Source organism: Pseudopipra pipra, chromosome W (assembly GCF_036250125.1).
Source record: "Pseudopipra pipra isolate bDixPip1 chromosome W, bDixPip1.hap1, whole genome shotgun sequence".
NCBI lineage: Eukaryota > Metazoa > Chordata > Aves > Passeriformes > Pipridae > Pseudopipra > Pseudopipra pipra.
In genome coordinates, this window is record NC_087580.1 from 58265192 (window position 1) to 59418624 (window position 1153433).

At 44.2% G+C, this 1153433-nt stretch overlaps 4 protein-coding genes, 2 long non-coding RNA genes and 1 pseudogene across 9 annotated transcripts; 5 read left to right on the plus strand and 2 right to left on the minus strand.

Moving 5' to 3' along the window:
* The first annotated feature begins 41349 nt into the window (after positions 1 to 41349).
* LOC135405143 (uncharacterized) lies at positions 41350 to 589126 on the plus strand. Its single transcript, XR_010425753.1, has 2 exons — positions 41350 to 41594; positions 588806 to 589126. It is a non-coding gene; the product is annotated as an uncharacterized LOC135405143 (long non-coding RNA).
* On the plus strand, positions 106082 to 293941 carry LOC135405138 (sorting nexin-2-like). Of its 4 annotated transcripts, XM_064639851.1 has the most exons (15): positions 106082 to 106207; positions 108705 to 108822; positions 182538 to 182701; positions 188460 to 188526; positions 188734 to 188777; positions 188871 to 189012; positions 200372 to 200450; positions 247935 to 248010; positions 249216 to 249329; positions 249557 to 249650; positions 281343 to 281548; positions 288035 to 288178; positions 290805 to 290885; positions 290997 to 291068; positions 291864 to 293941. In XM_064639851.1, exons 1-15 carry the CDS (start codon positions 106100 to 106102, stop codon positions 291912 to 291914), a joined length of 1560 nt encoding a protein of 519 aa, XP_064495921.1. In that variant the 5' UTR covers positions 106082 to 106099; the 3' UTR covers positions 291915 to 293941. The 4 variants fall into 4 exon arrangements, with proteins under 4 accessions (XP_064495921.1, XP_064495919.1, XP_064495917.1 ...); XM_064639849.1 differs by lacking the exons at positions 290805 to 290885; positions 290997 to 291068; positions 291864 to 293941 and adding an exon at positions 288900 to 290790; XM_064639847.1 differs by lacking the exons at positions 290805 to 290885; positions 290997 to 291068; positions 291864 to 293941 and having other exon boundaries at positions 288035 to 288976.
* Positions 236771 to 251221, minus strand: LOC135405145 (uncharacterized). Its single transcript, XR_010425756.1, has 4 exons — positions 250727 to 251221; positions 240710 to 240876; positions 238451 to 238592; positions 236771 to 238365 (listed from the first exon to the last, which is right to left on the minus strand). It is a non-coding gene; the product is annotated as an uncharacterized LOC135405145 (long non-coding RNA).
* A 91734-nt stretch (positions 589127 to 680860) lies between the features above and the next one.
* LOC135404753 (microphthalmia-associated transcription factor-like) lies at positions 680861 to 685224 on the plus strand. The gene is made up of 3 exons (XM_064639491.1): positions 680861 to 680937; positions 681498 to 681532; positions 684527 to 685224. The coding sequence occupies exons 1-3, from the start codon at positions 680861 to 680863 to the stop codon at positions 685222 to 685224; spliced, it is 810 nt and encodes a 269-aa protein (XP_064495561.1).
* Positions 685225 to 685301: 77 nt separating this feature from the next.
* On the plus strand, positions 685302 to 686502 carry LOC135405139 (sentrin-specific protease 5-like; annotated as a pseudogene).
* A 59690-nt stretch (positions 686503 to 746192) lies between these two features.
* LOC135405146 (homer protein homolog 1-like) lies at positions 746193 to 976355 on the minus strand. The gene is made up of 9 exons (XM_064639855.1): positions 975766 to 976355; positions 905660 to 905816; positions 878321 to 878452; positions 851074 to 851166; positions 839062 to 839204; positions 808331 to 808487; positions 759774 to 759884; positions 758014 to 758094; positions 746193 to 746396 (listed from the first exon to the last, which is right to left on the minus strand). Exons 1-9 carry the CDS (start codon positions 975768 to 975770, stop codon positions 746208 to 746210), a joined length of 1068 nt encoding a protein of 355 aa, XP_064495925.1. The 5' UTR covers positions 975771 to 976355; the 3' UTR covers positions 746193 to 746207.
* Positions 881539 to 884373, plus strand: LOC135405167 (uncharacterized). The gene has a single exon (XM_064639871.1). The coding sequence runs from the start codon at positions 882118 to 882120 to the stop codon at positions 884371 to 884373; it is 2256 nt and encodes a 751-aa protein (XP_064495941.1). The 5' UTR covers positions 881539 to 882117.
* Positions 976356 to 1153433: the final 177078 nt, after the last annotated feature.

Sequence of the window (1153433 nt, forward strand, 5' to 3'; positions counted from 1 at the left end):
AAAGGCCCCGTCAGGGCTGTACACCAAGGGAATATTGCGGCCGAGGTAGGATACAATATATAAATGGAAAATTTACATCGGCCACGTGTCTTAGTGTGCAGGGGGGTCCCCCTGTACATGTACAGAGGGGTACGTCACCAATCAATCAAGATGTACAGGGGGTATGCCCTGAACCAATCAGGTGGGAGGGTGACACCCACCCGCCGGTTTGAAAAGTGCCCTTTTAAGGTAAAATGCTTGTTACCTGCTGAATATTCAAGATATTGAGTAACTGAAGGGTATAAAAAAAACACGGGCTCTGGGAGGGGTGTGCTTTTCCAGGCGGGCGGCTTGGGACTGCACCCAGCGCTGCAAATAAAGGATCCTTTTCTGTAAGTTTCCTTGTCCTGCGAAAGTTTTTTTTGCCGTTTCTATAAATTGACAGAAGAGAGTTTTCTCACAGTTCTGACGTTTCTTAGGGCTGTCTGTTTTTTTCTTTGGGCTTTAGTTCTTTTGGGACTTCCATACCCTTGATTTAACAGGGCTGTGAGGTTTACAGCTGAGGGGAGTTGTGGAGAGGGAGGGGGAGTATTTCTTGGGGCTGTGGGAACTACAACCGAGGGAGTTTGTAAACAATAAGAAGGGTTATAGGGGAGAGGTAAGTTACCTAGTAGTTCCCATTTCACTTCTTTTGATCTCTTTTCTATTGGCCTTTCTTGGGTTAACTTACTAATATTCTCAATATCTTCCCAATTTGATATCATTACCCCCAGAGGACTGGTAGGGGTAATATCCAGCAATGCCTGCTTGGGCAATGCCTGCTTGCTCCCTTTTCTCTTGGGGCTACCTTTCTTACTGAATCCTTGCCCCATACTTTTCCGAGGTCCCTTCTAGAATCTCTCCACCGACTCTCTGGGATCCCTTCTAAACTCTCCCCACTGACACAAAGGTCTCTCCTTAAGACTTTCCACCGACCCCAGAGGTCCAATCAGCAATTCTCTCGCTTTTCCCGGTCACTGGCTGTTCCGTTCGCACGGGGACAGAAGCGCAGTTCAAAGGGCTACCGCAGTCCCTTGGCAGCAAAGCTGCGTCTCATCCACTCATCCACCCCGACCTCTTACCCGCCCAACCAGGGAATACTCACAGTCCATTGTTCTTCCCTGGGTCTTCGTGCACGAGAATTATGGGCCCTTTTTGCTGCAGCAATCCGGGAGCAATCCTTGCTTTTACCATATAACCATAGAACGTGTTACTCCAGTCCTGTGGAAAATTAGACCCGAAATAGGCCGCTGAATTCAGCGGGGGCCCCCCTGTTTCGAGTACTAATTAACCCAGCAGGGATCGGAGAACATCACGTCGGGAAAGTCACCAATTGTGATAAACAAAGTCTCGAGTTTCTATAAGTTTCGAATAATAGTTTATTATATGGTAAAAGCAAGCAGCCGGCTGGGTGACAGAAATGAGACCAGTTTCCCAAATCTGCACACACCTACTACAGGGTACATTTAGTATTTATCTTAGCTACTTCATGCATATTAATTATATCATATACATATACATTCTACAGGTTTTTGCTAAGTATTTAATATATGGGTTTTCTTACAGCTAAAGCTAAAAGGGTTATCTCTACAACCAGTCATAATTCATGCATTCTTGGACGAATAGGCACCTAAAGATTTAAAGTTCTACTATATTTTATCCTTAGGATAGTAAGGAGGTTTTAGGCCTCTTGACCTTGTGAGGGTCTGTTTTATTTCTTTATGGGGGTGTAATTAAGTTTTACAATCCGTTTGTTTTATTTTGATGTAATCACCCATTTGTTCCACGAATCACAATTATTTATATATCACAGTGAGATACTATAAAAGAACAATTATGGGGCTTGGTGTCTGGTAGTCGATTCACTGGAAAAGCATAATGCTATGAAGCGAGCATCTGCAGCAGCAAAGGCAGCTGTAAAGGCAACTCTCCAGGGAAACAGTGAGATCGCGGAGCAAAGGTGCGTAGAGCAGTTTGTTTTCGGGGAGGTTTCGGCACCTGCGCCTGCAAAGACGCGCTCGGTAAAAGTTTTAAAAGCCGCGGGTTTGTCTCGGTTCAGCAGCGTGCCGGCGCTGGCAGAAAAAGCGGAGCCCGCGGAGAGACACGCTGGCGCTGTGCCATCGGCACACCCTTCTACTGTGCCTGCTCAGCCAGCACTACCATCTTCTATTGAGCCTGCGCAGCCAGCAGCCCCTCCTTCAGCTGCGCCTGCTGTGGGCACCGAGTCATCAACTGCTTTTGCACATGTGCCGCCCGGAACAGAGCTGCTAGGAGCCTCCGCACCGCTAGATGTCGCTGCACCGCTGCTGCCTGGAAGTACCATGTCGCCTGAATTTACGTCATCAAGAGCTGACGCCTCTGAACACGGAAGTCGCCCTCAGAGTTTTGCTACTATGGCAACCGGGTCTATTTTGAAAAAAGCTGCTGCTACACCGATTGAAGCTGCCGCGGGAAAAATTGCCAGCTTCGTACCAACGCTCCAGCAAAGGAAGAAAGAAACATTGTATCGTGACAACGTGGATCGGCGAATGCCCCCACTCCTGTCACCCAGTTTATCCGCTGACGAGGAGAGCTCGGAAGATGAAAGCGACAAGATTGCTATGCTTGCAACAAAAGATCAAGTGAACAATTTGTTACGCTGTTTCGAAGAGCTTAAGTCTCATTTAACAGAGACACAGTTCGCGCCGCAAAATCCAGGTTTTTCCCAGGTTCCAGCTTTGCCTGCAGTGCCAGCATTGCCTCCTCCAAACCCCTCTCCTGGGATGCCCAGGGTGGGAACTTCTGGTTTAGGGGTTCCAGCCTTGCCGGGTGGAGGGAGGAGGAGGGAGGGGGTGAGTGTTAATCCAGCACAGAATTGGAAAAACATTTTACAGGCTGCTGCCTCTGAAGGGGATTTTAAGCTCTTAGAATCTAGTGCCTTTCCTGTATTTGTAGATAATGCAGGAAATAATTCCTGGGAATCTATAGATTGGAAGATCATAAAAGAGGCAAAGGCAGCTGTTTCACAATATGGTTTAAAAAGCAGTTATTCACAATCAATAATACAACATCTTTTTTCTGCGCATTTGTTGACACCATATGATATTCGTATGATTATAAACACGTTGCTTTCCCCATCTCAGCAATTACAGTTCTTTAGCAAATGGAATGCCAGCTGTGAAGCGGCTGCTGCACAGCCTAGGCAACAAGGGCATCCTCTCTACGGTGTTACCTCTGATGCACTCATGGGTCTTGGTCAGTATGAAAAAGCAGATGTACAAGCACAGTTTCCAGATGAGGTATTACAAACTAGTCAGGATTTAGCTTATAAGGCATTGCTTATAGTAAGGGATGCAAAGTCAGGACCCCCATGTACTTCAATCAAACAGGGGCCCAATGAGTCTTATAATCAGTTTATAGATCGCTTGCATCAGTCACTAGATGCGGATCCAGATATGGATCAGGATTTAAAAGCAAGATTCCTGGACTTGTTGGCCTATGATAATGCCAATGATAAGACCAAGCAAGCTTTAAGCACAATGCCAAGGGGTGCTGGTACAGCTCAACTCCTAGAAACTGTGTCAAGGATGATTAAGCAGGAGGACACAGCCTATCTAACTACTGCAGTGGGTGCGGTAGTAAAACCTCTTATGGCTAGGAGAGGAAGGAATTTTAAGGGAAGAAGAGGAAAGATGTGTTTTGCTTGTGGTCAGAAGGGACATGTCAGGACCCAGTGTCAAGCATTTCCTTTGCCAGGACCTGCTCGTCCTGCAATAACAGCAGGACCTCCTGTTACAGCAAGAGGTTCAAAGTGGTGCAGTAATTGTCAAATGGATAATCATAACACAAATGAATGCAAAAGGCAGGGAAACTTCAGGCGGAGCGCGATGCACTCTCGCGCGATGACAACAAATCGGGGTGCCTGGAACGCTGCCGTGCAGCCACTGCAGGAAGCGCCGGCGTGAACCTGGCAACAGCAGTAGATACTATGCTTGAGACTCAAGAAGTGTACGTGATTGAGTCTACATTGCAGGGACCTTTAGGTAGAGGATTGAGTGCTCATTTGGTAGGACGTTCATCTTTGTCTCGTCAGGGAATTTTTGTGACGCCAGCAGTCATAGATGCAGATTCTACGGCTGTAATCAAAATCATGGTATACACTCTAACACCACCAGTTTTCATTCCTGCTAACAGTAAAATAGCTCAGTTGGTGCCTTTTAAAGCAGAAGTGCCTAATGCAGAAACAGTAACACGGGGAGATGGAGGCTTTGGTTCAACAGGTTCCCCTGATGTGTTGTTAGCAGTAGATATAAAGCAGGAAAAACCCGAGGAAAACGTAATTGTACGGCATCCTAATGGACAATCCAGCACTATGACTATGCTTCTTGATACGGGAGCTGATATTTCGATCATTCCCAGACATAAATGGCCTCAAGCATGGCCTGTGGAAATGGCACCCACAGGAGTTAAAGGTGTAGGTGGTGTACAGCAGACATGGATTAGCAAAGATGTGATAACTTTTCAGTTCTCTGATGGGGCAATAGTGGGAACACGTCCTTATGTGTTGTCTTTACCAGTAGGCCTGATAGGTCGAGATCTGTTGGGGCAAATGGGAGCACATCTGGTTACTTCTCCTTTTCAGATGCGGCCATTGATAGGCAGCCAACATTAAAACTGCGATGGAAAACAGAAAAACCAGTATGGGTAGATCAGTGGCTGCTGAAGGAGGAGAGGCTGCAAATAGTACAACAATTAGTTCAAGAGCAATTGGATGCAGGACATATTGTTCCATCTACAAGTCCATGGAACACTCCCATATTTGCTATTCCAAAAAAATCAGGAAAATGGAGATTATTACATGATCTGTGAGCTGTCAACGCAGTCATGGAGGATATGGGGGCTTTGCAGCCTGGTCTGCCTTCTCCTATGATGATCCCCCATGATTGGGTCATGCTGGTAATAGATTTAAAAGACTGTTTTTTCACAATCCTTTTGCATCCAGACGATGCTGTCAGATTTGCCTTCACAGTGCCTTCAATTAACAAAATAGAACCAGCACAGCGTTTTCATTGGGTAACTCTTCCCCAGGGGATGAAAAATTCACCCACCTTGTGTCAGATCTATGTTGCATGGGCCTTGCAGTCATTCTGGACTCAACACCCTGACTTATTAGTGTATCATTACATGGATGATGTTCTGATAGCGGGAAAAAATCTGAATGTGCCAATGCTGTTACAGCAGTTAGAACAAGAGTTGAGTCATCGAGGCCTACAGATTTCCCCTGAAAAGATTCAGAAGCAGGAACCATGGCAATACCTTGGTTGGACCATCACAAAAGGAATAGTGAGACCACAGAAGTTAGTTATTAACACTGCTATAAAAACCCTGACTGATGTACAGAAGCTGATGGGTGATATACAGTGGGTCAGACCTGTGTGTGGAATAACCAGCTCCTCTGATGCCTTTGCCAGGGTCAGTTGCTCAGGCAGGACTTCATAGAGAATTGTCAGAAGATCAAAAGACAGCTATAGTTAAGATCTCTGAAAAGATAGCTGCAGGATATGCCTGTCGAATAATACTGGAACAGCCGGTGCAGTACCTGATTGTTAATTCTGGAGAAAGCAAAAAGTATCCATTGGGTATCATCTGTCAAATCGCAACCAGCATAAGAATTTTGGAATGGGTATTTTTACCTTATCAGCCCAAAAAGACAATCATGACACGACCTGAATTGTTTGCACAACTTGTCATAAAAGGGCGACGGAGAATTTGTGATTTAATTGGCAAAGATCCATCTGTAATATTTGTACCAGCCGCCCAGAACTATTTGGAGTGGTTGCTTGAGAAATCAGAACCATTCCAAATAGCCATGGCAGATTTTGAAGGTCTGGTCACAAATCATTATCCCTCAGACAAATTGTTGCCTTTGTTGCAACATCAGACAATTGAACAGCTTGTGTTGCGATCAGATGATCCAGTTGATGGGATTACTGTTTTTACAGATGCTGGAAGAAAATCTCAGCGTGCAGCAATTACTTGGCAGGAAGGATCAGAGTGGAAACATAAACTGCTTCCAGGTGTTTCAGGTGACACACTGCAAACCCTTGAATTGAGAGGTGTAGTGTGGGCCTTGAACTTCTGGAAGGAAGAACCTGTTAATGTAGTTTCAGATTCACTTTATGTAGTAGGTACAGTACAACGAATCGAACGGGCAATGGTCAAAACCCTGAAAAATAAGATCTTAGCAGCACTCATGACACAGTTGCTGCATTCGCTAGATCAGCGCACACAGCCCTATTTTATCACTCACATTAGAAGCCATCAACAGCTAGATGGTGATTTAGCAATTGGAAATGATAGAGCAGATAAATTAGTAGCACCTGCATGGACTGGTCCTGCAGTAAATAAGTTTCAGCAAGCAGTTCTGTCTCATGAATTTTTTCATCAGTCTGCAGATGTATTAGCCAGGCAGTTTGGGCTCACTTCCTCAGATGCACGAGGGATTGTACAGTCCTGTTCAGCCTGTCACAAGAACGGGCTGGGTATTGGCTTGGGAGTCAATCCTCGGGGGTTACAAGCATTGCAGCTTTGGTAAATGGATGTCACTCATGTTGCTGAGTTCGGGAGGTTGAAATATGTGCATGTATGCATTGATACCTTTTCTCATGCCATGTGGGCCTCTGCCCAGGCTGGGGAAGGTGCCAAATGTGTCATTCGTCATATGTATGCATGCATAGCAGCCCTTGGGATCCCCACAGAACTTAAAACTGATAATGGATCTGGCTATACCTCACAACGTTTCCGAAGGTTCTGTATGAATTGGGGTATTTCTCATGTTACTGGTATAGCTCACTCTCCTACAGGTCAAGCTATTAGTGAACGAGCTCACGGAGTTCTGAAAACACTTTTGCAAAAACAGAAGGGGGGAGAAGAGCTAGCCAGTCCACATGACCGACTTGCAAAAGTGTTATATGTGCTGAATTTCTTGCGGTTGACGGGTAATAGAACAGACCCTCCCATTGTTATTCATAACACTTCCTTGCAGTCGGGTCTGGTAAGTCAACAAGCAATAATCAAGGTGCAATATAAAGATCCACAGACAGGGGAATGGAAAGGGCCTGCAGAAGTGAAGATGACTGGAAGAGGCTATGCTTGTCTCTTAACAGACACAGGTGTTCGCTGGCTACCTGCACGATGGGTAAAACCTTGGAAAGAAGCTGGTTCTTCAGAACAGGGTTAATGCTCTTCCTGTAGGTAACAGTAGCACTATCAGAAGCTGTTGTATATAACAGTTTTTCAGTATTATAAGAGCACAATTTTTAGTATTATGAGCACAAATTTTTATATATTTTTAAGGCATATAAGTTTAAAAAGCACATAATTATAGAGGTTAAGAATTTAAGAGAGTGTTTTGTATGAATTTTGAATTATTCACTGGGTGTTGGTGAAGGAAAGTTTATAAGAAGCTTTAACATTATAAGGTATTAGAGAATTATGGCTTTTTATCTTATAGAACACGGTGAAATGGAACTCAAAAGTATGTCTGTGTGAATGTGTGTCTAATTGGTGGCCATCGAATGAAAGTGAATGGATGAAAGTGTACGTATGTATGTGTGTGATATTGAATGGAGCTCCATTTGTAGAAGTGTTCTATATTGAATAAAAGGTTTTAAGAATAAGTTTTATATTTAGAAGCACTTTTAAGCAAAATTTAAGAGCACAAACCTTGAAGTTATTAAGTTGGTAAGTTTGTTAATGTACTATTATTGTTATATGTAATCTTGTTTATTGATATGTTATTGGTACAATAAAGAGTGACACAGAAATGCAAAATAAACTGTTCAAAAACCAAAAAGGGGATTTGTCGTAGGGCAGAAATTGTGTGAACAGTTTCTATTGCATTTCTGTGATTCCTCCCCTGGCATGACTGGGTGCTGATAGTAAAAAATACTGCGCCACTAAGACGGCTACTCGAGCTAAAGTTAGAACAAAGGTGGATTCATGCCAGATGCCAAGGAGGAGTTTTGGCAGGTGAATAAAGTTTTCTCATCTCCTATGACCACCTGTTGTGGTCCAATTAGCAGTGGACAGCAGAGCATGTTTTCCTTATGTAACCAATGTAGCGTGAACAAGAAACTAAGCGTCATTACCACTATATAATCTGTCTTTTTCCTAATAAACCTGACATATTGCCTGATCACATTGGTCTAAGAGCAGTCTGTCCGTTCCCTTCCATCAAGAACAACCCTGCCTTATTTACACATGGGACCCATTATACTCACCAGATGTATATGAAAGTAAATATGCCACAGTTTTTAGTCCTTCCTGGTGTGTACAACTTCCTAATGTAACAAATATAGCTCCAATTAACCAGAAAAACTTAATGCGGGCATGGTCTGTATAATCATTTTTTAAATCCAAATGTACAGAACCCAAATTTACCGTGCCTCAGTTAGAAGAAAGTCCTTTATTCAATTGCTCAAAGGTTATAACATGCAAAGAAGGACCAGGAAATCCTCCAGAAATGTGGTTTTCACTCAGAATTAGAACTTTGATAAGAGATATGTGTACTTGTTGGAGATACCCTTCTAAAGGCTGGAGAAATCAGGATGAATCCTGTAACTCGACCTACAAATATCTTCTTAATCCCTGTAGAGTTCCCTACACCCACTACCCAATCCACGGTACTCCAATAAATACTAAACCAAAAATCACCATCCTTGACTATGCAGACAATACTGACTGTAAAACTGCAAAATATATAGCCCCTCTGGAAATGGCTTGGGGATGCTCTGATGGAAAATTTTATTCACATTTGTCATTAGAGCAGCATGCTGGACTTAGGTGTAGTCCTGGAATTCCCTCTCTTTGCCCCAGACGTGTCTTTACTTTTACTAAAGGATCTAAAGAACGTCATCATTGCAGTGTTATTCCCTCTCCAAAATCAACACAAAGGTCAAAATGGACAATTAAAGGAGTTGATTTTCCAGATTATTACACCACGGGACAAAATTCTCTTTTTCTTGAGAATTTCTTTACCCCCTATGTCACCTTAAAAAGATACCAATTTGTATTAGAAGATATTACCTGGCAATTAAGTGTTTTAAGCAATTGGACACAACATGCATTTGGAGAATTAAACACTCAAGTTTAGCAAACTACTAAGATGACATTGCAAAACAGATTAGCATTAGATATGTTACTGTTAAAAGAACAAGGTGTTTGTGGAATGTTAAATTTATCAGAAACTGAATGCTGTGTAACAATTTATAATGCTTCAACCTCCATTGAGGAGGCATGAACAACGAGAGAAATAAGTAACCACACTAGAAATTTGTTTTATGCAATGCAACCGCCAGAAGTGTTAGATGGAACATGGGTTACCAACATCCTAGAGTCTTTTGGACTCACTGGATGGGAAAAATGGATAGCACAAATTGGAATAGCAATTGTCATTGGAATTTTGTTCCTAATTATTGGCATTGACCTAGTTAAATGCATAATAGACTGCTTGCTTGTTTCTTTCTCCCCCTCTGTTCGCTATATTCATATTACCACCACTGAAGAAAACTACCTCGATGTGCCGAGAAACAATGCCGAACCACGGGATGGCGTGTAACTGACAGATAACATACAAATGCCAAAAATTATGTTTTGCCATTGTTTCTGCCTGTCAAAAACTTCCTACCAAAAATTCTGTGTCAGTTTTCCACCAGAAGTTCTCACCAGGATTTTCCCACTGTAGTTTTCCTGCCAAAGGATCCTGTTATTGTTCATGGTTATCATATCTCTGCGAATATCTGAATAGGGCTACGTGCCAAGAAACCACACACAACCTCCTTTGAATACTATAAAAGATGAGGAAAAATTTGGGAAAAGCAGGGAAAGAGGAGTGGGAGAGAGAGTTGGCTATAGCAGCTAAAGATCTCTCCTCCACCTCGCCCTCACCTTTTCTTCTGCCACCGTAAGCTGCCTGCCGTCACCCGAGACTGGACTTCTGCCATCTTGAAGTGGACTGAGACCCACCGTGCCACCTGCGTGAGTTTTTCCACCTTGACCATATTTCTGAGGGTTGAGAGGTGCAGACCGAGACCTCTGCATGGCCTGGGACACAGCCCAGTGTTAGCAGCAGCGAGGCCCACAACCTGACTGCATTCCAGAGAACTAAGACCCCCTGCAGCTAAAGAGATAACATCGAAGGCAGCAGAGACCAGAGGAAAAAAAAAGGCAAAAACTGCTCTTCTCTCCCCCCCTCCCCCCTACAGACCAGCTCAGATGAAAAGGTAGTTTTGGTGGTATCTTTCCTCTGCTTCTAAAAGTAATCTTAGCATTTTCCAACCTTTTTTTTTTCCCTCTTTCTCTTTGCATCTCTTAGCAATTAATAAAAACAGTTTTGGTATCAACAGATAACTTGTATGAGTTTTAATTTTGCTCAAGGGGATATTAGAATCTAAAAGTTCTTTCTGCAATATTGAAGAGCAGAGAGGAGAGGAGAGGAGAGAGGAGAGGAGAGGAGAGGAGAGGAGAGGAGAGGAGAGGAGAGGAGAGGAGAGAAGAGAAGAGAAGAGAAGAGAAGAGAAGAGAAGAGAAGAGAAGAGAAGAGAAGAGAAGAGAAGAGAAGAGAAGAGAAGAGAAGAGAAGAGAAGAGAAGAGAAGAGAAGAGAAGAGAAGAGAAGAGAAGAGAAGAGAAGAGAAGAGAAGAGAAGAGAAGAGAAGAGAAGAGAAGAGAAGAGAAGAGAAGAGAAGAGAAGAGAAGAGAAGAGAAGAGAAGAGAAGAGAAGAGAAGAGAAGAGACTGAGGGGAGACCTCATTGCGGTCTACAACTTCCTCGTGAGGGGCAGAAGCAGGGCAGACACTGATCTCTTCCCTGTGGTGACCAGTGACAGGACCTGAAGGAATGGCCTGAAGTTGTGTCAGGGGAGGTTTAGGTTGGATATTAGAAAGAGGTTCTTCACCTGGAGGGTGGTTGGGTGCTGGAACAGGCTCCCCAAGCAAGTGGTCACAGCACCAAGAATGCCAGAGTTGAAGAAGCGTTTGGATGATAATCTCAGGCACATGATGTGACTCTTGGGGATGGTCCTGTGCAGGGGCAGGAGTTGGACTCGATGATCCTTGTGGTTCCCTTCCAACTAAGCATATTCTGTGATTCTGTGATTCACGCAGGCCTCCTGGCATTTTTGCCTCACTTCATATTTGTTGGGATGGGCTGTTCTTGAGCTTGGAGTAGGTGATCCTTGAATATTAACCATCTTTCTGGGACCCCTCTTTTCTCCAGGGCCTTATCCCACAGGACAGTGTTAAAAGTTTTACTGAAGTCAAGGCAGACAATATTCTCTGCTCATTCAAAACCAGTACACTCACCTACATCTTAAATTCTTTTGATATATATACATGAGAGAGAAAGGAGATCTAAGTTGCAAGGGTAGAAATGAAAAAATCAATTACTCTTAGAAACTGAATTCTGCTATTTCCAGACTCCTTTTTCTTGACTCCTGCGCTCTCTCTTCTCTCAGAATAAACCCATCATTTTCCCATATCTGCTTTACTAGTCCTTATTTTAAAGGCTGTTCAGAGCAGGTAACACCTATCTTAAGCACACCCAATTTCTGCTGTAATACTTTTCTGTCAGAGATGACTCCTTCATTGTCATTTAAAAAGCTGGAATAGGCTAAATAACACCTCCCTAAAGATGTCTACAATTTTACCCCACAGTGTGGCAAATTTATTCAAGTAAATCAGAAATTCTAAAAAAGATAGTATTACTAATTTTCTAATAGTTAAAAAAATGGACTTTTATAAACAAAGTTTCAGAATAAATTGGAATATACATAAACATTTATTCCAATATGGATGTGTTGTCTATACAATGCTGCTTCATGAAATATACACATATTTTATGTTTCTTGCAAAGTATGATAAAAAGTAAAGAAGGAGAATATTTGGGGTTTTATTGCTATAGAATAAAAATGAAATGCTTCCTGTTTCTTTTACTTTGGCACCTGTTGCTCCAGTTAAACATTTGCTTAACTTTGTTCATGTGAATACAGTAAAAGGTTCCAGGGTGGATACCTACACTTCAATTTCTTTGGGAATTTTCTCTGTAGATGTTGTCTTCTAAGGACACCTTAAATATCTACCTTCAGCACCCTCAGGTCTGTAATGACATAGCAGACAGTTCTACTGAAAACTTGGTGTAGTGGGTTTCTGTGGCTGGGTTTTGGTAGCAGGGGGTCTACAGGGGTGGCTTCTCTTAGAAGCTGCTAGAAGCTTCCCCTGTCCCGTGGAGCCAATGCCAGCTGGCTCCGGGACGGACTTCCTGCCGCTGGTCAAGGTCAAGGCAATTAGGAGTAATAGTAACGCCTCTGTGATAACATATTTAAGAAAAGATTGTTGCGCAGAAGAAATTCCAGCCAGGGAAGAGAGGAGTGAGAACGTGGGAATAACAATGTAGACACCAAGGTCAGTGCAGAAGGAGGGGGAGGAGGTGCTCCAGGCACCAGAGCTGTGGCCGCTGTGGCCTGTGGTGAAGACCATGGTGAAGCAGGCTGTCCCCCTGCCGCCCATGGAGGACCATCGGGGTGCAGAGACCCACCTGCAGCCCATGGAGGAGCCCATGCTGGAGCAGGTGGATGCATGAAAGAAGCTGTGACCCCATGGGAGGCCCAGGATGGAGCAGGGTCCTGCCAGAGACCTGTGGCCCATGGAGAGGGAAGCCCACGCTGGAGCAGGTTTTTCCCAGGTAGGACTTGTGGCCCCTGTGGGGAACCCACGTCGGTACAGTTCATTTGTGAAGGACTGCACCCCATGGAGGAGTGACCCACGGGACAGCAGTTTGGGAAGAGCTGCTGCCAGAGGGATGGACTCACATTGGAGAGATCCATCAAGGACTGTCTCCTGTGGGAGGGACCCCACAGGAGCAGGGGAAGGACTCCTTTCCCTGAACAGAGGCAGAAACAAAAACTGACCTCAACCCTCATTCCCCGTCCCCCTGCACCGCTGGGGGGGAGGAGGGAGAACATGGAAGGAAGGAGGAGTGGGGGGAAGGTGTTTTTAAGACTTTTATTTCTCACTCTGGCTCTTATCCTGTTAGTAATAAGTTTAAGTACTATCCCCACTTTGAGTCTTGTTTTGCCTGTGAAGGTAATCAGTAACTGACCTCTTCCAGCTGTTATCTCAACTCATGAATTCTTAGCTGGTTTTTTTCTCTCTCCTCTGTCCAGTTGCAGAGGGAGGGTGAGAAAGTGACTTTTAGTGGGTACCTGGTATCTGGCCAGGGTCAACCCACTACACTTGGGAATATTATCTCCAGTGCTGTCACCATGTTGATACGGCAGTTTTCCATCACAGAATTAGTTACCCATGGATAGAGCCGACTTTTCTCTACTTCATAATATAGTGGGAAAATATCTTCAGAGAAGTTTAGGAAAGGATGTTGGGGAACAACCACTGACACATACAAGTGCCTTTTAGCTGAGAATAGTCAGTACTTTGCACCCAGCAGCACTTATACTTTACTTAAAAGGAGTCCATTTAAAATGCTTTCCTACAAATGTATTTCCAGGAAAAATGAGGGATCCATAAATGATAGACTATGGATTTTGAAGATATTTCTTCATATTTTTAAGATTTTATGAAGTTAAAATACAGTTGTGAACTGTAATGTCATCTATAGGAAATGCTCTAAAGAGCATTCTCATTATCAAACATCTGAGAAAGAAATTCACATAAATACAGCTGCCTTAGCCATTCCCTTTACTTACTGTTTTGAAATGTAGATCTTTACTCTGAGATAAAGTTTATTTTTTTCCTCTAGGAGTTAGGCATCATGCCCTAGAAAACAAAAGAACTTGGGTGATTCAGCCTGTTTTACACATATGTCTTCTGAGTGCAACTCTTATTTTCTACATATGCCAGGCTCAAATTATTGGTAAAGCAGACAGTTGTGTAGGGCACCAGCCTACTGAGGACAGCAATGTAACTGCAGTCCTGCTACTACTTTGTGAATGTCAGGGTAGTGGAAATGAGTGGTTATTGCTAAGGGAGAGGTGGGAATGCTTAGGACAGCAGATATTGCCAAGTATACAGCTCTCCCATCCTCTTTTCCTCCTAGGACCTGGCAGCAGCAGCAAGTCTGGCTTTCAAGCCCCCTTTTACAGTGCTCAGGCCCAGTGTTTTCACTTCCCTCTACCCTTTTCCCTTTTCATGCTAAGAACCCTTTTTCGCTGGGATGGCAAAATTAAGTTTTTCCTGTATTGCTGGGAGAAGCCCTATTTACTTTGTTGATATCCCCAGGTTGCTTTTTTTATGCATGTCTCCGGAAAAGGAAAGATTAAATCCACATTCCAGAAACAGGGAAGGGAACTGAGGTAAAGGGGCTAAATACAGAACCAGGATCACTCCCAGGATTACCACTCCCTCAATGTGCACTTGTCCTAGTAGCTTGCTTGGGCAATGCAGCTTCTCTTCACCAAAAAGGGCAACTATAGTTGTTGCTGGAGCTCCTTCCTTTTCACTAAATCTGGACCACTCTCGGGAAGTAATCTGATGCCTTAAAATCTATATTATGTAGATTTTGGTATAGGTTGCTGGTGCCTTTGGCCTGTTAGTACCTTTGTACAAAATTTCTAAAAATGCTGTTTAACATTCTTTGTTAAGAATTTCAACAAACAAGGGGTTTTAATGAGGTGAAGAGTTTTCTATCTGTAAAAATGTACTGAGAAAGAGACATAACAGACATAACACTTGATATAAGTAGTCAAAGCTGCTCAGAAGCCTTGAAACCATTCCAGAAGGCGTGCTACTGTGCCAAAGACCAAGGAACAAGATGAGAAAGAGGAAGACAAGATGAAGATAAAGGGTCATTGAGACCTCTGACTCAAATTTGGAAGACGTGTCAGAGGTGGGGCAAAGGTGGTACTGTTGGAGGGACAGTTTTGGAAGTGGGTGTAACAGATGAGGTAATGTCCAAATATTGTAATTAGATGATAATATAAAGTCGTAACACCTGTGTAGTTTGGTATGCACACTTTGGAAACTATTCCTGTGCATCCGGCATGCCATAATAAACGAGTGCTTTTTGCTTTCTAATACTCAAAAAAAAGTCTTAGTTATTTTCTGGTTTTTAGGCATCAGAATCAGCAACACAGATGGGACTGTGGGCTTCGGAAGATCAAAGATTCGTGGGGTGTAGGATCTTTCCAGCCAGCACCCAAGTTACTTCTCAGGGGGAAACATCCTCACTCTTTGAACTGGAGATCTCAGAACTCAACCCTGAATAGGGTAAAAAAAGCACTCTTTTGGTTTTAGAAACTGCAGCTGTTTTGTCTTGGGGCAAGCGCTTTGCATTTGGATTTGGTAATCTCCCACTTGTAATAAACGAGTGCTTTCTTCTTTCTAATACTCAAAAAGAGTCTTAGAGAGTTATTTTCTGGCTTTTAGGCATCAAATCTCTCTCCTCTTTTCTTCTGTACCATGTGTGCAATGAAATTTGAGGATACTGGAAAAGAACCTATTCTTATGGTTCAGAAACCTGGCACACAATGAAAATTGGACAGGCAGACGTCCTGTGGAGATGCAATCTTTATCTGTTTTTTTAATGTACCAGAAATATATTTTAGGAGCTGTCATAATTTAGGCAGACATTTTCAAGGGAGCCTAAAGGACTTATGTGACCTATTAGATTCCTTAGGAAACCCATACATGGACATTATTTGATCAGTGTCCTCAGATAAGAAATGCCATGTCACAGAGCTCTGGCAAAATTGCTGACTGTCTTGGCAGTACTATAAAAGGCATGAGTTGTAAAGAACTTGGGAGCTTTCTCATCACTTAAGCTGATTATGCTACAATTTAATCACAGGTCCAATAAAAGAGAGCAGTCTGAAAGGGATCTCAGGAGGTTATCTAATTTCAACTGCCTGCCCTGTAGCATTTCTTATGGTTGTTCATGGCATGTAATTTCTGAAAGCTGCTTCTCTGACCTATTCTTTAAATCTTCTAATTATGAGCCTCTTATTTTCCCTTGGGCTATTGATTCTAGTGCTATCATTACTTGTGGAAAGTTTTCCTAACAGTATTCATTCCCTTTTGCCACAGTTCTATATTCACTGATTCTTGTTCTACACACAGTAGACGTGTTGAGCAACAGAGAGAGGCAATTTATTCCTATTGTCCTTTTATGTATTGGGAGATAGTTATCTTGTTTTCCTCAATCTTCTCTTTAAAAAGCAAATAATTCAATTTTTCAGTTTCCTTAAGACTTCTCACTTGTGCACATTTGTGCTTCATCATTTAACATTTCTTGAAGTTTTCTGTCCATATCCACAGTTGAGAAGAAAAACATAAAGATTATTGTTTTATTTTACTAATAACACTTCCATTTAGGCAACTAGTGCTTTTTTCACTTGGGCAATTTATGCTCAACATAGTTTTTTGTGTGACAGACATTCTGGTTACAGTGTATGTGCTATTTATGTTCTTTCCTTATGCACAGTTGTATATTTACTTGCGACTTTGCCTTTATACATAAAAATGCATTTTGTAAAGAGAGAAACAAGGTTGTACAAAAGCTAATTATGCAACAGGCTATACCTGGGAATGTAAGACCCCAGTCCCGAAGCCACAAGCTCAACCAGAAGTTTTACTTTTAAAAATATACAAGGCTCAAAAAATTCGCCCACTGAACTTTTGCAGAGCCCTAGGTTCATTAATACCTTGAGATAGCGTAAAAAGAGAATGCTGCACACGTTTTCTCAGGATATACTTTTACTGATAAATATGGGAGGAAATAAGCATCTTGGAAAAAGTTTAAAAGGGATAACATAAAATCAAGATAGAGCATTCCACCAAAGCACTGACTTAGCACAGGCTAACCCACATAACCTAGCAAAATCCAACCCACTGGTTTTAAGTTACCCAAAATACTAAGAAAGCAGTAAAGAAAGAAAGAGATAAAGAGAAGATACAGGAGTAAAGAAAGAGAGAAAAGATTAAGAAAAGATACTAAGAGAAAAATACCTACTGTTGGAGAGTCCTATGGAAGTCCCAGGGAAGAGAGGAAGGGGAAGGGAGAGGGAGGGAGGGAGGGAGAGGGAGAGGGAGAGGGAGAGGGGGAGGAGGAGGGAGAGGGAGAGGGAGGGAGGGAGGGAGGGAGGGAGACCGGAGCTCACTGCCCACTCTGTGGCTCTGGGCCAGAGTGAGTGGTGGCGTAACCGATCGGAGGTTGGGTTAGGGGTTCCAGGGGGTGTGGTGTGGGCAGGCTCCCAGGCTGCCCTTTTGATTGACAGCTGCTCCAGGGCTTCCCCATGTGGGCTACACTTTGCGAAGTTCTTTCTCTCAAATTTCTATTAAGTAGCTTCTGAAAAGGTTAAGAAATATTTCCAGGTTACTAGGAGCTGAAACTTAATCTACACGCAGACAAAAACTGTCTCAGCATTAGACATTCACTAACCTATTAATGTATGCTTAGCACATGATGTGCTGACATTTTTACTTTATTTTCAACTGTGCTGCATGGTCACATTCTGATATTGATGAAATGGTAGGTGATAAAACATGCCATGAATCATCTCTCAGAGAACACATGCTGAGATACTTACTATTTTTTTTTTACTCCTATGGTATCAATTATATTTTGTTATGCAACTGATCTTATGTCAGCTTGATGCTGCAAGAAGGTTTCTGAATGAGTTTCATTAAATCTACATTAAATCTAGACTGTCTAACTCATCTCCTTCAACTCCTTCATACACCAACTGTGCTGAATATAGTATATTTTATTCATTAGTAGCCTAGTGAGTCATCGTATATGAGCACTCCAACTTCTCAAAATATGAATTACCAACTCGCTTTGTGTCATAGGTTTACTTGTTCTAAAAAAAAACCCAAGGGGGAATTCTTTTTTTTTTCTTTCCCCTGCATTGCTGTAAAAGAAAGATGTTGAATGGTGGAGGGTGGTTTGCCTTGGGTGATTGATCCACACAAAAGAACTAACCAGCAGATCCACATTCCAAGATGATGGCCCTTGGAAACTGTGGGGAGGGGTGACGAGTTTTTTTCCTCTCCTCTGAAACGGGAGGCACTTTACTTTTGCCTTAACTCAGACGAGGTGTGTGTTGGAGGGGTCCAAGGTTCACTTTGTTTTCTGCCTGGTCACCTGGCTGTTTTCTGGCCCCAGTTTGCATCCGCTTTCCTGCACCCTGTTCTGCCCCCAGCCCAGACCTGCTCAGACTTCATTGGAGAGGCTTGACCCACCTGCAGAGGAATTTTTTGGGGAGGAGGTCGCCCTTTCCCTCCTCCACTCCCGTGTTGGCAGTGGCGTGTGTCCATCGATGAAAGGGGGGAAATCCCAGCCACAGCCAGCCGCAGTGTGAGTTTCATGGGAAGAGACCCCTTTTTCCCCTTTTTCCCCTTCCCCTTCTTGGTGGGGGAGGGAAGATCTCCATTTTTGGCTTCTCCTGCAAACTGGGGCCCCGCCAGAGCCCAACAGTGCCCCCTGCCGACCAACACGGAGCAATTGCAGGCTCTGCTCCTCCAGTGGTCCAACAGCGCCCCCTGCTTATCATGGTTAGAATTGTGCCAAAGGGCAGAAAGTATTGAACTGTTTCCTTTTTGAAGGGGATTTTTGGGTACAGGATTATTGTTTGGTTGGTTTTGTGTTCTTTTGTTGTTCTGCCAATACACATATATCCTTTAATAAAGGGCTGTTATTTTCTTTCTTTCTCCATACTTCCTCAATTGGAGCCTCTTAATTTCGTATTTACAATGCTTAGAGGGACGAGCTTGGTCTTCCTCATAACTCATCCTCTTTAGCAAAACACTTCAGTCTCATTAAACTGAGACACTTTGAGCCCATCCACCAGACACAGGATCTGTTGTTTCTCATGGTCTTTCTCAGTGCTTGGAAAATTACAATATCTATTACTAGTACAGGTACTACTAATAGACAAGACAAAAAGTGGCAAGGCCCCCACCCATCAGCTTCCAGTAACCTAAGGGGCTTCGCCTCTTCTAATCATGTTTTCTGTTATGATTGGTTTGCAGGACCTGCCACCCCTTCTGGTTTACCTGGAACTACATTTGGCACAGAAGACCTTTCCCCTTGATGCCGTGGGATGTTGGTGCTAAAAAATCTCCGGAGCAGTTAATTAGGGGTGAGATAAGGAAAGGGTTTATTATGCCAAGGCAAAAGATGTTAAGACGCGCGCACCCGCTGTGCCCGAGATGTTACATTTTATAATACCATCCATCCAATCCCAAATGTGTCCACTCTGTGGCCTTTACTCTGGACCGCCCCGGGTCCACCCCCTGAGAAATGGGTCTGGGGGCTTTTACTTCATCACCTTCACCATCTTCAGAGCACAAAGGGTACACAGTCACCTAATTCTTGACCGTGTTCTGTGGTTTAGGCCAAGATACAAGCATTCTCCAAACAATCTAGGCCTTGCCTTGACAAAAGACTAAACATTTCTACTGGATTCGGGGGTAGGAGTGATACGGGGTGCATAGAATGGGGTAAGAGGGTTAAGGAATGTGTAAACTATTTGTACTACAGGGAAAGGGAGTGGGGGATGCTGCTTTTAAAATCTACTTATAAAACTTACAAGGCTTACAAATATTAGAAAAATAAAAAAACCATTAGGGACTTAAGGCATCACCCTACATACACAGGGTCTGCCATTTAGTTTTGCATGCCATATTAGAACAGGGTGCCACTATTTTATGGCATGTTGGCTATATGGGCTGCAAGTGCAGACTGATGATTCATGACCAGCTTTTCATCCACCAGAACCCCCAAGTCCTTCTCTGCAGTGCCTTGCACTTGGTCTTTTTAAACTTCATGAGATTCTCATTGGCCCACTTCTCAAGTTTGTCCAGGTCCCTCTGAATGGCATCCCATCCTTCAGGTGTGTCAACTGTATCACTCAGCTTGGTGTCATCTGCAAATTTCCTGAGGGTGCACTCGATCCCTTGGTCTATGTCATTAATGAAGATATTAAATAACACTGGTCCCAATAGAGACCCCTGAGGGACACCACTTTTCACTGATGTCCATTGGGACTCTGAGATGTTGACCACAACCCTCTGGATGTGACTGTCCAACCACTTTTTTATCCATCTGACATTTCACTCATCGAATCCATCTCTCTCCAATTTAGAGAGAAGAATGTAGTGGGGGACTGTGTCAAAGGCTTTACAGAAGTCCAGGTAAATGACATCTGTAACCCTTCCCTTGTCCACTGATGGAATCACTCCATCCACAGAAGGCCACTAGTTTGGTCAGGTAGGACTTGCCCTTGGTGAAGCTGTGCTGGCTGTCCCAAATCACCTCCCTATCCTCCATGTGCCTTAGCATAGTTACTAGGAGGATCTGTTCCATGATCTTCCCAGACCCAGAGGTGAGGCTGACAAGTTGGTAGTTCCTAGGGTCATCCTTTCTTCCCTTTTAAAGATGGGTACAATTTTTCCCTTTTCTAGTCACCTGGGACTTCCCCTGACTGCTATGACTTTTTGAATATTGTGGAGAGTGGCTTGGAAACTGTATCTGCCAATTCCCTCAGGACTCTGGGATGCATCTAGTCAGGTCCCATAGACTTATGTACTTTCAGGTTCCTCGGGTGGTCATGAACCTGATATATGTTTACAATGGGAGGCACTTTGCTCCCCCAGTCCCCATCCCACTGTCCATTCACTCGAGAGGTGTGGGGAGAGAGGTTGCTTTTGAAGACTGAGATAAAATTTTGTTGGGTACCTCAGCCTTCTCCTAATCTATTATTACCAGTTTTCCAGTGTTGTTTATCGGGGGGTTACACCTTCCTTGACCTTCCTTTTCATTCTGACATACCCGTAGAAGCCCTTCCTATTACTCTTTGTATCCCTTGCCAGGTTCAGTTCCAGATTCACCTTGACCTTCCTCACCCCATCCCTACACAACTGAACTTCATCTCTATACTCTTTCCAGGTTACCTGTGCTATTTTCCACTGCCTAACCATTTGCTTCTTGTCCTTTAGTTTCACCTGCAGGTCCCTACTCAGTCATGCTGGTCTCTTACCTTCCTTGCCTGATTTCTTGCTCCTGGGGATTGTTAGCTATTGGAATCACAGAATCACAGAGTATGCTGAGTTGGAAGGAACCCACAAGGATCATAGAGTCCAGCTCTTAGCCCTGCACAGGACCATCCTCAAGAGTCACACCATGTGCCCAAGAGCATTGTCTAAACGCTTCTTGAACTCCGTCAGCCTTGGTGCTATGATCACTTCCCTGGGGAGCCTGTTCCAGCACCCAACCACCCTCTGGGTGAAGAACCTCTTTCTAATATCCAACCTAAACCTCTCCTGACACAACTTCAGGCCATTCCCTTGGGTCCTGTCACTGGTCACCACAGAGAAGAGATTAGTGTCTGCCCCTCCTCTTCCCCTCAGGAAGAAGTCGTAGACTGCAATGAGGTCTCCCCTCAGTATTCTCTTCTCTAGGCTGAAGAGACCAAGTTACCTTAACCACTCCTCATACGGTTTCCCCTCAAGGTCCTTCACCGTCTTTGTTGCCCTCCTTTGGACAGCCTCTAATAGCTTAATATCTTTCTTATATTGCGGTGACCAAAATTGCACGCAACAGTCCAATGAGAGGCCACACCAGTGCAGAGTAGAGAGGGACAATCCCCTTCCTTGACTGGCTGGTGATGCTTTGCCTGATGCACCTCAGGACACGGTTGGTGCTCCTGGCTGCCAGGGTACACTGCTGACTCATATTCAACTTGCCATCAACCAGGACCCCCAGGTCCCTTTCCATGGCACTGCTTTCCAGTATCTCATTCCTCAGTCTGTATGTACATCCAGGATTCCCCGTTTCAGGTACAGAATCCAGCACTTTCCTTTGTTGAACTTCATATGGCTGGTGATTGCCCAGTCCTCTAATTTGTCTGGGTCGCTCTGCAGAGCCTCCCTACCTCTGAGGCAGTCAACAGCTCCTCTGAGTTTTGTGTCATCTGCAGACTTGCTTAGTATCCCTTCTGGTCCTGCATCCAAGTCATTTATGAAGATGTTGAAGAGCACAGGGCCTAAGATGGAGCCCTGCGGAACCCCAGTAGTGACAGGTCGCCAGTCTGATGTTACCCCATTCACTATTATCCTCTCTACTCGACCCATGAGCCAATTGCTCACCCATCACATGACATGTTTATCCAACTGTGTGCTGGACATTTTGTCCAGAAGGATCCTGTGAGAGACAGTATCAAAAGCTTTACTGAAATCCAAAGATTACATCAACTGGCTTCCCTTGATCAACTAGGTGGGTTATCGTGTCATAAAAGGAAATCAGGTTTGATAAGCAGGACTTTCTTCTCATGAAGCTGTGCTGGCTATGACCAATGACTGTATTGTCTTTCAGGTGTTTTTCAGTACTTCCCAGAATAATCTTCTCCATAACTTTACCAGGCACTGAAGTGAGACTGATAGACCTGTAGTTTCTGGGGTCCCCCTTCTTGCCCTTTTTGAAAATCGTGACAACGTTTGCCAGCTTCCACTCAGCTGGGTCGTCTCCAGATTCCCAAGACCTCTCAAAAATCACCGAGAGAGGTTTTATGAAGACATCAGCAAGCTCTTTGAGGATTCTGGGATGAATCGCATCAGACCCTATAGATTTGTAGGGATCCAGCTGGAGCAGCAGATCCTGCGCAGTTTCAGGGTTGACTGTGAGTTGATCTTTCTCACAGTCATGGTCCTCCAGCTCAGGGCTCTGAGACCCACTTGGTCGGTCATCCGTGTTGAAGACAGAGGCAAAGAATGCATTAAACACCACTGTCTTGTCTCTGTCCCTGTTTGTGAGGTGACCACAATAGGCCTGTAACGGGTCAATGATATTTCTATATTGCCTACTACCATTATTATTTTATTCCATTATTATATTTGAAAAAACTCTTTTCATTGTCCCTCACATTTCTGCCCAGCTTCAACTCCAGTTGAGCTTTGGCCATATGAATTTTCTCCCTACAGCATCAAGCAGCATCTCTGAATTCTTCCCATGTCACTCGGCCTTGCTTCCACTGGGCATACACCTTCCTTTTTTGCCTTATTTCCAAGGGAAGCTTCCTGATCAGCCAAGCCAGTCTTCTGCCTCGCCTGCTTGACTTCCAACATTTGGGAATTTCCTGCTTCTGTACCCTTAGGAGGTGATGTCTGAAAAGTGACCAGCACTGATGGACCCCAGCACCTGCAAAGACATTTTCCCAGGGGACCTTAATTACTAATTCCCTGAGCAGCCTGATATCTGCTCTCCTCATGTCCAGAGTTGAGGTTTTGCTGGCACTTTTACTCCTGTTGACAGAGATTTTAAACTCGATCACCTCATGGTCGCTGTGGTCAAGATGGTCACCAATCTCCACTTCGCTCATGAGATCCACTCTGTTGACGAGCAGCAGATCAAGGAGGGCATTTTTGTGAGTCGGCTCCTTTAGGACCTGTTCCATAAAGTGGTCATCCAGGTGTTTTAGGGATCTTCTGGCCTGGGTCGTACCAGCAGTGTGATGCTCCCAGTTAATTTCTGGCAAGTTGAAGTCCCCCACGAGGACAAGGGCAGCTGATTTAGAGGTGTCCCTTAGTTCTCGAAAGAATAATTTGTTGGTGTCATCGTCCTGGTGGGAAGGTCTATAGTAGACTCTCACAATGACATCTGCATTATTTTTTTGCCCCTTGATTCTTACCCAGAGGCTCTCAACTGTGCCATTGCCAACTGTGGGGAATTTCAGCTGGACCGAGATCCTAACATGGAATGAAAAGGTGATTGAGAATGGAGGCCTTAGCCCTGACAACATATCGATGCACCCTGAGAGAAAAGAAAAACACCAGGAGAAAGCTCTCCCGTGAGAAACAAGGACTTATTTTGAACAAAGTGACTGAGTAGAATGTAAACATAAGAAGAAAACAAGAACAGATGTGCAGAGAGACTGTGGGAAAGTAAGACTGAGAGAGTCCACCTATCAACCGTGACATTGTGTTTTCTGTGTTTGTTTAACCTATCTGTAAAGAATATGTGTGCCTAAGAAATGTATATAAGGAGCTGTAAAGTGCAAGCTCGGGGCTTCTTCTTTTCTATTCAATAAACCTGTCCGTTCCAACAGCGACAGCCAACTTTGAGCTCCATACATTTTAACTTTCCTATAACCTACAGTGCCACCCCTCTGCCTCTTCTGCCCTGCCTATTCCTCCTGAAGATCCTGTATCCGACCAACAGGGCACTCCAGTCACAGGTCTCATCCCACCAGGTTTCACTTATGCCAATGATGTCAAATCTCTGGGACTGGGCCAAAGCTTTGAGCTCCTCTGTTTTGTTCCTCATGCTGCGTGCATTGGTGTAGAAACATTTCAGGTGTGGTACATTGTAACCAATACCTTGTGAAGCAGATCGAGGGATCCCATGAGTTCTGGTTTTCTCAGATTTTGGCACATCATCCCATTGCTCATCCCTGTCAACCCGGGTTTTGTACCCTTCCCTGTTCTAAGCTAGTTTAAAACTCTGTCAATGAGCCCCACTAGGTCCTGTGCTAGAACTCTTTTTCCCCTCTGAGAAAGGTGTGTCCTGTCAGGTGTCAGTAGACCAGGTGTTGAGTAGACCATCCCATGGTCAAAAACCCCAAAATTTTTCCAATGACACCAAACTTGGAGCCACGCATTGACCTGATGGATTTGCCTATTCCTATCAGTATTATTCCTTGTTACCAGAAGAATCGAGGAAATAACTATCTGGTCTCCTGATCCCTCTGTGGGATCTTTATATAATAAAGAAATAGAGTCTGCTCCCAGCTGAGGTGGTGGCCAAAGAGAATTTTATTCAAACCTGGCGCTCTTTTTATCCCTTGAAACCATGTGACCTTATAACCAATGAGAGCATAGATTCCGGCGCATGTCCCCTGAGCTTCTCCGCCCCAGGTGCTTCCCCCATACCCCTGGGCACGCCTCCTACATCTCCCCCTTCTCAATTATTTAAGACGGTCATGAAAACAGTGCAAAAAACAACAGTGCAAACAGCAGAACAATACCTTATAAACTACCATAGCTTTGCAATGACCCAGAACATCGCTTGCTTTGGCTTCTTAACAACTTATACATCTATTGTAAACATTTTCTTAAACCTTTTAAAACCTTCTTATATTTCTAAGGGGTAGTGCAACTTGGAAAAATAACTCTATTAACCTAGGGGCCTTAGCCCAACCGTGCGTTACCTATAACCGGTATTAATCTGAGGGTTTAAATAACTGGGATATTCAACTTTATTTCAAAAACAGGGTAAACATAGAAAACTAAATTCTCTTAAAGTGACCATGTGGCTGAGGTAGAATCATAGAATCATAGAATCGATTGGGTTGGAAAAGACCTCCGAGATCATCGAGTCCAACCCTTGGTCCAAATCCAGTCCATTTACTAGATCATGGCACTCAGTGCCATGTCCAATCTGCATTTAAAAATCTCCAGGGATGGTGAATCCACCACCTCTCTGGGCAGCCCATTCCAATGCCTGATCACTCTCTCTGTAAAAAATTTTCTCCTGATATCCAACTTAAATTTCCCCTGGCAGAGCTTAAGCCCGTGCCCCCTTGTCCTGTTGCTGAGTGCCTGAGAGAAGAGACCAACCCCCATCTGGCTAGAACTTCCCTTCAGGTAGTTATAGACGGTGATGAGGTCACCTCTGAGCCTCCTCTTCTCCAGGCTAAACAACCCCAGCTCCCTCAGCCTCTCCCCATAGGACTTATGCTCCAGTCCCTTCACCAGCCTTGTTGCTCTTCTCTGGACCCGCTCCAGCACCTCAATATCCTTTCTGAACTGAGGGGCCCAGAACTGAACACAATACTCAAGGTGTGGCCTCACCAACGCAGAGTACAGGGGAAGGATCACTTCCCTGGTCCTGCTGGCCACACTATTTTTGATACAGGACAAGATCCCATTGGCCTTCTTGGCCACCTGGGCACACTGTTGGCTCATGTTGAGCTTCCTGTCAATTAGTACCCCCAGGTCCCTTTCTGCCTGGCTGCTCTCTAGCCACTCTGTGCCCAGCCTGTAGCGCTGCATGGGGTTGTTGTGGCCAAAGTGCAGGACCCGGCACTTGGCTTTATTGAACTTCATCCCATTGGAATCAGCCCATCTCTCAAGTCTATCCAGATCCCTCTGCAGAGCCCTCCTGCCTTCCAGCACTTCGACACTCCCACCCAATTTAGTGTCATCAGCAAATTTGCTGATGATACACTCAATCCCCTCATCTAAATCATCAATAAAGATGTTAAACAGGACTGGGCCCAACACTGATCCCTGGGGAACACCACTGGTGACCGGCCGCCAGCTGGATGCAGCTCCATTCACCAGCACTCTCTGGGCCCGACCCTCCAGCCAGCTCCTAACCCAGGAGAGGATACACTTGTCCAAGCCATGGGCTACCAGCTTTTCCAGGAGTATATTATGGGAGACAGTGTCAAAGGCCTTGCTGAAGTCTAGATAGACCACATCCACAGCCTTCCCCTCATCCACCAGGTGGGTCACCTGATCGTAAAAAGAGATCAGGTTGGTCAGACAGGACCTGCCCCTCCTAAACCCATGCTGGCTGGGTCTAATCCCTTGTCCATCCTGAAGGTGCTGTGTGATTGCACTCAGGATGATCTGTTCCATAACCCTGCCAGGCACTGAGGTCAGGCTGACAGGCCTGTAGTTGCCAGGGTCCTGCTTGCAGCCTTTTTTGTGGATTGGGGTGACATTTGCCAACCTCCAATCATTTGGGACCTTCCCAGAGAGCCAGGACTGTTGGAAGATGATGGAGAGCGGTTTGGCAAGCTCTTCTGCCAGCTCTCTCATCACCCTGGGATGGATCCCGTCTGGTCCCATAGACTTGTTGGGATCCAGCTGGCTCAGTAAGTCGCTAACTACATCCTCCTGGAATACAGGAGGGCTATTCAGGTCTCTGTCTCTGTCTATCTGCTCTAGAGGCCAGTTGTCCTGAGGGTCACCTGTCTTACTGCTAAAAACTGAGGCAAAGTAGGTGTTAAGTACCTCAGCCTTCTCCTCATCTTTGTTAACTATATTTCCCTCCAAGTCCAACAGAGAACTGAGGTTTTCCTTGCCTCTCCTTTTGCTATTAATGTATTTATAAAAGGACTTTTTGTTATCCCTAACTGAATTAGCCAAATTAACTTCAAATTCCACTTTTCTTTCCCTAATTTTTTTCCTGCATGACCTAGCTCTCTTTGTAAATTCTTCATAAGTAACCAGCCCTTTTTTTCACAGCCTGTAAACTTTCTTTTTATCCCTGATTTCTTTTAGAACCTCCCTATTTAACCAAGCCGGCCATCTTCCCCTCCGGCTGGCCTTTCGGCTCACTGGTATAGCCTGTTCCTGTGCGCTCAAAATTGCCTGCTTGAAGCATGTCCATCCCTCCTGGACCCCCTTGCCTTTAAGGGTTGTTTCCCAGGGTATGCCCTGAATTAGTTTTTTGAATAGGCCAAAATCTGCCCTCCGGAAGTCCAGAGTAGAGGTTTTAATGATGGCTCTCCTTACATCCCTGAGGATTGAAAATTCTATTATTTCGTGGTCACTATGCCCCAGGTGGCCTCCAACCACTACATCATCCACCAGCCCCTCTCTGTTTGTAAACAGTAGGTCTAGTGGGGCCTTACCCCTGGTAGGCTCATTTACCAGTTGATGAAGGAAATTATCCTCTATACACTCCAGGAACCTCCTTGACTGCCTCTTCTCTGCAGTATGAAGCTCCCAGCAGATATCCGGCAGGTTAAAGTCACCCACAAGCACAAGGGCTGGAGATTTTGAGACATCTGCCAGCTGCTTGTAGAATAATTCATCTCCTTCATCATCCTGGTTGAGCGGTCTGTAACAGACACCAACAAAGATGTCAGCCTTGTTGGCCTTCCCCCTGATTCTGGTCCACAGGCACTCAACCTTGTCACTGCTGACCTCAACTTCAACAGAGTCAAGAGACTCTCTAACATATAAAGCCACCCCTCCACCTCTTCTTCCCTGCCTGTCCTTTCTGAAGAGCTTGTAGCCCCCCATAGCAGCACTCCAGTCGTGTGCGTCATCCCACCACGTTTCTGTGACAGCAACTATGTCATAGTTTTGCTGCTGCACTATGGCTTCCAGCTCCTCTTGTTTGTTTCCCATACTGCGTGCATTGGTGTACATGCACTTCAGCTGGGCCATTGATTTTATTCTCAACTCAGGCTCTACACCCTTAGGCTTTTTTCTGGAGAGCCCAGTTGCCGCCCCTTCCCCCTTCAAACCTAGTTTAAAGACCTCCTAACTAACCCTGCCAACTTACGGGCTACAGTTCTTTTGCCCTTCCCATATAGATGAAGCCCATCTGGTTTGACGAGACTAGGCAACATGGAGTTTGCCCCATGATCAAAAAACCCAAAATTTTGACGATAGCACCATCCTCTAAGCCACCTATTGGTAAGCTGTGCTTTCCTAAACCTCTCCTCATTTATCTCCTCATTCATCCCAGCTAGCACAGGAACTGAGCCAATTACTACCTGTGCTCCTGTCCCATGAAGTGATCGGGTCAGAGCCTTAAAATCTTTTTTAATTACCCTGGTACTCCTATTATTGATGTCATCACTTCCAACCTGGACAACCAACAGCGGGTAATAGTCTGAGGGTTGAATAAGCTTAGGAAGTGTTTTTGTAATATCCCTCACCCTGGCCCAAGGAAGACAGCAAACTTCCCTGTGGGATGGGTCTGGCCGACATATAGGGCCCTCAGTTCCCCTCAAAATGGAGTCACCAACTACAATAACCCTTCTCGTTTTCCTTTTACCTGTAGTTGTAACAGATCCAGTAGACCGGGTGTAACCAGAAGACCTTGTAGACAGATCTTCCTCCTGACTGTCCTCCATCAGACTTTCTGAAATCAGGGCCATATACCTGTTTTTTAAGGGCACCCTGGCAGGTGAAAGGGGTCGAGAGGGGGTGTTTTCGCCTCTATGACCAGGCACCTGTTTCCATTCCTCCCCATCCATATTGTCCGTTCTGTCTGCCTGATGGCAGGGGGGGCTGGGCTTCACCGCCTCCTGCTGGGCTTCCTTAGGAATCGAAAGGGTGTGACTCCACCAGTCAATTTCCCTTTCACTCTCCCTTATACTTCTTAGCCTTTCCACCTCTTCCTTTAGCTCTGCCACCAGACATAGCAAATCATCCACCTTCTCACATCGTATGCAGGTGTTTCTCACGCTGTCCTCTGGTAGCAGTTGTAGGCTCAAACAGTCTATGCAGCCAGAGGCCTGAGTGGCTGCATCCTTTTTAGAGGGTTCTGTCTGTATTGACACCCCTCTACTGGTAATAGGAGCAACAGCTTTCATTTTTTTGGGAGGCATGACTGCCTTGAGCTGTGAGAAAAAAGTCGCAGAAATACCTTAGGCTTCTGTCCTGCCTGTTTGCCCTGCCTATGGGAACTGCGGTGCAAACTGCCGTGCCACGCCCTCACTGACGTGCCACGCCCCTGTTTGCCCGCTCCTGTGTGGGGTGCGTGAGCGATGGTCGCTCACGCTCTCTTGGAGGCTCTTATTATGCCTCCCTACCACCTGCTACTGAGCCTGACCCCTCCCACTCACCTTAATCGGTTCCGAGGAGGAGCCAAGCCGGGGCAGCAAATGGCCTAGTAGCTCTCTTGGAGGCTCTTATTATGCCTCCCTACCACCTGCTAATGAGCCTGACCCCTCCCACTCACCTTAATCGGTTCCGAGGAGGAGCCAAGCCTGGGCAGCAAATGGCCTAGTAGCTCTCTTGGAGGCTCTTATTATGCCTCCCTACCACCTGCTAATGAGCCTGAACACTCCCACTCACCTTAATCGGTTCCGAGGAGGAGCCAAGCCTGGGCAGCAAATGGCCTAGTAGCTCTCTTGGAGGCTCTTATTATGCCTCCCTATCACCTGCTACTGAGCCTGACCCCTCCCACTCACCTTAATCGGTTCCGAGGAGGAGCCAAGCCTGGGCAGCAAACGGCCAAGTAGCTCTCTTGGAGGCTCTTATTATGCCTCCCTACCACCTGCTACTGAGCCTGACCCCTCCCACTCACCTTAATCGGTTCCGAGGAGGAGCCAAGCCGGGGCAGCAAATGGCCTAGTAGCTCTCTTGGAGGCTCTTATTATGCCTCCCTACCACCTGCTAATGAGCCTGACCCCTCCCACTCACCTTAATCGGTTCCGAGGAGGAGCCAAGCCTGGGCAGCAAATGGCCTAGTAGCTCTCTTGGAGGCTCTTATTATGCCTCCCTACCACCTGCTAATGAGCCTGAACACTCCCACTCACCTTAATCGGTTCCGAGGAGGAGCCAAGCCTGGGCAGCAAATGGCCTAGTAGCTCTCTTGGAGGCTCTTATTATGCCTCCCTATCACCTGCTACTGAGCCTGACCCCTCCCACTCACCTTAATCGGTTCCGAGGAGGAGCCAAGCCTGGGCAGCAAACGGCCAAGTAGCTCTCTTGGAGGCTCTTATTATGCCTCCCTATCACCTGCTACTGAGCCTGACCCCTCCCACTCACCTTAATCGGTTCCGAGGAGGAGCCAAGCCTGGGCAGCAAATGGCCTAGTAGCTCTCTTGGAGGTTCTTATTATGCCTCCCTATCACCTGCTAATGAGCCTGACCCCTCCCACTCACCTTAATCGGTTCCGAGGAGGAGCCAAGCCTGGGCAGCAAATGGCCTAGTAGCTCTCTTGGAGGCTCTTATTATGCCTCCCTACCACCTGCTAATGAGCCTGACCCCTCCCACTCACCATAATCGGTTCCGAGGAGGAGCCAAGCCGGGGCAGCAAATGGCCTAGTAGCTCTCTTGGAGGCTCTTATTATGCCTCCCTACCCCCTGCTAATGAGCCTGAACCCTCCCACTCACCTTAATCGGTTCCGAGGAGGAGCCAAGCCGGGGCAGCAAATGGCCTAGTAGCTCTCTTGGAGGCTCTTATTATGCCTCCCTACCACCTGCTAATGAGCCTGACCCCTCCCACTCACCTTAATCGGTTCCGAGGAGGAGCCACGCCTGGGCAGCAAATGGCCTAGTAGCTCTCTTGGAGGCTCTTATTATGCCTCCCTACCACCTGCTACTGAGCCTGACCCCTCCCACTCACCTTAATCGGTTCCGAGGAGGAGCCAAGCCTGGGCAGCAAATGGCCGAGTAGCTCTCTTGGAGGCTCTTATTATGCCTCCCTACCACCTGCTCATGAGCCTGACCCCTCCCACGCACCTTAATCGGTTCCGAGGAGGAGCCAAGCCTGGGCAGCAAATGGCCTAGTAGCTCTCTTGGAGGCTCTTATTATGCCTCCCTACCCCCTGCTCATGAGCCTGACCCCTCCCACGCACCTTAATCGGTTCCGAGGAGGAGCCAAGCCTGGGCAGCAAATGGCCTAGTAGCTCTCTTGGAGGCTCTTATTATGCCTCCCTACCCCCTGCTAATGAGCCTGACCCCTCCCACTCACCTTAATCGGTTCCGAGGAGGAGCCAAGCCTGGGCAGCAAATGGCCTAGTAGCTCTCTTGGAGGCTCTTAGTATGCCTCCCTACCCCCTACTAATGATCCTGACCCCTCCCACTCACCTTAATCGGTTCCGAGGAGGAGCCAAGCCGGGGCAGCAAATGGCCTAGTAGCTCTCTTGGAGGCTCTTATTATGCCTCCCTATCACCTGCTAATGAGCCTGACCCCTCCCACGCACCTTAATCGGTTCCGAGGAGGTGCCAAGCCTGGGCAGCAAATGGCCTAGTAGCTCTCTCGGAGGCTCTTATTATGCCTCCCTACCACCTGCTAATGAGCCTGACCCCTCCCACTCACCTTAATTGGTTCCGAGGAGGAGCCAAGCCTGGGCAGCAAATGGCCTAGTAGCTCTCTTGGAGGCTCTTATTATGCCTCCCTACCACCTGCTCATGAGCCTGACCCCTCCCACTCACCATAATCGGTTCCAAGGAGGAGCCAAGCCGGGGCAGCAAATGGCCTAGTAGCTCTCTTGGAGGCTCTTATTATGCCTCCCTACCCCCTGCTAATGAGCCTGACCCCTCCCACTCACCTTAATCGGTTCCAAGGAGGAGCCAAGCCGGGGCAGCAAATGGCCTAGTAGCTCTCTTGGAGGCTCTTATTATGCCTCCCTACCCCCTGCTAATGAGCCTGACCCCTCCCACTCACCTTAATCGGTTCCAAGGAGGAGCCAAGCCGGGGCAGCAAATGGCCTAGTAGCTCTCTTGGAGGCTCTTATTATGCCTCCCTACCTCCTGCTAATGAGCCTGACCCCTCCCACTCACCTTAATCGGTTCCGAGGAGGAGCCAAGCCTGGGCAGCAAATGGCCTAGTAGCTCTCTTGGAGGCTCTTATTATGCCTCCCTACCTCCTGCTAATGAGCCTGACCCCTCCCACTCACCTTAATCGGTTCCGAGGAGGAGCCAAGCCTGGGCAGCAAATGGCCTAGTAGCTCTCTTGGAGGCTCTTATTATGCCTCCCTACCACCTGCTAATGAGCCTGACCCCTCCCACTCACCTTATAAGGTAGTGTTATTCTTGTGAGATGTTTCGTGTTTAAGGCTCTTTGTCCAGTCAAACAGCTCTTTTTTTCATTCACACACACATTTGCTGTCGGCCGTCATTCCATTCATCACACACACGCTCATGGGTTTTGTATAAGCTCTGCATTTTGCCGCATTGGTCATCCTCAAAATATAAACCTGGAATGTAAACATTATTATTGAAACGTAACTGTTTTTATAACTTCTGCGTTACTCTGGTTCTTGCTGATGTGTTTGTGTACCTAGGTAGGGTTTAACACACCTGGAACGAATCCATTTCAACTCCTTTCCTGTAGCCGCGCAGGCATAGCCCTGCCCCCAAGTCACAAGGTCCACGGGTTCTGTCCACTGCCCTGAAATCAGATCCTTTATCATGACTGGTGGTTTAGGAGAGGCGAAAGCTTGAGATCTATGCTGCCTTTCGTGCCTGCTTTTTTCAGCACTATCAAAATTTTAAAAATTTATAACATATATGGCTTTCCACAGATGCTCTTGTGGGCTACAGACTGATTCCCCTATTTTTTGTTTTGTTAACATGTCTTTTAGGGTATGATGTGTCCTTTCTACAATTGCTTGTCCAGTGGGTGAGTGTGGAATGCCTGTGGTGTGAGAAATTCCCCAATTTGACAGGAAGTTTCTTGCCTTTTCTGAAATGAAAGCTGACCCATTGTTGATCTTAATCTGTTTTGGGACATCCAGTCGAGGTTGTCCTTTGTAGCCGGGATGTAGATGGTTGCAGGGTCTCTCCCATCCAGCTCCTGTAGTTGTCCTCTGCCTTTAATTACAAGCTTGGCAAACATTTCATTAGTAGTCCACACAGTTTTAGGTGGTGTGTGGGGCAGAAACAGCCACTCTAGGATTTTCAGTGGATCTTTTTCAGTCTGATCCCACTGAAACAAAACTGCAAATGGCTGGTACCTGCTAGGTACGAGGGCAAGGCAGATTTGCAGTTCAGGATTTCTCCTTCTGCCTTTTTGCCTGGCTTCTATTGCCTTGGCACAGGTGTCTAATGCCTGCTTTGCCTCTGCAGTCAGAGACCTACTAGACGTTAGGTCTGAGTCTCCCTTAAGCAGCTCAAATAGAGGGTTTAGCTCCTCTGTGATTATGCCCAAAATAGGCCTTAACCAATTGATGGGGCCTAGAAGTTTTTGCAGTTTGTGTAAAGTTAAATTGCCTTTTACCTCGAGCTGCAGTGGCTGTGGAGAAATTTCCTGCTGCGTGATTTTCCATCCAAGGTAAGTCCAGGGTTGTGATCGCTGGATTTTCTCTGGAGCAACCTGTAACCCTGCATCTTGGACAGCATTGGTTAGAGCAGTAACAACAATTTGCAGTTAATTTTCTGTGGTTGTGGTAATTAATGTCATCCATATAGTGGTATATGACGGCTGAGGGAAAACATCTTCTGATAGGGTGAATAGCGTTTGCCACTACCGTTTGACATATTGTCAGACTATTTATCATCCCTTGAGGAAGGACAACCAAGTGATACCTCTGCATGGGCTGTGCATTGTTCAAGGTGGGGATGGAAAAAGCAAACCTTGACGCATCCTCAAGGTGTAGGAAAATGGTGAAAAAGCAGTCTTTTAAGTCAATTACCATTAGTGGCCACTGCTGGAAGCACAGCAGGTGAGGGAAGTCCAGGCTGCAATGCTCCCATAGGCTCTATGACTGCGTTAACTGCTCGTAAGTCCTGTAGTATTCTCCACCGGCCACTTTTCTTGGGTATACAAAACACAGGAGTATTCCAGGGACTAGTTGTTGGCACAATATGACCTACTTCGAGTTGCTCCCTTGCAAGCTCTTTTAGGTGTACAAGCTGTTCCTTTTTCATGGGCCACTGATCTACCCAAACTGGCTATTCGCTTTTCCAGACCAGTTTAATTGGTCCTTGGGACAGCTGGTCAATGGCCCCTATTGAAAAACCTGGCTACTTGCAGGAGTAATTTGCATTACTGTGCCGAACTGTCTGAGAACATCCCGTCCCCATAATATACACGGAATGGGAGCAACAAAAGGAGCTATTTTGGCTACTTGTCCTTCTGGCCCCAAGACAGTGCGTATTTGAGCACTCTGTCTGGGCCTTTGTGTGCCTCCCACCCCTTGAATGGTTGCAGCTGGGCAAACAGTGAGCCAGTTAAGTGGCCATTCGGAGTCCTTTATGATGGTAACATCGGCTCCAGTGTCCACTAAGCCTGTAATTCAGTGCCCATCAATCTGGCACGTCATGCACAGCTGTGTGGCTGTGATGGCTGTTGCCCAGTAAATTTGTGACTGGTCTGTGCTCCCGAAGGCCCCTGAACCCCGCTCCCCCTCCCCCGCAGGTGATGTGCTGCAGAAGGGGATTAGTTGGGCAATTTTTTGTCCCTTAGGGATGAAACAAGGGGGTGAAGGGGTCCAGGCCATTATTTGAATTTCACTACGAGAGTCCGAGCCTATTACTCCAGGCAGCACAAATAAACCCATTCTACAGGTTGAAGATCTCCTAATTAGTAGTGCATGCACCCCTGGGCTTTATTTTGATTGAATGTTGCTTTAAAATTTGCCGAGTTCCCCATCTTCTAAAGTTTGCCAGTAAAAGTTTGTTGCTTAACCAGAGAACGTTGTCACATTTTTCTGGTGTGCCTGCCTCAGGCTATTAAAAAGCCTAAGTTCCTTTAAGAAACTCGTTGAGCAAGTCTGGGGCTTTACAGGATGTCACCGGGAAACTTCCTAGCCTGGTGCAGCCCCCAGACTATTAGCCATTACTGATCTTCCACATAGGGGGCGATGAAATGGCAACATGTAGTCCAAGGGCAATCAAAAAGGATTTCAGGGCCTTGGGATGATTGGGGAGGGAACCTGGGACACAAGTTATATTCTCCTCTATACTTCCAGTTGAAGGCAGCAACACTGAAAGAAACAGATGGGCCCAGTCTATTAATACATGGCTCTGTGGCTGGTGTCACTGCCAAAATTTTGGGATTTTTGACAATGGGATGGCCTATGCAGCACCGAGCGTGCTGGCATCAGACAGGATTCACCTTTTCTCAGCAAGGGAGGAGAGTCTTTGCTTGGGAACTAGCAGGGCTCATTGGCAGGGCTTTAAAACTAGATGTGATGAGGGAGGGAGACAATATCAGACTTGTCCCTGGCAAGCTGTGGGATGAGAGGCAAAGGTTAGAGGGACAGGGTGCTAGTGAGGGCCCTCTGCCGCTGACTCTGAAATGTGCTGGCCACACTGGAGCACACTTATGGAGACAAGCCAGGGACTCCTGAGATAACAGAAGCCAACAGGTAAACACCAGGGAAATATCTCAAAGGAATTCAGGGGTATTCCTCTAGGAAGGCAACACAGCCGACAGCCCAGCTGAGGCGCCTCTACACCAATGCACACAGCATGAGCAACAAACAGGGGGAGTTGGAAGCCAGTGTGCTGCTAGAAAGCTATGACCTGGTTGCCATTACTGAAACTTGGCGGGATGAATCCCATGACTGGAGTGTGACTATCGATGGCTACAGGCTATTCAGAAGAGACAGGGGAGAAAGGAGGGATGGAGGGGTTGCCCTCTACATCAAGAGGCGCATTGAGTGTGAAGAGTTGCAGGTTGATAGCCTGTATGTCAGAATCAGAGACCGAGACAACAAAGGGAACCTTGTGGTCAGTGTCTACTACAGACCACCTGATCAAGGGGAGCCTATTGTCAAAGCCTTCTTGCTCCAGTTACAGGAGGCATCATGTTTGTAAGCTCTCGTCCTGTTGGGGGACTTCGACCACCCAGACATCTGTTGGAAAATAGCACAGTGAGCTGTAGGCAATCCAGGAGACTCCTGGAATGCGTGGAGGATTACTCGTTAAGCCAGGTAATAGACAGTCCTACCAGAGGGGATGTGATACTGGATCTGCTGATCACCAACGCGAGTGAGCAAATTGGGGATGTCAAGATTGGAGGCAACCTGGGCTGCAGTGATCATGCATTGGTGGAATTTGCAGTCCTGAGGGATATGGGTCAGGTAAGGAGTAAAGTTAGGTCCCTGAACATAAGGAAAGTAAACTTCCAGCTTTTCAATAGGATCCCCTGGGAGACTGCCCTCAGGGACAAGGGAGCGGAGCAGACCTGGCAGATTGTCATGGTTTAGGAATGGTACTCCCCAATTCAGTGCCCCCGCCGAGACTCTCCAAACAACATACCACTCCCCCTCCCCCTTCCGATTGGAGGCACAAAAGATAAAGATCACAGGTTGAGATAAGAACAATTGACTGGAAACAGCAATGAAATAAGAAAATGAACAAGTAACAGCAACAATATTAATACTAAAAGGTCTAAGAAAAGAAATTATTCACATGGACAAACATTCCCGATAATAGACAATACCAGACGGCTCCCTCCACCATGTTTTCTCGACTGGAGAGAACCCCTCCTCCCTGAAGAGAGTCCCTTTCCCGGCAATGATGTAAGGTGGTATAGAATACCCTTCGTGTCCTAGCCATGCCCCCTCCAGGTTATTGCAAAAAACTAGCCCTGTCCTGGCCAGAAACAGGACACAGATCTTTAAGTAAGTTGGCAAGGTGGCAGCAGCGGTGAGTTGGGGGAGAGTCTGGGGTGAGATCGAGCTGTACGGGTGGGTTCCCAAGTTCAGGAACCTGAGCAGCAGCCCAGAGCCCCATCAGGACCTGGAAGCCCTTGGCAGCCAAACAGGAGAGGAGGGGGCAGTGCCAGGAGCATCTGAGGGGAATTTAAACAGCTCTAGAGAATGCAAACAGTCCAGAGCGTGGCAAACAAGAGTGGGTAAACAGAAGGGTGGCACGGCAGTTCATGCAGGCAGGGCAAGCAGGAAGGGCTCCTCTCTGACCATCCAGGGGCAGCCAATAGAGGCAGCAGAGTCAGTAGCTGGTAAGGAAGAGCAAAGAGGTCCTTTCAGACCAGGTCTTATTAACATACTAGTTTAAGCTTCCTCAGGTATGGTGTTAACACACTGTAAAGTCCCTGTAGCTCCAAGAGTCACTGAACCAGCCATCTCAGAGGCCCCCAACCAGACAGATTTGCTGATGGTAGACGCAGCTTTCCAGGTCACAGGCTGCCAGGAGTGCCTGATGCTTCTTTGCAAGGCTGGGGCTGACAAACAGTTCTTTTGCAGAAGGTGTACTGTGGTTGAAGAGCTGTGTCACCAGGTGAGGGAGATACAGGAGAAAGTGAATGGGCAATGTAGTATTTGAGCGAACGAGGAAGAGATTGACCGATTATTTTCAGAGATGCAACTCTCCAGTATAGTAAGGCCCTCTGATTACTATCCACTATTGGTTGTTCAAACTGGCAGCAACAAAATAACAAAGAGAAGTCCGAGGGCAATCAAAAGAGACTTCAGAGCCCCAGGAGATTTGGTAGAGGGATGTAGGAGGCGTGCCCAGGGGTATGGGGGAAGCACCTGGGGCGGAGAAGCTCAGGGGACATGCGCCGGAATCTATGCTCTCATTGGTTCTAAGGTCACATGGTTTCAAGGGATAAAAAGAGTGCCGAGTTTGAATAAAATTCTCTTTGACCACCACCTCAGCTGGGAGCAGACTCTATTTCTTTATTATATAAAGATCCCACACGTGGCGAACAGAAAAAAAACAGATGTCTTTAAAGCGTTTTCTCAGCTGGTTCTGAGAAATGCAGGTTAGTACAGAGAGCTTGAAAAATATTAGGGAAAGTGCACAGGAACAGAAAAGAAGAAAAGAGCCACCGTCGAACGGAGCCCAGGGCCAGCTGCCTAGCAGCCTGGCACAAGCCCAGACTAACCTGCATTTCTCAGAACCAGTTGAGACAACGCTGTTTTTTTTCTGTGGAAGCTCCCGTATTATAGAATTAATACGTTTCCGGAGTTACCGAATCTTTCCCTGATGCAGGGAGTTCTAGTCTACTTAATTTAGGTCCTTCTCACATTTTTGTCTCTCTATATTAGGGGGAGAATGAAAGGGGAGGGGGTTCATAATATTGGAGTTCCCACCCCAATATTTGTCTTTAAACCAAGACAAAATTAGTGCCTGATTGTGGGTGTTCAAGAGAGAGGAGTGAAAAAATAAGAATTTTGAACAACTCATTTGTGTATTGGGTATAGAACCCCTGGCCATCATGCAGCTCAACTACTCATGTGGGTGGGTTACCTAGCCCAGCACCTATCTGAGTATCTGAACCAGGTGCTTCTAGGTATGTATTTCTTCCAAGTGGGTAAGGTGGTAAGAATTGTTTTATTCATGTCTGGTATGGTAACAGTCTATGGTGTAATAACATCAAAGGTACTGAAGATCTTTTGAAATGTCTACTCAGTGTTGGTTGCCTGCCATGGCCTGGGGTGTTATCTCTGGGGTTTCATTGATAATGCCACTCAGCCTGTAGGAGGAACAGGGGAGGGTGCCTTTTCTCAGAGTTTCACTCCTTTCTCTTCTTTTGGATTTGCTAACATGGCTTTTGAGAATATAGAGTTCCCTCTAGATAGTAAGGATAGTGTAATCTTGGTGCTAGTTCTCTTATGCTTCCTCCTTATGGGCTGCGCAGTCTATGCTGTATCTACCATGTTTACCATGCTTAGAGACAGGGCAAACATTTGTGGGGCAATTGTCCAGAGGCTTGCCCCAGGGGTTGATAACCTTGAGCAACATGGAATGTGGGAGGACATGGGCCAGTTTTTGGAGAACTTCTCTCCTCCAGTGGTCTGGAAGTTCACCCCTGAATAACTTCAGGATCTTGTTAAAGTAATAAGATTTGTGAAGGGAAAATGCTGTGGCAGCTCCAGAGACGGGCAGCTTACTGTGACATGCTGGGCTCTGACCACTGCCTACCGAACACTGCTCGGTATGGTACAGCACCTTCAGGAGGAAAGGAAAGGCAGTAAAATAACAGACACCATGGCCACTCAGGTTGTAGTTAAGCCAGAAGGGAAACCCAAGCCAGTAGGAGTCGCCCCTGTCCAAAAGAGGAAATACAAGACCAAAGCAGTTTGCCAGTGAATGATGATGGGGAAGCGAGACCCTCACCATCAGTGGACTCAGAGCCAGAAACAATCACTGAATCCCTATTGTTCGATAATCTACGCAATCTGCGGAAAGACATCACCTGACAAGCAGATGAGCCCATACTGACCTGGTTGATCTGAGTCTGGGATCTTGCGGGCAAAGGTACGCTTCTTGATAGTACTGAAGCGAGATTTTTAGGATCCCTGTCCCAGGATGAGGGCATTGATCAGGGGTTTGTAAGGAAATCAGAACCCCTCAGCCTCTGGATGCGACTCCTAACAAGTGTGAGGAATCGATACACTTACAGGGACAACCACCAGGTGCATCATGGCCCCAGAAAACCGTGGAGCAAGTAATCCTACACCTGAGAGAACTGGCATTGCTAGAGGTACTTTTTGTAGGGGACGGGCAATCCAATAATGACCCAAACAAGGTGAAGCGCATATCACAGATGTGGCTAAAACTCTCACATCAAGAGCCATCAGTATATTCCAACTTCTTAGCTACAATGCACTGGAATGAGAACCAAGAGACAGTGGATGCTACAAAGAATAAACTCCAGACACATGATGAGATTGTCCATGCCCCATTATGGGTCCACATCTCTTCCATAGAGCAACTGGCTGAGGATCTCCAGATTCTAACAGAGGAAGTAAGAGATGACCACCAAAAACTCAGAGAGGAGTTTAAAGAAAGCATCTTCCATGTCTCGTCGGTGCAAACTAGAGTACCTACTATTAGGAGCAGGGGTCCCCTGGCTAGAGAGAGGGGGTACAACCTACTTGAACATGGGGAAGACATAAGGAGGTGGGATAGAAAACCCACCTCTGCTCTAGCAGCATGGGTACAGGAGCTAAAGGAAAAAACAACTACCAGAAGAAATTCATCAAGTATGGATGTAGCTCCAGTCTCCCATGGGCAAGCTCCCAGGCAGAACAGAAGGGATGATGATATGGCCAATCCTCTGGAAGGGACCTCCAGGATGTATGCAAAGGGAGGAAGCCAAAACTACCAAAACCAGCACTAGAGGGGCCCTGCCAGGTAGCATCTGGTGTCCAGCCAAGGTCAATCCACTACAGTCTTTTTGGAGCCTGAATGTGAGGCGAGATAAAGGCAGTTATATATATATACATATACATATATTTCATGCTATAGTAATAGTAGTTATCAAGTAGCAAGTTTCCTGCATGGGACATGGAGTTTGCCAGCCGCACTGCTTATCTCTTTATTTTGCTGAATTTGGGAACATATAAATACAAACGATGGCTCCGTGCTTTGCCCTTACTGTGATGGCCTTGTGTCATGGTTTGAGATTGCCCCAAAATCCAATTCCCTAGCTCCATCCCCCCTCCCACATCTCAACCTAATGTGAGATGGGTTTTCCAGACAAAACACACCAGACTCAAAGTGGGGGAAAGGGAATATATTACAATGACTGTACAAATAAATACTATAACACATTATACACACCATCACAACTATCTCTACCATGACATATAGTATTTACAATGGATCAGATCTCTTCTCTCCTCCAAATAAAAGTCCAGGAGGGAAAGAAGGACAGATCCCTTCCAGTCCTTAAGCAGCAGCATCTTCTAAGGCAGCAGGTTCTGTCTGTCTTCTCCACATGCAGCAGCTGATAGCTGGCTTTCTGCCAGCACTCACGAGGGAGGTATCCAAACTCCCTCGGCCCCCTTGACACAGGCAAAGGGGTCTTCTGTGGGCTTCATAACCCCAGACAAGGTCGTTTCACCACGTCATATCACGAAGACACAGGGGGGTCTTTGTGACAGTCTGGTATCTCTTGCAGGGCCTCTGTGCCCTGTCTCTCAGGCAGCAGTGCGAGGGGGGAGCCAAGGTCAACTCCCCCTGCATTCCATCTGGCTGTCCCGGTCCAGCTCTGAGACGTCTGAGGAGCTTCTTAGCTCCTCTCTCTCTCCGGTGCTGCATGTCCAAAACTGCTCTCCAAAATAGGAGTCCATGTCCCTCTTCTCCAAGAGGGGTCTCAAGGGAGTTTTAGGGGATCTGGTACAGTCTTACCCCCAGAACTCTGTTTTTCAGGCTGCTGGCTCTCTTTCTCCTCGGCTCTCCTTCCAGGAGTCTTCTCTGCGGTGCTGCATGTTGTTTCTGCTGCTCCTTCGGTTCAGGTCCTTATCTGTCCTGGCTCTCTGCCACCGTTTCTCTGGTCAGTGTCGGCTGCTGCTCTGCGCCCATGGAGAAAACATCTCCCAGCATAACTACAGGCACCTAGCCCAGCTTTATGCTGTTCCAGGTCCCTGCAGGCCCCCGCTGGGGGCTGGGGGCCAAAGCCCCCCTGTGGGGCTCAGAGCCCCTTCCTCGTGGCTCTACAACATGGCCACTTCTCCACAACCAAAACTACAACTCATCTCTTCTGGTGAGCTTGTGGGATGTTGACATTTTTGCAGGAGCACCCATTGGGCAGAACTTCAAAACTTCCAGGGGTTTCCACCCCTTGGGGTCTACCACTTTTCTTAGCCTCTGGGGGAAAACAAAGTCCAAACCACTACACCTTGTTATGCTGGGGGAGCGATCTTCTGGGGACGATGGAGGAATACACCCTCCCATCCCTGCCCAAGATTGATATGAATGGCTTTATAATGAAGTCTCCCATGGTCTTTGCTTATCCTTATGTAAACTGTTTAATACTGTTAAAAATATTAACTAATAGTGATGCCTGAAGGAGCTGAGGAAAAAAAAACTCCAGAGCAATTTAATTAGAGGTGAGATAAGAAAAGGATTTAATCGTGACTCTCAGGCACAGAAGTTACAAAACGCGTGCGTACCTCTGCCTCAAGTGTTACAATTTTATAATACTGTTTAACCAATCCCAGTTTTTTTCCACCCTCTGGCTTTTTCCCTGATCCACCCCCGATACACCCCTTTAAAATTGGGGCTAGGGTCTTTTTGGGACCACCTACTTCATCCCCTCATCTTCCTCGGAGCACAAAGGGCACACGTTCACCCAGTTCTTGGCTGTATCTTGCGGTTTAGGCCAGAGTACAAGTGTTCTTAAACAGAATAGGCCTATCTTAAAGAGAAGTCTAAATAGTCTAATGGAATTTAGGAGAATTGATATGGGGAATTGGGGTAAAAGGGTTGGGATATTATCAGCGGAGGGGCTCGGGACAAACTGCATACGACCAATGTGATCTGCAAAATGTCCGCTTTATTTACAAAGATGCTCTTTAAATACTGTTTCTACACCCTGGCGCGTGATTTCTCTTCCACAATATTGGTTACATAAAAGTGTTCACGATGTAAATATGCCCTATTGACCACTTCTAATTGGATTATTGCAGATGCTCATACGAGGTGAGGACATTTGTTTAACTTTTGGGACTCCACTTTAATCTTGGCACAGATCCTTCTTTGTTTCAGCCTCAGAGCCTGCAGCCATGTTGACTACGCAGTTCTTTTTACTGTCTGTGCCTGACCATGTCAAGGCAAGGCCCACAAAAATGCAGGAGAAATTGTTCACACAATCCTGCTCTCCCAACAGGATATATGTGTAGTTACTGTGCTAAGGGTAAGGGTAAGGGAATAAATGCTGCTGCTTCTAAAACCTACATTTTCTACATAACTACTTATAAAACTTATAAAAATTAGAAAAAAAGCAAAAAGACTCTAAGGCATCAATAGTGTTGGCACACTATGGAGTTCATGCCATCTGGTGTTATCGTGGTGTAAGAGAAAACAAACTTTAGGTGATGATATATTGGGATGCGCCCTGAGGTGCCCCATTCCTGGGTGGCACGGTGTGTGGAAGGATTTGGGCAGGTTCCTAGGGCATCTGACACCTCCCATTACCTGGGACTTCACAGGTATTCAACCCCAGCAAACAGGCACGTCACCTGATGGAAAGGTGCCTTGCCTATCACAATGAATACCAGCATCTTCTCGCCCTGTACTGGGGCCTGGCCTGTGCCTTTCAAGCCACAGTTCAGTACTCTCAGAAGACTGTAGTGGAGGTGAAACAAGAGGCCAGGCCCAAAATAGTTAATTGAGAAATTTGGGCCTGCTAACAAACTATGAACATCTATACGATCTGTACTCATTCTGTCCTACTGTCATGGGTTGAGATTGGCCCCCCTGAGAGCCGAGGGGCTCAGAGGTGATTGGGTGCCAGGGCAGTGTTCCCTGGAGGGCCAATCACCGTTCGTCTTGTTCGCTGCTGCTGAAAAATCATATATACACAACCACTGGAAGCTGTTGGCAATTCTGTCTGTGTCTGCTGCTGTGTGTAGGTGTAGAAGGCCAGGGGGTGGCTGGGCCTCCTTCTTTCCCCCCTCCAGGGGGGAAGGGGAGCCCTGCAGCCCCCCAACTCTGACTAGGCCAGAGTTGGAGGCAGCATTGGAGTGTGTTTGTTGTGAGGAGAGAGGCTCACAACCGTTGAGGTAAGCGGGAGAGAGAGAAGGCAGGCCTTGCAGGCAAACCCTCTTCTTCCCCCCCCCTTTTTGCAGTTAGGCTGTAGAGGGGGGCTTTTTCTTTCCCTCCCACCGTGAGTGGAGGAGAGGCTCAGCATTGAAGCAGAGCCAAGTGGATGGGCTGATAACGAAAGCAGCTTGGTGCCAGGGAGCAGAATCCCAGGCGAAATTGGAGATGGACCGGAGAAAGGCCCAAAGGATGTCTTTGCCGTGATCTAAACGGACGACAGCCGAAAACTCGGAGGAGGAATCAACATTCCAGGATGCGTATGTTGATAAGCTGACTGAACTACAGCAGCCTACAGAACCAAGGTATGAGACAGAGAGATCACACAGCAGAAATGACACAGAACCAAGGAGAAAGGACTCAAAGCTATCTTCTTGGACTTTGTGAGGAGAAAGGACTTCAGCAACCAACTGGAGGTTTGGTGAGGGAGTGTTTCAGGTTCCCTAAACACTCCCACAAGAAAGAGACTGCGTTACCTATCAGCCTTGAAAGGTTTTTCCTGGACTAAAGTTAAAAGGAGAAGCTTTGAAGGGACTGATAGAAATATAATATATATATATAGTTGCTTTTAGCTTGTATAGTATTTATTTGTGTAAATAAAATGTATATATGCTTCCCCCTTCCCCTATAGAAGCCTCTGGCCTGAAAGTTTTCTCTTCGGTGTTGGGATAAATCATGGGAAAGGGGTGGAGGAAGCCTGGAAATTGGATATTGTATTTCTAATGTGGCTCAAATTGCCACACCTACCTACTGGACCAAAACTTAAAAGAATGGTAAAAGAAACATAAAATAGGCCTAGAGGTAATAAATTAAGTTGCAGTAAGATAAAGTAGACATTTGAATAGAAGAAACAGGCCTGGAGCCAAGGCCTTCTCCAAGCTTCAGTGAGCAGGTCGAGAACAATAGAAGAGAAGGGAGGTCAAGTCGAGGAAGATGAGAATAAGCCCCCAGACTCATGGGAGGAAGGACGGATGTACTACCAAAATCGAGGGCCAAGAGAAGCACCGCCCCAAGCCCCGCCTGAGCTCCACCTATACTCCACCTGTTATTAATATGTATAGATAGATGTTGTAATCACATTAATATGCATTTAATCATATATGAAAATTGTATAAAAACTGCTGATTTTGTGTGAAGCCTTCGAGCAAGTTTGTCCAGCGCTAGCTGGCTTGCTCCCAGCACTGTCAATAAATACCTTTGCTGCTCAAAGATCAAAAGTCTCTGGGCAGTTTATTATACTGGATTTTTCGGATTCATTTGGTGACCACAGCAGAACACTTTTTCAACCTGGCTGCGGAATCCCTAGGAGGACAGGACCCCCTGGGCACCCTCGGGTAAGTATTTCTACCCGAAGGGGCTCCCTCCTTTGGTGGCTTCTTGCGGAGGCTGGACAAGAACGCTGCCTATTGATAAAAGGTATTTATATCTGATTTCTGGTTTTGTTTATTCTGGTTCTGGTTATTCTGGTTCTGGATACCCATAAGTCAAAGGTGGGATGCCGTCTCTCGCTGGGACATGGGAGAGGATGCTCTTCCAGGGGAATATCCCCTCTGGGCTGGTATGTTCTGGTTTTGTCTGTATTTGGCCTAATAGTGTTTATTTTGGGGAAAACAAGGCACCTAAGTTTCCTTTTTTTTTGTTCTTTTGTCTATGCTTTAAGGCACCTATTACGTATTCTTGGAAAATAGCAGTTGTTATAGTACTTTGTGTGTTTTACATTGCTTTGCTAATTTTGTGTTTTCTTGCTCTGTGTTGGAGGCAAAATCGAGCTCCCAACCGTAGAAACATCTTGTTAAATTTGTATGTGGAGGGGTTCTGAAAAATTGACTGTGAATACACCACACAGCTTGAAACCTAGAATTAAGGTCTGTCCATTTTGCAATTGTTTATTGTATGTGCGTGCTTTATGTAATAACTGTTTGAAGTACATTTTAGGACCCCGATCTACCCAGGAAATAAGATTAGGTTGGACTTTAAATTTGTACTGTATTAGATGTGGAGCTAACCAAACTTTGGAGGAAACTAGGTGCGCCCGATATTACTGTTGTAGAACTCATAGGCCAGTGTTTCTTTTGAAATGTTCAGGGTCTTAAAATCTGGTCTGGATTTTTGTGTTTTAAGTGTACAGATGTTATAGAGTGTGCATTTGGTGGTCAACAGCGGCATCTTGTGGATTTTTGTGGATATATAGGTTTATTATAGAAACCAGACGTATTTGTGGTCTAAGGGTGACATCTTGTGGATTTTTGTATTAGTGCAAGTTGGTTATAAAACTGGTGATTTTAGGAAGTCTTTGTTGAAAAGCAGTATTTAGGTCTGATGGTTGAATATTGTTTGGAGTATAATAGTTGTGGTTGTTAGGGAGCCAAAGAAAGTAAGAAGATAAATTCCAAGACTCCTGTGGGATGCATATTGAGCCACTGGAAGGATCTGGGAGGAACCCCTGGGGGTAACCTGAGTAAAAAGACCTTTTTAAAATATTGCCAAAGTTGGTGGCCTCTGTATACTTTAGATGATGGTGAAAAATGGCCCACTCAGGGGGAGTATTAATTATAATACAATTTTGCAGCTTATGTTATTCCTCTGTAGAGAACAAAAATGGGACGAAGTCATGTATGTTGATATGTTTTTCACTTTAAGAAACAAACCAGAGTGGCAGAAAAGTTATGGAATTAATGTAGCCCCCTGGGATCCCCTTGTATTGGCATTGGAAAGGGATCAGAAAAGTAGTAAGCTGAGAAAGCATTGCTGTGATGCCTGTAGTATAGGTCAGAGGTGTCTTAAGCTGGGAAAAAGAGGGAGTGATGAAGATAGTATCCTGGACCCTCAGGAGCTGCAGCCGACACATTTTAGAGGACCAGAACCAGATAGGCATGGACCAAGTAGCCCGCAGGAGTCAGGACTAGGGGCGGACGACTCTAGGAGTATAGCGGAGAGTATAGAGGACCCTGAGGAAGGAATAAGTAGCACTCATCATGGTCAGATTTTGGGACAGAAAGCTAGAAGGAAGAGTGGGGTCAGGACAAGAGCTCAAACAGCAGAGATGAGTCACATGTTGGTACCCCTGCATCAGGTAATAACACCTACAGGCATGCAGACAAAAGTGAAAGCACCCTTTTCGGCGAGTGATTTGAATAGCTGGAGAGAGGAAGCTAAGTGCTTTAGGGAGAATCCTGAGAAAGTGGCTAAGAGATTTGAACTAATTGCAAAAAATCAGGAAATAGATTGGACAGATATTGACTTGATGTTATCAGAGTTGACAGAAACAGAAAAAGAACTTGTAATAAAAACAGCTAGACAAGAAATAGTAGGACAGACTGCGACGGGAGCTTTAACGGGGGATGTAGATCAAATTTTTCCTTTGCAATAACCTAATTGGGACCCAAACAACCCAGACCATTATAGACTGTTGATCAAATATAGAGATCTGATTAAGGTGGGATTACAAAATGCTATACCTAAAGCAGTATGAGCTGGTCTACTCTGTATAACTGAGCAGCAGTATAACTGGTCTACTCTGGCCTCAAATCAGGAGGCCTGGAGACACACCATCTATAACGCAGCTGTCTCCTTTGAGAACACATGCAGGATCACCCTCGAGGAAAAAAGGCAACGCAGAAAGAACCATGTATTGCAGAATACACCATCTAAAGAGTCTTTCTGCTGTGCCTTTTGCAATCGGATATGTCTGTCACGTATTGGCCTCATAAGTCACCAGCGTGCCTGTAGCAAATGCGGATAGAGCCTTCCCAAATCTTCGTTCGCGAAGCCTAGCCATGATGATGATGATGATACCTAAAGCAGTGAACTGGGCAGCCTTGTATGACATAAGGCAGGGACGAAATGAAACCCCCACAGAATTTTTGGATAGACTGAGAGCTGCCATGAGAAAATACACTACCCTAGATCCATCATCAGAAGAAGGTAAACTACATTTGGTGGGATTATTAATGGGACAATGTAATCCTGATATTAGAAAAAGGTTGCAGAAAATAGAACACCCTGCCAATAAAGATTTAGAGGTGTTGATGAATGAAGCTTGGAAAGTGTACAACAACAGAGAGAAGAGGGAAGATAGAAGGTTTACAAGGGTGATGATGTTTGCAGTTTTAACACAGAACCCAATAACAACAGGACAGTATTACAGGGGTCGCGGCCTAGGACAGGCAACATGGGGGAGGGGAGGTTTACCCTTCAAACAAACAGAGATAGGTCAAAATCAATGTGCCTATTGTAAGCAAGAGGGACACTGGAAGAGAGAGTGTCCTACCCGGGCAAATAGAAATTCGGGGGGGGGTGTCATAGCCCACCAAGATAGTGAATGACGGGGACTGGCTGGTTTTTCCCTGTCAGACCCGCTGGTTACAATTCGGCTAGGGGAAGAAGAAGAAAAACTGGATTTTTTAATCAACACTGGAGCTACATTTTCTGTTTTAAATCAAGAATTGATACCTAAGACTGATAATTATGTACAGGTTGTTGGTGCCACTGGTCAATCAGAAAAGGCTTTCTTTTTGAAACCCCTAAAATTTAAAATTGGGAAACAAATGGGATTGCATCAGTTTTTGTATTTACCAAGTTCGCCCAAACCCTTATTGGGCAGAGATTTATTAGAAAATCTGGGAGCTGTAATAGAATTTAAACAAGGTAAGATTGAATTCAAAGTAAAGGAAGAACAATTATTGGCAGCTCTGAGTTTGGCTATGAGCTGCATAGAACCAAAACCAAACAATCAGGATATTGACCAAATTACAAATTAGGTATACCCCCTGGTGTAGGCCACTGACATACCAGGTAAGTCAAAATGGGCAACTCCTATTCAAATAGAATTAAAACCAGGAGCTAAGCCAGTGGCTAGGAAACAATATCCACTGAGGCTAGAAGATAGGAAAGGAATTGAACCAATAATTGAAAACTTTTTGAAATTAGGGCTGTTGATAGAATGTGAATCAGACTTTAACACTCCAATCCTTCCAGTGAAGAAACCGAATGGGACCTACAGGTTAGTACAAGATTTAGGAGCAGTAAATGAAATAGCTAAAACTATACATCCTGCTGTAGAAAATCCTTATACACTTTTAACTAAATTATGGGATAATTTAATTTGGTTTACAGTGTTGGATTTAAAAGATGCTTTTTTCTGTCTACCCCTAGCACAGGAAAGCCAAAAGATTTTTGCTTTTGAATGGGAGTCTGTTAACAGGGAGAAAAATGCAAATTACATGGACGGTCTTGCCTCAGGGTTTTAAGAATAGTCCCACAATTTTTGGTAATGAGCTAGTCAGAGAGCTAGAATTATGGCAACAGCCACCGGGAGATGGCGTTCTTCTGCAATATGTGGATGATCTAATAGCAACTGAAACAAAAGAGGACTGTATTCAGTGGACAATATCTCTCTTAAACTTCTTATGTTTAAGTGGTTATCGAGTCTCTCAACAGAAAGCTCAGCTGGTCCAGGAGAAAGTCGTGTACCTGGAATATGAAGTATCGGGAGGACAACGATCCCTGGGGACAGTGAGAAAAGAAGCCATCTGCCAGACACCCAGACCAGAAACGGTGAGAAGCCTCTGAGCCTTCCTAGGAATGGACAGGTTGGTGTCGCTTGTGGATATATCAGTATGGGATAATTGCAAAGCCCTTGTATGACCTGTTGAAAGTGAATAAGGATCACATAATCTGGACCCCGAGGCAGAGGAAGCCTTCAAACGACTGGAGCGAGAACTCATGAGGGCTCCAGCGCTGGGTTTACCTGATGTGACGAAGCCCTTCTGGTTGTTCTCGTATGAGCATCAAGGAATGGTTTTAGGGGTCCTGGCTCAACAACTGGGGCTGCACAAAAGAGCAGTGGCCTACTTCTCCAAACAATTGGATGAGGTAAGCAAAGGATGGCTTACTTGCCTAAAGGCAGTTGCAGCAGTAGTTGTAAACATAGAAGAAGCCAGAAAACTCACTATGGGACAGAAAATGACTGTGTTGGTATCCCATACTGTATCAGCAGTGCTGGAACAGAAAGGGATTGGTTGTCACCTTCCCGGTTCCTGAAATACCAGGCAATCCTAGTTGAATCAGATGATGTAACCATTCAGGTAACTAACATTGTCAACCCAGCTTCATTCCTAGAAGGAAGAATCTCAGCGGAACCTGTTGTACACGACTACTTGGAGACCATTGAAGCAGTGTACTCCAGTTGCCCAGACCTCAAAGAAGAACCACTCCAGGATGCAGACGACTGTTTCTCGGATGGCAGCAGTTTTGTGAAACAGGGCACAAGGATGGCTGGCTACGCAGTAACCACAACAGAACAGGTAATTGAATCCAACCCTTTACCTACAGGAACTTCAGCCCAGAAAGCAGAACTAATAGCTCTTACCCGAGCTCTTGAACTGGCAAAGGGAAAGCGAATCAACATCTTGACTGACTCTAAATATGCTTTTGCTGTTGTACACACCCACGGAGCAATCTGGAAGGAGAGAGGGCTATTGACTACTCAAGGAAAAGCTGTTAAACATGAAAAGGAGATCCTGCGATTGTTAGAAGCTGTCCAACTCCCATCACAGGTGGCTATAATGCATTGCAGGGGACACCTGAAAGGCAACACTGTTCCAGAAATAGGAAACAGAAAAGCTGATGCAGAAGCCAAATTAGCAGCTGCAAGAGGTAATGAACAACCAGTAGCAGCTTTAGTGCCAGAAGGATTAGACACAGATCAACAGGTAGAGTATCAGGAAACAGATTATCAGTTGATACACAAAAACGGAGGTAAGCTGTTACACAATGGATGGGGTCAATTGAAGACAGACCAATTAGTATTACCAGAAAAATTGTGGCAATTTGTGAAAGCAGAACATGGTAAAACTCATTGGGGTTTGGATCCACTCTATCAACACTTAAAAACTAGAGTAGCAGGACCAAATTTATTTACCACAATAAAGCGAGTCACATCCCAATGTGAACTTTGCCTGAAGAATAATCCAAACACCAAACTTAAAATTAATCCAGGGGCAATAAAAAGAGGTGAGATTTGGCAGACTGACTTTTCTGAACTCCCAAGAAAAGGGGGGTACCGTTATTTATTAGTTTTGACTGACACATTTTCTGGTTGGCCAGAGGCGTTCCCATGTAGAACAAATAAGTCAAAAGAAGTGGTTAAAGTCTTGTTAAACGAGATTATACCATGGTTTGGAGTACGCAAGAGTATCTCTTCAGAAGTGGTACAAGCAATAAGTAAAGCATTGAAAATTGATTGGCAATTGCATACGTCCTACAGATCACAAGCAAGTGGGCAAGTAGAAAAAAATGAATCATCTCATTAAGCAACAAATTGCTAAAATATGTCAAGAAACAAATCTTTACTGGTACCAAGCTTTACCTATTGCTTTAATCAGGCTAAGGGTCAAGACGAGGTCAAATGAGAAACTGAGTCCATTTGAAATTCTATTCGGCAGACCCTACATGATGCAAACTGTGAATAGTGAAGCTTTGGATCAAATCGGTAATCAGTATGTGTATGATTATGTTATGGCTGTAGGAAAACAATTGCAGAAAAATGCTACTGTGATGTTAGAACACTAACCCAAGCAGCCTGATTGTAAGTTACATCCATTCAATCCTGGTGATTGGGTATATGTTAAGAATCTTTCAGGAGAACCACTACGAGAGAAGTGGGATGGACCCTACCAAGTGCCGATGACCACCTTTACAGCAATCCGGGTGAAAGAGAAACCCATGTGGATCCACTACTCTCAAGTCAAGAGGGTTCCAGAGGAAGCGTGGACCTCGGGAAAGGAATCATCTACTATCAAGTCTTCTCAATGTTGATCTTTGGACTGATAAGTACATTGGTGTTAGATCAAGCCCTTGCCCAAAAATCATTATGGTCTCAGGCCTACAATGGGAGCTCTGGTCTACAATTTTATATAGATCCAGAACTTCCAGTTCACCCATCTGAACTGAACCAATACAATCCATCTGTCATAGTCTTCTAAGGAACGAGGGTACTGAATAATTGGGAATATCCTGGTAAACCATATGATGCAGGTGTTCTAATAGGAAAAATTGGAGAACGAACTCGAGTTGGATGTAAAGTGTATAAACCACCCTCACAGATTAAATGGTCACCCAAAACTGACATTACTGTACGGCACACTGTGGAAGTAAAACTTACATACCCGGTTGACTACGGAAATGTAATTAGTGGACATGCATGTGATTCTGATCAATGTTGGCACACCTTCACTCTAGATCAATCAATTTCTGTGATGTGTCAGTGGACACTCAGCGAAGGAAATATAACTAGGAGATTTATAATTAATGCTTCATCAAGTATTTCAACTATCAAATCTCCTATCACCCCATTGACTAAGGCCACTACCACCACCAGTTTTACAACTCCTTCTTTGACCTGTGAGAGTGTCCACAATTTAACTTTTGCTGGACCATATGTAATTAGACAGTCGAATGAGCAGAAGCTACTGTTAGATCCCACATATTCACTGAAGAGGGTTTAAATAAACATTCAAGTAAACATATCACACATACAAAAAGATTGTCGGCCCTATATTTATCAAAGCCTTAAGGGCTGGAATGCATGGATGGTGGCCAGATCCCATCGTACCAGAATCCAAAGAGATGTAGCCGGATGGTTTGCCACAGGATTAGGTATACTAAACACCATAGACCAAGAAGTGTTAGTGAATAAACTAAGTGCCGTCACTTCTGATCTGGGAAAACTCAAAGTCCCTTTAAGGTCATCTTTGCTCACTTTGGCAGAAACACAATCATTGGCAGTCAGATTGTTGACATTGGTGGCTAACCACACTGAGGAAGATTTTACCAAGATTACCGACTACGTCAGTACCATCCATAAAAGGTTTGCACTTGTGATACAATGTCTCCAAACTCAACAGTAGGTATAATCGGTAGCTGCAAAAATATTAAGAGAAGGAACTTCAGGAATACTGCCACAAGAGGTAAGAGAAATAATAGCTAGAAACAGTTCCACTACACAATTTGAGAAAAATTACCAAGCATGGTGGCAGTTAGTGAACTTCACTTACAATCCTTACATGAACAAATTGAAGCTTATGTACTCACTATCAGTGCAGCCAAAGAACAGGCCATCTTTCCTAGCTTGACATTAGGAGCCATACACCGAAACATAATTATCAGACCCATAGGCCATAATGTTTGGGCAAGTTACGATCAAACCAAGAAAAAGTGGCAGTCAGTCAGTACTGAGGCATGTACTCCTAAAGGACAATTAGGATATATCTGTGAAAATGCTGCAGTAGAAAATGAAGATTTATGCTTAGGTACTGAAGATAGTGTGTGTACCTTTGAAATGCTTCCCCATGCTAAAGCCCAATCACAAGTCTATTACATAGGAAATGGATGTGCATGTGTTAGGACCTTTTGTGTTAATTTTACTGTAGATGCTTGTCATGAAGTAGCGAATGGTATTAATTTTTGCATATATAATTTTACTCGAATCACAGGCTGTGACTTTGATTATATTGTTCCAGTGACTACTAGACAACTGATTGAAGCTGATTATAAAATGTATCATAATGTGCCAAAATTGCAGATAGGAATGAACATTGATCTTTTTAAAGCAATGCTTAAACATCTTGATATAGAAAAACTGGCCCAGGAAGTGAACAGAACAACTAAGCGAATGCTCTGACAAGTAGAACATGACACTAAAAACATAAAAACCATTTTAACTAAAGTGGAAAAAGTGGGAGAGCATCATTGGTGGGCCATCTTTACGGGGTACTCCCCTACAGCATCACAAGTGTTTCACTATTTGATACATCCAATATTGGTTTTAGTAGCCGCTATGATTCTGCTATCCCTCTTAAATGCCTGGCTATGGTACAAATTGAGTACCATAGTCAAAAGGATGCAGATAATGTGGGCAGTGATGCATACCTATCAAAAGCCATTAGAACTTTACGAAGGAATTCGTAAGTTATAAGAAAAGAGGGGACTGAAACAGGAGGCCAGGCCCAAAAGAGTTAACTGAGAAATTTGGGCCTGCTAACAAGCTATGAACATCTAAATGATCTGTACTCGTTCTGTCCTACCTACTGGACTAAAACTTAAAAGAATGGTAAAAGAAACATAGAATAGGTCTAGAGGTAATAAATTAAGTTGCAGTAAGATAAAGTAGACATTTGAATAGAAGAAACAGGCCTGGAGTCAAGGCCTTCTCCAAGCTTCAGTGAGCGGGTCGAGAACAATAGAAGAGAAGGGAGGTCAAGTCGAGGAAGATGAGAATAAGCCCCCAGACCGATGGGAGGAAGGACGGATGTACTACCAAAATCGAGGGCCAAGAGAAGCACCGCCCCAAGCCCCGCCTGAGCTCCACCTATACTCCACCTGTTATTAATATGTATAGATAGATGTTGTAATCACATTAATATGCATTTAATCATATATGAAAATTGTATAAAAACTGCTGATTTTGTGTGAAGTCTTCGAGCAAGTTTGTCCAGCGCTAGCTGGCTTGCTCCCAGCACTGTCAATAAATACCTTTGCTGCTCAAAGATCAAAAGTCTCTGGGCAGTTTATTATACCAGATTTTTCGGATTCAGAGGCAGGGACCCAAACTACCATGGAGGACACTATGGCTGAGATAGGGACTCAAACCACAACAGCTACAGTCATTGCCCCAGTAGTGAAAAAAAAAAAAATGTGTAAGGCAAGCTACAGGTCCATGTCTTTGACTAGTAAGGGAAGAAGAAGAAGAAGAAGAAGAAGAAAGAGAATCAGGAGTGGAGGGGGCAGATCAAAAAGCAAGTCTTTCAACAAAGAAATTGAAAGGAGTGAGACAAATCAAACAGGAAAACGAAGTTACCCATTCCCTGACCTCATCAGAACTTTGAGGCTTGCGAAAAGATTGCAGTTGTCAGCCAGGTGAGCAGATTCCTACCTGGCTGCTTTGATGCTGGGATAATGGGGCAATTGGAAGGTCATGAAGCCCAACAGCTGGGATCCCTTGCTAGAGACCGGGAAATTGAAAGAGGAATTGGAAAAGAAGGAGCAATTTGCAGTCTCTGGACACTGCTCCTCTCAAGTGTGAGGGCAAGATATCCATTTATGGATCTTGTGAACTCCACAGGAAAGTGGACCACTGCAGACAAATGTATCCAGTACTTGAGAGAATTAGCAGTGCTGGAACTTGTTTATAGTAATCTAAGAAGTGGTAGCATCCCTAAAGATCCAGAGGATGTCCCTTGTACAATGGCCATGTGGAGGAAGGTGGTTCAAAGCACCGCTGCATCATATTTCAACAGCTTGGTAGCATTATATTACCTGCAAATGGATACACCAGCTGTAGAGGTGACATCCTCCTCGCTCCGAAACATAGAAGAAACTCTGGGTACTTTTGTATCCTCTCCAGCCAGCACCTCAGCTCTTAGGAGCAGTCCAAGGGATTGGTCCTCTCCTTCCTCTCAGAGGTAAAGGAAGCCCCAAGCGCAGGCCACGTGGTTCTTTCTGTGACCAGGGGGAAGACATGAGGAAATGGGATGGTGAACTCACCTTTAAGCTGGGTACGTGAATTGAGAGGGAAGGGATCACCCAAGAAGTCTGTCAATGTAGATGCCACAGAGACAAGAAAGCAATAAGCCATCTCCCAGATGTAAAAGGACTGAAATCACCTCCATTGATCCTGGTGAGGGGACTTCTGGTCTGGCATTGCAAAGGTCAGACAGTGAATACTCTGACCAGGTATGCTGGTATAAAGGTAAACCGGCAGGAGAAATGAACCCAACTCAAAAGAGATTATGAGTCAGAGTTACAATTTAATAAAAATAATACAATAAATACAATTATACGGACAAACAATTGGTTTTAACCCACAAAACCCAGATGTATAACCCAGCACCCTGGGGCATGAACAGAATGGTGTTCGTTGGCCCCTGTGCTGAGCCCCACGTGGTCCCCCTGAGTCCACAATAAAAGGAAAGGAAAACCTGTTGGTGAGAGTGCTGGTTGCAGTCTGGTCAAGGGTGGTGGTTCTAGTCCTCCTCTGGATCTGACGAGTGGGACCAGAAGTCCCAAGACCCCAAGATTATATCCACTCAGGTTCCAGTGGGAATGCCCAGTACCTCCCTCAGGACGGGGAGTTCCACAATGGGTGATTGTGGGTCATGAGATATTTTTGGAATCCTTGATGGCCCATTAGCAGACATGACCCCTCAGGCTGGGTGTGGAGGTGCTAATGACTCCCCAGAGGGGAGTTATCACACCTGAGTCGTTTGTGTGAGGATATGAATATCCTCCTATCTCACAGGCTTCTTAACATCCAACTTATAGCCTGAGGGGTCAGGTGTGCTCTGTGCAGCTGCTGCAAATGGTCTATTGTTAACAGTTCCTGGGAAATGACATAGAGGGTGTAGAATACACAGTTTGGGTTATACCCACACAGTGATGAACTGGTCCCAGCTGCTATAACTAGGACATCAGAAACAGGAATAGAGGGTCTCTGCCTTTGTCCAGGAGGAGGAAAGGGATGACCGGGTGTCGCAGCCCAGGGGAACAAAGGGTCCGACCACAGAATTAGGGTGGAACAGTGATCCTTTATTAACAGGGGAACACGAATTTATATAGGGTTTCGAGGGAACTCTCTGGAAGAAGGGGTGGAACATGGGAGGAGCATGCTAAACAGGGACATATAAGGAAAAAAGGGGAGAGTTTCAACTACGACTGGGTGGAGACAACCATATATGGAATGCCCAAATAAGGGAATGGTGCATGGCACCAACTGAGAAACAATCAGTAACAAGGGGACAAATAAGGGAGAGAGAACATGAGGGATTTTTACAAAATTGATGGAAAAGGTACATCAGAGGACAGAAAACACATCTTCATATAACCCAAACTTCAACCCTAAGTCCACACAGCTGTTGTGCTCATTAGGAGGTAGAAAAGGTAGTTGTTTCTGGTGTTTCACAGTTTTCTTCCTTTGTTGCTTGTTCGAGTTTCCACATGTTGTACTCCTCAGGTCTTTGACTTCCCACAACCGGGTGTCATGTGAAAAGGAGCAGAAATGAAGGATTTTCTGTCCCACCTGTATTAATATATTTTTTGTCTATTAGTGTCCCCCTCTCAGGAGTTCAAAGCCTTTAAAGCCCAGAAACAGTCAGTCAGCATCTCCTTAGGGGGAGACCCTTCGCTTGACAGATTCACTGATATGGACAGGACTTCTGATGCTCTATTTATGGGGACTGCATTTAATAGCAATGAAGAACCGTAAAATCCCAAAAAAAACGGACTAACTCTTAGCAGTTCATGAAATAACTTTTATTAATACAAATCTGTGACAACTTATAGGGTTCATGTCGTCGGTGATAATGTTTAACTGCAAAATTCCACTTAACTAATAAAATCTCAAACCAGAAGAGTGGTCTCCAAAAACAACACAACTCCCTAAGAAGCAATAGATCACTATAACACCTTAATACAAAACTCAAGCAACCCCCTCACGACAGACTAATTTACAAAGACCAGGACAAAATCTAAACACGCTTGCTAACACAAAGCAAAAAGGAAAGAATATAGCCACTTCTCACTAGCACACACTTTAACTCACCAAGACCAAGACATACAAGGGGTTGGCTTTCTGAGTTCCTGTCAGGTAGGATGTTTGCGAAGAAAGGCCATGCTATCTCCATACCATTCCATCCTTCGTTGATCCTATCAGTCTGTTGCTGGGAAGTCTCACCTAGGTGCTGGGGTCTTTCAGGAAGCCATCAGGAGTCTCTGTCTCTTTTTGAGTAGCCTTATCACCTTACAATGAGTTTCTGGGAATGCCCCCTTCAGGTGCTGGGGTCTTTCCCATAACCACTCAGGACTGTCATTGTGGCCTTAAACTGGTCTATCACCTTACACCAGGCATATTGGACTGTGTGGATTCGATGGCCTGGCACATCAGATCCATAGAAGTATAGAACTCTAGTAGATACTGGTGCAGTATCCATCTGGATTTCTGGAATGAGAGGGAGATGCCAGAAGTTGTCTGTATTAGAGGGTGAAGTGAGTTTAACAGGGGACAAGTGGGAAAAGCACCCCACTGTGACTGGCCCAGAGGCCTCTTGTATCCTTGGCATCGACTACCTCAGGAGGGGATACTTCAAAGATCCAAAGGGGTGTTGATGGGCTTTTGGTGTAGCTACTGTGGCTACAGAGAAGATTAAACAATTATTTACCCTGCCTGGCCTCTGAGAAGATCCTTCCATCATGGGATTGATGCAAGTTGAAGACCAACAAGTACCAATTGCTACCAGAAAAGTGCACCAGTGGCAATATCCCATCCATAAGCTAATTCATTGACTGGAGAGCCAAAGAGTGATCAGCAGGACCCGCTCACCCTTTAACAGCCCCATATGGCCAGTGCGAAAGTCTAATGGAGAATGGAGGTCGACAGTGGACTACCATGGCCTAAATGAAGTCACGCCACCTCTGAGTGCTGCTGTGCTGGACATGTTGGAACTTCAATATGAGCTGGAGTCAAAGGCAGCCCAGTGGTGCCACAAGTGATATCGCTAATGCTTTTTTCTCAATCCCTCTGGCACCAGAATGCAGGCCACAGTTTGCTTTTACATGGAGGGGTGTCCAGTATACCTGGAATTGACTACCCCAGGGGTGGAAACAGCCCGACCATCTGCCATGGACTGATCCAGACTGTGCTGGAACAGAGGGAAGCTCCGGAACACCTGCAATATATTGATGATATCATTGTGTGGGGCAAGACAGCAGAAGTTTTTGAGAAAGGGAAGAAAATAATCCAAATTCTTCTGAAAGTTGGTTTTGCCATAAAACAAAGTAAGGTAAAGGGACCTGTACAGGACATCCAGTTTTTGGGAATAAAATGGCAGGATGGACGCCTTCATTTGCCCATGGATGTAGTGAACAAAATAACATCTATGTCTCCACTAACATGAAGTAAACACAAGCCTTCCTAGGCTTTGTGGGGTTCTGGAGAATGCACATTTCAGGTTATAGTCAGCTTGTGAGCTCCCTCTATTGAGTGACCTGTAAGAAGAACCATTTTGCGTGGGGCCTTGAGCAACAACAGGCCTTTGAGCAGATCAAACAGGAAAGAGCTTGTGCGGTAGCTCTTGGGCCTGTTCGGACAGGACCAACTGTGCAAAATATACTCTACACTGCATCTGGGGAGCATGGTCTCACCTGGAGCCTCTGGTAAAGAAATTTAGGAGAAACCCAAGGTCAACTTCACTCAGTCTGAGATAATCTGTTAGTCTCCATTCCCCAGTAGACTTTCACACTGGCCATATGGAGCTATTTTCAAGGGTGAGCGGGTCCTGCCGATCATTCCTTGGGTCTCCAGTTAACAAATCAGCTTGTGGCTTGGAATCACACAGACTCAGTTGGTGAGATATTGCCTCCGTTGTGGTAATGATTGACCCCTGCTATTCTTTGACCAGCAACACCATTGTAGTGGGTTTCTGTGGCTGGGTTTTGGTAGCAGGGGGTCTACAGGGGTGGTTTCTCTTAGAAGCTGCTAGAAGCTTCCCCTGTCCCATGGAGCCAATGCCAGACAGCTCCAAGACGGGCTTCCTACTGCTAGACAAGGCCAAGCCAAGCAGGAGTAATAGTAATGCCTCTGTGATAACATATTTAAGAACAGAAGGTTGTGGCACAGAAAGAATTCCAGCCAGGGAAAAGCAGAGTGAGAACATGGGAACAACAATGTAGACACCAAGGTCAGTGCAGAAGGAGGGGGAGGAGGTGCTCCAGGCGCTGGAGTTGAGGCCCCTGCAGCCCATGATGAAGACCATGGTGGAGCAGGCTGGCCCCCTGCAGCCCATGGAGGAGCCCATGCTGGAGCAGGTGAATGCATGAAGGAGGCTGTAACCCTGTGGGAGGCCCAAGATGGAGCAGGGTCCTGCTGGAGACCTGCAGCCCGTGGAGAGGGAAGCACACGCTGGAGTAGGTTTTTCCCGGGTAGGACTTGTGGCCCTGTGGGGGACCCATGGTGGCACAGCTCATTCGTGAAGGACTGCATCCCATGGAGGAGTGACCCATGGGACAGCAGTTTGGGAAGAACTGTTGCCTGAGGGATGGACTCACCCTGGAGAGGTCCATCAAGGACTGTCTCCCCTGGGAGGGACCCCATGGGAGCAGGGGAAGGACTCCTCTCCCTGAGCAGAGGCAGAAACAACTGACCTCAACCCCCATTCCCCATTCCCCTGCACTGCTGGGGGGGAGGAGGGAGAACATGGAAGGAAGGAGGGGTGAGGGGAAGGTGTTTTTAAGACTGTTTTATTTCTCACTCTTTGGCTCTTATCCTGTTAGTAATAAATTTAGGTACTATCCCCACTTTGAGTTTGTTTTGCCCTTGAAGGTAATCAGTGACCTCTCCCAGCTCTTATCTCAACTCAGGAATCCTTAGCTGGTTTTTTTTTTTCTCTCCTGTCCAGTTGCAGATGGAGAGTGAGAGTGGTTTTAGTGGGTACCTGGCATCTGGCCAGGGTCAACCCACTACAGTCTACTCTGTAGACTTCACTACAGCGAAGGGTCATCGCAGAGACCAGGCAAGTGAGACAACTGTTTAATTTCCTCCATCTCCAAGGCAGCTATAACAAAAGCCCATCAATACCCTTTTGGGTCCTTGAAATACTCTCTCCTGAGATAGTCTATGCCAAGGATGCACAGAGCCTCTGGGCCAGTCACAATGGGGTACTTTTGCCACTCATTCCCAGTCAGGCTGATTTCAGCCTCCAATACAGTCAGCTGCTGGGATCCCCTGTCACTCCAGAAATACAAATGGGTTCTGCCCCTGCATAGCTTGATAGCATTAGGGTACACTGTGCAGCAGCATCTACTAGAGCCTTGTACTCCTGTGGAGCTGCTATGCCAGGCCATTGAATTCACATAGTCCAGTAAACCCAGTTATCCATCTCCTCTTCCTGGCTGGAGGCAGGGCCTCTCTAATACTGATCATAGGATTCTCCACTTACTTGTAGGAATGGATTAGAACTTTTTTCCATAGAACCTGAAGTAAAATCAGCCCTTCTATTCTGCTTGGGAAACTATCCCCTAAAGACTGGAGCAGCAACTTTACTGAAAGAACCCCCATTTGTGATTGTTTTTCCTTGCAATTCACATACCTGTGCCTCTAGGATTGAGGTAGATTTTCCATCCTACTTCCTCTGTTGTCCTGCTGGTAAAACCACAGGGTCCCTCGTGGTGTGTACCCTCTATATCCTCATTCTTGAGCAAAAGAACACTTAGTATTAATAGCTGAAATACTGGTCCATAAAGGTGGGGAGTAGGACCCATCCTTGTCCTTCTTTACAGGACTTTTGTACTCTTTGCTGGGTTAAAAACTGACTGGATGGCCACGACAAGAGATTGGTGGTGAATGGAGTTACATCCAGTTGGCAGCCAGTCACCAGTGGTGTCCCCGAGGGCTCAGTGTTGGGGCCAGGCCTATTTAATATGTTTAATGACGATCTGGAGGAAGGGATCAAGTGTACCCTCTGCAAGTTTACAGATGATACTAAGTTGAACAGGAGTGTTGATCTACTGGAGGGTAGGAAGGCTCTACAGAGAGATCTGAACAGGCTGGATCAATGGGCTGAGGCCAATTATATGAAGTTCAACAAGGCCAAGTGCTGGGTCCTGCACTTAGGTCACAACAGCCCCATGCAGCACTACAGGCTGGGGGAAGAGTGGCTGGAAAGCTGCCTGGTGAAAAAGGACCTGGAGGTACTGGTTGACAGCAGCTGAACACCAGCCAGCAGTGTGCCCAGGTGGCCAAGAAAGCCAATGGGATCCTGGCTTGTATCAGAAATAGTGTGGTCAGCAGAACTAGGGAAGTCCCCCTGTACTGGCCACTGGTTAGGCCGCACCTTGAATACTGTGTTCAGTTTTGGGCCCCTCAATACGAGAAAGACATTGAGGTGCTGGAGCATGTCCAAAGAAAGGCAACAAAGCTGGTGAAAGTTCTGGAGCACAAGTCCTTTGAGGAGTGGCTGAGGGAACTGGGGTTGTTTAGTCTGGAGAAAAGGAGGGTCAGGGGGACCCCATTGCTCTCTACAACTACCTGAAAGTAGGTTGTAGACAGGTGGATGTTGGTCTCTTCTCTCAAGTAACAAATGATAGGACAAGAAGAGATGGCCTCAAATTGCACCAGGGGAGGTTTCAATTGGATATTAGGAAAAATTAGGAAATGGTGGTCAAGCATTGGAACAGGCTGCCTAGGGAAGTGGTGTAATCACCATCCCTGGAAGTGTTAAAAAAATGTGTACATGTGGTGCTTAGGGACATAGTTTAGGGGTGGACTCTGCAGTATAAGATTAACAGTTGGACTCAATGGTCTTAGAGGTCTTTTCCAACCTTAACCATTCTATGATTTTATAAGTTGTAAAGAGGATGATGATCAACCCTTTTCCATTCCCCCCAACCATGTCTTAATATTTTCCTTAGCTGAGAAGGACCATCAGTCTTCTCCACGTTATATTTTTTTTAAGGGAAGTGTAAAATATCTGGGTTACATTCTCCAACAAGGGGAGTAGTGTTAATCTGAGGACTGTATTATAGCCATTCAAAATCTTCATCGACCAACTAATTAGAGCAAATGCAAGTACTTTTAAGAGCTGTAGGATTCTGCCAACCCTGGATAGCTGCTCTCGAGGAAATGGCAAAACCACTGATAGAAATTACTGCTTATGATGAAAAACCCTTTCACGGGACAACAGACAAGGTAAAGGCATTTGAGATTTTGGAGCAAGCATTTATGACTGCACCTGCTCTGGGATTGCATTTTGCCAGGGGATGAGGGCTAACACAAGAAACACAGACACTAACTTTTAAAGAACAAGTGTGTAATTTTACTACAGTGCAAACCAGCAAAAAATTACAAAAGGAGCAAAGAATTACAAAAGGATAAGCTCAGCAATGTACTTAATTATTACTAAAAAGAGTGTTTATAGTGATTAAGATACATCACCAGTTACTCTGATTCATTACCATCATTGTCCAGACTTGCATCAGCTGGGGAGCCCTGGTCACAGCAAAGGGTTGGAGAACTACTCTTGATTAACTGGGAAATCCTATGCAGTGCATCCACTAGTACGTGAGGTCTCCATCTTTGCTGTGAAAGGGTCTAGCTTTTATATTGTTAAACAAACAAGCTTACATAACTCATGGCTAGGCTTCGCGAACGAAGATTTGGGAAGGCTCTATCCACATCTGATACAGGCACGCTGGTGGCTTATGAGGCCAATACGTGACAGACATATCTGATTGCAAAAGGCACAGCAGAAAGACTCCTTAGATGGTGTATTCTGCAAGACATGGTTCTTTCTGCATTGCCTTTTCTCCTCGAGAGTGATCCTGCATGTGTTCTCAAAGGAGACAGCTGCGTTATAAATGGCGTGTCTCCAGGCCTCCCGATTTGAGGCCAGAGTAGACCAGTTATGGTGATCAATATGGCCAAGGCTCAGATGTTGTTTCAGGGAGTCCTTGTATCTTTTCTTCGGGGCTCCTCTCATGCAGCAGCCAGTGGCAAGTTCACCATAAAGGAGGATCTTAAGGAGGCGATGGTCCTTCATCCTGGAGATGTACCCTGCCCATCGCAGCTGTGTTCTCATCAACATGGCCTCTATACTTGTGACTGCTGCTTGCTCTAGAACAGATGTATTAGTCACAAAATCTGACCAGTGGATGTTTAGGATAGTACGGAGGCAGCATTGATGGAAGCGTTCTAGGAGACGCAGGTGGTGGAGGTAGATGACCCATGATTCGGAACCATATAAGAGAGTAGACAACACTATGGCTTTGTAAACACTGATCTTGGTGCTTTTCTTCAAGTGTTTATTACGCCATACTCTTTTGTGGAGTTTTCCAAAAGCACTGTATGCCTTTCTAACCTGTTGTCTATCTCCCCGTCAATCTTACCATCTGAGGAGATGAGGCTACTGAGGTAATTAAACTGCTGGACTGATTTGAGCTCTGATTGGCCAATGGTGATGTGGGGATGATGGGGGACTTCCTGAGGTGCAGGTTGATGGAGGACCTCTGTCTTTTTTAAGCTGACTTCCAGCCCAAAGAGCTCAGCAGCATCTGCAAAGCAGGATGTTAAACGCTGCAGAGCTGCTTCTGTGTGGGCAACAAGGGCGGTGTCATCAGCATAAAGCAGCGCCCGGACAAGATGGTTTAAGGTCTTGGTGTGGGCCTTCAGTCGCCTTAGATTGAATAGACTTCCATCAGTACGGTATTGAATGTAGATACCGTCCTGATCATCGAGGTCTGCCATGGCCCTTTGGAGCATCATGCTAAAGAAGACTGTGAATAGGGTAGGAGCGAGAACGCAGCCTTGTTTCACACCATTCTTAATTAAAAAGGGCTCAGAAAGTGTGTTGCCATATCTGACTTGGCCGTGCTGATCCTCATGGAGTGAGATGATCATTTTAAGGAACTTGGGGGGACAACCTAAACGTTCCAAAATCTGTCACAGGCCTTTTCTGCTCACAGTATCAAAAGCCTTGGTGAGGTCGACAAAGGTTACATAGAGACCTTTGTTCTGTTCCCTACACTTCTCTTGCAGTTGTCTGAGAACAAATAGCATGTCTGTGGTACTCCTGTTGGCTCTGAAACCACATTGGCTTTCAGGTAGAATTCCTTCTGCTATAGTGGGTATTAGTCTGTTCAAGAGTATTCTTGCCAGGATTTTGCCAGCAATGGAGAGCAGAGTAATACCACAATAGTTTGAGCAATCTGATTTAATACCTTTCTTCTTATACAAAGTGATGATGACTGCATCTCGAAGGTCTGATGGTAGTTCACCAAGCTCCCAACAGCGCACCATGAACTCGTGAAATTTGGTATGGAGTGCAAGGCCCCCATGTTTCCAGACTTCAGATGCAATTCCATCAACCCCAGCTGCCTTGCCAATTTTCACCTGCTGTATGGCCTTGAGGGTTTCTCCTAAAGTGGGGGCAGTATCCAATTCATACTTTACTGGTTGTTGTGTGATGGACTGAATTGCTGAGTCTTGGACTACACGGTTGGTACTGAAAAGAGTCTGAAAGTGTTCAGACCATCGATTCAGAATGGAGGTTTTATCTGTTAGAAGCATTTGCCCATCAGCGCTGAGTAGAGGGCTTTGTACCTGGTATGTAGGCCCATATGCTGTTTTCAAGGCCTCATAGAATCCTTTGTGATTACCCGTATCTGCGCGTAATTGAGTTTTTTCAGCTAGATTGATCCACCACTTGTTCTGGATGTCACGGAGTTTCTGTTGGAGTTTGCTGCATGCAAGACGAAAGGCTGTTTTTCTTGCGTGACAGGATGGCAGTGCAAGGTGTGCTTGGTGGGCGGTTCTCTTCTTCCTCAACAAGTCTTGGATTTCTTGATTGTTTTCATCAAACCAGTCCTTGTTCTTCTTGAGGGAGAACCCTAAGGATTCTTCGGAGGATTGCAGAATGCTGTTTTTAATATGGTGCCAAATTGTTTCAGGAGAGGAGTCTGCAGAATCTGTGGAATGGTTTTTAAGCTGAGTTTGAAGGTTTGCCTGGAATCTGTCTCTTACTGTGGCTGATTGGAGATTGTTAACTTGGAGTCTTCTCCTTGGGATATTGCCCCTTTTAGGTTTGAATTTGAGATTGAAGTTGAGTTTACAGAGCACAAACCGATGGTCTGTTTGGCATTCTGCACTGGGCATCACGCGGGTGTGATGGACATCACGAACATCTCTCCGTCGCACCAGGACATAATCGATGAGGTGCCAATGCTTAGATCTGGGGTGCATCCAGGTTGTCTTCAGACTATCTTTCTGCTGAAAGATAGTGTTAGTGATGGTGAGCTGTTGCTCTGCACAGAATTCTAGCAGAAGGCGACCATTATTGTTGCAGTTTCCAACACCATGCTTGCCTAATATTTCTTTCCATGCTTCAAAATTTTTACCTACTCTGGTGTTGAAATCACCAAGGACAATGATCTTATCATCTGCAGGCACCTTTTGGGTAAGGCGGCGCAGGTCAGTGTAAAATTTATCTTTTTCGGCAGGGTCAGCTTGGAGAGTTGGGGCATATACACTAAAGACAACAAAGTGTTGTTTGTTGTGGAGTGGAAGGCGTAGGGAGATAATGCGGTCAGAGTGACCTGTTGGCAGATTTTCAAGTTTGGGAAGAATAGAGTTTTTGATCATGAAGCCGACACCTGAGAGATGTTTTTCGGTTCTGGGTTTACCTGACCAAAAGAGTGTGTAACCGGCACCATGTTCTCTGAGGCTGCCTTCCTCGTGAAGGTAAACTTCACTGAGAGCAGCAATGTTGATGTTGAGACGAGCCAGTTCATGGGCAATTAGGGCAGAATGTCGCTCAGGATGTCCGCCATACGCAGAATCGAGCATGGTTCTGATGTTCCAACATGCTAGAGTTAATTTAGGTACACCTTTGGAGGCAGGTGCGTGCCTTTGTCTTTTGATCTTTGTGTGACCGCATTGGAAGAAGATGCCCGTTGGCCTGCGGTTAACCAACCGGGTGAAGGTCGAGATGAGCTTTGTTTAGGCCACCTTTTCTAGGCCCCTCTCGGAGTGGAACAAGCAGTTCTGTCCTTGGAAAGGCTGCTTGGTTGTTCAGGGTGCTGCCCCAAGAGACTGTCATCTCCGGTCAGTCTCAAATGACCAATATCCTGAACCGCCTGCATGCAGGGTTGGGTCTGCGGCTTCCAGTGCACCTTTCACCTGCCGTTTCAACCCTCGCCCGTCACTACAGGACTTTTTGCATGTGGGTAAAGCCTTCAAGCCTGCGCAATGGATTTTTTTTAGGTGAGATGCAGTATGCGCGAAACTGAACCCACCCTTTAATCCTGAGGTTCATCTGTCAGGGCCGAGTGAGCTTGGACGGTGGCAGCGAGGTCCTCAGGATGTAGGTTTAATTAGAGTGACCTTCTCTTAGATGGATGGCCTTACAGGGCTAAACGAGCTCCATCTGCCTGGGTTTGGGATTAGAGTTGTCCTTCTCCTAGGATGACTGCCAGAAGGCTAATGAGCTCATCCTGCCCACAGATGTATTGTATCTGACCCTGCTGTTTTGACCTGTCTGGCATGGGCAACCCTACTGAAGGCATGTACCATCACCAGCATAGCTCGCAACCACACAGGGGCACACAGGCTACGTGCCTGTTAGAACAGTTTGGGAAGTCTTTCATTTCCTACTTTACTATCACCTCTGTATATACAAACATAAGAAGATCCCCAGGAACAACCCTTTGTCCTGCCCACCCTATCAGGATGTAACAGAGCAAAGCAGATATATCCAGAACATGCCGAACCTGGGCAGTAGCCACAGGTGAGCCAAAAACAAGCAGACAAACAAACTGACCAACCATTCTGGCCCCCGTACTAATCCAAGGCTGGGGTACCTTTCAAGGCCCCAGCTTGGCTGGGACCCCCATCACTCTAAAGGAACACCACTATCCACCCTGACCATATCCTTCCTCCACTGAGTTACCACGTATCTTCAGGTGCACTGCTCACCTGTGACACTTCCCTCCTGCCAATCAGAGGACCCCATGGCCCACACTATACCCCTCCCCTCTCTTCCCCTACCCCCATTCCCCTGTACCCCCCTTCCAATCCCTTTAACCCCCGTCCCCCTTCCCTTTCTCCCCCAAACCTGGAACGGCAAACCTCTGTGGGCTCCGAAGCTGCTCTCTCCTCCTCCACGGGTGTGCAGCAACTGCCGGCCCACTCCCCCACTCTCTCTCTCCCCTCTCCTGTTGTGGCCATGCCTGAGTCCTGAACCGCGCCGGGGGGAGCTCCCGGGGGACTCCCAGCCGACCCAGGACTCCACCACACACACGCAGCCAGCCCGGGACCCACCACTCACACGCAGCGCGGGGGGGGGCACCCAGAAATCCGGGACCCCACCACTCCCCCGCAGCACCGGGGGGAGGCCCCCCCGGGACTCCCAGCCGACCCAGGACCCTACCACACACACGCAGCCAGCCTGGGACCCACCACTCACACGCAGCGCGGGGGGGGGGGGGGGCACCTGGAAATCCGGAACTCCACCACTCACCCGCGGCGCCGGGGGGGCTTACATAACTACTGGTGTGGAAAAGAAAAACATCTGGCTTCTTTCTCTCCTTGGGTCTCACCCAAAGCCTGGCCAAGGCTCAGAGGAAAATCAAAGGAGTCAGTTTTGACCATTTACCACCAAACAAGGCTAGACATCTACTTCCATGGGCTTGACCAGACTCTAAATACAGAAAGATAAATACATTCATATTTCATTAATGAACAGATACAAATGTTTACTCATAAGCGGATACAAATATATCTTACTTAACAATCCTACATGTTTACACAGATGTAGTCTTATCATACTATGTATTTTAATAATGATTATACATAATTTTGGCTAATAAGCAGATACATGGCTAAATATAACATTCGGTTGGAAGGTTCATCTAGAGGTCAACTTTGGCTCAGGGCCTGTTGTTCAGGCCTCAGCACTTCAGATTGTCTGGCTATGATAAGCCATTTACTTTGTACATGAAGGTCCAGCAACTCAGGGATCCATTGCTTGCGTCCATATGACAACTGCTGGAGCACTCTTAGTTGAACAGAGTGAAAACATGGTGCTTAGACACCCAGCACATTACCCAGGCAATGTTATCACAACAAATACATCACTATGAGCTGATTCTCTACAACAGTGGAAAACAATTAAGCAATGTAATGTGCTGAACCCTGTTACTCTACTCCCTTTACCTGAGGAACAAACTCCACAACACTAATGTGTAGTAACAAGCTGTGAAGATGAAAAAAATAAAACGTTTAACACATGCCATTTCCAGATCCTGATCCTGAACTATGTGTAGATAGGTTTTCATATTATCTGAACAGTAACCAGGTTACAGGTTATTCAACAACTGCTGTGAATAAAGTAGTGGCAGCTTCACCACGCAGTTTGAAGCTGAGTGCACAAGCAACAAAATTAGTTGCATTAACAAAGGTTTGCCAGCCATCTAAAGAAAAGACTGTAAATATTTATACTGATTCTCAGTGTGCATTTGGATTATTCCATGCCACCGGACAGTTATGGCTGCAGCATGGGTTTATAACTTCTTGTGGGAGTAAGTACTGTGTCGCTGGGTATCTGTCAAAGGGTCTCGGCTTGAAGGGGGAAGAATCGACACACAAGACACATGAGGGTAGTGAGACAAAGAGATGTCTGCCTGCTCAGCGCAGCAGGCAGTCTTTTATTAGGTACTCCCGCTTCTACTTTCCCACACACACAACACAAACATATTTCCACCAAAACACTGAGGAATGCGCACCTGCACTTCAGCCACACAGCTCAAGGCTGTGTCCATGGGAACTATCTAACCGGCTCCACTGCTCCCATGGAAAACGGCCTAACACCCCGCAACACTCCAAACTCCTCAAACTTCAGTTGTGGGGCTGTGACTTCACCCCACAGTACTGAATTGTTAAAAGATATACTTAGATATATAAGCTTAGATATTAGGAAGAAATTCTTTACCATGAGGGCGGTGAGACACTGGAAGAGGTTGCCCAGAGAGGTTGTGGATGCCCCATCCCTGGAAGTGTTCAAGGTCAGGTTGTGTCAGGGCTGACAGCGGGTCTGTTAGCTCTTTGGAAGAAGATTTTGACCTGGGAAAGTTACGGGTGTATCCTTGAGATAGGAGAGGTATGTACGCAGCCCTGGCTGAAAGAAGACAGCTGTGGAGTGTTTAGGTTTGGTCCTGTGAGAACTCCAGCTTTGGCCTTGAGCTTTGCCAACAGTATTACTAACAAATAATAGCTAATTAAAAAATACAATCACCTGCCTGCCTTCTGATGCTTGCTAACATGGGATATAAAAAGACTTGTGGGAAAGAATAAAGAGACTGGTACTTTGCTCAGTACTGGACTGTTCGTGTTTTTTTCTTTACTTTTGACCTCTGCAACAATAACAAGGTTGGATGGGACCCTGAGCAACCTGATCTAGTGGAAGGTGTCCCTGCCCATGACAGGGGGAGTTGGAACCAGATGGATGATCTTTAAGGTCTCTTCCAACCCAAACCATTCTATCATTCTATGGTACAATTGTGAAAGAAACTAGCTATCATTCATGAGCTGGCTGATACTGGTGAAAGGACAAAAGAAATAGGAAATGATCCAGTGGACGTTGCAGCTAAAGCTGCAGCATGACAGCCTTTCAAACCACTATTGTGCTCTGGATTAAGCTATAAACTGCCCAGAGTGGTTACATTTTTATTTAAGACTTTTTAAAAGCCTTTTGGTTCGTTATAACCTCTAATTAGCGTCCAGAGTCACACACTCTTCTCTAAGAGAAATTCTTTTTAATTTAGTGAAAAAAATAAGATATTTTGGCAAAAGGTTTTTACAGTAGTAAAATACAACCAAGAAAAAAGCATTTCACTAAAATATTCAGCACAAAGACCCATTCCACAGGAAACATCCACTAAAACAATCCATATACCAGCTTTAGTAAAACACAGTTCATTGGTTTTTGTGGGAAAAAAATTCCTCCTTTGAATTTAGAAAGATGGTAAAAACCTGTGAAACAAAGGAACTGTAGCAACAAGGAAGGATTTATTCAGCGCATGCTGTGTCTTATCTCACACCGAGCTCCCGGGGAGAAAAGACCCCTTGGGTTTAAATTTCATGTATTTTATAGTTCTACAAAATCCCACCCTTTCAGGTCAGTTTAATATATTCATTTTTGCCTAAAAAGGTTTCTTTTCTCTGAAAAGGGGTTTTCTCCTCCTTCCGCTTGGCTGCGAGGTATCCCCTGTCAAAATGATGGATCTTCCTTTGTTCTTAGCCCATGGAGAAAAAAAAACAAACCCTGTGTTCGAAATTGGCCAAATGGCCCAAAAGGTTTTCTTTTTTTTTTTTTTGAGCTTTTTATTTCCCTTATCCCGGCCGCAAAGGGGCCCTGGCACCAGGCCCAAGTGGGAACTGGATACCTTACAACTTCACAATACACCTATAATTTTCTAAAATTTGTTTGTAATAAAAAACATATTTTTATTTCTCATAGTTTTAAGTTACCCACAAGAGAAGGAAAAGAGTAACAGAAGAAAACAGATTAAAATGGGTAAAGAAAGAGAGAAGAAAGAGAGAAGGAGAGAGAGAAAGGAGAGGAGAATAGTTACCAACAAGATTTGATGATTCACATGGTGCCAGCTGGAGAGGGAAGAGAGAGAAGAGGGAGACCGCATGGAGTCTCGTGTATTTATAGAGTTCAGTTTTCCCTCCCAGGCAGGATGTCCTGTCAGCACCTTTCAGGCCAGAGTGAGTTGTGCTGTAGCCAGTCACAGACTGCAGGGGCATAGTGTGGGCGGGCTACCAGGCAGATCTGCCTTGACTGACAGATGTCTGCAGGGCCTTCAGCTCTGCCATGTGCTCTGCATGGGCAGCAGGCCTTGCCTTCTGGCTCTGCCATGTGCCCTCAGCACAGGCCTTATGTGCAGGCCTTACCATGAACCTGTAGGTCTAGGCCCAGCCCTTCCCCACATGCATCATCATGGCTAGGCTTCGCGAACAAAGATTTGGGAAGGCTCTATCCACATTTGTTACAGGCACGCTGGTGGTTTATGAGGCCAATACGAGACAGAACACATGCACGCATACACATACACACACAGTGATCAATAATTCAGTGAGATTTGGATCCAGGATCTCACAACCACCAGGCTTACAAGTAGTCCAACAATCTGACCTAGTGTTGCTCACTTATGAATAGATATGTTTGACTGTTCCTGCTGAAGAAATTGACTCTTGGAAAAGATATGAAGTGACCAAAGACTCTCAGGGAATATGAAAAGCAGGTACAGAAAACCTTCCTGTTTTACCTAAGCAATACCTGATTACCATAGCAAAGCTTTTATCCCATAGTAAGGGGTTGCTGAACTAGAAAGACCTACTGTAGATGTGTTAACAGCATTAGAAAATGCCATTACATGAAACAGAAGATAGTATTGTAGCCCTACAGGAAGAAATCAAATTATTATCATAAATGATAACACAGAATTGATTAGCTTTAGACTATCTATTAGCAGTACAGAACTGGATATGTGCATTATTGAGTAATACCTGGTGTTTTAATGTAAAGCAAGAGAAGAAAATTGAAACTGATATAAACAAGATAAAGAGTAATTTAAAAGTATTACCTAAAGTAAGACAGGAATGTTCCTTAAGTCTGTTTGAGTAGTTAACCTCTTAGCTCCCAGACTTAAGTATAGGACTGTGAAATAAAAGGATTTTAGTTGTTGTATTCTCTTAATTTGCTTTGTAATTCTTAATAATTAACCAAAACTATTCTATGGTTCTATATATGTGTGTTTGCAGAGTGGTATTATCTTATGCACTTGACTTACTACTAAAATGATGAATAATTGTGGAACTCCCTGTGCACGTCTCTGTACCCCTGTGGTTGAAGGTTACCTATTAAAACTGCTCTCTACCTTATCTCTACTAATGATTGCCTGGTGAGTAATTTTTTGGCTCCCAATCTAAAGCAACAATCTTGACAGTCAAAAGGAGGGACTGTTCTGAAAATCCCCTTCTGTAACTACTGTATCAATCAGTCTTTATAGTATGAAAGTGTATCAACTTTATATATAGATATAAGTTCACATTATACACTGTAATGTAATAAGGTAGTGGAATTTTACTGGAGACTTGTGTATTGTTCATGCTTTAGTAAAACAAACTAAAGGCCAGCCTGGCCCTGGAAATAAGGCCTTTGCTTCTTGGAACCTTAGAGCTGTCCATGAAGAATAAAGGATACCCGTGTACAACCAGGATAATGCCATCATCCTAGCCCCTCTAATGTCTCTGAAACCTTCCCAGTGTCGTCTGGCATCACAGATAAGTAACTACAGCAAAACTGACTCCAGGGACTTTTGGATCAACTGAAAAGCAGCAAGAATGATGCATAAAATAGTTGTTTTGCAAAGTTTTACTGTGATTAGTAATTGGTAGTGTGGGTGTTGGTGATTAGTCAAATCATGAACCCTCAAAGGGTATAAGAACCCACAGTGGGGGAGTGAGCAAATGGCTGTATGGTGCTTTGCTGTTGCCTGAGATTAAATCACAACATGGGCAAGAAGTAAAAGGCTAAGTTTGCATTTGAGAAGATTTGAGTAGATAATATTAAAAATTTGGAATGCATGAACAGCTGAACACAATCTGGAGATTATCTCTCATGAGACACTTTACACAGTAGTCTGGAAAGCATCTTTCAAGAGTGGTCTATGTATATGTGATATTAGAACAGGAGAGAAGAATGGATTACCTTCTTTCTTCTAGATCTCAGGATGAAATCTGTTACCTCCGGATCTGTGCAGCTGTGGTGGGTTGACCTTGACTGGACACCAGGTGCCCACCAAACTGCTCTATCACTCCCCCTCCTCAGCAAGACACAAGGGGAGAAAATAAGATAGAAAAAACTTGTGGGTCAAGAAAGGGAGTTTAATAAAGCAAAAGAACAGACCCTGCACAGAAACAAAGGAAAACAAAAGACTTTTTATTTCCCATCAGCAGATGATGTCCAGTCCCTTCCCAGGAACTAGGGCTTCAGTATGTGTAACGGTTGCTCTCAAAGACAAACGTAATAAGGAATGCCCCTTCCCATCCTCCTTTCTCTCAGCTTTTATTGCTGAGGACACATCATAGAATCATAGATTCATTTAGGTTGGAAAAGACCTTTAAGATCATGAAGTCCAACCGTCAACCCAGCACTGTCAAGTCCACCACTAAACCATGTCCCCAATTGCCACATCTACACATCTTTAAAATACCTCCAGGAGTGGTGACTCAACCACTTCCCTGGGCAGCCTGTTCCAATGCCTGACCACCCTTTCAGTGAAGAAATTTTTCCAAATATCCAACCTGAAACTTCTCTGGCACAACTTGAGGCCATTTCTTCTTCTCCTTTCGCTAGTTGCCTGGGAGAAGAGGCCGACACCCATTTGTCTACAGTCTCCTTTCAGAAAGTTGTAGAGAGCAATGAGGTCCCCCGACCCTCCTTTTCTCCAGACTAAACAACCTCAGTTTCTTCAGCCTCTCCTCAAAGGATTTGTGCTCTAGACCCTTCACCAGTTTCGTTACCCTTCTCTGGACATGTTCCAGCACCTCAATGCCTTTCTTGTATTGAGAAGCCTAAAACTGAACACAGTATTCAAGGTGCGACCTCACCAGTGCCAAGTACAGGGGGACGATCACTTCTCTGGTCCTGCTGATCACACTATTTCTGATACAGGCCCTTATGCTGTTGGCCTTCTTGGCCACCTGGACACACTGCTGGGTGATATTGAGCCAGCTGTCAAACAACACCCCCGGGTCCTTTTTCACCAGGCAGCTTTCCAGCCACTCCTCAAGCCTGTAGCATTGTTTGGGGTTGCTGTGACCCAAGTGCAGGACCCAGCACTTGGCCTTGTTGAACTTCATATAATTGGCCTTGGCCCATCAATCCAACCTGTCCAAATCCCTCTGTAGAGCCTTCCTACCCTCCAGCAGATCAACACTCCTGCCTAACTTGATATCGTGTGTAAAGTTGAGAGGGTATACTTGATTCCTTCATCCAAATCACTGATAAATATATTAAACAGAACTGGCCCCCATACTGAGCCCTGGGGAACATCACTTGTGACCAGCTATCAACAGTATTTAATTCCATTCATCACAGCTCTTTGGGCTCGGACATCCAGCCAGCTTTTTTACTCAGTGAACAATGCACCCATCCAAGCCATGAGCAGCCAGTTTCTCCAGAACAATGCTTTGGGAAACAGTGTCAAAGGCTTTACTAAAGTCGAAGTAGGAAACATCCTCAGCCTTTCCCCTATCTAGTAAATAGTTCACCCCTTCATAAAATGAGATCAGGCAGGTCAAGCAGGACCTGTCTTTCACAAGACTCTGCTGTCTGGACCTGATCCCCTGGTTGTCCTGCATGTACTGTGTGATGGAACTCAAGATGATCTGTTCCATAACCTTACCCAGCACCAAGGTCAGGTTGACAGGCCTGTAATTCCACTGATCCTCCTTCCAGCCCTTATTGCAGATGGGTGTCACAGTTGCTAACTTCCAGTCAACTGGGACCTCCCTGGCTATCCAGGACTGCTTATACATGATTGGAATTGCTCGGTGACCACATCTGCCACCTCCCTTGGGTGGATTCCATCTGGCCCCATAGACTTCTGTGTGTTGAAGTGGTGTAGCAGGTTTGTTGGTCATTTCTCCTTGGATTATGGGGGCTTCATTCTGCTCCTCGCCCTTGTCTTCCAGCTCAGGGGTTTGGGTACCTGTACTGGTTTTGTGGTTTCGGTTGGGGTAGAGGTAATTTTCTTCACAGTGGCCGGTATGGGGCTATGTTTTGGATTTGTGCTGAACATAGGATTGATAACATAGAGATGTTTTTGTTATTGCTCAGCAGGGCTTACACAGAACCAAGGCCTTTTCTGCTTTTTGTGCTGCCACATTGGCACGGGCTTAGGGTGCATGGGAGGTTGGGAAGAGACACAGCTGGGACAGCTGCCCCCAACTGACCAAAGGGATATTCCATACCATATGACATGCTCAGTATATAAAGCTGGGAGAAGAAGGAGGAAGGGGGGACATTTGGAGTGATAGCGTTTGCCTTCCCAAGCAACCGTAATGTGTGATGGAGCCCTGCTCTCCTGCAGATGGTTGAACATCTGCCTGCCCAAAGGAAGCAGTGAATGAATTCCACTGGTGGGGGAGTGAGCAAGCAACTGCATGGTGCTTAGCTGCTGGCTGGGGTTAAACCATGACAGTACCCCAAGAGCAATTCAAGACTGAGGCAAAGAAGGCATTAAGTACCTCAGCCTTTTCCTCAGCCTTTGTCATTATGTTTCCCTCCACATCCAATAATGGATGGAGATTCTCCTTAGCCCCCCTTTTGTTGCTGATGTATTTATAGAAACATATTTGTTGTCTTTTATGGCAGTAGCCAGATCAAGTTCTAGTTGGTCTTTGTCCCTTCTAATTTTCTCCCTGCATAACCTCACAACATCCTTGTAGTCCTCCTGAGTGTCCTGCCCCTTCTTGCAAAGGTCATAAACTCTCCTTTTGTTTCCCTGAGTTCCAGCCAAACTCTCTGTTCAGCCAGGCTGGTCTTCTTCCCTGCTGGCTTGTCTTTCAGCACATGGAGCCAGCCTGCTCCTGCACCTTTAAGATTTCTTTCTTGAAGAATGTCCAGCCTTGCTGGACCCCTTTGCCCTTCAGGACTGCCTCCTAAGGAACTCTCTCAACCAGTGTCATAAACAGGTCAAAGTCTTCCCTCTAGAAGTCCAAGGTAGCAGTTCTGCTGACCCCCCTCCATACTTCTTCAATAACTGAAAACTCTATCATTTCATAGAATCATAGAATATTCTGAATTGGAAGAGACCCACAAAGATCATCAAAGTCCAAATCCTGGCCCTGCACAGGAAAACCCCAAAAATCACACCATGGGCCTGAGACCATTGTCCAAATGCTTCGTGAACTCTGTCAGGCTTGGTGCTGTGACCACTTCCCTGGGGAGCCTATTCCAGTGCCCAACCACCCTCTGAGTGAAGAACCTTTTCCTAATATCCAACTTAAATCTACCTTGACACAGCTTCATGCCATTCCCTTGGGTCTTGTCACTGGTTACCAGAGAGGAGACGGGTGCCTGCTCCTCCACCTTCCCCCATGAGGAAGATGTGACTGATATGCCCAAGATGGCCTCTGACCGTCACATCACCCACAAGTCCTTCTCTGTTCAAAAACAAGTACACTGGGACACCTACCCTACTTGGTTCCCTCACCGTGTCAGGAAGTTCTCCTCCACACAGTCCAGGAACCTCCTAGACTGTTTACTCTCTGCTGTGTTGTATTTCAAGCAGACCTCTGGTAAGTTGTATTTCCCCAAGAATACAAGGGCTAGCAAATAACAAGACTTCTATCAGCTGCTTGTAGAATATTTTATCTGCCTCTTCATCCTGGTTGGATGGTCTGTAACAGACTCTCACCAGGATATCTGCCTTGTTGCCCTTCCCCCTGATTCTTACCCATAAACACTCAACCCTATCATCACCGCCCTTAAGCTCTAGACAGTCAAAACACTCCCTAACATACAGGGTCATCCCACCACCTCTCCTTCCTGGCCTATCCCTTCTGAAGAGTTTATAGCCATCCATTTCAGCACTCCAGTTGTGTGAGTCATCCCACCATGTTTCCGTGACTGCAACTATATCTAGAACTATGTTATAACTATACTATATTTGATTGCTGGGCACCAATGATACCAAAAAGTGGTAGAAACAAACTTTTTAACACCAATTTGTAGGTGTTAAAAAGGGCATTTTTTATTTAGCATGTTGGACATTCATAGGATAGCTCCTCTAATCGAATGTGCCAAATGACAGATAGACAGGGCTTTTTATTACACATACTTTTGACATATTCGTTAGATATCCTCACTTAATACATATTTATTAGTTTGCTTTACATAGTCACACCCTTATTGGAAGTCCTTTTTTGATCCTTCTGGATCTTCTTTGTTGTCTTGACCTCAGTTCTTGAGCAGGCACGGCGTCATAGTGTTTCACCACCAAAAACCGTAATGTTTGTTCTTTATCTTATTTGGGTACACAGAGCTTAGTTTACATCCTGTTTGCTTGAGTTACATCCCTTGTGGAGGACCAGGAATCAGAATGGGAACAATTTCAGGAATGGAAAAAGATATACAGCGATTGAAAGGACTTTATGATACAGACTTTACAGTTCTTATGTGTTTATAAATATATACATTGTATGTTTTCCTGGGATTTGTATTTCCCGGGCATGCCCAGGCATGTCTGCTTCCCTGCTTCCCTCTCTGATAGGCTGAAGAAGCTGCAGAGAGGAGACAGTTACCATTCACCCTTTCCTTCCCCGGTTCCTCCCACATTCCTCCCCCTTCGCCTGTGTCCCTACCCCGATTTGTTCCCCTGATTGTCTATCTCATGCTCCACCCCATGTTCTAGCCCTTTCCCCGCCTGAACTCATAAAACCCCTGCACATCTCAATAAAGCATTCCATTTGCACCTCTACCTTGACTCCGGACCCGTCCGTGCTTTGTCACGGCCCCATTCCCCTCCCCCCTTCGGACCGTGGCAATCCCTTATCTAATTCCCCAGGACTTCTCTAAGATTATATTGCTCCTTATTTGGGCATTCCAGAGTGCTGTGGACAATGTTTCTATTTCTCCTATCACCAGCACCAGCTTGGTTTCAGTCATCGTTGCACTCACCTGGTTCCTTGCAAAACTCACTCTTCATCAGTTCAGTTCGTTCCTAGAACATACAACTCACATGACACATTATTTTTCTCCCAAGTTTAAATCTCATTGAGGCACACACTGGGTCTCCCCATCCTTTCACATGACCCATCAAGTACACCCAGGTCCTTGAGCTAAAACAGTCCCACGAATGTGTCTGTCTTTTCCCAAGGGAGGAGCAATCCACACTGCCTTCCTGAGCCACTTCCCTATGTGCAGTATAGGGACCTTATCTCCTCCCACAGTATGAAGGTGTTTTGTTTGGGCAGGACCAGGACAGTTAGCAGATCCTCTGGTGTTAACCAGCCAAGTGGTTTCTGCTAAATTTACATCCCAGTGCTTGTATGTCCCATTGCCCAGCACTTTCAACATAGTCTTTAACAGCTCTCAGTCTTTCCAGAGGCTTGTGGGTGATAGGGAATGTGATACATCCACTAAGTAAGGTGTTTCTTGGCACAGGAGTTTATGAGGTTATTTTGGAAATGAGTCCTATTGTCTGATTCAACTCTTTCTTGGGTACCATGCTTCCAGCTTTAAGGTGGGTTCGCCATCCCACTCATGTCCTCCACGATCACACAGGAAGAACCAGAGTGCACCATGTGGCATGTGCCTGGGGCTCCCTTTTCCTGTGACTGGGGCAGGAGGAGACTGACTTCTTGGGGTTCCTTTGACATCCAGGGCGCTGACCCCTAGGAATGAGAAGGGACAGAGATTTTCTTCAAAGTTTTGGAGCCAAAAAGATGCTCTCTTCGCAGTTGCTGTATCCATATTCAGGCAATATATTGTTGCCAAGATGTTAGAATATGATGCTGGAGCACTTTGAATCACCTTCCTCCATGTGACCCATGTGCACAGGACATCCTCTGGATCTTTAGAGACCTCATCATTGTCTAGATAACTGTAGATGACTTTCAGCACAGATAATTCTCTCAGATACTGGATGCCTTCATCTGCAGTAGTCCACTTTCCTGAGGAGTTCATAAGATCTTCCTTGAATAGATATCTTGACCTCACACTTGAGAGAAGCCTTCTCCAGAGACTTCAAATTGCTGCCTCTTTTTCAATTCCCCTCTCAATTCCCTGGTTTCTAGCAAGGGAACCCAGCTGTTGGGCTTCCTGACCTTTCAGTTGCTGACTGTCAGCCCCATTATCCTAGCATCGGAGCAGTTAGGCAACAATCCACTCATCTGTCTAGCATCTGCAATCTTTCCACATGTCTCGAAGTTCTGATGAGGTCAGGGACCAGGTAGTTTCCACTTCCTGTCTGAATTCTCACACTCCTTTCTCCAATTTCTTTGCCAAAGGACCATCTTCTTGATCAAACCCTTCCTCTTCTTCCACCTCCCTTACTAATCAATGATATAGACCTGTTGATCTCCTTGTCCACTGTTTCTTTTTCACCACTGGGACAATTACTGTAGCTGTTGAGTCCCTGTCTCTATTATCATGTCCTCAGATGTAGTTTGTACCCTAGTCTTAGTCAAGGTATTCTCAGAGGTGTTTTGGGTACCTGCCTTAACCACAGATAGTACTGAATTGTGGATTAATAGGCACAGGTCAAGCCCCACTACAGTGGTGTGCTGGTTTTGGCTGGGGTAGAGGTAATTTTCTTCACAGTAGCTGGTATGGGGCTGTGTTTTGGATTTGTGCTGGAAACAGTGTTAATAATAGAGACATACTTTCCTTATTTCTGAGCAGTGTTTACATAGAGTCAAGGCCTTTTCTGCTTCTCATACTACCCCACCAGTGAGTAGGCTGCGGGTGCACAAGAAGCTGGGAGGGGACACATCCGGGACAGCTGACCCCAGCTGACCAAAGGGATAGTTCATACCATATGACATCATGCGCAGTATATAAAGCTAGGGGAAGAAGAAGGAGATGTGGGGACATTTGGACTTGTCGAGGACCAGGAATCGGAATGGGAACAATTCCGGAAATGGAAAAATATGTACAGCGATTGAATGGACTTTACTGTTATTATGTGGTTTCACTGTATTCATGCTACACAGTGCACAACTGCACATGCCCAGGCTTCCTCCTCCCCCTTTTGCCTGTGCCCTGTTCTGATTTGCTCCCCCATTTGTCTGTCTGATAGCCCACCCGAGGTTCTGCCCCCTTCCCCTGGCAGGACGTTTAAGAATCGGGCACACGCCTGAATAAACAAGTCTGCTTGCACCCACCCTCGTGTCCTGTCCCCTCTTCCCCTCGGATCCGCAACAGATGGCGCCCAACGTGGGGCAGAAAAGGTTTTTACCTTAAGAAAACCTCTCCCACGCCACAAAGGGCTCAGACAGCGCTGAGAGAAGCGTTTTCGTCTCGCTGGTCCTTCCCGGTAGAACCCCAGATTACGGCAAGATAGCCACCGCACCGAGAAAGGTGAGCTCCGGGAAAAACCTCTAATCCCATCTCCCACCCCCACAAAATAATTTCGCAATGGGCCTCTCGCTATCTACCCCTCAAAAGTTTGTATACCGTAAGCTTAAAGACTTTATTTTGGAAAATGGACACCCTTTAGACAAAAAAATCCGCAAAATCCCTTGCTAAATGGCTTGAAAACAGAGGGGAAGCAGTCTCCGACAGCATGTCCCTGAAAGACTGGGAGAAAATTGGATACAATATCTGGAGAGCGAAAGAGAGGGGAGACAAAACAGCTACTGAAGCGTTAATTGCTTGGAGATTGTAGAGGATTGGTTAGAAATGCGAGGACATATGAACATGGCTAAGGCTATGGATGAGCTGCTAAAGTATAAGACGCAGTCTGACTAGGCCCATGAGAAAGTCTGAGATAGCAGGGCCGTGAGAAAGCAGCAGCGTCCTTGGGTATTCTAAACTGAGCTGAAAAACAGGAGCTAGGCATTACCAAAACAGAGACACTTAACGAGCCACCTGTGTAAACAATGAAAGACAGTTAAGATGATATCACCACCTAACTGAGCACCAATAATGAGCCTAATTTCTGTAATATTCATGAACCTATTATAGAGTGTATATTAAGCTGTTGTCAATCTACAATAAAAGAAGTTCCTGGATTCTCACATTGAGGTGTCTAGAGCTTTCCGTCGCGACAAATTTGGCGCCCGTGTACAGGGACCAGAGGGGGGTCCCTAGGGGATCAAGTCGGATCTCCTGGGTCAGAGTCAAGTCGGACTCCCGAGAACCAAGTCGGGTTCTCGCAGCCGTGGTCGGACGTAGGAGTTTCGGTCGGTCTTGCCATGCAGCACAAGAAGGCGAAAGGGCTGGACGAAAAAGAGCTCAACTTGCCGCCGCCGGACGCCTCCCTTTCAGGGATTTCGAACGGCGAAAGAGTTAAGTTCCGTGCTTCCAGGGCCCGGCGCCCGGGACGACTCCTGAAGAAGGAGGCCCGCCGACAAAGCCGCAAAGTCTCGTGGAAAGGGCTGCACAAAGCGTGGTAACACGTTTTTTAGGTAATGGAGGGACAGGCGGCACTATCATTGCTCCAATGCTTTCTGAGAAAGCGGGGAGTTAAGACGAACTGGCTTTGCGGCAGATGCTGCTTTCATGTAAGGGCCAGGGATATGAAGCGAACACTGTAACTGCCTTTACTATCTCTACTTGGAAAGAACTTAGTGATAAACTCTTTACTGCTGCCTATAAGGGAGAAACAGTTGCTGCTTCCCTCCTTACAATTTGGCGATTGTTATCTGGAACAGTAAAAGGCATTAAAGCACAGTCTGAGGACATTAGGATGCTACTGGATACCATCACACGGAAAAATCGTGTAAAAAGGGAGTCGAGCGGAGTTGAAGGGAGCCGGAGCGGGACCAGAGATCACGGAACAGGGCCGGAGACAACGGAGCGGCCCTACCAACATGAACGCGGTGCTAGCGTCTCGGCAGTGCATATCCAGGACGATCGGAGACGACGGCTGCAGTGTGAAAGTACTGCTGATAGACCAGAGATAAACTTTATGAACACTATGACTGAGTTCCACCTTAAGACATTTCCAGCTTTTCATCTGAACTGTGCAGCGGGACTGCGCTGCGCATTTGTGGCTGTGTTCACGGTGCTGTGTGCTTATGCTGCCGTGTTGAGTGAACCCGTGCCGGCGCCGGGTCTGTCCGCCTGTGGCGGGTGCCTACGGGGCGGCGCCGAGCAGCGGGGCAGTGGCGGTGGTCGCGTCGCCTGCGTGGCCCCGGCTCGGAGCGGTGCGCCCGCGTGCGTGCACGCCGGCGGCCTCGGGCGCGGCGGGCGGCAGGGGGGCTCTGTTTCCCCCGCACTGCTGACAGCCATGGTCCCGGGGGGTGTGCGTTCCCCTTCCCTTCTTTGCAGCGAGTGGTTTTTCCCTGGTGCTGCTCCTCTTCCTAGAGTTAATGACGGTAGCAAAAACATTGGGGGGTGCAGTCGGGGGAGGGGGAAAGCTGTTTCTCTTTTTCCCCGTTACACCAATCACCCCTTCTCTGAAATGTGCCTGTTTGCAGCTGTTCTCTCCCTCTCCTATGTTTTTGTCTTTTCTTAAGCAGACCCTGTGATTAAGTTCCTTCTGCTGATCTCTCTGGGTGAGCCCAGCCCCTCCTTCCCCTCCTTCGTCCTTCGGCAATGAGGAGCGTGGGGGGAGGCAAAGACGGTAAAACACGGAAAAAAGGGAAAAGAGAAAAAACAACTTAAAATTAACAATATCCCAACTTATAAATCAAATAAGATTGCATTGTTTTTACAGCAATAGGTGTTAAGTATGCAGTGTGCTCATGGCATTCTCAAATGTTTTCTTCAAAAACAGAAAGGGAGACTGACGAAAAATCCTTTGAAGTAAGATTAGAAATAACGCGACATCCGTGCTTAGCTTTTGCATATTGCAGAAGGTTGTTAAGAATTTCCTATAGTTTGCCATTTTGCTTCTCTTACATGAAATTTGGCTGTTTCCCCCAGGGGCAGGGTGCAGGTAGAAGATTTGGAGACGGAAAGATGAGACAGAAGGGGATATAGTCTTGCCCCCTGCAAAAGTAGCTTTATTGCCTTTATGATAAAATAGCATTGCTCTATAAGAAGGGTTGAAGATTTCCAAGATAATATTCTGTTCTTTCTTGCTGTATTTGTCTTTTACATGGACAGTTATGCAGGATTTGCAGATTGCTGATGGCGGCTATGCCATAAATTTCCTTTGAATTATGAAACTGACAAGAAGTGCACAGCCAATGACCACTTGAAAATGTGTGTGTGATTGAGGAGTGTGTCTGAGGTGGCCACCTGAATGTTGTGTGAAAGAAAAAAGCTACATGAATGTGTGAATGTGTAAACTTAAAAATACTTTCTGCCGGTGTCAAGATTTTAGAGATGTGTAACGTGATTCTGTTGAACCATAGTGATTCCTTATTCTGAATGGGCTCTAAGTTATATTAAGGAAGGCCTACGATGGATATTGACAGTTATTGTAATCTTAGTAGTAGCTCGTGTTGCCTTTTCTTGTATTACTAGACGTGTAAATACTATGACAACGAAAGCATTGTCGGCACAAAATAAAAACGGGGGAAATTGTAGAGGATTGGTTAGAAATGCGAGGACATATGAACATGGCTAAGGCTATGGATGAGCTGCTAAAGTATAAGACGCAGTCTGACTAGGCCCATGAGAAAGTCTGAGATAGCAGGGCCGTGAGAAAGCAGCAGCGTCCTTGGGTATTCTAAATTGAGCTGAAAAACAGGAGCTAGGCATTACCAAAACAGAGACACTTAACGAGCCACCTGTGTAAACAATGAAAGACAGTTAAGATGATATCACCACCTAACTGAGCACCAATAATGAGCCTAATTTCTGTAATATTCATGAACCTATTATAGAGTGTATATTAAGCTGTTGTCAATCTACAATAAACGAAGTTCCTGGATTCTCACATTGAGGTGTCTAGAGCTTTCCGTCGCGACAGGAGATTGATTTTGATGGTGCTACAACATCAAATAACCAGTCCCAATGAAAATCTCCAAGAATCTGAGCAGAAATTCAAGCCCCCATCCCCAAAAATGGACAAGCCCCGAGGGTCCCGGAGCGGCGGGGGGGCGGGGGAGAGCGCGGACGGCGGGAGGGAGAAACAAAGCACGGAATACCAGCATCATGGCGTAGGCGAGCTAAGCAGCCTCGTGGCTGAAACCCAGGAGAGCAGGCGCCGAAGCGCGGGAGTGCGCGCAGTGTGGAGAAACGGCATGCAAAGATTTCGCGTGTCTCCCGCCGGCACCGCCCCCCAGCCTGCCCGTGGAAGCTCGGCCGGCACCGCCTCCCAGCCCGCCCGTGGAAGCTCAGCCGGCACCACCCCCCAGCCCGCCTTCGCGTCTGCCCCCCTACGCCCCCGGCACGACCACGGACCCTCCCACCAGAACGCCCTCTCCCTCCAGCGCTGCCTCTACCCCCACGTCATCACCCTCCCGGGGTAGACGGAAACTAAGGGGCAGGGCCAGAGCCTCTTCCGACGATAACACCAGGGAAGATGGCCACGCCCATGAAGCCTCTGTTACCGAGGCTCCCAGCAGTTGCAGGATAGCAAATACCTCTCTTCCATGCAATGATATTTGGAAAGCTTTCCGGACAGAAGCCGCACAGGTTAACGATGCCGAGTTTTTAAAAGCTTTTCCAATTTACCTAGAGGAAGGTCATGCCCCTCAGTGGCATCCGGTGTCTTATACTATGTTAAAGGACATCAAAAAAGCGATTGTAGAGTACGGTTTAGGCTCACCCTATACTGTTGGACTTTTTGAATCGTTTTTTCTCGCCTGCCGGTTAATACCTTATGATATCAAAGCGGTAATTAATGGACTGTTATCGACTGTGCAGGCATCCGTTTTTGAAGCGGAATGGAAACGCCTTATAGTTAAATATGTCAATGAGGAGATGGAGAGGTGTGGTATTCCTGTTAACAATGCTATTGATATGCTGTATGGAGAAGGCAACTATGCCAGCCGACAAGACCAGGCTCTTGTGGATTTAAAATACCTAGATATTACAAAAGATCTGGCAATGGAGGCCTTTAAAAAGGTTGCTGATGCATATGTCCAAACACCCTCCTTCACCCTAATTCATCAGGGCTCAACAGAACCTTTTGTGGACTTTATAACCCGGCTAAAGGAAGCTATAGTACGGCAAGTCCAGCAAAAGGAAAGCCAAGACATTCTGTTTAATAAACTTGTGATTGAAAAGGCTAACGAAGATTGCCAACAAGCCTTAAAAATGCTAAAGGATCCTACACTCCTGGAGATGATAGAGGCCTGTAAGAATGTGGGGTCTAATTCTCATAAAGCAAGACTAATAGTTGAAGCTTTAGCTGGACCACAAACCTGTTTTCACTGTGGGGAGACAGGACATATTAAAAAGAACTGCCCACAATTAACTACAAAGACTGAGCTTCCCAAGACGCCGTGCAAACGATGTGGGAAAGGCAGACACTGGACTAAAGATTGCTGCTCCCGTACTAACATTTATGGACAACTGCTACCCCCGAAAAGGTCACCAGACTTGAGAAGAAAAGTGACTTTTAATTCAATGCCAGATCTTAAACAGTGCACCTGTGAGCTGTCGAGAAACAAGGCAGCACCCCCTCAACCGCGTTCCATCCTGCGTAGCCCATCCCTTCAGCAAGTGCCAAGAAACCACAGCAATCCCTGCAGTTCCCTTATCACGTGATCCCAATCCTAAATTCTCCCTTCTAACATGTTCTGCTTACTTTCAGGATCTCGTAGTCCACAGAAGACCACTATCACTAAGCTTTTAGACACCATGGAGCAGTAGCATCTTGGGCTGGAAACAATTTTAGGGGGGGAGTCACTCAGCAAATGCAACTGTCCACTTGTTTTGAAATTTTGCTTTCTCTGTTTGTTTTGTTACTAACTATTTCTTGTGTCACAGCATGCTGCAGGAAAACCATCACAAAAAATATCTTTTTAGCCGTGCCTGATTTAAACAACAGAGGGCGAGATGTCGAGGACCAGGAATCGGAATGGGAACAATTCCGGAAATGGAAAAATATGTACAGCGATTGAATGGACTTTACTGTTATTATGTGGTTTCACTGTATTCATGCTACACAGTGCACAACTGCACATGCCCAGGCTTCCTCCTCCCCCTTTTGCCTGTGCCCTGTTCTGATTTGCTCCCCCATTTGTCTGTCTGATAGCCCACCCGAGGTTCTGCCCCCTTCCCCTGGCGGGACGTTTAAGAATCGGGCACACGCCTGAATAAACAAGTCTGCTTGCACCCACCCTCGTGTCCTGTCCCCTCTTCCCCTCGGATCCGCAACAGGACTTATGATGTTTTGTCTTCCCAAATAACTGTTACACATGATGAAGCCCTGCTTTCCTGCAGATGGCTGAACACCTGCCTGCTGATGGGAAGTAGTGAATGAATTCCTTGTTTGGCTTTGCTTGTGTGAGTGTCTTTTGCTTTATCTATTAAACTGTCTTTATCTCAACTCACAAGTTTTCTCACTTTTCTGATTCTTTTCCCCATCCTACTTGGGGGGGAAGGGGAAAGAGTGAGCAGTTGTGTGGTTCTTAGTTGCCAGCTGGGGTTAAACCATGACAGGTACTACAAACTGCTGGCTTTCATTAAAGTAGACAAGGCACCCTTCTATCAAGTGACACATCAGTTTTCCAGGGTTACTTGCCTGTTCAGGTGTGAAGTCCCAGGCTATGAGAGGTGATAACTGCCTGAAGAACCTGCCCAAATCCTTCCACACACCCTGGGACTGGCTGCCTCAGGGCACATTTAAGTTGTGGATGGGAGAAAAGAATAGGAGGGGTGAAAGAGAAAATTCATGGGTCGAGATAAAGACTGTTTATTAATTGAAATAAAATAATGAAACTAATAATAAATTGTAATGAAAAAGAAAATAAAGAGAGAGCAATAAACCCCAAGACAGACAAGTGATGCAAATGAAAACAATTGCTCACCACCAAGCGACAGTCCATGAGCAGCAGCCTCCCCGCCAACCTTCCACATAGTTTTGTTGATGAGCATGATGTCACATGGTATGGATAATCCTTTGGTGTGGGAAAACGACTGAGCTGTAGACAGCTTAGGCCTTGAATTTGAACAGTTACAGCTGTGAGGTTGCAAAAGAATGTAAACAATCAAGGATGAGAAAGCAGAAAAGAAGAAAGAACTGCAGTAAATAACAGGTGTTATTTTGAGATCTGCCAGCACGCGTGGCACATAACCAATGAGATATGGTATATTTGGACATGGACAGAAGAAAAAAGACTATAAAACTAAGCCTGCTGTAAATAAAGTGTTCGTTGCTCCTTGCCTGCCAACTTGCTGTCTGAGCATCATTTTAGGCTGTCGCACTTTGGTCAGTTGGGGTCGGCTGTCCTGGCTATGTCCCTTCCCACTCACAGCCTACTGACTGTTGGGGGTGGTGGTTCGAGAGACAGCCTCCATGCTGTGGGAGCACTGCTCAGCAGCAGCCAAAATATTGGTTTGTTATCAACACCTTTGTAGCTACCAATACAAAGCACAGCACTGTGAGGGCTGCTATCAGGAAAGTTAACTCAGTATCAGTCAGACCCAATACAACAGCTCCTGTAGACTAACCCCTTTTGCTCTGGTTTAGACTTGCTCTTCCCTTCCTAGATGTCCTGATGTATCATGGGCTGTATTGGGTTTGTGTGGCAAGGTTTTGGTAGCAGGGGGGCTACAGGAATAGCTTCTCTGAGTAGCTGCTGGAAGCTTCCCCTATGTCCAATAGAGCCAATGCCAGCCAGCTCCAAGATGGACCCACTGCTGGCCAAGTCTAGCAAATCAGCAATGGTAGTAATACCTCAATAATAACATCTTTAAGAAGGGGAAAAAAAGTTATTGTGCAGGAGCAATTGCAACCAGAGAAGAGTGAGAATATGTGAGAGAAACAACTATTCAGACACCAAGGTCCGTGAAGAAGCTTGGGGAGGAGGTGCTCCAGATGCTGGAGCAGAGATTGGCCTGCAGCCTGTGGTGAAGACCATGGTGAGGCAGGCTGTCCCCCTGCAGCCCATGGAGGTCCACGAGGGAACAGGTAGCTTCCTGAAGGAGGCTGTGGACCCATGGGAAGCCTGCACTGGAGCAGGTTCCTGGCAGGACCTGTGGACCCATGGAGTGAGGAGCCCACACTGGAGCAGGTTTGTTGGCAGGACTAGTGACCCCATGGGGGACCCATGCTGGAGCAGGCTGTTCCTGAAGGACTGTGCCCCATGGAAGGGACCCACACTGGAATAGTTCATGAAGAACTGTAGCCCGTGGGAAGGACTCACCTTGGAGAAGTTCATGGAGGACTGTCTCCCATGGGAGAGACTCCACACTGCATCAGGGGAATAGCGGAAGGAGTCCTCCCCCTGAGGAGGAAGCAGCAACAGAAACAATGTGTGATGAACTGACTGTAACCTCTATTCCCCATCCTCCTGCGCCGCTGGGGGAGAAGACGTAGACAATTAGGAATAAAGTTGAGCAGGGGGGACATGTTTTTAAGATTTGGTTTTACTTCTCATTATCCTACTCTGTTATTGTCAATAAATAGATTTAATTTCCCCAAGTTGAGTCTGTTTTGCCCATTATGTCTTCCTGTCCTTATCTCAACCCATGAACCTTTATATATTTTCTCTCCCCTGCCCATCTGAGGACAGGAGTGATATAGTGGCTTTGGTGTGCATCTGGCATCCAGCCAAGATCAACCCACCACATGGGCCCATCATACTATAAAGTTTGCCCTTATGTTCCCATTCCAGATCCACTCGAGCCACTTCAATTCTATCAGCTTATTCTACTTGCCCGTTCTTCAGTGGCACGACTCTGGGGTATGTGAGCATCTATGTGACACGCTTTTACAACCAGGTTCTCTACCCTGGCAGCAATATCTTGACACAGTTCAGCAGCCCAGATCAGTTTACCTCTGCACTACCAGTTGCTCCACTTCTATTGCTGTAGCCACCCCCACAGAGCATTTGCCACCATCCATGTGTTGATATAAAATATTGGCCATTTTTCTCATTCAGTGTCATGAGTTTACTTGTTCTAAAAAACCAAACGGGAATTTTACTTTCCCCTGCTCCATGTGGGGGAGGGATGTTGAATGGAGAGGACAGTTTTCTGCCTTCGATGATTATCTACGCAAAGGAGCTGGCTGGCAGAGCTACATTCCAGCCTGATAGCCCTCTCTGGGGCTGAGTAGGGGGTGGGGAGTTTTACTCCCCTCCTCTCCTCGGAAAGCGGCACTTTTCTTTCTGCCTTAATGGAGGCACGGTGTGTGTGTGCATTGGAAAAGCTTTGAGGCAGTTTTGCTCTCGACCTGGCCATCTGACTGCTCTCCTCAGTTTGCCTGGGTGCTTCCCCTGTCTCCATCCCGAATCTGCTCAGAATTCGTCAGAGAGTTTGTGCTCGTTGGGGAAAAGGGAGGAGTCCCGACCGCAGCCAGCTGAAGACAACAGTGAGTTTTGTGGGAAAGAAACTGCCCTTCTTTCCCCTTCTCCCCTTCCCCTCCTTGGTGGGGGGAGATCTCCTTTTTGGCTTCTCCTGTGATCCAGGGCCCCACGTGGAGACCACCAGAGCCCAACAGCGCCCCCTGATGGCCAACACCAAGCACTGCAGGCTCTGCACCTCTAGTGATCCAACAGCGCTCCTGCCAACCATGATTAGAACCGCACTAGAGGACAGAGAAGTATCAGACTGTTTCCTTTTTGAAGGGGACTTTTGGGTACAGGATTATTGCTTAGTTGTTTTTGTGTTCTGTTACCATTTTTGCCAATATACATATATCCTTTAATAAAGAGTTGTTATTTCTTCCTTTTTCCATCCTTCCTCGATTGGAGCCTCTTAATTTCAGATTTACAATTGCTGAGAGAGAGGAGTTTGATCTGCCTCATAACTCATCCTCCTTAGCAAAACACTCCAGTCTCTTTAAACTGAGACATTCAGCAATATCTAAAGCCAGCTGGATGGCTTTCATTTCTGAAAACTGGCTCGATTCACAGTTTCTGTGATTTGTCGTGCAGGATTCCACACAGCAGCTTTCCACCTCTGGTGTTTTCCCACAATATGACAGGATACATCTGTAAACAGGGCATATTGCTTTTCATTTTATGGTAATTTATTATACAATGGAGCCTCTTCACCATGAGTCACCTCCTTAGGTGACACTTTGAAGTCTTGGTCTTCTGGCCAGTCCATGACCATTTACAGGATTCTTGGAGAGTTGGGGTTTCCTATTCAAGCCCATTGTGTGATCAGTGCAACCTACTTATTCCATGTAGAATCAGTTGTATGATGTGTAGATGTAGTGGTTTGAATCTTGTTTTCCCCCAGAGGCTAAGAAAAGTGGTAGACCCCAAGGGGTGGAAACCCCTGGAAGTTTTGAAGTTCTGTCCAATGGGTGCTCCTGCAAAAATGTAAACATATCACAACTAAAATGGAAGAGAAGAGTTGTAGTTTTGGTTGTTGGTGGAGAAGTAGCCATGTTGTAGAGCCACGAGGAAGGGGCTCGGAGCCCCTCGGGGCCCTCTGGGGCCTCCCAGCCCCTGGCTGGGGGGGAGCTGCAAAGACTTGGAACAGTGTTAGACTGGGCTAAGTGTCTGTAGTTAAGCCGGGAGATGTTTTCTCCGTGGGCAGCGGAGACAGAGCAGAAAGCAGAGACGCAGCATCCGGAGACTCTGGCTAAGAGCCAGGACAGATAAGAACTGAACCGAAGCAGCACAGGCATTACAGTCAAGCCGGAGAGACACAGTGTTGTCCGAAGAAAGAGAGCTAGCAGCAGAGAGACAGAGTTTGGGGTAAGAACTGATACCAGACCCCCCAAAACTCCCTTGAGACCCCTCTTGGAGAAGAGGGACATGGACTCCTATTTTGGAGAGCAGTTTTGGACATGCAGCACCGGAGAGAGAGAGGAGCTGAGAAGCTCAGAGCGTCCTGGGAAGCTGGACTGGGACGGAGAGGAATGCAGGGGGGGGGGGCGACCTTGGTTTTCCCCCCCCTTGCACTGCTGCCAAGGTGGCAGCCTGAGGCAGTGGCACAGAGGCCCTGCAAGGGGCTTGAATCTCCTGGAGATACCAGATCATCACGAAGACCCCCCTGTGTCTTCGTGATATGACGTGGTGAAACGACCTTGTCTGGGGTTACGAAGCCCATGGAAGACCCCTTTGCCTGCGTCAAGGAGGCCGAGGGAGCTTGGATACCTCCCTCGTGAGTGCTGGCAGAAAGCCAGCCACAGCTGCTGCATGCATGAGATGAGGAGAACCTGCTGCCTTAGAAGATGCTGCTGCTTAAGGACTGGAAGGGATCTGTCCTTCTTTCCCTCCTGGACTTTTATTTGGAGGGGAGAAGAGATCTGATCCATTGTAAATACTATATGTCATGGTAGAGATAGTTGTGATGGTGTGTATAATGTGTTATAGTATTTATTTGTACAGTCATTGTAATATATTCCCTTTCCCCCACTTTGAGTCTGGCGTGTTTTGTCTGGAAAACCCATCTCACATTACGTTGAGATGTGGGAGGGGGAATGGAGCTAGGGAATTGGATTTTGGGGCTATCTCAAACCATGACAGTAGAGGAGACCTTCCCTTTGAATATTACTTGATTTCTGTAACTGCAAACCAAAAGTCCCTTCATCAGGGTCAGAAGTAAGATCGGCCCTTCTACTCTGCCCAATAGAAACTGAAGCAGTGATTTTCCTCTATGGACATCCTTAGGCTGTTGTGGGCAAAACAGACTCCACTTGAGGTATTTAATTTAATTTTTAAAAATTAATTACTGATTTCGGTATTGAGGGAAAAAAAAGAGGACAAAGACTTAAGGAAAACACTTTCCCTCCCCCTTTCCCAGGTTCAACTTCAGTGCAGACACTTCTTGTCCCCCCTTCATAGTCTTGACTCCCCTTGTTATCGGTGCATCTCAGTCCCTTTACAGTGAGGCCACAGATGGTGCAGGAGGTTGGGGTCAGGACAGAGGCATTTCTTGCTGCCACTCCTTGTTCCTTACCCTTATCTTCCACTGCTCTTTCCCTCTACTCATTTCCTCTGCTCCAGCATGTGTTCCTCCACAGGCTGCAGTCCCTTCAGGGATGTACCTGCTCCAGCGTGGAGTTTCCCCTTCTGCTCTGGCCTTGTTTCTTTTTTCCCTCAATATTTATCACCTTTTTTAAAATATTTTTTCATAGAGGCACCACAAACTTCTCTGGCTCAGCTTTGGGCTGTGGTGGGTCCATTGTAAAGCTGATTGGAACCAGCTGTGACTGGCGTAAGGTGATGGATGCACTTGTCCTGTTTGAACTAACTGAACTTTGGACCAGGCAGATGCTCAATGAGTAGGCCTAACCAAAGCTAATCCTATTGTGCAAGGCTATCAGTGAAAACCCAGTACCAAAACCACAAAAAAAGTTTGGCTGGAGACTGGGTTGATAAGTGGCAGAAACTGCATCAACACAGCAGAAAACCTGACTATGAGCTAATCAATTTGTGCTATAAATATCTGCAACCATTAGGCTTCATTGAGCTCTCCCTCCATAGCAGCTGGCTGTGCAGCAGTGGACACCCCTTGAGTAGAGATATCTCTCAAGGTTACCCTTTGAGACATCCCTTACCCAGCATCTGATGTCTATGGGGAGGTAAGCAACATTTTTTACACATCAAGATATAGCTTAGTTATTAGATGTGTAGTAAATAGTAGAGTACTTGACTGCCATTTAATCATCGTCTAATCAGTGCTTAATAAAACCTTTTGTTTAACCCCACGATGATGACTCATGTCAATAATTCTCCTACAACAGTGCCTCGGTCTAATGCATGGAGGACCCCAATAAAAAAGAAACCATGGTTTTTCTATGTTACGATACCGTTACATAAACAAATCAAATTACTCATATTAAGGGGTGGGCTAATCAGTTACTATTGCTTGTGTAATCTGTATGTACATATCCCATGCAAGTGGTGTGGATGTATGGTCAGTGGTGTGTTCATTGTTCTAAACTGATGTCCCATGCAGGTGGTGGTGGGGTTATCCTGGCTTCTGGTCGATTGCAGTTTTGTCCCTGGTTATATGTCTGGTTTCATTGAAGGGCAAATCTTCTATTGTTTTGTCATTGATATGGGGTGTTCTCAGACAGTGAGAGCTGGCTTAGGTTGGGTCTTTAGGTCTCATCAACCCTGAGGTAAAAGCTCACAGTCTCATGTAGTGCTCATTCTTCTAAGCAAGTTGTATTGCAGTTAGCACCTTGTGCTTCACAGCTTTTTACTCTATTGTGCTTCTGTAGTATATTCCAGAAACAGAATAGCAAAACAGGAATACTTCAAAAAAATTAGAAAGGCAGTAAGGATATAATGATAGTACCATTCACAAAAAACATAGAGGCCAGAGAAGTATGGTTCTGGATAAAAACTGCCTATGTATTTGAAATAGATTCCATGATCATAGAATCATAAAATGGCTTGGGTTGGAAGGGACCTTAAAGATCATCTAGTTCCAACCCCCCCCCATGGGCAGGGATGCCACTCACTAGGTCAGGTTGCTCAGGGTCCTATGCAACCTGGCCTTGAACACTTCCAGGGATGGGGCATCCACAACTTCTCTGGACAACCTGTTCCAGTGCCTCACCACCCTCACAGTAAAGAATTTCTTGAAACCATTTCCCCTTGTCCTATCACTATCTGCCTGTGTAAAAAGTCCCTTTCCTCCTTTTTTATAAGCCCCTTTAAGTACTGAAAGGCCACAATGAGGTTTCTGTGGAGCCTTCTCTTGTCCAGGCTGAACAACCCCAGCTCTCTCAGCCTGTCTTCATAGGAGAGTTGTTCCAGCCCTCCAATCATCTTTGAGGCCCTCCTCTGGACCTGTTCTAACAGGTCCACATCTTTCTTTTGCTGAGAACTCCAGACCTGAATGAAATCCTCCAGGTGGGGTCTCACAAGGGCAGAGTAGAGGGGGAGAATCACCTCCCTCGACCTGCTGGCCACACCTCTTTTGATGCAGCCCAGGATGCAGTTTGCCTTCTGGGCTGCAAGCACACACTATTGGCTCATGTCCAGCTTTTCATCCACCAGAACCCCCAAGTCTTCCTCCACAGGGTTACTCTCAATTAATTTATCTCCCAGTCTGTACTCATGTCTGGGATTGCCCTAATCCGGATGTGGCACCTTGCACTGGACTTGTTGAACTTCATGAGGTTTTTGTAGGCTCACTTCTCAAGTTTGTCCAGGTCCCCCTGGATGGCATCCCTTCCTTCTGTTGTGTCAGCTGCACTGCTCAGCTTTGTGTCATCTGCAAACTTGCTGAGGGTGCACTCGATTCCACCATCTATGTCATTAATGAACATATTAAAGAGCACTAGTCCCAAGACAGAGTCCTGAGGGACACCACTTGTCACCAGCCTCCACCTGGATATAGAGTCACTGACCAAAACTCGCTGGTTGCATCCATCCATCCAACTCTTTATCCACTGAATAGTCCACCCTCCAAATCCATGTCTCTCCAATTTGGAGATAAGGATGTCATGTGGGACTGTGTTAATTACCTTACAGAATTCTAGGTGGATGACGTTGGTTGGTCTTCCCTTGTCAACCGTTGCTGTCACTCCATCAGAGAAGGCCACCAGATTGGTCAGGCACAATTGGCCCTTAGTGAAACTCTGCTGGCTGTCTCAGATCACCTCCTTGTCTTGTATGTTCCTTAACATTGCTTCCATAAGGATATGTTCCATTATCTTCCCAGGCACAGAAGTGAGGCTCACTGGTCTGTAGCTCCCCAAATCTTCCTTTCTCCCCTTTTTAAAAATAGGAGCAATGTTTCCCTTTTTCCAGTAACTAGGGACTTCGCCTGACCACCATGACTTTTCAAATATGATGGAGAGTGGCTTGGCAACAACATCAGCCAGTTCCCTCAGGACCCTGGGATGCATCTCATTAGGTGCCTATTCAGCTTTATCAGGTGGTCTTGAACCTGCTCTTTGCTCCCCCAACCCCCACCTAGAGGTTCAGGGACTTGAGAGCTGTGAGAAGCCTGACTGCCAGTGAAGACAAGGCAAAGAACCCATTGAGTACCTCAGCCTTCTCCATATATGTTGTCACCAGTTCTCCCTTCTCGTTTATTGTGTGTGTGTGTGTGTGTGTGTGTGTGTGTACACTCTCCTTGGCCTTTCTTTCTGACCTGTGTACTTATAGAATCCCTTGTTGTTATTCTTCACACCCCTTGCCAAGTCCCCTTCCATCTGTGCCTTAGCTTTCCTGATCCCATCCCTACACATCCGAACCATATCTCGGTACTCTTCCCAGGCCAGACGTCCTGGCTTCCACTGCCTGTGCATTTCCTTCTTACTCCTCAGTGTGAGGAGCAGGTCCTTGTTCAGCCATGCCAGTTTCCAGCCTGCCTTGCTTGATTTCTTACACATTACAATGAAGAGCTCTTGTGCTCTTAAAGAAGTGTCCTTAAAGACTTGACAGCTCTGGTCAGCTCCTCTGTTCCTAAGGAAAGTTTCCCAGGGGATCTCATTCACTAATTCTGTAAACAGCTGGAAGTTCTCTCTTCCAAAGTTCAGGGTCCTGACTTTGCTCTTTGCCAGGCCCAAGTTCCCAGAGATCACGAACTGAACCAGGGCATGGTCACTACAGGTTGCCTCCAATCTTAACCTCTTTAATGAGATCATCTGCATTGGTGAGCACCAGGTCCAGTAACACTTTTCCTCTGGTTGGTTTGTCTAATATCTGGACCAGGAAATTATCCTTGATGCACTTCAGGAGTCTCATGGATTGCTTCAGTTATTTTTGTGGTTTCTTAGTCTATTTTTTACACCTTAATTGTCGCGACGGAAAGCTCTAGACACCTCAATGTGAGAATCCAGGAACTTCGTTTATTGTAGATTGACAACAGCTTAATATACACTCTATAATAGGTTCATGAATATTACAGAAATTAGGCTCATTATTGGTGCTCAGTTAGGTGGTGATATCATCTTAACTGTCTTTCATTGTTTACACAGGTGGCTCGTTAAGTGTCTTTGTTTTGGTAATGCCTAGCTCCCGTTTTTCAGCTCAATTTAGAATACCCAAGGACGCTGCTGCTTTCTCACGGCCCTGCTATCTCAGACTTTCTCATGGGCCTAGTCAGACTGCGTCTTATACTTTAGCAGCTCATCCATAGCCTTAGCCATGTTCATATGTCCTCGCATTTCTAACCAATCCTCTATACTTAATAATATCTGAAAATTATTTAGAGATATAATAAAGAGTAATGGGTTGAGTTTAAGAATAGAGTAAAAATGTAGAGTGTAATTCATGTCATATCTACACAACCAAAGTGTCACTACTATTTTTATTTTAAGAAGAAAAATGAATATGCTGGTTAAATTTCCCATTCCTAAGAAACTTAAAAATTACAATCATCTGATAAATGAGAAGTAAGGTATTAGGGCTTACAGTAACAGCGTTGTTGTAGCTATGTTGGTCTGAAGATGAGTCTTTTATTAGAGTAATAAACAACTTTTTCAGACCTAATGAAATACACAGAAGTTTGCCTCTTCCTTTTCCATCTACATTTATTAGTCTAAGAAGAGAGATTGCCCATTTGTTAGAACTTCCAATGTCATAAATTTTTTTTATTTGAAAACAACTTTGCTATTTGCAATTGGTAATTTGGAGTTCCAAAACACAAATTTAGTGAGTGGCAGATTTATAAGGTCTTACTCAATGACCTGATGTTGGGAGGAATGGGTTAAAAGCAAAAGACTGTTGAGGAGGAATGTAAATCGCTCAAGTGACCTTGCAGCTGGGAATTACTCTTGATAAAACAGTGTGAACAGCAGGCCAGTGGTCTGGGAATTACTCTTGATAAAACAGTGTGAACAGCAGGCCAGTGATCCTCTGGCGTGGACCGAGTTTAATGGTGCCTGCGTCTCAGCTTGTGTAGCTCTGCCCGGGTGTTGCTTTGGGGATCCCCTGGTTAGCGAGGTTGTCCTGGCTGCCTGCCTGTGTCAACTCACACACCTCCTGCCAAGAAATGACCTCTACAACTTCCTCAGATGTCAGCAGGAATGAGAGACATTCTTTCTAAACTCAGCAGTCAGAATCTCCAAGGAGAGAACTCTCCACAACAACTTCTTACATCTCAAGCTTGAGCAATACAGATAAAATTATGCATGACATTTCCATGGTTTCAAAATGACACAGATTTCTATATATTTATGACTTTCTCATGATTGGAAACAGGCTGAAAGAAAACAATATGTATGACTGTATCGTTTCCTTTCAAACTTTATTAGGCACTTTGCAAACACCTGAGAGATGCAGTCTTTGCCCCAAAGAGCTTGCAGTCTTTAGAAAAAGACTCATTCTTCCTATTATCCATTGGACAAAATTTAAAAATTAACTTTAATACAGCAAATATTAACAAAGTCCTCACAAAGGTCTGAGTGGATAAATGCTGTACTTTGACCAAATTGAAACTCAAAATATACTTTTAAATACTTGGCTTCAATATAAGAGAAACAAAAATAAAAGTTCAAATAAAGTATCGGTATTTTAGCTAATTCTTACATCTAGACTATTGACATCTTATTTTTTAAAAGAATTTTTAAAGAATTTGTGAGCTAAGTCGCAGGCAGAAAAAGAAAAGCAATTTAGAAATAGTAATATATAGAGATGGTCTGCAAATACTTTATTTACATGAGAAATACTGCTTTAGTGATTGTGAACACTACTATACTTGGTTAAATGACAGGTCTGCAAGAAAAAGACATAATATGTCTAATCCTCACTCCCTGCAAAAGATTTTATTTTAAACCATGTAATCAGCTGCACTTTATCCATTTGAGTACTGTTGAAAGAAATGATGTTATTATGGTGAACTTGCCACAGGCTGCCGCAAGAGAGGAGCCCCGAAGAAAAGATACAAGGACTCCCTGAAACAACATCTCAGCCTTGGCCATATTGATCAACATAACTGGTCTACTCTGGCCTCCAATCAGGAGGCCTGGAGACACACCATCTATAACACTGCTGCTTCCTTTGAGAACACATGCAGGATTGTCAGGGGTGACAGCGGGTCTGTCAGCACCTTGGCACATACTGACGAAGCAATAGATGTTGACCAGATCAAAGTATACCCCTGAGATGGACTGAAGGAGAGGACTGAGGGTGGAGGCCCTGGTCCTGACAACATGCTGATGCATCCTGAAGAAGCTGTCCCGTGGGAGCAGAGAACACTGTCTCATGAGAACGGGGACCTGTTTTGAACGAGAGTGGTTGGGAAGAACGTCAACATGAGAGAAAAATAAGAGCAGGTGCTCGGGACTGTTGTGGGAAAGAACTGGGCTGTTTTGAGAAAGAGCAAAGTTGTTGTGAGAAAGTAGAGTTTAGAAAATGCACCTATTAGCTGTAAGAATTCTGGTGTGAAAGTTTGAACTGTCCTATCCGTGTGCATTACATGTGTTCAAAAACTGTACTCAAGGGGCTGCGCAGCAGCCCTGGGTTGTCCCTGCTTTTTTCTTGGAATAAACTTTGCTGGAACCTTTTTTCGTGTCGCTTTGGCCGTTCCGACATTATCAGCGACATCTGGCGATGCCGACGTGATTGCAACGTTGAAGACGGATTTATCTCCAATTGCGGAGCTGCCGTGACTTCCCTCCTAGAGGGGGAAAGAGCAGAGGATTTTCTCTCCTAGAGAGAGATTGGACCTGTGGGGCGAGGCACAGGGGGAACGGAGCCCAGTGAAGCTTGAGTGCGGGGAAGTTCCCGTGAAATGGTCTGGACCTGAACTTTTTGACCCTCATTAGGTAAGCTAACGGGGCTGCCACCGGGGACTATATTTTAACAATGGGACAGTACATAACGAAGGAGGAAAGTGTAGTTCTATCTACGTGGAAATCCCTCCTTAACTGAAAGAATGTCAAGGTTGCTGAATTTAATTTACGACGTGTGTTGTTATAGTACTGAAAATAAGGCTTTGAAGCTGCTACGTTAAGTTGCATTTCATGTGTTTGCCTAGCACTTGCTCCGTGAGACTTTGAAAGATTTAGAAGAGTATGGGAGGCAACGATCTATGCAATAATTCATATAAGAACTAAAACTCTGAAATGCAGTTTCCCAGAAAGATAAGCAGGGCTTTGAGGCCACGTCTAGTACCGCGTTTAGTATATCTGCATGGCGAAAGGTCGGTGATAAACTGTGGGATGAAATATCTAAGGGATCGAAAGATGCGAATGATCTAGCAGTCACCTGGCGTTGGCTGTTTGATACTCTGAAAGAGTGGCAGGCAGAACAGCAGACAGGAGAAAATGAAACTAAGTCAGCTTCAGCACAGAATACTCCAAATTCCAAGGAAGGGAGCTCAACTGATACTAAAAAAGAAAAAGAACAGTCAGAGTCCTTGAAAAATTCAGGTGGAGACTCAGCTGGCAGCAATCCAGGCCAGTTGCAGGCTTTGCAGTGCTCGGACAGAGGCTTAATTAATAGCGAAACTGACACTAAGCCAAGTCGTAAATATGTTACACCTGAAGAGCAATTAATGCCTCAGTACTGGACATCCCCGACAGATATCACCCCATCTTCCTATAGAACCCCTGCGCAGCAGCTAGCAGAGTTTGAAGCTCGGGATGATCCACTTCATGCTGCATTGCCTAGTAGTGATGAGGATGAGGAGGTTGTAGTTAGTCATCCTGTCACTGATAGCATGGAGAGAGCTGCCTGCCAGCCCTCTGTCGCTGATCGGAACAGGGGAGCTGTTTCTCAGCCCCTTCGGAGGGCGGCGGAGCCGTGGACTCTGTCCCCTGTGGCTGTTGCTGTGATGCCTAGACATCCAGGCAAATTTTGGAATCAGGCAAAACAAAAGGCAGCAGAAATGGAGGACTGGAATCTGCTGGACAGGATTGGTTATCCCTCTGAGACGTGTGATGCAGCTGCATCTACAGGTCCTGGGGCTTTCCCGGTTTTCAAGGCGGTGCCAGGCTCGGGAAGACAGGATGAGCACACTCCATTTGCGTGGAAAGTGGTACAAGATTTGCAAATGTGTGCCTCTAAATACGGGATAAATTCCGCGGAGGTAATGAGACTGATAAGGGTGATAAATACAGATCAATTAGCACCCTATGATATTTCACATCTTGGACAAATTCTGTTTCAACTGATTCAGTATCAAGTATTTCTAGCAAATTGGAGAAAGCTCGCTGAGAGAGCAGCACTAGATAACATGCAGCTGCCTCAAGGAGACCCGAGAAGGGGGGCTGGTGTTGATGCATTTATGGGAACGGGTCCAGTTTTTTCAAACCCTCAAGTTCAAGGTCAGTGGCCGCCTGCAGTGCTAGAGCAATGCCAGCGTATGGGAATGTCAGCACTCATACAAACAATGGAGCTAGCTGCTCCAAAGCTTAAGTATACCACAGTGAAACAGGGGGTTAAGGAACCGTTCCTGCAATTTGTAGAACGCATAGCCACTTCACTGGAAAAGCAGGTAGACGATGAAGATCTCAGACAAAGGCTCTGCCTGGAGTTAGCTAAAGATAATGCTAACGAGGATTGCCAAAGAATAATCGAGGCAATGCCTGGGAATCCATCAATCCCTGAGATGGTGGCAGCATGCTCTAAGGTGGGATCGGTGGCTCATAAAATGACTGCATTAGCTGCTGTCCTTCGACCTAATCCCAGATGCCATGGGTGTGGAAAGCAAGGACATTTTAAGGCTGAATGCCCAGTCCAGCAAAAGGGGAACAAGCAGAAAGATAAGCGGGTTGCCGATGTAATGAATTGTCCTTGAACTACACCTCCAAGCAAAAAAAATGCAGAAAAATTTAATAATTCACTCCCGGAGACAGAAAAGAAGTAAGGACCCCCCCTCTCCATTGCCACTGTTGCAGAAAAAGCAGTTTTTCCACCAGATAACTCCACCGAGAAAACAACTAAGAAAAGAAATTCAAATCAAGATATATAAGCGAATGGAGAGGGACAGAGATAAATTAGAACAATGGGGGTTGGGCAGAAAACAAGACAGCAAAGCCCGTCCCTGTATAAGCCTTTAACTTAAAAGTCAGCATCTACCTCCTTTTCTTGCTTCTTCGCAGCCTGAGTTACCTATTTTTTGTTCATGTACTAATTGGCTGTTTCAGTCTCACAATGTGTGTAAGATAAAACACAGAAAAATATGCAACAAATCAAGTTTGGTGTCATGGAAGCCTGAAGACGACGATCCCTACCGGGGGTTGGAAAGAAAAGGGGGGGCAAAAAAACTGCCTTCTGATATTTCTGTTAATTCTTGTGTTAACTGTAGTGTTTGTTGAATGTGTTTTTGTGAGCTCACAATATTATTGTTACTGTGTGTGTATGTGAAGAAACAAAGTTCTTTGCCAGGAGAAAAAGGAAAAGGAAAAGTAAAAAGTCTTCCCTTGAAAAGATTCAACCTTGCCAGAGAAAGAAACAGAGTGTATTTCACATGATAGAGATGGTCTGTTGCTTGGTAACTAAGCAAAAACTTTATTCACTCCCTCAGAGTTGGGAGGGGAATCAAAATATCCTGTTTTGTAGAAATTGCAACTTTGCAACCTTCTGATTGGAGAAAGAAATTGTCTTACAATTTCATAACATAGTCTCACTAACTGTTTTCTGAAGTTGTTCATTAAAATAACCAAAATTGTTTTAAAATACATACATAAATGTAAGGGAGAAATAGAGTTTTTAAAGTAACTGCTGACAACTGCCTGTGATAAGAAAATTCCAATGCATGTGGGGGGAGCGGTTCTCCGGCAGAGCTGCTGAGCACAGCTGCTCTACCTTCCCTCTCCCCCCCTGCTCAAACAGCTCTGTAAACATTCTTTCGTTGCTTCTGTATTTTACAGATAGGTTTTTTGAGATTGTTGAAGAAGCTTTAAGGTAGACTTATTTGGTGGAATACCTAGCTCAAAAATATCTTATTTGACAGGGGCAGTTTTTGCCAGAGAAAAAAGGGAAAAATAAATAAACTGTTTCTAGCTGGAAGTTTCCACCTTTGTGGAAAGAGAGATAAAATCTAAAGATATAATACAGGAAACTGCCTAACAACAGACAGTGTTTCAAGTTTAAACTGCATCTGTCCTAGTCCCTGTGCTAAGCAGCAGAGGTGTGTCCCTGTTATCAGGTGACAAGCTTAAACCAGAACTGTTGCTGCTTTGCAAGGTGTGCATTCTGGATCCCCTGGTATACTCTTATGAGCAAAACCCTAGTTTAAAGCAGCCTGAGTGAGTTTTACTGTGGCTTTATGTAAATTGCTAAAGTTGAGAGCTACTTTAAGAGTGTTAACTTCTTAAATACATTGATGTAAGTTAAACTGTTACACCTATTTTGTTTAAATAAGATGTTTAAAGTTTTCATGCATATCCCAGAAAAATATATAAATATCAGCAAAAATTCAGAATTAGCTGCTTATAAATCCTAGCTGATCATATCGTTTCAGAGGCTGGATGAGACTGCTTAAGTTTTAAAAGGACATGACTGTTCTCCAGTTTCATTTTTTTATATTCAGAGAGGCAGGAATCTGCCCTATGAATTTGTGAATTCTGTTCCAATCACAAGCCATGTGTGGCTTGATAATAGAAAAGTAAAAGATACAAAACTATATTTAATCAAATTATGCAACTAAGACCTTATAAAAATCAGTAATCCCATCCTCTGAAAGATTTCCATATGCTGGGATTTTGAACAGCCAACTGTTTCTTCATAATGAAAGCTGCTATTTGCTTTTATTGAAGTTACAGTGACCTTCCTGGAATTCAGTGTTTTCCTTTACAATAGGAGAGAATTTTTCTGCAGTACATGATAAAATGCTGCTCAAAATGATAAAAGCAAAATAAAAGTAAATACAGAAGTTAGAGACCTAAAAAGATGAGCAAAAACTAAATGTGATTGTTCTAACCAATGTTCTTTGAGAAGCAGGATTGAAGAATGCTCCAGGAAAAAATTCATAAAACCAAGCCATAGAACCTATCTCCTACAGAGAGAATTATACTGCAAAGAATCATCACTAGGCCTTCAGCTTCAAAGAAAAACTGCAAAATTACCCATGATACCCACTTAAAACTGACTGAACTATTAATAACAAATTTGTGAGTTTTTTTTTATTAAAGGTGAAGAACAACTAAAAGAAGCAGATGAACAAGAGCTGAGAGTTAATTACATCCCAGACATCGGAGACAACTTGGACTGGCTTCTCACAGAAGACACTGAATTTCAAACTGTATTAGTAGACTGTACTAGTGATTTATCTATTCATTTTTCTAGGTACCGACTATAGACAGAAATCATGTGTTGCTGCCAATCACACATTACTCATGTAACTCAGACATTGGTTTAATTCTCCACAATTTAGGAAGTTTTGAAAAACTGTAAGGACAAGTAATGTTGTAATTTGCTGGTTTTCCAGAGCTAAAACAATTATGCAGAGATTCCTAACTCACTTATAGGACAAATTGTTGTCAAGAAAACATTTTACACATCAAATGAACATTTTAAAATATAAAAAGGGGGGAAAGAGACCATGCAGGTGCATAAACAGATGCTAAATCGGAGTAGATCTCATTTAAATTTGTTAGGCCTTATATTCCTTGTATGTATTCCTTTTCAGGCCAGGTACAGTTGTTGGACGTGACTGCCAAAGATGACAAACTGAGAAGTACACAGCCAATAACTACTTAAAATATAAAGTGTGTAATTAAAATGTAAAAGTATAATAGAAATTCCAGCTATGTGTGAGTGAAATGTGACTGAGGTGGCCACCAATGAATGACTGAAGAGAGATTGTGTGAGAGAGAGAAACTGTGTAGATATATATGTGTGTAGACTTAAAAATACTTTACAGGAATGTCAAGATTTTGAAGGAATGTGTTGCATGAATTTGTCGGACCATAGTGAATCCATACACAGAAGCATTCAGCTTTTGAAAGAAGGTGTCCGCAAATTACAAATTGATGATGGATGGGATTGGTTAAATAAGTTGTTTGGTAAATGGGGTTTGTCTGGTTGGCTGTTATCCATCATAAAAACAGGATTGCTGATTTTGGTAATTATTGTGGTTGTGCTATTAATGATGCCCTGTTTGATCAGCCTGTTGCAAAGGGCCCTGCAGCAGACTGTTAAGGCCATCTTTGTCGCACAAATACAAAAAAGGGGGAATTGTCAGGGGTGACAGCGGGTCTGTCAGCACCTTGGCACATACTGACGAAGCAATAGATGTTGACCAGATCAAAGTATACCCCTGAGATGGACTGAAGGAGAGGACTGAGGGTGGAGGCCCTGGTCCTGACAACATGCTGATGCATCCTGAAGAAGCTGTCCCGTGGGAGCAGAGAACACTGTCTCATGAGAACGGGGACCTGTTTTGAACGAGAGTGGTTGGGAAGAACGTCAACATGAGAGAAAAATAAGAGCAGGTGCTCGGGACTGTTGTGGGAAAGAACTGGGCTGTTTTGAGAAAGAGCAAAGTTGTTGTGAGAAAGTAGAGTTTAGAAAATGCACCTATTAGCTGTAAGAATTCTGGTGTGAAAGTTTGAACTGTCCTATCCGTGTGCATTACATGTGTTCAAAAACTGTACTCAAGGGGCTGCGCAGCAGCCCTGGGTTGTCCCTGCTTTTTTCTTGGAATAAACTTTGCTGGAACCTTTTTTCGTGTCGCTTTGGCCGTTCCGACATTATCAGCGACACAGGATCACTCTTGAGGAGAAAAGACAACGCAGAAAGAATCGTGTCTTGCAGAATATACCACCTAAGGAGTCTTTCTGCTGTGCCTTTTGCAATCGGACGTGTCTATCTCGTATTGGCCTTTTTAGCCACCAGCGTGCTTGTAACAAATGTGGATAGAGCCTTTCCCAAATCTTCATTTGTGAAGCCGAGCCACGAACTCAGGAAAATGTTAGGAAAATCTCATTCCCTAACTATTGTACCAATTAGTCTTTATAGTATGGAATTGTATGAACTTTCTTAAGATATATATATATTTACATTGTATACTGCACAGTTATTGTTAAGTAAGCATGACTTAAAGGACTCCAGCTCATTGCAAAGAGAACAGCAAAGAGACAGTCCCCAGCCTGAAGAATACAGGATACCCCTGGACTACTGAGAGTTAACACCAGCATCCTAGCATCCCAGCATCCCATTTTCTGGCATCATAGATAAGTAACTGTAGCAAGACTGACTCCAGGGATGCTTAGATCAAGAAAGATGCAGATGGATGATGATGCCTATTGTGGTTTAACCCCAGCTGGTAACTAAGCACCTCGCAGCCACTCGTTCACTCCCCCGTGGTGGGATGGGGGAGAGAATCAGAAGAGTAAAAGTGAGAAAACTCGTGGGTTGAGATACAGACAGTTTAATAGGTAAAGCAAAAGCCGCATATGCAAGAATTTACATCTACAGGTTTACTCATGCCAGGCAAAGTAATCCCAGCCAGGCCTAGGCAGATACACAGCCATCCCAGTGCTTCCACAGAGCCCACTCCAGGCAAGGTCGAAAGATTGCTCTGCCAGTGTGCAACCCCCCCGCGATGGAACCCGCGGGCCCAAGAGCAGGCACCCTTCAGCAGGCACCCTTCAGCAGGCACGGGCGCGGGCACTCACATTCGCAAGTCTCTCCCCCTAGTTCTCCGTTCCCATCTTGTCCTACGAGGAGAGACAGCGGAGAAGGAGGGAGGAAGGCGGACACACACGATCCCGACAATGCGAGAGGCTGGCACCACGCCAGTCCAACCACGGCGATACTTCTCTACAGCAGCAGGAAAACAACGAGCTGCGGCAACGTAGGCGCGCGTACTATCCCTTTTCCCCCTCCTTCCCTTCCTAGCTCTTCGGATCACGTGTCGCGAGGAGGCGTGGGTCAATGTGTCACGTGAGAGCAGGAGGGTGGAGCTGATGACCCAGGCTGGAGGGGAAGATGGCGGCGGAGAGAGAGTCTTTACTATTGGCGGGTGTATGTTCCATCGACTCTGAGGTGCTGGAGGATGGCAAGAACATCTTTGCTAGCCCCGTATCTACCTTGGAGGTGAGAATCCGCCCGTCCTGCAGCCGCCCTCTCTCCTTTCCTGGTGCAGTCCGTTACTGTGGGGCCCAGTCGTTGCCCAGACCTCTGTAGTGGAGTGTGACGGTGCCGGTGCCCGTGCCCGTCGGGCTCTCCCCGATTACCGGGGGTCCCTTCCCACCCCCATCTCGGCCTCGAGCTGCTGCCCTCGCCGCTCTCTTTTCTGGGAGCGGCGGCTCCTTGGCCCTTGTCTTTTAGTGGGGAGAGTTGCCTCGCCAGGAGCCCTCAGGGGCCGTCTGCCCCGCGTGGACTCTGCTGTTCCCCTGAAGTCTTTCTCCTGTCGAAAAAAAAAAAAAAGCCCCACGGAAAAGTCTTTCTCCAAGTATCACACCTGCAATTGTTCAGAGAAATCAAGAGTCCAAAAGACCTAAAAATGTGTGGTGCATACATCTGTAAATCACTCTTGCTTTCCATGTCAGGAGTCTAATAAGTAAACTCCATTACAACTGAATGTGCAAATACTTACTAGTTCTGAAAAATGCTCATGTCTTCATGAAAGTGGGAACTTTTTTCTAAGTTGTAGCCATATTTCACCTCTGCTAGGCTCTTATGGAAAAACTTTGTTCTCCCTGTACACAGTTATCCGTTTAAAAAGAAAATTGTTTTCCTCTTCCTGAAGAGTTTCCTGTCCCTGGTGATAGGATCAGTGTGTATTTCTTTGTTTTGTTCTGACCGTTGTCTGTCCTTAAAATGTCAGTAAGTAAAGAGGCTCTTAAATGTGATTTTTAAAGACACTTGCCTTCTCTGAAGTAGCTTAAAAAGGTTGGTTTGGTTTTTTTCTTTTTATAGATAATTTGTGCAATGCTACAAAAAATCGTGGAAAAATATTGTGAAGGAATAACAAATTATGTGATTTGTTCACCTGCAGTTGTCAAGAACTATTTTAATAGACTTCTGCACAACTGTGTGTGGTACAGGGTGTATTATTGGAGTCTGATTTTGTACTTTCAGAAAAACCAATAAAACATAAATAATTTCTTTATTGATTTTCTCTTGAATTAAACCCCCAAGAGACGTGATAGAATTAATGCCTAAACCATAGTCTAACAATGAAAAGTCCTCATCTTAATGATTAAAAATAGTTTCTGAAAACTTCTATAGCTGGAAAAAAAGGTGAAGAAATGCACTTTGTATTGAGTGGTTTGGTCGACAGCTCTGTTGTGCTGCTTTGTTTTTGTAGTCAGTTTATTTGGAAGAAAGTAGTTAAGTAGCAAAGGGCAGCCTCATTGCTTAAAGGGACGCTTTGAAGACAGAGCATTGTTTTACTTTTAATCAAGTAGAGCGCTTAGGAAAGAAGCCTGCTCTTGTGAATTTCTAGCAAATTTGGAAGGAAGAGGCCACAAAGATTGAGTTTGAACTTCTCCCTAGCTTAAAGCTAGATTGTTTAAATGTACAGGGTACCTTAGTCCAGAGAAGAATGATTGTCATGGTGTGGGTCTAATTAAACTTATGCATTTCAGCGTTGTTGTAGTCCTATAATGTTCATCAAGTAGCTGTTTCTAAATGGCAATGACAGCTCTATTAAAATGAAAACAGAGCTGACTTAATCCTGATCATATGTTTGTTAACTAGAGAGGAGAGTATGGCAGGTAACAGTGAGGTCCAAAGCCAATTTATGTGAAGGTTATGGTGCTTTGAGAGGATTCCTAACTGTTTTAATCTTGGAGCTGTTACCTTGCTTTTTGTGTGATTAATTTCTGTTCTTGCCCCCCTCCTTTTTTTTCTTCTCTTTTTCCTTTTTTTTCTCCCCCCCCTTTTTCTCCCCCTTTTCCCCCCCTCCCCCCCTTTTTTTTCCCTCTTTTTGCACCTGACAGAAGACATGCTGTTCTGTTTTTACGTATAATTTGGCTAAGATAAGCAGTGGAAAAGCTGTAAGACTGCTAATAATTCTTCCAAATAGCTTCAGTGTTAGCATTTGTTTTATAAGAGGAGATTTTGTTAACTCACCTAACATTGTTCCAACAAAATATAAATTTCATGTATATTGTGAAAAGTAAAAATGAAATTTTGAAATTTCTTATGGCTGCAAGCAGCTGTGTATTGTTTGAATGGAGCTAACTTGTTCACTTAATCTCTGAAAAACTGGTAAGAAATGCTTAGAGACTTTTCTACATAGAAAAAATTACTAAAAATCTAAATATAAGCCTTTCCAAAACGACCTTCATAATCAAACTACATTCAGAATGCTATTAAACCTATTCTAGATATTTCTGTAGCAGTTTTTAATGTAAATGAAGCTTGAGGAAATGGTTTGGTTTTTTTTTTCTGACAGAAAGAAAAAGAGCTGCTGACTAGTTTGTATCCTTTGTTCATTGTTATTGTAGGAAATGGAAATTGCTGACCAGTCTTAGTTTCTGTACATCTTGCTTTGTTTCTTTGCAATGAAAGGATGTTTATTGCAATACTTATATACTGATATGTGACAACTGGTTCTCTGCTATTTCACCTTTTTTTTTAACAGTCAAGTCCTTCATCTCCAGAGCCAGCAAGTCTTCCTACAAAAGACCTCAGCACAAACTCTAATGGTCCAAAGCCAGCAGAAATCATGCCAGATGATGATAGAGAAGACTTCTTTGCTGGTAACTGCTTTTTTTTTTTCTTCTAATGTGGCTGCATAGACTCTTTTCCTCTTGGACTTTAAGGGGTGTGCTTTTGTGAGGAAGAAAACCTTTTTATGCTGTAAAAGGTAATTTCCATGTCTATAAGGAAATGTGAAGCAGTACCCTTGCAATGGAAACTCTGATTTTAAGCTTAAGCAAGTTAATATTGTAAATCTTAAACATTGTTCAACCTGTTGAAGATATACTTTCTAGAAAATTCATTAAGTAATATTTTCCTTTGGATATTAGGAGTATCACTAGCCTTTGTCAATCATTCTTTATTGGTTTCAATGATCACCTATTTAATTGAAGTCCTATGATCTTCTGCAATATACTGTCACTTATGAATGTGAAATAATTTGCAAGAAAAGTGGCATACTATAAAAAGAAAAACAGCTGAGCAAAACATTTGTGCAAAGTTTGTTCTACTGTTGTTAACACATCTAGCTACTGCTTGAATATTACTAGAAAACTGTTTTGTAGTGTAGCCTTTTCTTTATGAACTGTGAGTAGAAGACTTAATCTTGCTTATTAGGGAAATTAAAGTGATATGTGACTTCTCTTAGGGGTAGATGAGTCTTGTTTAAATTTCAGTAGTAAATTAAAATTGGGGATTTTTTTCACCAAATTTGTGTGTTGTCATCTCAGCAGTAAACACTATTACACTCTTGACAATACATATTTTTAAAGTGGAATTATTAAGAATTACATACTGAAGTAATGGCACTTTGAGAAGCTCATTTGGTAGAAAAGTTAAGTGTCTTAAGATCTTAACAGCGATGTACAGGATTTTTTCTTGTGGGACTCTAGCTTTAGTTAAGTTTGATTACTAAATACAGGTTTGTCTGTGATATGTACTGTCACTACATAGTGTGGCAATATTAGCTATTTAATAACTTGTTCTGCTGATGGTAATAGAGCATGTCTTGTTATGTAATAATATTCAACTTTGTGTGTGTCTAAAAACACTAGACAAGTTAAAGCCTTGTTTTCTACCGTCTAACCATTTATAGTTGTCCCAGTCCTTTTTTACAGTTACAAAGACTGAAAATTCAGATCATATTGCAAGCTGGAGGGTATTTCTATTTATTGAAAAACTTTTTTTATTATTAAAAAAAGGTGAGAAACCGACATATGGGATCAGTCTTGGCATTTCACTAGGGTAAGATTTGGACTCTAATATTTGACAGTACTGGATGTTTTGGAGAGACGTGTATGAAAGTTTTGATAAGTAATTGAGGTTCAACAAGGCCAAGTGCCGGGTCCTGCACTTTGACCACAACAACCCCATGCAGCGCTACAGGCTGGGGACAGAGTGGCTGGAGAGCAGCCAGACAGAGAGGGACCTGGGAGTTTGGATTGGCAAGAAGTTGAACATGAGCCAGCAGTGTGCCCAGGTGGCCAAGAAGGCCAATGGCATCCTGGCCTGTATCAGGAACAGCGTGGCCAGCAGGTCCAAGGAAGTGATTCTTCCCCTGTACTCAGCGCTGGTGAGGCCACACCTCGAGTACTGTGTCCAGTTCTGGACCCCTCAGTTCAGGAAGGATATTGAGGTCCTGGAGCAGGTCCAGAGGAGGGCAACTAGGCTGGTGAAGAGACTCAAGCACAAGTCCTATGAGGGGAGGCTGAAGGAGCTGGGGCTGTTCAGCCTGGAGAAGAGGAGGCTCAGGGGAGACCTCATCACTCTCTACAACTACCTGAAAGGAGGTTGTAGCCAGGTGGAGGTTGATCTCTTTTCCCAGGCAACCATCAGCAAGACAAGAGGGCATGGTCTCAAGCTGTGCTAGGGGAGGTTTAGGTTAGATATTAGAAAGAATTTCTTTACAGAGTGGGTAATCAGACATTGGAATGGGCTGCCCAGGGAAGTGGTAGATTCTCCGTCCCTGGAGATTTTTAAAAAGAGACTGGATGTGGCACTTAGTGCCATGGTCTAGCAACTGCAGCTGTAGTGGATCAAGGGTTGGACTTGATGATCTTGGAGGTCCCTTCCAACCTAGCTGATTCTATTATTCTATGAATTGGTCAATGACACTTATTTTTAATCCTTGATCAGTCACTACTTTGATGTTGATTTTCTACAGTCTATTTTTCCTTATATGAATTATGGTTGCTGTCACAATTACAGGTGTAGGAGCATGTACTATTCAAGAAAGGAGATGTAATGTTTAGAATATATTGTGTACCAAAACATGGTTCTAAATACTTCTCAATGCTAACACTTTTCCTATTAGTGAGTCAGTTGGCAGTCTGCTTTGAATACATTCCTAATCTTATCTTTGTTTGTACCCTGATGTAATTATTTTGAAATAAAGTTTTTAGCATTTAGTTCTGGGCTGCTTTATATAGATAAGTGTATACATGTGCCCATTACCTTTTTTCTCAACTTATCAAACATATTTGCATATATTTCAACTTACATTCTAAAAGTGTCATAAGCAAGTTTATTGATTAGTTTGCAAACTCTCTAAAACAGTCTTAAGAGAAATGGAAAATAATTAAGAATTCAGTGAAAATCCTATTAGTTTTTTATTTTTACTGTATTTGCTGCGGGTGCACTCGATCCCTTCATCTATGTCATTAATGTCACTGGTCCCAATATGGACCCCTGAGGGACATTATATAATATTGTATATGCTACCCATTACTGGTCTTCCACGTAGGGGGCGATGAAATGGCAACATGTAGTCCAAGGGCAATCAAAAAGGATTTCAGGGCCTTGGGATAGTTGGTAAGGGAACCTGGGACACAAGTTATATTCTCCTCTATACTTCCAGTTGAAGGCAGCAACACTGAAAGAAACAGATGGGCCCAGTCTATTAATACATGGCTCTGTGGCTGGTGTCACTGCCAAAATTTTGGGATTTTTGACAATGGGATGGCCTATGCAGCACCGAGCGTGCTGGCATCAGACAGGATTCACCTTTTCTCAGCAAGGGAGGAGAGTCTTTGCTTGGGAACTAGTAGGGCTCATTGGCAGGGCTTTAAAACTAGATGTGATGAGGGAGGGAGACAATATCAGACTTGTCCCTGGCAAGCTGTGGGATGAGAGGCAAAGGTTAGAGGGACAGGGTGCTAGTGAGGGCCCTCTGCCGCTGACTCTGAAATGTGCTGGCCACACTGGAGCACACTTGCAGTTTTATGGAGACAAGCCAGGGACTCCTGAGATAACAGAAGCCAACAACCAGGTGTAATGGTTTGAGAGCCCCAAAATCAAATTCTCGAGTCCAAGCCCCCCTCCCTCATCTCAGCCCGGTGTGAGATGGGTTTTCCAGACACCACACAAGACTCAAAATGGGGGGAAGGGATTATATTACAATGACTTTACAAATAAATATTATAATACATTACACACACAATCTCAAGTATCTCTACCATGATAAAGCAGTATTTACAATGGATCAAATCTCTTCTTCCTCTAAATAAAAGTCCAGGAGGGAAGAAGGAAGAGATCCTTTCCACTCTCAGAGCAGCAGTGTCTCTAGGGCATCACTCTCTCTCTCTCTCTCTCTCTTCCATGCAGCAGCTGTAGCTGGATCACTTTTCATTACACACGAGGGGGATCTCCAAGCCCCTCTCGGCCCTTCGACTCCAAGCGAGGGTCTTCCTCTTCCGTGGACTGCATAGCAGGGACAAGACTCGCCTCACCACGTCATATCATGGGGTGTAAGACATCCCATGAAGGTCCCTTCCTCAGGGGATTCACCCCTGAGTCAAAATGTCTCGGGCAGCTTTCAGTTGAAGACCTTTGCCTCAAGAGTTCTATCAGAGCTCCTGTGCTCTGTCTCAGAGCAGCGGGGGGACGAAGCCCTCCTCCGCATTCTTCTGGCCGTCTCGGTCCAGCTCCGGGATGCCTTGAGCTTCTCAGCTCCTCTTTTTTCGGTGCTGTAGCACTCCAGGACTCCTCTCAATAAGAGTCCATCTGCTCCTCCTCTCTAGGAGGTCTCAGAGGGGTTTGGGGAGTTTGTTTCAGTTCTTACCCAAACTCTCTCTCTCTGTAGAGCTTAGTTCTCTCTCTGCTGCTGGCTCTCTCTCAGACAACTCTGTGTCTTCCTTGGCTACGTGCCGTCTCTGCTGCTTCTCCCTTATCTCTTGGCTCAACCACAGTCTCCGACCATTGCTGTTTTTGCCGCTGCTCCTGCTGCTTACAGTGGAGAAACTTCCCCCAGCTCTTAGCTACAGATACTTATCCCAGTCTAACACTGTTCCAAGTCCCTGTAGCCCATCTGGGGGCTGGGGGGGGGGCCATAGCCCCCAACGGGGCTCTGGGCCTCTCAACTCGTGGCTTTCACAACATGGCCACTCTCTCCAACAACTACTACAACTACAACTCTTCTTTTCCAGTCTGGGTGATATGTTTATATTTTGCAGAAGCGCTCATTGGCTCAACCCCAAGGGTAACCAACCCCCTGGGGGGTTACCATTTTATAACTTCGGGGGAAAACTGTTTTTTCCCCCACCACACCAGGGAAATATCTCAAAGGAATTCAGGGGTATTCCTCTAGGAAGGCGACACAGCCGACAGCCCAGCTGAGGCGCCTCTACACCAATGCACACAGCATGAGCAACAAACAGGGGGAGTTGGAAGCCAGTGTGCTGCTAGAAAGCTATGACCTGGTTGCCATTACTGAAACTTGGCGGGATGAATCCCATGACTGGAGTGTGACTATCGATGGCTACAGGCTGTTCAGAAGAGACAGGGGAGAAAGGAGGGATGGAGGGGTTGCCCTCTACATCAAGAGGCGCATTGAGTGTGAAGAGTTGCAAGTTGATAGCCTGTATGTCAGAATCAGAGACCGAGGCAACAAAGGGAACCTTGTGGTCAGTGTCTACTACAGACCACCTGATCAAGGGGAGCCTATTGTCGAAGCCTTCTTGCTCCAGCTACAGGAGGCATCATGTTTGTAAGCTCTCGTCCTGCTGGGGGACTTCGACCACCCAGACATCTGTTGGAAAATAGCATAGTGAGACTCCTGGAATGCATGGAGGATAACTTCCTAAAGCAGGTCCTACCAGAGGGGATGTGATACTGGATCTGCTGATCACCAACGCAAGTGAGCTAATTGGGGATGTGTATTGCATTTCTGTGGCCAGGTCTTGGTAGCAGGGAGGCTACAGGGGTGGCTGCTGTTATAAGCTGCTAGGAGCTTCCCCCCATGTCTTGTAGAGCCAATGCCAGCCAGCTCCAGGATGGACCTGCTGCTGGCCAAGGCTGAGCGAATTAGAAATGATAGTAATGCCTCCGTGATAACATATTTAAGAAGGGAAAAAAAGTTATTGTGCAGATGTAAATTGCAGCCAGGGAAGAGCGGAGTGAGAACATGTGCACAACAACATAGACACCAAGGTCAGTGGAGAAGAATGGGGAGGAGGTGCTCCAGGCGCTGGAGCTGAGGTTCCCTGCAGCACATGGTGCAGACCATGGTGAGGCAGGCTGTCCCCATGCAGCCCATGGAGGACCACCTGGGTGCAGAGATCCATCTGCAGCCTATGGAGGAGCCCATGCTGGAGTGGGTGGATGCCCAAAGGAGGCTGTGACCCCATGGGAGGCCTATGCTGGAGCAGGGTCCTGGCAGGGACCTGCAGCCCATGGAGAGAGGAGCCCATGCTGGAGCAGGATTTCCCTGGTAGGATGTGTGGCCCTGTGGGGGATCTATGCTGGAGCAGCTTGTTCCTGAAAGACTGCACCCCATGGAGAAGTGACCCATGTGGCAGCAGTTTTGCCCGTGGGATGGACTCATGCCGGAGAGGTTTGTGAAGGACTGTCTCCCATGGGAGGGACCCCATGGGAAGCAGGGGAAGGACTCCTCTCCCTGAGCAGTGGCAGAAGTGACAACTGACCGTAACCCCCATTCCCCATCTCCCTACACTGCTGAGGGGAAGGAGGTAGAACTTGGAAGGAAGGAGGGGTGGGGGAAAGGTGTTTTTTTAAGATTATTTTACTTCTCACTCTTTTGCTCTGATCCTGTTAGTAATAAATTATTTAATATCCCCACTTTGAGTCTGTTTTGCCTGTGATGGTGATCAGTAAGCGATCTCTCCCAACTCTTATCTCAATTCATGAATCCTTCACTGTATTTTCTCTCCTCTGTCCAGTTGCAGAGCGGGAGTGAGAGAGCAGCTTTAGTGGGCATCTTTCAAAAGGGTAGAAAGGAGGACCCTGGGAACCACCGACCTGTCAGCCTCACCTCTCTGCCTGGGAAGATCATGTAGCAGATCCTCCTAGAAGCTGTGCTAAGGCACATGGAGGACAGGGAGGTGATTCAAGACAGCCAGCACAGCTTCACCAAGGGCAAGTCCTGCCTGACCAAACTAGTGGCCTTCTGTGATTGAGTGACTCCATCAGTGGACAAGGAAGGGTTACAGATGTCATTTACCTGGACTTCTGTAAAGCCTTTGGTATGGTTCCCCACAACATCCTTCTCTCTAAATTGGAGAGAGATGGATTAGCTGGGTGGACTGTTAGATGGATAAGAAAGTGGTTGGATGGTCACATCCAGAGGGTAGTGGTCGATGTCTCAGAGTCCTGATGGACATCATTGACAAGTGGTGTCCCTCAGGGGTCCGTATTGGGACCAGTGTTATTTAATATCTTCATTAATGACATAGATCAAGGGATCAAGTGCACCCTCAACAAATTTGCAGATGACACCAAGCTGAGTGTTGTGGTTGACACACATGAAGGACAGGATGCCATCCAGAGGGACCTGGACAAGCTTAAGAAGTGGGCCTGTGGGAATCTCATGAGGTTTAACCCAACCAAGTACAAAGTGCTGCACCTGGGTCTGGGCAACCCCCAATATCAATACAGGCTGTGGGATGAACAGATCAAGAGCAGCCTTGCCGAGAAGGACTTTGGGGTGCTGGTGGATGAGAGGCTGGACAGGAGCCAGCAACATGTGCTTGCAGCCTAGAAAGCCAATCATATCCTGGAGTGCATCAAAAGCAGCACGGGCAGCAGGTCAAGGGAGGTGAGTCTGCCCCTCTACTCTGCTCTGATGAGACCCCACCTGGAGTACTGCATCCAGCTCTGGAGTCCCCAGCACAGGAAGGGTATTGACCCATTGAAGTGGATCCAGAGGAGGGCCACCAGGTTGATTAGAGGGATGGAGCACTTCTCCTATGAGGAAAGGCTAAGAGAATTGGGATTATTCAGCTTGGAAAAGAGAAGGCTTTGGGGTGACCTAATTTCAGCCTTCCAGTACCTAAAGGGAGACTACGAGAAAGATGCAGAGAGACTTTTTACAAGGGCATGTAGTGACAGGACAAGGGGGAATGGCTTGAAACTGAGAGTAGGTTTATCTGATATATTAATATAATATAAAGAGACAAGACCCAGCAGCTCAGTTGGGAAGCAGCCAAATCTGTTTAAAAGAAAAGTGCCTCCTTATAAACCCTCTGGAGGACACGTGACCACCTGATCAATGACAGCACAGCACACATTGCTGATGTTCCCCAGTATGCTGTCCGGGGACTTCAACTCCCAGAATGCTTCCCTCTACATTCTCAGGACACATCCCTACATCTCCCCCAGTCTAAATATTTAAGGCGAGTCACGAAAACAATGCAATAACAACAGTGCAAACAGCAGAATACCTTTGAACAATTATCTTTGAACAATTACCATAGTATCGCAGTGACCCAGCACATCGCTCACTTTGGTTCCTTAATGGCTTATATATCTATTGAAAATGTTTTCTTTAACCTTTTAAACCGGTTTGTATTACCTTAAACCTTTATTTTCCTAAGGGGTATCGTGTAACCTGGAAAAACAGCTTTATTAACCTAAGGGCCTTGGCCCAACTGTGTAGTACCTATAAAATTGTAACCTTTATTTTTCTCAGGGTTTATATAAACAGGAAAAATCAACTTTATTTCAAGAGCAAGTTAAACGTAGTAAACTAAATTTTCTCAATGCGACCATGTGGCTGAGGTAGTGATACTCTTATAAGGTGTTTGGAGTTTAAGGTGCTTTATACATTGACACAGCTCTTTTATTCACTCACACACACTCACACGGGCGGCCGCCTTCACTCTTCACATACACACTCATGGGTTTTTGTAAACTCTGCATTTTGCCACTTTGGTCATCTTCAATTGTAAACCTGAAATGTAAACATCAATATCAATTGGTAAACATAACTGTGTTTTTAAACTCTGCATTACTCTGATTCTTGCTGCTGTGGGGATGTACCTAGGTAAGGTCTAACACCTGGAAGGAACCCATTTCAGCTCTTTTCCTGTAGATACACATGCATAACCCCTCCCCCATGTCACAAGATCTACCAGTCCTATCCACTGTCCTGAAATTAGATCCCTCATCATGACTGGTGGTTTGGGAGAGGAGAATGCCTGAGGTCTGTGTTGCCTTTCATTCTTTTTTCAGCACTGTCACAATTAAAAAAAATTATGACATGTTGCTTTCCACAGATGCTCTTGTGGGCTACAGATGGAATTCCCCTTCCTTTGTTTAAGCAACACGTCTTTTAAGGAGCAATGTGCCCTTTCTACTATGGCCTGTCCCGTAGGTGAATGTGGGATGCCTGTGGAGTGAGAAATTCCCCAATTTGACAGGAAGGTTTTTACCTTTTCTGATATGTAAGCTGGTCCGTTATTGGTTTTGATCTATTTTGGGGTACCCAGCATTGCAAAACAGCTAAGCCAGTGCCTTATCACATCCTTTGCCTTTTCCCCAGTGTGTGCAGTGGCAGTGATGTATTTTGAGTGTGTGTCAACTGTAACGTACATATTTCAATGAGCCAAATTCAGGTATATGTGTTATGTCTGCTTGCCATATCTCATTTGCCACTAATCCCCTGGGGTTAACTCCTTCCTGAGATGTCATTGGAGTTATTTGTTGGCAATCTGGGCATGACATAACTGTCTCAAGCCTGACTGAGTGTGATTTGAAATTGTAACTTCAGTGAGCATGCATTCTGATGAAAAAATGAATGAGACAATTTCGCTTGCTCTAAGACTCTGGGCACTGTGTTAAACATAGCTGCTGCATCCGCTCTCTGGTTCCCCTCTGCTATGGGCCCTGGCATTTCTGTGTGCGATCTTATGTGCATGATGTAAAAATCAAACCTCCTGTGGTTAACAAGAAACCAAACAGTACGCATTTCAGCAAACAAGTGAGGGTTTGCAACATCTCGAAGGAATGAACCTTTGAGATGGGATACTAAACCTGCTGCGTAGCAAGAATCTGTTACATTAACAGGTTGTTCTGAAAACCTTTCCAAAGCAATACGGATAGCAGCCAGTTCCAGAACCTGTACAGAACCTTGGTTCATGGTCTGCACCTCTTGTTCCCACTGTCCTGTAGCAGGGTTTACCCATGTCACCGCAGCTTTCCTGGTCCGTCCTGATGTATCAGTAAAGACCGTGAGGCCTTTTACTGGTTGGTGTTTGCATCTGGTTGTGGCTTTTAAGGGTAAGTTACCAATTTCTGCCCAAAGCCTGTGTTTAGGGTAATGTACAGAAATGTCACCATCATAGCCTGCCAAGGCAGCCTGAAATCTTGCATCTTCGGCCAGCAGCCAATCGAGGCTGTCCTTTGTAGCCAGGATGTAGATGGTCGCAGGGTCCTGTCCGTCCAGCTCCTGTAGACATCCTCTGCCTTTAATGACAAGCTTGGCAAACATTTCATTAATGGTCCACACAGTTTTAGGGGGTGAATGGGGCAGAAACAGCCACTGTAGGACCCTCAGTGGATCCTTTTCAGTTTGATCCCACTGAAACAAAACTGCAAATGACTGGAACCTGCTAGGAAAAAGAGCAAGGCAGATTTGCAGTTCAGGATCTCTCCTTCTGCCTTGTCTGCTCTCGATTGCCTTAGTGGATGTCTCTAACACCTGCTTTGCCTCTGCAGTCAGAGACCTGCTAGACGTTAAGTCTGAGTTACCCTTTAACAGTTCAAACAGGGAGCGTAGCTCCTCTGTGGTTAAGCCTAAAATAGGCATTAACCAATTGATAGCTCCTAGAAGTTTTTGCAGTTCGTTTAAGGTTAAGGTATCTTTTACCTTAAACTGAAGTGACTGGGGCGAGATCTCCTGCTGTGTGATTCTCCATCCAAGGTAAGTCCAGGGCTGCGATCGCTGGATTTTTTTCTGGAGCGACCTACAATCCTGCATCTTGGACAGCATTGGTTAAAGCAGTAACAACGTATTGCAATTCAGTCTCTTTGGCCATGGCGATTAAAATGTCGTCTATGTATGTTACGACCCACCCCAGAAAAAGGGGAGGGGGTAACCCAGGTTCTTATCAATAATTCCCTTGGGGTGGATTAGAGTGAAACGACACTGAATAATCGGTGTCTGAAAACATATATTGGTAAGGTTTATTTTAACAATTTTGTATCAACAGGTATGCTAGCATTTTGGGTGTTGTCATATAACAAGGTGAACCTTTGGGGGGGAGAAAATGCATAGGGGAGAGAAAGACAGGAGAAGAGTAAGGGAGAGTAAGGAAAAAGAAAAGATGAGAGTTGAAAAAACGTATATAGTCACCGCCCACTGGATCCAGCAATGCAACTTGGTAATCCTGAAAGCAATGGTCTTGATTCGCAGGCGGTGGGGGAGAAGAAAAAACCCAAACCTCCAAAGTCACCAGTCAATATATATACCCTCAGCATGCTTTTGCACCTCCCCCGAGGCGGGGAGTTGTTTCCATAGGGTAGTGTCACCGGCCGTGCCATGAACCCCCAATATTTTTCCCGCCTTTCATGATTGGCAATCATGATGGCAGAGTTGAGGGGCATAGCAACAAAGCCTCCAACGTTTCGGTGCAGAGTTCATGTGGAGGACATGGTAAACTTGGCTCTTCCTGCCTTTTCAGGGCTTGACACCTTCAGCACTGGATGGAGGGATGGGCCCATTTGCCCATCAGAGGTATAATGCAAAAGTCAAAAGCCTGTAAAAGTCTAGAATGCATAAATCATTAACTGTTTCAGTCTCTGACAATGTAATGGTAAATGATTGCTGAAGGATAAAGCCTTCTGATGGGGTGAATAGCTTTTGCCACTGCAGTCTGACATATGGTCGGACTGTTCTGCCTCCCCTGAGGAAGAACAACCCAGTGGTATCTCTGCATGGGCTGTGCATTGTTCAGAGCGGGGATAGAAAAGGCAAACCGTGGAGCATCCTCAGGGTGCAGAAAGATGGTAAAGAAGCAGTCCTTTAAATCAATTACTATTAACAGCCATCCTGCTGGAAGCATAGCAGGTGAAGGGAGTCCTGGTTGCAATGCCCCCATGGGTTCTATTACTGAGTTAACTGCCTTTAAGTCATGCAACATCCTCCACTTGCCACTTTTCTTGGGGATACAAAACACAGGTATATTCCAGGGACTGGTGGTTGGCACAATGTGTCCTGCTTCAAGCTGCTCCTTTACAAGTTCTCTTAGATGAGCAAGCTGTTCCTTTTTTATGGGCCATTGATCAATCCATATAGGATCCTCACTTTTCCAAACCAGCTTAATCTGTCCTTGGAACGGCTGATCAATGTCCCCTACTGAAAAACCTGGTTGTCTGCAGGAGCAATTTGCATGACTGTGCCAAATTGTCCCAAGATGTCTCTCCCCCACAACATGCATGGTATAGGAGCAACAAAAGGAGCTATCTTGGCCACTTGTCCCTCTGGCCCCAGCACTGTGCGTATTTGAGCACTCTGCCTGGGCCTTTGTGTACCCTCCCCCCAATGGTCGAAGTCGGGTAAACAGTAGGCCAATCAGGAGGCCATTCTGTGTCCTTAATGATGGTAACATCGGTCCCTGTGTCCACCGAGCCTGTGAATCCATGCCCATCTATTTGGCACATCATCTTAGGCTGTGTTGTTGTAATGGCCCTTGCCCAATAGATTTGTGGCTCACCTGTGCTTCCAAAAGCCCCTGAGCCCCTCTCCCCCTCCCCAGCAGGAGACACGCTGAAAAAGGGAATCAATTGGGCAATCTTTTGACCTGTAGGGATGTGACAGGGGGGTACTGGAGTCCATGCCATTATTTTAATCTCACTGTGGGAGTCTATCACTCCAGGCAGAACAAACAAACCCATCCTAGTGGTTGACGATCTCCCTATTAACAGTGCATGTACCCCTGGGGCCAATGGTCCCCAAACCCCTGTAGGAATTAACACTACAGCAGTGGATGTTATAGTTACTGGTTCTCTGCTGGATAAATCCAGCTCAGCGCTGGCTGTGGTAGAGGGGCACAGATCGCCAGCCTGTTTTCCTGAGCCAAATTTGTTTGTTGTGCCGGGGCGCACAACCTCGCCCCCCATCTCCAGTTTCCCTGCTGTGAGGGGTTTTTTGACCCCCGCTTCCCTTGCTGACACTTTTGGCACGCTGGTGTGGGGGTTTTCTTAGGTCAATCCCTTTGAAAATGATCAGCAGCACCACATCTATAGCAACCGCTTTTAGGTCTTGCTCCCTCCTGCACTCTCAGCTGCACGCTTAAGGCTGTAGCCAGAGAAGCAGTTTGGTGTTCGACCAACCCAACACCCTGGCAGGCTTGAACCATCTCAGCAATGCTGCAGCTTTCCCTTTTAGGGAGAGTTTGCAAAGCTCTTTTACAATCTGGATTCAAGTTCTCATATGCCAGTTGCTTAAAAAGCATTTCTCTAGCTTCATCATGCTCAATTTGCCTGTTTAAAGCAGCCTGCAGCCGATCGAGAAACTGAGAGAAGGGTTTAGTAGAACCTGCCAAAACCTTTGTGAAGGACAGATTACTGTCTCTGTCTGTACTTGGGAGTTTTCTCATTGCTCTTAAAGCCAGTTTTGCAATCACTTCATAAATTTCTCAGGGATAGCCTGCTTGTGAGTCTACTGTGGCAAATTCCCCTTCTCCTGTTAAGTGATTGCATGTTATGCCTGCTTGTGGATTATTCGCATACACTGCACAATTCTCCTGAAAATCCGTCAACCAAGTGCTGTACTATGTATTTGTTAGAACCATTTTCAGCAAGGTTTTCCAATCATGTGGGGTAAAGACGTAAGTTGAACTCAACATCTCCAAATATGCAAAGGTATGAGTCGAGGAAACACCAGTTTCTCTTACTAACTGCCTCAGTTCCTTTGTTACCTCATAAGGCAAAGGTTGGAACTAAGGGGCCTAGCGCTGGCAGAATATGACTGGACATGCATGAATCACTTGCCAATCTCCCACGCACATTGCTTCCTTGCAATCTACCCCACCGGTTGACCGATCTCCCTGTGCCCGCCCTCTCGCTCTCTCCCCGGGGGGACCACCTCCAGTCTCTCTTCATCATCCTCTAATGCCTCTCCACCCGCGGCCCCGGTATATTCGGTTCCCCGTAGCTGCGTGGTAAAGGATGACTGATGTGGCAGGAAGGGACCTCCCCCCTCCCCATGCCTGTGATTGGAACGAGCTGGCTGCGTGGTCGGGAGAGACAGGTCAGGTTCTGGTCTGTTTCGCGCGCAAAATGTCTGCGCCCATACCAGAACACGCGGTCGCTGTTCATCTGCAGCTTGAGGGGGTGAATTTGCTGGGTTCCCTCCCCCATTGCTGCAACGGGGCCCTGCACCTCGCTCCTGTGAGCTGGATTCTCGAGCTAAGGTTCCCGTTCCTTCCCCATGATCTGTGCTCCTGCTAAGACCAGAATCTAACCCGACGCTTAAATCACAAACACCCTCTGCCTGCCCGCGCAGATCCCCCAAATTTAAATCTGTTCGGGTTGTGTGTGGTGTATTCCCCCCACTTTGTGTATGTCTATGTTGTGGACTAGGGCTGTGGTTAACAGCCGGGCTGGGGGATTGTGTGTTGGTGTGGCTTGGGTGTTCTATTCATCTTTGTGCTCTGTGTAAGGCATCCATAATAATGGACCATACAGGAATGCTGTTATTGGCTTGAACATCTCCTGGTCTGGCCTTATCTCTCATGAGCTTTCCGAGTTTATCCCAAATTTCTATATTTAGAGCTTTCACCAACGGCAGTTTTGGTGCTACGGATTTTATCCATTGCATAAGTTCTGTTAACTCTGCGTGTGTGGTTCGTACTTGATATGATCTTAACAAGAGGCACAGAGCCTCTGTGTCCTTGTCTATTTTTGTAGAGAGACTGTTGTGTTTACCTTATCTAGCCGCTTTCGAGTCCCACTTGTGTGCTGGCTTTGTTCGTGGCTTCTGAGATTTTACTTTCGATTTTGGCTTGTGCTGCAGCTTTTCGCGTTCCTCGGCAGCTCTGGCATCTTACTGCAGCGATGACGGCGACCCCTTGCTGTCTCTGCAGACAGCAGCTGCAGTGGCGGCTCCGGCAGCGGCGATTCCCGCTCCCTCTGCAGCGGCAATTTGCGGCAGATCCCACGGAGCGGCCCCGGGCAGCGGCGGCCCCGGGCGGCGGCTTCACCCTCGATCCGTCTTCTCTCGGCTTTTTTCTCCTAGAACAGTGCACTTCCTATCTTTTTCGAGCTTGGTTTAATCTTGCGTCTCTCAACCGCTTGCTGAGATTGGACACTTTTAAGATGTCTAGGCTTTTTTTTTCGGTAAAAGTGTCCCAAGTTTTGAAACAAACTCGTTCCGGACACTACCGAGTTGCCTTGCTACAAGGCTTCTAAAACTGTATCCTAATGTAGGCTGTGCCCCACGCCAAGGGCGCCATCTGTGATATATTAATATAATATAAAGAGACAAGACCCAGCAGCTCAGTTGGGAAGCAGCCAAATCTGTTTATTTAAAAGAAAAGTGCCTCCTCATAAACCCTCTGGAGGACACGTGACCGCCTGACCAATGACAGCACAGCACACATTGCTGATGTTCCCCAGTATGCTGTCCGGGGACTTCAACTCCCAGAATGCTTCCCTCCACATTCTCGGGACACATCCCTACAGGTTTAGATTAGATATTAGGAAGAAATTCTTTACTGTGAGAGTGGCGAGGCACTGGAACAGGTTGCCCACAGAAGTTGTGGATGCCCCATCCCTGGAAGTGTTCAAGGACAGGTTCGATGGGGCTTTGAGCAACCTGGTCTGGTGGAAGGGGGCCCTGCCCATGGCAGGGGGCTTGGAAGTAGATGATCCTTAAGGTCCTACCAACCCAAGCCATTCCATGATTCTATGATATGTATAACTTATATATGCACTTATATCATGGCTAGGCTTCGCTAACGAAGATTTGGGAAAGGCTCTATCCACGTTTGTTACAGGCACGCTGGTGACTTATGAGGCCAATACGAGATAGACATATCCGATTGCAAAAGGCACAGCAGAAAGACTCCTTAGGTGGTGTATTCAGCAGGATACGATTCTTTCTGCATTGCCTTTTCTCCTCGAGAGTGATCCTGCGTGCATTCTCAAAGGAAATGGCAGCGTTGTAGATGGTGTGTCTCCAGGCCTCCCGATTTGAGGCCGGAGTAGACCAGTTATGATGATCAATGTGGCCGAGGCTGAGATGTTGTTTCCGGGAGTCCTTGTATCTTTTCTTCGGGGCTCCTCTCTTGCGGTATCCGGAGGCAAGTTCACCATAAAGCAAGATCTTAGGGAGGCAGTGGTCCTTCATCCTTGAGACGTGCCCTGCCCAGAGCAGCTGAATTCTCAGCAACATGGCCTCAATGCTAGTGACTGCTGCTTGTTCTAAAACATATGTATTGGTCACATAATCTGACCAGTGGATGTTTAGGATTGTACGGAGACAGCGTTGATGGAAGCGTTCTGGGAGATGCAGATGGTGGCAGTAGACGATCCATGATTCGGAACCGTATAAGAGAGTAGACAGCACTATGGCTTTGTAAACACTGATCTTGGTGCTTTTCTTCAAGTGTTTATTACGCCATACTCTTTTCTGGAGTTTTCCAAAAGCACTATATGCCTTTGCTAACCTGTTGTCTATCTCCCCATCAATCTTACCATCTGAGGAGATGAGGCTACCTAGGTAGGTAAACTGTTGGACTGATTTAAGCTCTGACTGGCCAATGGTGATATGGGGATGATGGAAGGCTTCCTGAGGTGCAGGTTGGTAGAGGACTTCCATCTTCTTTAAGCTGACTTCCAGCCCAAAGAGCTCAGCAGCATCAGCAAAGCAGGATGTTAAACGCTGCAGAGCTGCTTCTGTGTGGGCAACAAGGGCGGCGTCATCAGCATAAAGCAGCTCCCGGACAAGATGGTTTAAGGTCTTGGTGTGGGCCTTCAGTCGCCTTAGGTTGAAAAGGCTTCCATCAGTACGGTATCGAATGTAGATACCGTCCTGATCATCGAGGTCTGCCGTGGTCCTTTGGAGCATCATGCTGAAAAAGAGTGTGAATAGGGTTGGAGCAAGAACGCAGCCTTGTTTCACACCATTCCAAATTATTTATATATTATATAATTTTTTGTCCTAGTTAGAACAACTGGGACTGATTCATCACTGGATGGGTATAGCCCAAAACTGTGTATTCTATGGCCCTCCATGCCATTTCCCAGAAACTGTTGTCGGGGGGGGGGTGGGGGCCTGCCTGTGGGGGGAATGTTCCTGTCCTCATACCCTTTTATGGAATTCCCCTCTCTGAGGGAAGGATTGACCATTCCTGCCTGAACTGGAGAATATATATACCTGGAGTTTCAGAATCTTTCTACCGCTCGTGGGATCCAGAGGAAGACTACAGCTCAACCAGACTGAGACCACCACCCTCAACTGGACTGCAATCACCACTTTTGACCAGACTGCAACAGCTCTCCCACCAGCAGGTTTTTCCCCTCTCCCTTTACTTTGGACTCAAGGGGGGGCCCAAAGAACACCACTTGGTTCATGCCCCAGGGTGCTGGGTTATACATTTGGGTTTTGTGGGTTAAGACCAATTGTTTGTTTGTATAATTGTACTTATTGTATTATTTTAATAAATTGTTATTCTGACTTATAATCTCTCCTTTGAGTTGAGTTCATTTCCCCTGATGGTTAACTCTTAAACCAGCACATTTTTTAACAAGAAAACAACTCTATTCATAAAGGATGTTCTCATGAGGACTTTTTGTGGTGCTGTTAGATAAAGGCAGGGCCACGCAGATGGCATAATCACCAGTACCAAGTGGGAGCTGCCTGCAGGGTCCTCTCTTACAATGAGTTGCTGAGTTTATCTTGTGGTGAATGGATTTGTGCAGCACAACAGAGGCCAGAAGGCCAAGCTGGATGTGCAGCACAGGCCTGGGCCTCCTCAAGTTAACTGTCATGTGGATCACTGACTCCTCAATGTGCAGTGGTCTCCCGGTCAGGATCACTATATTCCACCCCTTGATCCTCATTCAGTTTACCTTTCCCAAAGATGATATAAGTTACAGATTATGTTAATAACATAGAGGCTTCTCAAGACTTAAGTATGAGGGCCACTAGAGCAGACATGACCTGTTCTAGATCACTAACCTCTTGAATACAATGTCTTCAGTGTCTTCTGGAAAGCTCCCAATGTGGACCAGTGGGGAGAATGATAATGTTGGTTTTCATTTGTGTTATTTTTAGTCAAGAGAATACTGTAAGAAAATCCATTCAGATGATTGCTATCTTAAAACCTTGTCATCCATAAACTTATATAGAGTTAAGAACTAAATCTTGAATGACTGTTTTAAAATTTTGGCCTAAAATTCAATGTATAGCTGAAGCTGAAGAAATGTGTCATAGACTGCCTGTGCAGGAAATAGCTATGCCTTCTGCTTCTAACGCTCATAGGTGATGAGAGTAAGACTGTGAAATTATATCAGTGCTCTGTCACCTTTTACAGAAAATGAATTTTTTTTTCTACTCACTTCTCTAGTCTGGTAAAAGATATTCTTTTATGTGTTTTAGGAATGGATCATCTCATGCAAGCATCTAGTTTCTGGGGAAAAGTGAACATGTTTTTTTTCTTTTTGTTGTTGCTGGTTTTGGTTTTTTTTAACCTTCAGATCCAGATAGATTTTTTTTTTTAGGCATCTCTTTCTCAGTTCATGCAGAAAAGATGATGCTAATTCTATGGAGCAAACAAAACATGCACTTGAAGCCCAATTGAACAGCAAAGGTTCTAGCTAATAGTGTCTGTCAGGCTGTTGTCATGTGAAATGTCTAATCAGAGTAGTTCTGTAGATGCCTGGCTGCTTTTTAGTACCTGGCTATTCAGTTCCAGGTCTGTTCTAGAAGAGAGAAACATGCAAAGGCATTTGAACCTACAGTTTTGAAATCAGAAGGAAGCCTTATTGGTGGCTGACTGTCCTGTTAATGCTATTTATGTTTTCATTAAGATTATTCTTAGCCCTCCTATTATAATGGTAAGAGTCATGGGTTCTGACTTGGACATAGTAGTTTCTCTCAGTTCCGTTAGTATCATAGAATCATAAAATGGTTTGGGTTGGAAGGGACCTTAAAGATCATCTAGTTCCAACCCCCCTGCCATGGGCAGGGACACCTTTCACTAGACCAGGTTGCCCAGAGCCCCATACAGCCTGGCCTTGAACGCTTCCAGGGATGGGGCATCCACAACTTTCCCAGGCAACCTGTTCCAGTGTCTCACTACCCTCATAGTGAAGAATTTCTTGCTAATATCTAATCTAAACCTGCCCTCTTTCACTTTAAAGCCATTCCCCCTGTCCTATCACTACATGTCCTTGTAAAAAGTCCCTCTCCAGCTCTCTTGTAGGCTTCCTTTAGGTACTGGAAGGCTGCTATAAGGTCTCCCTGGAGCTTTCTTTTCTCCTGGCTGAACAACCCCAAGTCTCTCAGCCTGTCTTCAGAGGAGAGGTGCTCCAGCCCTCTGATCATTTTTCTGGCTCTCCTCTGGACCTGTTCTAACAGGTCCACATATTTCTTATGTTGGGGGCTCCAGAGCTGAATGCAGTACTCTACTTGGGGTCTCATGAGAGTGGAATAGAGGGGAAGAATCACCTCTCTCAACCTGCTGGCTGGACTCCTGTTTGTGCAGCCTGGAATATGATTGGCTTTCTGGGCTACAAGTGCACATTGCTGGGTGTTGCCTAACAAGATCGCAGAGAAAAGACTCCAGGCCAATTTAGTGTATAAGATAAAAAGAGCGGGTCCTTTAATCAGGCCTCAGGCCCAGGGGAATACACACAATGTGCGTGCACCCAGACAGTGGTTCTATGATTTTATAATATGGTCTGTCCAATCCCAGATCTATCCACCCCTGGTTCTGCCCAGTTCTGCACCCTGACACGCCCCTTTGGGAATTGGGTTTGGGGTCTTTTGGGACCCCTTCTTCCTCATCTTCATCTTCTTCATCTTTTTCACAGCACGTACAGTCCTTGGAGTTCCTCCAAAGTTCTGGGCTTGAAGGTTGCTGTGTCTGTGTGATATCTTCTGGTCCAGGCCTAGGGTGCAATGTTCTTAAACAGAAGTGTTTTTCTACAATTCTACCTTAAAAAGAAGACTAAACACGCTAACAGAATTTAGAGGGATTGATATGAAATGGGGTAATAGGGTTGGGTATGTGTAAACTATTATGCTAAAGGGTAAGGGATATAACGCAGCTACATTAAAATCTACATTTACTACACAACTACTTCTAAAATCTACAAAAGTTAAAAAATCCATAAAGCTCTGAGGCATCAGGGTCATGTCAAGTTTCTCATCTACCAGAACCCCCAAGTCCTTCTCAGGGCTGCTCTCAATCCATTTTGTGCCCAACCTGTGTTTTGCATGGGATTGCTCTGACCCATGTGCAGGACCTTGCACCTAGCCTTGTTGAACTTCATGAGATTTGCATGGGTCCACCTCTCAAGCCTGTCAAGGTCTCTCTGGATGGTATCCCTTCCCTCCACTATGTCCATTGCGCCACACAGCTTGGTGTTGTCGGCAAACTTGCTGAGGGTGCACTGGATCCTACTGTCCATGTTGCTGACAGAGATGTTGAACAGCGCTGGTCCCAATACTGACCCCTGAGGAACACCACTCGTCACTGTCCACTTGGACATCAAGCTGTTGACTGCAACTCTTTGAGTGCAACCATCCAGTCAATTCCTTATCCACCAAGTGGTCCACCCATCAAATCCATGTTTCCCCAGTTTAGAGACAAGGATGTTGTGTAGGACAGTGTCAAATGTTTTGCACAAGTCCAGGTAGATGACGACAGTCATTCTTCCCTCATTCACCAATGCTATAACTCCATCATAAAAGGCCACCATATTTGTCAGGCACAATTTGCCCTTAGTGAAGCCATGTTGGCTGTCACCAATCACCTCCTTATTTTCCATGTGCCTTAGCATAGTTTTCAGAAGGATCTGCTCCATGATCCTGCCAGGCACAGAGATTAGACTGACTGGCCTGTAGTTCCCTGGGTCTTCTTTTTTTCCCCTTTTAAAAAACGGGGCTTAATGTTTCATCTTTTCCAGTCACTGGGAACTTTACCAGTCTGCCATGACTTCTCAAATATGCTGGATAGTGGCTATACTTCTCAACAGGTCCCATTGACTTGTGCACCTTCAGGTTCCTTAGATGGTCTCAAACCTGATCTTCTCCTACAATGGGCAGTTCTTCATTCACCCAGTCTCTGCTGTTGCCTTCTGCAACTCAAGTGGTGTGTCTGGAGCACTTGCCTGTGAAGACTGAGGCAAAAACGTTGTTGAGTACCTCAGCCATCTCCATATTCCGGGTAACTAGGTCTCCCATATCCTTCCTGAGAGGGCCCATGTTTTCCCTAGTCTTTCTTTTATCACTGATGTACCTATAGTAGCTTTTCACAGAATCACAGAATGGGTAAAGTTGGAAGGGACCACTGGAGGTCACCTAGTCAAACCTCCCACTTGTTGCCCTTGATGTCCCTGACCAGATTTAATTCTCTCAGGGCTTTAGCTTTCCTAACCTGATCCCTGGCTGCTTGAGCAGTTTCTCTGTATTCCTCCCAGGCTACCTGTCTTTGCTTCCACCCTCTATGAGAGAAACAACTCTTTAGACACAAAGGCCAGTGAAGGAGGGGGAGGAGGTGCTCTGGGTTTTAGAGCAGAGATTCCCCTGCAGCCTATGGTGCCAATCATGGTGGTGTGGTTTAACCACATCTAATCCACACAGTCCAGTAAAGCCATTTGTCCCTTTTCTCTGTTTGATTGAAGGCAGGGCCCCTCTATTCCTGTCCAGAGTCTTCATTTCTTGATTTTTGTAACTGCAAACCAGAAGTCCCTTCATCAGGGTCAAGAGTACAATCAGCTCTTCTCCTCTGCTCAACAGATACTGGAGAAGTAATTTTCTTGGATGGATGCTTTTTGGCTGTTGTTTTTCCTTGCAGTTCCTGTACCCAAGCTTCTAGTCTGCAGGTAGGTTCACCATCCCACTTCCTCATGTCCTACCCCCCGTCACGCAGGAAGAACTACAGCGTACCCTATGGTGTGTGTCACTGGTACCCTTTCTGTTGAACAGAAAAAGGCTGACTCTCAGTAGCTGATGCCTTGGTTGGAGTGCGTGAGGAAGACCTACCCTTCTCAGCTTGCTTGGACAATTTTTGGGTCAGTGTGTCCACAGCCAAGACACAGGCCCATATGAAGGAAGCGAGATTATCTTCATATACTCAGAGTTGTTTGGCCAGTCTATCCATAGTTGGTGCCTCCATGTCTGTCCAGCTCATTATTGCCAGGGTGTGGGTGTATGATGTCAGTGCATTTCATATAAACTTCTGCCACATGGAACTCATGCACCAGATTTCATCCAGGTCTTTGGATGTCAGGTTGTTATAGATCACTTCCAACACAGCTAATTCCCTCATATACTGGATACCTCCCTCAGTGTTGGTCCATTTGCTTCTGGAATTTGCAAGTTCTTCCTTGAAGGGATACCCGTTCTTCAAACTTGACAGGAGTCGCCACCAAAGACTGAGGACTCCTGCCTTTTTTCCAATCCTTTTGTCAATGGCCTTATCCTTGCTAAGGATAAGGCCACCTGCTGGGCTTCCTTGCCCTCTAAGTACCGACTACTGCCCCCAATATCCCAGCACTGGAGTAACCATCTGAGAATTAGCTCACCTGGTTGACAGCTAAAATCTTTTTGAATATCCCACAGCTTGCTTAGGGATAGGGATTGGGTGGTTTCTGTCTCATTTATGATTTTACTATCTTCCTCCTCCTGCTCTTGTGACTGCTCTGCTTGTTGTGCTAAGCATATAGAAATTTGGCAGAAAACAAACCCCATTGTGTTCCAGCTGGTCCTTATTGATCAGACGGGCTGAGTGCAGCTGAGATTAATTTCTGATTATAACCCATTCAGCACTATAAGTCTGTGTCCTAGTTAGAACAGCTGGGGTCAGTTCATCACTGTATGGGTGTAACCCGAAACTGTGTATTCTATAGCCTTCCATTCCATTTCCCAGAAACTGTTTTTAATAGACCATTTACACCATCTACCCAGAGCGGCCTGACTCCTCAGGCTATAAACTGGGTGTTAAGAGGCCTGCGAGATAGGAGGATGTTCCTGTCCTCACACACATTGTGGAACTCTCCGCCCTGAGGGAGGTACTGGGCATTCCTGCCTGAACTGGAGGATATATAATCTTGGAGTCTTGGGACTTTTTTAACCACTCGTGGGATCCAGAGAAAGACTGTAGACCACCACTCTCAACCAGACTGCAACCACCACTCTCAACCGGACTGCAATCACCACTCTTGACCAGACTGCAACAGCACTCTCACCAACAGGTTTTTTCCCTCTCCTTTTACTTTGGACTCAGGGGGCCCAACGAACACCACTGTTCATGCCGCAGGGTACTGGATTATACATTTGGGTTTTGTGGGTTAAAACCAACTGTTTGTCTGTATAGTTGTGGTGGGGAGAAAAAAACAGTTTTCCCCCTGAAGCTATAAAATGGTAAATCCCCAGGGGGTGGTGACCCTTGAGGTTTTGAGCCAATGAGCGCTTCTGCAAAATATAAATATATCACACTTAGACCGGAAAAGAAAGTAGTTGTTGTTGTTGTAGAAGAAGTAGCCATGTTGTAGAGCCCTGAGGAGAGAGGGCAGGAGCCCGTCTGGGGGGCCACGGCCCCCCAGCCCCCGGCTGGGGTCATAGAAACTCGGAAACAGTGTTAAACTGGACTGAGGTCTGTGACTGAGAGGCTGGAAGTTTTTTTCCTCCACTGTGAGCAGCAGAAGTGGTGGCAAAAACAACACTGACCAGAAAAAGTGGCAGAGAGCCAAGAGATAAGGGAGAAGCAGCAGAAACAAGCCTGCAGCCAAGCAGGAAGACACAGGGTTGTCTGAGAGAGCCGAGAGAGAGCCAGCAGCAGAGAGAGAACTAGGCTCTACAGAGAGAGAGAGAGAGAGAGAGTGTTTGGGTAAGAACTGAAACTCCCCAAACCCCTCTGAGACCTCCGAGAGAGAGGAGGATGATGGACTCTTACTTGAAAGAGCCTTGGAGTGCTACAGCACTGCAGAAAGGAGCTGAAAAGCTCAGAAAGAATGTGGAGGGGGTGACCTTGGCCCCCCCACTGCTTGAGACAGAGCACGGAGCTCTGCAAAGGGAACTTGAATCCCCTGAAGATACGGACCATCACAAAGGCTTCTGCACTTTGTTGATATGACCGTGGTGAGACGACCTTGTCTGGGTGAACGTAACCCACAGAAGAAAATACCCTCGCTTGGAGACGATGGGCCACGAGGGCTTGGATACCCCCCTCATGTGTACTGGCAGAGATCCAGCTACAGCTGCTGCATGGAAGAGAGAGACAGAGAGACTACTGCCCTGAAGACACTGCTGCTCTGAGAGCGGAAAGGATCTCTTCCTTCTTCCCTCCTGGACTTTTATTTGGAAGGGAGAAGAGATTTGATCCATTGTAAATACTTTTATGTCATGGTAGAGGTAGTTAAGATTGTATATAATGTATTGTAGTATTTATTTGTAAAGTCATTGTAATATATTCCCTTCCCCCCATTTTGAGTCTTGTGCGGTGTCTGGAAAACCCGTCTCACACTGGGTTGAGATGTGGGAAGGGGCTTGGACTAGGGAATTGGATTTTGGGGCTCTCAAACCATGACAAATTATACTTATTGTATTGTTTTATTAAATTGTTATTCTGACTTATAATCTCTCCTTTGAGTTGAGTTCATTTCCCCTGCTGGTTTACCTTTAAACCAGCACAGTCTGTTTGAGTTCAATAAGAACTTAGTCCTGTTTTTGGCTGGGATAGAGTTCATTTTTTCTTAGTAGCTGATACAGTGCTGTGTTTTGGATTCAGTAGAAGAATAATGTTGACAACACACTGATGTTTTGGTTGTTCAGTAGTGCTTACCCTAAGTCAAGGACTTTGCAGTGTCTCATGCTCTGCCAGTGAGGAGCTGCACAAAAAGCTGGGAGGGAGCATAGCTGGGACAGGTGACCCGAATTGGCCAAAGGGATATTCCACACCATAGAGCATCATGCCCATATAAACTGGGGGAGTAACCCAAAAGGGGGCTGATTGTGGTTTGGGGAGGAGTTTTGGCATTGGTCAGTGGATGGTGAGGAATTGTATTGTGCATCACTTGTTTTTCTTCAGTTTTATCTCTCCTTTAAACTGATGATGATAATAATAATAACTATTATTATTGTTATTATATTTTACTTTGTTTCAGTTATTCAAGTGTTCTTATCTCAACCTACAAGTTCTACTTCTGATTCTCCTCTCCATCACACTGGGGTGGGGAGGGAGTAAGCGAGTGGCTGTGTGGTGCTTAGTTGCTAGCTGGGCTTAAACCATGACAGTCCTTTTTTGCACCCAACGTGGGGCACGAAGGGTTGAGATAACAACCAGAGGATGTTAAAAAAAAAGTGTTATAAGCATTCATTGTACTGCTTTAATAGTTGCTGATTTCAATGTAGATTTATTTGCTCTCACAGTTGTTGCACTTGTTCTCAGGGTTGTGTTCTGTAATACCTGTAATACCTTACTTGTACTTTGTGTTCCCTGTGGTGATGTTTATTGTCCTTGGGGCCTGGGCTAAGACTATCATTGTGGGGTACTTTGTAGTATTGGTTTATGATATGACAGCGGCAGTGGTTGGGAAACCCATCTGGTGTGTGTATTTAGTATTGCAGGCACCTCTGTACTTTGGGAGTCATCTACTGGGAATGATTAATAATCATACCTTCAACCTTTTCTCCTTAGAGAGACAACCTGTGGAGGAGATACCTTCCTCTCTTCCTTCCTTCTTCCCTTCCTTCTCCTCCAGGCTGATTATAGTAGCATTTGAGAATTTTAAAGATTTTGAATATCCTTTGAATACCCTTGAAACCAACCTGGAGCCAGCATGTTGATGCATATGTTTCAGGTCTGGTTTAAGGTCAGACAATTAATTAAGAACATCACCTAGAGATCTGCCCAAAGTCTGGATAGGTCTGACAGGTGGAGTGTGTGGGATTGTATGGGCAAGTACCTAGGGCAGTGGGCACCTCCATCATGTTTGAACCTTGCAAGAATAAGTGCAGAGTCCAGAAAAACTAGTAAAATATTTGAAAAAGGTGTGCTGACAGCCTGGCAATCCCCAACTGCCATGTGTTGGGGCCTGGCCTAGGCCTACTGAGCCCTGTTCAGCACTGCTCAGTACCCTCAGGGGGAAAAGAAAGTCTCTGGATCTGACAATAAGGCAACAGGCTCTTCAGCTACTTGAACTGCAGCAACAGATACTGCAGTTACTCCAACTCCCATGGCAGGACCTGTGGCCACTCCAACCCTGGTGACAGACCCTGCTGCTGAACCAGAGAACCAACATGTGCCGGTGTCAGTTGCCCCTGTACAGAAGGAGAAATGCCCATGAAAGTCACCTTGTGAAAGGGCTTTAGTAAAGAAGGACAAGAAGGTCAAGGAGAACCAGGGGACTGAAGAGGGCAGAGAGGGCAAAGAGGATGAAGTAGCAGGGCAATCACAAGGGCAATTTTCAGTGCCATTACAAGGACCATCACAGGAACAGAAGGAAGAAACAGAAGAGGCAACCTGTCGTAGGGTACCTGTTGGAGGCCCGGAGCGGACGGACCCGACATGGCTGCGCAGGCACCCGGCTCTGGGTACACAGGCACGGCACCGTCCGGAGGAGACGTAGAAAGCTCCTTAAGGTGAAAATCAGTCACTGTGTTCACAAACTCATCTCCCGGTCCATCAGCAGCACATTCATGCCGTAGCTTTCCTTGATTATCTTGGACAAGTACTGCCGAATAGCTAGCAGCACGTTCATCTTGGCCGGGCTGTTCGGCTGCCCCTGGCCCCACTTCGCGACCTCCGGTCCCGCTTTGGCTCCCTTCGGCTCTGCCCGACCCCTCTTCTTTAGCACTCTAATGTCCTCCCAGGCATAAATACCACACGCAGTGGGCAAAGCAGCCTCTCTCCCATTCCGAAGACACAAAAGTAACAAGCGACATAACTTAGCTTCATCACGTCTAACACCAAAACACTGTAACAAAGCTTTCCGGGCGATAACACACGCCTTTCGTTTGCACTCATGGTCTGCCCCCATGGTGACTCGGAAAAAGTTCTCAGGAGCTCACCTGTGCCCTACCAAGTGCCAGATGCACCTGGGCTCTCCAGGCAACTTGTGCCTTCCGAGTGCGGCAGAAACACTTGCCTTCAGGTGTGGAAAACAATCAGATCTGGATCCTGCAGCGCCACGCTGCTAAAACAGCTCCTGAGCACCAAGACCTTGCTGCGCCTCGCCCCGCAGCTTACTTGCCTCCGGTCGCGATACCCCAGATGACACAGGCAATACTCGACAGTCTTTTTCTGGTCCTCACACGGGGCACCATTGTCGTAGGGTACCTGCCGGAGGCCTTGGTCTGTGGGGGAAGAAAACACACGACACACACTAGGATGATGAGATGGAGAGATGTCTGCCTGCCCAGCGCAGCAGGCAGCTTTATTGAGTTCTCTAACTTCTATTTTCCCACACATATAACATAAACATATTCTTACAAAAACACCCAGGAATGCAGCACCTGCACTCAGCCAAACAGCTTTAACCTTGTACTCTTTATAACTCAAGGCTGTGTCCATGGGAACTATCTAATTAGCTCCACTGCTCTCATGGAAAACGGCCCAACGCTTTGTAATATTCCAAACCCCTCAAGCTTCAGTTGTGGGGCTGTGACTTCACCCCACAGCAACCACCACTCGATCCCTATCCTGGAGTGAGCTGTGGGAGATATGAAAAGATTTCAGCCATCATCCAGGTGAGGGTATTACTGCCTGGCTGCTCCAGTGCTGGGACAACAGGGCTGGAAGTTTGGAATAAGGGGGTAAGGAAGCCAAGCAGCTGGGATCACTTGCTAAGGAAGCAGGCATTGACAAACTAATGGGGAAAAAAGACACAGGCCCTTAGCCTCTGGAGGTGACTCCTTTCAAGTGTGAGGGAAAAGCATCCTTATAAGGAAGATATTCCATGTTGCCCAGGCAAATGGACTGCAATACAGAAAGGTATCCAATACCTGAGGGAATTAGCTGTGCGAGAGATGATTTATTATGACCTGAACAATGTGCAGTCATCCACAGATACAGATGAAGTCCTGTGCCTATGACCCATGTGGCAGAAATTTGTAGAGTGCCCAATGGCACATGGCAACCCATTGGCAACATTAATTTGGAAAGATGATGCACCACCAACAGTGAATGAAGCGGTTTGTCAACTCCGGGAATATGATGACAGTATTTTTTCCTCCCTCGTCTCAGCTGTGGAGAAACTGCCCCAGGAGTTCCAGCAAATCAAAGAGGATATGTCCTACTCCCTACCTGTACAGGTCTGTATCTCAGCAATTGACAGAAGGCATCCTTTTGCTCAAGAGAGAGGATGTAGAAGGTACACACCACGGAGTAAGTACCCTGTGGTTTTACCTGTGGGACCACAGAGAGGACATGAGGAAGTAGGATGGTGTCCCAGTCTGATGAGACTGAACTGTTTGCTAAGGAGGATGAGTTATGAGGTAGACCAAACTCCTCTCTCAGCAATTGTAATATCAAAATTAAGGGGCTTTACTCGAGGAAAATGTGGAAAAACAGAAGAAATAACAACCCTTTATTGAAAGATATATGTATGTTGGCAAAAACAGCAACAAAACCACAGAAGAACCAGACAGCAATCTCAGAGGGAAAACAACAACAACAGCAGCAGCAACAACAAAAAAGTCTAAATGAATACTTCTCTGTCCTTTTGCACAGTCCTAATTGTGGTCTGCAGGGGGTGCTGTTGGACCGCTGGAAGGTGTAGGACCTGCAGTACCTGGTCATGGTCAGCAGGGGGTGCTGTAGGATCGCTGGAAGGTGTAGGACCTGCAGTACCTGGTCGTGGTCGGCAGGGGGCGCTGTGGGCTCCAGCAGTCACCCGCGGGAAGAGGGGGCTGGAGAGAGAGCGGTCCCAGACCGTGTGGGGAAGCCGAGAAGGAGATGGGGGGGTCCTCGCCTCCGTGGGGACGAAAAGGAAGGCAGGCAGCACACTCCCACGGGAACTCACCGCTGTTTCAAGTGGCGGGGACTCACCGCAGTCTCAGGTGGTGGTGTCTCAGAAAAACTCCCCCTCCTCTCCCGCGGGCAAGCACACTCTCCGTTGAGGCACAGCAGCTCCGGGGAGCGGGACAGTCAGGCAGGTCAAAGCCAGCAGGATGAGAAGTCGAGCCGACCAGGATGAACAGCCAAAAGAAAACTAGACCTCTGGTCCCCCTCACCAAAAATGCCTGTCTGCACCCAGGGAGCCAACAACGCAGTCTGTGTCCTCGCCTCCCAACAGCACCAACCCCCCCCCCCCCTTCCCCCGCCTCCCTCTCCCGTTTCTCCAAAATGGGCCATTAACCTAGGCAGGCTACATCTTCTGTAACGCTAATGACCTCCCTTCCCCCTCCTCCCCCCCCCCCCCCCCCACTTCGTTTTTTCCCTTGGAGTGGGGCAGGGGAAAGAAAACTTCCCCTGATTTCCTAATCTATAACAGATGGAAAACCTACTTTGACCCTAGAGGCATGGGCGCAGGAATTTCAGGGAAAAACAATCACAAATGGGGGTTCGTCCAGTAAAGTTGCTGCTCCAGTCTCCAGTGGGCAGTTTCCCAGGCAGTATGAAAGGGCTGATTGTACTACTGACTCTATGGAGAGAAGTTCTAGTCCATTTCTACAAGAAGTAAGTGGGGAATCTTGTGATCAGTATTAGAGAGGCCCTGCCTCCAGCCAGGAGAAGAGGGACAACCAGGTTTACTGGACTGTGTGGATTCAATGGCCTCGCACAGCAGCCTCACAGGAGTACAAGGCTCTAGTAGATACTGGTGCACAGTGTACCCTAATGCTATCAAGCTATGCAGAGGCAGAACCCATTTGTATTTCTGGAGTGACAGGGGATCCCAACAGTTGACTGTATTGGAGGCTGAAATCAGCCTGACTGGGAATGAGTGGCAAAAGCACCCCATTGTGACTGGCCCAGAGGCTCTGTGCATCCTTGGCATAGACTATCTCAGGAGAGAGTATTTCAAGGACCCAAAAGGGTTTGGATGGGCTTTTGTTATAGCTGCCTTGGAGATGGAGGAAACCAAACAGTTGTCTACCTTGCTTGGTCTCTTGGATGACCCTTCTGTTGCGGGGTTGCTGAAGGTTTAAGAACAGCAGGGGCCAATCATTACCACAACTGTGCATCGGAGACCCTGTGATTCCCATCCACAAGGTGATTTGCCAACTGGAGAGCCAAGGAGAAATCAGCAATACTTGCTTACCCTTTAATAGCTCCAAATGGCTAGTGTGAAAATCTAACAGAGAATGGATACTAATAATAGATTATTGTGGCCTGAATGAAGTCACACCACCACTGAGTACTGCTGTACTGGACATGCTGGAACTTCAATATGAACTGGAGTCAAAGGCAGTCAAGTGGTGCCACAGTGGATATCGCTAATGTGCTTTTATCAATCCCTTTGTCAGCAGACTGCAGGCCACAGTTTGCATTCACTTGGAGGGGTGTCCAGTACACCTGGAACCGAGTGCCATAGGGGTGGAAGCACAGCCCTACCATCTGCCATGGACTGATCCAGACTGTACTGGAATAGGGTGAAGCTCTGGAAAACCTGCCATACACTGATGATATCGTGTGGGGCAATAGAGGAGAGGAAGTTTTTAAGAAAGGGAAGGAAATAGTCCAAGTCCTTCTGAAAGCTGGTTTTGCTATAAAACAAAACAAAGGGACCTGCACAGGACATTCAGTTTTTAGGAGTAAAATGGCAAGATGGACATTGTCAGATCCCAATGGATGTGATTAAAAAAATAGCAGCAATTTCTCCACCAACTAATAAGAAAGAAACACAAGGGTTTTTCTTGGCATTGTGAGCTCTTGGAGAATGCATATTCCAAATAACAATCTGATTTGTCAGCCCCCTCTATCAAGTGACCTGGGAGAAGAATGATTTCAAATGGGACCCTGAGCAATGACAAGCCTTTGAACAAACCAAACAGGAGAGAGTTCATGCAGTAGCCCTTCGGGCCAGTTGAACAGGGCAAGATGTAAAAAATGTGCTCTCCACTGCAGCTGGGTAAAATGGAGAAAGCACCAGGTGAGGCTCGAGGTTGACCCCAAGGCTTTTGGAGTTGGGGATACAGAGAATCTGAGGCCTGCTATACTCCAACGGAAAAAGAGATACTGGCAGCTTATGAAAGGGTTTGAGCTGCTTTGGAAGTGATTGATACTGAAGCACAGCTCCTCCTGGCACCCCAGTTGCCCATTCTGAGTTGAATGTTCAAAGAGAGGGTCTCCTCTACACATCATGCAACTGATGCTACATGGAGTAAGTTGGTCGCACTGATCACACAACAAGCTCAAATAGGGAACTCCAGTCACTCAGGAATCTTGGAAGTCATCACAGACTGACCATAAGGCAAAGATTTTGGAATGTCACCAGAGGAGGAGGTGACACATGCTGAAGAGGCCTCACTGTATAATAAATTACCAGAAAGTGAGAAGCAATATGCCTTGTTTACTGATGGATCCTGATGAGTGAGCAAGCAGCTGCATGGTGCTTAGTTGCCAGCTGGGCTTAAATCACACCAAACTCTCACGATCACAGATTCAGAGTGCAGTTTCGACACTGTAGGTGTGGTCACATTCAATAAGAACTTGTGCGATCACAGATTCACAAATAGTGCGATTTACCAATCTGATACTATAGGTCTGGCCGAGTTCAATAAAAACTTTCATGATCCAGATTCACGAATCGTACAGTGTATTGAAGCAACAGGAAAGCAGGTTCAGGATTGCTGGTGATAAATGCACTAACTACAGAGTGTTAATATATGTCGCTACAGAAGGTATAGTAACAGAGGTCTATTGGCACTATATATAAAAGTAAATGCTTCTGGGGGTTCTCCAACACAGTTGGAGGCACAAAGTTCAACTATAGATGTCCCTTCAGGGGAGGAGAAGAGACACAGTCCATTGACCAGTCCTGAGCAAACAGAGGTCTTTTCCTCCTCTCTTCTTTTTTTTTGCCCTGAAACCTCCCTTCTTTTATATTTTAATTTTTGCCCCTTCCCAAAAGAATGGAACAATTGCATGTTATATGTGGGGTTTTGGTGACTTTGGTCATGCATGTATTATATGTCCTTTTGCTCTTCATTTGCATTCTTAGGGGTGTGAAAGTTAATGTGCAGTTAGGGCTTAATGAGGGTCTTGGTTACTTTCAGTTAGAATTTATAGTTGACACAAGAGATCGAATAAACACTTTGGTCCTCCTCCACCCACTGAGGCAGCAGTAAAGGCTGTCTGACCTTCGCCAGAGAGCCTTTGAATGCATTCTTATCTCCTTAAAGGACCAGATATATAACAAGGCTTATTATGCATGGTGAAGGCGAAAAGAGGCTAATGGCTGGTACAGAGATGCGAGTGTTCTTCTGTGCTTCACTGAAAAAACATTGGGCCATGAGGCCTCTGCTTCACTCCAGGCACCATTCAGTTGTTAGGCCTTGCTCAAGACAGGGGAAAGATAAGCAAAGGGCCCAGCTCATGTTTTTCTCAACCAGCCTCATCAATTCTTCACTGACTTAAAGCAACACTGTAGCAAGTCTGACAATTTACCATGCTGCTGCAGAACAGGATGCCTCTTCTGATTCTTTGTCCTGCTCCCTCTTAGGAAAAGCTTCTTCATTCCTTACTTAATTAGCTGATTTCTGCTTCCATAGTTTCTTTTTAGTTATAGGGGCGACTGATATGGTTTAGCCACAGTGTCTGTTAGTTTCTTTTCCCTCTCTTCTCCATGAGAGTGCTGCATAATATCGAGCAGTGTTTGGTAGATACTGGCCAGGGCCCAGAACAGCCTCTTTGGAATGCCACGGCATTTTGTTTTTTAAGCATTCTATCACTTCATCAGAATCCTGTAATTGTTTGGGAGTGAAGTTCCAGACCATTGGATGTGAGTTCTCTAGATACCTGCCCATATTCTCCTACATGCTGTGTCACTCATGACCATACTCTCACGGAGCCTGGGTCATATTCCTAAATTGCTTGGTAACCTTGGACAAAACTGAAGCAATATTTCTAAGAAATACCAATAGCATTTTAACTACCCAAGGATGTTCAAGATACTGAGATATTGTAACAAGGGAGAAAACATTACAGAAGGAGGTAGCAAAGGTGCCATTCTCTATTTTCTCTACAAAAAAATCTCTCAGAGGAAGAAGTATTAATGTTAATTGTCTCCATGAGATGGTACCTGAAGTACAGTAATGGCTTCAGTAGAGAGCCCAAATACCAGATTAGGCTGAAGGTCAGTGTTTTAGTAACAAACTGTCTGGGCATCAGTCTCTCAGCAGCAGCCCCCAGCCAACTTCCCCCCTAGTTTATATGCTTTGCATGACATCATAACGTATGGAATATCTCTTTGGTCATTTGGGATCAGCTGTGCCGACTGTGTCTCCTCCCAGCTTTTTGTGCACCCCCAGCCTACTCACTGGCGGGGTGGTATGAGGAGCAGAAAAGACCTTGACTCTGTATAAGCCCTGCTCAGCAATAACTAAAACATCCCTGAATTATCAACACTGTTTCCAGCACAAATCTAAAACATAGTCCCATACTGTGAAGAAAATTAACTACCCCAGTGTCCTGGGTTACACAAAGACTCTGGTATCCATCCACCTCTTCTTTTCTCTTTTCTCCAAATATGCCTACTAATTTATACTATGGGGAGGGACTAAAGGGTGGTACTCTGTTATCCTAGGAGAAGAATGTATCCACAAGTGTGAAAAGACTGGAATGCTGATGACTCAGATAATCCAGGTACACACTTGCCACTTCAGGCACACTTGCACTTCAGGCAAGGTGGATGTTGTTTCTTTGTCCTCACACAAATGACTCACCTGCAATAACTCCCCTTGGGGAGGCATCAGGACAATTCACACACATGGCCTGAAGATATTCATCTCTACTGATGGCCATAATGGATCCACCTGTGCTGATGTAACAGGCAGCTGTAAAATATTAGAAGGTGTCAAAAACTCTTGAAATGTCTGGAGGTCCAGTGTTAATCATCGAGTGAAGAACTCCCCGCCCTAGGGGAGGTACCAGAGGCGTTCCCACCTACCCTGAGCCCAATAAAAGACCACATTTGGACCTCACTTAGCAGATTGGGGGTTTTCTCCCCTCACTCCATGGGACTTCTACCACCACCTTGGCAGATCAGGACTACAACCACCATCGGAGTTGCAGAGACCAGGTCTCATCACTGGATCTGGCGGGCATCTTGTTGGTCCTTCCAGTCACCTGGGGGTTCACAGCCCTGCACCAACTGCCTGTGCCGGCACTGCTAGAGGGTCACGCTAGCACTGACCCTCCAAACCATTCCTGCCAAGTTTTAATGGGTGGGGGGAGGCCGGCCGCCATCTTGTTTTGGTCCGGTGGGCAGGAGCTCGGGAATTTTCTGGTTAGCTTAACCCAGTGTAGTGGTTTGACCCTGGCCAGATACCAGGTACCCACTAAAGCTGCTCTCTCACCCTCCCTCTGCAACTGGACAGAGGAGAGAGAAAAAAACAAACAGCTAAGGATTCATGAGTAGAGATAAGAGCTGGGAGAGGTGTCGCGACGAGGGAAGAAAGTGACGCTCAATATGAGAATCAACAAGCTTCGTTTATTGATCATTGCTAACAGCTTAATATATGCTTTATAATTAGCTCATACATATTGCAAAAGCTAAGCTCATTATTGGCTCTGGCTTAAATGTTGATTCCGCCTTTTACTCCCTCCTTTTGTTGACACAGGTGGCTCTCAGTTGCTTTTGTTTTGCTAATCACAACGTCCTGTTTACCAGCCAACTAACACGTACAAAGACACTGTAGCCTTGCTATCTCAGATTTTCCCACTGGCCTAGGCAAACCGTGTTTCTATATTCTAACAGCTTGTCCATAGCTTTAGCTATATCCATATGCTCTTGTCCTGTTAGCTAATTCTCCATAGGAGAGGTCAGTGGCTGATTACCTTAATGGGTAAAACAAGACTCAAAGTGGGGATAGTACTTATATTTATTACTAACAGGATAAGAGCCAAAGAGTGAGAAATAAAACAGTCTTAACAACACCTTCCCCTCACCCCTCCTTCCTTCCATGTTCTCCCTCCTCCCCCCCCAGCAGTGCAGAGGGAGAGGGAACGGGGGTTGCAGTCAGTTGTTGTTTCTGCCTCTGCTCAGGGAGAGGAGTCCTTCCCCTGCTCCTGTGGGGTCCCTCCCATGGGAGACAGTCCTTGATGGACCTCTCCGGGGTGAGTCCATCCCTCGGGCAGCAGTTCTTTGTTGCTGTTAAGTTGAGACAGTCCAAGAGACATAGAATCTTCTTCCAAAGCAGGGGCAGGATAGCAAGAAGGCTGGAAGAGATCTTTATTGCAACAGGCTGCAGACATTTATACTTTTCATACAACACACATGTCAACTTACTATTGGTATATATGTATGGCCAGTCTTCGCGAACGAAGATTTGGGAAAGGTCATTACCCTTCGAGCCTGCGCAGTAGATTTTTTAGGTGAGATACAGTGTGCGCTGAACTGAGCCCACCCTTTAATCCTAAGGTTCAACTTCTGGGGCCGAGTGAAGCTCGGATGGTGGCAGCGAGGTCCTCAGGACATAGGTTTGTTTAGAGTGACCTTCTCTTAGATGGATGGCCTTACAGGGCTGACGAGCTCCATCTGCCTGGAGGGGTTCCCTGACTGGGAAACGAACCCAGGCCGCGGTGGTGAGAGCACCGCATCCTAACCACTAGACCACCAGGGGGCCCCACTTACTATTGGTACTTTCATGTAAACATACATCAGGCCATACACATGTCAACTTATGATTGGTGCAAATATGTACACATACTTTAGGATTGGCTGCCAAATAGCAAGGTTCTGGTGATACAGCGTCTGGTGACTCTGCTGTAGCCAGGTCATGATGACTTGCAGAAAGTCCAGGAAGTCCGTTTTTGTAATTCCTGTCTTCCATCTTCTTCCTTCCCGAAAGTTGCCCACATTCCTCTGCATGCTGTGTGTTCTCCTCCTTTCAGGGGTATACTGTAATCTGGTCATCGATAAGTGCCAGGCTGCTGACAGACCTGCTGTCAACCCCGAGAGTTCTTCCCAAACTGCTGTCCCATGGGTCACTCCTCCATGGGATGCAGTCCTTCATGAATGAGCTGTACCGGTGTGGGTCCCCCACAGGGGCCACAAGTCCTACCTGGGAAAAACTTGCTCCAGCGTGGGCTTCCCTCTCCATGGGCCGCAGGTCTCCAGCAGGACCTCGCTCCATCCTGGGCCTCCCATGGGATCACAGCCTCCTTCATGCATCCACCTGCTCCAGCATGGGTTCCTCCATGGGCTGCAGGTGGGTCTCTGCACTTCAATGGTCCTCCATGGGCTGCAGGGAGACAGCCTGCTTCACCATGGTCTTCACCACGGGCCGCAAGGGCCACAGCTCCAGTGCCTGGAGCACCTCCTCCCCCTCCTTCTGCACTGACCTTGGTGTGTCTACGTTGTTATTCCAATGTTCTCACAATGGATTGAGAGGTATTGTGAAAAAGCAGTCTTTGAGATCAATGATTATCAGGGTCCATATCTGTGGTAACAGTTGGTGAAGGAAGACCAGGCTGTAAAGCTCCCATGTCCTCAATGACCTCATTTATCTTTCTTAAATCATGTAAAAGCCTCCATGAGTTGTTTTTCTTTTGAATTACAAACACAGGAGTGTTCCATGGGCTGGTTGTTGGGACTCAAGCAGTCCCTCCCCCACACGGTCAGTGATCCCGGTAGGACATATGGTCTAATGGAGACAGACTTATTGTCTGGGTCATGAATGACCACAAGGTCCTTGCTCTGCTTCAGGGAGGTCAGCCCAGCAATGCCTGCCAAACAAACATGAGTGTTTATTAAGGGCCATTGTTTGGGCCAATTTGATGCAGAGATGATGGTCACGTCTGCTCCACTGTCAACAATGCCCAACATTTCTAGATTTACCCCCCGTGCCTCTTGTTTAATACGGGTAAAAGGCAGTCTCTGCTTGCCTGTGTCAGGAACAGATTTAAGGGTGCGCAGGGCTATTTGTTTTATTTGCTGCAGCACGGCAGATCATGTCCAGGCTTGCACTGCATGAGAAGCATGTAAGTGTAACAGCATCTTAAAACGGTGAGGGGTAAACACTTGGTATGGGGCCCCCAATCATGATCTGTTACCATTCACCTAACATCTTTAATAAGGGCATACGACAAACTCTCCTATCTCAGATCCTGGCCAGGCAAAACCAGAACTGGAAAAGCTTTTAAAACTGTCGCATCCCCTGCGCATTTCACTTCCCCCCTCGCCCTCGCCCACGTGTCCCGATACTCAGGGGGATATAAGTTTGAATCTTTTTCCCACATCTGTAAATTCCGGGTCCTCATAGGAGTCCTCCGATGGAGAAACCGCGTATGCTGCAGCGGCAGCACCATGCGAGCAAGGTTCGCAGGGCGGTGATGAGGGCTTTGTTTTTGGTCGCACCGTGGAATCCACGAATGGCGGTGGCAGTGGCAGCATGGAAGGCGTCAGTGGCAGCAACGCAGAAGGCATCAGCAGGGCGGGGGGCAACGGCAGTGCAGAAGGCATCGGCGCCAGCTGCAATGGCGGCTCAAAATCGGCTGCTGTTTCTGCGCACTCCTCTCTGGAGCTGGCATGGGTTTGCAGAGCTTCAAAAACTACTCTCCATGATGTTAATAGAGAGGTAGCCATTTTATCGCCTAATGTGGCAGTGTCCCAAAGTTTATAACCTATATCATCCCAAACTTTTGGATCGTATATTGAGCTAGTGTTTATTGTGGGATTGGCTTTCGATGCCCACAACAGGAGGCGTTCTAAATCTTCTTCCTCTACCATCCTCCTGTATTTTTTAAGGATATTAGCAAAGGCTTGCAAAACAGCCCTTTGCTGTTTTGTTAAAGGGGTTCCCATTTCATTCTCAGCTGCTTACCTTTTCGTCCAGCGAAAGGTAATTGAGAGTTCTTTTTTGTCACTTCCTTTCAGCATTCTTCTTCCTTGAGTTCAGTTGAGCTATGCCACCGGAGAAAACAACTAGTTTCTTTTAAACCCCACATGGGGTACCATTTGTGGTGTTTTGAAGACATGGACTTAGGGGGAGAGGAACTGAGACAACTTTATTTATAACCAACACAAACATGGAAGTATTCCTTATAAGGCAAAAACTGTAACCGCAGCATCTAATTGGCTGCTAGCTTTCACATGGGGACATTGCAGGCTTTCGGGGTTGCAACCCATCCCTGTGATGAGTTACTCTGTACTCTGCTTGGCCCAAAACCTGCTGCTAAGGTCTGGTTCTTTCCAGGCCTTCAGCCTACATATTCCCCACATTTATCCATCTCTGCCCCAATGTTATAAGGGGTGGAAAGGAGGTAACTGATGTTTGCACATCTTCCAGCTCGATCCCTCCGCAACATACAATCCCTTGCTTTTTTCTCCTTCTCCTCAATGCATGGCATCAGCGTATCTCCTCCAAATTTACACTATACAATGTCATAAAAGCATCAACATAAAAGAAACGTTCACCAATTCAGCAACAAAGCAACATGAACTGTAAGATAATATTAAACTGCAGCAACATGTTTTCCCCATTCTCCAATTTGTAAGGTGGCCACCACTGATTACAATATTTCTTCATTTTATCGTTTATCATTGAATCTTCCCCAAACTTATTCCAGTTTTGAAAATACAACCCAGAGGGCTACAGGGTGGAATTGTGGACTGGTTTGCCAGTACCCAATTACCCAATTCCTTTATCCTTAGGTCCTGACCTCCAATCGTTTACTACACTCTGCTCCAACCTCCTGTCAGCAAAGAGAGGAGAGCCACTCTCTCCCGTCACTCAGTTTTGTGTGTAAAAGCGTGCCACTGTTATGAATTTTCCTGATTTGATTTCCACAGGGCTTGCAATTTTCCCAGTACCCATCCCACTGATCGGTTACAAACAAAATGAAATTTGATACTCACCAGCCCAGGAATTCACCCCCCTTTTGCCCTTGCTCAAATACCTCTGGAGTGTTGCACCTTTGAGTCGCTAACCACCCCAGCGCTGGAGAATATTCAGTGGAGTCACAGGCCCTGGTTCTCCTAGGGGATTTCAACCACCCTGATATTTGTTGGAGGGACAACATGGCCTGGCACACACAGTCCAGGAAGTTCCTGCAGATCATTGAAGATAACTTTTTGATGCAAGTAGTGGAGGAGCCAACGAGGAAAGGTGTGTAGCTGGACTTTGTACTAACAAACCAGGAGGGACTGGTTGAAGACACGAAGCTTGGGGGCAGCCTCGGCTGTAGTGACCATAGAATCATAGAATCATAGAATCAGTTGGGTTGGAAGAGACCTTCAAGATCATCAAGTCCAACCCTTGATCCACTACAGCTGCGGTTGCTAGACCATGGCACTAAGTGCCACATCCAGTCTTAACCTCAAAACCTCCAGGGACAGAGAATCCACCATCTCCCCGGGCAGCCCATTCCAATGCCTGATTACCCTCTCTGTAAAGAATTTCTTCCTAATATCTAACCTAAACCTCCTCTGGCACAGCTTGAGACCATGCCCTCTTGTCTTACTGATAGTTGCCTGGGAGAAGAGACCAACCCCCACCTGGCTACAACCTCCTTTCAGGGAGTTGTAGAGTGATGAGGTCTCCCCTGAGCCTCCTCTTCTCCAGACTAAACAACTCCAGCTCCCTCAGCCTCTCCTCATAGGACTTGTGCTCAAGTCCCTTCACCAACCTTGTTGCTCTTCTCTGGACCTGCTCCAGCACCTCAATATCCTTCCTGAAATGAGGGGCCCAGAACTGGACACAGTACTCAAGGTGTGGCCTCACCAGCACTGGGTACAGGGGAAGAATCACTTCCCTGGACCTGTTGGCCACACTGTTCCTGATACAGGCCAGGATGCCATTGGCCTTCTTGGCCACCTGGGCACACTGCTGGCTCATGTTCAGCTTCCTGTCAATCCAAACTCCCAGGTCCCTCTCTGTCTGGCTGCTCTCCAGCCACTCTGTGCCCAGCCTGTAGCACTGCATGGAGTTTTTGTGGCCAAAGTGCAGGACCTGGCACTTGACCTTGTTGAACCTCATCCCGTTGGAATCAGCCCAGCTCTCCAACCTATCCAGGTCCCTCTGCAGAGCCCTCCTGCCTTCCAGCTGATTTACACTCCCCCCCACTTAGTGTCATCTGCAAATTTGCTGATGGTGGACTCAATCCCCTCATCTAAATCATCAATAAAGATATTAAATAGAACTGGATCCAACACTGATCCCTGGGGGACACCACTAGTGACCGGTTGCCAACTGGATGTAGCACCGTTCACCACCACTCTCTGGGCTTGGCCCTCCATCCAGTTCCTAACCCAGCAGAGAGTGTTCCTGTCCAAGCCATGGGCTGCCAGCTTTTTCAGGAGTATGCTGTGGGAGACGGTGTGAAAGGCTTTGCTGAAGTCCAGGTAGACTACAACCACAGCCTTCCCCTGACCCACCAGGCAGGTCACCTTATCATAAAAGGAGATCAGGTTGGTCAGACAGGACCTGCCCCTCCTAAACCCATGTTGGCTGGGTCTGATCCCTTGTCCATCCTGTAGGTGCTGTGTGATTGCACTGACGATGATCTGCTCCATAACCTTGCCAGGCACTGAGGTCAGGCTGATGGGCCTGTAGTTTCCTGGGTCCTCCTTCCGGCCCTTTTTGTGGATAGGCGTGACATTCGCCAACTTCCAATCATCTGGGACCTCCCCAGTGAGCCAGGACTGTCGGTAGATGATGGAGAGGGGCTTGGCAAGCCCTTCCGCCAGCTCCCTCATCACTCTTGGGTGGATCCCATCTGGTCCCATAGACTTGTGGGTATCCAAGTGGCTCAACATGCGATGGTGGAACTCAGGATCCTGTGTGGGGGAAGCAAAGCAGCAAGCAGGACCAGAATCCTGAACTTCCAGCGAGCTAACTTTGGCCTCTTCAAAGACCTACTTATAGGAATCCCATGGGATAGGGCTCTAGAAGAGAAGGGAGTCCAAAAGAGCTGGTCAATATTTAAGCATCACTTCCTCCAAGCTCAAGATCAGTGTATCCCCATGATAAAGAAATCAGGCAAAGGGGGCAGAAGACCTGCATGGATGAGCAGGGAGCTCCTAGTAAATCTCGAACGCAAGAAAGAAATTTATGGGACGTGGAAAAAGGGATAGGCCATGTGGGAGAACTATAGGAACATCATCAAGGTATGCAGGGATGCGGAGAGGAAGGCCAAGGCCCACTTGGAATTGAGTCTGTCAAAGAACATCAAGGACAACAAGAAGGGCTTCTGCAAGTACATCAGCAGCAAAAAGGAAGATTAGGCGAAATGTGGGGCCACTGATGAATCAGATGGGTGTCCTGGTAACAGAAGATACAGAGAAGGAGGAATTACTGAATGACTTCTTTGCCTCAGTTTTCACTGCTGAGGTCAGCCCTCAGGAGTCCCAGGCCTCGAAGGTAAGAGAGGAAGGCTGGAGAAAGGAAGACTTCCCCCTGGTCATAGAGGGTTGGGATAGAGATGGGCTAGGCAGACTAAACACCTGTAAATCCATGGGCCCTGATGGGATGCACCCACAGGTGCTGAGGGAGCTGGGAAATGTTGCTCTGCCGCTCTCTATCATCTTTAAAAAATCATGAAAAACGGGAGAGGTGACTGGAGGAAGTCCAATGTTACTCCCATCTCTAAAAAGGGCGAGAAGGAGGACCAGGGAAACTACCAGCCAGTCAGTCTCACCTCCATCCCTGGAAAGGTGATGGAACAGATCATTCTGGAGGTCATCACCAAGCATGTAGAAGAAAAGGTCATCAGGAGTAGTCAGCATGGATTCACCAAGGGGAAATCATGCTTGACCAATCTGATAGCCTTCTATGATGGCATTGCAGGATGGGTTGACAAGGGGAGAGCAGTGGATGTTGTCTACCTCAACTTCAGCAAGGCTTTTGACACTGTCTCCCATAGCATCCTCGTAGGTAAGCTCAGGAAATGTGGATTAGATGAATGGATAGAGGGATGGATCAAGAACTGACTGAATGGCAGAGCTCAGAGGGTCGTGATCAGCAGAGTAGAATCCACTTGGAGGCCTGTAGTCAGTGGCATTCCCCAGGGATCAGTACTGGCACACTGATAGGCTGGAGAGCTGAGTGGAGAGATGTCGTAGGGTACCTGTTGGAGGCCTTGGTCTGTGGGGGAAGAAAGACATGCGACACACACACACTAGTATGATGAGACACTAGGATGAGCCAGAGAGATGTCTACCTGCTCAGCGCAGCAGGCAGCTTTTTATTAAGTTCTCTAACTTCTACTTTCTCACACATACAACATAAACATATTCCTACAAAAACACCCAGGAATGCAGCACCTGCACTCAGCCAAACAGATTTAACCTTGTACTCTTTATAACTCAAGGCTGTGTCCATGGGAACTATCTAATTAGCTCCACTGCTCTCATGGAAAACAGCCCAACACTTTGTAATATTCCAAACCCCTCAAACTTCAGTTGTGGGGCTGTGACTTCACCCCACAGAGAGAAACCTAATGAGGTTCAACAAGGGCAAGTATAGGGTCCTGCACCTGGGGAGGAATAACCCCAAGTACCAGTACAGGTTGGGGGCTGACCTACTAGAGAACAACTCTGCAGAGAAGGACCTGGGAGTCTTGGTGGATGACAAGTTGACTATGAGCTGGCAGTGTGCCCTTGTGGCCAAGAGGGCCAATGGTATCCTGGGGTGCATCGGGAAGAGTGTGGCCAGCAGGTTGAGGGAGATGATCCTCCCCCTCTATTCGGCCCTAGTGAGGCCATATCTGGAGTACTGTGTCCAGTTCTGGGCTCCTCAGTGCAAGAAAGACAAGGAGCTACTGGAGAGTGTCCAGCAGAGGGCCACAAAGATGATTAGGGGACTGGAGCATCTCTTATGAGGAGAGAGTGGGGGAACTGGGCCTGTTTGGTCTAGAAAAGAGAAGACTGAGAGGGGATCTCATTAATGCATATAAATATCTCAAAGGCGGGTGCCAAGAAGATGGTACCAGACTGTCCTGGTTCCAGCCAGGACAGGGTTAATTTTTGCAGTAGCCAGGAGGGGGCATGGCTAGGACCTGGAGGTTATTTTATACCACCTCACATCATTGCCAGGGGCAGTGGGAAGGGAGTCTTTTCTGGGGAGAAGGGGTTCTTTCCAGTCAAGTAAGCATGGCAGAGGGAGCAGTTGGGTAACGCTGGTCCTGAGCCAGAGGGAGGGGTCCAGGTAACTGGTTCCAAGCTGGAGGGAGTGGTTGGGGTAGAGCACCTGTGGTCGGGTTGGGTGGAGCTCCAGGGTGAGCATTTTGCATGTGAATCACTCTCTTTTGTACACTTTTGTTATTATTGTTGTTGCTGTTACTGTTGCTGTTTCCAGTAAATTGTTCTTCTCTCAACCTGTGATCTTTACCTTTTGTGCCTCCAGTTCTCTTCTCTATCCTGCCACAGGGGGAGGGAGAGGGGGGGAGCAATCAAGCAGCAGCGTGGTTTGGAGAGTCTCAGTGGGAGCAGCAAAATGAGGAGTACCATTCCTAAACCACAACAGCCTTATTTGGCACCCAAAGTGGGGCACGAAGGGTTGAGATAACAACAGATCTGACCACAGCGGGTTGGGAAGAAATTTGACCTAAGCATTTGCTGTATTAGGTACAGAGCCACTGGTCACAATGTCGCTTGGTCTGTTCATGTGGGTGTGGTACCTAACCCTGTATATATTCCTGTATGTGCTCCTCGTGATGATATTTTTCAGAGTGGGGAGAGGGATCAGGATTGCTTTGTTGCTGGACTGTGGCATATCAGTTTATGACATGATGACATCGAGGACAATGATGGTCATTCGGAATGTGTATTTGTTAGACACTAGATCAGTAATTGTCGGGTTGGAACTACCTTGAGGGGTGTGTGTGTGGAGGGGGAAGGGGTGGGTCGAACCTCACAGAGGTGAGTGGTGTTGTATCCCTCATGGCAGGCCCCTGGAGCCCTCATGGGCAAGCCCCAGAGCAGCTGCCAGTCAAAAGCAGCCCAGGAAAACTTAAACACACCATACCTCCTGGAGCCCCTAACTCAGCCTCAGATCAGCAGGATCAGTGAGAACACTGCCCCTCACCCTGGCCTGGAACCCCAGAATGGCTAGTGGTGGGGGTGGGGGGCGATGACCACAAGGACCAGAGCAGATAAAACCAAAGGCATATGCTCGCCACACGGTCGCAGCCCTGCCATCTGGACATGTGAGAGGTGGTCTTCCACAAGGTTTCAATGGTAGCTATATAATCTGTCTCTCCCTCTTTCTCCTTCTCTCTTCTTGCTCCCTCTTCTTCTCTTTCTTTGCTCCTTTCTTGATGCTTTGGGTAGCTTAAAGCTGGAAGGATTGGATTTTGACTAAGTGTTGTCATTAGTATGTGCTGGGTCAGTACCATGGTGGAATGCTTTGTCTAGCTTGTGTGGTGCCCTTTTGAACTTTTGACAAGTTCCCTTATTTTCTCCCCTGAATTATCAGTAAAAGTGCCTCTTGGGAACAAGTGTGTGGCTTATTCTCTTGACGCTACCTCGCGGTATTAAAAAATCCTATATATATATTTTAAAGTCAAACTCCTGGCTGAGCCCGTGAACTTGCAGCTCCGAGGCTGGGGTGTTATAGTATTCAGTGTTGCTCTCCTATCGTTACCTCAGGCACTACCATTGGGAGTCCATTCATAATCATATCCAGTGTGTGGGTGGAACAGGGGAGGATGATTTTCCCCAGCCTTTCACCCCCTTTTCCTCATTCAGGCCTGTTACAACAGTTTTTGAGAATTTTGAATTCCCTTTGGATGTTAAGGAAAGTATGGCCTTATTGCTAAGTCTGCCAGGTCTCCTGAGTGTGGTCCACACCATGTTTAGAGTTACAAAAGAGGTTTTTTGGAAGGTTCTTCAGAGATCTACCCCAAGCGTAGGTAGTCATGAGTGGCATGGAATGTGGGAGAAAATGATAAGGGAAAATGTTAAATTGCTATTGGGAAAATGTTAAGCTGCGGTTGATGGGGAGGATGTTAAGTTGCCATGTAATTGGCACAGTTTAATAAGTGCAATTTTAAGGTTCATGTGCTGGTTCTAAGAAAGTAGCCGTGTTGCCGGTGAGCAGCCAATGGGGAGCTGTCCAGAGGCAGCCAATGGGAAAGCTGCGTGGTGGCGCGAAGGGGCAGCCAATGGGAGAGTGTGCAATGTAGCAAAATGTAGCCAATAGACAGCCAATAGGACACCAAGCGGACGGGCAGCCAATGAGGAGCTGTCGCCAGGGGAAGGTGCTGAGGGACTGCGCATGCTCAGAGAGCGAGGTGAAAAGTTGAAAGAGAGGAAGACTTTGAGCCTTCATCCCCTGCGACTACCCAAGAGGACCACCAGAGAGAAGTGCACAGGTGCCAGAAAGCGTGTCCCAAGATTTACATACAACACCACCCACTCTCTGGTAGTTCATGAATAGGTAAAAATGTGCAATGAATATGTATGACCTAATTGTATAAAACGGAAGCTGTGATGGGGGAGGGTGCTGGGCCACCTTTAGCAGGACTTCTCCCGTGGATTGAAAGTTCACCCCTGAACAACTACAGGACCTTGTTAAAGTGATAAAATATGTGAAAGAAAAATGCTGTGGTAGTTCCAGAGAGGCACGAAGTTATGCAACGTGCTGGGCCCTGGCTACTATTTATCGGACACTGCTCAATACTAGACAGCACCCTCAGGGGGAGGAGGAGGAAACCAGACCAACAGGCACCATGGCCACTCAAACTGTAGTTGAACCAGAGGAACAACTCATGCCGGTAGCAGTCACCCCTATACAGAAGAAGAAATCCGAGATAAAATCACTCAGTGAGGGATGAAGAGGAAGCAGGGCCCTCACAACAGGAGGAAGAGGCAGAGCCTGAGATAATCACCTATCCCTGGGTGAGCTGCAAGATACGCAAAAAGGTTTCAGCCAACAGTTGAGTGAGCCCCTGGTGACCTGTCTGCTCCAATGACAGGATATCGTGGCCCAAGTTATGAAACTAGATGGTAGTGAAGCCAAGCAACTGGGATCCCTGTCCCAGGATGTGGGCATTGACAAGGGGATTGGGAAGAGGACAGAAACTCGGCCTCTGGTGACGAGTCCTGTCAAGCGTGAGGGAAAGGTATTCTCTGAAGGATGATCTAGTAGTGTGCCCAAGCAGGTGGAATGCCATGGAAAAATGTATCCAGTACCTGTGCTGGAGGTAATCTATAGGGATTCAAATAACAAGCGGTCCCCTGTAGATCCAGATGAGGTCCAGTGTACACAATTCACATGGCAGAAGTTTGTACGGAGTACGCCATCATCGTACACCAACTCATTGGCATTGATGTCAATGAAAAGAGAACAAACATTGTTTCAGGTTGTTACAGTTCGTCCTGGGGGACAAGGGTAACCCAGGTTCTTGTTAATAGATCCCTTGGGGTGGATTAGAGTGAATCGACACTGAATGATCGATGTTTGAATATATATATACAGGGTTTATTTTAAGGTAATTTGGTTGCAAAGGAAAGCAGGTATGTAGCCGATTTGGTTCTTATTATTCATGGTAACATAGCAATATGAAAATATTGCAATGTGAAAGCATAAAAATATCACCCAAGGATGTCTATAAGGGAAAATAAAGAAAGAAAGAGAGAGAAAGGATAAGAGTAAGATCCCACCCTCCCGTAGATCTGTGAGGCTTGATTGTTGCACTTTAGTTGTCTATTGATCTTGATCTGTTGGGGATGAAGGGGGGAAGAAGACCATGAAACACAAAGTCCAGTGGGTTAATAGAATGTGATGGTTTCAGTCTAGGCCTTCCTGGAAACCAGCTTGTAACCAGGAAGGAACTAGGAAGGTGACCAAGGAAGTATTCCATGCTATTCCTTTACGTAACCCAGGGTATAAATAAGGCATTGATAAGAGAGTTCGCCCTCTTTCCTCTCCGGCGAGGTTCGAGAACGGTGGGTCCCTGTTTCGGTTGGGCTTATCTGGAGCCAAGGCCTACAGTGACTGCCGTTATCTGCCACGCGTGAGGGGAGAGCCAAGGACCGTGTCTGGCCATCCTGCCTGTTCGAAGGGAAGTGGTGAGATTCTTGCTAGTTTGCCTTCGACTGGCTGTTTGACTTGTTCGGTCCTTGCCCCTTTTTGTCCTTCTCCTTTTTTTTCCTTCCCCCCCCCCCCCCCCCTTCCCCCCCTGGTGTGTGGTATTCTCCTTTCGTGTATCTGTCTTATATATAAATATACATATATATATATATACATATTTTTTGCTATAGCTTTGGCTGCTTGGTTTTTCTTCTTTTCCCTCTCTGGGAGGCGGGTCCTTGTTGTCAAGTTTCGGGGGACTTGGCAGGAAGCCAGCTCGAAACTTGTACAACATTTTTGGTGTCAGAAGTGGGATGGTGAACCCACTTTTAAGCTTGAAGCTAGAGTGAGGGAGCTGAAGCGAAAGAAGACTGACAAGAAAGTTGTCTATGTAGTAGACGGAGATTTCTTAGAAAAGAAACTGCGATCGCCGAAACACGAGAAGATGGAGGTCCGCTTCGACAACGGTAAAAGGTCTAAGAAGTCAAAGTCAAACTCTGACGACGAATGCTCTGATCAAGACCAGTAGAGGGGCCCTGCCTTCTGCCAGGAGAAGGAGAGGGACCAAGAAGATAACCGAGTTTACTGGGCTGTGTGGGTTCGATGGCCTGGCACATCGGATCCTCAGAGATACCAGGCCTTGATAGATACTGGAGCCCAGTGTACTGTAATGCCTTCGGAGTATAAGAGTACCGAGACTGTTACTATTTCTGGAGTGACCGGAGGGTCTCAAGAATTGTCAGTGGTAGAGGCAGACATGAGCTTGACGGGAGACCAATGGGAAAAGCGTCCCATTGTGACGGGGCCAGAAGCCCCTAGCATCCTTGGTATGGACTACTTAAGGAGAGGATACTTCAAGGACCCGAAAGGGTACCGGTGGGCTTTTGGTATAGCCTCGGTGATTGAAGAGGAGTCCAAGCAATTGTCTGCCCTTCCTGGCCTCTCAGAAGACCCTTCCATTGTAGGATTACTGCAAGTTAAAGATCAAGAAGTGCCAATAGCCACAACAACTGTGCACAGACGACAGTATCGGACAAACCGAGATGCTGTGATCCCTATCCACAAAATGATCCAGAAGTTGGAGAGCCAAGGGGTGGTCAGCAGAACCCATTCACCCTTCAACAGCCCCATCTGGCCTGTGCGTAAATCCGATGGAGAGTGGAGACTGACTGTGGACTATCGTGGCTTAAATGAAGTTACGCCACCGTTGAGTGCTGCCGTGCCAGATATGTTGGAGCTCCAATACGAGTTGGAGTCCAAGACAGCAAAGTGGTACGCCACCATCGACATAGCCAACGCGTTTTTCTCCATTCCCTTAGCGGCAGAGTGCAGGCCACAGTTTGCTTTCACCTGGAGGGGCATTCAATACGCCTGGAATCGACTGCCCCAGGGGTGGAAACACAGTCCAACCATCTGCCATGGACTGATCCAGGCCACACTAGAGAAGGGTAAGGCTCCCGAACACATCCAGTACATCGATGACATCATTGTATGGGGGGATACAGCAGAAGAAGTTTTCAAAAAAGGACAGACGATCATCCAGATTCTCCTCGAGGCCGGTTTCGCTATCAAGAAGAGCAAAGTCAAGGGACCTGCCTGAGAGATCCAATTCCTAGGGGTGAAATGGCAAGATGGACGACGCCAGATACCAACAGACATAATCAACAAGATTGTAGCAATGGCTCCCCCCACAAACAAGAAAGAAACCCAAGCTTTTCTGGGAGCAATAGGTTTCTGGAGGATGCATATCCCAGAATACAGTCAGATTGTGAGCCCTCTTTACTTTGTGACCCGTAAAAAGAACAACTTCCAGTGGGGTCCTGAGCAACAACAAGCTTTCAGGCAGATCAAGCAAGAAATTGCACATGCCGTGGCTCTTGGACCAGTTAGAACGGGACCAGATGTAAAGAATGTACTCTACTCTGCAGCTGGAGATAAAGGTCCCTCCTGGAGCCTCTGGCAAAAGGTGCCTGGCGAGACACGAGGGCGACCACTGGGTTTCTGGAGCCGAAGCTACAGAGGTTCTGAGGCTAATTACACCCCTGTGGAAAAGGAAATCTTAGCGGCGTATGAAGGTATACGAGCAGCTACAGAGGTAATTGGTACTGAAGCACAGCTCTTCCTGGCACCCCGATTACCAGTCTTGAGCTGGATGTTCAAAGGGAAGGTACCCCCTACGCATCATGCCACTGATGCCACATGGAGCAAGTGGATAGCCTTGATTACGCAGCGTGTACGATTGGGAAGCTCAAATCGCCCTGGAATTCTGGAGGTTATCACAAATTGGCCTGAAGGTGGGAACTTCAGTCTGGCAGAAGAAGAAGAAGAGCCAGTGAGCCGAGCTGAAGAAGCTCCGCCATTTGATCAGCTGCCAGATGAAGAAAGGTGTTATGCCCTTTTCACTGATGGTTCTTGCCGTATTGTAGGAAGGAACCGGAAGTGGAAAGCAGCCGTTTGGAGTCCCACCCGACGAGTGGCAGAAGCTACTGAGGGTCAAGGCGGGTCGAGTCAATTTGCAGAGCTCAAAGCCGTCCAATTGGCCCTGGACATCGCCGAACGAGAAGGATGGCCGAGACTCTACCTCTACACAGACTCGTGGATGATAGCCAATGCTCTATGGGGATGGTTAGACCGATGGAAGAAGATGAACTGGAGGCGTGGAGGAAAACCCATCTGGGCTGCTGACTTGTGGCAGGACATCGCTGCCAGAGCGAAGAGTCTGAATGTGAGAGTCCACCATGTAGATGCCCATGTGTCCAAGAAGCAAGCTAATGAAGAACATAATAACAACAGAGAAGCGGACCGAGCTGCACAGATAGGGGTGTCACAAGTAGACCTAGACTGGCAGCAGAAGGGAGAGCTGTTTCTGGCTCGATGGGCCCATGATGCTTCCGGTCATCAAGGCCGAGATGCCACTCACAGATGGGCACGAGACCGAGGGGTGGATTTAACCATGGATATCATTTCTGAAGTTATCCATGATTGCGAGACCTGTGCCGCTATTAAGCAGGCGAAAAGACTGAAGCCCCTGTGGTATGGTGGACGTTGGGAGAAGTATAAGTATGGAGAGGCCTGGCAGATTGATTACATCACATTGCCACAGACCCACCAAGGTAAACGCTATGTGCTTACCATGGTGGAAGCAACCACCGGATGGTTAGAAACATATTCGGTACCGCATGCAACAGCCCGAAACACCATCCTAGGCCTTGAGAAGCAGGTCCTGTGGAGACATGGCACTCCAGAGCGAATTGAGTCAGACAACGGGACTCATTTCAAAAACAGTCTAGTGGCCACTTGGGCACAGGAGCATGGTATTGAATGGGTATATCACATTCCATATCATGCACCTGCTGCAGGAAAAGTAGAAAGGTGTAATGGACTGTTGAAGACGACTCTAAAGGCACTAGGTGGGGGAACTTACAAAAATTGGGACAAGAATTTAGCCAAGGCCACCTGGCTAGTCAACACCCGAGGCTCTGTCAACCGAGCTGGTCCTGCCCAAGCAGAGTCCCTCCACACTGTAGATGGAGACAAAGTTCCAGCGATCCATCTAAAAGGTATGTTAGGTAAGGCCGTTTGGATCACTCCTCCCTCAGGCCAAGACAAACCCATTCGTGGGATTGTCTTTGCTCAAGGGCCTGGATATACTTGGTGGGTTATGAGGAAGGATGGAGAGGTCCAATGTGTGCCTCAAGGAAACCTAAGCCTGGGAAAAAACTAATTCTGTGCCTTGAGTTGTATTTTACAGGAGACCAGACACCAGACGGAAAAAAAAAAAAAAGAGAGACCCAAACAAAGCTGATACGAGAATCTAAGGATGGCCGATGATGACACAGCCCAAACCAATGAGCCAGCCCTAAACCGGAACTGTGATTATGACGAAAGGGCCAAGAACACAAATCGAGTTGCTGGTGGTGCTGATCTTCAATGACAGACGACAACCTTCGAGAAAAAATAAACATGGACTATATATATATATGTGTATATGTACGGGATAGAGACAAACACAATATACAGGTGTTACGTAAAGAAATAGTATGGAATAAGGGGTGGAGAATGTGATGGTTTCAGTCTAGGCCTTCCTGGAAACCAGCTTGTAACCAGGAAGGAACTAGGAAGGTGACCAAGGAAGTATTCCATGCTATTCCTTTACGTAACCCAGGGTATAAATAAGGCATTGATAAGAGAGTTCGCCCTCTTTCCTCTCCGGCGAGGTTCGAGAACGGTGGGTCCCTGTTTCGGTTGGGCTTATCTGGAGCCAAGGCCTACAGTGACTGCCGTTATCTGCCACGCGTGAGGGGAGAGCCAAGGACCGTGTCTGGCCATCCTGCCTGTTCGAAGGGAAGTGGTGAGATTCTTGCTAGTTTGCCTTCGACTGGCTGTTTGACTTGTTCGGTCCTTGCCCCTTTTTGTCCTTCTCCTTTTTTTTCCTTCCCCCCCCCCCCCCTTCCCCCCCTGGTGTGTGGTATTCTCCTTTCGTGTATCTGTCTTATATATAAATATACATATATATATATATACATATTTTTTGCTATAGCTTTGGCTGCTTGGTTTTTCTTCTTTTCCCTCTCTGGGAGGCGGGTCCTTGTTGTCAAGTTTCGGGGGACTTGGCAGGAAGCCAGCTCGAAACTTGTACATATACATTCAGGATTTTGATGGAAAGTCTTGACACCTCCCCTGGGAAGAGGAGGGTCTTTATTCTGGTGGAAGGCCTTCAGAAAATGAGTCTGGGGGCATTTGGGGAGTCTTTAATGGTTTATGGCACATTCCAAGACATGACAGCTGCTCTCCCAGATTTTCCAGAAGGATAAGGGGAAGTTTTACAACCCAGTGGTTTGTGTAAGGGGGAATAATTTAGCATGACAAGAGTCCCCATTCTGTCACCACAAGATCCTGTCTCTTATCTCACTCATAGTCCACCATTCATCCCTCTGTCTTCTCAGATCAGAGGTTAGCCATTACACACCCAAAAGCTCACCTCCTCCTCCTCCTTGTGAAGTGGGCTTCAACAAAGCAACCTGGAGACTCCACACATAGTAATGTGTTCAGTAATTAACCCTTAACAGTCCAGTTTCTCACAGAGGTTACTACCCGACTCTGGCAATATGAAGATCATCATTTTTCCTCCCTACCAACCTGTGCCTCGACTGTGGAAAGACTGTCCAAGACTGTGGACAGATTCAAAAGACTCGAGCAAGTTAGAGATGAAATGTCCCATGCCCTGCCAGTATGGTCCAGAGTCTCTGCTATTGGGAGCAAGTGCTCCCCTGCTCGAGAGAAAGGGTACACACCATGAGGTAACCTGTGGTTTTACCTGAATGACCATGGAAAGGACATGAGAAAGTGGGATGGAAAACCCACCTCTGCCCTAGCGGCATGGGTAGGTGATTTGAGAGGAAATTCTTCAAGGATAAATGCCGCTCCAGTTTCCAGTGGGCAAGGTCTCAGACAGAATACGAGGGCTGATGTTACTTCCAATCCTCTTGAAGGGACCTCCAGTTCATATTGACGAGAAGCGAGCAACAAGAACTATTACCAGAGCTAGAGAGGCCCTGCCTCCAACCAGGTGGAGGAAAGGGACAATCGGATCTATTGGATTGTGTGGATACGATGGCCTTGCACATCAGACCCACAAGAGTATAAGGCTTTAGTTGGCACCAGTGCACAATCTACCCTGATGCCATCAAGATATGTAGGGGCAGAATCCATCTCTATTTCTGGGATGACAGGGGGATCCCAACAGCTGACTGTACTGGAAGCTGAAGTGAGCTTGACTGGGAACGAATGGCAAAAACACCCCATTGTCACTGGCCCAGAGACCTCGTGTATCCTTGGCATAGATTACCTCAGGAGAGGGTATTTCAAGGACCCAGAAGGGCATAATTGGGCTTTTGGGATAGCTGCTGTGGAGACAGAGGAAATTAGACAGCTGAATACCTTGCCTGGCCTCTCAGAGGACCCTTCTGCTGTGGGACTGCTGAGGGTTGAAGAACAACAGGTACCAATTACTACCACAACAGTGCCCCAGCAACAATACTGCACCAACCAGGACTCCGTCACCCCCATCCATGAGATGATTTGTGAACTGGAGAGCCAGGGAGGGATCAGCAAGACTCACTCACCCTTTAGTAGTCCTATACAGCCAGTGCATAAGTCCAATGGAGAGTGGAGACTGACAGTAGACTATCGTGGCCTGAATGAGGTCACAGCACCACTGAGTGCAGCTGCGCCGGACATGCTGGAACTACAGTATGAACTGGAGTCCAAGGCAGCAAAGCGGTGCCACCATTGACATTGCTAATGTGTTTTTCTCTATTCCTTTACCAGCAGAGTACAGGCCACAGTTTGCTTTCACCTGGAGGGGCATCCAGTACACCTGGAACTGACTGCCCCAGGGGTGGAAACAGCCCCATTATTTGCCGTGGACAGATCCAGACTGCACTGGAACAGGGTGAGGCTCCAGAACACTTGCAGTACATTTAAAACATCATCATATGGGGCAAGACAACAGAGGAAGTTTTTGAGAAAGGGGAGAAGATAATCCCAATTTACCGGAAGGCCGGTTTTGCCATAAAACAAAGGTCAAGGGACCTGCTCAGGAAATTCAGATTTTAGGAATAAAATGACAAAATGGTGATGCCTTAGAATTTTACGATTTTTAGCTTTTTGTAGATTTTAATTTAGCTGTAGTTTTTTCACTTTAGACCGTTACTTTCTCACAGTTTGTGTGTCACATTCCCAAAGCTTCGGTTTAACCGTCTTTTAACCGTCTTTTCAAGGCAATAGATATTTAGCAAGAACATTCCATTGGATTCTGTTGGGATGTGCACCTGGACCAGAATAACAAGAGATATGGTAGACAAAACAAGATAGAAGGCCCAAGACCATTGGAGGGACTCCAGTGGGGCAGTTCTGAGGGTGGTACCAGGGCAAAAGGGGTCTTAGGATTGGATGTCCCTATTAGATATGATAATTAGTAAAAGACATAAAAGTGTAAGAATTCTGTATGTGGGTGCATGCCGCCTTTTGTACTCTGTGGCCAGAAGGCCTTCATTAAAAGAGCTGTTCTCTACCTTATGTAATTTGCCTGGAGAGTCTTTTCTCCTGAAGATTTTAGACATCATTGGGCATCGTCAGATTCCAATGGACACGGTCAACAAAACAGCAGCTATTTCCCCACCAACCAGTAAGAAGGAAACACAGGCTTTCCTAAGCTCTTTGTTTTTTTGGAGGATGCAATATGGCTGTCATGGTTTAGGAATGGTACTCCGTGGTGTTTATTAATATAATAAAATAATAAAACCACACGACCTGGTTGGTTGAAGGTCCAAACAACCAAATCTGCTTATTGGAAGCAAACAGCATCTTTTATATGCACTTTAAAACAACACGTGATTCTCTTAACCAATCGCCATGTGGTACCCTGAGGTGTTGTATAAGGCACAAACCCCACTGCTGACACGATCGAGTGCCAGAGCAGAATTAAGTTTATTACAAAAGGCAGGAGTTTAAGTACAGCGCTCCAATGTGTCACATGATCCTTCAACCAATAACATCCAAGCACTCTACTGAGTATGCGTCAAAGCCCGGAGAACTACAAATCCCATAATTCCTTATTACATTCTTCCTGCCACATCTCCCCTTTCTCTGTATAATTTAATAAGTTGTAAAACATTCTTAAACATTCTTGTCATAACTGATCTTATCTTAACCATTTATAAAAACCAGGGCCTATCGTCTTAAGGCCTTTATTGAACTGTTGATAACTTTATTGGTTCCTGCAATATTTCAAGCAACCTTAAATTACCCAGGGTTTGTCGATGTGTAAAATCTTTTATCTGAGGGTGATTTTTGTGTAATTGGGTAAAGGGATCATCTTTATTTGGAAGGGAAATGTGTTACGTTGTGGATGTTGTGTTTGAAGTAGTGTTGTTGAATGAGTGTTTAAGATGTCTTTGTCAAAAAATGTTCGTGTCTTGCTGAATATACCACCTAAGGAGTCTTTCTGCTGTGCCTATTGCAATCGAATATGTCTATCTCGTATTGGCCTCATAAGCCACCAGCGTGCTTGTAACAAATGTGGATAGAGCCTTCCTAAATCTTCGTTCGCGAAGCCTAGCCATGATGATGATGATGATGATGATGATGTCATAAAATGTATTTGTGTTCACACACACATACATCTCCACTGAACTTTCTCATTCATACTCCGGTGGCCACCGTTTCATTCTCTCCTCATACATGCGTTCTTAAACCTTTTATTGTGTTTCTATTTAAATCATGGAGGTTTGGTTTTATATTGGTTACTGTTTGTGTGTTTCTTTTGGTTCTGTTCTATCATTTATTGTTTCTTTGTGATTATTCCTGTTTTGAAGAAATGTTAATGTAGATTTACACATATAGGGAACAGACCCATATCTCTTTCCCCCCCTTTTTTGTGTTTTTATAGCACGTTTCTCAATGTGTGGTGTGTTCTTTTTATTATTGTTGTTTTTGTGAGTGAGTGCAGTATGTTGTGGAATGGAATATTTTCTGATTGGTGAGATATGTTTTAGCTTTTGTTGAATAATATACAGGATCATTGTTTGTGTTTATGGTTTTTGGAATTTCTGAAATTGCAAAACAATTAAATTAGTATTTGGTAACATCTTTTGCCTTTTTCTAGTGTGTGTTGTTGTATTATTCTATTTGGAATGTGTGTGAATGGATGTGTATTATGTAAAAGTTAGATTCTGTGTGATTAACAAGGAATTATGTGGTGTATATTTTTCCAGGTAAATGAGGGTTAGTGAAATCTCGAAGGAAGGAAGCTTCGAGATGTGAAAGTAATTAAGTAGCATAGCATGAATCAATTATAACATTTATAAATTAATTACAAAACAATTGAAATGTGCTACATACATGAGTAGGTTGTAAAACTTGTACAGAATCCTGGTGTAAGGTTTGTACCTTATTGTTCAATTGTCCTTTTTTGTTGGTCCAGATGCAGATGGTCTTAGTGTCCCGTTTACTTATTTCTTGTAATTGTTCTATACCTTTAAAAACAATCTTGGCAAACATGTTAATAACAGTTCAGTCCATTTCAGATGAAAAGTGGGCAGGAACAGATGTGAGGATCAGGTGAATCTGTAGTTTTTGAAGCAATAGTGGTGAGTCACTCTATGTTATAGTGTCCTTTACTTCTAAGTTGAAGGCTTTAAGGATGATCTTTCATTGTGTAGTTCTCTTTGTATTGAAGATTTCATTGTCGGTCCTGTTAAACTTTTTCTGGAATGTTTTACAGTCCTTATTTCTTAACAATATCAGTTAGAGCAATTATAACTAGGTTTAATTCAGTCTCTTAGGCACTCGTGACTTACAAGCAGCTATTTTGCATTCTTGTTGATATTATGTATACTGTTCTGTTATAGTAAAATATTTTGAGAATGTTTGAATGTATTAATTAACAAAAATGGGGATGTTTAAGATTCTATATTCGTTATTGGAATAACATTCTTACAATCATTGCATGTATGTGGATGTGTTTGAGAAACTAGTAATTTTAACAACTTTTAACAATTTTTATCTTTAACAATTCAAATAAAGCCACTGGAAAATTAATGAAGAAAGTAGGGAAAAATTTTTAAAGTTGTAGTGTTCTGGTTTTGTAGAGATAAACATTCTTAGTTAAAATGACACCAATTTACATAGTGAAAGGCAATTGCAAAGGCTTTTAGACAACAAAGAGAATTTTTCTCCCTCACAGTGGTGTGACCGAACAGTTAATAAAGTTTCAGTTCGCTATGTTTTGCTTTCTTTTTTTCCATATGTGTAAGAAAGGAGTTTTTGAGTGAGAGATGAGAGGGGTTTGTTTGTTGTCTCCCTCACCAGAAGGTAAACCATCTGTTTGTCTAGCCAAAAAGTTAGTAGGAAGGTTTTTGTAGGAACAGGATTAAAATAAGAGATGATAAAATCTAATTCCATTCAGTTGTTAAATAGTAAATCATTGCTATTATGTTTGAGGGGTAACATATTATTTCTTTCTTTGCAAAGGCAATTATGCAAGAAGTGTTTTTTACCCTTTTCTTTAACCAAAGAGTAAGTTTTAAAATCTCAGCTTTCAAAAATTCCAATCTTTTCCCACTCTAAGACAGGGGCAAAAAGTATGAAAACGTATCTTTCTTTCGGTTCAAGAGGCTGATAGATTCGTGAAAGGTCTTTTGTTAATAGCAGGGCTGTGTTTTTATGGTTTTCTAGTAGTGTACCTAAATGCATCACTTCTGTTTTAAGGAAAGGCCGCTGTATTATTGACTTAGGGCTATGTGTTTCCAGATCTGCTTTTAGGAAAAATCTGCTCTTAATTGACCCTCTCCTTGAGTGAAGTAGTCTCTGTTCTACAGAATGAGTGATTTCAGTGGGTCTAATGCAAACAGAGCTAATGTTTGGGCTATTGCTGGTTATGATGTCTGTGTTTTGCTTCTGGGATGTTAGTTTAAGAAAACTTGTTAACCAGGTTTGGATGATTGTTAGGTTTGTTTTGTTGTTAAAAATGTTTGATATTTCTGTCTTTGCCTCCCACTCTAATTGTTTAATTTGGGTAAAGGCCAATTTATGCGTGTTTGTGTTCTGAATAGGTTTAGAGGTGTGTATTTTTATCAGTGTCATTTGTTACAGCCCAGTAGGGCATCTTTGAGCTTGTATTATGTGAGGGACCTGTTTGCTTCGCTTTATCAAAGCTTTTGCAGCAACTGTGTGTAAAGGGTTATGTGTTTCTGCAGTTGAAATTGTAATTGGTTGTTTCTTTGCTACTTGTTTAGGTTTGGCTTTCCATGTTGTGTATGGCATGTTGGTAAACAGCATATTAAAATAGTGAGAAGTAAATACTTTATTTAAGGGCCCTCCTAGCATTTCTATCCTTCCCACCAGCAACACAAAAGAACTTTTTATAATAGCAGATAATTTGTTAATTAATAAGGTTGTCTTTTTGTGACTTAGAAAGTTAAATATGGTAGTTGATAGCTGTATGTCTGCTGTGCTTTGTGGTGTTACTTTTGGATTGCTACCTGTATCAGTGGGTGAACTGTGACGTCCCAGCTGAGATTCTCGCAGCACAAAACCAAGGACTGCTAGCGTTGATAGGGTAGTTAATATGTATACTGTCCATTTTAACATCGGTAGCTTTGGCTTCACTGATGGTCTCAGCTCGGGCAGGCATATGTTCCATGCGCTCTCCCAGTCTGTATTCTCCTCTTCAGGCTGAAGTAGTAGCTGTAGCCATGTCTGCTGCTCTTCTTTTTCTGCAGGATCTAAAACTGCTTGTCTTTTTTCCGGTTCTCTCGTCTCGCTGAGCTCGGTTTGCCACAGTTCGGCTAGGATTTCTAGGGAGTTCTCTTCTTCTTCCTTTATCAGGCTGTCTCCGACGTAGAAGCTGCTCCGAGGCTGGCGGGGGCTGTGGGTTGGTTTCTTGGTAGGAGTGCCACGGCGGTGCCTTAGCAGCTGTGCATTTGTTGTGTGTTGGTTCTGTAACCGGTGGTGACGGAAGAGGCACTTTCACTTCCGCCTCGTGGCAGGAGTAAGCTAGCTGTGTCCATGTAGCTGCGTGGTCGTTCTGCAGCGGTCTCATGGCTGCCGCGCAGCTAAAGGGAGTTAGCGGACACCCCTGACCCCCGTAATAGCAGGCCGTCTGTTTCTCCCCCGGAGAAATGCCTGAACATGGCGGCGGCGGCGGAAGTGAAGCCTTCATTTCCGCCGCGCGGCAGGGGCAACATGGCGGTGCTTTTGCTGTTATTCTCTTTCCGCATGTTGATTGCGCAACCGCCGTGGGCTGGAGAGGCACCCCCACCTCCACCCCGTGGCAGGAGCAAGGCGGCTGCGCCCCTTCTGCCGCGTGGTCGCCTCCGCGATGGTCCCGGGGTCGGGGCTGCTGCATAACCTAACGAAACTAACATGCCTCCCCCGCCTTCATAGCAGCTGCCTGCGCGCTGCGCCCCCGTCTCCACAGTCGGCAACAGCGCGCCCGGGGCCGCTAAAACAGAGGCTCCAGCGGCACCGCTTGCTGCTCCAAGCGGCACGGCGGCAGCTGCAGCCGTGGGCGCTGGCATGAAGCCGGTACCCCCCCACGCCGCCATTGCCCCGGCTCCGGTTCGTCCCGGTCCCGCGCCTGCTATAAACGGCGCTACCGCCGCCGCAGGGTCGGTGGCGCCGGTGCATGGAGCGCGGCATTCGGTCCCCGCAAAGCCGGCGTCTCCCGTTGCCGTGGCTCCGGGGGCGGACAGCACGGCTGCGGGTGGCTCCGTAACGAAACCACCCGCCGGCCATGCTGCTGCCCGGGCGGCATGACCAGCCTAAACCCCAGTCGCTGACCCCGCGCCGCCGCCCTCCGAGCTTGTGGGGGGCGGCGCGGCTGCGAGCGGCTCCGCCGTGAATTCGGTCGGAGCGGCGGCGGTCCTGGTAAATATCAGCACGGCTGGCTGCACAGCCGCTGCAGCCACCCCGGTAGCCCCGCGCCATCCAGCGCGCGGTTCTGTGGCGGCTCCGGCCGATAGCAGCCCCGCCGCCGCCGTGGCCGGGGTCGCCGCGGCGGGAAACCCTCCGGCTGCAGGCATGGGGGGGGGCGCCGGCTAATGCAGCATATGGCTGTGTCGCGAACCCAGTGCCAAGCATCTCTACACCACACGCTGCTGCTGCACTGTCCCTCTCAAGGGCTTCCCCTCCCTCCCATCCCCCCCCCGCTAACGTGCACCCCCCCCCCACCACCATTGTTCCTGTGCCATGCGGTCGGTAGGGGGGATGGGGTTGAAGGGGGGGGGTGAGGGGAAAGGAGTTCGGGGGGGGGCGGAAGAATCTATTTTCCCGGGTGCATTTGCCTTTTCGTAATGCACATTTAAAGCTATCATAATTTCTTTCCATGCAGCTAGATTTTTGAGAGCGTCCATTTTTCCTTCACTGGCTTTTTCAATGAGCTTGCTCCCTATTTTTCTCCAGGATGATATTTGATAAGGTCCAGTTAGAGGTAATACAGGTTCATGCATAGAAATCCAGTATAAGTCCCACAATTTACTTTCTTCTATGTTTCTGTTCTGTTCTTTTAAAAAATGAGTGATTGCTTCCACTTTTTGTTTAATTTCTGGAGAAACCCTCTCTTGATAGTGTGAGAAACAGAGACCCAGTCGGGCAATTTCCAATCAGAATTTATTATATGATAAAAGCAAATTCAGCGCTGGGTGATCAGGGAAGGGGTCCAACAACTCCCAACGCCTGTCACACCCAAAGAAGACAGTTGTTCTACATTTATTTCCAGCTACTTCATGAATATTCATTATACATAAGCATAAACATTACACATTGTTAAGTCAGACATTCAACAGATGTTTTTCTTAACAAGAATGTTATCTATAAGCATCCATAATATATTGTCAAATCAGACATTCAGCAGATGTTTGCTTGCTATCTATACAAAGTTATAAATTTCAAGAAAGGTCCTATTATCTATCTAACTAAACAAGATTGTCTCACTATAAATCCTACACAAGGTAAAAGGGAGGTAACTTGTTTTATCTCTTTATAGGGGCCCAATTAAGTTTTACGACTTGTTTTTCTTTTCTCTCCAGGTCATATTGACCTTACACTGTTTCCTCTTAATTAGCTCGAATTATTTTCTCAGTTTATCACAATAGGTAAACCACTCTCCCATATTTGCCAAAGTTTTTTGGTTACGTCTGTGTGATGAAGCTCTGTTGCCCTCCTTTCGTCCTTTTTTTTTCTTCCTTTTTGTCCCTTTTTGCAGAGGTAACCCAGTGCGCTAAATTCTTCCTTTTGATTTTGGCGAAATAGACACCTCCGGACAGGCTCCCCAGAGCTTATTACAAAAGGCAGGAGTTTAAGTACAGTGCTCCAATGTGTCACATGATCCTTCAACCAATAACATCCAAGCACTCTACTGAGCATGCGTCAAAACCCGGAGAACTACAAATCCCATAATTCCTTATTACATTCTTCCTGCCACAGTACCCCAGTGCCCATGTGTGCTGGAGTACATTAGGGACTTCATATACCAGGATGCTCCTTCCGGCATCCCTAAAACACACCCCCTACAGTACTCCCCAATTTAGTTCTTCTGCTGAGACTCTCCAAACCGTGTGCCGCTCGCTCGCCCCCCCCCTCCACGCGGCAGGCTGGAGAGGAGAACTGGAGGCACAAAAGGTAAAGATCACAGGTTAAGAGAAGAACAATTTACTGGAAACAACAACGAGATAAGAAAAGGAACAGTAACAGCAACAACAATGATAACAAAAGTGTACAAAAGAGAGAGTGATTCACATGCAAAATGCTCACCGTGGAGCTCCACCTGACCTGACCACAGCCACTCTAACCCCTACTACTCCCTCCAGCTTGGAACCGGCGTTACCTGGACCCCTCCTTCTGGCTCAGGACCAGCGTTACCCAACTGCTCCCTCTACCAGGCTTACTTGACTGGAAGGAACCCCTTCTCCCCAGAAAAGACTCCCTTCCCATTGCCCCTGGCAATGATGTGAGGTGGTATAGAATAACCTCCAGGTCCTAGCCATGCCCCCTTCTGGCTACTGCAAAAATTAACCCTGTCCTGGCCAGAACCAGGACACAGACTCTTTTCGGTGGTGCCCAGTGACAGGAGAAGGAGCAATGGCCATCATCTGAAACACAAGTTTCTCTGCAAGATCAGGAGGAACTTCTTTACATTGATGGTGGCAGAGCACTGGAACAGGCTGCCCAGGGAGGTCCTGGAGTCTCCCTCTCTGGAGATATTCAAAACCCACCTGGATGTGTTTCTGTGTAACCTGCTCTAGTTAACCCTTTCTTGGCAGGACGGTTGGACTAGATGATCTCCAGAGGTCCCTTCCAACCCTAACAATTCTGTGATTCTGTGAGTCCCCGGTCAAACTGGAGTCCTATACGATCCGATTCTCCATTGCTGGGGGCAGCAAGATGATCCAGGCAAGGCTTCATGGCTGTCCCATCTGGGTCATCAAAACTGTTGTCCCGAAACAGGTTCTTTCACTTGGTGTGCGAGAAGCCTATCCACACACAGTCAGTATATTTGCTTTATCTACAGCTCTGCACAGAAAGGGATGCTGGGTGGCAAATCCACAAAGCTAGCACCTCAACTATCAAAATTTGTCACTATTTATACATTGTAGCAAACAAAGGCATTAATGTTATTTGGCTACAAGTTACAAAGTTCTCTCATTAATTAGTATTCTGTCTTCTACTGATTAAATTATTCTTTCACTTCTTATGCTAATTAGTCCACATGCTCAGTCTTCTTCTTTTAAGTCGGTGGGTTTCTTGAGTCAGTGGGCTGCGAGTCGGTGGTTGCGATCTCCCCCTATTGGAATTGCCCTTTACCTAGTTTGATGAATTGGCCTTGTTTGTTCCTCATAATCTGGCCTTATCTTGGTTGTTTCACCAAGTGTCTGTCTCAGTTCAATGAGACTGAAGTGTTTTGCTAAGGAGGATGAGTTATGAGGAAGACCAAGCTCCTCCCTCTAAGCAATTGTAAATACGAAATTAAGAGGCTCCAATTGAGGAAGTATGGAGAAAGAAAAAAAATAACAGCCCTTTATTAAAGGATATATGTGTATTGGCAGAACAACAAAAGAACACAAAAACAACTAAACAATAATCCTGTACCCAAAAGTCCCCTTCAAAAAGGAAACAGTTCAGTACTTTTCGCCTTTTGGCACAATTCTAACCACAATCAGGAGGGGGAGCTGTTGGATCTCTGGAGGTGCAGAGCCTGCAGTTGCTCTGTGTTGGTCGGCAGGGGGAGCTGTTGGGCTCTGGGAGTTACCATGTGGGGGCCCCAGTGCCCAGGAGAAGCCGAAAATGGAGATCTCCCCCCCCCACTGAGAAGGGGAAGGGGAAAAGGGGAAAAAGGGGTTCTTCCCGCGAACTCACACTGTTGATGTGCTGGCTCCAGCCGGGACTCCTCCAAAGATTCTTTTGCAGAAGAGTCAAGCCTCTCTGATGAAATCTGAGCAAGTCCGGACTGGAGGCAGAACAGGGCGCAGGAGAACGGAGGCGAACTGGGGCCAGAAGCAGCCAGATGACCCTGCCAAAAACAAAGCAACCTCGGAGCCTTTCCACACACACACCCTCTCTGAGTCAGGGCAAAAGTGAAGTGCCGTTTCCTGAGGAGAGGAAAAAAACCTCCTCACCTCCCCCCCCACAGTCTTCTCAGGGCTATCAGTCTGGAATGTGGGTCTGCTAGCTAGTTCCTTTGTGTGTGTCAATCACCCTTGGCAAACACCTTCCCCCACCCTCATTTTTTTAGAACAAGTAAACCTATGACAGTGTCCTTGGATCGTTGGTTCAGCATTCCATAGTGTCCAGTTCCAGTTGATATATGATCTCAAGTTTCTTCTTTCTATTCTCTCTCTATGGCTGCAGTTACTGAGACATTAAACGTAATTTATCTATTTGGAAGCCATACATCAATGTCTTGTTTTCCTTTGAAAATTAAACTGTTCATCTGGACAGAAGGTTCAAGAACAGCTCTTCTCAAAATTGCATGGTAAACTATTTTGGCAGCTTTGTGTAAGTTGGAATTGATCTGGTTTCATGCCTGAATCTGTTTGGTTAAGTACTTGGAACTTGCCACAGGAGGTCTAGTTTGTAACAATTATTATAATCAGTTGTGCCATCAATTTACGTATCAAATGATTGTTCTGTGGTCAATATTATCTTTTAATAACTAGAGATCTTTAAAATGCACATTTAGTGAGAACCACAGCATTAGTTACTTAAACTAGAACAGAAACTTCTGTATGCCTAGGAAATTGCAATGGATGACATAGCAGTGCGAGGAGCACCAGCAGCAGTGGGACACACTAGAGATAGATGTGTGCAAGTAGACACTTGTCTGAACAGGGGATATTCCCTGAGCAACTGAACCCAGACCCATTGATTAGAAGAGACAGCAAGGGATGGAGATTGCACTCATCAGCATGGGGAATTTAAGCAGGCAAAAACAATCAGCTCATCTGATTGAAAGGGACTTGAGGATATAGTCCCAACAGGCAGGCATTTGGCAGCATGGTGACCACCCAACAAAAAGCAGTGTCCTCTGCTTCTCCTGAGCTTCTAGCATCTGGTAGAACCAATGCAGCCACACAGACAGAGCTCCTGTTCAAGCACATGAGCATCCAGGCTTCTGATTGTGGGATATGTGAATATTCCTAGGGATGGAAAGTATATGCAAACAAGCCTGTGGGAGCTGTGATCAGATTGATGAACTGCTCTGCTTGGTGGCTGACCTGTAGGATAAGGTGAGCAGACTGATTATTCAAGAGTCTGAGAGGGATGCTGATTAATGATCATCTATTATGCATAGAAGGCAACTCAGCGTGACCACTATGAAGACAGGTCCAGGATCTGCTTTGTGCCAGGAGTCACAAGGGATAAGGACAAGTGGAAGAACATTACAGCATAGAATGGTGGGATATGTCTCCTTACCCTCTAAGTTACCCTCTCAGATACCCTTACAGAACCAGTACAAGGCCCTGGGTGCGGTAAATGAAGTGCATAATAAGATAGAGTAGGAAACTGTTTTGCCAAGGTCAGAGACCCACCCCTCGCAACAAAACCTGCTTTAAGACCAGTGCCAAGAAGAAACAATGGCGAGTTAAGGCCATTGCCGATTCCGTCCTCTGCAAAACAGAAGCATCTGTTTGCAGACTGGACTCTCTTTTCAGGGAAGTTTCCTGCCTCCCTGTGGTCTGAATTACGGATGTCACCACAAGACCAAAGAGTCTAGTTCAGCCTTCAGATTACTATCTATTTCTGCTCTTTCACATGGGTACAAATGATGTCACAAAAAAAAGTCCAAGGTCAATCAAAAGAGACTTCAGAGCCCTGGGAAGAATGCTAAAAAATTCAGGAGAGCAGGTAGTGTTTTCCTCAATCCTCTAATGGGGGAAGACTTTGGAAGAAACATTTGAGCCCAGAATATTAATACCTGGCTCCACGACTGGGGCCTGAGGCAAAACTTTGGGTTTTTAAACCACGGAAAAACCTTCAAGACACAAGGTATGCTGGGGCCTGATGGCATCCACCTGTCCCAATGGAGAAAACATGTCTTTGGGCTTAATCTGTGTTGCCGGTGTATTTTGGTGCTGAAAAAATCTCCAGGAGCAGTTAATTAGGGGTGAGATAAGAAAGGGTTTATTTGCCAAGGCTAAGATGTTACAGGACGCGCGCCGGCCGTGCCTGAGAGGTTACATTTTATAATACCATCCATCCAATCCCAGATGTGCCCACCCTGCAGCCTTTCCTCTGGTCCGCCCCGGGTCCACCCCCTTTAAATGAGTCTGGGGTCTTTTACTTCATCATCTTCACCATCTTCAGAGCACAAAGGGTACATAGTTACCTAATTTTTGACCATATTCTGTGGTTTAGGCCCTGATATGCTGTTCTGTCAACTGTCTAGGCCTTGCCTTGACAAAAGACTAAACACTTCTGCTGTATTCAGAAGCAGGATTGATATGGGGAGCATAGAATGGGGTAAGAGGGTTAGGGAATGTATAAACAAGGGTGCTGGAGAAAGGGAAAGGAACAAGGGACAAGGGGGGGGGGGAGGTTGCTGCTTTTAAAACTTATTTATAAAACTTACAATTCTTACAAATATTAGAAAAATAAAAAAACATTAGGGGCTTAAGGCATCATCTGACAGGACCAATTGAGAGAGCTTTAAACTAGAATCGATCAGGGAAGGGGATACCAACAGGATTGCAGTAGGTAAGCCAAGAGATTGCCCAGAGAAGTGTTCAAGGCCAGGTTGGATGAGGCTTTGAGCAATCTGATGTTGTGGAAGGTCTCCCTGCCAGTGGCAGGAGGGTTGCAGTTAGATGATGTTTAAGGTCCCTTGCAATCCAAACCATTCTATGATTCTATGAGCTGGGATGGTAGGTGGCTGTCTTGGTCACCCTGATCACAAAATGGATGAGTTTAAAATTTTCAGTGTAATGAGAAAAAAGGTCAGCAGAGTTGCTACCCTGGACTTCAGGAGAGCAAACTTTGAGCTATTTAGGAAGCTATTTAGCAGAGTACCATGGTAATCTGCTTTCGAGAACTTAGAAGTTCTGCTTAACAAACTTAATTTCCTTTTACAATATTACCCATCTAATTGATCAAGGGAAGACAGCTGATGTAGTCTTTTTGGATTTAAGTAAAACTTTCCATACTGTCTCTTACAGTATCCTTCTTGACAAAATGTCCAGCATACAGATGGTTAAACACATCATGTGACGGGTGAACAACTGGTTCACGGGTTGGGTGCAAAGGGTTAAAGTAAATGGGGTTACATCAGGCTGGTGACTAGTCACTAGTGGGGTTCCACAGGGCTCCAATTTAGGGCCAGTGCTCTTCAACATCTTCATAAACAATTTGGATACAGGCATTCCTTCTGGAGCTCAAGAGGAAAAAGAAATTGTATGATTTCTGGAAGCAAGGTCAGGTTTTACAGGAAGATTACAGAGCTGTCGTTCATACATGCAGGGAGAAGACACCAAAAGCAAAAGCTCAATTAGAGTTGAAACTGGCCAGTGTGTTATCAGATAACAAAAAGGGCTTTATTAAAGTACATTAATAGCAAGAGGAGGTCTAAGGAAAACATCAGACTTGTTGAAGATGGCCATCTGACTAATAGGGATGAAGAAAAAGCAGAGGCATTCAATGCATTTTTTGCCTCGGTCTTTAATAATACAGATAGACCTTTGTCTGTCCAGTCATCTGAGTCAGAGGAATACAAGTGTGGAACAGTGACTTTCCATTTGTGGACAGTGAAATTGTAATTGAAAGATGTATCAGCTGAATGTTCACAAGTCCATAGGCCTGATGGGATTCACAGAATCATAGAATGGGTAAGGTTGGAAGGGACCACAGTGGGTCTTCTGGTCCAACCTCCGTGCTCAAGCAGGGTCGTCCTAGAGCACATTGCACAGGATCGTGTCCAGACGGTTCTTGAATATCTTCCAGTGAGAGAGACTCCACAACTTCTCTGAGCAATCTGTTGCAGTGTGCGGTCAGTCTCACAGTAAAGAAGTTCTTCCTCATATTCAGTTATTCCTCGTATTCCTGTGCATCAGTTTCTCACCGTTGCCTCTTGTCCTATTGCTTGGCACCACCAAGAAGAGCCTGGCTCCATCTTCTTGGCACCCTCCCTTCAGATATTTATAGACATTGATGAGGTCCCCTCTCAATCGTCTCTTCTCAAGGATGAACAGGCACAGTTCCCTCAGCCTTTCCTCATAAGAGAGATTTTCCAGTCCCTTAATCATCTTTGTCACCCTCTGCTCGACCTGCTTCAGGAGCTCCATGTCTCTCTTGTACTTAGGAGCTCAGAACTGGACACAGTACTCAAGAAGTGGCCTCACCAGGGCTGAGTAGAGAGGTAGGATCACCTCCCTCAACCTGCTGGCAATGCTTTTCCTAATGCACCCCTAGATACCAGTTGCCTTCTTGGCCACAAGGGCACACTGCTGGCTCATGGAAAGCTTATTGTCCACCCTTCTCTGCAGAGCTGCTTTTTAGGTCAGCCCCCAGCCTGTACTGGTGCATGGGGTTATTCTTCCCCAGATGCAGGACTCTGCACTTGCCTTGGAATTTCAGACAATTCTTCTCTGCCCATCTCTCCAACCTGTTGAGGTCCTTCTGAAGGGCTGCACAGCCCTCTGGGTTATTGACCACTCCTCCCAGCTTTGTGGCATCAGTGAACCTGCTGAGGAGGAATCTACCCCTTCATGTCCAATATCCACTGCTTCCCCCTCATCCATCCACATAGTTGTTTCATTGTAGAAGGCAATCAGGTTGGTCAAGAATGATTTACCTTTGCTGAATCCATGATGACTACTCCCAATCACCTTTTTGTCATCCACACGGAGAGAGGTGGTCTCCAGAATGAGGCACTCCATCACCTTTCCAGGGATTGAGGTGAGGCTGACTGGCTGGGCGTTCCCTGAGTCTTCCTTCTTACCCTTTTTTAAGACTGGGGTGACATTTGCTTTCTTCCAGTTCTCAGGCACCTTTCTGGATCACCATGACCTTCCAAAGATGACTGTGAGCAGCCTTGCTATGATGTCTGCCAGCTCTCTCAGCACTTGTGGATGCATCCTGTCAGGGCCCATGGACTTGTGGATGTCAAGTTTACCTAGGTGTTCTCTAACCCAGTCCTCCTTGACCAAGGGAAAGCCTTCCTTCCAACATTCCTTCATCCTGGTCTCCTGGGTCAGAGATTCCTCAGGGCTGGTCTTGTCCCTGAAGACCAATGTAAAGAAGGCATTCAGTAACTGCCTTCTCTGCGTCCTCCATCACCAGGATCCCCCCTCTATTTAGTAATGGGCACACATTATCCTTTGTTTTCCTTTTGTTACTGACATATTTGAAGAAACCCTTCTTGCTTTCCTTGACATTGTTGCCTAAAGAGACCATGGAAAAAAAGACTCCAGGCCAATTTAGTGTATAAGATAAAAAGAGCAGGTGCTTTAATCAGACCTCAGGCCCTGTGGGGTGAAGTCACATCCCCACAACTGAAGCTTGAGGGGTTTGGAATATTACAAAGTGTTGGGCCGTTTTCCATGAGAACAGTGGAGCTAATTAGATAGTTCCCATGGACACAACCTTGAGTTATAAAGAATACAAGGTTAAATCTGTTTGACTGAGTGCAGGTGCTGCATTCCTAGGTGTTTTTGTAGGAATATGTTTATGTTGTATGTGTGGGAAAGTAGAAGTTAGAGAACTTATTAAAAGGCTGCCTGCTGCACTGAGCAGGCAGACATGTCTCTGGCTCGTCATCCTAGTGTATCTCATCATCCTAGTGTGTGTGTCGGTGTCTTTCTTCCCCCACAGACCAAGGCCTCTGACAGGTACCCTACGACAGGCCCAGGGGAATACACACGATGCACACGCACCCAGACAGTGGTTCTATGATTTTATAATAAGGTCCATCCAATCCCAGATCTATCCACCCCCTGGTTCTGCCCAGTTCTGCCCCCCGACACGCCCCTTCGGGAACTGGGTCTGGGGGTGTGTGGGACCCCTTCTTCCTCATCTTCTTCACAGCACGTACAGTCCTTGGAGTTCCTCCAAAGTTCTGGGCTTGAAGGTTGCTGTGTCTGTGTGATATCTTCTGGTCCAGGCCTAGGGTGCGATGTTCTTAAACAGAAGTGTTTTTCTACAATTCTACCTTGAAAGGAAGACTAAGCACACTAATGGAATTTAGAGGGATTGATATGAAATGGGGTAACAGTGTTGGGTATGTGTAAACTGCTATGTTAAGGGTAAGGGATACAATACAGCTACATTAAAATCTACATTTACTACACAACTACTTCTAAAATTTACAAAAGTTAAAAAATCCAAAAAACTCTGAGGCATCAACATCCTTGGCCAACTTTAATTCTAGATGGACCTTGACCTTCCTTGTCTCATTTCTACATACTTTGACAACCTCTCTATATTCATTACAAGTGGCCTGACCCTGCTTCCATCTCTTGTGTTTTTCCTGCTTCCGCTTGAGTAATGACAGGAGTTCTTTATTCATCCATGCAGGTTACTTGCCCCTGATTTCTTTGCCTGGAGGAAGTGATCCTTGAATATCAACCAGCTCTCTTGGACCTCTTTTCTTTGCAGGGCCTGTTCCCATGGGATTCTTCCAAGAAGATCCCTGAAGAGGCTAAAGTCAGCTCTCCTGAAGTCCATTGTCGTAATCTTACTTGCTGCCCTGCTTTGTCCTCACCCGATACTGAACTCCACAATCTCATGGTCACTGCAGCCAAGACTGCCCCCAACCTTCACATCTCCAACAGGGCCTTCCCTGTTTGTTAGTATGAGGTCTAGCAGCACACCATTCCTTGTGGGATCCTCCACTACCTGTGACAGGAAGTTGCCATCAATGCTTTTCAGGAACCTCCTGGACTGTTTATGCTTTGCTGTGTTGCTTCTCCAGCAAATGTCTGGGTAGTTAAAATTCCCCACAAGAACCAGTGCCTGTGACTTTGAAGCTGCTTCTAGATGCCTGTAAAAGGCCTCATCCACTTCCTCCTCCTGATCAGGTGGCCTGTAGCAAACACCCACAACATCACCCTTACTAGTTTGACCTTTTATCCTAGCCCATAAGCTCTCGACTTGCTCATCATCCCCACTAAGACAGAGCTCGATACATTTCAAGTGTTGCCTCGCATAGAGGGCAACTCCACTACCATGCCTTCCTGGTCTATCTCTCCTAAACAGCGTGTAGCCCTTCATGACAACATTACAGTCATGTGAGCTATCCCACTCTGTCTCTGTAATCGTAATGAGATCAAAGCCCTGTGACTGCACATAGATCTCTAGTTCCTCCTATTTTTTCCCCATATTGCATGTGTTGGTGTACAGGCATTTTATAGAAGTATTTGATTGCATCAATATCCCAGTAGGGGTGCAAGTGGTGCCCCATAGTCCTGTCTTGTGGTTACGTCTTTGGCTGCATGCGCTTGCTGGGGGTATCCCCTCTTAAGCCTCCTTTTGCTACTAGGGTGTGCACTAAGGTTCTCCTCCTCCCACACCTTATCTCTGTTGATCCTGGCTATGTCCCCATCCCCCTTCAAATCTAGTTTAAAGCTCTCTTAACAATGCCTGCTAACTCCTTTTACCCCTTTGAGACAGGTGGACCCCCTTTCTTGCCAGCACACTTGGTGTTCTCTAAAAGTGATACACACGTGGGTAAACCCAGATGACCAAACCACAGCTAAGGTATTAAGGAAAAGTTTTTTTTTGAAGTCGGAAACTGTAAATATACTGCTAAATCATGGGGGGGGGGGGGGGGGGGGAAGGAAGGAAGAGCAGTCTAGAGAGGCCCTGTTCTCCCTGTTCTGGTGCTTTTATAACAAAACCTTTCTCATGCGCATAACTTCAAAGTGATAATCTCCTCTGTGCTTTTATGGTTTCTTTCCTCTAGAGGCCTGGAGAAGTGTGAGAACTTTTAACACTTCTTGCAACAGGGGAGTTAACTTCTCAAAACAGATGAGAAAGAATTTTCTCCCACACTGGATTTTTTCTAGACCTAGTTTTCCTAGCAGCAAAAACCTCCTTGAGCAAAAATCTCTTTTCTTCCTTGAATAAATCTTCCGCATTTACCCTCCTTTCCCTACAGGTGTTGTATAAACTGACCCATGATCAAAAACCACAAAATTCTGCTGGCAACACCAGTCTCAAAGGCAGATGTTCATCCACATGATTTTTCCTGTTTCTTGTCCCATCATTCCCTGCAACTGGCAGGACAGAAGAGAACACAACTTGTGCTCCAGATCCCTGGACTAATTGTCCCAAGGCCCTGAGGTCCCTCTTGATTGTCTGCAGCCTTCTTGTTGGGACTTGGTCAGTACTCACCTGGAAAACCAGTAGTGGGTAATAGTCAGTGGGCTGTACCAGGCTGGGAAGTTTCTTGCTGATGTCTCTTACCTGGGCCCCAGGGAGGCAACACATCTCCCTGTGGGTTGGGTCCAGTCGGCATATCAGGCCCTCCATTCCTCTCAAAAGGGAGTCACCAATGACTACTACCCTACTTTCTTTCTTAACTGTGGAAATCGTGATGCAGGGGGTAGGCTGCCCTGCCCTAGGTGACCTATCCAAGCCAGATAGACCTTCATTCACTTCCTCATTTCCCTGGTCCTCAGATTTCAGGTCCTCATACCTATTGTGTAAGGGCACCTGGGGAAGCGAGTTAGGTTGGAAGGGAATTTGCTTGCCACCCCAAGCAGAAACCCATTTCCATTCCTGTCCATCTCTAAGGTCCCCTCCTGCCTGGTGGTGAGAGGGTAGGGGATCCACTGCTTCTTATGAAGTAGATGGCGGGTCTGTTTCTCTGAGGCAGGGTAGAGTGCAGCTCCACCAGTCAATCTCTTCCTCAGAGTCCCTAATAGTTCTTAGTCTTTCCACTTCATCGCTGAGTTCTGCCACTAGGCTAAGTAGATTGTCGAACTGATTGCACCTCACAGAGCTGTTCTCTCTGCTGCCCTCTGAGAGCATCCCAGAGTACTGAAGGAGCCAGCAGATGTTATGGTAGGACCCCTCTCGATCAGCTACCAAAAGTCTTGGGAGTCTTGGGAGGTCCCTGCTGACTGGAAGCTAGCCAATGTTATTCCACTTTACAAGAAGGGCGTGAGGGAAAACCCAAGGAACCTCAGACTTGTTAGTCTAACTTCAGTTTCAGGAAAAATTATGGGGAAGATTATACTAGGTAGTATTGAAAGGCATTTAAAGGACAATGCAATCATCAGGCACAGTCAACATGGATTCACAAAGGGAAAGTCCTGTTTAGCTAATTTGGTATCCTTCTACGATAAGGTCACCACCTAGTGGATGACGGGAAGGTGGTGGATGTAGTTTTTCTAGATTTTAGTGAGGCTTTTGATACTGTCCCTCACAGCATCCTTCTGGACAAGGTGTCCAACTGTGGGATGAGCAGATCCACAGTGTGCTGGGTGAAGAACTGGCAGGGCTCAAAGGGTTGTAGTGAATGGGGCTACATCTGGCTGGTGACCAGTCACCAGGAACACCTCAGGGCTCAATTCTAGAGCCAGTTCTGGTCAATATATTTATCAATGATCTGGATGCAGCAGTTGAATGCACCATTAGCAAGTTTGCTGACAATACCAAACTGGGAGGTGCTGTTGACTCTCTAGAGGGGCAAGAGGCCTTGCAGAGGGATCTAGATAGATTAGAGCACTGGGCAATCACCAGTGGGATGAAATTTAACAAGTTGCAATGCCAGATTCTGCACCTGGGATAGAGTAACGCCAGGCACAAGTATAAATTGGGAAAGGAGTGGCTGGAGGGCGGCCCTGCAGAAAGGGGTCTTATGGGGTGATGGTTGACAGAAAGGTCAGTATGAGTCAGCAGTGTGCCCTGGCAGCCAAGAAGGCAAACTGCATCCTGGGGTGCATCAAACACAGTAGAACCAGCCGGTCAAAAGAGGGGATTATCCTGCTCTATTCAGCATTGGTGCATCTTCACCTTGAGTACTGTGTGCAGTTCTGGGCCCCACAATTTAAAGAAGGATGTTAAGGTCCTTGAATGTGTCCATAGGAGAGGAACAAAGCTGGTGCAAGGGCTGGAAGAAATGTCCTATGAGGAGGGATAAGGACTTTGGGTTTGTCTAGTTTGGAGAAAAAGAGGCAGAGGGGTGACCTCATTGCTCTCTCCACCTTCCTGAGGAGGGGAAGTGGAGAGGGAGGTGCTGATCTCTTCTCCCTGGTATCCACTGACAGGATGTGTTGGAGTGGTTCAAAGCTGCGCCAAGGGAGGTTTAGACTGGACATTAGGAAGCATTTATTTATCAGGAGCGTGGTCAAACACCGAAACAGGTTTCCTAGAGAGGTGATCGATGCCCCAAGCCTGTCAGTGTTTAATAGGCATTTGGACTGTGCCCTTAATAACATACTTTAACTTGGCCAGCCCTGGATTGGTCAGGCAGTTGGACTAGATGATCATTGTACATTCCTTCCAACTGAAACATTCTATTTTAAATGTATGGTTTGCTGGTGGTCAAAATCAAGTAATGGAAGAAAGAAAGCATGAAGGATTTGCAGAGAAGAGATATACATACTCTTTAAATATAGATTATCTACAATCTGAAGAAACTAAAAATAAGTAGTCTTACTTGTCAGAATGCCTCATCTACTAATATTTGTATTTTACAAGTTGTGGGCTTTTGGTAGGGGGTGTATATGTATAACTTCTCTTGGTATGCTCAATTATCAGCCTATGTGACCTAATCAGTGGTTGTTCAGAGTGCAAAAACTACATTTGGCATAGGCACTGAAAAAAATGGTCTGTTGTGGAAAAAAATTCATTCGTTTTCATCATATGTCATATATCATATAGAAATGAATGATTTAGGAGTTTTGTGACTACTTTAAAAGTAGTCACAAAACTTTATGCTTTACATGGAATCATAAAAAAATAAATTGTATACTTAATTTTAGTTTAACCTGTTATTCACTAGAAACTCTGATGTCACCTCTAGTTTTACCAACCTATTTAGAGAAATTATCTGAGAAATTGATGTTATTTATAAATTATCTTATTAAACTTATGTATTATCACTTTTTAATGTGCATGCTTGGTATTTTTTGGTGGTGCACATCTACCTCTATGGAACAATATCTTTTTTGTGAACTCAAAATCTTTATCTAGAAGCTACGGAAGAAGTTTCATTGGACAGTCCAGTGAGGGATCCAGTGCTTTCACCAGAACCTACTCCTGGAATCACTACTGTAACATCTACTACATTAGTAGCTCCCAGAATGGAATTGAAAAGTGTAACAGCCCCTGTGATTTTTGATAGATACAGAGAAGAGGTACTGTGAAAATTTTTAATTTATATTTGATGACTGTGGAAATGTCTTTTTGTGTGTGTGGTGTGTGTTTGCTATTTGCAGGTTTTGTTTTTTTTAATGCAGTTCCTAACTTACAGGAACATTCTTTGGTAGAGGGAAGTATGCAAGAGAAAAACTATTCTGTTTGTGTTTAATATGTATTTGACTCAATATCATGAGTGTTCATTGCTTAGGTAATGAGAGATCTATAGTATGAGGAGTCATGGCCAGGCTTCAAGAACGAAGATTTGGGAAGGCTCTATCCACATTTATTACAGGCACGCTGGTGGCTTATGAGGCCAATACGAGACAGACATATCCGATTGCAAAAGGCACAGCAGAAAGAATCCTTAGATGATATATTCTGCAAGACACGGTTCTTTCTGCATTACCTTTTCTCCTCGAGGGTGATCCTGCATGTGTTCTCAAAGGAGACAGCTGCGTTATAGATGGCGTGTCTCCAGGCCTCCCAATTGGAGGCCAGAGTAGACCAGTTATGGTGATCAATATGACCAAGGGTGAGATGTTGTTTCAGGGAGTCCTTGTATCTTTTCTTCGGGGCTCCTCTCATGCGGCAGCCAGTGGCAAGTTCACCATAAAGCAAGATCTTAGGGAGGCGGTGGTCCTTCATCCTTGAGACGTGCCCTGCCCATCGCAGCTGTGTTCTCATCAACATGGCCTCTATACTTGTGACTGCTGCTTGCTCTAGAACAGATGTATTGGTCACATAATCTGACCAGTGGATGTTTAGGATTGTACGGAGGCAGCATTGATGGAAGCGTTCTAGGAGACGCAGGTGGTGGTGATAGATGACCCATGATTCGGAACCATACAAGAGAGTGCACAGCACTATGGCTCTGTAAACACTGATTTTGGTACTTTTCTTCAAGTGTTTATTACGCCATACTCTTTTGTGGAGTTTTCCAAAAGCACTGTATGCCTTTGCTAACCTCTTGTCTATCTCCCCGTCAATCTTACCATCTGAGGAGATGAGGCTACCTAGGTAATTAAACTGCTGGACTGATTTGAGCTCTGATTGGCCAATGGTGATGTGAGGATGAAGGAAGACTTCCTGAGGTGCAGGCTGATGGAGAACCTCTGTCTTTTTTAAGCTGACTTCCAGCCCAAAGAGTTCAGCAGCATCTGCAAAGCAGGATGTTAAACGCTGCAGGGCTGCTTCTGTGTGGGCAACAAGGGCGGCATCATCAGCATAAAGCAGCTCCCGGACAAGATGGTTTAAGGTCTTGGTGTGGGCCTTCAGTTGCCTTAGATTGAATAGGCTTCCATCAGTACGGTATCAAATGTAGATACCGTCCTGATCATCGAGGTCTGCTGTGGCCCCTTTGGAGTATCATGCTAAAAAAGACTGTGAATAGGGTAGGTGCGAGAACGTAGCCTTGTTTCACACCATTAGTTATTAGAAAGGGCTCAGAAAGTGTATTGCCATATCTGATTTGGCCGTACTGATTCTCATGGAGTGAGATGATCATTTTAAGGAACTTGGGGGGACAACCTAAATGTTCCAAAATCTGCCACAGACCTTTTCTGCTCACAGTATCAAAAGCCTTGGTGAGGTCAACAAAGGTTACATAAAGACCTTTGTTCTGTTCCCTACACTTCTCTTGCAGTTGTCTGAGAACAAATACCACGTCTGTGGTACTCCTGTTGGCTCTGAAACCACATTGGCTTTCAGGTAGGATTCCTTCTGCTATAGCGGGTATTAGTCTGTTCAAGAGTATTCTTGCCAGGATTTTGCCAGCAATGGAGAGCAGAGTAATACCACGGTAGTTTAAGCAATCTGATTTAATTCCTTTCTTCTTATACAAAGTGATGATGACTGCATCACGAAGGTCTGATGGTAGTTCACCTAGTTCCCAACAGCGCACCACAAACTCGTGAAATTTGGTGTGGAGTGCAAGGCCCCCATGTTTCCAGACTTCAGGTGGAATTCCATCAACCCCAGCTGCCTTGCCAATTTTCACCTGCTGTATGGCCTTGAGGGTTTCTCCTAAAGTGGGGGCAGTATCCAATTCATACTTTACTGGTTGTTGTGTGATGGACTGAATTGCTGAGTCTTGGACTACATGGTTGGTACTGAAAAGAGTCTGAAAGTGTTCAGACCATCGATTCAGAATGGAGGTTTTATCTGTTAGAAGGGTTTGACCATCCACTCTGAGTAGAGGGCTTTGGACCTGGTATGTAGGACCGTATGCTGTTTTCAGGGCCTCATAGAATCCTTTGTGATCACCCGTATCTGCGCATAATTGCGTTTTTTTCATCTAGGTTAATCCACCACTTGTTCTGGATGTCACGGAGTTTCTGTTGGAGCTTGCTGCATGCAAGACGAAAGGCTGTTTTTCTTGCGTGACAGGATGGCAGTGCAAGGTGTGCTTGGTGGGCGGTTCTCTTCTTCCTCAGCAAGTCCTGGATTTCTTGATTGTTTTCGTCAAACCAGTCCTTGTTCTTCTTGAGGGAGAACCCTAAGGATTCTTCAGAGGATTGCAGGATGCTGTTTTTAATATGGTGCCAAATTGTTTCAGGAGAGGAATCTGCAGAATCTGTGGAATGGTTTTCAGGCCTAGTTTGAAGGTTTGCCTCGAATCCGTCTCTTACTGTGGCTGATTGGAGATTGTTAACTTGGAGTCTTCTCCTTGGGATACTGCCCCTTTTAGGTTTGAATTTAAGATTGAAGTTGAGTTTACAGCGCACAAGCCGATGGTCTGTTTGGCATTCTGCACTGGGCATCACGCGGGTGTGATGGACATCGCGAACATCTCTCCGTTGCACCAGGACATAATCAGTGAGGTGCCAATGCTTAGATCTGGGGTGCATCCAGGTTGTCTTCAGACTATCTTTCTGCTGAAAGATAGTGTTAGTGATGGTGAGCTGTTGCTCTGCACAGAATTCTAGCAGAAGTCGACCATTATCGTTGCAGTTTCCAACACCATGCTTGCCTAATATTCCTTTCCAGGCTTCAAAATTCTTACCTACTCTGGCGTTGAAATCACCAAGGATAATGATCTTATCATCTGCGGGCACCTTTTGGGTAAGGCGGTGCAGGTCAGCATAAAATTTATCTTTTTCGGCAGGGTCAGCTTGGAGAGTTGGGGCATATATACTAAAGAGGACAACGTGTTGTTTGTTGTGGAGTGGAAGGCGTAGGGAGATAATGCGGTCAGAGTGACCTGTCGGCAGATTTTCGAGTTTTGGAACAATAGAGTTTTTGATCATGAAGCCAACTCCTGAGAGATGTTTTTCTGTTTTGGGCTTACCTGACCAAAAGAGTGTGTAACCGGCACCATGTTCTCTGAGGCTGCCTTCCTCGTGAAGGCAAACTTCACTGAGACCAGCTATGTCGATGTTAAGACGAGCCAGTTCATGGGCAATTAGGGCAGAATGACGCTCAGGACGTCCGCTATCTGCAGAATCGAGCATGGTTCTGATGTTCCAACATGCTAGAGTTAATTTAGGTACACCTTTGGAGGCAGGTGCGTGCCTTTGTCTTTTGATCTTTGTGCGACCGCATTGGAAGAAGATGCCCGTTGGCCTGCGGTTAACCAACCGGGTGAAGGTCGAGATGAGCTTTGTTTAGGCCACCTTTTCTAGGCCCCTCTCGGAGTGGAACAAGCAGTTCTGTCCTTGGAAAGGCTGCTTGGTTGTTCAGGGTGCTGCCCCAAGAGACTGTCATCTCCGGTCAGTCTCAAATGACCAATATCCTGAACGGCCTGCATGCAGGGTTGGGTCTGCGGCTTCCAGTGCACCTTTCACCTGCCGTTTCAACCCTCGCCCGTCGCTACAGGACTTTTTGCATGTGGGTAAAACCTTCAAGCCTGCGCAATGGATTTTTTAGGTGAGATGCAGTATGCGCGGAACTGAACCCACCCTTTAATCCTGAGGTTCATCTGCCAGGGCTGAGCGAGCTTGGACGGTGGCAGCGCGGTCCTCAGGACGTAGGTTTAATTAGAGTGTCCTTCTCTTAGATGGATGGCCTTACAGGGCTAAGCGAGCTCCATCTGCCTGGGTTTGGGATTAGAGTTTTCCTTCTCCTAGGATGATTGCCAGAAGGCTAATGAGCTCATCCTGCCCAAGGATGTATTGTATCTGGCCCTACGGTTTTGACCTGTCTGGCATGGGCGACCCTACCGAAGGCATGTACCATCGCCAGCATAGCTCGCAACCACATAGGATTACACAGGCTACGCTCCTACTATTAAAACGATTAGGGCAAGTCTTACACTTCCTACTTTTCTGCCACCTGTCTATATACAGTTCCAGGGAAACACCCAGGGAAACACCCTTTGTTCTGACCACCCTTTCAGGATGTAAAAATATATCCAGAACATACCGAACCTGGGCAATAGCCGCAGGTGAGCCAAAACCAAACAAATGAACAAAACTGTTCTGGCCACTGTACCCACCTAGGACTCGAGTACCTCTCCAGACCCAAGCCCAGCCGAGATCCCCAACCCCCAGAGGAAACCATTATCCACCCTGACCTTATCCTCCCCCCACTGTGTTACCACATATCTTCCCATGCACCGCTTACCTGCCCAGCCTCCAGTCTGAGGACACCCACAGCCCACCCCATACTCTTTCCCTCCCCTGCCCCCTTCCCCCACCCTCAAACCAGACTGGCAAACCTCTGTGTGCTCCGAGGCTTCCACTCTCCTTTCTGTCTCCTTTCTCACGAGGGCACAAAGCCACGCCGGCGAAGCTCTCTCTCCCCTTTCCCTGCTGGGGGTGAGGGGCCCGGGGGCGGGGCGGCCCCCCGCGGCCTCCTGCGGGCCCGGGGGCAGCCCCCCGTGGGCCAGAGGGCGGTCCCGGAGGCGGGTCAGGGGAGTAACATCCTCCATTCCTACAGGATAGGTATTGTAAAAGTGTGTGAGGGGAACAAGCGTTGAGCTACATGTTAAAGATGTGTATCAATTCATACTAGCATGTTACAGGTTTTAACTCAGATTTCTAAAGCTGCCGTTAATAAGGAAATTGAGGGAACTGTTATCATTATTCTGCATACTAACAAACAGCTGAGGCTATTTACATTTGTCATTCCATTCAAAGTCTGTGCATTGGCAAATACCATTCATTCTAGAATATGCTCTTAGAAAACGTCACTAATAATGACTGGCCTGGGACTTGATGGCTGCTTTCCCAGATGCCCTAAGTTGACATTTTATTCAGATTTTCTTCCTCTTCAACCTTGGCACACTGTTCTGTCATGGCCTTTCTTAACTACTTCTGTTCTCTCAAACTTATGTATGTTGCATGAAAGATTAGGAAATTCTGTTATCACACAGCTTAGGCAAGTATCTGAAAATTCTATAGTTGTTCCTTTCCCCATCCCCAACTCTTCAACCTCTGATACCATTAATAATGAGGGATATATCTGTCTTTTGATTAGAAGCTTATAGAAACATTGCAAGTGAAAGCATTTTTGAACCTCTGTGCCTACTGGGATTGGAGGAGATAAAATGAGCATTTCCCCAAGATAAATGTTTACTAAAACTCTGAGGACAACAAGTCTGAAGAAGTTGTTGCCACACTAAAAAGTTTTCAGGAAGGCTCAAAATTAAAAATCAAGATGTGAAATTATGTTCACTTAAAATTGGATAGTGGATCTAGAAGAGCTTTTTATTCATTGAGACATACTGACTCTTCCTTCACATATATCCTTATCTTTGTATCAATATGTAGTATGAATGTACATTAACTTATTAAATACGACATACATTTTTTCTAGATTGAAGAGGAAGCAAATGGAGATTTGCTTGATATAGAAATCAATGTATCAGACCCAGAGAAAGTTGGTAAGTTACTTGAACCTATTAAATCATGTTAGACTGTCTTACTTCTTAGAGGTTATTCTGAAATTTTAGTATAATTCCTTATTCAGTTATCTTTTGATGTTTTTAGCATGCAAATGAAAAGCTATTTAATGTGTATTTTGGGAAAAAAAAGTGTGTGGAGGGATTAAAGTAACTTGCCTTAAGATAAGTATTTTAATTTTCTTACAGGGGATGGCATGAATGCTTATATGGCATACAGAGTAACAACAAAGGTAACTAGTGCAACAAATATATTTCCAAATAACTTTATATCACAGCTAAGTAGATCTATCAGTAAATCATAACTAAAATGTCTTTTTTTTTAGACATCCCTTTCCATATTTCACAAAAATGAGTTCTCTGTTAAAAGAAGATTCAGTGATTTTCTTGGCTTGCACAGCAAATTAGCAATGAAGTACATACATATTGGTTACATTGTGCCTCCCGCTCCAGAAAAAAGTATTGTAGGTAAGTCTACTTTCTGCAAGGTTGAATGTATGCATGTGATTTCAGTACTGTAATATAAATGAAATATTTTAATACCAATTGTGCTTGTGAAATAAATGTATATGGAGCTTGGTAAAATGGTGGGACCTACTGTTATGTAAGCAAGCTCTGGGTGCGACTTAAGGTCCTAGTGTAGAGACTTTGGCTATGGATAAGTTGGGAACACTCACAGACAGTAGGACCTTTCTCCAAAGAGCACAAAGCTCCTACTTTAAACTTAAACAGCCAACTCTTCAGTTCTTGGGCAGTATTTAGTCCCATCTAAAAATATATAGTCCACATGTTTATAAGTTTGGAGAGAAGAAGGAAAAATATAGTTATCTAGGCTGATTTAAAATGAGGCAGCTTAAAGCAGAGAGCTGACAAACCAGCTGAAAGTAGGTGACATGCATTTACACTACTCACACGTTTATTGTATTTTACTTTTGAAGTCTGAAATTTTAATATGAAATGTCCTGCTGTTGGGATTTAACCCTGGCAGGCAGCTAAGCACCACACAGCTGCTCACTTGCTCCCCCTGCTGAGAGAATCAGAAGGGCAAGAGTGAGAAAACTCATGGTTTGAGATGATAAAGACAATTTAATAAAAAAAAGAAGGAACAAAAGCCTAACACATAAATAAAACCAAAACCTAGAAAAAGAAATTATGCAAAAAACCCAAATTGCTCACTACCAGCTGACCAATGCCCAACCAGTCCCTGAGTAACAGCAACCCTGGAAACACACCCCACCCCCTCACCAGCTTGTATTGCTAAGAGTGATGTCATATGGTATGGAATATCCCTTTGGTCAGTTGGGGTCAGCTGTCCCAGCTGTGTCCCCTCCCAACCGCTTGTTGTGCACCCCCAGCCTACTCACTGGCAGGGCAGTGTGAAACGGAGGAGGTCTTGTCTCTGTGTAAGCCCTGCACAGCAATAACTAAAACAGTGCGTCATCAACACTGTTTTCATCACAAATTCAAAACATAGTACCATATGAGCTGCTATGAAGAAAACTGACTCTATCCTAGCCAGACCCAGTATAATCTCCACTCCTTATTTCATATTGTTTACATCATACTCAGGTACCACACTATCCCATTTATTATTAACTACAACCACCCTTCCCATACTTTGGCATACACGCAGATATCACTCCTTTAGTCTATGGGCCATCCCTGTAAAATGTCCATAAAATGCCAATAAAAAAGTCCATTGGAGTTTATTTATTCCATGCCTTCGAGATCTGTGATCACTCAGGACGGGCAGGATGGTGTGCTGTGTTGGAATGTTGTGTAACAAAACCAGCTCAGGTTGCATCACTGATGCACTTGCCTGGTTTCTCGTGAGATCCATTCTTCATTGGTTCGTGTGATTCCTGCTGTAATACCTTTGACATATGGCAGCCTCAGCAGTGGTGACATACAGCATGATAAAACACTGGCATCATACAGAAAGCCCACAATGAAGAGATCTTCCAAGAGGCCAAGCAGGGTAGATAGCTGTTCAATCTTCTCTGTACTCAAGGCAGCTATACCAAAAGCCCAGCTTGAAGTACCTTCTCCTGAGATAGTCTATGCCGAGGATGCATGTACCTTCCTGGCCAGTCACAATAAGATGCTTTTGCCACTCATTCCCAGTTAGGATTACCTTAGTCTCCAACACAGACAGTTGTTTAGATTCCCCTATCACTCCAAAAAAACCAGATGAGTTGTGCTCCTTTGTAACCTGATGGCATTAGGATACACTGTGCACTGGTGACAATCACAGCCTTATACTCCTTTGAGTCTGGTGTGCCAGGCCACTGAACCCACACAGTCCAGTAAACCCAGTTGTCACTTTCCTTCACCTGGCTAGTGGCAGGGCCTATTCATTTCTGGTCAGAATATTTATTACTTGATTTCTGTAACTGCAAACCAGAAGTCCCTTCATCAGAGCCAGAAGTAAGATCAGCCCTTCTACTCTGCCCAATAGAAACTGAAGCAGTGATTTTCCTCTATGGATGACTTTTGGCTGTTGTGGGCAAAACAGACTCAATTTGAGGTATTTAACTTAATTTTTAAAAATTAATTACTGATTCTGGTATTGGGATGTCGTGATTTAGGAATGGTATTCCCCAATTTAGTGCTTCCACTGAAATTGTGCTGGCATTTGCTTCCCCTCCCCCTCCAGTTGGAAGCACAAAAGGCAAAGATCATGGGTTGAGATAAGAACAATTTTCTGGAAACAGCGATTAGCTAAGAAAATGAAAAGTAGCAGCAACAATACTAATAACAGAAGTGTACAAAGAGACAGTGATTTACATGCAAAATGCTCACTAAGCCCGGGACAATGAAAAACAATGGCAGACAGACCCTCTGCTCGCCACACTTTCCCCCACCCCCACCCCCCCCCCACCCCCCCGACTGAAAAGGAACGCCCTTTCTTCTCGGAAGCAAGACTCCCTTTTCCCCACCCTTGGCAATGACATAAGATGGCATTGAATAACACAATTTCTTGGCCATGCCCCCTCCTGCTGATCTGGGCTAAAACCAGGACATTATCCACCCCTTATTCTATACCATCTACATCACACCCAGATCTTTCACCTTCGCACTATATACATATACATGTATATATATAAATATACACAAGCACAGGTATCATTTCCATAGTCGATGGCTGTCCCTCCAAGATGTCTATTGAGTTCATTTAGTCCATGACTGTGGGTTCTATCCTTCCTAGATGTCTTCCAGGGCAGGAGGGCTGGTGTCCTGTCAGCTGGTTGCAAGCTGCATCAGGAGCTCACAACTAGTGTATCTGGAGCAGTCCATCCTCATTGTCCATGGTGATGACATACAGTGGCAGTGTCATTCAGCAAACAATATTATACAATTCAACATTACAGACCGTTCTTACCCAAAAATCAAATTCCCTTGAGGTACACATTGTGTTTCCCCATCCCTCTTCATTACCCACCAAGTGTGACCAGGTCCTTAAACAAAAACAGTCCCACATATGGGTTTGCCTTTGCTCAAAGCAGGACTAATCCAAACTGTCTTCCCTAACACATTTCTCATATGCACCATGCGGACTTTATCCCCTTCTATGGTATGTGGAGGTTTTGATTGGGCAGGGTCAGCTTGATCGATAAAGCCTCTAGTGTTAACTAACCAGGTAGCCTTCATTAAATGCAGATCCCAATGTTTGAAGGTTCCCCCACCCATTGCTTTCAATATGTTTTTTAACAGTCCATTGTACTGTTCAACTTTCCCAGAGGCTGGTGCATGATAGGGAATATGAGATATACCCACTCAATACTGTGCTCTCTGGCTCAGGTGTCTATGAGGTTATTTTTTAAATGAGTCCCATTGTCTGATGCAATTCTTTCTGGGTTGCCATGTCACCACAGAACTTGTTTTTCAAGGCCCACGATGGTGTTCTGGGCAATGGCATGAGGCACGGGGTACGTCTCCAACCATCCAGTGGTTGTAAGCATGTCGCGCTTGCCTTGGGTTTACGGGAGTGTGATGCAATTGATCTGCCAGGCCTCCCCATATTTATATTTTGACCATCACCCCACATACCACAGGGGCTTTACCTGCTTGGCCTGCTTGATTGCAGCCCGTTTCACAGTTATGGATAACCTGGGAGATAGTGTCCATCGTTAAGTCCACGCCTTGATCACGAGCCCATCTGTATGTTGCATCTCTTCCCTGATGACTTGAGGAGTCATGGGCCTACCAAGCCAGAAATAATTCACCCTGATGTTGCCAGTCCAGATCCACCTGAGACACTTTAATCTTGGCAGCTTGATCCACCTGTCCACTGTTGCGATGTTCTTCAGTAGCCCGACTCTTGGATATGTGTGCATCTGCATGACATACCTTTACAGCAAACTTCTCTACCCGGGCAACGGTGTCTTGCCACAATTCAGCAGCCCAGATAGGTTTACCTCTGCACTACCACTTGTTTTTTTTTTCATCATGCCAACCACCCCCAGAGAGCATTTGCTACCATCCATGAGTCAGTGTAGAGGTAGAGCGCTGACCATTTCTCTCATTCAGTGATACCTGAAGCCAGCTGGATGGCTTTCAGCTCTGCAACCTGACTTGATCTACCTTGTCCCTCAATAGCTTCTGCTTCTGAAGCAGCTCAAACCCCTTCATAGGCTGCAGGTATCTCTTTTTCAGTTGGGATGTAACAGGCCTCAGTTCCTTGGGATCCCTGACTCCAGAAGCCCAGAGATCATCCTCGAGTCTCCTCTGGTGCTTTCTGCCAGAGGCTCCAGGAAGGACCATTCTCCCTGGCTGCAATGTAAAGCACATTTTTCACATCTTGTCCTGTCTTGACTGGCCCAAGGGCTGCTGTATGAACAATCTCCTGTTTAATTTGTTCAAAAGCTTGTTGTTGTTCAGGACCGTACTTGAAATCCTTCATCTTCCATGTTACATGATAGAGAGGGCTTGCAATTTGACTGTACTCTGGAATATGTATCCTTACAAAAACCCACAGCACCTAGGAAAGCCTGTGTTTCCTTCTTGCTGGTGGGTGGGGAAATAGCTGCTATTTTCTTGACGATGTCCATTGGAATCTTAAAATGTGGATTGTGCCATTTTACTCCGAAAAACTGAATTTCCTGAGCAGGTCCCTTGACTTTACTTTGTTTTATGGCAAAAGCAGCCTTCAGGAGGATCTGGATTGTCCTCTCCTCTTTCTCAAAAACTTCCTCTGCTGTGTTTGAATCTGAAAAATCCGGTATGAAGAACTGCTCAGAGACTTTTGAATCTTTGAGCAGCAAAGGTATTTATTGACAGTGCTGGGAGCAAGTGTGGTTCGCACCACAAAGAACTTGCTCAACTTGAAAGTGCAAAAGTCTCGATCCCTTTCCCCCCATGGCATGGGGCGGCCCAGTTCTAGTTCCATTTCCATCTGAGGAACCATTCCGACGTCTTGAAGGATAGGGAAAGGGAACTCCAGCATCAGGGGTTTCTTCAGGCCCTGAACCTGGAGGGGAGAGGTGCCCTCCCCTCCTTCCACCCACGTGGTCTCATGGCAGGCACAGAGACAGCACACCGGAGTGGAGAGGAGGCAAGAGAGGGTTTATTGTTGGGGATGTTACATTTATAGGGTTAGGAGGACTCACAGAGTAACCAATTACAGGTTGCAGGAAGGGGTTAACAACCAATAGGAAGGGGTTAAAAGGGGCCAATGAGAACACCTCAGGATATCTCCTCAGGACATTCCTGCATGGGATACACTTGTCGTGGGGGGTGTTGGGAAGAAGAAGCATGTGTTTGCAAAGAGACCACCAAAAGCCATTTTAAGACATGTTTAAACAAGTTTCTCATCAGATTTACTGCTACACAAAAGCAAGCCATTTTATACACTTCAGATACATGGTTACATCATTTAACATACGTATTAATAAGTAGCCTAGTCTCTGGGTGGAGTCTTTCCAGATATGCGCAATCTTCTAATGTGGGGGTCTTCTCCTCAAGCCTTCATCCCTCTGGTGGCCGCCATGGACGTCTTCCTCAATTTGACCTCTTCAATTAGGTGACCTGAATTCTTCAAGCTTGCAAAATCCTGGCTCTGGGCCTTCTAGATCTTATTCAAACATCTAGTTTACCTAATTTATTACTGTGTGTCTACTACTCCTATTCTTTCTATAAAAAGGCCTTTGGTCCAGTGAGCAGAACAGAACATGATATTAACCAGTGCTCCTAAAATGTTCTTCTAGCAAAACAGGTTTCTTAGCAGGCCAAGATATCTCAGTTAACTCTTTTAGGCCTGGCTCCTCTTTCAGTTTCCCCGACGTGGTGATGTCATGGATGCATTGCAAGTGTTCTGGAGCCTCACCCTGTTCCAGTGCAGTCTGGATCAGTGGCAAATAGTGGGGTTATGTTTCCACCCCTGGGGCAGTCAGTTCCAGGTCCAGGTGCACATCCCAACAGAATCCAATGGAATGTTCTTGCTAAATATCTATTGCCTTGAAAAGACGGTTAAAAGACGGTTAAACCGAAGCTTTGGGAATGTGACACACAAACTGTGAGAAAGTAACGGTCTAAAGTGAAAAAACTACAGCTAAATTAAAATCTACAAAAAGCTAAAAATCGTAAAATTCTAAGGCATCACCATTTTGTCATTTTATTCCTAAAATCTGAATTTCCTGAGCAGGTCCCTTGACCTTTGTTTTATGGCAAAACCGGCCTTCCGGTAAATTGGGATTATCTTCTCCCCTTTCTCAAAAACTTCCTCTGTTGTCTTGCCCCATATGATGATGTTTTAAATGTACTGCAAGTGTTCTGGAGCCTCACCCTGTTCCAGTGCAGTCTGGATCTGTCCACGGCAAATAATGGGGCTGTTTCCACCCCTGGGGCAGTCAGTTCCAGGTGTACTGGATGCCCCTCCAGGTGAAAGCAAACTGTGGCCTGTACTCTGCTGGTAAAGGAATAGAGAAAAACACATTAGCAATGTCAATGGTGGCACCGCTTTGCTGCCTTGGACTCCAGTTCATACTGTAGTTCCAGCATGTCCGGCGCAGCTGCACTCAGTGGTGCTGTGACCTCATTCAGGCCACGATAGTCTACTGTCAGTCTCCACTCTCCATTGGACTTATGCACTGGCTGTATAGGACTACTAAAGGGTGAGTGAGTCTTGCTGATCCCTCCCTGGCTCTCCAGTTCACAAATCATCTCATGGATGGGGGTGACGGAGTCCTGGTTGGTGCAGTATTGTTGCTGGGGCACTGTTGTGGTAGTAATTGGTACCTGTTGTTCTTCAACCCTCAGCAGTCCCACAGCAGAAGGGTCCTCTGAGAGGCCAGGCAAGGTATTCAGCTGTCTAATTTCCTCTGTCTCCACAGCAGCTATCCCAAAAGCCCAATTATGCCCTTCTGGGTCCTTGAAATACCCTCTCCTGAGGTAATCTATGCCAAGGATACACGAGGTCTCTGGGCCAGTGACAATGGGGTGTTTTTGCCATTCGTTCCCAGTCAAGCTCACTTCAGCTTCCAGTACAGTCAGCTGTTGGGATCCCCCTGTCATCCCAGAAATAGAGATGGATTCTGCCCCTACATATCTTGATGGCATCAGGGTAGATTGTGCACTGGTGCCAACTAAAGCCTTATACTCTTGTGGGTCTGATGTGCAAGGCCATCGTATCCACACAATCCAATAGATCCGATTGTCCCTTTCCTCCACCTGGTTGGAGGCAGGGCCTCTCTAGCTCTGGTAATAGTTCTTGTTGCTCGCTTCTCGTCAATATGAACTGGAGGTCCCTTCAAGAGGATTGGAAGTAACATCAGCCCTCGTATTCTGTCTGAGACCTTGCCCACTGGAAACTGGAGCGGCATTTATCCTTGAAGAATTTCCTCTCAAATCACCTACCCATGCCGCTAGGGCAGAGGTGGGTTTTCCATCCCACTTTCTCATGTCCTTTCCATGGTCATTCAGGTAAAACCACAGGTTACCTCATGGTGTGTACCCTTTCTCTCGAGCAGGGGAGCACTTGCTCCCAATAGCAGAGACTCTGGACCATACTGGCAGGGCATGGGACATTTCATCTCTAACTTGCTCGAGTCTTTTGAATCTGTCCACAGTCTTGGACAGTCTTTCCACAGCCGAGGCACAGGTTGGTAGGGAGGAAAAATGATGATCTTCATATTGCCAGAGTCGGGTAGTCACCTGATGCACTGCTTGTTCTCCTACTTTCCTTGACATTAATGACAATGAGTTGGTGTATGACAATGGCGTGTTCTGTACAAAATTCCATCATGTGGATTGTGTACACTGGACCTCATCTGGATCTCGTTATTTGAATCCCTGTAGATTACCTTCATCACAGCTAATTGTCTCAGGTACTGGATGCCTTTCTCCATGGCATTCTACCTGCTTGGGTGCAGTATTAGATCATCCTTGAGAGAATACCTTTCTCTCACGCTTGACAGGAGTCGTCTCCAGAGGCCGAGAGATTCTGCCCTCTTGCCAATCCCCTCTTCAATGCCCACATCCTGGGACACATATCCCAGTTTCTTGGCTTCACTACCATCTAGTTTCATATTGTAGACCGTGGTATCCCATCATCAGAGCAGCCAGGTCATCAGGGCCTCACCCGACTGGTAGCTGAAATATTTTTGCATATCTTGCAGCTCACCCAGGGATAGGGATTGGGTGATTATCTCTGGCCCTTCCTCTTCCCCCTCTTGTGAGGGCCCTACTTCCTCTTCATCCCTCACTAAGCAAGCTGATTTTGTCTCAGATTTCTTCTTCTGTATAGGGGCGACAGCTACTGGCACATGTTGTTCCTCTGATTTGGCTTCAATTTGAGTGGACATGCTTCCTGTTAGTCTGCTTTCCTCCTCCTTCCCCCGAGGATGCTGTCTAGTATTGAGCAGTGTCCAATAAATAATAGCCAGTGTCCAGCACACTGCAATAAGTTGCTCCTCCCTGGAGTTGCCACAGCATTTCCCTTGCAAATATTCTGTCACTTTATCAGGGTCCTGTAGTTGTTCAGGGATGAACTTCCAAACTATTGGAGCAGAGAATTTCCCCCAAAACTGGCCCATTTTCTCCCACATTCCATGCCACTCACGACTATCCACCCTCATGGCAGATCTCTGAAAGACCTCCCTAGAAATCTGTTTCTTGACTGTAAACATGGTGTGAACCACACTGAGGAGACCTGGCAGACTTAGTAACAATAACATGCTTTCCTTAACATCCAAAGGGAATTCAAAATTCTCAAAAGCTGTTGTAACAGGCTTGAAGGAGGAAAAGGGGGTGAAAGGCTGGGGAAAATCATCCTCCCCTGTTGCCCCCAGGGGCTAGATACGATTATTAATGAATTCCCAGAGGTACCATCCAAGGCCAGGGCAGGAGATCAGCACTGAATACACATCCCAAATGACCCTCATTGCCCTTGATGTTATCATGTCATAAACTGATATCCCACAGTACATCAACAAAGCAATCCTGATCCCTCTCCCTGCTCTGAAAAAGATCCCCACAAGGAGCACATATAGGAATATATACAGGGTTAGGTACCACACCCACATGAACAGATCAAGCAACATTGTGACCAGTGGCTCTGTACCTAATACAGCAAATGCTTAGATCAAATTTGTTCCCAACCCTCTCTGGGCAGATCTGTTGTTATCAGAACCCTTTGTGCCCTACTTTGGGGGCCAGTTAAGGCTGTCATGGGTTAGGAATGGTATTCTCCAATTTAGTGGTCCCACTGAAACTGCACCAGCACTTGCTCCCTGTCCCCCTGCAACTGGAAGCACAATAGGTAAAGATCATGGTTTGAGATAAGAACAATTTACTGGAAACAGCAATAAGATAAGAAAGTGAACAGTAACAGAAACAATACTAGTAAGAAGAGTGTACAAAGATAAGTTCGTTGTCCTGGTTTCAGCCAGGATAAAGTTAATTTCTTCTCAGTAGCTGTTACAGTGCTGTGTTTTGGATTCCGAATGAGAATGGTGTTGATAACACGATGATGTTTTGGTTTTTTGCTAAGTGGTGTTTATCCTAAGTCAAGGACATTTTTCTTGTCTCATGCTCTGCCAGTGAGGAGGTTCACAAAAGAAACTTGGAGGGAGCATAGGCTGAACAGGTAACCCAAACTGACCAAAGGGATAGTCCACACCATAGAACGTCATGCCCAGTATATAAACTGGGGGGAGTTTCCCCAGAAGAGGTGTCGATCTGGGTTCAGAAATGGGGTGGGTCTGGCACTGGTTGGTGGGTGGTGAGCAATTGCACTGTGCATCACTTGTTTTTCCCTTTTTGTTATTATTATAATTTACCATTATTTTTGTATTTAACTTTATTTTCAATTATTAAAATGTTCTTAACATACAAGTTTTATGTTGATTCTTCTCCCCATTCCACCTGGGTAGAGGGGGAGAGGGAGGGGTTGCTTAGTGCTTAATTTCCAGCTGAGCTTAAACCACAAGTGATTTACATGCAAAATGCTCACCAAGCCCGGGGCAATCAAAAACAGTGGCAGGCAGACTCTCTGCCCGCCATGCTTTCACCCGACCAGAAAGAACACCCTTTCTTCTCAGAACCGAGAGAGTCCCTTTTCCCCGCCCCTGGCAATGACATAAGATGGTATTGAATAACACAATTTTTTGGCCACGCCCCCTTCTGCTGATGTTGGCTGAAACCAGGACATGGGGGGAAAAAAAAGAAGACAAACACTTAAGGAAAACACTTTCCCTCCCCCTTTCCCAGGCTCAACTTCAGTGCAGACATTTCTCATCCCCCCTTCATAGTCTTGACTCCCCTTGTTACACCCAGTCCCGTTACAGTGAGGCCACAGATGATGCAGGAGGTTGGGGTCAGGACATAGGGTTTTCTTTCTGCCACTCCTTGTTCCTTACCCTTATCTTCTGCTGCTATTTTCTTCTACTTGTTTCTTCTGCTCCTGCATGGGTTCTTCCACAGGCTGCAGTCCCTTCAGGGATGTACCTGCTCCAGCTGTTACCTAAAATTTACACTTAAAAGAAACCTCTAAGACTCAATTTGTGAGTTTTAGAAGGCAGGCATTCTTTTCTTACAGTGTGCTAGAATGATTCCAGCATGCCGGGTGCATTCTGGCGAACTGATTCCCAGGGCACCCGTTGTGTTTCCCCTACTGCTCTGGCCTTGTTTCATTTTTCCCTTGATATTTATTATCTTTTTAAAAATTTGTTTTCATAGAGGAAACAGAAACTTCTCTGGCTAAGCTTTGGCCTGTGATGGGTACATTGTTAAGCTGTTGGAAACCAGCTGTGACCAGCATAAGGTAGCATCTGACCTCCTTCCACAGATATCATCCCTGCAGGGCCTGCCACCCTGCCCCCCAAAGCCTTGACATTTATACCCAATACATTAATTAAAAGAAAACCTAAAAAACAACCCAAAACAAAAAAAATCGTCCACACTTATGTTTAGAAATAAAAAATAATGAAAAACACTAGAATAAAATTATTAATTATGAGCATACCAAGCAATATACTTATAAACTATATTTATTTTCTTGTTCTGCTTTATTAGAATAACTGTTTTCTTCAGAGCACAAGTGGCCAGTGAAACTGTGACCTTTATTTAGATTGTCTTCATAAATGCAAATTCAACTCCTTTTTTGATAACTTTGATCACAATAGACGTATTACAGGAAATTGCATATTTCATAGATCTGTTTCCCACAAAAGTGTGCAGCATGCAGTGTTTGTATTCTTTGTACTCCTATGTGGTGCTTTCCACTGTAATGTGGCTAAAATTAGCTGAGTTTAATCTTCTAATCATGTCAGTTATGCTAATGATTTCTTTATGATAACATAAAATCAATATAATGCACTTTTCTTCAAAGGCATGACCAAGGTTAAAGTAGGCAAGGAAGATTCTTCATCTGCTGAATTCATAGAAAAAAGAAGAGCAGCATTAGAAAGGTAATGTATGTATCTAACTAAAACTTGTTTAGTGTCAAAATGAATTTTAATATACTACATGGGCTCTGTAACTGGGATCTGAACCATCTGTACTTAGGTGGATTCTGGAGTCTGTATGCAAGTTCACAATTTTTGTGTAGAAATGGAATAATTTCCATTAGTAATAGGAAATGTAGACTCGTCAATGGGGAAAATTATAGTTATCTGTTTTCAAACAGGTCACTTGTTAAAATTGAGGTTGCAGAGATCCAGTAAGCAAAACTTTCTTCATCAACTTACTTAAACATTGTATTTTTAAGGCATTAAATCACTTCAGTGAAACTATTTCATATAACATTAACTGTTGGGCAGGGGGAAGGATGAAAGAAACCTTTAGCCAGTTGAAATTATAGAATAGTGGAATCATAGAATGGTTTGGGTTGGAAGGGACCTTAAATATCATCTAGTTCCAACCCCCTGCCATGGGCGGGGACATCTTCCACTAGACCAGGTTGCTCAAAGCCCCATCCAGCTTGACCTTGAACACTTTCAGGGATGGGGCATTGTCGTGAGCAGAGTGGGAGCTTCGGTTTATTAGAGAAGCCCTCCCATTGAGTCACAGGATGCAGAAAGGAGCCCCTTGCTTTCTAAACTCCTTCTCAGAGAGGAGTCTGGGTGCAGTTGAATCCTATCTTAGACCAAGACTTTGTCAACGTTTTATGTCTAAAAGATTATACAGGTGTAGTGGAATCTTTATAGAACTTTGTCCTTCAGGATTAAGGATGGAAAACCAGATATATTTATATAAAAATAAATGGTTTATTATGATAATGAGTAGACAAAAGATCTTAATCAGAATTATTTGCTATACAGTATAGGTAGCTATAACTGTTAATATAGTATAGTGCACTATTTTTTAAGCAGTATTGAAGCAATTATACTAAAGCAATTATATTGAAGCAATTATATTAAAGCAATTGTATTAAAGCTAGAAAAACCAGTTATTAAGTGGGCAAATCTCTTTTACTCAGCCTCAAGGAGGCCCTCAAGAGAGAAATGTCCACACACACTCCAAGAAGGGGTATGTTAGAAGACCGTGCCATTAAAAAGTGGGAGTGGGCTTTTATAGTAAAAAGTGACTGTCAGTCATATGTCTCCAGACCAGCTGTGTCAGCTGAGCAGCCTTTAGATAAGTTATCAGTAGTATCACTCTGTTTGTTTATCAAGTACTTTGCCAGGTCTGCCCTATCTTCATCTCACTATTGCCACAGTCCGTGGGGGGAAGGGAAATGGGACCGGGCACTGCAATAAGGGTTCTGACACAGTTGAGGTCTCGTGCAGCAATGCCACTTTATTTAGGGGAAACAAGGGTTTAAATAAAGTAGGTTTGAGGGGTGGATTCTAACCTGGGGAGGCGCAAGAGATTGACAACTCAGGGAAAAGTGTGATAGGGAGACAGGGGAAAGGTGGGTGGAACTCTCGGGTCTCTGAGGGAATGGGCCAATGGTAGCTCTCCCTGCACTGTGGCAGGCTGTGACCAATCAGCAGCAGAAGAGCGGGAAAACTGGGGAGACAGGGGGACAAACAACTTTTGGAGGGAAAATCTGAGGGAGAAAGGGAGACAATATGGAGGTATGACAGAATTCATAAAATTTAACAATAAACTGGGGTGCATAAGAATTCATAAACACACAACAATAAACTGGGGAAAAACTTTCAGTCCGGTGGGTGAATTATTCAGTAAGCAACAGGTCCATTTAGATCCCATTTATGTTTTTCCAGGCAGCATATCTCTCCCATTCTGTCTTCTCATCCACCACATTCTATGTGATGTTTAACTTTGGGATTGATGACTCCGGCTGTTCTCAGCACTCTTCAACACCAAAAGCAGCATGACATCCCCTTCTCCATTCACCATGGATAGCTTTGTAAGTAGGGTATTGTTCCAGTTATTTTACCCCTGCTCCAGGCAGAGCATCCTGCTACAGGCATACACAGATTCTCTGGGCAACCTGCTCCAGTGTCTCACCCCTCTCTCAGTAAAGAATTTCTTCCTAATATCTAATCTAAACCTACCCTCCTTCAGTTTGAAGCCATTCCCCCTTGTCCTATTACTACATGCCCTTGTAAAAAGTCCTTCAGTTTTCTTGTAGGCCCTATTAGGTACTGGAAGGCTTCTATACAGTCTTCCCAGTGTATTCTCTTCTCCAGGCTGAACAACCCCAACTCTCTCAGTCTGTCTTTATAGAAGAGGTGTTCCAGCCCTCTGATCATTTTTGTGGCCCTCTGGACCTGCTCCATCGGGTCCATGTCATTCTTGTGTTGAGGACTCCAGACCTGGATGCAGTGCTCCAGGTTGGGTCTCACCAAGGCAGAGTAGAGGGGGAGAATCACCTCCTTTGACCTGCTGGCCATGCCTCTTATGATACAGCCTAAGATATGATTGGCTTGCTGGGCTGCAAGTGTGCATTGCCAGGTCATGTCAAGCTTTTCATCCTCCAACATCCCCCAGACCTTCTCCTCAGGGCTGCTCTCAATCCATTCTCCACCCAGTCTGTATTTGTGCTTGGGATTGCCCTGACCAACGTGCAGAACTTGCACTTCAACTTGTTGAACTTAATGAGATTTGCTTAGGCCCACCCATCAAGCCTATCAAGGTCCCTCTGTATGGCATCCCTTTGCTCTAGCATGTTGACTGTACCACACAGCTTGGTATCATTGGCAACCTTGTTGAGGATGCACTGAATCCCACTGTCCATGTTGCTGACAAAGACGTTAAATAGTGCCAGTCCCAATATGGACCCCTGAGGACCCTTGTGGCTGTTTACTTTGGCTGAATGCCAGGTGTCCACCGAGCCTGCACAGATTCCCCCCCCCAAAAGGGGAGACGAAAGAAAAAAAACGTGAAAAACCCGGGCTTACCAAGGAAGAGAGTTTATATTTACACGGAGGAAAGAAAAAAAAAAGGAGACTAATAACACTACAAACACACAGGCAAAGGGAACTAACAGTAAAAAAAATTCTACCTCCCCCATGGAGCGGCGTCTCGGACAGACGTAGCTGCCTACAGGGCCATCCCGGAAGAAGAAGAAGGGCTAAGCTAACTTTCCCTCCCCTTATATAGTCGGACTGACGTAACATGGCATGGAATATCCTGTTCCTCCCGGGAAAAGGAAGTGTTATTTAACTACACAAACCCACTATGCACCACTTGTCACTGGACTCCTCTTGGACATCAAGCTGTTGACCACAACTCTTTGAGTGTGACCATCCAGTCAATTACTGATCCACTAAGTGGTCCATCCATCAAATCCATGTCTATCCATCAAATCCATGTCTCTCCAGTTTAAAGACAAGGATGTTGTGTGGGGCAGTGTCAAATGTTTTGTACAAGTCCAAGTAGATGATGACAGTCGCTCTTTCCCTCATCCACCATCGCTGTAATCCTGTTGTAGAAGGCCACCAAATTTTTCAGTCATGATTTGCCCTTAGTGAAGCCATGGTGGCTGTCGCCAAGCACTTCCTTCTTTTCCATGTGCCTTACCATCATTTCCAGAAGGATCTGCTCCATGAACTTGCCGCGCACTGACTGTCCTTTTTCAAAATCAGAGTTATGCTTCCCCTTTTCCAGTCAGCGGGAATTTCACCCAACTGCCACTACTTCTCAAATATGATGGATAGTGACTTAGCCACTTCCTCTGCCAGTTCCCTCAGGACCCGCGGATGCATCTCATCAGGTCCCACTGACTTGGGCACCTTCAGGTTCCTTAGATGGTCTCAAACTGAATCCTCTCCTACAATGGGCAGTTCTTCATTCTCCCAGTCTCTGCCTTTCCCTTCTCCAACTCGAGTGGTGTGGCTAGAAAACTTGCCTGTGAAGACAGGTAAAAAAGTCATTCGGTACCTCAGCTTTCTCCATGTTCATGGTAACCAAGACTTTCATTTCCTTCTGGAGAGGTGTCTCAGTTTAACAAGACAAAAATGTTTCGTTAGGAGTGTGGGATATGGGGAAAAACCAAGCTCTCCCTCTGAGAAATTATAACTTCGAAATCAAGAGGCTCCAGTCAAAAGGCGTGGAAAAGAAAAAAATAACAGCTCTTTACTAAAGAATATATATATGTACATAGGTAACACAACAAAAAAACCCAAGCAACAATCCTGTAACCCAACTTCTACAGAAAACAATTAAGTCCTTTTTGCCTTTTAGCGCAGTTATAACCACGCCCAGCAGGGGCGCTGTTGGGCCTCCGGAGAAGCAAAGGCTGCGGTTGCTCACTGCTGGTTGGCAGGTGGCGCTGTTGGGCCTCTGGAGGAGCGGAGGCTGCGGTTGCTCTCAGATGGTGGTCGGCAGATGGCGCTGTTGGGCTCTAGTGGCCGCCGCATCCGCGGGGGGAGGGCAGGCGCGCGGGAGCGGCTGGGTCAGTCCAAAGCACCCCGCCAGAGGGGCGGGGGCAGCTGGGTTGGTCCAAGGCACGTCCCAGGGGGCGCGGGAGGCAGCTGGGTCAGTCCAAAGCACCCCCCCGGAGGGGGCGCGGGCCGCTATTGGCCCGGAAAAGGAAAAGGGGGGAAGGGTGGTTTACTCCTGTGGACTAACGCTGTCGAAGGCGGGCTCTGGCCAGAACTCTCTTTTTTGCCGATGGGAGTAGGCTGCTGCTAACACCGGGAAAGAGGAGGGGGAAGGCCAAGTGCCAGCAGGGACTCTCCTCCCCACCTCCTCCGCCAGAGGAGTAATCCCAAGAAGCCCAGCCGAACCCCTTCAGCCCCACCCCGCACGTCTCCCAAAAAAGACAAAACAACCCCCAGAAACCAAGCACCTCAGCCAAAAGCTGCCAGCCCCCCCTTCCCTCTCTCTCTGCAGCTGCCACTTGGGCCAAAGCCACACAGCAAAAATCTACCTTCCCCCCTTGCCTCGGGGAGAGGAAAACAAAAGAGTTCTGCTTCTTGCAGAGAGAAGTAATTAGCATTTCAGTGGGACAGTCATTAAGGTCTAAGCCAGGCAAACACTAAAACCTGAAACTCACCCCACCCCAGCCAGGCGGTTGGTGTGGAAAAATTCACCAGAAGCTAATGAAAAAGAAACTATAACAATAGGGCCCACATTTTCCCTATTCCTTCTATCACCAGTGTACCTCTAGAAGCTTTTCTTGTTGCCCTTCATGTCCCTGGACAGATTTAATTCTATCAGGGCTTTAGCTTTCCTAACCTGATCCGTGGCTGCTTGGACAACCCCTCTGAATTTCTCCCAGGCTACCTGTCCTTGTTTCCACCCTCTCTAGGCTACATTTTCATGTTTGAGTTTGTCCAGGAGATCGTTGTTCATCCATGCAGGCCTCCTGGCACTTTTGCCTGACTTCCTCTTTGCTGAGATGCATCGTTCCCGAGCTTGGAGGAGGTGATCCTTGAACATTACCCAGCTTTCTTGGGCTCCTCTTCCCTCCAGGGATTTATCCCATGGTACTCAATCAAGCAGATCATTGAAGAGGCCAAAGTCTGCTCTCCTGTAAAACAGCCTTCTGATGACTTATAGTGCATTAGCATGACTAGCTGTGTTTTGGTGTAAGAGATAGAAGATCTCTGTCACCCAGTACTGGCATACAACTTATATTGTTCACATACCTTTGCTGTGGAAAGGTGTTACAAGACTATATTAGATCACTCAGATCTGATCTAGTAATTAGTTTATTGAGTTCTAATCAGTAAATGTAGGTATGTAAGATATTTAATGAGTACAGATGGATTAGCAGTCAATACTCTATGATCTACTACACTTAAGGTTAGTATGGAATACAAAGATAAATGCATAATCTTACCATACGTCTAAATGTTGCATGCATGCAAAAAAAGTCACTTAGCAGCCCATCAATGCCTGGTGTGAGATTCAAGAGTCTCAGAGTTAGGTAATTTCCGATTAGAATTTTATTATATGATGAAAGCAAAACAGCGCTGGGTGTACAAGCAGAGTTCTGTAACTCTATATGCTTGTCACACTGAAAACAGGCACAGTGTTCTACATTTATTCTCAACTACTTCATGCATATTTATTATACATAGGCATAAACATTATACATTGTTATGCCAGGAATTCAACAGATGGTTTTCTTAGACTAGGTTGTTGTCTATACAAAGTTGTAAATTCTCATAACTTCGATAAGAAAGGGTTATCATCTAGTTAACTAAACAGAGTCTCCTCACTATAAATTTTGTACAAGGTAAAAGGGAGGTAAATTGTTTTATGTCTTTATAGGGGCCCAATTAAGTTTTACGATTTGTTTTTCTTCTTTCTCTAGGTTATACTGACCTTACTTTGTTTTCTTTTAATTTGTATGTGGCACGAATCACTATTTTCATTTATCACACCTGGTGTCAGGTAAGGGATCTCAACCTCGAGGGGTAACCTTGAGAGGTGTCCCTACTCAAGGGGAGATCACTGCCACACAACCAACTGCTATGGAGGGAGAGCTCAACAGACCCTGATGGCTGCACATATTGGTAGCATCAAGTGGTTGACTCATAGTCAGATTTTCTGCTGTGTTCTTGCAGTGTCAGGCACTTATCAGCCCAGTCTCCAGCCAAACCGGTTTTGTGGTTTTGGTGCTGTGTTCTCACTGATAGCCTTGCACAATAGGATTAGCTTTGGTTAGGCCTACTCATTGAGCATCTGCCTGGTCCAAAGTTCAGTTAGTTCAAACAGTAAGAGTGTACCAATCATATTCTCCACCCCGTGACTACAGTCAATCCACTTTACTTCCCAGAGTGGTGGTACAGTCACCTCTTGCCTCTGTGCCATAAATATAGGGTGCTAAAGACATCACCTTTTTAATTGGCTGGTAAATAAGTTACTATATCAGATTCTCTGATTCTTTAATATCAACATGTATACTCATAGGTATTATACATTGAGATAAGCACTGCAATTGGATGTATAAACAAAGGGTTAACAATAAGTACAAAACTATAAAGATTAACAAGACTACAGTTAGGTGTAACATCAAATTCAAAGCTCCAGTTGCTGTTGGTGACCATCCAAGCAGAGTTTCCCACCAGTGATGTTCTTCACTTTCTTCACTCTTTTTAGGACATGGTGTATCTCATCTGCATCATGATGGACAGTAATTAGGGTTCTTTGTCCTTTTTTTCAAACTCATTTTAGCAATTGACACAGGTCTTCCTGCTGCCACAGTTTTCTTACCAATGTGAGATTGATTAAAATAGGGGTAGGTAATAAATCTTGATACAACGTATATTTAGATTGTAACAGTTGCTGGGTTGTGACAGGAGCTGAATATGTAATGGCATCCCATAATTTCAGTAAAATTGCAAATGCAGATATTTGAGTGATTGTGTATATCTACAGTAGTGTTGTCTATAAATAGAAAATCACAACAGGTTCTGTCCTGGTTTAACCCCAGCTGGCAACTAAGCACCACACAGCCACTTGCTTACTCTCCCCTAGTGGGATGGGGGAGAGAATCAGAAGAGTAAAAGTGAGAAAACTCATGGGTTGAAATAAAGACAGTTTAATAGGAAAAGCAAAAGCCACACACACAAGCGAAGCAAACCAAGGAATTCATTCACTGCTTCCCATGGGCAGGCAGGTGTTCAGGTGTTCAGCCAGCTACAGGAAAGCAGGACTCCATCACGCATAATGGTGACTTGGGAAGACAAATGCCGTAACTCCGAATGTGCCCCCTTTCTTCTTCTTCCCCCATCTTTATATGATGAGCATAACATCATATTGTATGGAATTTCCCTTTGGTCCTCCAGTATCAGCTGTCCTGGCTGTGTCCCCTCCCAACTTCTTGTGCACTCCCAGCCTACTTGCTGGTGGGGTGGTGTGAGAAACAGAAAAGACCTTGACTCTGTATACACAGTGCTCAGCAATAAGGAAAACATCTCTCTGTTATCAACACTGTTTCCAACACAAATCCAAAACATAGCCCTATAGTAGCTACTGTGAAGAAAATTAACTCTATCCCAGTCAAAACCAGCACATTCTCACATACAAACACATCCATTTCCAACATATATCAGTACAGTTTAAGTGCTTCATCAGGATGTATTTCAAAATAACAAACATTTTGTTCAGTGTCAAGACAAATGTCTTGGGCCTTAATGGTGTTGCTTTCAAAATAAATCCTTGTTGTTTCTGTACAACACGTCAACTTCAACAGTGTGACATTTGTTCCCATTTTGTTGGTCCCATACTCTGTGTTCTAACAGATACAGTTCCATGGTGATTTAATCCCAGTGCAATGATTGGGTATATAGTATATACCAAAGCATTGTGTATTTATAAAAAAAAAGCTGTGGCTTTACTTTTAGTAGGATCATAAGTGAAGTTGACTAGATACCACTAAGACTGGAAATTCTTTTTTAATTGATCTGCATTTTCCCAAATTACCTTTTGAATCTCACTGGGCAACATGCCCTTATCACCTTCCTTTATAATTGCCACTATAGAAGATTGCACCCATAAGAGCTTGGATACACGTAAGAGCTAGAGAAACATTCCTCTGGGCGATGCCAAGTGTGTCTACAATTAGTTGGTGATCCTTCTTATTCATTCTTTCCCATTTAGGCAATATATCAACTAAGAGCCACTGACTAGTTCCTAGTGACAGCAAAGATGTTAATGGATGTTCTAATTTATACAAATCACTTATTGCCAAGCTTAATTTGTTTGCCAAAACTTCAGCATCTATGTTGTTTAATACTCCTAATCGTGTTCCCAGGATGCCAGTCACATCTCTCCTTGCTCATTTTGGAGAGATGAGGGTTCTCCCATGCAACCATGCGAACCACCCTGTAGGGGGTTGACCCTGGCTGGATGCCAGGTACCCACTAAAGCCACTGTCCCTCTGCAACTGGACAGGAGAGGAAAAAACAGCTAAGGATTCTTGAGTTAAAAGCTGGGAGAGGTCACTTACTGATTACCTTCATGGGCAAAATAGACTCAAAGTGGGGATAGTACTTAAATTTATTACTAACAGGATAAGAGTCAAAGAGTGAGAAATAAAACAGTCTTAAAAACACCTTCCCCCCACCCCTCCTTCCTTCCGTGTTCTCCCTCTTCCTTCCCCGGTTCCCATGGGGTCCCTCCCACGGGAGACAGTCCTTGATGGACCTCTCTGGAATGAGTCCATCCCTCGGGCAACAGTTCTTCACAAACTGCTGTCCCGTGGGTCCCTTCTCCATGGGGTGCAGTCCTTGATGAATGAGCTGTACCAGCATGGGTCCCCCACAGGGGCCATAAGTCCTACCTGGGAAAAACCTGCTCCAGCGTGGACTCCTTTCTCCACAGGCTGCAGGTCCCTGGCAGGACCCTGCTCCATCTTGGGCCTCCCACGGGGTCACAGCCTCCTTCGTGCATCCACCTGCTCCACCATGGGCTTCTCCATCAAGGGCTGCAGGCCTCAGGGCCTGGAGCACCTCCTCCCCCTCCTTCTGCACTGACCTTGGTGTCTACTTTGTTGTTCCCATGTTCTCACTCCGCTCTTCCCTGGCTGGAATTCTTTCTGCACCACAACCTTCTGTTCTTAAATATGTTATCACAGAGGCGTTACTATTACTCCTGATTGGCTTGGCCTTGGCCAGCAGCAGGAAGTCCATCCTGGAGCTGGCTGGCATTGACTCCACTGGACAGGGGAAGCTTCTAGCAGCTTCTAACAGAAGCCACCCCTGTAGCCCTCCCCCTCCGCTACCAAAACCCAGCCACAGAAACCCACTACAAGGATGCATTTAGGAATGGTGAGCAGGTAGATTTAATTGCAGAGATATTAACCTGCATCGATAGTTCCACTTGCTTGAGGGACTACAATGGATTAAACAGCACTTTTTCCTACTCTGTATATTTAATAGCATAGGGTCCAATTTCAGAAATCTGTGGGGATAAGGTTTCAACAGTCTTATTGGGGGTCTTGGAGGTAGTAGGATGCATTGTGGACAGATTGTTCTATCTTTTGTTTCTATCTGATTCACCATTTTAATAGTTAAAAGGATGTTTCTGTTTATGTAGTCTAATAAAGATGGTTCTGCCTCGTGGGATAATAAGCTGACAGTTCCCTTCCACCTTTTCAGATTGTATTGTTGACTAATGATTGTTATTGTAAAATTTTTTGTTGTATTCCCCAATATTCCTGTATTTCCAACAATCTTAAATGTATGATTCAGAAAGTGCTGCAGTTACCATATTGATTAGCATAAATAAAAGAATTGGGAGCTTCCACCCTCTGCATTGGACTTGTTGATGTATAAACTGGATCTGATTCATGTTGGAGATGATTAGTCTTGTGAGAAGGATAAGTATTCTTCTGGTGGTTGACCATCTCCAGGGAAGGTGTTTTGATACTGTCACCAGTACTGTTCCTGGAAAGGGAAATAAAAATAACACAACTAGTCTCATCAGGGAGACTCTGGACTGGATACCCCTTCTAGTTAGTGTCTAGGGTGTATCGACCCAGCACTAATATGATTTTTAGCTACACTACTGTCTTTTGTTTTGTATAGTTCTTGCTAAATGGCAGCAGCACTTGTCCGACAGTTCAGCCAAAACTGTGTGAGCTATAGTGGGTGAATGTTTATAGCCATGAGCAAGTCTGTTAAAAGTAAATTGTATCCTACCCTAGGTAAAAATAAATCTTTCCTTATCTTCCTCCTATAGGGGCACCATAAAGAACATATCTTTTACATCTAGTACTGCCATCGAGGGGTGAGCAGCTGCCTGAAGGGTGACAGTTAATGTAGCAATGTTCGGGATGGCAGCTGTGAGAGGAGCAGTGTTTGCATTTAACTTTCTATAGTCTATCATTAGCTGCCACCTCCTGTCTGTTTTTTTTTAACTGGCCACACTGGGGAGTTGTATGGAGAGTGTGTTCAGGAAATAATGTATCTTTTTTCTAAATCATCTATGACCTCTGCAATACCCATATGAGCAGCGGTGAAGATAGGATACTGAGGGATATTAGTTATTTTTGAGACAGGTAGCATGGGTGCAGCTCACAGCAAGCGAACCATCCCAGAAAATTGATGCCAATGGGAGTTGCTAATTATCTCTCAGCTAACCTAGGACACTCTGGATGGCCAAATGACAAAACACCACCATCCAGAAATTTCCAGACTTGTCCTTGTAATATGTCAAAGCCTAAAACATTTTCTTTCTCTAAAATCACTGCTAATTGGTGCCTTGATATCTTTTTCTCTGCTGGCAAAAACAAGGTTACCTTAGCTATCAAAGTTGCTGGTAAATTCTGTTATCATAGAACCATAGAATGACTTGGGTTGAAAGGGACTTTAAAGATCATCTAGTTCCAACCCCCTGCCATGGGCAGGGATGCCACCCACCAGATCAGGTTGCCCAGGGTCCCATCCAACCTGGCCTTGAATGCTTCCAGGGATGGGGCATTCCCAACTTCTCTGGGCAACCTCTGCCCGTGCCTCACCACCCTCCGAGTAAAGAATTTCTTCCTAATATCTAATCTAAATCTCCTCTTTTAGTTTAAAACCATTCCCCCTCGTCCTATCACTATCTGCCTGTGTAAAAAGTTGCTCTCACACTTTTCTATAAGCCCACTTTAAGTACTGGAAGGTTGCAATGAGATGTCCCCAGAGCCGCCTTTTCTCCAGGCTGAACAACCCCAACTCTCAGTCTATCTTCATACGAGAGGTGCTCCAGCCCTCTGATCATCTTCGTTGCCCTCCTCTGGAACCACTCCAACAGGTCCATGTCTCTCTTTTGCTGGAGACTCCAGACCTGTCCCCTCCTGCCTCCTTTCTCTTAGCTTTTATTGCTAAGCAGATGTCATGGTATGGTATATCCCTTTGGTCAGTTTGAGTCTGCTGTCCTGGCTATATTCCCTCACAAGATCTTGCCTACCCCCAGTGTTTGGAGGAATGGGTTAAAAAGCAGAAGACTGGTGAGGAGAGCTGTAAATCGCTCAAGTGACCTTGCAGTTGGGAATAGCTTGATAAACCTGTGTGAACAGCAGGCCAGTGATCCTCTGGCATTGGACCAAACTTAATGGTGCCTGTGTCGCTGCTTGTGTAGCTCTGCCCGGGTGTTGCTTTCGGGATCCCCCAGTTAACGAGATAAGGGATATGAATTTACTCTTTGCATTCTAGCTACAAGTTTGTGGTTGTCCCAGCTGCCTGCCTGTTTTGACTCACACACCCAGCATACTGACCTTTGAGGGTGAGCGGAGAAAATGATGGAGAGACAGCCTTGATGCTGTGTGAGCACTGCTCAGCAGCAGCCAAAATATTGATGTGTTATCAACACCACTTTAGCTACCAATATAAAGCACAGCACTATGAGGGCTGCTATGGGGAAATGAACTCCATCTCAGACAGACCCAACAGTATCTCCACCCCTAATTCCTCACCATTTGCATCATGTTCAGGTGTCACATTATTTCATTTATATATATATAAATAAATATATATTTATACAATACATGCATATTATAATACATATGTTTAATATTTATATTTAGATATATATAATACATGTATGTATGTCAGTTGCTGAGGGGACCTGCTCCAGAGCCAGCCTGACCAGCAGCAAAGCAGCAAATCTTGGCACACAGAGGTTTTTCCTGAGGCAGGGAAGCACCAGGTCAGCGGAGAGACCCGCCAAGAGCTGAAATCTCTCGCAGGAGCCACTGACAAGGCCTGGGCATCGCCAGAGCAAGAGTTGGAGATTTAAATGAAGTCTAACCATTCCCACACCTATAAAAAGCAGCTGAGGGAGCCCGATGAACAGGTGTGGCATGGCAGCCAGGGTGTGGCATGGCAGTTCACGCTGGGAGGGTGTGCAGGAAGAACTCCTCTCTATAGGAAGCCATTCCACTGGCTGAGTAGGAGAATCAAAGTATGTGCAACCCAGCAACTGGGCACCAGTACATGACCATCTGGGAGCAGCTAACAGGCAGTGGACAGACACAGTAGTTGGTGCAAAAGGGCACAAGGAGGCCCCTTCATCCCCAGTCTTAGTAGTGTACACTCCCTCAGGTATGGTTTTGACATGCCGCAGAGCTCATTCACCGTTAGCTGCTGGAGTCACTGCAACGGCCATGTCAGAGGCTTCCACCCAGACAGACTTTCTGATGGTAGATGTAGCTCTTCAGATCTCAGGTTGCTGACAGTGCCTGATGCCTCTCCATGACACTGGGCCTGACAGTCATCCCTTCTGAAGAAGGTGTGTTATCGATGATGAGCTGTGTCACCAGGTCAAGGAGTTATGTGAGGAAGTAAGCAGGCTGTGCAGCATCCATGAGAACGACGAGAGATTGACAGGTTATTCTCAGACACTCTACAGTTTCAGGAGTAGTGGTAGTCCAAAAACTATCCCAGTATGGGGTATAACTGGAATATTTTATTGAACATGAGAACATAATTTAAGGGTCTTGGGGGCAGGACATGTTAATGAGGAGGACGAGCTATGTTAATTAGGGAGTTACACAAGTTTTACTGCAGTTTAGCCAATAGATTAATTTTTCTCTCAACCAAGATTACATAGAGGGAAGGGATTAAAGGGGTTTAGACATGGTCTGATACAATTATCTCGAGTCCTTTCTGATTTCTGCTGGAGTCAGGCTTAATCCATAAGGTAGAACTTTTACATGTCTTGTGAGAAGGGTCCAGCTCCTTCAGATCACGGGACTTTTGTCAGCCCTTGTTGCCCAAGGTTTATAGCTCAAATTGATCTGATTCTTTTTTTCTGACAGTTGGGTCTGGGCCCCTTCAAGGAGTCTCAACTTCTCATTGCAGTGGAGATGCAGATGGGATCCATACAGCAAGTCAAAGATCTGTGGAATACATAGGCTGGTAGCTGGTCACTGCCTGTACAAGGAGGAAGCTTCCTGTTCCTCCTGAAGACTTAGAGTTGATAAATAGGTTTAGTACCTTATACAACAGGTATGAGACCCTGGAATTGGATGAACAGACAACTGATGAGGTGGACAAAGGTCCTTCTGGTATAGAGGGGTCACCTGGGGCTAGACAGCCCATCCCCTGCATCACAACCTCCTCTGTTAAGAAAAAAAGAAGGGTAGTTGTCAGAGGTGACTCCTTTCAAAGGGAAACAGAGGGCCTGATATGCCAACTGCACCCAACCCATAGGGAAGCCTGCTGCCTCCCTGGGGCCTGGGTAAGGGATGTTACTAGAAAACTCTCTAGTCTGGTACAGTCCTCTGATTATTATTCATTATTGTTTCTTCATGTTGGTCGTGACAAGATAGTAAAGAGAAGTCCAAGGGCAATCAAAAGGGATTTCAGGGCCTTCAGACAATTGGTTGAAGGATCAGGAGCATGGGTTGTGTTTTCCTCGATCCTTCCAGTAGCAGGAAAAAATATTGAAAGGAACAGGCAGACCCAACAGATCAACATGTGGCTCTGAGGCTGATGTTATCGGCAGAATTTTGGTTTTTTTGACCATGGGATGGTCTGTACAACACCAGGACTACTGACACCTGATGGGATGCACCTTTCTCAGAGGGGGAAAAGGGTTTTAGCACAGGAGTTAGCAGGGCTGATTGATAGAGCTTTAAACTAGATTGGAAGGGAGGAAAGGGACAAAAGCAGTGTGGCCAGTGATAAGCAATGGGAAGGCATGCCAAAGTTTGAAGAACTGTGTGTCAGTAAGATCCTTCAGTCTGCTCCACAATATGCTGGCTTACAATGAACTGCACTTGAAATGTTTCTATACCAATGCATGCAACATGAGGAACAAGCAAGAGGAGGCTAGAAGCCTTGGCCCAGTCCCAGAGATATGACATCATTGGCATAAGCGAAACCTGGTGAGATGAGCCCTGTGACTGGAGTGTCCTGTTCATAGAATCATAGAATCATAGAATCATAGAATCATAGAATCATAGAATCATAGAATCAGCTAGGTTGGAAGGGACTTCCGAGATCAGCAAGTCCAATCCTTGATCCACTACCGCTGCGGTTGCTAGACCATGGCACTGAGTGCCACATCCAGTCTTTTCTTAAAAACCTCCAGGGACAGAGAATCTACCACTTCCCTGGGCAGCCCATTCCAATGTCTGATTACCCACTCTGTAAAGAAATTCTTTCTAATATCTAACCTAAACCTCCCCTGGCACAGCTTGAGACCATGCCCTCTTGTCTTACTGATAGTTGCCTGGGAAAAGAGACCAACCCCCACCTGGCTACAGCCTCCTTTCAGGTAGTTGTAGAGAGTGATGAGGTCTCCCCTGAGCCTCCTCTTCTCCAGGCTGAACAGCCCCAGCTCCCTCAGCCTCTCCTCATAGGACTTGTGCTCGAGTCCCTTCACCAGCCTAGTTGCTCTTCTCTGGACCTGCTCCAGGACCTCAATATCCTTCCTGAACTGAGGGGCCCAGAACTGGACACTACTCCAGGTGTGGCCTCACTAGCGCTGAGTACAGGGGAAGAATCACTTCCCTGGTCCTGCTGGCCACACTGTTCCTGATACAGGCCAGGATGCCATTGGCCTTCTTGGCCACCTGGACGCACTGCTGGCTCATGTTCAGCTTCCTGTCAATCCAAACTCCCAGGTCCCTCTCTGTCTGGCTGCTCTCCAGCCACTCTGTCCCCAGCCTGCAGCGTTGCATGGGGTTGTTGTGGCCAAAGTGCAGGACCCGGCACTTGGCCTTGTTGAACCTCATCCCATTGGAATCAGCCCAGCTCTCCAGCCTGTCCAGGTCCCTCTGCAGAGCCCTCCTGCCTTCCAGCTGATCGACACTCCCCCCCACTTAGTTTCATCTGCAAATTTGCTGATGGTGGACTCAATCCCCTCATCTAAATCATCAATAAAGATATTAAACAGAACTGGGCCCAACACTGATCCCTGGGGGGCACCACTAGTGACCAGCTGCCAACTGGATGCAGCACCGTTCACCACCACTCTCTGGGCCCAGCCCTCCAGCCAGTTCCTGACCCAGCACAGGGTGTCCCTGTCCAAGCCATGAGCTGCCAGCTTTTTCAGGAGTATGCTGTGGGAGACGGTGTCAAAGGCTTTGCTGAAGTCCAGCTAGACTACATCCACAGCCTTCCCCTCATCCACCAGGCGGGTCACCTGATCATAAAAGGAGATCACGTTGGTCAGACAGGACCTGCCCCTCCTAAACCCGTGTTGGCTGGGTCTGATCCCTTGTCCATCCTGTAGGTGCTGTGTGATTGCACTGAGGATGATCTGCTCCATAATCTTGCCAGGCAATGAGGTCAGGCTGACAGGCCTGTAGTTTCCTGGGTCCTCCTTCTGGCCCTTTTTGTCGATGGGCGTGACATTCGCCAACTTCCAATCATCTGGGACCTCCCCAGTGAGCCAGGACTGTCGGTAGATGATGGAGAAAGGCTTGACGAGCTCTTCCGCCAGCTCCTTCATCACCCTAGGATGGATCCCATCTGGTCCCATAGACTTGTGGGGATCCAAGCAGCTCAGTAGGTCACTAACTGTTTCCTTCTGGATTACAGGGGGGCTGTTCAGTTTCTTATCTCTTTCTACAAGCTCCAGAAGCAAGCTGTCCTCAGGACAACCTGTCTTACTGTTGAAGACTGAGACAAAGAAGGTGTTAAATACCTCATCCTTTTCCTCATCTTTGATAACTATATTCCCGCCCCTGTCCAGTAAAGAATGGAGGTTTTCCTTGCCCCTCCTTTTGCTATTGATGTTGGATGTTTACAGGCTCTTCAGGAGGGATAGGCAGGTCAGGTGAGGCAGAGGGGTTGGTATTGTATGTAATGGAGGGGCTGGAATGTACTATAGGCCACCCAGCCAGGATGATGACACAAGTGAATTATTCTTTAAGGAACTGAGGGATACCTCTAAATCAACTGCTCTTTTCCTTATGGAGGACTTCAACTTGTTAGATGTTAATTGGGAATACCACGCAGCTGGTGCATCAGGCAAAGTATTGCCATCCAGTTGAGGGAGGATATTGTCCCTCTCTGCTCTGTGCTGGTGTGGCCTCACCTTGAGTACTGTGTGCAGATTTGGGCATCACAATATAAGAAAGATATAAAGCTATTAAAGTGTGTCCAAAGGAGGGCTATGGAGATGGTGAAAGGTCTAGAGGGGAAACCATATCAGGAGAAGCTGAGGTTGCTTGGTTTGTTCAGTCTGGAGAAGAGGAGACTGTGGGGAGACCTCATCTGACCCTGAGATTAGCTCACTTGGTTAGAGCATGGTGCCAATAACACCAAGGTTGTGGGTTTGATCCCCATATGGGCCATTTACCTGAGAGTTGGACTCGATGATCCTTGTGGGTCCCTTCCAACTCAGAATATTCCCACTTCTTGTGGGACTCCACACAGCAGCTTTTCACATCTGATGGTGACCTACCTCATGGCAGAATCCACCAGTAAACAAAGCATAATGCCTTTCATCGTCTGATAACTCATTATATGGCACTTCTTGAGCATGAGCCACTTCCTTAGCCAGTGCTCCAAAATCCCTGCCTTTTGGCCAGTCCATGATCTCTTCCAGGATTCCTGTGAGGTTGGGCTTCCCCAGTCGAGCTCATTATGTGATTAACACTACCTACTTACTCCACATAGCGCTGGTTGCATGATGTGTTGAGGGGATGTTTCCTTCGAATATCCGGTGTAGAATGGGCAATAGTGGTGCCAAGAGGAGATATGCTGCTGTACCAACAGCTTCTGAAGCAGCCTGAATCCCCTTATAGGCTGCTAGTATCTCTTTTTCAATTGGGGTGTAGTGGGTTTCTGATCCTCAATACTCCTGGCTCCAAAACCCTAATGGTCGACCTCAGTTTTCTCCCGATGTTCTTTGCCAGAGGCTCCAGGTGAGACCATGCTCCCTAGCTGCAGTACAGAGTACATTTTGCATGGCTGGTCCTGTCCAAACAGGCCCAAGAGCTACCGCACAAGCTATTTCCTCTTTCATATGCTCAGTCTTGTTCTAGGCCCCACTCAAAATGGCTCTTCTTCTAGGTCACTCGATAGAGGGGGCTCACAAGCTGACTATAACATGGAATATGCATTCTCCAGAATCCCAGAAGGCCTAGGAAAGCTTGTGTTTCCTTGTTAGCCAGTGGAGACATATTTGCTATGACGTTGATCACATCCACAGGCACATGACGGCATCCATCCTACCATTTTATTCCCAGGAACTGAATCTCCTGTTCATGTCCCTTGGCCTTACTTTTCTTTATGGTGAAGCCAGCTTTCAGAAGAATCTGAATCCCTCACTTTCCTTCTCAAGTACTTCTTCTGCCATGTTGCCCCACACAATGATGTCATTGATGTATTGTAGATCATAGAATCATAGGATGGTTTGTGTTGGAAGGGACTTTAAAGATCATCTAGTTCCAATGCCCCTACTGTGGGCAGGGATGCCACTCACTATGCCAGATTTCTCAGGGCCCCATCCAACATTGCCTTGAACACTTCCAGAGATGGGACATCCCCAGCTTCTCTGGGCAACCTCTTCCTGTGCCTCATCACCCTCTGAGTAAAGATTTTCTTCCTAACATCTAATCTAAATCTCCTCTTTTAGTTTAAAACCATTCATCCTTATCCTGTCACTATCTGCCCATATAAAAAGTCCCTCTCCCTCTTTTTATAAGCCCACTTTAAGTACTGAAAGGTTGTAATGAGGTCTCCCCAGAGCCTTCTCTTCTGCAGGCTGAAAAACCCCAGATAGCCTGTCATCATGGGAGAGGTGCTCCAGCCTTATGGTCATCTTTGTGCCCCTCCTCTGGACCTGTTCTAAAAGGTCCATGTTCTTCTTGTGCTGAGGGCCCCAGACCTGGATGCAGTACTCCAGGTGGGGTCTCATGAGGGCAGAGTAGAGGGGGAGAATCACCTCCCTCGACCTGCTGACCACACCTCTTTTGATGCAGCCCAGGATGCAGTTTGCCTTCTGGGCTGCAAGCACACACTATTGGCTCATGTCCAGCTTTTCATCCACCAGAACCCCCAAGTCTTCCTCCACAGGGTTGCTCTCAATTAATTTATCTCCCAGTCTGTACTCATGTCTGGGATTGCCCCAATCCGAATGTGGCACCTTGCACTTGAACTTGTTGAACTTCATGAAGTTCTCATGGGCCCACTTCTCAAGATTGTCCAGGTCCCTCTGGAGGGCATCCCTCATGGCTCAGCTTCATGTCATCTCCAAACTTGCTGACAGTGCACGGTGCACTCGATCCCACTATCTATGTCATTAATGAAGATATTAAAGAACACTGGTCCCAAGACAGAACCTTGAGGGACACCATTCGTTGCAAATGAGTGTTTTAGGTCACTTAAAGAATCACTGGCAAAGGTATTGGCAAAAGCAGGTTTAATATAAAAGTAAAAGCACAACAAAGTTCGTTGGCAAGGTTCACTCTGCTACTTACTAGATGGTTAAAGCACACAGAGAAAAAGCAAGTAAAAATACAAAATCAATCAATCAAACCCCAAAATCAACCCCAAAATTATCTATATGGAGTCTGGGGGGGTGAAGGGCAGGGAAGGGTAAGGATAGGAAAGGGTAAGGATAAAAAGGAATAAGGAAGACCCTCCCATTGAGGCACAAGGTTCAGAGTGGACCCCTATGCTAAATTGAGACCTGGACTTGAACAACAGTTTAGGTCTAAAGGTTTAACGGTACTTAAACTTAATAGCAAATAATTGATAGCTTCAGTTAAACAATTTAACAAAAGATTCATATAGAATTTACTATAGCTCAACAGTAGCTCACTTACAAGCCTAACTTACTTACAAATCTGGGAAAGTGGCATTCCTAGTACATTTGCTACAGAATATTCACACTTGCATGCACACAGACCTAAAGAGTCTGTACAAGGTACCTGTGAAAAATTCCCCTCGAGTTAAGTGAAGTACTCACCTCGGATATCTTTGCATCTTCTCAATGGGCAAAGGGTTGAGCCTTGAGGAGCTGGGGGTATCATCCCAGGATCCATTGTCATCATTCAGCGGTGGTCCTCCAAGTATATCAAACTTAAGAGTTTGCTAGCTCTGAGAGGCCCCCACTTAAAAGGACATTGCTGGTCACAGCCCACTGTGGTCCAGGAGAGTTCAAAGGTTCTCACTTTAGACCGCTGTTTATAGGGTTGTCAGAGAGTTGGCTTTAGTCATAAAAAATTTTCATCATGGCCTCATCATGGTCAGTAACTTTCTTTGAAAGTTTGATAACAAAAATGTTATTCTACTTGGGTTGTTATTCAGGCAAGAAAAATAAGTTTCCAAGGCTGTTGGTTAAAAAACAGGAGCTTGTTACCCAGCACTAGTTCCTGGGAACAGAGAGTATTTCTGATAAGCTCAAGATGAGCTCAGTCCAGGTGCTGTTCGTCAAGGCTGAGACCTAATGAGCATTTCTCAGATCATAGTGCGGCCTGAAGGAAGTGGTGGTGGAGGATGTACCACCACAACTCATCACTGGCCTTCACCTGGACACAGAGCCATTGACCAAAACTCTCCGGCTGCATACATCCAGCCAATGCCTTATCCACTGAACAGTCCACCCTTCAAATTCATATCTCTTCAATTTAGAAATAAGGATGTCATGTGGGAGTATGTCAAAGGCCTTACAGAAGTCTAGGTAGATTACATCAGTCAGTCTTCTCTTGTCAACTGTTGCAGTCACTCCATCATAGAATGCCACTAGATTGGTCAGGCACAATTTGCCCTTAGTGAACCCATGCTGGCTGTCTTGGATCACCTCCTTGTCTTGCATGTGCTTTAACATTGCTTCCATGAGGATCTGATCCATGATCTTCCCCAGCTACGGAGGTGAGGATCACCAGTCTGTAGTTCCCCAAACTGGGCAATCACCAACCATATGAAGTTCAAAAAGAGAAAGTGCTGGATTCTGCACCTGGGATGGGGCAACCCAGGATGTATGGACAGACTGGGGAATGAGATGCTGGAAAGCAGTGCGATGGAAAGGGACCTGGGGGTCCTGGTCAACAGCAAGTTGAATATGAGTCAGCAGTGCCCTGGCAGCCAGGAGGGCCAGCCATGTCCTGGGGTGCATCAGGTGAAGTATGAGGAGCAGATCCTTGCTCAGCCATGCTGGTTTCTGGCCTGTCTTGCCCGATTTCTTACACACTGGGATGGAGAGCTCTTGCGCTCTAAGAGAAGTGTCCTTAAAGACTTGACAGCTCTGGTCAGCTCCTCTGTTCCTTAGAACAGTTTCCCTGGGTGTCTCATTCACCAAGTCCTTAAACATCTGGAAGTTCTCTCTTCGGAAGTTCTCTCTTCCAAAGTTCCCTCTTCCAAAGTTCTCTCTTCCAAAGTTCAGGGTCCTGACTTTTTTCTTTGCCAGGCTCACATTCCTTGAGATCACGAACTCCACCAGGGCATGGTCACTACAGCCTAGGCTGCCTCCAGTCTTAACCCCTCTAATGAGCTCATCTGCATTGGTGAGCACCAGGTCCAGTAATGCATCCCCTCTGGTTGCTTTGTCTATTACCTGGACCAGGCAGTTATCCTCTACACACTCCAGGAGTCTCACGGATTGCTTACAGTCAGCTGTATTACTTTCACAGCAGACATCCAGGTGGTCTAAATCCCCCATCAGGATGAGAGCTTGTGAACGCAATGCCTTCTGGAGCTGAAGCAAGAAGGCCTTGTCAACATGCTCCCCCTCATCAGGCAACTTGTAGTAGACTCCAATCACAACGTATTCTTTTTTGGTCCTGTCCTTAATTTTTACCCACAAGCTCTCAACCTGTTCGTGTCTGTTTCTCAGAGGCATCTCTGCACAATCTATCCATTCCTTAACACAGAGGGCAATATCCCCACCCCTCCTTCCCATTCTATCTCTTTTGAAAAGCTTGTAGCCCTCAATTGCAGGGTTCCAGTTATGTGACTCATCCCACTACGTTTCTGTGATAGCAATTAGGTCATAACTTTCTAATTGCACCATGGTTTCCAACTCCTTGCTTGTTTCCTGTATTGTGTGCATTGGTGTAGAGGCACTTCAGCTGGCCTACGGACTTCACCTTTTAGGAAAAGCCCTCTCTAATTCCTTTGGAATGATTTACAGGTATTGCCCTGATGCTTCCTAGAGTGTTGGTGTTTCCTGGTTTCTCTGACACTCAGAAGAACATCCCCTCCCCGGTCAAATCTAGCTTAAAGCTCTGCTAATAAGTTCAGCCAGCTTGCTTCCCAGAATACTTGCCTCACCTGGTCAGGTGCACTCCATCCAGTGTCAACTTGCCCGATCTCTCAAAGGCGATGTTATAGGTTAGAAATCCGAGAGGGGGAATTTTTTCTTCCCCCTGCCCCCCACTGTAGGAAAGACAGAGTTTGAATGGAAAGGGGGAAGGGAGTCAATTAGCCTTACAAAAGAACTAGCTGGTCAGACCGCATTCCTAACGGATGGCCCGTCAGAGGCTGGGGGGAGAGGGGAGGAGTTTTGGGAGGGGGTGACTGGGCTCTTCTCAGAAGGGGAAGGGTCAGATGGCTGAGTTCTCTCTCGGATGGAGACGGGGGTCTGCGTGCGGGCATTTGGAGAGAAGGCCTAAAGGTCTGTCTTTCTGGCTTCTCGTTCTGGTCAGCCCTGACTGCTGGCCTCAACTTGCCTGCGAGCTGTCTTTTGTCTCCAACCCGGACCTGCTGCGTTTTCATCGGAGTCTCTGTGCTCGCTGGGAGAAAAGGAAGAGCTTTGAAACACCATCATCTGAGAACAACAGTGAGTCCCGTGGGGGGTGGACTGCTTTTCCTCCTGCCCTTCTTCCATTGGGGCAAGAGTCTCTGCTTTCTTTTTGGCTTCTTCCATGATCCGAGATCACCCCCCCAGACCCCCTTCCCACGCGGTGACTGCCAGAGCCCAACAGCGCCCCCTGCAGATCAACACAGAGAACTGCAGGCTCTTCACCTCCAGTGATCCAACAGTGCCCCCTGCCAACCATGATTAGAACTGCGCTAAAGGACAGAGAAGTATTCATTCAGACTTTTTTGTTTGTTTTTTTTTCCTTTTGTTTGAAGGGGACTTTTTGGGTACAGGACTATTGCCTAGTTTTTCTGTGTTCTGTTACTGTTCTTGCCAACATACATATATCTTTTAATAAAGGGTTGTTATTTCTTCTGTTTTTTCCACACTTCCTCAATTAAAGTCCCTTAATTTTGAATTCACAATTGCTGAGAGAGAGGAGTTTGGTTTGTCTCATAACTCATCCTCTTTAGTAAACTTTCCAGTCTCTTCAAACTGAGACAGGCGAGTCCAAGATCACAGAACCCAAAACCCTGAGCATGGCACCAGCCATGCATCCAGTCATTCACCTGATCCATTTGTCTCCTTCTTCCCGGGTCCGTCTCCAACTGGGAGAATAGAGGAGAACATTTCCTGTGCTCCTGATCCCTTCAACATGTTTCCCTTTTGATATTTTGGTATCTCCTCATTGCAACTTCATTTGACCCTACATAAAAGAGTAGGAATTTTACCAGGCTTGGTAGCCTCTTTGTGACATTGCGAACGTGGGCCCCTGGTAGTCAGTAAACCTCTCCAGAGAGGTTGGTCTGAATGGCCAATGGGTGCTTCCTTTCCTGTCAGTGAGGAATCTCCAATTGCTAACACCCTTTGTGCTTTTTTGGTGGCACTGGTTCTAATACAGGTGATGGTTGCACCAACTTTGTACAATTGACCTTGACTGGTCTTGAATATCATGCAGTCTTCTCCTTCCAGTTCCAGAGTGTCATATCTATTGTGTAGGGGCACATTGGCAATAAGGGGAGACTCCACCTTCTGCTCCGAGCAGAGATGAGAGTGCAGTCTCCCTTTTCTTGCAAATCAGCCAAACCCATCAGCTCAGGGCTGGATGCTAACCTACCTTCTGCTTGCAATGACTTAAGACAGGACTGTGGCTCTGCCTCTTTCAGTGTATAATGCCATGCATCAATCTCCTGCTAAGATTCCTGGATACTATTCTGCCTGGTGTGGTCCTTGTGCAACATGGCAACCTGCTCAAAATGTTTATCTAACTGGGCATACTTGCACCCATGACACCGACCTCTGCCTTCAAACCCCAGGGGGACTTCCCGATTCTGGAGCAATGCCTGCAGGCAGTGCTGTACCCTTACAGACTATATCTAGGAGGCAGAAAGGTCCCTGAATGATCACACTGTCCTTTTCTTATCTGTTCTGCCTGTTTCACTGCTCGCACTAGGAACAACAAGCCTTTCTCAAGATCCAAATATCTCATTTCAGTATCATCGAAAGAGTGTGAGCTAAACTCTAGTGGTCTCTCCGCACCTTCTGTCCCCTTTTGCCATAGGTTGCAATGAGAATCATGTTCATTGAACCCCCATTCTACATGGATAGGATCAGTTGGGTGGATGGGATAGAGCTGTTGGAACAGCCTCAGTTCTCTTAGTAATAATAATACAATGCATTAGTGTGCTGTTTAGTCTATTCCCATTATTTTCCCTTTTTGAGCAAATTGTATAAGGGACAGGCAATAATATTAAAAACAGGAATATGTTTGTGCCAGTAACCTAAAGTTCCCATAATTTGCTGCAATTCTTTTATGCTAGATGGATTCTGCCCATGCTCTTATTTTTTCCAGGATGTCTGGGGGAACAGAAGCAACTCCTTTAATCCACCAGATTCCCAGTAACTTAACCTTCTGCTCCAGTCCTTGACACCCGGACGTAGGAATGTCTTGTCTAAGGCTATTAACCCATTCCTCATGTTTTTTGTTGCACACATGACCTCTTCACCACCCATTAACATATCATTGATATACTGATATATTGTAACCTTTGGTGTGTTGGAGAGTTGAGTTAAAACTTTTGCCAGGGCATTTTGACCAATAGTGTGAGAGTTTATATCCTTAGGGCAGTCTGTTAAAAATATACTGCACTTGCTTCCAGGTGAAAACAAATTTAGCCTTGTCATGTTCCCAGAGTAGAATCATAAAAACCCATATCTTTTACATCTAGAGTTGCAATCCATGAGTGGGATGCTCCCTGAATTTGAGTTATCAGTTCCACGATATTTGGCACAGGAGCAGTTAAAGGTGCAATATCAGCATTCAATTGCCAGTAATAAATGTGGGAGTGATAATACCTCTTTTATCCAATCAGTTACCACCCTGTCAATTGACATTTCTAATAATTTAATAGTTTTTGATTCATTTGAGCCCACTCTCCAGTTGTAATCATCATCTGTATAGGACCATTCTCCATCCCCTCATCCAGTAAAACCCCAAAGTGTTCCATTGGAGTGTTTCCATGACCTGCCATACAGCAGATCAAACCCTAGGATATCAGTATTAGTGGCTGTAGTGGGTTGACCTTGGCTGGATGCCAGGTGCCCACCAAGCTGCTCTATCAGTTCCCTTCCCATCTGGACAGGGGAAACAAAATAAGATGGAAAAATGACTCTGTTACGATCTGCTTAAATATTGCAGAAAGAACTTTTAGATTTGAATATCTCCTTGAGCAAAATTAAAACTCATACAAGTTATCTGTTAATACCAAAACTGTTTTTATTAATTACTAAGAGATGCAAAGAGAAAGAGGAAAAAATAAGAAAAGGTTGGAAAATGCTAAGATTACTTTTAGAAGCAGAGAAAAGATTACCACCAAAACTATCTTTTCATCCGAGCTGGTCTGTAGGGTGGGGGGGGGGAGAGAGAGAAGCAGTTTTTTGCCTTTTTTTTCCTCTGGTCTCTGCCACCTGATGTTATCTCTTTAGCTGCAGGGGGTCTTAGTTCTCTGTAATGCAGCCAGGATGTGGCTTCCCTGCTCACACCGGCAGTGCAGAGGTCTCAGTCTGCACCTCTCAGCCCTCAGAAATATGGTCAGGGTGGAAAAAACTCACACAGGTAGCATGGTGGGTCTCAGTCCACTTTAAGACGGCAGAAGTCCAGTCTCTGGTGACGGCAGGCAGCTTACGGTGGCAGAAGAAAAGGTGAGGACGAGGTGGAGAAGAGATTTTCAGCTGCTATAGCCAACTCTCTCTCTCACTCCTCTTTCCCTGCTTTTCCCAAACTTTTCTTCAGCTTTTATAGTGTTGAAAGGAGGTTGTGTGTGGTTTCTTGGCAAGTAGCCCTATTCAGATGTTCGCAGAGATATGATAACCATGAACAATACCAGGATCTTTTGGCAGGAAAACTCCAGTGGGAAAATCCTGGTGAGAACTTCTGGTGGAAAACTGACACAGAATTTTTTGGTAGGAAGTTTTTGACAGGCAGAAACAATGGCGAAACATAATTTTTTGGCATTTGTATGTTATCTGTCTGTTACAGACTCGTGGGTTGAGATAAGGCAGTTTACTAAAGCAAAAGTGAAAGTTTGCGCGTGCACTAGCAAAGAGGAAAATAACAAGGTTTATTCTCTATTTCCCATTAGCAAGCGGTGCTCACCTACTTCCCAGGAAGCAGGGCTTCAGCATGCACAGTGATTTCTCAGCAGGCAAACGTAAGCAACTAATGCCCCCCCTTCCTGCTCCTTTCCTTAGCTTTTATATCTAAGCTGACGTCATATGGTATGGAATATCCCTTTGTTTAGCTTGGATCAGCTGGCATGGTTATGTCCCCTCCCAGGATCTTGCCCTCGAGGAGAGGAATGTTACAGTGCTGCTGCTGTTTCCTACCACACAACAAGATCCATCAGTAAATAAAGCATAGTTTCTTTCATTTTCTGGTAACTCATATGGTGGTGCTTCTCGGGCATGAGTCACCTTTTCAGGCAATGCTTCTGGCCAGTCCATAATCTTTTCCAGGATTCCTGGGAAATTGTGTTTCCCCATTCGGGCTTGTTGTGTAATCAATGCTACCCACTTAATGCACGTAGCACTGGTTGTGTGATGTGTTGAGGGGATGTCTCCCTTGAACATCCAGTGTAGTACAGGCAATTGCAGTGCCAAGAGGAGACATGCTTCTGTCCCAACGACTTCTGAGGCAGCTTGAACACTTTCATAGGCTGCTAATATCTCTTTTTCAGCTGGAGTGTAGTGGGCCTTCTGATCCTCGATAACCTTGGCTACAAAACCCTAATGGTCAACCATGAGTTTCTCCTGATGTTCTTTGCCAGAGGCTCCAGGTGAGACCATGCTCCCCAGATGCAGTGTAGAGTATTTTTTGCATGGTTGATCCTGTCCAAACAGGCCCAAGAGCTACTGCACGAGCTATTTCCTGTTTCATATGCTCAGTCTTGTTGTTGTTCTTGGCCCCACTCAAAATGGCTCTCCTTCTGGGTCACTCAATAGAGGGGGCTCACAAGCTGACTATAGCATGGAATATGCACCCTCCAAAACCCCAGAAGGCCTAGGAAAGCTTGTGTTTCCTTCATGTTAGCTGGTGCAGACATAGATGCTATTTTGTTTACCACATCCAGGGGCACATGATGGCATCCATCCTTCCATTTTATTCCCAAGAACTAGATCTCCTGTGCAAGTCCCTTTACCTTACTTTGTTTTATGGCAAAACCAGCTTTCAGAAGAATTTGGATTATTTTCTTCCCTCTCTCAAAAACTTCTGCTGTCTTGCCCCACAGAATGATATCATCAATATATTGCAGATGTTCTGGAGCTTCCCTCTGTTCCAGTGCAGTCTGGATCAGTCCATGGCAGATGGTCAGGCTTTTTCCACCCATGGGGTAGTCGATTCCAGGTATACTGGACACTCCTCCAAGTGAAATGAAACTTTGGGCCTGCACTTTGTTGCCAGAGGAATGGAGAAAAATGCATTAACAATATCAATCGTGGCACCACTGGGCTGCCTTTGAATCCAGCTCATATTGAAGTTCCAACATATCCAGCACAGCAGCACTCAGAGGCAGCATGACTTCATTCAGCCACCATAGTCCACTGTCAGCCTCCACTCTCCATTAGACTTTCACACTGGCCATATGGGGCTATTTAAGGGTCAGCAGGTCTTGCTGATCACTCCTTGGCTCTCCAGTCAACAAATTAGATTATGGATGGGAATTATTGAGTCTCAGTTGGTGCGATATTGCTATAGGTGCACTGTTCTGGTAGCAATTAGCACTTGCTGGTCTGCAACTTACAGCAATCCCACTATGGAAGGACCTTCTGAGAGGCCAGGCAGGGTAGATAATTGTTTGATCTTCTCTGTAGCCACAGTAGCTACATCAAAAGCCCATCGATACCCCTTTGGATCCTTGAAGTACCCCTTCCAGTGGTAGTCAATGCCAAGGATACAAGGGGCCTCTGGGCCAGTCACAATGGGATGCTTTTCCCACTTGTCCCCTGTTAAACTCACTTCAGCCTTTAATACAGACAACTTCTGGCATCTTCCTGTCATTCCAGAAATCCAGATGGGTTCTGCACTCCTGTATCTTGATGACATCAGTGTGCACTGTGCACCAGTATCTACTAGAGCTCTATACCTCTGTGGATCTCATGTGCCAGGCCGTCGAATCCACACAGTCCAGTATGCCCGGTGATCCCTTTCCTCCTCCTGGCCAAACACAGAGACCTTCTATTCCTGTTCCGGGTCAGAGTATTCACTGTCTCACCTTTGCGATGCCAGACCAGAGGTCCCCTCACCAGGATCAAAGGAATTGATCTCAGTCCTTTTACATCTGGGAGATCGCTGATAGCCTTCTTGTGTCTCTGTGGCAACTACATGAACAACTTTCTTGGGTGACCCCTTCTTAACAGCTCTCTTCCCTCTCAATTCACATACCCAGGCTTCCAGCTTAAAGGTGGGTTCGTCATCCCACTTCCTCATGTTTTCCCCCTGGTCACACAGAAAGAACCAGAGTTCACCACGTGGCCTGCGCTTGGGGCTTCCTTTCCCTCTGACTGGGGCAGGAGAGGACCGATCTCTTGGGCTGTCCCTAAGAGCTGAGGTGCTGGCTCGAGAGGATGTGGAAGTGCCCAGACTTCCTTCTACATTTTGGAGCCAGGAGGACACCATCTCTACAGTTGGTGCATCCATTTGCGGGTAATATAATGCTACCAGGCTATTGGAATATGATGCAGGGGGGCTTTGAACCACCTTCCTCCACATGGACATTGTGCAAGGGACCAGGTAACTTCGGTTTCCTGTTTGATTTGTCTCACTCCTTTCAATTTCTTTGTTGAAGGACTGGCTTTTTGATCTGCCCCCTCCACTCCTGATTCTCCTTCTTCTTCTTCTTCTTCTCCTTCTTCTCCTTCCTCTCTTACTAATCAATGATACGCACCTGTAGCTTGCCTTATCCATTTTTTTTCTTTTCACTAGTGGGACAATTACTGTAGTTGTTGTGGTTTGAGTCCCTATCTCAGCCATAGTGTCCTCCATGGCAGTTTGGGTCCCTGCCACCACTACAGTCTTTTGAGAGTATTGAACTGTGGTTCGATAGGCACAGGCCAGGCCCCAGTACAGGGCAAGAAGCTGCTGGTTTTGATTGGGGTAGGCAAGGCACCTTTCCATCAGGTGACACATCTGTTTGCCAGGGTTCAGGTGTGAAGTCACAGGTAATGGGAGGTGTTCTCCACCCTAGCAACCTTCCCAAATCCTTCCACACGCTCTGCCACCCAGGAACTGGATGCCTGAGGGCACATTTCAATATATCATCACCTAAAATTTGTTTTCTCTTACACCATGATAACACCAGATGGCATGAACTCCATAGTGTGCCAACACTATTAGTTAATATTATTAGCAGTATTAAACAGCTTACGTAAGGATGAGCAAAGACCATGGGAGACTTCATTATAAAACCATTCATATCAATCTCAGGCAGGGATGGGAGGGTGTATTCCTCCATCATCCCCAGAAGATCGCTCCCCTAGCATAACAAGGCCATCACAGTAAGGGCAAAGCACAGAGCCATTGTTTATATTTATATGTTCCCAAACTCAGCAAAATAAAGACATAAGCAGTGCAGCTGACAAACTCCATGTTCCGCACAAAAGCTTGCTACTTGATAACTACTATTACTATAGCATGAAATATATATATATATATATATATAACTGCCTTTATCTTGCCCCACATTCAGGCACCAAAAAGACTGTGGTGGGTTGACCTTGGCTGGGCACCAGGTGTCCACCCATCTGCTCTATCACTCTCCTTCCCAGATGGACAGGGGAGAGAAAATAAGATGGAAAACGACTCATAGGTTGAGATAAGGCAGTTTACTAAAGCAAAAGCAGAAGCTTGCATGTGCACAAGCAAAGAGGAAAATAACAAGGTTTATTCTCTACTTCCCGTTAGCAAGCAGTGTTCGGCTACTTCCCAGGAAGCAGGGCTTCAGCACTTGTATCTGTTGCTCCGGAAGGCAAACACTGTAAATATTGAATGCCCCTCCCCTTCCTGCTCCTTTCCTTAGCTTTTATATCTGAGTTGACATCATATGTTATGGAATATCCCTTTGGTTAGTTTGGGTCAGCTGGCCTGGTTGTGTCCCCTCCCAGGATCTTGCCCTCAATTGGGGAGAGGAATGTTACAGTGCTGATGCTGTGCCAGCGTTGTTCAGCAGTAGCCAAAACTGGTGTGTTATCAACACCTTTCTAGCTATCAATGCAAAGCACAGCACTGTGAGGGCTGCTATGGGGAAATGAACTCCATCTCAGCCAGCTCCAGTACAGTGGCACCAACCAATACTTCAGCATGAGTTAGTTTCTGCTCACCGGGGAGCCATAAAGAAATTTTTGCAGTGGGGCATTCTTTAATAATTCCCTTAGTTCCTGTAAGTTTCACTTTACAGAGACTTGACTGTATATTTAGGTGACCTATTGTTTCATTAGTAATTACTGACAGCTGTGCCCTTGCGTCAACAAGGAACTGTACAAAAGTTTTCTTGGATCCTATTGGGATGCAAATGACAGACTCATAATGCTTATCAAAGAGCCATTGGATAACTAAAGCCAGAAGGGCGTGGTGTCTCACTGCCCTCCCCTCAGGGATGCAAGTATTTTGGTAGAGTATTTACAAAGTTAATTAAATCCCATTTCAGATCTGGGGGCACTGGTTTATCAAGAATTGATTTATTTTATGATTTCTCGCCACTGAATTAAGCCTTTCAGTCAGCTATTGTACTGAAGCTTAGAGGTAAGCAGTGGATGCATCATATACTACCTGCCAGGGTACTCCCAGCACCACAGCTCTATGCCAAAGATCATTATGTTCCTTATCAAACTTTGGCTCGTATTTTGATTTGGATTTAGTGGTTTGGACCTGGTGAACCTATTGGGGGGAATTTGGGACCTCAACAGTAGTCAACCCAATCCAACCTGTACAGCGCCCATAGTTCACTATCCTTTGCACAAACTCATTCCAGGTAGTTACATGTACTGGTTGTCCTCACCTAGGGTGAGCACTATCCTGATCTTGTGTATATACAGCAACTGCTGCCTTCTGGGCACGGATCTCCCATATCCGGTCCTGTGAGTTTGCTACAATAATTTTAAGACTATATGAAAGGCCATGGATAAGAGGGGTCAACCTGGACGGATCAATAAGACCTAACATTAGGGATCTCCTCAACATATCTCTTTCATACATAGCCTGGATACAAGTTACCTTCTGCACAGAGGCAGTCGGGTCAGAGAATCTGGTGGTTTTGATAACCATTGGGTCTCCTCTCTCTTGAAAGTCTTATTCCTTCTGCCTAATAAGCTACTTGTACAATCAGTGAATAATCATGATCCACTGGTGCCGGGGTTTGGAAGTTGTTAACTCACTTGTCTACCATTGGTTTCTGTGTTGCCATAGTTATTATATTGTCTCCTTGCATTGGCTAGCCAAATGGCCAATCCCCTCCTTGGCCCAGCAGCCCTTATAAGTTGTGGGAAATTTGAATAAAGGCTCTTCTTCACTGCTGGATTCCCTGCATGCTACGTGGTCTCTGTCTCCTGGTTTAAGTACCTCCGCCGCCTGTCCCTGCCACGAGGGACAGGCGGCGGGGGGGTGATTCCAGCCCTGAAAACCTTCACAGAGCAGCTGACAGTGACTGCCCAGAAACCCCTCGAACTGCAACACACTGGGGTGGTAGATAAAAATACATGGGGGCCCCAGCAGCCTCTCACTTCTTCGCTTATCAGTATTTGATCTCCTCCTGTAAGGGACACTTGTCAAACATATTCTGCCTCGGATTTGTCTGGGGGGCCTGAAGTACTTCTCCTGCAATGTATCCAGTTCTGCAGGAGACCAGGGAATTGTATGCACTGTCTATGGGCATTGTCATCTCCCTCATTTGCAGTCTCTTATTTAATTAATGGTCGTAGAGGGACAGGTTCAGGAGAGGGGTCAAGGTTCTCCATGTCATCTTCATTGCTGTCTGTGGTGGTTTAAAAAAACAACTCAGAATTAAACTCCAAATAAGCTGCTCCCCCCTTCCCCCCACCTGGTGGAGAGCGCCAAAGGCAGAGACTACGGGTCTGAAAACAAACAGCAATGGAATAAGAAATGCACAGTAACAGCAACAATATTAATAATAAAAGTATACAGAAGAGAAGGTGCTTTACACAGAAAAGGTGTTCACCACCTCAAGTCAGTTCCACATGGCCACCGAGACAAAGACAAGATGGCGGGCGGTCTCCCCAGATGGCACTGCCTGCCCCAGAACCCAAGACAATGGGAAAACAATGATGGACAAACCCCCCAAAAGCCAGAATCCTCTGCATTACGTCACCTGCTTTTCCAGACAACTGGACTCGGATGTGGTTGGTAGTATTTGGCTTGGCTCAGCTCTTCTCATCTCTGGTTGGACTCAGCTGGGCTTGGGCTAACCTGAGCCACTCCATTCCCTACGGCTGCTTTCCTCACTGGTGCCACAGTACACATATGCTCCGCTGGGCTCAGCTATGTTTGCCACTTGGAGTTGAGTTCTTCCCGAGGGACAGGAAGGGATGGGCGGCATCAGGAGAAGGACAGAGTCAGCAGGGCTGGTCCCAGCAACTTCCCCAAGAAAGAGATGGAACAAAATGGCGCACTTCTGGTGTGTACTCACAGTTTTCCTCCCCCCTGAAGCCACGCCCCCCAGTGATGACATGGGTGGTAAAGAATAGCAACCTACCCCTAGCCATGCCCACACAGTTTTAGGCTACATCTTCCTGCAAGCAAACCTAAGACACTGTTATAGCAAATACCTCCGTCCCAAGTTTTGAGATCTTCGCAATGAGGCAATTTGCGAATTTGTTGAGTCATACTCAAGGACAGTAATTGACTCAGTAAAAAAATCTATCTTTTCCTATAAGTACTTTTCTCATTTTTCTGCCATCATTGATTGGATTTTTAAGCTTCCATTCTCTGTCATGAGGGTGTCTATGCAAGTCTCCAATTCCTCCCTGACCCCCTTTTTGAAGATCACTGATGCTTTCAACACTTCATTTTCTGACTTCAAAACAGTATATTCTACATTTGCAAATTTTTTGGGGGGAGGATACTCTTTGATTTCCTTCTGTGCTCAAGGTAAACAAGCCCCAAATATTGTGCAAACTATTCCATTACCGTTACCACTTTTAATTTTTTGCCAATTCCTACATTGTTCTATCTACTCTACCACGTTATCCTCATCTTTCCAAAATGTTTGGGCCCATTCTATTCCTGCTTGGGATGGTACACATATATTTGCTGCAATCCTGATGAATAAAAGGAGCAAAGTTCCAAATAACAAGGTAAAGAACAAAGTGGTTAAGCAATGGAAGCAATAACCACAGGAATGTAGAAAACAGAAAATTGATGGCCTAAGTCCTTGAAGAGGGAAAATCAAAAAAGATAGCACCCTTCTTATCCAGGATTGTCGCTGTTGGGATGACCAAAAACACGACACAGTCTTCTTCCAAAAAATACGACTTTTATTGCAACAGATCAACGACATTTATACCCCTGGTGTAACATACATGTTACATGTTACATTACAATTGGTGCTTTTACATAAATATATATCAGGATTGGTTGCCTTGTAGCAAACTCATGATGATTCAGCTTTTTCAAACTCACAGTGACTTAGCTCTTGCAGGCTCATGATGATTTAGCAAAAGTTCAGGATATCCGGCTTTGCAGTTCTGTCTTCCTTCTTCTCACTTCCTTCCCTAGTTGTCTCAGGGATACACAGGTATCTGTGTTATGTCCATTTCACTCAGGGAACTCCTGGACCAGCCGGGTTCCTCCATAATTCCCCCTTTTTGTACTTGTGCCACAAAAATTGCCTTTACCATCCGATGCAGGGCCCTGCATACAAGATATGGCAACATTAATAGCACAACTACAATAACAAACAAAACCAACAACCCAGTTTTTACCAGAGACAGTAACCATACTGACAGTCCCCATCCTTAAAACAAGTTATCCAGCCAATCCCACTCTTTATCAACTCGCAATTGCTTTACTCCATCTTCTAGTTGTTGGATACTTCTATGTATTGACCGTGAATGATCTGATAAGTTCATACAACACATCCTGTCAAAATCTTCACATCTGTGTCCTTGAGCTAACAATAAAAAATCTATGGCAGCTCTATTTTGCAGAGTAGCATGCCTGACACTATCAACATCAGTCAACAAACCACTTAACGCAACTGATGTAGCATTGGTTTGCTTACTTAACCAACATCCCAAATTCGTCAGCTTTTTCAAGGTTGCTGTGGTAGCGACCCCAGGTTCCAATGCTGAGGCAGCTATAATTTCCCTAGGTCCCCAAAAGGTGACCGTTTCTTCGCAATCCCTTGCAAAATTGTGGATGGATCTTTTAGGTCGTTGTCTTTTGTGAATCACAGTAATGTTGGGTGTTAATAATGTAAACCTCCCAAGGCTACACGGACCACCATTAAGCTTTGAGGGGATTCCCCCCCCATGCTCTATCTCCACAAATTAGAAAAGTCCCTGCCAGCAAAGCAACTGGAACAGAAAAAGAGTGTGATATATGTGAAGAAGTGTATTTACACCAGGTCGTAGCATTTCTATACATAAGTAGAGTGGCATTTACATTCTGACTTCTTGGAGAGGTATTATAAGTATAATTAAACACTACACAAGTATCCATTACAACTGATCCTAATAATTTTAGCTCTTGAGGTTCCTGTGTTACTTGAGGTAAATATGCATACACTAAATCCCATGAATCAACACAGGATTGTGTACTGTTACACAGTCCTCAAGGCACAGACATAGGTCATGACCAATTGTCAAGGGGCAACCGAACCAAACAGGTAGAGAATGGATTTTCAGGGGTGGCAACAAAAAGGCAAAAGGTGTCTTGATTCATTGTCTTAGCCAGGGTTACCCATACATTCTGCTTCAGTTGTTGGATCATCCATGCATCACATATGTGCATCACCCAATGCAGGCCGAACACAATGAGCAGGAACCCATCGAGGGCCACCATCTGTGGAAACACAAGCATATCCTCTTCCCCAGGTTAATAAGTCACAGGGAGGAGACCACTGCCCTGTCTGTAAATCTCTTATCCTGACCTTCACCCCAGGGGAAACAGGTGTAAGTTTACGCAAAGACCCAAAGTGCTGGACCATAGGTGGGTCCTGCTGGTCCTCTGCAATGTTAATGAAATTGAGTACATACGTAGCTTTGTTTAATCGAGCTTTGGGAGTCTCCCCCATCATTCCCCCTTTTTGTTTTTGTAATTGGCGTTTGAGTGTACCGTGAGCCCGTTACATGATACCCTGACCCTGGGGGGCATGGGGAATACTGGTGACATGAGAAATCCCCCACATTTGAAGAAAGGATTTTACATGGGATGAGATGAATGCAGGACCATTGTCCATCTTGATTTGGTGCAGAATGCCACACATAGAGAATGCCCGCTGCCAATGACAAATAGCATCGCAAGCAGTCTCACCGGTATGGGCAGTAGCTACTGAAACAGAGGAAAAAGTATCAATAGACATATGTACGTATTTCAAGCGACCAAATTCTGAGTGACATCGGTCTGCCAAATTTGTAACACCTGCAGTCCTCTGGGATTAGTGCCATAATAAGCATTGGTTGGCCTTGACAATCAAGACAGACCGCAACAATGGAACGAGCAGCAGTGGGCTGCAGTTGAAACCGCTGTTGTAATGCTCGGGCACTTTGATGAAAAAATTGATGCGAAGCGATAGCTTGCGAATGTATGTCAGGAACCAGGCCTAAAGCCACTGCAGACACCACTTGGTCTGCGATAGCATTACCTTTGACAAGAAACCCAGGCAAAGAGGTGTGGCTCTTAATATGTAAAACATATTAAGGGTGAGCTCTTTTCTGTATTAATAGCCACAACATGCATAAGACTCTATACAACAGGTGTTGACTAGCTTCCTGAATAACAGCTTTATCCAAACGTTGTAATAAACCGGCAACATACAGGGAGTCTGTAATAATATTAACAGGTCCACAAAAGCATTGAAATACCATGGTTACTGCATGAAGTTCTACCACTTGAGGTGAGCCTTCTTGAATCACAGTGTCATTGTACCAGGATTGTCCATCGTGCCAGACTATGGCTGCTTTATGTGTTTTTCCTGAGCCATCAGTAAAAACAGTTGGCCCATCAACAGGTGTCCGTTGCGCAAGCATTTTTTGACCTAGCGAAATTTGAATTGACAGCTTGCACAAAGGATGAGCAGGCAAATGATAAGAAATGTTTCCATGATAATTCTCTAAGGCAGCCTGTAATGGCTAAACACCATTCAAAATATTCTATTTGGAGAGGTATGACAAACCATTCTGGGTCTCGCCCTAACAATTCTACTGTGCGAATTCTACATTTTACAATTAGTTGTGCAAGCAATTCAAAAAGTCCAGGTGCAGTCTTTTTCACTTTGATTGACAGGAAGACCCACTCCAACACATGCAAAGGGTCAGTCCAATATACATTCCATTGAACTAATGCAACAAAAGGTATCAGTTCTGATGTAAATACAAAAACTTGCAGTGGACAAGTTAAATCCAGTCGCCAAATGGATTTTGAGTGGATGGCTTGCTCCACTTCTGTAATGGTTTGTAGTGCTGCCTTGGAAAGAGTTTGGGGTGCATTAATATTATTGTCTCCTCTTAACAACTCAAAAAGAGGGTTAAGTTGAGCAACAATTAGTCCTAAATAAGGACGTAGCCAATTAATAACTCCTGCCAATTTTTGAGCATCATTCAGGGTTGAAACCTGTGTCTGAAGTTGCACTGGCTGAGGGCTTACAGTGTGATCAAACACTTTCACTCCCAGATATTTCCAGGGTTGCTGTCGTTGTACCTTTTCAGGGGCAACGACTAAGCCAAAGCACTGTAGAGTAGCACGAATAGATTGTTCCAATGCAGACAATTGGTTTTCTGAAGCCACAGCTAAGAGAATGTCATTCATGTAATGATAACAATAGCTATCAGGAAATTGTTCTCTGACTGGACTCAAGGCTTGAGCTACAAACCATTAACAAATTGTAGGTGAATTTTTCATGCCCCGGGGTAACACCTTCCATTGATAATGCTTTGATGGTTCTGCATGATTTATAGAAGGCACTGTAAATGCAAATTTTTCTACATCATCTGTGTGTAAAGGAATAGTAAAAAAACAGTCTTTCAGATCTAAAACCACTATGGCCCATCCAGTTGGAATCATAGTGGGAGAGGGGAGACGTGGTTGTAGGGCCCCCATAGTAGCCATAACATCATTAATTTGTTGTAAATCATGCAACAACCGCCACTTTCCTGATTTTTTTCTTAATGACAAGCATGAGAGTATTCCAGGGACTGTGTGAAGGCTCAATGTGTCCAGCATTCAACTGTTCAGCAACCAAAGTATGCAGGGCATTTAACTTTTCCACACTAAGGGGCCACTGGGTGACCCAAACAGGTTTAGTTGTCAACCATTTAAGTTTGAGGGTAGGTTAGGTCACACCCTGCATGACAGTGGCCCTTAGTGAAAATCCGTTGTGATGCGGACTCCCCATTGTGCCAAACAACCCCATCCCCATAAATTCAGTGGAGCTGCAGTAACATAAGGACGCACGGTTGCTTTCTGCCCTTCTCGATTGGTTATAAGAACTGGAGTAGCTGCAATTTGTTCCAAAGAAACTCCCCCAAGGCCCATTATGCCTTCATCTGCAAAGGAAAGGGGACATCCATTAGGCCAGTGATGCCGTGATATAACAGTAACATCTGCTCCCGTGTCAAGTAGACCAGATACCTTAATTGAGGCAGGCGCTGAGCGTGTCATGTCAACCATGCATGTCATTTGTAGTTGGCTGTCAGTTAGTGTCTGTGTCCAGAATACTTGGGGTTGACCAGTGGAGCCAAATCCTCCAGTGCCGCAACAGATGTCCTCCGTCCTGGGAACACAGCTCACAAATGGTACAAGTTGAGCAATGCGAGTACCTTTCTCAATCAACAGTGGAGGTGTAGGAGTGGAAACCATGGCACAAATCTGTCCCATATAATCAGCATCAATAACACCAACATGCACCATAATTCCTTGTAAAGTTGCACTAGACCTACTGATTAACAAAGCACTTAAGCCCCTTCTAATTGACCCCTTGGCATTTAAGGGAACCTTATGAACCCATAAATCAGGAATCACTATTGTGTCGGAGGTGGATACATCCATCCTTGTGGCTCCTTTTGTCTGTCCTGATAATTGTTCACAAAGGCTTTTGGATGATACCCCTGAGGTGCCAGTCGTGAGGAGGCAGGTATTTGTGTCTGAGCGCGCCGCCCCGTGCTCTTCTTGCAGTTTCCCTGTTGTAGTAGGTTTCCACTAACATGAAATTTAGAGCGACATTGCTTTGCAAAATGACCCACCTTCCCACATCTGTTACAAGTAGTAGTAACCTGTGCAGGTTTTCCACTGCCTTTTTGTTTGTTGGGACATTCACTCTTTCTATGCCCCTTGTTTCCACAGGTGAAGCATTTAAATTCTTTTACAGACATTGCTGCCATTGCTGTGGCAAAAGAAGACATTTTGTGATCTACAGAACCGACCTTAGCACAGGCTTGTATCATGTCATCCAAAGATGGATCTCTGGGCATTTGGTCAATGATCTTCTGACAATCAGCGTTAGCGTTATCTCTTGCTAATTGTTTGACAAGTGTATCTCTTAAGTTAGTGTCACATACCTGGGAGTCTAGAGATTGAAGAAGTCTTTCTGCAAACTGTAAAAATGGTTCTTTTAAGCTGTTTCACCGCTGTATATTTGGGTTTTGGGACCGCTATTTCAGCAGTCTGCATAATTGCTCCCATCCCTACTTGTTTAACTTGTTCTAAAATTAATGGACTCCACCGAGCCTGAAACTGAGGGTTAGCAAACGGCCCAGACCCTGTAAGGACATCAGCTCCATTGCCATATCAAAGATCAGTTTGGGGATATTGTAAGTTTTTGATGCCTTGAGCAGCAGCCAATTTCTGCCATGTAGATTGAAAAAAAGAAAATTGAACAGGAGGAAATATAGCCCCATATTGAGCAGCTGTTCTCTGTAATTCTTGAATAATCTTTCACGAAAATGCTCGATGTTCATCAGGACGCCCTGTTGCTGGGTCTCCTCATACAACGGGGAATGCAATTAAGGAGGCATCCTCTGAGGGAGTTACAGTTAAAGGAGTATCTATAATTTCTGTCAACTCTCAATTTCCTTCCTGCATAGCTTGTTTTCTCATTTGTTGCCAAAATTCTAAGGGATTACGTGGTCTTACAGTAACCTCTGATGGCGGCAGATGCCACTGCTGTGGAGGTTTGCACCGAGCACCGCCCCGAGTGGAACCAGATCGAGCATTAACGTTAGGGTTTGTATTTGGCAAATTAGAGACCTTATTACAGTCACTTTCCCTCTCGCTGCTACGATTTTCATTATCTGACTCACTGTCAGTGTCTGGGGGTAAGGGAGGGTATGAGGCAGCAACAGACTGATTGTTTTCTTTACTATTTTGCTCATCAGGAGCTGAGGTAACGGATTCTTGAATTAATTCATGAGGCAACTTATAAGTCCGAGTTTTTACTGCTGGGGCCCTTGGCTGGTACATGCTATCCTGCTCTGAGTTATCTGAGGATTTATTATCAACAGTTGTTAAACCTGAAGGACACGGGGTGGGGCATGAAACAGGAGGAGTAGACGGCAAAGCAGCTGCTGCAGCTGCAACCTCTCTCTGCTCTTGTTGCTGTTTGGAATCTTTTAAAGTCTCATAGAGCAAATGCCAGGTAGTTAGTAACTCTGCAGCCCTCTTTTCCCCTTTTGTTGTGCCTTCAAAAAATAAATCCCCCAACTTCTTCCACAGACAGACTAAACGCAACTTCAGTTGCTGACTGGAAGCCTTGGTCCTTGCTCCATTTTAACATCTTATACAGGAGCAGTTCATCTAGTTTAACTCCTCGTTTTTGCAATACTAGCTTCCACATATTAACAACAGCACTGTCCTCTCTACTCAGAGAGGTTCCCATGTCCCCTGATGGCTCACCTTTCCCAGGTGTCTCAACATGACCAGCCAAGCAACTACACCGCTGCTCTCTTTGCTTCACCAGGGCTCCATCCCTATGGCAAATCTCCGCTGTCTTCAGCTGCTATTTCACAGTTCTTGGTTGTATTCTTCTCAGCTCTTCTCGGATCGCTGGTCACCAGATGTCACTGTTGGGATGGCCAAAAACATGACACAGTCTTCTTCCAAAAAATACGACTTATTGCAACAGATCAATGACATTTATACCCCTGGTGTAACATACATGTTACATTACAATTGGTGCTTTTACATAAATATATATCAGGACTGGCTGCCTTGTAGCAAACTCATGATGATTCAGCTTTTGCAAACTCACAGTGACTTAGCTCTTGCAGGCTCATGATGATTTAGCAAAAGTTCAGGATATCCGGCTTTGCAGTTCTGTCTTCCTTCTTCTCACTTCCTTCCCTAGCTGTCTCAGGGATACACAGGTATCTGTGTTATGTCCATTTCACTCAGGGAACTCCTGGACCAGCTGGGTTCCTCCATACAGGATGTCATATGATGAGCCAACAAACCACCATTTTTGATTGGTTCTATCGTAAGAACCTGCCTAAGTGATGAATTTTGCTCATTATGACACCCCTAGCTCAGGCACCCCCTACCCACAGAAAGACCCCTACTCACCAAGCATGTGTCATGATTTCTTGGGACACTATGCCTTTAAATCAAAGATAAGAAAGGATGAGTCAATAGTAATTTAGCCAAGTAGTAACTAAGTAAGATATGCCAAGTCTAAGATTGTAACTGTATAAGTAGGCCTGCTTTTGTGTGCCTCAGTGTTCTAGCTTTGTGGATTTACTGCCTAGCACCCCTTTCTGCACAGAACTGTAAATAAATCAAATACCTTGACTCTGTGTGTGGATCGGACTCTTGTACACTGGGTGAAAGAATGCATTTTGGGACAATTCTGTCTGTGATGCCAATTTTTCTGTTGTGTTAAGAGTATAGGAATTTGGCAGAAAAGAAACCCTCTTGTTTTCCAGCAAGAGATCAGAGGGGCTGGGTGCAGCTAGGCTTAATTTCTAATTATAACCAATTCAACACTATAAGTATGGTTGCATTCAGTAAGAATGCAAAGGTTTATTGAAGCAAAAGAAATATAAATTCAGAATTGCTATTGATAAATACACTTTCTGCATTAGCACTAAATATATTTTTTTAAAAAGAGGACGACCAATTGGTAATTCATTAAACTTAACTTTACCATCAATCACGCCTAAATTTATTGTCTCAAACGTAGACTTGTTACCCGGTATGCAACGCCAACTCACACACCGAGGCGAGGTATTTCTATTTCTTTATTCTAGTTTGCACAAAGTAGAGAGCTAGGTGGTAACCCACAAAAGGCTGGCTCCTCAATCATCAAAACTTTATACTATTTATACATTTTAGCAAACAAGGCATCTACATTCTTTGGCTAAAAGTTACACAGTTCTCTCATTAATTAATATTCTGTCTTTTATTGCTTAAATAGTTCTTTCACTTCTCATGCTAATTAGTCCGCATGCTCAGTCTTCTTTTGAGTCGATGGGTTTCTTGAGTCAGTATGCCACGAGTTGGTGATCACAATTTCCCCCTGCTGAAATTACCTTTTACCCAGTTAGCACTTTAGATTGATGAGTTGGCCCTATTTGTTCCTCCTTCTGGCCCTATCTTGGGCATTCTGCCAAGCATCCTTGCGGTCTATTAGTTCAGCATTCCATTGTGACTGATTTCAAAAAGAGTTTGGCGAAATAAACACTTGAAGAAAAGTACAAAGATCAGTGTTTACAGAGCCATAGTGCTGACTACTCTCTTATATGGATCTGAATCATGGGTCATCTACCGCCACCACCTGCAACTCTTAGAACTCTTCCATCAACGCTGTCTCCGTACAATCCTAAACATCCACTGAGATTATGTGACTAACACGTCTGTTCCAGAACAAGCAGCAGTCACAAGTATTGAGGTCATGTTGCTGAGAACACAGCTGCCCTGGGCAGGGCATGTCTCAAGGATGAAGGACCACCGCCTCCCTAAGATCTTGCTTTATGGTGAACTTGCCACTGGCTGCTGCATGAGAGGAGCCCCGAAGAGAAGATACAAGGACTCCCTGAAACAACATCTCGGCCATATTGATCAACATAACTGGTCTAATCTGGCCTCCAATTGGGAGGTCTGGAGACACACTATCTATAATGCTGCTGCTGCTTTTGAGAAAGCACGCAGGATCTCTCTTGAGGAGAAAAAACAACGCAGAAAGATTAGTGCCCTGCAGAATATACCACCTAAGGAGTCTTTCTGTTGTGCCTTTTGCAACCGGACGTTCCTATCCCGTATTGGCCTTTTTAGCCACCAGCGCGCTTGTAACAAACATGGGTAGAGCCCTTCCCAAATCTTTGTTCGCGAAGCCTAGCCATGATGATGATAATCTTAAGATCCTTTTTTCTATTCTTTGTCTACATCTGCAGTTACTGAGGTATATTAAGCGTATACAATGCGCTTTCTTGATATGTAGTTTATCTGTTTGGAAACCGTACATCAACTTGGGTATCATCTGATGTAGTCAGAAGTGCAAATCTTACCAAAGAGGTGTCCCTGCTTTGGGGAGGAGAGAGAAGCAAGCCCATCAACTTGTCTGCAAAGTGGGGTGATATTCTTATCCTCTGCCATGGAGGATTTCAAATGCCAAATTTATAATGTTGGGAGAAGTGGAGGTGAGATTGTAGTCAAATATCCTGTTACTGCTGTCATAAATGATAGGGGAGCATCCACTTTATATGTAAATAAAGGATATTGAGAGTTTTGATTGCAAAGGCTGTGGGTCTTATGCAAGGGCAGAACAAAACCATGACACGTTAGGTATCACTCCCTCTTCCATCAGTCTGGATTTTTATTCTAATGTTAAATTTAAAATCTAATTTAATTTAAAATTTAATATAATTTTAATTTAATGAGTACAGATGGATTAACAGTCAATACTCTATGATCTTCTACACTTAAAGTTAGTATGGGATACAAAGATCAATGCATAATCTTACTATACGTGTCAAAATATTATGTGCATGCAAAAAAGGTCACTTAGCAACCCATCAATGCCTGGTGTCAGGTAAGGGATCTCTCAGCCTCAAGGGGTAACCTTGAGAGGCATCCCTACTCAAGGGGAGATCACTGCCATGCAACCAACTGCTATGGAGGGAGAGCTCAACAGACCCTGATGGTTGCACATATTGGTAGCATCAAGTGGTTGACTCATAGTCAGATTTTTCTCCTGTGTTCATGCAGTGTCAGGCACTTATCAGCCCAGTCTGCAGCCAAACCGATTTTGTGGTTTTGGTGCTGTGGTCTCACTGATAGCCTTGCACAATAGGATTAGCTTTGGTTAGGCCTACTCATTGAGCATCTGCCTGGACCAAAGTTCAGTTAGTTCAAACAGGAGAAGTGCACCCATCACAAAGTGTTCTGTCACTGATGTGCTGCATCATCCCTTCCTGTTAACATGGCCGGTAAAGGCTTTTGAAAGGAACTAGTAAAACTTCTATAACTTACAGTTACATACAGCTGAGTCAAGTATACAGACAATTGTGTTATGATTTTATAATATGCTTATTGCTGTGATGTGATTCTATGTTATTATTACATCATATGAAAAGAATACACAGTTTCGGGCAAAGTAGAAAATTAATAGAAATCAGAGGTTTTGGATTGTATGTCAAAGAGCATATCTAACGGATAATAGATGAAGCTCTTGAGCTTTTGGAGTTCCAGAATCAATCTTAATTGGAAAAATATCTCTTCAGAATCTCGCTGCTACCATACTTAAACAATAGAAGAGCATCTGATCTGATATTGACCCTCAAAATACTGATAGGTTGTCCTATCTTACAGCTGTCTGTCACTAAAGCTTGATATACATCTTAATGTTCGCTACTTAAAATTGCACTCTGTGGTGGTTTGACCTTGACTGGATGCCAGGTGTCCACCAAAGTCTCTCTATCACTTCCCTCCTCAACGGTACAGGGTTTGTGGGTCAAGATAAGGACAGGGAAAGATCACTCACCAATTACCATCATGGGCAAAACAGGCTTGACTAGAGGAAATTAATTGAATTTATTACTATCAGCCATGAAGGAATGTGACTGCATGCATACGATTCAATTTTCGGGATTCTCCGCCGATCTCTTTCTGTGTTTCCCTTTTATTAGTGTTATTTGATAAACAGCAGCTGGTGTTGTCATTCAGTTAACCAGAATTCCCAGGATTCTTGCTAAACTGATGTTTTGACTTCACACAATCACACTATCATTCTGTGGCTGTTTTCAGCCACGGCAAACCATGCAGACCATTAAGTGGTTTTCCGCTTTGAGAACACAGCACTCTCTTTGTCAAAACCTCGGCACTCCTTTTTGGTTCTAATTAATTGAACGCAGGTGCAGCTGGCTCAACTTGGTTCCACAGAGGAGGATAATGAGAGGTAAAACAAATCTTAAAAACGTCTTCCCCCACACCTCCCTCCTTCTTGGGCTTAACTTTATTCCCGATTCTCCACCTCCTCCTTCCAGGGGTGCAGAATGGAGGTTACAGTCAGTTCATCATGTGTTTCTGCTGCTGCTTCCTCCTCAGGGAGAGGTCTCCTTCCCATGCTCCAGCATGGGCTCCCTGCCACGGCAGACAGTCCTCCATGAACTTCTCCAATGTGAGTCCATCCCACGGGCTACAGTTATTCATTATCTGTTCCAGTGTGAGTGCCTTCCACAGGATGCAGTCCTTCAGGCACAGCCTGCTCCAGCATGGGTCCCCCACAGGGTCACAAGTCCTGCCAGAAAACCTGCTCTAGTGTGGGCTCCTCTCTCCACAGGTCCCTGCCAGGAGCCTGCTCTATCACGGGCTTCCTATGGGGTCACAGCCTACCTCAGGCTTCCATCTGCTCTGGCATGGAGTCCTCCACAGGCTGCAGGTGAACATCTGCTCCACCATTAACCTCCATGGGCTACAGGGGGATAGCCTGACTCAGCATGGTCTTCTCCACGGGCTGCAGGAGAATCTCTGCTCCAGTGCCTGGAGTACCTCCTCCCCCTCTGTCTTCACTGACCTTAGTGGCTGGATAGTTGTTTCTCTCAAATATTCTCACTCTGGCTACAGTTTTCTTCTGTGCAATAACTTCTTTCCTCTTCTTAAATATGTTATCACAGAGGTGTTACTACCATTACTGATTGTCTCAACCTTGGCCAGCAGTGGGTCCATCTTGGCTCTGTTGGACAAAGGGGAAACTTCTAGCAGCTACTCAAGGAAGCCACCCATGTAGCCCCCCCACTACCAAAACCTTGCCACAGAAACTCAATACACACCCTGAAGTTACTGAAATAGTTCTATCACTTGGAGCAGAACTATGAAACACATCCAGGCTATACAACAATCCTGTTGCTGAAAGAGTGGTGTTATAAGATATGAAGACTTGGAATAAAATATGGGATTGGAGTAATTAGGCTTAAGACAAGTGAATGACCACTTCCAGACAAATTTAGGTCTCTGTTTGTGATAGATATGACTTGTTTCCTCCTTGGTTGGTCAGCTGAATAACAGAACTCAGGTTAGGCAAAATTTAATTCACAAATTTGTGTGCATGCTTTAAGTATTGCTTTTTCGTTTATTTGTTTAAGCAGTAAAAGTAATATACCAGTGTTAATATAAGTGTTAAGCACTCTTCCCATACTGGGGAAGAGACTCCTCAGTACTTTTGACAGTCTTGGGAAGACTTCATGGTACATTCTGTTTCTTTTTTCAGAAAGACCATGAAAGTCTTATCTGGCAATGAGCAACTTTTTCATCATGCTCCTGAGCCAATTTTAGCTAGCTTTTCCATTCAGAACCAAAACGTTACCTACCTACTGAGGTGTGCAAAAGGTATTTAGAGGCAATGGTTATGTTGCTGTTTCCTAAAGCTGAGGAAAACAGATTAATGTGTCCCAGAAAGATCAAAGAAATCTGCTCTAGATTGCTTTTTCTAGATTGCCCAGAGCTATGGGGAAAGTGGACAGAAAAGCAATGTGCCCTTTTTTTTAATTCATTGAAGTTTATGCCTTAGAATAGTGAACTTAAGTGCTACAAGTCTGACAGGTGTCTTCAAGCATACACCTGTAGTTGTCTCCAGTGAAAATGTTAATTATCACCCTTGCAGTAAGTGCTATTCTCTAGTAGCAAAGTTCAAAAGAAAAAGCTCTTTTGCTGTGTCAACTTTAACTTGTACTTGCTATTGACTGTCAGAACAAGCAAGGAAAAGTTGAGCAATCTAATGTATTAAATAGTTTCACAGCAACTCATAGCTTCTCTGGGAAGAAAAATAAGCCTCTGGTGGTCATATCTAATGGAGGATAGAGAAAATACATTGTGTTTACAATATCAATATACTCAAACTTTCAGTTAAGTCCCAGTCTATATAACTCTCTAGGACAGTTTACAAGCAATTTGTGACTGTAGTGGGGCAGTTCTGGTACTTTACAGCTGAGGCTTGAGCAAAACTAAAGCTCTGCAAAAAGTACAAATACTGTTAATGATGTTCATCTTAATTGTCAGTATTGAATACTTTCTCATGCTCCCATGATATTTTGAGTTATTAAGTTTCTGTAAAGCATTCTTGTAAATGTCAGACACTTTCTGTTAATACATAATATTAAAATCAGTTATGACAAACTTGCAGCAGTTTTTAGTGAATGAGAACTAGAAATTTCCCTCTTCAACTCATATTTGTACAATCAGTAGTTTTTAGATCCAAGCAGAAATGCAAAAAATTGCAAAAAGAAGGAGTTGCACTAATTTAACTTCTGGGTGGATGAGTCCCGTAGAACCAATATAGGTCGAAGGCTGTCTAGCCAACAAATAAATAGTTCATTTAAATTGGTGGTTGTTAGAGCAGGAAGCCTTCACTGAGGTGTTAAAAATATCAAGTATATTATTTTAATACTGTGCAACATAGATTTATGGCAAATTATGACACCTTAAGTTTCATATAAACAAACTAGGCTAGAAACCACTGCAACTTGTCTTTAGAGGTGATTTTGCAACTGTTCAAACCCCATTAGATAATGAAGAAAAGTTACATGCTGCCTGCATTGTACCCATTCTTTAGCTGAAAGACACTTTCCAATGCTATCAGGTCCATGAAATCCATTTTGTTATCTAATATTTGAACTTTTTTAAATCATAGGTATCTACAAAGAACAGTAAAGCACCCTACCTTGTTGCAGGATCCAGATTTAAGGCTATTCTTGGAAAGTTCCGAGGTATTTAAAGTCTTTTAAGTTCCTTATTTGTTTCCAGATATGGTAATTAATGCATTCTTTGTATTGAGACCTAATCTCCTAAATTCACATGAAATCAATTTGAATTTCACCCTTCATGGGACAGAGTGACAAAAGGCTACTTAGGTAATTGTATACAAAGCCTACTGCCTCTACCTCTGATAAATCTGCTGTTCAATTACTTCTGCCAAGTGAGTTGGTCTTTCTTGTTCTGAGTGAAGCTCATCATACACAGAGTGAAAATCCATAATCAGTGCTACCGAGGGTTAATTAACATCATGAATTAAACTGGCTTGGAAGCAGTTCTTGCCTCTAGGGGTCAAGCCAGAGGTTTATTGGCATAATGTGAGCAGGCATGCAGTGCTGCTGGTCACGCTAGATGTTTTGTGGATAGAGGACCTCAGTCACCGGTGCTATCAATCTGGCACCTTTCATAAAATGAAATATATTGTGGAACAGATTATCTGTTATGTCTCCAAAAACATAAGTCTATAAATGTGCATAGTGGATTTGCTGTTATAATGGATTGTCTTTTAGGCAATGTCAATATCTTAGCTATGCTAATAAGTCACAGAAGCCTTGACTGATAGATAAAGTGTCAATGCTGTTGACACAAAGTATCAGATATGAAGGGTAAGTGGCCTGATAGACTAATGTTAACAAATGATAATATCAATTGCAAGTTTCTTAAATTATTCATGAGGATTTCTAAGTACCTCAAAAATGCACAGTTCTCTCAATACTCATGAGGTAGGTTTTGAAACCTAGCCTATATTTAAAAGCAAAAAGACATCAACTTTCTATGATCTGTACACAGTGTGAATCTTGCATTATAATGAAGTGTTTTACAGAATTTATGTATCTAATTATAAATCTAAGCTTTTCTGTTTCTGTAATGGCAGTTTATTCTTTGTAGTATATAGGTGACTAGTTAGGGCCTTTGGCTAGTTCATAACTTCTGGCAAATGGGGGTTTTGTTCCATTTAAACGTAAAGGTATAGAAGAAAAGTAAATTGTATTGTTAAGTTTTCCTCTGAGAATGTAAAAATAGTAAAACTGAGGAATTGGATTCCACTATATTGTAACATACAGGAGTAAGGAAAATAGATTATCCTTTTCTGCCTTTTGTACCCAGTTAAACCTCTAGCCTTTTAACCAGTCTGCCCTTATTTGTCATTCATTTCCAGCTGCCTAGAGCTGTTAACACCCAGGCTCTGAGTGGAGCAGGAATATTGCGGATGGTAAACAAGGCTGCTGATGCTGTCAACAAAATGACAATTAAGATGAATGAATCAGATGCAGTAAGAGCTCATTTTTTTACTTGAATAATGAATCAAATTGATAAAGCTCAAAAATTGCATTTTAAAGATATAGAAATAGAAAATAAGATAGTAATTTGCTTATTGGCTTGGATTCTTAGATGTATCATTTGACCATCCTAGCAATAAATGGATAATTTGCTTCTTTAAAACAAGGAACGCTGTTGGTAATCTAAATTACAATCCTAGACTCTTTCCTCTTTTGTCAGTGGTTTGAAGAAAAACAACAGCAATTTGAGAATTTGGATCAGCAATTTAGGAAACTTCATGCCAGTGTTGAAGCATTAGTCTGCCACAAAAAAGGTAACTTTACTTTTAGGTGACTGCATGAGCTTAAGTGCTTAGAGCTTTAGAAAATGTTAATGAAACAGGAACTTAGTATGTCAGAGCTCTTAACTAGCAAATAGTTTTGCAGGAAATTTTAATGCAAAAGTCTTCTAACTACCTTTTTGTTTAAACTGCTCTAGCATTTTTGGTATATCTGTTTTTAACCTTAATTTTATCCAAAATATATATCATACCTTCCATCAAACTTGAAAGTTAATGTATTGATTAGCATGGGGTTTTTTCTTGCAGAGATTTAATAGCATAACTAGCAAGTGATATGCTACAGTAGACATCAATAAATGTATCTAGATCTCATGGTGTCACCTAAAACCAAGGGACAGATAGTTCTTTTAGGGATTATGACAGCACTAAGTCATAGTTACAATTAAAGATTTATTTTTCTTAACAGGATTTTATGATTAGCATAGCATATAATTTATAATCAGAATAGCACAAGATTTCTATAAGCAGAATCAGTGTAGTATAATTTTATAAGTAGCATAGTACAGAATTTTATAGCACCACTTAGCTTATGGTTTCTAATCACCTGGATCCTCTGCAGATAAGGTCAAATCTTAATACTTGGTTTGCTGTATCAACATAACAATCATAATCTAGATTCAAAAAACATATAAAAGAATACTTGTCACTCAATCCTCAGAGGAAGCAGGTGATGGTAGAGGCATCCCTGGCCACTGGGAGGTCACAGGTCTCACTGTCCATCAGCAGTTCTAGTCCAAGTTCTCACTTAGGACTTGTAACTGCTCCATTACTGTTACAACCCACTCCTGAAGGCAAGGGTAACGCAGGTTCTTATTAATGGATCCCTTGAAGCAGATTAGAATGAAACGACACTGAATGACCAGTGTTTATATATATATATATATATATATATAGGGTTTATTTTAGAACAATTTGGTTGCAAAGGGAAACAGGTATGTAGCCATTTTGGTTGTTATTATCTATAGTAATACAGCATAAAAATAACACAAGAAAATGTATAAGGAAAAGAAAAAAGGAAAGAAAGGATTAGATTAGAAAGATCTCATCACCTGTGGATCTCACGATGAGGCTTGGTTGTTGTAGTTTCGATGTTTGTTGGTCAAAGTGATGGTCATAGTCCTGCCGAAGTGATGGTCGAGGTTGGGGGTGGGGGAAAAAGCCTGTGAAACAGAGTCCATTGGGTTTATATTATGCTTAGGCTAGGTGGAAACGCCCTGGTACCTCCGCTGAGACAGGGAGTTTTACACTAGATGATGTAATACTGGATCACAGGACATTTCAGGACTCTTTGATACCTTCTAAGATGTTACAGCTGCCTATTACATCAGTTTGGTTGAGTCCATTATACCCCATTGTGGCCCATCAGCAGAGATGAATACCTTTAGGTTAGGTATGAATGTCCCCATGCTTCCCCGGAGGGGAGTTATCACAGCTGAGTCACTTGTGTAAGGACAAAGAAACACTACTCTGCCTCACAGGATTTGCCTCTTTCCTTATCTTGTTCAACACCCAGCACGCCCTCAGCACCTGGGATAATTGGACAGTGGTGCCACCTTTATCTTATCTGAAGTTCCAAATTCTCACAGTCCAAATTCCAGTTAGTAGGCATATTTGGGGAGGGGCAGGCTTTGCTGGTTGAAGATGAGCAGCTGCTTCTTTGCATAGTTTGCTACAGTGGACAAAAGTCCTCTGATGATCTTAACAATGTTTAAGCCATTAACCATTTCAGTCTCTCATAGTTAAGCTTCCTTATTCTGTGACAGAGTCATCAACAACACCTGGTTATCTGGGTTGCCTGAGGCCTTCAAGGCCGGTAAGGAAGGGAGTAGTTAGTCTGTGTCATGGTTTGAGATAGTCCCCAAATCCAATTCCCTAGTTCCATCCCCCCTCCCACATCTCAACCTAATGTGAGATGGGCTTTTCCAGACAAAACACACCAGACTCAAAGTGGGGGAAAGGGAATATATTACAATGACTGTACAAATAAATACCATATCACATTATACACATGATCACAAACTATCTCTACCATGACATATGTATTTACAATGGATCAGATCTCTTCTCCCCTCCAAATAAAAGTCCAGGAGGGAAAGAGGGACAGATCCCTTCCAGCCTTTATGCAGCAGCATCTTCTGAGGCAGCAGTCTGTCTGTCTTCTCCACATGCAGCAGCTGATAGCTGGCTTTCTGCCAGCACTCAACGAGGGAGGTATCAAACTCCCCCGGCCCCATCGCCTCAACCGAGGGGGTCTTCCGTGGGCTTCGTAACCCCAGACAAGGTCGTATCACCACGTCATATCACGAAGACACAGGGAAGTCTTCGTGACGGTCTGGTATCTTCAGGAGACTCAGCTCCTTCTTGCAGGGCTTTTGTGCCACTGCCTCTCAGGCTGCCACCGTGGCAGCAGTGCGAGGGGGGGGGAAGAACCAAGGTCACTCCCCCCTGCATTCCATCTGGCCGTCCCGGTCCAGCACCCGGGACGCTCTGAGCTTCTCAGCTCCTCTCTCTCTCTGGTGCTGCATGTCTAAAACTCTTCTCCTTAACAGGAGTCCATGTCCCTCTTCTCCAAGAGGGGTCTCAAGGGAGTTTTGGGGAATCTGGTATCAGTCTTACCCCAAACTCTGTCTCTCAGCTGCTGGCTCTCTTTCTCCTGGCTCTGTCTTCCAGGAGTCTTCTCTGCGGTGCTGCATGTTTCTGTTGCTCCTTCAGTTCAGGTCCTTATCAGTCCTGGCTCTCTGCCACCGTTTCTCTGGTCAGTCCCGGCTGCTGTCTGTGCCCATGGAGAAAAGCATCTCCCGGCATAACTACAGGCACCTAGCCCAGCTTTATGCTGTTCCAGGTCCCTGCAGCCCCCCAGCCAGGGCTGGGAGGGGGCCAGAGGCCCCAAGGGGCACAGAGCCCCTACCTCGTGGCTCACAACATGGCCACCTCTTCTACAACCATCAAAACTACAACTCTTCTCTTCCGGTCTGGTTTGTGAGATGTTGACATTTCTGCAGGAGCGCCCATTGGGTAGAATTTCAAAACTTCTAGGGGTTTCCACCCCTTGGGGTCTACCACTTTTTTTCAGCCTCTGGGGGAAAACAAGGTTCAAACCACGACAGTCTGGTACCCAGGAATTTGAGGCTCATAGGGAGGGAAAGAAGAAATCTGTTTAATTCATCTACTTGGTTCACAGGACCTTCAGGGCCTCATAATGAGGGGAAAGGGAATGAATACATAACCAACTCGGTAACAGAGAATGGTTGTTTGTCTTATAAAATGACATTAGTTATGCTAACCATATTACCAGGGGTCGGGAGCAGGGGGTACCCGTCACACCCCACCCCCTGACACCATCACAAACAGGGAAGGATGCCATTGGTAGTGGTACCATCACCTCTTGCCCACAGACTGCAACTTAGTAATAAGGTCATAAAGAGGATTCCACAGCAATAATGGGCTGCTTGTTGTCCCAAGGCTGTTCATACGAGGAGGAAGAAGAGTATAAAACAGATTTTTAGTAACTGATATGCATAAAGATTTAAAGCAAGATATAATGCAAAATAATGTAATTGCAACAGACATAGTAAGAGCTAGTATTAACAGAACATGACAGGCCCATGCTCTGAAGTCAGGTAACCAAGACCACAACCAAAACCAGGCAGTTGACAGACCTTCTGACAAGGGTTGCTCAAGTCATTTGGTGAAAGGTATGAACTTGTCTGTGAATTATGTTTATATGATATTTGATTTGTTTAGATTTGTTTATATAAAAACAAGTGGTATTTGACAGTACACATACACCTCCTTGTGATGTTAGAAGATAATCTATGGCCCAACAATTTTGAATAGCTAATTGTGATAGAGGTCTAAATAAGTGTTTTTACCAGGGGATCAATCACAAAATGCTTATGGCATACAGGCTAATGGTTGCGTAAAAAGGGAGTAGTTAAATTTTTGGTTTGGAATGGACAGGGAGCAAGATGTGCTATGGCACAAGTAATTCTCACTGTTGTGGAAGACTTTTATGTGTTTGTGCTACAGAGTCAAAACTATCCGGATGCTAGAATGGTAGGCCACCCATTTGATTTTATAAGAATATCTAGGGAAATATTCCTCACACCATTGATAAGTCTCCTTTTCACTGTCAGGATGATCAAATTTGAATAGGCAAGTGTGGCTTATTCAAATACTGTGATAAGCAATTGGCATATATACAGCCGGTCATGTTATGCCACTTACCAGTGGTCCAACTGTTGTTAGTACTTAACCAACCATTACTCTGTAGAATGTAAAATGTAGAATTAGGACCAGTGAAATTACAGAATCTTTGGCAAAATGTACCATAAATATTCCACTCAAGATTCCAGAGTGGTGAAATATTTAAAACAGCAATGTCTTGTTTTTACAGATTCACGTGGTTCTTAAACTGGAGTAATCACAAACTCTGGTTCAATTACATCACAGCAGTTGAAACTGGGTTTGCATCCAGCTGTAGAGCAGAGTCACAAAGGCTTGTTTCTCCCACACTGAATTTGTGTGTTCAAGCATTGTAATGAACCATGGGGTTTTATCATGCAAATGTGCTTTAAAAGATTGGATTTGATAAGTTGGAGGGTTGGGAAGTATGCCAATTTAGATTGATACCAAGATGTTTCAGGAACAGATTCAGCTAACCGTGCAAAATTAGTATCTGAAGATTGAGGATGGTGTAAACAATACTGTAGGGACAGAAAAGTTGCAGAAGATTTATTCAAGCAGGAAAAGGAGTTTTCACTCAAGGAAGTTTTTGCTGCTAGGAGAACTAGGCCTGGAAAAGATCAGTGTGGGAAAATCCCATTTATTACATCTACTGATGTTTCTTCTCTGCCTGTTTTGAGAAGTAGGATTCCTGTCTAGAGATAACACTTTCTCACAGACATGTGTCACACCAATCCACAAAAAGGGACGGAAGGAGGACCGGGGAAACTACAGGCCCATCAGTCTGACCTCAGTGCCTGGCAAGGTTATGGAGCAGATCATCCTCAGTGCAATCACACAGCACCTACAGGATGGACAAGGGATCAGACCCAGCAAGCACAGGTCCTGTCTGACCAACCTGATCTTTTTTGATCAGGTGACCCACCTGATGGATGAGGGGAAGGCTGTGGATGTAGTCTACCTGGACTTCAGCAAAGCCTTTCACACCGTCTCCCACAGCATACTCCTGAAAAAGCTGGCAGCCCACAGCTTGGACAGGGGCACTCTCTGCTGGGTTAGGAACTGGATGGAGGGTCAGGCCCAGAGAGTGGTGGTGAATGGTGATGCATCCAGTTGGCAGTTGGTCACTAGTGGTGCCCCCCAGGGATCAGTGTTGGGCTCAGTTCTATTTAATATCTTTATTGATGATTTAGATGAGGGGGTTGAGTCCACCATCAGCAAATTTGCAGATGACACTAAGTGGGAGGGAGTATCGATCAGCTGGAAGGCAGGAGGGCTCTGCAGAGGGACCTGGACAGGCTGGAGAGTTGGGCTGATTCCAACGGGATGAGGTTCAACAAGGCCAAGTGCTGGGTCCTGCACTTTGGCCACAACAACCCCATGCAGCGCAACAGGCTGGGCACAGAGTGGCTGGAGAGCAGCCAGACAGAGAGGGACCTGGGAGTTTGGATTGACAGGAAGCTGAACATGAGCCAGCAGTGTGCCCAGGTGGCCAAGAAGGCCAATGGCATCCTGGCCTGTATCAGGAACAGTGTGGCCAGCAGGACCAGGGAAGCAATTCTTCCCTTGTACTCAGCACTGGTGAGGCCACACCTGGAGTACTGTGTCCAGTTCTGGGCCCCTCAGTTCAGGAAGGATGTCAAGGTGCTGGAGCAGGTCCAGAGAAGAGCAACAAGGCTGGTGAAGGGACTCGAGCACAAGTCCTATGAGGAGAGGCTGAGGGAGCTGGGGTTGTTTAGTCTGGAGAAGAGGAGGCTCAGGGGAGACCTCATCACTCTCTACAACTCCCTGAAAGGAGGTTGTAGCCAGGTGGGCGTCGGTCTCTTCTCCCAGGCGACTATCAGCAAGACAAGAGGGCATGGTCTTAAGCTGTGCCAGAGGAGGTTTAGGTTAGATATTAGGAAGAAATTCTTTACAGAAAGGGTAATCAGGCATTGGAATGGGCTGCCCAGGGAAATGGTGGATTCCCCATCCCTGGAGGTTTTTGAGCCTGGATGTGGCACTTAGTGCCATGGTCTAGTAACCATGGTGGTAGTGGATCAAGGGTTGGACTTGATGATCTCGGAGGTCCCTTCCAACCCAGTTGATTCTATGATTCTATGTTGTGAGGCCCCTGCTGGGAGAGAGGGAGACCATAAAAGGACAGGGGAGAACACAGCCTTGAGGTGTTGTTCTAACAACACCTGAAATAGGCTTGCTGGGCACTTCTTTCATCTGCTGCATGATCATTCAATAATACATTGCAGTGTATTCAGGGTTTCCAACTTCATAATAAACTTTTCTTTAATATCTTAGCTGTGGTTTGGTCCTCTGGGTTACCTGCGTACATATCAATTCTCTACAAATACCAACAGTTTGATTAATTACCCATTTGAGAGATGATGTCCATGAACTGAATGACATGATTATTATTCCAGTCAAGAACAGCATCACCCTGACAAAAGCCACAGGCTGACAGTGGGAGCAGAAAAATGAGCTTATTCCATCAGGCATCTGGTGTGTGTCTGTTTCAAAAGCCTGTTTAGTTTTGCCCTGTATCCAGCTTTTGCCTCACAGAATATCCATACACAATATATTTAGGTTTCTTAGTAGCATTTAGTATTGGGGGGGCAGGGACAATGATGGGGGGTGGAAAAGGGAAATTCCAATTTTACCCTAACAATTGAATAAGGAACCACTACTCCATTTATCCATTTACTCATATTTTCTGATGTTTCAGAGGGATGACTCCCGGACATGATTCTGCTTTAGTCATGGATGATTGCACTCCAGTATCTATGAGAAAAACAGTTTTTAATTTATCATTTACTATGGCTTCTTCCAGTTTGAATCCCTGGTCTAGTTTCCCCAACACTACTTTCTGATAGGAGACAAATAGATATTTTTGTGGTTTGAAGGAGTTTCCCTGTATGGGAGGAGTACTAGGCAAAGGTGTAGATAACTTTTCCTCCTTTTCTCTTTCTTTCACTAGAAATTTTAGTTTTTGAGAGAAGAAATGTCCATAACCTTAATATTTTAATCATCTATGTAGCAGTTCTGTAAATACTGCTTTCCATCAGATGATTTTTTTAGTATAAATTAAATAAATCAAAGTTTGATTTGTAGTACATAAAAGACCATAAATGTACCTTCTGACACAGATGCATTATGTTTAAGTATGTGGCCACCTTTCAACTCTGCCCTTTTAAAAGTACATGAAAATGTGTGGCCATGTCGGCGAAGACTCCAAGGTGATCTGCATGGACAGATGTGCTCTGGAGCCGAGGATCGTGCTGAGGAAGCAAGGCAAGCTTTCCTACCTGGCAAGACCTTGAAACTAGAGTACAGAGAGGTGCCCCAGCACCCCCCCTGAGCAGGAAGCAGTGGAGCTCTGACTCAGAGGCAGCTCTCACTCAGCATGGGCAGCGTCAGCAGGGACAGTGCCCAAGCCCACCCATAGAAAAGCCAGACTCAGGGAGCAAGACTGACCAGGAGTGCAGCATGTGAGCTGGGAGCAGCAGTTCGTGCAGGCAGGGAGAGCAGGAAGGGCACTGAGGCACTGCCAGCTCAGTTAGATCAGTTGGTGGTCATTGCCCTCATCAAGAGAGCTCAGGTATGGTGTCCACTTGGACAAAAGTTGCTTCCTCTGCACAAACCAGAAAGGATATGGCGACCCAGACAGAGTGCCCATGAAAGCATGCAGTGGTCTAGGTCTCAGGCTGCAGGGAGTGCCAGAGCCTGGCACTGCTCTCAGAGGGTAGCAGAGAGAACAGCTGTGTGAGGTACAATCAGGTGGATGATCTGCTCAGCCCAGTGGCAGAGCTGAGAGACAAAGTAGAAAGGATAAGTACTCTGAGGAAGAGACTGACTGGTGGAGCTGCTCTCTACCATGCCTTAGACAAATGCACCCACCATCTACTTCATAAGCAGCAGAGGATCCCCTACCCTACCCTCTCACCACCAGGAAGAAGGAAGGGACCTTAAAGATGGAGGGGAGTGAAAACAGGTTTCTGCTTGGGATGGCAGGCAAATCCCCTCCCGACCTACCTCACTTTCCCAGATGCCCTTACACAATAGGTATGAGGCCCTGGAATCAGAGGACCAGGAAAATGAAAATGTGGATGAACCCTACCTGTATTAAGGAAGGTTCGAGTTATACTGGAACGTGAAAAACAGACACCGTTGCAAGCTCAACAAAACCCAAAATTTATTACCAAAAGGTGGCCAAGAAAATGAACAAACCCAAAAGGGAGGAAGGAGGAGAGAAATAAGCCCCAGTTCCCCAGCTGTTGCCCATAAAGTTATCTTACCGACCTAGCATACCTATGATTACCCATAGCAGAAGCTGCATCCTTGGAGAGTCAGTAAGCTCACAAACTGGCAGGCGTCCCTGCCAAAAGGCAACGTTGTCCTTGGTGTGAAGTTGACTCCCCTCCAAGAAAGCACTATCTGCTTTTTATACAGTTAATTGAGTGGCCACAACCTCCCAGGTGTGGTCAGCACCGCCCAGCCAGAGGCCCTCAGTCCCACCTCCTGGTTATGTAAGTGCATCTCTCCTGCGCACACGTGAGAACTTCGGAAATCCTCTGACACACGCGCAGTATGTTTTGGGAGTCTTTCTTAATTGAGTCTGGGGGCGTCCTTCCTCATCTTCCCCCTCACTTTCTCCTCCAAATGCCCTTGACGGACAATTAAAAAACCACAGAATACCAATTAAAACAGTTTATACCAGAAGCTCTCTTCAAGGACAACTTTCCCGTTTATCAGTGCTTGTTTTCCCATAACTTGGCAGGGAAAGAGTAAAGCTTTCACAAGTGGCAGGGCCAAACACAGACCAAAAAAATATCAGCATAAATTCACCCTGGTACACCTACCCTCTGCATTATGACCTCCTCAATTAAGAAAAAAAGAAGGGTAGTAGTCACTTATGACTCCCTTTTGAGAGGAATGGAGGGCCTGATATGCCGACTGGATTCAACCCACAGGGAGATGTGTTGCCTCCCTGGGGCCCAGGTAAGAGACATCAGCAAGAAACTTCCCAGCCTGATACAGCCCACTGACTATTACCCACTACTGGTTTTCCAGGTGAGTACTGACCAAGTCCCAACAAGAAGGCTGCGGACAATCAAGAGGGACCTCAGGGCCTTGGGACAATTAGTCCAGGGATCTGGAGCACAAGTTGTATTCTCTTCTGTCTTGCCAGTTGCAGGGAATCACAGAATACACTGAGTTGGAAGGGAACCACAAGGATCATCAAGTCCAACTCTTAACCCTGCACAGGATCATCCCCAAGAGTCACATCATGAGCCCAAGAGTATTGTCCAAATGCTTCTTCAACTCTGGCAGGCTTGGTGCTGTGACCACTTCTCTGGGAAGCCTGTTCCAGCACCCAACCACCCTCTGGGTCAAGAACCTCTTTGTAATATCTAACCTAAGCCTCCTCTGACACAACTAGTGCCTGCCCTGCTTCTTCCCCTCACAAGGAAGTTGTAGACTGCAATGAGGTCTCCCCTCAGTCTCCTCTTCTCCAGGCTGAACAGACCAAATGACCTCACCTACTCCTCATATGACTTCCCCTCAAGGCCCTTCACCATCTTCGTTGTCTGTAACGTGGTGGTCTTTATATGATAAAGAAATGCAGTCTGGTCTCTGATGAGGTGGAAATCAAAGAGGTTTATTTCAAACTCAGCTCTCCCTTTTATCCCCTAAAACCACATGACCTTGTGACCAATGCAGTCGTCTGTCCCAGCGCATGTCCCTTGGCTTCACCGCCCCGGTGCATCCTCCTGCACTCTGGGACATGCCTCCTACATCACTCACTTCTCAGTTATTTAAGAAGGTCATGAAAACAGTGCAAAAACAACAGTGCAAACAATCAGAACAGTACATTGTAAACTACCAAAGCTTGCAATGACCCAGCACATCGCTTGCTTTGGCCTCTTATACATCTATCGTAAACCTTTTAAAACCTTCTTATATTTCTAAAGGGTAGTGCAACTTGGAGAAATAACTTTATTAACCTAGGGGCCTTAGCCCAACCGTGCATACTTATAATCTTTATTAATATGAGGGTTTAAATAACTGAGGAGTTCAACTTTATTTAGAAAACAGGCTAAGCTTAGCAAAACTAAATTCTCTTAAAGTGACCATGTGGCGGAGGTAGTGTTATTTTGTGAGGTGTTTGGTGTTTAAGACACTTGTCCAGTCAAACAACTCTCTTATTCATTCACACATGCATTCATGGATGACCGTCATTTCATTCATCATACACACATTCATGGATTTTTACACTGGTCATCCTTAAATGTAAACCTGAAACGTAAGCATAACTTTTTTATAACTTCTGCGTTACTCTGGTTCTTGCTGCTGTGGTTGTGTACCTAGGTAGGGTCCAACACACCTGGAAGGAATCCATTTCAGCTCTTTTCCTGTAGCCACACAGGCGTAGCCTCTTCCCCAAGTCACGAGATCTAACGATCCCGTCCACTGCCCTGAAATCAAATCTCTTACCATGACCGGTGGTTTGGGAGAGGCGAAAGCCTGAGGCCTGTGCTGCCTTTCGTACCTGCTTCTTTCAGCACTGTCACAATTTAAAAAATTGATAACATACGTGGCTTTCCACAGACGGTCTTGCTGGCTACAGACACATTCCTCCTTTCTTTGTTTAGCTAACATGTTTTTCAGTGTGCGATGTGCCCTTTTAACAATTGCCTATCTGGTGGATGAGTGTGGAGTACCTGTGATGTGTGAAATTCTCCAATCTGACAGGAAATTTCTTACCTTTTCTGAGATGAAAGCTGGTCCATTGTTGGTTTTGATTTGTTTTGGGGTACCAAGGGTAGCAAAACAACTGAGCCAGTGTCTTATCACATCCTTGGCCTTTTCCCCAGTGTGTGCTGTGGCGGTTATGTATTGTGAGTGTGTATCTATGGTTACGTGTACGTATTTTAATGTGCCAAATTTGGAGATGTGTGTGATATCTGTTTGCCAAATCTCATTTGCCATTAACCCTCTGGGGTTTACGCCTTCCTGAGATGGCATGGGTGTGATTTTCTGACAGTCTGGGCATGACATGATGATGTCTCGAGCCTCATTGAGTGTTATTTGAAATTGTCTCTTCAGAGAATGAGTGTTCTGATGGAAAAATGAATGAGACAATTTCGCTTGCTCTAAGACTCTAGGTGCAGTGTTAAACATTGTTGCTTTGTCAGCCTCTCTGTTCCCGTCAGCTATTGGCTCTGGCATGTCAGTGTGTGAACTTGTGTGCATTATGTAGAAATCAAACTTTCTGTGATTGACAAGAAACCATACAGAACACATTTCAAACAACAGGTGAGGGTTAGCAACATCTCGAAGAAACGAACTCTCGAGACAGGACACTAACCCTGCAGCATAACAGGAATCAGTTACAATATTAATAGGTTGTTCAGAAAATTTCCCCAGGACAATGCGAATGGCAACCAGTTCCAGAACCGGTACAGAACCTTGGTTCATGGTCTGTACCTCTTGTTCCCATTGTCCTGTATCAGGGTTTACCCAAGTCAGTGCAGTTTTTCGTGTCTTTCCAGATGCATCTGTGAAGGCCATGAGACCTTTCACTGGTTCATGTTTGCATCTGGTTGTGGTTTTTAAAGGTAAACTACCGATTTCTGCCCACAATCTGTGTTTAAGGAGATGAATTGAAATGTCACCGTCAAAGCCTGCCAAGGCGGCCTGGAATCCTGCATCCTCAGCTAGCATCCAATCGAAGGTTTCTTTTGTAGCTGGGATGTAGATGGTGGCAGGGTCTCTCCCGTCCAGTTCCTGTAGTCGTCCTCTGCCTTTAATGACAAGCTTGGCAAACATTTCATTAGCAGCCCACACAGTTTTAGGTTGTGTGTGGGGCAGAAACAGCCACTCTAGAATTTTCAGAGGGTCTTTTTCAGTCTAATCCCACTGAAACAAAACTGAAAATGGCTGGTACCTGCTGGGAACAAGGGCTAGGCAGATTTGCAGTTCAGGATTTCTCCTTCTGTCTTGTCTGCCTTCTATTGCCTTGGCACAAGTGTCTAACGCCTGCTTTGCCTCTGCTGTCAGAGACCTGCTAGATGTTAGGTCTGAGTCCCCCTTTAGAAGCTGAAATAGAGGGTGTAGCTCTTCTGTGGTTATGCCTAAAATAGGCCTTAACCAGTTGATGGCTCCCAGAAGTTTTTGCAACTCGTGTAAAGTTAAAGTGTTTTTTACCTTGAGCTTCAGTGGCTGTGGAGAAATTTCCTGCTGCGTTGTTTTCTATCCAAGGTAAGTCCAGGGTTGCGATTGCTGAATTTTTTCTGGAGCAACCTGTAACTCTGCATCTTGGACAGCTTTGATTAGAGCAGTAACAACAAATGGCAGTTAATTTTTTGTGACCGTGGTTATTAGTATGTCATCTATATAATGGTGTATGATGGCTGTTTGATATTCCATCGGGCTATTTTGCATCTCCTGAGGAAGGCCAAGCCAGCAATAGTTTTGCATGGGCTGTGCATTGTTCAAGGCTGGGATGGAGAAACCAAGCCTTGGTGCATCCTTAGGGTGTAGGAAAGTGGTAAGAAGGCAGTCTTTCAAGTCAATTATTAGTAGTGACCACTTTGCTGGAAGCATAGCGGGTGAGAGAAGTCCAGGCTGCAATGCTTCCATAAGCTCTATGACTGCGTTTACTGCTCTTAAATCTTGCAGCATCCTCCACTTCCCACCTTTCTTGGGGGCGCAGAATACAGGGGTATTCTCGGGACTGGTTATTGGCACATTGTGGCTTGCCTCAAGCTGCTTCGTCTCTTGCTCGCGAAAGCGGGTGGCAAAGAGGAGGAAGATGGCAAGCAGCACGGCAGCAAGCAGTGCAGTGCTCATGACGTGGCCCCTGCCCTGCCCACGGCATCGTTGGTACAACTCAGCCCATTCCTCGTTGCTTGGGTACTTGTGGGATGTTGTTGCTAAGGGTCTCCAAGGGCAGTCCCTTTGAAAGTGGTCAGGGTCACCACAACTAATACAACTTGTTCCGGGTCTGGCTCCTTCCTGCACTCTTAGCTGTGCGTTTAGGGCTGTAGCTAAAGAGGCAGACTGGTGCTCCACAGAGCCAACTCTTTGGTAGGGTCAAACCAGCTCAGCAATGCTGCAGTTCTCCCTTTTAGGAAGGACCTGCAAAGCTTTTTTACAGCCTGTGTTCGCCTTCTCAAAAACCAGTTGCTTATAAAGCATCTCTCTGGCTTCATTGTACTCAACTTGCTTGTTTAAAGCAGATTGCAGCCGATCTAAGCATCGTGAATATGGTTCAGTACAACATTGTAACACTTTTGTGGATGATGGGTTGCTATCTTGGTCTGTAGTGGGAAGTTTTCTCATGGCTTTCAGCGCCTGTTTGGCTATTACTTTGTACACTTCCCGGGGATAGGTTGATTGGGCATCCTCTGTGGTGTAATTTCCCTCCCCGGTTAATTGGTTTGTTGTTATGCCTGCTGGGTTTTGGTTGCATACTTAGCACAATTCTCCCAATAGTCAGTTAACCAGACTGTATATTGGGTGTTATTAAGAACTAATTTCATTAGATTCTTCCAGTCATGTGGGGTGAAAAAATAGATGGAACTCAATGTCTCCAAATACGTGAAGGTATTGGTTAAGGACACGCCAGCATCTCTTACCAATTGCCTCAATTCCTTTGTCACCACATATGACAGAGGCTGGAATTGAGGGGGCTGACGTTGGCTAAAATCGACTGGGCATGCATGGATAACCTGCAAATCTCGCATTCGAAATGCCTCATCCCGACATTGCTCCCACTTGTCAACTGACCTTCCCCTGTTTGCCTCCTCACTCCCTCCCGGTGGAACCATCCCTGGTCCCTCTTCCTCACCCCTCCATGCCTCCCCCCCATGGCCCCAGTAAACCCGGTTCCCTGTGGGGGGGGAATGGGGGGTGGTGGAGGCGGCATGGGGAAGGGGCCCACCCCCCCCTCGTGCTGGCAGCTGGAGCGGCACAGCGCTGGGCCCGGAAGAGACGGATCGGCTTCTGGTCCATTTGACGGGCAAGATGGCTGTGCCCAGGTCCATCCATGTGGTCGCTGGTCATCTGCAGCGTGGGGTGGTGTGGGAGGCGTGTCTAAAGGCACAAAGGATGTGTCCAGGTGCAGAGCCGAGAGAGCATGCCCCAGAGTTAGTAAACTGGTTGGTTAAGAAAGTCACATGATATGTAAGGATAAAAGGGAGCTCAAGTTTGAAATAAACTCTCTTTGTCCACACCACCACAAGGAGCATGACTTATTCCTTGTTACACAAGGGCTGCGCGGATACATATGGCAACCCGAACGGGACCTTTCTAGCTTATATTAAGCCAGATATTTACCCTGAATCAGGTATATAAGTGGTAGTTTCCGGTTATCAAGTCTATTAGTTTGACTTGGGAATCTTTTAACCACAAAAAACTTTGACGTCAATAATTCCATGGTCTTAGTGGCATCTAAGAAATGGACAGTTAGTTTAGCGAGCTCAAAAATATTAGGATAGTGCACGAAAGAAGAGAAGAAAGAAGTTGAAGAAGAAACCGAGAGGTCAAAGCAGCCACCGGAGAGAGCAGAGAGGGTCCACATAACATCAAAAGCGGTGAGTCTGAGAGGCATTCCGCATGCCTAAGACTGCTCCCTGGGTGAGAGCGTGCCTGCAGCTCGGAGACCCGGGCCGCGGAGCACCTTAGGATTGTCAGGGAAAAGCCTGTTGGTCCCCCGCGCATCGGTCACCTGGTAAAAGCGGTCTGCCGCTGACGAGAGCCACGTGCGAGAAGCGATTTCGCCGCTGCCGCATCTTAACATCCCCAGCCACCGCTGACCCCCGCGGAGCCCCGTCCCAGTTTTTCTGTCCAGCAGGAGCTGCCGGGGCTCCCCGCCTGCTTGCTGCCTCCGACCAGCTCCGCGCCAAGATTAAAGGCTCCGCTGCGACCCTGACACCCTTCCCCCGCGCAAGCCGCAGTCTACAACCACGAGGGAAGCGGCCAAGCCACTCACGTGTGCTGGCCGCCCCCCTGCGCCGCGGCAGGGGCCCGCGCTGGGAGAGCCATTTAACGGAGCCCAGCGCCTCTTTAACACCACCCACTGCCCCTCCCGAACCCGCGCTATGCTCCCTACCCGAGCCCCTGCTGAGTCCTGCGCACCAGAGGAGGCTGGTCGCCACCTCCTGCCGACCCCTGCCTGTCTGTGACGACAGTGTAGACCCTCCAAGCTGAGGAAAACCTTTCAGAAACCGCGGAAACCCCAAAAGAACCCTTTGCCACTTTTTGCCGCTTTTTGCCGCTGGACCGGTGCTAGGACCACCCGTCGGCCCCGCGCCACGCGGTGCCCGCCGAGCCGCGCGCGCCGAGGACGCCCTGCGCAGAGCCGCCGCCGTTGCAGCCCACCCCGAGGATCCAGCCACCCCTGACCGCCAACGTTCATCGCAGAAGCCAGTGCCCACGCCGCTGCCCCAAGCACGCCGCTCGCCGCCGCACTGAGAAGCCCAACCGCCCTCCCGAGCCTGCCATCGCCGAGACAGCCTGCCGAGCCCGCACCGCCCAGTGAACTGCGGGAGACCTGGAGCAGCGCTGCGCCCCCCCCACCACACCGTAGCCAAAACAAGCCCGGACCCCCGCAGGCACACCGAAAGAAAAAAAAAAAACACAGAGAAAAGACTGCCAGATAGCCCAAACTGCTACAAAAAGGACTCAGAACGTGTGCTCCCAGCCGCTTGGACATAAGGTAACATAAGACACTCTGTTTCCATAGAAACCTCATGATACATTGAAGCGAAACATAGACTCAGGCATTTTGCTAACTTTTGCAACATAAAGCAGTTTACTCTGTGATAAACTCTGCCTGCGCAAGGCACACAAGGAAGAACAAAACAGCCCACCCCCCACCCCCCCGCACTCACTGCTGATAGCAACACGGCACAACATGGTAATACAAACTCAGGGAACATACCAGGAGACACGAGAGCCGAGAAGCGCGAGTCGCTGGGAAGGGACAGACATTGCCATGCAAGCTCCCGGCCCCCACCGGGACCACAGCAAGCAACTCTGTTACAGCGATGGGGTGTATTCATCCCATTTCGCTGCAAACAAACTGCAACCACATGGTCAGCCATGGCCGCAACCATTTTCCCCCCCACACGGATCAAACTCCGACCTTTCTTTTCCGGCCCAGGCGCAGCCCCGCTCCACCCACAGACACGGGGAGGGAACCAACCCCGCCCCCTACTCGCAGCCTACACCGCCCACCACAGGGAACCGGTTTCCCCGGTGCTACAAGGGGGGAGAAATGGGAGGAACTGGAGGAATGGGGGGAGGGGGAGAAGGAGGAGGAGAAGGAGGGGGACAAAAAACAAAACATGGTTCCAACGGGAGGGATCAAAAGGGCAAATGGGGAGAAGTCAGCTAACATGTGGGAACAATGTCTAGACAAGGCAATTTGTATGGAAAGCCTGAATGTTAATCAGGCATGCCCAAAACAAAATGATTACTTATCCCCCGTTAAAGGGTTACAAAGTTATACAAATTTAAGATGCTTGGACCAGTTGCAGTCGACTTTAAACAAGCAAATTGAATACAATGAAGCCAGAGAGATGCTGTACAAGCATTTGGTTTTTGAAAGAGAAAATGCAAGAGCTTTGCAGAGCCCTCCTTCAGGGGAGAACTGTGACTTTATTGAGCTGGTACAACCCTATCAAAAAGCTAGCTCTGAGAAGCAGCTACCTGCCTCCCTAGCTGCAGCTTTAGATGCCCAGATAAGAATACAGAAGGAAGTCAGACACACAGCTAGCTGTTTTAGTTGTGGAGAAATGGGTCACTCTCAGGAAGATTGCCCTAGGAAGCCCCTAGTAGCAACATTCCATAGACACCCTAGCAGCAGAAAAATGACTGAGTTGTACCAAGAGTGCCATAAGCAAGGCAAAAGATGTGCTACAAGCATTATACTGTTTGTAGCAGCCCTGCTTGCTGTAATCCTTTGTGGTACTACTTTTCATGTGCAAAAGAGAAAACTACTTAAGGCAAGCCACAATATACCAATAACCAGCCCCCAAAATACCCATATACCCTGTACCCCAAAGAAAGGTGACAGGTGGAAAACATTACAGATGTTAACAGCAGAACACGCAGTCAAAAAACATGCAGAAGTCTCGCAGATCGGACTGCCTCTATCTATAAGGCTTCTAGCAAATTGGTCACGAGTGGTAACTGATTCAAAAAACCATTCCTTTACCATCCTCCGTCACCCTGAGGGTGCCCAGAAACCCTTCTTTCCCATCATGGTTTTAAACAGTGCACAATCTATCCAAAGTCACTGCTGAGCTGCCCTTCCTCAGGGGATGCAAAATACCTCGATAAAGTATCAGACAGCCATAATACATCATTATGCAGAGGACACATTAATAACCACGGCCACAAGAAATGAACTGCTAATTGTTTCTGCTGCTTTAACCAAAACTGCCCAAGGTGCAGATCTTCAGGTTGTTTCAGGAAGAATCCAACAGCCACAACTCTGGACTTGCTATGGACAGGACAACACAGCAAAAAGGCTCTACACAGCTGACACAGCTCGAGGTAAAAAACATTTATATTTACACGAGTTGCAGAAACCTCAGAGAGCTACCAGTTGCTTAAAACCGGTTTTAACCATAAACAGAGGGGACCTATACCCTCTCTTTGTGTTGCTAGGGGAGAACTCCAACTTAAAGTCTGACAAATTGCCAGCTGCAGCGGCAAACCAAATGTTAGAAAATTATACCAAGGTAATAAAGGGCAAACAAAACAGGAGAGATCCTGAAAGGCAAATCTGCCTAGTTTTTGTTTCCAGCAGGTATGAAGCATTGCAGTTTTGTTTCAGTGGGATCAAACTGAGAGAAGCCCACTGTTGGTTCTAAAACAGCTCTTTCTGTCATACCATACCACCTAAATCTGTGCGAATTGCTATTGAAATGTTTGCAAGCTTGTCATTTAAAGCAGAGCACGACTGAGAAAACTGGACGGAAAAGATCCTGCCTTTACCAACATTCCAGCCTTGAAAGACAATTTGGATAGGATAACAGCTGAGGACGCCGGATTTCAAGATGCCCTGGCAAGTTTTAGTGGTAATATTTTAATTCATCTCCTTAAGCACAGATTGTGGCAGAAATCGGCAGTTTACCTTTAAAGGCCATACCAGATGCAAAACTGAACCAGTGAAAGGCCTCAGGGCCTTCACACATGCATCTAGGAAAACATAATATGCTGCAATAGACTTGAATAAATCCTGCCATGGAACAGTAGGAAAACTACAGCCATGAACTAAGCTTCTGTATAGTTCTGGAACTGATTGTCATTCATATTACCTTGGGAAAATTTTAAACAATCCTCTGATGTTATGATTGTGCTCATTATGCTATGAGGTTGATAACCTGTCTTGAAAGTTAATTTCCTTGAGATATTGTTAACCCTTACCTGTTGTTTGAAATGCGTTCTGTTTGGTTCCTGTGAGTTACAGAAGGTATGACTTCTATACAAATGTACACAAATCACATCCTGACATGCCACAGACAATAACTGACAGAAACTAAGAAGCTGCTAAAGCAGCAATGTTTAACACTATACCCAGAGTTTTAAGGCAAGCAATTGTCTCATTCATTCTCCATCAGAATACAGGTTCTCTAAAGAGACCATTCAAAATAACAATTAATAAAAACTACATCATCAAGGTATGCCCACACTGTCAGGAAATCACACTCATGCTGTCTCAGGAAAACATTAACCCTAGAGGTTAATGGCAAGTGAGATCTGACAAATAGATATATACATCTTTGAATTGGACATATTGAAAATGTACATGCAAATAGATATACATCTACAAAACATAACTGCTACTACATCCACTAGACGAAATACAAAAGTGTAAAACACATGAGTTAGTTGCTGAGCAACCCTTTGGTACTCTAAAATACATTAACATTAATATTAAGCAGTTACTTCCTATCAAATAGGAAAATTCTCACGTCAAGCACTTCACACTAATCCATAAAACAGTAAAGGCACATCTTGAAACACATGCTAAGTTTAAACAAAAGGGGGGAGAACTGGTGTAACCTGTAAGAACATCTGTAAAAAGCTATGTATGTTATCAATTTTTGAGTTGTGGCAGTGCTGAAAGAAGCAAGTCTGAAAAGCAGCACACACCTCAGGCGTTTGTTTCTCCCAAGTTGCTAATCATAGTAAGATTTGATTTCAGGACCATGGATGAGATTCCTAGATTTATGACATGGAGAGAAAGCTATGCCTAAAAGTCATAAGAAAGAACTCAAGCAGGTTTCTTCCAGGTGTGTAAAACCCTATTCAAATATGTGACCACAGCAGCAGGAACCAGAGCAACGCAGAAGTTTGAAAAGAGTTATGTTATGTTTCAAGTTTACATTAGAAAATGACCAACGTGGTGAAAAGCAATCTCTGGAATGTGCGTGTGTGTGTGTGTTCGTGAGTGTGTTCAGTGTACGGTGGCCACCGACATATGTCTGAGTGAATGAATGAAAATAGTTGTTTGACTAGTCAAATAATGGAAAACAAAACACCTCACAAAATAACATTACCTCAGCCACAGGTCGCTTTTAAGAAATTGTAGTTTGCTAAGATTACCCTGTTTCTTAAATAAAGTTGAATTCCCCAGTTATAAAAACCCTCAGATTAATAAAGTTATAAGTTCATACACAGTTAAGATAGGCCCCAAGTTAATAAAGTAATTATCCAAGTTGCACTACCCTATAGGAATATAAGAAGGTTTTAAAAAAGGTTTACATTAGAGTTAAGAAACTGAGCAAAGCAATGTGCTGGGTCACTGCGAAGCTTAGTAGTTTTATAATGTTCTGATTGTTAAAATTGTTGTTTGCATTGTTGTTTGCATTTTTGTTCATACTGTTTTTGTGACTTCTTAATATAATTAAAAGAGGGGATATGTGGGAGGCGTGTCAAAAGGCACAAAGGATGTGCCCAGGTGCAGAGCTGAGAGAGCATGCCCCAGAGTTAGTAAACTGGTTGGTTAAGAAAGTCACATGATATGTAAGGATAAAAGGGAGCTCGAGTTTGAAATAAACTCTCTTTGTCCACACCACCACGAGGAGCATGACTTATTCCTTGTTGCACAAAGGCTGCGCCGATACAGGATGACAGATAGGCTGGGTTACCCCCCTCAGTGCTGTAACAGAGCCCCGTGCGCTGATCCCATGGGTCGGGATCTCGCATTTCAGGCTCTGTTCTCTTCCTGCGACCCATGTTCCTGTGGCTCTCGGCTCCCAGTCCATAACTTAACTCACCAACAGCTCCTTCCCCTCCCCCCGTAGAAACATTTCTGTTTCTACTCCTAAGAGTTGGGCTGTGGCTAGCAGTGTGGATGGGGGGAGGGTGTTGGTGTGGGATAATTTTTCCGTTCGCTCGTGTGCTTTATAGAGGGCAGACATTATCACTGTGTAAGCTGGAATTATGTTATCGGCTCGGCGATCGCCTGCCTCGGACTTTTGGTTGAGAATGTGTCCCAGTCTTTCCCATATGTCTATATGTAACACTTCTGTTAGTGCCAGCGTGGGGTATACAGACTTAATAAATCTTACTAATTCTGGAAATTCTACCTTTGTAGTTTGGATGTGGTAAGATCTTAGCAGTAGAGTTAATGTTTCAATGTCTTGTGAGGTTTCAGTGGAAAAAAGGCTTCCCGTGTTTTTTACCTTAGTCTCGGCACTATGGATACACGTGGGCGGGGATTCTTTGTTTGGTTGCTGAGTTTTACTTTCGGTTTCTGGATCGGCTGTTTTCTCTCCACGTTTTTTTTCTTTTCGGTGTCTCTGCGGTGTCTGGTGATCTCCAGGTCTCTGCTGCTGCTCCGGTGGTTTGGGGGCGGCGGCAGACGGCGGCAGGGGGTCCCTTGGCGCGGCGCAGGGTCCAGGGCAGTGCCGGCGGCGCGGTGGCGGTGGTGGCAAGCCGCACGACGTTCCCTCACGGTCTGCAATGGTCCTGGAGGTTTGTTCCATGGCATGGACGCTGTACGCTGTTGTTACAGGTAGACACGGACCGGCAGAAGGCTACTGCTGGGCTCCCCCAGTACGCTGGGCGGTGCGGAGGCTCCGGGTGCCGGTAGGGTCGCGACGCGGCTTCGGTCGGTCCTGCACGGCTTCTAAGTGTGGGTGCGGGGCCGGCAGAGGCAGTGGGTGACCTCCAGTGTTGATGTTTAGGTGGCGCCGGGCTCTGTTTGGCGGCGGTCCCGGCGCGTTTGTCGTGGGGTCCCTGTGGCGGCGGGGGGGGGCACGGCCGCTTCCCCGAGCTTGCAAACTGCGGCGCGTGCGGGGAGGGGCAGCAGGGCAGCACGCGGGGTCCTGGGGTCCCTGGGGTGTCTGGGGGGGCAGCACGGGGCAGCTTTAGCTGCCTCTGCACAGGGTCTCTGTCACTTTTTAGCTGCGGAGCTCCCGGTGGCAGCTAGCGAGACGAACACAACAGCTCCAAGCTCCCTCGGTGGGGACTGGGGGTTGTAGTGTTGGCAACTCACTCAGCTTCGCTGTTTCGCTGCCCGCTTCTGCCTGCGTGGTCCCCTGCTCCGCTCTTCGCCACCCGCCGTTCCGTTTGTCCTTCTTCTTTTTATCTTTCTTCTTTGTTCCTGTGCACTTTTCCCTAATATTTTTTTTGAGTTCACTATATTAACTTGCGTTTCTCAGATCCAACTGAGACAACGATTATAGACATCTAGGTTTTTTTCGGTGAAAAATTCCCATATCCAGAAATTGATACGATACCCGGAATTTACTGATTTTTTCCTGATTAAGGGTATTGTAATCTAGCCTAATATAGGTTCTAAGCCCCAAGTTCGGGTGCCACGTGTAACGTGGGGGCCTTTATATGATAAAGAAATGCAGTCTACTCTCCGATGAGGTGGAAATCAAAGAGGTTTATTTCAAACTCGGGGCTCCCTTTTATCCCCTAAAACCACGTGACCTTGTGACCAATGGGGTCATCTGTCCCGGCGCATGTCCCTTGGCTTCACTGCCCCTGGTGCGTCCTCCTGCACTCTGGGACACGCCTCCTACAGTTGTCCTCCTTTGGACACTCTCTAATAGCTTAACATCTTTCTTATATTACGGTGACCAAAACTGCACACAATATTCAAGGTGAGGCAGCATCAGTGCCTCAGTGGGACAATCACTTCCCTCGACCGGCTGGCGATGCTTTGCCTGATGCACCCCAAGACACAGTTGGCCCTTCTGACTGTCAAGGCACACTGCTGACTCATATTCAACTTGCTGTTGACCAGGACCCCCAGGTCCCTTTCCACAGCACTGCTTTCCAGCATCTCGTTCCCCAGTCTGTCTGTACATCCAGGGTTGCCCCATCCCAGGTGCAGAATTTGGCACTTTACCTTGTTGAACTTCATAGGGTTGGTGATTGCCCAGTCTTCTCATTTGTTGATGTCTCTCTGCAGAACTTCCCTGCCTTCAAGGGAGTCAACAGCTCCTCTGAGTTTTATGTCATCTGCAAACTTACTTAGTATCCCTTCCAGTCCTGCTGTTTATCCAGCTGTGTGCTGGACAGTTTGTCCAGAAGAATCCTGTGAGACAGTATCAAAAGCTTTACTGAAATCCAAAAAGATTACATCAACTAGCTTCCCTTGATCAACTAGGTGGGTTAACTTGTGTCAAAGGTTTGAGATAGCCCCAAAATCCAATTCCCTAGCTCCATTCCCCCCTCCCACATCTCAACCTAATGTGAGATGGGTTTTTCCAGACAAAACACACCAGACTCAAAGTGGAGGAAAGGGAATATATTACAATGACTGTACAAATAAATACCATATCACATTATACACACGATCATAACTATCTCTACCATGACATATAGTATTTACAGTGGATCAGGTCTCTTCTCCCCTCCAAATAAAAGTCCAGGAGGGAAAGAAGGACAGATCCCTTCCAGTCCTTAAGCAGCAGGATCTTCTACGGCAGCAGGTTCTGTCTGTCTTCTCCACATGCAGCAGCTGATAGCTGGCTTTCTGCCAGCACTCAACGAGGGAGATATCCAAGTCTCTCTCTCGGCCCCATCGCCTCCAACCGAGGGGTCTTCCGTGGGCTTCGTAACCCCAGACAAGGTCGTTTCACCACGTCATATCACGAAGACACAGGGGGGTCTTCGTGACGGTCTGGTATCTCTTGCAGGGCCTCTGTGCCCTGTCTCTCAGGCTGCCACCGTGGCAGCAGTGCGAGGGGGGGGGGGAGCCAAGGTCAACTCCCCCCGCATTCCATCTGGCCGTCCCGGTCCAGCTCCCGGGACGCTCTGAGCTTCTCAGCTCCTCTCTCTCTCTCTGGTGCTGCATGTCTAAAACTCTTCTCCTAAATAGGAGTCCATGTCCCTCTTCTCCAAGAGGGTCTCCAAGGGAGTTTTGGGGAATCTGGTACAGTCTTACCCCAAACTCTGTCTCTCAGCTGCTGGCTCTCTTTCTCCCGGCTTTCCAGGAGTCTTCTCTCCGGTGCTGCATGTTGTTTCTGCTGCTCCTCCAGTTCAGGTCCTTATCTCTGGCTCTCTGCCACCGTTTCTCTGGTCAGTCCCAGCTGCTGCTCTGTGCCCATGGAGAAAAACATCTCCCAGCATAACTACAGGCACCTAGCCCAGCTTTATGCTGTTCCAGGTCCCTGCAGCCCCCAGCCAGGGGCTGGGAGGGGGCCAGAGGCCCCAAGGGGCACAGAGCCCCTACCTCGTGGTTCACAACATGGCCACCTCTCCTACAACAACCAAAACTACAACTCATCTCTTCCGGTCTGGTTGTGGTATGTTTACATTTCTGCAGGAGCACCCATTGGGCAGAATTTCAAAACTTCCAGAGGTTTCCACCCCTTGGGGTCTACCACTTCTCTTAGCCTCTGGGGGAAAACAAGGTCCAAACCACGACACTTGTCATAAAAGGAAACCAAGTCTGATAAGCAGGAGTTTCCTCTCATGAAGCCGTGCTGGTTGTGACCAATGACTGCATTGTCTTTCAGATGTTTTTCAATATCTTCCAGATTAATCTTCTCCGTAACTTTACCAGGCACTGAAGTGAGACTGACAGGACTGTATTTCCCGGGGTCCTCCTTCTTGCCCTTCTTGAAAATCGGGACAATGTTTGCCAGCTTCAAGTCAGCTGGGACCTCACTGGATTCCCAAGATCACTCAAAAATCGTGAAGAGAGGTTTTGAGATTACATGATGGGGCAAGAGACAGGAAAATCATTCAGATGAACATCTGGTTTTGAGACTGGTATTACCAGCAGAATTTGGGGGGTTTTGATCATGGGTCACTTTATACAACACCGAGCCTGCTGGCAACAAAGGGGTAAAAGGATCCTAGCTCAGGAGTTAGCAGAGAGCTTTAAACTAGATTTGAAGGGGGATGGGGACATAGCCAGGATCAACAGAGATAAGGTGTGGGAGGAGGAGAACCTTAGTGCACACCCCAGTAGCAAAAGGAGGCTTAAGAGGGGATACCCCCAGCAAGCGCATGCAGCCAAAGACGTAACTACAAGACAGGACTATGGGGCACCGCTTGCACCCCTACTGGGATAGTGACGCAATCAATACTTCTATAAAATGCCTGTACACCAACACATGCAATATGGGGAAAAAATAGGAGGAACTAGAGATCTATGTGCAGTCACAGGGCTTTGATCTCATTACGATTACAGAGACAGAGTGGGATAGCTCACATGACTGTAATGTTGTCATGAAGGGCTACATGCTGTTTAGGAGAGACAGACCAGGAAGGTACGGTGGTGGAGTTGCCCTCTATGTGAGGCAACACTTGAAATGTATCGAGCTCTGTCTTAATGAGGATGATGAGCAAGTCGAGAGCTTATGGGCTAGGATAAAAGGTCAAACTAGTAAGGGTGATGTTGTGGGTGTTTGCTACAGGCCACCTGATCAGGAGGAGGAAGTGGATGAGGCCTTCTACAGGCATCTAGAAGCAGCTTCAAAGTCACAGGCACTGGTTCTTGTGGGGAATTTTAACTACCCAGACATCTGCTGGAGAAGCAACATGGCAAAGCACAAACAGTCCAGGAGGTTCCTGGAAAGCATTGATGACAACTTCCTGTCACAGGTAGTGGAGGATCCCACAAGGAATGGTGTGCTGCTAGACCTCATACTAACAAACAGGGAAGGCTGTTACAACGTGGTTTAGAAGCTCCATGCTTTACTGGGTGTTACACTTTTATTTCAGGCTTCAAGAGATTTTGCCCACGCAAACTCTTGCAAAGTCTTTTGATTCTTTGGTACCTTGAGCTCACGTCCAGAGAAAAACTACACATTTTTCTCCAAGAGATTTCTTTTAATTTGGTGAGAAAGAGGGGTTTTGGCAAAAAGGGTTTAACAGAAATAACATGCAACTTCACAAAAGCATTACTACAGGTTACTGAAACCAGCAAGCATTGCTGTAGTAAGGGAACCTTTGTTACACCCAGCAAACACAAACTTAAGTGAAATATCCATAACTTAAGTGAAATACCGACAAGTTGCCCACAGGAGTAAAGGAAGAGAGATTAAGAGAAGAAAGAATAAAGAGAGAAAGAGAGGAGAGAGACATATTTACCACTCTGGAGGTCACATGTTGACAGGTCAGGAGGGCAGAGGCCAAAGGGGGGATGGAGACCTCTGTGCGTTGTCTATTTATAGACTCTGTCTATTGTGGCCACTGCCCCTAGGCAGGACCTTTGGCTCACTCCCACTCACTGTCCCCTTAGCAAAAGTGAGGGGTGCCATAGCCAATTAGAGGTTCCAGGGGGCGCGGTGTGGGTGGGCCACCAGGCAGACCTTATTGACAGCTCAGCCACATGGCTTTCTCTGCCATATGCTCTGCATGGGCTCAGCCATGTTGGCTACAGGCCTAAACCTAGCCCTTCCTCCCCCCCCCCAAACAGGCAACATGGTTTATTCAACCCATCAATCAAACAATCTGGTAAGATATGAATCCGGTCTCTGACAACGGCCTTGTTGGAGATGTGAAGGTTGGGGGCAGCCTTGGCTGCAGTGACCATGAGATTGTGGAGTTCAGTATTGGGTGAGGACGAAGCAGGGCAGTAAGTAAGATTACAACTATGGACTTCAGGAGAACTAACTTTAGCCTCTTCAGGGATTTTCTTGGAAGAATCCGATGGGAATGGACTTTGCAGGAAAGAGAGAGATGGTTCAAGCACCATTTCTTACAGGTTCAAGAATGGTGCATCCTGATGAGCAAGAAATCAGGCAAAGGGGGCAAGAGACCTGCGTGGATGAACAAGGAACTCCTGCTATTACTCAAGCAGAAGCAGGAAATACAGAGGAGGTGAAAGACGTGAGAGACAGGCCACTTGTAATGAATATAGAAAGGTTGTCAAAGTATGTAGAAATTAGGCAAGGAAGACCAAGGCCCATCTGCAATTAAATCTGGCCAACTATGTCAAGGGTAGCAAGGATTTCTTCAAATACATCAGTAACAAAAGGAAAACAAAGGATAATGTGCGCCCATTACTAAATAGAGGGGGTACCCTGGTAACAGAGGACGCACAGAAGGCAGTTACTGAACACCTTCTTTACATTGGTCTTCAGGGACAAGACCAGCCCTGAGGAATCTCTGACACAGGAGACCAGGGTAAAGGAGTGTTGGAAGGAAGACTTTACCTTGGTTGAGGAGGATTGGGTTAGAGAACACCTAGGCAAGCTTGAAATCCACAAGTCCTGAGTGCTGAGGGAGCTGGTAAACACCATAGCAAGGCTGCTCATGATCGTCTCTGGAAGGTCATGGGGATCAGGAGAGGTGCCTGAGGACTGGAAGAAAGAAAATGTCACCCCAGTCTTCAAAAGGCCAAGAAGGAGGACCCAGGGAACTCCCGGTCAGTCAGCCTTACTCAATCCCCGGAAAGGTGATGGAGCACCTCATTTTGGAGGCCATCTCTCTCCACATGGATGACAAAAAGGTGATCAGGAGTAGTCAGCATGGATTCACCAAAGGTAAATAATGCTTGATCAACCTGATTGCCTTCTAAGATGAAATTACTGCCTGGTAATCTTCTTTTCCTTTATCCCTGAGGGCAGTTTCCCAGGATGTCACATCCACTAATTCCTTTAACAACTGAAAGTTCACTTTCCTAAGGTTTAGAGTCTTGAGTATAGTTTTCACCTGGTCCATATTGCTCAAGATCATGAATCTTGGGAAGATTGTCCACCAGGACAGGGTCACTGCAGCCCATGCTGCCACCAATCTTGACATCTTTAATTAGTTCCTCTGTGTTGGTGTCTTGGCTTAGAAATGCTATTCCCCAAGTTAGTGTTCCCACTGAAACACTCCAAACCACGGGCTGCTCAATCACTCCTCACTCCCTGTCCCCCTCCCCCTGCGGTGAGCTGGAGAGGAGAACTGGAGGCACAAAAGGTAAGGATCACACATTGAGATAAGAACAATTTACTGGAAACAGCAAGGAAATAATGTAGCAGGGCTCTTTATCCTGGAATGTGGTCAAGCAACTCAGCCCTATGTGCAAATCTATCAGTGGTGGGTTGAGACAGGCTGCCAGGTGCTGCTTTTGATATTGAATTTTGCTAAAACCAGTCTGGTTTATCAACCCCAAATCAACATCCTGGTAGTGAGGCAAAGATTTGTCAGATAAGCTGCTAAGCTGACCTGGAGACATGTGACAGCCAGGACACACTGCTGACTCATATTCAACTTGCCATCAACTGGGACCCCTAGGTCCCTTTCTGCAGGTCTGCTCTCCAGCATCTCATTCCCCAGTCTATATGTACATCTGGGGTTGCCCCATCCCAGGTGCAGAATCTGGCACTTGCTCTTGTTAAACTTCAACTTCAGTCAGGGGTGGGTCCATCTTGTAGCCGGCTGACACTGGCTCTGTTGGACATGGAAATAACTTCTTGCATCTTCCCACAGAAGCCACTCCTGTAGCTCCCATGCTACCAAAACCTTGCCACACAAACCCAGTATACCTTAGCACACCTTAATGCCTTTGGGGTAATTCACAAGTGTTTCCCTGTTTGTTCCTACTACATCAGCAGCCTTTGGGTCTTCTCTGTTGGTCAAAACTCCATCCCTTTCCACCACTAAATCTAGTTCAAATCTCTCCTTATAAGCATGGCCAGGTTATTGGTGAAGACCCTCTTGCCCCACCTGGTCAAGTGAATCCCATCAGTTCCCAACGGATTTGCCTTCTCAAAGGTAGATCCATGATCATGGAAGCCAAAACCATGTTCATTTCAGGCCCTCCTTCCTGAACCCCTATTTTTGACCTGTACTCTTGATCATTTAGTCTTGAGGGACATATAGTCTCTTTTGATGGTTCTAATTTGCCTCATCACAGTAACATTGGAGCCTACGTGGAATAATAGGAGCAAATCATAGTCTGTAGGGTCCACCAGACTTGGCAACCTCTCAGTGACATGAATACAAGCTCCTGGGAGGCAGAAAACCTGTCTAGAGAAACTGTCTGGATGACAAATGGGTGTTTTGGTACCTCTCAGTGAGGAATTACTAATTTCCAATTACTAATACTTTACATACTTTTTTGGTGGTGCTGGTTCTCATGAGGGTGGGTGATTGGATCAACTTTGTATGGTTGACTTCTCCTGGATCTTGTCCATTACACATGTGCGTTATCATTCTCCAACACCCAGAGAATCATATCTGCTATGTAGGGGCACTTTAGGGAAAGGGGGAAAGTTCTTCCTTCTGCCAAGGAGAGACAAAGGGTCTTGTTTCCTTCATGTCTTGAGTCATTTTGTTGGTCAGCTGAATCTGACTGTCTCTCAACTGTGACAGCATTCAATATCACATATCGATCTCCTGCTTACATTTTTTCAGTTCTTGCAAACCTCATACTGTTGGCCGCGACCCATTGATCCATCCTGTCCAGATCCCTCTGCAGAGCCTTCCTACCCTCCAGCAGACCAATGCTCCTACCCAACTTGGTGTCATCTGTGAATTTACTGAGGGTGCACTCAATCCCCTCGTCCAGATCATCAATAAAGATATTGAACAGGACTGTGCCCAATATTGAGCCCTTGAGGACACCACTAGTGACCGGATGCCAACTGGATGCAGCACTCACTTGGTCATAAAAGGAGATCAGGTTGGTCAGGCAGGACCTGCCTTTCCTAAACCCATGCTGACTGGGTCTGATCCCTTGGTTGTCCTGAATGTGCCGTGTGACCACACTCAATATATTCCATAACCTTGCCAGGCACTGAGATCAGGTTGACAGACCTGTAGTTCCCTGGATCCTCCTCCCGGCCCTACTTGTGGATGGTCATGACATTAGTAAACCTTCAGTCATCTGGGACCTCCCCGGTTAGCCAGGACTGATGATAAATGATGGAGAGTGGCTTGGTGAGCTCTTCCGCCAGCTCCCTCAGTACCCTTGGGTGAATCCCATCTGGCCCCATAGACTTGTGAGTGTCTAAGTGGCACAGCAGGTCACTAACTACTTCCTCCTGGATTTCAGGGGGTCTATTCTGCTCCTTGTCCATCTACCAGCTCAGGGGGCCGGTTGCCCTGAGGATAACTGGTCTTATTGTTGAAGACTGAGGCAAAGAAGGCATTAAGTACCTCAGCCTTGGTGACTATATTTCCCCCCCATCCAATAAAGCATGGAGGTTTTCCTTGGACCTCCTTTTGTTGTTAATGTATTTATAAAAACACTTTTATTAATCTTTTACAGCAGTGGCCAGATTAAGTTCTAACTGAGCTTTTGCCTCTCTAATTTTCTTTCTACATGACCTAACAACATCCTTATACTCTTCCTGAGTTGCCTGCCCCTTTTTCCAAAGGTCATACACCCTCTTTTTTCCCCTTAGTTCCTGCAAAAGCTCCCTGCTCAGCCAGGCCATTCTTCCCCACAGGCTCGTCTTTTGGCACATAGGGACAGTCTACTCCTGTGCCTTTAATGTTTCTTCCTTAAAGTATGTCCAGCCTTCCTGGACTCCTTTGTTTTTAAGGACTGTTTCCCAAGGGACTCTCCAAACCAGTGTCCTGAATAGACCAAAGTCTGCCCTCCTGAAGTCCAAGGTAAAGGCTTTGTTGACCCCCTTCCTTACTTCACCGTGTATTGAAAACTCTATCATTTCATGGTCACTGTGCCCAAGATGGCCTTCAACCATCAAATCTCCCACTAACCCTTCTCTGTTCATAAACAGCAGGTCTAGCAGGGTACCACCTCTAGTATGCTCACTTTACCAGCTGTGTCAGGAATGTGATTTGATGATCTCAGAGGTCTTTTACAACCTAAATGATTCTGTGATTCTTATGAAAATAGGCTGAGCCTATTCAGCCTCAAGAAGAGAGGACAGAGGGGACCTCATCAATGTCTATAAGTATTTGAAGGGAGGGTGTCAAGAAGATGGAGCCAGGCTCTTCTTGGTGGTGCCATGCATGGTGGACAAGAGGCAACAGGCAGAAACTGATGCACAGGAAGTTCCACTTGTATATGAGGAAGAACTTCTTTACTAGGTGACTGACCGTGCACTGGAACAGATTGCCCAGAGAGGTTGTGGAGTCTGCCTCACTGGAGGTATTCAAGAACCATCTGGACACAATCTTGTACAATGTGCTCTAGGATGACCCTGCTTGAGCAGAAAGATTGGACCAGATGACCCACTGTGGTCCCTTCCAACTGTACCCATTCTGTGCTTCTGTGTCTTAAGTTGCTTTCTCATACCTCTACCAGGAATTATTCTCTGTAGAGGCAGATGTCTCTGATATCAGATGTCCTCAAGGTTAAAGAGTATTTTAAGACCTGATGAAAATGGGAATCTATCTGGTTACTGCTGATTTGACACTTGATCTTAGATTTCAAGTAATGCTTTTTTTGAGTCGTATTTAAATTGTGATAGTTTTAAATATCTGAAGATTTTCTTTTACAAATATTTATGGTGTTCTGATGATTCTGCAAAAGCAGCACAGTTATAAACAAACCTATGCTTTTAATCCTTAACTAAGGTGGATTACAATGAGATTTTTTTCAAAGTTTCTTCAAAGGAGTTGACATTGTACACAACTTGACATGAGGTTTGATAACACAGTTGCCTAAGTGTTTGTTAATGAATAATCTCAAAACTTCAGCTTCATGGATGCCAGGCACAAAGTCACATGATTTTTTTTTAAGGCATGTCAAAACATAATATATTACAGTATCAAGTCTTGTTAACTTGTCAATGGAACAGTATAATGGAAGCAAATTCCACTCTGGTGTTGATGTTCTAGGCATCACATAACAGGCTCGGCAAATCATTTACTCATGTTGGAGAGTTTTGGGTGCACTGTGTTCTCCTAAATGTCGTTTCATTGTAATGTCCTTGAGTATTTTATCATGAGCTTTGGGAAATATAATTTATTTTTTTCAGTTCGTAAACTTACAGTTACTGTAGGGCAGAGGTCTGTTTGATTGATCTATCTTGAAGAGTAACATAATAAATTAACTTCATTGTATTGAATGTCACTCCTGTATTTCAGAGCTTTCAGCCAACACAGCTGCCTTCGCTAAAAGTGCTGCCATGTTAGGTAATTCTGAGGACCACACTGCTCTATCTAGAGCTTTGTCTCAACTTGCAGAGGTTGAGGAGAAGATAGATCAGTTGCATCAAGAACAAGCTTTTGCTGATTTTTATGTGTTCTCAGAACTGCTTGGCGACTACATTCGTCTTATTGCTGCAGTAAAAGTAAGTGCTGCTAGGAAAAATGTATAATTTTTGTGTTTAGGGTCACACTTTGTATATTTAAGGTAAATGACCAAGTTGTATGGGGCTCTGAGCAACCTGATCTAGTGGAAGGTGTCTCTGCCCATGGCAGTGCGGTTGGAACTAGATGATCTTTTAGGTCCCTTCCAACCCAAACCATTCTATGATTCTATGAACATTTGTATGCATTTGCACACTTCATTATGCAGTTAAGATTTTCTGAGTTTTTGCCTGAAATTCCAATCAAGTAAAATGAATGAATCCACAATCAATTATTCCCATGTTAAAATTTGTGACAAAAAATGGGCATGGATTAATAGGATCCAGACAAAATTTAAATGGTGAATATCTTCTATTAGATCAATATTATTTGTACAGAGTATTTAGGGACACCATACTAGTTAGCATGCTGAACATGTTTCTTTCAGGTAACTGATTTTTGCACTATGCTCATAAAATGTTTTCAAGGACATAATTTGGCTATATTAGATAACCAATAGTTTCAGTAAATAAGCAACAAATATTGCTTGTGGATTTACATCTCAGTAAAGAAAGTACTGTATGATTAGGTTTTGACATGGGGAGGGGTTGTATTAGGTTTATGTGGCAAGGTTTTGGTAGCCGGAGGACTTCAGGAGTGACCTCTGTGAGAAGAGGCCAGGGCCTGCCCTGTGCCAGACACAGCTGGTTCCAGACAGCTCCCCAATGGACAGCATTCAATATCGCATATCGATCTCCTGCTTACATTCCTGGATGTTGCATTGCCTGTCGATCTCCTCTTGTAACATGTCTGCTTGTCTGAGGAGTTCTTGCTGAACATGCAGATGCCTTCAGGTGCTAGAGGCACTTCCAGGTGCTGGAGCTCCATGCAATCTCAGCTCTGGACAGCTATTTCAGTCCTTGGGAAGTCTGTTTGGTTGGAGACATCAGCATATGTAGGCTGCAGTGCTTCTGTTTGAGTTTCAACCTAAGCCTTGGAGTTGTGGTAGGTGGACACCATTTTCTTTCATCAGGACACAGTCTCCTTGTAGTTTTCAGAAAAAAATCACAGAATGACAGAATCAATTAGGTTGGAAGAGACCTCTAAAATCATCAAGTCCAACCTTTGAACGAACACCACTATGTCAACTAGACCATGGCACTAAGTGCCACGTCCAGTCTTTTCTTAAACACCTCCAGAGACGGTTTCCATTCCAATGTTTAACAACCCTTTCCATGAAGAAATTACTCCTGATGTCCAGCCTGAAATTCCCCTGGTGCAGCTTGAGGCTATGTCCTCTTGTCCTGTCCCCAGTTGCCTAGGAGAAGAGGCTGACCCACATATGGCTACAACCTCCTTTCAGGTAGTTGTAGAGAGCGATAAGGTCACCCCAAGCCTCCTTTTCTCCAGGCTAAACAACCCCAGGCTCAACCAGCCACTCCTCATAGGACTTGTGCTCTAGACCCTTCACCAGCTTCATTGCCCTTCTCTGGACAAGTTCTAGCACCTCAGTGTCCTTCCTGAATTGAGGGGCTCAGAACTGAACACAGTACTCCAGGTGCAACCTCACCAGTGCTGAGTACAGAGAAACAATCACTTCCCTGGTCTTGCTGGTCACACTATTCCTGATACAGACCAGGATGCCATTGGCCTTCTTGGCCACCTGGGCACACTGCTGGCTCATGTTTAGCCCTCTGTCAACCAGCACCCCCAGGTCTTTTTCCACTGGACCGCTTTCCAACCACTCTGTTCCCAACCTGTAGCTCTGCATGGAGTTATTGTGGCCAAAGTGTAGGACCTGGCACTTGATCTTGTTGAATCTCAAATGGTTCACTTATTTATAAAATGGTAATTATTTTGAAAGACCTCGTCCTTCTAATTCAAGTTCCCTGGAGATCTCAAGCTTCCAAGTAGGCTTGCACAGCCAGCAGCTAGCTGAGGTGACCGTCAGGGCTGAAGCCTAACCCTGCATGTGAGCAGAGCAGGCAGCAGCAAGCACTGCCCTTGTTGTGCATTCTGTTGCACTGCCACTGTTGCTCCCAACTGACACCACTCCCTGTTTGCACTCCCTGATCACTGACACTCCCTAGGATCCAGTTATATGCAGCTTCCCACAGTTTGAACTGACCACAGGGACTGGCAGCACCTCCCCACTCTTTCTCAACCCAGTAGCTAGTAGACTGAGTTTTAACATCTAAGACTTTTTAACTGTGTGTTTTACTGCAGTGGTAGCAACAATAGCTCCGTTGGTTAGAGCATGGTGCTAATAATGCCAAGGTTGTGGGTTCAATTCCTGTATGGGCCATTCACTTAGGAGTTGGACTTGATGATCCTTGTGGGTCCCTTCCAATTCAGAATATTCTGTGATTCTGAATGGTGAATAGTCTTAGAAAGCTAAACCTCTATTTATGACTTCAAAACTACTTTAACACCTATATAATCCTTTAGAAATAAACTGTTGACTAAGTCTGGAACTAGGATTGGATCCATCCACACTCAGACTCCTCTCTGAAGAAAGAGTTTAGAAAACAAGGGGGTTCTTTCTGCACCTCGCTACTCATTGGGAGGGTCTTCCTGATATACTTTCTTTGAAGCTCCCATTTGGCCTGTGACAGACTCCTCGGGAAACTGCCCTCAGGAACCAGGGAGCAGAATAAAGCTGGCAGATTGTTAAGGATGTCTTCCATAGAGTGCAAGAACTAGAGATCCCTGGGCACAAGAAATTGGGCAAGGAAGGCAAAAGACCAGCATGGCTGAGTTGGGATGTACTGGTCAAACAAAAGGGCAAGAAGCATATGCATAGACAATGGAAGCAAGGACAGGTTTACTGGGAAGAGTATAGGGACAGTCTGGTTGTGTAGGGATGGGGTGAGGGAGGCCAAGGCAAAGCTGGAGCTGAACTTGGCAAGTGATGTAAAGAATAAAAAGAATCATAGAATCATTAAGGTTGGAAAAGACCTCCAAGATCATCGAGTCCAACCTTTGACCAAACACCACCATGCCAACTAAACCATAGCACTAAGTGACATGTCCAGTCTTTTCTTAGACACTTCCAGGGATGGTGACTCCACCACCTCCTTGGACAGCCCATTCCAATGTTAAATTCTTCCTGATGTCCAATCTGAACCTTTCCTGACAATATTTGAGGCCATTTCCTCTTGTCCTGTTACTAATTGCATGGGAGAAGCTGACCTCCACCTTGCTACAACCTTCTTTCAGGTAGTTGTAGAGAGCAATAAGGTCTCCCCCAAGCCTCCTCCAGACTAAACAACCCCAGCTCCCTCAACCACTCCTCATATGACTTACTCTCCTGCTGGCCACCCAATTTTTGATACAGGCCAGGATGCCATTGGCCTTGGCCACCTGGGCACACTGCTGACTCATGTTCAGCTAGCTGGCTGTCATCCAGCACCCACTGGTCCTTTTCCACCTGGCACCTTTCCAGTCACTCTTCTCCAAGCCTGTAGAGCTAGCTGCATGGAGCTGTTATGACCAAAGTGCAGGAATCAACACTTCACCTTATTGAATGTTATACCGTTGGCCTCAGCCTATTGATCCAGCCTGTCGAGATCCCTCTGCAGAGCCTTTCTACCCTCCAGCAGATCAACACTCCTGCCCAACTTAGTGTCACCTGTGGACTTACTGAGGGTACACTTGATGCCCTCATCCAGATCATTGATAAAAATATTAAACAGGACTGGTCCCAGTACTGAGCTCTAGGGAACACCATTAGCAACCAAACTGGGAGGTGCTGTTGACTCTCTTGGGGGAAAAGAAACCTTGCAGAAGGATCTAGATGGATGATCTAGATCTAGTGGTCAATTATTAATGAGATGAAATTTAAAAGAACAAATGCTGGATTCTGCAACTGTGACAGAGTAACGCTGAGCACGAGTATAGATTGGAAGAGGAGTGGCTGGAGAGCAGCCCTGCAGAAAGGTGGCTGCTGATGCTGGTTGACAACAGGGTCAACATGGGTCAGCAGTGTGCCCTGGCAGCCAAGAGGGTAAACTACTTCCTGTGGGGTGCATCAAACACAATATGACTTAGCCAGTCAATAAAGGTTATTATTCCACTGTATTCAGCAATCGTGGGGCCTTCAGTACTGTGTGCAGTTGTGAGCCCCACAATTTAAGAAGAATATTAACATCCAGAAGAGGGCATCAAAGCTTCTGAAAGGGCTAGAAGGAATCACAGAATCATTTAGGTTGGAAAAGACCTCTGATATCATCAAGTCCAACCTTTGACCAATCATCACCTTGTCAACTAGACCATAGCACTAAGTGCCATGTCCAGTCTTTTCTTGAATACCTCCAGGGATGGTGACTCCATCACCTCCCTGGGCAGTTCATTCCAATGTTTAACAACCCTTTCCATGAAGAAATTCTTCCTGAACCTCCCCTGACCCAGCTTGAGGCTATGTCCTATTGTCCTGTCATTAGTTGTCTGGAGGAAGAGGCCTACCCCCATCGTGCTGCAATCTCCTTTCAGGTAGTTGTAGAGAGCGATAAGGTCATCCACGAGCCTTCTTTTCTCCAGGCTAAACACCCCCAGCTCCCTCAGATGCTCCTCATAGGACTTACAGGAGCATCTACAGACTTCAGGTTTGTCTAGTTTGGAGAAATGGAGGCTGAGGGATGACCTCATTGCTCTTTACAGCTTCCTGAGAAGGGGAATTGGAGAGGGAGGTGCTGATCTCTTCTCCCTGGTATCCAGTGACTGGACATGTGGAAATGGTTCAAAGCTGCACCAGGGGAAGTTTAGTCTGGACATTAGGAAGCATTTCTTTACCGAGAATGTGGTCAAACACTGGAACAGGCTTCCTAGAGAGGTGAATGATGCCCCAAGCCTGTCAGTGGCATTTAAGAGGCGTTTGGACTGTGCCCTTAATAACATGCTTTAACTTGGTCAGGCCTGGATTGGTCAGGCAGTTGGACTAGATGGTCGTTGTAGGTCCCTTCCATCTGAACTCTTCTCATTTCTCGTTATCCCGACACATATGCAAACTGCCCTCTGGGCTGTTTTTTGCATTTTTTCCCTTTTTCTTCTGTCTTCCCTTCTCCCAGTCTGTGGGAAAGAATGCTTTGAAGTTTTACGCAACCTGCAATTATCTTCTCTTGATAGAGACTTCGTCTGTTTTGGCAAAAAACAGGCCGAGGAAAAGACAGAATATTGCTGCTTCCCACATATTCTTCTAAACTTAGGCCTTCCAGCTACAAAGGTCTCTTGAGCAAAGGAAAATCCTTAAAATAGCTCAACTCCTCATCCATTTCTTGCACTTGTCCCCTTGCCTCCTTACAATGGACTACTAGTTTTGTGGTATCTTCGGATCCTATACATACCTGTGAAGAAAGATTACGCGCAGGTACCCCCAGATACCAAGCAGTGAAGGATTTAGGAAAATTTATTTCCAAAAGCTGAGAACACTAACATTATGGCATTGGCTGCACTGGGCATTTTAAGAAGTGCTGCTTTTTCCTCTCCAGGACTTTTTAATGGCTTGCCTGGCCCCACCTTGTGGGGTCTCCAAGGTTATCTGTAAGAATTTTATCTTTTCAGGGAGTTATCCTCTCTGTAAGGCAGGAGAAGAAAAAACACCAAACTATTTATGGGAAGATATTCTCAGACAGGGGAGAGGTAGAGCAGTCTGGAACGGAGTGCAGTTGAACCTGAGAAGAAGCAAGGGAGGGGAGAGGTGTTTTAGTTTTCGTCTTTGTTTCTTTCTATTCTGTTTTTAATTGTCAATAAAATAATCTTCCCCAAGTTGAGTCAGTTTTGCCTGTGATGGTAATTGGTAAGTGAACTCCCTGTCTTTATACTGACCCATGAGCTTTTTTTCATCTTATTTTCTCCTCCTGTCCTGTTGAGGAGAGGGAATGACAGTGCAGCTGTGAGTGGGAGCGGTAGCCAGCCAAGTGTCAATCCATCACAGGGGTGTCTTGGAATTTTATCCAGAAATATCTTTGAACTTGTCAAACTGTTGGGAAAATATTTTTATATTTTAGATATATACACTCACATTATATATATATATATATCGTTGTAGTCTATATGTTAACATATATTTTATCAAATACTTACTATATTAAAAATGTATACTTTGATTCTACTACATCCATCCATTACTAACAAAAATGTACTGCCAGTTATGCATACAGTCAATGAAAAAGTTTGCTAGAATCTGTATTTAGATAAGCATTTGTATATTATAGCATTTTACAGTGGTCGCTTTGGTACTATTGTGATGGGACAAGGAATACAAAATGATTTGGAGCACCAAGGTGTCTGTCTAAAGAGGCTTCCTGAATGCCCACCGTTATTTTTAGATGGTATTTAGCTGTGCAAAGATGATGTCAAATTAAATCCAAGACACAGTAAAGTTTCTTTTGAGTATACTTGTTCCAGTTTTATCCAGAAATAACTTTTTCTTATAGGAATTTAGACAGCTTTAACAATTGCAATTGTTTAATAAACACCCATACTTACAGGGTGTGTTTGATCATCGAATGAAATGCTGGCAGAAATGGCAAGATGCTCAGGTCACTTTACAAAAAAAACGTGAAGTTGAAGCAAAGTTCCAACTTGCCAACAGACCTGATAAATTGCAGCAAGCTAAAGATGATATAAAAGAGGTAATGTTGTCAAGTATTAATATTATTCTGGAGGCCAGACTTCTTTTACTGATTCATTCAGTCTCCATTAATGCCCTATTTTATACAACTTTGGTTTATAAATCACGTATTAGCTATTTTCCATATTTACTGACATTGTTAAATGTAATTTGTTTAAAATATGAGATGTGCATAATTGTTACCCATTCTGAGATATGTAAGGCAGTCAAATACTGTCTCTAGAGAGTCTGGGAGATGGGAAGAGGGGAACATGAACAAGTTTAAAAATGCTTTTAACTGTTGCAGATGACTTGGGTAGTCAGAAGAACATCTCTTGGTTTCTAAAGCTAAAATCTAGCTAAAAAGACTAACGGAGAATTGTTCACATGTTTTGCTTAATGATCCTGCATATTTACCTATATATTTTAATTTTATATATATATGCATATATTATAATTTCAGTAAAAATACATGTTGAAGTTTCATAGATTATGCACTTTTTCTAACATGCTTCACTAAGGAAATTGAAGAGGTAGGACAGCTTAATTATTTAACATTAATGCATTCTAGTTAGGAATAATGGAGAACATCATTGCAGATTTCAATCTCTTATGCACTTTATTTTGTTTGGTTGCCTTATTGGTCACGAACCAAAGCTGCTTTGTTCTTTCTGCACTTCGATATATTTTTTATGTAGTGTTGAAGTTGCTCATTAACATGACTTTCTTTTTTCTTTAAAAAGGCCTTTATTGACTGGGGAAAAAAAAGTCACTCTTTTGTGACCACATTCTTGCTGGTTAACTCTCTTGATGTCATCCATCCACCATGCAACAAGTGAGCTGGAACTCATTGGCAAAACTAATTACTGAGTGTTTGGAGCAGTAGGAAATACTAAATGACCCTTTCTTATTCTTACTATAAAAAGAATAGTGATGTTGTTCTTGAAGGGTTTCTTTTTCCTAATTTCTTGTGTGTTTAGAGAAGGTTGTTAAGTAAACCCAGAATGTGAATATGCTGGCAGAAAATTATTACTTCCACTGAAATATATTCAGACTTGCTGAATTCTTTATTAACAGTCCTTTTGACAGAGATATTAAAAAGTGGAAACCTATCCAGCTTGAGCTTCATCTGTGACTCGGTTCCTTTATGCAGATAAAAGGTAAAAGAGTAGTCCTCAAAACACCATATAAAACAAGGAGATGATTTTTCCTTGACAGACACTGTAAGATGACAAAGTCTCTGAAGTCTTGGGCACCTCTAAGATGCTTTAATATAAAGGCACAAGTTATTTCAAAGAAGTCCTAATCTCTCTTTTCTGGACTGAATTTTATATAGTTTTAGTTATTAGTTAACTCTGTAGGCTGTGCACATATTAATATTTCCCTGAAGCGCATCCAGTTATAACTTATTGCACAGCTCCGTAAATGTACATCTGAAAAGACAATAAGGGAACTTTGAATAAATACAGACTAAATACATAAATATCTCAAGATATTTATTTGAATAGATGTTCATTGCATATCACAACAGTAAGATAACACTGCACCACAAACTGCTCTTGTGAATAAATAGCACCAGTAGATTGTTAGCAGGAATATACTTATATCGGTGTATGTTGCTTCCTGGCTGCTTTTTTTCTGAGAAAGATAGCTGTTACCAGATCTATTAGCTCCCATAATTCAGTTAGTATATTGAGATTAACAGATACAATTGCATTTTTATAATTTCTGTTAGCATGCATATGTCTGAAGTGTCAGGATGATAGCTTTTTTCATAATATACTTACACAGATGGTTTAAATTTAGCAACATAATAGTTACATAAAAGCAGGTGCAAAGGAAGTCTAGTAATGATTGTGTAGCTGTATGTCTTTTGACATAAAATAAGGATAATCATGACCAAGTATTTTGTAGTATTGATATTAATGCCTTGTTCCCAGTATGGCAAAACCCTACAAGCAACTTCACTTTCTCTGAATTTTACTTCTGTGCTCTTACTTGCATTTCTTTCTTTGTTTTTTTTTTAATTCCTGCTGTCTCTGAAAACAGACCCCACTGAGCAAGAGAGCTTGTGCTTTGGCTTACTTAAATAACATACATTCTGACCAATAAACACACCCTTGTTAGCTTGTCATCTGCAGCAGAAATATGGCAAAGATAACCATTTACTTGACCATAGGCAGGGATGAAGATTTAATAAACTCTTATGTGAAAAGGAAAGACAACTATTTTTTGAGACTTTTTCACATTTGATTGAACAGGTAAGAAAACTTAAAGGTTTAGGTTCATTTCATAGCAGTGCTTGTAAAGGGAGTAGCTAATAAAACTTTAGAGATCCTTTTTCTTTGCTAAAGAATCTTTACATTTTTTGTTTCTAAATATAATAACAATGTTAAGATATTTTTATATTTGGTATGTAGATAATATTACCTTAGAGATATCATTGTTTTAACTGATCTGATGACATTCTTCCCTATAAATTGTTGTTTTGAAATTACTGCACTGAGACTTTTGCTTAAGTATGTCAAAAAACAAATAGATGCTTTTCAATTCTTGAATGGCTATCCCTAATATACTAAAAAAAATTCTGATACCGATAGATTGAACATTGAACGCAGTCTTATCTCTGAATGTTTTTCCTTTGCCAGTGGGAGACAAAAGTTCAGCAAGGGGAAAAAGATTTTGAACAGATCTCGAAAACCATTCGTGAGGAAGTGCAAAGATTTGAGGCATGTATAATTTTGTCCAAATAAATTATAGTTTTGCTTTAGATAATATCGATGTTCCAAGCAAACTTGGTTAAGAGGTTAATCTACCATAATTATTTACTTTATTAACAGAGGGAACGATTGAAAGACTTTAAAACTGTTATTATCAAGTACTTAGAATCGTTAGTGCAAACACAACAGCAGGTAAGAAATTTTAACATTTTTGTACAAGTTAATATGTTCCATATTAGGTTAGTTACAAAAGGCAGGCTTTATGTATAGCATTTTCTAAAACATGGAGAACTAACTCTAGTATGTAATCTATTGCAGGAGAATATAGTGATTGCTGTTTCCCAGCTATTACTGTTCTTACTTGCATAGCCCTGATTCAGGGAGCAAGAGAGAAGCTTTGTCAGGGAGATGGGAGGGGAGTGGAGGGTCTATTCAAGAACTACTTTACCTTGTAGACTGGAGTAAAATGCATTAAATATGTGCATAGGCTTACTGAAGAGACTTGAATACTGAAATGTTTATCTGCTTAAAAAAAAAAAAAGAAGTACTGAATATTGTACAGCAGTAAAAGAGCTTTTGGTGACACAGAAGTAGACCTGGTTCCCAAATAAATGTCCTTTTTTTTTTTTTCAATCTGGGAACATAACCCTCCAGAGTTGATTAATAAAAATAAAATAATTAAAGAAAACCCAAACACCTTTAGAGGTAAGAATGGCAAACTCACTGTGCAAACAAATTCTGTATAGCTATATTCTGTGCTCAGTGTGTAAGAATAACTCTGTTTGCATGAGCAGATATGTGTGTTTATTACTTGTGTTTTTCTTGCATAATGTAATAATGTAAAGGGATAATTAATGAATGGACAATGGATAAGCATCTGTGTTCTTACTTTGTCCAGTGGAGACAAGGTCATTACAAGAGGAGTATGTGTGGGTTTTTCCAACATTCGGTACTTAAAGTAAAGTAGTTTTTTTTCCTTCTCTCAAGCTAATAAAATACTGGGAGGCATTCCTACCTGAAGCTAAATCCATCACCTAAAGGAAGACTATTCCAAATAGCAAGAGACTCTGGCTGTTTCTCCTGGATAAAAACTAAATTCCACGCTGAAATCACTTTAAAATCATTCAAATAAACCACTACATATTTTATGAATTAACATCTGGTGGTTTTATATATCACAGCATTTTATTAACAAACTGCATGTTGTGACCCTCTTCAAAGTAGACTGTGGCATGATGTTCTGCAACATATTGATGAATTGAACACTATTGTATCTTAATACTTGCACCAAAAGCAGATATTTTTATTCTTTACAATACAATGTTCTGTAGTATGCTTACCTGATCTTTGAAACAAAATTAATTGCATTGATTAATGTTCACCTACACATTCCTAGAGAAAATCATGTTTCTGTGATTATGATAATAAAGAAATGTATCTTCTGAAACATTATACTTTTATTTTGTTTCTCTAGATATTTACTAGCATTCTTAAAAGTAGCATTTAAAACAGATTGAGATTATATCAGACAGTAACACATAGAATGGTTTGGGTTGGAAGGGATCTTTTAGAGATCACCTAGTGTCATGGTTTAACCCCAGCTGGTAACTAAGTGCTATGCAGCTTCTCACTCACTCACCCACCATCTGGATCAGGGAGAGAATCAGAAAAGTGAGAAAACTTGTGAGTTGAGATAAAGACAGTATAATGGGTAAAGCAAAAGCTGCACATGCAAGCAATGCAAAACAAGGAATTCGTTCACTGCTTCCCATGGGCAGGCAGGTGTTCAGCCAGCTCCAGAAAAGCAGGGTTTCATCATGCGTAAAGGTTACTTGGGAAGACAAAATGCCATTGTTGCAATCCGAAATATGGATATCAGCAGAAAAGGAACTTATAGGATTATGTAGCAGGCAGTGGACAGCAGGAGCTGGGAGAAACTCCTTAATCTGAGGACCAGACAAGACCCATTGATATTCAAACATGTTGATTAGCCTGTCTCCTGCAGCAGGATATGGAAAGACTTTGTGATAATACTCTCAGACCATGTTGAAACCCCTTTGTTCTCTTCCCCCCCATGTAATCCTGGTTATGGGAAATGTTAACGATTTTTTCCCCATATGTCATCCTTGTTACTGGAAATGCTAATCAGTTGTGGAATCCCCTAGTTGGCATAACCCGGCCTCCCCGTTAGCATGTTCTGCCCCCGAGACCATTTCGCATGTTCAATAAAGCATTCCAGTTTCTTCCCCCAAATCCGGGATCGTCTAGTTTTTGGACCTTTACACATCATAACTTCGAATGTCCCCACACCTCCTTCTTCTTTCCCCCAGCTTTATATGCAGAGCATGATGCCATATGGTATGGAATATCCCTTTGGTCAATTGGGGTCAGCTGTCCTGGTTGTGTCTCCTCCCAATTTCTTGTGCACCCCCAGCCTACTTGATGTCGGGGCAGTACAAGAAGCTATTGTGAAGAAAATTAACTCTCTCCTAACCAAAACCAGCACACCTAGTCAAGCCCCTTGCAGTGCATCAGTTATCGTGCATTGAGCATGCCAGCATCACATAATATCATTTGCTTGCGGATGGGCCTGGCCTCAGCAGTCTGAGACAGATTCTTTTGTATCTGATTCTTGGTCTTTGATTTGTTCTGTCTCTAGTGCTATCAGCGTAAGTTAATTTTAATCGTTTCTGATAGTTTACTTGTGGAATGTAAAGAATGCACTACAGATTGTGTCACATGACTTTCTATGACATGTAACATGGTAGAGGCCCTCATGATGGTGATAGCCAAACAAAGAGTATGGAAAAATAAGAACCCTATTTTGAGTGATATTTAATTGCCCCTCTTCTCAACACCCTTATGTGGATATCTTGGCTAACTCAACAGGTTCAAAAACTTAGCTGTTTAACAAAGCAATGTTATTTGTGCTTAATAGTTGTTCACAAGTGGAATATATACACAAAAAAACCAGTGACATTGTTTCTCCCTATTTAAAAGAAAAAGTACTCAAGAGATGCAAAAATATTAAGTAATCTCAAGGGACTAAACTGAATTTGATTATTTTTTCCCCCTCAATATTTCAGTTGGTGTATTTAGTGTATGTGGCAAGATTCTGGTAGCAGGCAGGAGGTCTGCAGGAGTGGCCCCTGTGGGAAGAGACCTGGAGCTGCCCCTATGCTGGACATGGCCAGTGCAAAATGGTTCTGAAACAGACCCACCACAGGCCAAAGATGAGCCCATCAACACATTGGTCTCTGTTAAGAAAAAAAAAATGGTCGTTGTCAAAGGTAACTCCCTTCTGAGGGGAACAGAGGGCCCCATATGCTGACTGGACCAAACCCGTAGGGAAGTCTGATGCCTCCCTGGGTCTCAGGTTAGGGATGTTACTAGAAAACTCTCTAGTCTGGTATGGTCCTCTGCTTATTATCCACTATTGGTTCTTCATGTCAGCAGTGACGAAATAGCAAGGAGAAGTCCAAGGGCAATGAAAAGGGATTTCAGGGCCTTCAGACAATTGGTTGAAGGATCAGGAGCATGGGTTGTGTTTTCCTCGATCCTTCCAGTATCAGGGAAAAATATTGAAAGGAACAGGTAGACCCAACAGATCAACACATGGCTCCGAGGCTGATGTCATTTTGGGTTTTTTGATCATGGGATGCTCTATACTCCAAGACTACTGACACCTGATGGGATACACCTTTCTCAGAGGGGGAAGAGGAGTTTTGAGGAGGAGTTAGCAGGGCTGATTAATAGAGCTTTAAACTAGATTGGAAGGGGGAAAGGGACAAAAGCAGTCTGGCCAGTGATAAGCAATGGGATGGTGTGCAAAAACTTGAGGAACTGAGTGCTAGTGAGATCCTTCAATCTTCTCCATGAGGTGTTGGCTACAATGAACCATACTTGAAATGTTTCTATACCAATGCATGCAGCATGAGGAACATGCAAGAGGAGCTCAAAGCTTGTGCCCAGTGCCAGAGATTTAACATCATTGGCATAAGTGAAAGCTGGTGGGATGAGACCTGTGACTGACGTGCTCTGTTGGATGGTTACAAGCTCTTCAGGAGGGATAGGCAGGGCAGGCAAGGTGGGGGGTTGATGTTATATGCAATGGAGGGGCTGGAATGTATGGAGCTTACAGTTGGCAATGGCACAGTTGAGAGCCTCTGGGTAAGGATTAAGGGGCAAACAAACAATGCAGATGTCATTGCGGGAGTCTACTACAGACCTCCTAGCCAGGATGATGACACAGATGAATTATTCTTCAAGGAACTAAGGGACATCTCTAAATCAGCCGTCCTCGTCCTTATGGGGGACTTCGACTTTCCAGATGATGATTGGGAATATCACACAGCTGGTACAAACAGGTCCAGAAGACTCCTAAAACACCTGGATGTTAACTTCATGGTACTGGTACTAAATGAGCCAACTAGGAAAAGTGCCCTCCTTGATTTGTTGCTTGTAAACAGTGCCTCATGAGTGAAGACTGATGGCTGCCTTGGCCACAGTGACCATGAAGCAGTCAAGTTTAAAATCTCTTGACAGGAGGAAAAGTGCCAGCAAAACTTCAAACCTAGACATGAGGAGAGCAGACTTCAGGCTGCTCAGGGAACTAGCTAGCAAGGTCTCCTGGGAAAACGCTTTTGCAGGTGCTGGGGTCCATCAGTGCTGGTCACTTTTTAAGCACCACCTCCTAAGGACACAGGAGCAGGCTATTCCTAAATGCTGGAAGTCAAGCAGAAGGCAGAAGGCCAGCTTGGCTGAGCAGGGATCTTCTTCTGGGGCTAAGGCAAAAAAGGAAGGTGTATATCCAGTGGAAGCAAGATCAGGTGACATGGGAGTAATACAGAAATGCTGCTCACCACTATAGGGAGAAAATTCGTGTGGTCAAAGCTCAATTGGAGCTGAAACTGGGCAGAACTGTGGGGGGCAATAAAAAGGGCTTTTTAAAATACATTATTAGCAAAAGAGTGAAGAAATAACATCAGCCCATTACTTGGTGAGGATGGTCACCTCACAAACAGGGACATAGACAAGGCAGAGATGTTTAATCGTTCCTTTGCTTTGGTCTTCAACACCAGTGCCCTGAGCTGGAGGACCATGACAGTGAGGATGATAAACTTCCAGTTTATCCTGAACTTGTGCAGGATCTGCTGCTCCAGCTGAATCTTTATAAGTATGGGGGCTGATGGGATTCATCATGGAGTACTCAAAGACCTGGCTGATGTCTCAACTATTTTTGAAAGGTCTTGAGAGTCTGGAGATTTATTAAAAGCTAACATTGTCCCGGTTTTCAAAAAAGGCAAGAAGGATGACCCTGGAAGCTACAGCCCTGTCAGTCTCACTTCAGTGGCTGGTAAAATGGAGAAGATTATTCTGGGAGGTATTGAAAAACACCTGGAGGGCAACGCAGACATTGGTCACAACCAACATGGCTTCATGAGAAGAAAGTCCTGCTTATCAAACCTGATTTCCTTTTATGACAAGTTAACCCACCTAGTTGATCAAGGGAAGCCAGTTGATGTAATCTTTTTGGATTTCAGTAAAGCTTTTGAGACTGTCTCTCACAGGATCCTTCTGGATAAAATGTCCAGCACACAGCTGGATAAACACATCGTACGGTGGGTGAGCAATTGACTCACAGGTAGGGCACAAAGGATTATAGTAAATGGGGTTACATCAGGCTGGCAACTGGTCCCTTAGTGGGGTTCCACAGGGCTCCATCTTAGGCCCTATGCTCTTCAACATCTTCATAAATGACTTGGATGCAGGACTGGAAGGGATACTAAGTTTGCTGACAACACTAAATTGGGAGGAGTTGTTGACTCCCTCAAAGGCAGAGAGGTCCTGCAGAGAGATCTCGACAAATTAGAGGACTGGGCAATCACCAACCATATGAAGTTCAACAAGGGAAAGTGCCGGATTCTGCACCTGGGACGGGGCAACCCTGGATGTACATACAGACTGGGGAATGAGATGCTGAAAGGGTGTCCTGGTCAACAGCAAGTTGAATATGAGTCAGCAGTGTGCCCTGGCAGCCAGGAGGACCAAATGTGTCCTGGGGTGCATCAACACAGTCTCACCAACCGGTTGAGGGAGGAGATTGTCCCGCTCTACTCTGCACTGGTGCAGCCCCACCTTGAGTACTGTGTGCAGTTTTGGGCACCACAATATAAGAAAGATATAAAGTTATTAGAGAGCATTTGAAGAAGGGCCACACAAGGAGTGGCTGAGGTCACTTGATTTGTTCAGCCTGGAGACAATGAGACTGAGGGGACACTTCATCGTGGTCTACAGCTTCCTCAGGAGGGAAAGCAGAGGGGCAGGCACCAACATCTTCTTTGTAGTGACCAGTGACAGGACTCGAGGAAAAAGGCATGAAGCTGAGTCAGGGGAGGTTTAGGTTAGATATTAGGAAAAGGTTCTTCACCCAGATAGTGATTGGGCACTGGAACAGGTTCCCCAGGGAAGTGGTCACAGCACAAAGCCTGCCAGAGTTCAAGAAGCTTTTGGACAATGCTCTCAGACACATGGTGTGATTCTTGGGGTTTTTCTGTTCAGGGCCAGGAGTTGAACTTGATGATCCTTGTGGATCCCTTCCAACTCAGGGTATTCTATGATTCTATGAAAAAAATCTTGTATAATTCATACAGAAATTTAGTTATATGCTCTAGAATATAGATTTGAGAAGTTACTTCATAAATTTTTATTACTATAGCTACTTGGGAATTGTTAGATAAGTAAATCATTTGACTGTTTAGAATTATTTACTTGCATTATGAAATAAGTATACGGCATATTTTTTACTCTTCCTTTGATACTACTTAGATGAGATTATTTTGCCATTGACAGCTATTACCTTTGCATCATTTCCTTTCATCTGATTTCCTTAATTTATTACTGTTTGGTGTTGGGGCCTATAGAATAGCTCTTGAGAATTCTGCTGGCATCAGTCGATAGTTGTGAAATTGTTAATGTTAGTGATTTCATATAAGAAACTTTTAGAACCATGTCATCAATTTGTTCTTAAAAACTGCCAGATCATTGAACTTTGTTATTTTTGATCATGTTAGTTTGAGTTAAAAAGGATTTCTCTTGAAAGCAAATAACCTTTTAATGAGTACAGGGGGAAGATCATATTTTTATTCAATTATTGTACATTAGCATGGCATACATGCCCATGCATTAAATATTTTATGCTTTTAAAAAAATGTTCTTATTAGTATTCATGGTATCTCTGAGGAATATATAAAACTGATTGAGTGCAAACAATTTCTTAGTTTTGTATAAGGAATTTCTAACAGCAATGTAACTGAGAACCTCACTAACAAGTCTGTGCAAGTCTGTTGTTTTCTTACACACTTCACTTTCCATATTTGCTTAGCAGTCTTCCTTAACTAAGCAAAATTTTAAAATTATCCTGCATTTTTCTATTTCTGTTCTAAATACATTTTTAAAATACTATCATGCTATATAGTTCCTCAGAGGAATTCTGGGTTTGGATCACAATTCACTGTCATTATTGTAAATGAAAAAAGGGAAGTTGTAGGGCTTCTTTTTGTTTGGTTTTGGTTTTTAAGCTTGAGGGAGATCAACTGTCAGAGATATGTTTTGGTTTTCCTTTTTGGTGTTTTTTCTTGTAGGATGATTTCTTAAAATTTAATATAGATTTTTTACAATGTGATAACTGATGTGTGGCATATGCGCATCAATAAAATGTCTCTGACATATTTTCTAGTTACAAAATGCTACCAGTTAGTTGAGGAAGGTACAAGTTAGTTGATTCCAGTGCAAATGTTATTTACATTTATGAGTTTTGTTTGTATTGGAGGAAAACTAAATGAGTTAGCACTTGGCAAGCACCAAAACCAACCAAGTACTGTGGTCAATGTAATCTCCATAGGTTCATATATGGAAAGAATGGAGATGTGCATGCACACACATATGTTTGTACATATGTGGACATAGGTATGCAGAAGCACGTTGTATTGGGTCTGGCTGAGCTGGAGTTCATTTCCCCATAGTAGCCCTTACAGTGCTGTGCTTTGCATTGGTAGCTAGAAAGATGTTGATAACTCACCGGCGTTTTGGCTACTGCTGAGCACAGCATCAGCACTGTAACATTCCTTCCTCAATCGAGGACAAGATCCTGGGAGGGGATACAAGTAGGTCAGCTGACCCAAACTGACCAAAGGGATATTCCATACCACATGATGTCAGCTCAGATATAAAAGCTAAGGCAAGGAGCAGGAAGGCAGGCATTCATTGTCTCCAATGGCTGCCACTTAGAAAGCATTATGCATGCTGCAGCCATGCTTCTCAGGAGTGGCCAGCCGTTGCTGCTGATGGGAAGTAGAGAATAAACCCTGCTATCTTTCGCTTCGTTTTTGTGCACAAGCTTTCGCTATGCTTTTGCTTTAAATAAACTGCCTTATCCCAACCTGTGAGTTGTTTTTCCACCTTATTCTCTCCCCTGTCCAGCTGGGAAGGAGAGTGCTCACTCTGCTGGGTGGGCACCTGGCGTCCAGTCAAGGTCAACTGTCGGAGGACAGAAATTGTGTGAACAATTTCTATTGCATTTCTGAGACCTTTAACTTGGCATGGCTGGGTGCAGACAGTAAAAATACTGCACCACTAATATGGCTGCAGGCCTTGTGCCAAGGTTAAGGAGGAATTCTTTTGGCAGGAAAACAAGTTTTATGGACACCTACTGTGGTCCAATTAATACTGTACAGCTCAGTGTGTTTTCCTTATGTATCCAATGTAACCTGGGGAAGAATCACATGTCTCTGTGTCACAAGCAGCATATAAACTGCCTTTCCTCTAATAAAGCGGACGTTTTTGCCAATCATATTGATTTGTGAGCATTTCTGTCTGTCCCCCTCCGGCGTTATCTGGCGCCCGAACAGGGACTCCAACTTCGTCGAGTTCTGCAGGGACGTAAGGCGAACGGAAGGAGCTGAGGGAAGCGGTTGTGAGAGGTGACACTGTCCCCAGTGTCAGAGAACAAAGCCATGCGCATGGTACAGAGGAACCTCACCCTGGCCAGGTGAGTCGACCGGGGGAGAGAGCATGGGGCCTACGCTATCCACAGAGGACGAAGCGGAGGAAACACTCCTCCAATTTATGATCTCTCTAGGAGAGCCTGTTTCTGATGAAAAAGCCCCTAAGGGGTTAATAGAATGAGTGAGAGCGAAGAATCTACTTCCCACTGCTCACATCGCCTTTCAGGTGTCCACAAGGGATGCTGTAAAGGACTTGTTTTGGGATGGGATCTCTACAGGATCGGACGACACTAGAAAGTGTACTATGATTTGGCGTCTGGCAGTTGTGTCGCTACAGGCGTTAAGTTCTGAGCGACGGGAACTCATAAATGTTCAAACAACTCTGTCGGGAGATGGCGGGACTACGGCAAGTCCCCGCCCCGATCGGTCCACTGTAGGGGAGATCCCTGTGCCTGCGGCTGCGAAGTTGCAAATTCTAGGACCCTTAAAAGCAGCGGGATCACCTCCGTTTAGCACCGTGCATGTAGCAGCAGAAGGTGTAGAGGCTGCAGGAAAATCAGTAGTGGCAGAGAATAAAGCTGGAGCCATGCCCACGACACCGCCCTGTACTGCGGCTGCGCAGTCAGCAGTGTCTCTCCTCACTGCACCTGCTACTGTGCATTATCTCCTGGAACAACACTGCTAGGAACCTCCACGTCACTAGATGGCGCTGCATGGCTGGCACCTGAAGCCACCATGAAACCCGGAAGAAAAACCACTGTGAATCGCTGCCATGGCAACAGACGCTGTTTTCAAAAAAAAAAACAAAAATGTTTCCGGGTATGGTACATATGAAAGAAAGTAGCAGCTATTGAGCCTTGAATTAGAAGATGCTATATTAGCACAACGAGCAACACCGAAAAAGTACCACTTCTCGTTGACAGGAGAGGCAGGCTAGAGAACTGCCTTTCTGTATTTTTGTGAACTCTTGTGTTAATTGTGTTGTGTGTCCAATGTCGTTGTCAGCTCACAGTATTGCTAATGGTACTGTGCTAGTGTGTGTGTGTGTTGGGGGTTGTGTGTGTGGAGAAGCAACCATACGTTTGTTAGTAACTGTTAAAACCCAGAGATGAGAGTCCGGGAGAATCTCCTCCTGTTAGAGTGTCTCAGGTACACATAAAAGCATAAAAATTCCCTTTAGGATTACTCAAACAGCTACCAGAGTTCGGCGTGCTGGCGCTGGGGCCGCGCGCCAGGGCTGGGAGCTGTGCGCTGGGGCTGCCGCTGCGCCGAGCTCAGCCGTGGGGAAGGCGGCGCTGGTAGCCACGGCAAGAGGCGGCAGAGGGACCTCAGCGACAGGCGGCAACGCCGAGAGCTAATTCTGCAGAGCCAGCCAGACTTCTGTGGGGATCGCCGGGAGCTGCACCGCGCATGGAGCGGCCTGGGGAACAGCAGCTTGGCGGTGACTGGCTTGGGGGAGTTGCCCAGCAGAAACCAGGCATGTCAGTAATTGAGAACAGAAAGCAGAATCTCTCTCTTTAGTCCTTCTACTCACTTGTAGATAACTTAAAACTAAAAGTTAGCATGCGAGAGATTTTAAGAGTCTCCCAGAGAATGAATCTTTGTGAATTGCCTTATTTTTAGTTACATCTTACCCCGTAAAGACCTTCTGCCAAAATATTGTATTCAACCTTAGCAGGAGGAGAAATAAGGTTCACACAATAGAGATAATTTGTTGCTTAGCAACTGAGTGAGACTTACACCATCTCCAGCAGTTTCTCAGAACTAGGGAGAGAGTAGAATTTACCTTACAACTACAACTTTGCAAATAAGATAAATGGAAAGCCAGCAGGCTGAAGATTTCTTTAATTCTTAGATAAAACATCTCTCTATCTTCTTGTTATAAACTGAGAAGTGATTGTGACAGTGGAAATCACATCTTTAGAATTGTGTTTAAAAAAGTTTACTCAGCTGATTTTAACATTTGGATGTTTACTTTACATTCCTGTCTGATATTATTTCTTTTCCTTGGTCAAGTTTAGTGAATTCATTATTTTTTTATTTTTTTTTCTTCTGTGTTTGTGACAGAGTTGCAACTTTGAGCTGCATTTCATGTACTGTTTAAGCAATTGTTAATATTCTAACATAGCGACAAGTACATTTTTTCAGATTTTAATATATATCATCTGTTGTGGATTAGTACAGTATGTACAGAGCAGTTTGGTGAAATGAAACGTATTATACATTTTTAAATGTTTTATGACTGCTGATATAGCATACAGCCTAGTTACTTTTACTAAAAACACTACTCAGTCACACACTATGCTGTGAAGTTTGACTTATCTCTCTTTGCACTGATGTTATGTCAACAGTTACACTACATGAATTTCAGATTATTTTTAAAATAACCTAACAAGATGCAAAATGTGTGTGTTTAATTTATACCGATAAAAGGGCAGATTACTAAATTACACTTTTCAAAAACCATTGCCGCGTGAATTAGAACTTTTTATGCCCATTTGATTTATAAAGCAGAAATGTCTGGAGACTACATGATAGTCTGTCAGGAAATCAGTAGAGATTGCAACAAAACTGAGTTACTGGAGTCAGGTTGAATTTAGTAAAATTTTTCTAGTTTGCCTCCCAATATAATGATCTCAAAGTTAGAATTAGTTAGCTTTACATTCGGTAAATTATTTAAAAACTGTGAGTGATTTAGGATTTTAATATAACAGGTGTGGTTTTTACCTGTTCTGTGCTGTTGTTCCACAGTTATGGAGTTACATGATCTTACAACTAGTTATTTGTTTTCCTTTGTGCTGCTTATGTTGTGAATTTTGTTCTCTTACCGAAATTTCATAGGTAAAAGAACTGAAAATACGAGCAGATAATGTAGATCACATCTAACTGGCTGCAAACTGGAATCTGGCTTTCTCTATCCTTCTGAACTGCACATGTAGCTTAAAGCTGCGTATTAAAAAGAATAATCAAAAAGTATTTTTTCACTGTTGTAGACTTAAATGTGCTACATATATTGAAAAGTATGTAAATTAACTTTTACATAATTAACTTTTCCTTCCTTCTTGGAGTAGTGGGCGACATTTCTACAGTGTTCTGAAGAGAAAGACCTTTGTAGTTATATTTTTGATTTTGTGGTTATATTTTTAGTTTCCTGTTAAGATAATATTAATTATACTTTTGGAGAAAGAGTGAAAACGACACAAAATCTTTAATTTGATCCCAAGTGCAAGAAATGTATGGTCTGTATTGAAAACACCTCAGATGCACCTGGTGTTGTAATTGGTATGACTAACGATACCTCTAATATGCCTTCAAATAATCCTTATTCGTTTGGTTTTATCGCAAATCAAAAATATTCATTCTCAATCTATCATTAGTAATTGTCATGAATAAGAGGAGCCAATCTGTGGCTCCGGTGAGCCTAGCCCGAGAATGAGCAGATGATGCAAAATACAGTAAATTAGAGAAACTGTTCTAATTGCTTTTGTCATCTTTGTATTAATCAGAACAATAACTACGACCATGCATTAACCATTCAATGCAGGCCATGCATCTTAAAGAACAAAATGCATTGGTTTTTTCTTTCTTGTATAGCAGGCCTCTTGCCCTAATAGATCCCTGAATCTACTATTCCAGAGTTAAGGAAATCTCTGTCACCAACAAGGTGTTTCCACTTATTCTTTTTGTATGTGGTATTATATTGCTAGCAAGCAAGGATCAGAGTTGGAATCACAACTTGCATTTTTCTCCAGCATAGAAAGTTATAATATGATTACATTGGTATTATGAATTTAACCAAAATTTGGAAACAAACTCTCCTGAACTGTGTGCTGCCAAGTTGTTCTTGCAGCAGTGTTAAAGGTAAAAGCTAAAGCTAAGCCCTGGCTTCAAGAAGCGAAGGCCATATGTGATGTTGTGTGCAGAGTGTCTGCAATTGTGCTTGGTTTTGCCTCCTGGAATGGGGCAGCCGTGTCACTAAGGGGGAAAGAAGACAATGGAAAACTATAGAACTTGTAACATCCTGAGGCCTAATGATTGTCGCTGTATACAATGATCTGTTTCTGTGCTGTTCATGTCACACCAGTGATGTTTGTGAAGATCAGGCAGAATGGTGTGGTTTCGGAATTCTACATCAGACAGTGATTATTTTGCAGTGCTCGTATTTGTGTGTGTTTCATCCCAGTAGTGTTACAGCAGGTGGCAAGAATTATTTGGAATCAGCATATGACAGAAACCTTTTGGCTTACGAGTCTACCCAAGATTATATGTGATTGTGCAATAACAATTTTTGAGGTAAACTTCTATATCATATCCAAACTAGAAAAACTTTAAAAGGGTGGATTGCTTGTATAGTTTGAAAACTACTACCAAATTGCCAGACAATACTATGTCTTTGGTGTAGGGGTTAGTGATTTAAGAATTTGTAAAACACTTTTGCAAGACAGAAACTGAGAGAGAACGGGTGTCAGCCCCCTCAGTTCACTTGCAAAAGTTGTTATGTTTTATTTGTACACAGGTGTTTGTAACTGCCTGCATGATGAATGAAGCCTTGGAAAGAAAGAACAAGGTTGCTACTGTTTTCTGCAGATAACAATGGTAACATCAGGAGCTGTTGTTGCTAACAGTTTCCTCAATATTGTTAGAACACAGTTTTTGGAGCACAGTTCTTTTTAGTATTGTAAGCATAGTTTTTCTTAGTCATATACACCTTTTTAGTATACTTTTTAAGCACATGAAATTAAGGATTTAAGAGAGCGTATTGTACGAACTTTAAAGTATTACAAGAGCACATTTTTTCAGCATTATGAGCACATTTTAGTGTTGTTAAGACACAGTATTTTTGGTTTTGTTGGAGCACAATATTTTAGTATGTTTAAGCATATAATTATAGAAGGTAAAGATCTTAGATTAACTGGTGGAGGAAAGTTAACCTGTTTGGTGGAGAAGCTTTCACACCAAAAGGTACTAGAGAATTAATATGGTTTTGTAATTCATGAGACACAGTGAAATGAGGTTCAAAAGTATGTGTGAAGTGTGTTTGAATGATGGTGGCCACCATGTGAAAGTGAATGAATGAAAATGTAAGCATGTATATGTGTGAATATTCACTTACACATACACAAACACTTTTGAATAAACAAATACACAGATGCCTTTACATAAAGTGGCAAAAAGTCCTGAAGCTGCAATAGAATGGTATGCAAAGGGTGCAATAGAAACAGAAGATATAGTGTTAATATATGATTATGCCATTGTGTTATTTAAGGGCCAAGGTGTGAAAAAGAATAACAGAAGACATATGGCCCAGGGTTGAATGGAGTTCCATTTCCAGGGATGTTCTGGACGGAGTGGAAGTTTTAAGAATAAACCCCACATTTAAAGAAGCACTTTTAGGTACACTTTGGGAGCACACATCTTGGGGTCAATGGGTTGTTAAGTTTATTAATGATAGTAGTGTTATTGTATGTTTGCATTTATTGAAATGTTATGGATACAATAAGGAATGTTACAGAAATGCAATTTAAATTGTTCAAACTTCAACGGGGGATTTGTCAGAGGACAGAAATTGTGTGAACAATTTCTATTGCATTTCTGAGACCTTTGCCTTGGCATGGCTGGGTGCAGACAGTAAAAATACTGCGCCACTAATATGGCTACAGGCCTTGTGCCAAGGTTAAGGAGGAATTCTTTTGGCAGGAAAACAAGTTTTATGGACACCTGCTGTGGTCCAATTAATACTGTACAGCTCAGTGTGTTTTCCTTATGTATCCAATGTAACCTGGGAAAGAATCACATGTCTGTATGTCACAGGCAGCATATAAGCTGTCTTTCCTCTAATAAAGCGGACATTTTTGCCAATCATATTGATTTGTGAACTTTTCTGTCTGTCCCCCTCCACGGTTAGTCAACCCACCACAGCCCTTTTTGACCCCCAATGTGCAGCGAGATAAAGGCAGTTATATATATATATATATTGCATGCAATAGTAATAGTAGCTATTGAGTAGCAAACTCCTGTGCAGGACAGGGAGTTTGCTGGCTGCACTGCTTATCACTTTATTTTGCTAAGTTTTGGGAACATACTAATATAAACAGTGGTTCCGTGCTTTGCTTTTACACTAACGGCCTTGTTATGCTGGGGGAGTTATCTTCTGGGGAGCTATTTGGAGATGATGGAGGAATACACCCTTCCCCTGCTCCCTGACATTGATATAAATGGCTTCATAATGAAGTCTCCCGTACTCCTTGCTAATCCTTATGTGAGCTGTTTAGTAATGTTACTTTTACTAACTAATACTGTCAGCACCTTATGGAGTTCTCGGAATCTGGTGTTATCCTGGTGCAGGAGAAAACAAACTTTAGGTGAGGATATATTGGGACGCACCCTGAGGTGCCCAGTTCCTGGGTGGCAGGGTGTGTGGAAGGATTTGGGCAGGTTCCTAGGGTGTTTGACACCTCCCATTACCTGGGACTTCACACCAGAACAGGTATTTGACCCTAGCAAACTGACACATCACCTGATGGAAGAGTGCCTTGCCTACCCCAATCAAAACCAGCAGCTTCTTGCTCTGTACTGGGGCCTGGTCTGTGTTTATCAAGCCACAGTTCAATACTCTCAGAAGACTGTAGTGGAGGCAGGGACCCAAACTGCAATGGAGGACACTATGGCTGAGATAGGGACTCAAACCACAACAACTACAGTCATTGCCCCACTAGTGAAAAAGAAGAAATGGATAAGGCAAGCTACAGGTCCATATCAGCCATTAGTAAGGGAGGAAGAGGAAGGAGAAGGAGAAGGAGTAGGAGGGGAGGGGGCAGATCAAAGAGTCAGTCCTTCAACAAAGGAAGTCAGACAAATCAAACAGGAAACTGAGGTTACCTGATCCCTGACCTCATCAGAACTCCGATGCCTTAAGCCCCGAATGTTTTTTTATTTTATTTTTCTAATATTTGTAAGAATTGTAAGTTTTAAAAAGCAGCAACCTCCCTCCCCCCCCCTTGTCCCTTGTTCCTTTCCCTTGTTTACATTCCCTAACCCTCTTCCCCCATTCTATGCTTCCCATATCAATCCTGCTTCTGAATACAGCAGGGTGTTTAGTCTTTTGTCAAGGCGAGGCCTAGACAGTTGACATTACAGCATATCAGGGCCTAAACCACAGAATACGGTCAAAAATTAGGTAACTATGTACCCTTTGTGCTCTGATGAAGCTGAAGATGATGAAGGGGGGGTCCCAAAATACACCCCAGAGCCATTTCTCAGGGGGTGGACCCGGGGTGGTCCAGAGGAAAGGCCAAACGGTGGACACATCTGGGATTGGATAGATGGTATTATAAAATGTAACCTCTCAGGCACGGCGGGGCACGTATCGTATAACATCTTGGCAAATAAACCCTTTCTTATCTCACCCCTAATTAACTGCTCTGGAGATTTTTTTCAGCACCAAAATACACAGGCAACAACATCAACGACGTCCTGTTTTGCCAAAAAGAATCATTTGATCCATGTCTTCAAGCAAAAATTGCCAAAGAAGTAGCTACCAAAGGCCTAGTTATAGCTCCAGAAAAAGTTCAAACGACCTCCCCCTGGAAATACTTAGGATGGCTAGTTCACAAAACCACAGTCAGTCCTCAAAAGATTACTCTTACCTCATCTCTCAAGACTCTTACTGATGTCCAGAAGCTTGTCGGTGACTTACAATGGGTACGCAACATTGTGGGAATATCAAATGAAGACTTACAACCCCTTATACCCCTTTTACGAGGCACCAATCCCAGTGCACTGGTGCAATGGGAACCCCAGCATCAAGAAGTTGTACAACGCCTTAGTGAGAAAATCGCCTCCACAAGTGCCAATCGCCGTCTTCAGGACGTGCCGTTTTGCATTCTTATTTGCAATCACTGTAACTATCCTTTTGCCATCCTTGCACAGTGACCTGCTTGGCAAAAAGAAAAAGGGGGAGAGAGGTCACAAGAAACTCCTGTAGATGCCAAGCAGAGTAAGCAACAGCAGAGAATAGCAATCTTGGAATGGTTATTCCCACTGAGCACAGCACCAAAAAGTATCTGGCAACGATCGGAAGTCATTGGGTAGCTTATCCGAAAAGGATGTCAACGCTGTAAAGATGTCAACGGCAGTGAACCAGCATAGATCAGCATACCCATAAAAACTAAAGACTTAGATTGGATGCTACAGAACTCAATCCCATTGCAGATAGCATTGCTGGACTTCTCTGGTGTCGTTAGAAATGATTTACCAAAGGATCAGAGACTACAAGTCATTTCACAGTATACCTGGATGTCACGACCAAAAGTCGTGACACGACCAGTACAAGGACATACTGTTTTTATTGATGCAGGGAAGCGTAGTATGACTGCTGTTTGTGTATGGAAAGAATGTGATCAATGGCAAAATCATCTAATACAAGGAAAGAAAGGCAATAGTCTACAAACTCTTGAACTTGCAGCTATAGCATGGGCATTAGTGATATGGAAGTCCCGTTAAATGTAGTCTCTGACTAGCAGTATGCCATGGGAGTGGTGCAGAGAAGATGCTCTGATAAGACCACCGAAGAATCTGCGCCTGGAAGACTTGTTCAGACAAATCCAGAGATCAGTTCAACTAAGAACAGAAATTTGCTGTATCATCCATATCAGAAACCATCAGAATGAGTTTGGATTAGCAGAAGGAAATGCTATGGCAGATTCACTTGTCAGTCTCTCCATGCCACGGCCAGTCGATTCTTTTGCCATGGTGAGAGAAAGTCATGCACCCTTTCATCAATCAGCTAGGGTCTTGAAAAGGCAATTTGATATTGATTGGAATGATGCCAAAGGCATTGTAAGAGCATGCCCTCAGTGTGGTCAATTTGGAGCGGGATTAGGCTTAGGGGTAAATACACGAGGAATACAAGCGTGTGAAATCTGGTAAATGGATATAACACATGTACCAGAATTTGGCAGGTTGAAATATGTACATGTAACAATTGACACCTTTTCAAAATTCATATGGGCCACAGCACAAGCTGGGGAGAAGGCATTACATGTGATTAGGCATTTAACAGCATGCTTTGCAGTTATGGGAATTCCAAAAACTTTAAAGACAGATAATGGGCCAACATATGTAGGGGGAAAAGTAAAGAGATATTTGCAGAAGTGGGGTGTAAAACATATCACTGGGATACCACATGTTTCTACTGGACAGGCAATTGTAGAGAGAGCAAACAGAACCCTTAAAGAATATCTTAAGAAACGGAAAGATCCAGAAGTTACAGACCCCCATATTAAGTTAAGTAAGGTACTCTTTACTCTGAATTTTTTAAGTTTAGTGGGAGATGCAGAACAACCTCCTGTAGTAACACACAACAGTAAAGTTAAGATGCAAGCAACCCCAGAAATTCAAATTCGATATAAAACCCCACAGACAGGGGAATGGGAAGGCCCTAGCCCTCTGTTATTTACAGGTCGGGGTTACAGTTGTGTCTCTACACATAAAGGACCATTATGGGTACCAAGTAAGTGGACACGTCCTGCCGTGACTGCAAAAGGAACTGCTCCCACCAAAGACAACGACGAGTAATCTAAGAGCTTGCAAAAACCGTTGCAGAAGCAACAGGCATCCCAGGACTGACCAGAGTTTCACCTGACCTCGTCACAGAAAATATCTTGTGGCGACAAGGACCTGGGGAGTATGGGAACTAAATAAGGACATTTGTGCTTATAGAAATCGCGTGTGTATTAGTTGTAGAGAAAAGTTGATTTTAGTGCTTAAGTGTGGAGTTTGTAATAATCAATTTGTTAGAACCAGCTTTAGTTTAGCTAGCAGCGAGAATAGTTTATCAAGACCCCAATGTGAGAATTTGTAACTTTGGGGATCTTGATACCTTTTGGTTGTCCCAGAGAATATTTGCCCTAGAAAAAAGCATTACAACAAGTGGAACAGGTAAAGAAATCGACCGTACTGTGTGTACAATGTGGTCACTGTGGGTAGTGTCCCTCTTATGGGGACTGCACGTCATCAAAACTGATGCACTGACCCAGATTACACCACGTTCAAACATATGGGTCACCATTGCTAATGAAACTGGGCAAAAGTCCTTTTGTCTGTCCATGGCCACGCCTGGAGATCCATTTCGAACCTGTTTAATAGGAATGCCATATTTTGACCCCAAGGATTTTAGCTCTTTTATAAAAAACGCAACCCTTGCCCAGATGAATGACACCAAAGCTAATGCGACTGCCCAAAGCATGAATACTGGCATTAATTATACCGCTTGATGGCAGGGACAACTTATTATGGCTTTGAATCAAACCATGTTTGAGCCCCAAGAACTAGAACTATTAGGATCTGTGTCATCTGCATTTGGAGTAGTTATGTTTAAAGGCACAGGCACTGTTACTCAGCAGTTAATCAATTCACAGGTAAAATTATCAGCAACACAAACTGTTTCTCCACAGAACCCAATATATAAGAGATTGCAAGAAATGGACTATTGCCCCCCGCAATGTAGATACAGTGATGTTTGGGGAAACAACTCTGTAGGCATGAGGTTACCAAACCACACATTTTTGATCTGTGGAGATAGAGCCTGGCCTGGAATTCCTAGCTATCCAGTAGGTGGACCATGCTATATAGGCAAACTTACCATGTTTAAACCCACCATGCTTGAGATGCTGAATAACACACTTTGGAACCGTACAAAGACGAGCCGAACCAAGCGAAATGTGCATCAACTAGGGCCAAATTGTAATGATAAGGTCCAATTGTGGGACATTCCAACCAACATAATTGCTTCCTTTTAAGCACCAATTGGCACTGCGAAAGCGTTGAAAGAAATAAAAAAGTTAGCATGTTGGACTGCTAAGCAATTAAAAATAACATCAAAAATTATAGCTGAACTAACAAATGATGTTGATAGTGTTAGGCATGCTGTTTTGCAAAATAGAGTTGCAATAGATTTTTTACTTTTAGCGCAAGGGCACGGATGTGAAGATTTTGAAGGCATGTGTTGTATGAATTTATCAGATCATTCAACTTGGATACACGCTGATCTCCTAAAGCTGAGGGACAACATGAAAAAGCTTGCTGTCAACGTGTCACCATTTGAAGAATGGTTAAACAATCTAGGATTATCAGGATGGCTACGAGCCTTGGTAAAATCTGGAATAGTTATTTTGCTAGTGATCTGCGTTATCTTGATAATTGTACTGTGTATCTTGAAGTGCCTTATGGATATGGTGCGAAAGACCATCAATCAGGCCTGGATTGTGCAAAAAGGAAAAGGGGGAATTGTTGAGAGTATCTTAGATGATGCAGGACATAACATACTGCTTCAGACCTGCTTGCACAATCCGGTCTGCGTGCCGGACGGCAGGGACCTGTGTTCTCCAGCAGCAGATGTATGTCCTTGAGCAGTAGATATCAGAAAACTGCATAGAGGAAAACAAGGAAGGAGGATGTTATCCAGGGTGTGAGAAACCAGAAGATGGGGGGGGCTGGAAATGTGTCTTGGCTAGTAGAACCAATAAAGCTATAGTGTGTGAAAATGAATGTAACCAATAGAAAGTTAAAATAGAGTGTGTGAAACCTGTAGGACCCTTGATAATGTGTGTATTTTTGGAATAAACTAGAGCATTGACTGTACCTCCATGAGGATGTGTCTTTGACTCTGGAGCTCCTTTTTGCATCTTCTCGTTTTAATTGATGGCTACAGAGAAGATGAAACAATTATCTACCCTGTGTGGCCTCCCAGAAGATCCTTTCATTGTGGTATTGATGCCAAAAACAGCACAGAATAACTGCTCAGAGACGAATTTTTGTGTTTAAGCAGCAAAGGTATTTTCACAGCCCCCTTACTGAGTTAGGGTAGAGATATTCATTCATGGGTATTTTCTGTGGTTCAGAACACCATCCAGCGGGATGAGGTTCCTGGATTGACAGGAAGCTGAACATGAGCCAGCAGTGTGCCCAGGTGGCCAAGAAGGCCAATGGCATCCTGGCCTGTATCAGGAACAGTGTGGCCAGCAGGACCAGGGAAGTGATTCTTCCCCTGTACTCAGCGCTGGTGAGGCCACACCTGGAGTACTGTGTCCAGTTCTGGGCCCCTCAGTTCAGGAAGGATGTCAAGGTGCTGGAGCAGGTCCAGAGAAGAGCAACAAGGCTGGTGAAGGGACTCGAGCACAAGTCCTATGAGGAGAGGCTGAGGGAGTTGGGGTTGTTTAGTCTGGAGAAGAGGAGGCTCAGGGGAGACCTCATCACTCTCTACAACTACCTGAAAGGAGGTTGTAGCCAGGTGGGGGTTGGTCTCTTCTCCCAGGCAACTATCAGTAAGACAAGAGGGTATGGTCTTAAGCTGTGCCAGGGGAGGTTTAGGTTAGATATTAGGAAGAAATTCTTTACAGAGAGGGTAATCAGGCATTGGAATGGGCTGCCCAGGGAAGTGGTGGATTCCCCATCCCTGGAGGTTTTTAAGATGAGACTGGATGTGGCACTTAGTGCCATGGTGTAGTAACCATGGTGATAGTGGATCAAGGATTGGACTTGATGATCTCAGAGGTCCTTTCCAACCTGGCTGATTCTACGATTCTATGATTCTTTGACTGTTCCAGGGGTGGAAGCACAGCCCAACCATCTGCCACGGACTGATCCAGCCTGCACTGGAACAGGGGGGAGCTCCAGAACACCTGCAATATATTGTTGAGATCATTGTGTGGGGCAAGACAGCAGAAGTTTTTGAGAAAGGGAGGAAAATAATCCAAATTCTTCTCAAAGCTTTCGCTTTGTTTTTGCTTTAAATAAATTACCTTATCCCAACCCACGAGTTGTTTTTCCATCTTACTCTCTCTGCTGTCCGGCTGGGAAGAGGAATGATAAGAGTGGCTTGGCGTCCAACCAAAGTCAACCCACCAAAGTAGGATAGTGAGAGAGTAGCATGACTCCCTTTTGGTTTGATTTTTTTCTTCCAGGCCTTAGAGCAAAGACAGATGCTTCTGTTATATATAGGTTGCAAACACTATGAGAATATTTAAATTCAACAACATCTGTGTTTTCACTCAAACACAAGATGAGGAGGCTAACTGGTGCTTAGCTGCTCTCTTTGGTGCACCTGATGTGGTGGTAAAGGAAATTGGTAGGTGTGAGCTGTGCTTCCTTCCCCAGATGCACTGTCTTCACTCTGATGCTGTATAGCTCTCCAAGCCATCCAAAATTCACCCCTTCCTCTGCCCCACTTTGCCTTTTCCTCCTCACTGAGCCTTAACTCCTTTGCAGCCCACCCCAAGGTCTTCTTTACACTTGATGCTTTTGAATTTTTAGGATTTTTAGTTTTTGTAGATTTTAGAAGTCATGACTGGGCTTCACGAACGAAGATTTGTGAAAGGTCTGTACCCACGTTTGTCACAAGCACGCTGGTGGCTAAAAAGGCCAATACAAGACAGGCATGTCCGATTGCAAAAGGCAGAGCAGAAAGACTCCTTAGGTGGTAAATTCTGCAAGGCACGATTCTTTCTGCGTTGCCTTTTCTCCTCAAGGGAGATCCTGCGTGCTTTTTCAAAGGCATCAGCAGCATTACAGATAGTGTGTCTCCTGACCTCCCGGTTGGAGGCCACAGTAGACCAGTTATGGTGATCAATATGGCCAAGGTTGAGATGTTGTTTCAGGGAGTCCTTGTATCTCCTCTTTGGGGCTCCTCTCATGCGGCAGTCGGTGGCAAGTTCACCATAAAGCAAGATCTTAAGGAGGCAGTGGTCCTTCATCCTGGAGACGTGCCCTGCCCATCGCAGCTGTGTTCTCAGCAACATGGCCTCAATACTTGTGACTGCTGCTTGTTCTAGAACAGATGTATTGGTCACATAATCTGACCAGTGGATGTTTAGGATTGTACAGAAACAGCATTGATGGAAGCGTTCTAGGAGTTGCAGGTGGTGGCGGTAGATGACCCATGATTCAGATCCATATAAGAGAGTAGACAGCACTATGGCTCTGTAAACACTGATCTTTGCACTTTTCTTCAAGTGTTTATTTCGCCAAACTCTTTTATGAAGCTTTCCGAAGGCACTATATGCATTTGCTAACCTGTTGTCTATCTCTCCATCAATCTTACTGTCCGAGGAGATGAGGCTACCTAGGTAATTAAACCGCTGGACTGATTTGAGCACTGATTTGCCAATGGTGATATGGGGATGAAGGAAGACTTCCTGAGGTGCCAGCTGATAGAGAACTTCTGTTTTCTTTAAGCTGACTTCCAGCCCAAAGAGCTCAGCAGCGTCTGCGAAGCAGGATGTTAAATGCTGCAGAGCTGCTTCTGTGTGAGCAACAAGGGCGGCGTCATCAGCATAGGGCAGCTCCCGGACAAGATGGTCTAATGTCTTAGTGTGGGCCTTCAGCCGCCTTAGGTTGAAAAGGATTCCATCAGTACGGTATCGAATGTAGATACCATCCTGATCCTCGAGGTCTGCCGTGGCCCTTTGGAGCATCATGCTGAAAAAGACTGTGAATAGGGTTGGTGCGAGAACGCAGCCTTGTTTCACACCATTAGTTATTAGAAAGGGCTCAGAAAGTGCATTGCCATAACTGACTTGGTTGTGTTGATCCTCATGGAGTGAGATGATCATTTTAAGGAACTTGGGGGGACAACCTAAGTGTTCCAAAATCTGCCATAGACCTTTCCTGATCACAGTATCAAAAGCCTTGGTGAGGTCAACAAGGGTTACATAGAGACCTTTGTTCTATTCCTTACACTTCTCTTGCAGTTGTCTGAGAACAAACACATCTGTGGTACTCCTGTTGGCTCTGAAACCACATTGGCTTTCAGGTAGAATTCCTTCTGCTATAGTGGGTATTAGTCTGTTCAAGAGTATTCTTGCCAGGATTTTGCCAGCAATGGAGAGCAGAGTAATACCATGGTAATTTGAACAGTCTGATTCAGTACCTTTCTTCTTATACAATGTGATGATGACTGCATCTTGAAGGTCTGATGGTAGTTTGCCTAGTAAGAACTCGTGAAATTTAGCATGGAGTGCAAGGCCCCCATGTTTCCAGACTTCAGATGGAATTCCATCAACCCCAGCTGCCTTGCCAATTTTCACCTGCTGTATGGCCTTGAGGGTCTCTCCTAAAGTGGGGGCAGTATCCAATTCATACTTTACTGGTTGTTGTGTGATGGACTGAATGACTGTCTTGGACTACACTGAAAAGGGTCTGAAAGTGTTCAGACCATCGATTCAGAATGGAGATTTTATCTGTCAGAAGTGTTTGACCATCAGCACTGAGTAGAGGATTTTGAGCTTGGTAGGTAGGCCCATATGCTGTTTTCAGGGCTTCATAGAATCCTCTGTGATCACCTGTGTCTGCACATAATTGTGTTTTTTCAACTAGACTGATCCACCACTTGTTCTGGATGTCACGGAGTTTCTGTTGGAGTTTGCTGCATGTGATGCGAAAAGCTGTTTTTCTTGCGTGACAGGATGGCAGTGTAAGGTGTGCTTGGTAGGCGGTTCTCTTCTTCTGCAACAATTCCTGGATCTCTTGATTGTTTTCATCAAACCAGTCCTTGTTCTTCTTGAGGGAGGACCCTAAGGTTTCTTCAGAGGATTGCAGGATGCTGTTTTTAATATGGTGCCAGAGTGTTACAGGAGAGGTATCTGTAGAATCTGTGGAATGGTTATCAAGCCTAGTTTGAAGATTAGCCTGGAATTTGTTTCTCACTGTGGTTGATTGGAGGTTGTTAACTTGGAGTCTCCTCCTTGGGATGCTGCCCCTTTTAGGTTTGAATTTAAGAATGAGGTTAAGTTTACAGCGCACCAGTCGATGGTCTGTTTGGCATTCTGAGCTGAGCATCACACGGGTGTGGTGGACGTCGCAGACATCTCTCCATCTCACCAAGACATAATCGATTATGTCTAGATTTTAGAAGTAGCCGTGTAGTAAATATAGATTTTTAATATAGCTGTATAGTCTGTCACACTTTAGTATTGTAGTTTACACTTGCTAAACCCTATTTCCTCATTTCATATAGAATTTTCTAAATTCTTTAGATTTGCTTAGGCTCCTTTTAAAGGTAGAACTGTAGTAAACATATTCTATTTAAGAACATTTGCACCCCAGGCGTGAACAAGAAGATACCATCATAGTCAAAGCAACCTTCAAGCCCAGAATCTTTGGAGAAGCTCCAAAGACAGTATGTGCTGTGAAGAAGAGAAAGATGAGGAAGAAAGGGGTCTTAGGACCCCCTGACTAAATTGCAAAGAGGCGTGCCAGGGGGAGGATTTGGGGAGGATCCGGGGGGCAGATAGTTCTGGAATTGGATGGACAATACTATAAAATTGTGGAACCCCTGGACATGGGTGCCTGCTCCGTCTGTACACCTTGTGCCAGAAGGCCTTCATTAAAGACCTGCTCTATATCTTATCTCTACTAAATTTGCCTGGAGTTTTTTTCTGCTCCCGATCTTTAGGCAACATGCTGCAGGATCAGTATCAAGACAATGTAATGCCATGGAGGTGATGCTGTAAGGTCTATCTGGTTTTTCTTATTTTCCTAATTTTATAAGCTTTATAAGTAGTTAAGTAGTAAATATAGATTTTAGAAGCAGCAACCCTTATTCCCTCACCCTTTAGCATAAGTAGTTTATACATTCCTCAACCCTCTTACCCCATTCTATGATCCCCATATCAATGCTACCCCTGAATTCCAGTCGAAAATGTTTAGTCTTTTGTCAAGGCAGGTCTCTCCTGTTTGAGGACATCTAATCCTGGCCTGAACCACAGAACACAATCAAGAACTGGGTGACTGTGTACCCTTTGTGCTCTGAAGATGATGAAGATGATGAAGGGGTCCCGAAAAGTCCCCAAACCCAATTCCCAGGGGGTGGGCCAGGAGGTGGACCAGAGCAAAGGCTACGGGATGGACAAAACTTGGATTGGTCAGCCAGTATTATAACTTGTAACACCTGAACACAGCCTGCACGCGCAGGTACAAATTAAACCCTTTTCTTATCTCATCCTCAGTTAATTGCTCTGGAGTTTTTTTTCCTTAGCACCATTAGGCATCGGGGAAAAAAAGGCCTGCAGTTTTTTAACCTCTGTTTAAGCCAAGGCAGGTTGTTGCTTCAGTTTCCTTTATAGAGCTATGGTCACAAGGTGGTGGTTTGCTTTCCTTTTCTACTGATTCAGCATAAGAAACTGATGGTTTGGAGGGCACTGATTCTTACCAGTCAGACAGCAGTGGAAAAGGTAATGACAAGTGTTGTGAAACGTGCCAGGTCTTCTCCTCTGCTTCTTTTGGGGATGGAATAATTGACACTGATACTTTCGAATTTACTATCCACAATTTATTTACTCATTTAGTAGTTTCAAGCCTGTTATTGGGCTGTCCTAAATTAAAACCACTTGATTCTTCATTGGCTTTTGAGACCAAACATGGGCAGTGACCAGCCCTCGCAACTGTGCCTGAGCAGTGGCCCCACAAGCAGAGTCTTCGGTTACCTCTGCATTTCTGAAAACCTGTAAGCATTGGCTTCTTCTTTATACAGTGCTTGATCTTGACTTTATTGCAGGGCTAGTGTCTGCAGCACAGGAGCCCCTGTGAAGTGCAGTGACATGACTGTACATGGTTGATGACCAGCAAAAGGACTTTAGTGCCATTTCAGTGCTTGGGATTGATCTTTGAGTCTTTGCATTTCCTTCCCTCCTAACTAATGAGGGCTCTCACCCCACATATAAAATTTGTTAAAAGCCCTCCCCTCTCCTGAAAACAGGAGTCTACAGGTTCAAGTTTTGTTAAAGAGAAGACCAACCAGTAAGAACACACCAATATCAAAAAAACAAATCACAAATCCCCCATATGCTGTCATTCTGTCAAAGCAACCCACATGAAGGCTTATAAACTGACTTATTTTTGGTTTTTTCTGTGGGTAGCAAAATATGCTTAATAGTCTGTCTCCCATTAGTAGTCTTCCCTTTTACCTCCTGTCACACATATTCCCTGCACTGTATTCCTGTGTCGCTGGGTACCTGTTGAAAGGCCTCGGTCCGAAGGGGGGAAGAACGACACACAAGACACACGAGGATGGTGAGACAAAGAGATGCCTGCCTGCTCAGCGCAGCAGGCAGCTTTTTATTCAGTTCTCCCACTTGTACTTTCCCACACACACAACACAAACATATTCCCAGAAAAACACCGAGGAATGCCGCACCTGCACTTCAGCCACACGGTTCAAGGCTGTGTCCATGGGAACTAATTAGCTCCACTGCTCCCATGGAAAATGGCCCAACACTTTGTAACATTCCAAACCCCTCAAACTTCAGTTGTGGGGCTGTGACTTCACCCCACAATTCCCCCCTATTCTGCAGTTGAGCAACAAAGACTGCCCGTATCGTATCCTGCAGGGCCCTTTACAGGAACGACATTAGACAAGGCAGCATCAGCAACACAACTACAACCACCAACTTTTTAGATGTACAAGGCCACCCTATTGGCTGTGCAGGGATTCCTGGCTAGATTCTATCTTCACACAGAAGAAACACTCCCGTAAGGAGTCGACAAGGTGCACCCACTGCTGGAGTACTCCAAGTCGGGTTCTCACCGACACCAGAAGGAACTATTTCTATAGAAAGACAGTTCAGGGAACACATCCCATACCATAGATTCACCACGTGCTCGTTCTATATCATAACCTACACAATGATTAAAATACACCCAGTCTTTTAGAAACAGTGACTCCAAACTAGCTAACTTTTGAAGTGGAGTGTTAACAGACAACACATCATCCCAGCTATCAATATGGTCAAGACACCCGCGCACAGTATGACAGTCCCGTTTCAATGTCACACTGTCAGATGACATCCTGCACCAGGAGAGATGCTTCCGTGTCACTCAGAGGAACACCAACAAGACAGGTGTAAAATGGCTGCTCTGGATACTCCAGTGATGCACAAAAGGTCGTGTGGTTCAGTTCCTTCATTAGAGTCACCCAGACATTTCAACTATGCCATGGAGTGAACTTTGACAGGTCAGGAACTGCACTGATGACTTTCAGGACCAACAGCAGGATGTACATACCGCGCAGGTATTCAACGAGGGCTATTATCTGTAGAGACAAACATATCCCTTTCACCAAGTTATCAAGTCATGTGGATCAGACCATTGACCAGAGACAAGTTCCGCATCTGCATGCTGTGCTCTGTCCTCAGCTCTCACAGGGATCACAAGATTATCAGTTTGGAGGAGGCTTTTTGCCAAGCACAGCATATTTTTCCTGAAACTCTAAAAGAAGGTAAATAAAGATAATCGCCAGAGAAGGTCAAAAGGTTTGAGACATACAGAACTTTGTCTAGCCTAGAGACTGAGGGGGTTATCCCCTCATTCCCCCTCTCTGTTCTTGAAGCAATTGCTTCAGAGCACCATACACTCTCTCCACAATAACGTGTCCTGTAGAAGAATGTGAAATAGCCGTAACATGAGTGATCCTCCTCAAAGCAAAGAAAATTTGGACAGATATACAGACATAAGACAGTTTATTGTTCATCCGCACTTGAGCGGGTGCTCCAGATGTAGCAAAAGCACAACAGAAGTGTTTAATGACATCATGGTTTTTTTGTCTAGCATGTGCAGTAGCAACCACCACATGGGAAAACATGTCAGTGGACACATGGACATGCTTTAAATTACCAAATTCATTGATATGAGTGTCATCTGATTGCCACATCTGTAAGGTCTTAAGACCTCAAGGGTTAGTACCAAAATAGACAGGAGTATAGGCATTATGGCACTCTGGACAAGAGTATAGGCATTACGACAATCTGGACAAGAGTATAGGCATCATGACAGTCTGGATAGGAGGCAACAATTAAGTGAACAATAGAATGAGTCAATCTAAATCGACATCTGAAAGCTTCTGCACCTTGATAATAAAAAAAACTAATGAGACAAGACAGCTTGCTGGTGAATGTTAGGAACAAGTCTCAAAGCGACAGCAAAAACAAAAGCATCTGCTCAGACATTCCCCTCTGTGAAGAAACCTGGCAAAGAGGTATGACTACAAACATGTAGCACAAAATAAGGAACAGGCCTTTGCAAAAGAGTTCTCTAGAGCTCGAACAAAACTTGAAAAATAAGACCTGGAGATGGACAATGCAACACCGTCTGATAGAGTTGCTGTAATAAATTAACAACATATGCAGAATCAGTAATAACATTTAAAGACCGATTAGGAAATAACTGAAAAGCAAGAGTTACAGCTCAACGTTCCACAATTTGAGAACCCTCTTGATGAACAATTTGATGTTGTCATCCACATTCTGCTTTCCACGCTATCGCAGCTTCACTTGTCTTCCTCAAGCTGTCCGCAAAGACTGTAAGGCCATCGAGGGGCTCTGCGCTGTGTAGTGTTTTTGTCCAATTGGAACTTCCCTAAAAAAATAAACTTAAGAAGGGAATGTGAAGGTAAATGATACGAAATTTGGCTGTGGAACCCAGCTAAAGCAGCTTGCAATTCACATTTGTTTCCAAGGCACCACTCAAAGTAACGAGATTGTACAGGTACAACAATGCGTGCTGGATTTCTGCCTGAACACTCTACACACCTTTTTCTAACCTCAATGATGATTTGAGTTATGAGCTCAAACAATCCAGGAGCAGTTTTTTAGCCCAATAAGGCAAAAATAGCCACTCTATGATGTGCAGTGGATCAGACCAATGGTCAAACCACTGTACCAATGCCCCAAAAGGAACACTGTGATCTGCAAAAATAAAAAATTAGACAATTTGACAATGATCAATTCGTGAAACAAATTTAGAATATAAAGCCTGCTCTACTTGCTGGATGGTTTGAACTGCTCTTTTAGTCAGTTCCCTTGGTTCCTGAGGATTGTCAGAATGTTTGAGCAGGTCAAATAGAAGTGCCAGCTGGGTGTTTACCAATTCCAAATAGGACCTAATCCAATTCAAAGACCCTAATAGCTTCTATACGTCAGTAAGAGTTTTGACATCAATATCCAATTGAACTGGCTGAGGAATAGCTGCTTTCCGTGTAATTTTGAACCCTAAATACTTCCAGGGTTCCTCTCGCTGCACCTTCTCAGGAGCAACTACTAGGCCAAAGGATTGTAGACTCTTTCTGGTTTCAGCTTCCAACACACCCAACTGATCCTCAGTGGCCACAGCCAGTAGAAATATTACCTATATAATGACAACAAAAGACAGTCAGAAAATTACAGGAGATAATGTTGGAATCATAAACCAGTGACAAATTATAGGAATATTTTCATTTCCTGGGAGAGGGTTTTCTATGTATAACGCTTGTAGGGTTCTGCATGATTAATAGATGGAACTGAAAATGCGATTTTTTCTCTATAACTGGGGTCTAACTGGATTGTGAAAAAGTAATCCGTCTGAGATCATGCAGCAGTCGCCATTTTCCAGATTTTTTCTTTATCACAAAGACAGGGGTGATTAAAGGATTCTAAGATGGTTCAATGTGATCAGCATCAAGCTGCTCTTTTACAAGCTGTTGCAGGGCCAACAGCTTTTCTGTGGGTATGAACCACTGCTGAAGTTACACAGGATCTGTATGTTCTAAAAGAAAATTCTGAGCAGTACCTCCTAGTTTCACAACCCAAGCCCCTGGTGTGACCACAGGCCAGGAAGCCGACCAGGATGTCCATGCAATGATAGTTACGTCAGGTCCCGAATGCAGAAGTTTGTCCGCCTGGACAACTGACAGCAAGCTTCAAGTATCGTAGAGAGTGCAGGTCAGCTGTGGACGTTGTGCAGAGATCAGCACTGACCAAAAGACTTGTGATGCATCAGTAGAACCAAATCCTCCATCCCGACGCTCACGAGGCTCTACTTGGGGAACACAACTCAGAAAAGGTACAAGTTGAGCTATTCTTGTCCCTTTAAGAATTGTCACTGAAGGATAAGGTGTGGAGACCATAGCACAAATCTGCCTCGTACAGTTAGCATCAATGACTGCAACATGAACAAAAAATCCCCAAATCCCGCAATTGTGCTGCTAGAATGGCTGATTAACAAGGCACTTAACCCACGCTGCCTTCGTACAATGCTAAACATCCACCAGTCAGATTATGTGATCAATACGTCTGGTATAGAACAAGCAGCAGTCAGAAGCATTGAGGACATTTTTCTGAAAACACAGCTGCCATAGGCAGGGCACGTCCCAAGGATGAAGGACTAGCTGTTTTACGATGAATATTGCCACCAGCTGCCGCATGAGAGGAGCCCCGAAGAGAAGACACAAGGACTCCCTGAAATGACATCGCAACCCTGGCCACACTGGTGTACTCTGGTCTCCAATCAGGAGGCCCTGAGACACACTATCTATAACGCTGTTGATGCTTCTGAGAAAGGATGCAGGATGGCCCTGACAGTCTGCAGGGGGGAAGAACGACACACAAGACACACGAGGATGGTGAGACAAAGAGATGCCTGCCTGCTCAGCGCAGCAGGCAGCTTTTTATTCAGTTCTCCCACTTGTACTTTCCCACACACACAACACAAACATATTCCCAGAAAAACACCGAGGAATGCCGCACCTGCACTTCAGCCACACGGTTCAAGGCTGTGTCCATGGGAACTATCTAATTAGCTCCACTGCTCCCATGGAAAACGGCCCAACACTTTGTAACATTCCAAACCCCTCAAACTTCAGTTGTGGGGCTGTGACTTCACCCCACATTCCTGTCCCTATTTCCACACCCTAACATCAGTAATGCTATCAGAAGTATTATTTTTACATAGATTTGGTTATGAATGAGCATCTTTGATTTGCTTAATAAAATGGGAAAAGATGCATGAGCAAATTCATTTATTGTTAAAAGAGTAGGGATCTTATCCTCTTCCTCAGATTGAGGTAGGCAGTAGTAACCTCTTATGGTAACCACTTCCTCTTATATGACACTAAGACAATTTTAAAGGGAAAAAACATCCATGCACGTTTTGAGAGAACATCTGGTTATAATTTTAAAAAATTAATTCTCTTGCCTCATCTTAGAGTATCCCAGGTACATCGAAATCTGCATATGGCTATGGTCCTCTCCAGTGACTGCAGGTATGGAGGTATGAACTTTGCCTTGGTGCACTGCCCATGAGCAGCCCTTCCCAATGTCAACAGTCATGCTTCCAACTTATCCCCTCTGCTTGTGTAAACCTGGATTGAGTGTGGTGTCCAAGTAGACTTTTTTAAAATATTGATCTTCTTATTGTTAGGAGGTTTTCTTCTGTTTGTTTTGCAGCATTTACAAATGGGCCAGATGTGATCTCCAAGGTGCTCGGGCTTGCAGAGTCTCCCTTTTCTTTTTGTGCAAAGCCCTTCTTGCCTCTGGTTAGGTGTTTATGTTGAGTGGGGCCTACAGTCATCCAGGTGGATGGAGAGAAGCTGCAGAGGCAGGTTTTAGGCAGCACACTCCAGGTGCCATAACCAGTGCTCCCTTCAACACCTTGGTACTGTTGGAGAATAGAGATTATATGTGAACAATTTCTATTGCATTTCTGTAAGCCTTGCCTTGGCATAACTGGGTGTGAACAGTAAAAAGCAACTACGTGGCTAACATGGCCACAGGCTTTGAAGTTAGAACAAAGGAGGCTCCTTGCCAAGGTCAAGGAGGAGTTTTTGGCAGGTGAACAAGTTTTCTCATCTCCTATGGACACCTGTTGTGGTCCAATTAGCATCGGACAACAAAGTATGTTTTCCTTATGTATCCAATGTTGTGTGAAGAAGAATCACACGTCTGAGAGTAATATACAGTATATAAGGTGTCATTCTTCTAATAAAACCGACATTTTACCGACCAAATTGGCCTGTGAGTGATCTGTCCGTGCCTCTCCACCAATATGGTACTACCCTCTCCCCTTTTCCTATAGCCGGTGTGGAGTGCTGTGACCACCTCATCAGCTGGCCTCAGCCTGACTTGTTAGCTCTGATCTGATTAAAATGGGATTACTGAATCCTTTCACAGGGCTGAAGGCATCTGTTATACAGCTGCTGAATAGGAGGCCATTGCTTCAGTTGTCTGTCAGTGGATAAAGCAGTCAAAAGCACATGAATGGTGACCTGGTAGCATTGTGTATTTCAGACTTCTGCTTTAAGAAATCCTAAGAGAAAAGGTAATTGAGAGCTGGCAATAACTAACAAGAAGGAAAATGTAATTATGAAAAATTATCGTACTGATTTAAAGAAGTGGGATAGAGTTAATTAAGTAAGAACAAGTGTATGCATACAGCAGAAACTGCACACCCCCCCCCCCCCCCGCAGTGCAGCTGTGCTCAGAGAGGGGGTTCAATCTAGAACAGGGTAAACCTGAGCTCTGCAAGCCTGTATAGAAGCACAGTGGAAAACACCACCATGTTCACCACTAAACCATATCCACAAGTGCCACATCCATGTGCCTTTTGAACACTTCCAGGAATGGTGATTCCACCACTCCCCTAGGCAGCCTATTCCAATGCCTGACCACTCTTTCAGTGAAGAATTTTTTCCTAATATCTAATCTAAACCACCCCTGGTGCAACTTGAGGCCATTTCCTCTTGCCCTGTCACTTGTTGCCTGGGAAAAGAGACCAACTCCTACCTCACTACAACCTCCTTTCAGGTAGTTGTAGAGAGCAGTAAGGTCATCCCTGAGCCTCCCTTTCTCCAGGCTAAACAACTCCAGCTCCCTCAGCCACTCCTCATAGGACTTGTGCTCCAGCCCCTTCACCAACTTTGTTGCCATTCTCTGCTCTTGCTCCAGCACCTCAATGTCTTTCTTGTAGTGAGGGGCCCTCACAGTACTCAAGTGCCAAGTACAGGGGAAAAATCACTTCCCTGGTCCTGCTGGCCACACTATTTCCCATACAAACCAGGACAAAAGCAAAACCTGATTTATTAAGAAAAAGAAACCCGTATCATTAATATTTACTGTCCTTCTGCCAGATCCTTCTCAAAGCAAACTGTTGACAGGTTGTGCTGGTTTAAAAGTTAACCAGCAGGGGAAATGAACTCAACTCAAAAGAGAGATTATAAATCAGAATAACAATTTAATAAAATAATACAATAAGTACGATTATACAGACAAGTAATTTGGTTTTAACCCACAAAACCCAAATGTATAACCCAGCACCCTGGGGCATGAACAAAGTGGTGTTTCTTGGGCCCCCCCTCCCCGAGTCCAAAGTAAAGGGAGAGAGGAAAAAAACCTGCTGGTGGGAGAGCTGTTGCAGTCTGGTCAAAAGTGGTGATTGCAGTCCAGTTGAGGGTGGTGAGCTGCAGTCTGGTTGAGAGCGGTGAGCTGCAGTCTTCCTCTGGATCCCACGAGTGGTAAAAAGGTTCCAAAACTCCAAGTTTATATATTCTCCAGTTCAGGCAGGAATGCTCAGTCCTTCCCTCAGAGCGGGGAATTCCATAAAAGGGTATGAGAATGCTCAGTCCTTCCCTCAGAGCGGGGAATTCCATAAAAGGGTATGAGGACAGGAACATCTACAGGCCTCTACTGCTAACAATCTCTGGGAAATGGCATGGAAGGCTATAGAATACACAGTTTTGGGTTACACCCATACTATGATGAACTGGTCTCAGCTGTCCTAACTAGTACACAGGTAAAAATTTTTCCTTCATCAGATTATGCAGAGATAAAATTATACAACACAAAACTGAGCTTTGTACTTCTGCAACTGTTATGTTTACAAAGCAAGGGGGTGGAGCTTTAGTGTTGAATACCACCCACATCACAGCTGGGTGTATGGTTTTTGGTAAGAAACAAAAAAAAAGCGGAGTGCTGGAACCCAGAATTTGCCATTTTTTGCCTTGGTCTCTCCAGCGGGAAGGTGGAGGGTCAGCCACCCTGCGGACCCTGTCCCCGTCACTGCTGGTGCCCTACACATCCCTTTCAAGCTGCAGTTCTGTGGTGGTGCTGAAAAGACAGCTCTGGTGCAGGTGGTAACCCCCAGTCCAGCCGAGACAAGCCAAAAAAAAGAGTGCAGTAGAACCTCCCGCTACCACCGGGGCAGCACCTGCTGTCTCCACCACCACTGCTGCCGTCGCCACTCTTGCTGCTACTGATGCCACTGCCACTGCTACTGCAGCAGATGCAGAGAGTCTGCCCATTGCTGCACCGTGGTCCACTGCCATTTGCCACCGCCAAGCCGCAGAGAGAGAGAGCCCCTGCACCTGCACCACCATCACTGGAGTCAGCATTTCGGCAGTACAACCCCCAGTTTGAATGAACTAGCTCTCCAGGTTTTTCTTTGTCCCCATTTGTTTTTCCGTTGTTCCCAAGCAGGAGAGAAGGGGGAGGAAGGTTGAGCTGGGAGAGTCTCTCCACCATCTTGCTTTTGTTCCTAGGTGCCCACGTGGTGTGCAGCATGGGAATGGCTGCCATCTTGTTTTTGTTCTAGGGGGGCTAGGCAATATCTTGCCTTTGTTTGTTAAACCATTCCCTCTTTTGTACAATCTTTTACTCTTATTGTTGTGTTTATTTCAATTTTTTTCAGTAAATTGTGACTTCAATTTATAATCTCTCCTAGTATTTTTTCTTTCACTGTCAAAAAAGGGGGTGGTTTGAGTGGACTTCTTTTTCCGACTGAGTTTTAAAACCAGCACAACTAATAAAAGCTTAAGTGCTTTAATCTTAACAGCATTAAATGGCTTTGAAAGCAGCACAATGCAGATTAAATAGAGAAGTAATATTTAAATGAGTCAAGTGTAAGAATAATTGAGTCAAATTCAAGAAGCCTGAGATTTATAATAGTTAATTGATCCAAAAAGCAACTTTTATACACAAATAAGTAGACTGTGCTAGGAGCTGGTCCTGCACTCCTGTGCACTGTGAACATAAATGAATGCCAAGTATAAGGCACTTGGATCCCCTTTCTGGCCCCTTGCAAGCTCCAGGCCATGATCTGTGACATCTTTCATTCATTAGAAGGATATTTTGCTTCTGTCTCTGTGCAGCCCATCCAGCACCCTCCTCTGCCATCCTCCCCTAGGACTCTTCAGAAAACAAAACCACGCACTCCCATGTTGCTTTGTGCTGTCCACAAGCAACTTGTCATGTAAAAAAAGGGGGAGGGGGAGTATGCCCCACCCTTAGAGAGGGGAGATTTTCCAACCCTCAGAGATTTATTCATCTGTCAGTGCCCCTGGGAAATCTAACCCCTTTAATGTCCGATCAGTCTGTCAACTTCCCTAATTAGAAGGGACCTTCACTGGACAGATTCACAAAATCGGAGAGTATGTTCTGATTGCCCTTTCTTGGTGGGGGGGGTCTAAGCCTGCAAAGAAGGGAGACCTCTCAGCAAGACTTCCCAATGTGTTATCCGCCACCGGCAACTGTTAGGACCTTATAAGGACTCACTCTAACAGTGTATGGAAAACACACTTTTTTATTAATACAAATTGTGACAAGTTAATAAGATTTGTAAGTCATCGGTGATAGTGTCTAGCTACAAAAATACATTCAAAACAATCTATCAGTACCACAAAACAAGCACAAACTCAATCTCTAATACAAAAGCATCTACTAATATCTTTAGCAGCCACAAAACAAGTTCTAGTCCTCAAAGCAGTAATTAGCATGTATAGCTTAACTTCTTACCCAACACAGGCATCCCTGGGGGAGGAGAAAGGCAAGTACAACTCATCAGTCGACCCCAGCAGTTTGGATGGAAGGTCTTCCTCTGATCTTTCCATTTCAATCTCCTTTTATACTTTTCTTGGAGTTTGCGTGACTTTAGTCATAAGTGATAAATCTGGGTAATGTTAGCATCTATTCTTTCTTGATGGATAAATGACACAGGTCAAAAGGGTCACTGTGTTCCCTTCCTGCAGGATGTTTCGTGAGGAAAAGCTATGATGTCTTCACATCATCATTTCCCATGTTTTCATCTGGTCATAGCAGGTGTTTATCAAAGTTTGAGGAACTTTGTGAGATGAAGTGACCTTATATCAGCATCCAACAGACACCAGCTGGCTTTTTCTTCCGGACTCCTTATTCTTTTAACTTTATCTATTACTCCACACAACTGAAAACCCATTTCTCTTCCTTCAACATTGTGGTGGGTTGACTGGATGACAGGTGCCCATCAAGCCATTCTATCACTCCCCCTCCTCATCTGGACAGGGGAGACAAATATGACAAAAGCATCCTGGGCTGAGATAAGGACAGGGAGATCTCTCGCCAATTACTGTCATGGGCAAAACAGACTTGACTCAGGGAAATTAACTGAATTTATTGCCAATAAAATCAGACTAGGATTAATGAGAAATATAACCAAATCTTAAAACACCTTTCCCCTGACCCCTCCCTTCTTCCCAGGTTCAACTTCACTCCCAGTTTTTCTACCTCCTCCCCCTGAGTGGTGCAGGGTGATGTGGAATGAAAGTTGCAGTCAGTTCATCACACATTGTGTCTGCCATTCCTTCCTCCTCACACTCTTTCCCTGTCCTAGCATGTAGTTCCACCCATGGGAGAGATATCTCCACAAACTTCTCCAATGTGGGTCTTTCCCATGGGCTACACTTCTTCATGAACTGCTCTAGTGTGGGTCCTTTTCAGTTGTCCTTTCCATGGGAATGCAGTCCTTCAGGAATAGACTGCTACAGTGTGAGTCCCCCACGGGGTCACAGCTTCTCTCAGGGCACTTCCACCTTCTCTGGTATGGGTAGATATCTGCTCCACCATTAATCTCCATGGGCTGCAGGGGGACAACCTGCTTCACCATGGTCTTCACCATAGTCTGCAGGGGAATCTCTGCTCTGGTGCCTGGAGCACCTACTCCCCCTTCTTCTTCACTGACCTTGGTGTCTGCAGAGTTGTTTCTCTTGCATAGTCTTATTCCTCTTTCCTGGCTGCTGTTGTGCAGCAATTTTTTCCCCTTCTTAAATATGTTATCACAGAGCTGCTACCACCGTCACTGATTGGCTTGGCCTTTAGCCAGCCACAGGTCCATCTTGGAGCCATCTGGCACTGGCTCTATTGCTTCTCACAGAAGCACCCCTATAGTCCCCCTCTGCTACCAAAACCTTGCCACACAAACTAGATATAGCCATTTTTCTTATCTTGTTGCAGAGGCTGCAAAAGAAAAGCTTGGTAATCATCCAGCTATGGATGTGATGAAACTATTGCTGGTGTGCTGATTGGGGTTTATCTCTCTTCTGCCTTGTGCTCTGTATCTGTGTATCTTGTCTGAAAAGTAGATTGGCAGCTATTGGAGGTAGAAACTATGAACAGAGGTGCTAGGCTCTGCAGTAATGAAAATAAATAACCAAAAAGAGAGACCCGCAGGCAGGCAAGCCCCAGGGACTGAGCAGTGGCTATCAAAAGGCAGGGAAATAGGCAATTAAGCATAAACTTTTATCAAAGAAGCAGAGATGTAAGGGACCAGGCCAGGCTCTGACCTGAGTATGCTGGTATCAGAAATCAGTGCTGAGAATCTACCATGTCTTTTCCCCTTGTGGATTGTCAAACCACAGACTGGCCCATAAGTGGGTTTTGCTCAACTGCAGATGCTTGGATGTTAGATGTAGATCAAGGTTACATCATTAGCAATAGAAACAGCTCTCTGTCTTTTTCATGGTGCATAAAATGGTTGTGGGGTGCTCCTTAGGTCAAAGGTGGAAGAGTATAGAGACTTCAGAGCTATTTGTATTACATTTAACCATGTCACCTGTTTAAAAGCAGACCTTGCTTTTCAAGTTGCATCATAACCTCTCCTGTCCTTGCTACCCCTGCTATATCTTACCTTGTTCTTTCCACTCAGGCATTTTTCATTCCCTTTCCTCTGCATCTGTGTTCCCAGGAGCACACAGGTGGTTCTTTTTTTTTTGGGTCTTTGGAAGCTGCTGTTCTGGATACAAGTAGTTGGACATTTAAGTCCTTTGGATTATTGGCTTCTGCTTTAGCCCACAGTTTGCTCTGTTGGTGAGTGATAAAGCATCTTGTGTGTATTTTGTTTAAGCTGTACGAATCACTGAAATGAGCTGTCTAGCTATTTTGTAGTTACTAGGAAGCAGAAGGAAAAGCTTCCTTGATCTTTCTATACAAGCAGCACTTTTTGGGCAGGGAGGGGCAGAAAGGGATATTTGTACCATGCAAAACTCAACCATTGTGCCTCGTACTGGAGCTTTGAGCTGAATGTGAAGAGGAGTCTGTGCCTCTCCGCTTGCTGTTAAGCCAGCACGAAATCCAAAGAGTGTCGTTTTTCTTGTGGGTATGTTGAATTGACTAAATTGAATCATCTTTATTCACTTTTCTTAGAAAGTAGTGAGGCCTAAAAGACCAAGGAAAAAAAGACTCCAGGCCAAATTAGGTAGGAGATAAGAGAGCAGAAGTTTTAATGAGCCTCCAGGCTCCAGGAATACAAAACCCACACGCGCGCACTTCGACTCAGGTGTTACAATTTTTATAATGATGTCGATCTAATCCCCGCTTGTCCATCCCCCAGTTCTGCCCCGTTCCGCCCCCTGGCACACCCCTTCGAGAATTGAGTCTGGGGGAGTTTGGGACCCCTCTTTCATCATCTTCCTCTTCATCAAAGCACGTGCAGCCCCATGTTTACATTCCTGGGGCAGGCGTTAGGGTAGAAGACTAAACAACTAACGGACTTAACGGAATTTTGATATGGGAAGGGGATTTGATATGTACAACCGTTAGGCTCCTGCCATTATTTCTACTGGAAAATACTGATAGAAGATATAACATCATGAGAAACACACTACAGCTACATTTAAAATCTACATTCACTACATAACTACTTCTAAAATCTATAAAAAATTTAAAAATCTAAAAAAATTAAAAAATCAAAAAACTCTAGGACAACAGTCCCCCCTTTAGAGACTGGACAAGACTCAAAGATCTTGTCCAATCTCTACTACTTATATCTAGCATTATACCAGAGAGATGACCAACATCTACAACACTTGTTCATACAATAAGCTATTATACAAACACTAACTATGTATATCACTAATAGGAACAGCTGTTTTATCCAGGTCCAGTTCGGTAACCATGAAGCAAGTTTGTGGAGAATGTCTCCCACACCCACTGAGACATCATCCAGAGTTACCTGATGCAGAATTTTGGTTTGCTTCCGAATTGCAGCCAAATCTTTATGAATTCTTCCACTTTGGTCTATATAAGAACAGCAACTGGTGTTGATGACCTTACACACGCCTCCTTGTGAGGCCAGCAAAAAGTCGAGGGTCATTTGATTGGGTAGTACTACATGAGACAGACTATGGACTTCCTCTTGTGAAGCTGCAATTGCATCTGAAGCCTGATTTTGAAAACATTCAATAACAGCCGAGATGTTAACAGTTGCCTTTTCCAATTCAGTTACTCCTAGAGATGGGATCAAGGCCCTGACTATGCTGTGGAAAAGCATGGGACGTTCAACAAGGGGACTGTTGGTTCTTTTTACCCTTTTTGGATAAGTTCTTTCCCATTCTCCTTGTTCATCAATTTGGTCGATGATTGTTATGTTCGTGATTACAGCCCCTAGGGCACAGGCCCGATCTTTATCAAGGGGCAAAACTTTCCAGGCCTCTTTTTCACAGATCCAGTACCACCCTGAACCCTGGGGAGGAATTAATCTCAAGGGGAACTGTGCCATCCTTATTACAACTTCCGTGTATACCCCCTCTTTAGATCTGTCTTTATCACAATAGGGAGGGAGAATGATCTTTCCTGAAGCATTAACAAACATGCAGGGAACGGCATAATTTTCTGGATCAGGAATTACGTTACTTAGGGTTACCGGATAATAGGTCTTAGTAACCCGTATCCAGGTCCCTGGGAGGTCTACCAAAGTCCTACCAAAGTTTGTCTCATTTAGCAAAATGCCAATTAGGGGCCAGTTGCCATCCTTATCGTCAATTACTGGTACTTGTGTACAAATCCAACAGTCATTTTTGCGAAGGATTTTAGATACATTTTGGACTAGGGCCACATGCAATTTTTGGTTCCAAACTCGAATCATAGTTACCAACTGTACAGATAACATATAAAGCAGAAACAGTCTATGCCACATCCTCTTCATCTGTGTCAGGCTCTGATTTGCTGGTTATTCCAGGAACTGAAGCTCTCTTAACTCTGGAGTAATGAAACCAGGGTCCTTTGCCAGCAACTTTGATGGCAGTGAAGGAAGTCAGCAGGACTTGGAATGGTCCTCTCCACTTGGCTCACAGCGATTCACTGTCCCAGTATTTGATGTAGACCCAGTCTCCGGGCTGGAATTGATGAGCAGGGGTGTCCAATCCTATGGGTCTGGATAACTTGATGAATTTCTGGAGTTTCTGTAAAGTAGAGCCTAAAGCAATTAAATGCTTTTGTAAATCAACTTTCCCTCTCATGTGACTGTCCCCTGGAATATGCGGAGCTTGGTATGGTCTTCCATAAAATATTTCATAAGGACTTATGTTATCTCTCCGTCTTGGTTGGATGAGAATCCTCAGCAGAGCTAGAGGCAAAGCCTGAACCCATGACATGGATGTTTCCTGACAAATTTTACCAATTTGCATTTTGAGAGTACCATTCATACGTTTGACTTTGCCACTTGCCTGAGGTCTGTAGGGAGTATGCAGGTCCCAGATAATTCCCAGGACACGACATACCTCCTTCACTACTGTTGCAATGAAATGTGTCCCTCTATCTGATGACATCCCTAGAGGAACCCCAAACCTTGGAATTATGTGATTAAACAAAGCTTTTACCACTTCCCTTGCTGTGTTAGTATGACAGGGGTAAGCCTCGGGCCATCCACTGAACGTGTCAACCAGTATTAGTATGTACTTGTTTCCCTCCCTGGGTGGTAACTCAGCAAAATCTATTTGCCAATAATCTCTGGGAAGATCCCTGGCCTTTGTAACCCCTAACACTACTCTCTTGGTTGTATCAGGATTGTTTTGCCTGCAGATTTCATATTTACTCGCAATGGATTGCATGACTTCAGTCATACCTGTCCCTATCACCACCTTCTTCAAGTGTTTTAGAAGGTTTTCTGTTCCCCAGTGGGTAGCCTCATGTTCCCGCAGAGCTATCTCCTTAAGGAGTGGGGGTGTGACTACAACCTGTCTGGTAGGTGTAACAGTCCATCCACTTTCTTTGATTTCAGCTTTAAGGGAGTGTGATGGTTTGGAGTTGGCTCCCTGCCAAGTCCCCGATACCACAGCAAAAGCCTCCCTCCCCAAAAGCCAAGGGAAAAGAGAAAAAAAACCCAAGAGACCCAAAATAAGGGAACTAAAGCAATATATAAATATATTTACACTTATATTACACTTATATATAATTACAAAGACTATATACACATGAGAAAGAAACCCCCAACACCCCCAAAGGGAAAGGGAAAAGGGACAAAACAAAAAAACCCCAAAACCCAGATATACACACACAATAAAGAAGTAGCCAAAGAAAATCTTAATACTTTCCTTGAGATAGCACAATCGTGCCAAACGCCGCCGCCATGCTACTGGACCCCAGATCGGCAGAAACAACAGGCCCCGTAGGCCCAACCAGGCCTCAGCTCCCCCATACAAGTGAGACCGGCTGCGGGAGTCTGCTGTCTCCAAACCTTGCCAGAAGAGAAGAGAGAAAGAGGCCTCTCTCTCCATCTTATTTATATGTTTGATTACGTAAAGGAATAGGATGGAATACTTCCTTCCTTCCTGGTTGCCAGGAAGGAAGGCCTAGACTCAAAACCATTACAGGGACCTAATTAACTGGTGGTCTTTCTCATCACATTTTGGGGTGAACCCTGTCAAATCGATTTCCTTTTGTGGTACTACTGCTAGGATGCCTTTTTCTGCAGCCCCTTTTGCTGCCTGATCAGCAAAATGATTTCCCAGTTGGGGAGTTGTTTTCCCCTTTTGATGAGCTCTGCAATGCATGATAGACACTTCTGGATTCCAAATGCTCTGCAGGAGTACATGGATTTGGTCTGCATGTTTGATCCCACTGCCTTGGGCAGTTAGTAGCCCTCTCTCTTTCCAGATGGCTCCATGGGCATGTACAACACTGAATGCATACTTAGAATCAGTCCAATATTTACCTTCTTTCCTTCGCTCAGTCCTAGAGCTCTTGTCAGTGCCATTAGTTCTGCTTTTTGGGATGACACATCTGCTGGCAAGGCCTTTGCCTCGATTACTTCATTCTTGGTTGTCACTGTCACCCTGTCATTCTCTTACCATCCCGCATGAAGCTGCTTTCGTCCATGTACAGTTCCCAGTCCGGGTTTTCCAGAGGCACGTCCTTCAGGTCTGGTCTGCTGGAATAGGCCTCTTCGATGGTCTGCAAACAGTCATGCTCAGGCACACTGTCAGTCAATGTTGAGGACAGAAACATAGCAGGATTTACAATAGATGTTGTTTTCAGGGTAACATCATCCTGTTCCAACAATACAGCTTGGTATTTAAGCATCCTGCTAGGGGACAGCCAGTGGCTCCCCTTTTGCTCAAGCACAGTTTGGACTGCATGGGGTACATACACAACAATGTGCTGCCCAAGGGTGAGTTTCCGGGTCTCCTGGATCAGGATAACAGTTACTGCTACAGCTCTCAGATACCCCGGCCACCCTTGGCTAACACTGTCCAGCTGTTTAGAGAAATAAACCACAGCTCTTCGTTGGTTTCCCAGAGTTTGCGATAATACCCCCAGAGCAACATTCAACTGCTAGTGTGTGAACAGTTCAAAAGGCTTACTTAGGTCTGGTAGTCCCAATTCTGGAGCTGATAGTAAAGATTGCTTCAGCTGTTTAAATGCAGCTCTGGTCTCATCTGTCCATGTTACAACTCCTTCCTTGGCCTCTTTTAGTGCTCCATATAAGAGTTTAACTAGTAACCCATAGTTAGCTATCCACAGGCGACACCATCCTACCATTCCTAGGAAAGCCTGCATTTCTCGTATGGTGTGGGGCTCTGGGAGACGACAGATGGCTTCTTTCTGGTCTGTGCTGAGCCGTCAATGTCCATGATAGATTTCAAGCCCCAGGTAGATGACTATTTCCTTTGAAATCTGCGCTTTCTCTTTCGAGACTCTATACCCATCTAGTCCCCTGCTTTTTGCTTTTGCTTTTGGCTCACCCAAGGCTACTGTCCAGAAATGATTTGCTTTGAATTCTAGAATCATGAAAGGGTGCTCAGGGCAAGGGAATGTCCCTGGGATTGTCCCTGAGTCTGAGTATAGGGGGTGAAAGGCTTGCCCTAACTGTTTTAATGGGGAAGTAGCTTGTGTGCTGCTCTGAAGTTGTGAGCTATGCTGGCAATGGTACATGCTAGACAGGTCAAAACTGAAGGGTCAGATAAAATGTGTCCATGGGCTGGATGGGCTCACTAGCTTTCAGGCAGCCATCCTAGGAGAAGGACAACTCTAATCCCAAACCCGGGCAGATGGTGCTCATTTAACCCTGTAAGGTCATCCATCTAAGAGAAGGACACTCTAATCAAACTTACGTCCTAAGGAAACTGCTGTCTGCGTCCAAACTCACTTGGCCCTGACAGATGAACCTTAGGATTAAAGGGTGGGCCCAGCTCCGTGCATGCTGCGTCTCACCTAAAAGATCCATTGCGCAGGCTTGAGGGTGATATCCACATTTGCAAAGCCCTGTAGCAATGGGCAGGTGATAAGGTGCACTGGAAGCCGCAGACCCAACCCTGCATGCAGGCGGTTCAGGACATTGGTCGTTAGAGACTGACCGGAGATGACAGTCTCTTTGGGCAGCATCCTGAATGACCAAGCAGCCTTTTTCAAGGAGAGCACTGCTTGTTCCACTCAGAGAGGGGCCTAGAAAAGGTGGCCTAAACAAAGCTCATCTCCACCTTCACCCGGTTGGTTAACTGGAGCAGGCACCGCCTGCTCAGCATACTGTAATTCGTCCCATCGTTCCTCTTTATGAAGGACTGAGATAAGTTGCAACACTGTATTTGTTTCAAAGGAAAGAAAAAGAAAAAGAAAGAGAAAGAAAAAGAAAGAAAAAGAAAAAGAAAGAAAGAAAAAGAAAAAGAAAGAAAAAGAGAAAGCCCCTAATGGTTTTTTATTTTTCTAATATTTGTAAGACTTGTAAGTTTTATAGGTAAGTTTTAAAAGCAGAAACCCCTTCCTTCTTTATCCCTTGTTTATACATTCCCTAACCCTCTTACCCCATTCTATGTCCCCATATCAAACCTACCCCTGAATTCAGTAGCAATGTTTTGTCTTTGTCAAGGCAAAGGCCTAGACTGTTTAGAGAACAGCATATCAGGGCCTGAATAACAAAACAGAGTCAAGAATTAGGTAACCATGTACCCTTTGTGCTCTGATGAAGCTGAAGATGATGAAGTAGGTGGTCCCAAAAAGTCCCCAGACCCAATTCTCAAGGGGCGGACCAGAGGAAGGACCAAAGGGTGGACACATCTGGGATTGGATGGATAATGTTATAAAATGTAACCTCTCAGGCACGGCCTGAGCGCGCGTCTATATCACCTACTGCCTTGGCAAATAAACCCTTTCTTATCTCACCCCTAATTAACTGCTCCAGAGATTTTTTTCAGCACCAAAATACACCGGCAACAGTGGTGGAACCCGTACGGGGAGAACTGGACCGGGGACTTCTTCAGACTGGAAACTTTCATCGTGCAGGAATATTCCTCAGCGAGCCGGCTTATATCTGAGATAATTCCTGCCCCAGTCTGAGAAGCCCAGCTCCACAGAACCCACGGAGACTGAGCACGGAGCATAGAGGTGAGATAAGAAAAGAGCGAATAAGGAAAAGGTACTTGGTTAGTTAGCAGCTGCGGGTGTTTTGTGTTCCGGGAGACAGGGAACACGGGTGACTGGAAAGTTAGCTTAAAGACTTGGGCCCGTTATAGTCGCGAAAGTCGCTTTCCAGCTGGCGAACAGGTAGTTCGTCAACACAGGTCAGGGCAGGTATTCAACCTAGGGGCTGTTCTGGTTTTGGAGGGGACGCCGTCCGGTGCTCTGACGCTGTGGGAGAGCCGGTGGGGCTCTAGAGTTTATAACTTGGTAAATAGCTGAGAGGTTACGTTAACAGCCCCATGACCTAAGGTTGTGAGTTCGAGACCCAGTGTGTGTGACTGGTTTGCGTTTGTTTTGCAAGCATGGGTTGTGTGGATTCAAAATTTAAGATCCCTGAAGAATCGCCCCTGAGTTTGGTTCTAAAACATTGGAAAACGTTAATTAGTTCTGAGACATTTTTAAAGAAGGAAGAGCTGTGTAGGCTGTCTGTAAATGCCTGGCCGTTGTTTGGACAAATGAGAGGGGTAGCATGGCCGAAATTTGGTCCGTTTGAACTGAACACAGTGTTTCAATTAATCTCGCTTTTACATGTAGAACAGAGGTGGCGGGAAATTCGATACGCAGAGTTGTTTTTGTTCCTATTAACACGCCCTGGATTGAGGGTAGAAGATAAGAGAAACGAAAGCTCAGAAAGGGCAGAAAAATCGGAAATAGAGTTAGAAAAAGAGGGAAAAGATCAAGTTAAAACTACCCCCGTCTCACGAGTTTTATTTAAGAACACGGGGAATAGTGATTTAAATGCGTTAATATCATCCGATGAGAGAGAAAACAGCCCGGGAGCGGCGGGAGCGGCCCGGGGACCAGCCCCTGCTGAGCAGGCAGGAGCCATTGGCGGACCCCCTGGTGCGGATCTGGGTGCACCGGGAGGGATTAGGCAAATTAAAGTCTCTGGAGAAGTTAGCTCGAGTCCAGCGGGAGTGAGTCCTGTCGGTTTAGTTGGAATGTGCACAGAGATGCAAATGAGATCGACCTTTGCTGGAGCTGCTGGCAGCGCGGCAGAGCTGAGAGAGAGTTACGCAGACGCTGCGGGGCTGGCTAGCCCAGGGATAACAACAGGAGAAACTCCTGGCCCCACAGGGGCCATGGCTGCGGGATCTGCCCTGTCTGTTCCAGCGAGCAGGGAAGCAGTTTGTAGCTCTGCAGCAGCTGGCAGCTTTGCCGGAGTAGATAAAGTTGCCATAACAACGGCAGAAGTGAACTTGAAAGCAGAGAAACTAGTAACAACTGAGGTTGATAGCTGTATCGGTAGTAGTGAAGGGGGGGCGATGGCCCCAAATGTAGAGGCGTTTCTGAGAACAAGTAGCCCAGCACCAGAGATGGGTGCTCAGGCAGCTGGTTTTATCGGTGATGATAGCGATATAAGAACTGTAGGAGCGGAGGTGCATGCCCCAGGTGCAAGAGATATGAGTTGGGTAAAAATGTATGAAGCCAGGCAAAAGGCAAATGAGTCGCCCACAGACTTTTTGAACAGATTGAAAGATGTGGTTAGAAAACATATTGATATTGACTTAGAATCAGACTTGGGAAAGAAACAGTTGGTATACCTGTTTGTGGGACAGCTCACAAACGATATAAAGAAGAAATTATTAGAGATAGCTTGGGCAGTATATCAGAACAGAAAGCAGAAAGTTAGTACTGTGGGCGGTGAGGCGATTATAAGAACAGCCATTGCCGCGGCAACAGAACTCCCGGCTCAGAGAGGAGGGGAGGCTTCTGGAATGGCCGTTACCATGGCGACGGAGCTGGCTGGCCCTGTGAAGAAAAAAGTGTTGCCTGTGTGTGATACAGTGAGAGTGCGTGTGACAGGAAAAGATCTGGGGACAGAGAAAGCGATATTAGAGCAGAGAGCGATCCCGAAGTTTAAAACTGTGGCGAGCACAATAAAGCAAAGACAGGAAAAACTAGTCCTAGTTGTTGCTCTAACTAGTGAAGAAGTTTTAGTTCCTGCTAGTGTGGTCCAGGCAGAGACAGCAGATGCGAGTGCCGGGGCAGCGTTAACCACGCGCACAGAAAGGATGAATCCAACTGCGGGACAGTTAAAATCTAGATTTGGTACAGGAGCTGCTGCTGCCTCCGCAGACAGAGCAGAGGCCGTAGCAGGGGCAAAGGCAAATTATTTCCTGGCTGTGGCCAACACGAGTGGAGTAACTCATAACACCTTAGCGGCTGCAAACAAAAAATCAACTAGAGTGCAGAGACTGCAAAAGAACCTAGAATGGTGTCTGTGGCTGGAGTCCCAGCCCAGTCTAACACAGGATCCTCTGGCTCTGCCATTGGGGGCGGAGACGGAGCTGTTGCTTCCACTCCAGCCCTCCCAAACCTGCACACTCCGTATCCTCCCATCAGACCGAAAGGGGGGAGGGGAGGACAGAAGCAGTGTAAATTCCCGGCGAACCCAAAAACTAAAACCTGCCGGTGCAAAATATGTTATAAAGTAATAAGGTGATGCTTTGAATACTGATCTATTTTAAATGTAAACTAACAATGTGTTAGAAGTTAACTGTTCACAGACAGTTTGTTCCAGCAACCAGACCTCAAGCTGTACCACTAAAATTCAAACTGAGAAGCCATAAGAACAACTTTTATGCAAGAGTAGACACATGTCTCAACTGCAAACGCAATACACTAGACAAAGGCCTTCTGACACAATTGAAATCAATTTGCATTAAAAGGTGGTACAGAAACGTATACATATATTATAATTATTGTGTTTCTTTGTTACTTTCTATTTTATATTGTTTTAAGCTTCGCTTATTGTTAGTTTAATTGCTAAGAATTGAAAGCTTATATTGCTTTTGCTTTTGTTACATGAATTGCTTCGAAGCCTGCAATGTTTGTACTTGCACTTATCTTGTTCCAACGACAATTTGTAAACATCTATGTCTCTCTGCAACCTCTAGAAGAATTTCTCCTGAAGCAGTTTGATGAAGGGTCCGTAAAATTTGCATGTGATTATGGAATCTGTTTATGTTTTTAAGATGCTTTTTATCTAGTGTCATCTAGGAGTGTGTATGAACCTGAATTTGCAAAGGAAGTCCTACACTGAAACAGAGGACGGATAAGAAAGTGGCATCAATGCTGTAGTGAAAGGTAGCAGAGCTGAGAAACTACAGAGTGACCCTTTGCCTGGATGCCATCACAGCTTCTGTAAAGCAGCGGTACTGCTCTAGCAAGTTCAACACTGCATCATGGGAATCCTGCTTCTGACTGCTAACCAGGAATTACAGCACTGGTTTTGTGAATCCTCCAATAAGGCCCTAAAAATCTGGCTTGCACCATTGCTTACAATCCTTGAGACAATCCGGTAACATCATTGTTGGAATAATAGGTTTAAGTTACTTAAATAGTTTGCTAAAAATGCTTTCTTAGCTTTATTGCTTTGTTGATATCCATATATCTATAAATGTACCTATTTTAACAGGTGAGGCAGCTTTTATCCATGGAGGCAAGGAGTCCCTGTAAGACTACTCCATGAGGTAAAGATGATTGACTGCAGTCTGGGACAGGTTGGAACAGGACAACCTGCCCCCGGTAAGGCCTGGAATTTGTCCAGAGACTATAAGCTCTCTGTGGTGGGCTACTGGCACTGCCAGGGTGCTGTCTGCATCCAGACGCGGTCTGCTTCAGGTAAGCTCTTGACTGGCCTATTAGATCTGTGACTGGCAGTTAATCGCTTTATGTGATAAAAGCACAAGCTCCTCTCTCAGAAGATTGAAATGCAGGAATTCCAAGATCCAAAATTCCTGTGAAATTGTCATCAGACAGAGAGTCACACTTCATCGACTCCCTAGTTGCATAAAGAGGTTTATCTGTGGAATTGTTTAATGTTTTAAGATCTGCTTTGCAGGAACTGCAGAGATTTATCATGTCACCTAAGCCTGTGAAGCTGGACACTCCTGCTCATCTGTTCCAGCCCAAGGACTGAGTTTATGTTGCACTAAGACTGAAACTCCTGCAAGCCAAATGGAAAGAACTGTTTTTAAGTCCAGCAGACCATCTCCAACGTGGACAGTTATCATCAAAGACCCTGAATTTCATCCAAGAAGAAGAAAAAACCTCTGTTCCTGAGACGAGTAGAACAGCAAGGACTGCTACAAGAACTGTTAAAATAGTGTTTAAGTTTGCTTCTCTTGTTTGTATTGCTTAGTATGGTTAGGAACTATGAATTAAGTTCAAAACCCAAATTTACATTTGGTTTAGCAAAATGCACCAAACATTCTTTATAAGTGAGTGCTGAATTTGCACTACGAATTTGGCTGAAATTTGGCAACAAGTTTAAATTGCACATTGGTAATTCTTAAAGATGTTTCATTGTCTATTTTCACAAACTTACTTCATGGTTACCAGGCTGAATCTGAATAGAGCAGCCATTCATACTAGTATAAAACTGCATAGCTTGTTATATAGTTAGTGCTATGTAGAGATTGAACAAGATCTTTGAGTCTTGTTTAATCTCTAAAGGGGGGACTTGTGGGAGCCTAAACCCAGCTTTCAGCAAGGGAAAACAAGGGCTGACAAAAACCTCGTGATCTGAAGGAGCTGGACCCTTCTCACAAGACCTGTTAAAGTTCTACCTTATGGATCAAGCTTGGCTCCAAGAGAAATCAGAAAGGACTTTTGAGATGATTGTATCAAACCATGTCTAAACCCCTGTAATCCCTCTATCCCCCATGTAATCCTACTAGAAGAAAAATTAACTATTTGGAAATCGCAGTAAAAATTTGTGTAACTCCCCAATTAACATAGGTTGTCCCCTTCATTAACATACAGCCCCAGATGCCTTTAAAATAGTGTTCTCGTGTTCAATAAACTATTCCAGTTTCCCCATACTGGGATCGTGTCTAGCTTTTATTTTTCAGACCGCCACTAATGTCGCCACAACCGTGGGGCTGAGAACCTTCTAACATTTAGAAGATTCGTCGGCCATCGGCTGGCTGGACCAAGGGAAACAGCACTCCTTGCGTTTCGGTGGTGTGTGCGTAGTCAGAACTGAACGAAGGTGGAAGACGTGCACGGAAACTTGTCCTCAGCAGGCGGGAACTGCTGAGTGAGCTGACTACGAACTCCAGATTGGGTAATTATTTTAAAGACTTTGTAACATTATAAGTAGGGTACAATGGGGACTCAAATATCTTCTGAACAAAACCACGTTTATTTAATTTTAAAACGCGAGCTTAAGCAGCATAGCGCGAAAATTGACGAACAGCCCTTGCAGAACCTCTTGTTGTGGGCCCAGCGTCACATGTCAGAACTAAACGTTACTGACCTTCTTGATATGTGCTTGTGGGACTCGGCAACCGCCCGAAAAAACCTCAGCAGTCGCTGCCCGGAACGGGTCCCAGCCCCTGAGCGGAGCGCACAAGCACACTGCAGCCCGACACACGCTGCCCGGAGAGAGCCGTGTGAGACAGAACCATGGCCACCGCCGCTGCAGCCACCCCGTGCAGGGTCAGGGTGGGAGCCAGCGCCAGCGAACTGCCGCGCTGCCTCGGCAAGTTCCTGTATCGCCGCCCGCTACCGCTCTCAGCAGCAGCAGCCAAGCAGCGGCCAGAGGCGCGAGGCCAACACCCAGGAGCAGGTCCCTGAGGAAGGGCCACCACCTCCGGCGCCCCAGCGAACAACGAGATCGAGAGACCCGCCCCGGCGGAAGCAGCAGCGGGACCCGAGCAGGAACCACTGAGAAGGCAGGAAGGACCCGGAACCCGGAAACGAAAGAGGCACCGGGAAAAACAAACACAAGCAGCGCACGAGGTATGCAAAAACCGGGGCTATGGAGCGTGAGCGGAGGAGAGGATCCCACAGAATCCCCGGGGGGCTCCGGGAAAGGTCCGAGGGAGGAAAGAGCCCCAGCGGGACCGTCGGCGAAGGAGGGAGCGAGCGGAAGCCCAGCGGCAACAGCACGAGACAAACCCAGGAACAGAGGGACCCCAGGGAGTGGGGCAGACAAAGCTGCCGACTTCAGCAGTAGTCGAAGCAGCAAAAACCCCCTTCCTTGACTGTTTTCCTTTTTCTTTGCAGCCTAAACTAAGAACTGGTCTTTTTTTGCAAACCCTCTTTGTTTATCAACCTGTTTCAGTTTAACAGAGTAAGGCGAACAAAACGCTACCAATGGAGAGACTGTCCCCCTCCGCAAAACACACAAACAGACAAACAAAAAAAAAAAAAAGAAGAAAAAAAAGGGGGAAGCGAAGGAAAGCAAAGAACCTTTGCTGAATGAAGATACCCTTCCATAACTAATAGCCAAATTGTTTTTAAATGTATGCATAACTGTATTTTTGAAAATTTTAAAGTTTTCACAATAACAATTTTCCTGAAGTCCAAAAGCCAAATTAACACAGAAATACATATATTTGCCTTAAAAATAGAAGAAGTATATATTTTATCCTTGAACTATAGGAATGTTTATATATATTTGAAATTTAAATTGAACATGAAGTAAAATATGCTTATGTTTTTACAGGTTATACTATCATAAAAAACAGAAAACATATATTACTAATCTAAGGGTGAGAAACAAAAAACGCCAGTTTCTCAGTTCATAACCAAAAGACACTGTAAAATGAAACCCAAAAGTATGTTTGTATGATGTGTGTTCGATGGCCATCGAGTATGAATGTGTAAATGTACGCATGCGTGTGAAAATACAATAATTAATATGTTCTGATTTATACACAAATGCACATTACCTCACACATGCACAAACACCCTTAGATAAAAAATAGAAAACATATCACCCTGAGTTGAATAGAATTTCATTTGCAGAAATGTTTTAGGTTAAATAAAAGTTTTCAAAAACAAACACTCAAAAACACTTTCAGGTAAAAGTCAGGAGCACACGAACCCTGAAGTCATCAAGTTATTAAGTTTGGTTCAAAATCAATTGCTTATAAGTCAATAGAATCTTTAGAGGATAGCTTAAATAAGATTTTATAAGAGTAATTTCTAATAAGAAATAATAGAAATACGTTAAGTTGTTTAAACAAGTTTTATATTAATCCAGAGTTATTTAGTTTAGCATTGGGAATTTTTCCTTCTTGCATTTTGTTCCTTGTTTACTTTTCTATATTCAAAAATGTTTGATAGTCTTTTTGATTGGTTTAATGTTCTTAATGTTAGTACTAAGTTTAAGAAAATAATTTTTGTAACAATATGCAGAATACCTTAAAACAGCTATGATTCCTTCACATACCTTTATAATGCCAAACCTTGTGGCCCAAACTATTCTGACACACAATGCCTTTGCATAATCATACTTTCCATTTCAGGTATATAAAAGGCTGTACATTGCCTTGAAAAAGGAGCCTCCATGCTAACATTAATTTCACTTGTGGTATTAAAAGTAAGACTGCAATATTTCTTGTTAGATCCATTTAAGAATACCTTTGCTTCTAAAATACAGCTATAAAATTTGTTATTACTCACTCTGAACTAATGCATCAAAGCATTGATAGTTGAAGAAAAATATAGTAATCAAAACTTAGATTACATGTTTAGTTAGCATGATAAATTTAGTTAAAGAAAACATTTATGGTAATATTTGTATTCCCTTGTATTTTGTCTTGCATTAGCAAACGTTTGATCAAAGTTTTTTCTGAGTTTTTTGTTTTTTAGAAAAATAATAATAATAAAAAAAAAAAAGGGGCAGATGTGGGAGCCCAAACCCAGCTTTCAGCAAAGGAAAACAAGGGCTGACAAAAACCTCGTGATCTGAAGGAGCTGGACCCTTCTCACAAGACCTGTTAAAGTTCTACCTTATGGATCAAGCTTGGCTCCAAGAGAAATCAGAAAGGACTTTTGAGATGATTGTATCAAACCATGTCTAAACCCCTGTAATCCCTCTATCCCCCATGTAATCCTACTAGAAGAAAAATTAACTATTTGGAAATCGCAGTAAAAATTTGTGTAACTCCCCAATTAACATAGGTTGTCCCCTTCATTAACATACAGCCCCAGATGCCTTTAAAATAGTGTTCTCGTGTTCAATAAACTATTCCAGTTTCCCCATACTGGGATCGTGTCTAGCTTTTATTTTTCAGACCGCCACTGGGACTGATGCCTTAAGCCCCTAATGGTTTTTTATTTTTCTAATATTTGTAAGACTTGTAAGTTTTATAGGTAAGTTTTAAAAGCAGAAACCCCTTCCTTCTTTATCCCTTGTTTATACATTCCCTAACCCTCTTACCCCATTCTATGTCCCCATATCAAACCTACCCCTGAATTCAGTAGCAATGTTTTGTCTTTGTCAAGGCAAAGGCCTAGACTGTTTAGAGAACAGCATATCAGGGCCTGAATAACAAAACAGAGTCAAGAATTAGGTAACCATGTACCCTTTGTGCTCTGATGAAGCTGAAGATGATGAAGTAGGTGGTCCCAAAAAGTCCCCAGACCCAATTCTCAAGGGGCGGACCAGAGGAAGGACCAAAGGGTGGACACATCTGGGATTGGATGGATAATGTTATAAAATGTAACCTCTCAGGCACGGCCTGAGCGCGCGTCTATATCACCTACTGCCTTGGCAAATAAACCCTTTCTTATCTCACCCCTAATTAACTGCTCCAGAGATTTTTTTCAGCACCAAAATACACAGGCAAAAAAGAAAAAGAAAGAAAAAGAAAAAGAAAGAAAGAAAAAGAAAAATAAAGAAAGAAAAAGAAAGAGAAAGAGAAAGAAAAAGAAAGAAAAAGAAAGAGAAGGAGAAAGAGAAAGAGAAAGAGAAAGAGAAAGAGAAAGAGAAAGAGAAAGAGAAAGAGAAAGAGAAAGAGAAAGAGAAAGAGAAAGAAAGAGAAAGAGAAAGAGAAAGAGAAAGAAAGAAAAAGAAAAAGAAAGAAAGAAAAAGAAAGAAAAAGAAAGAAACAAAAAGAAAGAAAAAGAAAAAGAAAGAAAAAGAAAAAGAAAGAAAAAGAAAGAAAAAAAAAGAAAGAAAGAAAAAGAAAGAAAAAGAAAAAGAAAGAAAGAAAGAGAAAGAAAAAGAAAGAAAGAAAGATAGATCACCAGTTATGGTTCCAGCATCGATCCAGATGATGAAATGTCCACGGTCCTGGGGGCACTGCGCGAGCTTGGTGGAGGTACCTTTTTATATATGTTCCCCCCCCCCGAGATAAGTTTCTTGTTTTGTATGCAAATTAGTTATCATGCGCAGTCCGTTCTTCTAGACTTCTGGAAATGGATCAGAGGGCTTTGAGGGCATTATGTGTTCTTGTTTCCCCCCTACAGTTCATGCCTACTTCTTGGTCTTGATGCCTTAAGGTTCTTTTAGTCTTTTGATTTTTCTAATTTTTATAAGTTTGATAAGTAGTTATATAGCAGAAGTAGATTTTAGAAGCAGCATTTTATTCCCTTACCCTTAGCATAGTAACTACACATATTCCCCAACCCTTTTACCTCATTCCATACTCCCCATATCAAATATCCCCTGAATTTCATTAGAAATGTTTAGTCTCTCTTTAAGATAGGCCTCTTCTGTTTGAGAACACTTGTACTCTGGCCTAAACCGCAGAGTACAGTCAAGAACTGGGTAACCATGTGCCCTTTGTGCTCTGAAGAAGACAAGAGTGATGAAGTAGGTGGTCTCAAAAAGACCCCAGCCCCAATTCCCCAGGGGCAAGCTGGGGGTGGACCAGGACAAAAGCCAGAGTGTGGAAAAACCTGGGATTGGTTAGACAATATTATAAATTGTAAGCACCTGAGGGTGGAATTCTAGGCATTCCTGTGCTAACTTGAGTGTATATAACAGATCAAGACTGCGATCATTACTCCAACCAATGCATATCGAAATTACAACAATCAAGTCTCATTGCTTGGATCCATGGGTAGTGATATCTTTCCTTTCCACTATGTACTTTTGTCCTTTCCTTCTCTTTCTTTCTTTTCCTTATATATTTTTTGTGATATTTTTGTACTTCTATAGAAAAGAACCAAAACAGCTGCATATCTCCTTTCCACTGTAATTAAATTGTTTTAAAATAAATCTGCTTTGTATATACACTGGTCATTCAGTGTCATTTCACTCTAATTCACCCCAAGGAATTTATTAACAATTACTCTGCCTCAGAGGCAGCGTGTAAGCCATGGGGGATAAACTTAAAAAGCTTCTTTGGTGGCAGCAGCTACACTGACATTTCAGATTCAGTTTCTTATTTAGTGATGGTGAATTTTAACTACCAAAGGACTTATAATCAATTGGACCATACCAATGTGCAGTCAGAAAAAATACATTGTGTAGTCATGCTGGTTACATAGAACAGGAAATATATAAGAAAGATATTAAAATATAACAAAGATATAAACCTATTAGAGTCCAAAGGAGGGCTACAAAGATGGTGAAGGGCCTAGAGGGGAAGCCATACAAGGAGTGACTGAGGTCACTTGTTCAGCCTGGAGAAGAGGAGACTGAGGGGAGACCTCATAGCAGTCTATAGCTTCCTTACGAGGGGAAGCCGAGGGGCAGGCACTGATCTTTTCTCTCTGGTGACCAGTGACAGGACCTGAGGGAATGGGAGGTTTGGGTTGGATATTAGGAAAAGGTTCTTTACCCAGAGGGTGGTCAGGAACTGTAACAGGATCCCCAGGGAAGTGGTCACAGCACCAAGACTGCCAGAGTTGAAGAAGTGTTCGGACAATGCTCTTAGGCACATGGTGTGATTCTTAGGATGGTCCTATGCAGGGCCAGAAGTTGGACTTCGATGATCCTAGTGAGTCCCTTCCAACTCAGCATATTCTGTGATTCTGTGAAACTAGTGATGAATAGAGAAAAAGGAACTGCTGATTTTTAGTCTTAAACAGCTGCTGGGCTCGGCAGGATGAAAGCACAGCTTATCCAGGTGTGTCCAAGATAAAGCAATACTTTTGTACTGAATGTAGTTTGGCCAATCAGCCAGGAAACACTGCATAAAATTTTTCATTGGTTCTTAAATGTAAGAAGTGATGAAATACCTTCACAGAGAATGGACTTCAGTCTAAAATAGATTTTCTCTACCATGAATAATGGCATTTAGTTCATTTGTGCCTGTGGTGTTGTGTCATCATTAGAAAAGTGTTGGAGGAAGGACTTTTTTTATGAACTGTCTGGCATTCATAGACATTTATTTTAGACAGTTGGATGATGGTTTTTGCATTTTGTGTATGTTAACTGCTTACTAGTTAGGATCCAGCTTTTCTTTCTGTCATAGGTTTACTCATTCTAAAAAAATACAAGCAGAAATTTTCCTTTCCCCTGTCCCACTGTAAGAGAAGGAGGTTGAACAAGGAGGGGGAAGGGGTAATTAACTATACAAAAGAACTAGCTGGCAGACCTGCATTCCCGACTAATAGCTCATCTAAAAAACTGCAGGGAGGGGGGAGGAGTTTTTCTCCTCCTTTCCTTACAAACAGGGAACACTTCACTTTGTGCCTTAACGGGGGCAAGGTGTGTTGAAAAAGCTCAGAGGTTGTTTTGCTCTCGACCTGGTCATCTGTCTGTTCTCTGGCTTCGGTTTGTCTACAGCCTGCTCTGTTGCCATCTGAATCTGCTCAGATTTCATCGTAGAGTTTGTGCTCACCAACGAACAAAGGGGGAGTCCTGTCTATAGCCAGCCGCAGACAGCGTGAGTTTAGTGGGAAAGAAACTGCCTTTCTTTCCCCTTTCTTCCCCTTCTGCTCTTAAAAGCTCCTTCTTCTTCAGGAGTCCAGACTAAGACACTCTTAGTCTCTTTCAACAAATCATACAGTGGTTTGGCTAGTATCCCATATTGATATATCCATAAATGGCACCAACATGTCATTCCCAGAAAGGCTCATAGATCTCTCACTGTTTCCAGTCTAGGCTGTATTAGGGAGGGGTTCGAGACATACCGAATCTTGAAACCATGACACGGTTAAAAGCTTAACAAAAACCAATATTTATTACCAAGAGGTGGCCAAGAAAACAAACAAACCCAAAAGGAAGGAAGGAGGAGAGAAATAAGCCCCCAGCACGACCTCCCCAGTTACCCAGCTGTTGCCCATAAAGTTATCTTACTGACCTAGCATGCCTATAATTACCCATAGCAGAAGCTGCATCCTTGGAGAATCAGTAAGTCCACAAACTGGCCGGCATCCCCGCCAAAAGGCAATGTTGTTCTTGAAGTAAAGTTAGCTTCCTTCCAAGAAAGCACTGTCTACTTTTATACAATTAACTGAGTGACCACAACCTCCCAGGTGGGGCCAGCACCGCCCAGCCCGAGGCCCTCAGTCCCACCTCCCGGTTATGTAAGTGCATCTCTTCTGCGCATGCATGAGAACTTCGGAAATCCCCTAATGCACTTGCAGTATGCTTTGGGGGTCTTTTCTAATTGAGTTGGGGGTCAAGCCTTCCTCCCCTCCTCATCACTTTCTCCTTCAAGCGACCTTGGAGGACAACCAGCCAATCACAGAACACCAATTAAAACAGTTTATACAGAAGTTCTCCCTCCAAGGACGAATTCACTGTTTTATCAGTGAACTTGGCAGGGAGAATATAAACTACTGCAGGTGGCTGGGGCCAAACACAGACCAAAAGTATCAGCATAAATTCACCCTAGTACATAGGCATTTGGCAGATGGCTTCTTTTCTTGCAGTTCCTAGGGATCGTTGTCCTCTGGAAATTTCATATCCCAGGTATACTACTTTTTCTTGCACCAGCTGGGCTTTCTGTTGAGAGACTCGATATCTGCTTAAACCCAGGAAATTCAACAGAGAAATTGTCCATCTTACACACTCTTCTGTTTCAGTTATTAGTAGATCATCTACGTATTGTAGAAGAGTGCCATCTCCCTGTGGTCTTTCCCGTTGTTCTAACTCTTTGGCTAATTGATTTCCAAATAACATTGGACTATTTTTATAGCCCTGAGGTAACACTGTCCAGGTTAATTGAGTCTTTCTCCCTTTGCTAACAGATTCCCATTCAAAGGCAAAGATCTTTTGGCTTTCCAGGGCTAAAGGAAGGCAAAAGAATGCATCTTTTAGATCTAACACTGTGAACCAAATTAAATTGTCTTTCAATTTAGTTAGAAGTGTATAAGGGTTGGCTACCACTGCATGTAGCATCTTTGTTATTGTATTTATGGCTCTTAAATCTTGAACTAGCCTATATTTCCCATTTGGTTTCTTAACCAGCAAGATTGGTGTGTTATAGTCTGATTCGCACTCTATTAATAACCCCAATTCTAAAAATTTTCTGATTGCTGGTTCGATTCCCTTTCTATCTTCTAACCTCAGTGGGTATTGTTTCCTCATCACTGGCCTTGCTCCAGGTATAAGTTCAATAGTGATAGGTGTTGCCTGTTTTGATTTCCCAGGTATGTCAGTGGCCCATACTAACGGGTACACTTCACTCATGATTTGCTCGATATTATGACTATCAAGCTTTGATTCTATGCAACTGATCGTCAAGCGTAAAGCTGCGATCAGTCGTTCTTTGTTTACCTGGAATTCAAACTTATCCTGGTTAAATTTTATTATTGCTCCCAAATTTTCTAATAAATCTCTACCTAGTAGAGCCTTTGGTGAATTTGGTAGGTACAAAAATTGATGGATTCCCATTTGTTTTCCAATTTTGTATTTGATGGGTTTTAGAAAATAAGCTTTTTTTGGTTGTCCTGTTGCCTCCACAACTTGTACAAACTCATCACTCTTTGGTACTAGTTCCTGATTTAGAACTGAAAATGTAGCTCCCATATCAATCAAAAAGTCTAATTCCTTTTCACCTTCCCCTAACTCCATTGTAACCAGTGGGTTTGCTAGGGAACAACTCACCGGTCCCCCTCATTGGCTGCTCTGATGTGCAATAGCAGCATTTCCAAATCTTTCTTTTATCTGTGGGCCTATTTGCAAGCAATTGGAACATTGATTCGGCCCTATTCTGGCTGGCTGGGACTGGAATCCTCCTCTCCCTCTTACAGGGTAGCCGTGACCCCTACCCCTGGCAATGGCTTCTGGGAACTTTGTGTTTTGGGCTGCCACTGCTACTGCTAAGACCCTAGGGAGTCTTTTATCTTCCCTTTTCTTCTCCTTTTCCCTACTATTGTATACTTTCCAAGCCTCATTCATTAATGTCTCTAAATCTTTGTTTGCTGGGTGCTTGAGTTTTTGTAGCTTTTTTCTAATGTCTGGGGTGCACTGTCCCATTACTAATCCTAGCAGTTGTTGTCTGCCTTGCTCTGACGCCGGGTCTAAAGGGGTATACTGTCTCATGGCTGTTCTAAGTCTATCAAAAAATTCTGAGGAGGTTTCATCTTTTCCCTGCCTGACATCGTACAGGGCCGCCCAGTTAATGGCTTTAGGTATTGCATTTCATAGGCCTAATGCCACTAGCTTCCTATATTGCACTAGCCATTTATAGTGAGTTGGATTGTTCGGATCCCAATTTGGGTTTGTACGTGGAAATATAGTATCGAGGTCCCTGATCATTACAGAAGCATGCATTCTCCCTGTTCTCACTGCAAGTTCTCTCTCTGTTTCAGTTAATTCTGATAACATGACATCAATATCTTCCCAATCAATATCTAAATTCTTTACCAATAGTTCAAATCTCTTAGCAACCCCTTCTGGATTTTTCCTAAAATTTTTCACTTCCTCCAGCTGTTCAGATCGCTTGTTGTGAATGGTACCTTTATCCGTCCCTGTTCTCCTGGAACGGGCATTATTTGCCAAAGGGGGGCTATTGTATAACTTTCTTCAGCCTTGTCTTTTGCTTCTTCTTCCTCCTGGGCTCTAACCTTTCATGCTACAGACCTAGTATAATGTGAATGGCCAACCTCTTCTCTGGGGTCTTCCTCCATCTGGGCCTCGGTGTCCACTCTATTCTTTCTCTTTTCCTTTTTCTTTTCCTGTTTCTGCTCCCCATCTCCCTCTGCTCCTTGCGTGTCCCTTCTGTCATCTATCTGAATTACTATGTTTAATCTTTGCGGTCTATTTTCCCTTTCTACCTGAGTTACTGAGTTACTTTCTCCTTCGCTGCACCTTAACCTGGGGGAACTACCCTTCTTTCCATTGCCCCCTGATCTCGGTGGACTATTTTCGTCCCCATAGCTCCCAACTCCTTGTGGGCTGCTTCCTGCTCCGCAGCTGCCTAATCCTCGTGCATCATCTTCATTTCTTGGCCTGCTGCTATCGCTATTTCTGCTGTGTCTTGATCTGGATAGGCTATCCTCTTTGCTGTCGCTTTCTAATCTTGGTAGACTACTCTCCTCCTGGTGACTTTCTGATCCTTGCAGGCTACTTGACCCCTGCAGGCTACTTTCTCCTTCACCACTTTCTAGCCTCTGAGGACTGTACCCTGCTCTGTTTCTTCCTGATTCCAGCGAGATATCTCCTAACATGCTGGTGTCTCTCTCACCCTCTCTTGAATTTGGTGGCAGCACCCCATATCCTGGCGCATAAGGTTGATACTCCTACAAACTTACTTCACTTTCCTTTCCACTGTCCCTTCTCTTTAGCATAAAGCACTGTTGTCCAATACTATAGGCATCATAGCAGCGCTCCTTTGGTCTTAGATTTTTCTTATCTTTCTCTAAGGCTAGGACCAAAGGATCTTGAGATGTGATATTTACTCAACATTCTCTCTGCCATTCTGACTTATTCCTTAGGGTAAAGAACATTTCGCAATACATTACCTCGTCCCATTTGCCTAGCCGACGGAGGAATAACATGAGCTGTAAAATAGTATTGTAGTTTAATGTCCCTTCAGGTGGCCATTTTTTGTCATCATCTAGCTTATACAGGGGCCACCATTGGGTACAATACTTTAGGAGTGTCTTTTTGTTCACGCTTCCCCCTGGGGTTCCTCCTAGATCTTTCCAATGCTTTAAGATGCACCCTAAGGGGGTTTTCATATTTATATCTTTACTTTGCTGACTTCCCATTATTGCGGAGGTTAAATGTCTAGGTAAGGTTAAGATAATTTCTTGTAAGTTTTACTTTGGCCTAAGGATTTAGTCCTCCAGCGGATTGGAGAACTCGGGCACCGGTTAGTAAGTATGGGTATAAAACATACTATCTGGTCATCAGTAATGTACCAGCCGATCCAGGAATTGTGTTCCCAGACTGGTGTCCAATTGCAAAAGTCTTCTATCACTAGAGGATGGTACCCTAATTCCTCTCCTTTTTGTTCTAATTGTTCTATAAACCCCTTTATGTGGCACACTATCACATCTAGCAATTCTTGTCTCTGGGTTTGTTCTTCCAAATCTAATCAGTCTAGCCACTCACCTATATCCTCTGACTGAGTTGCCCTTGATATTTTATTAGACTTTGCTTTAGGTATATCACTAAACTTCACTTTAAATCAAAACACTTTCCTTATCCTATTCCTTAAAGCATCCCTTATTCTATTCCAAAGTTTTATACATGCAAAATCCATACACTTCGTCTGTCTCAGTCACACCCATACACACCTATACACTTTGAATAGAGACTTTCCTACCTTATGATTTCTATTTGGGTAATCTGCGTTACCGAGTAAGGTCGCAAGATGTTGCCGTAGACCGTGAAATACAGGTTTGTTGCTGACTGGCCGATCTATGTTACCACAAAGCCACAAGATGTCACTGTGAACTGTAAAATATACTCTTTACAGAAAATGCAACCAAGATGTTACGAATACTTGTCTGTGAGTGTGACAGCAGTAAAATCTCACCCACTTAGTTTCTGCTAGATCTTGATTAGACCAGCAAAGTATACAATAGAAATTAGGGTCCGATTGAGCACTATTTCTTGCGTCCCTCTCGGACCTAGAATATACTTTCCACAGTTGTTACACAAAGCTCTAACATATAATGAACAATAACAGAAAGGACAGATCTTAATCCTAGAATTTTGGTGTGCTGGTAAAATCTTATTTACCCTCACAGAATTGCAATCACTTCCCATGTAAAGCTCTAAAACATTTTACGAAATATGCTATTTCACAAAAATACTCTATGGCACACAAAACACTTTACAAAACAGTCTATGACACACAGGAGGCAAACAAAACACCACAAACAGCAATCAAAATGTCACAGGTAATAGAACTCCTCACTGCACTTTTAAGTTTCAAATGACGTGGTATAATTTCTGTTACTTGTTCAGGATTAGTGAGGTTATCTCCCGTAAGCAATCAAACAAACTACAATTTTAACACAGACTAGAGCAGCTTGTAAAAGAAACTCACAGCACATTATCTCTAACTACCGCATTCCAGAAATTCTTTAGTAGGGCTAGAAGTTCCCCTGGGTCCTAAAGCCTCTTGTCTCAAGAAAATCAAAGAGGAAACACTCCCAAATCTTGAAACAGTTCAAAAGGAAAAGTTAAGGACCATTAGACTCCCAAATCTTTAAGTCTAACGTAACTTTAAATACATTACTGGACAATATTCCACACAAAACAGAAAGCGAACGAGACAAGCCAGAGCAAAAGCACTTTTAAGACAATACACAAAAGTATAAAAGGTGAACACAGCAACACAGGGTAAAGACAATTTTTCACTGCAGTGTCGGGCCTCTAACCCATTTCAGGGACCCCTTTTGGGGTCCTCCTGACAGGACTCTAACCTGCTACCTTCGCAGGACTTTAACCTGCTACCTTTAATACCTGGGACTCGAACCCAGTTGGGGTTGATGCTGAGGCGTCCCCCGACTTCCCCTCGGGCGGTAGCGTCCTACCCCCGCCAAACAAAGTGCTTTTCCCTCTAAATTAAAATACAAAAGCATAAATATCTCTTAATTTGAAGCGGGAGGTTCGTGTCCGCCGACTCGTAGAACCAAGGGGTCGGGAGACTGTCGCCAACAGAAATCCAGTCGGGGGGCCCCAGAAGTGTCCCTAACCCCTGGGATCACGGGTCGGGGAGACTCCCCAGTCCCAGCGGAGTCTCCAAATTGATGCCAATTTTATGCCCCAAAAGGCATGGACAGAGAAACTGCTCAAAGTTTTCTGTCTATAAGCATGAGGTATTCTTTATTACAGTGCCAGGAAGCAGCCAGGTTTCCCTGGACAAACTGCTTCTTCATAGTAAGTCACAGCTGGACCTTTATACAATTTTTGCCAAGCAATTGCATCATACAATATGAATATTCATAATATTGCAACATACATTTTTAATATTCATAACAGGTAGAGTTTAGGCAGAGTTAGGGGTGTGGTCTTCAATTTGGGGAGAATCTGAGGGGTCGTTCCTGTTCTTCGGCCTCATGAACCCTTGTCCTTTCTTCCATCATCATCATAAACTTTGTGAACTTCTCTAATCTGGCTGATTTCCTAGTGCATCTGGCAGAGGTTCCTGATATCTGGCAAGGGTACCTGGGCTTTGGCTCATTCTCTTTCCCTTATCTCCTTTTGTTTTTCCTCCATATGTCTAATATTATGTGTGTTTGCATTCTTAGTTCTCTCTGCTTTCCTGTGTACTTACGCGATGTTCCTTCATGTCAGTGTGTTCTGCATTCCTTAATAAATTATTGCCTCTGCTGTTTCGAAGACCAAGTTCTCTGTGCTTTTGCTTAGGGCTTGCTTTCTAAATTAACTCTCTAATTTTCGTACTACTCTATTACATTTGCTTTCTAGGCCTTGCCTCGCTTCAAGAGGACAGAGAAGTATGAGATTGTTTCCTTTTTGAAGGGGACTTTTTGGGTACAGGATTATTGCTTAGTTGTTTTTGTGTTCTGTTACCATTTTTGCCAATATACATATATCCTTTAATAAAGGGTTGTTATTTCTTCCTTTTTCCATACTTCCTTGATTGGAGCCTCTTAATTTCGGATTTATAATTGCTGGGAGAGAAGAGTTTGGTCTACCTCATAACTCATCCTCTTTAGCAAAACACTGCAACTCAGTGTTGGATTTCGACCTACTGAGCACACGACTACTGAGCACAGGAGGTAGGCCAGCAGTTGCATAGTTCTGGAACTCTATTTTATAATATTCATGGGGGCTCTATCTTCAAAGCGGGAGTGCGACACCTATGAATGCTTAAAAAGCCTCATTTATTTGCATAGACACCCGTTAGACAAGGATTCTTTAAAAGCACTGATTAAATGGATTTCAAAGAACAACCACGCACTGCCCAGCACTATATCATACCATGAATGGGACACACTGGGACGTAAATTATGGAGCGCTATACAAACAAATGACTCTTTAGCATCCTGGGCAGCGATCACCTGGAGGTTAATATTAAGCATGCTATAGAAAAATGAGATTGTAAAATCGGTGGTTTGGGAGAAGGAGGCGGCACGACTGTGGCGTCGGGAATGGATTCGGGACTGGAAAATGTTTCCTCTATATCGCCATCCTGCACACATCACGGGGTGCTCGGTTAGCCCCCCCGGACCCGAAATGGTGGCAACCGCATGGCCGTGTCGTGGCCCCCAGCCACCCTCTCACTGCCTCCCCCACCACAACCTCCCCCAACCAACATGACGGTGACCTCATGGTCGCACCCCCCCCCCCAACCCGCCCCCCGATTGATTCTAGCCATGACCTCATAGCTGCTTCTTTTCCCCCCCCTCCATCCCCCCTTCTCCCCTCCCTCCCTCCTCCACCTCCACTCCCCTCTATCCCCCCACCCCCAACGCACGCATGTAATGCCTACCAAAACCCCACCCCCCACAGCAGCACTGTTTATCCCGCCGCGCCAGTAGCTGGCACTGTTACCCCTTCTGTACCATCTCCCTGTGGATGCGCTTATTCCTCCACGCCAGTGGATGGCGCTTGTCCCCCACAAGGTGCACCACTCCCCCATACCCCAATTATTTCCACCCCCCGGCGTACATGCCAACATGTCTGCAGTTATGGTCCTGGTTTCTCCGGAGCCAGTGCCCAGAGGAACCAATGGTCTTACATAAAGGAACAAGCATCGACAGCTGATGATTTGAATTTGGTTAAAGCATTCCCTGTATTTTACCATCCCAACAATCGTCCTGTCTGGAACCTATCCCTCTCCCAGTTCTTAAGGATACGAAAAAAGCTATTACTGAATATGGGCTAAACTCACCTTATGTAATAAGGGTATTAAATTCACTTTTTGCGGCATACATGTTTACTCCAAATGACATAAAAGTGCTTTTTCCACTAACATGCAGGCAACACTTTTCTTAGATGAATGGCAAACTCGCATTTGGCAACATGCATAGCGAGCCTTTGCAATCACAGGGACCCCAGTTCTGGAGTCCTTTAATAGGCTCTATGGGGTGGGTCCCTATATTTCCAATGAGGCCCAAACCAAGATTCCTATGAATGAATTGGACATTTCAAAAAATCTAGCCTTTCAAGCTATTCAAGCCATCACTGAGGCAGCTGAACCAACACCATCATACACCCAAGTGCAACAAAAACCAACAGAACCATTCATAGACTTTGCAGAAAGGCTAAAGACAGCTATTGCAAAACAAATCAAACACCCAGAAGCTCAAGATGCACTATTTTTAAGACTGACTATAGAGCAATCTAATGATGATTGCCAACAAATACTAAGGACTCTTAAAGATCCCACTCCAATGGACATGATTAAAGCACGTTGTAATGTAGGATCTGGAAATTACAACAAATCTCTCCTAGTTGAAGTCCTGGTGGTGCAGAAAGAAGCTACCTGCCACCATTGCAAACAGCCTGGACATTTTAGAAAAGACTGCCCTCAGCTGAAAGCAAGGCCGCCTACAGTACCTCCCAGCTTGTGTCCCCAATGCAAAAAGGGATTGCACTGGGTGAGTGACTGTAGGTTGCTCTTTGACAGAGAGGGCAGACCACTCTCACCTAAGGCTGCACAAAAGCTGGCTTTGATGCTGGGAAACGGACTGCCGAGCACCAGGGGCAGCGCTATGACACAAAATGCCCCACAAACCAACCACACTCAGCTGCTCCCCTCGATCCTGGACAGACAACAGGAGCAGGTGTCCCTAGGGTGGAGCTGACATCTCCCCACCAATTCACAATAAACAACGACAACTACCAGACAGTTCTCCTGAGGCCAACAATGGAATTACCAGTACCTGCTGGACAATACATTCTAACAGGAACTGCTTCATCCACCGATACGGGGTTAACAGTTGTCCCTCAATCGATAACTCTAGACAACCCGAAAGTAGTAGAAGTGACCGTCAAAAGCTCTGTTTCCACCCATGGAGCTTGACACAAATGCACCCTTTGCCAACTTAACCCCCATTGAGGTGGGGGGAAACACTTTGGACTCAATGCCTTTGGTTCAATGGTCACAATCAATTTTACTTGATAGTCCAATGCTAACCTGTGCTGTGTTGTTTCCCAATACTAACCAGTGTGTTCGAGTTAAAGGTCTCATAGACACAGGAGTGGACATCACCATCTTTGCTGAAAGCGACTGGCCGAAGGAATGGAACACGACACAGCCCTGCATCAACATCAAATGGGTAGGAGGAGCCCAGTCACCACTCCAAAGTGTCTGCACATTATTGATTGAAGGTCCTGAAGGTAAAACAGCCTCTATAAGGCCTTATGTCCTTAATATTCCAATGACCCTTTGGGGAAGGGATATTATTGGGCAATGGGGAATCCACTTAACCACATCAAATTTAGTCTAAAGGTCACTGGTCAGCTGCAGTCTCCCGCCCTCACATGGCTCTCGGACGAGCCATGCTGGGTATCCCAGTGGCCTCTAAAGGGAGAGAAACTGCAGCAAGTGAACTTACTGGTAGATGAACAATTGGAAAAAGGACATCTTGTACCAACTGATAGTCCCTGGAACTTCCCCATCTTTACAATACAAAAGTCAAACGGAAAATGGAGATTACTACAGGACTTAAGAGAACTTAATAAAATCATAGAGCCCATGGGAGCTCTCCAGCCTGGACTCCCATCACCAACGATGATACCCTCAGAATGGCCTATCCTTATTATAGATATCAAAGACTGCTTCTTTAACATTGCTTTACACCCTAAAGACTCTCGTAGGTTCGCGTTCACAGTGCCCTCTATCAACGCAGCAGAACCATCTCGATGTTATCACTGGACCGTCCTCCCTCAAGGGATGAGAAACAGCCCCTCCGTGTGCCAAAGAGTCATCGCAGATGTCTTATCACCGATCTGTCGGCAGTTTCCACATACCATCCTGTACCACTATATAGACGACATCCTTCTGGCTGCAGAATCCAAGGAACAGCTCATGCAAGTACAGTGCCTTTCAGTCTCAGATCCCTCTAACCCGTTAAAAATGTTTGGTTGTGATGCCTTAAGCCCTTAATGGTTTTTTATTTTTCTAATATTTGTAAGACTTGTAAGTTTTATAAGTAAGTTTTAAAAGCAGCAACCTTCCTCCCCCTCCCTTGACCCTTGTTCCTTTCCCTTGTTTATACATTCCCTAACCCTCTTATCCCATTCTATGCTCCCCATATCAATCCTGTTTCAGAAGTGTTTAGTCTTTTGTCAAGGCAAGGCCTAGACAGTTGACAGAACAGCATATCAGGGCCTAAACCACAGAATACGGTCAAAAATTAGGTAACTATGTACCCTTTGTGCTCTGAAGATGGTGAAGATGATGAAGTAAAAGCCCCCAGACCCATTTCTCAGGGGGTGGACCCGGGGCAGACCAGAGGAAGGGCCGCAGGGTGGGCACATCTGGGATTGGATAGATGGTATTATAAAATGTAACCTCTCAGGCACGGCCTGCACACGCGTCATATAACATCTTAGCCTTGGCAAATAAACCCTTTCTTATCTCACCCCTAATTAACTGCTCCGGAGATTTTTTTCAGCACCAAAATACACCGGCAACAGTTGCGGTTCCCTGGTCCCCTCGAAAATGGACAGGATTCCGAAATCAATATTCCCCTTTATGCAATGATCCCCCCAAAAAATATAAACCAAATTGTGTCCTGCTTCCCACAACCCCCAACGGCCGAGACAGATCCACAACATTTAAATGATTATCCTGAAGAATTACAAATTTTAGGTACCCTCCCCTCCACCCACTGTTTCTATTTCAATATAAAAACAGAGGGAAAAGGTGAAAATCAGTTTAATGTAACATCCGATGGAGCCTATTCTAACTTTGAGTTCTGGTGCAAAGAAAAAATCGAAACCCCCCCACTATCCTTTGCCCTCCCCAAGGGGGTGTTCCTCATCTGTGGACTTTGGATATGGAAATCAATCCCTAAAGGAGCGGTCGGGGGACCTTGCACATTAGGTCAACTATCACTCTATAATCCCGCAAAGGTAATCCATTCCTTATCTATTAATCCTCCTAAAACAATCACAAAACATGACATCACCATCTACCCTGAGAAACTGGATGTCGTAAGGCAAAAATTGTGTGAACAATTTTCTTTACATTTCTGTGTGTTTCACCTTGGCATGGCTGGGTGCAGATAGTAAAAAATGCTGCGCCACTAATATGGCTGCAGGCCTTGTGCCAAGATGCCAAGGAGGAGTTTTGGCAGGTGAATAAAGTTTTCTCATCTCCTATGACCACCTGTTGTGGTCCAATTAGCAGTGGACAGCAGAGCATGTTTTCCTTATGTAACCAATGTAGTGTGAACAAGAAGTTAAGCGTCATTATCACTATATAATCTGTCTTTCTCCTAATAAATCCGACATTTGCCTGATCATATTGATCCTGGAGCAATCTGTCCATACCCTTCCATCGAAAACTGGACTCGCCTGCAGTCCAGTGATTTAAAAGGAGTGGAAAACCATTCACAAATATAGCCCCTCAACAAGCCCCTCACCCCCTGTCTCAGCAACATCCCCTTGTGAAATCTCAAAATTTGCAACAATTCGCTGAAAATTGCGACTCCGACCTCCACTTTTGGTCCCACAGCAAGAATCTCTGGGGCAGCATAATAATTCCAGCCATTGGCACAACACATGCCTTAGATCTGCTCACGAAAATGGGATGTTGGTTAGCCAAGGAGGCAAATGCAACTACTGCAGCACTAGAAGACCTGTTACTAGATTCCCAACAAATTAAGAAAGCCACCTTACAGAATAGAGCGGCAATTGATTTTCTACTGCTAGTTAATGGACATGACTGTGATGAATTTGAGGGACTGTGTTGTCTAAATTTTTCTGACAATTCCCAGTCCATCCACTCCCACATAAATGAACTCCGTTCTCTCATTCAACAAATCCTAAAGTCTGACAAGGTTAGTTGGGACTATATGTTTGATTGGCTTTCCCTGAAGGGGCTCTCACAGCCTCTGAAAAAATTCCTATTATTTTTACTTTTAGAACTGTTTGTGCTAGCAATCCTTCTTTGCGTTCTCCCTTTGCATAGCTAAATGTTTCCAGAGTCTTGTGATGCACAACGCTATGCATGTTTACATTTCATTAATAAATAAAAACAGAGGAATTGTGGGTGAACGCCAGGATAACGAAACCTGGAAAGAGCGGCTTTAGAAACGGATCCATCACAGCAGCAGCTCCCCAGGACTGAGCACAACGGAAAAACAACAACTACTTGTGTTTTATTGTACAGGTTTTCCCTGAGTTATGTACTTCCCCCTGTCCATGAAGTTTCCCCCCCCAGTCGGAGTCATGTTGTCTCCCCTCCCCGAATGCGGACTCTACCTCTGCACAAGCATGATAGGCTGTCTCATCCGTTCCTCCCCAATCCCTGGTTCTGTTACTGTATCCCCCACTGGTCAGTAGAGCCCTTAAGCCACTCCCTTTCCCCCAGACCTTGGCCCAATCACGTTGCTCCTTCTAGCCCTCCCCCTGAGCCCATATAAGCTGCAGGAACTTTTAATAAAGTCCCTTTTCACCCTGGATCCCAGAGAAGGAACTTGGCCGCTCTCTCCTCCTGCCGAAGGAGGACTGCATGGTGGAGCCCTCTCCGAGAAACCTCTAGCGAAGAGCCGACTGCATCAGTTTCCGTGAGTTAGTCACAATCCTCTTTGAAAGGTTGTGACTATCAGGAGAAGTGCCTGAGGACTGGAAGAAAGCAAATGTCACCCCGGTCTTCAAAAAGGGCAAGAAGGAGGACACAGGGCACTACTGGCCACTCAGCCTCACCTCAATCCCTGGAAAGGGGATGGAGTGACTCATTCTGGAGGCCATCTCTATCCACATGGATGACAAGAAGGTGATCAGGAACAGTCAGCATGGGTTCACTAAAGGTAAATCATGCTTGACCAACCTGATTGCCTTCTACAATGTGATGCCTTTGAACTTTTTGGATTTTTAGCTTTTTGTAGATTTTAGAAGTAGTTGTTTAGTAAATATAGATTTTAATGTAGCTATATAATTTGTCACAGTTTAGAATTGTAGTTTACGATTACCCAACCCTATTACCCCATTTCATATCAAATTTTCTAAATTCTTTTAGCTTGTTTAGACTTCTTTTCAAGGTAGAATTGTAGAAAACACCTCTGTTTAAGAACATTTGCACCCTAGGTCTGAAGAACAAGATACCACTATAGTCAAAGCAACCTTCAAAACCAGAACCTTGGAGGAGCTCTGAAAGACTACATACTGTGAAGAAGAGGAAGATGAGGAAGAAGGGGTCTTGCAGACCCCTGACTCAATTCCTAAAGAGGTGTGCCAGGGGCAGAACTGAGGAGGATCTGGGGGTGGATAGTTCTGGGATTGGATGGGCAATACTATAAAATTGTAGAACCACTACCTGGGGTCATGCGTGTCATGTGTATTCCCATGTGCCTGAAGGCTGTAATTAAAGACCTCCTCTATTATCTTATCTCTATACTAAACTGGCCTGGAGTTTTTTCTGCTCCGCGATCTTTTAGGCATCAGATGAAACAACTACCTGGATGGATGAGGGGAGAGCAGTGGATATTGTCGATCTTGACTTTATCAAGGCTTTCAACACTCTCTTACGATACCTTAATAAACAGTCAGGAAGTGTGGACTGGATGAGTGGATAGTGAGGTGGATTGAGAACTGGCTGAATGGCAGATCCCAGAGGGTTGTAATCAGTGGCACAGGGTCTAGTTGGAGACCTGTCACTAGTGGTGTACCCCAAGGTTCAATACCAGGCCCAGTATTGTTTCACTTGTTCATCAATGACTTGGATGAAGGGGCAGATGCCTCCTCAGCAAGTTTGCTGATGACACAAAGCTGGGAGGAGTGGCCCATACCTCAGAGTGCTGTGCAACCCTTCAGAAGGACCAGAGATGTGTTTGAACAACTGAAACAGTCCTTGATGTCAACTCCAGCACTAGGACTACCAGATTTAACTAAACCTTTTGAACTGTTCACACACGAGCAGTTGAATGTTGCTCTGGGGGTATTATCGCAAACTCTGGGAAGCCAACGAAGACCTGCAGCTTATTTCTCTAAACAGCTGGACAGTGTTAGCCAAGGGTGGCCGGGGTGCCTGCGAGCTGTCGCAGCAACTGTTATCCTGATTGAAGAGGCCCGGAAGCTCACCCTTGGGCAGCATATCACCGTGTATGTACCCCATGCAGTTCAAACCGTGCTTGAACAAAAGGGAGGCCACTGGCTGTCCCCCAGCAGAATGCTTAAGTATCAGGTTGTGTTGCTGGAATAGGACGATGTTACCTTAAAAACAACATCTATTGTAAATCCAGCTTTGTTTCTGTCTTCAACATTAACCGACAGTGTCCCCGAGCATGACTGTTTACAGACTATAGAGGAGACTTACTCCAGCAGACCAGACCTGAAAGATGTGCCCCTGGAAAATGCAGACTGGGAACTGTATACAGACGGAAGCAGCTTCATGCAAGATGGTAAGCGCTTCACAGGGTATGCAGTGACGACCAGAGATGAAGTGATCGAGGCAAAAGCCTTGCCAGCAGATGTGTCATCCCAAAAAGCAGAATTAATTGCATTGACAAGAGCCTTGGAACTGAGTGAAGGAAAGAAGGTAAATATCTGGACTGACTCAAAATATGCATTTAGTGTTTGTCCTAGTTAGAACAGCTGGGACCGATTCATCACTGGATGGGTATAGCCCAAAACTGTGTATTCTATAGCCTTCTGTGCCATTTTCCCAGAAACTGTTGTCAGTAGAGGCCTGCGAGGTGGGGGGGATGTTCCTGTGCACCCTCATACCCTTTTATGGACTGAGCATCCTCATACCCTTTTATGGAATTCCCCGCTCTGAGGGAAGGACTAAGCATCCTTTTATGCAATTCCCCGCTCTGAGGGAAGGACTGAGCATTCCTGCCTGAACTGGAGAATATATAAACCTGGAGTTTCGGAACCTTTTTACCACTCGTGGGATCCAGAGGAAGACTGCAGCTCACCGCTCTCAACCAGACTGAGACCACCACCCTCAACTGGACTGCAATCACCACTTTTGACCAGACTGCAACAGTTTTCCCACCAGCAGGTTTTTCCCCTCTCCCTTTACTTTGGACTCGGGGGGGGGCCAAGGAACACCACTTTGTTCATGCCCCAGGGTGCTGGGTTATACATTTGGGTTTTGTGGGTTAAAGCCAATTGTTTGTTTGTATAATTGTACTTATTGTATTATTTTAATAAATTGTTATTCTGATTTATAATCTCTCTTTTGAGTTGAGTTCATTTCCCCTGCTGGTTAACTTTTAAACCAACACAGTGTTGTACATGCCCACGGAGCCATCTGGAAAGAGAGAGGACTACTGACAGCCCAAGGCAGTGGAGTCAAGCATGCAGACCAAATCCATGCACTCCTGCAGAGTATTTGGAAACCAGAAGAGGTAGCTATTATGCATTGTAGGGCTCACCAAAAGGGGAAAACAATTCCCGAGTTGGGAAATCAGTTTGCTGATCAAGCAGCAAAAGGAGCTGCAGAAAAAGGCATTTTGACAATAGTGCCACAAAAAGAAATTGATTTAACAAAATACACCCCTAAATATGATGAGAGAGACAATCAGCTAATTAAATCACTGAAAGCTGAAATCAGAGAAGGAGGGTGGGCTGTTACCCCTACTGGACAGGTTGTAGTCCCACCACCGCTCCTTAGGGAAATAGCTCAACAGGAACACGACCTACCCATTGGGGAATGGAAAACCTCCTGAAACATCTAAAGAAAACAGTAATAGGAACAAGTATGACTGAAGCTGTGCAGTCCATAGTAGGTAAGGGTGAAACCTGTAAATGAAACAACCCAGATACATCAAAGAGAGTGGTACTAGGGGTAACAAAAGCTGGAGACCAACCCGGAGATTACTGGCAAATAGATTTTGCTGAGTTACCACCATGGGGGGGGTACAAATGCATACTTGTGTTGGCTGACACTTTCAGTGGATGGTCTGAAGCATACCCCTGTCGTACTAACACAGCAAGGGAAGTGGTAAAAGCTTTACTTAACCACATAATTCCAAGGTTTGGGGTTCCTCTAGGAATGGCATCAGATAGAGGAACACATTTTATTGTGACAGTAGTGAAAGAAGTATGCCGCATCCTGGGAATTATCTGGGACCTACATACCCCCTATAGACCTCAGGCTAGTGGCAAAGTTGAAGGAATGAATGGTACTTTAAAAATGCAAATTAGCAAAATTTGTCAGGAAACATCTATGTTGTGGGTTCAAGCTTTGCCACTAGCTCTGCTGAGGATTCGTATCCAGCCGAGGCGGAGGGATAACATAAGTCCATATGAAATACTGTATGGAAGACCATATCAGGCACCACACATACCAGGGGATGTACACATAAGGGGGACAGTCGATTTACAAAAATATTTGATTGCTTTAGGCTCTACTTTGCAGAAGCTGCAGAAGGTCATTGAGTTATCCAGACCCATAGGACTGGACACCCCTGCTCACCCATTCCAGCCCGGAGACTGGGTCTACGTCAAGTGGTGGAACAGTGACCCCTTGTGAGCCAAGTGGAGAGGACCATACCAAGTCCTGCTGACTTCCCTCACTGCCGTCAAAGTTGCTGGCAGAGAACCCTGGTTCCACTATTCCAGAGTCAAGAGAGCATCAGCTCCTGGAACAACCAGCCAATCAGAACCGGACACCGATGACGACGATGTGGAATAGACTGTTTGTTCTGTGTATTCTGTTCATGCAACCGGTAACTATGAACCAAGTTTGGGATCAAAAATTGCATGTGGTCCTAGTCCAAAACGTGTCTAAAATTCTCCGGAAAACTGAATGCTGGATTTGTACTCAAGTACCGGCAATTGATGATGAGAATAGTGACTGGCCCCTAATTGGCATTTTACTAAATGAGACAAACTTTGGTAAGTCCATGATAAATTTCCCAGGGGCCTGGAAACCAGTTACAGAGGCTTATTATCTGGTGGCCCTAAGTAATGTGATTTCTAATCAGGATGTTGTTCCCTGCATGATTGTAAATGCTACAGGAAAAATCATTCTCCCTCCCTATTGTGATAAAAACAATTCAAAAGAAGAGATAAACCCAGAAACTGTTGCAGAGATGGCACAGTTCCCTTTGAGATTAATTCCTCCCCGGGGTTCAGGATGGTACTGGATCTGTGAAAAGGAGGCCTGGAAAGTTTTGCCCCTTGATAAAGATCGGGCCTGTGCCCTGGGGGCAGTGATTCCAAATATAACAATTCTCAACCCAATTGATGAACAGGAATGGGAAAAACCCTATCCAAAAAGAGTGAAAAGAACTAGCAATCCCCTCATTGAGCGCCCTACAATTTTCCACAGCATAGTCAGAGCTTTAGTCCCATCTCTAGGAGTGAGTGAATTGGAAAAGGCAATTGTAAATATTTTGGCTGTCATGGAAAACATTCAAGATCACACTCTGGATGCAATTGAAACCCTGAAAGAACAATTCCAAAGCTTGTCTTGTGTAGTAATACAAAATTGAATGGCCCTCAATTTCTTGCTAGCCTCACAGGGAGGCGTGTGTAAAGTTATCAACACCAGCTGCTGCTCTTACATAGACCAGACTGGTAGAATTAATAATGATTTGGCTGCAATTCGAAATCAAACCAAAATCTTACACCAAATATCTCTGGATGATGTCTCCCTAGGTTTAGGATATGTCCTCCACAAACTCACTTCATGGTTACCGAACTGGACATGGATGAGACAACTGTTTATTTTAGTAATGTACATACTTAGTGTTAGTGTAATAGCTCACTGCATGCACCGATGTTATAGTTGTTGTAGGTGTAGGTAGTAGAGATTGGACAAGACCTTTGGGTTTTGTCCAGTCTCTAAGGGGGGACTGATGCCTTAAGCCCCTAATGTTTTTTATTTTTTGTCGCTGGGTATCCGTCGAAAGGTCTCGGCTTCAAAGGGGGAAGAAGGACAGACGACACACACAAGGATGGTGAGACAAAGAGATGTCTGCCTACTCAGAGCAGCAGGCAGCCTTTTATTAGGTTTTCCTACCTCTACTTTCTCACACACATAACACAAACATCTTTCTACAAAAATACTAAGGAATGTGCACCTGCACACAGCTCAAGGCTGTGGCCACAGGGATTATCTGGTTGGCTTCACTGCTCCCATGAAAAACGACCTAACACTCCATAATACTCTAAAGTCCTCAGACTTCAGCTGTGGGGCTGTGACTTCCCCCCACATTGTGTTGTCCAACTCTCAGGGTCGCTTCCATGGGAATAGGCAGCCACCTCCACCTTTCTCAGGGGAACGGTCTTACTCCCCTCAATGCCTCCAGCTCTTCCGCTTTCAGGGGGCCCAGGGGTTCCATGGGCCTGCCATCTCCCCCCACAATTTTTCTAATATTTGTAAGACTTGTAAGTTTTATAAGTAGTGGAAGTAGATTTTAAAAGCAGCAACCCTCCCCCCTCTGTCCCTTGTCCCTTTCCCTTTCTCTAGCACCCTTGTTTACACATTCCTTAACCCTCTTACCCCATTCTATGCTCCCTATATCAATCCTACCCCTGAATATAGCAGAAATGTTTAGTCTTTTGTCAAGGCAAGGCCTAGATTGTTGGCAGAACAGCATATCAGGGCCTAAACCACAGAATACGGTCAAGAATTAGGTAACTAGGTACCCTTTGTGCTCTGATGAAGAGGAAGGTGGAATGAACAGGGGGTCCCGAAATACACCCCAGACCCATTTTAAGGGGGTGGACCCGGGGCGGACCAGAGTAAAGGTCACAGGGTGGACACATCTGGGATTGGATGGATGGTATTATAAAATGTAACCTCTCCAGCACGGCCGGCCCGCATCTTGTAACATCTTTAGCCTTGGCAAAATAAACCCTTTCTTATCTCACCCCTAATTAACTGCTCTGGAGATTTTTTCAGCACCAAATTTCATGGCAACAAGTTAGCTGATCTGACAGGCATGCAATGCTGAATTCACTGTATTCACTGCTTTCTGCAGGGCTAGAACTTGCCAGGTTTCTGTCTGATATCTTGGCAAGACTGCCTCATAACTGAACAGCAAATTGAGGCTATATTCTTAATACTTTTCCTGATGCTTTTATTCATATAAGAATTCTTGTCTCAGACAAGTTATTTTACTTTACTTTCACACTGCTACACCTGGTTCTGCTGGTTCTGCTAGGCAGACAGGACCCTTGAAGATAATTAGTATTTGCACCATTGACCTGAATGACAATTTGCATTTTTTTTGACCTGAAGCCATACATGCTCCATTCTATTGATGCCGATATGGCAGTCCAAAGAGCCAGAAACTGGGTTAGCTGTGTTTGCCTAGAATCGAAGCAATCCTTGAGTGACATAAAGATGATATGCCTGACTCTTACCCACCAACTTAGTCCCATATGTGGGAATATGGAACATTCTAAAGATGTGAGACCGTGGCCAGAACAGCTCACACTCCAGTTGCCTTTGGCTAGAAAATTAAAATAGTTCATCAGTTTTCTCATGTAACCCTGTGGAAAGAAGGCTGCATAGGAGTACAAGAGCAAAGAAACATGGCCTGCTCATGTTTTACATTCATGCTGGACAGAGCTGTTACAAACTGCCCAAGGTGTAAGAGCATAGTAACTTAGACCTTTAATTTTTACTTGTAATTTTTATCAGAATGCTTACCTTAGAGTAAGCTGAGGTGTTACTGAAAAGCTGTCAGGAAGTTGTCCTCAGCTGAGGATAGAAAGGAGATAGGAATATATCCAAATGGTAACTGCCAGCACTTTTCAAACTGTATGCAGAAAATTGTTTGGCCAAAGAAGGATTTGATTCCTTGTTCAAAACTTCACACAGTGTTAGACACCAGATGAGTTATTATTGGGTCAGAACCACCTTGTGGAGAGTGTGTGTGTGTGTGTGTGTGTGTGTGTTTGTGAAGGGGGAAGGGATGGGTCAAACCTCATGGAGATGGGGTAGTGTCTTATCCCTTGTGGCAGGTCCCTGGAACCCACATGGGGAAGCCCCAGAGTAGCTGTCAGTCACAAACAGCCTGGGAAAAGTATAACACACTACACCTTCTGGAGCCCCTAAGCCAGGCTCAGATTGGCAGGGACAGTGAGAACACTGCCCTGACCTGGAACCCCCAGAGTGGCTGATGGGTCAGAGACCCTGCCTGATGGGTTGGCTACAGGGGCCAGAGCAAATAAAACTAGGGGCATGTGTTTGTCTTGTGTTGCAGCACTGCCATTAGACTTGTGAGAGCTGGTCTTCTACAAGGCTTCAGTGGCAGCTATATGATCTGTCTCTCCCTCTTTCTCCTCTCTTCTTGATCCCTCTGCTTCTCTTTCTCTGTTCCTTTCTTGATGCTTAGGGTGGTTTGGAGCTGGAGGGATTGGATCTTGATTTAAGCATTGTGGAACTGGTTGGATTTTGCCTTAAGTGTTGTTGGTTTATTGGATCTTGATTTGTGTTGTTGGTTTACTGGATTTTGACTTAAGTGTTGTGGATTAATAGTATATGCTGAGTCAGTATTGAGGAACATTTTTGTCTAGCTTGCGTGGTGTCCTTTTGAACTTTGGACAACTCCCCTTATTTACTCCCCTAAATTAATAAAGAAATTCCTTGGGAACAAGCCCATGACTTATTCTCTTGATGTTATCTCGAGGCATTAAAGAACCCTATATCTATATAATAAAGTAAAATTCCTAGCCAATCCCGTGAGCCGGCAGCTCCTGGGGCTTGGAGTCTTGCACACGGGAACCAGGAAGAAATCCTCTGCAAACCTGGTTAGTTATTCTGTTCTCACTAATATAAGCAGAAAGTCATGGATCTAAATAAGTATTCCCTTGGGTTATTAATAGCTTTGCATATCATACAGGTGAGCGTTCAATGCTGACAGACCAAAATATTTCACTTCAGACCTCTAGGCTGGTCTGCTTCCCTCCAGCATAGCTGAGTGGCCAGGATCAAGGCACTCACACCACATATGCATAGCTAACTACAGCAGAGGAACTAGAAGAAGGGATGAACTGCATTCACTATTAGGTACATTTTTACTGTTCATAGCTCAGTTTAATAGTCTGGTTAGAACAGGATCTGTTTTGATAGGGTGTCTAGTTAACAAATAGTTATTTATCTAAAGCATAAAGAGATTTCTGAGTAACATAGACTATTCCATTACTCAGCTAGATAGTTGAAGCTAATAAATCAAAACTCTTTTAATTCTTTTTTCCTAATTTCTTGGCCTCATTTGTAACAGTACCTAAATGTGTGTTGTGCATGTGATAGATTTACTTATGAATCCAATCCTACAGGAACCCTACAGCTATGACTGGTAACAGCCAACATGGCCTTAGAAAGGGGAAATCATGCCTGACAAATTTGATGACCTTCTATGATGGGGCTACAACATTGGTGGATAGGGGCAGAGGAACTGACATCATCTACCTGGACTTATGCAAAGTATTTGACACTGTCCTGCATGACATCCTTGTCTCCAAATTGTAGAGACATGGATTTGATGGATGGACCACTTGCTGGATAAAGAACTGGCTGGATGGCCACACACAGAGTTGCGGTCAATGGCTCATTGTCCATGTGGAGACCAGTGACGAGTGGTGTCCCTTAGGGATTGGTACTGGGGCTGATACTGTTTAACATCTTTGTCGGCAATATGATCAGTGGGATCAAGTGGACCCTCAGGAAATTTGCTGATGACACCAAGCTGTGTGGTGCAGTTGACACACTGGAGGGAAGGGATACCATCCAGAGGGACCTTGACATGCTTGAGAGGTGGACCTGTACGAACCTCATGAAGTTCAACAAAGTGAAGTGCCACCTGAGTCGTGGCAATCTCAGACACATCTACAGGTTGGTCGGAGAAGTGATTGAGAGCAGCCCTGTGGAGAAAGACTTGGGGGTGATGGTTGATGAAAAACTCAACATGAGCCAGAAGTGTGTGCTCCAGAAAGCCAACCAAATTCTGGGCTGCATCCAAAGGAACGTGGCCAGTGGGTCGAAGGAGGTGATTCTCCCCCCCTACTCTGCTCTGTTGAGACCCCACCTGGAGTACTGCATACAGTTCAAATGTCCCCAACATAAGAGGGACACGGAACTGTTGGAGCAAGTCCACAGGAGGCTCACCAGGTTGATAAGAGGACTGGAGCACCTCCCCTACAAAGACAGACTGAGAAAGTTGGGGCTGTTCAGCCAGGAGAAGAGAAGGTTGCATGGAGACATAGCAACCTTACAGTATCTGAAGGGGACCTACAGGGAAGCTGGGGGGGGACTCTTCATCAGGAACTGTACTGATAGGACAATGAGTAATGGGTACAAACTGAAAGAGGGGAAATTTAGATTAAATACTAGGAAGAAATTTTTTACTGTGAGGGTGGTGAGACACTGTAACAGGTTGCCCAGGGAGGTTGTGGATGCCCCAACCCTGACAGTGTTCAAAGCCAGGTTGGATATGGCCTTGAGCAGCCTGGCCTAGTGGGAGGTGTCCCTGCCCATGGCAGGGGGGGTTGGGACTAGATGATCTTTAAGGTCCATTCCAACCCCTTAACATTCTATGATTCTGTGATTCTATACAAGGTGCTTTGCAGACACATCTGGTAGGACATTCAGTTTTTTTCTACCCCTAGAGAACATGGACATCAGTCTTCTGTAAATCAGCAAAAATCACATTGATTTACAGGAGCCCACAGACACATATTTGCTATAATCTTCAGTGAGATGATTCATGGAGTTCATTACATAATAAAACATGATACTCAGATCAGTATTTTCTTACACATGAAATACTCTCCTACAGTTGGCTTAGGGTCTTCATTCCCTCAGTCCCTGCATTTGCCTGTCTCGACTTGGGCAGTGTGGGCCAGAGCACTTGCCATTGAAGACTGAGGCATAGAAGTTGTTGAGAACTTCAGCCTTCTCTTTGTCCAGGGTAGCCAGGTCTGCCATTTCCTTCTGGAGAGGGCCCGCATTATCTCTAGTCTTTCTTTTGTTTGAAACATACCTATAGAAGTGTGATGGATTGAAATGTTGGTAATGTCTTAAATATTGTCAAAATCATAGAAAGACTTTTTGTTAAAATGCAAGGAAGCAACTGCCTGCTGCGACCACCGAGCTCCCCCCCCCAATGCCTCCTGACTGGAATTTGAACTGTGAAGGGGGACTTGAGATAAGACTATTGTCTGATCTTCTCAAGTCTGAGGTGAAGTAAACAAGGCCCAGGGGGTGGTGGAGGAAAAGAGTTTTGGGTAGTAAACACCCCCCCCCCCCCCCCCCCCCCCCCCCCCCCCCCCCGCTCCCAGCTCTGGGAAGGCCACATACACATGGGACATTCACAGAGGCAGCTGAGAAGGAGTCATAAACCATCAAAGATCAAAGAATCAAAGACCCCCAAAGAGCCCCCTCAACTCATTCCTGAGGCCTTCCACCACCAGAAGACTGCACGTGATCCAAGTGAGGCAACAAATCCAGAGTCTTTCACAAGAGACTGCAAAGCTTCCCCCCACCCCCAGGGGAGGTGCCTGGCATCTCCTGAATGTATATTAATCTATTGGACTCTATGTTTTGGGGGACCCTCACCACTGAGAAGACCAGAAGAACCAGACTGATGGGACAGTGCCGGGTTACACAGAGTGGTGATACATTTTCTATTTTAATCTCTCTCTGTCACTTTCTTTCTTCCCTCCCCTCTCCTTTTCCTATTTCTTTCTATCTCTTTTTCTCTGCCTCACATTTACCATTAAATAAAACCCATACTGTTGACTTTGGCATCTGGTCTCATTTGCACCTTAATTCAGGTAGAGGTTTTTCTAAAAAATTTAATAACCGGATCATAACAAGAAGCTTTTCCTGTTATCCTTGATATCCCTGGCCAGACTCAATTCTACCTGCCTCTTTGTCTCAGTTTAATGAGACTGAAGTGTTTGCTAAAGAGGATGAGTTATGAGGAAGACCAAGCTCCTCCCTCTAAGCAATTGTAAATCTGAAATTAAGAGGCTCCAATTGAGGAAATATGGAGAAAGAAAAGATAATAGCCCTTTATTAAAGGATATATGTGTATAGGCAGCACAACAAAAGAACACAAAAAAACCCAAACAACAATCCTGCACCCAAGGTTCCCACCAAAAACAGTTCAGTACTTTTTGCCTTTCAGCGCAATTCTAACCACAATCAGGAGGGGGCACTGTTGGATCACTGGAGGAGCAGAGCCTGCAGTTGCTCTGTGGTAATCAGCAGGGGGCACTGTTGGATCTCTGGAGGTCGCCGTGTGGGGGCCCCAACGCGTGGGAGAAGCCGAAATGGAGATTTCCCCACACACACACACCAAAAGGGGGAGGAGAAAAGGGGAAAAGTAGGTTCTTCCTATGGACTCATGCTGTTGACGGTTGGCTCTAGCTGGGATTTCCCCCTCTTCGTCGATGGGTACAAGCTGCTGCCAACACGGGAACAGAGGAGGGAAGGGGTAGTCTCTTCCCTCAAAGGTTCCTCCTCCCTGTCTTCTCTGATGAAATTCAAGGCAGGTCCGGGCCGTGGGCAGAACAGGGTGCGGGAGGACAGAGGCAGACCGGGGCCAAAGGCAGTCAGATGACCCAGCCGAAAACAAAAATGAATTTAGGAGCCCCCCCCCCCCCTCCACACACACACACCCCTTCCCTGAGTCAGGGCAAAAGTAAGGTGAGGATGCGTTTCCAAAAAACAACAAACTTACCTCCCTCTCACAGTCTTCTGAGGCCCATAAGCTTGGAATGTGAGGCTGCAGGCCAGTTCTTTTGTGTGTGTGAATCACTCTAGCCAACCACCGTCCCCCTCCCTCATTCAACAACTTACTTTCACAATCCTGCAGGGGAAAAAAGATTTCAAGCTGGTTTTTTTTTAGAACAAGTAAACTATGACACCCTTGGCTTCCCTAACCTTATCCTTAGCTTCCCGTACAATTTCCCTGTATTCCTCCCAGGCCACCTGTCCTTGTTTCCACTTCCTGAAGGCTGTTTTTTATGTTCTGAGTTTTCTCAGTAGCTCCTTATCCATCCATGGAGGCCTCCTGGCATTTTTGCCTGATTTCCTCCTTGTTGGGATGCAGCTCCTGAGCTTGGAGAAGGTGATCTTTGAAATTCAGCCAGCATTCTTGGGCCCCTCTGCCCTCCAGGGCTCTATCCCATGCAACTCTACTGACTAGGTACTTGAAGAGGTAAAAGTCTGCTCTTCTGAAGGCTAGGGAAGTGGGATTGCTGCATGCCCTTTTCACTGCCCTGAGGATCTTGAACTCCACCATCTCATGGTCACTGCAGCCAAGGCTGCCTTCCCCACCAGCTCCTCCCTGTTGGAGAGCACAAGGTCCAGCATGGCACCTCTCCGTGTTGGCTCCTCAATCACTTGTGTAAGGAAGTTGTCATTGACACATTTGAGGAACCTCCTGGATTGCTTGTGCCCTGCCATGTTGTCCCTCCAACAGATATCGCAGTGGTTGAAATCCCCCATGAGGACCAGGGCTTGTGAGTGTGAGGCTGCTCCTATCTGCCTATAGAGGGCTGTATCCTCACCATCTTCCTGATCAGGTGGCCTGTAGTAGACCCCCACTATAACATCCCCCATCCCTGCCCTCCCTTTAATCCAACAAGTTCTTGGCTGGCTTCTCATCCTTCCTTCTCCAGCAAGGATGTAAAAGAAATTCTGAAATTCTTCAGAAAACTGGTTCCAATGTTTAGAAGCATTCAGTTTTTGTAATTACAGATGGAGCCATGACCTGTAAGCAGTTCACACGACCAAAACAAAATTCTACATTGAGCACAGAAAATAAGACTAAGATTTCTCATCTGAGATAACGTCAAGTATCTGCAACCATCAATAGCATGAATAAATAACAAGGATGTAGCAGAAGGTTATGGTAAAGAAAGAGCAATTCATCTGAAGAAGCTTATATAATTGTATTACATTTATATAACCTCCCTTCTTGTTGTATCTCAGTGCTTCATAGTCTTATAAAGTGTTTAATTTTACAAGAACCTAGTGAGGTAAATAACTACTGACCTTTTATTTTACAGCTGGGAAACCAAAGCAAAAGAAAGAAAAGGAGCTACATTCAGATCGGTTCATATAAGTTAACTTCACTATCATAAATGCCTCCTCCACTGGTGCCTCAAGTAGAAACAGTGCTCTGAATTGCTGAGCTCACTCTTAAACCTAGATGCCACAGCAGTTGCAAACCCAAAGGTTTCTGCTGATAGCAAGTGGTCTGAAGGGAGGTGATTTGAGACAGACAGCACGGCTTCACCAAGGGCAAATCTTGCCTGATCAACCTAGTGGACTTCTATGATGGAGTCACTACATCAGTGGAAAAGGGAAGAGCTACAAATTCCATCTATCTGGACTTCTGTAGGGCCTCTGACATAATCCCCCAGAACACTCTTCTTTCTAAATTGGAGAGATATGGATTTGATGAGTGGACTGTTTGACAGATGAAGAATTGGTTAGATGGTGGCATCCAGAGGGTAGTGGTCAACAGTTTAATGTTCAGATGGAGATGTAACAAGTGGTGTCCCTCAGGGGTCTGTACTGGGACTAGTACTGTTTAATATCTTCATCAACAACATAAATAGCGGGATTGAGTGCACCCTCAGCAAATTTTCAGAGGACACCAAGCTGAGTGGTGCAGTTGACACACCTGAAGGACGGGATGCCTTCCAGAGGGACCTGGACAAGCTTGAGAAGCAGGCCCATGGGAATCTCATGAGGTTTAACAAGGCCAAGTATGAGGTCCTGAGCCTGGGTCAGGGCAACTTCCAGTATCAATACAGGCTGGGGGATGAAGGGATTGAGAGTAGCCCTGCCAAGAAGGACTTGGGGTACTGCTAGATGAAAAGCTGGACATGACCTGGAAAAGTGCACTTGCAGCCCAGAAAGCCAGCTGTATCCTGGGCTGCATCAAAAGAAGCATGGTCAGCAGGTCAAGGGAGGTGATTCTGCCCTTCTACTTTGCTCTGGTGAGACCCCACCTGGAGTACTGCATCCAGCTCTGGAGTCCTCAGTTCAGGAAAGACATGGACCTGTTTGAGTGGGTCCAGAGGAGATCCACAAAAATGATCAGAGAGCTGTCCTATGAGGACAGGTTGAGAGAGTTGTGGTTGTTCAGCCTGGAGAAGAGAAGGCTCCAGGGACACCTTAGTACAGCCTTTCAATACTTAAATGGGGTCTATAAGAAAGATGAGGACAGACTTTTAAATAGAGCTTGTTGTGATAGGACAGGTGGTAATGATTTTAAACTAAAAGAGGGTAGATTCAGGCTACAGTGAGGGTGGGGAGACACTGGAACAGGTTGCCCAAAGATAATGTAGATGGCCCATCCCTGGAAACATTCAAGGCCAGGTTGGATGGGGCTCTGAGCAACACAATCTAGTTGAAGATGTTCCTGTTCATTGCAGGAGGGTTGGACTAGATGATCTTTAAAAGTCCTTTCCAACCCAAACTATTCTACTATTCTATGAATATGGCCCTAAAGACCTTGTCCATGGTCATGCTGAGTTTTAAATAGAACAGAAAGTTGATGTTGGATGTTCCCCAAGTCCCCCAGGTCAGGCAGGAAAAATTTGGGGCAAGCAGGATTTCTATAAGTAATCTTTTAATGCATTGACAGTTTTAGTTAAGCCAGAGGAAAGCACAGCCCCTCACCTAGTTTCATAAGGTCCTGTAGGAGCTTCTGGCAGTTGTTCACAAACCTGCTTTGCCCAGGGATTCCTTTCTTCCCAACAGCCAGTTAGCTCCCTCTGCTCTCTGTGACTTTTTTTCCATTTAAGAGACCAAGTGCCTCATTTTCAATTCAACTGAAGATTATTATAATTGAAGTGAATTATGAAAAACCTTTTGTCACATTTTTCATTCTGGCTCATTCAAATCCCATTTCTAGTTTCAGAGATCTTTGGTTGATCATATTAGTATTTATGATTTGCATGAACATAAGTCACTACATTTAAATTTAAGTTAGTGGATGAATACCATCAGATGAAACTGTCCTTTAGTAAGTTCTTTGTAATACATAAATAACTGCTGAGAGCATAACAAAGGCTCTTTGTGTTATTGCACAGTAGAGTCAAAAATGTTCTCAAAGCAAAGTTTGTTTTCAATATAATAACATACAGCTCATAAATAAAACAGCTTGTCATGCCGTAGACAAAAATGTAGTCCTTTAGATTCCATGAACATCTTCTTCTCTCTATATTAACAATAGAAACAAATGTATGGTAAGACCATTTATATTTCACTCATTTCTTTCTTTTATTCTATTTGATATATTACTTCTTGTCTAAGGACACAGTCCTGCAAGAATCTTACTGCTGGCACAAATGTCTGCCTGCACAAAAGGCCTTACAGTATTGGGAGTTCAGTCAGTGAATTCAGGACTGTTTTGATATATTTTGGGGTAGTGCCTGTTACTGATCCTGACTGGAGACTTTAAAATCTGCAGAAAATGGAAAATGTAGCAAATAATTTTTTCTAATACTGCAGAGGAGGATGAAAATAAAGACAGAGGATTTTTTTTATATTAGGTGTGCTAAGAACAGGAGGATGTATTCAAACTTTCCAGTGAAAGCTTAGATGCCTAATATTTTATTTTAGGAAACTGAATATGTCTCCAAGTCATCTCTATTAGCTGAAGCATCCTGTTAGGATGATCCATTTGGAGACTCCTCAACAATTAAATAATCCTTCTTCCCTTGAAATGATGGAAACAATTTCAGATTCACCAGTGTTGGTAGGAGAATCAAAGAATACTCCCTACAAGAAAGTACCATAATTCATCTGGGAAATTTTGTTCCTTAGTAATTTTTCCTCACACTCTTGCATCCTTTCATTCCACAGTATAATGACTGTAGAGACAGATGTTGATCATATCCTAATTCTCCCTTGTGCTCTCTTTTATATTTCAGCATTTAATATCTTTCTTTTGGCGTGCACTAATGGGAAAAAAAATTATACTAATCCACAGTGCCATCTCATTTCTCAGTAGTGTATGTTTCTCTGCCACTACAACATCTATATTTATATAGTTCCAGGAAGAATAATTTTTTACAGAGTGAAGAATGGCTGGTAGCTGAAATACTTCAAAAGTATGTAAATGCTGCCCTTTTCTGCTGTGGATGGATCAAATCCCTGGAGACTGGTGCTGGTTTTGACTAGGATAGACTTAATTTTTTCCATAGTAGCTAGTATGGGGATATGTTTTGAATTTGTGCTGAAAACACTGTTGATAATACAGGGATGTTTTCATTATTATTGAGCAGTGCTTACACAGAATCAAGGCTTTTTCTGCTTCTCACCCCACCCCACCAATGAGTAGACTGGGTGTGCACAAGAGGCTGGGAGGAGACTTACTGACTCTCCAAGGATGCAGCTTCTGCTATGGGTAATTATAGGTATGCTAGGTCGGTAAGATAACTTTATGGGCAACAGCTGGGTAACTGGGGAGGTCGTGCTGGGGGCTTATTTCTCTCCTCCTTCCTCCCTTTTGGGTTTGTTTGTTTTGTTGGTCACCTCTTGGTAATAAATATTGGTTTTTGTTGAGCTTTCAACAGTGTCATGGTTTCAAGATTCAGTATGGTCCGAACCCTCCCTAATACACTTGGTCAATGCCCTCTCGGTATAAGTCAGCCTGTCCAGTGTGGCCTTGCTTAACATGTAACCATTCAAGCAGGTGTTCCTGTTCCTGGTCATCGTTTACAAGTTTAATTTCCTGCAGCCGGGTGAGGCTATCCACTTGTTGGTTAAACTAGGCAGTGATTGAACCAGATCAATCATGTCCTTTGACCCAACCAATGTGCAACACTTTCTTTTCTCCTATCTCCAGCAACTGTTTCCAACTATTAGTTTCCCAGACAGGGACTCAGTTTACTTGCCAGTATTTGGCTGCCCAGTGGCCTATCCACTCCATGGCTCCTTTAAAAACAGCATATGAATCAGTGTAAATGTGGCTAGTGAAACAAGAGTCAGGCCTAAGAGAGTTAACTAAGACAGACCTTTTAACATCTACTCTGCCTGAGCTACCAAGACTCGTTCTGTTCTGCCTACTGGACCAAAACTTAGAAGAATGCTAGAAGCAGTATACAATAGGCCTAGAGGTAATAAATTAGGATAAGGTAGGATAAGGTAGACATTTGAATAGGAGAAATAGGCCTGGAGCCAAGGCTTTCTCCAAGCTTCAGTGAGTGGGTCGAGAACAATGGAAAGGTAGAGAGGTCAGACCGATGAAGATGAGAAGAAGACCCCAAAACCCGTGCGGAAGGCTGGAACCCCCACCGAAATTGGGGGCCAAGAAAAGCACCGCCCTAAGCTCCACCTGAGCTCCGCCTATACTCTGCCTATCATTAATATGTATAAGGATCATATATGAAAATTGCATAAACCCCCTGATTTTGTGTGATACCTCTGAGCAAGTTTTCTGTGATGTGAACCACGCTTGCTTCCAGCGTTGTAATAAATACCTTTGCTGCTCAAAAGATCCAAAGTCTTTGAGTAGTTCTTCGTACCGGATTTTTCGTCATCAATTTGACGACTGCAGGTACAACACCTTCTCCACCTGGCTGCGGAATCCATCGGAGCTCAGGACCCCCTTGGGCGCCCTTGGGTAAGTTCTTTTTACCTGAAGGGGCTCCCCTCTTCGGTGGCTTCCTGCAGGGTCTGGACAAAAATGCTGCCTATTGATAAAAGGTATTTATATTTGGTTTTGTCTATTTTGGTTTTGGAGTTCCCATAAGACGAAGACGGGACGGTGTCTCACTGGACATAACGGAAAAGGACGCTTTTCCTGGTGTGATAGCCCTTGAGAGCTGGTATGTTCCAGATTTGTTTGTATTTGGCCAAATATTGTTTATTTTGAGGAAAACAAGGTATCTAAGTTTCCTTTTGATTGTTCTTTTGTTTATGATATTGGTTCCCTTAAGTTCATAACCGCCATATGAACTGGGAATTGGGGCGCTGCTATTGTGTTATGTACTTCTGGAGTGTAGCAGTTGTCATAGTATTTTGTTTGTTATATGTTGCTTTGGTAATTTTGTGTTGTCTTGTTTTGTGTTGGAAACAAAATCGAACTTCTGAATTTTTTGTTCGTTCTGAACCAGTCATAGAAACATCTTGTTAAGGATTTTTATGGGAAGGGGATCTGAAAAATTGACTGTGAATACACCACACAGCCTAAGACCTAGAATTAGAATTTGTCCGTTCTGTAATTGTTCATTATACATACGTGCTTTATGTAATATTTGTTGGAAATATATCCTTGGACCCCAGTCTACCCAAGAAATAAGGTTAGATCATACTCTAAACTTATATTGTATTAGATGTGGAGCTAATAAAAGTTTGGAGGAAACTCGGTGGGCTAGGTTCTATTGTTGCATGACTTATAGATATGTGTATCTCTTGAAACATTCAGATTTGTTATAGTGTGTATTTTGTGGTCAACAGCGGCATCTTGTGGATTTGTGCAATAGAACAGATTGGTTGTGAGTTTCATGGATTTAGGAGGTTTTGATCGATTTAGATTTGAAGGGTAGATATTATTTTGTCAATATAATAGTTGTTATCATTAGTATTTGATAGTTCATTTTAATAATGGGGGTCAAAACGAGTAAAGAAATAAATGCCAAAACTCCTGTGGGGTGTATATTAAAACACTGGAGAGATCTGGGAGGAATCCCTAGGGGGAACCTGAGTAAAAAGATCTTTTTAAAATATTGTCAAAATTGGTGGCCGCTGTTTATATTAGATGATGGTGAGAAATGGCCACTGCAAGGAAGCCTTAATTACAATACAATTTTACAGCTTATGTTGTTCCTCTGCAGGGAACAGAAGTGGGATGAAGTGATGTAGGCAGATATGTTTTTCACTTTAAGAAATAAACCACAATGGCAGAAAAGTTGCGAAACTAATGTATCCCCCCAAGATCCCCTTGTTTTGGCATTAGAGAAGAGTCAGAAAAATAGTAAGCTGAGAAAGCATTGTTGTGATGCGTGCAGTATAGGTCAAAGATGTCTTAAGCTAGGAAAGAGAGATAGTGACAAGGAAAGTATCATAGACCCTCAAGAACTGCAGTCGACTCATTTTAGAGGACCAGAGCCAGTTAGGCAGGGACCTAGTAGCCCAAAGGAGTCAGGACTAGATGCGGCAGAAGATTCTGAAAGCATAACAGAGAGTGTAGAGGACCCAGAAGAGGGAGTGAGTAGCATATATAGTGGTCAAACTGCGGGACAGAAAGCCAAGAGTAAAACAGGGTAGAACAAAAGCTAGAACTGAGACTAGCCACAGTCGCTCCTCTGCGGCAGGTAGTAACACCTACAGGTAATCAGACAAGAGTAAAAGCACCTTTTTCAGCAAGCAATTTGAATAGCTGGAGGGAGGAAGCTAAATTTTTTAGGGAAAATCCTGAGAAGGTGGCTAAGAGATTTGAATTAATTGCAAAAAATCAGGACATTGACTGGTCAGACATAGATATGACACTATCAGAACTGATAGAAACAGAAAAGGAACTTGTAATAAAACCAGCAAGAAATCATGTGGAGGGACAGATTGCCACTAATGTTTTAAGAAGGAATATATATGTAATTTTTCCACTACAAAATCCTAACTGGGATCTGAATAACCCTGATCGGTATAAATTATTGGAGCAGTATAGGAAATTGGTCCAGACAGGATTGCAAAGCGCTATTCCTAAAGCGGTGAATTGGGCTGCTTTGTACGATGTAAGGCAAGGATGGGATGAGACTCCTACTGCATTCTTAGACAGGCTTAGAGCTGCTATGAGAAAATACACTACCTTGGATCCATCATCAGATGCAGGTAAACAACAATTGGTGGGGTTGCTAATGGGACAAAGTAACCCTGATATTAGAAAAAGGTTACAGAAAATAGATCCCCCTGGTAATAAAGATTTAGAGGTGTGTGGTGGTTTACTTTGGCTGAACGCCAGGTGTCCGCCGAACCTGCGCAGATTTCCCCTCCCCCTTCCCAAGGGGAGACAGAAGAAAAAAAAACGTGAAAAAATCTCAGGCTTACCAAGAACAAAAGTTTATATTTACATGGAGAAAAAGAAAGGAAGATGCTAATAATGCTACAAACACACAGGCAAAGGAAACCAAGAGTAAAAAAAAAAATTCTACCTCCCTCACTGAACGGCATCTCAGACAGGCACAGCTGTCTATCCAGCCATTCCCAGAAGGAAGAAGACGACCAAGTTAACTTTCCCTCCCCTTATATAGCTGGGCTGACATAACATGGCATGGAATATCCTGTTCCTCCCAGGAAAAGGAAGTGCTATTTGACTACACAAACCCATTACAAGGTGTTAATGAATTGTGATGGTTTGAGACCCCTCAAAAATCCAATTTCCAAGTTCAAGCCCCCCTCCCACAATTTGCTTCAGTGTGAGAGGATTTTCAGACAAAACACAGCTACTCAGCATTGGGGGAAGGGGAAAATACTTACAACATTTATTTACATACATATATATAGGTAATAACTATCTCTTTGTAGTGGTTTGGACTTTGATTTTCCCCAGAGGCTGAAAAGTGGTAGACCCCAAGGGGTGGAAACCTCTGGAAGTTTTGAAATTCTACCCAATGGGCGCTCCTGCAGAAATGTCAACATCTCACAAACTGACCGGAAGAGAAGAGTTGTAGTTTTGATGGTTGTAGAAGTGGTGGCCATGTTGTGAGCCACGAGGAAGGGGCTCTAAGCCCCTTGGGGCCTCTGGCCCCCTCCCAGCCCTGGCTGAGGGGCTGCAGGGACCTGGAACAGCATAAAGCTGGGCTAGGTGCCTGTAGTTATGCCGGGAGAATGTTTTTTTTTTCTCCATGGGCACACAGCAGCAGCCGGGACTGATCAGAGAAACGGTGGCAGAGAGCCAGGAGATAAGACCTGAACTGAAGAAGCAGCAGAAACAACATGCAGCACCAGAGAGAAGACTCCTGGAAGGAGGAGAAAGAGAGCCAGCAGCAGAGAGACAGAGTTTGGGGTAGGACTGTATCAGATTCCCCAAAACTCCTTTGAGACCTCCTGGAAGGAGGAAGATGATGGACTCTTACTTGAAAGAGCCTTGGAGTGCTACAGCACTTACAGAGAGGAGCTAAGAAGCTCAAAGGCGTCCTGAAGCTGGACCAGGACAGCCAAAGGAATGTGGAGGAGGGCTTCACCCCCCCACTGCCTGGAGACAGAGCACGGAGCTCTGCAAAGGGGAATTTGAATCCCCTGAGGAAGGGACTTTCACGAAGATGCCCCTGCATTTCGTGATATACCTGTGGTGATGCGAGTCTTGTCCCTGCTGGCAGTCCACAGGTGAGGCCTTCGCTTGGACCGAAGGAGAGCCGAGGGGCTTGGAGACCCCCTTGTGTTATGTTGAACAGAGATCCAGCTACAACAACCCAGTTACTGCTGCATGTGGAGAAGACAGAAAGAACCCTGCTGCCTCAGAAGATGCTGCTGCTCAGAGACTGGAAGGGATCTGTCCTTCTTTCCCTCCTGGACTTTTATTTGGAGGGGAGAAGAGATCTGATCATTGTAAATACATATGTCATGGTAGAGATAGTTGTGATCATGTGTATAATGTGATATGGTATTTATTTGTACAGTCATTGTAATATATTCCCTTTCCCCCACTTTGAGTCTGGTGTGTTTTGTCTGGAAAAACCCATCTCACATTAGGTTGAGATGTGGGAGGGGGATGGAGCTAGGGAATTGGATTTTGGGACTATCTCAAACCATGACACTCTTCTACGATGAAATAATATATTTACATTAGATTAGATTTCTCTTTTTCTTCAACAAGAGTCTGGAAAGAAAAGAGAAAAGTCTTTTTGTCACCTTTCAGGTCACAGTTCCTTCAAATTAGTTTCTGTAGTATTAGTGTCCTTTATTTTTAAGGCAGCAGATTTGAGTATTGTAGTCAGAATTTTCCTGTTCTTACTTTGTGAAAATTCCAATCCCTCGAGCCCGAGCCTTCAGGGGACTTCCTTAGAGGCTTTCACTCCTCTCCGGTGCTGCTGCATTTCGGAATTCCCTTCAAATGGAAATCCACCCCTCTTTCCAAAAGAGGGTCTCTGAAAGGGGTTTTGAGGAGATTTAATTCAGTCTTACCCCCAAAACAGTCATTGAGTTTTCTCTGTTCTGTTGCCAGCTCTCCCTTATTGCAGGACATCTCTCTGCATCTTCGAACCTGGCTCCACGCCATCTCACTGCTGCTGGCTATCTTTCCGGCTTTCAGCCACCGCTGTCTCTGTTCAGCTCTGCAAGCAGTCGTCTTCCTTCCCCCTCACAGAGGAGGGAGAAGAAGGTGTGATCCAGGGGTCTCTCCGATTCTTTCGAAATCCCCCTCGATCACCAGCCTCAGTGGGGGCTCCACTCAGCTACTGCGCTGCTCCAGGGGCTGGAGGGGAGGGCCTGCTGACCCTCCCTCCTCGTGGCTTCACAACATGGCTACAACTTTTTTCAACTACCTCATCCTCCTTCTTTTCCGATCTGTTATAATATGTTGATTTTGAAGGAGCAAAATATAGCTTGTGATTTGCCCTGCACCCAGAAACACCACCCCCTCGGGGGTTACCACTTTCTAACTCTAGGGGAAAACACTTTTTACCCTAGGACATGAATGAAGCTTGGAAAGTGTACAATAACAGGGAGAAAAGGGAAGATAGAAAATTTTCAAGGGTAGTGGTCACTGCTCTAACTCAGACTCTAAGGGTACCAGAACAGAATATTAGGGGTCGTAGCCAAGGACAGGCAATACTCACCTTTCCAGCAAACAAAAGTAGGACAAAATCAATGTGCCTATTGCATGCAGGAAGGATATTGGAAGAGAGACTGCCCTAAATCGGCAAATAGAAACTCAGAAGGGGCTGTCATAGCCCACCAGGATACTGAATGAAGGGGACCGACTGGTTTTTCCCTAGCAGACCTGCTGGTTAAAATTGAGCTAGGGGAAGAAAAAGAAAAATTGGACTTTTTAATCGACACTGGAGCTACATTTTCTGTTTTAAATCAAGAACTGATACCTAAAAGTGATAAATATGTTCAAGTCGTGGGAGCCTCTGACCAATCAGAAAAGGCTTTCTTTTTGAAACCCCTAAAATTCAAAATTGGGAAACAAATGGGAGTGCATCAGTTTTTGTATTTACCAAATTCACCCAAACCCCTACTGGGCAGAGACCGACTAGAAAATCTGGGAACTGTAATAGAATTCAAGCAAGTTAAAATTGAATTCAAAGTAAAAGTAGAACAATTGTTAGCAGCTCTGAGTTTGGATGTGAGCTGTATAGAACCAGAACAAAACAATCAAGATACTGACCAAATTATAAATCAAGTGTACCCCCTGGTGTGGGCCACTAACATATCAGGTAAGTCAAAATGGGCAACTCCTATTCAAATAGAATTACAACCAGGAGCTAGGCCAGTGGCTAAGAAACAATATTCACTGAGGTTAGAAGATAGAAAAGGGATTGAACCAATAATTGAAAACTTTTTGAAATTAGGACTTTTGATAGTGTGAATCAGACTTCAACACCCCAGTTCTCCCAGTCAAGAAACCAAATGGAACTTGTAGGCTAGTTCTTTAAGGGCAGTAAATGAAATAGCTAAAACTATACACCCTGTGGTAGCAAATCCTTATACACTTTTAACAAAATTAAGGGATAATTTGATTTGGTTAACAATTTAGATTTAAAAGATGCCTTTTTCTGTCTACCCCTAGCTCAGGAAAGTCAAAAGATGGGAGTCTGTCAGCAGTGGGAGAAAAATACAAATCACCTGGACAGTTTTGCCCCAAGGCTTTAAGACTAGTCCCACCCTTTTTGGTAACCAGCTAGCCAAGGAGCTAGAACTATGGCAACAGCCACTGGGAGATGGCGTAAGAATGGCTGGCTATGCAGTAACCACCACAGAACAGGTAATTGAATCAAATCCTTTACCTACAGGGACTTCATCCCAGAAAGCAGAACTAATAGCTCTCGCTCGGGCTCTTCAACTGGCAAAGGGAAAGCAGATAAACATCTGGACGGATTCCAAGTATGCCTTCGCCATTGTACAAGCCCACGGAGCAATCTGGAAAGAACGAGGGCTACTGACTGCCCAAGGAAAAGCTGTAAAACACACAGAGGAGATACTATGATTGTCAGAAGCTGTCCAACTCCCATCACAGGTGGCTATAATGCATTGCAGGGGACACCTGAAAGGCAACACTGTCCCAGAAACAGGAAACAGAAAAGCTGATGCAGAAGCTAAATTAGCTGCTACAAGAAGTAAAGAAGTGCCAGTAGCAGCTCTAGTGCCAGAAGAACTAAACACAGATCAACAGGTAGAATACCAAGAAACAGATACATGGATACATGAAAATGGAGGTAAACTGTTACACAAGGGATGGGGTCAAATGAAAACAGATCAGTTAGTACTACCAAAAAAATTAATGTGGCAATTTGTAAAAGCAGAACATGATAAGACTCACTGGGGTTTAGACTCACTCTATCAACACTTAAGGACTAGAGTAGCAGGGCCAAATTTATTTGCCACAATAAAGCGAGTCACATCCCAATGTGAACTTTGTCTGAAAAATAATCCAAATACGGGAACTAAAATCCACCAAGGGGCAATAAGCAAAGGGCATTTCCCATGTGAAATTTGGCAAATTGATTTCTCTGAACTCCCAATAAAAGGGGGGTATCATTATTTATTAATTTTGACTGACACATTTTCTGGATGGCCTGAAGCATTCCCATGTAGAACAAATAAATCAAGAGAAGTGGTTAAAGTCTTACTAAAAGAGATTATACCATGGTTTGGAGTGCCTAAGTGTATCTCTTCAGATAGAGGTTCACACTTTTGTGCAGCAATTGTACAATCAATAAGCAAAGCACTGAAAATCGATTGGCAGTTGCACACACCCTACAGACCCCAAGCAAGTGGGCAAGTAGAAAAGATGAATCATCTCATTAAAGAGAAAATTGCTAAAATATGTCAAGAAACAAATTTTCATTGGGACCAAGCTTTGCCTATTGCTTTAATCAGACTAAGGGTCAAGCCAAGATCAAAAGAAAAGCTGAGTCCATTTGAAATTTTATTTGGCAGACCCTATATGATAGAAACTGTGAATAGCGAAGCCTTAGATCAAATTGGCAATCAGTATGTGTATGATTATGTTATGGCTATAGGAAAACAACTGCACAAAAATGCTACTTGTGATAGTTTTCACCCTAGGCCTTCCTGGAGACCAGCTTGTAACTAGAAAGGAACTAGGGTAGTGACCAAGGAAGTATTCCATGCTATTCCTTTACGTAACCTGGGGTATGAATAAGGTGTAGATAAGAGAGCTCACTCTCTTCCTTTCTGGTGAGGTTTGAGAACGGTGGGTCCCTGTCTCAGTCTTGCTTATCTGGAGCTGAGGCCTACAGTGACTGCTGTTGTCTTCCACGCGTGAGGGGAGAGTGCTGGACCGCGTCCAGCCGTCCTGCTTCTCTCAAGGGAAGTGGTGAGATTTTGCCAGTTCTTTATTTTGCTGGTTACCGGGTTTTTTTTAGATTCTGCATGCCTGTTTTGTTTCTGTCCCTTTGCATCCTTTTTTGGTCCTTTTTCCCTTCTCCCTTCCCCTCTTCCCTTTTAGGAAGCTATTTGGGATTTCTGGGGTTATATGTATATAGTATTCTCACTGTATATATCTGTTTTATATGTAAAATATATATATTTTGCTATAGCTTTGGCTGATCAGTTTTTTTCTTCCCTCTCTGGGAAGCAAGCTTTCACTGAGAATTGGAGATTTTGGCAGGGAGCCAGCTCAAATTTGCTCAGATTTTTTGATAGCAGAGTGTCGATGAGAAGGTACAGAGACACGGCAGACGATCAACGTGATTAAAGCAATGTCCAATTTATTATTTAAATCAGTTAACTTTTATACAGTTTAGTTTGTTCAGGGTGCATGCTCACAACAAGCTGATTGCATAGCTCAGTCTGTGCACGCGTCTAATGTCTCCAGTTCATTTGACCTGATGTTCTGTCCATGCGACCTGAAATCATTCCTGGCATGCAAAGCCCTTCCTAATTAATCTGCCTTTAGGGGCTTTCCGAAATCTGCAGGTGTACCTTTATCTCTAGTTTCTCAAGGCTTTCTTACTATAAACATATTATGTTCTCAAACCATATAACTAGACACACAGCTAACAAGTATAAACATTGCATATTTTCACACAGTCTGTAAGTATAAACATTACAGCTTACAGCTTCTGAAACAATGTCGAGCAAGGCCTACAGAATGCAGGAAAAATTGTTCAGAGAAATCTCTCTGTTCCGGCGACAGCAGAGGATGGTTTTGATTGGTTAAGCTAGGTTTGTTTTGATAAACACTGTCTGGGAAGACAGCCAAGCTCGGGTTTGTTTTGTAAACAAATCTGTTGTTTTGAGAACAAGTCCAGGAACACTGCCAGAGTCCGGGAAAACTGCCAATCGCAGTCCTTGTTTACAAAACAATTACTGGGAGAGCAACCAAGAAAACTTTGTTTATATAAACAAGGATTTGTTTAGGAACAAGGAGAAAGAATAAAAGTAAACAATGGGAAGTGCTAGCTCTACCTTCTTCAGCCACTACTACAGGAGTTCTGTAGGTGACCCTAACAATGACCCCGAAATCAGCATCGCCCGACCGTCACATAGGATAAGGGTTCTCATTTTAAAGGCCATTCTACCCATTTCCTTCCTGATTTCGGCAACGTTTGTGCCTGTCCTGGACTATCCCATAGGGAACCGTCCATGCCCAGAGGATGAATGTTACCACTACTTTTCTTAATTTCAACATCAAAGGCCTGGTACAGGAGATCCCCATGGTTACAATTGACTCCAATTATTATCTAAATTGTGTTGCAACAATACTGTTATTGATGAAGGTAATGGAAGTGCTACTTAAAATCATAAGAATGATGTTGTATTGCTTTCCCTGTTGTAGGAAAGATCGCACCTCAAAGGGACTCACTGGAACTTTGGAAAGGGTTGCAGACAGGCCAGTCCTCAGGTGGCATGGAGCCTGGGCAGATTTTGGTAAATTAGTAGGATGTGTGTCACCTCCCATTAATTGGGAGTTCATGCCAGAACAGATGTTTGATTCTGGTGAGATGGCCCGCTGTTTAACAGAAGGGTGCTTTTCCTACAAGGATCCGAATATGCGATTCTCCACTTTGTGCTGGGGCCTGGCTAGTGCTTATCAAGCTGCCGTAGACCACTTTCAAAAGGTTAAGGTCGACACAGAAACCCAAACCACGCCACTTGAAACCAGTAATGTCCCTATTAGGTCCACAGAAGTCAGGGTCCAAACACAAAGTCAATGCTGTTTCTACTAAGTCCACTAGAACTGGGACTCAAGCTAAAAACCGGAAAGTCATTGTTGCCCCTATTAAGAAGAAGACGTGGGTAAGGGAGATCGTAGAACTTACAGACCCATCTCCGCAACAGAAGAAGAAGAAAGAGGAGAAGAAGAAGAAAGAGGAGAAGAAGAAGAAGGAGCAGAAGAACCTATCCAATCCACGCAGGAAGTAGCAGACGAAGGAGCGGCAGCAATGGATGAAGGAGCAGCTACGAGCAAGGAAGGAGTGACAGCAATGGACGAAGAAGCGACTGCGAGAGAGGAAGTGGCTGTGACTGCAGAAGGAGCGATTGCAAGAGAAGAAGCAGCTGCCAGAGAGGAAGAAACGGTTGCAAGAGAAGGAGCGCGCCCAAAAGAACTAGGGGCACGTCCAAAGGAAAGTAGAGCAGTATCAAGAGAAAAGAAGGCAACAGTACAAACGGCCCGTGGTATATTGTCACTTGATGATTTATATCCTGACTACACATTCAGTGTTATGAAACACAAAGAAGGGGCCAAAGCATTCCCCTCAACCTGAGGGAGAATTATCCCTACCCCTCCAGACCCAACCTTCTTTTGGAGGCATGGATGATTGGATGAGGCCCTTATCTCTGCACCCGAAAGACTACTCGCTACCTCCACCTGCTGGGTATTGCGAATGACATAGGAGTCCATCCCCACGGTATGAATGGCGTAGAAGTCCATCTCCACGGCATAAACAATGTAGAAGCTCATCCCCACAGCATGCTCAGTCCCCACCTCCATGTGAGAGATACAGAGAGGAGGCGGGAGCGGTTCCACATAAGAGCAGAAGAGTAAAGAGGGAGGTGGAAAAGATTCTACGTGGGAGAGATGGACAAGAAATAATGCGAGAAAGCGAAATTACACAATCACTGACCACAAGAGAGCTTCAAGATTTACGGAGAGATTATATATGCTTGCCTGGTGAACGAATCCTCATCTGGCTGGTGCAATGCTGGGACAAGGGGGCTAATAGTCACGTGATTGAAGGTGATGAAGCATGACAATTGGGATCCATTGCCCGAGACCCTGTGATAGAACAAGAAATGGGAAGGAAGAGAATGGTGTCCAGTCTTTGGCTCCGAATCCTCCATGCTGTGAGGGCGAGATACCCATTTAAGGAGTCTCTGACGAGCTCTACAAGAAGGTGGAACACTGCGGAAGAAGTCATCCAATACCTACGAGAATTGGCCATGCTGGAGATCATCTACTCTGATCCAGACTATTATGACATCTAAGTTCTTGAGAGTGTTCCCTGCATGCAACCGATGTGGAAAAAGGTAATTAAAGGTGCCCCCAAACCGTATACCTACTGCTTGATAACTGCATATCATCCAAAGATGGATGAACCAAGCGTGGACACCATGTGTTCTTGGATAAGGAGCATAGAGGAAAATCTGGAAGACTCCTTTGATCCCCTATACCGACACACCTACAATAGGGAAAGAATGGAGAGAGATTATGAATACTCCAGATATGAGGACGACCCTAGAGTCAGAGATGACAGAAGGTATAGAGATTACAGAGAAAGACCAATGGAATGATCACGACGGGATCAACGAAGATGACCTTGACCTATACCTCGATCCTGGTCTCGATCTCACTCACGATCTCCATCATTCACGCATCGAACAAAGAAAACCCTAAGTGTCGATCATGTAAACAACTATGGGCATACCTTCGTAGCAAGGGAGAAAACATGAAGAAGTGGGATGGTGAACCCGCTTCCAAGCTCGAAGCTAGAGTGAGAGAGCTGAAACAAAAGGACACTGACAAGAAAGTTGTTTACGTAGTAGATACAGACTTCTTAGAAAAGAAACTGCGATCGCGGAAACACAAGAAGATGGAGGTCCACTTCGACAATGACAAAAAGGCCTCTAAGAAGTCAAAGTCTGATGACGAATGTTCTGATCAAGACCAGTAGAGGGGCCCTGCCTTCTGCCAGGGGAAGGAAAGGGACCAAGAAGATAACCAGGTTTACTGGGCTGTGTGGGTTCGATGGCCTGGCACATCGGATCCTCAGAGATTCGGGGCCTTGATAGATACTGGAGCCCAGTGTACTTTAATGCCTTCAGAGCATAAGAGTACCAAGACTGTTTCTATTTCTGGAGTGACAGGAGGGTCTCAAGAGTTGTCAGTAGTAGAGGTGGACATGAGCTTGACAGGAGACGAACGGGAAAAGCATTCCATTGCGATGGCGCCAGAAGCCCCTTGCATTCTAGGCATGGACTACCTAAGAAGAGGATACTTCAAGGACCCGAAAGGGTACCGGTGGGCGTTTAGTGTAGCCACAGTGATTGAAGAGGAGTTCAAGCAATTGTCTGCCTTTCCTGGCATCTCAGAAGACCTTTCCATTGTAGGACTACTGCGAGTTAAAGATCAAGAAGTGCCAATAGCCAGAACAACCATACACAGACAACAGTATTGGACAAACCGAGATGCGGTGATCCCCATCCACGAGATGATCTGAAAGTTGGAGAACCAAGGGGTGGTCAGCAGAACCCATTCACCCTTCAACAGCCCCATCTGGCCTGTGCGTAAGTCCGATGAAGAATGGAGACTGACCGTGGACTATCGTGGCTTAAATGAAGTCAGGTCACCATTGAGTGCCGCCGTGCCAGATATGTTGGAGCTCCAGTACGAACTGGAGTCCAAGACAGCAAAGTGGTATGCTACCATCGACATTGCCAACGCGTTTTTCTCCATTCCCTTAGCGGCAGAGTGCAGGCCACAGTTCGCTTTCACCTGGAGGGGCGTTCAATACACCTGGAATCGACTGCCCCAGGGGTGGAAGCACAGTCCAACCATCAGCCATGGACTGATTCAGGCCACACTAGAGAAGGGTAAGGCTACAGAACATATCCAGTACATCGATGACATCATTGTATGGGGAGACACAGCAGAAGAAGTTTTCAAGAAAGGACAGAAGATCATCTAGATTCTCCTCGAGGCCGGTTTCGCCATCAAGAAGAGTAAGGTCAAGGGACCTGCCCGAGAGATCCAGTTCCTAGGGGTGAAATGGCAAGATGGACGATGCCAGATACCAATAGATGTAATCAACAAGATTGTAGCACTGGCTCCACCAACAAACAAGAAAGAGACCCAAGCTTTTCTGGGAGCCATAGATTTCTGGAGGATGCACATCCCAGAGTACAGTCAGATTGTGAGCCCTCTTTACTTTGTGACCCATAAAAAGAACAATTTCCAATGGGGTCCTGAACAACAACAAGCTTTCAGGCTGATCAAGCAAGAAATTGCACATGCCGTGGCTCTTGGACCAGTCAGGATGGGACCAGATGTAAAGAATGTACTCTACACTGCAGCTGGAGATAAAAGTCCCTCCTGGAGCCTCTGGCAAAAGGTGCCTGGCGAGATGCGAGGGCGACCACTGGGTTTCTGGAGCCAAAGCTACACAGGTTCTGAGGCCAATTACACCCCTGTGGAGAAGGAAATCTTAGCGGCGTATGAAGGTATACGAGCAGCTTCAGAGGTAATTGGTACCGAAGCACAGCTCTTCCTGGCACCTGTGGTGGTTTGGGCTGGACCTTCCTTGGTGACCAGTTTGTAACCAAGGAAGGGTCCAGATTTACCCAGTATTCCCTACGATTTTTACGTAAGCCAGACTATAAGAAGAAAGGAGGAGAGGCCTTCGCTCTCTTTCCTGCCGGTGGCTTGGAGGTGCAGGTTCCCTGCTGTTGAGTCTGCCGTGTTGGGGAGTGAGGCCTGGTTAGACCTTGCCAACCTTGGGAGACAGAGGTTGCCGGCGATCATTCTGGAGCGACTCTCGGTTGTCCCAAGGAGAGTAGTGAGCTATTTCTTTGCTAACTCTTTTAGTGGATAGATATTGGGCTGCTAATTGGGATATATATGTATATATATATTATTTTGGTTTTTTTCGTTTTCCCTTCCCCCTTCCCGTTCCCTTGTGAAATTGTATATATATTTCAATTGTATATACCTGTAACATGTGTAAATATATTTATATATATTTATATATATCACTTTAGCTGTCTCTCTCTCGTTTCGGATTTTCTTGGTTGTTTTTCTCCCTCTTCTCCCTGAGGTTTGGGGGGGGGACTTCTTGTGGTAAGGTTTGGAGACTTGGCAGGGAGCTAGCTTCAAACCATATCACACCCCAATTACCAGTGTTGAGCTGGATGTTCAAAGGAAAGGTGCCCTCTACGCATCATACCACCGATGCCACGTGGAGCAAGTGGATTGCTTTGATTACGCAACGTGTCCGAATTGGGAACTCGAATCGCCCTGGCATTTTGGAAATCATAACCAATTGGCCTGAAGGTGGGAACTTCAGTCTGGCAGATGAAGAAGAAGAAGAGCCAGTGAGTCGAGCTGAAGAAGCTCCGCCATATGATCAGCTGCCAGATGAAGAAACACGCTATGCCCTTTTCACTGATGGTTCCTGTCGTATTGTAGGGAGGAGCCGGAAGTGGAAAGCAGCTGTTTGGAGTCCCACCCAACGAGTGGCAGAAGCCACTGAAGGTAAAGGTGAATCGAGTCAGTTTGCAGAACTCAAAGCTGTCCAATTGGCCCTAGATATCGCAGAAAGAGAAGGATGGCCAAGGCTCTATCTGTACACCGATTCATGGATGATAGCCAATGCCCTATGGGGATGGCTAGACCGGTGGAAAAAGATGAATTGGAAGCGTAGAGGAAAACCCATCTGGGCTGCTGATCTGTGGCAAGACATCGCTGCCAGAGTGAAGAAATTGAATGTGAAAGTCCGCCATGTAGATGCCCATGTGCCCAAGAGTCAAGCTAATGAGGAACATGCTAATAACAAACAGGCAGACCGAGCTGCACAAGTCAAGGTATCACAAGCAGACCTAGACTGGCAGGAGAAGGGAGAAGTGTTCCTAGCTCGATGGGCCCATGATGCTTCAGGTCATCAGGGCCGAGACGCCACCTATAGATGGGCACAAGACCAAGGGGTGGATTTAGCCATGGATGCTATCTCTCAAGTTATCCGTGACTGTGAAACCTGTGCTGCTATTAAGCAGGCAAAAAGGTTGAAGCCCCTGTGGTATGGTGGACACTGGGAGAAGTATAAATATGGGGAGGCCTGGCAGGCTGATTATATCACATTGCCACAGACCCGCCAAGGTAAATGCTATGTGCTTACCATGGTGGAAGCAACCACAGGATGGTTGGAAACATATTCGGTACCACATGCAACAGCCCAAAACACCATTCTAGGTCTCGAGAAGCAGGTCCTGTGGAGACATGGCACTCCAGAGCGGATTGAGTCAGACAACGGGATTCATTTCAAGAATAATCTAGTGGCCACTTGGGCACAGGAGCATGGTATTAAATGGGTATATCACATTCCATATCATGCACATGCTGCAGGAAAAGTAGAAAGATGCAACGGACTGTTGAAGACAACTCTAGAGGCACTAGGTGAGGGAACTTACAAAAATTGGGATAAGAACTTAGCCAAGGCCACCTGGCTACTTAACACTAGAGGCTCTGTCAATCAAGCTGGTCCTGCCCAAGTAGAATCCCTCCACGCTGTAGATGGAGACAAAGTTCCAGCGATCCATCTAAGAGGTATGTTAGGTAAGGCCGTTTGGATCAGTCCTCCCTCAGGCCAAGACAAACCCATTCGGGGATTGTTTTCGCTCAAGGGCCCGGAAATACCTGGTGGGTTATGAGGAAGGATGGAGAGATCCAATGTGTGCCTCAAGGAAACCTAACCTTGGGAAGAAACAAGTTCTGTGCCTTAAGTTGTGTTTTACAGGAGATCAGACACAAGACAAGAAAGACCCAAACAGAGCGGATGCTGATATCCAGTGATGAGACAACCCAGAGCAGTGAACCAGTCCTAAACCAGAACTGTGATTGTGACTAAAGGGCCAAGGACCCAAACCGAGCTGCTGTTGGTGCTGATCCTCAATGACAGATGACAGCCTTTGAAAATATAAATATGGACTATATATGTATATATATGCGCGGCATGTGGGCGAATGCAAGACACAGGTGTTACGTAAAGAAATAGTATGGAATAAGGGATGGAGAATGTGATAGTTTTCACCCTAGGCCTTCCTGGAGACCAGCTTGTAACTAGAAAGGAACTAGGGTAGTGACCAAGGAAGTATTCCATGCTATTCCTTTACGTAACCTAGGGTATGAATAAGGCATAGATAAGAGAGCTCGCTCTCTTCCTTTCTGGCGAGGTTTGAGAACGGTGGGTCCCTGTCTCAGTCTTGCTTATCTGGAGCTGAGGCCTACAGTGACTGCTGTTGTCTTCCACGCGTGAGGGGAGAGTGCTGGACCGCGTCCAGCCGTCCTGCTTCTCTCAAGGGAAGTGGTGAGATTTTGCCAGTTCTTTATTTTGCTGGTTACCGGGTTATTTTAGATTCTGCATACCAGTTTTGTTTCTGTCCCTTTGCATCCTTTTTTGGTCCTTTTTCCCTTCTCCCTTCCCCTCTTCCCTTTTAGGAAGCTATTTGGGATTTCTGGGGTTATATGTATATAGTATTCTCACTGTATATATCTGTTTTATATGTAAAATATATATATTTTGCTATAGCTTTGGCTGATCAGTTTTTTTCTTCCCTCTCTGGGAAGCAAGCTTTCACTGAGCATTGAAGATTTTGGCAGGGAACCAGCGCAAACTTGCTCACTACTGTGGTATAAGAACACCAGTTCAAGCAAAGTGATGGTAAATTACATCCATTTAGTTCTGTTGGTTGGGTATATGTTAAGAATTTTTCAGGAGAACCAGTACGAGAGAAGTGGGATGGTGTGCTGGTTTAAAGGTAAACCAGCAGGGGAAATGAACTCATCTCAAAAGAGAGATTATAAGTCAGAATAACAATTTAATAAAATAATACAGTAAGTACAATTATATAGACAAACAATTGGTTTTAACCCACAAAACCCAAATGTATAACCCAGCACCCTGGGGCATGAACAGAGTGGTGTTCATTGGGCCCCCTGAGTCCAAAGTAAAAGGAGAGGGGAAAACCTGTTGGTGAGAGTGCTGTTGCAATCTGGTCGAGAGTGATGGTTGCAGTCTGGTTGAAAAGTGGTAGTTGCAGTCCAGTCGAGAGTGGTGGTCTGCAGTTTGGTTGAGAGCGGTGATCTGCAGTCTTCCTCTGGATCCCAGGAGTGGTTCCAAAAGTTCCAAGACTCCAAGATTATATATTCTCCAGTTCAGGCAGGAATGCTCAGTACTTCCCTCGGGGCGGGGAGTTCCACAAAAGAGTGTGAGGACAGGGAGGCACTCTTCTGTCTTGCAGGCCTCTTAACAACTAGTTTATAGCCTGAGGAGTCAGGCTGCTCCTGGCAGAAGGTGTAAATAGTCTACTGATACCAGTTTCTGGGAAATGGCGTGAAAGGCTATAGAATACACAGTTTTGGGTTACACCCATACAGTGATGAACTGGTCCCAGCTGTTCTAACTAGGACAGATGGACCCTTCCATGTGTTGATGATCACCTTTACAGCCATCTGAGTGATAGAGAAACCCACGTGGATCCACTACTCTCAAGTCAAGAGAGCCCCTGAGAAAGCATGGACCTCAGAACAAGAACCATCTAGTCTCAAGCATTCCCAATGCTGATCTTTGGAATTCTGATAATTGCACTGGTGTTAGATCAAACTTCTACCCAAAACTCATTATGGTCTCAGGCCTATAATGGAATCTCCAGTCTAAGATATGATTTGCTCCCTGGCACCCTGACCCCTGAGCTTCCGTATCAGCCAGTGTCATTAAACAGATACAATACATTCGTTATAGTCACTCAAGGAACAACAGTCCTGACTGGCTGGGAAACTTCAGGTGGCATAGGTGCAAGTGCTCTGGTAGGAAAAATTGGAGTAAAAACTCAAGTTGAATGTAGAACATACAAACCATACTCACAAACAAATTGGCCACCCAAAATCAGCATTGCTGTGGAGGACTCTCTGGAAGGGTATGCTACCCTTTTGTCTTTTGGAAACATAATTAGTGAGCGTACATGTGAGTCTGATCAATGTTGGCACACCTTTACTTTAGATAAATCAGTTTCTGTAATGTGTAATTGGATGTTCAAGGAAGGGAATATAACAAGGAGATTCATAATAAATGCTACATCAAATATTTTGATTACTAAATCTACTAAACCATCAACTGGGACCACCACTAGTTCTGTAACCCCCTCTCTAAGCTGTAAGAATGTCCGCAATTTAACTTTTGCTGTACCTTATGTAATTAGGCAATCAAATGAGTAGAAGTTGCTGTTAGATCCCTCATACTCACTGAAAAGAGTCCAAATAAACATCCAAGCAAACATATCTCATATACAAAAAGATTGTCAGCCCTATATTCAGAAGAGCCTCAAAGGCTGGAATGCATGGATGGCAGCTAGATCCCATCGTAACAGAGCTCGAAGAAATGTAACTGGATGGTTTGGCACAGGATTAGGTGTACTAAACACCATAGACCAAGAAGTACTAGTGAATAAACTAAATGCCGTCACTTCTGATCTAGGAAAATTCAAAGTTCCCTTAAGATCATCTTTGCTCACTCTAGCAGAAACACAATCATTGGCAGTCAAATTGTTAACATTAGTAGCCAACCACACTGCTGAAGATTGTATCAAATTTGCCGACTATACTGGTGGCGTTAGCAGACAGTTTGCACTTGCTATTCAATGCATCCAGACTCAGCAGTAGGTACAATCTGTAGCTGCAGGAATACTATGGGAAGGAACTTCAGGAATACTGTCCCAGGAGATAAGAGAAATAATAGCCAGGAACAGTTCTACTACTCAATTTGAGAAAAATCACCAGGCGCGGTTGCAATTAGTGAACTTCACTTACAATTCACAACATGAACAATTCGAAGCTTATGTGCTCACTATTAGTGCAGCCAAAGAAAAGATAATCTTTCCTGTTTTGACATTAGGAGCTATACACCAGAATGTTATTGTCGGACCCATAGGCCATAATGTTTGGGCAAGTTATGATCACACCAAAGACAAATGGCAGTCAGTCAGTACTGAGGCATGTATTTCTAAGGGACAGTTAGGATATATCTGTGAAAATGCTATGGCAGAAAATGAAGATTTATGCTTAGATACTGAAGACAGTGTATGTACCTTTGAAATGCTTCCCCATGCCAAGACCCAATCACAAGTCTATTATGTAGGAAAGGGATGCGCATGTGTAAGGACTTTTTGTATTAACTTTACCATTGATAATTGTCTTGAAGTAGTGAATGGTACTAATTTTTGTATGTGTAATTTTACTCAAATCATAGGCTGTGATTTTGATTATATTGTTCCTGTAACTACTAGACAACTGATTGAAGCTGATTATACATTATACCATGATGTACTGAAATTGCAAATAGGCATGGATATTAATCTTTTCAAAGCAATGCTTAGACACCCTGACATAGAGAAACTGGTCCAAGAAGTAAACAGAATGACTCAGCGTATGCTCTGGTAAGTGGAGCATGACACTGAAAGTATAAAAACTATCCTAACTAAAGTAGAACGAGTAGGAGAACATCATTGGTGGGACATCTTTACAGGGTATTTCCCTACAGCAACACAAGTGTTTCACTATCTAATGCATCCAATATTGGTCTTAGTAGCAGCTATAATTCTGCTATCCATCTTAAATGTTTGGCTGCGGTACAGACTGAGTACGATAGTCAAGAGGATGCAGATAAATGTGGGCAGCGATACATACCTATCAAAGCCCTTTGGAACTTGACGAAGGAATTCGCAAGTCATAAGAAAAGGGGGGGACTGAAACGAGTCAGCCCTAAGAGAGTTAACTAAGATAGGCCTCCTAACATCTACTCTGCCTGAGCTACCAAGACTCGTTCTGTTCTGCCTACTGGACCAAAACTTAGAAGAATGCTAGAAGCAGTATACAATAGGCCTAGAGGTAATAAATTAGGATAAGGTAATGTTGCTGTGGTATTTTGGTGCTGAAAAAATCTCCAGAGCAGTTAATTAGGGGTGAGATAAGAAAGGGTTTATTTGCCAAGGCTAAGATGTTACCAGACGCGCGTGCGGGCCGTGCTGGAGAGGTTACATTTTATAATACCATCCATCCAATCCCAGATGTGTCCACCCTGTGGCCTTTACTCTGGTCCGCCCCGGGTCCACCCCCTTAAAATGGGTCTGGGGTGTATTTCGGGACCCCCTGTTCATACCATCTTCACCATCATCAGAGCACAAAGGGTACATAGTAACCCAGTTTTTGACCGTGTTCTGTGGTTTAGGCCCTGATATGCTGTTCTGCCAACAATCTAGGCCTTGCCTTGACAAAAGACTAAACATTTCTATTGGATTTGGGGCTATGAGTGATATAGGGAGCATAGAATGGGGTAAGAGGGTTAAGGAATGTATAAACAAGGGTGCTAGAGAAAGGGAAAGGGACAAGGGACAAAAAGGGGGGGAGGTTGCTGCTTTTAAAATCTACTTCCACTACTTATAAAACTTACAAGTCTTACAAATATTAGAAAAATAAAAAAAAAACATTAGGGGCGTAAGGCATCAGTAAGATAAGGTAGACATTTGAATAGGAGAAATAGGCCTGGAGCCAAGGCTTTCTCCAAGCTTCAGTGAGCGGGTCAAGAACAGTGGAAAGGTAGAGAGGTCAGACCGATGAAGATGAGAAGAAGACCCCCAAAACCCAGGCAGAAGGCCGGAACCCCCACCGAAATTGGGGGCCAAGAAAAGCACTGCCCTAAGCTCCACCTGAGCTCCGCCTATACTCTGCCTATCATTAATATGTATAGATAGATGTTGCAATCATATGAATATGTATAAGAATCATATATGAAAATTGTATAAACCCCCTGATTTTGTGTGATACCTCTGAGCAAGTTTTCTGTGGTGCTAACCGTGTTTGCTCCCAAGGTTGTAATAAATACCTTTGCTACTCAAAAGATCCAAAGTCTCTGAGCAGTTCTTTGTACTGAATTTTTCAGCATCACTAGCACCATGTTGTGCAGCTAGGAAATCTGCTCTGAGTTCCCCCACTTGTGCACTCCCTTTACCTGTTTCACTTAACCTTTTTTCTGTGGACACTTCCAATGCCACGGCCTGGTAATGCCATTCATTACCTTGCCAGTAAGATGATGCATCAGTGAACCACACTCTCTTGAGGACACTGTCCTCTTTTAGTGGAGGTGCTTCCTGAACTGAGGACAGCTTACTTGGCATTGGTTGAAATAACAGTGCACCATCTATGTCTTTTTGCAGTTTGGATACTTTAACACTACCTTCAGTGATTGGCATGATTTCATTAATGCCTTCCAGATAAGCATACCATTTATGGACTGTGGGTTTCTGAGCAATATATGCAGGTGGTCTTGTGCCATTACAAACTACATCCAGGAGATGGAAGGGTCCCCGAACAATTACTCTTCTATTTTGTTCAGCTTGCTTTACTGCTCGCACCAGAGATAGTAAACCTTTCACAAGATCTGAATACCTCATTTTGGTATCATTGAAAGAGTGAGAACTGAATTCTAGTGGTCTTTCTGTCCCTTCTGGTCCTTTCTGCCACAGGTTGCAGTGAGAGCCATGTTCGCTGAACCCCCATTCTACATGGATAGGGTCAGTCAAGTGTATAGGACCAAGTTGCTGGACTAGTCTCAGTTCCTTTATTAACAACTCCAGTGCATTTGTATGTTGTTCAGTCAATTCCCATGATTTTCCCTTTCTGAGCAAATTGTATAAAGGATAGGCAATAATAGAAAAGCCAGGAATATGTTTGCACCAATATCCCAAAGTCCCTAGGATTCCCTGCAGCTCTTTTACATTAAATGGATTTTGTCCATGTTCCATTTTTTCCAGAGTATCTGGGGGAACAGAAGTGGTTCCTTTAATCCACTACACTGCTAGGAATCTAATTTCATGAGGCGGCCCTTGGCATTTTGCCTCTGAGACTTCCAATCCCAGTTCAGTTAATGCCTTATTATACCATCAATTCCTGTGAATGCAACTTTCCAATCACTAGGTAAAATTCCTAAGACATTTATGGTATCTTCTGTGATTACTGACATCTGAGCCCAGGTATCAATTAAGAATTCAATCATAATTTTTTGAGGACCAACTGGGATACTAATTAAGGTTCGGGATGTTTGTTTGGGAGCCACTGTGCTGTTGCTATCCTCTGGGCAGGATGGCTCACTGACCAGCCCGGAGATGCAAGTTCTTTGCTGGGACTTCTGCTGAATCAATTAAGTCCTGTCCCGGCACGGAAGGTTTGCTCTCCCCCCCTCGAGGCAAGGGTTTCTCCGGAGACAGGGAGAGGTTTTTATGTTTTCCCTCATCTCCATTATTTTTCTTTGCTACAATTAAAGATTGAATGAGTTTATGGATGGCCTCCTTAGAAGCACCATTTAACCAAAACTGAGGTACTCCCAGATCTTAGGCCTGGCGCCATAAATAATTTCACTATATTAAATTTGGGTTTTTCTTTGGATCTTTCATTAAATCTGGGCTGTGAAGCATTAAGTTGATGGACTCTCTGTGTACGATCTGGCAGATTTTCTATAGATGACTTAACAGTCCAGCCCATACAGCACCCGTAAGTAACTACTTCATGTACTAACTCATCCCAAGTGAGATTAGGATCTTTTCTGACTTGTCCGTGGCCACGAGTAGTGGAATTGTAATTTCACAGACTGTCTTGAAGGTCCCCCACATACATCTTTAAGCTGTCTGTGAACCCACGAATGAGAGGGGTTAACCGTGCTGGATCAATGAGGGCTTTGCATTGGGGACTTCTTTTTAGGATCTCTATCATATATTGCTTGTAAGCATGTTGTTTTTTGTACTGATGCAGCCAACTCAGATCATTTGTTTCAATTACTAGCAGGTCTCCCCTCTCTTGAGGATCTATACCTCCTGCCCAGTACGCAGCCTGTGCAGTTAAGGAGTAATTATGGTCTCCCAGGGTGGTAGTTAGAAACACTCATGGCCCCCAATGCATTCTTGTCTCCTCTTTACTCAACAACACACAGTCTCTGCTGGTAAGGGAAACTCTCCACACATATTCTACTTCAGTTTCACCTGGGCACCTGGAAAACCTTTCTTGCAAATTTACTAACTCGTCTGGTGTCCAGGGAATTGTACGTGTCAGAGTGTGAGATTCATCATCACTGTCTACCACTGTTTCTGTTTTAACTAACAGCTGCAAAGAAAATTTCTGACAATCAGAATCTGAAAACCCTGCACATTCATCATCCTCACTATCACTTCTCTAAGTCTTGGTGTCAGGATAAGGCACTGATTTACGAGGCTTCCTGACTGCAGAGAGGTTCTGTTTTTCTAGCAGCAGTTTCTTTAACTCTTCGCAAGCAAAAATTTAAGGTCTTCAACCTCGGCACTAAGCAGCTCGTTTTCGGCAACAAGTTTACTCACTCAAGATTCTAATTTCTCTCCCAAGTTTCTCTCAAAGGCTAATGATGACTTCAGCACTTCATTTTCTGATTTCAAAATACTATATTCAACACCAGCAATCCATGCAGGAGCAGGTGAATTTTTAGCTTCTTGTTGGGCATAAGATAAACACACTCCTAAGACAGCACAATTAGTACCCTTACCCTTTCCTTCTTTACACTTTTGCTCAGCCTGACAATATTCAATACATTCTATCGCCTTCTCTTTGTCCTTCCAAAACTGCTGAGCCCAGTCCTTGCCAACTTGGGAAGGAGCACAGTTGTATTTTTGTAGCAGAGTATCCATGACGACCTCACTCCTGGCACCAATTTTAATGTTGCACCCACTTTTCACACTAAAGGCAATCCAGCGTCAATCCGGCTGGGGTGTCCAGGGTCCTGGGGGCACATGCGCTCCAGGGCTTTGTGGGGGTACCTTTCTATAGATAAGTTTTCCCTGCCCCGGAGATAAGTTTCTCGCTTTCTATGCAAGTTAGTTATCATGCGCAGTCCATTCTTCCAGACCTTTCTGGAAATGGGTCAGAGGGCTTCAGGGGTTTTTCATGGTCTTATTCCCCCCCTACAATCCATACCCACTTCTTGACCTTATTCCTGTGCTTACACTGTACTGTATGGTGCTTATCTCCAGGAACTAGAAAAAGGATGTTTGCCCCAGGAAAATGCTGCCCTACTTCCATATGGCCCCATTGCCTAAAATGGAAGAAAAAATTCTCCAAACAATATTAGTATAGATAAGGTAGAAAGCAGTTCTTTAATGAAAACTTTCAGGTGCACAGAGTACACAGGCACGCACGCACACACAGAATTGTCACACTTTTATAACTTTAACTAATTATCATATCTAGTGGGTACATCCAACCCGAAAACCATTTTTGCCCCTGGTACCACCCTCAGAACTTCCCGGCTGGAGCCTTTCCAAGGGTTCTGGGCCCTCTATCTTGTTTTGACTACAATATATCTTATTATTCCAGTCCAGGTGCAGGTTCCAAACAGGATGTCCTTGCTAAAATCTCTTTCCTTGAAAAGATTGTTAAGCAGAAATTCAGGAATGTTGCACAAACCATGAGAAAAGACTTTAGTAACTGTCTACAGTGTCTAAAGTGAAAGAAAATTATACAGCTATATTAAAATCTACGAAATGCCTAAAAATCTTTAGGCATCATCTCCCCCCTTGGAGACTTGACAAAAATTCTATCTTGTCTAGTCTCTACCACTTATATTTAACAACATACCATAAAGATGACCAATACCTACAGCATCGATTCATACAGTAAGTTATTATGCAGACACTAACTATGAATATAACTAATATGAACAGTTGTTTTATCCAGGTCCAGTTTGGTAACCATGATGTAAGTTTATGGAAGATATCTCCATAGTCCAATGAGATGTCTTCAAGAGTTACCTGATGTAGAATTTGAGTTTATTTCCAAATTTCAGTCAAATCTTTAGTAATTCTTCCACTCTGATCTATATAAGAACAACAACTGGTGTTAATGACTGTACACACGCCTCCTTGTGAGGCTAGTAAAAAATTGAGAGCCATTCTGTTTTGTAGAACTAAATGAGACAAACCACAGACTTCTTCATGTAAGGCCATGATTGCATCTGAAGTGTGATTTTCAATATGTTCAATAACAACTGAAATGTTAAAAATTGCTATTTCTAATTCAATTATTCCTAAAGAAGGCATAAGAGCCCTAATCACACTATGAAAAGGGGATTGTTGGATCTTTTTATCCTTCATATATAAGTTCTTATCCACTCACTTTGTTCTTTAATTTGATCAAATATCATTATGTTTGGGATTATAGCTTTAAGAGCATAGGTCCAGTCTTCAAGGGGCAAAACTTTCCAGGCTTCATTTTTACGTATGAAATAGCATCCTGAACCCTGCGGGGGAATCATTCTCTAGGGTGTCTGTGCGAATCCTATTGTAATTTCTGGTGCTAGCCTTATTTTAGATTCAATTTTATGACAATACGGAGGGAGAATGATCTTTCCTGTGACATTAACAATCACGCAGGGAACTGCATAATTTTCTTGATCAGGAATTAAGCTGTTTAGGGTTATAGGCATGTAGGCCTTAGTGACCCATGTCCAACTTCCAGATGCTAAAATATTTGAGTGATCCCGGAATTTAGGGTCCTTACTAATGTTTGTCTCATTCATTAAGACACCAATTAAAGGTCAGTTGTTTTCCTCACCAATTGTTGGCATTTGAGTACAAATCCAGCAATAATTTTTATGAAGAATATTGGATACATTTTGGACTAGAGCCACATGCAAATTTCGGTTCCAAACCTGAATTGTGGTTACTGATTGTACAAGTAATAAACACAGAAAAAACCAGTTTAAACCACATCATCATCTGTATCAGTCTCTGTTTTTCCAGTTGTTCCAGAAGCAGAGGCCCTCTTAACTCTGGAGTAGTGAATCCAGGGTCCTTTGCCAGCAACTTTGACTGTGGTGAGGGTGGTTAACAGAACTTGAAATGGTCCTCTACACTTAGCTTGAAGGGGTTCACTGTCCCACCATTTAACATAGGCTCAGTCTCTGGGTTGGAACAGATGAACAGGAGTGTCAAGTTCCTTGGGTCTAGATGACATGACGAATCTCTGCAGTTTCTGCAAAGTAGAGCATAAACCATTAAACATTTCTGTAAGTCAATTTTCCCTTATGTGAATATAGGGATCATAGGGACTTATATTGTCTCTTGTTGCCTCTCCACCTTGGTTGTATGCGGATCTTCAGAAAGGCTATAGGCAAGGCCTGAACCCACATCATAGATGTTTCTTGACAAACACTGCTTATTTATGCTTTGAGAGTTAATGAAGTGTGACCCTGTGGCAGTTTGAGCCACATTAGAAATCCAAAATCCAATTTCCAGGCTTCCCCCACCCCTCCCCACAATTTATCCCAACACTGAAGAGAAAACTTTCAGGCCAGAGGTTTCTATAGGGGAAGGGGAAAGTATATACATTTATTTTACACAAATAAATACTATACAAGCTAAAAGCAACTATATATATATTATTATACATTTCTATCAGTCCCTTCGAGGCTTCTCCCTCAATTAGTCCAGGAAAAACTTTTTCAGGCTGATAGATAACCAGTCTCTCTCGTGGGAGTGTTCGGGGCCCCTGAACACTCCCTACCAACCTTCAGCTGTTTGCTGCAGTTCTTTCTTCTTCATGAAGTCCAAGATAGCTCTGAGTCCTTTCTCTTTGGTCTTGTGCCATCTCTGTTGCGTAGTTCTTTCTTTCGCTTTCATACCTCGGTTTGCTGCTGCTGTAGTGTAGCTTATCACAATATGCATTGGAATCTTCATTCCTCCAAGTCAGTTTTTGGCTGCCCCCGGTCAAACCTCGGCAGGGCAACTCCCGAGCCTCTCTCTCTCTGGCCCGTCTCCAATTTCACCTGGGATTCTTCTCCCTAGCTCCGAGCTGCTTCGTTATCAGCCCGTCCACTTGGCTCTGCTTCAATGCTGAGCCTTGCACCACTCCCACTAAACGGTGAAAGGGAAAAACAGCCCCCTTCTGCAGCCTGGCTGCAAAAGGGGGGGGAAGAAGAGGGCCTGGCCGCAAGGCCTGCCTCTCTCTCTCTCTCCCGCTTACCAGTTGTTTGTGAGTCGCGTCCCTCACAAACACACACTCACTCCAATGCTGTCTCTAACTCTGGTCTAGGCAGAGTTGGGGGGCCGCAGGGCTCCCCTTCTCCCCCCAGAGGGGGGGAAGAAGGAGCCCAGCCACCCCCTGGCCTTCTACACCTACATGCAGCAGATGCCAACAGAAATTGCCAACAGCTTCCGGTGGCTGTCTATATATAACTTTTTACCAGAAGCGAACAAGACGAGTGGTGATTGGCTCTCCAGGGAACACTACCCTGACACCCAATCACCTCTGAGCCCCCCTACTCTCAGGAGGGGCAATCTTAACCCATGACAACCTCCACCCCTCGCTTCTGCTTCTTGCTCTGAGCAAGAGCTGCCTGCTTTTCAGTCAGTCTGTGATGTCTACCTGGGCATATGTGGCCAGGACCTGCCCAGGTAGAGGCCTCCAGTCCCTCCCCCTGTTATGTAAGTGTACCCCTCCTGCATATGTGCGTGTATCTTGGAAATCCCCCAGCGCCTGCATGCTGCATATTGGGGATCTCTCCTAAATGAGTCTGGGGTCATTACTTCAACACCCTCCTCTTCAGTTTCTCTTTCAATTGCCCTTGAAGAGCCATTGGCCAATAGTCAGGTGTCAGGGTTGAGTGACCACAAATGCTAAGTTATGGTGAGTTTGCTACAGGGCAGCCAATCCTAAGGTATGTTTATAAAGGAACACCAATTATAAGGCAACATGTATGTTACACTGAGGAGTATAAATGTCAGAGATCTGTTGCAATAAACATCCTGTCCTGTTCTATCCCTCTCCTGTCTTGTTGCTTGGAACTAAACTGTCTGTGTATTTCTTTTTATTGACTGCCGCAACAATGACAAATGGTGACCCTGGACGTGATACATGACTAACGTGATCTCCAGAAGTTTCACTGATGACCTTGGCAGGTGATCTCCTAGAGAGTTCGTCGGGGACCTCCAAGGTACCCTCAGAAAGAGAGGCAATCCATGGGGCGAAGCACGGGTGGTGGCGGAGCTTGGCGTAGCTAAGAGCAGCAGGGAATGCTGTGAAGCCCGGGCAAAGAGAAACTGACACCTGGTAAAAGGTGAGACGCCAAGAACGGGAATCTGATAAGGGAAATCAGATCTCTACTATCCTCCTAGAAGCATAAACATCCTACATCGCTATTTCAGGAATTCAACAGATGTTTTCTACAAAAAGTCATAAATTCTCATAGCTTCGATAAGAAAGTGTTAACATCCTGTTGGCTAAACAGAGTCTCAGCTATAACTCATGTACAAGGTAAAAGGGAGGTAATCTGTTTTATGTCTTTATGGGGGCCCAATTAAGTTTTACGATTTATTTGTTTTTCTTCCTTCTCCAGGTTATACTGACCTTACTTGTTTTCTTTTAATTGGGATGTTTTGGCATGAATCATTCTTTTCGTTTATTACATGAGGGTAACCAGTCCCGGAGCCCCTCTCGCTGCGGGCACGGGCGCAGTCGGCGTAGGTCCCGTGGGAGCCGGGATAGCCCCTGGAGCCGGTCCTGCCAGCCCCGCGGGACTGGTTGGAGCGGGGGTGCCTGCTCCGGTCGTGGCGGGAACCCCGGGAACCGCTGCAGGAGCGATCCCGGGACCAGCAGCGGCGTCGGTCGGAGTTGCTCTGGGCACAGCAGGCACAGGCGCGGTTGCTACGGCAACGGGCACAGAAGGTTCAGGCGCTGCGGGACTGGCTGGTCTGGGGGCGGTGCCTGCTCCGGTCGTGGCGGGGGCCCCGGGAACCGCTGCAGGAGCGATCCCAGAAACGGCCGGGACCGTGGGAGCGGGCACGATCGTGCCGGGACAGGCGGGGTTTGTCCCAGCTGTTCTAACTGGCGGGGGGGCTATGCCCCCCGCAGCTGTGTGGCGTAGCGCCAGCAGGGGCAGCGGGCGCAAGCGCTGTGAGGACTCTAGGATCGGCCAACGGCTCTGCGAGCGCAGGCGCAGTCGCTACCGTGAGGGGGAGGAGTTCCCCCGGGGGCTGCGGGATCGATTCTAGTTGGAACCGCCTCGGGGGCTATGCCAACTGCTGGTGAGGTCGCTACGGCAACGGAGGCTGCCGCCGGCGCAGGCGTAATTGCGGACTTCGACGGCTCCGTCCCCGCAGGGGCCGACGAGGCCCCAGGAAGGGGGGTGGTGCCTGCAGCCGGGGTCTCCGCCGCGGCTGACACGGGAACCTCCGGCTCCGCCATGATAGGCGGAGACGGAGCCGCCCCCTCTTCCCCAGCACCCCCCATCCTTTATGGTCCCTACCCTCCAACTGCGGGGGGTAAGCAGGAACCGAAGGAATTTCCAGTCTCTGCCTCATATCAGGGGGGAACAGGGACACAAAAAAGAAGCAAGTCAGTCTCAGCCGCCGACAGGAGGCAAAGGCAGGGTCTCCCACCCTTTGACCCCCCAAGCATGAAAGCCAAAACTCGAAGCAGTGGTGGTTTCACTGACACAAGCACAGAAGCCTCTGATCAGGCTATAGCTCAGAGAAGGAGGAGGAGAAAACCCTTGTAGTAAAACCTTTGAGATTTAAAATGGGTAAACACTGGGTAACTCATCAATTCCTCTATATGTCAAACTCTCCCAAGCCTTTATTGGGTAGAGACTTATTGGAGAAATTACAAGCTGAAATTAAATTCTGCAAGGGGGGGGAAATAAAAGTTATAATTCCTGACACTAAATATATCGAGGCAGCTGCCTTCTTCATACAGAAGAATCACGGAGAAATCCCGGCAGAGGTTGAGAATGCTGTCATCCCAATAGTGTGGGCTAGCGACTATTCGGGGAGATCCAAACAAGCAGAACCTGTAAGCATCACACTCAAACCAGGAGCAACTCTGGTAAGACAAAAACAATACCCCTTGAGGCTAGAAAGCCGTAAAGGTTTAGCACCCATAATTGAAAAGTTTCTTAAATTTGGATTATTGGTAGAATGTGAGTCCAAATTCAACACCCCTATCCTACCGGTAAAAAAGGCTGATGGCAAGAGCTATCAGTTGGTCCAAGATCTGAGGGCAATCAACAAAATAACTGAGGATATATACCCTGTAGTAGCTAACCCATATACCTTATTAACCACATTAACAGAGGATTTAGGGTAATTTACTGTGCTTGATCTCAAGGATGCCTCCTTCTGCATTCCTGTACATAAGGACAGTCAAGAGCTTTTTGCTTTTGAATGGGAAAATCCTGAGACAGGGAGGAAAACAACTCACCTGGGTGGTCCTACCCCAAGGCTATAAGAACAGCCTGACTATATTTGGAAGCCAACTGGCAAAAGTTGGCAGCAGCCAGGAGTTGCCCTGCAGTATGTAGACAACATATTAATTGCCTCCAAAAGTCGGGACCAACGCATCAAGCTCACTATAAGTCTTTTAAACTTTTTGGGACTAAGTGGGTATATGGTCTCGAGAGAGAAAACTCAGATTGCAAAGGAAATAGTCATCTACCTGGAGCTTGAAATCTATCATGGACATCAACGGCTCAGGCAGACCGGAATGAAGCCATCTGTCATCTCCCAGAGCCCCACACCATACAAGAAATCCAGGCTTTCCTAGGAATGGTAGGATGGTGTTGCCTGTGGATAGTTAACTATGGGTTACTAGTCAAACCCCTATATGAAGAACTGAAAGCGGACAAGGAAGGAGTTGTGACATGGACAAATGAGACCAGAGCTGTATTTGAACAGCTAAAACAATCCTTAATGTCAGCTCCAGCATTGGGACTACCAGACCTAACTAAGCCTTTTGAACTGTTCACACATGAGCAACTGAATGTCACTCTGGGGATTTTGTCAAAGACCCTGGGAAACCAGCGAAGGGCTGTGGCTTACTGTGAAGTACAAGGAATCAGAATGGGGAAAATCTCAGAAGTGGAAAAGGATGTACAGTGATTGAACGGACTTTATGATGCAGACTTTATAGTTATTATGTACACACATTGTATGTTCCCCCCGAGTTTGTATCTTCTGGGCACATCCCGGCCTGTTCGCTTCCCTGCTCCTCTTTCTCTGCCGATTGGCTGGAGAAGCTGCAGCAGGAGACAGCCCCCATTTGCCCTTTCCTCCCCTGGTTCCTCCTGCGCTCCTCCCCTTTTTGCCCGTTTCCCTACCTTGGTTTGTTCCCCCGCTTGTCTGTCTCATGCCCCACCCTATGCTCTGCCCCTTTCCCTGCCTGAACGGATAAGAATCGGGTGCACGCCTGAATAAAGAACTCTGCTTGCATCCTTCCTCGTGTCCCGTCCCCCCTTCGGACCGCGGCAAATGGCGGAGTACATGGATGCGGTGGGGGTTGGGGGGAGACCACGGACGGCGGGAAGGAGAAACAAAGCGCGGAATACTAGCGGTTTTGCATCATGGCGTCGGCGAGCTAGGCGGCCGCACGGGCGGAACCGAGGAGAGCGGGGAGCGAACGCGGGAGAGCACGCGGCGTGGAGAAACGGCATGCAAAGATTTCGCGCGCCTCCCGCCGGCACCACCCCCCAGCCCACCCGTGCGAGCCCGGCCGGCACCGCCCCCCAGCCTGCCCGTGCAAGCCCAGTCGGCACCGCGCCCCAGCCCGCCCGTGCAAGCCCGGCCGGCACCGCGCCCCCTCCTCCGCCCCCCCCCGACCAAAAAAACCCTCCCCTCCCCCCACCCCCACCGCATCCATGTACTCCTTTCCAATGCCTCCCTCCCCACGGCAGCACCGCTTATCCCGCCGCTCCAGTAGCTGGCGCTTTAACCCCTTCAGTACCACCACCCTGTGGATGTACTTGTCCCTGCCCAGCCAGTGCCCAGAGGAGCAGATGGTCTTACATAAAGGAACAAACGTCAACAGCTGATGATTTGAATTTAGTTAAAGCATTTCCCGTATTTTATCATCCCAACAATCGCCCTGTCTGGGAACCCATCCCCCTCCCAGTACTGAAGGATACAAAACAAGGTATTACTGACTATGGGTTAAACTCACCTTATGTAATAAGGGTACTGAATTCACTCTTTGCTGCTTACACATTCACTCCAAATGACATAAAGGAGTTAATAAGTGCTTTCTTCACTAATATGCAAGCAACACTTTTCCTGGACGAATGGCAAACTCGCATTTGCCAGCACGCCCAGCAAACCTCAGCAACCACAGGGACACCAGTTCTGGAGTCCTTTAGTAGGCTTTTCGGAGTTGGATCTTATATTTCCAATGAGGCCCAACCCAAGATTCCTATGAATGAATTGGACATTTCAAAAAATCTAGCCTTCCAAGCTATTCAAACCATTGCTGAGGCTGCTGAACCTACACCTTCATACACACAAGTACAACAAAAACCAACAGAACCATTCATAGACTTTGCAGAAAGGCTAAAGAAAGCCATTGCAAAACAAGTAAAACACCCAGAAGCTCAGGATGCACTATTTTTAAGGTTGGCTATAGAGCAATCTAATGACGATTGCCAGCAAATACTAAGAACTCTTAGAGATTATGGACATGGTCAAGGCATGTCGTAATGTGGGGTCTAATTCTCATAAAGCAAGACTAATAGCTGAAGCTTTGGCTGGACCACAAACCTGTTTTCACTGTGGTGAGACAGGACATATAAAAAAAAAACTGTCCACAATTAATTACAAAGACGGAACTTCCAAAAACGCCGTGCAAACGGTGCGGAAAAGGCAGACACTGGACTAAAGATTGCCGCTCCCTCACTAACATCTATGGAGAACTCCTACCCCCGAAAAAGTCACCAGACTTAAGGAGAAAAGTGACTTTTAATTCAATGCCAGATCTTAAACGGTGCACCTGTGAACTGTCAAGAAACAAGGCAGCAAGCTCCAAGGGTGCTGTGATAACACAAACACCCCCTCAACTGCGTTCCATCCTGCATAGCCCATCCCTTCAGCAGGTGCCAGGAAACCACAGCAATTAGAATGAATCATGTTAAACCTACCATTCCCTGCAGTTCAACTTAAATCAGATGAACTGATTATGCAAGTTATGCCCTTACCACGGGATCCCAATCCTAAATTCTCCCTTCTAACATGTTCTACTTACTTTCCAGGATCTCGTAGTCCATAGAAGACCACTATCACTAAGCTTTTAGACACCATGGAGCAGTAGCATCTCGGGCTGGAAACAATTTTTAGGGGGGGAGTCACTCAGCAGATGAAGCTGTCCAAACTGATTTGGAAGATGCAGATCTGTCCTCCCCCAAGTCCATTTAAACAAACCCTTTTTAACTTGCTTTGAAATTTTACTTTTTCTGTTTGTTTTGTTACTAACTATTTCTTGTGTCACAGCAGGCTGTAAGAGGACTATCAAAACAGATATTTTCTAGCCATGCTTCAAACAAATAAAGAAGGGTGAGATGTGAAGTACAAGGAATCAGAATGGGGAAAATCTCAGAAGTGGAAAAGGATGTACAGTGATTGAACGGACTTTATGATGCAGACTTTATAGTTATTATGTACACACACATTGTATGTTCCCCCGAGTTTGTATCTTCTGGGCACATCCTGACCTGTTCGCTTCCCTGCTCCTCTGTTTCTCTGCCGATTGGCTGGAGAAGCTGCAGCAGGAGACAGCCCCCATTTGCCCTTTCCTCCCCTGGTTCCTCCTGCGCTCCTCCCCTTTTTGCCCGTTTCCCTACCTTGGTTTGTTCCCCCGCTTGTCTGTCTCATGCCCCACCCTATGCTCTGCCCCTTTCCCTGCCTGAACGGATAAGAATCGGGTGCACGCCTGAATAAAGAACTCTGCTTGCATCCTTCCTCGTGTCCCATCCCCCCTTCGGACCGCGGCAGCTTACTTCTCTAAAAAGCTAGACAGTGTTAGCCAAGGGTGGCCAGGGTGTCTAAGAGCTGTAGCAGCAACTGTTATCCTGATCCAGGAGGCCTGTAAACTCACCCTTGGGCAACGCATTGTTGTGTATGTACCCCATGCAGTTCAAGCTGTGCTTGAGCAAAAGGGGGGCCACTGGCTGTCCCCTAGCAGAATGCTTAAATACCAAGCTGTATTGTTGGAACAGGATGATGTTATCCTGAAAACAACATCTATTGTAAATCCTGCTATGTTTCTGTCCTCAACATTGACTGACAGTGTGCCTGAGCATGACTGTTTGCAGACCATCAAGGAGGCCTATTCCAGCAGACCAGACCTGAAGGACGTGCCTCTGGAAAACCCGGACTGGGAACTGTACATGGACGAAAGCAGCTTCATGTGAGACAGTAATAGAATGACAGGGTATGTAGTGACAACCAAGGACGAAGTAATCGAGGCGAAGGCCTTGCCAACGGATGTGTTATCCCAAAAAGCAGAACTGATTGCACTGACAAGAGCTCTAGAACTGAGCGAAGGAAAGAAGGTAAATATCTGGACTGATTCTAAGTATGCATTCAGTGTCGTACATGCCCATGGAGCCATCTGGAAAGAGAGAGGGCTATTAACTGCCCAAGGCAGTGGGATCAAACATGCAGACCAAATCCATGCACTCCTGCAAAGCATTTGGAATCCAGAAGAAGTGTCTATCATGCATTGCAGAGCTCATCAGAAGGGGAAAACAACTCCCCAACTGGGAAATCATTTTGTTGACCAGGCAGCAAAAGGGGCTGCAGAAAAAGACATTCTAGCAGTAGTACCAGAAAAAGAAATTGATTTGACAGGGTACACCCCAAAATATGATGAGAAAGACCACCAGTTAATTAAATCCCTTAAAGCAGAAATCAAAGAAAGTGGATGGGCTGTTACACCTACAGGACAGGTTGTAGTCACACTCCCACTCCTTAGGGAAATAGCTCTGCGGGAACATGAGGTTAGCCACTGGGGAATAGAAAACCTTCTAAAACACTTAATGAAGGTAGTAATAGGGACAGGTATGACCGCAGGCAATAGATGTTACAAGATGCGCACCGCTGTGCTTGAGATGTTACATTTTATAATACCATCCATCCAATCCCAAGTGTGTCCACCCTGTAACCTTTGCTCTGGACTGCCCCGGGTCCACCCCCTGAGAATTGAGTCTGGGGTGTATTTCGGGACCACCTCTTCATCAGTCTCATCATCTTCAGAGCACAAAGGGTATATAGTCACCTAGTTCTTGACTCCGTTTTGTTATTCAGGCCCTGATATGGGTGTTCTCTAAACAGTATAGGCCTTGCCTTGACAAGAGACTAAACATTGCCACTGAATTCAGGGGTAGATTTGATATGGGGAGCATAGAATGGGGCAAGAGGGTTAAGGAATGTGTAAACTACTTGTACTACAGGGAAAGGGAGTGAGGGTTGAGGGTTGGTGCTTTTAAAATCTACTTCTACTACTTATAAAACTTATAAGGCTTATAAAAATTAGAAAACTAAAAGCTATAATAGGGGCTTAAGGCATCAAATACATACTAATACTGGTTGACACCTTCAGTGGATGACCTGAGGCTTACCTCTGTCGCACTAACACAGCGAGGGAAGTGGTAAAAGCTTTGTTTAATCACATAATTCCAAGGTTTGGGGTTCCTCTAGGGATGTCATCAGATAGAGGGACACATTTCATTGCAACAGTAGTGAAGGAGGTATGTCGTGTCCTGGGAATTATCTGGGACCTGCATACTCCCTACAGACCTCAGGCAAGTGGCAAAGTCAAACGTATGAATGGTACTCTCAAAATGCAAATTGGTAAAATTTGTCAGGAAACATCCATGTCATGGGTTCAGGCTTTGCCTCTAGCTCTGCTGAGGATTCTCATCCAACCAAGACGGAGAGATAACATAAGTCCTTATGAAATATTTTATGGAAGACCATACCAAGCTCCGCATATTCCAGGGGACAGTCACATGAGAGGGAAAGTTGATTTACAAAAGCATTTAATTGCTTTAGGTTCTACTTTACAGAAGCTCCAGAAATTCATCGAGTTATCCAGACCCATAGGATTGGACACCCCTGCTCATCAATTCCAACCAGGAGACTGGGTCTACATTAAATGGTGGGATAGTGAATCCCTGCAAGCCAAGTGGAGAGGACCATTCCAAATCCTGCTGACTTCCCTCACCACTGTCAAAGTTTCTGGTAAAGGACCCTGGTTTCATTACTCCAGAGTTAAGAAAGCTTCAGCTTCCAGAATAACCAGCAAATCAGAACCTGACACAGACGAAGAGGATGTGGCATGGACTGTTTCTACTGTGTATTTTATCTGTACAATCGGTAATTATAAATTGAGTTTGGAACCAAAAATTACATGTGGCCCTAGTCCAAAATGTATCTAAAATCCTTCGCAAAAATGACTGCTGGATTTGTACCCAAGTACCAGCAATTGATGGAAAGGGTAGCAACTGGCCCCTAATTGACATTTTGCTAAATGGGACAAACTTTGGTAGGTCTATGGTAGAACTCCCAGGAACCTGGAAACCAGTTACGGAAGCCTATTATCCAGTGGCCCTAAGTAACATAATTTCTAATCAGGAAAATTATGTTGTTCCCTGCATGGTTGTTAATGCTACAGGAAAAGTCATTCTCCCTCCCTATTGTGATAAAGACAAGTCTAAAGAGGGGATAAACCCAGTTGTTGTAATGAGGGTGGCACAGTTCCCCTTGAGATTAATTCCTCCCCAGGGTTCAGGATGGTACTGGATCTGTGAAAAAGAGGCCTGGAAAGTTTTGCCCCTTGATAAGGATCGGGCTTGTGCCCTAGGGGCTGTAATCACGAACATAACAATCCTTGACCAAACTGATAAACAAGAAGAATGGGAAAGAACTTATCCAAAAAGAGTAAAAAGAACCAACAATCCCCTTGTTGAACATCCCACACTTTTTCACAGCATAGTCAGAGCCTTGGTCCTGTCTCTAGGAGTAAGTGAATTGGAAAAAGCAATTGTTAACATTTCAACTGTTATTGAAAATATTCAAAATCAAGCTTCAGATGCAATCGCAGCTTTACAAGAGGAAGTCCATAGTTTGTCTCATGTAGTACTACAAAACTGACTGGCCCTCAATATTCTGCTAGCCTCACAGGGAGGCATGTGTAAAGTCATCAACACCAGTTGCTGTTCTTATATAGACCAGAGTGGAAGAATTAATAACGATTTGGCTGCAATTCGGAAGCAAACCAAAATTCTGCATCAGATATCTCTGGATGATGTCTCACTGGGTTTGGGAGATGTTCTCCACAAACTTACTTCATGGTTACTGAACTGGACCTGGATAAAGCAACTGCTTATATTAGTGATATACATAGTGTTTGTATAATAGCTCACTGCATGAACCAGTGTTGTAGATGTAGGTGTAAGTAGTAGAGATTGGACAAGACCTTTGAGTTTTGTCCAGTCTCTAAAGAGGGGATCTATTGCCTTGGAGTTTTTGATTTTCTAATTTTTATAGGTTTTAGAAGTAACTGTATTATATCCCTTACCCTTTAGCATAGTAGTTACACATATCCAAACCTATTACCCCATTCTATATCAATTCCCCCTAAATTCCAGTAGCATGTTTAGTCTCTTTTTCAAGGTAGGCCTTCATTCTGTTTAAGAAAATCTGCCCCCAGCCTGGACAACAAGACATCCTCCAGAACTTTGGAAAACCTCCAAGGACTTTACATGCCGCAAAGAAGAAGATGGAGAAGAAGGGGTCCCAAAACGCCCCCAGACTCAATTTCTGAGGGGCAGGTCAGGGGACAGAACGGGGCAAAGGCCAGGAGGTGGACGAACAGAGATTGGCTGGACATCATTATAAAAATTATAACACCTGGGTCAGAGGCGTGTGCGTGGTTTTGTATTTCCCAGAGCCTGAGAGGCTTCATTAAAACCTTCCCTTATCTTACCTCCTCCTTAAATTGCCCTGGAATTTTTTTTTCTCCTGAATCTTTTAGGCAGCAGTGTCAGTAAGATTTAGGATAATTATTTGTGGCTCTGTATCCAGGCCAATTCCTTTTATGGGGTACCACACTGCGAAATGTATGAGATTGTTGCCTAAAAATCGGGAGCAAAAAACCTCCAGGCAAATTTAGCATAGATAAGATAGAGAGCATGTCTTTAATGATGGCCTTCTGGCCTTAGGAGTACAAAAGGCACATGCCCGTGTCCAGTGGTTCTAAAATTTTATAGTATTATCCATCCAATCCAAGAACTATCCACCTCCAAATCTGCCCCCCTGGCACACTTCCCCAGAATTGAGTTGGGGGTCCCAAGACCCCTTTCTTCCTCATCTTCCTCTTCTTCACGGCATGTACTGTCTTTGGAGCTTCTCCAAGGTTCTGGGCTTCAACTATGATGATATCTTGTTGTTCAGGTCTAGGATGCATATGTTCTTAAACAGAATGTGTTTACTATAGTCCTTCTGTGAAAGGAGCCTTAACAAGCCTAAAGAATTTAGAAAATTCGATATGAAGTGGCGAATAGGGCTTGGTAAGTGTTAACTACCATTCTAAAGTGCGAAAGACACAATTATACTAAAAACCTATATTTACTACACAGCTACTTCTAAAATCTACAAAGAGCTTAAAATCCTAAAAATCCTGAGGCATCAAGTATTTGTGCCATTACAATCGTAACAAATATAAATATTTCTATTTAAAGTCCAAATACCAAATATAAACCATGTTTTGGGGGGGTCCCCATTCTTGATACGTAGGATACCTTAACATTGGTGTTTCGCACCTGAAAATCCAGCATGGACCCTCTGCCCAATGGGTAGACAAATATATTGGAGAAGTCGCATTAGTTATATCAAAGATAATTGTCAAATTTGCAGGTGACATGAAAAATCTTGGTTCCTCCTCAGCTGCTCAAGGTAAGGAAATACATAACCCTTGATCTTGACATCCCCAGAGTCTCATGAATCCTTGGCGATAGTGATAATGCAAATTATAAAAACATTTACAAATTACAACAAACAATCAAAATTCCTAATATTAACATTGATCTTCAGTAAGAATTGCTCCATCATAGTTCCTGTAAAGGGAAAATGCCTGGTCCTGAAACAGTGGTTAAAAGGAAGGCACTATCCATTTGGTATGGATAAAATGATCTTTATCATGGGCATCAGTAGCTACCCATGAATAACTGCCCAAAGACGTCTTAAGTATTAGGGGCACTTCTCCAATAGTGGATTAATCCACTAAAACTGGTTGTCCTGGGTGGTGCTTAGGCTTCTTTACCTTCCCCTTGTAATCACAGAAGGAGGAGTAGGACAAAAGGCAATCAATTTTGGACAGCTGTTCCTTCCCCAGTGGCCATTAATTTTTGATATTGCTTCTGAGAATCGAGTAGCCCATCCTGACTGTTGAAGTTTTAGGACTGACTTCAGTATCCCATTCATCCTTTACACTATGCCATTTGCCTATGGGTAATAAGGAATGTGAAAGATCCAATTAATCCCTTCTCCCCTGGCCCTCTCCTGTACCACCCTGGCAGTAAAGTGGCTGCCATTGTTTGATTGGATGGAACTAGGCTTGGGTAAATAACTGAACTACTGTTTGAAAACTGTGTGCTTTCGCCTGTGGCTTGACTAATGGCTTCCGTTTGGGTTAGTCCAGGCACAACCTCCACATTCAAGGTGGGAATACTTATGGGGTGCATTTGGTCTAGCTGAGATGGAGTTCATTTTCAACACTGCAGCTGGGGAGCATGATCTCACCTGGAGCTTCTGGCAAAGAACATCAGGAGAAACCCGAGGTTGACTATTAGGGGTTTGGAGCTAGGGTTATCAAGGATCAGAAGCCCACTGCACTCCAATGGAAAAAGAGATATTAGCAGCCTATAAGGGCCTTCGAGCTGCCTCAGAAGTTGTTGGGACAGAAGCATGTCTCCTCTTGGCACCGTGATTGCCCATGTTACACTGGATGTTCAAAGGAAACATCCCCTCAACACATCATGCAACCAGCACCACATTGAGTGAGTAGCATGGATCACACAATGAGCTCAACTGGGGAAACCCAGCTGCCAATAAATCCCGAAAGAGACTGTGGACTGGCCAGAAGGCAGAGATTTTGAAGCATTGCCTGAGGAGGTGGCTCATGTTTAAGAAGCACCACCATATAATGAGTTATTGGAGGACAAAAGAGGTTATGCTCTGTTTACTGATTGATCCTGTGTCTCAGTTTAATGAGACTGAAGTGTTTTGCTAAGGAGGATGAGTTATGAGGAAGACCAAGCTCCTCCCTTTAAGCAATTGTAAATCCAAAATTAAGAGGCTCCAATTGAGGAAGTGTGGAGAAAGAAAAGATAACAGCCCTTTATTAAAGGATATATGTGTATTGGCAGAACAACAAAAGAACAACAAAACAACTGAACAGTAATCCTGTACCCAAAAGTCCCCTTCAAAAAAAGAAACAGTTCAGTACTTTCTGCCTTTTGGCTCAATTCTAACCACAATCAGGAGGGGGCACTGTTGGATCACTGGAGAAGCAGAGCGCTGTCAACGGCTGGCTCTGGCCAGGAGTCCCCCAAAAGTTCCTTCGCAGAAGGGTCAAGCCTCTCCGATGAAATCTGAGCAAGTCCAGTCTGGGGGCAGAACAGTGCACAGAACGGAGGCGAACCAGGGCCAGAAGCAACCAGATGACCCCAGCTGAAAGCAAAATGAACCATCGAAATCCCTCCTCACACACCCCCTCCCTCAGTCAGGGCAAAAGTGGAGTGCCTGCCGTTTCCAAGGAGAGGGAAAAAAACAACCCACCTCCCCCCCACAGTCTTCTGACAACCATCAGTCTGGAATGCAGGCCTGCTAATTAGTTCTTTTGTGTGTATCAATCACCCCAACCAAAAGAACCACCCTCTCCCTCCCTTGTTCAACATTCCTCTTTCATAAGGATGCAGGGGAAAGAAAAAAATTCCCACTTGATTTTTTTAGAACAAGTAAACCTATGACATCCTGTCATGTGGTAGGTAGAAAGCTGCTGTGTGGTTGAGTCCTTGAGGTTGCTGAAGGAGAAGGTGAGTCAAGCCAATTTCCAGAAGTAAAAGCCATCCAACTAGCCCTAAAGATTGCCAAATGAGAAAAGTGGCCACTATACTGACTCCTGCTTGAGCCCACCCTATGGGGGTGGCTACAGCAATGGAAGAAGACGAATTGGCAATGCAGGGGTAAACCCATCTGGGCTGCTGCGTTGTGGCAGGACATCACTGCTCAGGTAGAAAACATGGCTCTAAAGGTATGTCATGTAGATGCTCACATGCCCAAAAGCCATGCCACTGAAGAACATTGAAAAAATGAGCAGGTGGATAAGGCTGCCAAGATTGGAATAGCTCAGTTTAGTGGTTTGAATCTTGTTTTCCCCCAGAGGCTAAGAAAAGTGGTAGACCCCAAGGGGTGGAAACCCCTGGAAGTTTTGAAGTTTTGCCCAATGGGCGCTCCTGCAAAAATGTAAACATATCACAAGCACTGGAAGAGGCAAGTTGTTGGTTTGGTTTTTGGTTGTGGAGAAGTGACCGTGTTGTAGAGCCACGCGGAAGGGGCTCTGAGCCCCTTGGGACCTCTGGGGCTTCCCAGCCCCTGGCTGGGGGGGACTGCAAAGACTTGGAACAGTGTTAGACTGGACTAAGTGTCTGTAGCTGAACCTGGAGATGTTTTTTTTCATTGTGAGCAGCAGCAGCAGCAACAGCGGCAGACCTGCACTGACCGGAGCGGTGGCAGAGAGCCAGAAAAGATAAGATGCAGCAGAGGCATTACAGCCAAACAGGAGAGACACAGTGTTGTCCGAAGAAAGAGAGCTAGCAGCAGAGAGACAGAGTTTGGGGTAAGAACTGATACCAGACCCCCCAAAACTCCCTTGAGACCCCTCTTGGAGAAGAGGGACATGGACTCCTATTTTGGAGAGCAGTTTTGGACATGCAGCACCGGAGAGAGAGAGGAGCTGAGAAGCTCAGAGCGTCCTGGGAAGCTGGACTGGGACGGAGAGGAATGCAGAGGGGGGGGGCGACCTTGGCTTTTCCCCCCTCGCACTGCTGCCAAGGTGGCAACCTGAGAGACAGGGCACAGAGGCCCTGCAAGGAGCTTGAATCTCCTGGAGATACCAGACCGTCACGAAGACCCCCTGTGTCTTCGTGATATGACCATGGTGGAACGACCTTGTCTGGGGTTACGTAGCCCACGGAAGACCCCTTTGCCTGCGTCAAGGGGGCCGAGGGAGCTTGGATACCTCCCTTGTGAGTGCTGGCAGAAACCCAGCTATCAGCTGCTGCATGTGGAGAGGACAGACAGATCGCTGCCTTAGAAGATTCTCCTGCTTTGAGACTGGAAGGGATCTGTCCTTCTTTCCCTCCTGGACTTTTATTTGGAGGGGAGAAGAGATCTGATCCATTGTAAATACTATATGTCATGGTAGAGATAGTTGTGATTGTGTGTATAATGTGTTATAGTATTTATTTGTATAGTCATTGTAATATATTCCTTTTCCCCCACTTTGAGTCTGGCGTGTTTTGTCTGGAAAAACCATCTCACATTAGGTTGAGATGTGGGAGGGGGCCTAGACTAGGGAATTAGGATTTTTGGGGCTATCTCAAACCATGACACTCAGATAGACTTAGACTGGGAGCAGAAGGGTGAGCTATTTATAGCACAATGGGCCCATGAAACATCAGGACATCTGGGAAGAGATGCAACATACAGATGGGTGACGATGATCGAGGGGTGGACCTGACCATGGAGGCCATCACACAGGTTATTCATGAATGTGAAACGTGTGGCAATCAAGTGAACCATGCGAGTACAATCTCAGTGGAATACAGGGCGGTAGCTGGGTTTCCAATATGGTGGGGCCTGGCAAATTGACTATATTGGACCACTGCCATGAACACGCCAAGGCAAGAGCTACATACTCATCATGGTGGAGGCAACGACTGGTTGACTGGAAACATACCCTGTAAAATGGACCACTGCCAGAAATACCATTTTAACCCTTGAAAGGCACATTTTGTGGTGACATGGTACCCCAGAGAGAATTGAATCAGACAATGGAACTAATTTTTGAAATAACCTCATAAACTCTTGGACCAAGAAACATGGCATTGAGTCAGTATATCACATCCTTTATCATCCACAAGCCTCAGTAAAGATTGAGAGGTATAATGGACTGCTGAAAATTATGTTAAGATCATTAGGCAATGGGACATGGAAGCATTGGGAGGCAAATTTAGCTGAAGCCACTTGGCTGGTTAACACTAGGGGATCTGCTAACTGCCCTGGTCCTGTCCAAACAAAATCCCTACATACTGTGGGAGGAGATAAGGTCCCCATACTACACATGGGGAAGTGGCTGGGGAAGGCAGTGTGGGTTTTTCTTCCCATGGGAAAAGGCAAACCCATCCATGGGATTGTCTTTGCTCAGGGACCAGGGTTTACTTGGTGGCTAATGTGGAAGGATAGGGAGACCCAGTGTGTGCCTCAAGGAGATTAAACCTTAGGAGAAAAGTAATCTGTGGTGTAAGTTGTATGTTGCAGGAAGTAAAGTAGCAGGAATGACTTGAACAGATGAAGAGTGAATTTTGTGAGGAGCAAGGAGAGTGCAACAATGACCCGGGCAGGGACAGTGTCAGTAGCCAGCGATCAAGTGTACTCCTTCTCCTGTCCTGAGCACACATCTTGATGGAATGGAGCCCAAGTCATGGCCTGTTTTTGAACATCTGAAGGGGTAGATGATGTCGAAAAACCTCAAAATGATTAACTGCTCAGAGGCTTTTGTATCTTTAAGCAGCAAGGTATTTGTTTATTCAATGTTGGGAACAAACCAGCTCACACTGGACAAACTTGTTCGAAGGTATTACACAAAATCAGGAGTTTTATACAGTTTTCATACAGTTTTTATACATATTCATATGATTGCAACATCTATCTATACATACTGATGATAGGCAGAGTCTAGGCGGAGCTTAGGGCGGTGCTTCTTTTGGCACTCGATTTTGGGGGTACATCCAGCCTTTGGCCTCAAGTCGAGGGTCTTTTTCTCATCTTTCTCGCTCTGACCTTTCTACCTTTCTATTGTTCTTGCCCCGATTACTGAAGCTTGGAGAAAACCTTGGCTCTAGGTCTGTTTTTCCTATTCAAATGTCTACCTTATCCTACCTTATCCTAATTTATTACCCCTAGGCTTATTGTATACTGCTTCTACTATTCTTCTACATTTTTGGTCCAGTGAACAGAACAGAACAGAATGAGTCTTAGCAGCACAGGCAGAGTAGATGTTAGGGGGGGCTTTCTCAGCAGGCCCGGATATCTCAGTTAACTCTTTTAGGCCTGACCCTCATTTCATAGAGAAAGCCCATGAAATGACTGTGAAAGGACAGGGGATAGTAGCTAATGAAAATGTATAAATCTGTATGTTGGGTATAAAGACAGTTTAAGGATGTAGTTTCAGTTGTAAGTGTTGGTAAGAAGGGATTTCCGTAATGAGAAATAAATACAATGGAATAGTTAGGAGATATATATATATAAAATATGTGGGATCTGAGTATGAGGCAAAGGGTATGGAATTAGGGGTGGAGATTGTATTGTGTCTGGCTGAGATGGAGTTCATTTTCCCCACAGCAGCCCTCATAGTTTTGTGCTTTGAATTTGTAGCTAGAAAGGTGTTGATAAACCACCAGTGTTTTGGCTACTGATGAGCAGTGCTGGCACAGCATTGCAGAGTCACAGAATCGGTCAAGTTGGAAGGGACCACAGTGGGTGCTTAAGCAGGGTCATTCTAGAGCACATGGCACAGGATTGCGTCCAGATGGTTCTTGAATATCTCCAGTGAGGAAGACTCCACACTCTCTCTGGGCAATCTGTTCCAGTGCTTGGCCACTCGCACAGTAAAGTTCTTCGTCATATTCAGGTGGAACTTCCTGTGCATCAGTTTCTGCCCATTGCTTCATGTCCTAGTGGTTGGCGTGACCAAGAAGAGCCTTACTCCATCTTCTTGGCATTCCCCCTTTAGATATTTATAGACATTAATGAGATCCCCTCTCATTTGTCTCTTGTCGAGGCTGAACAGATTGAACTCCCTCAGCCTTTCCTTGTAAGAGAGATGCTCCTGTCCCCCAATCATCTTCATTGCCCTCTGCTGGACCTGATCCAGGAGCTCCATGTCTCTTGTACTAAGAAGCCCTGAAGTAGACATAGTACTCCAAATTTGGCCTCACCAGGGATGAGTAGAGGGGCAGGATCACCTCCCTCTACCTGCTGGCAGTGCTCTTTCTAATGCATCCCAGGATTACGTTGGGCTTCTTGGCCTCAAGGGCACACTACTGGCTCATGAACAGTTTGTTGGCCACCAGGACCCGCTGATCCTTCTCTGCAGAGCTGTTTTCCAGAAGGTCAGCCCCCAGCCTATACTGGTTCCCAGGTGCAGGACCCTGCATTTGCCTTTGTTGAACTTCAGACAGTTCTCTGCTCATCTCTCCAACCTATTGAGGTCCCTCTGAAGGGCTGCACAGCACTCTGGGGTATCAACCACTCCTCTCAAATTTGTATCATCACCAAACTTGCTGAGAAAGCACTCTACCCCCTCATCTGAGTCATTGATGAACAAGTTAAGCAATACTGGGCCCAGTATAGAACCCTGGGGGACACTACCAGTGACAGACCTCCAACTAGACTCTGTGCCACTGATTACAACCCTCTGGGATCTGTCACTCAGCCAGTTCTCAATTCACCTCACTGTCCACTGATCCAACCCACACTTCTTGAGTTTGCCTATGAGGATGACCTTTCAAAGACGATCATGAGCAGCCTGGCTATGATGTCCACCAGCTGTCTCAGCACTTGTGGATGCATCCTGTCAAGGCCCATGGACTTGTGGATGCTGAGTTTGTTTAGGTGTTCTCTGACCCGATCCTCCTTGACCAAGGGAAGGTCTTCCTCCCTTCTTTTACACTGGTCTCTTGGGTCAGAGATTCCTGAGGGCTGGTCTTATCAGTGAAGACATGCAAAGAAGGCGTTCAGTAACTCTACCTTCTCTGTGTCTTCTGTTGTCAGGGTCCTCTCTCTATTAACTAATGCACTCACATTATCCCTAGTTTTCCTGTTGTTATTGATATATTTGGAAAAGCCATCTTTGTTATTCTTGACATTCTTGGCTAAATTTAATTCTAGATAAGCCTTGGCCTTCCTCCAAGTGGCCTGATCCCGCTTCCACCTCCTGTATATTTCTTGCTCTTACTTGGGTAATGACAGGAGTTCTTTATTCATCCATGGAAGTTTCTTGTGCCCTTGACCCGATTTCTTCCTTGTTGAGATGCATCATTCTTGAGCCTGGAAGAAGTGATCCCTGAATATCGACCAACTCTCTTGGACCCCTCTTCCCTGCAGGGCCTGCTCCCATGGGATTCTTCCAAGAAGATCTCTGAAGAGGGTAAAGTTAGTTCACCTGAAGTCCATGGTCATAATCTTGCTCACTGTCCTGCTACCTCTTCATTCAACACTGAATTCTACAATCTCATGGTCACTACGGCCAAGGCTGCCACCAACCTTCATATCATCAAGGACTTCCTTGCTGGTTAGTATAAGATCAAGCAGCACACCATTCCTTGTGGGATACTCCACTACCTGTGACAGGAAGTTGTCATCAATGCTTTCCAGGAACCTCCTGGACTGTTTATGCTTTGCTGTGTAGCTTCTCCAGCAGATGTCAGGGTAGTTAAAATTCCCCACAAGAACCAAGGCCTGTGACTTTGAGACTGCTTCTAGTTACCTGTAGAAGGCCTCATCCACTTCCTCCTCTTGATCAGGTGGCCTGTAGCAAACACCCACAACGTCACCCTTACTAGTCTATCCTTTTATCCTAACCCATAAGCTCTCGACTCGCTTGTCACCCCAAGACAGAGCTCAATACATTCTAAGTGTTGCCTCACATAGAGGGCAACTCCACCACCGCAGCTTCCTGGTCTGTCTCTCCTAAAGAGCATGTAACCCTTCATGACAACATTCCAGTCATGTGAGCTATCCCACCATGTCTTAATTGCAATGAAATCAAAGCCCCGTGACTGCACGCAGATCTCTTGTTCTTCCTGTTTTTTCCCCATACTGCGTGCATTGGTGTACAGGCACTTTATAAAAGTATTTAATGGTGACAATATCCCAGTGGGAGTGCAAAGGGATACCCCATAGTCCTGTCTAGTGGTTGTGTCTTTGCTTGTGCTTGATTGAGGTATTCCCTCTTAAGGCTTCTTTTGTTACTAGGGTGTTTCTCCAATGTTTCCCTATTGGCTTCTATTATCTCAGGAGTTTTTGGCATGTCTCTGTAAGACTGCAGGTGTGCTCCAGTGTGGCTGGTACATCTCAGAGTCTCCTACAGAGGGCCCTCACAAGTACCCTGTCCCTCTAACTTTTCCATACTATCTCACAGTTTGCCAGGGACAAGCCTGATATTGTCCCCCTCCCCCATCATATCTAGTTTAAAGCCCTGCCAATGAGTCTCTCTGCAAGGCCAAGGAGGCACCCCACAGAGATCGCCATGTCTGAAATGTTCCACCACTGGCAGAGGCTGGAGCCTGCGAGAAGAGGAGGTCCCCTGCCCGATTTCCCTTGCTGCTTCTCAGCGCTGTAATTCCCGGTGGATGCTGAAGCGGGGGGAAGGGGGTGGGGGCGGGTCAGTGAGTTCTACCAGGATGCCACGGCCCTTCACGAGGTGGGGTGGTGACGCCCACGAGTTCCTCTGCCTGTCAGGTTGTGGCCTGAATGAGCTCTGCCTGTGCCAGTTTCAGTGTATGCAGGCTCAGAAACTACTGTATTACACAGTGACGCTGTCCCTGCTAGAGCTGCTCCGAAGATCTGCAGCCTGGGGGGCAGCTCAGGTTACTTTAACTGATGCCCTTTTGTTTGTGTTGAGAGTGTCAATTGCCCCAGTTAACGACTTTGTATTGGACATTAATGTCCTGCCAGAACAGGCAGTTGGAACACTGGGGTTTGCCACTTGCTTTGTAGCTATTCGGTGTGAGTTTCCGACATCGGGTCTCATTGTGCTGCTGGTGTTTGATGAGCTGATAACTCTGTACCAATGTCACCTTCCAGAACCGAAGAAGGACAACACAGAAGAAGGGCGGCACAGCTGTTCCGGGAGTGGAAGTAGATAAAAGCACCTTGACTGCTGCTACCGACTCTATTTGGGCAATTGGAAACTCAAATAGTACTTGAGGAACAGCTGTTAATCATGACCATTTGTACACCGTCCACCACCCACTTGCAGCTACAGTATCAGATGTGGTTACCCTTATGGAGAGGCTCAGGAAGAATGTACATCCCTGGGAGATGGTGTTACATCCTGCCAAATCACTGCAGCACCCACCCCCACCCCCTGTCACAAGACTGGAATTGGGTATTTAACCCAGAGAGGATACAGAGCCCTAATGAATTATCCATCTTCCTGGGGTACTGGAGAACGTTCGTTACACTCCTAGCAGCATTATTGAGTTCCCTACAAGAACTGACTGGGACAAGAGCTGTTTGGCAGTGGGCCAAATGACAACAAGAAGCTTTGAATGCTTGCAACAATACTTTGATTAAGTACACCCAATTATACTTAGTTGTGCTTGTGAGAAATAGTCTCCAGATAAAATAATTTTTCCAAATTAGAATTTATTATATAGTAGAAGCAAGCAGCGCTGGGTGGACAGACGGAATCTGGTTCCTAAATCTGCCACCCCGATATGGGATATGAGGTCAATATTTATTTCAGACATCTTATACATATTCATTACATACACGCATATACATTTTACATCGCTATTCCAGGTATTCAACATATGTTTTCTTTTACAGTCAAGACTAATTTGTTATCTCTACAAGTTATAAATCCATACATTTCTCGACAAAGAGGTGCCAGCATTCTGTTGATTGACTTAGTTTGGATATAACTCATGTCCAGGGTAATAGAGAGGGTGCAATTAAGTTTTACAATCTGTTTGTTTCTCTTCTTTCCTGAGGTTACACTAACCCATTTGTTTCCCATTTGTCTTTTTTTATCGACACGATAAAAATGTGTCTATCACATGCTTGAGGAGATTACGCAGACCTTGGATGCTTTCTGATGCCTTAGAATTCTTAAGATTTGTAGCAAATATGGATTTTTAGTATAGCTGCACAGTTTCTAACACTTAGAATAGCAGTTGACAGTTACCAAACCCTGTTCTCATGTTTCATATTGAATTTTCTAAATTCTTCAGGTTTGTTTAATGTTCTTCTCAAGGGAAAATACTCTAGCAAGCACATCTTGTTTAAGACATACACCTGGATCAGAATAATAAGATATCATTATAGCCAAAGCAACCTTGAAGGCCCAGGAACCTTGGAGCTGCTCCAAAGATGACACGTGCTATGAGGAGGAGAAAGATGAGGAAGAAAGGGGTCTTGAGACCTCTGACTCAATTCCAGGGAGGTGTGCTGAGGGGCAGATCTGGGGAGGATCACCACCGTCTATAACTACCTGAAGGGAAGTTCTGGCCAGGTGGGGGTTGGTCTCTTCTCTCAGGCACTCAGCAATAGGACAAGGGGACACGGGCTTAAGCTGCGCCAGGGGAAATTTAAGTTGGATATCAGGAGAAAATTCTTTACAGAGAGAGTGATCAGGCATTGGAATGGGCTGCCCAGAGAGGTGGTGGATTCACCATCCCTGGAGATTTTTAAACGCAGATTGGACGTGGCACTGAGTGCCATGATCTAGTAAATGGACTGGATTTGGACCAAGGGTTGGACTCGATGATCTCGGAGGTCTTTTCCAACCCAATCGATTCTATGATTCTATGATTCTATGATCTGGAGGTGGATAGTTCTCGGATTGGATGGGTTAGTGCTATAAAATTGTAGAACCCCTGGACACTCACGTGCGCCTATATATTGCATGCACCTGAAAGCTTTCATTAAAGAACTGCTCTCTACCTTATCCATACTAATATTTTTGGGGAATTTTTCTTCCATTTTAGACATCACTTTTCCTGGAACTTTGCTATCTCAGCCACCGTATATGGTTTGCTGACCCTGACCATCATCTATGGTTTCAACTTTAATTAGGGGTCATAATATTACTTCCTCCTGTAAGATTTTCTCTCTCTCATACACATCCTGAAGCTCCACCTGAAGCATCCTAGTATGGTCATGCTTGGCAGCAAGCAGTGCCTTGGTCTTCAGCCTCTTTTCCCAGTCACACTCAGTAAGCAAGGCCTCTGCCTGCAGCCTGCTCTCCTTTTCCCAATTGTGCTCAGCAAGCAATGCCTCTGCCTGCAGCTTACTCTTCCTTTCACAGTCATGCCGAGCTGCAAGCAGCCCCTCAGCCTGCAGCCTCTTGTCGCACTCAGTGGCAAGCAAGCCTCTGTTTGCAGCCTACTTTCTTTTTCCCAATCACGTTCAGCAATGAGCAATGCCTCTCTGGGCCTCTACAACACTGGAGTTCCAGCCTGTCCAGTCATCATATCATGGCTAGGCTTCGCGAACGAAGATTTAGGAAGGCTCTATCCACATTTGTTACAAGCGCGCTGGTGGCTAATGAGGCCAATACGAGATAGACATATCCAATTGAAAAAGGCACAGCAGAAAGACTCCTTAGGTGGTATATTCTGCAAGACACGATTCTTTCTGAGTTGTCTTTTCTCCTCGAGAGTGATCCTGTGTGCTTTCTCAAAGGCATCAGCAGCGTTAAAGATGGTGTGTCTCCAGGCCTCCCGATTGGAGGCCAGAGTAGACCAGTTATGTTGATCAATATGGCCAAGGCTCAGATGTTGTTTCAGGGAGTCCTTGAATCTTTTCTTCGGAGCTCCTCTCTTGTGGCAGCCGGTGGCAAGTTCACCATAAAGCAAGATCTTAGGGAGGCGGTGGTCCTTCATCCTGGAGACGTTTCCTGCCCAGCGCAGCTGTGTTCTCAGCAACATGGCCTCAATACTTGTGACTGCTGCTTGTTCTAGAACAGATGTATTGGTTACATAATCTGACCAGTGGATGTTTAGGATTGTATGGAGGCAGCGTTGATGGAAGCGTTCTAGGAGTTGCAGGTGGTGGCGGTAGATGACCCATGATCCAGAACCATATAAGAGAGTAGACAGCACCATGGCTTTGTAAACACTGATCGTGATACTTTTCTTCAAGTGTTTATTACGCCATACTCTTTTATGGAGTTTTCCAAAAGCACTATATGCTTTTGCTAACCTGTTGTCTATCTCCCTGTCAATCTTACCATCTGAGGAGATGAGGCTACCAAGGTAATTAAACTGTTGGACTGATTTGATCTCTGACTGGCCAATGGTGATATGGGGGTGATGGAAGACTTCCTGAGGTGCAGGTTGATAGAGAACTTCTGTTTTCTTTAAGCTGACTTCCAGCCCAAAGAGCTCAGCAGCGTCTGCAAAGCAGGATGTTAAACGCTGCAGAGCTGCTTCTGTGTGGGCAACAAGGGCGGCGTCATCAGCATAAAGCAGCTCCTGGACAAGATGATTTAAGGTCTTGGTGTGGGCCTTCAGTTGCCTTAGGTTGAATAGGCTTCCATCAGTACGATATCGAATGTAGATACCGTCCTGATCATCGAGGTCTGCCATGGCCCTTTGGAGCATCATGCTGAAAAAGACTGAATAGGGTTGGAGTGAGAACACAGCCTTGTTTCACACCATTAGTTATTAGAAAGGGCTCAGAAAGTGCATTGCCATATCTGACTTGGCCATGCTGGTCCTCATGGAGTGAGATGATCATTTTAAGGAATTTGGGGGACAACTTAAACGTTCCAAAATCTGCCATAGACCTTTTCTGCTCACAGTATCGAAAGCTTTGGTGAGGTCAACAAAGGTTACATAGAGACCTTTGTTCTGTTCCCTACACTTCTCTTGCAGTTGTCTGAGAACAAATACCATGTCTGTGGTACTCCTGTTGGCTCTGAAACCACACTGACTTTCAGGTAGAATTCCTTTTGCAATAGTGGGTATTAGTCTGTTCAAGAGTATTCTTGCCAGGATTTTGCCAGCAATGGAGAACGGAGTAATATCACGGTAATTTGAGCAATCTGATTTATTTCCTTTCTTCTTATACAAGGTGATAATGACTGCATCATGAAGGTCTGATGGTAGTTCGCCTAGTTCCCAACAGCGCACCACAAACTCGTGAAATTTAGCATGGAGTGCAAGGCCCCCATGTTTCCAGACTTCAGGTGGAATTCCATCAACCCCAGCTGCCTTGCCGATTTTCACCTGCTGTATGGCCTTGAGGGTTTCTCCTAAAGTGGGGGCAGTATCCAATTCGTACTTCACCAGTTGTTGTGTGATGGACTGAACAGCTAGTACTGAAAATAGTCTGAAAGTGTTCAGACCATCAATTCAGAATGGAGGTTTTATCTGTTAGAAGCGTTTGACCATCAGCGCTGAGTAGAGGGCTTTGGACCTGGTATGTAGGCCCATATGCTGTTTTCAGGGCCTCATAGAATCCCTTGTGATCACCCGTATTTGCTCACAATTGATTTTTTTCAGCTAGATCGATCCACCACTTGTTCTGGATGTCACGGAGTTTCTGTTAGAGCTTGCTGCATGCAAGATGAAAGGGCTGTTTTTCTTGCGTGACAGGATGGCAGTGCAAGGTGTGCTTGGTGAGCAGTTCTCTTCTTCCTCAGCAATTCATGGATCTCTTGATTGTTTTCATCAAACCAGTCCTTGTGCTTCTTGAAGGAGAACCCTAAGGATTCTTTGGAGGATTGCAGGATGCTGTTTTTAATATGTTGCCAAAGTGTTTCAGGAGAGGGATCTGCAGAATCTGTGAAATGGTTTTCGAACCTAGTTTGAAGGTTTGCCCGGAATTTGTCTCTCACTGTGGCTGATTGGAGATTGTTAACTTGGAGTCTTCTCCTTGGGATACTGCCCCTTTTAGGTTTGAATTTAAGATTGACTTTGAGTTTGCAGTGCACAAGCTGATGGTCTGTTTGGCATTCTGCACTAGGCATCACGCAGGTATGGTGGACATCGCGGACATCTCTCTGTCACACCAAGACATAATCAATGAGGTGCCAATGCTTAGATCGGGGGTGCATCCAGGTTGTCTTCAGACTATCTTTCTGCTGAAAGATAGTATTAGTGATGGTGAGCTGTTGGTCTGCACAGAATTCTAGCAGAAGTCGACCATTATCGTTGCAGTTTCCAACACCATACTTGCCTAATATTCCTTTCCATTTTTCAAAATTCTTACCTCCTCTGGCGTTGAAATCACCAAGGATAATGATCTCATCATCTGCAGGCACCTTTTGGGTAAGGCGGCGCAGGTCAGCGTAAAATTTATCTTTTTCGACAGGGTCAGCTTGGAGAGTTGGGGCATATATACTAAAGAGGACAACGTGTTGCTTGTTGTGTAGTGGAAGGAGTAGGGAGAGAATGCGGTCAGAATGACCTGTCGGCAGATTTTCGAGTTTAGAGATAATAGAGTTTTTGATCATGAAACGAACTCCTGAGAGATGTTTTTCGGTTCTGGGCTTACCTGACCAAAAGAGGGTGTAACCAGTACCATGTTCTCTGAGGCTGCCTTCTTCATGAAGGCGAACTTCACTGAGAGCAGCAATGTCGATGTTAAGACGAGCCAGTTCATGGACAATTAGCTCAGGACGACCGCTATCCACAGAATCGAGCATGGTTCTGATATTCAAACATGCTAGAGTTAATTTAGGTACACCGTTGGAGGCAGGTGTATGCCTTTGTCTTTTGATCTTTGTGTGACCGCATTGGAAGAAGATGCCTGTTGGCATGCGGTTAACCAACTGGGTGAAGGTGGAGATGAGTTTTGTTTAGGTCACCTTTTCTAGGCCCGTCTCTGAGTGGAGCAAGCAGTGTGGTCCTTGAAAAGGCTGCTTGCTTGTTCAGGGTGGTACCCCAAGAGACTGTCATCCCTGGTCAGTCTCAAATGACCAATATCCTGAACCGCCTGCATGCAGGGTGTGATCTGCGGCTTCCAGTGCACCTTTCACCTACCGTTTCGACCCTCGCCCATCGCTACAGGGCTTTGTGAATGTGGGTAAAGCCTTCAAGCCTGCGCAATGGATTTTTTAGGTGAGATGCAGTATGCGCGGAACTGAACCCACCCTTTAATCCTAAGGTTCATCTGCCAGGGTCAAGCGAGCTTGGACGGTGGCAACGAGGTCCTCAGGACGTAGGTTTAATTAGAGTGACCTTCTCTTAGATGGATGGCCTTATGGGGCTAAATGAGCTCCATCTGCCCGGATTTGGGATTAGAGTTGTCCTTCTCCTAGGATGACTGCCAGAAGGCTAACGAGTTCATCCTGCCCAAGTATGTATTGTATCTGACCCTACGGTTTTGAACTTTCTGGCATGGGCGACCCTACCGAAGGCATGTACCATCGCCAGCATAGCTCGCAACCACATAGGATTACACAGGCTACATTCCTACTATTAAAACGATTAGGGCAATTCTTACACTTTCTACTTTTCTGCCACCTATCTATATTCAATCCCAAGGAAACACTCAGGAATAACTTTTTGTCCTGACCACCCTTTCAGGATGTAACGAATATATCCAGAATGTACTGAACCTGGGCAGTAGCTGCAGGTGAGCCAAAAACAAACAAACAAACAAAACCGTTCCGGCCCTCGTACCTACCTAGGGCTCGAGTACCTCTCCAGGTCCCAGCCTGGCCAAGACCCCCAACCCCTCAGAGGAAACCATTATCCACCTTGACCTTATCCTCCCCCCACTGTGTTACCTCGTATCTTCCCATGCACTGCTTACCTGCCCACCCTCTAGTCTGAGGACCCCCACGGCCTGCCCAGTACCCTTCCCCTCCTCCCCCCCCCCCCAACCAGACCAACAAACCTCTGTGTGCTCCGAGGCTTCCACTCTCTCACAAGGGCACAAAGCCACGCCGGCGAAGCTCCCTCACTCCTTTCCCCTGTTGGGGGACAAACCAACAGAGTGCCGGTTTATGCGGTGCTTTATTCGGGGCCCCGGGAACCTGCGGGCTAACGCCCCAAGTCAGGATTCCGAAGACCCTCATTCTCAATTCAGCTTTTATACACAAACAAGTTTACGTGCAGTTTCCACAGCAAAACAGTTACAGTTTCCACAGCAAACCAGGTGCAGTTACAAACAAGCTCATACTGATAACAATTAATAATCCTCTACTCTAATCATAAATCTGCTTAAGTTGTCTTACCCCTAGAAACTGTTTAACAGACCCTTGCCACATCCAAGGTAACAAATCGTTATATACATGCTTGACTAGATCCTTTGATTATTGTTTCCACTTCTTCAACACACACACAAGGTTGCTAACTTACTACTTTGGAGTGTTGCTTTCTAGGCCTACTCTCCTACTAAGCCTTAGCCATTCTACTACTAATTTTAAATTGCTCTGCAACATGTCCCCCCTTTTGAGCATTCTTCAGGCTTTGCTTGCAAGGATGCTCAAATATAGCAATCTTCAGGCTGCAGTTTCTTGATAGGCAGGGGGTGGTCCATCTTGCGGTGAGATTACTTCTTTTCTTGTTATAGTTTTCATGATGCGTCTCGTATGTTGACCTTCTTTTACAATCATTCCTAAAAGACACTTGTAAACAATTATAGCCATCACAATAATTACTACAATCAATATTCCATATTGAATGATAGACGATATCCATCCTGAAACGTGAAGACCTAGGGAGCTGAATAATTCTCCTATCCAATTGTGTTCTGCTTCCTTTTGTAGTTCATGAACATTCTCGTCAATTTGTTCTAATTGACTAATATCTTTCTCTACTTCCTGAGTGACATTTGGGATGTGTACACAACAATGCTCGTCCTTTGCATGCAGGTAGCCGCAAACTCCATGTTCCTTGAGTAATATCAGGTCTAATGCCATGCGGTTTTGTATGGTCATTCTAGAGGTGGCTTGTAATTGTAAATTTAGATCTTTAAATCCCTTCTTAGTGACTGCTGCTAACCTTTCAGTTTGTCCCATTAATTTAAACAACATTTCTCTGTTCCGGTATGTTGAGATTGGTGCAAACAGAGACTCTAATGCCCATCCAAATTTAACTCCTGCTGATGGTTCATGCCAATCTCCCAACCCCAGGTCATCAATATCTTTACTAATTTCTCTTTTCCCTCGTGGTTGTATTTCTACTGATGTTAACTTATCCTGCTTCCAGAATGGACAGAGAGTAGGTATCCCTAGTGTGACAGGTACAACCGGACCATCTATGGGCATGTGGGTGGTCCCCTGGCCATGTCCCATTACCCACACCAAATTTCCTGGACTCCTAACTGTGGTGGTACGGCAATCAATGTTTTTCACAGATCCCTTAATCGTATGATTATATCCCCGACATTCACATCCTAACTGCAAGAGTGTTTTGACTGGCATTAAGCCTATTTCATCGTCTGGGGTATCACATGTGTATACTCGAGTACAATTCCAATTCTCTTTTGCACGTGTTTCTGTCCTCCAATTATGATTTCCTCTATTTCCTGTAGAATAAGTTTGATTCTTTTTCCCCTTCCAGTGAATGCACCACTGTACTTTTCCAATATAACTATAAGTCTCTAGTAGGCTGGGTCCCCAAATTGTTTGCCACTCTTCCATGGTTGTAGAGCTAGTAATATTTTGACATACTTGTTCTTGTTTTTCTCGTTTTATTTGAGCCGGAACTTTAGAACATGGGTAGATTACTGAATCTGAAACTAAACAAGATCCTTCTATTTTGTCAATGTTTTCTTTTGTTACTCATGTTCCAACTACTACCCATCGGAAATATCCAGGCATCTGTTCACATTGTTTTTTGGTCATTTTGTCTCTTAATAAACATACATCTGTCATTTCATTCCATGTTTTGGTTACAAATCTGCAATTCCATGTAGTATTCTTAAACACTTTAGGAATTTCTGGCACCGGAATTATTCCCCATGGGATTGGGTCTCCTGCAGCATGAGGCATAGGGAGACATGCAGTAATTTTTGTGAGATTCTGTACCTTCCCAAAATCTCGAATCAGGCCTACAATTAGATTTTCCTGTTCTGCTTCTCTATCTGGAATCTGCAGGTTACTTACTTGTCGGGTTATTCTTTCAGTCCTTACGTAGACGGTAGTAATTCCAGTATCCCACCAGTCATCTCTATATTGGCCTTCATCTTCTCTTCTTCGTATTTCTTTGATTTTCAAAACTATTGTATCTGCTCTCTTCTCAATCTGATGTCTCTTTCCAACTTTCAAGTTCTGTCCCTTAAACCACCACCCATATTCAGAATACTGTCCTTCTGGAATTTTGCAACTTAGAATCAGATCTCTTCCTTCCTGGGCCGGGTAAACACTGTGTTCTGGTCTGACTCTTACTCCTTGATGTGGTACGGCTACTGCTGTCCTTATCCCGTGATCTTTTTCTTCTCCACATGAGACCACACAAAGAAATGTACCTTCTGTCTTTCCTACTCTGGGATTAGAAATATTCAGCCACCCTTTACCTCCCTTACTATTTGACCACCAGCTAACTCCTTGACTTTGTGATTCCCAAGATTGATTTGCCATATTCAATTTCCACCACTTTAACTGATTTTTGACAATCATCAAATTGGAAGGTACAACTGATTTTTAAGGGAGGACCATCCCACATGTCTGATTGTTTCCTAGTGGGTAAAACTCGCACTTTGGTCACCGTTTTCTGAGTCGTGTTTATTGTCTATATTTCTATATGTCCGTAATCAAAACTTTCCCAAATCCAAACTACACACATATATGTCCCTTCCATAGCTTTAGACACTTCGGGTACCTGCAGAACGGTGTAACCTTTTTGTTGTGTAGCATCCCAAACTGTTGTCACTCCTTCTGTCATAATTTGATCTTGATCTCTCCATCTCCACTTGACGTTGACATCCCTTAATTCAGCTCCCTGGTCATCAGAAAACAAACAGGTTAAATTCACATCAGTGTGCTCTGGTACAAATAAATAAGGATCCGGGGTCTCAATTCTCACGGTGGTCTCTGCTAAACTTATCAACCCCAGGAACACCACGATTCTCAATTGTTGGCTCGAAATACCATCCTTGCGGGTGAGAGAGGTTCTACCGACCACGAGACTGGAACCTTCTTGACCCGAGTATAATGGATCCAGCTGTCGATTCCTTCGACTTTTACTGCCGTGTAGGTCATCATTATCACCTGGCGAGGACCGTCCCATGTTTCCTTCAGCGGCTCCACCGACCAGTTTCTCACGTAGACATGATCTCCCGGAGAAATGTCATGCACTGGATTCTCCAGGGGCAAAGGTCGATTCCACTGCAATGCTCCTCTGAGGGCTGTGAGAGTCTTATTTAAAGATAACACATAATTAAACACTGCTTGATCACCTACTATATGAGGATCCCCTTGGTAGGTAGCTGCATGATAGGGTTTGCCATACAATATCTCATATGGACTTACTCCTATCCTTTCTCTCGGTTTGATCCTAATTCTCAACAGGGCAATGGATAATGCTTGGGGCCACGGAATCTTTGCTTCCTGACAGATTTTCTTCAATTGACCTTTCAATGTCTGATTCATCCTTTCAACTTGTCCACTAGACTGTGGTCTCCATGGCGTATGGAGATTCCATGTTATTCCTAATACAACCGACACATCTTGTACTATCCCTGCTATAAAGTGTGGTCCTCGATCAGAGGACAACCCTAGGGGAACTCCAAATCTTGGGATGATTTCCCTCAAGACAGTTTTTACCACTTCCTTTGCCTGATTAGTCCTACAGGGAAAAGCCTCAGGCCATCCTGAAAAGGTGCAGACATATACTAACAAATACTTATAGGATTGAGCCTTAGGCAACTCAGAAAAATCTACTTGCCAGTAATCTCCTGGTAACTGACCTATCTGTAATTTTCCCATCTGCACCTGCTTCCTGACTACTGGGTTATTCTTTATACACATAGGACACATTGCATTTACCCTTTTTGCTAGTGTTAACATCTGGTTTGAGAGAACCTCATTTTTCAAAAATTTTACCAATGCTTCTGCACCCCAGTGGCACTTATTGTGTTCCGTTTCAAGCACTGCTTTCATTATTCTGACAGGTAGAATCACTTGTCCTATGGGGGAAATATACCACCCTTTAACATTTTTCCTTGCATTTGTCAATTGAGCTAATTTCTCATCTTCCTGTGAATAATGTGGTTTTTCTTCCATATATGCTATTGCTGGATTATTTCGAACAGGCAAAAGAACCATCTGAGTCCATACTTCTCTTGCGGCTTGTTTAGCCGCTTGGTCAGCCTGTCGATTACCTTGAAATTCTCGTCCGGGATCAGTCTGATGTCCTTTAACATGCATTATTGCCACTGCTGAGGGCTTGTGTATTGCCTCTAGCAATTGTAAAATTTCTTCCCGATGTTTAATCGTTGTCCCCTGAGAAGTAAGAAGTCCTCTCTCTTTCCAGAGTGCTCCGTGAACATGAACTACCCCAAAAGCATATTTGGAGTCAGTCCATATATTAACTCTCCTTCCTTGGCTTAATATTAAAGCTCTCACCAATGCCCATATTTCGACCTTTTGTGCAGACGTACCTGGGGGTAGTGCGTTTGCTTCTATCACTTGTTGTAGAGTGACCACTGCATACCCAGCATACCTGGTGCCATTCTCCACAAAGCTAGATCCGTCGGTGTACAACTCCCAGTCAGGATCTGTCAATGGTTCATCCTTCAAGTCTCTTCTGCTCGCATAGACTTGTTCAATGGTCTCTACACAGTCATGCTCCAGGATACCTTCTTCCTGTGTAGACCTAAGGAATTCTGCTGGGTTGAGATGGTTAGTGATTTTCAGTTCAACATCATCTTGTTCTCTTAACAAAGCTTGATACTGTAACATACGGCTAGATGAGAGCCAATGCCCCCCTTTTTGTTCTAAAACTGCTATGACCATGTGGGGCACGTACACTACCATGTGTTTTCCCAGAGTCAATTTTCGTGCTTCTTGTATTAAAGTAACCGTCGCTGCCACAGCTCTGAGACACCCTGGCCATCCCCCACTTACTGCGTCTAGCCGTTTGGAGAAATACCCAACCGGTCTCTTCCAGGATCCTAGTCGCTGAGTGAGGACTCCTAAAGCCATTCGTTGTCTCTCACAGACATAGAGCTGAAATTCCTTGGTTGGATCCGGCAGTCCCAGGGCAGGTGCTTCCTGGAGGGCTCTTTTCAATTCCTGGAACGCTTTCTCTTGCTTCGTCCCCCAGGTCAGCTTGGGCTCCTTTACTGCTTCATATAAGGGTCTGGCAGTTAGTCCAAAGTTGGGAATCCACAGTCTGCACCACCCGACCATTCCTAAAAAAGATCTCAGTTCCTGATTATTTCGGGGCACAGGGATAGCACATATTGCTTGAACCCTATTTGTTCCTAAGCGCCGGATTCCTTGAGAGATTTCGCATCCCAGATAAATAACTTTCTGTTTTACTAGTTGTGCTTTTTCTTTTGAAACTCGATAGCCTGCTTGTCCCAGCATGTTTAACAGTTCAATGGTTAATTGACGGCAAAGTCCCTGCTCTATAGCTCCCAAAAAGATATCATCAACATATTGAAGTATTATATATGAAAAAGGAGATTCTTTTACCTGAGTAGTCTTCCATTCTTCAAGTTCCTTTGCTAACTGATTACCAAATATCGTGGGTGAGCATTTGAATCCTTGTGGTAATCGAGTCCAAGTAAACTGTCGCTTCCGTCCCGTCTCTGGGTTCTCCCATTCAAAGGCAAAGATTTTCCAACTTTCCCGTGCCAGTGGTATGCAGAAGAAGGCATCTTTTAGATCAATCACTGTAAACCACTGAAATCTCTCAGAAACAGATGTTAACAAGGTGTAAGGGTTAGCTACAACCGGGTGGATATCTTTTGTGATGAGGTTTACTGCTCTCAAGTCTTGCACTAACCTATACTTACCATTTGACTTTTTTATCGGAAAAATGGGAGTATTAAACTCCGACTCACATTCTTTTAATATCCCTAAAATTAAAAACTGTGTGATCATTGGAGCTATTCCTTTCCTGGCTTCTAAACTAATTGGGTATTGTCTCACTCTAACGGGTCGTGCTCCTTCTTTCAATTCTATTCTAACTGGGGTAGCAGCTTTGGATTTTCCAGGGCCCCCTGTTTCCCATACCCAAGGCACTACAGCTTGTTCTATTTCCTGAGGTATCTCTTCTTTTTCTACTTCTTTCACAACAAAAATTTTTGCTAAGTTCTCTTCCAGAATTTCCAGTTTGACTCTCCCTTTTTCAAATATAATTTTAGCTTGTAAGGCTGAAAGCAAATCCCTTCCTAGTAAACATTCAGGACTGTTAGACATATACAAAAATTGATGGTCTAGTTCTTTTCCTCTAAACTTGATATCTAAGGGTCGCAGAAACGCCTTTTCCTCTATCTGTCCTGAAACTCCTACCACCCATGCAGTTGAATCACTTAGTGGCCCCATCAATTTATTCATTGCCGAAAAACTAGCTCCAGTATCTATCCTAAATTCTGTCGGCTCTCCCTCTACTTCTAAAACAACCTTTAAGTCTTGATCTAGCCGGCTTTGACTCCGGTAATTCCCTAACATAAATGCTTGGGCGACACCTTGTGGCGTGCCCATACTAACAGGGTTTTGTGGATTTGCAAAACCTTGGGGATTCCACGGATTTATTCCATTTCCAGCATTCAGTGGGCATTCGTTTTTCCAATGTCCTTGTCCTTTACAAAGAGCACACTGATTTGGTCCTATCCTACCACGTCCTCCCCCATATTGATTTCCAAATCCCGACTGATTGTTAAATCCTCTACCCATTCCTCCCCTTCCCCTATTACCGCGACCTCTTCCTCTATGGCTACTGGCCCCATTGTTCCCTCCTGAAGCTTGCAGGAGTGCTAACAAGCTTGTCTGCTGCTTCTTAGTAGCTTCCTTTTCTCTATTATTATACACCTTCCATGCCACTCCTAATAATTTTTCCAAATCTCTTGTCTCCTCACCCTCCAACTTCTGAAGTTTTTTCCTAATGTCTTCTTGTGATTGTCCCATAAAAATCAATGCTAATTGCAATTTCCCTGATTCAGCTTCAACATCTAAATCTGTATATTTCTGAGCTGTCTCTTTTAACCTCTCCAAAAAGGCTGAAGGGGATTCCCCCTTATCTTGCCTTATTGAGTATAACTTTGACCAGTTCAGCGTTTTTGGTATCCCACTTCGTACTCCCTCTACCAATAATTCTTGATAAATTCTTAACCTTTTATAATCTCTGTCGTCATTTGGATCCCACTCGGGATCCTCCCGCGGCACAAAATCATTCACGGTTCCCCGCACCGCCCGGGGCAGAGTTCGGATTCTTTCTTTCGCTTTTTCCACCATCACCCTTAATACCATTTCCTTTTCTGTTGAATCCAGAATTGTATCTAACAATACCTGTAAATCATTCCAGTCTGGATTTTGAGTTTTTATAACCATTTTTATAATGCGAGCCACCCGCTCCGGGTTTTCTCTATATGTTCCAGCTGACTGTTTCCAAATTAATAAATCACTAGGTGAAAAAGGAACTTTTACCATGACCTTTCCCCCGTCCGCTCCAACTGCCTCCCGCAAAGGGGCCATCAATCTAGGGGGTGAGAGCGAAACGTCTCTCTCCCTTCCCCCTCCCCGTCTCTTTTCTCTACTCCTTCCCCTTTCTTTTCGCCCCTTCCGAGTTCGTTCTGCTAGCGGAGTTCTATCAAAATCACATCCTCGTCCTCTCGTTTCTTCCTCATCCGAGGACGATTCTAACGGGGGCATGGTGGGTGACCGTGCCCTCATACGTGAAGGGAGACTATCTCCCGGGGGCGCACTTGGAGTTCTGCTGGGGGAGCCTAACAAAGACACATCTTCCTCTGGTTCTGAAAACCGTATTTTCCGCTCATATTTATCATCCAATCCTTTCAATATCAACATACTTCGCTCTTGACATTCTTTACATTTATCATCATCCAGTTCTTTCAATATTAATATACCACATTCCTTTTGCCATTCAGTCTTACGTTCTAAATAATAGAACAAATCTAGATACGGTATTTCATCCCACTTCTCATTCTCTCATAAATATTGCATCAAGGGGGTTATAATTTCCAGAGTCAATGTACCATTCCTAGGCCACTGCATTCCTTCTGTCTCATATTGAGGCCATACATTATTACAATAATCAATCAATTGTTTCCTGCTTAACTCTTGTCCGAAATTTCCTTCCTTCCAATGTTTTAACAAGCAACCAAGCGGAGAATCGCTAGGGATATTATTTTCTGCACAAGATAATGCCCTAAAGGTTTTAAATGGCATCATACTGACTCACACATACACACACACACCACAGTCTGGATTCAAAATCAAATTCACAATAACACAACGATATAAACCAATACGTTTTACGACCAGCACAACGATATAAACCAATTACATATTCCAAAAACAAAACCAAAACCAACTCACCAATTCTCCCTCTGAGTGGCGAGTGCTGGTACAGCACGGCTTTCGCTATGTCTTACGACCAGCGCCTAGGCTTCCCAACCGAGGTACCTTTAGCCCAACCCAGCGGGAAACTCACGGTCCCGTCTTATAGGCAGGCTCCCAACCAACAAACCTAAAAGAATAAAGCACCTCCGGGCTTACCTGGATGGTTGTCCGGCGGGCGCGGGGTCGGGCACGGGTCGATGTCTCCCCAGAAATCACCTGGTTGCCGGCATGGAGTGGATCAGCTCGTGAGCCGCCCAGCTACCCCCGGAGTCCCACACCTGGGTCGCCAGAAAACTGTTGCCCGTAACAAAAACACAAACCAACAGAGTGCCGGTTTATGCGGTGCTTTATTCGGGGCCCCGGGAACCTGCGGGCTAATGCCCCAAGTCAGGATTCTGAAGACCCTCATTCTCAATTCAGCTTTTATACACAAACAAGTTTACGTGCAGTTTCCACAGCAAAACAGTTACAGTTTCCACAGCAAACCAGGTGCAGTTACAAACAAGCTCATACTTCATACTGATAACAATTAATAATCCTCTACTCTAATCATAAATCTGCTTAAGTTGTCTTACCCCTAGAAACTGTTTAACAGACCCTTGCCACATCCAAGGTAACAAATCGTTATATACATGCTTGACTAGATCCTTTGATTATTGTTTCCACTTCTTCAACACACACACAAGGTTGCTAACTTACTACTTTGGAGTGTTGCTTTCTAGGCCTACTCTCCTCCTAAGCCTTAGCCATTCTACTACTAATTTTAAATTGCTCTGCAACAGGGGGGGGCACCCCCAGCTTGTCCAGTACAGCAGCACAAAACCAGCAGCGATGCCCTGGCCATCTGCCAGCCCAGGCACGTGGCCATTGCTGTTATCAAAATGTTCCCAGGCACAGCAGAGTAAGGTGATAAGCAGTGCAGTACTACAGCAAGCAGTGAACGTAAAAAGCAGCCACTGACCAGCGCTGACTCTAACATACTGTCAAGCAAGCGAGCCCCGTGGCAAGTACAGGAGCCTGCCATTCATAGCATTAACAGCTATAAATTCAATCTAGAATATTCCAGTCAAACCTGTTGTTATCTGGAACCCTTCGAGCCCCACAGTAGGCACCAAAAGGACTGTTGTGGTTGAACCTCAGCTCGCAACTAAGCCCCACAGACACTTGCTCACTTCCCCCCCAGTGGGATGGAGAAGAGAATCAGAAGAGTAAAAGTGAGAAAACTCATGGGTTGAGACAAAGACAGTTTAATAGGGAAAGGAAAAGCTGCACATGCAAGCAAAGCAAAACAAGGAATTCATTCACCACTTCCCATGGGTAGGCAGATGTTCATCTATCTCAAGGAAAGCAGAGACCCATCATGCATAATGTCTACTTGGAAAGACAAATGCCATCACCCTGAATGTCTACCCTTTCCTTCTTCTTCCCTCAGCTTTATACAGGGAGCATGATGCCATATGGTATGGAATATCCCTTTGGTCAGTTGGGGTTAGCTGTCTCGGCTGTGTCCCCTCCCAACTTCTTGTGCACCTCCAGCCTACTCACTGGTGGAGTGGTGTGAAAAGCAGAAAAAGCCTTGACTGTGTAAGCACTGCTCAGCAATAACTAAAGCATCTCTGCATTATCAATACCATTTCCAGCAAAAATCCAAAACATAGCTGCATACTAGCTACTATGAAGAAAATTAACTATATCCCAAGCAAAACCAGTAAAACTTGTTTGCCTAAAAGGCAGAAGATTAACTTTTATGAATGATTCCTTTCAAGGAAGGATCAATTTATATTTAAACTACTGGGTCCCCTCAGCAGTAAGCAAGAGATTACATGTTCAGTTTATCAAGCATTGTAAAGCTTGCCACACAGTAAAACTCCACATGTACTATAACTGCAATCGCATTGGTTTGCAGAAAATTCTTCAGAGTCAGCATAAATATCCAAAACATACAGCTTTCCTCCACAAAATGGATGGGCTGTCACATGTACTGCAGCTATACTGGTTCTGCTGTACAATGCAATTCCTTGTACTTTGAAACTGCTCCAAATCTCCTCTTATATCAAAACTTTTAAGGGCAGGCACTTCCAGAATTTCAAGTGCAGATACAACTATTACTAGAAGGTATACTTTGGGGTAGATGTTTCATTGCTACTAAGCCATCAGAAAGTCAACAATGCTTTTATGCAGCCAGCCTCTTGTGTCACTTCACACAGACATACTCTAAAAAGCGCTCTTAAAACTTTTGCCAGAAAAAAGACTCTCACTAACGACAAACAGATGTTGCTATTTGGTTTGCCCATGTTAAAATTTGATTCATACTATCAACAGAAATCAATTAAAAATGCTTGTCCAGCATATCTGTGTTAAGCACAATACTTAATAGCAATTTCAGGACACCTAAAAATACATCCAATGCTATGGTACTTTGAAGCACACTACTGAATATCTTGTCAGCTTCATCTCAGTTACCGTAAGGAATTGCACAGTTGGTTAACTGAGAATACAATAGTCTTGTATTTGGACAGAAATCATATTGCAACAGTAGTCATTTGGAATTGATCAAACTTTACATCAGATGAGGCCTGGTTTTCTCAAAAATGCTTTGTACTAAAGCTAGTTTATCCAAGGTGTTCAAAAATTCAGGTTCAGAATGCCTGAATGCCTGCAGCATGACATAGAAGTCACATCCTAGGTGCTGGAATGTTTGTACAAACACTTACAGGAGTATTTCTGTTCTTGTTCACAATGTCAGCATGCAAAAGACAATTTAGGCAGCATTGGGTGAGACCACTTTTCAGTGGTTCAGGTTATTCAATCCACAGAAAACCCAACCTTCTGTGCTCAACAATTACTAATCCATCCCACATATGTGTGGTTTTGCGGTTTCATAGGGTTTCATCCTATCACCAGCCTGGTTCTGTATTATGTATGGATCTGTCTAGGCAGGCTACAATCAATGCAGCTGGGAATCTTTTGCTATATCTCCTTTTGTGCTGAATTTGGATTCTTTAGTTTCCTTGTTTTTTCAACACCAACCTGAACTGAGATAATGTCTGAAAACCAGCAGATATAGGCTCAGGGAAATGATATTGCAAGGCAGAAAAAGCACAGAGCAACTCCTGGAGGTCTGCAAACCTATTCTTCATTGGCTTACTAACTCAAGATCTTATTAAATATCACTGCTTGAAGACCACCAATGACTCAGAGTACTTCCTGCCTTAAAAGTTCTGGTGCTTGACCCAATTCTTACAAAAAAAATATGACATCAGTTGAATTCCTAACCTTACATTTTGGCTCACTAGCAAAAGAATGCTTGTGGCTCTCAAAAAGCTTTGGCTCTTTAAAATGTAATAATCCAGCTCGTCAGCTGAGTAACTGCTATTTCCAACAGCCCTGGTCATAAGGTTAACTAGGCCTCTCACATATGCAGTTTCCAGGTTAGCAATGGGATCCACATGAATCGAAGTGCCTCATCTGAAACAGGAGGTTAGGCCCAAAAGAGTTAACTAAGAAATTTGGGCCTGCGAACAAGCTACCAACATCCAAAATGATCTGTGCTCGTTCTGTTCTACTTACTGGACCAAAGCTTCAGAGAATAGTACAAGAACATGTAATAGGCCTAGAAGCAATAAATTAGAAATATAACAGGATCAGGTAGACATTTGAATAGGAGAAATAGGCCTGGAGCCAGGGCTTTTTCCAAGCTTCAGTGAGCGGGTCAAGAACAATGGAAGAGAAGAAGGGTCAGGCTGAGGAAGATGAGTTTAAGCCCCCAGACCCACCAAAATTGAGGGACAAGAGAAGCACCGCCCCAAGCCCTGCCTGAGCTCCACCTATACTCCGCCTATTATTAATATGCATAGATAGATGTTGTAATCACTTGAATATGCATTTAATCACATCTGAAGATTGTATAAAAATGCTGATTTTGTGTGAAGCCTTCAAGCAAGTTTGTCCAACGCGAGCTGGCTTGCTCCCAACGTTGAATAAACAAATACCTTACTGCTTAAAGATAAAAAAGTCTCTGAGCAGTTTCTTGGACCGATTTTTCGGATTCACATCCTTGGCAGCAGTGTGGCAGCAGCTCACTTCTCTCCAGGCAGCTTGGGTTCTCTTCAGAGACACTCCCCAGTTGTTTCAGGTGCCACAAACTTGTCACCTTTTTAAAGTGTTGGAATCAACCACAGGTCAGGGTGATTAGGTGCTACCTAACCCACTTCTGCTCACTGATGAAGAGTAAACTCCATGGCAAGTCCTGTTTAAAAGGCAACTACTAGCCTTTAAGAATGTAATTTTAATTTTTTGCTGTTTTATTTGGTAGATGTCAGTGATGTATTTTCTTTAACCGCCTTTAAGAACAAATCATCAACATCTGAAAAGCCTACTGTTTACAATTTTATGAAAGAAAAGTTATACATGTCCCACAATACAGAAGTTACTATGAAGACTACTCAGTGCTTCTTGGTGATGTGATTTTGAAATATTGCTATTTCCTTGCAAGTTTTTGTTCCTATAAGTTTTTCTGGCAAAATATAATATCTCTTGAGAGCTGACGGCACAGCTTTTCTGCTGCATGAAAAGAGGCCTATCAGAAATTTGATTGTAGCTGAGTGATTTTTAGACTAGTTTTCATCCAGCTCACAAATGTTACATTTACCTAATATCTGCTTTAAATTATATGTATCAGGGCTTAATTAGACGTTGACACTTTTGGTCTGTGTTTGGCCCAGCCACCTGTGAGAGTTTATCTTTTTCTTGCCAAGTTATAAGAAAGCAAGCACTGATAAATGGGAACTTCATCCTTGAAGGGAGAATCTTCTATAAATTATATTTAATTGGTGTCCTATGATTGGCTAATCGCCTTTCAAGGGCACTTGAAGGAGAAATTGAAGAGGAAGGTGATGAGGTAAACACCCAGACTTATCTAGAAAAGACCCCTGAGGTTTAGTGCGCAAGTGCGGGGCAAATTCCAAGGTACCCATGCATGCGCAGAAGAGATGCGACTTGCATAACCAGGGGATGGGACTGAAGGCCTCTAGCTGGGTGGTGCTGGCCATACCTGCCCAGGTAGATGTCACCAGTTAATTGTATAAAAAACAGATAGCTCATTTTTTGGGAGGAATGAAAAGTGCAAGCTTCACATCAAAGGACAACGTTGCCTTTTGCGGGGACGTCCGCTATCTTGGGAGCCTGACGACTCTCCGAGAATGCAGCTTCTTCTATGGGTAATTCTAGGCATTCCGGGTCGGTAAGATAACTTCATATGCAACACCTGGGTGACTGGGGGAGTCGTACTGAGGGCTTATTTCTCTCCTCCTTTCTCTCTCTTGGGTTTTTTCGTTTTGCTGGCCACCTCTTGGTAATAAATATTGGGTTTTTTGAGCTTTCAGCAGTGTTTTGGTTTTAATCTCAGCATCCTTTCAAACTCTCCCTGTTACAATGATACCAGCTTTTTTCTCTGGTATCTGAGAACAGCCAGGCTAATATTGCTTCAGAGACCTTGACCTCTACAGTAGTGTACCTGAAATACTAAGACTCTGATCCTTTGGCTGATGGAAAATTTTGAATCCATGTTTAATTCTTTTAAGTCTGGAGATACATATATATACTGTCGCATCTTCATCATTTAAATTTTTCTTTCATACATTACTGCAGACAAAATTGGATTGCTGCTTACATTCATCCACTGAAAATTTGTTTCGGAATGCCTAACAGAAAGAGACTTTATTTCCTGCACCAACATATTCTTTGCTTTCTTGCTTGCTTGGCCACTTCTACATGGCGTAAGATCAAATCTTTGAGATCATTTCACAGGTGCTTTGATCTGATGCCTAAATTTACACTAATAGAAAAGAACTGTCATGGTTTAACCTCAGCCAGCAACTAAGTACCACACAACTACTCGCTCAATCCCTGCTACCGGCGAGATGGGGAGGAAAATTCGAAAAAAAAAGGTAAAACTCACAGAATCCCAGAATCCCAGAATATGCTGAGTTGAAAGAGACCCACAAGGATCATTGAGTCCAACCATTAGCCCTGCACAGGACCATCCTCAAGAGTTACACCACATGCCTGAGAGTATCATCCAAACGCTTCTTCAACTCTGTCAGGCTTGGTGCTGTGACCACTTCCCTGGGGAACCTGTTCCAGTGCCCAACCACCCTCTGGGTGAAGAACCTTTTTCTAATATTTAACCTAAACCTCCCCCCACAAAACCTCAGGCCATTCCCTCAGGTCCTGTCACTGGTCACCACAGAGAAGAGATCAGTGCCTGTCTGTCCTCTTCCACTCACAAGGAAGTTGTAGACTGCAATGAGGTCTCCCCTCAGTCTCCTCTTCTCCAGGCTGAACAGACCAAGTGACCTCAGCTGCTCCTCATACAGCTTCTCCTCAAGGCCCTTCACCATCTTCATTGGACGTTCTCTAAGAGCTTAATATCTTTCTTATATTGTGGTGACCAAAACTGCACACAATATTCAAGGTGAGGCCGCACCAGCACAGAGTAGAGCGGGACAATCATCTCCCTCGATCGGCTGGTGATGGTTTGCCTGATGCACCCCAGAACACAGTTGGCCCTCCTGGCTGCCAGGGCACACTGTTGACTCATATTCAACTTGCCGTCAACCAGAACCCCCAGGTCCCTTTCTGCAGCGCTGCTTTCCGTCATTCCATTCCCCAGTCTGTCCATACATCTGGGATTGCCTCATCCCAGGTGCAGAATCCTGCACTCAACCCATGAGCCAATTGCTCACCCACTGCATGATGTGTTCATCCAACTACATGTTGGACATTTTGTCCAGAAGGATCCTCTGAGAGACAGCATCAAAAGCTTTACTGAAATCCAAAAAGATTACATCAACTGGTTTTCCTTGATCAACTAGGTGGGTTAACTTGTCATAAAAGGAAATCAGGTTTGATAAGTAGGACTTTTCTCTCATGAAGCCGTGCTGGCTGTGACCAATAACTGCATTGTCTTTCAGGTGTTTTTCAATACTTCCCAGAATAATCTTCCCCGTAACTTTACTAGGCACTGAAGTGAGACTGACAGGCCTGTAGTTTCCAAGGTCCTCCTGAAACAGAGCAAAGCCTGAAAAGTCAACTTAGTGTAGCAAAACAAGGTCTGAAGAGTTAACTGAGAATACATTCTCCGAGCAGAAAAGAGAAAACAAACACATACATAAATCTGACATACTGACACAAAAGAACATAAAGAAAGAACACAGAGCCCTAGGAACGCTGACATAGACACATGGGAGGAAGACAGAGGGAGATAAGGAAAAGGAGATGAACCAAGGCCTAGGCACTCTTGCCAAATATCAGAAACTCCTACCAAACACATATTGAAGTCAGTCAAAATTAAAGAGTTCAGGAGTTCAGTGAGGGAGGAGAGAAAACGACCACCTTGAGGCCGAAGTAACAGGATGTACCCTCGAAACTCTCCCCAAATTGATGAACACACCCCTGACTCCGCCTCAACTCCTATTTAAAATAGATGTTGCAATATTATGAATATGCATATAAAATGATGCAATTTCTTAGCAAAAACTGTATAAATATCCAGCTGTTTACTGCCATTTTGGAGCAGTTTGTCCAGCGCGAGCTGGCTGCTCCCCAATGTTGCAATAAATACCTCCTGTTTATAGACTAAAAATTCTGTCTCTGAGCAATTTCTCAGTGCCTTTTGGGGCATAAAATTTGCATCACTCCTTCTTGCCCTTCTTGAAAATTGGGACAATGTTTTCCAGCTTCCAGTCAGCTGGGACCTCTCTGGATTCCCAAGACCACTTGAATATCATCGAGAGAGGTTTTGCAATTACATCAGCTAGCTCTTTGAGGATTCTGGGATGAATCCCATGAAACCCCATAGACTTGTAGGGATCCAGCTGAAGCAGCGGATCCCACAAAAATTCAGGGTCAACTGGGAGTTGATCATTCTCGCAGTCATGGTCCTTCAGCTCAGGACACTGAGACCCCCTTGGTCCATCATCCATGTTGAAGACAGAGACAAAGAATGTGCTAAACACCTCTGCCTTGTCTCTGTCCCTGTTTGTGAGGTGACCGTTCTCATTCTGTAATGGGCCAATCATATTTTTATACTGCCTATTGCCATTATTATATTTGAAAAAACTCTTTTTATTGTCCCCTACATTTCTGGCCTGCTTCAACTCAAGTTGAGTTTTGGCCACACGAATTTTCTCCCAACAACAGCAAGCAGCATCTCTACATTCTTCCCATGTCACCTGACCTTGTTTCCATCAGGCAGACACCTTCCTTTTTTTCCTTATTTCCAAGAGAAGATTTCTGTTCAGCTAAGTCAGCCTTCTGCCTCACCTGCTTGACTTCCAACATATGGGTATTGCCTGCCCCTGTGCCCTTAGAAGGTGATGTCTGAAAAGTGACCAGCACAGATGGACCCCAGCACTTGCAAAAACATTTTCCCAGGGGATCTTACTTACTAATTCCCTAAGCAGCTTGAAGTCTGCTCTCCTCATATCCAGAGTTGAGGTTTTGCTGGCACTTTTCCTCCTGTCAACAGAGATTTTAAACTCGATTGCTTCATGATCTCTGTGGCCAAGATGACCACCAATCTTCACTTTGTTCATCAGATCCACTCTGTTGACAAGCGGCAGATTAAGGAGGGCATCTTTCTGATTTGACTCCCTTAGGACCTGTTCCATAAAGCTGTCATCCAGGTTTTTTAGGAATCTTCTGGCCCAGGTTGTACCAGCTGTGTGCTCCCAGTTGATTTCTGTCCAGTTAAAGTCCCCCATGAGGACAAGGGCAGTTTACTTGAAAGCGTCCCTTAGTTCCTCAAAGAATTATTCATCGGCGTCATTGTCCTGGCTGGGAGGTCTATAGTAGACATCCACATTATTTGTTTGCCCCTTGATTCTTACCCGGACACTCTCAACTGTGCCATTACCAACTGTGAGCTCCCTACATTCTAACCCTTTTATTACATACAGTGACACCCCTCCACCTCTTCTTCCCTGCCTATCCCTCCTGAAGAGCCTGTAACCATACAACACGGTACTCCAGTCACAGGTCTCATCCCACCAGGTTTCACTTATGCCAGTGATGTCAAATCTCTGGGACTGGGCCAAAGCTTCAAGCTCCTCTTGTTTGTTCCTCATGCTGCATGCATTGGTGTAGAAACATTTCAGGTGTGGTACATTGTAGCCAATACTTTGAGGGATCCAATTAGTGCTCATTTCTTCAAGTTTTGGCACACCATCCCATCTCTTATCACTGGTGAGCCTGGTTTTGCCCCTTTCCCCCCTTCCAAGCTAGTTTAAAGCTCTGTCAATAAGCCCTGCTAGCTCCTGTGCAAGAACTCTTTTCCCCCTCTGAGATAGGTGCATACCACCAGGTGTCAGTAGACCAGGTGTTGAGTAGATCATCCCATGGTCAAAAAACCCAAAATTTTTCTGATTACAACAGCCTTGTGATGCTGAAAATCTGTTATGGAGAACTGCTCAGAGACTTTGGATCTTTTGAGCAGCAAGGTATTTATTACAACGTTGAGAGCAAGTGTGGTTTGCACCACAGAAAACTTACTCAGAGGTATCACACAAAATCAGGGGGTTTATACAATTTTCATATATGACTCATACATATTCATATGATTGCGACATCTATCTATACATATTAATGATAGGCGGAGCTCAGGCGGAGTTTAGGGTAGTGCTTTTCTTGGCCCCCAATTTCGGTGGGGGTTGTGGCCTTCCACCCGGGTTTTGGGGTCTTCTTCTCATCTTCATTGGTCTGACCTCTCTACCTTTCCATTGTTCTCGACCCACTCACTGAAGCTTGGAGAAAGCCTTGGTTACAGGCCTATTTCTCCTATTCAAATGTCTACCTTATCCTACCTTATCCTAATTTATTACCTCTAGGCCTATTGTATACTGCTTCTAGCATTCTTTTAAGTTTTGGTCCAGTGGGTAGAACAGAACGAGTCTTGGTAGCTCAGGCAGAGTAGATGTTAGGGGGCCTATCTTAGTTAACTCTCTTAGGGCTGACTCTTGTTTCACTTGGAGCCACACATTGACCTGATGGATCTGCCTATTCCTATCGGTATTATTCCTTGTGATGCTGAAAAACCTTGGAATGATTAACTGCTCAGAGGCTTTTGGATCTATAAGCAGCAAGGCATTTGTTTATTCAACGTTGGGAGCAAGCCAGTTCACACTGGACAAACTTGTTTGAAGGCACCAATGCAAAAACAAGGTATTTATACAGTCTATGTACATGATTACAACATTTTAACATATCTATTCATATGATTACAACATCTAATCATACATATTAATAATAGGCAGAGTCTAGGCAGAGTCTGGGCAGAGTTTAGGGCGGCGCTTTCCAGATTCTTCTCTTGGCACTGAGTTTTGGTGGTCCTTCTGGCCTTCAGCCTCAAATCGGGGGTCTGTTCCTCTTCTTTCTCACTTTGACCTCCTTTACCTTTCTATTGTTAATGTCCTAACTACTGAAGCTTGCAGAAACCCTTGGCTCTAAGCCCTTTACTCCTATTCAAATATCTACCTTGTCTTAATTTATGACCTCTAGGTTGATTGTATAGCATTTCTAGGTTTAGGTTCAGTAAACAGAACAGAATGAGTCTTAGCAGCACAGGCAGAGCAGGTGTTGAGGGATTTTCTCAACAGAGCCAGATACCTCAGTTAACTCTTTTAGGTCTGGCTCTAGTTTCACTTGTTACCGAAAGGACTGAGGAAATTACTGCCTGTGCTCCTGATCCCTCTACCAATAATCCCAAGGCCCTGAAGTCTTAGTAGACTGGAGAGTTTTCCAGTAATGTCCCTTACTCAAGCCCTGAGAGACAACATACTTCCTATGAGTTGGATCCAGTCTGCATATCAGACCCTCCGTTCCCCTTAGAAGGGAGTCTCCTATTACAACTACTCTTCTTTTCCTATGAAAAGAGGAGGTCTTTATGTGGTGTACAGGTGGTGTTGTTTTCAGAGGCCCCACTACCCCAATAGGACCTTTGCCCACCTCATCAGTTGCCTGCCTTTCTAGTTCCAGAGCCTCATACCTGTTACCAGTCCTACCCGTCAAATTTTGAGAAGAAGAAGGAACCTCCATCCTGGTATGTTCAGTGACCAGCTGTAAAGAACTGATAGAAGCAGAGAATGCTTCATCATCGCTTTCTGTTTGTTCGAACTGCAAGAAGCAGATTGTTTCAACTGTTACAGCAGAACCTGAATGTTAAATGTGTTGTTGTTACGTTGTTACCACCTACCATAAGGCGTTGCCACCTCTGACCCTATATATGCAAGTGCCTAAGACGTGCCTGGGGGGTGAGATCGAAGACACACCTCGGGATCGGGAGGGGGCACGCCACAGGGAAGACTGAAGGTGGGAAACTCATCCCCCCCACACAAGCTGCAGGGACATGCTGTGGGACTTCCCCACACTTGCAGAGCAGTTGCGGCAATTACACCACATTCTGGCAAGCCAGGGGTTGCACTGTGTGGACTAAGGCAGGAAACCCTGCTCCCACACACATGGCCAGCATGTTCTGTGGGCACACACATGCTGCTGCCGGGCACGTGCCATGGACACATATGCCAGTGTCCACACACGCCAGTGTCCACACATGAGCTGCACCCCAGCACTGCCCACAGAGCACCGCGACCAGACTGGCTGGACCCAGGATGTGCAGCAGGGCTGACACAAGTTGCAAGAGCTCCACTCACGCTGCAGAGACAAAAGATCGTCCATCTCCCCCTGCATCATCACCAAGGACAAGATCCAGCACTTAGTTCATGGTGGTGGTAAACTCTTTCCTGTGCTTCTAATAATTATTCTTATCTTTTCCCACTTTTCTCTATTTTTCCTTCTTTCTTTATCTGCCTGTCCTATAGTTAATAAAGTTGAATATTTTGGGAAGGAAATCCATCATTTGTGTCTGTTAGGTTCTACCCCTAGTCTTCCTCCCTCCCTAGTAACCAATGTCAAACTTACTCCTTACCCTTGGGAGCCAGAGAAGGAATCGCTCCAGTTATTGGAGATTTGAAAGAAAGAGGAATAGTGATTGCAACACATTCCCCTTACAATGCATCTGTTGCCTTGGAGTTTTTGATTTTTTAATTTTTTTAAATTTTTATAGGTTTTAGAAGTAGCTGTATTATATCCCTTACCCTTTAGCATAGTAGTTACACATATACCCAACCCTATTACCCCAATTCCATATCAATTCCCCTAAATTCCAGTAGAATATTTAGTCTTTTTCAAGGTAGACCTTCATTCTGTTTAAGAACATTTGCACCCTGGCCTGGACAATTAGATATAACCCAACCAAAGTAACCTTCAAGCCCAGAACTTTGGACAGCTTCCAAGGACTTTACGTGCTGTGAAGAAGAAGAAGATGAGGAAGAGAGGGTCCCAAAACGCCCCCAGACTCAATTCCCGAGGGGCAGGACAGGGGTGGAATGGGGCAAAGGCCGGGGGGTGGACGAACCGGGATTGGCTGGACATCATTATAAAATTATAATGCCTGGGTCAGGGGGTGCGCACGTGGTTTTGTATTTCCCAGAGCCTGAGAGGTTACATTAAAACCTTCCCTTATCTTACCTCCTATCTAAATTGCCCTGGAGTTTTTTTCTCCTGAATCTTTTAGGCAACACTCCTGTGTGGCCAGTTCACAAGCCAAATGGCAATTGGAGATTAACTGTGGACTACCGACGCCTTAATGCAAACACAGGGCCCCTTATTGCAGCAGTCCCAAATACTGCTGAACTAATAGCTACCATACAAGAACAAGCCCACCAAATCATGACCACTATTGATGTCAAAGACATGTTTTTTATGGTTCCCCTGCAGGACCAAGATCAGGAGTGTTTTGCTTTTACGGGGAAAGGCCAGCAGTACACTTTTACCTGCCTCCCACAAGGATTTAAACATTCACCCACTCTAGCACATCACACACTGGCACAAGAACTGTCACTCATCCCTCCTGCACCAGGAGTAAAAGTATACCAATACACTGATGACATTTTGGTAGCAGATGAAATTGCACCCATACAGTCAACCCAAACAGACATTATTAAACATCTAGAGTCCCTGGACTTATAAATCCCTCCTGAAAACGTACAACCCCCTTTGCAAGAAGTAAAATTCCTGTGAATATGGTGGAGGGGAGGAATGGTCTATATTCCTCTGAACACCCTCACTTCCCTAGACCATATTAAAATGCCTGAGAATAAGATCTGCAGCATACTTTAGGCTTGCTGGTTTTTCGGAGGAAACACATTCCTGACTTTTCAATAATTGCAAGGCCCTTATATGATTTGCTGTAGAAAAGGGCAAGGTAGGATTGGACACCCCTCCATGATGAGGCCCTACAACTTCTAATTTTTGAGGCCAACACACACCAATCACTAGGCCCTATACACCCCACTGATCCAGTACACATCGAGTGGGGATTTGCCATACATTTATGGCAGCAAGGACCTGACGGTCCTACCTGACCCATTGGATTTTATTCTTGAAGTTTTAAAGATGCAGAAAAACGGTACTCCCTTTGGGAAAAGAGTTTGTTCATGGTCAGCCTTGCCCTTCGGGAAGCAGAAAGAACTGTCCACCACCAACCTCTAATTTTAAGAGGACCTTTTAAAGTCATCAAAACATTTCTGTCGGGAACTCCATCCCCTGACGGGGTGGCCCAATGAGCTTCTGTTCAAAAATGGTACAGCCAAATTGAACATTATTGTACCATCTTTCAAGCAGCTGAAAGAGCTCCCGAAAACCTTCCCTTACAAGAAGAGGTAACCCTGAACAACACAACTGACTCTCCACCTTCTGTGATTCAAGTTGCTCACCCATATTCAGAACAATTGCAGAATGTATGGTTTACTGATGCATCAGCAAAGCAGGGAGGTAAAGTTTGGAAATATGGTGCTGTAGATTTGCAAGTAAATAGAGGAGACAGGATAATAATGGAAGGAGAAGGTAGTGCACAAGTGAGAGAATTGGTAGCAGTTTGGAGTGTATTTAACCACGAATCTGAAACCTCTGACTCCATATATATTTGCACTGATTCTTTTGCTGTGTTCAAGAGGTGTACTGAGTGGTTCCACTTCTGGGAAGTAAATAGAGTCCCTGTTTGGCAAAAAGAAAAATGGCAAGAAATTCTTACTATAGCGAGAAAAGGGAATTTTCTATTTGGATGGTGTGGTAGTTTGAGTCACCACAAAAATCCAAAATCCAATTTCCAGGCTTCTCCCACCCCTTCCCACAATTTTTACCTCAACACCGAAGAGAAACTTTCAGGCAGACACCTCTATAGGGGGAAGGGAAAGTATATACATTTATTCTATACAAATTAAAAACGGTACAAGCTAAAAGCAACTATATATATACAATATTACACACTTCTATCATCCTTCTAAGCCTCTCCCTTAATTTGGTCCAGGAGGAGCCCTTCGGGCTGATAGGTAAGCAGTCTTTCTCTCATGGGAGTGTTCAGGGAAAAGGATTTCTTTCTCTGATCCACCCCCCACCAACCTCTAGCTGTTTACTGAAGTCTCTTCTTCCTTATGAAGTCCAAGAAAATAGTTTGAGTCTGTGCTCTCTTGGTTCCGTGCCAATCTGTGCTGTGTGATTCTCTCTCTCTCCCTTGGTTCTGTAGCTGCTGTAGTTCAGTTCAGCTTATCACGTGTATGCGTCCTGGGATCCTTTCCTCCTCCATAGGTTTTCGGCTGCCCTCTGTTTAAATCACTGCAAGGGCACCCTCTGGGCCTCTCTCTGGTCCGTCTCCAATTTCACCTGGGGATTTCTCCCTGGCGCCAGGCTGCGTTCCGTCCGTCCTCTTTGGCTCAGCTCCAATGCTGAGCCTTCCCTCCACTCTTACAGTGAGAGGGAAAAAAGCCCCCTCCTCGCAGTCTAACTGGAAAGAGGGGGGGGGAAGAGGTCCTGGCTCCTTTCAAGGAGCTTGCCTCTCTCTCTCTCCTGCTTACCTTCAGGTGCTGTGAGTCCCTTCCCTCACAACAGACACTCATTTTTACATCCTGCCTCAGCCCTAGCTTGGCCAGAGCTGTGGGGGCACAGGGGCACCCCCCGAGTGGGGGGGGCGGCCTCCGTCCACCCCTTGGCTACTGTCTCTCTCCCACACTCACTCACACACAGCAGCAGACACAGCAGCAGACAGACTGCCAACAACTTCCGGTGGTTGTGTATATCTGATTTTTCACAGGAGTGAACAAAACGAGCAGTGATTGGTCCTCCAGGGGAGACTACCCTGGGACCCAATCACCTCTAGGCCCCCCGACTCCCGGGCAAGCAATTTCAAACCAAGACAGATGGGTAGCCTCTCACAAAGAGAATGAAACTCCAACTAGCTGCTGGAATAACAAAGCAGATGAACTGGCCAGACTAGCCCCACTAGATGTAAAAACTCTGGCAGAAAACTGGGACCGATTATTAGTGGTTGCACTCAAAATGACAGCATACAGGGGCACAAGATCTATATAAAGAAGCAGTAAGCAGAGGATGTCCAGTAACTCGTGAGATGTGTCATACCTCTATATCTTCATGTGAACAGTGTCGAGTCCAACTGGAGCATCATCCCCTAGAACAACCTCCCTTGCACATAAGAGACAGGAAGAGACTGAGGGACACATGGCAGGTGGACTATATTGGACTTTTTTGGAAATCTGAGGGAAAGCAATATATTTTGGTAGGAAAGGAGGTTAGATCAGGACTGGCACAAGCAGAGGCTTTCCCATGAGCAACTGGGGGCAAACACGGTGGAAGCTCTTAAAGCAGGGTTCGGTTTCTTCCCAAAACCTGTGTCAATTCAATCAGGCAAAAGGTCACATTTCACAGCTACCATAGTCCAAGATTGGGCCAAAGAAGGAGTTCATTGGGTATTCCGTACACCTGTGGTTGTTTACTTTGGCTGAATGCCAGGTGTTCACCAAGCCTCCACAGATTCCTCCCCCTCCCTCCCCCCAAAGGGGAGACAAAAGAAAAAAAAAGTGAAAAGCCCAGGCTTACCAAGGAAGAAAGTTTATATTTACATGGAGGAAAAAAGAAGAGACTAATAATGCTACAAACACACAGGCAAAGGAAACTAACAGTAAAAAATCCTACCTCCCCCACAGAGCGGCGCCTCGGATAGGCGCAGTTGTCTATCGGGCCATCCCAGAAGGAGAAGAAGAGTCGAGCTAATTCTCCCTTCCCTCTTATAGCCAGACTGACGTAACATAGTATGGAATATCCTGTTCCTCCCGGGAAAAGGAAGTGTTATTTAACTACACAAGCCCATTACAATCTCCACCCCTTATTCCATACCATTTTATGTCACACCCATATCCCATTATTTGCCTATATCCCGCACTTGTACAGGTCTTGTCTTCTATGGTGGTCTCATCGTTGAGCACTAGCATCAGCTTAGTTTGGGTCTTCCTCGTCTGGTGACTTTTCCTGCAACATGCAACTCAGAATACAAATTAGATTTTCCCAAGGTTAAATCTCCTTGAGACACACACTGGGTTTCCCCATCTTCTCTCATTATCCACAAAGTGTATCCAGATCCTTGAGTAAAGACAATCCCACAAATGGGTTTGCCTTTGCTCGAGGGAGGGTTAACCCAAACTGCTTTACCTAACATACCTCTCAAGTGAATTACTGGGACTTTGTCTCCATCCACAATGTGAAGGGGCTCTGTTTTGGCAGGGCCTGCTCGACTGACAGACTCTCTAGTGTTGACTAACCAAGTAGCCTTTGCTAGATGCTGATCCCAATTTTTGAAAGTACCCCCACCCAATGCTTTCAAAGTAGTTTTCAGCAATCCGTTGCATCACTCAACTTTTCCAGTGGCTGGTGCATGATATGGGATATGATATACCCATTCAGTGCCATGTTCCCTTGCCCAAGTACTAACTAAGCTGTTTTTGAAATGAGTCCCACTGTCTGACTCAATGCACTCTAGGGTGCCATGTCACCACAATACTTGTTTTTCAATACCTGGAATGGTATTTCAGGCAGTTGCGTGAGGCACTGGATAAGTCTCTAACCATCCAGTGGTTGCTTCCACCATGGTGAGCACATAGCACTTGCCTTGGCAGGTCTGTGGCAGTGTGATATAGTCAACCTGCCAGACCTCCCCATATCTATACTTATCCCAACGTCCACCATACCATAGGGGCTTCACTCTCTTTGCTTGTTTAATGGCAGTGCATGTCTCACAATCATGGGTAACTTGGGAAATAGTGTCCATAGTTAGATCCACCCCTCGGTTTCGTGCCCATCTATAGGTGAAATCTCTACCCTGATGGCCTGAAGTGTCATGTGCCCATCGAGCTAAGAACAACTCTCCCTTGTGCTGCCAATCTAGATCTACCTTAGACACCTTGACTTGTGCAGCTCGGTCTGCTTGTTTGTTGTTGTGATGTTCTTCATTAGCTCAATTTTTGGGTACATGGGCATCTACATGACAGACTCTCACAGTCAGCTTCTCAACCCGAGCAGAAATGTCTTTCCATAAATCAGCAGCCCAGACAGGTTTTCCTTCACGTTTCCAATTAATCTTCTTCCACCGATCCAGCCACCCCCACAGAGCATTGGCTATCATCCATGAGTCAGTGTAGAGGTAAAGCCTTGGCCATTTCTCTCGTTCAGCAATATCCAGGGCCAATTGAATGGCTTTGAGTCCTGCTGTTGCCTGTGTATTTTGGTGCTGAAAAAAATCTCCGGAGCAGTTAATTAGGGGTGAGATAAGAAAGGGTTTATTTACCAAGGCAGTAGGTGATATAAGACACGCGCGCTGGCCGTGCCTGAGAGGTTACATTTTATAACATTATCCATCCAATCCCAGATGTGTCCACCCTTTGGCCCTTCCTTTGGTCCGCCCCGGGTCCTCCCCCTGAGAATTGGGTCTGGGGACTTTTTGGGACCACTTACTTCATCATCTTCAACTTCATCAGAGCACAAAGGGTACATAGTTACCTAATTTTTGACCGTATTCTGTGGTTTAGTCCCTGATATGCTGTTCTGTCAACTGTTTAGGCCTTTACCTTGACAGAAGACTAAACATTGCCACTGAATTCAGGGGTAGGTTTGATATGGAGAGCATAGAATGGGGTAAGAGGGTTCGGGAATGTGTAAACAAGGGAAAGGAACAAGGGACAAAGGGGTTTCTGCTTTTTAAAACCTACCTATAAAATTTACAAGTCTTACAAATATTAGAAAAATAAAAAAAACATTAGGGGTTTAAGGCATCACTGCAAATTGACTCGATTCACCTTCTCCTTCATTAGCTTCTGCCACTTGTCAGGTGGGACTCCAGACAGCTGCTTTCCACTTTCGGTTCTTCCCTACAATACGACAAGAACCATCAGTGAAGAGGGCATAACGTGTTTCTTCTTCGGGTAACTGATTATATGGTGGAACTTCTTCATCCTGATTCACTTGTTCTTTTTCCTCCTCATCGGTCCGACCAAAGTTTCCACCTTCAGACCAATTTGTTATGATTTCTAGGATTCCAGGGTGATTTGAGTTTCTGATTCTGGCACGTTGTGTAATCAAAGCAATCCACTTGCTCCATGTAGCATCAGTGGCATGATGGGTAGGGCCATCTTTCCTTTGAACATCCAGTTCAGCACCGGTAGTCGGGGTGTCAGGAAGAGCTATGTTTCTGTGCCAATCACCTCTGAAGCTGCTTGTATTCCTTCATAAGCCGCTAGGATTTCCTTCTCCATGGGGGTGTAGTTGGCTTCAGATCCTCTGTAACTTCGGGTCTCACCAGGTATTTTGCCAGGGGCTCCAGGAGGGACCATTATCCCCGGCTGCAGAATAAAGTACATTTTTCACATTTGGTTCTGTCATGACTGGTCCAAGTGCCACAGCATGTGCAATCTCCTGCTTAATCTGTTTAAAGGCTTGCTGTTGTTCAGGACCCCATTGGAAATCATTCTTCTTACAGGTCACTAAGTAAAGAGGACTCACAATTTGACTGTATTCAGGAATGTGCATCCTCCAAAAACCTATGGCCCCCAGGAATGTTTGTTTCCTTCTTGTTAGTTGGTGGAGCCATTGCTATGATCTTGTTGATGACTTCTGTTGAAATCTGACGACGTCCATCTTGCCATTTCACCCCTAGTAATTGGATCTCTTTGGCAGGTCCCTTGACCTTTCTCTTTTTGATGGGGAAACCGGCTTTGAGGAGAATCTGGATAATTTCCTTTCCTTTTTCAAAAACTTCCTCTGCTGTGACCCCCCATACAATAATGTCATCAATATATTGTATGTGTTCTGGAGCCTTACCCTTCTCTAGTGTAGCCTGAATCAGTCCATGGCAAATGGTGGGACTGCGTTTCCGCCCCTGGGGCAGTCAGTTCCAGGTGTACTGCACGCCCCTCCACGTGAAAGCAAACTGCGGCCTGTACTCTGCTGATAAGGAGATGGAGAAGAATGCATTTGCAATATCAGTGGTAGCGTGCCACTTCTCTGCCTTGGACTCCAGTTCATACTGGAGCTCCAACATGTCTGGTACAGTGGCACTCAACGGTGGGGTGACTTCATTTAAGCCAGGATAGTCCACAGTCAGTCTCCATCCTCCATCAGACTTATGTACAGGTGAGTGAGTCTTACTGACCACCCCTTGACTCTCCAGCTCTTGGATCATTTTATGGATGGGGATTACAGCATCTCAGTTTGTTCAGTACTGTCTTCTATGCACTATTGTAGTGGCAGTTGGCACTTGTTGATCTTTGACTTGTAATGATCCCACAATGGAAGGATCTTCTGAGAGACCAGGCAGGGTAGATAATTGTTTAAATTTCTCTGTAGCCACTGTGGCTACACCAAAAGCCCATTGATACCCCTTTTGGTCTTTGAAGTATCCTCTCCTGAGGTAGTTAATGCCAAGGATGCAAGGGACCTCTGGACCAGTCCCAATGGGGTGCTTTTCCCATTTGTCTCCCATTAAACTCACTTCAGCCTCTAGCACTGATAATTCTTGATGTCCCCCTGTCACTCCAGAAATCCAGATGGGCTCTATGCTTTTATGCTCTGATGGCATCAAGGTGCACTGTGCACCAGTGTCTACTAAACCTTTGTATCTCTGCGGATCCGATGTGCCAGGCCATTGAACCCACACAGTCCAGTAAACCCTATCATCCCTTTCCTTCTCCTGGCCGAAGGCAGGGCCTCTCTATTGTTCTTGGTCAGAGTATTCACTGTCAGATCCTTGCATTGCCCAGCCAGAGGTCCCCTCACCAGGATCACAGGAATTGACCTTGATCTTTCTGCATCTCAAAGGTCGCTGATCTCTTTCCGGGGCCTCTGCATCAACTACATGGATGGCCTTCTTACTAGGTTTTTTCCTTTTTAATTCTCGTACCTGGGCTTCAAGTTTATAGGTAGGTTCACCATCCCACTTCTTCATGTCTTCCCCCTGGTCACGCAGAAAGAACCATAGCTCACCACGTGGCCTGCTCTTGGGACTTCCTTTCCTTTTGAGTGGGGCAAGAGGAGACCAAGACTGCTTTCTTAGGCTGTCTCTGTGGCAGTTCTCACATTTGGGGCATTCGTAAGGCCTCTCCATCTTCTCCCCAGTGTGGTTGCGTCAGTGTCAGAGATTGGAGCTTTCTCCAAAATCTAACTTGCTGGCCTGGGAGAGTGAGGAGGCTTCCATACCTTCTGCTATACTCCGTATCCAGGCACACATTGTATCCACACTTGGTTCATTCATCCTTGGATGATACAGTGTTACCAGGCAGTTAACATATGATGCAGGGGCACCTTTAATTACTTTTCTCCACATGGGTAGTGTGCAAGGGACACTCTCTGGATCTAGGAAGGGGTGATTGCCAGGGTCACAATAAATGATTTCCAGCATGGCCAATTCCCGTAGGTACTGGATGCCTTCCTCTGCAGTAGTCCACCTTCTTGGAGAGCTCATTAGATCTTCCTTGAACGGGTACCTTTCTCTCACAGCGTAGAGGAGCCGGAGCCAAAGACTGCTAATAAATCTCTCCCAATTTCCTGTTCAATTTCACCATCTCTGGCAATAGATCCTAGTTGCTGTGCTTCATGACCTTCTAACAGGTGACTTCTAGCCCCATTGTCCCAGCATCATAGCAGCCAGGTAAGAATTCATTCATCAAGCTGACGGGTATAATCTCTCTGCAAATCCCGAAGTTCTGATGGGGTCAGGGACCAGGTAACTTCACTTTCCTGTCTGATGACTTCTCTGATTGATCGACCTTCCTCTAGTGAGGAACTGGCTCTTTGTGAACTGGCTCTTTGCCTTGCCTCCTGTTCTTCTCCTGTTGTTACTTCCGTTAGTCTGTCCCCTTTCTCCCTTACTAATCGTGGAGGTAGGCCTATAGGTCCTGAAGATCTCCTTACCCATGTCTTCCTTTGCACTACAGGGGCAATAGTGACTTCAGATGTTGTGATTTGGGTCCCTGTCTCAGTCATAGTCTTTTTAGAGTATTGAACAGCAGCTTGGTAGGTACAGGCCAGGCCCCAGTACAGGGTGAGAAGTTGCTGGTTTTGATCGGGGTAGGCAAGACAGCCTTCCATCAAACGACGTGTTTGTTGGGGTTGAATACTTGTTCTGGTGTGAAGTCCCAAGCAACAGGGGGTGTTAGACGCCCTAAGAACCTGCCTAAATTCATCCACATCGCTTGCCACCCAGGAACTGGCCCCTTTAGAGAACATCCCAGTAAATTGTCTCTCGAAGTTGTTTTTGTCCTGGCACAAGGCAACAAAAACAACACTACCTTCCCCACTCCCCATAATGTTTTATGAGTGTTGGTTATGAACAGTAATATAGTCAGACAACTCAAGTAAGGATTAGTAAGGATCGCAGGTGCTTTCATTACCAGGCCCTCTATGTCAAAATTAAGAAGATAAAAAAATTGATTTCTTTCCCTTCTGTGTCTTTTAAGGGATAAGTGCCACATCCTATCAAAACTGTTAGTAAAATTACAGGGATACCCACAAGAACTGGGCGGATTGCCATGTTTTTGTTATATGTTCCCAGCTTAGCAAAACAAACAGATAAGTGAGGCAGTTGTTTTATAAACAATCTTCCCTTGGCAGTCTTCACGGGTTTCGGCACCAGAATTTTTGGCTGTTTACTTTGGCTGAATGCCAGGTGTCCACTGAGCCTGCACAGATTCCCCCCACTCCACCCTCCAAAGGGGAGACAAAAGAAAAAAAAAAAAAGAAAAACCCAGGCTTACCAAGGAAGAAAGTTTATATTTACACGGAGGAAAAAAAGAAGAGGCTAACAACGCTACAAACACACAGGCAAAGGAAACTAACAGTAAAAAGTTCTACCTCCCCCATGGACTGGTGTCTCAGACAGGCGCAACTGTCTATTGGGCCATCCCAGAAGAAGAGCCAAGTTAATTCTCCCTTCCCTCTTATAGCCGGACTGATGTAACATGGTATGGAATATCCTGTTCCTCCCGGAAAAAGGAAGTGTTATTTAACTACACAAATGCATTACAACACCTTATTATCTGCAAACTAATGGCATAGTCGAGAGAACAAATGACCTGATTAAGTGATTTTTAAATCCCTAAAATTCAAATTGGACTGGACAATTATGGGATGCTGTAAAAGGGGTAAATGACCAGTGGGGAGTAAATGGATGTCCTAGACTCACAGCCTTTTACCCATAGCCTTCCTCTTTGATATCAGCAATATCAAAACCTGAAAATAACCAAGAACCTTCCTGTTTCCCAAGACAGTCCATATTAGTGGAACTGCCTACTGTAGGAGCTGTATCCATGGAACTCACTGTTCCCTTAAATATGTACACTTGGAGAGCAAAAGATGCTTATGGCAAAGAACATAAGTGCTCAGTGAATTACCCTTCCATTTTAATGTTGGCCCTAGAAGGGGCCAAACAGATCTTTTCTTTTCTTTTACAGGTAACTGTTTAACGTGGAAAATACCTGGAGCTGTGAATGGAAGACCTCTGGTTCTAATATCAAGCCTGTATTATAACTGTAGTTATAATATGTTGGTTGTGTTTGTATGGTTATTTACCTTGTGTGTATGGTCAGCAGAGCAGAGGAGAATCATCAGAACCTCACCTGGGAACTAGTCAAAGGGTTCATGAAAATATGGAATCATACTGACCAAGGTATATGTGTTGCACTACCCAAGTCTGCTGAGCAAGGTTTGCGATTTTTTATGATACCATTGAATTTGTCCTGTATTTTCAATATTGCCAATGTGACCTCTCCAATGTCCCTATATATTGGATAAATAAAATACAAAATAAAGTACACTGGAGAGGTACTCCTATGGTGCATGCCATTTACCAAACTTATGACCCTCCTTCTAATGCACCTCGTGAGTGGATGTTAAACTGTGAACCCTGTAAAACCACACACCAAGGGATAAATGTGACCATCTTATCTCAAACTGAACCCACTCATCCGACCATTAGATGGAGTAAAGGTGAACTTAGACCTGAGACTATAACCTTTGAGGAATATAATGGTATTCAACCATGCATTTTTAATCCATGGGATCCACTATTTGACCCATTATACACACCAGACTAATACGAAAGTAATTATGCCACAATTTTTAACCCCCCTTGGTGTGTGCAACTTCCTAATGTAACAAATGTAGTTCTGATTAACCAATTTGCCCCAGACATGTCTCTACTTTCACTAAAGTGTCCAGGGGACACCACTATTGCAGCGTTCCCTCTTCAGAGGCAACAAAAAGACCAGAATGGGCAATTAAACGGGTCAGCATTCCAAATTATTATACCACGGGACAAACCATCTTGTTTCTTGAAAACTTTTTTACCCCTATGTTACTTTAAAAAGACATCATTTTATATTAGAAGACATTACCTGGCAATTAAGTTTATTGAGTAATTGGACACAACACACATTTGGAGAACTAAACACTCAAGTCCAGCAAACTACTAAAATGACCTTAAAAATAGGTTAGCCCTAGATATATTATTAAAATAACAAGAAGTATGTGGGATGTTAAATTTATCTGAAACTGAATGCCGTGTAACCATTCATAATGCTTCATCCTCCATTGAGCTAAGATGAAAGAAATAAGTGACCACACTACAGATTTGTTTTACGCCATGTGACCACGAGAATTGTTTGATGGATCATGGGTCACTACCATCCTAGAGTCTTTAGGGCTCACAGGATGGGAAAAACGATTGGCACAAATTGGAATAACAATTGTCATTGGATTTATGTTCTTATTTGTTGGCATTGGCCTAGTTAAATGCATGATAAGGCACTAGCTTATCTCGCTTTCCACCTCTGTTTGCTATACTCATATCACCATCACAGAAGAAGACTACATTAATATTCCCCAAGGCAATGTCAAATCACAAGGTGGAATGTAAAGAACTGATAGAAGCAGAGGATGTTTCATCATTGCCTTCTGTTTGTCTTTGTTCAAACTGCAAGAAGCGAATTGTTTTGACTGTATCAGCAGCACCTGCATGCAGTGCATGTTAAACGTGTTGTTCCTATGTTGCCACCACCTGCTGTAAGGCATTACCACCTCCGACCCTATATAAGCAAGTGCCTAAGATGTGCCCGAGGGGTGAGATTGAAGACATGCCTCAGGATCGGGAAGAGGCATGCCACAGGGAAGATCGAAGGCAAGAAACTCTGCGCCCCCCCCCCCCCAGGAACCACAGGAACATGCTGCGGGACTTCCCCACACTTGCAGAGTGGCTGCAGAAATTACCCATTCCAGCGAGCCAGAGCCTGCACCACGCAGACTAAGGCAGGAAACCCTGCTCCCACACACATGCTGCTGCCTGGCACATGCCGTGGACACACACACCAGTGTCCACACACGAGTTGAGCCCCGGTACTGCCCACAGAGCACCGCGATCAGCCCGGCTGGACCCAGGACGCACAGCAGTTGCTGCGAGCTCCACTCACACTGCAGAAACAAAAGACCAGAGATCTCCCCCCCCATCACCAAGGACAAGATTCAGCGCTTAATTCATGGTGGTGGTAAACTCTTTCCTGTGAAATAAAGACAAGACAAAATAAAATAAAAATGTAGCCATGTTAGCATGAAGTGTGACTTTGCAAAATTTTACCCGCTTACAAATAGGTTTCTGCCCAAATTGTGGGCAGTTAAGATAAAGGGGAACTAGCTTACATAGACAAATAAGATACGGGACTGACAGGGAAAGCAGGAAAGGAAAGGCTTTTAGCACGTAGCATTGCAAGGGAGACAGGAGAGGGGTGGGGGAAAAACAGCTGCTTGAAATGATAAAGCTTTATGTAACTATTCTATAGTAATAAAAATAGGGGATAGGTAACCAAATGTCTATTTACATAAGGCAGACTTGGTACCAATTCTCAAAGAGTGTATATGATAGATAAATTTTGAAACTTACTCCTTCCAAATGTATAAAAGCTGTTGTGTTTCTTTTCTCAGCAGACATGTATGGGGGGGACGAAACCCCCCTGCATCTCCCCGGCTGTAATAAAAGGTGTGCTTTATATATATTGTTTAAGGATTTCTTTGAATCTCCTATGCTTCTAATAATTATTCTTTTCCCACTTTTCTCTATTTTTCCTTCTCTCTTTCTCTGCATGTCCTATAGTTAATAAAGTTGAATTATCATTTTGGATATCAACATTTGACCTTGTTTCTGTCTTAATCTTGCTTTCAGGTATATTTGAAATTAAATTCCTTTCCGCATCTACAGATAGAGGCACACAAGGTAGACAGCTGTGTAACTTCCTCCATCTCCATGGCAGCTATACCAAAAGACCACTAGTACCCTTTTGGATCCTTGAAATACCCTCTTGTCTATGCCAAGGATGCACAGAGCCTCTGGGTCAGTCACAATGGGGTGCTTTTGCCATTCATTCCTACTCAGTCTGATTTCAGCCTTCAATACAGTCAACTGGCAGATGATCACTAGTGGAGTTCCCAAAGGCTCAGTATTGAGGCCAGCCCTGTTTAATATCTTTATTGATGATCTGGACAAGGGGATCAAGTGCACCCTCAGTAAGTTTGCGGACGATTCTAAGTTGGGCAGGAGCGTTGATCTGCTGGAGGGTAGGAAGGCTCTGCAGAGGGAACTGGACAGGATGGATCAATGGGCCTAGGCCAACAGTATGAGGTTCAATAAAGGCCAAGTGCAGGTTCCTGCACTTCGGTCACAACAACCCCATGCAGTGCTACAGGCTTGGGGAAGAGTGGCTGCAGAACTGCCCGGTGGAAAAGGACCTGGGGGTGCTGGTCAACAGCCAGCTGAACATGAGCCAACAGTGTGCCCAGGTGGCCAAGAAGGCCAATGGCATCCTAGCTTGTATTGAAAAAAGCATGACCAGTGGGACCATGGAATTGATTGCCCCTCTGTACTCAGCACTGGTGACCCCACACCTTGAGTAGTGCATTCAGTTCTGGGCCCTGTGGCAGTTTGAGCCACATTAGAAAATCAAAAAATCCAATTTCTAGGCTTCCCCCCACCCCTTCCCACAATTTATCCCAACACCAGAGAGAAACTTTCAGGCCAGAGGTCTGAAGTATATACAGGTCCCCCAGAGGGGGAAGTATATACATTTATTTACACAATATAAGTATATACATTTATTTACACAAATAAATACTATACAAACTAAAGGCAACTATATATATATTACACTTCTCTCAGTCCTTTAAGCCCCTCCCTTTAACTTTAGTCCAGGAGAAGCCTTTTCAGGCTGGAAAGTAACCAGTCTCTCTCCCTTGTGGGAGTGTTCGGGGACCCGAACACTCCCCCCTCACCAAGCTCCAGCTGTTTGTTGCAGAATCACAGTTGGCAGGGGACGTTGTTGGATCGCTGGAGGTGCAGAGCCTGCAGTACTCTGTGTTGACCTGCAGGGGGTGCTGTTGGGCTCTGGCGGTCACCACATGGGGAGGGGGGTCTGGGAGGTGGTCTCGGGTCATGGGAGAAAGCCGAAAAGAGAATGGGGACCCTTCCCCCAATGGAGAGAGGGGGAAAGGAAAACAGTTCACCCCCACAAAACTCACTGTTGTCCTCAGATGACGGTGTCCCAAGATTCCCCCTTTCTTCTCCCGGTGAGCACAAAACTCTCCGATGAGAACGCAGCAGATCCAGATCAGAGACAAAGACAGCTTGCCCACAAAGTCGAGGCCAGCAGTCAGGGCTGACCAGGGCGGGAAGCCAGAAAACCTGGCCTCCAGGCCTTCTCTCCAAAAACACGCACGCAAGGCCCCTGTCTGGGTCCCAGAGCGAGAACTCTGCAGTCTGCCCTCTCCCCTCTGAGAAGAGACAGCCACTCCCTCCCAAAACTCCTCCCCTCTCCCCCCAGCCTCTGATGGGCCATCAGGTAGGAATGCAGTCTGGTCAGTTAGATTCTTTTGTAAGGCTAATTGACCCCCTTCCCCCCAGATCCCCTCTCACTCCGTTTTCTCTCAGTGGAGCAGGGGAAGAAAAATTCCCCTGTTGGATTTATAACCTATAACATTCTATTACTCTATTCTAACTGTTGGGATCCTCCTGTCACTCCAGAAATACAGATGGGTTCTATCCCTGCATAGCTCCATGGTACACCAAGCACTGGTATCTACTAGAGCCCTATATTCCTATGGGTCCAACATGCCAGGCCATCAGATCCATATTGTGAGTCCAGCTGTGTCAGGGGAAGTTTAGTTTGGATATTAGGAAAAGGTTCTTCACGCAGAGGGTGGTTGAGCACTGGAATGGGCTTCCCAGGGAAGTGATCATGGCACCAAGTCTGTCTGAGTTCAAGGAGCATTTGGACAATGCTCTCAGGCACATGGTGTGATTCTTGGTGTTGTCTTGTGCAGGGCCAATAGTTGGACTCGATGATCTTTGTGGGTCCCTTCCAACTCAGGATATTCTATGATTCACACAGTCCAGCAAACCTGGTTGTCCCTCTCCTCTACCAGGCTGGAGGCAGGGCTCCTCTAATACTGATCACAGGATTCTCCACTTCTTGTAGAAATGGATTAAAATTTCTTTCCATAGAATCAAAAGCAAAATCAACCCTTCCACTCTGCCTGGAAAACTGTCCACTGGAGACTGGAGTAGCAATTTTCCCAGAAAAAAACCATTTGTGTTTGTTTTTACCTGAAATTCACATACCCATTCCTCTAGGTACAGTTTTCAGTCCCACTTCCTCGTGTCTTCTTTGTGGTCCTGCAGGTAAACAACAGGGTACCCCGTGATGCGTACCTTCTACACCCTCTCTTTTGAGCAAAAGGATGCCTGCCATCAATCACTGAGATACAGGTGGTGAGTAGGACATATCAGTGGGGGTCCAAAAACTAAACGATCTCAGTATGGGGTAAAAACTGGAATATTTTATTGAACACGCACTTCACAATATAAGGGTCTTGGGGGCAGGACATGAGGAGGAAGAATTACACAAGTTTTTACTACCATTGCCCAATGGGTTAAATATTTCTCTCAACCAAGATTACATAGGGGGAAAGGGACTAAAGGGGTTTAGACATGGTCTGATACAATTATCTCAAGAGTCCTTTCTGATTTCTGCTGGAGCCAGGCTTAATCCATAAGGTAGAACTTTTACAGGTCTTGTGAGAAGGGTCCAGCTCCTTCAGATCATGGGATTTTTGTCAGCCCTTTGTTGAGAAAATCTTAGATGATGCAGGACATATACTGCATCAGGCCTGCTTGCACAATCTGGCCTGCATGTTGGACGGCAGGGACCTGTGTTCTCCAGCAGCAGATGTGTGTCCTTGAGCAGCAGATATCAGAAAGCTGCATAGAGGAAAACAAGGAAGGAGGCTGTTATCCAGGGTGTGAGAAACCAGAAGATGGGGGGCCTGAAAATGTGCCTTGGCTAGTAGAGCCAATAAAGTTATAGATATAGTGTGTGAAAGTGAATGTAACCAATAGAAAGTTAGAATAGAGCGTGTGAACCCTGTAGGACCCTTGATAATGTGTGTATTTTTGGAATAAAGTTAGAGCATTGCCTGTACCTCTATGAGGATGTGTCTCTGACTCTCGAGCTTGTTTTTTGCATCTTCTCGTTTTAACCCTTGTTTCCCAAGGTTTATAGCTCAAATTGATCCAATTCTTTTTTGCTGACAGCTGGGTCTGGGCCCCTTCACATATCCTCTCTGAGTTGCTGGAACTTCTGGTCAGTTTACTGGATAATTTCTCCACAGCCAAGACAAAAGAGGAAGAGGTATCATCTTCATATTCAGAGTTGGCGAATGGTTTCATCCACTGTTGGTGGCCCATTGTCTTTTCAAATTAATGTTCTCAATGGGTTGGTGTACACCGCTGGTGTGCTCTGTACAAATTTCCGCCACGTGGGTTGTAGGTATATGTAAAGTAAGATACACAGGTATCCCCAGAAATGCCAAGGCAGTGGAAAGAATTCAAAAGTTTATTTAGAAGGCCAGAACACGAGAAACTTACAAATACTTCACAGTGCTATTGAAGCACTGGGCCCCAGGGAGAAAAGGCAAGTTCCCGTCCTCTCCAGGGCCTTTAGTATCCTCTGTCTTTCTCCCCCGCCTTCCCAAGGCCTCTGTACATGTCTGTTAGGGTTATCTCTCTCCAGCATAGCAGAGAGAGATATAACACAGTTCTCTCTGGAACCCCCTCTGGACTGCAGAAGGGGAAAAAAAAATCTAACCCTCTTGAGAAGGCACTTTGCAGGCTTCCTAAGTGAAAATGAGTTTCTAGCTTTCCTGTTACAAATTCTTCCAAAAGCACGACTATTCCTACAGCATAGAACTTTGCCTGGATCTGTGTGTAACTGCATGTTATTCAGATCATAATAAATCATCTCATGCACAGCCAATTCCCTCAGGGAATTCTCTATTGCAGTCCATTTGCCTAGGCAGTATATAACAACTTCCTTGTAGGGATACCTTTCCTTCATGCTTGACAGGAGTCATCTCCAGAAGGTAAGGGCTTGTGTAGTTTTTCCAATCACCTTGTCAGTGCCTGCTTCCTTAGCAAGTGATCCCAGCTGCTTGGTTTCTCTACCCTCTAATTACAAACTGTTAGCCCAATTATCCCAGCATCAGCGCAGCCAGGTGGTAATGCACTCACCTGGATGACAGCTGAAATGTTTTCATATCTCCCACAGCTCACTCAAGGATAGGCATTGAGTGGTGGTTACCTCTTGTTCTGTCTCTTCCTTCTGTTCCTGTGATGGCCCTGCTTCACCCTCCTTATCCTCCTTTACTAAACGAGATGGCTTTCACGTGCATTTCTTCTTGTGTATAGGGGCGACTGATACCAGCGCAGGTTGGTTCTTTGGTTCAGTTGCAGGGCCTGTCGCAGGGGCTGGAGTAGACACAGGGCTTGTTGTCTTGTCATATCTAGAGAACCCTTGAGGATACTGAGCAGTGCTGAACATGGCTCAGGAGGCCTGGGCCAGGCCCCAGCACATTGCAGTGATTTGTGTCTCTAGAATTGCCAGGGTGACAGCATACTTTTTCCAAATATCTCACTAGTTTTTCCAGATTCTGCATTTGTTCAGGGGTGAAGTTCCAAATTATTGGAGGCACCCATTGTCCTAGATACTTGGTACTCCAGAAGCTAAGGACTTCTGTCCCTCTTCCAATCACTTTGTCAATGCCCCCTTTCCTAAAAAGTGATCCCAGCTGCTTGGTTTCCCTACCCTCTAATTCCAAACTGCTGGCCCCATTATCCCAATCAAGTGGTTACCTCTTCTTCTGCCTCTTTATGTTTTTGTGATGGCCCCACTTCATCCTCCTTTACTAAACAAGCTGTCTTTCATGTCCATTTCTTTTTGTGTATAGGGGCAACTGATACAGACACGGGTTGGTCCTCTGCATCACCCATTGCCAGTGTCTGAGTAGCCACAGTGTTTATTGTGGGCGCTCTCCTCAAATAATTTAGCTTACAAGACAGGATGCTAGTCAACATAATAACTTTAGAAAAAAAAAGCTATGACTCACTCTGCTTCTCTGGCAAACTCAATTGAGAATTTTTTATTTCCCTAGTGCTTCCTCTAATTTGGAGCAGGACAACAATATCACAGATGGGCCAATGCATATTGTCTACTGATCTTATTTTTGATGCAAGTATTTCAGAATAGCTATAGTAAGAAATATTTTTTCAATTTATACAAGAAGAGAAATGGATTATCTTGAAGAGCACCAAGAAACTGACTGTCTGCCTTGGAAAAGTAGGTGATTAATCATTCCTTTGAGACATGCTTATGAGAGTTGTCTATGCTGGCTTATTATAACCTATGTGCTCTGCAATACACTTGGAAATGTTCAAGAGCACTGCAGGCATTGCCAATTCTTTAGTAGGACAGGCCAACATGAGCATAAAACACCATGTCTCAGCACAATCAGTGAACTTCTGTTATAAAATTACAGAATTGCCCCAAACAGCTAATTTAGACCACACTCTCATCTCCAGGTCTCATCATAGATGCTGCGCTTTTGCAGCCAACCACAAGTGCAAACTTCTGCTGCATGGCATGCCGTGAGGCGCTCTTGATAATTGGTCTTTGAAATGCTTTGGTTCAATCTCTAGTCAGAATGAAGTCATACAACTGAACAAGCTGCTGAAGCACCACATCCTTTCCTGTAACCATGCAGAAAACTGCTTTAGGGAACAGGAAAAACAGAAGCAAATCCTCTGAACATATCATTTCCCTGTAAGAGGATTTGTTGCCTTGTTGGACCTCCATACTTAAAAACCCTCTGGCAGCTTGGGGGCAGAGGTCCTGAAAAGATGCACTAGCTACAGACTAGTGGAGAATGGTCAGGGAAGCTGGTGTGTGGGGCAGTAGAGGCCAATGAGCCCCACTGAGGTGACGAACTGACAAGGATTTTTAACAGCAGGGCTAGAGCTGCAGCATACAAACCCAGCGCTGCCTCAGAAGCTGCCCGAAGCAGAGGCTGCTGCCCCCTGGAGCAGACTGGGTGGCCATGAGTCCTCATGCCTTCCAGGAGCGGGACAAGTGTCGTAGGTCAGAAATTGTGTGAACAGTTTCTGTTGCATTTCTGTGATTTCTCCCCTGGCATGGCTGGGTGCAGGTAGTAAAAAATGCTGCGCCACTAATATGGCTGCAGGCCTTGTGCCAAGATGCCTAGGAGGAGTTTTTGGGAGGTGAATAAAGTTTTCTCATCTCCTATGACCACCTGTTGTGGTCCAATTAGCAGGGAACAGCAGAGCATGTTTTCCTTATGTAACCAATGTTGTGTGAACAAGAAGCTGAGCGTCATGAGCACTATATAATCTGTCTTTCTCCTAATAAATCCAACATTTGCCTGATCATATTGATCATGGAGCAATCTGTCCATACCCTTCCATCAACAATTGGTGCCTGAAACACAGGGACTCCAAGTTTGTCAGTTCTTCGGGACGTGAGGCGAGCAGGAAGAGCCGAAGTGTAGCATGGGACCCTTGTATAACAAGGAATGAAGGATGCTCCTCGTGCGATGGTGTGGACAAAGAGGATTTATTCAAACTTGCGCACTCTTTTATCCTTACATATCATGTGACTTTCTTAACCAACCAGTTTACTAACTCTGGGGCATGCTCCTTGGGCTCTGTACCTGGGCACATCCTCTGTGCCACCTTGACACGCCCCTACACATCCCCTCTTTTAATTATATTAAGAAGTCACAAAAACAGTATGAACAAAAATGCAAACAACAATGCAAACAACAATTTTAACAATCAGAACATTATAAAACTACTAAGCTCTGCAGTGATCCAGCACATTGCTTTGCTCAGTTCTTAACTCTAATGTAAACCTTTTTAAAACCTTCTTATATTCCTATAGGGTAGTGCAACTTGGATAATTACTTTATTAACTTGGGGCTTATCTTAACTGTGTATAAACTTATAACTTTTTTAATCTGAGGGGTTTTATAACTGGGGATTTCAAACTTTATTTAAGAACAGGGTAATCTTAGCAAACTACAATTCCTTAAAAGCGACCTGTGGCTGAGGTAGTGTTATTTGTGAGGTGTTTGTTTTTTATTATTTGACCAGTCACACAACTATTTTCATTCATTCACTCATATCATACATCGGTGGCCACCGTACACTGAACACACACATGAACACACACACACACACACACACATTCCAGAGATTGCTTTTCACCACGTTGGTCATTTCCTAATGTAAACTTGAAAACATAACTCTTTTCCAAACTTCTGCATTGCTCTGGTTCCTGCTGCTGTGGTCACATAATTGAATAGGGTTTTACACACCTGGAAGAAACCTGCTTGAGTTCTTTCTTATAACTTTTAGGCATAGCTTTCTCTCCATGTCACAAACCTAGGTATCTCATCCATCGTCCTGAAATCAAATCTTACTATGATTAGCAACTTGGGAGAAACAAACGCCTGAGGTGTGTGCTGCTTTTCAGACCTGCTTCTTTCAGCACTGTCACAACTCAAAAATTGATAACATACATAGCTTTTTACAGATGTTCTTACAGGTTACACCAGTTCTCCCCCCTTTTGTTTAAACTTAGCACGTGTTTCAATATGTGTTTTTACTGTTTTATGGATTAGTGTGAAATGCTTGACGTGAGAATTTTCCTATTTCATAGGAATTTAGCTGCTTATTATTAATGTTAATCTATTTTAGAGTACCAAAGGTTTGCTAAGCAACTAACTCATGTGTTTTACACTTTTGTGTTTTGTCTAGTGGATGTAGTAGCAGTTATGTTTTGTGAATGTATATCTATTTGCATGTACAATTTCAATATGTCCAATTCAAAAATGTATATCTCTGATCGCCAAGCTTCATTTGCTATTAACTCTCTAGGGTGGTTTCCTGACAGTGTGGCATACTTTGATGATGTAGCTTTATTGATTGTTATTTTGAATGGTCTCTTAGAGAACCTGTATTCTGATGGAGAATGAATGAGGCAATTGTTTGCCTTAAAAATCTGGGTATAGTGTTAAACATGGCTGCTTTAGCAGTTTTTCAGTTTCTGTCAGTTATTGGCTGTGGCGTCTCAGGATGTGATTTTGTGTGCATTTGTATACAAATCTTACTTTTTGTAACTCACAGGAACCAACCAGAACGCATTTCAAACAACAGGTAAGGGTTAACAATATCTCAAGGAAATTAACTTTCAAAACAGATTATCAACCTCATAGCATAATGAGCACAATCATAACATCAAAGGATTGTTTTAAAATTTTCCCAAGGTAATGACAATCAGTCCAGAACTATACAAAAGCTTAGTTCATGGCTTGTAGTTTTCTCACTGTTCCGTAGCAGGATTTATTTAAGTCTATTGCAGCATATCGTGTTTTCCTAGATGCATGTGTGAAGGCCCTGAGGCCTTTCACTGGTTCAGTTTTGCATCTGGTGTGGCCTGTAAAGGTAAACTGTTGATTTCTGCCACAATCTGTGCTTAAGGAGATGGATTAAAATATTACCACCAAAACTTACCAGGGCATCTTGAAATCCAGCGTCCTCAGCTGTCATCCTATCCAAATTGTCCTTTCAAAGCTGGAATGTTGGTAAAGGCAGGATTTCTTCCATCCAGATCCTCAGTCGTGCTCTGCCCTAAATGACAAGCTTACAAACTCAATAGCAACTTACACAGATTTAGGTGGTGGGGTATGACTGAAAGAGCTGTTTTAGAACCAACAGCGGCTTCTCTCAGTTTGATCCTATTGAAACAAAGCTGCAATGCTTCATACCTGCTGGAAACAAAAACTAGGCAGATTTGCTTTTCAGGATCTCTCCTGTTTTGTTTGCTTTTCATTACCTCGGTATAATTCTCTAACATTTGGTTTGCCTCAGCAGCTAGCAATTCGTCAGACTTTAAGTTGGAGTTCTCCCCTAGCAACACAAAGAGAGGGTGTAGGTTCCCTCTGTTTATGGCTAAAACCGGTTTTAAGCAACTGGTAGCTCTCTGAGGTTTCTGCAACTCCTGTAAATATAAATGTTTTTTACCTCGAGCTGTGTCACCTGTGTAGAGCTTTTTTGCTGTGTTGTCTTGTCCATGGCAAGTCCAGAGTTGTGGTTGTTGGACTCTTCCTGAAACAAACTGAAGATCTGCACCTTGGGCAGTTTTGGTTAAAACAGCAGGAACAATTAGCAGTTCATTTCTTGTGGCATTGGTTATTAATGTGTCCTCTGCATAATGATGTATTATGGCTGTCTGATACTTCATCGAGGTATTTTGCATCTCCTGAGGAGGTGCAGCCCAGCAATAAGTTTGGATAGTTTGTGCACTGCTTAAAACCATGATGGGGAAGAGGGGTTTTTGGGCATCCTCAGGGTGATGGAGAATGGTAAAGGAATGGTTTTTTGAATCAGTTACCACTTGTGACAAATTTGCTAGAAGCTTTATAGCTAAAGGCAGTCCAATCTGCAAGGCTTCTGCATGTGTTTTGACTGCGTGTTCTGCTGTTAACATCTATAATGTTTTCCACCTGTCACCTTTCTTTGGGGTACAGGGTACATGGTTAATTTGGGGGCTGGTTATTGGTGTGTGGCTTGTCTTAAGTAGTTTTCTCTTTTGCACATGAACAGTAGTGCTAAAAAAGAGTACAGCTAGCAACGCTATTACAAGCAATACAATGCTTGTAGCATATCTTTTGTTTTGCGTATGGCACCCTTGGTACAACTGAGTCATTTCTCTGCTGCTAGGGTGTTTATGGAATGTTGCAATTAGGGGCTTCCAGGGACAATTCTCCTGATAGTGATTCACTTCTCCACAACTAAAACAACTAGCTGTGTGTCTGACTTCCTTCTGTGTTCTTATCTGGGCATCTAAAGCTGCAGCTAGAGAGGCAGGTAGCTGCTTCTCAGAGTTAACCTTTTGGTAGGGTTGCACCAGCTCAGTAAAGTCACAGTTCTCCCTTGCAGGAGAGCTCTGCAAAGCTCTTGCATTTTCTCTTTCAAAAGCCAAATGCTTGTACAGCATCTCTCTGGCTTCATTGTATTCAATTTGCTTGTTTAAAGTCGACTGCAGCTGGTCCAAACATCTTAAATTTAACTCAGTATAACCTTGTAACTCTTTACTGTTGGACAGATAATCATTTGGATCAGCAGTGAGAATGTTTTCCATAGTTTTAAGGGCTTGCCTGGCTATCTCTTTATGGTATTTTGATTGTGAATCTAAATTATAATTTGCTTTCTCGCCTGATTGGTGTGCCATGGTGTCTGCCTGTAGGTATTTAATATGAATAGAGCAATTTTTCTGGAAATCAGCTAACCAGACTGTATATTGGGTGTCACTGAGAACTAGTTTTATCAGTTCTTTCCAGTCATATGTAGTGAGTGGGTAGATGTGACTCAATGCCTCCAAATATTTAAAAATATTGGTTAAGGACAGACCAGAACCTCTTATCAAATGCCTCAGGTTTTCTGTGACCTCATACAAGGCCTGACTCTGAGGGGGCTGGCTTAGGCTCATATCGCCTGGGCATGCCTGATTAATTTTCAGGTTTTCCATTTGAATTACCTTGTCCAGACATTACTCCCACATGTTAGCTGAAATCTCCCCCTGTGCCCTATTGATCCCTCCCGTTGGAACCATGTTTGGCTCTTTCTCCCCCTCCTTCTCCCCTTCCTTCTCTCCCTCCCCCCATTCCTCCCATCCCTCCCCCCTTGTGGTCTCGGCAAAACCGGTTCCCTGTGGGGGGATGGTGGTCGGTGCAGGCAGCGAGTGGGGGGCGGGGCTGGCTCCTCAGCCGGAAAAGAAAGGTTGGAGTTCAGTCTGTGTGGGGGAGGAAAATGACTGCGGCCATACCTGCCCACGTGTTCGCTGTTCATTTGCAGCGAAAGGGGATGAATACATTAAATTACTCTCCCCATCACTGTAACAGGACTGCCTGGTGTGGACCTGGGGGTCAGAAGTTCGCATGGCAGTGTCTGTCTCTTCCCAGCGACTCGTTTTACGTGGCTCTCGTGTCTCCCGCTATGATCCCTGAGTTTGTGTTATCATGTTGTGCTGTGCTTGCTTTCAGCAGTGTGTGTGTGGGGGGTGTGGTGTGGGCTGTTTTGTTCTTCCCTGTGTGCCTCGTGCAGGCAGAGTATATCAGAGTAAAACTGCTTTATGTTGCAAAGTTTAGCAAAACGCTAGAGTCTGAGTTTTGCTTCAATGTATCATGAGGTTTCTATGGAAACAGGGTGTCTTATGTTACCTTATCTCGAGCGGCTGGGAGCACACGTTTTGAGTCCTTTTGTAGCAGATTGGGCTAACTGCAGTCTTTTTTCTGCGTCTTTGGGGGGTCCGGGCTGTGTCGGCTGCGGCACGAGGGGTGCGCTGTGCTGCTCCGGCGGTGCGGGCGGTTCTGCGCACAGCTGGGGGCAGCTGCAGCGCTGGGCAACTCTCGGCGCGGGGGCAGGCTCGGCAGATGCTGGTTCGGTGATGGCAGGCCGTGGGGTTCCGGCGCTGGTGGCTGGTGTCCCGGTGCAGGCTGCAAACTGTGGGCTCGGGACAGCGGGGCCGGGGCAGGACCCGCACGGCCGGCTCCGGCGGCGTGCTCGGGGCAGCGGCGGGGCCGGGCCGGGGCCGCGGCGGGGCAGGGTCAGCAGGCGCGGGGCAGCCTCGGCGCGCGCGGCTCATTCTCGGCGCGCGCGGCTCGGCGGGCGCCGCGAGGCGCGGGGCCGGCGGGCGGTCCTAGCGCCGGGCCGGCGGCGAAAAGCTCTTTTGGGGTTTCCGCGGTTTCTGAAAGGTTTTTCCTCAGCTTGGAGGGTCTACACTGTCGTCACAGACAGGCAGGGGTCGGCAGGAGGTGGCCAGCCTCCTCCGGTGTCCAAGACGGCGCAGGGGGCGGTCAGCACACTGCTTGGCTCGACCGTTTCCTGGGTACTTTCAAACTATGGTTTTAGTAGTTGCTAGGCAACAGGCACTAGGTGCCAGGCCGGCGGTGCAGCGGGCACGGAGCTCTGCGCTTTCCGCTGGGCAGAAAGGCAATGCGGGGGTCGCGCGGTGGGGCTGGGATGGTACGGGCGGCAGCGAAACCGCTTCTCGCACGTGATCCAGAGTAGTCGGTAGCGGGATGCCGCTTTTACCAGATGACCGACACTTAGGGAATCAACAGGCTTTTCCCTGACGTTCTTAAGGTGCTCCGCAGCTCGGGTCTCCGAGCTGCAGCCACGTCTCGCCCAGAGAACAGTCTTAGGCGTGCGGGGTGCATCCCAGACTCACCGCTTTTGATGTTGCGTTGACCCTCTCCGCTCTCTCCGGTTGCCTGCTCTGACCTCTCGGCTTCTTCCTTAACTCTTTCTTCTCTTCTTCCGTGCACTACCTAATCTTTTTTGAGCTCTCTAACTAACTGTCCGTCTCTTAGATGCCACTAAGACCACGGGGTTTACTGACGTCAAAGTTTTTTGTGGTCAAAGATTCCCAAGTCAAACTAATAGACCTGATAACCGGAAACTACCACTTATATACCTGATCCAGGGTGAAATATCTCACTTAATATAAGCTAAAATTGTCCCTTTCGGATCGCCATATGTAGCATGGGACCCTTGTATAACAAGGAATGAAGGATGCTCCTCGTGCGATGGTGTGGACAAAGAGGATTTATTCAAACTCACGCGCTCTTTTATCCTTACATATCATGTGACTTTCTTAACCAACCAGTTTACTAACTCTGGGGCATGCTCCTTGGGCTCTGTACCTGGGCACATCCTCTGTGCCACCTTGACACGCCCCTACACCGAAGGAAGCAGCTGTTACAGGCAGCACTGCCCCGGTGCTGTGAAGAAGGCCGTGCACGGCAAAAATTCAAATCTCGCCCTGATCCGGTGAGTCAACTGGTGAGAGCATGGGGGTCACACTTTCCAAAGATGAAGAAGTAGTGAAAAGGCTCCTACAATATATAGTCTCTCTAAGAGAGCCAAATTATTATAAAAAAGCCCTTGAAGGGTTAATAGTTTGGGTGAGAGCTAAGAAGCTAATTCCGTCCACTCAAGCCGCCTTTGAGGTATCCATGTGGGATGCTATTAAGGAAGAGTTATGGGACGAGATTTCTAAGGGATCAAAGGACGCTAAAAAATACCCTCCGATTTGGCGTCTGATAGTTGAATCACTGCAAGACTTAAGTACGGAACAGCGAAAACTTATAATTGCTCAAGGAACTTTGTTGGGAGTTGGTGAGACTGCAGCGTGCCTCTGAGCCAATAGGTCTGTTAGCAGGGAGGTCCTAGTGCCTGCAGAGACTGTAAGAAATGCAGGAGCAGCAGAGAGCGACACTGGCACTCTGCCAGTGCCACCGCCCTTCACTGCGCCTGCTCTGCCAGCACTACCATCTTCTATTGAGCCTGCGCAGCCAGCAGCCCCTCCTTCAGCTGCGCCTGCTGTGGGCAGTGAGTCATCAACTGCTTCTGAGCGTGCGTCGCCCGGAACAGAGCTACTGGGAGCCTCCGCGCCACTAGATGTCGCTGCACCGCTACCGCCTGGAAGCACCATGTCTCCTGAATTTACGTCATCAAGAGCTGACGCCTCTGAACCAGGAAGAGACCCTCAGAAACTTGCTACTATAGCAACCGGATCTATTTTGAAAAAAGCTGCTGCTACCCCGATTGAAACTGCCGCAGGAGAAATTGCCAGCTTCACACCAATGCTGCAGCAGAGAAAGAAAGAAACACTATCAAGACAACGTGGAACAGCGATCTTCCCTGCTCCCATCTGCCAACTCACCCTCTGAGAAGGAGAGCCCGGAAGATAAAAGCGACAAGATTACTATGCTTGCAACAAAAGATCAAGTGAACAATTTGTTACGCTGTTTCGAAGAGCTTAAGTCTCATTTAACAGAGAGACAGTTCGTGCCGCAAAATCCAGGTTTTTCCCAGGTTGCAGCTTTGCCTGCAGCGCCGGCATTGCCTCCTCCAAACCCCTCTCCTGGGATGCCCGGGGTGGGAACTTCTGGTTTAGGGGTTCCAGCCTTGCCGGGTGGAGGGAGGAAAACAGGGGGGGTAAGAGTTAATCCAGAACAGAATTGGAAAAACATTATACAGGCTGCTGCCTCTGAAGGAGATTTTAAGCTCTTGGAATCTAGTGCTTTTCCTGTATTTGTAGATAATGCAGGAAATAAGTCCTGGGAAGCTATAAATTGGAAGCTCATAAAAGAGGCAAAGGCAGCTATTTCACAATATGGTTTAAAAACCAGTTATTCACAATCAATAATACAACATCTTTTTTCTGCGCATTTGTTGACACCATATGATACTTGTATGATTATAAACACGTTGCTTTCTCCATCTCAACAGCTACAATTTTTTAGCAAATGGAATGCCAGCTGTGCAGCATCTGCTGCACAACCCAGACAGCAAGGGCATCCTCTTTTCGGTGTTACCTCTGATGCACTCATGGGTCTTGGTCAGTATGAAAAAGCAGATGTACAAGCACAGTTTCCAGATGAGGTGTTACGAACTAGTCAGGATTTAGCTTACAAGGCATTGCTAAGTGTAAGAGATGCAAAGTCAGGACCCCCATGTACTTCAATCAAGCAGGGACCTGCTGAACCGTATGATCAATTTGTAGATCGTTTACATGAGTCAATAAATTCAGATCCAGACATAGATAATAACATGAAAGCAAAATTCTTAGATATACTGGCCTATAATAATGCTAATGAAAATACAAAATGAGTTTTAAGTACACTACCTAAGGGTGCTGCTACAGCCCAGTTTTTAGAAGCTGCTGCAAAAATAGTCCATCAAGAGAAAACAGCCTATTTGGTTGATGCTATAACTGCAGCAATAAAACCCCTTTTGTCTGTAGAGACTGACACTTCTTCAGATTCAGACATACGTTCTGATGATGATGAAGAAGAAAATAATACTGGAGTTTAGAACAAGTCAGCAACATTCCCAGAATTTTTTCAGAATTATTGAATAATAGAATTAGTATAGTGGAGTTTGTTGTAGAATACAGCTCTTATAAGTCTAGACTTATTAGCATGAGAGTATTTAGTAAAGACATTAGTGATTTAAGAATTTTTAACACACTTTCGCACAAAGAAAAGGGGGAAAGAGAGATATCAGTTTTCCTCTATTGATTTGCAAAAGTGTTTCATATGTTTTAAGTTTTTTGTCCACAGGTGTTCTCTGATTATCTACACATAAATGAAACCCTGGAAAGAAGCTGGTTCTTCAAAACAGAGCTTCAAAACAACATCAGTGTTGTTGCTGTTGCAGGTGACAGTGAATTGCCAAGAGGACACAGTGTTTGGTCTTATTGAGAGCACAATTTTTGGGCACAGTTTTTTCAGTATTACAAATACACAATTTTTAGGTATTATGAGCACAATTTTTTGAAGAAGCACATAATTATAGAGGTTTAGAATTTAAGAAAGTGTGTTGTGTGAACTTTAGATTATTCACTATATATTAGTAAAAGAAAGTTTATCTATTTGGTTAAGAAGCTTTAACATCATAAGGTACTAAGGAATTATAACTTTTTGACTCATGAAGCACACTGATATGGAATTCAAAAGTATGATTGTATGGATGCTGACAGTGGCCACTGTGAGAGTTTGTATGTGTGTATGTGTGTGTGAGTGCATGATGATTAATGTGTTTTGATCCAACAAATACACAAACATCTCTAAATAAACACAGAAGACACATAACAAAAATAAATTAAGTTCCATTTCCATAAGTGTTTTATACTGAATAAAGATTTTCAAGAATAAATCCTATATTTAGAAAAGCACTTTTAAGAATATTTAAGAGCACAAACCTTGAAGTTATTAAGTTGTTAAGTTTGTTAATGTACTATTATTGTTATATGTAATCATGTTTCTTGATATATGATTGGTACAATAAGGAGTATTACAGAAATGCAAATCAAACTGTTCAAAAACAAAAAAGGGGATTTGTCATAGGTCAGAAATTGTGTGAACAGTTTCTGTTGCATTTCTGTGATTTCTCCCCTGGCATGGCTGGGTGCAGGTAGTAAAAAATGCTGCGCCACTAATATGGCTGCAGGCCTTGTGCCAAGATGCCTAGGAGGAGTTTTTGGGAGGTGAATAAAGTTTTCTCATCTCCTATGACCACCTGTTGTGGTCCAATTAGCAGGGAACAGCAGAGCATGTTTTCCTTATGTAACCAATGTTGTGTGAACAAGAAGCTGAGCGTCATGAGTACTATATAATCTGTCTTTCTCCTAATAAATCCAACATTTGCCTGATCATATTGATCCTGGAGCAATCTGTCCATACCCTTCCATCAACAGACAAGCACAAATTTGTCTTCATCGTGGCCTGGAACGAGATCGAGGGCAAGTTTGCCATCACCTGTCACAACCGCACGGTGCAACGCCAGCGCAGCGGCTCCCATGAGTTCTACCGCGGCAGCCCCACTGACCCCAAGGCCAGAGCTGTCCCCAAGGGCGGCATCCCCACAGTGAGCAGGGGCCTGACTGGGGGCCAGACTCTATCCTGATGCCCGGCTCCTTGCACCTCCGTGCAGAGGTGGGTCTGTAAAGCTCTGAGCGGAGCGTGGTGGCCGAGGCACTGCCAAAGATCCCGCTGCATGCTAAGAGTAGCTCGACTCGGAGGCCACTGCGGGGTCCGGAGGCGGCACGTGCTGCCGAAGATATAAAAGTACTGGAACTGGGGAAGGAGGCGACCGTCTTACTGTCGCTGCCGCCCTCGCCGCTGCAGGCAACTGAGTCGGCCGCTCCTGACAGGGATCCCATAGAGGAGGAGTGCAGATGGGCCAGCCTCTTCTCCTTCCAAGACTTGCCGGCCGTGCACCAGCAGCTGTGCTCGGTGAATTCGGAGCTGGAACCTTACCTACCTGCCTTCCCTGAGGAGCCCTTGGGCGTGTGGACAGTGCTGTTTGGAGCCCCGGAGCTATCCGAGCAGGAGATGGATGCTCTCTGCTACAAACTGCAAGTTTATTTGCTCCACAGCTTGGATACCTGCAGCTGGAAGATTCTTTTGCAGGTGCTCTTCACTGAAACTGATGACCCTGAAGAGTATTATGAGAGCCTGAGTGAGCTGCGACCAAAGGGGTAAGAGGAGATGCTGCAGCGAGCCTGCAGGCGAATCCAGGAGGTGAGGCTACCACATGGTCCAGATATCTCCACCTTAGTGTTACCTTTTCCTTACTCTGTGATGTCTTCTTTACTTGTTTTCTCCAGATGCTCCCCTTTACTTTTGCGGAATTGGTCGAACCATGGGACAAAAAAAAAGTAAAGTGAAACTGTCTAATTTAAAAAATAAAAAGAGCAAGCATTGATAATCAAAGTAAGAAAAGGAGTGTGATAAACAAAGTCTCGAGTTTCTATAAGTTTTTGAATAGGAGTTTTTTATATGGTAAAAGCAAGCAGTTGGTTGGGTGACAGAAATGGGGACAAATTTCCCAAATCTGCACACCTACTACCGTGTACATTTGGCGTTTATCTTAGCTACTTCATGCATATTAATTATATCATATACATATACATTTTACAGTTTTTTGCTAAGTATTTAATATATGGGTTTTCTTACAGCTAAAGCTAAATGGTTATCTCTACAACTGGTCATAATTCATGCATTCTTGGATGAACAGGCACCTAAAAGATTTAAAGTTCTACCATATTTTATTCTTAGGATAGTAGGGAGGTTTTAGGGCCCCTTGACCTTGTAAGGGTCTGTTTTATTTCTTTATGGGGGTGTAATTAAGTTTTACAATCCGTTTGTTTTATTTTGATGTAATCACCCATTTGTTTCACAAATCACAATTATTTTTCGCAAGGAGGCTTAACCTTTCCAAGGTTTCTAAGACCAGGAAGGTGCAGGTTTTCCTAGTCATCTAAGTGTGGCTCTGTGGGGAGAAGTGGCAGCTCCATGAAATCCGTGGGGCTTGAGGAGTTTAAAATATTAGAGAGTTAGGCCTTTTCCCATGCGAACAGTAAGGCTAATTGGATGTTTCCATGGACACAGCCTTGAGTTTTAAGGAGTACAAGGGCGAAGCTGTTTGACTGTGTGCAGGTGTTACATTCCTGGGTGTTTTTGCAAGAATATGTTTATATTGTGTGTGTGTGGCAAAGTAGAAGCAAGCAAACTGAATAAAAGCTGCTGCTTCTCTGGAGCAGCAGACATCCCTTTGTCTCATCACCCTGTTGTGTGTGTGTGTTCTTTTCTCTACGGACCAAGATCTATTGACATATAACCTATGACATGGCTCACTACTTTATTCTGTGCAACGGAATGTAGATGTTTGTGAACAATAATCTGATGGATTTGACAAGGTCTTGCTCCCATATTTTTGTTGTTGTGTTGCTTTACACCAGGACGTGCTGTCTGAATTTTTCTGTTAAATTGGAGCAACAACATGTGGTGTTTATTTTGACAGTACAATTTAGGCACTGAAGGCCAACAAGTCCTAGGTTCCTACAGTCTCTGGGTGCTGAATCTGTTATTTCAAGTGAAGTGATGTTTTCCAGTGAAATTGGAGTACCACTAGCTGAACAAAAGTTGTAAAATTCTTAGAGTTGGGATCTTAAAAAGTATTTACTGCATTGCCATTGCTAGTGTGTGACAAGACTTGCATATTTTGGAGCGCGCCACCTCTTTTTCTCATACCATATACTGTTTAGACACAATCCTAAACATCCACTGGTCATCCACTGGTCAGATTATATGACTAATACGTCTGTTCTAGAACAAGCAGCAATCACAAGTATTGAGGCCATGTTACTGAGAACACAGCTGCGCTGGGCAGCACACATCTCAAGGATGAAGGACTACCACCTCCCTAAGATCATGCTTTATGGTGAACTTGCCACCGGCTGCCGCAAGAGAGAAGCCCCGAAGAGAAGATACAAGGACTCACTGAAACAACATCTCAACCTTGGCCATATTGATCAACATAACTGGTCTACTCTGGCCTCCAATCAGGAGGTCTGGAGACACACTATCTTTAATGCTGCTGATGCCTTTGAGAAAGCACACAGGATCACTCTTGAGGAGAAAAGACAACGCAGAAAGAATCGTGTCTTGCAGAATATACCACCTAAGGAGTCTTTCTGCTGTGCCTTTTGCAACCAGACGTGTCTATCTCATATTGGCCTTTTTAGCCACTAGCACGCTTGTAACAAATGTGGGTAGAGCCCTTCCCCAATCTTCGTTCGCGAAGCCTACCCATGATACTGTTTAGACGAAAGTAGTTGAGGAGTTTCTGCTAGCTTCTAGCATCAGTATGTGAGAATTTTTTCACGTCTTTGTGCACTGAGGTATATGAGGACCCAGATTTTCTCAGTGAAAAAGGAGAATTTTATGCTTACTTTAATGTTTTAGTGGCCTTGGTCCAGAACGTACCTGGATCTGTCTAGGTGTGACTATGTATAAATCATGTTATGGAATTTTATATTTTTGCAAACGTCATCTAAATTTTATTGTATGGATGTAGGTCGTTTGGCTACTTCAGCTGCCCACATATATCCTAGCAATATTGTATTCAAAATTGTGTGGTGGTGAATGTTTTGGTTTTTTCCCTTGATGAAGTATGAGTGCATGTGCTTGCTGTTTTTGATGGCATAGTTTTGATTCTTTGTAGGATTTGGGCCCAGCTTTTCCTTAGTGACTGGAGTTACAGAGTATGAGAAAATTGTTGTTTTATCGGTGATGAAATCATAATAAGGGCATCTCAATGTAGTGTTGGCCAGTACAAGTTTATTTCCAAACTGTTGTGTTAGGATATATCATTGGGATTTTTTTTTTTATGGATGTTTAAAGGGCTGAATTTATTCTTGTTAATTTTGGTATACAGACGGTAATTAGTCTAATAGTCTTCTGCAGTAGTTTTAGTCCAAGGAATATGAAAACATATTGTCATGCACTTTTTTGTTTGACTGCATGAATGCTTGGGAGTGTGTGCTTAGATTCACTTGGCTTTCTGCTCAGCAGTTTTTATAAGGAGCTGTCTTAGTTTAACAAGATTACAACTTAGAAATTAAGAAACTTCAGGTGGAAGTGTGGAAAAGGAAAAGAACAGCTTTTTATTAAAAAAATCTAAATAAACAACAAAAGGTGCAATCAAAAACTTTCAGAAGAAACAAAACAAAGTCCCAGTTCCCCAGGTGGGGGGGAGAAACCCGCGGCAACCCGGGGGGGGGGGAAGGGGAAAGGAGGGGGGAAGGCAGGACTGTCCTGGCAGTTCAACAGCTGCTGGCAGCCACGTGGACCCGCAGCAGCCAGCAGCCGATGGCTTCACCATCATGGCTAGGCTTCGCAAACGAAGATTTGGGAAGGGCTCTACCCACATTTGCTACAAGCGCGCTGGTGGCTAAAGAGGTCAATGCGAGATAGACAAGTTTGGTTGCAAAAGGCACAGCAGAAAGACTCCTTGGATGGTATCGGCAAGACAGTTCTTTCTGCATTGTCTTTTCTCCTCTAGAGTGATCCTGCATGCATTCTCAAAAGAAGCAGCAGCCTCAAAGATAGTGTGTCTCCAGGCCTCCCGACTGGAGGCCAGAGTAGACCAGTGATGAAGATCAATATGGCCAAGGCTGTGATGTTGTTTCAGGGAGTCCTTGTATCTCCTCTTTGGGGCTCCTCTCTTGCGGCAGCCAGTGGCAAGTTCACCATAAAGCACAATCTTAGAGAGGTGGTAGTCCTCCATCCGGGAGACATGTCCTGCCCAACGCAGCTGTGTTCTCAGTAACATGGCCTCAATACTTGTGACTGCTGCTTGTTCTAGAACAGACGTATTGGTCACAAAATCTGACCACTGGACGTTTAGGATTGTACGAAGACAGCGTTGATGGAAGCGTTCTAGGAGACGCAGGTGGTGGGGGTAAATGACCCATGATTTGGATCCATATAAAAGAGTAGACAGCACTATGGCTTTGTAAACACTGATCTTTGTACTTTTCTTCAAGTGTTTATTTCGCCAAACTCTTTTATGGAGTTTTCCAAAAGCTGTATATGCCTTTGCTAACCTGTTGTCTATTTCTCCATCAATCTTACCGTCCGAGGAGATGAGGCTACCTAGGTAATTAAACTGCTGGACTGATTTGAGCTCTGATTGGCCAGTGGCGATATGGGAAAGATGGAAGGCTTCCTGAGGTGCAGGTTGATAGAAGACTTCTGTCTTCTTCAAGCTGACTTCCAGCCCCAAAAGCTCAGCAGCCTCAGCAAAGCAGGATGTTAAACGCTGCAGAGCTACCTCTGTGTGGGCGACAAGGGCGGCGGCGTCAGCATAAAGCAGCTCCCGGACAAGATGGTTTAAGGTCTTAGTATGGACCTTCAGTCGCCTTAGGTTGAATAGGCTTCCATCAATATGATATCGAATGTAGATACCATCTTCTTCATCAAGGTCTGCTGTGGCCCTTTGGAGCATCATGCTGAAAAAGACTGTGAATAGGGTTGGTGCAAGAACGCAGCCTTGTTTCACACCACTGGTAATTAGAAAGGGCTCAGAAAGTGCATCACCATATCTGACTTGGCCGCGCTGATCCTCATGAAGTAAGATGATCATTTTAAGGAACTTAGGAGGACAACTTAGGGAGGCATAATAAGAGCCTCCAAGAGAGCTACTAGGCCATTTGCTGCCCAGGCTTGGCTCCTCCTCGGAACCGATTAAGGTGAGTGGGAGGGGTCAGGCTCATTAGCAGGTGATAGGGAGGCATAATAAGAGCCTCCAAGAGAGCGTGAGCGACCTTCGCTCACGCACCCCACACAGGAGTGGGCAAACAGGGGCGTGGCACGGCAGTTTGCACGGCAGTTCCCATAGGCAGGGCAAACAGGCAGGGCAGAAGCCTAAGGTATTTCTGCGGCTTTTTTCTCATAGCTCAAGGCAGTCATGCCTCCAAAAAAAATGAAAGCTGTTGCTCCTATTACCAGTAGAGGGGTGTCAATACAGACAGAACCCTCTAAAAAGGATGCAGCCACTCAGGCCTCTGGCTGCATAGACTGTTTGAGCCTACAACTGCTACCAGAGGACAGCGTGAGAAACACCTGCATACGATGTGAGCAGGTGGATGATTTGCTATGTCTGGTGGCAGAGCTAAAGGAAGAGGTGGAAAGGCTAAGGAGTATAAGGGAGAGTGAAAGGGAAATTGACTGGTGGAGTCACACCCTTTCGATTCCTAAAGAAGCCCAGCAGGAGGTGGTGAAGCCCAGCCCCCCCTGCCATCAGGCAGACAGAATGGACAATATGGATGGGGAGGAATGGAAACAGGTGCCTGCTCGTAGAGGCAAAAACACCCCCTCTCGACCCCTTTCACCTGCCAGGGTGCCCTTAAAAAACAGGTATATGGCCCTGGTTTCAGAAAGTCTGATGGAGGACAGTCAGGAGGAAGATCTGTCTACAAGGTCTTCTGGTTACACCCGGTCTACTGGATCTGTTACAACTACAGGTAAAAGGAAAAAGAGAAGGGTTATTGTAGTTGGTGACTCCATTTTGAGGGGAACTGAGGGCCCTATATGTCGGCCTGACCCATCCGACAGGGAAGTTTGCTGTCTTCCTGGGGCCAGGGTGAGGGATATTACAAAAACACTTCCTAAACTTATTCAACCCTCAGACTATTACCCGCTGTTGGTTGTCCAGGTTGGAAGTGATGACATCAATAATAGGAGTACCAGGGTAATTAAAAAAGATTTTAAGGCTCTGACCCGATCACTTCATGGGACAGGAGCACAGGTAGTAATTGGCTCAGTTCCTGTGCTAGCTGGGATGAATGAAGAGATAAATGAGGAGAGGTTTAGGAAAGCACAGCTTACCAATAGGTGGCTTAGAGGATGGTGCTATCGTCAAAATTTTGGGTTTTTTGATCATGGGGCAAACTCCATGTTGCCTAGTCTCGTCAAACCAGATGGGCTTCATCTATCTGGGAAGGGCAAAAGAACTGTAGCCCGTAAGTTGGCAGGGTTAGTTAGGAGGGCTTTAAACTAGGTTTGAAGGGGGAAGGGGCGGCAACTGGGCTCTCCAGAAAAAAGCCTAAGGGTGTAGAGCCCGAGTTGAGAATAAAATCAATGGCCCAGCTGAAGTGCATGTACACCAATGCACGCAGTATGGGAAACAAACAAGAGGAGCTGGAAGCCATAGTGCAGCAGCAAAACTATGACATAGTTGCTGTCACAGAAACGTGGTGGGATGACGCACACGACTGGAGTGCTGCTATGGGGGGCTACAAGCTCTTCAGAAAGGACAGGCAGGGAAGAAGAGGTGGAGGGGTGGCTTTATATGTTAGAGAATCTCTTGACTCTGTTGAAGTTGAGGTCAGCAGTGACAAGGTTGAGTGCCTGTGGACCAGAATCAGGGGGAAGGCCAACAAGGCTGACATCCTTGTGGGTGTCTGTTACAGACCGCCCAACCAGGATGATGAAGGAGATGAATTATTCTACAAGCAGCTGGCAGATGTCTCAAAAGCTCCAGCCCTTGTGCTTGTGGGTGACTTTAACCTGCCGGATATCTGCTGGGAGCTTCATACTGCAGAGAAGAGGCAGTCAAGGAGGTTCCTGGAGTGTATAGAGGATAATTTCCTTCATCAACTGGTAAATGAGCCTACCAGGGGTAAGGCCCCACTAGACCTACTGTTTACAAACAGAGAGGGGCTGGTGGATGATGTAGTGGTTGGAGGCCGCCTGGGGCATAGTGACCACGAAATAATTGAATTTTCAATCCTCAGGGATGTAAGGAGAGCCATCATTAAAACCTCTACTCTGGACTTCCGGAGGGCAGATTTTGGCCTATTCAAAAAACTAATTCAAGGCATACCCTGGGAAACAACCCTTAAAGGCAGGGGGGTCCAGGAGGGATGGACATGCTTCAAGCAGGCAATTTTGAGCGCACAGGAACAGGCTATACCAGTGTGCCGAAAGGCCAGCCGGAGGGGAAGACGACCGGCTTGGTTAAATAGGGAGGTTCTAAAAGAAATCAGGGATAAAAAGAAAGTTTACAGACTGTGGAAAAAAGGGCTGGTTACTTATGAAGAATTTACAAAGAGAGCCAGGTCATGCAGGAAAAAAATTAGGGAAAGAAAAGTGGAATTTGAAGTTAATTTGGCTAATTCAGTTAGGGATAACAAAAAGTCCTTTTATAAATACATTAATAGCAAAAGGAGAGGCAAGGAAAACCTCAGTTCTCTGTTGGACTTTGAGGGAAATATAGTTAACAAAGATGAGGAGAAGGCTGAGGTACTTAACACCTACTTTGCCTCAGTTTTTAGCAGTAAGACAGGTGGCCCTCAGGACAACTGGCCTCTAGAGCAGATAGACAGAGACAGAGACCTGAATAGCCCTCCTGTATTCCAGGAGGATGTAGTTATCGACTTACTGAGCCAGCTGGATCCCAACAAGTCTATGGGACCAGACGGGATCCATCCCAGGGTGATGAGAGAGCTGGCAGAAGAGCTTGCCAAACCGCTCTCCATCATCTTCCAACAGTCCTGGCTCTCTGGGAAGGTCCCAAATGATTGGAGGTTGGCGAATGTCACTCCAATCCACAAAAAAGGCTGCAAGCAGGACCCTGGCAACTATAGGCCTGTCAGCCTGACCTCGGTGCCTGGCAGGGTTATGGAACAGATCATCCTGAGTGCAATCACACCGCACCTTCAGGATGGACAAGGGATTAGACCCAGCCAGCATGGGTTTAGGAGGGGCAGGTCCTGTCTGACCAACCTGATCTCTTTTTACGATCAGGTGACCCACCTGGTGGATGAGGGGAAGGCTGTAGATGTGGTCTATCTAGACTTCAGCAAGGCCTTTGACACTGTCTCCCATAATATACTCCTGGAAAAGCTGGTAGCCCATGGCTTGGACAAGTATACCCTCTCCTGGATTAGGAACTGGCTGGAGGGTCGGGCCCAGAGAGTGCTGGTGAATGGAACTGCATCCAGCTGGCGGCCGGTCACCAGTGGTGTTCCCCAGGGATCAGTGTTGGGCCCAGTCCTGTTTAACATCTTTATTGATGATTTAGATGAGGGGATTGAGTGTATCATCAGCAAATTTGCTGATGACACTAAATTGGGAGGGAGTGTCGACCTGCTGGAAGGCAGGAGGGCTCTGCAGAGGGATCTGGATAGACTTGAGAGATGGGCTGATTCCAATGGGATGAAGTTCAATAAAGCCAAGTGCCGGGTCCTGCACTTTGGCCACAACAACCCCATGCAGTGCTACAGGCTGGGCAAAGAGTGGCTGAAGAGCAGCCAGGCAGAAAGGGACCTGGGGGTACTAATTGACAGGAAGCTCAACATGAGCCAACAGTGTGCCCAGGTGGCCAAGAAGGCCAATGGGATCTTGTCCTGTATCAAAAATAGCGTGACCAGCAGGAGCAGGGAAGTGATCCTTCCCCTGTACTCTGCGTTGGTGAGGCCACACCTTGAGTATTGTGTTCAGTTCTGGGCCCCTCAGTTCAGAAAGGATATTGAGGTGCTGGAGCGGGTCCAGAGAAGAGCGACAAGGCTGGTGAAGAGACTGGAGCATAAGTCCTATGGGGAGAGGCTGAGGGAGCTGGGGTTGTTTAGCCTGGAGAAGAGGAGGCTCAGAGGTGACCTCATCACCGTCTATAACTACCTGAAGGGAAGTTCTAGCCAGGTGGGGGTTGGTCTCTTCTCTCAGGCACTCAGCAATAGGACAAGGGGGCACGGGCTTAAGCTCCGCCAGGGGAAATTTAAGTTGGATATCAGGAGAAAATTCTTTACAGAGAGAGTGATCAGGCATTGGAATGGGCTGCCCAGAGAGGTGGTGGATTCACCATCCCTGGAGATTTTTAAACGCAGATTGGATGTGGCACTGAGTGCCATGATCTAATAAATGGACTGGATTTGGACCAAGGGTTGGACTCGATGATCTCGGAGGTCTTTTCCAACCCAATCGATTCTATGATTCTATGATTCTATGATCCTAAACGTTCCTAAATTTGCCACAGACCTTTTCTGCTCACAGTATCGAAAGCTTTGGTGAGGTCAACAAAGGTTACATAGAGACCTTTGTTCTGTTCCCTACACTTCTCTTGCAGTTGTCTGAGAACAAATACCATGTCTGTGGTTCTCCTGTTGGCTCTGAAACCACATTGGCTTTCAGGTAGAATTCCTTCTGCTATAGCGGGTTTTAGTCTGTTCAAAAGTATTCTTGCCAGGATTTTGCCAGCAATGGAGAGCAGAGTAATACCAGGGTAATTAGAACAGTCTGATTTAACTCCTTTCTTCTTATACAAAGTGATGATGACTGCATCTCAAAGGTCTGATGGTAGTTCGCCTAGTTCCCAACAGCGCACCACAAACTCGTGAAATTTAGCATGGAGTGCAAGGCACCCATGCTTCCAGACTTCAGGTGGAATTCCATCAACCCCAACTGCCTTGCCAATTTTCACCTGCTGTATGGCCTTAAGAGTTTCTCCCATAGTAGGGGCAGTGTCCAATTCATTCTTCACCGTTTGCTGTGTGATGGACTGAATTGCTCAGTCTTGCACTGCACAGCTAGTACTGAAGAGAGTCTGAAAGTGTTCAGACCATTGGTTCAGAATGGAGATTTTATCTGTCAGAAGCATTTGGACATCCGCGCTGAGTAGAGGGCTTTGGACCTGGTATGTAGGCCCATATGCTGTTTTCAGGGCCTCATAGAAGCCTCCGTAATCACCTGTATCTGCGCATAATTGAATATTTCCTTCTAGATTGATCCATCACTTGTTCTGGATGTCACGAAGTTTCTTTTGGAGCTTGCTGCATGCACGACGAAAGGCTGCTTTTCTGACATGGCAAGACAGCTGAGCAAGGTGTACTTGATGAGCAGTTCTCTTCTTCCTCAACAGTTCCTGGATCTCTTGATTGTTTTCATCAAACCAGTCCTTGTTTCTCCTTAAAGGAGAACCCTAAGGACTCTTCAGAGGATTGCAGGATGCTATTTTTAATATGTTGCCAAAGTGTTTCAGGAGAGGGATCTTTGGAATGATCTTCGAGCCTAGTTTGAAGGTTTGCCTGAAAGCTGTCTCTCACTGTGGCTGACTGAAGATTGTTAACTTGGAGTCTCCTCCTTGGGATACCACCCCTTTTAGGTTTGAACTTAAGGTTGAAGTTAAGTTTACAGTGCACAAGTTGATGGTCTGTTTGGCATTCTGCGCTAGGCATCACGTGGGTATGATGAACATCGCGAACATCTCTCTGTCGCACCAAGACATAATCAATGAGGTGCCAATGCTTGGATCTAGGATGCATCCAGGTTGTCTTCAGACTATTTTTCTGCTGAAAGATAGTATTAGTGATGGTGAGCTGTTGCTCTGCACAGAATTCCAGCAGAAGTCGACCATTATAGTTGCAGTTTCCAATGCCATGCTTGCCTAATACTCCTTTCCAGGCTTCAAAGTTCTTTCCTACTCTGGCATTGAAATCACCAAGGATAATGATCTCATCATCTGCAGGCACCTTTTGGGTAAGGCGGTGCAGGTCAATATAAAATTTATCTTTTTCGGCAGGGTCAGCTTGGAGAGTTGGGGCATATATACTAAAGAGGACAACATGTTGCTTGTTGTGTAGTGGAAGGCATAAGGAGATAATGCGATCAGAATGACCTGTTGGTCGATTTTTGAGTTTAGGGACAATAGAGTTTTTGATCATGAAGCCAACTCCTGAGAGACACCTTTCGGTTCTGGGTTTACCTGACCAAAAGAGTGTATAACCGGCACCATGTTCTCTAAGACTGCCTTCCTCATGGAGATGAACTTCACTGATAGCAGCAATGTCGATGTTGAGACGTGACAGTCTGTGGACAATTAGGGCAGAACGACCACTATCCGCAGTATCAAGCATGGTTCTGATGTTCCAGCATGCTAGTGTCAATTTGGGTACACCTTTGAAGGCAGGTGTATGCCTTTGTCTTTTAATCTTTGATCGCAATTAGAAGATGCCCATTGGCCACAGTTAACCAACTGGGTGAAGGGGGAGATGAGCTTTGGTTAGACCATCTTTTCTAGGCCCGTCTCCAAGTGGAGCAAGCAGTGCTCTCCTTGAAAAAGGTTGCTTGGTCATTCAGGGTGCTGCCAAAAGGGACTGTCATCTCTGGGGTCAGTCTCAGATGACCAACGTCCTGAACCTCCTGCATGCAGGGTTGGTTCTGCGGCTTTCAGTGCACCTTATCACCTGCCGTTTTGACCCTCGCCTGTCGCTTCAGGGCTTTATAGATGTGGGTATAGCCTTCGAGCTTGCGCAATGGATTTTTTTAGGTGAGACGCAGTATGCGCAGAACTGGACCCACCCTTTACTCCTAAGGTTCATCTGCCAGGACCTAGCAAGCTTGGACGGTGTCAGTGAGGTCCTCAGGATGTAGGTATAATTAGAGTATCCTTCTCTTGGGTGGATGGTCTTACAGGGCTAAGCGAGCTCCATCTGCCCAGGTTTGGAATTAGAGTTGTCCTTCTCCTAGGATGATTGCCAGAAGGCTAGCGAGCTCATCCTGCCCATGAAGACATTTTATCTGACCCTTCAGTTTTGACCTGTCTGGCATGGAAGACCCTGCTGAAGGCATGTACAGACAGCTTCACAGACAGCAACTGAATCCGAAAGATCGGTCTGAGAAACTGCTCAGAGACTTTTATCTTTAAGCAGCAAGGTATTTGTTAATTCAACGTTGGGAGTAAGCCAGCTCGTGCTGGACAAACTTACTCAAAGGCTTCACACAAAATCAGCATTTTTATACAATCTTCAGATGTGATTAAATGCATATTCAACTGATTACAACATCGATCTATGCATATTAATAATAGGAAGAGTATAGGTGGAGCTCAGGCGGGGCTTGGGGCAGTGCTTCTTTTGGCCCTCAGTCCTCGGGGTACTTCCGCCCTTCCTCCATGGATCTGGGGGCTTAAACTCATCTTCCTCAGTCTGACCCTTCTTCTCTTCCATTGTTCTTGACCTGCTCACTGAAACTTGGAAAAAGCCCTGGCTCCTGGCCTATTTCTATTCAAATGTCTACCTTATCCTACTGCATAATATTGGTATTAAATAGTGAAACACTTGTGATGCTGTAGGGGAGTACCCTGTAAAGATGTCACACCAGTGGTGCTCTCCTACTTTTTCCACTTTAGTTAAAACAGTTTTTGTTTTCAGTGTCATGTTCTACTTGCCAGAGCATTCGCTTAGTCATTCTGTTTACTTTCTGGACCAGTTTTTCTATATCAGGATGTTTAAGCATTGCTTAAAAAAGATTAATGTTCATTCCTATCTGTAACTTCGGCACATCATGATACATTATATAATCAGCTTCAATCAGTTGTCTAGTAGTCACTGGAACAATATAATCAAAGTCACAGCCTGTGATTCGAGTAAAATTACATATGCAAAAATTAGTACCATTCGTGATTTCATGACAAGCATCTATGGTAAAATTAGCACAAAAGGTCCTAACACATGCACATCCATTTCCTACGTAATAGACTTGTGATTGGGCTTTAGCATGGGGAAGCATCTCAAAGGTACACAGACTATTCTCAGTATCTAAGCATAAATCTTCATTCTCTACTACAGCATTTTCACAGATATATCCTAATTGTCCCTTAGGAGTACATGCCTCAGTACTAACTGACTGCCACTTTTTCTTGGTGTGATCGTAACTTGCCCAAACATTATGGTCAATGGGTCTGACAATTATGTTTTGGTGTATGGCTCCTAATGTCAGGATAGGAAAATTGGTCTTTTCTTTGGCTGCACTGATAGTGAGTTGTGCTGGTTTAAAGGTAAACCAGCAGGGGAAAATGAACTCAACCCAAAAGAGAGATTATAAGTCAGAATAACAATTTAATAAAATAATACAATAAGTACGATTATACAGACAAACAATTGGTTTTAACCCACAAAACCCAAATGTATAACCCAGCACCCTGGAGTATGAACAGAGTGGTGTTCTTTGGGGCCCTCGAGTCCAAAGTAAAGGAGAGGGGAAAAACTGTTGGTGAAAGTGCTGTTGCAGTCTGGTTGAAAAGTGGTGGTTGCAGTCCAATCGAGAGTGGTGGTCTGCAGTCTGGTTGAGAGTGGTGGTCTGCAGTCTTCCTCTGGATCCCACAAGTGGTAAAAAAGTTCCAATACTCCAAGATTATATATTCTCCAGTTCAGGCAGGAATACTCAGTACTTTCCTCAGGGAGGGGAGTTTCACAAAGGGTGTGAGGAACAGGGAGGCACCCTTCTATATCGCAGACCTCTTAACACCTACTTTGTAGCCTGAGGAATCAGGCTGCTCTGGGCAGAGGGTGTAAATAGTCTACTGAAAGCAGTTTCTGGGAAATGGCATGGAAGGCTATAGAATACACAGTTTTGGGTTACACCCATCCAGTGCTGAACTGGTCTCAGTTGTCCTAACTAGGACATGAGTACATAAGCTTCAATTTGTTCATATTGAGGGTTGTAAGTGAAGTTCACTAACTGCCACCACGCTTGGTAATTTTTCTCAAATTGTGTAGTAGAACTGTTTCTAGCTATTATTTCTCTTACTTCTTGTGGTAATATTCCTGAGGTTCCTTCCCTTAATATTCCTGCAGCTACAGATTGTACCCACTGTTGAGTTTGGAGACATTGTATTGCAAGTGCAAACCTTTCATGGATGATATCAGCATAGTCGATAATCTTGGTAAAATCCCCTGCAGTGTGGTTAGCTACTAATGTTAACAACCTAACTGCCAATGATTGTGTTTCTGCCAAAGTGAGCAAAGAGCCAAAGTGAGCAAAGATGACCTTAAAGGGACTTTAAGCTTTCTCAGATCAGAAGTGACGGCACTTAGTTTATTCACTAACACTTCATTATCTATGGTGTTTAGTACACCTAATCCTGTGCCAAACCATCTGGTTACATCTCTTTGAATTCTGGTACGAGGGGATCTGGCCATCATCCATTGCGTGCCAGCCTTTAAGGCTTTGTTGAATACAGGGCTGACAATCTTTTTGTATGTTTGATATGTTTACCTGAAGGTTTATTTGAACCCTCTTCAGTGAATATGTGGGATCTAACAACAGCTTCTGCTCATTTGAGTGTCTAATCATGTAAGGTCCAGCAAAAGTTAAATTGTGGACACTCACAGGTTAAAGAAGGAGATGTAGAACTGGTGGTGGTCTTAGTCAATGGGGTGGTAGGAGATTTGGTATTTGGAAATCTCCTGGTTATATTTCCTTCCCTGAATGTCCACTGACACATCACAGAAACTGATTTATCTAGAGTGAAGGTGTGCCAACATTGATCACCCACTAATTACATTTCACAGTAACGTCAATTTTGGGTGACCATCTAATCTGTGCCTAGTAAAACACTTGCATCGTATGGGGTACCAGGATTTTACCAATTATTCAGTACCCTCATTCCTTGGAGGACTATAACAGATGCACTGTATTGGTTCAGTTTGCCTGGGTGAACTGGAAGTTCTGGGTCTATATAAAATTGTAGACCAGAACTCTCATTGTAGGCTTGAGCCCATAATGATTCTTGGGCAAGAATTTGATCAAACACCAATGTACTTATCGGTCCAAAGATCAGCATTGAGGAGGCTTGATAGTAGATGATTCTTCTCCCGAGGTCCATGCTTCCTCCGGAACCCTCTTGACTCAGGGGTAGTGGATCCACGTGGGTTTCTCTTTCACCCGGATCGCTGTGAAGGTGGTCATCAGCACCTGGTAGGGTCCATCCCACTTCTCTCACAGTGGATCTCCTGAAAGATTCTTAACATATAGTCAATCACAAGGATTGAATGGATGTAACTTACAATCAGGCTGCTTGAGTTGGTGTTCTAGCACCACTGTAGCATTTTTCTGCAATTGTTTTCCTACAGCCATAATATGATCATACACATACTGATTACTGATTTGATCTAAAGCTTCACAATTCATAGCTTGCATCATGTAGGGTCTGCCGAATAGAATTTCAAATGGACTCAGTTTCTCTTTTGATCTTTAGCCTGATTAAAGCAATAGGTAAAGCTTGATACCAATGAAAATTTGTTTCTTGACATATTTTAGCAATTTGTTGCTTAATGAGATGATTCATCTTTTCTACTTGCCCACTTGCTTGGAGTCTGTAGGGCATATACAGTTGCCAATTGATTTTTCGTGCTTTACCTATTGCTTGTACAATTCGTGCACAAAAGTGTGAACCTCTATCTAAAGAGATGCTTTTAGGCATTCCAAACTGTGGTATAATCTCATTCAACAAGACTTTAACCATTCCTTTTGATTCATTTTTTCTACATGGGAAAGCTTCAGGCCATCCAGAAAATGTCTGTCAAAACTAAGAGATAACAGAACCCCCCCCTCCCCTTTTCTTGAGAGCTCAGAGAAATTAATTTGCCAAATTTCACCTGGGAAATACCCTTTGCTTATTGCCCCTTGGTGTATTTTTGTTCCAGTATTTCAGACAAAGTTCACATTGGGATGTGACTTGCTCTATTGTGGTAAATAAATTTGGTCCTGCTACTCTGGTCCTTAAATGCTAATAGAGTGAGTCTAAGCCCCAACAGCTTTATCATGTTTTACTTTTACAAATTACCACACTAATTTTTCTAATAGTATTAACCGACCTGTTTTTAGTTAACCTCACCCATTGTCTAATACCTTCATTTTCATGTATCCACTTATAATCTGTTTCTTGATATTCTACCTGTTGATCTGTGTCTAGTTCTTCTAGCACTAAAGCTGCTACTGATAGTTCTTTACTTCTTGCAGCAGCTAATTCAGCTTCTACATCAGCTTTTCTGTTTCCTATTTCCAGGACAGTGTTACCTTTCAGGTGTCCTCGGCAGTGCATAATTGCCACCTGAGAGGGAAGTTGTACAGAACGGTAGACTTTCTTCAGCATATTTCTCAACTTTTCCTTGAAGAGTTAAAAGTCCCCTTTCTTTCCAAATTGCTCTGTGAGCGTGAACTATGCCAAAGGCATATTTGGAGTCAGTCCAGGTGTTAATTTGTTTTCCTTCTGCCAATCCTAAAGCTCGAATGAGAGCCATCAGTTCTACTTTCTGGACTGAGGTTCCCGTGGGCAAAGGATTTGATTTGATTACCTCAGTAGTGGTGGTCGCAACATACCCAGCCATCTTCACACCTTGTCTTATAAAACTGCTGCCATCAGTAAACCAGTCTTCTGCATCCAGGGGTGTTGCTTCTTTAAGGTCCAGGCAGCTGGAGTGCACTGCTTCAATGGTTTCCAGGCAGTCATGCACGACAGGTGCAGTCGAGATTCTTCCTTCTAGGAATGAAGCTGTCATTCCGAGAAAGGCTTGAAAGTTTCTCATCATCTGTGGTTTTGGTGTCTGGCAGATGGTTTCCTTTCTTGTTGTCCCCAGAGATCATTGTCCTCTCGATACTTCATATCCCAGGTACATGACTTTCTCCTGGACTAGCTGAGCTTTCTGTTGAGACTCTCGATAACCATTTAAGTCCAAAAAGTTTAAGAGGTTTACTGTCCATTGGACACATTCTTCTTGTTTTTCAGTAGCAATCAATAGATCATTCACATATTATAAAAGTACACCCTCTCCCGGTGGTGACTGCCATTGTTCCAATTCTTTAGCTAATTGATTCCCCAAAATTGTGGAAATATTTTTGAACCCTTAAGGTAACACTGTCCAAATGAGCTGAGTTTTCCTTCCTGTGGTGGGATTTTCCCACTTGAAGGCAAATATCCTTTGACTTTCCTGTGTTAAGGGAAAGCAGAAAAAAAGGCATCTCTTAAGTCTAATACTGTGAGCCAAATTAGATTTTCTTTTAATATTGTTAATAAGGTATATAGGTTTGCAACAGCTGCATGTATGTTTTAGCTATTTTATTTACTGCTCTTAAATTCTGAACCAATCTATATGTTCCATTTGTCTTTTTGACTGGTAAAATTGGGGTGTTGAAATCTGATTCACACTCTACAAAAAGCCCTAATTTCAAGAAGTTATCTACTATTGGTTCAATTCCTTTTCTATCTTCCAGCCTCAGTGCATATTGCTTCCTAATTACTGGGTTTGCTCCTGACCGTAATTCTATTTGAATGGGAACTGCCCTTTTCGACTTTCCTGGTGTTTCAATAGTCCAAACTCCTGGGTATACCTGATCTGAAATTTGACTGACATTTGAATTATCCTGGCTTGGCTCCACATAGCTCATTGCTAAACTCAGAGCTGCTATTAATTGTTCTTCCTTTACCTTAAATTCAATTTTACCTTGTTTGAATTCTGTTACAGCTCCCAGATTTTCCAATTTTGAACTTCAGGGGTTTCAAAAGAAAGCTTTTATGATTGGCCAGTGGCACCCATGACTTAAACATATTTATCACTTTTAGGTATTAATTTTTGATTCAAAACAGAAAATGTAGCCCTGGTATCAATTCACAAAATCTAATTCTTCTTTTTCTTCCCCTAGCTTAATTTTTTCGCCGCAGGTCCCCTAGACACTGGCCTGCCGCCCCCCCCCTTCACTCAGTACTCTGTAAGCAACAACAGCCCCTCTTGTGCCTGTATTTCCACCTGTTAATTCAGGGCATTCTTGTTTCCAGTGTCCCTCTTTTCTACAATATGCACACTGGTTCTGACCCAACCTTGTCTGTCGAAGAGGCAAACCTTACATCTGTTACACAAGGCTCGTACATATAACCAACAGTTGCAAAATGGACAAATCTTAATTCTAGGTCTTATCCAAAGTGGTGTGCTTATCGTTAACTCTTCAGCACTACCTCTCATATAGCAACTCTTAGCATGATAATACCTTTAACTATGTGCTCCTGGATGTTTCAAGGTAAGCAGGGTATATCAGGTACACAATAACTTTTCCGAAAACAAACAAAACAACCTTGTTTCCCTCAAAATAAACAATATTTGGCCAAATAGAAACAAAACCAGACCAGACCAGAGGGGATATTCCCCTGGAAGAGCGTCCTCTCTCGTGTCCCCTGTGAGACGGCATCCTGCCTTCGACTTATGGGTATCCAGAACCAGAATAACCAGAACCAGAATAAACAAAACCAGAAACCAGATACAAATACCTTTTATCAATAGGCAGTGTTCTTGTCCAGCCCCTGCAAGAAGCCACTGAAGAAGGGAGCCCCTTCGGGTAAAAAGATTTACCCAAGGGCACCCAAGGGGGTCCCGAGCCTCCGAGGGATTCTGCAGCCGGGTGGAGAAGGCGTGCTGCCGCAGGTCGCCAAATGAATCCGAAAGATCGATCTGAGAAACTGCTCAGAGACTTTTTATCTTTAAGCAGCAAGGTATTTGTTAATTCAACGTTGGGAGCAAGTCAACTCGTGCTGGACAAACTTGCTCAAAGGCTTCACACAAAATCAGCATTTTTATACAATCTTCAGATGTGATTAAATGCATATTCAACTGATTACAACATCGATCTATGCATATTAATAATAGGAAGAGTATAGGTGGAGCTCAGGCGGGGCTTGGGGCAGTGCTTCTTTTGGCCCTCAGTCCTCGGGGTACTTCCGCCCTTCCTCCATGGATCTGGGGGCTTAAACTCATCTTCCTCAGTCTGACCCTTCTTCTCTTCCATTGTTCTTGACCTGCTCACTGAAGCTTGGAAAAAGCCCTGGCTCCTGGCCTATTTCTACTCAAATGTCTACCTTATCCTACTGCATCTCTAATTTATTACCTCTAGGCCTATTACATTCTCTTAAGCTTTGGTCCAGTAAGTAGAACAGAATGAGCACAGATTGTTTTGGATGTTGGTAGCTTGTTTGCAGGCCCAAATTTCTTAGTTAACTCTTTTGGGCCTGGCCTCCTGTTTCACAATGAAAGAGTCCTTTTTCCCCAGGCAGTCCCGAAGGCAGAATACCTCACTCTGAGATGGGTCGGTCTCTCAGTCATTCTCCGCGAGGTGGGGGAAAAAACCTTCCTCTCATGAAAAGAAAAGGAGGCGACCAAAACCAGGCTCCCCGCTCTGTCCGGTTGGCCAACAAATACCAAAAACCTCCAAACAAAAGACTCCCCAACTGTGCCATCCGGCAACCGCGTTTCCCGAGAGCTCCTACTTCCTTCGCTGCCCAGCGAGTGCAGTTTCCCTCTGTCCCCCTCCCCCCCCTCCCCCCATCCCGGAAGAAATAGGTTGGAGGGGGAATGGACATTAGGGAAAAAATTCCGACATCTCTTTTCAAACCTATGACAGGAACTGAGCAGGACAAGAGAAGTTTCTGTTAAACGTGTGGAGTTTGGGAACCAGGAACCTAACTCAAAATGCATGATATTTCTGAGGAAATACTAATTCGAAATTAACATGTAGGAACTATTTGCTTCTTGGAGAATCTCAGTGTCTATTTTGTTAGCACCAATACTATCAGCAAAGAAAAAATTGGTTATCAAGAGACAGTGCAAGCTTTATCCATCAAGATCTCTAAACTACAACTTCTTATTCTCTGTTAATGTTCAGAACTTGGTGCAGACAAAATGGTATAACATATTTGTGTATTTGACTTCAGTACAACCTTCCTTTCCCATGGTAATCAATCCAATAGTACCTACAGTCAGTACAGTTGTACTACTATCAGTTGTGTAAATTGATCCTTCTGTAATTAAAGGTAGTTCATGTTTAAGAAAAGAAACCAATAGAATGACCTACTCTTTCTCTTTTGGGTCTCAGGTTTCTCTTTTCCTTATGTTAGTGGTTTACTTATTCCACAGGAAATGTCTTTCTTTGAAAAAAAAATTATATTCTTTGTCATTGCAATTCTAAGCAAGTGAAGCAATGGATGATGAGTATTGCTAGGTATTTCTGAAGTAAGGGTTTTTTCATACATTCCAGAAAACCTACTGAATCAATGTTTCATCCCTCACTTCAATTTACTTTTCCACCTATACTTGAAATCTGCTTCTTAGCTGTTGGGAATATTGGCTTCCTGCAATTTTAAATAATTTTACCTGTTATTAGAACTTTCTGGGGAAAGGGGAAGGGATTGAGCAGCACTGGCAACCAAAATAATATCAAGGAGCATAATGAATATAAGAGTTTTCATTAATATCAAAATGTGCAAAAACCCACAAGTTTAGAACTCCAAGACCTTGGCGTAACACTTAAAAATATGCTTCTGTTGTTTAAAATAATTTCATATATCTCTTTTTCCAGGACAAACTCTCCTGTGCAGTTAGAATATTACTTGAGAAACGCTTGCAGTTTCTGTTATGTTCTTTGGTGTGGAGAAGCAAAGTGAGTAACAAAACCTCATGTTCATGATTTCAGCATCCCCTACCTGGTCATCTGTTGCTTTCCATAAGGTACACACAAACCAGTTTATTTTCACATCAATTAATAACTGCTACTCTTTGTAATAGGCATTTTTATCTCTGTCTCAATTATAAGTAAGCCAGAAGAATGTTGCAAGTAGAAACAGATCCAAGATGAGGAAGAAAAATAGTTGTAGAGGATCCATACGACGTGGAATTAATTGCTACTGCATACTTTGCAGTTTTGCAGTAGCACATTTTTAAATTTTTTCTAATAAAACTATTCATTCTGGAATAATTTAAGAGCAGTTAATTTATGTTAAAGTAAAAACTTTTATCTAAAGGAGTAAATATTGTTCTATCTCGTTTTTTAAAACAAACACTTGTTTGGAGCCCTTTTCCATTAAGTTTATGCCTGTTTAAAAAAAAAATTCCTTGGGTGCTCAACTAGAGGTCTGAGCTCCCAAATGGAGATGTGATACACAATCAGTTAATGACCAGATAAAAAGATGTTATTATTTCAAGAGTGGATGCCACTGAATCCTTTCGATGGAAGGGTATGGACAGATTGCTCCAGGATCAATATGATCAGGCAAATGTCGGATTTATTAGGAGAAAGACAGATTATATAGTGCTCATGATGCTCAGCTTCTTGTTCACACAACATTGGTTACATAAGGAAAACATGCTCTGCTGTCCACTGCTAATTGGACCACAACAGGTGGTCATAGGAGATGAGAAAACTTTATTTACCTGTCAAAACTCCTTGGCATCTTGGCACAAGGCCTGCAGCCATATTAGTGGCGCAGCATTTTTTACTACCTGCACCCAGCCATGCCAAGGTGAAACACACAGAAATGCAAAGAAAATTGTTCACACAATTTTCATCCTGTAACAGAATCCTTAATTGGGATTCCAGCTTTTTGACCAGTATTTCTAAAATCTTAGCATCTGGGAGGCAGATAATATTCTTTTCCATACTCTTGTTACAACCATCATATTTTTATTTATCTAATCTGCAACTGGAGTCATTAGCAGTTATTTCTGGTTGTAGCAAACTTGTCCCTAAGTTAATAAATATTTTAAAGGCTCAGCATTTTAAGTGTTGCAAGTTCACACCTAACTTCTGCAAGCATCACACCTAATAGTAAGAATACTGTGATACATTTTCAGATAAGCAAAAATAAATGTGGAGTGGTTCTCCCCTCGCCTTTTCTGCAAATAATAAAAATCCAAGTGTGGCAGGTTGATCTTAGCTGGATGCCAGGTACCCACCAAGCAGCTCTCATTCCCCTTCCCAGCTGGACAGGGGAGAGAAAATAAGATGGAAAACAACTCTTAGGTGGAGATAAGGCAGTTTACTAAATCAAAAGTGAAAGATTGTATGTGCACAAACTCTCTCCTCCTCCTCCTATCTGAGCTGACATCATATGGTATGGAATATCCCTTTGGACAGTTTGGGTCAGCTGGCCTGGTTGTGTCCCCTCCCAGGATCTTACCCATCCCCAGCCCCTTGATGGGGGAGGAATGTTGAGAGATAGCGCTGATGCTGTGCCAGCACTTCTCAGCAGTAGCCAAAACACCTTTTTAGCTACCAATGCAAAGCACAGCACTGTGAGGGCTGCTATGGGAAAATGAACTCCATCTTAGCCAGACCCAATACACCAAGTCACAGAGATATTTTGTTTCCAATGTGTTTCAGTGAGTTTCTGAAATGTGTTCTGTATATATTAATACGTGTTCCCAGTTAAAAAATTATGATGTGATACTCGTGGAAGATGCGGATATAGAGAGGGCTATGTCACTTGAGACTCTTGGACCCTTATAGCAGCAAGGATAACGAAATATGCAACATCTTAATCATATAGTGAACTTAGAGTTGCTAAAAGTCTAACATTTCATAACATACCATTTTAAAATACATGCTTTAAAATCGCTTTTAGGAAGTGCCAGAATATTTTGAAGAGCTGTGCACCACTTATGTAATAAACACTGCAATCCATTGTGCTCCTTGGGATTCATAGCCCACTTAATTTCTTAGCTTTTAGAGATGATGTTGGCTTGTCTTTTCTTCATGTTTAACTTTGTATTCTTTCATATTTTTTCCCAGCATTATTTTCTTTCTCTTTAATTGGGTATCCTACCTTCAAGGCCTTCAAGTCAATGTCTTTTAATACTGCTTTCTAAATTCAGTAACTATTTTCCCCCTCCATTTCTGTCTGAGATAGTATTACACAAGTAGGTTTAGAATTTGAAAGCAGATTCATTCTGATCATTGCATCTTTTTATATTTCTTTCTATAATATGACAAGACACTGTTTAGAGATGATCAGTGATGTTTATGTTATTCTTTATATATGTAAATATTGCTACCACAGAGCTGAAGAAGTTACTGAAAAGCAGAGGTTTTCAGAAATGGCTGCACCTACCATTTTTCCTCTGCGGAGGTACTTTTAGAATCCCTTTTTAATTTTAGTTGAAACATGCCAGTGCAGTGCACCAGGAAATTGCTGGTTTTGGTGAGAACTTCAAAGTGGAGACTTGGTCCAACTAAAGATACATCTGTCAAACTTGTTTATCTTTTCAGGAGATGAAAACTTAGGGAAAGAAGAAAGACAGGATATGAGGAGAAGGAAGGAGAAAAATGATATTCTTAGGATATGTATTGACTAACTCAGTGATGTTATGTATATACATCTGAGCTGTTGCTTAGAATGTGTGGTGGGTTGCCCCTGGCTAGATGCCAGGTGCCCACCAGAGCTGCTCTATCCCTTCCTCAGCTGGACAGGGGAGAGAAAATACAATGAAAGGCTTGTGGGTTGAAATAAGAATGGGAAGAAATCACTCACCAATTACCATCATGGGCAAAACAGACTTGACTTGGGGAAAATTAACTGAAAATATTGCCAATCAAATCAGAGTAGGATAATGAGAAATAAAACTAAATCTTAAAACACTTTCCCCTCATCCCTCCCTTCTTCTCAGACTCAACTTCACTCCCAAATTCTGTCTCCCTCCCTGCCCCCAGCAGCACAGGGGAACGGGAAATGAGGGTTGTGGTCAGTTCATCACACATTGTCTCTGCCACTCCTTCCTCCACAGAAGGCAGACTCCTCACACTCTTCCACTGCTCCAGCATGGAGTCCCTCCCACAGGAGACAGTCCTTCATGAACTTCTCCAATGTGAGTCCTTCTCGCAGGCTGCAACTCTTCACAAATTGCTCCAGTGTGAGTCCCTTTGATGGGGTGCAGTCATTGAGGAGCAGACTGCTCCAGCGTGGGTCCCCCACAGGGTCACAAGTCCTGCCAGCAAACCTATTCAATGCTGGGAGCAAGCCAGTTCGCGCCGGACAAACTTGTTCGACTTGAAAGTGCGAAAGCAAGCCATTTTATACACTTTAGATACGTGGTTACATCATTTAACATACATATTAATAAGTAGGTTAGTCTCTGGGCGGAGTCTTTAAAGACATGCGCAGTCTTCTACTGTGGGCGTCTTTTCCTCAAGCCTTCATCCCTCTGGTGGTCGCCATGGACGTCTTCCTCAATTTGATCTCTTCAATTAGGTGACCTGAATTCTTCAAGCTTGCAAAATCCTGGCTCTGGGCCTTCTAGATCTTATTCAAATGTTTAGTTTACCTAATTTATTACTGTGTGTGTACTACTCCTATTCTTTCTATAATAAGGCCTTTGGTCCAGTGAGCAGAACAGAACATGATATTAACCAGTGCTCCTAAAATGTTCTTCTAGCAAAACAGGTATTGGGGTTTCTTAGCAGGTCAAGATATTTCAGTTAACTCTTTTAGCCCTGGCTCCTGTTTCATCACAATGGGCTGCAGAGGAATCTCTGCTCCACTGCCTGAAACATCTCCTCCCCCCTCCTTTGCTGACCTTGTCTGCAGGGTTGTTTCTCTCACATATTCTCCCTCCTTTCTACTGTCTCCTGTTCTGCCACAGGTTTTGGTTTTTTTCCCCGGTATATGTTATCACAGAGGCACTACCACTGCAGCTGATTGTCTTGGCTTTGGCCAGTGGTGGATCTTTCTTGGAGCCAGCTGGCATTGGTTCTATCAGACATAGAGGAGGCTTCTAGCAGCTTCTCAACGAAGCCACTCCTGTTGCCCCCATGTTACGAAACCCTTGCCATACAAACTCAATACATTCTGCAAAATAGGAGTTGACAGAAGAATAAGGTTGCATTGTGGTCTGTTGAGCCTGTTGCTTTAGCAGTTGAGAGTATCTTCTAAATAGAATCATAGAATATCTCAAGTTGACATGGACTCATAAGGATCATTGAGTCTAACTTCCTCCTCTTTCTCCTTTTTTTTCTCCAGAGAAGAATCAACTATTAACATTTGGTGATACAATAATTCTACTATGGATGCTTCTGTAATGCCACAATGTATTTTTTAGTACTGTGCAAAAGCAAGAGAAACAAAAGAATGTGTATTGAACTCTGTAGAGGAACCTGCACCTCAAACATATTTTGTGATTCTTGGGCAGCTGGAGTACTCAGGAGTTGCCAGTAATATAACAGTTACATTGTTTCTTTTGTCTATCCTGGAAACAAACAACAAAAAAACCCCTAACCCCCCCAACAACTCTAGTTAAAATCAATTAAGTTTATTTTTAAAAAAATTGTCACAAGTTGTTAATTTACTATGTAGTAAAAGCTTATTTATAAGATATGCTGCTATATTAAACATTTTACTATGTTAAAATTTGAGTTTCCAGAAATTTTGTCCTGCTACTGGGGCATATGAGACTAGTAGCTGTAGCAGGATGCTCTACCTTGATAGACCTTATCTGCCCTTGGCTTAAAATCTGGTCAAGAATCCAAACAATGCAAGCTATCTGTGGTGAGTTACCAGTGGTACCATGGTATTGCTTTTAGTGTTGAATTATACAAAAACCAGCCTGGTTTACCAACTGCAAACACACATCCTGCTTTTTGAAGCAAGATTTGACAGATAAGCTGCTAGCTGGCCTGGAGATATGTGACTGGCAGTCAATCACTTTATAACTATACAAGCCCGGTCCAACTTTCATACGGCAGATTCTTCTACATACTTTCTTGGAGTGTACTTCTCCTGTGAAGCAGGGACACCTCTTCATGGTTACTCCCTGGGGTTGAATGAAAGAGAGAGATCTGCCCACGATCACTGTGTGGTGAGCTACATCAATCTCTAGTGTTTGTTTCTTTTTGCTCACTTTGATACAGTTGCTTTAATATAATTGTTTTGACATAGTGCACTATACTATCCTATCTTATACTGTGCTACTAGTAGTTTTTAGCTTTTATTCATTTGTCTGTTCACTTGTCCATTTGTCATAATAATTAATTTTATATAAATATATTTGCCATCATTAAAACCTGCAGGACAAAAGTGATTTAATCACACCTCTATAATTCCTTAAATTTAAATCATTGACAAAATCTGAGGCCACACCTAGGCTCCTCTTTGAGAAGGAGTTTAGAAAGCAAAGGGGTCCTTTCTGCACCTTGTAGCTCAATGAGAGGGTTTCTCTAATAAACTTTGTCTAAGCCTTCCACTCCTCCCCCCCCTCCCGACAGTAGCAACTCTAGGTTTAACCATGTAATGTATACTGATCTAGATTAGAAGACTGAGAGGTTTTGAGGAAGGGAACCAAAGTTAATATGCATTATGACAATTTATTTGAATTGCTCATATATCTTGCATAGTATTAACATCACTGTAACCATTCAGAACAAAGATCTTGGGTAGTTCACTGAAAATCCCTGCTTTAAGTGCAGTGCTGTTTAAAAACAAATGTGCAAGAATGTTTTAAGAATGGTGAAGAAAGAATTGTTGTACCCTTACAGGAAGTAATAGTATAATTTCATCAGAAATCTGGTGGTGATATCTGCTAGAATACTGGTTATGTATTTAAGAATAATTGTTAAAGCCCTTGCATAACTTGAAACAGGATTCTAAAAATAAAGAAAATAGTCCAAATTTGTTTGACCGGAGATTAGATGATTTCATAGTATCTTTCAGTCATATATGGTAGAAATTAAAACAAAACCACATTTAGTTTGTTGTTGAAATGTGCCCAGTTCTCATTTTCTGAAGAATTTGGACCCGAAATATAAACCAAACCGTTTCTAGTTTGTCTGAAACATTCATGAAGAATTTTATCACACGGTGCTAGATTTTGAACTTGCAATGTCTCCACAAATGTCTTCTTGTTTACTAGCTCTTTTTTGTCAATTGTGTCCTTTATGTCTAATAACCTCTTATTTGAGCTTAATTTGTGCAGTTTGGATTTTACTTCTGGATTAACTTTTCTAGTCATAGGCAGAAAGGCATTTTAATGTGAATACAGCTTCCCTGGCAAGCTAGTTTTTGAAAATCGTCATCTGGAGCCATTCAGAGTAGATGTAAATAAAATGCTGGTAAGTGTATCTTCCTATGAATCAGCTGACCAGTTGCAAATATTTTGGTTAAGATTGTTTTCAGTTAAAAACCTCTTATTGGTAAGACCTATCTCTGGTTTTCCTTTCTATCTATTCTTTTCTGTTTGTGTTATTTGTATGGTAGATATTATCAAATGCTTTTTTTTTTGTTTTTCTGGTTACATATGGGGCAGACAAACATTACATGTTCAGAGAAATTTGAATGCTTAGTGTATTATTTTTTCTGGTAAAAGAGTTGCTCCTGAAATGGTGTTATGAAACACTTCCAGTCACTCAGTAACTTTTTTTTATTGTTTCTGAAAGTAAATTCAGTACCTCTGCTTTCTGAAGTGGAACCCCATGCTTAAAGTAGAACTAATTTAGATTAGGGATTGTTTAAAAAAATCCATAACCTTAAATAACACTGTGGTTATATCTGGTTTAAGAAAATTTTTTAAAAAAGAAAAATAGAGTTTTGAGGGAGAAAATCTGTAGATCCGTTTTGGAGGTCTCTGAAAGGTTATAATTTTTTTACATATAGCACTGTGGCTTCAGAGTCCAAATTCTTCAGACTTCAGCAGTGCGATATTTGTTTATAATCATCAGATGTCAGAATTTTAAATTGTACTCTTTTGTCTCTTTAGAGTAGTATTGATGCCAATTTTATGCCCCCAAGAAGGCACGAATGGAGAAACTGCTCAAAGTTTTCAGCCTTTAAGCAGGAGGTATCTTTTATTAATTACAGCACTGGGAAGCAACCAGGTCATCCTGGATAAAACTGCTTCGTCCTAGCAACTCACAGCTGGACTTTTTATACAATTTTTGCCAAGCAATTGCATAATACAATATGAATATTCATGATATTGCAATATACATTTTTAATATTCATAACAGGTAGAGTTTAGGAGGAGTTAGAGGTGTGGTCTTCAATTTGAGGAGAATCTAGGAGGGTCGTTCCTGTTCTTCATCCTTATGAGCCCAGCCTCCATCCTCTTCATGAACTTTGTGAACTTTCCTACTTTGGCTACCTTTCTAGTGTATCTGGCAGAAGTTCCTGGTATCTTGGCAAGGTGTACCTATGTTTTTTACTCACTTTCCCTCTTTATCAGTTCTTGTTTTCTTGAGGACATATACTTCAGTTCTTTCGTGTCAGTGTGTTCTGCATACCTTAATGAATTATTGCCTCCGCTGTTTCTAAGACTAAGTTTTCTGTGCCTTTGCTTAAAATCTACATTTTGAATTTAACTCTCTACTTCTCGTATTGCTATATTACATTTGCTTTCTAGACCTTGCCTGGCTTCAGTATAATTCAGCAAAAAAATCCCTATGTGGGAGAAGTTTAAAAAATCCCAAACTACTTGAAATACTGGATTTGTAGAAGAGTTGAATTAATAGGTAAATTGCATGTATTATTTCAACTGTTTTGTTATACTGCTTTATCATGCATGGATTTTATTTCTCCATAATATTTAATCTGTGTATCCTTTCCCCCTCATTTCTTCATGAAAACAAAACCAACCCAAACAGGTAACACCACTGAATACAAATCTGATTTTGGCTGATACCAATTTAAATTGCTCTCTTCTGAAATGTTGTACTATTATGGAAGTGATTTAATAGCTTGCCATTTACACGATATTTGTTCATGACTTTGACAGGTGTACTCTTTGGGTAAAAAACAGGCCAGATGACTGGACCTAAAGAGTTGTGGTGAGTTAAATGTAGTTAAATCCGTTTGGCGGCTAGTCAAAAGTGGTGTTCTCCAAGGCAAAGTGCCAGGTCACTTGGCCTCTTGGGTCACGAGAAATCCATGCAATGGTACAAACTTGGGGAAGAGTGGCTAGAAAGCTGTCTGGCAGAAAAGGACCTGGGGATGCTGTCTAAATATGAGCCAGCAGTGTGCCCAGGTGGCCAACAAGGCCAATGGCATCCTGGCTTTTATAAAAAACAGTGTGGCCAGCAGGACTAGGGAAGTGATTGTCCCCCTGTACTTGGCACTGGTGAGGCCACACATTGAATACTGTGTCCAGTTTTGGGCTCCTCGCTACAAGAAAGACATTGAGGTGCTGGAGTGCATCCGAAGAAGAACAATGAAGCTGGTGAAGGGTCTGGAGCACAAGTCTTATGAGGAGCGGCTGAGGGAGTTGGGGTTGTTTAGTCTAGAGAAAAGGAGGGAGAGACCTTATTGCTCTCTTCAGCTGCCTGAAAGGAGGTTGTAGTGAGGTGGGTGTCAGTCTCTTTTCCCAAGTGACAAGACAAGAGGAAATGGTCTCAAGTTTTGCCAGGAGAGGTTTAGATTGGATATTAGGAAAAATTTCTTCACTGAAAGAGTTGTCAAGCATTGGAAGAGGCTGCCCAGGGAAGTGGTTGAGTCACCATCCCTGGAGGTGCTTAAAAGGCTCGTAGATCTAGTGTTTAGGGACATGATTTAGTGTTGGACTTGGCAGTGCTAGGTTTACAGTTTGTAGTGGGTTGACCTTGGCTGGATGCCAGGTGCCCACCCAGCCGCTCTATCACTCCCCTTCCCAGTGGGACAGGGGAGAGAGTAAGGTGGAAAAAAAACCAACTCGTGGGTTGGGATAAGGCAGTTTATTCAAAGCAAAAAGCAAAGCGAAGTGATGCCTTAAGTCCCTAATGGTTCTTTATTTTTCTAATATTTGTAAGCCTTATAAGTTTTATAAGTAGATTTTAAAAGCAGCAACCCTCACTCCCTTGTCCCTTTCCCTGTAGCACCCTTAGTTTACACATTCCTTAACCCTCTTACCCCATTCTATGTACCCTGTATCACTCCTGCCCCTGAATTCAGTGGTAATGTTTAGTCTCTTGTCAAGGCAAGGCCTAGATTGTTTGCAGAACAGCATATCAGGGCCTGAATGACAAAATGAAGTCAAGAACTGGGTGAATATGTACCCTCTGTGCCCCGAAGAAGATGAAGATAGATGAAGAGAGGGTCCCAAAAAGCCCCCAGCCCCAAATCCCAGAGGGTGGACCCGGGGCGGTCCAGAGTAAAGGCCACAGGGTGGACACATTTGGGATTGGATGGATGGTATTATAAAATGTAACATCTCAAACATGGCCTGCACGCGTCTTGTAACATCTTTTACCTTGGCATAATAAACCTTTTCTTATCTCACCCTTAACTAACTGCTTCGGAGAGTTTTTAGTACCAGCTGAGCAGGCATCAGCTGGTGGCCCGTACGCTGGGGAGACCTGGACCAGGACTTCTTCAGACTGGAAACTTTCATTGTGCAGGAATTCCTCACCAAGCCGGCTTTTATCCGAGATAATTCCCACCCCGGTCTGAGAAGTCCAGCTCCACAGAACCCACAGAAGCACAGAAGCAAGCACGGAGCATAGAGGTGAGATAAGAAAAGAGCGAATAAGGAAAAAAGGTACCTGGTTAGTTAGCAGCTGCGGGAAAGTTTTGTGTTCCGGGAGATAGGGAACACGGGTGACTGGAAAGTTAACTTGAAGACTTGGGCCCATATAGTCGCGAAAGTCGCTTTTCAGTCGGTGAATGGGTAGTTTTGCCAACCCAGATCAGGGCGGGTTTTCAGCCTAGGGCTGTTTTGGTTTTGGAAGGGATGCCTTCCAGTGCTCTGACGCTGTGGGGGAGCCGGTGGAGCTCCAGAGTTGGTGTGACTCAGTAGAATAGCTGAGAGGTTACAGTAACAGTCTTGTAATCCTAAGTTAGCAAGTTCAAATCCCAGTGTGTGGTGGTGGTTTGTTTTTGTTTTGCAAGCATGGGTTGTGTGGATTCAAAATTTAAGATCCCTAAAGAATCCCCCCTGAGTCTGGTTTTAAAACATTGGAAGACTTTAACTGGTTCTGAAACAACTTTAAAAAAGGAAGAACTGTGTAGACTGTCTGTGGATGCCTGGCCGTTGTTTGGACAAATGAGAGGGGTGGCGTGGCTGGAATTTGGTCCGTTTGAACTAGACACAGTGTTTCGATGGATCTCGCTTCTTCATGTAGAACAGAGGTGGCAGGAAATTCGATATGCAGAGCTGTTCTTGTTTCTATTAACACGCCCTGAATTGGGTGTAGGAGATAAGAAGAATGAAAGTTCAGGAGAGATGGAAAAAACAGAAATGGCTTTAGGAAAAGAAAAAAAGAAAGATCGAGTTAAGGCTGCTCCTGTCTCACAAATCCTATTTAAGAACACCGGAGAAGATGATTTAGATATGTTGATATCACCTGACAGGAGAGAGAGTAGCCCGGGAGCTCCACAAATTGGACTCCCCGCTGCAGCGGCAGCGGGGGAAGCTGGGGCTGCCGGGGTGGCGGTTCCTGGACCGGCTCTGGCTGGGCAGGCGGGAGCCGTGGGGAGGCTCCCTGGCGCGGGTATGGCTGCGCTGGGGGGAATTGGACAAGTTGGAATCTCCGGAGGAGTTGGTTCGGGGGCGGCGGGAGCCGCCTCGGGCACGGTTAGTACAGGACTTGCTGCCATGGAAATGAGTACAGGAGCAGGCACTGGGGGAATAACAGGGCTGGGGCCAGCCCCGGCTGCAGCGGCAGCGGGGGGAGGGGCCCCAGGAGCGGTAGCAGAAACAACCCCTGGAATTCCAGGCGGGGCAGGTGCGGCGCTGACACGTGGGACCTCTGTCCTGACTGACTTGGGGGTGGGGCTGGTGCCGCCCCCTTTCCCACACCTCCCCCTGCCGAGGGGGGTCATTCCACCTTTCTGGGAGGGGGGAGAAAAAAAGAAGAACCGAGAGAGTTTCCAATCTCTGCCTGTCATGAAGAGAGAACAGAGACGCAGAGACAGGGCAAGCCGGTTTCAGCTGCTGAAAGAAAGCAGAAGCGAGGTTTACTACCGTTTGATAAGGACACGGAAGCAGAGGACGAATCAAGTAACAGCTCGGGGGAAGAAGAAGCAGACCCGCCTGTAGTAAAACCAAAAACAAAGGGGAAGAGAACCCTTGAAGCGTTAGCTGCCCCCGACCCAATAGCAGGTAGAACAAGAGCAAAGGATAAGCCACTGCTAAAAGCCCCCTTAAGACAAGCTGTAACCAATCAGGGCGTGGTAATAATAAAAGTTCCTTTCTCACTGGTTGAGTTACAGCAATGGAAGGATTCTGTAGGGGCATATAGAGATGTAGTGGTTTGAATCTTGTTTTCCCTCAGAGGCTAAGAAAAAGTGGTAGACCCCAAGGGGTGGAAACCCCTGGAAGTTTTGAAGTTTTGTCCAATGGGCGCTCCTGCAAAATGTAAACATTCCACAAGCTGACCGGAAGAGAAGGGCACAGAGGCCCTGCAAGGAGCTTGAATCTCCTGAAGATACCAGACTGTCACAAAGCCCCCTGTGCTCGTGATATGACCGTGGTGGAACGACCTTGTCTGGGGTGACGTAGTCCACGGAGGAAGACCCCTCACTTGGTGGCGATGGGGCTGAGGGAGCTTGGATACCTCCCTCGTGAGTGCTGGCAGAAATCCAGCTATCAGCTGCTGCATGCTGAAGACAGATTGCTGCTGTAGAAGATACTCCTGCTTAGAGACTGGAAGGGATCTGTCCTTTTTTCCCTCCTGGACTTTTATTTGGAGGGGAGAAGAGATCTGATCCATTGTAAATACAATATGTCATGGTAGAGATAGTTGTGATCTTGTGTATAATGTGTTATAATATTTATTATTACAGTCATTGTAATATATTCCCTTTCCCCAATTCTGAGTCTGGCGTGTTTTGTCTGGAAAAACCATCTCACATTAGGTTGAGATGTGAGAGGGGGCTTAGACTAGGGAATTAGATTTTGGGGCTATCTCAAACCATGACAAGAGACAATCCAGACAAAGTGGCAAACTATGTACAGAGAGCAATTAAAACTCAGAATCCTGACTGGTGTGATCTGGAGGTTATGATGGATACTTAATTAGATCAAACAGAGAAGGAGATGGTAAAAAGAGCTGCTCGAACTGCAGTAGAGATGCTAAAAACCTCTGGCCAGTTTCCAGGTGAGGATATTAAAGATATCTTCCCCCCCGAAGACCCCGAATGGGATCCTAACGTATCAGCAAATTTTGAAGCATTGAAATGTTATCGAGACTGGGTAATTTATGGATTTCGGCATGGAGTTCCGAAGGCGATGAACTGGTCCAAAATGTACGAGGTTAGACAAGACATAAATGAATCACCCACGGATTTTCTGAACAGATTAAAGGATGTCATCAGGAAATATACCGACATAGACATAGAATCAGATTTGGGAAAGAAAAATCTGGTATACTTATTTGTAGGGCAGTCCACAGATGACATAAGAAGAAAACTGCAAAAAGCAGGTGGTGATAAAAAGGATATTGGTGAGCTGTTAGATGTAGCCTGGACGGTATATCGAAATAGGGAGCAGAAAAAGAAAACAAGGGTGATGGAACAAGAAGGTGGCTATAGAGAACCTCATAGACGTAGCCACAGGTATCAGAGGTCTAACCGTCAGCAGGACCTAGCAGATGACAGATGTTCTTATTGTAAGAAGAAGGGACATTGGAGAAAAGACTGCCCAGAGCTGAGGGGAACTGAAAACCCACTTCCCTCACCACCACCAGCCCCCCAACTGACTGTGAGTCAGAATGTATGAGGGGAACCAGAGGTTTCTTCCCCAGCAGAGCCTCTGGTTACAGCTAAGCTGGGGGGGGAGAATGTTGAATTTTTGGTTGACACAGGTGCGGCATACTCTGTATTAAATACTTTGGAAGGGAAACTGAGCCATGAAACTATAACTGTGGTAGGTGCTACAGGGGTAAGTGAAACAAGGCCATTTTTTAAACCTTTGAAATTCAAATTGGGCAAGCACTGGGTGACTCACCAATTTCTTTACATGCCAAATTCTCCTAAGCCTTTGCTGGGTAGAGACTTACTGGAAAAATTAGAAGCTGAAATTAAATTCAGCAAGGGGGGAGACATAAAGGTTATAATCCCAGATACTAAATATATCGAGGCAGCTGCTTTCTTTATACAGGAAAATCATGGAGAGATCCCCGCAGAAGTTGAAAATGCTGTCATACCTTTAGTCTGGGCCAGCGAGTACCCTGGGAAGTCAAAGCAAGCTGAACCAGTAAGTATCACACTCAGGCCAGAAGCAGTCCCAGTAAGGCAAAAACAATATCCTTTGAAATTAGAAAGCCGAAAAGGCATAACACCTATAATTGAAAAGTTCCTTAAATTTGGTTTACTGGTAGAATGCGAATCCAGATTTAATACCCCCATCCTACCAGTGAAAAAGGCTGATGGCAAAAGCTATCGGCTAGTCCAAGATCTTAGGGCCATCAATAAAATAACTGAAGACATTTACCCAGTGGTAGCCAACCTTTATACACTGTTAACCACATTGACAGAGGATTTAGGATGGTTCACTGTACTCAGTCTTAAAGATGCCTTTTTCTGCATTCCTGTACACAAAGACAGCCAAGAGATTTTTGCCTTTGAATGGGAAAATCCTGAGACAGGGAGAAAAAAGCAACTAACCTGGAGAGTTCTTCCACAAGGCTTTAAGAACAGTCCAACACTTTTCGGAAATCAGTTGGCAAAAGAACTGGAGGACTGGAGAAGACAGCAACAAGAAGGAGTTGTCCTGCAGTATGTAGATGACATCTTAATTGCAGCCAAAAGCCGGGACCAGTGCATCGAGCTCACTGTAAGTCTCTTGAACTTTTTGGGGCTAAGTGGGTATCGGGTCTTGAGAGAGAAGGCACAGATAGCCAAGGAGATAGTCATCTACCTGGGACTTGAAATCTATCATGGGCATCGGCGACTCAGTACAGACCGAAAAGAGGCCATTTGCCGTCTCCCAGAGCCCCACACTGTACGAGAGATGCAGGCGTTCCTGGGAATGGTAGGATGGTGTCGGCTGTGGATAGCTAACTATGGGTTGCTAGTCAAACCTCCGTATGAAGCCGTGAAAACGGCCAAAGAGGGAGTTGTAACATGGACAGATGAGACCAGAGATGTGTTTAAACAACTGAAACAGTCCTTGATGTCAACTCCAGCACTAGGACTACCAGATTTAACTAAACCTTTTGAACTGTTCACACACGAGCAGTTGAATGTTGCTCTGGGGGTATTATCGCAAACTCTGGGAAGCCAACGAAGAGCTGCGGCTTATTTCTCTAAACAGCTGGACAGTGTTAGCCAAGGGTGGCCGGGGTGCCTGCGAGCTGTCGCAGCAACTGTTATCCTGATTGAAGAGGCCCGGAAGCTCACCCTTGGGCAGCATATCACCGTGTATGTACCCCATGCAGTTCAAACCGTGCTTGAACAAAAGGGAGGCCACTGGCTGTCCCACAGCAGAATGCTTAAGTATCAGGTTGTGTTGCTGGAACAGGACGATGTTACTTTGAAAACAACATCTATTGTAAATCCAGCTATGTTTCTGTTTTCAACACTAACCAACAGTGTCCCCGAGCATGACTGTTTACAGACTATAGAGGAGACCTACTCCAGCAGACCAGACCTGAAAGATGTGCCTCTGGAAAATGCAGACTGGGAACTGTATACAGACGGAAGCAGCTTCATGCGAGATGGTAAGCGCTTCACAGGGTATGCAGTGACGACCAGAGATGAAGGGATCGAGGCAAAGGCCTTGCCAGCAGATGTGTCATCCCAAAAAGCAGAATTAATTGCATTGACAAGAGCCTTAGAACTGAGTGAAGGAAAGAAGGTAAATATCTGGACTGACTCAAAATATGCATTTAGTGTTGTAATGCCCACGGAGCCATCTGGAAAGAGAGAGGACTACTGACAGCCCAAGGCAGTGGAGTCAAGCATGCAGACTTCCTGCAGAGTATTTGGAAACCAGAAGAGATAAACCCAGAAATTGTTGCAGGGATGGCACAGTTCCCTTTGAGACTAATTCCTCCCCAAGGTTCAGGATGGTACTGGATCTGTAAAAAGGAGGCCTGGAAAGTTTTGCCCCTTGATAAAGATCGGGCCTGTGCCCTGGGGGCAGTGATTCCAAATATAACAATTCTCTACCCAATTGATGAACAGGAATGGGAAAAACCCTATCCAAAAAGAGTGAAGAGAACTAACAATCCCCTCACTGAGCGCCCTACAATTTTCCACAGCATAGTCAGAGCTTTAGTCCCATCTCTAGGAGTGAGTGAATTAGAAAAGGCAATTGTAAATATTTCGGCTGTCATGGAAAACATTCAAGATCACACTCTGGATGCAATTGAAACCCTGAAAGAACAATTCCAAAGCTTGTCTTGTGTAGTAATACAAAATTGAATGGTCCTCAATTTCTTGCTAACCTCACAGGGAGGCGTGTGTAAAGTTATCAACACCAGTTGATGTTCTTACATAGATCAGACTGGTAGAATTAATAATGATTTGGCCGCAATTCAAAATCAAACCAAAATCTTACACCAAATATCTCTGGATGATGCCTCCCTAGGTTTAGGAGATGTCTTCCACAAACTCACTTCATGGTTACCGAACTGGACATGGATGAGACAACTGTTTATTTTAGCAATGTACATACTTAGTGTTAGTGTAATAGTTCACTGCATGCACCGATGTTGTAGGTGTAAGTAGTAGAGATTGGACAAGACCTTTGGGTTTTGTCCAGTCTCTAAGGGGGGACAGATGCCTTAAGCCCCTAATGTTCTTTTATTTTTCTAATATTGGTAAGCCTTATAAGTTTTATAAGTAGCTTTTAAAAGCAGTAACCCTCCCTCCTTTGTCCCTTGTCCCTTTCCCTTTCTCTCTAGCACCCTTGTTTACACATTCCTTAACCCTCTTACCCCATTCTATGCTCCCTATATCACTCATACCCCTGAATACAGCAGAAATGTTTAGTCTTTTGTCAAGGCAAGGCCTAGATTGTTGGCAGAACAGCATATCAGGGCCTAAACCACAGAATACGGTCAAGAATTAGGTAACTAGGTACCCTTTGTGCTCTGAGGGAGATGAAGATGGGATGAACAGGGGGTCCTGAAAGCCACCCCGACTCAATTCTCAGGGGGTGGACCCAGGGCGGACCAGAGTAAAGGCCACAGGGTGGACACATCTGGGATTGGAGGGATGGTATTATAAAACGTAGCATCTCAGACACGGCCGGCGCGCGTCTTGTAACATCTTAGCCTTGGCAAAATAAACCCTTTCTTATCTCACCCCTAATTAACTGCTCTGGAGATTTTTTCAGCACTTAAATCCCATGGCAACACAGTCATACCTGTTCCTATTACTGTTTTCTTTAGATGTTTCAGGAGGTTTTTCCGTTCCCCAATGGGTAGCCTCGTGTTCCTGTTGAGGTATTTCTCTAAGGAGTGGTGGTGGGACTACAACCTGTCCAGTAGGGGAAACAGCCCACCCCCCTTCCTTGATCTCAGCTTTCAGTGATTTAATTAGCTGATTGTCTTTCTCATCATATTTAGGGGTGTATTTTGTTAAATCAATTTCTTTTTGTGGCACTATTGCCAGGATGCCTTTTTCTGCAGCCCCTTTTGCTGCTTGATCAGCAAACTGATTTCCCAACTCGGGAGTTGTTTTCCCCTTCTGGTGGGCCCTACAATGCATAATAGCTACCTCTTCTGGTTTCCAAATACTCTGCAGGAGTGCATGGATTTGGTCTGCATGCTTGACTCCACTGCCTTGGGCTGTCAGTAGTCCTCTCTCTTTCCAGATGGCTCCGTGGGCATTACAACACTAAATGCATATTTTGAGTCAGTCCAGATATTTACCTTCTTTCCTTCACTCAGTTCTAAGGCTCTTGTCAATGCAATTAATTCTGCTTTTTGGGATGACACATCTGCTGGCAAGGCCTTTGCCTCGATCCCTTCATCTCTGGTCGTCACTGCATACCCTGTGAAGCGCTTACCATCTCGCATGAAGCTGCTTCCGTCTGTATACAGTTCCCAGTCTGCATTTTCCAGAGGCACATCTTTCAGGTCTGGTCTGCTGGAGTAGGTCTCCTCTATAGTCTGTAAACAGTCATGCTCGGGGACACTGTTGGTTAGTGTTGAAAACAGAAACATAGCTGGATTTACAATAGATGTTGTTTTCAAAGTAACATCGTCCTGTTCCAGCAACACAACCTGATACTTAAGCATTCTGCTGTGGGACAGCCAGTGGCCTCCCTTTTGTTCAAGCACGGTTTGAACTGCATGGGGTACATACACGGTGATATGCTGCCCAAGGGTGAGCTTCCGGGCCTCTTCAATCAGGATAACAGTTGCTGCGACAGCTCGCAGGCACCCCGGCCACCCTTGGCTAACACTGTCCAGCTGTTTAGAGAAATAAGCCGCAGCTCTTCGTTGGCTTCCCAGAGTTTGCGATAATACCCCCAGAGCAACATTCAACTGCTCGTGTGTGAACAGTTCAAAAGGTTTAGTTAAATCTGGTAGTCCTAGTGCTGGAGTTGACATCAAGGACTGTTTCAGTTGTTTAAACACATCTCTGGTCTCATCTGTCCATGTTACAACTCCCTCTTTGGCCGTTTTCACGGCTTCATACGGAGGTTTGACTAGCAACCCATAGTTAGCTATCCACAGCCGACACCATCCTACCATTCCCAGGAACGCCTGCATCTCTCGTACAGTGTGGGGCTCTGGGAGACGGCAAATGGCCTCTTTTCGGTCTGTACTGAGTCGCCGATGCCCATGATAGATTTCAAGTCCCAGGTAGATGACTATCTCCTTGGCTATCTGTGCCTTCTCTCTCAAGACCCGATACCCACTTAGCCCCAAAAAGTTCAAGAGACTTACAGTGAGCTCGATGCACTGGTCCCGGCTTTTGGCTGCAATTAAGATGTCATCTACATACTGCAGGACAACTCCTTCTTGTTGCTGTCTTCTCCAGTCCTCCAGTTCTTTTGCCAACTGATTTCCGAAAAGTGTTGGACTGTTCTTAAAGCCTTGTGGAAGAACTCTCCAGGTTAGTTGCTTTTTTCTCCCTGTCTCAGGATTTTCCCATTCAAAGGCAAAAATCTCTTGGCTGTCTTTGTGTACAGGAATGCAGAAAAAGGCATCTTTAAGACTGAGTACAGTGAACCATCCTAAATCCTCTGTCAATGTGGTTAACAGTGTATAAAGGTTGGCTACCACTGGGTAAATGTCTTCAGTTATTTTATTGATGGCCCTAAGATCTTGGACTAGCCGATAGCTTTTGCCATCAGCCTTTTTCACTGGTAGGATGGGGGTATTAAATCTGGATTCGCATTCTACCAGTAAACCAAATTTAAGGAACTTTTCAATTATAGGTGTTATGCCTTTTCGGCTTTCTAATTTCAAAGGATATTGTTTTTGCCTTACTGGGACTGCTTCTGGCCTGAGTGTGATACTTACTGGTTCAGCTTGCTTTGACTTCCCAGGGTACTCGCTGGCCCAGACTAAAGGTATGACAGCATTTTCAACTTCTGCGGGGATCTCTCCATGATTTTCCTGTATAAAGAAAGCAGCTGCCTCGATATATTTAGTATCTGGGATTATAACCTTTATGTCTCCCCCCTTGCTGAATTTAATTTCAGCTTCTAATTTTTCCAGTAAGTCTCTACCCAGCAAAGGCTTAGGAGAATTTGGCATGTAAAGAAATTGGTGAGTCACCCAGTGCTTGCCCAATTTGAATTTCAAAGGTTTAAAAAATGGCCTTGTTTCACTTACCCCTGTAGCACCTACCACAGTTATAGTTTCATGGCTCAGTTTCCCTTCCAAAGTATTTAATACAGAGTATGCCGCACCTGTGTCAACCAAAAATTCAACATTCTCCCCCCCCAGCTTAGCTGTAACCAGAGGCTCTGCTGGGGAAGAAACCTCTGGTTCCCCTCATACATTCTGACTCACAGTCAGTTGGGGGGCTGGTGGTGGTGAGGGAAGTGGGTTTTCAGTTCCCCTCAGCTCTGGGCAGTCTTTTCTCCAATGTCCCTTCTTCTTACAATAAGAACATCTGTCATCTGCTAGGTCCTGCTGACGGTTAGACCTCTGATACCTGTGGCTACGTCTATGAGGTTCTCTATAGCCACCTTCTTGTTCCATCACCCTTGTTTTCTTTTTCTGCTCCCTATTTCGATATACCGTCCAGGCTACATCTAACAGCTCACCAATATCCTTTTTATCACCACCTGCTTTTTGCAGTTTTCTTCTTATGTCATCTGTGGACTGCCCTACAAATAAGTATACCAGATTTTTCTTTCCCAAATCTGATTCTATGTCTATGTCGGTATATTTCCTGATGACATCCTTTAATCTGTTCAGAAAATCCGTGGGTGATTCATTTATGTCTTGTCTAACCTCGTACATTTTGGACCAGTTCATCGCCTTCGGAACTCCATGCCGAAATCCATAAATTACCCAGTCTCGATAACATTTCAATGCTTCAAAATTTGCTGATACGTTAGGATCCCATTCGGGGTCTTCGGGGGGGAAGATATCTTTAATATCCTCACCTGGAAACTGGCCAGAGGTTTTTAGCATCTCTACTGCAGTTCGAGCAGCTCTTTTTACCATCTCCTTCTCTGTTTGATCTAATTAAGTATCCATCATAACCTCCAGATCACACCAGTCAGGATTCTGAGTTTTAATTGCTCTCTGTACATAGTTTGCCACTTTGTCTGGATTGTCTCTTGTCATGGTTTGAGATAGCCCCAAAATCTAATTCCCTAGTCTAAGCCCCCTCTCACATCTCAACCTAATGTGAGATGGTTTTTCCAGACAAAACACGCCAGACTCAGAATTGGGGAAAGGGAATATATTACAATGACTGTAATAATAAATATTATAACACATTATACACAAGATCACAACTATCTCTACCATGACATATTGTATTTACAATGGATCAGATCTCTTCTCCCCTCCAAATAAAAGTCCAGGAGGGAAAAAAGGACAGATCCCTTCCAGTCTCTAAGCAGGAGTATCTTCTACAGCAGCAATCTGTCTTCAGCATGCAGCAGCTGATAGCTGGATTTCTGCCAGCACTCACGAGGGAGGTATCCAAGCTCCCTCAGCCCCATCGCCACCAAGTGAGGGGTCTTCCTCCGTGGACTACGTCACCCCAGACAAGGTCGTTCCACCACGGTCATATCACGAGCACAGGGGGCTTTGTGACAGTCTGGTATCTTCAGGAGATTCAAGCTCCTTGCAGGGCCTCTGTGCCCTTCTCTTCCGGTCAGCTTGTGGAATGTTTACATTTTGCAGGAGCGCCCATTGGACAAAACTTCAAAACTTCCAGGGGTTTCCACCCCTTGGGGTCTACCACTTTTTCTTAGCCTCTGAGGGAAAACAAGATTCAAACCACTACATCTCTATATGCCCCTACAGAATCCTTCCATTGCTGTAACTCAACCAGTGAGAAAGGAACTTTTATTATTACCACGCCCTGATTGGTTACAGCTTGTCTTAAGGGGGCTTTTAGCAGTGGCTTATCCTTTGCTCTTGTTCTACCTGCTATTGGGTCGGGGGCAGCTAACGCTTCAAGGGTTCTCTTCCCCTTTGTTTTTGGTTTTACTACAGGCGGGTCTGCTTCTTCTTCCCCCGAGCTGTTACTTGATTCGTCCTCTGCTTCCGTGTCCTTATCAAACGGTAGTAAACCTCGCTTCTGCTTTCTTTCAGCAGCTGAAACCGGCTTGCCCTGTCTCTGCGTCTCTGTTCTCTCTTCATGACAGGCAGAGATTGGAAACTCTCTCGGTTCTTCTTTTTTTCTCCCCCCTCCCAGAAAGGTGGAATGACCCCCCTCGGCAGGGGGAGGTGTGGGAAAGGGGGCGGCACCAGCCCCACCCCCAAGTCAGTCAGGACAGAGGTCCCACGTGTCAGCGCCGCACCTGCCCCGCCTGGAATTCCAGGGGTTGTTTCTGCTACCGCTCCTGGGGCCCCTCCCCCCGCTGCCGCTGCAGCCGGGGCTGGCCCCAGCCCTGTTATTCCCCCAGTGCCTGCTCCTGTACTCATTTCCATGGCAGCAAGTCCTGTACTAACCGTGCCCGAGGCGGCTCCCGCCGCCCCCGAACCAACTCCTCCGGAGATTCCAACTTGTCCAATTCCCCCCAGCGCAACCATACCCGCGCCAGGGAGCCTCCCCACGGCTCCCGCCTGCCCAGCCAGAGCCGGTCCAGGAACCGCCACCCCGGCAGCCCCAGCTTCCCCCGCTGCCGCTGCAGCGGGGAGTCCAATTTGTGGAGCTCCCGGGCTACTCTCTCTCCTGTCAGGTGATATCAACATATCTAAATCATCTTCTCCGGTGTTCTTAAATAGGATTTGTGAGACAGGAGCAGCCTTAACTCGATCTTTCTTTTTTTCTTTTCCTAAAGCCATTTCTGTTTTTTCCATCTCTCCTGAACTTTCATTCTTCTTATCTCCTACACCCAATTCAGGGCGTGTTAATAGAAACAAGAACAGCTCTGCATATCGAATTTCCTGCCACCTCTGTTCTACATGAAGAAGCGAGATCCATCGAAACACTGTGTCTAGTTCAAACGGACCAAATTCCAGCCACGCCACCCCTCTCATTTGTCCAAACAACGGCCAGGCATCCACAGACAGTCTACACAGTTCTTCCTTTTTTAAAGTTGTTTCAGAACCAGTTAAAGTCTTCCAATGTTTTAAAACCAGACTCAGGGGGGATTCTTTAGGGATCTTAAATTTTGAATCCACACAACCCATGCTTGCAAAACAAAAACAATTCACGGCCACACACTGGGTTTCGAACTTGCTACCATAACCTCTCAGCTACTCTACCGAGTCACACCAACTCTGGAGCCCCACCGACTCCCCTGCAGCGTCAGAACACCGGAAGTCGTCCCTTCCAAAATCAAACAGCCCTAGCCTGTTCGCTCCGACCTGCGATGGTGAACCACCCGTTCGCCTCCTGAAAAGCGACTTTTCGTGACTATAGGGCCCAAGTCTTTTAAGTTATCTTTCCAGTCACCCGTGTTCCCTAGCTCCCGGAACACAAAACACAAAACTTTCCCACAGCTGCTAACCAACCAAAGAGGTACTGTTTTCTCTTATTCGCTCTTTTCTTATCTCACCTCTATGCTCCGTGCTTGCTTCCGTGGGTTCTGTGGCATTATCTCAGATAAAAGCCGGCTTGTTGAGGAATTCCTACGCGATGAAAGTTTCCAGTCTGAAGAAGTCCCGGTCCAGGTTTCCCCATACGGGTCACCAACTGTTGCCGTGGGATTTAAGTGCTGAAAAAATCTCCAGAGCAGTTAATTAGGGGTGAGATAAGAAAGGGTTTATTTTGCCAAGGCTAAGATGTTGCAAGACGCGCGCCGGCCGTGCCTGAGATGTTACATTTTATAATACCATCCATCCAATCCCAGATATGTCCACCCTGTGGCCTTTACTCTGGTCCACCCTGGGTCCACCCCTTGAAAATTGAGTCGGGGGGCTTTCGGGACCCCCTGTTCATCCCATCTTCATCTCCCTCAGAGCACAAAGGGTACCTAGTTACCTAATTCTTGACCGTATTCTGTGGTTTAGGCCCTGATATGCTGTTCTGCCAACAATCTAGGCCTTGCCTTGACAAAAGACTAAACATTTCTACTGTATTCAGGGGTATGAGTGATATAGGGAGCATAGAATGGGGTAAGAGGGTTAAAGAATGTGTAAACAAGGGTGCTAGAGAGAAAGGGAAAGGGACAAGGGACAAAGGAGGGAGGGTTGCTGCTTTTAAAAGCTACTTATAAAACTTATAAGGCTTACCAATATTAGAAAAATAAAAAAACATTAGGGGCTTAAGGCATCAATTGAATCTGTGCAGTCCATAGTAGGTAAGTGTGAAACCTGTAAATGAAACAACCCAGATACATCAAAGAGAGTGGTACTAGGGGTAACAAAAGCTGGAGACCAACCCGGAGATTACTGGCAAATAGATTTTGCTGAGTTACCACCATGGGGGGGGTACAAATGCATACTTGTGTTGGCTGACACTTTCAGTGGATGGCCTGAAGCATACCCCTGTCACACTAACACAGCGAGGGAAGTGGTAAAAGCTTTACTTAACCACATAATTCCAAGGTTTGGGGTTCCTGTAAGAATGTCATCAGATAGAGGAACACATTTTATTGCGACAGTAGTGAAAGAAGTATGCTGCATCCTGGGAATTGTCTGGGACCTACATACCCCCTATAGACCTCAGGCTAGTGGCAAAGTCGTAAGAATGAATGGTACTTTGAAAATGCAACTTAGAAAAATTTGTCAGGAAACATCTATGTTGTGGGTTCAAGCTTTGCTACTAGCTCTACTGAGGATTCGTATCCAGCCGAGACGGAGGGATAAGTCCATATGAAATACTGTATGGAAGACCATATCAGGCACCACACATACCAGGGAATGTACACTTAAGAGGGAGAGCCAATTTACAAAAATATTTGATTGCTTTAGGCTCTACTTTGCAGAAGCTGCAGAAGGTCATTGAGTTATCCAGACCCATAGGACTGGACACCCCTGCTCACCCATTCCAGCCCAGAGACTGGGTCTACGTCAAGTGGTGGAACAGTGACCCCTTGCGAACCAAGTGGAGAGGACCATACCAAGTCCTGCTGACTTCCCTCACCACCGTCAAAGTTGCTGGCAGAGAACCCTGGTTCCATTATTCCAGAGTCAAAAGAGCACCAGCTCCTGGAACAACCAACCAATCAGAACCGGACACCGATGACGAAGATGTGGAATAGAATGTTTGTTCTGTGTATTCTGTTCGTGCAATCTGTAACTACGAACCGAGTTTGGGATCAAAAATTGCATGTGGCCCTAGTCCAAAATGTGTCTAAAATTCTCTGGAAAACTGAATGCTGGATTTGTACGCAAGTACCAGCAATTGATGATGAGGATAGTGACTGGCCCCTAATTGGCATTTTACTAAATGAGACAAACTTTGGTAAGTCTATGATAAATCTCCCAGGAACCTGGAAGCCAGTTACAGAGGCTTATTATCCGGTGGCCCTAAGTAATGTGATTTCTAATCAGGAAGTTGTTCCCTGCATGATTGTAAACGCTACAGGAAAAATCATTCTCCTCCCCTATTGTGATAAAAACAATTCAAAAGAAGGGATAAACCCAGAAATTTTTGCAGGGATGGCACAGTTCCCTTTGAGATTAATTCCTCCCCGGGGTTCAGGATGGTACTGGATCTGTGAAAAGGAGGCCTGGAAAGTTTTGCCCCTTGATAAAGATCGGGCCTGTGCCCTGGGGGCAGTGATTCCAAATATAACAATTCTTGACCCAATTGATGAACAGGAATGGGAAAAACCCTATCCAAAAAGAGTGAAGAGAACTAACAATCCTCTTATTGAGCACCCTACAATTTTCCACAGCATAGTCAGAGCTTTAGTCCCATCTCTAGGAGTGAGTGAATTAGAAAAGGCAATTGTAAATATTTCGGCTGTCATGGAAAACATTCAAGATCACACTCTGGATGCAATTGAAACCCTGAAAGAACAATTCCAAAGCTTGTCTTGTGTAGTAATACAAAATTGAATGGTCCTCAATTTCTTGCTAACCTCACAGGGAGGCGTGTGTAAAGTTATCAACACCAGTTGATGTTCTTACATAGATCAGACTGGTAGAATTAATAATGATTTGGCCACAATTCAAAATCAAACCAAAATCTTACATCAAATATCTCTGGATGATGTCTCCCTGGGTTTAAGAGATGTCCTCCACAAACTCACTTCATGGTTACCGAACTGGACATGGATGAGACAACTGTTTATTTTAGTAATGTACATACTTAGTGTTAGTGTAATAGCTCACTGCATGCACCGATGTTATAGTTGTTGTAGGTGTAAGTAGTAGAGATTGGACAAGACCTTTGGGTTTTGTCCAGTCTCTAAGGGGGGACTGATGCCTTAAGTCCCTAATGGTTTTTTATTTTTCTAATATTGGTAAGCCTTATAAGTTTTATATTTTAGAAGCAGCAACCCTCACTCCCTTGTCCCTTTCCCTGTAGCACCCTTAGTTTTCACATTCCTTAACCCTCTTACCCCATTCTATGTATCACTCCTGCCCCTGAATTCAGTGGCAATGTTTAGTCTCTTGTCAAGGCAAGGCCTAGAGTGTTTGCAGAACAGCATATCAGGGCCTGAATGACAAAAGAAGTCAAGAACTGGGTGAATATGTACTCTCTGTGCCCCGAAGAAGATGAAGATAGATGAAGAGAGGGTCCCAAAAACCCCCCAGCCCCAAATCCCAGGGGGTGGACCCGGGGCGGTCCAGAGTAAAGGCCACAGGGTGGACACATTTGGGATTGGATGGATGGTATTATAAAATGTAGCATCTCAGGCATGGCCTGCGCACGTCTTGTAACATCTTTTACCTTGGCATAATAAACCCTTTCTTATCTCACCCCTAACTAACTGCTCCGGAGAGTTTTTAGCACCAGCCGAGCAGGCATCAGAAGCTCGCACATGCAGAAGTGAAAGGTAGCAGGGTTTGTTCTCTACTTCCCATGAGCAGCAGTGGTCGGCCACTCCCGAGAAGCAGGGCTTCAGCACGCGTGACGGTTTCTGAGCAGACAGTCATTAGACAATGAATGCCTTCCTTCCTGCTCTTTTATATCTGAGCTGATGTCATGTGGTATAGAATATCCCCTTGGTCAGTTTGGGTCAGCTGGCCTACTTGGGTCCCCTCCCAGGATCTTGCCCTTAACTAAGGAAGGAATGTTACAGTGCTGATGCTGTTCTCAGCAGTAGCCAAAACACAGGTGTGTTATCAACACCCTTCTAGTTGTCAATGCAAAGCACAGCACTCTGAGGGTTACTATGGGGAAATGAACTCCAGCTCAGCCAGACCCAATACACAGTTGGACTTGATGTGTGAGACAGCACAGGCAGACAGCTGGAACAACCACAAACTCACAGCTAAAACAGAAAGAGTAAATTTATTTCTGTTACCTCACTAACTGGGGGATCCCCAAAGCAACACCCAGGCAGAGGTGTACAAGAGAAGATGCAGGCACTTAAATTCCATCCATGCTAGAGGATGACCGGCCTACTGTTCGCAATGGTTTATCAAGGGTCATTCCCAGCTGCAAGGTCACTTGATTGTATTTACAATCCTCCTTGCCAGTCTTCTGCTTTTAACCCATTCTTCCCAACACTCAATCTTAGAGGTCTTTTCCAACCAAAAAGATTCTATCATTGGTATCTTATCTAACCTTTTATTAGTAATAGTGTGTAACGTGGTGGTCCTTTATATGATAAAGAATGATGTACGCTCTTCTGAGGTGGTAATCAAAGACGCTTTATTTGAATTCGGCGCTTCCTTATATCCCCTAAACCCATGTGACCTTCTTAACCAATAGGGTTGTCTGTCCCTGGCCATGTCCCCTGATTTCTCTGCCCCTGGGACACGGCCCCTACATCACCCCCTTCTTTACTATTTAAGAAGGTCACGAAAACAGTGCAGCAACAATAATGCAAACAATAAGAACACTACATTGTAAACTACCAAAGCTTGCAATGACCCAGCACATTGCTTGCTTGGCCTCTTATACCTCTATGGTAAACCTCATAAAACTTTCTTACATTCCTAAAGGGTAGTGCAACTTGGAGAAATAACTTTATTAACCTAAAGACCTCAGCCCAACTGTGCATAGACTTATAACCTTTATTAATCTGAGGGTTTTGAATAACTGGGGAGTTCAACTTTATCTAAGAAACAGGCTAAGCTTAGCGAACTAAATTTTCTTAAAGTGACCATGTGGCGGAGGTAGTGTTATTTTGTGAAGTGCTTTGTGTTTCATACATTTGTCCAATCAAACAACTCTCTTATTCATTCACTCTCTCATTCACTGACGACCGTCATTCCATTCATCACACACACATTCATAGATTTTTTTACAGACTGCTTTCTGCCACACTGGTCGTCCCTAAATGTAAACCTGAAACATGAACATAACTCTTTTATAACTTCTGCGTTACTCTGGTTCTTACTACTGTGGTTGTGTACCTAAGTAGGGTCTGACACACCTGGAAGGAATCCACTTAAGCTCTTTTCCTGTAGCCACACAGGCGTAGCCTCGCCCCCAAGGGACGAGATCTAACAGTCTCGTCCACTGCCCTGAAATCAAGTTTCTTACCATGACCGGTGGTTTGGGAGAGGCAAGAGCCTGAGGCTTGTACTGCTTTTCATACCTGCTTCTTTCAGCACTGTCACAATTTAAAAAACTGATAACATACGTGGCTTTCCACAGATGCTCTTGCGGGCTACACAGATTCCCCCCTTTTTTGTTTATCTAACGTGTTTCAGTGTGTGATGTGCCCTTTCAATAATTGCTTGTCCAGTTGGTAAGTGTGGGATACCTGTGACGTGAAATTCTCCATTCTGACAGGAAATTTCTTACCTTTTCTGAGATAAAAGCTGGTTCATTATCAGTCTTGATCTGTTTTGGGGTACCAAGGGTAGCAAAACAACTGAGTCAGTGCCTAATGACATCCTTGGCCTTTTCCCCTGTGTGTACTGTGGCGGTTATGTATTGGGAATGTGTATCTATTTACATGTACATATTTTAATGTGCCAAATTTGGAGATGTGTGTGATATCTGTTTGCCAAATCTCATTTGTCATTAACCCTCTGGGGTTAACGCTTTTCTGAGATGGCATTGGTGTGATTTTCTGACAGTCTGGGCATGACATGATAATGTCTCAAGCCTGATTGAGTGTTACCTGAAATTGTCTCTTCAGAGAACGTGCATTCTGATGGTAAAATGAGTGAGACAATTTCACTTGCTCTAAGACTCTAGGTATGGTGTTTAACATTGCTGTTTTGTCAGCCTCTCGGTTTTCGTCAGCTATTGGCCCTGGCATGTCAGTGTATGACCTTGTGTGCATTATATAGAAATCAAACCTTCTATGATTCACAAGAAACAAAACAGAATACATTTCAAACAACAGGTGAGGGTTAACAATATCTCGAAGAAACGAACTCTTGAGACCGGACACTAACTTTGCAGTATAACAGGAATTGGTAACAATATTAATAGGTTGTTCAGAAAATTTCCCCAAGGCAATGCGAATGGCAGCCAGTTCCAGAACCTGTACAGAACCTTGGTTCATGGCCTGTGCCTCTCGTTCCCATTGTCCTGTGTCAGGATTTACCCAAGTCACTGCAGCCTTTTGTGTTCTTCCCAGATGCATGTGTGAAAACTGTGAGGCCTTTTACTGGTTTATGTTTGCATCTGGTTGTGGCTTTTAAAGATAAACTATTGATTTTTGCCCACAATTTGTGTTTAGGGAGATGAATTGAGGTATCACCGTCAAGCCTGCCAGGGCAGTCTGGAATCCTGCGTCCTCAGGTGGCATCCAATCGAAGTTGTTCTTTGCAGCTGGGGTGAAGATGGTGGCAGGGCCTCCTCCGTCTAGTTCTTGTAATCATCTTTTGCCTTTAATGACAAGTTTGGCAAACATCTCATTAGTAGTTCACACAGTTTTCGGTGGTGTGTGGGGCAGAAACAGCCACTTAGAATTTGCAGTGGGTCTTTCTCAGTCTGATCCCACTGAAACAAAACTGCAAATGGCTGGTACCTGCTGGGAACAAGGGCCAGGCAGATTTGCAGTTCAGGATTTCTCCTTCTGCCTTGTCTGTCCTCGATTGCCTTGGCACAAATGTCTAATACCTGCTTTGCCTCTACTGGCAGAGACCTGTTAGACGTTAGGCTGGAGTCCCCCTTTAGAAGCTCAAATAGAGGGTGTAGCTCCTTTGTGGTTATGCCTAAAATAGGCCTTAACCAGTTGATGGTTCCCAGAAGTTTTTGCAACTCATGTAAAGTTAAAGTGTTTTTTACCTCGAACTGCAGTGGCTGTGGAGAAGTTTCTTGCTGCGTGATTTCCCATCCAAGGTAAGTCCAGGGTTGTGATTGCTGGATCTTCTCTGGAGCAACCTGTAACCCTGCATCTTGGACAGCTTTGGTTAGAGCAGTAAGAGTAAATGGCAGTTCATTCTCTGCAGCCGTGGTTATTAGTATGTCATCTACATGATGTTGTATGATAGTTGATTGATTTCTCGTCGGGCTATTTTGCATTCCCTGAGGAAGGACAACCCAGCAATAGCCTTGCATGGGTTGTGCATTGTTCAAGACCATGATGGAAAAGGTAAACCTTGGCGCGTCCTCAGGGTATAGAAAGATGGTAAAGAAACAGTCCTTTAAATCAGTTACCACTAGTGACCAATTTGCTGGGAGCATAGCGGGTGAAGGCAGTCCTGGCTGCAACGCTCCCATAGGCTCTATGACTGCGTTTACTGCTTTTAACATTTGCAGCATCCTCCACCCCTCACTTTTCTTGGGAGTGCAAAATACAGGGATATTTTTGGGGCTGGTTGTTGGCAGATTGTGGTTTCCCTCAAGCTGCTTCCTCTCTTGCTCATGAAAGTGGGTGGCCGAGAGGAGGATAGCGAGCAGCACGGCAGCAAGCAATGTGATGCTCATGGCGTGACTTCTGCTTGCCCACGGCACCCTTGGTACAACTCAGCCCATTCCCTGGTGTTTAGGTAGTTGTGGGATGTTGCTGCTAAGGGTCTCCAAGGGCAGTCCCTTTGAAAGTGGTCAGAGTCACCACAGATGTAACAACTACTTTTGGGTCTGGCTCCTTCCTGCACTCTTAGCCGGGCACTTAGTGCTGTTGCTAACGAGTCAGTTTGATGTCCCACTGAGCCAACCCCTTGACAGGCGCGAACTAGCTCGGCAATGCTGTAGCTTTCCCTCTTAGGAAGGGCTTGCAAAGCTCTCTTACAGTCTGTGTTCGCCTTTTCAAAAGCCAATTGCTTATATAGCATCTCTCTGGCTTTATTGTACTCAACTTGCTTGTTTAAAGCAGATTGCAGCCGATCTAAGCATCGTGAATTTGGTTCAGTACAACCTTGTAACAATTTTGTGGGGGACAGGTTGCTATCTTGGTCTGTAGTAAGAAGGTTTTTCATGGCTTTCAAGTCCTGTTTGGCTATTACTCTGTGCATCTCTCTATGGTACTTAGATTGTGCATCTATTGAACTATAATTTCCATCCCCGTTTAATTGGTTTGTTGTTATGCCTGCTTGGGTGTTAGTTGCATACTTAGCACAATTTTTTTTTGAAAGTCAACTAACCAGACTGTATACTGGGTTTTATTAAGAACTAATTTCATTAGATTCTTCCAGTCATGTGGGGTGAAAAAATAGATGGAACTCAATGTCTCCAAATACTTGAAAGTATTGGTTAAGGACATGCCAGCACCTCTTACCAACTGCCTTAATTTCTCTGTAGCCTCACATGACAGAGACTGAAATTGAGGGGGCTGACACTGGCTAGTATCGATTGAGCATGCCTGAATATCCTTCAAGTCTCTCACTCGAAATGCCTCATCCTGACATTGCTCCCACTTGTTAGCTGACCTTCCCCTGTTTGCCCCCTCGCTCCCTCCTGGTGGAACCATCCCTGGTCCCTCCTCCCCATCTCCCTTTGCCTCCCCCCCTGTGATTCTAGTGAGCTTGGTTCCTTGTGGGGGGGTGGTGCTGGGTGGTGGAGGCGGTGTGGGGGAGGGGCCTCCCTCCTGGTCCTGCCTATGGGTTGGGCGGCATTGGGGCCAGAAAAGAGGGATTGGCTTCCGGTCCGTTTGGCGGGCAGGATGGCTGCACCCAGTTCGAGACACGAAGTCAGTGGTCATTCACAGTGTGGGGGGGCAGAGGGGCTGGGTTACCTCCCTCATCACTGTAACAGAGCCCCGTGCGCTGACCCCATGACTTGGGATCCCATATTCCAGGCTCTGTTCCCTCCAAGCGACTCATGTTCCTGTGGCTCCACTCACTAACGGTTCCTCCCCCTTGCCCTCCCTCTCCCCCGGTGGATCTCGTACATTTGTTCTATGCCTTGGAGTCAGGCTGCTGCTAGCAGTGTGGGCAGGGGGGTGAGTGTTGGTGTTGGAAGCTCGTATTGTCCGTTCGTGGGCTCTGTGGAGGGCAGACATTATCACTGAGTAAACTGATATTATGTTGCAAGCTCCACGGTCGCCTGCCTCAGTCCTTTGGTTTAGAATGTGCCCCAGTGTTTCCCATGTGTTTAAATGTAACACTTCTGTTAGTGGGAGTGTGAGGTGTATAGACCTAACAAATCTTATTAATTCTGGTAACTCTGTCTTTGTAGTTTGTATGGGGTAAGATTTTAGCAGTAAAGTTAATGTTTCGATGTCTCGTGAGGTTTCCATGGAGACAAAGCCTCCCATGTTTACCTTAGTCTCGGTGCTGTAGGTCCACGTGGCTGGGAGTTCCTTGTTTGGCTGCTGAGTCTACTTTCAGTTTCTGGATCGGCTGCTTTTCCACGGCTTTTTTCCTCTCGGCGTCTCCGTCTTTGTGCGGCGAGGCTCTCCGTCCGCTCGATCGGCTTGGGGGCAGTGGTGGACGACGGCGGGGCGGCCCCCTGGCACGGTGCGGGCTGAGGCTGGGCTCCAGCGGCTGTAAGAGGCGGGAAAGCGGCGGGAGGTTCCTTCACAGTCTGCACCGCTCCTGGTGGGTTTCTTCTCTGCATGGAGGTGTTGCGCTGTCGTTACAGACAGGCATGGGTGGGCAGAAGGTCACTCCTGGGCTCCCCCGGTCTGCTGGGCAAAGTAGGGGTTCGGGCGCTGCGGCGGGGGGTCGCGGCGTGGCAGCGCGGGCGATGTTAAGACCAGTTGATCCGCGCATCCGGCATGGGGTCCATGCGGTGGCAAGTGGGGGGAGGGCGGCGACCGACGGCACATGCGTGGCTCGGCCGTTTCCCCGAGGTTGCAGACTGCGGCACGTGTGGAGGGAAGGGCGGCGAGGTGGCACGCGGGGTCCTAGGGTCCCCAGAGCATCCGGGGAGGCGGCACAGGGTGGCTTAGTTGCCTCTGCTCAGGTCTCGCAAGGTAAACAGAGCAGCTCCGAGGCCCCCTTGGCGGGGGCTGGGGGCTACAGTGTTGATAATTCACTCAGCTTCGCTGTTTCGCTGCCTACTTCTGCCTGCATGGTCCCTGGCTCCTCTCTTCACCGCCCACTGTTCCGTTTCTCCTTCTTCTTTCTTTTTTCTTCTGTACACTTTCCCTAATATTTTTGAGCTCACTAAATTTACTTTCCATTTCTCAGACGCCGCTGAGACAACGATTTACAGACGTCTTGGGTTTTTTTGGTTAAAAAACCCCCGCATCCAAATAATCGATGCGATAACCGGAATTTACTGATAAATTTCCTGATTCAGGGTAAGTTAACTCGCCTAATGTAGGTTTCAAGCCCCAAGTTCGGGCACCACGTGTAACGTGGTGGTCCTCTCTATGATAAAGAATGATGTACGCTCTTCTGAGGTGGTAATCAAAGAGACCTTATTTGAATTCGGCGCTTCCTGATATCCCCTAAACCCATGTGACCTTCTTAACCAATAGGGTTGTCTGTCCCTGGCCATGTCCCCTGATTTCTCTGCCCCTGGGACACGCCCCCTACAATAGTGGGCTGTAAATGTGTTCTTTCTTTTGGGCTTTTTTGGATGTTGTATTCAACTTTAAAGTAATAATTTAAAAAATCATTATTTTAGCTTGGAAACTTTAAAAATTGGATTTAGTCACGCATAATGCTTTTTCTTCCTTAAACGTGACTTTCCACAATTTCACCATTGTATAAGGTTCTGCAGAAGCTGAAAACATTGAACTATACCAGCCTTGGGAAATCACACAGAGGGCCATTTGAGTCATGTATCAGCTGTTGTCCAAGTTTTAAAGGTGGTTCTTCAGCTGTGCTACTCATCACCATGGCTAGGCTTCGCAAACGAAGATTTGGGAAGGCACTACCCATGTTGGTGGCTAAAAAGGCCAATACGAGATGGACATGTCCAGTTGCAAAAGGTACAGCAGAAAGACTCCCCAGGTGGTACACTCTGCAAGGCACGATTCTTTCTGCGCTCTCTTTTCTCCTCAAGGGTGGTCCTGCGTGCTTTCTCAAAAGCATCAGCAGCATTACAGATAGTGTGACTCCAGACCTCCCGATGGGAGGCCACAGTAGACCAGTTATGTTGGTCAATATGGTCAAGGCTGAGATGTTGTTTCAGGGAGTCCTTGTATCTTTTCTTCGGGGCTCCTCTCTTGCGGCATTGTGATGGTTTCACTCTAGGCCTTCCTGGAGACCAACTTATAACCAGGAAGGAACTAGGAAAGTGATCACGGAAGTATTCCATGCTATTCCTTTACGTAACTTGAGGTATAAATAAAGCCAGCAGGAGGGACCTCGTTCTCTTCCTTTCCGGCGAGGCTCGAGAACGGTGGGTCCCTGTCTCGGTCTGGCTTATCTGGAGCTGAGGCCTGCAGTGACTGCTGTTATCTGCCACGCGTGAGGGGAGAGCGCTGGGCCGTGTCTAGCCATCCTGCCTGTTCAAAGGGAAGTAGTGAGATTTTTGCTAGTTTGCCTTCAGTTGGCTGGTTGACTTGCTCGGTCTTTGTCCCTTTTTGTCCTTCTCCCTTCTCCCTCCCCCTCTTCCCTTTTTGGGGAGCTGTTTGGGATTTCTGGAGTTGTGGTGTGTGGTATTCTCGTTGTGTGTATCTGTCTCATATGTAAAATATATATATATATATATTTTTGCTATAGCTTTGGCTGCTTGGGTCGTTTCTTTTCTCTTCCCTCTCTGGGAAGCGGGTCCTTGTTGTCGAGTTTCGGGGGCTTGGCGGGAAGCCAGCTCGAAACTTGCACAGGCATAAAGCAAGATCTTAGGGAGGCGGGGGTCCTTCATCGTTGAGACGTGTCCTGCCCAATGCAGCTGTGTTCTCAACAACATGGCCTCAATACCTGTGATTGCTGCTTGTTCTAGAACAGATGTATTGGTTACATAATCTGACCAGTGAATGTTTAAGATTGTGTGGAGACAACGCTGATGGAAGCATTCTAGGAGATGTAGGTGGTGGCGGTAGATGACCCATGATTCAGATCCGTATAAGAGAGTAGACAGCACTATGGCTCTGTAAACACTGATCTTTGTACTTTTCTTCAGGTGTTTATTTCACCAAACTCTTTTATGGAGTCTTCCGAAAGCACTGTATGCATTTGCTAACCTGTTGTCTATCTCTCCGTCGATCTTACCATCCGAGGAGATGAGGCTACCTAGGTAATTAAACTGCTGGACTGATTTGAGCTCTGATTTGCCAATGGTGATATGGGGATGATGGAAGACTTCCTGAGGTGCCGGCTGATAGAGAACTTCTGTCTTTTTTAAGCTGACTTCCAGCCCAAAGAGCTCAGCAGCATCTGCGAAGCAGAATGTTAAGCGCTGCAGAGCTGCTTCTGTGTGGGCAACAAGGGCAGTGCCATCAGCATAAAGCAGGTCCCGGACAAGATGGTTTAAGGTCTTAGTGTGGGCCTTCAGACACCTTAGGTTGAACAGACTTCCATCAGTACGATACCGAATGCAGATACCGTCCTGATCATTGAGGTCTGCCATGGCCCTTTGGAGCATCATGCTGAAAAAGACTGTGAATAGGGTTGGTGCAAGAACGCAGCCTTGTTTCACACCATTAGTTATTAGAAAGGGCTCAGAAAGTGCGTTGCCATATCTGACTTGGCCGTGCTGATCCTCATGGAGTGAGATGATCATTTTAAGGAACTTGGGGGGACAACCTAAACGTTCCCAAATTTGCCACAGACCTTTTCTGTTTACAGTATCGAAAACCTTGGTGAGGTCAACAAAGGTTACAATAGAGACCTTTGTTCTGTTCCCTACACTTCTCTTGCAGTTGTCTGAGAACAAATACCATGTCTGTGGTGCTCCTGTTGGCTCTGAAACCACACTGACTTTCAGGTAGAATTCCTTCTGCTATAGCAGGTATTAGTCTGTTCAAGAGTATTCTTGCCAGGATTTTACCAGTAATGGAGAGCAGAGTAATACTATGGTAATTTGAGCAGTCTGATTTAATACCTTTCTTCTTATACAAAGTGATGATGACTGCATCTCAAAGGTCTGATGGTAGTTCGCCTAGTTCCCAACAGCGCACCACAAACTCATGAAATTTAGCATGGAGTGTAAGGCCCCCATGTTTCCAGACTTGTGCTACTGAAGGGAGCCGAATAACTGCATCATCAGCTGGTGCTGAAAGGGAAGGATCCTATCTCTTTCCATCCTTCTGCTTTCAGTTTTGTGTTCCTTCCTATTGTGCTTTTCTGTCCTTGTAGTGTGCTGATTACACTCAGTAAACCTCAGGAAATTAGTCCGAGAGAAACTACAGAAATAATTGAGCATCTGACAGTAAGCTAGTTTGTTGGAGGGTCTGAGAAATATCAAAGGCAGTGCAGTGAAGGAAGAGTGCACCTGAGAGTCGAAGGAGCAAGGAACTAGGGTGGAGTTGGAACAAGAAAAGGAAGAGGTATGGGAAGTGGGATCTCCTTTCAGTAGAAGCAAGCTATTGGGTCATCTCCACTTTAAAAAGTAAATTCATCCTTACCAGTGCTTTGAATCTGGTATTGTCACAATGCTTTACACCCTTTGATTTAGATTTTTAAATGTCTTAGTATTAGATTAATATCAGACATTTAAGAATACCTTCCATCATGTCAAATGCATTGTAAAACTGATAAGAATACTAATTCATGCTGATATTGCAATCCCCATGAGTTGACTTCAGAGTGAAGTTAATTATACCTTTTTTTTTTCTTCCCATCAAAGTTTCACCTTCATTATTTGTGACTGTACTATTCCAAGTAATATACTTAATTCAAACAAATACCTGTTTTTCTGGCATGACCATGTAACTTAGGAGTGGCATAGCCCATAGCATAAGGTAAGGTGATCAGACAAGTACCATCTTAAAATAAAAGCAACTTTATCGTGATGTTACCCATACGTTTGTCTTGTTTACAGAAAAGGAGATGAATAGTTTTTAATTGCTGACTTCTCCCTCTTGAGCTTTCAGAAGAGATCAGGTATGCCATACGTTGCTGTCAGAGTTGGCAGCTTTAAGCTCTAGCCATTTGATATTCCAACAAGTTATATATATATATACACATACAGTTCTGCTGAGATTTCTATTTAGAATTTTGTGTGGGAGGAGAGAAGGTTCATTGTTCAGTAATGATGTGTACATGGAAATAATGTTTTGGCTTATTGGGCTACATTAAAATACTACTTCAATGTTTCTTACCCAGTAGTTCAGTTCTTTTTCTTTTCTGTGGAATTGTATTACAGGTAGAGCATTTAAGGTACATTTTGGTAGGCAGTGTAAATAAACCTGATAAAAGTAATTGTTACTCTCCCAGGAGCTGTTAACCTAAATGAAAATAACTGGTGTGAGTGAAAGGAGGCCAAGTCTGCTAGTTTGCAGTGTGCTGATCTTAGCCTTCTGATGTGCTCTCTGCACTCAGGTGCTCTGGTACACAGGCTCTCTGCATGCAGGTAAAAAACTGTCTTAAATGAGACTTAAAGAGGAATAATGTGGCTCACTTGATATGAACAGCTCATCACAGGTCTAGAAGACAGTATGAAACATGAAAGTGTTCCTTTTTATTTCTTGTGTTTTAAACACCCTGAGTTTTACTTACTAATATCTTTTTTTGCTTTTGTTTTGTGTGTGTGTTTACTGTTTCTTAGTGTAACTGCAAACTTTGAATTTATTTGTTATGTGTGTTTGATGTGTACATTTGGTTTCGTTATTTTATTAGCTCAGTCCTTCTGTAAACAGCCAATTAGAAAATCTCTCCAAAATCCAGACAATAACCTTTGCTGTGCCTTGGCATACACTTCAATTTCCTATCTTCAAAAGCCTGATTGAAAAAACTAAACATTTTTGTCCACTCAGTAGGTGAATGATTGCTTTATATGCCGCTTAGAAACTGTGTGGTTGCCAAATCAGTTTAATATGTAGCTTACTCATATCATCTTTTAATCTTAAGAGGTTAGACAGATATAGTGCTGATTCCAGCACTTCTCATGCTGGGCAGTATTGCTTTATTTGTTTATGCTATCCCAAATCTGTGTCCATCTTTTGTATTCCTTTAGATGATTTCTGTCCCAACAGTAAAATATATTGTAGATCTGTATTGGAGAGTCAGGCTTTGGTCCATTACTGGGGCATTCACCTGCTACAATAATGCAAGGAATTTTTTTTTATACTACAAAGGTAAGGATGTTAATGGCAAACAGAAAGCTATATGTTCTGGCAAGGCTTGACCTTTTAACTATAACAGGTGAAATTTAAATACAGGACCATGCGTATAAGAGTAGAGTAGAATAAAAAAATTATCTTAAGTTTGAAGGGACCCATAAGGATCATTGAGTCCAACTCCCTGCTCCTTGCAGGACTACCTAAAACTAAACCAGATGACTAAGAGCATTGTCCAGACACTCTTTGAACTCCAAACAAGCCAAGTGACCTCAGCTGTTCCTCACAAGTCTTACCCTCGAGACCTTTCATCATCTTGGTTGCAGTCCTCTGGACACACTAGTAGCTTTATATCCTTCTTATATTGAGGCACCCAAAATTGCACACAGTACTCGAGGTGGGGCTGCACCAGTGCAGAGTAGAGCAGGACAGTCACCTCCCTTGACTGACTAGCTGTGCTGTGCTTGATGCACCCCAGGACAGGGTTGGCTCTGTTCAACACTGCTCTGTGCCCTCAGGGGGAAAAGAAGGTCTGGGTCTGACTACAAGTCAACAAGCCCTGCAGCTACTCCAGCACCTGTGACAGGCACTACAGCTGAACCAGAGAACCAACCCGTGCCAGTATCAGTTGCCCCTATACACAAAGAAGAAATGTACTGAGCGGTGTTGAACAGGGCTTGGTTGGCCTGGGCCAGGTCTTGGCACATTGCAGTGATTTGTGTCTTTCTGGAATTGCCAGGGTGACAGCACACTTTTTCCAAGTATTTCACTAGTTTTTCCGGATTCTGCATTTGTTCAGGGGTGAAGTTCCAAAATACTGGAGGTGCCCAGGGGAGAGACAAATGCCATCACCCTGAACATCCACCCTTTCCTTCTTCTTCCCCGGCTTTATATAGGGAGCATGATACCATATGGTATGGAATATCCCTTTGGTCAGTTGGGGTCAACTGTCCCGGCTGTGTCCCCTCCCAACTTCTTGTGCATCCTCAGCCTACTCACTGGTGGAGTGGTGTGAAAAGCAGAAAAAGCCTTGATTCTGTGTAAGCATTGCTCAGCAATAACTAAAACATGTCTCTATTAGCAATACTATTTCCAGCACAAATCCAAAACATAATTGCATACTAGCTACTATGAAGAAAATTAACTATATCCCAAGCAAAACCAGCAAAACTTGTTTGCCTAAAAGGAAGAAGACTATAATAGATAATTTCCTTTAAAAAATCTCATGGAAACTGTGTGGATTTGAACTTTTATGCCTAAACTGTCTAGGTAAAAATAATAGAATGAAAAACAAAATTAGCAGAAATGCAGATCACGATTTTGTTTCACATAGGTTCTTGTCTGGGTCTGTGTAAGGTAAAACATATGCAGGTATTCTTTCCAAGAATGCAAAGGAAGTGGAAGGATTAAAAAAAGGTTTATTTCAGATGCAAGGACTACCTCTTAATGATACTGCATACACCAGGCCCCCAGGGGAAAAAGGCAATGGCCCGCCTTCTCCCCCCCCCCTCCCCCTGGCCTGAGGAGGCCTTGTACATGTCTGCAAACATGTTATCTCTGTGCCTACCAGGGAGAGAGAGAGCTTGCTCACTTCTCCCTGCAACTTTCTCTGAAATGCAGAAGGAAGAAAAAAAACCATCTAACCTGTTTGAGAAGGCATTTTGCAGTCTTCCTAAGCGAAACAAGTTCTAGCTTTCCATTAGAAATTCTTGCACAATTGCACCTATCCCTACAGTCTGCATCTGAGTCTGGAGTTGCATTGATATAATGGGACTGTGCAGGTCCAAAGTACAGATAGGAAAAAGAAAAAAAAGAAGCCTAGAAAGATCAAAATGTGACATCTCGTCTCCTTTCCCATCACTCCTTTACCCCTCATACCTGAAAGTGGGAAATGTGTGAAGTACGTTATCTGATTATTATGTTATAGATTCTTGTACTAAGTTGCTTTTTGTGCTGTCTCTATGTTCATGCTCATTACCTTCCAAAGATTTTTGAAAAGAAAAAATTCATAGGAGTGGTATACATTTTGAGTTAAGCTTATCAGAGATGTGCTCATACTTAATTGGCTAAATTTAAGATGTGCATGGGGTTTAAGATTTTTTTTTTGTATGAGTGATGATTTTGTGGAGTAGAGAGGATAATACAAAATGATAGGCTAAAAAATATGAGTTTTAATTGCTCACTTTTAGCAGGAATGTTTGAACACATTCACTGTAACTAGTACTTTTTTTTACAGTTTCTGGAAAAACACAAGAACACAGAAAGCATGTTAGAGCTGCTTGAACTGTATCAAATGGAAGATGAAGCCTACAGTAGTTTTGCAGAAGCTACCATGGAGCTCTACCAGTACTTACTACAGCCATTCCGAGATATGAGGGAACTAGCGATGCTTAGAAGACAACAGATAAAGGTATGGTAAAGGTAACTGAACTTCTTGTTAATGGGGTGCCTTGGTTTAATGGCAATAAATTCGGGAGGTGGGACATCTAATGGAGATGAACCTTCCTCCCTTCTTGTTATTTCCCTCTCCCCAATATAGAGAGGGTAAAAATTACGAGGAATCTGAATGAAGAAAAAATTACAATTTTACTATAAAGGGAAAAAACAACAAAAATAACAACAGTAGCAGAATGTTACCTAGCCCACCCCCCAGGGCAAAAAAACCTCCCCAATGGCTCCCATTCCTGTGCTGCTGGGCTACACGGTCCGACAGAACAAAGAAAAGTACTGTGGCAAATGAGTTGCTGTTGGTTACTGCACTCTCAAGTCTGGTGTGGGAGTTGCAGCTCCTTGCAGACATGGTGCGGCTTTTGTTTTCCTTTCGCAATCTCCAAGCTTAGCGGGATAAGTCCACAGCTGTGGTGGGGGTGGGGGTGAGGGTGAGGCAGTGACAGAGACTGGCCGTGTGACAGGCACCTCTCCCTCCGAGCAGGCACTCCCAGCTCTGATGGTCCCAACTCTGACAGTGAACAGCCAGGGAAAAAAGAGCGAGTTCCAATGTGCTCAGGTTCTTTATCTTCTGTCCCTCCTGATGCAGAAAAGCAGCGGAAACAAACTCCTTAACACCAATTTGTAGGTGTTAAAAAGCAGGCATTCTTCATTCAGCATGCTGGACGCTTGGAGGATACCTCCTCTAATCAAGGGTGCTAAGTGACAGATAGACAGGGCTTTTTATTACGCATACTGTTTATATATTCATTAGATATTCTTGCTTATTTAATACATATTCATTACTTTGCTTTACATAGTCACACCCCTATCGGAAGTCCTTATTTGGTCCTTCTGGAATGCTGTGAGTAATGTTCTATTTCTCCTATCAAATCCCCCCTTTTCTTGAGACTAAGTTACTTAAGGGAATTAGTCTTTTAATATCTATATTTCATTTTATAGCGTAAGGTATTACAACTACAACACTGAATCATGATGCAAGCTAAAATACATTGATTATTAAGATTAGAACTATAAAGAGCTTCTTTAGCCACCTAAAATCAGGTAACCAGAAGGTCAGGGTATTCCAGATTTCTTGAAAACCTAAGGAAGTGTCGTCTTGAGCTACCTGATGTAAAATTTGAGTTTGTTTCCAGATTTCCTGGACATCTGTAGACACTCTACCACTGTGGTCAATGTATACACAACAGCTGGTGCTAATGACAGTGAATACTCCTTCTTGTGATGCTAAAAGAAGATCTAGCGCCAGTTTTGTAAAACAACTTGTGACAAGCTATTCATTTCTTCCTTTAATGCAGTAATGGCATCTATTGTATGATTTTCTATATATTCCATGGTAGCAGAAATGTTTACTATTGTTTTCTCTAATTCACTCACTCCTAGCCAGGGTAAAAACCATCTTACGAAACTATGAAATTTAGTTGGTTGCTCCGCTATAGCATTTAAGGTTTGTTTTGTACACTCCAAATAGCTCCTTATCCATAGTCCTGAAGGCACTTGACCTTTATCAATTACTCTTACGTTAAGGACTAAGGTTCCTAGAGCACAAATGCCTTTCCAGCCTAGGGGCAACACTTTACAGGCTTTATTTCCGCATATCCAATACCACTCTGTTCCATTTGGTACTGGCCAAGGATGATTCATTTCCCCAATATTAAGTGTTTGAGTACATTGTCTGTGATTTACGACAAATGTGCTACTTTCATTAATACAATCTAGTTTTCCTGTTCCTTTAGGAGGGTTACATCTTGGTACACATGAATGATTATAAGGGATGTTGGTGGGTACTTGCACACTAACTGGTATGTCTATTTTTTGGTGAAAGGAAGTGCTCACCCAGTGACTAGTATTCATTTCTCCCAGAATTGGAAATGCATAAATGGTTAATGGCTTCACTATAGAATCATAGAATCATAGAATCGATTGGGTTGGAAAAGACCTCCGAGATCATCGAGTCCAACCCTTGGTCCAAATCCAGTCCATTTACTAGATCATGGCACTCAGTGCCACGTCCAATCTGCGTTTAAAAATCTCCAGGGATGGTGAATCCACCACCTCTCTGGGCAGTCCATTCCAATGCCTGATTACTCTCTCTGTAAAGAATTTTCTCCTGATATCCAACTTAAATTTCCCCTGGCAGAGCTTAAGCCCGTGCCCCCTTGTCCTATTGCTGAGTGCCTGAGAGAAGAGACCAACCCCCACCTGGCTAGAACTTCCCTTCAGGTAGTTATAGACGGTGATGAGGTCACCTCTGAGCCTCCTCTTCTCCAGGCTAAACAACCCCAGCTCCCTCAGCCTCTCCCCATAGGACTTATGCTCCAGTCCCTTCACCAGCCTTGTTGCTCTTCTCTGGACCCGCTCCAGCACCTCAATATCCTTTCTGAACTGAGGGGCCCAGAGCTGAACACAATACTCAAGGTGTGGCCTCACCAACGCAGAGTACAGGGGAAGGATCACTTCCCTGGTCCTGCTGGCCATGCTATTTTTGATACAGGACAAGATCCCATTGGCCTTCTTGGCCACCTGGGCACACTGTTGGCTCATGTTCAGCCTCCTGTCAATTAGTACCCCCAGGTCCCTTTCTGCCTGGCTGCTTTCCAGCCACTCTGTGCCCAGCCTGTAGCGCTGCAGGGGGTTGTTGTGGCCAAAGTGCAGGACCCGGCACTTGGCTTTATTGAACTTCATCCCATTGGAATCAGCCCATCTCTCAAGTCTATCCAGATCCCTCTGCAGAGCCCTCCTGCCTTCCAGCAGGTCAACACTCCCTCCCAATTTGGTGTCATCAGCAAATTTGCTGATGATGGACTCATCATGATGTTTTCAGGTAAATGAGTGCACAGCCAACAATCATTTTTATGCAACACTTGAGTCACATTTTGTACTAAAACTAGATGTAAATTTTGCTCCCAAGTCAAGACTGAATTAACTATTGCCAGGATAGCAAAACAAGACTTAAGCATTTGGTTTCTTCTCAGACAACTAATCAATTACCCGAGGGGCTTTGGCCTTTTTAATTCTGGAATAATGTATCCATGACTTTACTCAGTCTAGTTTTAATGCAGCAAAAGTTGTCAATAGTTCTTGGAAAGGTCCTTTCCACTTCAGTTGGAGCATAGTGGTTTCCCAGTCTTTCAAGTAGACCCAGTCTCCTGGTTGAAACTCACGTGCTGGTGTGTCCAACCCTGTCAACCTTGAGATCACCACTGCTGGCTGCAAACCCTGTAGGGTTTTACTAAGTGAAATGAGGTAATTATTCAGATCAAATTTTCCCTTTACATATATGTTTCCAGGAACGTGTGGTACTTGGTAGGGTCGGCCATATAGCAGCTCATAGGGGCTTATTTTGCTGGAGCCCCATGGTTGAATTCTAATTTGAAGTAGAGCAATAGGCCATGTCAGGGAAATTTCTTGGCATATTTTACCTATTTGCAATTTAATTGTATAATTCATTCACTCTGCCACTAGCTTGGGGCCTATAAGGAGTATGAAGATCCTGAGCTATTCCCAAGGCTTTCCGTATTCGTTGTACCACTTCTGCAATAAAGTGGGAACCTCTGTCTGATGATATTCCCAAAGGTACTCCAAATCTAGGTATTATTTGATTCAAAAGTTTTTTAGTCACTTCCCTAGCCCAGTTGGTGCGACAAGGAAAAGCCTCTGGCCACCCAGAGAAGGTATCCACCAAGACTAGGAGATGTTTATATCCCCCTTTTCTGGGTAATTCAGTGAAATCAATCTGCCAATATTCACCTGGAACATTTCCAGATTTTATAGCTCCTATTACTACTTTATTGGCAGTGTTTGGATTATTTCTCTTACACATGCCACATTGCTGGCTAACTGCTTGTACAATTTGTGTCATTTTTGGACCTATAACTGACTTATGCAAATGTTTCAATAATTTTTCTGCACTCCAATGAGTATCCTCATGTTCCCAGTCCACTAGTTCATGCAAGATTGGTTTGGAGAGTATTTGCCTGATTGAGGTAACTGCCCAGCCTTGTGGATCAAATTTTGCTTCGAAGGTTTCAATTAGTTGACAATCCTTAGCACTATACTCGGATCTTTCTAGTGGGAGAGGTATTAAAGCCAAAACTTTATTCTCTAATGTGTCTTTTTCTGCCTCTTTGGCAGCCTTATCAGCTAAATGATTCCCCAATTCTGGTTTGGTCTTACCCCCTTGGTGTACTCTGCAATGCATGACAGCAACTTCTGCTGGTTTCTGGATACTTTCAAGTGCATGATTTGTTTGACATTTTGATCGGTGTTCCTTGTGCTGTCAGGAGTCTTCTCTATTTCTAGATGGCTCTATGTGCATGTACCACTCCAAAGGTGTACCTCGAATCAGTCCAAATATTAACTTGTTTTCCTTTACTCAATTCCAGAGCTTGAGTGAGTGCAATTAGTTCCGCTTTCTGGGCCGAAACATCGGAGGGGAGTGCCCCTGTTTTGATTACCTCATGGTGGGTAGTTACTGCATATCCAGATAATCGTTTTCCATTCTGGACCAAGCTTCTCCAATTGGTAAACAATTCCCAATAAAGACTTTCCAAGGGGCTGTCTCCTAAGTCAGGTCTGCCGGAATACACTTCTATAGTCTGTAAGCAATCATGCTCTGGGGTTCCTTCTACTTGTTGGGCAGATGTAGTGGGTTGACCCTGGCTGGACACCAGGTACCCACTAAAGCCACTCTCTCACTCCCCTCTGCAACTGAACAGAGGAGAGAAAAAAACAACAAAGGATTTATGAGTTAAGAGCTGGGAAAGGTCACTTACTGATCACCTTCACAGGCAAAACAGACTCAAAGTGAGGATAGTACTTAAATTTATTACTAACAGGATCAGAGCAAAAGAGTGGGAAATAAAATAATCTTAAAAACACTTTCCCCCCACCCCTCCTTCTTTCCAAACTCTACCTCCTCCCCCCCAGCGGTGCGGGGAGACAGGGAATGGGGGTTACGGTCAGTTGTTGTTTCTACCGCTACCAAAACCTGGCCACAGAAACCCACTACAGCAGATAAGAACATGGCAGGGTTAACAATAGAAGTTGCTTTGAGTGTTACATCGTTTTGCTCCAGCAAGACTACCTGGTATTTTAACATATGGCTAGGAGATAGCCAGTGGCCCCCTTTCTGCTCGAGTACCAACTGCACTATATGTGGTACATAAACAACAATACTTTGTCCCAAAGTCAGTTTTTGAGCTTCCTGGATCAAGAGAACAGTAGCTACTACTGCCCTCAAACAACTAGACCAGCCTTGACTGACATTATCTAGCTGTTTTGAAAAGTAGGCCACAGCCCTCCTCTGATCACCCAGGAACTGCAATACTCCCAGTGCTACATTTTGTCTTTCATAGGTGAATGGGCACATTCAGTCTGGAAGTCCCAAAGCAGGGGCCTGCATAAGGGTTCACATGAGCTGCAAAAAGGCAGCTCATGAATCATCAGTCCAGACTATAAAGTCCTTCCGAGCTGTCTTCAAGAGCTCATACAGTGACTTCACTAGCAACCCATAATTGCTGATCCACAGGCGACACCATCCGGCCATCCCAAGAAATGCACATAATTCTCTTACCGTTTGTGGCTGTGGGAGTTGACAGATCACTTCTTTCCGTTCCTGTCCCAACCTCTGTTGTCCTTGGAGAATTTCAAAACCCAGGTAGGTTACTGTGGTCTGGACTACTTGCGCTTTGTTTTTGGATACCCTATATCCACTCAGTCCAAGGAAATTCAATATTGCCACAGTCTGATCCCAATATTGCTGTTTAGTTACAGTGACTATCAAAATGTTATCCACGTACTGTAATAAGGCTCCAATAGGGTTTTGATTTCTCCAGTCCTCCAGTTCTTTTGCCAATTGATTTCCAAATATTGCAGGGCTATTTTTAAACCCCTGCAGAAGGACCGTCCAAGTCAGCTGGATTTTCCTCTCCTTTCCAGCAGGCTCTTAGACCCTGGAAATGGTCTTTCTCTGGCAGGGACAGTCCCCACAATTCAGATTACATGATGGTATAAATATTTATTACTGAAATTCTTCCCATTTAACTAAACTACAACATTATCCACTGCAAATATTTATACCATCACATTTTACCAGATTTATTCCTTTCTACTATACACATACATATATATACATATTCCAACTATATACAAATATTCACATACAGGCACAGTGTTACCGACAGTTTACCCAAAAATTAGGTCCCCTTGAGGTATGCACCGTGTTTCCTCATCTTTCTGCATTACCCACCAAGTGCATCCTGGTCCTTGAGCAAAAACAAACCCATGGATGGGTTTGCCTTTGCTTGAGGTGGGACTGATCCATACTTTTTTCCCTAACGTGCTTTTCATGTGCACTATGAGGACTTTATCTCCACTGTTGCCTAAAGAAAACTCAGGGAGAAAAAACTCCAGGGCAACTTAATTTGGAGGTAAGGTAAGGGAAGGTCTTAATGATGCCTCTCAGGCATTGGGGTTACAAGTCATGCGCGCTGCTCCCTGATCCAGTGTTACAATTTTTATAATAATGTCCATCCAATCTCTGAATTATCCACCCCCTGGCCTTTACCCCATTGTGCCCCCCGCCCCGCCCCTCGGGAATTGGGTCTGGGGTCGTATTGGGACCCTCTCTTCCTCATCTTGGTCTTCTTCAGAGCACACAGTGCACACAGTCCTTGGTTATATCTTGTGGTTGAGGCTAGGGAGCAGATGTTCTTAAACAGAAGAATGCCTACCTTGAAAAGAAGACTAAATATGCTAATGGAATTTAGGGGGGAATTGATATGGGGAACACGGAATGGGGTAAGAGGGTTGCGGATATGTGTAGCTACTGTGCTAAAGGGTGAGGGAAGAAATGCAGCTGTTTCGAAAATCTACATTTACTATATAAGTACTTCTAAAACTTATAAAAATTAGAAAAATCAAAAAATCAAAAAAACCCTAAGGCAACAGCACCTATGGTGTGAAGGAGCTCAGAATGTGCAGGGCTGGCTTGGTTGACAGAGTTTCTAGTATTGACTAACCAGGGGGCCTTTTCTAAATTCTGATCCCAGTGCTTGAAGGTTACCCCTCCCAATTCCTTCAAAATGGTTTTCAACAGTCCCTTACACCATTCAACCTTTCCAGCAGCTGATGTATGATAGGGGATATGACATACCCACTCAATACCATGCTCTTTAGCTCAAGTGTTTACTAGGTTTCTTTTCAGAATTAGATTAAGAGGAAATAAATTGCTTTGCCTCTAATCCTTCAGAACAGTGTTTAGTGTCCTCTTTTGGAGCAAGACATAAAAAATGGAAGATGTATCATCTGGGTGTTAAATTTCTACTGTTGCTGTGAAACTTTAGGCAAGGGACAAGCCTACAGGAGGAAAGGGAAAAAAAACCCCACCAAATTCTATGCACTCAGTGAAACCTTATTAGATTAGGACATCTGAATTCTCTGCAGATTCCTTCTTTGAAAAAAAAAAGCAGAAAAAACATTCATAGCAAAGTTAAAGTGTTTTGAAGCTTGAAAATCCAGATTGGTCTTGTCCATGATAGAAATCTTTTTTTTCGTTTTATCTTTTAACTTGATTGTGTGCTAGATTTTCAGGTGTATTTTCCCTCATTTAGTGTGAAGGATGGATCATTTAGTATGGGTGAGGAATCAAAGTTGTATTATGAAGCACTTAAATATTGCTGAATTTGGAAAACATAATGAAAAAGGTAGAATATTATGGAAGGAGAAAAGGATGGTTTATTAAGTGCAACACAACTCTGGAAAACTGACTTCTGGCAAAATTTTTATTTAACTATGCATTAATCATCTGACTCTAGAACAGTGCGTTCAGCAGTGATGTTTCTCATTTTTTTGGGCTCACAGCTTCAGAAACCTAGTTTTATTTGTAGAAATGCTTAATATTTGTAAGTGCTGCTCAAATCCATGGGGACCTCCTTCTAAAGATGGCAAAATGCTTACCAAGTATCATGCTTTCTTGCAAAAAGTGGACATTACAAACACAGCAGTGTTTGGGACCTACTTTCTTGTTTTTTAAATAGCATGAGAATAATCCTGCTCACCCCAAGACCTTTTGGGGGGACACAAATAAAAACCAATATGTAAGAAGGTGTATTATCAAATTGAGAAATGCCCACCAAAGAAGCAAAGCTGCACTTGGTTTTAGACTAAAATGTAAGATATGCTTAGTAGACATATTTTGTATGTCTAGTATGGTCATATTTTGTATGGTAAATTTTAAAAGTTGTTTTGATAAGCCAGTCAAGCACTCAGAACTTTAATTATGTTCAGAGAATGCTGGAGAAGGTATAATCAAGGAATCGAAGACAGTATTGTAATTTATGTACACATAAAAGATGTGTTGAATTTGTATAGGCATTTTAAAATGTCACTATTTCTGGACTGTTGCTGTTTTAGATGTAATAATATGGAAAGGCATTCAACCAGTGAGTTTTGGCATGTTAATTTCACTGTTTGGATTACTGGTGCATTTCCTCTGATTTTATACTCTTGGATTTAACAGGTCATAGAGAAGATCATCTTGAATGGAATTACATGACATGTACAGAACAACCAGGGCATCAGGCCCAGCCAGCATGTGTTTAGGAAAGGCAGGTCCTGCTTGACCAACTTGATCTCCTTCTATAAGGTGACCCACTGAGTGGATGAGGGAAAGGCTGTCTATGTTGTCTACCTAGAATTTAATAAAGCCTTTGACGCTGTCTCCCACAGCATTCTCCTGGAAAAACTGTCTGCTAACGGCTTGGACAGGTGCACTCTTCCCTGGGTTAAATACTGGTTGGATGGCTGGGCCCAGAGAGTAGTGGTAAATGGAATTAAATCCAGCTGGTGGCCAGTCACAAGTGGTGTTTACAGGGCTCAATATTGGGGCTGGTTCTGGTTAATATCTTTATCAGCAACTTGGATGAGGGGATCGAGTGCACCCTCAGCAAGTTTGTGGATGATACCAAGTTGGGTGGGAGTGTTGATCTGCTTGACGTAGAAAGACTCTACAGAGGGATCTGGACAGGCTGGATCGATAGGCCGAGACCAATGGTATGAGGTTCAATAAGGTGAAGTGCCAGGTCCTGCACTTGGGTCCCAACAACCCCATGCAATGCTACAGGCTTGGGGAAGAGTGGCTGGAAAGCTGCTCGTCAGAAAGGGATCTAAGGTTATTGGTTGACAGCTGGCTGAACATGAGCCAGCATGTGCCCAGGTGGCCAAGAAAGCCAATGGCATCCTGGCTTGTATCACAAAGTCACAGAATATGCTGAGGTGGAAGGGACCCACAAGGATCATCTAGTCCAACCCTTAGCCCTGCACAGGACCATCCCCAAGAGTCACACCATGTGCCTGGACTAGGGAAGGAGGTTGTAGCGAGATGAGTGTCAGTCTCTTCTCCCAGATAACAAGTGACAGAACAAGAAATGGCCTCAAGATGCACCAGGGGAGGTTTAGATAGTAGGAAAAAATTCGTCACTGAAATGGTGGTCAGGAATTGGAACAGGATGCTCAGGGAAGTGGTGGAATCCCTAGAAGTGTTCAAGAGACGTGTGGATGTGGTACTTAAAGATATAGTTTCACGATGAACATGATGGTGCTAGGTTAACAGTTGAACTCGATCTTAGAGGTCTTTTTCAACCTTGATGATTCTATGATTCTATAGGCATCAGGCAAGTGAAGCTCGATATTCAAATGCAGTATTATATGTTTTGGGCTATCTGTATATTTGTGCAAAAATTCTGAAGACAAGTATAAACTAAAAACCGGAGTGCAAACAATATTTATAGATTATTTTATCTAGAAATTTGAATACTAAATGGATTTTAAGATGCTCTTTTTGCTAGAAATTATACTTCTAATGAATTAAAAAAAACTGTCATAGTTTTAATCTTAAAAATGTTTCACATTTATACCCACAAATTTTTCATTTATCAAGTGGTTCATTTCCCCATGAAAATTTAGTAATTTTTTTGTACATTAAGAATACCTATTGCCTTAGCAGAGAAGTGGAAAGTAATAGGTATCAATAGCTGAAAATCTGAAGTTGAAATACTTCTCCTGAAATTTGGAAGAAGCAGAGTTTGCTACCTGTGCTCTGGTGCCTTCGATTTCAGATAGTTATCTTTTATTTTTTTTCAGTCTTCTTCTGAAAGTATGGAGGAGAGGAACTAGTTCTAGTGGTTGATAATTGACTATGAAACTTACTGACATATTAATAGGAGCAAGTCTTAAGCTCTTTAAGACCAAGATATAAAGTGGTATTTGATACAAGTTACCAAATCTGGTTATTTAAAAAGAAAAAATCTTTCAGAAGAATAACTTAATGGGCAAAAACCCAAAACCTTTTATGTATGTACAGTTGTATTCATTGGCCTTCACAGAGACAAAGAAACTGCCTTATTTTGAATTTTTGTGGTCCTATTATTGCAGACCAGTGCTTCACAGTCATGGTCAGTAGGCACTGTGTTTGATCAAACCTCAGGTAAAATCAATCAGAAGTTTTCTTTTGTTCATGTTCTTTGTTTTGTGTGTGTGTGCTTGGTATTGATGCCTAAAATGGAGGCATCAGTATTGGACTATAGATAAAATGTAAGATAAATTGTTTTATAACCTACATGTAGATGTCAGCAAAACTTGACACAAGCATTCTTGAAGGTTTGAGTTCGACTGTATTTGTTTAACTGAGCACTGACAGTACCTTGATACAGGTGAGAGACTACAGTTATCATTACCTCTCAGTTTATCTTCAGGAAGTGAAAGCATTAAAATGTAGTTATGCATTAAATATATTCAAAAGCACTCTTAGTTTCATTGCATACATATTTATTATCTTCACCGACATGTTAATTCACTTGAATCATGGGGGATTTTAAGGACTTAAAGTATACTAATGTTGAGGTCTAGCACTGGAAATAAGAGAGCAGTGTATATATACTTGATAATTCATTTTTTTGAAATAATGTCCTGGTTACAGAGAAGGGGACAGAGTTTAGTGCTGTGTGGGTGTGACCAAGTTGTTTATTCTATACCACCCATGTCATTGCTGGGGGCGTGGTTTTCGCAGGAAAAGCCAGGGCGCCGGAACCGAAAGGGAGACATCTTGGCTTGCTCGCTCCAGCGGAGGGACTGTCAGGATTGAACCTGCGGACCCTGTCTTCTGTGCCTTGCCAGTCCTCCCTCTCATTCCACTGGGATTCTTTCGCAGGATGTGGTGCTGTGGAGAGGCTGCGGCACCGCTCCTGGGTGTGGTGCTGAAGGGACAGCTCCAAGGCACGGGAGCTCCCCTGCCATATTGCCTTTGTTTCCTGAATACCACATGGACGGTGTACAGGAATGGTTGCCATATTGTCCTTGTCTGGGGAAACCACGTGGATGCATCCTACAGGGAGCGTCTGCCATCTTGTTTCTGTTCCTGGTGGTGGACACCTTTTTGTGGGTAAAACACCTTCTCTTTTTTGTATACTTTTGCTATTAATACTGCTGTTGTTATTGTGCATGTGTTATTACATTGCTCTGTGCTTTTAGTAAATTGTTATTTCAACCTAAAATCTCTCCTTTTTTTGTCCCTCCCTTACCGGAAGGGGCAGGGGAAGGGGAGTGTCTTACTTGGAGTTTAGTCCCCTGCTGGTGTTGAAACCAGTACAAAATTATAGAATGATTTATTAGTCTATTTTGTGCTTCTCTTTCAAGCTCCTTTAAGAAGATACTGGTGTAGTTAAAAATCTACACATAAGGGAGGATGCTGGCGGCAGGGTTGCCGCAGGCCCTGTGCCTTGGGTCACAACAACCCCATGCAACTCTACAGGCTTGGGGAAGAGTGGTTGGAAAGCTGCTCAGTGGAAAAGCACCTCAGGCTGTCGGTTGTCAGCTGGCTGAACATGAGCCAGCAGTGTGCCCAGGTGGCTAAGAAGTCCAACATCATCCTGGATTGTAACAGAAACAGTGTGGCCAGCTGGACCAGGGAAGTGATTGTCCCCCTGTACTCAGCACTAGTGAGGCTGCACCTCAAATACTGTGTTCAGTTTTGGGCCCCTCATTAGAAGAAAAACATTCAGGTGCTGGACCAAGTCCAGAGAAGGGCAACAAAGCTGGTGAAGGGGCTGGAGCACAAGTCTTATGAGGAGTACCTGAGGGAGTTGGGGTTGTTTAGCCTGGAGAAAAGAAGGCTCATGAGAGACAGAGACCTTATTGCTCTCTACAATTACTTGAAAGGAGGTTGTAGCGAGGTGGGGGTCAGTCTGTTCTCCCAGATAACAAGTGATGGAACAAGAGGAAATGGCCTCAAGTTGCACCAGGGGAAGTTCATGTTGGATTTTAGGAAAACATTTCTTCACTGATGGGCATTGGAATAGGATGCCCAGGGAGGTGGTGGAATCACCATCCCCGGAAGTGTTCACAAGGTGTATGGATGTGGCTCTTGGGGATATGGTTTCGTGGTGAACACAGTGGTGCTGGTTTAACAGTTGGACTTGATGATCTTAAAGGTCTTTTTGAACCTTAATGATACTATGTTTTTAACTGTGGCTCAAACAGCTATAGATTTATTTGTTGGCTTAATACTTGGTGATGAAGTGCAGTAGTGAACCTTATAACCTTTGATTTGTGTAATATGAAATATTTTGAAATAAATTATGTTGCACTGAACATTTTAACTTTTGGCTTAAAAAATGTTTTCACAAAGTATGAAATAAGTTCAAAGGAAAACATAAGTTTACTGAAGAGGACAGCTAGGAAAATAGAATTACTTTAAAAATATACTTGGAGAAATACTTGGAAAAAAAAATCTCTGCGAGTCAACTGAAGATGTTTTTGGGAAGGGAGTGGACATCAATGTTTCATACTCTTAATTTGTAGTCTTGTTCCCATACATCAAATGGACAAGTTCTGTATTACTAAATCCATGGTTTTATCATTGGCTCTAGAATAATTGTTGTCTTAGTGGGGTGTTTCTTAAACTGTGCGTTTTTGGGTAAAGTCTCATAATATTTTTGAGTGCATGGTGGTGGTGCAGTGAAAAACATGAAAAAAAATCTGCATAACGTGCATTGGAGAGACACTAAAGCAGTGCTGATTTAAAATTTATAGATTACTTGCATGGCAATTAGCTCGATTTCACTCCTAAGTTTCTTTTGCTATATCTGTAGCTGAAGATGTGTCCTCACATAATCAGAAATCATAGATAAGCATGGCTTTTGAAAAACCTGTAGAGTAGGGAATAAATGGTAATCTAAGTTTATGCAAAAGGGCTAGATTTGCAAATAAAGGTAATGAACTTTGTTGAAAATATTGCTTTCTTGTTTGAGGAACTGAAATAATATGCTGAGTTATGCTGTGATAGTCTTTATAGTCGCAAATTCTGTTTAGGAAGGTGTGGTGGGTTGACCTTGGCTGAACGCCAGGTGCCCACCCAGCCGCTCTATCCCTCCCCTTCCCAGTCAGACAGGGGAGAGAGTAAGGTGGGAAAAGAAAACAACACAAATTGTGAGTTGCGATAAGGCAGTTTATATTGATGCAAAAAAAAGAAAGCAAAAGGAGTGTGCATGCGCACAAAGCAGAAGCTAGCAGTTAATCTCTACTTCCCATAAGCAGCGATGGTCGGTCACTTCTCTGAGAAGCAGAGCTCCAGCACATGTAACGGTTACCAGCAGGCAGCCATCAGAGACAATGAATGCCTCTGGTCCTGCTCCTTGCCTCAGCTTTTATATCTGGGTTGGCGTCATATGGTATGGAATATCCCCTTGGTCAGTGTGGGTCAGCTGGCCTACTTGTATCCCCTCCCAGGATCTCGCCCTCGATTGAAGAAGGAATGTTACAGTGCTGTGCTCAGCAGTAGCCAAAACGTGGGTGTGTTATCAACACTCCTCTAGCTACCAATGCAGAGCACGGCACTGTGAGGGCTACTATGGGGAAATAAATTCTAACTCAGCCAGACCCACTACACCTTCCCAGCCGGACAGGGGAGAGAGCAAGGTGGAAAAAACAACTTGTGGGTTGGGATAAGGCTGTTTATTTAAAGCAAAAAGTAAAGCAGAAGCTTGCACGTGCAAAAGCAAAGCAAAGCGAAAGATAGCAGGGTTTATTCTCTACTTCCCATGAGCAGTGATGGTCGGCCACTTCCAAGAAGCAGGGCTTCAGCACACGTGACAGTTTCTCAGCAGGCAGCCATTGGAGACAATGAATGCCTGCCTTCCTGCTCCTTGCTTTGGCTTTTATATCTGAGCTGATGTCATATGGTATGGAAGATCCCTTTGGTCAGTTTGGGTCAGCTGACCTACTTGGGTCCACTCCCAGGATCTTGCCCTCAACTAAAGAAGGAATGTTACAGTGCTGATTCTGTGCTCAGCAGTAACCAAAACACTGATGTGTTATCAACACACTTCTAGTGATGCTGTGGAATGTTGGTGCTAAAAAAACCTCCGGAGCAGTTAATTAGGGGTGAGATAAGGAAAGGGTTTAATGTGCCAAGGCAATAGATGTTACATGACGCGTGCTGGCCATGCCGGAGATGTTACATTTTATAACAATATCTGTCCAATCCCAATCCCCAAATCTTCGTTCGCAAAGCCCAGCCATGAATGTCCAATCCCAAGTGTGTCCACCCTGTTACTTTTGCCCTGATCCACCTCCCTGGGAATTGGGGCTGGGGGCTTTTTGAGACCCTCTCTTCATCAATCTTCATCTTCTTCGGGGCACAGAGTGCACACAGTCACCTAATTCTTGACTCCCTTTTGTTATTCAAGCCCTGATATGGGTGTTCTCTAAACAACCTAGGCCTTGCCTTGACAAGAGACTAAACATTTCTACTGGATTCGGGGGTAGGAGTGATATAGGGTACATGGAATGGGGTAAGAGGGTAAAGGAATGTGTAAACTAAGGGTGCTACAGGGTAGAGGGACAGGGCTGCTGCTTTTAAAGTCTACTACTGCTACTTATAAAACTTATAAGGCTTACAAATATTAGAAAAATAAAAAAACATTAGGGGCTTAAGGCATCACTAGCTACCAATGCAAAGTACAGCACTGTGAGGGCTACTATGGGGAAATGAACTCCAGTTCAGCCGGACCCAATACAGAAGGACTGTATGCCAGTTCCTGTTTACATTCTAAACTATAAATCCTGCAGATTTATTATATATATTTCTTTATGTTAACTCATACCAAAATGTTTTGCTGACTTAAAATCGGATTTTTATGGGCTTTCTGAAAAAAATAGTACTCTAAACAGGTGATCTGATGGAAGGAAGACTGGTAATCTGAGTCAGTGAGGACCCTGAACTTTTGATATGAGATGGCTGATTACAGAACTGTGGCATGAATCTGATCACTTAAATCTGCCTATCTGCAAGGTGAATGGAGTACAGAACTGCTTTGGATGTTCAACTGTAAAACTAACAAGGTTTGTAGAAAAATCTCATTATGTTTGAATGCCAAAAGTGTTTGTTGTTTTTTTTTAAGTTCCCTTACAAAGGGTTGGGCTGGACAGCAAGCAAAATGGCAGGTGAAATTGTCAATAAATGTAATGCATGTGCAGAAAGGTGATGACAACCTCCAACAGCACACGGGCACATTTGTGTGAACCTGACTACTCTTCCTGAGGAAAAAGGTATGAAAATTATATTGGGGAGTTCTCTGAAAATAACTCGCCTTTCAGTATTTTTAAAGGTTTTTGATTATTAAAAAGAACCAAACAACCAAAACAATGAGCAAAACACAAAAAAACCCTAAACCCCCACAAGATAGAAAGCGGTATTTATCTGTGGTGTACTTGCATCTTGAACACTGCAGATTTAGTTTCTCCCTCTCAAAAACATACTGTAGAATCAGAATAGTTACAGGATGGCAGTGAGAATGGTAAGGGTATTTCCCTGTAAACAGCTTCAGTGCAAGGCCAGAGTAAATGATTTTTTTCTCCAAGTGTTAGTTATTACAGTTGGAAGCAAGGGCCAGGACAACTTTGGATCTGACCTAAGATTAGGGTCTGGGGGAAATAGTGAGGAAAGATGCAAAATCAGAGTCTGCATTCAAAAAAGCACCTTGATGAAACTGAAAGGATTTTAAACATGCAGAAAATACTAAATCGTGTGTTCCTGTGAGGATAAGAGTAGAGGAGGGTGAAAACTAGAGATGTATGGTTTTGATTTTTTCTTTCACAGTGTTGGAGATAGAGAAGGAGAGAAAAAGAAAGAAGGAAGAGACTTTGAAGTAATGTTATGCAGCCTGTGGAGGGCAAGGAAAAGGGCTTATGAAGGTCTGCATGGATAGAAAAACTTGATTGTGAGACTAAATTTTGCAAGTCCATGTTTACCTAAATCTGCAAATATATTGAAATCTGGTACTCTTTCAGTAGTGCCTTGAAAAAGTTTTCTGTAAGTTTTCATGATCTTTTGCTGACTTCATACTGGGTCTTGTAGGGTTTTATTTGCAGTTATTACAGTAACCCTATTCTTGGGTAGTTATATGTGTTTATTCATATTTCTTCTTGTCTAATACTTAAATGTCCTTATTATTCTATTTTTTTTCAGTATATCTGTATTTAAAAATTGTCAACCATATTTTGATGAATTCTTGATGGATGTGCTTAACACTTTGTCTGTTGTATATATTAAGGTTTTTTTAACTGAAGACTTAAAATTCCATCCAATACTTTTCATCCACAAAAGGTATCTATAACGTCCTGAAACACTCAAACCCACTTCCTTTAACACTTGAGTTCACTTGCTTAAACAAAGTTTTCAAGTAAATAGTAAAATATGTAATTTTTTTTAAAAAACCTTTTAAAGGCGAACCTTTTTTTTAGTCTGGAGCTCAAGCAAGCAAGCTGAAATGTAAAGGTTGTATGATATACATGTGGATAAATAGGGAAGGCATAATTCAGGGTGCACAACTGAGCCTTAATCCTGTCAATTGCCAATATAAAATACTTAAACTTAGTGCTTTTAATGGTACTTTATATACACTTCTGTGTGTCTGGGAAAAAAACAACAGTTGAATAATCCCAGTCATTTCTCTTACTCTTCTATGATTTTTCTCTTCTGAATATTTCTTAAATTTTCAGCATTCTCCATAGTTCTAGAAAGAACATTCATCACTGCACTTTGCAGTACAATTGTTTAGTCTTCTTTCTGTGTCCTAACATTGTTTGCTTTTTTAGTTTGTTACTGCCTTTACAGTCCATATCTCTATTGAACTATGTATGTCATTCTCCTATATCTTGATTCAGATAGTCAAAACCCCTGTAGTTTGTATTGCTAGTCCTGTTGTCCACAAAAATTGACTTCATTACCTGGTATGTATCAAGCCAATAATTACACACTCTAGAGACACATTGATTATTTATTTCAGAGTTGTGCAAGCCTAGGTGCTTGGTGGTATTCCACAAATCAACTGCCAGCAACCTCTGCCTCCCAAGGTTGGCAAGGCCTTACCAGGCCTCGCTCCCCAACATGACAGACTCAACAGCAGGGAAACCCGCACCTCCAAAGCCGCCGGAAGGAAAGAGGGGCGAGGGCCTCCCCTCCTTTCTTCTTATACCCTGGCTTATGTAAAAATCGTAGGGAATACCAGGTAGTCTGGCCACTTCCTTGGTTACAAACTGGTCACCAAGGAAGACCCAGACTAAACTACCACAATGGACTATAAAAATAAAGGTGCTGGCATCATAGAAGTATGTAGTGAGGAAAATGAAGCATAAGCATTTTATGCCTGTATTGCAAATTGTAATGGAATACAGAAGCACATAAGAGCTTCCTTTAATTCCATAATGAGAGTTATTGTCTTCACTGATATATTTATTAAAAGTGGTTAATTAAACTGAGACAGCTTAGTGTCCTGAGTTAAAGATAATGTTGCCAAGGAGGCAGGACTTTCAGTGGAATAGAGATTCCTCCCTCATGGACTTACTGTAAATTTAAAAATAAATTATGAGACTTACGAGGAAGGAGTAGAAACAAAGTAACAATTTTTGTTAAAAAACAAAAGGCAAAAACCAAAAGGAGGACCATGTATATTTTACCACTATGTCTCAATTGTTCATCTCTTTTTCTCTGATGATTGTCTGTCCTGCCCTGTAAGGATGACACACATAAATTTCATTATTGACTGAGAGACTAAAAATTTTCTAGGTAGATTGCACTTGAAAATGGATAATTCTCCTTTCAAGTGATTGGTAATTGTCAGTATCTCCATTCATAGTATGTCTGTCTGTTATTTTCCAGGGGTTTTTTTCCCTCATGTTTCACCAGAGTGTAGCGGGTGCATGGCCAAAAGTGGCTGTTTGCGTGCCTCTGTCTTTTATTTTATCACAGTTAGATTATAAAGAATGACATTATTTACCCTTGGAAAGTTTGCTAGTAGTATTTTCTTTTACACTGGTTTCGGGGTTTTTTGTTTTTTTTTTAATAGATCAATTTTTCTGTTACATTTCTTGTTGGAGAAATTGAATCGGATGGAATGCAGATTGTTTTTCCCCTGGGGAATACCAAAGCACGTTTAGGTCAAGGGAGAGGCTTTCGGAGGCCACAGAGTGTTTATGTCAGTCAAGCCCAGAAAGGAAGCCTTGAGTTTGGGCGGGAATACCACTTTGGTGCCTTGAAAGTTGCAATCTCTGTTCTATTCTATTAGGTCAATAACTTTGAGTGATTTGTGACTTTCAAGGCACCAAAGTGGTTTGCTGCTACTCAGAAAGTCATTGACTGTCACGTGGGGTCTTTATATAATAAAGAAATGGAGTCATCACCCCGATGAGATGGTGATCAAAGAGACTTTAATTCAAACCTGGCACTCTTTTTATCCCCTAAAACCATGTGACTTTGTGACCAATGGGGTTATCTATTCCGACGCATGTCCCCTGGGCTTCCCTGCCCTGGGTGCTTCCCCTGCACCCCTGGACATGCCTCCTACATCACCCTCTTCTCAATTATTTAAGACGATCAGGAAAACAATGCAAAAACAACAGTGCGAACAACAGAACAGTACATTATAAACTACCATAGCTTCGCAATGACCCAGCACATCACTTGCTTTGGCTCCTTATACATCTATTGTAAATCTTTTAAAACCTTCTTATTATTTCTAAGGGGTAGTGCAACTTGGAAAAATAACTTTATTAACCTAGGGGCCTTAGTCCAACCGTGCATAGATTTATAACCTTTATTAATCTGAGGGTTTAAATAACTGGGAAATTCAACTTTATTTCAAAAACAGGGTAAGCTTAGCAAACTAAATTCTCTTAAAGTGACCATGTGGCAGAGGTAGTGTTATTTTTGTGAGGTGTTTGGTGTTTAAGGCACTTGTCCAGTCAAACAATTCTCTTATTCATTCACACACACATTCACTGACGGCCGTCATTCCATTCATCATACGCACACTCATGGGTTTTGTATCTGCATTTTGCCACGCTGGTCATCCTCAAATGTAAACCTGAAACATGAACATTATTACTAAAACACAACTGTTTTATAACTTCTGCGTTACTCTGGTTCTTGCTGCTGTGGTTGTGTACCTAGGTAGGGTCTAACACACCTGGAAGGAATCTATTTCAGCTCCTTTCCTGTAGCCACACAGGCATAGCCCTGCCCCCAAGTCACGAGGTCCATCGGTCCTGTCCACTGCCCTGAAATCAGATCTCTTACCATGACTGATGGTTTGGGGGAGGCGAAAGCTTGAGGCCTGTGTTGCCTTTCGTGCCTGCTTTTTTCAGCACTGTCACAATTTAAAAAATTTATGATATAAGTGGCTTTCCACAGACGCTCTTGTGGGCTACAGACTGATTCCCCCCTTTTTTGTTTTTTTAACATGTCTTTCAGTGTGCGATGTGCCCTTTCAACAATTGCTTGTCCAGTGGGTGAGTGTGGAATACCTGTGGTATGAGAAATTCCCCAATTTGATAGGAAGTTTTTTACCTTTTCTGAGATGAAAGCTGGCCCATTGTCAGTCTTGATCTGTTCTGGGGTACCAAGGGTAGCAAAACAACTGAACCAGTGTCTTATTACATCCTTGGCCTTTTCCCCAGTGTGTGCTGTGGCAGTTATGTATTGGGAATGTGTGTCAACTGTTACGTGTACCTATTTGAATGTACCAAACTCAGAGATGTGTGTGATATCTGTTTGCCAAATCTCATTTGCCATTAACCCTCTGGGGTTAACGTCTTCCTGAGATGGCATGGGTGTGATTTGCTGACAGTCTGGGCATGACATGATGATGTCTCGAGCCTGATTGAGTGTTATTTGAAATTGTCTCTTCAGTGAACGTGCATTCTGGTGGAAAAATGAACGAGACAATTTTGCTTGCTCTAAGACTCTAGGTATGGTGTTAAACATAACTGCTTTGTCAACCTCTCGGTTCCCGTCAGCTATTGCTCTTGGCATTTTGGTGTGTGACCTTGTGTGCATTATGTAAAAATCAAACCTTCGGTGATTGACAAGAAACCATACAGAACACATTTCAAACAACAGGTGAGGGTTAGCAACATCTCGAAGAAACGAACTTTCGAGACGGGACACTAACCCTGCAGCATAACAGGAATCAGTTACAATATTAACAGTTTGTTCTGAAAATTTTCTCAAGGCAATACATATGGCAGCCAGTTCCAGAACCAGCGCACAGAACTCTGGTTCATGGTCTGTACCTCTCATTCCCATTGTCCTGTGTCAGGGTTTACCCATGCCACTGCAGCTTTTCGGGTCCACCCAGATGCATCTGTGAAGACCGTGAGGCCTTTCATTGGTTCATGTTTCCATCTGGTTGTGGTTTTTAAAGGTAGATTACCGACTTCTGCCCACAATCTGTGTTTGGGAAGATGGATTGAAATGTTACCATCAAAGCCTGCCAAGGCAGCCTGGAATCCTGCATCTTCAGCTAGCATCCAATCGAGGTTGTCCTTTGTAGCCGGGATGTAGATGGTTGCAGGATCTCTCCCATCCAGCTCCTGCAGCCGTCCTCTGCCTTTAATGACAAGCTTGGCAAACATTTCATTAGCAGTCCACACAGTTTTGGGTGGTGTGTGGGGCAGAAACAGCCACTTAGAAATAGCAGTGTGTCTTTTTCAGTCTGATCCCACTGAAACAAAACTGCAAATGACTGGTACCTGCTGGGTACGAGGGCAAGGCAGATTTGCAGTTCAGGATTTCTCCTTCTGCCTTGTCTGCCTTCTATTGCCTTGGCACAAGTGTCTAACGCCTGCTTTGCCTCTGCTGTCAGAGACCTGCTAGACGTTAGGTCTGAGTCCCCCTTTAGAAGCTCAAATAGAGGGTGTAGCTCCTTTGTGGTTATGCCTAAAATAGGCCTTAACCAATTGATGGCTCCCAGAAGTTTTTGCAGCTTGTGTAAAGTTAAAGTATTTTTTACCTAGAGCTTCAGTGGCTGTGGAGAAATTTCCTGCTGCATGATTTTCTATCCAAGGTAAGTCCAGGGTTGTGATTGTTGGATTTTCTCTGGAGCAACATGGGCTGTGCATTGTTCAAGGTGGGGATGGAAAAAGCAAACCTTGGTGCATCCTCAGGGTGTGGGAAGATGGTAAAAAAGCAGTCCTTTAAGTCAATTACCATTAGTGGCCACTTTGCTGGAAGCATAGCAGGTGAGGGAAGTCCAGGTTGCAATGCTCTCATAGGTTCTATGACTGCGTTTACTGCTCTTAAGTCTTGCAGCATTCTCCACTGGCCACTTTTCTTGGGGATGCAAAACACAGGAGCATTCCAGGGACTAGTTGTTGGCACGATATGACCTGCTTCAAGCTGTTCCCTTGCAAGCTCTTTTAAATGTTCAAGCCTTTGATCCACCCAAACTGGCTGTTCGTTTTTTCAGACCAGTTTAATCGGTCCTTGGGACGGCTGGTCAATGGCCCCTATTGAAAAACCTGGCTGCTTGCAGGAGCAATTTGCATGACTGTGCCGAACTGTCCAAGAATATCCCGTCCCCATAGTGTACACGGAATGGAAGCAACAAAGGGAGCTATTTTGGCTAATTGTCCCTCTGGCGCCAAGGCAGTGCGTATTTGAGCACTCTGTCTGTGCCTTTGTGTGCCTCCCACCCCTTGAATGGTTGCAGCTGGGCAAACAGTGGGCCAGTTAAGTGGCCATTCGGAGCCTTTTATGATGGTAACATCAGCTCCGAGTCCACAAGGCCTGTAACTCTGTGCCCATCAATCTGGCATGTCATGCACAGCTGTGTGGCTGTGACGGCTGTTGCCCAGTAAACTTGTGGTTGTCCCGTGCTCCTGAAGGTCCCTGAACCCCGCTCCCCCTGCCCCGCAGGGGACGTACTGTAGAAGGGGATTAGTTGGGCAATTTTTTGTCCCTTAGGGATGAAACAAGGGGGTGAAGGGGTCCAGGCCATTATTTGAATCTCACTATGAGAATCAGAGTCTATTACTCCAGGCAGCACGAATAAACCCATTTTGGTTGTGGAAGATCTCCCAATTAGTAGAGCATGCACCCCTGGGCTAAAGGGACCCCAAAGCCTGGTTGGGATTAGTACTACCTCTGTGGAAGTTATGATGACTGGTTCTCAGCTGGATAAATCCAACCCAGCGCTGGCTGAGGTGGAGGGGCACAAATCACAAGCCTGTTCTTGTGTGTTGCATTTATTTGTTGTACTGGGGTGCGTGACAACACCCCTCGCTCCCAGTTTTTTGGCCCCCTCCTCCCGTTTGGGTGCTTACAGGATGCTGGTGCTAAGGGTCTCTTTGGGCAATCTTTTTGAAAGTGGTCAGGGGCACCACATATGTAGCGACCACTTTTGGGTCTGGCTCCTTCCTGCACTCTTAGCTGGGCACTCAGTGCTGTTGCTGAAGAGGCATATTGATGTCCCACGGAGCCAACCCCTTGGCAGGCGCGAACCAGCTCAGCAATGCTGCAGCTCTCCCTTTTAGGAAGGACCTGCAAAGCTCTTTTACAGTCTGGAATCACGTTTTCCAAAGCCAGTTGCCTGTAGAGCATCTCTCTGGCTTCATCATGTTCAACCTGCCTGTTTAAGACAGACTGCAGCCGATCCAGGAATTGTGAATATGGTTAAGTAGGACCTTGTAATATCTTTGTGAATGATAGATTGCTATCCCGGTCTGAAGTGGGCAATTTCCTCATGACTCTCAGGGCATGTTTAGCTATCACTTCGTATATTTCTCTGGGGTAACCAGACTGATCATCTATTGAGCTGTAGTTCCCCTCCCCGGTTAGTTGGTGTGTTGTTATGCCTGCTTGTGGGTTGTTAGCATACACAGAGCAATTCTCCCGAAAATCGGTTAACCACACATTGTACTGAGTATTCGTAAGAGTTACTTTCAGTAGGGTCTTCCAATCTTGTGATGTAAAAATATAGGTGGAACTTAGTGTCTCTAAAAACACAAGGGTATTAGTTGAGGACACGCCAGTTTCCCTTACCAATTGCCTCAATTTCTTTGTCAGCTCATATGGCAGAGGCTGGAATTGAGGGGGCTGACGTTGGCGAAAAACGACTGGGCACACTTGTATAACTTGCAAGTCTCCCACTCGAAATGCCTCCTCCCGACACAGCTCCCACCTGTCAACCGACCTTCCCCCGTTTGCCTCCTCGGTTCCTCCTGGTGGAACCATCCCTGGTCCCTCCTCCTCATCTCCCCATGCCTCCCCCCCTGTGGCCCCAGTAAACCCGGTTCCTTGGGGGGGGGTGGGTGATGGACACAGCGTGGGGGAGGAGCCCTCCCCCCTTGTGCGGGCCGCTGGAGCGGGGCGGCCCTGGGGCCGGAAGAGACCTATGGGCTTCCAGTCCATTTGGCGCGGAATATGGTTGCGCCCTTGCTGGCGCACGTGGTCGCTGATTATCTGCAGTGCGGGGTGGCAAATAGACTGGGTTCCCCCCCTCATTGCTGCAACGGGGCCCCCTGTGCTGATCCCATGGGCTGGGGTCCCACATTACAGGCTCCGTTCCCTCCTGGCGACCCGTGCTCCCGTGGCTATCGGCACCCGATCCGTAACTTAACTCACGAGCAGTTCCCTGCCCTCCCGGTTAACCCTGTGCGTTTGTGTTTTTACGCATAGGTTTTGGGCTGCGACTAGCAGTGTGGGTGGGGGGTGGCGTGTTAGTGTTGGATGCTTGTACCATCCACTCATGGGCTCTGTGTAGTGCAGACATTATGATTTGCCAGGCTGAAATGGCATTGTTAGCTTGGGGGTCTCCCCCCTGAGCTTTCAGTTTCATGAGGTTTCCTGTCTTGTCGCATATTTCTATGTGCAGAGCTTCTACCAGTGGCATCTCGGAGACTGCGGCTTTAATGAAACGTACAAGCTCTGTTAGTTCAGCTCTTGTGGCTTGTATATGGTAAGGTCTTAGCAGGGTAGATAATGCATTTGTGTCTTGTGAAATCTTGGTGGAGAAAAAACTTCCCATGTTTTTTACCTTACTCTTGCCGCTGTAGATGCACGTGTGCGGAGGGGTCCTTTGTTTGGCGGCTGCTGAGTTTTACTTTCGGTTTCTGGATCAGCTGTTCTCTCACGGCTTTTTTCTTTTCGGCTTCTCTGTCAGCGTCCGGTGCTCTCTGGATCTCTGCAGCTGTTGCTCCGACAGTTTGAGGGCAGTGGTAGATGGCCAGGTGACCTTCCGGTGCTGTGTGGTGGTCGAGGCGGCAGCGGTGGCGGCGGTCGTGGCATGAGGTTCCCTGACGGTCTGCAGTGCTCCTGGCGGCTGGTTCAGTGGCGTGGATGCTGTACACGGCGGCTACAGGCACGCACAGGCCGGCAGAAGGTGGCTAAGGGGTCCCGCGATAGGCTGGGGGGGGCTGTGGCAGGTGCACGGTGCGGCTTCTACGGGTCCCGTGCTGCTTCTAGTATGGGAGTGGGGCTTCCAGAGGCAGCGGGTGAATGCAGGTGGGCAGCAGGCTGCCTGGAGCTGTGACGCTTCTCCGCTTGGTGGAAAGGTGTGCCGGTGTGGGGTTCGCAGGGTCTCGCGGATGGGCTGGGGTGTTTGGCAGCAGTGGCGCAGCTTTCGCGTGCTTGGTGCTTAGTGCATGGCAAGCAGAGGGCGGCAGGGCTCCCGACGGGATTCGACATGCTCCACCGCTAGGGTTTCCAAACTGCGGGCTTGCAGCTGCTCAGGGAGCAGCCCTAGCCGCGGTGTTGGTTGCTGGCACTGCTTTTCAACCTCATTCACAGCTCTGGTGGTTGGTCGACCCCTCTCCGCTCTCTCCGCAGGTGCTGTCCTGGTTTCTCGGCTTCTTCTTCTTCTTTTCTTCTTTTTTCTTCTTCTCTGTTCCTGTGCACTTTCCCTAATCTTTTTTGAGCTCTCTATACTAACTACGTTTCTCAGTATTGGCTGAGACAACGACTTAAAGACGTCTGAGTGTTTTTTGGTGAAAAATTCCCATATTCTAAAAATGAATATGATAACCGGAATTTACCAATATTGCCCTGATTCAGGGATTTCTATTCTGGCCTAATGTAGGTTCTAAGCCCCAAGTTCGGGCGCCACGTGTCGCGTGGGGTCCTTATATAATAAAGAAATGGAGTCAGCTCCCTGATGAGATGGTGATCAAAGAGACTTTAATTCAAACCTGGTGCTCTTTTTATCCCCTAAAACCATGTGACCTTGTGACCAATGGGGTTATCTATTCCAGCGCATGTCCCCTCGGCTTCCCTGCCCTGGGTGCTTCCCCTGCACCCCTGGACATGCCTTCTACAATTGACCTAATAGAAACAAAAATAGGGAAGCAAGGACCTGCCTTTAAGGACACAGTGCAGAGTGTGTTCATTGAATACTTTTCTGTAGTCTCCTTCTCTTCTCACAGACTGCTTTCCAAGAAATGAGATCCTCTCATGAAGTAAAATATTAAGATTGCTTTCCTTCCCCTTGCATGAGAATATCTCTGACTGCTCTAGGTAGGACTATTTATGTTTGTAATACACAATGCTAAGCTACTGGCATGTTGATAAACAGTTAACTTCCTTGAATTTTGTTAGATTCATTTGACTTCTACTGCCCCATGAGTGGTCTGAGGTGCCTTCTGCTGGCAACAAGTGGTCACAGTCAGTTATCTTGAACTTCACTAGTCTATCCAAAGAGTGACAAAGATCTCTGTGGCTGAGGACTCTTACTTCAGGAATCAGCCCAGGAGCCTGGATCTTTGAAGCATTTGCATCTCTTGATTTCCAGAACTCTTGTCCCTTATTCTTGAACTTTCTCATTCAGAACTTGTCACCTTGAACCTCAGTTACCTCTGACTTACATATCTGTTAAATGGTTGTTGGGACAAGCAGCATCCAAGGTCATGGATATCCTAAACAGTAGCAGTAAGGACTAAACTTAGCATTTATTTATAGTCAAATGGCCCAGGTTCTTTTCATATTAACCTAGGCTACTTGTCAGATGTGAAGGAAACAAGCTTTTCAGTTTAAGGTTCATCCTCGGCTCTTACCTAGCCACCTTTCTTAAGGAAGCAACTGGGATTTTTTACTTCTCAAAGACTGTTTGCTGATGGTACTTAGATTCCGTCTTTGCCTGTTGAATGGACATTACCTTTGAAACAACAAGAGCCTGCTCCTTCTTTCATTATTTCCTGGCTTCAGAGTCAGAAAGTTAACATTGTGTGTATGTCTTATCCAAGCTGCAGAATGCAAAGGCCCAAGTGTCCCTCTGTATTGTCCTTGCATATCATGAACATTAGATGTGCTTTGGTCTTTTGCTTGTACTACAAGACACTTCAAGAAGAATCCCCTTCTATTCATGGCCATGTTTAATAATTCTGAGTTTTACTGTCTTGCTAGATGACAAGCTGTAGAGGCATAGGCTGTATAAGACTGCTAAGCATCAGGGCAGGTCAGCTCAAGAAGCTAGAGGGAAATGCTTCTGTCCTGTGTATCTTTCTGGGGCTCCATTCAGGCTTTTGCTAAGCATGTCACTTGTTGAAACCTCAAGGCATGATGTTGGTCTGTTCTTGTTCATGCAACTACTTGGTGACCTCCTTCCACACAGTAGTCATTTGTGGAGTATGCTACTTGGCGTCTTTTAAATATGAATGTATATATGAACAGATGCATAAAGGCAAAGGGAAGATACTCATCAGTACTGTACCACTGTGAACTGATCTGTCCTCATAAACATTTACAGTTCCACCTTCTTCCTCATTTCCACAGTTTCTAAAGCTTTGCATGATGGTGATCATCTGCTTAAGGTCACACATAAATATGCATACTTGTATGGGTATTTCTAAAGCAAAGGCTTCTTGGGTTTTCTGTGCCTTGCCTTATGAACGCCCTCAGCATGAATGACTGTACGGATGACATACTTGGGATTGCAGTTAATGAAAAAGTGCTTCCTTTTTTTGTTACTTGTTGTCCTAGTTAGAACAGCTGGGACCAGTTCACCCACTGTGTGGGTGTAACCCAAACTGTGTATTCTACACCCTCCATGCCATTTCCCAGAAACTGTTAACAATAGACCATTTGCAGCAGCTGCCCAGAGCATACCTGGCCCCTCAGGCTATAAGCTGGATGTTAAGAGGCCTGTGAGATAGGAGGATGCTCCTGTCCTCACACCCAGGACTTACAATCACCCATTGTGGAACTCCCTGCCCTGGGAGAGGTACTGGGCATTCCTGCCTGAACCTGAGTGTATATAATCCCTGGGTCTTAGGACTTTTGGTACCATTCATTGGATCCAGAGGAGGACCAGAACCTTGACCAGACTGCAACCACCACTCTCGACCGGACTGTGACCACCACTTTCAACCAGACTGCGATCACCACCCTCAACCAGACTGCGACCAGCATTCTCACCAACAGGTTTTCCCTCTCCTTTTACTCTGGACTCAGGGACCATGTGGGGCTCAGCATGGGGGCCAACAAACACCACTCTGGGTTTGTGCCCCAGGGTGTTGGGTTATACATCTGGATTTTGTGGGTTAAACCAATTGTTTGTCCATATAATTGTATTTAGGGTATTATTTTTATTAAATTGTAAGTCTGACTCATAATCTCTTTGGAGTTGGGTTTATTTCTCCTGCCGGTTTACCTTTAAACCAGCACACTTGTAAATACTTGCTCTTGGAAACAAAGATACAATTGTATCGTGCCTTCATAAATCTCTATGGCTTGTACTGTGTGTAAATAATGTTTTGGCAAGCAAAACTTTATGAAGAAATGTTACTTTGAGGCTTCTTATTCTCAGAAATGATGGCTTACAAGAATGTTACATTACTCAGTGATCCCATGTCAATTTCAGAATTTAATTACCTCATCTTTTCCAAGGAATAGAAAAGGAAGAGTTTTAACTGTATTGTTTTTATTCTGCTTCTCAAAGGAACTTGCTGTTTCAGAGTTCTGCGTAAACAGAAAGCACTAACTTCACTAGTCATCACTTGTTCACTTTTTTCCTTTTTCTTTTTTTTTCCCTGTTGCCCTTGTAAGGGTTTTGGAAATATATAAGAAGTAGATTAAAATACCTTATTAAACTACTTTAGGTGTTTTACGAGAAATGAACAATTCCATAGAAGGCATCCATATACTTTTCCTTTTAAAAATCATTCCTCTAAGAGATGGGCTAAGTGGATGTCCTAGGTTTACTTGTTCAAAAAATCTAGCTTGGAAATTTTTTTCCCCTGCACCACTGTGAAAGTAAGGTGTTGAACAAGGGAGGGGGAGTGTGGTTTTGGCTAGAATGATTCACACACACAAAAGAACTGGCTGGCAGCCTCACATTCCAAGCTAATGGGCCTCAGAAGACTGTGGGGGGAGGTAAGTTTTTTTTCTTTTTTCTCTCCTTGGGAAATGGCAGGCATTTCACATTTGCCCTGACTCAGGGAGGGTGTTTGTGTGTGGGGGTTCCGAGGTTCATTTTTTTTTCAACCGGGTCATCTGGCTGCTTCTGGCCCCAATTTGCCTCTGTTCTCCTGCGCCCTGTTCTGCCCCCAGCCCAGATCTGCTCGAATTTCATTGGAGAGGCTTGGTCCATCTACGGAGGAACCTTTGAGGGAGGAGGCTGCCCCTTCGCTCCTCTGCTCCCGTGTTGGCAGTGGCATGTGTCCATTGACGAAAGGGGGGGAATTCCAGCCAGAGCCAGCTGCCGACAGCGTGAGTTCATGGGAAGAGCCCCTTTTTCCCCTTTCCCTTCTCGGTGGGGGGAGGAATCTCCATTTTGGCTTTTCCCGCACACCAGGGCCCCCACATGTCGATCTCCAGAGCCCAACAGCACTCCCTGCTGACCACCACCGAGCAACTGCAGGTTCTGCTCATCCAGTGATCCAACAGCACTCCCTGCCAATTGTGGTTAGAATTGCGCCAAAAGGCAGAAAGTACTGAACTGTTTCCTTTTTGAAGGGGATTTTTGGGTACAGGAATATTGTTTGGTTGCTTTTGTGTTCTTTTGTTGTTCAGCCAATACACATATATCCTTTAATAAAGGGCTGTTATCTTTTCTTTCTCCACACTTCCTCAATTGGAGCCTCTAAATTTTGGATTTACAATTGCTTAGAGGGAGGAACTTGGTCTTCCTCATAACTCATCCTCCTTAGCAAAACACTTCAGTCTCATTAAACTGAGACAGTGGATTAAGGCTTTGGTGTTGCAGAAAGAGTCCTAAATATTTAATAATTAGATATCGTTACATTAGATCATCATTGCTAGGCTTCGCGAACGAAGATTTGGGAAGGCTCTATCCGCATTTGCTACAGGCACGCTGGTGGCTTATGAGGCCAATACGTGACAGACATATCCGATTACAAAAGGCACAGCAGAAAGACTCCTTAGATGGTGTATTCTGCAATACACGGTTCTTTCTGCGTTACCTTTTTTCCTCGAGGGTGATCCTGCATGCGTTCTCAAAGGAGACAGCTGCGTTATAGATGGTGTGTCTCCAGGCCTCCCGATTTGAGGCCAGAGTAGACCAGTTATGGTGATCAGTATGGCCAAGGCTGTGATGTTGTTTCAGGGAGTCCTTGTATCTTTTCTTCGGGGCTCCTCTCATGCGGCAGCCAGTGGCAAGTTCACCATAAAGCAAGATCTTAGGGAGGCGGTGGTCCTTCATCCTTGAGACGTGCCCTGCCCATCGCAGCTGTGTTCTCATCAACATGGCCTCAATACTTGTGATAGCGACTTGCTCTAAAACAGATGTGTTGGTCACATAGTCTGACCAGTGGATGTTTAGGATTGTGCGGAGGCAGCGTTGATGGAAGCGTTCTAAGAGACGCAGGTGGTGGCGGTAGATGACCCATGATTCGGAGCCATATAAGAGAGTCGACAACACTATGGCTTTGTAAACACTGATCTTGGTGCTTTTCTTCAAGTGTTTATTACGCCATACTCTTTTGTGGAGTTTTCCAAAAGTACTATATGCCTTTGCTAATCTGTTGTCTATCTCTCCATCGATCTTACCATCTGAGGAGATGAGGCTACCTAGGTAATTAAACTGCTGGACTGATTTGAGCTCCAATTGGCCAATGGTGATGTGGGGATGATGGGGGACTTCCTGAGGTGCAGGTTGATGGAGGACCTCTGTCTTCTTTAAGTTGACTTCCAGACCAGAGAGCTCAGCAGCATCAGCAAAGCAGGATGTTAAACGTTGCAGGACTGCTTCTGTGTGGGCAACAAGGGCGGCGTCATCAGCATAAAGCAGCTCCCGGACAAGATGGTTTAAGGTCTTGGTGTGGGCCTTCAGACGCCTTAGATTGAATAGACTTCCATCAGTACGGTATCGAATGTAGATACCGTCCTGATCATCGAGGTCTGCTGTGGCTCTTTGGAGCATCATGCTAAAGAAGACTGTGAATAGGGTAGGAGCGAGAACGCAGCCTTGTTTCACACCATTCTTAATTAAAAAGGGCTCAGAAAGTGTGTTGCCATATCTGACTTGGCCGTGCTGATCCTCATGGAGTGAGATGATCATTTTAAGGAACTTGGGGGGACAACCTAAACATTCCAAAATCTACCACAGACCTTTTCTGCTCACAGTGTCAAAAGCCTTGGTGAGGTCGACAAAGGTTACATAGAGACCTTTGTTCTGTTCCCTACACTTCTCTTGCAGTTGTCTGAGGACAAATACCATGTCTGTGGTGCTCCTGTTGGCTCTGAAACCACACTGACTTTCAGGAAGGATACCTTCTGCTATAGCGGGTATTAGTCTGTTCAAGAGTATTCTTGCCAGGATTTTGCCAGCAATGGAGAGCAGAGTAATACCACGATAGTTTGAGCAGTCAGATTTAATTCCTTTCTTCTTATACAAGGTGATGATGACTGCATCACGAAGGTCAGATGGTAGTTCGCCGAGTTCCCAACAGTGCACCACGAACTCATGAAATTTGGTGTGGAGTGCAAGGTCCCCATGTTTCCAGATTTCAGGTGGAATTCCATCAATCCCAGCTGCCTTGCCGATTTTCACCTGCTGTATGGCCTTGAGGGTTTCTCCTAAAGTGGGGACGGTATCCAATTCATACTTTACTGGTTGCTGTGTGATGGACTGAATTGCTGAGTCTTGGACTGTGCGGTTGGTACTGAATAGAGTCTGAAAGTGTTCAGACCATCGATTCAGAATGGAGGTTTTATCTGTCAGAAGTGTTTGACCATCAACGCTGAGTAGAGGGCTTTGTACCTGGTATGTAGGCCTGTATGCTGTTTTCAAGGCCTCATAGAAACCTTTGTGATCACCTGTATCTGCGCATAATTGAGTTTTTTCAGCTAGATCGATCCAGCACTTGTTCTGGATGTCACGAAGTTTCTGTTGGAGCTTGTTGCATGCAAGACGAAAGGCTGTTTTTCTTGCGTGACAGGATGGCAGTGCAAGGTGTGCTTGGTGGGCAGTTCTCTTCTTCCTCAACAAGTCTTGGATTTCTTGGTTGTTTTCTCAAACCAGTCCTTGTTCTTCTTGAGGGAGAACCCTAAGGATTCTTCAGAGGATTGCAGGATGCTGTTTTTAATATGGTGCCAGATTGTTTCAGGAGAGGAATCTGCAGAAACTGTGGGAATGTTTTCGAGCCTAGTTTGAAGGTTTGCCTGGAAACTGTCTCTTACTGTGGCTGATTGGAGATTGTTAACTTGGAGTCTTCTCCTTGGGATGCTACCCCTTTTTGGTTTGAATTTGATCTTGAAATTGAGTTTACAGCGCACCAGCCGATGGTCTGTTTGGCATTCTGCGCTGGGCATCACGCGGGTATGGTGGACATCGCGGACATCTCTCCGTCGCACCAGGACATAATCGATGAGGTGCCAATGCTTAGATCTTGGGTGCATCCAGGTTGTCTTCAGACTATCTTTCTGCTGAAAGATAGTATTAGTGATGGTGAGTTGTTGCTCAGGATCAGCCCTTTGTCCTGACCAATCTTTCAGGATGTAACAAATAAATCCAGGACATACCAAACCTGGGCAGTAGCCGCGGGTGAACCAAAAACAAACAAACGAGCAAAACTGTTCTGGCCACGGTACCCACCTAGGGCTCGAGGACCTCTCCAGGCCCCAGCCCGACCAAGATCTCCAAACCCCAGAGGAAACTATTATCCACCCTGATCTTGTCCTTCCCCCACCGTGTTTCCTCATATCTTCCCACGCACTACTTACCTGACCACCCTCCAGTCCGAGGACCCCCACAGCCTGCCTGGTACCCACCCCCCCCCCCCTCCCCAAACCAGACCGGCAAACCTCTGTGTACTCCGAGGCTTCTACTGTCCTCTCTCTCCTTTCTCACGAGGGCACAAGGCCACGCCGGCGAAGCTCCCACTCTCCTTTCCCGCTGGGGGGGAGGGGACCGGGGGCAGCCCCGCCCGTTACATTAGATATTATTGTTCCAATAATATATACTGTTATCTGCAGTGGAACTATTTAATACCTTAACTTTTCAAACGTATGTAAAAAATTTTTTTATTAATTATTCCAAGAAACTCCAAATCTTTTACTGGCTTCATATTGTCATCTCTTCAAAATAAAGTTCCTTTGATCTTAGCAATTAAAAGATGTTTTAACTCCCAGGCAGTAGAAAATGCTTTAAAAAGTCATCTATAACAAAGGAAAACTACTAAAATGTTGATGACTATTTCCCATTACCCCAGCACATCCTTCTGTTTTCAGCTTCGTTCTGACCAAAGAGCATTAATTTACTTCAGAATGGAATCATGGAATATCTCAAGTTGGAAGGGACCCACAAGAATCAAGTCCAACTCCCTGCTCCTTTCAAGACTACCTAAAACTAAACCATATGACTAAGAGCATCATCCAGATGCTCTTTGAACTCAGGCAGGTTTGGTGCCATGACCACTTCCCTGGGGAGCCTGTTCCAGTGACTTCAGCTGCCCCTCATAAGTCTTCCCCTTGAGACTTTTCACCATCTTGGTCACCCTCCTCTGGACACAATCTAATAGTTTGATGTCCTTCTTATATTGAGGCTGTTACCCTCACCTTCAGGGGTGTGTTGTAACTCAGTTTCTTGTTAATAGATCCCTTGGGGCAGATTAGAGTGAAATGACACTGAATAATCCATGTTTATATATATATGTAGGGTTTATTTTAGAACGATTTAGTTGCAGCGAAAAGGAGGTAGGTAGCTGTTTTGGTTATTATTATCTATAGAAATGCAACAACATAAAAGCATAAAAATTACACTTAAGAAAATGTATAAGGGAATAGAAAGAAAGAGAAAGAAAAGGATTGGAGTAGAAAGATATCACCACCCATGGATTGAGCAATGAGACTTGATTGTTGCTATTTCGATATCCGTTGGTCAAAGTGATGGTCGCAGTCTTGATCCGTCAGGCGTAGGGGAAGCCTACAAAACACAAAGTTCGAGGGGTTAATATATGTTGAAGTTTATGTGAGAACACCTGGGTAACTCCCCAGGGGATGGAGTTTTACACTGTCTGATGTAACACTGTCAGTCACATGCAGTCCTGTGGTGGAAGGCCTCAGAAATAAGTCTGGGGGCACTTTGGGGGTCTTTGATGATTTATGACACCTTCTAAGACATGACAGCTGCCTCTCACATCAGTGTAGTTGAGCCAGTTATGCCCCACCAGAAAGGATGAATACCTTCAGGCTTATATGTAAATGTCCTGTGTGAATGTGACCTTCTGGGGGAAGGGGGAGTTTTACAACTAAGCCAGTTGTGTAAGGGAGGACATTGGAATGATAAAAAGCACTATCCTGCCTCTGCAGGGTCTGCTTCTGTTATGGTTTAGCTAAATGAAGATTTTCCTGTTGAATTTTTTCATATCATCATGTGGTTTTGGAGAAGAATGAGGGACACCTTTCCTCTCTTCCCCTGCACAGGGCGGGGGGTGGGGAAAGATGAAGGCTCCCGCCAGGAAATATCACAAGATATTTATCACAAGATATTTATCCTATCACTTAATAGGATAAATTTGCTACCCAGACCGGAACATGCTCTCTCTGGTTCCTGGGGCTGCAGCTGGGAGGAGGTTGCCGGTCGCTGAGCCCCCAGAGCTGCCCTGCAGCCCAGCTTCACCGTTCCCATGCCAAGCAGGAGCCCTCCTGTTCGTCATGGCTGCTGGTTGGGGAAATCTCTTTTGTGCGTGGTGAGCAGCTGCTGCTGCCGCCACCTCAGGGTAGTGCTGCTCGCACTACTGCCACTCATCACTCATCAAGTTAAGCCAGCAGGACCTGCATTCAGTTAATAAGGATCAAAAAAAGTGTTTTGGCCTTGACTGGTGTTTTTGATAAAGAGAGTGCTGTGTTCTCAAAGCGGAACACCGCTTAACGGTCTGCATGATAGCGTGTGTTTTTCTCTCATGGTTGAACACAGACACCACATGATGTGAGGTGAATGTGTGGGATCAAAGCACTGGTTTAGGATGATCCTGGGAATTTAGGTTAACTGGATGACAACACCAGGTGCTGTTTACAAAGGAACCCTAATAAAAGGGGAACACCATCCCAAAATTGAACTCTGTGTGGTGTGCAACCTCATTTCTTTCAGCGCCCATATTTGCCATATCTGATGACTCCAATGTTCAACCTGCATTATGGGACCCTTCTTCAGCGCCCACGACTCAATGGAGGTGGTAAGTGCCGGCATTTCATCCCATTAGAATGGGACAGCAAAGCCTGTGGGACAGGAATCTGCAGAGTCATGTAGTAATACCAGGGCAGGGAATTTCCCAAGAACACAGACTTTATTTGAAGATTTTGCAACAGGTCTTGAATGCACTAGGACATAAGGTTATGAATGAGCAATTGGAACATTTACTTTTGTGCATGCTTTGCAACTGTTGAGAGTAACAGAGCCTGATATAGGGACAAAGGGACAATAATGGCAATATGATATTTAAATTTGGACACCTTGAAAATACACTCTTTTAGACTTGTTGAACAACCTTTTTAGGGAGAAGGAAAATATATAAATCATGCTAATTTACCTCTGGCAGGGGATTCCCCCTCCCCCTTCCTTAACGTAATTGCTTTTGACTGCAACCTGCTGCACCGGGGCCGAGCTGCCATGTGGGATGCCACAGGGGGTGGCGGGGCCCCATGCCGCCACGTGGGGTGCCCTGGGGGCAAGGGAACCTGAACAACGGTGGTGGCAGCAGCAGCCAGAAAAAATCAGCCACTTCCCCCCCACACCTCAGCATGCCTCCTCGGCAGTCCCCCTCCCTGCTCTGAGCCTTCTAGCTCTGCAGCTGCCAGCGTACCAGGCCTGAACTTCAAACACAAAACCAAAAGAAGAGGAGGAAGGAGAGAAAGAAAGGAAGGGGAAAGAAAAAAAAAAAAGAAAAAAAAAAGGTGGGAGCTTGGATACATGAATCATCTGAAGAATGGACACACATGACTGGAACCATTGAATCTATTTGATAATTTAAGTGCCTATAACTTTGTTCTTGGTAACTTTAAAAAGGGAAGTGCTTTAAACCAACAAGTACCTAGTCCTAGGTACATGTGTACAATTAGATGCACTCACGCACATGCCATAGTCGAGATTTAAAGAAAAAAGTTAAGAATAATACTATAATGGAGGAAAAAAAATGTTAAAATTTCAGATTGATTGCTTGATTTATGCCTGTGTCAGGGACCTGAGTTGTGTCTGAGACTCTGCCATAGTTGGTCCGTGGTTGTGCTTGTCCATGTGACATGGGAAAATATTGTATAGTTTCACTGTTGGGAACTTGACTTTTAGAAAAGAAACAACAGACCCGTTGTTGGCACGGAGTTGGTATCATAAGCCATTGTGGCACGGAGTTGGTATCATAAGCCATTGCGGTCTCAGTTCGTGCGCTGGCCACACGTGAGTCGATGTCACAATTGGAAAATTCCACTCCTGTGAGGGGGATATAAGAGGTGGTTCTGGGTTGGACGGGGGGGGAGGATGAGATGCACACTGCTTTGATCCAGGGGATGCCCTGAAAGGTGCATTGCCTGCTTGCCCCTCCCCCTGAGTACCATGCTCCATCTCCTTCTCCTGCTCAGCAGCTTTTCAGAAATTCAGGGGTCGGTATGTATTAATTGCTATCGCAAGTAATAGGATTAAGTTGCTTTGCTTACACCCTTTATGTATCAGTGTTTGTGATTTTGGGAATCCTCATGAACCTAGAACAATGCCAGGTTATTTGTTGTCTTAAATATGTACATATAGATTTTTTTGATATGTGTTTACATCTTCCTCAAAAATACAACTGATAGAAAACAATGTAACAAAGGAAAAAAAGAGAAAAGAAAAAGAGAAAAAAAAAGAAAGGAAAAAAGAGGGGAAAAAGAAAGAAAAACAAAAAGAAAAAAAGGGGGAAAAAAAGAAAAAAAAAGGAAAAAACCCAAAACCTTAATCTTATCTCCTGTGCCTATCCCAGGTGCAAGAAATGTGTGTTCTGTATTAAAAACCATACTTTTAAAACAAAAGAGGGGGAATATGACACTCCCGGAGCAACTAGATAAAGCTGTATTTACCTTTAATTTTTGTACAAAAACCCACATGAAGATACTCAATGCAAAGTTCTTGTAGAGTTGTTAGCATGGGGAAGGGGTATGCTTGTGTTTTGTCTCCCGCAGGACCCCTCTGGCTTCCAACACATTTGATGAAACCTTATCATGAGTGGCACAGACCTGACACGCAATCCGATTCTGCATATGCAGAGGCTGTCCCTCAAGAATCCCGGGAGGAGACCAGTGAATGCTGAACAGCACAAGACCTGCCCGTAATGTCACATCAGGAAGACACTGTTCTAGGGATAATTCATTGTGTCTACTAACTTTTACAAACTCACATAATGACTCAGTCACAGTGCGTGTTTCTCACTCATATGCCTTCTTGACCGCACCTGACATTGTGATTCATGTGACTAACAATACCTTTGACATCACTATAAGTAATCATCAAAGCATATCAATTTATCCATAATAATTCCTATGTGCAGAAGAGCTCAACTGTGGCTCCCAGTGAACCTAACCAGAAGTTGGGAGGATGATGCAGGATACAGTAAATTAATGACAAGAAATCATCATAATTGGATGGCTAATTGCTTTTATCATCTCTGCATTAATCATAGCAGCTACTGCAGCCATGGCTACTGCTGCATTGGCCCATTCAGTGCAGGTCACGCATACAGTGGCCAGTGTATTTGGTAATATGTCAGCATCAGTAGCAGATTTTTTTAATAATTTTTCTGGTTTTAATATTTTAAGTCCTCTGGAAGGTCATCGGACAATCCTGAAGACAAGAAGCCCAGGTCCTGGCCCTCTTCACAGTGAACCCCATGTGTCAAAACAAAAAAGGGACCCTAATAAAAAGGGAATGCCAAAAAAGATGGGCAGACAAATCCTGAAATCAAACTCTGTGTGGTGTGCACTCATTTCTTTCAGCACCCATATTTGCCATCACTACCACCACTGCCACTGCTGCCGCTGCTACCACCTTGGAGTAGCACCACTAGTGGTTGCTGCCGCTGCCAACCGTCACCACCACCCCGCACTCCCTGCAGCTGCTAGCTGCCGCTACCAGTGGTACCGCTGCTACCACCTTGGAGTAGTGCTGCTTGGTGCTACTGCCACTGCCTGCCACCACTGCTTGCCCTGTGCTGCTGGCACCACTCTGCACAACAGTACCCCCCCCGTCCCGGCTCTGCACATGACCTCCATCAGGACTGCGTTGCCATCTCTGTGTCATAGACTGAAAGAGTGGTTTTAGGTGACATTCTTTTCTGTTATTTTTTGGGTTTCATTTTGTTCTGTTTTTATCTCCGTTTTTTAGTAAAACTGTTATTATTTTCATACTTCACTTGAACACCTCATATATTCAAAAAAAATCGTAATTTGGGGGGGGCGTTGATGTTTCTATTCCATCAAAGGTCCCGCCTCCTGGGGCATATTGTCAGTAAACCAAGACAATATTATTGACTTTCCCAAAGTGGGGCATTGAGAGAAAGAGTGGAAAAAGAATAACAGTATTGAATAATCAATTTGTGTATTGCATATAGAACCCCTCAGGCATCATGTTGTTCTATTTATTCCTGTTTATTTGGCATGTATTCCTGTATATGTATTTTCCATTCATAGGTGTTTTTCTCAAAATGAGTTCGAAAACCAAGGTAGCTGTGGCTATGTTTCATGGGGTTGTAAATTCAATGCCTATAAGTCTCCTTTGGAATGTGTTTTCAGGGTTGTTTTCCTATCTCAACCTAAGCTGTTACCCCTGAAGGATAAGTGATAATGACATCCAATCTGGGGGAGAAATGCAGGGGAGCATTTTTTTCCCAATCCTTCACCGATTTCTCCTTTAGGTTTGCAACACCAGTTTTTGAAGGGTTTAAATTCCCTCTAGATGTTAGAGATACCTTACTCTTTGTGGTATGTTTGGCAGTTTGCATTATTATGCTCTATCTTATGTATGTAGGTAGGACCAAGATCTATTGGGAAGGTGCCCAGAAGCCCGCCCCAGGAGTGGATAGCTTCAAGTGGCATGGGTTATGAGAGGACATGGGTAAGTTCTTGGAGAATATTTCTGCTCCAATGACCTGGAAGGTCAACCTTGAACAACTGCAGGACCCTGTCAAGGTGATGAGATCGGTGAGGGAAAAGTGCCATGGTGGATCTATGGAGGGGCAGCTTGTGGTTGCATGCAGAGCCCTGGCCACTGCCTACCTGTCTCAGTTTGAAGAGACTGGAAAGTTTGCTAAAGAGGATGAGTTACGAGACAAACCAAACTCCTCTCTCTCAGCAATTGTGAATTCAAAATTAAGGGGTTTTAATCGAGGAAGTGTGGAAAAAACAGAAGAAATAACAACCCTTTATTAAAAGATATATGTGTGTTGGCAAGACCAGTAACAGAAGACAAAAAAACCTAGGCAATAGTCCTGTACCCAAAAAGTCCCCCTCAAACAAAAGAAAAAAACAACAAAAAAAAAAGTCTGAATGACTACTTCTCTGTCCTTTAGCGCAGTTCTAATCACAGTTGGCAGGGGGCGCTGTTGGATCTCTGGAGGTGCAGAGCCTGCAGTACTCTGTGATAGACTCTCACAGTCAACTTCTCTGTCCGGGTAGCAATGTCTTGCCATCTATCAGCGGTCCAGATGGGTTTTCCCCTACATTTCCAATTGGCCTTCTTCCATCTGTCCAACCATCCCCACAGAGCATTGGTTACCATCCACGAGTCAGTGTAGATGTAATGCTTTGGCCACTTCTCCCATTCAGCAATGTCCAATGCCAACTGGACAGCTTTGAGCTCTGCAAATTGACTCGATTCTCCTTCCCCTTCAGTAGCTTCTGAAACTTGTTGGATGGGGCTCCATACAACTGCTTTCCATTTACGTTTCATTCCTACAAGGTGACAGGAACCGTCAGTGAAGAGGGCATAGCGTGTTTCCTCTTTTGGTAGTTTATCGAATTCTGGGGCTTCCTCAGCCCGTACCACCTGCTCTTCTTCTTCTTCATCTGCTAGACCAAAACTCTCACCTTCTGGCCAATTTGTGATGATTTCTAGGATCCCAGATTTCCAATACAGGCGTGAGCAGAGCGATCCACTTACTCCATGTAGCATCAGTGGCATGATGTGTAGAGGGCGCCTTTCCCTTAAACATCCAGTTCAGCACTGGTAGCCAAGGTGCCAGGAGGAGCTGTTCTTCTGTGCCAATCACCTCTGAGGCAGCTTGTATTCCTTCATAAGCTGCTAGGATCTTCTTCTCTGTTGGGGTGTAGTTGGCTTCAGATCCTCTGTAGCTTCGGCTCCAGAATCCAAATGGATGGTCTCAGGTCTCGCCAGGCACCTTTTGCCAGAGGCTCCAGGAGAGACCTTTCTTCCCAGCTGCAGAATAGAGTACATTCTTCACATCTGTTCCCCTCCTGACTGGCCCGAGGGCTATAGCATGTGCAATCTCCTGTTTAATCTGTTTGAATGCTTGTTGCTGTTCAGGGCCATACTGGAAATCATTCTTCTTGCAGGTTACCAGATAGAGAGGGCTTACAATTTGGCTGTACTCCGGGATATGCATCCTCCAGAAACATATGGCACCCAGAAAAGCTTGCGTTTCCTTCTTGCTGGTCAGTGGGGCCATTGTTGTGATCTTATCGATGACTTCTGTTGGGATCTGATGACGTCCATCTTGCCATTTCACCCCCAGGAACTGGATCTCTCGGACAGGTCCCTTGACCTTACTCTTTTTTATGGCAAACCCAGCTCCCAGGAGGATCTGGATGATTTTCTTTCTTTTCTCAGAAACCTCCTTGTCATGGTTTGAGATAGTCCCAAAATCCAATTCCCTAGCTCCATCCCCCCTCCCTGTCGTGGTTTGAATCTTGTTTTCCCCCAGAGGTTAAGAGAAGTGGTAGACCCCAAGGGGTGGAAACCCCTAGAAGTTTTGAAATTTTGTCCAATGGGCGCTCCTACAGAAATGTAAACATATCACAACCAGACCGGAAGAGAAGAGTTGTAGTTTTGATTGTTGTAGGAGAGGTGGCCATGTTGTGAGCCACGAGGAAGGGGCTCTAAGCCCCTCGGGCCCTCTGGGCCCTCCCAGCCTCTGGCTGGGGGCTGCAGGGACCTGGAACAGCATAAAGCTGGGCTAGGTGCCTGTAGTTATGCCGGGAGAATGTTTTCTCCATGGGCGCAGAACAGCAGCCGGCACTGACCAGAGAAACGGTGGCAGAGAGCCAGAGATAAGAACCTGAACTGAAGTAGCAGCAGAAACAACATGCAGCACCGGAGAGAAGACTCCTGGAAAGGGAGGAGAAAGAGAGCCAGCAGCTGAGAGACAGAGTTTGGGGTAAGAGTGTACCAGACCCCCCAAAACTCCTTTGAGACCTCCTGGAAGGAGGAAGATGATGGACTCTTACTTGAAAGAGCCTTGGAGTGCTACAGCACTTACAGAGAGGAGCTGAGAAGCTCAAAAGCGTCCCGGAGCTGGACCAGGACAGCCAAAGGAATGTGGAGGAGGGCTTCGCCCCCCCCGCTGCCTGGAGACAGAGCACGGAGCTCTGCAAAGGGGAATTTGAATCCCCTGAGGAAGGGACTTTCACGAAGATGCCCCTGCATTTCGTGATATGCCTGTGGTGATGCGAGTCTGGTCCCTGCTGGCAGTCCACAGGTGAGGCCTTCGCTTGGACCGAAGGAGAGCCGAGGGGCTTGGAGACCCCCTTGTGTATGTTGAACAGAGATCCAGCTACAACAACCCAGTTACTGCTGCATGGAGGACAGAAGAGGAGCTGCTGCTTAAGGACTGGAAGGGATCTGTCCTTCTTTTCCTCCTGGACTTTTATTTGGAGGGGAGAGGAGACCTGATCCACTGTAAATACATATGTCATGGTAGAGATAGTTGTGATCGTGTGTATAATGTGATATGATATTTATTTGTACAGTCATTGTAATATATTCCCTTTCCCCCACTTTGAGTCTGGTGTGTTTTGTCTGGAAAAGCCCATCTCACATTAGGTTGAGATGTGGGAGGGGGGATGGAGCCAGGGAATTGGATTTTGGGGCTATCTCAAACCATGACATAAATGGTAGCAGAGGATGGTTACGAACCATCGAGGGGAAAGAGATAAGAGCCATGATGCTTGTGGTAACTGAAAGAGTTTTCCAGACAAAACACAGACTGTACCATTGTAGAGTAAGTGTAAGGCTATAATAATGTAAGTTAAGTACTAAGAGTAGAGTTAAGTTTGTGATAATGTTTTATTGATGTGTAGTAGAGAGATTTTGGTTATATTTTAGTTTGTTGAAGATTGCATGTTGATTAGAGTTTTTTTTAAGTTGTTGTGATATGTTGACAATTTCGCAGGAGCGAGGGGTGGAGTGTTGTCGTGGTTTGAATCTTGTTTTCCCCAGAGGCTGAAAAGTGGTAGACCCCAAGGGGTGGAAACCTCTGGAAGTTTTGAAGTTCTGCCCAATGGGCGCTCCTGCAGAAATGTAAACATATCACAACCAGACCGGAAGAGAAGAGTTGTAGTTTTGGTTGTTGAGAAGAGGTGGCCATGTTGTAGAGCCACGAGGTAGGGGCTCTGTGCCCCTTGGGGCCTCTGGCCCCCTCCCAGCCCCGGCTGGGGGGCTGCAGGGACCTGGAACAACATAAAGCTGGGCCCACACATTAAGTTGAGATGTGGGAGGGGGGATGGAACTAGGGAATTGGATTTGGGGACTATCTTAAACCATGACACTCCCACATCTCAACCTAATGTGAGATGGGTTTTTCCAGACAAAACACACCAGACTCAAAGTGGGGGAAAGGGAATATATTACAATGACTATACAAATAAATACCATATCACATTATACACACGATCACAACTATCTCTACCATGACATATAGTATTTACAATGGACCAGATCTCTTCTCCCCTCCAAATAAAAGTCCAGGAGGGAAAGAAGGATAGATCCCTTCCAGTCTTTAAGCAGCAGCATCTTCTGAGGTAGCAGTCTGTCTGTCTTCTCCACATGCAGCAGCTGATAGCTGGCTTTCTGCCAGCACTCACGAGGGAGATATCCAAGTCTCTCTCTCGGCCCCATCGCCTCCAACCGAGGGGTCTTCCGTGGGCTTCGTAACCCCAGACAAGGTCGTATCACCACGTCATATCACAAAGACACAGGGGGGTCTTCGTGATGGTCTGGTATCCCAGGAGACTCAGCTCCTTCTTGCAGGGCCTCTGTGCCCTGTCTCTCAGGCTGCCACCATGGCAGCAGTGCGAGGGGGGGGGAGCCAAGGTCAACTCCCCCCGCATTCCATCTGGCTGTCCCGGTCCAGCTCCCGGACGTCTCTTGAGCTTCTCAACTCCTCTCTCTCTCCGGTGCTGCTGTACTCCAAGGCTCCTCTAAAATAGGAGTCCATCTACTCCTCCTTTCTCGGAGGTCTCAAAGGAGTTTGAGGGGCTGGTACAGTCTTACCCCAAACTCTGTCTCTCAGCTGCTGGCTCTCTTTCTCCCGGCTCTGTCTTCCAGGAGTCTTCTCTACAGTGCTGCATGTTGCTTCTGCTGCTCCTTCAGTTCAGGTCCTTATCAGTCCTGGCTCTCTGCCACCGTTTCTCTGGTCAGTGCCTGCTGCTGTTCTGCGCCCATGGAGAAAACATTCTCCCGGCATAACTACAGGCACCTAGCCCAGCTTTATGCTGTTCCAGGTCCCTGCAGCCCCCCAGCCAGGGGCTGGGAGGGCCCAGAGGGCCCAAGGGGCTTAGAGCCCCTTCCTCATGGCTCACAACATGGCCACCACTTCTACAACAACAACCAAACTACAACTCATCTCTTCCGGTCTGGTTGTGATATGTTTACATTTTCACAGGAGCACCCATTGGGCAGAACTTCAAAACTTCTAAGGGTTTCCACCCCTTGGGGTCTACCACTTCTCTTAGCCTCTGGGGGAAAACAAGATTCAAACCACTACACTCCTCTGCTGTGTCCCCCCATACAATGATGTCATCAATGTACTGCAGGTGTTCTGGAGCCTCACCCTTCTCTAGTGTGGCCTGGATCAGTCCTTGGCAGATGGTGGGACTGTGTTTCCACCCCTGGGGCAGTCGGTTCCAAGTGTACTGTACGCCCCTCCAGGTGAAAGCAAACTGCAGCTTACACTCTGCTGCTAAGGGAATGGAGAAGAATGTGTTCACGATGTCAACAGTGGCATACCACCTCGCTGTCTTGGACTCCAGCTCATACTGGAGCTCCAACATGTCTGGAACAACAGCACCCAGCAGCGGGTTGGATTCATTCAGACCACGATAGTCTACAGTCAATCTCCATTCTCCGTTAGACTTATGCACGGGCCAGATGGGACTGTTGAAGGGTGAATGGACCTTGGCTCTCCAGCTCACGGATCATCTTATGGATGGGGATCACAGAGTCTCGGTTTGTCCGGTACTGCCGGCGATGCACTATTGTGGTGGCAATTGGCACTTGCTGTTCCTCAGCCTTCAACAACCCCACGGCAGAAGGGCTCTCCGAGAGACCAGATAACGAGTTCAACTGTTTAACTGCCTCTATCTCCACAGCAACTATTCCAAAAGCCCATCTATGTCCCTTGGGGTCCCTGAAGTACCTGTTCTTGAGATAGTCAATGCCCAGGATACATGGGGCATCTGGACCAGTCACAATGGGGTGTTTCTGCGAGTCTTTCCCGGTCAAGCTCACCTCAGCTTCCACCATGGTCAACTCTTGAGACCCTCCTGTCACCCCAGAAATGGAAATAGTCTCTGGTCCCACCTGTCCTGAGAGCATTAACATACAGTGAGAGCCAGTATCAACCAAAGCCTGGTATTCTTGTGGATCTGACATGCCAGGCCATCTGATCCACACAGTCCAATAGACACGGTTGTCCCGTGCCTCTACCTGGCTAGAGGCAGGGCCCCTCTAACATTGGTCTTCATCCTACCAGTCATCGTTTTCCTCTTGTGAATACCGACAGGAGGTGCCCTCTAGCGGGTCAGATCCCTGCCCGCAGGATACTGGTACGGCACTCACTTTCACAGACTTCCCTTTTTCTTTCTCTTTCAACTCTTGTACTTGGGCTGCTAGTGCATGGGTAGGTTTCCTGTCCCATCGTCTCATGTCTTCTCCATGGTCAGCTAGGAAGTACCACAACTCAGTTCGTGAGGTCTGTCTGCTCTCTCTAGCTGGGGGGCATCTGGTTCTCACTGGGGCCATATGGAAATTGTTTCCCTCAATCCTCTCTTTCAACCCTGTAGTTAATTCCTTGAGCTCATTAATCATTGTCTCTACAGTGGAGATGCGGGCCTGTAGTGGTCCTTCGATCATAGTCGTATTTTTTAAAGACATCACTGGCTCCCTCTTCTCCCCAGCCTGCAATGAGGTCAGGTAACCTTTATGTGTGGACGGCCCCATACGTGTGAAGCTCCACCACATCTGTGGTGTACACTTAACCTTGTCAGGATCGTTGGTGGGTTGCCCATCCCCTCCAAACAACACTTCCAGCAGTGCCATTCCCCTCAGACGTAGGATCCCTTCTTCTATGGTCTTCCAGCCTGTGGTATAATGATCGGCCTTCAAGGAATCTCTGTATGTGAACCTTTCCCTCACACCATCCAAAAGCTGTGCCCAGAGAGACAGGGACTTAGATTCCCTCACAAACACCTCCTCAATACCCACATCCTGGGCAATAGACCTCAAGAACCTCGCTTCACCAACATCAAGGTTTATGGCATCACCTGTAGAGTCCCAAACTTGGATCATCCAGGCCAGAATGGGCTCATTCAGACGATGAGTAACATCTGTCCATAAGCTCCGGAGGTTGTTATACGATAAAGACTCAGTGATGATTTCTGCCTCTGGACCAGCCACCTGTGAGCGTCCTGCCTCCCCATCATCATCAACTGGGCAAACTGATTTGGCTTTATATTTCTTCTTTTAGATAGGGGCAACCTCCATTGGGTTGGTCTGTACCTTTGATTTGGCCTTATCCTGAGTCACCTTGGTATTAGGCATTTTGTTTTCATCTTTTCCTTTTCCCTGGAAGTGCTGCACCATACCGAGCAACTTTCGGTAGGCAACAACCAAAACCCCACATGCAGCTGCCAACTGCCTCTCCATGGATCCATCACGACCTCTCTCCCTCACGGTTTTCATTATTTTTATAGGGTTCAAGAGTTGTTCAAGGGTGAGTTTCCATGTTATGGGAGTTGAGCAACTTTCTAAGAATTTACCCATGTCCTCCCATAATCCATGCCACTCGAGGTTTTCTATCCCTGGGGCAGGCTCCTGGACGCCTTCTCGGTAATTCTTGGCCTTGGCTTCGTATATTAGGTATACTATAATGGCACAAACTAGGATAGAAAGCCCAACAAGTAAAACATCTAAAGAGGATTTAAACTTCCCAGAGGCAATTGTATTGTACTCAAAGGGAAAGTGAATAAAGGGTTGGCAAATACATTCCCCTGTGTTTCTCCATAGGAATGGGTGCTATTATCCTTAAAACCCCAGAGGAACAGCTTAGGCTAGAACAGTAGTGCATTCTTGAGAACATATTCCAGATGAAAATCACAGGGGCTGAGTTTGCCATATCATAAACCCAATGCACAAACTCAAAGGTACTTATCGCAATGAGAGTACTAGTATCTGAACTGAAACACATTGACAGGTATGACAGGTATCTTGGTGTGGTTATATGCCAGAGGAAAGCAACAACCCCTAACATCATGGTGCCTACAGGTTCAAAACGCGTGTCAATCACAGAAGGAGGTTCAAAACACGTGTAACTCACACAAAGGGTAGTTATTCTTTTTCCACCTTTCCTCTTTCCATGGCCCATGTTGGGCGCCAAAAATGTCTGTTTGAAGAGACTGGAAAGTTTGCTAAAGAGGATGAGTTATGAGACAAACCAAACTCCTCTCTCTCAGCAATTGTGAATTCAAAATTAAGGGGCTTTAATCAAGGAAGTGTGGAAAAACAGAAGAAATAACAACCCTTTATTAAAAGATATATGTATGTTGGCAAGACCAGTAACAGAAGACAAAAAAACCTAGGCAGTAGTCCTGTACCCAAAAAGTCCCCTTCAAACAAAAGAAAAAAACAACAACAAAAAAGTCTGAATGACTACTTCTCTGTCCTTTAGCGCAGTTCTAATCACAGTTGGCAGGGGGCGCTGTTGGATCGCTGGAGGTGCAGAACCTGCAGTACTTTGTGTTGACCTGCAGGGGGTGCTGTTGGGCTCTGGCGGTCACCATGCGGGGAGGTGGGTCTGGGTGGTGGTCTCGGATCACGGGAGAAAGGCGAAAAGAGAATGGGGACCCTTCCCCCAATGGAAGAAAGGGGGAAAGGAAAACAGTTCACCCGCACGAAACTCACTCTTGTCCTCAGATGACGGTGTCTCCAGACTCCTCCTTTTTTCTCCTGGTGAGCATAAAAACTCTCTGATGAGAATGCAGCAGGTCTGAGCTGGAGACAAAGACAGTCTGCCCGCAAGTCGAGGCCAGCAGTCAGGGCTGACCAGGGCGGGAAGCCAGAAAGCCCGGCCTCTAGACCTTCTCTCCAAAAGCACGCATGCAAGGCCCCCATCTCTGTCCCAGTGAGAGAACTCCGCAGTTTGATCTCTCCCCTCTGAGGAGTGCCAGCAACTCCCCAAAAACTCCTCCCTACCTTCCCCCAACCTCCAATGGGCCATTCGTTAGGAATGCAACTTGGCTGGCTAGACCTTTTGCAACACTAATCACCTCCCTTTCCAATCAAACTCCGTCTTTCCTACAGTGAGGGCAGGGGAAAGAAAAATTCTCCTGGATTTCTAACCTATAACACTACCGAAAGCTGCTCAGTATGGTGCAGCACCTCCAGGAGGAAAAGAAAGAGAACAAAACACCTGAGACCATGACAACTCAGAGTGTAACAAAACCAGAGGGACAACCCCAGCCAATGGAAGTTGCCTCTGTCCAAAAGAGAAAATATAAGACCAAATCAGTTCTCCCAGTAGACGATGATGGGGAGGCGAGATCCTCCCAAATACCAGACCCAGAGCCAGAAATAATCACCGTATCCCTTTCATTTGATAATCTCCGCAACTTGCAGAAAGACATCACTCGACAAACAGACTAACCTATTCTCACCTGGTTGATTCAAGTCTGGGATCTTATGGGCAGAGGTGTGCTACTTGACAGTAGGTATTTATTGCAAGGTATTTAGGATCCCTGTCTCAGCATATGGGTAATAACCAGGGGTTCATAAGGGAGTCTGAACCCCTTCATCTCTGGACACAGTTTTAAGAAGCTTAAGAGAGAGGTTTGTTTTCAGAGACGACCTGCAGGGACATCATCTTTGCAGCTGGGAGACCATGGAAGAAGGGATTCGATGCCTGAGAGAAATGACACTGTTAGAGATACTTTTTGCAAGGAATGGGCAATCCAGTAGCGACTCCGACAAGGTCAAGTGTACATCACAGATGTGGTGGAAACTTGGACAGGCAGGACCACCCATATATGCTAATTTCCTGGCGACAATGCACTGGAAGGTGTTGCCTAAAAAGACCACGGGGAAAAAGACTCCAGGCCAATTTAGTGTATAAGATAAAAAGAGCAGGTCCTTTAATGAGGCCATAGGCCCAGGGGAATACACACCGCATGCACACACCCAGACAGTGGTTCTATGATAAGGTCCATTCAATCTCAGATTTATCCACCCCGGGTTCTGCCCAGTTCTGTCCCCTGACACACCCCTTTGGGAATTGGGTTTGGGATCTTTGGGACCTCTTCTTCCTCATCTTCATCTTCTTCACAGCACGTACAGTCCTTGGAGCTCCTCCAAAGTTCTGGGCTTGAAGGTTGCTTTTTCTGTGTGATATCTCCTGGTCCAGGCCTAGGGTGAGATGTTCTTAAACAGAGGTGTTTTTCTACAATTCTACCTTGAAAAGAAGACTAAACATGCTACCAGAATTTAGAGGGATTGATATGAAATGGGATAATAGGGTTGGGTATGTGTAAACTGCTATGTTAAGGGTAGAGGATAAAATACAGTTACATTAAAATCTACATTTACTACACAACTACTTCTAAAATCTACAAAAGTTAAAAAAATCCAATAAGCTCTGAGGCATCAAAGGAAAACCAAGAAACAGTGGGCGCTATGATGAGTAAACTCAGGACATATAATGAGATTGTCCATGCCCCATTACAGGCCCATATCTCTTCTGTAGAGAAATTATTCGTGGACCTCTGGGCACTGAGGAAGTAAAAAATGACCACAAAAAACTCAGAAAGGAGTTTAAAGAGGGAATTGTCCGTGTCTCACTAGTGCTAACTGGAGCCCCTGCTATCTGGAACAGGCATCCACCGGCTAGGGAGAAGGAGTACACCACACTAGGCAACCTGTGATTTTTCCTACATGAACATAGGGAAGACATGAGTAAATGGGATGGAAAACCCACCTATGCTTTATCATCATGGGCACAGAAGTTAAAAGGAAAAATGACCAGAGGCAATTCCATGAGGATGGATGTAGCTCCAGTCTCCCGTGGGCAAGCCCTTAGAACAGGAGGGACGACAACATGTTTGATCCCTTGGAAGGGACCTCCTGTATGTACTCACAGAGAGAAAACCACAATTACCAAGAGCAGCATTAGAGGGGTCCTGCCTCTAGCCAAGTAGAGGCACAGGATAACCATGTCTATTGAACTGTGTGGATCAGATGGCCTGGCATGTCAGACCCACAAGAATACAAAGCTTTGGTTGACACTGGTGCACAATGCACTCTAATGTCATCAAGGCATGTGAGGGCGGAATCTATTTCAGTTGCTGGAGTGACAGGGGGTTCTCAAGAGCTGTCAATGGTAGAAGATGAAGTGAGCTTGATTGGGAAGGAGTGGCAAAGAAACCCCATTGTGACTGGTCCAGACACCCCATGTATCTTGGGCATTGATTACCTAAAGAATGGATATTTCAAAGATCCAAAGGGACATCTGTGGGCCTTTGGGATAACTGCTGTAGAGACAGAAGGGATTAAACAGTTGAATGTGTTGCCTGGACTCTCAGAGAACCCTTCTGCTGTGGGACTGCTAAAGGTTGAAGAACAGCAGGTTCTAATTGCCACTGCGACAGTGCATAATCAGCAATACCACACGAACTGAGACTCCATGATCCCCATCCATAAAATGATCAGTAAGCTGGAGTGTGGTGGGGGGAAACAGTTTTCCCCCTGCAGTTATAAAATGGTAAAACCCCAGGGGGTGGTAACCCTTGAGGTTTTACCCAATGAGCGCTTTTGCAAAATATAAACATATAACAAGCAGAAGGGAAGTGAAGGTAGTTGTAGTTGTTGAAGAGGTAACCATGTTGTGAAAGCCACGAGGAAGGGGCTCAGAGCCCCTTGGGGCCTCTGGGCCCCCCCCCAGCCCCCAGTTGGGGCGCTGCAGGGACTTGGAACAGTGTTAGACTGGGCTAAGTACCTGTAACTAGAAAGCTGAAGTAGTTTTCTCCACCTTGAGTGGGCAGAAGGAGCAACGGCAGAGACAGCAGTGAACAGAGGCTATGGCTGAAAGCCAACAGATAAGAACTGAACTGGAGAAGCAGCAGAAACAAGCCTGCAGCTGAGCAGGAAGACACAGAGTTGTCTGAGAGAACCGAGAGAGAGTCAGCAGCAGAGAGAGAACTAAGCTCTACAGAGAGAGAGAAAGTTTGGGTAAGAACTCAAACACCCCAAACCCCTCTGAGACCTCTGAGAGAGAGAGAAGATGATAAACTTACTTAAAAGTCTTGAAGTGCTACAGCACTACAGAGAAGAGCTGAAAAGCTCAGGCATCCTGGAAAACTGGACCGGGATGATTAAAGGAATGTGGACTGGGTGACCTTGGCCCCTCTCACCGCTGCTGCCAAGCTAAGCTGGCAGCCTGAGATCAGAGCACAGAAACTCTGATAGAACTCTTGAGGCAAAGGCCTTCAACTGAAAGCTGCCCAAGATGTTCTGACTCAGGGGTGAATCCCCTGAGGAAGGGACCTTCATGGGAGTCTTACACCCCATGATATGACCGTGGTGAAGCGAGTTTTGTCCCTGCTACGCAGTCCACGGAAGAGAAGACCCTCGTTTGAAGACGATGGGCCGAGGGGCTTGGATACCCCCTCGTGTGTACTGGCAGAGATCCAGCTACACCTGCTGCATGGAAGAGAGAGACAGAGAACCTGCTGCCTTAGAGACATTGCTGCTCTGAGAGTGGAAAGGGATCTTTTCCTTCTTCCCTCCTGGACTTTTTATTTGGAGGGTAGAAGAGATTTGATCCATTGTAAATACTTTTATGTCATGGTAGAGATAGCTAAGATGGTATATAATGTATTGTAGTATTTATTTGTACAGTCATTGTAATATATTCCCTTTCCCCTATTTTGAGTCTCGTGTAGTGTCTGGAAAACCCATCTCAAACTGGACTGAGATGTGGGAGGGGGCTTGGACTAGGGAATTTGATTTTTGGAGCTCTCAAACTATGACACTGGAGATCCAAGGAGTGGTCAACAAGACTCACTCACCCTTCAACAGCCCCGTTTGGCCCATGGGTAAGCCCAATGGAGATCAACAGTGGACTATCGTGGCTTGAATGAAGTTACCCCATCACCGAGTGCTGCTGTGCCAGACATGCTGGAGCTTCAGTATGAACTGGAGTTCAAGGCAGCAAAGTGGTACCACCATTGACATTGCTAATGTGTTTTTCTCTATTCCTTTGGCAGTAGAGTGCCAGCCATGGTTTGCTTTCACCTGGAGGGGCATGCAGTACACCTGGAAGCAACTGCCCCAGGGGTGGAAACACAGTCCCACCATATGCCACCAACTGATCCAGGCCACACTAGAAAAGGGTGAGGCTCCAGAACACCTGCAGTACATCAATGACATCATCATATGGTAGAGCACAGCAGAAGTTTTTAAGAAAGGAGAGATAGAATCATAGAATCATAGAATAGATTGGGTTGGAAAAGACCTCCAAGATCATCAAGTCCAACCCCTGATCCAACTCCAATTACTATATCATGGCACTAAGGGCCACGTCCAATCTCTTTTTAAAAACCCCCAGGGATGGTGAATCCACCACCTCTCTGGGTAGGCCGTTCCAATGCCTGATAACCCTCTCTGTAAAGAATTTCTTCCTAACATCTAACCTAAACCTCCCCTGGCAGAGCTTGAGTCCATGTCCCCTTGTCCTATTGTTGGTTGCCTGGGAGAAGAGACCAACCCCCACCTGGCTATAACCTCCCTTCAGGTAGTTGAAGAGAGTGATGAGGTCGCCTCTAAGCCTTCTCTTCTCCAGACTAAACAACCCCAGCTCCCTCAGCCTCTCCTCATAGGACTTGTGCTCAAGTCCCTTCACCAGCCTCGTTGCTCTTCTCTGGACCCGCTCCAGTACCTCAATATCCTTCCTGAACTGAGGGGTCCAGAGCTGAACACAATACTCAAGGTGTGGCCTCACCAATGCAGAGTACACTTCCCTGCTCCTGCTGGCCACACTGTTCCTGATGCAGACCAGGATGCCATTGGCCTTCTTGGCCACCTGGGCACACTGCTGGCTCATGTTCAGCCTCCTGTCGATCAGGACCCCCAAGTCCCTTTCCACCTGGCTGCTCTCCAGCCATTCTGTGCCCAGCCTGTAGTGCTGCAGGGGGTTGTTGTGGCCAAAGTGCAGGACCCGGCACTTGGCCTTGTTGAACTTCATTCCATTGGAGTCAGCCCATCTCTCCAGTCTATCCAGATCCCTCTGCAGAGCCCTCCTGCCTTCCGGCAGGTCGACACTCTCCCCCAACTTGGTGTCATCTGAAAATTTGCTGATGATGGACTCAATCCCCTCATCTAAATCATTGATAAAGATGTTAAAAAGGACTGGACCCAGCACTGACCCCTGGGGAACACCACTGGTGACTGGTCGCCAACTGGATGCAGCTCCATTCACCAGCACTCTCTGGGCCCGGCCCTCGAGCCAGTTCCTGACCCAGCACAGGGTGCCCCTGTCCAAGCCGTGGGCTGCCAGGTTTTCCAGGAGTATGCTATGGGAGACAGTGTCAAAGGCTTTGCTGAAGTCCAGATAGACCACATCCACAGCCTTTCCCTCATCCACCAGGTGGGTCACTTGATTGTAAAAGGAGATCAGGTCGGTCAAACAGGATCTGCCCCTCCTAAACCCATGTTGGCTGGGTCTGATCCCTTGTCCATCCTGTAACTGCCGTGTGATTTCACACAGGATAATCTGCTCCATAACTCTGCCAGGCACCGAGGTCAGGCTGACAGGCCTGTAGTTACCCGGGTCAGCCTTGCAGCCTTTTTTATGGATTGGGGTGATATTTGCCAACTTCCAGTCATATGGGACCTCCCCAGTGAGCCAGGATTGTTGGAAGATGATGGAGAGCGGCTTGGCAAGCTCTTCTGCCAGCTCCTTCATTACCCTAGGATGGATCATCCAGATTCTCTTGAAAGCCGGGGTTGCCATCAGAGTAAGTTCAAGGGATCTGCCCGAGAAATCCAGTTCCTGGGAGCGAAATGGCAGGATGGACGCCATCAGATCCCAACAGGTCATCAACAAGATAACGGCAATATCCCCACTGACCAGTAAGAAGGAAACGCTAGCTTTCCTAGGTGCTGTAGGTTTCTGGAGGATGCACATCCCAGAATACAGCCAGATTGTAAGTCTTCTCTACCTCGTAACATTCAAGAAGAATGATTTCTAGTGGGACCCCAAAGAGCAACAAGCCTTTGAACAGATTAAACAGGAGATTGCTCACACTGTAGCCCTTGGGCCAGTCAGGACAGGACCAGAGGTGAAGAATGTGATTGTTAGACAGCAGATCAGTTATTATTGGGTCAGAACCAACTTGTGAGGAGTGTGTGTGAGTGGAGGGGGAAGGGATGGGTCGAACCTCATGGAGGTGGGGTGGCATCATGTCCCTCGTGGCAGCCCCTGAAGCCCACATAGGGAAGCCCTGGAGTAGCTGTCAGTCACAAACAACCCAGGAAAACTATAACACATCACACCTCCTGCAACCCCTAATCCAACCTCAGATTGGCAGGGACAGTGAGGACACTGTCCCTCACCCTGGCCTGGAACCCCCAGAGTGGCTGGTGGGTCAGAGACCCCGCCTGGAGGATTGGTCATAGGGACCAGAGCAAATAAAACCAAGGGCACGTGTTTGCCTCATGTCGTGACCCTGCCATTGGACTTGTGAGAGCTGGTCTTCTTCAAGGTGGTAGCTACATAATCTGTCTCTTCCTCTTTTTCCTTCTGTCTTCTTGATCCCTCTGCTTCTCTTTCTCTGCTCCTTTCTTGATGCTTAGGGTGGTTTGGAGCTGGAGAGATTGGATCTTGATTTAAGCCTTGTGGAATTGGTTGGATTTTGACTTGAGTGCTGTGGATTAATAGTATATGTTGAACCAGTATTGTAGTGGAACATTTTTGTCTAGTTTGTGTGGTGTCCTTTTGAACTTTGGCCAACTCCCCTTATCTACTCCCCTAAATTAATAAAGAAATTCCTTGGGAACAAGCCCGTAGCTTATTCACTTAATGCTATCTCGAGGTATTAAAGAACCCTATATCTATATATTAAAGTAAAACTCATAGCCAATCCCATAAGATGGCAGCTCCTGGGGCTGGAGTTTTACAGTGATCTATTCTGCAGCCAGGGAAAATGGTCCTTCTTAGAGCCTCTGGCAGAAGGTCCCTGGGGATACTCAAGGTTGATCACTTGGATTCTGGAGCTGAAGGTACAGAGGGTCTGAGGCCAGCTACTCTCCAATGGAGAAGGAGATTCTAGCAGCCTATGGAGTTCAAGCCACCTGGGAAGTGATCAGCACAGAAGCACAGCTTCTTCTGGCACCCCGACTACCAGTGCTGGGGTGGATGTTCAAAGGAAAGGTTCCTTCCACTCATCATGCCACTGATGCTACATGGAGTAAGTGGATTGCCTTGATCACTCAGTGTGCCACAGTCAGGAATCCTAATTGCCTTGAGATCTTGGACATAATTACAAATTGGCCTGAAGGTGAGAATTTTGGCCTGGCAGATGAAGAGGAAGAAGAACAGGTGGTACGTGCTGAGGAAGCTCCACCATACTACCAACTATAAGAGGATGAAAAGCATTATGCTCTTTTTACTGACAGTTCCTGTCACACTGTAGGGATGAACCGGAAAGGGAAAGCAGACTTATGAAGCCCCACACGACAAGTTGCAGAAGCTATGGAAGGACAAGGTGGATGAAGTCAAGTCACAGAGCTCAAAGCCATCCAACTGGCTTTGGATATTGCCAAATGAGAGAAGTGGCCAAGACTTTACCTCTACACTGACTTTTGGATGGTGGCCAATGCTCTGTGGGGGTGGCTGAACAGATGGAAGAAGGCCAATTGGCAACATAAAGGGAAACCCATCTGGGCTTCCAAAATGTGGCAAGACATCGTGGCCCAGGTAGAGAAACTGATTGTGAGAGTCCACCGTGTAGATGCACACCTACCCAAAAGCCGAGCAAATGAACATTGCAACAACAAACAGGCAGACTGAGCTGCCCAAGTGAAAGTGTCACAGTTAGATCTTGATTGGCGGGAGAAGGGAGAGTTGTTCCTAGCTCGATGGACCCATGATGCCTCAGGTCATCAGGGAAGAGATGCCACCTACAGGTGCGCGCAAGACTAAGGGGTGGATTTAACCATGGAGTAAAGTCCCTGTGTGGTATGCTGGCAGATTGTCGCAGTCTGGACCTGGTTCCCTGCCAAGTCCCCGAATCCACACTGAAAGCCTCCTCCCCTTATTTAAAGGAAAGGGAAGAGGGGGGGAAAAAACCCCAAAAGACTCAAACTGAACTAAAGCAGTATATATATATAAACTTATATACAGTTGCAAAAAAAACTATTTGCATATAAGAAAGAGAAAACCCCAACACCCCAAAACCAAAACAGAAAAACCGATATATGCAGATATACACAGCTAATAGCTAGCAAACAAAAGAATCTTAATACTTTCCTTGAGAAAGCAGAACCGCGCCAACGCCGCCGCCGTTGCCTCCCAAGGCCTAGACTCTGGAGTCAGGAGCTCAGCGGGGCTGCCTCTCCTCTCCAACCCCAACGGAAGAGGTCTGACCTCTAACTTCCTTCCCCCTAGTATTAATACTCTTGCTTACGTAAAGAAATAGAATGGAATACTGGGATATGGACACTTCCTTGGTTTTGAACTGGTTGCCAGGGAAGGCCTAGACCAAACCATCACACAGATGGACTAAGTATAGATAGGGGGAGGCCTGGCAGATTGATTACATCACACTTCCGCAAACTTGCCAAGGTAAGTGCTATGTGCTCACCATGGTGGAAGCAACCACCAGATGGCTGGAAACATACTCTGTGCCTCACGTCAGACTACCGTCCTGGGCCTTGAAAAGCAAGTCCTCTGGAGACATGGCACCCCAGAATGAACTGAGTCAGACAATGGGACTCATTTCAAAAACAGCCTAGTTAGCACCTGGGCTAAAGAGCATGGCACTGAGTGGGTATATCATATCCCCTATCATGCACCAGCTGCTGGGAAGATTGAACGGTGTAATGGACTGTTGAAAACTACTTTGAAGGCATTGGGCAGGGGGACTTTCAAACATTGGGATAAGTATCTAGCAAAGGTTACTTGGTTAGTCAATACTAGAGACTCTATCAACCAAGGCAGCCCCACCCAGTCAGAGCCCCTTCACACTGTAGATGGAGATAAAATCCCCTTAGTGCACCTGAGAGGTATGTTAGGGAAAATGGTTTGGATTAGTCCTGCCTCAAGCAAAAGCAAACCCATTTGTGGGATTGTTTTTGCTGAAGGACCAGGTTACACTTGGTGGGTAATGCAGAAAGATGGAGAAATACAATGTACACCTCGAGGGGACCTAATTTTTGGGTAAACGGCCTGTAACACTGTGACTGTATGTGTATATTTTAAATGTGTATATAATTGGAATATATATGTATGTGTATAGTTGGAAAGTTCAAATCTGATATAACATGATGGTATGGAAAAAATTTTGGGTGGATAATGTTATGGTTTAGCTAAATGAAGGTTTTCTTGGTGAATTTTTTCATATCATCATGTGGTTTTGGTGAAGCACAGGGGACACGTCCCCTTTCTTCCCTCATGCAGAGCAGAGGGTGGGGAAAAAATGAAGGGTCCTTGGCATTTCTATGCTTAAAAATGTGGCAGTTTTACTAAAGAGTTGGTGCAGTTAAACCAGGTCATATGACTTGCTTATTCATCTGCACTCTCATGCAGATTTTAACCTAAATAATCAGTTTAATAATCTGTCAAACAAACCTGAGAATGTGGTTTCGTGTCACCTTTTTTAGTTTGACTGTGGTCTAACACTGACAGAGTTTGTCCCACTCTTTTCCCTGCCTGAGTGCAGGTTCCTGTTTGTTTCTTTGCCTTGATGATAGTGATTGTGCAATCAGGTAAATGAGCTGTACCCCTGGGAGATAATGTTTTTTGATGGGTAGGTTTCCTGTCCACTCCCTGAATGACTGCTAGATCTGTCTCAAGAGAAGCAATCACTGCAAAATGATTCCTTTCAGTGATGACCCAAGTTAAGGATAACGTGAAACTCCACCTTATTTTGAAAAAGTGACTAAACCAGTTAAGGGCAGATTGTACTTTGTTTAATTACTTTGAATTATTTTTGCAAAGCAAAGTGCATTTTGAGGTTAAAAAAATAGATGTTCTTATTTAAATTTAATTCATTATTTTTACAGAATTGCACTTGAGGTCAAGATGAAATTTTTATTTTAAATTGTAATTCTTATTTCACTCTGCATATTTCAGTTAAACTTATGACTGCACTGTAAAAGTTATCAAAGGAAACTGGAGACTTTAGTAGCTGATGGTTGGGGCTTTCAGAAGCAGTGAAAATTTGAGATGTAGTTTAAGGCCCCATTGTAATATTAATCATATATTTTTATTAAGTAAAGAGTTCTGAATGTGTGGTTCAAGTACTGTGTATTACGAATGGTTCCTCTGTGGGTAACCAAAATTGGAATTATAATAATTAAATGATCAGCAAATAGCTGATTGCATATTTCCACACATCCTAAGAATACTTTCATTTTGGATATGAAAAGTAATGCTCCATAGAATGACTACTCTCTGCTAAGAGAACTTTGTATGTTTTTGGATACAAATGTGTGTATAGTCTCTACAGTAGAATCACTAATGACCTGAGGAGTAGACTGTTAAGCTATCTATTCTCTCTTCCCTTTTCTAGCTGTGTACGATCGAATGTGAGCAGACCAGAAAAAATGTGGTAAGGCAGCATGGGCAGCAGCAGTGGAACATATGGAAAAGCTTCAGTATGCAGTTTCTAAGGAGACTTTGCAGTTGATGCATGCTAAAGAACTCTGTTTGGAGCAGAAGAAACATGCACTGAAGGAGGAGATAATTTTTCATACCAATAAACAGAAAAATAAAATTTAAAAAAAACCCAAACCTTGAAGAATGTTGATGTACTTGGGGAAAAAATCCCAGAACAAACCAACAAAACCCTTGACTTGAAAGTCATTATTTTCCAGCTTTTAATAATAAAAGTCTGTATTTTAACTTTTACCACGTTCTACCATGTTAGGCAAATGGAGTTGCAGTGTAGGTGTGCTGGGTTTTATGCCATCTATTTATGTTTTCTGTTCACCTTTTCCTGGCCAGTCAATCAGGAAGACAGTTTTTATTGTTAATATTTACAGGTATCCACTGAGATGAATAAAACAAAGAGAAGGGATAGGAACAGAAATCTGCTGCTATGTAATCTCCAGATTTTAGCTCTCGGAGACGTGATCACTTTCTGGAGTAGTTTTGACATTCCAGATGAAAAGTATCTGAACAGTAGTAAATATACATATGACTAGCCTGTTGTACTCTTTTTGTCTCTGCTTTACACTGGTTATTAAGGTAGTCTTCCAGAGGGGATTGTGATAGCTACAGCTTTCCTGAGGAAAGGGTGCATGCACTAAACTGGGGTTTAATGTCTTAGCAGAAAACAAACACATTTATTGGATTTTATGACATTTTCTTGAAAGCAAAGATTATGCAAATCCTCTTAAAATTTGCTGTCATATAGATATTCCATGTTAAGAACTTTCTGTCATACTGATGTTAATTTCCATGTTATCCAATCAGTGGCTTGTTTTTTAAAGCAATTTTCAAATATTTCAGCAAAATTTGACTAAATTGATGTCTGTTATGAAAAGGTTATCCAGAAAACTTTAGCACTGTATGTATTGGTAGCTTTCCAAGTTTGATAGTCTATGTGCCTATTTTAGGAGCTTCTGTAGAAGACAGCTTGATCTGTAAGAAGAGAGAGTACATGCAAGACCCAGAGTACAAAAATAAAAAATTTTCCTTCATTTCAATGCTCTTTATATTTAGAAAGCCAAGAGTTGTCTGGAAACCTGAGTTTATCAGGCTGCTGCCATCCTTGGCTAAGAGCTGATGAGAGAATCCAGCAATACCAATTGGAAATATATACATTTAAGATGTTCAGATGTTTAGGGCAGCCATGCATTGTCTTTTCCCTAGCACATCTTATTTTTCTCCCAGTGGAGTCCTTCTGTGAATTTTTGTTGAATGAGATCTCAGTCTGACAGCTCTGGATCGAAACATGGTTGATGGGGAGATATCAGGACCAAATTCTGTTCCAAAATGTCTTAGCCCTAAGTATGCAGAGTTGGATGTGACAAAAGTAACTGGGAATCTCATATTGGAGAAGAAGGGTTGTAGTCTTATCATAAAGAAAAAATTGGTGATTACATTACCTGATGTATTTGGAAGAGATGACAGTAAAAAAAAAGTTGACACAGTTTCTCCTTTAATCTTAAGAAGTAAAGTCCCTCATGTTTTGCTTGGTTATATAAATTTGCATCCACTGAGTAGGAAAGGCAGACACATGGGAAATAATATACTTGTTTCTTTTGCACTTAATAATTCCCTCTTCTCCAAATATAGACACCTTGCTGATTTTGTATTTTATTTTTTTTAAGATGGACAATAAAAATGTCCTTGTTTTTGTAGTTTTCACTTAGTATGCTAATTGGGCACTTTTTTGTTTCCTAAAATGTGTTCACACTGTAAATATATAGAAAGCTACTACATTTTTCAAGTTATGATACCCAAGTCACCTGTCTCTTTCTCACCTGAGCAGTAATAAAATGGATTTCTCTACATTTTTTTAAAAATGTTTATGAATAATTGCCTGTTCAGGAACAGCATCTTCTGATTTTGGTTTCAATACAGAGTTTTCCAAGTACTGTGTTAGTTTAGTTGGAGAAGATGGAGATGCGCACAAAAATTTACAATCTTGATAAAGCCTATGTAGGCTGGAGTTAAGGGCAGGCTGGGTTGGAAGGAGCACTGGTGGATCAGAGTGCAGCATGTTCATTAGTGTAGCACAGCAACAATCAATCTCAGAATTTTTCTTTGTGTTTATTAGTGATTATCTCTGTCTTGGTGTGAATGTATCTTTTTGCATTAAAACTTAAGGAGTCATATTGGATATTGTAGCAGGGAGATTGCTGAAACTGAAACCAGTACACCATTGAAAGCTCAACAAAACAACATTTATTACAAAGAAGTAGCAAATAAGAAATCAAGATACAGGAAAGAGAAGGGAAACAAGCCCCCAAGACAACCCCCCACTCACTCAGGCGTTACTTACAAGATTGTCTTACTGACCTCAGAATGCTTAGAATTCCCCATAACAGAAGCTGCATCCTCGGAGCATCGGCAGGCTCACAAGATGGCGGGCGTCCCCACAGAGTTAATGTTGTCCTCCATGTGAAGCTTGAATCCGCTCCCAGCAAGAGCTATCTGCTTTTTATACAATTAACCTATGATGTCTACCTGGGCAAGTGTGGCCAGCACTGCCCAGCTAGAGGCCTTCGGTCCCTCCCCCCATTATGTAAGTGGTACCCCTTCTGCGCATGCGTGTGTGCATTGGAGTTTTCCCGCGTCTGCGTGCTACACCTCAGGGGGGTCTTTCCTAAATGAATCTGGGGGCTTACTTCATCATCCTCCTCTTCACTTTCTCCTTCAAATGTCCTTGGAGGGCCGTCGGACAATAGTGAGGCCCCAATTAATTTCAGTTTATACAAGATGCTTCCTTCAAGGACGAAGTTCTCGTTTATTGGTGCTTGTTTTCACATAACTTGGCAGGAAAAGAACAGACTCTCACAGGTGGCTGGGCCAAACACAGACCAAAAAATAATAGCATCTAAGTAAGCACAAATACAGATATCATGTTTCCCCTGACTCTTGACAAGTCTACAGAGACCTAGCACCACCTGTTCATCTACCTTCTGCTTGTATCAGGAAGTATCTGTAGCATTATGGAGGTCTGAAACCCAAATTACCCAAATCCACTAAAGCCATACCTCTGCTGGACATGCTATACCCTCTCTTCTGCTCTGTGTACCTGTTTGGCACAATAGATACTTGGTGTGCCAACCAACTGTACTAGGTGCGTACACCTCAGGGAGACTCAATCCTTCTGTTTGGAGGCAATAGATATTTATGAAGTACAAGAAATCCTGATAGAAAGTAATTTGCAAAGTCTCATTAAAAGTTTATATTGATTATGAAGTTATTTACTTGGAATTACCTGTGGTTTTTAGGGAAGAACAGCTGACCTGCTATTTGATTCTTTTGAATCTTCATGGATGTTATTTAGTGGATAAAATCATATAAAACTGCTGAAGTTGGCAGTTGAACTTGAAGAGTCCTCTTTTTAATATTTAATTTCTTTATCATTATGACAAGCTCTTATAAAAAGTAAACTAAATAAATGTATTTGCTTTTTTTGTGCATAGGTTGTTTGAAGACTGCTCAAGTCACAAGTCAAAAATTAGCATCTTATTCACTCCAAATATGCTATCATTATGTCACTTTTGGTCACAATTAGTAACTTAATATGGATGGAGAGTAATAGAATGGCATAGCAAGACATTTTGGTGTCACACTGGGCTGAAACAAATTATACATTACTGTTTGTAGGATTTATGATATTTGCTTAAAGACTTATTGATCCTTTCAGGCTAATAAGTGATATACAAATGATGCATTCAGTAAGTATAGAGTACAGTAGAAGAAATTTTAAAATCAACTGTATTGATAAGTTAATTCTTGTTTGGCTGAACGAAAGAGGATGATTTGAGTTCTCTCTGGTTGTTTCTGGAGTCTTTCACATGAGAAAAATATGTAGATTAAAATATTTCTATATATTTTAATGCTTATTTGTCATATGTCTGACATAGAAAATTGACACAAGAAACAATGATGTAAAATTCAACATATTGTGATTAGATTAGAACATGGTGTTTTCTTAAATTTTCTCGTGTTGTTTCTTTCAAACTGCAGTGCTAGGTAGAGGTTATGAGAATTTTAGAGGAAAAACTGGGAAAAGCAATATAAAGGTCTGTAGCTTGACAGATGTTCTGCTTTGTTAAGAAGGTTAACTATGCAATAAAATATATAAAATATGATAAAAAACACTGATTTATCCCCATCACTTTCTTTAAGTTTATAGAGAATCTCCTCAGTTGTTGTCATTACAAGAGGACCAGTGCATGTAATTTCAACTTAAAAGACAGTTTTGACTATAGTTTTCTAGATGCTGTTAGCAAAACAGCTCTTAGACTTTTTGCATTGAAAATAAAAAAATACTAATTTCATTATGTATCTTCAGAGAACCAAGTAGTAAAGGAGTAGTAGGGATGTTTCACATTACTCACTATATGACTTGTCACTTTGACAGTCACAAAGAGTAATACAATGCCATGGATTTTTTAATTACCATGCAGAAAAAAATGTCAAGTATTAAAGATGTCTGAAAGTATGTGACTGATCAAAACTTTATTCTCTTGATGTGTTCAACTTTACCATATTATATTTGGTGTACCAGACTGTATCTAGTCGTAATTGTAAAATCTGTGGGTTTGTTCTCCTTATCCTTAAGTTGTATGTTTATTTTTTTCTCTCTTTCCATTTAGATGCAGAATCTGAAGGGTGGTACAGAAGCCATAGCCCATTTGGACCAGTTAGAAGCTGATTATTATGATCTACAGCTTCAATTATATGACGTGCAGTTTGAGATCTTGAAATGTGAAGAACTGCTGCTGACAACACAACTTGAAAGCATCAGAAGACTGATGTCAGGTGCTTTTTATGCATTTTAATTGAGACATAATCTGTAAAAGATAATTCTTTTCCTAAGAGTCTAGTAAAACCTGTGGGAATAAAATGAGAACAGTTTCTTTACCATGTGAAGAGCTAGATCTTCTAACACAAGTATTCTTAAATAAAAATTTAAATAAGGTGTATAGATAGACATACAGAAGTTTAGGTCTGATTATCATTGTCTGTGTTTGGAAGTAAACATTTAAGATTCTATGTAAAGTTTGGAAAACTAAATTTAGGGAGGAGGAAATGCTTTAATTACTGAACTTGTCTCATTAAAAAAAATTGCATTGGCATAATGAATGTCTTTTAAGTGATTGGTTTTCAAAAGGAATTCCTGCAAATCAGAATCCTTCAGTAAAACTTGGAAGCTTGTATTGCCATGTCACTGATTTAGATCAGTGATGTAAACCTTATGTTTTGAGAACCTACTATATCCTATGTACTTATAAACTATGGAAACGGTACAGGTAAATCATAGAGGTTTTTGAATCCAGTTCTGTTCTTTGGACCTTTTCATACTTAATGTTTTTATTCACACAAGCTCTGTTTTATTGTTTAGTGCATAGGGCTTGCATAGAAAATTTTATTATGAATAGAAAAGTCATTTAAGAAAAGAGATGTGAAGCTGGGTTGTATTGTGAGTTGCCTCTGCAAAAAAGAAAACACAGGTATCACAGATTCTCCTCACTGTTGTGTGAATTTCCTCTCTCAGGCCTGTGATTGTGGCAACATTAACTGCATGTATGGAGGATGAGGACTGAAAACTCTGTAAATGACTTCAAAGAAATGTGGCAGTTTTGCCTCTGTGGAGAGCTAGTTAGTACTTTAGAGATAGATAATTGTTTATACTTGGGAAATCATTTAATTTTGGTACTGAAAACACTGTATGGTTTTCTTACCTGCAGACCAAAGGAAATCCCTTGAACAGGAGGCTGAGAAGAAATGTGTATCAAAATCGTTTCTCTTTGATGTAGTGATAGTAAAACCTAAGGGCCCTCAGAGATTAAGCTTGCTGTAAAATACCATAGGTCATTACAACTTGTCACTAATATTTTCTTCAGATATCTCAAAAGAAACTCCTAACCTGACCAAAAATAAACCCCTCAGTCAGCTAAATAAACAACCCTCTCCTTCCCCCATGACAACAAAATACTTCACTGTTCTGGCTTCTTTTGCTGTTTTAAATTAAAATACTCTTTAAGATAAAATCTAAATTTTTTTCAGTCGAAGACAGTTGTGTCTGTTAGAAGAAATTACTGGTTTTTAACAACTCTCAGTTACATACTATTGCACAGAAAATGAAAAATACAATTCCTAGATTGTGTTTTGTTCAAGGGATGAAATTACTTTTGGAGACTTTACTCAACCAGGGGGAACAGAACAGTTAATCTCGTGAAGAATATGATACTGAATGGGGTAGAGCTCTTCAAGACTGTTCTGTACCTAATCTAAATGAAAGTGTCTCCAAAATGTAGAGGTCTTTTAATATGTGTTGTTTCCTATGTAATCAATTCGAAAAGAATGTTCTGTTTGCATCTTCTGTTATGCTTCCTTTTTAATGTGTAATTATAGTCAGTAAAGTAATAGCCTTTTATTTGAGCACATCTGTATGAATGGTATGTTGGTGATAAAAGGAAGACTAGGGAAAATGTGGGCCCTCTTTGGAAGGAAACAGGAGACCTGGCTACCCTATATATGGAGAAAGCTGAGGTATTCAACAACTTTTTTTACCTCACTGGCAAGTGTTCCAGTCACACCACTCAAGTCATAGAAGGCAAAGTCAGGGAATGGGAGAATGGAGAACCACCCACTGTAAGATAAGATCAGGTTCGAGACCATGTAAGGAACCTGAAGGTGTACAAGTTCATGGGACCCGATGAGATAGGTCCAAGGGTCCTGAGGGAGCTGACTGAGGAAGTGGCTAAGCCACTATCCATCATATTTGAGAAGTCATGGTAGTCTGGTGAAGTTCACACCAACTGGAAAAGGGGAAACATAACTCCCACTTTTAAAAAGGGAAATAAGGAAGATCAAGGGAACTACAGACCAGTCAGTGTCACCTCTCTGCCCAGCAAGATCATGGAGTAGATTTTCCTGGAAGCTGTGATAAGGCACATGGAAAATAAGGAGGTGATTGGTGAAAGCCAAGATGGCTTCACTAAGGGCAAATTGTGCCTTAAAAATTTGGTGGCCTGCTATGATGGGGTTACAGTGGTGGTGGATGGGGAAAGACAACTGATGTCATCTACCTGGACTTGTGCAAAGCATTTGACACTGTCCCACATGACATCCTTGTCTCTAAACTGGAGAGATATGGATTTGACACTGACCACTTGGTGGATAAGGAATTGACTGGATAGTTGCACTCAGAGAGTTGTGGTCAATGGCTCGATGTCCAAGTGGAGAGCAGCGATGAGTGGTGTTCCTCAGGGGTGGATATTGGGGCCAGTGCTGTTTAACATCTTTGTTGGTGACGTGGACAGTGAGATTGAGTGCACCCTCAGCAAATTCACTGATGACACCAAATTGTGTGGTGGGGTCAACACACTGGAGAGAGGGGATGCCATCCAGATGGACCTTGACATGCTTGAGCAGTGGGCTTGTGCGAACCTCATGAAGTTCAACAAGGCCAAGTGCAAGATCCTGCAACTGGGTTGGAGCAAACCCAAGGACAAATACAAGCTGGGCAGAGAATGAATTGAGAGTAGCCCTGAAGAGAAAGACTTGGGGGTGTTGGTGGATGAGAAGCTTGACATGACCCAGCAATGTGCACTTGCAGCCCAGAAAGCCAACTGTGGGAGGCGTGTCTGAAGGCACGAGAGATGTGCCAGGGCAGTGTGGCCCAAGAGATCATGCGCTGTCACATGTAACTCTATTGGCTGAAGAAGTCACATGGTATGTAGGGATAAAAGGAGCGCGAATTTTGAAATAAAGCCTCTTTGTTCACACCACCACAAGGAGCAGATTTATTCCTTGTTATGGAAGGGCCTCGCCCTTACACATGACGCTCGAACTGGGACTCTTTTAGCTTATATTAAGCCAGATATTTATCCTGGATCAGGAAATTAGCTGGTAGTTCCGTTATCATCTCAATTTTTTGGAGACTGGAACTTTTACCACAAAAAACTTTGACGTCAGTAAACCCGTTGTCTCGGTGGCATCTGAGAAACGGAAAGTTAGTTTAGGGAGCTCCAAAAATATTAGGAATAGTGCACTATAGGAGAGAAGAAAGAAGTTAAGAAGAAACCGAGAGGTCAAACAGCAACCGGACAGGGCGGAGAGGGTCCACGCAACATCAAAAGCGGTCAGTCCAGCTGGAAGGCACCCCGCACGCCTAGGACTGTTCCCTGAGCGATAGCGTGTCTGCAGCTCGGAGTACCCTAAGATCGTCAGGGAAAGCCTGTTGGTCCCCATGCGTCAACCATCTGGTAAAAGAGGCTTGCCACTGCCGAGAGCTGCAGCCGGACCACGTGCGAGAAGCGGCTTTGCCGCTGCCGCCTCTTAATACCTCCAACCACCGCCGGACCCCCACGGAGCCCCGTTTCAGTTTCTGTCCAGCAGAAACTCGCCGCTGCTGCCGACCCCGCTTAAAAGTACTACCACAAAAACCCCCCGCGCCGCATTCAGACTGCGCCGGGACTTTACCGAAGGCGCCGCGCCTTCCTGCTACAGCGGGCCCCCACTCCTGCACCGCCCAGCGATCTGCAGGAGCCCCGGAGCTGCCGGAGCCACCGCCGAGCCGCGGACACCGTGCTCGCCATAGACGGAGCCGGACCCGCGCCCGCGCCCACGCCCGACCAGCACTCGCCACCACGTGACTGAGACACCGCCGCCAGCGCCGCTTCTGCCGTCCGCCGCTTCTGCCGCCCCGCGCCCATCGCTACAGCTGCCCCGTGCCCACTGCTGCCTTGCACCCGCAGCTTGCAACCTGCACCGGGATACACAGCCCAGCATCGCAAGCTCAGACGACAGAGAACCGACACAGATCAGCAAACAGACAGATCCTCTTTAGCAGCGCATGCTAGCAGCGCCGAGACTCAAAGGTAACATGGGAAACTTCTTCCCCACCGAGCTCTCACAGGACACAGACACACTAGCTACACTGCTGAAGCCTTATTACATACAGGTTACAAGGGTTGAATTAACAGGTAGCTGTACCAGAACTGCCTCTGGTTGAAGCCCTCCACATCCACATTTGGGACAAAATAGGGAACCTTATAAAACTCAAAGCTCAGGGGGGGACCCCCAAGCAAACAATGCTTACCCAGTCTGGCAGGCTATAATGTCTGCATTAAACAAAGCACACCAAAGAACAAACACACACACCCCCACTCACGCTGCTAGCAGCAGCCCAACTTTTACGCACCGCAGTTTAAACACACAAAGGGAGGGGGTGGAGCCTTTCATGATTCCACTACGGGGAAGGGAACCGGGAGCCCAAGGGACACGGGTCGGCGGGAAGGAGCGGGGCCCCAGATGCGAGGTCCCAGTCAGTGGGACTACCGCAGGGGGCCTGTGACGGCAATGGGGGGGCTAACCCAGCTTACTTGCCAACCTATTCCGCGGATGAACGGAATTCCGCCATCTCGCCCGCCATGCAGAACGGACACCAACTCGTCCTTCCCCGCCCCCGCGTCGTCCCCTCCACCCACCCCCACCACCCACCCACAGACAGCTGCTTTTGCCGGAGCTGCAGGGGGGGAGGGATGGGAGGAATGGGGGGATGAGGAGGGAGATTTCGAGATAGCTCTGCCGGGAGGGGACGAAGCAACATGCAGAGAGGGATCGATTGATAGATGGGGTTTGTGCAGAGAGGAGGCATTGCGAATTGGGGACTTATAAGTTATACATGCATGTCCAGTAATTATCGGTCCACGCCAAAACCGCAGGTTTCAGCCCTTGCCACGTGAACTAACCAAAGAGCTGAGACAGCTGATAAGAGAAACTGGTGTATCTTCCCCTAACACACTTGCATTTTTAGAAACACTGAGCTCCACACACATTTTCATGCCACATGACTGGAGGACCCTGTTGAAAATAAGCCTCACTAACACACAGTATAATGTATGGTTGAACGATTTTAGAGAAATCTGCTCCGCTTATGCTAATGACCCACAAGCAGGAGTAACAGCACACCAGTTCACAGGGGAAGGAAACTACCGTTCCATAGATGCACAAACCGGGTACAATAGAGAAATATATGAAGTCATAGCAAAACATGCAATGCGGGCAATGAGAAAACTACCCATATCAGATAAAGACACAAACTTGTCATTCACAAAGATAATGCAGGGCCCAACAGAGCCTTACACACAATTCCTAGATCGGCTGCAATCTGCTCTAGATAGGCAGATTGAAAATGAGGAAGCCAGGGAAATACTTAGCAGAAGACTGGCTTTCGAAAACGCTAACATTGATTGTAAAAGAGTTCTGCAAACCCTTCCTAAAAGGGAAACTTGTAGCATTTCAGAATTGGTTTGTGCCTGCCAGGGGGTTGGTTCCTTGACACACCAAACTGATTTACTGGCAGTAGCACTGAGTGCTCAATTAAGAACACAGGAGGGGGCCAGACCCAGAAATGGTTGCTACATTTGTGGGGCCCCCAATCACTTCCAAAGGGATTGCCCGACGAAACCCCTAGTAGTGGCACCCTGAAAGCACCCCAAAGCAAGGAGGGTGCCAAAAAACTGGAGACGAGGGGCGCTGTCGCACACCCCGATACAGCAAACACATGCGACACAGGGGAACAGGCTGGCAATTTGTGCCCCCCGACATCAGTCAGCGCTCTGTGCCCCTCCACATCAACCAGCGCTGGGCTGGACCTATCCAACAGGGACACAGTCTTCATAACTTCCACTGAAGTAGTGCTAATCCCGACTGGACATTGGGGTCCCCTTAGTCCAGGGATACACGCACTGCTGATTGGAAGATCCTCCACCACCAGAATGGGTTTGTTTGTGCTGCCTGGAGTAATAGATTCAGATTCTCATAGCAAGATTCTAATAATGGCATGGACCCCTTCACCCCCCTGTTTCATCCCAAAGGGACAGAAGATTGCTCAATTAATCCCCTTCTACAGTGCGTCGCCTGCAGGGGAGGGGGGAGGGAGCAGGGTTCAAGGGCCTTTGGCAGCATGGGACACCCACAGGTTTACTGGGCAGCAGCCATCACAGCTGCTCAGCCACTCATGACGTGCCAGATTAATGGGCACAGATTTACAGGCCTTGCAGATTTAAAAGACTCAGAATGGCCACTTCACTGGCCTACTGTTTGCCCAGCTGCAACCATTCAGGGGATGGGAGGTACACAAAGGCCCAGACAGAGTGTTCAAATACTCACTGTCTTGGGACCAGAGGGACAATTAGCAAAAGTAGCTCCTTTTATAGCTCCAATTCCTTGTTCTTTGTGGGGACTCGATGTACTTGGACAATTCGGCACAGTCATGCAAATTCCTCCTGCAAGCAGCCAGGTTTTTCAATAGGGGCCATTGGTCAGCCGTTCCAAGCACCTATTAAGCTAGTCTGGAAAAGTGACCAGCCAGTCTGGGTAGATCAATGGCCTATGAAAAAGGAACAGCTTGAACATTTAAAAATGCTTGTAAAAGAGCAATTAGAAGCAGGACACATTGTGCCAACAAACAGTCCCTGGAACACTCCTGTATTTTGCATCCCCAAAAAGACTGGCAGATGGAGGATGCTCCAGGATCTCAGGGCAATAAACGCAGTCATTGAGTCGATGGGAGCACTGCAACCAGGGTTACCCTCACCTGCTATGCTTCCAGCAAATTGGCCGCTAACAATAATTGATTTAAAGGACTGCTTTTTTATCATCTTTCTGCACCCCGAGGATGCCCCAAGATTTGCATTTTCCATCCCGATATTGAACAACTCACAGCCTATGCAAAGGTATCACTGGGTTGTCCTCCCTCAGGGGATGAAAAACAGTCCTACAATATGTCAAATAGTAGTGGCAAATGCTATTCAACCCATCAGAAAGCATTTTCCCTCTGCAATAATCTACCAATACATGGATGATATTTTAATTAGCATGGCCACAGAACATGAACTGCAAATTGTTGTTACTGCTTTGACTGATGCTGTCCAAGAAACAGGCTTACAGGTTGCAGCAGAGAAAATCCAGCGATCGCAGCCCTGGATCTATCTTGGATGGAGAATCACGCAACAAGAGATTTCCCCACAGCCGCTGCAGCTCGAGGTAAAAGACACCCTAACCTTACATGAGTTGCAAAAACTCCTGGGAGTTATTAATTGGTTAAGACCTATTCTAGGCTTAACCACAGAGGAGCTACACCCTCTCTTTGTGTTACTAAAGGGGGACTCTGATCTAACGTCTAATAGGGCTCTGACAGCAGAGGTCAAACAGGCGTTGAACATTTGTGCCAAGGCGATAGAAAACAGGCAGAGCAGAAGGAGAGATCCTGAACTGCAAATCTGCCTGGCCTTAGTTCCCAGCAGGTACCAGCCATTTGCAGTCTTGTTTCAGTGGGACCAGACTGAGAAAGACCCGCTGCTGGTTCTGGAATAGCTATTTCTGCCCCACACACCACCTAAAACTGTATGGACGATTAATGAAATGTTTGCTAAGCTTGTTATTAAAGGCAGAGGACGACTACAAGAACTGGATGGAAGGGATCCAGCGGCCATCTACATTCCAGCCACAAAGGACAATTTAGCTTGGATGCTGGCTGAGGACACCGAGTTCCAAGCTGCCTTAGCAGGTTTTGATGGTGACATTTCAGTCAATCTCCCTAAGCACAGATTTTGGGCAGAAATCAGTAATTTACCTTTAAGAGCCACGACTAGATGCAGAAGTGAGCCAGTAAAAGGCCTCGCAGTCTTTACAGATGCATCTGGGTGATCACAAAAGGCTGCAGTGACTTGGGTAAATCCTGGTACAGGACAATGGGAACGAGAAATACAGACCATGAACCAATGCTCTGTGCAGGTTCTGGAGCTGGTTGCCATTCGTATTGCCTTGGAAAAGTTTTCTGAACAACCTGTTAATATTGTCACTGATTCTTGTTATGCTGCAGGGTTAGTTTCACGTCTGGAATGTTCGTTTCTTCGGGATATTTCTAACCGTCATTTGTTGTTTGAAATGCATTCTATTTGGTTTCTTGTCAATCACAGAAGGTTTGATTTTTACATAATGCACATCAGATCTCACACTGACATGCCAGGGCCAATAGCTGAAGGGAACCAGGAAGCTGACAAAGCAGCAATGTTTAACACAGTACCCAGGACTCTTGAGCAAACAAAATTGTCCCATTCATTTTTTCACCAGAATGCACACTCTCTAAAGAGACAATTCAAAATTACAATTAATCAGGCTTGAGATATCATATTGACTTGTCCAGGCTGTCAAAAAATCACCCCCATGCCATCTCAGGAAGGCATTAACCCCAGAGGGTTAATAGCCAATGAAATTTGGCAAACAGATGTTACACACATCCCCGAATTTGGCACCTTGAGATATGTACATGTAACTGTAGACACACACTCACAATACATCACTGCTACAGCACACACAGGTGAGAAAGCCAAGGATGTAATAAGACACTGGCTAAGCTGTTTTGCTACCCTTGGCACTCCAAAACAGATTAAGACCGATAACGGACCGATGTACGTCTCTGAAAAGGTAAGAAATTTCCTATCAGAGTGGGGAATTTCACATATCACAGGGATCCCACACTCACCTACCAGACAAGCAATTGTAGAAAGGGCACACCGCACACTGAAAGAAATGTTAATAAAACAAAGAGGGGGGGAGAAGCTATATAGTCTGCAAGAACGTTTGTGGAAAGCCACATATGTTATCAATTTTTTAAATTGTGACAGTACTGAAAGAAGTAGGTATGAGAAGCAGCACAAATCCCAGGCATTTGCCTCTCCCAGGCCACTAGTCATAGTAAAAGATTTGATCTCGGGACAATGGACAGGACCTTTAGATCTTATGACTTGGGGGAGAGGTTACGCTTGTGTGGCAACAGGAAAAGAACTGAAGTGGATTCCCTCCAGGTGTGTAAGGCCCTATTTAGATACACAATCACAGCTGCAGGAACCAGATAACGCAAGAGTTTAAAAAGAGTTACGTTATGTTTCAAGTTTATATTAATGAATGACCAGTGTGGTAACAAGCAATCTACAAAATATTGGCGTGTGTATGTGTGTGCGTGAATGACGGTCGTCAGTGTGTGGGATGAGTGAATGAATAAAAGAATTGTATGACTGGACAAATATAAAAACACAGAACACCTCACAAAACCACGTTACCTACACCACAAGGTCACTTTAAAAGAATTGAGTTTTTGCTATGCTTACCCTGTTTTTTAAATAAAGTTTGAAATCCTCAGTTATTAAAAAATCCTCAGGTTAATAAAAGTTATAGTTTACACACAGTTAGGCTAAGACCCTAAGTTAATGAAGTAATTTCTCCAAGTTGCACTACCCTATAGGAATATAAGAAAGTTTTAAAAAGGTTTACATTAGAGTTAAGAAACTGAGCAAGCAATGTGCTGGGTCATTGCGAAGCTTAGTAGTTTACAATGTTCTGATTGTTTGCACTGTTTTTTGCACTGTTTTTGTGACTTCTTTATATAATTAAAGGAGGGGATATGTGGGAGGCGTGTCTGAAGGCACGAGAGATGTGCCAGGGCAGTGTGGCCCAAGAGATCATGCACCGTCACATGTAACTCTATTGGCTGAAGAAGTCACATGGTATGTAGGGATAAAAGGAGCTCGAATTTTGAAATAAAGCCTCTTTGTTCACACCACCACAAGGAGTAGATTTATTCCTTGTTATACAAGGGCCTCGCCGTTACAGCCAACCATATTCTATGCTGCATCAAAACCAACAAGGGAGAGGATTCTGTCCCTCTGCTCTTGTGAGACCCCATCTGGAGTACTGCATCCAGGTCTGGGGCCTCTAACACAAGAAGGATGTGGACCTGCTGGAGCGAGTCCAGAGGAGGACCACAAAGATGATTAGAGGGATGGAACACCTTTCCTACGAAGACAGGCTGAGAGAGTTGGAGTTGTTCAGCCTAGAGAAGAGAAGGTTCTGGGGGACTTGTTGGAAGCTTTTTTTACAAGGGCATGTAGTGCTTGATAGGACAAGAGCAAATGGCTTTAAACTGATAGAGGATAGGTTTAGATTAGATATTAGGAAGAAATTCTTTATTGGGAGGGTGGTGAAGCACTGGAACAGGTTTCCCAGGGAAGTTGTTGGTGCCCCATCCCTGGAAGTGTTCATGGCCAGGTTGGATGGGGCTTTGAGCAACCTCATCTAGTGGAAGGTGTCCCTGCCCAGGGCAGGGGGGTTGGAAATAGACAATCTTTCAACTCAAGCCATTCTGTGATTCTATGATTCTATGATTTGAAACACATGCATCTTAGTGACTTTTAGAGGCTGTTTCTATTCTTTAGTCTGACTGATATTTTGGAGAGTTTTGGATTCAGTTTTGTTTTGAGGGCCATCTGCATAACTACTAATGAAGTCTCAACTGAGAATTTTTTGAGAGCATAATTTGATTTGGCTGTCAGTTTGAATTTTCAAGGTCATAAGCTAGAAGAAAACATTTTCTTTTGTAAATTCAGCACATTAGATCTGAAAAGTATCATATTATAATAGGTTGTCATATTACTACAGCAGTAGTCAGTTTTTTACTGTCACATGCATTGTAATTCACAAAATGTGAATTTATCAGGCTAGAATTTTAAAGGGTCTTATCCTAGCCATACATCCTTGTAAGATGTTTTTTTTGTGATGGATGCATTGTTACCAACAGAGAGTGTGATAAATACTCAAGTAGATCTGTTTCTATTAGTTTTTATTTTAGGGTTAATATAGTGATGTTCTTTCTTTTCTGGCCCTGCCATATCCTCTGCTGAGTTGAAATTAGCATGAAAAAATCAGAATTTTGGTTGCAGCAGAGGCCTCACACACAAATAACAAAATGACAACAGCTTTTAAAATGGACAGTGTTCTGAAGAAAACCCTGTCCCTCTTTCCTAATAGTCTAGTAGCAGAAGTAGGAGGAAGTTCATGGAATCACAGAATTCTTAGGGTTGGAGGGACCTCTGGAGATCATCTAGTCTAACCCCCCTGCTAAGGTAGGGTCACCTAGAGCAGGTTACAGAGGAACACATCCAGGTGAGTTTTGAATGTCTCCAGAGAGGGAGACTCCATGATCTCCCTGGGCAGCCTGTTCCAGTGCTCTGCCACTCTCAATGTAAAGTTCTTCCTCATGTTGAGGTGGAACTTCTTGTGTTTTAGTTTATGGCCATTGCTCCTTGTCCTGTCACTGGGCACCACCAAAAAGAGTCTGGTACCATCCTCTTGGCACCCACCTTTGAGATATTTATATACACTAATAAGATCCCCTCTCAGTCTTCTCTTCTCTAGACTAAACAGGCCCAGCTCCCACAGTCTCTCCTCATAAGAGAGATGCTCCAGTCCCCTAATCATCTTTGTGGCCCTCCACTGGACCCTCTCCAGGAGCTCCTTGTCTTTCTTGTACTGAGGAGCCCAGAACTGGACACAGTACTCCAGATGTGGCCTCACTAGGGCCGAGTAGAGGGGGAGGATTGCCTCCCTTGACCTGCTGGCCACACTCTTCCTGATGCACCCCAAGATACCATTGGCCCTCCTGGCTGCAAGGGCACACTGCTGGCTCATAGTCAACTTGTCATCCACCAAGACTCCCAGGTCCTTCTCCACAGAGCTGTTCTCTAGTAAGTCAGCCCCCAACCTGTACTGGTACTTGGGGTTATTCCTCCCCAGGTGCAGGACCCTATACTTGCCCTTGTTAAACTTCATTTGGTTTCTCTCCACCCAACTCTCCAGCCTATCAAGGTCCAGCTGAATGGCAGCACAGCCTTCAGGTGTATCAGCCACTCCCCCCAGTTTTGTATCATCAGCAAACTTGCTGAGGGTACATTCTATCCCTTCATCCAGGTCGTTCATAAACAAGTTGAATAAGACTGGACCCAGTATTGATCCCTGGGGAATGCCACTGACTATAGGCCTCCAACTGGATTCTGCTCCACTGATCATGATCCTCTGAGCTCTGCCATTCAGTCAGTTCTTGATCCATCCCTCTGTCCATTCATCTGATCCACATTTCCTGAGCTTACCTACGAGGATGTTATGGGAGACAGTGTCAAAAGCCTTGCTGAAGTTGAGGTAGACAACATCCACTGCTCTCCCCTCGTCGACCCATCTTGCCATGCCATCACAGAAGGCTGTCAGGTTGGTCAAGCATGATTTCCCCTTGGTGAATCCATGCTGACTACTCCTGATGACCTTCTTTTCTTCTACATGCTTGGTGATGACCTCCAGAATTATCTGTTCCATCACCTTTCCAGGAATGGAGGTGAGACTGACTGGCTGGTAGTTTCCTGGGTCGTCCGTCTTGCCCTTCTTGAAGATGGGAGTAACACTGGCTTTCCTTCAGTCATCGGGCACCTCTCCTGTTCGCCATGATTTTTCAAAGATGATGGAGAGTGGCTTAGCAACAACATCTGCCAGCTCTGTCAGCAACCATGGGCACATCCCATTAGGGCCCATAGATTTATGGGTATTAAGTCTGCCTAGCTGATCTCTAACCCAACCCTCTATGACCAAGGGGAAGTCTTCCTTTCTCCAGCCTTTCTCTCTTACCTCCAAGGTCTGGGATTCCTGAGGGAATTTCAGCAGTAAAGACTGAGGTAAAGAAGGCATTCAGTAATCCTACCTTCTCTGTGTCTTCCATTACCAGGACACCCATCTGATTCAGCAGTGGCCGCACATTTTCCTTAATCTTCCTTTTGCTACTGATATAGTTGTAGAAACCCTTCTTGTTGTCCTTGATATTCTTTGCCAGATTCAATTCCAAGTGGGCCTTGGGCTTCCTTGTCACATCCCTGAATACTCTGACAATGGTCCTATAGTCCTCCTGTCACATGAAAAGGGGCAGAAAAGAAGAATTTTCTGTCCAACCTGTATTAATTTATTTGTTGTCTATCAGTGTGTGTCCCCCTCCCAGGAAATGAAAGCCTTTTAATGTCCAAAACAGTCTGTTAGCATCTCACCTAATGAGACTCTTCGCTTAACAGGTTTGCTGAGATGGACAGGACATTTGATATCTTTTTATATAAGGACTGCACTTAATAGCAGTAGAAAAACCCCTCAGCAGGTTTCTCCTAAGAGTTATTTCAGCACCTAAAAACAGATTCACTCTAATAGTTCACAAAATAACACATTAATACAAATTTGTGACAATTTATGGGGTTCACTGTGTCTGGAATAGGGTCTAACTGCAAAAACACACTTAAACTATGTAATAATAATAATAAAGCCAAGCATAAGCAAAGACCCTAAAGAAAAAGCAACTTAGAAATAAGTAAGACAACTTAGAAAGAATAAGTAAAGCAAAAATTTAAGTACACACTTGTAGTGGGTTTCTGTTGCTGCGTTTTGGTAGCGGGGGGGCTACAGGGGCGGCTTCTGTTAGAAGCTGCTAGAAGCTTCCCCTGTCTGGGGGAGCCAATGCCAGTCAGCTCCAGGGCAGACTTCCTGCCGCTGGCCAAGGCCGAGCCAATTAGGAGTAATAGTAACACCTCTGTGATAACATATTTAAGAAGATTGTTGCACAGAAGGAATTCCAGCCAGGGAAGAGCAGAACAAGAACATGGGAACAACAAGGTAGACACCAAGGTCAGTGCAGAAGGAGGGGGAGGAGTGTGGAGGAACAAGAATCAGAATGGGAACGGTTTCAGGAGTGGAAAAAGATATACAGCAATTGAAAGGACTTTATTAAATGGACTTTACAGTTATCACGTGTTTACAACTACGTGCATTGTATGATTCCCTGACGATTGTAATACCTGGACTTGCCCAGGCATGCCTGGTACCTGTTCCCTGCTTCCCTGCTTCTCCCTCTGACTGGTTGAAGAAGCTGCATTGAGGAGAGAGTTACCATTCGTCCTTTCCTTCCCCAGTTCCTCCCCAGTTCCTCCCTCTTCGCCTGAGTCCCTATCCCTATTTGTTCCCTGGTTATCTGTCTCATGCTCCACCCCATTTTCTAGTGCATTCCATGCCAGAGCTCATAAAACCCTTGTGCACCCTCATTAAACCAGCACTGCAGCCTCAAACCTTGTCGGACCGCTTTGTGCAGTGCTGCGGCCCTTCGCCCCTCCCCCACGGACCATGGCAGAGGAGTGCTCCAGGTGCCAGAGCTGTGGCCCCTGCAGCCCATGGTGAAGACCATGGTGGAGCAGGCTGTCCCCCTGCAGCCCATGGAGGACCATTGGGGTGCAGAGACCCACCTGCAGCCCATGGAGGAGCCCATGCTGGAGCAGGTGGATGCACAAAGGAGGCTGTGACCCCATGGGAGGCCCAAGATGGAGCAGGGTCCTGCCACAGACCTGCAGCCCATGGAGAGGGAAACCCACGCTGGAGCAGGGTTTTTCCAGGTAGGACTTATGGCCCCTGTGAGGGACCCACGGTGAAGCAGCTCATTTGTGAAGGACTGCACCCCATGGAGGAGTGACCCACGGGACAGTAGTTTGGGAAGAACTGCTACCCGAGGGATGGACTCACGCTGGAGAGGTCCATCAAGGACTGTCCCTGTCACGGGTGACAGTGGGTCTGTCAGCACCTCGGCACATACTGACGAAGCAATAGATGTTGACCAGATCAAAGTATACCCCTGAGATGGACTGAAAGAGAGGACTGAAAATGGAGGCCCTGATCCTGACAACATACTGATGCATCCTGAAGAAGCTGTCCTGTGGGAACAGAGAATACTGTCTCATGAGAACAAGGACCTGTTTTGAATGAGAGTAGTTGGGAAGAACATCAACATGAGAGAAAAATACGAGCAGGTGCTCGGGACTGTTGTGGGAAAGAACTGGGCTGTTTTGAGAAAGAGCAAAGTTGTTGTGAGAAAGTAGAGTTTAGAAAATGCACCTATTAGCTGTAAGAATTCTGGTGTGAAAGTTTGAACTGTCCTATCCGTGTGCATTACATGTGTTCAAAAACTGTACTTAAGGGGCTGCGCAGCAGCCCCAGCGGTCCCTGCTTTTTTCTTGGAATAAACTTTGCTGGAACCTTTTTTCGTGTCGCTTTGGCCGTTCCGACACTTTCAGCGACATCTGGCGACGCCGACGTGATTGCAACGTTGAAGACGGATTTATCTCCAATTGTGGAGCTGCCGTGACTTCCCTCCTAGAGGGGGAAAGAGCAGAGGATTTTCTCTCCTAGAGAGAGATTGGACCTGTGGGGCGAAGCACAGGGGGAACGGAGCCCGGTGAAGCTTGAGAGCGGGGGGATTCCCGCGAAACGGTCCGGACCTGAACTTTTTGACCCTCATTAGGTAAGCTAACGGGGGTGCCACCGGGGACTATCTTTTAACAATGGGACAGCACATAACGAAGGAGGAAAGCGTAGTTCTATCTGCGTGGAAATCCCTCCTTAACCGAAAGAATGTCAAGGTTGCTGAATTTAATTTACGACGTGTGCTGTTATAGTACTGAAAATAAGGCTTTGAAGCTACTACGTTAAGTTGCATTTCATGTGTTTGCCTAACACTTGTTCCGTGAGACTTTGAAAGATTTAGAAGAGTATGGGAGGCAACGATCTATGCAATAATTCATATAAGAACTAAAACTCTGAAACGCAGTTGCCCAGAAAGATAAGCAGGTTGCCGATGTAACAAATTGTCCTTGAACTACACCTCCAAGCAAAAAAATGCAGAGAAATTTAATAATTCACTCCCGGAGACAGAAAAGAAGTAAGGACCCCCCCTCTCCATTGCCACCACTGCAGAAAAAGCAGTTTTTCCACCAGATAACTCCACCGAGAAAACAACTAAGAAAAGAAATCTAAATCAAGATATATAAGCGAATTGAGAGGGACAGAGATAAATTAGAACAATGGGGGCTGGGCAGAAAACAAGACAGCAAAGCCCGTCCCTGTATAAGCCTTTGAACTTAAGAGTCAGCATCTACCTCCTTTTCTTGCTTCTTCGCAGCCTGAGTTACTTATTTTTTGTTCATGTACTAATTGGCTGTTTCAGTCTCACAATGTGTGTAAGATAAAACACAGAAAAATATGCAACAAATCAAGTTTGATGTCATGGAAGCCTGAAGACGACGATCCCTACTGGGGGTTCGAAAGAAAAGGGGGGGGCAAAAAACTGCCTTCTGATATTTCTGTTAATTCTTGTGTTAACTGTAGTGTTTGTTGAATGTGTTTTTGTGAGCTCACAATATTATTGTTACTCTGTGTGTGTATGTGAAGAAACAAAGTTCTTTGCCCGGAGAAAAAGGAAAAAAGAAAAGTAAAAAGCCTTCCCTTGAAAAGATTTAACCTTACCAGGGAAAGAAACAGAGTGTATTTCACATGATAGAGATGGTCTGTTGCTTGATAACTAAGCAAAAACTTTATTCCCTCCCTCAGAGCTGGGAGGGGAATGAAAATATCCTGCTTTGTAAAAATTGCAACTTTGTAACCTTCTGATTGGAGAAAGAAATTGTCTTACAATTTCATAACATAGTCTCACTAACTGTTTTCTGAAGTTGTTCATTAAAATAACCAAAATTGTTTTAGAATGCATACATAAATGTAAGGGAGAAATAGAGTTTTTAAATTAACTGCTGACAACTGTCGTGATAAGAAAATTCCAATGCATGTGGGGGGAGCGGTTCTCCGGCAGAGCTGCTGAGCACAGCTGCGCTACCTTCCCTCTTTCCCCCCCCCCGCTCAAACAGCTCTGTAAACATTCTTTTGTTGCTTCTGTATTTTACAGATAGTTTTTTTTGAGATTGTTGAAGAAGCTTTAAGGTAGACTTATTTGGTGGAATACCTAGGTCAAAATATCTTATTTGACAGGGGCAGTTTTTGCCAGAGCAAAAAGGGAAAAATAAGTAAACTGTTTCTAGCTGGAAGTTTCCAGCTTTGTGGAAGGAGAGATAAATTCTAAAGATATAATACAGGAAACTGCCTAACAACAGACAGTGTTTCAAGTTTAAACTGCATCTGTCCTAGTCTCTTGTGCTAAGCAGCAGAGGTGTGTCCCTGTTATCAGGTGACAAGCTTAAACCAGAACTTTTGCTGCTTTGCAAGGTGTGCATTTTGGATCCCCTGGTATACTCTTATGAGCAAAGCCTTAGTTTAAAGCAGCCTGAGTGAGTTTTACTGTGGCTTTATGTAAATTGCTAAAGTTGAGAGCTACTTTAAGAGTGTTAACTTCTTAAATACATCGATGTAAGTTAAACTGTTACACCTATTTTGTTTAAATAAGATGTTTAAAGTTTTCACGCATATCCCAGAAAAATATATAAATATCAGCAAAAATTCAGAATTGACTGCTTATAAATCCTAGCTGATCATATTGTTTCAGAGGCTAGGTGAGACTACTTAAGTTTTAAAAAGGACATGACTGTTCTCCAGTTTCATTTTTTACATTCAGAGAGGCAGGAATCTGCCCTATGAATTTGTGAATCCTGTTAAAATCCCAAGCCATGCGTGGCTTGATAAAGGAAAAGTAAGAGATACAAAACTACATTTAATCCAATTATGCAACTAAGACCTCATAAAAATCAGTAATCCCATCCTTTGAAAGATTTCCATATGCTGGGATTTTAAACAGTCAATTGTTTCTTCATAATGAAAACTGCTATTTGCTTTTATTGAAGTTACAGTGACCTTCCTGAAATTCAGTGTTTTCCTTTACAATAGGAGAGAAATTTTCTGCAGTACAACATGATAAAATGCTGCTCAAAATGATAAAAGCAAAATAAAAGTAAATACAGAAGTTAGAGACCTAAAAAGATGAGCAAAAACTACATGTGATTGTTCTAACCAATGTTCTTTGAGAAGCAGGATTGAAGAATGCTCCAGGAAAAAATTCATAAAACCAAGCCATATAACCTATCTCCTACAGAGAGAATTATACTGCAAAGAATCATCACTAGGCCTTCAGCTTCAAAGAAAAACTGCAAAATTACCCATGATACCCACTTAAAACTGACTGAACTATTAATAACAAATTTGTGAGTTTTTTGTTAAAGGTGAAGAACAACTAAAAGAAGCAGATGAACAAGAGCTGAGAGTCAATTACGTCCCAGACATCAGAGATGACTTGGACTGACTTCTCACAGAAGACCCTGAATTTCAAGCTGTATTAGCAGACTGTAATAGTGATTTATTTATTCATTTTTCTAGGTACCGACTATAGCCAGAAATCATGTGTTGCTGCCAATCACACATTACTCATGTAACTCAGACATTGGTTTAATTCTCCACAATTTAGGAAGTTTTAAAAAAACTGTAAGGACAAGTGATGTAATTTGCTGGTTTTCCAGAGCTAAGAAAATTATGCAGAGATTCCTAACTCACTTATAGGACAAATTGTTGTCAAGAAAATATTTTACACATCAAATGAACATTTTAAAATACAAAAAGGGGGGGAAAGAGACCATGCAGGTGCATAAACAGATGCTATATTGGAGTAGATCTCATTTAAATTTGTTAGGCCTTATATTCCTTGTATGTACTCCTTTTCAAGCCAGGTACAGTTGTTGGACGTGACTGCCAAAGATGACACACTGAGAAGTACACAGCCAATAACTACTTAAAATGTAAAGTGTGTAATTAAAATGTAAAAGTATAATAGAAATTCCAGCTATGCGTGAGTGAAGTGTGACTGAGGTGGCCACCAATGAATGACTGAAGAGAGATGGTGTGAGAGAGAGAAACTGTGTAGATATATATGTGTGTAGACTTAAAAATACTTTACAGGAGTGTCAAGATTTTGAAGGAATGTGTTGCATGAATTTGTCGGACCATAGTGAATCCATACACAGAAGCATTCAGCTTTTGAAAGAAGGTGTCCGCAAATTACAAATTGATGATGGATGGGATTGGTTAAATAAGTTGTTTGGTAAATGGGGTTTGTCTGGTTGGCTGTTATCCATCATAAAAACAGGATTGCTGATTTTGGTAATTATTGTAGTTGTGCTATTAATGATGCCCTGTTTGATCAGCCTGTTGCAAAGGGCCCTGCAGCAGACTGTTAAGACCATCTTTGTCGCACAAATACAAAAAAAGGGGGAATTGTCACGGGTGACAGTGGGTCTGTCAGCACCTCGGCACATACTGACGAAGCAATAGATGTTGACCAGATCAAAGTATACCCCTGAGATGGACTGAAAGAGAGGACTGAAAATGGAGGCCCTGATCCTGACAACATACTGATGCATCCTGAAGAAGCTGTCCTGTGGGAACAGAGAATACTGTCTCATGAGAACAAGGACCTGTTTTGAATGAGAGTAGTTGGGAAGAACATCAACATGAGAGAAAAATACGAGCAGGTGCTCGGGACTGTTGTGGGAAAGAACTGGGCTGTTTTGAGAAAGAGCAAAGTTGTTGTGAGAAAGTAGAGTTTAGAAAATGCACCTATTAGCTGTAAGAATTCTGGTGTGAAAGTTTGAACTGTCCTATCCGTGTGCATTACATGTGTTCAAAAACTGTACTTAAGGGGCTGCGCAGCAGCCCCAGCGGTCCCTGCTTTTTTCTTGGAATAAACTTTGCTGGAACCTTTTTTCGTGTCGCTTTGGCCGTTCCGACACTTTCAGCGACATGTCCCCAGTGGGAGGGACCCCACGGGAGCAGGGGAAGGACTCCTCTCTCTGAGCAGTGGCAGAAACAACAACTGACCACAACCCCCATTCCCCATCCCCCTGCACTGCTGGGGGGAAGGAGGGAGAACATGGAAGGAAGGAGGGGTGGGGGGAAGGTGTTTTTAAGACTGTTTTATTTCTCATTCTTTGGCTCTTATCCTGTTAGTAATAAATTTAAGTACTATCCCCACTTTGAGTCTGTTTTGCCTGTGAAGGTAATCAGTAACTGACCTCTCCCAGCTGTTATCTCAACTCATGAATTCTTAGCTGGTTTTTTCCTCTCTCCTCTGTCCACTTGCAGAGGGAGAGTGAGAGAGCGGCTTTAGTGGGTACCTGGTGGGGTGGCCAGGGTCAATCCACTACAACACTATAAAGCAAAAGCAACTTACAACGAAGTAATAATTAAAAATATTAAAGTACAATGGAGCAAAAGTAAAATTACTATATGTGTATAAAGCAATCGCTCACCCCAAGGTGTCCCGAGATGGTGGAGGAAGAAAAGGTAGCCCGTCAGTTACCTCCGTAGAGTTGATGGAACTTCTCCCTAATATTTGCTTTGGTCCAATCTCTTTTTATACCTTTTTTCTTTAGGCAGTTTGAGTGGCTATAGTCAATAAACTAATTTTGGGGTGATAGACAGATGAAATAGGCCCAAGGGTCGAGTTCCTGAGTTCCTGGAAGCCAGGATGTTCTTGAAAAAAGGCCGTATCACTCCTTTCTTTGATTTTAATCCTTTTATCTGTTTCTGGAAATGTCTCCCCAGGTGCTGGGGTTTTCCAGGAAGCCATCAGGAGGGGTTTTTTTCTTCTTTTGTGTGGCCTTATCTATCACCTTACACCCCCCACATGGCCTGTCCCTTTTTCTACATCTCATAAATTTCTTTCTTCCATTTGAGATTTACTAGGAACTCCCTGCTCTTCCATGCAGTTCTCCTGTCCCCTTTGTCTCATTTATTGATCATGGGGATACACTGGTCTTGAGCTTGGAGGAAGTGATGCTTGAATATTGACCAGCTTTCTTGGACCCCCTTCTCTTCTAGAGCCCTAACCTATGGGATTCCTCTAAGTAGGTCTTTGAGGAGGTTGAAGTCAGCTCTCCAGAAGTTCAGGGTTCTAGTTCTGCTTACTGTTTTGTTTCCTCCACACAGGATCCTGAGTTCCACCATCTCATGGCTGCCCCCAACCTTATCTTCAACCAGTCCCTCCTGGTTTATTAGTACAAGGTCCAGCAACACACCTTTCCTCATTGGCTGTTCCACCACTTGCATCAAAAAATTATCTTCAATGATCTGCAGGAACTTCCTGGAATGTGTGTGCTGGGCTGTGTCATCTCTCCAACAAATATCAGGGTGAAGTCCTCCGGGAGAACCAGGGCCTGTGACCATGAGGCTATTTCCAGCTGCCCATAGAATACCTCATCAATTCCCTCCTCCTGATCCAGTGGCCTGTAGTAAACACTCACAACAGTGTCACCCATATTAGCCTGTCCCTTAATTCTTACTCATAAGCTCTCAATTCATTCATCTGCCCCTGGGTAGAACAATACATTCCAGTTGCTCTCACAGAAAGAGCAACTCCACCACCTTGCTTTGCTGACCTGTCCTTTCTAAAAAATATGTAGCCATCCATGACAACATTCCAGTCATGCTAGCTATCCCACCATGTCTCAGTGATTGCAATGAGACCATGGCCCTATGACTGCACATAGATTTCTAGTTCTTCTTATTCATTCCCCATGCTGCATGTGTTTGTGTACAGGCACTTCAGAGAGGTAATCAAGCAACCAGGTGCCCCAGAAGGGGCATAAGAGGATTCACCACAGCCATACACACCCTTGATATCATTAGCCCTTTGATCCTCATCTTGAGAGGCAGCCAAGGAACATCTGTCGTTGCACTGGTTGGCATGACCTACTCCCCAGAAGGAAGCAATGACATGAGCATTGCCACTTTTTACCCCACTCCCTGAGTTCTTCAGTTTAAAGCCTGTCACACCAAATTGGTCAGCCTGATGCCAAAGAATCTCTTGCCCTTTTTAGACAGGTCGATCGCATCCCTCCCTAACAGGCTACAATCATTAAAGCACAACCCATTGTCATAATAGCCAAAACCTTCTCAACAGCACCAGCCACAAAGCCAGATGTTGATCTGCACTATGCATCTGCTTCTGCCTGTCCCCATTTCTCTAACCGGTAGAATAGATGAGAAGGTGACTTGGGCACCAATATTTTTCACCTACCTCTCCAGGACTTTATAGCTTTCCTTGATTCTGCCCATTTTTTGGCTTGTCATGTCATTTGTGCCACAAGCCAAAAATGGACAGGATCAAGGAAGTTACAGTCTTCATGAAAGGTATTTGATGAAGGTGAAATGAGAAGGTTTGGTGGTGCTGCAGTGTAGATACTTGACTGTCATGCCAGTTGTAGCTACCTGTTTCAGCTAGCAGTAATGCATATCCCTCTTAGCGTATTACAAAAATGTCCTACTTGATACGACACTGTGTAGTGGTTTTCAGTGGCTAGGTTTTGGTAGGCGGGGGCTACAGGGGTGGCTTCTGTTGGAAGCTGCTAGAAGCTTCCCCTGTCTGGTGGAGCCAATGCCAGCCAGCTCCAGGACAGACTTCCTGCAGCTGGCCAAGGCCGAGCCAATTAGGAGTAATAGTAACGCCTCTGTGATAACATATTTAAGAACAAAAGATTGTTTCGCAGAAGGAAATTCCAGCATTCCAGCCAGGGAAGAGCAGAATGAGAACATGGGAACAACAAGGTAGACACCAAGGTCAGTGCAGAAGGAGGGGGGGGGGAGTGCTCCAGGTGCCAGAGCTGTGGCCTGTGCAGCCCATGGTGAAGACTATGGTGGAGCAGGCTGTCCCCCTGCAGCCCATGGAGGACCACTGGGGTGCAGAGACCCACCTGCAGCCCATGGAGGAACCCATGCTGGAGCAGGTGGATGCACAAAGGAGGCTGTGACCCCATGGGAGGCCCAAGATGGAGCAGGGGTCCTGCCGCAGACCTGCAGCCCGTGGAGAGGGAAGCCCACGCTGGAGCAGGTTTTTCCAGGTAGGACTTATGGCCCCTGTGGGGGACCCACGGTGGAGCAGCTCATTTGTGAAGGACTGCACCCCATGGAGGAGTGACCCACGGGACAGCAGTTTCATGAAGAGCTGTTGCCCGAGGGATGGACTCACGCTGGAGAGGTCCATGAAGGACTATCTCCCATGGGAGGGACCACATTCCCCATCCCCCTGCACCGCTGGGGGGAAGGAGGGAAAACATGGAAGGAAGGAGGGGTGGGGGAAGGTGGTTTTAACATTATTTTACTTCTCACTCTTTTGCTCTGATCCTCTTAGTAATAAATTTAAGTAATATCTCCACTTTGAGTCTGTTTTGCCCATGAAGGTAATCAGTAACTGACCTCTCCCAGCTCTTATCTCAGCTCATGAATCCTTCCTGTTTTTTTTTTTTCTCTCCTCTGTCCAGTTGCAGAGGGGATTGAGAGAGCGGCTGTAGTGAATACCTGGTGTCCAGCCAGAGTCAACCCACTACACAATGAAATAAGGAACAACAGGCCTTTGCTTCTTCTTCATCCCAACATTCTGCAAGGATTTCCTTCTTGGCAAGAGATGAGAAGTCAGCATTCAGAAATGAGCTCAGTGTTATACTCAGCACTACACTCAGGAGGCTAAAAATTATACAACTATTAGTAAAGACCTTTTTAGGCCTGTAATGCTTTGAAGGATTGCCTTAAAGTTACTCTCCCACTGCAATCTCTGAACTCTGGGAGGTCAAAAACCTCCTAAGAGAGGATTTTTGGTGTTTTGTTGCCTAATTACCATTTTATGAAATTAATAGTCGGTTGTGGCAGAAGAATCTCATGTCAAAGACTTGAGAGAGTCTGTATATCCCAAACTTTGTAGTGAAGACCAGAGGATATTGCTGCACATCATGGGTCCCATGTATTAGTTAAGAGACCCAAAAACATGTGCAGACATTGTGATCAAGTTAGACTACAGACACAAGAGTACATTTACAGTTGCATTTGTTCTTTAATGCTCTGAGCTTACCTCAATATCAGACTGGTATTGATGAATATCATTGGTATTGATTTCTCTTCTTCATATAAACTTTAAAGCCCCACAGTGCTTTGCTTTTTAGTGCTTTTCCTCTGAGCTTTTGATTTTACTCTTCCTCTGAAAGTATAGCATTCTTCTACATTAAATCTTGCAACTTAGTGGGAAGGGGGTTGTTGAACAAAATAAAATGCTAATTGAATACAAACTATCAATTTGACTTTTTCATTGCTGACATTTTTAAAACAGAGAAGAGAGATGAAGTGGTGTATTATGACATGTATGGAAGCCATGCTTGAAAAAGAGGATATGGCAACATCTGTACACTTGCAAAAAGAGGAACTGCAAAAGTTGCAACAAAAAATCTGCCAGATGGAAGCAAGATGTGGATGTATTTCATCCAAGAAAGTCTACCTCAGAAATAAGGTATTACATTACAAATTTCTAGCATAATTAGCAAATATAATAAAACTTCAAAAGATTTCATTTCAGATACAACTTCCAAGTCTCTCAGAATTTTCATGCGTTACATTTGCTACTTACTAAAAGTTGTTTTACAGATTACCAAGTACAATAGCATGTATTATTAAATTGTTATATTAAAGATTCAGTTTACCTTTTAACTTTAGAGGAACCTTTAATCACTTAGAAGTCAACAAATAAACTTGTTTCTCGTAACTAATTCGAATACCTTCATGTAGAAAGTACATGCTAGAATGTATGCTTAGAGAAAGAATAGTATTTGCAGAAGAGAATCAAGAGCGTTTTCTCACTGAGTTCTATTTTCATTCTCTCACTTGATCCTATTAAACTTATGTCATATGTAATTGATTCTCTATATTCAGGAAAAATACATGAAATCCAGTATATTCTCATTTGTAAAATTAGGTATGCTATTTATGGACACTTTGTGTTACATGGTTGGGATGTTGTGCAAAAAATTGTTTTAATATAGCTAATGTTTTGAAATTTTGTATCAAATGTAGGTAAATATTTTCATTCCTTTTTTCCAGAATGACTTGTTTACAGTTCCCTACCAGTTTGTGGTTACTTCAATATGCATTATTAATGAACGAAACAGCTTAGTAGCATAGATCAAAGGTTTTGAGAGAGCAGTGTAATACTTGTTAAAAAAATAGGTTTTCACCCCATGCTGTGTACTATAAGGATATGTGGAAGTCTCAGTTGACACTTCATTCTAAATGAGGATCAGGGTTGGAGTGGTTGTATGTTCCCAGTCATGTCACTTGAGGGAGGTGACAGTTTTATATAAACAGTTCTAGTAGGTTGAGGGTAAAACATTCAGATCTTTCCTTCATAAGTAATATATCTATTTCTATACTTAAATCTGAAGCAACACAGTAGTTGAAATATATTTTGGATTTTTGTATATTTCTTCAGTCACTGTCTTGTCTCTGATTAGCACAATATGCAGAAGACTGCATGTAAATTATTATAAAAGAAATGCCTCTTGTTAGTTAGTTATGGAAAGTAGTTTGCTCAGTCATTGAATTTATGTGATTTTGTAAAAAGAAAAAAGTATCAAGAAGCTGAGCTTTTTAGTACTTTAAGGAATAGATAATATCTGTCATTTATGCTAATTAATATAGGCTACATTATAATAATTATGTTATTTTCTCCTGAATATGAAAAGATACTACTGGCATCTTATGGAGTACACAAACCTGTTTAAAAGCAACAGGATGGTTGCTGTTCCTTACTTAACTTACAGGAGTTAACAAGTTGAGAAGCAACCTTGAAGCAGGAGTAGTGATTTTTTTTACTATGTTTTCTTATCTATAGAATTAATTAGTAACCTTCAGATGGCTTTTTTTTTCAGGTTATGCTATGCTAAAATACCTTGTTTAAGCTGAAGGAATTCATTGTTCTAGGTTGTAACACTAGTTGCAGCATGCCTACGAGTGCACAGAGACATGATGCAGAGATGTGTATAGTAGTAATGCTCACTTGGGTCTGCATGCAGGAGTAATATAGTCATGGCTGCTCAACATTGTGCTGGAAGAATGTGGCTATATTGCTTTTAGGACCTGAGGTAATGTGTTTGTATTGAACTTCACTGCTGGACATCACAGCATGGACATCACAGTACTCTCAGAACTACTTCCAGCTCTCTACTGATTTCATTGTCCAGTGTAGCATTATCTACAGTTGAGTGCTGCAGTGAGATATGTAGCTTTCAGCTACTAAAGAAATCACAGATTAGAATAACACATATTTAAACTTGCAGGAGGAAATTAAAGATTTTGATTTCAGCAAAAAGAATAGGCAGGACCAGTTGTTGTGTGACATTTTGTAGTACTGCTTGGGGAGAAAAGAACATAGCCATACTGATGGATATTTTTTTAGAGGTATTTATTGTAGCTTCTCTTAATACTGCTGAATAACGTGGAGCACTACTAAACTTATGCAGTAGGTTGACCTTGGCTGGATGTCCACCAAGCCACTCTATCACTCCCCCTCCTCAACTGGATGGGGGAGAGAAATATGACAAAATCATCATGGGTTGAGATAAGGACAGGGAGATCACTCACCAATTACCATCACAGGCAAAACATACTCAACTCAGGGAAATTAATTTTCTTACCAATCAAATCAGAGTAGGATAATGAGAAATAAGAACAAATCTTAAAACACCTTCCCCCTACCCCTCCCTTCTTCCTGAGCTCAGCTTCATTCCTGAATTTTCTACCTCCTCCCTCCAAGTGGCAAAGGGAGCAGGGAATAGGGGTTGAAATCAGTTCATCATACATCGTCTCTGCTGCTACTTCCTCCTCAGGGGGAGAACTCCTCACACTCTTCCCCTGCTCCAGCATTTTTGTCCCAAATGCAGACTTGCTGTCTGGTGTGCAGTGCCAATTTACACACCAAGATGAGGTTTTTCTATTTCTTTATTCTAGTTTGAGCAAAGTAGGGAGCTAGGCAATAACCCACAAAAGGTTGGCTCCCTGATCATCAAAACTTTGCATCATTTAGACATTTTAGAAAAGAAAGAAATCATGGTTCATTGGCTACAACTTACATAGTTCTCTCATTAATTACTATTGTACCTTCTATTGGTTAATGATTCTCTTGCTTCTCATGCTAATTAGTCCACATGCTCAGGCTTTCTCTTCTTTTGGGTTGATGGGTTTCTTGGGTCAGTGGTCTGTGGGTAGGCAGTCACAGATCTCCCCCTTCTGGAATTACCTTTTATCCAGTTGGAGCTGATTTCAGCACAGATGCTGAGTTGGTTTTGTTAGTTTCTTCCTTATCTTGGAAGTTCTGCCTAATGTCCTTGTGGCCTGTTAATTCTGCATTCTTTGTATCCACTATCAGTGGTACATCCTTCATCACAAGCTTTGTTAACCTCCCCTTAGGTCTGAGATCATTGAAGCATGTCCAGCCCTAAACCTTAACAAGGAAATTCTACCAAGAAGTAATTTGTCTTTCTAACACCTGGACATCAGTGTGGGATCCCTCCCACAGGAGATGGTCCTTCATAAACTTCTCCAACATGGATTCTTCCCACAGGCTGCAGTTCTTCATGAACTGCTCCATCATGGTTCCTTTCCATGGGGTGCAGTGTTTCAGAAACAGACTTCTCCAGTGTGGGTCCCCCACAGGGTCACAAGTCCTGCCATCAAACCTGCTCACCTGCTCCAGCTCAGGCTTCCCACAGAGTCCCAGCCTCCTTTGGGCATATACAGCTGCTCCAGCATGGAGTCCTCCACAGGATGTAGGTGGATATCTGCTCCACCATTAACCTCTATGGGCCGCAGGGGGACAGCCTGCCTCACCATGATCTTCATCACAGGCTGCAGCGAAATCTCTGCTCTGGCACCTGGAATATTTCCTCCCCCTCCTTCACTGACCTTGGTGCCTGCAGAGTTGTTTCTCTCACATACTCTCTCTTCTCTTCTGGCTGAAGTTGCTAGGGGCTTCCTCCCCCTCCTTCTTAAATATAATAACCCAGAGGTGCTACCACCGTTGCTGATTGGCTCAGCCTTGGCCAGCGGCAGGTCTGTCTTGAAGCTGTAATTGGTTCTATTGGACATGAAGGAAGCTTCTAGCATCTCATAGAAGACACCCCTCTACCAAAACCTTTCCATTCAAAACAAATACAACTTATTAATAATTAGCTGAAAAAAACTCTTTTGTCTTTGATTCAAGCATGTGGAAGCATTTTACTTTGAGTTACCTTTCTAGTGATATTGCAAAACATTGTTAATGAATACTACTTATAGTGTCCAATATGGATTGTTGTACTTTACAAACCTCTAACGCGCTGGCTGCTGGAGCTGTGCCGGGGAGCCACGCGCTGGCCGCTGGGGTGCGCCAGGGCTGTGCGGTCGCCGGGCGTGCTGCGCGGCCGCCGGTGGGGATTCCGACCTCGTGGGAGAGGAGAGGAAGAACTATGGAGTGCACAGAGGTTTGCCAGTCCAATTTAGGGGAGGAGAAGGGTGTCTGGTGGGCTGTGGGGGTCCTCAGACCAGCGGGAGGGCGGGTGGGGCAGTCCTGCATGGAGTGTCGCAGGTGAGCAGTGCAAGGGAAGATCTGTGGTAACAGATCTTCTCACTTGATTGTCTAATTATGTAAGGTCCAGCAAAAGTTAAATTGTGGACACTCTCACAGGTTAAAGAAGGAATTGTAGAACTGGTGGTGGTCTTAGTCAATGGGGTGGTAGGAAATTTGATAGTTGGAATACTTGATGAAGCATTAATTATAAATCTCCTGGTTATATTTCCTTCCCTGAATGTCCACTGACACATCACAGAAACTGATTTATCTAGAGTGAAGGTGTGCCAACATTGATCAGAATCACATGCATGTCCACTAATTACATTTCCATAGTCATACGGGTAGGTAAGAAATACTTTCACAGAGTCCCGTACAGTAACGTCAGTTTTGGGTGACCATCTAATCTGTGAGGGTGGTTTATACGCTTTGCATCCAACTCGAGTTTGTTCTCCAATTTTTCCTATTAAAACACTTGCATCGTATAGGGTACCAGGATTTTGCCAATTAGTCAGTATCCTCGTTCCTTGGAGGACTATAACAGATGCATTGTATTGGTTCATTTTGGCTGGCTGAGGCGGAAGATCTGGTTGTAAATAAAATAATAGACCAGAGACCCCATTATAGGCCTGAGACCATAATGAGTTCTGGGCAAGGGCTTGATCTAACACCGATGTACTTATCAGTCCAAAGGTCAGCAACTGAGAAGGTTTGAGAGTAGATGATTCCTCTCCCAAGGTCCATGCTTCCTCTGGAGCCCTCTTGACTTGAGAGCAGTGGATCCACGTGGGTTTCTCTTTCACCCAGATCGCTGTGAAGGTGGTCATCAGCACTTGGTAGAGTCTGTCCCACTTTTCTTGCAGAGAGTCTCCTGAAAAATTCTTAACATATACTCAATCACCAGGATTGAATGGATGCAATTTACTGTCAGGTTGTTTGGGTTGGTGTTCTAGCACCACCGTAGCATTTTTCTGCAATTGTTTCCCTATAGCCATAACATAATCATACACATACTGATTACTGATTTGATCTAAAGCTTCACTATTCATAGCTTGCATCATGTAGGGTCTGCCGAATAGAATTTCAAATGGACTCAGTTTCTCTTTTGATCTCGGCTTGACCCTTAGCCTGATTAAAGCAATAATAGGTAAAGCTTGATACCAATGAAAATTTGTTTCTTGACATATTTTAGCAATTTGTTGCTTAATGAGATGATTCATCTTTTCTACTTGCCCACTTGCTTGTGTTCTGTAGGGCATATGCAGTTGCCAATTGATTTTTAGTGCTTTACTTATTGCTTGTACAATTCGTGCACAAAAGTGTGAACCGCTATCTGAAGAGATGCTCTTAGGCATTCCAAACCATGGTATAATCTCATTCAACAAGACTTTAACCACTCCTTTTGATTCATTTGTTCTACATGGGAAAGCTTCAGGCCATCCAGAAAATGTGTCAGTCAAAACTAAGAGATAACAGGACCCCCCCCTTTTCTTGGGAGCTCAGAGAAATTAATTTGCCAAATTTCACCTGGGAAATGCCCTTCGCTTATTGCCCCTTGGTGTATTTTTGTTCCAGTATTTCAGACAAAGTTCACATTGGGATGTGACTTGCTCTATTGTGGTAAATAAATTTGGTCCTGCTACTCTGGTCCTTAAATGCTAATAGAGTGAGTCTAAGCCCCAACAGTTTTATCATGTTTTACTTTTACAAATTGCCACATTAATTTTTCTAATAGTATTAACTGACCTGTTTTTAGTTAACCCCACCCATTGTCTTACAGCTTGCCTTCATTTTCATGTATCCACTTATAATCTGTTTCTTGATATTCTACCTGTTGATCTGTGTCTAGTTCTTCCAGCACTAAAGCTGCTACTGGTAGTTCTTTACTTCTTGCAGCAGCTAATTCAGCTTCTGCATCAACTTTTCTGTTTCCTATTTCCGGGACAGTGTTACCTTTCAGGTGTCCTTGGCAGTGCATAATTGCCACCTGAGAGGGGAGTTGTACAGCTTCTAGTAATCATAGAGTTTCTTCAGCATATTTCACAACTTTTCCTTGAAGAGTTAAAAGTCCTCTTTCTTTCCAAATTGCTCCATGAGCATGAACGCATAGTTGGAGTCAGTTGTTTTCCTTCTGCCAATTCTAAAGCTCGAATGAGAGCTATCAGTTCTGCTTTCTGGGCTGAGGTTCATGCGGACAAAGGATTTGATTTGATTACCTCAGTAGTGGTGGTCACAGCATATCCAGCCATCTTCACACCTTGTCTTATGAAACTGCTGCCATCGGTAAACCAGTCTTCTGCATCCAGGGGTGGTTCTTCTTTAAGGTCCAGGCAGCCGGACTACACTGCTTCAATGGTTTCCAGGCAGTCATGCACGACAGGTGCAGTCGAGATTCTTCCTTCTAGGAATGAAGCTGGGTTAACAATGTTAGTCATCTGAATGGTTATGTCATCTGATTCAGCCAGGATTACCCAATTGGGAGGGTCACAGCCAATTATTTCCTTTCTGTTCCAGTACCGTAGATACAGTGTGGGACACTAACACAGTCATTTTCTGTCCCATTTTAAGTTTCCTGGTTTCTTCTATATTTATGATCATTGTTGCTACTGTCCTCGGGCAGGTGGGCCATCCTTTGCTTACTTTGTTCAATTGCTTGGAGACGTAGGCTACTGCTCTTTTGTATGGCCCTAGTTGTTGAGCCAGGACCCCTAGAGCCATTCTTTATCGTTCATGCGAGAACAACCAAAAGGGCTTCGTTACATCAGGCAATCCCAACGCCAGAGTCCTTATGAGTTCTCGCCTCAGTTGTTTGAAGGTTCCACTTGCTTCGGGGGTCCAGACTAGGTGGCCCTTAGTTATTTTCAGTAGGTCATATAAAGGCTTTGCAATTAGTCCATACTGATGTATCTATAAACAACACCAAGAGCCTAGAAAGGCTCGAAGGTTTCTCACCATCTGTGGTTTGGGTGTCTGGCAAATGGCTTCCTTTCCTGTTGTCCCCAGAGATCATTGTCCTCCAGATACTTTGCAATCCAGGTACACCACTTGTTTCTGCACCAGCTGCGCTTTCTGTTGAGAGACTCAATACCCATTTAAACCCAAAAAGTTTAAGAGGCTTACTGTCCATTGGACACATTCTTCTTGTTTTTCAGTAACAATCAATAGATCATCCACATATTATAAAAGTACACCCTCTCCCGGTGGTGACTGCCATTGTTCCAATTCTTTAGCTAATTGATTCCCCAAAATTGTGGGAAAATTTTTGAACTCTTAAGGTAACACTGTCCAAATGAGCTGAGTTTTCCTTCCTGTGGTGGGATTTTCCCACTTGAAGGCAAATATCCTTTGACTTTCCTATGTTAAGGGAAGGCAGAAAAAAAAGGCATCTCTTAAGTCTAATGCTGTGAACCAAATTAGATTTTCTTTTAATATTGTTAAGAGGGTATATAGGTTTGCAACAGCTGCATGTATGTTTTAGCTATTTTATTTACTGCTCTTAAATTCTGAACCAATCTATATGTTCCATTTGTCTTTTTGACTGGTAAAATTGGGGTGTTGAAATCTGATTCACACTCTACAAAAAGCCCTAATTTCAAGAAGTTATCTATTATTGGTTCAATTCCTTTTCTATCTTCTAGCCTCAGTGCATATTGCTTCCTAATTACTGGGTTTGCTCCTGGCCGTAATTCTATTTGAATGGGAACTGCCCTTTTCGACTTTCCTGGTGTTTCAATAGTCCAAACTCCTGGGTATACCTGATCTAAACTTTGATTGACATTTGAATTATCCTGGTTTGGCTCCACATAGCTCATTGCTAAACTCAGAGCTGCTATTAATTGTTCTTCCTTTACCTTAAATTCAATTTTACCTTGTTTGAATTCTGTTACAGCTCCCAGATTTTCCAATTTTGAACTTCAGGGGTTTCAAAAGAAAGCTTTTCTGATTGGCCAGTGGCACCCACGACTTAAACATATTTATCACTTTTAGGTATTAATTTTTGATTCAAAACAGAAAATGTAGCCCCGGTATCAATTAGAAAATCTAATTCTTCTTTTTCTTCCCCTAGCTTAATTTTTACCAGCAGTTTCCCTAGGTGCTGGCCCGTTGCCCCCCCCCTTCACTCAGTACTCTGTAAGCAACAACAGCCCCTCTTGTGCCTGTATTTCCACCTGTTAATTCAGGGCATTCTTGCTTCCAGTGTCCCTCTTTTCTACAATATGCACACTGGTTCTGACCCAACCTTGTCTGTCGTGGAGGCAAACCTTACATCTGTTACACAAGGCTCGTACATATAACCAACAGTTGTAAAACGGACAAATCTTAATTCTAGGTCTTATCCAAAGTGGTGTGCTTATAGTTAACTCTTCAGCACTACCTCTCATATAGCAATTCTTAGCATGATAATACCTTTAATTATGTGCGCCTGGATGTTTCAAGGTAAGCAAGGTATATCAAGTATACAATAACTTTTCCGAAAAAAACCAAGACTACCTTGTTTCCCTCAAAATAAACAATATTTGGCCAAATACAAACAAAACCAGACCAGACCAGACCAGAGGGGATATTCCCCTGGAAGAGTGTCCTTTCCCATACCCCCACAAGTGATGGCGTCCCACCTTCGACTTATGGGAATCCAGAACCAGAATAACCAGAATAGACAAAACCATAAACCAGATACAAATACCTTTTATCAATAGGCAGCAAGTCCTTGTCCACCCCCGCAGTAAGCCGATGAAGAGGGGAGCCCCCTCCGAGTAAAACTCACCCGGGGCGCACTCAGGGGGTCCCGAGCTTCGACGAATTCTGCAGCTGGGGTGGAGAGGGTGCTGCCGCGGTCATCAAATTGATTCCAAAAAACTCGGTCCAAGAAACTGCTCAGAGACTTTTTTTATCTTTAAGCAGCAAGCCAGCTTGCTCGACTTGTAAGTGCAAAAGCAAGCCATTTTATACACTTTAGATACATGGTTACATCATTTAACATACATATTAATAAGTAGGCTAGTCTCTCGGTGGAGTCTTTCCAGACATGCGCAGTCTTCTACTGTGGGGGTCGTCTCCTCAACCCTTCATCCCCCTGGTGGTCGCCATGGACGTCTTCCTCAATTTGACTTCTTCAGTTAGGTGACGTGAATTCTTCAAGTTTGCAAAATCCTGGCTCTGGACCTTCTAGATCTTATTCAAACATCTAGTTTACCTAATTTATTACTGTGTGTCTACTACTCCTTTCTATAATAAGGCCTTTGGTCCAGTAAGCAGAACAGAACATGATATTAAACAGTGCTCCTAAAATGTTCTTCCAGCAAAACAGGTATTGGGTTTCTTAGTAGGCCAAGATATCTCAGTTAACTCTTTTAGGCCTGGCTCCTGTTTCAGGGTCAGTCTGTTCTCCCAGGTAACAAGTGATAGGACAAGAGGAAATGACCTCCAGTTGCACCAGGGTACATTTAGGTGGACGTTAGGAAAAATTTGTTCACTGAAAGGGTTGTCAAGCATTAGAAGAGGCTGCCCAGGGAAGTGGTTGAGTCACCATCCCTGGAGGTATTTAAAAGATGGGTAAATGAGGCATGTGGGGACATGGTTTAGTGTTTGTGAGGATAGAATGCCCTTTTATTCCGAAGATTTTGTTACAAGGAGACAGAGTTTTCGCTTAGGAAGGCTTTCTGCCTAAAAGGTAACTCTTTCTCAAAGGCAATTTCAATGCTTTCTGCTCCCACACATAGCAAGAGAAGTTCTCAACCTCTTTCTCCAATATGTGAAAGGAGAGAGATAACGTGTTTTGGCCCAGGGATAGTTTGGGGGGACAGAGATGATAAAGCCTGGGAGCGAACAATAGGTTTGCCTTTTTCTCCCTGGGGCCCAGTGCTTCAATAGCACTGTGAGGTATTTGTAAGTTTCTCATGTTCTGGCCTTACTGCTTAGAAACCTTCAAGACAGCATAGTATTTTTTTCCTATACAAGAACCCTGATCATGGTATGTCTCTAGTTTTTAGGAGAATGTAGCTTTTTCTGCAGTTCCCAGTGTCCAAAATTGTGGGCTTTTTTATCCCTCCCCTCCTTGTTTTTCATGTCTTTCTGCTACTACTTGTAGTATCTTGTATCTTGCTTGATGGACGATTTATCAGCTGCCCCAAGCAATGCTTTCAACATCAAAGCTTGTCTGGCTCCACCCAGTAAGTCAAGCTGTCTGATGTCTGGAAAGCCCATCACTTTGGTGTTCTTTTAGCTGCAGTCACACTCTAAACTGTTTCCTAACACTGCCCTCTCTTACATAGCCATCAATCCTGTTTCTAACTGCATATCTGACCTTGTTCTAGTTCTGTCTGTTACTTGTACTGGGCCTAATTTCATTACCCATACTGTCTGATTTCCTGGCCCTCAGTATTGTCCTATGAGCTTGTCTGTCTCTTCACTACTATAAATTCCTGCACATACCTTTTCTTTGCAACTCATACTTAATTCAGATTTTTTTATGTAATCTACCTTGACTTTGAGTGTCATGTTACTTCCCGTCATCTATTGTAACATCCTGGGTTTTTTTAACCTGTTCTTATTTGCAGGCAATGTAATAAATGCTTGTTTTTAAACCAGACATTACAGGTGTGAACTCAGTATGTGAACCTGCTTGTGTATGCATAAAATTGTAAAAACTTTATTGTTTGTGCTTGCAAGTTGTACATGCAGAAGATGAACTGATACTTGTAAAAAGGAACCTGACTAGTTGCCTATTTAGAAATATGTAGTATATTTATCATAGAATCATAGAATATGCTGAGTTGGAAGGGACCCATAAGGATCATCAAGTCCAACTCCTGGCCCTGCGCAGGACACCCCAAGAATCACACCATGTGCCTGAGAGCGTTGTCCAAATGCTTCTTAAACTCAGGCTTGGTGCTGTGACCACTTCTCTGGGGAGCCTGTTCCAGTGCCCAACCAACCTAAACCTCCCCTGACTCAGCTTCATGCTGTTTCCTCAAGTCCTGTCACTGGTCATGAGAGTAAAGAGATTGGTATCTGCCCCTCTACTTCCCCTCATAAGAATGTTGAAGACTGCAATGAGGTCTCCCCTCAGTCTCCTCCAGGCTGAACAAGCTAAGTGACATCAGCTGCTCCTCATAAGGCTTCCCCTCCAGACCCTTCACCATCCTCATTGCCCTCCTTTGGATGCTCTCTAATAGCTTAATGTCTTTTTTATACTGTGGTGCCCAAAACTGCCCACAGTACTCAAGGTGAGGCTGCACCAGCACAGAGTAGAGAGGGACAATCACCTCCTTTAACCAGTTGGCAATGCTTTGCCTGATGCACCCCAGGACACGGTTGGCCCTGCTGGCTGCCGGGGCACTGCTGACTCATAATCAACTTTTTGTCAACTGGGATCCCCAGGTCCCTTTCTGCAGCTCTGCTCTCCAGCTTCTCATTCTATAGTCAATACACACAACCAGGATTGCCCTGTCCCAGGTGTAGAATCCGGCACTTTCCCTTGTTAAACTTCATACCATTGGTGATTGCCCATCTCTCTAATTTGTCAAAGTCTCTCTGCAGGGCCTCTCTCTCCTTGAGGGAGTCAACAGCTTCTCCCAATTTAGTGTCATTGGCAAACTTACTTAGTATACCTTTGAGTCCTGTGTCCAAGCAATTAATGAAGATGTTGAAGAGAACTGGACCAAGGATGGAGCCCTGCAGAACCCCACTAGTGACTGGACGCCAGCCTGATGTTACCCCATTCACTATTACCCTCTGTGCTCAACCTGTGAGCCAGTTGCTTACCCATCACATAACACAGTTATCCAGCTGTGTGCTGAACATTTGTCCAGGATACTGTGAGAGGCAGTATTAAAAGCTTTGCTGAAGTCCAAAAAGATTACATCTACTGGCTTTCCTAGATTTGAGTTAGTTATTATCCATGTACACAAATAAATCCCCCCCGCCGGAACCGCGCGCTTGGCCAGTAGGGGCCCCCCCTGCCGAAACCACGCGGCCCCAGGGCCGCCCCCCAACTCCACGTGGGGCCACCCCTCGGCAGGGGAAAGGAGGGGGGAGCTTCGCCAGTGTGGTTTGTGCCCTCGTGGGAGAGGAGAGGCAGAGTTTCGGAGCACACAGAGGTTTGCCGGTCCAGTTTGGGGGAGGGTAAGGGTGTCGGGAGGGCCGTGGGTATTCTCGGACTGGCGGGAGAGCAGGCAGGGCAGCCCTGTATTAAGTGTCGCAGGTGACCAGTGCGTGGGAAGATCTGTGGTAACATGGTGAGGGGAGGATAAGGTCGGGGTGGATAGTGGGTTCTTCTGAGGGTTGGAGGCCTCGGCCAGGCTGGGTCCTTGAGAGGTACCCGAGCCTCAGGTGGGTATGAGGGATGGAACCGTTTGTATTTGGCTCATCTGTGGCTACTGCCCAGGTTTCCTATGTTCTGGATATATTTGTTGCATCCTGAAAGGGTGGTCAGGACAAAGGGTTGTTCCTGGGTAATTCCTTGGGATAGAATACAGATGGGTGGCAGAAAACATAGGAAGTGTAAGGCTTGCCCTAATCGTTTTGAGTGGGTAAGAAGCCTGCATACCCCTACATGCTGGCAATGGTACATGCCTTCGGTAGGGTTGCCCATGCCAGACAGGTCAAAACAGTAGGGTCAGATAGAATATATCCATGGACAGGATGAGCTCGCTAGCCTTCTGGCAGTCATCCTAGGAGAAGGACAACTCTTATTCCAAACCCAGGCAGATGGAGCTCATTTAGCCCCATAAAGCCATCCATCTAAGAGAAAGACACTCTAATTAAACCTACGTCCTGAGGACCTCGCTGCCACTGTCCAAGCTTGCTCGGCCCTGGCAGATGAACCATAGGATTAAAGGGTGGGTCTAGCTCTGCGCATACTGCATCTCACCTAAAAAATCCACTGCGCAGGTTGGAAGGCTTTACCCACATTTGCAAAGCCCTGTAGCAACGGGTGAGGGTCGAAACAGCAGGTGAAAGATGCACTGGAAGCCGCAGACCCAACCCTGCATGCAGGCTGTTGAGGACATTGATCGTTAGAGAATGACCAGAGATGACAGTCTCTTGGGGCACCACCCTGAATGACCAAGCAGCCTGTTATAAGGACAGCACTGCTTGCTCCACTTGGAGAGGGGCCTAGAAAAGGTGACCTAACAAAAGCTCATCTCCCCCTTCACCCGGTTGGTTAACTGCGGCCAACGGGCATCTTCTTCTAATGCGGTCACCCAAAGATCAAAAGACAAAGGCATACACCTGCCTCCAAAGGTGTACCCAAATTAACTCTCGCATGCTGGAACATCAGAACCATGCTTGATACTGTGGATAGTGGATGTCCTGAGTGTCGCTCTGCCCTAATTGCCCATGAACTATCACGTCTCAACATCGACATAGCTGGTCTCAGTGAAGTTCATCTCCACGAGGAAGGCAGCCTTAGAGAACATGGTGCCGGTTACACACTCTTTTGGTCAGGCAAACCCAGAACCGAAAGGCATCTCTCAGGAGTTGGCTTCATCATTAAAAACTCTATTGTTCCTACACTCGAAAATCTGCCGACACGTCATTCTGATCACATTATTTCCCTATGCCTTCCACTACACAACAAGCAACATGTTGTCCTCTTTAGTATATATGCCCCAACTCTCCAAGCTGACCCTGCCGAAAAAGATAAATTTTACACTGACCTGTGCTGCCTTACACAAAAGGTTCCTGCAGATGATAAGATCATTATCCTTGGTGATTTCAATGCCAGAGTAGGAAAGAACTTTGAAGCCTGGAAAGGAGTACAAGGCAAGCACGGTGTTGGAAACTTCAATGATAATGGTCGCCTTCTTCTAGAATTCTGTGTGGACCCACAGCTCACCATCACTAATACTATCTTTCAGCAGAAAAATAGTCTGAAGACAACCTGGATGCATCCTAGATCTGGGCATTGGCACCTCATCAATTATGTCTTGGTGCGACGGAGAGATGTTCACGATGTCCACCATACCCGCGTGATGCCTAGTGCAGAATGCAAAACAGACCATCGACTTGTGCACTGTAAACTTAACTTCAGTCTTAAATTCAAACCTAAAAGGGGCAGTATCCGAAGCAGGATACTCCAAGTTAACAATCTCCAATCAGTCACAGTGACAGACAGATTCCAGGCAAATCTTCAAACTAGGCTCAAAAACCATTCATAGAATAGAATAGAATAGAATCAATTGGGTTGGAAAAGACCTCCAAGATCATCAAGTCCAACCCTTGGTCCAAATCCAGTCCATTTACTAGATCATGGCACTCAGTGCCACGTCCAATCTGCGTTTAAAAATCTCCAGGGATGGTGAATCCACCACCTCTCTGGGCAGTCCATTCCAATGCCTGATCACTCTCTCTGTAAAGAATTTTCTCCTGATATCCAACTTAAATTTCCCCTGGCAGAGCTTAAGCCCGTGCCCCCTTGTCCTATTGCTGAGTGCCTGAGAGAAGAGACCAACCCCCACCTGGCTAGAACTTCCCTTCAGGTAGTTATAGACGGTGATGAGGTCACCTCTGAGCCTCCTCTTCTCCAGGCTAAACAACCCCAGCTCCCTCAGCCTCTCCCCATAGGACTTATGCTCCAGTCCCTTCACCAGCCTTGTTGCTCTTCTCTGGACCCGCTCCAGCACCTCAATATCCTTTCTGAACTGAGGGGCCCAGAGCTGAACACAATACTCAAGGTGTGGCCTCACCAACGCAGAGTACAGGGGAAGGATCACTTCCCTGGTCCTGCTGGCCATGCTATTTTTGATACAGGACAAGATCCCATTGGCCTTCTTGGCCACCTGGGCACACTGTTGGCTCATGTTCAGCCTCCTGTCAATTAGTACCCCCAGGTCCCTTTCTGCCTGGCTGCTTTCCAGCCATTCTGTGTCCACCCTGTAGCGCTGCAGGGGGTTGTTGTGGCCAAAGTGCAGGACCCGGCACTTGGTTTTATTGAACTTCATCCCACTGGAATCAGCCCATCTCTCAAGTCTATCCAGATCCCTCTGCAGAGCCCTCCTGCCTTCCAGCAGGTCAACACTCCCTCCCAATTTAGTGTCATCAGCAAATTTGCTGATGATGGACTCAATCCCCTCATCTAAATCATCAATAAAGATGTTAAACAGGACTGGACCCAACACAGACCCCTGGGGAACACCACTAGTGACCGGCCGCCAGCTGGATGCAGCTCCGTTCACCAGCACTCTCTGGGCCCGACCCTCCAGCCAGCTCCTAACCCAGGAGAGGATACACTTGTCCAAGCCATGGGCTACCAGCTTTTCCAGGAGTATATTATGGGAGACAGTGTCAAAGGCCTTGTTGAAGTCTAGATAGACCACATCCACAGCCTTTCCCTCATCCACCAGGTGGGTCACCTGATCGTAAAAAGAGATCAGGTTGGTCAGACAGGACCTGCCCCTCCTAAACCCATGCTGGCTGGGTCTAATCCCTTGTCCATCCTGAAGGTGCTGTGTGATTGCACTCAGGATGATCTGCACCATAACCCTGCCAGGCACCGAGGTCAGGCTGACAGGCCTGTAGTTGCCAGGGTCCTGCTTGCAGCCTTTTTGTGGATTGGGGTGACATTCGCCAACCTCCAATCATCTGGGACCTTCCCAGAGAGCCAGGACTGTTGGAAGATGATGGAGAGCGGTTTGGCAAGCTCTTCTGCCAGCTCCCTCATCACCCTGGGATGGATTCCGTCTGGTCCCATAGACTTGTTAGGATCCAGCTGGCTCAGTAAGTCGCTAACTACATCCTCCTGGAATACAGGAGGGCTATTCAGCTCTCTGTCTCTGTCTATCTGCTCTAGAGGCCAGTTGTCCTGAGGGCCACCTGTCTTACTGCTAAAAACTGAGGCAAAGTAGGTGTTAAGTACCTCAGCCTACTCCTCATCTTTGTTAACTATATTTCCCTCCAAGTCCAACAGAGAACTGAGGTTTTCCTTGCCCCCCCTTTTGCTATTAATGTATTTATAAAAGGACTTTTTGTTATCCCTAACTGAATTAGCCAAATTAACTTCAAATTACACTTTTCTTTCCCTAATTTTTTTCCTGCATGACCTAGCTCTCTTCGTAAATTCTTCATAAGTAGCCAGCCCTTTTTTCCACAGTCTGTAAACTTTCTTTTTATCCCTGATTTCTTTTAGAACCTCCCTATTTAACCAAGCCGGCCGTCTTCCCCTCCAGCTGGCCTTTCGGCACACTGGTATAGCCTGTTCCTGTGCGCTCAAAATTGCCTGCTTGAAGCATGCCCATCCCTCCTGGACCCCCTTGCCTTTAAGGGTTGTTTCCCAGGGTATGCCCTGAATTAGTTTTTTGAATAGGCCAAAATCTGCCCTCCGGAAGTCCAGAGTAGAGGTTTTAATGATGGTTCTCCTTGAATCTCTGAGCATTGAAAATTCTATTATTTCATGGTCACTATTTCCCAGATGGCCTCCAACCACTACATCATCCACCAGCCCCTCTCTGTTTGTAAACAGTAGGTCTAGCGGGGCCTTACCCCTGGTAGGTTCATTTACCAGTTGATGAAGGAAATTATCCTCTATACACTCCAGGAACCTCCTTGACTGCCTCTTCTCTGCAGTATGAAGCTCCCAGCAGATATCCGGCAGGTTAAAGTCACCCACAAGCACAAGGGCTGGAGATTTTGAGACATCTGCCAGCTGCTTGTAGAATAATTCATCTCCTTCATCATCCTGGTTGGGCGGTCTGTAACAGACACCCACAAGGATGTCAGCCTTGTTGGCATTCCCCCTGATTCTGGTCCACAGGCACTCAACCTTGTCACTGCTGACCTCAACTTCAACAGTCAAGAGACTCTCTAACATATAAAGCCACCCCTCCACCTCTCCTACCCTGCCTGTCCTTTCTGAAGAGCTTGTAGCCCCCCATAGCAGCACTCCAGTCATGTGAGTCATCCCACCACGTTTCTGTGACAGCAACTATGTCATAGTTTTCCTGTTGCACTATGGCTTCCAGCTCCTCTTGTTTGTTTCCCATACTGCGTGCATTGGTGTACATGCACTTCAGCTGGGCCATTGATTTTATTCTCAACTCGGGCTCTACACCCTTAGGCTTATTTCTGGAGAGCCCAGTTGCTGCCCCTTCCCCCTTCAAACCTAGTTTAAAGCCCTCCTAACTAACCCTGCCAACTTACGGGCTACAGTTCTTTTGCCCTTCCCAGATAGATGAAGCCCATCTGGTTTGACGAGACTAGGCAACATGGAGTTTGCCCCATGATCAAAAAACCCAAAATTTTGATGATAGCACCATCCTCTAAGCCACCTATTGGTAAGCTGTGCTTTCCTAAACCTCTCCTCATTTATCTCCTCATTCATCCCAGCTAGCACAGGAACTGAGCCAATTACTACCTGTGCTCCTGTCCCATGAAGTGATCGGGTCAGAGCCTTAAAATCTTTTTTAATTACCCTGGTACTCCTATTATTGATGTCATCACTTCCAACCTGGACAACCAACAGCGGGTAATAGTCTGAGGGTTGAATAAGCTTAGGAAGTGTATTCGTAATATCCCTCACCCTGGTCCCGGGAAGGCAGCAAACTTCCCTGTGGGATGGGTCTGGCCGACATATAGGGCCCTCAGTTCCCCTCAAAATGGAGTCACCAATTACAATAACCCTTCTCTTTTTCCTCTTACCTGTAGTTGTAACAGATCCAGTAGACCGGGGGTAACCAGAAGACCTTGTAGACAGATCTTCCTCCTGACTGTCCTCCATCAGACTTTCTGAAACCAGGGCCATATATCTGTTTTTTAAGGGCACCCTGGCAGGTGAAAGGGGTCGAGAGGGGGTGTTTTTGCCTCTACGACCAGGCACCTGTTTCCATTCCTCCCCATCCATATTGTCCGTTCTGTCTACCTGATGGCAGGGGGGGCTGGGCTTCACCGCCTCCTGCTGGGCTTCCTTAGGAATCGAAAGGGTGTGACTCCACCAGTCAATTTCCCTTTCACTCTCCCTTATACTTCTTAGCCTTTCCACCTCTTCCTTTAGCTCTGCCACCAGACATAGCAAATCATCCACCTGCTCACATCGTATGCAAGTGTTTCTCACGCTGTCCTCTGGTAGCAGTTCCAGGCTCAAACAGTCTATGCAGCCAGAGGCCTGAGTGGTTGCATCCTTTTTAGAGGGTTCTGTCTGTATTGACACCCCTCTACTGGTAATAGGAGCAACAGCTTTCATTTTTTTGGGAGGCATGACTGCCTTGAGCTGTGAGGAAAAAAAAAAAAAAAAAGCCGCAGAAATACCTTAGGCTTCTGCCCTGCCTGTTTGCCCTGCCTGTGCGAACTGCCGTGCAAACTGCCGTGCAAACTGCCGTGCCACGCCCTCACTGACATGCCACGCCCCTGTTTGCCCACTCCTGTGGGGTGCATGAGCGGCCTTCGCTCATGCTCTCTTGGAGGCTCTTATTTCACCTCCCCTATCACCTGCTAACAAGCCTGCTAACGAACCTGACCCCCCCCCACTCACCTTAATCGGTTCCGAGGAGGAGCCAAGCCTGGGCAGCAAATGGCCTAGTAGCTCTCTTGGAGGCTCTTATTTTGCCTCCCCTATCACCTGCTAACAAGCCTGCTAACGAGCCTGACCCCCCCCACTCACCTTAATTGGTTCCGAGGAGGAACCAAGCCTGGGCAGCAAAAATGATTCCATAGATTCTATAGATGCCTCTCCTGAAACACTTTGGCATTTTATTAAAAACAGCATCCTGCAGTCCTCTGAAGAGTCCTTAGGGTTCTCCTTGAAGAAGAACAAGGACTGGTTTGATGAAAACAATCAAGAGATCCAGGAATTGTTGAGGTAGAAGAGAACTGCTCACCAAGCACACCTTGCACTGCCATCCTGTCACGTAAGAAAAGCAGTCTTTCGTCTTGTATGCAGCAAGCTCCAACAGAAATTCCATGACATCCAGAACAAGTGGTGGATCAATCTAGCCGAAAAAAATTATGCACAGATATGGGTGATCACAGAGGATTCTATGAGGCCTTGAAGAAAGCATATGGGCCTACATACCAGGTCCAAAGCCCTCTACTCAGCGCTGATGGTCAAATGCTTCTGACAGATAAAACCTCCATTCTGAATCGATGGTCTGAACGCTTTCAGACTCTTTCAGTACTAGTCGTGTAGTCCAAGACTCAGCAATTCAGTCCATCACACAGCAAGTATGAAGTATGAATTGGATGTCTCTACAGGAGATCTGTATTGCAGAGCATAATGAAAAAATCCAGCAACATCACCAGAGCGAGGAGAAATACAAAATGCACCATACTGTTCAGCAAGTAAGTTTGAGTTTTCTGCTTTTTAGTTTAGCCTTTAGTTATTAGTTTGCATTCCTCATTATATATTAATTAGTAGAGCATTCGGAGTGGTAGCTGTTTTAAAAAGATTCTTGACCTTTGGACCATGGATTTCTGTATCATATTATGATGGTAAGGGGGAATATGTAACTGTGTTAGGATGACATTAAACCCAAGCAAATAAAACAGTTCATTAATATTAGATTTGTAGTCTAAGTGATTACTGCTAGGGTTAGGCTTCATACAGTTTGTTATTATGTGCACATAGATAAATCCAGACATCTCTGAGTACAGTTTCAGATATGCTGAAATGAGTAAAGAAACCATATACATTTATTCTTGAATCTTAATAAACTTTCTCATTATTTTTTTTTCTCTACAAAAGACATCACTTGCATTGTGTTGTATGATGTAGTTCCAGCTGTATGCTCCACAATTCTCTGCACAGTTTCATTGCAGAGAATAGGCTAGCTAGTCTGACTGTTGCTTTAAACTTTATCTATTGATAGTTAGACTTTATCTTAAAGAATATTTAAATACTGGGCTACGTCTTGGGAGCTGATATAGTATAGCATTTAATAAAGATCGCTGACAAAGGATGCATTGAAAAACAAGTCTTTTTAATTCAGGCTTCAATTAGATTAGCAAAAATTATTCTATTGCATCCTCATACATTTTTAACATTGATACATTTGTCCAGGAAGTCAGCTGCATAATTTATTTGATGAAAAGGCTATTTGTGAAAGACCGCATGTATTAGTGTACTCTTTCAGGAAGTTAGAAAAATAGGGGTTTTTTCAGTTCTTAAATAAGACAGAGGAATTTGCTATGTGGATTTCAGTCCATTTATCACTCTCTTAAAAATAAGATGAGAAAACTAAAGGACTTTTTTGTTTCTGAAACACTATAGGACTTTTTCGTGATTTTGTTCATGAAGTTGCTCACTTGCACTTTATAAAGAACCTTATGCTAATTTTTTCGTGGGTTTTTCTGTTAATAATTTGACTGGAAAATTCTGCTATTATTGTAAAATACGTTTTCAGCCAGTGGTTTTCATGAAGAATTTTGCAAAGATAACCTCAAAAGTGTCCAAATCTGAAACCAAATAAGAATTGCAACTTCACTATTCTTATTTAAAAACAACCCCCAACACCAACCTCGAAACCAAAACACCCCACTCCCCCCCAACAACAACAACCACCAAACCCAAAACAAACAAAAAACCCCTCCAGTTTGAGACTGCTTCAGGAAAAGTTTGACCTGATTATATATTGTCTTAGTTTAACAAGACACAAATGTTTGCTAAGGAGGGCGGGTTAGGAAAAAAAAGAAACCAAACTCTTCCCTCTAAGTCATTATAACTTTGAAATTAAGAGGCTTCAAGTGAAAAGGTGTGGAAAAGGAAAATAACAGCTCTTTATTAACATATATATATATATAACAAAACAGAACAAGCAACAATACCGTAACCAAAATGTTCAAAACAAAGTCCTACTTCCCCTCTCCGTGTAACCATAAACCACCCCAAGCAGGGGCTGCTCACACGTTTCGGGAGGCGAGGGGTGCAGTGACTCACTGGCAGGCAGCAGGGAGGCGTTAGGGGGCACTGGCGAGATGGCGACTGCCGTGGCTCTCCTGTGACAGTCAGGGACAGGCGAGGTGTGGCCGGAGCAAGTCTAGTTGTTCAGCTATGGACTCCGAGGCGGAGGCAGCTACAGAGCAGACTTCTGCGGAAGAGTGGTCCGAGCTATCACGGCAGCTCGGAACAGAGAGGCCCCCTGCAAAAGGTCGGCAGCACCAGTGAATCGGTTGGAATCAATTCTAGGGTAAGGACTAAACTAAGAACCCTTAAAATTCTTTTACCCCGAGGCGGAGGAGTGAAATCTTTGAAGAAGCTCCCCAAAGGCTCGGGCTCGAGGCAGCCGGAATTTCCATGAAGTAAAAAAAGGGGATAAAGACAAGATAAGAGACACTTAACAGTGCCATAAGAAATTAATTTAGAAGAACTATAGTTTGAAAGTGAAAAAAAGGACTTCTTTCTTCTTGAACTCTTTTTGAAAGAAAGGAGAGACTTAACCTAATGTAATATATTATTTTACTGTAGAATAGTTAAGTTGTTATATATATATGTGTATGTAAATAAAATTTGTAAATATTTTCCCTTCCCCTAATATCAAGTTGTCTGAAAACTTCTTCCCTTTCACATTAGAACAAATCGTAACAACCCCTTTAAATTGGCCTTTTGAAATTCCTGTGTTTTTCAAACCACTGCATACCCGTTACTATAGAGCTAGTGAATAAATACAAAAACCAAATTAAATACTTCCCTGAACGGGACAGTAGAACTGTGCAAGGCAGCAGCCAACTCCCCCCACACCTCCTGGAGAGACCGGAGATAACAGCAGGTCTGAGTAGCAGGCAGGCTTTGACCTATACAAGCAAAACTGTCTGCGAGAGAGACCTGTTGCCTTCAGCCACTGGAAGAGAGATGTCCTGGGATAAAAAGTGTTTTCCCCTGGAGTTAGAAAAAGTGGTTAACCCCGGGGGGTGGTGTTCCTGGTGTGCCAGGGCCAATCAGAAGCTACATTTCGCTACTGTAAAAATCAACATATGGCACAGGCTGGAACAGAAGGAAGTTGAGGTAGTTGAAAAGGAGACAGCCATGGTCTGAGCCACGAGGAGGTAGGGGCCAGCGAGCCCTGCTGGGGACTAAAGCCCCCAACCCCCTGGCTGGGGGATGCAGGAGCATGGAACAGTATTAAACTGGGCCAAGTACTGTAGCTAAAAACTGGAGGAAATTTCCTTGCTGTGAGTGGGCAGCAGAAGACGGAAAAACAGCGACAGAGGCAGCGCTGAGTGGAGACCTGTGGCTGAGAGCCAAAAGAGATAACAAGCAGCAGAGATGGAACATAACCAGCTGAGAGAGACGCAGAGATGTTCCTGCAAGGAGGGAGAACTGGCAACAGAACAGAGAAAACTCAATGAAGACTGTTTTGGGGGTAAGACTGAATTAAATTTCCCAAAAAACCCTTTCAGAGACCCTCTTTTGGAAAGAGGGGTGGACTTCCATTTGAAGGGAGTTTCTAAATGCAGCAGCACCAGAGAAGAGGAGTGAAAATCTCTAAGGAAGTCCCCCGAAGGCTCAGGCTCGAGGGATTGGGATTTTCACAAAGTAAGAACAGAAAAATTCTGACTGCAATACTCAAACCTGCTACCTTAAAAAGGAAAGACACTAACTAATACCACAGAAACTAATTTGAAGGAACTGTGACCTAAAAAGTGGCAAAAAGACTTTTCTCTTTTCTTCCTGGACTCTTGTTGAAGAAAAAGAGAAATTTAACCTAATGTAAATATATTATTTCATCGTAAAAAAGATAGTTGTTACCTATATATGTAAATAAACCTTGTAAGTATTTTCCCTTTCCCCTAATGCTGAGTAGCTGTGTTTTGTCTGAAAACCCTCTCACACTGAAGCAAATTGTGGGAGGGGGGCTTGGACTTGAAAATTGGATTTTTGAGGGGTCTCAAACCAAGACAGGTACAAAGTCTGCCTTATCTAAATAGACATTTGGTTACCTATCCCCTATTTTTATTACTATAGAGTAATTACATAAAGTTTTATCATTTCAAGCAGCTATTTTCCCCCACCCCCCTCCTGTCTCCCTTGCAATGCTACATGCTAAAAGCCTTTCTTTTCCTGCTTTCCCAGTCAGTCTCTTATCTTATTTGTTCATATAAGCTAGTTCCCCTTTATCCTAACTGCCCACAATTTGGGCAGAAACCGACTTGCAAGTGGTTACAATTTTGCAAAGTCACATTTCATGCTAACTTTCAACTAACATGCCTAAATTTTTATTTTATTTTGTTTTGTCATTATTTCAATCCCCCCTTTTCTTTTAACTATTGAAAATTCTTTTGCATCACCCTTTGTACATTCCATAACATATGTACTTGTTGTGCTATGGTCTTAATTCTCCACCACACCTATAGATTGATGATTGTAAGGAGGAAAGCTGCCAGCGTCAAAACCAAGACTGGGTGGACCAGGAAGTTAAACAGCTGGGCTGCAGCAGGTGATTGTATATTGGTTATTCCTAGAAATATGTTCCACCAATGATGTTCTCCAGTCTTTACCACTTCAGTAATGATGTTTTCAATCTCCGTGGTGTCGTTTCACTTGCCACAGCATGCGACATGAAGTAACATTTATCTTTTCCATCATTTGTTCCATATCAGGATGATAGAGCATTTTCTGGAGGATATTAATGTCCATGCCTATTTGTAGTTTAGGCACTTCATGATATAAAATATATTTATCTGAAATCAATTCCATGGTGGTCATAGGAGCAGTGTAACTAAAGTCACTTCCTATTATTTTAGTAAAATTGCAAACACAGAAGTTAGTACCATTGGCTGATTCTTCACAGTCATCAATAGTTACATTTGTGCAATGTGTCCTGATGCATGCACATATTTACCTACATAGTATACTTGGGACTGTGCCTGTCACCTAGTCCTGATCCAAACCATCCTGTTAGATCTTTTCATGTTCTTTCATGGTGAGATCTAGTTCTCAACCGAGCACTCTATCCTTTAAGGCTTTGGAGAAAGAAGGGCTGACAATCCCCTTTTATAGAGGATATGTTTGTTTGGATTTTTACCTGGACCTTTTTTAGTGAATATGTAGGGTCCAGGAGTAACTTCTGCTTGTTAGATTGTCTAATTACATAAGGTCCTACAAGAGAAAGATTATGACTTTTTTCTGTACATTCTGAGGGTGTATATGAGGAAGGAGTCAGTTTAGCAGAAGTCTGTGTTGTTGAAATAGATACTGTTGTTGTGGTGTCTATTTCAGTGTCTATTACAAATTTCTTTGATAGTGCCTTGCCTTGATGCCGTGGAATGTTGGTGCTACAAAATAACTCAGGAGCAGTTAATTAGGGGTGAGATAAGGAAAGGGTTTAATTGTGCCAAGGCAGTAGACGTGACAAGACGCTTGCACCTCTGTGCCCAAGATGTTACATTTTATAATATTATCTGTCCAATCCCAAGTGTGTCCACCCTGTAGCCTTTGCTCTGATCCGCCTCCTGGTCCACCCCATGAGAATTGAGTCTGGGGGCTTTTAGGGACCACCTCTTCATCATCTTCACCATCTTCAGAGCACAAAGGGTACATAGTCACCTAGTTCTTGACTCCGTTTTGTTATTCATGCCCTGATATGGCTGATCTCTAAACAGCCTAGGCCTTGCCTTGACAAGAGACTAAACATTGCCACTGAATTCAGGGGTAGATTTGATATGGGGTGCATAGAATGGGGTAAGAGGGTTAAGGAATGTGTAAACTACTTGTACTACCGGGAAAGGGAGTGAGGGCTGCTGCTTTTAAAATCTACTTCTACTACTTATAAAACTTATAAAGGCTACAAAAATTAGAAAAATAAAAAAGTAATAGCGGCTTAAGGCATCAACCTCCTTTTAAAGTAGCCCAAAGACATACTACGGAAACTGGTTTGTCCAACGTAAAGTTGTGCCAGCATTGATCAGATGCACAGACGGACTTACTAATCAGTTTTCCCCTGTTATATTCTATGGGGTCTATTACAGTGATTTGAGTCTGGGACATCCTATCTGTATTTCCTCCCCAGTTATTCCAGTTAAGGTACTAAGCCCATTCCTTTTCTCCCAATCATGTTTTAAATATGGTTTATTTTTGTGCATGATCACAGTGGCCAGGTTTAAATTAGAAATGTCTCTTCTAGACATACCAGAATATCGAATATAAACCTGAGACCATGGTCAGTCTGTATCAGGGATGTTGATACTTTTGGTCTGTGTTTAGCCCAGCCACCTGTTAAGAGTTTATATTTTCCCTGCCAAGTTCACTGATAAAAAGCGAACTTCGTCCTTGGAGAGAGAGCTTCTTGTATAAACTGTATTAATTGGTGTTCTGTGATTGGTTCATCGTCTGCCAAGGACATTTGAAGGAGAAACCGAAGAGGAGATGATGAAGTAACGACCCCAGACTCAATTAGGAAAGACCCCCTAAGCATATGGCACATGTGGAAGGGAAATTCCAAAGTACTCACGCATGCGCTGAAGTGATGCACTTGCATAACCAAGGGGGTGGGACTGAGAACCTCTGGCTGGGCAGTGCTGTCCACACCTGCCTAGGCAGATGTAATCAGTTGATTGTATAAAAGCAGACAGCTCGTTTTTTGGGAGAGCTTGCTCCACAAGAAGGACCAAGTTGTCTTTAGCGGGGACGCCTGCTACGTGTGAGCCCGCTAACCCTCCGAAAAACTCAGCTGCTGCAGAAGATTTTATGGCATTCGGAGTTGGTAAGATCACCTCATAAATGACACCTGAGTGAGTAGGGTGTCGTATTCCCTCATTGTTTTCTCTTTCTCTCAGGTTCGCGTGTGCTTTGGCCATTTCTTTGTAGTAAATATTGTCTTTTGTTGAGCTTTCAATGGTGTTATAGTTTTCAGTTTTCAGTATGTTCTGAACCCTCCCTAATACACCAGTCTAAGGTAATGGCTTGAGCCAGAGTTATTATACTTATTAGAGTTCCAATGGCTAGTGTCAAGTAAACTTGAGGGTTGTTGATCCTACTGGTTCTGACAACCATGTTTCTTTAGGTGCCTTCTTTATTCATGAATAATGAATCCAGGTAGGTTGTTCTTTGATTTTGATTCCTGTGAAGGTCATCAGAAGCACTTGGTATGGTCCTTTCCACTTCTCATCTAGTGGTTGGCCTGAAAAAGTTTTAACATACACCCACTCTCCAGGGGAAATGTTATGTAAGGGCTGGTCTATTCCCCTTGAATGAGTACTCATTACTTGTTTGTTAATTTCTGACAATTGCCTACTCAGTGTGATCAGATATTCCCATATATATCCTTCCCCAACTTGTATGAGGTCTTCTCCTTGATAATAATTCTCATAGGGTCTCCCATATAACATTTCAAAAGGGCTTAACCCTTCTTTAGTTTTAGGTTTGACCCTTATTCGCAATAAGGCTAGAGGTAAATCTTGGTACCAATGCAGATGTACTTCTTGACAGATTTTTGCTAATGCCTAAAGGAGCTGAGGAAAAAAACTCCAAAGCAATTTAATTGGGGATGAGATAAGAAAAGGATTTAATTCGGTTACAAGATGTGCGTATGCCCCCGTGTCTCAGATGTTACAATTTATAATACTGCCTGTCCAATCCCAGATGTTTCCACCCTCTGGCTTTTGCCCTGATCCACCCCCACACTGCCCCTGGGGAATTGAGGCAGGGGTCTTTTCGGGACCCTTTCTTCATCAATCTTCATCTTCTTCAGAGCACAAAGGGCACATGTTCACCCAGTTTTTGACTGTACTCTGCGGTTTAGGCCAAAGTCCAAGTGTTCTCTAAACAGAATAGGTCTACCTTGACAAGAGACTAAACATTTCTAATGGAATTCAGGGGATATTGATATGCGGAATCGGGATAAGAGGGTTGTAGTTACTATGCTAAGGGTAAGGGAATAAGGGCTGCTGCTTCTAAATCTACTTCTACTATATAACTACTTATAAAACTTATCAAAATTAGAAAAATCAAAAAACTAAAAACACCTTAAGGCATCATTGCCAATTGTTGTTTTATCAAATGATTCATTTTTTCCACCTGACCACTTGCCTGTGGTTGATATGGAGTGTGTAACCGCCAATCAATTTGCATAATGTTGCTAATCTTTTGTATAATAGCTATAAAATGTGGTCCTCGGTCTGAGGAGATGATGTCAGGTACTCCGAACTTGGGGATAATTTCATTAAGTAGTACCTTGATAACTTCTCAAGCCTTATTGCTTCGGGTCGGGAAAGCCTCTGGCCAGTTTGAGAAGGTATCTGCTAGGACCAATAGGTATCGGTACCCCCCTTTCCTAGGCAGTCCTGAAAAATCTATCTGCCAGTGTTGCCCTGGGAGGTTACTCTTGCCAGTTGTCCCTATCTCTATTTTATTGGTTGTGTGAGGATTATTGTAAAGGCAAGTTTTGCATTGTTTAGTAACCTGGATTATTGTAGTGTACAAATTTCATCCTATAATTTGTTTCTTTAGGTGTTTATGCAGCGCATCTGCCCCCCCCCAATGAGTTTTGTTATGTTCTGTCTGTACAACTTTCCATAGTATCCTTTCAGATATTACTACTTGTCCTGTTTTTAAGTGGTACATGTTATCTTTGAGTTGAGCTTGCTGATATTTTATTAATTTTAAATCTTCCTTTGAATATGAGACATTAGAGCTTACCTCTATGATTTTGCCATCAGGGATTAAGGAGGCAAGTCCTATCTGGACATTTTCTGCTGCCTTTTTCACCTCTCGATCTGCCAGTCGGTTGCCTTTTTCCTGGTCCGTATTACCTTTTTGATGTTCTCCGCAATGCATAATGGCAAGCTTTCTTGGTAATTGGACAGCTTCGAGTAGCTTTAGGATTTCTTCTGCGTGCTTTATCTGTTGTCCTTGTGATGTGAGCAGCCCTCTTTTTTTCCATACTGCTCCATGGGCATGTACTACACCAAAAGCATACTTTGAGTCTGTCGATATATTAATATCTTTTCCCTTTCCTAATTGCAATGCTCTGGTGAGTGCAATTATCTCTGCCTTTTGTGCAGAAGTGCCAGCAGAGAGTGCCTGTGCTTCAAGGATATGATCTGTGGTTGTTACTGCATACCCTGCTTTGCGGGTTCTGTTTTTCACATAGCTGCTTCCGTCGGTAAACCACGTTTCTGCCTCAGGCAGTGGTGTGTCTTTTAAGTCCGATCGACTGGAATATGTTGCTTCAATTGTTTTGATGCAACTATGATTCACTGGTTCTCCCATAGTCGTTGAACTGGACAAAAATGTAGCTAGGTTGAAGATGTTAGTGGTAATGATTTCAACATCGTCTTGTTCTACTAGGATGGCTTGGTGTCATGGTTTGAGATAGCCCCAAAAATCCAATTCCCTAGCTCCATCCCCCTCCCACATCTCAACCCAATGTGAGATGGGCTTTTCCAAACAAAACACACCAGACTCAAAGTGGGGGAAAGGGAATATATTACAATGACTGTACAAATAAATACCATATCACATTATACACACGATCACAACTATCTCTACCATGACATATAGTATTTACAGTGGATCAGATCTCTTCTCCCCTCCAAATAAAAGTCCAGGAGGGAAAGAAGGACAGATCCCTTCTAGTCCTTAAGCAACAGCATCTTCTGAGGCAGCAGGTTCTTTTCCTCAACTCATGCATGCAGCAGCTGTGGCTGGCTTTCTGCCAGCATCCACGAGGGAGGTATCCAAGCCTCTCTCTCGGCCCCATCGCTTCCAACCGAGGGGTCTTCCGTGGGCTTCGTAACCCCAGACAAGGTCGTATCACCACGTCATATCACGAAGACACAGGGGGGTCTTCGTGACGGTCTGGTATCCCAGGAGACTCAGCTCCTTCTTGCAGGGCCTCTGTGCCCTGTCTCTCAGGCTGCCACCATGGCAGCAGTGCGAGGGGGGGAGAGCCAAGGTCAACTCCCCCCGCATTCCATCTGGCCGTCCCGGTCCAGCTCTGGGACGTCTCTTGAGCTTCTCAGCTCCTCTCTCTCTCTGGTGCTGCTGTACTCCAAGGCTCCTCTAAAATAGGAGTCCATGTCCCTCTTCTCCAAGAGGGGTCTCAAGGGAGTTTTGGGGAATCTGGTACAGTCTTACCCCAAACTCTGTCTCTCAGCTGCTGGCTCTCTTTCTCCCGGCTCTGTCTTCCAGGAGTCCTTTCTCTGATGCTGCATGTTGCTTCTGCTGCTCCTCCAGTTCAGGTCCTTATCTCTGGCTCTCTGCCACCGTTACTCTGGTCAGTCCCGGCTGCTGCTCTGTGCCCATGGAGAAAAACATCTCCCGGCATAACTACAGGCACCTAGCCCAGCTTTATGCTGTTCCAGGTCCCCGCAGCCCCCCAGCCGGGGCTGGGAGGGGGCCAGAGGCCCCAAGGGGCTCAGAACCCCTTCCTCGTGGCTCTACAACATGGCCACCACTCCAACAACTCAAACTACAACTCATCTCTTCCGGTCTGGTTGTGATATGTTTACATTTCTGCAGGAGCGCCCATTGGGCAAAACTTCAAAACTTCCAGGAGTTTCCACCCCTTGGGGTCTACCACTTTCCTTAGCCTCTGGGGGAAAAACAAAGTCCAAACCACTACACTTGGTATTTGAGAAATCTGGAGGGCGAGAGCCAGTGACTCTCTTTCTGTTTTAGCACTGCTGAAACTGCATGTCATACTAGAACAGTCATTTTCTGTCCCACTGTGAACTGTGGTGTTTCTTGTATGTTTAGCACTACTGCTGCTACTGCCCTCAGGCATCCTGGTCATCCTTTGCTTACTTCATCTAATTGCCACTGCTTGTCGATATGTTCCTACCTGTTGGGCTAGGACTCCCAATGCAATCCCTTGCCTTTCGTGTGAGAAAAGCTAGAAGGGTTTAGTCACATCTGGGAGGCCTAGTGCATGTGCTTGCATCAGTTCTTTCTTTAATTGATGTAAAGCTTGCCTAGCTTTCCCAGTCCACACTAATTGTTTAATCCCTTATTGTAGAATCTGATATAGGGGTTTGACAATCAGTCCATATTTTTAGATCCAAAGCCTACACCAGCCAGTCATTCCTAAAAATGTGCCAAGTTCCTTTGGAGTCTGGGGCAAAGGTATTTTACAGATGGCTTCTTTCCTCTCTGGTCCTAGTTGATGTCTTCCTGAGATTTCATATCCTAGATAGGTGACTTCTTTCTTGACAATCTGGGCGTTATTTTTGGATACCTTGTGCCCTTTCAGTCCTAGAAAGTTTAATAAGCTTACAGTCCATTCTCCACATTCGTTCTGGGTCCTGGTGGCAATTAACAAATCGTCCACGTATTGCAGGAGGACTCTGCTGTCTGACAGTGCAGTCCATTCTTCAAGATCTTTTGCAAGTTGATTCTCGAAGATCGTGAGGCTTATTTATTACCTTGAGTTAATATGGTCCAGGTGAACTGGGATCTGCGACCTGTGTCCGGATTTTCTCACTCAAAGGTGAACAATTTTTGACTTTTAGGGTCCAAAGGCAGACAGAAAAAGGCATCTTTTAAGTCTAGAACAGAAAACCAGATATATTTGTTTTTTAGTTTGGTCAAAAGTGTATATGGGTTTGCTACCAGTGGGTGGTGATCTTCAACAATTTTATTAATGGCTCTCAGGATCTTGTACTAATCGATAACTTTTGCCATCCGGTTTTCGGATTGGCAATATAGGGGTATTATATTCTGATTCACATTCAATTAACAACCCAAATTTGAGAAAATTGTCAATTATGTCTTTAATCCCTTTTCTATCTTCTAGTTTGAGAGGATACTGTTTGATTCTTACCGGCTGTGTTCTGGGTTCTAGCCTTACTTCTGTAGGTTGAGGGTTTTTAGCCCTTCCTGGGGTCCTGTCAGCCCACATCCCAGGGAAAAGTTGATCAAGGATTGATGAAGGTACTTTTCCTGATATCTGTGGCTGAATTAAAGCAAGACTTAAAACTTTGATTAGTTCATTTTCTCTTACTTTAATTTGCATATCCTCATTTTTAAACTTAATTTCTGTATTCAATTTTTCTAAAAAATCCCATCCTAAAAGTGATTTAGGTGCATGAAACATATAAAGGAACTTGTGCATACCTAAGGTCTTACCTAATTTGAAACTTAAAGGTTTCATAAACAATACCTTCTGATTTTGGCCAGTGGCTCCAATAACATTCAAAGATACATTATCTATAACATTTAGTTCCTTATTTAACACAGAAAATGTTGCACCAGTATCCACCAAAACCTCTATTTTATGCTTGTCTTTCCCCAGTTCCATTATAACCAGGGGGTCTCTGGAGTGCAAACCCCCCAGTCCCCTTTAGTCCTGATCTAATTCTGCCACCAAAGTAGGTTTTCATCTATTTTGGGGGCATTCTCTTTTCCAGCGTTTACGAATTGCACATTGGTTTGGTCTCAATTTTTGATAGTCACTGTTTCCAGGGTGTCATCCAGGTCTTCCAGAGCGAGGGTTTCTCCTATCCAGGGCGGCGATAGTTGCCTTTGTGATAGTTTTACGTAATTTCTGTCTTTCTATCCCTTCCCTGTTCCTGTATACCCGCCATGCCTCCTCAATTAGTTTTTCAATGTTCCTTTGATCTTCAGCTTTTAACTTTTGTAGTTTGCGTCGGATGTCATCTGAAGACTGACCCAGAAACAGTGAGATTAGCTGCTGTTTACCCTGGTCTCCTAACAGGTCCAGGGTGGTGTAAGTTCGCATTGCTTCCCTTAATTGATCTAGAAATTCATTGGGGGTTTTTCCTATGTTTTGTTTCACCGCATACAGAGACCCCCAGTTTACAGCTTTGGGAATTGCATTTTCCATTCCGTGAACCACCCATCCCCGGTATTTCTGGAGAAGTTGATAATGGTCGGGATTATTGTAGTCCTAAAGTGGTTTGTCTTGTGGAAAGAAAACATTTAGATCATCATCAGGCCTTAATATAGTTTGGGTGTGTGCCCTGGTTGCTTTCAATACTAACTCCTTTTCAGTTTCTGTCAAAGCATCTAGCATCAAATCAATATCTTCCCAGTCCGGATCTAAAGCTTTAATATATGCTTTAAACTTCTTTGCTACCCCAACTGGGTCATGTCTATATCTATGAGCAATATTCTTCCAATTTTCTAGATCTCCCATAGAGAAATTAACTTTAAGTCTTATAGGTCCTTGTGGACCCGCAGCTTCTCTGAAAGGGGCTTGTATAATTTGTCTGATACCCATGCGTGGTGAGGCTGATCTTGCTCTCATCTTGCTGCATGTTCGCCTGCTCAGGGGAGATAAGGATGGGGAAAAGGAAGTTTTTCTTCTTCCCCTTTCTCTGTCTCTCTCTTGCTGTCCTGAGGATGGGGACAATTTATTGTCCTCATCCTTTACAAGCCCTGAGGGGGGGATGGAAGCCTCATCTTCCGCGAGATCATTTGCCCTTTCTCCAAAGGGACTTACATAATCATCAATTCCACTTTCTGATTCACTGTTCTTATATTTCAAACACCTCTGTCCTATAGAACATCCTGAACAACATAGTTTAAGTTTTCCTATTCCCTGTCTTTGATTGTCTCATTCTAAAGTTAGAACAAATGGATCTCTCAGGGCTAATTTAATGCCACACTCTCTCTGCCATTCCAGGTGTTCCCTCAAAGAAAAGAACATATCGGCATAAATCAATTCATCTCATTTTCCTTCCCTTCGCAAAAACAACATTAACTGTAGTAAGATATTATAGTCTAACAATCCATGCTTTGGCCACTTTGCGCCTTCCCCTAGTTTATACAAGGGCCACCATGGAGTGCAGTATTTGGTTAGAGTCTTCTTGCTAGTGTTCCCACCCTGGGGTCCCCCTATTTCTTTCCAGTGTGTTAAAAATATACCCTAAAGGGCTTTTATCAACCTCCTGTTTTCCCTGCTGGTTTCCCATTTTCAGCTTTCGCTTTGCCTGCCTCTGGCTGTGCCCTTTGCAGGACAACAGAGATGCAAATTCAGGCTCCCACTCGCTTCGTGCTTGCTTGCACATCTCAGTCGCACACCTCTAGCATACACCACACACACCACACAGCACCAGTTTTCAATTATCTACAGGCTCAATTAGTCCTTAAGGGAGGAAGGCTTTGAACCAGTTCTGTCAGTTGTTTTAGTACTTCCTGTTCTGTTAATTCATTGTCTTGCAGGAATTTTCAGCCTGACATTGGGAACAAAAGAAAAGTTCCTTTCTAGGGTGTTCCACTGTCCTCAAATATCCACACTCTCTACAAACTATATCAACTAACACAGGGTAGCAATCCCCACAATCTGGACACTAACAAAGGAGAACCACCTCTATTCCTTTTGTCTTGTTTCACATACAGATCTTGTTATGCCCTCTGGTACTGTATAAGAACAGGATCTAAATTCAACCACTCTATTGCTAAAGTTCCATCTGTGCAATTTATAACTCTTTGCCAATGCACTCTCCAACCTTGTAAGACCGCTACACAAATACATGTGCTTTCGTCTTCTAGTTCTAAATCCCCCAGTGCCAATCCTATCCCTGTCCTCAGGTTAATGCACTGAAATTGCCAACAATTAATGCAGATTATGAATATATGAGGTGAACAATTATTACAAATTGAGCACAGATAAGGGTTAGCACTTTCATTTGCTGTTAGCAGAGGCTGACAGGCCTGGAGTTTGTGGCATTTACAAGGGGCCAGCAAACTTCTGAGTCTAATTCTTGCAAATAATAAGTGTTAGAGTCAGTTTCCTGCCCAATTAGTTTTGTAAACAATGAAACTACTATCTCCCATAAACACGTGAAGGTAGTCTTTTGCCATGGTTGGAAGTAAAACAGTAACAAATATAAACAAATATAATTCCTAATATTTGCTTACTTAACACATACAACAGTAATTTTATGACATAAAAGAAAATACTCACAAAGGCAAACAATATAATCAACACACACAAGGGATCCCCACAGAACATTTAAAACAACCTCAAAGATAATAAATTACCAGACTTATAATGATCGCAATTCTGAGTCCAATCCAAAATCCAGCCACAATGGTAGACCCAAAAACATCTGTCCTTTTCTTCCAAATCCTCTTAGCCTGAGGAATTTGGTACAGCTTTGGTGAGACTCTAACTCACAATCAAAGCCTATGCAACTTTCCAGTGGGACTCGAACTCACAATTAGAAAGATGCAACTCTTGTTAGCTACTAGCAAGCCAGAGCCCTAGAAAACCAGCATACGACTTATGGTTTCCTTCCCCAAACCCTAGGGAAAAATAAAAGAGTGCCTTAGAATTTGTATACCTTTGCACAGGATTTTCGTCCACTCCTGGTTCCAGAGGGTCTTCACAGATGAGCGGTGGTACGTCCCATCTGGGGTGCCAAATTGATTCAAAGAAATCCTTAAACAATATATATATAGCACACTTTTATTCTGGCCGGGGCAGTGCAAAGGGGGTTTCATTCCCCTGTGCATTCCATTGAGAAAAGAAACACAACAGCTTTTATACATTTGGAAGGAGTAAGTTTCAAAAACTGATGCCAATAAATGCCCCCAAGAAGGCGCAGAAAACTGCTCAGAGACAATTTTCAATCTTTAAGCAGCGAGGTATATTTATTGAGCAACGTTGGAGAGCAGCCAGCTCGCGCTGGACAAAACTGCTCTGTCTCTCCAGTGAATTTACAGGTTTTTATACTATTTTTACAGGTGATTGCAACATGTTTACATAAATATTCATATGATTGCAACATCTGATTATAATATTCATAATAGGTGGAGTCTAGGCGGAGTCTGGGGCGTGGTCTTCAATTTGGGAAGAATCTAGGAGGGTCGTTCCTGTTCTTCATCCTTATCAGCCCCTGGCCCCAGCTCCATCATCTTCATGAACTTTTCAACTTTCTTGATTTTGGCAGACTTCATGGTGAATTTTGCAAGATTCTTGGACTCAAGTTCTACTTTGCCCCCTTATCTTACTTAGGTTGGGTGTGTATGCATTTTTCTAGTATACAATACCACCTAATCTCTATCTCTAAGTTCTGGCAGTGCATCCTAGCTAAGTATTGGCAAAGTTCTTTGTTTCTACTTATTTAGTAAACTTGTATTTTGACTTAAGGCTTTGTCTGGCTTCATTTCCCCCCTTTTCTTTAAACTTACGAATTCTTTCGTCAAGTTGTAGTTTTGAGGGTGCTGGTGAGCTTGTATCATTGCCCAGAAGACACATTCAGAAGGGTTAGTAGGAACATTGCTATTGCTATGATCAAGATTGGGTGTATCAGGCAGTTAAAGACTTGGGTTGACGTTGGGGAATATCTTGTAAAGACATCCCACCAGTGGTGTCCCTTACTTGTTCATTTTTGGTTAAAATATTCTTTATTCTTGTCGAATCATGCTCTACTTGCCACAGCATGCGTTGTGTGGTTCTGTTTCCTTCTAGGGTTAGTTTCTTTAGGTCAGGATGTGTGAGCATTGCTTTGAGGAGGTTAGTATCTATGCAATTAGCTGCTGAGTAGTTACAGGAGTGGTGTAGTTAAAGTTGTGGCTTACAATTGGTGGGTCCGTTGGTGTCTGGTCAAGGCAGAACTGTGGGTGAAACTCTTCTCACATTCTCCACACTTGTAGGGCCTCTCTCCGGTGTGGATGCGCTGGTGGATGTGGAGGCTGGAGCTCTGGCTGAAGCTCTTCTCACATTCCTCACACGTATAGGGTCGTTCTCCAGTATGGATGCGCTGATGGACGTGGAGGTTTGAGCTGTTCCTGAAGCTCTTGCTACATTCTCCACATGTGTAGGGCCATTCCCCAGTGTGGATGTGCTGGTGCTTAAGGAGGTCGGAGCTCTGCTTGAAGCTTTTCCCACATTCTAAGCACCTGAAGGGCTTCTCCCTGCTAGGAGGGTGCTCAGAGACCACCAGGTTCTCACGGGGGGATTTGTACTCCGGGCTCTCCGTCTTCAGCTCAGGGTTTGCCTGGGAGGCCTAAGGCATCTTCTTCTTCCTCGCAGTCTCCTCTTCCATCTGCTCAAGCTTTGGGAAGGTCTAAGGAGAGAGAGATCAGGATTCTTTGTATTGAGTCTTTTCGGTTGTCTTCTGGAGCTTTCTTTAACTCGAGAATTGTGGATCTATGTAGGTCGTTCCTTTATCTGGACCATGGTGAAGGTGGTTAGCAGCACTTGGAAAGGTCTCTCTCACTTTTCTTGTAGGGGTTTTCCTAAAAGATTCTTAACATTCACCCAATCACCAGGGTTAAATGGGGGCAGTTTACAATCAGGTTGTTTGGGCTGATGCTTTACCACTACAGCAGCATTTTTTCAAAATGTTTTCCTACAGTAATCACATAATCATAAATGTACTGATTACCTATTTGATCAACAGCATCGCTATTTACAGTTTGCATAGCATAAGGTCGTCCATACAGAATTTCAAATGGGTTTAATTTTTCTTTTGATCGAGGTTTCACTCTCAACTTAATCAGAGCAATGGGCAAAGCTTGGTACCATTGTAAATTAGTCTTTTGGCATATTTTAGAAATTTGTTGTTTGATAAGATGATTCATCTTTTCTACTTGACAACTGGCCTGCGGCCTGTAGGGTGTGTGCAGTTGCCATTTGATTTGCAATGCTTTGCTTATTGCTCTCACAATTTTTGCACAAAAGTGTGAACCTCGGTCTGAAGAGATACTTCTTGGTACTCCGAATCGTGGTATGATTTCGTTTAACAAAACTTTAGTTTAGTTACTTCTCTCTCTTTGTTTGTCCTGCAGGGGAATGCTTCAGGCCACCCAGAAAATGTGTCAGTCAACACTAATAAATATCGATACCCCCCCTTTTCTTGGAAGTTCAGAAAAATCAATTTGCCATACTTCACCTGGGAATTTGCCTCAGTTTATTGCTCCTTGATGTATTTTGGTTCCTGTATTTGGGTTGTTCTTCAAGCATCGTTCACATCGGGATGTGACCCGCTTTATGGTGGTGAACAATTTTAGTCCTGCTATTCTGGCTTGTAAATACTGATAAAGTGGATCTAAGCTCTAATGGGCTTTTTCATGTTCTGTTTTTACAAGTTGTCACATTAATTTTCCTGGTATTATTAATTGTCTCGTTTCTGACTGTCCCCATCCATTGTCTAGCAATTTGCCTTTGTTCCTCTGAATTTATCTATGATCTGATTCCTGATAGTCTGGTTGGAAGTTAGTGTCAAGTTCCCTGGGTACCAAGGCTACTATGGTCACTTCCTCAGCTCTCGCAGCAGCTAATTTAGCTTCCGCGTCTGCTTTCCTATTTCCTATTTCTGGAACAGTGTTACCTTTTAGGTGTCCTCTGTAATGCATTATAGCTACTTGTGTTGGGAGTTGGACTGCTTCTACCAATTGTAGAATTTCTTCTGCATATTTGACGGGGGGTTTTTTTGTTTGTTTTTTGGTTTTTTTCTGGGTAGTTAGTAATCTTCTTTCTTTCCAAATTGCTCCGTGAGCATGTACAACGGAGAAGGCATATTTCGAGTCTGTCCAGATATATATCCGGATGCCTTCTGCTGGTTCCAGAGCTCGAGTAAGAGCTATCAGTTCTGCCTTCTGGGCTGAAGTCCTTGTAGGTAAAGGATTTGATTCGATTACCTCTTCCGTTGTGGTCACTGCGTAACCTGCCATCCTTACTCTTTGCTTCACGAAGCTACTGCCGTCAGAGAACTAGTTGTCTACATCTTCAAATGGCTCTTCTTTGAGATACGGGCGGCTGGAGTAGAATGCTTCGATAGTTTCTAGGCAGTCATGATCGATTGGTTCTGCTGACATCTTTTTAGAAATGAGGCTGGATTCACAATGTTAGTAACTTGGATGGTTACATCATCTGACTTGGCTAGTATTGCTTGGTACTTTAGGAATCTGGAAGGTGACAACCAATGGCCTCCTTTCTGCTCGAATACTGGGGATACAGTGTGGGACACTAACACAGTCATTTTCTGGCCCAATGTGAGTTCTCTGGCTTCTTCTATGTTTATGATGACTGCGGCCACTGCTCTCAAACAGCTGGACCATCCTTTACTTACTTCACCCAATTGTTTGGAGAAATAAGCTATGGCTCTTTTGTGTGGTCTCAACTGTTGTACCAAGACTCTTAACACCATTCCTTGCCGTTCATGAGAGAACAGCCAAAATGGTTTTGTTACATCAGGTAGACCCAAGGTTGGGGCTTTCATGAGTTCTTGTTTCAGCTTCTTAGAGGCTCCTTCGGCCTCGGGAGTCCTGGTTAGGACACTCTTAGTCTCTTTTAGCGAATCATACAGTGGTTTAGCTAGCATTCCGTACTGATAAATCCATAGACAACACTAACCTGTCATTCCCAGGAAGGCTCGTAGATGTCTTACCGTTTCTGGTTTAGGCATTTGGCAGATGGCTTCTTTTCTTGCTGTTCCTAGGGATCGTTGTCCTCTGGAAATTTCATCTCTCAGGTCTTTCTGTTGAGAGACTCGATATCCACTTAGACCCAGGAAATTCAACAGAGAAATAGTCCAATTAATACATTCTTCTTCTGTTTCAATTGCTCTTAGTAGATCGTCTACGTATTGTAGAAGAGTACCATCTCCTTGTGGCCTTTCTCATTGTTCTATTCCTTTGGCTAATTGATTTCTAAAAATTGTTGGGCTGTTTTTATAGCCCTGGGGTAACACTGTCCAGGTTAATTGAGTCTTTCTCCCTTTGCTAACAGATTCCTATTCGAAGGCAAAAACCTTTTGGCTTTCTGGGGCCAGAGGAAGGCAGAAGAATGCATCTTTTAGATCTAACACTGTGAACCAAATTAAATTGTCTTTTAATTTAGTTAGGAGTGTATAAGGGTTGGCTACCACTGGGTGTAGTGTCTTTGCTATTGCATTTATGGCCCTCAGATCCTGAACTAGCCTGTACGTTCCATTTGGTTTCTTAACTGGCAAGACTGGTGTGTTATAGTCTGATTCACATTCTATTAGTAATCCTAATTCTAAAAATTTTTTTAATTATTGGTTCGATTCCTTTTCTATCTTCTAGCCTCAGTGGGTATTGTTTCTTTACTACTGGTCTTGCTCCAGGTATAAGTTCAATAACAATAGATATTGCCTGTTTTGATTTCCCAGGTACGTCAGTGGCCCATACTAACGGGTATGCTTCTCTCATAACCTGCTCAATATTGTGTGGCTAATTGATTTTGGCTCTATGTAACTGATCATCCAGCTTAAAGTTGTGATCAGTCGTTCTTCGTTCACTTGGAACTCAAATTTATCTTGGTTAAATTTTATTGTTGCTCCCAAATTTTCTAATAAATCTCTACTCAGTAGAAGTTTTGGTGAATTTGGTAAGTACAAATTTGTATTTGATAGGTTTTAGAAAATAAGCTTTTTCTGGTTGGCCTGTTGCTCCCACAGTTTGTACAAATTCATCACCTTTTGGTACTAGTTCCTGATTTAAAACTGAAAATGTAACTCTTGTGTCAATCAAAAGTCTAGTTCTTTTTCACCTTCTCCTAGCTCTATTTTAACCGGTGAGTCTGCCCAGTCGCTGCCCTGATGTGCAATAGCAGCATTTTCAAATTCCTCATTTAATTGAGGGCAGTCTCGCTTCCAGTGGCCTATTTGCAAACAGTTGGAGCATTGATTCGGCCTTATTCTGGTTGGCTGAGGCTTGAATACAGACCTAGTATAATGTGGATGACCAGTTTCTTCCTTTGAATCTTTTTCTGCTTGGGTCTCAGTATCTGTTCTGTTCTTTTTCTTTTCCTTTCTTTTTCCTTGTCTCTGCTCTTCATCCTCTTCTGCTCTCCGGGTGCTATTCTCGTCACTTATCTGCACCACCACTATCTTTAATTTCTGTATCTGAATCACTACGTTACTTTCTCCTCCATTGCAATTTACTTTGGGGGAGCTATCTTTATCGCTTTCTGATCTTGGCATGCTACTTTTACTCTCATATCCCTCTGCTTCCTGTAGGCTACTTTCTGTCTTACAGCTTCTTGATTCATTCCTTGGTTTACTCTCTCCTACGTTCTTCTTTGACTCAAGCATCTGCCTCATCGTGCCAGCATTTTGATACGTCGCATTGTTTGTATTTGCAGTGTCAGTTGCTGCTTTCTCTGGAGGGGCAGGTGTATTTGTTAAATTTTCCTGTCTCTTCTTCCTGTCTTCCTTGGCTACTTCAAACTGCTTTGTCAATCTAACAATTTTAGCCTGTAGTTCAGTAAACGCAGTTTCATGCCTCTTGGTACATTCAGCTTTCTCTATTCAGGTTTTCAGGTCTGTCAGAGTCTTGTCAAAGACTCTAAGTTTTTCTTCTAACAGTCCCTGGATAACTTTTTGTAATTTTTGGTCAACATCTTTTCTGTGTAATTTTTGGTCAACATCTTTTCTGGTTGTAATCTTTACTCGGAGTTCTGCCTCACAATCTTTTTCCATGTCTTCTAAGTCTAATCGAGCTAGACTTCCACTAATGTGCTCTAATTGAATAACTTTTGGTATGCCAGTGAATTTTCTCTTAAACCAAAATACTTTTCTTATTCTATTCTACTGCCTCAGAACGTCGTTTCTTATTCTATTCCACAGTCTCAGGCACACAACGTCCATACACTTCGTCTGTCTCTGGCCGTTCCCCTCGCGGAGTGACGGAACCGCAGATTGAGACTCCGCAATCGCTTTGCGATGATGTCATGTCTCAGACATACACACGCATACCTACACACTTAGAATAAAAGACGAGACTTTCCTACCTTCTTGTGTTATTTGGATAATCTGCATTACCAAATTAGATCGCGAGATGCTGCTGCAGACCATAAAATACAGGTTTGCTGACCGGGCCACAAGATGACACTGTAAACAGTTGAATACACTCTTTACAGAACATGCGATCAGGTTTGTCGACAATAAGGCTTTATCCAGCTGATTTGTGACAAATCTTGGTTAGACCAACAACATATACATTGGAAACTGAGGGACCTGAAGAAAGTAACAGAAACTTATCTCTAAACACTGCATTAGTAGAAACAGTCTAACACACGGGAGACAAAGAAACAACAACAATCAATATATCACAGATAATAGAGCTCTTCATTGTACTTTGTCTAAGTTTCTGTTAATTGTCAGCACGAGCAATAACAGTTGGAAAATGTGCTTCTCTTTTTTTTTTTTTTTTTTTTTATATACAAGACATGAGCAATAACAGTTGGAAACACACAGCAGCAGCTTATCTCTAACTACGGCATGCCAGAAATTCTTTAAAACACTCTCAAAGGCAAGCAACAATTAAAGCAAAACAAGACAGGTTTTAAACACAAAAGACAAACCAGTTTTCTGGGACTTTAACCCAGTTTTTGGGGTTACTTAGTGCCAGGGCGTCCCTCCGGCTCCCCTCGGGGGCAGTGTCCTGCTCCCCGCTAAGTAAAGCGCTTTTCTTTATAAATTACAATACAAAAACATATATATACCTCTTAATTTGGAGTGGGAGGTTCGTGTCCGTCAACTCATAAATCCAAGGGGCCGAGAGACTTGCTGCCGACAGAAATCTCATCGGAGGGGCCCCAGAAGTGTCATGGACCCCCAGGATCACGGGTCGAGGAGCCTCACCATCCCACCTGGATCGCCAAAATGATGCCAATAAATGCCCCCAAGAAGGCATAGAAAACTGCTCAGAGACAATTTTCAGTCTTTAAGCAGCGAGGTATATTTATTGAGCAACGTTGGAGAGCAGCCAGCTCGCACTGGACAAAACTGCTCTGTCTCTCCAGTGAATTTACAGGTTTTTATACTATTTTTACAGGTGATTGCAACATGTTTACATAAATATTCATATGATTGCAACATCTGATTATAATATTCATAATAGGTGGAGTCTAGGCGGAGTCTGGGGCGTGGTCTTCAATTTGGGAAGAATCTAGGAGGGTCGTTCCTGTTCTTCATCCTTATCAGCCCCTGGCCCCAGCTCCATCATCTTCATGAACTTTTCAACTTTCTTGATTTTGGCAGACTTCATGGTGAATTTTGCAAGATTCTTGGACTCAAGTTCTACTTTGCCCCCTTATCTTACTTAGGTTGGGTGTGTATGCATTTTTCTAGTATACAATACCACCTAATCTCTATCTCTAAGTTCTGGCAGTGCATCCTAGCTAAGTATTGGCAAAGTTCTTTGTTTCTACTTATTTAGTAAACCTGTATTTTGACTTAAGGCTTTGTCTGGCTTCAAAATTATCTATCATATACACTCTTTGAGAATTGGTACGAAGTCTGCCTTACCTAAATAGACATTCGGTTACCTATCCCCTGTTTTTATTACTATAGAGTAGTTACATACAGCTTTATTGTTTCAAGCAACTATTTTCCCCCACCCCCCTCCTGTCTCCCTTGCAATGCTACATGCTAAAAGCCTTTCTTTTCCCGCTTTCCCCTTCAGTTTCTTATCTTATTTGTTCATGTAAGCTAGTTCCCCTTTATCTTAACTGTCCACAATTTGGGCAGAAACCTACTTGCAAGTGGTTACAATTTTGCAAAGTCACATTTCATGCTAACTTTCAACTAACATGCCTAAATTTTTTTTTGTTTTGTTTTGTCTTTATTTCACCTTCTCGGGGGTTGAACAGGAGAACAAAAAGGTGGATGCTGACTCCATCAGTGACAGGCAGGAAGACCCACAAAGGCCCCGGTGCATGGTGCCAGCCAGTTTTAAAAACCCCTTCCCACTCTGCGCACGACCCCGTTCCTCCCCTCCTCCCCCAGCCTCGGAAAAGGGGGGGGGGGGGGGTGTGCCCTTTCATTGTCGGTGAGCACTACCCAATAATTGATATCGGTAAAAAATTCTGACAACTCTTTATGAAGGACATAATTTTTTTAATGATGATTATGGTCATTTTTTAAAAGTAATTCTTAATGCTGTGAGTCTTTTAAGAATTAAAGCTGCTGTTTCTGCTCAGGTTTTCTTTAAATTCACCCATTCTATCACTTTTCCTTGTAACCTCTGAAGTTGTATATACAGTGACTTACCATCTGCTAAGTGATGTCCACTTTCAATACATTTGACTGAAGTGTAGTGTTTTGTTTCAAAGATGTAGTAACTTTGCTGAAATTTTGTGAAAATGAATGACTATTTAAAGGAGGTAGATCCAAATGTGTGTTTTCGCTGAGGTAAGATCCTCAAACAAGAAAAAAAATAACTCAGCTTCAAAGCATTAAAAAAAGATTACAGAAAATCAAGCTGGATTAATAATGACAGCTTAAGTTAATGAAATACAAAGCTTTAGTTTACTGGTGTAAATTCTAATTAAAATGTTTACTTAATTTGTTTAATATTGGCTTCAAAACTTTGTAGTTCTTTGATTTCTTGCACTATAAAAATTTTAAAATGACTCGTTTTAAATGTGCAGTTTGAACTGTCATTTTGACTTTGGAATGAGAGAAAATGGATACTGTTGTGCTCTCTGGCTAACTTCTAAAATTTTAAATTTATGGGAACTTTTTTTCAGTATAGTATTCTGTTCTGTCTCTAGTTATTTATCATCTTTCAAGGTAAAAAGTTCCAGTCTCAGACTGAAATCTTTCCTTATTGAGCTTTGCATTTCTTAAAGGTTATGTATAATATTTTTTTTTAAGGGAAAGACAAAGACAAAGTTTTGAAGGTCAGAAATGTGTTTATTTGAGAAGTAGATTGTTAGGTAAATCCTAACAATTAGTTGAATTAGTAGAAGAGTTATTTTAATTCAGGCAGGGGTTTTTATGATGCTAACCATAGCATGGGGTGTAATATTTACACGTTTTTTATATATTTTCTCAAAAGCAAGATCAAGTACAAGATGAAGAGGAAAGAAAGAACTCCTGGATTAGTCAGGAATAACAAAAAACACTGGACAGACTGCACATTTAAACAGGTAACAGAAGAAGAGTTGTTTTTCCACCAATTTCTTTTGCAAAAGAAATTTTCACTCATTCCAGGACTTTACCATGCTATTAGCTATTCTCTGTCATTGTAGAGTAAACTACTCTTTGGAAAATTTACAACAAAATATAGCATTGCTGGTAGTGAATTTCTCTGACTATTGCATCCCCGGGGTCATAATAAGCTTCTGTTTGCTGTCACATCTACACATTGTGACAACATGCATAGTAAACTTTCCAAAAAGAAGTATAATCTAAATGGTATTTCCCACAAACAGCTTTATCAGCTGACATACCCCCTCTATCACTAATTGCAATAACACTTGACAATACCTGACACTTCCTATTACAATTGTTATAGATTAGGAAATCAGGGGAATTTTTCCCGTGAGTTCCCGTGGGAGTGTACTGCCTGCCTTCCTTTTTGTCCCCACGGAGGCGAGGACCCCCCCATCTCCTTCTCGGCTTCCCCAAGCGGTCCAGGACCGCTCTCTCTCCAGCCCCCTCTTCCCGCGGGTGACTGCCGGAGCCCACAGCGCCCCCTGCTGACCACGACCAGGTACTGCAGGTCCTACATCTTCCAGCAATCCCACAGCGCCCCCTGCTGACCACGACCAGGTACTGCAGGTCCTACACCTTCCAGCGGTCCAACAGCGCCCCCTGCAGGCCACAACAGGGTGTTGCAGACCCTGCACCTTCCAGCGATCCAACAGCGCCCCATGCAGACCACAATTAGGACTGTGCTAAAGGACAGAGAAGTATTCATTTAGACTTTTTATTGTTGCTGTTGTTGTTGTTTTTTCCCTCTGAGATTGCTGTCTGGTTCTTCTGTGGTTTTGTTGCTGTTTTTTTGCCAACATACATATATCTTTCAATAAAGGGCTGTTATTTCTTCTGGTTTTCCACATTTTCCTCGAGTAAAGCCCCTTAATTTTGATATTACAATTGCTGAGAGAGAGGAGTTTGGTCTACCTCATAACTCATCCTCCTTAGCAAACAGTTCAGTCTCATCAGACTGGGACAACAATGTAAGTATCAGAAAATGGATAGAAGATGGATTGAAGGGGAGAGAGAATAAGGGGAGGGATGAAAGTGCAAGGAAACAGAGACCATATTAACTGGTGAAGACTTGTTTTGTTTTGCTGAATACATTAAAAATAGATATGAGAAGTTTCTTTACTGGAAAGCTGTCTTGCTTAGTAGTATACTCTTCATATCCTTACTGTTGCAAGGCTTTTGAATTGCATAGCTTCTGTAAATTAAAGCAAATTTACTTATTTTAACCAGCACCTGTTAATGAACTGACTTTATGTATGGGCACGTTTATATTGATATGATCTCTATTGTCCTTAGGGCTGCCACAATTGTCTAAAAAGTTTTCGACCTGCATTTCAGAAGCAGTTTTTAGTTTTCCATAAAAATGACTATGGATGAAGCTAATTTGAAAAGACAGATATTGAAGCAGTAAATTTAAGATCTAAATTTAAAACTCTTTGGAAATTCTCAAAATGTTTTATATTTTCAAGAGATACCTTTTTAAGCAGTACAATTCACATCTGAGGCCAGCATATTAGGTCAGAGAAGACTTTGGTGCAGAGAGCACTACTGACCAGTTTTAGAAAAGAGTAGCAAGAAGGAATTTTGAATTTTAGTTTTCAGAGAAAACAGTTTTGAATGTACAATCTGCTTCTTAGTGAAATCCTAACTTTAACCCATGTGCATCCCTGACTAGACCAATCACTTGTCAACTATCACAGAATATACTGAGTTGGAAGGGAAACACAAGGATCATCAAGTCCAACTCAGCCCTGCACAGGACATCCCCAAGAGTCACACCATGTGCCCAAGAGTATTGTCCAAATACCTCTTGAACTCGGTCAGGCTTGGTGCTTGGAGCCTGTTCCAGTGCCCAAACACCCTCTTCAGGCCATTCCCTTGGGTCCTGTCTGATCACCACAGAGAAGAGATCAGTGCCTGTCCTTCTTCTTCCCCTCACGAGGAAGTTGTAGACTGCAATGAGGTCTTCCCTCAGTCTCCACCAGGCTGAGCAGACCAAGTGACCTCAGTCGCTCCTCATGTGGCTTCCCCTCAAGGCCCTTCACCATCTTCATTGCTCTCCTTTGGACACTCTCTAATAGCTTAATATCTTTCTTATATTGTGGTGACCAAAACGGCACACAATATTCAAGGTGAGACCACACCAGTGCAGAGCAGAGTGGGACAATCCACTCCCTTGACCATCTGGTGATGCTTTGCCTGATGCCCCCCAGGACACAGCTGGCCCTCCTGGCTGCCAGGGCACGCTGCTGACTCATATTCAACTTGCCATTGACCAGGACCCTCAGTTCCCTTTCCACAGCACTGCTCTCCAGCGTCTCATTCCCCAGTCTGTCTGTACATCCAGGGTTGCCCCATCCCAGGTGCAGAATCCAGCACTTTCCCTTGTTGACCTTCATATAGTTGGTGATTGCCCAGTCCTCTAATTTGTTGAGGTCTCTCTGCAGGGCCTCCCTGCCTTTGAGAGAGTCAACAGCTCCTCCTGGTTCTGTATCATTGGCAAACTTGCTTAGCATCCCTTCCAGTCCTGCATCCAAGTAATTTATGAAGATGTTGAAGAGCACAGGGCCTAAGATGGAGCCCTGTGGAACCCCACTAGTGACAGGTCGCCAGTCTGATGTTACCCCATTCACTATTACCCTCTGTATTCGACCCGTGAACCATTTGCTCACCCACCACATGATGTGTTTATCCAGCTGTGTGCTGGACATTTTGTCCAGAAGGATACTATGAGAGACGTATCCTAACCAAGAATAAAAATTAAGAAAACAGGTCATTTTTGCATAAAGGTGAAGATATATTTGCTTTGTTTTTATGTCCAGAGCAAAATGAATGAAAATAGGTGATGAATTTTACTTGTCAGAAAGGCAGACTCTAATGACAAGTACTTAGTATTTAAAATAGTGTGTTGCATGTTCTTATTTAATTGTAAATAACTTCTTTGCTTTAGCAATACCCTGGGCAAGTAATACTTAAATCAACCAGACTTCGACTGGCTCATGCAAGAAGAAAATGTGCAGCCAGTTCAGTGTCCTGTGTAGATCAGCATCCATCTTTGCCAGCAACCATACAAATGAAAGGTGAAGAGGTGGAATTGGAAAATGCAGTTCAGCTTTTGCAAGTGCAGGAATCCACAAACTTAGAACAACTTCAAGATACCTCATTACCTCCCAATAGTGTTACCTCTGAACTGCCTCATGTTAATACTTTTCCACTCACCAGTAATGAGCTTCAACCAGACTGTTACTGTAGTACTGCTTCCATCCCCTTTGCCTCCACCACCTCCACCTTTGTTCTCCAAGGAAGATGACACCAAATCCTTAGAGAAAATTGACAGCTTTTTTAAACATCAGTGAGAAGGGAGTCCAGCACTCTTCCAGTGTCTCAACAGCACATCCATTTGACAGCAGTCAGCTAGTCAGTGCCAAGAAGAAGCTTAAGAAGACTAGTGATCTAGAGGGTTTACACAGTAAGAGAGGTAATGTTTCAATTTCTGTGTATTTAATTGTAATGCACATCAATTCCTCTTTTGAACTGCTATATAGAGAAGTGCATGCTGTGATTTATTTATCATTATTAATGGAAGAGTTTTTAAATCCTTTTCAGTTGATAAAACTTGGCAACTAACAAATGTTAGTATGTGATATACTTGTTCAGTTAGACAGAAAACACTTGTGAAACTGATCCTATGATATACCACATTAGATTAGTTGGAAAATGCAGCTAAATGTTGCCTAAAAGATTCTTTTTTCCTCTCTTGTTTACAGCTAACACTTTAAATATTATATGCTTCACCTGAGAGGGCAGTAATTTTTTTAACAGAGTTTTATATAATTTATGACATAGTAAAATGAATATTAGTTTTGGGGCATAGAAAACCTTGGGACTAGTTTCTTCAAATTTTCATACAAGAATTCTACAATTCTCAAGTCCCCTTGAGAGTGGAGTAAGAATATATACATTTAACTAAATTGAGAATTAAATCTGTAATCATTCAGCAAAGCAGGCTAATAAATAAATAAAATATCAAACCTTCTTTGGAAACTGAGGTGAGTGAATAGAGCACAGGGCTCAGCTGGGACATGTTACAACCTCATTGTGACTCTGTGCTACTTGTTTTTAACTGTGTCATGGTTTAGCACTCACACTCCCCTCCCCGCCCCCAGTGAGAGAGACAAAAGGCAGAGATTACTGGATAAGAACAATTTACTAGAAACAGCTATGATATGAGAAAACGAACAGTAACAGCAACAATACTAATAACAATGGTATACAAAAGAGAGGGTGTTTTACATCCAAAATGTTCACCAAACCAACGCAGCTCAGCCCTGAGACAACGAACAAAATAGCCGTCGAACCTGTCAGGGTTAACAACAGGTCTGTCAGAAGGAAGGAAGAAGATGGAAGACAGAAACAGACTTCCTGTACTTTCTGCAAGTCACTGTGACTCGACAAAAGTTGTGTCAGCATGAGTTTGCTATTTTGCAGCCAATCCTGATGTATGTATACATGAGAGCACCAATAGTAGGCTGACATGTGTATGACCTGATGTATGTTTACATGAAGGCACCAATAGTAAGTTGACATGTGTGTTGTGTGAAAAGTATAAATGTCTGCAACCTGTTGCAATAAAAATCTTCCAGCCTTTTTGCTATCCTGTCTCTACTTTGGAAGAAGATTCTATGTCGCTTTGGCTGTCTCAACTTAACAGCGACATTTGGTGCCGCCGATCTGATTGTTGCACCACAGAAGATTTATCTCTGAGAGAGAGTTCGAAGGGATTTTCTCCAAGAGAGAAAGAATTTGAAGATTCCTCTCTGAGAGAGAGGGTGTTTTGCAGAGATTTTCTCTCCTAGAGAGAGAGAGGACTAGTGGGTCGACGCACGAGGGGGACGGCACCCGGTGAAGCTTTGAGAGAGGTGGGATTCCGCTAAAAGATCCAGATCTGAGAACTTTATCAACCCCTCGTTAGGTAAGCTACTAGGGGGTGCCGTCAGGAACAAAAACTTTTAACAATGGTACAACATATAACTAAAGATGAAAATGTAGTTTTATCTACATGGAAAACCCTCCTTAATCGTAAGAATGTCAAGGTTACTGAGTTTATTTACAACATGTGCTGTTATAGTGCTGAAAACAAGACTTTGAAACGACTATGTTAAGTTGCATTTCGTGTGTCTGCCTGATGCTTCTGAGACTTTGAAAAATTTGGAAGCATGCAGAGGGCAGCAATCTATGCAATAATTCACATAAGAACCAAACTCTGAGACGCAACTGCCCAAGAAGATAAGCAGGTTGCCAGTGTATTGAAACTGTCCTTGAACCACACCTCCAAGCCAGAAAAATGTAGAAAAACCTAATAATTCACTCCTCAAGGCAGAAAAAACAGCTTTTCCCTCTGGATGACTCGGCCGAGAAAATAACTAAGGAGAGAAATTCAAATTGAGACGTGCAGGTGAATGGAGAGGGACAGAACTAGAGAGCGGGGGCTGAGCGAAGAACAGGAGAGCAGAATCCATCTTTGTACAAGCCATCGGTACCCACCTTCTTTTCTTGCTTCTTTGCAGCCTGAGTTACCTATTTTTTGTTCATATACTAATTGGCTGTTTCAGTCTCACAATGTGTGTGGAGCAAAACACATAAGGATATGCAACAGATTAAGTTTAATATAATGAAAGTTTGAAGAAGATGATCCCTACCGCATGGGAGCAGTGGGGGGAAGAAAAGGAGGGGCAGGCTAGAAAACTACCTTCCCGTATTTGTTAATTCTCGTGTTAACTATATTATCTGTTCAATGTGTCGTTGTGAGCTCATAGTGTTACCAATGTCACTGTGTGTGTGTGTGTGTTTGTGTGTGGAGAAGTGAACAAAATTTTACTAAGAGAAAAAAGAAAAAGAAAGGTAAAAAACCCTCCCTTGCAAAATTCAGCCTTACCAGGGAGAGAAATAAAATGTATTTTACACAGTAGAGACAATTTGTTGCCTATGTTGCCATGGGATTTATGGTGCTGAAAAAATCTCCTGGAGCAGTTAATTAGGGGTGAGATAAGAAAGGGTTTATTTTGCCACGGTAGATGTTACACTACGTGCGCCCCTGTGCCCGAGAGGTTTCATTTTTATAATACCCTCCATCCAATCCCAAATGTGTCCACCCTGTGACCTTTACTCTGGTCTGCCCCGGGTCCACCCCCTGAAAATGGGTCTGGGGTGTATTTCGGGACCCCCTGTTCATCCCATCTTCATCTCCCTCAGAGCACAAAGGGTACATAGTTACCCAGTTTTTGACCGTGTTCTGTGTTTTAGGCCCTGATATGCTATTCTGCCAACAATCTAGGCCTTGCCTTGACAAAAGACTAAACATTTCTACTGGATTCGGGAGTAGGGGTGATATAGGGAGCATAGAATGGGGTAAGAGGGCTAAGGAATGTGTAAACAAGGGTGCTACAGAGAAAGGGAAAGGGACAAGGGACAAAGGAGGGAGGGTTGCTGCTTTTAAAATCTACTTATAAAACTTATAAGGCTTACCAATATTAGAAAAATAAAAAACCATTAGGGGCTTAAGGTATCACCTAGCAACCAAGCAAGAGTTCAAACCTCCCCCAACTAAATCCACAAAAAGTTTAAAATACCAATTTCACAGAGAGCTAGGGAGAGAGCGAAACTCTCCTGCTTTATAAAAACTGTAACTTTGCAACCTTCTGATTAGAGAAAGAAATTATCTTACAAATTCATAAGATGGTCTTACTGTTTTTTGAAGTTGTTTATTTAAATAACCAAAATTGTTTTAAGATACATGCATAAATGAAATAGAGAAGTAGAGTTTAAGTTTGGTTTTTTTTAGTGACTACTGATAAGAAATTCCACAGTGTGTAAAAGGAGCAGCTTTCCACTGGAGCAAAACAGAGATAATGCTAAGTATAGCTGTGCTGCCTTCCCCCTTCTTTCCCCCAGCGCAGACAGCTGTATAAACACCCTTTCATTGCTTCCGTATTTTACAGACAAGTTTTTAGAGATTACTAAAAAGGCTTTAAAATAAACTAATTTAATAAAATGCCTAGTTCCAAGATATCCTATTTGACAAAGGCAATTTTTGCCAGAGAAAAAAAGAAAAAAAAAAACCAAAACTGTTTTAACCTGAAGTTTCCACCTTTGTGGGGAGAGAAATAAGATCTAAAGAGATAACAGAGAATTGCCTAACAGACAGCCTTTTAAGTTTAAACTGTTGCTCAGTAAGTGAATAGAGAAAATCAAAATCTTTTTTACCTTTTATAGCAATGAGCAAGAAATGAAACTATGTAAGTTTCTTTGATAATCTTAATTTTTCTATTCTCTTCTTGGTAAAGCATATGCCAGAAAGACTGAGAGGTAGAAATTGTTCCTTAGTCAGTTTTTTTTAATGCAAATTATTTCTGAACACTAAAAAACATTCTAAAAAACTCAAATGATTTCAGAACTTTGAAGTTTTCTAAGAGAAACAAAAGAGTATAAATGCTCTTTCACTCAAAGATATTTTGCTAGAAAAGATAACAGTACCAATAACAAACTCAAAAATAGAACACAACTAATTATTAATTATAGCCTTGCATTGATTTGTTTAGGTTTATTATATTTGAAAATTCAAAGGACAAATTCTACCTTGCTCAGATTCTATAAAATACAAATATGCATAATTTTTAAAGATATCTAAAATTATCTTAAACTGCATTTATTCTAGTCTCTGTACTAAACAACAGATGTGTGTCCCTGTTATTGAGTAACAACCCTAGACCAAAGCTGCTGCTGCTTTCCCAAGAAGCATCCCTAATCCCCTGGCATTCTCCTATAAGCAAGATCCTGGTTTAAAGCAACCTGAAGGCTAGATAACACTGCTTATATCTGAAAGAATGTGATTGTTCTCCAGTTTCATTCTTTTGCATCCAGAGAGACAGAATTTTGCCCTATAAATTACTGTGAATCCTTACATTAGAAATGACAAATACGTTGCCTGTGTCTAGTGATTTGATTGACCTTCATGACAATCAAAGCTTGCCTCCTCCAGAACTAAACATCAGCAACTCATGTCCAGCTAATCTTCCAAATGTAAAAAGAGAACTCACAGACTCAGAAGCAAGAGCATTGATTAAAGAGAGACAAAAGAAAGACAACCACAACTTGAATGAACGAAGAAGATTTAATATTAACAATCATTTAAAAGAACTGAACACTTCGATACCCAAATCAAATGACCCAAATATACGCTGGGATAAGACAACGATCCTAAAAACCTCAGTGGATTACATCCGTAAACTGCAAAGAGACCTGCAATGCACAAAAGAGCTAGAAAACAACCTGAAGAAGCTAGAACATGCCAACAACCACTTGCTGCTCAGAATACAGAGACTTGAGATGCTAGCTCAAGCATATAGACTGTTCCTTACTCCATCTACAAACCTTTACTCCCCTGATATGATCAACACAGTCATCAAACAAGAGCCTGTACTGGACAACTACACCCAAAACATGATGCCACACCACACAAATCTGTCCTGCACCACCACCCTCAACCTCACTGACAGCACCGTCACCTTCAGTGACAACCTCGGGAATGTAACTGAACCAACTGGCACTTACAGTGTTCCTGTGAAAATGAGATCCAGACTGGAAGATATCTTACTGAACGATTAATATTAAAAATACTGTTCAAATCCCAAGCTGTGTGTGACTTAATAATAGAAAAATAAAAGAGATAAAAATATATTTTATCCAATCATACAAATGGACTCTTATCCATGGAGCCAACACAGAATGAAAACAGCCCTAACCAAAGAGAAATAGAAGACTCCTTAAACATTTTTAGTTCAATATTACTAGATCACCCTTACTGTAAAAATCCTCTTGAAGAACCTTCACCAGAAAGCACAGGACTAAAATCAGGAACTCACAAGAGAGACAAAAGAAACAGTCAGAAAACTTCTTGAGTAACTGATGAGCAATTAGCAACATAATATTGTGAATTTCTGGATGAAGTTATAAAGAAATATGGCAGTTTAATACCACTCTGTGAAAAAGATGTCTTAGAAAGATTAAAAGAAGTCTTTAATGAAGATTTCTCCCATAGAAAACCTTTTATCACCAGAGAAATCATGAAATATTAGGAAAAACATCCAAAACCCTCCACTTGCAATTTCCAAGTCTCCTATAATAAACACATACTGGATATGGATGATTTAACTACACCGAAAAGCCAAAACTGGTTGAATGACCAAATAATTAACATGTATGGTGAACTCATAATGAATGCAGTCCCTGAAAATGTTCATTTCTTTAACAGTTTTTTTCATGGACAACTCGTAACCAAAGGATATAATGGAATAAAACTATGGACTAAAAGGATAGACTTATTCAAAAAAAACCTCTCTTATTAATTCCTATTCACCTGCAAGTCCACTGGTCCCTCATTGCTGTGAACATCCCCAGTTGAATTATTTCATTTTATGATTCCCAAGGCATTCATTTTCAGTTTTGTGTGGAGAACATTCAACAGTATTTGTTGAATGAAGCAAAGGAGAAGAATCACCCCGAGTTCCTTCAAGGCTGGCAGACTGCTGTGACACAGTGCATTCCACAACAGAAAAATGACAGTGATTGTGGAGGTTTTGTACTCCAGTACTGCAAGTGCCTTGTCTTAGACCAGCCTTTTCAGTTCTCCCAAGAAGATATGCCCCGAGTAAGAAAAAGAATTTACAGGGAGCTGTGTGAACACCAGCTAATAGACTAATAAAATGCAGCCAACCTAATTTATCTAGTATTTCTGACAAGTTGCAACTAGTGTTTGTGTACTTGAATTTCTGAAAACTTCCAAAAATTTTGAGCAATTCTCAGCTGAGTGGCGTGACCACTGTTGTTACCTCAATTTTTTGATAAGTTCTTTAACTGGCAGAACATAACAAAGCTGCCATAGAATATTCCTACTGTGTTTGGTTCTCTTATGTTCTCAGCATGCCTATAGACAAAGCATGCAACTAAAGCCGTAAAACTGTAGATTTAATACACCTTTAAAATGTAGCTAGAAATTACAAATATGGGTGAATTTGTCTGAAAACATAAAAATGCATAGTGTGTTTTCTGATGCAATAATACTTTGAATGATAACAAATAATAGTCATAACAATAGAATTTAAGTTATGAAACAACTTAAGTGCATTTCAGTTAAAAATTAAAAGTGCACGGGCATTACTTTCTGTTCTTTTAACTCAAATAACATTATTTTTACAAATATGCAAAAGTTTCTAACTCACTCATAGAATAAATTATTACCAAGAAAACATTTTACACATCAAATGAACATTTTTTTTTTAAAAAAAAGGGGGCGAAGAGACTATGTATGCACATAAACAGAGGCTAACTCAGAATAGATCTCATTTAAGTTTGTTTGTTAGGCCTTATATTTCTTATATTCCTTCCTCTCCAAACCAGGTATAGTTGTTAAATGTGACTACCAAAAATGACAAACTGGAAAGTACATAGCCAATAACTACCTGAAATGTAAAATGTGTAATTGAAGTGTGGAAGTGTAATGGAAATCCCAGTTGTGTGTGAGTGAAGAATGACTGAGGTGGCCACCAATGAATGACTGAAAAAAGATTGTATGAGAGAGAGACTGTATAGATGTGTCCAAACTTAAAAATACTTTTATATTAGTGTTAAGATTTTAAGAGAGTGTGTTACATGAATCTGTCAGACCATAGTGAGTCCTTATTCTAGATAGATAAACTCTCTAACTTTTTTCTTGGTGAAATGTTGCTATTCATCCTTATTACAGGATGCTGCATGTCTTCTTAACTTTGAATCAGGAGTTGTCAATACTGATGCCTTGCTTAATCAGTCTGTTGCAAAGGGCCCTGCAACAGACTGTCAAGGCCATCTTTGGGGCATAAATACAAAAAAAAGGGGGAATTGTCGGGGTTAACAACAGGTCTGTCAGAAGGAAGGAAGAAGATGGAAGACAGAAACAGACTTCCTGTACTTTCTGCAAGTCACTGTGACTTGACAAAAGTTGTGTCAACATGAGTTTGCTATTTTGCAGCCAATCCTGACGTATGTATACATGAGAGCACCAATAGTAGGCTGACGTGTATGGCCTGATGTATGTGTACATGAAGGTACCAATAATAAGTTGACGTGTGTTGTGTGAAAAGTACAAATGTCTGCAACCTGTTGCAATAAAAATCTTCCAACCTTTTTGCTATTCTGTCCCTACTTTGGAAGAAGATTCTATGTCACTTTGACCATCTCAACAGCGATACGAACCCTCTGTGCCCACGCTTTTGTTCCACTCAAAGCCATGCCCCTTCTTCTCGGAAGAGACAATCCCTTACTTCTACCCCTCAGCGATGACCTGAGGTGGTATAGAATAACCTAGATATGCCCTCATGGCTCCAGGCTCCACCCTCTCACAGCTACTGTGAAAAATTAACCCTGTACTTGGCTGAAACCAGGACAAACTGTTTATACTTTATCCCACATATAAAATGGTGAGAATGGCAGCTATGTTTGAACACAATAATCTTGATCTTTCGATGAAACATGCTATATTAGAGCACAGCTTTTATTTGAAAATCAGAGATGGGATTTTCAAAAGTGCTCCCCTGAATTGTTTTACTGGAAGTCACTGAGAAAAAGTACCTCAGGTGGACCTTGGTTCACGCTACTTTAATATGGTTGTAATAACCTTTTAATAAAAGTTCTACCTGGCTCTGTCAGTTACAGCTACAGAAAACATCCCTCAATTGGCATTTTCCCTCATCCAGATAAAATCAGAATTACAACTGTTTTTATCTATTGGGCAGACAGAAAGAGTGTTTCTTCATTTGCCCTTAAATGACTGAAAAACCTTGAAGCAACTGAATAGTTATAGAATTTTTAAACTCTTATGAGTCTTGCAAGTCGCAGGTACAGTGTCTTAAGTTCATTATCGATTTTGTTGCTGCTGTGCCCCATGTTTATTTTTCTGTGGTCCTATTGCTTATTTTTCTGATATCCATTTTATTTTTCAATTTTATATAAAACATGTATTGTGTGTACAATTTGATTATACATCATAAAATGACAAATATAAAATCAACATATCTCCTCCCTCTTAAGAGTATCATTAATATCTGCAACAGCACTCTACCTTCTGCTCTGTATTCCCTGAGATGTTCCAAGTCTCCAAGTGGCTTCAGAAATTTGTGTCTCTGACAGATGAGTCATTTTACGATCCTTCCATACTCCTTCAAATGTGCAGTCCTGTTTTCTTCTTTTATTTCTCTATTTTTCCTCATATCTATTCCAATTGTCTGGGCGATTAGTTTGATGGTCAAAGTCTACTCAAAAATGTAAAACATGTTGTAAAAATATACAAAATATGCCAAAAATGGAGATGGATATTCATCTATTGTTTGATTTGTGCTGCACATTGTATCTGCTATTTTGTGGGAGCAATTTTGGACTGTTGTGTTTTATTATATTGCATTCTCTGACATAGAAATCTTACCTACTTGTAACTCCTCAAAGAGCCAAAGCCTGACTTTTATTCCTGCAGAGAACTAGTTTCAAACTGGTGATAAACGAAGGATTTGTGACAAAGTATTAACTCTTACTTCTCTGTTTTCATTAATTATAAAAGAAGAAAATTTATATAGACATGCTATAACTAGGTGCTGATACATGCATGAATCCAAAGGAGCAGGAAAATGCATGCTGTTGCAGTTGACTGTATTCTTGCTTCCCTCACTGTGATGTAGTAGTAGTCATACAGTAGGTAAAATCAGCCACAAATGCAAGTGCTGAGAATGTAGGCTCTCCTCTGTGCTTGCATTTCTGTGACTGCACAGTCCAATACTTAAGATGCATACTCATTACCTGACTCTCAAAGTCAAGAAATATAATGTAATATACATTTTCATTATGTTGGATTCATTGCAGTTGTCTTGATTTTCTTGAGTGCAAATAGGAAAGCCATCTTGTTCAAAAAGTTCTGCTAGCTGCCTGATAGGAGGTAACTTGGTTTCAGAAATTATAATTGTCTGTATAATCCAGTTTTGACCTGGAAATAGGGAAGAGAAATTTGGAAGGTAAAACGATAGTAGTTACAGAATGATAACATGGAAAATACTACAGTCTCCTTTATACTTATAGTATGGGCCTATGTACTGGGACAAAGTTATGATGATATTTTTGGTCTGTGTTTGGTCTTAGCCACCTGCAGTAGTTTATAGTTCTCCCTGTCAAGTTCACTGATAAAACAATGAATTCGTCCTTGGAGGGAGAACTTCTGTATAAACTGTTTTAATTGGTGTCCTGTGATTGCTTAATTGTCCGTCAAGGGCATTTGAAGGAGAAAGTGATGATGAAGGGAGGAAGGCTCGCCTCCAGATTCAATTAAGAAAGACCCCCAAAACACACTGCGCATGCGTGGGGGAATTTTCGAGGTTCTCATGCATGCGCAGAAGAGGTGCACTTACATAACCAAGAGGGTGGGATTGGGAACCTCTGGTGGGGTGGTACTGGCCACACCTCCCCGGGCAGGGGTGCTCAATGGATTGTATAAAAGCAGACACGTTTTCCATGTTCATGGCCGGCTCTACACGAAGGACCAAGTTGCTGTTAGTGGCGACACCTGCTGAAGTGGGAACTTGCCAACCCTTCGGAAAACGCAGCTGCTGCAGAGAGCTTTATAAGTAGTTAGAGTGGGTAAGACTATCTTATAAGTGACACCTGGGTGAGTAGGGTGTCGTGCCTTCCTTTTTGGTTTATTCTTCCCTCCCTTCTCCCCTTCTCTCGAGTGCTTGTTTTCTTAATTAGCCACCTTTTGTAATAAATATTTGTTTTACTGAGTTCTAACGGTGTCTGGTTTTTCACGTGTCTGTATATCTCGAACCTTCCCTAATACAGCCTATCACATTAATTACATGTGGCTACTTTTTGGTCTGTAGGAAATACAAAAGAAGACTGAATAAATTTAGTAAAAATAATACTGAAGGTCTTGATTTTCCTACAGTGAGTTCCCCAATGGATGAAGTGCTGGCTTCCTTGAAGCATGGCAGCTTTCACTTAAGCTGAGCAGAGAAGTCTCCCTCCTTCTCCCAATGAAGATGATAGCAATAACATCTTGGCACAGATCAGGAAAGGGGTTAAACTGAAGAAAGTGCAGAAAGATGTTTTGAGAGAATCCTTTACAATTCTGCCTGATACTGACCCTCTGACAAGGAGCATCCATGCAGCATTGTGACAAATTAAGGAAGCATCACCTGAATCAGAGGATGAAGAGGAGATTTTGCCTTGCACAGACTGGGAAAATTAACCTGTAATTAACCTACATTTAAAAACATATTTCTTCAACACTTTTCATATAGCAATAGCTGCTAAGCCTCAGGTTATGCATTCTAGGTGACTTAGTATGAATCTGACTAAACTGTCGATGTCCAACCTGGTAAAACATGCACATATGAATTAAGCATTATTGACTTTTCAAAGGAATTTACATTTTATAGTAGGAAAACTTTTTTTAGGCAACATCTTAGCCTCTTATTGTTTGAATGCTTTTGCTGAATAGTGACAAGACAGCTCCTTTAAAAAAGCTCTATTTTATTTAGTAAATTTGAAGGTACTGTTTGCAGCTTACCAAAATGCTTTAAAAAGCTTTTAAGTAACAAAGCAGAACAATCTCTCTTGGACACACCCTGTAGTTATTTTTTAATTACTTCTGGCCTTGTAAAAATTTAGCAACGTGTTTAGCACTTCAGACTGAATAGCTCTAAGTGAAGGATTATTAGATTTGACTGCCGAACACATTGAAATCCCATTGGTTACCCTGCGTGACTGACACACTGATAGTTTGTTTTCAATCTGTAAACACTCTGACTTAATTGAATTTCTAGACTATAAACAGTAAATATACAAATATATTTATATTTTTGCTACTCATACAAATCCCATGAACTTGCATTATACTAAACTACAGTGCCTGAAATTACAGATATTATACTCCAGGGGATGAAGTTAATGATTTCAAAACAAACCAGAAATTGACAAGAGATTAGTTTTCAAAATTAAGGCTGCATCAGTAGCAGAAAGAGATTCTTGATTCATCATCATGGCTAGGCTTCGCGAACGAAGATTTGGGAAGGGCTCTACCCACGTTTGTTGCAAGCGCGTTGGTGGCTAAAAAGGCCAATACGAGACAGGCATGTCCGGTTGCAAAAGGCACAGCAGAAAGACTCCTTAGATGGTATATTCTGCAAGGCACGATTCTTTCTGCGTTGTCTTTTCTCCTCAAGGGTGATCCTGCATGCTTTCTCAAAAGCATCCGCAGCGTTATAGATGGTGTGTCTCCAGACCTCCTGATTGGAGGCCAGAGTAGACCAGTTATGATGATCAATATGGCCAAAGCTGAGATGTTGTTTCAGGGAGTCCTTGTATCTTCTCTTTGGGGCTCCTCTCTTGCAGCAGCCGGTGGCAAGTTCACCATAAAGCAAGATCTTAGGGAGGCGGTGGTCCTTCATCCTTGAGATGTGTCCTGCCCAGCGCAGCTGCGTTCTCAGTAACATGGCCTCAATACTTGTGATTGCTGCTTGTTCTAGAACAGATGTATTAGTCACATAATCTGACCAGTGGATGTTTAGGATTGTACGGAGGCAGCATTGATGGAAGTGTTCTAGAAGTCGCAGGTGGTGGTGGTAGATGACCCATGATTCAGATCCGTATAAGAGAGTAGACAGCACTATGGCTCTGTAAACACTGATCTTTGTACTTTTCTTCAGGTGTTTATTTCACCAAACTCTTTTATGAAGCTTTCCGAAAGCACTATATGCATTTGCTAACCTCTTGTCTATCTCTCCGTCAATTTTACCATCCGAGGAGATGAGGCTACCTAGGTAAATAAACTGCTGAACTGATTTGAGCTCTGATTCGCCAATGGTGATATGGGGATGAAAGAAGACTTCCTGAGGTGCTGGTTGATGGGGAACTTCTGTCTTCTTTAAGCTGACTTGCAGCCCAAAGAGCTCAGCAACGTCTGCAAAGCAGGATGTTAAACACTGCTTCTGTGTGGGCAACAAGGGCGGTGCCATCAGCATAAAGCAGCTCCTGGACAAGATGATTTAAGGTCCTGGTGTGGGCTTTCAGTCGCCTTAGGCTGAATAGGCTTCCATCAGTACGGTATTGAATGTGGTCCTTTGGAGCCGTGGCCCTTTGGAGCATCATGCTGAAAAAGACTGTGAATAGGGTTGGTGCGAGAACACAGCCTTGTTTTACACCATTAGTTATTAGAAAGGGCTCAGAAAGTGCATTGCCATATCTGACTTGGCCGTGCTGATCCTCATGGAGTGAGATGATCATTTTAAGGAACTTGGGGGGGCAACCTAAACGTTCCAAAATCTGCCATAGACTTTTCCTGCTCACAGTATCAAAAACCTTGCCGAGGTTGACAAAGGTTACATAGAGACCTTTGTTCTGTTCCCTACACTTCTCTTGCAGTTGTCTGAGAACAAATACCATGTCTGTGGTGCTCCTGTAGGCTCTGAAGCCACACTGACTTTCAGGTAGAATTCCTTCTGCTATAGCAGGTATTAGTCTGTTCAAGAGTATTCTTGCCAGGATTTTGCCAGCAATGGAGAGCAGAGTAATACCAGGGTAATTTGAGCAGTCTGATTTAGTACCTTTCTTCTTATACAAAGTGATGATGACTGCATCACAAAGGTCTGATGGTAGTTCGCCTAGTTCCCAACAGCGCACCACAAACTCACGAAATTTAGCATGGAGTGCAAGGCCCCCATGTTTCCAGACTTCAGGTGGAATTTCATCAACCCCAACTGCCTTGCCGATTTTCACCTGCTGTATGGCCTTGAGGGTTTCTCCTAAAATGGGGGCAGTATCCAATTCGTATTTCACCAGTTACTGTGTGGTGGACTGAATTGCTGAGTCTTGGACTACACGGCTAGTACTGAAGAGAGTCTGAAAGTGTTCAGACCATCAATTCAGAATGGAGGTTTTATCTGTTAGAAGCGTTTGACCATCAGCGCTGAGTAGGGGGCTTTGGACTTGGTATGTAGGCCTGTATGAATCCTTTGTGATCACCCGTATCTGCACATAATTGAGTTTTTTCAGCTAGATCTATCCACCACTTGATCTGGATGTCACAGAGTTTCTGTTGGAGCTTGCTGCATGCAAGATGAAAGGCCATTTTCTAGCGTGACAGGATGGCAGTGCAAGGTGTGCTTGGTGAGCAGTTCTCTTCTTCCTCAACAATTCAACGATCTCTTGATTGTTTTCATCAAACCAGTTCTTGTTCTTCCTGAGGGAGAACCCTAAGGATTCTTCAGAGGATTGCAGGATGCTGTTTTTAATATGGTGCCAAATTGTTTCAGGAGAGGAATCTGCAGAATCTGTGGAATGGTTTTTGAGCCTAGTTTGAAGGTTTGCCTGGAATCTGTCTCTCACTGTGGCTGATTGGAGATGGTTAACATGGAGTTTTCTCCTTGGGATACTGCCCGTTTTAGGTTTGAAATGGAGATTGAAGTTGAGTTTACAGCGCACAAGCCGATGGTCTGTTTGGCATTCTGCGCTGGGCATCACTCAGGTATGGTGGACATCGCAGACATCTCTTCGTCACACCAGGACATAATCGATGAGGTGCCAATGCTTAGATCTAGGATGAATCCAGGTAGTCTTCAGACTATTTTTCTGCTGAAAGATAGTATTAGTCATGGTGAGCTGTTGCTCTGCACAGAATTCTAGCAGAAGTCGACCATTATCGTTGCAGTTTCCAACACCATGCTTGCCTAATACACCTTTCCATGCTTCAAAATTCTTACCTACTCTGGCGTTGAAATCACCAAGGATAATGATCTTATCATCTGCAGGCACCTTTTGGGTAAGGAGGCGCAGGTCAGTGTAAAATTTATCTTTTTTGGCAGGGTCAGCTTGGAGAGTTGGGGCATATATACTAAAGACGTGTTGCTTGTTGTTTAGTGGAAGGTGTAGGGAGATAATGCGGTCAGAGTGACCTGTCGGCAGATTTTCGAGTGTAGGAACAATAGAGTTTTTGATCATGAGGCCGACTCCTGAAAGATGTTTTTCGGTTCTGGGCTTGCCTGACCAAAAGAGTGTCTAACCGGCACCATGTTCTCTGAGACTGCCTTCCTTGTGAAGGCGAACTTCACTGAGAGCAGCAATGTCGATGTTGAGACGAGCCAGTCCATGAGCAATTAGGGCAGAACGTTGCTCAGGACGTCCGCTGTCTGCGGAATCGAGCATGGTTCTGATGTTGCAACATGCTAGAGTTAATTTAGGTACACCTTTGGAGGCAGGCGCGTGCCTTTGTCTTTTGATCTTTGTGCAACCGCATTGGAAGAAGATGCCCCTTGGCCTGTGGTTAACCAACCGGGTGAAGGGGGAGATGAACTTTGGTTAGGTCACCTTTTCTAGGCCCCTCTCCGACTGGAGCAAACAGTGCTGTCCTTGAAAAGGTTGTTTGGTCATTCAGGGTGCTGCCCCAAGAGACTGTCATCCCTGGTCAGTCTCAAATGACCAATATCCTGAACCGTCTGCATGCAGAGTTGGGTCTGCGGCTTTCAGTGCACCTTTCACCTGCCGTTTTGACCCTCGCCCGTCGCTACAGGACTTTTTGCATGTGGTAAAGCCTTCAAGCCTGCGCAATGGATTTTTTAGGTGAGGTGCAGTATGCACGGAACTGAACCCACCCTTTAATCCTAAGGTTCATCTGCCAGGGCCGAGCAAGCCTGGAAGGTGGCAGCGAATTCATCAGGACGTAGGTTTAATTAGAGTGACCTTCTCTTAGATGGATGACCTTACAGGGCTAAGAGAGCTCCATCTGCCCGGATTTGGGATTAGAGTTGTCCTTTTCCTAGGATGACTGCCAGAAGGCTAAGGAACTCATCCTGCCCAGGAATGTAGTGTATCTTGTCCTATGGTTTTGACCTGTCTGGCATGGGCGACCCTACCGAAGGCATGTACCATCGTCAGCGATATAGGGGTACACAGGTTTCATTCCTATTAGAACGATTTGGCCATATCTTACATTTCCTACTTTGCTATCACCTATCTATATACAATCTCCAGGAAATACCCAGGAACACCCCTTTGTCCTGACCACCCTGTCAGGGTGTAACAGAGCAAAGCAAATATATCCAGAACATGCCGAACCTGGGCAGTAGCTGCAGGTGAGCCAAAACCAAACAAACAGACAAACCGTTCTGGCCCCCATACCCATCCAAGGTTGGGGAGCCTTACAAGGCTCCAGCCTGGCTGGGACCCCCAACATTCTGAAAGAACCCATTATCCACCCTGACCTTATCCTTACCCCACTGTGTTGCCGCATATCTACAGGCGCACTGTTCACCTGCAATGTTTCATACAGGATTGCCCCGCTCGCATTCCCGTCAGTCTGAGGACCCCCACGGCCCGCTTGATACCCTTCCCCTCCCCCAAACCTGGAACGGCAAACCTCTGTGTGCTCTGAAGCTCCCCATTCCTCTTCCATGGGGGCGCAACACCCACGGGAGAGGCTCCGCCTCTTTCTCTCCTCTCTCTCGCCGGGGCCTCCCTGCAGCCCAGTGGGCTACAAGCACGCAGGGCAGGGGAGATTCTTGTATACAACACCACCATATAGCACTATTCTTCTGTGGTGGTTCTTTTCTGCTGCTGGCATATGGATGAAATAATAAAATGTCCCATTAAACTTATTTGCAAGTGTTTAAAATTTGGAGAAAAGAGACGTATGACAGTCTCTAAAGAATTTAAAAATTTGCTTAGAAATCAAAGACTGTTTCAAGAGTATGGGAGATAAATGTTTATAATCCTTGCAACACAGCTGGCAATATAAAAAATATAACCTTTTTGGATGTTTGCAATCAGACAATTCTATCCTGGTTAGTTATTACCATAACTAACTGATAAAGTGCTACAATTGTTTAAAAAATGATGGTGGCTTAGACATCATCTGCTGAATGTTGTGATTATGAAATACTATGTCTCAAACTGTTCCACTGGTATGCTGCTTTCAAATAATTATTTTAAAAGTTTTAAAAAATGAAAATAAGTGTTGTCTTTATTTCTTTATGAACTAGCCATTGCCCACACTAATGATTTAATACTGTATAATTATGGCATGCTCCTTCTACACCAAATGTACTGTTAGTTTAGGAGTTGAAAATTCAGGAGTGGAGATGTACTTAACTCTTGCTGAAACTCAAAGTGAGAATAATTTTGCTTGAATCTAACTTTTTCTGTTATTTGCATACTGAAAACTCCCACTACCACAGTCCCTCAGAAATCAAGTGATAACAAGACATGCCTTGGAATTTACTTAGCTTTCTCTGTGCAATTATTTTCTTTTAATTGAGCAAATTTAAACTTTACAATTTGACTTTATGATTTTAATAAACTTAACTAATTCTTTTGGATCTTGTTTGCATTATTTAGTAAGACTACTCTAACACTATAGGTCTAAAAAAAAAAGAAAAAGGAATTTATCCAAGAGTGACTTTGATTTCTTTTTTTTATCTAGTTGGTGGACTCCCTAAAATGTTTTCCATTGGAAGTGTATCTGTCAGGGCTGACATCGGGTCTGTTAGCTCCTTGGGAGAAGATTTTGACTTGGGAAAGTTACGGGTGTATCCTTGAGATAGGAGAGGTATGTGCGCAGCCCTGGCAGAAAGAAGACAGCTGTGGAGTGCCTAGGTTTGATCCTATGAGAACTCCAGTTTTGGTCTTGAGCTTTGCCAACAGTATTACTAACAAAGAATAGCTAATTAAAAAATACAATCACCTGCCTGCCTTCTGCTGCTTGCTAACATGGGATATAGAAAAGACTCGTGGGAAATAATAAAGGCACTGGTACTTTGCTTGGTACCGGACTGTTCGTGTTTTTTCTTTACTTTTGACCACCGCAACACTAACATATTGTACCAGGGTGAATTTATGCTGATACTTTTGGTCTGTGTTTGGCCCCAGCCACCTGCAGTAGTTTATATTCTCCCTGCCAAGTTCACTGATAAAACAGTGAATTCGTCTTTGGAGGGAGAACTTCTGTATAAACTGTTTTAATTGGTGTTCTGTGATTGGCTAATTATCCTCAGAGGTCACTTGAAGGAGAAAGTGATGAGGAGGGGACCCCAGACTCAATTAAGAAAGACCCCCAAAACATACTGTGCGTGCGTTAGGGGATTTCCAAAGTTCTCACACATGCGCAGAAGAGATGCACTTACATAACTGGGAGGTGGGACTGAGGGCCTCTGGCTGGGCAGTGCTGGCCACACCTGGGAGGTTGTGGTCACTTAGTTAATTGTATAAAAGTAGATAGTACTTTCTTGGAAGGGAGATAACTTCACACCAAGGACAACGTTGCCTTTTGGCGGGGACGTCTGCCAGTTTGTGAACTTACTGACTCTCCAAGGATGCAACTTCTGCTATGGGTAATTATAGGCATGCTAGGTCGGTAAGATAACTTTATGGGCAACAGCTGGGTAACTGGGGAGGTCATGCTGGGGGCTTATTTCTCTCCTCCTTCCTCCCTTTTGGGTCTGTTCGTTTTGTTGGCCATCTCTTAGTAATAAATATTGGTTTTTGTTAAGCTTTTAATGGTGTCATGGTTTTCAAGCTTCAGTATGTCTCGAAGCCTTCCCTAATACACATGTATCCTCTTATAAGTCTTCTACAGAGTTCTCAGTGTGTGCTCCTTGCAGTTTTTCACACACTGGGATCTGCTTTCTCTTACCAATACCATATTTTATTATGAAAACAATCTTATTTTCATGACATGAGACTGTTTAACAGATAGTACGGATTTGATTTGAAAATGGTTCTACAAAATAGCTAACAGCTCAGAAAGGAAAAACGGGTCCCTGCTATGAAAGTGTGTGAAATAATCTGAGAGAACAGAGATTGAAACAAAACCCTCATGAAATTCAACTGAATATTTTTTACAAAGATGAGTGCACTTGCTTGAACATATTGTCTGCTTACCCATTACTTAAAGAAATCTAATAAAAGTCTGTTGCAGAAATTGCAGAATAGTATTCTTCATTATAAGGTTATTAGTTTAATACCATACTTTATTAAAAAGATTGATCTACTGATTTTTAACTACGCTCTGCACATCCAAAAAACAGTTGCATAGAGATTTTATGTTGAAAACTGTTATGCAAAAGTATATGGGCACATATGTTACAAACTATGCTTAATACATATACATCCTTATAGGATAAATTTAATACAATTATTTGCCTTAGGAATGAAGGCTAAATCTGATATAATGATGTATATTTATCAAGTGCCAAAAAGTGTCTTAATGTATATGCAGAGTAGTATTAAAATGCACATCAAAGTGATTTCCTTAATTGTTGAAGTTTCAAGACAAACTAATAGTAACTAATCCCTGCAGATCTACTTGTCTCTTGTATTACCTGCTTCAGGAGTTAATTTGTACATAAAGTTACAACTAACTTTTTTTTTAAGAACAGTTCCTTCCTTACACACACTTCAACCCATGTACAAAAATGTTGAGGCATTCTATGTGTCTGAAGTACAGCTGAACAAACAGTATAAAAATGCAGTAGCATCTATATGAAAAAATAGATTACTGGTTATCACAAGCAAGCCTGGGTTCCTAGGAGTGACAGACAATGTAACTGCATGAAGAAGCAAGCTTTTGCTCTCCATAGTCTTCTAATCCAGTATTTTGGGCCTCTTCAAGCTCTAATCTCTGTTCATTGCCAATAATACAAAAGGGCAAAAAAAGACTTGGTCATACTCTGTGTGTCCTGGCTCCAGAGTTAGTGTCATTACCCTGGGAGTAGAGAATCAAGGCTTTTAAAGACACTACTCAGTATAGCATGTGTCTCAGTTTGAAGAGACTGGAATGTTTGCTAAAGAGGATGAGTTGAGACAGACCAAAGTCCTCTCTCTCAGCAACTGTAAATTCAAAAATTAAGGGGTTTTAATCAAGGAAGTGTGGAAGAAAAGAAGAAATAACAACCCTTTATTAAAAGATATATGTATATTGGTAAGAACAGTAACAGAACATAAAAACAGCTAAACAATAGTCCTGTACCCAGAAGTTCCCTTCAAACAAAAGAAAAAGTCTGAATACTTCTCTGTCTTCTAGCGCAGTTCTAATCACGGTTGGCAGGGGGCGCTGTTGGATTGCTGGAGGTGTAGAGCCTGCAGTTCTCTATGTTGACCTGCAGGGGGCGCTGTTGGGATCTGGAGGTGTAGAACCTGCAGTACTCGTCGTGGCCTTCAGGGGGCACTGTTGGATCACTGGAGGTACAGAGCCTGCAGTACTCTGTCGTGGCCTGCAGGGGGTGCTGTTGGATCACTGGAGGTCATCACATGGGGAGAGGGGTCTGGAGGGGTGGTCTCGGGTCACAGGAGAAGCCGAAAAGAAGATGGGGGACCCTTCCCTCAATGGAAGGAAGGGGAAAGGAAAGCAGTTCACCCCCAACAGGACTCACTGTTGTTCTCAGTTGATGGCACCCCAAAATCTCCTCCTTTTCTCCCAGCGAGCACAGAGACTCTCCGATGGAAACGCAGCAGGTCCGGGCTGGAGACAAAAGACAGCTCGCAGGCAAGTTGAGGCCAGCAGTCAGGGTTGACCAGGACAGGAACCCAGAAAGACAGACTTCCAGGCCTTCTCTCCAAATGCACTGAACATAGACCCTGTCTCTGTCCCCGAAAGAGAACCCAGCAGTCTGAATCTCTCCCCTCTGAGCAGAGCCAGCCATCCCCTCCCAAAACTCCTCCCCTCTCCCCCCAGCCTCTGATGGGCCATCAGCGAGGAATGCGGCCTGGCTAGCTAGTTCTTTTGTAAGGCTAATTAACTCCCTTCCCCCTTTCCATTGAAACCCCGTCTTTCCTACAGTGGGGGGGCAGGGGAAAGAAAAATTCTCCTGAATTTCTAACCTATAACAGCATGTTGGAATTGCCAAGTACATTGATCAGAGAGTATTTGTTGAGCCATTTAGCTTTTCAGATGTCATTTCCCTCCCCCCAAACAGGTGATTCACAGCCACTGAAGTGAGAAACAAAGTCTTAGTTGAAGATTACATTTCCTCTTCATTTCTGAGAAAATTCAGAGCCAGCAGTTTTGACCATGAATTCCACAGAAGGCTTCTTTGACAAAGAAATAGTCCTTTTTTTGGCAAATGATTCAGTACGTGGAAAAAATGGCCTGAAATGTTAATTTTCAGGTCACTTTTTAATTTGTTCCAGAAATTCTGTTTTGGGCAGAAAGCTAAGTTTATTAAATGTGCATTTTGTATAATCAAGGAAGTCCGATTCTTAAGCATTTCTTGTGGCCAGTTAAGTGAGGGTTGATGTTAGAATAACTTTGGGATTTGGTTGAGACATCAAACCAGCTATAAAACCTCCCTTTCTCTGCACTGAATATATCATCTGCTTGAAAAAACAATTACATAGCTCCTTGCAGAGAAGCTTACTATGTAGTAGTGTAATGTTCCAGAATGACCAGAATTCCTGTAAAAATTCAGTATGAAAAATAACAAGTGACTAGAGCATAATAAGAAATAAAAGTTGAATTCAGTACATGAAGAAAATTTTTTTTTCTGCATGGCACATTTAGGAAGACATAATGTGGCACCTTTTTAGAAAGTTATTTTTAGTCTTACACCTTTTTAAAGTAGACATTTTCATGATTTTTTGAAAAATAATATTTATCTATGCTGAACCAAGTTCATTATACTTTATCATTTGTTATAAGAAGCAATATTTTGTAATTTCATACTTAAAATTATTTTTCTCTTTTGGTTTAAAATGGCTTTTTATTACTGTAAATAGCCTTTTCTAAAAAAAAAGATCAAAACACTTGTACATACCAATACTTCAGTTGTGAAGACCATACTTCTCTTGCTCTTTTTTATTATTGCCTTTACTGGCTACAAAAAAATTTGTGTTTTATGCCCGAAAACTTATTCACTGTCAAAAACCCAATTCCCTTTTGATTCTGACTTTGATTTTTAAAGGACAGCTACAACTTCCTGTGCAGTGAATACTTAGGAGTAATACTAAACTTCATTAATAATGGCTACAGACATCTACTCTTATGATATTACAGTACTAAAAGTTATGTTAGTACAGAAATACAAATAGCCTTGTACCATCTAGAATTTCCATGTGACATTATGGTAAAGTCAGCCTATTACAATTCTAAGAAAAATGAATTTTCACTAGCATTTTATTTTTACTAGAATGACATACACTGTGAGAAATACACAATCCCTGTTCTTTGTGGAGCATGTTCCATTCACCATTCCTCTTGTAAAAGACAAACTACTACATGGGGGTTATTTTAAGTGAAGTTATGCATTGCTGCTGTCATGTAATAGATCATGCACTGTGTTAACTTTTATAACAGGAGACTTCATGTCCTGCCATTTATTTTTATAAATAGCAACAGGAAAACTTACCTTAGCAGTAGCCTATGTAACCTAAAGATACCTCAGCTGTGACTGCCCTGAAATTAAAGCTCTATCAAACATCTCAAAAGGATGTCACTTTATCCTTGCTATTGACAGGCATTTTCTTAACCTTGTTGCCTTATTTATAAAGTTAGCGAACATTAACTTTCAAAGCATTTGTGAGCAATGTTATTGTAGCGTTGTATTGATTTTTCTATGTGTATTAGCTGTCAGGTCTGTATTCTTCTGTCCTGAGAAAATCAGCTCTATGAAACACATGATATTGGCTTTCCAAGGACCTAAAACTACACAATATTTGTTGTTTTGTTGTTTTTTTTCTTAAACCACTTCTCTGAACCCTGAGTTACATGGTGTGGTTGTAAGCTGTCGAATAGTGTGTTCATGCAGCAATAACAGCAATTTCAAAGTTTATCATAATCATTTGACATTGCCTGTACCATAAGCTGTGATGTATTTTTGCTCTATATTTGTCTGTACTTACAGTCACACCACACTTTAAAGCAGAGTTAATCACATATACTTTTGGCTGTAGCACAAAGCAGAACTATGATGTAGAACAGTAATTCAGATTATACAGTTAATCTGCAAATTAGTGCTAAATTAATAGTGGTGATTGAACAACATTTATGTCCATTTTTCCTATTTTCTAGCCTATGTTTTTATTTCTTAAAGTATGCATATGGTACACTAGCAAAATTCCAAGCTGAGGAAAAATAGTGTAATTTTAAAATATAGACGTAATTGTCCTCTTGCTCAATGTTTGTGTCTGCAGTTTACCACTGTATTGTGATTTATCTAAATAGCTCCATGCTGTAATGTACTAGAGTTTTCAGATTTGTTTCCCATGTGATCTGGTAGCTTTGCCTTGAAAACTTGCTCTCCTTAATCTGTTCTATATTTAGCTGAAATCTTAGATTCCTGTAATAGTTTAGTTTATAGAAAAGGAGTTCTCATAGGAACATGTATTTTATGTGCACACAAAAAGTAATTATGCTGAACATAAAAAGTAGTTATGCTGAACACAGCAGTTTATATCAGTTCAAAACTGCCATCTTCAATGTGGAAAATAAATGTGGTTTTTTTCCACAGTGCTAAAAAATATAATCCTAGATTTTAATTTTCCATAAATCACTAGATTTCCCATGTAGAACAAATGAATCAAGAGAAGTGGTTAGTCTTGTTAAACGAGACTATACCATGGTTTGGAATGCCTAAGAGCATCTCTTCAGATAGAGGTTCACACTTTTGTGCACGAATTGTACAAGCAATAAGTAAAGCACTAAAAATCAATTGGTAACTGCATATGCCCTACAGAACCCAAGCAAGTGGGCAAGTAGAAAAGATGAACCATTTCATTAAACAGGAAATAGCTAAAATCTGTCAAGAAACAAATTTGTATTGGTACCAAGATTTACCTATTGCTTTAATTCGAATCAGGGTCAAACCACGGTCTACAGAAAAGCTAAGTCCATTTGAAATTCTGTATGGCAGACCTTATAGAATGAGCAATATTAACAGTGAAGCTTTGGATCAGATAGACAATCAATGTGTATGATTATGTTATGGCTATAAGAAAACAACTGCAGAAAAATGCTACTGTGGTGGTAGAACACCAGCCCAAGCAATCTAATGTTAAATTACATCCATTTAGTCCTGGTGATTGGGTATATGTTAAGAATTTTTCAGGAGACTCTCTGCAAGAAAAGTGGGATGGACCTTTCCAGGCGTTGCTGATCACGTTCACAGCAGTCCGGATAAAAGAACGACCCACCTGGATTCACTACCCCCGAGTCAAGAGAGCCCCTGAGAAACCATGGACCTCAGAACCTGTAGCACCAACCACTCTCAAGTTCACCTGACTGACTACTGGGATCTTATTGAGTATGGTGACTATAACCTGGGCTGGATCATTAGAGTAGCCGTGGTCTCAACCCTATATTGGGCATTCCGGTTCTATGGGAAAAGATCTTTCAAGAAATTACAAATGGGACTAATTTTGTGTTTGTAATTTTACTAAAATAATAAGCTGTGATTTTTAACTATACAATTCTAATAACTACTGAGCAACTAATTGAAAATGATTATTTGTTGTATCACGATGTACCTAAATTACAAATAGGGATAGATATAAGTCTTTTCCAGAAGATGCTTGAACACCCAGATATAGAAAAGATGGTGCAAGAGGTAAATAAAACCACCCAATGTATGCTTTGGCAAGTGAAACATGATACTGAAAGTATAAAGACCATATTGACAAAGGTAGAGCAAGTAGAACATCATTGGTGGGACATCTTTACAAAGTATTCCCCCACGGCAACACAGGTGTTTCACTATTTGATACATCCAATATTGGTCCTAGTAGTAACTATAATTCTGCTATCCCTCTTAAATGTTTGGCTGTGGCACAGATTGAGTACCATAGTGTGGTAGTTTGGTCTAGGCCTTCCTTGGTGACCAGTTTGTAACCAAGGAAGGGCCCAGATTTACCCAGTATTCCCTACGATTTTTATGTAAACCAGACTATAAGAAGAAAGGAGGGAAGGCCTTCACTCTCTTTCTTTCCGGTGACTTGGAGGTGCAGGTTCCCTGCTGTTGAGTCTGTCGTGTTGGGGAGCGAGGCCTGGTAAAGCCTTGTCCCAAGGAGAGTAGTAAGATAGTTTTTGCTAATTTCTTTTAGTTGCTAGATATTGGGCTACTGATTGGGATATATATATATATATATTTTATTTTGGTTTTGTTCCTTTTCCCTTCCCCCTTCCCTTTCCCTTGTGAAATTATATATATATATTTCAATTGTGCGCTCCCGCGGTTCTCGCGCGGCCGCGGGGTCGCTCCCGCGGTTCTCGCGCGGCCGCGGGGTCGCTCCCGCGGTTCTCGCGCGGCCGCGGGGCCGCCCCGGGGTCCCGCGCGGGGCCGCCCCCGGTCCCCTCCCCCCCAGCGGGAAAGGAGAGAGGGAGCTTCGCTGGCGTGACCTTGTGCCCTCGTGAGAAAGGAGAGAGGAGAATTGAAGCCTCGGAATACACAGAGGTTTGCCGGTCTGGTTTGGGGAGGGGGGGGGTACCTGGCAGGCTGTGGGGGTCCTCGGACTGGAGGGTGGTCAGGTAAGTAGTGCGTGGGAAGATATGAGGAAACACGGTGGGGGAGGACAAGACCAGAGTGGATAATAGTTTCCTCTGGGGCTTGGAGATCTTGGTCCGACTGGGGCCTAGAGAGGGCCTCGAGCCCTAGATGGGTACGGTGGCCAGAACAGTTTCGCTTGGTTCACCCGTGGCTACTGCCCAGGTTTGGTATGTCCTGGATTTATCTGTTAGATCCTGTAAGGTTGGTCAGGACAAAGGGCTGATCCTGGGTGCTTCCCTGGGATTGAATATAGACAGATGGCAGAAACCTAGGTAGTGTAAGACTTGGCCTAATCATTTTTAATAGTAAGAATGCAACCTGTATACCCCTATGTGGTTGCGAGCTACGCTGGCGATGGTACATGCCTTCGGTAGGGTCGCCCATGCCAGACAGGTCAAAACTATAGGGTCGGATACAATAAATCTGTGGGCAGGATGAGCTCTTTAGCCTTCTGGCAGTCATCCTAGGAGAAGGACAACTCTAATCCCAAACCCGGGCAGATGGAGCTCGCTTAGCCCTGTAAGGCCATCCATCTAAGAGAAGGTCACTCTAATCAAACCTACATCCTGAGGACCTCACTGCCACCGTCCAAGCTCGCTCGGCCCTGGCAGATGAACCTCAGGATTAAAGGGTGGGTTCAGTTCCGCGCATACTGCATCTCACCTAAAAAATCCATTGCGCAGGCTTGAAGGCTTTACCCACATGCAAAAAGTCCTGTAGCGACGGGCGAGGGTCAAAACGGCAGGTGAAAGGTGCACTGAAAGCCGCAGACTCAACCCTGCATGCAGGCGGTTCAGGATATTGGTCATTTGAGACTGACCGGAGATGACAGTCTCTTGGGGCAGCACCCTGAACGACCAAGCAGCCTTTCCAAGGACAGCACTGCTTGCTCCACTCGGAGAGGGGCCTAGAAAAGGTGGCCTAAACAAAGCTCATCTCCACTTTCACCCGGTTGGTTAACCGCAGACCAACGGGCATCTTCCTCCAATGCGGTCGCACAAAGAAAAGTCAAAGGCACGCACCTGCCTCCAAAGGTGTACCTAAATTAACTCTCGCATGCTGGAACATCAGAACCATGCTCGATTCTGCAGATAGCGGACGTCCTGAGCGTCGGTCTGCCCTAATTGCCCATGAGCTGGCTCGTCTCAACATCGACATTGCCGCTCTCAGTGAAGTTCGCCTTCATGAAGAAGGCAGTCTCAGAGAACATGGTGCCGGTTACACACTCTTTTGGTCAGGCAAGCCCAGAACCAAAAAACACCTCTCAGGAGTCGGCTTCATGATCAAAAACTCCATTGTTCCTACACTCGAAAATCTGCCGACAGGTCACTCTGACCGCATTATCTCCCTACGCCTTCCACTAAACAACAAGCAACATGTTGTCATCTTTAGTATATATGCCCCAACTCTCCAAGCTGACCCTGCTGAAAAAGATAAATTTTACACTGACCTGCGCCTCCTTACCCAAAAGGTCCCTGCAGACGATAAGATCATTATCCTTGGTGATTTCAACGCCAGAGTAGGCAAGAATTTTGAAGCTTGGAAAGGTGTATTAGGCAAGCATGGTGTTGGAAACTGCAATGATAATGGTCGACTTCTGCTAGAATTCTGTGCAGAGCAACAACTCACCATCACTAATACTATCTTTCAGCAGAAAGATAGTCTGAAGACTACCTGGATGCACCCCCGTTCTAAGCATTGGCATCTCATCGATTATGTCCTGGTGCGATGGAGAGATGTCCGCGATGTCCACCATACCCGCGTGATGCCCAGCGCAGAATGCCAAACAGACCATCGGCTGGTGCGCTGTAAACTCAATTTCAAGATCAAAATCAAACCAAAAAGGGGCAGCATCCCAAGGAGAAAACTCCAAGTTAACAATCTCCAATCAGCCACAGTAAGAGACAGTTTACAGGCAAACCTTCAAACTAAGCTCGATAACATTCCCACAGTTTCTGCAGATTCCTCTCCTGAAACAATCTGGCATCATATTAAAAACAGCATCCTGCAATCCTCCGAAGAATCCTTAGGGTTCTCCCTCAAGAAGAACAAGGATTGGTTTGACGAAAACAACCAAGAAATCCAAAACTTGTTGAGGAAGAAGAGAACCGCCCACCAAGCACACCTTGCACTGCCATCCTGTCACGCAAGAAAAACAGCCTTTCATCTTGCATGCAGCAAGCTCCAACAGAAACTCCGTGACATCCAGAACAAATGGTGGATTGATCTAGCTGAAAAAACTCAATTATGCGCAGATACAGGTGATCACAGAGGTTTCTATGAGGCCTTGAAAACAGCATACGGGCCTACATACCAGGTACAAAGCCCTCTACTCAGCGCTGATGGTCAAACACTTCTGACAGATAAAACCTCCATTCTGAATCGATGGTCTGAACACTTTCAGACTCTATTCAGTACCAACCGCACAGTCCAAGACTCAGCAATTCAGTCCATCACACAACAACCAGTAAAGTATGAATTGGATACTGCCCCCACTTTAGGAGAAACCCTCAAGGCCATACAGCAGGTGAAAATCGGCAAGGCAGCTGGGATTGATGGAATTCCACCTGAAATCTGGAAACATGGGGGCCCTGCACTCCACACCAAATTCCATGAGTTCGCGGTGCGCTGTTGGGAACTCGGAGAACTACCATCTGACCTTCGTGATGCAGTCATCATCACTTTGTATAAGAAGAAAGGTATTAAATCAGACTGCTCAAATTACCGTGGTATTACTCTGCTCTCCATTGCTGGCAAAATCCTGGCAAGAATACTCTTGAACAGACTAATACCCGCTATAGCAGAAGGAATTCTACCTGAAAGTCAGTGTGGTTTCAGAGCCAACAGGAGCACCACAGACATGGTATTTGTCCTCAGACAACTGCAAGAGAAGTGTAGGGAACAGAACAAAGGTCTCTATGTAACCTTTGTCGACCTCACCAAGGCTTTTGACACTGTGAGCAGAAAAGGTCTGTGGCAGATTTTGGAACGTTTAGGTTGTCCCCCTAAATTCCTCAAAATGATCATCTCACTCCATGAGGATCAGCATGGCCAAGTCAGATATGGCAACACACTTTCTGAGCCCTTTTTAATTAAGAATGGTGTGAAAAAAGGCTGCGTTCTCGCTCCTACCCTATTCACCGTCTTCTTTAGCATGATGCTCCAAAGGGCCACAGCAGACCTCAATGATCAGGACGGTATCTACATTCGATACCGTACTGATGGAAGTCTATTCAATCTAAGGCGACTGAAGGCCCACACTAAGACCTTAAACCATCTTGTCCGGGAGCTGCTTTATGCTGATGATGCCGCCCTTGTTGCCCACACAGAAGCAGCTCTGCAGCGTTTAACATCCTGCTTTGCAGATGCTGCTGAGCTCTTTGGTCTGGAAGTCAGCTTAAAGAAGACAGAGGTCCTCCATCAGCCTGCACCTCAGGATGTCCCCCATCATCCCCACATCACCATTGGTCAATCAGAGCTCAAATCAGTCCAACAGTTTAATTACCTCGGTAGCCTCATCTCCTCGGATGGTAAGATTGACGGAGAGATAGACAACAGATTAGCAAAGACATACAGTGCTTTTGGAAAACTCCATAAAGGAGTATGGCGTAATAAACACTTGAAGAAAAGCACCAAGATCAGTGTTTACAAAGCCATAGTGTTGTCTACTCTCTTATATGGCTCCGAATCATGGGTCATCTACCGCCACCACCTGCGTCTCTTAGAACGCTTCCATCAACGCTGCCTCCGTACAATTCTAAACATCCACTGGTCAGACTATGTGACCAACACATCTGTTCTAGAGTAAGCAGCTATCACAAGTATTGAGGCCATGCTGATGAGAACACAACTGCGTTGGGCAGGTCATGTCTCCAGGATGAAGGACCACCGCCTCCCTAAGATCTTGCTTTACGGTGAACTTGCCACTGGCTGCCGCATGAGAGGAGCCCCAAAGAAAAGATACAAGGACTCCCTGAAACAACATCACAGCCTTGGCCATATTGATCACCATAACTGGTCCACTCTGGCCTCAAATCGGGAGGCCTGGAGACACACCATCTATAACGCAGCTGTCTCCTTTGAGAACACACGCAGGATCACCCTCGAGGAAAAAAGGCAACGCAGAAAGAACCGTGTATTGCAGAATACACCATCTAAGGAATCTTTCTGCTGTGCCTTTTGCAATCGGATATGTCTGTCACGTGTTGGCCTCATAAGCCACCAGCGTGCCTGTAGCAAATGTGGATAGAGCCTTCCCAAATCTTTGTTCGCGAAGCCTAGCCATGATGATGATGATGATGATTTCAATTGTATATAACTGTAACGTAAGTGTAAATATATTTATATATATTACTTTAGCTGTCTCTCTCTCATTTCAGGTTTTCTTGGTTGTTTTTCTCCCTCTTCTCGCTGAGGTTTGGGGGGGGGGAATGGGACTTCTTGTGGTAAGGTTTGGAGACTTGGCAGGGAGCCAGTTTCAGACCATATCACATAGTCAAAAGGATGCAGATGATGTGGGCAACGACAAAAACCTACCAAAACTCTTTGCCCTTGAAACTTGACTGTTGATGGCGAGGTACAGAGACAAAGCAGACTATCAATGTGATCAAAGTGATGTCCCATTTATTATTTAAATCAGTTAACTTTTATACAGTTTGGTTTGTTCAGGGTACATGCTCACAACAAGGTGATTGGATAGTTCGGTCTGTGCACGCATCTCATGCTTTCAGTTTATTGGATCTAAGGCTCTGCCCACGCAGCCTATGATCATACTTGGCATGCAAAGCCTCTTGTCCCGAGATCTGCAGGTGTTTCATTATCTCCAGTTTCTCAAGGCTTTCTTACTATAAACATACTATGTTCTCAAACCTTATAATTGTAAACACACGACTAACAAGTATAAACATTGCATATTTTCACACAGCTTATAAGAATAAACATTACACCGCTTGTCACTTCTAAAGTCATGTCACGCAAGGCCTACCGAATGCAAGAAAAATTGTTCAGAGAAATCTCTGCTCTGGCTACAGTTCCCCACTTCTGCTTTGAACAATTTTTACTGCATTCCTGCAACATTCTTCATCATACCTATAACATATTAACAAACACAATTACATATAATAATACCACTACCATTGTATCGGGACAAAGTTGGGATGTTACTTTTTGGTCTGTGTTTGGCCCTAGCCACCTGCAGTTAGTTTATGCTTTCTCCTGCCAAGTCTTCTGATAAAGCAGTGAACTTGGCCTTGGAGGGAGAGCTTCTGTGTAAACTGTTTTAATTGGTCTGTTGTGATTGGTCAATTGCTCGTCAGGGGCAGTTGGAGGACAAAGTGATGAGGAGGGTGATGAAGTAAGCCCACAGACTCATTTGGGAAGACCCCACTCAAATCACTGCGCCTGCGTGGGGGACTTTCCAAGGTGCTCACGCACGCGCAGGAGGGGTGCACTTACATAACAGAAGGGGTGGGATTCAGAGCCCTGACGGGGCGGTGCTGGCCACACCTCTCCGGGGCAGGTGCTCTCAAAAAACTTTATAAAAAAGCAGAGACGCTTCTTGGGGGCGCCGGCTCTTCACGATGGACCAAGTTGCTTTCAGCGGGGACGCCTGCTTGAAGTGGGAGCCTGCCACCCCCCATGAACCTGCAGCTGCTGCAGGGGGATTTCATTATTGGTTAGGATGGGTAAGACTTGTTTACAGGTGATACCTTGGTGAGTATGGGGGGGAAGCCTTCTTCCTAGGGTCTTTTGGTGCACTTTTTCCTCCGCCCCAATCCTTCTCCCTCAGGCGCCTGTTTTGTTTTCTCCCTTTTCCCTGGTTGGCCACCTTTTCCTAATAAATAGCTATTATTTTTGCCAACTAGCAACGGTGTTTGGTTTATTCACGTACCAGTATCTCTCGAACCTGTGTTTTCCCTTTGGCTTAGTCCCTTCCCTGTTACAACCATTAACAAACTTAACAACCTATTGATCTCAAGGTTTGTACTCTTAACTCTGTGTTTAAAGATGTTTCTAAATATAGGGCTTATAATTGAAAGCTTTTATTCAATCTAAAAACACTTCTGCAAATGGAACTTCATTCAACTTCAGGGTTATGTGTCTTCAATTTTTATTTAAAGGTGTTTGTGTATTTGTTCATATATTCACACACATACATGCATACGCTTTCACTCATTCACTTTCACACGGTGGCCACCATCAAACAAACTTTCACACAGACATACTTTTGAATTCCATTTCACTGTGTTTTATGAACTAAGAAACCATAATTATTCTCTAGTACCTTATAATGTTAAAGCTTCTTAACTAAACAGATAAAATTAACCAGATAGATAAACTTTCTTTTACCAATACCTAGTAAGTAATCCAAAGGTCATACAATACATTATACTTAAATTCTTACCTTCTATAACTTATATACCTCTTAACTTCTAGAATTATGTGCCTTAAAAGTATTGAAAAATTGTGCTCATAATACTAAAAAATTGTGCTTTTATAATACTGAAAAAACCATGCTTTAATAATATTGAAGAGACTGTTAGCTACAACAGCTTCTGGTGATACTATTGTTACCTGCAGGAACAACATCAGCTTTGTTCTGAAGAACCAGCTTCTTTCCAAGGCCTTATCCATCATGCAGGTAGCTAGAGAACACCTGTGTGCAAAAAACTTAAACACATGAAACACTTTTGTAGGTCAACAGAGGGGGCTGACACCCTTTCTCTCTCCCTTTCTGCTTTGCAAAAGTGTGTTAAGAATTCTTGAATTATTACTCTCTTTACCTAATACCCTTGTGACAATAACAAAAAATCTATAACAGTTCTATTTCATAACAGAGCATGTTGTATACTATCTACATCTTCTAACAATTCTGATAAAATTATAGGTTAACATGTTTCAAAATTCTGCTTTCATGTTCTCATCTAGGTCAGGATGGGTATTAATTACATGATGTAACTGATCAATAAATTTCCCAAATGGTTCTGTTAGCTCCTGTTGTACTGTAGTAAAAGACGGAGCTGTCTTATCATCATGTACTGCTTGTATTGCTTTTCTGATTACAACTCACAGCTGTGTTACAAAAGTAGTTTCAGTTGAAAAGTACAGATTGTTAATAAGCATAAAATAAGATATATGGGTAAAAAGAAAAAAATTCCTATAAATCACTTAGACCTACAGTTAAATGTGATTTGCAAAAGAAAAGTAATGTATCAATATCTGCTTTGGAATGTATAATAAAACTCCAGAATTTCAATTGATTTTAACAATAAAACAATAGGTTTTGTTAAAGCTGAGGAACCATCCATTGAAAGAATGAAGCTACAGGATTGAAGAACTGATAAAAATCATATCTCATTACACTGTAAAAAAAGAAGTCTTTTCTACAGACTTAATCACTCTCAGCAACTTTAAAATTTCAATAAGTCCTATTCAAGATGTGATACATAGCATTTGTGAGTGTAAAATCAAAAGGAATATTGAGCATTCTCTGCTTAAAATCTCTAGAATGCAAATAAATCATACCAGCTAGTAAGTTAAAACTACAACAGAGAAAGAAATATTTTCTTTACAGATAAAATGATCAAAGATTGTGAACAGTGAGAATTTTTCTCACCATTTATCAATTCTGCATAAGCAGATTGCAAATAGATACTAACACCTGGCAAAGAAGGCAGTCGCATGTTAGGGCACTGCAGAAGTACTCATGATACTGGAAGTGTGACAATCCAAGCTGTATTAAATGCTTCAGTTACAAAACCATTGCCTAGAACAGCTTATAGAAAGACCAATGTGTATTATACACAGTTCTAAAAAAGGAAGTGGTATTGCACTGATATAATTAAACTGAAGCAATTTTGTACATAAGAATGATGTATTGATTTAAAATTGGTTTATTTATTATTCTTGCTTCACAACAGTGCCATATCTATGGGCAAAGTAGGCTTTGGTCTTAAGTAAATGCTTGGATTATCAGTCTCATAGGATTAGCAATTTTAAATTAAGAAAGAAGTTGCAAGAAAAGGTAATTTCATACTTCGAAAAGAACTTTCATTAATTTCAAAAGTTTGGATCCTAGAACCATCAGTTCAGAATCTTATCCAAATGGTGATGTCATCAATGCATTTTAAAGCAGCTTTCAATTAGGTTAAATAAAGAAAATAGAAGCCGATAAAGAAAGCTCAGTAAGAATTTCTATTTCTAGATAAAGCTTGCTTTAAATGCATAATCAATTCTGCTAACTGTAAGATGTGGTACACATGACCGAGTTTATAGGTGTTTAGTGAGAGTTTTGTGCTGCTTAGTATGTTACTGTGAACAGTTGAAACAGGAGGCCAGGCCCAAAAGAGTTAACTAAGAAATTTGGGCCTGCTAACAAGCTACCAACATCCAAAACGATCTGTGCTCGTTCTGTTCTACTTAGTGGACCAAAGCTTAAGAGAATGGTAAAATAACATGTAATAGGCCTAGAGGTAATAAATTACAAATGCAGTAGGATAAGGTAGACATCTGAATAGAAGAAATAGGCCGGGAGCCAGGGCTTTTTCCAAGCTTCAGTGAGCAGGTCAAGAACAATGGAAGAGAAGGAAGGTCAAGCTGAGGAAGATGAGTTTAAGCCCCCAGACCCATGGAGGAAGAGCAGAAGTACCCTCAGGATTGAGGGTCAAGAGAAGCACTGCCCCAAGCCCTGCCTGAGCTCCACCTATACTCCACCTATTATTAATATGCATAGATAGATGTTGTAATCACTTGAATATGCATTTAATCACATCTGAAAATTGTATAAAAGTGTTGATTCTCTGGGAAGTTGGCGAGCAAGTTTTTCCATCAATAGCTGGCTTGCTCCCAGCGCTGCTAATAAATACCTTTGCTGCTCAAAAGATCAAAGTCTCTGGGCAGTTCATTATATCCGATTTTTTGGATTCACAGTCAGCACAAAGATAATGTTATAAAAGAGTGGGTCTATAACTTCTACTCCTTCTCACTGAAAAAGGACATATTTTGCATAAGTCATACTCGGTAACATTTGCTCTGGGCTGCAACAGCATTTGCTTTCCTTGTAAAATGTTTCATCTGCCTAAATTCAAAAAAATCCTTTTTCAGTTTTCTTAGCTCAAATGAGCATGCAAACAAGGTAAGCATTCAGGGAACATCTTTTATATTTAAACTCTCTCAATCAATAGTGCTGTAACTTAAGTCTCATCCAAGCTATAACAAGATCTGAAAAAAGCTAAATTATATGTGAAAATCTGTAGCAAAAAGAGAAGAAATAAAAATTTGGTCAGTCTAACTGTTTCCTGTAAAGGACAAAAATATCTTATTCTTTCAGATCTCTTTCTCACTTAATCACAATGAGATGTGTGGACTGAAACTTGATCAAACAGAAGAAGGGTTAGGAAAGCATTGATTATATATTTATGCAAATTTGTCTGTTCACCTTAGCTGAAATGAATTCTGATGTTATTTTGACATGAATAAGGTAGGGTTTGATAGAATTCAGCAGTTATTTGAGTATCAATAAGTAACTTGTCACTTCACTATCTAATCTTAACGGCATTGTGATCTTACACTGGGACAGCAGGTCGGGTCTTTGATATTAAACTAGCAAATTGACAAGGAGTATAAAAACTAAGCCCTAATATTTCTAGGGGTCCAAGAACTTCAAAACTCTCTCAAATAGTTAAAGATCACTACAAAGATCATGCTATGAAGTTAAAGGGGAAATGGTCTTTTCACAAAAAAAAATTTAAAAAGAAAGCACAAGAGAACTATGTTTTCTCAGTCAGAACAAAATTATATCTCTTTGTGGCTTCTGTAAACCAGACTTATCTTTCCCTACTCATTTTCATTAACACATGTTATTTGAAAAAATATACATAACAAATAGGAACGTCTCTAGATGTCAAAATCTGGGAAGTGTATATGGTAAAGTACCACACTAAAAGATCTAGAATACTGCAGTGCAAGGGACAGTACAGATTCTTACAGACGTCAGTGTTTCCAGTTTATACAAGCATTGTTGCTACTAGAATCTCAGATAAAGTTTAAAGAACTAAGAGGAAAAAAAAGGGTCCTTATTATTGGAGATAATACTTAAAATGCTGTAACACAGATGTAGTATAACGCGATGTCAACCCATACTGAATAATTATAGAGTTAGCTTCTTTTAGCATCTTCTAATTTAAGGCTTAATAGCTTCTATTGTCTCCCACATCTGTTATAACTGGAAATGTGTTAGGAGTTAACAACTAAACTTTCTTTCTATCATAGCATCTCACAGAATTCCTTTCTATCTCTGCTCTGGACCCTCCCCACTCTCGCCAGCCCGTGATCTTTCAAATAATAGATTTACAGATCCTCCCAGCACGGTCCCACCCCCTCCACTCTCCCTGAATGGAGTTTGTGGAGGCGGTGGAAGCAACAGAAAAGGGCTTGGGGGAACCTGCCCCTGTATGAGGGTATGGGGAGCTGGCAATAGGGCTCTTGTCGCTTTAACTTCTTTTCTGCCACAGATGCTTGCAAAGCTGTAGCTGTGTCTGGTTCTCTGAGTCCCTCGGATGTTGAACTCGGGGACGGGGGGGCCAGACAGCAGCAGTGGCAGATAGGGCGGCACGGTCGTGTGGGCTCATTCTTGACTCCTCCCTCCCCTCCCCGTTTCTTCTTACCAAGACTGTCTCTTGCCGGGTTCGGCAGGGGGGGCAGCTCTCGGCGGCTGGGAGTTGATGTCACGCGGTGATGATGTAGCAGGGCGCAACGGTGGTGTTCAGTGCAGGCTATGCCGGAGGCGGGCGCGGTCACGGCTACGGGCCAATGGCAGGCGCAGGCACGGTCAGGTAGGCAACAGCAGCGGGCATGGGCAGCGCAGTGGCAGCGCCGGCAGAGCTGGCAGGGCGCGGTGCGGGGTTCGCGGCAGCAGCGGCAGCGGCTCCTGGTCAAGGTGGCGCTGGGGGGGCTCCGTCAGCTCGGGACTGTCAGCGGGGGCTCAGCGTGGGCACAGGAGCAGCAGGGGGAGGAGCAGCAGGGGGAGTGGCTCCACGTGGCAGCAGGACAGCGCCGGGCACAGCTTTAGGTGGCGGCGCGGCAGCAGCTTTAGAAACAGCGGCAGGAAAAATGGCGGCAGGAGGGGTGGTGGATGGCTTGCTGCGGGGGGGGCGCAGCTGGCAGTGGCCTCCCTGGCGTCCTGCACTTTGGAACTCTCCGGCAGCACGATCGGTGGAATAATGAATAAAAGCTGAAAAGCTGACTCGCTCTCTTTGCTTTCAGTTTCGCTGCTTGCTAACGCAGCATAGGCTAAAGCTGCAACTTGCCATTCAGTCCTTAGAAATTGCTCTGTTTCTGTCAGCAGCTGCCACAATGTAGAATAGTGAGCTGCTTCGTCATATCTTTTTGTGATTTTTTCCCCTAACTGTTCCTTTATAGCGTCCCCCATGGACACCTCAAAGGCGGCTTGAGCTGTGGGGATTAATTTCTTCGCTCTAGCCCATTCTAGTAACCCTTTAAGGGCTTTTTCGTCATAATTAGAATCTCTCTCAGAGAGAATTAAATGAAGGAGCTTTTGCACTGTCTCTTCTTCTTTTGAAAGAGTAGACCCCATTTCTCCTCCGTCAGTTGACTCACCTGATCAGGGCAAGATTTCTCTGTGTACTGCGTGCAGCTTTTTTCGTGGCGCTGGGGGGGAACACCATCTCTAACGACTGCTTCTCCCAGCTCCTTCTGTTTGCCTTACGTCCTGCAGAACTCGATGAACTAGGAGTCCCTGTTTGACGGGCACCACTTGTTGATGGAGAGGTACAGAGACAAAGCAGATGATCAATTTAAATCAGTTAACTTTTATACAGTTTAGTTTGTTCAGGGTACATGCTCACAACAAGGTGATTGGATAGCTCAGTCTGTGCACGTGTCTCATGTTCTCAGTTTATTGGATCTGAGGCTTCGTCCATGCGGCCTAAGATCATACTTGGCATGCAAAGCCTCTTGTCCCGAGATCTGCAGGTGTTTCATTATCTCCAGTTTCTCAAGGCTTTCTTACTATAAACATACTATGTTCTCAAACCTTATAATTGTAAACACACGACTAACAAGTATAATAATTGCATATTTTCACACAGCTTATAAGTATAAACATTACACCGCTTGTCACTTCTAAAGTCATGTCAAGCAGGGCCTAATCAATGCAAGAAAAATTGTTCAGAGAAATCTTTCTGCTCCAACCACACTTGACGAAAGAATTCGCAAGTCATAAGAAAAGGGGGGAACTGAAACAGGAGCCAGGCCTAAAAGAGTTAACTGAGATATCTCGGCCTGCTAAGAAACCCCAATACCTGTTTTGCTAGAACATTTTAGGAGCACTGGTTAATATCATGTTCTGTTCTGCTCACTGGATCAAAGGCCTTATTATAGAAAGAATAGAAGTGGTACACACACAGTAATAAATTAGGTAAACTAGGCGTTTGAATAAGATCTAGAAGGCCCAGAGCCAGGATTTTGCAAGCTTGAAGAATTCAGGTCACCTCATTGAAGAGGTCAAATTGAGGAAGATGTCCATGATGACCACCAGAGGGATGAAGGCTTGAGCAGAAGACCCCCAAAGTAGAAGACTGTACATATCTGGAAAGACTCCACCGAGACACTAGCCTACTTATTAATATGTATGTTAAATGATGTAACCATGTATCTAAAGTGTATAAAATGGCTTGCTTTTGCACTTTCGAGTCGAGCAAGTTTGTCCAGCACAAGCTGGCTTGCTCCCAACATTGAATAAACAAATACCTTGCTGCTTAAAGATACAAAAGTCTCTGAGCAGTTCCTCATACCGAATTTTTCGGATTCAGTGTTCAGATCCTACACCTTCCAACTATATTCATACATATATACATACATACAAGCACAAGTATCATTTCCATGGCAAATGGCCATCACTCCAAGATGTCTGTTCAGTTCTTTTAGTCCATGTATGTGGGTTCTATCCATCCTAGATGTCTTCCAGGGCAGGAGGGCTGGTGTGCTGTCGGTTTGTTGCAAGCTGCATCAGGAGCTCACAACTGGTGTATCTGGAGCAGTCCATACTCATTGTCCATGGTAATTATGATATACAGTAGCAGCATCATTCAGCAACCAATATTATACAATTCAACATTACAAACTGTACTCACCCAAAAATCAAATCCTCTTGAGGTACACATCATGTTTGCCTGTGCCTCTGCATTACTCACCAAGTGCTCTCAGGTCCTTGAGCAAAAGCAGTGCCACGGATGGGTTTGCCTTTGCTTGAGGCAGGACTAATCCAAACTGTCTTCCCTAACACATTCCTCATATTGATACCAAAAAGCAGCAGAAACAAACTTCTTAAAACCAATTTGTAGATGTTAAAAAGGGCATTCTTCCTTATTCAGCATGCTGGACCTTTGGAGATGTAATAGGGAGAGTTCAAAGGATACTGAAACTGAAACCATAACACCATTGAAAGCTCAACAAAAAAAAATATTTATTACCAAGATGTGGCCAACAAAACGAACAAACCCAAGAGAGAGAGAGAGAGAAGGAAAATAAGCCCTCAGTACAACTCCCCAGTCACCCAGGTGTTACTTATGAAGTTATCTTACTGACCCAGAATGCCTAGTATTACCCATAGCAGAAGCTGCATTCCCAGAGAGTCGGCAGGCTCACAAAATAGTGGGCGTCCCCACGAAAGGCAACGTTGCCCTTGATGTGAAGCTTGCTCTCCTCCAACAATGATCTATCTGTTTTTTATACAATTAACTGAATGACGTCTACCTGGGCAGGTGTGGCCAGCACCGCCCAGATAGAGGCCCTCAGTCCCCTGGTTATGCAAGTGGGACCTCTTCTGCGCATGCGTGAGTAACTTGGGATTCCCCTTGCACATGCGTGTTATACCTCAGGGGTCTTTTCTAATTGAGTCTAGGGGTTTACTTTATCTCCCTCTTCTTCACTTTGTCTTTCAAGTGTCCTTGAAAGGCAATGAGCCAATCAGAAGACAGCAATTAATTTGAGTTTATACAAGATACTTGCTTCAAGGACAAAGTTTCCATTTATCAGTGCTTGTTTTCTCATAACTTGGAAGGAAAAAGATAAACTCTCACAGGTGGCTGGGCCAAACGCATACCAAAAGTATCAGTATTTAATTAAGCCCTGATACAGGAGGATAGCTCCTCTAATGACATGTGGACAGGGCTTTTTATTGCACATGCTGTTTACATATTCATTAGATAGTCTCACTTAATACATATTCATCAGTTTGTTTACATAGTCACACCCCTATTGGAAGTCCTTCTTTGGTCTTTCTGGGTCTTCTTCGACATCTTGACCTCAGTTCTTGAGCAGGTACAGCATCATTGTGTTCCATCACCCAAAACTGTTATGTTTGTTCTTTATCTTGTTTGGGTACACAGAGCTTAGTTTTTGTCCTGTGTGTTTGAGTGCATCCCTTATCTAATTCTCTAGGACTTTTCTAAGATTATATTGTTCCTTATTTGGGCATTCCAGGATACTTTGAGTAAACTTTCTATTTGTTCTATCAATATGCACCACGGGGACTTTATCCCCTTCTACGGTAGGTGGAGGTTTTGATTGGGTAAGGCCAGCTCGATTGGTAGAGCCTCTAGTGTTGACTAACCAGGTGACCTTTACTAAATGTATATCCCAATGTTTGAAGGTTCCACCCATTGCTTTCAATGTGGTTTTTAACTGTCCATTGCACCGTTCAACTTCCCCAAAGGCTGGCGCATGATAGGGAATGTGATATACCCACTCAATACTGTGCTCTCTGGCCCAGGTGTGTATGAGGCTATTTTTGACATGAATTCCATTGTCTGACTCAATTCTTTCTGGGGTGCCATGTTGTCACAGGACTTGCTTTTCAAAGCCCAAGATTGTGTTCCAGGCAGTGGCATGAGGCACAGACCGCATCTCCAACCATCCAGTGGTTGCTTCCACCATTGTCAGCAGGTAGTGCTTGCCTTGGTAGGTTTGTGGAAGTGTGATGTAATCAATCTGCCAGGTCTTCCTATATCTATATTTTGACCATCGCCCCCCATACCACAGAGGCTTTTCCCACTTGGCCTGCTTGATCGCAGGGCATGTTTCACAGATATTGTAAGGGTTAAATGCATGCAGGTACCCCCAAAATACCGGGCAGTGGAAGGATTTAGGAGGATTTATTTCCAGAAGTCGGAATAATATCTTGGCACAGAGTTGCACCAGGCCTAAGGAAAAGACACGGCCCCTGTTCTTCTCAGGGCTTTATTGTCCCCAACATCCCTGCTGTGAGGCCTTCAGACACATCTGCAAGAACTTATCTTCTCTCGTACCCGGGGAGTCAGCTTCTCTGGAATGCAGGAAGAGAAAACATATAAAACTGTCTCTGGGAAAGATGCCTCGTTCCAGGCAGGATAGTCCGAAATGTTCACCTTTGGGCCAGTTCACGATGACTTCCAAGATACCTGGGCAAATGGAGTTTACTATTTGAGCTCGCTGTGTGATCAGCATGATCCAGTTACTCCATGTGGCATCAGTGGCATGATGTGTGGAGGGGACTTTCCCTTTGAACATCCAGCCAAGCACTGGCAGGAGGAGCTGTGTTTTGGTGCCAATCACTTCTGAAGCAGCTCGAACCCCTTCATATGCCAGTATCTGTTTTTTAGTTGTGATATAACAGGCCTTGGATCCTTTGTATCCCTGACTCCAGAACCTCAGGGGTCATCCTCGACTCTCTCCAGGTACTTTTTGCAAGAGACTCCAGGAAGGACCATTCTCCCTGGCTGCAGTGTAGAGCACATTTTTCACATCTTGTCCTGACTGGGTGTATTAGGGAGGGGTTCGGACATACTGAAATCTGAAAACCATGACACCATTGCAAGCTCAACAAAACTGAAATTTATTACAAAGAAGTGGCTGAAATTAACGGGAACCCGAGAGAAAGAGAAACCAATGAGGAAATACGACACCATACTCACATATTTTATCAGGGTCCTGTTGTTGTTCAGGGGTAAACTTCCAAACCATTGGAGGAGTCCTCCAAATACTGGCCCATGTCCTCCCACATTCCATGCCACTCATGACTATTCACCCTCGGGGCAGATCTCTGAAAAACCTTCCTAAAAATCTCTTCTGCAACATGGTGCATTCTCCACACTGAGGAGACCAGGCAGACCTAGTGTTGTGATTTAGGAATAGTATTCTCCAATTTAGTACTCCTGCTAAAACCACGTGCCACTTCCCCTCCCCTCCCCTCTAATTGGAGGCACAAAAGACAAAAATCATGTATTGAGATAGGAACAATTTACTGGAAACAGCAATGAGATGAGAAAATGAACAGTAACAGCAACAATATTAATAAAAAAGGTGTAAGAAAAGAAATTATTCACACGGAAAAGCTCTCCCATAACAGACAGTATTGGACAGCTCCCTCCACCATGTTTTCTCGACCAGGAGGAACCCCTTCTCTCCAGAAGAGAGATTCCCTTTCCCCTGCCCCCAGCAATGAGGTGGTATAGAATAACCTCTGTGTTCTAGCCATGCCCCCTCCCAGTTACTGAAAAAAATTAACCCTGTCCTGGTTGGAAACAGGACACCTAGGAACAAGTACATGTTTTCCTTAACATCCAAAGGAAATTCACAATTCTCAAAAGCTGTTGTAAAAGGCCTGAAGGAGGAAAAGGGGGTGAAAGGCTGGGGAAAATCATCCTCTCCTTTTCCCCCCACAGACTGAGTACGATTATTAATGGACTCCCAAAGGTAGCACCCAAGGTAAGGTTAGGAGGGCAACACTGAATACACATCCCAAATGCCCCTCATATTGTCATGTCATAAACTGATATCACACAGTGCAGCATCAAAGCAATCCCTCTCCTTGCTCTGAAAAAAAAAGAACATCATGAGGAGCACATACAGGAACATGTACAGGGTTAGGTACCACACCCATATGAACAGACCAAGCAACGTTGTAACCAGTGGCTTTATACCTAATACAACAAATGCTTAGTTGAAATGTTTCCAATCTACTCTGGGCAGATCTGTTGTTATGTGAACCCTTTGTGCCTCACATTGGGCACCAAATAAGGCTGTTGTGGTTTAGGAATGGTACTCCCCTGTTCAGTGCCCCCATCTAGACTCCCCAAACCACACTCCACTCTTTTTCTCCTGCACTTTTCCCCTCCCCCCTGTGGCAGGCTGGTGAGAACTGGAGGTGCAAATGGCAAAGATCATGAGTTGAGATAAGAACAACTTACTGGAAACAGCAATGAGATAAGAAAACGAACAGTAACAGCAACAATACTAATGACAGAGGGTACAAGAAAGAAACAATTCACATGGAAACCCCCCAACAGTAGACAATACTGGACAGCTCCCTGCACCACATTTTCTTGACCGGAAGAAACCCCTTATCCCCTGAAGAGACTCCCTTACACTCGCCCCCAGCAACAATGTGTGGTGGTATAGAATAACCTCTGTGTCGTACCCATACCCCCTCCTGGCTACTGCAAAAATTGACCTTGTCCTGGCTGGAACAAGGACAATTGTATATGAAGAACTCAGATATTTCAGAAGTACCTTTATGAGTGTTTTGAAGAGTTTTATCTTTTGGGCAGAGAGGGGGAATACCCCAAAATACACAACCAATCATTTCCCAGACTAGAGTTGCCAGCTGGTCTGTTTTTCTTTATTTTGTGTTGTTATTTATATAAATATAAGACTTATGAAAATGTTCATGGTGTGCAGATATGTTTGTACTGTGTATCTTCCTTTCAATTCTGTGTTTCTGGTACAACAACTACACTGCATATAAGTCAATGTAGGCAGGTCCTATGCCCAGCTGGTCCCTTAATATTACAAAAACAATTTGTGTATTTTATGAAACGAGAACTTCTCAGTGCAATTATAATCCTGAGAAAACAAGAAAAAGGTACGATATTTCTAATAGCAATGTGAAACTCAAGTTGCATTTGCAGTACAAAGCTACACAGCAAGTTATCTTACCAAAATATGAGGCCTGTTTGGCTCAGGTTTTCTAGATCCTATAAAATAGCCTCTGTAAACTTTAGATGTATCACGTAGGCTGTTAAACTGTTACTAGCATCACTTTGCTGATAAAAATTGCACTAAACAGGCAACTATTTCAAAAGTTTTACCAAGTAGCTATAGCAACATTGCCACATTGTTCACAGAAGTGCTGCAAGTTTCCATCCAACTTTCCATTCTGCAGAATTGTAGACCTGACTTGTTTACACTGAGATGCCTTCTTGCTCATTCCACCTTTGCACTGAGATTATGAATTTGGTTCCCCAGATGCGCGGGGTTGCAGGTGGCGCCCCCCCCCAGATGCGCGGGGCCGCGGGGCCACCCCCAGGCACGCGGGGCCTCCCCCGGCTGAGGAAAGGAGAGAGGGAGAGCCTCGACGGCGTGGATTGCGCCCTCGTGGGAGAGGAGAGGTGGAGTTTCGGAGCACAGAGGTTTGCCGGTCCGGTTTGGGGGAGGGGAAGGGTGTCGGGCGGGCCTGGGGGTCCTCGGACTGACAGAAGGGCGGGCGAGGCAGCTCTGTATTAAGTGTCGCAGGTGAGCAGTGCGTGGGAAGATATGCGGTAACATGGTGGGGGGGAGGATAAGGTCAGGGTGAATAGTGGGTTTTCTGGGGGTTGGGGGTCTCGGCCGGGCTGGGACCTTGAGAGATACCCGAGCCCAGGGTGGAATGGTTTGTTTTTGGCTCACCTGAGGCTACTGCCCAGGTTCGGTATGTTCTGGATATATTTGTTGCGTCCTGAAAGCGTGGTCAGGACACAGGGATGTTCCTGGGTATTTCCCTGGGATTGAATATAGATGGGTGGCAGAAACGTAGGGAGTGAAAGGCTTGCCCTAACCGTTTTAATGGGAAAGAAGCCTGTGTACCCCTATGCGGTTGCGAGCTACACTGGCGATGGTACATGCCTTCAGTAGGGTTGCCCATGCCAGACAGGTCAAAACCATAGGGTCAGATATAATATACCCATGGGCAGGATGAGCTTGCTAGCCTTCTGGCAGTCATCCTAAGAGAAGGATAACTCTAACTCTAAACGCGGGAAGATGGAGCTCGTTTAGCCCTGTAAGGTCATCCATCTAAGAGAGGACCAACATCCAAGCTCACTCGGCCCTGGCAGATGAACCTTAGGATTAAAGGGTGGGTCCAGTTCCACGCATACTGCGCCTCACCTAAAAAATCCACTGTGCAGGATTGAAGGCTTTACCCACATTTGTAAAGCCCTGTAGCGACGGGCAAGGGTTGAAACAGCAGGTGAAAGATGCACTGGAAGCCGCAGACCCAACCCTGCATGCAGGTGGTTCAGGATATTGGTTGTTAGAGACTGACCAGAGATGACAGTCTCTTTGAGCAGCATCCTGAATGACCAAGCAGCCTGTTTCAAAGAGAGCACTGCTTGCTCCACTCAGAGAGGGGCCTAGAAAAGGTGACCTAACCAAAGCTCATCTCCCCCTTCACCCGGTTGGTTAACCGCGGCCAACGGGCATCTTCTTCTAATGCCGTCACCCAAAGATCAAAAGACAAAGGCATACACCTGCCTCCAAAGGTGTACCCAAATTAACTCTCGCATTCTGGAACATCAGAACCATGCTTGATATTGCGAATAGTGGACGTCCTGAGCGTTGCTCTGCCCTAATTGCCCACGAACTATCACGTCTCAACATCGACATAGCTGCTCTCAGTGAAGTTCATCTCCACGAGGAAGGTAGCCTTAGAGAACATGGTGCCGGTTACACACTCTTTTGGTCAGGCAAACCCAGAACCGAAAGGCATGTCTCAGGAGTTGGCTTCATCATTAAAAACTCTATTGTTCCTAAACTCGAAAATCAGCCAACAGATCATTCTGACCGCATTATCTCTAATAATGCCTTCCACTACACAACAAGTAACATGTTGTCCTCTTTAGTATATATGCCCCAACTCTCCAAGCTGACCCTGCCGAAAAAGATAAATTTTACACCGACCTGCACTGCCTTACCCAAAAGGTTCCTGCAGATGATGAGATCATAATCCTTGGTGATTTCAACACCAGAGTAGGAAAGAACTTTGAAGCCTGGAAAGGTGTACTAGGCAAGCATGGTGTTGGAAACTGCAACGATACTGGTCGCCTTCTAGAATTCTGTGCAGAGCAACAGCTCACCATCACTAATACTATCTTTCAGCAGAAAAACAGTCTGAAGACAACCTGGATTCATCCTAGATCTAAGCATTGGCACCTCATCGATTATGTCTTGGTGTGACGGAGAGATGTTCGTGATGTCCACCATACCCGCGTGATGCCCAGTGCAGAATGCCAAACAGACCATCGACTTGTGCGCTGTAAACTTAATTTCAGTCTTAAGTTCAAACCGAAAAGGGGTGGTATCCCAAGGAGAAGACTCCAAGTTAAAAATTTCCAATCAACCACAGTGAGACACAGATTCCCGGCAAATCTTCAAACTCGGTTCGAAAACCATTCCATTGGTTCTATGGATGCCTCTCCTAAAACACTTTGGAACCATATAAAAAACAGCATCCTGCAGTCTAGGGTTCTCTTTCAAGAAGAACAAGGTCTGATTTGATGAAAACAATCAAGAGATCCTGGAATTGTTGAGGAAGAAGAGAACTGCTCACCAAGCACACCTTGCACTGCCATCCTGTCACGCTAGAAAATGGCCTTTCGTCTTGCATGCAGCAAGCTCCAACAGAAACTCCGTGACATCCAGAACAAGTGGTGGATCAATCTAGTTGAAAAAACTCAATTATGCGCAGATACGGGTGATCACAGAGGATTCTATGAGGCCCTGAAAACAGCATACGGGCCTATATACCAGGTACAAAGCCCTCTACTCAGCGCCGATGGTCAAATGTTTCTGACAGATAAAATCTCCATTCTGAATCGATAGTCTGAATGCTTTCAGACTCTCTTCAGTACTAGCCGTGTAGTCCAAGACTCAGCAATTCAGTACATCACACAGCAACCCGTGAAGAATGAATTGGATATTGCCCCCACTTTAGGAGAAACCCTTAAGGTCATACAGCAGGTGAAAATTGGCAAGGCAGCTGGGGTTGATGGAATTCCACCTGAAGTCTGGAAACATGGGGGCCATGCACTCCATGCTAAATTTCACGAGTTTGTGGTGCGCTGTTGGGAACTAGGCGAACTACCATCAGACCTTCGTGATGCAGTCATCATCACCCTGTATAAGAAGAAAGGAGTTAAATCAGACTGCTCAAATTACCATGGTATTATCCTGCTCTCCATTGCTGGCAAAATCCTGGCAAGAATACTCTTGAACAGACTAATACCCGCTATAGCAGAAGAAATTCTACCTGAAAGCCAATGTGGTTTCAGAGCCAACAGGAGTACCACAGACATTGGTATTTGTTCTCAGACAACTGCAAGAGAAGTGTAGGGAACAGAACAAAGGTCTCTATGTAACCTTTGTCAACCTTACCAAGGCTTTTGATACTGTGAGCAGAAGAGGTCTGTGGCAGATTTTGGAACGTTTAGGTTGTCCCCTCAAGTTCCTTAAAATGATCATCTCACTCCATGAGGACCAGCATGGCCAAGTCAGATATGACAACACGCTTTCTGAGCCCTTTCTAATTACCAATGGTGTGAAACAAGGCTGCATTCTTGAACCAGTCCTATTCACAATCTTTTTCAGCATGATGCTCCAAAGGGCCACGGCAGACCTTGATGATCAGGACGGTATCTACATTCGATATCGTACTGATGGAAGCCTATTCAACCTAAGGCGACTGAAGGCCCACACTAAGACCTTAAACCATCTTGTCCGGGAGCTGCTTTATGCTGATGATGCCGCCCTTGTCGCCCACACAGAAGCAGCTCTGCAGCATTTAACATCCTGCTTTGCAGACGCTGCTGAGCTTTTTGGGCTGGAAGTTAGTTTAAAGAAGACAGTTCTCTATCAACCTGCACCTCAGGAAGTTTTCCATCATCCCCATATCACCATTGGCGAATCAGAGCTCAAATCAGTTCAGCAGTTTAATTACCTCGGTAGCCTCATCTCGGATGGTAAGATTGACGGAGAGATAGACAACAGGTTAGCAAAGGCATATAGTGCCTTCAGAAAGCTTCATAAAAGAGTTTGGTGAAATAAACACTTGAAGAAAAGTACAAAGATCAGTGTTTACAGAGCCATTGTACTGTCCACTCTTGTATATGGATCTGAATCATGGGTCATCTACCGCCACCACCTGCGACTTCTAGAACACTTCCATCAACGCTGCCTCCGTACAATCCTAAACATCCGCTGGTCAGATTATGTGACTAATACATCTGTGCTAGAACAAGCAGCAATCACAAGTATTGAGGCCATGTTACTGAGAACGCAGCTGCGCTGGGCAGGACACATCTCAAGGATGAAGGACCACCGCCTCCCTAAGATCATGCTCTATGGTGAACTTGCCACCGGCTGCCGCAAGAGAGGAGCCCCGAAGAGAAGATACAAGGACTCCCTGAAACAACATCTCAACCTTGGCCATATTGATCATCATAACTGGTCTACTCTGGCCTCCAATCAGGAGGTCTGGAGACACACTATCTTTAACGCTGCTGCTGCTTTTGAGAAAGCACACAGGATCACTCTTGAGGAGAAAAGACAACGCAGAAAGAATCGTGTCTTGCAGAATATACCACCTAAGGAGTCTTTCTGCTGTGCCTTTTGCAACCGGATGTGTCTATCTCATATTGACCTTTTTAGCCACCAGTGCGCCTGTAACAAACGTGGGTAGAGCCCTCCCCAAATCTTTGTTCTCGAAGCTGTAACAGGGAAGGGACTAAACCAAGGGGAAAAACACAGGTTCGAGAGATTCTGGTACGTGAATAAACCAAACACCGTTGCTAGTTGGCAAAAATAATAGCTATTTATTAGGAAAAGGTGGCCAACCAGGGAAAAGGGAGAAAACAAAACAGGCGCCTGAGGGAGAAGGATTGGGGCGGAGGAAAAAGTGCACCAAAAGACCCTAGGAAGAAGGCTTCCCCCCCATACTCACCAAGGTATCACCTGTAAACAAGTCTTACCCATCCTAACCAATAATGAAATCTCTCTGCAGCAGCTGCGGGTTCATGGGGGGTGGCAGGCTCCCACTTCAAGCAGGCGTCCCCGCTGAAAGCAACTTGGTCCATCGTGAAGAGCCGGCGCCCCCCAAGAAGCGTCTCTGCTTTTTATAAAGTTTTTTGAGAGCACCTGCCCCGGAGAGGTGTGGCCAGCACCGCCCCGTCAGGGCTCTGAATCCCACCCCTTCTGTTATGTAAGTGCACCCCTCCTGCGCGTGCGTGAGCACCTTGGAAAGTCCCCCACGCAGGCTCAGTGATTTGGGGGGGTCTTCCCAAATGAGTCTGTGGGCTTACTTCATCATTATCATCATCACTTTGTCCTCCAACTGCCCCTGACGAGCAATTGACCAATCACAACAGACCAATTAAAACAGTTTACACAGAAGCTCTCCCTCCAAGGCCAAGTTCACTGCTTTATCAGAAGACTTGGCAGGAGAAAGCATAAACTAACTGCAGGTGGCTTGGGCCAAACACAGACCAAAAAGTAACATCCCAACTTCGTCCCGATACAGAAGCCTAGCTATGATGATAATGAGTTTGCTTACTTTCTCTAAATTTTATGCAAATCTTCACCACCATCATGATGATAGTCCAGACTTTTATTAGCTCAGTGAAAGACAGCACATCTCCCTCAAAACCTTGCCACAACAGGAAGGGCTGGTGAATAAAAACAAGCAGAGATTTTTATCTGTGCTGTTACAGCTGCTGCCTGTGTGTGTTGTTGCTGGGGTTCTTTCTTTCATCATTATTGAACCAAAACTGGTAAAACAAAACAAAAATTACATTCTAGGTCAGTGCCTGTATCTGCTGCCTTCTCCCTTTCTTCCTGCTATATTTGTGTGCTGTCTGTTTGTTGGAGACTCTTGTGCCACAGACTATCATGTTTCTAGGAAGAAGAGGACTGTAGCCCATAAGTTAGCGAGGCTGATCAGGAGGGCTTTAAACTAGGTTTGAAGGGGGAAGGGGTTGGAACCGGGCTCTCCAGTGATCAGCCGAAGGATGGAAAGCCTGAGTTAAGAATTAAATCAACAGCCCACCTGAAGTGCATGTACACTAATGCACTCAGTATGGGCAACAAACAAGAGGAGCTGGAAGCCATTGTGCAGCAGGAAGGCTATGATGTAGTCGCCATCACAGAAATGTGGTGGGATGACTCTCATGACTGGAGTGTTGCCATGGATGGCTACAAGCTCTTCAGAAAGAACAGGCAGGGTAGGAGAGGTGGAGGGGTGGCTTTATATGTTAGAGAGTCTCTTGACTCTGTTGAACTTGAGATCAGCAACGATAAGGTTGAGTGCCTGTGGACCAGAATCAGGGGGAAGACCAACAAGGTCGACATCATCGTAGGTGTCTGTTACAGACCGCCCTACCAGGATGACGAAGGGGATGAAATATTCTACAAGCAGCTGGCGGATGTCTCGAAATCATCAGCCCTTGTCCTTGTGGGTGACTTTAACCTGCCGGATATCTGCTGGGAGCTCAGTACTGCAGAGAAGAGGCAGTCTAGGAATTTCCTGGAGTGTATAGAGGACAATTTCCTTCATCAACTGGTAAATGAACCTACCAGGGGTAAGGCCCCGCTAGACCTGCTGTTTACAAACAGAGAAGGACTGTTGGGAGATGTAGTGGTTGAAGGCCATCTGGGAAATAGTGACCATGAAATAATAGAATTTTCAATACTCAGAGATTCAAGGAGAAACAACAATAAAACCTCTACGCTGGACTTCCGGAGGGCAGATTTTGACCTATTCAGAAGTCTAGTCCAGAGCATACCCTGGGAAACAACCCTTGAAAACAAGGGGGTCCAGGAGGGATGGATGTGCTTCAAGCAGGAAGTTCTGAGTGCACAGGAACAGGCCATACCGGTGTGCCGAAAGGCAAGCCGGCGGGGAAGACAACCAGCTTGGTTAAACAGGGAGACTCTGAAGGAAATCAGGGATAAAAAGAGTTTACCGACTGTGGAAGAAAGGGCTGGCTACTTACGAAGAATTCAGGAAGACAGCTAGATCATGCAGAAAGAAAATCAGGGATACAAAAGCGCAATTTGAAGTTAAATTAGCCACTTCTGTTAGGGATAACAAAAAGTCCTTCTATAAATACATTAATAACAAAAGGAGGGGCAAAGAAAACCTCCATTCTTTGAGGGACTTGGAGGGAAACATAGTTAATAGAGATGAGGAGAAGGCTGAGGTACTTAACACCTACTTTGCCTCAGTTTTTACCAGTAGGACAGGTGGCCCTCAAGGCAACTGGCCTCTGGAGTTGGTAGACAGAGATAGGAAACCAAATAGTCCCCTTGTATTCCAGGAGGAAATAGTGACTTACTGAGTCATCTGGATCCTCACAGGTCTATGGGACCAGACGGGATCCATCCTAGGGTAATGAGGGAGCTGGCAGAAGAGCTTGCCAAGCCGCTCTCCATCAACTTTCAACAATCCTGGCTCACTGGGGAGGTCCCATATGACTGGAAGTTGGTAAATATCACCCCAATCCATAAAAAAGGCTGCAAGGCTGACCCGGGTAACTACAGGCCTGTCAGCCTGACCTCGGTGCCTGGCAGAGTTATGGAGCAGATTATCCTGTGTGAAATCACACAGCAGCTACAGGATGGACAAGGCATCAGACCCAGCCAGCATGGGTTTAGGAGGGGCAGATCCTGTTTGACCAACCTGATCTCCTTTTACGATCAGGTGACCCACCTGGTGGATGAGGGAAAGGCTGTGGATGTGGTCTATCTGGACCTCAGCAAAGCCTTTGACACTGTCTCCCATAGCATACTCCTGGAAAAGCTGGCAGCCCACGGCTTGGACAGGGGCACTCTGTGCTGGGTCAGGAACTGGTTCGAGGGTCGGGCCCAGAGAGTGCTGGTGAACGGAGCTGCATCCAGTTGGCGGCCGGTCACCAGCGGTGTCCCCCAGGGGTCAGTGCTGGGCCCAGTCCTTTTTAACATCTTTATCGATGATTTAGATGAGGGGATTGAGTCCATCATCAGCAAATTTGCAGATGACACCAAGTTGGGAGGGAGTGTTGACCTGCCGGAAGGCAGGAGGGCTCTGCAGAGGGATCTGGATAGATTGGAGAGATGGGCTGACTCCAATGGAATGAAGTTCAACAAGGCCAAGTGCCGGGTCCTGCACTTTGGCCACAACAACCCCCTGCAGCGCTACAGGCTGGGGACAGAGTGACTGGAGAGCAGCCAGGCAGAAAGAGACCTGGGGGTGCTGATTGACAGGAGGCTGAACATGAGCCAGCAGTGTGCCCAGGTGGCCAAGAAGGCCAATGGCATCCTGGTCTGCATCAGGAACAGTGTGGCCAGCAGGAGCAGGGAAGTGATCCTTCCCCTGTACTCTGCGTTGGTGAGGCCACACCTTGAGTATTGTGTTCAGCTCTGGGCCCCTCAGTTCAGGAAGGATATTGAGGTGCTGGAGCGGGTCCAGAGAAGAGCAACGAGGCTGGTGAAGGGACTTGAGCACAAGTCCTATGAGGAGAGGCTGAGGGAGCTGGGGTTGTTTAGTCTGGAGAAGAGAAGGCTTAGAGGCGACCTCATCACTCTCTTCAACTACCTGAAGGGAGGTTATAGCCAGGCGGGGGTTGGTCTCTTCTCCCAGGCAACCAACAATAGGACAAGGGGACATGGGCTCAAGCTCTGCCAGGGGAGGTTTAGGTTAGATGTTAGGAAGAAATTCTTTACAGAGAGGGTTATCAGGCATTGGAACGGCCTACCCAGAGAGGTGGTGGATTCACCATCCCTGGAGGATTTTAAAAAGAGATTGGATGTGGCCCTTAGTGCCATGATATATTAATTGGAGTTGGATCAGGGGTTGGACTTGATGATCTTGGAGGTCTTTTCCAACCCAACCTATTCTATGATTCTATGATTCTATGATCATCTGTATTATCTTCACTTTACCCTCACCACAGAAGGCAGCAGACTTGACTTTTCTGAGACATATCACTCTACCCCACGTTGTTTATATAAAGCCAAGCACATTCATGGTCTTTCAAACATAATTCACTGTTTACATAATTCTTTTATCCTAAACTTTACTAATTTACATCACACTCCCTCCATATACTACTGTTTGACAGTCACAAGAATAAGAAAAAATTGAAGACTCATGCAATTCATGCAAAGCATTTATACTAATTTTTCTTCCTCAGTACTTTATTTTAATCCCATTAAATTTCAACAGAAATGTAACTGAGCTCTTAGCATACAAAAATCATTAGTGCATGCTCAAACTTCCATGCATGTTAACTGCACGGTTTAAACAATACAACAGATGTTTTACAAATCATAAAGCAATGGCCTTCCCCCCCCTCCCCTTACTGGAGTGGACAGAGCCCTGCAAAAAGAATTTGGCAAGAAGCCATTGCACTCTGCTCTTGGTTTCTAATAATGTTAAAAAAGAAAAGTCTTAAATAGATATTAAAAAATAAAAAATCACATAGCCTATCTTGCAGGAGCAGGTGTGTAATTTCCATAATAGTTTCCTGAAGACTTCTACTGTTTGAAGGTCACAGCCTTTCTAAGTGAAGCTAATGTTGCAATGTCTACTGGTTGAAGGCTTCTCTTAATATCTGAAACATAAGGTCATTTCTTCTTGTCCTGCTCACTGCCACTGTGAACAAAATATTTCCAACCCTCTTTTCAACAGCCTTTTATGTGTTCCATCATACTCCACCCTTCCCTGCTCTGTCACTCATCTTTAAATTAAACTGCACTCAGTGGATCATCCTGGCAGGGGCCATACTGGGCTGGGCTGAACTATTGAAGCTACCTTTGTGAGGTGTCGTGGTTTGGACCTTGTTTTCCCCCAGAGGCTGAGAAAAGTGGTAGACCCCAAGGGGTGGAAACCCTTGGAAGTTTTGAAATTCTGTCCAATGGGCGCTCCTGCAGAAATGTAAACATATCACAACCAGACCGGAAGAGATGAGTTGTAGTTTTTGGTTGTTGTAGAAGTGGTGGCCATGTTGTGAGCCACGAGGTAGGGGCTCTGTGCCCCTTGGGGCCTCTGGCCCCCTCCCAGCCCCTGGCTGGGGGGCTGCAGGGACCTGGAACAGCATAAAGCTGGGCTAGGTGCCTGTAGTTATGCTGGGAGAATGTTTTCTCCATGGGCGCAGTACAGCAGCCGGGACTGACCGGAGAAGGTGGCAGAGAGCCAGAAGATAAGACCTGAACTGAAGGAGCAGCAGAAACAACATGCAGCACCAGAGAAAAGACTCCTGGAAAGGGAGAGAGAGAGAGAACCAGCAGCTGAGAGACAGAGTTTGGGGTAAGGCTGTACCAGATTCCCCAAAACTCCCTTGAGACCCCTCTTGGAGAAGAGGGACATGGACTCCTATTTTGGAGAGTAGTTTTGGACATGCAGCACCGGAGAGAGAGAGGAGCTAAGAAGCTCAAAAGACATCCCGGAGCTGGACCGGGACGGCCAGATGGAATGCAGGGGGAGTTGACCTTGGCTCCCCCCCCTCGCACTGCTGCCGCGGTGGCAGCCTGAGAGGCAGTGGCACAGAGGCCCTGCAAGCTTGAATCTCTTGTGATACCAGACAGTCACGAAGACCCCCCTGTGTCTTCGTGATATGACGTGGTGATACGACCTTGTCTGGGGTTACGAAGCCCACGGAAGACCCCTCGGTTGGAGGCGATGGGGCCGGGGGAGTTTGATACCTCCCTCGTTGAGTGCTGGCAGAAAGCCAGTTATCAGCTGCTGCATGTGGAGAAGACAGACAGACTGCTGCCTCAGAAGATGCTGCTGCTTAAAGACTGGAAGGGATCTGTCCTTCTTTCCCTCCTAGACTTTTATTTGGAGGGGAGAAGAGATGTGATCCATTGTAAATACTATATGTCATGGTAGAGATAGTTTGTGATCATGTGTATAATGTGATATGGTATTTATTTGTACAGTCATTGTAATATATTCCCTTTCCCCCCTTCGGCTCCAGAAACCCAGTGGTCGCCCTCTTGTCTCGCCAGGCACCTTTTGCCAGAGGCTCCAGGAGGGACCTTTATCTCCAGCTGCAGTGTAGAGCACATTCTTTACATCTGGTCCCGTTCTGACTGGTCCAAGAGCCACGGCATGTGCAATTTCTTGCTTGATTTGCCTGAAAGCTTGTTGTTGTTCAGGACCCCATTGGAAATTGTTCTTTTTACGGGTCACAAAGTAAAGAGGGCTCACAATCTGACTGTACTCTGGGATGTGCATCCTCCAAAAGCCTATTGCTCCCAGAAAAGCTTGGGTCTCTTTCTTGTTTGTGGGCGGAGCCATTGCTACAATCTTGTTGATTATGTCTGTTGGTATCTGACGTCATCCATCTTGCCATTTCACCCCTAGGAATTGGATCTCTCGGGCAGGTCCCTTGACCTTGCTCTTCTTGATGGCGAAACCAGCATCGAGGAGAATCTGAATGATCTTCTGTCCTTTCTTGAACACTTCTTCTGCTGTGTCCCCCCATACAATGATGTCATCAATGTATTGGATATGTTCTGGAGCCTTACCCTTCTCTAGCGTGGCCTGAATCAGTCCATGGCAGATGGTTGGACTGTGCTTCCACCCCTGGGGCAGTCGATTCCAGGTATATTGAACGCCCCTCCAGGTGAAAGCAAACTGTGGCCTGCACTCTGCTGCTAAGGGAATGGAGAAAAATGCATTTGTGATATCAATGGTGGCGTACCACTTTGCTGTCTTGGACTCCCGCTCATACTGGAGCTCCAACATGTCTGGTACAGCAGCGCTCAATGGCAGCGTGACTTCATTCAAGCCACGATAGTCCACGGTTAATCTCCATTCACCATCAGACTTACGTACAGGCCAAATGGGGCTGTTGAAGGGTGAATGGGTTCTGCTGACCACCCCTTGGCTCTCCAACTTCCGGATCATCTTATGGATAGGGATCACAGTGTCTCGATTCGTCCGATACTGTCGTCTGTGTACAGTTGTCGTGGCTATTGGCACTTCTTGATCTTTAACTCGCAGTAGTCCTACAATGGAAGGGTCTTCTGAGAGGCCAGGAAAGGCAGACAATTGCTTGGACTCCTCTTCAATCACTGTGGCTACTCCAAAAGCCCACTGGTACCCTTTTGGGTCCTTGAAGTATCCTCTTCTCAGGTAGTCCATGCCGAGAATGCAAGGGGCTTCTGGCCCCGTCACAATGGAATGCTTTTCCCATTGGTCTCCTGTCAAACTCATGTCAGCCTCCACCACTGACAACTCTTGAGACCCTCCTGTCACTCCAGAAATGGACACAGTCTCAGTACTCTTATGCTCTGAAGGCATTAAAGTACACTGGGCTCCAGTATCTATCAAGGCCCGGTATTACCAGTGTTGAGTTGGATGTTCAAAGGGAAGGTGCCCTCTACACATCATGCCACCGACGCCACGTGGAGCAAGTGGATTGCTTTGATTACGCAACGTGTCCGAATCGGAAACTCGAATCGCCCTGGCATTTTGGAAATCATAACCAATTGGCCTGAAGGTGGGAACTTCAGTCTGGCAGAAGAAGAAGAAGAGCCAGTGAGTCGAGCTGAAGAAGCTCTGCCATATGATAAGCTGCCAGATGAAGAAAGACGCTATGCCCTTTTCACCGATGGTTCCTGCCGTATTGTAGGGAGGAGCCGGAAGTGGAAAGCAGCTGTTTGGAGTCCCACCCGACGAGTGTCGGAAGCCACTGAAGGTAAAGGCGAATCGAGTCAGTTTGCGGAACTCAAAGCGGTCCAATTGGCCCTAGATATCGCAGAGAGAGAAGGATGGCCAAGGCTCTATCTGTACACCGATTCGTGGATGATAGCCAATGCCCTATGGGGATGGCTAGACCGGTGGAAAAAGATGAATTGGAGGCGTAGAGGGAAACCCATCTGGGCTGCTGATGTGTGGCAAGACATCGCTGCCAGAGTGAAGAAACTAAATGTAAGAGTCCGCCATGTGGATGCCCATGTGTCCAAGAAGCGAGCTAATGAAGAACATGCTAACAACGAACAGGCAGACCGAGCTGCACAGGTCAAGGTCTCGCAAGCAGACCTAGACTGGCAGCAGAAGGGAGAGTTGTTCCTAGCTCGATGGGCTCATGATGCTTCAGGTCATCAGGGCCGAGACGGCCTCTAAGAAGTCATTTTGCCACTTCCTCTTGTGCTCATGGGCAGCAGCGAAGATCAAGAAAAGCTGCATGCTAGCAAGTGACACACAGTATGTCTACACTCATTTAATCCTTTCCTGGAAATGATGGAACAAGGGAAGAGTACAGGACTTGTCCTCAGTTGAAGGTAGCATTAGTTAAACGTGCTTGATTGATAGAGCAAATTTCTGTTCAGGAGAGTTTGTCACTTTTGTAAAAGAATGTATCTACTCAGGATACAATTTCAGGCAAAACATTAGCCACAGGTTGCCCACAATAATATGCTTTGCTTAGCTTTCTATGCAACCTAACATCTATTACATCTAAAACACATTTAAATACTCAAAAGCAGTTACAGTCCCAAGTCAATACTTTGTCCCATTTCACAGAAAAAATACCCTTTAAGTCTTTAGCTTTTAATCTCAATTTGCAATAAGAAACTTTAAACAGAAATTTGGTGTCCCAACTAGCATTTTTCAAGACTACTATCAGCCATTTGGGATAAACCTGGGTTCTCTCCCCGCCCTCAGCTGCTCAACAGATCTGAAGTCTTTCTGCCTTATGATGCCCAGATACATGAATTTGCTGAAATCCTTAGTGAATACTCAGTTTCAGGGATGCATCTGAATAAGAAAGCATTTGGTATTATTGAATGCAAAATTTAGCTCCTGCTCCCTTTGGAGCTCAACTAGTGGAAGGGGCCTAGCTGTTTCCAAAGACTACACTAAGATGTTTTCTGTTTGCCCATCAACATGTTATTGCAATAAGTCAAGGGGTTTCCTTAAAAAATAAATTCTCATAAAGATACTGAAATACTGTAAATTAGAATTTCTTCACTTATATTTGCCAAGACCTTCCAGATGTTGAAAGCCTGATCCCTTGAAACACCACTGTCACCATTGCTGACAGTTAACTATTTTCCAATTAGCTATGCCCCAGCTTTTACCTATTATAAGACACAGAGCTAGTCTTACAGGGGTCATGGAGGTCAGTTCACAACTCCCTCAAATAGTGGCTTCCTCTTCTAGTACAGAACATTGAAAGAGTGATTTACAGTGTCATGGTGAATTCCACAGCCACCTAGTAGCTATTCCTGAGCTGTAAATCCAGGCGAGGGTGTTAGGACAGCCGGTTGACATTTTTGCAAGACTATTCTCCATAATCTTTGAGAAGTTGTGGAGATCAGGGGTGTCACGTGAAAAGGGGCAGAAAAGATGAATTTTCTGTCCAACCTGTACTAATTTTTTTTTTTGGCTATCAGCATTCCCTAGGAGATCAAAGCCTTTTAATGTCTGAAAGAGTCTGTTAGCGTTTCACCTAATGAGACCCTTCACTTAACAGATTCAGGTAGACTGAGAGGACATTTGATACCTTTTTATATAAGGACTACACCGAATAGCGGTAGAAAACCCCCTCAACAGGTTTCTCCTATGAGTTATTTTGCCATCGACGAAACTGTCAGCACCTAAAAATGGACTCACTCTAACAGTTCACGAAATAACACATTAATACAAATTTGTCACAACTTATGGGGTTTGTTGTGTCTGGAATAGGGTCTAACTTCAAAAATCCCACTCTTAAACTATGTAGTAATAATACTAATGCAAAGCATAGGCACACCCGCTACAGCAAAAGTAACTTAAAAATAAGTAAGACAATTTACAAAGAATAAGTAAAGCAAAAACTTGAGCACTCTCCCTAAAGCAAAAGAACTAACAAAGAATAAGTAAAAATTTTAAAGTACTATGGAGCAAAAGTAAAATTAGTATATATGTATAAAGCGATTACTCACCCCAAGGCATCCCGAGAAGGTGGAGGGAGAAAAGGTTACCTCCACAGAGTTGATGGAACTTCTCCCCGATTTTTGCTTATGTCCAGTCTCTTTTTATACCTTTTTCTTTAGGCAGTTTGAGTGGTTATAGTCAATAAACTAATTTTTGGGATGATAGACAGATGAAATAGGCCTTAAGGGTCCACTTCCTGAGTTCCCTGCAGCCAGGATGTTCACAAAAAAAGTCCCATGTTATCTCCATATCACTCCTTTCTTCATTTAATCCTTTTATCAGTTTCTGGGAATGTCTGGGGGGGGGGCTGTTTCCAGGAAACCATCATGACCCTTTTTCTTCCTTTTGTGTGGCCTTATCTATCACCTTACAAGGGGTCTTCCCAGAACACTGGAAGAAGGATAATGTCATGGCCATCTACAAGAAGGGCTTAAAGGAGGATTCAGGAAGTTATAGGTACATCAATCTTACTTTCAGTCCCTGGGATATTATGGAACAAATCCTCCTGGGGGCTATCACAAGTCAGATGAAACGTGATTGGGAAAAACCAGCACAGATTCAAGGCAAGTCATCCTTAACAAACCTCATCACCTTTTACAACAAAGTAATCTGCTTGGTTGATGTAAAGTAAGATAGGCAGGTATCCCCAGGAATCCCAAGGCAGTGGAAAGCATTCAAAAGTTTATTTAGAAGTCCAGAACACAAGAAACTTACAAATACCTGACAGTGCTGTTTAAGCACTGGGCCCCAGGGAGAAAAAGGTAAACCTCCTGTTCGCTCCCGGGCTTTATTATCGCTGTCTGTCCCCCCCTTCCTCCCGAGGCTGCAATGGCCCTGTAGCATTTCTGTAAATGTTATCTCTCTCCTCTCAGGTATCAGAGAGAGAGACTGAGAATTTCTCTTGCTACATGTGTGGGGAGAAAGCATTGAAACTGCCCTTGAGAAAGTTACCTTTTAGGCAGAAAGCTTTCCTAAGCAAAAACTGTCTCCTCGTAACAAAATCTTTAGAAAAAAAGGGTATTCTATCCTCACATTCCACCTCCTTGCTTAGGAAGGCTGCCCTACCAGGACCAAAAACATAGAACATAACAGTGCACAAAGGCACATGGAGTCCTGCTGATGTCAGAGTCCCTCCCAATGCAGCTAGTTTGGCAATTACGTGGGAGCAGCACAAGCCATCAGGCTCAAACAGTACACGTAGCATTGAGGCAGAAGGCAGCATAGCAGCAACTGGACAGGGAAAGTACTCAGGTGCAAATGCATTGCAGGTGCTCTGTATCTACTATGTTGAAAGCAGAAACAACATAGAGGAAATATTACACTGAAGTATACATGCAGTAATTTTAAAAGGATACATCCAAATCCAATAGGTCAGGATAGAGCAACTGCCCACCCAGGCTAGTGAGGCACAAACCAGTCATGCCCAGCAGTATGTCAACTGGAGTGCAAGCTGGATGCCCAAAACACAGGTCCAGCACCTCCCATCCTGGAGAAGGCCTTGGGGGTTGTGAAAAACACCTGAAACACAGGAAACTCAAGCAGACAGTTAGCAAAGAATGCAGCAGAAGTATTCCCGACTACATACCTATAAGTCATAGGATATGGGCCACCACCTCAGTAAAGCTGCTAGGGGCGAAGCCAAGGTTCCACAGTACCCCGGGAAGACGTATGAGTCAGCAGGGCCTTACAGCCACCCTGGATCAACTACCCCCTTCCTGTCTCGCAGTGGGGCAAACACATCTGATATTGCAGCTAGGAGCAAATGAGGGACTGTGTCCCCAGAGTTATTCACAACAGCTGCCCCCCAAACAGAATCAGTAGGAATGAGCAAGGCATTGCTACCTGTCAGCTGAGGGCTGCTGTTAGCCCCCCTGCTGACCGAAATGCGAAACCCATAGATAACCATCTTTGCTAACAGAACACTTGAAACTGAAGTCTTCTAGGGGGTTGGCACACTCCATGAGTACAGGAAAGACAGGACTCCTCAACACCAAAGCAACATGACCCCAGCAAGCAAGGGTGGCCCCCCCCCATCCCCATGTCACTGGGCCCCAGCTCGGCCCTCACCCCAGCCTCCGCCAGGAGATGCAGCCACTTGGAGACATGGGGGAAGGGGAGGGGGAACAAAGGGGGGGGGCATGCCTCCCCGCAGGCCGCCACCAGTGGCAAAACTTTTTAAACGCAGCAGCCTCATCTGCCACTCGCCGAAAGCTGGCCAATGCGCAGTCTCCTCCCAACAAGCATCCAAAAATCGCTCCACCATCCCCGGGGAGCATGAATCACCAAACTGCACCTCCATGGCAGGCAAAACACACCCCAGCCAAGGCAGGGCCTGCCCCAGGCCAATGTCCACTGTCCCGGGTTCAAATTCAACTTCGGATTCCAAAGACTCCATCAAACCACTTCCACCCCCCCGTCCCAGAGTTTCCACAGAAACCCATAACAGAGGCAAAAACTGAAAAAGTGGAAGGAGTACCTGCTCCCTGTTCCATTGACCGTGTATCTGCAATGCGGGACACTAAATGTTCTAGAAGTCACTGCAGCTCCCAACCGCGCTGTTCATGAGCTGCCAACACTGCTCTCTCCAAGCTTTGAGCACACTTCGGATCATTGATCTGCTCTTCCAGGACCGCCACTTGGCCCCTCAAAGCCACAAACTCCTGGTCAAGGGCTTTGAGTCCGGTCAGCAGAGACCATCCCACCTGGTCTGCCAGGATCCGAGCAGATTTACATGCTGGACCCCACAGGCAGTAAACGCAGAAGTGCTTCAATCATTTGCGGGCCAGCCTAAGTCACAGACCTCACTTTGAGCCAGGCTTCCAGGGGAGTCATTGTCTCGAAAAAGGCAGCCACAGGGCCCAAGGGTCGTCAACTGGCCATCTGATGACATGGGGGGGTCACTGAAACAGCCCCCCCAGTCCTGGACCTTCTCCACAATCACTGCATGGTTATTCTGGGGGACTTCTGACTATGCTAAAATGTAAAGTAAGATACTCAGGTAACCTCAGGAATGCCAAGGCAGTGGAAAGAATTCAAAAAAAGTTTTAGAAGGCCAGAACACCAAAACATACAAATACCTGACAGTGCTGTTTAAGTACCTGGCCCCAGGAAGAAAAAGGCAAACCTCCTGTTCACTCACGGGCTTTATTTTAGCTGCCCCCCCCTATGCGGGGGGGGAAAGCATTGGAATTGCCTTTGAGAAACACTGCTAGAATTATGAAAATAGAACCATATATTCAGATGCAGAGAAACTAGATTTAATTTTCACATTTCCATCCACAGTTAAGGGCTGTGATATCTCTCTTGCTAGGAAGTACAAGATCATTTTGCTTCTCATTTCCTTTTTTTTGTTTAGAGAAAATTCCAGTTATCACTTGACAAAATACAGTCCAGACTCAGAGAATTTCAAAGGTCTCATTTCCTCTCTGAAAAACTTAAGCTTGCAAATATCTGCATGACCATGTTTCATTTAACTCAAAAGTGGGAAACCCATACATGCAGATTACACTTAAACATACCTTGTCAGTGTAGGTCTTCCTTTCCCCTTAGCATCTGGATTCATGTATTGTTTGTGAAGGTCCATGTAAAGCAATCTTTTTGACAAGTCTACATTTTCCCCAATAAATCTAAAACATCTTTGCTGGCTACTACTACCTCCCATAATTGCATTTGAAAATGACAGAAAATGACAGAAACTGCCAGATGTATTGTTGCAGTTGAGCTTTGCTTGTGCAAGACCAGGCAATGAGGAAGGAAGTGGGTTGAATTACACTTGTGTTTCTTTGTTTCTAGGATGAGCTGCCAACAGTGCAGAGGCAGTACTGGCAGCTACAAGTCCTGGAGAGGTTGTGGCAGGCAAACTGTGATACCCCATATGGTGTGAGGTATTGCAGGTCTTTTGTTATCAACAGTTGCCTCTGCTTTCTGGCTATGTTGCATGGCCAGAACAGTGGAGATGAGCTGAACTGACTCCAGGATCTAACACAAAACTGTTTATAATTCCCCAAACATTTAACATAATGGGGAAAATGAATCCTACTTGTCTGAAGTAAGTGGAGTATGCGAAGAAACTAATGCTACTAAGCAAAAATAGACAATTTTTAAAAACATGCCTATTATTCCATGATAAGCTCTCTGCTTGGCACCATTCAGAGGTAGTGCACTGTGGTGGTTTGAAAAAAGGCCTTTCCCTAGGAGATATTCCCCTCCCCCTATACCAAGTTGTGTGTGTGCGTGTCTGAAAACTTCTCTCACATTAGAACAAATTGTAACAAACCTTTTAAATTGGCCTTTTTGAAATTCCTGTGTTTTTCAAACCACCACATGCACATATGCAGCATTATTAAGAAAATGTAAGCAAGACAATATGAACATTGCTTTGCAGAGTCAGGTCCATTCCCTGAAAAAAAATCAGTGTATAGCTGTGCACTTAACTGGCATGTCCAGTTACTGAGACTGAACTACATGCATTTGGATGGAGTTTCTTGATGGTTGGTTGTGGGGTTTTTTAATTGTCTTTCAACATGCAGACCTAATCTCTAATCAGATTTATATTTGGCCTCGAGATCCAAGATTTTTGTAATCAACTAAGTGGTTTTGTCAACATCCACAGTTCTGCAGAGTTATGGTCTGCATCAGTTTTCCATTCCTTTTTCCATGCAGTATTTCTGAAAAAGGCTGATTTTGACTTTGAAATGAACCTCCTAATGAATGCAATGTTCAGAGAGTGCTGTTCAGTAGCCACTTCAGTACACAATATAAAAGATGATAAAACAAATTGAGGGTTAGCCCCTTATTGAAGATAAATATGGTTAGTCCTTAACCAGTAGAAGAATAAGAAGAAATCAGAAACCTTCCACAACTGACAACTGAAAAACACATACCAAAATATTAATCTTTAATTGATGCATTGTCGAAGGGTTTTCTTTAAAGGGATTATCCTGGGAATGCTACCAGTAGCATTAAACAATACCTATTTCTGTTGCATCTGGTTTAGCCCTTTATATATTTATTATATCTGAAAAATTATTTTCTAAGAGATCTTATAACAGCATTTCTACATTATCAGTCCATTTTGTTCTCCTCTTTCCTGGATATATTAGCCAGGAAAAGGAATTCCCAGTTTGTAATAAACAGATTAATTCACACATTTTACTTTCTCCACATAGAAAAATACAGTTTCTGGATCATTGAGGCATATGGATTATGAATGTCACAATTAAGAGTAAAAGTACATTCTCCAGAGAACAGCAAGATAAAAAGTGTATTTTTGATTTTTCTTATGGATTTTCGAGGGTATTTCTGTTAGGGTTTTTTGTAATTATTTTATTTTTACAAGACTGTACTTGCCATTTAGCAATTTACACATAATGTGACTGGTCTTCCCTCCTGTGCAAGTTCACAGTCATGTTTTCAGGCTATAACACTCAACACTGTTTTCTGGTATACATATTCCCATAGTTTCATCAAAAGTAGATACAATGCACAATACCTGTCTCTGGGAAATGTTTCAAACAGACAAACTTTTATCTTAAACCAGAAGTGGAGAGGCTACAGTAGGTATAGCCACCTAAGTATGAACTTTAGGTAACAATTTCTAAATACTCACCTACTGTAAATAAACGTTAAAAATACTCTTCGCAATAGGATTTTATTTATATGTGCATGTATGTCCACCTTATCCCATGTTTATGTTTGACAACTCTTTGGGAATTCAAAGGTGCAGCCCTCAGTAATTGCATTATTTAAAAAAAGAAAAGTAAGCATATCTATTGAGAAAATAGATTATCAAATGTCAATTTCCAATTTTAAATTTAATTTCAATAGGAAAATATTAAAAATGTGCACATCTAAATTTTTCCGTGTTCTGTATATACATGTGTGTACGTATACATAGAAATAGTAATGCACCACACATATTCACAAAATTTAAGTGAAATATTTCTGTCCAGTATTCTCCCACATGTAAATGACGATATCTTTAAAAATTTAAATAATAATATAATTAAAAATTATAAAATTTATTGTGTCATCGACTTTCTGTAGTTTTATTCTTTCTTCATCTTTATTATGTCCACTGAGAATTAACAGGACAGGTCCTTCTTGCACTTCCATCTGTTTTACAGCAGCACAAATGACAAGAGAATCAAGCCCAAGCATCCCCGTGTAAATTAAAAACTGGTTGTATCTGCTCATCTGGACCATCATCTAAAATCCATCAAATGAAAAACATGTAGTTCACCACAAAGTTTTTAACACTGAACCAAGCTCCCCCACCCCTTTAATAAAGTAGTTGAGAAAATACCCTAAAAATATGGACAAAACTCTAACATTGTATACATTACATACAGTATAATATATCATGGTTTAGCATTTGACCTAAACTGTTTTTCTGACTAGTCAGAGGACACCTGATAAATTACTGGTAAAGAAAAAAACCCAGTATTTTAGAAATAAGCATGTATTTCTCATATCAATGAAAACTTGTGTGTATTATATGGTATATACACACAGTACACTCATAAAAACAAACTTATCTTTTCTAGTTTTAAATAGCAATCTCTAAGTGGAGAAAATTGTGTTGTACAAATTTAATTTAATAAGTGACTAAATTTCATGTTTAACTTTCAAATCAATTTAGGGAGCAAACAAAGGTCAGTGCATCTTTTGACTTTGAAGTCTGACATTCATTCATACATTTTAAAAAAGCCCTCTTCAACATTACAAGCAATTTATGGTAAGAAAGTACCTTGATGCAAGAAACATGATGCTTGGCTTACCTTTCAAAGTGTTCTTTTTAAAGAAATCTATTCTATAAAGAAATGCATGTTTGTCAAAAGTCTATTCAAATTATATCAAAACAACTTTAAAACTTGCTCACTGAGGATAATTGAATTTGATTTCCTGCTTTTAAACATTTAGTTAACAGTTCAGAATATTGCCTCTTGCAGTTTCAATAAAGATGTGATATAAAGACCCATAAAAGAGTAAACATGTCTCCATTTCAATTTGTTATGACAACAAAACTTCTAGAATCAGCAGTCTTGAACAAGTTCAGTGTACAACTAATCCCTTGCAATAGATCTATGCCCTTAATGCAATCTGTAATAAACAATGCTCTCCATTATTCACAAAATCTGAAATTCATGTGACATGATGAAAAAGTCTCTTGCAGAACAGGTTAACAGTTAATTGAACATAGATAGTCAATACATGTATCATGGCCATAAAACAAACAACTGGCTACTTCTTGTTATCTGTGCATGTCAAATTTTACATTTAGAATTCTCAAGGGGTTTTTGACTTTTTTTTTCCTGGGGGACTCACCTGACATCATTGGTTGGTTTCAAAATATAGTTAAGTGGAAGATAGTATCTCACTAATTACATGGAATTCATATGAAAAAGTAAACCTTACATTGGATAATATTGCAGAACACCGGAGTAAGCTCCGTAAAGAAATACTGTATCTTCCAGTGTATACGTGTGTGTGTGTGTGTATAAACAAACAAGAAAAACCCAACAACAGAAAAAAAAAACAACAAACCCCAACCAGCCAACCAACCAACTAACCAAAAACTCCAAAAGGCAGAACTTTATACAAGCAGTTATAGTAATTTTGTTTCAATTAAAGATGCAACTTTCTCTCACTTCAGGCAAGAATAAATTGGTAACAGCAATTAAATACCTTAAATAAATAAGACAGCAGATAACCTATATTGTACCTATCACAAAAAAGGGGTGTGACCTGGTACGCTGCTAATTCTTCCATCACTGATAATTAGAAAAGGATTGCATTCAGTTACTGTTAATATCTTTAAAGTTATCTATGGCCAATAATGTACAAGGAGGTAATTTGTAATTCAAGTTTGTTTGTTGCTTTTTTCTTTAACTAACTATAAGCTGAGTTCTAAATTTTACATTGAAATATGACTCAAATTTAAAACAAGTCCTCTCAGAGGAACTTTTTCTAATTTTGTGCAACTTTGATGCAGAGCCCAACAATCCTATGAAGAGAGACAGTGCATCTTTAAGCTGATTGGCACTAAAATCCCATTTTCTTTAGCTGCATTCTATTATCTTGGCCAAGTTATCTCGTAACTCTGATAGTTCAAATATTTTTCCATCAAGAATTTCTAAAAGTGTCTTCAAGTTATTGCGAAAAGCTTCTTGCTCATTCTGACTTTTCTCCAGACGTTGCTCTAGATCAGACAGCTGGCCTTCCAGGTCTTTGTTTCGAATTTCTACTTCCTTTAGAGAAAATACATAACAATGCGTTGTTTGCAAACAGAAAACAGTATTCATGTGTTATTTTTGTCAACTGGTTTTTGAAACAATTTGTGACTGCGACCCTTTACAGTTTTACTAAGACAAAACCAGAATCCAAATTGTTATTAGGATTGTATATGTACTATCATTTTCTTCATTTTTTTCAGCAATTCATCTGAAGGATGGAAACTTTTGGACAGGGATAAAATTTAGTCAGTGAAAAATGGATGTGATGATATTCAAGTAAGTTATCACTTCTATCATTCAGAAATATGCCACCTACTAAAATAAGCTTCTCAAAGGTTTACCTAAGTTCAAGTATTCCCTTATTTAGACTACATGAATTGCTCAAGTACACAGTCCTCATTAAATGGTCTCATATAGAAGCTCGAAGTATACTGCTTTATAGATGCAGGAGTACTACCTTACTCCTGTCCCACATTACAGGCTTTTCGCTCTGAAAATTAAGACAGAAACCTTAACTAGCAAGACTGATGTCTAAGTGAAATTGATTGTTACAAATTTAAAGCAGCAAGTGCAAGCTGAATGTCTTGTCTCTGTACCGTGCCCCAGAGCTCCCATGTGCAAGCTCTGCAGTAGTGCAGCTGTGGGGGCAGGGAAAGGATGCAAACCACCACAGACAAGCTGTTCCCATACAGTGGGTGGAAAGACGAAGTAGCATAAGGGGATCCCCACATAGCTGAGGGGATCTGACCCTGAGCAAGCTCAGCTCTCATTCATGAGGAAGATAAGCCTGCTTGCACCAGCTAGAGGGAGGGGAGAGCTGCCTCCATGGACTCCTCACAATTTTGGCTTGCACATGATGGGAGGGAGGTCACGACTGCTCTGCTTTGTGCAAAACGAACGCTCTTGTCTTTTATCAAATTACTAGTGGAATAATATATTCTTATTTGTCTCATTCATTTAGTGTCTCAAATTCATGCTGAATTTCATAATTTCAGTTATGAAAAACACTCTCACAGGGACAGTACATTTAGTACATCATACACCCTGCACAGTCATTCTCTGGGAAGGTGTATGGTGAATTTATATTTACATACATTAACATTTTTAAACACCACTTACCTTTAAAGTGGCTTTGTGTCACTTTAATGGGCTTGGTCTGAGTTTTTACAGCAACTAGATTCACATAGCCATAGGGTGGACTATTTGGCAGCAGTCATTCCTCCCAGCATGAGCTTTCTTTCTGCCCTCCCACTGTCCCACTGTGTTTGTTATGATTCTTCTGTCTCCCTCAAAACTAACAAATACATTTATGTTTACATCGAGGAGATCTCAGCTAACCATAAGAAACAACCTGAGCCACCCAGTGGTGGTACAGGTAGAGAAGGCAGAGCCTCAGGGACCTGATTTCCTCATAGCTGCAGTTGCTTGTGCAGTCAAGGGTTACATCCAAGTTGAACTGGGATACCTCCCTTACTTCTTGTTTGTAAATGAGCAAGTTAAAAATTACAGAGTTTTGGCCACTTGTCTTGAACAGCACAAATGAGAGCAGGAATCATCCCTTGCTGCCAGGATCAAGAGAAGAATTAGTTTAATCTGTTTAGCACTAAGATAGTGGCCAAAGCATTAAAGGAAGATAACTGCTTATGTAAGGACTAACTAATTATAAACCAGTCCATACACTCTGCAGACTCTTTCATTGTCTCTACTCCTGCCCTCTAAATAATACCGACAAGTACTGCACAGTATAAATGACTGGTTCAAGACCCTCTGAGACTGAGTGACTGCAGTACAGGAAGAAAAGGGAAAGTCAGGATCCACTAAGCTCTGCAGGAATGACACAGTCCTTTCTTTAGCTCACACCAAACTGATTGCTGTTTTTCCACATAAGTTCACACTTCCTGCTTCTCCTGTAACTGCTTGTCTCAGTTTAATGAGACTGAAGTGTTTGCTAAAGAGGATGAGTTATGAGGAAAACCAAGCTCCTCCCTCTAAGCAATTGTAAATTTGAAATTAAGAGGCTCCAGTTGAGGAAATATGGAGAAAGAAAAGATAACAACCCTTTATTAAAGAATATATGTGCATAGGCAGAGCAACAAAAGAACTGAAAAAAACCCACCCAAACAACAATCCTGCACCCAAGGTTCCCACCAAAAACAGTTCAGTATTTTTCGCCTTTTGGCAGAATTCTAACCACAATCAGGAGGGGGCTGTTGGATCTCTGGAGAAGCAGAGCCTGCAGTTGCTCTGTAGTGGTAGGCAGGGGGCGCTGTTGGGCTCTGGCAGTCACCGCGTGGGGGTCCCGGTGCGTGGGAGAAGCTGAAATGGAGATTCCCCCTCCTCCCACCAAGAAGGGGAAAGACAAAAGGGGAAAAAGGGGTTCTTCCTATGGACTCATGCTGTCAACGGCTAGCTCTGGCTGGGATTCTCCCCCTTCATCAATGTGTACAAGCTGCTGTCAACACGGGAACAGAGAAAGGAAGAGCTTACAATTTGGCTGTACTCAGGGATGTGCATCCTCCAGAAACCTATGGCACCCAGAAAAGCTGCGTTTCCTTCTTACTGGTCGGTGGGGCCATTGCTGTGATCTTATTGATGACTTCTGTCGGGATCTGCCACTTCACCCCCAGGAACTGGATCACTCAGGCAGGTCCCTTGACCTTACTCCCAGGAGAATCCAGATGATTTTCTTTCCTTTCTCAGAAACCTTTGCTGTGTCCCCCCATACGATAATGTCGTCAATGTACTGTAGGTGTTCTGGAGCTCCACCCTTCTCTAGTGTAGCCTGGATCAGTCCATAGCAGATGGTGGGACTGTGTTTCCACACCTGGGGCAGCCGATTCCAGGTGTACTGCATGCCCCTCCATGTGAAAGCAAACTACGGCCTGCACTCTGCTGCTAAGGGGATGGAGAAGAATGCATTTGCAATGTCAGTAGTGGTGTGCCACCTCACTGCCCTGGACTCCAGCTCGTACTGGATCTCCAACATGTCTGGAACGGCAGCACTCAGTGGTGGGGTGGCTTCATTCAGGCCACAATAGTCCACCGTCAATCTGCATTCTCCATCAGACTTATGCATGGGCCGGATGGGGCTGTTGAAGGCTGAGAGGTCTTGTTGCCCACCCCTTGGCTCTCCATCTCACGGATCATCTTATGGATGGGGATCACAGAGTCTCAGTTCGTTCGGTACTGCTGATGATGCACTATTGTAGTGGCTATTGGCACTCACTGTTCCTCAACCTTCAACAATCCCACAGCAGAAGGATTCTCCAAGAGGCCCGGTAACAAATTCAACTGCTTAGTCGCCTCTGTCTCCACAGCAGTGTAATGGTTTTGAGTCTTAGGCCTTCCTTCCTGGTAACCAAGGAAGTATTCCACTCTATCCCTTTACATAAACAGAGGTATAAATGAGACAGAGAGAGAAGCCTCTTCCTCTTTTCTCTTCCTGCGAGGTTGAGAGACAGCAGGTCCCTGCAGTTGGTCTCACTCATCTAGGAGTTGAGGCCTGGTCAGGCTTGTTGTTTGCCATGCGGGAGGCAGAGGGTGCTGGTGGTGTCTTACTCGATCCTGCTTCTTTCAAGGGAAGTATTGAGATCTCATTTTACTAGTTTTTTTTATTGATTGTTCCTGGGTTTCGATTGTGCATATTTGTTTTGGTTTTCTTTTTTGTCCCTTTTTCCCCTTTCCCTTTCCCCTTTGGGGTTGTTTGGGGTTCTTTTTTATATGTACATAGTATTTTAACTGCATACAACTGTACTATATGTAAATATATATATATTTTAATATAGTTTGGATATTCTGGATTTTTTCATAGTTTTTTTTTCCTCTCTTGCTCTTTGCCAGAGGTTTTTCGCTGGATCTTGGGGACTTAGCAGGGAGCCAAATCAGAACTTAAACAAGCAGCTATTCCAAAAGCCCATCTATGTCCCTTTGGGTCTTTGAAATACCCATTCCTGAGGTAGTCAATGTCCAGGATACATGGGGCATCTGGACCAGTCACAATGGGGTGTGTCTGCCAGTCTTTCCCAGTCAAGTTCACCTCAGCTTCCAACACGGTCAACTCTTGAGACCCTCCTGTCACCCCAGAAATGGAAATAGTCTCTGGTCCCACGTCCTGATGGCATTAATGTGTCAACCAAAGCCTTGTATTCTTGTGGGTCTGACGTGCCAGGCCATCTGATCCACACAGTCCAATAGACATGGTTCTCCTGTGCCTCTACCTGGCTAGAGGCAGGGCCCCTCTAACACTGGTCTTTGTTCTGCCAATCGCAGTTTTTTCCCTGTGAATACTGATAGAAGGTACCTTCTAGTGGGTCAGATCCCTGCCCATAGGATACCGGTACTGCACTCACTTTCACTAACTTCTCTTTTCCTCCCTCCTTCAGTTCTTGTACTCGGGCTGCTAGAACACGAGTGGGTTTCCTGTCCCACCGTCTCATGTCTTCTCCATGGTCAGCTAGGAAATACCACAACTCGGTTTGTGAGGTCTGTCCCCTCTCTCTAGCTGGGGGGTATCTGGTTCGCACTGGTGCCATATGGAAGCTGTTTCCCTCAGTCCTCTCTTTCAGTCTCTCCTGTTTACCTTTCACCTCTGTAGTTAGTGTCTTGAGATCCTTAATCAATGTCTCTACAGTGGAGATGCAGGCCTGTAGCGGGCCTTCGATCATACTGTCATAGAACCAAAGTTTATTTATGATAGACATCACTGGCTCCCTCTTCTCCCCAGCCTGCAATGATGTCAGGTAACTGGCGTGTATGGGCGGCCCCATACGTGTGAGGCGTACATCTGTGGTGTACACCTAATCCTGTCAGGATCGTTGGTGGGTTGCTCATCCCTTCCAAAAAGTACCTCCAACAGTGCCATTTCCCTCAGGCATAGGATCCTCTCTTCTATGGTCTTCCAGTCCTTTGCATAATGGTGTTCCTGCAAGTGATCTCTGTAAATGAACCTCTCCCTCACACTGTCCAAAAGCTGTGCCCAGAGAGACAGGGACTTCGATTCTCTCACAAATGCCTCCTCGATACCCACATCCTGGGCAATAGATCTCAAGAACCTTGCTTCACTGCCATCAAGGTTTATGGCATCACCCATAGAGTCCCAAACTCAGATCATCCAGGTCAGAATGGGCTCATTCGAGCAACGACTAACGTCTGTCCATAAACTCCGGAGGTTGTTATACGATAAGGACTCAGTGATGATTTCTGGCTCTGGATCAGCCACCTGTAACGATCCTGCCTCCCCATCATCATCAACTGGGTGAACTGATTTGGTCTTATATTTCCTCTTTTGGATAGGAGCAACCTCCATTGGCTTGGTCTGTCCCTTTGATTTGGCCATATCCTGAGTCACCTTGGTATCAGGCATCTTGTTTTCGTCTTTTCCTTTTCCCTGGAAGTGCTGCACCATACCGAGCAACTTCCGGTAGGCAATGGCCAAAGCCCCACATGCAGCTGCCAGCTGCCTCTCCATGGGTCTATCATGACCTCTGTCCCTCATGGCTTTCATTATTTTTTTAGGGTTTAGGAGTTGTTCGAGGGTGAGCTTCCATGTTGCAGGAGTCGAACAACTTTCTAGGAATTTACCCATATCCTCCCATAACCCATGCCACTCGAAGTTTCCCACCCCTGGGGCAGGCTTCTGGACATGTTCTCGATAATTCTTGGCCCTAGCTTTGTATATTAGGTATACCATAATGGCAAAAACTTGCACGAAAAGCTCAAAAAGTAAAATGCCTTTGACATCTAAGGAGAATTTAAACTTCCCAGAGGCAATTGTATTGGATCTAAAGAGCAAATGGATGAAGGGTTGGGCAAACATACTCCCCTGCATTTCTCCACAGAGATGGGTTCCATTATCCTTAAATCCGCAGAGGGAGCAGCTTCGGCTAGAGCAGAGTAGTGCATCCTTGAGGACATATTCTGAATGAAAACCACAGGTGTCATAAACCAAATGCACAAACTCGAAGGTACTTATTGCAATGAGAGTCTTAATATCTGAGCTGAAACAAATTGACAGATGGGACAGGTATCTTGGCATGGTTATATGCCAGAAGAAAGCAACAACCCCAAGCATCATGGTGCCTATGGGTTCAATATGCACGTAAATCACACAAGGGCAGTTATTCCTTTTCCACCTTTCGTCTCTTCAAGCCCCACGTTGGGTGCCAATTATTGTCTCAGTTTAATGAGACTGAAGTGTTTGCTAAGGAGGATGAGTTATGAGGAAAACCAAGCTCCTCCCTCTAAGCAATTGTAAATTCAAAATTAAGAGGCTCCAATTGAGGAAATATGGAGAAAGAAAAGATAACAGCCTTTTATTAAAGAATATATGTGTATAGGCAGAGCAACAAAAGAACTAAAAAAAAAAACCCAAACAACAATCCTGCACCCAAGGTTCCCACCAAAAACAGTTCAGTACTTTTTGCCTTTTGGCAGAATTCTAACCACAATCAGGAGGGGGCTGTTGGATCTCTGGAGGAGCAGAGCCTGCAGTTGCTCTGTAGTGGTAGGCAGGGGGCGCTGTTGGGCTCTGGCGGTCGCCATGTGGGGGCCCCCAGTGCGTGGAAGAAGCCGAAATGGAGATTCCCCCTCCCCCCACCGAGAAGGGGAAAGACAAAAGGGGAAAAAGGGGTTCTTCCTATGGACTCATGCTGTTGATGGCTGGCTCTGGCTGGGATTCCCCCCCTTCATTGATGTGTACAAGCTACTGACAACAGGATAACAGAGAAAGGAAGGGGCAGCCTCTTCCCTCAAAGGTTCCTCTGTAGATGGCCCTGGCTTCTCTGATGAAATCCGAGAAGGTCCCAGGCCATGAGCAGAACAGGGCACAGGAGAACGGAGGCAGACCAGGGCCATACACAGCCAGATGACCTGGCCGAAAACAAAATGAACCTCGGAGCCCCTCCTCACACACACCTTCCCTGAGTCAGGGCAAAAGTAAAGTGAAGATGCTGTTTCCCAAGGAGAAAAAAAAACTTACCTCCCCCCCACATTCTTCTCAGGCCCATTAGCTTGGAATGTGAGGCTGTGGGTCAGTTCTTTTGTGTGTGTGAATCACTCTAGCCAACCACCATCCCCCTCCCTCGTTCAACAACTTACTTTCATGGTGGTGCAGGGGAAAAAAAAATTCAAGCTATTTTTTTTTAGAACAAGTAAACCTATGACTCTGCTCCTCTACTATTCACCAAATGCGTATGCTCTAGGAAGTCTCCTCCTTGCCACTGTTCTTATCCCAGAGATAATTAATTTTTGTGCGTAGGTAAACCAGTGATAGAAGGGATCACTTTGGAAAAAAGACATTGTCTCCTCTCTCCAGGGAGACCATTATAGTAGCCTTCCAGTACCTACAAGGAAGCTGGAGAGGGACTTTTTACATGGGCATGTATTGATAGGACAAGGCGGAATGGCTTTAAACTGACAGAGGGCAGGTTTAGATATCAGGAAGAAATTCTTTACTGGGAGGGTGGTGAGGCACTGGAACAGGTTGCCCAGAGAAGTTGTTGGTGCCCCATCCCTGGAAGTATTCAAGGCCAGGTTGGATGGGGCTTTGAGCAACCTAGTCTAGTGGGAGGTGTCCCTGTTCATGGCAGGGGGGTTGGAACTAGATGATTTTATTTCATGACATCTGGAACTGAAGAGTAGCACATTGACCTGTACCTAGCACTGAACATTATCTTTCAGACCCTCCTCAGATGCTCTTAAACTGAGGCATTGTTCTACTGTGAGCTATTAGGTGGGAGCACTCAGGTAAAACCAAAAGCTTTGTTAGATGTAGGAACTTCTATCCATATTCAGCATAAGACGTTTCCCTTTAACTCTCCATTGCTAGTCCTCTCTTCAAACCAGATTTCCCATACTTTGTTTAAACTTCCATCTTGTGTACTTTATTTATATTCCATTCTTGATATCTCTTTCCTAATCCATATACATTTAGCTTCCCCAAATGCTTCCTAAGATATACTTTCTCCCATACTTCCTACTGTTTTATTTTCCCTAATATGTACTTAACATCTTTAGTGACTTATGGGAAATAGAACTAACTGAAATATGCCATGATCTGTTGCTTTTATTTTCTGGAAAACACTTCTTCCCAAATTTTACATTTGATCCTTACTCATGCTTGCTGTAGACTAGTATTTCTATTTTCTGCAATAGTATTGCATTACAAGTTCATGCCCAGTTCATGTCCAGTTTCCTATTACAAGTCAGTGTGCCTCAAAATTGTTGCTTCTTGATGGGAAGTGGAGAGGTGATATAATCTAGTACCCTAGTTGTGTCATTTAACTTTATTTGCAATTAATCTCATCTAACAATAAACCAACTCTTGTGATACATTCAGGTCCTTTATGAGGTTTACTTTACACTGTTTTTTCAAACTTTTCTTACAGCAGGGACAGTCATTTGTGATATACTGTTTTATTTCAGAAAATAAATGAATTATTAACAAGTTATGTTTGTTGTTTTCTCTGTAATAATTTTTTTGTGGAATTCAGTGCAAATGCACAAATAAAATATTCAAACCATACACAACAGCTATATTTAGGAATCAGCCACAGTAATAAAGATATCCTGACTTACTATGAGAATCACACTGATCATGACATTAATAGGTCTTCTCTAGATTGCTAATGAAATTATTAAGTAACAAGGGCTCTAATACCCTTCACAGTGATAGCATACTGCTCTTCATTGGAATTTGTCAATGATGGATTTCTAATTCATTCCCTGATATGAGTGTGTCAGAAATGTAATACACCTTGAAATAATAATTTCTTTGCATAGAGTTTTTCATACAGGCTATATTAAAAATATTTTAGAGTTTGCAAACACAAGAGGGAAAAAATAAAGCAGAAGAAAAAAGAGCGAGACAAACAGATATGTACTCTAGAGACTATCACCCTGAAAACAGATGATGAGTCAATTAAGTGAACAGATGTGAGAGTGTTAGTCTGGAGTTATAGAAGAAAACACTGTTTTACCAATGTCACAGATGTAGGGTGAAGTGACTCAGAGAAGGCCAGTATTATTAAAGCAAGAAGATTATAGCAAAGCAAAAATTCAAGATCTTTTAGATGGGCTGCATCAGGTCAGTAATAAGCTTTAAGCTGAAGAAAGGCAACTTTTAATTTGGATCCTAAGACAGCTTTAAATTATTTTAATAGAATCATATAGAACCATTTTCAGAAACTGATCACCTACAATGTGACATATGGAAATATATAAATAATATATCCATTTGGTTATTAAAGAAATAAATATACCAAAAAGGAAGCTACTGACTATATAAAGCATAATTTCTGATAAAACCTTAGCATTTTCTAATTCTGAAACATCTTTCATCTCTTACTCGTGTCTCATAATTCTAAGGATAGCTAGTTCTTGGCTCATCATTACTTTTTGTGTGATCTTACACTGAAATTATTGCATATGCTACTGCTAGAACAGTTTACAACTTTCATTATAATCTTCCTTTTGAGTATCTCAGATGAGTTCTTTTTTCATCTGAAAACTCCCATCCTTAGTCTAAAGATAATATCAGAGTTTTGAGATGTAACAGAACTAGTAGTGTTTGCAACAGAATGTACCATAGAAGATTACTGTGTAAACAAAGCCTTGATTTAAAGAAACCTGCCAAGCAAAGTAAAGAAACAATAAAGAAAGCAACCTGTGGTTAACTGAAACAGCCAAGCAAAGGAGGGGTATTACACAACCAGGTGCATTCTCTTAAAGGAGTTCATAAAGTGGTAAATTTGGGGGCTTCAAACAGAAACAACCACAAGAGACACTCAGTGAAGCCCCTCAGAGACCTTATGAGGATATGTATATATGCTAAATAGTGCTGCAGGATTGCGGGAAACTAAAATGAATAATCATGTAATGCAAACATATAAGCTGTAGCTAAGATACCTCAGTATGCACTTTGGCAAACTGATTCCCAGTGCATCCAGCGTGCTGTAATAAAAGAATGTCTGCCTCCTAAAACTCACAAATTGAATCTTGGAGGTTTCTTTTAAGTGTCGATTTTAGGCAACAAAGTCAGCAACAATTTTTGGAATAGTGGATTAGGCAAGCTCAGGTGTATTAAAAACATTCTTTAAAGAAACACCATAATCACAGAATCACAGAATATGCTGAGTTGGAAGGGACACAGAAGGGTAATAACATACTTTCCCCAAATAATTTGACTTAAGAATGGGGAAAAATGAATAAACTCATTTTGTTCTTATGTGGTTTATTCTGTAGTTAAAATGAGATTCAAGGAAGTTCCAATTCATGCAATGCATTTCAAAGAATATCTGCTTAACAATTTTTAAGCTGTGGATAGTCAGACAGGGCTTGTTTTCAGTGTGATTTAGGTCAAGCAGCAGAACAGCAAGGGTCACCTTTCAGCACTTTGGATTTGGGACTATTTAATGCCTGAGTTTCCAGTCCTATCAAAGCTCGGAAGTCTGAATTTAGAGTTTAAACCCAACTAAGCTTTGGGTCAGCCTCATTCAGAAGACAGGTTTTACAAGGGAGGTGTGTCCGTGCTGGCAGCTCAGATGTAGCAAGTGAGGGTATACCGAGGGGGGGCATACTGCTTTCAGTAGGTTGAGGTATCTGGCTTTATGCTAAGTAAAGAAACAACCCAGAAAAAAACAATAAAATCACAATTATTCTAATGCCAAGAAAATGTTAGAGTGTGTTTCTGAAGTCTGTACTACACAAGAACACTTTAACTTTTACTTTCTCAAAGCACATTTAAAAACTGAATACAAACTCATCTCAACATGATGATGTACAGTCTGATAGTTCAGTGGCACACAAGACCTATGGGAAGACACTGCAGTGAAAATGAGACCAGAATGGCCTTGAACATGTTTTAATGAAGCACATCTGCTAGCCTGAGCATATTCTGTGCACTTGTAAATGAAATTTGGGTCTGTTCCCCGAGAAAAAAAAAAAAAGACTTAGAGCAAGTGGAAATTTTGGTACAAGGAGCATCCCGACCCATCACTTCACAACACAATGTAACGTATTCTGGCACCTTCAGTGAATATAACACAAGTTGCTGATGTGAACTGCTCACTTGATGCTAATTTTTCCCTTTTGTTGATATCAGAGTTTTGAGATATCACAGAACTAGCAGTGCTTGAAATAGAATGTACCATAGAAAATTACTGTGTAACCAAACCTCAATTTAAAGAAATCAGCCAAGCAAAGTAAAGAAACAATAAAGGAACTTGTGGTTAACAGAAGCAGCCAAGCAAGCAAAGGAGGGGCTTTACACAAGCAAGTGCATTCTCTTAAAGCAGTTCATAAAGCAGTCACTTAGAACTTTGGGGGCTTCAGACAGAAACAACCACCAGAGACAGCGAAGCCCCTCAGAGACCTCATAAGGATATGTATATATGCTAATTAGTGCTGGGAAATGTCATGAATATGTAACAGGATTGCAGGAAACGAAAATGAATAATCATGTAATGCAAACATATAAGCTATCACGTCATGCACTTTTACAAAACGATTCCCAGTGCATCCGGCACTGAATAAAGAATACCTGCCTCCTAAAACTCACAAATCAAGTCTTAGAGGCTTCTTTAAGAGCCAGTTTTAGGCAACACTGTCTAAATTAAGATGATGCACTATAGCTCACCTGTAACTTCTGGGTCAGAGAATTCCTCTGTGCCTGGAGCTCTCTGGCACTGTCGATTTCTTGTTTCAATCTTTCTATTTCCTAAGGGAGAAGAAACAACCTTGCTAGCAACACATTACCTAACTTGGCCTCAGTGCAGGTAAGCTGGCTTCTACTGCTTCTCCTGTGTGAACTATTGTCATGATATCAAAACTGGCAGTTAGATATTGCCCATCATAGCACATGAAGTATAAGCCCTGCTTCAAATATTCCCAAATCACAGTCCCAAAACAGCAATTCTGTTGTGAATAAACAACAATACAGATAAGCATTTTCTTGGTTATAAAAGTCCAAGTCATTCTTTTCCACAAAAAAGATCTGAAATAATGTTTTCCTAGAAAATTTAATCTTTGTAATTAGAGAAACAATTTTATACTTGAAATTCTATTATAAACTGTTCTCCATTTTTTCAAGAGAAAAATTCAATTTTCATCTGTGAGATGCTTATTATGTCACTAGCAGTAGGGCTGAGCATCAAAAAATTGTCTGCTTTGATCACTGATTTCTGGAAAAAGGAGAATCTAAAAGGAAAGGTATCTTTAATTTAGCAAGACAAAAGTAATAAGGTATAAAAATAACAAATACAGATAAAATCAGGAATGGAAGAGAAACCTGTTCTTAGCTTGCTCTCAAGAGGCAAAACCAGAAACAGTTAATGAACCTAAAAGGTATCAAATTTAAAACCAGTAAATACTTTTTCCCAGAAGGGCATAGTCACCTCACAGAGTTCCTTTCAAAAAGGACTCTTTGCATCCAACAGCTCAGCATAATTCAAAAGTGCATGGGCACCAAAATGGGAAACATTACCAACCTGATGCTAATCTCTTAAGTATGAGGAAGTTTGGAAAAGACTGTTCCATTTTGGGAGGATATTCTGTAACTACTGCATCCTGTCATGCACCTTCCTCAGAAACACCTAGCAACAACTCCACTGGAGGCAAGACCCTGCAAGATACACTGCTCCTCTGAACATGTGCACCAGTGCACAGTGTCTGTTCAGAGGGCTCAGGAGGTCTGGTTTTACATGAGACAAACAATCCTTCATACATGGCTCCTTGAACCTCCTTTTTCCCATCCATAAAGGGGTGAGTGAGTCTTGATCATTCTGTGGCACAAATCTGCTTTCTTCTGAGACCCGTGCCAGAGCAGGTGTTACTCAAATTCCTTGTATTTCCATGCTGCTGGTCCATCCCAAGGCAGATGGCACAATAACTATCAAGTTACAGGCTGGGGTTTTTGGCGTGTGTTTAAGAAAATGGCTGATCTTAGGGATCATGAAAATCAACTATATTAACATATCCTGATTGGTCTGAAAAGACATTGATCTATTATTCGCTCCAAACCCTACTCTCCAGAAAAAGTAAAGTGCAATGGCTGCTTCCCTTCTTAGTGAATTTGGACTGCATCAATGTGATGACTGCTCTGTAGAAACTACATATGCTTCAATGTAGACTTAATTTTGCAAAGAGAGATGCTCGGTAATAGCAAACATGAAAAAATTATACCTTTTTTTTGTTGTTCAGATACCCAGCTTTATACTGGACTGATGTAATTATAATACATGTAAAAAGTATTAATCTTTTCAAAAAAGCTGAAAAATGGATTTTACTTTGTAACATCTATAGGAAATAATACAGTATTTACCAACCATCACAAGTTTAATATTGAAAGCCTTTAGAAATGATGTAGCAGAAAAGCCAAGAATAAATCCTAGCAGATACCTCTTCTTTTTTCTTCAGTGTAGACTCTAACTCCTGTATTGTCTGGTTTAATTCTGTTTTCTGTATGTGGACTTCATTGGGTTGACTGCTCACACACTCTAGCTCAGTCACCTGTTGAAATAAGTAGAAGTGACATATACAGAATTGATTGCAACAAATTCAAGGTACTATTACTTCTTTGCATAAATAACTGCATTCGAAATATACCCTTAGTGCTGGGTCACTTGATTAAAATGGTGGTGTTTTTCTGAAGTCAGCATAAAATTCCTTTAAAAATTGTTTTTCATAAAATGGTTACTATGACTTCTAGTGTTTACTGCAATATCTTGGAAATGTTAAATGTAGTATGTTGTTAGCTGAAAAAAAATTCATTAAAAGTTATACTTACTAATTATCGAAGATTTTATGAAAGAAGCTGAATTACCATTTGATAGGACTTAAAGAATGAAGTTAATTGTCTCAAAACACTGTCAAAGAAGGAAATTCCCATAAGATAAGCCATCATGACATGAACTTGTGATAAGAGCAGATGGCAACAACAGGAACCAGGCCTGATAAGGCAAATCTGGGTAACCTACCTAAACAAAGGTTCCCACTGTGGAAAACTGCGAGAAAGGAAAGCATTAATTACACACCTAAATGAAGGTAAAGGTTTGAAATTAGTACACTGGGCAAAATTCCACTCTGCAAGCTGTGGGAAAGAAAACAACTGCTTACACCCATGCCATCCCAAGTTGTGAGAACATCTGAGATGCCCTGTGAATATCTGGGACTTGGGCTGTATAAAAGCAGTACTCCAGAAGCACGACTTTGGGACCCTCACCACTGAGAAGACCAAAAGAAGGATCCGACGGGACACTGTCGGAATCCATGCGGTAGTGATATCTTTATCTTTCTACTTAATCTGTCTCTCTCTCATTCTCTCTCTCTCCCTCTCAACTCCTATTTCTATCTCTCTACCTAATATTTACTGTTAAATGAAATCAGTACTATTGACTTTGGCATATGGTCTTGTTTGCACCTTAATTCGGGCAGAAGCATCCTTTAATAATCAGATCCCAACACCATTTCAGAAACAGTAATCTCTAGATGATTAAACATAGATCAGTCTGTCTAACTAACTTCTTCATCTGACACTTTCTAATGTTGCACTATCCTTATCAACTAAGTCACAATGCTCACCTACTTCCTAGCAAGCCAATTAAAATTTCACAGCCTCAATTTCTGTCTCATTGTCATGGTTTAGGAATGGTAGTCTCCAATTCAGTAGTCCTGCTAAAACCATCTTGTCACTCGCTCCCCCCCTCCAATGGGAGGCACAAAAGGCAGAGATCAGCAGTTGAGATAAGAGCAATTTACTGGAAACAGCATTGACATAAGGAAACAAACAGTAACAGCAAAAATATTAATAACAAAAGGTATAAGACAAAGAAACTATTAACATGGAAAAAAAATAACAATAAACAAATAGTGGACTGTTCTGTCTACCAAGTTTTCTCCCACCAGAACGTCTCTAGAAGCACTAGAGAGTCCCTTTCCTTTGCCCTGGCAATGACATGAGGTTATTGAATAACATTAGAGTCTGGCCATGAACCATCAGCCATGCTCCCTCTCAGCTATTGCTAAAAATTAACCCTGTCCTTGGCTGAAACCAGGACATTATCCACCCCTCATTTTATGCCATCTATGTCATGCCCAGATTCTACATCATCCAAATATATACATATATATATATATATACATACTGAAGCACAGGTATCATTCCCTTAGACAATGGCCATCCCTCCAAGATGTCTGTTCAGTTCATTTAGTCCATGACTGTGGGTTCTATCCATCCTAGATGTCTTCCAGGGCAGGAGGGCTGGCGTGTTGTCAGCTGGTTGCAAGCTATGTCAGGAGCTCACGACTGGTGTATCTGGAGCAATCTATACTCGTTGTCCATGGTAATTATGATATACAGTGGCAGTGTCATTCAGCAACCAATATTATTCATTTCAACATTACAAAATGTGCTCACCCAAAAATCAAATCCCCTTGAGGTACACATCATGTTTCCCTGTTCTGCTGCATTACCCACCAAGTGCACCCAGGTCCTTGAGCAAAAGCAGTGCAACGGATGGGTTTGCCTTTGCTTGAGGCAGGACTAATCCAAACTGTCTTCCCTAACGCATTCCTCATATGCACCATGCAGACTTTATCCCCTTCTACGGTACATGGAGGCTTTGATCGGTCAGGGCCAGCTCGATTGGTAGAACCTCTAGTGTCAATTAACCAGGTGGCCTTTACTAAATGTAGATCCCAATGTTTGAAGGTCTCACCACCCATTGCTTTCAATGTGGTTTTTAACAGTCCATTGTACCATTCAATTTTCCAAGAGGCTGGCGCATGAGAGGGAATGTGATATACCCACTCAGTACTGTGCTCTCTGGCCCAGGTGTGTATGAGGCTATTTTTGAAATTAGTCCCGTGGGCCGACTCAGTTCTTTCTGAGTTTCCATGTCACCACAGGACTTGCTGTTCAAGGCCCAAGATGCTGTTCCGGGCAGTGGTGTGAGGCACAGGGTACGTCTCCAGTTGCTTCCACCATTGTAAGCATGTAGCTCTTGCCTTGGCAGGTTTGCAGGACTGTGATGTAATCAATCTGCCAGGCCTCCCCATATCTATATTTTGACCATTGCCCCCGATACCACAGGGGCTTTACCTGCTTGGCCTGCTTGATTGCAGTGCATGTTTCACAGTTCTGGATAACCTGGGAGATAGTGTCCATGGTTAAGTCCACCCCTTGATCATGAGCCCATCTGTATGTTGCATCTCTTCCTTGATGACCTGAGGCATCATGGGCCCACCGAGCTAGAAGTAATTAACCCTTATGTTTCCAGTCCAGATCCACCTGAGACACTTTAATCATGGCAGCTTGATCCACTGGTCCACTGTTGCAATGTTCTTCAGTAGCCCGACTCTTGAGTACGTGTGCATCTACATGGCGTACTTTTACAGCCAACTTCTCTACCCGGGCAGCCATGTCTTGACACAATTCAGCAGCCCAGATGGATTTACCTCTGCACTGCCAATTGGTCTTTTTCCATTGGTCCAGTCACCCTTACAGAGCATTTGCTCCACAAGTCAGTGTAGAGGTAGAGCGCTGGCCATTTCTCTCATTCAGCAATATCTAAAACCAGCTGGACGGCTTTTAACTGCAACCTGACTTGATCCATTTTGCTCCTCAAGAGCTTCTGTGACTTGCTGCATAGGACTCCATATGGTAGCTTTCCATTTTGATGTTTCCCTACAATATGGCAAGAACTGTCAGTGAAGAGACCATATCGATTTTCATTTTCAGGTAGCTGATTATATGGTGGGGCTTCCTCAGCATGACTCACCTTTTCCCCCTCCTCTGATGATGATAGTCCAAAATTTTCACCTTTGGGCCAGTTCATGATGACTTCCAAGATACCTGGGCAAATGGAGTTTCCTATTTGAGCTCGCTGTGTGATCAGCACAATCCAGTTACTCCATGTGGCATCAGTGGCATGATGTGTGGAGGGGACTTTCCCTTTGAACATCCAGCCAAGTACTGGCAGTCGGGGTGCCAATCACTTCTGAAGCAGCTTGAACCCCTTCATATGCCAGTATCTGTGTTTTAGTTGTGATGTAACAGGCTTTGGATCCTTTGTATCTCTGACTCCAGAATCCCAGGGGTCGTCCTCGACTCTCTCCAGGTACTTTTTGCAAGAGATTCTAGGAAAGACCATTCTCCCTGGCTGCAGTGTAGAGCACATTTTTCACATCTTGTCCTGACTGGGCCAAAGGGCTACTGCACGAACAATCTCCTGTTTCACTTGTTCAAAAGCTTGTTGTTCTTCAGGACCCCACTTGAAATCTTTCTTCTTCCATGTCACATGACAGAGAGGGCTTGTAATCTGACTGTAATGTGGAATATGCATTCTCCAAAAGCCCCCAACACCTAGGAAAGCCTGTGTTTCCTTCTTGCTAGTTGGTGGGACATAGCTGCTTGTGGCAGTCAATCTGCATTATATGACAAAACTGCTGTTTAAACATGTTTCAAAATGGTTTTTTGTATTTCTGCAAAGTCACTGCTCCACCTTCCCGACACCCTCTGTAAAGACCCCTTATCTCCCTCAGAGATGTCCTGAGAAGATATCAAGAAGTCTTCTCATTGGTCCTTTTTAACCCCTTCCTACTGGTTGTTAACCCCTTCCTGCAATTGGTAATTGGTTACTCTGTGAATCCTCCTAAACCCTATAAATGTAACCACCCCAACAATAAATCTCTCTCTCACCTCCTCTCCAAGTCCCGTGTGCTGTCTCTCTGGCTGCCATGGGACAGCGTGGGTGGGGGGAGGGGTGAGTAAGCTCTCCCCTCCAGCATCTAGGACCTGAAGAAACCTCTGGTGCTGGAGTTTTCCCCCTCCCTATCCACATTCAGCCGTTGGAAATGGTACCTCAGATGGAAATGGAACTAGAACTGGTGCACCTCACACCATGTGGAGAAAGAGATCCAGAGCTGCTATCTTGTTGACCACGTCCATTGGAATCTTGCCATTTTACTCCTAAAAACTGAATTTTCTGGGCAGGTCCCTTGACCTTACTTTGCATTATGGCAAAAACAGCCCTCAGGAGGATTTGGATTATCTTCTCCCCTTTCTCAGAAACTTCCCCTGATGTGTTGCCCCACACGATGACGTCATCCATGTATTGCAAGTGTTCTGGAGCCTCACCCTTTTCCAGTGCAATCTGGATCGGTCCATGGCAAATAATGGGGCTGTGTTTCCACCCCTGGGGCAGTCAGTTCCAGGTGTACTGCACACCCCTCCAGGTGAAAGCAAACTGTGACCTGTACTCTGTTGCTAAAGGAATGGAGAAAAATGCATTAGCAATGTTGATGGTGGCACCACTTGGCTGCCTTGGACTCCAGTTCGTACTGAAGTTCCAGCATGTCCTTCACAACAGCACTCAGTCGTGGTGTGACTTCATTCAGGTCACGATAGTCTACTGTCAGTCTCCACTCTCCATTGGACTTATGCACTGGCCATATAGAACTATAAAAAGGGTGAGCAAGTCTTGCTGACCAATCCTTGTCTCTCCAGTTCACAAATCATCTCATGGATGGGGGTCACGGAGTCCCGATTGGTGCAATATTGTCGATGGTGCACTGTTGTGGTAGCGAGCAGTACCTGTTGTTCTTCGACCCTCAGCAGTCCCACAGCAGAAGGGTCCTCTGAGAGACCAGGCAAGGTATTCAGCTGCCTAATTTCCTCTGTCTCCATAACATTTTTCTTTCAAATATTCTGCCACTTTATCATGGTTCTGTAGTTGTTCAGGGTGAAATTCCAAACCATTGAAGCAGAATAGTCCTTCAAAAGGTGGCCCATTTTCTCCCATCTTCCATGCCACTCATGACTATCCACTCTCGGGGCAGATCTCTGAATGACCTTCCCAGAAATCTCTGTCTTGACTCTAAACGTGGTGTGGACAACACTGAGAAGACCTGGTAGACTTAGCAACAAGAACATGCTTTCTTTAACATCTGAAAGGGAATTCACAATTCTCAAAAGCTGTTGTAAAAGACCTGAAGGAGGAAAAGGGGGTGAAAGGCTGGGGAAAATCAGCCTCCTCTGTTCCCCCCACAGACTGGATACGATTATTAATGGAGTCCCAAAGGTAGTACCCAAAGTAAGGGTAGGAGAGCAACACTGAATACACATCCCAAATGACCCTCATTACACCACGAGGAAGCCATATGGAAATATATACAGGGTTCAGTACCACACTCACATGAACAGACCAAGCAACATTGTGTCCAGTGGCTCCGTACCTAATACACAAATGCTTAGATCAAATTTGCTTCCAAACTGCTCTTGGCAGATCTGTTGTTATCTAAACCCCTCATGCCCCACATTGGACACCAATTAAGACTGTCCTGGTTTAGGAATGGTATTCCCCAATTTAGTAGTCCCGCTAAAACCATGTTGTCGCTTGCTCCCCCCCTCCAATGGGAGGCAAAAAAGGTTGAGATAAGAACAATTTACTGTAAGCAGCATTGAGATAAGAAAATGAACAGTAACAGCAAAAGTATTAATAACAAAAGGTAGAAGTCAAAGAAACGGTTTACCCAAAAAAACCCTCAAGAACAGGATATCCCCAAGAATCACAGCATGTGCCTGAGAGCATTGTCCAAACACTTTTTGAACTCAGAAAAGCTTGGTGCTGTGACCACTTCCCTGGGGAGCCTGTTCCAGTACCCAACCACCCTCTGGGTGAAAAATCTTTTCCTAATATCTAACATAAACCTCCCCTGACTCAGCTTCATGCTGTTTCCTTGGGTCCTGTCACTGGTCATGAGAGTGAAGAGATCAGTACTTGCCCCTCGTGAGGATGTTGAAGATCGCAGTGAGGTCTCCCCTCAGTGTTCTCTTCTCTGAGCTAAACAAACCGAGTGATCTCAGCCACTCCTCATAAGGCTTCCCCTCCAGACTTTTCACCATCCTCATGGCCCTCCTTTGGATAGTCTCTAATGTCTTTTTTATATTGTGGTGCCCAAAACCGTGCACAGTACCCAAGGTGAGCCTGCACCGGTGAAGAGTAGAGTGGGACAATTCCCTTCCTTGACCAGCTGGCAATGCTGTGATTAACGCATCCCAGGACACTGTTGACCCTCCTGGCTGCCAGGACACACTGTTGAATCATATTCAACTTTCTGTCGGCCAGGATCCCCAGGTCCCTTTCTGCAGAACTGCTCTCCAGCCTCTCGTTCCCTAGTCTATACACACAACCAGAGTTACCCTGTCCCAGGTGCAGAATCCAGCACTTTCCCTTGTTAAACTTCATATGGTTGGTGATTGCCCATCTCTAATTTATCAAGGTCTCTTTGCAGGGCCTCTCTGTCCTTGAGTGAGTCAAGAGCTCCTCCCAATTTAGTGTCATTGGCAAACTTACTTAGTATACCTTTGAGTCCTGTGTCCAAGTCATTAATGAAGATGTTAAAGAGCACAGGGCCTAAGATGAAACCCTGCAGAACCCCACTAGTGACTGGACACCATCCTGATGTTACCCCATTCACTATTAACCTCTATGCTTGACCTGTGAGCCAGTTGCTTACCCATCACGTAACATGGTTATTCAACTGTGTGCTGGACATTTTGTATTAAAAGCTTTGCTGAAGTCCAAAAAGATTACATCTACTGGCTTTCCTAGATCAGCTAGGTGGGTTACCTTGTTGTAATGTCATAGGTTTACTCGTTCTAAAAAAACCGAGCTGGGAATGTTATTTTCTTTCCCCTACATCACTGTAAAAGAAAGATGTTGAACGAGGGAGGGAGAGGGTGGTTTGCCTAGGGTGATTGACACACAAAAGAACTGGCTGCAGCCTGCATTTCAGGGAGGGTGTTTATGGGGGGGGTTCTGAAGCTTGTTTTGTTTTCAGCGGGGTCATCTGGTTGCTTCTGGCCCTGGTTCACCTCTGTTCTCCTGCACCCTTTTCTGCCCCCAGCCCGGACTTGCTCAGATTTCATCGGAGAGGCTTGGCCCTTCTGCGAACGAACCTTTGGGGGAGTCCTGGTCGGAGCCAGCCACCGACAGTGTGAGTCTGTGGGAAGAGCCCCTTTTCCCCCTTCTCAGTGGGGGGGGAGATCTCCATTTCGGCTTCTCCCGCTCACCGGGACCCCACGCAGCGACTGCCAGAGCCCAACAGCGCTCCCTGCCAACCACCACAGAGCAACTGCAGGCTCTGCTCCTCCAGAGATCCAACAGCGCCCCCTCCTGATCGTGGTTAGAATTCTGCCAAATGGCAGAAAGCACTAAACTGGTTTTTTTTGGGAGGGGACTTTGGGTACAGGATTATTGTTTAGTTGTTTTTGTGTTCTTTTGTTGTTCTGCCAATACACATATATTCTTTAATAAAAGGCTGTTATTTTTTTCTTTCTCCATACTTCCTCAGTTGGAGCCTCCTAATTTCAGATTTACAATTGCTTAGAGGGAGGAGCTTGGTCTTCCTCATAATTCATCCTCCTTAGCAAAACACTTCAGTCTCATTAAACTGAGACAAGAAGAAAATCAGGTTTGACAATCAGGACTTTCCCCTCAGGAGGCCACGCTGGCTGTGACCAATGACTGCATTTGTCCTCCAGATGTTTTTCAATACCTCCCAGAATAATCTTTTCCATAATTTTATTGGGCACTGAAGTGAGACTGATGGGCCTGTAGTTTCCAGGGTCCTCCTTCTTGCCCTTCTTGAAAATCAGGACGTTTGCCAGCTTCCAGTCAGCTGGGACCTCTCCAGATTCCCAAGACCACTTGAAAATCATTGAGAGAGACTTTGCGATGACATCAGCCAGCTCTTTGAGGATTCTTGGATGAATCCCATCAGACCCCATAGATTTGTAGGGATCCAGCTGGAGCAGCAGATCCCACACAAGTTCAGGGTCAACTGTGAGTTGATCATTCTCGCAGTCATGGTCCTCCAGCTCAGGGCAGTGAGACCCTTGGTCCATCATCCATGTTGAAGACAGAGGCAAAGAATGCATTAAACACCTCTGCCTTGTCTCTGTCCCTGTTTGTGAGGTGACCATCCTCATCCTGTATCAGGTTGATGTCATTTCTACACTGCCTTTTGCCATTAATATATTTGAAAAAAACTCTTTTATGGTCCCCCACATTTCTGGCCAGCTTCAACTCCAACTGAGCTTTGGCTGAAAGAATTTTCTCCCTACAGTGGTAATCAGCATCTCTGTATTCTTCCCATGTCACCTGACCTTGCTTCCACTGGGCATACACCTTCCTTTTTTGCATTATATCCAAGAGGAGATCCCTGCTCAGCCAAGATGGCCTTTTGCCTTGCCTACTTAACTTCTGACATTTGGGAATTGCCTGCTCATGTGCCCTTAGGAGGTGATGTTTAAAAAGTGACCAGCACTGATGGACTTCAACACCTTCAAAAACATTTTTCCAGGGGACTTTACTTACTAGTTCCCTGAGCAGTCTGAAGTCTGCTCTCATGTCCAGAGTTGAGGTTTTGCTGGCACTTTTCCTCCTGTCAACAGATTTTAAACTCAATTGCTCCATGATCACTGTGGCCAAGATGGCCACCAATCTCCACTCACGAGATCCACTCGGTTGACAAGCAGCAGATTAAGGAGGGCATCTTTCTGAGTCGGCTCCCATAGGACCTGTTCCATAAAGTTTTCCTCCAGGTTTTTTAGGAATCTTTTGGTCTGGGTTGCACCAGCTGTGTGATGCTCCCAGTTGATTTCTGTCAAGTTAAAGTCCCCCCACGAGGACAAGGGCACTTGACTTGGAAGTGTTCCTTAGTTCCTCAAAGAATTATTCATTGGCTTCATCATGCTGGCTGGGAGGTCTATAGTAGACTCCCACGATGACATCCCCATTATTTTTTTGCCCCTTGATTCTTACCCAGAGGCTCTCAACTGTCCCATTGCCAACTGTGAGCTCCATACATTCATTCTAACCCTTCTATTACATACAGTGCGACCCCTCTGCCTCTTCTTCCCTGCTTGTCCTTTCTGAAGAGCCTGTAACCGTCCAACAGGGCACTCCAGTCACAGGTCTAATCCCACCAGGTTTCACTTATGCCAACGATGTCAAATCTCTGGGACTGGGCCAAAGCTTTGAACTCCTCTTGTTTGTTCCTCATGCTGCGTGCATTGGTGTAGAAACATTTCAGGTGTGGTACATTGTAGCCAATACCGTGTGAAGCAGATTGAGGGATGTCACTAGCACTCAGTTCCTCAAATTTTGGCACACCATCCCATTGCTCATTACTGGCAAGACTGGTATTTTCCCTTTCCCCCTTCCAAGCTAGTTTAAATCTCTGTCAACGAGCCCTGCTAGCTCCTGTGATAGAACTCTTTTCCCCTCTGAGAAAGGTGCATCCCTTCAGGTGTCAGTAGACCAGGTGCTGAATAGATCATCTCATAGTCAAAGAACCCAAAATTTTTCTGATTACACCAACCTTGGAGCCATACATTGACCTGATAGATCTGCCTATTCCCATCAGTATTATTCCTTGTTACCAGAAGGATCGAGGAAATCACTACCTGTGCTCCTAATCCTTGAACCAATCATCCCAAGGCCCTGAAATCTCTTTGATTGCCCTCAGACTTTGTTATTTCGTCGCTGCTGTCTTGAACAATCAATAACCAATAATGGATAGTAATCAGAAGGCCTTACTAGACTGAAGCAATAACAGTTTGCTGAGTTTTATATGCCACTGAGCATTACAGGATCACAGAATCATTTAGATTGGAAAAGACCTCTAAGATCATTGAGTCCAACCTATGACCAAACACTACCACGTCAACTAGACCATGGCACTAAAGTGCCACATCCAGTCTTTCCTTAAACACCTCCAGGGATGGTGACTCCCCCACCTCCCTGGGTAGCCCATTTCAATATCTAATCAACCCTTCTGTGAAGAAATTCTTCCTGGGGTGGATGAAATGTTACAGTTCTTGGCTGCATATATTGTTGCTGGCTGAAAACATCTCCCCACTGCAGCCCTGTGTGGCTCATGTGAACACTCCTCATTGCACTCTGGTCCATATTAACTCGACACCTATTGAAATTGCTAATTTTGCTTGAGCAAAACTCGGAGTGCTTTCACAAACCTACTTGCCAAAAGAGGCAACCATTGTCAGAAGAGTAATTAATTACTCACACCAAAGGGCCTGTGATATCTTAGGTCCAGCTTTTCTCTGGAAAAACCTTCATCTCTTACTGCTTATGCAAGAAAATAATGCATTGTTCATCTGTTTTGTTCACTATTAATTGAAAAATCAGTAACTCGGAAACAAAGAACAGATTCAATTAAAAAATCAGGTTTACTTTTAATCACCATCATATTTAAATGCCTATTCCAACAGAAATCTGAAAAGATGTCAAATATCTTCATGATGTTCTCTTCTTGAATATACCTATACAAAAGAAAATCAAATTGTGACCCTTTCAAAAAATCTTTAGAGCAAAATGGGCTGGAAAATAATGCAGTATAAGAATATGCAATTGAAAACAGAAGCAAGAAAAAGTAACATTCTAGGCAAAAATCTATATAGCATTTACTTGCTCTATTTCCTTGTTTCAAATCGAATTTATTTTTCTCATGAAGTGGTCCAAAAGTCATTAAAAATAACTGTTTATGCATTATGCACAGAAGGGGGCATAAAAAGAAGCTAAATTGCTTTAGTCTGACCCTCCCACATGCTCTTTTCAAGGATATATCATTCAGTGTTTCATGTTTAAGGGCAAGGTTCAATCAATCATTCAAGACTTTGCACAGCAACACTAAGCAATGTACCTTTGATTAGGCCTTTTTTCCAGTACAAAATTCAGACTGAGAAAAAAGTCTTTGAACAATAACTGATTAAACAAGATTCTTCTATTGTACTATTGTAAGACTGAACTGACCTGTATATCTGAAAAAGGTCAATACTGTGTCTTTGTATGTGAGACTAAAAAAGAAAATAAATATTGCTGCTTTATTTTGCATTTATCATCCAGGTAAGGACAATAATCTGAAAGGGCTTTTTAGTGACTTTTTAATGAGCTAACTGTCTAGTATATGGTCATTATACTTAAATGCAGACTTCAGTGCAAAATATGTCAGTTGAAATAAGAGAGAAAGGCAACTTGTTTTGGCAGAGCCTAGAACTTCTCAACAGAGGCCATTCAAGAGTTTTCTGGAAATTTCGATCTAGGATACATAGCCTATAAATAGAGGAAGATTCCAGGCAGAAGTTTTCATTGTAGCAGACAGCTAGCACACACTGGGCTGCTGGGAAGACTGGGGGAGTGAGGCTTTGGGCCAATGAGGAGTTACAAACTTGATGTGAGCTTGAGACTGATGCCTTAAGGTCCATCTGGTTTTCTGATTTTTCTAATTTTTATAAGCTTTATAAGTAGTTATATAATAGAGGTAGATTTAGAAGCAGTAGCATTTCATTCCTTTACCCTTAGCACAGAAACTCTCCAGCCCTATTACCCCATTCCATGCTCCCCATATCAATTCTACCCCTGGATTCCATTAGAACATGTTTAGTCTCACTCTAAGATAGGCCTGTTCTGTTTCGAGAATGCTTGTATCTTAGCCTAAACCACAGAGTACAGTCAAATTCTGGGTAACTATGTGCCCCCTGTACCCTGAAGAAGATGAAGATTGATGAAGAGAGGGTCCCGAAAAGACCCCTGCCTCAATTCCCCAGGGCCGGGCTGAAGGTGGTCCAGGGCAAAAACCAGAGGGTGGAAACATCTGGGATTGGACAGGCAGTACTATAAATTGTAACATCTGTACAGAGGGGTTGCACGCGTCTTGTAATCTTATGCCTAGGCACAAATTAAAATCCTTTCCTTATCTCACCTTCAAAACTAATTTGCCTCGGAGTTTTTTTCTCCCTGAATTTTCTTTTAGGCATCAAGACAGTGACTACTCAAAGCTTCAGAAGACTGAAGAATTTCTCAAAGAAAACAAACCAAAATGAAAGCACAAAGAAACCAAGGGAGGAGATTGCACCAAATCTCAAAATAGACAAGTGCTTCATGAATGAACACTTTGGTTAGACAGAGGCAAAGAAGCAGGAATGACAGAAATATTTTGAATGGTAACCCTACTCCGCATGATTATAGATGGAATGAATCTAAACTATGCTGCAGGTTGATTCATTTTTTCAAACCCCTTTCTTGAGATAAATTTGTCCACTTCTAATCTCAAACAACAATTTTTATTCAGCATTTTAAATTCAGTGCCAGCAGATCATGAAATTCCTTCTAAACTCCATACAGAAATTACTTCAACTGCTACAGAAATGCAAAGAAAGACAGATTAGAACATATTTTTACTGTAGTTGTAGCCTATTTTATAGATATACATGACACTATTAACTTCTTGTTTTCTAAACTTATTTTTATCCATTATATTTATTGTGGAATGCAATATCCAAGGTCTACCAGCCCAGGCAACAGTGCAGATTAGGCAGAGTGCTCATATGCAAGACTGAATTTATGTATTTTTAGCCAGTTGAGTTACATCCCTAAATGGATCATAACTGTGACTGTGATAATATTATTCCATCAATAATTCAAGATAAACCTCTTACAAAGAAGAAAAGAGCCCTCTACTTTCCACAATGAGAAATGATGTTGCATGGCTCAGCAAAACTGGGAATGACTGCATAAAGTTTCACATAATTTATTCAGAAGCTTCTCAGTTCTTCATGGTGAACAGGAAGATACAAGACAGTATGCAAACAAGCGGATCATAAAAATAATTCTAGCATAACTTTCAAGAATGAAAACTCTAGAAAGATTTTTGGTGTTAAGTAATGCGAAAAGTCAAAAAACAAGGAAAATTGCTTTTCAAGGTTGCTGTTGAAAGAACAAAAAGCACACCATAGTATTATTCATACACATCACTTCTGACGGCAAATTAATTATTGTCATTTTCCAAGATTTACCCATAGATGAAATGATAACTTGGGCACAGGAGGAGTATTGTGCATTATCAACAATAAAGTACTTTTCTCAACTGAGAAAACAAAGATTTGTTGAAAAGAACACATTTTTCTCTGTGAGCACTAATATCTCAAGCCATGGAAATATCAAAATGTTTTCCACAGTTATTCATTCTGACAGAGATGAAAGAGGAATAATTAATCACCTGCTTGATTTTTGTGAAGAAAGTAACAAAACTGCACTAGATATATTTGAAAACATAAGTGTACTGAAATCAAAACTTTGAGCTTTATCCATACATTATTATTTCCAACTGATTGATGCCTTAAGCCCCTAATGTTTTTTTATTTTTCTAATATTGGTAAGCCTTATAAGTTTTATAAGTAGATTTTAAAAGCAGCAACCCTCCCTCCTTTGTCCCTTGTCCCTTTCCCTTTCCCTCTAGCACCCTTGTTTACACATTCCTTAACCCTCTTACCCCCGAATCCAGTAGAAATGTTTAGTCTTTTGTCAAGGCAAGGCCTAGATTGTTGGCACAACAGCATATCAGGGCCTAAACCACAGAACACGGTCAAAAACTGGGTGACTATGTACCCTTTGTGCTCTGATGAAGATGAAGATGGGATGAACAGGGGGTCCCGAAATGCACCCCAGACCCATTTTCAGGGGGTGGACCTGGGGCAGACCAGAGTAAAGGCCACAGGGTGGACACATCTGGGATTGGATGGATGGTATTATAAAATGTAACATCTCAGGCACGGCCGGCGCGCGTCTTGTAACATCTTTTGCCTTGGCATAACAAACCCTTTCTTATCTCACCCCTAATTAACTGCTCCGGGAGATTTTTTTCAGCACCTAACTCCCACAGCAACAGATAATGCTAATACCAACTTCAATTGACATGCCATTCTCTGCAATGTAATTAGCAAATATTTTTTCCAGCTATCTGGACAGCTCATGAAATACATGCAATAGCAAACATGGTAGAGATATGTCGTCCTTTAATCCTGAGAATTTAGCTCCAGTAATTTCCTCATTCTTCAATGGAGTTTTGGAATTATAGGATATATTTTTTTCTACAAAGCTTTGACTACATGAAAATGTTGTGACATGTTCGTGTATCTTTTTTATAACTTGCAAATAAAAGGATCTTAAAGCATTTCTTAGTGATTTTAGAAAGATGATGAAGATTGGGATGATGGATCCTATAGTGAAAACATTTTTTTCCTTTCCCAGAGTGACAGCAGTTTGTTTGGTTGTTTTGTTATTTCTTTTCCAAATTCTAATCTTGTATATGACACTTTGTTTGAGACAATTTGGAGGAGTGGAGACCTCAGACAGAAGTATCCTTCCTCAGATTCAATACCCCTGGTTTTCTCCAATATAGAGAGAGAGACCAAACACACCCGGATGTAAGTGAAAAAATAACTCTTTACCAAGAAGATTGTTAATAACAATACTGATAAAACTGGGTTAAGCTAACCAGTGAGGAGCAAACTTCCCAAGCCCCCTCTCACCAGACCAAAACGAGATGGTAGCTGACCTCCCCCCACCTGGAAAAACCTGGCAGGAATGGTTTGGAGGGTCAGTGCTAGAGTGAGGCTGCAGTGCCAGCACAGGCAGTTGGAGCAGGGATACAGACCCCCCAGGCAACTGGAAGGATCCACAAGACACCTGCTGGATCCAGCAATGAGACCTGGTCACTGCAACTTCCATGCTCGCTGATCAAAATGGCGGTTGTAGTCCTGATCCACTGAGGTGGTGGTAGAAACCCTGAGTGGTAGAAGTCCTGTGGAATGAGAGAAGAAGACCCCCAACGTCGAGTCAAGTCCAAGTGTGGTCTTTTATTGGGCTCAGGATAGGTGGGAATGCCTCCAGTACCTCCCTTGAGGCAGGGAGTTCTTCACTGGATGATGTAATACTGGATCACATTTCAGGAGTCTTTGACACCTTCTAAGATGTTACAGCTGCCTGTTACATCAGCACAGATGGATCCATTATGGCCATCAGCACAGATGAATATCTTCAGGCCATGTGTGTGAATTGTCCTGATGCTTCCCTGAGGGGAGTTATCACATTTGTGTGAGTCATTTGTGTGAGGACAAAGAAACAACACCCAGCTCGTAGCCTGAGGTGCCAGGTGTGCATGCCCTCAACACCTGGATTGTCTAAGTCATCAGCATTCCAATCTTTCACACTTGTGGATACATTCTTCTTCTAGGATAATGTACCACTCTTATCTTAAGTTCTCCCCTCAGTCCAAATTAGTAGACATATTTGGAAAAAAAAAGAAAAGGTGGATACCAGAATCTTTGTGTAACCCAGGACACACTTTTGTGTCACCTCACATATAGTGAAAATGAATTCCCGGAAAAAAAAACCTAATGAAATTGTCTTGCATCCAAAATGCAAATCTGGTCTAAAAGCAAATCAAGGCAAATAGAAAAAGACAGAAAGGACTTGCTTTCAGTTCACGATCCAAAAACAAAAAAAAAGCTGAATTCACATTTTTATTTCAGAAAACAAAGCTACCATAACCTGATTCACCTGCTCAGCCTGAAAAGAGGCTTTTTAGTAAACTGCAAGTATTAAGTGACAGTTGAATCTTGATAAAGGCTAGATGTAGATTATTTATATTGGGAATCACACATAGAAAGGGAGCTGAGAGTACATGCTGGATTTCAGAAATCCTGTTCTAGGAAATACTCTGATACCTTAACATCAAGACTGACAACATATACCATTTCAAAATTAATATGGAACTTAGAATAGCTGAAATGGATATTGGAGGAGCAAAAATGTACATCTGAGAGAAAAATACATATCCCTTGAAATAAAATGCTCATATATTTTCCTTTGGTATCTCCTAATTCCATGCAAAGAAGGTAGTCAACCTCCACAATGGCTTCACTTCTCATGGATTTTTAAAATATTACTCTGGATTTCCTTTTATTAGAAATTAGTTCCACTGTAAGAAGGATAACAGACCTCATGCAGGTAATTACAGCCTACTCTAAAACATAAACTCTTTTTAAAGTAAGATTGTAATTTGAAAAATAAAAACCAAAGTCATTATATTCCCACGTCTTCTAAAAACTCGACTATTACAGTTAGAACAATTAGCCTTTCCAAATCTTACTGTGTTGTAGAAAACCCTAATACTCCCCAAAACATCTCTCTTCACATTTGGTCAGTATTTAACATTCTGACCTCATTTGGGCAAGAATTGCCTCTTTTTTGCCTTTTCAAGAATTTCTAGCACAGTGAGAATTTTTTTGCAATTCTAGGTGAAAGGACTGCATATATAAAAAGATGGATTTAGTTGTCCATTTTTTTGTGCACTCGGGATTGGTCCATTGGCAGGCACATTTGTTTCAATTAAATGCATAGACAAATGCAAGCAAAATGGTAATCTGTGCTGGTTTAAGAGTTAACCAGCAGGGGAAATGAACTCAACTCAAAGGAGAGATTATAAGACAGAATAACAATTTATTAAAATAATACAGTAAGTACAATTATACAAACGAACAATTGGTTTTAACCCACAAAACCCAAATGTATAACCCAGCACCCTGGGGCATGAACAAAGTGGTGTTCCTTGGGCCCCCCTTGAGTCCAAAGTAAAGGGAGAGGGGAAAAACCTGCTGGTGGGAGAGCTGTTGCAGTCTGGTCAAAAGTGGTGATTGCAGTCCAGTTGAGGATGGTGGTCTCAGTCTTCCTCTGGATCCCACGAGAGGTAGAAAAGTTCTGAAACTCCAGGTTTATATATTCTCCAGTTCAGGCAGGAATGGTCAATCCTTCCCTCAGAGTGGGGAATTCCATAAAAGGGTATGAGGATGCTCAGAGGGGGGAATTCCATAAAAGGGTATGAGGACAGGAACACCCCCCCACAGGCAGCCCCCCCCCCGACAACAGTTTCTGGGAAATGGCATGGAGGGCCATAGAATACACAGTTTTGGGGCTATACCCATCCAGTGATGAATCGGTCCCAGCTGTTCTAACTAGGACATAATCCTACTGTTAAGATTAAATTGTCAAACTAACCATATCTACCCTGCAAAATGCTTATCTGTTTTCTTTATTAAACAAATGGTACAAGCTACTATCTGGACACATGCTAATTACAATATCTTAAAAAGGAAGTTATACTTGTATAACATTTTTCTTTAATCAATCAAACCAAATTTAAACATAAGTTTAGATTGTTCAGTGGGGGTAGGAGGGACACAGTCTTAAAGGGAGGATGACACGAGATAGGCATCAAATAAAAAAGGTGCATTGCCAATAAAGTTTTGGATCAAGACTCCATTCATAAATTTCTTTTACCAAACTTTCTGTTACCTTATTTCATAATTTGACTTTTAGAAAATATCCTTCCTTGGTCATATAAAACCAAACAGTTATTCACAATAGTCCCACAGTGCTGCTAATAAATTGTTCAATAAGCACTGACTTCTCAACAAGTAAGAAGCCCACAATATGGGCTCTGATTCATCAAGCAACTTTATCACACTTCTGCATGTTCAAAACTGAGTTTTGGTTATTCAATTATTAATGCGGCTGGTGGAAATGTGGAGGTGACTGTTAAGGGATCTGCAAAGATTTTCTATGGAAATTTTTTTGATAATCTGAGATAATATTATCTTTTATAGATTCTTGGTTTTTTTAAATAGCACAGAAATAACTCAATAAAACGACCATGGTTTTATTTCTGTATGTTAGTGCATTTTTTTTTTAAATATCCACTTTAAAGTTTATTTTAACAGGAGTGAAATTAGGGTCCTTTATTTGTCAGGTGGTTTTGATGGCTAGATGAGATGTCCTCATATTTATTTAATTATTGAATGAAAGAATCAGAATATAATAAACTAATTTTAACTTATTTCCCAGGAAATCCTGGTAACATAATGAGCTAGAATTCAAGAGTTTACCTCTCTGTTCTTTCAGAAATACCCAAGAGCTTGATCACTTCACAGCCCCAAGCCTGACAGAATTCAAGAGGCGTTTGGAAGATACTCTCAGGCATATGGTGACTCTTGGAGATGGTCCTCTGCAGGGTTAAGAGTTGGACTCAGTGATACTTGTGGGTGCTTCCAACTCAGCATATTCTGGGATTCTATTATGTCTTGCTATCTCAGGTTTCTTTTCCTGCAGATGAATGATCTTCAAGGACTGCAGCTCTTTTATTATGCACTGGTGGTTTATTACTCTGTATTATTGCCCAGTGTCATAGGATGATTTATTTTAGCAGTTAGCATGAAAGAAAAAAATGTATAATTTTCATTTTTTACATGAAAAAGATGAAACTTTGGGTTACTTTCCATAATTCATATCACCATACAATCATTTCTATAATATCAGGATTAATGTTGGTACCAATGCTATTCTATTTGTCTAAAGTAGCTTACTTCAGGGTTTTTCTTTCTATTACTGAGCTGTTCTAAATTCATTAACCCTTTTTGACTTTGAAAAATTATGTAAGGTGTGTTGGAGTGCTCCTCAAACCTGTTTAAGGGAAATCCTTGTTAAACTTCAGAGGAGATTAGAGGAGAGAAGGTTGAGAGCCCTAAATTACACTCTTGACGGGGCATCACATCTTCCCATAATTATTATCTCTTTTTATTTTAGAGAGAAAAATCCATATGCTCATTTAATAAAATTTTGAAAAATAAAATGTCTGACAAAATATAGATGTACAGTATTTCTGACTTAAACTCACAATACATTAGAAGGGAGCACAAGACTAATTTGTTGAGAACTTTGCACTCAGACAAACTGAATGTGTACTCTCTTTCTTCTCAGCTCCAGGTGTGGGAGGCAATTGAGCTATGGACAGCTTGGGCCCTGAATTTGAGTGGTTGCAGCTGTGAAGTTGTGAAGGAATGTAAACAACAAAGATGAGAAGGTGGACAGGGAGGATGGAGCTATGATAGCTAGAGAGCCTGGACTGTTTGCTGAGTGACCCTGAGTTGCAGAAGCTATAGAGCAGCCAATCTTAAGACGTGTATGTAGTAAGGGCACCAATGGTGGTGAAACACGCTGGCTAGGGGAGACTATAAATTGGCCATGTTTGTATGAAATAAAGGCTTTTCTGCATGAAATCCCAGTGTGGTGTCCATCCCGACAACGACAATTGGTGACGCTGACGTGATTGCAGCGTTGAAGAAGACTCCGAGAAAGAGTTCGGAGGGATTCCTCTCCGAGAGAGAGGGGTCCTGCCGTGACTTCTCTCCTAGAGAGGGAAAGAGCAGAGATTTTCTCTCCTAGAGAGAGAGAGTTTGAACCGTAGGGCGACGTACGGTGGGGACGGAGCTTGATGAAGCTTGAGAGCAGTGGGATTCTGCCTGATCTAGACCTGATTTTACTGACACCTGGGATAGGTGTGCCATCGAGAAGAGTCCGTGGAGCAGTGGAGCTCCACGGAGCCCAGCAACGCTATAATGACGGCGGGCCTGGGAGCCAGAGATCCGAACTTAACTTACCGACGCCTGGAAGGTGGTGAGTTGCTGGGAACAATATATAATGGGGGCGCAGATAGCCATGAAGGAGAAACCTGTTGTCACAGTGCTTGATGCAGCCACTGAGCCTCTTAAGCAGGCTGCTAGCATTCTGAAACTGTGGCAACATGTCTTTAAAACTTTAAAAGATCACGCTTCTAAAAAGTCACCTCCCTCCAAGCCAGAAAATGGAAAAAAACCACCTAGTAAATCATCCCTGGAGGCAGTGAAGGAAGAAGGGCCCCCTCAACCCCCCTCGCCGCTACTACGAGACTTCTCGGCCGTGCAGTCACCCTGCTGAAGGGGGGAGTGCGTCACGGCCTGGCACACACTGCCCCGACCGAATCGTGTGAATTCGAACCGTGGCCGCCGCCACCCCTTGCAGAGTAGTGGTGCAGACGAACACCAGAGAGCCGCTATGGCTGGAAGACCCTAACAGCGTAGCAGAGCAGAGCGAGGCAGCGCCCCGGGGGTAAAGCAAGAGCGCCCGAGAGCCGGCAGGAGAGCAGCCCGGCAGCAGCGGTGCAAGAAAAAACCAGGAGCGGCCCCAGAGGGAAACAGGAACGGAGCAACCCCGGAAAAGTACCACTTCTTGTTGAGAGGGGGAGGAGGCTGAAGGCTGCCTTCCCGTGTTTCTGTTAACTCTCGTGTTGACTCTGTTGTCTGTGCGGTGTGACGTTGTGGGCTCACGGTGTTGCTAACTATACTGTGCTGGTGTGTGTGTGTTTGTTGGGGGCTGTGCGTGTGTGTGGAGAAGCGACCATGGGTTTGTTAGTAACTGTTAAAACCCAGGGATGAGAGTCCGGGAGAGGTGTCTCAGATGACAGAGGAGCGTAGGAATTCCCTTTGAGATTATTCAAACTGCCGCCGGTGCCGGCAGCCACGGCGGAGAGCGACGGAGAGGCGGCTTGGGCGCTGCAGGGCCGGCGCGGGGCTCGGCGGGGGTTGCAGCAGCGAGAACAGACACTAAACAACTTCAGCGGGTTCTCTCTCCCTTCCCCCCCGCGAGGGGAGGGGGGGGAGAGCAAGCGGGAACAGCAGCAGAGGCTGTAGTGAGAGAGAAAACCAAAATAGCCTTCTTTCCTTTTTCTGTTACTCTTGGGGAATAGGTATTTAAAACAAACAAGTACACACCTTTCCATAGTTCTCGTTTCCGTCTTCAGCTCCTTAGCTCTGCCATTTGGGAATTAGTGAGGGACCGGCTCGCGGGGGGGTTACCCCGCAGAAACCATGCATGTAAGTGGTCGAGAAAAGAAAGCAAAATCTCTCTCTTTAGTCCTTCTAATCACTTGTAGATAACTTAAAACCAAAGAATTGCGTTTAACTGAAAGCTAGTATGCAGAAAGTTTTAGGGAGTTTTTCCGGGAAATGAGTCTTTGTACGAAAATTTTAGTGAAATGCCTTATTCTTAGTTGTATTTTACCCCTATAAAACCCTTCTGCAAAAATATCGTATTCAGAAGAAAAAAAGCAGAGTTTTGACAAAAAGGATAAAAAGCCCTCTTGCAAAACTCTGCCTTTGCCTTAGCGAAGAAAGAGATAAGGTGGTAGTGAAATAGAGAATTAAATAAAATATTAGATATTTAGCTATGAAGGTGTGACTTTGCAAAATGTAAAACTGCTTAAAAGTCTCTGACCAAACTGTGGGCAATTGAGATAAAAAGCTTAGAGAATGGGGAAGGCTTTTTAGCACGTAGAGAGGGGTGTATAACCTGAAACTGTTTGAAGTGATAAAACTTTATGTAACTTGTAGGGGCGGGTCAAGGTGGCACAGAGGATGTGCCCAGGTACAGAGCCCAAGGAGTATGCCCCAGAGTTAGTAAGCTGGTTGGCTAAGAAAGTCACATGGTCTGTAAGGATAAAAGGACGCGCGAGTTTGAATAAAGCCTCTTTGTCCACTACAACGCACGAGGAGCATCTCTCATTCCTTGTTATACAAGGGTCCCATGCTACATATGGCGATCCGAAAGGGACATTTTTAGCTTATATTAAGTGAGATAAATATCCTGAATCAGGAGATTAGCCGGTGACTCCGGGATCGTCTCGATTTTTCAGAGATGGGAGTCTTTACCGCAAAAAACCTTGACGTCAGTAAACCCCGTGGTCTTAGTGGCATCTAAGAGACGGATAGTTAGTTAACGAGCTCAAAAAAGATTAGGTAGTGCACGGAAGAAGAGAAGAAAGAGTTAAGGAAGAAGCCGAGAGGTCAGAGCAGGCAGCCGGAGAGTGCGGAGAGGGTCCATGCAACATCAAAGGCGGTGAGTCTGTCTGGAGCGAACCCGCACGTCTAAGACTGATCCCTGGGCGAGACGTGGCTGCAGCTCGGAGCCCCGAGCTGCGGAGCACCTTAAGATCGTCAGGGAAAAGCCTGTTGATTCCCTAAGTGTCGGTCGTTTGGTAAAAGCGGTATTCCGCTACCGACTGCTGCTGGATCACGTGCGAGAAGCTTTCGCTGCCGCCCGTACCATCCCAGCCCCGCCGCGCAACCCCCGCATTGCCTTTCTGCCCAGCGGAAAGCAGAGCTCCGTGCCGCTGCACCGCCGGCCCGGCACCTAGTGCCTGTTGCCTAGCAACTACTAAACCCGTAGTTTGAAAGTACTCGAGAAGCGGCCGAGCCAAGCACATGTGCTGGCCGCCCCCTGCGGACCCCTGCCTGTTTGTGAGAACAGTGTAGACCCTTCAAGTTGAGGAAAACCCTTTCAGAAACCGCGGAAACCCCAAAAGAACTTTCCGCCGCTTTTCGCCGCTTTTCGCCGCCGGCCCGGCGCTAGGACCGCCGCGGCCCCGCGCCTCGCGGCGCCCGCCGAGCCGCGCGCACCGGAAACGCACCGCGTCTCCCGGCCCCGGCCCCGCCGCGACCCCGACCCGGCGCCGCCGCCGCCGCTGTCCCGAGCCCGCAGTTTGCAGCCGCACCGAGACACCAGCCACCAGCGCCGGAACCCCACGGGCTGCCATCGCCGAACCAGCATCTGCCGAGCCTGCCCCCGCGCCGGGACCTGCCCAGAGCTGCAGCTGCCCCCAGCCGTGTGCAGAACCGCCCACGCCGCCGGAACAGCACCGAGCACCCCAGCGCCGCAGCCGACACAGCCCGGACCTCCCAAAGCAGCAGCAAAAAGACTGCAGATAGCCCAAACTGCTACAAAAGGACTCAAAACGTGTGCTCCCAGCCGCTAGAAATAAGGTAACATAAGACACCTGTTTCCATAGAAACCTCTGATACATTGAAACAAAACTCAGACTCTAGAGCTTTGCTAAACTTTGCAACATAAAGCAGTTTTACTCTGATAAACTCTGCCTGCACGAGGCACACAGAGAAAGACAAAACAGCCCACACCACAACCCCCCCGCACACACTGCTGAAAGCAAGCACAGCACAACATGGTAATACAAACTCAGGGATCATACCGGGAGACACGGGAGCCACGTAAAACAAGTCGCTGGGAAGAGACAGACACTGCCATGCGAACTTCTGACCCCCGGGTCCACACAAGGTAGTCCTGTTACAGTGATGGGGAGAGTAATTTAATGTATTCATCCCCTTTCGCTGCAAATACACCGCGACCACGTGGCCAGCCATGGCCGCAGCCATTTTCCTCCCCCACACAAACTGAACTCCAACCCTTCTTTTCCGGCCGAGAGACCAGCCCCGCCCCCCACAAGGAACTGGTTTTGCCGAGACCGAAAGGGGGGAGGGATGGGAGGAATGGGGGGAAGGGGAGAAGGAGGGGGAGAAGGAGGGGGAGAAAGAGCCAAACATAGTTCCAACGGGAGGGATCAATAAGGCACAGGGAGAGATTTCAACTAACATGTGGGAACAATGTCTGGACAAGGCAATTAGTCAAATGGAGAACCTAAAAATAAATCAGGCATACCCAGACGATATGAGCCTAAGCCAGCCCCCTCAGAGTCAAGCTTTGTATATGGCCACAGAAGACCTGAGGCAATTGGTAAGAGGCTATGGTCTGTCCTTAACCAATATTTTAAAATATTTGGAGGCATTGAGTCACATCTACCCACTCACTACAAATGACTGGAAAGAACTAATAAAACTAGTTCTCAGTGACACCCAATATACAGTCTGGTTAGCTGATTTCCAGAAAAATTGCTCTATTCATATTAAATACCTACAGGCAGACACCACGGCACACCAATCAGGCGGAAAAGCAAATTATAATTTAGATTCACAATCAAAATACCATAAAGAGATAGCCAGGCAAGCCCTAAAAGCTATGGAAAACATTATCACTGCAGATCAAAATGATTATCTGTCCAACAGTGAAGAGTTACAAGGTTACACTGAGTTGAATTTAAGATGTTTGGACCAGCTGCAGTCGACTTTAAATAAGCAAATTGAATACAATGAAGCCAGAGAGATGCTGTACAAGCAATTGGCTTTTGAAAGAGAAAATGCAAGAGCTTTGCAGAGCTCTCCTGCAAGGGAGAACTGTGACTTTACTGAGCTAGTGCAACCCTATCAAAAGGCTAGCTCTGAGAAGCAGCTACCTGCCTCTCTAGCTGCAGCTTTAGATGCCCAAATAAGAACACACAAAGAAGTCAGACACACAACTAGTTGTTTTAGTTGTGGAGAAATGAATCACTCTCAGGAGAATTGTCCCTGGAAACCCCTAATTGCAACATTCCATAAACACCCTAGCAGCAGAGAAATGACTCAGTTGTACCAAGGGTGCTGTACGCAAAACAAAAGATATGCTACAAGTATTGTATTGCTTGTAATAGCATTGCTAGCTGTACTCTTTTTTAGCACTACTGTTCATGTGCAAAAGAGAAAACTACTTAAGGCAAGCCACACACCAATAACCAGTCCCCAAAATAACCATGTACCCTGTACCCCAAAGAAAGGTGACAGGTGGAAAACATTGCAGATGCTAACAGCAGAAAACGCAGTCAAAACACATGCTGAAGCCTTGCAGATTGGACTGCCTCTATTTAAAGGGTTTCTAGCAAATTTGTCACAAGTAGTAACTGATTCAAAAAACAATTCCTTTACCATTCTCTGTCAACCTGAGGATGCCCAGAAACCCCTCTTTCCCATCATGGTTTTAAGCAGTGCACAAACTATTCAAACTCACTGCTGGGCTGTACCTCCTCAGGAGATGCAAAATACCTCAATGAAGTATCAGACAGCCATAATACATCATTATGCAGAGGACACATTAATAACCAATGCCACAAGAAATGAACTGCTAATTGTTCCTGCTGTTTTAACCAAAACTGCCCAAGGTGCAGATCTTCAGTTTGTTTCAGGAAGAATCCAACAACCACAATTCTGGACTTGCCATGGAAAGGACAACACAGCAAAAAAGCTCTACACAGGTGACACAGCTCGAGGTAAAAAACATTTGTATTTACAGGAGTTGCAGAAACCTCAGAGGGCTACCAGTTGCTTAAAACCGGTTTTAGCCATAAACAGAGGGAACCTACACCCTCTCTTTGTGTTGCTAGGGGAGAACTCCAACTTAAAGTCTGACAAAATGTTGATTACAGAGGAAAACCAAAAATTAGAGAATTATACCAAGGTAACAAAGAGCAAACAAAACAGGGGAGATCCTGAAAAGCAAATCTGCCTAGTTTTTGTTTCCAGCAGGTATGAAGCATTGCAGCTTTGTTTCAGTGGGATCAAACTGAGAGAAGCCGCTGTTAGTTCTAAAACAGCTCTTTCAGTCATACCCCACCACCTAAATCTGTGTAAGTTGCTATTGAGTTTGTAAGCTTGTCATTTAGGGCAGAGCACGACTGAGGATCTGGACGGAAGAAATCCTGCCTTTACCAACATTCCAGCCTTGGAAGGACAATTTGGATAGGATGACAGCTGAGGACGCTGAATTTCAAGATGCCCTGGCAAGTTTGGTGGTAATATTTTAATCCATCTCCTTAAGCACAGATTGTGGCAGAAATCAACAGTTTACCTTTAAAGGCCACACCAGATGCAATACTGAACCAATGAAAGGCCTCAGGGCCTTCACACATGCATCTAGGAAAACACAATATGCTGCAATAGACTTAAATAAATCCTGCCACGGAACAGTGAGAAAACTACAAGCCATGAACTAAGCTTCTGTATAGTTCTGGACTGATTGTCATTACCTTGGGAAAATTTTAAAACAATCCTTTGATGTTATGATTGTGCTTATTATACTATGAGGTTGATAATCTGTTTTGAAAGTTAATTTCCTTGAGATATTGTTAACCCTTACCTGTTTTTTGAAATGCGTTCTGGTTGGTTCCTGTGAGTTACAAAAGGTATGATTTGTACACAAATGCACGCAAAATCACATCCTGACCTGCCACAGCCAATGACTGACAGAAACTGAAAAGCTGCTAAAGCAGCAATGTTTAACACTATACCCAGAGTTTTAAAGCAAGCAATTGCTTCATTCATTCTCCATCAGAATACAGGTTCTCTAAGAGACCATTCAAATAACAATCAATAAAGCTACATCATCAAAGTATACCACACTGTCAGGAAACCACCCTAGAGAGTTAATAGCAAATGAGGCTTGGCGATCAGAGATATACATTTTTGAATTGGACATATTGAAATTGTACATGCAAATAGATATACATTCACAAAACATAACTGCCACTACATTCACTAGACAAAACACAAAGGTGTAAAACACATGAGTTAGTTGCTTAGCAAACCCTTGGTACTCTAAAATGGATTAACATTAAAATTAAGCAGTTACTTCCTATGAAATAGGAAAATTCTCACATCAAGCATTTCACACTAATCCATAAAACAGTAAAAACACATATTGAAAAACGTGCTAAGTTTAAACAAAAGGGGGGAGAACTGGTGTAACCTGTAAGAACATCTGTATAAAGCCATGTATGTTATAAATTTTTGAGTTGTGACAGTGCTGAAAGAAGCAGGTCTGAAAAGCAGCACACACCTCAGGTGTTTGTTTCTCCCAAGTTGCTAATCATAGTAAGATTTGATTTCAGATCGATGGATGAAATGCCTAGGTTTGTGACATGGAGAGAAAGCTATGCCTAAAAGTTATAAAAAAGAACTCAAGCAGGTTTCTTCCAGGTGTGTAAAACCCTATTTAATTATGTGACCACAGCAGCAGGAACCAGAGCAACGCAGAAGTTTGGAAAAGAGTTATGTTTTTAAGTTTACATTAGGAAATGACCAACGTGGTGAAAAGCAGTCTCTGGAATGTGTGTGTTCATGTGTGTGTTCAGTGCGGTGGCCACCGATGTATGATATGAGTGTGTGAATGAAAATAGTTGGGTGATTGGTCAAATAATAAAAGACAAACACCTCACAAATAACATTACCTCAGCCACAGGTCGCTTTTAAGGAATTGTAGTTTGCTAAGATTACCCTGTTCTTAAATAAAGTTTGAAATCCCCAGTTATTAAAAAACCCTCAGATTAAAAAGTTATAAGTTTATACACAGTTAAGATAAGCCCCCAGTTAATAAAGTAATTATCCAAGTTGCACTACCCTATAGGAATATAAGAAGGTTTTAAAAGGTTTACATTAGAGTTAAGCCACTGAGCAAGCAATGTGCCGGATCACTGCGAAGCTTAGTAGTTTTATAATGTTCTGATTGTTAAAATTGTTGTTTGCATTGTTGTTTGCATTTTTGTTCATACTGTTTTTGTGACTTCTTAATATAATTAAAAGAGGGGATGTGTAGGGGCGGGTCAAGGTGGCACAGAGGATGTGCCCAGGTACAGAGCCCAAGGAGCATGCCCCAGAGTTAGTAAGCTGGTTGGCTAAGAAAGTCACATGGTCTGTAAGGATAAAAGGACGCGCGAGTTTGAATAAAGCCTCTTTGTCCACTACAACGCACGAGGAGCATCTCGCATTCCTTGTTATACAAGGGTCCCATGCTACAGTAACTACTCTATAATGGTAAGAATAGGAGGTAAAACTAAGTGTCTATTTAGATAAAATAAACTGCAAAGGAGTGTATGCGTATAACCTGTAACTGTTTGAAGTGATAAAACTTTACGTAACTACTCCATAATGGTAAGAATAGGAGGTAAAACTAGATGTCTATTTAGATAAGACAGACTGCAAAAAGAGTGTGTGTAAAAATAATTTTTGAGCTTGCTACTTTCAAACTGTATAAAAGGCTATGTTATTCCTTGGCTCGGTGGAGTGCTCTGGGGAGAACACCTGCCCCTTTGCGTTCCCCGGCCGTAATAAAAGTACTTTTCAGATTGGCAGAGGTTTCTTTGAATCAATTTGGCACCCAGATGGGACAGATTTCTGCTTGCAGGTGAGGACCCTCCGGAACTGGGGACCCTCTGCGCGCCCCGGGACGTTACTCCGGTGAGGCTCCCCGGGCTCCGCTGGATCACCACGGGAGTAGAGGAAGACCCTGTGCACAGGTATACAAATTTTAAAGCACTCTTTTATTTTTCCCTAGGGTTTTTGGGAAGGAAACCATAAGTCGTACGCTGGTTTTTAGGGCTCTGGGCTTGCTAGCAGCTAACAAGAGCAACACCCTTTTAATAGTAGGTTCGAGTCCTACCGGGAGGATGCATATGGCTTTGATTGTGAGTTAAAGTCTCACCAAAGCTATACCAAAAGAGGAATTTTGGGCAGAGGGCTGCATCCTTCTGAATATGGGTTAACAGTCCCATTAAAGGGTGGCATAGGTTTTTGATTGTGACAAGATGTTTTTGGGTTTACCATTGTGGCTAGATTTGGGACTTGGTTTTGGAATTGCTATTATTATAAGTTTGGTAATATATTATATCTGGGTTTGTTTTAAACCCTCTGTCTGTGTTCCATGTGTTTGCTGAATTGTATTGTTTGCTTTTGTCTGTGAGTATTGTCTCTTATGTCATGAAATTACTGTTCTATGTTAAGTAAACAAATATTGGGAAATTATATTTGTTTTCATATATGTTACTGGTTTTCTCCTAATCACGGCAAAAGGACTACCTTCGTGTGTTTACGGGAGATAGTGGTTTTGTGGTTTTATGGTTTTAGGCAGAACCCTAACGCTCACTGTTTGCAGGAATTAAGCCAGGAAGTTTTGCTGGCCGCTTGCAGATGCCACAAACTCCAGGGCTGACAACCTCTGGGGGTGCAAACCCATATCTTTGCTCAATTTGTGGAGTTGTTCACCTCATACTTGTGATCTGTGTTAAATGTTGGCAATTTTAGCGTGTTGGGGGCAAGAGTGGCATTGGGAGATCTTGGCGTTGAAATGGTTGGGTTTAGATATGGTTTTGTGCGGTATCTAGGAGAGAGTGACAAAGTCTGCAGGAGGAGGGAGGCAAAGGAGGAATAAAAGGTGGTTCTTTTCTCATTGATGCTTAGATTGTGAAATTGTCGTGGAGCGCGGCTGTTTTGCAGGCACCTAGGAAAGGGGTTTCTTGTTGCCAGACTGAGGATTGCTGCCGGACAAGGGATACTTGGGCGAGCTAACAGGGCTGACTCAGAACTTTCCTGCCTCGGGGCTGGTGCTGTGTGTGTATGGTGTGTTGAAAGTGTATAACTAAAGTTTGTAGATAACCACAAGTTTGCGCCTTTGTTATCGTGCAAAGGGCACGACTAGAAGCAGGCCAAAGCAAAAGCTAAAAATGGGGAACCAGCAAGGGAAACAAGAGATTGATAAAAGCCCATTAGGATGTGTTTTAACACACTGGAAAGAAATTGGGGAATCTCAGGGCGGGATTACTAATAAGAAAACTTTAATCAAATATTGTTCAGAATGGTGGCCCCTCTATAAACTAGAGGAAGGAGCAAAGTGGCCAAAACACGGATCATTAGACTATAATATTTTACTGCAGTTAATGTTGTTTTTGCGAAGGCATGGAAGGTGGAACGAGGTCCTTTATGCTGACATGTTCTTTTGCTTGAGGGAACACCCAGAATGGCAGGGAGAGTGTGTCATTAATTTAGCCCCACGAGACCCGTTTGTTTTAACACTGGAAAAGGAGAATTTAAAACAAGGTATAGGAGAACTCAAAAGGTGTTGTTCAGCCTGTTCAATAGGACAGAGGTGTTTGAAATATACTAACAGGGAAATGGAAAGTGGAATTGAGGATTATCTAAGTCCCTTTGGAGAAAGGGCAAATGAAATAGCCGAAGGAGGGGCTTCTACTCCCCCCTCAGGACCAAACAGTGAATCGTCCGCATCTTCAAGACAGCAGGGGAGGGGTAGGGACAAAGAAAGGGGAAGAAGGGAAATTTCCCACTCCCCATCATCCTTATCTCCCCTGAGCAGGCGGACACGCAGTAAAATGAGAGCAAAATCTGTCTCCCCACACACAGAGACTAGGCGGACTATACAAGCCCCTTTAAGAGAGGCTGCAGGACCGCAGGGGCCTATAAAACTTAAAGTTAATTTCTCTATGGGAGATTTAGAAAATTGGAAGAATATTGCTCATAAATATAGAGACGACCCAGTTGGGGTAGCAAAGAAATTTAAAGCATATGTTAAAGTTTTAGACCCAGACTGGGAAGATGTGGATTTAATGCTGGATGCTTTGACAGAAACTGAAAAAGAGTTAGTCTTAAAAGCAACAAGGACATATGCACAAACCAAGTTAGCAGCTGGAGATGATTTGAATTTCTATTTTCCACGAGATAAACCAGGTTGGGACTATAACGAACCTGACCATTATCAAATTCTCCAGAGATACCGGGGTTGGGTGGCTTACGGAATAGAAAATGCAGTTCCCAAAGCAGTAAACTGGGGTTCTCTTTATGCAGTAAAACAAAACACTGGAGAAACCCCTACTGAATTTATAGATCGATTAAAGGAAGCAATGCGAACTTACACCACCTTAGACCCATCAGGGGACCAGGGCCAACAGCAGCTAATTTCACTGGTTTTGGGTCAATCTTCAGATGACATCAGGAACAAACTACAAAAGTTAAAAGCCGAAGATCAGAGAAATATCGAAAAATTAATTGAAGAGACGTGGTGGGTATACAGGAACCGGGAAGGGGTAGAAAGACAGAAATTAGGTAAAGCTATCACAAAGGCAACCATCGCCGCCCTGGGTAAAAGAGACCATCGCTCTAAGAGACCTGGATGGCACCCTGGAAGTGGTAACCATCAGAAGTTGAGACCAAACCAATGTGCAATTTGTAAAGAAGAAGGACATTGGAAAAGAGAATGCCCTCAAAGGGAGCAAAAACCTATTTTAATGGCAGAATTGGACCAGGATTAAAGGGGACCGAGGGGTTTGCCCCCAGGGATCCCTTGGTTATAATGGAACTGGGGAAAAATAAACATGAAATAGAATTTTTAGTAGATACTGGAGCAACATTCTCTGTGTTAAATCAGGAATTAAACCTTATGGACGATGTATCTTTGAATGTGATAGGAGCCACTGGTCAAGTTGAAAAAGTATCTTTTATGAAACCACTAAGTTTTAAATTACGTAAGACTTTAGGTATACATAAATTCCTTTATATGCCTCATGCACCTAAATCACTTTTGGGAAGGGATCTATTAGAAAAACTAAATGCAGAAATTAGGTTCAACAATGGAGATATGCAAATTAAAGTAAAAGAAAATGAATTAATCGAAATTTTAAGTCTTGCTCTAATCCAGCCACAGATATCGGGAGAAGTACCACCAGCAATCTATGACCAAATCTACCTGGGGGTCTGGACTGACGGAACCCCAGGAAGGGCCAGACACGCTCAACCTGTAACAGTAAGATTAAAACCTGGGACACGGCCGGTAAGAATTAAACAATATCCTCTCAAACTAGAAGATAGAAAAGGGATTAAAGACATAATTGACAATTTTATCAAATTTGGTTTACTAATTGAATGTAAATCAGAATTTAACACACCTATTTTGCCAATCCGTAAACCAGATGGCAAAAACTATCGGTTGGTTCAGGACCTCAGGGCTATTAATAAAATTGTTGAAGAGCTCCACCCAGTGGTAGCTAACCCATATACACTTCTAACTAAACTAAAAAATGAATATATCTGGTTTTCTGTTTTAGATTTAAAAGATGCCTTTTTCTGCTTGCCTTTGGACCCTAAAAGTCAAAAATTTTTTGCCTTTGAATGGGAAAACCCGGAAACAGGAAGACGATCACAGCTCACATGGACTGTTCTTCCACAAGGATGTAAAAACAGTCCAACCCTTTTTGGAGACCAGCTTGCCAAAGATCTTGAAGAATGTACTGCACCTTCAGACAGCAGAGTCCTCTTGCAATATGTGGATGATTTATTAATTGCAATCAGCACACAGGAGGAATGTGAAAACTGGACTGTGAGCTTATTAAACTTTCTAGGGCTGAAAGGATATAAAGTATCTAAAAACAAAGCCCAGATTGTCAAGAAAGAAGTTACTTATCTAGGATATGAAATCTCAGGAGGACAACGTCGACTTGGGCCAGAAAGAAAAGAAGCCATCTGTAAAATACCTTTGCCCCAGACTTCGAAAGAACTTCGCACATTTTTGGGAATGACGGGCTGGTGTAGGCTTTGGATCTACAAATATGGACTAATAGTCAAACCTCTATACCAGATTCTACAAGATGGAAATCAACAATTAACATGGACTGGAGAAGCTACACAAGCCTTCCATCAGCTTAAGAAGGAACTGATGCAGGTACCTGCACTGGGCCTCCCAGATGTAACTAAACCTTTTTTGCTCTTTTCGCATGAAAGGCAGGGAATTGCACTGGGGGTCCTGGCCCAGCAAGTCGGACAATATCGCCGAGCAGTGGCATACTTCTCTAAACAGTTAGATGAAGTGAGCCAAGGATGGCCAGGATGTCTGAGGGCCGTAGCTGCAGTAGTACTGAACATACAAGAAACCCGAAAGTTCACAATGGGACAGAAAATGACTGTTCTAGTGTCACACGTGGTTTCAGCAGTGCTTGAACAGAAAGGCGGTCACTGGCTCTCACCCTCCAGATTTCTCAAATACCAGGCCACTCTAGTAGAACAAGATGATGTTGAAATCGTCACCACTAATATCGTAAATCCAGCAACATTTTTATCAAGTTCTGCAACCACAGGGGAATCGGTGTATCATGATTGTATTGAAACAATTGAAGCAACATATTCCAGCCGACCGGACTTGAAAGATACACCACTGCCCGAGGCAGAAATGTGGTTCACCGACGGAAGCAGCTATATGGAAGATGGAATCCGCAAAGCTGGTTATGCCATAACAACCACAGATCACGTCACTGAAGCACAAGCACTCCCTGCTGGCACCTCTGCACAAAAAGCAGAAATAATAGCCCTTACCAGAGCATTGCAACTAGGAGAAGGAAAGGACATTAATATTTGGACAGACTCAAAGTATGCCTTCGGGGTAGTTCATGCTCATGGAGCAGTGTGGAAAGAAAGAGGGTTACTAACATCACAAGGAAAACAGATAAAGCACACAGAAGAAATCTTAAAATTACTTGAAGCTGTCCAGTCACCAAAAAAGCTTGCTATTATGCATTGTAGAGGACATCAAAAGGGGAATACAGACCAAGAAAAAGGCAATCGATTGGCGGATCGAGAGGCAAAAAAGGCAGCAAACGGCCAGGTAGAACTTGCCTCCCTAATTCCTGATGGCAAAATCATAGAGGTAAGCTCTAATGTATCATATTCAAAGGAGGATTTAAAATTAATAAAAGATCAGCAAGCTCAACGCAAAGGTAACATGTACTACTTAGAAACAGGACAAATAGTGGTACCTGAAAAGGTACTATGGAAAGTTGTACAGGCAGAACATAACAAAACTCATTAGGGGGCAGATGCACTACACAAATACCTAAGGAGGTAAATTATAGGATGAAATTTATACACTACAATAATCCAGGTTACTAAACAATGCAAGACCTGCCTTCAAAATAATCCTCACACAACCAGTAAAATCGAGATAGGGACAATTGGCAAAGGTAATCTCCCAGGGCAACACTGGCAGATAGATTTCTCTGAGTTGCCTAGGAAAGGAGGTTACAGATACCTGTTGGTTTTGACGGATACTTTCTCAAATTGGCCAGAGGCTTTCCCGACTCGAAGCAATAAGGCTCTAGAAGTTGTCAAGGTACTACTTAATGAAATTATCCCCAGGTTTGGAGTACCTGATATCATCTCCTCGGACAGAGGACCACATTTTGTAGCCAACATAATACAAAGAATTAGCAACATCCTGCAAATCAATTGGCAATTACACACTCCATATCGACCACAGGCAAGTGGTCAGGTGGAGAAAATGAATCATTTGATAAAACAACAATTGTCAAAAATCTGTCAAGAAGTAAACCTACATTGGTACCAAGCTTTACCTCTGGCCTTATTGCGAATAAGGGTCAAACCTAAAACTAAAGAAGGGCTGAGCCCTTTTGAAATGTTATATGGAAGACCCTATGGGAATTATTATCAAGAAGACCTCATACAGGTTGGAGAAGGATATATACGATAATTCCTGATCTCATTAAGTAAACAATTGTCAAAAATTAACAAACAAGTAATGAGTACTCGCTCAAGAAGAATAAACCAGCCCTTACATAACATTTCCCCTGGGGAATGGGTGTATGTTAAAACTTTTTCAGGCCAACCATTAGAGAACAAACAAATATATCCTCTATAAAAGAGGACTGCTAACCCTTCATTCTCCAAAGTCTTAAAGGATGGAATGCTTGGTTAAAAACTAGATCCCATCATGAAAGAGCCCAGAGAGATCTAATAGGATGGTTTGAATCAGGACTAGGAGTATTAAATTCAATAGATCAAGAAATGTTAATTAATAAGCTCAGCACTGTAATCTCTGATTTGGGAAAGCTGGAGGTACCACTCAGATCATCATTAATGACTATAGCTGAAACAGAATCTCTTACTACAAATTTGATGATCTTGTTAACTGAACACACATCTAAAGACTTTCAAGTTGTGACTAATGTCTTTGAAAAATTACAAAAAGATGTTTCAGTAGCAATACAGTGTATCCAAACTCAGCAATGGATACAATCTGTATCGGCAGGAATTATAAGAGAAGGAACCTCAGGAATTTTACCTCAAGAGATAAGAGAGATCATATCCAGACAAAACACCACAAGTAAATTTGAAAAAGAACATCAGGCATGGTGGCAGTTAGTGAACTTCACATATAACACAGAGCAGGAACAGATAGAGACATATATTCTTACCATCAGTGAGACAAAAGAGCAGACCATATTTCCTGTCTTAGCATTAGGAGCAATACACCGGGACATTGTAGTTAGACCTATAGGGCATAATGTCTGGGCAAGTTATGACAAGGACATGGGGAGGTGACAAACTGTCAACACAAAGGCCTGTATACCTAGAGAACAACTAGGATATGTGTGTGAAAATGCTGTAATAGAGAAGGAGGATTTATGTTTAGATACAGAAGACAGTGTGTGTACGTTTGAAATGTTCCCAAATACACAGGCACAGTCCCAAGTGTATTATGTGGGTAAGGGATGTGCCTGCATCAGAACACCTTGCACAAGTATAACAATTGATAATTGTAAAGAATTAACTAATGGTACTAACTTCTGTGTTTGCAATTTTACTAAAATAATAGGATGTGACTTTAGATACACTGCTCCTGTGACCACCATGCAATTGATCTCGGATAGATATATGTTATATCATGAGGTGCCTAAACTACAAATAGGCATGGATATTAATATCCTTCAGAAAATGCTCTATCATCCAGATATTGAACAAATGATGGAAAAGGTAAATGCTACTTCACGTCGCATGCTGTGGCAAGTAAAACACGACACAACAGAGATAAGAAACATCATCACAGAAGTGACAAAGACTGGAGAACATCATTGGTGGAGCACATTTTTGGGATTAACCAATAGACATTCACCCACGGCAGCTCAGCTATTTAACTTCCTGATTCACCCGATTTTGCTTTTGATGCTGGCAACCCCTTACAGTCGTCAATCTATGGATGTGGTGGAAAATAAGAACTGTAGCACAACAAGTACACGTGCTCTGGACTGTACAAAAGTGATGCAAAAGAATTTGCATTAGTTAAAAGAAAAGGGGGGAATTGAAATAGAAAATGAAATAAAATTTAGCTATTTAGCGATGTAAGTGTGACTTTGCAAAATATAAAACTGCTTAAAAGTTTCTGCCCAAACTGTGGGCAATTGAGATAAAATAGTTTAGAGAATAGGGAAGGCTTTTTAGCACGTAGAGAGGGGTGGGGAACCTGAAACTGCTTGAAATGATAAAACTTTATGTAACTACTCTATAATAGTAAGAATAGGAGGTAAAACTAAATGTCTATTTAGATAAGGCAGACTGCAAAAGAGTGTGTGTAAAGATAATTTTAAACTTGCTACTTTCAATCTGTATAAAAGGCTATGGTATTTCTTGGCTCAGCGGAGTGCGCTGGGGAGAACACCTGCCCCTTTGCATTCCCCGCCCGTAATAAAAGTGCTTTTCAGATTGTTCTAGGTTTCTTTGAATCAGTTGTTATGGTTTTAAAGTCCCTGCTTGAATTTTCCCATTACCACCATACAAGGGCTCTCACCGACAATGAAAAGGCACAAAGCATCCAGCACATACCCCACCACCCACCTCCCCGGGTGGTGGAAGCGGGGGAAGGGGGGGGGGGAGAGAGAGGGAGATATCGTGTGAAGTGGAGCGAGAGTTCAGGGGGTATAAGACCACTAGCATTACGTGAACTCTCTCTTTGTTCCCTACTCAGCTCTCGAGGAGCTGCTACCTCCCTGTTCCTGGCAGCAGCCTCCCATGCCGTGCCGCCGGAGCCAGGTCTAGCTGCCAAGAGGTGGGGACCATTGCTGCAGCAGCTGTGTCGAGTTGAGGGCTTGTCCCATACCGGCCCTGCTCTGCGGGTCTCCAGTGCCTGCGGGGGAACCCCTGCCTGTGCCACAGCTGCCGCCATTTTGTTACCACTATTGTGTGATGGCTGCCATTACTGCCACTGCTGCTGAAATGCCTGCTGCCACCCAGAAAGCCCACCAGCGCCACCTTCTGGCCATGGCTTTAACTGCACCGAAGGAAACTGCAGTTACTGGTTCAGCAACACAGCAGTGGACAAAGAGACTTTTTCTGGATGATATTCTCTCTCTGTTATTGTGTGTTCGTAATTTATTTTTGGTTTTTACCTTTCGGTTTTCAGTAAAAATTGTTACTTTGTTCCTACTTCATTTGTTGTGAGTCTCAAATTTATTTTCTAAATTTGCATTAAGTCTGGGAAAGAGGGTTCTCTATTCCATCTAAGGTCCTGTTTCCATGGCAACATTGTCTTACAACCAAGACACTGGCAAATGCCAAAACAGCAGAAACTGACTAGGAAGAAAGTTGTTTGGCAATGGACCAAACAGCAACAAGAAGCCTCTGGTGCCTGCAAAAATGCTTTGATTGAGCATGCCCGATTATACACTCTCAGGCAAGGAAATCCTTTTTAATTAGAAGTAACAGTTCTAGATGCTATAGTCTCATTAGGATTGTGGCAGATGACTGGAATGAAAAGGAAAAAAAATATCTATAGGATTTTGGTGTAAGGCACTGCAAGGCTCCTCTATAGATTATATCCCAACGGAAAAACAAATTCAAGCTGTAGTTTGGGCATTGCAAGAAACTGGAAAAAATCACAGGCCAAAAAAGGGTGACTGTACAACTCCAGTGCAAAACATGGCTAGGATTAAAATCTTCCAGATGGCGTCTCTCCCAAAATATTAGTCACAGGGGAAATTGAATTGTTTACACCAATAGATTGTGTAGTGGAACCACAGTCTATTAATGTAGATGTGAACATTCATATAATAACCCCTGACAATGCAGTGTGGTTTTGTGCTCTAACTCCTCCCCTTATTGTACAACCTCTGTTAATATCATATTCTGGAATTCTTGTATTTTAGGTATCTTCAATGATTTTCCATGCCTTGTCTAGGGGGGATAGAATTGGAACTATGCTACTGGTGTCACAAACCCAACAGTGAATTGAAGTTCAATCTGAAAAAGCACAAGCCACAGCTCTTCGATCTGTGATGGCAATTACCCCATCTCAAGTTACCAAGCCTGGAGTAATATTCGCTGAAGGAGCTGAAGCAACAGCATATTTATTACTGTAAGGAGATGACACTTCTTATTTTCCTTCTTTATCACAGGTTGGCTCATCGTGCTTTGTAGGCTTGTACTATGAGCACATACCTTTGTGTGCTGGCTTGACCCTGGCTGGAGGCCAGGTGCCCACCAAAGCTGCTCTATCACTCTCCTCTGCAAGTGGACAGGGGAGAGAAAATATAACAAAAGGCTCATGAGTTAAGGACAGGGAAAGATCACTCACCAATTACCATCACAGGCAAAACAGACTCAACTTGGGGAAAAATAATCAAATTTATTACCAATCAAAACTAGAATAGGATAATGAGAAGTAAAACAAATCTTAAAGACATCTTGTCCCTTCCCCTCCCTCCTTCTCGGGCTTAACTTTCTTTCTGATTCTCTACCTCCTCCCTTCAAGAGGCACAGGAAGAAGGGGAATGGGGGTTACAGTCAGTTCATCACAGGTTGTTTCATCCGCTGCTTCCTCCTCAGGGAGAAGAGTCCCTCCCATGGGAATCAGTCCTCCACAAACTTCTCCAATGTGAGTTCCTCCCACAGGCTACAGTTCTTCATGAACTGCTCCAGTGTTGGTCCCTTCCATGGGGTGCAGTCCTTCGGGTGCAGTCCTTCAGGAACAGTCCTACCAGCAAACCTGCTCCAGTGTGGGCTCCTCTCCCCACAGGTCTCCAGGTCCTGCCACGAGTCTGCTCCAGCACAGGCTTCCCAGGGGGTAACATCCTTCTTTTGGGCATCCACCTACTCTGGAGTGGGGTCGTCCACGGGCTGCAGGTGGATCTCTGCTCCCCCAAGGACCTCCGCGGGTTGCAGGGGAACATCCTGCTTCACCATGGTCTGCACCAGGGACTTCAGGGGAATCTCAGCTCTGGCGCCCGAAGCACCTCTTCCCTCTCCTTCTTCGCTAACCTTGGTGTCTGCAGAGTTGCTTCTCTCACATATTCTCACTCCTCTCTTCTCTGGCCACAATTAGTTCTGCACAATAATTTTTTTCCCCTTCTTAAATGTTATCACAGAGGCATTACTACCATCTCTGATTGGCTTGGCTTTGGACAGCGGCTGGTCTGTCTTGGAGCCAGTTGGGATTGGTTCTTTCAGACATGGGGGAAACTTACAGCAGCTTCTCAAAGAAGCCACCCCTGTAGCCCCTCTGCTACTAAAACCTTGACACGTAAATCCAGTACACTTGGATATATTTCTGCAAGATCAATATGTAAATACTTGTGTGTGGTTGGTTTTTACTGTAACTAACTTCTTAGTCTTTCTGAGTAGTAAATAAAAACCACTTGGTGTGTGCACTGATGCAAAGCTTAAATGGGACATCCAAGGCAATTGTTAACTTTATTTCAAAGTGACTGCTCTACAACAAGTAACTTTACAATATTGATTACTGATGAACTACCTATCTCCCTCTTCAACATCATAAATGCTGAGTTAGAAGGCATGTGCTGCTTCGACCTGACTGCTGAATCAGTTGGCATGGAGGACAATATTCAACACCTTCAGAACTTAATACATTGAATAACACAACCTGTCAGTGATACCTGGCTGAGTGCTTTAATTCCCTGACAAGAGGGATGGGAAACAACTCAGAGCATTATATGTCTATATATGGAGATCAGGAGAGGTGCCGGAGGACTAGAAGATATCCAGGCCACACCTGGAGTACTGTGTCCAGTTCTGGGCCTCTCAGTTCAGGAAGGACATTGAGGTGCTGGAGCAGGTCCAGAGGAGGGCAACTAGGCTGGTGAAGGGACTCAAGCACAAGTCCTATGAGGAGAGGCTGAGGGAGCTGGAGCTGTTCAGCCTGGAGAAGAGGAGGCTCAGGGGAGACCTCATCACTCTCTACAACTACCTGAAAGGAGGTTGTAGCCAGGTGGGGGCTGGTCTCTTTTCCCAGGCAACTATCAGCAAGACAAGAGGGCATGGTCTCAAGTTGTGCCAGGGGAGGTTTAGGTTAGATATTAGAAAGAATTTCTTTACAGAGAGGGTGGTCAGACATTGGAATGGGCTGCCCAGGGAAGTAGTGGATTCTCCGTCCCTGGAGATTTTTAAAAAGAGACTGGATGTGGCACTTAGTGCCATGGTCTAGTAACCGCAGCGGTAGTGGATCAAGGGTTGGACTTGATGATCTCGAAGGTCCCTTCCAACCCAGCTGATTCTATGATTCTAAGTGTCACCCTGGTTTTCAAAAAGGGCAAGAAGCAGGATCCAGGGAACTACTGGCCAGTCAGCCTCACCTCAATCCCTGGAAAGGTGATGGAATGCCTCATTTTTGAAGCCATCTCTACATAGATGGAAGACAAGAAGGTGATCAGTAGTAGTCAGCATGGATTCACTAAAGGTAAGTCAGGTTTGACCAACCTGATTGCCTTCTACAACGAAACAACTACTTGGATGGATGAAGGGAGAGCAGTGGATATTTGTCTTAGTTTAACAAGACAAAAGTGTTTGCTAAGGAGGGTGGGACAGGAAAGAACCAAACTCCTCCCTCCAAGTTATTATAACTTCGAAATTAAGAGGCTTCAGGTGAAAAGGTGTGGAAAAGAAAATAACAGCTCTTCACTAAACATATATATATATGTGACAAAAACAGAAAAAGCAACAGTATCGCAACCTAAACTTTCAGTGGAAAACAATTAAATATCTTTTGCCTTTTGGCGCAATTATAAGCATAAACAGCAGGGGGCGCTGGCACACCTCAGGAGGCAGGGGCTGCAGTGACTCACTCATGGTCACCAGGTGGCCCTGCTGGGCCTCTGGAGAAGCAAAGGCTGCAATTGCTCACTGGTGGTCAGCAGGTGGCGCTCTAGATGAGCCCCACATGGCAAATGGCAGATCTCAGCGGTGGCAGCTTGTCTGAGACCCCAGGGTGAGCCCCCCACAAGGACACTTGCTGTGTCTGAGAGTGGGGGTGTTGGAAGCTCCTCCACAGATGGCGCTGGCTCAAGTCAGGCCATCTCCGAGAGTGCTTGCTCCAGACAGTCCCTGCCGGGCCCAGGCCTCCTCCCCTCAGCTATGGAGGTGACAGCTGGCAAAGGACGGAGGTGCCGGTCTGTCCAGCAAAGAACAGGGAGACCCAAAAGCCCCATGAGGCAATGGCAGCTTCCGTGACAACAGAAGTGGTGTGGGACCCCCCTGCCGTGAGCACCACAGGGATTGTCTCACTGGGGGATGAACAGGAGCTCCTCTGGTCCTTAGCAGCTCTGAAAGGCACCCAGGTAATGGTGGCAGTCCGCAAAGATAAACCTTCACAGGGTGTTTGTGAGATCCTGGATCCGAATCTCACTGAATTATTGATATGGGTCAGAACCAACTCACTGTGTGTGTGTGTGTGCATGTGGGGAAGGGCTGGGCCTAGACCTGCAGGAACATGGTAAGGCCTGCACATAAGGCCTGTGCTGAGGGCACATGGCAGAGCCAAAGGCCCTGCAGCCGGGGTGTCAGTCAAGGCAGACCTGCCTGGTAGCCCGCCCACACCCCTGCAGCCTGTGACTGGGTACAGCACAACTCACTCTGGCCTGGAAGGCACTGACTGGATATCCTGCCTGGGAGGGAAAACTGAACTCTATAAATACATGAGACTCCATGTGGTCTTTCTCTTCTCCCTCTCCAGCTGGCACCATGTGAATCATTGAATCTTGTCAGTAACTATTTTCTCCTCTCCTTTTTCTCTCTCCTCCTCTTTCTTCTCTCTCTCTCTTTACCCCTTTTAATCTGTTTTCTTCTGTTACTCTTTTCCTTCTTTTGTGGGTAACTTAAAATCAATGAATTGTGTTTTACTAAAGCCGGTATATTGATTGTTTTTAGTGGGTGTTTCCTGTGGAATGGGTCTTTGTGCTGAATGTTTTAGTGAAATGCTTTTTTCTTGGTTGCATTTTACTCCTGTAAAAACCTTTGGCCAAAATATCTTATTTTTCTCACTAAATTAAAAAGAATTTCTCTTAGAGAAGAGTGTGTAACTCTCCGGATGCTAATTAGAGGTTATAACAAACCAAAAGGCTTTTTAAAAGTCTTAAATAAAAATGTAACCGCTCTGAGCAGTTTATAGCTTAATTTGGAGTGTAACAGCATGGGTGGTTGGGGGGCGAGCCAGGACCCCTTCCAAGCTTCAGTGGGTCTCAGCAAAGCAACCGCTGAGTGCTGAAGGCAATGGAACCAGCAGGGGATGGAAATCGACACTGGTGGAAAACAGAGGTCTCCCTTCATCCCACCAAAGAACAGGGCAGAAGTGGAGTAAATTCTCCCCCCCCAGTCTAAAAAGCTCACTGCCTAATGCACCCCACCCCCCACCTGAGCCAGCCCCTCCAGCCCCTCTGTCTGGAATTTCCCTTAAGAAATTCAGTTGGTGTGCCGAGGTTATTTAGTGTTTCAATAGGACAGTCATTAAGGCCATCACTAGACAAACAATGAAACCTGATGCTTATCTGTGCTGGTTTAAAGGTAAACCAGCAGGAGAAATGAACCCAACCCAAAAGAGATTATGTCAGAATTACAATTTAATGAAAACAATACATTAAATACAATTATACAGACGAACAATTGGTTTTAGCCCACAAAAACCCAGATGTATAACCCAGCACACCGGGGCATGAACAGAATGGTGTTCGTTGGCCCCTGTGCTGAGCCCCACATGGTCCCCTGAGTCCAAAAGTAAAAGGAGAGGAAAAACCTGTTAGTGCGAGTGATGGTCACAGTCTGGTTGAGAGTGGTGGTCGCAGTCCGGTCAAGGTTCTGGTCCTCCTCTGGATCCCACGAGTGGTACCAGGAGTCCCAAGACCCCAAGATTATATACCCTCAGGTTCAGGCAGGAATGCCCAGTACCTCCCCCAGGGCGGGGAGTTCCACAATGGGTAATGTGAGTCGTGAGATATTTTTGGAATCCTTGGTGGCCCATTAGCAGGCATGACCCCTCAGACTGGGTGTGGAGGTGCTAACGACTCACTGGAGGGGAGTTAACATCACCCATAACGATAGCCTGAGGGGTCAGGTGTGCTCTGGGCAGCTGCTGCGAATGATCTATTGTTAACAGTTTCCGGGAAATGACATGAAGGGTGTAGAATACACAGTTTGGGTTACACCCACACAGTGATGAACTGGTCCCCACTGTTCTAACTAGGACATTATCTTATCCTAGCAAAGACTGTTGGCCTGGAAAATTCACCAAAAAAAAAAGGTATGAAACTATAACAATATTGTCTGCCTTGACTTCAACAAAGCTTTCGACACTGTCTCTCACAACATCCTCATAGGCAAACTCAGGAAGTGTGGACTGGATGAGTGGATGGTGGGATGGATTGAGAACTGGCTGAATGGCAGATGCCAGAGGGTCATAATCAGTGTCACAGGGTTTAATTGGAGGCCTGTCACTAGTGGCGTCCCCCAAGGTTCTATACTGGGCCCAGTACTTGTTCATCAGTGACTTGGATGAGGGGCTAGAGTGCCTTCTCAGCAAGTTCCCTGATGACACAAAGCTGGGAGGAGTGGTTGATACCCCAGAGTGCTGTGCAGCCCTTCAGAAAAACCTCAACAGGCTGGAGACATGGGCAGAGAAGAACTGTCTGAAATTCAACAAGGGCGAGTGCAGGGTCCTGCACCTGGGGAGGAATAACACCATGCACCAGTATAGGCTGGGGGTTGACCTGCTGGAAAGCAGCTCTGCAGAGAAGGATCTGGGGGTCCTGACAGACAAGTTGACTATGAGCCAGCAGTGTGCCCTCGTGGCCAAGAAGGCCAATGGTATCTTGGGATGCATTAGGAAGACCATTGCCAGCAGGTCAAGGAAGATGATCCTGCTCCTCTAGCAGGCCCTGGTGAGGCTGCAGCTGGAGTACTGTGTCCAGTTCTGGGCTCCTCAGTATATGGAGAGACATGGAGCTCCTGGAACAGGTCCAGCATAGGGCTACAAAGTTGATTAAGAGATTGGAACATCTCACATATGAGGAAAGGCTGAGGGAACTGGGCCTGTTTAGCCTGGAGAAGAGACGACTGAAGGGGACCTCCTTAATGCCTATAAGTATCTGAAGGGAGGGGGCCAAGAAGATGGAGCCAGGCTCTTCTTGGTGGTGCCAAGCAAGAGGACAGGCAACTCACAGAAACTAATGCATGAGAAGTTCCACCTGAATATGAGGAAGAACTTCTTTACTGTGCGAGTGACCAAGCACTAGAACAGATTGCGCAGAGAGGGTGTGGAGTCTCCGTCACTGGAAATATTCAAGAACTATCTGAACACAATCCTGTGCAATGTGCTCTAGGATAATGTGCTTGAACAGGGAGGTTGGACAACTGTGGTCCCTTCCAACCTGACCCATTCTGTGATTCTGTGATATGTTTATTCCTTTTTCTATATGCTTTACTAAGTGTCTCTGTAAAATTCCTATCCCACATTTCCAGCCCCAGCAGCAGTGGTGTCTTGAATGAGGGGTTGGAATGTTGGGAGGAATGGGTTAAAATCAGAAGACTGGCAAGGAGGATTGTATATCAATCAAGTGACCTTGCAGCTGGGAATAACCCTTCTTAAAACCTGTGTGAACAGCAGGCCAGTGATCCTCTAGTACTGAGTTTAACTGTGCCTGCATCTCTGCTTGTGTACCTCTGAGTGGGTGTTGCTTTGGGGATCCCCTGGTTAGCAAGGTAATGGAAATAAACTTACTCTTTGCTTTCTAGCTGCAAGTGTGTGGTTGTTCCGGCTGCCTGCCTATGTTGATTCACACAATAAGGCTATTTATAAAAAGAGGAAGTTAAAGATGGAAATAATAATGCAAAGTTTACTGATCAATATGCATTACTGTCCCACATACACCACACTTGATACAGGATATGAGTCTGCTGTAGCTTGCAAACAGATGACTCAGGCACCAAAACTTGCATATAAATCTAAAGCATATAAGGAGTGAATATTATGATTACATTGCATATAAAGCACATGATATGTTATTAAATTGAACTAAATGTAGCAGCTAGTGTTCGCAGTACCATTCTTCCTTTTGGAGGCTGCTCTATTTTTTAAAAGACTATGATCATGTAAGTGAGTGTATCCCTCCAATGCATGCATATCTACACACATTCTTCTCCCATGGACAAGATGATGTGACAGCTTTTCCCCATAAAACAACTACATTACAACTGAACATGAAAATAATCTCCAAACTTTTGTTTCTCCATGAAATAAATTTTTTTCTCAACAAAGGTTCTTTTGGATCAAACCCCATTTTTCTTCTGAACTGTCACATTTGCAGCATGGCAAATTCCAACTATATATTAGGAAAAATAATTTGACAAGAAGTGTGATCTAACACTGGAACAGGTTGTCCAGAAAGGCTGCCAGATCTCCATTTTTCAAGAGTTGATTCACAGCCCTGAGTAACACGATCCAACCCTGGAGTTGGATCTAACTTCAAAACTGACCTTGCTTTCAGTGGGGAATTGGACCAGATAACCTCCAAAATTCCCCTCCATGCTAAATTATTTGCTGAGTCTATGAACTAAGGATGGGGTTTCTATGTGAGATATTACCCCTCTACTTTGCTTTTCCCTCTCTACTCCGGGTAGCTCTGGAGTTCTCAGCACAAGAAGGACATGGATCTCTTGGAGCAAGTCCAGAGGAGGGCCATGAAGATGATTAGAGGGATGGAGCACTTCTCTTATGAGGAAAGGCTGAGAGACTTGGGTTTGTTCAGTCCGGAAAAGAGAAGGCTTAGGGGTGACCTAATTGCAGCCTTTCAGTACCTGAAGGGAACCTACAAGAAAACTAAAAAGGGACTTTTTATGAGGGCATGTATTGATAGGACAAGGGGCAATGGCTTTAAACTGAGAGTAGGTTTAGATTAAATACTCTGCTCTGGTGAGACCCCATCTGGAGTACTGCATCCACCTCTGGGGTCCCCAGCACAGGAAGGACATGGACCTCTTGGAGCAAGTCCAGAGGAGGGCCACCAAGATGATTAGAGGGATGAAGCACCTCTCCTATGAGGAAAGGCTGAGATAATTGGGATTGTTCAACCTGGAAAAGAGAAGGCTTAGGGGTGACCTAATTGCAGCATTCCAGTACCTGAAGGGAGCCTACAAGAAAGATGGAGAGGGACTTTTTACAAGAGCATGTAGTGACACGACAAAGGGGAATGGATTCAAACTGATGAGAGTAGGTTTAGATTAGATATTAGGAAACAATTCTTTACTGTGAGGGTGGTGAGGCACTGGAACAGGTTGCCCAGAGAAGCTGTGGCTGCCCCATCCCTGGAAGTGTTTAAGGTCAGGCTGGATGGAGCTCTGAGCAACCTGGTCTGATTGAAGGTGTCCCTGCCCATGGCAGGCGGCTGGAACTAGATGATCTTTAAGGTCCCTTCCAATCCAAACCATTCTATGATTCTATGATATCAAGAACACCCAAGGTCACAGATTGCAGAAACATTTAATAAAGGCATGTAAAAGGTGGTCAAAATAGCATAGTGATGATGATCCCATGTATAAGATTATGCATTCCCTCAGCAATACAAAATAATTGCAGGAAATTTTTTGGGCAAAGGTTATAAAAAATAATCAGCTATTAATAAATGTAGCTATAAAGACTTGATTACTACTTCTGTTAACTGTAGTATCAGGTAAAAGCAAAGTGACATGCCTAAAATTCCTATATTCGTTAATTGTATTTTCCGATAACTGATTTTAAATAAGATTTTACTAAGAGTGAGAGTAACATCAAGAAAAAGGAATCTTCTACCAGTGTCTTGCCCGTCTTGTCTGATTGGGTCTCCCGACAGCAAGGCAGGCAAATACTCCAGTTGCTGTGTTGTCTCAGCTTTGCAACAAAAGCTGTTAATACATTTTAGTGTGAAGAATGCTACCTCATTATGTCCATGTTTTAGCAATGAGTTCTTCACTGTAAAAACTGAATTTGGTGGTCAAATACACCTGAACTTTTGCACTATAGTAGTTATGATATGAGGTTATAGTTTAAATAATTTCATCAACACAAACTTTAATCATCTATTCACAAGTCTGGAGTGCATTGTTAGAACTTCCACCCTTCTAGAGGAGAAGCTTAAATGAGATGACTTAGTGAAAATCTCTCCCTATACAAATATTCATGACAAACTTCTTTCTGACTGGAAAATTTCTGAAGCAAAGCCGTTTTGTCAGCAACTGACAATTTCTTGAAATGAAAGCACTTTGCAAAAAGCACCAGTTTTAATTACACTTCATGCATTTTGTCCAGCCAGCTACAGCACATGCAGTTACAGTCTAATGAAAATTGTCATTCTTCCCTATCAACTCATTTGTCTGGGACTTCAAGATCCTCATCTGCAAGTCAGCCTAGGTATAGGACAGCCCCAACAAACTGCCATTTCTCCAGGTTTCTCAAGCTCAAGGGAATTCTTGCTATTCTTCCAGACTTCCAGGTATGATGCAGCCTGATGAATTACTCTTCCTCAAATCAATATCATCCTTGTTCCTGAGACTACTAACCTCCAGTTGGACAGATCCAGCACAGGTCTGAAAGAACACTTCACAATTTGCAGGATTTGGCTAACTGTAATTGTCATATGTTGTTTCATTTAAGAGAATACAGCATATAAAACCAAATTGTCTGACATGGCTGCTACTTGACTTTCACTCCTGTCAACATATTCATGAAAGCTGTCTTCATGCAAAAAAGCTTATAGGGGTTTTGTTTGCTTTTATTTTCTTAACTAAGTTAATCTCCTTGATATTTTTCTAAGTTAACTGATATTAACGATATCAAAGGCATCTTCCCTCCATACAAAGAGGTTATCTTGCCTTCTCTTTGTACAAAACTATGTCCTAAACTATTATGACAAATTCATATGAATAATTATGAAAAAATTATACAATAGAGAGTTGTGAAAAGAGAAGAGATATAAAAATATTATACACTTGTTTTCATAATGCAGCCTTCAGCCTTGTGCACACTTTATTCGTCTCTCAAACACTGGCATTTCTGTCCCCATTGCGCTCTAATTTCTGGTTTGCAAAATGACCTCTGCAAACAAAATTTACAGCAAAGGGAAAGGAATCCTGCCCCTCCTGTATGAAATCAGAGGCAGATCCCTAACTGTGTATAATTAGCTTGATTCTACATCAAGTTTTCTTTAGATTCAAGGATAAAAGGAAGCTGTTGGTCTTTGTGGAAAATACAACAGGGTTCCTTTAACTTATAGATCTGATGTCAAGTGTCTATGGGCTTAAAGGCAAGAGGGACTGAAGTTTAATGCTATGGAAAAGGTCCTGAAACAGATGTGATGCAGCTGGCAACAAATGAAGAGTGAAAGCTGGCAGACATATCCTAAGTACCACAGGTTAGATAACTCTTCCTGCAGCAAAACCCTCTGTAGAAAAAGAACTACTACAAAAGAAAGAATTTTCCAACTGAAGAACCCTGTGTGCTTTAAATTAATCATCAATTTCTGTATCGAAAATTAATCTAAAGCCCAAACAATAAGCTATTTTGCTTCAAAATGAGCAAATACAGTCACAAGCACTTCCACCTCAAGGATCCTGGCTGTTTGCTTTGACTTACTCGCTTGTGAAGACGTTCTGCTTCCTCCTGATATGCAGCAAGCTGTTGCTTCCATTGTTTCACATTGGCAGTGGACTCCAGCAGGGCTGCAGTGAGCTTAGCATTATTACCCTTGAGCGTGGCCAGTTCTGCCTCCCAATGTTTGCTGATTGTCGAACTGCAGACAGAAAGAGAATGGTAAGAGCCTTCTTTCTCTTTTTTTTCTTAAAATGTCTTATTTTTTTTAATATCCAGGAAAAATAGAATTATGAAAAAATCCTATGTCCAAATGAGAATCCAAGTGCTCAAATCATCAAAACTTTAAATTCAGAAAATATTAATGAACAGATTTTTTAATATAGATATATCATTTTTGGAAAACAACCTCTACCCTCCCAGTTCAAGAGGGTACTTTTTAAAAATAAAATGTTAAGGATGATGAAATCCATATCAGCTTCCCAAAAGCAACAGCATGTAATTCTAGAATATGTATGCTATTTTTTACCAGTTTAGTCTACTACTTTATGAAATATATTGTAAATAAAGATTTGTCACCATCTCAGTTAAAGAAAGCTAATGTAGTGCTTTGGAACTACAACTTAGTTGTCTTAATGCAAATCTATGCTGGAAATATACTTTATTTATTAAATACCATCTTTAATTTCTACTTACAAATTCAAAAGTCTTGAATTTCAACACCATAATCTTGTTAATGTGCCTTTCTTCAGTAATATCAACAAAGAGACCAAAGATTGAGGAGCATAGAGATAGTATTGCTTTAATGTAAAGAGGAAGCTGATGTTGGGGTCTCTTGAAGTATCCTATGGAGGAACAATCCTTGCCTACAGTTTAGTTATTCTCTGAGGAAACACAGGGCTTTATTTTTCACAGATAATTGGTCTGCCATCATCCGAAGACCCTATCCTTGCACTCAGTATGCAAGGGAAAAACATCTTATACACATCAGGTGAATGTATTAATATTAATATTTACTTGTATAACATTGACAGCATGTGAGGTGCGCACCTACATGGAAAATACATATAGAAAATAATTAATTTTGTTTAATTAGCTTACTATTAAAGACATCATAGAAAATTAGTGATCTGTAACTCTGGCCAAAATAATTTTGTATTTAGGTTTAGTATAGCAGTAATTAGCATAATATAATAATATATTATAAAAAGATGTTATATTATACTTAATTATAAAATCATTACTATTATTTTGCATGTAAGTTTATAGATTTATTTGTACAATTGAACATTCTGTCACCATTTTGTCCAGTTCATGCATATGCACAACCCATTCCATAAAAGCATATTTCAAAAACATTATGATTCCCATAAAAACTCCTTAGGTGTTCAAAACCAACCAGTCACAGAGGAACATTCATTATCAATTCAGATCACATCTGTTATTGCTTGTATACTGGAATGTCATCATTAAATACAAAACGTGAATTTTCTATTACTACTATGATTACTCTGGTTCAAAGGTTAGAAGGTTTCTTTGAAGTTGGTTATTTTTGAATTGGTTGTTTTCAATAGGACTGCACCAGTATTATTTCTCAATCATATTTTTTATCCCTAAGAGATTTACATAGTAGGCATGAACATGTCTGCTGTAATGCAGATGTTATTTGTTTGTAGCATCTATGTGTTTTCTTCTACAAATAATTTCTACTGTATCTTCTACAGATTTTACTATGGCTCCACAAAATATATTACTTAAATTAGTCTAATTTTGTATTTGATAATACACAATGACCGTCAAACTATTTAGACTTATCCTGTTTCTTCTTATAAAACTGCACATTCTCTGACATAAACGCAGCAATGTGATGGATATCACACCATGAAACACAGAGCAATGGAGCACATAGCCATCAGGTCCTCTTCCATTCCAGGAAGAGGCAAGGACATCATCTCTTGTCCTATGCATTGATCATCAAATCAATGGGGCTGGGTCAAAATCTTTGCAGACTTGATGGATGAAGCTGACCAAAGAGGTTGAGTAATGGTACAGACTCTTTCCACTATATGGCAGACCACTGTGCAATGCAAATCAGTGAATATATTCTATTTGTATCCATCACCTAAATCCATATTATGTGTTTCATAATAAAGCCTTAATTCATCACAGGGACTGTAGAAACTACCACAACACAACCAGAGACCACCTTTCAATATAGAAACTGGAAATTAAATTCCTTTTAAGGAAGTAAAATTCCACAGAAATATTCTCTATGGTAACCTAGCACGGTACTCCTGCAGAAGATAACAAAGCCAGAGGAAAAAATGTCTAAGTATGGTTGAGTTCACTGCTTACTGAAACACTAAGTCAATAGCAATAGAAGAGCTCTTGAAAGGCACATCATGGGATTCAAAAAATTGGGTATTAACATATAATTAATGCTTCAGCTACTGATCCTTATCAATCCTTAGATCCCAGGCATGAACCAATTTAAAGTGGGGGACAAAGAGAAGAGTCACTCTTCTCCACAAGAAACGATGAAGTTTCCAAGCTTCTTGTATTGTCTGTTAATATATGCTGGATGTGTTTACATTGATGACATTTAAGCTGTTTCTCATTACACTTACACAGTTAACAACAGTTTTATACATGACTTCTGTACACTGTATCACAATGCAAAAGACTTGTATTTAACCTGAATTATCACAGTAGCATTAAAAAAATTTCTTTGAAGAGGATCAACTTTAATTTTAATTTTATTCTTTTAAAAAGATTTCATTTTTGCCTTCATCATTTAATTTTATATAGTAATGAGACACTAGATTATCTCTTCATGAAGTCCATATAGCATAAACCAAAATTGATAACTCTGTCTAATAACTTTTAGCCCTTTGCAAGTGCAAGCATAGCTAATTAATTTCTAGGTTTTTTTGCACTAAACATTAAAACCTTGTAGACCTAAAATTTCATCACATATGCTGAAAAATTTAAAAAATGCCCTTGCTCCCACATTGAAATTGCTTATCAGTATCACTGGAAGTAGTTTATTCTCATACCTGTAATGCATCTGATATTTTTGACAACTGTTTCAACAAGTGTTTTAGTGCAGTAAATTACTATTGAACACTAGGCATAATTCCTTGCTGTTGCTATGGTTCTGAATACTTCAAATATTCCAACAAAACTACATTTTCAAGAGCAACCTAAGTTATTTAGGAACTTACATCTCATTTTCTAAAATGACTAGGTATTTGGCTGTGAAGAAAGTCAAATTGACTTGGGCTTCTACGGCACTTAATCACTTTATGAAAGCAAATATATGATGTGGTTATTGGCAAGTCAGATACCAGGACACAGTGACTCTGACACTAAAATGGTCTGAACTACAGTTACTTTCATTATGGAACTAATTTGTACACTGTTAAGGAAACTTCTCAGTCTGACCATTCGTGACACTCTCCATCAGTCGCACTCCCCAATGCCAAAGACTTTCACTGCTGGGACCAAATCGCCTTCACAGCGAGTGGCTTCAGTGAGATGACGGGTGCCCTGTTTGACTCCCTACACACCCCATTCACACGCAGTCAGACCAGGTTCAACCCCAGGTTTCCTATAGCAGAGTCTCAGATGTTTTGTTACATAAAACGTCTTAATCTGCATCTCAAACTTCAGCTTGAAAACCAAGGTACCTGGACCAGATGTATTCCTCAGCATACACACAAGAATGTAAAGCAGTTTAACTGTAAATTCACACTTTGAATTAGTATTAATTAATTTTGCTGAGGCCCCTTTGAGAGACAAACCCTTCTATTTCTTTCAAAAATATGGTAAACAACCTGACTAGAGACAGCTTAGGCCTTGAGTTTGAGCAGTTGCAGCTGTGAGATTGTAAAGGAATGTAAACAATCCAGGAGAAAGCAATTAAAGGAGAAGAGCTACAGTAAATAACAGGTGTTGTTTTTGAGATTTGCCAGCACACGAAGGAATATTGACCACATATCAGAAGATCGCAGAATCATAGAATCAGCCGGGTTGGAAAAGACCTCCGAGATCATCAAGTCCAACCTTGGACACGTGGACAGGAATACCTAACCAATGAAATATAATATACTGGCGCGTGAAGAGAAGAAAAGACTAAAACTAAGCCTGCTGTAAATAAAGAGTGCCTTGTGCCTTGCCTGCTAAATTGCTGTCTGAGCGCATTCTTGACCGTCAGCAATTGGTGACCCCTAAGACGTGATTTATTGCAAAGAGGACCGCGGCGAGAGAGAGCAGTGGTGACAGAGCCCGATGAAGCAAAGTCGACAGATCTGAGAGCCGAGGTCCGGACCTGATTATTTACAGACACTTGGAGAGAAGATGAGCCACTGGGAAATAAATAATGGGTGTGCAGATATTGGTGGAAGAAAAATCTGTTATCATGATACTAACAAAAATACTAGAGAAACACGGTGTAAAGTATGATGAAAATACTAGAGAAACACGGTGTAAAGTATGATGCCACTCTGCACCTTGCTTGTCTGGTGCAAATGGAATGGGGTAAATGCTAATGCTCAGACTGCATTTTGTATAGAAACTTGGCACTATGCAGGGAAGGTGCTTTTTGATGCAGCCACTAAAGGTGATGCTGTAGCTACAAATTCTTTAACTACTTGGAGGCTTGTAATTGACTCACTGAAGCAGCTCAAAGCAGATCGGAAAGCTGCTTCTGCAGCGAGTAACACTCTGCAGCCTGAGGTGTCTGGAACTGCATCCAGAACTGCTGTGGCAGCACCCTCTCAAGCCCCCCTGCCCGCAGAGCCCCAAGGGGAATTAACTGTGCCTCATCCCAACAGTGTCAGGGGACCAGGGGCCACTTCTGCCGTGGACTGTGCAAAGGTCCCTCTGCCCCCAGATACGGGGGAAGGGTGGGAGGCTCCTGCTCAGCCGTCATCATCTTTGAATTTACGACACCCGGAGACAAACTCACGGGGGGTGATAGAGGAGCCCATGTTAATAGACTTGTCAGCTGATGAAGGAGTCGGAGGACCGAGATGCTGGCCCCCAAGTTCTCGAACGGAACCCGCTGCGCCTCCTTTCCCCCTAGGGCAGCATGTTGTAACCATGCAACCAGTACAGGTTTCCATTTCTGCTCCTGACCCCTGCAAATTTTGGCAGAAGATCAAAGAACAGGCTCTAAAGGAGGGAGACTATGATATGGTACAAGTCCTTGGGGGTGGATCGTTGCTCACGTACCCTGAAATTCGCAACAATGGTGAAGCGCCTGATGAATGGGAAACATTTAATTACTCTGTTCTTAAGGACTTGCGTCAAACTGTTATGCATCATGGGGTTAGTTTGTCCTTTGCGCAGTCTTTAATTAGAGGGATTTGGACAAGTGAGCTTACTCCTCATGATATTAGTTCGGTTGCACAGGTGTGTTTTAACCAGACTCTATTACTAATGTTTGAAGCACATTGGAGGAGGCTAGCGGAACAGGCAGCGTTGGGAAATTTGGAACGTGGTCAGGACGACCCTAGGTTTGGGGCTGGCCTCCCTCAGTTGCTTGGAGATGCACCACTTAATATGCCACAATTGCAGGCTCGGCTTCATCCCCTTGTTTTGCAGCAAACCAAAGAACTCGCTGCTCAAGCTTTGCTTCTTGTCCCTGATACAGGCAAGCCAAAGCAATCATGGACAACTATTAAGCAACAAACCAATGAGCCTTATGTGCAGTTTATTTATAGAATAAGAGAAGCAATGGAAAAGTAGGTGTTTAATCAGGCAGCTCGTGATACACTTATATTACAGTTAGCTCGAGATAATGCTAACACAGACTGTAAACGTGCACTGCTCTCTGTGCGTAGTGATGCAAATCTGATTGACATGATAGAAGCATGTGAAAAGATGGGCTCTGTGTCTCACCAGATGGAAGTCCTGGCTAACACGTTTGCAGCGGCAGTAAAGGGTAGAGAGGAGGAGCTTTCACTGCAGGCAGCCTGGACATTTTAAAAAACAATGCCCACGCAGGCCACCCACTGTGTCGAGCTCGAGCTCCATGTTATTTTGCTCATGTTGCCATAAACCAGGTCATTTTGCTAAACAATGCTGCTCCAAGTTTACTCTCCAGGGACAACCACTGGCTTCAGGAAATGGGAAGTGGAGCGCAAAGGGAGGTCGCACGCAGACACAAGTTGCTCCCCGGAATCCATTCCAGGCTTATGCGACCAACTCACTGCAAAGACAGACGGAAGTGCTGGAGCGTATGTCGCCACAGCAGCAATAACTACAGTCAAGGACTCTAAGGTTGTATCGGGACGAAGTTGGGATGTTACTTTTTGGTCTGTGTTTGGCCCTAGCCACCTGCAGTTAGTTTATGCTTTCTCCTGCCAAGTCTTCTGATAATGCAGTGAACTTGGCCTTGGAGGGAGAGCTTCTGTGTAAACTGTTTTAATTGGTCTGTTGTGATTGGTCAATTGCTTGTCAGGGGCAGTTGGAGGACAAAGTGATGAGGAGGGTGATGAAGTAAGCCCCAGCCTCAATTGGGAAGACCCCTCCCAAATCACTGCGCCTGCGTGGGGGACTTTCCAAAGTGCTCACGCATGCGCAGGAGGGGTGCACTTACATAACCAAGGGGGTGGGGTTCAGAGCCCTGACGGGGCGGTGCTGGCCACACCTCTCTGGGGCAGGTGCTCTCAAAAAACTTTATAAAAAGCAGAGACGCTTCTTGGGGCGCCGGCTCTTCACGATGGACCAAGTTGCTTTCAGCGGGGACGCCTGCTTGAAGTGGGAGCCTGCCACCCCCCATGAACCCGCAGCTTCTGCAGAGAGATTTCATTATTGGTTAGGATGGGTAAGACTTGTTTACAGGTGATACCTTGGTGAGTATGGGGGGAAGCCTTCTTCCTAGGGTCTTTTATGCACTTTTTCCTCCGCCCCAATCCTTTTCCCTCAGGCGCCTGTTTTGTTTTCTGCCTTTTCCCTTGTTTGCCACCTTTTCCTAATAAATAGCTATTATTTTTGCCAACTAGCAACGGTGTTTGGTTTATTCACGTTCCAGAATCTCTCGAACCTGTGTTTTTTCCCTTGATTTAGTCCCTTCCCTGTTACAAAGGTGCATAAGGTACTGTTACAAGCATGTGGGCCGTTAGGACATGGTTTAAGTGCCTTACTAGTGGGACGCTCTAGCGCCATGATACAGGGTCTTTTTGTTCTTCCGGGCGTCATTGATGCAGACTATATGGGACAAATCCAAGCCATGGTGTGGACCCCCTCCCCAATGGTCGTTATACTGGAAGGGAGCAGAATAGCACAACTGGTACCTTTCGTCATGAGGGTCCAGGTAGCAGACTCACCAGTGCGAAATACAGGGGGTTTTGGGTCCACAGGTGCTCCACAAATCTACTGGACAACAGCCATCAGTTCTGATAGGCCGACTATGACCTGCATGCTCACACTAACACAAGGAAGTTCAAAAAGCTTGCGAATCAAGGGAATGATTGACACTGGAGCTGATGTTACTATCATAGTACATAAAGACTGGCCAAAAGACTGGCCCACGGTATCAGCAGGAGATGCAATAGCTGGAGTAGGCGGGACTACTCAAAGCTTTCAAAGTAAATTTCCTGTACAAATTGTGAACCCTGATGGACAAGTAGCAACGACAAGGCCTTTTGCCATCATGGTACCACTGAACCTGTGGGGAAGAGATGTTTTGAGCATGTGGGGAGTGTCTGTTGGAACTAACTGAAAGGATTTTTCCTAGGGGTCACTGTGTGTGAGGGCATTAAGCGACCCACCCTTAAGCTGCAGTGGCTGACTACAACTCCCATGTGGGTAAACCAGTGGCCCCTGGCACAGGAAAAACTGCTTGCCCTTCATGAGCTGGTAAAAGAGCAATTAGAGCAGGGTCATATAGAACCCTCTCATAGCCCATGGAATACTCCTGTGTTTGTGATTAAGAAAAAATCGGGAAAGTGGAGGCTTCTTCATGATCTGAAGCACATAAATCGAGTTATGAAAAGCATGGGGGCATTGCAACCTGTCATGCCTTCCCCTACCATGATTCCAATTGATTGGGACATACAAATTATTGATTTGAAAGATTGCTTTTTCATCATCCCCTTACATTCTGAGGATGTTGAGAAGTTTGCCTTCTCTGTTCCAGCAATTAACAATCAGAAACCTTGTCAGCATTATCAATGGACTGTTTTGCCTCAGGGTATGAAGAATAGCCCCACCATCTGTCAGTGATATGTAGCTCAAGCTTTGTCTGAAGTTCGGCGGCAATTTCTGCAGGTGTACTGTTATCATTATATGGATGACATCCTTGTTGCTGCACCAACCCAAATGCAATTGCACCAGGTTATGCCAGTAGTGGAACAGTCAATGCATGCATATGGGCTACAAATTTCCCCAGAAAAGGTGCAATCTCAAGCACAATGGAAATATTTGGGAGTCAAAATTTTGGATCAGACAATTCAACCACAAATCATCCAAATTTCACAAGAGGTTAAAACACTAAATGATGTACAAAAACTTTTGGGGACCATCAATTGGATACAGCCCTTACTTGGTCTGACCACTGCTCAATTGGCCCCTTTGTTTCAATTGCTAAAAGGCAACAGTGATTTGCTCTTCCCTAGGAGTCTAACTACAGAAGCAAAAACTGTGCTGTGCTTGGTAGAAAGAGCAATAGAGACCAGGAAAGCATACCGCCTTGCAGAGGACCACCCTCTTAATTTGTATGTGGTAATTAATCTTTATCGCCCTGTTGGTTTGTTAGGACAGTGGGACAACCAATGGAGAGATCCCTTGCATTTCATTGAATGGATTTTTTTGCCCCATCAACCACGCAAAACTGTGAGCACCCTTGTCGAGCTAGTTGCCAAGGTAATCTGTAAGGGACGGCAACATTGTCTTCATCTTACTGGCAGAGATACCCAAAATATTGTTTTGCCCATGTGCCACAATTACCTAGAATGGTGTTTGACAAACAGCATTGATCTCCATTTAGCGTTGTTGCATTTTGCAGGAGAGGTCTTGTTTCACATGCCCTCTCAAATTTTTGCAGCTTCATTTGGAACTACACCTGATAGAGAAGCCCTTGTTATCCCCTGTCCCAGTTAAGGGACTTACAGTATTTACTGACGGGTCTGGAAAGACAGGGAAAGCGGTGGTCACATGGCAGGAACAAGGTCAGTGGCATGAGCTAGTAGGCCAGGAAGATGGGTCCCCTCAACTGGTAGAGCTCCGTGCTGTAGCAATGGCATTTCAACACTTTTCTAATGTTGCCTCGAATCTGGTAACTGACTCTGCCTATGTCACAGGTGTCCTGCAACTCCTAGATCGCCCTGCGTTAAAAGAAGTAAATCACCAGCAGTTATTCCATCTACTAAAACTCCTATGGCATGAGCTAAAGCATCAAGCACAGCCCTATTATGTTTTGCACATCTGTAGCCACACTGATCTGCCTGGATTCATTTATGAAGGTAACGCGTGGGACGATGCATTGGTAGCCCCTGCGTGGGCTGCTCCTGTACTGGACAAATGGCAGCAAGCAGTATCTTCTCATACCTTTTTCCATCAAGGTGCGCGTGCTTTGCAGCATCAGTTTGGCCTTACGAACAGTGAAGCGAGAGACATTATTGCATCTTGTGGAGACTGTCAGCCTCACATACCTTTGCCCTCAACAGATGTTAATCCCCGTGGGTTACAAAGTCTGCAAATCTGGCAGACGGACGTGACGCATGTACCTGAATTTGGTCGCCTCAAATATGTTCACATGTCAGTTGATATGCACTCAGCTGTGCTGTGGGCCTCTGTCCATGCCGGGGAAAAGAGCAGAGATGTCATTGCGCATTGGTGTCAAGCTTTTGCCACTCTAGGTATTTCCCATCTTATCAAGACTGATAATAGCCCAAGTTATACAGAGACCAAAACTTCTACCTTTCTTAACCAATGGGGCATTTCTCATGTCACAGGTATCCTGCATTCCCCTACAGGCCAAGCCATTGTGGAATGCACCCATCAAACACTGAAACAAATGCTTTAAAAACAAAAAGGGGGAATGCATGGTGAAACACCACAGAATCGTATATGGAAAGTGGTGTACACGCTAAACCACCTCACGGTACCTCCCAATGCAGAAAATCCTGTAATCTTAATGCATTTTTTATCGTTACAGGGTGCAGGAGATGAATTCCGGCCTAAGACCAGAGTACTGGTCTGCAACCTTCAGACATGAGAGTGGGAGGGTCCGTGGGAGCTTATTACCTGGGGATGTGGGTATGCTTGTGTTTCCACAGATGCCGGACCCTGGTGGGTTCCTGCCAGGTGTGTGCGTCCTGCTATTGGCCGTGGTGATGATCAAAGGTGACCTGAACCCGATCAGAAGCGATGTGAACCTCCAACATCTGAACCCGTGGAACAGTAAAAATGTCTGGGTCACCCTGATGAACGCATTAAACCAAACCACCTTTTGTGCCTCACTTACACAACCCGAGCAGCCTTTTCATACCTCTTTAGTGGGGATTCCATTCAACAGCAGTGAGGCCAGCCTTGTAATGACCGGCCTTAGACCCCTAGAGAAGACACATAACTCTCCACATAACTCTCCCCTGCAGAGTTATGTGGAATTGTACAGACAATTGGGATTTGTGGGATCATTCTCTCCCACGTGCTTTGCCGCCTCAAGAATTAGACATCTTAGGGAGTTTAACGGCCAAGAGCTGTGTTTTCTTTAACTATAGGCCTGGCCATGATATATACAAGATGTATCCCCTAGCATACCCCTTTATCAGAATTATTCTACTTGGTGCCAACACCTGGGGTGCAATAAGACTGATCCTGCCCCAGGGGTTGATGCTGTGAGACAATTGCCCTCTGGCCTGTTTCTCATATATGGAGACAGGGCCTGACCAGGAATTCCCAGAAAAATAAAAGGAGGACCTTGTACCATCGGTCTTCTCGGACTGTTGACACCAACTCAGAAACTTTTAGTAAATCACACTCACCTTCACACACATACACGATATAAGCGTAGTTTAGTATTGACACCTGCATGTAAAAATTACATACGGTTGTGGAATCACAGCGAGATTGTAGCTTCTTCAGTGCTTGCCCCCGGAGTAGCAGCAGCTAAAGCGTTAGGAACATTAAATAGAATGGCTTGTTGGGTAATCAAGCAAGCAAATTAAACTTCTCAAGTTTTGTACCAATTAGCAACAGATGTAGACAGTGCACGCCACGCCACGCTTCAAAATAGAGCTGCTATTGATTTTTTGCTTTTAGCACATGGGCACGGGTGTTGGGATTTTGAGGGAATGTGTTGTATGAATCTATCAGACCATTCTGAGTCTATATACAAGAGCATAGCAGATTTGCAGGTGGCAACCCAAAAGATAACACAGGACACAGGATTTTTTGGCATTGATGGGTGGTTGAATGGACGGGGTCTTAGTGCTTGGATCAAACAAGTAGTAAAGTTAGGCCTTTATTGCCTCCTAGTGCTCATAATAATTGTGTTGCTACTACCGTGTTGGTTATCCTTTCTGCAAAGGGCCCTGCAGGGGGTGATAAACTCGGCTTTTGTAGCAGAAAAACAAAAAGGGGGAATTATGGGAAACAACTTGACTAGAGACAGCTTAGGCCTTGAGTTTGAGCAGTTGCAGCTGTGAGATTGTAAAGGAATGTAAACAACTCAGGAGAAAGCAATTAAAGAAGAACTGCAGTAAATAACAGGTGTTGTTTTTGAGATTTGCCAGCACACGAAGGAATATTGACCACCTATCAGAAGATGAATTTGGATGTGTGGACAGGAACACCTAATCAATGAAATATAATATACTGGCGTGTGAAGAGAAGAAAAGACTATAAAACTAAGCCTGCTGTAAATAATTTAGCCTTGCCTGCTAAATTGCTGTCTGAGCACATTCTTGGCCGTTGTCACAAAAATCCTACCTATAACAACAATTTATGTGTACACTGATACAATCCACACTCTGTCAGCAATGAGAGAAGAGAGTATTCGACTGCCCTACAGGTCTCTCAACTTCAAACCTGCTGCAGTAGTAAGAACAAAGAAAAACTTTTTTCCCAGTGACCACATCTCCACTAGGTGAAATAGGGCCAAAAAGGCCCAAGCTTCTGAAGGCCATGCAGACTAGGGAGCTCACACTCTCCCCAAACTGCTCAGTCCACGCCAGGTTGTTGCAGATACAGGTTGAGTCTATAGAACTCAGCAGACATGCTCAGCTTTGCAATGACAAAGACAGACAGAGCTACATTCTGAGCAGCTGCAGCTGTTGGAAATGATATAACTTTCCTAAATTTTTTTTATTAATAATAGCAGGTTTCTTTTCACAGACTTTTGTCAGTTTGATCTTTAAACCACTGAAGCTTTGAGTTTCTCTGGACTAGCTCTGATAAGCTTGAATAAACAAAGCCTGAGGGAGTAGAAGATTGGATATCTGGGATCTTAAATTTATGGTCCTTCAAAGACACGTTGGAGTAACCAGAAGATACAGAGGAGATTAACAAAGACATTACCCTGAAAGTTGGACACTCTGTCTGAGGAAGAATGATACGAGGACCAAAGAATGCAGACCAAATTAGCATTAAGGGTGAGAGATCAATAACCAATAAAAGGTAGAATACTTATTAATTAAGAGAATTGTGTAATTTAGAACCAATGAACGTTAATTTCTTTGTTTGCCAAAATGTATAAATACATGAAAAGTCTTAAAAGGGACATATGTAGCTGGAATGATTTGCTACACATCCTGGTCAGAATAAAGTAATGTCTGGCTCACTAACACTTAAAAGGTAGTGTTGGAGGATTTAATTTCTTCCTGACAATTTTCGGTGACACAGCCACATACAGAGCGGTGAGGTGGCTAAAGGGACCTCTCTCCCAACCATGTAAATCTGACACATGCCACATGTAAGGGGTGGAGATCCTCTGCATGAGCCTCTGTTTGCATTTCTAGGTACTGTCAAAGCTTAAACTGGGGTGTGTTGTGCCTCTGCTGTGACAGCAGTTGTTACGAGGGGTTGATGTGAAAGATTTGCAAGCATTTATTTACGATCTTAGTTGAACCTTCTGTTGGTGATACCACAGCATATCTCAGTCTCTAAGACCCCTTAATGCTGGTTTCTGTCTTACTTTCATCGCAAACATCGAATTTAGCAGAACAATCATTACAGCTGCCGGGCCTCACAACTCCACTATCAGAAAAAGACATGCTATAGAATGACCTACAACTATACTTATATACGATTAGGCAGTTGCATAAAGATTCTGAATGATGACTATTTGGCCACTGCCCAGCTAGTGTAGTAGGTTATGTTATAATATCAAATAATAACTACTGGTGCGATTCATATTTTGCATTACAGTTGCCAGTTTGCTTATCACAGTAAATGCAACAACATGCGTTAATCACACAGTTAGGGTAGGAGGTGAACTGTCAGCATACATGCTGACAACAAAATAATTTTATTCCATTAAGGAACAGAAGTTATGTGAGAGCATGGCAAATTCAATTAAGTTTCATTTGTTTCCTGTGATAGCCTATCAATAGCCTATATATAAAGCTTAAACTAAACCATCTATGGAGCACTCAGAAGTTGTAAGGTGATAGATAAGGCCACACAAAAGGAGAAAAGAGCCTCCTGATGGTTTCCTGGAAAACCCCAGCACCTGGGGAGACATTCCCAGAAACTGATAAAAGGATTAAATGAAGAAAGGAGTGATACAGAGATAACATGGCCTTTTTTTGTGAACATCCTGGCTGCAGGGAACTCAGGAAGTGGATCCTTAAGGCCTATTTCATCTGTCTATCACCCAAAAATTGGTTTATTGACTATAACCACTCAAACTACCTAAAGAAAAAGGTATAAAAAGAGATTGGACATAAGCAAAAATCGTGGAGAAGTTCCATCAACTCTGCGGAGGTAACCAATGGGCTACCTTTTCTTCCTCCACCTTCTTGGGACACCTTGGGGTGAGCAATTGCTTTATACATATATACTAATTTTACTTTTGCTCCATAGTACTTTAAAATTTTTACTTATCACTTCGTTGTAAGTTGCTTTTGCTTTAGCGTATGTGCCTATGCTTGGCTTTATTATTATTATTACATAGTTTAAGTGTGTTTTTGCAGTTAGACCCTATTCCAGACACAGCGAACACCATAAATTGTCACAAATTTGTATTAATAAACGTGTTATTTTGTGAACTGTTAGAGTGAGTCCATTTTTAGGTGCTGACAGTTTTGTTGATGGCGAAATAACTCATGGGAGAAACCTGCTGAGGGGTTTTTCTACTGCTATTAAGTGCAGTCCTTATATAAAAGGTATTAAATGTCCTGTCCATCTCAGTGAACCAGTTAAACGAAGGGTCTCATTAAGTGAAACGCTAACAGACTGTTTTAGACATTAAAAGGCTTTGATCTCCTGGGGGGGACACTGATAGACAAAAAATAAATTAGTACAGGTTGGACAGAAAATTCTTATTTTCTGCCTCTTTTTACATCACAGAAGTACCTGCAAAAAGAAGCAGCAAGTTGTGTGAACTATGTGACCACAGTAAACCATATATTGACTGCATAGGTTTTAAAAAAACAACTTCCTAGTGAGTTGCAACGTTTATCGGTGGATACTGCCACTTGTGGGTTTTGACTATATCAGATTTTTAAGAGAATGAAAGTAATAAAGTTTCCTTGCTTAAACCAAATCTGAATGCAAGAAAAGACTAAATTTCTTGCACTATGTTGCTCCTAGAGTCAAATTTACTGAAAGGAGATTAAATGGATTTAAAAAAAAAAAGAAAGAAATCTGATACATGGGAAATCTCTGATACTGGTGTTTTTTCTATGAACTACAAGTTAAGACTAGGAGGAAGCAGTCCCTATATAAGTTTCACTCTCCCCTATTGTAAAAACCCTCCAGTTTTTCTTTAAGAAAATACACAAACATGACCCCTTCCCTTAATTCACTGGAGGTTGCTAGTTCTTATTTACTTCATAGAATCATAGAATGGTTTGGATTGGAAGGGACCTTAAAGATCATCTAGTTCCAGCCGCCTGCCATGGGCAGGGACACCTTCAATCAGACCAGGTTGCTCAGAGCTCCATCCAGCCTGACCTTAAACACTTCCAGGGATGGGGCAGCCACAGTTTCTCTGGGCAACCTGTTCCAGTGCCTCACCACCCTCACAGTAAAGAATTGTTTCCTAATATCTAATCTAAACCTACTCTCATCAGTTTGAATCCATTCCCCTTTGTCGTGTCACTACATGCTCTTGTAAAAAGTCCCTCTCCATCTTTCTTGTAGGCTCCCTTCAGGTACTGGAATGCTGCAATTAGGTCACCCCTAAGCCTTCTCTTTTCCAGGTTGAACAATCCCAATTATCTCAGCCTTTCCTCATAGGAGAGGTGTTCATCCCTCTAATCATCTTGGTGGCCCTCCTCTGGACTTGCTCCAAGAGGTCCATGTCCTTCCTGTGCTGGGGACCCCAGAGGTGGATGCAGTACTCCAGATGGGGTCTCACCAGAGCAGAGTAGAGGGGCAACACTTCCCTCGACCTGTTGGCCACACTTCTTTTGATGCAGCCCAGGACACGGTTGGCTTTCTGGGCTGCAAGTGCACATTGACAGTTCATGTCCAGCGTCTCATCCACCAGCACCCCCAAGTCCTTCTCAGCAGGGCTGTTCTCAGTCTGTTCATCCTCCAGCCTATATTGATACTGGGGGTTGCTCTGACCCAGGTGAAGCACCTTGCACTTGGTATTGTGAAACCACATGAGATTCCCATGGGCCCACTTCTCAAGCTTGTCCAGGTCCTCTGGATAGCATCCCGTCCTGGTGCATCAACTGCAAGGCTTCAGCTTGGTGTCATCTGCAAATTTGATGAGGGTGCACTCTATCCCTTAATCTATGCCATTAATGAAGATTTTAAATAACACCGGTCCCAATACAGACCTCTGAGGGATGCCACTTTTCACCGATGTCCACCGGGACTCTGAGCTGTTCACCACTACTCTCTGGATGGGGCAGTCCAACCACTTTCTTATGCATCTGACAGTCTGTCCTGGGTTACACAAAAATTCTGGCATCCACCTTTTCTCCAAATATGCCTTCTTTAAAGACACTGAACTGCTACTGATTAATGACTCAGTCACCTGCAGTGACCTCCCAAGTGCTGTAAGAGACTGGATGCTAATGGCTCAATCAGCAGTGTGCTTTTCTAACAATGTGCAGAGTGGCCACCTGTGCGAGTTTCGAGCTGGCTTCCCGCCAAGCCCTCAAAACTCGACAACAAGGACCCGCTTCCCAGAGAGGGAAGAGAAAAGAAACGACCCAAGCAGCCAAAGCTATAGCAAAAATATATATATATATGTATTTTACATATGAGACAGATACACACAATGAGAATACCACACACCACAATTCCAGAAATCCCAAACAGCTCCCCAAAAATGGAAGAGGGGGACGGAGAAGGGAGAAGGACAAAAAGGGACAAAGACCGAGCAAGTCAACCAGCCAACTGAAGGCAAACTAGCAAAAATCTCACCACTTCCCTTTGAACAGGCAGGATGGCTAGACACAGCCCAGCGCTCTCCCCTCACGCGTGGCAGATAACAGCAGTCACTGTAGGCCTCAGCTCCAGATAAGCCAGACCGAGACAGGGACCCACCGTTCTCGAACCTTGCCAGAAAGGAAGAGAACGAGGTCCCTCCTGCTGGCTTTATTTATACCTCAAGTTACGTAAAGGAATAGCATGGAATACTTCCGTGATCACTTTCCTAGTTCCTTCCTGGTTACAAGCTGGTCTCCAGGAAGGCCTAGAGTGAAACCATCACACCACCCAGGCCAGATGCTGAAGGCGTGCACATCCAACACCTCAGGCTACAAGCTGGGTGTTAAACAAGATAAGGAAAGAGACAAAACCTTCAAGGTGGGGTAGTGTTTCTTTTTCCTTACACAGGTGACTCAGTTGTGATAACTCCCTGGAACATTCACACCTAACCTGAAGGTATTCATCTCTTGTCAATAAACCATAATGGGCCGTGATGGACTCAGCTGTACTGTCTTAGAAGGTGTCAGACTCATGAAGTATCCTGTGACTCACAGTATTACATCCTCCAGTGTAAAACTCCCCACCACAGGGGAAGTACTGGAGACATTCCCACCTGAACCTGAGCATATATAACTAAGTTTCAGGGCTTCCCTCACCACCTGGGGCTTTCACCATAACCTCAACAGATCTGGACTGTGACCACAACTTTGACAGGACTGCAACCACCACTTTGACCAATGAACATTGAAATTGCAACAACCATGTCTTGTTGCTGGATCCAACGGATGTCTTGCAGGTCCTTCCAATCGCCTAGGGGGTCTGCAGCCCTGCTCTGACTGCCTGTACCAGCACTGCAGCCCCACTCCAGGGCCATGCAAGTGTCTCCCAGTATTGAATCCAAGCTATCCACTGTTTCCTGCCAGTGATGACTCTCCAACAATTCTTGACAGGTTTTCCAGGCATGGGGGAGGTGAAACACGTGGAAAGGTGGCCATCTTGTCTCTGTCCTGTGGCCATGTTTTTTCTGGGTGGGGGAGGCTGGCTGCCATCTCAATTTGGTCTGGGAGTTGGGCTTGGGAAGTTTCTCCTCATTGGTTGGTTTAACCCAGTTTTACCAGTATTTTTATTAGCATTTCTTCTTGGTAAAGAGTTATTTTTTCACTTACATCCAGGTGTATTTGGTCTCTCTCTCTGTATTGGAGAAACCAGAGGTATTGAACCTGAGGGAGTAGACTTCTGTCCAAGCTCTCCACCCCCTCAAATTGTCTCAAACCGAGACACAGTCCCTCCATTGAATGCATATCTCTCCAGTTTAGAGAGATGGATGTTGTGGGGGGCTATGTCAAAGGCTTTACAGAAGTCCAGATAGATGACATCTGTAGCCCTTCTCTTGTCTGCTGATGTAGTCATTCCATCATAGAAGGCCACTAGGTTGATCAGGCAGGACTTGCCCTTACTGAAGTTGTGCTGGCTGTCTTGAATCACCTTCCTGTCTTCCATGTGCCTTAGCATAGCTTCTGGGAGGATCTGTTCCGTGATCTTCCAGGGCACAGAGGTGAGGCTGACAGGTCAGTAGTTCCCAGGGTCCTCCTTTCTACCCTTTTTGCAGATGGGTACAATGTTTCCCTTTTTCCAGTCACCTGGGACTTCACCTGACTGTCATGACTATTCAAATATCATGGAGAGTAGCTTGAAAACATCACCCAATTCCCTCAGGACTCTGGGATGCATCTCATTGGGTCCCACAGACTTATGTACATTCAGGTTCCTCAGATGGTCATGAACCTGATCTTCTCTTACAGTGGGAGGGACTTTGCTCCCCCAGTCCCCATCCTGCTGTTCATCCACTCGAGAGGTGTGGGAAGAGAGGTTGCTGTTGAAGACTGAGGCAAAAAAGTTGAGTACCTCAGCCTTCTCCTCATCTGTTGTTACCAGTTTGCCAGTGTCATTTATTGGGGGGGTACACTTTCTTTGACCTTCCTTTTCTGGTTAACATACATGTAGAAGCCCTTCTTTCTGTTCTTTGCATCCCTTGTCAGGTTCAGTTCCAGCTTCACCTTGGCTTCCTCACTCCATCCCTACACAACCATACTTCATCTCTATACTCTTCCCAGGTCACCTGTCCTAGCTTAAACTCTCTAGGCATTTGCTTCTTTGTCTTTAGTTTGACCAGCAGATCCCTACTCAGCCATGCTGGTTTCTTGCCTTCCTTGCCCATGGGATCTAAATGATCTTAGGTTTTCACTTGTGGGATCTAAGTGATCTTAGGTTTCCTTCAGCTTCTTTTCAGAATAATGCATAGGGTAGATGATTTGCAGTTGGACTTGATAATCCTAAAGGTTTTTTCCAACCTAAATGATTCTATGATTTGGCTTATAAGTCAACTGGAAGTTTAAAAAAGTAAATTTATAGACCAGTTCTTCCCAATTCAACACTGCATTGAAGCAGCAGTTCCAAAGAAGAATATAAAGTTTTGCTCCTTGCTTCTCTCCCCTCCAGTTTACAGAACTCATCACAAACCCAACAGGGATGCTAAGAATATGAAGTTGCACATGAGTTTTGCTAGTTATGATTTCACAGAGAGCAGAAGAGATGCTGAGCTCCCATCTTTTCATGAGGCTACACCTATGTGCCACAGTACCATTAGAGCACATTTGTTTTCTAACATAGCGAGATCTATTATACTTTCCCTGATAAGGTATCTAGACTAGGAAAAGGGTAGGGCAAACAGCATGATGGGAAGAGGTTTAAAGTCCAACTTTCTTGAGCCTCCCACTGTACTGAATGTTAAGTCCAGTACAAATTATTCATAAAGTGCTAAAGTAGAATTAAACAAGAATGCTAAAATCTCTGGAGAGTTTCAAAATGGAACCTTTTGGATTTCATGACAGGAAGACAGAACATCATTATACCACAGTGCTAGAGAGTAAAATCTGCAAAGGCAACAACCCTACAATCTATAATGAGTGGACCACTAGTAATGTTTCATTATTGTGTACTTGAGAAAACAGAGCCCTTGAGAAAACAAATCCCAGACATGTTATTTCAGCACCTTCATCCAGCTCCAGCTTCCTTCATTTGCCAAATAGCTTAAGACCTGATAAAAAACCCCAAAACACCTCTTATATTCTACTTCATTACTGACAAAACTTAATGGCTGTTTGGTGTCACTGTGAAATACTTTGATTCTGCTTATGAATTGTCACTTGTCCACATCTCACCAAAGTGCTATTCAGCAATTTGAATTCATCTCAGCAGAACATCCTGTTATATGATCAAACACAAACTTCTTTCTACCTACACTACAAAATGTCAGTGGCATCTACAGTGATATTAAAGGAACTCAAAAGCTGTGACAAGAAACAGAAAGCTTCCCTAAAGCATAAAGCTGATGTAAAATTACAGGAGATGTTGATGTCTGTTTAACTGTATTTCCCATTTAGTTCATCACAGGTTGTTTCTGATGCTGCTCAGAGAGAGGAGCCCTTCATATGCTCCAGCATGGGGTCCCTCCCACTGGAGACAGTCCTTCACAAACTTCTCCAACGTGAGCCCTTCCCACAGGCTACAGTTCTTCAAACTGATGCAATGTGGGTCACTTTTCCACAGGGTGCAGTACTTCAGGCACAGGTTGCAGTCCTTCAGGCACAGGCTGCTGCAGCGTGGGTCCCCCACAGGGCCACAGGTCCTACCAGGAAAACCTGCTCCAGAGTGGGGTCCTCTCTCCACAGGTCAGCAGGTCCCTGCCGGGACCCTGCTCCAGCATGGGCCTTCCACAGGGTCACAGCCTCCTTTGGGCATCCATCCGCTCCGGTGTGGGCTCCTCCACGGGCTGCAGGTGGATCTCTGCACCCCCATGGACCTCCACGGACTGCAGGGGGACAGCCTGCTCCACTATGGTCTTCATCACGGGCTGCAGGGGAACCTCAGCTCTGGCGCCAGGAGTACCTCCTCTCCCTCCTTCTCCACTGACGTTGGTGTCTGCAGAGTTGTTCACATGTTCTCACTCTGCTCTTCGCTGGCTGCAATTTTCATCTGTGGAATAACTTTTTTTCCCTTCTTAAAATATGTTATCACAGAGGTGTTACTATCATTCCTGATTGTCTCAGCCTTGACCAGCGGCGGGTCCATCCTGGAGCCAGCTGGCATTGGCTCTACTGGACATGGGGGAAGCATCTATCAGCTTCTCACAGAAGTGACGCCTGTATCCCCCCCCGCTACCAAAACCTGGCCACATAAAGCAAATACGTTCATATTTTTGACAGACAAAAGATTCCACTTCTGTGTTTATGTTTGGCTGCCTCTAACCTTTACCTATGTCTGCAGGAAGCAGGTGAATGCTATTGAACTTCCACTGCAAGGGGTCCGCCTACCACAATGCAATAGAAAAGAATCAACATGACACAATTGTTTTCAATAACACAACTTCTGCAGGTGGAGCCTGAACACTGTGCATTCAGGCACATTCTGAAATGGCTTACAATAAAGCAACTTTGGACTTTTACTTGATCAATGAGCTTTTACTCTAGTCTTCTGGGGGCTTAGGCTATCTGGATAGGAACCATCAACTGGAGAGTGGGCCAAGTGAATGAAATAGCCCACCAGGGAGCCATGGCAGAGTGACAACAATGCTCAGGAATGAGACACTGTGTTGCCTCCATAGAAAACAGGAAGCACAACTCTAGATCATGTTAGCAGGAATTACAATTTAAGGATGGACCTGGTAAAGAGAGCTTAGTAAATGAAATCCATCTTCCCCAGGTTTAGATGTTTAAAAGCTAAAAGAAGTAAGTATCCTCAGATGGCACTTCATCGAACCCATCTTGAGTGCCTATCTAGGAAGAAATGTATCCAGGGCACTACGGAAGCCCCTCAGGCATAATTTTTTGGCCCCGATGTCAAGTGAATGTGGTAGAACTTGTCAGTTCTCCCACAGAGAACCCAGGCCACAACATTCTCCAAAGGAATTACTATCTTAACTAGATTTATTTGTAAAGCTTACCTATTTTCCCTTGTTTTCTGAGTTGGTTTTTTTAAGCTGTTTTTTAGCTTGTGGACTTTGAACTCAAAATTGTTCAGTAACACTTCAATTTCTTGTACTTCTAAGGAATATGACAGAGGCATTTTGCCATGACTACAATAAGTTACACAAGTTCATTAATGTTCTGTATATTGATTTTACAAAATAATCCAAAGTTGACAATAAGCGAATCTTGAGATGAGTAAAATACATAAGAATCTGTGCTGGTTTAAAGGTAAACCAGCAGGGGAAATGAACCCAACTCAAAAGAGAGATTATAAGTCAGAATAACAATTTAATAAAATAATACAATAAGTATGATTATACAGACAAACAATTGGTTTTAACCCACAAAACCCAAATATATAACCCAGCACCCTGGGGTATGAACAGAGTGGTGTTCTTTGGGCCCCCTGAGTCCAAAGGAAAAGGAGAGGGGAAACCTGTTGGTGAGAGTGCTGTTGCAGTCTGGTCAAGAGTGGTGATTGCAGTCTGGTCGAGAGTGATGGTTGCAGTCTGGTTGAAAAGTGGTGGTTGCAGTCCAGTCGAGAGTGGTGGTCTGCAGTCTGGTTGAGAGCGGTGGTCTGCAGTCTTCCTCTGGATCCCACGAGTGGTTAAAAAGGTCCCAAGACTCCAAGATTATATATCCTCCAGTTCAGGCAGGAATGCTCAGTACCTCCCTCAGGGCGGGGAGTTCCTTAATGGGTGTGAGGACAAGAGCAACTCCTATCTCGCAGGCCTCTTAGCACCTAGTTTATAGCCTGAGGAGTCAGGCTTTATGTGCAGATAGTGTAAATGGTTCACTGATAACAGTTTCTGGGAAATGGCATGGAAGGCTATAGAATACACAGTTTTGGGTTACACCCATCCAGTGATGAACTGGTCTCAGCTGTCCTAACTAGGACAGAATCGAAAAAAGATACTGATGCATATTGTTCTGCAGCATACTTAAAAGTGATCAGAAGGCCACAAATCTTCAATTCTCTTAAATTTTCTTTCTCTAAAATTGTGTAAACTTTTAAAGAATTCCTATGTGGATGGGAATATGCACCCTGAAACCCAAGTCTAGACTACAAGAAGCTTTTAATATTCTGTGACTATGCTTTTGACTGGCTTTTTGGGGCATAATTTGAACAGGTCCATTTTTGGAGAGGCAAAGCACATGTGTGCAGATGGGTGCAAACTGCGTGATACTCTTACCTGCAGAACAGACTGCCATAGGAGTCTTGTTACAAGTAGTCAAAATAACAGACTCTGAAGAAAGCCCCCCATCAAGAATTAATCCTAAACGGAAGGTATAAGCATGAATGGTTCACATTATCTTGGTCGTGAGATACTTTCAGGCATTAACTTCCCTAACCAACCAGGATGGGACAGCGAAGTTTGAGCAATCAAATATGTTCATATTTGTCTTGAAAAACATCCCCTCTGCCTTTGTTTTTCACAAAAGGCTTCTCTTTTCAAGGGTCGTGACTGTTAGAAAATTCACTAGAGGCTCAGGGGATGAATAGCTATGTGGGTTTTTTCCTGGTAACTTCAGATGTTATTGGCTTTCTGTTTCTGTAGAGAATATTTCTCTAAATGGGCAGCTGAAAAATATCTGTAAATATACACTGAGGTTTCCAATCCAAACAAGGCATGACATTTGTACCCTCAAAATAATAAGTATTTCCACAGATTACTTTAAAATAAAAAGCAATTCCACAAAGTGACTATTTAGTCTCAAAAATTTTCACTGTGCTTTTTTGTGGAGAATGTGTAGCATTTCTTTGGTCTCTGTTCTTGTTGATCCTAATGACAGTTTTCAGTTTTGAAAAAATATTTCAAAAGACACAAGTGCAAGAGGTTCCTGTTACAGTTGGAAATGCTGACCTAACTTCAGCAAAAATTACTGAGAGATTTCTAGTGTAGTAAAGACAACACCTTGGACTCCTTCATGGTGTTTGGGGAAAGTTCAGTTTGCAGCTTATCCTTACTTACTGGTTGAAAGGTTTCCTATGATGACTCTCAGCAATGTCAATGAAAAATGGAAGTATGTATGAAGAAAACATGAGGTATCAACTGTCTACATATGATCTCCTATAACTATCATTTGAATTCTCATTAAAAGATGATTGTGTATTTGAGTTTAGAACTAACAAAACAGCAAATATTCTAAATAATATATGTACAAATCATCCCATAAAAGAAACCTCACAGACACTGCTCACAAATTTAAACAAGAATACATACCTGGTATCAAAATGCATAAAATAAAAAGTAAATTATTCAACTAAATTACTAGGAAAATCTAGAATAAAGAGAAAAAGTCCTCCAGCAATGCCTAAAGATGACATTAAAAAGTCACCGTGTCTTAAGAGTAGACTCCTAAATGGCATAACATATTTGAGAAAACTGTATTATTGAAAATACCTAACAAAATTCACAAATGAACAGAATCTGATTTAATCTGACATACCACATATCTCAATTTATAGAGGCAATGTTTACAGTTGCCGAGGTATTAACACAAAATCTTTTAATGTCATCCATATTTTGGATTAGTTGAACACAATGGATATATTGTTTTAGAAAATTAAAAGTTCCTTCCTTAAGCAAGTGTAGTGGGTTGACCCTGACTGGATGAAAGGCACCTCAGTTCTGGCGCCAGGAGTACCTCCTCTCCCTTCCTCTCCGCTGACCTTGGTGTCTGCAGAGTTGTTCACATGTTCTCACTCTGCTCTTTCCTGGCTGCAATTTACGTCTGCCCAACAACTTTTTTTCCCTTCTTAAGTATGTTTTCACAGAGGCATTACTATCACTCCTGATTGGCTTGGCCTTGGCCAGTGGTGGGTCCATCCTGGAGCCAGCTGGCATTGGCTCTGCAGGACATGGGGGGGAAGCTTCTAGCAGTTTCTAACAGAAGCCACCCCTGTAACCCTCCTGCTACCAAAACCTGGCAACAGAAACTCAATACAGGAAGATAATTCCTTTTTTGATTTTCTTCATTTTTACTACATTTTTCTTTTAATTCTTATGCATGTGATTAAAGGCGGAAATAATTATATGTTGCAAGTTGCATGCTTTTTAATATAAATTGCATAAGGATTATATTCCTGTTCTAAGAATGTACTTGACAGATATGTTAGAAGAGTGCTCACTTGTCCCTAAGTATGGTATTTATATCATCTAATTTCAAACACCCAGTTCACATTGTCTGAATCACCCCTTGGAGTTCTTGCTAAACAAACAGCAGGAAGTAGGCAATTCTCATGCTCTGAACTAGAACTTCCTTAGATGCACACGGGAGGTGATGATTTACTTTCTCAAGTGTTGGGCTATTTTTAGTTTTGGTTCTCATCCATTCCCCCAGCCGTTAAAATTAGTTCTGTTAGTTGCAAAGTTGCTTCATTTTAAGAAGATAAGCAACACGTGCACCTTGACCATTCTCCTAATAGCAGATATGAGTCTACTTGCCAATTTAATATTATGAATGATCTCTAAAAACATGCCCACTGTAACAGTTTTCACTCTAGGCCTTCCTGGAGACCAGCTTGTAACCAGGAAGGAACTAAGGAAGTGACTAAAGAAGTATTCCATGCTATTCCTTTACGTAAACTGAGGTATAAATAAAGTCGACCAGAGAGACCTCACTCTCTTCTCTTCCGGGGAGGTTTGGGAATGGTAGGTTCCTGTCTCGGTCTTGCTTATCTGGAGCTGAGGCCTACAGTGACTGCTGTTGTCTACCACGCGTGAGGGGGGAGTGCTGGGCCGCGTCCAGTTGTCCTGCTTTTCTCAAGGGAAGTGGTGAGATTTTAATAGTTCTTTATTTTGTTAGTTACTGGGTTTCTCCTTTGTGCATACCTGTTTTATTTTTGTCCCTTTTTTGCCCCCTTTTTCCCATTTTCCCTTCTCCTCTCTCCTTTCTTGGGAGTTGTACATAATATCCTTACTGTATATAACTGTATATAACTGTATATAACTGTATATATGTAAAAATACACATATATTTTGGTATAATTCAGTTGGTTTTGGTTTCTTTCAGTTTCTATAATTTTTTTTTCCCTTTCCTTTTTTTGCTGAAAAGGGGAGGGAGGGGAAGGGCTTTTGCTGAGCATTGGAGATTTTGGCAGGAAGACAGCTCAAACTTGCTCACCCACTTAACCAGCACTAGCACAATCCTGGAGGCTTCACTTTCCATCTCTTTCATGCATGTGTTACATAGTGCCATTTTAGAGAGCTTTCATTACAGCTAACAATTATATCGAATCAAAGCAGCTGATTTCCAAATTAAGTTCTGTCCTCATTTAGAAAAACATAATGGTGCTGGGAAATAACTGGAATCTTTTGGAATATACATATCTTTAAATGGTAGTTTCCTTCTGATTGAGACAGTGTTCCTTGACACTCACACACACAAAAGGATTCTTTTCTTTCTATTAAAAAATTGTCAGAAAGCACCTGAAAGCGTTTTCTGTCTGGGTTAAATAATGATATATAAATGTCCTCACTTGAGCTTTTCAGTATTAAAAAAAAACAAAACTAACCCATATGAGTCTTTATTTCTAATAAAAACCTTATCTAAGCCAAAATTAAATTTATTTCAAATACTTTGAACAAATATGCATTTTCTTTGGTAATAGCTTGCTAACAAAGTTGAAGCTGCCATTAGCACATGTCATGGTTTGTCCTGGGTTACACAAAAATTCTGGTGTCATAGTTTGAAATTGCCCCCCCCCGAGAGTTTGGGGGCTCAGAGGTGATTGGGTGCCAGGGCAGTGTTCCCTGGAGAGCCAATCACCACTCATGTTGTTCGCTTCTGCTGAAAAATCATATATACACAGCACCGGAAGCTGTTGGCAGTTTTTGCTGTTGGTGTCTGCTGGGTGTAGGTGGAGAAGGCCAGGGGGTGGCTGGGCTCCCTCTTTCCCGATCCGGGGGAGAGGGGGAACCCTGCGGCCCCCCCAACTCTGCCTAGGCCAGAGTTAGAGGCAGCAGTTAGAGTGAGTGTGCTGTGAAGAAAGAAATTCACAGCACCTGAGGTAAGAGGGAGGAGGTTAGGCCCTCTTCCCCCCCCCGCAGCTGCGGGACGCTTGGGACAGTGTATAACTGGACCGAGCTGCCTGTGGCCAAGGCTAGGGGGCTTTTTTCCCCCCCACTGCATTGAGGCTGATGGGGGGTGGATTTTAAGGCTCAGCATTTGAAGCAGAGCCAAGTGGACAGGCTGATAACAAATCAGCTCGGCGCTCGGGAGAAGAATCCCAGGTGAAATTGGAGACGGACCGAAGAGAGAGGCCCGGAGGATGTCTCTGCCGTGATTTAAATGCAGGACAGCTGAAAACCCGGAGGAGGAATCAACATTCCAGGATGCGTACGTTGATAAGCTACACTACAGCAGCCTACAGAACTGAGGTATGAGACTGAGAGATCACACAGCAAACTGAGGAGAAAGGACTCAAAGCTATCTTCTTAGACTTTGTGAGGAGGAAAAACTTCCACAAACAGCTGGAGCTTGGTGAGGGAGAGACTGATTACTTCCCAGCCTGAAAGGTTTCTCCTGGACTAAAGTTAAAGGGAGGGGCTTAAAAGACTGATAGAAATGTAATATATATATATTTGCCTTTAGTTTGTATAGCATTTATTTGTGTAAATAAATGTATATACTTCCCATTCCCCCTATAGAAGCCTCTGGTCTGAAAGTTTCTCTCCGGTGTTGGGATAAATTGTGGGAAGGGGTGGGGGGAGGCCTGGAAATTGGATTCTGGATTTCTAATGTGGCTCAAACTGCCACACTGGTATCCACCTTTTCTCTTTTCCCCAAATATGCCGACCAATTTGGACTGTGATGGGAACTTGAGATAAGATAAGGCTGGTACTATTATTCAGGGGAGAAGAATGTATCCACTAATGTGAAAGACTGGAATGCTGATGACTCAGACAATCCAGGTGCAAGCTGATGATGGGCAAAGTAACCACTCAGGTCCTGAGGGCATGCACACCAGCCACCTCAGGCTACAAGCTGGGTGTTGTTTCTTTGTCCTTACAAAAATGACTCAGCTGTGATAACTCCCCTCCAGGGAAGCATCGGGACAATTCACACATAGCCTGAAGATATTCATCTCTTCTGATGAGCCATAATCATAGAATCATAGAATCATAGAATAGATTGGGTTGGAAAAGACCTCCAAGATCATCAAGTCCAACCCCTGATCCAATTCCAATTACTATATCATGGCTCTAAGGGCCACGTCCAATCTCTTTTTAAAAACCTCCAGGGATGGTGAATCCACCACCTCTCTGGGTAGGCTGTTCCAATGCCTGATTACCCTCTCTGTAAAGAATTTCTTCCTAACATCTAACCTAAACCTCCCCTGGCAGAGCTTGAGCCCATGTCCCCTTGTCCTATTGTTGGTTGCCTGGGATAATGGATCCACCTGTGCTGACATAACAGGCAGCTGTAACATCTTAGAAGGTGTCAAAGACTCCTGAAATGTCCCATGATCCAGTATTACATCATCCAGTGTAGAACTCCCTGCCCCAGGGGAGGTACTTAAGGGTATTCCCACCTACCCTAAACCCAATAAAAGACCCCACTCAGACTTCACTTAATACTGGATTTTCTTCCCTCAGCACACGGGACCTTCCTTTCCTGGGGGCTTCCACCACCACCTTGAAAGGACTACAACCACTTCAATGAACAAACATTGAAATTGCTGGATCCAATGGGCATCTTGCGGGTCCTTCCAGTGGCCTGGGGGGTCTGCAGCTCTGCTCTGACTGCCTGTACCAGCACTGCAACCTCACTCCAGTGCTGACTCTCCAACTGTTCCTGCCAGGTTTTCCAGGCATGGGGGAGGTGAACCATGTGGCCATGTGTGGTTTTTTTCTGTGTGAGGGAGGCCAGCTGTCATCTCAATTTGGTCCAATGAGTGGGGCTTGGGAAGTTTCTCCTCATCAGTTGGTTTAACCCAGTTTTATCAGTATTGTTATTAGCATTCTTCTTGGTAAAGACGGGTTTTTTTCACTTATATCTGGGCATATTTGGTCTCTCTCTCTGTATTGGAGAAACCAGAGGTATTGAATCCGAGGGAGAGGACTTCTGTCTGAGGTCTCCGCTGCTCCAAATTGTCTCAAACCAAGACAGGTTTAACCCCAGCCAGTAATCAAGGCCCATGCAACCACTCGCCCACTCCCCCACCAGTGGGACTGGGGAGAGAATTGAAAGGGTAAAAGATGGAAAACTCATGGGTTGAGATCAAGACAGTTTAATAGGGAAAGCAAAAGCCCTGCACAGAAGCAAAGAAAAACAAGGAATTAATTCACTGCTTCCCACGGGCAGGCAGGTGTTCAGCAATCTCCAGGAGAGCAGGGCCCCATCATGCGTAATGGTTACTTGGGAACACAAATATCATCACTCCAAATGTCTTCCCCTTCACTTTATATACTGAGCATGATGTCATATGGTCTGCAATATCCCTTTGGTCAGTTTGGGTCACCTGTCCCAGCTGTGTCTCCTCCCAACCTCCCATTCACTCCCAACTTCCTTGCCAGCATGGCAGTATGAAAAACAAAAAGGGCCTTGGCTCTGTGTAAGCCCTTCTCAGCAATAACAAAAACATTTCTATGTTATCAACCCTGTGTTCAGCACAAATGCAAAACATAGCCCCATACTAGCCACTGTGAAGAAAATTAACTCTACCCCAGCTGAAACCAGCACAGAATGATATATGATTCCCATGAGAATCATCATGAGAAGTGACCTTTGAAATGCAGAGTTATTGTTGGAAGACCAATTCTAGCTAGTGGTACTTAACAGGACAATAAACTGAAACTAGGCAACCACACTGCATACGTGAAGTAAATATAAAAATGCAAAGCATGTAAAAATTTTCTAACTTCTATTCAACACCATCAAAAATTACAACTGGGTAGTTTCAAAAAATATCTTCAGTCATGGTCATTGTATAGCAGAGCATAGTTACTATATAGTCATACCAGAAAACATATTTACATATGGAAACTGAGACAGAAGATCACATTTAAAAAAAAACCAAGAAACCAGTAGTCCTGTGTGGACTCTATCACGACTCCTTTTCACAAAGATATTGATAGAGAATTCCAACACAGAAACAGTAAGTTTAAATTAACTCGTTACAGAACACTGATATGCAACATGTAATACTACTTCAACATGCACAGAGCTTTCTTACAAAGCACCATTTCTTGTAAAACATGCAATAGAAGAACTGTTGAGGACTGAAGTGTAAAAGTAAACACAATCACTCAGCTAAAAAAGTATTTGGTTTTTCTCATTTGAAAATGTAAATGTTTAATAGTATTGTTCTTTTACAAGAAAAGAGAAGTCTTGAACAATTCCATCTCTGCTCATTCTGAATTATTTGCATGACATATCTGACATCCTAGTGTTCCCCAACCTTTGATCAAGAGCTCTTAAAATCTATTTAAACTGATTCAGACCATGTTTAAAAAAATAAATCTAGTATTTCTAACTTTGCTCTAAGTTTATTAAATATTTAAGTTACTTTCCATGATCTCAGTACATAATGAGTTTTATTGAGTGTCCCATGTACAGTCATTTCTGATAGGTGGGATATATCCATCCTAACTCATTATTTGTATTATTAAAAGACATAGTTTTCTTAAAGAAGAGTACAGTATTCCTAGTGCAATGAATTAAAATTCAGTCTGAAGCACAATTACACTTCTCTCATGTTTCAAAAAAAAGTTGACAAATGTTTTCAACTGTCAGAGAACTGTTTAATTAAAGGCTGCTTTAAAATTTATAATCCATAAGTGTTGTAAGAGTCCTTTTTCTTCCAACAACTCATTGATGAAAGGCTGACATCCAATCCTATCATTCATTTAAAGAAAACGTTTGCAAAAATAATTAAATTTGAATATTCTAAGAAGCAATTAACTTTACTAAGATCTCAAACATTGAAATAATGCTTCCTGTTAAAGGGACACCTGCACTAACCAGTGTTCAAGCTGATTCAACTGATTAAATTATAAAATAATGCTCCCCAAAATGTTATTCAAAGAGAGTTCCTCATGTTTTTTTGTGAAAACAAAGATTAAAATGCAAATAATTTAATCCTTAATTTTGTTAGGTGGAAACCATGACATGAGAAAAGGTCCCTTTAATGAGGAAGGAGATAAGTATCACTTAATCAGGATGTGGGAATGGAATCTGTACCTATGGGTCAATGGCAATGCGTTCTGGGTTGGTTCAGCCCTTGGTTCTGAGTTCTGTGTCACTTCCGGCATCACTCTCTCGTCATCTGTCCCATTAATACTTTGTGGCGTTAAAGGAGACTGAATGTCCCCTCCAGCTGATTCCTTAAGTAAAACAAACAAATGACACATTAGAATTACCGAGTGACCTGCTCAGGAAGGCTATGTGTATATAATCTTATTTATTCTTATATGAGATACAAATTTTAATCAGTATTAATGTGAGGCTCATAGATTTCCAGTATCACTTGTGGCCATATTTCATCATGTGAATTTAATTTAGAAGTGTATTACCATAGGATTCATATTATCTTCCACAAAACACATCTGATCTATGATTTATTTGCAAGTATCCAGCCTCCCACTTATCACAGACCTCACTCTGTTACCTGATATTATATGCAGCCCTCGGCCAGCTACATAACAGGCGACTATTGGCAACCAGGATTCTTATCTGTTACTTTATATTCTAACATGGTGAAACAAAGAATTCTGATATTTGTTTAAAAATCTAGCTTTCGTTTTGCATATTAACTAAAGTGAACAGTATAACAGCCATTGATGATGCATTCACAGCTTCACCTATGAGCCATCTGTAAAGAAAACTTATTCAGCACAGCTAATAGGTTTATGTAGTCAAATAGAACTTCCTTTTCCCAGGAGGAACAGGATATTCTGTGCCATGTTACGTCAGCCCGGCTATATAAGGGGAGGGAAAGTTAACTCGGCCTTCTTCTTCCTTCCAGGAATGGCTGGATAGACAGCTGCATCTGTCCAAGATGCCATTCAGTGAGGGAGATAGAATATTTTTTTCTGTTGTTTTCCTTTGCCTGTGTGTCTGTAACGTTATTAGCTTGTTCCTTTCTTTTTCTCCATGTAAATATAAACTTTTGTTCTTGGTAAGCCTGGGATTTTTTTTTCACTTTTTTTTTTCCTCCATCTCCCCTTGGGGAGGGGGAGGAAATCTGTGCAGGCTCGGCGGACACCTGGCGTTCAGCCAAAGTAAACCACCACATTCTTGGTGCCGGAAACCCAGGAAGACTGCCAAGGGGAGATTGTTTATAAAATAACTGCCTCACTTATCTGTTTGTTTACACTAAGTTGAGAACATATAACAAAAACATGGCAATTTGCCCAGTTCTTGTGGGGAGACCTGTAATTTTACTAACAGTTTTGATAGAGTGTGGAACTTACCCCTTAAAAAACACAGAAGGGAAAGAAATCAACCTTTTTTCTGTTCTTGATTTTGACATAGAGGGCCTGGTAATGAAAGCACCTGTGATCCTTACTAATCCTTACCTGAGTTGTTTGGCTTTATTACTGCTTTTAACCAATGCTCTTAAAACATTATGGGGAGTGGGGAAGGTAGTGTTGTTTTTGTTGCCTTGTGCCAGGACAAAACCAACTTCGAGAGACAATTTACTGGGATGTTCTCTAAAGGGGCCAGTTCCTGGGTGGCAAGGGATGTGGATGAATTTAGGCAGGTTCTTAGGGTGTCTAACACCCCCTGTTGCCTGGGACTTCACACCAGAACAAATATTCAACCCCAACAAATGGACACGTCATTTGATGGAAGGCTGCCTTGCCTACCCCGATCAAAACCAGCAACTTCTCACCCTGTACTGGGGCCTGACCTGTGCTTCTTGAGCTACTGTTCAATATTCTAAAAAGAATATGACTGAGACAGGGACCCAAACCACGACATCTGAAGTCAGTATTGCCCCTGTAGTGAAAAGAAAGACATGGATAAGGAGCTCTGCAGGACCTACAGGTCTACCTCCGTGATTAGTAAGGGAGGAAGAAGGAGAAGGATCTACCCTGCCTGCGCCTCCGAGAGAAGAAAGGGAGGCAGGACAAATAGCCGGTGATTCATTAGAGAGAGCGAGGGTGCTTCCACCTCCACTTCCACATGAGAGAAGCAGAGAGGAAACTAGACAGGAGAGCGAAGTTACCTAGTCCATGACCCCATCAGAACTTCGGGAACTGCGGAGAGATTACAGCCGGTAGCCTGGTGAACGAATTCTTACCTGGCTGCTCCGATGCTGGGATGATGGGGCTGGTAGTCACCTGTTAGAAGGTCATGAAGCACGGCAACTAGGATCTATTGCCTGAGATCGTGAAATTGAACAGGAAATTGGAAAAGAGAGATTTATTAGCAGTCTTTGGACCTGGATCCTCTTTGCTGTGAGAGACAGGTACCCATTTAAAGAAGATCTAATGAGCTCTACAAGAAGATGGACTACTGCAGAGGAAGGCATCCAGTACCTGCGGGAATTGGCCATGATGGAAATGATTTACAGTGACCCAGGCGACCCCCACTACCAAAATCCAGAGCGTGTTCCTTGCATGCTGCCCATGTGGAGAAAAGTAATTAAAGGTGCCCCTGCATCATACGTTAACTGCCTGGTAACACTATATCATCCAAGGATGACTGAACCAAATGTGGATACGATGTTTGTCTGGATACGGAGTATAGCAGAAGGTGTGGAAGCCTCCTCATTCCCCCGGGCTAGCAAGTTAGATTTCAGAGAAAGCTCTGATCTTCGACACCAACGCACCCACACCAGGGAGAGGATGGAGAGGCCTTACAAATGCCCTGAATGTGAGAACTGCCGCAGAAACAGCCTAAGAAAGAGGTCTCAGTCTTGGTCTCCTCCTGCCTCACTCAGGAGGAAAGGAAACCCCAGGAGCAGGCCACGAGGTGAGCTATGGTTCTTTCTGTGTGACCAAGGGGAAGACATGAATAAGTGGGATGGTGAACCTACCTGTAAACTTGAAGCCCGGGTACGAGAATTAAGAGGGAAAAAACCTAGTAAGAAGGCCGTCCACATAGTTGATGAAGAGGCCTCGGAAAGAGATCAGCGACCTTTGTAATGCAGAAAAACTGAGGACAATTCTTGTGATCCTGGTGAGGGGAACTCTAGCTGGGCAATGCAAGGATCAGACAGTGAATACTCTGACCACGAACAATAGAGAGGCCCTGCCTTCAACCAGGAGAAGGAAAGGGACGATAGGGTTTACTGGACTGTGTGGGTTGGATGGCCTGGCACATCAGATCCGCAGAGACACAAAGCTTTAATAGACACTGGCGCACAATGAACCTTGATGCCATCAGGGCATAAAAGCACCGAGCCCATTTGGATTTCTGGAGTGACAGGGGGACATCAAGAATTATCAGTGCTAGAGTCTGAAGTGAGTTTAGCAGAAGACAAATGGGAAAAGCACCCCATTGTGACTGGTCCAGAGGCCCCTTGCATCCTTGGCATTAACTACCTCAGGAGAGGATATTTCAAAGACCCAAAGGGGTATCGATGGGCTTTTGGTGTAGCCACAGTGGCTACAGAGAAATTTAGACAATTATCTACCCTGCCTGGCCTATCAGAAGATCCCTCTGTTGTGGGATTATTGCGAGTCGAAGATCAACAAGTGCCAACAGCCACTACAATAGTGCATAGAAGACACTACCGAACAAACCGAGACGCTGTGATCCCCATCCATAAAATGATCCGTTAGCTGGAGAGCCAAGGGGTGGTCAGCAAGACCCACTCACCTTTCAGTAGCCCCATCTGGCCTGTACGTAAGTCTGATGGAGGATGGAGACTGACTGTGGACTACCCTGGCTTAAATGAAGTCACCCCACCATTGAGTGCCGCTGTACCAGACATGTTGGAGCTCCAGTACGAACTGGAAGTGGTACGCCACCATTGATATTGCCAATGCGTTCTTCTCCATCCCCTTAGCAGCAGAGTGCAGGCCAAAGTTTGCTTTCACGTGGAGGGGTGTGCAGTACACCTGGAACCGACTGCCCCAGGGATGGAAACACAGTCCCACCATTTGCCATGGGCTGATTCAGACTACACTAGAGAAGGGTAAGGCTCCAGAACACATACAATATATTGATGACATTATTGTATGGGGGGACACAGCAGAGGAAGTTTTTGAAAAAGGAAAGGAAATTATCCAGATTTTCCTCAAAACCAGTTTCACCATCAAAACGAGTAAAGTCAAGGGACCTGCCAAAAAGATCCAATTTCTAGAGGTGAAATGGCAAGATAGATGTAGTCAGATTGCAACAGAAGTCATCAACAAGATCGTAGCGATGGCTCCACCAACTAACAAGAAGGAAACACAAGTGTTCCTGGGGGCCATAGGTTTTTGGAGAATGCACATTCCTGAATAGAGTCAAATCGTGAACCCTTTTTATTTAGTGACCTGTAAGAAGAATGATTTCCAGTAGAGTCCTGAACAATAGCAAGCCTTTAAACAGATTAAACAGGAGATTGCACACGCCGTGGCCCTTGGACCAGTCAGGACAGAACCAAATGTGAAAAATGTGCTTTATTCTGCAGCCGGGGATAATGGTCCCTCCTGGAGCCTTTGGCAAAAAGTGCCCGGTGAGACCCGAGGCCGACCACTCAGTTTCTGGAGCTGAAGCTACAGAGGATCTGAAGCCAGCTACACCCCCATGGAGAAGGAAATCCTAGCGGCTTATGAAGGAATACAAGCAGCCTCAGAGGTGATTGGCACAGAAACACATCTCTTCCTGGCACCCCGACTACCAGTGCTGAGCTGGATGTTCAAAGGAAAGGTGCCCCCTACCCATCATGCCACTGACGCTACATGGAGCAAGTGGATTGCTTTGATTACACAGCGTGTAATCCTAGAAATCATAACAAATTGGCCTGAAAGTGGAAACTTCAGTCTGGCCGATGAGGAGGAAAAAGAGCAAGTGAATCGGGCTGAAGAAACTCCACCATACAATCAGTTATCCGAAGAAGAAACACGTTATGCCCTCTTCACTGATGGTTCTTGTCGTATCATAGGGAAGAACCGAAAGTGGAAAGCAGCTGTCTGGAGTCCCACCTGACAAGTGGCAGAAGCTACTGAAGGAGAAGGTGAATTGAGTCAATTTGCAGAACTTAAAGCCGTTCAATTTGCCCTGGATATTGCTGAACAAGAGAAATGGCCAAGGCTTTACCTCTACACCGACTCATGGATGATAGCCAATGCTCTGTGGGGGTGGTTGAATCGGTGGAAAAAGATTAATTGGAAGCGTGGAGGAAAACCCATCTGGGCTGCTGATTTATGGCAAGACATTGCTGCTCGGGTTGAGAAGTTGACTGTGAGAGTCTGTCATGTAGATGCCCATGTACCCAACAATCGAGTTAATGAAGAACATGACAACAACAAACAAGCAGACCGAGCTGCAAAAGTCAAGGTGTCTAAGGTAGATCTAGATTGGCAGTACAAGGGAGAGTTGTTCCTAGCTCAATGGTCCCATGATGCTTCAGGCCATCAGGGCAGAGATGCCACCTATAGATGGGTGTGAGACCGAGGGGTGGATCTAACCATGGACACTATTTCTCGGGTTACCCATGATTGTGAGACATGCGCTGCCATTAAACAAGCAAAAAGAGTGAAGCCCCTATGGTATGGTGGATGCTGGGATAAGTATAGATATGGAGAGGCTTGGCAGGTTGACTTTATCACACTGCCACAGACCCACCAAGGTAAGCACTATGTGCTCACCATGGTGGAAACAACCACTGGATGGTTAGAGACTTATCCAGTACCTCACGCAACTGCCCGAAATACCATTCTGGGTCTTGAAAAGCAAGTCCTGTGGCGACACGGCACCCCAGAGCGCATTGAGTCAGACAATGGGACTCATTTCAAAAACATTTAGTTACTACTTGGGCAAGGGAACATGGCATTGAATGGGTATATCATATCCCATATCATGCACCAGCTGCTGGAAAAGTTGAGTGATGCAACGGATTGCTGAAAACTACTTTGAAAGCATTGGGTGGGGGGACTTTCAAAAACTGGGATCAGCACCTAGCAAAAGCTACTTGGTTAGTCATCACTAGAGGCTCTGTCAATCGAGCCAGCCCTGCCCAAAGAGCCTCTTCATACTGTGGATGGAGACAAAGTCCCAGTAATTCATTTGAGAGGTATGTTAGGTAAAGCAGTTTGGGTTAACCCTCCCTCGAGCAAAAGCAAGCCCATTTGTGGGATTGTCTTTGCTCAAGGACCCGGATACACTTGGTGGATAATGAGAGAAGATGGGGAAACCCAGTGTGTACCTCAAGGAGATTTAACCTTGGGAAAAAACTAATTTGTATTCTGAGCTGTATGTTGCAGAAAAAGTCACCAGACGAGGAAGACCCGAACTAAGCTGATGCTAGTGCTCAACGATGAGACCACTGTAGAAGACAAGACCTGTACAAGCACGGGATGTAGGCGGATAATGGGGATATGTGTGTGATGTAAAATGGTATGGAATAAGGGGTGGAGATTGTAATAGGTTTGTGTAGTCAAATAGCACTTCCTTTTCCCAGGAGGAACAGGATACTCCATGCCTTATTGTGTCAGCCCGGCTATATAAGGGGAGGGAAAGTTAACTCAGCCTTCTTCTTCCTTCTGGGAACGACTGGATAGACAGCTGCGCCTGTCCGAGATACCGTTCAGTGAGGGAGGTAGAATTCTTTTTCTGTTGTTTTACTTTGCCTGTGTGTCTGTAACGTTATTAGCTTCTTCCTTTCTTTTTCTCCATGTAAATATAAACTTTTTATCTTGGTAAGCCCGGGATTTTTGTTCACGTTTTTTTTTTTCCTCCATCTCCCCTTGGGGAGGAGGGGGGGAATCTGCGCAGGCTCGGCGGACACCTGGCATTCAGCCAAAGTAAACCACCACATCCTCGCAAAACTTTCATAGACATGTTAGTCTGGCCTAGCTCTCTCTGGTCATGGTATTATCTGGGAAGGAGAATACTCCAGTTATACCCAGGCATCTACACCTGAAAAACTTACTGACTTTCTTCCTAGCAGAAGGCATTGGTGCAGTTTTAATCAGCTCTCATTATGCCAACACATACATTTATGTTTTGGCCAACAAACACTATTTTTCAATTTCTAGTCACTGAAAAGTGCTTCCTTTAAAAAAAAAAACAAAGTACACTGTGTAGCCCACATCCTAAGTTAGAACATTATAGGCTTTTCAGTCCCTGAATGTGGTTTAATTTTAATATTTTCTTTCCTATTATATAGTTTTCCAAGTAATGATTTTTGCAGGAGATAAGCGAGTCATATAAGCTAAGTAGCTCATTTCAATTTCAAGATGTCTTAGTAGGCTTTTAATAATCAAGTGGTAACATTTAACTCTAAGATAGTAACGTTTCATGAATAGAGTTCAGTGGATGTCATGGAGGGGTGACTATTCAGCAGAGGACTGGCTGAATTACAATATTTCCAAAAGCTAAGCACCTTCTATAGCCACACAGCCTTTTACCATCTGCATAGAGAAGAGATAAAACTGCTATTTACTGTTATTAAACTGAAGCACAAGCACAGTCTCTGGAAAGCCAGCAGCTCCTCTTCCCATCTCTTTGCCACTGTAGAAAACTGAAGAACAGCAATCTCAGAAGAAATTGTATGTATCTGGTCATGATCTTACAAGATCAGGGTCTAATTTTAAGCCTGCACTTGAAGCCTTCAACTAGTTTACAAGGATAAGGCTTTTTGAAAGCCAGTACTGAATTTGATCCTATATCTCTAAGAAATGTTGCCCTTGACTTGGCCAGATGGAAAAACTCAATTCTTTTAAAGAAAATAGGATCTGGCTGTCATTATCACCTTCCACAAAGCACTGGTGTCACTTAACCAAAAATATTGCTCAACATTTTCATTTAAATTATATTAAGCATTTGCAGCACAACAATTGTTGAAATTTTGCTTTTATTCTACTGTATTTCTCACATAGCGAGAGACATATCTCACTCTGCAACTTGAATTATTGAGTAATACAGGGTTATAGTAAAACATTTTAATAATTACTTTAAATTCTATTATATTTAGCATTCCTCAAGGTATACAATGCACATGCACAAGTGTCTCCATTCTGCATCTTCTTATTAATTTCCTACTAATTAAAAAGCAGAAAATAATTAGCTTACACTGATTTATTACACAAATATGAAGTGTTATTTATAATATAAATGTAAATTATTTATTTTAGGAATGTAAATTGTTACCCACTTTCGGGAAGAAAGTACTTATTTTATACTCAAAACTATTACCTTGTGTTAATACTTTAGATATCAAAATTAAATACTTTTACACAACAATTTTACTGAACTGAAACTGAATTGAGATTAAAGTGTCAAAGGAGAGCAGAGCTGGCAAGATAATCAGGCACATTAATTATTTTATACAAATTATGTGGTTTGTCTATTATTATCCTCTGATTTGATAAACAGTTTTCACTGCCATTAAATGAAAGGTATTATCAACCCAAGAGTTTCTTTGTTATTTCCTCCTCTTCCCAAACTACACTAGATGTTCTAAAAAACATATAACACATCTCACAAAATCTGACTTGCTTTTATCTTTAATCTAAAATTCCTACAACACTATTGTTAGATACATAAAGTTAGAGCTTTATTAAAATATTTAACGTACAAATGCATAAAAACAATTTCAGTAGAAGAAAAACAAATGTGTAAGTTCCATCTAGGCTTATTTTTCAGTAAAGAACTTTCATAGATGTCTGGTTTGAATGAAATTCAAGTGACAAAGATTAATGCAAACAAACATCACAGTCTATACAGTACCTAAAGGTTTGCTTCCTGCAAATTCATGAGGGTCTGATTTGCATATACAAGAGAAGCATCAGATTCTACTGTATATTTCTTCCACCAATACAGGTTAATCAGTGCTCTCACACACTCACAACTATCCTTGCCTGGTAAATAATTTATATTTAAAATATAAAAATGTTGTGATACTAAAATTTTTCAGCCAATAGCTATTCCTAATATTATGGGAGGGTCTCAGAATCACAGAAGAAAGAAATGGAATATTTTGATTTACTTACCACACAATTTCAGAAATTAACAGAGTTCTTAATCTGAAATGACTGGGGTCACAAGAAATATCTGAAGAAAGATTCTGGCTTGGAAAAAAATACCAAGAACTGTGGTTCAGACTCCAGTTTTTCAGCTGGTTGTAAGACTGATGGGGTGAGGGTGCAAACCCTATTTGGTTGTGTACTTGAACCTAATTACATTAGTTTAAAGAATAAAGAGGAAAAAAAAGCAGTACACACACAGTTTTCAGCCTATTGATTCACTCTACTCAGTGAACTCCAGATCAAAGTGTTGCACTTTCAGTGCATAGGCAAGCCTGTAACTGAAAATAGGCCATGAACAAAATAATGTATTTTTTTAAGCAGTAATATGAGAAACATAACATATTTTATGTAAGTTTTAAAGGCATATTTTCCAGTTTTTATATGCAGTATCTTTCTACCTATTAATTTAATGCAGAATGATATCTGCAAGTCCAATACAGCAGAGGGATTAACAGTAGCTAACTGAGCTACTCACACGCTACCTCCCAATGCCTTTCCTGTCAAAACTTCCTGTAAAAGCCAAGTTCCTATAAAGTCTTGACTGGCCACTGAAAATATATCTTCTTCCTCTTTTCCTTCCCTTCTCTGCCAAGGATCGCTATATAAAAGGGAAAAAAGAACTGTAAAATGATTGACAAAGGCAACACTGGAATTACATGCCTTGCAACCACTTTTTGGCAGATAATCAAAATGACAGCAAGTGTTCCTTCAAATGTCTCTGGGGTCCCACCTTCCCTCCCCACTACCAAGCACCTGTCTTTCCCTCAGACATAAATTTCTTCAAATAAGCCCCAGCGCTATGGAAGCGCTGCAGTCTGTCATGAAGTCATCACTCCTCATCTGCTCCAAACTCCTTTCTGAAGAACTAATGAGAAGCATTATGTGAAGACTACTCTGCTGATGCGTCAGCACTTGCACTAACTGTAATTTGGAATAACACACTAACTTATCAACACAGCTAAAAGCCAAGAGATGAAAAGTAAGGCCTGAATATGAAATTATTCCTAAATGTGTGGTAAATAAATCGCAGTTCTCAATGTGTATTATACAGTTGCTTGAGATAACATTTCTATAGCTGCCTACAGTATAAAATGTTAGGCTCCAAATAAAAAGGAAAATCTGGAAAATAAACAATATTAATAACTCATATAGATTAAGAAAAAGCTTTAACCCTGGGCGACTGCTAAAGAATCTGAATGAGTAGCTCAAATTTATACCCAAACCAAATAAGTCACTCCATTCAACAGTTTCAGATTTAACTTCTGAGTGCAGATTATTAATCATCATGTCAGAAGAGAAGCAGAGTAGTTGTTTTACCTATAATATAGGCAACAACTAGAGGCCTGGCTAAAGCATTTCAGTGTCTATGAAGTCCGAGTGTATACTAGTGTGAGAGACCGGATTTGTATCTCACTGGGTTATTTATTAATTGGGTCGAATCAACCAACTTCTGTGTATGTCGGGGGAGGGGGCCAGGCCTCCAGTATTGGAAGACACATGGTCTGCAGCCAACATGGCAGCTCAGAAGGTACATGGCACCAGAGCCATGTGGCAAGAGCCTGTCAATCAAAAAAGGTCCAACTGGTAGCCCACTTACATCATGCCTCCTAGAGCCTCTGATTGGCTGATTTACTCCTCACTCCGGCTAGGAGGGCACTGAGTGGTCAATAAACTGGTGGTCCCACCTGGGAGGGGTGGCCACAGTGACCAGGGCATATAAATATAGGTGCAGAGGGCTTCCATTTTCTTTGCCTTTCTCTCTTGGGGCCTGCTGCTATGTGACTCTTGGCAATAACTATTTTTCTCTCTTTTCCTTTCTTTCTTTACTCCTTTCCTCTCTTAATTTCTTTTCTTCCTTTACTCTTTTCTTCCTCTCATGGGTAACTTAAAACCAATGGGTGGTATTTCATTAGGTTGTGTGGGTTGGTGTTTGCTGGGTGCTTTAGTGTAATGCTTCTCCTTAGTTGTTTGTTACTCCTGTAAAACCTTTTGCCAAAATGCTTATTTTCTCACTAAATTAAAAGAAGTCCCTTGGGAAATGCATGTTGTGTGTTCTCTTTATGTGAATTCAAGGTATCAAAGAACCAAAGGCTCTGCAAAAGTTCGAGTGGGCAAACTCTTGGGAGTCTTAAATATAAGTAAAACACCCGGGTAGCCTGTGGCTTGAACCTGGGGCTTTACAACTAGATTATAATACTTCCATTATTTATGTATTTATTAATGGCAATTATGAGAAGTTTAGACACAGTCAAGAAAACTAATAAAAATTAATGCCTTATTTTCTCCTGTTACAGTAGAGCGAACATTTTCCCTTTAATAGCAAAAGCCAACCTAGCACTGGGGCAAAATGCCTACTGGGAAAACACGAGGTTAGATCATTGTGTATTGTTGTGGTTTCCACTGACTTGGAAAGACAACAGATGCAGCTTTCTGGTGGCAATAAACCTATTTGTACAGCATGTTGCAAACTGACTGCCATCCTTGTTCCATCAAAGATCATGAACATACTGCAGTGCAAAGCACTCAAGGGATGCACTGATTCAATGAATGAGGATGCACTCCCCAGAAAAAAAAAGGCTCAGCTGCATTAATCCTACTCAGCTCAGGAACCCCTGCTGTAGTTTTAAAGCTGCTTCATCCTCCAAGAGGAGGAATTATTTTTGTGTTCACTATTGCTTAAAAAAGTAAAAAAACTTCAATTTTTGTTGTAATCAGTCCATCACCTGAAGTTTCATAGATACAATAGGAAAAACCACAAAGGGTCTTTACTCTAGATTTACTTACATAACTGCTCACTGTCTTTACTAATAACATATTTTCTGGGGAAAGCTCAAAGAAAGGGATGAGAGTAAACAAAAGGACAATTTCATATTAAAGCAAGCACCTTTGACACTTCAGCAAAGTATATTAAATGCATTCTTAGACTTCTTGACACTTCTAGCTGACTGCTGAGAGAATTCAGGGAAACTGTGAAGTACTCAATTTTTAATACAAGATGTGTATAAGATACAGTAAGTAGAACAGACTATGAAGTACTAGGCTTAAATCAGGCAATAAGACTCACTTGAGAGGGTGTACTTGTTAGCTCCATCTTTTCTTGGGATTTTTCCTTTGCTAGTCGTGCAGCTTCTTTGAATTCCTGAAATTTTTCTGCAAACTGAAGATACACATTTAAAAAAAAAAGGTAAAAGAGAAAAAGTAGGTGTGAAGTAATTATATTACATGCAGAATAGAATGCTGTACTTAATATTTTAAACAGTCAAATTCTGTCAGTAGAATTTTTTAATTTTTCTCCTTATTAGATACTTATTTCAGATAGTTACACAGTGGCATACCTTTTAGACATAATGTACTCTGTTTATATGACAGGAAAATTATGATGCAACAAAATTTAATTTGTTGCTAATAGTGTTAAAAAAACCCACCTCATATATGGCATATAATAGTGATAAGCTGCCTTGCACAGCTACTTTCAGATTCAGGTTTTACTATTTTCCTGACCACAAATGATCTGGTTCTGAAGCCTACTATGGTCACTATTAGCCTAGAGCCTTCAATGGGCTTCATTCTTTCATGACTGAAAGAACACTAATTTCTTCCCAAATTTTAACAGCATTTATAATTTCAGTAGCTAATTAAGAAAGTAGCAGTGGGAATATTGAGTCAAGTTCATTTCTTGATTGTTCACTGACATGAATCAAGTTAAAGAACAAATTAATTGAACTAAACGCTCACATATACCAAACACTAAATACAAGAATTTCCCATTGAACTGCCATATGAAGCTTGATTTCTCTGCTACACGTACCTCTTCCAGAAAATAGCTAAAGCAGCAATTTAGAAACGCACACTTAAAATTGATAAATTAAATCAATTTATTAAGAATAGGGCCTAGATTCTCTGGCTAGAGAAAAATTTGGCTTCATAGATCTCAGCTTGACACTACACTATTATAGTAGCCAAGCATTCATTTTGGCTTGCTACTGCTTTTATACAAAACATGATCTTTTTAAGATCAGCTTAAGACTGATTACTCTGCAAAAACATTGGAAACTTCACCAACACCTTCTAAATCTCTCCAGCAGCAGCATACAAAGAAATTGTTTTGCACTACACGTATTCAAAAGGGATGATGGCTACCTTTGTGTGACTCAATCTCCTCAACTATTTTCAATCAGAACTTCACTTCCTATCCAGGATCTAAGAAACCCTATTGCCTTTAAACTATTTCTCCTGGTAGGCTATTAGTTTTTGAGGAACTATCATTTCTCTTCACTGGTATCCTATATTTTGGTTGTCAGATTATTTTAAAGCATATGTTTCCTGAATATAGAAGGAGACAAAATATACCATCCAGAAACTCTAATTCAGTATCAAAAAAGGCCAATGGCATCCTGGCCTGTATCAGGAACAGTGTGGCCAGTAGGACTAGGGAAGTGATTCTTCCCCTGTACTGGGCACTGGTGAGGCCACACCTCGAGTACTGTGTCCAGTTCTGGGCCCCTCAGTTTAGGAAGGATGTTGAGGTGCTGGAGCGTGTCCAAAGAAGGGCAACAAAGCTGGTGAAGGGTCTGGAGTATAAGTCCTATGAGGAGAGGCTAAGGGAGCTGAGGTTGTTTAGCCTGGAGAAGACTCAGGGGAGACCTTATCACACACTACGATTCCCTGAAAGGAGGTTGTAGCCAAGTGGGGGTTGGTCTCTTCTCCCAGGCAACCAGCAATAGGACAAGAGGACATAGTCTTAAGCTGCACCAGGGGAGGTTTAGGTTAGACATTAGGAAGAAGTTCTTCACAGAAAGAGTGATTGGGCATTGGAATGGGCCGCCCAAGGAGATGGTGGAGTCACCGTCCCTGGAGGTGTTTAAGAAAAGACTGGATGTAGCACTTAGTGCCATGGTCTAGTTGACAAGGTGGTGTTAGGTCATAGGTTGGACTCAATGATCTCAGAGGTCTTTTCCAACCCAGCTGATTCTGTGAAATCTTTTAGGTATCACTGACTTCTGTCTGATTCCTGATGGAACAATCTTGAGGTGAATTTGTGGTCTGACATATTGAGAAAAGGTCTAATGAAGATAAACAAATGTTTAATAATTTTCTTCTATACTGTTTGCACATGAAGTTGATTAGAGTGATGTTATTTTTATACAGGATAGTCTTGCTCCACTGATTCTCACAGTTCCAATAATCACCTAGAAAAAGTTTACCACTGTTTCACTCTATCCTAGTAATCAGTTTAGGAGGACAAAGGTACATGAACCAAAGAGTAATAGTCAAAAATTCAAACACTTGATACATGCTTTGGAAATCATCTGCTTGTTTAGAGTGACATAGTGTCATAGGTTTGAAAAGAGATATTGGAATTTTTTCCCAGTGTCTGCCCCACCTCCCCCATCTGTTTCTTCTGGGATGGGGGGGGGGGAACGGAGCAAAGCTGCACGTGCTGGGCAGCGCGGGAGTGGGGGGAGGGCGAGCTCTCTCGGGAAACACGGTTGCTGCGGGGATGGCTGGGTTTAGTTTACAGACTGGACAGAGTGGGGAACCTGGTTTCGGCCGCCTCCTTTTCTTTTCCTGAGAGGAAATTTTTCCCCCAGGGGACACCTTGCAGGGGACGACTGAAAGAGAGAGACTGACCCATCTCAGAGCGAGGTATTCTGCTTTCGGGACTGCCTTTGGGAGAAAGGACTCCTTCATCGCTGGCTGTGATGCCATTGGCTACTGGCTGCTGCGGGCGCACATGGCTGCAAGCAGCTGTTGAACTGCCAGGACAGTCTTGCCTTCCCCCTTCTTTCCCCCCGCCTCGCCCTGGGTTGCCACGGGTTTCTTCCCCTGCACCTGGGGAATTGGGACTTTGTTTTGTTTCTTCTGAAAGTTTGCACCATTTGTTGTTTATTCAGATTTTGTTAATAAAAAGCTGTTCTTTTCCTTTTCTGCACTTCCACCTGAAGTTTCTTAATTTCTAAGTTATAATCTTGGTAAACTAAGACATTTATTGGTGCCCAAATTGTAGGGCTTAACTAGAGGAAAGGTGGAAAAGGAATAAACCCTCTTGTTTAATTACCTGTGTATTACATATAGACACACCATTAGCCATCATGTGGTCCAACTTCTTTTAGCATTTGGTGGTGTATATGGTCTTTCCATTTATGGATCACTTCTTAAAGATGGACACCATGGCTGCAACAGTTGCGGCTGCAATTAAGTTTGTAAATTGGTACCAGTGGCTGAAAAATTCTGGCCCCATAGTTCTCTTTTGGAATATATATACATGGATGCATTACTACCACAACCTAGGTTACTATTTTGGGGGGTTTACTGATAATGGGACCTATTTTGGGGGAGGAATGCAGGCAAATGCTTTTTCCCAACCCTTCACCCACTTCTCATATGGCCCTACCACAGTAGCTTCTGAAGGGTTGATTTTTCCCCTGGATGTTAAAAATATTCTATTCCTGATGATGTTTTTGCTGTGTTTGTTCAGTGTGGCCTACCCAGCATTTAGAGACGGGGTGAGGTTGTCTTTGGTAACTGCCCCAAGACCTACTCCAGACACTAGGGCCCCTACCGAGGAACCTGCCCAACAGCCTGCCACTGTCCAACCACCTGCCACAGTCCAATCACCTGCCACGGCCCAACAGCCTTCCCTAGACATAAATCACTCTGATTGGATGGGAGCATGGGAGGAAATAGGCCAAGTGCTGAAGGAATACTCTCCCCCGATTGCTTGGAAGCTCTCCCCTGACCAAACACAGATCCCCTGTAGGGTTGCCGAGTGCCTGAAAGAACATCGGTCCATAAATTCCAGAGATGGACAGCTTATAGCAATGTGCTGGACCTTAGTCCATGCTTACCGCACCATGGTCTGGACTGAGCAACACCACCTACAGTCAGAAGGGAAAGATAGTGGAGTAGAGAAACCAATAGACATCACAAGTGCTCAGTCCCCAGTCATGCCAGAAGGGAAGTCACAGCCAGCGGAAGTGGCCCCAGTGCAGAGGAAGAAGAATAAAGCCAAGTCAACATGCCCAGTTAACGAGGATGGGCCTTCACAACCAGTGGAGGGACCAGAGCCTGAGATCATTACAGAATCCGTGTCATATGACCAGCTCCGCAATACGTGGAATGATGTTATTTGACGCCAAGACGAGCCCATTTTGACCTGGCTGATTTGAGTGTGGGACCTTATGGGTGAAAGCTTGCCACTTGATGGCAACAAAGCTGTTCTTGCAGGGTTAGGCATATAGTGCTTTTGGAAAACTCCACAAAAGAGTGTGGCGTAATAAACACTTGAAGAAAAGAACCAAGACCAGTGTTTACAAAGCCATAGTGTTGTCTACTCTCTTGTATGGTTCTGAATCATGGGTCATCTACCGCCACCACCTGCGTCTCCTAGAACGGTTCCATCAACGCTGTCTCCGTACAATCCTAAACATCCACTGGTCAGATTTTGTGACCAATACATCTGTTCTAGAACAAGCAGCAGTCACAAGTATTGAGGCCATGTTACTGAGAACACAGCTGCGTTGGGCAGGGCACGTCTCCAGGATGAAGGACCACCGCCTCCCTAAGATCTTGCTTTATGGTGAACTTGCCACTGGCTGCCGCATGAGAGGAGCCCCGAAGAAAAGATACAAGGACTCCCTGAAACAACATCTCAACCTTGGCCATATTGATCACCATAACTGGTCTACTCTGGCCTCCAATCGGGAGGCCTGGAGACATGCCATCTATAACGCAGCTGTCTCCTTTGAGAATGCACGCAGGATCACCTTTGAGGAGAAAAGGCAATGCAGAAAGAATCGTGTCTTGCAGAATACACCATCTAAGGAGTCTTTCTGCTGTGCCTTTTGCAATCGGATATGTCTGTCACGTATTGGCCTCATAAGCCACCAGCGTGCCTGCAACAAATGTGGATAGAGCCTTCCCAAATCTTCGTTCGTGAAGCCTAGCCATGAATTAGGAGGGACACCTTCTATTTATCCGGTAAATCCCAGATTTGGTTTGCATTGTGTTGTTTTTGGCCAAATGCTGTTCACTTTGACTTGAAGATTTGGGAGGCTAACAATCCTTAAGTTTCCTTTTGAACTGTCTTAAGATTTGGGTAATTAAGTTTCCTTTCGATTTTCTTGAGACAAGGACTTTAGGACCCAGAGAGCTTCCTTTCGATTTTCTTCTAGTCCTGCTAAGGAATTCCTGGAATGCGGTAGCTGGAGATAATGTACTGTGGGTCTCTTTGTTTTGTTTCATTTCACATGCTGCTTTGCTCTGTGCTAACAGTTGGGGTTTGTTTGTTTGTTTACAGGAAGTAACCCCGGTAATCCCAAATGAGTAACTCTACTGCGCCGTTTGAAACCTAAAATTAAGATTTGTACTTTTGTAACTCTGCATTATACGTGAGATTACAATAAATACATTTTAGGACCCAAGGAGACACAAGGAATAAGGTTAAATCAAACTTTGAATTTGTATTGCATTAGGTGTGGTGATAATCAAAGCTTGGAAGAGACCAAGGGAGCGAATACTATTGTCAAACAACTGATAGGTACGTAATTTTAAAGATTCTCTCAAATTAACAGTAGAACATACATTTTTGTGGTCTACAGCGACATCTTGTGGTTTTATGTGGTAAAGCAATTTGACTGTGTGTAAGCTGTGTCTTTCGCGGTCTACAGCGACATCTTGTGACCTTAAGTGGTAATGCAATTGGAACGTGTAAAACAGAAAATTTTAAAAAACTTAACAGGTGTGCAAGTGTATGTGTGTGAGTGTGTCTGAGATGCAGTGTCACTGCAAAGAGAGTGGGAGTCCCAATCTGCGTTTCTGAATTGCCCGCGAGGGCATTGGCCAGAGAAGGACGAAGTGAAGGACGAAGTGAATGCTAATTTAATCCATGAAGTGGTGGGATAAATTAAGAAATACCTTAAGACGGTGGAATAGATTAAGGAAAGTTTTGAAACTGAAACTAGAGTTTGATTATTGTGGTGAGGGGAAACAGTTTTCCCCCTGAAGTTATAAAATGGTAAATCCCCAGGGGGTGGTGACCCTTGAGGTTTTACCCAATGAGTGCTTCTGCAAAATATAAACATATCACAAGTAGACCGGAAGAGAAGAAAGGTAGTTGTGGTTGTTGTCGAAGTAGCCATGTTGTAGAACCACGAGGAGAAGCAGCAGCAGCCCCACTGGGGGCTGGACCCCCCCCCCCGCCCCCAGCTGGGGGTCTGCAGGGACTTGGAACAGTGTAAAACTGGGCTAAGTACCTGTAGCTAGAAAGCTAAAGAAGTTTTCTTCACCGTGAGTGAGCAGACAGAGCAGCAGCAGAAGCAGCGGCAGAACAACACTGGCCAGAGGAAAGTGGCAGAGAGCCAACAGATAAGAACTGAAGAAGCAGCAGAAACAAACATGCAGCTGAGCAGGAAGACACAGAGTTGCCTGAAGGAAAGACAGCCAGCAGCAGAGAGAGAGTGAGTGTGGGTAAGAACTGAACCAAAAACCCCAAACTCCTTTTGTGACCTTTCCTAAGTGGAGAGGATGGGCTCCTACTGAATGGAAGTCCTAAATACAGCAGCACTGCAGAGAGGAGCTGAAAAGCTCACGCGTCCTGGAAAGCTGAACCGGGACAATTAAAGGAATGCAGAGGGGGTGACCTTGGCCCCTCTCACCACTGCTGCTAAGCTAAGCTAGCAGCCTGAGATCAGAGCACAGAAGCTCTGGTAGAACTCTTGAGGTAGAGGCCTTCAACTGAAAGCTGCCCGAGATGTTCTGACTCAGGGGTGAATCCCCTGAGGAAGGGACCTTCATGGGATGTCTTACATCCCATGATATGACCATGGTGAAGCGAGTTTTGTCCCTGCTACGCAGCCCACGGAAGATAAGACCCTCGCTTGGAGATGAAGGGCCACGAGGGCTTGGATACCCCCCCGTGTGTACTGGCAGAGATCCAGCTACAGCTGCTTCATGGAAGAGAGAGACAGAGAACCTGCTGCCTTAGAGACAGTGCTGCTCTGAGAGTGGAAAAGATCTTTTCCTTCTTCCCTCCTGGACTTTTATTTGGAGGGGAGAAGAGATTCGATCCATTGTAAATACTTTTATGTCATGGTAGAGATAGCTAAGATTGTATATAATGTATTGTAGTATTTATTTTGTACAGTCATTGTAATATATAGTCCCTTCCCCTCAATTTGAGTCTCGTGTGGTGTCTGGAAAAACCATCTCACACTGGGTTGAGATGTGGGAGGGAGTTTGGACTAGGGATTTGGATTTTGGGGCTCTCAAACCATGACAATTATATAAAAGAAACCACTCAGCTGGACGAGGAAGACATTGGTGGGAGCTTAGCTTGGTTAGATTTTGAGCAAAGGGCCTAAAGACAAAAATTGCTTGATGTAATAGTGTATCATCTGAGTGGGTTTGTAAGACAATTAGTTCAGAGAAGGGACAAATTAGGTTACGACCCTCTAGTGATTCAGAGTATTTGCAACTGGGAACCGTTTTGGGAACATGACCCCTGGGTCAGCTGGCACATTACTGATGCTTGCATGGTTGGACAATCCAATCCCGCATTCTATGATATTTATCAGTAATAACCAGTACATTGTAAATTGATATACCCTTGAGAATGGGGAGTGGAGCAAGTAAAGAAATATATATTAAAACTCCTCTGGGGTGCATTTTGAAACACTGGAAGGAATTAGGCGGAATTCCTGGAGGAAATGTAACTAAAAGAACACTTTTAAAATACTGCCAGGATTTATGGCCACTGTATACATTAGATGATGGTGAAAAGTGGCCACAAGAAGAAGCCTTAATTATAATACAGTATTACAGCTCATGTTGTTTCTCTGATGTATGCAGAGATGTTTTTCACCTTGAGAAATAAACCCAAATGGTAGAAAAACTGCGGAATAAATATCCCACCCCAAGATCCTTTTGTCTTAACATTGGAAAAGGATCAGAAAAATCATAAACCGAAAAAACGTTGTTGTGATGCTTGCAGTATTGGGCAGCAGCGTCTTAAGTTAGGAAGGAGGAACAGTGATGAAGAGAGTATCTTAGACTTCCAAGAACTACAGCTAGCACCCTTTAGAGAACCAGAGCAGGCTAGACAAGGACCTAGCAGCCCGCAGCAATCAGGAATAGATGATTTGGAGAGTATAGCAGAAAGTGTAGAAGAACCAGAGGAGGGGGTAAGCAGCACACAACATAGTCGGGCTGGGAGATGGAAAACCAAAAGCAAAGCTGGGACCAAAGCAAGATCCAAAAGGGGAGGCAAGCCATATGGTGGCACCATTAAGCCAAGTAATAATGCCTGCAGGTACTCAAACCAGAGTAAAAGCTCCCTTTTCTGCAGGTGATTTAAATAGTTGGAGAGAAGAAGACAAAAGATTTAGAGAAGACCCTGAGAAAGTGACTAAACGATTTGAATTGATTGCGAAAAACCAGGACATTGACTGGGCTTATATTGATCTAATGTAATCAGAACTGACAGAAACAGAAAAAGAACTTGTAATCAACACAGCTAGACAAACCGTAGAAGCACAGATTGCTACAAATGTTTCAAGAGGGAACATAGATGTCATTTTTCCAAAGCAGAACCCTAATTGGGATCCAAATGATCCAGTGCAATATGGGTTGCTAGAACAATATAGAAATTTAATCCTGGTGGGATTAAGAAATGCCATACTGTAGGAGGCATGTCCCAGGGGTGCAGGGGGACACACCGAGGGCAGAGAAGCCAAGTGACATGCACTGGGACAGACGACCCCATTGGTCACAAGGTCACATGGTTTTAGGGGATAAAAGGGAGTGCCAAGTTTGAATAAAGTCTCTTTGATTTCCACCTCATCGGAGAGTGGTCTGCATTTCTTTATCATATAGAGACCCCACGTTACACGTGGCGACCCAAATTTGGGGCTTAGAACCTATATTAGGCTAGATTACAATACCCTGAATCAGGAAAATATCGGTAAATTCCAGGTATCGTATCAATTTTCTGGGTACGGGAATTTTTCACCGAAAAAACCTAGACATCTATAAGCGTTGTCTGAGTCGGATCCGAGAAACGCAAGTTAATATAGTGAGCTCAAAAAATATTAGGGAACAAAGAAGAAAAGAAGAAGGAGAAATGGAACGGTGGGCAGCGAAGAACGGAGTCGGGGACCACACAGGCAGAAACAGGCAGCGAAACAGCGAAGCTGAGTGAGTTACCAACACTACAACCCCCAGCCCCCACCGAGGGAGCTCGGAGCTGTTGTGTTCGTCTCGAGAGCTGCCGCCAGGAGCTCCGCAGCTAAAAAGTGATGGAGACCCCATGCAGAGGCAGCTAAAGCTGCCCTGTGCCTCCCCCCCAGATGCCCCGGGGACTCCAGGACCCCGCATGCCCCCCCGCTGCCCCCCCCCCGTGCACACTGCACTTTGCAAGCATCAGGAAGCGGACGAACCACTTGCGTGCCTCCAGCCGCCCTCCCCCCTCCCCCCCCCACCGCCTCAGGGACCCCACACCGGATGCGCCAGGACTGCCGCCGAACAGAGCCCGGCGCCACCTAAACATCAACACCGGAGGTAGCCCGCCGCCTCTGCCAGCCCCGCGCCCACGCTAAAAGCCGCATCGGACCGAGCGAAGCCATGTTGGGACCCCGCTGGCACCCAGAGCCCCCGCAACACACAGTGTACTGGGGGAGCCCACTGCCACCTTCTGCCGACCCACGCATGCCTGCAGCCACTGCGTGAAGCCTCCACGCCGTGGAACAAACCGCCAGGACCACCGCACACCATCAGGGAACCTGCCGCCACTTGCCGCCACTTGCCGCCACCACCGGAGCCACCCCGGACTCCGCACCGTGCTGAGGGACCCCCCGCCGCCGCCTGCCACTGCCCCCAAACCGCCGGAGCAGCAGCCAAGACCCAGAGACCACCGGACGCTGCAGAGAAAACAGCTGATCCAGAAACCAAAAGTAAAACTCAGCAGCCAAAGAACCCCCATCCACGTGTATCCACAGCAGCCAGACTAAGGTAAAAAAAAAATGGGAAGCTTTCTTTCCACCAAAACCTCACAAGACATTGAAACATTAACTCTACTGCTAAGATCTTACCACATCCAAACTACAAAGGCAGAATTTCCAGAATTAGTAAGATTTATTAAGTCTGTATACCCCATGCTGCCACTAACAAGTGTTACATATAGACATATGGGAAAGACTGGGACACATTCTGAACCAAAAGACCGAGGCAGGCAATCGCCAAGCCGATAATATAATTCCAGCTTACACAGTGATAATGTCTGCCCTCCACAAAGCACATGAGCGAACGGAAAAATTATCCCACACCAACACCCCACCACCCATCCACACTGCTAGCCTCAGCCCAACTCCTAGGCGTAGAAACAAATTCACGAGGTTTACCGGGGGGAGGGGAAGGAGCCGTTCGTGAGTTAAGTTACAGATCGTGAGCCAAGAGCCACAGGAACACAGGTCGCTGGGAGGGAACAGAGCCTGAAATGCAAGATCCCGACCCATGGGATCAGCGCACAGGGCTCCGTTGCAGCAATGAGGGGGGTAACCCAGCATATTTGCCACCCTGCGCCGCGGATGACCACCGACCATGTGTACCAGGGTGGGCGCTGCCATCTTGCCTGCCAAACGGACCAGAAGCCGATCCGTCTCTTCCGCACCCTGCTCCAACCGCCGGCACGGGGATGGGAGGGCCCCTCCCCTGCGCTGCCTCCACCCCCCCCCTCCCCCCCCAGGGAACCAGGTTTACTGGGGCCACAGGGGGGGAGGCATGGAGGGGTGAGGAAGAGGGACCAGGGATGGTTCCACCGGGAGGGAGTGAGGAGACAAACGGGGGAAGGTCAGTTGACAAGTGGGACCGATGTCGGGATGAGGCATTTCGAATGGGAGATTTGCAGGTTATCCATGCATGCCCAGTCGATTTTAGCCAATGTCAGCCCCCTCAATTCCAGCCTCTGTCATATGAGGTGACAAAGGAATTGAGGCAACTGGTAAGAGATGCTGGCATGTCCTTAACCAATACCTTCACGTATTTGGAGACATTGAGTTCCATCTATTTTTTCACCCCACATGACTGGAAGAATCTAATGAAATTAGTTCTTAATAACACCCAATATACAGTCTGGTTAACTGACTATCGGGAGAATTGTGCTAAGTATGCAGCCAACACCCAAGCAGGCATAACAACAAACCAATTAACCGGGGAGGGAAATTACACCACAGTAGATGCCCAATCAACCTATCCCCGGGAGGTGTACAAAGTAATAGCCAAACAGGCACTGAAAACCATGAGAAAACTTCCCACTACAGACCAAGATAGCAACCCGTCATCCACAAAACTGTTACAAGGTTGTACTGAACCATATTCACGATGCTTAGATTGGCTGCAATCTGCTTTAAACAAGCAAGTTGAGTACAATGAAGCCAGAGAGATGCTTTATAAGCAACTGGTTTTTGAGAAGGCAAACACGGGCTGTAAAAAAGCTTTGCAAGCCCTTCCTAAAAAGGAGAGCTGCAGCATTGCTGAGCTGGTTTGACCCTACCAAAGAGGGTCTGTGGAGCACCAGTCTGCCTCTTTAGCTACAGCCCTAAGTGCTCAGCTAGAAGTGCAGGAAGGGGCCAGACACGGAACGAATTGCGTTAGATGTGGTGACCCTGACCACTTTCAAAGGGATTGCCCTTGGAGACCCTTAGCAGCAACATCCCACAAGTACCTAAACAGCAGGGAATGGGCTGAGTTGTACCAAGGGTGCCGTGGACGGGGCAGGGGCCACGCCATGAGCACCGCACTGCTTGCTGCCGTGCTGCTCGCCATCCTCCTCCTCTTTGCCACCCGTTTTCGCGAGCAAGAGAGGAAGCAGCTTGAGGCAAGCTACAATGTGCCAACAATCAGCCCCGGGATATACCCCTGTATTCTGCACCTCCAAGAAAGGTGGGAGGTGGAGAATGCTGCAGGATTTAAAAGCAGTAAACGCAGTAATAGAACCGATGGGAGCATTGCAGCCTGGACTGCCTTTACCTGCTATGCTCCCAGCAAATTGGCCACTAGTGGTAATTGATTTAAAGGACTGTTTCTTTACCATCTTCCTACACTCTGAGGATGTGCCAAGGTTTGCTTTTTCTGTCCCGGTCTTGAACAATGCACAGCCCATGCAGAGGTATCACTGGGTTGTCCTTCCTCAGGGAATGAAAAATAGTCCAACAATATGTCAAATAGTAGTGGCAAATGCTATTCATCCCATCAGAAGGTGTTTTCCTTCAGCTATCATCTATCATTATATGGATGATATCTTAATTACCATGACCACAGAACATAAACTGCAAGTTGTTGTTACTGCTCTAACCGATGCTGTCCAAGATGCAGGGTTACAGGTTGCTCCAGAGAAAATCCAGCAATCGCAACCCTGGACTTACCTTGGATGGGAAATCACGCAACAGGAAATTTCTCCACAGCCACTGCAGCATGAGTTAAAAGACACTTTAACTTTACACGAGTTGCAAAAACTTCTGGGAGCCATCAACTGGTTAAGGCCTATTTTAGGCATAATCACAGAGGAGCTACACCCTCTATTTGAGCTGCTAAAGGGGGACTCCGACCTAACATCTAGCCGGTCTCTGACAGCAGAGGCAAAGCAGGCGTTAGACACTTGTGCCAAGGCAATAGAAGGCAGACAAGGCAGAAGGAGAAATCCTGAACTGCAAATCTGCCTAGCCCTTGTTCCCAGCAGGTATCAGCCATTTGCAGTTTTGTTTCAGTGGGATCAGACTGAAAAAGACACACTGCAAATTCTAGAGTGGCTGTTTCTGCCCCACACACAACCTAAAACTGTGTGGACTGCTAATGAAATGTTTGCCAAGCTTATCATTAAAGGCAGAGGACGACTACAGGAACTGGATAGGAGAGACCCTGCCACCATCTACATCCTAGATGCAAAGGACAACCTTGACTGGATGCTAGCTGAGGATGCAGGATTCCAGGCTGCCTTGGTAGGCTTTGACAGTGACATTTCAATTCATCTCCCTAAACACAGATTGTGGGCAGAAATCGATAGTTTACCTTTAAAAGCCACAACCAGATGCAAACATGAACCGGTGAAAGGCCTCACAGTCTTCACAGATGCATCTGGAAGAACACGAAAAGCTGCAGTGACCTGGGTAAACCCTGACACAAGACAATGGGAACGAGAGGTACAGACCATGAACCAAGGTTCTGTGCAGGTTCTGGAACTGGCTGCCATTCGTATTGCCTTGGGGAAATTTTCTGAACAACCTATTAATATTGTAACTGATTCCTGTTATGCTGCAGGGTTAGTGTCCCATCTTGAGAGTTCATTTCTTTGGGATGTCGCTAACCCTCACCTGTTGTTTGAAATGCGTTCTGTATGGTTTTTTGTCAGTCACAGAAAGTTTGATTTTTATATAATGCACACAAGGTCACACACTGACATGCCAGGGCCAATAGCTGACGGGAACCAAGAAGCTCACAAAGCAGCAATGTTTAACATTGTACCTAGAGTCTTAGAGCAAGCGAAATTGTCTCATTCATTTTTCCATCAGAACACATGTTCTCTGAAGAGACAATTTCAAATAACAATCAGGCTCGAGACACCATCATGTCATGCCCAGACTGTCAGAAAATCACACCCATGCCATCTCAGGAAGGCGTTAACCCCAGGGGGTTAATGGCAAATCAGATTTGGCAAACAGATATCACACACATCTCCGAATTTGGCACATTAAAATATGTACACGTAACCATAGATACACACTCACAATACATAACCGCCACAGCACACACTGGGGAAAAGGCCAAGGATGTAATAAGACACTGGCTCAGTTGTTTTGCTACCCTTGGTACCCCAAAACAGATCAAGACCGACAATGGACCAGCTTTCATCTCAGAAAAGGTAAGAAATTTCCTGTCAAACCGGGGAATTTCACACATCACAGGTATTCTGCACTCACCCACCGGACAGGCAATTGTTGAAAGGGCACATCGCACACTAAAAGACATGTTAGCTAAACAAAAAAGAGGGGAATCTGTCTGTAGCCCGCAAGAGTGTCTGTGGAAAGCCACATATGTCATAAATTTTTTAAATTGTGACAGTGCTGAAAGAAGTAGGCACGAAAGGCAGCACAGGCCTCAGGCTTTTGCCTCTCCCAAACCACCGGTCATGGTAAGAGACTTGATTTCAGGGCAGTGGACGGGACCGTTGGATCTCATGACTTGGGGAAGAGGCTACGCCTGTGTGGTTACAGGGAAAGAGCTGAAATGGATTCCTTCTAGGTGTGTTAGACCCTACCTAGGTACACAACCACAGCAACAAGAACCAGAGTAACGCAGAACTTATAAAAAAGTTATGTTTACATTTCAGGTTTACATTTAAGGACAACCAGTGTGGCAAAAAGCAGTCTATAAAAATCCATGAATGTGTGTATGATTAATAGAATGACGGCCATCAGTGAATGCGTGTGTGAGTGAATAAGAGAATTGTTTGACTGGACAAGTGCCTTAAACATCAAACACCTCACAAAAATAACACTACCTCCGCCACATGGTCACTTTAAGAGAATTTAGTTTTGCTAAGCATAGCCTGTTTTTGAAATAAAGTTGAACTCCCCAGTTATTTAAACCCTCAGATTAATAAAGATTATAAGTATGCATGGTTGGGCTAAAGCCCCTAGGTTAATAAAGTTATTTCTCCAAGTTGCACTACCCCTTAGAAATATAAGAAAGTTTTAAAAGGTTTACAATAGATGTATAAGAGGCCAAAGCAAGCGATGTGCTGGGTCATTGCAAGCTTCGGTAGTTTACAATGTACTATTCTGATTGTTTGCACTGTTGTTTTTGCACTGTTTTCATGACCTTCTTAAATAATTGAGAAGGGGGTGATGTAGGAGGCGTGTCCCAGAGGTGCAGGGGGACACACCGAGGGCAGAGAAGCCAAGGGACATGCGCCAGGACAGACGACCCCATTGGTCACAAGGTCACATGGTTTTAGGGGATAAAAGGGAGTGCCAAGTTTGAATAAAGTCTCTTTGATTTCCACCTCATTGGAGAGTGGTCTGCATTTCTTTATCATATAAAGACCCCACGTTACACCATACCTAAAGCAGTAAATTGGGCAGCTTTGTATGAAGTGAGACAGGGATGAGACGAAACCCTCAGAGAATTTTTAGACAGACTTAGAGATGCTATGAGAAACTACACTACCCTAGACCCAGCATCACAAGGTAAACTACAACTAGTAGGGCTCCTAATGGGACAAAGCAATCATGATATTAGAAAAAAGTTACAGAAAATAGATCATCCTGCCAGTAAAGACTTATGCTAATGAATGAAGCTTGGAAAGTATATAACAACAGAGAGAAAAGGGAAGATAGAAAATTAGCAAGGGTAATAGCGGCTGCTATGACCCAAAACCCGAATTCCTCAGGACCAGACACAAAGGGTCGGGGCAGAGGCCAGACCACTAGGGGAAGAGGAGGCTTCCCCCCCCCAGCAGCCAAGAATAGGACAAAATCAGTGTTCCTATTGTCTACAAACGGGCCATTGGAAATGAGACTGTCCTAAGTTGGCAAATAAGAACTCAGGAGGAACTGTCATCGCTCATCAGAATGGAGAATGAGGGGGACTGATGGATTTACCCCTGGCAGATCCATTGGTCAAAATTGGGCTAGGGGAAAATGAAATAAATTTTCTAATTGACACTGGAGCTACATTTTTGGTTTTGAATCAAAAACTAGTACCTAAAAGTGGTGAATTTTTTCAAGTTATAGGAGCAACAGGTCAACCAGAAAAAGCTTTCTTTCTGAAACCCCTCAGGTACAAAATTGGGAAACATGGGAGTTCATCAAGTTTTATATTTGCCTAATTCCCCTAAGCCTTTGCTGGGGAGAGATTGATTAGAAAACCTGGGAGCTGTGATTAAAATTGACAAAGGTAAATTTGAATTTCAGGTAAATGAAGAACAACTAATAGCAGCCCTGAGTTTGGCCATGAGCTGCATAGAACCAGAGCAAAGCAATCAAAAGATCAGTCAAATTTTGGATCAGGTGGGCTACCGATATACCTGGCAGATCAAAACAAGCAACCCCCATTCAAATAGAACTACTGCCAGGAGCAAAACCAGTAGCCAGAAAACAATATCCATTGAGACTAGAAGACAGAAAAGGAATTGAACCTTTAATTGAAAACTTTTTGAAATTAAGGCTCTTAAGAGAGTGTGAATCAGATTTTAACACCCCAGTTCTCCCAGTCAAGAAACCAAATGGGGCCTATAGACTAGTTCAAGATTTAAGGGCTGTAAATGAAATAGCAAAAACTATTTATCCCGTAGTGGCCAATCCCTATACACTTTTGACAAAATTAAAAGACAATTTGATTTGTTTTACAGTATTAGATTTAAAAGACGCATTTTTCTGTCTCCCCTTGGCCCCAGAGAGCCAAAAGATATTTGCATTCGAATGGGAATCAGTCAGTAGCGGAAGAAAGATGCAATTAACCTGGACTGTTTTACCTCAGGGGTTCAAAAACTCGCCCACTTTGTTTGGTAATCAATTGGCCAAAGAATTAGAACAATGGGAACAGCCGCCAGGAGATGGCGCTCTTCTGCAGTATGTAGATGACTTATTGATAGCAACAGAAACAGAAGAGGAACGTGTACAATGGACAATCTCTCTCTTAAATTTTTTAAGTTTAAACGGTTACCGAGTTTCCCAACAGAAAGACCAGCTGGTGCAAGAGAAAGTGGTGCACCTGGGATACGAAGTGTCTGGAGGACAGTGGTCTCTAGGAACAGCGAGGAAAGAAGCAATCTGCCAAACACCCAGACCAGAAACGGTGAGAGACCTACAAGCCTTTCTAGGAATGACAGGTTGGTGCCATTTATGGATATATCAGTACGGGGTACTTGCAAGGCCTTTGTACGAACTGCTGAAAACAACCAAAATTAACATAATTTGGACCCCTGAAGCGGACAAAGCCTTCAAATGACTAAAGCAAGAACTCATGAGGGCTCCGGCGCTGGGTTTGCCTGACATAACAAAGCCCTTTTGGCTGTTCTCGCATGAACATCAAGGGATGGCTTTAGGGGTCCTGGCTCAGCAGCTGGGGCCATATAAAAGAGCAGTAGCCTACTTCTCCAAACAGTTGGATGAGGTGAGCAAAGGATGGTCCACCTGCCTGAGAGCAGTAGCTGCAGTGGTTGTAAATACAGAAGAAGCCAGGAAACTTAAAATGGGGAAGAAAATGACTGTGTTAGTGTCCCATACCGTATCAGCAGTACTGGAGCAAAAGGGTAACCATTGGTTATCACCTTCCCAGTTCCTGAAATACCAGGCGATCCTGGCCGAATCAGATGATGTGACCATTCAGGTGACTAACATTTTCAATCCAGCTTCATTCCTAGAAGGAAGGATGTCAGCCGAACTGCTTGAGCATGACTGCCTGGAAAACACTGATGGAGTATGCTCCAGCTGCCCAGACCTTAAAGAAGAAGTGCTTCAAGATGCAGACGACTGGTTTTCGGATGGCAGCAGTTTCGTGAAGCAAGGTGTAAGGATAGCTGGTTATGCAGTTACTACAACAGAAAAGGTAATTGAGTCAAACCCTTTACCTGCAGGAACTTCCGCCCAGAAAGCAGAACTGATAGCTCTTACCCGAGCTCTCGAACTGGCAAAAGGGAAGCGAATAAACGTCTGGACAGATTCCAAGTATGCCTTCTCTGTTGTACACGCCCACAGCGCAATATGGAAAGAACGGGGGCTATTGACTGCCCAAGGAAAAGCTGTAAAGCATGTGGAAGAGATTCTCCAACTGTTAGAAGCCATCCAACTCCCAACACAGGTGGCTATAATGCACTGTAAAGGACACCTGAAAGGTAACACGGTTCCAGAAATAGGCAGTAGGAAAGTTGATGCAGAAACTAAATTAGCTGCCGCAAGAAGCGGAGAATTAACAATAGCAGCTTTAGTGCCAGAAAAGCTAGACACAGATTTCCAGCCAGAATACCAAGAGGCAGATCATAAGTGGATACATAAAAATGGAGGTAAGCTATTGGACAATGGGTGGGGCCAGTTGAAAACGGGACAGCTAGTATTGCCAAGAAAAATGGTATGGCAATTTGTAAAAGTGGAACATGACAAGACTCATTGGGGCTTAGATCCACTCTATCAACATTTAAAAACTAGAGTGGCAGGACCAAAATTATTTACTGCAATAAAACAGGTTACATCTCGATGTGAGCGTTGCCTGAAAAATAACCCAAATACTGGGAACAAAATACAACAAGGGGCAATAAACAAAGGAAAATTCCCAGGTGAAGTTTGGCAAATTGATTTCTCTGAATTACCAAGAAAAGGGGGGTACAGATATCTCTTAGTTTTGACAGATACATTTTCTGGATGGCCTGAAGCTTTCCCGTGCAAAACAAATAAAGAAAGAGAAGTGATCAAAGTTCTGTTGAACGATATTATACCATGATTTGGAGTGCCAAGGAGCATCTCTTCAGACAGGGGTTCACATTTTTGTGCAAAGGTTATACAAGCAGTAAGTAAAGCATTGAAAATCAAATGGCAATTGCATACACCCTACAGACCCCAAGCGAGTGGGCAAGTAGAAAAAATGAACCATCTAATTAGACAACAAATTACTAAAATATGCCAAGAAACAAATTTTCAGTGGCATCAGGCTTTACCTATTGCTCTGATCAGATTGAGGGTCAAACCAAGATCAAAAGAAAAATTGAGTCCATTTGAGATTTTATATGGTAGACCCTATGCGATGCAGATTGTAAATAGTGAGGCAGTAGATCAAATAGGCAATCAATATCTGTATGATTATGCTGTAGGAAATCAATTTGCTGTAGGAAAACAATTTGATAAAAATGCTACAGTGGTGTTAGAACACCAACCAAAACAGTCTGATTGTAAACTACATCCATTCAGTCCCGGTGATTGGGTATATGTTAAGAATCTTTTAGGAGAACTTCTGCAAGAAAAGGGGGAAGGACCCTTCCAGGTGTTGTTGACCACCTTCACAGCAGTCCGGGTAAAAGAACGGCCAACCTGGATCCACTACTCCGGAGTCAAAAGAGCTCTAGAAGACGGTGAAGAAAGCTCTTGAGGAGAACTGAACCATGGACCTAAAACCAATGCTGATTCTTGGACTTTTGATAAGTATAACCTTATCCCAAGCTCCTACTCTAGAGTGGTCATGGTTGAGTGCCCAAATTATAGAATCATTCCCCTGGGTGGGGATACATCCCTCAGCTGATCTAGAGCCTAGGCCAATCTTAGCCATTTATGTGCTACATCATCATCATCATGGCTAGGCTTCACGAACAAAGATTTGGGAAGGGTTCTACCCACGTTTGTTGCGAGTGCGTTGGTGGTTAAAAAGGCCAATATGAGACAGGCATGTCCGGTTGCAAAAGGCACAGCAGAAAGACTCCTTAGATGGTATATTCTGCAAGGCACGATTCTTTCTGCGTTGTCTTTTCTCCTCAAGAGTGATCCTGCATGCTTTCTCAAAAGCATCAGCAGCGTTACAGATGATGTGTCTCCAGGCCTCCCGATTGGAGGCCAGAGTAGACCAGTTATGGTGGTCAATATGGCCAAGGCTGAGATGATGTTTCAGGGAGAATGTGCTGCATAATAACAGGCCATATACACAAGACTGAAATAAAGCTCAGGACTCATTAGATATCATAATAGGAAAATCGGATGATGAAATACAAATAGGGTGCAAAGGTGTTAATACTTGAACACAAAAGACAAAACAGGTCAAGCTGACAGTAACCTCCATGACAAACCAGTCACTTATATTTAGTCAAACAGACAACACAAGTAATGAGGTTTGGCTTGAAAGAAAGGGTCCAATTTCTTGTCTATGGGACGATACTCAAGAAAACGAGTAGGATAAAGCCCAGTGTGAGATGAAGTTACTGTTAGATCAATCAGTTTCAGTTCAGTGCTCATGGATGAGTAAAGATAAAGGTGCTTCCAAAAACATTTTTTTTTATCAGACTTAAAAAAAAAAGAGTCTTACTACTAAAGCACCTATCGAAACGACTCCCGAACCACTTACTGAGGCACTCACAACTCCCTCCCCAAACTGTGAAAGTATACATAACTTAACCTTTATTGGACCTCATGTAATTAGACAATCCAATGAAGAAAAGCTATTACTAGATTCTACATATTCACTGAAAAGAGTTCAAATAAATGTCCAAGTGAATATATCCCACATACAGAAAAGTTGCCAGCCTTATATATAGCAAAGTCTTAAAGGATGGAATGCTTGTCTGGCAACTAGATCCTACCATACCAGGAAACAAAGAGATATACCTGGGTGGGTTGGCACAGGGTTAGGTGTATTAAATACTATAGATCAAGAAGTATTTTAACAAACTCAGTGCTGTCACTTCCGATTTAGGAAAACTCAAAGTCCCTTTGAAATCATCTATGATCACATTGGCAGAAACCCAATCTCTAGCTGTCAAATTATTAACATTGGTAGCGAACTACACTGGAAGTATTAGTAAAAAAGTTGCACTTGCAATCCAGTGTATCCAGACTCAACAATGGGTACAATCTATAGCTGCAGGAAAACTCAGAGAAGGAACATCAGGGATATTACCCCAAGAAATTAGAGAATTAATAGCGAGAGTGGATTCCACTACTCAGTCTGAAAAAGATCATCAAGCCTGGTGGCAATTAGTGAATTTCACCTACAATCCACAATATGAACGAATTGAAGCATATGTGCTCACTATTAGTGCAGCACAAGAACAGGAGATCTTTCCTGTTCTAACCCTGGGAGCTATACACCAAAATGTCATTGTCAGACCCTTAGGTCATAGTGTTTGGGCAAGTTATGATCAGACCAAAGGCAAGTGGCAATCGATCAGCACCGAGGTCTGTATTCCCAGAGAACAGTTAGGATACATCTGTGAAAATGCAGTAATAGAAAATGAAGACGTGTGTTTAGATATCGAAGAAAGTACATGTACCTTTGAAATGTTCTCACACACTAAAGCCCAGACACAAGTATTTTATGTAGGAAATGGATGTGCATGTGTTAGAACTGCTTGTGTTAATATTACTGTAGATAATTGTCATGAAATAACTAATGGTACTAATTTTTGTGTATGTAATTTCACTAAGATTGTAGGTTTTAATTATGTTGCACCAGTAACAACTCAACAATTGATTAGAATAAATTATACTTTGTATCATGATATACCTAAATTACAGATAGGCATGAATATTGATCTTTTTAAAGCAATGCTTAAACACCCAGATGTAGAAAAGCTAGTCCAAGAAGTAAACAGAACAACCCAACGCATGCTGTGGGGAGTGAAACATGACTCCGAAAATATAAAGTCTATTTTAGCTGATACAGAACATCATTGGTGGGACATCCTAGTAGGATACTCTCCTAGAGCAACACAAGTATTTAATTTTCTGATACATCCCATGCTAGTTATATTGGGAGGAATGATCATATTATCCTTCTTGAACATCTACCTGTGGTATAAGTTGAGCATTATAGTAAAGAGAACACAAACAATGTGGGCAATGATGTACACTTACCGAAACCCTTTGTCTTTAGAACTTGATGAAAGAATTCTTAAGTCCTGAGAAAGGGGGGGAAATGAAACAGAGCAAGGATTTTTAGATGCTGGGATCCTGCTCTGAGAAGTTCACAGATCCCACTCTGAGGAATGCTGCATTTAGGTTAAAATGACAGAGACAGAGAACATGTGTTAATGAGATTAGTTAAGGGAGAGAAGGTACCAGGCTCCGAGAGGCCTACCTGTGCTTAGTATGCTCTATTCTAATGAAAGATAACAAAAAGATTGGCCTAGTAGTCATAAATTAAATAGGATGGATGTTACAGTATGAAAATTGTGTGAACAATTTTCTTTGCATTTCTGTGTGTTTCACCTTGGCATGGCTGGGTACAGATAGTAAAAAATGCTGCGCCACTAATATGGCTGCAGGCCTTGTGCCAAGGTGAAGGAGGAGTTCTTTTGGCAAGAAAACAAGTTCTATGGTCACCTGCAGTTATCCAATTAGTGCTGTATACCACAATATGTTTTCCTTATGTAACCAATGTAGTGTGAACAAGAAACTAAGCGTCATGAGCACTATATAATCTGTGTTTCTCCTAATAAAGAAGACATTTTGCCTGATCATATTGATCCTGGAGCACTCTGTCAGTTCCCTTCCATCAACAGATGGACATTTGGGGGGGTGAAGAGCTGAGTAAAGGGGTTTTTAGCAAGACTTTAGCACATAGTCAGGAAGAGTTGGAAAGTTCATGACAAAGAAAAGAAACAACCCTCATGAGGTTGAAGAAACAGGAACGACCCCCAGAAATCTCCCCAAAAGGATGACTCCTCCTCAAGCTCTGCCTGAACCCCACCTAATATGAATATTATAACTAGATGATGTAATTTTAATGAATATTCACGTAAAATATTGTAATCTCTCACCAAAACTGTATAAATTACCTGACTTTTCACTGAGAACTTCGGAGCTAGTTTGTGCAGCGATAAATGCCTAGCACCCCAACGTTGCTTGAAATAAATACCTTTGCTGCTTAAAGATCAAATTTTGTCTCTGAGCAGTTATTTTCTGCTGTTTTTGGCATCAAGGGTGAGGCTCCAGAACACCTGCAGTGCATTGATGACATCATCATATGGGGCGACACAGCAGAGGAGGTTTTTGAGAAAGGAGAGAAAATCATCTGGATTCTCCTGGGAGCCGGTTTTGCCATCAGAGAAAGGTCAAGGGACCTGCCTGAGAAATCCAGTTCCTGGGGGTGAAGTGGCAAGATGGACGTCATCAGATCCTGACAGAAGTCATTGATAAGTTCACAGCAATGGCCCCACCGACCAGCAAGAAGGAAGCGCAAGCCTTCCTGGGTGCCACAGGTTTCTGGAGGATGCACATCCCTGAGTACAGCCAAATTGTAAGCCCTCTCTATCTTGTAACCTGCAAGATTTCCATTGGGACCCTGAACAGCAGCAAGCATTTGAACAGATTAGGCAGGATATTGCCCACACTGTAGCCCTTGGGCCAGTCTGGACAGGGCCAGATGTGAAGAATGAACTCTATTCTGCAGCCAGGGATAATGGTCCTTCCTGGAGCCTCTGGCAAAAGATGCCTGGCGAGACCCAAGGCCGTCCATTTGGATTCTGGAGCCGAAGCTACAGAGGTGCTGAGCTGGATGTTCAAGGCACCCTCTATGCATCATGCCACTGATGCTACATGGAGTAAGTGGATCGCTCTGATCACGCAGTGTGCCCATATTGGAAATCCGAATCGCCCTGGGATCCTAGAAATCATCATGAATTGGCCTGAAGGTGAGCACTTCGGTCTAGCAGATGAAGAAGGAGAGCAGGTGGTACGGGCTGAGGAAGCCCCACCATACAATCAACTACCGGAAGAAGAAACACGCTATGCCCATTTTACTGATGGTTCCTGTCGCATTGTAGGGATGAAATGTAAATGGAAAGCAGCTGTATGGAGCCCCACCCAACAAGTTGCAGAAGCTACTGAAGGAGAAGGGGAATTGAGCCAATTTGCAGAGCTCAAAACTGTCCAGTTGGCGTTGGACATTGCTGAACAAGAAAAGTGGCCAAAGCTTTACCTCTGCGCTGACTCGTGGATGGCGGCCAATGCTCTGTGGGGGTGGTTGGACAGATGGAAGAAAGCCAATTGGAAATGTAAAGGGAAACCCATCTGGGCTGCTGATATGTGGCAAGACATTGCTACCCAGGTAGAGAAGCTGATTGTGAGAGTCCGCCCATGTGCCCAAAGGCTGAGCCAATGAGGAACATTGCAACAATGAACAGGCAAACCGAGCTGCACAAGTCAGGGTGTCACAGGTGGATCTGGACTGGCAGCACAAAAGAGAGTTGTTCCTAGCACGGTGGGCCCATGTTGCTTCAGACCATCAGGGCAGAGATTCCACCTATAGATGGGCATGAGACCGAGGGGTGGACTTAACCATGGACACTATTTCCCAGGTTATCCATGACTGTGATACATGCAGTGCTGTTGAACAGGCTAAGAGACTGAAGTCCCTGTGGTATGGTGGACGTTGAAGTAAGTGTAGATACGGGGAGGCCTGGCAGGTTGATTATATCACACTGTCACAAACCTGCCAAGGTAAGCGCTATGTGCTCACCATGGTGGAAGCCACCACTGGATGGCTGGAGATGCATCCAGTGCCCCACGCCACTGCTCGAAATAACATCCTGGGTCCTGTGGCAACACGGCACCCCAGAGGTAATTGAGTCAGATAATGGGACCCATTTCAAGAACAGCTTAGTTACCACCTGGGCGGACTGGACAGAGCAGGGAGCCCGGTTTCAGCCACCTCCTTTTCTTTTCCTGAGAGGAAGCTTTTTTTCCCCACGGGACACCTCACAGAGGACAACTGAAAGAGAGACTGACCTATCTCAGAGTGAGGTATTCTGCTTTCAGGACTGCCTGTGGGAAGAAGGACTCCTTCATCGCTGGCTCTGACGCCATCGGCTGCTGGCTGCTGCAGGCCCATGTGGCTATGAGCAGCTGTTGAACTGCCAGGACAGTCCTGCCTTCCCCCCTCCTTCCCCCCCCCCCCCCCCCGTCCTGGGTTTCTTCCCCTGCACCTGGGGAATTGGGACTTTGTTTTGTTTCTTATGAAAGTTTCTGATTGCACCATTTGTTGTTTATTCAGATTTTGTTAATAAAAAGCTGTTCTTTTCCTTTTCTGCACTTCCACCTGAAGTTTCTTAATTTCTAAGTTGCAATCTTGTTAAACTAAGACACATAGCGAAGCAGACAATGATCTGAGAATAACCAGCTTATTAGAAGACATGACTTTTATTATCTCTGATTATTTGCTTCATTAACCTGTTGATATCAGACACAGATTAGACTAAGATTTTTTCTCCCTGGAACTTGAAATATTTCATTTGGGCCCAGAGACACTGCTGCAAAACAAATTACATACAAAATGGCTGTTCACTTAGGGACTTTGATAAACCAAATACAGAAAAGAAGTTCCAGAATCAACTTTTAGGCAACTTCTAGAAACAACCTGTTTCTGAACAAAACCATTAACACATCTTATTTGCTAGCACTATTACTAATATCCAGTAGTACCTTATTAGATTTCATGTCCTACAATGCTAGGTGTACTGAAGAGCACTCTGGTAAACCTGACTATAGTGCCAGTGCACAGAAGTGAGAGTTAGTAATCTGAGCAGAGACAAGAGAAGAAAGAGAAGACAGATGTGATTTCTCTGAAGCTACACAGCAGATCCAGGGTTTCTAATTCAGCTTTTCTGATTCCAAGACGAATATATCTACCAGCTCTGGTGACTGAATAGACTATAATCTAAACAAAAGTTTATTTTCCCTCCATCAAATATGCTTGTTAATTTCACAATAACACAAAAAGTTTTGCCTTTATGAATTTTAGTAGCATTTATCAGCAACTTTAATTCACATGAAAATCACAATTTTATATTTAAGATATAATGCAAGGGAAACAGTTTGCTGAAAAGGTCCTGAAGATTCATCACCATAAGCTTCTGAAAAGGCCCATGACTTGGAAATTTTCTCAACAAATCTGTGTATTCTTCATAAATCACAGCAGTCTAACTGCTGATCAAACACGTACTTAAAACAAAATACCGTAGCTTTTCAAATTATTTTTTTTATGACAATATAAAGTTTTGAGACAAGGGCATACTAAAAACTCTTAGACATCAGTTTGAGGACAGCAAAAAAATGGGATTGAAACAACTGTAATTAAGAAGGAAGTAAGCATCACTCGGGGAGAGCAAGGAAAAAGTGAAGGAAAGGACAGATGAAAAAAATCAAAATATTTTCACTGACAAGGACAACCCAGTGTTGGAAGGCAGGCAAACACAGGCTATGCATGACTACAGCATGATACTTTGCCTTCAAAGAAACATTCCATGACTAAGAAAAACAAGTTAATATATGAGAGGTAAACTAAATGAGGATTTATACTAAATCTTTTGAAATATTAAAAAAAAGTTATTAGCATGTTGGCAAGCGCCTCTAGGACGTAAGCATCAATTTCAATAAATGACAAAGTTTTTAAGTTCACTGAAGCAATGATGTGTACAAATGCACATGCATATACTTAATGTCACACAGAATTTCCTGGGGGTGTGCTGCTTCATAGAAATGAAAGCTATCAGATTATGAAAGGAAGAAATTTTAAAAGTGTATCATGCTGTCCAAATAAAGCAGATGCACTGGTTCTCTTTTTAATGGCTTTCTGACAGGCCCATGATTAGCCTTGGACAGTGACAATTACTTTCTCAAAAGGGCCAGTATGATTTTTTTGTTTATTTAGGGGTTTTTAATAAAAAGCCAATCATTATTCCTTACTCAAGCAGTTATTATACATTCATTTTTATTGCATTGGGGTTTCCAGATCTTTTGTATTTCAAATATGAAAATTCTCTGCTTAATGTAGAAACATATTTTTAAACTGAAAATGGAATTCCTCATCTGGAGAACAACACCACTGGCTTTTACAGGTTCCTGGACTCATCTACCAAAGGGGTATCAATAACAATAGAGATTGTAGAAAGGGTGCTCACAGGAACCATACCATCACTTTAAGTAAAAGGAGTTACTGCTTTCCTTGGATTAAGGTGGACTTCCCTCCTGCACAAGTAGACCACAAAAAACACTCATAGGGAACTGAATTTCTTTAGTAAAACTGTCAACTTTTTGTATTCCAACAAGAAAATGTAGTTTTCTTTTACATTGAATATTTTTCTCACTAGTTTTATTTTAAGCTTGTACATGTTGAAATATCTGTAATTTGATGCACTACACAGCAAAAAAGTGGAAGTGAATGTGGCTTAAAAGACAAAAATGCATCAGAAGACTATCAGCAGTTGTTTTCTAGGAGATCTAAACACAGAAGAAACACTACATAGTCTACTCCTTTAAATTCTATAATGAAAAACTGTAATGGAAAAACAACTTTAAGGAAGAGAAACTTAACAACCTAACAAATGAATACCTAGAAAGAATTAACAGTGTACACTGATAACCTGAATCTTCCTACTTTCCTCAATCAGTTAAAAGAAAATTCATAGGCAACAGTGTTATAACAATAGTCTTGTCTTTTTACATTATAAGGATGGATACAGAACAATTATTGTAAACTATTTTAAAATAACAGTAGTGAGCACTGAGTCAAGATACAAACAGCAAAAGTATTTGATTGGCCAAATAGTTGTCATTAGTCATACTTACTTTTGAAAGGTGATGTTCAGATGAAAATCCCAAGCCATAGACTGTATTTGCCCTACTGTCTGCCCATTGGCCAAACTTCTGGGATGTTTTTGTAAATGTCATGTTGGGGGTGATAGTGCTATTAATTATTGCCTGAAAAAAAAAGCAATAGTGTTAAAAATGGGGTTCTGTTTTTTGGATTTTTTACAAAAGACTACTCAATATTTGAAAATGCCAGTATTACAGAGAAGTATCTCTGCACACTGAGACAAACGTGCAACTAGGGAACAATTTCTAATTCAATCACAGCTAAAATTACAAAACCATATATTGGCATACATTCTGTAAAAGGAGCAAAAGGAGACGGGCATCTCTGCAATTACAAGTAGTCATTGAATAGTCAGCAAGTCTAAAAAAGAGTCCTTTAAAGCATACACATAGACTAATAAGATCAGAACTAGTGAAGTTGTCTTTTGTCTCACAAGTGTATTTCTTTGTTCCCTAAAGCAATGCCTCTCACGATCCATTTTAAGTTCCACCGTTTCCTTCCCCCATTGCATATGCCATACTCACTGAAAAACATGCGATAAAACAAGAAGCAGAATTTATTTTTAAGCTTTTGCATTGCACAAATCTGGTTTTTCATTTATACATACACAAACGTGACTAACAGTGACAGGGTCATACACCAACTACAGAAGAAGGTGGGATGGGGAAGAGAATCAGAAAAAGGTAAAACCCATGGGATGAGATAAGAAGACTATAATAATTGAAACAAAATAAAATACTTTACTACTATTACTACTAATGATGATAATAATGACAATAACAATAATTGCAATTGAGAGGGTGAGAGATGACTAAGACTCAAGAAAAACAAGTTGTTTTTTCAAAAGAAAATACAATTGCTGACTGATGCCCAGCCAGTCCCCGAGCAGTGATCGGCCCATCCCAGCCAACTCCCCCCAGTTTATATACTGAGCGTGACATTCTATGCTATGGAATATCCCTTTGGCCAGTTTGGGTCAGATGTCTCGGCTATGCTCCCTCCCATTTTGTGCACCTCCTCACTGGTGGAGCATGGGAAAATGAAAAATCCTTGACTTAAGGTAAGCATTACTTAGCAACAACCAAAACATCAGTGTGTTCCCAACATTATTCTCATACTAAATCAAAAACACAGCACTGTACCAACTACTGAGAAGCAAATGAACTCTATCCAAGGCTAAATCAGGACACATGCCAGTTATTGTACTCCAAAGGTTATTGTCAATGAAGCCAGGTAACACCTGAAAAGCGAATTTAAGCAATATAAAGAGTTAAGCACAAAATGTAGAAGCAAGCTTTAGCAAGGCACATAGAATTCAGCATTAGGAAAGCGGAGACAATAAATTCACTGAGGTACAGGTCACTCTGACACAGGAGAACATAAACATGAACAGAAAATGCTAGTACACACAAAAAGAGACATAGGGAGAGGAAACCAAAGAGATAAAGAGAGGGACATGCCAAGAAATTAGGTATTGGTGCCAAATACCGAAACTCTCTGCCAAATTCATAAGGAAGCTACCCAAATTAGGGAAGGTTCAAAAGTTTAGGAGGATGATGATGAAAAGGACATGAGGTTCATGATGAAGGAAGACCGGAACTCCCACCGAAGTTCTCCCCAAATTAAGGACCACGCCTCTAACTCCGCCTCAACTCCACCTGTTATGAATATTAAAAGTAGATGTTGCAATGTAATGAATATTCATAATATATGATGCAATTGCTTAGCAAAAAGTGTATAAAAGTTGGATTGTGTGTTTCTCGAGTTGGAGCAGTTTGTCCAGGGCGACCTGGCTGCTCCCCGGCCGTGAAATAAATACCTCCTGCTTATAGACTGAAATTCTGTCTCTGAGCAGTTTCTCCGCGCCTTGTTTTGGGGCATAAATTGGCATCAATTTGGCGAGCCAGGCAGGAGGGGGGGGTCTTCCTGAGCCAGGACCCAGGGGGCCGGGACGCTCTCAGGGCCCCCCGACTGAATTTTTGTCGGCAGAGTCTCCCAGACCCCTTGGATCTGCGCAACGGTGGACAAGAACCTCTTGCTTCAAATTAAGAGGTATTTATGTTTTGAACTGCAGTTTATAAAGGAAAGTAATTAAGTTGGTGGGGATAGGACGCTATCGCCCAAAAGGGAGCTGAGGGACGCCTCAGCATTAGCCCTAAAGCTGGGTTAGAGTCCCAGGTATTGAAAGTTGCAGGTTAGAGTCCTGCACAGACAGCAGGTTAGAGTCCTGCCAAGAAAGGGTTAGAGTCCCTAAACGGGTTAGAGGCCCGACACTGCAGTGTAAAATTGTCTTTTCTTTGTAATGCTGTGTTCACCCTTTATGTTTCTGTGTCCTGTTTGCAAATGTTCTTGCTCTAATTTACCCTGATCATTCTTTGTTTGTTTGTTTGTTTTGTGTAAGATATTGTCTGGTAATGCATTGGAAACTTTGCTCGACTCAGAAAGTTAACCATTTTTAATTCTTCCGAGGCTGCTTGAGAGTTTCTAGGAGCTTTAGGACCCAGAAAAGCTCCTTGTACTAGCAAAGAATTCTTGGAATGCAGTTTCTCTTGCAAACTGTTCTGGTTTTTGTCAACGAGTAAAACGAAACTAAAATAAGCTATTTAGGTACTGAGAGAGAGTCTCATTTACGATTTCATTGTTTGCAGCAGTTTGTTTGTCTGTTGAAAAAAATTAGATGTTGTGTTTTTCATATACGGTATAGTCCTTGAGACGTCTTTTTAACTCTATATGGGAAATGATTGCAATCTCAGTTCTATAAAAGTGAATAAGCTCTTGCCGGCACGTATAAATCCTAGGATTAAAATCTGTCCTTTCTGTTATTGTTCACTGTATGTTAGAGCTTTGTGTAACAATTGTGGTAAATATATTCTGGGTCCAAGAGGAACACAAGAAATAGCGCTCAATCGTACCCTTACCTTCCACTGTATACGCTGTTGGTCAAATCAAGATTTGGCAGAAACTAAGTGGGTGAGATTTTATTGCTGCCATACTCATAGACAGGTATTTGTAACATCTTGGTTGCATTTTCTGTAAGAAGTGTGTTTTATAGTTTGCAGCAACATCCTGTGAGTTTGTGGTGACATAAATCGGACAGCCGACAGCAAAGCCATATCTCTCGGTCTGCGGCGCCATCTCGCGACCTTGCTTGGTAACGCAGATTGCTCAGATAGAAACCAGAAGGTAGGAAAGTTCTCCTATATCAAGTGTGCAAGTGTGAATGTGAGTGTGATTGAGACGCGGCTCTGCTGCGGGGCGAGTGGGAGTCCCGCTCTGCGGTTCCTGTTCTCCGCGAGGAGCCAGGCCAGAAACGGACGAAGCGATTGGAGATTGCGTACATGAAGTGTTGGGGCAGAATCAGAAATACTCTAAGACGGTGGAATAGGATAAGGAAAGTATTGCGATTTAAAGTAGAATTTACTGACATACCGAAAGCTACACAGTGTGAATACGTTAGTGGAAGCCTAGCCCAATTGGACATAGAAGCACGGATTCAGAGACAAGAATTGCTTGACATAATAGAATATCACGTAAAGGAATTCATAAGAAAAATAGAAAAGGAGAGTGGGAGGTTGGGATACGATCCTCTAGTATTAGAAGAGTTTCTTGGTTGGACACCCGTTTGGGAACACGATCCCCAGATTAGCTGGTATATTACTGACGCACAGATAGTAGAAAAATCTGGAAGAGCACCCTATAGGTTTGTCTGATAAGCCCCTACCTCTCACAAACCTTATCCATCACTACATCACCAGGCCCTACGATAATAATGGGAAGCCAGCAAAGTAAGGACATAAAAATGAAAACCCCCCTGGGGTGTATCCTAAAGCATTGGAGAGATCTAGGGGGAGCCCCAGGAGGAAACATAAGCAAGAAAACACTCCTAAAATACTGCACTCAATGGTGGCCTTTGTACAAACTAGATGATGACGAGAAATGGCCACCTGAAGGGACAATAAATTATAATACTATTTTACAGCTTATGTTGTTCCTTCGTCGATTAGGAAAGTGGGATGAAGTGATTTATTGTGACATGTTTTTTACACTGAGGAACAAACCGGAGTGGCAGAGAGAATGTGGAGTAAATGTAGCACCACAAGACCCCTTAGTCTTGGCCTTAGAAAAGGATAAGAAAAATCTGAAACCAAAGGAACGCTGTTGTGATGCTTGCAGCATCGGACAACAGTGTCTTAAATTAAAAAGAAGGGACAGTGAAGAAGAAAGTAGAATAAGCTTATGGGAGTATCAACCATATGCTCCAGGATACGGGATACCACGCCCAAAGCGGAAAGAAGGTGAAAAAGACACTAGCCTGTTAGGAGATATTTCACTGGAGCTAGGGAGATTTAAGACCAGGTATAGCCCTCAAAAATCAGGAGACAGCTGGGAGGAAGACAGCCCATCGAAATTAGAGAGCCCTCAAGGAGAAAGCAGCTCGCAGGGGCTGAGTAGTCCACAAGGATCAGAAAGTTACAGAGAGGAGAGCGATAAAGAGAAGAGTAGCCCCACGAGACCAGAAGATTATGGAGAAGAGGGTGGCACATCGAAACCAAAGGACAGCAGGAATAGGGATACCAGTACACCGAGAAAAGAAGACAGTATCTACAGAGTGGAAAGTAGTACACCAAGAGATGCTAGTTATGAGAATGAAAGTAGCCCACCAAGACTAAGAGGTAACGAAAAAGAGGGCGATTCCCCCAAGGTAGGATGTAGTGGCATTATTATTCAAGGGGAAAAGGAAGACAACACCCAAAGGTTAAACATAGTGATTCAAATAGATGATAAGAGAGATACCAGAGGGACAGAAGAAGACGAAGAGAGCAGCCCCGGACAAGCTGAGCGTCGACAGCGTCTCCTCCAAACCCAGAAAGAGAGGCGGCTAGACTGTGTGAACCATGCCAGAAGGTTGGCAGAAGATGACTGGGCAGGAACGGGGAGTGAAGACGAGGAACCGAAACGGGGAAAGAGAAAAGAAAAAAGAAAGAATAGAATAGATACTGGGGCCCAAGAAGAAGACCCTGGGGAAGGAACTAGTCACCTACACTATACTAGATCTGTAGCACGAAAAGAGGCAAGAGAAAGGATCGGGGGAAGTCATACAATAGCTCCCCTCCGACGGATAATGCCTATCGCAGGAGACCAGGGACGAGTAAAGGTGCCATTTACAACGAGTGATTTGAACAGCTGGAGAGAAGAAGCCCGGAATTTTAGGAAAAATCCAGAAGGGGTAGCTAAGAGGTTCGAGTTAATTGCAAAGAACCTAGACATTGACTGGAATGATATAGAAGTAATGCTATCAGAATTAACAGAAACGGAAAAGGAACTAGTATTAAAAACGGGGAGAGATCATGCCAGCATGTTCCCTGAAGAGTTAGAAGTTGTATTTCCAAGTAGAAATCCGGAGTGGGATCCAAACAACCCCGATTCTTATGGGAAACTGGTGCAATATAGGAAGCTAATAGCATTAGGTCTGCGGAAAGCAATACCTAAAGCCATTAACTGGGCAGCTTTGTATGATGTTAGACAGGGAAAGGATGAAAGTCCCTCAGAATTTCTGGATAGACTCAGGACCGCCATGAGACAATATACACCCCTAGACCCAGCATCAGAAGAAGGGAGACAACAGCTACTAGGATTGGTAATGGGGCAGTGTACTCCCGACATTAGAAGGAAATTACAAAAACTTAAACATCCAGCAAATAGAGATCTAGAGACATTGATGAATGAGGCCTGGGAAGTATACAACAACAGAGAAAAAGAAGAGAAAAAGAAGGAAGATAAGAGAATTGCTCGAGTCGTGGCAGTAGCAGTGGCAACTCAAAACGCAAAATTCCCAGATGCAGGTGCCAGGGGTAGAGGTCGTGGTTACCCTATGAGGGGGAGAGGGGGATTCAAGCCCCAACCCATCAGAGTAGGACCGGATCAATGCTCCAATTGCTTCCAGATAGGCCATTGGAAACGAGACTGTCCCCAGCTAAGAGAAAGGCTTGCAAACACTGCCATTGCACATCAGAGCAGTGACTGAGGGGGACCGGTGAGTCGTTCCCTAGCAGACCCACTGGTTAAAATGGAGCTAGGGGAAGGTGAAAGAGAATTAGATTTTCTGATTGATACAGGAGCAACATTTTCAGTTTTAAATCAAGAACTAGTACCAAAGAGTGATGAGTTTGTACAAGTTGTGGGAGCAACAGGCCAACCAGAAAAAGCTTACTTCCTAAAACCTATTAAATATAAAATTGGAAAGCAAATGGGGATCCATCAATTTCTATATTTACCAAATTCTCCAAAGCCTTTACTAGGAAGGGATTTACTGGAAAATTTGGGAGCCGTAATAAAATTCAACAAAGACAAACTCGAATTCCAGGTAAATGAAGAACAACTGATTGCAGCTTTAAGTCTGACAATCAGTTGCATAGAACCAAAACCTGAGAGTCGTAATATCGAACGGATTATGAGCGAGGCATACCCATTGGTATGGGCCACTGATGTACCTGGGAAATCCAAACAGGCAACACCTATTGCTATTGAACTTATACCTGGAGCAAGACCAGTGGTAAGAAAGCAGTACCCACTGAGATTAGAAGATAGGAAAGGGATTGAACCCATAATTAGAAAATTCTTAGAGTTAAGGTTATTAATAGAATGTGAATCAGATTATAACACACCAATCCTGCCAGTTAAGAAACCAAATGGAACTTATAGACTGGTTCAAGATTTAAGAGCTGTGAATGCCATAACAAAAACACTACATCCAGTAGTAGCCAATCCTTACACACTCCTAACCAAGTTAAAAGACAATTTGATTTGGTTCACAGTATTGGATCTAAAAGACGCATTCTTTTGCCTTCCCTTAGCCCCCGAAAGCCAAAAGATTTTTGCCTTTGAATGGGAATCTGTGAGCAAAGGGAGAAAAACTCAATTAACCTGGACAGTGTTACCTCAAGGCTATAAGAACAGCCCAACAATTTTTGGGAATCAATTGGCCAAAGAATTAGAACAATGGGAAAGGCCACAGGGAGATGGTACTCTTCTTCAATACGTGGACGATCTACTAATAGCAACTGAGTCAGAAGAAGAGTGTGTTAAATGGACTATTTCTCTGTTGAATTTCTTGGGTTTAAGTGGATATCGAGTCTCTCAACAGAAAGCGCAGCTAGTGCAAGAAAAGGTAGTATACCTGGGATATGAGATCTCCAGAGGACAACGATCTCTAGGAACAGCAAGGAAAGAAGCCATCTGTCAGATGCCCAAACCGGAAACGGTGAGAGATCTACGAGCCTTTCTGGGAATGACAGGTTGGTGTCGCTTATGGATCTACCAATATGGGGTACTCGCCAAGCCATTGTATGATTTATTAAAAGAAGCTAAGAGTATCCTGGTTTGGACTCCCGAAGCAGAGGGAGCTTTTAAGAGACTGAAACAAGAACTCATGAGAGCCCCGGCTTTGGGCCTCCCTGATGTAACAAAACCATTCTGGCTGTTCTCTCATGAACGGCAAGGGATGGCTTTGGGAGTCTTGGCGCAACAGTTGGGACCACACAAAAGAGCTGTGGCCTATTTCTCCAAACAGCTGGATGAAGTAAGCAAAGGATGGCCCAGCTGTTTGAAAGCGGTGGCCGCAGTGATCATAAATATAGAAGAGGCCAGAAAACTCACGATGGGCTAGAAAATGACTGTATTAGTGTCCCACACTGTGTCTGCTGTACTAGAACAAAAGGGTGGCCATTGGTTGTCGCCTTCCAGATTCCTAAAGTACCAAGCAATCCTAGCTGAATCAGATGACGTAACCATTCAAGTAACTAACATTGTGAATCCAGCCTCATTTCTAGAAGGAAGAATGTCAGCAGAACCAATAGAGCATGACTGCCTAGAAACCATCGAAGCAGTCTACTCCAGTCGCCCGGATCTCAAAGAAGAGCCATTAGAAGATGCAGACAACTGGTTCTCGGACGGCAGTAGCTTCGTGAAGCAAGGAGTAAGGATGGCAGGCTATGCAGTGACCACAACGGAAGAGGTAATCGAATCAAATCCTTTACCTGCAGGGACCTCAGCCCAAAAGGCAGAACTAATAGCTCTCACCCGAGCTCTGGAATTAGCAGAAGGCATACGAATTAATATTTGGACAGACTCTAAGTATGCCTTCTCCGTCGTGCATGCTCATGGAGCAATTTGGAAAGAAAGAGGACTGCTAACTGCTCAAGGGAAAACAGTCAAACATGCAGAAGAAATTCTACGATTGTTAGAAGCAGTCCAGCTCCCAACACAAGTGGCCATAATGCATTGCAAGGGACACCTGAAAGGTAACACTGTTCCAGAAATAGGAAATAGGAGAGTTGATGCAGAAGCTAAATTAGCTGCTGCAAGAACTGAGGAAGTGGTTATAACAGCTCTAATACCAGGGGAACTAGATACTGACTTCCAACCAAATTATCAAGACTCAGATCATAGGTGGATTCAAAAGAACAAAGGTAAATTGTTGGATAATGGATGGGGCCAATTAGAAACAGGACAGCTAATAATACCAGAGAAATTAATGTGGCAATTTGTAAAAACAGAACACGAGAAGGCACATTGGAGTTTAGATCCACTTTATCAGTATTTACGAACTAGAATAGCAGGACCAAAATTATTCACTACCATAAAACAGGTTACATCCCAGTGCGAACGATGCCTGAAGAATAACCCAAATACAGGGACCAAGATACACCAAGGGGCAATAGATCGAGGTAAATTCCCAGGTGAAGCATGGCAAATTGATTTCTCTGAACTCCCAAGAAAAGGGGGGTATCGGTATCTATTGGTACTAACTGATACATTTTCTGGGTGGCCTGAAGCGTTCCCCTGTAGAACAAACAAAGAGAGAGAAGTAACTAAAGTCTTACTAAATGAAATTATACCACGGTTTGGAGTACCAAGAAGTATATCCTCAGACAGAGGTTCACATTTTTGTGCAAAGGTTGTGAGAGCAATAAGCAAAGCACTGCAAATTAAATGGCAATTGCATACGCCCTACAGGCCACAAGCCAGTGGGCAAGTGGAAAAGATGAATCATCTTATTAAACAACAAATTGCTAAAATATGCCAAGAAACTAACTTACAATGGTATCAGGCTCTGCCTATTGCTCTGATTAGATTGAGAGTTAAACCTCGATCGAAAGAAAGGTTGAGCCCATTTGAAATTCTGTATGGTAGACCTTATGCTATGCAGATTGTAAATAGCGATGCTGTAGACCAAATAGGCAATCAATATATATATGATTATGTAATTGCTGTGGGGAAACATTTTGATAAAAATGCCACGATAGTAATAGAACACCAGCCCAAGCAACCTGACTGTAAATTGCATCCATTTAACCCCGGTGATTGGGTGTATGTTAAGAATCTTTTAGGAAAACCCCTACAAGAAAAGTGGGAGGGACCTTTCCAAGTGCTGCTGACCACCTTCACCGCGGTTAGGATCAAGGAACGACCTACATGGATTCACTACTCTCGAGTCAAGAAAGCTCCAGAAGATAAGCAAGAAAACTCCACATCATGAAGCCGACGTCCTTCCAAATTACTTCGACCTGGACCGTTGGACTTTTGATAAGTATAGTTTTGTCCCAAAACTCTACTTCTGAAGGACCGTGGTCTAATGCTTACATAGAAGTACATTTCGGTGATTCCGAAGGTGATTTCCCAGAAATGGAGGTTTATATTTTACATAACAAGCAACCTTACACGCCAGACCAAGGCTATCTCATAGCACAAAAGGGAGACCAATTTCAAATAGGGTGTCGAGAAGTTGAGGGACTAATAGGAAAAACAGATAAATTAACACTGATAATTAAATTCTGGCCAGATGAATCTAAACAGGATTTAATCACTTATAGCCAAGTAAAAAGAGGTCAGCCCATTGTTTGGATTCAACGGACAGGACCAATCTCATGTCAGTGGGATAGTTTTGAAGGGGGCAGAGCACAATGTGAAATTCTATTCGAGTTAAATCACTCAGTGACATTCACCTGTAATAGGGAAGCCAAAATCCCTAAACCCATTCCTGAGGGAAGCTCTCCAGGTGGTTACACCGTTATAAAAAGAATTTCACTAGCCAAAGACCCAATTGTGAACCCATCTCGTGAAATCACTCCACAAGTAGAATGTAGAAGAATACATAATTTCACTTTGATAGGACCTCAAGTAATAAGACAGTCAAACGAGTTGAAGTTACTACTAGATCCTACATATTCTCTAAAGAAGGTACAGATGAACATTCAGACAGACATTACACACTTACAAGAAGATTGCCAGCCGTTCGTAAAGCAAAGCCTCAAAGGCTGGAATGCCTGGTTAGCGACTAGGACACTTCACAAACGAACACAAAGAGATATAAGTGGATGGGTTGGCACAGGGTTTGGTATAATGAACACCATAGACCAAGAGGTATTACTAAATAAGTTGAGTACCGTCACTTCCAATCTAGGTAAGCTTAAAGTACCTTTAAGCTCATCTATGCTAACTTTAGCAGAAACACAATCCTTAGTAGTTAAATTGATGGTTCTAGTAGCTGACCACACCGCTGAAGATTTTGTCAAAATTGCTGATTACGCTGGAGATATTAGCAAAGAAGTTGCACTTGCTATCCAGTGCGTTCAAACACAACAATGGATACAGTCAGTAGCGGCAGGAATATTGAGAGAAGGGATGTCAGGTATACTACCTCAAGAAATAAGAGAAACAATATTAAGAGATAGCTCCACTACACGATTTGAAATAGACCACCAGGCTTGGTGGCAATTAGTTAATTTTACTTATGATCCACAACAAGAACATGTTGAGGCCTATGTCCTCACCATCAGCGCTGCGGAAGAGAGAGCTATCTTCCCCATTCTAACATTAGGAACTATACATCAAGATGTCATTGTCAGACCTGTAGATCATAATGTCTGGGCAAACTATGACAACACTAAGAACAAGTGGCAATCAATTAGCACAGAAGCATGTATTCCTAAAGGACAGTTAGGTTATATTTGCGAAAATGCCATAGTAGAAGCTGAAGACTTATGCTTAGATGCTGAAGACAGTATATGCACTTTTGAAATGCTTCCGCACAATAGAACCCGATCACAAGTATTCTATATAGGAAATGGATGCGCTTGTATTAGAACCCCTTGTGTTGATGTAGTTATAGATAATTGTCTTGAAGTGACTAATGATACTAACTTTTGTATATGTAACTTCACCAAAATTGTAGGTTGTGACTTTAGCTATACTGCACCCATAACCACACAGCAGTTAATCGAAGCTGAGTACACTTTGTATCATGAAGTACCCAAACTACAGATAGGCATGGATACTAAGCTTCTCAAAGAAATGCTTATGCATCCTGAAGTAAGAAAGTTAGCTCAAAAGGTGAATCAAACGACCCAACGCATGGTGTGGCAAGTAGAGCATAATTCAGAAGGTATAAAGGATATCTTGACGAAAGTTGCACAAGTAGGTCAACATCACTGGTGGGACATTTTCACAGGATACTCTCCAACAGCAACTCAAGTCTTTCACTACCTAGTACACCCCATATTGATTATAGCTATAGGCATGTTCTTATTAACCCTCATGAACATATGCCTGTGGTGCAAGTTAAGGTCCATGGTCAAGAGAACCCAAATGATCTGGGCAATGATAAAAGCATATCAGCGCCCTTTAGGATTAGAACTTGACGAAGGAATTCGTAAGTTCTAAGAAAAGGGGGGAAATGAAGCCAGGTAACACCTGAAAAGCGAATTTAAGCAATATAAAGAGTTAAGCACAAAATGTAGAAGCAAGCTTTAGCAAGGCACATAGAATTCAGCATTAGGAAAGCGGAGACAATAAATTCACTGAGGTACAGGTCACTCTGACACAGGAGAACATAAACATGAACAGAAAATGCTAGTACACACAAAAAGAGACATAGGGAGAGGAAACCAAAGAGATAAAGAGAGGGACATGCCAAGAAATTAGGTATTGGTGCCAAATACCGAAACTCTCTGCCAAATTCATAAGGAAGCTACCCAAATTAGGGAAGGTTCAAAAGTTTAGGAGGATGATGATGAAAAGGACATGAGGTTCATGATGAAGGAAGACCGGAACTCCCACCGAAGTTCTCCCCAAATTAAGGACCACGCCTCTAACTCCGCCTCAACTCCACCTGTTATGAATATTAAAAGTAGATGTTGCAATGTAATGAATATTCATAATATATGATGTAATTGCTTAGCAAAAAGTGTATAAAAGTTGGATTGTGTGTTTCTCGAGTTGGAGCAGTTTGTCCAGGGCGACCTGGCTGCTCCCCGGCCGTGAAATAAATACCTCCTGCTTATAGACTGAAATTCTGTCTCTGAGCAGTTTCTCCGCGCCTTGTTTTGGGGCATAAATTGGCATCATCAACATGGGTCCTACTGTCTCACAATACAGAGTTGGGAATCTTTTGAACATCAGTGCGCATGTGCTTTGTTCTGCTTCCATGAAACCATAACCCCTGCCTTACTCCCAGCAGTTCAAAGACAGTGATTACTGTAGAATCCTAGAGCAGCAACAAAATTCACAGGGTCCAAACCAACTTCTCTGTTGATAAAGATAAAGAAATCTTAGTTTTCTTCTTTGAATAGCAGGAACTGGAATGACGCATAGACAATAACAACATTTTCTCAGGATGGTAACAGTGAGAAACTTCAGCATCAGAGAGACTGAGTGTGGGAACAAGTTAAGCCAGCAGCACCTGCATTCAGTTAATTAGGATCAAAACTGAGTGTTTTGGCCTTGACTGGTGTTTTTGATAGAGTGCTGTGTTCTCAAAGTGGAACATGGTTTAACGGTCTGAATGCTGTGCATGTCTTTCCTGTTGCTGAAAACAGTCAAACGTGTGAATGTGTGGAGTCAAAACACTAGTTTAGCAAGATCCTGGGAATTCTGGTTAACTGAATGACAACACCAGGTGCTGTTTACAAAGGAACCCTAATAAAAGGGGAACACTGAAAAGGATTGGCGGACAAATCCCGAAATCAAACTCTGGGTGGTGTGCAGCTCCATTTCTTCTCAATGCCCATATTTGCCATTTCTGGTGACCTCGACATGCGACCTGTGTTACAGGACCCTTTTTCAGCGCCCATGACTCAATGGAGGTGGTAAGTGCCAGCATTTCATCCCGTTAGCGGAGCCTGCAGGACAGGAATCTGTGGAGTCATCTAGTAATACTGGGGCAGGGAATTTCCCAAGAACACAGACTTTATTTGAAGATTTTGCAATGGATACTGATAGCAGCAGGACATAAGGTTACAGATGAGCAATTGGAACATTTACTTTTGTGCATGCTTTGCAACTGTTGAGAGCAACAGAGTCTGATATAGGGACAAAGGGACAATGATGGCAATATTATATTTAAATTTGGACACCTTGAAAATACACTCTTTTAGACTTGTTGGATGACCTCTTCGGGGAGAAGGAAAATGTATTACCTGCCATTTCTATCTGCTCTGCTGATCGGCCTGTTTATATCCCCCACTGATGGGGGCTTTAGGACCTCTGGTGAGGGGTCTGTCTTCTACCTTTACTAATAGTAATCTCCCTCCGGCGGGAGGGTTCTCTCTCCTGCCTTTAATCATGGTAATTTACCTCCTGCGGGGGCTTCTCCCGCCCCATCCTTAATCATGGCACTTTTCATGAAACGTAACTGCTTTTGGCTGCGGTCTGCCGCGCCAGGGCCGAGCCGCCGCGTGGGATGCCACTAGGGGCAGTGGGGCCTGAGTAGTGGCAGGGGCAGCCAAAGGAATCAGTGCCGCCCAACACTACCCCTCATCCCACCTCCCCCCTGCGTGCCGCCCAGTACCCCAGTGGCAGCTCTGGTAGCAGCGGCAGCCAGAAAAAATCATCGCCCAGCCGCTTTGTCTCCCCCACCCCGCACCGCCGTGGCGGCCTCCCACTTCCCCCCCGAGCCTCCTAGCTCCACGGTTGCCAAGGTGTCGGGCTTGAATTTCAACCACAAAACCGAAAGAAGAGGAGCAAGGAGAGAAAGAAAGGAAGGGGAAAGAAAAAAAAAAAAAGGTGGGAGCTTGGATGCATGAATCATTGAATCTATTTGATAATTTAAGTGCCTATAACTTTGTTCTTGGTAACTTTAAAAAGGGAAGTTATTTATACAGTTTTGTGCTTTAAACCAACAAGCACCTAGTCCTAGGTACGTGTACAATTAGATGCACTCACGCGCATACCATAGTCGAGATTTAAAGAAAAAAGTTAAGAATAATACTATAATGGAGGAAAAAAAATGTTAAAATTTCAGATTGATTGATTGATTTATGCCTGTGTCAGGGACCTGAGTCGTGTCTGAGACTCTGCCATAGTTGGTCCGTGGTTGTGCTCGTCCATGTGGCATGGGAAAATATTGTATAGTTTCACTGTTGGGAACTTGGCTTTTGGAAAAGAAACAACAGAGCCGTTGTTGGCACGGAGTTGGTATCATAAGCCATTGTGGTCTCAGTTCGTGCGCTGGCCACACGTGAGCCGATGTCACAATTGGAAAATTCCACTCCTGTGAGGGGGATATAAGAGGTGGTTCTGGGTTGGACAGGGGGAGGATGAGATGCACACTGCTTTGATCCAGGGGATGCCCTGAAAGGTGCATTGCCTGCCTGCCCCTCCCGCCGAGTACCATGCTCCATCTCCTTCTCCTGCTCAGCAGCTTTTCAGAAATTCAGGGGTCAGTATGTATTAATTGCTATTGCAATAGGATTAAGTTGTTTTGCTTACACCCTTTGTGTCTCAGCATTTGTGATTTTGGGAATCCTCACAAACCTAGAACAATGCCAGATTATTTGTTGTCTTAAATTATGTACATGTAGATTGTTTTGATATGTGTTTAAATCTTCCACGAAAATACAACTGATAGAAAACAATGTAACAAAGAAAAAAAAGAAAGAAAAAAAGAAAAGACAAAACCCCCTTAAATATAATCTTATCACCTGTGCCTATCCCAGGTGCAAGAAATGTGTACTCTGTATTAAAAACCATACTTTTAAAACAAAAAAGGGGGAATATGACACCCCTGGAGCAATTAGACAAAGCTGTATTTACCTTTAATTTTTTATGTTTGGATTAATAAGTATTGTACAAAAACCCACAAGAAGATACCTAATGACAAGGTCGTATCTAGTTGTTAGTATGGGGAAGGGGTATGCTTGTGTTTTGTCTCCCGCAGGCTTCCAGCACATTTGATGCAACCTTATCATGAGTGGGACAGACCTGACACGGAATCCAATTCTGCAGATGCAGAGGCTGTCCCTCAGAGACTCCCAGGAGGAGACCAGTGAATGCTGAGCAGCGCAAGGCCTGCCCAGATGTCACATGGAAGAAAATATTCTAGGGATAATTCACTGTGTCTACTAACTCTTACTAACTGGTATAATGACTCAGTCATGGTGTGTATCTCTCACTCATATGCCTTGTTGGCCGCACCTGACATTGTGATTCGTGTGACTAACAATACCTTTGACATCACTGTAAGTAATCTTTATTATTTTAGTTGTATCACAAATCAAAGCGTATCTACTCTCAATTTATCATTAATAATTCCCATGCGCAGAAGAGCTGAACTGTGGGTCCCAGTGAACCTAACCAGAAGCTGGGAGGATGATGCAGGATACAGTAAATTAATGAAACTGTTAACACAATCAAGAAATCATCATTGGATAGCTAATTGCTTTTATCATCTCTGCAGTAATCATGGCAGCTATCGCAGCCATGGCTACTGCTGCATTGGCCCATTCAGCGCAGGCCATGCGTACAGTGGCCAGTGTATTGGGTAATATGTCAGCATCAACAGCAGATTTTTTAATAATTTGTCTGTTTTTAGTGTTTTAAGTCCTCTGGAAGCACATCAGATAAGCCCGAAGACAAGAAGCCTGGGTCCTGGCCCTCTTTGCAGTGAACCCTGCATGTCAAAACAAAAAAGGGGGAACCAAGTACTGCTCTCCCAAGCCCAAGATATTCTAGAAGTCAAATCCAGACTATACTACTTGTATGAGATGGCTGTCTGGATGGATATTAAAGTTAGTAGTTTACTTAGCATCCTTTCCTTCTGCTGAGATTTAGGTAGCACTAGAACACAGCTACCATTGTAACATGTAAGATTTTAAGCCACAAGCTGCCCAGAGCGGTTACTTTTATTTAAGACTTTTAAAAAGCCTTTGGTTCATTATTACCTCGAGTTCATGTCCAGAGAAAACAGTACTATGCTTTCTCTAAGAGAATTTCTTTTAATTTAGTGAGAAAAATAAATATTTTGGCAAAAGATTTTACAGGGATAACATAACCAAAGAAAACCATTTCACTAAAATACCCAGCACAAAAACACCCACCATAAAATAATCAATATACTAGCTTTAGCAAAACACAATTCATTGGTTTTAAGTTATCCAAAAGAGGAAGAAAACAGATTAAAAGAGTAAAGAAAGAAGGAAGAAAGAAAGAGAGAAGGAGAGAGAGAGAAAGAGGAGAGAAAAATAGTTACCACTAAAATCTGATGGCTCACATGATGACAGCCAGAAGAAAAAACTCCACATGAAATCTTGTGCTTCTGCTTTTATATAGTTTGGCCATGCCTCCCAGGCAGGACATCCAGATTATTGACCACTCAGTGTTCTCCTGGCCAGAGTGAGGCATGCTGTAGCAAATCACAGGCTCCAGGGGGCATGGTGTGGGCAGGCTACCAGGCAGGCCTTCCTTGACAGACAGCCCAGCCACATGGCTCCCATGGCCATGTTAGCTGCAGGCTATGTGCTTGCCAGCTCTGCCATGTGCTCTCAGCAGGTCTTATCATGTGCCTGCAGGCTTAAGCCCAGCCCTTCCCCCCCCCACACACTCACAGTGAGTTGGTTCCAACCCATATGAATATATAATTCAGTGAGATTTGAATCCAGTGTCTCACAACCATCAACATCAAATTTTCTCTGAATTCTACAAGGCAAGCCTGAAAAAATTACAGCTGAGGGCCCAGCTAAGCCCACAGCTTCCATGTGCATATGTTGATTCTCAGATGAAGTTAGGGAGAGGAGTATTGCAAGAAAGTTCAGAACACATTGTATCACAACATGTAGAAAGTCAAGCAAAGATACTACAGTGCATATGAATTAAACAAAACTGGCATCTTCTGCAGCAGCTTTGACAGCTTCACCATGCTGACATTAAATTGGAAGAGCAAACCTGAATGTAGCTGAGGATATCAAACAGGCAGTTGTCTCTGATAATCTTTGCCTCAAAATGCAAGTTTTGGCTACCATTGTGAACAACTCCTGGAAAATTTTGGAATCCTGAAAGTTTATCTTTGAATCAACAAGATTTGTTGTGTGACTAGAGAATCATCTCCAGCATTAATTGTCCACAAAACTTCTCCTCAGATGTTCATATAGAAGTTGGTCTATGAAATCACTGGTAATTCAGTCATCCTCCTTTCTTTAGGCATATGGTTGTGTTATGATCTGATTATTAAAATTATTAGAGATGTCTCTGCCCTAATTAAGGTGCAAATGAGACAATATTACGAAGTCAATAGTACAGATTTTATTTAACAGTAAAGGAGAGGTTCAAGGAAGGAGAGAGATATAGTGGAAAGAGGTGGGGGGGGGGGAAGAGAGTGTCAGAGAAACAGATTAAGTAGGAAAAAAGATATCACCACTCCATAGATTCCCATCCCATTGGTCCTCTTCTTCTGATCTCGGTGGTTGCAGACTATATCAAGTATGGGGGGGAAGAGTCTCCAAAACTCCCCTTTCATGGGGTTTATATTGTGCAAAGGCTAGGTTGAAATGTCCCCTGTACCTCCTCTGGATGATGTGATGGAAATTTCATGAGTCTTTGACACCTTCTAAGATGTTGCAGCACAGTTGAATCAATCAAGGCCCTTTATGGTCCATCATCCAAGATTAATAGCTCAGGCTAAGTGTGAATAACTTTGATGCTCCCCAGAGGGGTTTTCACAGCTGAGTCATCATGTAAGGGAGGATATTGACATGAAAAGAAGGACTTTCCCACCTTGTAGGATTTGCCTCTTATCAGCCTCTTCCCTTATCTGGAAATCCAGTTTGTAGCTTCAGGTATGCACACCCTTCTGCACCTGAGAGGTCAGTCTGTGTATCACTAGCAAAGCAGCCATCCAATTGTTTGAGCCATTAGCACCAGTATCTTACAGCACTTGGGCAGTTACTGCAGGTAGAGGAATGTTAGCAGTTCAGTCTCTTATACTTGTGGGTACATTCTTCTCCTTTGACCTGGGATAGTTGGACAATAGTACCAACTTATCTCAAAGTCCTTTCTCAGTCCAAATTAGTAGGCATATTCAGGGAGGAGTGGGCTTCGGTAGATGAGCAGCTGTTTCTTTGCAGTTTGCTACAGTGAATAAAAGTCTTTTGGTGATCTTAACAATGTTTAAGCTATTAACCATTTCAGTCTCTGACAGGTTGAGGGCCCAAATAAAGCCAGCAGTCTTACACTTGCACCAAGGCCTCCAACTGACCTCATGGGAAACATCTGTCTATACCACATAGAATAGAAAACATGAGACAGTAGAGGTGGACTTCTCAGAAAGGAGGTATTCTGGAACTCTGTTTTTCTTGTATGCTTGTCTTCTTGTGTACTGTTAGTGCTTGGAAGTCCTCCTTTTGAAATAACCTGGTGGAAGTTCAGAACAGAGCTGTGCAAGTTCACTTAATGCTCAATCTCTCTTGGTGTGGAAGCTGTCAAAAGTAACATGCTTGAAATTAATTATTCAAAAGACAGGGTAGTAAAGAGTCTTCCTCCTACCTCAAGCTCTAGCTATGTTGTCTCTGCTTAAGCCCTAGTTCCATCCATTGCTTGATTAGTTTGAACTCGTATCACAGATTTGAGAATGCAGGTAATTTTGTCATAGATGTAGCTTCCTCAGTGCAGAACAAGACTGAGGACAGGAACTTATGACCTCCAAGCAACAGGCAGGTTTAAAGCCTGCAGGACTGGTATTTGCTGCCATGACAGTGGCATATCTGGTTGTAAATTAACCCAGCATAAAACCCAACCTGTTTTCAGCTGAGACTGCTCACTGCATCAGCTGACCACATCAGCTACACAAAAGAGAACTCAGAACAGGCTTCCTGGACCAATTGTTCACCCAACATATCATGGACTTCTCTAGCTTCACGCTGCACATTTTGTCCAGAAGGATACTGTGAGAGTACTGAAAGGTTTGCTAAATTCCAAATAACCCACATCTATTGACTTCCCTTCATCAACTAGATGGGTGACCTTGTCATAAAAGGGAATAAATTAGTTAAGGAGGACTTGTGCCTTGTGAACCAGTGCTGACTGTGACCAATGGCTGTATTGTCTCTCAAGTGTTTTTCAAGAACTCCCAGAATAACCTTCTCCATTACCAGACACTGAAGTGAGACTGACAGGCAAGTAATTACCAGGGGCTTCCTTATTACCTTTTGCGACGAGTTGACCTTGGTTGGATGCAAACATTGTTAATAACAAATGCCCCCCCCTTCCTCCTCCTTCCCTTAGCTTTTATATGTGACCTGATGTCATATGGTATGGAATATCCCTTTGGTTAGTTTGGGTCAGCTGGCCTACTTGTGTCCCCTCCCAGGATCTTGCCCTCGATGGGCAGGAAAGGAATACTGAGAGACAATGCTGATGCTGTGCCGGCACTGCTCAGCAGTAACCAAAACACTGGTGTGTTATCAAAACCTTTCTGGCTACTAATGCAAAGCACAGCACTGTGAGGGCCGCTATGGGAAAATGAACTCCATCTCAGCCAGAGCCATTGCAATCTGGTTCCCTGACTGGGAATCAAATCCGGGGTGCAGCGGTGAAAGCGCTGAATCCTGACCACTATACAAATAAAGAGATAAGCAGTGCAGCTGACAAACTCTGTGTCCCACACAGGAGCTTGCTACTCGATAGCTACTATTACTATAGCATGCAATATATGTATATAACTGCCTTTGTCTCACCCCATGTTCGGGCACCAAAAAGACCCTGGCTGGATGCCAGGTGCCCACTAAGCTCCTGTATCACTCTCCTCTGCAACTAGAGAGAGGAGAGAAAATATAACAAAGGGTTCATGAGTTAAGGACTGGGAGAGACCACTCACTGATTACCATCACGGGCAAAAAAGATTTGAAGTGGGAATATTAATTAAATTTATTACTAACAGAATCAGAGCAGGATAATGAGAAGTAAAATAAATCTTATAAACACCTTTCCCCCACCTCTCCCTCCTTCCCAAGTTTTTCCTCCTCCCCCCCCAGTGGCACAGGGAGATGGGGAATGGGGGTTACGGTCAGTTCATCACAGGTTGTTCCTGCTGCTGCTCAGAGAGAGGAGTCTTTCCCCTGCTCCAGCGTGGGGTCTCTCCCATGGAAGACAGTTCTTCATGAACTGCTGCAATGTGGGCCACTTTTCCACAGGGTGCAGTCCTTCAGGCACAGGCTGCTCCAGCATGGGTCCCCCACAGGGCCACAAGTCCTATCAGGAAAACCTGTGCTTTTTTCCCAGTCTTGTATCTGTGAAAACATTATCAGAGAGTAAACTAGTACTGCAGGAACCATGCTACCTAATCTCCTTTCTTTTCTCAGTGACTGCCAGAGATTGAATAGAAAAGACAGCAGGATTTTGGGAATAATCTTAATGCATGTATGCAATGTTACTGGAGAAATAATGGAGTCTTCCTTCCATCACCTAGGAGAAAGAAGTACTAAAACACATTCTCCAGACTGAACAGACCAAGTGACCTCAGCTGCTTCTTGTATGGCTTCCCCTTCAGACCCTTGACAATCCTCATTGCCCTCCTTTAGACACTCTAATAGCTTAATGTCTTTTTTATATTGTGGTGACAAAACTGCCCACAGTACTCAAGGTGAGCCTGCACCAGCACAGAATAGAGCGGGACAATCACCTCCTTTAACAGGCTGGCAATGCTGTGTTTGATGCACCCCAGGACATGGTTGGCCCTCCTGGCCGCCAGGGCACACTGTTGACTCATATACAACTTGCCATTGACCAGGATCCCCAGGTCTCTTTCTGCAGAGGTGCTCTCCAGCCTCTCTTTCCCTAGTCTATACACACAACCAGGGTTACTCTGTCCCAGGTGCAGAATCCAGCACTTGCCCTTGTTGAACTTCATAGGGTTGGTGATTGCCCATCTCTCTAATTTGTCTCTCTGCAGGGCCTCTCTGTTCTCAAGGGAGTCAAGAGCTCCTCCCAAATTAGTGTCATCAGCAAACTTACTTAGTATTCCTACTAGTGACTGGATGCCAGCCTGATGTTACCCCATTCACTATTACCCTTTGTGCTCGACCTGTGATCCAGTTGCTTACCCATTGTGTAACGGTTATCCAGATGTGTGCTGGACATTTTGTCCAGAAGCATACTGTGAGAGACAGTATCAAAAGCTTTGCTGAAGTCCAAAAAGACTGCATCTACTGGCTTACCTAAATCAACTAGGTGAGTTACCCTGTCATAGAAGGAAATCAGGTTCGACAAACAGGATTTTCCCCTCATGCAGCTGTGCTGGCTGTGACTGATGACTGCATTGTCCTCCAGGTGCTTTTCAATACCTCCCAGAATAATCTTTTCCATGATTTTACTGGGCACTGAAGTGAGACTGACAGGTCTGTAGTTTCTGGGGTCCTCCTTCTTGCCCTTCTTGAAATTCAGGACAACATTTGCCAGCTTCCAGTCAGCTGGAACATCTCCAGATTGCCAAGACTATTCAAAAATCATTGAGAGAGGCTTTGCGATGACATCAACCAGCTCTTTGAGGATTCTTGGATGAATCCCATCAAGCCCCATAGATTTGTAGGGATTCAGCTAGAACAGTAGATCCTGCACAACTTCAGGGTCAACTGTGAGTTTATCATTCTCGCAGTCATGGTCCTCCAGCTCAGGGCACTGAGACCCCCATGGTCCATCATCCATGTTGAAGACAGAGGCAAAGAAGGCATTAAACACCTCTGCCTTGTCTCTGTCCCTGTTTGTGAGGTGACCATCCTCATCCTGTAACAGGCCGATGTTATTTCTACACTGCCTTTTGCCATTAATATATTTGAAAAAACTCTTTTTATTGTCCCCCACATTTCTGGCCAGCTTCAACTCCAGCTGAGCTTTGGATGAAAGAATTTTCTCCCTACAGCAGCAAGCAGCACCTCTGTATTCTTTCCATGTCACTTGACCTTGCTTCCACTGGGCATATGCCTGCCTTTTTTGCCTTATTTCCAAGAGATCTCTGCTCAGCCAAGCTGGTCTTCTGCCTCGCCTGCTTGACTTCCAACATTTGTAATTGCCTGCTCATGTGTCCTTAGGAGGTGATGTTTAAAAAGTGACCATCACTGATGGACTCCAGGCACCTGCAAAAACATTTTCCCAGGGGACTTTACTTACTAGTTCCCTGAGCAACCTGAAGTCTGCTCTCCTCATGTCCAGAGCTGAGGTTTTGCTGGCACTTTTCCTCCTGTCAACAGAGATTTTAAACTCGATTGCTTCATGATCACTGTGGCCAAGACAGCCACCAATCTCCACTTTGCTCAGGAGATCCACTTGGTTGACAAGGAGGGCATCTTTCATAGTTGGCTTCTTTAGGATCTGTTCCATAAAGTTGTCATCCAGGTTTTTGCTGTATTCTGCACCTGGGATGGTGCAACCCAGGATGTATGTACAGAACGGGGAATGAGATGCTGGAAAGCAGTGCCATGGAAAGGGACCTGGGGGTCCTGGTTGACAGAAAGTTGAATATGAGTCAGCAGTGTGCCCTGGCAGCCAGGAGGGCCAACTGTGTCATGGGGTGCATCAGACAAAGCATCACCAGCCCGTCAAGGGAGGGGCTTGTCCCACTCTACTCTGCCCTGGTGTGGCCTCACCTTGAATATTGTGTGCAGTTTTGGTCACGGTAATATAAGAAAGATATTAAGCTACTAGAGAGACCGTCCAAAGGAGGGCAACAAAGATGGTGAAAGGCCTTGAGGGGAAGCTGTATGAGGAGTAGCTGAGGAGCTGAGGTCACTTGGTCTGTTCAGCCTGGTGAAGAGGAGACTGAGGGGAGACCTCATCACAGTCTACAACTTCCTCGTGAGAGGAAGAGGAGGGGCAGGCACTGATCTCTTCTCTGTGGTTACCAGTGAGAGGACCCGAGGGAATGGCCTGAAGTTGTGTCAAAGGAGGTTTAGGTTTGATATTAGGAAGAGGTTCTTCATCCAGAGGGTGGTTGGGCACTGGAACAGGCTCCCCAGGGAAGTGGTCACAGCACCAATCCTGACAGAGTTCAAGAGGCATTTGGATGATACTCTCAGGCACATGGTGCGACTCTTGGGGATGGTCCTGTGCAGGGCCATCCTGTGAGGTTGGACTCAATGATTCTTGTGGGTCCCTTCCAACTCAGCATATTCTGTGATTCTGTGATCTTCTGGCCCACATTGTACTAGCTGTGTGATCCACTCTGTTGACAAGCAGCAGATCAAGGAGGGCACCTTTCCGAGTTGGCTCCCTTAGGACCTGTTCCATAAAGTTGTCATCCAGGTTTTTTAGGAATCTTCTGGCCTGGGTTGTACCAGCTGTGTGATGCTCCCAGTTAATTTCTGGCAAGTCTAAGTCCTCCATAAGGACAAGGGCAGTCAACTTGGAAGTGTCCTTTAGATCCCCAAAGAATAATTCATTGGTGTCATCATCCTGGTTGGGAGGTCTATAGTAGACTCCCAAGATGACATCCCCATTATTTGTTTGCCCCTTGATTCTTACCCAGAGGCTCTCAACTGTGCCATTGCCAACTGTGAGCTCCATACATTCCAACCCTTCTATTACATACAGTGCCACTCCTCCACCTCTTCTGCCCTGTCTATCTCTCCTGAAGAATCTGTAACCGTCCAACAGGGCACTCCAGTCACAGGTCTCATCCCATCAGGTTTCACTTATGCCAGTGATGTCAAACCTCTGGGACTGGGCCAAAGCTTTGAGCTCCTCTTGTTTGTTCCTCATGCTGTGTGCGTTGGTGTAGAAACATTTCAGGTGTGGTACATTGTAGCCAACACCTTGTGAGGCAGATTGAGGGATCCCATTAGTGCTTGTTTCCTCAAGTTTTGGCACACCATCCCATCGCTCATCACTGGCAAGCCTGGTTTTGTCCCTTTCCCCCTTCCAAGCTAGTTTAAATCTCTGTCAACGAGCCCTGCTAGCTCCTATGCTAGAACTCTTTTTCCCCTTTGAGAAAGGTGCATCCTGTCAAGTGTCAGTAGATCAAGTGTTGAATAGACCATCCCATGGTCAAAACCCCCCAATTTTTCCAATTACACTAGCCTCAGAGCCACACATTGACCTGTTGGATCTGCCTATTCTTATCAATATTATTCCTTGTTACCAGAAGGATCAAGGAAATCACTACCTGTGATAAAGGATAAAGGAGGGAAAAAAACAACAGCCCTCTCTCAAAATAGAGATCTTCACAAGCAAATTCAAGTGGGAATCAGTGACAGAAAGTAGCATCTCTCAGAGGTGAGTGAAGATCACATCTTTAAAATGTTCTTTTGTTTTCAAAAAGAAAGATTTCATGATGTTCAGACAATCAGTACAGAAAGTTAAATTTTATCCAGGAATCCTACTGGAATTTACTGACCTAAAGAGGGGGAAGGGTGTGGGGCAGAAATAGGATTATCACTCACATCTCAAGTGTATCTCTCTCTGTGTGGTGGGTCGACCATGGCCGGATGCCAGCTGCCCACCAAAGATGTTCTATCATGCCCCTCCTGAACTGCACAGGGAAAAGAAAAGATAACGAAAGGTTCATGGGTCAAGATAAGGACAGGGAGATCACTCACCAATTACCATCATGTGCAAAACCAGACATGGCTTGAGGAAATTAGTTTATTACCAATGTAATCAGAGTAATGACAAGTAAAAACTAAATCTTAAAAATACCTTCCATCCACCCCTCCCTTCTTCTCGGGCTCAACGTCATTCCTGGATTCATAATATCATAGAATCATGGCCTGGGTTGGAAGGAACCTTAAAGATCATCTAGTTCCAACCCCCCTGCCACGGGCAGGGACACCTTCCACTAGACCAGGTTGCTCAGAGCTCCATCCAGCCTGCCCTTGAACACTTCCAGGGTGGGGCATTCACACCTTTTCTCGGCAACCTGTTCTAGTGCCTCACCACCCTCACAGTAGTGAATTTTTTTCTAATATCTAATCTAACCATACTCTCAGTTTGAAGCCATTCCCCCTTTTCCTGTCACTTCATGCTCTTGTAAATAGTCTCTCTCCGCCTTTCTAGTAGGCTCTTTTCAGGTACTGGAAGGCCACAATTAAGTCACCCCATAACCTTCTCTTTTCCAGGCTGAGAAATTCTTTACCTCCATGCCCCCAACGTCAAAGGGGATGGAGAATGGGGGTTGCAGTCAGTTCATCACACATTGTTTCTGCTGCTCCTTCCTCCTCAGGAGGAGGACTTGTCACACTATTCCTCTACTCCAGTGGGGGGTCTTTCCCATGGGAGACAACCTTTCATGAACTTTTCCTATATGAGTCCTTCCCCGAGGTTGCAGTTCTTTACAAACTGCTTCAGCATGGGTCCTTTCCACAGGGTGCAGTCCTTCAGGAACAGACTGGTCCAGCGTGGGTCCTCTGTGGGGTCACAGATCCTGCCAGCAAACCTGCTCCAGCGTGTGGTCCTCTCTCCACGGGGCCACAGGACCTACCTACAGGCTTCCTACAGGGTCACAGCCCTCTTTCAGGAATCCACATGCTCCAGCATGGGGTCCTCCACAGGATGCAGGTGGATATCTGCTCCACCATGGACCTCCATGGGCTGCAGGGGGACAGCCTGCCTCATCATGGTCTTCACCACAGTCCTCAGGGGAATCTCTGCTCTGGCACCTGGAGCACCTCCTCCCTCTCCTTCACTGACTTTGGTGTCTTCAGAGTTGTTTCTCTCACATATTCTCACTTCTCTCTCCAGCTGAAGTTGTCAGGTTTTTTTGCCCCCCTCTTCTTGAATATGTTCTCACAGAGGCGCTACCATTGTTGCTGGGTGGCTCAGCCTTGGCCAGAAGCAGATCCATCTTGGAACTGGCTGGCATTGACTTGATTGGACATAGGGAAAGCTTCTAGCAACTTCTCACAGAAGTCACCCCTGTAGCCCCCCCCCCACCAAAACCTTGCCACACAAACTCAAGACATTCTCAAACTTTCTTTACTGCAGTCTAAGTGGACATATGCATGAGTTGCCATCACTTAGTGTCTTTCTACTAAGCATCTGAACCACTGCAAGTGAGCAGCCACATGCACGTTATTTAGCAAAGTAATGTTTTCCATTTTTCAATAAATAGCCAAGAAATCTCTGTGAATACTGCTAGGGTCTAAGAGAGTATTTTAGTTCCAACTACTGTGAACAAGCTCATCTACATAAGTTGCAAATTAAAGTCTCTTGAAAGGATTATAGCTTTGGATTACACTCTGTATATCATTAGTGTCCTTACTGCAGAGATTTCTGATGTGCCATTTGTAAGGTTACTGTTTTTATACCCTCTTGAGTTAGAACCTAAGGAACAGTCAAATATTTTCTCCCAATTTTCCAAATTAATTTCTTAGACAAGGTTTCTTATAATAGCAGCTCAACACATTATCTTTCCTAATTAAAAAAAACCAAAAAAAACAACAAAGAAAACAACTAGAAAAAACCCAACCCAACTGAGTTTTGATAAAAGCTTACCATGGAGAGCTTTATTAGGAGGGAAACACCACATTCTGTACAGCAAAAATTGGAAGATTATATAACAGAGGTCTAGTGGAAGGTGTCCCTGCCCATAGCAGTGGGGTTGGAACTAGATGATCTTTAAGGTCCCTTCCAACCCAAACCATTCTGTGATATTATACTATGATTTACTAAGTGATTAGAGGCACTAAACATGTCTTTCATAATGCTGAAGCCAATGATATTGATAACATCATTGAATGTGGAGATGAAAATAGGTTATTGTAACCCTATTTGTACTTTTTAGTGCATCTCCCAGGGAATGCCTTTTTAGACTGCTCAATATATTAGGTAACAGGTTATTGCTTAAATTCAGCAACAGATTTATCATGTAAATATGAATGCAAGGAAAATAGTATTTTCCAATAAGCACTTAAATATATAATGAAGCAATGCAACCATTTTAACATTTCAGTAATCTACTACTGAACAAAAGCATCTGATAAGATATGTGAAGGACATTAGACTGGAAAATAAATTCAAAGTTGATCAGCAAGCAAGTTCTCCAAAATAAAGCTTACCTTTGAGCCATACAAACTTATTATCCTGTAGACATTTCTTGTGCTGTCATAGAAGTAGGACACAGTAACAGCATGCTTGCTGGTGGGAACCCAGTTCTTCTTAGTGTTTGGGTCAATCTGGAAGACATGAGCTCGGGTGCTGAAGATGGGTTGTTCCCTGAAGGATAGAGTAAAAGTAATGAATCTGATTTATTTGTAATACTGTTGCACACAAGTTATCTGCCAGTTATTCCCACCTGAATGTATACATTTCACTTTACATGATAATTTTTTCCTAAAAACTTCTCTTTGTGTTGCTGCATAGAGCAGGTAAGTGCATTAATATAAATATGAAAGCAAAATGCAAGATTTCTAAAGCAAAAATCAGCACCCAGATGTAGAGTCATATAAAGGCAGTGTCCTGGGTTGCACAAAAATTCTGGTATCCACCTTTTCTTTTCTCTTTTCCCTAAATATGCCTACTAATTTGAACTGTGAGGAGAACTTGAGATAAGGGTGGTACTATTATCCTAGAAGAAAAATGTATCCACAAGTGTGAAAGACTGGAATGCTGATGACTCTGCTATGATGACTCTCCTCTGGGAAACCACCAGGACAATTCACACATAGCCTTAAGATATTCATCTCTGTTGATGAGACATAATGGATCCACCTAACAGGCAGCTGTAACATCTTAGAAGGTGTCAAAAACTCCTGAAATGTCCAGTGATCCAGTATTACATTATCCATTGTAAAACTACCCCCCCCAGGGGAGGTATCGAGACCGTTCCCACCTAGCCTAAACCAAATAAAAGACCACACTCGGACTTCACTTTACACTGGGTTTTCTTCCCTCACCACCTGGGGCTTCTACCACCACCTCAATGGATCCGCGACCACCACTTTGACAGGACTACAGCCACCATTTCAACCAATGAACATCAAAATTGCAACAACTAAGTCTCGTTGCTGGAGACAAAGGGTGTCTTGTGCGTCCTTCCAGTCGCCTGGAGGCTCTGCAGCCCTGCTCTGGCTGCCTGTACCAGCACCGCAGCCTCACTCCAGTGCCACACAAGTGCCTGCCAGTATCGAATCCCAGCTATCTGCCGTTTCCTACCAGCGCTGACTCTCCAACCGTTCCTGCCAGATTTTCCGTGTGTGGGGAGGCAAACTGTGTGGAAGGGAGGCCATCTTGTATCTGTCTCTGACCACATGTTTTTTTTCTGGATCGGGAAGGCTGGTCACCTGTCAGGGCTGACAGCGGGTCTGTTAGCTCTTTGGAAGAAGATTTTGACCTGGGAAAGTTACGGGTGTATCCTTGAGATAGGAGAGGTATGTACGCAGCCCTGGCTGAAAGAAGACAGCTGTGAAGTGTTTAGGTTTGGTCCTGTTAGAACTCCAGCTTTGGCCCTGAGCTTTGCCAACAGTATTACTAACAAATAATAGCTAATTAAAAAATACAATCACCTGCCTGCCTTCTGATGCTTGCTAACATGGGATATAAAAAGACTTGTGGGAAAGAATAAAGAGACTGGTACTTTGCTCATTACTGGACTGTTCGTGTTTTTCTTTACTTTTGACTGCTGCAACAATAACAATTGGTGAACCTCTGGACGTGATTTGTGATTAACGTGATCTCCAGAAGTTTCATTAACGACCTTGGCAGATGATCTCCTAGAGAGTTCGTGGGGGACCTCCGAGGTACTCTCCAAGAGAGAGGCGACCCGTGGGGTGAAGCACGGGTGGTGGCGGAGCTTGGCGTAGCTTAAGAACAGCAGGAACTGCTGTCACGTCCGGATGCAGAAAAATAGACACCTGGTATAAGGTGAGCCGCCAAGATCGGGGATTTTGATAATGGGAAATCAAATCTCTAAAGAGGAAAGCATAGTGCTATCCTCCTGGAAGCATCTCCTAAAGCATAAGGGTGTAGATATTGACGACTACGCTTTGTGGCGCCTGCTATTATGGTGCCAAAAGCAAGGATTTGAAGCTAACTCCGTAGTCGCATTCAGTGTATCCACCTGGCAAAAGGTGAGGGACAAGCTATGGGATGAAATTCAGAAAGGTGCTAAAGGGATGGAAGGTTTGCCTATCACTTGGCATTTGGTAATTAACACTTTAAAAGACTGGCTTAATGAGCAAGTTTCGAAAGACGTGCAGTCATCTGAAACAGCATCCGTGGTAAATACAGAGGAACATGCAGGGGAAGAGGGAACTTTGGCCGCTGCGGCACTGCTGCCGCCGCCAGCACCAGAGCTGGTGTTTGCTACCTCTGACTCTGATGACAAATTTAGGCACTTTAACGGACAAATTAAAAACGGTGTGGAGCCCGAATTCACCTATTAAAACCACTAACCCAACTCAGAAAGCTCAAAAAGCTCTGAAAGCTCGCTATCCCTCACCCCAAGAGCTAGTGCCTGTGCCTCGCAAGTATATATCGCCTACCAAGATAGTTCCGCACTTCTATAAGATCCCTATGGAGCTGGTAGAGGAATACCAAGCCTGTCGTAGGGCAGAAATTGTGTGAACAGTTTCTATTGCATTTCTGTGATTTCTCCTCTGGCATGGCTGGGTGTTGATAGTAAAAATTACTGCGCCACTAAGATGACTACCCGAGCTAAAGTTAGAACAAAGGTGGATTCATGCCAGATGCCAAGGAGGAGTTTTGGCAGGTGAATAAAGTTTTCTCATCTCCTATGACCACCTGTTGTGGTCCAATTAGCAGTGGACAGCAGAGTATGTTTTCCTTATGTAACCAATGTTGTGTGAACAAGAAACTAAGCGTCATGAGCACTATATAATGTGTGTTTCTCCTAATAAAGAAGACATTTTGCCTGATCATATTGATCCTGGAGCACTCTGTCAGTTCCCTTCCATCAACACAAGCCAAACAAAGGCTTGCTTCCTCTGCTCCCATGCCGGAGGAGGACGATAGTGAAGATGTGCCTGGCGGGGGGTCGTATCAATCAGCATGAGCCCTTGTAGCAGAGGATGCAAACATGCAGGAAGCCAAAAGTGCCTCTGTCTGTACTCGAGTCTCTCAACCTTTTTGCGGGGAGTCTTCTCGTTGTAAGACGCAGTCATTAGCTGACCCGTGGACTTTGCCGCCAGCAACGGTTACAGTGGTCCCACGTAACACTAGGAGGTTTTGGGAGGCCATACGCATGCAGGCTGCAGAACAGGGGAACTGGGATTTTTTGGAAAAGGTCGGGCACCCCTCAAAAGCCGTAGAAGATGTTGCGCTTGGGCCAGAGATGGATTCGGGAGTAGAAGCTTACCCGGTGCTAAAAGCTGTCCCTAATACTGGCAAGCCAGATGAGCATTGTGTATTCCCTTGGAAGGCTATTCAAGATTTGCAAATGTATGTAACCAAATATGGAGTAAATTCTCCTGAAGTTATGTGTGTGCTTCGCATACTTAATGCTGATTTATTAGCCCCTTATGACATCGAGTACCTCGCTCAAGTGTTATTTGAACCTGTACAATACCAAGTGTTTAGTACTAATTGGCAAAAACAGGCAGATAGCACAGCAATGGAGAATATGAGGCTTCCTACAGGAGATCTGAGGTTGGGAGTAGGAGTAGAGGCACTGATGGGAAAAACTTTTTCAGCAACCCTGATGTGCAGGCTCACTGGGACCCTGCTGTGCTGCAATAGTGTCAGCAAGTGGGAATGCTAGCTTTGATAAAAACCATGGAGCTTGCTTCCCCTCGTCCTCGGTACACCACAGTGAAACAGGGGGTGAAAGAGCTGTTTTTGCAGTTTGTCAAGCATATCGCAGTCTCCTTAGAAAAACAGGTAGAGGACGAGACTCTGTGTCAAATGCTCCTAAAGCAGTTAGCGAGAGATAATGCAAACGAGAACTGCCAGAGAATCATAGAAACACTGCCAGGAGACCCCTCGGTCACTGATATGGTCTCGGCGTGTTCAAAGGTAGGTAGCGTAGCTCATAAAATGTCTGCTTTTGCAGCGGTGCTGCGCCCTACCCCTCACTGTTTCACTTGCAAACAAGAAGGACGTGTTAAAGCTAATTGCCCTCTTAGAGGTAATGAGGGAAAGCAAAAAGTTTCACCTAATCCCACGGGCATTCATTGTAATCGCTGCGGAAAGCCCGGCCACTTTGCAAAACACTGCAGCTCCAAACTTCATGCTAATGGCCAGTCCCTGCAGGGAAACGGGAAGGCGAGTGCGGCAAGGCACGCTTGGACACAAATACCTTCCCAAGCTCAGCACAATCTGTATGCAGCTCCTCTGGCGTTCCCCTCTGCGACCAGCTCACCGGGAGGACCAGCAGAGCAGCCAGTATGGATGTACCCACCACCAGCACAGTAATAATTTCTACCACAGATGTCGTCAAAGTTCCCCTAGATGCCAAAGGACCTATTGGTCGGGGACTCAGTGCCTTATTAATTGGGCATTCAAGCAGCACTATTGCTGGGATAATCATTCATGTCGGGGTTATTGATGGAGACTACACGGGACAAATTTGTGCGATGGTTTCTACCCCCTACCCTCCTGTGACTGTTCCAAAAGGAACATGTATCGCTCAACTTGTGCCTTTTATGAACTGTGTTCCCAGGACAGAAAACCGAGAGAGACATGCTGGAGGATTTGGATCAACAGGACCTCCGCAAGTCTTTTGATCACAGACTGTATCCAACAAATGCCCACAGATGATCTGTGAACTGCGCAATGAAAAAGCTTTACCTTCTACTATTAAGGTGACGGGCTTACTTGATACTGGGTTTGATATTACTATCATTTCCCTGTATCACTGGCCGAATTCCTGGCCCTTGGTGTCTTCTGACCTGGGTGTTGTGGGACTAGGGGGAGCTGCCCAAAGTCGCATTGCAGCCCATTTTATCCTAATCTGCAATCCTGAAGGACAAGTTGCAACCGTGAGACCACATGTCACTCCTGCTACCCTAACTCTGTGGGGAAGAGACTGCCTGGCTCAGTGGGGAGTTAAAATCACGACGGATTTTTGACGGGGGCCCCTGCAATGCAGGGCGTCAAGCAGCCCACACTGGCATTAACATGGTTAACAGATACCCCAGTGTGGATTGGACAGTGGCCCCTACCCTCCGAGAAGTTACAAGCCCTGCAGGAACTTGTGCAAGAACAGCTGGCTGCTGGTCATATAGAACCATTACATAGCCCCTGGAACACTCCTGTGTTTGTAATCAAAAAGAAATCTGGGAAGTGGAGACTTTTGCATGATTTGTGACAGGTTAATGCTGTCATGGCAATGATGGGAGCTCTGCAACCTGGATTTCCATTGCCTACAATGATACCTTTTGATTGGCCTATCATAATAATTGATCTAAAGGATTGCTTTTTCACCATTCCTTTAGCTGAAAAAGGCAAAGAAAAATTTGCCTTTACAGTACCTTTTGTAAATCATGCAGAGCCCTCCAAACGATACCAATGGAAGGTTTTACCTCAGGGGATGAAAAATTCTCCAACCATTTGTCAGTGGTTTGTAGCACAAGCTTTGTCTCCTGTTAGAAGCCAGTTCCCTAATTGCTTCTGCTATCATTTTATGGATGATATTCTCTTTTCAGCAGTGCACAAAGATGAATTGACAGCAGTGGTTGACGCAGCAAAACAGTCATTAGAGTCATTTGGCCTTATCATTGCCCCGGAAAAGGTACAGCATGCAGAACCCTGGAAATATCTGGGTTTCCTAGTTACTGCTCAAACAGTGACACCTCAGCCTATTCAATTAGACATATCTATTCGTACCCTAACTGATGTCCAAAAATTAGTTGGTTCATTGAATTGGGTACGCCCTTATTTGAGGTTAACTAACTCACAACTGCAGCCTCTTTTTGCACTGCTCAAAAATTCTACTGATCCACTGGAGCAACGATCTTTGACTCGAGAAGCAATTCAAACCATCCATCAGGTAGAAGCATTGTTAACAGAACGCTTCGCTTATCGTATTGATCTGTCACAAATCATTCAGCTTTTTGTCCTCATAGATCAAGTTTCCCCCTGTGGGATCCTTGTTGAATGGAATGAGACTTGGGAAGATCCTCTACACATCCTTGAATGGTTGTTTTTACCTTCCAGATCTCATAAAACAGCTCCTGGATTGTTTGAATTTCTATTAGGGAGAGGTTCGAACATATCGAAGCTTGAAAACCATGACACCATTGCAAGCTCAACAAAACTGATATTTATTACCAAGAGGTGGCCAACAAAATGAACAAACCCAAAAGGGAGGAAGGAGGAGAGAAATAAGCCCCCAGCATGACCTCCCCAGTTACCCAGCTGTTGCCCATAAAGTTATCTTACCGACCTAGCATATCCCTAATTACCCACAGCAGAAGCTGCATCCTTGGAGAGTCAGTAAGTTCACAAACTGGCAGGCGTTCCTGCCAAAAGGCAACGTTGTCCTTGGTGTGAAGCTAGCTCCCTTCCAAGAAAGCACTATCTGCTTTTATACAATTAACTGAGTGACCTCAGCCTAAGCAGGAGTGGTCATCACCGCCCAGCCAGAGGTTCTCAATCCCACCCTCTTGGTTATGTAAGTACATCCCTTCAGCGCATGCGTGAGAACTTCGGGAATCCCCTAATGCATGCGCAGTATGCTTTGGGGGTCTTTTCTAATTGAGTCGAGAGTCGAACCTTCCTCCCCTCCTCTTCGATTTCTCCTTCAAATGCCCTTGGCAGACAATGAACCAATAGTAGAGCACCAATTAAAATAGTTTATACAGAAGTTCTCCCTCCAAGAATGAATTCACTGTTTTATCAGTGAACTTGGCAGGGAGAATATAAACTACTACAGGTGGCTGGGGCCAAACACAGACCAAAAGTATCAGCATAAATTCACCGTGCTACAGAATTGCTCATGAAAGCACAGAAACGGTGCATTGAACTAACTGGTAGGGATCCTGGTAGAATTGTTTTACCCGTACAATCCTGCTATTTTGAGTGGTGTTTAGCTCATAAATGTGAGCTACAGGCTGCTATGGCAGATTTTCAGGGACAAATTGCTTATCATTTGCCTTCACACCCTTTGCTGAAATTTTTTAATGAAATACCTGTTGGGCAGAAATTGTTATTATCCACAGAACCTGTGGAGGGGCTTACGGTGTTTAGTGATGGCTCGGATAAGACAGGGAAAGCTGCTGTGGTTTGGTATACACCTACAGGATGGCAACATGAGCTGATTAAACAGTCTGGGTCTCCACAGTTTGTGGAGCTATGTGCTGCAACTTTAGCATTTCAACTTTTCCCCCAGCCTTTTAATCTTATTACAGATTCAGCTTATGTAGCAGGACTGGTTCAGCAATTGGATCAAGTAGTTCTTTCTGCTTGTGATGATCGGCTTCTTTTTCAGGTTTTGCTCACCCTGTGGCATACTATTCAGTCTTGAACAAACCCTTATTTTGTTTTTCACATTTGTAGTCACACCTCATTGCCTGGCTTTTTTACTGAGGGTAATGCTCGGGTGGACAATCTTGTAGCCCCTGCACAGATTGGTCCTGTCCCAGATAAATGGCACCATCTTGATTTGGTCCAGTGGGCGAGACTTGGGAAGTTTCTCCTCATCGGCTGGTTTAACCCAGTTTTATCAGTATTGTTATTAGCATTTCTTCTTGGTAAAGAGCTATTTTTTCACTTACATCTGGGCATATTTGCTCGCTCTCTCTGTATTGGACAAACCAGGGATATTGAACCTCCTTTAAATATCGATTCACCCCTGTCCCATCACCTACCCAGTCCTCACCCTCCATCTATCCCTTTAAACTACTGGTTATCAGTACATGTGTAACTTCATCTCATTACACTGCGTGTTACAGAATGTGTACTACTTCAAACACCCATCTTCTCAAAAATCTTTTAATATCCTGACTATTCTAAATCAATCTGTTGAGGTTTAAACCCAATTGGCAACTAAGTACCATAGAGCTGCATTTTCCCTTACCTACACAGCCCAGTGGGATGGGGAGGAGAATCAGAAAAAAAGTAAAACTGGGTTGAGATAAGAACAATTTAATAGTTGAAACACAGCAAAATATAATAATAATAAGGATAAGGAGAGAGAGAGAGAGAGATAAACCGCAAGAAAAACAAGTGAAGCTCACCACCTGCTGACCCCCCTTCTGGGTAACTCCCCCAGTTTATATACTGGGCATGACATCCCATGGTGTGGAATATCCCTTTGGCCAGTTCAGGTCATGTATCCTGGCCATGCTCCCTTCCAGCTTCTTGTGCACCTGCTCACTGGCAGAGCATGAGACACTGAAAAAGCCTTGACTAAGAGTAAGCACCACTTAGCAACAACCAAAACATTAGTGTGTTATCAACATTATTCTCGTACTGAATCCAAAACACAGCACTGTACCAGCTAATGAGAAGAAAATGAACTCTATCCCAGCCTAAATCAGAACACAATCTTAGCTCATAATCTTAAACTGAACTGGCTGATTCAATGCAATTATTCTAAAACTTACATTAATTAGGGTTAGGAATGTGTTGTGAAACCCTCACTCTTTGGAGCTTCACATCTGAACATTTTCATAGCAACACCAAATATGTATAACATGCATGGTTCAAAGGTAACTGCTTAGCAAACAAAATTATTTAAGGTTAAACTTTACTGTACTTTAGAATTTACAACTTATTTTTCCCCATTATCATTACCAAAACATATAGTATTGCATAGAAATCTGAAAATATTTACATATCACTAAGATGATTGTCAGTTAAATTTAGCTACATTTTACTGACAAATAGATTGTTGTATTCTTCAGGGAATGCTGCCATCATCAAATCCCAAAGATATTAAGTACCAGAATTTTAACTTGAGCTTAACTTTGTAGGTTTTTGAACTCTTGTTTTCTCTCATTTCCAGATGTGAATAAACATATCCTTTGTCCCTGTCTTCATCTCCCTTTAAGTAAGAGGCAAATTCTTAATACATTTTTCTGCCCAAAATAAAAACAAAAGAAAAAAATAGGATTTTGGGTACTCATAGTCTAAGGGTTTCAATTTGGCCTCATTACAAAGGGGTACATGTGCACTCTCAGAAACATCTCTACTGCTTGGCAGCTAGAGCAGCTAAGACCAGTTGATTTCAGCAGCAGAATTGTATTATTCAGCTAGGAGTTAATGCTCCTTTAAACCCATATGTCAGAAGATATGATGTTCTCCTATGCTGGATATTAGATGATACAGAACAGACTAATGAGAGCACTGTTTAAGTGAAAGCTAAAGGCAGAAGAAGGTAGGCCAGGGGAATCAATGCACATGCTAGTCCTCCATACAAATGTCACTGTACCCTCAGCACAAACTCCTCTTTCCAAATCACCAAGCTATAGGAGGTTGGGTAGCTGTTTTCCTGATTCCAGTCCCTTACACAAACACAAAGGTTATGCAAAGGTGACTTTCATAGCCCTTTTGATTAACATAATCTTTACACTAATTCTTATCACTTGTCTGAATCTCTACTTCTTCAGCCACACAACTTAACTTTAGTTCTTGTCTTCAATATTAGACACATTTTCCATTTACCTCCCAATTAAGCATTACCCAAATGTCATTTGATGCATATTATCATAGTAGAACCAGTTTGTTAACTCTGGAAAGTTAAAGAGCTCATCAAAACAAAAGTCTTAGAAGCCTGACAATTATTTGGATTGTTGCCTAAAAATCAGGAGGAAAAAACTCTCCAGACAATATTAGTATAGATAAGACAGAGAGAGCAGGTCTTTAATGAAGGCCTTCTGGCGCGAGGAGTACAAAGGTGAACCATGTCCAGGGGGTCCACAATTTATGGTCTGATACGAGAACTATCCGCCCCTAGATCCTCCCCAAATCTGCCCCCCTGGCCCGCCTCTCGAGAATTGAGTCAGAGGTCCCAAGACCCCTTTCTCCCTCATCTTCCCCTTCTTCACAGCACATACTGTCTTTGGAGCTTCTCCAGGGTTCCGGGCTTGACAGTTGCTTTGACTATGATGGTATCTTGTTTTTCCAGCCTGGGGTGCATATGTTCTTAAACAAGATGTGTTTACTATAGTCCTGCCTTGAAAGAAGCCAAAACAAGCCAAAAGAATTTAGAAAATTCGATATGAAGTGGGGAATGGGGTTTGGTAAGTGTTAACTACTATTCTAAAGTGTGAGAGACTATAAGACTATACTAAAAATCTATATTTACTACACAGCTACTTTAAAATCTATAAAAAGCTAAAAATCCTAAAAATCCTAAGGCAGCAGTCCCCCCATTTAAAGACTTGACAAAAACTCTATATTGTCCAGTCTCTACCACCTATATTTAACATCATACCAGAAAGAAGACCAACACCTACAGCATCAGTTCATATAATAAGCTATTATATAAACACTAACTATGTATATAACTAATATAAACAGTTGTTTTATCCAGGTTGAAACAGGAACCAGGCCTAAAAGAGTTAAATGAGATATCTTGGCCTGCTAAGAAACCCCAATACCTGTTTTGCTAGAAGAACATTTTAGGAGCACTGGTTAATATCATGTTCTGTTTTGCTCACTGGACCAAAGGCCTTATTATAGAAAGAATAGGAGTAGTACACACAGTAATAAATTAGGTAAACTAGGCATTTGAATAAGATCTAGAAGGCCCAGAGCCAGGATTTTGCAAGCTTGAAGAATTCGGGTCACCTAATTGAAGAGGTCAAATTGAGGAAGACATCCATGGTGACCACCAGAGGGATGAAGGCTTGAGGAGAACACCCCCACAGTAGAAGACTGTGCATGTCTGGAAAGACTCTGCCCAGAGACTAGCCTACTTAATAATATGTATGTTAAATGATGTAACCATGTATCTAAAGTGTATAAAATAGCTTGCTTTTGCACTTTCAAGTTGAGCAAGTTTGTCCAGCGCGAGCTGGCTTGCTCCCAACATTGAATAAATACCTTGCTGCTTAAAGATAAAAAAAAGAAGTCTCTGAGCAGGTTTTCAGACCGAGTTTTTCGGAATTCAAGGTCCAGATTGGTAACTATGAAGTAAGTTTATAGAATATATCTCCGTAAACCTAATGAGACATCTTCAGGCATTGCCCAATGTGGAATTTAAACTTGTTGCCAAATTTAAGCCAAATCCGTAGTGCAAGTCCAGCAATTACTTTTTATAAAGAATATTGGATACATTGTTACTAAAGCCAAATGTAAATTTTGGTTCTAGACATGATTCATAGTTACCAGTAGGATTAGGCAATACACACAGAAAAACAGTTTAAACATAATTTTCTTCATCTGTAACAGTCTCTGTTGTTCCACTTGTCTTAGGAGCAGAGGCCTTCTTCCCTCTGGAGTAATGAATCCAGGGTCCTTTGCCATCAAACTTGACCACTAATGGGGTGGTCAGCAGAACTTGAAATAGTTCTTTGCACTTGGCTTGCAGGGGTTCACAGTCCCACCATTTAACATAGGCTCAGTCTCAAAGCTGGAACAGATGAACTGGAGTGTCCAGTCCCATGGGTCTAGATGACATGACGAATCTTTGCAGTTCCTGCAAAGCAGAGCCTAAACCATTAAACAATTTTGCAAATTAACCTTCCCTTATGTGAATATAGGGACTTATACTGTTTCTCTGCCTTGGTCATATGCAGATCTTCAGTAAGGCCATAGGCAAGGCCTGAACACACATCATAGATGTTTCTTGGCAAATCCTGTTTATTTGTGCTTTGACGGTTAATGAAGAATGACTGTCTGTCCGATGACAATTTCAAAGGAACCCCAAATCTTGCAATTCCTGCATCATGACTGTGTGAGTGGAACTGAGCTTTTACAGTATAAAGTGACTGACTGCCAGTCGCAAATCTATAGACCAGTTAGGAGCTTACCAAAAGCAGGCTGCGTCTGGAGTTTGATGCAACACCAAACAGCACCCAGTCCCCGCCAGTAGCTCATCACAGAGAGCTTGCATTCTCTGAACAGATTCCAGGCCTTATTGGGGACAGGTCATCCTGCCACAGTCTGCCCCAGACTACAGTCAATCATCTCCACCTCATGGAGTGGCAGTGCAGGTGCCTCTTGCCTCCATGCTATAAAAGCATCCTCATGTATTGGGTTAGGTTCACTTATGTGGATACTCATAGCATTATCCTGAAAAAGCTGGCAGTCCATGGCTTGGACAGGGGCACTCTGGCTGGATGGCCGGGCCCAGAGAGTCGTGGTGAACGGTGCTGCATCCAGTTGGTGGCCAGTCACTAGTGGTGTCCCCCAGGGACCAGTGATGGGCCCAGTTCTATTTAATATCTTTATTGATGATCTGTATGAGGGCATTGAGTGTACCATTAGCAAATTTGCAGATGACACCAGTTTGGGGGGGTGTGTTGATCTGCTGGAAGGCAGGAGGGCTCTGCAGAGGGACCTGCACAAGCTGGAGAGATGGTCTAATTCCAACAGGATGAGGTTCAACAAGGCCAAGTGCAGGGTCCTGCACTTTGACCACAACAACCCCATGCAGCGCTATAGGCTGGGCACAGAGTGGCTGGAGAGCAGCCAGGCAGAAAGGGACCTGGGAGTTTGGATTGACAGGAAGCTGAACATGAGCCAGCAGTGTGCCCAGGTGGCCAAGAAAACCTGGCCTGTATCAGGAACAGTGTGGCCAGCAGGACCAGGGAAGTGATCCTTCCCCGGTACTCAGCACTGATGAGGCCACACCTGGAGTACTGTGTCCAGTTCTGGGCCCTTCAGTTCAGGAAGGATATTGAGGTGCTGGAGTAGGTTCAGAGAAGAGCAATGAGGCTGGTGAAGGGACTCAAGCACAAGTCCTATAAGGAGCAGCTAAGGGAGCTGGGGTTGTTTAGCCTGGAGAAGAGGAGGCTCAGGGGAGACCTCATCACTTTCTACAACTACCTGAAAGGAGGTTGTAGCCAGGTGGGGGTCAGTCTCTTCTCCCAGGCAAGCAGCAATAGGACAAGAGGGCATGGTCTTAAGCTCTACCAGGGGAGGTTTAGGTTGGATATTAGGAAGAAATTTTTTACGGAGTGAATAATCAGACATTGGAATGGGCTGCCCAGGGAAGTGGTGGATTCATTGTCCCTGGAGGTTTTTAATATGTGACTGGATGTGGCACTTAGTGCCATGGTCTAGTAACCACAGCGGTGTTAGATGAAGGGTTGGACTTGATGATCTCAGAGGTCTTTTCCAACCCGGTTGATTCTATGTATATGTGCCTATAATGAACACCAACAAAACAGGTGTATCACAGTAAAACTAGGAACAATCTAAACTAATCATTTAAACAATCAAAACATATCATGTTACCAGTTTGTCTCAAAGATTGCGGGCAAAATGTAATTCAGGTCCCATGGGGCCACAAAACCAGTCCCTCATTTGCAGTGCTGCAGCCACCTTCTTACCCCCCCTTGCCTCCTAACACAGGACTCTTCTGTGAAGCTCAGCACTTCATACTCTCTTAGATGACACTGAATGACAAAACATTTTGGAGACAAATAAGGTAGATAAATTTGATCTCACTATCACACGAAATCCTGTGTGGATTTCCCAAATCAAGCCAGGGAGGAATCTCTTTCACAAGCTGCAGTAATCAGAGAGGAGACACAGATATTCCACATGATGCTCACAAAATGCTGCCAAACGGCTGGGACAAAATATGTACAAATATGAACATTGCAAACTTCAAGACAATCAATGTAGTAAAAACAATGAGCTTTCAATCCTCCTGCCGTATCACCTCCTTATGGGACACCTGCAAAAGGAGAAAATTCGGTCCCACTTAGACCTGTTAGAAAGAGGCAGCAATCTAACAATTAAATTAACAGTAAAAGAAGCCTAAAAGGCAACAAAGGACAGAAGATAACAAAAATACAATAGTCATTGCACCATCTGGTGTTTTGACAGTATTATTCAAATTGGAGTCTGATCCTTGTGTATACACCACCTTTGGAGGCCACAAGCTGATCTAAAGCCATTCAATTCTTCTGTTAAGAGTGCCTGGTAGTTTTGTTTTACAATGGTTCTTAACCGTGACAGAAGCTTTCCCACAAATTGGTCTTTCTTGTTTACTTACTCGTGACCTGAGATCCATTTCAGGAATTCCTGTTACAGTCCAAAACCTTTTGTCTTGGTGTATCAGATGATAAGGCCTTGTCTTGATTACCTCACAGTTGTTAAGGCATGTTCTGTTATTCGATTACTATTCTGCAAGAAGTTGTTTTCATCGGTAGTACTCCCAGCCTGGGTTTTCCAGAGGCACCTCCTTCAAGTCTGTCTGCTGGAATAAGCCTTCTGCAAACAGTCATATTCTGATACATTGTTAGTTCATGCTGGGGACAAAAACAGTGGCCCCTTCTTTTGTTCAAGTGCTGTTTGTACCATATGAGGTATACATATACATACTGATGATTAATATACCAGTGGCTGCCACAGCCCCCCAAGATGAATCAGAGCACAGAGGGCAGTAATATTCACCACAGGCTGTAAGACTGGAGCAAACCCAGAACACAGAGGCCAACACAGATAGTCCTTCACTTTGATTAGAAGATGGTAAGGCCTCCAATACAGCAATTAGCAAGCAAACCTCCTTCACACCCCCCCTCCTTTTCACGTTAGCCAGTCCAGTGGGAGAAGGGAAGGGACGCAGCAAGGACGGTGGGTCCCTTGGACAGTGCTGGCTGCCTGGCCTCCTTTACTCCCCCGCAGTTCCCCACTGTGGAGGACGACTGGCTTTGACCTTGAGCGAATACAGCTGTAACTTTGCAAAAGATAAAGTAAGCATCAAGGAGGGAGTGAGAAAAAGAGGAAAAACAACTGCAGACAGAAGGATGTGTTTGGACACAAGAGACGCCAACTACCTATCAGGAGGTGAGATAAGGTGCGTGAAGAAAAGCAAGAAACCAATTAGAGATGAAATACAGGTGCGTGGACAGAGGAAAAGAGAATAAAAAGAACAAGCTTGTTTATAATAAAATCCTTGCCTGCCAACTTGCTGTCTGAGTGCATCTTTAGTCTGTCACACCCCACAGGGGCGGGGTGATGGTCAGTTCCCAGAGAGCTCCCCTTGGGAGCCCCCCTTCTCTTCCCCTGCTTTCAGCACCCTATTGCCATAGCAACAAGCATGGCAAGCCAGAAGCCTAAGTATGCAGGGCAGTGCCACAAGCGGCAGGGCAATCCAGACCCGGACCACCCCTCTTGCCACTTCCCTCTCCGGGACAGATCCCGATATCTCAGTTCTAGGGGTTTTCCATTAACAAGCAACCCTGAACCTTCTCAGGTTCCTGGGCAGGACTCCGAACTGCAGTTGGACAGTGCCCTAGGCTTCCGTGTGCCACCAGACCTGGTCGGCGGCTCTGCCCATGGCAGCTCCAAGGGTGAGGAGCTAGACTTCCCATCGGCATGGGGGAACACATGAGCAGTATGGGCTCCAAAGCCGCCTATCACTGCCCCCGCTACTGGGATGGAAAGTACACCTGAAGCAGTTCCTGGCATAGTGAAAACAGTGGGTGGCGGGGGAGAAGAGGTTGGAAAGACTGTGTTCCCTTCTGGAATTGTGGAAGCGGAAGCCACAGAAGCCCCGGGGTGGGGCTGTCCCCACCTGTAACAGTGGAGACCCCTTTTCAATCCCCAACCCCTGCGGAGACAGCGGCGGGGGGAGCGAGGGCAGCGGTGGAGGGTCTGGAATCTGTGGCAATGGATTTGCCATATGCAGGATGGAAAAAGTCCTGTCAGAGATGGACTGGTGAGGAAAACAGCTCAAACCTTATGGAAACAGAAGTTTTTACTGTAGTTTAAACATGTTTCAACATGTTTGTGTATTTTCTGCAGTGTCACTGTCTCCCTCTTCCAGACACCCCCTGTGAAGCTATTGTCTCACACAAGGTGTCCTGGGAAGGTGTCCTGAGGTGTTTCTCATTGGTCCTTTGTTAACCCCCTCCTATTGGCTGTTGACCCCTTACCTGATGGTTTTTTCTGTGTGACCCTGAACTTGTGATTGGCCCCCTTTGACCTTCCTAAAAGCCTTATAAACCCCAACCCCACAATAAACTTCCTCTTTCGTCCGTCCCTCCCAGGTGGTCTGTGTGTGCTCCTTGCGGGGTCACCGGGACACGTGCAGGGGTGGGGGGAAGGGCATTCACCTCGCAGGTAATGGGGCAAGCAGCCTAAGGCCTGGAGGTCTCCCCTATTCTCCCCAGTCCGCCGTAGGAATCTGTGGAGCTGCCTGCAGCCACCAAAGTAGTAACCGTTTTGCCGCTCACTGCAGCAGGAGCAGCAGCTGCTCCACTTGCAGCGGTGGTGATGCCTGGTTCGGCAGCGGTCGCCATTTCTCCACTCACAGCGCCACTTGTAGCAGCCATGGCTCCGTTCTCGCTCACGGCAGGCATCTCGCCTGCAGTTGACGGGAATCAAGTGTGGGGGTGGTGATGCAGCTTGTGACCATGCCCACTTGCAGTGCCTGCGGGAACCTCAGCCACCACACCACCTATGACAACGGCCATAGGCGTGGCGGTTGTCTCACCGTCTGTGAGGTCCATGATCACACCTCCCATGGCAGCCAAAATGCCGGATTTGAACTAGCAGCCTCAGGGGTTACCAAGCAAGCTCTCTGTACCACACACCACCATCGACTTCAAGCAAGGATAGACTATTTCAGTACAGGAGAGTGCTTAGAGAGAGGGCATCCCCTTTTTGGCTGTACCAAGCCAATCCAACCCCCCCCTGAGCAATGAACAATGGTGCAGTCCACCCCTGCACTCTTCCTTGCTTTACAGAAGCCATGAGGGGGCTGCACCACCAGCCCCCCCTTTACACCAATGATGGGCCAGTCAAACTGCACCCACCCGGGTGAAACACAAAGTGGAGAAAAACCTCTGGGACTAAGCCGCTCCACAAAAGTGGAACCACAAGTAGCTTCCTGCTTTCTTCACAGCACAAAATCCCACACTGGCCTCTCTAGACGGGTCACGCTTCCGCCCTGTCCTAGTTAGGACAGCTGAGAACAGTTCATCATGGTATGGGTGTAACCCAAAACTGTGTATTCTATAGCCTTCCATGCCATTTCCCAGAAACTGTTGTCAATAGACTATTCGCACCCTCTGCCCATAGAGCCTGACTCCTCAGGCTATAAACTAGGTGTTAAGAGGCCTGTGAGATAGGAGGATGCTCTTGTCCTCACACCCTTTGTGGAACTCCCCGCCCTGAGGGAAGTACTGAACATTCCTGCCTGAACTGGAGGATATATAATCTTGGAGTCTTGGAACATTTTTAACCCCTCGTGAGATCCAGAGGAAGACTGCAGCTCATCGCTCTCAACCAGACTTAGACCACCACTGGACTGCAATCACCACTTTTTGACCAGACTGCAACAGCTCTCCCACCAGCAGGTTCTTCCCCTCTCCCTTTACTTTGGACTCAAGTGGGGCCCAAGGAACACCACTTTGTTCATGCCCCAGGGTACTGGGTTATACATTTGGGTTTTGTGGGTTAAGACCAATTGTTTGTTTGTATGATTGTACTTTATTATTTTAATAAATTGTTATTCTGACTTATAATCTCTCCTTTGAGTTGAGTTCATTTCCCCTGCTGGTTAACTCTTAAACCAGCACACGCCCATAAACCAGGAAAAAGCAACCGACTCTCACAATACCAAGGGATCCCACAAGAAAGTCGCCATTCCCAGTCCCAGAACAAGTACTCCTTAATTTCCGGAGAAAACACATTACGGTTGCTATCAAAATTAACCAGAAAGAGCTGCTCTTTACCTCATCTCTGTGCAGGGTTCTTAGGAGTTGGGCTTCTTAGGATCGGTGTACGGGCAATTCGCCAAAATATGTCAGCAGAAGTCAAACTCCTCGCAGGATGAAATTTCCCGATCCGAAGAAGTCACAGGTCCCAAGTTTCCACCTTTTGGGTGTCAGCTGTTGCCTAAAAACTGGGAGGAAAAAAACTCTCCAGACAATATTAGTATAGATAAGACAGAGAGCAGGTCTTTAATGAAGGCCTTCTGGCGCAAGGAGTACAAAGGTGAGCCATGTCCAGGGGTTCCACAATTTATGGTCTGATACGAGAACTATCCACCCCTAGATCCTCCCCAAATCTTCCCCCCTGGCCCACCTCCCCGGATTTGAGTCGGAGGTCCCAAGACCCCTTTCTCCCTCATCTTCCTCTTCTTCACAGCACATACTGTCTTTGGAGTTTCTCCAGGGTTCCGGGCTTGACAGTTGCTTTGACTATGATGGTATCTTGTTTTTCCAGCCTGGGGTGTATATGTTCTTAAAAAAGATGTATTTACTATAGTCCTGCCTTGAAAGAAGCCAAAACAAGCCAAAAGAATTTAGAAAATTCGATATGAAGTGGGGAATGGGGTTTGGTAAGTGTTAACTACTAAAGTGTGAGAGACTATAAGACTATACTAAAAATCTATATTTACTACACAATTACTTTAAAATCTATAAAAAGCTAAAAATCCTAAAAATCCTAGAATCATAGAATCATAGAATCAGCTGGGTTGGAAGGGACCTCCGAGATCATCAAGTCCAACCCTTGATACATTACCGTTGCAGTTGCTAGACCATGGCACTGAGTGCCACATCCAGTCACATCTTAAAAACCTCCAGGAAGAGAGAATCCACCACCTCCCTGGGCAGCCCATTCCAATGTCTGATTACCCTCTCCGTAAAGAAATTCTTCCTAATATCTAACCTAAACCTCCCCTGGCAGAGCTTAAGACCATGTCCTCTTGTCTTCCTGATAGTTGCGTGGAAAAAGAGACCAACCCCCACCTGGTTACAACCTCCTTTCAGGTAGTTGTAGAAAGTGATGAGGTCTCCCCTGAGCCTCCTCTTCTCCAGACTGAACAGCCCCAGCTCCCTCAGTCTCTCCTCACAGGACTTGTGCTCAAGTCCCTTCACCAGCTTAGTTGCTCTCCTCTGGACCTGCTCCAGGACCTCAATATCCTTCCTGAACTGAGGGGCCCAGAACTGGACACAGTACTCCAGGAGTGGCCTCACCAACGCTGAGTACAAGGGAAGAATCACTGCCTTGGACCTGCTGGCCACTGTTCCTGATACAGGTCAGGATGCCATTGGCCTTCTTGGCCACCTGGGCACACTGTTGGCTCATGTTCAGCTTCCTGTCAATCCAAACTCCCAGGTCCCTTTCTGCTTGGCTGCTCTCCAGCCACTCTGTGCCCAGCCTGTAGCGCTGCAGGGGGTTGTTGTGGTCAAAGTGCAGGACCTGGAACTTGACCTTTTTGAACCTCATTCCGGTGGAATCAGCCCAACTCTCCAACCTATCCAGGTCCCTCTGCAGAGCCCTCCTGCCTTCCAGCAGATCAACACACCCCCCCAAACTGGCGTCATCTGCAAATTTGCTAATGGTACACTCAATGCCCTCATACAGATCATCAATAAAGACATTAAATAGAACTGGGCTCAACACTGATCCCTGGGGGACACCACTAGTGACTGGTCACCAACTGGATGCAGCACCGTTCACCACGACTCTCTGGGCCCGGCCATCCAGTCAGTTCCTGACCCAGCACAGGGTGCCCCTGTCCAAGCCATGGGCTGCCAGCTTTTTCAGGAGCATGCTGTGAGAGACGGTGTCAAAGGCTTTGCTGAAGTCCAGGTAGACTACATCCACAGCCTTCCCCTGATCCACCAGGCGGGTCACCTAATCATAAAAGGAGATCATGTTGGTCGGACAGTACCTGCCCCTCCTAAACCCATGTTGGCTGGGTCTGATCCCTTGTCCATCCTGTAGGTGCTGTGCGATTGCACTTAGGATGATCTGTTCCATAACCTTGCCCGGCACTGAGGTCAGGCTGACGGGTCCTCCTTCCGACCCTTTTTGTGTATTGGAGTGACATTGGCCAACTTCCAATCATCTGGGACCTCCCCAGTGAGCCAGGACTGTTGGTAGATCCAAAGGCATCAGTCCCCCCATTTAAAGACTTGACAAAAACTCTATCTTGTCCAGTCTCTACCACCTATATTTAACATCATATCATAAAAATGACCAACACCTACAGCATCAGTTCATATAATAAGCTATTATATAAACACTAACTATGTATATAACTAATATAAACAGCTGTTTTATCCAGGTCCAGATTGGTAACTATGAAGTAAGATTATAGAAGATATCTCCGTAAACCTAATGAGACATCTTCAGGAGTTGCCCGATGAAGAATTTAAACTTGTTGTCAAATTTCGATATGAAGTGGGGAATAGGGTTTGGTAAGTGTTAACTACTATTCTAAAGTGTGGGAGACTATAAGACTATACTAAAATCTATATTTACTACAGAGCTACTTCTAAAATCTACAAAAAGCTAAAAATCCTAAAAATCCTAAGGCATCAGGATGAAGATTGACATTGGAAGGAGAAAATAAAGGCTCTGAAGACATTAACTAAAAAGTCAAGAACTGAATTAAAATCATAGATGTATGGTTAATGAATACACATTTGACCAAAATTGCTATTCAGTTCTTTCACAATACAGTATATCGCACAACTGAGGCTTTCAATATACTAGAGGTGTGATGGATTTTTTCTGGGATAGAGTTAATTTTCTTCATAGTAGCTAGTATGGGGCTGTGTTTTGGATTTGTATTGAAAACAGTGATGATGATACAAGAATATTTTCGTTATTACTGAGCAGCACTCATACAGAGTTGAAGGTCTTTTCTGCTTCTCACACCAACCAACCAGCGAGTAGGCTGGGGATTGCACAAGAAGTTGGGTGGGGACACATCCAGGACAGCTCACTCCAAAGGGATATTCCATACCATATGACATTATAATCAGCATATAAAGCTGGGGGAAGGAGAAATGGGGGCCCTTAAGAGTAATGGCGTTTGTCTTCCCAAATAACTGTTAACACATGATGGAGCCCTGGTTTCCTGGAGATGGCTGAACACTTACCTGCCAATGGGAAGTATTAAATGTATTCCTTGTTTTGCTTTGCTTGATTGTGCCGCCTTTGCTTTACCTCTTGAACTGTCTTTACCTCAACTCACAAGTTTTCTCACTTTTCCGATTCTCTCCTCCTTCCCACCTAGCGGGAGTGAGTGAGCAGTTGTGTGGTGCTTAGTTGCCTGCTGGGGTTAAACCACGACAACAGGTTAAGATTTTCATATGTAAAAGGTAGACTAAAACTATACAACTAAAGTGAGGGTGAGTGTCAGTAAAAGTTCAGCCTTGAGTGGCTACTCTCCTTCACTATCAATACAACAATCATATAGCCCCAACTAAAATAGCCTCGATTTGTTCGATGAGACAGCCTGCATATTTCTGCTGATTGCTCAGCAATGTTTCACAAAGACAAACCAGAGCACTTTGCAGGGTACGTATATGTGTCTGGCTGCTGTGGTTTAGATTTTCTTGTTGAATTTTTCCGTTTCATCATGCGGTTTTAAAGGAAGGCTTGGGGGGGCAGTGGCCGCTGCTGGGAAGCCATGGAGGGGCGGGGGCAGGTGGTAGAGGAGATGGGATCCCTGAAGCGAAAATACCGTGAGAACTGAGGGGGGATCCCTGGAACGAAGATCCCACGGGAACTGGGAGGAATAAAAAGGGCCAGCAGTTCCAGTTTGCTCTCTCTCGCTCCTGGGACGGAACCCAGGAAGTCACCAACCGCTGGTGCCACTGCCATTTCTGCCGCTGCTCTGACCAATGGCACCACCGCCATTTCTGCTGCCGCTCCAACCACTGGAGCCGCAGCTGCTTCTTCTTCTGCTCTGACTACCAGAGCCACCACCACTTTTTCAACCACTCAGCACTGTGCAGCACCCGCAGGACTGATGCTGTCTCTGCCCAGAGCCATCCCACTGCCGCTTTTCGACCATGCTGCCTCAGTGCCACTGCCACTGCTTCAACTGCGCTGGAGGAACTGAGGAGCTTCCCTTTGTGAACTTCACGTGTTGCCTGTTCATGCGGCCACGGCTTTGCCCCAGCTACATTGTGATCATGTGACCATGCCGGGACTGCGCTGCCGGGAATAGTCTTAGGTGACATTTTCTCTGTTATTGTTTGGTTGTTGTTTTGTTCTGTTTTGTCCCCTGTCTTTAGTAAAACCGTTATTCGTTTTTATACTTCACTCGAACACCTCATAATTTCAAAATTTCGTAATTCAGAGGGAGAGGTTTCTAATCCATTGGAAGTCCTGCTTTCTGGCACACATTGTCAATAAAACCAAGACATGGTCATAGACATTACAGTTAGGTAAGAAACAGCATTAATAAAGCTTACCTCCATATTTTTATCACTTCTGATAAACCAGAGTTAGTTTTTTCTTTCCATGTTTTAACTGAAACTACAGCTTTGCTGTATAACAAGCTCTCTACACTCTGAGGCAAAAAAACCCATAGCCCCCTTCATTGAACTAGTTGGAGAAATCATGATTTTGCCTAATTACTGGGGTAATTAGAATTTTTTTCCAATAACAATGCTAAACTTCAGATGCCTCTAGAATTAAATCAACTAGAATATATTTTGGCACTTGATGAATGTTTATATTGATTATTTCTTCAAATGGAAGTTACACACCTTATACCTACAGGATGAAATGTGTTATAGAATCAGTCACCGATTTGCTACTAAAGCCCTTCAAAGTTACTGTACAATTAGGTTATCTGTACTTTTCTGTGGTAACATGTTATAGAGCTACTTAAATTTTAGATTTACTAAAAAATTCAGAAACAAGCAAAAATTAATAGATGAAACATATACAACTTCAGCTAAACAATCTTTAGAAGATTTTTTTTTCCATTATCTACCCAGGACATGATGCCCTCCCAATCTGGAAGTTTCAATTAACTCAGTTGAAGTAGTATTAGTTATATTAAATAGGAGACATTTCCTTTTTCCCTTGCTAAGTGCTCAGACATATATATATCTGAGAATATAAATGCACTTTTACCTATACAGAGCTGAGAGAGAAAGAAGAAAAGGACAACTTAAAATAAGAAAAAAACAATCCTGTAAAAACAACTATCAGTTCCTTACTCTTCCTTTCTCTTACCATTCCTTCACTACCACAAAGTATTTAGTATTCATTTAAAACTCTAATAGGAACTGAGAGAAGAACTCATCACAAATTATGAGAAGTAATTCCTTTTTCCAGACATATCTTGATGCCGAACAAAAAGAGAAAAAACTAACAGGATACCATAGTAACACAGTCTATTAGAAATGTCTGCTTAAGCATGGCAGAAACATTAAAGCTAATATGCTGTTGTTCTTAATTTGCTTTGACCACTGTAATGTTGCAGTCTAATGCAGACTATAAAGACATAAGTGCTAAGTCCTTCTTGACTTAAATGGGAATGTGAGTACTAAAGAAGGATGAGAAGTACTACTTAAGGAGGTAGTCACACCAGTTTTTATCATTGATACAGAAATCCATTCATTGATATGTGATCAGTCCTAGGTTAGGCTTAGGAGAAATGCCTGTGTCCTAACAGTTGAATTATCAGTTTTCAACTCCTCTTTCCATTTTGACATCTTAACACATTCTTTTCCAAAAAATGCAGACTATTGAATATAATAACCTAAGGGTTCCTTTCTCCACCTGTAAGATTAATTAAAGATTTCACAAAAGCAACTTACATTAGTACAGAAGGTTAGAAAGAACTTTCCTTGCTAATCCATAATTAACATTTGCTTTAAAAAAAAATATAATTCTTTGATGTGTCTGGTACTTCCAGATCATGCCAACAATAGTGCTCAAGATCTCCTTTCTCTTACTTCTGTCCCGGCACTGTTTACCACGACTTCAAAGTAATTTTCATTGCCATAATATCTACAGCTTCTCAAGGCTGGGATTTGTAGGGGCGGGCCAAAGGTGGCACAGAGGATGTGCCAGGTACAGAGCCCAAGGAGCATGCCCCAGAGTTAGTAAACTGGTTGGTTAAGAAAGTCACATGATCTGTAAGGATAAAAGGGCGCGCGAGTTCGAATAAAACCTCTTTGTCTCACCACCGCACGAGGAGCATCACTTATTCCTTGTTATACAAGGGTCCCATGCTACATATGGCGCTCGAACGGGACAATTTTAGCTTATATTAAGCGAGATATTTCATCCTGAATCAGGAGATTAGCCGGTGACTCCGGGATCGTCTCTATTTTTCGGAGATGGGAGTCTTTACCGCAAAAAACCTTGACGTCAGTAAACCCCGTGGTCTTAGTGGCATCTAAGAGACGGATAGTTAGTTAGCGAGCTCAAAAAAGATTAGGTAGTGCACGGAAGAAGAGAAGAAAGAGTTAAGGAAGAAGCCGAGAGGTCAGAGCAGGCAGCCGGAGAGTGCGGAGAGGGTCCATGCAACATCAAAGGCGGTGAGTCTGTCTGGAGCGAACCCGCACGTCTAAGACTGATCCCTGGGCGAGACGTGGCTGCAGCTCGGAGCCCCGAGCTGCGGAGCACCTTAAGATCGTCAGGGAAAAGCCTGTTGATTCCCTAAGTGTCGGTCGTTTGGTAAAAGCGGTATTCCGCTACCGACTGCTGCTGGATCACGTGCGAGAAGCTTTCGCTGCCGCCCGTACCATCCCAGCCCCACCGCGCGACCCCCGCATTGCCTTTCTGCCTAGCGGAAAGCGCAGAACTCCGTGCCCGCTGCACCGCCGGCCGGCACCTAGTGCCTGTTGCCTAGCAACTACTAAACCCATAGTTTGAAAGTACCCGAGAAGCGGCCGAGCCAAGCACGTGTGCTGGCCGCCCCCTGCGCGTCTTGCGCACCGTAGGAGTCTGGCCACCTCCTGCGGACCCCTACCTGTTTGTGAGAACAGTGTAGACCCTTCAAGTTGAGGAAAAACCTTTCAGAAACCGCGGAAACCCCAAAAGAACTTTCCGCCGCTTTTCGCCGCTTTTCGCCCCCGGCCGGCGCTAGGACCGCGCGGCCCCGAGCATGCCGCCGGAGCCGCCCGCGCGGGTCCTGGCCCCCCCGCCGCTGCCGCCGCTGTCCCGAGCCCGCAGTTTGCAGCCTGCGCCGGGACACCAGCCACCAGCGCCGGAACCCCACGGCCTGCCATCGCCGAACCAGCATCTGCCGAGCCTGCCCCCGCACCGGGACCTGCCCCGAGCTGCAGCCGCCTCCAGCCGTGTGCAGAACCGCCCACGCCGCCGGAGCAGCACCCCCCTCGCCGCAGCCGACACAGCCCGGACCTCCCAAAAGCCGCAGAAAAAAGACTGCAGTTAGCCCAATCTGCTACAAAAGGACTCAAAACGTGTGCTCCCAGCCGCTAGAAATAAGGTAACATAAGACACCTGTTTCCATAGAAACCTCTGATACATTGAAACAAAACTCAGACTCTAGAGTTTTGCTAAACTTTGCAACATAAAGCAGTTTTACTCTGATAAACTCTGCCTGCACGAGGCACACAGAGAAAGACAAACAACCCACACCACACCCCCCCCGCACACACTGCTGAAAGCAAGCACAGCACAACATGATAACACAAACTCAGGGATCATACCGGGAGACACGTGAGCCACGTAAAACAAGTCGCTGGGAAGAGACAGACACTGCCATGCGAACTTCTGACCCCCGGGTCCACACAAGGCAGTCCTGTTACAGTGATGGGGAAAGTAACTTAATGTATTCATTCCCTTTCGCTGCAAATGCACCGCGACCACGTGGCCAGCCATGGCCGCAGCCATTTTCCTCCCCCACACAAACTGTACTCCAACCTTTCTTTTCCGGCCGAGAGCCCAGCCCCGCCCCCCACTCGCCGCCTGCACCGACCACCATCCCCCCACAAGGAACCGGTTTTGCCGAAACCGAAAGGGGGGAGGGATGGGAGGAATGGAGGGAGGGGGAGAGGGAGAAGGAGGGGGAGGAAGAGTTAAACATAGTTCCAACGGGAGGGATCAATAGGGCACAGGAGGAGATTTCAGCTAACATGTGGGAACAATGTCTGGACGAGGCAATACGAAAGGAAAACCTGAATATTATTCAGGCTTGCCCAGGCGATATGAGCCTAAGCCAGTCCCCTCAGAGTCAGGCCTTGTATGAGGCCGCAGAAATCCTGAGGCAATTGGTAAGTGGTTCTGGTCTGTCCTTAACCAATATTTTTAAATATTTGGAGGCATTGAGTTACACCTACCCACTCACTACATCTGACTGGAAAGAACTGATAAAACTAGTTCTCAGTGACACCCAATATACAGTCTGGTTAGCTGATTTCCAGAAAAATTGTTCTATTCATAGGAAATACCTACAGGCAGACACCACAGCACACCAGTCAAGCGGGAAAGCAAATTATAATTTAGATTCACAATCAAAATACCATAAAGAGATAGCCAGGCAAGCCCTAAAGGCTATGAAAAACATTATCACTGCAGATCAAAATGATTATCTGTCCAACAGTGGAGAGTTACAAGGTTACACTGAGTTGAATTTAAGATGTTTGGACCAGCTACAGTCGACTTTAAACAAACAAATTGAATACAATGAAGCCAAAGAGATGCTGTACAAGCATTTGGCTTTTGAAAGAGAAAATGCAAGAGCTTTGCAGAGCTCTCCTGCAAGAGAGAACTGTGACTTTACTGAGCTAGTGCAACCCTATCAAAAGGCTAGCTCTGAGAAGCAGCTACCTGCCTCTCTAGCTGCAGCTTTAGATGCCCAGTTAAGAACACACAAAGAAGTCAGACACACAACTAGTTGTTTTAGTTGTGGAAAAGTGAATCACTATCAGGAGAATTGTCCCTGGAAACCCCTAATTGCAACATTCCATAAACACCCTAGCAGCAGAGAAATGACTCAGTTGTACCAAGGGTGCCATACGCAAAACAAAAGATGTGCTACAAGTATTGTATTGCTTGTAATAGCATTGCTAGCTGTACTCTTTTTTAGCACTACTGTTCATGTGCAAAAGAGAAAACTACTTAAAGCAAGCCACACACCAATAACCAGCCCCCAAAATAACCATGTACCCTGTACCCCAAAGAAGGGTGACAGGTGGAAAACATTACAGATGCTAACAGCGGAACACGCAGTCAAAACATATGCAGAAGCCTTGCAGATTGGACTGCCTCTATTTAAAGGGTTTCTAGCAAATTTGTCACAAGTGGTAACTGATTCAAAAAAATGTTCTTTTACCATTCTCTGTCACCCTGAGGATGCCCAGAAACCCCTCTTTCCCATCATGGTTTTAAGCAGTGCACAAACTGTTCAAACTCACTGCTAGGCTGTACCTCCTCAAGAGATGCAAAATACCTCGATGAAGTATCAGACAGCCATAATACATCATTATGCAGAAGACACATTAATAACCAGTGCCACAAGAAATGAACTGCTAATTGTTCCTGCTGTTTTAACCAAAACTGCCCCAGGTGCAGATCTTCAGTTTGTTTTAGGAAGGATCCAACGACCACAATTCTAGACTTGCCATGGAAAAGATAACACAGCAAAAAAGCTCTACACAGGTAACACAGCTCGAGGTAAAAAACATTTGTATTTACACGAGTTGCAGAAACCTCAGAAGGCTACCAGTTGCTTAAAACCGGTTTTAGCCATAAACAGAGGGGACCTACAACCTCTCTTTGTGTTGCTAGGGGAGAACTCCAACTTAAAGTCTGACAAATTGTTGATTACAGAGGCAAACCAAAAATTAGAGAATTATACCAAGGTAACAAAGAGCAAACAAATCAGGAGAAATCCTGAAAGGCAAATCTGCCTAGTTTTTGTTTCCAGCAGGTATGAAGCATTGCAGCTTTGTTTCAGTGGGATCAAACTGAGAGAAGCCGCTGTTAGTTCTAAAACAGCTCTTTCAGTCATACCCCACCACCTAAATCTGTGTAAGTTGCTACTGAGTTTGTAAGCTTGTCATTTAGGGCAGAGCACGACTGAAGATCTGGACGGAAGAAATCCTGCCTTTACCAACATTCCAGCCTTGAAAGGACAATTTGGATAGGATGACAGCTGAGGACGCTGGATTTCAAGATGCCCTGGCAAGTTTTGGTGGTAATATTTTAATCCATCTCCTTAAGCACAGATTGTGGCAGAAATCAACAGTTTACCTTTAAAGGCCACACCGGATGCAAAACTGAACCAATGAAAGGCCTCAGGGCCTTCACATATGCATCTAGGAGAACACAATATGCTGCAATAGACTTAAATAAATCCTGCCACGGAACAGTGAGAAAACTTCAAGCCATGAACTAAGCTTTTGTATAGTTCTGGACTGATTGTCATTACCTTGGGAAAATTTTAAAACAATCCTTTGATGTTATGATTGTGCTTATTATGCTATGAGGTTGATAATCTGTTTGAAAGTTAATTTCCTTGAGATATTGTTAACCCTTACCTGTTTTTTGAAATGCGTTCTGATTGGTTCCTGTGAGTTACAAAAGGTATGATTTGTATACAAATGCACGCAAAATCACATCCTGACCTGCCACAGCCAATGACTGACAGAAACTGAAAAGCTGCTAAAGCAGCAATGTTTAACACTATACCCAGAGTTTTAAAGCAAACAATTGCTTCATTCATTCTCCATCAGAATACAGGTTCTCTAAGAGACCATTCAAATAACAATCAATAAAGCTACATCATCAAAGTATGCCACACTGTCAGGAAACCACCCTAGAGAGTTAAATGCAAATGAGGCTTGGCGGTCAGAGATATACATTTTTGAATTGGACATATTGAAATTGTACATGCAAATAGATATACATTCACAAAACATAACTGCCACTACATTCACTAGACAAAACACAAAAGTGTAAAACACATGAGTTAGTTGCTTAGCAAACCTTTGGTACTCTAAAATGGATTAACATTTATAATAAGCTGTTAACTTCCTATGAAATAGGAAAATTCTCACATCAAGCATTTCACACTAATCCATAAAACAGTAAAAACACATATTGAAAAACGTGCTAAGTTTAAACAAAAGGGGGGAGAACTGGTGTAACCTGTAAGAACATCTGTATAAAACCATGTATGTTATCAAATTTTGAGTTGTGACAGTGCTGAAAGAAGCAGGTCTGAAAAGCAGCACGCACCTCAGGCGTTTGTTTCTCCAAAGTTGCTAATCATAGTAAGATTTGATTTCAGGACGATGGATGAAATACCTAGGTTTGTGACATGGAGAGAAAGCTATGCCTAAAAGTTATAAGAAAGAACTCAAGCAGGTTTCTTCCAGGTGTGTAAAACCCTATTCAACTACGTGACCACAGCAGCAGGAACCAGAGCAACGCAGAAGTTTGGAAAAGAGTTATGTTATGTTTTCAAGTTTACATTAGGAAATGACCAATGTGGTGAAAAGCAATCTCTGGAATGTGTGTGTGTGTGTGTTCATGTGTGTGTTCAGTACGGTGGCCACCGATGTATGATATGAGTGTGTGAATGAAAATGGTTGTGTGACTGGTCAAATAATAAAAACCAAACACCTCACAAATAACACTACCTCAGCCACAGGTCGCTTTTGAGAAATTGTAGTTTGCTAAGATTACCCTGTTCTTAAATAAAGTTTGAAATCCCCAGTTATAAAAACCCTCAGATTAAAAAAGTTATAAGTTTATAGACAGTTAAGATAAACCCCAAGTTAATAAAGTAATTATCCAAGTTGCACTACCCTATAGGAATATAAGAAAGTTTTAAAAGGTTTACATTAGAATTAAGAAACTGAGCAAGCAATGTGCCGGATCACTGCGAAGCTTAGTAGTTTTATAATGTTTTGATTGTTAAAATTGTTGTTTGCATTGTTGTTTGCATTTTTGTTCATACTGTTTTTGTGACTTCTTAATATAATTAAAAGAGGGGATGTGTAGGGGCGGGCCAAAGGTGGCACAGAGGATGTGCCAGGTACAGAGCCCAAGGAGCATGCCCCAGAGTTAGTAAACTGGTTGGTTAAGAAAGTCACATGATCTGTAAGGATAAAAGGGCGCGCGAGTTCGAATAAAACCTCTTTGTCTCACCACCGCACGAGGAGCATCACTTATTCCTTGTTATACAAGGGTCCCATGCTACAGGGATTCTGTTGTCTTAGTTATTGTAAAAACAATAAGGCTACTGAAAAGAAGGTACAAACTTCTACAGCATTAGTTGATGCCCTACTTGCTTCCCCTTTTGGTGTGTTAATGATTCTAAAAAAATAAATAAATTACACACACACATATTGGGATAAATTGACAGGGTTTTGGTAGTGGGGGTGATGCACTGTGTGGGAAAAAGTCAGACTGCCCTGTGCAGACACAAGAACAGAGCAGGTCTGGGGCTGGAGAAAAAAAGACAAGGTTTGGAGGAGCAAAGAGCTGACCAAGCAGAAGCAGACATGGGAGCAGGTACAACACTGAGGGGACTGGGGACTGTAGAGTAGCTGTGCTAAAAACAAAAAAAAAAAGGCACCAGGCACTGAGCACCATTTCTTGAGTGTCACCTGTGGGAGACCAGGTTGGGCACAGCAGACCCTGTCAGCTTGCACGTTCAACACATGCATTCTGGCAGTACCAAGGACTGCAAACTCTCTTGATAGGTATCATACAATCACGTGCATGTTTTTGCAGGTAGTAATTTTGCACAAAGTAAGTTCTGAACCTCTATAATATCTGTCATTCAAGTTGATTTCTCCCTTTATGAGACAACATGAATCCCCCGCATGATCTCTCAGACATTTCCTGATTATCTTCAGATTTAGGACAAGATAAAGACCTTTTTGCTTTTTCAAAATGACAGCATGCCTAGACTACAGCTTTCTCCCAATGCCCATCTACAGTCTTAAAAAAAGACTCTCCCTGTCTTGTTTTTAAAACTTTAGAAAGCTTTTGTTACTCTATGCGGCTTCATGAGGGATCCCTGAAAAGAAATAAGGATAGCGATTAAAAAATGCAGCTATAGTCAAAACTAATTTGTCAACTATGGCATCCAAACATGACCAATGGTTTCACAGGAGTATGAGTCAACAAACTCTGTAAACACAATTCAAAGCAATAGAAAAAATACAGAATTTTCCTTATTCCTAAAAATGCTCCAAAGTTTGATAAATACTGTATATGGTAGCTTGTGGGACAATATTGCATAACATTGACTTCTTGTTGGTATGGAAACTGCTCTGAAATAAAAATCTTTTTCTGTACAGAAAGTGACTGACAACACAAACAAAACATACTCAGCATACTTGTGAAATGAATACATATTAAGAATTTACTTTCTATACTATATGCATAAAAGGAGAAGATGCAAAAAACGAGCTCGAGAGTCAGAGACACATCCTCATAGAGGTACAGGCAATGCTCTAACTTTATTCCAAAAATACACACATTATCAAGGGTCCTACAGGGTTCACACGCTCTGTTTTAACTTTCTATTGGTTACATTCACTTTCACACACTATATCTATAACTCTATTGGCTCTACTAGCCAAGGCACATTTTCAGGCCCCCCCATCTTCTGGTTTCTCACACCCTGGATAACAACCTCCTTCCTTGTTTTCCTCTATGCAACTTTCTGATATCTGCTGCTCAAGGACACACATCTGCTGCTGGAGAACACAGGTCCCTGCTGTCCGGCACGCAGGCCGGATTGTGCAAGCAGGCCTGATGCATCATCTAAGATTTTCTCAACAATTCCCCCTTTTTCTTTTGCACAATCCAGGCCTGACTGATGGTCTTTTGCTTGGTTCATCTTTTTGTTCTCTGTGGTTCTTGAGAACTTTTATTTTGCAAATGAAACTTCATTTAACTCAGGGTTATGTGTCTCCCACTCTTTATCCAAAGGTGCTTATGCATATGTAAGGTAATATGGTTTACGCATTTGTGAGCAAAACCAGAATATATTAATAATCATATATTCATACATTCACATGCATACATTCACACAACTTTCATGCGTGATGGCCATCACTTCATGCTCTCACACAAACATACTTTTGAGTTGTATTTTACTGTGTTTTCTGGTTGTGAACTGAGAAATTATCATTCTTGTGTTTTGCCCTCATCTGAGTAAGATCTAATTATGCATTTCTTGTTTTTATGAAAGCATAACTTGGAAAACATAAACATATTTCTGCTTCACATTCAATTCAAAACCCAAATACATACAAACATTCTTATAATTTAAAGATAAATATATACTCATATTTTTAAAGCAAAACACACAGTTCTCTATGCAAATGGGCTTTTGGACTTCAAAGAGAACTTGTCAATAGTCACTACAAAAACTTCAAAAGCTCCTCTTCTCCACCATTTTTAAAACAATTCTGGCTATTTAGGCAAGCAACCTCAAGTAACAGTCAGCAAGACCATTTCATGAATTTATCTTTCCTCACTCTCCCCCCCCCTTTTTTTTTTTTTTTTTTTTTTTTTGTACTGAAATTCAACTGTTAGGTTAGTTGTTGCATAAATAAAAAGCTTAGCTTTGTTGACTTTGAACTTAGTGTCCTGTGCAAGGACAGGTCTTTATATGATTTGCCTGTGGCATGCTGTATCTCAGGGGTCTGTCTTAACATCATCTTCTTTTTCACTGTTTCTGTCAAATGTTTTTGGAGAGTTGTCAATTAATAGCAAAATACCAATTAATCTCAAGTTATACAAGATGGTTGTTTCAGGGACGAAGTTCCCGTCTATCAGCGCTTGCATCATCCAATTAAGCACAAATACATTCCCACCGCATGGTCTGTGGTTGGACCATGCCATTGTTGAACAAGTTAAGCAGCATATTGATGAAAAACAAGGAAAACAACATAGAATATCTACAACAAAGGACTAATAATAAAAGGGCAGACAATAATATCTTTGTAACCATATCTATCTTTAGTGAAGAGATCAGAATAGGCTCTAGCTGTTCCTGCTTCATTGGGTCAGCCAGGGTCACTTGCATGCTATGCCGTGGTTGCAGGTAATCATAATGTCTTTGCAGTCAGCATACAGGGGGTCAGCATCCTACTGTTGAATGTAGATGTAATCTCCAAGTTGGAATAGATGAACAGGAGTGTTTAATCTCACGGGTTCAGATTACAGAATGAATCTGTGGAATTTCTGCAAAAAAGAGCCTAGACTATTAAACAATTTTCACAAAAGAATTTCAAATTTCAGAATTTTTGTAACTTGACCGTACGAGAGGAATATAGGTTTTATAGTACGAAGTGGTTGGTTGTCAGTTACTAATAAAAGGCTGTGGTTGTTGTCCCGATTAATAGAAAAAATGAAAAAGCAACTAGAATAGTTTCCTTAATTTACTGTATTCTGCATCATCTTCCCAGCTTCTGGTCAAGCTCGCTGGAGCCACAGATTGGCTCCTCTATTCATGAGAATTACTAATGACAGATTGAGAATGAATACATTTTTATTTGTGACTCTTTCCATTAATTTTAATATTATTTCTAACTTTTTGTTTGTTTGTTTTTTCTTTAAATCTCTACTGTGGTATGTGACTCAGGTTTCAGTTTGCAGTGTTTAGCTTCTCCTCCCCCTATCCTGTAGGCAGGGAGATTCAAAGCGAGACAGGAGAGGGTTTTTAGATTTTTTGCCCTCCCTCCCACAAACTGTAAGGCAAAAATATTTCTTTCCCCAATCAGAAGATTGCAAAGTTGCAGCCTCTATAAAGCAGGAGGGTTCTACACCCCCCTTTTTTTTTTTTTTTTTTTTTTGAGTTTGGCCAGAGGAGGTCTCCTACGTTGCTCGGCAACAAACTATCTCTATTGTGTGAGCCACTAACACCTTATCTCTTTCTCTGCTAAGGCAAAGGCAAAGTTTTGCAAGAGGGCTTTTTATCCTCTTTGTCAAAACCCTGCTTTTTTTTGTTTGTTTGTTTTCTGTTTGTTTGTTTTCTGAATACGATGTTTTTTCAGAAGGGTTTTATAGGGGTAAAATACAGCTAAGAATAAGGCATTTCACTAAGATTTTCGTACAAATACTAATTTCCCGGAAAAACTCCCTAAAACTGTCTGCATACTAGCTTGCAGGTAAACGCAAGTCTTTGGGTTTAAGTTATGTACAAGTGAGTAGAAGGACTAAAAAGAGAGATTTTGCTTTTAACAACACCGTGAGCCAACAACGACACACCGGACAGTCAACAGAGTCAACACGAAAGTTAACAGAAACACGGGAAAGCAGCCTTCTAGCCTGCTCCCCTTCTCAACAAGAAGTGATACTTTTCCGGGGTTGCTCCATCCCAGTTTCCCTCTGGGGTCGCTCCTGGTTTTTTCCTGCACCGCTGCGGCCGGGCTGCTCTCCTGCCGGCTCTCGGGTGCTCCTGCTTTACCCCCGCGGCGCTGCCTCGCCCTGCTCTGCTACGCCGTGAGGGTCTCCCGGCCATAGCGGCTCTCTGGTGTTCGTCTGCACCACGATTCTGCACGGGGTGGCGGCGGCCACGGTTCGAATTCACACGGTTCGGTCGGGGCAGTGTGTGCCAGGCCGCGACGCACTCCCCCCTTCAGCAGGATGCCTACACGGCCGAGAAGTTTCGTAGTAGCAGTGAGGGTTATCAAGTCCCAAAGTCTATCTCCCAAACCCCGCCATTCCTCAAAGGCGAAAAGGAGAGGGGGCACTTTAAAGAGACCGTTTTCACAGGTCCAAGCAATAAGCTTGTCAAACACCTTCTCAGCTACTGTTTCACCTTGCTTAGCAAGGATAGCTAACAGCAGCTTTTTAGCTGCAGCAAACTCCGATTCCATGCTTGCAGCGAATGACAGGGGGAAGGTAGCGACCCTTCCTACCTCGGTTCGCGCCGACTGGCCCACGACCGAAACGCCTCTGTCGAGCTTCTATCAGCCTCTCACGTCTCCCACCGCGTCTCACCGCAAGGAGATCAACCGGCTCAGCCTCTCGCGTCTCTGACCGCGTCTCACCGCACGGAGATCAACCGGCTAACCGCATTCTTCTACCGTTTCGCGCTTTTTATCACCTTTTCGGGCGCCAGATAAAAGGAGAAGATGCAAAAAACGAGCTCGAGAGTCAGAGACACATCCTCATAGAGGTACAGGCAATGCTCTAACTTTATTCCAAAAATACACACATTATCAAGGGTCCTACAGGGTTCACACGCTCTGTTTTAACTTTCTATTGGTTACATTCACTTTCACACACTATATCTATAACTCTATTGGCTCTACTAGCCAAGGCACATTTTCAGGCCCCCCCATCTTCTGGTTTCTCACACCCTGGATAACAACCTCCTTCCTTGTTTTCCTCTATGCAACTTTCTGATATCTGCTGCTCAAGGACACACATCTGCTGCTGGAGAACACAGGTCCCTGCTGTCCGGCACGCAGGCCGGATTGTGCAAGCAGGCCTGATGCATCATCTAAGATTTTCTCAACATATGCATATAATAACAACCTTAATGTCTTAAAACAATTGAGCAACCAGATCAAAATCCCTTTTGTAACATCAGCAGTTTATCTAGTTTTACACTTAGATTCTTAGACTTGCTTTTGCCATTATGTTTTGGGTTTGAGTAGGGTTTATTCATGGTCAGTAAAAGCTTAGGAAGTAGTTTCTAAAAAACTCAGAAAGTTTTCTGTATTCAATTACAAGTTAATATGCAATCTATTTACCTATAAGTTCAATTCCTTAGTTTGTAGAATATGGTTTATAGCTGCATAATACTGCACAAAGCAGTGCCTTCAAACTTTCCTAAACTGTTTTGTTCTCATTTAACAATCAGTTTTTAGCATTATATCTTTGACCACTTCTGAGTTAGTGTACCATCACAAATAACATCAGCAATTTTTCAGGAGCTGAGTGGAGAAAAATTGTCAAGAAACTTTCATAAAACCTGTAAGGTTAAGAAAAAAATACATTGACCTTTTCCAGAAACATCATTACATACTGTATGTTAGATTTTCAAGGATCTGAAGTTTGGAGCAACTGAAGTGTGTCAGCTTGAAATCAGATATCATGCAGCACTTTATGGACATAAGATACAGCAAGTCAAAATAAAGCAATTTAGAGATCTACTCATATTTTTATTTCTATTAAATTTATGTTTTGTCATGGGTGAACAGAAGATAAGGCCTCACTGATATGCCACAAGACAGCTGCTAGGTCTGCTGGCTTAATCAGCTTTGGCCAGTTCCAATACTTTGCTTTTCCGAGGGTAAGTTGTAGTCTATGGTTTTACCATTTATTTTTATAATTCTAAAATAGGTATTTTGATGCCCAGTATTGCCTGTTCTCAGAAAGGAAAGGTTCAAATCCCAGCCCATAAACTTTGTCCCTTCCCCTTTACCTTTGCCTACACTAAGGCATCTATGCTTCATCGATATTCGTTCTTTGCTCATTAGCTCTAGTCTTACACATGAACAAGGAAACTTCAAAAACAGCAGAAATACAAAGCATGATCTGAAATAATTCCAATCCAATGAAATTACAGATCAGCCTTTAAAAATACGAAAGAGTTATTCAAACATTAGATGTTTAAAGTTCCTTAAATGTCAAATAACTTTAGAAGACAATGACAAACCCTTCACTGAATTGATAAAATGGCTTCTAACACTAGAAGGTATATAAATAACAAAAAGCATGACCGGACTCCCCTCTAAGTCAAACTGAACTGCACAATGCTGACACTAATGTTAAACGGACTGGTTTTAGAATTCAAATTGACTTAGTAGCTTTAGTCTGGTGAATGGGAAATCACAAAATGCTCTAAGTTACTGTCCAAATTGTAAAAGTTGTTTACTATTGGAAATTATTTTGTGTCTGGTTCATATAGAAGTCCCTGGAAAATATCTGTCCTGGTTTTGGTTGGCATATAGTCAATTTTCTTTCTAGTAGATGGTACAGTGCTGTGTTTTGGATTTAGTATGACAATAATGTCGATTGCAACAACTAAAACAATTGTGAGCAATTGTATTGTGCATCACTTGTTTTTCTTGGGTCTTATTCCTCTCTCTCTTTTTCCTTTTCATTATTATTATTATTATTACTATATTTTACATTATTTCAATTATTAAACTCTTCTTATCTCAACCCACGGATTTTACCTTTTTCTGATTTTCCTCCCCATTCCAATGGGGTGGGGGGGCAGTGAGTGAGCCGTTGAGTGGTGCTTAGTTGCCAGCTGAGGTTAAAACATGACAATATCTTACAGGAAAAGACTCCAGAGTAGTGGTATTACTTCTACTGAAGGCAGAAAATTATGCATTTGTTTTTGGCCATGACAACCTTAAATTGTCATCAGAAAAACAATCTGAGTATGGGGACCTGTGGAAAATGGAACAAGAAGAGAGAATAAAGATTTAACAGAAATACCACAGTACCTATTCCAATGGAAATGTGACAGAGAACTTCATATTAATCCAATTTTATACCTGCAGCATGTATACCAGGACCTGTCCCAAAGAGACAGCAGTCTCTTCACACAGTTCCACACTATTTAATGAGAAGATGTTGGTGATGCTGGCAGCCCCTTTTTCTTTTCTTTATCAAGCATTTTTTTGTTTTGTTTTTTTAAGTATTTGTACAAATAGCAGAATTAATAAAAATTGGTCTAAAAGCAAATTCTACGTTGTAGTTTGACCTTTAGTGCCTAACAAAAGTAAACTTCCACCTGAAAACTTCCTGACTTTTGAGGCAGAACTTCTGACCCAGCAGATTACCTTGTGACTATTAGGAGTTGAGCACTTGCTCTCTCAACAAGCACTTGAAAAAAGTCTTTTTGACCTGGCTCTTTATTTTGATAAAATCTGTTATCTTTGAAATGTTGTATTGAGTTTATGCAGCAAGGTTTTGGTAGCAGGGGTAGCTACGGGGGGGCTTCTGTGAGAAGATGCCAGAAGCTTCCCCTATGTCTGATAGAGCCAATGGCAGACCGCTCCAAGATGGACCCACCACTGGCCGTGGTCGAGCCCATCAGTGATGGTGGTAGCACCTCTGTGATAACATATTTAAGAAGGGGAAAAAGTTACTGCACAACAGCAGCCAGAAGCAGGAGTAAGAATATGTGAAACAACTCTGCAGACACCAAAGTCAGTGAAGAAGAGGGAGGAGGTGATCCAAGTGCCAGAGATTCCACTGCAGCCCATGGTGAGGCAGGCTGTCCCACTGCAGCCCATGGAGGTTAACAGTAGAGCAGATATCCGCATACAGCCTGTGGAGGACCTCACAGTGGAGCAGGTGGATGCACCTGAAGGAGGCTGGGGCTCAGTGGGAAGCTCATGGTGGAGCACAGTCCTGGAAGTTCCTGTGATCCCATGGAGAGAGGAACCCACACTGGAGCAGGTCTTTTGGGAGGACTTGGGACTCTATGGGGGACCCACACTGGCGCAGCCTGTTCCTGAAGGACTGCACCCTGTTGAAGGGACTCATGCTGGAGCAGTTTGTGAAGAACTGCAGGCCATGGGAAGGATTCATGTTGGAGGAGTTTGTGAAGAACTGTCTCCCATGGTAGGACTCCACGCTGGAGCAGGGGAAGAGGGTGAGTGTAATAGACTGAAATGGTTTATGGCTGTCATAGGTTTACTTGTTCTAAAAAACCAAGTGGGAATTTTTTTTCTTTCCCTTGCATCATCATGAAAGAGGGATGTTGAACAAGGGAGGGGGAGGGTGGTTTTTGGCTGAGGTGATTGACACACACAAAAGAACTGGCCGACAGCCTTACATTCCAGGCTGTTGGCCCTCAGAAGACTGTTGGGGGAAGGTAAGTTTTTTTTCTTTCTCCTTGGGAAATGGCAGGCACTCCACTTTTGTCCTGACTCAGGGAGGGTGTGTGTGTGGGGGTCCCGAGGTTCATTTTGGTTTTGGCCAGGTCATCTGGCTGCTTCTGGCCCTGATTTGCCTCCGTTCTCCTGCACCCTGTTCTGCCCCCAGCCCAGACCTGCTCGGACTTCATCAGAGAGGCTCAGCCAATCTGCGGAGGAACCCTTGGGGGAGGAGGCCATCTCTTCCCTCCTCTGCTCCTGTGTTTGGCAGCGGTTTGTGCGCATCGACGAAGGGGGGAGAGAATCCCAGCCAGAGTCAGACACCGACAGCATGAGACTGTGGGAAGGGCCCCTTTTTCCCCTTTTCCCCTTCCCCTTCTAGGTGTGTGGGGGAGATCTCCATTTCGGCTTCTCCCACACACTGGGGCCCCCACGTGGTGACTGCCAGAGCCCAACAGTGCCCCCTGCCTACCACCACAGACCAACTGCAGGCTCTGCTCCTCCAGTGATCCAACAGCACCCCCTCCTGATCGTGGTTAGAATTGCGTCAAAAGGCAGAAAGTACTGAACTGTTTTTTTGGAGGGAACTTTGGGTACAGGATTACTGTTTAGTTGTTTTTGTGTTCTTTTGTTGTTCTGCCAATACACATATATCCTTTCATAAAGGACTGTTATCTTTTCTTTTTCCCTACCTCCTCAATTGGAGCCTCTTAATTTTGGATTTACAATTGCTTAGAGGGAGGAGCTTGGTCTTCCTCATAACTCATCCTCCTTAGCAAAACACTTCAGTCTCATTAAACTGAGACAATGTCTTAAACGTTGTTAAGATCACCAAAGCCCACTCCCCACCCGAACCATGCCTCCTGGATTTCAGGATATGGGACTGTTAATAAACGTCCTGATGGGAACTTAAGATAAAGGTGGCACTATTGTCTAATCATCTCAGGTTTAATGAGAAGTAAACAAGGTCACAGACTCATTTACACACTGGAGGAAGCCATAGCCCACAGACTCATTTGCACACTCTCCCCCCTGAGAGATCTGTTAATGCTAATGGCTCAAACAATCATCAGCCGCCCAGGTGTTGAGGGAGTGTATACCCAGCACCTCAGGCTGCAACTTGGGTGTTGAGCAAGATAAGGAAAGAGGCAAACCCTGCAAAGCAGGGAAGTGTTTCTTTTTCCTTACACAAATGACTCAGCTGTGATAACTCCCCTCTGGGGAAGCACCTGTGGTATTCATCTCTGCTGATAGGCCATAATTGGCTCACCTTCACTGACATAATAGGCAGCTATAATGTCTTAGGTGTCAAAGGCTCATGACATGTCCAGTGATCCAGTATTACATCATCCATTGTAAAACTCCCCGCCTCAGGGGAGGTGCTAGGTGTTCCCACCCAAACCTGAGTGTATATAACTCATGAAATCTTTGAGTTTTGTGGACACCCCCTTCCCTGATGGATCCAGACCATCACTTTGACAGGACTGTGACCATCACTTCAACCAACAGACATCGAAATTGCAACTACCAAGTCTCGTCGCTAGATCCAACAGGTTGTGACTATATATCTTTCTACTTTTATCCTTTCTTCCTCTTTCTTTTCCTTATACATTTTTCTTAAGTGTTATTTTTATGCTTTTATATTGCTATATTACTATAGATAATAACAACCAAAACAGCTACATACCTGTTTTCCTTTGCAACTAAACTAAACCCTACATATATATATATATATATATGTATATATATATAAATGGATCATTCATCTGCCCCAAGTGATCAATTAACAAGAACCTGGGTTACTCTTGCCTTCTAGGGCAGGTTGTAACAGTGAGGAGGAAGGAGCAGCAGAAACGAGTATTGAACTTACCACAACCCCTATTCCCCATCTCCCTCTACCACTCAGACAAGGAAGAGGTAAAGAATCTGGAAGTGAAGTTGAGCCCAGGAAGAAAGGAGGGGTGGGGGGAAGGTGTTTTAAGATTTGGTTTTATTTCTCATTATCTTACTCTGACTTTGATTGGCAATAAATAAAATTAATTTCCCCGAGTTGAGTCTGTTTTGCCCGTAACAGTAATTGGTGAGTGATCTCTCTGTCCTTATCTCAACTCACATGCCTTTTATCATATTTTCTCTCCTGTGTCCAGTTGAGGAGGGGGAGTGATAGAAATGCTTGGTGGGTACCTGGAAGCCAGACAAAGTCAACCCATCACAAATGTCATGTCCCTATAAAGACTAGTTAAAATTTGAAGTTGAAATATTAGTTGAAATATTCAGGCAGGAGGGGGGAAACAGTTGCACTGCATTTGCATAACTTAAAACCCTAGGCTTTAAAAAAATTTTTTTTTTTTACATGGAGATCAGAAATTATGAACTTTCATTAATAGAAAAACTGTCTACTTATGATTATTTGTATCAATGAATAAAAGTTTTTGTATGACACAGGAGGCAAGTCAGGAAAGCAGATAACTTCAAAATGTAGGACAGAAAAGATGTTTTAAACCACATTCCTTCTGATAATGTTTTTTGGTACATCCACTGGTATGGATGAGCATGCAATCCTATAAAATAGTCAATTTGGGGGAAAAAGTAACCATTTTATACATACTAATCTCAACTAAATTCTCAGGAAGCCCATACATAAGATGTTCCAGAGAGGTAAGGGAGAGAAAGGCAGAAGGGTATCCTATAAGCATTCACTCTAAGACAATTGCAGACAGCACTAAAATTTATAGTCATCATATAAAATTGCAAGAGTTAGGATTTCCATATCTGGGGAAATAAGGCTATTGCTATTAAAAAAAAACCAAACACACCAACAAAAAATCTTCAAAACCATAAGATCCAGCATTTTGAAGAGGAATGAGAAAGCTCATTTAAACTCATTCCTCTTCTGTCTGAGCTTCCCATGAAGACCAGTGAAGGAGAGGAGTTATTGGTAAAATTTAGAAGAGTAAAGAGCTTCTTCCACAGCATAGACTTAAAATTAACTGTAGCACAGCACATGTTGCAGTCTCACAAATTTAATAACATCAACAACATAGAAGCTGTCAGAGTTGAAAAGCACAGGACAAATCAGTGCCCAGGTTCCGACTCTCCACAGAGAACGAGAGTTTATTGTCAGGACAGTGGTGGTTGCAGGAGAGGACACTACTTGTGTTGGCACTTCCAGGTACAGGAGAATGAAGGCAGTCTTAGACTAGGACCCAAGTGATCTGACTTTGATCTTCATCTCAAACCTACCTTCTCGCCTCATTGCAAGTCATTCATTTGACCTGACCAACTCTTCCTTGGAACTCTCCCTCTAAGACAATAGACCTTTCCAATCTGTTTCACCAGTACTTCTGTTCAGGAATCTCGATGACTGTGAAACCCTACAAAACAGCAGAAACAAGAGTCCCCCAGACAACTGTTCCCTAAATCACAGAATCACAGAATATGCCGAGTTGGAAGGGACCCTCAAGGATCATCAAGTCCAACCATTAGCCCTGCACAGGACCATCCCCAAAAGTCATGCCATGTGCCCAAGAGTATCTTCCAAACTCTTCTTGAACTCTGTCAGGATTGGTGCTGTGACTATTTCCCTGGGGAGCCTGTTCCATCACCCAACCACCTTCTGGGTAATGAACCTCTTCCTAATATCAAACCTAAACCTCTCCTGACACAACTTCAGGCCATTCCCTTGGGTCCTGTCACCGACCACGACAGAAGAGATCAGTGTCGACCCATCTCCCTCTTCCTTCCCTCATGAAGAAGTTGTAGACTGCAATGAGGTCTCCCCTCAGTCTCCTCTTCACCAGGTTGAACAGACCAAGTGACCTCATCTACTCCTCATACAGCTTCCCCTCAAGGCCTTTCACCATCTTTGTTGCCCTCCTTTGGACGGTCTCTAATAGTTTAATATCTTTCTTATATTGTGGTGACCAAAACTGCACACAATAGTCAAGGTGAGGCCGCACCAGTGCAAGAGCAGAGCGGGACAATCCCCTCCCTCAACCAACTGGTGACGCTTTGCCTGATGCACCCCAGGACATAGTTGGCCCTCCTGGCTGCCAGGGCACTGCTGACTCCTATTCAGCTTTCTGTTGACCAGGACCCCCAGGTCCCTTCCCACGGTACTGCTTTCCAGCATCTTATTCCTAAGTCTATATGAACATCCAGGGTTGCCCTGTCCCAGGTGCAGAATCTGGCCCTTTCCTTTGTTGAACTTCATATGGTTGGTGGTTGCCCAGTCCTCTAATTTGTTGAGGTCTCTCTGCACGGGGTCCCTGCCTTCAAGGGCATCAACAGCTCCTCACAGTTTTGTGTCATCTGCAAATTTGCTTAGCATCCCTTCCATTCCTGCATCCAAGTCATTCATGAAGATGTTGAAGAGCACAGGGCCCAAGATGAAGCCCTGTGGAACCCCACTAGTGACAGGTCGCCAGTCTGATGTAACCACATTCACTATAACCACTTGCACCTGACCTATGAGCCATTTGCTCACCCACCACATGATGTGTTTATCCAGCTGTATGCTGGACATTTTGTCCAGAAGGATCCTCTGAGAGGCAGTATCGAAACCTTTACTGAAATCCAAAAAGATTGCATCAACTGGCTTCCCTTGATCAACTAGGTGGGTTACCTTGTCATAAAAGCAAATCAGGTTTGATAAGCAGGACTTTCTTCTCATGAAGCAGAGCTGGCTGTGACAGATGACAGTATTGTCTTTCAGATGTTTTTCAATCCTTCCCAGAATAATCTTCTCCATAACTTTACCAGGTACTGAAGTGAGACTGACAGGCCTGTAGTTTCCAGGGTCCTCCTTTTTGCCCTTCTTGAAAATCAGGACAACGTTCACCAGCTTCCAGTCATCTGGGACCTCTCTGGATTCCCAAGACTGCTCAAAAATCATCAAGAGAGGCTCTGCGATGACATCAGCTAGCTCTTTGAGGATTCTTGCATGAATCCTATCAGGCCCCATAGATTTGTAGGGATCCAGCTTGAGCAGTAGATCCCACACAAGTTCAGGGTCAACTGGGAGTTGATCATTCTCGCAGTCATGGTCCTCCAGCTGAGGGCACTGAGACTCCCTTGGTCTGTCATCCATGTTGAAGACAGAGGCAAAGAAAGTGTAAAACATCTCTGCCTTGTCTCTGTCCCTGTTTGAGAGGTGACCATACTCATCCTGTAATGGGCCAATGATATTTCTATACTGTGTAATGCCATTAATACATGCTTCTCATGTCACTTGACCTTGCCTCCACTGGGCATATGCCTGCCTTTTTTGCCTTATTTCCAAGAGAAGATCCCTGCTCAGTCAAGATGGCCTTTTGCCTCACCTACTTGACTTCTGACACTTGGGAATTGCCTGCTCCTGTGCCCTTAGGAATGATGTTTAAAAAGTGACCCCAGCACCAACATTTTCCTTGGGGACTTTACTCTCTAATTCCCTGAGCAGCCTGAAGTCTGCTCTCCTCATGTCCAGAGCTGAGGTTTTGCTGGCACTTTTCCTCCTGTCAACAGAGATTTTAAACTCTATCACCTCTGGTTGCTGTGGTGAAGACGGCCGCCAATCACCACTTTGCTCACAATATCCACTCTGTTGACAAGCAGCAGATCAAGGAGGGAATCTTTCCGAGTTGGTTCCCTTAGGACCTGTTCCATAAAGTTGTCATCCAGGTTTTTTAGGAATCTTCTGGCCTGGGTTGCACCAGCTGTGTGATGCTCCCAGTTAATTTCTGGCAAGTTGAAATCCCCCGTAAGAACAAGGGCAGTTGATTTGGAAGTCTCCCTTAGTTCCCCAAAGAATAATTCATTGGTGTCATCATCCTGGTTGGGAGGTCTATAGTAGACTCCCACAATGACATCCTCATTATTTGTTTGCCCCCTGATTCTTACCTAGAGGTTCTCAACTGTGCCATTGCCAACTGTGAGCTCCATACATTCTAACCCTTCTATTACATACAGTGCCACTCCTCCACCTCTTCTGCCCTGTCTATCTCTCCTGAAGAACCTGTAACCGCCCAACAGGGCACTCCAGTCACAGGTCTCATCCCATCAGGTTTCACTTATGCCAGTGATGTCAAATCTTTGGGACTGGGCCAAAGCTTTGAGCTCCTCTTGTTTGTTCCTAATGCTGCATGGATTGGTCTAGAAACATTTCAGGCGTGGTACATTGTAGCCAATACCTTGTGAGGCAGATTGAGGGATCCCATTAGTGCTGGTTTTCTCAAGTTTGGGCACACCATCCCATCGCTCATCACTGGTGAGCCTGGTTTTGTCCCTTTCCCCCTTCCAAGCTAGTTTAAAGCTCTGTCAATAAGCCCTGCTAGCTCCTATGCGAGAACTCTTTTTCCCCTCTGAGATAGGTGCATCCCACCAGGTGTCAGTAGATCAGGTGTTGAGTAGACCATCCCATGGTCAAAAAAACCAAAATTTTTCTGATTACATCAACCTCGGAGCCACACATGATGGACCTGGATGGATCTGCCTATTCTTATCAATATTATTCCTTGTTACTGGAAGGATTAAGGAAATCACTACCTGTGCCCTCTACCAATTGTCCCAGGGCCCTGAAGTCTCTTTTGTTTGCCCTCAGACTTCTCTTGGTTATTTCGTTGCTGCCAGTTTGAACAACCAATAGCGGATAGTAATCAGAGGGTCTTACTAGACTGGAGAGTTTTCCAGTCGCGTCCCTTACTCGAGCCTCTGGGAGACAACAGACTTCCCTATGAGTTGGGTCCAGTCTGCCTATCAGGCCCTCTGTTCCCCTTAGAAGGGTGTCTCCTATTACAACTACCCTTCTTTTCCTGTTAACAGAGGAGGTCTTGATGCGGGGTACAGGTAGTGTTGTTTTAGGAGGCCCCACTACCCCAGAAGGACCTTTGCCCACCTCATCATTTGTCTGGCCTTCTAGTTCCAGAGCCTTATACCTGTTGTAGAAAGTGCCGGTCCTACCTGTCAAATTCTGAGAAGGAGGAGGAACCTTCCTCCTGGTACGTGCTGTGACCACCTTCCAGCCTTCATCTTTAACAGACCCCTGAGCAACAGACCTTTGAGTAATTACCTTATAGGGTTCTGACTCCACCTGCTTCTCCACTGCAGTGGAGATTCGAGACTCCCGAGAGTCTTGAGACTGTAGCGCCTCTGAAAATAATTGGTCTCTCTTTTGCCGATTCGCTTGAATACTATGTAGCCTGTTCACTTCTTCCTGTAGCTCCTTCACCTGGCAACACAGCTCTTCAACCATGGCATACCTTCTGCAAAATAACTGATTGTCGGTCCCAACCTTGCAAAGAGGCATCAGGCACTCCTGGCAACCTGTGACTTGGAGAGCTGCATCTACTATCAGCAGGTCTGGTTGACTGGAGGCCTCTGACATGGCTGGTACAGTAACTCCTGCAGCGACAAGGGATCAAACTTTACGTCATGTCAACACCATAACTGAGGAAGCTTAAACTAGTATGTTAATAAGACTGGAGCTGAAAGGATCTCTTTGTTCTTCCTTACCAGCTACTAAGTCTGTTTACTGCCTCTATTGGCTGCTCCTGGGTGGTCAGAGAGGAGCCCTTCCTGCTCACCCTCCCTGTGCAAACTGCCATCTCATGCCCTCACTGACATGCCACTCTCCTGTTGGCTGCACTCTGGGTTGTTCATGCTCCCTGGAGACGTTTAAATGCCCCTTGGTCGTTCCGGGCTCCTCTCCCTGGTTGGCTGCTGAGGGCTTCCGGGTCGTGGGGCTGCTGCTTGGATTTTCCTGGATTTAGGAACCCCCCTGTACACCTGGCTCTGACCCCCTGGACTTCCCCTCACTCACAGCTTCCCGAGCCTCAGTGACCGATCTTTGCCTCTGATACTCTTCTTTGTCCTGCTTGCCTCCATGGCCTTAAGATCCCATTCATTTTGGCATGCTCTGATCAGTGTTTTTACATATATACACACATATAAATACACCTCTAAGATACTACACATGAAGTGTTAAACATGCTACACAGACAAGACTGACCTATTTTTTCAGATTTCTTCAAACAGTAAAAAGGACACACAAAATTCAAAATAAAGTTGGTCACTAATTCAGTTAGCATACTTTGAGCACACCAGGAAAACAGGCTCTGCCCTCAATATCTTATATTAAGAACCCCATTCTTGCAGCCCTCCTTGGCCCTCACCACATCACCAGGCACAGAAGATGCAAAAGCGCTCAGAAGACAAGAATTGTCTTGTGACTCATCCCCTCTTCAGATGCCTAACATCTGGTACGGAAGGCTTTAACATATTATCTGAAAATTAATGAGATTGATGGAACAAATTATTTTGGTAGGTCAGTGTTAACTTCACTGCATGACAGGTACTTTAAACTGAAATCAGATGGGTCTTACTAGATATGCTCCATGTCCAGATCAACAGAAAAAACTCACATTTTGCTTTCTCGCAAATCAATGAAAGCAAAAACTGAAACATAAAAACATATGCACTTTCTTCAGAGAAAGAACATGACAGAGTGCACAGAATTCCGCAATAAAATTCAACTTAGATGTGAGCCATAATGACACCTGTAGCTCAGGCATTTCATCTTGCCATCTAAGTAGTATCTCAACAGTTGCTTGTTCTTGCCATTCTGAACCTCAGCTAGAAGTCTGTCTCTTGACTTCACAAAACAGCTTGTAGTTTAGCAGTGCTATTTTCTGGGGGTCCCAAGAAGGTAAAGGCACCCCTGGGGAAAGAGGTATGGGCAAAAGGAGGAAGGGGGTGGGAAAGAGGGGGGTGAGGGGGATGGGGAAGAAGGGACCCAGCAGCCATCTCCTTTCCAGGGACCCAGATGAGGAGGAAAGCTCCAACAGGACATGATTTTCAATCTACTGCAACTTCCAGAATGCAAACCTATTCCCATCCAGTGTGTTTTTCTTGTCATGTTTCACAGACACCCTAAAATTAGTTCATGGACTCTTTGAGATATAAAGTTCAGTAGTTTCCTTTGCAAAACAATTTTCAGCCTGAGAGAACGGCTGTTGCTGACACTGGCAAATTGTAGGAGGCGTGTCCCAGGGATGCAGGGGCATGCGTGGAAACAAACAACTCCATTGGTCACAAGGTCACATGGTTTTAGGGGATAAAAGGGAGCACCAAGTTTGAATAAAGCCTCTTTGATTTCCACCTCATCGGAGAGCAGACTGCATTTCTTTATTATATAAAGACCCCACGTAACAGTAAATACCTAATTAGACAAACTGATGATGACTGATACTGAACAAGGTGAGAATTAAGCCAAATTGGATGGGGCAACTTAGGTGCTGTTGCTGAGGCATAGATGGGGAGAAATAGTACCCTGCAAACACATGAAGACTCTCTGATGTTAATCATGCTGTTTGGTGGGATACAAGGGTCATAAGACACAAGTGGTAGAAGTACCACACACAGTAGCACATTCAAACAATTGACAGACCGAAAATCCTTGCTTTGTCTTGACATGAAAGCATGACACTGTCCAAAAATCAACACCCTCTGTTCTAAATTTTGGTTAGATCAATTTAGTTGCTGTAATGAAATCCTTCAGCAGCATCAACAAGTATGACTGTACAGTTAGCACAGGAAGAAGGCACCAAGATCTGAGGGTTGGCCCTAGGACTAGTGCTGTATTTCACAGGTATATGGCAACAGAGACAAAGCTGAGGCATTTGACAATAGAGGCAGATGAGGATTTTGGAACCTAAAAAGGAATAGAAGACAGACAAAATCATAGAATCAATGATGAAGTGTTTCCAGTGAGATAAATCAACAATTTTATTGTAAATAGTGATAATATTTTTAAAATAGCATTTTTAGATGAAGTTTAACTGATGTTTTTCAGATCATCCTTAACTTTGAAAGAAAACACACAACTAATACTAGTCATAATTTTGCTATTCCAAAGATTAGATTTCTCAGCAGCTTTTTCACAACAGAAAAAACCCAAGGAATACACATTTTCCTTGTTTGTTATATGACACTTGGGATTTGTCTCTAAGATATTTCTGCAGCAAAATATGATTTCCTCACTTGGCACCACAACCTTTACCACACCCTCCTTGTAATGCTTCTTATTACCTTGCTTTCATTTGTAGACATCGACTAACCTAAATACGTGACACAAACATTCTGGAAAACTTGGACAAGATGTTTTGACCATGTTCTAACCCAGAGGATGGAATGCTGTGTGTGCAGATAAACAGGAACAACATGGATGACCGGAGACAAACAATAGATTAGGATCTCCAGATGGACCTTACTTATTTTAGTCACGTAGAAAAACAAAACTATAAATCTGTCAATGTATAAGATCAAAGTGTATTGAGAACATATAAGCATGATTTCTTTGTCTAATAAACAATTCAGTGTCCAGCTTGCTGTGTCTGTCTCATACACTGTGACAAATGGCACCTGAACAGGGACCTGCTTGAAAGCTCTCAGGGCAGTGCACCCCCAGTGAGCTGAATGGGAGGCACTTCAAGATGCGTCCAGTCCCCTCCATTTCAAGTTGTGAAGATATCAGGTGAGAGGACAGCAGCCGGGGTAGTCATGGGGCATAATGCTACAAAATCTCAGTGATTACATCATGAAATGCTGATGAGTATTGTTAAAGAGCAAGGCTATCACATTAATCCCCAGAAAGTGACTCATCTTCTGTTATGGATCAGACATAATTGTCCGTGGTATCCAGAGACTGGAACTTATGAGATCCGAGATTGGCACAAAGTCGGTCAAAAGTTACAACAGGCGCAAAAGGAGCAGCACAATGTTTCACCTGATGACATTATTACTTGGCGAATTCTATATGCTGCTTTGCATTCTCTTCGACCGAGTGCTAAATCAGATTCCTGGAGTGACAGTTTGTCAAATGAGCCAGCTCTGGACTTGATCGAATTAAGAGATACTGACGGAACTGATTTAAAGGCACCCGATTCTGAACATATTTATGCTATGGTTCCGTGCAATGTTGAAAACAGAGATAGTGGGTCAAAACCTGACATTAAACCAAAAAAGGTAGAGCTGCTTCAGCTAGATGATGATGACCCCCCTTCCAATCCTTTTGATCCTGGCTTTGTTGATCCTGAGCAGGAGCCTGACTTGTACCCATCGTTAATACCTTTACAAGAATTGGCAGCGACAGCTCCCACAGCTGAAGATATTATTAACAAATCACGCTGGGGGTTGGAAGCCGGTGGGCGACCACTGCCGTATGCTGGCAAGACTGAGAATTGGGGTCATCCCATGGGTCTTTCGGGTCTTTATAGTTCTAAAGTACAAATATCCTTGCGAGATATTATTAATAATAGAGATGAGGACGTGCGACGTACCATGCCAGTCCTTGTTACACCGGGGCAGGCACCTCGGCATGAAAATATTACTTATGATTTAATTAAGGAATTGCAGAGTACTGTTACTGATAATGGTTTGTAGTCAACATATGTGGAAAATTTGTTGGAAACAATCTCTGAGGCGTACTTATTGGTACCACATGATTGGAAAGTTATTTTTAAGCTTATTCTTACCACTAGTCAATATACTGTGTGGTCGGTGGAATATAAGGATTTGTGTTTGGCACAGGCTACTTTATTAATGCAAGGGGGAAATGCCATAAATCCTGATCAATTATTAAGAGAAGGGCAATTTACTTCTGCAGATGTTCAGGTTCATTTTACTAAAGAATTGTTACAATTAGTTGCTAAATTATCACTTAAGGCGTTTTGTAAAATACAAGAAAGGCTGATTGGTCTTTCTCTGCGATACGACAGGGACCTCAAGAACCTTTTATTCAGTTTATCGATAGATTACAATGAGCTATAGAACATCAGGTAGATGTTGCGGAAGCCACTGAGGCTCTGCTAAAACAACTTGCAGTTGAAAATGCTAATGCCACTGAAGTTAAGCAGCCTTGCCTTAAATAAACCTGGCTTACTGAGAAGCCAGTGTGGGTTGATCAGTGACCGTTGAAGGGAGAGAGGCTGCAAAAAGCAAAGGAATTAGTAGCAGAACAATTGGCTGCAGGTCACATTCATCCCTCAACTAGCCCTTGGAATACATCAATTTTTGTAATACCGAATCAGGTAAATGGAGATAGTTGCAAGATTTAAGAGCTGTAAAAATGTAATGGAAAATATGGGTCCTTTACAACCTGGAATTCCAAACCCCTCTGTAATTCCTGAGGATTGGTCACTGTATGTAATTGACCTAAAGGATTGCTTTGTTACTATTTTGTTACATCCTGATGACTGCAAACACTTTGCATTTTCTGTTCCGGCAATCAATAATCAGGGACCCATGGACAGATATGAATGGACTGTTTTACAGCAGGGCATGAAAAATAGCCCTACCATTTGTCAATTTGTGGTTCGTTCTGCCATACAGCCCACTCGAACAATGTATCCTGATGCTATCATTTATCATTATATGAATGATATCTTAATTGCAACTCATACTGAATCTGATACATAGGTAATTTTTGCACATTGTAAATTCGAATTGGAGAGGTGTGGGCTGAAATTGGCTCCAGAAAAAATTCAAGTGGAACCCCCTTGGAAATATTTGGGGTGGTTTTTGCTGCAACGCATAGTTAGACCTCAAAAGTTGAACATTCAGTTTACTATTTCAACTTTAAATGATTTACAAAAGCTTTTAGGCACAATCAATTGGGTCAGGCCTATGTTGGGAATAACTATGGAAGATTTGTCTCCCCTGTTTTCACTATTAAAAGGCGACGCAGATTTAAAGTCTCCTAGAGAAATGACCCCTAGAGGCAGGAAATGTTTACAATTGGTATCAGAAAAAATTCAGAATACATTTGCTGGACGGTTTGTTCCTACTTTGCAGCTATGTTGTTTTTTAATTAATGCTACATTTCAGCCTTTTGTGTTAATAGGCCAATTGAAAGGAAATGAACTCATCTGCGTTGAATGGTCATTTTTAGAGCACACCTCTCCAAAAACCGTATGGTCACGAGTCAAAATGTGGGCAGAATTGCTCATGAAAAGCAGGATCAGAACACGTGAGTTGGTGGGCAGATGTAGATGTTATCGACATTCCTGTTCCAAAACAATATTTGGTGTTTTTATTGCAAACGTCAATGACAATTCAGATTGCATTCGCGGATTTCTTAGGGCAAATTATTTATTCTTTATTCTTTACCTTCACATAAATTGTTACAATCTCTTTCTAATTTACAATTATCAGATTCTCCTATCTGTTCTGATTCACCCATTACCAACGCTGTTGCTATCTTTATTGACGGTTCATGTACATCACATAAAGCAGTAGTTGTGTGGAAGAGAGAAAGTGATGATGATTGGAATTCACACGTTGTCAAACAAGAGGGTTCTACACAAATGGTAGAACTCAGAGCAGCACTTGAGGTGTTTTGACCCTTTGACAATGAAGCTGTAAATATTGTTTCAGATTCTTTTTATGTATGTGGTATTTTACAACTTTAGAATTTAGCTTTGTAAAAGAAGTACACAACAGAATATTATATGACCTTCTTAAAGCTTTGTTTTTCTTAATCTCTCAAAGGAAGTGCAGGTTTTATGCTTTTCACATTAGATCACACACTACTTTACCGGGAACTATTGTTAAAGGAGATCGACTTGCAGATGAACTTACAGCAGCTGCGGCACAAGTTCCTCATATTCTTGAACAAGCTCGGCTTTCGCATTGTTTTTATCATCAAAATGCTCAGGCACTTCAGAAGACTTTTCAGATCACTACTTCGCAAGCTTGTGAAATTGTAAATATGTGCCCAGACTGCCAAAAGGTAACACCTTTGCCTTCTCAGACTGGAGCAAATCCTCGAGGGCTCCGTGTGAATGAAATATGGCAAGCATATGTTACTCATATCCCTGAATCTGGTAAACTAAAATATGTTCATGTTACTGTTGATACATTTTCCTCTTTTCTAGTTGCAACTGCACATGCAGGTGAAAAGGCCAAAGATGTTTGCCTTCACCTTCTTCGAGTTATTGTGGTTTTGGGATTGCCAAATATGGTCAAAACTGACAATGGACCTGCATATACCTAGGGAGCACTACACGGATTTTTTAATGACTGGGGTATCAAACATGTTACAGGTATTCCACACTCACCTACGGGGCAAGCCATTGCTGAACGAGCCCATGGCAGCCTGAAACACGTTAGAAAAACAGAAAGGGGGAGCTGTGATGTCCCCACATGAAAGACTGTTTAAAGCACAGTATGTTTTGAATTTTTTGAATATCTCTGCTTTTGATTCTCTTACAGCTCATGAACGACGATTCTCATCAGAACTACATACACAAAACCATATTTTATGTATAAGAATCTTCAATCTGATCAGTGGATCAGACCAGTACCTTTGTTAACGTGGGGTCGAGGTTACGGTTGTGTTTCTCTTTCGACAGGACTGTATTGGCTACCGGCGAAAAGAATTCGCCCAGTGAATGTCAACAAGGATGGTTAAAGAGGCAGATGGAACAGTTATGGAAATCATCACCACCATACTCTTGGTACAATTACCAATGATACAGATGGATGTTTATTGGGTGCGTGTACTTGACCCATCGCTGTTTCGACCTCTTATATGGTGGGATGCAGAAATGCCCCTGAGCAATTCCGACACTAAATGGGTTGGAGGATTTTGGATCAAACCCACATGTAAGGATCTGCATGAGAATCTGACAATGTTTAATATGACTTTTTATGCTGACATGCCACCTATTTGTGTAACAAAAAATCAATCAAATCACCTCCTGTCTTTTATAGCATATCTGCACATAGTCGGACATCAAATTTCTAGAGATCAGAAAATTATACTCAGATAGATTTGCCTGGGGTAGTGGGAGATTATGTAAATATTACTGGACATCCCTCTCTTCCAAACTGTTTTCCCCCAAAATATACATCTTTACAGCAATTACAATGGAAACCTTGTCTAGGCAAGCAACCTCGTTTGTTTAACATGTCATATGGACAGGTTATTGATTGAGGACCTTTCATTCATTCATGGCTAGGTTTCGCGAACGAAGATTTGGGAAGGCTCTATCCACATTTGCTACAGGCACGCTGGTGGCTTATGAGGCCAATACGTGACAGACATATCCGATTGCAAAAGGCACAGCAGAAAGACTCCTTAGATGGTGTATTCTGCAATACACGGTTCTTTCTGCGTTGCCTTTTCTCCTCGAGGGTGATCCTGCGTGCGTTCTCAAAGGAGACAGCTGCGTTATAGATGGTGTGTCTCCAGGCCTCCCGATTTGAGGCCAGAGTGGACCAGTTATGGTGATCAGTATGGCCAAGGCTGTGATGTTGTTTCAGGGAGTCCTTGTATCTTTTCTTCGGGGCTCCTCTCATGCGGCAGCCAGTGGCAAGTTCACCGTAAAGCAAGATCTTAGGGAGGCGGTGGTCCTTCATCCTGGAGACGTGCCCTGACCATCGCAGCTGTGTTCTCAGCAACATGGCCTCAATACTTGTGATAGCTGCTTGCTCTAGAACAGATGTGTTGGTCACATAGTCTGACCAGTGGATGTTTAGGATTGTGCGGAGGCAGTGTTGATGGAAGCGTTCCAGGAGTCGCAGGTGGTGGCGGTAGATGACCCATGATTCGGAGCCATATAAGAGAGTCGACAACACTATGGCTTTGTAAACACTGATCTTGGTGCTTTTCTTCAAGTGTTTATTACGCCATACTCTTTTGTGCAGTTTTCCAAAAGCACTATATGCCTTTGCTAATCTGTTGTCTATCTCTCCGTCGATCTTACCATCTGAGGAGATGAGGCTACCGAGGTAATTAAACTGTTGGACTGATTTGAGCTCTGATTGGCCAATGGTGATGTGGGGATGATGGGGGACTTCCTGAGGTGCAGGTTGATGGAGGACCTCTGTCTTCTTTAAGCTGACTTCCAGTCCAAAGAGCTCAGCAGCATCTGCAAAGCAGGATGTTAAATGCTGCAGGGCTGCTTCTGTGTGGGCAACAAGGGCGGCGTCATCAGCATAAAGCAGTTCCCGGACAAGATGGTTTAAGGTCTTGGTGTGGGCCTTCAGTCGCCTTAGATTGAATAGGCTTCCATCAGTACGGTATCGAATGTAGATATCATCCTGATCATCAAGGTCTGCTGTGGCCCTTTGGAGCATCATGCTAAAGAAGACGGTGAATAGGGTAGGAGCAAGAACGCAGCCTTGTTTCACACCATTCTTAATTAAAAAGGGTTCAGAAAGTGTGTTGCCATATCTGACTTGGCCGTGCTGATCCTCATGGAGTGAGATGATCATTTTAAGGAACTTGGGGGGACAACCTAAACGTTCCAAAATCTGCCACAGACCTTTTCTGCTCACAGTGTCAAAAGCCTTGTTGAGGTCGGCAAAGGTTACATAGAGACCTTTGTTCTGTTCCCTACACTTCTCTTGCAGTTGTCTGAGGACAAATACCATGTCAGTGGTGCTCCTGTTGGCTCTGAAACCACACTGACTTTCAGGAAGGATACCTTCTGCTATAGTGGGTATTAGTCTGTTCAAGAGTATTCTTGCCAGGATTTTGCCAGCAATGGAGAGCAGAGTAATACCACGATAGTTTGAGCAGTCAGATTTAATTCCTTTCTTCTTATACAAGGTGATGATGACTGCATCACGAAGGTCAGATGGTAGTTCGCTGAGTTCCCAACAGCGCAACACGAACTCATGAAATTTGGTGTGGAGTGCAAGGCCCCCATGTTTCCAGATTTCAGGTGGAATTCCATCAATCCCAGCTGCCTTGCCGATTTTCACCTGCTGTATGGCCTTGAGGGTTTCTCCTAAAGTGGGGGCAGTATCCAATTCATACTTTACTGGTTGTTGTGTGATGGACTGAATTGCTGAGTCTTGGACTACGCGGTTGGTACTGAATAGTCTGAAAGTGTTCAGACCATCGATTCAGAATGGAGGTTTTATCTGTCAGAAGTGTTTGACCATCAGTGCTGAGTAGAGGGCTTTGTACCTGGTATGTAGGCCCGTATGCTGTTTTCAAGGCCTCATAGAAACCTTTGTGATCACCTGTATCTGCGCATAATTGAGTTTTTTCAGCTAGATCGATCCACCATTTGTTCTGGATGTCACGGAGTTTCTGTTGGAGCTTGTTGCATGCAAGACGAAAGGCTGTTTTTCTTGCATGACAGGATGGCAGTGCAAGGTGTGCTTGGTGAGCGGTTCTCTTCTTCCTCAAAAAGTCTTGGATTTCTTGGTTGTTTTCATCAAACCAGTCCTTGTTCTTCTTGAGGGAGAACCCTAAGAATTCTTCAGAGGATTGCAGGATGCTGTTTTTAATATGGTGCCAGATTGTTTCAGGAGAGGAATCTGCAGAAACTGTGGGAATGTTTTCGAGCCTAGTTTGAAGGTTTGCCTGGAAACTGTCACTTACTGTGGCTGATTGGAGATTGTTAACTTGGAGTCTTCTCCTTGGGATGCTGCCCCTTTTTGGTTTGAATTTGATCTTGAAATTGAGTTTACAGTGCACCAGCCAATGGTCTGTTTGGCATTCTGCGCTGGGCATCACGCGGGTATGGTGGACATCGCGGACATCTCTCCGTCGCACCAGGACATAATCAATGAGGTGCCAATGCTTAGAACGGGGGTGCATCCAGGTTGTCTTCAGACTACCTTTCTGCTGAAAGATAGTATTAGTGATGGTGAGTTGTTGCTCTGCACAGAATTCCAGCAGAAGTCAACCATTATCATTGCAGTTTCCAACACCATGCTTGCCTAATACTCCTTTCCAGGCTTCACAATTCTTGCCTACTCTGGCGTTGAAATCACCAAGGATAATGATCTTATCGTCTGCAGGAACCTTTTGGGTAAGGAGGCGCAGGTCAGTGTAAAATTTATCTTTTTCAGCAGGGTCAGTTTGGAGAGTTGGGGCATATATACTAAAGATGACAACATGTTGCTTGTTGTTTAGTGGAAGGCGTAGGGAGATAATGCGGTCAGAGTGACCTGTCGGCAGATTTTCGAGTTTTGGAACAATGGAGTTTTTGATCATGAAGCCGACTCCTGAGAGGTGTTTTTCGGTTCTGGGCTTGCCTGACCAAAAGAGTGTGTAACCGGCACCATGTTCTCTGAGGCTGCCTTCTTCATGAAGACGAACTTCACTGAGAGCGGCAATGTCGATGTTGAGACGAGCCAGCTCATGGGCAATTAGGGCAGACCGACGCTCAGGACGTCCGCCATCCGCAGAATCGAGCATGGTTCTGATGTTCCAACATGCTAGAGTTAATTTAGGTACACCTTTGGAGGCAGGTGCATGCCTTTGTCTTTTGATCTTTGTGCGACCGCATTGGAAGAAAATGCCCGTTGGCCTGAGGTTAACCAACCGGGTGAAAGTGGAGATGAGCTTTGTTTAGACCACCTTTTCTAGGCCCCTCTCTGAGTGGAGCAAGCAGTGTTGTCCTTGGAAAGGCTGCTTGGTCGTTCAGGGTGCTGCCTCAAGAGACTGTCATCTCCGGTCAGTCTCAAATGACCAATATCCTGAACCGCCTGCATGCAGGGTTGAGTCTGCGGCTCCCAGTGCACCTTTCACCTGCCGTTTCGACCCTCACCCGTCGCTACAGGACTTTTTGCATGTGGGTAAAGCCTTCAAGCCTGCGCAATGGATTTTTTAGGTGAGATGCAGTAAGCGTGGAACTGAACCCACCCTTTAATCCTGAGGCTCATCTGCCAGGGCCGAGTGAGCTTGGACGGTGACAGTAAGGTCCTCAGGACGTAGGTTTGATTAGAGTGACCTTCTCTTAGATGGATGGCCTTACAGAGCTAAACGAGCTCCATCTGCCCGGGTTTGGGATTAGAGTTGTCCTTCTTCTAGGATGACTGCCAGAAAGTTAATGAGCTCATCCTGCCCACAGATTTATTGTATCCGACCCTACAGTTTTGACCTGTCTGGCATGGGCGACCCTACCGAAGGCATGTACCATTGCCAGCATAGCTCGCAACCGCATAGGGGTATACAGACTGCATTCCTACTATTAAAAACGATTAGGTCAAGTCTTACACTACCTAGTTTTCTGCCATCTGTCTATATTCAATCCCAGGGAAGCACCCAGGATCAGCCCTTTGTCCTGACCAACCTTTCAGGATGTAACAAATAAATCCAAGACATACCAAACCTGGGCAGTAGCCGCGGGTGAACCAAAAACAAACAAATGAGCGAAACTGTTCTGGCCACGGTACCCATCTAGGGCTCGAGGACCTCTCCAGGCCCCAGCCCGACCAAGATCTCCAAACCCCAGAGGTTACCACCCCCTGGGGTTTTACCATTTTCTTAGCCTCTGGGGGAAAACCTGGTTCAAACCACTACAGTCTCATACACTGCGGCATTCATTACCTTCTTTATTGGTGATGCCTCAGAGCTTTTTTTGGATTTTTTAACTTCTATAGATTTTAGAAGTAGTTTGTAATAAATGTAGATTTTAATGTAGCTGTATTATATCCCTTACCCTTTATCAATCCCTCTAAATCCCATTAGTGTATTTAATCTTCTTTTCAAGGTAGAATTATAGGAAAACACCCTAAGGCCTGGACCAGAAGATATCACACAGACACAGCTACCTTCAAGCCCAGAACTTTGGAGGAACTCCAAGGACTGTACGTGCTTTGAAGAAGATGAAGATGATGAAGAAGGGGTCCCAAATGCCCCCAGACCCAATTCCCAAAGGGGTATGTCAGGGGGCAGAATGGGGTAGAAACAGGGGTGGACAGATCTGGGATTGGATGGACCTTATTATAAAATCACAGAACCACTGTCTGTGTTGACATGCATGGTATGTATTCCTCTGGGCCTACAGACTCATTAAAGGACCTGCTCTCTTTATCTTATACAATAAATTGGCCTGGAGTCTTTGTTCTCCATGGTCTTTTAGGCAACATTGACTTTAAACTTCCATTTGCTTCTTTTCAGGTCTTCATACAGAAATGATCACACCCTCTTAATACTTCTAACTCCATCAGCCAAGGTCACCTCATCTTTTTCTGCATCTCCAAGTTACTAATATTGACATGCCTTCTACATGTGAAAATGCTTTTTATTTTAGTGGCCCTGGCACTTGTCATTCCTTTCATTTCCAGTTTAAAACCCACAAACCCTTTATTTAACATTAAGAAGTTGTCAGTTAACAGTCAGTTTTGAGAGCTTTTACACTTCACTCTCACAAATAAGCACTTTTAAATAAATGATAAGCACAACCTGCACTTTGACTGCAGATAGTGCAAAGCTGAAGTCATACCTTCACCAGCACCAGTGGAAGTATCAGAACTTACATATGGAGTGAGTAGAATGAGACACGCTGAATAAACATGCATTTCATCACTATCACCATCAACTAATCTTTAGACAAATCGCAATCCCCTTAAGACTGCTACAGTTGCATGCTAAGTTTCAAATAGAATCATTGGTCCACATCACAAGATGTGAATTTAATTATTTCATTTGCATCAAGGAACTGAATTAGTCTCCTAGAAAGGTAAACAAATTAATTTTATATTTATAAGTAACAAATCAATTTGAAACATCCCACTGAGTACTGCAGGAACTATAAAGCCTCTTTAATTCACTTTGAGTATGCTATTACCATACTGGCAAGTTCCTTCCTTTTGATAACTCACAGCCTAGTAAACATTGAATTTTGGAAGCAGTGGTTGCCTCTATATTGAGCTATAACTGGAAGTGACAGATCTCTGTTTCCTTGGTTGTTCACACCACATGTATGTCAGAGGTTCTGAGATTCCTCTTAAGACTGGACACCCAAATCCTGTCCCTGATGGGCCTCTGGAGCAGTTTGCTTGTCAGATCACTCAAGGCAGCTCCAAATCCCATTTCCTCCAACAACTTCCCACCATAATGGTGAGATTCACAGCAAGTACACAGAGCACAATCCATTTTTGGATATACTAGTATGACCATTTGTGGTAGTTTGGTCTAGGCCTTCCTTGGTGACCAGTTTGTAACCAAGGAAGGGTCCAGATTTACCCAGTATTCCCTACGATTTTTACGTAAGCCAGGCTATACGAAGAAAGGAGGGAAGGCCTTCGCTCTCTTTCCTTCCGGCGGCTTGGAGGTGCAGGTCCCCTGCTGTTGAGTCTGTCGTGTTGGGGAGCAAGGCCTGGTAAGGCCTTGTCAACCTTGGGAGACGGAGGTTGCCGGCGATCGTTCCAGCGTGACTCTCCATTGTCCCAAGGAGAGTAGTAAGATAGTCTTTTGTTAATTTCTTTTAGTTGCTAGATCTCAGGCTACTGATTGGGATATATATATATTTTATTTTGGTTTTGTTCCTTTTCCCTTCCCCCTTCCCTTTCCCTTGTGAAATTGTATATATATTTCAATTGTATATAACTGTAATATAAGTGTAAATATATTTATATATATTGCTTTAGCTGTCAGTTTTCTTGGTTGTTTTTTTCTCCCTCTTCTCCCTGAGGTTTGGGGGGAGACACTTCTTGTGGTAAGGTTTGGAGACTTGGCAGGGAGCCAGCTTCAAACCATATCACCATTGATACCTTAAGGTCCATCTGGTTTTTTGATTTTTCTATTTTTTATAAGCTTTATAATTAGTTATATAGTAGAAGTAGATTTAGAAGCAGCAGCCCTTATTCCTTTACCCTTAGCATAGTAACTACACACATTCCCCAACCTTATCACCCCATTCCATGCTCTCCATATCAATTACCCCTGAATTCCATTAGAAAATGTTTAGTCTCTTGTCAAAGTAGGCCTATTTTATTTAGAGAACACTTGTACCTTGGCCTAAACCACAAAAGTACAGTCAAGAACTGGGTGAATATATGCCCCCTGTACTCTGAAGAAGATGATGATTGATGAAAAGAGGGTCTCGAAAAGCCCCTAGCCCCAATTCCCCAGGGGCAGACTGAGGGTGGATCAGGGCAAAAGCCACAGGGTGGAAACATCTGGGATTGGACAGACAATATTATAAATTGTACCATCTGTACACGGGAGGTGCACGCGTCTTGTAATCTTTATGTCTAGGCACAAATTAAAAACCCTTTCCTTATCTCACCTCCAAAACTAATTTGCCTTGGAGTTTTTTCTCCCTAAATTTTCCTTAGGCATCAGCTGGTGGCCTGTACGGGGAAAACGGGACCTGGACTTCTTCAGATCAGACATTTCATCATGCAGGAATCCTAAAAGCTGGCATTTATTTGACACAATTCCCGCACTGGTCTGAGAAAGCCAGCTCCCCAGAACCCCACAAGGAGGTGAGGTAAGAAAAGATGGAAATAAGGGAAAAAGGTACCTTTTTGTTAGCAGCTGTGAAAGAGTTTTTGTGTTTCCCAGGAAGTTTGGAGGCAGTTCGACTGCCTAAATTCCAAACAGAGCAGTTTCATTTCTCGGTCTGGGGCCGATGGGGTAAACTCGGTGAAGTTTCAAGTTTTGAGTTTCTTGTATCGGCCTGGGGTTGATTGGAAAGAGAGGGATGTCTCTCATGGAGCTCTGTTTCTGTGGGGAACCAGGGGGGGCTCCATAGCTAAGTGCTTAGAGCACTGGTTTTATAATCCCAAACTGGTGAGTTCGAGTCCTGTAGTGAAAAGTTTTTCTTTGTCTATTAATCGGCATGGGCAGTACACAATCCAGGAGAAAAATTCCGGAGGACCCTTCTTTAGCCCTAATTTTGCACAATTGGGACAGTTCAACTAAACTTGAAACACCTTTAAAGAAGCAAGAACTGTGTTGGTTATCTATGAATGTGTGGCCTTCATACGGGAACCATAATAAAACTTATTATGATGCTATATAGAGAGGAAAAATGGGAACAGATTCCATATGCAGAATTGTTTCTACTTCTTTTAACATGGCCTGAGTGGAAAAAAAAGTACAAGAAAGTCCCAATAGGGAAAGGGAGCCGCACCAAGTCAGGGAACGCGGCGGGAACAAGGTCTGTCAACACAGACGACAAAACAGAGGCTGCCAGTTTGGCCTTATGCCTAGGCACAAATTAAAAAACCCTTTCCTTATCTCACCTCCAAAACTAATTTGCCTCGGAGTTTTTTCTCCCTAAATTTTCTTTAGGCATCACCATACACTGTGCCTGGAACAAATGGTGCCCTGCACAGCCTACTACAGAGGCTGATGTGGGAATAGTTACACAAGTCTGCGCAGTAAATGTCAGCCAAGGGATTGTGCCAAGTACTGTGCCATGGGGACAGGCCTCAACTGCTGGAGAGGAATGGCCATACCTAGACTAGACTATCTCACTGATGAGCAGCTCATAGAAAGAATGACCATGCTGAAAGCAGAATGGTTGCATCAGTACTAACCTTGGGTATCGCTATCCAAATAACAAAGAAACATTTCTTTACTGACAGCTCGTGCCCTTGCTTTGAACGCACTGGTGGAGGCTGGAAAAAACAAAGTATCCTGTTAGTTTTACTGGAACTACAGTATCAACTAGTTTGCAAAGGATACTTTAAAATATTGTATATACCTCAGAAAGGCACCTATAATTACTGTAGTTCTAACCCCAGGATAGCAGATAGGTATCAGGGCTTTACCCCAATTGAAGTTAGTTTACTTGTTGGGAGTGCCATCAAATTGCACATACAGGACAACCAAGGGATCAGACAGCACAGATTTAGGAAAGGCAGGTCCTGCCTGACCAACCTGATATCCTTTTATGACTAGGTGACCCAGCTAGTGGATGAGGGAAAGGCTGTGGATGTTGTCTACCTGGGCTTCAGCAAAGCCTTTGACATTGTGTCCCATAGCATATTCCTGGAAAAGCTGGCAGCCCACAGCTTGGACAGGTGCAATCTTCACTGGGTTAAGAACTGGCTGAATGGTTGGGCCCAGAGAATGATAGTGAAAGGTGTTGCATCCAGTTGGTGTCTGGTCACTAGTGGTGATCTAGACAAGCTGGATAGATGGGCCAAGACCAGTGGTATGAGGTTCAACAAGACCAAGTGCAAGGTCCTACACTTTGGCCACAATAACCCCATGCAGCACTATAGGATGGGGTTGGAAAGTGGCCCAGTGGAGAAGGACCTGGGGATGCCAGTCAACAACCTGCTGAACATGAGCCAGCACTGTGCCCATGTGGCCAAGAAGGTCAATGGCATCCTGGTTTGTATCAAAAATAGTGTGGCCAGCAGGACCAGGGAAGTGATTGTCCCCCTGTACTCAGCACTGGTGAGGCTGCACCTCGAGTACTGTGTCCAGGTCTGGGCCCCTCAATTCAGGAAGGACATTGAGGTCCTGGAGCATGTCCAGAGAAGGGCAACAAAGCTGGTGAAGTGTCTAGAGGGTACGTCCTATGAGGAGCAACTGAGGGAGTTGGGGTTATTTAGCCTGGAGAAAAGGAGCCTCAGGGATGACCTTGTCACTCTCTACAATTACCTGAAAGCAGGTTGAAGTAAGGTGGGGGTCAGTCTCTTCTCTCAGGCAACTAGACAGGAGAAGTGGTCATAGCCTCAGGCTGCACTGGGGGAGGTTCAGGTTGGACATTAGGAGGAATTTCTTCACAGAAAGGATTGTTAAGCATTAGAATGGACTGCCCAAGGAGGTGGTGGAGTCACCATGCCTGGAGATGCTTAAGAAAAGACTGGACATGGCACTTAGTGCCATGGTCTAGTTGACATGGTGGTGTTCGGTCAAAGGTTGAACTCGACAATCTCAGAAGTCTTTTCCAACCTAATTGATTCAGTGATTCTGTGATTTTAAGTGTAATTTCAGGAACCATCGGATCTCAGGAAACTGCCCAGCATTTTGACAAACTAAGCAACAAAATGCACACCTTACGGTTTGTGCATAAATGTTGTTTCAGGTGCCTGTGTGACAGATAAAACTGGAATTTTCTTATTTCACTCAAAATGCGAATTGCCTACATTAAAGGCCTATATTTCATAGTTCAATAAAAATATTCCAGCAATAAATACATGCTACTACAGTTAGAAAACATCTGATCAAAGGCCAGGAAACAGTGCTTTTTAACACCTAGTTAGTTATTTCAGTATGACTTCTTTTTATGAACAGGAATTATTTTCCTTACATGATACTTGAATGAACTGGTGTGACAGTGTGCCCCTACTCCCTGCCAACCTGACCTTTATTTCCTGTAATTGCTCAAATGATAACCACCAGTGGTGATCGGGTCATGTTGGGAGGAATGGATTAAAAGGTTGTCCTGGTTCTGGCCAGGATAGGGTTAATTTTTTGCAGTAGCCAGGAGAGGACTGTGGTTAGGACCGGGAGGTTATTCTATACCACCTCACATCATTGCCAGGGGCAGGGGAAAGGGACTCTCTTCTGAGGAGAAAGGGTTCCTTCTGGCAGAGGCAGCCATCCAGTATTGATTATTGTCATCCAGTATTGTGGTAAGCATTTTTGCATGTGAATCACTCTCTTTTTTGTATGCTTTTATTATTAATATTTTTGTTGTTACTGTTCATTTTCTTATCTGATTGCTGTTTCCAGTAAATCGTTCTTATCTCAACCTGTGATCTTTGCCTTTTGTGCCTCCAATGGTGGGGGGGCAGGGAGCAGCACGTGGGGGGGTTTCTTAGTGGGAGTACTGAGTTGGAGAATATGAGGAAGACTGTTGAGAAGGACTGTAAATGCACTCAAGTGACCTTGCAGCTGGGAATAATCCTTGATAAACCTGTGTGAACAGCAACCAGAGATTTTCGAGCATGGACTGAGTTCAACAGTGCCTGTAGGGATAGGTGCTTTTGGAAGAATTTGTAATGGGAAGCTAGAACTTGTTTCACTTAGGAAGCCTTTTTCCATTTCCCTTCTGCATTTCAGAGAAAGTTGCATGGACAGCTGTGAGTGAGCCCTCTGTCTGGTATGCAGGAGAGATAACATTCAAAGACATGTACAGGGCCTCCTCGGGCTGGAGAGGGTGGGGGAGGACAGAGAGAAAATAAAAGAGCCCCAGAAGAGAGCAGGAATTTGCCTTTCCCCTGAGGCCCAGTGCTGTCTTGCAGCACTGTGAGGTTTTTGTAAGTTTTTAGTGTCCTTGCCTCCAAAATAAACCTTTTTGAACCCTTTCAACTGCCTTGGCATTTTTGGGGAAATACCTGTGTATATTTTACTTTACAGTGCATGCAGCTCCGCTTATGTGCCTCAGCCCTAGTGTTGCTTCAGGGATACCCTGGTTATCAAGGTAAGGGAAATAAATTTACTCTTCGTGGTTTAGCTATGGGTCTGTGGCAAGAGTAACAAGACAAGCAAGAAGGTGAAACAGAAGGCAATCTTTACAAGATCTAAACTTGGGTCCTATCTGTAATACTTGAGTTAGTGCAAGCGATTTGAAGATTACCACAAGCACTCAAGAGCAGCAGTATCCTATAAATATAGGATTTAAGGATGTTACTGAGGAGCAGAAGAGAAGGACTCTAAACTTATTTTCATGCTAAGTAAAGGCAGTACTTTGTAAGAAAAATTGGGGAAGTAGCAGATTATTTTCTTTTGTCTAAGAATTTAGCTCCAGAATTATATTAATTCTCAAATCCTGCCAATGATAAGTCAGTTACAGATGTTATAGAAAAGGTTCCTATAATGCCCTCCAATCCATTCCAATAATAGACATATTGTAGCTTTCATTTCAACATGGACAAAAAGGGAGGATCTTTTTTTAAAAGCTGTATCCCATGTTAAAGGTCAGCAAATACCATATTATCAGTAAAAATTATCTCAGATCTTGGATGGCCCATTAAGATCTGTTGTAAGAGACATGGATAGCATTTGCATTCAGATGTGAGGCAACTAGGGAATTTAGACTTTAGCACTCACAGAAATCTCATCAAAATGGATCATTACTTAACCATGTGCTTGAGCACCTGTGCCTTTTTCCAGAAAACTTCACAAAGATCTTGGGAGATTTACTATTGTGCATAATCAGACATGCTGCAATCTGAGCTGTGCAGTGCTTTTGAAGAACCAGGACTCAAACCAGCAAGACACCACCTATTCCTGAGCACTGCCAATCATTTCCTGGTAGGAACCCAATTCCTATCTATGTCTAGATGCAGAGAGCTCTGGATGTCTGGGTAGTAGGCTTGCTAAAGCAGGGAATCCTCCTAGGTTTTGTAAAATAACAAGAACAAATATTGACATGGAAGAGACATATACTGCGATGTTGAAAAGGTACTTAGAAAAAAGTATCTAGAAGCTGAAAATAAGTTCAGCCAAGATAAAGTGACCCTGTGTAATTGCCAACTCTTTTAGTTACACACAAGCCAGTGAAAAATATAGCTAGTTATGAATTTATGCTGATATTTTTGGTCTGTGTTTGGCCCTAGCCACCTGCAGTAGTTTATGTTTCTCCCTGCCAAGTTCACTGATAAAACAGTGAATTCATCCTTGGAGGGAGAACTTCTGTATAAACTGTTTTAATTGGTGTTCTGTGATTGGTTAATTGTCCATCAAGAGCATTTGGAGGAGAAAGTAATGATGAAGGGAGGAAGGCTCACCCCCAGACTCAATTAAGAAAGACCCCTAAAACACACTGCGCATGCGTGAGGGGATTTCCGAAGTTCTCATGCATGCGCAGAAGAGATGCACTTACATAACCAAGAGGGTGGGATTGGGAACCTCTGGCGGGGCGGTACTGGCCACACCTCCCTAGGCAGAGGTGCTCAATGGATTGTATAAAAGCAGACACATTTTCCGTGTACATGGCCGGCTCTACACGAAGGACCAAGTTGCTGTAAGCAGGGACACCTGCTGAAGTGGGAGCTTGCCAACCCTTCGGAAAACGCAGCTGTTGCAGAGGGCTTTATAAGTAGTTAGAGTGGGTAAGATCATCTTATAAATGACACCTGGGTGAGTAGGGTGTCATACCTTCCTCTTTGGTTTTTGTTTTTTTCCCCCCCCTTCCTTTTCCCCTTCTCTCGAGTGTCCGTTTTCTTTGTTAGCCACCTTTTGTAATAAATATTTGCTTCATTGAGTTCCAATGGTGTCTGGTTTTTCACGTTCCAGTATATCTCGGACCCTCCCTAATACACTAGTGCAAAAGCACAGGTGTCCCAATTTCAAAGTCAGTTGGCCAAGTAGCTGCTTAGGGCCCCAGTTACTGTATGCAATGATTTGACAACAGAGCTAAATAGCATACATTATTTCATATGCTTACTTTTGTTGACGTGAAAAATGCTTCATACTCTATGAAACCCTGAAATGGCAGCACACTCCACAGTAAGTCGTGTTGGAGAAAACACTGGTTTCTCCAATATCACACAGTACGTTCTTTTAGCTTTTTGTACAGACAGGCCAAGGCTAGCAGACAATTGGAAATGAACAGGCACAAAAAGTAGGTAGTGCAAGAACAGGTGTCAGATTATTTATTTCACCAACACTTCACTGTAAAAAGTTGACCATTTAAAGGTTATTCTTCAGTTTTCAAAACTCACAGAAGATTTCATTACATGTCCTGTTACAAAAATAGCTTGAGATTATCTGTGGATCCAAGACTATAGCATACTGTTTACAGAATAAGTAATTTAAAAGCATTTTAAAAACCCAAACTCTAAAACTCTGTCAATGTTACCTATTATGGTTTTCACTATGAAAGACACTATGAAAGGGGGAAAAATGCCATTTCTCAACAAGCTGAGACTCAACTTAGTTAACAATCTCAAAAGGAACTTTCCAGACTTCAGCTTCAAAACTGAGCAGCAAACTTGGACAAGGATAGCTGTGAGACTGGATTATTTATTTATTTTAAAAATACTTTCTGCCAAGTTAAACAGACTCTTGTAGCAAAAGATAGATCTATCTCACCTTTAACGACACTTCTCTTGTGCCAACCCTGTATTTGTACAGCCATGCAGTCAGCTAGGTTACAGTACTGATGTGGGTCACTGCATAGCCAAACGTTTGTGCTGCAGTACAGACAACAGGAAAAAGCTGCCCCCATCTTCTCTTGTCCCCACTTTTTAGTGGCAAGCTCAGTGAAAACAATGATCAAGATGTTGACAAAGAATGCAACCACAAAGGGACAAAAGGGTGCCTGCAAATCATTTGTAAGCATATGGAAGAAGAAAAAAATCCTGAGAGGAACTATATATTTCAAGTTCTTCCCTCTTTATTCAGGTAAAAGCCATTAGTCAAAACTAGTGATACTGACTGATTAAGTTAGCTAACTTGATATCTGTAGTTGGAAAAAAAATTAATGACAAGATGCTGGAAATGTCAATATATGCTTGTACCTGGCAATGCAGCATGATCTATTGCATATTTAAACAGCCTGTCTAGAAAAATTTTTAATGATGACTGGCATTCCCTACTGTTTGCCACCAGAAAAAATGTTGCCAGAAGCATATTTGTGATGCTGTTACAGAAAATCAATACTTCATTCAAATGCAGTTCCATTACTTTGCAGAATGGAGTCGATGCAACAGAGACCAACACTAAGTATGTTTACTAAAGATCTATTTCTTAAGGATTTTTAATATAATCAAACTTCTGCTCAAAGATAACCAATTGTGCAATACTGACAAATTTTGTGTTTCTCAGTATTTGCAATACAAAAATACATTCTGAACTATGACAGAACATACTGAAGACATTTACACAAAAATCAGTGTTTTCCTGTTGAAGAATTCAGTGTGGTCTGCACAAAAAAAATGGATATATCACTCAACAGTGACTATTGATAAGAACTTCTCTTTATGCAACGGGCATGAGGAACTAGGACAGAGGGAGAACTATAACTCAAATTTTAACAGTCCAGTACATCCTGGTCTAGAAATAGTCTGAAATCCATGGGCAATTGCATTTAGATACTAATACAAAATAATTACTTAAATAAGACCTCTACTCTGAGCATTAGCAAATGTCTGACACAACCATAGATTCACAGAGCTGGCGCTGGCCCTGGCTTGGATGCGCTTGCTCACTATTAGAGAACAGAGACCTTATCACTAACACAATACCTACGTTGCTGGTTTTGACTACCTTGTTAAAAGACAGTCTACAAAGGAGTGCTATATTGCAATATCCCAATTTATATTGTCTAAAGTGTCTTCAAAATATTTGCAAGTTTTGTCTTCTTGACCTTAACATGCCAAGATACTACTTAAGAGTCATGACACCAACTTTACATCCTTTCTCCAAATATTTTTTATAGTCCTTCAGTACTTAGAATTATTTCCACTCCCTCTACAAGGACTGTTCATTAAGAAGATACCATGCTAAGATGCTAGCAGTACTGGAGTTAATGAAATGGAGAAATTAAGGAATTTTTTTTGGAAGTCAGGTTTTTGTTTTCAGAAGTGCTCAATTTAATTCTGTAAAATGTACAAAGTTTGGTCCTCTTCAGCAGTTTTCTGTATTTGTAATATGCACTTAACTGATATATCTACAAACACAATACTGATTTTAAATAAATTACATGTTTTCCATTATTTGAATTTTAAAAAGCTACATAATTCTGTATCTGCTTAGCAGTTTTAAGAATATATCCCAAAACCATTATAACATCATTTTAGCCTTTTGGCAGGTTTTTGAAACACTATCACTTTCTTGACTATGTAGACAGCTGCAAGCTTGGGCTTATTTTGTTTGTTTGTTTGTTTTTTCCAAATGTAAGGGAAAACAACAGGAAAATAAAAGCTAGCCTAAGAAGTCATTCCTTCCTACATCTTGTACAGTGAGCCCCAGTGACTAGGACAGAGCCAAGGATGCAGCTGTTATCACCCTACATGGAAGGAAGTTAATAAATTGGAGAATTCTATGTGTCCTTAACAGCTTGAGGAAAGAGACACTTTTAACTTCGACATTACTATATTGATTTCACATTCGAATTCCTGAATGACCAAAATACAAAGGACATGAGTTATAACTTTTATACTCTGAACTATGTCATAGTCTTAGAAAACCAGCATCTTGTTAATGCATTAGAAGTCTGCCTCCACCTTGCAGTTAGTCAAATCATACTGGATTTCTGTTTCTTTTGAACATGGATGAATTTCCATTCTATTAAGAGGTTATCAGGCAAGCAAAAGATTTATTTTTTCATCTTACTAAACAAATTACTAAGAATACAACTATGGAAAGTTTTTACAGGTATCTATATCACTTGTAGATACTAAATTAGATGTGATCAGGTTAATTTTATTCTTTCTAATTTACTTAAACCTGCAAGTGGATAGCCCAATTCACTTGGGGGACCTGCTGTAAAGCAGGTTTCTCTAGAGCCTTCTTCATGTTATTGGGAAATTCACACCTTGTTTTACATCCTCTGAAGACTCCAGAAGATTTAAAAACGAGCCTTCGCTGCTCTTAAGTTTCACCTTATCACACTGAGCTTAAAGCAGTCGTTTTCAGGACTGACCACCCCTAAAAGACATGGGGAAGGTCCTCACGGTGGGGACCTGGAAGCCAAGGTGGCTCTTCCAGCGATTCGATGTGGCTACGGCAGAGACAAACCTCTGCAGATCACGGTGCGCCCCGCTTTTCTTTCATCAGGTCATCGATCGCAGCAGGATTCCTGCTCCTTATTCACCTAGCCGGTAAAGCCACTCGCCTCCATGCACATTCAGCAGCGCCCGCTTAAGCAGCAACAGCTCTCGAGGGCATCCACTGTCACTCCCCCGCTTCGGCACCGCCCCGGTGTCTCCCGCGACATTCTTACCCCATGGCGGCCTGCAGCGCCGGACACTGGCGGTGTCACGTCCTTGGGGCGCTCCTCGTCGCAACGGCAGCTCCGTCTCCCCGTGGCGGCTGCAGTCCTCTGGTCGCCGCGCCGCAGGCTCTTAGCTGCCCGGCGGAGCGGAGCCGCCTGCGCGCTAGGGAGCACTCCCCACGGGTCGGGCTCCCATGGCTGTCGGCCTCGCCGAGCGTCCGCAAGTAGCGGCTGCGGTCCTCGGGCGGGCGGCAGCGGCGACTCCGGGTGCAGACGGTCCCCTCCTGCGGACGGACGGGGAGACGCTCGCCTTCTCCTCGAGGGGCTGACGGCGGCTGCGGCGTTTCTCGACAGGAGGTGAGTGGTCGCCGACGCCTCCGTGCAACTCAGAGGCAGAGCGGGATGGGGCGGGCGGTGCGCGCAGGGTTCCAGGCCTCCGCTCCCCTTAGCATCCCCTCCAGCAGCGTGGCGGGCACCAACGCATTCTCCTGAAGAGACAGAGAGAACCACAGTACCGGCGCTGACATCGGGCTCCCAACGTGCGGCGGGGAGCGGCGGCCGCCGTGCTCCCCCGATCCGCCCACCCCCGGCTGCAGAGATGCGGAGCCCCGCTCCGCCTTCCCGCGGCGGCAGGCCCGCTCCTGGCCGTCACACCTTTTTCTGCGGCGAGCGGGCGGGCATCGTCCTGGGGCACGGTAGGTCGGTCACTGCCAGTGGGAGGGGCCGCCCAACCCTCGCTCGTCTGCGGCGGGGCCCTAGGCTCAGCCCCACCGGTGGGACGAAGGGAAGGAGCCAGCGAGCTCCGTGTCAGGTAGTGCCCGCCTGCTTCAGCGCCTTCGAGCCGCTGCCGCTACCTCTGCCTCCTCCCGCTCGCATCCGCCGCCTCACGCCTCCGCCTGCCTGTACCCTCGTGATGGGTAGGGACAGTCGCCACGCCTGTAGCCCACGCCTCCGTCCCGCTACCCCGAAGGGAAGGCCAGGGCCCTACAGTCCGCCACCACAAGCAGCCGGCTCACGACAGCATCTGCTCACTGTCTCCATCGTCCATCCGGGGAACTTTAACTAGCATATGTCACCGCACTCCCCTACGCACTGACGTCACGCACCGCTCCCGGTGCTGACGTTACCGGGGTGCGGGGGATGATGTCAGAGTGGTCCACGCCGCAGGAAGAGCTTCTATAATAGGGAATGGCGGCGGGGGGCAGGGTTCGGAGGCCGCCCCGGCGCGGCTGCCTCCGTGCCACCTCTCCGGAGTGCCGGCGGCACCCGGATCGCCTCCTCCCGCCCCCTGCAGCGCCGTCTCTACGGCAACGCCGCGTGCTTCCGATGCTGGGCCCCACGCCCGGCCCGGGTGCCGCGGAAGCAGCGGTGCGTCCTGTGGATCGGCAGAAGGAGTCGGGTGTGAGCTCCTGCGCCCGAGAGCCACTTCTGAAGATGGCGCGGAGCCCACCGCGGAAGGCGGCTGTGGCAACTTTCTAGCCCTCTGCCCCCGGCGTGGGAATGGCAGGGTGCCCGACTCCAAAGACAGCTGGTTCCATGTCCGAAACACATGCCTGCATCTGCCTGCTTTGCAAACACTTCAAACCCGACAGCATTACTGGCTAATCAAGAAAGAAACACAGCAGGCATTCTAAAATTGAAAAAAAAAAGAAAAAGTAGATTCCAGCACATCCACGCTAGTAGTATTTCAAAGAAACAGCCAACACCATGAGCTTGACAGATCCTACTATTTTTGTCTCACTCCTTTAATGGGACCATGCAAACAGATAGCATGTGTTACTGCTCCTAATTCAACAGAGTAGTCCAAGCTCCAGCACTATCTACTACCTTGCTGGGCACTTATCTTAGGTTCAGCAAATATTTCCATTAATTCTCCAAGTTTTCATGAATTTATAAATATTAGGTATAACTGCTCCTAGACAATGCCAATGGCATTGGGATACCCAAGGTGGAACATGAATCCCAGCTCCTTGCTACTTCTAGGACCACTTTCAATATTTTTGTGGTATTTTTCTGCTTAAGTGATGATGTAGCCACCAGAGACATATTAAACTATAATGATTGTGAGAGGGAGATATCAGTGAGATACTAGATGTCAATCCCCACATAAAAATGGAAGACCAAAGTTTTATCAATGGATATTACGGCACTGTAAACCATAACAAAACCAACAATAGTATGCTCACAACTGTTGCTTCAACAAAATGTTTGTCCTCTCATAAAATCTCTACTACTTGAGACTGAGTGTATCCCAGGAAGAGGCTGGAATGAAAGACAGCAAGAGGATTTACCTAACAATGTTATCTCCCCAGAGTAAGGACAGATATTTTCAAAAGTTATTTTAATTCATACATGCATGTGTTTTACAGACCCTTGCTTCAACATTTTGACCTATAAAAGTAATTAGCTATGGGAAGAATGAAGATGATGATGACAAATTAAATAGCAAGGGAAACTTTCTCCAAACAAAAATAAGCATAAGAACCCTAGCATGAATCATTCCTACCAGTATAAGTGAGGCAGATTGCCTCAAAAGGGAGAAAACAACAGCTTCCTCAGTTTCCTATTTCTCACACACTACCTCATAACCTAAAGTGAAGGCACTGATCTACGAAAACTTAAGACTGAGTGGCAACAGTCTAAGATTTGTTGTGGGCAATGTTTCAAACATGCATAGTTATGATGAAGCTGCATTACTTTTCTGGACTGCCATTGCCATTTTTTGGTTGGGTTTCATATGCTAACTTTGAAATATATGACGTTCTATGTATTTTCCACTAAAAATCAAATTTGATTTACAAGCTTCTAGCAGTAAAACTACTTGTGGTAGTTTACAGTGTTGTTTGGGGAAAGATGAGGATCCACAACAGTACTTTCTTCCATATAAGAGTGATAAGAGTGAGAGACTATGATCAAAAATACTTCAGTCTAGGTAAGTGTAAACAACACACAGCTTATAAATATATTCCTTGATGTCAAGTAGTCCTAACTACGTAGATTAGTTTCTAAAAGTCTCACGTGACATTTTGCATGTAGTAATAGCAGGTAGAGCAAAGAAACTAAGGCTCTAAATCCACATATGAGTAACTCTGTTGCATCAGTTTTGTTCTTTCAGCTCAAGCTCACACACTAATGCAAATTCTTTAGTATTATGTCCAAAGCATTTGTATAGATATCACAGAGATGGTTCCATCTGTCTCTGCCTTTCAATTTGTTCACATATTTGGCTTGTGTGAAGTGAAACAAGAAGCCAGGCCCAAAAGAGTTAACTGAGAAATCTGGGCCTGCTAAAGAGCTAACAACATCTAAACGATCTGACCAAAACTTAAAAGAATGGTAAAAGAAACATATAATAGGCCTAGAGGTAATAAATTAGGATGCAGTAAGGTAAAGTAGACATTTGAATAGAAGAAACAGGCTTGGAGCCAAGCCTTTCTCCAAGCTTCAGTGAGCGGGTCGAGAACAATAGAAGAGAAGGGAGGTCAAGCTGAGGAAGATGAGAATAAGCCCCAGACCTACAGGAGGAAGAGCGGATGTACCACCAAAATTGAGGGCCAAGAGAAGCACCACCCCAAGCCCCGCCTGGGCTCCACCTATACTCTGCCTGTTATTAATATGTATAGATACATGATGTAATCACACGAATATGCATTTAACCATATATGAAAATTGTATAAAAACTGTTGATTTTGTGTGAAGCCTTTGAGCAAGTTTGTCCAGTGCGAGCTGGCTTGCTTCCGGCGCTGTCAATAAATACCTTTGCTGCTCAAAGATAAAAAAAGTCTCTGAGCAGTTTCTCGGACCGAGTTTTTCGGATTCATTTGGCGACCTGCGGCAGCACACCTTCAGAATCCCTTGGAGGATGGGACCCCCTTGGGTGCCCTCAGGTAAGTCTTTCTACCCGAAGGAGCTCCCTCCTTTGGTGGCTTCTTGCGGGGGCTGGACAAGAACACTGCCTATTGATAAAAGGTATTTATATCTGGTTTCTGGTTTTGTCTATTCTGGTTCTGGTTATTCTGGTTCTGGATACCCATAAGTCGAAGGCGGGATGCCGTCTCTTGCGGGGACACGGGAGAGGACGCTCTTCCAGGGGAATATCCCCTCTGGTCTGGCCTGGTCTGGTTTTGTTTGTATTTGGCCAAATATTGTTTATTTTGAGGGAAACAAGGTTGTCTTGTTTGTTTTCAGAAAAGTTATTGTGTACCTGATATACCCTGCTTACCTTGAAACATCCAGGAGCACATAGTTAAAGGTATTATCATGCTAAGAATTGCTATATGAGAGGTAGTGCTGAAGAGTTAACTATAAGCACGCTGCTTTGGATAAGACCTAGAATAAAGATTTGTCCATTTTGCAACTGTTGGTTATATGTACGAGCCTTGTGTAATAGATGTAAGGTTTGCCTCGGCGACAGACGAGGTTGGGTCAGAACCAGTGTGCATATTGTAGATGATGCCTAAAATGTTGCTAAAAAAAAACCTCAGGAGCAGTTAATTGAGGGTGACATAAGGAAAGGGTTTAATTTGTGCCTAGACATAGATGTTACGAGACGCGTGCACAGGCTGTGCCTGAGATGTTACATTTTATAATACTATCTGTCCAATCTCAAGTGTTTCCACCCTGTAGCCTTTGCTCTGGTCCGCCTCGGGCCCACCCCTTGGGAATTGGGTCTGGGGACTTTTTGGGACCACCTCTTCATCACCATCACCATCTTCAGAGCTCAAAGGGTACACGGTCACCCAGTTCTTGACTGTGTTCTGTTGTTCAGGCCAAGATATGAGTGTTCTCTAAACAGCATAGGCCTTGCCTTGACAAAAGACTAAACATTTCTACTGAATTCAGGGGTAGAATTGATATGGGGAGCATGGAATGGGGTAAGAGGGTTGAGGAATGTGTAAACTACTTGTGCTACAGGGTGAGGGAATAATATAGCTGCTGCTTCTAAAATCTACTTTTACTACTTATAAAACTTATAAAGCTTACAAAATTAGGAAAAATAAGAAACTAAAAGGGTCTTAAGGCATCATAGAAAAGAGGGACACTGGAAGCAAGAATGCCCTGAATTAACAGGTAGAAATACAGGCACAGGAGGGGCTGTTGCTGCTTACAGAGTATCGAGTGAAGGGGGGAGGCTGGCGGGCCAGTGCCTAGGGGACCTGCTGGCAAAAATTAAGCTAGGGGAAGAAAAAGAAGAATTAGATTTTCTAATTGATACTGAGGCTACATTTTCTGTTCTGAATCAAGAATTATTATGACCTAAAAGTCATAAATATGTTTAAGTCATGGGTGCCACTGGCCAATCAGAAAAGCTTCCTTTTGAAACCCTTAAAGTTCAAAATTGGAAAACAAATGGGAGTGCATCAGTTTTTGTATTTACCAAATTTACCCAAACCCATATTGGGCAGAGACCTACTAGAAAATCTGGGAGCTGTAATAGAATTCAAACAAGGTAAAATTGAATTTAAGGTAAAGGAAGAACAATTAATAGCAGCTCTGAGTTTAGCAATGAGCTATGTGGAGCCAAGCCAGGATAATACCAGTCAAGAAGCCAAATGGAACATATAGGTTGGTTCAGGATTTAAGAGCAGTAAATAAAATAGCTAAAACATACATGCAGCTGTTGCAAACCTATATACCCTCTTAACAAAATTAAAAGAAAATCTAATTTGGTTCACAGTATTAGACTTAAAAGATGCCTTTTCCTGCCTTCCCTTAATACAAGAAAGTCAAAGGATATTTGCCTTCGAGTGGGAAAATCCCACCGCAGGAAGGAAAACTCAGCTCATTCAGGCAGTGTTACCTTAAGGGTTCAAAAATATTTCCACAGTTTTTGGGAATCAATTAGCTAAAGAATTGGAACAATGGCAGTCACCACTGGGAGAGGGTGTACTTTTATAATATGTGGATGATCTATTGATTGTTACTGAAAAACAAGAAGAATATATCCAATGGACAGTAAACCTCTTAAACTTCTTGGGCTTAAATGGGTATCGAGTCTCTCAACAGAAAGCACAGCCGGTGCAGAAACAAGTAGTGAATCTGGGATACGAAGTATCTGGAGGACAACGATCTCTGGGGACAACGAGAAAGGAAAACATCTGCCAGACACCCAAAACACAGACGGTGACAGACCTTCAAGCCTTTCTAGGAATGACAGGTTGGTGTCATTTATAGATTGGCTGTCACCCTCCCGATTTCTGAAATCCTGGCTGAATCAGATGACATAACCATTCAGGTGACTAATATTGTCAACCCAGCTTCATTCCTAGAAGGATCTCGACTGCACCTGTCATGCACGACTGCCTGGAAACCATTGAAGCAGTGTACTCCAGTCGCCCAGACCTCAAAAGAAGAGCCTGTATGCAGAAGACTGGTTTACCGATGGCAGCAGTTTCATAAGACAAGGTGTGAAGATGGCTGGGTATGCTGTGACCACCACTCCTGAGGTAATCGAATCAAATCCTTTGCCTGCAGGAACCTCAGCCCAGAAAGCAGAACTGATAGCTCTCATTCGAGCTTTAGAATTGGCAGAAGGAAAACAAATTAACACCTGGACTGACTCTAAATATGCCTTTGGCATAGTTCACGCTCATGGAGCAATTTGGAAAGAAAGAGGACTTTTAACTCTTCAAGGAAAAGTTGTGAAATATGCTGAAGAAACTCTATGATTACTAGAAGCTGTACAACTCCCCTCTCAGGTGGCAATTATGCACTGCCGAGGACACCTGAAAGGTAACACTGTCCCGGAAATCAGAAACAGAAAAGCTGACGCAAAAGCTGATGCAGCTGCTGCAAGAAGTAAAGAACTACCAGTAGCAGCTTTAGTGCTAGAAGGACTAGACACAGATCAACAGGTAGAATATCAAGAAACAGATTATAAGTGCATACATGAAAACGGAGGTAAACTGTTGGACAATGGGTGGGGTTAACTAAAAACAGGTCAGTTAATGCTATTAGAAAAATTAGTGTGGCAATTTGTAAAAGTAAAACATGATAAAACTTATTGGGGCTTAGACTCTATTAGCATTTAAGGAACAGAGTGGCAGGACCGAATTTATTTACCACAATAGAACAAGTCACATCCCAATGTGAACTTTGTCTGAAATACTGGAACAAAAATACACCAAGGGGCAATAAGCGAAGGGCATTTCCCAGGTGAAATTTGGCAAATTAATTTCTCTGAGCTCCCAAGAAAAGGGGGGGATCCTGTTATCTCTTAGTTTTGACTGACACATTTTCTGGATGGCCTGAAGCTTTCCCATGTAGAACAAATAAGTCAAGAGAAGTGGTTAAAGTCTTGTTAAATGAGATTATACCACGGTTTGGAGTACCCAAGGGTATCTCTTCAGATAGAGGTTCACACTTTTGTGCAGAAGTGGTAAAAGCAATAAGTAAAGCACTGAAAATTGATCGGCAATTCCATACGCCCTACAGACCCCAAGCAAGTGGGCAAGTAGAAAAGATGAATCACCTCATTAAACAGCAAATTGCTAAAATATGTCAAGAAACAAATCTTTATTGGTACCAAGCTTTACCTATTGCTTTAATAAGGCTAAGGGTCAAGCTGAGGATCATGGTCCTATGGCCAGACTCCGAGCAAGTAAAGAATAAGACCAGAGCACTAAAGATGCTAACTAAATGGGAACAATCTCAGAAGGACAATGGGAACATCTAATGTTTAGCTTGTAATAAAACCATGAAGAAAAAGAAAAAGGGGGGAACTGTAGGAAGACGGTTTTATTACAAGTAGGGGTTTCCATGGTTGCCTTGTGCTGAGATACCTGGAGGTCATTTTATTTGGGGAGTAGCTTTACCACCGCCAGCACAGCTCGCAACCTCATAAGGGCACACAAGCTTCTCCGCCACTAAAATGATTTGGACGAGCCTTTCTCTCCCTACTTTCCCCCCCCAGCCTACTACACTCAAACCCGAGGACATTCCCTTGTCCTAAACACCCTTCCAAGACGCTATAATTCCAAAACAAACCGTTCCTGGGCAGAAGCCGCAAGTGAGCCAAGTTCAGCACATCCCACCCTCACTGCAACAATGCTGGAACAGGGAGCGATCCCGACACACACCCGGGCAGGACGGGTACACAGATAAGGGGTCCCCGCACCCACCCGGAGCTCGAGCACCTCCCGCAGCCCAGCCTAAACCCCCCCAATCCCCAGAAAAACCCACTGCCCACCCTAACCTTACCCTCCCCCCCACCGTGTCACTACAGGCCCCCCCTTGCACTGCACACCCACGGCCCTCCAAACGGGACTGCCCCACCTGCCCTCCTGCCGGTCTGGGAATCCCACAGGCCCACCCAGCCCCCTCCCAGTTCCCCCCCAGCCTGGCCCTGCCTGGCCCCGCAACCTGGCAACCGTCCTTTATGGCAGGATATGTACCACAGTGTTAAGAGCACATGCAGATCCTGCTGAGCTGGTATTGTCCCTTGGGACCTGGTATACAATGGAAGAAGATATTAACCTGCTGCTGTGAATAGGGGGGGCTCAAGTCCTGACTAGAGGATCTAATCCTGATGTCATAGCACTAATGAGGGGGGCCCCTGGTGGTCTAGTGGTTAGGTTGCAGCACTCTCACCGCTGTGACCCGGGTTCGATTCCCGGTCAGGGAAGAACTCCCCCGGGCAGATGGAGCTCGTCAGCCCTGTAAGGCCATCCATCTAAGAGAAGGTCACTCTAAACAAACCTACATCCTGAGGACCTCACTGCCACTGTCCAAGCTTGCTCAGCCCCAGCAGATGAACCTCAGGATTAAAGGGTGGGCTCAGTTCAGCGCACACTGTGTCTCACCTAAAAAATCCACTGCCCAGGCTCGAAGGGTTAATGACCTTTCCCAAATCTTCGCTCGTGAAGACTGGCCATACAGCACTAATGAGAAATATTAAAATGAAGTTTCTAACTGGGGCACCTGATAATTTGAGATCAGTGCTTATACCAGTGTTCACGACTGCTACTGGTACCATAGGTGCCTTCATGAATATCCTGAGAGATATGGGGCTTCTGGCTGCTAAACCAGCTGTGCAGGTAGTGAGAGGGTATAAGCTGGCAAAGTGAAGAAAGTCACCTGACAGGTGACCAGGAAACAAATGTGGAATGGTCTTCTGCAAGTTGGTGTTCCACGGTCAGAAATAGATGGAATTACCCCTGGACTTGGCTGCTCTTGGGAGGCAACCAGGCAAGCAAGGGGTGTTGCCAGGCCCATTTTGGGTAATTTAAAGGAGCTGATCTGGTGCTCCCTGCCTGGGCTTGGCTGCTCTTGGGAGCCAATCAGGACCATTTGCAGGTAATTTATACAGCTCCAGGGAGTGCAGCAAACAGGAGTGGGCAAACAGGGGCTTTGCACTTCAGTGAGGGCACGGCACAGCAATTTGCATGGCAGTTTGTGCAGGCAGGGAGAGCAGGAAGGGCACAGCCACCCTCCTGGTTCTTGCTGGAGGGTTGTGTGATAGGTGTGTGTGGTTATTTGGTTGGGGTTTTTTGGTTTTTTTTCCCAACTCAGCTAGATCCAGCAATGGTTTACAAATTATCTAAAGCCATTGCTGCTGTTGCTGCTAGCACGAGTGTGCTAACCCAGACAGAACCCCCCAAGAAGGACACAGCTGTCCAGGTCATTGGCTGCAGGGAGTGTATGAGCCTGGTGTTAGTACCAGAAGACAGTACAAAAGACACCTACAAAAGGTGCAATCAGATGAATGATCTGCTCTGTTAAGTGGCAGAGCTTAAGGAAGTGGAAAGGCTAAGGACTATTAGGGAGAATGAAAGGGAAATAGACTGGTGGAGTCAAACCCTTTCAACCCCAAAAGAGGCTCAGCAGGAGCCAGAGAAGCCCTGCCTCTCTTGCCATCAGGCAGAAGGAACAGACCAAGTAGATGGGGGGAATGGAAACAGGTCTCTGATCAGGGAGGTAAAAGAATCCCCTCCTGACCCCCATTGCATCCCCAGGTGCCTTTAAAGAATAGGTATGAGACCCTGGATCTAGAGGGTCAGGCAGATGACACTCCAGAAAAAAATCTGCCTGGAGGGTCTCCCAGTTGCACTCCATCTATCAGACAGATCACTACCTTGGGTATTAAGAAGAAAAGAAGGGTAGTTGCAGTAGGCGACTCCCTTCTGAGGGGAACTGAGGGCCCTGCATGCCAACTGGACCCATCCCACAGGGAAGTCTACTGCCTTCCTGGGGCCTGGGTGAGGGATATTACCAGGAGATACCCTGAGCTAATTCAGCCCTCTGATTATTACCCACTGTTGGTAGTCCAGGTTGGCAGTGACGAGATTGATAAAAGAGGTACCAGGGTAATTAAAAAGGACTTTAAGGCTCTGGGTCAATTGGTTGATGGGACAGGAGCACAGGTGGTATTTGCCTCAGTTCCTGCAGCAGCAGGGATGAATGAGGAAAGGAGCAGGAAAACCCATTTTATCAATAAGTGGCTTAAGGATTGGTGCCACCAGCAGAATTTTGTTTTCTTTGATCATGGGGCAATTTTTATGTTACCAGGCCTGCTAGAGTCAAATGGGCTTCATCTATCTAGCAAGGGCAAAAGAACTCTAGCATATAAATTGGCAGGGCTGATCAAGAGGGCTTTAAAGTAGGTTTGAAGGGGGAAGGGGATGAAACCAGGCTCTCCAGAGATGAGACTAAGGATGGTAATCTAGGGTTAGGAGTGAAATCAGCAGCCCAGCTGAAGTGCATGTACACTACTGTACGCAGTATGGGTAACAAACAAGAGGAGCTGGAAGCCATTGGGCAGCAGGAAAGCTATGACGTAGTCACCATCACGGAAACGTGGTGGGATTACTGACATGACTGGAGTGCTACGATGGATGGCTACATGGTCTTCAGAAGAGACAGGCGAGGTAGGAGAGGTGAAGGGGTGGATCTGTATGTTAGAGAGTCTCTGGACTCTGTAGAACTTGGTGACAATATGGTTGAGTGCCTATGGGTAAGAATCAGGGGAAAGACCAATAAAGCTGACATCCTGGTGGGAGTCTGCTATAGATTACCCAACCAGGATGAAGAAGTGGATGAATTATTCTGCAAGCAACTAGCAGATATTCCAAAATCGCCAGCCCTTGTTCTTGTGGATGACTTTAACCTGCCAGATGTCTGCTGGGAACTCAACACAGCAGAGAAGAGGTAGTCTAGGAGGTTCTTGGAGTGTATGGAGGATAACTTCCTGTTACAGCTGATAAATGAGCCTACCAGGGGTGGGCCCCCACTAGGCCTGCTGTTTACAAACAGAGAAGGGCTGCTGGGAGATGTGGTGGTCGGAGGCCGTCTGGAGTACAGTCATCATGAAATGATTGAGTTTTCAATAGTCAGTGAAGCAAGGAGGGGCACCAACAAAACCTCTACTCTGGACTTCCAGAGGGCAGACTTTGACCTATTCAGGAGGCTGGTTCAGAGAGTACATTGAGAAACAGCCCTTAAAAACAAAGGCATCCAGGAAGGATGGACATACTTCAAGAAAGAAATCTTGAAGGCACAGGAGCAGGCTGTCCCAATGTGCCAAAAGGTGAACCGGCAGGGAAGATGACCTGGCTGGACAGGGAGCTTTTGCTGGAATTTAGGGAAAGAAAGAGAGTTTATCACCTTTGGAAAAAGGGCAAGCAACTCATGAAGTGTTTAAGAATGTTGTAAGGTCATGTAGAAAGAGAATTAGAGACACGAAAGCACAATTTGAACTTAATCTGGCCGCTTCTGTTAAGGATAACAAAAAGTGTTTTTATAAATACATTGATAGCAAAAGGAAAACATCCATTCTTTGTTCGATGGAGGGGGGGATGGGGGACGGACGGGGGGACGGGGATGGGGACGGGGGGACGGGGACGGGGACGGGGGGACGGGACACTGACATAGTTACCAAAGATAAGGCTTAGGTACTGAGGTACTTAACACCTTCTTTGCCTCAGTTTTCAACAATAAGACAGGTCGTCCCCAGGACAACTGGCATCCTGGGCTGTTAGACAGGGATGGGGAGCCAAATAGCCCCCCTGTAATCCAGAAGCAAGAAGTTATTGACCTGCTGAGCCACTTGGATCCTTACAAATCTATGGGACCAGATGGGATCTATCCTAGGGTGATGAGGGAGCTAGCAGAAGAGCTCACCAAACTGCTCTCCATCATTTATCAACAGTCCTGACTCACCGGGGAGGTCCTGGATGACTGGAAGTTGGCCAGTGTGACACCCAGATCATCTTGAGTGTGATCACACGGCACCTGAAGGATGGAGATCAGACCTAGCCAGCATGGATTTAGGAGGGGCAAGTCCTGCCTGACTAATCTGATCTCTTTTTATGACCAGATGACCTGCCTGGTAGATGAGGGGAAGGCTGTGGATGTAGTCTACCTAGACTTCAGCAAAGCCTTTGACACCATCTCCCATATCATACTTCTGGAAAAGCTGGCAGCCCATGGCTTGGACGGGGCACTCTGTGCGGGGTTAAGAACCAGCTGGATGGCCGGGCCCAGAGAGTGGTGGTGAATGATGCTGCATCCAGTTGGTGGCCAGTCACTAGTGGTGTCCCCCAGGGATCAGTGTTGGGCCCAGTCCTGTTTAATATCTTTATTGATGATCTGGATGAAGGGATCAAGTCTACCATTAGCAAATTTGCAGATGACACCAAGTTAGGGGGGAGTGTCAATCTGCTGGAAGGCAGGAGGGCTCTTCAGAGGGACCTGGACAGGCTGGATAGATGGGCCAAATCCAGCAGTATGGGGTTCAACAAGGCCACGGTATGGGGTTCAACAAGGCCAAGTTCCAGGTCCTGCACTTTGGCCACAACAACCCCATGCAGCATTACAGGCTGTAAGGATAGTTGCGGTTTCGGAAGAATTTGTAACTGGAAGCTAGAACTCATTTTTCGCTTAGGAAGCCTTTTCCCCTTTCCTTTCTGAGAAGGGAAAGTTGCAGGGAGAGCAGTGAGTGAGCTATCTCTCTCCCTGGTATGCAGGAGAGATAAGGCTCACAGACATGTACAGGACCCCCTCAGGTTGGAGAGGATGGGGAAGGACAGAGAGCAGATAAAAAGCCTTGGAAGAGCACAGGAATTGGCCTTTCCCTCTGAGGCCTGGTACTGCCTGGCAGTGCCATGAGGTTTGTTAGTTTTAATGTCTTTGCCTCCAAAATAAACCCTTTTTGAACCCTTTCCACTGCCAGTGTAGCTGGGAGAATGCCGAAACTGAAACCAGTACACCGCTGAAAGCTCAACAAAACAATATTTATTACAAAGAAGTGGCCAACAAAACGAGAACCTGAGAAAGAGGAAAGAGGAGGGAAATAAGCCCTCAATACAACCCCCCACTCACTCAGGTGTTACTTACAAGGTTGTCTTACCGACCCCAGAATGCCTAGAATTCCCCATAGCAGAAGCTGCATCCTCAGAGTGTCATCAGGCTCACAAGATAGCGGGCGTCCCCACAAAAGGCAACGTTGTCCTCCATGTGAAGCTTGAGTTCACTCCCAGCAAGAGCTATCTGCTTTTTATACAATTAACCTGTGATGTCTACCTGGGCAGATGTGGCCAGCACTGCCCAGCTAGAGGCCTTCGATCCCTCCCCCCGTTATGTAAGTGGTACCTTTTCTGTGCACGCGTGTGTACATTGGAATTTCCCTGCGCCTGCGTGCTACACCTTGGGGAGTCTTTCCTAAATGAGTCTGGGGGCTTATTTCATCATCCTTTTCTTCACTTTCTCCTTCAAATGCCCTTGGAGGGCCATCAACCAATAGTCAGTCACCAATTAATTTCAGTTTATACAAGATGCGTCCTTCAAGGACAAAGTTCTCATTTATCAGTGCTTGTTTTCTCATAGCTTGGCAGGAAAAGAACAGACTCTCACAGGTGGCTGGGCCAAACACAGACCAAAGGTAGCAGTGTCTAATTAAGCATGAATACAGCCAGGCAGAAAGGGACCTGGGGGTTCTGATTGACAGGAAGCTGAACATGAGCCAGCAGTGTGCCCAGGTGGCCAAGAAGGTTAGTGGCATCCTGGCCTGTATCAGGAACAGTGTGGCCAGCAGGACCAGGGAAGTGATTCTTCCCTTGTACTCAGCACTTGTTAGGCTGCTCCTCAAGTACCATGTCCAGTTCTGGGCCCCTCAATTCAGGAAGGATGTTGAGGTGCTGGAGCATGTCCAAAGAAGGGCAAGGAGGTTGGTGAAGGGACTGGAGCACAAGTCCTATGAAGAGCAGCTGAGGGAGCTTGGGTTGTTCAGCCTGGAGAAGAGGAGGCTGAGGGGAGACCTTATCACTCTATAACAACTACCAGAAAGAGGTAGTAGTGAGGTGGGTATCAATCTGTTCTCCCAGACAACTAGCAGTAGGACATGAGGGCACAGTCTGAAGATGCACCAGGGCAGGTTTAGGTCAGACATTAGGAAGAAGTTCTTTACAGACATTGGAATGGGCTGCCCAGGGAGGTGGTAAAGTCACTGTCCCTGGAGGTATTTAAGAAGAGAATGGATGTGGCACTTGGTGCCATGGTCTAGTAAACGAGGTGGTGTTAGGTCAAAGATTGGACTCAGTGATCTCAGGAGTCTTTTCCAAGCTAGTTTATTTTGTGATTCTGTGATTCTGAGTCAAGTCATAGAACTCAGAGCCATCCAGCTGGCTTCGGATATTGCTGAACGAGAGGTGGCCAAGACTTTACCTCTACACTGACTCGTGGATGGTGGCCAACTCTCTGTGGGGGTGACTGGACAGATGGAAGAAGGCCAATTGGCAACATAAGGGAAACCCATCTGGGCTTCCGAAATGTGGCAAGACATCGCTGCCTGGGTAGAGAAGTTGATCGTGAGAGTCTGCCGTGTAGATGCACATTTACCCAAAAACCGAGCAAATGAAGAACATCACAACAACAAAGAGGCAGACCAAGCTTCCCAAGTCAAAGTGTCACAGTAAGACCTTGACTGGCAGGAAAAGGGAGAGTTGTTCCTTGCTTGATGGGCCCATGATGCCTCAGGTCATCAGAGGAGAGATGACACCTATAGGTGGGCACGAGACCGAGGGGTGGATTTAACCATGGACACTATCTCCTAGATTATCCACGATTGTGAAACATGCATTGCAATCCAGCAGGCTAAGAGAGTGAAGCCCCTGTGGAATGGTGGGCGATGGACTAAGTATACAGAGGCCTGGTAGATTGATTACATCACACTACCGCAAACCTGCCAAGGTAAATGCTATGTGCTTACCATGGTGGAAGCAACTGCCGGATGGCTGGAAACATACCCTGTTCAGAGATAAAGTCCCCGCAGTGCACCTGAGAAGTATGTTAGGGAAAACAGTTTGGATTAGTCCTGCCTCAAGCAAAGACAAACCCATTCGTGGGATTGTTTTGCTCAAGGACCATGTTGCACTTGGTGGGTGATGCAGAGAGATGGAGAGATATGGTGCATACCTCAAGGGACCTAATTTTTGGGTAAACTGTAACATTGTACCTGTATCTGTATGTTTCTAAATCTGTATAGAGTTGGAATATGTATGTATATGTATGTGTATAGTTGGAAGGTTTAAATCTGATATAACGTGATGGTATAAAAATATTTGGGGTGGATTTTGTTGTAGTTTTAGTTAAATGGGAAAAATTTTTGGTGAATTTTTTTATACCATCACATGGTTCTGAGCGTGAAGGACCACCACCCATCTGAGCTGAGCTGGGGAGGGACTGTCCCCAGCATCTCCTGGTCTGACGGAAAGGGTGAGGGGGGTGCAGTCCCTGAAGTGAAGCATCACAAGAACTCACGAGACAGGGGATGAAATCCCCAGGGTTTCCAGAAACTCTGTTTCTTGTTCCTGGGTATAGGTTCCAAGGGAAGGGACCACCACAGCCCCCATGCTGGGCATTTCGAGGACTTCCCCTGGGCTCAGGCAACACTGACCACTTTCAGAGAAGCTTTTGCCGTCTTTTCGCCTCCAGCTCTCTCACCGCTGCGTGGACCGACACCACTGGCCACAACTGAGCTGTTTCCATGATAGTTCTGGATTTTCCCTTTCAGGAGCTTCACAGGGGCACGTGTCCCATGACTGGCCAGTCCCAGCAGCATGTCAGGTCATCCAGGCTCAACCATTGTCACTTTTTATCTCAATAGAGGTCTTACCTCCTGAACATAGTCATTAAACCAAGACTCCATTTTTTTCCTTTTCACTACTGGGGCAATTACTTTAGTAGTTGTGGTTTGAGTCCCTATCTCAGCCATAGTGTCCTCCATGGCAGTTTGGGTCCCTGCCTCCACTATAGTCTTCCGAGAGTACTTAACTGTGGCTCGATAGGAACAGGCCAGGCCCCAGTACAGGGCAAGAAGCTGCTGACTTTCATTGGGGTAGGCAAGGCACCCTTCCATCAGGTGATGTGTCAGTTTGCTAGAGTGGAATACCTTTTCAGGTGTAAAGTCCCAGGTAATGGGAGGTGTTAACCACCCTAGGAACCTGCTCAAATCCTTCCACACACCCTGCCACCCAGGAACTGGATGCCTCAGGGCACATTTCAAGATATCCTCACCTCATATTTGTTTTCTCTTACACTAGGATAACACCAGATTCCATGAACTATATAGTGTGACAACAGTATTAGTTAATATTATTAACAGTATTAAACAACTTACATAAGGATCAGCAAAGACTGTGGGAGACTTCATTATAAAACCATTCATATCAGTCTTGGGTAGGAAGGGGAGGGTGTGTTCCTTCATCGTCCCCAGAAGATGGCTCCCCCAGCATGACAAGGCCATCAGTGTAAGGGCAAAGCATGGAGCCATTTTCTATATTAGTATGTACCCAAACTCACCAAAATAAAGAGATAAGCAGTGCAACTGGCAAACTCCGTGTCCCGCACAGGAGCTTGCTACTCAATAACTATTATTATTTTAGCATGCAATATATATATAACTTTTTCCCCCCACGTTTGGGCACCAAAATTGACTATGGTAGGTTGACCTTGGCTGGAGGCCAGGTGCCCACCAAGCCACTCTATCACTCCCCAGAAGGAAAAGGGGAGAGAAAATAAGTTGGAAAATGACTTGTAGGTTGAGATAAGGCAGTTTACTAAAGCAAAAGTGAAAGTTTGCATGTGCACAAGCAAAGAGGAAAATAACAAGGTTTATTCTCTACTTCCCATTAGCAAGCGGTATTCAGCTATTTCCTGGGAAGCAGGGCTTTCAGAACGCATAGCGGTTTCTCAGCAGGCAACCACTGTAAACAACTAATGCCCCCCCTTCCTCCTCCTTTCCTTAGCTTTTATATCTGAGCTAACGTCATATGATGTGGAATATTCCTTTGGTTAGTTTAGGTCAGCTGGGCTACTTGTATCCCCACCCAGGATCTTGCCCTCGATTGGTGGGGGAGGATACTGTGCCAGCACTGCTCAGCAGTAGCCAAAACACTGGTGTGTTATCAATACCTTTCTAGCTATCATCTCGAAGCAGAGCACTGTGAGACCTGCTATGGGCAAATGAACTCCATCTCAGCCAGACCCAATAAAGAGGGGTAGGCAGGACAAGGTGGGGCAAAAGAGTGGTAGGCAAGGCAAGGCAAGGGGTGGTCAGGCATGGCAAGGAAATTCAAAGTTGGGTAGGCAATTCAAGGCAAGGCAAGCAAGGGGTAGGCAAGGGAATGACAGAATGTTGTAGACAAGGCATGGCTTGACTAGTGAGGAGTAGGCAAGGAAAGGATAGAGAGGGTTAGGAAGGGCAAGGAAAGGCCAGGCCAGAAAGGGCTAGGCTTGTGAAAGAGGGGAATATGTAGACAAGGCAATGCAAGGCAAGGGAGGGGTATTCAGGGCAATGCAAGCCATACAACTAGCAGGATAGGCAAGGATAAAAATAGGCCTGCAGATTCCCTTGGAAAAGGTGCAACTTCCTTCTTCAGAGGTGAAGTTTTTGGGTATATGGTGGAAGGGAAGAGCTATATGCATTCCTCTGATACACTAGTTATCCTGGAAGAGGTGAAACTTCCTGGGAGCAAAAGGGAGCTCTGGCATGCCTTGGGATTATTGGCATTTTGAAGGAAGCATATTCCTGATTTTTCTATCCTAGCCTGGCCTTTGTATGATTGTACCAGGAAAAGAGTTTATTGGGACTGGACTCTGGTCCATGAGGAGGCCCTAAAGCTGTTGGGTTTTGAGGCAGGAATATATCAAACTCTAGGTCCCATTCCTCCAGCAGACCCTTTACAGGTTGAGTGGGGTTTTTCCATCCATGGACTGTCAATTCATGTGTAGCAGTCTGGACCAGAGGGTCCCACTCGTTCAATCCGATTTCACTCATGCAGCTTTAAGGATGCTAAAAAGCAATACTCTGTATGAGAAAAGGGTTTGTTTGTGGTGAACTTGGCTCTACAAGAAGCAGACAAAATTGTGAGACAGCAGATAAAAATACTGTGTGGGTCCCTTTAAGGTCCTTAAGACAGTCATCTCAGGTACATCCCCCCTTGTTGGGGTGGCACAAAGGGAGACTGTAAGGAAGTGGTGGTCCCTTTTTGGGAACAAAATCAAAGGCGGGTAAATAAGGTGCCAGTATGGCAAATGGAGAAGTAGGAGGAAAGGCAATATGCACTTTTCACTCCAGGGTGAAAGACCTGTTAAGAGAGGTGGCAAGTAGAGGATGGCCCACCACTCAAAGAGCATGTGACACAGTTCTTTCTGCCTGCAGCCAGTGCTGCACCAGACTGGAGAAACATCCCCTGCAAGATCCACCTCTGCACCTAAGGACAGGAGAGGGATTGTGGGAAAATTGGCAATTTGATTCAGTTTGATTACATTGCCTTTTCAACAAATCAGGGTGAAAACAAGATGTGCTGGTGGGAGTTGAAATAGTCTCGGGTTTGGTGCAGGCTGAAATGGTGGCATGGGCCACAGGGAAAAGTACTGTGAAAGGGTTAAGGTTATGGTTCAGTTTTCTGCCTAAAGCAGAATCAATACAATCAGATAATGGCAGTCACTTCACAGCAGGAATAGTCCTGGAATGGGCAAAAAGTGAAGGGATACTGTAGGTGTTCCACATCCCCTTCTATCCACAAGCCAGAGGGATAGTAGAAGGGACAAATGGTCTCCTCGTAGGAAATGAATAAGACAGTTTTATTACAAGTAGGGGTTTCCATGGTTGCCTTGTGCCGAGATACCTGGAGGTCATTTTATTTGGGGAGTTGGGGAGCCATTTTGTGGCTGAGGACTGGTGGGCTGCTTACTGTTCTGCTTACAGTTACCTATTGCTGCTTACTGTTCTGCTTACAGTTACCTATTGCTGCTTACTGTTCTGTTTACAGGGTTGCTTACAGTTACTTACTGTTAATAAAGTTCTGTGTTTTACTTTATTTGGCCATTTCCAAAATTTTAATTAGAGATATTTCTCACAATTTGGGGGCTCATCTGGGATCCAATGTGCGCTGGTCAGGTTGAGGGATCAGTGAACCTGGAAGGCGCGCCCCACCGATTTCGGCTGTCCAGAGGCCTGGATCCTCTCCTGGGACAGCAGCGACTGAGGATCCTAGGACAGATGGCGTGAAACAAAGACAGGGGGGAAAGGAAACTGGATCCGGTATAGAAATCAATCCACTGCAACTGTCAAATCTCGTGCATGGGACCCGGTAAGAAAAGAGAAGGGATATCCTTGAAGTATTACTGGGCAGTTGGGTCAAAGGAGTGTGCATGTGTGTGGCTGAGACGTACCAAAAGGTGCGAAGTGAGTGCGGGGTCCTTCTAACCACAGTTCCATATCCCCGTGAGGGGACTGGCCGGCGAAGGGACAAAGCAGTTGTTGTGGAGCAAGAATGAGGTACTCTTCAGGGTGGTGGACTGTGGGTGGTTCCGTCTTAAGAAAGAAGGTTTTCGGGTGGTTCCGGCTTAGAGAGGAGGCTTTGGGTGGTTCCGGCTTAAGAGAGAAGGTTCTTGGGTGGTTCCAGCTTAGAAAAAGGCTTTCAGGTGACTCCGGTAGAAGAGGAGGCTCAAGAGTGTGTATGTGCCAAGGGAGGACCATATCCCAGAGGGTGTGTGTGTTCACTCCTCAGAATGGGGTCCGGGAAAAGTAAAAGGTCCCCGGGAAAGAAAGGGTCCGGAAAGACCCTAGACATTCCCCAGGATAGCCCATTGGGTAGGATGCTGGATAAGTGGGATGAGTCGGGAGAGACTTGGGGTAAGGATAAGGTGGTTATGATCCAATATGGTATGTATGAGTGGACTAAAGGTCCTATAAAATCAGACAATGTTTATTGGCCCCAATTTGGTTCATTTGAAGATTAGATTTGTCAAGCATTGAATGTTTATGTGAATGGGAAGGGACCATGGAATGCAGAGGAAAGTGAATATGCTGCTTGCTGGGTAGGGTTCGTCGAACTATTCCCAGTCCATACAGTTAGTGGTGATCAAAGTAATGATCAAAGTAACCAGAAAAAGAAGAAGGGTTCTGAGTGGGATCCTTTAGAAAATCTTTCAAGTAATACGATCTTAAATCCTCCCCTGTATAATCTTGGGGAGGATGAGGTGCAAAACTCGAACCCAACACCTTCTCCAGGCTCTCCCCAGATGCGAGGTAGAGCCAGGAGGAGACAGGGTTCGGAGGCACCCAGGGAACTGTATCCCCTTAGAGAAGTCCCAATGCAGAGGGCACAAGGGAGCATAGGCTATGTGAATGTCCCTCTGACGAGTATTGAGGAATGGGAATTTGGGAAGGGCATGAAGAAACTACTAGAAGACCCATTAGGTCTGGCAGAGCAATTTGACCAGTTTTTAGGACCTAATATATACACGTGGGATGAAATGCAATCTGTAATAGAGATATTATTTTCTGTAGAGGAGAGGGAAATGATCAGGGCAATGGGAATCCGTATTTGGGACAGGGAACTGTGGTTTCCCACAGTTGGGAACATCCCCAGGGGGTGCACGGTCAAAATGGAGAAATAGAGACAAAAGACCCGGCTGATGGTAGCCACAGTTAAAGAGGTGAATAAACAAGGGGATAGACAGGTTACAGGGCAGGGATGTGCAGAGACATCACAAAAGAGGTATGGTAATCATGAAGGGGGCAAAGGACAAGAAGTTCAAACTTTCAGGGGACCTCCTCGGGTGCCTCAGAAGTTAAGAATGAATCTGGCTCACCCGCCTGTACAAGAGAGGAAGGGAGAGTGCTATTATTGTGGGCAGAAAGGACATTTCAAGAGAGAATGCCTGAGGCAAGAGAAGGACATAGTCTTCCAACCACAGGAGTACTCGGACTAGGGGTGTCAGGGGCTCTAACTCCTGGGGGAAGAAACAGAAAGGGAGCCTTTGATAAATTCGAAATTAGGACCCCAGAAGGAAGACACCACCTTTCTGGTGGATTCGGGAGCTCAACAGACCTGCGTAACTCAGCCCCCCTTGGGAGTAGAAGTATCTGATCAGAAAGTTATTGCAATGGGAGCTAAGGGGGAGAAATTTAAAGTTTTTGTGGCACTCTCAGTATTGATACGAGGGAATGAGAAGACATTGAAAAGGGATTTATTAATAATGCCCCAGGCTGGACAAACTTGTTAGAAAGAGATTTAATGGGGCCATTGGGGATAGGACTAATACCTCAGGGAAAAGAACTCAAACTTTTTATATTAAGTGAGAGTTTAGATATAAATCCACAGGTATGGGCCGAAAATGGGAATAGGGGGAGACTAAAAATAGAACCTTTTTCGGTAAAACTATATACGAAAGCTCCTATTTGGATTAGGCAGTACCCCATCTCCCTAGAAGGAAGAAAAGGATTATCCCAGATTATAGTAGCAAAACCAAATTTTTGTATGAGAAATTACAGGATAGTGCCTCCGAGAGAGATAATTGGGCAGAGTATTCCTCAGAAGAGCAAGAAAAATTTGAGGAACTAAAAGAAATTTTGATTCAAGGACATCAGAAAGGAAAGAATGTAATCTGTCAGGGAAATGGACGAGCTGATCAGGCATCTCAGGAAGCAGCCTTGAGTCATGACATACCTGAAGTTAGTATAATGGCTCTAATGCCAGTGTCGAAAGAAATTTCACAACCGATATTCACTGAAAAGGAAGAACAGAGATTAATTGAAATAGGAGCCCAAAAGAATGAGGAAGGAAAATGGCTCCTTCCAGACGGGAGACAAATGCTGTCTGAAGTAATTGCACAAGAACTATTAAAAGAGTTGCATAGCAGCACTCATTGGGGAGCCCAGGCTCTAGCAGAGACATTCTTAAGGACTTATGGTTATTTGGGAATATATACCATCACAAAACAAATAACAGATCAATGTTTAATTTGTCAAAAGGTTAATAAAAAGGCGCAAAGGGCCCATCCCTCTGGGGGACGAGAACTTGCCGGCTGACCTTTCCAGAAAATCCAAGTAGATTTCACAGAATTACCTCTAGTGAAGAGATGGAAATATCTGTTCGTAATCGTAGATCATCTAACTCACTGGGTGGAAGTGTTCCCAGTCTTAAGAGCTACTGCACAAAGCACAGCTGAAGTATTATTGGAACAAATAATCCCTAGGTTCAGGATGCCTGAAACCATCGACTCTGATTGGGGACCACATTTCATCTCAAAGCTCTTAAGACTGATATGCGAAGCCTTACAGATAGATTGGCAATATCACACTCCATGGCATCCACAGAGTTCAGGAAGGGTGAAATGTATGAATCAGACCTTGAAGCAAACAATCACTAAATTAACATTGAAAATGGGACTCCCCTGAACTAAATGCTTACCTCTGGCCCTTTTTCGAATCAGAACAGCTCCCAGAAGAAATTTGAATTTATCTCCATACGAAATGTTATTTGGGCTACCTTATCCCGCATGTTATTAAAATAGTAGTAAGACCCCCACTCTGGAAGTGATAAACACCTCAAAGAATATATTACGGTGATAGCAAAAAGACTAAAAGATCTAAGGCAACGAGGACTATTGCCTCAAACTGTGAAATTGAAAATGTAAACACATAATATTTCTGCAGGGGACTGGGTTCTAATAAAGATTTAGAAGGAGAAATCACTAAAACCAGAGTGGGAGGGACCTTACCAGGTAATATTAACTACTGAGACAGCAGTAAGGACAATAGAGAAAGGGTGGACTCATAGTGCAAGAGTCAAAAGACCAGTAATGCTTCCCCCAGCCGTCCCTAAATGGGAATGCCAAGGAGAATACCCCAAGTTAAAAATAACTCAGAAGTAAATCTCTTGCAGAATTTGAGGAGAAATATTTCGGAAAGACATCATCTTGCTGTGAAACAAAGCGGGATCTCTGGTTCATGAGAAGTGACACCAGTGAGAAAATTGGTAAAATATATACAAACTGAGTTGTAAGGGCAAGATACAAACACAGGAGATGGACTTGCATCTTACAGTTAGATTAAGGTGTAGTAACTGTGGATACATTACCTCTTTATACAAAGCCTTGTGAATCAAGTATTACTGTTGGATGAGTATAATAGCTTGTACCAGCTTTTAGTACACTGACCAGGTCCTTGATATCACTGAAGAAAATATAGTAGAGGGCAAGACCGGGTTGGCCTCTGTACCTGCCATGAAGAAGATCTTTTACCCTGCTGTTGGCTGCAACCCCATAGGCACATGCCATGCTGGACCTCTGCTTACTATAATAGTGTTACAGCTGGTGATTATTACTGTTGAGAGCAACTGTCCAAAATGTTATCACAATGCTTATTATAAAGAAGGTGTAATACATACCTTTAGGGCACACAAATACGTGAACAAGGCATGTTATGATAAAGACGAATGAAAAACTTGTGTGGAGGGCTATAAGCAATACTGGGTGGTGAAAAATTTGAGATCGATATGAACCAGACTAGGATCAGACTGTCCAGAGGATGAGGAATGGATTTGTTGGGATATTTCGTCCAAGGAAGGGGGTCAGGATTTAGTAAAAGAAATTGTTATCAGTGAAAAACAGAAAGTACAGCAAAATAAAACACCACTATCATTGTTGAATAATTTATATCTTGACCTAAAGCAAAAATTAATCAAAGACTTGGAATTCCCTTCAGTAGGACAAAATTTATTTATTAATCTAGCGGACAAAATAGCAGTTGAGTTCAACCTTACTTGTTGGGTTTGTGGGGGACCCCTAATGACCGAAGAGTGGCCTTGGAAAAGTACTGCCCTAGGTGCGAGAAAAATACTTAAATGGAATTATAACTTCACCAACAGCAAGATAAGTCGACTAGAAGGATGGGTATTGAGCTTTACAACAATTGGGATAGATTGTTTGCAAAAAAATAGGAACCCCTTTTTCACAATCAGTTGGAAATACCCCCTGTAAAAGAATTTTAAGTACTAATTCGGTTTCTAGTAAATATGTTCCCCGAGCTCCCAGGACTTACTGGACAGGCAAAAACACTTCTGACTGTAGATGGATAGAAAGTTGGAAATTGTACAAATGCAAAGGAACAAAAATGAACCCTTTCTCAGGGATAAGGTAAATTTCAAAGTTCTGGAAAAACATAGATAATATCTCCGAAAATTTTGAAAGGCACCGAACGAGCTTTTCTGGATATGTGGAAAAAGGGCATACACTCTCCTCCCAGGAAAATGGACAGGATGCTGTACTCTGAGGTTAATACGACCTGAGTTTTTTTTTGTTACCTTTAGAGAAGGAAAATGAACTTGGGGTTCCGCTGTATGAAGATTTAAAATGGGAAAAAAGGACAATCGGAGGAACTCAGAGATGGGGGAAAGATAAATGGCCTCCTCAAAGAATTATAGAAACATATGGCCCGACCACATGGGCATATGATGGAAGCTGAGGTTATCAAACTCCTATTTACATGCTTAACCAGATAATACGATTGCAAATGGTAGTTGAGATAATTAGTAATCAAACTGCACAGGGCTTGAAGTTACTGGCCCACCAGCAAACCCAGAGTAGAGCAGCCATATACCAAAAACAGCTGGTGCTAGACTACCTCTTGTCAGAGGAAGGAGGGGTGTGTAGTAAATTTAATATTTCAGACTCTTATTTGCAAATAGATGATAATAGAGAAGCAATAAAAAATATAGCCGAAAAATAGCCCATGTAGCAATACAAAAATGGAAATAGATACTAAATGAGGGGTAGTGGACTAATTTATTCGGGAAAATGTGGTGGAAACAACTAGGCTTCCTTCTTTTGTGCACCTTTGCTGGATTGTTATTTCTACCCTGTTTAATTCCATATTTTATAAGATTAATCCTTAGTGTAGTTCAAGGAATGCACCTGACCACCATACCGATGGATCCAAAAGACGCTACACTTAGAAACCCTGAGATGTGGAGGATCATGGTCCTATGGCCAGACTCCGAGCAAGTAAAGAATAAGACCAAAGCACTAAAGATGCTAACTAAATGGGAACAATCTCAGAAGGACAATGGGAACATCTAATGTTTAGCTTGTAATAAAACCATGAAGAAAAAGAAAAAGGGGGGAACTGTAGGAAGACGGTTTTATTACAAGTAGGGGTTTCCATGGTTGCCTTGTGCTGAGATACCTGGAGGTCATTTTATTTGGGGAGTTGGGGAGCCATTTTGTGGCCGAGGACTGGTGGGCTGCTTACTGTTCTGCTTACAGGGTTGCTTACAGTTACTTACTGTTACTTACAGTTACAGTGTGAAGGCGGGCCGGAAAGTAGGTAAGGCAATAAGACCAGTCTGGGCTCACTGCCAAGTGATAGGTTGGTTAAAACAACCAATGGTCTGCAAGAAGAAGACTATATCACCTTTTAAAGAAGAAAAGAGCAAGGCTTGGCATGGGAGGAGTGAGGGAGTGGTTATGTAAATCAAAGGGTCTTAAAAGGGCTAGTCCCTCCCATTCGGGGTGTGATCGGACCTGGTCACAAGTCCGGTGGTGTTAATAAAGTTCTTTGTTTCACTTTATTTGGCTGTCTCTGAAATTTTAATTAAAGATATTTCTCACATCCTAAAACATTTTTTTAAGACCTCATGATCCAAAGTGGCCCGACCAACTGTGGGAGGCTGTAACAAAAGGCAATGACCAGTGAGGAGTAACGGATGTCTGCGACTTCTGGCTTTTTGCCCCAAGGCACGTAATACCCCTTTCAGAAGCAAAGGGACTAACAATCCCCAGAACTCTGTACATTTTCTGGGTCAGCCAGCATTGGTAAGCCTGTCAGTTGTAAAACTCCAGTCCTGGGAGCTTCTGGTTCATGGGATTGGCTATGAGTTTTACTTGAATATATAGATATAGGGTTCTTTAATACCTCGAGATAGTGTCAAGAGAATAAGCCACAGTCTTGTTCCAAAGGAATTTCTTAATTAATTTAGGGGAGCAAACAAGGGGACTTGGCTAAAGTTCAAAAGGACACCACACAAACTAGACAAAAATGTTCCACCACAATACTGACTCATCATATACTGTTAATCCACAGCACTTAAACCAAAATCCAGTAAACGAACAACACTTAAGGCAAAATCCAACCAATTCCACAACACTTAAAAGATCCAATCCCTCCAGCTCCAAACCACCCCAAGCATCAAGAAAGGAGCAAAGAAAGAGAAGCAGAGGGAGCAAGAAGAGAGAAGGAGAAAGAGGGAAAGACAGATTATATAGCTACCACCAAAGCCTTGTAGAAGACCAGCTCTCACAAGTTCAAGTGGCAGGGCCGCGACAAGAGGCAAACACATGCCCTTGTTTTTATTTGCTCTGGTCCCTCTGGCTAACCCCTCCAGACAGGGTCTTTGACCCCCTGGCTACTCTGGGGGTTCCAGGCCAGGGTGAGGGGCAGTGTTCTCACTATCCTTGCCAATCTGAGCCTGGCTTAGGGGCTCCAGGAGCTGTAGTTAGTTCTAGTTTTCCCAGGCTGTTTGTGACTGACAGCTACTCCAGGGCTTCCCCATGTGGGTTCCAGGGGCTGCCATGAGGGATATGACACCATCCCACCTCCATGAGGCTCGACCCATCCCTTCCCCCTCCACACACACACTCCCCACAAGGTGGTTCTGACCCAATAATAACTGATCTGGTGTCTAACACCAGCTATTGGGGAAGTCCCACTGGTCTTAAAGAGCCCCTGAACATGTATGCATGGGTAGTCACAGATGCCCATGACAGAGAACACAAAATTAGCACCAGATGGATAGTTCCTTCTTTTTAAAAGAGGTCCAAGCAGGACTGAGTTCTCTTTTGTCTCTTCTCTTAAAGGTATTCCAAGAGGAGAGGTATCCCACGAGAAGATGATGTGGACACGATAAGATAAAGTGCCAACAGGACTAAACACTCACACACTTCCCTACATCGATTGTTTGCACATGCTTTGTCTTGGTAGTTTTAGGATAGTTACATTTGTGTATGTTTTATCTCAGTAGTTTTGCTGTATGTATATAAGTTTGGTGCAAGCAAGGTTTTGGGATGTTTGTGATTCCTCTCTGATTGCCAAAAGATTCCTCCCAGAATTTAGCTTGGGAGCTCACATGAGATTTCATATGATTATGAAATTAAATTTGTGTACGTCTTCCTACCTCCTCGGAGCAAACTATAAAATAACTATACTGAAGGAACCGTATGTGATAGTTGTATGTGATATATGAAGCATGACTGTCAGAAGAAGAGGATGTTGAACTTTTGGTGGGCCCTGGAGGGAGGGAGAAAAGGGGATGACAGAGGAGCTGAGGCAGCAGTTGGAAAGGTTTGCCAAGCTGTAGGCAAGGAAGGCATTAGTGATCAAGATGACAGAGGAACAGAAGAAAGTATGTCGTGTTTGGAAACCAAGGAAGGGTTTAGTAAAGTTGGGAAGGTATTTGGTCAAATCCAGGACCCTGACTGGAATAATATGCCGAGTAGGTAGGAATGCCTCGAGTTTTGTTCTACCTTTGGTCCCCCTGAGGCAACCAGACTGCTATGCAGTAGAATTTTTACTGAATGTCACTTTCTCATAGTACACCCTGACATTCCCCTTTTCCCCAGGTATGTCTATCACATCATAATAAGGTATAGAACTGTAATACGGGTCCCGGGGACCCCCCTGAAACCTGGTTGGTGGGAGCCAAATTGATTAAAAGAAATCCTTAAACAATATGTAAAGCACACTTTTATTATGGCTGAGGCCGCGCAGGGGGTTTTGTCCTCCAAGTGTGTGTCCACCAAGTAAAAAAAACCAACAGCTTTTATACATTTGGAAGGCGTAAGTTTCAAAAATTATCTACCATAAACATTCTTTGAGAATTGGTATGAAGTCTGCCTTATCTAAATAGACATTCGGTTACCTATCCCCTATTTTTATTACTATAGAGTAGTTACATAAAGCTCTATGATTTCAAGCAGTTATGTTTCCCCCACCCATCTCCTGTCTCCCTTGCAATGCTATTGATTACTTTTGCTAATCGTAAGAAGGAAAGCTGCCAGCATCAAGACCAAGACCGGATGGACCAGGAAGTTAAACAGCTGGGGTGCAGTGGGTGAATGTATATTGGTTATTCCTAGAAATATGTTCCACCAATGATGTTCTGCAGTCTTTGCCACTTCTGTAATGATGTTTTTAATCTCCATGGTGTTGTGTTTCACTTGCCACAGCATGCAAGGTGAAGTAGCATTTACCTTTCCCATCATTAGGTTCAACAAGGCCAAATGCTGGGTCCTGCACTTTGGTCACAGTAACCCCATGCAGCGCTACAGGCTGGGTGCAGAGTGGCTGGAGAGCAGCCAAGCAGAAACGGACCTGAGAGTCTGGATTGACAGGAAGCTGAACATGAGCCAGCAGTGTGCCCAGGTGGCCAAGAAGGCAAATGGCATCCTGGCCTGTATCAGGAATAGTGTGGCCAACAGGACCAGGGAAGTGATTCTTCCCCTGTACTCAGCACTGGTGAGGCCACACCTTGAGTACTGTGTCCAGTTCTGGGCCCCTCAGTTCAGGAAGGATATTGAGGTGCTGGAGCAGGTCCAGAGAAGAGCAACAAGGCTGGTGAAGGGACTCGAGCACAAGTCCTATGAGGAGAGGCTGAGGGAGCTGGGGTTGTTTAGCCTGGAGAAGAGGAGGTTGAGAGGACACCTCATTACTCTACAACTACCTGAAAAGAGGTTGTAACCAGGTGGGGGTCAGTCTCTTCTCCCAGGCAACTATCAACAAGACAAGAGGGCATGGTCTCAAGTTGTGCCAGGGGAGGTTTAGGTCGGATATTAGGAAGAAATTCTTTACAGAGAGGGTAATCAGGCATTGGAACGGGCTGCCCAGGGAAGTGGTGGATTCACCATCCCTGGAGTTTTTTAAAAATAGATTGGACGTGGCCCTTAGTGCCATGATATAGTAATTGGAGTTGGATCAGGGGTTGGACTTGATGATCTTGGAGGTCTTTTCTAACCCAATCTATTCTATGATTCTATGATTCTATTTCAGTGTCTATTATAAATTTCTTTGATAGTGCCTTGTCTCCTTTTAAAGTAGCCCAAAGACATACTACGGAAACTGGTTTGTCCAAAGTAAAGTTGTGCCAGCATTGATCAGACACACAGAAGGACTTACCAATCAGTTTTCCTTTGTTATATTCTATGGATTCTTCTACAGTGATTTGAGTGTGGGAAATGCGTTTCTCACGGGCAAATATATTAATTCCTCTACATCCTATCTGTATTTCCTCCCCAATTATTCCGGTTAAGGTCTTAAGCTCATTCCTTTTCTCCTATTCGCATTTTAAATGTGATTCATTTTTGTGCATGACCACAGTGGCCAGGTTTAAATTAGAAATGTCTCTTCCAGACATACGGGAATATCCAATATAAGCCTGAGACCATGGCCAGTCTAAGGTAATGGCTTGAGCCACAGTTATTATACTTATCAGAGTTCCAATGGCTAGTGTCAAGTAAACTTGAGGATTGTTGGTCCTACTGGTTCCAACGTCCATGTTTCTCTAGGTGCCTTTTTTACTCGTGAATAATGAATCCAGGTAGGTTGTTGTAGGATCCCAAAAATATAATATCTGCAGAAAGGAGTTTAATGGGTCAATGCAGTGGGCCTTGGGCAACAGAGGCTGACAAGAATCCTGTGATCTAAAGGACTGAATCCTCCTCACAAGACTTGTTAAAGATTCAACCTTATGGATTTACCCTGGGTCCTGCAGCAGAAACAAGAAAGGACTTTTGAGATGATTGTATCAGACTATGTCTAGGCCCTTTAATCCCTTTCCCCCTATGTAATCCTGGTTGAGGGAAATATTAACCTATTGGGTAAACTGCAGTAAAACTTGTGCAATTCCCTAATTAACATAGCTCATCCTCCTCATTAACATGTCCTGCCCCCAAGACCCTTATATTGAGAGGCACGTGTTCAATAAAAGATTCCAGTTTTATACCCCATACTGGGATCGCTTAGTTTTTGACCCCACTGGTTGTTCTTTGATTTTGATTGCTGCGAAGGTCGTCAGAAGCACTTGGTATGGTCCTTTCCACTTCTCATCTAGTGGTTGACCTGAAAAAGTTTTAACATACACCCACTCTCCAGGGGAAATGTTATGTAAGGGCTGGTCTATTCCCCTTGAGTGAGTACTCATTACTTGTTTGTTAATTTCTGACAATTGCTTATTCAATGAGATCAGATATTCCCGTATATATCCTTCCCCAACTTGTATGAGGTCTTCTTGATAATATTTCCCATTGGGTCTCCCATATAACATTTCAAGAGGGCTTAGCCCTTCTTTAGTCTTAGGTTTGACCCTTATTCGCAATAAGGCTAGAGGTAAAGCTTGGTACCAATGCAGATTTACTTCTTGACAGATCTTTGCCAACTGTTGTTTTATCAAATGATTAATTTTCTCCACCTGACCACTTGCCTGTGGTTGATATGGAGTGTGTAACTGCCAATCAGTTTGCAGAATGTTGCTAATCCTTTGTATAATACTAGCTACAAAATGAGGTCCTTGGTCCGAGGAGATGATGTCAGGTACTCTGAACTTGGGGATAATTTCTGTGGGGAATCTCGGCTAGACCGAGACCCCTAATATAGAACGAAAAGCTGACTGAGAATAGAGGCCTTGGTCCTGACAACATGCACCCTGAGAAGAGGAGAAAAACATCAGGAGAACAAGAACGCTGTCCCGTGAGAACCGGGACTTATTTTGAACAGAGTGACTGAGAAAAATATAAACATTAAAGGAAAACAAGAACAGATGTGCAGAAATGTTGTGAGAAAGTAGAACTAAGAAAGTCCAGCTAAAATCCACCTATTAGCTGTAAGAATTGTAGTTTGTGTATTTAAATTGACCTACCTGTGTAATATACATATGCCTAAAAAGCTGTATTTAAAGGGCTGTAAACTGCAGCCCTGGGCTGCTGCCGCTTCCTTTTTCTTTCCAATAAACTTTCTTGCTGAATATTATGTGTCGCAGTCCGTTCCAACAGCGACATCTAGTGACTCTGATGCGGTACTGCGCCTACGTGAATATCGGACGGCAGAGAAGCTCGGGCAGCAGGAAGGTTTTGCCGTGGGAACGGAGCTCGGTGAAGCATGAGAGCGGCGGAGGAGCTGCCAGGCTGGCCAGACAAAAACACCTGGACAGGTGAGCCACCGAGGACAAGGGGACAACTCTTAAGCCGAGCAGCCCCGCCAAGATGAACGCCGTGCTAGCGACTCGGCAGTACATGTCCAGGATGATCGAGGACGGCGGCTGCGGCGTGGAAGTGCTGCTGATGGACCGGGAGACGACCTTACGAATGCTGTGACTGAGTTCTACCTTAAGAAGCTTCCTGCTTTTCATCTGAGCTGTGCTGCGGGGCTGCGCGGGGCGTTTGTGACTGTGTCCCCGGCGCCGGGTCCGTACGCCATGGCGCTGGGTGCCTGCGTGACCGTGCCAAGTCCACCCGTGTCGGGGCTGGGTCTGTCTGCCTGTGGCGGGTGCCTACGGGGCAACGCCAGGTGGCGGGGCAGTGGTGGCGGCAGCGGCACTGTGCATGGCGACGGGCCGGCGCGTTGCCAGAGGAAGCAGAGCCGGGGGCCGGCGGGATCGCAGCGGCAGCCCCGGCTGGCGGGCTGCTGGGGGCTGGGGGATCGCTGTGGCTGTGGCGGCCCCAACTCGGAGCGGTGTGCCTGCGCGTGCGTGCCGGCAGCTCCCCGGGCAGCAGCGGGGGGGGCATTTTATCCTCCATGCTGCCGACAGCCATGGCTCCAAGCGGTGTGACGGGGGGGGGATTCCCCTCCCCCTTCTTCACTGACTATCTTCACAGCGAGTGGTTTCCTCTCGTACCCCTCCTCTCCCTGGAGCAGCGAGTTGATGACGGTAGCAACGGCTTCGGGGGGTGCAGTCGGGGGAGGGGGGGGCCATTCTGTCTTTTTTCCTGGTTACACCAACCATCTCCCTCTCTGAAACGTGTCTATTTTCAGCTGTTTCTCCGTCTCCTATGTTTTGTCTTTTCTTAGCAGACTACATGATGTGAGAAATTGAAACCCAATCGGGCAATTTCCAATCAGAATTTTATTATATGATAAAAGCAATTTCAACGCTGGGTGATCAGGGAAGGGGTTCAACAACTCCCAACGCCTGTCACACCCAAAGAAGATAGTTGTCCTACATTTATTTCCAGCTACTTCATGAATATTCATTATACATAAGCATAAACATTACACATTGTTGAGTCAGACATTCAACAGATGTTTTTGCTACAAAGTTATAACTTTCAAGAAAGGTCCTATTATCTAGCATCCATAATATATTGTCAAATCAGACACTGCAGATGTTTGCTTGCTACAAAGTTATAAATTTCAAGAAAGGTCCTATTATCTATCTAACTAAACAAAATTGTCTCACTATAAATCCTACACTAGGTAAAAGGGAGGTAACTTGTTTTATCTCTTTATAGGGGCCCAATTAAGTTTTACGACTTGTTTTTCTTTTCTCTCGAGGTCATATTGACCCTTCACTGTTTCCTCTTAATCAACTCGAATTATTTTCTCAATTTATCACAATCCCTCCCCTCTTTCTATAAAATCATTAATTCGAGTTTTTTGCTCTAATCTGGACAATATTAATTTGACATTTTCTTCGTCCCGAGAAGGTGGAATTTTGGTGACTAACAGTACTTTGGCACTTTGAGCCGTCTTTGGATCTATCAGCATTGCTGATATTTGCATTCCTTGTACCACAGAAACTATCAATCTAATGAAACAAGGGCTGTCATCAAAGGTCCATTACAAATCCAGCACTTAGGTAAATTTAAGGTTTGAATAATATGTTCCATTAGATCAATATATAGGTTAGTTCCATAACTCGGGAGTTGCCAATCTTCTCCTAGCTTGTCTTTCAATTTCTGGTATAAGTCACTTGTGTTGAAAGGCTTTCCTTGTGCCGTTTTTTTTTAATGAAGTTTGCACCCTCTGTTTTATTATTTCCTCCCTTTTCATGTCCTGCCTTCCACCACCGTCAGAAATGTCCCAATGGCCTTCTTGAGTGGAACAAATCTATTCCTCTTCCTTAGGACAACTAAGTCCCAGCCTGGTTCCCCCTTTTATTAATTTTTGCTACCCATAGTTGCCGAGAACTCGTGTTGCAAGTGTTCAGTTGTCTAGAGCCATAGTAGACTTTGTTGACAAATGAGTGGTAGCTTAAGCTTTGAATCATACGGCCTTTATATCGTGTAATTTGGTAGCATTTTGTACACTCGTCAGACTGGACGTGAGCTTAAAAGTAGCAGAGTATCCAAAAGGGTCCAGCATAACTTAAGCCTCCACGGCCCATGCCCAAACGGGGTTGCATCCCGTGGCTGGCTGTCAGTGGCAGGTTCAGAGGTTAACCTGGTCTTGCCCCTTTTAGATTTTCTAATTTATTTAAGGCCCAGTTTTTCCGTTTCCAGGTAAAGGTTCGCTTTATCTCACAACAACGGATTCTGTCAACAAAATTATTCCCACTAATTAGTCAATATATAAATTGCTAGCCATTGTGACATTCTTTACATGGGATCTATAAAGTTAAAGTCATCCAGCGGGCAGTCAATTTGGGCTGTTTCTTCAGAGAATTTCTCCGCACTGTATCTTAATGCTGCATACCAGTCAGCTTCAAATATTTCCCAATTTACTGGTAATAACAGTTCCCACCCACAGAACAGCTTATTTATCTGTACTGACTCCAATTGGGGTTGACCTCCTTGTGTGTCACGACACACAGGGCAATGTATATGTTGGTTAAAGGCCACACAGGACCATTTACGGTGACAGTGCCTACACTGACACTCTACCCAACCATCATGCTGAGCCTACGGATGTTTTATACAGCGTATGCGATCTGGTGGTGGTGGTCCAGGAGTTAAGGGATCTTCTTTTTCAAGGTCACAAGCTAACACCAGGATTAGGTTAACTAAACGATTAGTAAAATATGCACCTGCCCCTCCACTCTGTCAGGGGATGGCTCCTTCTTTCCAGGAAACAAAACGCTGCCTCCTAAGAATTTGTCCTGGGACTAATTGAAACCAAGATCTCAGGCTAGGTTTTATACAGAAACTTTCAGGAAATACTTCTCTGGTCTTTAAGTCTCTTTGTTCTGGGGATAACTCATTCCAGCCTTCGATATGTTTTCTCCATTCAGGTGATGAATTCATAAAGGTCCTTTTTGGAGTTTACGTCGTAGGTCCCCAGGCACTGACAACACAGTCCACTCTTTCAGAGGTGATGGAGCAACAAGTCCCTTCACTCTGGTCGCGTGTTTGCATTTGCAGTTGAGACACGTGTCTACTCCTGCATAAAAGTTGTTCTCTTGGCTTCTCAGTTTGAATTTTAGTGGTACAGCTTCCAGGGTTGTTTGCTGGAACAAACTGCCTGTGAACATTTAACTCCTGACACATTGTTAGTTTACATTTAAGACAAAACCCCTTTCCGAGTTAGGGTAGGAAATATTCTTTCACAAGTTATGAGCCTGCGGCAGTTTTAAAAGACAGGGGATGCAAGGGTTAGTAAATAGTTTCTTTTCTCTTAGATAGTTCTCACAGTTTTCAAAGCATCACCTTATTACCTTATGATATATATATTGCACCGGTGGGTTTTAGTTTTTGTGTTCGCCGGGAATTTACACTGCTTTTGTCTTCCCTCCCCTTTCGGTCTGATGGGGGAGCGGAGGGTTCCGAGTTAGACTGGACTGGGACTCTAGCTACTAACACTGCTCTTTTGTTCTCTTGCAGCCTCTGCCCCCCAGCCGATCTCTTGCTCGCAGCCGCTAAGGTGTTATGAGTTACTCCGCTCGTGTTGGCCACAGCCAGGAAATAATTTGCCTTTGCCCCTGCTACGGCCCCCGCTCTGTCTGCGAAGGTGGCAGCAGCTCCTGTACTAAACTTAGATTTTGCCTGTCCCACAGTTGGATTTATCCTCTCTGTGCGCGTGGTTAACGCTGTCCCGGCACTCGCATCTGCTGTCTCTGCCTGGACCACAATAGCAGGAACTAAAACTTCTTCACTAGTCAGAGCAACAACTAGGACTAGCTTTTCCTGTCTTCGCTTTATTGTGCTCGCCACAGTTTTAAACTTCGGGATTGCTTTCTGCTCTAATTTCGCTCTCTCTGTCCCCAGATCTTTTCCTGTCACACACATTCCCACTGTATCACACACAGGTAACACTTTTTCTTCACGGCGCCAGCCAGTTCTGTCGCCATGGTAACGGCCATTCCGGAAGCCTCCCCTGCTCTCTGAGCCGGGAGTTCTGTTGCCGCAGTAACGGCTGTTCTTATAATCGCCTCACCGCCCACCGTACTAACTTTCTGCTTTCTGTTCTGATATACTGCCCAAGCTGTCTCTAATAATTTCTTCTTTATATCGTTTGTGGACTGCCCCACAAACAGGTATACCAGCTGTTTCTTTCCCAAGTCTGATTCTAAATCAATATCAATATATTTTCTAACAGCATCTTTCAATCTGCTCAAAAAGTCTGTGGGCTTTTGCTTTTGCCTGGTTTCATACATTTTGACCCAACTTATTTCTCTTGTCGTTTCCTCTACAACAGTACAGCCCGCAGCAAACTTTGGGGTCTCTCTTGCACTCTCTTACACTCTCTTGCACTTTCTTACAGCTCTCATATCAGTAGCGTCACTAACAGAATCAACTGCCTGAGCACCCATCAGTGGTGCTGGGCTACTCGTTCTCAGAAACACCTCTACATTTGGGGCCGTCGCCCCCCCTGGGGCCGACGCCTTCTCTTCACTGCTACTGATACAACTACCAACCTTAGCTGTTACTAGTTTCTCTACTTTTGAGCTCACTTCTGCCGTTGTTATGGCAACTTTATCTACCCCGGCAAAGCTGCCAGCTGCGGCAGAGCTACAGACTGCTTCCCTGCTAGGTGGAACAGACAGGGCAGACCCCGCAGCCATTGCCCCTGTGGGGCCGGGAGTTTCTCTTGCTGTTACTCCCGTTGCAATCAAACTAGATGTTATTTCTGGGCTAGCCAGCCCCGCAGCGTCTGCGTAAACCTCCCTCTGCTCTGCCGCGCTGAAAGCGGCTTCAACAAAAGTTGATTTCACCTGCACCTCTGTGCGTACTCCAACTAAACCGACAGGACTCACTCCCGCTGGACCCGAGCTAACTTCTCTAGAGGCTTTAATTTGCCTAATCCCTCCCGGTGCAGCCAGATCCGCACCAGGGGGTCCTTCAATGACTCCTTCCTGCTCAGCCAGAGCCGATCCAGGAGGAGTAACCACCACCCCGGCAGCTCCAACTCCCCCCACCGCTGCTGCAGCAGGGAGTCCGATTTGTGGAACTCCCGGGCTACTCTCTCTCCTGTCAGGTGATATCAACATATCTAAATCATCCTCTCTGGTGTTCTTAAATAGGATTTGTGGGATAGGAGCAGCTTTGACTCGATCTTTCTTTTTCCCTCTTTTTCTAACTCTATTTCCGATTTTTCTGCCCCTTCTGAGCTTTCGTTTCTCTTACCTTCCACCCCCAATCCAGGGCGTGTTAATAGGAACAAAAACAACTCTGCGTATCGAATTTCCCGCCACCTCTGTTCTACATGTAAAAGCGAGATTAACTGAAACACTGTGTTCAGTTCAAACGGACCAAATTCCGGCCATGCTACTCCTCTCATTTGTCCAAACAACGGCCAAGCATTTAGAGACAGCCTACACAGCTCTTCCTTCTTTAAAGATGTCTCAGAACCAGCTAACGTCTTTCAATGTTTTAAAACCAAACTCAGGGGGGATTCTTTAGGGATCTTAAATTTTGAATCCACACCACCCATGCTTGCAAAACAAAAGCAAACCACAGTCACACACTGGATTTCAAACTTGCTACCTTTAGGTTACAAGGCTGTTTCGCAACCTCTCGGCTATTTACCGAGTCACACCGACTGCAGAGCCCCACTGGCTCTCCCACAGCGTCAGAGCACCGGAGGGCGTCCCCTCCAAACCACACAGCCCTAGGCTGACCCACTCTGATCTGGGTAACTGGCGAACCCCCGTTCGCCTCCCCTGAAAATTGACTCTCTAGACTGTTCCGAGGGCCCAAGTCAAAATTTTCAGGAATCCGTGTCCCCTATCCCGGGACACAAAACTTTCCCGCAGCTGCTAACTAACCAGATAGGTACCGTTTCCTTATTTTTCTTTAGTCCACCCAATCATGCAGTACTGAATCATTTTTGGTTTTTCTTTATTTTTAGTACTCTCCCTCTTTTCCCAGTTTAAAATCCTTACCCCTAGCGGACTGTCTAAGGGTATATCCGGCAATGCCTGCCTGCTCCTTTCCTTCCTGGGGCAACTTAATTTACTAATTCCCTGCCCCATATTCCCGAGGTCCCTTCTAAAGTTTTCCTACTTTTCCACCGATCCTCTGGGATCCCCTCTAAGATTTTTCACCGACTCAGTGGTCCCTTCTGAAAAACTCCCACCGACCCCAGAGGTCCACTCATCAATTCAACCGCTTCGTCCCTTCACCTGCCGCATTCCTCGCGGAAAAACGGAAACGAGGTTAGAAGGACTCCACTATCGCTCCGCAGCTACGCTGCGTCTCATTCATCATTCACTCCGACCTCTTTATCCGCCCCCCGAAGTGATACTCACAGTCCGTTGTTCTCACTCGGATCTTCGTGCACAAGAATTATGGGCTTTTTGCTGCAGCACTCCAGGAGCTTTTTAATTCCTTGCTTTTATCATATACATGTGTTACCCTTGGTCCTTGTTGAAATATTAGGCCTGTGAATAGGCCGCTGAAAAGCAGCGGGCGCGCTCCTATCTCAGGTGCTAAGTATCTCCCAGAACACAAAGGGTATCACGTCGGGCGAAGTCACCAAGTTTGTGAGAAATTGAAACCCAATCGGGCAATTTCCAATCAGAATTTTATTATATGATAAAAGCAATTTCAACGCTGGGTGATCAGGGAAGGGGTTCAACAACTCCCAACGCCTGTCACACCCAAAGAAGATAGTTGTCCTACATTTATTTCCAGCTACTTCATGAATATTCATTATACATAAGCATAAACATTACACATTGTTGAGTCAGACATTCAACAGATGTTTTTGCTACAAAGTTATAACTTTCAAGAAAGGTCCTATTATCTAGCATCCATAATATATTGTCAAATCAGACACTCTGCAGATGTTTGCTTGCTACAAAGTTATAAATTTCAAGAAAGGTCCTATTATCTATCTAACTAAACAAAATTGTCTCACTATAAATCCTACACAAGGTAAAAGGGAGGTAACTTGTTTTATCTCTTTATAGGGGCCCAATTAAGTTTTACGACTTGTTTTTCTTTTCTCTCGAGGTCATATTGACCCTTCACTGTTTCCTCTTAATCAACTCGAATTATTTTCTCAATTTATCACAATGATTAGGTTGCTAGTTCCTTCTGTTGATTTTCTCCAGGTGAACCTGGCCCCTCCTCCCCCTCCTTCGTCCTCTGGCGGGGGGGGGGGGGGGGGGGGGGGGGGCAAGTGTTCAAGAGAAATGGGTGACGCGGGGGGGGGCAAAAGACCGAAAAAAGGAAAAAAGGGAAAAACAACTTAAAACTGACAATGCCCCAACTTATAAATCAAATAACATTGCACTGTTTTTACAGCAATAGGTGTTACGCATGGAGCATGCTCATGGCATTCTCAAACGTTTTCAAAACCAGAAAGAGAGACTGACAAAAAAATCCCTTGAAGCAAGATTAAGAACAAGGCAACATGCATGCTTAGCTGTTTGCATATTGCAGAAGGTTGTTAGGACCCTTCTATAGTTCGCCATTTCACGTCTCTTAAATGAAATTCGGCTGTTTCCCCCAGGGGCAAGGTGGGGGTAGAAAATTTGCAGACGGGATAATGAGACAAAGGGGGTAGTCCTGCCCCCTGCAGAAGTAGTTCTATTGCCTTTATGACAGAGTATCATTGCTCTATAAGAAAGGTTGAAAATTTCCAAGATAATATCCTGTCTTTTCTTGTTGTATTTGTCTTTTGCATGGAGAGTTATGCAGGATTTGCAGATTGCTGTTGGCGGCTATGCCATAAATTCCCTTTGAATTATGAAACTGATAAGAAGTGCACAGCCAATGACTACTTGAAATGTGTGTGCGACAGACGAGTGTCTGAGGTGGCCACCTATATGTGACTGGGAGGAGACTGTGTGAAAGAGAAAAGCTACATGAATGTGTAACTGTATAGACTTAAAAATACTTTCCGTAGGTGTTGAGATTTTAAGATGATGTTAGGACTGAGGTTAAATAAGAGATTCTTACAAAAATTTGGTATTCTATTTCAGCCTTGTATGAAGTTTGTGGAGGTTGAATCTCAGGTGGAGTCTTTCCACTGGTGTTGTTCCTTTTTCATGTGTCATGCTGCCCATAAATTGTAACCATGTAGGTTGTGCAGGAGGTCACTAGTTTTGGAGCAAGTAAAAACCATAGACCAGCAAGCATTATTGCGGGCTGCAGAGTTGGCAGAGCCCAGAACCAAGTACATGACCAAAAACCATTCTTGCAATTCGTGGAAAAGCTGCAAGAAGCTGTAGAGAGACAGGTTTTTGACACTCAGTTACAGAAGCTGCTGGTTACACAACTAACCAGGGATAATGCCAATACAGACTGTCAAAAGGTACTACCCTTGATGCAATGATGCAGGCTTGTGCCGGGGTGGGGTTCTTAGACCATCAAATAACTACATTTGCATCTGCTATGGCAGTAGTGAGAGTCGTTTAAGCTTTTCTGTATTTTCCAGGGTTTGAATCAGGAGTTGTCGATATTGCTGCCTTGCTTGGTTAATTTCATTAAGTAGTACCTTGACAACTTCTCAAGCCTTATTGCTTCGGGTCGGGAAAGCCTCTGGCCAATTTGAGAAGGTATCTGTTAGCACCAATAGGTATCAGTACCCCCCTTTCCCTGGCAGTTCTGAAAAATCTATCTGCCAGTGTTGCCCTGGGAGGTTACCCTTGCCAATTGTCCCTATCTCTATTTTATTGGTTGTGTGAGGATTATTATAAAGGCAAGTCTTGCATTGTTTAGCAACGTGGATTATTGTAGTGTATAAATTTCGTCCTATAATTTGTGTCCTTAGGTATTTATGCAGTGCATCTGCCCTCCAGTGAGTTATGTTCTGCCTGTACAACTTTCCATAGTATTCTTTCAGGTATTACTACTTGTCCTGTTTTTAAGTGGTACATGTTACCTTTGAGTTGAACTTGCTGATCTTTTATTAATTTTAAATCTTCCTTTGAATATGATACATTAGAGCTTACCTCTATGATTTTGCCTTCAGGGGTAAAGGATATGAGTCCTATCTGGACATTTTCTGCTGCCTTTTTCGCCTCTCGATCTGCCAATTGATTGCCTTTTTCCTGGTCCATATTACCTTTTTGATGTCCTCTGCAATTCATAATGGCAAGCTTTCTTGGTAATTGGACAGCTTCTAGTAGCTTTAAGATTTCTTCTGCATGCTTTATCTGTTTTCCTTGCAATGTGAGCAATCCTCTTTTTTTCCATACTGCTCCGTGAGCATGTACTACACCAAAAGCATACTTTAAGCCTGTCCATATATTAATGTCCTTCCTTTTCCTAATTGCAATGCTCTGGTGAGTGCAATTATCTCTGCCTTTTGTGCAGAAGTGCCAGCAGAGAGTGCCTGTGTTTCAATGACATGATCTACAGTCGTTATGCATATCCTGCTTTGCAGGTTCCCTTTTTCACATAGCTGCTTCCATTGGTAAACCACATTTCTGCCTCAGGCAGCAGTGTATTTTTTAAGTCCAGTCAACTGGAATATGTTGCCTCAATTGTTTCAATGCAACTATGATACACTGGTTCCCCTGTAGTTGTTGAACTGGACAAAAAGGTGGCTGGGCTGATGATGTTAGTGGTGATGATTTCGACATCGTCTTGTTCTACTAGGATGGCTCAGTATTTGAGAAACCTGGAGGGCGAGAGCCAGTGACTCCCTTTCTGTTCTAGCACTGCTGAAACCACATATGATACTAGAACAGTCATTTTCTGTCCCATTGTGAACTTTCATGCTTCTCGTATGTTTAGTACTACTGCTACCACTGCCCTCAAACACCCTGGCCATCCTTTGCTTACTTCATCTAATTGTTTAGAGAAGTATGCCACTGCTCGTCGATATGTTCCTATCTGTTGGGCTAGGACTCCCAATGCAATCCCTTGCCTTTCGTGTGAGAAAAGCCAAAAAGTTTTGGTCACATCTGGGAAACCTAGTGCAGGTGCTTGCATCAGTTCTTTCTTTAATTGATGGAAAGCTTGCCTAGCTTCTCCAGTCCACACTAATTGTTTAATCCCATCTTGTAGAATCTGGTATATGGGTTTGACTATCAGTCCATATTTGTAGATCCAAAGGCTACACCAGCCAGTCATTCCTAAAAATGTGTGAAGTTCTTTTGGAGTCTGGGGCAAAGGTATTTTACAGATGGCTTCCTTCTGCACTGGTCCCAGTCGATGCTGTCCTCCTGAGATTTCACATCCTAGATAGGTGACTTATTTCTTGACAATCTGGGCTTTGTTTTTGGATACCTTGCATCCTTTCAGTCCTAGAAAGTTTAATAAGCTTACAGTCCATTCTCCACATTCGTTCTGGGTCCTGGTGGCAATTAACAAATGGTCCACTTACTGCAGGAGGACGCATCTGTCCATTCTTCTAGATCTTTTGCAAGTTGATTCTCAAAGACTGTGGGGCTATTTTTAAATCCTTGAGGTAATACGGTCTAGGTGAGCTGGGATTGGCGACCTGTGTCTGCATTTTCCCACTCAAAGCCAAACAATTTTTGACTTTTAGGGTCCAAAGGCAGGTAGAAAAAGGCATCTTTTAAGTCTAGAACAGAAGACCAGACATATTCATTTTTTAGTTTGGTCAAAAGTATATATGGATTTGCTACTACTGGGTGGAGATCTTCGACAATTTTATTAATGGCCCTTAAATCTTGTACCGACCTATAACTTTTGCCATCTGGTTTTCAAATTGGCAATATAGGGGTATTATATTCTGATTCACATTCAATTAACAACCCAAATTTGATAAAATTGTCAATTATCTCCTTAATCCCTTTTCTATCTTCTAGTTTGAGAGGATACTGTTTGATTCTTACCGGCTGTGTTCTGGGTTCTAGCCTTACTTCTGTAGGTTGAGGGTTTTTAGCCCTTCCTGGGGTCCTGTCGGCCCACATCCCAGGGTAAACTTGATTGAGGATTGATGACAGCACTTCTCCCGATATCTGTGGCTGAATTAAAGCAAGACTTAAGACTTCGATTAGTTCATTTTCTCTTACTTTAATTTGCATATCCCCATTTTTAAACTTAATTTCTGCATTCAATATTTCTAATAAATCCCGTCCCAGAAACGATTTAGGTGCATGTGTCATATAAAAGGAACTTGTGTATACCTAGAGTCTTACCTAATTTAAAACTTAAAGGTTTCCAAAAAATTACCTTCTTATTTTGGCCAGTGGCTCCAACAACATTCAAAGATACATTATCTATAACATTTAGTTCCTGATTTAACACAGAAAATGTTGCACCAGTATCTACCATTAACTCTATTTTATGCTTGTCTTTCCCCAGTTCCATTATAACCAGGGGGTCTCTGGAGTGCAAACCCCCCGGTCCCCTTTAGTCCTGGTCTAATTCTGCCACCAAAGTAGGTTTTCATCTATTTTGAGGGCATTCTCTTTTCCAGTGTCCACTTTGTTTACAATTTGCACATTGCTTTGGTCTCAATTTTTGATAGTCACTGTTTCCAGGGTGTCATCCAGGTCTTCCAGAGCGAGGGTCTCTCCTATCCAGGGTGGCGATAGTTGCCTTAGTGATAGTTTTACCTAATTTCTGTCTTTCTATCCCTTCCCTGTTCCTGTATACCCGCCATGCCTCCTCAATTAGTTTTTCAATGTCCCTTTGATATGGTTTGAAGCTGGCTCCCTGCCAAGTCTCCAAACCTTACCACAAGAAGTACCCCCCCCAAACCTCAGGGAGAAGAGGGAGAAAAAAAAACAACCAAGAAAACCGAAACGAGAGAGAGACAGCTAAAGCAATATATATAAATATATTTACACTTATGTTGCAGTTATATACAATTGAAATATATATACAATTTCACAAGGGAACGGGAAGGGGGAAGGGAAAAGGAACAAAACCAAAACAAAATATATATATATATATATCCCAATTAGTAGCCCAATATCTAGCAACTAAAAAAGTTAGCAAAGAAATATCTCACTACTCTTCTTGGGTCAACCGAGAGTCGCTCTGGAACGATCGCCAGCAACCTCTGCCTCCCAAGGTCGGCAAGGCCTAACCAGGCCTCACTCCCCAACACGGCAGACTCAGCAGCAGGGAACCTGCACCTCCAAGCTGCCGGAAGGAAAGAGAGAGCGAAGGCCTTTCCTCCTTTCTTCTTATAGCCTGGCTTACGTAAAAATTGTAGGGAATACTGGGTAAATCTGGGCCCTTCCTTGGTTACAAACTGGTCACCAAGGAAGGTCTAGACCAAACTACCACACCCTTTGACCTTCAGCTTTTAACTTTTGTAGCTTGCGTCAGATGTCATCTGAGGACTGACCTAGAATCAGTGAGATTAGCTGCTGTTTGCCCTGATCCCGTGACGGATCCAAGGTGATGTAAGTTCGCATTGCTTCCCTTAATCGATCTAGAAATTCATTGGGGGTTTCTCCGACGTTTTGTTTTACCGCATATAGAGACCCTCAGTTTACATCTTTGGGAACTGCACTTTCCATTCTGTGAGTCACCCACCCCCGGTATTTCTGGAGAAGTTGATAATGGTTGGGATTATTATAGTCCCAGCATGGTTTGTCTCGTGGAAAGAAAACATTTAAATTATCATCAGATCCTAACATAGTTTGGGAGTGTGCCCTGGCTGCCTTCAATACTAACTCCTTTTCAGTTTCTGTCAAAGCATCTAGCATCAAATCAATATCTTCCCAGTCCGGATCTAAAGCTTTAATATATGCCTTAAACTTCTTCACTACCCCGACTGGGTCATCTCTATATTTACGAGCAATATTCTTCCAATTTTCCAGATCTCCCATAGAGAAATTAACTTTAAACCTTATAGGTCCCTGAGAATCTGCAGCTTCCCTTAAAGGGGCTTGTATAATCCATTTGACACCTGCGCGAAGTGAGGCTGATCTTGCTCTCATCTTGCTGCATGTTCGCCTGCTCAGGGGAGAACGATGGGGAAAGGGAAGTTTTTCTTCTTCCCCTTTCTCTGTCCCTCTCTCACTGTCCTGAGGATGGGGATAATTTACTGTCCTCATCCTTTGCCAGCCCTGAGGAGGAGACAGAAGCCTCATCTTCCGTGAGATCATTTGCCCTTTCTCCAAAGGGACTTACATAATCATCAATTCCACTTTCTGGTTTACCGTCCTTATATTTCAAACACCTCTGTCCTATAAAACATGCTGAACAACATCGTTTAAGTTTCCTCATTTTCTCTTTTTGATTCTCTCGTTCTAAAGTTAGAACAAATGGATCTCTAGGGGTCAAATTAATGCCACACTCCCTCTCCCATTCCAGGTGTTCCCTCAAAGAAAAGAACATATCAGCATAAATCACTTCATCCCATTTTCCTTCCCTTCGCAAAACCAACAATAACTGTAGTAAGATATTACAGTCTAACGATCCATGCTTTGGCCACTTTGCCCCTTCCCCTAGTTTATACAAGGACCGCCATTGAGTGCAGTATTTGATTAGAGTCTTCTTGCTAGTGTTCCCACCCTGGGGTCCCCCTATTTCTTTCCAGTGTGTTAAAATACACCCTGAAGGGCTTTTGTCAACCTCCTGTTTTCCCTGCTGCTTTCCCATTTTTCAGGTTTCGCTTTGCCTGTCTCTGGCCATGCCCTTCACAGGACAACGGAAACTCAAATTCAGGCTCCCACTCTCTTTGTATGTAATTGTACATCTCAGTTGTGTCAGTCCCACTCCGTCCTTTCACACCGGTCACTTTGTCCTTTACTGGCCATTCTCCTCGCGGAGAAGTGGAACCGCAGTTTGGGACTCCACACTCGCTTCGTGCTTACTTGCACGTCTCAGTCGCACACTCTCGCACACACCACACAGCACCAGTTTTCAATTATCTAGGGGCTCAATTAGTCCTTAAAGCAAGGAGGCTTTGAACCAGTTCTGCCAGCTGTTTTAGCACTTCCCATTCTATTAACTTGATGTCTTGCCATAATTTTCAGCCTGACACTGGGAACAAAAATAAATGTTCCTTTCTAGGGTGTTCCACTATCCTAGATATCCACACTCTCTATAAACTGTACCCACTAAAACAGGGTAGTAATCCCCACAATCTGGACACCAACAAGGGAGGACCACCTCTATTCCTTCGTCTTGTTCCACATACAGATCTCGTTATGCCCTATGGCACTGTATAAGAACAGTATCTAAATTCAACCACTCTTGCTAAAGTTCCGTGCGTGCAATTTATAACTCTTTGCCAACGTGCTCTCCAACCTTGTAATACTGCTCTGCAAATACAGGTGCTTTCGTCTTCTAGTTCTAAATCCCCCAGTGCCAATCCTATCCCTGTCCTCAGGTTAACGCCCTGAAATTGCCAACAATGAACGCAGATTACGAATATGAGGTAAGCAATTATTACAAATTGAGCACAGATAAGGGTTAGCACTTTCATTTACTGTTAGCAGAGAGGTTGACAGGCCTGGAGTTTGTGGCATTTACAAGCAGCCAGAAAACTTCCGTGTCTAATTCCTGCAAACAATAAGTGTTAGAGTCAGTTTCCTGCCCAATTAGTTTTGTAAACAATGAAACTACTATCTCCCATAAACACATAAAGGTAGTCTTTTGCCGTGGTTGGAAATAAAACAGTAACAAATATAAAAAAATATAATTCCCAATATTTGCTTACTTAACACACCCAACAGTGATTTTATGACATAAAAGACAATACTCAGAGACAAAGGCAAACAATATAATCAATACACACAAGGGATCCCCACAGATGGTTTAAAACAAACTCAAAGATAATATATTACCAGACTTATAATGATCTCAATTTCAAGTCCAAGTCCAAAATCCAACCACAAAGGTAAACCCAAAAACATCCATCCCTTTCTTCCAAATCCTCTTAGCCTGAGGAATTTGGTATAGCTTTGGTGAGACTCTAACTCACAATCAAATCCCATGCAATCCGCTAGTGGGACTCGAACCCACAATTAGAAGGATGCAGCTCTTGTTAGCTGCTAGCAAGCCAGAGTCCAGTAAAAACAGCATACGACTTATGGTTTCCTTCCCCAAACCCTAGGGAAAAATAAAATGGTGCTTTAGAATTTGTATATCTTTGCACAGGATCTTTGTCCACTCCTGTGGAGCCCGGGAAGCCTCACTGGAGTAACATCCCAGGGCACGCAGAGGGTCTCCGGTTCTAGAGGGTCTCACAGATGAGCGGAGGCATGTCCCATCTGGGGTGCCAAATTGATTCAAAGAAATCCTTAAACAATATGTAAAGCACACTTTTATTATGACCGAGGCCGCGCAGGGGGTTTTGTCCTCCAAGTGCGTGTCCACCAAGTAAAAAAAAACAACAGCTTTTATACATTTGGAAGACGTAAGTTTCAAAAATTATCTACCATAAACATTCTTTGAGAATTGGTATGAAGTCTGCCTTATCTAAATAGACATTCGGTTACCTATCCCCTATTTTTATTACTATAGAGTAGTTACATAAAGCTCTATGATTTCAAGCAGCTATGTTTCCCCCACCCATCTCCTGTCTCCCTTGCAATGCTATTGATTACTTTTGCTCCATGCTAAAAGCCCTTCTTTTCCGGCTTTCCCTGTCAGTCTCATCTTATCCGTTCATGCAAGCCATAGTTCCCCTTTTATCTTAACTGCCCACAATTGGGCAGACCCCTACTTGCAGGCGGCTACAATTTGCAAAGTCACATTTCATGCTAAATTTCAACTAACATGGCTAAATTTTTATTTTATTCTGTTTTGTCTTTATTTCAGGATAAAGGTGGTAATCTGGGACATGTCAATTTGCTGACGTTATAATGATACCTGGACCTGTAAGATTACCAGCTCCACAATGTAAGGTGCCTTAACTGTTGAAAATTGGTTTATCCTTAAGGTCTTTTTTTTGATGAGGGGTGCAATTGCATTATAATATCAATGGGCAGTAGAAAATCTTAAATGCAATGATAGATAGGAAAGGCAAGGCAAAGCCAGGCCAGGTAAGGAAGGGGTAGGCAAGTGAAGGTGGGGATGTGGATGCAAGGCGATGCAAGGCAAGGAAGGAGTAGGCAGGGAAAGACAAGGCAAGGGAGTGGTAGGCAAAGCAAAGCAAGGGGTGGGTGTGCAAGGCAAAGCACATGAGAGGTAAGCAATGAAAGGCAAGGCAATGCAAGGGAGGTGTACGCAAGTGTTATGACACGTCCCAGAAGGGGAGGGTAACCCAAGATATGTTTAAGGAAAGGAAGAGAAAGAAAGGATAAACGTGGAAAGACGTGTATAGTCACTACCCGCTAGATCCAGTGATGAAACTTGGTATTTGCAGCTTCGATGTCTGTTGATTGAAGCGATGGTCTTGATCCATTTGGGGTGGGGGAAGCCCCCCACCAAACTCAAAGATTTCATGAGTTATTATACACTTCAAGCTCACTCAGGTGGGAACGGCTGGTACCTCCCCTGGGGCAGGGAGTTTTACAAGGGATCACATCACTGGACTTGTCACCAGTCTTCGATGCTCCCTGGAGGGGTTTTCACAGCAGAGTCAAAGCATAAGGGAGGACATTGGCATGATAAGAAGGATTATCCCACCTTGCAGGATTTGCCTCTTCCCTTATCTGGAAATCCAGTTTGTAGCTTCAGGTATGCATGCCCTTCAGCACCTGGGATAGTTGGACAGTAGCACCAACTTATAGGAAGGTCCTTGCAGTAGGCATATTCAGGGAGGGGTAGGCTTTTGCTGGATGAACAGCTGTTTCTTTCAGTTTGCTACAGTCTTTTGGTGATCTTACAATGTTTAAGCCATTAACTATTTCAGTCTCTGACTGTGTGGTGTGTGTAGCTGCAAAGAGGCCTCTGTCCCAGCTTAGGTGGTGGGAGTGTGACTGCCAGAATGGGTCCTGGATGGTCAGACAGGGAAGTTTCCTTAACAGAGGAGCCACTCAGTCGCCAAAAATGACAGGATAGATGAAACTCACTAATGCTATTTTTTTAGTATTAGCAAGGAGGCATTACTTTATTCTGGTCAGGGTGCATAGCAGATAATTCCAGTCACACACACCACTTTCAAAGCTTTTTACTTATTTATACATTTTTAGCAAACAAAGAAATTAATGTTCATTACTACTAAATTACATTATTCTCTTCATTAATTAGTATTCTATCAACTAATGGTTATTGATTTCTTGCTTCTCAGGCTAATTAGTCCACATTTTTCAGTCCTTTTATCATCTTTTTCTCAGACAGGTTGAAATGAATCATTTTCATTGGTCTCTATCTTCTGGTTACTTCAACATGTCCTTGGAGGGCCATAAATTTAGGATCCTGGGTGTCCAGTCTTAAACTCCCTCAGACTTTGTTCATCGAAGCTTATCAGGGTTAGTTTAGCAAAACTTAAAGTTTCAGTGATCTAATAATCAAACTAACAATAACAGTCTGTGAAAAGAAACTTAGCTACATGCTTGCTAAAAGTGGAAAATTGCACTGCTTAAGACTAATACACTGCATATGATTATACACTGCTTATGAGTAATTAAAACAATTAATTAAAAAGTTAATTAAAACCATTAATTAGAAAAATTAATTAGGAAAGTTATATAATTTCCAACAACTCTGTCACTTACACTTTCACCCCCAGAGACTTTAACTGCTGGGAAGATGAAGATGAGGAAGAAGGGGTCCCAAAGACCCCAGACCCAGTTCCCAAAGGGGTGTGTCAGGGGGCAGAACTGGGGGGTGGATAAATCTGGGATTGGACAGGCCATATTATAAAATTGTAGAACCATTCCTAGGGTGCGCACACGTTGTGTGTATTCCCCTGGGCCTGAGGGCCTGATTAAACAATCTGCTCTTTTTATCTTAAACACTAAATTGGCCTGGAGTTTTTTCTCCGCGATCTCTTTAGGTTACAGTTTGGCACTCCAAAAGGTGGAAATTGTAATCCAGCACCCTGGAAGCTGTTGGACCTGCAACTTCTTTGGATCGAGCCATTTCATCCTGTGAGACCTTTTCTTCTGACGCCACTTATTTGAAGGGTTCCCGCACTGATCCTGAGAAGCCCCAGCTCCTAACAATCCTGGGCACAGGTGAGATAAAAGAGCAGTTCTTTTAGGGTTAACTTTGCTAGCAACTGTAAAGTGGGTTTTTCCCGGAAATTGGGGAATATGGTGAACTGGGAAGTGTGACTTCAGGGCCCCGTGTTGTTGCAAAAGTCAGTGTTTTCCCATTCTGAGGGCAAAAAGTGGTTCATCTGGGCAGGCAGTTTGACTGGCCTGTAATGGTTAAGGGGGTATGGCTGGAAGACACCACCCCCTCTCCCCCGCGCGTTTCCGTAAAGGCAGGGCAAGGATGGTGGGGTTACTCAGGGTTTTTGTGTTGGCTTGGTACAGCTGGAAGGAAAAGGGATGCCTTTTCTGCATTAGAAAAGCCTGTCCTTGGTTGAAGTTGCTGGTAGCCTGCGGAGAGAGAGCCTGTGTGGTAATCCTGAGGCCACAGGTTCAAATCCGGCGCTGGGAAGTTTTCTTCCTGCCTGGTATTTGTCATTATGGGTTATGTCAAGTCCCGAGAGGAGGAGATCCCAAAAGGATCTCCTTTAGCCTTGGTTTTGTGGCACTGGAGGCATTTGACAGGTCCTGAAACATCTTTAAAGAGGCGGGAGTTATGTAGGCTATCTATAAATATGTGGCTGTTGCATGGGCTGCATGAAGGGGAGACTTGACTGAAGTTTGAATCTTTTCAAATGAATAGTGTTACAACTCATGTCAATCCTCCATAAGGAGGAGCGGTGGAATGAAGTAGTGCATGCTGAATTGTTTCTGGCTTTTCTAAATCGTTCAGAATGGAAGAGGGAATATAAACCAGAGGCAGAGCTCTCAGAAATGGCTTTGGAGAGAGAAAAGAGGAAACACCGTGGTAAATGTGATCTCATCAGTCAAATTTATGTTAATAGCCCGACAAATGAGGATTTAGATCTTTTAATTGCTCCCGATTTGCGAGGAGGAAGCCTGGGTACCACTGGACAAGCTGGCACTGCCGCGGGTCAGGCAGGTGCTGGGTCTGTTGTTGTTGGGGCTGCAGGCACTGCAGCACTGCAGGCACTGCCGGACCAGCAGGAGCAGACACTACCAGAGCTACTGTTACTGGAGCAGCAGTGATGGGGGCTACTACCACCGGACAGACGAGGACTGGAAGCCCAGTGGACACTGCGGTGGGAGCCACGACCACGGGTCCTGGGGGGAGTAGTGCTGGAACAGGGACTCCCGCAGGTCTGGTGGATGGGACAGGGACCGCAGCAAGCGCAGGCACAGACCACTCCGCGGCTGCGACTGTGTCCTAGTTAGAACAGCTGGGACCGATTCATCACTGGATGGGTATAGCCCAAAACTGTGTATTCTATGGCCCTCCATGCCATTTCCCAGAAACTGTTGTCGGGGGGGGCCTACCTGTGGGGGGGGATGTTCCTGTCCTCATACCCTTTTATGGAATTCCCCGCTCTGAGGGAAGGATTGACCATTCCTGCCTGAACTGGAGAATATATAAACCTGGAGTTTCAGAACCTTTCCACCACTGGTGGGATCCAGAGGAAGACTGCAGTTCGCTGCTCTCAACCAGCCTGCAGCTCACCGCTCTCAACCAGCCTGAGACCACCACCCTCAACTGGACTGCAATCACCACTTTTGACCAGACTGCAACAGCTCTCCCACCAGCAGGTTTTTTCCCCTCTCCCTTTACTTTGGACTCAAGGGGGGGCCCAAGGAACACCACTTTGTTCATGCCCCAGGGTGCTGGGTTATACATTTGGGTTTTGTGGGTTAAAACCAATTGTTTGTTTGTATAATTGTACTTATTGTATTATTTTAATAAATTGTTATTCTGACATAATCTCTCCTTTGAGTTGAGTTCATTTCCCCTGCTGGTTAACTCTTAAACCAGCACATTTTTGGCGCCCAACGTGGGACAGAGAGAGAGAAGTCAGAATCACAATTTCATTTTAAGCATTTGTCTATTTGGATACAGAAACTCCCTGATCACCATGTTGTTTGATGCGTTCACATGGATGTTGTATTTGAGCCTGTTCATATTTCCACAGATGGGGTATTATTTGCCTGTTTTGATGCTCTCCTTAAGACCAGGGAGAGGAATCCAAATTGCTTTATTAGTATATTATGTTTATGTCATTCTAACATCAGAAGCAATGAGTTTCATTATAAATGTGTATTCAGTCCTGTTTGCCTGTCCTGGTTTGGGTTGCTACCTCTGGGGCCTCATTAAAAATCGCACCCAGCCCTTTGGGGGAACAGGGGGGGATGGTTGTTTCCAGCCTTTCACCTCCTTCTTCCCCTTCAGACCTGCTACAACAGTTTTTGAAAATATTGGGTTCCTTTTTGATGTTAAGGACAGCATAATGTTATTGTTAGTGTTGCTCTGTCTGCTCTGTACTGTGTACACCATGCTTTGGGTCAGAACAGGGCCTTTTAGGGAGGTTGTTTGGACGCCTGCCCTGGGAGCAGATAATGCTGAGTGGCACGGGAAGTGGGAGGACATCGGCCAGTATTTGGAGAAGTTTTCTCCTCCAATGATCTGGAAATTCACCCCTGAACAACTGCAGGATCCTGTTAGCATGATAAGACTGGTGAAGGGAAAATGCTCTGGCAGCTCCAGAGATGGCCAGCTCACAGCAACCTGCTGGGCCCTGGCCACTGCCTACCGGACACTACTTGACATGGTACAGCACTTTCAGGGGGAGGAGAGAAGGACCAAATCCGCAGGCACCACGTCCACCCAAACCACAGCTGAGTCAGAGGGAGAAAGAAATAAACCAACTGGCACCGTGTCCACACAAACCATCGAGGAGCCAGAAGAACAACCCAAACCAATAGCAGTTGCCCCTGTCCAGAAAAGGAAATCAAAGACTAAATCAGTCCGTATAGCAAATGATGACGAAGAGGCAGGACCTTCACATCCACCGGAGGAGACAGAGTCAGAAATAATCACTCGGTCCCTATCCCTGGGTGAGCTACGTGAGCTCTGGAGAGAGTTCACACGACAGACGAATGAGTCCATTCTGATCTGGCTGCTCCGAATCTGGGATGCTGCAGCTAACGATACAATTCTAGATGGGAGTGAAGCCAGACAGCTGGGATCCCTGTCTCGAGATGTAGTCATTGATCAGGGGATTGGAAGGAGGCAGGAAACTCTCAGCCTCTGGCGGCGACTGTTGTGCAGTGTGAGGGAGAGATACCTTTGTAAGGAGGACCTCCACGTACAGCAAGGACAGTGGAACACAATGGAACAAGGTATCCGGTGCTTAAGGGAGTTAGCTGTACTGGAGATAATCTTTTCAGAGGACGAAAGATTCCCTAAAAGTCCAGATGGTGTACAGTGCACCTCCCAGATGTGGTTAAAGTTTGCACGATTCGGGCCAGAAATGTATTCCCGCTACTTAGCAACGTTGCAATGGATGGAGGGAGAGGACAAGGTGGGTGCGTTGGTCAGTAAACTCAGGATTTATGAAGACACTGTCACCACCCCATTACGAGCCCACGTCTCATCTGTGGAAACCAAACTGGCTGAACGTGTCCGAAGCCTGGAAGAGAACATTGAAGAGGGACACCAGAAGCTAAGAGAAGAAATTAAGGAAGGGATCTTCCATATCTCGCCAGGACAAACAAGAGTCTCTGCTATTAGGAGCCAGCCTCCCCCAGCTAAGGAGAGAAGGTACACTCCACGTGGCAATCTATGGTTTTACCTCCATGAGCACGGAGAAGATATGAGGAAGTGGGATGGGAAACCCACCTCTTCCTTAGCAGCCCGGGTACGTGAATTGAAAAGAGGAACAAGTACCACAAGGAACTCTTCAAGGGTAAACGCTGCTCCAGTCTCTTGTGGGCAAGACTCCAGACGGTACAGGAATGATGATACGTCTGATCCTCTTGAAGGGACCTCCAGGTCATACTCACAAGAAGAGCACAATGAGTACCACGACCAGGACTAGGGGTGCCCTGCCTCTAACCAGGTAGAGGAGAGGGACAATCGAGTCTATTGGACAGTGTGGATTCGGTGACCTGGCACATCAGAGCCACAAAGATATAAGGCCTTAGTGGACACTGGCGCACAATGTACTTTAATGCCATCAAGACATGTAGGGGCAGAATCCATCTCTATCTCTGGGGTGACAGGGGGATCCCAACAGCTGACTGGGCTCCCCTGGGCTTCTCTGCCCCGGCACGTCCCCTGTGCCTTGGACACGCCTCCCACATCACCCCTCCTTAATTATCTCAAGAAGTCACGAAAACAGTGCAAACAACAGTGCAAACAGTCAGAACAGTACATTGTAAACTACCAAGGCTCTCAATGACCCAACACATTGCTTACTTGGCCTCTTATACTTCTATTATAAACCTTTTAAAACTTTCTTGTATTCCTAAAGGGTAGTGCAACTTGGAGAAATAACTTTATTAACTTAGGGGCCTTATCCTAACTGTGTATAAACTTATAACTTTATTAATCTGAGGGTTTTTATAACCGGGAGATTCAACTTTATTTAAGAGACAGGATAATCTTAGCAAAACTAAATTCTCCTAAAGTGACCTTGTGGCGGAGGTAATGTTATTTGTGAGGTGTTTCGTGTTTTATTATTTGACCAGTCAAACAACTTTTTTATCCATTCACTCTTTTCATTCATTTTCATTCATCGGCGGCCGCCTTCACTCACACACACACACGCACAGATACTTTACAGACTGCTTTTTACCACATTGGTCATCCCTTAATGTAAACTTGAAACATAAACATAACTCTTTTAAAACTTCTGCATTACTCTGGTTCTTGCTGTTGTGGTAGTATACCTGAATAGGGTTTTACACATCTGAAAGGAATCTATTTAAGTTCTTTTCTTGTAGCCACACAGGCATAGCTTCCCCCCTAGTCACAAAATCTAGGGATCTCGTCCACTGTCTTGAATTCAAGTTCCTTACTATGACCGGTGGTTCAGGAGAGGCACAAGCCTGGGGCCTATGTTGCCTTTCATACTTACTCTTTTCAGTGCTGTCACAATTTAAAAATTGATAACATACATAACTTTTTACAGATGTTCTTGCAGGCTACACAGATTCTCCCCCTTTTTGTTTTTATCTAGCATGTGTTTCAATGTGTGGTGTGCTTTTTTAATAATTGCTTGTCTTATGGGTTAGTGTGGAATGCTTGTGACGTGAGAATTTTCCTATTTGATAGGAAATAAAGCTGTTTTATTATTATTGTTGATCTGCTTTGGGGTACCAAAGGTTGCTGAGCAACTAAGTCATTGTGTTTTACACTCTTGTGTTTTGTCCAGTGGATGCTGTGACAGTTATGTTTTGTGGATGTGTATCTATTTGCATGTACATATTTCAATATGTCCAATTCAGAGATGTGTATATCTGTTCGCCAGGTCTCATTTGCCATTAACTCTCTAGGGTTAATGCTTTCCTGAGATGGCATGGGTGTGATTTTCTGACCGTCTGGGCATGCCCTGATGATGTCTGAGCTTTATTAATCGTTATTTTGAATTGTCTCTTTAGAGAACGTGCATTCTGATGGAAAAATGAATGACACAATTTTGCTTGCTCTAGAACTCTGGGTATGGTGTTAAACATTGCTGCTTTACCAGCTTCTCAGTTTCTGTCAGTTACCGGCCCTGGCATGTCAGCATGTGATTTTGTGTGTATTATATAGAAATCATACCTTCTGTGAATCACAAGAAACCAAACAGAACGCATTTCAAACAACAGGTGAGGGTTAACAATATCTCAAGGAAACTAACTTTCAAGACGGGGTATTAACCTTATGGTATAACAGACATAGTTACAACATTAAAGGGTTGTTCAGAAAATTTTCCCAAGGCAGTATGAATGGCAGTCAGTTCCAGAACCTGCACAGAGCTTTGGTTCATGGTCTGTACCTCTTGTTCCCATTGTCCTGTATCAGGATTTACTCAAGACATTGCAGCAGCCTTTCATGGTTTTTCTAGATGCATGTGTGAAGGCTCTGAGGCCTTTTCACTGGTTCAGATTTGCATCTGGTGTGGTATTTAAAGGTAAATTACCGATTTCTGCCCACAATCTGTGCTTAGGGAGATGGATTGAAATATTACCACTAAAGCTTGCCAAGGCAGCTTGGAATCCTGTGTCCTCAGCTGACATCCTATCCAAATTGTCCTTCGAAGCTGGAATGTTGGCGATGGCAGAATCTTCTCTGTCTGACTCCTGCAGTCGTCCTCTGCCTTTAATGACAAGCTTTGCAAACATCTCATTGACAGTCTACACAGTTTTTAGGTGGTGTGTGTGGCAGAAACAGCCATTTAAAATTTGCAGTGGGTCTTGCCAGTCTGATCCCACTGAAACAAAACTGCAATGGTTCATACCTGCTGGAAACAAGGACTAGGCAGACTTACCGTTCAGGATTTCTCCTGTTTTGTCTGCTTTGTATTGCCTTGGCACAAATGTCTAACACCTGGTTTACCTCTGCAGCCAGAGACTTGTCAGACCTTAGGCTGGAGTCCCTTTTAGCAGCTCAAACAGAGGGTGTAGGTCCCCTGTGGTTATGGTTAAAACAGGCCTTAACCAATTGACAGCCCCCTGAGGCTTCTGCAATTCGTGTAAATGTAAAATGTTTTTTACCTCGAGCTGCAGCAGCTGGGGAGAACCCTTTTGCTGCGTGAACTCTCGTCCAAGGTAAGTCTAGAGTTGTGATTGTTGGATCTTCTCTGAAACAATCTGAAGTCCTGCATCTTGGACAGTTTTGGTTAGAGCAGTAATAATAAATGGCAGTTCATTTCTTGTGGCCATGGTTCATCATCATGACTGGGCTTCACGAACGAAGATTTGGGAAGGCTCTATCCACATTTGCTACAGGCACGCTGGTGGCTTATGAGGCCAATACGTGACAGACATATCCGATTGCAAAAGGCACAGCAGAAAGACTCCTTAGATGGTGTATTCTGCAATACACGGTTCTTTCTGCGTTGCCTTTTTTCCTCGAGAGTGATCCTGCGTGTGTTCTCAAAGGAGACAGCTGCGTTATAGATGGCGTGTCTCCAGGACTTCCGATTTGAGGTCAGAGTAGACCAGTTGTGGTGATCAATATGGCCAAGGCTGTGATGTTGTTTCAGGGAGTCCTTGTATCTTTTCTTCGGGGCTCCTCTCATGCGGCAGCCAGTGGCAAGTTCACCATAGAGCAGGATCTTAGGGAGGCGGTGGTCCTTCATCCTTGAGACATGCCCTGCCCATCGCAGCTGCGTTCTCAGTAACATGGCTCAATACTTGTGACAGCTGCTTGCTCTAGAACAGATGTATTGGTGGTTATTGATGTGGCTGTGGTTATTAATGTGTCATCTACATAATGATGTATCATGGTTGTTTGATATCTTGTCGGGCTATTTTGCATCTCCTGAGGAAGGACAGCCCAGCAGTGATTTTGCATGGGCTGTGCATTGTTCAAAGCCATGATGGGAAAAGAAAGCCTCTGCGTATCCTCAGGGTGTAGGAGGGTGGTAAAGAAATAGTTCTTTGAATCAGTTACTACTAGTGGCCAATTTGCTTGGAGCACAGTGGGTGAAGGCAGTCTGTTCTGTAATGCTCCGGTAAGCTTTATGACTGCATTTACTGCTTTTACATGTCGCAGCGTTCTCCACCTGTCACCTTTCTTGGGGGTGCAGAATACAGGGGTATTTTTGGGGCTGGTTGATGGCACATTGCGACTCACCTCAAGTTTCTTCCTCTCTTGCACATGAAAGGTGGTGCCACAGAGGAGTACAGAGAGCAGCACAGCAACAAGCAGTGTGATGCTTGCGGCAAGGCCTCTGCCTCGCCCACGGCACCCTCGGTACCACTCAGCCCACTCTCTGCTGTTAGGGTATTTGTAAGATGTTGCTGCTAAGGGTTTCCAAGGGCAATCTTTCTGAGAGTGGTCAGTGTCTCCACATCTAACACAACTTGCCCTATGTCTGGTTTCTTTTTGTACTCCTAGCTGGGCATTTAAGGCCACGGCTAAAGAGGCAGGCTGGTGCTTCTCAGAGCTAACTCTTTGGTAGGGTTGAACCAACTCAGTAATGCTGCAGCCTTCCCCTGCAGGAAGGGCTTGCAAAGCTTCCCTACAGCTTGTGTTCCCCTTTTCAAAAGCCAGTTGCTTATACAGCATCTCTCTGGCTTCATTGTATTCAATTTGCTTGTTTAAAGCAGACTGCAGCTGGTCTAAACATCTCAAATTTGGTTCAGTACAGCCTTGTAACATGTTTGTGGGGGACAGGTAATTATCTTGGTTTGTAGTGAGAATGTTTTCCATAGCTTTTAGGGCTTGTTTAGCTATTACACCGCATATCTTTCTATGGTATTTATATTGTGCATCTATTGAATTATAATTTCCATCCCCACTTAACTGGTGTGCTGTGACGCCTGCCTGTGGGTATTTAATATAAGCAGAGCAATTTTTCTGAAAGTCGGCTAACCAGACTGTATATTGGGTGTCACTAAGAACTAATTTCATTAGCTCTTTCCAGTCATGGGGGGTGAAAAAACAGATGGAACTCAATGTCTCCAAATACTTAAAAGTATTGGTTAAGGACATACCAGATTCTCTTACCAAATGCCTCAGTTTCTCTGTAGCCCCATACAGGGGCTGACGCTGAGGGGACTGACTTTGGCTAATATCGATTGGGCATGCCTGAATATTATTCAAGCTTCCCACTCAAAGTGGGACATTGTTCCCACATGTTAGCTGACCTCCCCCCATTTGCCTCTTTGTTCCCTCCCGGTGGAACCATCCCTGGTTCCTTCTCCCCATACCCCCATTCCTCCCCCTCTGTGGCTCCAGTGAACCCAGTTCCCTGTGGGGGGGGTGGTGGTGGGCAGTGTAGGCGGCGAGTAGGGGGCGGGGTTGCCTCCCTCTCTGTGTCTGTGGGTGGGGCGGGGCTGTGCTGGGGCTGGAAGAGAAGGATCGGTCTTTGGTCCATGTGGCTGGGAAGATGGTGGCACCCATGCCTGGGCGCGTGGTCGGCAATCATCCGCGGTATGGGGTGGCAAATAAGCTGGGTTAATCCCCCCATCGCCATTACGGGGCCCCCTGTGGTGGTCCCATGGGCTGGGATCTTGCATCACAAGTCCCGTCCCTTCCCGCCGACCCGCGTCCCCTTGGCTCCCGGTTCCCTGCCCAGTGCTTAAATCACGAACGGCTCCGCTCCCTCCCCCCTGTATGTCCTGTGAGTTTCTGTTACTATGTTGCAAGTTTGGTAATTGCTTGTGTGTGTATCTTGGTTCAGAATATGGTAAGATTTTAGCAGTAATGTTTCAATGTCTCTGTGAGGTTTCTATGGAAACAAGCATCTTATGTTACCTTAACTCTGGGTGGCTGCAAGCACATGTGGCTGAGAGTTCTTTGTTTGGCCACTTTTAGTTTTGGTTTTGACTGGTTGTTCGTCTGCCGGTTTTTTTTTTTTCTCTCGGCGTGTCTGCGAGGTTTCGGGGCTGCTCCGGCTGCGGCAGGGGGGCGCGGGGCTGCAGCAGGCGCGGGCAGGCTTGGCAGCGAGCGGGGGCGGCGTGTAGTGGCGGACGCTGGTGAGCGGCGGGCGCGGACTGCGAGTGGCGGCTCTGCGCGGGGCGGGATCGGCGCAGGCAGCTCGGCGGGCGCCACGTGGCTTTTCGGTGATTTTTCCTCAGCTGTGAAGCCAGGTAACACCTGAAAAGCGAATTTAAGCAATATAAAGAGTTAAGCACAAAATGTAGAAGCAAGCTTTAGCAAGGCACATAGAATTCAGCATTAGGAAAGCGGAGACAATAAATTCACTGAGGTACAGGTCACTCTGACACAGGAGAACATAAACATGAACAGAAAATGCTAGTACACACAAAAAGAGACATATGGAGAGGAAACCAAAGAGATAAAGAGAGGGACATGCCAAGAAATTAGGTATTGGTGCCAAATACCGAAACTCTCTGCCAAATTCATAAGGAAGCTACCCAAATTAGGGAAGGTTCAAAAGTTTAGGAGGATGATGATGAAAAGGACATGAAGTTCATGATGAAGGAAGACCGGAACTCCCACCGAAGTTCTCCCCAAATTAAGGACCACGCCTCTAACCCCGCCTCAACTCCACCTGTTATGAATATTAAAAGTAGATGTTGCAATGTAATGAATATTCATAATATATGATGTAATTGCTTAGCAAAAAGTGTATAAAAGTTGGATTGTGTGTTTCTCGAGTTGGAGCAGTTTGTCCAGGGCGACCTGGCTGCTCCCCGGCCGTGAAATAAATACCTCCTGCTTATAGACTGAAATTCTGTCTCTGAGCAGTTTCTCCGCGCCTTGTTTTGGGGCATAAATTGGCATCAGCTGGGAGGGTCCTGGTTGTCTTCACGGACAAGCAGGGGTCGGCGGGAAGCGGCAGGCTGCAGCGGTAGGCTGCAGCACTTTCTGCTAGGCAGAAAACCGGTGCAGGCTTCCCGGGGTCTGGCGGTGGGCTGAGGGATGTTAGAAGGCAGCAGAGGAGGAGCCGCTTTAGGCACACAGCCGAGCTGTGGCAAGCGGCGGTAGCGAGGCTTCCCTAGTGGTCTTAAGGTGCTCCGCCACCCAGGTCTCCAAGCTGCAGGCACGGCACTGCTTGGGAAAAAGTTCTTGCTGTGTGAGATGTTAACGTTGCCCCTTGGCGTGACTCACCGCTTAGATGGATGGTATGGTGGACGATGGACCCCGGGTCCGCTGTCTTTGGCTGCGCGCTGTTCCGATTTCTCGGTTTCTTTCCTTCTTTCTTTTCTTCTTTTCCTGTGCACTATTTCTAATATTTTTGGAGCTTGCTAAACTAACTTTCCATTTCTCAGACGCTCTGAGACAACGATTTACTGACGTCAATGTTTTTTGCAGTAAAAGATTCCCGAGTCAGAATAATAGACCCGATAACCGAAATCTACCATTGAATTTCCTGATTCAGGATATTTTAATCTACCTAATATAGGTTCAACCCCAGGTTTTGGGTGCCATATGTAACGTGGCGGGTACTTTACATAGTAAAGAATCAGTACGCTCCTCGTGAGGTGGTGAGACAAAGAGACTTTATTTTAAAATCCACGCTGTTTTATCCTTTAACACCATGTGACTTCTTGACCAATGAGGTTACCTATGTCGGCGCATGCTCCCCTGGGCTTCTCTGCCCCGGCACGTCCCCTGTGCCTTGGACACGCCTCCCACATCTGACCACCCCCTCACCAGTCTCAGCTCCTTGCTGAGGTCTCATCTTCATCACGAGGTCCAAGAAGATAGCTCTGAGTCCTTCCTCCTTGGTTCATGAAGATTTCTTCCCCAGAAACACCTTCTGCTTCTTGGCTCTCTCTCTCTGTTCCGTAGCTACTGCAGTTCAACTCGGCTTGTCACGTGCACGTGTCCTGGAAATCATTCCTCCGCCATCAGTTTTCGGCTTCCCCCCGTCTAAACCACCACAGGGGCAACTCCCGAGCCCTTTGGGCTGTCTCCAATTCTTGCCTGGAGTTCTTCCAACTATTGCAACGAATCACAACTGTTTCTCCCAGCAACCGAGCTTCCTCCATCCAGTCTCCTTGGCTCAGCTCCAATACTGAGCCTTAAATTCACCCCCACCAGCCTCTCACATGCAGTGGGGGGAAAAAAGCCCCCCTGGCTTTAGCCACAGGTAGCTCGGTCCAGTTATGAAGCTAGGTGCCCCGTGGCCTAGCTTCAAGGGGGGGGAAAGAGGGCCTGGCCTCCTCGCAAGGGGCCTACCTCTCTCCCACTTACCTCAATGGTTGTGAGTCTCTCTCCCCCTCACAGCACTCCACTCTGCCTCCAGCTCTGGCTTAGCCAGGGCTGTGGGGCCCAGGGCCCCCTCCCCGAGTTTGAGAGGGGGGCCCTGTCACCCTCTATTGTCTCACACACATGCACGGCCAAACACCGACACTGCCAACAACTTCTGGCTGTTGTGGTATCTAATTTCACAGGAGCGAAAAAAAACCAGCTGCTATTGGTCACCCTGGCCGGAATCTTAGCTGGGACTAACCATTTCTAACCTAGGGCCCCCAGGGGGGCCGCTCAACCCAGGACAGGACGATTCAGACAGCACCTCTGAGGAGGAAGGAGCCCGTGGCTCCTGTAGCAAAAGCAAAAGCAAAAGTTTCTGCTGCAGCTGCAAGAGGAAGGGGGAGAAGGGTGCACGTGGTTCTGCTGGATCCAAGCCTGGTGGCTAGGAGAACGAGAACTAAAAAAGAAAAAACTGTCATAGAGGCTCCACCAAGACAGGCCATGAGTAACCAAGGACCAATTTTGATAAAAGTTCCTTTTTCTCTGCTTGAGTTACAACAATGGAAGGCCTCAGTTGGGGAATATTGAGAGAACCCACAGAAGGTAGCTAATTATGTAGAAAGAGCAATAAGAACACAAAATCTGGACTGGTATGATCTGGAGGCTATAATGGATATATTACTTGATAGCACAGTGAAAGAAATGGTAAGCAAGCTGCTTGAACTGCGATTGAGCTACTACTAGCATCTGGAAAACTCACAGGTGAACTTGAAGATATATTTCTTTTAGAGGATCCAAAATGGGATCCCAATTCACCAGAAAAAATGAAAGCACTGAAACAGTATCAGGATTGGGTGGTATATTAGGGAGGATTCGAGCATACTGAAATCTTGAAATCATGACACCATTGCAAGCTCAACAAAACTGAAATTTATTACCAAGAGGTGGCCAACAAAATGAACAAACCCAAAAGGGAGGAAGGAGGAGAGAAATAAGCCCCCAGCATGACCTCCCCAGTTACCCAGCTGTTGCCCATAAAGTTATCTTACTGACCTAGCATACCTATAATTACCAATAGCAGAAACTGCATCCTTGGAAAGTCAGTAAGTTCACAAACTGGCAGGCGTCCCGGCCAAAAGGTAACGTTGTCCTTGATGTGAAGCTAGCTCTCCTCCAAGAAAGAGCTGTCTGCTTTTTTGTACAATTAACTGAGTGACCTCAACCTAGGCCAGTGTGACCATCACCGCCCAGCCAGAGGCCCTCAGACCCATCCCCTTGGTTATGTAAGTGCATCTCTTCTGTGCACGCGTGGCTTTCCCTGCGCCTGCGTGCTGCACAGGGGGTTTTTTTTAATTGACTCTGGGGGCGTTACTTCATCATCTCCTCTTGAGTCTCTCCTTCAAATGTCCTTGGAGAACGATTAGCCAATCACAGAACACCAATTAAGTATAGTTTATACAAAAACTCCCTTCAAGGACAAAGTTCCAGTTTTATCAGTGCTTGTTTTCTCATAACTTGGCAGAGAAAGAACAAAACTTTTACAGGTGGCTGGGCCGAACACAGACCAAAAGTATCAGCGTAATTAACCCCTGATACAGGTGGTGTATGGTTTAAGACATACTATTCCAAAAGCAGTAAATTGGTCAAAAATGTATGAGGTGAAGCAAGACAAAAATGAATCCCTGACAGACTTCTTGAATAGCCTAAAAGAGGCTATATGAAAATATTCAGATGTGGACCTCAATTCAGAGATCGGGAAAACACACTTGGTCCATTTGTTCATAGGTCAGTCTGCTGATGATATAAGGAAAAAGTTGCAAAAGGCAGGTGAGAAGAGAGAGATCAGTAATTTGTTAGATATAGCTTGGACGGTGTATCGGATTAGGGATCAGAAAGGAAAGGCAAAAGTGCAGGAGGTGGTGGCAGATGACTGTCACACACCCCACAAATGCAGTAACTGCCATGAACACAGCAAACACACTGCCCACCACAGGTGTTGTAAATGCAATTGCCATCATGATAAGGGGAACAATTGGTGTTCTTTCTGCAAAAAGAAAGGGCATTGGAGAGGGATTGTGCAGATTTGAAGAGAAGTGGAAATCCAGTCCCTCAACTGGTTGTGGACCAGAGTGGACAAGGGGACTGAAGGGGACCGGAGGATTCTTCCCCAGTAGAACCTCTGGTTGTAGCTAAGCTGGGGGGAGAAGAAGTTGAATTCTTGGTTCATACAGGTGCAGCATATTCTATGTTAAATACTTTGGAAGAGAAACTGAGTCATGATACAGTAATGGTGGTTGGTGCTAGAGGGGTAAGCAAAACAAGGCCTTTCTTTAAACCGCTGAAATTCAAATTGGGAAAGCACCGAGTAACTCATCAATTCCTCTATGTGCCAAACTCTCCTAAGCCTTTACTGGATAGAGATCTACTGGAGAAATTCGAAGCCAAAATTAAATTTTGCAAGGGGGGGGAGATAAAAGTCATAATTCCTGACACTAAATATATCGAGGCAGCTGCCTTCTTCATAGAGAAGAACCACAGTGTCTCAGGTTTAAGAGACTGGAATGTTTGTTAAGGAGAATGAGCTATGAGATAGACCAAACTCCTCTCTCTCAGCAACTGTAAATCCAAAATTAAGGGGCTCCAATCGAGGAAGTATGGAAAAAGGAAGAAATAACAACCTTTTATTAAAATATATATGTATGTTGGTAAAGACAGTGACAGAACACAAAAACAACTAGACAATAGTCCTGTACCCAAAAGTCCCCTTTAAAAAAAAAGAAACAGTCTGAATACTTCTCTGTCCTCTAGCACAGTTCTAATCACGGTTGGCAGGGGGCACTGTTGGATCACTGGAGATGCAGAGCCTGCAGTGCTCTGTAGTGGCCTGCAGGGGGCGCTGTTGGATCACTGGAGGTGCAGAGCTTGCAGTGCTCTGGCTATCACCGTGTGGGGGGTCTCAGATCATGGGAGAAGCCGAAAATGGGGACCCTCCCGCAAGGGAAAAGGGGAAAAGAAGGGCAGTCCACCTCTCATGGAACTCACTGTTGTCTTCGACTGACGGTGTTCAAGGCTTCTCTTTTTCTCCCAACGAGCACAAACCTCTCCGATGAAATCGCACCAGGTTCGGGCTGGAGGCAGGGGCAGCGTGCAAGCAAGCTGAGGCAAGTGGTCAGAAATGACCAGGTCGAGAGCAAGAAAACAGCCTCGAAGCTTTTCCAAAATGCACATAGACTCCCCATCCCCCTTCGAGTAGAGAAAAATCAAAAACTGTTCTCCCCTTTGTGAGGAGGGCAGCAGCAGAGCAAAACTCCTCCCCCCTCACTCCAGCCTCAGATGGGCCATTAGCCGGGAATGCAGTTCTGCCAGCCAGCTCCTTTGTAAAGCTAATTGCCCCCCTTCCCCCTCCCAGTTCAAACTCCCTCTTCTTACAGTAGGGCAGGGGAAAGGAAAAAAATTTCCTGCTTGGATTTTTTAGAACAAGTAAACCTATAACACACGGAGAGATCCCTGCAGAGGTTGAGAATACTGTCATCCCTATAGTATGGGCTAGCGATTATCCTGGGAGGTCCAAACAAGCAGAACCTGTAAGTATCACACTCAAACCAGGAGCAACACTGGTAAGACAAAAACAATACCCTTTGAAACTAGAAAGCCGTAAAGGATTAGCTGTCCTAATTGAGAAGTTTCTTAAATTTGGGTTATTGGTAGAATGTGAACCCAAATACAGCACCCCCATCCTACCAGTAAAAAAGGATGATGGCAAGAGCTATCAATTGGTGCAGGATCTAAGGGCAATCTGAAACAGGAGCTAGGCCTAAAAGAGTTAACTATCTTGTCCTGCTAAGGAACTCCAATACCTGTTTTGCTAGAAGAACATTTTAGGAGCACTGGTTAATATCATGTTCTGTTTTGCTCACTGGACCAAAGACCTAATAGAAAGAATAGGAGTAGTACACACACAGTAATAAATTAGGTAAACTAGACATTTGAATAAGATATAGAAGGCCCAGAGCCAGGATTTTGCAAGCTTGAAGAATTCAGGTCACCTAATTGGAGAGGTCAAATTGAGGAAAACATCCATGGTGACCACCAGAGGGATGAAGGCTTGAGGAGAACACCCCCACAGTAGAAGACTACGCATGTCTGGAAACACTCTGCCCAGACACTAACCTACTTATTAATATGTATGTTAAATGATGTAACCATGTATCTGGAGTGTATAAAATGGCTTGGTGCTTAAAGATAAAAAAGTCTCAGAGCAGTTCCTCAGACCAAGTTTTTCAGCATCAAATCAACAAAATAACAGAGGATATACATCCAGTAGTGGCAAACCCCTATACTTTATTGACCACATTAACAGATGATTTAGGTTGGTTTACTGTGCTTGATATCAAGGATGCCACCTTCTGCATTCCCGTGCATAAGGACAGTCAAGAGCTTTTTGCTTTTGAATGGGAAAATCCTGAGACAGGGAGAAGAACTCAACTCATCTGGATGGTTCTACCCCAGGGCTACAAGAACAGTCCTACTATATTTGGAAACCAACTGGCAAAAGAACTGGAGGACTGGAGAAGGCAGCAGGCAGAAGGAGTTATCCTGTAGTATGTGGACGTTATACTTATTGCTGCCAAAAATCAGGACAAGTGCATCCAGCTCACTCTAAATCTTTTAAACTTTTTGGGACTAAGTGGCTATAGAGTCTCGAAAGGCACAGATTGCAAAGGAAATAGTCATCTATTTGGGGCTTGAGATCTACCATGGACATCCACGACTCAGCACAGACCGGAAAGAAGCCATCTGTCGTCTTCCAGATCCCCACACTATGAGAAATTCAGGTTTTCCTGGGAATGGTAGGATAGTGTTGCCTGTGGATACCTGACTATGGGTTACTAGTCAAACCCCTATATGCTGTAGCATCAACTGTTATCCTGATCCAGGAGGCCCGAAAACTCACCCTTGGGCAGCACATTGTCATGTTTGTACCCCATGCAGTCCAAACTGTGCTTGAGCAAAAGGGGGGCCACTGGCTGTCCCCTAGCAGAATGCTTAAATACCAAGCTGTGTTGTTGGAACAGGATGATGTTACCCTGAAAACAACATCTATTGTAAATCCTACTATGTTTCTGTCCTCAACATTGACTGACAGTGTGCCTGAGCACGACTGTTTGCAGACCACCGAGGAGGCCTATTCCAGCAGACCAGACCTGAAGGACGTGCCTCTGGAAAACCCAGATTGGGAACTGTACATGAACGGAAACAGTTTCATGTGGGATGGTAAGCAAATGACAGGGTATGCAGTGACAACCAAGGATGAGGTAATCGAGGCGAAGGTCTTGCCAGTGGATGTATCATCCCAAAAGGCAGAATTGATTGCACTGACAAGAGCTCTAGAACTGAACGAAAGAAAGAAGGTAAATATTTGGACTGATTCTAAATATGCATTCAGTGTTGTACATGCCCATGGAGCCATCTGGAAAGAAAGAGGACTACTAACTGCCCAAGGCAGTGGGATCAAACATGCAGACCAAATCCATGCACTCCTGCAGAGTATTTGGAAACCTGAGGAAGTGTCTATCATGCATTGCAGAGCTCATCAAAAGGGGAAAAAACCTCACGAATTGGGAAATCATTTTGCCGACCAGGCGGCAAAAGGGGCTGCTTAAAAAGGTATCCTAGCAGTAACACCACAGAAAGAAATCGATCTGACAGGGTTCACCCCAAAATATGATGAGAAAGACCACCAGTTAATTAAGTCCCTTAATGCTGAAATCAAGGAAAGTGGATGGGCTGTTACACCTGCAGGACAGATTGTGATCAGACCTCGACTCCTTAGGGAGATAGCTCTGCGGGAACATGAGGCTACCCACTGGGGAACAGAAAATCTTCTAAAACATTTGAAGAAGGCAATAATAGGGACAGATATGATCGAAGTCATGCAATCCATTGTAAGTAAATGTGAAATCTGAAGGCTAAACAATCCTGATACAAGCAAGAGAATAGTGCCAGGGGTAACAAAGGCTGGGGACCTTCCCGGAGATTACTGGCAAATAGATTTTGCTGAGTTACCACCCAGGGAAGGATACAAGTACATACTGGTACTGGCTGACACCTTCAGTGGATGGCCTGAGGCTTACCCCTGTCACACTAACACACCAATGGAAGTGGTAAAAGCTTTGCTCAACCATATAATTCCAAGATTTGGGATTCCTTTGGGCATGTCATCCAATAGAGGGACAGACTTTATTGCAACAGTAGTGAAGGAGGTTTGTCGCATCCTGGGAATTGTTTGGGACTTGCATACTCCATACAGACCTCAGGCAAGTCGAACATATGAATGGTACTCTTAAAATGCAAATTGGCAAAATTTGTCAGGAAACATCTATGTCATGGGTTCAGGCTTTGCCTCTAGCTCTGCTGAGAATTCGCATACAGGCAAGGCAGAGAGATAACATAAGTCCTTATGAAATAATATATGGCAGATCATATCAAGCTCTGCGTATTCCAGGGGACATTCATGTGAGGGGGAGAGTTGATTTACAAAAGTATTTAATGGCTTTACAGAAACTCCAGAGATTCATCAAGTTATCCAGACCCATGGGATTGGACAGCCCTGCTCATCAATTCCAGTCTGGAGACTGGGTGATCCTCTGCGAGCCAAGTGGAGAGGACCATTCCAAGTCCTGCTGACTTCCCTCACTGCAGTCAAAGTTGCTGGCAAAGGACCCTGGTTTCATTACTCCAGAGTTAAGAAAGCTTCAGTTCCTGGAACAACCAGCAGTCGGTAACTATGGATTGGGTTTAGAACCAAAATTTGTATTTGGCTTTAGTAAAATGTATCCAATAATCTTCATGAAAATGAGTGCTGGATTTGCACTATGAATTCGGCTAAAATTTGGCAACAAGCTTAAATTCTACATTGGGCAATTCCTGAGGATGTCTCATTAGGTTTACAGAGATATCTTCTATAAACTTACTTCATGGTTACCAAACTGCACCTGCATAAAACAACTGTTTATATTAGTGATATCCATAGTTAGTGTTTGTGTAATAGCTCATTGCATGACCCAGTGTTGTAGGTGTTGGTCATTCCTTTGGTATAATGCTAGGTATAAGTGGTAGAGATTGGACAAGATTGAGTTTTGTCCATCTCTAAAGGGGGGACTGATGCCTTAAAACTTCTTGGTTTTTTTTAACTTTTGTAGATTTTAGAAGTAGTTGTATAGTAAATGTAGATTTTAATGTAGCCGTATAATCCCTTACCCTTTAGCATAGTAGTTTACACATACCCAACCCTATTACTCCATTTTATATCAAACCCCTCTAAATTCCCTTAGCGTGTTTAGTCTTCTTTTCAAGGTAGAATTGTAGAAAACACCTCTGTTTAAGAACATCGCACCCCAGGCCTGAACAACAAGATACCATGACAGAAAAAAGCAACCTTCAAGCCCAGAACTTTGGAGGAACTCCAAGGACTGTACGTGCTGTGAAGAAGATGAAGATGAGGAAGAAGGGGTCTCAAACTCCCCCAGACCCAATTCCCAAAGGGGCGTTGTAGCAGAGTGAATTTATGCTGATACTTTTGGTCTGTGTTTGACCCCGCCACCTGTGAAAGTTTTGCTCTTTCCCTGTCAAGTTATGGGAAAACAAGCACTGACAAATGGGAAAGTTGTCCTTGAAGAGAGTTTCTTGTATAAACTGTCTTAATTGGTGTTCTGTGATTGGCTAATTCTCCTCCAAGGTCGCTTGAAGGAGATATTGAGGAGGAGGAGGATGAAGGACGCCCCCAGACTCATTTGGAAAAGACCCCCCTGAGTACAGTACACAGGCACAGGGAAAGCCACGCATGCACAGAAGAGATGCACTTATATAACCAAGGAGGTGGGACTGAGGGCCTCTGGCTGAGTGGTGCTGGCCACACCTGGGAGGTTGTGGTCACTCAATTAATTGTATAAAAAGCAGATAGTGCTTTCTTGGAGGAGAGCTAACTTCACATCAAGGACATTACCTTTTGGCCGGGACGCCTGCCAGTTTGTGAACTTACTGACTCTCCAAGGATGCAGCTTCTGCTATGGGTAATTATAGGTATGCTAGGTCAGTAAGATAACTTTATGGGCAACAGCTGGGTAACTGGGGAGGTCATGCTGGGGGCTTATTTCTCTCCTCCTTCCTCCCTTTTGGGTTTGTTCATTTTGTTGGCCACCTCTTGGTAATAAATATTGGTTTTTGTTAAGCTTTTAGCGGTGTCTTGGTTTCAAGTTTCAGTATGTCTCAAACCCTTCCCTAATACAGGCGCGTCAGGGGGCAGAACTGGGCAGAACTGGGCAGAACTGAGGGGTGGATAAATCTGGGATTGGACGGACCATATTATAAAATTGTAGAACCATTTCCAGGGCCCCTGGCCTGAGGGCCTGATTAAACGACCTGCTCTTTTTCTTATTTTATACACTAAATTGGCCTGGAGTTTTTTCTCCGCAATCTCTTTAGGTTACAGACCAAAACTCCTTCTCAGCAGGTGGCTCCAGTGTTGGGGTAGATGACACTGCAGAGATAAGAAATTATCTCAGCCAGAAACCATGGAATTTAAACACAGACAAGGAAAGCTTGTTTACATGCACCGCCTGATATTTTTACACTATCTTTTAGTTGAACAGACTTCCAGGCTCCACAAAAATCCCTTTACCACCTTGTTTACCCCCATCTGCTGTTGTGATTGTGATAAAGAAATATCTGTTTATCTGTTTGAAGAAAAATATCTCCCTGTGCCTCCTGGACCTTTAAACCCAAATATGAATGGAATGTTTCTCCCTCTTTCCCAAAACCCTATATATGCTGTAAATTGTGTTGAATAAACCATTCAGTCTAGTTACACGCAGTACTGGATCGTGTTCATTTAAACCGTCTCAAATGGCACTCGCGAAAAGGGACATGAACCCTGGGCGAGAATAAAGGCAAGGAGAAGGGACTTCTGCTCTGGAGACAGTTCGCAACCAAAAGGGACGGAAATGGTGCCACAGTTCCTCTCCGCTGGACGAGAAGGCAAACTTGGTTATGGAATAGGGCTAGGTAAATGCCCAGAGACCAAAAAAGAGTCTCTCCAGATCAAAACGAAAGGTTGCTTTAAGCACTCAAAGGGTCAAGTAAAGAGCCCGGAAACAAAAATGACTGGTAATTAACTGCCCGCGATAAAAGATTGCTTAGAAAATTGAGGCTAAGGTTTCCTCAGAACAACAGACAGTTTACGTACTAATGAAATGCCTCCTTAAACAACACAGGGCGAAATAGATGACCTTTCTTTGCAAAACTTACTCCAGTGGGCAATACAAAATCATCCCAGGTTGAATGTTGCTAATGTCTTTCATAACGAGGAATGGGATCACATTGGTGTCAGGCTGTGGGACTCTGCAACAAAGGGAGACAAAAGAGCTGCCAGTGTTCTCGAAACCTGGAGGGCAGTCTTCCAGACTTTAAAATCCCACATAGCTAAAAAGTCGTTACCCTCTCAATCTATTGTTACCGAGTATTCCGGCCGCTCACCGGAAAAAGCATCAGAGGGAGATCTTGCTGCCCCCCCTCCCCACGCTGCCGATACACACCGATACACACTGAGATGCAGCCAGGGGAAGGGGGGTGCCAAAGTAGCAGTGGTTTCTCTGCACTGCCATCACCAGACACCTCTAAAATCCCTGCCGCTGGAGACTCTAATGAAAATTCATGGGATTTCAATCCCTTTGACTCTGAAAAGGAGCCCAATTTACATCCCCCTGATAGATGGGCTCCAACGAAACAGGAGGCTGCTGCCGCAGGAGACTTACAAATGTTGCAGGATTTTCCTGTGGTATATGAACCAAACCAAGCCCCTCACTGGGAAAACATTTCGTATCAAGTCCTGAAAGAATTGCGAAAATCTGTCACTGACTATGGTTTGACTGCTCCTTTTACAATGCGATTTTTAGAGATTGTATTTGCCTCCTTTAATCCCGCATGACTGCAAAGCAATTGCAAAAATGATTCTCACTGAAATGCAATTTACTATTTTTGAAACTGAGTGGAGAGATTTGGCTTCAAAATCTGTTGTAGAAAATGAGACCAATCTAAATAATCTAAGTAATCTAACAGCACAGCCTGTAATTACTATGAAAATGCTCCTAGGAACAGGATCACATGCTGCCCCAGCGGTGCAAGCCCGACTACCAGTTCATGCCCTGAACCAAGCAAAAAGGTTAGCCTTTCAGGCTTTTCATAAAGTTCCAGAAGTCAGGACGGCTCCTCAGTACTTTGTTACTATTCATCAGGGACCACAAGAAACATTTATGCAATTCACGAATCGTTTAAAAGATGCAATTTACAAACAAGTTGATAATGACACGGCATGAGAGATTTTGTTCAAACAGTTGGCAATAGAGAATGCTGATGCAGATTGCAAAAAAATCTTACGAGCTTTACGAAACCCCACAATTTAAGAAATGCTCCGAGCCCATCAAAATGTGGGTTCACAATCCCATAAAACTACTGCTTTAGCCAAAGCATTTGCCGTTTTAACAGGATCATCTCCGTCTCAGCTGTGCTATGGCTGTGGGCAGCTGGGACATTTTAAAAGCCAGTGTCTGGGAAAAAAAGCTACTGAACAGCCTAGTTTATGCCCGTGTTACCACAAAAGCTTTCAGTATGCTAAAGAGTGCCACTCAAAATTTACACAAGAAGGTAAACCACTTCCTCCACAAGGAAGAGATAAAAAGCAGTCGGGAAACTGCTTCTTTACATGCATGTGAGAAATATCTCTAATTAAAATTTAGAAGACAGCCAAATAAAGTGAAACAAAGAACTTTATTAACAGCGCGCTGGGTGCACCGAACTTGTGACCTGGTTCGAGCACACCTGGATGGGAGAGAGGAGCCCTTTTAAGACCCTTTGATTAGCATAGCCACTCCCTTGCTCCTCCCATGCCAGCTCTCGCTCTTTTCTTCCTTAAAAGGCAATCTTTGCTTTCTGGTGCAGTCCATTGGTTGTCCTCATCCACCTATCAGGTTGTTTCCCTACCCCCGACCGCATGGTTCCCTGGCAGTGAGCCCAGGCTGGTCTCGCCACCTTACATTCTTCCTGGCTCACCTTCACACTGTAACAGTAAGCAAACAGAACAGTAAGTAACAGTAAGCAGGCAGAACTATAAGCAGCAGTAGGCAACAATGAGCAGCAATAGGCAAACCCAAGCAGAACTGTATGTAGCAGTAGGTAGGCAGCAACAATAAGCAACTTCAAGCAGAACCACAAGTAGTCCATCAGTCCTTGACCACAAATTGGCTCCCCAGTCCTTCAAACAAAACGACCTCCAGGTATCTCAACATGAGGTAACCATGGAAATCCCTGCTTGTAATAAAACCAACTTATTTATTTCCCACATGCACCCCTTGATATTTTTACACTATCTTTTAATTGAACAGACTTCCAGGCTCCACGAAAATCCCTTCACCACCCTGTTTACCCCATCTGCTGTTGTGATTATGATAAAGAAATATCTGTTTATCTGTTTGAAGAAAAATATCTCCCTGCACTTCCTAGACCTTTAACCCCAAATATGAATGGAATGTTTCTCTCTCTTTCCCAAAACCCGATATATGCTGTAAGCTGTGTTGAATAAACAATTCAGTCTAGTTACACGCAATACTGGATCGTGTTCATTTAAACCGTCTCACTCCAGTGAGTCAATGGGTGCCAAGCTTGACTCCTACACACCCCACTCACACACAATCTGACAAGTTTTCCTTACCAGCTCGATCCCAGGTTTCCCATATCAGACTCTCAGACCTCTAGCTCCTTAAAGCAATTTATTCACAGTGCAGTAACACAGAAACAGCTCAAGCTGACCCCATACAAAGGAATCCCTGAGGATTTATACCTTCAAAGTCTATGCGGGAGATAGTCTGGGGTCTTCCTGCAAAGTCTTCAGCTCCTGCTGTATCTCAGAGTGTCCGGTCACCTGGCTGGCATCACAGGTCTCCATGTTCTTTGTTGTGCAAAGGGTTGGCACCAGTTCACATCCTCATGCCTGGGGCTTGATGCCTTAAGCCCCTAATGGTTTTTTATTTTTCTAATATTGGTAAGCCTTATAAGTTTTATAAGTAGATTTTAAAAGCAGCAACCCTCCCTCCTTTGTCCCTTGTCCCTTTCCCTTTCTCTGTAGCACCCTTGTTTACACATTCCTTAACCCTCTTACCCCATTCTATGCTCCCTATATCAATCCTACTCCTGAATCCAGTAGAAATGTTTAGTCTTTTGTCAAGGCAAGGCCTAGATTGTTGGCAGAACAGCATATCAGGGCCTAAACCACAGAACACGGTCAAAAACTGGGTTACTATGTACCCTTTGTGCTCTGAGGGAGATGAAGATGGGATGAACAGGGGGTCCGGAAATGCACCCCAGACCCATTTTCAGGGAGTGGACCTGGGGTGGACAAGAGTAAAGGCCACAGGGTGGATACATTTTGGGATTGGTATTATAAAAATGTAACCTCTCGGGCACAGGGGAGCGCGTCTTGTAACATCTACTGCCTTGGCAAAATAAACCCTTTCTTATCTCACCCCTAATTAACTGCTCTGGGAGATTTTTCAGCACTTAAATCCCACGGCAACAAGCTCCTGCTATTTCCCACCACCCAGTGCACAATCTGCAGCTTGCACACCAAGCTATCTGCAATAAATCTATTCCTCAACAAGAACCACTGTGGGATGTGATCATTTTGAAGCTAGATTGTCCTTTCCAGTTCTACCTCAAATGTCATCTTCCAAAAGTGTCCCCTGAGCCTTCCTCTTATTTCCATGCCACCACCACACCAGCCTTAAACACCCTAGCTTTTAGAAGTTGTTTTTTACTAAAGAAAAAAATCTGAAAATTTCCTGTGGATGGTGTTGGAGCACAAATTTCTGATGACACTGCAGAGATAAGAAATGATCTTAGCCAGAAACCTTGGGATTTAAACAAAGACAAGGAAAGTCTGTTTACATTCACTCCCTGAAATTCTTACATTATCTTTTAATTAAGCAGACTTGTAGGTTCCATGGTAAATCTCTTTATTACTTTGTTTGCCCCATCTGCCTTGTGATTGTGATAAAGAAATACCTGTTTATCTGTTTGAAGAAAAATATCTCCCTGAGTTTCCTGGACCTTTAACCCCAGCTATGAATGGAATGTTTGTCCCTCTTTCCCAAAACCCTATATATATCAAAGTTGTGATAAATAAAGCATTCAGTCTTGCACACGCAAACTGGGTCCTCGCATAATTTAACCGTCACAAATGGCTCCAGAGAACAGGGACATGAATCCTGGATGGGAATAAAGGCAAGGAGAAGAGGTTCCTGCTCCCGTGACGGTTCGCAATCGAAACAGGATGGAAAGCACTCTAAAACAGTGCCTCTCCTCTGGACGGAAAGGTAATGTGATTGCGGAATAGGGCTAGATAAATGCCCGGGGGACAAAAAGAGAGCCTCCAGATCAAAACAAAAGGGCAGCTCAAAGCGCGCTGGGGCCAAAAATAGCCCCGGAACAAAACAACGGGAAAATAACTGCCCAGAACAAAAAAGACTGCTTAGGAAATGGGGTCTAAAATGTCCTCAGAGCAAAAGACAGTTTATGAACTGATGAAATGCCTGCTTAAACATGGGCTAGAAATAGATGACCCTTCTTTGCAAAACTTACTGCAAAATAACGGCAATTCCTCTGCACCGCTACTGCCGGATGCCCCTAAAGTCCCTACGACCGCAACCGCTGCTGCCACCGCTCACTACTGCTGCCAGCAGCAGCAACCGCCTCCCGGCGGGGGGCGCCGCTGCCTGCCTCGCCTTCCAGCTTCCAGCACTGCCGCCGCCACCAACCCGCGCAGGGTTGGGTGCAGGCGAGTGCCAACGAGTTGCTGCGCTGCCTCAACAAGTTCCTGTGCCGCTGCCCGCTACCGCTGCCAGCGGCGGCCGCTGCCCGGGGACAAACTGCTCGCTGTCCGCCTCGCAGACCTTCAGTTTCCAGCCTCTCCGCAGCTGCGGAACCTGAACCTGCCCGCGACCCGCCGCCCAGTCCACTGGACTCATGCTTCTACTAGGAGAACTACGTGACCGGGTCCCTCAGCGATTCCGAGATGCCCAGCCTTGGACTCGGACCACCGCCAGCCGCCTGTCATCTCCGACGATTGAGGGGGGGTGGGTGATCGACAGGGGAGGAGCCCGCACTGACTCTGCAAGTAAGTGATCGAGAGAAGAAAGCAAAATATCTCTCTCTTTACCCCCTTTAATCAGTTCTCTTCGGTTACTCTTTTCCTTCTCTTGTGGGTAACTTAAAACCAATGAATTGTGTTTTACTGAAACTAGTATAAAGTTTTAGTGAGTTTCCTGTGGAATAGGTCTTTGTGCTGAAGTTTTAGTGAAATGCCTTGTTCTTGGTTGTATTTTGCTCCTGTAAAAACCTTTTGCCAAAATATCTTATTCAGAAAAAAAAAGAGATATTGGCAAACAGAAAATGAACCCCTGACAAAACAGTTTCTGCCAGGAGAAAAGAAAAAGAAAAAAAAAAGGTAAAACCCCTCTTGCTAAAAGTCTGTCCTTGCAAAGGAAGAGATAAGGTGTGTTCGCACAAAAGGAGTTGTTTGATGCTTAGTAACCAGGCGGGAAGCTTAAATCTCTCCAGCCAGAGAAAATTGTATACCCTGACCCAGGAAGGTTTAAACTGCCGATTTCTCAGAGCTGGAGAAAATGGATTCTTTCGTCTCCTGTCCCTGTTCTGGAGAAGGGGAAAAGCAAAACTTTCCTGCTTTACAAAAACTGCGACTTTACAACTTTCTGGTTGGGGAAAGAAATTCTTTTGGCTCGCGTGGGGAGGAGGGCAGGAAAGCCAAACCTCTCTCTCTCTCTGAATTTTCCTGCCTACAGGATATGGGGGAGGGGAAGCGAGGCACTGCAAACTGAAATCCCTTCCATCACTCAGTTCCCTTATCAATTGGCTGCTTCTAACGAACCCATTAAGGGGGGGTAAAAAAGCGGCAGGCAAAGCCCAAATCCTCTTGGGAAAGTAAAAAAAAAAAAAAAGCTACCTTTCTCAAGGAAAGCTAAGAAACCAATTAAAGCCAAATCTGCTGCCTAAAAAACCAGAGATTCTCAAAGTGGATAAATAAACGGAGTTCCCTTTTGCTGTCTAAAACCCTTAAAGCTGCCTTTACACTGTCACCTACTAAGAACAATATAATACCCTGACTCCTATAACTAAAAGTCAAAGATGGAATTGCAAATCATTGTATAAATTTATATTGTTATTAACTGGGAATATTTAAGTTTGTCCCACAAAACCAGAACACTGGACACATGCCTGAATAAGCAATGGCGAGCCATTTCAGTAAAAATGGAAAGAACTGTTCGTTAATTCCTGTGATATCTACAAATGAAAACTCCTAAAGATGAAGCCAAATGAAGAACCACACTGAACAGTGAAGTCGAATAAAGCAACAACAGAATCAGAGACTGTAAAGTAAAAACCACTAAATGCTTTGCCTTGTGTTTGCAGTACAGAGTCTTCTACTGTAAAAACATAATATTTAGTTTGTTTTGTTGTTAAAATAATGTTTGTCTTTGTTTTCTAATTGTTTCAGCCAGTGAAAAGATTCCTTGATAATTCATATGAAGACTCATACAAGATTTCATGTGAATAATTGAATCTTGTCATACTAAGAAAATTCATGGTATCTGTTTTAAAAACAATGGGTTGTTTTTTAAAAATGTATTTGCCTCATTATTCTCACCCTGACAGTCACCATACACCACTGACAGAGTACACAGATACAAAAGGACTAGAAAGTTGTAAACCAGATCTCATTGGTGTGACTGCTATTGAAATAAAGACAAGACAAAATAAAATAAAAATTTAGCCATGTTAGTGTGACTTTGCAAAATTGTAACTGCTTGAAAGAAGGTTACTGCACAAATTGTGGGCAGTTAAGATAAAGCTAGCTTACATAAACAAATAAGATAAGGGACTGTCAGGGAAAGCAGGAAAGAAAGACTTTTTAGCACGTAGCATTGCAAGGGAGACAGAAGAGGGGTGGGGGGGGAACATAACTGTTTGAAATTATAAAGCTTTATGTAACTACTCTATAGTAATAAAAATAGGAGTTAGGTAACCGAATGTGTATTTAGATAAGGCAGACTTCGTACCAATTGTCAAAGTGTGTATATGATAGATAATTTTTGAAACTTACTCCTTCCAAATGTATAAAAGCTGTTGTGTTTCTCCTCTCAGTGGAATGCACAGGGGAGTAAAACCCCTCTGCATCCCCTGGCCATAAAAAAAGGTGTGCTTTATATATATTGTTTAAGGATTTCTTTGAATCAATCTGGCACCCCAGATGGGATGAAAGACTTCCGCTAGTCTGTGAGGACCCTCTGCATGCCCCAGGACTTTACTCTGGTGAGGGTCCCCAGGCTCCGCTGGATCATCACAAGAGTGGACAAAGATCCTGTGCAAAGGTATACAAATTCTAAAGCACTCTTATTTTTCCCTAGGGTTTGGGGAAGGAAACCATAAGTTGTACGCTGGTTTTACTGGGCTCTGGCTTGCTAGCAGCTAACAAGAGCTGCATCCTTCTAATTGTGGATTTGAGTCCCACTAGAAAGTTGCATAGGCTTTGATCGTGAGTTAGAGTCTCACAAAAGCTATACCAAATTCCTCGGGCTAAGAGGATTTGGAAGAAAGGGATGGATGTTTTTGGGTTTACTTTTGTGGCTGGATTTTGGACTTGGACTTGGACTCGAAATTGCGATCATTATAAGTCTGGTAATATATTATCTTGAGTTTGTTTTAAACCATCTGTGGGGATCCCTTGTGTATGTTGATTATATTGTTTGCCTTTGTGAGTATTGTCTTTTATGTCATAAAATTACTGTTGTGTGTGTTAAGTAAGTAAATATTGGGAATTATATTTGTTTATATTTGTTACTGTTTTATTTCCAACCACAGCAAAAAAGACTACCTTTATGTGTTTATGGGAGATAGTGGTTTCATTGTTTACAAACCTAATTGGGCAGGAAACTGACTCTAACACTCATTGTTTGCAGGAATTAGGCCCCGAAGTTTGCTGGCCACTTGTAAATGCCACAAACTCCAGGCCTGTCAGCCTCTCTGCTAACAGCAAACAGAAGTGCTAACCCTTATCTGTGTTCAATTTGTAATAGTATTAGTCCACCTCATATATTTATCATCTGCGTTAAATGTTGGCAATTTCAGCATGTTAACCTGAGAATAGGGACAGGATTGGCACTGGGGGATTTTGAAGTAGAAGACAAAAGCATATGTATTTGTGGAGCGGTATTACAAGGTTGGAAAGCACGTCGGCAAAGAGTTTATAAATTGCATGGATGGAACTTTAGCAATAGAGTGATTGAATTTAGATACTGTTCTTGTACAGTGCCAGAGGGCATAACAAGATCTGTATGTGAAACAAGACAAAAGGAATAGAGGTGGTTCTCCTTTTGTTAGTATCCAAATTGTGGGGATTGCTACCCTGTGTTAGTAGATATAGTTTGTGGAGAGTGTGGATATTTTAGGGCAGTGGAACACCCTAGAAAGGAACTTTTTTTTGTTCCCAATATCAGGTTGAAAATTGCTGCAAGAAAACAGAACAGGAAGTACTAAAACAGCTGACAGAACTGGTTCAAAGTCTTCCTGTTTTAAGGAATAATTGGGCCCGTAGATAATTGAAACTGGTGCTGTGTGGTGTGTGTGGTGTGTGCTAGAGGTGTGCGACTGAGATGTACAAGTAACCAGAGAGCGAGTGGGAGCCTGAATTTGTGTCTCTGTTATCTCACAAAGGGCACAGCCAGAGGCAGGCAAAGTGAAAGCTAAAAATGGGAAACCAGCAGGGAAAACAGGAGGTTGACAAAAGCCCTTCAGGGTGTATTTTAACACACTGGAAAGAAATAGGGGGACCCCAGGGTGGGAACACTAGCAAAAAAACTCTAACCAAAGACTGTAGCAAATGGTGGCCCCTGTATAAACTAGGGGAAGGCATAAAGTGGCCAAAGCATGGATCGTTAGACTGTAATATCTTACTACAGTTATTGTTGGTTTTGCGAAGGGAAGGAAAATGGGATGAAGTGATTTATGCTGATATGTTCTTTTCTTTGAGGGAACACCTGGAATGGGAGAGGGAGTGTGGCATTAATTTGGCCCCTAGAGATCCATTTGTTTTAACTTTAGAACGAGAGAATCAAAAAGAGAAAATGAGGAAACTTAAACAATGTTGTTCAGCATGTTCTATAGGACAGAGGTGTTTGAAATCTAAGGACGGTAAACCAGAAAGTGGAATTGATGATTATGTAAGTCCCTTTGGAGAAAGGGCAAATGACCCCCTGGAAGATGAGGCTTCCGTTCCCCCCTCAGGGCTGGTAAAAGATGAGGACAATCAATTGTCCCCATCCTCAGGACAGTGAGAGAGGGACACAGAAAGGGGAAGAAAAAAAACTTCCCTTTCCCCATCCCTATCTTCCATGAGCAGGCGAACACACAGCAAGATGAGGACAAGATCTGCCTCACCACATGCAGGTGTCAGACGAATTACACAAGCCCCTTTAAGAGAAGCTGCAGGTCTACAAGGGTCTATAAGGCTTAAAGTTAATTTTTCTATGGGAGATATAGAAAATTGGAAGAATATTGCTTGTAAATATAGAGATGACTCGGTTGGGGTAGCAAAAAAATTTAAAGCATATATTAAGGCTTTGGATCCAGACTGGGAAGATATTGATTTGATGCTAGATGCTTTGACAGAAACTGAAAAGGAGTTAGTATTGAAGGCAGCCAGGGCACATGTCCAAACTATGTTAGGATCTGATGATGATTTAAATGTTTTCTTTCCACGAGACAAACCACGTTGGGACTATAATAATCCTGACCATTGTTAATTGAATGTGAATCAGAATATGATACATCCATATTGCCAATGTGAAAACCAGATGGCAAAAACTATAGATTAGTTCTGGATTTGAGAGCCATCAATAAAATTATTGAAGATCGCCACCCAGTGGTAGCAAACCCATATACACTTTTGACCAAACTAAAAAATGAATATGTCTGGTTTTCTGTTCTAGACTTAAAAGATGCCTTTTTCTGCCTGCCTTTGGACCCTAAAAGTCAAAAATTGTTTGGTTTTGAGTGGGAAAATCCAGACACAGGTGGCCGATCCCAGCTCACCTGGACCGTTGTCTCAGTCTGATGAGACTGGAATGTTTACTAGAGAGGATGAGTTATGAGGTAGACCAAACTCCTCTCTCTCAGCAATTGTAAATTCAAAATTAAGGGGCTTTACTCGACGAAAATGTGGAAAAACAGAAGAAATAACAACCCTTTATTAAAGGGTATATGTATGTTGGCAAAAAAAAATAACAAAACACAAAAAAACTAGACAGTAGTCCTAGGAAAACAAAAACAAGGTCTAAAGGAATACTTCTCTGTCCTTTAGAGCAGTCCTAATCGTTGCCTGCAGGGGGCTCTGTTGGATCACTGAAAGTGTAGAGCCTGCAGTTCTCTGTCGTGGTCAGCAGGGGGCGCTGTTGGATCACTGAAAGGTGTAGGACCTGCAGTTCTCGGTCATGGTCAGCAGGGGGCGCTGTTGGGTTGCTGAAAGGTGTAGGGCCTGCAGTACCCGGTCGTGGTCAGCGGGGGGGCTGTTGGGCTTCGACGGTCGCCACGCAGGGATAGGGGTCTGGCAGGAGCGGTCTCGGCCGGCGGGAGGGGCCGAGAAGGAAATGGGGGATCTTTCAGTGGGGAAGAAAGGAGAGGAAGGCAGTTCACTCCCATGGGACTCACCGCTATCCCAGGTGACGATGTCTCAAAACTCCTCCCTTCTCTCCTGCAGGCAACACAATTCTCCGATGAAACACAGCAGATTCGGGGAGCGGGACAGTCAGCCAGGTCAGAGTCAGCAGGATGAGAAGTCGAGCTGATCAGGATGAGCAGCCAGAAAAACCAGATCTCCAGTCCGCCTCCCCAAATGCCTGCGTGCACACAGACCCCCGTCCGCCTCCGAGAGCCAACAACGCAGTCTACCCAGTTCTCTCCTCCATGGCCAGCTCCCTCCAGCTTCCTTGATGCCCTATTAACCAGGAATTCGGCTAGATCTTTTGTAATGCTAATCGGCTCCCTTCCCCCTTTTCCACTCAAACTCCAGTCTTTCCTACAGTGGGGGGGGGGCAGGGGAAAGAAAAATTCTCCTAAATTCCTAACCTATAACATTATCCACCCCTAATTTTTCTTTCCCATGCTACCACACTTTATCAGATTAAGTCTTTGAACTTCATATGTACATGCATTATTCTAACTATGTACACATCTACTAATAGATATATACAAAAAACAGACACAGGTACAGAGTTACATACAGATGCAAATATACAGTTACAGCCAGTTCACCCGAAAATAAGGTCCCCTTGGGGTATACACCGGGTTTCTCCATCTTCCCGCATCACCCACCAGGTGTAACCGGGTCCTTGGGCAAAAACAATCCCACGAATGGGTTTGCCTTTGCTCGAGGCAGGGTTAATCCAAACCTTTTTCCCTAAAATACCCCTCGTGTGAATCACGGGGACCTTATCTCCATCCACGGTGTGAAGGGACTCTGATTGGTCAGGGCCGGCTCGGTTGATGGAGCCTCTGGTGTTGACTAACCATGTAGCCTCTGCTAGATGTTGATCCCAGTGCTTGTATGTCCCTCTACCCAACGCCTTCAGGGTAGTTTTCAACAGTCCATTATGCTGTTCAACTTTTCCCGCAGCTGCTGCATGATATGGGATGTGGTACACCCACTTGATGCCATGCTCCTCCGCCCAGGTGGCAACTAAGCTGTTCCTGAAATGAGTTCCATTATCTGACTTGATGCGCTCGGGGGTGCCATGTCGCCACAGGACTTGCTTTTCAAGGCCCAGGATGGTATTTCGGGCAGTGGTGTGGGGCACCGGATACGTCTCCAGCCATCCAGTGATGGCTTCCACCATGGTGAGGACATAGCTCTTACCTTGGCGGGTTCGTGACAGTGTGATGTAATCAACTTACCAGGCCTCCCCATATCTATACTTACTCCAACGTCCACCATACCACAGGGGCTTCAGTCTCTTAGCCCGTTTAATGGCAGCGCAGGTCTCACAGTCATGGATGATCTGGGAAATAATGTCCTTGGTTAAGTCCACCCCTCGGTCTCGTGCCCATCTATGGGTGGCATCTCTGCCCTGATGGCCTGAGGCATCGTGAGCCCACCGTGCTAGGAACAACTCTCCTTTGTGTTGCCAGTCCAGCTCTACCTGTGACACCCTGACTTGCACAGCTCGGTCTACTTGTTCATTGTTGCGATGCTCCTCATTGGCTCGGCCTTTGCGCACATGGACGTCTACGTGGTGGACTCTCACAGTCAACTTCTCTGTCCGGGTAGCAATGTCTTGCCACGTATCAACGGTCCAGATGGGTTTTCCCCTGCGTTTCCAATTGGCCTTCTTCCATCTGTCCAACCATCCCCACGGAGCATTGGATACCATCCACGAGTCAGTGTAGATGTAAAGCTTTGGCCACTTCTCCCATTCAGTGATGGTTTCACTCTAGGCCTTCCTGGAGACCAGCTTGTAACCAGGAAGGAACTAGGAAAGTGATCACGGAAGTATTCCATGCTATTCCTTTACGTAACTTGAGGTATAAATAAAGCCAGCAGGAGGGACCTCGCTCTCTTCCTTTCCGGCGAGGTTCGAGAACGGTGGGTCCCTGTCTCGGTCTGGCTTATCTGGAGCTGAGGCCTACAGTGACTGCTGTTATCTGCCACACGTGAGGGGAGAGCGCTGGGCTGTGTCTAGCCATCCTGCCTGTTCAAAGGGAAGTGGTGAGATTTTTGCTAGTTTGCCTTCAGTTGGCTGGTTGACTTGTTTGGTCTTTGTCCCTTTTTGTCCTTCTCCCTTCTCCCTCCCCCTCTTCCCTTTTTGGGGAGCTGTTTGGGATTTCTGGAGTGTTGGTGTGTGGTATTCTCGTTGTGTGTATCTGTCTCATATGTAAAATATATATATGTATATATTTTTGCTATAGCTTTGGCTGCTTGGGTCGTTTTCTTTTCTCTTCCCTCTCTGGGAAGCAGGTCCCTGTTGTCGAGTTTCGGGGGCTTGGCGGGAAGCCAGCTCGAAACTTGCACACAGGTCTACCTGTGACACCCTGACTTGTGCAGCTCGGTCTGCTTGTTCATTGTTGCGATGCTCCTCATTGGCTCGGCCTTTGCGCACATGGACGTCTACGTGGCGGACTCTCACAGTCAACTTCTCTGTCCGGGTAGCAATGTCTTACCACGTATCAACGACCCAGATGGGTTTTCCCCTGCGTTTCCAATTGGCCTTCTTTCATCTGTCCAACCATCCCCACGGAGCATTGGATACCATCCACGAGTCAGTGTAGATGTAAAGCTTTGGCCACTTCTCCCATTCAGCAATGTCCAATGCCAACTGGACAGCTTTGAGCTCTGCGAATTGGCTCAATTCTCCTTCCCCTTCAGTAGCTTCTGAAACTTGTCGGGTGGGGCTCCATACAGCTGCTTTCCATTTACGTTTCATTCCTACAAGGCGACAGGAACCGTCAGTAAAGAGGGCGTAGCGCATGTCCTCCTTTGGTAGTTTATCGAATTCTAGGGCTTCCTCAGCCCGTACCACCTGATCTTCTTCTTCTTCATCTGCTAGACCAAAACTCTCACCTTCCGGCCAGTTTGTGATGACTTCTAGGATCCCAGGGTGGTTCAGATTTCCAATAACGGGCGCACTGCGTGAGCAGAGCAATCCACTTACTCCATGTAGCATCAGTGGCATGATGTGTAGAGGGCACCTTTCCCTTAAACATTCAGTTCAGCACTGGTAGTCGAGGTGCCAGGAGCAGCTGTTCTTCTGTGCCAATCACCTCTGATGCAGCTTGTACTCCTTCATAAGCCGCTAGGATCTCCTTCTCTGTTGGGGTGTAGTTGGCTTCAGATCCTCTGTAGCTTAGGCTCCAGAACCCAAGTGGGCAGCCTCAGGTCTCCCCAGGCACCTTTTGCCAGAGGCTCCAGGAGAGACCTTTCTTCCCAGCTGCAGAATAGACTACATTTTTCACATCTGTCCCCATCCCGACTGGTCCAAGGGCTACAGCATGTGCAATCTCTCGTTTAATCTGTTCGAATGCTTGTTGCTGTTCAGGGCCCCACTGGAAATCATTCTTTTTGCGGGTTACCAGATAGAGAGGACTTACGATTTGACTGTACTCCCGGATGTGCATCCTCCAGAAACCTATGTCACCCAGAAAAGCTTGCGTTTCCTTCTTGCTGGTCAGTGGGGCCATTGCTGTGATCTTATTGATGACTTCTGTCAGGATCTGACGATGCCCATCTTGCCATTTCACCCCCAGGAACTGGATTTCTCGGGCAGGTCCCTTAACCTTACTCTTCTTTATGGCAAAACCAGCTCCCAGGAGGATCTGGATGATTTTCTTTCCTTTCTCGGAAACCTCCTCTGCTGTGTCCCCCCATATGATGATGTCATCAACGTACTGCAGGTGTTCTGGAGCTTCACCCTTCTCTAGTGTGGCCTGGATCAGTCCGTGGCAGATGGTGGGACTGTGTTTCCACCCCTGGGGCAGTCGGTTCCAAGTGTACTGCACGCCCCTCCAGGTGAAAGTGAACTGTGACCTACACTCTGCTGCTAAGGGAATGGAGAAGAATGCGTTCGCAATGTCAGTAGTGGCATACCACTTCGCTGTCTTGGACTCCAGCTCATACTGGAGTTCCAACATGTCTGGAACAGCAGCACTCAGTGGTGGGGTGGCTTCATTCAAGCCATGATAGTCCACAGTCAATCTCCATTCTCCGTTAGACTTACGCACGGGCCAGATGGGACTGTTGAAGTGTGAATGGGTCTTGCTGACCACCCCTTGGCTCTCCAGCTCACTGATCATCTTATGGATGGGAATCAGAGAGTTTTGGTTAGTCCGGTACTGCCGGCGATGCACTATTGTGGTGGCGATTGGCACTTGCTGTTCCTCGACTTTCAGCAACCCTACGGCCGAAGGGCTCTCCGAGAGACCAGGTAACGAGTTCAACTGTTTAGCTGCCTCTGTCTCCACAGCAGCTATTCCAAAAGCCCATCTATGTCCCTTGGGGTCCTTGAAGTACCCGTTCTTGAGATAGTCAATGCCCAGGATACATGGGGCATCTGGACCAGTCACAATGGGGTGTTTCTGCCAGTCTTTCCCGGTCAAGCTCACCTCATCTTCCACCATGGTCAACTCTTGAGACCCTCCAGTCACACCAGAAATGGAAATAGTCTCTGGTCCCACATGTCCTGAGGGCATTAACGTACACTGAGCGCCAGTATCAACCAAAGCCTGGTATTTTTGTGGGTCTGACGTGCCAGGCCATCTGATCCACACAGTCCAATAGACATGGTTGTCCCGTGCCTCTACCTGGCTAGAGGCAGGACCCCTCTAACATTCGTCTTCATCTTGCCAGTCACCGTTTTCCTCTTGTGAATACCGACGGGAGGTGCCCTCTAGCGGGTCAGATCCCTGCCCGCAGGATATTGGTACGGCACTCACTTTCGCAGACTTCCCCTTTTCTTTCTCTTTCAGCTCCTGTACTCGGGCTTCTAGGGCCCGGGTAGGTTTCCTGTCCCACCGTCTCATGTCTTCTCCATGGTCAGCTAGGAAGTACCACAACTCAATTCGTGAGGTCTGTCTGCTCTCTCTAGCTGGGGGGTGTCTGGTTCTCACTGGGGCCATATGGAAATTGTTTCCCTCAATCCTGTCTTTCAATCCTGTAGTTAATTCCTTCAGCTCGTTAATCATTGTCTCTACAGAGGAGATGCGGGCCTGTAGTGGTCCTTCGATCATACTGTCGTACAACTGAAATTTATTTATTACAGACAAAACTGGCTCCCGCTTCTCCCCAGCCTGCAATGATGTCAGGCAACCCTTATGTGTGGACGGTCCCATACATGTGAAGCTCCACCACATCTGTGGTGTACACTTAACCTTGTCAGGATCGTTGGTGGGTTGCCCATCCCCTCCAAACAATACTTCCAACAATGCCATTTCCCTCAGCCGTAGGATTCCTTCTTCTATGGTCTTCCAGCCCGTGGTATAATGATCTGCCTATGTGAAAAAGGGAACCCGCAAAACAGGATATGCAGTAACAACCACAGATCATATCATTGAAGCACAGGCACTCTGCTGGCACCTCTGCACAAAAGGCAGAGATAATTGCACTCACCAGAGTATTGCAGTTAGGAAAAGGGAAAGGACATTAATATATGGACAGACTCAAAGTATGCCTTCAGTGTAGTACATGCTCACAGAGCAGTATGGAAAAAAAGAGGGCTGCTCACATCACAAGGACAACAGATAAAGCACGCAGAAGAAATCCTAAAGCTACTCGAAGCTGTCCAATTACCAAGTCTGCTTGCCATTATGCATTGCAGAGGACATCAAAAAGGTAATATGGACCAGGAAAAAGGCAATCGATTGGCAGATCGAGAGGTGAAAAAGGCAGCAGAAAATGTCCAGGTAGGATTAGCATCCTTAGTCCCTGATGGCAAAATCATAGAGGTAAGCTCTAATGTATCATATTCAAAGGAAGATTTAAAATTAATAAAAGATCAGCAAGTTCAACTCAAAGGTAACATGTACCACTTAAAAACAGGACAAGTAGTAATACCTGAAAGAATACTATGGAAAGTTGTACAGGCAGAACATAACTCATTGGGGGGCAGAAGTGCTGCATAAACACCTAAAGAAACAAATTATATGACGAAATTTATACACTACAATAATCCAGGTTGCTAAACAATGCAAGACTTGCCTTTATAATAATCCTCACACAACCAATAAAACAGAGATAGGGACAATTGGCAAAGGTAATCTCCCAGGGCAACACTGGCAGATAGATTTTTCAGAACTGCCTAGGAAAGGGGGGTACTGATACCTATTGGTGCTAACAGATACCTTCTCAAATTGGCCAGAGGCTTTCCCGACCTGAAGCAATAAGGCTTGAGAAGCTGTCAAGGTACTACTTAATGAAATTATCCCCAAGTTCAGAGTACCTGACATCATCTCCTCAGACCAAGGACCACATTTCGTAGCTAGTATCATACAAAAAATCAGCAGCATTCTGCAAATCGATTGGCAGTTACACACTCCATATCAACCACAGGCAAGTGGTCAGGTGGAGAAAACGAATCATTTGATAAAAGAGCAATTGGCAAAAATCTGTCAAGAAGTAAATCTGCATTGGTACCAAGCCTTACCTCTAGCCTTTTTGTGAATAAGGATCAAACCTAAAACTAAAGAAGGGCTGAGCCCTTTTGAAATGTTATATGGAAGACCCTATGGGAATTATTATCAAAGAGAAGACCTCATACAAGTTGGGGAAGGATATATACGGGAATATCTGATCTCATTGAGTAAGCAATTGTCAGAAATTAACAAACAAGTAATGAGTACTCATTCAAGGGGAATAGACCAGCCCTTACATAACATTTCCCCTGGAGAGTGGGTGTATCTTAAAACTTTTTCAGGCCATCCACTAGATGAGAAGTGGAAAGGACCATACCAAGTGCTTCTGATGACCTTCACAGCAATCAAAATCAAAGAACAGCCCACCTGAATTCATTATTCACGAGTGAAGAAGTCACCTAGAGAAACATGGACATCAGAACCTGTAGGACCAACAACCCTCAAGTTTACTCGACACTAACTGTTGGAACTCTGATAAGTATAATAACTCTGGCTCAAGCCATTACCTTAGACTGGCCGTGGTCTCAGGCTTATATTGGATATTCCCATATGTCTGGAAGAGACATTTCTAATTTAAACCTGGCCACTATAGTCATGCACAAAAATGAACCATATTTAAAACATGAATAGGAAAAAAGGAATGAGCTTAGTACCTTAACCGGAATAATTGGGGAGGAAACACAGATGGGATGTAGAGGAATTAATATACCTGACCATGAGAAACGAATGTCCCAGACCCAAATCACTGTAAAAGACCCCATGGAATATAACAGGGGAAAACTGATTGGTAATTCCGTCTGTGCGTCCAATCAATGCTGGCACAACTTTACGTTGGACAAACCAGTTTCTATAGTATGTCTTTGGGCTACTTTAAAAGGAGGCAAGGCAGTATCAAAAAAAATTGTAATAGACACTGAAAAAAACACCACAACAACAGAATCTACTTCAACAACACAGACTTCTGCTAAAATGACTCCTTCCTCATATACACCCTCAGAATGTACAGAAAAAAGTCATAATCTTTCTCTTGTAGGACCTTATGTAATTAGACAATCTAACAAGCAGAAGTTACTCCTGGACCCTACATATTCACTAAAAAAGGTCCAGGTAAAAATCCAAACAGACATATCCTCTATAAAAGGGGATTGTCGGCCCTTCATTCTCCAAAGCCTTAAAGGATGGAGAGCTTGGTTAAGAACTAGATCCCATCCATGAAAGAACGCAAAAAGATTTAATAAGATGGTTTGGATCAAGACTAGGTGTATTAAATTCAATAGATCAGGATATATTAATTACTAAACTCAGCACTGTAACCTCTGATTTGGGAAAACTGGAGGTACCACTAAGATCATCATTAATGACTATAGCTGAAACACAATCTCTTACTCCAGACTTGATGATCTTGTTAGCTAAACACACATGTGAAGATTTTCAGGTTGTAACTAATTTTTTAGAAGGTTTACAAGACAATGTCTCAGCTGCAATACAGTGTATCCAAACTCAACAATGGATACAAACCATAGCTGAAGGAGTTATAAGAGAAGGAACATCAGGAATTTTACCTCAAGAAATAAGACAGATCATATCTAGAAATGCCACCACAACCAAGTTTGAGAAAGAACATCAGGCATGGTGGCAATTAGTAAACTTCACATATAACTCAAAGCAGGAGCAGATAGAGGCGTATGTTCTTACCATCCATGAGGCAAAAGAATGGACCATATTTCCTGTCCTAGCATTAGGGGCAATACACTGGGACGTAGTAGTTAGACCCGTGGGACATAATGTCTGCGCAAGCTATGACAGGGACATAGGGAAATGGCAAACTATCAGCACAGAAGCCTGTATACCCAGAGAACAACTACGATACGTATGTGAAAATGCTGTAACAGAGAATGAGGATTTATGTTTAGATATGGAAGATAGTACATGTACTTTTGAAATGTTCCCAAATACACAAGCACAGTCCCAAGTATACTATGCAGGCGAAGGATGTGCATGCATCAGGACACCTTGTACAACTATTGATGACTGTGAAGAATCAACCAATGGTACTAACTTGTGTTTGCAATTTTGCTAAAATAATAGGATGTGACTTTAGTTACACTGCTCCTGTGATCACTATGCAATTGATTTCAGATAAATATACGTTATATCATGAAGTGCCTAAACTACAAATAGGCATGGACATTAATATCCTCCAGAAAATGCTCTATCATCCTGGTATGGAACAAATGATGGAAAAGGTAAAGGCTACTTCATGTCACATGCTGTGGCAAGTGAAGCACGACACCGCAGAGATTAAAAACCTCATTACTGAAGTGGCAAAGACTGGAGAACATCATTGGTGGAATATATTTCAAGGAATAACCAATACACAATCACCCACTGCAGCCTGAAATGAGAGCAAGGTCTAAAAGAGTTAACTGAGGTATCTTGCTGTGTTGAGAAAGTCACCCAACACCTGCTCTGCCTGCGTTGCTAAGGAACCATTGCAAAAACATTGATAACTCGTTCTGTTCTGCTTACTGGACCTAAATCTAATCATAAGAAGAATGCTAAAAACGCTATACAATTAACCTAGAGGTCATAAATTAAGACAAGGTAGACATTTGAATAGAAGAAAAGGGCTTAGAGCCAAGGGTTTTTGCAAGCTTCAGTAGCCAAGTGTCGTGAGTTTTACCTGTGGCCATGTTTTGGAGCAGAGGGGGGCTATAGGGTGGCTTCTGTTGGAAGCTGCTAGAAGCTTTCACTGTTCTTTGAGAAGCCAATGGTAGTCAGTTCCAGGAGGAATTTCCTGTTGCTGGCCAAGGCTGAGCCAATGGGATGCGCTTCTGTGATAACATATTAAAGAAGCAGAGGAAGAGAAGGTTGTTGCACAGAAGAAATTCCAGTCCGGGAGAACAAGCAGTCACCAAGCTCGGTGCAGTCGGAGGGGGGGAAAAGGGGGGGCCTTCCCCCCCTCCCCCAGAAGCAGGGCAAAGACTTAATGCTGAAGCCTCTGCAGCCCATAAAGAACCATTGGAGTGCAGAAACCCTCTTGCAGCCTATGGAGGAGTCCATGTCAGAGCAGGGAGATACATGAAGGAGGCTGTGACCCCTGTGGGAGGCCCAAAATACTGGATATCTGTGGCCCGTGAAGAGGGAAGCCTACGCCGGAGTAGTTGTTTTCTGAGTAGGACTTTGTGGCTCCCCCTTGGGAGATCCATGTCGGTACAACTCAACCCATGAAGGACTGCACCCCCTTGGGGAAGTTGTCCACGGGGCAACAGACTGAAAAGAACTGTTGCCCGAGAAGTGGATAGACTCATGCTGGAGAGGTTCATCAAGAACTGTCTCCTGTGGGAGGGACCCCATGGAAGCAGGGGAAGGACTCGGAGTTGTAGACACCCCCTTTGCAGCCCGTGGTGAAGACCATAGTAATGCATGTAAACTATGGAGGACCTTCAGAATGCAAAGAGCCGATTGTAAAAAGCTGCTGCTCCCGAGGGATGGACTCAAACAACAACAAAACCCCCCTTTCCCAGTCTCCCTGCACTGCTGGGGGAAGGAGGGAAGACCTAAAAGAAGGAGGGATGGGGGGAAGGGAAAGGTATTTTAAGACTGTTTTATTTCTCACTCTTTAGCTCTTATTCTGTTAGTAATAAATTTAAGTTTTATCCTCACTCTTTGTTTTGCCTGCTAACACTGCCTTCTCTCAATCCTTATCTCTATTCATAAAATTCCTTTGCTGTTTTTTTTTCTTCCTCTCTCCTCTCTCCAGCCGCCAAGGGGAGGAGGGACAGTAGTGGAGTGGTTTTAATAGGCCCCTGGCATCTGGCCAGGGTCAAACCAGGATACCAAGACATTAACAACAGAAAGGTAAGAAGGTCAAAGCAAGGAAGAAATGGACCCCCGAATTAAGGATGAAGGCTAGAAGGACCATCAAAACTCGGTGCCAAGTGAAGAATCTGGAAAGCGCTGCCCTAAACTCCACCTAGACTCCACCTATCATTAATATGTATGATTAGATGTTGTAACCATATGAATATGTATGTTGAGATGTTGTAATCATGTATGTAGACTGCATAAATTACCTTGTTTTGCATTGATGCCTTTGAGTAAGTTTGTCCAGCGCGAACTGGCTTGCTCCCAATATTGAATAAACAAATACCTTGCTGCTTATAGATCCAAAAGTCTCTGAGCAGTTAATCGTTCCAAGGTTTTTGGCATCAATTTGGAGACCACGGCAGCACCCTCCTCCACCTGGCTGCAGAATCCATCTGAGTTCGGGACCCCCTGGGCACGCCCTGGGTAAGTTCTACTCGGAGGGGCTCCCCTCTTCATCAGCTTACTGCGGGGGTGGACAAGGACTCACTGCCTATTGATAAAAGGTATTTTTATCTTGGTTCTTGGTTCTTCCTTGGTCTTGGAGTTCCCATTAGACGGTGAGGGATGCCTCCCGCAGGGCGCTGTACCACAGGTGAAACTCCTGAGTTGGTACTTGAGTGATATTCTGATAAGGTGAGGATTGATCCCTTGTTTTGCATGATTATATTTATGGTATTGGTTCCCTTAAGTTCATAATCACCCTATGAACTGGGGATTGAGGTGCCATTATTGTGTTAATAGTTTTGTGTTTGTTCATTGTCATTTTGCATTGTCTTGTTTGTTTTCAGAAAAGCTATTGTGTACCTGATATACCTTGCTTACCTTGAAACATCCAGGAGCACATAGTTAAAGGTGTTATCATGCTAAGAATTGCTATATGGGAGGTACTGCTGAACAGTTAACTATAAGCACACCACATTGGATAAGACCTAGAATTAAGTTTTGTCCATTTTGCAACTGTTGGTTATATGTACGAGCCTTGTGTAATAGATGTAAGGTTTGCCTTGCTGACAGATAAGGTTGGGTCAGAACCAGTGTGCATATTGTGGAAAAGAGGGACACTGGAAGCAAGCTAGGGGAAGAAAAAGAAGAATTAGATTTTCTAATTGATACAAGGGCTACATTTTCTGTTTTGAATCAAGAATTAATACCTAAAAGTAATAAATATGTTTAAGTTGTGGGGGCAACTGGCCAATCAGAAAAAGCTTTCTTTTTGACATCCCTAAAGTTCAAAATTGGAAAACAAATGGGAGAGCATCAGTTTTTGTATTTACCAAATTTACCCAAACCCCTATTGGGCAGAGACCTACTAGAAAATCTGGGAGCTGTAATAGAATTCAAACAAGGTAAAATTGAATTTAGGGTAAAGGAAGAACGATTAATAGCAGCTCTGAGTTTAGCAATGAGCTATGTGGAGCCAAACCAGGATAATTCAAATGTCAGTCAAATTTTAGATCAGGTATACCCAGGAGTTTGGGATACTGAAACACCAGGAAGATTGAAACAGGCAGCTCCTATTCAAATCAAATCACAGCCAGGAGCAAACCCAGTAACTAGGAAGCAATATGCACTGAGGCTAGAAGACAGAAAAGGAATTGAACCAATAATAGATAACTTCTTGAAGTTAGGGTTTTTGGTAGAGTGTGAATCAGATTTCAACACCCCAATTTTACCAGTCAAGAAGCCAAATGGAACACATAGGTTGGTTCAGGATTTAAGAGCAGTAAATGAGATAGCTAAAAACATACATCCAGTTGTTGCAAATCCATATACCCTCTTAAAATTAAAAGAAAATCTAATTTGGTTCACAGTACTAGATCTAAAAGATGCCTTCTTCTGCCTCCCCTTAGCACAGGAAAGTCAAAAGATATTTGCCTAAGAGTGGGAAAGTCCCAGCACAGGAAGGAAAACTCAGCTCACTTGGACAGTGTTACCTCAAGGGTTCAAAAATATTCCCAGAATTTTTGGGAATCAATTAGCTAAAGAATTGGAACAATGGCAGTCACCACCGGGAGAGGGTGTACTTTTACAATATGTGGATGATCTATTGATTGTTACTGAAAAACAAGAAGAATGTATTCAATGGACAGTAAACCTCAAACTTTTTGGGCTTAAATGGGTATTGAGTCTCTCAACAGAAAGCGCAGCTGGTGCAGAAACAAGTGGTGAATCTGGGATACGAAGTATCTGGAGGACAACGCTCTCTGGGAACAGCAAGAAAGGAAACCATCTACCAGACACCCAAATCACAAATGGTGAGAAACTTTCGAGCCTTTCTGTGAATGACAGGTTGGTGTCATTTATGGATATATCAGTATGGACTAATTGCAAAGGCTTTGTATGACCTACTGAAAATAACTAAGGATAACCCAGTCTGTACCCCCGAAGCAAGTGGAGCCTTCAAATGGCTAAAGCGAGAACTCATGAGGGCTCCGGCGTTGGGATTGCCTGACGTAACGAAGCCCTTTTGGTTGCTCTTGCATGAGCGATGTCGTGGTTTGGACCTTGTTTTCCCCAGAGGCTGAGAGAAGTGGTAGACCCCAAGGGGTGGAAACCCTTAGAAGTTTTGAAGTTCTGCCCAATGGGCGCTCCTGCAGAAATGTAAACATATCACAACCAGACCGGAAGAGAAGAGTTGTAGTTTTTGGTTGTTGTAGAAGAGGTGGCCATGTTGTGAGCCACGAGGTAGGGGCTCTGTGCCCCTTGGGGCCTCTGGCCCCCTCCCAGCCCCCGGCTGGGGGGCTGCAGGGACCTGGAACAGCATAAAGCTGGGCTAGGTGCCTGCAGTTAAGACGGGAGATGTTCTCTCCATGGGCGCAGAGCAGCAGCCGACGCTGACCAGAGAAACGGTGGCAGAGAGCCAGGAGATAAGAACCTGAACTGAAGGAGCAGCAGAAGCAACAGCAACATGCAGCGCTACAGAGAAGACTCCTGGAAAGGGAGAGAGAGAGAACCAGCAGCTGAGAGACAGAGTTTGGGGTAAGACTGTACCAGATCCCCAAAAACTCCCTTGGAGACCCTCTTGGAGAAGAGGGACATGGACTCCTATTTTAGAGGAGCCTTGGAGTATGCAGCACCAGAGAGAGAAAGGAGCTGAGAAGCTCAGAGCGTCCCGGAGCTGGACCGGGACGGCCAGATGGAATGCAGGGGGAGTTGACCTTGGCTCCCCCCCCTTGCACTGCTGCCCTGGTGGCAGCCTGAGAGGCAGTGGCACAGAGGCCCTGCAAGAGATACCAGACAGTCACGAAGACCCCCCTGTGTCTTCGTGATATGACGTGGTGATACGACCTTGTCTGGGGTTACGAAGCCCACGGAAGACCCCTCGGTTGAGGCGATGGGGCCGGGGGAGTTTGATACCTCCCTCGTTGAGTGCTGGCAGAAAGCCAGCTATCAGCTGCTGCATGTGGAGAAGACAGACAGAACCTGCTGCCTTAGAAGATGCTGCTGCATAAAGACTGGAAGGGATCTGTCCTTCTTTCCCTCCTGGACTTTTATTTGGAGGGGAGAAGAGATCTGATCATTGTAAATACATATGTCATGGTAGAGATAGTTTGTGATCATGTGTATAATGTGATGTTATATTTATTTGTACAGTCATTGTAATATATTCCCTTTCCCCCACTTTGAGTCTGGTGTGTTTTGTCTAGAAAAGCCCATCTCACATTAGGTTGAGATGTGGGAGGGGGAAATGGAGCTAGGAGATTGGATTTTGGGGCTATCTCAAACCATGACATAAATGGTAGCAGAGGATGGTTACGAACCATCGGGGGAAAGAGATAAGAGCCATGAGGCTTGTGGTAACAGAAAGAGTTTTCCAGACAAAACACAGACTGTACCATTGTAGAGTAAGTGTAAGGCTATAGCAATGTAAGTTAGGTATTAAGAGTAGAGTTAAGTTTGTGATAATACTATATTGATGTGTAGTAGAGAGATTTTGGTTATATTTTAGTTTATTGAAGATTGAATGTTGATTAGAGTTTTCTCAGTTGTTGTGATATGTTGACAATTTCGCAGGAGCGAGGGGTGGAGTGTTGTCGTGGTTTGGACCTTGTTTTCCCCAGAGGCTGAGAGAAGTGGTAGACCCCAAGGGGTGGAAACCCTTAGAAGTTTTGAAGTTCTGCCCAATGGGCGCTCCTGCAGAAATGTAAACATATCACAACCAGACCGGAAGAGAAGAGTTGTAGTTTTTGGTTGTTGTAGAAGAGGTGGCCATGTTGTGAGCCACGAGGTAGGGGCTCTGTGCCCCTTGGGGCCTCTGGCCCCCTCCCAGCCCCCGGCTGGGGGGCTGCAGGGACCTGGAACAGCATAAAGCTGGGCTAGGTGCCTGCAGTTAAGACGGGAGATGTTCTCTCCATGGGCGCAGAGCAGCAGCCGACGCTGACCAGAGAAACGGTGGCAGAGAGTCAGGAGATAAGAACCTGAACTGAAGGAGCAGCAGAAGCAACAGCAACATGCAGCGCTACAGAGAAGACTCCTGGAAAGGGAGAGAGAGAGAACCAGCAGCTGAGAGACAGAGTTTGGGGTAAGACTGTACCAGATCCCCAAAAACTCCCTTGGAGACCCTCTTGGAGAAGAGGGACATGGACTCCTATTTTAGAGGAGCCTTGGAGTATGCAGCACCAGAGAGAGAAAGGAGCTGAGAAGCTCAGAGCGTCCCGGAGCTGGACCGGGACGGCCAGATGGAATGCAGGGGGAGTTGACCTTGGCTCCCCCCCCTTGCACTGCTGCCCTGGTGGCAGCCTGAGAGGCAGTGGCACAGAGGCCCTGCAAGAGATACCAGACAGTCACGAAGACCCCCCTGTGTCTTCGTGATATGACGTGGTGATACGACCTTGTCTGGGGTTACGAAGCCCACGGAAGACCCCTCGGTTGAGGCGATGGGGCCGGGGGAGTTTGATACCTCCCTCGTTGAGTGCTGGCAGAAAGCCAGCTATCAGCTGCTGCATGTGGAGAAGACAGACAGAACCTGCTGCCTTAGAAGATGCTGCTGCATAAAGACTGGAAGGGATCTGTCCTTCTTTCCCTCCTGGACTTTTATTTGGAGGGGAGAAGAGATCTGATCATTGTAAATACATATGTCATGGTAGAGATAGTTTGTGATCATGTGTATAATGTGATGTTATATTTATTTGTACAGTCATTGTAATATATTACCTTTCCCCCACTTTGAGTCTGGTGTGTGTTTTGTCTGGAAAAGCCCATCTCACATTGGATTGAGATGTGGGAGGGGGGATGGAACTAGGGAATTGGATTTTGGGGCTATCTCAAACCATGACAGCGACAAGGAACGGTTCTAGGGGTCCTGGCCCAACAACTAGGGCCATATAAAGGAGCAGTAGCTTACTTCTCCAAACAATTGGACCAGGTAAGCAAGGGATGGCCCACCTGCCTAAGGGCAGTAGCAGCAGCGATCATAAATATAGAAGAAGCCAGGAAACTTACAATGGGACAGAAAATGACTGTATTAGTGTCCCATACAATATCAGCAGTACTGGAACAGAAAGGAAATCATTGGCTGTCACTCTCCCGATTCCTGAAGTATCAGGCATTCCTGGCTGAATCAGATGACATAACCATTCAGGTGACCAATATTGTCAACCCAGCTTCACTCCTAGAAGGAAGAATCTCAACTGAACCTTTTGTGCATGACTGCCTGGAGACCATTGAAGCAGTGCATTCCAGCTGCCCAGATCTCAAAGAAGAGCCACTCCAAGACGCAGGTGATTGGTTTTCGGATGGTAGCAGTTTTGTAAAACAAGGCATAAGAATGGCTGGTTATGCGGTAACCACAACAGAACAGGTAATTGAATCAAATCCTTTACCTACAGGGACTTCAGCCCAGAAAGCAGAACTAATAGCTCTCATTCGAGCTCTTGAACTGGCAAAAGGAAAGCGAATTAACATCTGGACTGATTCTAAATATGCCTTTGCCATTGTACATGCCCATAGAACAATCTGGAAAGAGCGAGGGCTACACTGTCCCAGAAATAGGAAACAGGAAAGCTGATGCAGAAGCTAAGTTAGCGGCTGAAAGAGGTAAAGAACTACCAGTAGCAGCCCTAGTGCCAGAAAAAATAGACACAGATCAACAGGTAGAATATCAAGAGACAGATTATAAATGGATACATGAAAATGGAGGTAAGCTGTTAGAAAATGGGTGGGGTCAACTAAAAACAGGTCAGTTAGTATTACCAGAAAAATTAGTGTGGCAATTTGTAAAATCAGAACATGATAAAACTCATTGGGGCTTGGGTTCACTCTATCAGCATTTAAGGACCAGAGTGGCAGGACCAAATTTATTTACCACAATAAAGCAAGTCGCATCCCAGTGTGAACTTTGTCTGAAAAATAACCCAAATACTGGAACAAAAATACACCAAGGGGCAATAAGCTGATGCCATAAAATGTTGATGCTAAAAAAATAACTCAGGAGCAGTTAATTGAGGGTGAGATAAGGAAAGGGTTTAATTGTGCCAAGGCAATAGATGTTACAAGACGCGCACCGGCTGTGTCTGAGATATTACATTTTATAATAATATCTGTCCAATCCAAAGTGTGTCCACCCCGTAGCCTTTGCTCTAGTCCACCTCGGGTCCACCCCCTGAGAATTGGGTCTGGGGGTCTTTGGGGCCACTTACTTCATCATTCTCATAATCCTCAGAGCACAAAGGGTACATAGTCATCTAGTTCTTGACTCTGTTCTGTTGTTCAGGCCTAGATATGGGTGTTCTCTAAACAGTATAGACCCTGCCTTGACAAGAGACTAAACATTTCTACTGGATTCGGGGGTAGGATTGATATAGGGTGCATGGAATGGGGTAAGAGGGTTAAGAATGTGTAAACTACTTGTACTACAGGGTAAGGGAATGAGGGTTGCTGCTTTTAAAATCTACTTCTACTACTTATCAAACTTATAAAGCTTACAAAAATTAGAAAAATAAAAAACTAATAGGGGCTTAAGGCATCAAAGTAAAGGGCATTTCCCAGGTGAAATTTGGCAAATTGATTTCTCTGAGCTCCCAAGAAAAGGGGATTTCTGTTATCTCTTGGTTTTGACGGACACATTTTCTGGATGGTCTGAAGCTTTCCCATGTAGAACAAATTAATCAAGAGAAGTGATTAAAGTCTTGTTGAACAAGATTATACCATGGTTTGGAATGCCTAAGAGCATCTCTTCAGATAGAGGTTCACACTTTTGTACACGAATTGTACAAGTAATAAGTAAAGCACTAAAAATCAATTGGCAACTGCATATGCCCTACAGACCCCAAGCAAGTGGGCAAGTAGAAAAGATGAACCATCTCATTAAACAGCAAATTGCTAAAATACGTCAAGAAACAAATTTTCATTGGTATCAAGCTTTGCCTATTGCTTTAATCAGACTAAGGGTCAAGCCAAGATCAAAAGAAAAGCTGAGTCCATTTGAAATTTTGTATGGCAGACCCTGTGTGATGCAGACTGTAAATAGCGAAGCCTTAGATCAAATAGGCAATCAGTATGTGTATGATTATGTTATGACTATAGGAAAACAACTGCAGAAAAATGCTACTGTGATGTTAGAATACCAGCCCAAGCAAACAGATTGTAAAGTACATCCATTTAGTCCTGGTGATTGGGTATATGTCAACAATTTTTCAGGAGACCCTCTACGAGAGAAGTGGGATGGACCCTTCCAAGTGTTGATGACTACCTTCACAGCAATCCAAGTGAAAGAGTAACCCAAGTGGATCCACTACACTCGAGTCAAGAAGGCTCCTGAGAAAGCATGGACCTCAGAACAAGAACCACCTACTCTCAAGCTTTCCCAACGCTGATCTTTGGAACTTTGATAATTATACTGGTGTTAGATCAAACTTCTGCCCAAAACTCACCATAGTCTCAGGCTTATAATGGAATCTCTGGTCTAATATTCAGTCTAGGGCCAGTGACTCAACCAGCTCAGATAAACAAATACAATACATCTGTTATAGTCTCTCAAGAAACAACAGTCCTGACTGGTTGGCAAAATCAAAACTTTGGCGCAAGTGTTTTGGTAGAAAAAGTCGGAGTAAAAACTCAAGTTGGATGTAGAGTGTACAAGCCACCCGCACAGACCAATTGGGCACCCAAAATTAGCATTACTGTATGGGATTCCTTGAACATATGGGTCCCTCCTGTGTTTTATGGAAATATAATTAGTGAGCATGCATATGAGTCTGATTAATGTTGGCACACCTTTAGATAAACCAGTTTCTGTAATTTGTACTTGGTTATTCAAGGAAGGGAATGTATCAAGGAGATTTATAATAAATGCTACATCAGATACCATTACTACTAAATCTCCTACTAAATCATCAGCTGGGACCACCCCACATCCTACAACCCCTTTTCTAAGCTGTGAGAGTGTCCACAATTTAAGTTTTGCTGGACCTTATGTAATTAGGCAATTAAATGAGCAGAAGCTACTGTTAGATCCCACATACTCACTGAAAAGAGTCCGAATAAACATCCAAGCAAATATATCTCACCTGCAAAAAGATTGTCAGCCCTATATGCAGCAAAGTCTCAAAGGCTGGAACGCATGGCTGGCAGCCAGATCCCATCATAATAGAGTTCGAAGAGATGTAACTGGATGGTTTGGCACAGGATTAGGTGTACTAAACACTATCGACCAAGAAATACTGATCTGGGAAAGCTCAAAGTTCCCTTGCGATCATCCTTGCTCACTTTAGCAGAAACACGATCATTGGCAGTCAAATTGTTAACATTAGTAGCCAACCACACTGCTGAAGATTTTACCAAAATTACCAACTATACTGGTGGCATTAGCAAAAGGGTTGCACTTGCTATCCAATGAATCCAGACTCAGCAGTGGGTACAATCTGTAGCTGCAGGAATACTAAGGGGAATACTATCCCAAGAGATAAGAGAAATAATAGCCAGGAACAGTTCTACTACTCAATTTGCGAAAAATTACCAGGCGTGGTGGCAGTCGGTAAACTTCACTTACAATTCACAACATTAGCAAATTGAGGCTTATGTACTTACTATCAGTGCAGCCAAGGAGAAAACCATCTTTCCTGTTTTGACATTAGGAGCTATACACCAGAATGTTATTGTCAGACCCATAGGCCATAATGTTTGGGCAAGTTATGATCAGACCAAAGGCAAATGTCAGTTGTTGCCGTGGGATTTCTGTGCTGAAAAATCTCCCAGAGCAGTTAATTAGGGGTGAGATAAGAAAGGGTTTATTATGCCAAGGCTAAGATGTTACAAGACGCGTGCCCCTGTGCCTGAGAGGTTACATTTTATAATACCCTCCATCCAATCCCAAATGTGTCCACCCTGTGGCCTTTACTCTGGTCCGCCCTGGGTCCACCCCCTGAAAATGGGTCTGGGATGCATTTCGGGACCCCCTGTTCATCCCATCTTCATCTCCCTCAGAGCACAAAGGGTACATAGTTACCCAGTTTTTGACCGTGTTCTGTGGTTTAGGCCCTGATATGGTGTTCTGCCAACAATCTAGGCCTTGCCTTGACAAAAGACTAAACATTTCTACTGGATTCGGGAGTAGGATTGATATAGGGAGCATAGAATGGAGTAAGAGGGTTAAGGAATGTGTAAACAAGGGTGCTACAGAGAAAGGGGTGTAAGGGAGGCTGCTTTTAGAGTCTACTTCCACTACTTATAAAACTTACAAGTCTTACAAATATTAGAAAAATAAAAAAAATTAGGGGCTTAAGGCATCAGTTCCCCCTTTAGAGATTAAACAAGACTCAAAGATCTTGTTCAATCTCTACTACTTATACATAGCACTAATTATATAACAAGCTATGCAGTTTTTACACTAGTATGAATGGCTGCTCTATTCAGATTCAGCTTGGTAACCATGAAGTAAGTTTGTGAAAATAGACTTAATGAAACATCTTCAAGAATTATCTAATATGTAATTTAAACTTGTTGCCAAATTTCAGCCAAATCTATAGTGCAAATTCAGCACTCAACTTATAAAGAATGTTTGATGTATTTTGTTAATGCCAAATGTAAATTTGGGTTTTAAACTTAATTCATAGTTCTTGGCCATACTAAGGAATTCAAATAAGAGAGGCAAACTTAAACACTATTTTAACAGTCCTTGTAACAGTCTTTGCTGCTCTACTCGTCTCAGGAACAGAGGTTTTCTTCTTCCTCGGTTAAATTCAGGGTCTTAGATGATGACTTTGTCCACGTTGGAGATGGTCTGCTGGACTTGAAAACCGTTCTTTCTATTTGGCTTGCAGGAGTTTCAGTCTCAGTGTAACATAAACTCAGTCTCTGGGCTGGAACAGATGAGCAGGAGTGTCCAGTTTCACAGGCTTAGGTGACATGATGAATTTCTGCAGTTCCTGCAAAGCAGATCTTAAAACATTAAACAATTCTACAGATAAACCTCTTTATGCAACTAGGGAGTCGATGAAGTGTGACTCTCTGTCTGATGACAATTTCACAGGAATTTTGGATCTTGGAATTCCTGCATTTCAATCTTCTGAGAGAGGAGCTTGTGCTTTTATCACATAAAGCCATTAACTGCCAGTCACAGATCTAATAGGCCAGTCAAGAGCTTACTTGAAGCAGACTGCGTCTGGATGCAAACAGCATCCTGGCAGTGCCAGTAGCTCATCACAGAGAGTTTATACTCTCTGGACAAATTCTAGGCCTTACTGGGGGCAGGTTGTCCTGTTCCAACCTGTCCCAGACTGCAGTCAATCATCTTTACCTCATGGAGTGATCTTACAGGGATCCCTTGCCTCCATGGATAAAAGCTGCCTCACCTGTTAAAATAGGTGCATTTATAGATATATGAATATCAACAAAGCAATAAAGCTAAGAAAGCATTCTCAGCAAACTATTTAAGTAACTCAAACCTATTATTCCAACAATGATGTTACCAGATTGTCTCAAGGATTGTAAGCAATGGTGCAAGCCAGATTCTTAGGGTCTTATCGGAGATTTCACAAAACCAGTGCTGTTGCAGTGCTGTAAATTCCTGGTTAGCAGTCAGAACCAGGATTCCCATGATGCAGTGTTGAACATGCTAGAGCAGTACTGAAAATACAAGAATATTAGACATTACTAGCTAAGTACTTGGAAATAGAAAACATTATTTATGCCACTGGTAAGGACATAAGATTCATTATATCAGGATTTTTCTCACAGGCTAAGAAAACTGAGGGAGATACATTTTCTCATAAGTACAACACCACTGTGAAATTTCCTGCCCTAGAGAATATTGGGGTTCTGTGATAAGTGAGAAAAGGCCATAGAAGGTTCATGCAGAGTGTGTTTCTCAGAAGCTGTTCAGTGTGGCTGGGAAAAGGCAGCTCCTGGCTTCAGATGGCTTTACTCGCTGCTTTACAGAAGCTGTGATGGTGTCCAGGCAAAGGGTCACTCTGTACTTTCTCGACTCTGTTGCTTTTCACTACAGCATTGATGCCACTTTCTTATCCGTCCTTGGTCTTAGTGTAGGACTTCTTATGCAAATCTAGGTTCACACACACTCCTAGATGACACTAGATAAAAAGCATCTTAAAAACATACATAGATAAACATGATTCCACAATCACATGAAAATTCTATGGGCTTTTCATCAAACTGCTTTTAGAAGAAATTCTTCCACAAGCTGCAGAGAGACATAGATGTTTACAAATTGTCGTTGGAACAAGATATGTGCACGTATAAACATTGCAAGCTTTAAAGCAATTAATGTAACAAAAGCAAAAGCAATATAAGCTTTCAATTCTTAGCAATTAAGCTAACAATAAGCAAAGCTTAAAATAATATAACATAGAAAGTAACAAAATAGACACAATAATTACAATATATGTATATGTTTCTGTACTACCTTTAGTGCAAGTTGATTTCAATTGTGTCAGAAGGTTTTTACCTACTCACTCTTGGTCTGGTGTTTTTCGTTTGCAGTTGAGACATTTGTCTACTTCTGCATAAAAGTTGTTCTCATGGCTCTCAGCTTGAATTTTAGTGGTACAGCTTCAGGTCTGGTTGCTGGAACAAACTGTCTGTGAACAGTTAACTTCTGACACATTGTTAATTTACATTTAAAATAGATCAGTATTCCCCCCTTACTGGGATAGAGTGGAAATATTCTTTCATAGGTCATGAGCCTATGACAGTTTTAAAAGACAGGGGATGTAAGGGTTAGTAGAGAGTTTCTTTTCCCAGTTTCGTTTGTTGGGGACAAATCAGTTTCTCCCTTTGGATCTAAATAGCTCTCATAATTTTCAAAACATCACCTTATTATCTTATGACATATATTGCACCGGTGGATTTTAGTTTTTGTGTTCGTCGGGAATTTACACTGATTTTGTCCTCCCTTCTCCCCTTTCGGTCTGATGGGAGGAGCGGAGGGTCCCGTGTTAGACTGGGCTGGGACTCTAGCCACAGACACCGCTCTAGGCTCTCCTGCAGCTTCTGCACCCCCAGCCGGTCTCTTGCTGCTACGTCCAACGGTCCCATAGCTTTCATGGCACTCGCATTTGCCATCTCTGTTTGGACTACACTAATAGGAGCCAAAACCTCCTCATTAGTCGGAGCAACAACTGGGACTAGTTTTTCCTGTCCCCGCTTTATTGTGTTCGGAATCGCTCCCTGCTCCAATCTCGCTTTCTCTGTCACACGCATTCTCTCTGTATCACACACAGGCAACACTTTTTTCTTTACCGCGCCAGCCAGTTCTGTCGCCATGGTAACGACCGTTCCTGAAACCTCCCCTGCTCTCTGAGCCGGGAGTTCCGTTGCCACGGCAACGGCTGTTCTTGCACTCACGTCACCGCCCACCGTACTAGCTTTCTGTTCTCTCTCTTGATATACTGCCCAGACTATATCTAATAGTTCATCAATGTCTCTTTCACTACCACCTGCTTTTTGCAATTTCCTCCTTATATCGTTTGTGGACTGTCCCACAAACAGGTATACCAGATGTTTCTTTCCCATTTCTGATTCTAAATCAATATCACTATATTTTCTAACAACATCTTCCAATCTGTTCAAAAACTCTGTGGGCGACTCATTTGCTTTTTGCCTGGTTTCACACATTTTAACCCAACTCATTTCTCTTGTTTTTTCCTCTACAACAGTACAGCCTGCAGCAAACTTTGGGGTCTCTCTTACACTCGGGGCATGCAGCTCCGTTCTTACAGCTCTCATATCGCTATCGCCACCGATAGAATCAACTGCCTGAGCACCCATCCGTGGTGCTGGGCTACTCGCTCTCACAAACACCTCTACATGGGGGGCCTTCGCCCCCCCTGGGGCCGACGCCTTCGCTTCACTGCTGTCGCCGTCTCTACACTGGTCAATCCCGGCAACGCTTTCCATGTGACTTCTAAAATCTCTTTTGCTTCTGCAACAGATGCCGCATCCATAATAACTTTCTCTGATGTTACTACACCAAAAGTGATCTTACTAAAAGTTGACTTTTCAGCCTTCACCGTTCTTACTCCATTGCTGATACAACTATCAACTTTAGCTGTTACTTGTTCCTTTACTTTCGAGCTCACTTCTGCTGTTGCTATGACAACTTTATCTGCCCCGGCAAAGCTGCCAGCTGCTGCCGAGCTACAGAGTGCTTCCTTGCTCGCTGAAACAGGCAGGGCCAGGAGTTTCTCTTGCTGTTACTCCTGTTGCAACTAAACTAGATGTTATTTCCGGGCTAGCCAGCTCCGCAGCATCTGCATAACTCTCACTCTGCTCTGCCGCGCTGCAAGCAGCTTCAACAAAGGCCGATCTTATCTGCACCTCTGTGCGTACTCCAACTAAACCGACAGGACTCGCTCCCGCTGGACCTGAGCTAACTTCTCCAGAGGCTTTAACAGCCTCTCCCGGGCTCTTTTCTCTCTCATTAGGTGACATTAACACATTTAAATCACCATTCCCTGTGTTTTTAAATAAGACTCGTGGGACGGGGGTAGTTTTAACTTGATCTTTTCCTCCTTTTTCTAACTCTACTTCTGATTTTTCTGCCCTCTCTGAGCTTTCGTTTCTCTTCTCTCCCCTCAATCCAGGGCGTGTTAATAGAAACAAGAACAGCTCTGCATATGGAATTTCCTGCCACCTCTGTTCTACATGAAGAAGCGAGATCAATCGAAACACTGCATCTAGTTCTAACGGACCAAATTCCGGCCACGCCACCCCTCTCATTTGTCCAAACAACGGCCAGGCATCTACAGACAGCCTACACAGTTCTTCCTTCTTTAAAGTTGTCTCAGAACCAGTTAAAGTCTTCCAATGTTTTAAAACCAGACTCAGGGGGGATTCTTTAGGGATCTTAAATTTTGAATCCACACAACCCATGATTGCAAAACAAAAACAATCCACAGTCACACACTGGGTTTTGAACTTGCTATCTTTGACTTACAAGGCTGTTACCGTAACCTCTCAGCTACTTAACAACTAGCAAGCCAAACCTGGCTCCAGAGCCCCACCAGCTCCTCACAGTCAAAGCACACCGGAGGGCATCCCCTCCACCCGAAAAAAAAACCAGCCCTGGGCTGAACCTGCTGATCTGGACTGACGAACTACCTGTTCGTCAACTGAAAAGCGTCTTTCGTGACTATAACGGGCCCAAGTCTTTAAGTAAACTTTTCAGTCACCCGTGTTCCCTAGCTCCTGGAACACAAAACACAAAACTTTCCCACAGCTGCTAACCAAATAGGTACTGTTTTCTCTTATTTGCTCTTTTCTTATCTCACCTCTATGCTCCATGCTTGCTTCTGTGGGTTCTGTGGAGCTGGGCTTCTCAGACGGGGGCGGGAATTATCTCAGATAAAAGCCAGCTTGCTGAGGAATTCCTACGCGATGAAAGTTTCCAGTCTGAAGAAGTCCCGGTCCAGGTTTCCCCAATGTACGGGCCACCAACTGTTGCCGTGAGATTTATGTGCTGAAAAATCTCCCGGAGCAGTTAATTAGGGGTGAGATAAAGGGTTTATTATGCCAAGGCTAAGATGTTACAAGACGCGTGCCCCTGTGCCCGAGAGGTTACATTTTATAATACCCTCCATCCAATCCCAAATGTGTCCACCCTGTGGCCTTTACTCTGGTCCGCCCTGGGTCCACCCCCTGAAAATGGGTCTGGGATGCATTTCGGGACCCCCTGTTCATCCCATCTTCATCTCCCTCAGAGCACAAAGGGTACATAGTTACCCAGTTTTTGACCGTGTTCTGTGGTTTAGGCCCTGATATGGTGTTCTGCCAACAATCTAGGCCTTGCCTTGACAAAAGACTAAACATTTCTACTGGATTCGGGAGTAGGATTGATATAGGGAGCATAGAATAGGGTAAGAGGGTTAAGGAATGTGTAAACAATGGTGCTACAGAGAAAGGGATGTAAGGGAGGCTGCTTTTAGAGTCTACTTCCACTGCTTATAAAACTTACAAGTCTTACAAATATTAGAAAAATAAAAAAACATTAGGGGCTTAAGGCATCACAGTCGATCAGTACCAAGGCATGTATTCCTAAGGGACAGTTGGGATATATCTGTGAAAATGCTGTAGTAGAAAATGAAGATTTATGCTTAGATACTGAAGATAGTGTATGTACTTTTGAGATGCTTCCCCATGCTGAGACCCAATCACAGGTATATTATGTAGGCAATGGATGTGTATGTGTTAAGACTTTTTGTGTTAACCTTACCATTGATAATTGTCATGAAGTAGCAAATGGTACTAATTTTTGTGTGTGTAATTTTACTCGAATCATAGGTTGTGATTTTGGCTACACTGTTCCTATAACTACTAGACAACTAATTGGAGCTGATTATACACTGTATCATGATGCACCCAAATTGTAAATAGACATGGATATTGATCTCTTTAAGGCAATGCTTAGAAATCCAGACATAGAGAAAATGGTCCAAGAAATAAACAGAACAACTCAGCATATGCTTTGGCAAGTGAAACATGACACTGAAAGTATAAAGACTACCCTAACTAAAATAGAGCAAGTGGGGGAACATCATTGGTGGGACATCTTTACAGGATATTCCCCCATGGCGACACAGGTGTTTCACTATTTGATATATCCTATTTTGCTCCTAGTAGTAGCAATAATTCTGCTATCCCTTTTAAATGTTTGGCTGTGGTACAGATTGAGTACCGTAATCAAAAGGATGTGGGCAATGATGAATACCTACCAAAACCCTTTGCCTTTGAAACTTGACGAAAGAATTCGTAAGTCCTAAGAAAAGGGGGACTGAAATGAGAGCAAGGCCTAAAAGAGTTAACTGAGGTATCTTGCTGTGTTGAAAAAGTTGCTCAACACCTGCTCTGCCTGTGCTGCTAAGGAATCATTTCAAAAACATTGATAACTCGTTCTGTTCTGCTTACTGGACCTAAACCTAATCATAAGAAGAATGCTAGAAATGCTATACAATTAACCTAGAGGTCGTAAATTAAGACAAGGTAGACATTTGAATAGGAGAAAAGGGCTTAGAGCCAAGGGTTTTTGCAAGCTTCAGTAGCCAAGACATTAACAATAGAAAGGTAAGAAGGTCAAAGCAAGGAAGAAGAGAAATGGACCCCTCAATTAAGGATGAAGGCTGGAAGGACCATCAAAACTCGGTGCCAAGAGAAGAATCTGGAAAGCACTGCCCTAAACTCCACCTAGACTCCACCTATCATTAATATGTATGATTAGATGTTGTAACCATATGAATATGTATGTTGAGATGTTGTAATCATGTATGTAGACTGTTTTGCATTGATGCCTTTGAGCAAGTTTGTCCAGCATGAGCTGGCTTGCTCTCAATGTTGAATAAACAAATAGCTTGCTGTTCATAGATCCAAAAGTCTCTGAGCAGTTAATCATTTCGAGGTTTTTCGGCATCAAGCCCATCTCTTTAATTTCCTGGTTCACCCGGTCTTGGTTTTGATACTGGCAGCTTTCCTCCTTACAATCATCAATCTATGAATGTGGTGGAGAATTAAGACCATAGCGCAACAAGTACATGTGCTCTGGACTATACAAAGGGTGATGCAAAAGAATTTGCATTAGTTAAAAGAAAAGGGGGGAATTGAAATAAAGACAAGACAAAATAAAATAAAAATTTAGCCATGTTAGTGTGACTTTGCAAAATTGTAACTGCTTGAAAGAAGATTACTGCCCAAATTGTGGGCAGTTAAGATAAAGGGGAACTAGCTTACATTAACAAGTAAGATAAGGGACTGTCAGGGAAAGCAGGAAAGAAAGATTTTTTAGCACGTAGTATTGCAAGGGAGACAGAAGAGGGGTGGGGGGGAACATAGCTGTTTGAAATGATAAAGCTTTATGTAACTACTCTATAGTAATAAAAACAGGAGTTAGGTAACCGAATGTCTATTTAGATAAGGCAGACTTCGTACCAATTGTCAAAGAGTGTATATGATAGATAATTTTTGAAACTTACTCCTTCCAAATGTATAAAAGCTGTTGTGTTTCTTCTCTCAGTGGAATGCACAGAGGGGCAAAACCCCTCTGCATCCCCTGGCCATAATAAAAGTTGTGCTTTATATATTGTTTAAGGATTTCTTTGAATCACTATAGAAAGCACATTTGTTTCACCAATGCTTAGGTTGCATCTAGTCCCTGAAATCAAGAATATAGATGCCTGATTTTTATGACCTTTGTTGTCTCTACCACAATGTAGGTATAATCACCTGTGTTTGTGTTAAAAACCAGTCTGTTTTCTTCACTTTCAGTTTTCTAAACCTTAATTTTAGTGGGTTTAATTTTTATCTCTGTATCACCTAATTTGGCTTGAGAAATACATGGATGCCAGTTATAGGAACTATAGAGGTGACAAGCTATTACATACAGATTTGATTTAAAATCTTTTCTGGTTAATTCAATGAAAACATGTTTAACAAAGCAGAGTTTTTACAGATTGAGGTAGACAGCAGGACTTTCATATTTTTCTTAAAACTGGCTATAAAGATATGCAGAATGCCTTTTAAATTGCTATGATTCCTTCATATGTCTTTATAATGCCAAGCTTTGTGGTGTAAATTATTCTGACATGTAATGCCTTTGTATAATTATACTTTCCATGTAAGAAAGGCACACTGGTGTAGGAAGTAAGAGGCAATGGTAAAATGGTTAAAAGTTGTTCCAATATTTTGTTGACATATTTGGCCCTGCAATTACTTCTAGTGACATAAAGCTACTTGAAACATTTTTTCTGGTATATAAAGAACTGTACATTGTCTTGAAAAAGGGACCTTCTTGATAAATTAATTTTTACTTGAAGTGTTAAAAGTAAGGTTGCAGTTAAATCCATTTAAAAATACTTTTGCTTCTAAAATGTAGCTATAGATTTTTGTTATTAGCTCATTCTGAATTGATACATCAAAGCATTGATAAGTTGAAGAAACTTTCAGCTCAACTCGAAGATAATGAGCAATAGTTTGTTTAGTGTAGGACCTTGGTTAAAGAAAGCATTTATAGTAATATTAATGGACCTGTTTGTATTTTTTGTACTATGTTCTGTATTCCCTGTTTGTTATCCTGTATACAATGTATGATTAATTGAAGTTTCGTACAAGCCTCAATTTTGCAACTTGAAAACAAAAAAAGAGGAATTGTTGGAGCACAAATTTCTGATGACACTACAGAGATAAGAAATGATCTTAGCCAGAAACCTTGGGATTTAAACAAAGACAAGGAAAGTCTGTTTACATTCACTCCCTGAAATTCTTACATTATCTTTTAATTAAGCAGACTTGTAGGCTCCATGGTAAATCTCTTTATTACTTTGTTTGCCCCATCTGCCTTGTGATTGTGATAAAGAAATCCCTGAGTTTCCTGGACCTTTAACCCCAACTATGAATGGAATGTTTGTCCCTCTTTCCCAAAACCCTATATATACCAATGATGCCTTAAAGTCCTTTTAGTTTTTTTAATTTTTCTAATTTTTATAAGTTTTATAAGTAGTTACATAGCAGAAGTAGATTTTAGAAATAGCAGCATTTATTCCTTTACCCTTTCCCTTACCCCTAGCATAGTAACTACACACATTCCCCATATCAATACCCATGAATTCCATTAAAATGTTTAGTCTCTTGTCAAGATAGGCCTATTCTGTTTAAAGAACACTTGTACTCTGGCCTAAACCACAGAGTACAGTCAAGAACTGGGTAACCGTGTGCCCTTTGTGCTCTGAAGAAGACAAGTAGGTGGTCTTGAAAAGACCCCAGCCCCAATTCCCCAGGGGCGGGCCAGGGGTGGACCAGGGCAAAAGCCAGAGGGTGGAAAAAACTAGGATTGGACATCATCATGGCTGGGCTTCGTGAACAAAGATTTGGGAAGGCTCTATCCACATTTGTTACAGGCACATTGGTGACTTATGAGGCCAATACGAGACAGACATGTCCGATTGCAAAAGGCACAGCAGAAAGACTCCTTAGATGGTATATTCTGCAAGACGCGGTTCTTTCTGTGTTGTCTTTTCTCCTCGAGAGTGATCCTGCGTGTGTTCTCAAAGGAGACAGCAGCATTATAGATGGTGTGTCTCCAGGCCTCCCGATTTGAGGCCAGAGTAGACCAGTTATGGTGATCAATATGGCCAAGGCTGAGGTGTTGTTTCAGGGAGTCCTTGTATCTTTTCTTCGGGGCTCCTCTCTTGCAGCAGCCAGTGGCAAGTTCACCATAGAGCAAGATCTTAGGGAGGCAGTGGTCCTTCATCCTGGAGACGTGCCCTGCCCATCTCAGCTGTGTTTAGGATTGGACAAGGAGTATTATAAATTGTAAGCACCTGCGGCAGAGGGGTGCGCGTGTTTTGTAACTTCTGTGCCTTGGAGGCATGAATAAATCCTTTTCTTATCTCACCTCTAAATTGTTCTGGAGTTTTTTCCTCAGCTCCTTTAGGCATAACCAAAGTTCTGATGAATAAAACATTCAGTCTTGCACACGCAAACTGGGTCCTCGCATAATTTAACCATCACAGGATGGGGAAAAATATAAAAATCTAGAAATAGTGGCATCACCTAAGGATATCAAGTATGGACTAGTACCTGTACTGGGCAACATCCGGACAAATAATGGTGCTCTCAGTGACAACTTGTAGCAATATGTTTGCAATTAGAGTTGCAAAAATTGTGGTAATGATTTAGCATGGTGTGCCTATCCCCAGGAGCTGTTCACTCGCTCTTTGCTGTAGAAATTGATTTCACTGATCTGCAGGAAGAGACATTCTGTTGTTTCATGTCCTTCCTTGAAGCAATAGCATCATGAGATCTGTATCTGATTATGCTTAGGGTGTAACTTTGATTTCTAAGAAGTTGCAAGCTCAAAATTACACTGGTGTCGATAAAATGCCACAGCCTTCTCACTTTGTGACTTTCGCCTTGTTTCTTTTGCTGTGATGGGGAAGAACTGAAGGATGCTCAGAGAGTCACTGCTCATGGAAATCTTCAGCCTCATCTTCCATATGCCAGAGGGAGTTGCTATTTCATTTTAGGTTTTTAAATTAAAACATTTGAAAAGGGTTAGTTGTAGTTTTGTAGCTCTTTATCTTCAATTTTTTCTGGGCTAGAAATCAAGATGGCAAAAGGAAGTGGAAAATTCATCTTTTGTACACATGGGCTAAACTGGCTAAGGGGAAATTACTTCAGAGGTAACTGGTGAAATCTAGAGCAGGCATAGTAGTGCAGGGGTGACTATAGGTACGCTACTGCTTACCAAAAAAAAGCACTCAAAAAAAGCACTGGGAGTTGTCTTTGAATCCGGAAAGAGCAAGAGCATAATCTGATCTTTCCTGTTCTGGAAGGAGAAAGGAGTCATAGTCTTGAAAGGCATCAGAACATGGTTGGGTAGACATCAGAGAATGATGTAAAAAGAAAGCCATTGTAAGGCACTGGAGGTCATGGCTTGACAGTTAAGGAATCCTAATTACTGGAGGCTTTTAAGAGCAGATTAGAAATGCTTTGCTTAAGTGTTTATAATGTGAGGGAGTACTGATCATTCTTTGGGATACAAAGATGGATTAGATGAGGGCTTGAGGATGCTATAGGCCCTGCTGTAGGGACAGAAAAGTTAAATGCGGAAGATTTATTCGAGGAGGAAAAAGAGTTTTTGCTCAAGGAAGTTTCTGCTGTTAGGAAAGCTAGGCCTGGAAAGAGACATAGTGTGGGAATCTTCACACGCTGTATTTCCCTTGGGTTGTTTTCTGCCAGGAGAAATGGAATTCCCTCAAGGAAGATAACAGAATGTTGTTAAAATCTTAAAATCATTCTTTCCCACAGACTTGGAGGGAAGTGAGATAAGAAAGTTAGAACTGTAAAAACAGACTAGTGAACCATTTTGTGCATGTGTCAGTCCTTTGATATGTAAGGTAGGGCACAGGCCTGCGCTGAGCTCTTTTCACCCACTGTGTGAATTAACAGCATATTTACGGTTTCTGATTTTGGAATAAGCTTTTCCTTAATACCTTAGCCATGGTTTGGTCCTCTGGGTTGCCTGCATGCATATCAATTCTTACACCTGCTTTTTAATGAGAGCCTCAAGACTTACTCGGCTAACATTAGATGAAGGCTTTTTATTGCACGTGTGTAAACATGACTCAAGGCTTGGGAAGAATTCCTGGGATTGTGGCACTCCCTTAGCACCACTTCATCATGTAATACTGCATCAATTATGAAACCTGAGGGGTGTTTTCCCCCTGCACCCACGGGGCAGCTGCACCGCCCCCCAGCTGCTGCTATTTCACAACATGTGCTGTGTCCCATTCTTTGGAAAGAGCCTGAATTATAGAGAGAAGCAGAGCCAGACTGACTGGAGAGCTGTCCAAAGATAGCCACGTGTTGCTTCCTAGCAAGAAACACAAGAAGAAAAAAATCCCCATCAGCTGCATTTGAGCTGTATGCCACAGCTGAGCCATCTGCAGCACATGCAACATAAATCAGTGTCTAGTTGTCAGGTCTGACAGTTTGGTGTTTGATGGAAATGGGGAAAGTCAAACGAGATTTATAGAGCCAGTGGGCTGTCAGGAAGATTTCCCAGCTCTTCACTTACATGTTTGCATGGGCAGAGTGCTTTACAGGGCAAGCGGAGAAGCCCTTCCGCTCTGTTGGATTTGTGGGGCGGACCAGCTTTTTCTGCATGGGGATGGGATGCTGGCACAGGAATGCCTTGCAGAGGTCCTACTGAGACAGGAGTATGCCATCCCGAGTGCTCGGCTGAGAAAATGTTTGATTTTGGACTTACCCTTCTGCCCTGGCAGCTGTTAAGTGTTTCCATGGAGATTACAGCTGGTGGTGAGGAGCTGTGGCAGCCTGGAGGGAGGCTGCCAGCTGGATCCCTTGGCTGTTCTATATCATGAAATAATCACCCAACCAAGAATGATCTGAATGTCTGGAGAGGCCTCTGCTGTTTCAGCCTTCCTTCAGATTACATCAACTGCTCCGCTCTGAGCTCCCAGCCTGATTTTTTGAGACACCCATCTATTAACACCTGCAATCTGAGAGCAGTTGCACTTGCGAGAGCTTCACATGGGGTTCCTGCAGCTCTGGGGCATTTGTCCACAGTGTAGGATGCTGAGGGGCTGGAGCTGGGGCTGAGAGTGAGAGACAGACTGAACTGCAGACCACTCAGTTATACAAGCAAAGTGCAAAAGATGTGCACACTTTATCACTGTATGCTCAATTCCTCCTCCTGGAAAATGTGAGGTTCCAAATTCCACCTGAAAAAAAATAAAAAGGAATTAAAATTATGCACTAGATGTGAAAAACTGCCACTCTCGACAGGACTGCAATCATTACTTCAACAGGACTGTGACCATCATCTGGACCAACAGGTTTTCCTTTCCTTTTACTTCGCACCTGGGGTGCCATGTGGTGTTCAGCACAGGGGTTAACAAACACTGTTCTGTTCTTGTCCCAGGGTGCTGGGTTATACATCTGTCTTTGTGGGTTAAAACCAGTTTTCTCTGTATCATTGTATTTATTGTAATCTTCTTAGCAAATTGTAACACTGACTTGCAATGTCTCGAGTTGGGTTCATTTCTCCCACCAGTTTAATTTTAAACCAGCACACCTTCCAATCTGAGCCCAGGTTATGGGCTCCAGGAGGTGTGGTGTGTTATAGTTTTCCTGGGCTGTTTGTGACTGACAGCTACTCTGGGGCTTCCCCATGTGGGTTCCAGGGGCCTGCCATGAGGGATACAACACCACCCCACCTCTGTGAGGTTCAACCCATCCCTTCCCCCTCCACACACACACACACACACGCACCCCCCACAAGGTGGTTCTGACCCAGTAATTACTGATCTGGCGTCTAACATTCCACCCTGTTGGGTCAGAACAACCACCAGGACCAGATCTAACCATCTCTCTTATTCTTGTAGCAGCAGCCATGGTGCAAGCTAGTGGACAGAGGGAGAAAAAGGACAGAAGAAAGAGGAAAGTATACAAGAAAACACACAGTGGGCAACTGTTATATCAATAACCGTAAACTAGGAGTTTTATCAATATAGAAACTCCGCTCCATGCAAATCACCATCTCCCACCCTGTGGGTCCTGAACTGCAGCAAACCAGGATCTGGGGAAAGAGTTCAGGAACTCGATCTGTCCATTGCAGTGTCTGAAACACTTCCTTCATATTCATCCATGGACAGCATCTTTCTTTGGTGAGGTGCAACACTTCAAAAAGTCTTTGCTTACTTAATAACACACTAAATAGTAACCCAAACCAAATACCCATATCCCAGATCAATACCCCACCACCCTCATCCCTCCCACCAAGCAGGTTTCAGGGGGAAATTCAGTGTGTATCATGGGAAAGAGGTATTCGGTAATATACAATAATCTGGCTGCCACAGGGGAAACCATTCCTACCAACTCAATTTAACTTACCAAGAAATTTTAGTGGTTACAAAACCTAGATCTTCACTTGTTTGCAGCTGGAGAAAACCTTTCTGCTGCTACCAACAGTTTGTGTTAACCCCTTTTCTCCCTCCCTCCAGGGGCTACCCACTCTGAGAAGGTAGGAAGTGGTACACAAATACCTTGGTTATTCAGGGCTATTACACTTGCTGTAGTTACTAGAAAAGAAACATGTTACAGCAAAAGAAAACTTTAAGGCACAAAATTATTATGATCTTATGCTAGAAACTGCTTTTTGTAAACATAGAAAGGTGATGCATTCACTTTAAAGTCTAATTCTGTTGCAGCTATCTTCTGTTTCTGGAATTGACTTTATTATTCTAGGCTTTTCTGCTTGTAGATCTCCCAAGTGCAGGTAAATGCAGGAATCAAAAACAGTCCTGTTGGCATTTCTTCTCCTCTTTGGACACCTATATGAGAGGAGAGAAAAGAAAACTCAGTCCTGCTGGGACCAGTCTTAAAAAGAGGGAACAATCCACCTGGTGTTAATTCTGTGTTCTCTGCCATGGGCATCCATGGCTACCTATGCATACTTGTTCAGGGGTGTCTTTAAGACCATCTGGACTTCCCCAATAGTTGGCAGGTCTACCAATACTGGATGATCTGGAAAATGGGAAGGCTCTTGATTATCTTCGGGTTTGATGTTGCTGATACTAAAGAGGGAGGCTGTGGGTAAAAGGCTGTGAGTCTAAGACATCCGTTTACTCCCCATTGGTCAGTCACCCTTTTTACAGCATCACATAATCGTCCTGTCCAATATGAATTTTGGGACTTTAAAAATCGTTTAAGCAGGCCATTTTTTCTCTTGACTATGCCATTAGCTTGCAGATAATAAGGTGTGCGGAACATCCACTGAACTCCTTCTTCTTTGGCCCAATCTTGGACTAGGGTAGCTGTGAAATGTGACCCGTTGTCTGATTGAATTGATACAGGTTTTGGGAAGAAACTGAAGTTACTGCTTCTTTCTATAGATCTCGTGCCCCTGTATGCTATTGTTTTGAGTGCAACCACTCTAATAATTGGTCCCAGTTTTCTGCTGGAGTTTTTATATGTAGTAGGGCTAGTCTGACCAGTTCATCTACTTTGTTATTCCAGTGGTTAGGTGGGGTTTAATTTTCTTGGTGAGAGGCTACCCATCCAACTAGAAAATTCCCTTTTCTCGCTATAGTAAGAATTTCTTACCATATTTCTTTTTGCCAAACAGGGACTCTATTTACTTCCCAGTCATTTTTATACCAAAAAGGAAGCCACTCAGTACACTCCTTGAACACAGCGAAAGAATCAGTGTAAATATATACTAAGTCAGAGGTTTCAGATTCATGGTTAAATACACTCAAAACTGCTACCAATTCTCCCACCTGTGCACTACCTTCTCCTTCCATTATTATCCTGTCTCCTGTATTTACTTACAAAGCTACAGCACAATATTTCCAAACTTCACCTTCCCACTTTGCTGATGCATCAGTAAACATCGCATTCTGCAATTGTTCTAGATATGGGGGAGCAACTTGAATCACAGAAGGTGGAGAGTCAGTTGTGTTGTTCAGGGTTACCTCTTCTTGTAAGGGAAGGTTTTTGGGAGCTCCCTTGGTTACTCGAAAGATGGTACAATAATGTTCAATTTGGTCTCAAGTTGTGCCAGGGGAGGTTTAGGTTAGATATTAGAAAGAATTTCTTTACAGAGAGGGTAATCAGACATTGGAATGGGCTGCCCAGGGAAGTAGTGGATTCTCCGTCCCTGGAGGTTTTTAAGATGAGACTGGATGCGGCACTTAGTGCCATGGTCTAGCAACCGCAGCGGTAGTGGATCAAGGGTTGGACTTGATGATCTCAGAGGTCCCTTCCAACCCAGCTGATTCTATGATTCTATTTTCGAACAGAGGCTAGTCAGGCCACCCCGTCAGGGGGTGGAGTTCCCAAAAAAATTGGTTTGATGACTTTAAAAGGTCCTCTTAAAATTAGAGATTGTTGGCAGACAGTTCTTTCTGCTTCCTGAAGGGCGAGGCTGACCACGAACAAACCCTTTTCCCAAGTGGAGTACCATTTTTTCGCATCTTCAAAACTTAGAGAATGAAATCCAATGGGTCAGGTAGGACCATCAGGTCCTCACTGCCGTAAATGTATGGACAGTCCCGAACTGGCAAATCCAGTATATTAATTACAATTGACTTCCAATCTCTAAAATCTGGATCAAAGCCAGAGAAAGGCAATTAACATAATCCTCTTTATATTTACAACTTCTCTATCACTATGCATTATCCTAACCTCATTAAACCTTTGGCTAGCTCAAATAAACCCAGATTCAGAAAAATTATCCCCATACGAGTGTGGATTTGACCCACTAGGCTCCGCCCGCCTCCCATTTTCAATCCGATTCTTCCTTGTCGCAATCTTATTTCTCTTGTTCGACCTAGAAATCGCCCTCCTACTGCCCCTTCCATGAGCCACTCAACTCCTCTCCCCCCTCAATACCTTAACCTGAACCTTCGCTATCATTCTCCTCCTCGCATTTGGATTAATCTACGAATGAATTCAAGGGGGCTTAGAATGAGCAGAATAACTACAGAAAGTTAGTCTAGAAAAGACAGTTGATTTCGGCTCAACAAACCACAGTCCCACCCCGTGACTTTCTCAATGACCTTTCTACATTTAAGCTTCTATTCTGCCTTCGCCCTAAGCAGTCTAGGACTAGCCTTTCACCGAATACACCTAATTTCCGCCCTACTATGCTTAGAAAGCATAATATTATCCATGTACATTGCCCTATCTATATGACCTATCCAAACCCAAATAACATCCCCCTCCTTAATACCCATTCTCATGCTAGCATTCTCAGCCTGTGAAGCAGGCGCCGGCCTAGCAATCCTAGTAACTTCCACCCGAACTCACGGGTCGGATCATTTACACAATCTAAACCTTCTACAATGCTAAAAATTATTCTCCCCACGATTATATTGCTCCCCATAACCCTCCTATCCCCCCAAAAATTTCTTTGACTTAATGTCACTTCCCACAGCCTCTTAATCGCAACCGCTAGCTTACAGTGACTTCCTTCAACCTATTACCCCAGCAAGAGCCTATCCCCATGACTTGGCATTGATCAAATTTCATCTCCCTTATTAGTTCTATCTTGCTGACTTCTACCTCTTATAATCTTAGCAAGCCAAAATCACCTCCAACAGGAACCTCCCACACGAAAATATATCTTTATCACAACCATAATCCTCACTCAACCATTTATCATCCTAGCCTTCTCAGCCTTAGAACTAATACTATTTTATATCACATTCGAAGCCACCTTAATCCCTACTCTAATTCTAATTACACGATGGGGCAGCCAACCAGAACGTTTAAGTGCTGGAATCTACCTCTTATTTTATACACTAATCAGTTCTCTTCCCCTATTAGTTGCTATCCTCTACCTTCACACTCAAACAGGAACCATACATATTACCATAATGAAACTTTCACACCCATCCCTTACAAACTCCTGAACAGGCCTCATATCAAGCCTAGCCCTACTGCTCACTTTCATAGTGAAAGCCCCCCTTTATGGACTGCACCTATGACTCCCAAAAGCCCACGTAGAGGCACCAATAGCAGGATCCATACTTCTAGCTGCGCTCCTCAAGCTTGGGGGATATGGCATTATACGTGTCTCAATAATCACAAATTCCCTGCTAGATTACCTTTACTACCCATTCTTAACCTTAGCCTTACTCAAAGGTATCTGTGTGGTTGTTACATACAGTGGGCTCCACCTCCTCATCTCCATCTTCGTACACAAATTCAGTCTTTACAAGTGGGTGCAGTTTTGGGAGGAGGGGAAGCTTTTGCCCTACTGTATCAAAATTTTCCTCTAAAGAGCTAGATTCCACCTCCCAGGAGTGGAGGGAGGTGACATCATGGTTAAGATATCCTACTTCTTTAGCCAGGCTAGAGTCACTCCCTGTTCCCCTACCCAGGCAGGAGGTGGCATCAAAGTTAACATATTTTGCTTCTTTAGCTAGGCTAGGGAATTTCGCTTCACTCCCCATTCTCCTACCCAGGCGGGAGGTGGCATCTTGATTGACATATCTCTCCTCTGAAGCCAGGCTGGAGTCACTCTGCATCCTCTCACCCAGGTGGGCAACCCGTAACTGTAACTCTCTCTCTCCTAGGATTTGTTCAACCTGTTTGTCAGGTTTTCAACCAATCTCCTTTCAGCATTCAACCATATCTCTGCCTTTTTGTGAGCTAAGCTCTCATCTTTTACAGCTACCCTTAACTCAGATAAGGTTTCATTCTATTGTTGATTATGTTGCTTAGTAACAAATCTCTGTCTCTGAGCAGCCATCAGCCCAAGTCCTAACAAAGAACAGACTAAAGTCTCTCTCTCACTAGATTTTTTTCTTCTCTCTTGCCAGTTCTCTTATTTTCTCAAAGACTAACTTTGGATCATGCCAGTTTTCCTCAGTCCATCTTTCTTTGTTTGGGAGTGGGTATACCTCATAATCTATTAATAGCTCAACAAGTGGTGAACAGTCTAGGTTGCTGGCAACTGACATGCCTTGTCCCTTTGTGTGCAATTCCCAATTATCCCCCCAAAAAAGAAACCGCTTCTGAAGTCACCCTGCTCTTAGCTGTGCCAAAGATGTAAGACTCCAGCCCCAGGAGCTGCAAGCTCACGGTTCAGCCAGGAGTTTTACTTTAATATATGTATATAGGGTTCTTTAATACCTCGAGATAGCATTAAGAGAATAAGACACGGACTTGTTCTCAAGAGATATCTTTATTAATTTAGGGGAGAAAATAAGCGGAACTTGGCAAAGGTTCAAAAAGGGCACTACACAAGCTAGACAAAATGTTCCACTACAATACCAGCTGAGCACATATTAATCCACAACACTTAAAATCCAATCCCTCCGGCTCCAAGCCACCCAAAGCATCAAGAAAGGAGCAAAGAAAGAGAAGAAGGGGAGCAAGAAGAGAGGAGAAAGAAGGAGAGACAGATCATATAGCTACTGTGGGAAAAATTCCTCCTTCGAATTTAGAAAGACGGCAAAAACCTGTGAAACAAAGGGACTGTAAGGACAAGGAAGGATTTATTCAGCGCGTGCTGGGTCTTATCTCACACCGAGCTCCCCGGGAGAAAAGATCCCTTGGGTTTAAATTTTGTGCATTTTATAGTTCTACAAAATCCCCCCCTTTCAGGTCAATTTAATATATTCATTTTTGCCTAAAAAGGTTTCTTTTCTCCGAAAAGGGGCTTTCCCCTCCTTCCGATTGGCTGCAAGGCATCCCTTGTCAAAAATGATGGATCTTCCCTTGTTCTTAGCCCATGGAGAGGAAAAAAACAAAACCCTATGTTCGAAACAGGCCAAATGGTCCAAAAGGTTTTCATTTTTGGGGGCTTTATATTTCCCTTATCCTGGCTGCAAAGGGGCCCTGGCACCAAGCCCGAGTGGGAACTGGGTACCTTACAACTTCACGATATGCCTATAATTTTCTAAAATAAAAGAAGTTTTTTTATTTCTCATAATCCTCATTTTTTTTTTCTTTTTATAATAACATCAAAGGGATTATACATCAAACCACCCTCTTGTCTTCCGAACTCTCTCCCATTTGGCTAATATGTCCATTGTTTCATCCATATTTTCTGTTTTCTTGTAGCGTTCCCATTGAAGCAACAGTTTCTGCGAATTCTTCCTGTCTTTAGTTTGCTTGGGGATGGGGCACAGGACCATAATCTTCTGGGTTCCTGAGCCTCTTGTTGCAGCAGCTTTTGGATCCATAGTCATGTCAATCATTTGCATCCCTTGAACAACACTAGTAATCAATCTTATGAAACATGGCATTAAACAGGGTAAAAATACCAATCCAGCAATAGCACACAAAAGGAAAAACCCCACTTGTTTCCACCGTGCTCCTCCAAATAGGTCAGACCACCACCCTCCATCTAGCATGGATTTCCAGCTTTGAACTGGCACATGGGCTATTTTGCGGATATTAGAGGTTATTTCCATAACTGCTTCATAATTATCATCAATTTGTAAACAACAATCCGAGGTGTTAAATTTTCCACACACTCCTCCTTCTGCCAAAAGATAGTCTAAGGCTAATCTGTTTTGATATATTGTGGCTCTACTTTGACACTGCTGTTCAGCTATCAATTGTAATCCTGTCGCAGTCTGATTTATAACTATTTTGACCACAGCTTGTAACCGTATGATTCAATTAAGCATATAAATGGATGTACGGTAACCCCAATCCTGCGCCCATGTTGCTGGTCCATAATATTCAATAATCCTTTCGGGAGGCCACTCTTCCTCTGCCTATTTCTGGACTCCTCCTACCGAGTGTTTTTTAATCCCAATATAGGGTACTTTCTCTCCAACTGCCCTTTTTCCCGGTTAAGGGAGTCATACAAAGGGACCCCTAATTCATCTCCACTTTCTAAGGGCAACAGGAAAAACCCAGGCAGGATTATTCCTAAAGTACAACAACGTCTCCAATTTTCTGGTAAAGTTGTATATGCTCTTTTTCCACAAATCCAAAAGAGCCTGTTGGGTGCCTTCCAAAAGTCTTTGGAAGTGCTATCAACGTTCTTCCAAAATTTTGATATTTCTTTTATTCCAGAAAAGGGGTTCATTTTGGTTTTGTTACATTTGTAGAGCTTCTGGTTCATATCCCACTCACAATTGGAGTTGCCTTTTTCCGACCAATAATCTATTGGGGCCTGTGGAAAATATTCACTGTGAAGTTAGTCTTCAGAGTTCTTTTCCATGGAGTTTCCCCAACTGGGTGTACAAAATGAACTCCTGTTCTCCGTATAGTCTCTTCCAATCACTGTGGAGCTTAATATCCACCCTTTCTGGCCGACTTACTTTATTACGAGAAAAAGTATAATTCCCCTTAAGCATTTCTCGAGCATCTAGGCTAAAACCCCTCCAGGGCCATTCCTCTGTCATTAAAGGTCTGCTACAAACCCAACAGTGATTTACATTTATCCCTTTTGCAATTTTCTCTGCCAAATCAACAAACAAGTTTTGTCCCGCTGAGGTGAGCTCTAAATCTCTGATCTCCTCCCGTGTCAATTCAGAGTATAAATCACTCAACTTTGACAATAGTTGGTGATCTTTAGCTGTCTCTTGTTTGGTGTTTATAATGATCTCTTCCTTTATTAGGTTGTGGACCCCCCATCTGCTGGTGATATCCCGACAAATCCATGTCTCACCCACAGGGCAGCTTAATCCTAGTCGTGTTCCTTCTGGCCCCAAATTCTTTGCTACCCCATAGCATCTGTTACCTACTGTACAAGTTTCCAATTCCTTTTCATCATAACAAACTTCGTTCACATACTCATATGCCATAAAGGTGGTTACCACACCTGTCTCATAGTATGCATTTTGGTGACACTTTGAGCAGTGGTCATGGGCAATGGCTACTAGTTGGAGCACAGCTAAGGCAAGCAGAGGTCCAGTATAGCATATACTTACACTCCCCATGCCTATTGGGTTGCAGCCGACAGCGGGGTAGAGAGATCTTCTTGTGGCAAGTATAGAGGCTAACCTGGTTTTGCCCTCCATTGTCTTTACTTTGTGACAGGTCAAAAATGCCGCTAGGTGTATCTGCGAGTTTGGTAACAGTAATACTTCAGCCGCTGTATGTCATGCAACCTGTTAGTTTGTCTATACTTGAAACACTGCAAATGAAATGTAAAGCACAAATCACAAGTATTGCATTTAGTCCTGACATAGAACTAACAAAGACACGTATTATGCCTTGGTCTTGCTTCTGAGTTTGTATTCTTACTATCAGCCCTCACAGCGATGACCCCTCCCATTCACTAGGATCCCGGATCCCTTCTTCTCTCTCTGGGAGCAGTGTGTCACCAGCTGTCATCTCTGGGTGACTGTAAAAGAATTTTACTTTCAAATTATTTTAAGTTTCAGGAACACCCCTTCATATTTCCACTCCAGAACAGAGGAAGGAGGTGCCACAGGTACTTTGCCTCTGGTACTGTGGGTCCATCCCTTCTCTATAGTGCATATCGCAGTTTCTGTAGTTAGCACCACTTGATAGGGTCCCTCCCATTCTGGTTTGAGGGGTTCTTCCCTCCAGGTCTTTATCAAAACTCAGTCCCCCACTGAGATGTTGTGTACTTTTATCTCTAACTTCACAGTTTGGGGTAGCAGTCTCTGCTGCTTGAGATTTTCCAGTCTTTCAGCTACTATTTTGATATATTCTCTAAGATATTTGTCACCCAGCTCCAGGGTCGGGGTTCGAACACCTTTATAACATGAGGGATAAGGCAGCCCAAATAACATTTCATAGGGAGATGCATTCAGATCCTTTCTGGGGGCTGTCCGAATCCTAAAGAGAGCCAACAGTAAACATTTTGTCCAAGGTAATTCCATTTCTAGTGCCAACTTGGTGATAGTTCGCTTTAATGTTTGATTCATGCGTTCCACCCTTCCTGAACTCTGGGGATGCCAAGGGATATGATGTTGCCAATTTACTTGCAAGGCTTCACATACTAGTTTCAAAATCTCAGAGGTGAAGTGTGGTCCCCGGTCAGAGTCTATGGTTTCAGGTAATCCAAATCTGGGAATGATTTGTCCTAGTAGTACTCTGACTATGCTTTGAGCAGTTGCCCTCAAAACTGGAAATGCCTCCACCCAATGAGTCAAGTGATCTACAATTACTAACAAATATTTCCACCTCTGTACCAGGGGTAACTTGGTAAAATCTATCTGAACTCTTTGAAAGGGCCTGCTTGCAAGTTCTCGTCCTCCAAGGGGACAAGTTCTTTGCACTCTCTTATTTACTTTCTGACAAATTAGGCATTCGCTTGTAACTTGCTTGGCAATGGTACATACCCCTAGGTGCCCATAAGCTCTTAGAAATGTGTCCACCAGGGCTTGAGTTCCCCAATGAGTGTTGTTATGCAGTTCTTTAACACTTCCTGCGTAATTACTTCTGATAACATTTGCCTCCCATCCAAGAGGAACTACTCCCCCCTTGCATTCTTCTCAGCTCCTATTTCCAATAACTTTTGTTCTTTGTCAGTAAATATTGGTTGTGGAATCTCCTTCGGTATCAGTACTAGAGCCATTATCTTTGCTTCAGGTACCTTGTGACTCAGGGCTGCCTGTCGGGCCGCTTGGTCTGCTCGATTATTGCCCTGGCAAATTATATAGTTTCCCTTTCTATGGTCTTTAACATGAACAATGGCAATTTCCTGAGGCTGCTGGATTTCTTCTAGCAAGGTCTCAAGAAGCTCTCAATGGCTTAAATCTTTCCCTTGAGAGGTCACCATTCCCCTCTCATGCCAAATTTTCCCAAAAACGTGTGCAACTCCCCAGGCATATTTAGAATCAGTGTATATGGTTCCCACTCCACTGCCAATTCTGCATAATGCACTAATCACTGCATATACTTCACATGCTTGAGCGGACAAAGTATTTGGGAGACTCCCTGACTCCATTACAGTGAGATCTTCTCCATCAATCACTGCATAACTGAGGTGTTGTATAAGGCACAAACCCCACTCTGCACTCTGGCCGAGTGCTGGAGCGAGATTAAGTTTTATTACAAAAGGCAGCAGTTTAAATACAGCGCTCAAACATGTCACATGATCTCTCAACCAATGACAATCAAGTATCTCATTGAGCATGCATGAGAGCCTGGAAAACTACAAATCCCATAATTCCTTATTACATTCTTCCTGCCACATTTCCCCTTTCTCTATATAATTAACAAGTTGTAAAACAATACATTATTTAAACATTTTTATCATAACCAATCTTATCTTTACCATTTATAAAAACCAGAGCCTATTGTCATAAGGCCTTTATTGAACTGTTTATAACTTTATTGGTTCGTGCAATATTCCAAGCAACCTTAAATTACCCAGGGTTTATAGATGTGTTAAACCTTTTATCTGAGGGTGATTTTTGTGTGATTGGGTGAAGGCATCATCTTTATTCAGAAGGGAAATGTGTTAGGTTGTGGATATTTTGTTTGAAGCAGTGTTGGTGAATGAGAGTTTAAAGTATCTTTCCATGACGTTTATTTGGGTTCACACACACATACATATCTCCACTCAACTTTCTCATTCACATTCCGGTGGCCACCATTTCATTCTCTCCTCACACATGCATTCTTAAACCTTTTATTGTGTTTCTATTTAAATTATGGAGTTTTGGTTTTATATTGGTTACTGTTTGTGTGTTTCTTTTGGTTCTGTTGTATCATTTATTGTTTCTTTGTGATTATTCTTGTTTTGAAGAAGTGTTAATGTAGATTTACACATATAGGGAACAGACCCATATCTCTTTTCCCCCTTTTTTGTGTGTTTTTGTAGCATGTTTCTTAATGTGTGGCGTGTTCTTTTTATTATTGTTGGTCTTGTGAGTGAGTGCAGTATGTTGTGGAATGGAATATCTTCTGATTTTTGAGATACATTTTAACTTTTGTTGAATAATATACAGGATCATTGTTTGTGTTTATGGGTTTTGGAATTTCTAAAATTGCAAAACAATTAAACTAGCATTTGATAACATCTTTTGCCCTTTTCTAGTGTGTGTTGTATTACTCTATTTGGAATGTGTGTGAATGGATGTGTATTATGTAAAAGTTAGATTTTGTGTGACTAACAAGGAATTGTATGGTGTGTATTTTTCCAAGTAAATGAGGGTTAGTGAAATCTGGAAGGAAGGAGGCTTCGAGATGTGAGAGTAACTCTATAGTTATAACATTCATAGGTTAATTACAAAACAAATGTGCTATGTACATGAGTAAGTTGTAAAACTTGTACAGAACCCTGGTCCAAGGTTTGTACTTTATTGTTCAGTTGTCCTTTTTTGTTGGTCCAGATGCAGATGGTCTTAGTGTCCCGTTTATTTATTTCTTGTAGTAGTTCTTTACCTTTAAAAACAATCTTGGCAAACATGTTAATAACAGTTCAGTCCATTTCAGATGAAAAGTGGGTAGGAACAGATGTGAAGATTAGGTGAATCTGTAGTTTTTAAAGCAATAGCGGTGAGTCATGTTATAGTGTCTTTTACCTCTAAGTTGAAGGCTTTAGGGATGATCTTTCATTGTGTAGTCTTCTTTCTATCAGAGATTTCATTGTTGGGTTTGTTGAGCTTTTTCTGTAACATTTTAGAGTCCTTATTTCTTAATAATATCAGTTAGAGTAACTATAACTAGGTTTAATTCAGTCTCTTAGGTAGTTGTGACTTAGAAGCAGCTATTTTGCACTTTTGTTGATATTATGTATACTGTTTTGTGATAGCAAAATATTTTTAGAATGTTTGACTGTATTAATTAACAAAAATGGAGATGTTTAAAATTCTAAACTCATTATTTGAATAATATTGTTACAATAATTGCATGTATGTGGATGTATTTGAGAATCTAATAACTTTAATAACTTCTAACAGCTTTTATCTTTAACAATTCAAATAAAGCCACTGGGAAATTAATGAAAAATAGGGAAAAGTTTCTAAAGCTTTAGTGTTCTGGTTTTGTGGAGATAAACATTCCTAGTTAAAATGACACCAATTTACATAGTGAAAGGCAATAGTAAAAGTTTTTAGGCAACAAAGAGAATTTTTCTCCCTCTCAGTGGTGTGACTGAACAGTTGATAAAGTTTCGGTTCGCTATGTTTTGTTTTCTTTTTTCCATATTATGTAAGAAGGGAGATTTTAAGTGAGAGATGAGAAGGGTTTGTTATTTCCCTTACCAGAAGGTAAATCATCTGTTTGTGTAGCCAAAAAGTTAGTAGGAAAGTTTTTATAGTAACAGGAATAGGGTAAGAGATGACAAAATTCAATTCCACCCAGTTGCTAAGTAGTAAATCATTGCTATTATGTTTGAGGGGTAACATATTATCTCTTTCTTTGCAAAGGCAATTATGCAAGAAGTGTTTTTTACCCTTTTCTTTAACCAAAAAGCAAGTTGTAAATTCTCGGTTTTCAAAAACTCCAATCTTTTCCCACTCTGAGATAGGGACAAAAAGTATGAAAATGCATTTTTCTTTAGGTTTGAGAGATTGATAGAGTAGTGAAAGGTCTTTTGTTAATAGCAGGGATGTGCTTTTATGGTTTTCTAGTAGTGTATGTAAATGCACCAGTTTTGTTTTAAGGAAAGGCCACTGTATCACAGATTTAGGGTTATCTGTTTTTTGGGCTGTTTGTGAATTTAGCTGCAATAGAGCTGCCTTTAGGAAAAGTTTGCTGTTAATTGACCCTCTCCTTGAGTGAAGTAGTCTCTATTCTACAGAATGAGTGATTTCAGTGGATCTAACGGAAACAGAGCTAATGTTTGGGTTATTGCTGGTTATGATGTCTGTGTTTTGCTTTGGGGATGTTAGTTTAAGAAAACTTGTTAACCAGGTTTGGATGATTGTTAGGTCTGTTCTGCTGTTAAAAATGTTTGCTATTTCTGTCTTTGCCTCTTGTTCTAATTGTTTAATTTGGGTAAAGGCCAATTTATGCGTGTTTATGTTTTGAATGGATTTAGGAGTGTGTATTTCTGTATGTTGTAGCTTTGTGGGGCAGCTTTGAGCTTGTGTTCTATGAAGGACTTGTTTGCTTCGCTTTATCAAAGCTTTTGCAGCAACTGTGTGTAAAGGGTTATGTGTTTCTGCAGCTGAAATTGTAACTGGTTGTTTCTTTGCTACTTCTTTAGGTTTGGTTTTCCATGTTGTGTATGTCATGTTGGTAAACAGCATTTTAAAATAGTGAGAAGTAAATACTTGATTTTAGGGCCCTCCTAGCATTTCTGTCCTTCTGTAACAAAACCACCTGCCGGCCATGCCGCCGCCCAGGCAGTAGGCACCGCGGTCGAAGCTCCAGTTGCTGACCTCCGAGCTCAGGGGGGGCAGTGTGACCACAAGCGGTTCCGCCATGAACCTGGTCGGAGCCGCGGCGGTGGTCCCGGTAAACATCGGCACGACTGGTTGCACAGCTACCGCAGCCACCCCGGTAGCCCCACAACTCCATGGTGGCTCTAGCTGATAGCAGTCCTGCCGCCATGGCAGTAAACCCACCGGTTGCTGACGTGGGGGGGGCTGTTCTGTTCTTTTAAAAAATGGGTGATAGCCTCAGCTGTTTGTTTAATTTCCAGAGAAAACTTCTCCTGATGGGAATACCTCCCTCCCATATCGCCAGAGTTTTTTGGTTACCTCTGTGTGCTGAAGTTCTATTGTCCTTTTTTCGTCCTTTTTTCTTCCTTTTTGTCCCATTTTGCAGAGGTAAACCATCACGCTGAATTCTTCCTTTTCTTCCTTTTGATTCTGGTGAAATAGACACCCTCAGACAGGCACCCCAGAGCTTAATGCTCCTGGTTCCCGGTAGCCTGCTGTAGTCCCTGTCGAACAACCATTTGAGGTGTTGTATAAGGCACAAACCCCACTCTGCACTCTGGCCGAGTGCTGGAGCGAGATTAAGTTTTATTACAAAAGGCAGCAGTTTAAATACAGCGCTCAAACATGTCACATGATCTCTCAACCAATGACAATCAAGTATCTCATTGAGCATGCATGAGAGCCTGGAAAACTACAAATCCCATAATTCCTTATTACATTCTTCCTGCCACACATAACCACTTTTCTGCTTTCCTTCTACTACTTTTGATGACCCATTTGTAAACAGGTGCACCCCTCCTTCTTATAGGGATATCCGTCAAATCTTTTCGGATCTTTGTATGGTAATCAATAATGTCTAAACAATTGTGTTCAACTTCCTCATTTTCCATGGCGTTCTGCCCATACAAAAACTGTGATTGATCTACACATGATTTGGTAGTTAAATCATCTTTCTCTATTAATATGGTTTTGTACTTTAGGATCCGGGAATCTGTCATCCACCTTCCAGATTTCTGGCTCAAAATCGTTCTTACTGTATGTGGGGTATGAACTCTAATTTTTGCTCCAAATGCTAGTTTTCTTGCTTCTTCCACAAGGATGACCGTAGCAGCTACTGCCTGCACACATGTTGACCATCCTCTAATTACTGGATCCAGCATCTTTGACAGAAAAGCTACTGGTTTCCTACTTGACCCCGCAGTCTTGGATGACGACTCCCTTCACAGTCCCTTCTGAGGCATTTACATTAAGATCAAAAAGGTTTCTTTAGGTCTGGTAATGATAACACTGGAACTTGGGTCAAGGTTTCCTTTAGTTTCTCAAATTTTTCAATTTCTTCTGAGGAATACTCTGCCCAGTAAACCTTTCCTGAGGTGGTATATAGCACGCATTTCACAGACCAACCAGGTGGCGTGCAACTCGTAAATCCGTTTATTCGCACGCAAACATGGCTTGATATACCCTCCATGACATCACGTATTTCCCACAGTTCTTAGTGAGTCCTTCCAGTGGGTATGGTCTGTAGAGTCCTTCTCTGGGGGCTTGATACAAAGACTACATCTCCCATGGTTCCATGTGACATCTTCCTGTATAATGTTAACCTATTCCCCTACATATCCCCCCTTTTTATTATAATAACAAACAGTATAACTCTAGAAACATTTCTTAATATAAACTGGCAAGGCCTTTATTAGAACTGGTTATGTTATATATTAAATAACTTTATTAACTGTGCAACCTTCAACTATTCAGGGTTTATAAATATGGTTTATGTAAGTCTTTTTATCTGAGGGTATTTATGTAACTGGGTGAAGAATATCAACTTTATTCTAAGGGGAAATGCGTTAGGGTATGGATAGTGTCCTTAGGTGCTATTTGAGGACATTGGTGTGGTTGAGGTATTGTTGTTGTATAATTGCGCCTTTATTTGAGGTATCATTGATATCAAGTGTTCTTGAATTCTCACACATGCACACACACTTTTCCACTCACGCATTTCATACTGTCAGTCTGATGAGACTGGAATGTTTGCTAAAGAGGATGAGTTATGAGATAGACCAAACTTCTCTCTCTCAGCAATTGTAAATTCAAAATTAAGGGGCTTTAATCGAGGAAGTGGGAAAAAAAACAGAAGAAATAACAACCCTTTATTAAAACATATATGTATGTTGGCAAAAAACAGTAACAGAACACAAGAAAACTAGACAGTAATCCTAGAAAACAAAACAAACAAACAAACAAAAAAATCTGAATGAATACTTCTCTGTCCTTTAGCACAGTCCTAATCATGGTCTGCAGGGGACGCTGTTGGATCGCTGAAGGTGCAGAGCCTGCAGTACTCTGTGGTGGTCTGGCAGTCACCATGCGAGGAGGGGATTCTCGTTCCCAGATGACGGTGTTCCAAGGCTCTTCCCTTCTCTCCCAGCAAGCGCAGACCTCTCCGATGAAAACCCAGTAGGTCTCGGCTGGAGTCACGAGGCAGTGTGCGAACCGACCGAGTCCGGTGGTCTGGCCTCACCAGGACAAAAAGCCAGAAAAGACAGACTTCCAGACCTTCTCTCCAAATGCCCGCACGCAGATCCCCGTCTCCATCCCAGAGAGCAAACTCCGCAGTCCGCCCCTCTCCCCTCTGAGCAGAGCCAGCCACCCCCTCCCAAAACTCCTCCCCTCTCCCCCCAGCCTCTGATGGGCCTTCAGCGAGGAATGCAGCCTGGGTAGCTAGTTCTTTTGTAAGGCTAATTAACTCCCTTCCCCCTTTCCATTCAAACTCCGTCTTTCCTACAGTGGGGGGGGGCAGGGGAAAGAAAAATTCTCCTGAATTTCTAACCTATAACACATGCACACACATTCTGTATATTTATTCTGTTTTACTTTTCAACCGTAAGTATAAATTAGCAGTAGTTATTGACTGTGTGTTTCTTCTGGTTAAGTTTCATTAATTGTTGTTTCTGGTGATTGTTCCTGCTTTGAGGAAGAGTTAATATAAGGTCTAACACACCTAGAGGGTGAAGTTGAAGCAGAGCAAGGCCTGAAAAGCTAATGTAGTGTAGCAAAACAAGACCTAGAGAGTTAACTTAGAATGCATATTCTGAGCGAAAGCATAGGGAACTGAGTTTCAAGAACAGCGGAGATAATAACTCATTAAGGAATGCGGAACACACTGACACAAAGAACATAACGTAAGTACACAGGGAAACAAAGAGAACTAAAAATGTTAACATACACATAAAATAGACATATGAGAGGAAGACAGAGGGAGATAAGGGGAAAGAGAAGAGCCAAGGCCTAGGCACTCTTGCCAAATATCAAAAACTCCTGCCAGATACATGTGAAAGTCAGCCAAATTAAAGGGAGTTCAGAAGTTCACCTGAGTAAGAGGAGCAAAATCAAGACCACTGAGGCCAAAGTAACAGGATGTACCCCTGAAAGCTTCCCCAAAATAAAGACCGCGCCCCTGACTCCGCCTCAACTCCGTCTGTTATGAATATTATAACTAGATGTTGGAATATTATGAATATTCCTGCAAAATGATGTAATCTCTTAACAAGAATTGTATAAATACTCCATCTGTTCACTGCCTGCTTCAAAGCTCTTTTGTCCAGTGCGAGCTGGGAGCTTCCCAACGTTGCTTTGCAATAAATACCTCACTGCTCAAAGACTCAAACTCTGTCTCTGAGCAGTTCCTCTGTGCCTTTTGGGGCAAAATTTCAGCAACAAAGTAAAGACAAGACAAAATAAAAATTTAGCTATGCACAGCAAGAGGCAGGCAAAGCGAAAGCTGAAAATGAGATGAAGTAATTTATGCCGATATATTCTTTGCTTTGAGGGAACACCCAGAGTGGCAGAGAGTGTGTGGCAATAATCTGGTCTCGTGAAATCTGTTTGTCCTAACTTTAGAATGAAAGAATCTAAGAGAGGGAATAGGAAAACTTAAACGATGTTATTCAACATGTTTTATAGGACAGGTGTTTATTTCGCCAAACTCTTTTACGTAGTTTTCCGAAAGCTCTATACGCCTTTGCTAACCTGTTGTCTGTCTCTCCATCAATCTTACCATCCGAGGACATGATGTTACCTAGGTAATTAAACTGCTGGACTGATTTGAGCTCTGATTCGCCAATGGTGATATTGGGATGATGGAAGGCTTCCTGAGGTGCAGGTTGATAGAAGACTTCTGTCTTCTTTAAGCACAAAGATCAGTGTTTACAGAGCCATCGTGCTGTCTACTCTCTTATATGGGTCTGAATCATGGGTCATTTACTGCCACCACCTGCGTCTCCTAGAACGCTTCCATCAACGCTGTCTCCGTACAATCCTAAACATCCACTGGTCAGATTATGTGACCAATACGTCTGTTCTAGAACAAGCAACAATCACGAGTATTGAGGCCATGTTGCTGAGAACACAGCTGCGTTGACAAGGACATGTCTCCAGGATGGAGGACTACCACCTCCCTAAGATTGTGCTTTATGGTGAACTTGCCACTGGCTGCCACAAGAAAGGAGCCTTGAAGAGGAGATTCAAGGACTCCCTGAAACAACATCTCAACCTTGGTCATATTGATCAACATAACTGGTCTACTCTGGCCTCAAATTGGGAGGTCTGGAGACACTATCTACAACGCTGCTACTTCTTTTGAGAACACACGCAGGATCACTCTAGAGGAGAAAAGAGAATGCAGAAAGAATCGCGTCTTGACGATACCATCCAAGGAGTCTTTCTGCTGTGTCTTTTGCAACTGGACTTGTCTATCTCGCATTGGCCTCTTTAGCCACCAGCGCGCTTGTAGCAAATGTGGGTAGAGCCCTTCTCAAATCTTCGTTCGCAAAGCCTAGCCATGATAGGACAGAGGTGTTTAAAATATAAAAACAGTAAACCAGAAAGTGGAATTGATAATTATGTAAGTCCCTTTGGAGAAAGGGAAAATGAAATAGCAGAAGAGGGGGCTTCCGTTCCCCCCTTAGGACTGGTAAAAAATGAGGACAATAAGTTGTCCTCATCCTCAGGACTGCAAGGGAGGGACGGAGAAAGAGGAGGAGGAGAGGCTTCTCTTTCCCGATCCTTATCTCCCCTGAGCAGGCAAGCGCACAGTGGGGTGAGAGCAAGACCCATCGACCTATAAGGCTTAAAGTTAATTTCTCTATGGGAGATCTAGAAAATTAGAAAAATATTGCTCATAAATATAGAGATGATCGAGTTGGGGGTAGCAAAGAAGTTTAAAATATATATTAAAACTTCAGGTCTAGACTGAGAAATTATTGATTTGGTGCTAGATGTTTTTAACTGAAACTGAAAAGGAATTAGTATTAAAAGCAGGCAGGGCATAAGCCCAAACTATGTTAAAGCATGATAAGAATAACCATCACCAACTTCTTCAGAAGTACTGGAGAGTTTGTACTCCAGAGACCCCTGGTTTTAATGGAACTGGAGAAAGACAAACATAAAATAGAGTTTTTGGTGGAGACTATTGCATCATGTTCTGTGATAAATCAAGAACTGAATGTTATGAATAATGGATCTTTGAATGTTATAAAAGAAACTAGTCAACATCAGAAGGTATCGTTTATGAAATATTTTAAGTATACACAAATTCCTTTATATGTTTCATACACCTATATCACTTTCAAGACAAGACTTATTAGAAAAATTGAATGCAAAAATTGAGTTAATAATAGCAAGATATAAATAAAGTAAGAGAAAATAAACTAATGGAAATCTTAAGTTGTTGCGGGATTAACAGGCGCTGTAATGTGGAAACCATTCTTCAAGAAGATGTCGTGACTGACCCAGGGCGAAGTGACCTTGTACGCGCAGGAAACGAAGTAAACAAAGCCATAAAACTTGAGGGATGTCACAGACCAGGATGTTTAAGTACGATAATGGGACTTGAAAGAAAACTCTAAAAGACCAGTTGTGTACTCAGAACCAACCAATCAGATGCTGTTTGAAGTGTATACTCAGATATATATACTCCTCTGTAATCAATAAAAAAAAGTTTCGTTTTTGTACCTGCATTGAGAGTCTTGACCTGTTTGCGGCATCTTGGTGACCCCGCGACGTGATCCTGCTCTGTGCGACTTGATACCTGACAATTCCCGAGGTGCGGTTGCGACCGGACGTCCGAGAGAGACGTGTTTTGTGGCCACAGTCGACTGGTGAGTCGGAGCCCATCGAGGCTGATTTGAATTGCTCGGGATGGGGTCGTCTATTTCTGCAGTAGAGCGTGCTACTGTTGATGCAGTAATGAACTTGGGGAAAAAGGCAGATGAAACTTTGTCGTGTACTCAAGTAGTGGACTTATTATTCTGGGCGAAACGTCGCGGATTTTTGCATGATTCCACGGACGTTTTTAAGGACGATACCTGGCGTAAAGTTGGGGCAGAATTATGGGAAGCAGTGCAAACAAATAATAAAGAAGCCAAGGCTCTTGCGCTGACATATCGGCAGGTCCGATTGCTTATTGAACGGTTAGGCGCTGAAGCGAGTGTAGAAGCTGCTGTACATGCTGCTGTGTTTACAGCAGCCGCCGCCCCAGTGCCATCTGCACCGGAGGTGGAAGAGCCCACCCCACACGATGCCGGCCCAGATACTAACCCTGAACATGCAGAGGAGGACTCGGAAGAGTCTCTCATCGACCTCGGGGTGCCAGCTTATACTGCTGCAGCAGCTGAACGGGGACCATATGATGATCTTATTCCCCCGTGGAATCCCCCGCCTGAACCCGTGCCTTCCGCACCCCTGATTGACCCAGCCCATGTTCCATTGCCGTCTGAACCTATGGAAGTTGATACTAATCCTAATCTATCAACGCTTTTGCAAGCCCAAACAAATGTCATGACAAAATTGTTAAAAGAAATGAAAGCTTTAGATAAGGAAGCTGCAACTAAGCCTGCAATAAAGAGTCAATATAAAGCAGCCCATAAAGCAATCGTTGAGGGACTAAAAAATATTGAACAGCAATTAAATAAGGAATTTGTTGTGGAAAGCATTTCTCCTGAACGACGTTACTGGGTCCTTAATATGGTTAAACAAAGACACTGGGATGAAGAGACCGCTGATGATTTTCTTACTTCAAAGGGAGCACCTCCGTTAAGTGCGGTAGAAAAAGGAGAGATAATTGCTTATCAAAAACACTATCCTCCAGATGTGTATGATGATGGAGCTCCTTCAGCGAGTCAGAATCAAAGTTTGCCGCAAAAATTACAAGATTGGTGGAACAAATCGCCGCTGCCAAAACGAACACTACCAGGGCGATCCCTTGTGGACTCAGGTGCTACCCCTAAGGTTCCCTTACCTGATAGTTCAGTACCTCCCCGTGATCCGAATTTTGATCATCACAAGAGATGGAAGGGAATCATTACAAATGCAGAACTCACAGGTGATTTTAGCTTTACCGCAGCCCCTGTGCTTGTACAAGGGAACCAACGGCAATGGGCACCTCTGGATTGGAATCTAATCACACGAGTCCAAAAAGCAGTAATTGACTATGGTATAGATAACCGATTAGTCAAAAAACAAGTTGAAACGATCATTCGCTATCAGGAATTGGTACCTGCTGATATACGCAGCATTTTTGAGTTAATTTTGGGACCCACAAGTTTTTTACTGTTTTTGACGAAATGGCAAGAGAGATTAGAAGTAGCTCAGGTAGCGAACTTAGATTTGCCAATCGGAGATCCCCTGCGTACTGCTACGTTAGATCAATTAATGGGAAAAGGGCAATTTGTAGACCCGCAGATGCAAGCCGCCCTGGACACTCGTATTCTTGCGCAAAGCAAAGCAGCTGCTCTCGAAGCCTTCATGACATTACCACAGATGGGTAAACCAAAGCAGCCTTACCTGCATATTAGGCAACACGATGATGAACCTTTCCTCTCCTTTGTGGATAGAGTGAAAGAAGGAGTTGAAGTAGCACCGGACATACCACATAACATGAAAGACACTATGGTGCGTGAGATAGCTGTTCAAAATGCTAATACATCTTGTAAAAGGATGATCACTATTCTACCAGCAGGGGCCTCTCTTACTCAAATTATTGAACAGTGTGCTCGAGCTCCTTTAGAGTTAGAGAAAGAGAAAGCAACTATTCATGCCTCTGCTCTAGCTGCTGCGCTTACAAAAGCGCAGCTGCAAGGTCGTGGAGATAAAAATCCGGAAAAATGTTTTAGCTGCGGACAACTTGGGCACTTTCGTAAACAGTGTCCCCAACGCTTTAAGGGGGGATTTAAAGTTATTTCTATGAGTTCTTTTACAGGAATGTGTCATCGATGTGAAAAACCCGGTCACAGAGCCGCGGATTGCCGATCCAAATTCAAAAAGGATGGGACACCCTTACTTGGACCAACAAAGCAAGACCAGGGAAACTTCAGGAGCCGCGTGGGGGGCGCGGCGGTGAACCCTATCCAAACACCCCCCAACCCGAGTACGCTGCCGAAGCAGCCACCCGGGGCAGTGCAGGGCTTGACCTGGTAACTTCTCAATCTGTAACTATCACAGATAATTCAGTTCATTTAATTCCTACCACTTTTAAGGGACCCATTGGAAACGGACTTGCCGCTTTACTTTTAGGACGTTCTTCTGCCACCAAACAAGGGCTTTTTGTTCAACCTGGTGTTATTGATGCTGATTATAATGGTGTTGTCCAAATTATGTTGAGAGTTTTACATCCACCCTTTTTTCTCCCTACAGGCAGTAAAATTGCTCAACTAATACCATTTTATCCCCAGGTGCCTCAGCATTGTATCACCAACACTGAAAGAACAGGTGGTTTTGGAAGTACAGGACCTTTAGTTGCCTTCACGGAAATACTCTCAAATAACAAACCACTCCGATCAGTCCTTGTCACTTCTGCAGATGACCCTGCAATTCACTTACGAGCCGAAATGATGCTGGATTCGGGTTCTGATGTTACTATAATTCCAGCAGATGCATGGCCAAATACTTGGTTAAAACATGCGAAAAAAGAATCTATTCTGGGTGTCTCCGGAATAGCCCAAACCATTCAAAGTCAAAATTTTGTTCAGATCTCAGATAATGAAGGCAACGTCGCTTCTGTACGTCCATACATCTTGCAGACAACTTTATGGATATTGGGTCGTGATGCTTTACGTCAATGGCGTATGGTTCTCACTTCTAACCATTTTTAGTAGGGGCCACTGAGCAACTCCAAGGGCAACCACTGATCAAGTTAGGCTGGATAAACGATGACCCTATTTGGGTTGCTCAGTGGCCACTTCCTCAAGCAAAATTGACACAATTACATATTTTAGTACAAGAACAACTGGAGAAAAAACACATTGTCCCTTCTCAGAGTCCATGGAATACACTTGTCTTTGTTATTCAAAAGAAATCAGGTAAATGGCGATTCTTACATGATTTAAGAGAAGTGAATAACCAAATGCTTCCTTTAGGGGCACTCCAACCTGGCCTTCCTTCTCCAGCTGGTCTTCCCAAAGATTACTCCTTGTTCATTATTGACATTAAAGATTGCTTTTTTAGCATTCCCCTTCATCCTGACGATACTAAACGTTTTGCCTTTAGTGTTCCTCAAATCAACAATTCGGCACCCATGGCAAGATACGAATGGGTTGTATTACCGCAAGGTATGAAAAATAGTCCAACCATTTGTCAATGGTATGTCAATCAAGCTTTACAAAATTGGCGTCAAAATCACCCCAATTACATTACCTATCACTATATGGATGACATTCTTGTTGCCAGTCCTGAACCCCTACCAGAAAAGGAACAAAATGAATTATTGTCAGAATTACAAAATTGGGGCCTATCTGTCGCTCCTGAAAAAATTCAACAGATAGATCCCTGGCATTACTTGGGTTTTGAAGTCACGAAAAATCGCTTTCGGCCTTTAAAATTATCACTTCATCCTACAATTCAGACAGTCAATGATGTTCAAAAGTTAATTGGGGACAAAGCGTTCGCCCTTGGGCTGGAATTTCTAATACAGAATTAGAGCCACTAATTGACCTCCTTAAAAATTCAACCTCTATAGCAGAGCCCAGGACCCTAACTCCAGCTGCACAAGAAGCTCTTCAACATATCTCTACGAAATTAGAGAATGTGTGTGCCCATCGCTATGATGCGCATTTACCTCTTTATCTGTTTGTCCTCAATGTTGCGAGAGAATTTTTTGCCCTTATTGGGCAACTAGAGGCTGATCACAAAACATGCTATATTCTTGAATGGGTATTTACAAAATCCACCCCAACAACATCTATCCAGAAAAGAGTAGATCAATTAGGCGATTTGCTGTTCAAAGCTAAACATAGGACTCGTTGTTTATTTGGTAGAGATCTCGATTACTTTATCTTGCCTATTTCTAACCTGCAATTGGTCGAAGAATGGGCAGATACTTCTGTCACCTTTGCTACAGCTATAGTTGGATTAAACATTGATAATCACTTTCCTGCATCTCCTATATTTTCAGCCAATCTCCCATTTGTACCCTTGAAAATCCTCTCTGACTCTCCCCTCCCAGATGCCCTTACTGTTTTTACTGATGCTAGTGGACGTACTCACAAATATGGTTATGCCTATTTACAGGACAGCAACTGGAAAGTTGTCACTGACTCACTTCCAAATGTTTCTGTGCAAGTCCTTGAGCTAAAAGCTGTTGTATTAGCATTTGTTACCTTTTCTACTATACCTTTTAATTTAGTAACTGATTCTTTATATGTTTATTCTATTGTTAACCGTATCGAAGACTCTCTTTTGGGAAAAGTAGCTAACCCTGTCATTGCTGATCTGTTACTAGAATTACTAAATGTTGTTAATCTTAGACACCATCCTGTTTTTGTAACTCATTTGAGAAGTCATTCTCTGCTTCCTGGAATCCTTGCAGAAGGTAATGCCATGATTGATACCGCTGTTAGTGCTCCTGCAGTTCAGTCCACTGCTTTCCTTTCCGCTCAACAATCGCATGCGTTTTTTCACCAATCTGCCCCCAGCCTCAGTGCAGAGTTTAATATTTCAAAGCCTGAAGCGCAATCCATTATTTCTGCCTGCCCTGATTGTGCCCGTCTCCCTCCTTTACAGCAGATGGGAACGAATCCCCGCAGTCTTTCATCACATTCCCTCTTTCAAACTGACATTACATTAGTTCCCTCGTTTGGCAGATTTAAATATGTTCACGTTACCGTGGATACGTTCAGTAAACTGACTTGGGCTACGCCACTAACGAGTACTTCCAGCAAATCCACTTGTTTACATTGGCTGCAAGCCTTTGCTGTTTTAGGTGTTCCTGAAGAAATTAAAACTGACAATGGCCCAAATTATACTAGCACTTATTCCAATGATTTTCTCTCACGCTGGAATGTACGACATACTACCGGCATCCCGTACAACAGCACCGGTCAAGCTATTGTTGAGCGAAAGCACCAAGACCTTAAATGTTTATTCCGTGTTTTAATGAAAGAGGGGGAGCAGACCCTGTCACCACAACAGGTAGTTCTAAAAGCATTATATGTCCACAATTGGAAAAATCTTGTTGAATCGCCAAAAGCTCCCAAAACGCAATATATAGCACCAATGTCTTTGCACTTTTTATCCTCTACTGTCCAATATCCAGATGTGTCTGTTGAAATATGGGATCCCAAACAGAATGCTTGGCAAGGTCCACAGCAATTAATAACCTGGGGTCGTGGCTACGCTTGTGTCTCTACAGGTAACGATACCATCTGGATCCCAGCCAAATGGGTTCGACCGTGGATCAAAAAGGCATTACCTTCCTGACTCTTTCTTTCCTTCTCCTGTTGTTTGCCATCGGTGAGACGCAAGCCCAAGAAAATCTGTGGATTCAATGGGCAACTCAGACAAACACCTCTGCCTTTTGCTTGCATCTCACTGCAGCAACTAATCCTTTTAAGACTTGCCTAATCGGTGTTCCTGTAAGTCCATTTGAGCTTGCTAAGAATGTAGTAAGTATAAATTGTACTGCACGAAATGCTAGTTATTGCTTAGGTATGGTGTTAAAAAGTTTTAAAGAACCTTTGCCTTGGGATCCTCAGGAGTTAAACCTACTGGATAGTCGACCATCAAATGGTTCAGGATGTGTCTTTTTTGGATCGTACAATTTAACAGAAAAGAAAAGACGTACCTGGTTAACACCTCATAAAAATTACAACACGTCCCAATATTGTTCTCCTGATCGCGTTTATGGATGGGATTCAGGCCATATGCACCTTAATTATTCCTATGCTACCTCCTTGCCACATCAAATATACCTTATCTGTGGTGATAGAGCGTGGCAAGGCATCCCCAAAGAAGCTCATGGGGGAGCTTGTTATCTTGGAAAACTTGCTCTCCTAGCACCTTCTAAAGAGCAATGGCAAATCATACTGCATGGCAAAACACAAAGAGCTCGTAGAAGTCTCGAACAATTGCCCTCAGACTGTTCTGATGAGGTAAGCTTGTGGGGAACCACAGCTCGAGTGTTTGCTGCCATAATTCCCCAAATCGCAGCAGAGGAAGCGTTGACTCAATTACAACACCTTGCGTGTTGGACTGCTAAACAAGCTAATGTCACCACTAATGTACTATCCCAATTGGCACAAGATATGAGCAGCATGCGCAAGGCTGTGCTCCAAAATCGAGCTGCCATCGATTACTTGCTATTGGTACAAGGAAAAGGTTGTGAGGAATACCAAGGACTCTGCTGTTTTAATCTCTCAGATCACTCAGAGTCCATCCAGGAGCAATTGAAGTGGTTGAAAGAACATACAAAAAAGATCACTGTAAACACAAATCCTTTGGACGATTGGTTACTATCATTAGGTTTATCTGCATGGGTCAAGGATGTTTTGAAATGGATATGTATCATTGTATTAATTATTGGAATTGTACTCTGTATGGCTCCTTGTATTATTCAGTGCTTTGCTAGTAGAATTCATAGTATAGCTGATGCAGTTTTTGATAAGAGAGGGGGAGATGTTGCGGGATTAACAGGCGCTGTAATGTGGAAACCATTCTTCAAGAAGATGTCGTGACTGACCCAGGGCGAAGTGACCTTGTACGCGCAGGAAACGAAGTAAACAAAGCCATAAAACTTGAGGGATGTCACAGACCAGGATGTTTAAGTACGATAACGGGACTTGAAAGAAAACTCTAAAAGACCAGCTGTGTACTCAGAACCAACCAATCAGATGCTGTTTGAAGTGTATACTCAGATATATATACTCCTCTGTAATCAATAAAAAAAAGTTTCGTTTTTGTACCTGCATTGAGAGTCTTGACCTGTTTGCGGCATTAAGTCTTGCTTTAATTCAGCTACAAATATCGGGAGAAGTGCCATCATCAAACCTTAATCAAGTTTTACCCTGGAGTTTGGGCCGACGGGACCCCAGAAAGAGCTGAAACTAAACAGTAAGGTTAAACCCAGAACAGCCGGTAAGAAACAAACAATATCCTCTATCTCCACCTAGTGGAAGTAAACCCATATACACTTTTGACCAAACTAAAAATAAATATGTTTCTGTTCTAGACTTAAAAGATGCCTTTTCCTGCCTGCCTTTGGACCCTAAAAGTCAAAAACTGTTTGTTTTTGAGTTTGAAAATCTGGACATGAGTTGCCGATCCCAGCTCACCTGGACCATATTATCTCAAAGATTTTAAAATAGTCCACAATCTTCAAAAATCAACTTGCAAAAGATCTAGAAGAATGGACTTCACCATCAGACAGTGGAGTCCTCTTGCAGTATGTGGACGATTTGTTAATTGCCACCAGGACCCAAGATGAATGTGAAAGCTGGACTGTAAGCTTATTAAACTTTCTGGGACTGAAAGGGTACAAGGTATTCAAAAGTAAAGCCCAGATTGTCAAAAAAGAAGTTATTTATCTAGGATATGAAATCTCAGGAGGACAATGTCAACTAGGACCAGAGAGAAAAGAAACCATCTGTAAAATACCTTTGCTCCAGACTCCAAAAGAACTTGGCACATTTTTAGGCATAACTGATGTAAGCTTTGGATCTACAAATATGGACTGATAGTCAAACTCCTATACCAGATTCTACAAGATGGGATTAAACAATTAGTGTGGACTGGAGAAGCTAAGCAAGCTTTCCATCAACTTAAGAAGGAACTGATGCAAGCATCTGCACTAGGTCTTCCAAATGTGACTAAACGTTTTGCTTTTCTCACGTGAAAGGCAAGGGATTGCATTATGAGTCCTAATCCAACAGATAAGAACATACCGACGAGCAGTGGCATACTTCTCTAAACAATTAGATGAAGTAAGCAAAGGATGGCCAGGATGCTTGAAGGCAGTAACAACAGCAGTGCTAAACATACAAAAAGTACAAAATATAACACAAGTGGTTTCAGCAGTGCTAGAACTGAGAGTCACTGGCTCTCACCCTCCAGGTTTAACATCAACAATCCAATCACCTTTTTGTCCAGTTCAACAACTACAGAGGAACCAGTGCATCACAGTTGCATAGAAACAATTGACGCAACATATTCCAGTCGACCGGACTTAAAAGATACAGCGCTGCCTAAGGCGGAAATGTGGTTTACCGATGGGAGCAACTATGTGAAAAACAGAACCCGCAAAGCAAGAAATGCAATAACAACCACAGATCATATCATTAAAGCTCAGGTACTCGCTGCTGGCACCTCTGAACAAAAGGCAGAGATAATTGCACTTACCAGAGCATTGCAGTTAGGAAAAGACATTAATACATGGACAGATTCAAAATATGCTTTTGGTGTAGTAAATGCCCATGGAGCAATATGGAAAGAAAGAGGGCAGATCTCATCACAAGGAAAACAGATAAAGTACCCTGAAGAAATCTTTAAGCTCTGTTCAATTACCAAAATCTTGTCATTATGCATTGCAGAGGACATCAAAAAGGTAATATGGACCAGGAAAAAGGCAATCGATTAGCAGATCGAGTGGGAAAAAGGCAGCAGAAAACAGCCATGTGGGATTAGCATCCTTAATCCCAGATGGCAAAATCATAGAGGTAAACTCTAATGTATCATATTCAAGAGAAAATTTAAAATTAATAAAAATCAACAAGGTCAACTCAAAGGTAATATATACCACTTAAAAACAGGGCAAGTAGTAATACCTGGAAAGGTATTATAGAAAGTTGTACAGACAGAACATAACAAAACTCATTTGGGGACAAATGCACTGCATAAACACATAAAGAAACAAATTATAGGACGAAATTTATACACTACAGAATAATTCTCACACAACCAATAAAATAGAGATAGGGACAATTGGCAAGGGTAACCTCCCAGGGCAACACTGGCAGATAGATTTTTCAGAATTACCTAAGAAAAGGAGGTACCGATACCTATTGGTCCTAAAAGATACCTTCTCAAGTTGACTAGAAGTTTTCCTGACCGGAAGCAATAAGGTTCGAGAAGTTGTCAGAGTACTACATTTTTATAACTAAAAGATCAGCAGCATTCTGCAAATTAATTGGCAATTACATACTCCATATCGATCACAGGCAAGTGATCAGGTGGAGAAAATGAGAAGTAAATCTGCATTGGTACCAAGCCTTACCTCTAGCCTTATTGTGAATAAGGGTCAAACCTAAAACTAAAGAAGGGCTAAGCCCTTTTGAAATGTTATATGGAAGACCCTATGGGAATTATTATCAAGGAGAAGACCTCATACAAGTTGGGGAAGGATATATACGGGAATATCTGATCTCATTGAGTAAGCAATTGTCAGAAATTAACAAACAAGTAATGAGTACTCGTTCAAGGGGAATAGACCAGCCCTTACATAACATTTCCCCTGGAGAGTGGGTGTATGTTAAAACTATTTCAGGCCATCCACTAGATGAGAAGTGGAAAGGACCATACCAAGTGCTTCTGATGACCTTCACAGCAATCAAAATCAAAGAACAGCCCACCTGAATTCATTATTCACGAGTGAAGAAGTCACCTAGAGAAACATGGATGTCAGAACCTGTAGGACCAACAACCCTCAAGTTTACTCGACAGTAACTGTTGGAACTCTGATAAGTATAATAACTCTGGCTCAAGCCATTACCTTAGACTGGCCATGGTCTCAGGCTTATATAGGATATTCTGGTATGTCTGGAAGAGACATTTCTAATTTAAACCTGGTCACTGTGGTCATGCACAGAAATGAACCATATTTAGAACATGACTGGGAGAAAAAGAAGGGGCTTATTATCTGTCACAGTCAGAGGAGACTGGAATGTTTACTAAAGCAGATGAGTTACGAGATAGAGCAAACTTCTCTCAGTAATTGTAAATTCAAAATTAAGGGGCTTTAATCGAGGAAGTGTGGAAAAACCAGAAGAAATAACAACCCTTTATTAAAAGATATTTGTATGTTGGCAAAAACAGTAACAGAACACAAAAAAACCTAGACAGTAGTCCTAGAAAACAAAACAAAACAAAAAATCTGAATGAATACTTCTCTGTCCTTTAGCGCAGTCCTAATCGTGGCCTGCAGGGGGTGCTGTTGGGTCGCTGGAGGTGCAGAACCTGCAGTTCTCTGTGGTGACCTGCAGGGGGCGCTGTTGGATCACTGGAGGTGTAGGGTCTGCAGTTCTCTGTGGTAACTGTTGTCTCAGATGATGGTGTCTCAAAACTCCTCCCTTTTCTCCCCGTGGGCATGCAACTCTCTGATGAAACACAGCAGATCTGTGCTGGAGACAAGAGACAACTCGCAGGCAAGTTGAGGCCAGTAGTCTGAGCTGACTAGCATGAGAAGCCAAAAAACCAGATCCCCAGTCCTTCTCTCAAAATGCCAGCACGCAGACCCCAGTCTCCGTCTGAGAGAGCTCCGCCATCTGCCTCTCCCCTCCCTCCGAAGAACCCGCCACCCCCTCCCAAAACTTCTCTCCTCTCCCCCCAGCCTCTCTGATGGGCCATTAGCTAGGAATTTGGCCAGATCTTTTGTAAAGCTAATTGACTCCCTTACCCCCACTCACTCTGCTTTTTCTTAGAGTGGAGCAGGGGAAGAAAAATTCCCCTATGGAATTTATAACCTATAACAGTATCTTAACTGGAATAATTGGGGAAACACAGATGGGATGTAGAGGAATTAATATACCTGACCATGAGAAACAAATGTCCTAGACCCAAATCACTGTAAAAGACCCCATAGAATATAACAAGGGAAAATTGATTGGTAAGTCCATCTGTGCATCTGATAAATGCTGATACAACTTTATATTAGACAAATCAATTTCTGTTGTATGTCTTTGGGCTACTTTGAAAGGAGACAAGGCACTATCAAAGAAATTTATAATAGACACCACAGCAACAACACAAACTTCTGCTAAACTGACTCCTTCCTTATATACATACTCAGAATGTACAGAAAGAAGTCATAATCTTTCTCTTGTAGGACCTTATGTAATTAGACAATCTAACGAGCAGAAGTTACTCCTGGACCCTGCATATTCACTAAAAAAAGGTCCAAGTAAAAATCTAAACAATCATATCCCCTATAAAAGGGGATTGTTGGCCCTTCGTTCTCCAAAGCCTTAAAGGATGGAGAGCTTGGTTAAGAACTAGATCCCACCATGAAAGAACACGAAAAGATCTAACAGGATGGTTTGGATCAGGACTACGTGTATTAAATTCAATAGATCATGAAATATTAATTAAACTCAGCACTGTAACCTCTGATTTGGGAAAATTGGAGGTACCACTAAGATCATCATTAATGACTGTAGCTGAAACACAATCTCTTACTGCAGACTTGATGATCTCGTTAACTGAACACACATCTGAAGATTTTCAGGTTGTGTTTTGGGGGGTTTACAAGGACATGTCTCAATAGCAATACCATGCATTCAAACCCAGCAATGGATACAATCCGTAGCTGCAGGAGTTATAAGAGAAGGAACATCAGGAATTTTACCTCAGGAAATAAGAGATCATATCTAGAAAATGACACCACAACCAAATTTGAGAAAGAACATCAGGCATGGTGGCAATTAGTAAACTTCACATATAACTCAAAGCAGGAGCAGATAGAGGCGTATGTTCTTACCATCCGTGAGGCAAAAGAATGGACCATATTTCCTGTCTTAGCGTTAGGAATATACACCAGGACATAGTAATTAGACCCATGGGACATAATGTCTGGGCAAGTTATGACAGGTAACGGCGGAGGGGTTCAGACAGAAATGCACACAAATCAATATGATTGGCAAAAATGTCCGCTTTATTAGAGGAAAAGCAGCTTATATGCTGCTTGTGATGCAGAGACATGTGATTCTTTTTCAGGTTACATTGGATACATAAGGTAAACACACTGAGCTGTACATTACTAATTGGACCACACCAGGTGTCCATAAAACTTGTTTTCCTGCCAGCATAACTCCTCCTTCACCCTGGCACAGGACCTGCAGTCATATTAGTGGCGCAGTATTTTTTTACTGTCTGCACCCAGCCATGCCAAGGTGAAGGTCGCAGAAATGCAATGGAAACTGTTCACACAGTTTCTGTCCTCCGACAAATCCCCCGTTGAAGTTTGAACAGTTTAAATTGCATTTCTGTAACATTCCTTATTGTATCCATAACATCTCAATAAGCGCAAACATACAACAACACCACCATCACCAATAAACTCAACAACCTATTGACCCTAAGATGTGTGCTCTCAAAGTGTGCCTAAAAGTGCTTCTTTAAATATAGGGTTTATTCTTAAAACTTCCACTCTGTTCAGAACATCCTTGGAAATGGAACTCCATTAAACTCTGGGCCATATGTCTTCTGTTATTCTTTTTCACCCCTTGGCCCTTGAATAACACAATGACATGATCGTATATTAACACTGGATCTTCCGTTTCTATTGCACTCTTTGCATACCATTCTATTGCAGCCCGGAGAGTTTGTTCAGGATTTCTTGCCATTTTATGGAAAGGTATCGGTGTATTTGTTTATCCAAAAGTGTTTGTGTAAGTGAATATTCACACATATACATGCATACATTTTCATTCATTCACTTTCACACGGTGGCCACCATCATTCAAACACACTTCACACACACATACTTTTGAATCTCATTTTACTGTCTCATGAGTTACGAAACCATACTAATTCTCTAGTACCTTATGGTGTTAAAGCTTCTCCACCAAACAGGTGAACTTTCCTCCACCAATACCCAGTGAATAATCTAAGATCTTAACCTTCTATAATTATATGCTTAAACATGCTAAAAAATTGTGCTCCAACAAAACTAAAAATACTGTGCCTTAACAACACTAAAATGTGCTCATAATGCTGACAAATTGTGCTCCTGTAATACTTACTTTAAAGTTCGTACACTCTCTTAAATCCTTAATTTCATGTGCTTAAAAAAAAATATACAAAAATATACTAAAAAGGTGTATATGACTAAGAAAAACTATGCTTATAATACCAAAAAGAATTGTGCTCCAAAAACTGTGTTCTAACAATATTGAGGAAACTGTTAGCCACAACAGCTCCTGATGTTACCATTGTTACCTGCAGAAAACAGCATCAACCTTGTTCTTTCTTTCCAAGGTTTCATTCATCATGCAGGCAGCTACCAACACCTGTGTACAAAAAAAAACTTAACATATGAAACAACTTTTGCAAATGAACTGAGGGGGCTGCCACCTGTTCTCTCCCCGTTTCTGTCTTGCAAAAGTGTTTTACAAATTCTTAAATCACTGACCCCTATACCAAATACATAGCATTGTCTGGCAACTTGGTAGTAGTTTTCAAACTGGACAAGCAATTCACCCTTTCAAAGTTTTTCTAGTTTGGATATGATATAGAATTTTACCCCAAAAATTGTTATTGCACAATCACATATAATCTTGGGAAGACTCGTAAGCCAAAAGGTTTCTGTCATATGATGATTCCAAATAAATCTTGCTACCCACTGTAACACTACTGAGATGAAACACAAATACAAGCACTGCAAAATAGTTAATGTCTGATGTAGAGTTCCCAAACCACACCAGTCTGCCTGATCTTCACAAACATCACTGGTGTGACATGAGCAGCACAGAAACAGATCGTTGTATACAGCGACAACCCTTAGGCCTCAGGATGGTAAAAGTTCTATAGTTTTCCATTGTCTTCCTTTCCCCTTAGTGACACGTCTGCCCTATCTCAGTCAAGAAATCATCTTCTAAATCCGCATCTAAACAGACATTCCTCTGCTCCACAGTTTGCACAGGCAACATGGAGACAAAAGGTGTTTTTCGCAGAGTGTGATCTTTTGGCAGCTCTGGATGAGTTGTGGGGAGAGAATCCTCCTCTGTCCTAGATACCAGTGACAAGCAGTCTGCAGTGGAGCTGCTTTCCAAAAAGCTGAATGTTTGTGTACATTCAGTGGTAGACCTATTTCTGTTTTCTCACTTTTTCCTCTTTGGCAAAGGCTGTTTGGTTCAAGTTGGCTGCCAGAATGCAGGAGTGCTTTTGATTCCTGAGTATGTTCTACCTCAGTGCTGGCTTCCTGCAGTTCATCTTTGTCCACTTCTTCATGCATCAGGCACAGATTTGTATTAAACTCACATTGAACTTCACAAGCTACAATATTAGTAGGTTTCTTTGGATTCTGAGATACACTAATGTCTTTAAAATCCTTCCCACTGCTGTCTTCAGTTACACTTTGGACTTTGGCTTCTGGATTGTCAGGTAAACTTTCAATCTGTCCGGGTGTAATTTCCAATATATTTTTTTTTTTTCTAAGTTGATTGCACTACTGGTTAATTGGTTAATTATTTCTGCATCACCGTGTGTTTGAATTCATAATGATTCAGTGAAGACAAGTCTTCATCCTTGGATTCATATTCTTTGTGAGATATGAATGAAAGCACCTCTGGCATAACCTCTGCCAAACTATCTTTGTTTGTTTCCATACAGATTATCTCTTTTTCAGACATCTCTACTGGTGCTGCAGATTGGCTGTAACTTGCACTGGCAGCAACAGCTGAAGGGTGACATCAATATGGTGTCTCCTGTGAGGAAAAAATCTGTCTCTGTTGTTATGTCTTCTGCAGATATTTGTCCATAATCCGTTTCTTGCATAGTTTTCAAATTACTCTCCCCAGACCTGAGGAGACAGTCTGTAACAGTTGATTCTGCTCCATGTCCAGCCAGTGTCTGAAACTCATAGCTGCTTACTAGAGAGCAGTTCTTATTTGCTAAGTCACTGAGAAAGAAACCTTCATCACAACGTGTTGGTATTTTTTGTATTGGCAAAAGCTGCCCATGGTTTCCAAATTGGATGTGTTTTACTGCAGATGTCTGTGTTGAGGTCATATTAAGAGCAAGTCCCATAGAAGATTCAGCAGTAGATGCACTGACAGATGCACTTCCCCTGCCTGAATCTGTCACACTTAATTGTGCCATCAAGTTATTATAGTCATTGTCAAGTTCATCTTTTGAAAAAGTTCGCATTTAAGTCTATGACAGTGAAAAAATACTGTTTGATCATTCTGTTTAATACTCAGCCTTAAGCTACATGTGCAGTTCAGAAGGATATAGAAGGCCAGATTCCAGCTTGCAGCCGGTTCCTTAGATGTGATCTACATCATCTGCTCGTCTTTTTAGTTCTTTTATCTATGAAATTTCGGTAAGAGAACAAAATTCACAACATAAGCAGCACAAAGGAAAACAAATAACTAGTTGTAAGAACATGTAACTCCATAATCGTGGAACAACAGCACAGAACAGGTAAAAACTACACCTGTTATATTAAAATCCTAAATCACTCACAGGTTTTAATTAATTTCCCGAATGTAAAGCTAACTAAATCTAGCTTTGAGATCGTTATATTGGGAGGCAAACTAGAAAAATTTTACTAAATTCAACCTGACTCTAGTAACTCAGCTTTATTGCAATCTCTACTGATTTCCTGACAGATTATCATGTGGTCTCCAGACATTTCTGCTTTATAAATCAAATGGGCATAAAAAGTTCTAATTCACGCATCAATAGTTTTGGAAAAGTGTAATTTAGCAATCTGCTCTTTTATCGGTATAAACACACGCATTTTGCATCTTGTTAGGTTATTTTAAAAATAATCTGAAATTCATGTAGTATAACTGTTGACATAACATCAGTGCCAAGAGAGATAAGTCAAACTTCACAGCATAGTGTGTGCCTGAGTAGTGTTTTTAGAAAAGCGATTAGGCTGTATGCTATATCAGCAGTTATAAAACATTTAAAAACATATAATACGTTTCGTTTGACCAAACTGCTCTGTACATACTGTACGAATCCACGACAGAAGATATATATTAAAATCTGAAAAAAAAAAATGTACTTGCTGCTATGATATAAATAGAATATTAACAATTGCTTAAACAGCACATGAAATGCAACTCAAAGTTGCAACTCTGTCATAAACACAGAAGAAAAAAAGAAAGGAAAAAAATAATGAATTCACTAAGCTTGACCAAGGAAAAGAAATAATATCAGACAGGAATGTAAACTAAACATCCAAATGTTAAAATCAGCTGAGTAAACCTTTTTAAATACAATTCTAAAGATGTGATTTCCACTGTCACAATAACTTCTCAGTTTATAACAGGAAGATAGAGAGATGTTTTACCTAAGAATTAAGGAAATCCTCAGCCTACTAGCTTTCCATTTATCTTATTTGCAGATTTGTAGTTTTTGGTCTATAAGTTCTACTCTCTCCCTAGTCCTGAGAAACTGCTGGAGGTGGTTTGAGTCCCACCCAGTTGCTAAGCAACAAATGATCTCTATTGTGTGAACCTTATGTCTCCTGCTAAGACTGAACACGAAATTTGGGCAGAAGGTCTTTACAGGGGTAAAATGTAACTAAAAACAAGGCAATTCACTAAAGCTTTTATATAAAGATTCATTCTCTGGGAAACTCTTAAAATTTCTTGCATGCTAACTTTTAGTAAAACACAGTCTTTTAGTTATAAGTTATCTACAAGTGAGTAGAAGGACTAAAGAGAGAGATTCTGCTTTCTGTTCTCAATTACTGACATGCCTGGATTCTGCGGGGCAACTCCCCCGCAAGCCAGTCACCGCCGAGCTGCTGTTCCCCGGGCTGCTCCGTGCGCCGTGCAGCTCCCGGGGATGCCCGCAGAAGTCTGGCTGGCTCTGCAGAAGTAGCTGTCGGCGTTGCCTCTGTCGCTGAGGTGCCTCTGCCGCCGAGGTGCCCCTGCTGCCTTTTGCCGTGGCTGCCAGCGCCGCCTCCCCCACGGCCGAGCCGGCGCAGCGGCAGCCCCAGCGCGCAGCTCCCAGCCCTGGCGCGCGGCCCCAGCGCCCGCACACCGGACTCTGGCAGCTGTTTGAGTAATCCTAAAGGGAATTTTTATGCTGTTATGTGTACCCGAGACACTCTAACGGGAGGAAATTCTCCCGGACTCTCACCTCTGGCTTTTAACAGTTACTAACAAACGTATGGCCGCTTCTCCACACACACACAAGCACGGTACCGTTAACAATACAGTGAGCTCACAACAACGTTGGACACACAACACAATTAACACGAGAGTTAACAAAAAATACGGAAAGGCAGTTTTCTAGCCTGCCTCTCCTGTCAACGAGAAGTGGCACTTTTTCGGTGTTGCTCGTTGTGCTAATATAGCATCTTGCAATGCAAGGCCCAATAGCTGCTACTTTCTTTCATATGTACCACACCTGGAAACGGCATGGTTCGTCTTTTTTTTTTTTTTTTTTTTTTTTTTCGAAAACAGCGTCTGTTGCCATGGCAGCGATCCGTAGTGGCTTTCTTCCGGGTTTCATGGTGGCTTCAGGCGCCGGCGATGCAGCGCCATCTAGGGACGCGGAGGCTCCCAGCAGTGTCGGTCCAGTTGACACATGCGCAGCAGCAGGCACAGTGAGGAGCGACACTGCCGACTGCGCAGCCGCAGGAGAGAGCGGTGCCGCGGGCACGGCTCCAGCTTCATTCTCCGCCGCTAGTGATGTTCCTGCAGCCCCTACACGTCCTGCTGCTACATGCACGGTGCTAAACGGAGGTGATCTCGCTGCTTCTAAGGGTCCTAGCATTCGCAACATCGCAGCCGCAGGCACGGGGATCCCCCCTACAGCAGACCGAACGGGGCGGGGACCCACCGTAGTCCCGCCATCTCCCGACAGAGCCGTCCGAACCTTCATGAGTTCCCGTCGCTCAGAACTTAACTCTCGTAGCGACTGAACTGCCAGACGCCAAAGCAGAGTACACGTTCTAGGGGCTCCTGACCCCGTAGAGATCTCGTCCCAAAAGAATTCCTTTATAGCGTCCCTTGTGGACACCTGAAAGGCGGTTCGAGCAGCGGGAAGTAGAGTCCTCGCTCTCACCCATGCCATCAACCCCTTAGGGGCGGTTCCATCAGAAACAGGCTCTCCTAGAGAGAATATATATCGGAGGAGCGTTTCCGCGGCCTCATCCCCTTCGGATGCCGCGGGCCCCATGCTCTCTCCCTCGGTCGACTCACCGGGCCAGGGTGAGATTCCTCTGTACCATGCGCATGGCTTTGTTCCGTGATGCCGGGGACAGCATCACCTCCCACGACCGCTTCCCTCAGCTCCTTCCGTTCGCCTCGCGTCCCTGCAGAACTCGACGAAGTAGAACTCCCTGCTAAACGGGCGCCAGATAACGGCGGAGGGGTTCAGACAGAAATGCACACAAATCAATATGATTGGCAAAAATGTCCGCTTTATTAGAGGAAAAGCAGCTTATATGCTGCTTGTGATGCAGAGACGTGATTCTTTTTCAGGTTACATTGGATACATAAGGTAAACACACTGAGCTGTACATTACTAATTGGACCACACCAGGTGTCCATAAAACTTGTTTTCCTGCCAGCATAACTCCTCCTTCACCCTGGCACAGGACCTGCAGTCATATTAGTGGCGCAGTATTTTTTTACTGTCTGCACCCAGCCATGCCAAGGTGAAGGTCGCAGAAATGCAATGGAAACTGTTCACACAGTTTCTGTCCTCCGACAGACAGGGACATAGGGAGATGGCAAACTATCAGCACAGAAGCCTGTATACCCAGAGAACAACTAGGATACGTATGTGAAAATGCTGTAGCAGAAAAGGAGGATTTATGTTTAGAAACGGAAGATAGTATATGTACTTTTGAAATGTTCCCAAATACACAGGCACAGTCCCAAGTATACTATGCAGGCAAAGGATGTGCCTGCATCAGGACACCTTGCACAAGTATAACTATTGATGATTGTAAAGAATCAACCAATGGTACTAACTTCTGTGTTTGCAATTTTACTAAAATAATAGGATGTGACTTCAGTTACACTGCTCCTGTGACCACTATGCAATTGATCTTGGATAAATATGTTATATCATGAAGCGCCTAAACTACAAATAAGTATGGACATTAATATCCTCCAGAAAATGCTCTATCATCCTGATGTAGAACAAACCCATTTGATAGTCCCTGATACAGGGTGCCATTTATAGCATTGATTTCACAGACCAGTCAGGTGGTGTGCAACTGGTAAATCCCTTTATTCGTGTGCAAATGTGGCTTTATATACCCCCCATGACATCATGTATTTCCCACAGTTCTTAGTGAGTCCTTCCAGGGGGCATGCTCCACAGAGTCCTTCTCCAGGGGCTTGATACAAAGACTACATTTCCCATGCTTCCATGCGACATCTTCCTCTATAATGTTAACCTATTCCCCTACAACTGTATCCATTATTTTCTCATACAGGAACTTTGTTTTGCTACTATAACCTACAAAAACTCACCAACCTCAAGAATTGTCTTATTTCCTTTTTGGTCATTGGTAGGGAAAGGTTTAGGATTCCCTTTATCCTTTCTGGGCTCAGTTTCCACTCACCATTGCTTATGATGTACCCCAGATACCTTACTTCCTTTTCCGCAAACTGAAGTTTGCTCTTTGACACTCTTAATCCCTGTTTTCCTAAGAAGTTTAGCAGCCTGACTGTTCCCTTTTCCACTTCGGTTTGGGTTTTCCCAGCTACCAACAAATCGTCTACATATTGTCAAACAATAATTCCTTCTCTTGGTTCAAATTCATTCATTATTCTTTCAAGAGACTGTCCAAAGAAATTAGGTGCTTCCTAGAACCCCTGCAGGAGGACTGTCCATCTGAGCTGTTGTTTCCTGCCCATCTCGATGTCTTCTCATTCAAATGCAAAAATATCTCGGGAATTCTTGTCCAGTGGACAAGTCCAAAATGCATCTTTCAGGTCAACCACTGAAAACCATTTGCACTCTGGAGGTATTTTGCTCATTTTGGTGTATGGGTTTGGTACTACAGGATGTTGAACACGAACTATCTTATTGATTTCCCATAGGTCTTGGACCAATCAATATGTCCTGTCGCCTTTTCTTACTGGCAAGATGGGGGTATTGTACGGTGACATGCAAGATTCTAATAATCCATCACGTATTAAGTTCCCTATCACCGGTGAAAGGCCTCTTTTCCCTTCCAGGGTAATGGAGTATCGGCGAACGCGAATCGGAATTTCTGTATACAATTCCATTGTAAAGGATTCTATTTTCAGTCTTCCCCTGTTCCTGTCTTCAGCCCACACTTCAATACTTATGCCCAAATCTTCACTTAAGATGAAGAGTTTGAGCAAGTTACATCTGGCTTCCCGCCAAGTCTGCAAAACTCAGCTAAAGCCCTTCCCCTCCTTCCCCCTTTAGGCAAAGGGAAAAAAAACTATAGAAACTGAGAGAAATCAAAACCAACCGAATTATACCAAAATATATGTGTATTTTTACATATATTACAGTTATATACAGTAAGGATATTATGTACAACTCCCAAGAAGGGGAAGAGGGGAAGGGAAAATGGGAAAAAGGGACAAAAAGGGACAAAAAAGAAGAAAACAAAACAAATACGCACAATCAAAAAAGCCTGGTAACCAGCAAAATAAAGAACTAGCAAAATCTCACTACTTCCCTTGAGAAAAGCAGGACAGCTAGACCTGGCCCAGCACTCTCCCCTCATGCGTGGCAGACAACAGCAGTGGCTGCAGGCCTCAGCTCCAGATAAGCAAGACCAACGTAGGGACCTACTGTTCCCAAACCTCGCCGGAAGAGAGTGAGGTCTCTTATCGCCGCCTTATTTATATGTTGTGTTATGCTAAAGGATAATATAGAATACTTCCTTAGATTTCTGACCCCGTTGCTAAGGAAGGCCTAAAAAATCCAAAAGCCAACCCACTACAAACTTTTATCCCCTCCCCTTGAGGTACCATCCCTAGTCCCAGGATTCCCATTAGATCTCTACCTAATAGATTCACCTCTGCCTGGGGTGTAATCAGTAGATCTGCCTCAATCACCTTCCCATTTCATTTTATTAATACTGATGGGGCCACAGGTACCTCAAAGTGTTCTCCTTTTGCTCCCTGTACTGTGACTGTTTGGTTTGATACTCTTATTCCCAATGGAAGTTGAGTTACACAGGTCCTTTGAGCCCCTGAGTCCACTAGAAAGATGGTATTGTCCTCCTGGGGTCCCAGTTTTAAATTTATCAAGGGCTCTCTTCCTGTATCTGACCCCAGGAGGCAGAGCCCCTGACACCCCTATTCCGAGCTCTCCTGTAACTGGAAGACTTGGATGTCTTTTTGGCACCTATGGCAATCCCTTTTAAAATGTCCTTCTTGTCCACAGTAAAAACAAACTCTTCCCTTTGAATCTGAAAAATCATTCCGAGAAACTGCTCAGAGACATTATTTTATCTTTAAGCAGCAAGGTATTTGTTTATTCAATGTTGGGAGCAAACCAGCTCGCGCTGGACAAACTTGCTCGAAGGCTTCACACAAAATCAGCATTTTTATACAAACTTCAGATGTGATTAAATGCATATTCAAGTGTCTGGATCCCTTTCCCCACCCTCGACGTGGGGGAGCCCAGTTGTGGTTCCTTCTCCATCTGAAGAACCATTCCGACGTCTTGAAAGGACGGGGAAAGGGGACTCCAGCGACAGGGTTTTTCAGGCCCCGAGCCTGGAGGGGAGAGGTGCTCCCCCCTCCCCCCCCCACCCACGTGGCCCCATGGCAGGCACAGAGACAGCACACCGGGCGTGGAGAGGAGGCAAGAGAGTGTTTATTGTTGGGAAGGGGTTTATAAAGCTTTTAGGAGGGTCAAAGGGGAACCAATCACGAGTTCAGGGTCACACAGAAAAAAACATCAGGTAAGGGGTCAACAGCCAATAGGAAGGGGTTAACAGGGGACCAATGGGACACCTCAGGACACCTTGTATGGGAGACAATAGCTTCACAGGGGGGTGTTGGGAAGAAGAAACACGTGTTTACAAAGAGACCACAAAGAGCCATCTTAAGACATGTTCAAACAAGTTTCTCATCAGACTTAGTGCTACATCCCACCCCTTTTAATTCCTTAAAGATGAATATGTCTTTATTGATATATGGATTTTAAATTTACCCCATTCTCTTAGTGTCTGAGGGTGTCCCTATAAAACAGAATTTAAAAATGTTTTTATTGATGTATTCATAAACAAGTTTTTCACTTACACAAACTTCCAATTTACTGCTGAACCAAACAAACTACTTATTGCTGTTAATTTTAGTTTCATTAGAGTCCAAATGGTTGTTTTCTTCTGTTCCTCGGAGGCAGTCCTGGTGTCCAGAGGGGCTGCGGCGGCGGCTGCTGCCTCGGCCACATGGCGGGACGGGGGGTGCTGTGTGCGGCAGGAGCAGGGCGCAGGCGGGATCGACGGGATCGGTGGGGGCCGCCAGCAGCGCCGGGGTCTCGGCGGGGCGGCGGTACCGCGGGTGTCCGGTCCGGTCTGTCGCGGGGCGGGGTGCGCCCCGGGCGGCTCGGCCGGTGGGAGCTGGAGCGGCGGGAGCGGGGCCGGCTGATGTAGGGGTTTTCCCGGAGTCGCGGCACGGCGGGGCCGGCCCGGGGCCGGGAGCCGCGCAGGGGGATTGCTGCGGAGCTGTTTCTAGCAGCTTTAACCCTTTTTTCGCCATGCTGGCGTGGTCTAAGTCCCTTGTTAGAAACGGGACTATCTTTCAGGTTAGCAAAACAGTCTTATTAGATGACTTGCGGATGGAATTAGATATGTTCTTTAAGCTTTCTTTTTCTCTCTTAAAGAGGCATGCACGCTTCTTGTAGTTACAGGTTTACAGGGGGAGAGGTTTAGGGAGTATGCCGAAGTCTGCTTATAAGGGAATATGCCGGGTCTGCTCCTTACCTGAATGTCCTCAGGAAGGTTGAGGTATTCAAAACAGGCTGCTCTCTTGTGGTGATGCCGTCTGCTAATACCTTGACGCTTAGACTCCGGTCCACCCTTGAGCACAAACTACTCCCGTTTGTGCGTTAGGATTGGTTATATCTTCACAGAAGAGTTCAACCAATCTTGGCCTTCACCACGTGGCACCAATTACGGCGGATTGAGGGGGATTGGGGAAGACTTCGGGGCGTCGGGGAACACAGATGTCGCATCTGCGCCTTAGGAATCACCTATCTTCATAGAAGAGTTCAGTAAATTCGTTTCTTCACACGGTGGCACCAGTTCTGGATCCCTTTCCCCACCCTCGACGTGGGGGAGCCCAGTTGTGGTTCCTTCTCCATCTGAAGAACCATTCCGACGTCTTGAAAGGACGGGGAAAGGGGACTCCAGCGACAGGGTTTTTCAGGCCCCGAGCCTGGAGGGGAGAGGTGCTCCCCCCTCCCCCCCCCACCCACGTGGCCCCATGGCAGGCACAGAGACAGCACACCGGGCGTGGAGAGGAGGCAAGAGAGTGTTTATTGTTGGGAAGGGGTTTATAAAGCTTTTAGGAGGGTCAAAGGGGAACCAATCACGAGTTCAGGGTCACACAGAAAAAAACATCAGGTAAGGGGTCAACAGCCAATAGGAAGGGGTTAACAGGGGACCAATGGGACACCTCAGGACACCTTGTATGGGAGACAATAGCTTCACAGGGGGGTGTTGGGAAGAAGAAACACGTGTTTACAAAGAGACCACAAAGAGCCATCTTAAGACATGTTCAAACAAGTTTCTCATCAGACTTAGTGCTACACAAGTGATTACAACATCAATCTATGCATATTAATAATAGGCGGAGTATAGGTGGAGCTCAGGTGGGGCTCGGGGCGGTGCTTCTCTTGGCCCTCAATTTTCGGGGTGCTTCCACTCTTCCTCCATGGGTCTGGGGGCTTAAACTCATCTTCCTCAGCCTGACCCTTCTTCTCTTCCATTGTTCTTGACCCACTCACTGAAGCTTGGAAAAAGCCCTGGCTCCCGGCCTATTTCTTCTATTCAAATGTCTACCTAATCCTACTGCATCTTTATTTATTACTTCTAGGCCTATTACATGTTCTTTTACCATTCTCTTAAGCTTTGGTCCAGTAAGTAGAACAGAACAAGTACAGCCCGTTTGGATGTTAGTAGCTTGTTAGCAGACCCAGATTTCTTAGTTAACTCTTTTGGGCCCAGCCTCCTGTTTCACCTTACTTTGTACATTTGGGGGGGCTGTTTGCATCCCCAGTTTTGTTAGTGATCGGGGACTCCCTCTAGGGTATTGAGTCCCCTGTCCTTTATAATTACTGGGACCATTTCCATATTTCCCTTGTGGTACATACACCCTTCTCTGCCCTGGGGACCGTTCCCCCCCTTGTTCATTCACTTCCTCAGCTGTAGCTATCATTAACTGAATCTTCTGCTTTTCCTGCTCTTCATCTATCCAAACATATACTTTCTGAGCTTCCTTCAACAATTCATTCATATCTTTCTCATTCCAGTCCTCCAACTTTTCTATTTTCTGCCTAATATCCAACCTCAAATGAGTCACAAAAAAAAGCTTTCAGCAATTGCTGCCCTGTTGGACTGTCCAACTGGACCCCCAAATACTGTTGTATGTTTTTCTTTAATCTTTCTAACCATTCAGATGGTGACTCATCTTTGGTTTGCTTTTCATCAAAAGCCTTAGCCATGTTGCCTAAAGAAAACTCAGGGAGAAAAAAACCCTAGGGCAACTTAATTTGGAGGTAAGGTAAGGTTTCAATGATGCCTCTCAGGCATTGGGGTTACAAGTCACGTGCGTGCTGTCCCCGACCTAGTGTTACAATTTTATAATAATGTCCATCCAATCCCTGATTTGTCCACCCCCCTGCCTTTGCCCGATTCCATCCCCTGACCTGCCCCTCGGGAACTGGGTCTGGGATCGTTTTGGGACCACTTCATCTTGGTCTTCTTCAGAGCACACAGTGCACACAGTCCTTGGTTATATCTTGCAGTTCAGGCTAGGGAGCAGATGTTCTTAAACAGAAGGCGGCCTACCTTGAAAAGAAGACTAAATATGCTAATGGAATTTAGGGGGGAATTGATATGGGGAACATGGAATGGGGTAAGAGGGTTGCAGATATGTGTAGCTACTGTGCTAAAGGGTGAGGGAATAAATGCAGCTGCTTTTAAAATCTACATTTACTACATAACTACTTCTAAAACCTATAAAAATTAGAAAGATCAAAAAATCAAAGAAACCCTAAGGCAACAGATTCCTCCCTTTAGAGACTGGACAAAATTCAAAGGTCTTGTCCAATCTCTACAACTTACACCTACAACATTTACAACATTGGTTCATACAATGAGCTATTATACAAACACTGACTATGTATATCTGTCGCTAGGTATCTGTCGAAAGGGTCCCGGTCCAAGGGGGGAAGAAGACGCACAACACACATGAGGATCGTGAGACAAAGGGATGTCTGCCTGCTCAGAGCAGCAGGCAGCCTTTTATTAGCTTTTCCTACCTCTACTTTCTCACACACATAACACAAACATCTTTTTACAAAAATACTAAGGAATGTGCACCTGCACACAGCTCAAGGCTGTGTCCATGGGGATTATCTGGTTGGCTTCACTGCTCCCATGAAAAACGGCCTAACACTCCACAGTACTCCAAAGTCCTCAGACTTCAGCTGTGGGGCTGTGACTTCCCCCCACATCGTGTTGTCCAACTCTCAGGGCCGCTTCCATGGGAATATGCAGCCACCTCCACCTTTCTCAGGGAAACGGTCTTACTCCCCTCAATGCCTCCAACTCTTTCACTTCCAGGGGGCCCAGGGGTTCCATGGACCTGCCATCTCCCCCCACAATTCCCCCTGTTTGTAATTGTGTTACAAAGACTGCCCGCATCGTATCCTGCAGGAGCGATACCTGTGTTTTTCCCTTGGCTTAGTCCCTTCCCTGTTACAGCCCGATAAGGCAAAAAGAGCCATTCTAGGATGTGAAGCAGGTCAGACCAGTGGTCAGACCACTGTACCAATGCTCCAAAAGGAACACTGTGATCTGCAAGAATGAAAACTTGGACAATGTGACAATTATCAATTCGTGAAACAAATTTAGAATGTAAAGCCTGCTCTACTTGCTGGATGGTTTGAACCGCTCTTTTAGTCAGTTCTCTCGGTTCTCGAGGATCATCAGAATGTTTGAGTAGGTCAAATAGAGGTGCCAGATGGGTGTTTGTTAATCCTAAGTATGACCTAATCCAGTTCAAGGATCCTAACAGCTTTTGTATGCCAGTTAGAGTTTTGACATTAATATCCAATTGGACTGGCTGAGGAATAACTGCTTTTCGTGTAATTTTGAACCCTAAATACTTGCAGGGTTCTTTGCGCTGCACCTTCTCAGGAGCAACTATCAGACCAAAAGATTGTAGACTCTTTCTGGTTTCAGCTTCCAGCACACCCAACTGATCCTCAGTGGCTGCAGCCAGTAAGATGTCATCTACATAATGATAACAACAACAGTCAGGAAATTGCATTCGTACAGGAGACAATGCCAAAGCTACAAACCACTGACAAATCGTAGGAGAGTTTTTCATTCCCTGGGGGAGGGTTTTCCATTGAAAACGCTTGTAAGGTTCTGTACGATTAATAGATGGAACTGAAAATGCAAATTTTTCTCTATCTCTGGGGTCCAACTGGATCGTGAAAAAACAGTCCTTCAAATCAATAATAACAATGGGCCATCCTGCAGGAAGCATTGAAGGGGTTGGTAAACCAGGCTGTAATGCCCCCATGGTAGCCATAACTGCATTAATTCGTCTGAGATCATGCAACAGTCTCCACTTTCCAGATTTTTTCTTTATGACAAAAACTGGGGTATTCCAAGGACTGTGAGATGGCTCAATGTGATCAGTTTCAAGCTGCTCCTTAACAAGCTGTTGCAGGGTCAACAACTTTTCTGTCGGTAGGGACCACTGCTTAACCCACACAGGAGTAGTTGTAAGCCAAGTTAAAGCAATGGTGGGTCGAGTTACACCCTGCAATACAGTGACCACAGTTAAAAATCCATAGTGATCTTTACCCCCCACTGAGATAGAACATCTCATCCCCACAGGGTTAAAGGTGCCACAGTGACATATGGTTTGACAGTAGCAGTTTGACCCTCGGGATTAGTAATGAGCACAGCATGTTTGGAAACAAAACTCTGAGCAGTACCTCCCAGCCCCACAACCCCGGCCCCTGCCGCGACCAAAGGCCAAGGGGCTGGCCAGGATGTCTGTGCAATTATAGTTACATCAGCTCCCGAATCCAGAAGTCCGGTCGTCTGGACAGATGATGGCACACTTCGGGCATTGTAGAGAGTGCACGTCAGTTGTGGACGCTGCGCAGAGATTGGCATGGACCAGAGGACTCGTGGTGCACCAGGAGAACCAAATTCCCCATCTCCACAGTCACGAGGCTCTGTTCGAGGAACACAACTCCCAAAAGGTAGAAGTCGAGCTATCCGTGTCCCTTTAGGAATTGTCACGGGCAGATAAGGTGTGGACACCAAAGCAGTGATCTGTCCTGTATAATCAGCATCAATGACTCTGACCTTAACAAAAACGCCTGCAATTGTGCCACTAGAACGTCCGACTAACAAGGCACTTAACCCATGTCCAATAGGTCCCCAGGCATCTAAAGGAACCTCAGTCACGTTTCTTGACAGAACGGTTACTGTGTCAGCGGTGGAGACATCCATTCCTGCTGACCCTCTGGTTCTTCCTGTGAGACGTTCACACAAGGGAATGTCATCGGAGTTTCCGGTGGATCCTGACATGACCTCAGCCCCTGTGGTACAGCTGGGGGTACTTGTGTCCTCATGCGCCCCTTCGCGCTCCGCCTCCAGTTTCCCGACAGGGGATGTCACTTAGCATCACACCGAGCAACACAGTGCCTTGCAATATGTCCCTGTTTACCACAGCGATTGCAGGTTCCCTTAAAAGGTTCAACATTTCCCCCGTGAAACTTCTTTTTCACCCAAGGACACTGTGTCTTAAAGTGCCCTTCCCGGCCGCAGTTGTGACATTTATGAGGGGGACGCAAGATAGTTGCTAAAGCAGACATCTTATGGTCAACAGATCCCACCTTAGAACAAGACTCTATCATATCAGTTAAAGTAGGCTGGCCGGGCAAAGAATCGATAATTTTGCTACAATCGGCATTAGCCTGGTCACGTGACAGCTGTAAACAAAGCTTCTCCCGCAAGGATTCATCCTCTACCTGTTTTTCTAGTGATCGAGCCAATTTTTCAACAAATTGTAAAAATGGTTCCCCATTAGCCTGCTTAATAGCTGTATATCTTGGCTTCGGGGATGAAACTTCCATAGTTTGAAACAAGGCTGTCATGCCTAGCTTTTGAGCCTCTTGGAGCACAACAGGGTTCCAAGTAGCTTGAACATCTGGATTAGAATATGGACCAAGTCCCATCAAAGCCTGTGCACCTACACCTCTCAAAGGGTCCCCTTCAGCCTTAAGGAGATTCTCTCGCTCTGACCGATTAGCCAGCTGAGTCCACTTCTGCATAAACAATTGCAACTGTATCGGTTCAAATAGGACCTGTGCCAGATGTGTAAGATCGTAGGGAGTGAGTAAATCAGCATTTAAAACTCTCAGCAGTCTCATAACCTGAGGGGAATTTATGCCATATTTGCCAACATTAGATTGCAAATCCTGTACAACTTTCCATTGATAAGCTACGTGCCGATCAGCTCCCCCTGAATTAGGTATAGCCTTTATAACAGGAAAGGCCAAGACATTATTCTGGGAACTTTCAATCTTCCTAGTGGAACAAGGATATCCTATTTTATCACAAAAATCCCAATTTCCATTCAGGGCAGCCTGTTGCCTTAAACCTTCCCAAAAAGAGCCAGGGTCTCTAGGTAGCACAAACACTTCAGCTGGGGGTAGGACCACACCTTTTGTTGTCTTGTTTGTCCCTTTCCCACCTTTAAGCTCCCCCTGCGTGTCCCGTGTCTTTTGAGAACTCGGTCCCCCTCGAAGCAAAAGTGCTGCCTCATTCAGGGAGTTGTCACCATCCGAGTCAGAGGAAGAGGGGGAGGGAGGGTGGGAGCGATAGGGTTCATGAGGGGAAAAATCTATAAGGGGGGGCAAATTGTCATTGCCCTCCTTATGTCGCGACTGTGCTAAATGATCTGCCGGTGAAGGATAATGTACGGGGGAAGGAGGAACAGCTGCCGAGGAATATGTTGCAGGAGGGGGAAGGGGGGGGGTTAACAGGAGACAGACTCCCCCCCCACTGTGCCACCCGGCCCCGCGGCTGCTAGCCTGGAACCTCTCGGAGCAAACGCTGCTGTAGATGCGCTGCAAGGGAGAGGAGGATTGCCAGGGGAAACATTCGCCGTAAAAGTCAAATTACCGAAAAAAGGGCAGGGAAACCCCCCCACCGCCACCACCGGGGCCGCGCCACCCGGGGCCGGCGCCGCCGGCAGTGCGGCCGCGAGCGTACCAAAAGGAGGCGCGGCCGCCGCTGCCGACGCGGCGCCACCCGAAGCCGGCGCCACACCCGGCAGGATCGCCGGTAGCCCGCTGGCCGGGGCCGGGGCCGGCGTAGCCGGCACATATGGACTCGTTGTGAATGCATGCACTGCCGCACCGCTCGGAACCACGGCCGCACCTCTCGGAACCGCGACCGCACCCGGCACCGCCGCCGCCGCCGCACCGCGGGGATCCGCGGGCACCGTGGCCCCCGACAGCGCGCCGCCCGGTGCCCCGCCCGGCATCGCAGCCGCGCCGGGCGCCGCGTCCGCACACGGAACCGTGGCTGCCGGCGCGACGCGATGGTCCGCGGGCCCCGCGGCAGGCGCCGCAGATGGACCCGCCACGACCGCGCCGGCACCCGGCGCCGCCCCGCAAGCACCCGAAGCGAGCGGACCCGACACAACTGTGCCGGTATCCGGCGCCAAGGTGTAGAGACCCGGCGCCGGGGATGCGGCCGTAGGCGCATCACGCAGCCCCGCGGCATTGTTTGGACAAAAAACAGAAGGCTCTTTAAGGTGGAAGTTAGCTAAAGCGTCCACTAGATCATCCTCCGCGGCTGTCCCGGGACTGCCCTGGCCCTGTAATTCCGCCTGCCAGTCCTTGAGGGTAGAAAGTACCAATTTCCACGTAGGAGCCAGTTCGCCTATTTCACGATTACCCTCCGCAATAGCATCGAATAGCATTTTGCCAGTGTCCTCCCAGGCAGAGATGCTGAACGCCGTGGGCAACGCAGCCTCTCTCCCAGCCCGAAGACACCAAAGTAATAAACGCTGCAACTTAGTTTCGTCGTGCTTAACACCACCACGCCGTAACAAAGCTTTCCAGGCGGTAAACACACGCCTTTCGTTTGCACTTGTGGTCTGCCCCATGGTGACTTAGAAGAAGTGCCCAGGAGCTCACCTGCGCCCTACCAAGTGCCAGATGCACCCAGGCTTCCCAGGCAACTCGTGCCTCAAGTGCGGCAGAAACACTTGTCTGCAGGTGTAGAAAAAATCGGACCCGGGTCCTGCAGTGCACCTCGCTGCTATACAGCTCCTGAGTACCGAGACCCTGCTGCACCTCGCCCTGCAGCGCTCACCTGCCTCTGGCCGGGATACCCCTATGACCCAGGCAATAGTCGACAGTCTTTTCTCTCTGTTCGCGTGGTCCACCGGGGCACCAACAGTCGCTGGGTATCTGTCGAAAGGGTCCCGGTCCAAGGGGGGAAGAAGACGCACAACACACATGAGGATTGTGAGACAAAGGGATGTCTGCCTGCTCAGAGCAGCAGGCAGCCTTTTATTAGCTTTTCCTACCTCTACTTTCTCACACACATAACACAAACATCTTTTTACAAAAATACTAAGGAATGTGCACCTGCACACAGCTCAAGGCTGTGTCCATGGGGATTATCTGGTTGGCTTCACTGCTCCCATGAAAAACGGCCTAACACTCCACAGTACTCCAAAGTCCTCAGACTTCAGCTGTGGGGCTGTGACTTCCCCCCACATCGTGTTGTCCAACTCTCAGGGCCGCTTCCATGGGAATATGCAGCCACCTCCACCTTTCTCAGGGGAACGGTCTTACTCCTCTCAATGCCTCCAGCTCTTTTGCTTCCGGGGGCCCAGGGGTTCCATGGGCCTGCCATCTCCCCCCACATATATCACTAATATAAACAGTTGTTTCATCCAGGTCCAGTTTGGTAACCATGAAGTGACTGTGTGGAGGACGTCTCCCAAACTCAGCGAGACATCATCCAGAGATATCTGATGCAGAATTTTGGTTTGGTTCCGAATTGCAGCCAAATTGTTCTTAATTCTACCACTCTGGTCTATGTAAGAACAGCAACTGGTGTTGATGACTTTACACACGCCTCCCTGTGAGGCTAGCAGAATACTGAGGGCCAGTCAGTTTTGTAGTACTACATGAGACAAACTATGGACTTCCTCCTTTAAAGCTATGATTGCATCTGAAGTTTGATCTTGAATGTTTTCCATAACAGTCGAAATGTTAACAATTGTTTTTTCCAATTCGCTTACTCCTCGAGATGGGATCAAGGCTCTGACTATGCTGTGAAAAAGCATGAGACGTTCAACAAGGGGATTGTTGGTTCTTTTTACTCTTTTTGGATAAGTTCTTTCCCATTCTCTTTGTTCATCAATTTGGTCAAGAACTGTTATGTTCGGGATCACAGTCCCTAGGGCATAGGCCCAATCTTTATCAAGGGGCAAAACTTTCCAGGCCTCCTTTTCACAGATCCAGTACCACCCTGAACCCTGGGGAGGAATTAATCTCAAGGGGAACTGTGCCATCCTTGTCACAATTTTTGGGTTTATCCCCTCTTTGGACTTGTCTTTATCACAATAGGGAGGGAGAATGATTTTTCCTGTAGCATTAACAACCATGCAGGGAACAACATCCTGATTAGAAATTATATTACTTAAGGCCACTGTATAATAAGCTTCTGTAACTGGCTTCCAGGTTCCTGGGAGTCTTACCATAGACTTACCAAAGTTTGTTCTATTTAGTAAAATGCCAATTAGGGGCCAGTCGCTACCCTCACTGTCAATTGCTGGTACTTGTGTACAAATCCAGCAGTCATTTTTGCAAAGAATTTTAGACACATTTTGGACTAGAGTCACAAGCAATTTCTGATCCCAACCTCGGTTCATAGTTACTGATTGTACAGATAGAATACACAGTAAAAACAGTCTATGCCACATCCTCTTCATCTGTGTCAGGTTCTGATTTACTGGTTATTCCGGGAGCTGAGGCTTTCTTAACTCTGGAGTAATGAAACCAGGGTTCTTTGCCAGCAACTTTGATGGCAGTGAGAGAAGTCAGTAGGACTTGAAATGGTGTTCTCCACTTGGCTCAAAGGGGTTCGCTATTCCACCATTTGATGCAGACCCAGTCTTCGGGCTGGAATGGATGAGCAGGGGTGTCCAGTCCAAAGGGTCTGGATAACTGGATGAATTTCTGGAGCTTCTGTAAATTAGAGCCTAAAGCAATTAAATATTTTTGTAAATCAACTTTCTCTCTCATGTGTACGTCACCTGGTATGTGCGGAGCTTGGTATGGTCTTCCATACAGTATTTCATCAGGACTTATGTCATGTCTCTGCGTTGGTTGGATGCGAATCCTCAGCAGAGCTAGAGGCAAAGCCTGAACCCATGACATGGATGTTTCCTGACAAATTTTACCAATTTGCATTTTAAGACTGCCATTCATTCGCTCGACTTTGCCACTAGCCTGAGGTCTGTAGGGAGTATGTAGGTCCCAGACAATTCCCAGGACACGACATACCTCCTTCACTACCATTGCAATGAAATGTGTCCCTCTATCTGATGACATTCCTAGAGGAACCCCAAACCTTGGAATTATGTGATTAAGCAAAGCTTTTACCACTTCCCTTGCTGTGTTAGTATGACAGGGGTAAGCCTCAGGCCATCCACTGAAAGTATCAACCAACACAAGTATGTATTTATATCCCTCCCTGGGTGGCAACTCAGCAAAATCTATTTGCCAATAATCTCCGGGTTGGTCTCCAGCCTTTGTTACTCCTAGTACCACTCTCTTAGTTGTATCAGGGTTGTTCCATTTACAGTATTCACATCTACTTACTATGGACTGCACGATTTCGGTCATACCTGTCCCAATCACTACCTTCTTTAAGTGTTTTAGGAGGTCTTCTGTTCCCCAGTGGGTAGCCGCATGTTCCTGCAGAGCTATTTCCCTAAGGAGTGGGGGTGTAATTAAAACCTGTCCTGTAGGGGTAACAGCCCATCCACCTTCTTTGATTTCATCTTTAAGGAACTTAATTAACTGGTGGTCTTTCTCATCATATCTTGGGGTGTACCTTGTAAAATCAATTTCTTTTTGTGGTATTACTGCTAGGATGCCTTTTTCTGCAGCCCCTTTTGCCGCCTGGTCAGCAAAATGATTTCCCAATTCGGGAGTTATTTTCCCCTTTTGATGAGCTCTGCAATGCATAATTAGCTTCATATTCTGGCTTCCAAATGCTCTGCAGGAGTGCATGGATTTGGTCTGTGTGTTTAATCCCACTGCCTTGGGCAGTTAATATCCCGCTCTCTTTCCAGATGGCTCCATGGGCATGTACAACACTGAATGCATATTTAGAATCAGTTCAGATATTTACCTTCTTTCCTTCGCTCAGTTCTAGAGCTCTTGTCAGTGCAATCAGTACTGCTTTTTGGGATGACGCATCCGCTGGCAAGGCCTTCACCTCGATTACTTCATCTTTGGTGGTCACTGCATATCCTGTGAAGCGCTTACCATCTCGCATAAAGCTGCTTCCGTCCGTATACAGTTCCCAGTCTGCGTTTTCCAGAGGCATATCTTTCAGGTTGGGTCTGCTGGAGTAGGTTTCTTCTATGGTCTGCAAACAATCATGCTCACGGACAATGTCAGTTAATGTTGAGGACAGAAACATAGCATTGTTTACAATAGATGTTGTTTTCAAAGTAACATTGTCCTGTTCCAACAAGACAATCTGGTATTTAAGCATTCTGCTGGGGGACAGCCAGTGGCCTTCCTTCTGTTCGAGCACAGCTTGAACTGCATGGGGTACATACACGACGATGTGCTGCCCAAGGGTGAGTTTCCGGGCCTCCTCAATCAGGATAACAGTTGCTGCAATGGTTCGCAGGCACCCTGGCCACCCTTGGCTAACACTGTCCAGCTGCTTAGAGAAATAAGCCACAGCCCTTCACTGGTTTCCCAGAGTTTGTGATAATACCCCCAGAGCAACATTCAATTGCTCATGTGTGAACAGTTCAAAAGGTTTAGTTGAATCTAGTAGTCCTAGTGCTGGAGCTGACATCAAGGATTGTTTTAGCTGTTTAAATACATCTCTGGTCTCATCTGTCCATGTTACAACTCCTTCTTTGGCCGTTTTCAGGGCTTCATATAGAGGTTTGACTAGCAACCCATAGTTAGCTATCCACAGCCGACACCAGCCTATCATTCCTAGGAAGGCCTGCATCTCTCGTACAGTTTGGGGCTCTGGGAGACAGCAAATGGCCTCTTTCTGGTCTGTGCTGAGCTGTCGGTGCCCACAATAGATTTCAAGGCCCCGGTAGATTACTATCTCTTTGGCAGTCTGTGCTTTTGCTCTTGAGACCCGATACCCACTTAGTCCCAAAAAGTTCAAGAGACTTACAGTGAGCTCGATGCATTGGTCCTGGCTTTTGGCTTCAATCAGTATGCCATCTACATACTGCAGGACAACTCCTTCTGGCTGCTGTCTTCTCCAGTCCTCCAGTTCTTTTGCCAGTTGTTTCCCAAATATAGTCGGGCTGTTCTTAAAGCCCTGTGGCAGAACTCTCCAGGTCAGCTGTGTTTTCCTCCCTGTTTCAGGATTTTCCCATTTAAAAGCAAAAAGCTCTTGGCTGTCCTTATGTATAGGAATGCAGAAAAAGGCATCTTTAAGATCAAGTACAGTAAACCACCCTATATCTTCTGTCAACGTGGTTAATAGGGTATAGGAATTGGCTACCACCGGGTATATATCCTCGGTTATTTTGTTGATGGCCCTAATATCTTGGACTAACTGATAGCTTTTGCCATCAGCCTTTTTCACTGGTAGGATGGGGGTATTAAATCTGGATTCACATTCTACCAATAAGCCAAATTTAAGAAACCTTTCAATTATAGGTGCTAAGCCTTTTCGGCTTTCTAGTTTCAAAGGATATTGCTTTTGCCTTACCGGGGCTGCTCCTGGTCTGAGTGTGATGCTTACTGGTTCGGCTTGCTTAGACTTCCCAGGGTATTCATTGGCCCAGACTAAAGGAATGACAGCATTCTCAACCTCTGCAGGGATCTCTCCATTATTCTCCTGTATAAAGAAAGCAGCTGCCTCGATATATTTAGTATCTGGGATTATAACTTTTATTTCTCCCCCCTTGCAGAATTTAATTTCAGCCTCTAATTTTTCCAATAAATCCCTACCCAATAAAGGCTTAGGAGAATTTGGCATATAGAGGAATTGATGAGTCACCCAGTGCTTACCCAATTTAGAATCATAGAATCATAGAATTGATTGGGTTGGAAAAGACCTCCGAGATCATCGAGTCCAACCCTTGGTCCAAATCCAGTCCATTTACTAGATCATGGTACTCAGTGCCACGTCCAATCTGCGTTTAAAAATCTCCAGGGATGGTGAATCCACCACCTCTCTGGGCAGCCCATTCCAATGCCTGATCACTCTCTCTGTAAAGAATTTTCTCCTGATATCCAACTTAAATTTCCCCTGGCGGAGCTTAAGCCCTTGCCCCCTTGTCCTATTGCTGAGTGCCTGAGAGAAGAGACCAACCCCCACCTGGCTAGAACTTCCCTTCAGGTAGTTATAGACGGTGATGAGGTCACCTCTGAGCCTCCTCTTCTCCAGGCTAAACAACCCCAGCTCCCTCAGCCTCTCCCCATAGGACTTATGTTCCAGTCTCTTCACCAGCCTTGTTGCTCTTCTCTGGACCCGCTCCAGCACCTCAATATCCTTTCTGAACTGAGGGGCCCAGAACTGAACACAATACTCAAGGTGTGGCCTCACCAACGCAGAGTACAGGGGAAGGATCACTTCCCTGGTCCTGCTGGCCACACTATTTTTGATACAGGACAAGATCCCATTGGCCTTCTTGGCCACCTGGGCACACTGTTGGCTCATGTTGAGCTTCCTGTCAATTAGTACCCCCAGGTCCCTTTCTGCCTGGCTGCTCTCCAGCCACTCTGTGCCCAGCCTGTAGCGCTGCAGGGGGTTGTTGTGGCCAAAGTGCAGGACCCGGCACTTGGCTTTATTGAACTTCATCCCATTGGAATCAGCCCATCTCTCCAGTCTATCCAGATCCCTCTGCAGAGCCCTCCTGCCTTCCAGCAGGTCGACACTCCCTCCCAATTTAGTGTCATCAGCAAATTTGCTGATGATACACTCAATCCCCTCATCTAAATCATCAATAAAGATGTTAAACAGGACTGGGCCCAACACTGATCCCTGGGGAACACCACTAGTCACCGGCCGCCAACTGGATGCAGCTCCATTCACCAGCACTCTCTGGGCCCGACCCTCCAGCCAGCTCCTAATCCAGGAGAGGGTACACTTGTCCAAGCCATGGGCTACCAGCTTTTCCAGGAGTATATTATGGGAGACAGTGTCAAAGGCCTTGCTGAAGTCTAGATAGACCACATCCACAGCCTTTCCCTCATCCACCAGCTGGGTCACCTGATCGTAAAAGGAGATCAGGTTGGTCAGACAGGACCTGCCCCTCCTAAACCCATGCTGGCTGGGTCTAATCCCTTGTCCATCCTGAAGGTGCTGTGTAATTGCACTCAGGATGATCTGTTCCATAATTTAATTTAATTCTTAAAGGTTTAAAAAATGGCCTTGTTTCACCTACCCCTGTAGCCCCTACCACAGTTATAGTCTCATGACTCAATTTTCCTTCTAAAGTATTTAACACAGAATATGCTGCAACTGTGCCAACCAAAAACTCCACATCCTCCCCTCCCAGCTTTGCTACAACCAGAGGTTCCACTGGGATAGAAACCTCCGGTCCCCTTCATGCGTTCTGGTTCATAGTGAGTTGGGGGGCTGGAGGGGGAGGGGGGGGCTTTCATTTTTCTTCAGATCCAGGCACTCCCTTTTCCAATGTCCCTTTCTTTTACAAAAAGCACATCTATCATTTGCTCTGTCCTGTTGGCGATTAGACCTGTAATACTCGTGGTTGCGTTTGCAGTGTTCCTGATAGCCCCTATCTAGCTTCGTCACCCTTGCCCTGGGTTTCTGTTCTCTATTCCGATATACCGTCCAAGCTATATCCAATAACTCACCAATATCCTTTTTATCACCACCTGCCTTTTGCAGTTTTTTCCTTATATCATCTGCAGACTGTCCTATAAATAAATACACCAGGTGTTTTTTCCCCAGATCTGACTCCATATCAATGTCAGTGTATTTTCTTATGACCTCCTTCAGCCTATTCAGAAAATCTGTGGGCAACTCATTCTTGTCCTGTCTAACTTCATACATCTTTGACCAATTCACTGCCTTCGGAACCCCGTGTCAGAATCCATAGATTACCCAGTCTTGATAACGTTTCAATGCTTCCAATTTTGCTGGTATATTAGGATCCCATTTAGGATCATCAGGGGGGAAAATATCCTTAAGATCTTCCCCTGGAAACTGTCCAGAAGTTATCAGTATCTCAATTGCAGCCCGAGCAGCTCTTTTTACCATCTCTTTCTCTGTTTGGTCTAATAAGGTATCCATCACTTCCAGGTCATACCAGTTGGCGTTTTGTGTTTTGATTGCTCTCTGTACATAATTTGCTACTCCGTCTGGGTTATCTCTATATGCCCCTACAGAAACTTTCCATTGTTGTAATTCAACCAGTGAGAAAGGAACTTTTATTAATACTGGGCCCTGATTGGTTATAGCCTGTCTTAAGGGGGCTTCTAACGGAGGCTTATCCTTTGTTCTTGTTCTACTAGCTACTGAATCTGGGTCTGCTAGGGCTTTGCGGACTCGCCTTCCCTTTGCCTTTGGTTTTACTACAGGAGGGTCTACTTCCTACTTCCTCCCCCCCTGAGCTATCGCTTAATCCGTCTTCTGCTTCTGTGCCTGTGTCAGCCCTGTCACTATCAAAAGGGGATAAACCTCGCTTTTGTCTCCTCTCAGCAGCTGAGATTGCCTTGCCCCGTTTTCGCGTCTCTGATCCCTCTTCATGAGGGGCAGAGATTAAGAACTCTTTCGGTTCCTCTTCCCCCCCGCCGGCTGGACGGCTCTCCCTTTGTAGGGGGAGGTGGGGGGAAGGGGGCGGCTCCGTCCCCACCCCCCGTGTCAGTCAGGGCAGAGGCCCCGCCTGTCAGCACCGCCCCTGCTCCTCCCGCAGTTCCGGGACCTGTAGCTGCTCCTGCAGCCGCTCCTGCGGCCCCTCCCCCTGCCGTGCCCGTTGCCATAGTAGCGACTCCTCCGAAAGCCTCGGTCCCCGCCTGTCCTGCCGAGCCGGCTGTCCCAGCCCCCCCTGCCGCCGCAGCAGTAGGGAGTCCTCCGTCAGCCCCTGCCTGCCCAGCCCCTGCCTGTCCTGCAGGAGCTGGTCCAGAGGCCTCCGCTCCTGCAGCTCCGGCCCCCCCTGCCGCCGCAGCAGCGGGGAGTCCTGCCTGTGGGGCACCCGGGCTATTTCCTCTCCTATCAGGTGATATTAACAGATCCAAGTCATCGTCCCCAATGTTCTTAAAATAAATTTGTGGGACAGGAGCAGCTTTAACTCGACCTTTCCTCTTCCCTTTCTCTAAAACCATTTCTGAAGCCTCTGTCTCTTCTGAGCCTTTGTTTTTCTTATCCCCCCCCCACCGTTCAGGGTGTGTTAATAGAAACATAAACAACTCTGCATAACAGATTTCTTGCCATCTCTGCTCTTCATGAAGAAGTGAAATTAGTTGGAACACTGTTCAATTCAAAAGGACCAAATTCCGGCCAAGCCACTCCTCTCGCTTGTCCAAATAGAGGCCAGGCATCCACAGATGATCTACATAGTTCTTTCTTTCTTAAAGTTGTCTCAGAACCGGTCAAACTATTCCAGTATTTCAAAACCAAACCCAAAGGAGACCCTTTGGGGACCTTAACCTTTGAGTGCACACAACCCATGACAACAAAACACAGACAAGAGACATGCTGGGATTAGAATTCACCGGCTTAGTATTACAAAACCAATACTTTAACCACCTAGCTATGGAGCCACCCTAACTCCCCATGGGAACAGAGCACTACAAGAGAGGAGTCCCCCTCTTCTCTAACGGCCCCCTCTGGCTGAAACTAAACACAAAACTAGAAACTTTTACTGAGTTTACATCCTCAGCCCCAGGCCAAGACACGAAATTGCTCTGCCCATGTTCAGGCAGTCTAACTGCCTGCCCTAGCCCCCCTGGCTGGGGAATTGGGAAAGCTGACTTTCGCGACTTCTGGGCCCAAGTTGAAGCCATTTCCCTACTGTGTTCCCCTAACTTCCCGGGGAAAAACAAAAACTCTTTTGCAGCTGCTAACAAAAAGGTACCTTTTCCCTTTTTTTCTACCTTTTCTTACCTCACCTCCGTATTTGGTTCTGTGGAGCTGGGGCTTCCCTAGATCAGTGTGGGAATTCTCCAAAAATGCTGGCTGATGAAGAATTCCTGCAGAATGAAAGTTTCCAATCTGGAGTAGCCTCAGATCTCTGCTTTCCGCATACCAGCTGACGCCTAAAGGAGCTGAGGAAAAAAAAACTCCAAAGCAATTTAATTGGAGATAAGAAAAGGATTTAATTTGGTTACAAGACGCACGCGTCCGTCTGTTACAGTTGTTACAATTTATAATACTGCCTGTCCAATCCGAGGTTCTCCCACCCTCTGACTTTTGCCCTGATACACCCCCGACCCACCCCTGGGGAACTGAGGCAGGGGTCTTTTCAAGACCACCTCCTTCATCATCCTTGTCTTGCTCAGAGTACAGAGGGCACATAGTCATCCAGTCCTTGACTGTACTTTTGTGGTTCAGGCCAGGATTAGATGTCCTCAAACAGAAGAGGCATAACTTAAAGAGAGACTAAACATTTCTACTGGAATTCAGGGGCATTTGATATGGGGAACTGAGGTAAAAGAGTTGGAGAATGTGTGTCATTTCTATGCTAAGGGTAAGGGAATAAATGCTGCTGCTTCTAAATCTACTTCTGCTTAATAGCTACTCATAACACATATAAAAGTTAGAAAAATCAAAAAACTAAAAGGACCTTAGGGCATCAATTTAGTAAAATGCCAATTAGGGGCCAGTTGCTACTCTCAGTTGGTACTTGGGTAAAAATCTAGCATTCATTTTTTTCAAAGGATTTTAGACACATTTTGGACTAGGGCCACATGCAATTTTTGATCTCAAACTCGATTTATAGTTACTGATTGAACAGATAAAATACACAGTAAAAACAGTCTGGCACATTCTCTCTGTTTGTGTCAGGTTCTGATTTACTGGTTATTCCAGGAGCTGAGGCTTTCTTAACTCTGGAGTAATGAAACCAGGGTTCTTTGCCAGCAACTTTGATGGCAGTGAGAGAAGTCAGTAGGACTTGAAATGGTGTTCTCCACTTGGCTCAAAGGGGTTCGCTATTCCACCATTTGATGCAGACCCAGTCTTCGGGCTGGAATGGATGAGCAGGGGTGTCCAGTCCAAAGGGTCTGGATAACTGGATGAATTTCTGGAGCTTCTGTAAATTAGAGCCTAAAGCAATTAAATATTTTTGTAAATCAACTTTCTCTCTCATGTGTACGTCACCTGGTATGTGCGGAGCTTGGTATGGTCTTCCATACAGTATTTCATCAGGACTTATGTCATGTCTCTGCGTTGGTTGGATGCGAATCCTCAGCAGAGCTAGAGGCAAAGCCTGAACCCATGACATGGATGTTTCCTGACAAATTTTACCAATTTGCATTTTAAGACTGCCATTCATTCGCTCGACTTTGCCACTAGCCTGAGGTCTGTAGGGAGTATGTAGGTCCCAGACAATTCCCAGGACACGACATACCTCCTTCACTACCATTGCAATGAAATGTGTCCCTCTATCTGATGACATTCCTAGAGGAACCCCAAACCTTGGAATTATGTGATTAAGCAAAGCTTTTACCACTTCCCTTGCTGTGTTAGTATGACAGGGGTAAGCCTCAGGCCATCCACTGAAAGTATCAACCAACACAAGTATGTATTTATATCCCTCCCTGGGTGGCAACTCAGCAAAATCTATTTGCCAATAATCTCCGGGTTGGTCTCCAGCCTTTGTTACTCCTAGTACCACTCTCTTAGTTGTATCAGGGTTGTTCCATTTACAGTATTCACATCTACTTACTATGGACTGCACGATTTCGGTCATACCTGTCCCAATCACTACCTTCTTTAAGTGTTTTAGGAGGTCTTCTGTTCCCCAGTGGGTAGCCGCATGTTCCTGCAGAGCTATTTCCCTAAGGAGTGGGGGTGTAATTAAAACCTGTCCTGTAGGGGTAACAACCCATCCACCTTCTTTGATTTCATCTTTAAGGAACTTAATTAACTGGTGGTCTTTCTCATCATATCTTGGGGTGTACCTTGTAAAATCAATTTCTTTTTGTGGTATTACTGCTAGGATGCCTTTTTCTGCAGCCCCTTTTGCCGCCTGGTCAGCAAAATGATTTCCCAATTCGGGAGTTATTTTCCCCTTTTGATGAGCTCTGCAATGCATAATTAGCTTCATATTCTGGCTTCCAAATGCTCTGCAGGAGTGCATGGATTTGGTCTGTGTGTTTAATCCCACTGCCTTGGGCAGTTAATATCCCGCTCTCTTTCCAGATGGCTCCATGGGCATGTACAACACTGAATGCATATTTAGAATCAGTTCAGATATTTACCTTCTTTCCTTCGCTCAGTTCTAGAGCTCTTGTCAGTGCAATCAGTACTGCTTTTTGGGATGACGCATCCGCTGGCAAGGCCTTCACCTCGATTACTTCATCTTTGGTGGTCACTGCATATCCTATCATGCGCTTACCATCTCGCATGAAGCTACTTCTGTCCTGTGCTGGTTTAAAGGTAAACCAGCAGGGGAAATGAACTCAACTCAAAAGAGAGATTATAAGTCAGAATAACAATTTAATAAAATAATACAATAAATGCAATTATACAGATAAACAGTTGCTTTTAACCCACAAAACCCAAATGTATAACCCAGCACCCTGGGGCATGAACAGAGTGGTGTTTGTTGGGCCCCCTGAGTCCAAAGGAAAAGGAGAGGGAAAAAAAACCTGTTGGTGAGAGTGCTGTTGCAGTCTGGTCAAGAGTGGTGATTGCAGTCCGGTTGGGAGTGGTGGTTGCAGTCTGGTTGAAAAGTGGTGATTGCAGTCCAGTCGAGGTTGGTGGTTTCAGTCTGGTTGAGAGTGGTGGTCTGCAGTCTTCCTCTGGATCCCACAAGTGGTTAAAAAAGTTCAAAGACTCCAAGATTATATATCCTCCAGTTCAGGCAGGAATGCCCAGTACCTCCTTCAGGGCGGGGAGTTCCACAATGGGTGTGAGGACAGGAGCATCCTCCTATCTCGCAGGCCTCTTAACACCTAGTTTATAGCTTGAGGAGTCAGGCTGCTCTGAGTAGATGGTGTAAATGGTCTATTGATAACAGTTTCTGGGAAATGGCATGGAAGGTCATAGAATACACAGTTTTGGGTTACACCCATACAGTGATGAACTGGTCCCAGCTGTCCTAACTAGGACACATCCGTATACAGTGTCCCAGTTGCTGCAACAGCTCTTAGACAACCTGGACACCCTTGGCTAACACTATCTAGCTTTTTGGAGAAGTAAGCCACAGCCCTTCGCTGGTTTCCCAGGGTTTGTGACAATACCCCCAGAGCATCATTCAGTTGCTCATGTGTGAACAGTTCAAAAGGCTTAGTTAGGTCTGGTAGTCCCAATGCTGGAGCTGATATTAAGGATTGTTTTAGCTGTTTAAATACATCTCTGGTCTCATCTGTCCATGTCACAACTCCTTCCTTGGCTGCTTTTAGGGCTTCATATAGAGGTTTGACTAGTAACTCATAGTTAACTATCCACAGGCGACACCATCCTACCATTCCTAGGAAAGCCTGCATTTCTCATATGGTGTGGGGCTCTGGAAGACAGATTGCTTCTTTCCGGTCCATGCTGAGCTGTCGGTGTGT

What these genes read in the sequence shown, in the direction of transcription:
- LOC135405138 (XM_064639847.1), top strand. Translation starts at nt 106,100, where the DNA reads ATGGCGGCGGAGAGAGAGTCTTTACTATTGGCGGGTGTATGTTCCATC. An exon ending in ATCAGACCCAGAGAAAGTTG is followed by an intron (nt 188,527 to 188,733) that starts GTAAGTTACTTG and finishes ATTTTCTTACAG; the next exon opens with GGGATGGCATGAATGCTTAT. An exon ending in TCCAGAAAAAAGTATTGTAG is followed by an intron (nt 189,013 to 200,371) that starts GTAAGTCTACTT and finishes TTTTCTTCAAAG; the next exon opens with GCATGACCAAGGTTAAAGTA.
- LOC135405167 (XM_064639871.1), top strand. Translation starts at nt 882,118, where the DNA reads ATGGGAAGCCAGCAAAGTAAGGACATAAAAATGAAAACCCCCCTGGGG.
- LOC135405146 (XM_064639855.1), bottom strand. An exon ending in CACTGAAGAAAAAAGAAGAG is followed by an intron (nt 758,095 to 759,773) that starts GTATCTGCTAGG and finishes CTTCTCCCTTAG; the next exon opens with GAAATAGAAAGATTGAAACA. An exon ending in CTCTGACCCAGAAGTTACAG is followed by an intron (nt 746,397 to 758,013) that starts GTGAGCTATAGT and finishes TTTTCTCTAAAG; the next exon opens with GAAGTAGAAATTCGAAACAA.
- LOC135404753 (XM_064639491.1), top strand. Translation starts at nt 680,861, where the DNA reads ATGTTCACCAAACCAACGCAGCTCAGCCCTGAGACAACGAACAAAATA. An exon ending in CCTGTCAGGGTTAACAACAG is followed by an intron (nt 680,938 to 681,497) that starts GTCTGTCAGAAG and finishes TTCCGCTAAAAG; the next exon opens with ATCCAGATCTGAGAACTTTA. An exon ending in CTTTATCAACCCCTCGTTAG is followed by an intron (nt 681,533 to 684,526) that starts GTAAGCTACTAG and finishes TCCTTACATTAG; the next exon opens with AAATGACAAATACGTTGCCT.